Source organism: Mustela erminea, chromosome 9, assembly GCF_009829155.1.
Source record: "Mustela erminea isolate mMusErm1 chromosome 9, mMusErm1.Pri, whole genome shotgun sequence".
Taxonomy (NCBI): domain Eukaryota; kingdom Metazoa; phylum Chordata; class Mammalia; order Carnivora; family Mustelidae; genus Mustela; species Mustela erminea.
Genome location: NC_045622.1, coordinates 78,549,134 through 79,702,566, shown reverse-complemented (window position 1 = coordinate 79,702,566; position 1,153,433 = coordinate 78,549,134). Strand labels below are relative to the sequence as shown.

Here is a 1,153,433-nt window from a genome sequence, read left to right as displayed (position 1 = left end):
AAATAGTATTGCTTATGATAAAAACAAGCTGAAAATAGCTCAGATATCCAACCGTAATAACATATAAATAAATTGTAGATTACCCATGTAATAGAATACTATACAGATATAAAAGTGAAGGAATCTTATGAGTTATCATGAAATGAAATACTCAACAGAAGTGAAAATAAAGGAACTCCCACTATATACACACCAAAAGAGGTAAATCTCAGAAGCATAATACTGAGCAAAAGAAATGCCTCATAAAATATAACCAGTATGATTTCATTTACATGAAATTTAAAACTAAACAATACGTTGCTTAAGTCTCCATACATAGGTGTTAAAACTATAATGAAAGGCTAACGTTTACTCTTGGGTGGGAGGGAGAGACAATGGAAGTGTATACCAAATATCCCCATTTGAAGGTACTAACAGTGCTCTCTTGACCTGGGTGATGGGCACACATGGGCTTGTATTTCTATGATTATTTAGCCCAAACAGATGTGCTTATATGTTCTTTTATGCATGGTGAATTTCACAACTTAATTAAGGTAGAAACAAGCTAAAGAGAGCTTAATTCATGGAGTAAGATCCTTGAGGCAATACATTCGGTCGTCTTCAGAGCACAAGCAAACAGACATTTCTTGAACAGAAAGAAGGGCAACCCCTATTCTGAGAGCAGCGCAGAAAGCAAAATAATGAGAACAGTTGCAGGTATGATTTCAGGTAGACATATGGGTGAGAAGATACAGTGGAAGGCTTGATGGAATTAAAGTCTGATGAACTCTTCCTAAAAATATCTTTAAAATTAATTATTTGATAACAGTATTGCCTAATGTAACAATGATGCTCCAAATCTGAGTTGTCCAATATGGCAGCCATTGCCACATGTGGCAATAACTGAATGTTTGTAATGTGCCTAATATCTTGACGAACTGAATTTTTCATTTTATTTCACTTATTTTTTTTTTACTTTTTTTTTAAATTTCTTTTCAGCATAACAGAATTCATTGTTTTTGCACCACACCCAGTGCTCCATGCAATACATGCCCTCCTTAATACCCACCACCTGGATTCCCCAACCTCCCACCCCCGCCTCTCATGGTTCACCTCCCCTTTCAATTTCCCTCAACTCCCTTCTCCTCTCCATCTCCCTATGTCCTCCATGTTATTTGTTATGCTCCACAAATAAGTGAAACCATATGATAATTGACTCTCTTTGCTTGACTTATTTCACTCAGCATAATCTCTTCCAGTCCCGTCCATGTTGCTACAAAAGTTGGGTATTCATCCTTTCTGACGGAGGCATAATACTCTATAGTGTATATGGACCACATCTTCCTTATCCATTCATCCGTTGAAGGGCATCTTGGTTCTTTCCATAGTTTGGCAACTGTGGCCATTGCTGCTATAAACATTGGGGTACAGATGGCCCTTCTTTTCACTACATCTGTATCTTTGGGGTAAATACCCAGTAGTGCAATGGCAGGGTCATAGGGAAGCTCTATTTTTAATTTCTTGAGGAATCTCCACACTGTTCTCCAAAGTGACTGCACCAACTTGCATTCCCACCAACAGTGTAAGAGGGTTCCCCTTTCTCCACATCCTCTCCAACACACGTTGTTTCCTGTCTTGCTAATTTTGGCCATTCTAACTGGTGTAAGGTGGTATCTCAATGTGGTTTTTTTTTTGTTTTTTTTTTTTTTCTCAATGTGGTTTTAATTTGAATCTCCCTGATGGTTAGTGATGATGAACATTTTTTCATGTGTCTGATAGCCATTTGTATATCTTCATTGGAGAAGTGACTGTTCATATCTTCTGCCCATTTTTTGATATGATTATCTGTTTTGTGTGTGTTGAGTTTGAGAAGTTCTTTATAGATCCTGGATATTAACCTTTTGTCTGTACTGTCATTTGCAAATATCTTCTCCCATTCCGTGGGTTGCCTCTTTGTTTTGTTGACTGTTTCCTTTGCCGTGCAGAAGCTTTTGATCTTGATGAAGTCCCAAAAGTTCATTTTCGCTTTTGTTTCCTTTGCCTTTGGAGATATATCTTGAAAGAAGTTGCTGTGGCTGATATTGAAGAGGTTACTGCCTATGTTCTCCTCTAGGATTCTGATGGATTCCTGTCTCACGTTGAGGTCTTTTATCCATTTTGAGTTTATCTTTGTGTATTTTATTTCACTTCTGTTAACTTAAGTTCAAATAACCACATGAGACTAGTAACTACATGTTGGAAATCTTCATTCTAGCACTTCAGTGAACTGATCTTTTTGATCTTTAGATAGCATCACTAGGCAAAATGGCCAGGAAGCACTCCCTTTTAGGTAAACAAATGGGTGGAACCTTTTTCTCTCACAAAAACCTGACTCAACTTCCAAAGACATCTAGCAAAACCTAGTAGTTCTTCTAGAAGAATTGTGGAGTAGGAGTTTAGTGGAACAGGAAGCAGGGGCAGAGAACAGAGAAGTCAAGTGAGTTCCCATTTGGGGACCTGTTGTATATTCACCTATCCTGCTGAGAGTGAAAATGTAGGTTTGGGTAGAGGCATGGGGAGGGTGAGAGCAAAATGTTGAAAAGTATTTCACAAAGTGGAATAGCCACATCACTGAGGATACCTAGAGGCAATTTTCCTGGGAACATAGAGTTGCTTGTAAGTTTTGATAGTTATGAATTTATTTTAATGTAAAGGTTTTCTCCATTTATAGTTTTGTTGTTATTTTGATATATATTAAGAAAAAGCAATTATCACATCACACCTAATATTTGATGGATATTACTTAAAGAGCAAAACACTGTTTTAAAGTTGAGTCAACTCAGAGAAGGGTATTTAGTAAATATTAGCTCAGGTGCTGCTTTGATATAACAAAAATCCCAAAGGTTGTGCTCAAAATTTTGACAAACTTCGATTTAAATATAATACCCAACAGGGCAGCTGGGAAAAGTCAATGCTATGCTGAGACTCCATCTGCACATGAAATCACAACTTCACTGTGACTCAGGCAGTAATTCTTTTTGAGAAGCTCCATGTTTTCATAGGGATATTGTCAGTAACTGCTGAAAAAATTGGATTTGCGAGAATCAAGGTAAGCACGATAAACCGGAGGGTGAAACAGTCCTCCCCCTTTTTTTTGGCTTAAAACAACACAAATGTATTATTCTGCAATTCTGGAGGTCAGAAGTCTGACATGGCTCTCCTTGGGCTGGGATCAAGATGTTTGCCAGGGTGTCTTCTTTTCTGGGAGCATCAGGGGAAAATTCCTCTACTTGCCTATTCAGCTTCTAGAGGCTGCCTGCATTTCTTGGCTCATGGCCCCGTCCATCTTCAAAGCCAGCTTCAAAGTCAGCAATGTCAGCTGAGTCCTTCTCCGGCTGTCGTCTTTCCATTTCTCTCCCACTTCCCTTCCCCTGTAGTCCATTCTTTTTTTTTTTTTTTTTTAAAGATTTTATTTATTTATTTGACAGACAGATCACAAGTAGGCAGAGAGGCAGGCAGAGAGAGAGGAGGAAGCAGGCTCCCCACTGAGCAGAGAGCCCAATGCGGGGCTCTATCCCAGAACCCCGAGATCATGGCCTGAGCTGAAGGCAGAGGCTTTAACCTACTGAGCCACCTAGGTGCCCCACCCTGTAGTCCATTCTTGAGTTGAGCAGCTCCTACCCCACTTGCTGGCCTTGCTGCATATGCAAGAGGAGGGGACAACAACATATATTTTAAAGAATCTAGCACGGTCATAAAGTTCTGAACTCTGCTATGGAAAAGGTGAGAGTTGTTAACTACTAGAGCTGAAGACATCTTTGGGGTGACATTTCACCAGGTGAGAAGTGTTGATGAGAAGCTGAGGGAAGTTACACTGTGAAAGCTTGGAGGGAGGGAAGGGTGTGATGAGTAGAGGTTGTGTGAGATGATCTAGAAAGATCTTCCTCACTTCTTCCTAATAGCCTTGATGGCTGGGTGGTCCTGTCACTGGAGTGCTGCATTTTACTCAAAGATTAATACATCCCTTTTAAACTGTGCCATCCTTACCGGGAGGGCTGAGGCATGAAGTGGTGATAATTGCTTAGGTTTGTTTATAACACAGTGTAAACTGTGGGCATGGGTCACAGAATAGAGGACAGAACTTTTCATCAGAACATTCAAGGATCTGGAACCTGAGATTGTCTATGTGGAGTGTTTTAGCGCAATGTCGCAGGTAACCAGAGGCCACCAATTAATTAGGGAGGGAAAGGAGCAGTTTCCCAGAGGGGCTCACTCAGAGATGACCATTCACATAGTCATTTGTCTAGTATCTATCGAGTGTATTATAGTGCTGGTGGCTATGTTGGATGTTGGAAATACAGTGATCCAAATAGACATGGTCCCTACCCTTATGGAGCTTATGTGGAAAAGACTTACATGATCATCCCTGTTGATTTGGGCTTTTCCAAAGTCATTGGAAATGCTAGGATGAAAAGAGTTGAAAATTTAGAGGCAATACTGGTTTTTGTTCCCTGAAAAAAGTCATCTATATATTATGCACTATGTTGCTTCTTTAGATTCTTTACAGAGCCAGCTCGGGAGACTGTGGTATGCTCTTACATTTGAAAAAATGCTTTCAAATTACTACTTTCCTAGAAACATCTCAGTTTGCCACTAATCCCAGGCATGCCTGTGGGAAAGTTAGGATGCCTTGATGGCAATATCCGCAGGCTTTTCCTTAAATGTTAGCAAATATATACTAATTTGTTCAATCCTTGTAAATACTCTGAACAATGGGGTGAAGAGGAAACTGGATAAGCATGGAAAACATCATAATTAAAGGAAAGAGTAAAGAACTTCAAAGTTCATGCTCTGAGTTCTTGATATCTCAAGATTATATCCAGTAGATGTCAGTAACTTTTTAATGTGGGGTCCTTGGCAATTTAGAGAGTCAGTAGACACCCTTCAGGGTGATCCAGGTATTTCCTGTATACGTCTGGGCCAAAATTCTCATCAGATTCTCAAAGGGACCTCCTGAAAGTCAAGAATCACTTCTGTAGATCCCTTAAAAAGGCTTCCATGAGTGCTTTCATGAGAATGGTCATGGATGACTTTGCCCAGTGGCCACAGATCACAAGGCAGTGCAGCAGGACATGGGAGGCCAAGCTCCAGCTCCAGCTCCAGCACACTTGTTAGAGCCACGTGACTCTACACGCCTTGGCCCATTTGAGCCTCAGTTTCTTGTCTATTAAACGGGAGAAAGGATACTTTTATTTTTTACGTTTCTGTGTTGAATGCTCAGACCTACGTGCAAATGCTATAGAAACTTGAGGATACTTTCTGAAAACGAGAAGCCTTAACAAAGTGTTTACTATCTATACCTGTAGCGGTGTTAAGTTCTTGGTCACTAGAGGGAGCTTTAGGATTCAGGGGAGAGAAAGCCAGGGGCGTCTCTCCTTGAAATTTTAAGTTCTCTATGACAAATTCTTTAAAAAAACTTTTGCATTTTATAGCTATGCATTTAGGTTTGTCTTTGTTTTTTTTCTTTTGTTGTTGTTTGTTTTTTGTTTTTTAGAGAACAGTGTGTAAAAGCAAATATAACCACAGTTCCTTGTGACACAGGTTTTCCCGCCCAATATTCCTTCTGAGTTTTTCCATGGTGGAAAAAAAAAAAAAGGTAGACAATAACTTTCCAGAAGGCTATAGGAAGAAAGCACTTTTCCATCAACAAAGATGATTCATTATAAATTCTTTTTTTTTTTTTTTAAGATTTTATTTATTTATTTGACAGAGAGAAATTACAAGTACACTGAGAGGCAGGCAGAGAGAGAGAGAGAGAGAAGGAAGCAGGCTCCCTGCTGAGCAGAGAGCCCGATGTGGGACTCGATCCCAGGACCCTGAGATCATGACCTGAGCCGAAGGCAGCGGCCTAACCCACTGAGCCACCCAGGCGCCCCAGATTCATTATAAATTCTGACACATGGCAATGGTGGTTTGAGGATATTTGTACCCAGGAGGATGGGGAAGTCCATTGTCTACCTTTGGCCTAGTGTTAATTTGCATTTCCTGGTGGCACTTTCCTATTAGAGCTTCCCTATTGGAAAGAGTGTGGCTGTTACACCAGAGGACCCAGAACAGTTTAAAGGAGGAGCTGTCAGAGAGGGAAAGAAGCTAAGCTTGTACATTAGGGACTCAGAATCTTGCTGACTTACAATTTGTTTTGGAGCAATTTTTGTCCCCTTGTAGGACCTCAGTTTCTCTCTCTGCTTCTGACCAATACCACATCCTCTGGAGCCCATGAATATACACCCCACGGTCAGATGGTTTTTCTTCATGAAATAGGGGACGTTAGGTGACCAGATTCAGGCCCCACATCAGGCCAGGCACAGTTTCGTAGGAGCAGAAAGCTCTTGTATCTATCTGATTTTCAATCCAAATGTATTTGGAGAAGGTGGGGTCTTGATATTTCTCTTCCTTCTTGCCCTCTGGGTTGAATTTCAGTCCTGCAGTGAAACAGATGACTGCAGAAAATGACCATCGTTTTTTTTTCATGTGCATTTGCATGTAAACACTTATTTGTAAAGACTTAATTGCTAATACCTGCTACCAAAACTGGCCAATGAGACTGTCAAGCACAGATGTACCAAATTTTCTTGATTCTAGGATATACTCTCATGAACACTGCCCTCCTCAATTTTACTTTTTAAAAACGGAATCATGTTTGATTTATTTAAAGAACTGTTGACCACCCCTCCTAAAAAGCTATCTTAAATCTAGGTTGTTTCCTGTGATCAGTGGCCTTTTTGAATTGAGGAAGTGTTCTAGGAAATACTTTATTTTTGTTTTATACATTTTCCACATCTGGATGCTGAAAAAGTTCCCTCTCCTACTACATCCATGCCTTCTCTGGGGCTACTGGTGTCTCAGAAGTTACCCCAGCAGAAAGGTTTTGCCTCCATGGACAAAGAGGCAGGAGGTTGCAGGTAATAAAGCATGAGGCCCTGCTAGACTTGTTGACAGTAGCTTATGACAAACAGCCACCTCTCCAGGTACAGGCACTTGTGGAAGTCTCTCTTCTCCTTTTCCCTGATGTCTAATGACTAACCGACGCTCATCAGCTGACTTGGGTCAGAACAAACCAGAGGGTCTGCCAGCCCGTTTTAAGCACAGCTGTACTATGTTAGCAGTAGGAAATTTTCTAAAACAATGCAAATACTTGATTAGTGATTTCATTAATGAATATAGTCTGAGTCATTATCTCCCTTTTTTGTTTTCCAGAACCTACTGTTTCTTCTTAAAGCTTTTAGGGGGTGAAGGACAGAAGGTAGGCAATAGAATCATTGTTCTCTAGTTTAGCACTTCTCAAATTTTAAGGCACATAAGAATTATGGGGGAATCTGTTTAATTTTTTAAGTTTTTGTTTAGATTATAGTTTGTTCACATACAGTGTGATATTGGTTTCAGGAGTAGAATTCAGTGATTCATCACTTACATATAACATCCGGTGCTCATCACAAGTGCCCTCCTTAATACTGATCACCCATTTGGCCCATCCCCTAACGTCCCCTCCAGCAGCCTTCAGTTAGTTCTCTATGGTTAAGAGTCTCTTATGGTTTGCCTTCCTCTCTCTTTTTTTCTGCTTCCCCTAGGTTCATCTATTTTGTTTCTTAAATTCCACATATGAGTGAAATCACATAGTATTTGTTTTTCTCCGACTATGTATTTTGCTTAGTGTAGTACACTAATACTATACTAATCTACACTAGATCCATGGCTGGATCTAGATTTCATTCTTTTTGATGGTTGAGAAATATTCCATTGAATATATATACAAACCACATCTTCCTTATCCATACATCAGTTGATGAGTGTTTGGGCTGTTTCCAGAATTGGGCTATTGTTGATAATGCTGCTATAAACATTGAGGTGCGTAAGCCCTTTTGAAGATTTTATTTATTTATTTGACAGAGAGAGAGAGGGAGAGAGAATGCATATGAACAGAGGCAGAGGGAGAGGGAGAAGCAGGCTTCCCACTGAGCAAGAAGCCCAATGTGAGACTCAGTCCCAGGACCCTGGGATCATGACCTGAGCCGAAGGCAGCCGCTTAACTGACTGAGCCACCCAGGCATCCAGCATAAGCCCTTTTGAATCAGTACTTTTGTATCCTTTGGATAAATACCCAGTAGTACAATTGCTGGGTGATAGGGTAGTATTTTAAGATTTTTTAAAAAATTTATTTGACAGACAGAGATCACAAGCAGGCAGAGAGGCAGGCAGAAAGAGAGAGAGGAGGAAGCAGGCTCTCCGCCGAGCAGAGAGCCGATGAAGGGCTCGATCCCAGGACCCTGGGACCACAACCCAAGCTGAAGGCAGAGGACCAACCCACCGAGCCACCCAGGTGCCCTGATTGGATAGTATTTTAAACTTTTTTGAGGATTTTAAAATTTAATGTATTTTTAACTTTTTGAGGAACCTCTGTACTGTTTTCCAGAGTGGCTGCACCAGTTGGATTCCCACCAATAATGTAAGAGGGTGCCCCTTTCTCCACATCCTTGGGAACATCTGTTGTTTCCTGTGTTCTTAATTTTAGCCATTCTGACAGACGTGAGGTAGTAACTCATCATGGTTTTAATTTGTATTTTCTTGATGATGAGTGATGTTGAGCATCTTTTCACATGTCTGTTGGCCATCTATTTGTCTTCTTTGAAAAAAAGCCTATTTATGTCTTCTGCCGATTTCTTAACTGGATTATTTGGTTTTTGAGTGTTGAGTTTGATAAGCTCTTTAAGATTTTGGATACTAGGGACGCCTGGGTGGCTCAGTTGGTTAAGCAGCTGCCTTCAGCTCAGGTCATGATCCCAGCGTCCTAGGATCGAGTCCCACATCGGGCTCCTTGCTCGGCAGGGAACCTGCTTCTCCCTCTGTCTCTGCCTGCCATTCTGTCTGCCTGTGCTTGCTCGCTCTCCCTCTCTCTCTCTTCGGACAAATAAATAAAATCTTTAAAAAAAAAAAAAGATTTTGGATACTATCCCTTTATCAGAGATGTCTTTTGCAACTAGCCTCTCCCATTCCATAGATTGCCTTTTAATTTTGTTGATTGTTTCCTTTGCTATGTAGAAGCTTTTTTTTTTTTTTTTAATATTTATTTATTTATTTTAGAAAGAGAAAGAGTGGGAGGGAAGGGCAGAGGGAGAGGGAGAGAGAAACTCAAGCATACTCTGTGCTGAGTGTGGAGCCCTACTCAGGGCTCGATCCTGCGACCCTGAGATCATGACCTGAATGGAAACCAAAAGCTGAATGGTCAACTGACTGAGCCATCCAGGTGCCCCTAAAAGCTTTCTTTTTTTTTTTTTTTAAATTTATTTTACCCTAAAACTTTTTATGTTGATGAAGTCCCCAATAGTTTATTTTTGCTTTTGTTTCATGGGGGTATCTTGTTAAAATGCAGATTCTGATTTAGCAAATCTGGGAGTGGGGTGGTAAGAGCTGAGGTTCTGCTATGTTGCAGAGCTCCTAGGTGGTAACATTGCTGTTGGTCTTTGGACCACACCGAGTAACAAGGCCCTTGTTAATTTTTATCTCTTTCCCGTTTCAAGCTGACTCATGTCAGTAGGATTAAGAATACCTCTAATCTGATCTGCAGGCACTGTCAGAAATGAAAAAAGAGTAAGTAATGATACTAAGCCCATGGGAAATCATGAGGTCATGGATCCTATCTTCTGAATTAACAATTAAGTTTGGTAAGCCATGACTTTGAATTCTAACGTAATGCAGTGCAAAATTTTGAGAAAAGAACTGTAGTGTGCACAAATGCAGAGAACAGAATTCAAGCATATCTGCTTTTTCTTAGAAGATGGCAAAGCAATTGTTTATTTAAGGTCATTATTAATATTTATTGGCAAGTATCATGTTCTCTACTGCATGTAAGTAGGAATCTGGTGGGGACTACCTGAGAACTTATGTAGCAATTCTTCCGGCTCTGAATCATCTGCATACTTTACCTTTATCTTCACTACTAGGAATCCTGTCTAATTATTGCTTATGCAAAGGGATGAATCTTCCTTGGTATGAAGAAATTTGGGGTGTCTCTTGAATTTTTTCAGGACAGCTATTTTTGGTACTTCTCTACTAAGTTTTTGGACCTTTAATTTGGTTTATTATGTTGCTTTGGATCTGTTATTATTTCCACAATTTCTGTTTTCTTGGGTAAACTATCAATTCATTATAACTGTTGGTCATTTCTTCTATTTTATAGGACTGGAAAATGGAAGTGAATTGTAAACTTGTCAGGTCCAATCTCCTCCTTGAATTTCTACAAGCCAGCCTCTGCTTGAAACACATTGAATGATGAGGATTTTAGTATGTTACATTCTATCCTGGAACACCTCTGTTAGGAAGTTTTTCCTAATTTCAGTCAACAGTTGTCTCTCTGTGGCTTTTGTGCACTGGCCTGGTTTTACTCACTGGAAGCAATTCCTTTGTCTTGAATAGAATATGGATATAACACATATTGTTTAATAACTGATTTGTTCATGCCCAGCCCTTGGGGGTTACCAGTACCTTTGGAGTTTCCTCGTGCAGCAGGGTAGTCTTCAACGTCTGGCTCAAAGAATAAACCTGGGGCGAGGCTAAGAGTGGCACTGCCAGCCAGAGCGTGAGTCAGGAGAAGGCAGGACAGTCACTGCCCACAAGTCCTTTCTGTTGCTTCATTCCAGGAGCTTGAGATTTTCTGCATTTCTTTCTCACTTTCAACCTGACTTAAGCCTTCGATGAAATTCAGGATAAGAATTTATGATTACTCATGAATTTTCACACAACCACATCATTGGATAGGAATCTTAGAAATGATTCCAATTTCCAAAATAGTTATCTTTTCTTTAGTTATCACCTAAAACAAAATTTAAAACTGGCAAATTTGGACTCCAGTCTTCCTCTCCTATGCTCCTTTCAGGACCATTCTACCTTTCCTATTTGATGTTCCACAGTTGACCTGATATGTAAGGCTCCCCAACAGGCAGGATCAACCTATGGTTTTGGGCCCTTCACTACCTCTTCTCTTCCTTTTCTCCTCACCAAAACCTACCTGTCCAGTGTGTGATTCTCTCAGCAGCTGGTTTTATCCAATATGACCTTGTCTCTTAATGTGTTTTGGTCCCTTAACAACACTTGGTAATGTGTAAGAAAACTCTTGTTTATTTTCCTGTCTCAGCACAATAATTCCTAAATCCAGTCAAACACATGTCTTCCAATGGCCCCTACGTGGTAGTTTTTTAGTGGGGAGGGATAGAATTCATGATAAGATCAAAGATGAAAAATTGTTTTGGCTCCCTTAGTACAATATCTTGCTTTCTCAGAAATAGCAGCAAGGTGCCTTAGTTACCCAACTCTCATTAGAACATGCTATGCTTCTTGTGCCAGAATTACTGAAACTGTTCCTCTCCTGAACAATACAAAACACACACACATACACACATATACTCAGGAGCACAATTCTTTTTAATTGGCACTAGATAGGATATATTAGTATCCCCCCCTCCATAAGAAATGGGGGGCCCCTTAGTACAACTGTGTATCATTTATCTCCTCATTGTATGGTACTAGTTCTGTTCTCTATAAACAGTACTAACAATAAGTCTTACTGCTTGGGGTTATTGATTACAGCTACTTTCTTTGTTCCAGGTAGTGTGACTAGGGCTTAACAGGTCTCTCATTTATTGTTCATAAAACCCTGTAGTGTAGAAATGAGAAGGGATTCATAACTACAGATTGTAATAAAGATAAACAAGAAGATAGTATTATGCCAATAGATTTAAAAAGACAGAAATGATCAATGTTCTAGAAAAATGTGACTTACGAAAACTATCCCAAGAAGATATAGAAATAGGAGTACAGTCTTTATCATTAAAGAAATGGAATCGGTTGTTAATAGTTTACTCCTTGGTCCTTCCATAGGACCAGATTGGCTAAACTAAACATGTTTAGTTTGGCTAAACATTCAAGGAACAAATAAACATATACTAATGCCAATTTTATCAAAGAGCAGAAAATAGGGAACATTTTCCAACTGATACAAGGAGACCACCAGAAGGAAAGATTATGAACTGACCACATTTATAAATATATGTGTATAAATAAGCAAAATACTATATGCTCAATATCCCTAATCACCCAGGGAAATGCAAATCAAAACCACAATGAGATATCACCTCACACCTGTCAGAATGGCTAAAATTAAAAAGACAAGCAACAACAAATGTTGGTGAGGATGTGGAGACAAAGGAATTCTCATGCGCTGTTAGTGGAAATGGAAACTGATGCAGCCACTGTGGAAAATAGTATGGAGGTTCCTCAAAAAATAAAGATAGAATTACCATGTGATTCAGTAATTTTGCCCCTGAGTATTTACCCAAAGAAAACAAAAACATGAATTCAAAAAGATCAAAAAGATACATGCACTCCTATGTTTATTGCAGCATTATTTACAATTATTATTGTAAATAATAATTTACATAATTGCATTATTTACAATTGCAAATGTAATTGCAAATAATGCATAATTGCATTATTTACAATTGCCAAGATATGGAAGCAACCCGTGTCCATAGATAAATGTATAAAGAAGGTTGATATATATATATCAACCTTCATTTTATATATATATATATTTATATATATATAAAATGGAATATTATAATGGAATATATATATATATATATAATGGAATATTACTCAGCCATAAAAAGAATGAGATCTTGACATTTACAGCAACATGGATGGACCTATAAGATGTAATGCTAAGAAAATAAGTGAGAGAAAGATAAATACCATTTGTTTCACTCATATGTGGAATTTAAGAAACAAAACAAATGAATAAACAAAGAAAGAAGGGGTGCTGTTAAATACAGAGAACAAACAGGTGACTGCCAGAGGGGAGATAGATGAGGGTATGAGTAAAATAAATAAAGGGAATTAAAGAAAAAAATTGGATTTATCGGAGGAATGCAAACATGGTTTGACATGAAAAAGATTTAGGGAGAAAAACCATGTAATTGTCTCAATAGAACTTGATAAAATTTAATACCTATTTATAATTAAAACTCTTGTAGCCAACTCCAAGCAAAATAGGAATAGAGAAACCTTGCTTAATTAATGAAGGGTGTCTACTAAAAACCCAAGTAAATATTTTTAAGGAGGAATTGTTAAAATATTTTTCAGAAATAAGACAAAGACTCCTTTTGTCAATGGCGGAGGGTGAGGAGAAAGGCTATAGAAATAGAGAAATGGTACCATCTTCATTGAGGTGATGACTCAGTATCAAGCAGATATCAATTCTCCCAAGTTAACTTAGAAATTGCAACAAAAATCTCAGTAGAGTTTTTCCTAGAACTTAATCAGGTAATTGTAAGCTTGATATGAAAGGTCAGAGGTCACTATCAAAAAGAGGAAATGCCCTTCAACAGTTGAATGGATAAAGAAGATGTGGTACATATATACAATGGCATATTATTCAGCCATCAGAAATGATAAATACCCACCATTTGCATCGATGTGGATGGAGCTGGAGGAGATTATGCTAAGTGAAGTAAGTCAAGCAGAGAGACGTCATATGGTTTCACTCTATATAGAACATAAGCAATAGCACGGAGGACCATAGGGGAAGAAAGGTAAATCTGGAGGGGGAGAAATCAGAGAGGGAGATGAACCATGAGACACTGTGGACCCCAGGAAACAATCTGAGGGTTTCAGAGGGGAGGGGAGTGGGGGGAGTGGGTGATGGGTATTGGTATATGGCACATGCTATTATGAGCACTGGGTGTTATACGTAACTAATGAATCATTGAACACTACATCAAAAACTAATGATGTACTATACAGTGGCTAATTGAACATAATAAAAAAAATAAATTTAAAAAAAGAGAGAGACAAGATGGTGGGGAGGGTTGTTGGGATTATTCTACCAGATAAAAACTTATTGTAAAACTGTAAGTGATTAATGTTGTGTGGTGTTGTGGCAGGAATAGACAACAGAGCCCATAGCCCAACTCACAAAGATATGTAAAGTCAGCATATGAGGAATGTGACATTATCAATGTGGAAAGATGGTAGTATTGGGGATAAGTGATACTAGAAAGACTGGTTTTCTGTTTGGAAAAATATATATTCTGTTCTTACCTCATGTTTTAATCCAAAATAAATTCCAGATAAATTATAAATTCAAATATCAAAACTGAATAGTTAAACCTTGTAAAAGAAAATACAGGAGAGGGGCGCCTGGGTGGCACAGTGGGTTAAAACCTCTGCCTTCAGCTCAGGTCATGATCCCAGGGTCCTGGGCTCGAGCCCTGCATCGGGCTCTCTGCTCAGCAGGGAGCCTGCTTCCTCCTCTCTCTCTGCCTGCTTCTCTCTCTACTTGTGATCTCGGTCTATCAAATAAATAAGTAAAATCTTAAAAAAAAAGAAAAGAAAATACAGGAGAAATATTTCTATGATTAGGGCATTTTTTTCTCTTCTTAATGTTTTGATTTTTTGATTTCTAAACAAGAAGAAGGACAGATGAAAAGATTGATAAATGTGATCCATTAAAATAAAAATAAAGCTTCAGGACACAAGAGCAATCACTGTTTGTGAGGATTAAATCTATTAATACATGAAAAGCAGGTTAAGATTTTTACTGTGTGCCTGAACACATAGTAAGTACTACAAAGTATTTGCTATTATTATTACTTTTATAGAGTATATTCCCCCACACTAATTACAATAAAGCTAGTCTTACTGTGTATTTTTTCTCTTCAAGACACACATTTTCTAGATAGGCAGCAAATAATGTAACTAAAGGAAAAGAATATTATCTGAAAAACAGTATGAAAATAAGTGTTTTACTCTTAGACAGACTTGGCTATTATTTTAATACTGGAATATTTTCCATGGGAACCAATCTTCATTTGCATAAACTCTGTAGCTTGTGGTCTTTTCTTGGTAATGCTAACATAGAACAGATTCTTCCTGGTGACTTGTTTTGTGTGCCCAAAAATGTAGTTACTGGCATCTCATAGGAATGTAACTGCTGGCAGCACACACCCCAGCAGGTCTGAGACTGCCCACTGCTGGGAACCAAACTGGTTAGTGTGGAAACCAGCAGACCTCTCTGAATTCACTTTTGACCTGGGTCATTTTACTTTACTTTTTTTTTTTTTCTTTAAGATTTATTTATTTATTTGAGAGAGAGAGAGAGAGAGAGCGTGTAGTGGGAGGGGCAGAGGGAGATAGAGAGAGAATCCCAAGGAGACTCAGTGCTGGGTGCAGAGCTGGATGTAGGGCTTGATCTCATGACCTTGAGATCATGACCTGAGCCGAAACCAAGAGTCAGATTCTCAACCGACTGTGCCACCCAGGCACCCCACATTTTTCTTTTCCATCTAGGTCCTTCCACATTTATCTTTTGCAGGCTGCTAAAATAAACAAGTGAACCCAGTCTATGTTAGACTGCACCCAAATATTGGTATAACCAAAAGACAACACTTGTAGAAATTCTGGAGGTCTTGCATATTCATCATTGACAGATAGAAATCAGAAGATTCTGAGCTTATGGAAAGTAAAGTGTGGCCTTTAAAAAAAAGTCGTTCCTCAAAATATTATTTCTGGCCCCTTAGCTGAGGCCCTAACAAAGGCCATCTCTTTAAAAACCAAGCTCTTCTGCATTACAAATAAAGTATTACCATGCACCCCTTCAGCAGCAGGGAACCATAGCACAGTTCAGAAGGTCAGATGTGACCACAGTATCTCTTGTTATTTCAGAGCTCACATGTGTTTGCCTTGGCGCCATTTCCCTGGCATTTGGTTTCCGTTATTTTTCCACGGACTTGGCTTGCAGGAATCAAGCATATTTTTAAGAATAAGCGAAGTTCATAAAGATGAAGTATTTTGAACTGGTGGTGGCTGGACACAGTGGGTGGGAATGCATGCTTCCCAGCTTACCTTCGGTAGCATGCACTGACCCTGCATATGGCGAATGTGAGTAATAGGGAAGGCAGAGGGCTGTCCCACTCAGCAAGGCTGACCAGCACCTCTCTCTCTCTCCCCAGCCAGACACCAGCTAAGTTCAGCCATCCTGGTTCAGGCTGTCTATTGAAGCCAAAGCTAAGCACTCAGGAGAATGAAGGGCCTCCCTAGATGAAGTGGTTTCCATTTCAGCCTTGGTGACAGCTGATTGTTGTCAACGGTAAAGTACTGTCGTTGGCCCTTTGCTGTGACTTGTTTTGGTTTCTGCTTGGAGCTCTCTCCAGAATGTGTCTGGGAAATAGGCATTCACTCTCTACAAAGCACAGTAAAGATCACTACTGTGTGGTTGCACTGATGGCAGAACTCAGGGTCAGATTTTATCAGTCAGTAGGTGCATGTGGTAGAAGAGGTACGAGACAGGTTGGAAGGGATAGAGTGTCGTGCAGGAGTTCCCAAGCTTGTCTGCACATTGGGATTACCTTAGGAGTTTCAAAAACTACCCACAACTTGTGTTCCACCTCAAGGGGCTGTGCTTTCATTTGTCTGCAGAGTCACCTGGACATTAGAAATTTTAAAATGTCCCCAGGTGATTGGGGAACCTCTGATTTGATGGTGAAGAGCCCAGACTTTGAAGGTGCATAACTTATTTGAGTCCCAACTCCAACATTTAGTAGCTGTGTGACTGACCAAGCCATGAAAGCTTTCTGAGGCTCAGCTTTCTCATCTTTTTTCCTTTCTGTGGTGATGGATATTTAGTATAAACATGCTATTTTTTAATACAAAGAAAATGTTTGATTAATAGAGATCCAGCTAGCAGTGCAAGCTCCACCATTTCCTAGCTCTATACTAGAGAGGTGGAGTGGGAGAGCTACTAGTATGTGTTTTGGACTCATCCTGGTCTGGGTTTGACTCCTAGCTCCATTGCTTGTTCTTAGGTAAGCATATTTACTTCCAGGGCTTCATTCCCTTTGTTGTTAAAATAGAGGTTTTCCCTTACCTTATAGGATTGATATGAGAATTAAATGACATGATACACTTCTCATTTAGGTTAAGTAGTATGAGGTTACCTTCTTTGTGTATGTTAAACATGGTAGAATATCAGCAATTTCATTTGTTTAATCTACTATTAAGTCTTCAAAGTTCTCAATAGTAGTAACTATTATTATTATTACCAATAATCAGTATGACCTTAAGGAAATTACTTTACTTCAGAAGGATTCAGTTTCCCCATCTGTAAAATGGACACATTAAGATTTTGCCTTTTTCGTAGTCTGTTAAAAGGTTTAAATGGGAGGGTGTTTGTGAAATCACTTTGAAGATTATAAAACATTGAGAAAATCATGTTAACTTACGAAATGTTCTTGGAAACTGGATATCTCATGTAAATAATGGTAAATATTCTGGGAAATTCAGAGGGGTGTGTCTATACAGTATGAAGCTTAGTAAGGGAATTGAGTCACATTGAGAAGCTGTTGGTCTTTGGGATTCAGACAGGAAATCATTTTTTAAGCCTACTCTAAATTCAGCACCATTCTGGCATCCAGGAGGACAAAGCAGAGCAGCTCTTGGCTCCTGCCAGGGGCAGAACTGCATTATGATTGAGAAGATGTATTGGGCTATCTGTGTAGGAATATCTAACACTTAGGTAATGCCTACCACATGCCAGACTGCTAACATTCCATGCATGCGCTATGTCATCTCATCCTCTGTGAGGATCCCAGTTTTTCACTGGTGAGGAAAGAGGGGCACAGAGAGGTTAAATAACATGTCTAAGTCACATGGGCACAGGCACAATAATGAAAGACAAACAAGAAATGAGGATAGTGAAAAATGCTTTTGACAATAAATAAAGTCAAAATCATCACAAATAGAAACAAATCTACAGCTCTTTTGTGTTCTTCTATCCTTCACTTTTAATGTAGACCTCTAAACCAGAGCATAAACATTCTTCATAGGGAATGTCTCCTGGCTTAGACTGAGGACTGATGAACCGTAGGTTTTGGTTCTTGACCTCATTTTCATCCCTGACACTTTGGGTGGCCTTGGGTGGGAAAATAACTTCCCATGTCTATAGTTTCTCTGCCTCTAATATGGGTCTAATAATGCCTCCCTTTAAAGCAGTTCGTGGAGGCTAATTATCATAAAGTCATTTTTCGGTGTGTGCTTCTGATCTGCACTGGAAACCCAAAGGGCCACCCAGATTTCAGCCCTGTGGTAATCTTGGCTTCTCTTGGACAGAGACAAGAGTATTGCTTCTTGGTGGGCTTCCAAACTGTCTTGCTGTCTGCTCTTTGCACAGGGCAGTGCCGGATCTCTTTTTTCACGTGCAGCGTTACTTGAAGTAGGTTACCATAAATACCCTGTGGTCAAGGAGTAAGTGATACCATTTATTATAAAGTTACTTGGTAAATATTTTCAACTAATAGGGATCATTAAGGCAGTGATTATGTCACCTGATATGCTCATGATCCAGTGGGGAGAATACTGTTTAACATAGGAAAAACTTACATAGGATTGACTTTCAGTGGAGAGACCGTGGCTCCTATAGATTGTAGGGCCTCCTTCTCCATGTGTGGTCCACAGTCTAGCATGTCACCTGGGAGCTTATCAGAAATGCAGAATCTCAGGCCCCATGCCAACACTAACTGAATCAGATTCTGCATTCGAACACCATCCACAAGTGGGTGGAAGGCCTGCGAAAGCACGAGAAGTACCACCTGCTTGGACAGTAGCAGTGATGATACAGTGTGTGGTGGAGCTGGGAATCCAGCTGAGGTTTCAGATGCCACTGCTCACGTTCTATCCTCTCTGCTGCTCTGTGCCCTCTCAGGTCATGCAGGTAGGGTTTGGTTTATTGCTGAAATGCACTCTCACCTTCTGGTAAGAATTCTGACCATGGCTCCTACAGTGGGGTATGTACTCCTCAATTAAGAAAATGTCTTGATAAAAGCAGCTTTTATCACAGTATTTGTAGTCTTGTTACATTTTTATTTGCTGCCTTTAGTTTTTAAAAATCTCAAGATATTTTCTTATCTGAAAAAACAAAAAGTAAGAGAGAGGTGGTGGGGGGGAGGGTAGGAGGTTAATAGTAGAGGAAGGAAAAGAAAGAGATAAAAGAAGAGAAAGAAGAGGGTGCCGGGGTAGCTCAGTTGGTTAAGCGACTGCCTTTGGCTCAGGTCATGATCCTGGACTCCTGGGATCGAGTCCTGCGTTGGGCTCCCTGCTTGACAGGGAGTCTGCTTCTCCCTCTGACCCTCCGCCTTCTCACGTTCTCTCTTTCTCTCTCTCTCTCTCTCTCTCTCTCACACACACACACACACACACACACACACACTATCTCTCTCAAATAAATAAATAAAATCTTTAAAAAAAGAGAAAGGAGAGAAGAAACAAGCATTTAAAGAAACCAAATATTTAATAGTACACATATCCATCCTAGTTGTGGTGTGTATTCATTTTTTTGGTTAATCTTCAAGGGTAGATGCTTTATGTTTTATTTCAAGCAGAGAAAGACAACTATCATATGATCTCCCTAATATGAGGAAGTGGTGATGCAACATGGGGGCTTAAGTGGGTAGGAGAAGAATAAATGAAACAAGATGGGATTGGGAGGGAGACAAACCATAAGTGACTCTTAATCTCACAAAACAAACTGAGGGTTGCTGGGGGGAGGGGGTTTGGGAGAAGGGGGTGGGATTATGGACACTGGGGAGGGTATGTGCTTTGGTGAGTGCTGTGAAGTGTGTAAACCTGGTGATTCACAGACCTGTACCCCTGGGGATAAAAACATATGTTTATAAAAAATAAAAATAAAAAAAAATTTTTTTAATGGAAATCTTTTTCTAGTAATTGAATAATATCAGTGAAAGTGTATGCCCAATTTTTCCTTTTATTTCTTCCCATTGAGTTTGTTTATTTTATTATGTATGTTAGTCACTATGCAGTACATCATTAGTTTTTGATGCAGTGTTCCACAATTCATTGTTTTCATATAACACCCAGTACCCCGTGCAATACTTGCCCTCCTTAATACCTATCATTGAGCTAAACCATCCCCCCTCTGAAACCCTCAGTCTGTTTCCTGTAGTCCATATAGTCTCTCATGGCTCGTCTCCTCCTCTGATTTCCCCCCTTTCATTTTTCCCTTCCTTCTCCTAATGTCCTTCATGCTCCACATATAAGTGAAACCATAAGCTTTACACCTTAAAGAACTGGAGAAAGAACAACAAATAAAGCCTAAGCCAAGCAGAAGAGAAATAATTAAGATGAGAGGAGAGATCAATGAATTAGAAGCCAGAAATACAGTAGAGCAGATCAACGAAACTAGAAGCTATTTCTTTGAAAGAATTAATAAGACCGACAAGCTACTGGCCAGGCTTATCCAAAAGAAAAGAGAAAGAACCCAAATTAATAAAGTTACGAATTAATAAAGGGAAGAGATCACAACTAACAACAAGGAAATAGAAATAATTATTAGAAATTATCATCAATAACTATACACCAATAAATTAATCATCCTGGGGAAGTGGATGCCTTCCTGGAAATCTGTAAACTACCAAGACTGAAGCAGAAAGAAACTGACAATCTGAATAGACCAATAACCAGTAATGAAAGTGAAGCAGTGATCAAAAACCTCCCACAAGGGACGCCTGGGTGGCTCAGTTGGTTAAGCAGCTGCCTTCAGCTCAGGTCATGATCCCAGCATCCTGGGATCGAGTCCCACATCGGGCTCCTTGTTCCGCAGGGAGCCTGCTTCTCCCTCTGACTCTGCCTGCCACTCTGTCTGCCTGTGCTCGCTCTCGCTTGCTCTCTCTCTGACAAATAAATAAATAAAATCTTAAAAAAAAACAAAAAACAAAAAAACCTCCCACAAAACAAGAGTCCAGGTCCTGATGGATTCCCAGGAGAATTCTACCAAACATTCAAAGAAGAAATAATACCTCTTTTCCTGAAGCTGCTTCAAAAAAATAGAAACAGAAGGAAAACTTCCAAACTCATTCTATATGAGGCCAGCATTACCTTGGTCCCCAAACCAGGCAGACACCTCATCAAAAAGGAGAATTATAGACCAATATTTAGACCAGCTCTTTTCTGCTCTTCTATCCTTCACTTTTAATGTAGACTTCCAAATCAGAGCATAAACATTCTTCAGAGAAAATGTCTCCTGGCTTAGACTGAGGGCTGATGAACCATAGGTTTTGGTTCTTGACCTCATTTTCATCCCTGACACTTTGGGTGGCCTTGGATTGGAAAATAACTTCCCATGTCTATAGTTTCTCCACCTCTAATATGGGTCTAATAATGCCTCCCTTAAATCATGTCATGGAGGCTAATTATCATAAAGTCATCCATAAAATGATGCCAAAATTCTCAATTAGATCCTAGCTAAGAAGATCCAACAATACATTAAAAGGGTTATCTATCATGACCAGGTGGGATTTACTCCTGGGATGTAAGGGTGGTTCAACACTTGCAAATCAATCAGTCTGATAGAACACATTAATCGGAGAAGAGACAAGAGCCATATGACCCTCTCAATTGATGCAGAAAAAGCATTTGACAAAATACAGTATCCTTTCCTGATTAAAACTCTTCAGAGTGTAAGGATAGAGGGAACATTCCTCAATTTCATGAAAACCATCTATGAAAAACCCACAGCAAATGTCATTCTTAATGGGAAAAGATGAGAGCCTTTCCCTTCAGATCAGGAACATGACAAGGATGCCCATTCTCGCCACTCTTGTTCAACATAGTACTAGAAGTCCTAGCAAGAGCAATCAGACAACAAAAAGAAATAAAAGGTATTAAAATTAGCAAAAAAGAAGACAAACTGTCTTTCTTCATAGTTGACATGATAATTTAACCATGTCTTTAACCCAAAAGACTCCACCCTAAAATTACTATGACTGAACTTACTTATTTTTATAGACTATTAGGGTAAGCAAGCCATGATGAAGTACCCCAAAATCTTCCTGTCGTTCTGACTTGGTTTTGATTGTTAGACTCATGAAGCAGCACATAGCTGTTACATTTATTCCTTTTAAAGATAACTTGCACTATAGCCAGAATGATCTTTGAAAAATGCAAGTTTGAACTCTTGATAAATTATTTTTTCTAGGCATCAGTGACTGTTATCATGAAAAGACAAACAAGCAGGTATTATATCCCTCCTAATGGAACTGTCACCTGGAAAAAACTCTTGCCAAAAAGATAGAAGCTGAATTTCATCAAGATTCAGTACCTAATTACCAATGTACAGGTAATGTAGAAATCACTTAACTGTCAACTGGGCCTTTTTGGAATGTGTGTTCTTGGGTCAGTGTGTCTTGGAATCTAGCTGCCATGCATGTTATGAGAAGCTCAAATCACATGGAGAAGCTACATGTATTCACTTTGGTTGACAGCTCCAGCTGTGCTCCCAGCTGATGGTTGTCATCAGCTGTCAGCATGCAAATGCACCATCTTGGACATCCAGCTAACACATGATTACAACTGCATGAGAGATCCCAAATAAGAACAACCTACCTGATCCTGATCCCTGTCAACTCATACAACCAAGAGAGTTAATAAGTATTTTGAGGCACTAAGTTTCAGATGATTTTTTTTTAATATTTTATTTGTTTATTTGACAGCTAGAGAGAGAGCATAAGTAAGCAGAGTGGCAGGGAGAGGGGCAGAGAGAAAAGCAGGCTCTCTGCTGAGAGCCCGATGTGGGGTTCGATCCCAGGACCCCGGAACCATGACCCGAGCCGAAGGCAGCCGCTTAACCAACTGAGCCACCCGGGCGCCCCTCGGATGATTTTTTAAATAGTGTTATGGACTGACTATTGTCCACTCCCCATTCATTATGTTGAAGCCCTAATCCCCATATGATGGCATTAGGAGTGGGGTCTTTGGGTAGTAATTAGGTTTAGATGAAGTAATGAAGACAAACCCCCATGATGAGTTTAGTGTCCTTAGAAGAAGGCGAGAGACCAGAGCTCATTCTGTCTCCCTGTCTATGTGAAGACAAAGTGAGAAGGTAGCCTCCTCCAAGTCAGGAAATGGTTCTCACCAGGAACTGAATCTTCCTGCTCAGTGTGTGTGTGTGTGTGTGTGTGTGTGTGTGTGTGTGTATTTTTTCAGGTGAGCTATGATAAAAAGTTTGAAAGTCACTGGATTGGACTAGGAGACTCTGTTATAAGTCTGTGAGTGATTGACCAACAGTTGTGAAAATAAAGTAATTAGGGATATTATTGCAGTGGAACACCTTTGGAATGGAAACAACCTTCTGGTGCTACAGGCAGTGGGGGTGGAGCTGCTTCTTCCCACTTATGCCAAAGAAAGCAATTGAACCCATACTTATTTTCTTCTTCTCTAGCCTAACTTAACTTAATGCATTTTTCTTCTTCCATTCTTATCTCTCTCTTCTTTTCTTTTTCCTCTTCCCTTTTCCCCTTCTTTCTTTCCCCTTCCACTTTCCTCTCAGTCTATCCCCTTATATTTTCTCCTCTATTCCCCTCTTTTTCTACTTTTCTTTACACCATGTTGCTTTTGGGGTACATATTTAATTGGGAAGCTTTCCTTCATGTCAGCATTAAAAATATCTAAGATATCCTTAAGCCTTTAAAATACATGCTAGAGGCTTTTTGTACTCAAAATGTGGCCCATTGGCCAGCAGCCTCAGCGTCACTTGGGAGCTTTTTAGACTGTAGACTCTCAGGCCTGTGCCAGACTTACTGCATGTTAACAAGACCCTACGTTCAAGTACGAGAAGCACTGCTATTGCACTCATCATCTTAAAACAACCCTTTGAAAATCTGTCACCAACATGGCCATGGAAGGTACTCCTCTCTTTGGAAAATAGATGGGGTTAGAGGTGCGGCAGGTGTATATATCTGAGGGCTTGGATGCCTGGAATGGGAGATGGTAGCTTTCCCTGGGACTCTGGACATAACATGTTTAGTCATAGAGGCAAATGTCTGGCCGTCCTGATAAATATCAGGTCTTTTCTTGTTTGTCAGGGAATGCTGGATGATTTGGTTTGTGGTTTCAGGACATATTGTACGTTGTTAGAGACCAGCTGGAGGACATGTTGGTTGGTTTCAGTTGGCTCAGAAAGGGACGTCATTCCACTTGTTTTCTTTGGGAAAAATGGAGTGAGTTGGAGGTCATCCACAGAGAATGCATCTGTTATAAGAAGGATGGCAAGTTCTGGATTTTCTGGGACCATCCCAAGTTAATTAATACCTGCTTCCCAGAAAAATTGATAGCATCCACTTTCACTAAATTGATAGTATCTACTTTCACTAAATTGATAGTATCTACTTTTACTTACCCCAGGGGGGAGCAGACCTTTCTTAAGGACTGGTTAAAAATGAATCTAACAAGCTGGAGAGATAAACACCTTAGATTCTATTTGTTGCCAAGGCACGAGGCCAGGAAAAAAACTTCCCCTCAGTCAATAGCCCGGACACTAGATATTTGGAGGCATTTTGGTCACCTGGAATGTTTTGAGCAATTCCCAGATTGGTGCTTGTTCCAAGATTATCCTTTGTCAGCTTGGTCTAAACTTTGACTTGTCCAGTCATGGTTGTCTTTCTTGTTATACTGCCTCAACCTGGGTCCAGATCATTTGTTTTTTACTTCCTTGACCTTCTCTTGCCACCCACAACACAATGAACAGTGCATTTCTGTGAATCTTAGGTGACTTCTTTGGCCTTAATGTCTCCTGACTCATACTTAGGATAGAGGAGATCGTGTTCCAAGTGGTTGAAATTCCTTGCACTCTGGATTGGAAATAGAAGGCTAATGTATTAGTGGTAGCAAGGAGGAAAAACATACCAATTTATTTATACCAATTTATTTCATTGAAATTCTGAAACTAAAACTAGATTTGACACCAGATGGTTAAGAGTGGGAAGATGAAGAGCTATCAAGACATAAGCTTTCTAGAATTCCCCAACATATTAATTCTCAATTTTTCCCAGTGCATTTCAAGGGCCATAAAGTAGGTCACATAAAGCAGATCCAAAGCTCTAGGCTCTGTAACTCTTCTTTGCTCTTGGCTCCTGCATATTTAAGGTGGGGCTCAGAAAATGCTTTTTCTCCTCCTGTTCCATCCAGAAGCTACTAGGCAAACATTCTGGTGGTGCTAATGGAATTTCAGAGCTGAGTTTTGTTTGTCAGTCCTGGGGCAGGACCTAGCAGATCTGGGGTGAAGGAGCATAAACAGGTGGGCTCTGAGGGGTGTCCACACTTGGCTGGAATGTATTGTGATGCTGTCTTGGGGAACTGGTATTTGTTTTTCCAGTCGTGCTTAGTCCTGGGAGGTGTTAGATTTCTTTAAAGCCTTCATGACTCATGACCCCAGGAGAGCTCATTTTCCACTCCCTACCTCCTCAAACCTATTTGCCTTGCTCTTCAAAATGAACATAGCAAAATCTCTTAGAGTGGTCACTTATTGAAAGGATAACTTGGGGAAAGCACTTTGTAAGCTCAAAAGCACCACACAGTTTGGAGGAGGGATTGTCATTCTGAGGAATTTGTGGAGGTTGATTTTCTATACATTTTCAAATGAAAAAACAGGGCTTATCTTTCAAAAAGGTCCCATTGGATGCTTTTTTCCTTCTTCCACACTTGCTACCAAAATGTTTGCAATTACTTTCTGAGCCAGTTTTGGAGACACTTTAGAGATTTGGTCTCTGTCAAGTTTCACTTCATTTTTGACCTTATCACCCCTGTTTGACTTGGTCTCCAGGCTCGTTCATCAGACTTGATACAAAATGCCAGTTGGCTTTTCCGACAATCAGAACTTCCCTCTGAAGGTTGTAGTTTTGCCGTTATTGAAGAGCTCCACTAGAACATACTGAGACTTTTCAGGCAAGTTCCAAAGAGGAGTTTTAGAAATTCACTGAATTATTGCTATGTCTTTGGGATAATGGTCCAGCTTGTAAGAGGTGACTAGTATGGAAGGCAGTACTTACTTGGAATATATACACGCAGAACAATAAATCTATACCAAAGATCTCAAGTCATTTCTCAACATTTTCCTAGTTTATTAATACACTGTTTTTTAAATTTGTTGTTTTTGTTTATTGGTTTTGGCAGGAGTAGTCAGTAAAGAACCAGGAGTTTTTTTGCTAACTCATTTATTAATAAATAAATCCATCCATTCATTCAGTTAAAATCTGGTTGGCATTTCACTTTCAATGGTAAAGAAGACATGGTCACTACCCTCATTCAAATGGGAGATAGTTGATCATTAATCAAAGAACCACCCAAATAAATGTAAACAAAATGAAACCTAATATGCTAGGTGCTAAGGAGGAGAGGAATCTATAGGGAGCTTAGAGAGAGGTTGAAGGACAACTCTCCTGCTCAGGAAAGGTCTGGAGTGGGAATAAAATTCATCTGGCAGAGGGGAGGGAAGTGCAGGAGTTTTCCAGCTAGCAGGGCAGCTTATGTACACCTCCACAGCAGAAGAGATGCTGGAGGGGTGAAGGAACAGAAAGAAGTCCAGTGTGGCTGTATCTCAGAGCATGGCAAGAAATGAGGATGAAAAGAGCATATGGGGCCTTGTAGGTAGGGGGGAACACAGGATTTATTGTCCAAATGGAAGCACTGGTGAGAGTAAAATGAGGGGTTTTTGATAATAACCACAACAGTCATAAGTCCCAACTATCTTGGGCAAAGCAGGACATATGCTCCCCTTACTTCAAGACCATGCTAGGGATTTTGGTCTTCATCCTAAAAGGAATGCTAAGCAGCCTTTTAAGGTTGGGATGAAATGAGGACATGATCAGATCCGCATTTCGAAAAGCCCTTTCCAGGTACACTGTACAGACAGGAATGGCAGTCATTCCCTTAAATGCCAAGAGTCCTGGTTTGATTCGGATAAATCATCTTTATGCTCCAACCTCCTTTCTCTGCTCCCATCCTAGTGCTCAGCCCACATCTGTGTAGCAGCTGCAGAACTGGGATTCCAGAGGCTCTGGCTAATTTGTAGAATTATGAGGACGGTGCCTGGCAAGGGAGTGTTCCCATTAGTGCTGCTCATGTTCACATTGTAAGCTTGATGCCTTCCACATGCTCATGTTTTATTCTGATCCTCCTAGGGCCAGGCCAGTAATTAACTCTTTGGAGGAATTGGGCCCAACCTAGGGTCTTTCATTGCTAAAATTTTTGTAAAAACGGGGCCTGGGCATGAAGAGCAATAGGAAGAAGGTCTTGAATCCACAAAGTGCTTTGTTCACATGCCAGTCTCTCTTCTAGAATCTGTCTCTTGAAGAGGTGCAGAGTTGGAAGGGGGTTTACGAGATTAGAATCCGATCGAGGAGTGGTCATCCCAGCAAAGAAGGGATGCACCAGGCACCTCGTGCACACTTCCTCCTAGGATGCGGCCTGGCTTTGCTCACTTCTCTCCATCTGCATTTCTACCACAATGGGCTGAGCCCACATCTTCTCTCCCCTAGACCACTGCAGTAGTCTCCTAACGGGCCTGCTGCTTCTTGTTCGGCCTCTCTCTAACCCATGCTCCATACTGCCATCAGACTGCTCTTCTAATAGCAAAACTCAGTCAAGGCCGTCCCTGTTTAAGGCTCTCCAGCGACTTCTCATTGCCTTTTGGTTAAAAACCTGCTCTTCTTACCATGCCCACAAAGCCCGTTGGCTGCCTATTTCTCAAAGGTTCTCACTCACCATCTCCCTCCTTACACACTAGGTTCCAGCACCATTTGCCTTCTTTTGTTTTTTCCAAACACACACAGTTATGCCCCAGAGCAGTTGCCTGGAACGCTCTTGCCATTTCTGTTTACGTAACTGGCTCCTGCTCATGCTTTAGTCTCTGTTCAAGTGTCAAGTACATGGAAAGGTTTTTCTTGGCCATCTGTTTACAGTGCATCCCTCTTACTAATCTTTATCTCAGGCCCTTTAATTGTTTATAACACAGAGTTTGTAAAATTTTTTTTTTAGCTTATTTGATTGTTTTGTTTTGTTTCATCTTCCCTCTTTGGCGCCCTTAGGGCCACCCTGAGGTGGGCATCATGCTCACCTCTTTTACCACCATATCCTCAGTGCCTAGCAAGACACTCACACCTAGTAAGTGTGCTCAATAAATACTTATGGAGGGGCGCCTGGGTGGCTCAGTGGGTTAAGCCTCTGCCTTTGGCTCAGGTCATGATCTCAGGGTCCTGGGATCTAACCCTGCACTGGGCTCCCTGATGAGTAAGGAGTCTGCTTCTCTGTCTGCCTCTACCCCTCCCCCTGACTCATGCTTTCTCACTCTCAAATAAATAAATAAAAGATTAAAAAGTACATATTTATGGAAAGAATTAACAAATGACAGTGGATTATTTTTGTTTGACAGATTTGTTTTTATTCTATGTGTTGTGAGGTAATTTTTAAAAATTTGGGCCTTAGAGTCCTGGTTATCTTTTATGATAGTTCTATTTGAAATTCCCTTTCCATAATAAAGACCCTCAGCCCCCAGTCTGGCCCCAGATATTTCATAACATGATCTTGTTTATTCTAAAGCTTCTTTTCTCTAGTAGAAACACTCTTAGTCATTTTAACTCTCACTCTGTGAAATGCTGTCCTGTTTGAGTCATCCTATTATTCTTTCACCCTATCAGATTTTTTTTGGATTCAGAATTGGTCATCTACCATAGTTGTTATGCCTCCATCTCATGGGCCACTTACACATTTGATAAATATGCTAGCTACGTCCTTTTCCAACTCACAAGCAAATATGTTGATTGTCCCTAGAGAGGGTCCTTTTCTTTAGGCACTGATAACTTAAGGAGCCCATGGAAAAAATTAGCGACCCTTGTATTAAATAGAAAGTAAAGAGCTAAATGCTTCAACCAAGAAACATATTTTTCTGTAGCTGTCTAAATGACATTCCAACTGGATGTGTTGCTGCCTTCCTATACTCAACCTATTTGAAAGATTTGTAAATTATGATATATGATACTTGGCCACTTACATGGTGGTTTTGAAGGCTATGAGAAACATAAGATGATTCAGTTATGTGATATACAGCAAATGGAAAAAGGACAATGCAAAGTTATATTATGAGCAAATTTTCTTCTCTTTCGAAATATGTGGTTTTACATTTATAATGAAAAACATACATTTATAAAAAGACTTTACTACATCACTGTTCTAAAAATCAGTGCTTTCTATTAAGGAACCTCCTATTCTGACAGAAATAGGGATTAGGAGATGTCCTGTAAGTAACTGAAGGCATACAGTCTTTGGGGGTTTGGAATAATCAACCCTTGTCTGTCTTGATCACCCAAAGGGGTTAAAAATATGTTTGCATCTCATTTTCTAAGTTTGTGGCTTTCTGTCTTTTAAATGATACTGATAATGTTTTTCTATGAAGTTTATTTTTAGGAAAAAATATGAAATAAAGTTTTTTAAAATTCCTCTTTTCTGTTACCTTTCCTCTGTCCTTTGATAATGACATCATAGTGTCCTTATGACAGCCACCTCTTTAAGTTCAGACCTTGTCTTCAGCTCTCTTGACCTACGCTGAAGCTTACCTTACCTCTCTTGAATACTATTTACTTATATATCCCATCGCTATGCTATTATGGTTATATCCTTGACTCCAAAAGTAATATTAATTATTATCCTAATCTGTAAAGGTCAGAAAAATATAAAGAAGACCATCACCCACTGCTCAAACACCCAGAGAAAGCCCCTCTATTTAATAAAAAACATATATTAGAAATCCATTTGGTTTATGGAGTTTATGGGTGGTAATACCTTAGTTCCTTCTTCCCCTGTGGTTACTCTTTTTCATTCTAAACTAAGTAGTCTTTATATTCCTGAATTTCAAGGAGTGGCTATTAGTGGACATTTTATTTACTGTCACGGAGCTGCCAGAGCATTTTCTTAGCTTTCTTCAAATGAAACCAGCAAGGCAGGCACTTACTCCACTTTCTTGGAAATGCTTCCCTTCTCAAGATCCCATGTGGAGAAGATGCAACTTAATACTCTTCCCCTATTTCTTCATTCATTTACTCATCCCAGTCCTCATTTCCCACTCCCAGGCAGCTCTCCAGCTCCCAGTGATGTTTATTAGGGACAGGCCACCCAGCTAGTCTCAGTCTTCTCTGATGAATTCCTATTATATTTTATCATCTCTTCTACTTGCCTTTTTCCAGCCTTGTATTTTCCTTATTTTTTCTTATAAAGAAGGCCTGCCTTTCATCCAGACATGACTCCAAGGGCCAGATCTATGGCTTACACAGGAAAATTTCATTTAATCAGAATGCTTGAGTACCTCAGAGCTGGTGTGTTTTACTGTAAATGTATTACTCAAGATTAACCGGAATCCCCCCCCAACCCCCAGAATACATCTAAAACAACTCCAGTCTTCTTTCATGTTCTATAATAAAGACTATAGAATATCTGAGATTTTCCAGTACTTTTTGAAGTACATGCAGTTTCAGCACTCTGGAAAGGGTTCTTATGGCCAAAATTGAACTCTTGAAGCAAGAATATAGGATTCAGGCGCCTGGGTGGCTCAGTGGGTTAAGCCTCTGCCTTTAGCTTAGGTCATGGTCTCAGAGTCCTGGGATCGAGGCCCGCATCGGGCTCTCTGCTCAGCAGGGAGCCTGCTTCCCCGCCCCCCCCCCCCCGCCTGCCTCTCTGCCTACTTCTGATCTCTCCCTCTGTCAAATAAATAAAATCTTAAAAAAAAAAAAAAGAATATGGGATTCAAGTTTGCATCATTTCTCTCATTCTTTATTCCCAAGACTTGACCTTTGGTCATCAGCCACATCTGAGGTATCTAAGTGAACAATGAAAGTGATGATGAAAGACGATGGCAGTGAGGCAGAGCATCTCAAAGTCATGGCAGGAGCTCCTCCTGTGATTAGGAGGGATATTAGGACAGCAGCTCTATATCAAGAAGGCTGATGCACTGAGCTTCCAAGGAAGAGAGTAAATCATGTTCAACCTTTCATAACACCCAGTTGATGTGCGGCATTATAGTGCTGCATCCCAGAGACTCAATTCTTTTCTTTTTTTTTTTTTTTTAAAGATTTTTATTTATTTATTTGACAGAGAGAACTCACAAGTAGATGGAGAGGCAGGCAGAGAGAGAGAGAGAGGGAAGCAGGCTCCCTGCCGAGCAGAGAGCCCGATGCGGGACTCGATCCCAGGACCCTGAGATCATGACCTGAGCCGAAGGCAGCGGCTTAACCCACTGAGCCACCCAGGCGCCCCTCTTTTCTTTTTTTTAAAGATTTTATTTATTTATTTGACAGAGATCACAAGTAGGCAGAGAGGCAGGCAGAGAGAGATAGGGGGAAGCAGGCTCCCTGCTGAGTAGAGAGCCTGATGCGGGGGCTCAGTGCCAGGACCCTGGATTATGACCTGTGCCGAGGGCGGAGGTTTAACCCACTGAGCCACCCAGACACCCCCAGAGAATCAATTCTTAAACTAAGGAGAAACTCATCTCACTGAATTTTTTTTCTTTCTCCCTGCCCCCCCCCCCATCTATTCATTCATTCTCTTTTCAACTCCTTTGGGCATATGATTGAGAAGCTATTGTTGAACATGTAATGGGTGGAAATGTAGAATATAGAGTCTGGCACAGAGGAAGAATTCAATAAATGTTTGGTGGCTAGATGAATTAGCACACAGATTTGAACCCTGCCTTTGCCTCTAATTTCTTGAGTGACCTTGGAAAACTTCTTGACCTCCCTAAACCAAGTTTTGCCATCTCTAAAATGGGGGGTGCTTGTTTATAGAATTGTTGTGTGGATTCAGTGAACTAACGCAAGTAAGAACGTAGTGATTTTTAAAAAGTAGAATAAGAATAGCAGCAGTAATCCCCATAATAATCATTATTGTTGTTTTTAGAATCCAGTGCATAGATTAAGTCTCCTTCTAGTTATATTTTGGTCTATTAAAGTTTTTTTTAAGTTTTTAAAATTTTTTTATCATACTTCTCCTCTATTGTCACAATCTCATTGCTCAGTACATGTCTGAATATATTTCAAGGCCTCACTAAATGTTTGTTGTTGTACCCTTCCAAAGGCAAAATTAAAATCTATTCCTTTCATTCCTCTAACCCTTCAGACCATACAGCCTTCCTCATTATTCACTGGATTACTGAGTGAATCTGATTAATGGTGGCAAAAATGTTTCATATATGATGAATACCAGACAAGTCCTGTCATGCTGAAATTGCCATTATGTCATGGGTGTTATTTCTGCGGAGAAAATGTTTCATGATTTTTAAGAGGTTGATCTGCCCCAGCCAAAAGCAATGACCTCCAGTGACTTGATGGGATTTAGGGAACAAGGAAACAGGTTTCTGGAGAGAAAGTGGTTAAGTTCTGCAGAAATATTTAATCTACAAATTCCTGTCTCCATTTTGTACTTCTTTTTCTTACAATGAGCCATACTTCCTGGCGTTCATACTCTTGTGTAGCCCCTATCCTCCACCTAGATTCTGGGCTTGGCGAAGTGACTTTCTTTGGCCGTTGGGATATTAATAAATGTGAAGCAAGCAGAGGCTTGATAAATGCTGCCCACGGGAGCATGTCCTCTAGGAATACTTCCTTTTAGAATCTAGGCTCTGTGTTGTAAAGAAGCTCAGGCTAGACCGCTGGATGATAAGAGGCCATTTGGAAAGACCCTGAAGGATAAGAGCCAATTTAGACATTCCCATCTCAGCTGAATGCAGCACTCGAGTGATCTCTGCAACACTATAAAGAGTGTTTATCTAAACCTTCCACTTCAGCCCAGTTAACCCACAGATTTGTAAAAGGTAAGAATACATTGTTATTTTAATCTATTAAATTTGGGTGGCTCCTTTATGTAACAATAGATAATGGGTACATAGTCTTTTTCCTCCCTTCTTCCAGGACCCATGGGCAGACTAAATGGAAACATCCCTTGATATATCTCTAAAAAATAAATTGGTGTGTTCACAATGATCAGCCCTTGTATAGCCTGGGAAGAGATTTTTTTTTTTTAATCCCCTCAGATGTGTTCATTTTACAATCGCAATATTGAGGCTCAGAAGTATTAGTTACTTATCTAGGTCTCCTGATTCAGCATGTGATATTCCTTCCATGAAGAGCCATTGTAATATTTTTAGTTTCAAAGGGAGTTTTTTAAAATTTTAATTCCAATGTAGTTAACACACAGTATTCTATTAGTTTCAGGTGTACAAGATAGTGAGACCACAATTCCATACATTAGCTGGTGTTCATCACAAGTGCCCTCCTTAATCCCCATTGCCAGTTTAACTCACCTCCCCACCTCCCCTCTGGGGACCGTCTGTTTTTTTCTCTATACTTAAAAGTCTATTTCTTGGTTGCCCCCCTCTTTTTTCCTTTGCTCATTTGTTTTGTTTCTTAAATTCCACATATGAGTGACATCATATGGTATTTGTCTTTCTCTGACTCCCTTATTTCACTTAACATTATATTCTCTAGCACCATCTGTGTTGTTGCAAATGGCAAGATTTCATTCTTTTTTATATCTGAATAATATTCCATTTTATGTGTATACCACATCTTCTTTACCCATTCACCTCTCTCTTTCTCTCTCTTTTACAGAGAGCACAAACACGTGCACGTTCAAGGGGGGAAGGGCTGGGGGCAGGGGAAGAGAGAGAATCTTAGGTAGGTTCCACACCCAGTGCAGAGCCTGGCATGGGCTCGATCTCACAACCTGAGATCATGAAATCAAGAGTTGGACACTTAACTAACTGAGCCACCCAAGCACCCCCATCCGATCATCTCTTGATGAGCACTTGGGTTGATTCCATACTTTGGCTATTGTAGATAATGCTGCTATATGTATAGGGGTACATGTATCCCTTTAATTAGTCTTTTTGTATTTTGGGGGGGTGGATTCCTAGTGGTGCGATTACCAGATTATAGGGTAGTTCTATATTTAATGTTTTGGAATCTCCAGATTTGTTGTTTTGTTTTTCAGAGTGTGTACCACTTTGTATTCACACCACTCATGTAAGAGGGTTTGTTTTTCTCCACATCCCACCAACACTTGTTGTTTCTTGTATTTTGATATTAGCCATTCTGACAGGTATGAGGTGACATCTCGTTGTAATTTTGATTTGCATTTCCCTGATGATGAGTGATATTGAGCATTTTTCATGTGTCTGTTGGCCACCTGGATGTCTTCTTCAGAGAAATGTCTGTTCATGTCTTCTGCTTAAAGGGAATTTTCAACCAAAATCATGTCATTTGTCCAACTTATATATAACACTTTTTATCTACTTACACAATAATCTCTATTGACTAGACATGATTATTTTCTAGTTCAAAATGATAATCTAGATACCTCATGAGAGTGATGTCCATGGAAATTTGTAGCTAATTTAGCTCAGGGAGTAAGGTGCTGGCAAAAATACAAATGAATATCTTCGGAAGGAATAGAGGCATAATTAATACTAATTCTTGCTAAAAGTTACATGAGACCTTTAAGAGTACAGATTATGCCTCGCCTAGTTCTGCAGACTTACTCATTCAGTTCCTATCTATTGGGTACTTACTCTGTGTGCCATGTGTGAGGTGGATACCAGGATTTATCCTGAATGATACAGTATCTGCCCTCAACAGCATTTGACGTATAGGTTAAGTGATTTATTCAGGCTCACATCATTAGATAAGTATTAAATCTGGGGCTATTCCTGAGGGCCGGTCACCCTAGTGGCTGCCAACCAAATGCCAGATTGACTTCTAGAGTTGTCAGCCATGTTTAATTTTAGTAATTATGGTTTTATAGGTAATATTTTCTTTGGGTGTCTATCTCCTTTTAAGATCATAGTTGTGACTTCTGAGGGCTTTGCCATAAGATTCCCCTTTACGTGTGAAGGAAAGCTTTCTTAAGGATTATATTTAGCTTTTTCTGTCTTCATTGGGAGCAGGGATAAGATCTGTGCTATAGTATTATAGTTGCATTCCTAAGAAGTCACTTTTTATTAAAAAAATCACTTAAAAATAATTATTTCAGAAAGCAAATATGGGATTTGAGTCTGGAGCATTCAGACTCACAATAATAGAGTAATTTTGCCTGAAGGCATTTCAATAATACTGGTGTTTTTATAGCTTTAAGTCTATACTTATAAAGCTAAACATCCCTGGGAAAATCCAGCCTTGATTACGTCTAGCTTTTGATCAAGAGTAATGGCCTTTGTTTTTCAATCCTCCCCAAGACTATCAATGGCACAAGTCTTCTTAGCCATTTTTATCACATTTTCACCCATTGTTGGATAAACATATCCTGAAGTCACTCAAACAAAGCAGCTGATAGCAAGTTCTTTTTTTCTCTTTGTCTGAGATAATGTTAGTTCTAGCATTACAACTATGTGCATAATGAAAATCATGTGTTGCATTATTTATTCAACAAGTATTTTTTGATACCTACATGGTGAGGCACTGGGGATGTAGTAGTAAGCAAGAGAGACAAGTCCCTGTTGCCATGGAGTTTGCATTCCAATACCTTCCAATTCCAATTTCCATAAATCGATAAATACACAATATATTATCATGTGGTGTAAGTGATATGGAGAAAAATAAAACAGAGTGAGAGAGGGACCAGTGGTTGGATCATGCTGAACCCTGGGAGACATTGAAAGGACTTTGGATTTTCTGAGTGTGATGGAAACCATTACAACTTTTTGAGCAGAGGGATGACATAGGATGCTTGATATTTTAGTAGGAGACCTGCTCTGGCTGCTGTAGAACAGATTATTGACCGTTAAAGGGGATTGTTGGGAAAAATTAGGAGACTGTCGCATGGTCTGGTTTCCTCTATAAATCTGAGTCTGAGGCAAGGGCTTGCGTGTTGGTAGTTTGTCTTGGAAAGTGATCCAAGGAACATAAGGGGAAGACTAGGAAGTGTGAAATGACAAAGAGGGCAAAATGAATCCACTTAAACAGAAGATGTTGATAAATTCTTTAGAAAACTGGATGTATATGTCACCGGGGACCTCTAAAAGGCCAGGTGGGAATATACCTCTGAATTGTTCAGCTCTGACCCCATTGATCCAGGGTTGCCCATTGAAGTGTTAACTCCCCTGCATACCAGGATTTTGCACGAGGCAGAATGACTAGTAGCTCCTGCCGTCATCCCAAACATTCCAAGTGAGAGTTCCCTCAGGAGCGAGAGTTCTGTGGAGCAGCTGAGGCATAATGAAGACAGGTGTACTCCAGAGGTACCTGATACAAAAGCTTGTGCAGTAGAGATGATGGGAACTTGGATTTGGAAGGCAGTAGCAAGGTGGTGACATGTGGACAGATCCATGGATTATATCCAAATTACTTAGTGAAACTTTGCATCAGAAGAGAAACACCTGTATCTTCGCAGTGAAACAGACTGCTAATCTCACTCCATCTTGTATCCATGACGTTATATTTCCATTTTGTAGTCCCACTCTTATTCCCACTCACACAGCTACCCTTTTTGTAGGCATCAACATTTACCATTTAACACAAAGAAATTGATGAATGAAGATTTAATAGCATGCAAACAATATGTCTTTCACCTTATATATCTTCTGTGTTTAACACATTTGATAGATTGTAGAGGCAAACAAAAGTGATGTAATTGGAACAAACTTGAACTTGCTGTATGTTTGGACAGAAAAATGCACTTTGCTTTAGACACATATCTAAAAGGGTAGAAGACTTATGGGCAATTTAAAAAAAATGTCTATTTAAAGATTGAAAAACAAAAGATTATCCCTCCACTGGTCATGGTTATTTAAGTTTCTTATATCATGCTAACCCAAGGCCAGGAATAAAATGTTCATGGCATGAAACTCAACATTTTGAAAAATAATATGCAATGGAGTGTTTCTAAGGAAAAGCAAAAACATCTGTCACTTGTTTTGAAAAAAATCTCCTTGCAGATGAAGGTGCCTAGGAGAGTGATTCTGGAGTAGAATAGTGCAAAGAATGTTGCCAAAAGCCATAATGAAAAGGTTGAGTAGAAATGCATTATGGTGTGAGAGGTTGCTGTGTATTGTCTGGGAAGCATCTCAGAGTGCTCTCACGGAAGCTTTGTCTTCTTTGCCTAGAACTTGGCTCTTTGCATTTTTACCATTCTCTACAGTCACTGTAAACTTTCTATTTAACCTCATTTGGGCAAAGTGACAATACTACTACCACTGCTACTGCTATTACCACGTGCTGTGGTAGGAGTCCTCTTTCGTGCCAAGCCCTATACATATGTATGCAGTGATAAAAAACACATGTTTTCTTAGTAGTTGATGTAAGAATGTTTTGTGAAGAGAGACATCTTTAGCAGAAAATTTCTTCAATCCACTGAAATATGGAAGGAAGCCTCTGGGGTCGGGGGTGGTGGTGCCAGGCTTAAAAATAAGGAGAGATTTTGGTGTTAACACATGGGGATAAAAGGGAGAAGATGGAAGGTCCAAAAACTGCTGTATGGAGAGGAAGAGGGAAGGCTGCCAGGCTGTGGTTTGGGGGTGATGGGGTTTCACTATCTATCACCATCTCTCCCACATGCACAGCTCTCACCTGGTTTTAGCCACATCAGTCTCTTCCCCTGTTGCTTTAGGCCTAGAGGTGATAATGACTTTCTCTTGGGTAGTCCCTGGATCCATCATTATACTAGTTCCCTTAATTCTGCCTTCACCTTTATTAAACATTCTGTTTCCCCTTTGCATATGCTTACCTCTCTGATTAATTATTACCATGAGTGGCTTTATGCAATTTACTTAACTGTTTTGGGCCTCCATTTTCCTATCTGTAAAATGGGGCTAGTATTGGTATATAGAACATGGAATTGACTGTTGAGGGGTTAAGCAAATTGTTATATCTAAAGTACTTTGCATATAATAAGTAATATAGTAATAATAAGTATATTTCTTATTATAGTAATGATAAGAAAGTAAAATTTCTCATTGAATCCTTCAAATAACTCTATAGTATAGGTATTATTTTCCCTATTTTATATAGGGAGAAACTAAGCCCTAGAGAAGTTTAGATAATATAGAGTTGTGATTCAAAAATCAAGTCAGATGTAAAGCTGTTTTTCATTTCATTTACAAAATGAGATTTCCCACTTAAAGGGGAGAGAATAAATAGTAAAATTAGTAGCTAGCAGAAAGCATGCTGTCCTACTCACAGATTTTTTTTATTTTTATTTTTTCAAAGATTTCATTTATTATTTGACAGAGGGAGACACAGAGAGAGAGGGAACACAAGCAGGAGGAGTGAGAGAGAGAGAAGCAGGCTTCCCGTTGAGCAGGGAGCCCAAAAGGGAGCTTGATCCCAGGACCCTGGGATCGTGACCTGAGCAGAAGGCAGATGCTAATGACTGAGCCACCCAGGCGCCTCTCATAGATTTGTTTTTAAAGAAACCAATCCCCTAGAAGTGATTTTGGACAGTAAAAAGGACATTTATCTATGTTATACCAACCATGCCACGAAATATGGCTTTTTTATTTTAATTTTTAAAAAATTTTTATTTTTTGCATCAAACAAGGTTTGTCACTTTCATTTTTAGTTTTTTGAGCCAATTGACTTTTCTCCCCCTATGGCTGCAAGAAACTTTCCCTTTTAGTATCCTTTTGTGTTTTCAAGCCTTGACTCTGCTAAAATAACTATTTTTCATCTTTTTTATTGCCCCACTGAAAAGATCTGAAATCTCATGATTAATGAGACAATTCTCACTCTCATTTTCAAAGGTAGGTCTTTTGTACTGAAAGTAGTGTGGAAAAGTGAAACTGGAAAGACTCAATTTCACATTAAACCCTCATTTAAAACCCTGACTATTGTGTAAGGGGAGACAAGGAGACAAAGAATGTAATCAAACTAGCTTTGTCTAAGCCACTGATACAGCATCTCCTAAAACTCCTTTTGGAGGAAATAAATTCCTTTTGGCTTCTACAGCTTGGGGGAGGTATTATCTTTCAGACTGAAAAAAAATCGTGGGCCCCAGACAAAGATAACCAGTAAACTGTGTACCAAGTTTTATTCAACAATCTCTGCCAGAGCAGCTGGACCAGAGGAAGAAGTGCAGTGTGTGTATGTCAGGGAGGAGACTGGCCAGAGGTCCAGAATGATGTCTCTGTGTGTCAGCAAATGTCCTTCATTCATATGCCCCCTCAACAATTTGTCATCAATCCACAGAAAGCACCAAGAAACCCGGGAAAAGTGTCACCTACCCATGCATTGGGTAATAGGCATACAGAAGTCAGTCCCATCTGTAGCTCATGGAGTGTCCCATGAACTGACTCCATTCCCTATTGGTCATGGTCTAGAGCCCTGGAAGACACTTTCTTAGACTCATGGACAAGAGAGTCTTTGTGGATACTTAGGAGTCCACTGGAGAAATTCCAACACACCACTGGAGCAAAAAATATATATGAGTTTGGATATATTGGAGAGGGTAAGAAGAATAGTTCAACTTGACTCGTGTCACCTTTCTTTCAAGGTAGCACAGCTCAGTGCCAAGAAAGACTTTCTCAGTTATAACTTCTCCTTTGGGAGAAAAAGAGAGCATGTAAATGAGCACCCTTCTTCCCCAGCTATGCAGAACTCTACCAAAAAGGCTCATTTCTCTCTCATCCCGTACAGGAGGATTAATATCATTGAAATATCCATACTACCCAAAGCCATCCATAGATTTAATGCAATACCTGTCAAAATTCAATGTCATTTTTCACAGAAATAGAAAAAAAAATCCTAAAATTCATATGGAATCACAAAAGATCCTGAATAGCTAAAGGAATACTGAGAAAGAAGAACAAAGCTGGAAGCATCATACTTCTTATTTCAAACTATATTGCGAAGTTATAGGAATCAAAACTGTATGGTCCTGGCATCCTGTTCCAGTGGAGCTATTGTGAACTAATTATTTGACAAGGAAGCCAAGAATATTCAATGGGGAAGGGATAGTGTCTTTAATAAATGGTTTTGGGAGAATGATAATCATGTGAAGATGAATGAAATTGAGACCCTTATCTTACACCATTCATAAAAATTAACTCAAAATGAGTACAATACATCAATGTAAGAAATCAAACCAAAAACTCTTAGAACAAAACATAGGGAGAAGTCTTATTGACATTGGTCTTGACAACATGTTTTAAATGTGACACCAAAAGCACAAGGAACAAAAGCAAAATAAATAAGCAAGACCATATTAAAAAAAAAAAAAACCTTCTCCACAGCAAAGTAAATGATGAACAAAATAAAAATGCAATCAACTGGATGGGAGAAAATATATACAAACCATTTATCTGATAAGAGGTTAGTATCCAAAATATGTAAGGAACACATACAAGTCAATAGCAAAAAAAACCCCAATCTGGTTTAAAAAATGGGCACAGGAACTGAATTGACTTTCCCAGCCAGGAGGTACATGAAAAGGTATTCAGTGTCACTAATCATCAGGAAAATGCAAATCAAAACTACAATATCACCTCACACCTGTTACAATGACTGTTATCAAAAAGACAAGAGTTAACAAGTGTTGGTGAACATGTAGAGGAAAAGGAACCCCGGGTGTACTGTTGGTGGGAATGTAAATTGGTGTAGTCATTTTGGAAACAGTGTAGACGTTTCTCAAAAAATTAAAACTACAACTACCATAAGATCTAGCAACCTCACTTCTGGGTATATATCTAAGGAAATGAAGTCAGGATCTTGGATGTATATCAGCATTCCCATGTTCATTGCAGCATTATTTATAATAGTCAAGATATGGAAACAACCTGAGTGTTTATCAATGAATAAATGGATAAAGAAGATGAAGTGTGTGTGTGTGTGTGTGTGGTATTATTTAGCAATGAGAAAGAAGGAAATCCTGCAGTTTGTGACATGGATAAATCTTGAGGGCATAATGCTAAGTGAAATAAGACTGACGGAAAGACAAATACTGTGTGATGTTACTTATATGTGGAATCTAAAAAAACTGAGCTCGTTGAAACAGTAGAATTGTGGGAGGAGGTTTAGGGAAATGAGGAGATAGTGGTCAAAGGATACAAACTTTCAGCTAGAAGATGGATAAATTCTGAGAATATAGTGTACAGCATGGCTGATTATAATTAACAATACCACATTATATACTTGAAAGTTAGAGAAAGTAGATCTTAAATGTTCTCACCACTAAAAAGAAATGGTAATTTTGTGAGGTATGGAGGTGCTAACTGTACTTTGGTGGTAATTTTCAATCTTTGTGTGTCAAGTCATCATACTGTATACCTTAATCTTACACAGATTATTTCTCACTTATTTCTCAATAAAGGTTGAAAAAATTATGCTTCTATCCAAAAAAGTCTGTTAAGTGTAGAAAATTAGAAATTACCTAAATGCAAATCGGGAAAAAGACTATATAAATGTGTGTGTGTGAGTGTACTATAAACATATACTATATATATGCTATATAGATGTATGTATATGTTATATATAATATATAATATACAAGATATATTATATAATATATATATTATTATATATCTCCCCAGGAGAAAAACAAGAAAAACTTGGGTCCTCATAGTTATGGAAAATATCAGATAAGATGAAGAAAAGGCCAAGTGTAATACATTTGATCTGATAAGACTTTGCACAGAGGTCATCATTCACTTGTCTCTTTGTATAAATTCATACCCAACTCACCAACATCCTTCCTTTTAAGATCCCCACCAAACTTGGCTAGTGTGGAATGGTGTCTGCATTAGCACATATAGACTAGTTCAATAAGAAACAATCTTCCCATCTCAATGCCAAGCATAATAAAGTTTATTTCCTGTTCACTTCATGGTCCAATGACAACCACTAGACCATATTCACAAGACTTATTTTCTTTTGTTTAAAAAATCTACTTAGCCAGACTTTTTTCCCTTCCCCTAACTGGAGGAGCTCTACAGTCAGGAACAGTCATTGTCAGTGTGGTCTTCCCAAATTCCACATTTTTCTTCTAATATGTAGGACCATTCAGTTTTCTTCCACTTCAAACTCTGCTTCATGTTCACCTTTATGAATCCGAATCTATCAAGATGCTCAGAAGAGCAATAGGACTATATTACAAATTCCAGCTTTCTTAGAAGACAGATGGTAGAAATTTCCTCTCTAGGACCACTTTCCTGGAGAGACTGGGCTCATTCCTGCAAGGACCTTGCAGAGCCTTAAATCAATGCTAATTGCAGTCCAGCATCACACACCTCTCCTAGTAGCCTGAACCAAGCAGATTCCCTGGAGACTAATTTTACTGGTCTAGGTCCGGGTCTCTGCCTTCTGCTACTTCTGGACTAGGCTGGAGTTTCTGGAATCCAGGGGACTGCTTGGGCTTCTGGGCTCCTTAAAGGGTACTTGGCACCCTGTAAAAATGGCTTATTAAAGGAAATGGTAGGATTGCTTCCCCTTTTATAGTCTAGCCATGGAAAGTTTCACCCACTGGGGGAGGTTGGAGGTAGAAATTGTAGACTTTGAGACAGTAGGTTGAGCATGTTTGGCAAGGCAGTAGCAAGGCCTCAGAGAGAAAACATGGGCCCTCGAGCCCTGAGGCTAACTAAGTTCCTGGTGGTCAGGAAAGCCCAGTGAGGGCTCTACAAAAAATAACGACAGCAGTTAAGACATTCAATGGTTGAGCTTTGAGCTGAAATTCCATATTTTGCTCCCCCCCCCTTCACTCTTGAGGTTTGGCTCACCACTTTTTCCCCCTCTCCTGAGACATATGAGTGTTATTAAGGCATCTGGAGGGTGGGGTGAATGGTGACCATGTCACAAAGGGAGGCTAATTGGCTGGAACTTTCCCCTCCCCCTTCTCTGGCTGGCCTGAATCTCTCTGGTTTTTAGTACTTCTTAAAGTGTCTTGGCAGGGGTGGCCTGGTTCTATTTTCAAAGTAATTAAAACCAAAAGAATTAAAATTACGTCCTTTCTTGCTGCTAATGCTGTTTTGCATTAGCTGTTTGCCATAGTTTGTGAGGTAGATAGGTGGGGACAGAGTGCCATTGGGACATTTTGGTTTCCTACCTGGACCTGAACCCAGTCAACTTCTCCTGCAGAGTATGCCCAGGCTGCAGTATCCCTTAAAACATGAATGGCAAATTCTTGGCACATGTGAGGCTCTTTCTACTCCCAAACTTGTGGCAGAAATTACTAATGAACCAAGACTTTTTTTTCCCTGTCAGCTGAGCCTAGGTAATCCCATGATCCTCCTCAGTACAACTTCCCCAGCATTTACTAACAGTACTTGAGGTTGGCTTAGTGACCGGAATCCACTTAGCATTCTTATCCTTACCCTAAATTGCTCTGAGGCCCAGAGGCATGGTCTTCTCCATAGGCGCTCAGCTAAAGGCAGTGTAGTTGGATAAATTGTAGGTTTGATTCTGCATGCCAAAGAAGCTCCTTCTCAAGCCTTCAGATATCTTGCACCTTCTCCCCGCCCCCACCCTGTCTAATTCCATGCTTCCTCTTCTCAGAATGCACTCTGGCCTCCCAGGAAAGACTCTGCTTGCTATCAGTGCTTGGTACTTGCTGTCAGTGCTGAAAGGGCCCACCTAATTCAACTGAGATTCTCTTAGCCATAAATTTACAATTTTAGCAATTCTTTTGGGTTAGGCCTTCAGTTAAAATGAGAAATATGTTACCTAGAAGAAACTGAGCTGTCTGGAGTTTCTGGAATGTTGAGTGGGTGGCAGTTGGTTGACAGAATGGTTGACTCAGGGTACTAGGGTAGATAGAGCTGAACTCAAATTGCTGCTAGACCACTTACTTGCCAGGTGACCTTTGGACAGTTAATTGAACCTCTTTGAACATCCATTTCCTCATCAGTAAAACAATAAATTCTTATCTGATGTTGCATTGGGAGGATAAAATAAGTTCATGCCTGTAAGGCACCTGGCACAATTTGGCAAGTTCTGAGTACAGTTGAGGTCCCTCCCATCCCCACCCTAGTGGCAACTAACATTAATGGACCAACACGCTCAATATATTTGTGCTGATTTTATCCTCTGTTTATTGACCACTTGACAAAGAGATGACATTAGTTGTCCAAGGTCACACAGCTTATAAGTATCAGAACTGGTTTTTGATTCTAGGTCTACAGGAAACTACTTTGATTGTTTTTTAACTACTGGTTGACCTTAGGCAAGTTACTCTAATCTTCAGTTTCCTGGAGGAAGAAATCATTTTCTCACTTGTAAAATGGAGACATTATAACCTATCTTACTGAGTTACTGTAGGATCAAATCAGTTGGTGCTTATAGCATAAGACTTGATCTGTTATTAATATGTGCTTTCACAAATCTGTTATCAGTGTTGTCCTTCTTGTCCTCATTACTGTTAGGTTTTTTTCAGAATCTGATCCCTCCTCCCCTGAATCCAGTACTGTAGCTAGCATGTGACAGGTGTTTAGTATGTGAGCAGCTCTGTGAGGGTAACATATGGTATTGTTACTCTAGGAAGGGAGGAGAAATGAATGACTTTTGGGACTGAGAACTCTGGCTGACCTCCTGGCATCCTAGTAAACAATTCCAGGAAACCTCTTTCTAGCTACCTTGGGAAAAGCCTGAAGAAGGATCTTGGCTGTTTGTGGGTATCCTGCGGGGGTTGGCCTTCTAAATGGCCAGTAAGATAAGACCTGCTCTTCTTAAGTTCATGAGGGAATATCTCCTGGGTCTCCTGTGTGTGGAAGGAGCAGATGACTGGATCACGTAGGAAAAGAGAGCTTATTAATAGCTGTTTTTCTCATTTTTAACACCAATGCCTGAAATAGACCACTCTTGTTGAGATTGTTAAGAGAGGTGTTTTTGTCACCAAGAGTTCTAAGAAAATCAGAATTCCCTGAGCTTTGGCCTGAACTATCCCCAGACAAATGCTAACATAAGATTAATTATCCAGAGTGTCATACTTCCCCATCCCCAGTAGGGAATCACTGATTCAGGCAGCCTTCCTTAAGCTCTTAGTGATCATTTCCTTCTTGAAAACATGTGAGTTCCAGTGATCACAACTTTATATCTCTACTGGCCAATTGAAAGTGGTATACCATGCTTTTAATCTGCATATATCTGTTTTTCCTCATGGTTCACCAATTTAAAAAAAACAAAACAGAAAAAAGTTACAAAGATAGTACAGATGGTTCTTATACACCTTCACCCAACTTTCCCTAACATCTTACACAATCATGGTACATTTGTCAAAACTAAGAAATTAACATTAGTACCATGGTATTAACAAAGCCATAGCTGTGTTGGGGGGAGGGGAGGGTGGGGGTGGATTTTACCGGTGTTTTCAGTAGTATCTTCTTCTTTTTTTTAAGTTCCATGATCCAACCCAGGATTTCACATTGTTTTAAATTGTTGTGTTTCTTAGTCTCCTCTGATGTGTGGCAGTTTCAGAGTTTTTCTTTGTTTTTCATGACATTGACAAATATTTTACAGAATTTATTTCTATTTGGGCTTGTCTGATACACCTATTTATTTAAATAACTTTTAAATTTTGTGGTAGTTTAAGATTTACAGAAATCAAAAAGATAGAACAATTTCACATATCCCACACTCAATTTTTCTTATTATTAATATATTAGATTATTATGGTATATTTTCATAGCTAATGAACTGATATTAATATATTACTTCTAACTGAGCTCCATTGTTTATTCAGATTTCCTTATCTTTGACCTACTGTCATTTTTCTGTTCCAGGATCCTATCCAGGATACCAAATTACATTTAGCTGTCATGTCTCCTTAAGCTCCTCTGCTCTATGGCAGTTTCTTAGACTTTCCTTAATGTTGTTGTTTTAAAGATTTTATTTATTTATTTATTTATTTATTTATTTATTTATTTATTAGAGAGAGAGAGAGCATGAGTAGGGGAAGGGCAAAGGGAGAAGCAGATGCCCCACTGAGCAGGGAGCCTGATGCAGGGCTCAATCCTGGGACTCCAGGATCATGACTTAAGCTGAAGGCTGATGCTTAAGCAACTGAGCCACCCAAGTGCCCTTTCTTTGTTTTATATGACTTTGATACTTTTGAGGAGTACTTGTCAGACATTTTGTAGACTCTCCTTCAATTGGGATTTGTCTGACCTTTTTTTTTATAATTAGGCTGGGGTTATGCCTTTTTGGGCAAAGACTATAGAGGTAAAGTGCCATTATTATATCATATAAAGGATGTGTACTATCACATAATTTATGACTGTTGGTATTGACTTTGTTACCTTGGCTAAAGTAGTGTTTGTCAGGTTTCTACACCATAAAATTACTCCCCCCATCCATACTCTACTCTTCTTAAGAAACTCACTATGGATAGTCCATCTTTAAGGAGTGGGGAGTTATGCTCCACCTCCTTGAGGGTGATGTATCTGCATGCATTATGTAGAATTTTTCTGCATGTAGAATTTGTCTTCTCTCTCCCATTTATATGTTTAAGCATTTATTTGTGTTAGTATGGACTTGATATTTATTTTATATTTTGACTAATCATCCACTATTACTTATTTTTTTGCTCAAGTCATTCCAACTTTAGTGTTTGGGAGCTCTGTCACTTGGCTCCTGTATCCCCAAATTTGACATAGTTCTATCATTTTGTTTTATTTATTTTTTTAAAACATTTATTTATTTATTTTAGAGAAAGAGAATATGAGCGGGGGTAGGGGATGGAGGGAGCGAGAGAAGGAGAGAATTTCAAGAACCCCCCCTGCTGAGTGTGGGGTCTGGAGCAGGGCTCAATCTCATGACCCTTATATCATGACCTGAGCCAAAACCAAGAGTCAGAGGCCTACCCAACTGAGCCACCCAGGTGCCCATTCTGTTTTATTTACTTATTTTGGTGAACACTACAAGATGCTTCTTGTTTATTTTACATAATTCTTGCCCCAACTCTAAAATCAGCCATTTCTCCAAGAAGCACTGTTCCTTTTATTCCTCTAATGATATTAGAAACCAAGATATTGGGGTTAAGTGTGCTCCTTGCTATGAAGTGTTGTTTCTATGTCCTCTTATCTGACTGAACAAGGAATATGTTTATGATAACCCATGTTTCTAAAAGTATTTCTATATTAAACCATCTGTATCTATATTAAGCCAAACATGAATTCATACTGATACCTTTAATTCTAATGCAGTTTCCTCTCTGCTAATTTATAAACTCTTTCTCTAACAGTAAGAAACCTGGATCCTACCATCTGCCATTCATTTACTTAACTGTGAATTCCAGTATACATGTATAATGATTGGAGATTTGTTGACCTATAACCTTATAGGAAAAAAGTTTACCAACTAGAGTACAATATTAGTTACAATTACCTTTTCCCTCAGTTATACAGAGTCCACTTGTTTCCAAAGTCCCTTATTCAGCACCTTTTCCCTATCCCTTTTAGTGAGGTTTGTTTCATGCATTTCCAGCTTAGTTAGAGTCTTTTGTCACATTCTGTATTTCGTCTGGGATTTCCCCTGACCTCCTAAGTAATTTATTTTTAATTTGCACATATTAAGTTCACTCTTTCTTCTGAAAAGCTCTACAGATTTTTGACATATATGTAGTACTATCCATTTGTTGTTTTCTACTTACTGCTAAGATAATAGTTTTAAAGAATTTTTAAATTACTTTTATACAAATATAAGATGTATCAAAGATTATATTTAACTCATTAATCACTGAAAAAAACTGTAAAATATTTAAACCAGTCCAAAGAGCATTTTAAAAATTTTTTTATTTTTAAAGATTTATTTATTTATTTATTTAGAGAGAGAGTGCATGCGAGTAAGGGCAGTGATACTATTAGAATCTTCAAGTAGACTCCCCACTAAGTGTGGAGCCTGTTTTATTTTGGGGGCTTGAATCTAGGACTCCAAAATCACGATCTGAGCTGAAATCAAGAGTTGGCCACTTAACCAACTGAGCCACCCAGGTGCCCCCAGAGTATTTTAGAATCTAAGTATCCAATATTAGATTAAACATATTAATTAGATATAATACTGTTTTTTTTTTAAAAGGTTTTATTTATTCATTTGACAGACAGAGATCACAAGTAGGCAGAAAGGTAGACAGAGAGAGAGGGGGAAGCAGGCTCCCTGCTGAGCAGAGAGCCCGATGTGGGGATCAATCGCAGGACCCTGAGATCATGACCTGAGTCGAAGGTAGAGGCTTTAAACCACTGAGCCACCCAGGTGCCCCAGGGCCATAAACCATAAATTCTGAGATTATGTGTTCCACTGGAAGGGAATTATTTCCATCTCAACCAGACACAAAGGTACAAGGCACCCTCTGCCCCAGCAGAGCTGTAAACTAAATAGTTCAGACAATAGATTGTCAAGAGGAACACTGTACTGGGAGAACATCCAGCAATTCCTTTGCAAGTCTTAGATAATTTTTCTGATATTGAGTTGTTGAAAAATGAATTTGAGGTATCTAACAAAGCTACATAGTTGGAAAAAGTGCACAAAATTGTTAATGAGGCAAATTTAAGAGAGAAAAGTAAGGCTAGTGTTAATCCAGGGGCAAAGTTCGACTTGGAAATTCATACCTGAAGATCTTATACAGCTTCTAAGAAAGGCTAGCAGATTTGACTATGTGCTTTCTAGCTCTTGAAGCAAAGAGGGAACCAGGGGACTCTTAAAATTTGTCATGTTCAGAAATAATTCTGAAACAGACTTTGGGTCTCTTTTTTAATTGGGGAAAGAAGACCCTAAAACATATTAGTTAAATTACTGGCAGTTAAATTGTTGGCTACAGTGCCATCTGAAGCTATACCTTCAGATGCTGAGAAATTTATGGGATTAGGGTTCTATGTGACCAAGAACTCTCACACTTTTTTGCCAAACTGCATTTTCTCTTGGGTTGTTCTAGCCAGAGCCCTTTTCTAATTAGACCAAGGCCATGGGTCTAAACCTGCTATAAGCCAAAGAAGAGATCGCTCTCTGATCTTGCTCTATATAATGTGTTTGGCTGGGTTAATTTTCTATAAATATCATTTAAAGAGGTGATAAGGTTGTACTAATGGTGGTAGAATGTTAAATACCCGCAAAACTGCCTTTCCCTAGAGCTGATACTCCCAATTTCCTGAATGATACACACCCAAGAGCCATAGAACTAAGAATTTCTAAGCCTTAAAAAGCAAGCAACAGGGCTCAGAACAGAACAAGTCAAACACGGAGGAATCAGAAGGCAGCTGTCAGCCTGATGGTGCTTCTATATTGTTTTAACATTTTCTTGCTTAATCTTCCTATTGTGTTTCAGCATTTTAGGCAGAGGTCCTTTCAAAATATCCATACCTTCGTTCCTTTTGTCTGCATTTAAGCCTCAAACACAGGGACACACTTAGTCTCTGTAGGTGGCAATGGAAGTATCATGAGAGAAATCCTATGAGGGAGAAAAATATTAGAGGCCAAAAGTTGAGGTTACTTGTGTGGCTGAATCCTCTCTAATGCTGAATTTCCAAGGAGCAAATTTCTGCCCTAGTTTTAAAAGGAAAACTTTATAATTGGTTCTTTTAAGGGTAAGGGTGATTCTCTCACTGTGTCTTTATGTAGAGTTAGAGTCAAGCTCAATTTTGCCTGAATCATCATCTCTCAGTCAAGAAGAGGTACTGTAGGATTTCTTCCCTATACAGAATTAATGGAAAATGGCTTTTCTTTTTGAAAGTGTGTTGGAAATACAATCCCTTCACTGGTCTCAAGTTCAGGCAGATCATTCCAAGATAAGTATTTTTTATTGAACTGTTTTCATTTTCCCAGTGAGGTCACCACTCTGTCTCCCCGGGGGGCCTCCCACACAGAGAACATCACACCATCTCACTCAGCCTTAGAGATCCTGTCTGGCTGCCCTGGCACGTGTCCCAAGCCTGAGACTTGGTGAGAGCAGATATGGCTCCTCCTTGTCTCAACCACAAAGATGTAAATCTCAGCACTATGAGTGACAGTTTTGTGGTTTACAGATGGTGAGAAGTACTCATGGAACTGAGGGAGCACTCATTTAATCTGAAGGTGCTGTTTAAACCCTAAATATTGGGTTTAATGCTGCAAAAACTTTGAGTAACTTTCCATTTTCATCAGTATTTATTTATTATAAATTTCAATAATTATTAGCTTCTGGAGGTCAGGTAACCATGACTTTCTTGACCTTCATGTTCTGAAGGTCAAGGTAACCATGTCTTTCAAAGGAGAGAAAATTCTAGCATGTTGTTTAGCCTCCACGTTTGTGTTTTTTCTAGTTTTTTTTTTTCCTCGTTATTAATTTCTAGTTCCATACCTTTGTGTCAGAAAAGTTGGTTCAATCTTCTTAAATTTATTGAGACTTGTTTTGTGGCTTAACATGTGATCTATCCTGGAGAATGTTCCATGTGCACTTGAAAAGAATGTGTATTCTGTTGCTTTTGGATGGAATGTTCTGTATGTATCTGTTATGTCCGTCTGGAAAAGGAGAGAAAATTCTAAACATCACAGAAGTCCACTGTCATCTGTAAGCCCAGAAACTTATTTTTTCATTATTTACATCATCACCACCACCACCACCACCAAACCAACAAAACAAAACAAAACTGCCTGTAGCAACTAAAAATGTCTCCTTTATATTTCCTGGGATTTCACTTTCAAAAGATATTCTAAGTTGAGAAATCTTTTCTCTACTGTTAGATATTATCCTTTAAATTGATGCACATAAAACATCATTCATGCTTCAATGTTGTTTAATTCTAATTCTGTAACTTCCTTTTTTCCTGATGTCCTTCTGGTCAGCACCTAGAGAAATGGAAATTTTGGGGTGCCTGTGTGGCTCAGGGGTTAAGTGTCCAACTCTTGATTTTGGCTCAGGTCATGCTCTCAGGATTGTGAGATTAAGCCCTGCATTAGGCTCTGTGCTAGGCATGGAGCCTGCTTAAGATTTTCTTTCTCCCTCCCCCTCTGCCCTTCCTAAAAGAAAAAGGAGAATGAGAATGACAAGGAGAAGGAGGAGAAGAAAGAAAAAAGAAGAAGACAAAGGGGAAGAAGAAGGGGAAGAAGAAGTGGAGATTTAATTGGAAAGTAGTAGTGTGGAGATGGGAAGGACTTAGAGTGGGAAACACTAGACCATATCTAAGACTCCTATCAACCTTAAGACTATTTTTTTTAAAGATTTTATTTATTTATTTGACAGACAGAGATCACAAGTAGGCAGAGAGGCAGGCAGAGAGAGAGGGAGAAGCAGGCTCCCCACTGAGCAGAGACCCTGATATGGGGCTCGATCCCAGGACCCTGGGATCATGACCTGAGCTGAAGGCAGAGACCTTAACCCACTGAGCTACCCAGGCGCCCCAAGACTTGACTTTTGTTTGAGATATCTTTTCTTTAAAACATTATATGTCTGATATTTAAGCCCATCCAGGATATAACAGGTGGCTATATTAATACACAACTGCAGATAGTCACCTAACAAACACTCAGCCAATTCAATTTAGGTAGTGACAAGAGAGCAGTTCCCAGTGAATGGCTTATTGTTCCAGGTCTAACTTTTAAAGAGATTTCAAAGAGATTTTAAAGAGATTGGTGGCTCTGACCATAGGGTGACTTAGGAAGGTGGAAAGGAAAGTGATATCCTAATTTCCGGGGTGCTCACAGGCAACAAGTATATAGTATACTCTGCAATTCCTTTAGCTCTATGACTGTCACTTTTCTACACCCCCTTCATCACTCTCCCTGAATAAAAGTTTGACTCATTATAACACTTCCTCTCCTTCATTTCCAAGCAGTTATAAGTTACACTTTTTTTTTTTTAAGTACAAGCAACAGAAGCTGACTTTGACTAAGTTTATTTAAAAAGGGATATATTGGAAGATTAAAAGGGTACTAAATAACAAAGTTGTGGTAGTTTGCACATATGACCACATTTTTGTACCCCTCTCTGTATCCACACCCTTCACAATGTGACTTTGCCACTCCTCCCACCAAGGAGTAGGTCTTAGTTCCCACTCTCTTGAATTTGGTCCTGTGGGTTGCTTTGCCTGATGAAATGCAGTGAAAGTGATGGTGTGTCATGTGAGCCTAGGCCTCAGGATGTCTTGTATGCTTCTACTCTCTCTCCTGGAATTCTGTGCAGCTGCATGTGAATAAATTCAATGGAAGATGAGACACCATGTAGGACAGAGATAATTCCACCTGAAGTTACCCTAGATCAGCCAGCTTCCAGTTCACTAATGCTGATTGTAGATGATGTAAGAATCCTTCCAAGACCAGGAGAGAGGCCCAGTTTAGCCAAGTACAAATTACTGACCTCCAGAATTTTGAGATTAATAAATGGATATTATTTTATGCTACTAATTTTGGAGATTATTTGTTATACAGCAAAAGCTCACTGATACAAAAGCCTTGAGAAGAATAGAATCCAGGACCTGGGTCCCGTGAGGCTACTCTGCAGAGCTGCCAGAAGATGACATAGTTTCAGTTGCCTTTATTCTTTTTGGGCTCTTCCCATTCCTGGGTAAAAGAATTTGCTAGGTTCATCTTGGGTCATGAGCCCTCCTAGGACAGTGATGGAGTCCTCTGGTTTAATAGCCTTGCCTGAACCATAAGGAGTAGAGAAGGCGAAGTTCCTTGAAAAGGAGGGTAGTACCCATTATTTCCAAGAACAGAAAGAGGAGGTCCTAGGTAGATAAAATGCATGTCTATTATATGCATTTATTTTGTGTACTTACTCAAGGAGGTGAAAGACATTCTCTTTTTATCAAAGAGGTCTTGGTATAATGGAGGAGTCTGGGAAGCAGCAGTGTCAGGCAGGTAGTGGTGTGGTTACTGCTGTCACTGAGCGACCAGAGGTAACCTGGAGCCCAGAGGATGGACATCTAACTCCGACTCACTACCAGGAAAAGATTCTTGGAGGAATCAGCATTGGAGCTGAGTTCTATGAGATATATACTGAGCTACATGAGGAGGCAGGAGTGGCAAGCAGCACTGAGGTCCTTCCAGGCACTAGGAGTGGCATGAGGGAAAACCTCTAGAGTCAGAATTTTAAACTTGTCACCATAGACCAAAAGTACATAATGCTTATGCCTAGTGTGGCTCAGCTTCCACTGAGAGAAAAAAGAGTTCTTAAAACAAAACAAAACAACAACAACAACAACAAAAACAAAACTTTTCACAAGTTTCTATTGTTTTATCTCCCTGTCCTTAGACATACTTGTTAAGGAATGTATGTTTTCTACCATAAGCAGCGAGGAGCTATTGCAAGTACTTGAGCAAGGAGGGTGGTTGGGCTCTTATTTGTGTTTGAAACAAGTTGTGCTTACAGCAGAGAGAAGATGGCAAAGATCAAGAGAGGAGGCAGGGAGACCAACCACGAAGCTGTTGTTTTCTAGACAAGAAGTAATGGCTCCCATTAAGGGAGTGGAACGAGGAAGTGGCAAGGATGGGATGGACCTTTTATAATATCCTCAATGGATATATGAAGACCCCAGTTGCTTCTATCTTTAAAAGTACTGTTGTTCCCTTAAAGTTATAATGAAAAAGGCCTTTGTGTTTGATAACAGGTCTTCCTTATGTCAAATAAGACACACCTGCTGTGAAGAAATTGGTGATAAGCTTACATCCACATGGTGCAAAAAATCCCTCCTTGTTCTTGCTTAGGAAAAACAACCAGGTCTCCTTGGATCCATTCAGCCTGCAAGAGAGCCAAGCAGTCTCCACACCCTCCTAGAGCCATGGTGTGAGACGAAGGGCCGTCAAAGGCCAGCCCTGAACTAGAACCAGATGGGAGAAGATTCAAGCCAGAGACCATCATCCAAAACTCTTAATTTTCAGTGATCAGGAGTTGAATTTTCAGAGAAAGTGCATTTGATGGCTTAGTCACAGTTGGATCAACTGGAATAACAATGCAAGGAGGTATCTGCCCATGGAGGGATGAAAAGAACAGCTGCCAAGAGATCTTTGCTAGCCTTCCACAGAGGGGAGGTGGAAGAAGGGGTGCTATCCTTGCTTAAAAGGGTTGGCCACAAACCTAAAAAAAAAAAAAAAAAAAAAAAAAAAGGTGATTTGAGCTTTCCTCTTTTAATATGATAGAGTAGACTTGGAGAGTTGATGCAGATCTCCAGGGTATGTGCAAGTTGGAAGATAAAAAAATATATGCATTTATAGTGGAAAGTGTATTTCTGTTAGCACTTTAAAAAACTTGACATTTAAAAAGTATCAGTAATTCAACTGGTAGGTTACATGTTTTTTATGAGCATGAAAAGTCACAGCAGACTATATGACCTTTTCCCTTCTGTTGGAAAGTTCAGACATTTGCATTGAAAAATGCCAATATCAATACGAGGAATAAAGGCTAATGGCAATCATTAGCCTTTATTTAAAGGGAGGAGGTACCCAAGGAAAGCAATTTGGCAATGAAACCCAATTTTAGACTTGTTTTTATCTCTAAATGATACCATTGACTTGCAGAGCTTCACTGACATGACTGAAAGACTTTGTACATGGAGAGCTTGACAGCATAGTCAAGTGATTACTCTTTATCAAAGCCCTATTATAAGCCACTTGCTTTACCCATATCCTTTAAAGTTAAAAAAAAAATTTAAAGCAAATGCATTATAGCAGACACTATAAAAAGTCAAATGAGGAAGAAAATTAGTTACTTGCAATACTCCCATCACTGGAGATTCATGTTAAGAGACAACCAACCAGATTTTCTCAGAGTCATGATATCTCAAAGTTGGATGAAGGGCCAACACTGCCTTCCTCCAGATGATAGAGATTAGCATGGCAGAAAGGTAAGGAGGACACTTTTTAAGGGACTGAAGTTGAGAGACATCTCTGCAGTACTGGGTATGGCTCCTTTTTTTTTTTTTTTTTAAAGTAGATGGGGCATGAACTCATGACCCTGAGATTGAGACATGAACTGAGATGAAGAGTTGGGTGCTTAACTGCCTGAGCCACCTAAGTGCCCCTCAACACTTCTCCTTGGCAAGGGAATGTAATTCTGAGGTGCCAGTGAGGGGGCAAGGGCCTCATGGACCAGAAGTGGGGGCTGTCATTGGGTGACTTCTTGCCTCAAGGGGGCTGCCCTTAGCCTTTGCTTTCAGATGCAGTCCTTTTCTGGTGAGATGTCGTAGGACTCTTCTAAACCATCAGCCCCGCCTTGCTCACACCTAATGATGAAAGTCTGGGTGTGAGGGCAGTGTAAGCCCTGCCCAGAATTCAGAGGGCTGGCCAGCTGTACCATTGCTCAGACCCAAACAAAAGACCACGTGGTCGCTCTTTTCCCTGTGATTTTGCTCCTCTGCGGACCTGTTTAGTGTATTTTCATTATGTCTCTCTTTCTCCCATTCCTGCCAAAGGTCAAGGGGAGTTATTTCACTTGGTGAAGATCTCTCCTTTACCTGGTGAAGATATCTCCTAGCACTGAAATGTTTCAGGACAGCTATAATTTACAGGTAGTTCAATGCTGTGTTTAGAGCAGGACCTTCATGAGCCCTGAATGTTCTGACTTTCAGAGTCCCCACCACACAAAATATCAAATATACCAGCTGCACCCGCATCCCACATTAAATATACTTTTTTGTTTTAAGAATCTTTGTAGTGTTTTTATATTTGTGCTTTAGAAATTATTAGGCTCCATGTTATACATTTAATTTATGATTGGTTATGAGTTCCCAACAATTACCGTGGACACTATGAATAGGGGAATTTGTGAAGTGAGAAAACTGAACCTATAAGTTGTATTTGATGGAATTAAATCCTTAGGAATGCTGAATTTAATGGTGAATGAAGCTGGCATGTTGGTACATTTTGTAGACATTTAATTAAACATTTATTAATTTTTACATTTATTGTTTTCTTTTGTAGACTTGGAGCCAACAACTGTTTTTCTACCTGGGTCTCGTACATTTTTCTAGGCTTCTAGAAGCTCTTAGCTCAGGGATCTCATTGCATTGGTAAGATTCTTACAGAATAGTAACTTGCAAACACTTTGGCTTCAGGACCCTTTTATACTCTTAAAAATTATCAAGGGCCCCAAATAACCTTTTTATTTTTAAGTGTGGGTTGTATCTACTAATTAATTATTATATTAGAAATTACAACTAAGAAATTTAAAAATCACTTATCTACTAATTTATTTTAAAATGATAATGAACTGATTAAAACTTACATAATTCACATTTTTTGGTGATAATTATATTTTTCAAAAAAAAAATTCAGTGGGGACAGTGGCATTTTTGCAAAACTCTTTAATGTGTGACTTAATGGAAGACAGAGTATCATAACTTTTTCTGTATTCAATGTGTTGCCATAAACATATGTTTTGCTGGTGTTGTTAAAAAAAAATTTAGCCACTTGCAGATATGTAGTTATAAAAGGGAAAGGTACTTTAATGGGCTTCTTTTTTAAAAGATTTTATTTATTTATTCATGAGAGACAAAGAGGCTGATCCGGAGGGAGAAGCAGGCTCCCTGCTGAGCAGGGAGCCAGATGTGGGACTTGGTTCCAGGACACTGGGATCATGACCTGAGCAGAAGACAGAAGCTTAACCATCTGAGCCAACCAGGCGCCCATTTAGTAGACTTTTTTTGGTACTAAATCAAAACTTGACTGCCGGTTTCTTAAAGTTGGTTATAATGTGGAATCTGAGACCATATCAATGAAATTTTCATATTATGTTACTTTAGAATCCATTGGCTATTTTGCACTGAAGTCAGTGTTTTGCCTGTGTATAATTTTGCAACATGGTGTATTGGGCATTTGGAAAATGGTGATTAACTGAATTATGCAGATCATCCAGGTGTTAACATATTTCTTTATATGACATCAAAATATCACTTTCATTAATGCCACCACAAATCCCATCAGAAAAGGCTTTACGTATTGGAAAGCTGGAAAGTTAATGATGGCATATATATTTTCCAAAATCCTATTTTCCATGCGAAAGCTTGAATGTTACTATTGACAACATATACTGTCAGTTGCTTTCCTTTACATAACATTTACTTAATTTTTGAGAACCTGCCTGCCCATTACTCAAGTCTGAATGCCCATAGTTTTCCATTTGCTCTTTCATGTACAAATGGTAATCTGTGAAAAAAGTTTAGTTTGCATTGCAACTCCAACAATTGAGCTGATGCCTTTCCTTAAGACAACCGTGGTACTTGGACATGTGTAGAAGTACACTGATCTTCCCATTTCCCCATGTAGAGTCTTTATTATTATTATTTTTTTGAGAGAGAGTAGATATACGTTTGAGTGGGGGAGGGGCAAAAGGAGAGGGAGAAGGAGAATCTCAAGCAGGCTCCAAGCCCAGGGTGGAGCTCAGTGTGGGTCTCGATCTTACAACCCTGAGAGCAGGACCAGAAGATCAAAACCTGAGCCAAAATCAAGAGTCAGTTGCTTAACTGAGCCACCCCAGTGCCCCTCATGCAGAATCTTAAAAAGACATGTGTTCAAGGGCTGAAATTTAACAAAGTAATAATTTTTCTGCTTCCTCAAAGACATGCTTAAGTGAAATGACATTTTTTTTTCCTCCTGTGAGTGGGTGACATTGGAGAATGCAATGGCCACTAGCATGGTTTGGTGGCAGCTTTGTGCACCTTTTCTTTTGTACCAATGTGTAAATACATTGGAAGAAAAAAAGAATGTCTTGGTGTTATTATGAATACTGTTTTGACTTTGTGGGTCCTCTGTTAAGTTCTGGGATCCAGAGTTCCACCAACCTTACTTTGACAGCTGCTGTGATACACAGCCCTGATGTATGTACCAGACAGTGGCGGGTACATAATACATGTTCAATCACTTGTAGCTAAAGCCATGTTTTCTTTGCCTTACTAAGCATCATTTTGATCTTTTTTCTTAAAAGATTTTATTTATTTATTTATTTGAAATAATGAGCCAGGGAGAGGGGCAGAGAGAGGGAGAGGGACACGCAGACTCCTTGATGAGCAGGGAGCCCAATGCAGGGCTTGATCTCAGGACTCCCAAGATCATGACCTGAGCGGAGGTCAGATGCTTAACCAACTGAGCCATGGAGGCGCCCCTTCATTTTGCTCTTTTAAAAACAAGGCTACAGGGCACCTGGGTAACTCAGTGGGTTAAGCCGCTGCCTTCTGCTCAGGTCATGGTCTCAGAGTGGGATCGAGCCTTACTTTGGGCTCCCTGCTCAGTGAGGAGCCTGCTTCCGCTGCTCTCTCTGCCTGCCTCTCTGCCTACTTGTGATCTCTCTCTCTGTCAAATGAATAAATAAAATCTTTAAAAAAATAAATAAATAAAATAAAAACAGGGTTAATATTACTCACCTCAATAGGTAGTTGGTTGTGGAGCTTAGAGGAATCAAAGTCTAAGCAAAGATGCCTAGAACAGTGTCCAGTACATAAAATATGTGTGACAAATGCAAAATATTATTATTAATATTGCCAGTAATAGGTCATATAAAACTTTTCCTAGAGAGTACCAGTAGGATCCCTTCATATTTCTACTGCCAGTGCTTGACTGGACTCTCTTTCCTTTTATTATTTATTTATTTATTTATTTATTTATTTATTTATTTGAGAGAGATAGAGGGAGCCCAGAGGATGGACATTTAACTCAGACTAACTACCAGGAAAAGATTCATGGAGGAATCAGCATTGGAATCGAGTTCTATGAGATATATACTGAGCAACATGAGGAGTGTACATGAGTGCTACATGAGGTGTGTACGCATGTGCACATGCACTTTGAGGGGACGGAAGAGGGCAGAGAGAGAATCAGAGAATTCTAAGCAGGCTCCACTCCCGGCACTTGATCTCATGACCCTGAGATCATGACCTGAGTGGAAATCAAGGGTCAAATGCTTAACCAACTGAACCACCCAGGCATCCCAAGGACTCTCTTTCCTACTGAGACTTGTACATGAGTACCTCTTTTTCCTTTTCATATTCATCCTTCAGGCCAAGGCTCCTGCTGCTTCTGGGATTTGCTCCTGTGTGCTCTGGGACAGGGCCTCTATCAGGAATTCCCACTTGTTCGAGGGCCAGCTCTCGAAATCTAGTCTAGACACCCTAACGAGGTGGAGGATGTAATTACACCTTGAAACACTCTGTGTACCAGTAACCCAGCTCCTCACGTGTGTGACTCAAGCTCCAAGAGGTCAGTGAAATCTAATGATTCAGATAAAGTGGAAGTAGAAACCTTGAGGTCCAGGGTCCAGTTGCTTTTAGGACACAGCAGGTTTTTTTTTTTTTTCCTGAAAACCAATTTCTCCATCAGTTCAGTTGAGTTTAGAGCAACAAATGTGTCTTGTGAAAATCCTAGACGCACACGCTGTGTATGCTGCTCCGTGTACCACACCGCGGCAGCTGCTGGGCGGATTATTCTCTGGGCTGCCTCATACTCATCCCTGCCTTCCCCTGCCCTGCCCTGTGCCTGGGAGGCCATCTTTATGGCCAGCATCCCCATTCTCTTCCCCTCTGGCCTCCTGTTGGATTCCATCTATGGCAGGGACTAGCAGGACAGAGATTAGACAGAGGAGAAACAGGTCACTGCTCCCTACTCCTAGCTGGTTCTCCTTTGGCCCTAGTTTCTGTCTGGTGACTCCTCTTCCACCATTGCAGTTGGCGATCTCTCTCACGTAATCTGGTAGGGCCATTTTCTGCTCTTGTCCCTTCCAGGGGGTTACAGCCTCCCTCCCTAGCTAGTCCCTGGCACATTACTACTCTCTGCCATTCTCTTGTTCCTGCCTGCCCACATCCCCGAGCCCTCCCTCATGATGCTCTTTCCAGTGAAGTCTTTGTGCGTGCCTTCTGTTCTCTGGCTGGACCCTGACTGACACCAATAGGATCCTGCCCCCTAGAAGCTCACCTTCTTTGTTTGTTACCCCAAACCTCAGTCAATTGTATGCCGTGTCCGCAGCTGTTCCATCTAAGAACTGGCTCCCCTGCTAGTGCACAACTGTATCCTACTTTGTTTCAGGTAAAAAAGAGGCTTTTATCATCAGCTAAATAGAAAATGAATATACTTCCAAAATATAAGACAAGGATAAAAGAACAATTTTGTGAAAATCAACCCCAGGATTATTGTAGTTAAGAGCCCATGTACAGATGCTCTGCTTAGGCTGGAAACTTCCCAGCTATATGACTGTGATGAAGTCACGTAACTTCTTTGTGCCTCAGTTTCTTCATCTTAAAAATGAACACCATGATTCTATCTACTTCCTAGGGTTGTGAGGATTCACTGGATTAATTTATGTAAGCATATGTAAAGCTTAGAACACTGGCAGGCACACAGAAAGCTCTGCATGCATTTAAGCCACCACTGTTGGATGATGACGATGATGGTATGGTGATGGAGTCATCTGACTCAGGTTCTGAGCTGGAGGGTTATTAGCAAGGGGGTGTGACTCATCAGCCCCAGACTGTGGCTCTCTCCCTGACATAATAGGAGTTTGGAAAGGACTGTCTTATTTTGTGGCTCCATGTTTTTTGTTTCTCTCTGTACCATCTGAAATTATTGATATACTGCAACAATTTGTCCCGGGGACCAGCAGCGGATCGTCTCCTTACGCTTTAGGAAACACGGTCAGGGAAACTAATAACCGTTATGTCACAGCAAACAAAGAATAAGCAAAATGTAAGAGACAGCACAGAGGGATGAGTGACAAACATGGGGTGGAGATTTGAGGGGGAAGCCACTGGCCAGGCCTATCAGAGTCTGATTTGGGGTTGGAAAATGCAGAGAAAGGTTTCTCAGGGTTAGAGAGAATAGCCTCTTTGCAGGAAGGTGCATAATTTAGCAAGGTATGTTCAGAAAAGGACAGTATTGGGGAGGAGTCAAGATGGCGGAGAAGTAGCAGGCTGAGACTGCTTCAGCTAGCCGGAGATCAGCTAGATAGCTTATCTAAAGATTGCAAACACCTGAAAATCCATCGGCAGATCGAACAGAAGAAGAACAGCAATTCTGGAAACAGAAAAACAACCACTTTCTGAAAGGTAGGACCAGCGGAGAAGTGAATCCAAAGCGACGGGAAGATAGACCCCGGGGGGAGGGGCCGGCTCCCGGCAAGCGGCGGAGCAACGGTGCACAAAATCAGGACTTTTAAAAGTCTGTTCCGCTGAGGGACATCGCTCCAGAGGCTAAACCGGGGCGAAGCCCACGCGGGTTCAGCGTGGCCTCAGGTCCCGCAGGGTCACAAAAGGAGCAGGGGTGTCTGAGTGTCGCAGACCTTGCGGGTATTGGAACGGGAAAGCCGGCTACAGAGACAGAGCCGACAGTAAGCTCACAGCTCGGTGTTACCTTGAACTGGTCGCAGGCTCGGAGAGCTCGGAGCGCGGCCGGAGGTCAGGCAGTTGGGAGTAACTGGGCGCTGTTCTCTGAGGGCGCACTGAGGAGTGCGGCCCTGGGCTCTCGGCTCCTCCGGGCCGGAGACCAGGAGGCCGCCATTTGTATTCCCGTCCTCCAGAACTCTACGGAAAGCGCTCAGGGAACAAAAGCTCCTGAAAGCAAACCCGAGCGGATTACTCACCCCGGCCCCGGGTAAGGGCGGTGTAATTCCGCCTGGGGCAAAGACACTTGAGAATCACTACAACAGGCCCCTCCCCCAGAAGATCAACAAGAAATCCAGCCGAGACCAAGTTCACCTACCAAGGAGTGCGGTTTCAATACCAAGGAGAGCAGCAGAATTCGGAGGAGGAGAAAGCCAAGCACGGAACTCATGGCTTTTTCTCTGTGATTTTTTTTTAGTCTTGCAGTTAATTTAATTTTTTTCTTTTTCATTTTTTGTTTTTTTTTTTCTCGCCTTCGGGTAAAATTTTTTTTTTTTTTAACTGTTACCTTTTTCTTTTTTAACGATTTTTTACTAGTTTATCTAATATATATATTTTTTCTTTTTTACATTTTTCTTAGGTGTTTTCCTTTTTTTTTTTAATTCTTTTCTTTTCTTTTTTCTTTTTTTTTTTTTTAACCTCTTTTTATCCCCTTTCTCCCCCCTCACGATTTTGGATCTCTTCTAATTTGGTTAAAGCATTTTTTCCTGGGGTTGTTGCCACCCTTTTAGTATTTTACTTGCCCCTTCATATACTCTTATCTGGACAAAATGACAAGACGGAAAAATTCAACACAAAAAAAAGAACAAGAGGCAGTACCGAAGGCTAGGGACCTAATCAATACAGACATTGGTAATATGTCAGATCTAGAGTTCAGAATGACAATTCTCAAGGTTCTAGCCGGGCTTGAAAAAGGCATGGAAGATATTAGAGAAACCCTCTCGAGAGATATAAAAGCCCTTTCTGGAGAAATAAAAGAACTAAAATCTAACCAAGTTGAAATAAAAAAAGCTATTAATGAAGTGCAATCAAAAATGGAGGCTCTCACTGCTAGGATAAATGAGGCAGAAGAAAGAATTAGTGATATAGAAGACCAAATGACAGAGAATAAAGAAGCTGAGCAAAAGAGGGACAAACAGCTACTGGACCACGAGGGGAGAATTCGAGAGATAAGTGACACCATAAGACGAAACAACATTAGAATAATTGGGATTCCAGAAGAAGAAGAAAGAGAGAGGGGAGCAGAAGGTATACTGGAGAGAATTATTGGGGAGAATTTCCCCAATATGGCAAAGGGAACGAGCATCAAAATTCAGGAGGTTCAGAGAACCCCCCTCAAAATCAATAGGAATAGGCCCACACCCCGTCACCTAATAGTAAAATTTACAAGTCTCAGTGACAAAGAGAAAATCCTGAAAGCAGCCCGGGAAAAGAAGTCTGTAACATACAATGGTAAAAATATTAGATTGGCAGCTGACTTATCCACAGAGACCTGGCAGGCCAGAAAGAGCTGGCATGATATTTTCAGGGCACTAAACGAGAAAAACATGCAGCCAAGAATACTATATCCAGCTAGGCTATCATTGAAAATAGAAGGAGAGATTAAAAGCTTCCAGGACAAACAAAAACTGAAAGAATTTGCAAATACCAAACCAGCTCTACAGGAAATATTGAAAGGGGTCCTCTAAGCAAAGAGAGAGCCTACAAGTGGTAGATCAGAAAGGAACAGAGACCATATACAGTAACAGTCAACTTACAGGCAATACAATGGCACTAAATTCATATCTCTCAATAGTTACCCTGAATGTTAATGGGCTAAATGCCTCTGTCAAAAGACACAGGGTATCAGAATGGATAAAAAAACAAAACCCATCTATATGTTGCCTCCAAGAAACTCATTTTAAGCCCGAAGACACCTCCAGATTTAAAGTGAGGGGGTGGAAAAGAATTTACCATGCTAATGGACATCAGAAGAAAGCAGGAGTGGCAATCCTTATATCAGATCAATTAGATTTTAAGCCAAAGACTATAATAAGAGATGAGGATGGACACTATATCATACTCAAAGGGTCTGTCCAACAAGAAGATTTAACAATTTTAAATATCTATGCCCCCAACGTGGGAGCAGCCAACTATATAAACCAATTAATAACAAAATCAAAGAAACACATCAACAATAATACAATAATAGTAGGGGACTTTAACACTCCCCTCACTGAAATGGACAGATCATCCAAGCAAAAGATCAGCAAGGAAATAAAGGCCTTAAACGACACACTGGACCAGATGGACATCACAGATATATTCAGAATATTTCATCCCAAAGCAACAGAATACACATTCTTCTCTAGTGCACATGGAACATTCTCCAGAATAGATCACATCCTCGGTCCTAAATCAGGACTCAACCGGTATCAAAAGATTGGGATCATTCCCTGCATATTTTCAGACCACAATGCTCTAAAGCTAGAACTCAACCACAAAAGGAAGTTTGGAAAGAACCCAAATACATGGAGACTAAACAGCATCCTTCTAAAGAATGAATGGGTCAACCGGGAAATTAAAGAAGAATTGAAAAAAATCATGGAAACAAATGATAATGAAAATACAACGGTTCAAAATCTGTGGGACACAACAAAGGCAGTCCTGAGAGGAAAATATATAGCGGTACAAGCCTTTCTCAAGAAACAAGAAAGGTCTCAGGTACACAACCTAACCCTACACTTAAAGGAGCTAGAGAAAGAACAAGAAAGAAACCCTACGCCCAGCAGGAGAAGAGAAATCATAAAGATCAGAGCAGAAATCAATGAAATAGAAACCAAAAAAACAATAGAACAAATCAACGAAACTAGGAGCTGGTTCTTTGAAAGAATTAATAAAATTGATAAACCCCTGGCCCGACTTATCAAAAAGAAAAGAGAAAGGACCCAAATAAATAAAATCATGAATGAAAGAGGAGAGATCACAACTAACACCAAAGAAATACAAACTATTATAAGAACATACTATGAGCAACTCTACGCCAATAAATTTGACAATCTGGAAGAAATGGATGCATTCCTAGAAACATATAAACTACCACAACTGAACCAGGAAGAAATAGAAAGCCTGAACAGACCCATAACCAGTAAAGAGATTGAAACAGTCATTAAAAATCTCCAAACAAACAAAAGCCCAGGGCCAGACGGCTTCCCGGGGGAATTCTACCAAACATTTAAAGAAGAACTAATTCCTATTCTCCTGAAACTGTTCCAAAAAATAGAAATGGAAGGAAAACTTCCAAACTCATTTTATGAGGCCAGCATCACCTTGATCCTAAAACCAGACAAGGATCCCACCAAAAAAGAGAGCTATAGACCGATATCCTTGATGAACACAGATGCGAAAATACTCAACAAAATACTAGCCAATAGGATTCAACAGTACATTAAAAAGATTATTCACCACGACCAAGTGGGATTTATTCCAGGGCTGCAAGGTTGGTTCAACATCCGCAAATCAGTCAATGTGATACAACACATCAATAAAAGAAAGAACAAGAACCATATGATACTCTCAATAGATGCTGAAAAAGCATTTGACAAAGTACAGCATCCCTTCCTGATCAAAACTCTTCAAAGTGTAGGGATAGAGGGCACATACCTCAATATCATCAAAGCCATCTATGAAAAACCCACCGCAAATATCATTCTCAATGGAGAAAAACTGAAAGCTTTTCCGCTAAGGTCAGGAACACGGCAGGGATGTCCGTTATCACCACTGCTATTCAACATAGTACTAGAGGTCCTAGCCTCAGCAATCAGACAACAAAAGGAAATTAAAGGCATCCAAATCGGCAAAGAAGAAGTCAAATTATCACTCTTCGCAGATGATATGATACTATATGTGGAAAACCCAAAAGACTCCACTCCAAAACTGCTAGAACTTATACAGGAATTCAGTAAAGTGTCAGGATATAAAATCAATGCACAGAAATCAGTTGCATTTCTCTACACCAACAGCAAGACAGAAGAAAGAGAAATTAAGGAGTCCATCCCATTTACAATTGCACCCAAAACCATAAGATACCTAGGAATAAACCTAACCAAAGAGACACAGAATCTATACTCAGAAAACTATAAAGTACTCATGAAAGAAATTGAGGAAGACACAACGAAATGGAAAAATGTTCCATGCTCCTGGATTGGAAGAATAAATATTGTGAAAATGTCTATGCTACCTAAAGCAATCTACACATTTAATGCAATTCCTATCAAAGTACCATCCATCTTTTTCAAAGAAATGGAACAAATAATGCTAAAATTTATATGGAACCAGAAAAGACCTCGAATAGCTAAAGGGATATTGAAAAAGAAAGCCAACGTTGGTGGCATCACAATTCCGGACTTCAAGCTCTATTACAAAGCTGTCGTCATCAAGACAGCATGGTACTGGCACAAAAACAGACACATAGATCAATGGAACAGAATAGAGAGCCCAGAAATAGACCCTCAACTCTATGGTCAACTAATCTTCGACAAAGCAGGAAAGAATGTCCAATGGCAAAAAGACAGCCTCTTCAATAAATGGTGCTGGGAAAATTGGACAGCCACATGCAGAAAAATGAAATTGGACCATTTCCTTACACCACACACAAAAATAGACTCAAAATGGATGAAGGACCTCAATGTGCGAAAGGAATCCATCAAAATCCTTGAGGAGAACACAGGCAGCAACCTCTTTGACCTCTGCCGCAGCAACATCTTCCTAGGAACAACGCAAAAGGCAAGGGAAGCAAGGGCAAAAATGAACTATTGGGATTTCATCAAGATCAAAAGCTTTTGCACAGCAAAGGAAACAGTTAACAAAATCAAAAGACAACTGTCAGAATGGGAGAAGATATTTGCAAATGACATATCAGATAAAGGACTAGTGTCCAGAATCTATAAAGAACTTAGCAAACTCAACACCCAAAGAACAAATAATCCAATCAAGAAATGGGCAGAGGACATGAACAGACATTTCTGCAAAGAAGACATCCAGATGGCCAACAGACACATGAAAAAGTGCTCCATATCACTCGGCATCAGGGAAATACAAATCAAAACCACAATGAGATATCACCTCACACCAGTCAGAATGGCTAAAATCAACAAGTCAGGAAATGACAGATGCTGGCGAGGATGCGGAGAAAGGGGAACCCTCCTACACTGTTGGTGGGAATGCAAGCTGGTGCAGCCACTCTGGAAAACAGCATGGAGGTTCCTCAAAATGTTGAAAATAGAACTGCCCTATGACCCAGCAATTGCACTATTGGGTATTTACCCTAAGGATACAAACGTAGTGATCCAAAGGGGCACGTGCACCCGAATGTTTATAGCAGCAATGTCCACAATAGCCAAACTATGGAAAGAACCTAGATGTCCATCAACAGATGAATGGATCAAGAAGATGTGGTATATATACACAATGGAATACTATGCAGCCATCAAAAGAAATGAAATCTTGCCATTTGCGACAACATGGATGGAACTAGAGCGTATCATGCTTAGCGAAATAAGTCAAGCAGAGAAAGACAACTATCATATGATCTCCTTGATATGAGGAAGTGGTGATGCAACATGGGGGCTTAAGTGGGTAGGAGAAGAATAAAGGAAACAAGATGGGATTGGGAGGGAGACAAACCATAAGTGACTTTTAATCTCACAAAACAAACTGAGGGTTGCTGGGGGGACGGGGTTTGGGAGAAGGGGGTGGGATTATGGACATTGGGGAGGGTATGTGCTTTGGTGAGTGCTATGAAGTGTGTAAACCTGGTGATTCACAGACCTGTACCCCTGGGGATAGAGTATTATGCCTCCATCAGAAAGGATGAATACCCAACTTTTGTAGCAACATGGACGGGACTGGAAGAGATTATGCTGAGTGAAATAAGTCAAGCAGAGAGAGTCAATTATCATATGGTTTCACTTATTTGTGGAGCATAACAAATAGCATGGAGGACATGGGGACTTAGAGTGGAGAAGGGAGTTGGGGGAAATTGGAAGGGGAGGTGAACCATGAGAGACTATGGACTCTGAAAAACAATCTGAGGGTTTTGAAGGGACGGGGGGTGGGAGGTTGGGGTACCAGGTGGTGGGTATTATAGAGGGCACGGATTGCATGGAGCATGGGGTGTGGTGCAAAAATAATGAATACTGTTATGCTGGAAATAAAAAAAAATAAAAAATAAATTAAATATTAAAAAAAAAAAAAAAAAAAAAAAAAAAAAAAAAAAAAAAAAAGAAAAGGACAGTATTCATAAAGAAGTAATGACTCCTTAACAAAAAGGGGCAGCAATGGCGGAAGAAGAACTATCTAGAGCAGCGGTTCTTAGTATGTGGTTCCCAGAGCTGCAGCATCAACAAGACTTAGGAACTTGTTGGAATGCACATTGCCAGGCCCCCAAACTTCCTGAATCAGGAACTTTGGGGATAGGACCCTCCGGGCAGACTGGGAGTCTAAATGCGTGCTAGAGTTTGAGAACCACTGGCCTAGAGGAAGATGGGAGAGTACTGGCAGTAACGGAGCCTGAGATTTTGCACCCAATACCAGTGAGGGCCTTTGATGAGCACTTTTTCTGTGGCAAGTTTTGTGCTAGTCACTCTACCCGTTCTGCCTCCTGTAATCCTCACAACAACCCTGACAAGTAGATATACTCTTATGCCTATTTTATGAATGAGCACACGGTATCTTGGGTTGGAATTTGATAACCATTTCACCCCCAAGGCAATAGAACCTAGAATAATAAGGCCATTGGGTGGTTGAATGAAAGCCAGAGGATGACTTCAAAGTGATTGTCAAAAGATTGCCTAAGGGGGCACCTCGGTGGCTCAGTGGGTTAAGCCTCTGCCTTGGGTTCAGGTCATGATCTCAGGATCCTGGGATCGAGCCCCACTTTGGGCTCTCTGCTTAATGGAGAGCCTGCTTCCTCCTCTCTCTGCCTGCCTCTCTGTCAACTTGTGATCTCTATCTGTCAAATAAATAAATAAAATCTTTAAAAAAATGGCCTATATGTGGAATTTGAGAAACAACAAAAATGATCATAGGAGAAAAGAGAGAGGCAAAGCAAGAAGCAGACTCTTATAGAGAACAAACCAAACTGATGGCTAGCAGAGGGGAGCTGGGTCGGGGGGATGGCTGAAATAAGTGATGGGGATTAAGGAGTGCACTTGTGCTGGGTACCTGGTATTCTGTGTAAGTGTTAAATCACTAAATTGTATACCTGAAACTAATATTGCACTGTATATTAACTAACTAACTTTAACTCATTAAATAAGCTCCCCCACCCCCCAGAAAAGATTACCTACAGCAGCATTGTCTCATGAACTTCTGTGATGGTGGTAAAGTTCCACATCTGCGCAATCTGATATGATAACCACAAGCCACGTGTAGTTAGTGAGTTGACTAATGACTGCTAGTGTGACTACTGTCACCAAGGAACTGAATTTTACGTTTTATTTAATTTTAATGAATTTAAATACAAATAGCCAGATGGGGCCAGTGGCTACCATCTCAGACAGTATGGATCTAAAATCATAGAGCAAGTAAGTTCAAGGGCAGGACTTGACCTTAGGTCTGACTCCCAAAGTCATGGGTTTGTCCGCTATTGCTCCTAATAACATAGAGCATCTCTTGCTCATTGTCTGAGAAGCCCTGGGATCTTTTCCTGGTGAAGGCCCCAGGAAATTACCTCCCTGACCTGGGGTGGCTCTTTGAGTACCATATCCTTAGCTGATTAGTGTTTGCTCCATGGTTGCAAGTAAAGCTAGAAACTAGTCACACAAGCTAACCCCAAAATGTTCCCCATGTTGTGGGAGACCACTGACTGGTGGCTGTCAGATCAAAGAGGTTGCATACTGACATCGTCCCTTCCTGAGATTTTTTTACTGTGCCCCCCACCCCACCCCTTAGTTTAATATTCGACATTGGGTGGCCCAACTAGAGACTCTAGGAGGTCTTCTGGAAAAGATATTTCTTAAACTGAATTCCAGAACTCGAGCACATTTTATTTTTGACTTTCTTGATTCTCCGTGGAGCTGATGGAACGTTGCAAACTCCTGCTCCCAGGAATTCTTGGCCTCCTCAGCCCTATAAACTGTCCAGATCCACCCCCTGCCTTTCTCTCCACCATCCAATGACCTCATTATTCTAGGCCAGGAGTTGGCAGAAGTTTTCTGTAATGAGCCAGGTAGTAAATATGTCAGACTTTGGGAGCCATGGAAGGCCTGTTTCATATTCTTCTTTGCTTGAGTTTATTTTCCCCCCTTTTTTGCTTGTTTTTTTTGTTTGTTTGTTTTAAAGGCAACCTTTTAAAAATGTAAAAACCATTCTTAACTCTCAGGCAGAATTTGGCTCAGCAGCCATAGTTTAATCCCTGTCCTATGCTCTCTTGGGAACAAATATTTTTCAGACTTCAGCAGGCACCAAGGATATTCTAGGCAAGCTCATTGACACCATAGATCCCTGTGTTCCTCAGAGATCATGGTTTAGTGGCATTGAGCTAGAGTGCAGGAACTGTATGGTGGGTAAAACGAACATTGTAAACAACAGTTCTAATACAAATGGCCCACGGTCCACCTTTTGAGAAAACCAGTCAGAGGTGCAAGGGCTGTTTGAGCTCATTCAGTGATCAGCCCCATCAGTGGACAGATCAGGGAATCAAGGTTCAAGCCAGGGAAGGGAAGGGACCTGGCCTGAGACTTCCTGCTTTGGGGCCCCAAAGAGAGTGAGCTATAGGAGGAAGATGGCGCCGCCAAAGGCAGAACAAGAAAATGGAGAGAAACTTGGATCTTTGGTGATTTAATTTAGCTGCCAGGAGCAAGCCTCCCCTGAAGGTCGCCATACCGAGGCGCTTTCAACAAAACCTCCTTTATTGCTTAAGCCACTTTGAGTCCAATTCTCTGTTGCTGGCAGTTGAAAGCACCCTAACGGATACAGACCCCTCTTTCCACCCGTCTTCTTTGATCCACCTCTTTTGAGAGAACCGTCTTTGAAGGAAGACTCCCAAGGCATCATCCAAATGTTTAATCCTTTAAATGTCAAGGCCTTTGTAATAGGCTGGGTAGGTCACACATACCTCCCTGCACCTGAAGGCAGAGTGCGCAGAGTTGAATTGAAAGTGGGCCAGGGCTGGAATTGGGAACATTTGGCTTGTAATCTTGCTTCTATCATCACTGTGAGTGTTTGAAATGGGCAAATCACTGAATTCTCCGGGCCTGGCTTTCTCATCTGGAAAGTGAGAAGGGGTGGAAGGAATAGTTTTTGAGGCCCCTTTTGTTCTAAATATTCCCGTTGCATTCTAATTGTCAACACTCTCTCCTTGATGTTTCTAACCTCACTCCTTCCCTCTCCCTCTTCCTCCCCATCCATTCTTTGTATTATTTCTCCTCCCCTCCCTCCCTCCCCCTTCCTTCCTCCTTTCCTCTCTTTTTCCCTCCCTCCTTTATTCCTCCCTCCCTTCCTTTCTTCCTTTTTTCTTTCCATTTCTTTCTTTCTCTCCCCTTCTCTTCCCCTCTTTTTTTTTTTTTTTCTTTTTCTTCCCAGAGAAGAAACACAAGAAGCCCCCAGAGCATTGACTTTGGCCCATTCTATTCTTTCGTGACAGAAATTATATCCCTGAGGAGCTCATATGTATTTGCATTTGAATCAACAACCCTCAAAGGTTTCTCTAGGGAACTTGAACATTTCCTTCCTAGTTTGAAGAATGGAGCTAATGGACAAAACATGAATTTTGATCAGGTGGAAACACATTTTTTTTCCATTTGGTAAAAAAAAAAAAAAAATCAGACAAGTCCATAGCACAGCAACAATGATGAAAAAAAAAAAAAGAGAGAGAGAGGCGCTCACAGTTGAGTGTGGCAGTGGTGGTGGAGTCCCAGACCCTGAGAGAGTAACCACCCCCCTCTTGGCCGCTTTTTCTCTTTGCTGAGGGAGGAGGACTTTACCTCGTTCCACCTTCAACATGTTGTGACAGGAGCCAGGGAAGCCTGCGTGGTTGGAGCTCACACTCACGTGAAATCATTCTCGTTTGACTTTTAATAACGTTTATTCTTTTTCCCTTTAAATCCTAAAGTATTACACATTCAAAGCAGAAAATGAAGCAAAACAGAAAACACACAAAAGAAAGAAGAAGAAACACAAATCACCAGTAATCCCACAACCCAGAGATGACCACATGTGGTTTTTCACTGTTTTGTTTCAATCTTTCTTTTCCAATCACTAAAGCAATATACGCTCAATGCTCAAGCAAATGCTAAAAGGAAAAATTAATCACAGCTAATCCCATGGCCAATGACAGTCGCTTGGAGTCTCTGAATGCCCCACCCTGCCCAGCCCTCCCAGCCGGGCCCCATGCGCCCGGATTTCATGTTCTGAAAACTGTGGGCATTGGCCCTGGCAGAGGGGCATAGCATATTTGGTTCAGTGCTTTGGAATGATGTCCCCCCGAGGGCTGGACCCAGGGGAGGGTCTGTGCACATGAAAACCAGCTCTGCAGAAACACACAACCACCAGGGCTCCCCTCCCCGCATCAGAATTTAAACAGTGTCTGGAACTCTCCCACAAGAGCTTTTTCTAACTGATTGGAATGCCGCTTGTACTCCTAGGCGGCAGTACGGCCTAAAACAGTTTTGTTGTTGTTGTTGTTTTAGTTTGCAGAGTTAGCTTCTGATGTCATAATATAATTGACTCTCTTTCTCTTCAAACCGTTCCTTTTTCTGTCTTTGTTACTTCTGCTAAAAATGAACCATCAATGTATCTAACACCCAGACTCTCATTTGGCCGCATCCTTTCTGCCCAGAGAAAGTCCTAACTCTTTTCCTGCTCGGTATATGATAAAGAGTAGTGGGATAAGCATTCCACTGGCTCTGGAATCAGTTTGACTTGGATTTGAATTCTGCTCCTGCACTCGGCAGCATGTGAGCTTGCGTGAATTAATTAACCTTCTTGAAGGTTTTCTAGAAGGTTACAGCAGTCATGAGTAAAAGGTTACTATGTGCCTAACACTTTTCTTACTGCATTGCATATATTAACTCATTTAGTCCTCATGACTACCTTATAGGTATCACTATTCTCATTTTACTGGATAGAGAAATTGGCCCAGGGAGGTTAAACCACTCACCTCAGTTCACACAGCTAAGTGGCCAAGTCAGAGTTCAGACTCAGATAGTCTGTTATGAACTATTCCTCTACTTACCCCTCCAGTTTACTCCAAAAGGTATCACAAGAGTTGAGGAAGACGGTATATATAATGCCTAAAGCCTGACCAATCCACATGCTTCACTTCTTTAAAAAAGCCTTAGAGAAAATTTTCCTTACTAAATACTATTATCCTGTCATTCCCCGCCCCCTGACCACTTTTTTTTTTTTTTTTTGGTTAGAGTGGCAAAATGGGAATTTTAGGAATGCAGATGGTCTATAAATTTTTAATGGCCAGGTCATAAAAACACGATTGTATATTCTGCATTTACTGGGTTCCAAGTACTGTGCTAAATATTTTAAATAAATGATCTCAAAGAGTCGTCGTGGTGACCCTGTGAGGTTTGCACTGGACGGTCCTCATCTCACAGATGGCATGACTCTGCTTGGTATGGTTACGTAACCTGGCCAGGTCACACAGGTGAGGGACATAGCCAAGATTCAAACCGAGGCTGCTTCACCTCAGATCTTGAAATCTTCATCAGTTTGACTAAACGAACACTGTTCTTTGTGGTGATAAAGCTTTTCTCCAATGGGGGTGGAGTTGGGAAGAAAGAGAAGGATTCTTTCTGAAGGAATGTGAAATGGTCCTCCCAGGAGGGATGTTGGTGGATATTACGGCATCCGAGGATGGGGGCATCACTGCTGGGCCCAGTCATGCAGACAGCTGATGGAGCAAGGGCGTGCACGTGTGGCTGAAAGCACTGGGGGGACTTGACAGTGTACCCACCCCCAGCCTTCTCCTTGCCTCACCTCTGAGCGGTCCTGATAGACATAGGGGAGGATTGGACTTCCAGATATTTTCTTAGCATGGGGACCCAAGTGTGGGGGGTGTCGGGCTCAGGGAGTGAGATTAGGAAATGAAGGTAGAATCACAGTCAACCTTGAAGGGAGTGTGGCTTAAACTGCAAGGATTTTCTTCCCCTTTCTTTCCTTCCTTCCATCTTTCTTTCCTTTTTAAATATTTTATTAATCGTATTTCCTTTGCCTAGTGTGAGGAGTAAGGGGGAAAGATTCAAATTTATAGAGCACCTTCTGTGTGCCAGATGCTCTCTACAGACATTATCTCTTTTCAGCCTTACGAGGATTTTTCAAGATGGATAGCCCTAGCCCCACTTCGGAGATGGGAAAACCAAGGCCAGGAAGCCTAGGTTAGGACCACAAAGAAATAAAATGGTGGAGCTGGAATTTGAAATCTGACACTTGTGACTCCAAAGCCTGCTCTCTCTCTTTCTCTCTCTGGAGCCCAGGAATGAAACGACACGAGTGTGACTTCAGGCCAACAGACACGGACCAAGTGCTGTTTAGGTATGTTTTCGTGCAGCGAAGCAAGCCCTTGGAGACCAGCTCAGCCAAAACACACAGTCTGGGGTCAAGGCTTGTCCTCCCCTGGGCAAGAAATGGAGTTCTTGCCATCTCCACACTGTTTGCTCAAGTGGTTTTTTCCCCAGAGATGACTGCTTGCTTGTTTTCAATTTCCACTGTGACACAATAAAGAAAGCTCTAAATGAATGTTAGAAAATGTTTTCAGGAAGCAGAACACAGTCAGTGCAACGTGGTGATCTTGGTGGTAGTGAGTGACCTCACAGGAAGCCATTCTTTCTTTCTTTCTTTTTTTTTTAAAGAGAGAGAGGGAGTGTGCGCAAGTACTGTGAGTGAGGGGGGCAGGGAGAGGGAGGGAATCCCAAGCAGACTCCCGCTGAGGGCAGAGCTTGAAGCACCTCGATCCCCAGCCCTGAGATCATGACCTGAACCGAAATTGAGAGTCGGACCTTTAACTGACTGAGCCACCCTGGCACCCTTCACAGGAACACATTCTTATTGGAAATTTCTTCAGTTCCAACTCTTCCAGCTTCTGGATGACTCCTCCAAGAACGGCACCTCAGCGGCCCTCCTGATGAAGTCCTGCCGGATACCTTTCCTCTGATTGGGAGGAACCCCATCTTGGCTCCTGCCTGCAGGCAGTTGGGGCAGTACAACCCAAGGGACTAGTGGGATTTGTGCCCAAGCCAGAGCCATCTGCCCCCAGCGTGCAGGTGTGCGACTTCTGAATGACCCACTGCCCTGAAACAGACAGCCCTTGGGCCTCTGCACCCTCCCCTCCGTCTTCCCGAGAAGCCAGCTCCCTCAGGCCTGGACTACTTCCTAGAGTCTCTCTGCTTACTTGGTTTGGTGGGGAAGAGCCGGGGGCAGCCTGCAAGTTCTCCTGGGGAGAAGGAACGCTAGGCCACACAGCCCTTCCGCCGCAGGCAACCGCACGTGGAATTTTCCCCGACGTCTGTGCTGTTCTCAAGTTTCCCGACCTGCTCACCCGTGCTTGGAGTTGGTTTTCCAGCTCAGAGAAAATACTCAGAGCTGCTGGGCCACCAGTTTAGCCTTGAGGCTGTGACTAAATAAATAAGAAGGACAGCACCCCACCCCCCGCAACTGGATCAGTTTATTTTCAAAGAAAGGGCTTTCCGCACATGTCCCCATGGAGCCAACAGGAAGGACTGTGGGCAGTAGACTGCCGTAGCCACACACGGGCAGCTGCAGGACCCTCTCCCTGACCTGTTTAAGTCATGCCGTGATTGATGATGGCAATGGAAAAATAGCAACTGCAGATGGACAGGCAGCAGGATAAGCAAAAAACAATAGTGCTGCTGCTGGCACCTGTCCCTGGCTGAGGTGGACGAGGCACTCTAAGTCGTCTGGTGATGAAAAACGTGGGTTTGGGAGGCAGACAGTTTGAGTTCCAATCCCACCCGTATCCCTGCCAGGCTGGGTGAGTCGGGGTGGGCTTGTATCACTGTTCCTAGTCTCCGCTTCCTGGGGCCGGAAGGGGAGCTGGGGGGTGGGGTGGGGTGGGTTGTGGATTGTCATGCCCGTCTCAGGGCTGTTCTGAGGATTGAATGAGCTAAGACCAGGGAAGGTACTGACAGCAGAGCCCAGCAAATAGCTGCGATTGTTTTCTGGTTGTATATAATACTCAGCCCAGTGCCTGGCACCACGGAAAAACCACCTCAGTACGTGGGATCCTGGAATGCCAGTGTTGGGAGGGAACTTGTCTGAAGCCAGATTAATTTCATCTGCTGCTTGGATAGGTGAGGGTCCAGAAGACCAGACAGGGACAGTGGCAGGTCCAGCATCCCACTCCTCACCGAGGGCAGAGAGAGGGTGGACCGCATCACACTCCCTGCCTTCTCTCCCTTTGAAGAACACCCAGGCCCGGGCTTTGCTCATCAAACTTAGTCTGGGGTTTGACAAGTTAGGTCTGCCGGGAGAAATTCTGTTCTGCTGTGTTGCTGTGAAAGGGTCCAGCCTGCCAGTTTCTTTTGGTTTGGGAATCAGTGGCTTGGTGGGAAAACAAAAGACACTAGACTTGGCAGCTGCAGAAATGGGTTTAAATCTTACCTGCAACACATCAATTCTATGGCCACAGGCCAGCCCTTGAGCCCTCTGAGACAGTTTCCACAGCCCTTCCCAACAGGTCTGTCTGCCTATTTTTGGTTGCACAGGTGGGTGAGAGTCCTCCTGAGTCCCTTGGCGTATGGTGCTGGTTCCCACAACTCACTGAAACATCTTTGTTTGCAAACGGATGTTTAACTTGCTGTGAAAAAGGGGGAGAGAATGGAGGAATGTCTCCTGCGGCCATAGTGCTGATATCGCTCCCCCTGAGACTCAGTTTCCTCTTTTGTAAAATGGAGATTAAAAACGGTACCTACTTCAAAATCTGTTGGTGAAGAGGAAATGAGTTAATACAAAGAGCTTAGAACAGTGTCGGGCACGTTTTCTTCAGTCAGAGTCGCTGCTATTATAATTAAGGGTCAGGTTGCAGGGTTAGGGACTTGCAAACTCTTTCCCTGCCCCTCTCCCCACCAATTTTGTGCCTCAGTGGCTGGATTGGTGGCCTTTATCATGAGAGAAGGGGGTGGCAGAGCTGCTGCTGGGTGGAGTGGTGGCATGGGAGTTACCCTGGATTCGTGGGAACAAGAGAGCACTGATTTGCAATCCTGGCATGAATTTGGGGTAGAGATCTGGAAGTCTGGACTTTCTCCATGGCTGGTGGCTGTGAGAGCCACATATTACGTCATTCCTGTAAATTTGTGTGTGTGTGTGTGACTGGAACAGAGCAGAGGCTTTTGGTTTCAACAGGAGTCACGGGCAAGGCCAGGCAAAGAAGCAGGGCAGCTGTTGGGAGAATTCAGGCAGGAGAGGGCTCAGCGCCCGGGTCAGCAGCCTGTGACTGGGAGGAATGTAGTGAAACGTGACATCTGCTGCCCAACCGCATCCCCGCACCGCCTGCCCTTGTCCAGCTGCTTGGGAGAAGGAAGGAAACCAGCCTTTCCCACTGCTATTGTGTACCTGACAGGTTCATCAATCTTACTCAGCTCATCCTTGTGACCTCTCACGCTGGTCATTCTTTCTCTTCTATGGATGAGGAAGAGGAAAAGGAGATTCAGAAGTGTCCCAGGGTGCAGGGAGGGGCAGAGCCAGCTTACAGGCCTTATTCCCGAGTCCATGCTCCTTCCCCCGCTCCAGCTAGTTCTCACTGGCCCCAGCCACCCGATCACCCTCCGCATCGGGCTTATCTCTCATCAGAGCCAGCACTGCTAGAGGAGACCCAAAGACGTGAGGCACCCAGCTCCTGGCTTCAACGGCCTGAAGACAAGAGAAGCTTGAGCCCAAGACCCCTTCCTGGCTCAAGTACTAACCCCTGCCTTTCACCTTCCTGCCCCCAGTGCCCTAGGCAGACCTTTGGCCTGGAGGGGCACCCTGTCCCAGTGCCAGCCCAGCAGGCTCGGCCTGAACAACAATAGCCGGAAGGGCCTCTTAGAGCAAGTACTTCCTGAAGTGCCCAGAACAGCCACTGTCCCTGCAGCTCAGGAACAATCACAGGTCAGGCAGCTTCCTCACTCCTTGCGGGCCCTCAGCAACTCAGGGCAGAGCCCCTGGGGCTGCTGCTTTCGGGAGGGACAGGCAGATGGCAACAGCAAGGCTCTAGAGTCCAGAACACACCTTGGGATACATACATATTTTTTCCCACATTGAAGCTGGAGGAAAAATTCCGGATTCTCACTTTATCCTTCCTGTTAACCAACAACCTCATCCTTGATCTCTGTAGAACTGTTATGGTTTTTTTGACCTTTTTTTTTTTAAGATTTTTATTTATTTGGCAGAGAGAGAGAGAGACCACATGTAGGCAGAGAGGCAGGCACAGAGAGAGAGGGAGAAGCAGGCTCCCTGCTGAGCAGGAAGCCCAACGTGGGACTCGATCCCAGGACCCTGAGATCATGACCTGACCCAAAGGCAGAGGCTTAACTCACTGAGACACCCAGGCGCCCCTCTTTGGGATTTTTAAACAAACAAGGAGAAAGAGGCCGGGGAAGCCAAAGGGAAAAATAAGTTCTGGAATCAGACTATACAGTCACTTGTTCATTCAGCAATATTGAATGAGGCCTACTATGTGCTGTGCACAATTGGGTACAGAAAAGAATCATTCAGCATTCACTCATTAACTTATGTATTTATCTGCTCATTTCATAATAATGATAGAGCTGTTGCCAAGTCCCAAGCATTGTGGATGTATCTGGGACTTGGCAGCGTGGGCCCTGCCCCATGTGGGAGGTGTTGGGGAGACCAGTTGACTACCCAGCTTATTTGGTGAGTGCTGAGAAGTTGAGGGCTGTCAGGGGCAAGAGCAGCAGGGCCAGTGGACCCTGACCAAGAGTCCTGGAGGAGAGACAGGACAGAGCCCAAGGGAAGATAGGAGATAGGCTATGGGCTGAGAGAGCCTGTAGGAAGAGGTATTAGCATCTCTGAAGACTGGAGGCAAGAGAATGCACATTTCCCAAGAAATGTCAAGGAGGTCCTGATGGCTGGAGAGTGGGAGGAAGAATCCCCTCTAGTGGTTGTACTTGGTGCGCTCTAGCTTGCCTGCCTGTGCCACTTATTAACGTGGGTCCTCTGCCCAAGCTGTTCACCTTGCCGTGACTCACTTTTCTTGTCCACGAAATGCAGAGGATGAAAATGATAGTACCCACTTCATAGGTTGGGATAAAAATGAAAACGAGCCAACATCCATCAAGTGTGCCCGGTGTGTGGTCAGCGTTACAGAAGTGTCAGCGGTGATTAGGTGGGGATAGGCGGGAAGTGGGGCGGGGGAGTGAACTGTCCCGCCCGCCTGCAGTGAGATCTAGGGGTGGACCAGCATGGGGCCGGCACTAACAAACGAAGCAGAATCAGAAAGACTCAGCTCCTGCCTGCAGGGAACTTGCAATATTCCCTGCTGTTAAAAACTTGGACCTGGCGTCAGAGAGAACCAGATTCCAATCTCATCTCATCTCATCTCATCTGTGTGACCTTGGGCAAATGATTTGCCCTTTTGGAACCTCACTTTTCTTATCTGTAAAATGGGCATAATGATAGTCCATTCCTTATAGCTTAAGGTTAGGGTTAACAGAGATAATATATGTAACGTAAATAGCATAGAAAGTACAGGGTTAGAAAAATTATAGGTATTAACACAGTATAAAATGAAAGAGAAATAATAGATGGGAAAATATCTTCTAATACCCCAGATGGTGATGCCCTTGGGTATAGTGGCTCTAGCTTCTCAGCGTCTTCCCATTGCTCTAGAACAAAGATGTGCTTAATTCACAGGCTTCTTTCCTGTCTTCATCTTTCCTGCTCTCTCTCCACGTCATGTATCCTGCATGTATGTGCTCTGTCTAGAGGTTCCACTCACAAACCTTCAGATCACATGTGACAGAAACTCCTTTAATAGGGGAAGCCTTCCCCGACACAGATGTGCTCAGGTATGTGCCCCTCCCCCATCTCATACCGCTCTTTGTTTTGGTTAGTGCCTGTCGCCCCATTTAGAGCATAAGATCCATGAAACCAGAGGTCATATCTGCTTTACTTATTCTTGGATCTCTGGCACTTAGTCTGGTTTCCATAATAGAAACCAATAAATATGTACTAAATGAATAAACAAGAATGCAGTGCAGGATTAAACTCTTAAAAAGGGAGAAGCTGGAACCTCTTCCGAAAGCTCAGACACCCCTCACAGAGCCCATTTTCCAAGGCCCCTCTGCATGCTCTAAATCAGAACAGCAGACTCAGAGACCCTGCTCCTTCTCCCGGACAGCGGTGTAATCGTGCTCGCTTCGGACAAGAATGCAGTGCAGGATTAAACTCTTAAAAAGGGAGAAGCTGGAACCTCTTCCGAAAGCTCAGACACCCCTCACAGAGCCCATTTTCCAAGGCCCCTCTGCATGCTCTAAATCAGAACAGCAGACTCAGAGACCCTGCTCCTTCTCCCGGACAGCGGTGTAATCGAGACATCACCCAGTAATGAACTGGAGGGCTGATTAAGAGCTTATGTGAATGTTGAAACCTCTGGCTGCAGTCACTTCCCCCAAGTTTGCTGTGACTCCAAGCACGGGAATTTTTCAAAAGAGAGAGCTTTCAGAGAATATCCACACCCAACGGTGGAAACTTTAGAAGAAGGGAGTGTGGGGGAACGTCCCTCGGTGAGGGATTAGGGGTCTCCGAGCAGGTTTTAAAGGCATATGGAGACAAGATGTCAGTGTGAGCTTGTTTCTCTGACAGAATCTGAAATGCTTTTAACCAGCCAGTTTCCAAGAGGCTTTTAAGTGAAGAGGTTAACGTTGTAGGTTTATAAATAAATGGATGTTTGTGGTGACTTCACCGTGGTTCATGTGACAGGGCGACCTGCAGGGAGAGATTACGCCTTGCATCAACGGCTTAATCGCTTCTTCTGCCTCTCGGTCCAGTGAGCAGAAGGAGCCCTGGATGAACAATTGGGAGACCTTCCTTTCTCATCCTGGCCTTGCCTCCAATGAGCGATGTGACCGTGGGCATGATAGTAACGTTTGCCTGCCTCAGTTCATCTGTGCAATGAAATTAAATGAGACCTCAATGAAGCGTTGTCACATTGACTTGTATTAACAGTCCCTAGAACTTATTGTGACCTTACTATGTGTCAGTGCTTGTATGAGCTCTGCAACAGCCTGTGAGATGGGTTACTATTATTGCTGCTTTTTTTGCACAAGGACACTGAAGTACAGGAAAGCTAAACACCTCCCTCAGGGTCACACAGATGGTAAGTGACGGAGCCAGGATTCGAACGCAGGCTGCCTGGCTCTGGAATTGGTGTTAATGACTGTGCTATGGTATACTTTCTTTCTAGGGAGGGAGTGTGTGGCTTGGGGAGGGCTTTAAGAAGAAAAACACCCCATTGCTTGTTAGCTGGCCAGGATGTCAACAGTCTTCAGTGGGGAAGGAGGAGAGTGGAATGACTGCCACAGGGAGACATGAGGTCTCCGTGGTAACTGTATTGTGGGAAGGTGAGCTTTCCATGTTTATGGCTAGTACCAGGGAGGGGGAGTGCAGAGATCCTAGGCTTGAACACAGATATGGATTTGAATCCAGACCTATTACTTGATGTGTGACTGTCAGGGTAAATTATTCGTAACTCCTGGGGAAAATGGCACTATCAAGGTTATAGAGGGTTATATGGGTTACTTGAGAAAATGTCTGGCACATAGCAGGTACTCAGTGAATTCTTCCCTCCCCTTTTTTATTATGGTCCCAAGAAGATGAATTTATTTAATCAATAACTTAATCAACTTTAATCAATTCACTTGATTGAATTTATTAGTTCAATCAAATCCTAGAGTTGGCTTGGGTTATGTTTTTATTCTCTGGGTTCTTCAGATAAGCTGCATTATTTGTTGAAAGTCTTTTTCAGATCAGGTTAATTGATAGTTTTCAGATTCACTTCCACACTCATATTTGTCCATCAAAGAGCAATTTCCTTGTGCTTTGATGTGAGGCTATAGCCATTTTTTATGAGGTTTTAGCCATGTTGCAGGTAGAGTCTCAGACCCATTCCAGTGATGAGCTATAAATGAACATGAACATGAGACCATTGGATTCTCTATACTTGGTTTCTGTATACCTGGGTGCCATTTCTATGCCAGCTTTTGAACCCAGGGCTTTGGCTGTTCAACCAGGAAGCCAGCTGCATGGTTGGCTGTGGCCTTGGTTTGGGAACTTGAGGACCTGATAAGGCTTGCTATTAAGGAAGCAGGAAACCAAAAGAACTGGCGAGATAAGCCCAAGCCAGAGTCTATGATGGCTACTTGGAATCATTCGCCAGAAAGTCCAGAAGCAAAGTCCAGTGAGGTCAGGACGGATAGGGATTATAAATAAAAATTGAAAAGGTGTATTGAATCTGGAGAAGGTCAAGATCTGATTGAGGAATGTTCCAGATAAGCCCAGGTAGAGATATATGACCTGAATTTATCAAAAAGAAGGTACATGGTGTGAAAGAACGTACAGGTGTTAAAGACAGAGGGTGGAGATGAGGTGCTGGTAGTACATTCAGCACTGGAAGGCAGCCAAATAAAATCTGGAATTCCCTGGCCACACCAGCCTAGAGGCAAACATTCAGGTGGGGGTGGGGTGGGGTGGAAAACATTGTAACCGGGAGGAAAACTGACTTGGGTTCTCAGACTCTGCATAGGTGATGATAATAATGTTTGCATATATTGAACGCCTACTGTGGGTCAGGAGCTGTGAACATATATTCTCTTTTAATTGAACGCCTACTGTGGGTCAGGAGCTGTGAACATATAATCTCTTTTAATGTCTACTGTAAGCCCATTATGTTAGGACTTATTTTCTCTATTTTTTTAGATGAAGAATACTGGTTTCAAGAAAATGGAGTAACTAACTAGTTGGTCAAATAGAAAACAGGAGGCTGGACCAGTGATTTCTGATTCCTTAGCTTTCCCTTGGTTTTCTGGGCTCCTGAGCTTTTTATTCCACATCCCTTCCCTGGCAGGGTCCTGGAAGTTTCTTATAGTCTAATTGGTAATCAGAAAATTTTGCTGTCTATTTTCATTTCTCCCACTTAGGGGTTCTTATCAAATAATTGGTATACCTTCTCTCCCTCCACTAACTTTGGCCACCTCCTCCTGAGGAGAGCTTCCCTGACAAGCGTTGGGATTTCAAGGGAGGTGCAGGCAAGATATTAGGTTTAAGGACGCTTGAGTAGCACCATGCAGGGTCCCTCACAAATATGACCAATCCATTGAGAATTAATGGCATTTAGGGACAGAACCTTGAAGCTTTTAATTTATGTTCCCATTGAATGATATCCTTATCCATTGAGAAGTCTTCCCTGGGGGGGGGGGTGCCTGTTCATCTATGTTCTACAGCATTCATCCCAGGGCTCTGGAAGAAATCTGTCTGTCCTGGTGTCCTTGTAGCATTTTACTCAAGGTTGTTATGCAAATAGAACACCTCAAGCAATGTTCTAATCACCACTTAGAGGTGGGAGGGAAGATTAGAAACCCCTTTTTTGGCAAAAAGCTTAAGTGTTGATAAAGAGTGAAACATTCCATGAATTGTGTCATTAAGGCTTGAGCATCTCCTTATTCCAAAAGGGATAGTCAAATTCACTGTACTAGTGGGGACTGAGCAGAAGTTCAAAACAAAGATGAAAAATTCTAACTGAAGACTCGTGTCTAAAATTTAAAAAGGTGAGAGCTCCTCTCTTCCATCTTCCTCACACTCAGCACTGGGCAGACCTACTTGGGTCTGGTTAAATTCTTCAAATCCTGATTGACACTGACAAACAAGAGGGTATCTAAAAGAGGGGGTCACCAAAAGGTGGAGAGACTTGAATTCTTGTCATATAAGGCATGCGTTGTATTTTCAAGGGGATACAGTTAGCCAGAGGCATGACCATAAGAAGACTCATATCTTGCCCAGGACAGAGTAGACCTCTATCCTCCTCTGACTTTTCCACACACATTCCAGATGGAATGCTCTAAATTATGACTCAGAGTCATTAATAACATGACCACTTGTGCAGCCCACAGATTAGACAGCCAAAAGCCTAGAGTCTGTTGTGTTGAAGTGGCGCTGGGTGGGAAGCACTCTCTCCAGAGACTGGGGCAGGGTATGACTTGCCAGAGGAGGGTTCATAGAATGTTTAGACTGTGACTCATGAAGGTCTTAGATGAATAAATAGCTCTCTTTCTGCTGTGACTGTTGACAGGGCTGGTGACAGCTTACCTTTGCAGTTGCCAAGGAGAATCTGACTCTGATTTTTGACAAGTTCAACTTTCCTAACCAGCCAGACCCTTCAGAGGGACCACCTTGAGCACAGACCTAGCCAAATGAAAATAGCAATGAAGCAAAGGGTACTATTTGGAGGCATAAAATCAGAAGAGCAAATATCTCATCCCAGCTAAGGAAGAGTAATCATTGGGAGGGGAGGAGTGGAAGAAGGAAGTTTTCTGCTTCTAGGATTGGAGAAGTGTTAACTTACATCTTCATGTAGCTACTTGGTCATAGACTATCACTTTGTTAATAGTGATATTATCAGGGCTTCATAATTCTGGTGAGAAGAAAGGTGGTCCTCTTTCTGGAAACATCCTTATAATTTAGGATATATTTGACAACAAACAACAAGAAATCTGACTGATAGTGGACTGAGCCATAAAGATGTATGATTATCTCACATTGTAGGAAGTCTAGAGGTAAGTAGTCTAAAATGAGAATAGAAGCTCAGTAGGGCCATCAGGATGCCAGGCACTTCTCTATCCTCTTGAGGTAGGTAGGTCACTGATTCTTCTCCTGGTTGCCTCATGGCTACAGGATGGCTGCCATACCTCCAAGCATTACAACCATATCAAAGTTATAAAAGTGATAGGGGTAAGGATGTGCTGTGGCAAAGTGTTTTTGTCCTAGAGTGACTGTGCCATTTCATCAGTGAAGAAACAAAAATATCTCAGAAGTTTTCCCAGCTGACTTACACTAAGGGTAATTCACCACAATATTATTAATCAGCACTGGGTCACATTAGCTGTAAGGGAGTATAGAAAAGTGAGTGGCTGGCAAATGTTGATGGAATAGCAATGTCTGACTTAGACCCATTATGATTCAACCCCCTCATGTCTGGTCATGAATGAAACGGATGTTCTGCTGGCCATGGAGAAGTTTATTGGAAGCAGGGAATGGTTTCTGCCATATACACTTAGAATGTTAGTTAAGCATTACACTATGAAGGCTCACCATTAATACAAAATGAATACCCCAGAGATAGAGGTGTGGATTTGCAGAATTTTCAAGGCAGGAAAGTCTATTGGAATCTGGAAGAATCCAAAGACTGTAAGTGGATGTCGAAAGAAAATACTCATCCTTCAAGTCCAGGTCTTCACTGGCTCTGTAACCCTCCCATCCCCCACAGGCAGAGCTAGGCGATCCTTCCTCCTTGCTCCCTTTACACTTTGCACACACCTTGATTATAAGAATGAATCACCACACTGCATTCAGAGTCAGTAGATATTTACTGCATCCCACTTTGTCCTGGCCCTGTGCTCGGTGTCCTGTGCATCAAGGAGACCTTCCATGCTTCCCATTGTTGACTGGTAATGAGTGTCCATAGAAGGTAAACTCAGGTGAATTTTTAACTTAGCTCACAAGGCCCTTTGGATTCACCCTCACTTTCTTCTCCAGTCTCACCTCTCCCCATCTCCTACTCTTCGAATCCCACTTTCATACATTCTCAAAGTGTAGAGGCTGACATTTCTTCTCTCCCTACCTTTGCACTGCTATCCTTCTGCACAGAATGCTCTTCTTTTCCTTCGGTGCTTGGCCAAATTTTACTTACCCTTTAGGCTTAGGTGTCATTTCATCTGAAACTCTTTTCTGGCCCCCAGGACTGGGCAAGGCAGCATTTCTCTGTGCTTTTTCACACTCTACTTATCACAGAGTGATAGTCACTTCCTGTAACTCCTGCACTTCCTAGCAGGGGACCCAGGGTGTGTGCACCCCTTCGGTGCCAATGCCGCTGCAGTACCTGGTCCATCCTTGTAGATTCCTATTGAATGGCTGAGTGACAAATGTGCATCATTGCATATTTCGTGCTGGGTCATGTGGCAGAGCCCACAGCTGCAGCCCTGTCCAGAGAAGGAGGTCTCTGAGCACCGCTTGAGGGGGCTGGGCCAGTTGCCCTGTCACTGTGTGATTGAGGACAAAATGAGTCTCTCTTTCTGGGAACTGACATTTTACCTCTAAAACAAAACAAAAATAAGAGATGAAGAATTAGTTTTCAACTTTTTTTTTCTTTTAACAGGAAAATAGAAAATCACAAAAAATGTAATAGTGGAGGGACTGACTGAAGCAGGGATAGTCTAGATTTCTGTTGCCACTATAGCAAATTACCATAAAGTTAGTGGCCTAAAGCAGCATGAATCTATTCTCTCATAGTTCCACGAGTTAGAAGTCCAAGGGGTCTCACTGGGCAAAAATCAAATTGTTAGTGGGATGCATTCCTTCGTGGAGGCTCTAGGGGAACATCCATTTTGCTGCCTCTTCCTGCTTTGAGAGGTCACAGGTCTTGGCTCACAGCCCTTCCTCCATCTTCAAATCTAGCAGCGTTTCATCTATCTGACCATTGTTCTGTAAGCACCATTCCCTCAGAACACAGCTGGGAATGGTTCTTCATTTTTAGAGCCCTGTGTAATTGGATTGGACCCCCTTGGATAATCCTGGGTAATCTCCTTGTCTCAGGGTCCTTAACTTAATCAACATGTAAAGTCCCTTTGCTCATGTAAGGCTACATACAACAGGCTCTGGGGGTTAGAGCATTGACACCTTAGGGGCATTATTCTACCTGCCATGAAAAAGAGAGAAAAGCAGGGGGGTAGGAGCTTTTCTCTCTATCTCTCCTTTCTTGGTCAGCTCTTTCCCCCACAGTTGTCCCTGGAGACCCAGAGCTGAATTTAAGACCGCCCTGGTCTCCGAGATCTTTTCTGGCTTTAACGGTGTGGCTGAATAGCTCTGTGATCTTGAAAAGTTACTACTTCTCTGTCCCTTCATCTTCCCATCTGCAAAATAGAGATAATAAGTCTATCACCCTGATCGCGTTGTACTGAGGTTAAAGGAGACAGTCTATGCAAAGTGCTTAGTCCTGTGCCTGGCACGTGGTCAATGTTCGGCAAATGTTAACTGTTTTCATTATTAGGTGCCTAAGGTTCCATTCCATTCCACTATCTGGTTCATCACCTCAATTCAAAACATGTCTGCAGCAGCAGATGGGATGAAAAACTGGTTTCCCGGGTAATTTAGCCACCATACTGAAGTTTGTTTTTGTTTTTTAAATTTCGGTTATTTTACCTCAACAATGAAGCATATATTTGTGTTTCTGGAGTTAGAGACATTTTGTTCTTTTGAACATCTGGAAAAAATGGGAAATGTGGTGGGTGTCAGTGAGAATGAAAAGGCTGGGAGTTGCGGTGGTCTGCTCACTAGGGAGGCAGTATGTGGGCCCTGGTGTTTATTAGGAACATACAAAAAGGGCTGAGATTGTGGCCACAAGACAGTTTATGAACACAAACACCAGGGAAGTTTACCAAATATCAGACTTGAATTTTATAGCTTCTGGATGAGGCCTTCATTCTTGATGACAATGAAAATCTGGTCTTCTAAAGGTAACTAACCCCTCATGTCACTTTTGAAGAAACTAACCCACAGGAATGTTCAAGGGAGGGGCCGTTCCTACTCAAGAGACATGTTTCCCTTCTCTTATTTCCAGAGTCTCACAGTGGCATCTTTGAGCTAGAGCCAACTGGGCACAGAGTGTCAGTAGCCTTAAGTGTGTTCATCCTTTCTGATTCAGTCACACTACTTGGAGGATTCTACTCCAAACACAAAATATGGAAAAAACTTTATGCACAAAGATACTAACTGAAGCTTTATTCATAATATTCCCAAGTGGAAAGCCTTTCAAATTGTCGGTATTAGGAGAAGGAAAGACTTAGTAAACGATGGCACATCCAGATAATGGAATATGAGGCAGCCTATGCTCACAAGGGGCTTTGAATAGCATGAGAACTGTGGCTAGTATGTTAACTAAAATAAGGGTTCGGGATACATCCTTATTTGTATTATGTAGTCTAATCTCTCTGCTGTTAGGAAAGAGATTTTAAAAAATTATTTATATTTGTTCCCAGGCATCTAGAGAATGGAAAAATTGTTCCTCCCCTTCTTACTACTATTTTTCTCTCTTTCCCATCTTTTGCAAATGAATGACTAGCAAAGTGTTTAAGCATGCTGGGTATGGAGCCAGATTGCCTACTGACCTATCTTAACCTCTCCAAATCTCAGTGTTCTCATCTGTCATGTGGGAGTAATAATCATTCCTAGCTTGTAGGATGGCTGTGAGCACAAAGAGGTAATTTGGGTGAAAGGCTCGACATAACACTTTGTACATAGAAAGTGCTCAAGGGGGGATGCCAGTTGGTACTGTTATTTTCCAAGTACAAAACTACCACCAACAAAACTAAAAGTTGTAAAAAGAGGAATTTATCGTTTGTTCTCCCACTTTCAGTTCAGTCAAATACTTATCCCAAAGGGTTATTTAACAAATGTTCTTTTTTCTAGTCCTTAATCATTGTGATACTTTGAAAAGCAGCAATATAGTCAGCAGCTAAAAAGCCTTTTAAATGAAAAGACTTAGTTCTATTTGAAGAATAGTTTAGGACCTTGCTTTCTCTTCCTTGGCCAATAATCCCTGCTCTTCAGCCTCTAAAAATCAATACCTATCTCTCAACACCTTCAGAAGGTGTCCCTAAATGCTCCTCTGTGTCTCCAACAGCTGTATCTGCATGTAACGGAAAGCTGACCCAAGCAGAACAAATGACAGTATTCATGATTTATTGCTGCATAACAAACTGTCACAGATATATGCATTTATTATTTCAAGTTTTCTGAATCAAGAACCTTGGCAAGGCTTGGCTAGATCCTCTGCTTAGGAACTCACAAGGCTGCAGTGAAGGTGTTAGGTGGGCTGCATTCTCATCTGGTGGCTTGACTGGGGAAGAATCTACTTCCCAGCTCATTCAGGTTGTCGACAGAGTATATTTCCTTGTAGCTGTAGGATTGAGGGCCCTGGCTTTTGCTGCCTGGGGGCCACCATCAGCTCCTAAAGGCTACTCAGACTTCCTAGAAGCCTTCTGCTGCTCATAGGCATTTCCCACAGTTCCTAGAAGCCACATGTAGCTCTGCCAAATGGGCTTTTCCAACATGGCTGCCGACTTTACTAATTCAGCAAGGAGAGTCTCTAGAGCAAGTCTGCTAACAAGATGAAGACTTACATGGCCTTATGGAATTACGGGATTGACATGTGATCACCATTGCCATATTTTATTGGCTAAAAGCAAGTCACACTCATATTCAAAGGGAGAAGATCACACAAAGATAGGTCCACCAGTAGATGGGGGTTATGGGACTACTTTTGAGTCTGTCCAACACCACAAGGAAGGGGTCTAATTCTTCACGGTAACAAGAAGCCTGAGCCCCACAGATGGGGGATGAGGGAGCATACCCATGTTGCCATCCATATCCCAGGCTCTTTACTTCTGTTTTATCATCTTTCATCTTTTTGATTATAAGAGAGGTGCTGCTTCTCCAAGTTTCACCTCCCCATTCAAGGAAGGAAGAGTGAGAACGGGCAAAAGGCACATACCAGCTAAGTGTGAGTCTTTTTATCAGTGAGAGAGTAGCTTTCCAAAAACCTACGCATACACAGGTCCACTGCCCCCCCACTGACCTCATCGGAGTCAGTCGGCTGCTTCTATAGCATAGGGCATTGGAAGATAAATATATTTTATTAAACAGTAGCCAAGCGACCCCCACAAAATGAGCAATGTCTGCCACAAACATCTTCAGTATGTGGGCACATGGGTCCAGCTTCCAGTGACAGCAAGCGTACAAATAAGTTATAAAGCTTGAATGGGGAAATCCTTTGCATAGTGCCCGGCACAGGACTGCTTCTCAGTCAGTGTTGCTTCTTTTCTCCCTTCTCCCTCTTTTCTTTCTGTGTTGCCCCCACCTCTGGGTTTGACTACTTCAAGTGCCACAGCACCTCCAGAGTTAAACACCCTACTGAGCAGACAAGTCTGCATTTGGAGCTCCAAGGAAAACCGATGAGGGAGGAATGTAATAGCCCCAGCTGGAACTCTGCCAGGGGACTAGCAACTGCAACACCCTTATTTGCTCCAGGGAGGAGCAGCTTGGAAACTTTTTATGAGATTCCAGAAGCAGCAAGGTCATCAGTTTTATGGCCATTCCGCTCCGTTTGTAAATACAGCCTTTGAATGAGAATGTTTGGGCTCCTTGACAAGAACAAGGCTGATGTTAGCTCCTTTGGAAGAGGGGACAATAAAATAAATAGAAGATTTTTTTTTTTCCACGTGACTGCAAGGCATTCTGAGTGACTGTGGACCCCCAGCAAACACCAGCACTGAACTAGCATACACTCAGAGAGCTGGGTTTCCAGGTGGCCTCACGGTAGAGTCCCTGGGTGTGTGTGCGAGACAGGTAATCTGATTTGTCAGGTCATGGGCGAAGCAACATGTGTTTACTATCACACGCATTTTCCAGGTCGGAGGAAAGCTCTAGGTTGGGCCTGTTTGCTGGGATAAAGTCAAAGCCGAGGAAGAAGGCTGTGTCCTAGCCAGCCTCTGTAGGTTCTTGTAAATGGGAACCTGCTCCTCCAGGGACACCTGGGCCTCTTTCTCTAATTGCTCACTGGACTGTGCATTTATTGTGGCTGAATATTTACTAGGCTGGGCCCAGGAAACACTGGGCCCCTATTGTCTGGCCAGCTGCCAGGGCCAGCACTGATTGCAGTTGGCCATGGGGACAGGGTCACCGTATCTTTGGGTTTTTTTTCTTTGGGCCGCAAGGCACAAAGGCAGAGCCAGCCCACGTGTGTGTCTTTTTGTGGGGGTCGAGGGAGAGTATGGCAGAAAGTGGTGGAGAAGCAAGGAGACATTTTTCATAAATGGATCCAACTCTCCTTTACAGGCACAACTTCTCGCCCCCAACTCACTTTTATTTTATTTATTTATTTTTTGAAGATTTTATTTATTTATTTGAGAGTGAGAGTGAGAGAGAGAGCATGAGCGGGATGGAGGGCAGAGGGAGCCGGATGCAGGACTCAATCCTAGGACTCCGGCATCATAACCTGAGCCGAAGTCAGTTCCTTAACGGACTGAGCCACCCTGACATGCTTTTAATGAACATTTGCTGTGCAAAGAAATGAGTGATTTTATTCATTTAACTGTATTTACTGAATGCCGATTGTTTGCCAGGGACCTAAAATCTCATGACACAATTCAAAAATTAACAGGCAAGATATGAGTTCTCCTGGAATTGAATTCTGGTGAGGGATAAAGACAGCAATAAATAAATGAGCGAGGTAATTATAGAGAGTGATAAATGCTATATGAAGACTAGAAGGCAGAGGGACAAGGAGGGGCTGGGGTTGGAGAGCTACCTGAGACAGGGGGCTTTCCTTCCCCAGGAGATGATATCTGAGCTAAGAGCTGAATGCTGAGAGCACACTAGTCATGAAATCATCTGGAAATGTGCATTCCTGGTGAGGCAGAACATGTCTCTGGAAGGTGGAAGACAGACTGAAGACACAAAAGAAAGGGAACTGTAGTTCAGGCACCTCAACTGAGGAAGGCGGCTCATCTATCTTCTAGAACCTGGGCAAAGATGAGGAAGTAAACAAGAAGTTTAAGGAGAAGGAGTAGGAGGTTGTGTTGGATAACAAGACATTTAATGGCAAGTCTGGCTGTATTCAGAATGGGCAGCTCTTCATGCTTATGCCAGGACCCTTGGCAGTCCATCCCTAAGGCCAGTAAGTTAAAGTGGTGTTCTCTGAAGACTTTGGATGGCCCTAGACAAATGACTTTCCTCTTGAGGAATTTAGGGGATCCCTCATCATGACGGTAGGCTCCCTGCTTGATGACCACAGAGGGAAGCCTGCTAGCTGGTCCCAGACTCACTAGGGTACGCAGAGCTCCCAAGGAGCTGTTGATCACCTTCTTTTAGAATATGGAAGCCAACTAAGCTTCACTAAACACATGAACAATGCTTGCAACATATGCACATTAAATAACATTTCTGCTTATTAAATTCCTGGGCTGTGAAGGTTTTGCTTAGGGTTTATCAGAGTTGGGGGGGTGTCCTTGGGAGCTAGGGAGGTCAGTTAGCTTTAAGCATCATGGAACCTGGAAGCTTTCAAAGTTGGGTATTTACACTATCTAGAACTGCCCACATAGGATTGAAAGAGGAAGATGTTCCGTATGTATCTTTAAGCTTATGTTTACTTATGTTAGACTGAACCACAGTAACTGTATACTATGAATTAATAGATGAATCCTAGAATTAATGTTGGAAGAACATAGTGATATCATATTTTTTTAAAAGATTTTATTTATTTGACACAGAGAGCGAGAGAGAGAGAACAGGCAAAGGGAAAAGGAGAGGGAAAAACAGACACCCTGCTGAGCAGGGAGCCCAATGTGGGGCTTGATCCCAGAATCCTGAGATTGTAACCTGAGCCAAAGACTGAGGCTTAACCAATTGAGCCCCATCATGGTGCCCCATGATATCATATTTGATTTAATTTTTATTTTTATTTATTTTTTAGCTAACTCTAGGCCAAACACGGGGCTTGAATTCACACCCTAAGAGCAAGCATCACATGCTCCACTGACTGAGCACTAAAAGCCCAACTTTGTTAAGTATAAATATTTTATGCATAGAATAATTTTTAAAAACTTTTGGCATTTCTTTTTTAAAATTGACTATGAGCCTCAAGACATGGAAAGGGCCTGGATACTTAAATCATCTGGATGGGAGTTTGAGTGTTCCCAAAAGCATCATTACACATTTACAGCAGTTGCTTGGAGGATTTGCACATATGACTAGTTCTACTTGCATATGAATTTTATCAGCTTATTACCCAAAAGAAGTCCTTATATTTGAGGTCATGGGAAACCCTCATGTTGGCCAGAGCTAATGATTTGGATATTATCAGCCTACTCAGGAGAGAGCACTGGGCCTCCCTCAGCATTCTCCTGGAGCATGTTCGACATGGTAAGAGCAGTTTTAAGTAATGAAGACATAGAATTAAAATTGCATTCAAGTGTAGAAAATGAGAAGTCTAGGAGGATCAGAGCTGGAAGAATATTGCAGGCCAAGAGAAGCCTTGACTCTTTCCTGAAACTCAGTGCTAGCTTTATGCTATTCAACATAATCTTTATCTTTTGTAAAGATTGCCAAATGGACTTTGCAGGCTTCCCCATCATTATGCCAGTCAGTTAAAATCCTATCCATTTGGGGGCACCTGGGTGGCTCAGTTAGTTAAGCGTCTGCCTTCTGCTCAGGTCATGACCTCAGGGTCCTGCGATGGAGCCCTTCATGGAGCCTTGCATCAGGCTTCCCACTGAGTGGGGAGCCAGCCTGTTTCTCTCTCTCCCCACCCTCCGCTCATGCTCTCTCTTGCTGTCTCTCTCTCTGTCAAATGAATAAATAAAATCTTAAAAAAAAAAAAAAAAAGGTCCATCTCAATTCTTCATTGAGAGCTGTGAAGCTCTCCTTGAATGTCTGGTTGGGAGTATCACTCCTTTCTCCATATACTCATGTTAGACTTAATTCATTCTCTCTCTCTCTCTGTCATTTATCTATCATCTATCTATCTATCTATCTACCTAGCATCATCATCATCATCATCTATCCTGTGCTTTGATCTCTCCTGGGCACTAATATTTCTTCAGTGCTTTATGGATCACAAAGTGACATTCATGAGCATTTAGTCATCTAATTCTTTGCAACTCTATGATACCAAGAACAGAAACACAGAGGCCAGAGACATGAGGGCATTAGTAGATTAGCTTCATGAATTGTGACTGCAAGTCAGAGAAAATCTTGTGAGATCTCTGAAATTCAGTAGCCAAAGAATGCAGCATTCTGTTAAGAGTTAGAAAAAGACATTCACTTAACTTTGGATTCTATTACATTCAAAAGTCCATAACATTCAATGGAAGAGACATGCAGGGAGGTTAAAAGCCAAAGAAAATGCCTAGTATATTCAGGAGTCAGGATGAGTTGAGTTGGAGACATTTGTGAGGTAGAATCACTGTGTGCATATCATTTAAGTCCCAGGATGTGACCATGCTCCACTTTGAAGTTCCAGAATCATTGACATAACCTTTAAAAATGGAGTTCAGGATGTCACATCAAGGTTACTAAAATCTCTGATCACTAGTAATCCCAGGAATGCTGAGATGGCAACTCTCCCTACTTCTTGAGATGATTTAATAGTTTTTTTAGTTTTTGTAATAAGTGCCACCCAGGAAGCCTGAATTTCCAGATCATATTTCCAGCCAAATAGCTCTGTGTAAGGTAATTTCAGTTTAGCAGGGATGATTGTCTTTTTTACTGGGTAAGCATCTTTCATTTCCTGCAAGTTTTAGATTACATATATGCACATCTAAAATAATCAAAACTATAGTATAAATATTTTTGTATTAAGAAAGAGGCCATATTTTATATATCTATATGCTCATAATGTTTTAAAAATTTTGGCCTATTTAAATGATACTCATAATTCTAATTTAAAATGTATAACTAACAAATTATTGAGACTCACAACTTTAAGTGGAAATTCATGTCAGTCACATTTAGAAGCAGATTTCATTAGATTAATGTTTGGGAACATTTGTTGATCAGACAGTTGATGTGCTTAAAAATGAAAATTGAATTTATAAATGTAATTTAAACTGTTTGAAAAGATTTGGTGACTTATGTTTGCAATCTTAACCAAACATTGGTCAAAGGCTCTTTAGAAGTGACTAAAGAAAGGCAGCTCTTCCTGCCCCTGGGCCCTGTCCCTGTGCTTTAATAAAATCACCTTTATGAAAAGACTAAAAAACGTAGGAGAAAATTTGCTCCACTTCTAAATAGAAAAATTAAATTTGTAAGTGGAATGTAAACCCAAGAAGAAAATTTATGTATAACTTTAATGACTTAATTAACTTAAAAATCCGAGATAACTTTCTCAATAGCCTTCTCACTACACAGAACTCACTCTCAAAATAACTTAGATTTATAGAGGTGACCTGTCCAGGGTCACCGGGCTCATAAATGGCACACTCACAACTTGGACCCAGAGTCTAGATCCTACATCTTTTGGTTCAACTCTACTTGCCTTATTGACTCCATTTCAGTACCCCTTTATAATACCTGTACTATTTTGCCTTGGGTTTGGGATATTTGTCTGTGCCTTAATTTGACTACTTGCCTCTCCCCAGCTGCCAACACAGGGAGGTCAGGGGAAATTCAGTAAGGGTGTCAGATTCAAATGATCGTAGGCCACAAATGGCCTTGGAGAAATGGTGGCTGCCATGGGGAATTCAAATAGATTGTTATCTCTCTGTGACACTGGCTAGCTTTCAGGGCTAACTCTACAGCCTTGGACTCCAGAGGTCTAAACTGTGATGAAGTGGATAAAATTGGTTATATGCTCACTGCCTTATTTTAAGATATAATTCCATGGATACCCTTCAGTGTTTTCCCCCTGCTCAGGATAAGGACCAATCCTATGTATCTGAGAGAGAGAGAGAGAGCGCGCGAGAGAGAACACAAGAGGAGGTAGGGGCAGAGAGAAAAGCAGACTCCCTGTTGACGAGGGCTTGATCCTGGGACTCTGGGGTCATGAACTGAGTCGAATGCAGGTGCTTTGCTGACTGAGACTCCCAGGTGTCCCAAGACCAATCCGTTCTATGCTTCATGAGGCCAATATGGTCAACCTCCTGTCCTCCTCTCTGGACTCTTGATCCACTTGCTCCGAGTATACAACCAGTTCCCTGAACAAACCAAGGTATTCTACAGATGAAGTTCATTCTCTACCTTGGGCACTCTTAGAACTCTTTGAACCTTTCCTTCACAGCTCTTGCTAGAGATTGTAATTACAAAGTTTTACTTGTAGTTATTTATTTAATATCATCCTCCTATGGAAGGCCTCTAGCTCTGTGCACTTTGCCTGTTTTTCTCACCATTATTCTTGATGCATAGTAAGGGCTTAACAAATGTAGGCTTTTATGATTATTATTAGCGTTTAATATAGTTCTATTGTTGGGTATCTATTGTTGGGAAAGAATGAATGTGAGAGGATCGAGTTTATGGTGATCTTTAAGACTAGCCTGATCTCCATTCAGCCAGGAAGGATTTGAGATGAAATCTTATCAGACAGATACGGGACATGATGTCTGAGATTCCTTCCAGGCCAGTGAGCCTTTTGCTCCAGGAAGGCTATTTGTCACTTTACTTTAGCCATTGCTTTTATCATTCTCATTGAGAACTCTCTCTCTCTCTCTCTCTCTCTCTGTGTGTATGAGACAGACAGAGACAGAGATAGAGAGACAGAGTGACAGAAAGAGGGAGAGACAGAGAGAGTAAGAGACAGAGGGAGAGAGACACAGAGACAGACGGACAGACAGAAAGAGATTGTGCTGGCATGCAAAGTGATGGGAATGATCCAGGGAGGCCCCTGGCAATGACCTTGGACTCTCGTCTTGCCTCATTCAAACAAGTGAGACCTCATTTGGCAGAGAGTAGGCAAGCTGCAAAATGTCAGGCCCCTGAACATCAATGAGTTTTGCATTTCCAAATGATGGGTTTATGATTAAACTCCAATAACTCAAATGCACCATCCGTGAAGAATGCCATTTGCAACTGGTAGTTCTTGTTCTGTTGAATCCTTTCGCCCCGCTTTGTTTTTTTAAACTGTGCTTCAAAATCCCTCAAAGCACAGCCACGGGTTGGAGGTTTGATTAAATTTTCTGATGACATGGAGACACTTATTGATGATGGTGAACCCATCCTGAAAATTGTAGGAAAAGACATCAAGGAGCGTGTGGCTGGAAAGGCAGACAGATTCTCTAAACAAGCTGTAGTGTCCTTGCTTTTTTTCCTCAGGGAGACTGGAGTAACACTGACCTCTAGCTGAATGGAAGTGAGTGAGTTCAGCTGGTGCCTTCTACTCTATATAGGGTGATCTGAAATTAAAAGAGAATATTTGGAAATCTTCTCTTCCTCCCAAATGTTTCCTGTATCTTTCTTGGCTTCTCTTCCCCTTCTCAAGCAATAATATCAGCCATTTATTTAGTATTCACTACGTGCCTGGTATTAGGAGTTCCTATATTAGCTCTAATTATTCCCAAAAGCCCCCTGAGGGGTTTTTGCACCCATTTTCCTGGCAGGAAAACTGAGGCTCTGAGCGTTTTGTGACTTGCCCAACACATACAATTGTGAGGTGGCTGAACCAGGATTCTGAATTGGTTTTGTCAACTCCAAAGCCTGTCCTCCTTTCCCTAACTCTGAGTCTGACAGAAACCTTAGGGAAAGTTTGGGTGTCTGGCCCTCTTCCCTCCTTCACAGGGGCCTGCTCTTTGGAAAAGGTCTCTCAATCACTGTGCTTATTTGTTCTGCTTCTACCTTACTAATTCCTGTTTACATTCGGAAGCCAGGCTGAGTCTCCTTCCAGATACTTCAGTTCCTGTAAAGGCAACCAGCTGTCTCCTAAGCCCTTCACTTTCTTGGTGATAACATCTTCATTCTTGCAGACTGAGAGCTCTGTTTTAAGCCATCAGGGTGACTGGTTAGTAGTGAATCAATGCAGCTACCCAATAATGACCTAGAATGGAATTTGAAAACCCACTGGAGGGTTGAAATGTCCAGGAAAGTATAATTGGGTTTTCTGTTTATCTTTCTCTGTGTGTTTTTAGGATGTTCTGGCTGAGATTTTTCAGGGTGATGAATGGGATTCAAGCTAACCCGATTAAGAAGGGACTGGCGGGTAGTGGGATGTAGGAAAACTGTTTCATTCCTGCTTTGATGAAGTAGATTGAGGTGAGCCTGTGGGCGGTGAAATGGATGCAACAATAAAAGGAGGAGTTGTGGGGGGAAAAGGCAATAAAATTCTTAGTTCTTTTAAATGCATGAGCCTATAGAAAGACTTATTGCTTCTGTAATGGGGGTGTCATTGCTTTCCTCTGTGGGGAGTCTTCTAGCACATATCCGTGCTGTCCCACTGACACGGCTAAGACTTTTCCGTCGCTTGCAAGCTGGCAGATGTTATGCTAATGGCCTTTTTCTGTGTTGCTTCATTGGGATGGAAGCTTGCATGGAGCGCTTTGACATGTTCCTATTAAGGTGCAGGGTTTACCTAACGTCACCGTATCTTTATTTTTTCATTTAATATGCTCCTAGCTACCGAACTAATTAAAAATAATCCTATGTTGTTCTTTTAAACATTTTCCGTGGATAAACTCTATTTCTTTGTTTAAAAAATTTGAGTACAACATGCAGACTACATTTTTTAAATTTCTTAATATAACATTGCCATCGATTCAAAGCTGCAAATGCTTCCTTTGTGTTCACCTTTCGCTGCCCCATCCTCTTTGCACATACAGTCTTCCTGAGGCTAGATTCTGTTCCATTCCGCAGTCTGAGTGAGCCATGGCTCAGTTCATGAATCTCTCATTGCTGGACACTTTGATTTCTCATGACATTTTGATCTTAATACACATTCCTGTGATAGACTTGCTTGTAGGTATACAGGATTACTCCTGAGAATACAAATTCAGAAGTGGCGTTGCAAGGCCAGGAGTGACAGCTCCACTTCTGAAAATATAGGCTTCAATTCCTCTTCTGAAGAGTTACACTAACTTGCATTTCATCCTTGACTGTGCATTTCCCCAAGGCTTCAGCCCATACAGCGTGACTCCTCAACCCACTAACAAGTAGTGTGAAGATTTAAAAAAAAAAAAACCCTGACAAATTTGGAGATTTCAATTTAGTAAGTCCTCATGGACAATAAATAACATGAGTGAGGCATTCTGCAAGCTGGCAAGAATACAGATACTACGAGACTAGCCATTGTCTGTGGGACCCCACGGTATGGTGGGGGGATTGGCATGAAAGAGTGAAGTGTGCGTGGAGAAATGCGGGCAGACTGGAGTGGCTGCAGCCAAGCATAGCATGGGAGAGGAGACAGGGAAGGGGTGAGAGAGGGGTTCCTGAATGTCTCTCTAAGGGGCTGGGCTCTTCTGTTGGCTGTAGGTAGACATTCAGGCTTTTGAGAAAGGGAATGTTCTGGGTAGAATTGACTTTTTTTTTTTTTTTTAAGATTTTATTTATTTATCAGAGAGAGAGTGTGAGAGAGCAAGCACAGGCAGACAGAATGGCAGGCAGAGGCAGAGGGAGAAGCAGGCTCCCCGCCGAGCAAGGAGCCCGATGTGGGGCTCGATCCCAGGACGCTGGGATCATGACCGGAGCCGAAGGCAGCTGCTTAACCAACTGAGCCACCCAGGCGTCCCTAGAATTGATTTTTTTGAAAGCCATTCTGATCCTCTCTCCTCTTCGCTCCTCTGGCCTTGATCAACCTTGTGTCCCTGCTTTCTTTAGGAAGCAAGAAGAGAGAGATGAGATAGTACATGGATGTTTGTGTCTATATGCATTATTTATGTGTTAAAATTAAAAGCTATAGGTAGAGAGGGACTTTCTTGTTGTGCTGGTGTTCATATAGAAACCTGGGGGGAGCTTGAGGATAAAACACAGGGCCAGCCAGAAGTGTTGTTGACCTCATCATGCAAACTTAAATGCTAATTCCATCTTTCTTCCTTCCTTCCTCCCTTCCTTCCTTCCTTCCTTCCTTCCTTCCTTTCTTTCTTTCTTTCTTTCTTTCTTTCTTTCTTTCTTTTCTCTCTTTCTCTCTTTCTCTCTTTCTTTCTTTCTTTTTCCTCCCTGCTCTGGTCCATTAAAAAAAAATGGAGACTGATTCTGGAAAAAAATTTACTCATTTAGATTTTTTAAAAATAAAAACACTCACATTTTTCTATTTTCATTTTAAATTCATCAGTTTAAAATATTAAAAAATGGGACACCTGGGTGTCTCAGTTGGTTAAGCAGCTGCCTTCAGCTCAGGTCATGATCCCAGCATCCTGGGATCAAGTCCCACATCGGGCTCCTTGCTCAGCGGGGAGCCTGCTTCTCCCTCTGCCTGCCATTCTGTCTGCCTATGCTCGCTCTCTCCCCCTCTCTCTCTCTGATAAATAAATAAAATCTTTAAAAAATATATTAAATAATAATAGTCTGACTTTGTTTTGGGAAATTAAATATGCATTGCATTCTGGTTAAAGATAAATTAACATGGTCAGTTGAGTTCTGCAAAGGATGCTATATTTGAAAATCTAACAAGTTAAAGATACGGATATTCATGGAGAAAGGACAAATGAAGGGAAGGAAAGAAGGGGAAGTGGTGATGGGAGAAAGAAGGGAAATCTTTGCTTGAGTATGGTTTCTCAAGGCTGTCTCTGAAGCAAAGGCTGCTTTGAGTATTTTCTTCACCTTTCTGCATGAACTGTTAGAAACAAAATGATAATTATAGCAATCCCAGAATTATCTTAAATTCTGGCCTCTGTATCTTTGTACTGCATTCTTTGGCATCATATAGAAGGCAACTCAAGGAGCCTTAAAACTCTGACCTCCGACATGACATGTGACCAGAGTGGGTCCTTTAAAACCTGGAGTCTTACTCTTTCAGCTCACAGGCAGGTCTCTGCCTAGACCCTGGAAGGAAGGGGACAGAAAATAACAGATATGGAAGTTTTCTGGAAGGGAAAAAGAACATTCCTTATAAACAAACCTTTTAAAAAATTGTTGTTCTATTTCAGATCACTTTACCATAACAAAATGAGACACACACACAAGACCCAGGGTCCTAGTAATCTCTTGTCAGGACAGAAATCTCCCGATGACATATCACATCACTTTCACATTGCCACCAATTCAAAGTGAACCGCAGAGTGGTATGTATCATAGAAGTGTTGCTACACAGTCGACAACTGGTTTTCTTTAAATATCTCTGTTTCCATTCTTCTAGGGCTACAGACTATACTTTTTTTTTGTTTCACATGGGTGCATTCTCTCCCTTAATACTGAAACCGAGTACAACCCTTCTGGTACATACAATTTTTACTAATTGATCTTATAATGTCTTACACATTGACGAGTTTTATTGACTTTTTTGTTTAAAAATGAATACTGATAAAAACAAGAGTGTCATAGTCGTTATATTCAAGAATTTCTGAAGTAGTCAGCATTGTGTTTTGTCAGTGACCTCTAATTTGGTAGCATATATCTTTCATTTGAAGAAATAGAAGGACCATTTTTTACATTTTGTGGGTTTATAACCAAATTGTTTACAAAGATTTGCAGTATAGCTTCTTTATGGAGCTTAAAGGAATATCCATACGATCTTTTCCTCCTGCATTAGACATTTGAATCCCTATACCCTCACTCCTTAAAAATGTTCAGTAAGGGCTCCTGAGTCTCCCGAGTGGCTCAGCTGATTAAGTGTCCAACTCTTGATTTTGACTCAGGTCATGATCTCTGGTTGTGAGATTGAGCCCCATATCGGGCTCCACACTCAGTGGGGTCCACTTGAGATTCTCTCTCTTCCTCTCCCTCTGCCCCTCCTGCCAGCACTCTTTCTCTCTCTTGAATTAAAAAAAAAAAAAAAGTTCAGTAAGTTTTCTCAAAGAGATCTACCTCTCCCCTGCATTTTTATCTCCCATACTGTGATGGTGTTGTTTTCTATGTGCAGTTGGAAACTCCCAACTTTCTTTAAATTTTGCTGGCTTTGGATAGGCCCATGATGTTCTGTTTGAGGCTAATCTACTAAGTGGAAAAGTGTTAGATTATACAGGGCCATTAGCTCAGCCTCCAGTAGAGTGATCATAGGTCTTGGTTGAGATGAATAGAATTGATGATCCTGTCCTGGCTGGAATTATTGATGGAGGACTTAAGTTGCCCAAGCTGACCCTTTGGCCTTCAACTCTGGTGTAACATAGAAAACCACTCCCAGAGCCATCGTTCTTCATGGCAGTGTCAGGAGCCTTCTGTTTGAACATCTGACTTGTTTGGAGCCCTACAAGAGAGACAAGGCATACTTTGAGAGAGTTGATGTTTACCATGAGCAAGAAAGAAGATTGATGGAAAGTCCCAGCTTATCTAAAACACAGGGGCAAGGCCTTGAGATAACAACAGACTGTTTCAAAAGCATCTTTGTCCAGAAAGAGGAATTTGCAAGGCGCCAAAGCACGGCCATTGTGGCACAAATAGGGTCTTCCTAACCACTGCCTAACCCCGGAGTGTCTATTTTAGAAAGTATAAAGATATTGCTGGGAAGCGAAATTATATAGTGCTTATGAGCCTAACATCTTAACAACTCGTAATAGCAAAGTGATACAGTCTTGGTTTGGGAGAAAATGAGGTAAAATATAAAAAGGGAGATTTACTTATGCATATTCCCCCTCCACACTTGCCAATAATAGCCTTCAGCTTAGGGGTTATGGTTCAAAATGCTTTTACATAGACTTATCAACAGCCATGATTGTATCATCCCCTTTCACAAATAAGGAAACTGAGGGTTGGAAAATTTAAATAACTTTCCTATGACCCAGAGCTGCACATGCAAGCGCTCATACATACACAGATGAAGGTGCTCTTGACCGAGTGGGGTTGATAAACAATGTAGTTTAACTGAGAATCTCTCTCTCTACTGTTAAGAGCAAGAGGCCAATTAGTAGACTGCTAGTTAAGTAGCATAATTTCCCTCAAAAATGCAATATCACTAATAGCAGGGAGCCAATCCTGCTGATTTTGTGAAAACAGTAAAGATTCATTTCTATAAATTTTTCATCTTCGCCCATTCCCTTGAAGGGTAACTGGGGGAGTTATTACTGGTGAAAAACAATGCCAATGCTCTGTCAGATTTTCAGTTTACAAAGAACATTACTGTCATTTTGGCCAACTTTGACTTCCAGACAGAGCACCACAGTAGATCCATATTTTCTGGAAGGACTCTCTTTCTTTTCCTTTTCTTTTCTTTTCTTTTTTTTTCTTTTCTTTTCTCTTCTCTTCTCTTCTCTTTTTCCTTTCCTTTTCTTTCTTTCTTTCTTTCTTTCTTTCTTTCTTTCTTTCTTTCTTTCTTTCTTTCTTTCAAGATTTTATTTATTTATTTGACAGAGAGACACAGTGAGAGAGGGAACACAAGCAGGGGAAGTGAAAGGGAGAAGCAGGCTTCTCGCCGATCAGGGAGCCAGATGCAGGCCTTGGGATCACAACCTGAGCTGAAGGCCGATGCTCAATGACTGAGCCACCCAGGGGCCCCTTGGAAAGATTTTCAACCTAAAATAGAAGAAACACAAAACTGGTTTTTCTTATTCCTCAATTAACCCAGAGCACTCCAGTTCATTAAGTTTTCTCTGTATTGATTTCATACATTTCAAGGAATAGAAAGGACAATGTGGCGGGCAAAGTGAGGTCAGGAGAGGAGTCATGACCAGATCATACTGTGCTTTGTGAGACCTGCAAAGGATCTGGGGTTTTATTACAGTCCAAAGAGATTAGAGCTAGAGAGTGACAAGAACCAATGTATAATTTTAAGGGATAATCCTGGCTGCTTTTTGTAATTAATATTTGTGTAGTTAATGCATTGGGAGGAGACAGAAGAGGCCATGGCATCTTAGACTTGGGTGGGTGACAATGGTGATGGAGAGAAGTGAATAGATTTTAGAAATATTTTAGAAGTAGGACTTATGGGATCTGGCAATGGATCGGATGTGGGATGGTGAGGGAAAAAGAAGAGTCAAGGATGACTCAGGTTTCCTGGCTTGAGCAATTGGATAGATAATGGCGATGTTTGTTGAAATGGAGAAGACTACCACAGTAAAAGCCTGAAGGAGATAATCAAGTGTTTAATATGGATACATGTAGTGGATATCCAAGCACAGGCATGCAATAAACAGCTAGAGGAATGAATTGGGAGGTCAAAGGAGCTATCTGACATGGAGAGATAAATATGAGAATCGTTGGCAAGTGGATGGCCTTTAAAGCCTTGGAAATGAATAAAAACCCTTATTTTCATTTTTTCTTTTTATATTTTAGTGAGGGAGAGAGTGGGGGTTGCAGAAGGAGAGAGAATCCCAAGTAGGCTCCACACCCAGCACAGAGCCCAAGGCAGGGCTCAATTTGAAGACCCTGAGATAACGACCTGAGCCGAAATCAAGAGTCAGACACTTACTGACTAAGCCACCCAGGCACCCCAAATAAAAAACCCTTGTGATTAAAATGTCAGATGAGAAGAAAACCTCAGCATTGTGCTTTGTGGACTCCAATACTACCTGTTGGTGAAGGAGTTAGAAGAGTAAAGGAGCTGAAAAGCTACCAGAATGGAAACTAAAGGAAGAATATTTCAAGGATGGAGTGGTCAGTTGTATCAATTGGGATCAAGTAAAATGAGTATTGCATTATGAGGTTAAATATACATTTACCAGGGAAAAACACATGCCATGCGTAATCATAATCTCAAAATTAGAGATTTGTAAAGGTCTCAGGACATATGTTGGGCAAATTATTAAGAGCTTACTGTTAGCCCATAGAGTATAAAAGTTGTTTTATTTTTATTTTTATAAAGATTTTATATATTTATTTGCCAGAGAGAGAGAGAGAGAGAGAGAGATCGTAAGTACGCAGAGGGGCAGGCAGACAGAGAGGGAAGCCCACTGAGCAGGAAGCCCAATGCAGGGTTCGATCCCAGGACCCTGAGATCATGACCTGAGCCAAAGGCAGAGGCTCTACCCACTGAGCCACCCAGGAGCTCCTAAAAGTTGTTTTAAATTATTTTTCAAAATAGCTAGGTTTTTAATAAGGTGGGGGCAGGACTTGAGGAAAAGTCAGAACTTCTTAACCAATTGAAACCTCCTAATGAACAACTTGTATAGCAACATGTGTCATAATTAAGGAAGGGAGTGAATTCAGGGAACGTTCTTTGCAAAACCTAGAGCAATGAGCACAGGGCAGAGTATATTTTCTCTATGGTCCTAACAGAATTGTTAGTCACTTTTTAAATCTTCAGTTAATAGGCTCTTTTGAAAGCACATACAACAGGGGGAATCTTGAGAAAACCAGAAGTAGTATTAAGCTTTAAAGGCCAGATCTTGCTTTTGGGGTCCAGACTAGGGGCTGGGATTCTCTTTAGAACAAGAATAATGTCATCTTCTTATGTGACTGGTACCAAGATTTCCCTTCAGGCAAATTTGAAGATAAGCTGGGCAAACCTGCTTTGCCCAATTTAGGCTTCCTTTGAGTTTAGAAAAAAAAAAAAAAGGAAAACAAAAACCTGAAGACTAAAATAACAAAGGAGATTAAGAGATATTTGGTAATCACTGCAGAGAATCAGAGGGACACATATGCATAGTTGGAGAGACAGAATAGGGTACAGCTCACAGAGAGAGAGAGCGTATGTAGCAGGGGAGTGGTAGAATGAGACCATATGCTGGAATTCTCCCTGTAGAGTAGCTTTAATTTGGAGAAGCAAATAGTTCTCTCATTAGTCCAGACCTTCTCCCAGTATCCTTCAAGTCAAGAAAATATGTATGTGGGAAGGAAAAGAGTTGAGTTAAGAACATGGCTGGTTTTATTTGTAGTGAAGAGCACTGACGTTTCATTGAATTTCTGGTCAGTTCAGGGGGAAGTTAATATCTCCCTTAGGGGATAGGAATATAAGTACTAAGCAGAACCCTCCCATTGGATCATAAGAACAATGAGAAATGTAGCTTTTATGAGCATCCAAGACAGGTCTGGTTGAATTCTGTTGCCACCACTTACATCAAGATACTGAACAACATTAAATTAATTCATTTGTTCAACAAGTATTTATTGATCATCTACCATGTGCCATGTACCCTTACGCTGGATTCTAGAGTCACAAGTTAGAGTGAAGCAGTCAGGGCGACCTCATGGTGCTTACATCCTGGAAGAAAACACAAAAAAGGGAACAAGCAAACAGTAAACAACATAACTTTACTTAGTGATAAGGGATGGGAAGAGAACAAAACAGAATGTTGTGAGGGAGAATGCCTGGTTGGGGGAAGATAACTGTGTGTGGAACGGATGGAATTCTACTGTGTGATCAAGGAAGACCTGAAAAGATGACATTCGTACTGAGATAAGAAGGAGGCAGCAGCCACATACAGATCTGGGGAGGGAACATACCAGGCTCATAAAGCTGCAACTGCAAAGACCTCAATAAGTTTGAAGAAGGAAAAGATAGTCCATGTGGCTGGAGCTTAGTGAGGGGGAGGGGAATGGTAGACAACACATTTGGAGAAAAAGGCAGGGGATACATTGATCAGGGACTTGAGGACCAATTATAAGGGTTTTGGATTTTGTTCCAAGTACAATGGGAAGCCCTTATTTAAGGGTTTGAGCGAGGGAGTATTATGGTTTAGCTTAAAAGAACATAATGAGGAGAATGAGGAAAATGGACCGAGATACACAGAGCGTGGAGATGGAGATCTATTAGGAAATTATTGCTGCAGAAGTCCAGGCAAGACAGAAGCTATGGTAGCTTGAACTAGAGAGGAACTCAAATAGAGCATGTGAGCTAGGGAAGACTTAGAGTCCAGTCTTTTCAACATAGCATATGTAAAACCACGGGCTTCAGATGGAGGACAGAATGGCTGGTCAGGGCCAGCAGAGGACTGGAAAGGTGGAGGTCCATACCTCTCTGGCCTTCCTTTCAACCAGGGCTTGATCAACGTCTGAGGCATCCTAGATAGACTGATAATGTTGCATTCCTTTAAAGAGAGTATTTTTACATTTTTTTGACCATTTAGAGATGAGAGAGAGCCTTGCCTTTTAGGTGATATAGGAGGTTACAATGTTTAGCTCCTTTGCTGTTATCAAAAGCAATTCACTCTGGCCCCAAACTTACAAAGTGGTTCAGTCAAAGAAAGCTGTATCTCACAGGCCCTTTACAGTTTAGGAAATAGTTTGGCAACTTTAAACCCTTAATTTAAAGGAAGTACACCTAGTGGTGGGGGAGGGAGAGCTCATTCCTATATCATGCGTTTACCATACTGATTTTTCTAATAAGATGCTATATTGTCAGAAAGCATTCTGGAAAACAGTTTTTGCATCTTGTTACATTTCCAGTGTTCACAATCATCCTTTTAGATTCCCTTTATTCTCCCAAGTGGAACACCCTTTAACTCAATTTTACCTTTAGCCATGGCATCCCCCACTCATCTCTCTTATATATTGCAATCAGGCCCAAGGTTGCATTTCATAAAAAGGTTCCAATGCCAAAAATCATTGGGAAACCATTAATCTAATCTAATCTAAACACACTTGACAGCTAAAAAAATTGAGGCTCAATGACAGAAAGAGACTTCCTCAAGGTTGTAAAGGGAGCAACAGGCTAAGCCAGAGAACCTTCTTTGTCCTAGATATTTTTTCTGCCAATATACAGAAATTTGAATAAGGTCCCTTCAAAGCAAGCAAGGAAACAAACAAATATACCCCTGCTGGACTACGGCCCAGATTTATTTTGGGACGAGTACAGGAATTTCACAGGTAACCACTTCCTCTTCTGAGGCAATAATTCCAAGCTCCTAGGCGTAATTCTTTATGGTATCCAAGAGCTAAAGGAGGCAAGGCCCAGGGCAGGATTCCATTAAGGCCCCTCCTTGCAAGTAGAAACACACACACACAAAACACAAAGCTTGAGAGCTGGGTGCTACTTGCTCAAGAGAAAAATATAATTCTACTTTATTCCCTGAAGGGACTAAGTTTGAATAGAGACTCACACACTAACTTGGACTTGGGGTTGTCCCAGGGACAGAGATAATCACTGGAGATTTGGTAACCTAGGGCCACAACTGGTTGCAGCATTTTCAGTGTTGTCCTGGTAAATCATTAACACTTGGTGTTGGGTGGGAGGGAGAAGCCCAGAGTTTAATGTTCACCAATTGTATGCTGCAAATTCTCCTACAGTTGTCAATTTCAAGCTGCTGAATTTAATGTCTCTGAATGCAAATGGGGAAAAGTTGTGTTCAGTTGGCTCTTTGAGTCTGTGCTACAAACTCCAGCATGCCACTGAGCATTTTCCTCACTTCCTTCTCTGCTTCTGGCTAACTACTAAGAACTGGGCAGCTGGAGCCATTGGTTCAGTTGTCACAGCCTCTTCTTCAGTCATGAGAAGTGTGGAGAGAAACATCTCCCTCGTTACAAGTAGGCAGCTGCCTCTACTCTTTCTGGAGTAGGCCTATGTGACCCCTCCTGAAACATCTCCAGTGTGTCCTTCCATGCCTGGGGTTCTGACATTTATAAATATTTTTTTCCCTTTTCTTCCTAGAGTCCTCCAAGAAAGCAGGATTTCTTGGGTTAGGAGTGGTGAGTCTCTAGCACTTTGATATGAGCACATTTGCCAGAAGGGAGAGAGGGGCCCTGAACTTGAAGGGTATAGAGAGGAACCAAAGCATTAAAAAGGCCATGGGAAGGGGCACCTGGGTGGCTCAGTGGGTTAAATCCTCTGCCTTTGGCTCAGGCCATGATCCCAGGGTCCTGGGATCGAGTCCTGCATTGGGCTTTCTAGTCAGCAGGGAGCCTGCTTCCTCCCTCTCTCTCTGCCTGCCTCTCTGCCTACTTGTGATCTCTGTCTGTCAAATAAAATCTTTAAAAAAAAAAAGGCCATGGGAAGATTGCAGAGATGGTCTCATTCCTCACAGTCTGCTGATTTAGTGAGGCCACCAACTGAGTAGGGAGGGCTTTTATTCTTACCCTGAAGTCCTTAGGTAAAGCCCACAGTTAAAAGACTTTGTCCTAAGGGAAAGCACTTTTGATTGGCCTGAAAAAAAAGGAAGTTCTAGGGTGTTCTAAAAGATTCCATACTACTTTATATCAGAGCTCAAATAAATTCCAGATGACATTAAATGTATAAAGCAAAATCTTCAAATGTTTCGAAGAAAACATAGGAGAACATCCATATGACCTGGGGGAGAAAAGGATTTATTAAATAAATAAGACTCAAAAAGTACTGTAAGTAATAGACAAGAGATAAATTCAACCACATTAAAATTAACTTACATTCCTCAGAGACCCCAATTAAAAAAGACAGACTTCTAAGTGGGAGAAGATATTTGGGATGTAGCAAGCTACCAAAGAATTGATATAAAAAATAGCCCCCTGAAAAGTTAAATGGCAGATGTGAATAAATAGTTAAGGGAGATATGGGCAAATTACATGAACAGGAAATTCACCGGAGAGGAAACATAAATGGCCAACGTCATACTCAGTCTCATTTGTAGTCAGTACTGTATGCTATCCATTGTATTCCAACCAGATTGGCCAATATTTAAAAAATCTAACCACCAAGTGTTGCATAAGATGTAGAGTAATGAGGCACAGAAACTGCTGATTGGTGTAGAGACTGGTACAATTGCTTTAGCAAAGAATATAATGTTATCTTGAAAATTTGAAGATGAGTACACTTATAATTCAGCAATTTCACTCTAAGTATATCCTCTAGTACAGAGTTTTTCAACCTCGATACTATTGACATTTGGGACTAGGTAATTCTTTTTTGTGCAGAGCGGTACTATGCATTTTAGGCTATTTATAAGCAGTCTTAGTTCCTATCCACTAGGCAGTACCAGCTTTCTGCCACCACTTCACCCATTCCCCTGGTTGTGACAACATAAAATGTATCCAGACATTGCCAAATGTCCCATGAGAGGCAAACCTGCCCTGATTGAGAATAACTGCTCTAGAGAAGTTGTTGTACGCTTGTATCAGGAAACATCCAAAACATGTTCATGATAGAATTATTCTCAACAACAATAACAATGAAAATCTGGAAATTATTCAAGTATTAATCAACAGTAGAATGGATAAATAAATTGTGGTAGATTTATACAATGGAATAATGTATAGTAGTGAAAATGAATGGACTACACCTTTGGAAATCCTTAAAATATAATTTGGAGTAAAAATTCAAACGGTAGAAGAATGCAAACTGGACAATTCCATTTGCATAGCATTTAAAAACAAGTGAAGCAACAAAAAAATTTGCAATGTCTAAGAATATATACATACATAGTAAAGCCCTGAAGATAAACTAAGGGAATGAGTGGGAAAAAGCAAAGTTGAAGATAATAGATTTCTCTCGACAAGGAGGCAGAGAGGCATCACGAGAGAGGGGCACATAAGTAACCCCTATTTCTTAAATTAAGTGGTAGCTTATGGATGTTTATTATATTTTATGCTTTATTAATTGTATGTGTGAAATATCTTATTTTATAGGTACCAAAATTCCACAGGAAAAAAACTGAGAAAGGAAGAAGTCCTGGGATATTTTTAGAGGAAGAAACCAGGTTTTCTAGGAATAGCTAGGTGAGGGAGGAGACCCAACCAGGGCTTTCAGAACACAAAGCATGTGGATATTTCTCTTCCATCCACTCTCCACTCCTGGACTGATCTGTCTTAGGGTTTTCAGGATTTGAAAACTTACTTCTTCTCACTTAGCTGAATGACCTTGGCCATCTTTCTTTCTTTCTCTGGGTTTTAGTTTCCCCAAGTGGGGGGAAAAAAAAGTGAGCCCTGGATTGTAAATCAGAGTTGGTGATTACGAGCATATCCTACTCTATTCTGTGCCCATGGCAGATATGAATAATTGATCACAAGTCTCATTTTAAGTCAGGAAGAGACCTCCCAATTGTTTTCAGTATAACTTCAGTCTATTGGTGACATGTAGCAATAGAGAAGAAAACTCTACTTCTAATATTTTATTCTGAGAGTTCCTTCAAGTTTTGTCATTCTTCATGTCTCTTCCTTCCCATTCCATATATTATCCTGGTTAGTTTGGGAGCTTTTTAAAGGATGGGATTATGTCTCATTTTCCTGGTACTTCCCATGCCTTGTGTTTAGTGGACACTAGGGTTTTAGTAAGAACTGGCTGGCTGGACAGCACCCTTCTTCCATCTTTTGCACCATTAGTATCCCAGGTCAAGAATGAAGCAAATCATTTAGAGCCCATTGAATGGATTCTGACTTTCAGCTAAATCCATTTAACATACTACCCGTGTATTCAAATGGACCAGGATCTAGTTTCTATTGGAGATTTGGGAAAAAGACAAGAGAAGTTGGAGAAGCCTTGTGCAGGGATAAGGAACTGAAGGGATAGGCTCAAAACTGAGCTGAGAGGTGTGGTGTGAGCTTCTGTTGGGGGCTAATATTAAAGGGGGAAAAAGGAAATAGAAATGGCACCAGGTTGATTAAGTAAAGTTTTCTCTCTGTTGACTTTGACAATTCACATAATCTCTTCGAGCTGCCCTTCATCTGTTAACTCTGTCAAATGAAGGAGGCGTTTTTTTTGATTCTCTGATTCCTATTTGATTGAAATTGAAGTTGTGAGCCAGAGAGCTAAAAAACCCGGGAGGACATTTTACAACCAAGCCCTGCACGCCCTCCAGTGGTAGAAAACCAGTAACTCAGTGAAAGTGGAGAATGGACGTTTTGCCTAAAATAGATTTTGGGAGTATTATATAATGCTGTTCTTTTTGCTCTCAACTAGATACTTAGGATTCTTTACAGGTTTTTAAAATGCTACAGTGCTGTGAAGGAATGTGATTGTAATGTTATCAATATTCGGAATGTCAGAGCTGAAATCAATCAAAAAAAGTAATGTATCCAATTTTCATTATACCCAAGAACGAAGTTCAAGAGGTAAAGGGACAGATGTGTATTGTGGCCTCTTACCTTCTGGCTCCCAGTTCAGAGCTCCTGTCACTCTCCAACTTGGGTTCCCTATAGCGGTCATTTTTGAACATTTGCCTTGGTCATGACCCTGTGTTGGACATTTTTGGGGAAAATGATAACAGTTTTCAATTACCGAGACTTGATCTTTGCAGAGCACTATTCTAAGTGCTTCACATCTTTTTCTTATTAATTCTCACAGCAACCTCATGAGATCGCATAATTATCCTTATTTTGTAGATGAAGAAACTGCGGCTCAAAGGATATTAAGGGCGTTACTAAAAGAAGTAAATGATTTGTCTCTGCCCTCAGGCCATTCACAGCCTAGGTGGAAAGACAGGCTTGCTTATCTCGGCTGGAAGGAAAGATACATCTATAATTAACTGTGGCTAATTTGTCCAGGACACAGATTTTGGAGCTAGGGCACTAAGGCCCGAGACAGGAGGTGGGCTTTCTAAGCGGATTTCTTTGTAATGTTGATGGATGGGACTCGAGTCAGCACTTTTAAGCTCCAGGGTGGCCAGTAGGCTTCTCTCACATAATTATTCCTATGGAGTAGCATCTGTATTGAGTGGTCAGACCTAGGCTCAGCAGGAAAATGCGTTTGAACAGTTAGTGATCTTCACTGTGGGTAAAGGACGGGGGTGGTTGGTGGGGTGGTTGGTGTGATGACACATAATTGCCATAATTGCTCCAACTGAGCTGAATTCTCCAAAGTGTACCCGCTCGACAGTGCTGTCTGCAGACAAAGAAGCAAGGGCATCCCTCAGGAGCTTCATAGAAATGCAGAAACTCAGGCCCCATTCCAGACCTACAGAAGGAGAATCTTCATCGTAATTAAAGTCTGAAGTGATCTGTGTGCCCTTTAATGTTAGAAGGGTGCTGCTATAAAGCTTATTTACAAATACATTTCCAAATGTGACATTTCAGAGGACAGGGCCTGCATTCTGCTGCATTGATTAGATGATGTGACTTTTTTTTTCTTTTCTTTCCTTTTAAACATTTTATTTTCAAATGATACAGTAAAATTAACTTATTTTTGCTGTACAGTTCTATGAATTTTAATGCATGTACAGATTGATGAACCACCATCACAGTCAGGCTTCAATACCATTCAATCATCATGAAAAACTTGCTCATGCTAGTTCTCTACAAGCCTACTTTGCCCCCATACTGAATCCCTGGTGACCACTGATCTATCATCACCATACAGATTGGTCCCCAACTTACGTGGCTTCGACTTGGGATTCTTTTTGACTTTATGATAGTGGGAAAGCAAGACATTCAGTAGAAACTGTACTTCAAATTTTGAATTTGGATCTTTTCCTAGGCTAGTGATTCACATGTGGTCTTCTCTGGTGATACTGGCCAGGGCAGGGAGTCTCAGCTTCCAGTCAGCCACGTGATCAAGAGGGTAAACTATCAATGCGCTTAAAACCATCCTGTACTCAGGCAGCCATTCTGTTTTCCATTTTCAGTAGGGTATCCAATCAATTACCTGAGATCATTCACACTTTGTTACAAATTGGGCTTCGTATTAGATGACTGCGCCCAACTGTAGGCTAATGTAAGTGTTCTGAGCACATTAAAGTTAGGCTAGTCAAAGCTATGGTGGTCTGGTAGGTTAGGTGCCTTAGGTGGGCATTTTTGACCTATGATATCTTCAACTTACAATGGGTTTATTGGGAAGTAACCCCATCCTAAGTTGAGGAAGATGTGTAGTTTGTCTTTTTGAGAATGTTACATAAATGGAACCATACTGTCTATAACTTTTTAAAAAAAAGATTTTGTTTATTTGTTTGAGAGAGAGTAAACGAGCAGGGGGAGGAGCAGAGGGACAAGCAGACTCCCTGCTGAGCACAGAGCATGATGTGGGGTTCGATCTCATGACCCTGAGATCATGACCTGGGTTGAAACCGAGAGTCAGATGATGAACCGACTGAGCCCCCCAGGTGCCCCCATGTGTAACTTTTGAGACGTTTCTTGCACTCACCATGCCTTTACTAACTGGGTTTTAGTAGCTTTTTTCTTTCTTTGTTTCCCAGCTATATAGACATGAAACTCTGTGACTCCATAGTGAAAGATGATTTCTCATTATAAAGGTTAAGATTCTCAATTATTCTAGGAATGTATAAATATATCAATGTATATGCTTTTTCAAGTGTGACATGGTGTACTGAGTTTACTTCCTAGACACTTAGCTTGATGGTCTTGAGTTAAATTATCATTTGGTATTTGTTCTACTTCATAAAATGCTTATTCATTTTCCTTTTATTAGGCTAATATTTACTTTATTTTTCTTCTTAAAATAATATTTTAAAGGATGGCATTCCTTAACTATCTTTATAAATCATGTTTTGGATGGAACCCTTAATTACGTATCTGCTCCATCCCACCAAACATTACAAAGTAGAACAAAATCAAACAATTGCTTCAAAAAAATGTGTTTTGAAACAAAAAAAAATATGTTTTGAAACAAGGAGCTCTAAAGGCTCCTTAAAAGGAGGAAAACACAATAACAACAACAATGAAACTTTTGAAACTCTGGCCTAGAGCAGAATGTTCCACCACCACACTCATGCTTTGTGTTTGAAACGAGTTTTCCACCCACCTCCTGTTAGAAATCACCGGCCTTGGGAGATGAAGGAGTCCGTCCGGGTGTTGTTGTTATCTTTTTGTGGATGAAGAGGGTGAAGACTGGACAGAGAGAGGAGTAGTTCAAGGGTACACAGCTGGGTGAGCTAGTGCCAGAGCCAGAATGCAAAACTTTGGGTTCTACTATGCACATTAGGCATCTCAGATGGCGGGTTTTTGTTCTATTAGGTACTCACAAGGACTTCTTTAGTTCCAAACAACAGGAACAATCTCTTTTCTTATGAAAATCAAGGTCTTTTCTTTTTCTGTTTATGGTAATCCTTTATAAACTTGATAAATTATATATATTCATTTAAGCCAGTTAATTTTTTTTAATTAAAAAAATTTTTTTTGTTTCTTGTAGAAAATTTGTCTGTGTGTGGAATTCTATTTATTTATTATTTTGCTCAGTTAGCCAGCATATAGCAATAGTACATTATTAGTTTCTGATGTAGTGTTCAACGATTCATTAGTTGCGTATAACACCAAGTACTTGTTTTCCTCCATCTGTTTTTGACTCTAATCACACAGAGCAACCTGGTTTGCGGATGTTATTCATTTGCCATCACAATCACACAAATAGATATTCAGAGAGTAAAGCTATGAAGACTGGGGTCATTTTCTAGTTCAGTTCTCCTGCTTCCCATTTTAGTGCTTTCCAAGGATGGTCTTTTATGAAACAAGACATTTAGAAAATGAGATAACCTTCTTTTCTCCCTTGGAATGGCTATGGGATCTGGTAGCTGCTTCTTTACACTGTTCTAATCAGGTTTATTAGGACATCATACAATCCGGGGAAGATATGTTATTTCAGTGGAAGTAGGACATTTTGTATGGCATTTGATCTGAAATGTGCTGCACATTTATAATGAGGGAGCCAATGTTTTCCAAGTCATGGAAATGGAAGCTGAGGGCCTCTTTGAACTTGATGAGCACGTACAGAATGGGAGAAGCCAATGGTTAGCCCTCATGCACAGAACTTGCTTTCCATTTTCTCAGCCCCCTTTTTACCCTTCTCCACAACACTGCCCCCAATTACAGTGCCCAAATACTGTGTGGCATTCCTGCAGAGATAACCTGCCACCATCTCATGCCACAGAAATCTATTCGAGGTGAGCAACAGGCTCAGAATTCCTTAATTAATGAAGCTGATGTGAGGTTGTAAACACAGCTGTGGGCTATTGGCTCCACAGACCTGCCTGCAGATAACAAGTGAGGAAATGTTAGGTGGTAACACAGCTTCATTGTCCTGGGCCGCCTCAACTGAACTTGATGGAAGATCCTTGGCAGTGGAGCCAAAGGCAACATGCCAGTCTTTCCAGAGGTGCCCAGGCGCAGGGCTCCTTTTTCCTGGGAGTCTTTATCCTTAGAGTCAATCTAACGATGGGAGAGAGTCTTGGAGAAGAGGGGGAAGGAAACAGGGCTTATTTACAAAAGGATGTATTTTCCAGTCTCTAAGCACTTGTGTTTTTGTTGAGTTCCCTAAGGAGACTTAGTATCCAACCTCTTCTTCCCAGTTGTCTTTTAGTGGTGATTACTTACCCTTCATCCCAAACTGGGCTCTGACAACTTTCTCTGTGGGGGAGACACATTCATCACTTTAGTAGACACAGTTGTTTGGCACGTGAGAAAGAGAGCACCTTGTTTTCCAGAGAGCCAGTCTACAAAACATTGCCGTACTTGGCTTTGCAGAAAAACTCATTTAAGTCTCACCAGTCTCAGCTTACACATGAAAAAACCAAGGTTCGGGGATGGCTGGGTGGCTCAGTCGGTTAGGCGTCTGAGTTCTACTCAGGTCATGATCTCTGGCTCCTGAGATGGAGCTAGCCCCATATCAGGCTTCCTGCTCAGCGGGGAGTCTGCTTCTCTCTCTCTCTCTTCCTCTGCCTCTCTCCCTGCTCATTCTCTCTCTCAAATAAATAAATAAATAAAATCTTTAAGATAATGAAAGAAAGAAAGAAAAGAAAGAAAGAAAAAAGGAAAGGGGAAGAAAAGAGAAGAGAAGAGAAGAGAGACAAGGTAAAGAAAGGGAAGGGAGGGGGAGGGGCGAGGAGGGGAGGGAAGGGTAGAGGAGATTGAGGTTTGGAGAAGTTAAGCAACTTGCACAAGGTTGTGTAAACAGCTGGGGACCCAGATAAAACTGGATTGGACACTGCTCTTTCCACTGCCCTCAGAGAAGCAGGAACTCATAATGAGATTTGACTGTTGGCCCAAGGGGTCAGAATCCTTCAGCATGCCTGGGGAACCAAGGCCCAGCCTTGATGGCTAGCACTGCCTGTGTCAGCGTTCTGACCGACACACAAACTCGTGGGCAGCACATTCTGGTAGCAGAAGAGGGAAACACGTGAAGCAGCTTGTTCATAATTAAAAATGAGAAAAAACAGGAAAAGAAGTGAATGCACAAGTAGGCCAAAGATGAGTTCCTTCCCGATGAGTTCCTTCCTGCTCCTGGCAAAGTGGTTTCCATTCATGCTTCAGAGGACCACAAGATGTTCAATGCCCTTGGAATTTCTAACACTGGGTTCTTTAACAATTCAACCTGATCACCAACATACGTACTGGTCAAGCAGTATACACACACACACACACACACACAATTGTTCTTTACAAACAACAGATGCATTATATATAATATGTATTATTATATTATATATATATAGTAATATAAATAAAGGTTCCGATTGTGGGTTTATTGGGACGTTATTGGGCTCCTACATTGCGATGTGTTATTGTGCAGTAGTGGTTTGCAAAGCACAGCGGTAGAGGCTGACTGGTATCAGGAATGACTAAACCAGGCTCCATGCTTTTGAATTGCTTCCAGTCTCGTGGGAAAGACTGAACTGCTGTAAACAATTTTTTGGAATATGAGGCCGAATGAAGTAAGTGCTATAGCCAAATGAAAAATTAAGTGTTGTGTGAGCCAGAGGAGGGAGAACTTTTTCCAAAAGGATAATGGAAGACTTCAGGTAGAGGAGGGATTTGTGGTTAGCCTTGAAGGATAGTAAGATTTAGACAGAAAAAAGCCAGGAAAGGCATTCTGGGTTCAGGGCCAGGAGGAGGATAGGCTGGGATGTCTAAAATGTTCTGTTTCACCAGATGATGGCTATATGGTGAGGGACCTGTGAATGGCTGAGAGCAGAGCAAAGGGGCCAGGCATAAAAAAGGAAGGTCATGGGGCGCCTAGGTAGCTCAGTGGGTTAAAGCCTCTGCCTTCAGCTCAGGTCATGATCCCAGGGTTCTGGGATTGAGCCCTGCTCGGCAGGGAGACTGCTTCCCCTTCTTTCTCTGCCTTCCTTTCTGCCTACTTGTGATCTCTGTCTGTCAAATAAATAAATAAAATCTTTTTTTTTTTTTTTTAATAAAGAAAAGGATGGTCATAGAGGTGTTAGTAATTAAGGTGGGCTTTTTAATAGTTTCATGTCCAGGGAGCTGGATAAGTTTAGATCTACTCTACCGTCACTTCTCCCAATTGATTTTCCAGTGGAGACAGAGTCAAGAAATAACAGTTAAGTAGGAATCTAATTAGTCCTGGGAGTACCCAGTAACCTTCAATGTGGAAGTCTTAGAAGAGTACCGACTTTAGCCTGAAGACTAAGTTTTAGTCTCATAGAGTTGAGTCTGGATCTTTCTGACCAGCTCAATTATATAGAGAGACAAGGGCCAGCATGCTTAGGCATGCATATGGAGATACAGTTGATCTGCCTGGATCTATGCTTCCAACCACGTGGAGGAGGTAATGGGCTTGTACCTTTAACATACAGTAATCTGATCTCAAAAAAACATGTGACATGAAAAAATGATCTAGAATTTTGATCAGATTAGTAACTCTTCCTCTCTTGAAAGGTGAGAGAAGGAGCTAGAAAGGGATGGCAGAAGTTTGCATGGCATGAGGAGAGGGACAGAAACATTCCCCCTTTTATAGGCAGAGAGGAGGATGAATCTCCATGACAGGCAGACACAAATTCTGGTTGGCAGAACATAATGGGAAGGGGTCTGGTCCTAGCAAACAATCGGAACTGGAAGAATTGATGGAGTTCATGAGCCAGAAAAAGGTGATGGTCAAAGGACCAAGGGAAATAGGAAATGAGGAGCAGGGCAAGACCAATAGGAAGAGGCAAAAATGATACTAACAAGGCAAATGGAAACATTATTGTCCAAATGCCCTTTTCACTCTTTGAGATACTAACAAGGCAAATGGAAACATTATTGTCCAAATGCCCTTTTCACTCTTTGAGATCAAGTCCCTGGTGAACTCAGGGGATGATGACTGCAAGCAGCCCACTTGGTAGTAATGGAGTGGGGTTATGGAGAAATCTCTGTGTGGCAGGCAGTAGAGACTTCAGCCCTTGTCCCCCTCCCAACTCCTGAAAGAGCTGTTCTGCTATACTAAATGCTCACATGCCTATTTTCTGAAAGGGGTATTTCCATGCTTTGCCATGTTGGAAACTATTGTACAGCATAAATATTAGATTGGAATTCAGCAAACAAGCGTTTTAGACCTAATTCTGCTATTTCAGCTACATGGCTTTGAGGAACAACAATAACAACAAAAAACAAAACTATAATAAGACCATGATGATCTCTAATGGATAGTGTGTTAAGCTGTGTGTTAGGGACTGTGTGTAATAAATACCTGACCATGTTCTACTTCACTGAATCCTCACGGCAATTCTATGAGGTAGGTATATTATTCCCATTTCACAGAGGAGGAAATGAGATAAAGATAACTTGCTCAAGGAGATACACAGCTGGGAACAGACCCAGGCCTCAAACCCAGGTCTGTCTGATACTGAAGTCTCTGATCTTATAGGACTCCTGCTAGTGTTCTCTATGATTTTTCACTCCCACCTATAAGAGGTAAACAAGGATCCCCATCTACTCCCACAGAATATGATCAAGGATCAAACGAAAGAATCTTGGTGAAAAAAAAAAAAAGTTAAAAGTGCTTTAAAAAGAAGTAATTATTACCCTACTCAAAGACTGGTGCCTTTAAATGCTTATTGAATGAATACATCCTTAACTGGGAATGTAATTTCTCTGTATCTTTATCCCACTATTGAAAAATTTTTGGTTCTAATTGTGTCAACATGAGGTATTTCCTAAGCCACAAGAAAATAATCTTTTAGAAAATCTTTAAGTAGAAGAGCTTCCTTTCTCCCAAAATTTGATTGGTTTTGGAGGATCAAAAACTGATTGACCTGAGGGTGCTCTTTCATGAAAGGAATCACAAGAGAGCTCATCTTCTTGAGTGCACTACATGCTAGGTGTACTTGTTATCTCGTGGAATCTTCGAACGTGGACACTATTATTTTCATCTTACAGGTGAGGGACCTCAACTTTTAAGAAGTTGAGAGATTCATCAAAATTGATCCTAGCTCGAAGTGAGATCATGAAGCCTGAAAACACTGGATGCCTTGGATTAGAAATATGGCCTTGGAGCTTTCCAAAGCCAAAGGAAAAAAAGAAAACAAGAGAAAGAAGATGGGTACCACTGCCTGTCAGAAAAGTACTTCCCAAAGGTTTGGATGATTATGAATATGGTATCCGCAGCCCTGTGACCTTGAAGAGTGTGGATTGGTTCCTCCCCGGAGCCCTGGCAAGTGTCTCCAGGTCTTCTCAGTAGCCTTGGCGAACACCCATCTGGCAAGGATCTTGTTTTCCTCCCCAGGATAGCTGGGCTGGAGTGTTTCTGATAGTGTTTAACTTCAGCAAGTCTCTGCCTGTGCCTCTGATCTAGTGCTGGAACAAAGCGACGGTGAGGGAGGCCTCGTTTAGAATGAGTCAGTCTGATGCCCTGTTTCTTGTTAAGCACTATTCCCCCTCCAGGTATGTACTTTTCCCCACCAGTCGAACTCTGTCCACACAAGTCTGGGCTTCCCTCTCCTCACGAAGGCAAACACTGTCAATAGCAGGAAAGGAAAAGAAGTCCATGGCTGGAATTAAAGAACCGTGCTTTTAGGAGGAGGATCAAGAGCCCTTCACCTTGCCAAACATTATTTGAATTTTGTAGAGCAAACACTGGAGTTTAAGTTACATCCTCGAGTTCAATATTTGGCATAGGGTACTAATCACTCCTGATTGTTTCCACTTGGTGTACCAGTTAATTGCTTTGAGATAAAGTGACAGACCCTATCAGAGGATTTTAAGCATTTATTTTCATTGAATCACCTTTTTTTTTTTTTTTTTAAACTAGTGAAAAGAAACTGTTTAATTTCTTCATCCAGGACTTCATAGCTACTTGAAGAGTAGGCTCTGTCAAACTGAGGGCACCTTTTCAACTATGTTAGACTTAATTGTTTTTGTTGGTATCAATATCCACTGAAATAAAGCTATTTGTTTTGGACCAGCTTGAAAACACATTCTTAAGAACTGATCTGCTAGTAACTAATAGTGTTTACTATTGCTACATATTCTGATTCCATTTACCAGCACCTCTAATGCTGTGGAAAGTCTTCTGGAGTCGGCTTGGGTTTATATCTGGGTTGTGCCATTTTTAGCTCTATTATCGGAGGAAATTTCACTGATGACTCTACACCTCAGTTTCCCTCTCCATAAAATAAGGATATTAATCACTCCCACCTAACAGAGTTTTTGAGAGACAGAGGTCAGAACAGTGCCAGGCACATAGTAAATGCCAAGTAAACATCAGGTGTCACTATAACATGGGGCTTTAGGAAATTTTAGTTTTGGCTCCATCATTAGCCTCTTACTCTCTGTGCCTCAGTTTCCTTATCTGTGAGATAAAATCTTTGTTGCTTCACCGTTCAAGATTGAATGAATTGACTTGTGTGCTATGGAAGGGAGGTACTTATTCATTTGCTAATTTATTCCCTGATTAATGAATATTCATCGAGTGCCAACTATGCCGGGCAAAGTGAGCCAAGACAGAGGAGTTCCCTGTTTCCAAGGACTTTTTAGCCTGTGGGGGAGACAGAAAATTGTACGAGCCATGAAAGTAAGGGCGATAACTGCTGGGAGAGTTGCAGTATCAATGCTGGAGACCCCTGTGTAGCAGGGGGTAGTGCAATCGTTGGAGGGTGGGGGTGGGGAGGTTAAGGAAGACTTCATGGAAATGATAAACTAAAACCCAGAGGATGAGTAGGAGTTAACCAAGTAAAGAGAGAGTGTTCTAGAAAGTAACAGCAGAACACATGAGAGTCCAGAGAACAGAGAAAGCGACAGAATAAAGTGGTTCCACTGCATCTCATCTACTTTGAGACACCATTGATTTTAAGATGTGTCCTTATTTTATATATCCCCGAGAAAGAGAAAAATACTGCCAATTAACTATGGCATAAAGTTTTCTTATAACTTAGGTTTTAAATACTATTTGAAAGAGCATTTTTTTTTTTTTTTAATTTTTAGGACCCTCGTAGTCCACCATCTTCCCAGGCTCCACATTTTTAAAGTTCTTAATTGGATATACATTTTATCAAATAACATTCTATCAAATATAGCAAAATAATATATATGTAAAATACTTTGCTCTCAGTATTCCTAAAACTTCACTTTTAGAGTCAGATTCTTTTGAAAGGTGTTTTTCTTTTTTTTAAATTTAATTTTATTTTTTCAGTGTTCACTGGTTTCAAGGTTCACTGTTTATATACCACATTCAGGGCTCCATGAAAGGTGTTTTGCATTCCAAAGCATTGACTGCAAGCTTTTTGCGCACAATATGGTGAAGAGCATTGGTGATAGAGCATTGGTGATAACAGCATTTCTTGAAAGAATTCATGGAAGAACTGAGCCATTGGGGCTGAGCCCTTAAGCTGGGTTTGCATATTTGAAAGTAGCCTCCTTTTAATTCCTCCTTGGATAATGTTGCTAAATGCGTCTGATTCACTACCTCCCCCACAACCTCCTCATAACAGTTAGTACTTATGTGTTAAAAGGGTGGTCCACTGCTGTTTCTGGGATTTTCTTCCAAGCTAACACCCATTCTGACGGTTTTGAAACTGGTGCTTTTCATGCTTGTCCATGCAAAGCCAGAACTATGAACTTTTCCTGCTTTACAATGATTTTCAGATGTGTCCCAACCTCAGGGGTATTATGATGTGAGAAAAAAATGTACATCTCCAAGGATGATGAAATGGGGCTGAGGCAGTCTCGTGTGTGTGTGCGTGTGTGTGTGTGTGCGCGCGCACATGTGCTTGTGTGCGTGCATGTACGTGTTGCAGGGAGCAGAGTGAGATGAGCAGGTGGTAGCCTGTGGTCAGACCAAGGCATTTTGACTTAGTCTTAAAAGTCTTAGTTCATAAGGATGTCAAGCAGAAGAAGGATAACCCTTGCTGCCAAGTGTAGAGCACAATGGACAGGAGCAGATCCAGGGAAAAGGCTGCCTATAGAGGACTCCTGCTTTGTAGGTTACTGTAATAAAAAGAGTAAGAATGAACCTCATCCTCTTGGAATCTTCTGGTGGGGGCTTCAGATTACTAATTTATCATAGCCAGCAAGTCCCCAATTCCCCAGAAAAGGAGGCATCCCAGGGAAAGGATCAAACACAGAAAGACTCTTAGCTTTTGACCTTGAATGAATAGCCCAGATAACAGAAACTTATCTGCTTAAGAAATAAATTCTCTTTTAGATGAGACTCTCTTTCAATTCAATACAAATTTAGGTGCTTTCTTACATGGGGATTATTTAATCTAATCTTTTTAAGCTGAGTGCTATCACTAAGAATATCAATATTTTTTGAACAACAACAAAAAGAATATCAATATTAATAAATGAATGAAGCAGTGATGCAATGAGTTCTAAAATGCTATTGAGTTGTATAAAGAAAATTGCCCCTGAATTTCTTTTTTTAAGTGATAATACCGAATACTTAGTCTTCTTGCTATGGTTTTCAAAGGCTATTTGCATCCATGATCTCACTGGTCCTCACAATATTCTGTGTGTCAAGGCAGGTCCTCCTGGGAGCAGAGGGAAAGATGAAATTAGAAGTGTAAAGAATTTACTGAGGGGAATGCCTGCAAACAATGAAGGCGAGAGAGAACAGGGTAGAGCCTTCAAGTGCAATGCAGGTCTGACAGCCCTGGAAGGACCAGAGGAGGAAGGAGATAAGTAGGAAGAGGTTCAGACAGTAATGTAGTTTTGGGTATGTCTCTACTGGGCTGATGGGGAGCTCTTGAACAGAATGCTTGCTAGAGAATCCTGTGACAAAGCAGAAATCGTCTGGTTCTAGCTCTACTGCCATACTCAGTCATTGGCTAGGAAGAGCTAGGGGAGGGTGTGGTCCCAGAATGAATACAATCACAGACGACCAAAATGCAGCATCTGGAAGTTGCTAGCTAACTGTACTCTCCCTGGCCGTTTTTCCTCTTTAAAAGGGAGTTCTTCCCAGCAATCATCCATGGCTACCACACCCTGTGAAGTACACAAAGCAGCTGCCAGTAATCCTATTTTGAAGAAATTTCAGATAATTAGAAATGTTCAGTATGAGAGTGACAGATTCCCAGGATTCATGGTTGTCTTGTTAAGTAGATTTTTATAAAGTATTTCTGAAAACCCAGTTGTGGTAGATGGTCTTTAAAATAGCCATCATCTGTTACTTCCCTTCCTGTAGGTCAGTCCTGCTCCTCACATTCGGAGGTGGACTCCCTTGCCCCTCCCCTTGAACCTCACTGGCTCTCTATCTTGCCTTGACCAATAGAAGCTTTGATGTGGCTCTGCAGGCTTTCAGAGGACAAGCAGTTTCCTCTTTTCCCTCCTTGAAGCCAGACACCATGTAAGTAGTTTGACCACAGCCTCATTCCAGTTACAGAACTGGAGAAAACACCATACAGAACAAAACTGAGAAGGGTTTTTATCAAATAACTGAAAATAAAAATAACTTGTCAAAAGTGTCAAGACCTGGGCACCTGGGTGGCTCTGTGGGTTAAGCCTCTGCCTTCCGCTCAGGTCGTGGTCCCAGGGTCCTGGGATGGAGCCCCACATAGGCTCTCTGCTCAGCAGGAAGCCTGCTTCCTCCCTCTCTCTCTGCCTGCTTCTCTGACTTCTTGTGATCTCTTGTCTGTCAAAAAAAAATAAATAAAACCTTAAAAAAAAAAAAAGTGTCAAGACCATGAAAGACAAGGCTGATGAAGTGTTACAGATTAGAAGAGAGTAAGGGGAAACAAGTAAATACAATACAGGATCCTGGATAGGATCTTGGGTAGAATAAGTAGATCACCCAGTAAAGTTTAGTAGTGTCTGCAATTTAGTTAAGAGTATAATACCATGTTAACTTGGCTTTGATGATGTATTAAGGTTATGTAGGAATTAAATATTGGTGGAACCTGGGTAATAAGTACATAGGAATTCTCCATACTGTTTGTGTAACACAGTTTCAGGATGATTCGCGGTGTACCAGTAGATACCTGGAACATCAGAACAGAGGCAGCAGCTCAGATATTCCCAACAGGATATTCCCAGATATTTCCTGTTGGAAAAAAGGTCTGATCTGAAGACTGAGGAGCTGGTGTCTTTATCTGTGATGTGATCTGAAGGGGCCAAATGAGCTTCGGTTTCCAAACAACCTCTTCCTTCACCTATCTTGAAGCTGAAATTCCCATTCTTCTGGTAATTCATTAATTTAAGGCAAGTACCATAAAAGGTATCTTGTGTAACAGTAATTCTTAGAGAGCAACCACAAAAGAAGAACATTTGGCTAAATATTTGGGAAATAATTGCACAGTTTATCTACTTCTTGAAGATTATCTATGAACCTTAGTAAATGAAAGACTCTGAGAAATTATCCAGGAAAGAAATCTATGTACTTTATTTAACCTAGCATTTATTCTCCACATTTATTCAACCACAGAATCCTAAATGTTTGCATGCACAAATTTCCAGCAAAAGACCCTTTAGGGAATGCTAGATGAAGTCATCATTAACTTCAAAGGATTTTAAGTGGTAAAGATAAATCCCCTTTCCCTAGATGGAAAAAAAAAAAAAAAAAAGGAGGCTCAATGTCAAAATTACTGTTAAAAGTTCTCTCACATTAGGAGGTAGTTCAAACTCAAGAACCTCTATTCTCTCCCACTTCGAAAGTCTGTCAGGTAGTGGAAGGGTGTGTATTAGCCAAGATTCTTTTTTTTTAAAAAATTTTTTATTTTTTATAAACATATAATATATTTTTATCCCCCGGGGTACAGGTATGTGAATCACCAGGTTTACACACTTCACAGTACTCACCATAGCACATACCCTCCCCAATGTCCATAACCCAAACAAGATTCTTAATGGTAAATAACAGAATCCACTTTAGGAAAGGGATTTATTATACAGCATTAATAAGTTTATTAGATTTAAATGAGGACCAGGGAGCTTGTATTGATGCTTCACAGCTAGAGGAACATAGCGAGTGGAAACACCCAGCTACTATAGAAAGTCATCAAGAAGAAATTTTGTTGCCAGAGATGCCAGAAACTTAATCATAGCTACCCAGAAGAGCCAAGTACCCCAGAAGATCCTGTCTTGTGGAGTGTGACCACTATGTTATGTTGTGTCTTGTGTCATCTTGTCATCTGTGTCACTTCTGCTTCCCAAGGATTGAGAGAAGCTATTTCTTCATGGGAGAAGCTATTTCTTCTTCAAATAATGAGTATCCCAGCCACAGAAGATTCTGGGAAATGTAGTTTCCCCCCCATTTCCTAGCCTTTATGGTACAGGAAGGCACACAAAAAAAGGTTTTTGAACAGGTGATGGGTAAATCAATTTGCAGCATTAACTACAAGGTGCTGCATTTTCTCATTTTTTTCACTTGACATATGAAACCATGAGATTCTTTTAATATCATGATTTACATTTTTTACATCTCTACCCAGACCATTAAACTATTACTAAAACACTAAACGTAGCAGCAATGATAAAATCTACAACTGTAATAATGATTAAATCATCACCGTAAAACCCAGTACTAAAATAATACACGCAATATAGTATTAATGACCAGCCAACTATTGTAGTTAAACTAAACTTTAAAACTACAGTAATGAAATTCAATGCTAATAATATTCATTATCAAAGTAAAGTAAAATTCAGTATTATAAAGGCAATAATACTTAATATTCTAAATAGATTAATTAATATGGGTAGAACTTCAGTATTTGAACTTTGTTCTTTTCCTTTTAGTGGTTAAGAAAGTGGGTTCTAGAATCAGTGTCTGGCTCTACCTTGACTTTCTGACATTAGTTTAGTTGGTTAAATAATTTAGTTTTCAGTTTCTCATTATGATTTAGAAGTAATGATGGTATCTCCCTCATAGAGATGATGTGAGAATTAAATGAGAAAAAACCGGACAGTATCCTGTCCAGCAATCTATAAATGTTAGTTTGTAGTCAGGGAGAATGTGGGGAATGTCAATGAAACTCATTCTCTGCTTTCCCAGAGATAGGAAGCCTGCCTCTGTAATCTAGTCTTCTATGACAGATTCCCTGACATTTCCCTATTTAGCTATTTCCTGATGAGTTATCCCTCACTACCATACTAGTGGGATGGCCACCCACTTCCAGGTGTGGATTGATCCCTACTTACAAACATGGAGTTTGGGACCTACATTCTGTCTAGAGCCATGAGGCACTTTCTGTGTCTCTAGCTTTAGGGAGTAACCTTCCCTAGAGCTCAGGGTTCTGCATATGTAAGGGCTTTGGAGCCAGTCATAGCTGGACTCAAATACTATATTCATCTCTTATTAATTGTGCGTCCTTAAGCAAATTATTTCACCTCTCTGAACCTTGTGTTCACATGCGAAATGATATTAATAATACTTTCCTCAAAGGTTTGCTATGAAAAGCCAATTAAGGGATGGTGCCTGGTATAGTTCTTAGCACATAGCAGGTGCTTTGTAGTAAATATTCCACTCCCTGTGCACTGTATTGTCTGCTCTGTCCCACAGTGCCATTATTCTTTGTTTTAATAATGCGTGTGTGGTGGTAGGGGCTGGATGCTGGACCTTGAATTTGTTATGACCCCAGAAAACACCTAGATGTTGTTGTGATTTTTCTTCTAGTTCAAGAAAAAAATTCCCCAGAAGTGGAACTCAGCTGAAATTCTGGGAACAGAGAGTTCAGGTTGACTGGGTTCTGCTTGAGAGGTTTTGCTGTGTCTTTCCATTGAGCAGGTCATTCCAGATCTCTTGCTTGGTTGGGCAAGTACTTTACTTACTTTTCACTTAATAGGTTAATGACTACATTTTCCTTAGGGCCCACAGAGACTTTGTACAACTTCTGAGACTATACGATGAAGTTTGGTATAATGGTACGATCTTGGTATAATCTCAGTATAATTATTATTACAGTGCTGACATTTACTATTTTGATTGTGAGGCAGAGAACAGAGATTGTAGAGTATTAGATTTAGGCTTAAGTCCTAGGCTGTAGGACACAGAGCAGATTATAGCCAAGCCTCTTGGTATGCCTTGGAGAACAGTGCCCCCAGCTTTTGGGTGGCTAGACAGGGCCTATGGTGGCCAGTCTCCCAAAGATAATTTTTTATGGTTGCCAAAGCCTGCAATGTGCTATACAAATGGTATCCTTTTCTATTTGTGACTTGACATGAAAAACTTTGAGTTCTTCATTTGTAAAATGGTTTCAATGATACAATCTATCTCAGAGGAGGCTATGAGGATTAAAATAATATTTACAAAATGTTTTGAACAGGACCCATGACATAGTAAGTAATATATGTAAACAATTATTATATGTATTATAGATAATGTAACTATTATCTGTAAAAGGGGATTCATAAATATTTATTTTGTACTTCAGATAATGATCAGATACAGGCGTATCTCAAACTTATTGAGGGTTTGATTCCAGACCATCACAATAAAGCAAATATTGCAATAAAAGAAGTCAAATGAACTTTTTGGTTTCTCAGTGCATGTAAAAGTTATGTTTATGCTATACTGTAGTTTATTAAGTATGTATAGCATGATGTCTTTAAAAACTATGTATATACCTCAATTTAAAAATTTTATTTCTAAAAAATGATAACCATCATCTGATCTTTTAGGCAATCCTAATCACCAATCACAGATCACCATAACAAATATAATAAAAATGAAAAAACTTGAAATATTGCAAAAATTACCAAAATGTGACACAGAGACACAAAGTGAGCATTTTGTTGGAAAAATGGCACAGAGGGGCCACACACCTTCAATATGTGAAAAAGACAATATACTGTCAAACACAAAAGTGAAGGGCAGTAAAATGAGGTATGCTGTGCTATGTTACTTTGTTACTCAAATTTTTCTGGCTCCACTGGGAACTTTTTCAAGTTGACTTCTGTTTACCTTTGGTGTGCCTCCATTCTTTTGTTTGAGCCCTTCTTTACTTTTTGGCTTTGCAAGATTCTCCAGACTTAACTTTGTATTTACCCTGTACTAGCTCTTGAATTGTCCATTCCACCAAGGAATGCTAGTTTCTTTTATTGAAGAATGGTATTAGAAACCAACAAACATTCACAATTGCACCCCAAACCATAACATAACAAAGAATAAATCTAACCAAAGAAGCAAAGAATCTGTACTCAGAAAACTATAGAACACTCATAAAAGAAATTGAGGAAGATGCAAAGAAATGGAAAAACTTTCTATGCTCGTGGATTGGAAGAACAAGTACTGTGAAAATGTCTGTGCTACCTAGAACCATCTACACATTTAATGCAATTCCTATCAAAGTACCATCAACTTTTTTCAAAGAAATGGAACAAATAATCCTGAAATTTGTATGGAACCAGAAAAGACCCCAAATAGCCAGAAGAATGTTGAAAAAGAAAATCAAAGTTGGTGGCATAATAATTCTGGACTTCACCTATTACAAAAGAATAATCATCAAGACAGTATGGTACTGGCACAAAAACACACAGATCAATGGAACAGAATAGAGAGCTGAGAAATGGACCCTCAACTCTATGGTCAACTAATCTTTGACAAAGCAGGTAAGAAAGAAAAAAAGGAAAAAAGACAGTCTCTTCAACAAATGGTGTTGGGAAAAGTGCACAGCCACATGCAGAAGAATGAAACTGGATCATTTCCTTATATCACACACACAAATAGACACAAAATGGATGAAAGACCTCAATGTGAGAAAGGAATCCATCAAAATCCTTGAGAACACAGGCAGCAACCTCAACCACAGCCACAGCAACTTCTTCCTAGAAACATTGCCAGAGGCAAGGGAAGCAAGGGCAAAAATGAACTACTGGGACTTCTTCAAGATAAAAGCTTTTGCACAGCAAGGGAAACAGTCAACAAAACCAAAAGACAATCAACAGAATGGGAGAAGATACTTGCAAATGACATATCAGATAAAGGGCTAGTATCCAAAATCTATAAAGAACTTATTGAACTCAACACCCAAAGAACAAATAATCCAATCAAGAAATGGACAGAAGATATAAACAGACATTTCTGCAAAGAAGACATCCAAATGGTCAATAGACACATGAAAAAGTGCTCAACATCACTTGGCATGAGGGAAATACAAATCAAAACCTCAATGAGATACCACCACACACCAGTCAGAATGGCTAAAATTAACAAGTCAGGAAATGACAGATGTTGGTGAAGATGCAGAGAAAGGGGAACCTTCCTACACTGTCAGTGGGAACGCAAGTTGGTGCAGCCACTCTGGAAAACAGTATAGAGATTCCTCAAAAAGTTGAAAATAGAGCTACCCTATGACTCAGCAATTGCGCTACTGGGTATTTACCCCAAAGATACAGATGTAGTGATTGGAAGGGGCACATGCACCCCAATGCTTAAGCAGCAATGTCCACAATAGTCAAACTATGGAAAGAGCCTAGATGTCCATCAACAGATGAATGGATAAAGAAGATGTGGCATATACACAATGGAATATTATGCAGCCATCAAAAATGTGAAATCTTGCCATTTGCAACATGAATGGAACTAGAGGACATTATGCTAAGAGAAATAAGTCAATTAGAGAAAGACAATTATCAAATGATCTCACTGATATGAGGAATTTGAGAAAAAAGATAGAGGAAGGTAGGAAAAAATGAAAGAAGATGAAACCAGAGAGGGAGATAAACCATACGAGACTCTTAATCTCAGGAAACAAACTGAGGATCGCTGGATTGGAGGGGGGTGGGAGGGATGGGGTGGCAGGGTGTTGGACCTTGGGGAAGGTATGTGTTATGGTAATCGCTGTGAATTGTGTAAGACTGATGAATTACAGACCTGTACCCCTGAAACAAATAATACATTATATGTTATTTAAAAAAAAATAAATAGAAAAACAAACAAACCAATAAATACTTGCCAAGAGAAGACATACGGATGGCCAACAGGACATGAAAAGATGCTTAACATCACTCATCATCAGGGAAATGCAAATCAAAACCACAATGAGATGTCATCTCATGCTTATTAAAATGGATACAATCAAGAAGACAAGAAACAATCAGTACTGGCAAGGATGTGGAGAAAAAGGAACCCTCCTGCACTATTTGTGGGAATGTAAATTGGAACAGCCACTGTGGAAGACAGTATGGAGGCTTCTCGAAAAATTGAAAATAGAAATATCGTATTATCCAATAATTCCACTACCGGCTATTTACCCAGGGAAAATGAAAACACTAACTTGAAAAGATGTCTGCACCTCTCTGTTTATTGGAGTATTATTTACAGTATCCAAACACATGAAAACAACCTAAATTTCCATCAATAGAAGGATGGATAAGAAAAATGTGAGATGTGTGTGCGTGTATGTGTGTGTGTATATATAAATATATATGGCATATATATTATATAGAAAAGGATGTGTGTATGTTATACATAATACATATTATACATACAAAATACATATTTAAAATACACATTTTAAATACATAATATATATATTATGTATTATGTATTTTTGTTATAACTTGTATAAGCCACATGACTACATTAACTTTAATAGAAAATTTGAGAAGGAAGGTATTTTAAAAAAAAGGAAGAAGAAGAAGAAACTAAGGTGGGGATGATGGGTGAGCCACTAGATTTTGATTCAAATACTTCTGGTGTTACGTTAATGTCTATTAAATATAACAGAATTGAGTTGGTGAGGGAGGCCCTGTAGGCCAGGGTATAGGATCATAATATCAAGTCAGGGTCAAAGAAAAGAGAGTGTTTCCTGGAGCTTGAGAAGACCCCAAAGGGAGCCCCGCTTCGGGGAGCTGGTAGAAGAAACTGAGCATGTGTTTATTGACTGCATGAGATGTGGCGATTCTGCAGTTGCGCTCCCATTTGAATGATTCCTGGCTTGTTCTGTATTGTTTTAAGCCTTTCATTCTGTTACACTTTCTACTGCTATGCGACAAATTCCTCCAAAACTCAGTGGTTCAAAGGGACAATTATTTTATTATCATTTTTGGTTTCTGTGGGTTAATGATTTGGGGAAATGCTCTGACGGATGGTTCTGGAGTCTTGAATTCACTTTTAATCAAGTGGTGGCAGCAGCTAGAGCAGTAGGTGTCTATAGAATCTGGGGGCCAGCCAGATCTCTCTCTTTTTATAACCTCAGGGATTCTCCGTGTGAACTAGTTTGGCTTCCTCACAGCATGGCGGCTTCCGAACTGGTGTGCTGCTTACATGGCCACTGAGGGCTCCAGGGCAGGCACTTCAGGGCACAAGGCAGAGGGAACCTCCCCCTTTCTGATCTAGCTTTGGAATTTCCTTGCACTCCATTCTGTTGGTGCTAAGTGAGTCCTAGACCACTCAGATTCAAGGAAAGGGACACAGACCCACCTTTCAATGGGTGGAGAGCCAAAGTCATATTTAAGAAGAGTCTGTGGAATGAGAGAGATTGTTTTGGTCATCTTCGGGGAAAGAATCTTGCCACACAATCACCACAGCTACGCTACCAAGATTTCTAGCATTTGGAAATGTGTTATAAGCCCACAAAAATTGGAATCTGCTGCCTTAAAACTGACGGGCCTTTAACTGGTGTTTTTCTGAATCTCTCTCCATCCATTTTCACACTCTTGTAACTTCTTAGAACTCCTTTGCCACCCACTATCCTTCATTGGCTTTCCTGGGTCATGTTTTCTGATACTCCCCTGAGGGGCATAAAGATTTCCTTTAAAAACACCGTTTGCTCTCAGTGAGGCTGAAAGGAAACATGTCAAGTGAAAGAAGCTTGTAGAGGGAAAAGATACCAGTGAATAATGGAAATACCAGTGGGAATGAACAATGATGAGGAAGCAGAGTCAGTTAGAGATCAGGGATGGGTTTTGGGGACATCCTTAAACCATCAAAATTGTGGGGGCACCTGGGTGGCTCAGTCATTAAGTGGCTGCCTTACACTTGGGTCATGAACCCAGGGTCCTAGATTAAGCCCTGCATCAGGCTCCCTGCTCAGCGGGAAGCCTACTTCTCCCTTTCCAACTCCCCCTACTGGTATTCCCTCTCTTGCTGTGTCTCTCTCTGTCAAATAAATAAAATCTTAAAAAAAAAAAAAAAATTCAGAATAAAAAGAAGAAGTTCCACAGCACTTATCAGAACAACAAAGAGGTATGGGGGCAAAGAAGCTTTAAAATACCTTAGTAATGACGTCAGAAGCTCATATGGAGAAGTACTTAATCAAAGTCACATGCTGATAAGAGCAGGGGAACTCTGGCCACCTGAGGTCGCTTGTTGAGGGCCAGAAACGAAATGTCCTCATTGATAATGTTTCTCATTTTGGTGACACTCTACCTCCCGGTTCCATTAGACACTATGCTTGCAAGTTTATATATTGTTGTTCTCGCTGTGCATTCATTCATTCTCCTGTTGTCTAACTGACTTGTATCCCATTATCTCCAATTTTAGCAAATGCCTTTGCCTACTCTATTCCACAACTGGGCTCTTTCTCAGCATACCCGAACCCAACACACATACACTGTACACTACACAACACACACTCATTCCCTTCTCCCACACAGACAGCTTTGTTCCTTTTGGTCATCAGGAATAATTTTTTTCTGTATGCAACTGGATAAACTAGATGTAAGACCTTCATGAGTGGAGAGGACCCAGCAAAATCTGGGGGCTAAGACATCTACAGTTCTTGGTGACAAAGGCACGGGGTTCCGTGGGCTCAGAGAAAACCTTGCCGGGCAACAAGAGGAAACGGTTTCTCTATCTTCATGGAGTCCGTGAAAGGAAATTGTGTGTGTGTGTGTGTGTGTGTGTGTGTGCGCGCGCGGACCGCCTGCCCGCCCACCCACCCCCATAAAATAAAGACTGGAGGGTAATTTCTAGTGCAAACCACTAGATGGAGTTCCTGCCTAAAGAACACACTTGGATCCAGGACTCCAATTTGCGCATTTTCTCCTCTAGATGAAAACATGAATTAGGGGCACCAGGTGAAACCCCAATCTGTCTGAAGGGCTCTGTAATCTTGTTTTGTTGTGGAACACGCTGTCTCTCAAACTGCTTTCTTCATTTCTTCTCAAGAATTGCCCCAAATATGGGTCATTCCGTGCCACATGGCTTATTAAGCTTAGACCACTACTGCAGTGTTTACTTTCCCAGTGGTTCCTTCCCTTTGAATGCCTCAACAGCCAGTTTTGTCTTTTTCCCCCTCCATTTCATGAGCCATAAGGGCTGCCTGTCCTGTGAAGAGCTCTTGGTTCCTTGAAAGGAAACCCTGCAAACACAGGTAATTCTCCCAGTGTGGCTTTTGCGTGCAAACAGCACAGTAAATAAACTCGGATCTGGGGCTAGCCAGCTTCTCTTTCTGGGGGTTGAGTTGAGTTTTTCTGACTGATACCGATTACCCCATAGCTAAGGAACTTGGGACAGACTTTATTTTTATTACAAGGATTACTAGAAGCAAGTGTGCATTTATTCTGCAAATAAAACTCCATTAATTTAAATACACGATAGATCGATTTAATGAGCTATGAACTCACAAATATTTGACATTTTTGCCAACAAAAAGCATCACGCCTTAGATTTATGAGTGAACTGACAATTCTCAGGGTTTGCCTGTTTCCCATTTGTGGGTAAGAAAGCAACAACTTCGCACTTGACAAAGAATGATTTGTTTTCTAGCTAAACCAGATGGAGAATTAGGTTACATGATGTTAGCCTTGGGAAATCTTGATACCAAGTAGCCTCTGAATCCCTCTGGGCTAGGCTGACCAAGGTCAAGGTGGCTAAAGGAAAACTGAGGGCTGAAGATGTTTCTCTCCAATGTCTTTGATGCTTAGTTTGCACCTCGTCCTTTACCTCTGCATTTCTTGCAGTCCATAGCAGGCACCATGTTTATCGCTCTGACTTGCTTCTACCCCTTGGTGAGGACTGGGAAGGGGGCAACATTATCCTCCCATTCCAAATGACTAGACCAGGTGATTCCTGCAGTATCTCCCAGGATAGCCTCAAGTACTCTGAGTATTTACAAAACAGGAAATTTAATGTGCGTAATTGCTTATACAAGTGAGAGCCTGGCTGCAAACACTAAGAGGGCAGGAAGGCAACCCAGTATGAACAACAGCAGAAGTCATTACTGCCTCTGGGCTTGAAGGGACAAAGGAAGGAGGTGTGACCTGAACCCAAGGGCTAGGATCACCAGTCAGAGCTTGGAACTGTAAAAGCCCCCACAGCAGGACTTGGAGCCATGGGGAAGATGCATTCCCTACCTAGGATGCCACCCTGGCAGAGTAATCGGGGGAAATACTCTGGCTTTCCAGTCTTTCCATAAAGGCTTCCATTGTCTAAACTCACCAGAAGCCAGCTGACAGGGATCTTGGGAAATACTTTCTACAGGGACCAGGCCCCTGGCTATAGAGCAAAGCAGAGGAAGGGCAAATGGTTCCAGGAAAAGTGCAAAAGGCAAACATCCATACCAAGTAAGACCAAGCCAACATTTTCATCCGGGTATTACGAGGGGCTATGGAAACTAGTGTCTGTTGCTTTTGAGTATTGTAGCTAGGAGATCCTACAGGCTGGACTGTGGTCTCCTATTATGTTTATGTTTTTGCTAAAAGGGAGAAAACTAGCATGGGTAGAGTAAAGTAGAGAAGGGGAGAGGGCCGAGTGAGGGGGACGTAATAGAAAGGTGTATCTAAGAGGATGAGCTAGAAACAGAGCCATCGCTGGTCTTAAGGTACCTGGAGATAAAAGTAGGAGGTCAGGGCCTGCCAAAGGACTAAATACTTAAAATAAAAGACAAAGCACAGGAGGAAGTAAATAATGCTTGGACTATATCGCAGAGAAGGGTCTTTTGATGGGACTTCTAATTTGAATTGGGTATGGTTATATTCTATTCTAAAATGGAGTGAAAACAAGAAGCCCAACAATTTTGTAGTATCTAAATCTGGTGACACATTTCAAAGAATTATACAATTTTTTGATCACTGTTGCCTTCTAATAAAATACTTATTAAATCAAGATATTTTAAATAAGAGCAAAAAGGGAGTATCTTTGGATACATTTGGCTGAATTTTTGTCCATTTAATCCAAAAAATATAGAAAAAAGCTAATATCTTCTATTCAGCAGATTTTGTTCTGAGTTTTCTAGGAAACTCAGCACCTGTAGAGGCAGTATTTTTTAATTCAATGTATGAGTCTACTGAGAAAAGTCAAAGGTGTCAAGTTATTAACTACAAAATGCAATTGTGATGTTTCCAGACAATTTTATGGATGAATTAAAGATAACATTACATAACACAAAGCATTCAGTAGCACTCCAGTAACACAGTATTAGATACAAGTATATGTTCCAAAAATATTCTGCTCATTTTTCTAATATTCATATTGTCAACTTAAGGAAGCTTTAAAAATTACTCAATGTACATAGACATATGTCATCTTGACTTTTTAAAATGAATTAAAAACAGTTTTAAAATGAATCTATTCTATAGATCCAGTAATGCAACAAAAGGAGTTTATTGATCAGTAAATAAGTATTGAAATAAATAATCAGACCCACTTTTGTCAAGGGGCTGTCAGGCTCAGAGTGCTCTTTGTGGACTCTGAGCTCCCCAGCAGCACCTCTGAGGGGGAGGACAGAGCCTCTCACCCCCTACTCCCCTTAATACATCCTTAGCGACACTTTATCTTCCTGGTAGGAGGGCTTAAACTCCTATTTCTCATTGAGACTCTATATTGTACTTCATGTTCATTCTTCACCCTGACAGCAGACTGCTGATAGTTCTTTTTAAAGTTTCAGAAATTACCCATAGAACAAATTGCTTGGTCCCCGGAGGAGAAAATACTGTATTCTTTCTTGCTTGGATTACAGGTTATTCCTACAGATGATATCCTTATGCTTTCCAGTTATATGTTGGATAACCAGAACAGATAAAACAAACAAATAAAATAACTCCAGGTAGGAAAAATAAAGAATGTGAAAGCATGAAAATTATAATAAAAACAGCAAGGATCAAACAATCAAATAAAATAAAACCATGATCAGGCCCTAAAAAGAATGAAGACAAGAGAGCTGTATAAATAATAACAAAAACACAGAGTAGACCAAGGACCATGAAAATACAGTAAAGAGTAAAAATGAAAGGAACACAAGATTCAAAGGATAAATCAAGCCAAAAAAGAGATGAAAGTAAGTTCAGGTTTTGATTTATAAAAACTAAATCAGTTGAAGACTGGGTGAGGCATCGGCCGCATTAAGAGTTCTTTGTCTCATCCTGTCACGCGAAAATAATCTTGGCCTTACTGGCTAAACCAGACCTGGAAATTCTAGAGCAAGACTGCAGATAGAATGCTAATGCAGAGGGCCTTCAGTGCTACGGGGCGAATTCCAGAATGCAGCTTAAATCTATAAAGAGAAACCTCTGAAGTTTCGATCAAAAGAGACAGAGGGGACCTTTCTTGGCAATACCATCTGATTAGCAAGCCTGCCCAATTGAAGATCCTACTTTCAGCACCCTTTCAAATAATCCTTTTTCTTGCATCTGAAATTTTTGGAATTGACACAAGTTAGCTTGATATGCCTGATGGTTCATCAGCCTACTTGACATCCATTCCCTGGGCTGACTAGACTAGGGAGCTGAGCGGCATAGCTGAGATGCGTCCAAGAACAGTGGTTTCCCATCAAGGGCACAGAAAGCCCTGCTGACCTTGGTGAGTCAAGGCTGATGCAGAGGAAGGGGGTAGAGGAGGATAGCCCTGCAGAAGCCTTGGCTGGGTTTGGTGGAGCAGATGGAGAAAGCTTGGAAAAGGGGAAAAGGTTGCAGAGGAGACTGTGATCCTGGGCCAGACCCAGCTTGACTCAGCCACTCGGGTTGCGCCAGGGCTCTCTGCACAGCTGCCTCTGGTTAAGGGGCCCCAAACACAGACCCGGTGGGGTCAGAACATCTACGGTAAGACCCAGCTCTTACTTGCACCCGTTCTGGAGTGAGGGGCTGTATTCATTCCCTATTACTGCTGCGACGAATCACCACACACTGAGTGGCTTAAGACAACACATACTTGTGCTCTTACAGTTCTGGAGGTCGCAAGTGTGAAATGAATCTTATGGGTCTAAATTCAAGGTGTTGGCAGGGTGAATTCTTTTTGGAGATTCTAGGGGAAAATACATTTTTTGCCTTTTCGAGCTTCTAGAGACTGCCTGCCTTTCTTGGTTTCTGGCTCTGTTCTCCATCTTCCAGCATGGCCATGTCTTCAAAGCACCCCCCAACAGGTTCCCCTGCTTCTCCTTTTCCATTTCCCATGAGGACTTCCTACTCTAACCCCCCTACTTTGCTCTTATAAGGGCCTTGGTGATTACACTGGGCCAACTTGGACAATCCAGCATAATCTCCTTAACTCGAAATCCTTAACTTATCAGAGCTAAATCTGGAAAATCCCCTTTGACATGCAAGATAACACAGGCACAGAGTCAGGGGTTTAAGATGTGGATGTTTTTAGGGAGTCATTATTTAATCACGAGAACTTCTATCCCTCATCATGTCAGGAGATGGCACAGTGTTTTTGCAGAAAGGCCCACACTGAAGATGCCTGGGGGTCTGCTCCTGGTCCTCACCACTCTCCTGATGGGAGCTGAAAGCAGACAGTACCTCAAGACTTGAGAAAATGGTAACTGATTGAGCCAGCTGTTTAAGACCTAGCCTAGGATTCCACTTTTTCTTGCAGTTCTCTGCAGTTTAGGCGTCTGGTTGTTTTGAAGAACAGAGCTAAAGACATGTTCATTGAGCAGCTCTATACTCAGTACTTATTGGGTACTGAACAGTAGGCTAGAGAAGAGAACTGGTGAATAAGACCAATTGCTCTCAGATTTTATTGATTTTGCTTATTGTCTCCACACATGCTACAATCTAAGCTACAATAGGGCACAGATTTTGTATTATTTACCACTAAATGCTGATGCCAACTTTTCAGGGGTTTTGATGGCAAATTCTCAACAGATCTTTGCTGAATTAAGGAAAGATATGATTTTGACCTTAGTGAATGTATAATTCAATATACTGGACAAGAGGTTGGCCAGTTTCGGCCCTTCTGTTTGTACTTCTGTTTGTAAATAAGATTGTATTGAATCACTGCCATACCCATTTATTCAGATATTGTCTTTGACTGTTTTGTGCTACAATGGTGGAGTTGAAAGGCTACAACAGACTGCAGAGTTTGCAACTTGGGGCTAAAATATTTACTAACTTTCCCTCTACAAATCAAGTTTGCCATCCCCTGGGCTGACAGGTAAATGGTAACTGTGTTGAGTATAAGATCCATGATGGTAGATATACTATAGGATGCCTTTGGTTATTTTGGAGTGTCTCATGTTCCCAAGATTGTGTCTTTAGAGAGGGCCTTTAGGGTATCAGTCATCTGTCCATGGTGGTTGTCATGAAAAACCCATTGCTTCAGTCTTCATGGTCCCTGCGGGTTTGTGATTTCATTAATCATGAGAATCTTTGTTGAGGTGGGAACCCTAACACTTAGAACCTAGATTCCCTGGATAGGCCATTCTCCCTTCCTGTCCAAGGTCTCTCCACCTTCCTGCTATAAGGTGGGGGAGTAGGGCTTGGATTATTACTGTTCACAAACTTTTCCCTTCCCTGAAATGTCTTACGATTTTTTTGCTATGACCTCATCATTTCTCTCCCTTACCTTCCAGAGAGTCTAACATAATCTAATGTCTTCAAAAGGTTTAGATATTTACAGAAAACTTAAGCTTCTCATTTTTTTTCTCATCAGAATTCCCAAGGCAAAACATTACAAAGTTTGGTTACTGGCCTGGAAAAGGTATTAGGTGGATATGGTGATAACAAACGAATACTGCTATTTTGCGGAATTATCCTGCCTTATTTGCATTGTTAAGTGGTTGGACTATACCCTGAAGGCAATACATTTTAAAGAGAATCAAAAGAGAATGGTTTTAAGGAAGAGAATGACAGATGAGCAAAAGGAATGATGCTCAATATTTAATAAGTGGTGTATGTAATAACTATTCCCACAACTGCTATGGCAAGATGGGTACATAATGGCTGAGGATCAGCTGGATTTGTATGTTGGAAGTTCATTTAGCTGTCAAGGGCAGAATAGATGGGCAGCATCCCTCCAAGATTAGAGGGAGGCTAGGGAGGACTGTATTACAGTAGTGTAGGAAGCAGGTGATGAGGCTTCTACTTGGAAGAGTTGCAATGGGAATGGAGGGGGAGTGTACAACATCTAACTTGATTTTAGATGTGGAAGCAAGGGGCTTAGGTGAGATAGATGCTGAGACTGAGGGAGGGGGAAAGGCATGGATTGCTCATAGGGCTTGGGTGAGGGAACGGGTGATGGAGGGGAATATGTGAATATACCCTATATGTAGGACACAGGGTAAAGAAGCAAGTGTGAATGGAGGGGAAGATGTGAAATTAACTTGCCTGGGGGATCACACCTTCTGGCTGACCTCTGGAGTCCTTCCTTTAAATGCTTAGTGAATGACTTAGGCATCCCAGGAAAGAGAAGACCCCTTACGCAGGAATGGCAGACATCTCTGCGTCAAGGGAACCATTTTGTTCTGGGCAAGCCCAGGCCAAGGGGCTGGAAGGAACATAAATGTTTACTAAGTCTTTTTTTTTTTTTTTTTTTTTGCCATACTGCCAGAATTTCTGTATATAGAGTTTATTTTATTAAATATGGAGTCCTCCATTCTGATCTCTTTCTTCTCTATTTTAGGTCCACATAGTGCTATGTAGCATTTCAGATCACATGAAATCACACACACACACACACACACACACACACACACAAAACCCTTTTTCATTCTGATTCTATTAGCAACAATATTTCCTTTATTTTTCCCCCCTTCAAAATAAGTTTTGCAAACCCCATAAAGTATAACACACAATACAAAATGGTTTCATTTACTGTGATTCTACAGAAAGATCTCCTGCCAGGACAATGCAGATAAGGCACATAGCAAAATTGACATTTGGCCTGTATTATATTCTAGACCTAAACATCATGAATAATCTCTCTCCCATAAGAGAGGATCTGACAATAGTAAAATGGCCGTTTTTAGGCTATCAAAGTATGACCTGCCGTAGAAGCAGAGGGCAAAGTAATAAAAAGGGAATATTTGAAAGTACTTTCTCCTCCCTCCGTTCTCCCACTTCCCCATTCTGTCCTTCTCTTCCTCCCTCTGTTCCTCCTCCTCCTCCTCCTCCTTCTTCTCGTGGGAGTAAACACTGATGACCATACAGTAGCCTAAACACCCTTCTTGGCCTACCGTTCCCAAAATAGAAAATAAGGAGAGGTTAAGGGTTGCATTGATGATGGAAACTATTCAGAAATTTTCCAAGTAAAATTTAGTTTTTCATTCAGTCCAAATTCTTTTTCACTTAAGTGGTTGGATCCAACTTAGGATCCCTTCAGAGAGTAAAGTAAAATATTAAAAAGTAAAATACTTCTGGTGATTTAGCAATACTAGAGCCTGCTATCTTTGTCTTTCTATTAGATCCATGGCCAGTGGATAGATGTGCTGAACATGTAAATGTGCTTTTATAGACCACTTATTTTCATTTTTTATTTTTTAAATTAATAGCCTAATTTTTTAAAGAGAAGTTTTAGGTTCACAGAAAAATGGAGCTGAAAGTACATAGAATTATTGTCATGTCAGGTACTTAACACATGAACAACCTCTGAAACCATGAGTGGTACCTTTGTTGTAATCCATGAATTGACATGGACTCATCATCCCCCAAAGTCTGTAACAGATTCCAGGAGCATTCACTCCCGGTGTTGTACATTCTGTGGGTCTGACAAATGTATAAGGATGTGTATCTACCACTGGACTATCACACAGAAAATTTTGCTGCCCCGAAAATCTTCTTCCAGAAACACCTTCACAAACTCACCTAGAAATGATATTTTACTAGTTGTCTGGACATCCCGAGCCCAGTCAAGTTGAGAAATAAAATCTATGATCACGACAATATTTGTTTTAAACATTTATGTGTTTTTTTTTTTTTTAAAGATTTTATTTATTTATTTGACAGACAGAGATCACAAGTAGGCAGAGAAGCAGGCAGAGAGAGAGGAGGAAGCAGGCTCCCTGCTGAGCAGAGAACCTGATGCGGGACTCGATCCCAGGACCCTGAGATCATGACCTGAGCCGAAGGCAGCGGCTTAAACCACTGAGCCACCCAGGCGCCCCCATTTATGTGTGTTTTAAAGACATTAAGAAAAGAAGCTTATTTTTTACTCTTTTTACAATTTTGGATACTTATTGCTCATTCTTAAACACCTGTGTTTACCTATGCTACAAAATCCTTTCAGTCTGAAGAACTTTAGTATTCTTTGTATAGATTTGCTGGCAATCTATTCCCTCTATCTTTTTTTTTTTTTTTAAATGTTCAGTTAGCCAGCATATTGTAGTACATCATAAGTTTCTGTTGTAGTGTTCAACGATTCATTAGTTGTGTATAACCCCCAGTGCTCATTCCAACATGTGCCTTCCTTAGTACCCATCACCCCTCCCTTCCATAACCCTAAGTTTGTTTCCTGAAGTCCAGAGTCTCTCATGGTTTGACTGCCTCTCTGATTTCTTTCCATTCAGTTTTCCCTCCCTTCCCCTGTGGAACTCCACACTAAGTGAAATAAGTCAGGCAATCTATTCTCTTAGTTTATTTTACATGAAAGCAGCTTTTTTCACTTTCATTCTTGAAGATAATTTCAGTGGATATAGTGTTCTAGGTTGATGGTTTAAGCAATTGAAAGATGTGTTTCTACTTTTTTTTTTTTTTTTTTTGTCCCTATAATTCTTGATAAGAACTTCATGGTTATTTGAGTCCTCATGTCCCTCTATGTACTATGTTTATCTCTGGTTGCTTTCAGTGTTTTCTCTTCATCTTTGGTTTCTGCAGTTTGATTATAGTATGCCAAGATATTATTTTTATTCATGCTTTTCCTGTTTAGTGTTTGCTGAGGTTCTTCTGCCTGTGGATGGATCAATCTATCTATCTATATCTATCTATCTATCTATCTATCTCTTCTACTATATTTAGGAATTTTTCAGTATTCTTTCTCCAAATAGATCTTTTTTTCCATTCTTTCTTTTTTCCTTTTGGACCTAAATGACCCATATGCTATCCATTTCCTTGTTCTTCACATTTGAATGATTTTGAATTGTGAGTTTCAGGACTCTGTATACTATTTTAATGCTTCAAAGAGCATTGGTATTTTTGTTCTAGTGGGCAGCTACCTTGGTGAAACTCAAACTGGAAAGTCTGTCTTAGCTGTGGTGGAAGTTTAAATCTCAGACTAATTCTCTTGGTTGTAGGTAAGTTGTCTGAATGTGTCCAGCACATAAAGTTCAGCGTTTTTATGCAAAACTTGGGGCCCCTCTTTCTTTAGACTTCTCCCATCTGAGATCTCCTCTTCCCTTTCTGGTGCCTGTGGTTTCTCTGGGCTCCACTACTTAGTTTGTCCAGGGATCGGGATAGAGGGGTTTCTATGAGTGGGCTAGTCACCCTGCATCATGTTGTGATGCAGCTGGTCCAGAGGCCCGAGAAGCAAAAATGGAAACACTCATCCTATTCCAGTCTCTCCTCCCTGGCTCTGATATCCCTTCAAAATTTGCCTGTCTTTTTCCTTCGGCAGACATCTCTGGTAGGATTTCTTTCTTTCTTTTTTTGATTTTATTTATTTATTTGACAGAGAGAGATCACAGGTAGGCAGAGAGGTAGGCAGAGAGAGAGAGGAGGAAGCAGGCTCCCCGCTGAGCAGAGAGCCCAATGTGGGACTCGATCCCAGGACCCTGGGATCATGATCTGAGCAGAAGGCAGAGGCTTTAACCCACTGAGCCACTCAGGCGCCCGGTTTTCTTTTTGACTCCTGTGTTTTCCCATGTTTATGGTCATCTGTTAGAGAACTGTTTTATTAGGGGCTTACTCTACCATAGAGAAATGTCTCTTCTCTCCATTTGACTACATTATGTTTTTCATTTCTTCCAGGATTCACTAAATCCTGTAGCAGTTTCTTAGAGCACTAAGAATCAAAAGGCATAGGAATTAAAATACAGACTTCAGAGTACAAAGACTAGATTTGTACAGTGACTCTCCACCTTAGTCACCCAATGACCTTGGGCAAGATATTTACCATCTGTTTCTTAACCACATTTTCCATTAATAATTTCCATTCCAAATAATTTCCATTAATAATGGAAAAACAGTGTGGAATGCTAAGCAGTGCCTTTCACATTGGAGGTACTCAGTAAATGCTAGTGTCTCTCAGTTTGTGTTAACTCCATCAACTAGAGGAGATTACATATATCAGATAAATATAACGCAAAGTGAAATAACTTTTGATAGAGGGCTGTATAGAGGAGCTATACAGGGGACCATCTCCCATAGCATGAAAAGAAATGGGAGAGCTTTCTGAAGCTAAGTTATAATTTAAAAACTAATTTGTAGCTTTTTTATTTTTTCTCTGTAATATCATTTGTTAAATATTTTTACAAATATTTTCTTTCAGTCCATCATTTAACTTTTGTCTTTATTTATGTTGCTGTTTGTTGTATAGAAGTTTTACATTTTTCTGAGGTCCAGTCCTCCCCTTATCTTCTAGGCTTTATATCTTGTCTATGAAGTCTTCCCTATTCCTTGATTATAAAACATTCTCTGATAGTTCTTATTTGTACCTTTATAATAACTCCAAAATCTGTTTGAAGGGCTTTTCTGTGTGTGTGTGTGTGTGTGTGTGTGTGTGTGCATGTGTGTGTGTGTAGAGAGTGAGGTCTTGTGATAGAGATGGTCTGAATTTAATGCTTTCAAAATGGATGGCCAATAGTTTTCCAATATTGGAAAGAACATCTTTCTGTACTGACATAAAATATCACTTTTATAATAAATAAAACTGTGGATATGTTTCTGGACTCTACATTATTCCATGAAAGAGTCTTCTATTCTTGTGCCAACATCATGGTTTCTGTTATTACAACATAGTTCTCTTTGACATCTGGTAGGGTAGAAGACCCTTGTTCTTCCTTTACTCTGTTTTTAATGTTCTTTGTTATTCTTACACATTTTATCTTTTATGTGAATTTTAGAATAGCTTGTCAGAGTTCATAAATGATCCAGATGGAGGGGCGCCTGGGTGGCTCAGTTGGTCAAGGGTCTGCCTGTGGCTCAGTGCCTGTTTCCAATGTCCTGGGATCAGCCCTGCATGGGGCTCCCTGCTCAGCGGGGAGTCTGCTTTTCTCCTCTCTCCTTCTGCCCCCACCCCCGGCTCATGGGCGTGCTCTCTCTCAAATAAATAAATAAAACAAATAAAAATGAATTCTGGAATTATGGCTCTAACTTCATTTTATTATGAATTAATTGACTGAAACAGAACTGACGTATTTACCACATGGAACTTTTATACCAAGGACCATGGTTTATCTCTATACTCTTTAGGTCTTTCAAAGTATGTTAGTAAGGTTAACATTGCTTTTTGTTTGAATCTTTAACATTTGTTGCTGGATTTATTTATTTCTATATATTCCAGGTTTCCTTTTAAATTGCTTCCTCTAATTAGTATTGCCAATCTTGTTTTGGCAAGATTTATTTGTCTCAGACAAACTGATTTGAGTCATATAAGATTCTGTTGTGTTGAATAATATGGTAATATTAATTCTAACTAGAAAAAAATGTACTAGATTTACAATCACAAAAAGCGGGATTGTGCCCCACTATTTATTATATATAAATCATTGAACATTTTTATTGTTCTCTGTTCTCATCTGTAAAATGGAAGTAATCATTTTAACTTCATACAGGGTGATCATAAGAATCCAATAAGTATCCATTTGGGAACCTGCTTTATAATTAATGTAGGTTATCAGTAGAATTCTTACTTTTACTAAAATCCTAAGATAAAAGGTAAGCGTCAACACATTTATGGATTTAAGAAGCCCTGGGAGATTCCTATAACTGAAATATCCCTACATGCTACAGTATCCTTGTAAGTTAAAGAGAAATAAAAAATTGTCTGAAAACTTTTTCAAAAAACCCATTAGAACCACTGCAGAGATATATTTTGAGAGCTCTAGGTTGTGAATAGCTCTCCTTTATTGGACACCTTCTATGCTTGAGTTACAGCCCTAAATGCTTTACACATATTATTTAAATCTATAAGGTAGACATTATTACCTCCATTTTAAAGATTCTTTCCTTTCTCCTTTAAACTTACTGAAAAGTTGCAAGAATAATAAAAATGATTTTTATATAATCTTAACTCAGATTCTCTAAAAGTTAAAATTATATATTTATACAAATATTTTATTTATTATATTTGCCTTTTCATTCTTCCCCTCCACATACTTAATCTATAATTGTTATAATTGTATTATTATTTCTCAAACTTTACAGAAAGAGCAAACTGAAGATAAAATGCCTTATCGCTCTTTAGTACTTGAAGAACCCTCTCCTGCAAAATCACTGGACAGCTATTAGAGGCAAATAATATTGATATAATACCATTTTTCAAACCCAGAGCCCACTTAAATTTTGGACCATTTTCTCAATAATGCCCTTGTAAACATACCCATTTCTTTTTCTCTAGGATCTAGGATCACCTGTTTCATTAAATAGTCATATCTTTTTAGTCTCCTTAAATCAGGAAGAGTTTTTCATTTTTTCTCTTTGTCGTTCATGACCTTGACATTTTTGAGAAGTACAGGCAAGCTGCTTTGTAGAGTGTTCTTCAGTTTGGATTATCTGATGTTTTCTCATGTTTGAATTAATGTTATACACTTTCTTCCTTTGACAAGAACAGCACGTGATACTGTGTTCTTCCTAGTTCTTTCTAAGGAAGCAGATGGTGTCTGTTTGAACCATCACTTTGGATGCTGCCTTTCATTACTTAGTTAAGATGGTGTCTGCAAGATGTCTCTACATTAAAGTCCACTCACTGTGTTTTGTACTTTTGTACTCCATAATACATAATTATATTAATAAGTAATTAATGTGTTTTATGGGCAGCTACTTTGAGACTATGCAAATATTCTTTTCCTCAACAAATTTTCACCTACTAGTTTCTTTCTGTTTTTTTTTTTTTTAAAGATTTTATTTATTTTTTTGACAGAGAGAAATCACAAGTAGGCAGCGAGGCAGGCAGAGACAGAGGAGGAAGCAGGCTCCCTGCTGAGCAGAGAGCCTGATGCAGGGCCCTATCCTAGGACCCTGGGATCATGACCTGAGCCAAAGGCAGAGGCTTTAAACTCCTGAGCCACCCAGGCACCCCTATCATGGCATTTTAATTCCATTATCTCTTCCACACGATTAATGGGCATTCTATTGAAAGGTGGAGCTTTTCATTCACCTCCATTGATTTATTTATGTTAGTATGAACTCTGGAATGACTCTTTATGCAATCTGTAGCCATAGTCATTTATTTGAGGTTCAAATTGTCCCACATTTGGCCAGTCGAATACCTTCAAGGTGGCTCTCATTTATTTATAGAATGTCAGTTATATTGGGATTATTTTTGCCATCCTATTTTATTTTAAAAAATTTACTATATTGTCTTTTTAGCTTGCTCTAATCTCCCTAATGATGAATTTCCTAATCCATTCTTTGCTGAACTCATCCTGCTATTTGTCTCATATATTTTACTCTTTATTTCAACATTTTTTATATGTTATTTTCCCTAAATTTTTAAATAAATATTTATTGTTGTTTCATATTACTATTGTCTTTTCTTATCTCCTTAACAATATGTTTTCATGTTTATTCTAAGTTATTGGCCCCTCTGTTCTGGCTGGTTCTTTAGTTGTTTCTTTGCTTCTCTTTCACAGTGGTCATATCCTTAGGTGTATTGTTATTTTGTCTTGTGAGATCACATTGCCCTAAAGGTAACAATTACTCTGGAAATGAGTGTTAATTAAGGGCCAAGGCCAGGCCTTCATTTCTGTCTACCTCAGTGAGTTTGAGGAGGAAAGAATTAGGACTTGTACCACTTTTAACTCTTAAGAAAAAATAGCATCATGAAGAGGTGAAGGCTATAGGTTGTAATATTGCCAGTCTTGGGGATTTTGGAAGTAGAGGGTAGGATCTGGGCAGTGGTACCCATTTTCAATTATTCTTCACCTTGTTCAGGCTTTTTAGATGACGCCTTTTGCTCTACCATTGATTTGGGTGCTGAAGGAACAAGCCATGACTTCCCCAGGGTTAACAAGTCTGAGACAAGAAGAAAATTAAAAAAGATTTTCCCCAGTGGACCTCCTCACTGCCTTCCAGACCATTTCCAGTGCATGCTGCACTTACCCATTTCCTGCCCAACCCTGCACCAAGATAATCATTTTTCTCTCCAGGGCTTCTTGCGTTTTGTTGATGGTTCTGGGAACCCATATTTCCCCACTTATGTCTATGGTTTCATCAGGATTGACATTTGGCAGGGAGCCAGCAGCAGCCCCTGCTGGTTTGTACTCAGATGAAAAAGTTGCAAAAATTTGTTTCATATAGTCTAATGGCTATAATTTCTATTTTACAACTTCAAATTTTCAATGCAGATTGTACATGCATCTCCTAGGTATATCTTTAGGATTTTATTCTTTAAAAAAATATTGAAGTCATTCATCTCTCTATAAGTTATTTTTGTGGGTGGTGTAAGATTGGGATGGGGAAATTTCTTTTTCTTTTCTGGGATGGGGAAACTTCTGTTTATTTTTCCAGAAAGATAGTCTGCTATGTCATTCTCAATAAATAACCCATCCTTTTACTTAAGAATTGAACTACAGTATTTGTCAATACAATAAGGTCTTTTACATGGTAGGTTTTATTTCTGGATTCCCTATTAATTTTACTGATCAGTTTGGCTATTTCAGTACCAATACCATAACGAATAGATTAAAGAGGATTTGTTATTAAGGTCTTGAACCACTAGTGGCGCAACTGTAGTTACTTTCAGGACTCATTCTGTCACAAAAAATGAGACACATATCCAGAGTCACAAATGATGGCTATGGCTCCCTATCTTAATTGGAAATATTTGTTGAATCACTTTTTGTGTGTGCCAAAATATAGAGGGTAAAATTTGCCAAAAATTAGCATTCAGTGTAGGGGCTGTCTGGTTTGGTTGGTTTATTAAATAAGTAAATCATATTTTTTCCTATTTTTTTGTAAATACCACACCGTTTTTTAAATTTATTTTAAAAGGCTACATGTGGTTACGGACATTGGGGAGGGTATGTGCTTTGGTGAGTGCTGTGAAGTTTACAGCACTTTGGTGAGTGCTGTAAACCTGGTGATTCACAGACCTGTACCCCTGGGGATAAAAATATATGTTTATAAAAAATTAAAATATTAAAAATAAAAAGGCTACATAACTGGTGGTTGCTGCTTAAGGAAAGCAAATGGCATCTTAGTCTTCCTTACGAGGCTTCCACTTGGATCTTGGTTCAGTTTCTTCAGCAGATAATGCCAGGGGGAAACAATTTGGTGGTGGTTTCAGATGTAGTCTTCAGACTTGAGATCAGGTCTTCCTTTCATTCCTGGGAAAGAAGGTACATTATTCCTCACCAATACTTCCCATTGTGCCCAAGAAAAAATAACAAGACTTTCTGCGGATTGTTAAATGTTAGCTTTCACCAGAGTTTCATTTGAATTTTTGTTGAATTCAGCATTTCAAAGACATTGCTTAAAATTTAAAAGCAAATTGTATAGGGGAAAAATAGAAACCACTAAATGAGATTATTTTAATATGCATAGCTATATTCATTGCTTCTTTTTTTCCCCCCATCTGGTCCAGCCCCACCACTGATCCAAGAATTAGGTCTCTCTCTGCATGACTTAACTCAAAACAACTAGGATTGCAATTTTGCCCCAGTGTATTAGAAAGGAAATGCTGTGATTTATGTCTCACAATAAAACCACATATCTATATGCATTGCATCTTCTTTACCCTGCTTCCCCACCACGAGCCGAAGGATTAGGTCTCTCTATGTATGATTTAACCCAGGACAGCTCTGGTGGTAAGATCTGTAATTTTGCATAAATGTATTGAAAGGGAAACCTTGTGATTTGTCTTTAAATATATAATGGACACTATGCAGCTGGGTCAGCATTCTGATATTTCTTGGAGAGAAATCATAGCAGTGTTTGGGTTTATCAAGCATCGTTGACAGTGATTGTTTCCATATGGCTTCCTGAGAATGTAAAGCTTAGGCAGGGCCACTGCTTACATCATACAAAAATAAGCCAAAAACACCCTTTATGCACTCAGTGTAAGTGTTTTCTCATTATATTCATTTCAGTAATTTGAGAACATTTACCACCAGCATCTTCCTGGGCACATTACAGTATGACCATTGTAAAAGCCACTTTCTCCAAAAATAAAAGGAAGGAAAACATTTCTTCTACCAGATGTAAAATTTGAATTATTTTCAAAAGAAAAAAATATTTATGCCCAAAGGTGATACTTTGCCTCTTTAATCAGCAACTATTCATGGAGTATGTCCTGGCTCCCAAGTGTACTTCATAGTGTGAATCTAACAATGTCCAGGGCGAAAAAGAGACCCTGGTTAATTAACTACCCAAATAAACCTTTGATTTCAGTTTGTAGGGATGTTCAGTTTGCAGGGAGAGTTGGTGACCCCTAATAATATACAGTAGTGTAAGGAGACCCTCTCTAGGATGTCTCCCTTTGCTACTCCTGTACCAAAAGAAAAGAAGGGATGTCTTGAGCAAGATCATACAATACATGGCTTAAAGGTTCCAGAGGCTTTTTTGGTCAGGACTGGAATGCTTCTTTGGGATGATGTGATCAGAACACTGTTTCTGAAAGTGTGGTCCATAGGCCACCTACATCCCTATCCCTGGGATACCTGTTAAATGTCAAGATTTGTAGACCAAGCCTGCTGGAACCAAAGGGAGCTATATCGGGAGTCTGCATTTTAAACAAGCTTCCAAAGTTCTTCTACACTCCATAATTTGGTCACTTTTGCACTGATTTAGAGCCCATGTTTATTAAATCTTCAAATGACCTTTGTCACTTTTGTCTCTGAATCATTTCTGGGATGACTTCAGAGGGTCAGAAATTTAGAAATACCAAATAGACAACCTAATTCCACAGGAAATTGAAATACTCATAGTGTAGAAAAGTGGAAAGAGGACTGAACTGGAAATCCATACTTGTGTTTGAATTGAACAATAACACATGTTGTTATATATGGTCATGAAAAGTAATTTCTTTTTTCCATTCTGCTTGCTTGTTCATAAAATGATCAGCATTTTCCAAACTTTGGCCAATGTGCTACCACCTTCAAAATAGTACCACCTATAATATTAGAAATATTTTTCTTTTAATAGTTACTTAAGGTTCATTTTCTAAAAAGCTTTATCCTATTGCCACAAATGGAAAACAATCATCACTTACTATAATTAGAAAATCATAACTATAAAATATAGAACAATTAAAGAATTTTAAAAGTCTATCCCTGAAGCTCTAAAACAATTGTACCTAGTGTTAATGATATTGGCATACTTTGGGAAACAATAAATTAAATACTATTTAAGACTAGTTTCTGCTTTATAAATCTACATGTTTATTAGATGATCATGCAAATGATTATTTCATTACTTCTGGGATAAAAGAAGTCCAAATTTGTAAAGCAACCTCTGAAAAATCAACCATAGGTGACTATCGGACAAAAATTCTATAATAAAAGCTGAGAAAAAATTATCTTTTTTCCTCAAAAGAAATGGCCCTTAATGTTACTCAAGTATTTAATTAAATGATTATATCAGGTACATAGTATTTAAGCAAGAATATTACATTTGCTAATTCCATCTGTTTCTTTTTTCAAATCATTAAAACTATAACGGAGTTATAAAAAATATTACACTTTAAGCAGAAATGAAATTCCAAATCTGTTCATGGTATACTTATAGTACATCATTTTTTCTCAACTTTATTGAGATATAATTGACATATAACATTGTATAAATTTAAGATATTTGATGTTTTGATTTCATGCATTTATATTTTGTAATATGATTACTACAGTACTATTAACTAACACTTTTATAATGTCACATAATTACTGTTTCTTTTTGTGGTGAGAATATTTTTTTAAAAATTTTTTATTTTTTATAAACATATATTTTTATCCCCAGGGGTACAGGTCTGTGAATCGCCAGGTTTACACACTTCACAGCACTCTTTGTGGTGAGAATATTTAAGATAGAATCTCCCAGCAAATTTCACGTATACAGTATAGTATTATTATCTCTAACATACAGTGTTTGTCTTTCTTTTCTGACTTATTTCACTTAGCATAATGCCCTCAAGGTCCCTTCATGCTGTTGTAAATGGCAGTATTTCCTTCTTTCTCAAGGCTAAATAATATTCTGTTGTATATATACAAATAATACAGATATATATATAGCATATATGTAGATATATAGTATGTAAATGCAATAGAGTATTATCTGTATTATTGTTTTTATACATTACTATATATTATGTGTGTGTGTATATCTATATATCTATATCTATATCTATATCTATATCTATATCTACATAAAATCATCTTTATCTGTTCATCCACTGATGGACTTATGTTGTTTCCATATCTTGGCTATTATAAATAATGCTGCAATAGACATGGGGGTGGAGATGTATCTTTGATATCCTGCTTTTATTTTCTTTGCATATATAGCCATAAGTGGAATTATTGAACCATATGGTATTTTTATTTTTAATTTTTTGAGAAACCTCCACACTGTTTTCCATAGTGGCTGCACCAGTTTGCATTTCCACCAACAGTGCACAAGGGGTCCCTTTTTTCCATGTCCTTGCAACACTTATCTCTTGTCTTTGGGTGATAGCTATTCTAAGATGTGAGCTTATATCTCATTGTGGTTTGATTGCATTTCCCTGATAATTAATTATGAGCATCTATTCATGGACCTGTCAATCATTTTCATATGTCTTCTCTAGAAAAATGTCTATTTAGTTCCTCTGCTCATTTTTCAAATGGATTGGTGGTAGTGGTGGTTATTGAGTTCTCTGAGTTCTTTATATATTTTGGATATGAACCCCTTATATGAATCACAGCACCTAGATACACCAAGAAGATACTAAAAGCTCTGAAACAAGAGATAGACAATAATATAATAACAGTAGGGGACTTCAGTATCCTACTTCTAGCAGTGCATAGGCCATCTAGATAGAAAATCAAATCAATTATATTCAAGTTATAGCTGTCCCACAGTCCTTGGATGTTCTGGTCTATTTTTTTTTTCTTTTCAGTTTTAGAAATTTCTACTTTCACATCCTCAAGTTCAGATATTCTTTCCTCATCTGGGTCTACTTCACTTATGAGCCCATCAAAGTTATTCTTCATTTCTGTTGAGTTTTTTTGATCTCTAACATTTCTTTTTGATTATTTCTTAGAATTTCCACCTCCCTGATTATACTACCCATGTGTTATTGTGTGTTGTCTGTTTTTCTATTAAATATCTTAATGTATTAATCACAGTTTTTTTTGTTTGTTTGTTTTTGTTTTTTTTTAGAATTACTGGTCTGGTAATTCCAACATGCCTACCATATCTGACTCTGGTTCTGAGATTTACTCAGTCTCTTCAAGCTCTGTTTTTTTTTTTTTTTAATCTTTTAGTAAGCCTTATAATTTTTTGTTGAAAGGTGGACATGATATATGAGGTAAAAGGATTGGTGATAAATAGTCCTTTAATAAGGTAGTGATAAGATGTGATTGGGGAAGGGAAGTACTCTGTAATCCTATGTTTAAGTTTCAGTCTTTTGGTGAGTCTGTGCTTCTGGACCATGAACTTCAATGCTTCTCAATTTGTTCCCCTCTTTAGGTGGCTCAGGATGGCTAAAGAAGTCTAGAATTGTGTATTTTATATCTTTTAGGTAGGTTAAGCTCTGATATAGTCTGATAAGTTTTTTCTCTTAGACTTGTCCATATTGAGCCTTCAGCAGTTTACCAATTATAATTCAGGTCTTCCTACCCTAGCACTGGTTCCTACTGAAGTTTCTATTCTGGTATGTTGTGATTCTCTGTTTGCCTTCTGTCTGTGCAATTTTCAGGGCAGTGATTTCCCCTATAACCTCACTTATCTGACAGAGCTAAGAAGAGTTGTTAATTTTTCAGTGTGTTCAGCATTTTTACTTGCTGTGAGGATGGAGCAAGGACTGGAAACTGGAAACTATCAGAGTATTTTAAATTGGTGAATGGACTGATTCTGGGAAAGAGTGGGAAAAATTGGGAAAGCTTTTGAGGCTAAAATTTGGTATGTGCATAGATAAAATGTGTTACCCAGTGAAGGCAGGGAAAGAAATGAGGTCCTGCCTGGCACAAAAATTGAGACCTTTTTTTGGATAAGATCCTGAGGATGGAATTTGATTTCATTGAGGATGTAAAATAGAGAATTCCAAGAAACAACTACCTTAGTTCCCCTCATTAATGCCACAAACATTTAGGTACTGGAGAGACACAAATGAAAATATCTCTGCCTAAAGAGTTCACAATATATTAGAGACTGTTGGTTGCCTACCTGGCTTCTGGACTTATGGCCTTCCTTTTTTTCTTCAAGGCACCATGCTGCCTTCCATATCAGAGTCCTTACTCAGTCTTAATTTCGCTGGCATGCTCTCCCTGCCTGCTTCCCCTTCCTCTAGACAAGTCTCTCCTATCTAGCACACACACTGGTGATTGCCCACATGCGATCTAACCTTCATGTTCAGCTCAACTTTTTGGTTATTCACTCCTTCTCCACTCAACCTTGTGTACTAGAGATAGAAACCACCTCCTCAGCCCAAGGGCAGGTCCTGGCTTATTTAAGTTTGTCATGGAAATCCCATTTCCTTCTACCAGTAGTTAGTTTAGGAGAGTGTATTTGACCTAACTCTGATTGAGATGGCATGAGGAGAAGCCTATCAGAGGGGTTCTGGGAAAGTGTTTTATGCTTCAAAGAGGGAGACATAAGAAAAGTCTGTTTCTTTCTTTCTCTTCCTGCAGTTGTGTCTGAATGTGAGACCTGGAACTTCAGTAGCCCTTTTGCCAGCTTTACCAGAGGATGAAGCACACACTTGAAGTAAGATAGAGCCAAGATAGCTACACAGAGGTGGGAATGGAGATATACAGTATAGGGAAGTTTGTGGACTTCATGTTTTGTGAGGTAAAAATTTCTGTACTGGGGCACCTGTGTGGCTCAAATGGTGAAACATCTGACTCTTGATTTCAGCTCAGGTCAGGACTCAGGGTTGTAAGATTGAGCCCTGTGTTGTGTTCTGAGCTCAGTGGGTAGTCTGCCTGAGATTCTCTCTATCCCTCTGTCCCTTCCCCCACTCGCTCTCTCTCTCTAAATAAATAAATAAAATAAAATCTTTTAAAAAAATTTCCTTATTCTTAGGTTTAGAGTTTCTGCTAATTGAGGCAAAGCATCATCATTGTATATCATTCTTCATCAAACAGCTCAAAAGCTGCTTCCTCAGGGAAGACTTTCCTCAGGCCCACTTTCTTTTTATTAGTCCTATCCTCTTATTCTATGCTCCTGTAGCTTCTTGGGCTTTCCATCCATAGCATTTGCCATCATTCAAAATTATTAATTTCTAATGATCATTAGAAATTAATGATCATTAATTTCTAATGATCATTAATTTCTAATGATCATTTGATCAATGCCTGATATTCCCACTAGACCACTAGCTCTAAGAGAGCCCTTACGTCTGCCTTGCTCACCATGGTATTACCAGTGCACCAAACAGTGTCTGGTACACAGTACATCATGCTCAAAAATATTGCTAGAATGAATGGATAGATATACAAACATGTATGTAAGGCTCAATGGAAGCCAGAGGAGTGGGGTACTTAAGCCATACTAGAAAAATTAGGAAGGGTCTCACAGGGGAGGTGAAACTTAAACTGAATTTTGAAGGAGGAAGGAGAACTTTCTAGGCTTAAAAGATAGTAAGGAAGAGTATTCCAGGCAGCTGTGCAGAGACAGAAAGGTATGTTCCAAGCCATTAAGTCCAACCAAATCATATTTTCATTGCAAGATATTTCAGTTCAAATGTGTCCTCAAAATGATATTTAACACAAAGGGGTACTTTTGTTTATAAAATGTTTCCTATTTCCCAGTTTAAATTCCTGAACAGTGAAATTACGCTCAGTGACACTTAGTTTCTCCATGGAATTCCTTTTTTTGTATAAATTCCCTGTACCAGTATTCACTTACTCACCTTTTAGTGGTTGGCTAGAGGGAGAAATAGAGACCAGTGAAGATACTCTGTGACATGTCATTCTCGTGACCTGTGGAGTTATTCCGAATCACCAGCCAACCAGCTAATATTCTCCAAGTCAAATCAGAGCAATGGAACAGACAGTAAGAATCCATGCTGCCAAATATGGGTAAATTCCATTCCAAGTTACCTCAGATCTATTATGAGTTTGGGGGAAAGTCAAATCTTTAGACCATTATATCCAGGAAACCCAATCATCTTTAGTCGACACCAGCTGCCGTAGCCCATAATATGTCATGTCCTATATAACACTTTAGAAATTGTTGAAACTGCATCCAATCTTTCTATCCCTCCTTTCCAGGGCAGAAATAATTCCCGACAGAGAAGGAAACAGCCAGGCCATGGGGTGCTGGCTTGGAATGCTGTCTTCTAACAACAAAATACAATATGTAAGAGGTCTAGCTGAGTTTGAATATAAGCCACTGCAGATTCTTTATGTTCAAAGTGTAACTGATTCCACAAACTAGGCCAATATCATTAGCTTATCATCCTACCATGAGGCTTGTGACCTTGGTCACAATCACTAAATGTCTCCAGGAAAACAAGTGATGATTTCATCCACCATCTATATACTTTCCAAATGGAGCACTCCATTCCACGTGTCTGTCCTGAGCTCTGTGTGTGCCTATACATCCAGCTGCCAAGTGGACTAACTCGGGGGCAATTCAAATTCAGTCTGTTCAAAAGTGGATTTGTTTTCTTGCCCACAAGCTTGTTTCTGTTGTTGTGGTTTCTCTCCTTGTACTTGGAATCACTGTTAATGTATCTTTCCCAAGTAGAAACCCAGGAGACATCTTAAACATCTTCCTCCTTCTTTATATAGGTCTTCTAGATTTGGCTTCTAAATATCTCTCCTCTCCTTTGCCATCATCCAAGCATTCTCATTCAATCCTTCCTAATTTCTCATCCAACTTCTTGCAGTAAGTAGATTCAATCTCACAAGTGGACTTATGGCCTCTAGTCTTGCTCATTTACAATTCTGTCCACAACATAGCCAAATGCATCTTTAAATAATGGGTATCTGGTCAAGGCACTTTAATGCTTAAAAACTTTTAAATGGCTCCTCATTGCTTTCAAGATAAAAATATCAGCTCTTTAGTGCAACATACATTTCAACATTTCTTTTCTTTTTTTTTAAGATTTTATTTATTTATTTATTTATTTATTTGACAGACAGAGATCACAAGTAGGCAGAGAGGGAAGGCAAGAGAGAGAGGAGGAGGCAGGCTCACCGCTGAGCAGAGAACCCGATGTGGGGCTTGATCCCAGGACCCTGGGATCATGACCTGAGCTGAAGGCAGAGGCTTTAACCCACTGAGCCACCCAGGTGCCCACATTTCAACATTTCATGACTTGGCCCCATCTCTGTCTCCATCTTCATATATCTCTTTTATCCTAATCTATCCTCTTCCTCTACAACCTCTGTTATTATAACTAATAATAGTTAACATCCGTTGAGTATTTACTTTCACCTAGAAACGATACTAAATGCTTTTACATCAGTATTTTTCAGACTTTTCTGATGAGGTATATTACCTGAAATCTTTGATAAAAATACAGTTCCTGGTCCTTATCCTAGACCCACTGAATTATAATTCTTAGGGAATGAGACTAGGAAGTTGTATTAAAACATGCACATTTCGGCATCTGGGTGGCTCAGTGGGTTAAGCCACTGCCTTCAGCTTGGGTCATGATCTCAGGGTCCTGGGATTTAGCCCCGCATCGGGCTCTCTGCTCAGCATGGAGGCTGCTTCCCCCCCCCCACCCCATGCTTGCTTCTCTGCCTACTTGTGATTTCTCTCTCTGTCAAATAAATAAATAAATAAATACAATCTTAAAAATATGCACATTCACAGAACTAGAACAAATTCTTAAATTTGTATGGAATCACAAAAGATCCTGAAGAGCCAAAGCAATCTTGAAAAGCAAAGCAAAACTGGAGGCATCACAGTTCCAGTCTTCACGTTATGTTATAAAGCTGTAGTAATCAAAACAGTATGGTACTGGTGTAAAAATAGACACATAGATCAATGGAAAAGCATAGAAAGGCCAGATAAGAACCTACAAGTATATGGTCAATTAATCTTTGACAAAGCAAGAAAGAATATGCAATGGGAAAAAGTCTCTTCAACAAATGGAGTTGGGAAAACTGGTCAGCAACATGCAGAAAAAAAAAAAAAAACGAAACTGGACCACTTTCTTACACCATACACAAAAATAAATTCATAATATGGGGCGCCTGGGTGGCTCAGTGGGTTACGCCGCTGCCTTCGGCTCAGGTCATGATCTCAGGGTCCTGGGATCGAGAGCCCCGCATCGGGCTCTCTGCTCAGCGGGGAGCCTGCTTCCTCCTCTCTCTCTCTCTGCCTACTTGTGATCTCTCTCTGTCAAATAAATAAATAAAATCTTAAAAAAAATAAATTCATAATAGATTAAAGATCAAAATGTAAGACCTGGAATCATAAAAATCGTAGAAGAGAACACAGGCAGTATTTTTTTTTTGACATCAGCCATAGCAACTTCTTTCTAAATATATCTCCTGAGGCAAGAGAAACAAAAGCAAAAATAAATGATTTGGATTTCATTAAAATAGAACCTTCTACACAGAGAAGGAAACAGTCAACAAAACTAAAAGCCAGCCTATGGAATGGGAGAAGATATTTACAAATGACATACCTGATAAAGAACTAGTTCCCAGAACCTATGAAGAACTTCTAAAACTCAACACCCAAAAGCCAAATAATCCAATTAAAAGATGTGCAGAATATATGAATAGACGTTTTTTTCAAAGAAGATATCCAGATGGCCAACAGACACATGAAAAGATGCTCAACATCACTCATTATCAGGGAAATGCAAATCAACACTACAATGAGAGATCTCTTCACACTTGTCAGAATGGCTAAAATTAATAACACAAGAGATAACAGGTGTTGACAAGGATGTGGAGAAAAAGGAGCTTTCATACACTATTGGTGGGAACATAAAGTTGTACAGCCACTGTGAAAAACAGTATGGAGTTTCCTTAAAAAGTTGAAAATAGAATTACGTATGATCCAACAATCATCCTAGTGGGTATTTACCCAAAGAATACAAAAACACTAATTTGAAGGGATACATGCTCCCCTCTGTTTATAGCAGCATCATTTACATATGGAATCTGTCCAAGTATACAAAGAAGATGTGATGTGATGTGTGTGTGTGTGTGTGTGTGTGTATGGAATTTTATTCAGCCATAAAAAGTAAAATATGGCCATTTACAATGACATAGAAGGAGCTAGAGCATATAATGCTAAGTGAAATAAGTCAGTCAGAGAAAGACAAATACCATATGATTACACTCATATGTGGAATTTAAGAAAACAAATGAGAAAGGTAAAAAGAGAGACAAATCAAGAAACAGACTCTTAATTATAGAGAACAAACTAATGGTATGTTAACTGGAATTAAAACAAAAACTTAAAAAGCCAAAAAAAGATGTGTGTGCATGCACATAAACTTAACTTAAAAAACTTAAAAACAACACACACACACACACACACACACACACACACATCAACATCTGACTCATCATTTGAGACGTTTGGGAAAACATTGCTTTACATGAATTTTCATTTAATGCTTATAAAAATTTAATGAGATAAGAACTGTTACTAGTCTCACTTATAGATAGAAAAACTGAGGCCTCAGGGGAGATGATTATATGTCCAAGCACACAGTTAACTGTCATCATTAGAGTTTGAACCTAGGCATCCAGTCCCAGAGTTTACACCACTGCTATTCCATGGTTTTTCACTTTAACACATGCACTCTCAGTTCTCTGTGCCTCATCTGCCCTTCGACTTGGACAGTCACGTTCCCTTCTTTGCCTGAAAAACTACGACTGACATCCATTCAACTGAGACTGAAGCTTTGATCAATCTTCCTAGTCTGGCTTCGTTGTGCTCCTGTGAACCAGATCATCATCTATATCCTTATCTGTTCCCCTACCAGACTATAAGCAGGCACATCTCAAGTCCTTCTATGTCCTTAGTCTAGCAGAGTGCATGACATATACCAGCTATATGATACATATCTGCTGAATGAAGGAAATTATAGTAAGTCACTTTAGCCTGGCAAGTGCCTAGGGTTTAGATGCTGTAAATGGATAGAGCTAGGTCACTCTGGAAAATTATTTTTAGGTATTGGATGCTGCCTGTTAGAATCAAGCCATGCCTCTATTGAAATCACCTGTTCCATAAGAGTGCCTTATGGGAGATGGGATTGAGAACCCAACCCATTCCTTTCAAAGACATTAATCATGCATGATATATTACCATAACCTTGATCAAGACCAGATTATAGGAAAGGACAATGAAGGCCCAGAAAAAGGCAGTGTTGTCAGGGAAAGTGGAGTCTGAACTGGTGATGTGGACTCAATATCAGAGTTTAGAGAATCAGAGGGGTGTGCTGGCACCTCTGATCGTAGCACCTGTGATCTAGCCTCCCAGTGCCATGGACACCCAGTGGGGTGCGAAGTAGAAGTAACACATGAACAGAAGTAGAGTTTTTCAGTTGGTCTTATGGCAACAGGTAGAGCTCTGCAGTGGTCATAGTCATTAACACTTTAAAAATAAGAGGACTTGTTAGGTCCCCACAAGTATTGACTAAAAATCTATGTATTACCAGGATTTCAGCAAATGGTAATTTGCTCCCAGCAGGGGTAGCAAGGGGAGTGGGCTCAACAGGAGCAGGACTTCCATGGCTGACAGTGACATCTGTGTTCCACCATTGGAGATAAGGAGTGGCCATAGAGTAAGGCAAGATCAGCAGGTGAAGCTGTCCCGAGGTTAGTAGTTATTGTGTCTGTGTATGGAGGGTTACATGCACCTTGCTTGTGTGTTCTTAGTTGAAGGAAAGGTTTTTAGTTTTTAGCTGAAGGCAAGGAATGAGAACTGATTCACAGACAGGTATAAGCTATTCTGGCAATCCTTAGAGTGTTTACTTAAAGCAAGAGAAATTTAGGGAGACTAGGTTTTTTTCTTAATTTGACATGTTTGGGTTTGGTGTCATAATTTAGCTGTTAAAGTAAATGTTGAGATCACATGTTGTTGAGTTCTGAAAATTTGGATAATAAGTATCTATAATAAAAGTGAATAAAACAGGTCTTTGAAAATACAAAGCCTTTTTCCAATCATGCCAAGGACAGTCACATGCAGTCATGAAAACTGAGACTCTACAGACAACAGAGCAGAAACATGTTTTATGTGAGACAAGTTTTATTTGAAACACAAGCTTTATTTGAAACAAAATCTTTTTTAAAAAAGGGTTTATTTGAAAAAGTTTTATTTGATACAACTATTTGTAGGCATTCTGGAGACTCATATATAGGCAAAAGAAATTAGATCCTACATACAATAGAGCAGAAGAAATGCTTTGTATATAGAAAGAACACTGCTAAAACATCTAAAAAGTTGGCATTATATATGATTACAAAGAAAAGAAAACCCGTCCAAGAAAGGTGACATGTTCAATGTGAAAGAAATTAATATGGAAATGACATGGATCATGGTCTGTGAAGACAACCTTGTCATGTCTTATAGTTGGAATCTTACTGAAATTATAGACGGGAGATTCAGTTTCTGTTCTGGATACTCTGCCTTAAGATACGAAGCCTTGACATGACCACATCCCAGTCGGCGTAAGCTCCTTCTAGATGGCGGGATATCTCAGTTCCCGCTTCGTAGCTACGTCGGCCATGAAGTAAACGCCAGTTATCAAAAGTAATCACATCACCTGGACAAAAGATTTTTTTCAACGTGAACAATCATGAGTTTAAATTATTTATGAAGCTAGAGAATGTAAAATGTAAGATAGCATTGCTACTTTGTTCACATCAAGCAACAGTGTGCACAGACCTGTACTCCACGGGCTAATAATACAGTATATGTTTATCAAAAAAATTTAAAAAAATATAAAAAAAAGAAAAAAGAAGCTGTGTTTCTTTGTCTCATTTTTTGGTTTGTTTCAAGTTTTTATCTAAATTCTAGTTCATTAACATATAGTGTAATATTAGTTGCAGGAGTGGAATCTAGTGATTCATCACTTACATAGGGCTCACCACAACAATTGTCCTCCCTTGATAACCATCACCCATTTAGCCCAACACCCACCCACCTCCTTCCATCAGCCCCCAGTTTGTTCTCTATAGTTAAGAGTCTGTTTTATGGTTTGCTTCCTCCCCTTTCTTTCTCCCCTCTATATTCATCTGTTTTGTTTCTTAAATTCCGCAGGTGAGTGAAATCATATGGTATTTGTCTTTCTCTGACTGAAAACTGTACATTTATTTTTTCACAGAAATCAGACCATTGGACGCAAACTGCTTTAGACCTTTTGACTTTTAAACTATAGGCATCTGTATACATTTTTATAATTTCTACTTAAAATATTATCTTTGTGTAAAACTTTGAATTGTTCTTCCTGGTCATTATTTTGCTCTTACTTAGAAATATTTATTTCCAATTAAGCAGCTTCAGATAATTATAAGGATAGTGACTTGGTTTGTCTTATATGTTCCTAATATTTTGTGTACATTATTTCTAAGCCTCGTAAAAGTCCTGAAAAGAGTGTTAGCTCATCTTTTCGTGTGAGAAAAGAGAGGCTCCAGGAAGCTGAGGGATTTACCTGAAGCTACACTACCATTACATAGTGAAGTTTAGATTCCAACTTCTATTTTTTGTTATTTTTCTTTCCTGGTATTTCAATTTTAAATGTTACTGCTCTTAAAGTCAGCCTGTGGTGACTGCATATCAGTGGATTTATAAAGATTTCTAGTATCACTTTATCATGCCAAAGATCAATTCAAAAAATAATCAGAAGTTAAGAATATCTTTCACTTGGCCACATCAGTAATAGAGAGAAATTCTGCTTTTTACTATAGATAGGGAAAGCCTCAAGTTTGAAGTCACTTCACTGAGTAGAGATGGTCTAGAACAAATGCAATGCTTTCTGTTCCTGTATTTCAAGTAGCTGGACTACTTCAAATACTGCTTTATTTCAGGTAGTACTGTCTCTTCCAGATCAGATAAGCTAAATGAGTAAACATGACCCATGTACTTCATGAGTGAGAATCATGGGGATAAATTTACTTGTTTACTGGGATAGAAGAATTAAGTAGAATCTGCAGTTCATATTGTCTGGTTATCAGGGCAGAAAGTATAAGTCATCAGCCTTGACCTCAGACATGAGATTTCATTTGGTTTGTAGCTTGTCTTTCACATATTTCTTCTTTAGGTTGGAGGTTATTGAATTTTGGTGTGCTTAAAGGTTACCTAGGAGTTTGCTAAGAATGAATATTTTTATTCTGGAGAGGCAACAGAGCAGGGGCGGGGGCTGCTCACAAAATTCTGTGTTTCACATGCCGTATTTGAGAAAAACTGCTCGAGATCTTGCTCTACACGGTTAAACTTGAAGAACATCCAGTTGTTTAAGAAAATGTGTTTCCACTGACCTGGATTCATCTTGAAAGTAAACTTGGATTCTTTACAGTTCATGAGGTCAACAAACTCCTTCAGAGCAGCATAGAAAGGCTGAACTCTTTCGACGGGTGCATCAAATACCGTGTCTCTGGTTGCATTATTGAAGTTGATGCGAACCACTTGGCCTTTATCATCTAATCTGTTTTTTTAAAGAGAAAAAAAGTTAAAAAGCCATAAGGTACTTATTTACATTTCTGAGGGTCAATTTGTCTTGGAAGATGTGTCTGAAATACAGTATTAAAGAATCCAAAAACATGTACAAAAGGTAGTAAGGCTATCTATGGGATGATATATTCATTTGTTCTTTATTCATTTAGCAGTTTTTAAAAGGTTTCCAATTCAGTATAGTTAACATACAGTGTTATATTAAGCTTCACGTGTATAATATAGGGATATAGCAATTCTATCCATCATCCAGTGCTCATCAAGAAAAGTGTGCTTTTACTGGGTATAGTGCATAAACAATGAATTCTGGTACACTGAGAAGAAATAAAAAAAAATTAAAATAAAAAAAAAAAAAGAAAAGTGAGCTTTCAATCCCCTTTACTCTTTCCCCAATTTCTCCACCCCCTTCCCCTCTGGCAACCATCAGTTTGTTCTCTGTAGCTAAAAGTTTGTTTCTTTGTTTGTCTCTCTTTCTCTCTCTTTTTCTTTGTCTTGATTCTTAAATTCTACATTGTGGAGTAATTCTATTTTTAACTTTTTGAGGAATCTCTGTACTGTTTTCCACAGTGACTGTACCAGTTTGCTTTCTCACCAGCAGTGCACAAAGATGCCTTTTCTCCACATCCTCATCAACAATTGTTGTTTCTTGTGTGTTTAATTTTAGCCATTCTGACAGATGTGAGGTGACAGCTCATTGTGGTGTTGCTCACTGTGGTGATAGCTCAATTGTGGTGTTGCTCAATCACGTGATAGTTCATTGTGGTGGCATTTCCCTGATGATTAAGGATGTTGAGTATCTTTTCATGTTTTCCATCCATTTAGAAGGTATTTTTGAAGACTTACTACATAAGTGCTAGAGTGATTCAAATTAATTTAAAAAATACGTTGTTGAAAGATTCCAGTTAATTCTTTTTTTTTTTGTATTTCAGGAAATGAATTCATTCTTCACTCTTTAAAATAGTAGCTTTTATGTATCGAAGTACTTTTAATGTTACAAGTTCATGGGTCAACCCTTTATTAGGGTTTTAAGTATAATTTTTTTTGAAGCATGATTGGGAAGAAAAATCCATTTTCTAAAGTTTGAAATTCACTGTTCTAATTCAATCCCTAGTTTACAGGTAGGGAAACCAAGACACGGACAAAAGAAGAATCTAGCCTGAGATATGTTCTTCATATCTCTCTATCTATACTCTGTATCTCAGTATATAGGCTTTTAGAAGACCAATACTCTATCTCATTTAATGTTGTATTCTCAGCACTTAACATAGAGCCTGCACATAATAAGCAGTAAATATTCATTGCATATGTGACTCTCTAAACTTTTTTTAGTTCCTTGGGAGAATACCAAGGTCTTTCTAGTACTTTTGAGGTAGTATATTGTGATCTCTCTATCCTTCCTTAGAATATGCATCATGATCATGACAATGTAAGGTAATATTATTTTTGATGTAAAAACACATCATTATGTTTTAATTTAATCTATGCTTATTATCATTAGCACAGCATGAGCACTCTTTACACACAAAGCAAAAGGAAGATATATTTTTAAGCTTATTGGGAAGGTAAACTTTGTGCCAGTCCTAAAACATCTACTAACTCCAAAAGAAAGGATAGATAAAAACTGAAAGTGGGCGAAGATGGTGGCAAAGTGTCTAGAGTTGTTCCTGGGCCAGCCCAGGAGGTGGTACTATAACCCTACAGCTGTAGGGGACCAGACCTGATGGGTCAAACCAAAGAGACAGTCACATGTACCCAAGGGCTTGGTGACACTGATTTTGGGTCTGGATCACACTTAGCTGACCAAAGACACAGAGTAAACCATTATCAACAAGTCAGGGTATAGGAGGAAAATGTGATTGCCTGTGGTATATAAAATGTGGCTCTCTGGGTTCCTGTGCTTTGTCACTCAGATTATTACTCAATCCTCAGAGCCTAAGGCAATTGTAATGGTGAACTCTAAGAACTGGTCATTAGCTCTAACTCTTTGCTTTTTTTTTTTTTTTTTAAAGATTTTATTTATTTATTTGACAGAGAGAGATCACAAGTAGGCAGAGAGGCAGGCAGAGAGAGAGAGAGAGAGGAGGAAGCAGGCCCCCTGGCGAGCAGAGAGCCCGATGTGGGACTCGATCCCAGGATCCTGAGATCATGACCTGAGCCAAAGGCAGCGGCTTAACCCACTGAGCCACCCAGGCGCCCCAAACTCTTTGCTTTTTGATAGTGATGGAAAACTACCTATTGAACCCACACTGGGGAAAGAAAGTGAAAGAAACGAACAGGTTTTGAATAGGGTTTTTGGATTCTTAAAATCAGAATTTATATATATATTGATTAAAAAGCAAATATGTCTGAGTAGGCAAGGAGTGCTCTCCCTCCTTCCCCTCCACATAGATAAAGAATGCTCTGTGACCTGTAGGTTGTGGCTTGATGAACAAAGAGTCAAGGAAAAGGTCAGTCAGCAGAAGAGATTGTGGGCCTCTGATTTGAGTGGCACAAGGGCCAGTGTCTGACATTTCATTTGCTCTGTTAGCATTTACACTGCGGGTTTGAGACCCTTTCAGTTTGAGGCGATTTTGTCTTCTAATCTTAAGATTCTAGCCTTACTGCTCTTGGTTCACTTTCCCTTCTCTCTTCCTATGCTATTTTCTATACATCTAATGATCACACCCTTTGTGCCATCCTCTGTGTCACTGACAAGGTTGTCATGACTTTGAAACTTCTTGGAGATCTACACAAGCCACGCTGGCGATCTGTTTCTTTTTTCATTAACACTCTAATTCCTTGATGGAAATGGTTATGCTAGTAATGAGCTCTTTCTTTTAGAGTCCATGTGTATATCCTCACATATGAAAGGAATATGGTGAAAGGAATTTTGGGACTCATCTGTTTAAGGAAAATCAGAACTGTGTCCCATGGACCATTGTATTACACTTTCATTTCTAAAGAGTTCAGATATATAGATAATAATAATCAATATTTTCTCTTTCTTTTTCTCACAGTGAAAGAGAGAGAGAGAGAGAGATATCAGAGAGAGACATTCTCTGTCTCCTTTTCCTGGTGTTTACTTTCTATTTGAGAAAAAAAAAGATAAAAATTCATAATTTGGCATTTTTCAGAAATGATATCGGGGAAATAGAAAAATTTAGTTTTGAGGTCTAGGGAAGACATTCTAAGGATTGAACAGTGTTAGAGGAGAAGATTGGTTGACATCTCAAAGATCAACCTAAAATGCAAAATTGAGTCTCTGTAAGCATTCTGTGTGCAGCCAAAGAATGAAAGGGAGGTCCCAATGCAGAGTTACATGCTAAGGAAGGGTAAAATGCCTCCGAAGACAAGGAGTAACTGGTTACATTATAGCAATGCATAAAGGGCAAATGTTTAAACCTAAACGAGCATCCTAATGACTGCAAATCAGCAAAAGCAAAATGTTATCAGTGATGCCAACAAAAGTCCAGTAAAAGGACTGTAGTATCCTTTCCTGAAATCAGAGTTGGTGCCATGAATACTCCTTGTTAGTTACACTAGTCTGTCTCATTGAGAGATGTGATATTTGATGGGACCACTTGAATTTGTTGTGGAGATATATGTATCACTGTGGCATTGCCTACCACATCACATTTTACTGGGATCTGCAGGAGAAATTTATGTCACACTTTAGAAGTGTTTGCAAATTGATTATGTCCTTGCTTTGGTCTGTCGAAGCTCAGAACTGAAACTGAAGTCTATCACTAGTAGTTGTGTTGGAGTTTATAGAATTAGCAATTTATTCTGCTCTTTCAAAACCAGACACTGTGGTAGGGGAGACTATCTATTGTCTCTATAACTCCCACTTTGGTTGTATGTGGTAGGCAATAATATTACTCCATTTGTACTGGCAAAGAGACAGTAGCTTAGCAAGCCTGAGTTATTAGACCATGACTGCACTGCTAATGAGGCAAGGTGTAGGAATGGTATTCATAGGATTGAACTTGTAACCATGAGGATGACCTGCTGTAGCTTAATCTCACCATTATTAGTTTTTTCCTAGTTTCTTTATCTGTTTGTTTTTCATTTTACTTCATTGTACCCTAACTCTGCCAGCAGATCTTTTTGTGCTAGATAGAACATAAACATCTCAAAGGAGTTAAAAATTTAACCATGAGGAATATTAAATTAACCTAAACACACAGGCGACCCAAATCTCTCAATTAATTGAAAACCCTATTCATTTCACCCCTGTTGTTAAAAATACATTTTTGAGTGGATTAACATACCCTTGATATACCCTTGAGTGGATTAACAACCCCTTGATAATCTCTGGGGATATCCCCAAGACCTGAACACTTGACAATGGTCAAATTCTGGAATTCTACTACAAAAAATAACAAACACATATTATGATTCAGATGAAGAGCATTCAATTAATCTCACTCAGTAACTCAGGGTTTATTTGCTTTGCCTCCATTTGCTAGCCTTGCAGAATCTGCAATTATATTCTGCCACAACAAAATTATGCAAACTGTTGTGAATTTTTAAGTAATTTTTGAACAGTTAAAACTAGGAATCCAAGAGTTATTTCTTTTCTTCTCCACCTTGGTGACTGACCTCTCAAGAGAACATTATTCTGAACTAGAATTTATTTCTGATGGCTGTCTTTCTCTCATACCCTTCATCCCATCTGTCAGGAAAATATGCTGTCTCAACCTGCAAAACACATCCTCAAACACTTCTCCACACTGCCCCTGTCACCACGTGAACTACTCACGTTCTGGTTACCCTCACCTCCAGCCCGTCATCCTGCGGTGGCTTCCGGGCTGGTCTTCCTGTTCCTGCCCTTGCCCTTCTTCACTATATTCAGCACAACAGCCAGGGTGGCCCACTTGACATGTAAATAAATTTATGTAAATACAAATGTTTCTCTTCTGCTCAAAATCTCACAGCACCTCCCCATTTCCCTAAGAGTAAAAGGCAATGTAAGTTTTTAAACAATGCATAAGGAGGGTCGCATGATCCTACTCCCATCTGACCTCCTCTCTTAAATGAATAGTGCAAGTTCCATCTCCCGTAAGTCTGTGGTTCTACAGATTCCCCTTATTCTGCCCTACTTCTCCTTTTTTCTTAAATACTTAATTTGAAGTATTTTTTCTTTTTAAAATTTTTATTATGTTTTATTATATATAATATTTATTTTATTTTTTTCTTAAATACTTAATTTTAAGTATTTTAAATACTTAAAATACTTAAATACTTAAACAAAATTAACAGTCAGTGTAATCTACTCATTTGTTTTAAAATCTCTGATTTATTCCTCCCTCACTAAACTTTAAGGTTCATGAGGGCAGGAATCCTTGTTTTGTCCATGGATGTATCCCAACCACCAAGACAAGTGGCTGCTTTCAATAAAAACTTGTTGAATGAATAAATGAAAGCCATATGATATAAAGAAAGATGAATTTGCATATTGGAGATATCATAATTTATTAAATGAGTTAATTTTCATATCATTTGGCTGTTTCTACTAAAAGAAGAATAAAAACTCAACTTTAAAATTAGAACCCCCCCTTTTGACCCAGCACTTACACTAATAGGTTTTTACCCAAAGGATAAAAAAAAATACAATTTAAAGGGGGTAAATGCATTATTATCAACAATAGCCAAACTTCAGAGAGAGCCCAAAAGTCCATTGACGAATGAATGGATAAAGAAGGTGTGGTCTATATACACAGTGGAGTATTTCTCAACCATCAAAAATAATGAAATCTTGCCATTTGCAACAATGTTGATAGAGCTAGAGTGTATTATGCTGAGTGAAATAAGTCTGAGAAAGGCAAATACCATATGATCTCACTCATATGTGGAATTTAAGAAAAAAGATGAACCTATGGGAAGGGCTGGGGATCAGGAAAAGAGGGAAATAAACCATAAAATATTCTTAAAGATAGAGAATAAACAGAGGGTGATGGAGGTAGGTCAATGGGGGATGGGCTAGATGGATGATGTGTATTAAGGAGGGCACTTTTTCGGATTAGCACTGGGTATTGTATATAAGTGATGAATTACTGAATTCTACTCTAGAAACCAGTATTATGCTGTATGTTAACTAAATAAAATAAATAAATAAATATGATAAATAAAAATGAGAAACACCCCAAAATTCATGAACTGAGGTCTGATTAAATAAATCATGTCCAAGGAAGACAAGGTAAGATAATTCTCAAATAGAAGGATAAATTTGTGGCCTTCATAAGTACTTCAAAAACGTATGATAAAATACTGTTGAATGAAAAAATAATAAAATGTTCTATGCAGGGAAATATGATTTTTGTTGGCTTCAAGTTAGGCAGACATTCCTGTTTCATTCTCAGTCCATGTGGTTCAAATGAGACTGAGTTTGTTCCAGAGATGAACATGTATTCCAGGATTGGTTGACTTCCTGGCCATGGTGATTGCTTCAAGGATGGACTCAAATACAAATCGGACAGTGAGTCATCTAGTTTTGTTATAACTGTTGGGAAATGAGGGTTTTCTGTGTATGTGATTCCTAGCTCTGAGGACACTGCAAATGCAGAGCTTCTATTGACATCTTAGAAAAGGAAGCCAACACAGAGGATGAAAAAGCTAAGAGATGTAGAAAAAAGAGATCAATATCAGATGATGTTGTTTGTCTATCAGATTTACCTGATTTGAGTTAGAATCTTTTCCCCTTCCTGCTGAAAGGATTCTACTACAATCATACTGATTATAATTCTGCAGAATTTGTATGTAAAAAAAAAAATCAAGTGTATCTTAAGTCTTAATTATTTCTCTTATACTAAGTAAGAAGAGAGAGTAGAGAGAGCTCATGGGATTTGATAATAATTTTTTTTATGGTGAAAATATTTTTTCCCTCTAAAATTGGGTTAAACTGTTAATAAAAAGTAAGTTCTGTAGTTAATTGAAGCTTTCTTCTGTTTAAGCTTTAGGTTTAGGGAAATGAAGTTTTTTTTTTTTTTTTTTAAAGATTTTATTTATTTATTTGACAGAGAGAGATCACAAGTAGGCAGAGAGGCAGGCAGAGAGAGAGGAGGAAGCAGGCTCCCTGCTGAGCAGAGAGCCCGATGTGGGTCTCGATCCCAGGACCCTGAGATCATGACCTGAGCCAAAGGCAGTGGCTTAACCCACTGAGCCACCCAGGCACCCCGGGAAATGAAGCTTTTGCAGTCAGCTATTTAATTGCTTGAGAAATGTATAGATGGTACTTACTCTATAATTTTGTGTTTAGATTGCACAGAGAAATCACAGTAATCCACTCCAATGTCTGTAAAGTCCACAAAAGTGGAGGACAAAATCTGGAATGCTCGAGGATTTTTTTCCCTGAGTTTTCGGCATACGTTAAACCCATCTACGATTTCTGAATCACCCCCAGTGACTGTTTGCTTTATGCAGTGCAGAAACTGAACCTGTAAAAAGAAATAGAGAAATCTGTTTTAAAATGGTAAACATTTACATTTTTGACATCATTAAAGATTCAGAAAGTTCTGAATGCACTAAAGTCAACAAACCTCTTAAATCTCTTTTGTGTCAGCAGGGAAAGGGATTGGAGAGAGAAAGTTGCTTTAGACACTATTTCAGTGTGAGACATGAACACAGGCACGATAATGTCTGTTAGTAAACAAAAGGCACAGATCAAAATAGCTGCAGGGAGCAAACACTTCATATTGGAGTATTTACTCACTTTATGTTGACTTTACAGAGGAGGTGGGATTTAAACTGGGCAAAGGAGGATGGGTAAGATTTTGGATATGCAGAGCAGAATGGAGAGAGCAAATCAGGTGCAGTCATAATGGATGTGCAAAAATGCACACCTCACTATGTATCAAAAAGTTTGGTCGCGATAGAGGTTCATGACTGAAAAGGATAGATCCAGTTGAAAAGGTTATTGAAGCACTTATTATAGAGTCTTGAATGTCAGATGAAGAATATGGATTTTCTCTTCTGCACAGAGGGGAACTGTTGAAGGGTTTTATATTACAGTTGTAATGTAGCCAAGACTGAGTTGAAGAATATTAGTCCAGTGGTGTTACGTAGGACATATTTTTTTAAAGGAGGTGAGACAGTAACTACTCGAGAGTTAAATGAGATAGTTGAGGTATAAGGATAAGAAGGGAATGGAGGTTGGGTGGGGCTATGAGGATGGATAAACCTAAGAAGCACCGGAAATAAGAAACCAAAAGGATAGTTATTTTTACTAAGATTTAGGGGGAAATGTTCAGCATTACTTCATTTTGAAAAGCAAAAAAATGTAAAATCTGTTTATATCTTTCTTTACTATTTTTTAAAAGCTTTTATTTCTTTATCTGTCAGCGAAAGACAGTGTATGTGTGCGACATAGCACAAATGTGGGGGGAGCAGCAGACAGAGGGAAAAAGAGGCTCCTCACCGAGCAAGGAGCCTAGTGTAAGACTTGATCCCAGGACTCTGGGATCATGACCCAAACCGAAGGCAGACACTTAACCAATTGAGGCACCCAGACGTCCCCCAAAGAGTAAAATTTAGAAATATATTTTTTGGATGGGGTTTCTGTGACTCCTTTAGTTAGCATGAGTGAGTGATTTCGAATAAGTTTGAATTTGTTGAATAAGCTTGAATAAGTTTAGACCCAGATTTTCTACTTAGAGAAATGAACACTATCCAGCCGTGAAAACTTTATTCTCAGTTAAACAAAAATAAGAAAGAGAAAAACATCATCAAACATCCAGAATAGGGGGAATATGAGTGGAAAAAATGTCCACTTGGTTATTTCCATAAATGGTCTAGAACCGTGTTGTCCGTTCGAACTTTCTGCGGTGACAGAAATGTCCTCCTCTGATGCCTAGTACAGTAGACACTAGTTCCACATGGCTATTGTGAGCTTGAAATGTGGCCAATGTGACCAAAGAACTGCATTTTACATTTTATTTAAATATAATTAATTTAATTTAAAATTTAAACGATCGGATATGGCTAGTGACAATATATTGGGTAATGCGGATCTAGAACACAAATCCTGCCTTCTTCCTCAAACTGCTCACATTTTCTCAATATTTTAAATCTCACACATACTTGTTCTCAAGTTATGATTGTACATTTATCACTTCCTTACAACAGTCCTTAGAATGTCAGACTTTCCTCTCCATTTTATGGTGGAAGAACCCAGACCCAGAAATGAAAAAGTTGGCCAGCTGGTAAGAACTCGGCTACACATGGTGAAGCTGTCATTCAAACCTTTGTCTATTTGCCTCAAAATCATCATACAGCAAGTTCTTTTCCTTTTAAAGGGAGGAAATTCTTTAGTGGGACTCTTAATAGTTTAGTATCATGAGTTGTGTATATATATATGTGCTTTGTAAACTTCAATTCCTGTTTCAGGTTGATTATGCCTTATTTTCTGATGTTAGGAGAGAATTGGTCTCCATTATTAATGGTTCCAACCTTAAACTGATGTCAGTTTTTTACGCTCAAAAAAAAAAAATGTGCATAAGCTGACCAAGTCGCTGTAGAAAACCATCTCATCACCAGGGCTGTGAAAGGTGAAGCAGCATGATTAACAAGAGGATGAAATGGAAACATCAACCTCCAGTCTGCCAGACTCCAAGAAGGCAAAACAATGCCCAACTCTGTCTTTGAGAGAATCAGTGTTCTTTAAATCCTCTTAGATTTTGCCATAATGAAGTCACAGAATATTTCAAATAAGAATCTTCAAAAAATGTCAGTTGATGTCTTTTACATATATATATGGCAAGGCCAAGTAATAATCTTCTTTTATATATTTATATTTTAATGCAATCTTATGAAAGAAAAAAAGATGATGGTGGCAAACAACACTTCTATCACCTAATTCAAACAGTACATATGCACCTGATGTGTATAAAATCAAATTCTATTTCATGTCATTCATTAAGAACCAAAACTATTTCCTTTCTAGATGTTACTTCATCTACCCATCCCAAGCAGCATGAGACTTTTGGCCCAAAGACAGTGAGCAAAGGAACATCTGGGCTTCTTTAAAGATGTGTCAGCTCATCCCTGCCCCACATGATCCAAACTGATGAAATTCAACTCTCAACAGGTAACTCATTATTTAGATCATTTCATCTGCATTGAAAAGTGTCTTATTCTGTTTGTTATAAAAAAGCTCAAGCTTTGTTACAAAGACCCCTGAACTATTCCAAATGGAAACTTGGCCAATAGCAGAAACAGCTGCCTACATTCTAATTATTCTCTTACACCAATCTAGACATTTTAGGAATCACCTGTCACTTAAAAAGCTTCTGTCAGGTCATTTATCTTTGAATGTGTCTTTTGCTGATGGAGACAGGCACAACTTTGTGGTATTTCTTTGCCTTTTTTATATCATATCTGTGACGTCCCCCTATGACATGAGATGTGCTGAGCTAAGCCTTAGTTTGTAATGTCTGATGATGTCTGTGCTCATCGCATTATATAAATCATGGTAATTAGAAAGTCTAACTCAAGGCCAGCACGGTATGGTGAAAAAAGCATTTAACGTTGCTGTGTATCATTTTGTCATCTAACATAAAAAGGCATGATCAATCACCTGCCTTACAGGAATGTTAAGAGGGATCAGACAAAGTAATATATATAGCATACTTCGAAAAAGTATAAAATGCTATGAAAATGTCAAGCATTATATTATATTATACTTCAAGAATATTTACAAAGCCACGTAATCACTTTTCCTTAGGCTTTCGATTTTAACCCAGAAACAAAACCTAACCTCACTTAAAAACAGCAGATAATTAAAATATTAAATTAGAATTTTTAGTTTTCTAGTCTAATTTTTTCAAAAGATTTTATTTATTTTTTTGAGAGAGAGAGAGAGCAGAAGTGGGGGGGCAGCAGAGGGAGAAGCAGGCTTCTGGCTGACCAAGGAACCTAATGCAGAACTTGATCCCAGGACCCGAAGTTCATGACCCCAGCCAAAGGCAGACCCCACCGAGGCACCCTAATGGTATTCTTTCAATCCACTAAGTTATGAAGTGGTTTTTATGCAGTGATAGCTAACCGATATGAATGGTAGTCATGTGACTTTATGGGAAAACCCTACATTGTGTTCCCTGGTTTCATTTTCTTTTTTAACTCTTTTGGGAATGGTAAATATGCAAAAGGACCTGAAGATGTACTGCTATCGTAAAATTTGTCTAAGCAAAGCAAAAAGTGTCAATAGTTATTTCCAAAAGGAAACAAAAGAAGTTTTTTTGTTTTTTGTTTTTTTTTTTTTAAATACACAAAAATCTTCTATCCCTTGGAAATCTCAGGCTATTCAGGATTTAGGCACAGAGATTTCATGTTTGGATTATGCTTGAAGAAGGATCTATGTAGGACAAGTTAGCTAGTGAAACATAGAGTCACTTAGACTCAAAATACAGGAGGATACTGGTCCTTGGCCTGTCTTGTGGAAAATATGTTGAGGCTCACCTTACCCCAGGTGGATGATGGAGGGCTGGATAATCAGTGTGAAAGCTTAGCTTCCCAGTTGTGTAAGCCACATTGTTTGCGTCAATTTTGTCTTGCACTTGCCAAGTATGTCTGTAAAATACAAGAAGCATATGTTTAAACGGTCTGTCAGTAATCCAGAGGAAATGTGTTAGAATGAACTGGATACATGGGGGAAATGGAAACTTTTCATTTTATGAAATAATTACTGTAATGATGTGAGCCAAAAAGAGAGCCTGGCTTTTCCTTGTCCAAAGTTACCATTTGAGAGTATGCACCTCCTCCTTTCTCCTCTCTTCTCCAGAGAAAAGTACATTTACGCATTTGTCTATACCACAGAGCTTATAAAGAGGTATGTGTGGGATTGTAGGTTAGGTTTTTTAAAAATAGCTTAGTACAAACTGAGGGTTGCTGGGGGGAGGGGGTTTGGGAGAAGCGGGTGGGATTATGGACATTGGGGAGGGTATGTGCTTTGGTGAGTGCTGTGAAGTGTGTATACCTGGTGATTCACAGACCTGTACCCCTGGGGATAAAAAAAAATAAAAACATTTAAAATAGATTTATTCCATAAAAAAATAGCTTAGTACATTTAAAATCATTTATTGAGGTGAAATTCACATAACACAAAATGAACAATTTAGTGGACAGTTCGGTGGCCCTTAGGACTTTCACAGTGTTGGTAAGCATCGCCTCTATCTATCTAGGTGCAAAATATTTCCAATCACTCCACACGGAACCTCTTACCCATGAAGCATTTTCTTCCCATCCTGCCCTCCTCCCAGTCCCTGGCAAACACCAAGATGCATTCTGTCTCTAGGGATTTACCTACTTGGGGTATTTAATATAAATGAAATCATACAAGCTGTAACCTCCTGTGTCTGGCTTATTCTACTTAACAGAATATTTCTGAGATTCCTCTGTGATGGACCATGTATCATTACTTCATTCCTTTTTATGGTCAAATAATATTCTATTGTATGGATATTCCACAGTTCGTTTATTGACTCATCAACTGATGGACATTTGCACTATTTCTACTCCTTGGGAGATGTGATTAGTGTTGGCATAACCATGGGTGTGCATGTACTTATTTGAATACCTGTTTTCAATTCTTTTGGGTAATGCCTAGGAGTGCAAAGATGGAATCATATCCTAATTCTACCTTTAACTTTTTGAGGAGGTGCCAAGCCATTTTCCATAGTAGTTGGACCACTTTACATTCCCACCAGGATTTTTGAGACTTCCAATTTTTTCACATCCTCATCAACATTTGTTATTTTCTGGTTTGTTGTTGTTGCTGCTGTTGTTGGTTTTAACCATCCTGGTGGGTGTAAGGTGGTATATCATAGTTTTAAGCATTTTTATGATTTAAGATTTTATTTATTTATTTGTGAGAGAGAGCATGAGAGGAGAGAGGTCAGCAGGAGAAGCAGACTCCCTGCCAAGCAGGGAGCCCAATGTGGGACTTGATCCTGGGACTCCAGGATCACAACCCGAGCCGAAGGCAGTCGCTTAACGAACTGAATGACCCAGGTGCCCCAAAACTCTTTTTTTTTTTTTTTAAAGATTTTATTTATTTATTTGACAGATAGAGATCACAAGTAAGCAGAGAGGCAGGCAGAGAGAGAGGGGGAGGCAGGATCCCTGCCTGATGCAGGTCTTGATCCCAGGACCCTGGGATCATGACCTGAGCTGAAGGCAGAGGCCCAACTCACTGAGCCACCCAGGCACCCCCAAGGTATATCATAGTTTTGATGTGCATTTTCCCAGTGGTTAATGATGTTGAGTATCTTTTTATATGCTTGCTGGCCATCTGTATATTTACTTTGGACATATGTCAATTAAAGTCCTTTGCTCATTTTAAATTGAGTGGTTTGTCCCTTTTTAATTTCTGTGAGCACTTTAGATAGCCTGACATGTGATCTGTAATATTTTTTACCCCTTTTGTGGGGCTGTCCTTTCATTTTCTTAGTAATGATATTTGATGGCCAAAAGTTTAAAATTTGATGAAGTTCTATTCATCTATTTTTGTGTTTGTTTGTGTTTTTGGTGTTAGACCTAAGGATCCATTGCCCAATCTAAGGTCATGAAGATTTACACCTATGTTTTCTCCAAAGAATCTTACAGTTTTATATATAGATCCTTGATCCATTTGAGCTAATTTTGAATAACATGTGAGGAAGGGGTCCAACTTTATTCTTTTTGCATGTGCATATACAGTTGTCCCAGCACTGTTTGTTGAAGAGACAGTTCTTTCCTCATTGAAAGGTTTCAACACCCTTGTTAAATATCAGTTAGCCATAGATGCATGGGCTTCCTTCTGAACTTTGAGTTCTGTTCCATTAATCTGCATGTTTATCTTGATCCCAGTACCACAGTATTTTGATTACTATAGATTTGTAATAAGTTTTGAAATCAGGAATTATGAGTCCTCCAACTTTGTTCTTGTTTGTTATTATTATTTTGGCTTTTCAGAACCCTTTGCGATTTCATATGAATTTGAGCATTGCTTTTCTATTTCTACAAGAAAACCACTGGAATTTTGGTAAGCATTGCATTGAATCTGTGGACTGCTTTAGGTAGTGATCATATCTTAACAATGTTCTGTCTTGCAATCCACGAATGCAGGATATCCTTCCATTTATTAGGTCTTCTTTAATTTCCTTCACAATGTTTTATAGTTTTCATTTTATAAGTTTTTCATCTCCTTGGTTAAATTTATTCCCAGGTATTTCATTCTTCTGGATGCTATTGTAAATGGAATTTTTAAAAAAATTTCCTTTTCAGATCATGCATTGCTAGTATGTATAAGCACAACTCATTTCTGTGTATTGCTCTTATATCCTGCAAATTTGCTGAATTCACTTATTAACTATATTATCTTTTTTTGTGTGCATTCTGTGGGGTTTTCTATATATAGGATCATGTTATCTATGAATAGAGATACACTTGCTTCTTCCTTTCTTATTTGGATGCCTTTATTTCTATATCTTGCCCAACTGCCCTGGCCAGAGCTTCTAATACAATGTTGAATTGCAGTGGTGAAAACAAGCACTCTTATCTTGTTCCTGATCTTAGAGGGAACTCAATGCATATTTATTTTATTTTATTTGAACTTAATGAATTTTTAATTACACTCTTATAACCATTACTCAAATCAGAAAATATAACTTTAAGGTTATATGTCCTGTCTCAGCCACAACCTCATCTCTCTCTTCTCCAAAGTAACCATACCATGACTTCTGTATTTATAATTTCTTTGCATTTCTTTATATTTTTACCCTTGAATCTGCATCCTTAGACACTTTGTTTAATATTAGCAACAGTTGTTATGTATTTTAAGTGTCTTCTTCTATAGGTTTCCCTTTCAGCCTGTTTTTCCTACAATTTATTGTTTGAAGAACACAGGGAATTTGACCTCCAGAGTTCCTCACAGTCTGGACTTTGCTGATTGCATATCGAGGTGTGGTTCAACATGTTTCTCTGTCTTCTGTGTTTCTAGAAAATTGGCAACTAAATGCAGAGGCTTGGACAAACTCTATTTTCTTTCTTTGGCAAAACTATAGATGGCATTGTGCTCTTCTATTAGAAGACACAAAATGTCAAGATGTCTTTGTTTTTGTGATATTTGTACATACTTATGCTCAGTGGCTAGATCCACTAATTCATTGGGAGTCCCAAATAGTAAAGTGCCAAATTAATAATTTCTTTTAATTCTTTTTCATTTGTCAGTGCTTTTAAAAATATCTACTTTCCTTCATCTAGTATTTGGTTACCCCATGTAAGAGCTACATAGGGATACTGAGATAAGAACTTGATTCTTTCCCTTTATTTACCATTTTATTATGTAATGGATTAGGTTTCTACCATTCCAAGATGAATAATTAGTTTTCAAAAAATAATAGTTTTGATGAAAATGCATTAAAACTAGATAGCAGTAATGGTTTCACATTGTCAATGTACTAAATAACACAAAAGTGTATGCTTTAAAATTGTTAATTTTATGTTATGTCAATTTTACCTCCAGTACCAAAAGAAATAGCCTGCCTTTATATTTAAAAAAAAAATTAATAAACGAACTAGGGATTACTTGCAACTCTGTGTCAGGAAAATACACCAGTATTCAGATTTTGTAAGACTTTTCCCTGAGAAGATTGAGATAATAGGTAATTGGAAGAAAGTTGTGTTTAAAATAAGGCAAATCTGGTTTGAAAAATGTATCACTATAAATGCATGTCATTTTATTGCTGTCATAATGTCTATTTATTAATTTATATTCATATTCATCAAATCACTTGTCAATAAATCTATATTGAGCCCCTATTCTATGTCAGGCATTGTTTTAGCATTAGAGATATAGCAGCGAACAAGAGAAACACATGAACAAGTAATTACCAAATGTAATAACAGAAAAAAGTGCTACAAAGAAAATAAAGCAAGGCAAGGAGATAAGGATTGGGGGCTAGGAGAATATCATGGCAGAGATAATGCTTTGAGAAGTGTTCCAGAAGACCTGGAAGAAAAGGAGAAATATGAATTTCTGGGGGTGTATTTTAGGGAGAAGAATCTGAAGTGAGAGATAGGGTGTCTTCCCCATTCTCTGGGATTGAGGATGAAACTAGCTATTTGGCTCTGTTTTTTGGTCTTGTTTTGTATTGTATTTCATCTAAGTGTAAAATGGAGGGGCTCTAGGGTGGCTCAGTCGATTAAGCATCTGCCTTCAGCTAAGGTCATAATTGCAGTGTCCTGGGATAGAGCCCCACATCAGGCTCTCTGCTCAGTGGGGAGTCTGCTTCTCTCTCTGCCTCTGCCTGCTGCTCCCTCTACTTGTGCTCCCTCTCTGTGACAAAAATATAAAAAAAGATAGGGACACCTAGGTGGCTTGGTCATTAAATGACTGCCTTTGGTTCAGGTCCTGATCTCAGGGTCCTGGGATCAAGACCTGCATCCAGCTCCCTGCTCAGCGTGGAGCCTGCTTTTCCCTCTTTCTCTTCCTGCTGCTCCCTCTGCTTGTGCTCTCTCTCTCTTTCTCAAATAAATAGATAAATAATTCTAAAATAAATAAGTAAGTAAATAAATAAATAAAATATGGAAAGCCTGGTAAATCTTCCACCAACGTTTAAGGAACCATCTCTAGGTGGCTATAAGCCGGAGAGAGAACCTGTGAAAGAAAAAGAGTGTATGTAGCCTGCCCCAACTAATTTCAAATATGAATCCAACAATCCATTATACTGTAGTGACTGTACCCAGGAAATACATGTCACTCCGTGACCCAAACCTAATGAAGATTCTGCCTGCTGTCACCATCAGCATTCCAACAATAATCAACATGTAGAAAAGGATGTAAGGACAGGAAAAGAGTAATTTCATCAAGGTGTAGAATCTATAGCATCTTCTAAGAAGATGATGCTTTTGACATTGTGAATAGGAAATGATTATATTTAGATTTTCCTTTTCAAGAGTGATGATGGTTTTGCATTGATTCACCTACCTTCCCTTTCGTGGTGTCTCCTATGATCAGGGGTAAGCTCACTGAATTTTCATTCAGCCAAGAGCTGGCTGAGATTCAAGGTGCAGGTTTTAGCCGGGGAACGGATCTTTCCTTCGTTTGACATTAACTGGCTTCTACAGGGATGGGGCCTGTGACTTGGCATCATCAGAGCAGTTCTCCAGCCTTCTGCGCTAACTGGCAGGGGATGATAAACATTTTTCAGCCCTAAAGTGTCTCAGGCACGGTGTGGGATACGTAGCCTAAAAGTCTATGCTCGCACATAATGATAAATCCCAGGAAAGGGGCTTGCCAATTCCAATCATAAAACATTCTCATAACAGTCATAGTGTAAGTCTGGAAAAATCCTAGAAATGTCATTTGGTCTACCTTTCTACCTCCTTATAGAAATGAATCATGCCAAGAAGGCTGCTGCTGATTGTTTGTGACCCTAAGCTTTCATGCATCCTTCTCAAATCCAAAGGAAAACACACCAGAAATAAATGCAAATGTGGAGAAAGTGTTTTTTAAAAGCCCACTGTGGGGCCTTAGTGAGATAAGGGTGTATTTACAGGCATCTTTCATTAGAAACAGATTCTAACGCTCCTCCAAGTAAAGCAACTCAAGCAGACTGTCAGAAAGTATCACAACCAAAGCAGAGGTGCAGGACCCAGGTTCTTCTAAAACTCAAGAGGCAGGCTCAGCATAGCATCTTAACCCACTGGTATAGACCTGCCTGGTGTTGTGCTGGGACAGGCGATTGGAACTGTACACATAATCCTGCTTTTGCCAGCGATGCTATTTTAAACAAATCTAGGGATTTCCACTGAGCTACTTGTGTCATTCTCAAAATTGGATAAACCAAAACACAGACTCTTAACTCTAGAGAACAAACTGGTGGTTACCAGTGGGGAGGTAGGCGGGGAGTGGGTGAAACAGGTCAAGGGATCAAGAGTCCGCTTACCATGATGCACACTGAGTTATGTATAGAATTGTTAAATCACTATACTGTATACCTAAAACTAATACAGCAGGACATGTTAACTCTACTGGAATTAAAATTTTAAAAAGAAATGTCTTTTATATTTTCCACTTAAGGATTTTGTCAAAAGCTCCGGTACATTAAAATCATGATTTTTAGAGACTATTTTGTGGGCTTGGTTTGAATACTTATTCACTAGATCCACCCCAGTCTAGATGGCCAATCATAGATACTCATGATATTTCATGAAATTAATAGTGTTTTGTGACAAATTTGAATCCTTTAGTGTTTGTGGAGTGTTTAAGCATTGTTTTTTGCTAGATTTGTTCTTATACCCTTGGTGATAGATTTTATAATCTTTTGATCACACCTGGAAAGTCATGCTGGATTTATTTTTAATCTTTTTCTTTTTTGAAGTACAACTTATATGAAAAGATGTTCTACATCTGCAACCTAGATTTCTTATCACCAACAGCTACACTCTCAAATCTCAGCCTACTGCAAGCCGCTCTCATCAGGTAACAGAAGGATGCCTTCTTTTGACTATTGTCACTTGTCATGTTGGACCTAAAACATAATGCTCATATGTCATTTTTATTTTTTAAGTTTTAACATAGACAATTATCTTCTAGGGGTGCCCAGGTAGCTCAGTTGGTTAAGTGTGACTCTTGATTTGGGCTCAGGTCATGATCTCAGGGTCATGAGATTGAGCCTGTGTTGGGCTCCATGCTGAGTGGAGACTCAGATTCTTTCTCTCCCTCAACTTCTGTCTTTCCTCCCCTGCTCTCACACACACATACATGTGAGCACATGCTCGCTCTCTCTCTCTCAAATAAATAAATCTTTTTTTAAAAAAGACTTCATTTATTTATTTGACAGAGAGAGACACAGAGAGAGAGGGAACACAAGCAAGGAGAGTGGGGGAGGGAGAAGCAGGCTCCCCACTGAGCAGGGAGTCCCATGTGGGCCTCAATGCCAGGACCCTGGGATCATGACCTGAGCCGAAGGCAGCCGCCTAATGACTGAGCCACCCAGGTGCCCTCAAATAAATAAACTTTTTAAAAAAAGAAAATTATCTCTTAGCTAAAATAAACAAAAACATTAATAATCATCCAAAGGAATATTATGCTGTATATCATTTGTTTTCTATTTCTTTTTTATTTTTTGAAGATTTTATTTATTTATTTAAAGTTAAAAGAGAGAGCAAGAGCAGGGGGAGGGAGAAGCAGGCTCCCCGCTAAGCAGGGAACCAGATGTGGGATTTGATCTCAGGACCCTGGGATCACAACCTGAGCCGAAGGCAGATGCTTAACCAACTGGGCCACCCAGGGGCCCCTATCATTTCTAACCGTAGTTGTAACACATCCACCTATAACTTCCCAGATGCAGTCACCCTTCTGAGCTTCAGATATTTAATTTTCCATCATCACTTATTAGACACACAATGGGCCAGGAACTGAGGATACAGACATGAACAGAACTGACGCGGTACTTGCATCTCATGGAACATACAGTCTCTGGGGAAGAAAAATCAGTGTGACTTACCTTCAAAGCTAAAGTACAAGATGTTATGAGAATAAGAGAGTAAAGATTAGGTGGAGACCTGAAGACTGAGTAGGACTTACCTAGAAGGGTAAAGGTCACTATGGGCAAAAGGCCCAGTGGAGGGAGAGAACATAGCCTCTCAGGGGAAGAGAGAGAAGTCCAATACGGGCTGCAGTGGGGACTGTTTGCTCTGTGGCTATTCTTGGTTTTGTTTCAAATATCTGTTTCCCTTATTGTACTGTAAAGTCATACCAAAAAAAATCTCATTACATGAGGGAACTGAGCTGAAACATACTCTTTATCTCATAGCATTTAACCCACTGCCAAAAATATTTGTTGAATGAAGGCATGGACTGTAAAACAGTAAATTGTGTTATGTTCCTGATTGTCTAGCTATTAACTTTAATCCCGGCCAAAGCTATATGTTTTAGATATATTTAAATTATGAATAATTTGGCCACCAATCATTTCTGTTTTCTGATTCCTAAGGGAAGTGTTACAGTTGTTTGCAAACAATACTTGGCAGAACTGCTAGGCTGTGTTTTAAAAAGCCATTATCTTTTCAGTTCTAACTTATATTATGGGCTCTCACTGACATTGCATTTATTCCTGGAAATGAGAAACTCCATTCCATTTTTGATAAGAATATCCCCACTATCAAGTAGGAAAATGAAAGTAACCTGTCCGATACCTAGCATTGCTCTCACTCCATCCATTAAACTCATATGGAAATCTCCATGAGGCGTGAAGATACAAAGCAAGCAAGCAGGGTCCTGGGATAATCATGGTGACATAGTTCTTAATCTCTCTGAATCTTCTCTGGACATCTAGTGTGCACACTCCAAAACTCAGGGAAAACATCTAAACCAAAATTAGGTGACTGGATATATCCATGAGGCCCAAAATACGAGTGGGTATAGAGACAGACTTTCCAAAGCCACAACATGCCATATCAGAAATGGTGCAGAGGAGGAAGCAGAGGGAAGCAACTAGGTATTGGATGGATCCGAAAAATTCCCAGATCATGAAGGGACAGTGTACTGGCTCCTGGGAGGGTATGTTCACATTTCAACGTAGCTGCCTATGAGGGGTCTGTGGTAAGGGACTAGATTAGTCTGGGCTCGGGAACTCTAAACACTCAATAGATGAAACTCTCATCCATGACGAGACCCCAAATTGAGCAGTCCAGGAACAGTAAGGACAAAGGAAAAAGAAGTTCCAGATAAAAGTAAAGGAGAAAAACCAGGAGGTCTGATAACCAGAAGGTTATCACCCATAGTTTTGAAATACAGCTTAAAACTATAACAAAGTTTCTGAGTCATATCTCCTTTTAATAATCAAGAAAAAAGTTCACGTGAACATTAGAAATATCACATGGTTAAGGTTTAGTTTTCTAAAGTTATTTTAAGAAAGAGAATGAATAGCAAAATAACATACCTATAGATAATACATGTCAGAGGGATATGCCCCCAAAGATAAAAAATATTCTAGTTTCTCTAACTTCTATTTTTCTGCTTATCCTACTGTTATTGAGTCCAGAAGATATTAATCAAATGATATAATATATGAAAGAATAACTTACATCAGAGATAGAAACCCAGAAATGGAGTGATATACTCAGAAAGGAAAAAATTTAAAAATCATTAAAAATGAAGACTAAGCTAGAAGGGATGCAATATTGAATAAGTACAACAGATAACACCTTTGGATAATGAGAAGATAAAAAGGAGAAAAACTTAAATATCAAAAAAGACAGATAAGAGGGATTTGAGAGAAAGTAATAAATTTTAATGAATTTTAATTAACACATGATTTAATATACACATAATAGGAGTCCTCAAAAGAATAAATCCAGAATAAAAAGAACAAATATTAAGAACTATAATTTTAAAAAAATTCCTGAAATTAAAAAAAAAAACCCAAAAGATTTGAAACACTGAAAGACCAAACCATATGGTCCCTGAAAAAGTTGCCCCAGAATAACCAACACCAACATAGCCTGTAAAGTTACTGATCTTTAAAAAGAAAAATCTTTTGGGCATCCAAGTAAAAATATCAAATTATTTAGAAGGGAAGGAAAATTAGATTACCAATAAAACTGTAGAGACATATTAAAGATGTTGTAAGCCAAGAATTTTATATTTAGCCAAATTGATTTTTCAAGTATAAAGATCTTAAATTGCTGTCAACATGCAAGAATTTAGAGAATACTGTTCTCATGGGGCCTTTCTGAGGAATTTACAAGAGAATAAGATTCAGACAATCAAAATGAATAGAGATGATGTTCACAAAGCAATGGTGCTAAGTAGTAAATTTTATTTACTAATAGAATTAGTAATAGGGGAGGAAAAGAAGATAAATAAAATGAAAAAGTTGAGAAACCAAACCACCATTAAGCAATGCACATTTTGGTGCTAATACTCTAAATCAGGAAAACCAGATAGTGAATACCAAAAAATTCAGGAGAGCTGTTACATTTGGGGAGAAAAGAGAGGTTTGTGATTGCTTAGAGTATGTGGATGGGTTCCAGAGTAGTCACTGTTCTATTTCTTGACCTGGATGGTGTTTCAAGAGCATGTGTCTTACAAAAATTCATTAAGTTATATATTTGTCTTTGTGATTCTTCTGTGTCTGGATTGTATTTTACCACAAGAAGTGGCTTTTTAAAATTTATTTTGAAAGGTTAATAATACTCCCAATAATAAAAATAAAGATGGGTAGTGATGGAAAGATGGCAACCACCTCTAAAAACACAAAGAAAAAAGTTACAGCAATTTCCTCCAAAGTTCCAAAGTTTTTCATTAAAAAAAACTAAGAATAAAGTGCATTGCAAAAAAAAGAAACACTTCGGAGAATTCCAAAGTAAGCATATTTAGTTTTTGGGTGGTGGTAGGTCAAATTGTGCTTGATTTATCTCAACAGAACAGGAGCTAGATGCTGGTTTAAAGGTTAAAATATAAACTTCATTTTCTATTGTCACAAGTTTTCTGATTCCTTGTCGATCGTCACTTTCCCTTTGCATAAACAGTTGGCTATAATTTGAATTTAATATTCTGGTGCTGTTGTTATGACTTACTTTGAGAAATCTCTCTATAATCCTATTAAGTTGTTCCCTTGCATCTGAGCTATAAATATGAGTGGAAGCCCCATTTGGTAGTTAATAATTCCTACGGCATTAGGAACTATGGGGGTAGTGCTCGATAAACCACCATTCAAGCACAGTGCCAAGGAAAGACTGCAGACTGTTGAGTCAAGTAAACCTGGGTTTGAAGGCTGATTTTTCTGCCTCAGTTTCTTTATCTCTAAAATGGGAATAATGGCTCTTATTAGAATTGTGAAGATTCAAGATAATCACTGTAAAGCATTGAGTTCAATACTTAGCACGTCAAAGGTGCTTAACAGAAAATTATTTTGTCCCAGGGGCGCCTGGGTGGCTCAGTGGGTTAAGCCTCTGCCTTCAGCTCAGGTCATGATCTCAGGGTCCTGGGATTGAGTCCCGCATTGGGCTCTCTGCTCAGCGGGGAGCCTTCTTCCCTCTCTCTCTCTCTGCCTGCCTTTCTGCCTGCTTGGTCTCTCTCTGTCAGATAAATAAATAAAATCTTTAAAAAAAAAAAAAGAAAAAAAAAGAAAATTATTTTGTCCCATCCCAATGCTCAGAGGAAAACTGAGGAGGTAATAAGGAGTCAGGGCTTGTGGAGAAACTAATGGTTTACTAGGGTCTCAAAAATTTCCTCCAGTGATTTCTAGGAAAGCACGAGACAGAGAAATTATTTTTCCTTTCATTCATGAGATGACCTCATACTCAAGTGGTTTTGCTGGCCACAACTTTAATTACTGCAAAACTGAGTATTACAAAGGGAACACCAGGGATGGTCTCTTGGCTGATAACACAAGCTGGGGTTCACAATGGCTGAAAGAACACAGCTTGTTACTCTGCCTGGGAACCCCTAAAACAAGAATACACATTTTAAAGGTTCTCTTCCCCCCCCCACTGAAACACTTGGGTCAGTACTGAATCTAAAACAACTCATTAAGAAATCCCAGTGTGAATTTTTTTACAAAGTAGGATGGAATTACAACTAGATTCAGAACTCAGAAAGGTTTTCTTTGTTTTCTTCCCAAGTCTAAATTGCTTTTAGGTTGGTTTTTCATAACTCAGAGCCATTTTTATTCAAGAAGGGCTATTTGGTTTTCTCAAGCAATTTCTTGTCTAGAAACTTCACCAAAATGGATAAACTTGTTTTTTCTTTCCCTGTTAAGTCTCCACACTTCACAAATGTTTTCTGGTAACCCGTATATTAAACAAGTAGCTCTTTCAAAGTCAGGTTTGGAGGCAGTGCTAATGGTCGGAGCAATTTCTAAAGGGCGAGAAGCCAAGGAATAATAATATTTTTCGCTCATATACCCTCAATCTCTAATACAACCAAATGTGTGAAATGCTGCTGGGCTGGCTTACAGAAATGCTAGCAGAAATCCAGTGAATGCTGGAAAGGATATATTCTTGTACTCCCCAGAGGCCATTTCAATATTGTTAATTCTTAACTGGCCTGGCTGGTGTATTTGACAAACCGCCCACTAAAAACCTTTTTGGTTTGACATGATTTTATTCCTCTGACGAAGCCCGCATGCAAGGCGCTCATGCAGATGCAAAACTGGGCAGCAGTAGTCACCTCTTACATTTTCCAGCAACCTTTCATCTAAAGGTTTCACAGGACATGCCAGGTATTAAAACAGTTCCTGTAGAAAGAGAGAAGCAAGTCCTCAGTAGAGGAGAATCCTAGAGTTCCAGGAAATTACACGAAAAGCTTAGATCCCCTTCTCACCTACAAACAGCGAGTGTGGAGCCGTGATTCAGCCTGTTTCTCTGTTGGTCCTACGGGCAGCTCTGTGGGCAGTAATGAAGTGCAGATGTTCTGGGATACTGGGTTCTCCACTCTCCCCCCAGTTTTTAGGAATGAAATGTTCCAAAGTATTTATTTAAATTTTCCCACTACAGTTTGTAACCTTGTGAGTTTTATTCCGTAATTGTACAGCTTCCATGCTTGTCTCTACAAGATAAAATTTGACTACTACCAAGATCCACCAAGTTCCTTTCATCCCTTTTCCTTGTTGCCACTGCCTATTTTACTCCTCATGTTGCTGTTTCAGAGAAACATATTCTTCATTTTCACCTCATTATTCTTATTAGTCTAATCCCTGCTACATGTGTTAATGCAACTTGCTTATGCCAGCAAATAAAACATTCTTAGAAAGAAGAAAATCTGAAACTACTCGACTGTGTTCTGGAAAGAAGACAGTCTTGCTAGCTAAGGTTGAAATTTGTATCTTCTTCTGCTTGACCTTCTGATGAAGAAGGGTCCCTCAGAGTGGCTCACAAGGTTAATATTCTCACTAAAAAGCTTACCAATGTCGACAATGCTAAGAGAGAATTCTTGACCAAATGAGGCCTCAATATCTTAGCATATATGCCCTTTTATTAAAATTCCCTGAGTGCTCACTGTGTGTCAGACTCTGAGCTAGTACTGAAGACATCATCCTGATGAGGCCACCATTTCAGCCTTTAAGGAGATCAATGTGACACCGATGATAGCAGTGAGATATGCATGCCTTATCCTGTTAAATGCAGAACAGCTAGTTACTACACAATACTGGTGGTTAATACTTTAAAAAATCGACACTGAATCTCTTCTTTCTCTCTGTCACACATGTATACACACCCACACCCACACACACACACACACACCCCCCTTTACATGAACTTACGTAAATAACAAAACCCTGACTCAGCCAATTTATTTAGTTGTCCAACCAGTTGGAAAAGGAGTATTTTCAGAGTATGATTTTGTCCTTTTAGGGAAGAACATCTGATCTTCTCAGTGTTTCCTTATCAGAATTATGGTTTCAAAAGCCCATGACCAGTAAGCTTTACTGTCACCCAGCAAATAGACAGTAGGGATATTATACAGCAGGGTGGTTGGTTTTCTTCCACACTGCGTGCATCTCTGCTAAAAGAAGAATCTTAAAAAAAGAAAGAAAGAAAGAAAGAAAGAGAAGAAATGGCCTTACTAGATGTTATGAATATGCAGAAGAGAGGAGAATTTCCACTTCACTTTTTGAATAGGTAATTCAGAATGCAAAACAGGCTCATTTGGGTGAGGAGGAAAATGCTTATTTTGTTTTATTTATGTGCCTGGGCTTGGAGATGAGGTGCTGTCAGCTCACAGAGCAGAGGCTGGGAGAGAGTTGTCTTTCCTAGAGCTACAGAGACTACCAGATGAAGGGAGGCTGTCACAGAGGTGGTGGTTGGGAGGGAGGGGGGAAATGCTAGTACATCAAGTGAGAAGAGCAAGAAAGACCAAAAAGTAGCCAAAAACAGAGGAGGATTTGGGATAGGATATGCTGTCTGTAGGCAGAATAAAGGCCAGGAGAAGGAAAAGCAAGGGTGATGCATGCAGGAAAGGAGTGAAGTAGGATGAGAGGAACGCAGTCTTGGACAATCAGCGGAGAGAGTGATGGTGCTGTAGTTGTCCCTCACCAGCTCTCTCTGGTGGGATAGCCAGGAAGGAGGAAGAATAGCCTAAAAAAGGGGATGGGAAGAGGGACTGTCCAGCTTTATGAAGTCTTAATTAAATATATATTTATTCCTGCTACACCTACTTACACTATGGTAGCCTGTGAACATTTTGAGGAGCCTGTTCATTTTCTCAAGCAGCCATGTTTGCCCATCTTTACTGTACTTTCGCATGTTGGAGACCATCACCCTTCACTGCCTTTTAATTGCCACTGGCATGTATTGACTGCCGCGTTTCCTCATTTGGAATGCCAAAAGTCCGGGGTTGCTTTCCAGTCTATTCCTTGATTTTATGGAGTTTTTATTGGCTCCAATTATTTAGATGAAGTCAACTCAAGTGTTGGTATTTGCCCACTTACAACAGTGACAAAAGATACTTCTCCATAAAGTAGAAACCCAAATCTAGGTCAGAACAAAATGCCTAACACAGTGCCTTGCACAATGTAGCATACAGAAGGGTAAAACAATACTACCGCCAATCAAGACATTCAGTGTGATCTATAGTGATTGTGCTTCCTTTCAGATTTGTTCTGCTGGTTGCATTCTTGAAAACATTCTAACTTGGTATAATCATTGAATATGGCAGTATATAGAAAAAGTATAGTTTATAATGACTCTTTCCTATTGGGCTAGATTGTGTTATAAATTCAGATAATTTCTTCAATTAAGAAATTATTATCAACACTGCAAGGAGATATCATCTCACACCTGTCAGAATGGCTATAACCAAAAGCATGAGAAACAACAAGTGTTGGTGAGGATGTAGAGAAAAAGGAATTACGCACTCTTGGTGGGAACCCAAGTGGGAACACAAACTGATGGTAGGAACGCAAATAGATGAAGCCACCATGGAAAACAGTATGGAAGTTTCTAAAAAAATTAAAAATAAAACTAACATACAATCCAGTAATTCCTCTACTGGGTATTAACCCAAAGAAAACAGAAACATTAATTTGAAAAGACACATGCACCCCTATGTTTATTATAACATTATTTATAATAGCCAAGCTATGAAAGCAGCCCGTGTCCATCCATAGGTGACTGGATAAAGAAGATGTAGTGTATACACTATGCTATAAAAGAATGAGATCTTTCTGCAGCAGCATGGATGAATCTAGAGGGTAAAATGCTAAGCAAAATAAGTGAGTCAGAGAAAGACACATATCGTATCACATGTGAAATTTAAGGAACAAAACAAAGGAACAAAACAAAGGAAGAGACAAGGAAACAGACTCTTAAATACAAAGAATAAATTGGTGGTTGCCAGAGGGAAGTGGATGGGGAGAGCATGAACCAGATTAAGGGGATCAAGAATACACTTATTGTGAGGCGCACTGAGTAACATATAGAATTGCTGAGTATTATATTGCACACCTGGATTGAGTATAAGTCTGTAAATTAATTATACATAAATTTTAAAAAAATAAAAATTTAAAAGAGAAATTATTCAGAAAAATATTTTTATTGATTTTGGGGGGAGGAAGTTAAGGGGCATGAGATGAGGCTCTTGACCCTACCCTGTAAAAACTATATTGATCCAACTTTAATGTCTAAATCCTTCTGAAAATGTTATCTTGTTCCATCGTGCTGTAATTATCTCTTACCAGCTATCTCTGGTGGGACAAAATGGACAATGAGGGCTTCTTTACCAAGTCTTATTCTTTTCTCCCAGGTAAGCTTTCATCATCAAGCAGTAAGGTTGCTGAGCATTTCACAGAGTTGCATGAAAAAAATATTGTCTAGATGATGCACTGACAAAATAATGATAATCATCTGAGAAAATATAGACATGGAAATGACATCTACTTTTATCCTCAAAGCTATTACCATTTTGATTTAGTATTTTAATCTGATTTTATGATTGTGAAATGCTCTAATAATTTTTGTATTCACTTGCTGCTTTATAGTTTTTTTGAAAACATCTAGGTGTGTATCTATCATTAAACATTTATTCCTTACCTACTGTATGCTAAGACTAGGCAGAATGCTGGGATCCACTGTTTTTGTTTATCCAATCAATGCTTTAACAATTGAGATGACAGCCAAGAACCAAAAATAGATATTATAATTCTCAGTTTAGACCCATGCATTCCAATTCTCCAAACTAGTAATTCTATTTGAATGGGAAAGTGCTAGGTGGATATTTGTTTCCCAAAGGAGACATGTGTAAAGTAGCACCAAGCTATTTATATTTTTGGGCATCTACGCAAAAGTAGAAACCAGGCTTCTTGAAAAATCTACATGGGACGCAAAATTAGCCTTTAGCCTTCTTCTTCCCACTTTCCTTTCTCCATCCTTCTATCTATGGCAATCCCTGCTCTCCCTTATTTATTGCCTTCATTTATTAATTGCATTCTCTCACTCACCTGCCAATTATTTTTGGGCAATAGTAAGGCTCTTTGCCAGTGGAGAAACAAAGCTATGAAAGAAAGGACCACATTGAAGGCAGCTACTGAGTCTCTTATAAAGATAAGTCATGTCCAGGCATTACCACACCACAAAGAAGAGCATGAAAAATGACACTTGGTCTACATAACCACGAGAGCTGAGAGAGTGTAAGGCACCCAAATTCTACACCAACTGAGACCTGCCTTCTCTTGAAATAATCCTCTTCTCAACTAGAGGTTTGTAACCTTAGCTACACACAAGAATCACCTGCAGGGTTTTTAAAATGCCTGATACTCAGGTCAAATCCAAATCCTGTTTTGAAAAATCCGTGGAGAATGGACACAGATGTCAGCATTTTAAAAATTGGCTAGTCTGATGGGTAACCTCAGTGGAGAACTATTGCTCTAAATATCCCTCCTTTGAATCTTCTGTCATAGAAATTTTAACATCATTTTCCACATTACCGTGGGAGGAGGCAGAAAGGGGAAATCACTTCAGGAAAATATTCGTTTTTCTCATTCTCTTAAAAAACACATAAGCAAACAAATAAAAACAAAGCAACCACAGCAAAACTGCCCTCTTCTGTAAGTTCTTGAGGTAAAGAATTAAAAATTAAAATTGAAAACAAACAAACAAACAAACCTGTAGAGATCTTGATAATATGTTGTAGAAGTAGCAGTAAGGTTGTCAGAAAGGCCTTTCTTGGCCTGTGGTATAGTTTGAGAGATTCAGGAAAGAAATGTGATCCTCTGCATGGAAGATGAGACTGAGTAGGTTAAACCTATCCAGTTAGATGCAAAGGTCTTGGACAAAGGAAATGCAACCATAGTAGGAGGTCTGATTTGTTTTTGACAACAAACCTTGAGTATTTATTCCAATAAACTTCACAAGATAATATCAATTAGATCAGTGGCAAAATTACAATAAAACAAAACAAAATTCAAGTAATAAATCAGGACTAAGAAGCTGACCCTAAATGTGACGGGTTAGGGTGAGCATTAGGATACTAAAACAAAGAGACCCCCCCGCAAATTGGCTGCTGTTGTGAAATTGTGACATGTGTTGCATAGATACAGAAATCTCATTGTCATCCAATAAAACTAAGTAGAAAAATATAGAAGAGATTTACTGTGAAGTATTCTGTTTACTTCCGGTGACTAAAAGCATCCTCCCATGTTCCTCCTTAATATCATTGATAGTGAGGTGGATTAGGAAGCCCATGGATAAAGTAGCCCCAGATTCTAACTCTGGTTCCTTTTCTGTTACCGTGAAAATTTGGGTTATAGTTGAATTCTCTGGAATTCAGATTCCTTATCAGTGAACTGGAGGAAATTACCTATTTCAGAAAATTGTGAAGGATAAATAAAGACCAAATAATTAGATGGAGGCTCTTAATAATTTCAAGACTATCCCCAGGTCTTTATCACTTGTTACCGATACAATCTGTAAAACAGCTTAAATTTTTTAAAAAAATTATGTATTTTAGAGAGAGAAAGAGTGCGAGTGCAGTGCACATGAGTGGGGGAAGGGCAGAGGGATAGAGAGGATCTCAAGCCGACTCCCATGATCCTGAGATCGTCACCTGGGTCAAAATCAACAGTTGGCTGCTTGACCAACTGAACCACACCAGTGCCCCCAAACAGCTTAAATTTTTGCAGATGTAGGGAAGATAAAAGTTAGGTAGCTCACAGTGTGCTAGTGGTAGCAGTAAGTTCTTGGGGTGGGAGTGGGGTGGGGTCATCTAAGTCTACACACGATAGAGTCTTCTGCCATGAATAAACTTGATCAAATCATTGGGGGCAAGTGATTAGTTATTTTTGATTCCCTGTTTATCTACAGACAGGGTCTTATTCTAGATTGGGGGTGGCAAACTCAAAGGCAGGCAGGGCTCCGGCAGGTCTGAGTGGGGGTGGGGTGCCCACACACAATTTGTGCAACTGGAGTGTGAGCACATGCTCTCTTCAAGGGGCAGCCTCCACTTACACCAAGCAGGCTCCTGGCATACGGGGATTGAGTCTCAGTTGTTGCCAGATTTAATTTTTCAAGAAAAGTCAGATCCATATTTAATGTAAAATCTCCCAGTTTTTAAGTGTTGACAACTAATTCTTTTCTTTCAACTTCCTATGAGCCAACCAAAACATATCTGAATACAGCCTGTGTGCTACCAGTTTTGCAACCTTTGGATTTTAAAGGTTTTTTCATTCCCAGTGCCCTCTGCTCCGTGAGCTCAAGAATAATTGTGTGCATCCTGCATGAGGGTTCACCCTACGGTTTAAAAATACACTCACACCCCCCACTTCCAAATAAGTGTTTCCTGTTGTTAGAGTTTCATTATCCATAATGAATGTTACTCCCAGGCAATTCTTATGCAAACAGCTTCTTGTCCCAAAGTTAAAAATCAAATACATTTCCTGTTCCTTGCTGAAGTGCATAGACCTAATTTTCTGCATATTAGTTTTATCTTTTTAAACACAGCTGGTGGCTGGTTTCAGTTCCCCAGGGCCCTGTTTTTTTTTTTTTTTTGCACCAAGTCTTGGGCAGTAAAACTTTAATGAACTTCGCATTTATAAAAGTCTTGGAGAAACATGGTCTTCCATGCTATCTCCTCTGAACTGAAGGGCGTTCTCCCCAAAATCAAATGTCGAAGCCCTGACCAAATATGTGACTGGATTTGGAGATGGAGTCTTTAAGAAGGTGATTAGGTTAAATGAAGTCTTAAGGTTGGGGCCCTTCTCCAACAAGACTGCTGTCCTTATAAGAAGAGGAAGAGATACCAGCAGTGCAGGGACAGACAGGAAAGGCCATGTGAGAACCCAGTGAGAGAGTGGCCATCTCCACGTCAGGAAGAGAGCTCTCACTGAAATAAAACCTGCAGCCACCTTCCTCTTGGACATCTGGCTTTCAGAAGTCTGAGGAAATGACTTTCTGTTGTTTAAGTCACCGAGTCTATAGTATTCTGTTATGGCAGCCCTAGAAAACAAACCTGCCATCTATAACTAGCCTGGCTTTGATGTCTGATGTCTTTTGGATTTTAGGATCCTTTAAAATCCCAGTTATTCTCAGAGAAATCCCACTTTTAGACATGTCTTCTCATCTGACTTCCTGCTCAGGGCATTATGAAAATTTTGTTTTCTCCAATCAAAAGAGTCTCTTCCTTCTGGTAAATATACCAGACTTTATACTTAGTGGCAGAATACAAACTCTTTGGTAACTCACCCATAAAATGTGAGATAAAGGAAACCGATCCTTTTCCCAAGTTTTAAAACTTGTCCTCGTTTGTCAGATGCTCCTGTGAGTCGTACTATGCCTATTTTCTTGAGGGTGGAGAGCCACTTGCAGGCATGTTCATCATTTTTTAAAACATCTTCAAAATCCAGTGTGGGTAGCTGGAGCTCGGCGCCCCAGTACTGACATTCTGTGAATAAGAAAAAGAAGAAACCAGATGAGATTACATTGTTTCTATATAAAATGAGAACCTCAGAGGAGGGACTAGTTCATTGAAGTTGAGCTTTCATTTCTCGTGGGATTTACAAAATTTCAGTCATATTCGAATTGCTCAAGCTAATAACTTTTCTTCCCTGGGGCCATGCCAGTTTACTATATACCTCCTGCCTACCACTGCCGACCCATGACAGGCATACATTCACTAAGCCCGTTTGTCGATAGAATGTTTAGCTCATGGATAGCTCTTGAGATGTACATCCGTAGGGCTTCTTTGCCTGGATTCTGCTTAGAAACGTCTCTACTGAGATACTGTGTATTTTAATGGCCATGTCACATTATTCAACTCCAAATAGATGATAAAATCTGAATGACGGACTGAGAACACTATATGCACATTCCTAGAGGTGGGAGGAGTGTTTGCCTTGGTGGGTACAGCTCCGTCTTCCTCTTATTTCACCTGAGCTGAAGCTTTCTCTGAGGTCAAATCATTCTTTGGCGTAAAAACGAAACAAAACAAAAAACCTATCCATGGGGAAGAAAAGATGAAAGGTGTGCTCCTGGGATGCATAGAAAATGCATTTTGCATAGATCCTTTGATGACAACATGACCGTAGATGAAGTCAAGTGCTTTCATTAGCTTTCTCAGTCCTCATGATCAAATGCTCATGAGAAAAGTTTACTTGGAGAAACAGAAAGGAAATGAAATGGAAGAAATAATTTGCTTTGCAAACCGGGCTCTCCCCAAAGGAGGCAGAACACAGAGATGTCATTTTGCCAAGGGAAATAACTCAGATATTAACAACTGCATTCAGGAGAGACCTAGCTCAAGATAATCCCTTTGATTTTTTTCAGTTTTAGAAGAAAGAATCTGCCTTAGGAAGGCAAATCTTCCGAACAAGTGACAGAATGAGATCTTATGATCTCAGTGTCATCCTAAGCAAACCTCACTTCTCAAACTGGGGAATATACGTCGTGTTATGGAAAACAGCCCCAAGCTCCCAGTTTAAGAATGCGGAATGGATCAGTGTTCCTGTGTAGTTGTTGTAGACTGGAAGTCATTCCCTTCTCTTTGATGTCCAACAGGGATTTCTTAGGAGTCAGATAGTAGCAATAGATAGTGAAAAGATGCCTGCAGGTTCAGGAGGCCACCTCCTGCTCTCCCATCAGCTAGTTAGCCACCAGCAAAACAGCCACATGCAGCTGGTACCATATGGACCAGGATATCAATAAGGTCAAGAACGGAGGCAGAGGGGCCTGGATTTGAATCATTGTCCTGCATCTTACCAGATAGTTTCTTCATGTCCTTTCTGAGCCTCCATCTCTTAATTTGTAAAAGAGCCAAACTCTATTTACTGTGCAGGCCATTTGTTGACCAGGCAAAGAGCCTAGTACAGTGCCTGATACATAGTAGAAAACCACTATTCTGACCACCTATAATAATAGTCGGTATTTACTGACTCCTTTCTAGATGTTAGGTACAGTGCTAGGTGCTTTCCATATGTTATTTCTTTTAATGTCCACAATACAAATACCCACTAGATGCTTTCAGCATTCCCAAGTTATAAAGAAGGGAACAGCAGAGCTAATGATTTGCAGGGCAAGTTAGTCAAATCCAAACAATTGATTCCAAAGTCTATAATTTTAACAACTACATATAAAATAAAGAAGTGGTGCCTTAAAATACTGTTGTCACATGTATTTTTATACCTTATGTCTGCAGGTCCATTATTTATTCTGTCCCTTACAAAGGAAATCTACTAGATAAGAAAGAAAGCAAAGCAAGTTACACTTAGGACCACTTTGTCTGAACTTGCTCAGGTATGGGTATTTAAAGATAAACCTTGAATATAACACTGTGTGTTAATTATACTGTAATTAAAAAAAAATACCACACTTGATCTGAGCGAAAAAGCCAAGAAATGATGGAATTAAAAAAAATGAAAAATAAAGCTTGGCTTCTAGTCAGGACTTTAGATGCAGAAAAAACACGGTGAGTAGGTTTCATTGTACAATGACATTGCTGTCCACCTTTTGTGTAATGAACCAAGGCTGAAAAATCAGCTAGCTTCACTTCTTTAATTTATGCCAGTGTATTTCAGAACTCCAAGCTGGTTTGGTTTTACTTAAGGCCATTATCACTTTCCAGAGAGTGTCAGTGACTGTGAGTCAGGGAAATAGAATACACAGATTGAAAAAACATTTTCCAAAATGGGAACGTTTTAAAAACTTTGAGTTCATATTTTGACTACTTTGTGGATTCAAGGAGGGTCTCCTTAGGACACACACTACATACATCTATAACATCTTTTTTTTAAAGATTGTATGTATTTGAAAGAGACAGCGAGAGAGAGAACACAAGCAGGGGGAGTGAGAGAGGGAGAAGCAGGCTTCCCTGCTCGATGCCAGGCTCGATCTCAGGACTCTGGGATCATGACCTGAGCCGAAGGCAGATGCTTAACGACTGAGCCACCCAGGCACCCCCACTTATAGCATGTTTTAATGAGTTTTTGTTTCTATATGATTCGTTTTCCCATTATAGAACAACACACACGGGCATGCACATGTGCACACACAGTATTTTTTGTTTTAAAATCACAGAATGACTTAGTTTCTTTCAATAAACATATTACTCTTTCCATGTATAAAATTAACCATATTCACACTGAGACTCCAATATAAAGCAAGGCTCTCAGGGCGACACACAGCATAGTCTCTACCGTAAGTAATTTCAGATTTATAGGATTTTACTATCAGAGGGTGGTTACAATGCCTTTTACGTTCTGCAAAAGTTCACCATTTTCCAGCTCTAGCTCTCATTCTGGCATGCCCTGGCAAGGACTTTCCAGAAATCAGCAAACAAGGGCCACAGCTCATTATAGAACCTGTGTCCTAATACCAACACTCCTATGTTCAGTTATGCTAAACGTGATTTTCCAAGATGGTACTATGACTACCCAGTTTCTAAATTCAGCTTAGCATCCACCATATAAAATACTTTAATTTTCAGGGAGAAATAAACTATGTTTCAATAAATCCACCAGTAAAACCATTTCATGTACCCGCACAGAAAATTTAATATTGAAAAAGTGATTTTGGAGCACCTCCTCAGTTCTCCCCCAACCACAGAACAGAACTACTGTGGACTCAAGAGAAAACACATTTGACAAGAGTAAATCATTTGTCAGGTGAACACATTAAAAGCAAATTTAAATTTCACACTTGGGTCTGGATACATAAACAGTATGGAAAATGACGGAATATTTAAGGCATGAACCACCCTTTCTAATTTAACTTACGGCCTACTAATAAATACTTCCTTGAACATGTGCTTCACACATCATAAAATTTATGAACACTCTACATGCTGGCTTTCAAGGAACGGTTTGTACAAGGTTTCCTTTTCAGCGTTAGGCATCACATTCCTGGCTCTTGAGTTGTATTTCAAAAAGGGAAAAGACACAAAGACGCTCTTTGCTTAAAGACTCCTGAAGGCACCAGGCTGAGTTGCAGTGTGTTATTTTGGATTTAGAACCTTCAGTCTACCTGCACTGAACTGTGCTCTTGACTCTGAAGTAGCAAGTCTAATATGCTGAGGCCAGCCAATCACCTACTATCTCTTCCTGTAAGTACTTTGCAGGGGTCCAGCCAAAACCCAAATCCGACCCTCGAGGAAGGAAGCATGCCTGGCTGGTAGAAGGGCTTTGAGTCTCTTCCCTGGGCTAAGGGGATCCTGTCTCTTCAAATATTCTTTCACTTCTCGTTTAATGAACTTGGCATATCTCAAGAATCTGATCACTTGTTCTCTTCTAGATTGAGATATTCCAGAAGCTGACCTGAGTTGAGGATCTGAATGCAAGCAATGTATAAGGGAGGGATCCTTGGAAGAACTAATAGGAGGTGGGGAACTAAGACAAGAAAGGAAGCGTCTGAAAATCATTTTAATGAATGGTGAATTGAACTGCTGGGCCTTCTGGCGATACTGAAGGCTGTATTTCAGAGTTGTCCCACCCAGGGACAAGGGAGCTGGGATGCCCAGGCTACCTAAACCAACCCCACTTCTCTGGGCACCTTTGGACACCTCCTCCATGTGCTAGCCAAAGCAGAGAAACCCCTCCAGCCAAGTGGCAGTCCGTGCTAGAAAGTGATGGCATGCACAGGAAGAGTACTGGGTCGGGGTGGGGGGAGCTTTGGGGAGGCACAGCCAGCCTCTGCGACGCCCTCCTTTAGGCTCTGTAAGAATGAATTAGATGGCTGTCTTCTGTGGCCCCCCAGTGCTGAAACACAACTCCATTCCAGTGCTTGCCACGTTGTGTTGAAATGATCTTGTACTTATTCCACACATACTTATAGAAAGTCTTGCGATTCTGGTAACAAATTATAGAAATGATCCCTGAAAGTATAGTCTTGAAAGCCTTGCTATTCCAAAGAGATCATATTAGTGAATAAAATTGATGTGATTGCACATCCATTTTGTGAAGGGAAAAGTGAGTAAGCAAGGAAACAAACAAACAAACAAATAAATACATAAAAACAAACTTGTAGCAAGCACCAAGTTACTGCCAGCGGGTTGGGGAACCTGTTTAGACATGGCAGTTAAGAACTGTCTAGCTAAAGAGATGCCTCTTAAGCCAGAGGCCAGGGTGTGGGGAGAGGGCATTCATGCAAAGGGCAGGGACAGGAGTGTGTTGGTGGGAGGGACAGTAGGAAGAGGGGGAATCTCTTATCTTGCTGGGGGAACTCAGCGTCTCTAGGGCTAGAACCCAGGCAAAGAGAAGAGTGGCAGATGAAGTGCATAAATAAACAGGGTCCATCAGGCAGGACTTCATCTCTCTTTCTTGCCCTAGACCACAAGTTCTTCTTTGCAAGGGACAGAGAGCCTGTCTTGTATATTTAATTCCTCACATCTACTGCTCCCTTCTCCCGCCACCCTCTAGCACAGAGCCTAAGGCTGGTACACAGCAGATTTCCAGAAAACTATTATGTTCTGTATCATAAACAAATCTTTGCTTATTTTCTTATGGGGACTAGAGGCTGGAGGCAATCCCTGAAAGGTGTGATTGTGTCTGAACACGCTTTAGTATTTTAAAAGATAGAGAAATCCATAAAACCTTTGCCCTGGGTGATAATCCCACCAAACTCAAAAGATCTCCTCAAGGTTGTATAAAACACACTTCTAGGGGCACCTGGGTGGCTCAGTGGGTTAAAGCCTCTGCCTTCGGCTCAGATCATGATCCCAGGGTCCTGGGATCGAGCCCCACATCGGTTTTCTGCTCAGCAGGGAGCCTGCTTCCTCCTCTCTCTCTGCCTACTTCTCTGACTACTTGTGATCTCTGTCAAATAAATAAGTAAAAAAATCTTTAAAACACACACACATGCGCGTGCACACACACACACACACTTCTACACAAGTTTATATTGCTTGAAAGGAGAGAAATATATTTTTATTCTGGACTATTAGGTACTTGGCATATTCTATATGCTTAGCTCTATGACAACAGTGGCTTTCTTGTTGGAGAATCCAAGAACACATGAGAAAATGAGACAGACAGGGACTCTAAAAGTGATGAGTATTTATTTATGGAGCCGCTAGGATTCTGGGTGCCCTGCTGAGCACCTGAGATGGATTAATTAATGTAATCGTCACAACAGCCCTGTAACAGAGGTCCTAGTATTGTTCCCATTTTATAGACAAGGTGACATAGGCATAAGGATCTTAGATAATTTATAAAGAATTACACAGCTCCTGCTCCTCAGAGCTGGGGAACCACACAAATAATTTGATTACAGTTTTTAGAAGAAAGGAAAGCAGTCACTTAAGGTGCCAGGAAGGGAGATGATAATCTCAGACTTCCTTAGAGTTTCAGGACAAACAGAAAATTCAGTTTTACCTTCTGTTCTTATTGTGAGTGTCCCCTATGACATCACAAAAAGTAAAGGTTATGGAACACCCTCTTGGTCACTTTCAATTATGTGCACTGCACACATCTTCCTGTGGAGTGGCCCTTGCTGGTTCCAGAAAGCTCCGGTTGTCACAAGCTTCCTCCTTATGCTAAAACACAATCTATCTCTGTCACCTTTCTTTTAGGCCCTAATTCTGTGAGCCATAATCCCACAGAATATGACAGTCTTGGAGATGTATATAAGGAACTGTGCTCTTTTTCTGAGTCCAAATAGCCTTTTAATTCCCCATGTTTTTCATGTCTTATGGCTTCCAAGCTCTGCCCTAGGCTCTGCTCTCCGCTCTTCATTGTATGATGCATTCAAGTCTGCTGACACTCTCCAACAGCACTGATGTCTTGAACCAGACATAGTACTATAGATGTGGTCTGGCCCATGCCTGCATGGTGGGCTTGCTACCACATTTTCATTTATGCAACCTAAATCTCAATCTTTTTTGGCTGTCTCAACTCTGTTGACTCAGATTGACTTTTCAGTCAATGAAAATGTGTATAAATTGTCTGTCACATCTTCATTTCTGAAGCTAGTTCGTTGAGAATGTGTGAAGCATGTGTAGAGATGGGGATAGAGGTTTGATAGGAACATTGTGTCAGAGTTAATAACTCGAGGTTTGAGGGTGACTCAAACCTGAATTCTGAAACTTCCCATCTGCAAGAACGACAGAAAGTAATACAGTCTCTCAGTTCAGCTACGGAAAATGCAGGATGAAAATGACTTTGCAGGGTTGTTACGAAATTTAAATGATATGCTATCTATAAACAACTTAACACAGCGTATCTGATAAAAATCTGCCCATGAACCAGAGCAGCTGAACCTGACTGAAGGAAAACACACCATGATGACTGGTCTCATTGCATGTCTACTATTGTCTGCCTGATTCTTTCTTACCAGCTGACTATTTCTCATGTTCTCTATCCTCAACCCTTCTACCTCCTCCTCCTCCTTACGCTCAGCTGACAGCTTTGCCTCTTATTTCAGTGGAAAAATAGAAGGACTCAGAAGAGAATTTCTATACATTTCCTCCACCACATCCACCAATCTGCCCGTGTCTGTCTCCTTCCTTATGGCTCTTGATGTGTTGTAGACGTACTTGTAAATTTATATATTATACATTATACATGGTGTGTGCATATATATGTATTTTTTTTTAATTATTAATCTCTTTCTCTAACAGAATGTAAGCTCCCTATAGATAGTCTTTCTCTGTTTTGTTCAATACGGCATCCCCGACACCTACAACAGTATCTGTTCTAGAACATAGAAGATACCTGAATATTTGCTGAATAAATTCAAAGTGCATGGGAGGTATTCAATAAATGACACCTTTACTAATATTAATTATTTCCCTGGATTAGTTATTCCTCAGACTGGGGAAGAGAGTCAAATACACAATGACTCTCCAGTGTAATAATTGCAGTGACACAGAGAGTGAAGCCCACGGAAACTGCAGCAACCAGATGAGAGCCATGGAATGGCGTTTACTAGAACAGATACTGTTTAGTCAAATCTTGGCTTCGGTACATCGTCTTCGCTATATTGTCTCTTTGACTTTGGATGACTTACTTAATTTCTATCATGTGTAAAATAGTTATAATATAGTGCTCCTATTATGAAGTTGTTGTTAGGATTAAATAGAACAATAAATATTAGGTGTTGAGCTCAGTGCCCAACATAAAGCAATGTTTTTAAAATGTGAGGAAGAAGATCAGCGAGTGAAGCCAGTAGTTCAGACAGAGGTTGGTGGTGCGGGTAGTAAGATGGGGATGGATTCTAGATTAGTTTGCTGATAGGGCTAGTAGATTTTGTTGATACACTGGATGTGTAGTAAAAGAGATAAAGAGGAGTCACTCATGATCCTGCTGCCAGAGAGAGGGAGTTGTATCAACTAAGATGGGAAAGAGAGGGGCAGGATTCTCTAAAATCATCTGTTCCTCAGGGTGGCTTTCTTTTCTCTGCTTTCCTCATTTTTAAAAAAAAAATTGTTTCAAGCAAATCACTTTATAAATCCCCTTTTGGTTGTCCATTGTATATTTGTCTTGATGGATTTATTCTTTTTTTAATAATCAGATTTTAGGAAGGACACATCTCATCAGAAGTACACATATTTTAGTCAATGAACTTGGAAAAGAACAGATTTTGATACAGCAAACCAAACTTAGGAAATGAAATTTAGCTAAGTCACCAAAGACTGGTCTAACTTTAGCTACATCCCATAATTCTTGTATAAATTGGCAGGGGCTAATGTCAGAGAAAGAAATTTTTTTTTTCTTTTTGATGAATTTATTCTGGTCTAGAAACTTCTATTATGCTCTATTAAAGTTAGAGCTTAGAGACTGTGCTTCTTTCTTGCATGAGCACACTGTTCTCTTTAGGGACCATCCCTTTATCTTTGATTATTGAGATTATCTGCTTTTGTACGATCATGAGATTGTAGCTACTTTGGGCCAAGGATTTTTTTCATTGAAGTATTTAGCTCTTACATGGAAAATATGTCCGCTGATGGTTGGTATACTCATCTGTAGCAATTCTTAACTAATAGATAACACAGCCATTTCCCCCAAAGTTTGCTGATCACCCCAGTCTCTGCAAACATTTCTACATCCCTGATGGGAATTACATTCATAGTTGACCAGTCCTTTTATGGACTTCTTTAAATTTATTTAAGGAAACTCTCTGTCACGTAGGTAAAATTTTGGCCTGGACTTCAAACCAATGTCTGAGCTCTTAATATCCTTTTCATGACAACAATTCACCTCTAAGCCACTCTCATGTTTTTAGTCGGGAACAGAACATGATTATTCTCCGTGTAAGGGAAACTCAACATAAGATGTTGTCATATCACTGCTGTTTATTTCTTCTTCCATTCTTTCCCAAACACTATTTGCTATACCTCTGCTCCTAAGTTTATTTATGTTCCTGGTTGTCTAAATTGGAGGCAAAAGGGAGCAAGTACTTAGGTTTTATCATTTACTCTTCAAATTCCCAAACTGAGAGGATGGAAAAGTGAGGTACAGGTCATTTATGAAACAGTCAAGTTCACAGGGCAAAGTCAAAGCCAGCTGTGCTGATTCCAAAGCCTGCTCTCATTCCATAACACAATGCTGTTTCACAGGTGAAGAGTTTTCTTGACATACCACACTTCGCTTTCTCTCCTAACACATTCTAACAACATTCCTTCTGAAAGATGCGTGTACTTCCGCTGTTATGGTACAGCCTTCCACTTTGGTATTACCAGCGAAATGAGGTCTGTTTTGGGGGCTTTCTTTCTTATCTTTGTCATTTGGCTTAAGGATAATATAAAAGTAAGGTAGAAGTGTTGGTAAAGGGTTTCACTGGGATGTGACGTGGGCCTTGCAGAATGGATAGGTGAGGTCTGGCCAGACAGAAAGAATGGAATAAGTGATCCCAGAAAATAGGCAGAGTTTGAACAAAATCTACATGGTCATGGAGGGGGCACCAGATTCTGGGATGACTGGAAAGCTCCGGTGAAGACTTAAGACTTTATCGTGCTGCAGTGAGATAGCAGAGCAAAGGGGAAGAGAGAGGAAGGTGGGCATCAGGAAGATTACCCTGCAGGGTTGTCCAAGCAGGTGTGAACCGAGGCCACGTTATTTTGGTAATCTAGATATGAGACGATAAAAAGCTCCAACTAGGTTGTTGGCAAGAGGGACAACCCAAGCATTTCTTCCTATAACCTGTTGAATATCATCAGTCTTCTCTGGACAATGTTCATAGGAACAGGCCATGTCCATAGACGCCTGACAGCCAGTGGGAGTAAAGGAGAAAGAATTTCACTAATAGAATTCTGCATTTTTCATTTTAAGTTTAATTTTTTTGTAAACTGACAGGCCCCTCTCAGGACTGTTCTCTAGTCATTTATATTGCTTTCGAGGGAGTGGTGTAAAGATGAAGGGAGTTTATATGAAAAGTGTGACAGTCCTTTTCACCCAACCTGGCACTACTTAGAGGTAATTAGGTGGTATCTCTATCATACACATGAAGATTCTGGGGTATAGAAAAGTAAGTTGCTCAAAATTATAAACCTAACAAGGCCTAGGTTCAAGAGCACTCGGATTTTAGCGCTGTATTGCTCTTTTGATTAAGAGCAAAGCTGCAGATTGGGAAAAATATAAAATTTTGAGAAAAATAAAAAGTTAGAATAATAAATAATAACATAAATAATAATAAAGTTAGTTTGACTGGAGTAGAGCTTAATAATTATATTTTTTGATTTACTAAGTTAGAAATTAGACAAATGAACAGAATGTATAAATAGCACATCACTTTTTGAAACTTTTTGTTCCCTTACAGGATAGAAACATTGAAAAAAATTTTAATTTTTTCCATGGGCACATATGGAAGTTTGGGATTAGAATGTCAAGGAAGAAATTTAAGTGTAATGAAAGATCTATTATCCCGGAACTGAAGTTGTGTATTTCAGTGGTCTGTCATCTTGAAGAAACAAAGTAGAATCAGGAGTGAGAATTAATGGTTTTTTAATCAGTTGTCCTCTTTTTTTTTGACTGGTGAATTTCCTGATGTGTAGGTACTAGCAAAGCTGACAGGTTAAATATATAACTTGTGTAGGTTTGGTAAAAATGAAGCCAGCATATAAAGTAATCCAATTTTACTCCTTGAAATTGCCATCCTTTGGAATTTTCTAAATTTATAAATTAAAAATTTGCTGTCCAGCTGCCTTATGCTATAAAGTCCATTCCTGAGCTCTAAGAAAAAGCAAGTTAAGTTTGTGAGAAACTGAAGTTTTTCACTGGTTGAAGAAAGCCCACTCTACTTTTATTGTCTTTGGAAAAGAAAAGAGAAGAAGAGAAAGAAAAAGAAAAGGAAAAGAAAAGGAAAAAGGAAAAGAAAGGAAGGGGAAGGAAAACAATAAATTTACTTTAGTATAATAATAGAAAATTACTTTTCCAAAAGTAAAATCTTTAGTATATTTTCCTTAATTTTGGATGAGGTAAGTATACTAAGAAGACCTGAAAAAGAAACATCCTGCAATAATTCTTCCTTAACATACATTTGCTTTAGGCTTTCAGATATCCTCAGCACCAGCTTTTCAAGGTCCTGTTTAGCATTAACTTTGGATGATGCAATGATAGCTTGTTTTAGGAAGTTGTTAAGTAATTAAGAAATCATCTTTTGATTTCTTCAAAAGAATGTAATTAATGTTTCTTATTTTAAGAATTCTTAAAAGGAATAAGGATATACAGGCTTTTTTTTTTTTCTTCTTGCATTTCTGTCATGTAACCAGTTATAAAATAGATTTCTCTTGAATATTTATCCCTGAGAATGTGGTTATGTGTCTTCTTGCTGGAAGTATGGTTGGAGATAAGGGTGAAAGGAAGAGGTTTTTACTTAATGTTTAGAAGTGATCCCAAACTAGGCAGAGGGCTGTGGGAACAGCCTCCACGTCCGTGGCGTCTACTGCTTGGAGGGCCCTGCAGGGCTTTTCTCAAGCTGCTAGTCTTCCACCTCGGATTCACTGACGGGACAATCCATGTAGGGGCCTTACACTCTTTAACCATTAGGCCCGTTTGTCAAGCACGATGCAGACATTGAGTGGGCTAATAAATGACAGGTAATTCAGAAAAAAAAAAAAAAGAAAGAAACACATTGGAATACATATGGCACAGAAGAATAATGAGGCAAAAATACCCATTTGTAAACTCACAGACATTGAAGATACCTGTATTCGTTTCATCAACACCCCAAAGACATTTCTCTGGAACTCAGTAAGTCCATTTCAGAGAGAACAGGCAAAACAGAACAGAGATTTGCTTCTTAAACACACGGAGACTCGAAGCTAGTCTCCCACCTGTGCATCAGAGTGTGAGCCTGGATAATGGCAGGTAGGGGATGTTGACTAGGTCTTTCTTGGGAAGGGAATACATGTGAGTACATGACATGGTGGCTTGATTGCTCTGATGCAGCAGGTTTTGTTTTGTTTGTTTTTAAATATTTATTTATTTATGAGATTGAGAGAGAGAGAGAGCATATGAGCCAGGGAAGGGGCAGAGGGGAGATTCTCCAGCAGACTATCCACTAAATGAGAGTCCCACACGTGCTCAATCCCACAACCCCAAGACCATGACCTGAGCCAAAATCAAGAGTTGGACACTCAACTGACTAAGCCACCCAGGCGCCCCCGATGTAGCTATTTTCACAGAGCTGTTCCAAAGTCGTAAGGTCCTGGCAGCCCTGATCCAGTTGGAGCAGCCTGAGGCATCCTGAAAAAAACAAGCTCCCAGCCCTTTTTATAATTACCAAGTAATATATGAAGCAAATACCCTCCTCACTCATCCCTGACTTGCACGGCAGACTCCCACCTCTGGGGGTTCAAGGATGAGTCAAGTGTGGAGCAAGGCTTAGCAACATGGCTGAATTAGCAGTTGGAGTTAGACATACTGTGCTCGTTACTTGCTAATTTAAAAAAATACTGATTTTGTTTTTCCACAAATTTCTATAAAAATAGTCTCTGCACCAGACCAGCTCTGTTCTTTGTGCCATGGGGTGGCTGGGTGATGGACAAAAATAAATAAATAAATAAATTAAATTGAAAAAAATCTTTATTTTCAAGGAAATGCATAGCAAGAAAGGGGGAGCTCTGCTATTCCCTTACTCCCCCCGCCATGTGAGAGACACAGAGATTTTTAGAGGGCCCTAACAGTTACAGGAGAGTTCTGACTCCCTCTGTGGCACATTCCTCTTGTGAGGCAAACATGATAACCACTACACTACGGGAAATGGCACATTCCTCTTGAAACAAAAGAGGGGTTTATAGCTATGGACCGATGGGAGGTAATCCAATTAAATGCCAGGGTTAAGATTTGCTTTGCTATATCAAATTGAGGGGAAATGTTCTTTTCTGACTATGTATTATACTCAATCCCTGGACTGCTGAGAAAAGTGAGTAGACTGTTTCCATGGGAAAAAGATTTTCTTTGAATTATAATCTTTTAAACCTCAAGTTGAAATTACAAGTATTATTAAAGTCAGAAAACAGTACATAAATATTTTAGTACCAACTCAAAAAGATAGGAAAACAAGCATTCATTCTGACACTGAATGTTAGTAAAAAGGACAAATATTTAGGTTCCTATGTATAAGATCATACGATATATGGATTTATCCCATTTTTAGTTCTATCAATTATATTTTGAGAATTTTGCATCTCAAAGTAAAGCACAAAAATGAGTGTATAATCATTTCAATTTGACATGGAAGCTAAAATACAACTACATTAATAAAATTCTTCATATTTCCAATGTCTTGAGTTTTCAGTTTTCATTCATATGTTTGGAAACATTTACATGCCAGGTTTCAATATTTTGCTTTTAAATTGGGGGAGAATATAGGACAAAGCCAGCAATCTCCTATCCTACTGGTTAATAGATATTTCTCTTGAATACAAATTCTTCCCCATCATCTCTGCTCCTTCCCTAGCTTAAATTCTCTTGTAGTGCCTCTTGTAAGACTATTTCTAGGCCATGCTATGGTCACCGTGTTCCCTGTCCTGCTCCCCACATCAGCCCATCCAATACAGATGACCATGACCAAGAAATTGCAACACGGATCTGATTGTTCCACTCTCTTTTGGAAGATAAATACAAACGTAGAACCAAATGGACCTACTGGGGGAGGGGAGAATGCAACCAGAGAATAGAGGAAGCAAAGAAGATATTCACAAGTATGTAAGCATTTGAGAAATTATATACATCTGGTCAAAATCAGAACGATATACTGAAGATGAAAAGTGCATTCGAAAGAAAATGAAGCAACCTTCTTAAACTTATAAAGATCTGAGCTCATTTCTCTGGCCCTATAGGAAGAGAATCAGCCTGGAAAATGAATGGGAAGAAATATACCTGAGTTCTATGTTGAGAAAATGTCTTTGCAGGGTTTTGGACTGAACTCCTTAGTAGGGCATGAAGCTGCTTCATGGTTTGGCCCCTTCCTTCTTCTCTGCTGCCTTAACAATTTTAACTTCACCCATATTAAACAAATTGCAGTTTCCAAGCATACTCTCCTATTTTACACATCCATGATTTTCCTCATGCCCTTTTCTCTGTCAAGAATTTCCTCACTATCTTTGCCTGACAAACTGATTCTTCAAAATCCAGCTCACGTGTCACCTACCTACTTTCTTGTCTCTTCCAATTCCTTCCTCTTTGTTATAATTAACCTTCTCTGCAGGCTTTCATGCACTTAAAATAAAATGTTATATATATCTGTTTTCATGGCTCGGATCCCCCTCTTCGACATGATAAATGCTCGAGGACAGAATCTGTGCCTTTTTTTAACTTGGTATTTCCTTAGAGTTTCCAGCATGAAATAGATGCCCAATATATGTGCAACTTAATAGAAATTTATGAGGGAATGAGTGTTATCCATGTCTTTCCTTCCAGCTGTGGCTGTCCATTGACAAGAGTTTTTTTCTGGCTGATCATCACGGTCTTTTCATTTTTGAGTTCGACAGCTAGTGCCAAGGGAAGATCAAGGAAAAGTGGTCTGCATTTCAATGTCAGATTTTGAAAGTCTTTCTTCACTCTAAGGAAAGAGCAGTAGGGGCAACATGGCCACTGAGTACAAAGAACAAAACCCCTTCACAAACGTCGCTGCGTTTGTTCTCATGTTCTGGAGTATAAATGTTTGGAAAATATGCAATGGTAGGACAATAAGGTGTCAAATTCTACAGGCAAAAAGCCATAGAAGAAATATTCCAAAAACGGCTCCCTCGCTTTCTCCTTGATGCCACCAACTGCACAGCTTGAGAATATATTTTAAAAATCTGATCTTGTTTTAAATCATTAAAGTATTTTCCAGTGTCTAAATAGCAGCCAGGTCTCCTTATATTATTCATGACTGCAGCCCGTGACTGGTTTTTTCCACTACTTAACTGAGTGTAGCATCATTTCCATTTTGCTACTGCCTGATAGTACAGAGAAAGCTAAGCCACAAAGCTGCATTCATCAAGAAATATTAATGGTGGAGGGTGGCTGTAGCTTTTTACAATGCTTAAGAACTTAAGCTGTAATAATAAAAAGTTGGCTTTTGTTCCCTGAAATAATCAAAAGAAGAACTTGAAGGAAATGAAAGCAAAATCCAACAGGATTACAAAATTAGGGCAGAGTTAAGGAAAAATATTTTGAGTACCAGAAGAAGTCTAAAATAAATAAAAAATAGCAATACATTCATGAAACAGCTATTTGACCCAGATAATTGCTACTCAGTTATGTAACTGGAGACTCCTTGAAGACTCTAACAATTCCCTCTCTGGGGAAAGGCAGGATAGACGTCTTTCCTGGGGTGCCCATCTGGATTCCACCAGCTAGCTAGATAAAGAAGGTGGATTCCTGGCAGTTTAGACAGAAATCACTAGAGCAAAAACTTGTCCGTTGTCGGAATGATGAGACAAAGCTATAGAGGAACCTAGTTCTTGCCAACACTGGCCTGTGTCTGAACAAGAAGGGGACAATATCATGCCCTATTGATAACTGTAGGACAAGGCATAGCTGTGTGGTTCAAGCTAATTAATTAGTAATATCTCCATGCCCAGGAAACTCAAATTTAAAACCACTCACTATATGTATTTGAGAATTTCAGTTCTGAAAGCAGTAGGCAAGGTCTCTGTCTTGGTGCATGACCCAGAATCCTCAGAAGGGATATTATAGGATTCGATAAGGCTGGTCCAATAATCTGGTTAACAATGGAAAAGAAAGTTAAGGGGCATTTGCCTTGTTAGTGTGTTTGTAGAAGTCCAAATTCTGGTAAATACATAAGAATTGTGGCATTTATAGAATTGCCTTTGACCTACATAGTCTTATGATACCACTGTTCAAATTACAGAGGGTAAATAATTAACTTTTTACTTGTATTAAGTGTTTTTTTTTTATTCTGTCTCTCAGCTCAAGAATAAAGTCTTTTTCCAATGAATCTAACTACTGCAGCTTTTTAAAAAAATATATTTTTGTGGTCACAGATTTTCTTGCAACCCATTCATCTCTCCCCGCACAGACCTGCTATGCACACACATGCACACTTGCGCTCACACACACACTCCTGTGCTCACTCAGTGCTGTGTATACCATTCCATGGGGTTCAGGGATCACGTAATTTTCTCTGTGAATAGCAGGTCAGGAACTCTGCTTTGTTGATTTTGTGTTGTTGTGGCTTTAGATAAAATTAAGAAGCCTTCCTCGTTCACTCTACTCCTCTGCAGCAGTCCCGTAAGGAGTATCTGGTGTTCCAGGATTCATGGTAGATGACAAGGATACAAGTTTGTTGCACTTTTTTTCTCTTCCTTAAGAATGTCTATATTTCCTTTCATCTCTACCCAAACGATTGGTGCTGGTAAATCATTAAACATCCTGCATAAATTATAATAATGCTTTAACCAAAGCACAAGGGTTTGAATTTGCTTCTGAGCAAATTTCTTACCATACAAGTTTTAAGAGACATTGACGACCACAGCAAGGTTACCTGGCAAAAATAATTCTCTTTGGAGTTTTTCTCTGGCCTGCTGTGAAAAACATCTTTTCTTCAGCCAGTCAGCTTCAAATTCACTGTAATGCTCATTTGGCCACGTGATACAAACCTTGTAACACAGAAAGAAAATATCATATGTATATGTATATGTATATTACGTATCTGTTTATCATGTTTCTATGTACTTTGGTTTACTATTGCTCTGCTTTTGAAAGTCAGTGTAAGATATTCAGGGGACCCAATCAGCCCTTAGTCTTTTATTTTTTATTTTATCTTATTTTCACTTATGTACACATAGGCATAGAATACACTTTTGGGAAACAAGAAAACTGAAAGCCAAGGGGATACATCTGCGGTTTGAATTCCCTTACATACCACACAAGAAATAAAAACTGGTCTGAAGTACTTTTTCTTATTCTATGTCCTCTAAACCTGTTGTTTCCAAACTTTCTATGATGACTTAAAGTCAGGTATCATTGAATATAATATTCCTTTCAAGAGTATCCAGAACTAGGAATGAGGATGACGAGACAGACTATCATCACCCTAAGTAACAATGGCAACAGCATCCTGGGTAATGAGCTCTGTAGACATAAGTCATCTAGCCTGCATACAACTCTAGAAAGAGGGTACCTCTAGCATTCACATTTTTCAAGTGAGGGACGTAAGAGTAACTAACAATGCTAAGGTCACACAATTCGCAAGCAGTGAACCCTGGGAGTAAAGTCCTTGGGTCCAGATGAAGACAAGAGGGAAGAGAGACCCAGCTGTTCACACCTGCTCCTCTGAAAACTATCCTAGTGAATGTGGAAGGCAGAAACACAGGCTGGTGGCCGCATCTAGTTTGCAGTTTTGAGAGCTCTGTTTTCGGGAATCCTACAACAAGGCTTGCGTTTACTAAAAATACATCAATCAATAAACATTTCTGAGTGCTCACCAAAGGCCAGATGTCATTTTGAACTTTTTTACCCATATTATCTGTTTGCATCCTCATGTCATCTGTACAAACAAGTTGCTAGTATCCCTATTTTGCAGGTGAGTAAACTGAGGCCCAGAAACGTTCTTTTAATTATAGAAATCGTCTGATTGTGTCTTCAAGGCTGTCCATGTATTGAAGGAATAATGAGCAACACTGCAATTTTTCTTCAAAATAGTAGTAATACAAATAGCAATAACAGTAATAGAAGCTCCCATGGACTGAGCGTGCTGATTTTGCACCAAGCACAACACACACGTGGTTCTAGCTGTAGTTATGCATATGATCAAATGAAAAACAATTCATTATTGAGGTTATCGGAGACTAATCCCTTCACTGAACTTGGGAGAGAAAGGAGAGATCATTTAGAATGGATTACCTTTTTCCTGTCAAACGTCAAGCCTTGAATCCCGATGTTCACATCAAGAGCTTCGATGAGGAGCTTCCGCGCTTTTGCAGAATCCAGGTAGCAGTCGGGGCACTGGCAATTATCTCGCAGCCATACAGCTGGGTAGAGAGACTCCGAGCCATCCTGCCAGAAGACCTGCATCAAATGAGCCCCGTCCAGCACGGCTGCGTTTTGGATGGCACAGTGCATGTTGCTGGTCCTTGCAGGGAAATCTCGTCAGCTACCTGCTATGACAGATCCTGGGCAAAAGGAATCTGATGCAGATCAAGCCTGCACTTGACTTCTACGCATGTGAACAAGGCAGGTGGACTCTGGTTCCTGTTCTTGGCTCAGCTGCCCAAGCTTGAGATTTGCCTATCAGCACTGGGACCTTTGTTCTCGTCAGTGTTTCATACGCTGTAAACAGAAACACAGTGACTAAAAGTAAATAAGATAAACATGCTGAATCAAGATCCAGATGAAAAGAATTCTTTGTTTTTTGGGTTTTTTTCCCCAGAAATTTTAGATAATGAGTTTGGAACCAGTGACACAGGCACTTTATAATTATGTTTGCATAAAAGGCTCTGAAAAATTTTTAAGGGAGAAAAATGCTCCACAGATTGAAAGTGTCACTAATGATATCTGTGCTATTTTAACACAAATAAGTGCACCTGTCTTTTGGGGAAAAACATGTTTTTATGACACTAAATTAGTAAACTTGTTCTATGAGGGAAATTTTAATGCTATTTATTTATTTTAAGAGGTGTTATAATCCAGTATATTGTGCTATTTCTATTCCATCATTTACTTTCTTACTTACACAATTCATTTTCTTTTTTTTTCCTTTTAATTTCTTTTTTTTTAATTTTTTAATTTTTTATAAACATATATTTTTATCCCCAGGGGTACAGGTCTGTGAATCACCAGGTTTACATACTTCACAGCACTCACCAAAGCACATACCCTCCCCAATGTCCATAATCCCACCCCCTTCTCCCAAACCCCTCCCCCCAGCAACCCTCAGTTTGTTTTGTGAGATTAAGAGTCACTTATGGTTTGTCTCCCTCCCAATCCTATCTTGTTTCTTTGATTCTTCTGCTACCCACTTAAGCCCCCATGTTGCATCACCACTTCCTCATATCAGGGAGATCATATGATAGTTGTCTTTCTCAGCTTGACTTATTTCACTAAGCATGATACGCTCTAGTTCAATCCATGTTGTCGCAAATGGCAAGATGACCCAGCAATTGCACTATTGGGTATTTACCCTAAAGACACAATTCATTTTCTAAATGCAGTATAAAAGTTCCCAGGCTCAGCAAGGTCCCATTCTTGTCTCGCTTGATTCGTTCTCTGGGATTTTCTGTTTTAATAGAGTGTGCCTCGATAATGCACATCTAATCTAAACCTTTACAGAGTATTTTCATGAAATTTCACCTTACTTGGGAATACATACATTCTTTTTTTTTTTTTTAAGAAACACACCAAATTTTGCGGGCATGAAGTATTTATAGGAAAGGAAATCAAGTGAAAAAAGAAGTACAAGGTATTACAGACTGAACACTTCAGTGTTGATTATGATTCTATTAATGACTACATAGGGGGCCTTATGAAATTCTGTCAATGTTCTAAATCTCACTTTCTTCCTATATAACTTGCCAGGACTCTAAACATAGATGGAAGAAATAGAACTTAGCTGGAAAAGGTAGAATTTATATGGAAGAAATAGAACTTCTTAACCTGTTCCATATAATGATTAGCTCATTAAGAGAAGGTGACATGTGACGATAGAAACAAGACTTCAGTGTCTTGGGATGAAGGGGAGGCGTGCACACATGGGCATGTACACACACACATGTACACACACGCACACGCACACACACACAGAGTGACTGTTAACCACCTTCCTTCTGTGTATCGGGCAGTGCAGTAGACACTGGAGGGTTCAATGACAAGAAGGACAAAACAGCTCCCTGTCTTTCTTAAACTTACAGAGAGAGGAAGACTTTATGTACCATGAACATAACTTTAAAAAATATACTACATTAAAATAAAACAACTTTTAGGTGATGATTTTACATATACTTCCTCAAATCATTAACTTGGATGATTTAGTCAGGCTTTGAAGCTGGCCAAGACAAGAAAAGATTGCTTTCTCCAGTTAGCTCAACCACACTGAAGTTACCTAATGATAAAAGAGAAACACAATTCACAGGGCCCCATGCCGATGCCTACTCAGGAACTCTCATCCGTTTTTTTCTTAATAATTTATATAGCAACAGGGCAGCACTACTTAGAAAAATCATCGAAAGTATTATTTAGTTCAAACTCGGGTGTTTACCTCATAGATAGTAAGAGGACTTCAGAAAGTTCAAACCTAAGTTCCTATGTGGAATAGGTAGGATGTTTAATTTCCCTGATAGGAGAAGGGAAGGCTGGCAAGTCTTTTCTATATGTGGTTTTAGGGACAGTGATGGTTCCGGTAAATATAGTAGAATCCAAGCAGATCCTTAAATAACATATGATACATAAGGACAAAAAGGAGAAATGTAGTAACTCTTTAAGTCAGGGTTGACAAATATTTTCTGTAAAAGGGCAGATGGTATGTATTTTTGGCTTTCCAGGCTATCTATAGTCCTTAGCACATATTCTTGTTTTATTTTTTAAAACTTTTGTAAGACTGTAAAAATTAGTCTTACCACATAGGTTAGAAAAAGCAGGCTGTAGGCCATACTTGGCCCACAGGCAAGAATTTGCCTGGCCATGGGGCACCTGGGTGGCTCTCCTTGACCGAGTTGTGTAAAGCATGCTTTTATTACAGTGGTAGACAATCATACTTAAATACGGAAAATAGTTCACTTCTCCTCATACATAAGGTTAAACCTATTCAAATAATACTAAGCATGTTTTTTTTTTTGCCTGAAATGCTGTATCAGAAAGTTCAAATTTCACCATGAAGCTCCAGAGTTCAAGAAAAAAAGTAAGACAATTATTAAAGTAAACAAGGAAATAAGGCTGGAGACAAATGGCACAGAGAGTCATCTGAGAAGCTCCTGGACACCTGCTTAGAGAGGATGTCTATTTGAGGAAGTCTTAACAGGATGTGATCAATGCTTCTGAATGCATACGAATTCCTTGTTCCCATAGATAGCCATGTGGAGATATGGATATGTTTACCAGAATGAAGCTATAACAAGTCGTCTTAGTACAAGGCTATGGTTTTTCAGTGGGTGGCAAGCTGATGAGAGACAGAAAAAGTTATGGTTTCACAGCAAATAAATATCAACATGGACAATGGAGAGCCCACAGGCAAATAGAAGCAGGAAAAAAATACATGCATATATCCTAATTTGTTTATTTTGTTATTTATTCGTCTTGATACTTAACCTGATCTATTTATAAAGTGATGGATTATTCACTTGCTAAAATTACTTGCCAAGAATCAAAGGCAAAAATACCTCAGAATATTTACACACACAAGATAAACGTATATAGTTTTCAAGCTCACTCTTTTTATATTGAGAACATAGTTACATGTTTGGGGGGAAGGCAGAGGGAGAGGGAAAGGGAGAGAATCTCAAGCAAGTTCCACCCCCAGCACAGAGCCAAATGCAGGGCTCAGTCCCACAATGCTGAGATTAAAAGGAAAGATTCTTTTCATTTATTTTTTATCATCACAATTCCATGTATGTCAGTGTATATTTCAGACTCCACTCATTTCCTATTTGTTCATTAGTGGGTTTGAAAAGGTTTTGGTTGAAAGGATTTTTTTTTATAAAACTTGAAACTTGACACATATATAGGTAATGAATAAATTGTTTTCCCCTATAATATACATTGTCTCTGTACTTAAAGATGGCACTGTGTCCATGTCCCGCTTACCATTGAAGTGATCACACCTTAGAGACATCTGTACCAACCAACACTAATTATATTCCAACCTGCATCAGAAGCTTTCCATTTCTCTCTCTCTCTTTTTCTTTCTTTCCTTGTTCTATCTAACATGTTTGAACTGGAAAGGAAAAAAGCGTACTTCCAGTTATAGGGGAACCTGACTCTTTCCCCCAGCCTGCCTGGCCAAATGGAGATCCATTGGAGGGTATTTCAAGAGAGGAGGTGCCGTCAGGACCAGAGCCTGATGGGAGCTGCCCCAGGCACCAGGGAGAGTGTGGAAGAACTGGAAAGACTTGGGTGTTGCTCAGGTTAAATTGTTTGGGTATCTATCAAGGAGCTTGTCGGGTCATTTCTATTCTTCACAATTCCTTTCTCAGTTTAAGATAAATGTGAATAGTAATCCAAAAAAAAAAAAAAAAGTAGAGAGAAATGGGAATATGGTTCCCTCTTTAACTTAGCCTTGTTTTACTTAAAGTTCTACTGGGACAAATGTGATGAACATTCAAAAAGAAAGAATAATCAAGAATCATCAGTATTTAAAGACAAATTCTTTCTGAAAGTTTATAGGTTTGACATAAGTGTGACTTGTTAAAATCCATTTTTCCATTTAGTCCAAATGACCTGTTAAAATTGAGCCCTGTTGAAGCATCATAGACTTGTACCTATCTGATAAACCACTGTGTTTCTTTGAAGAAGAGAAAAAAAAAGAAAAAGAAAAAAGTAGGTATTCCTAGGTGTGTGTGTGTGTGTATATATATATATAGAGAGAGAGATCTCTCTCTCTCTCTATATATATGTATAATATATATTTTACCAGTGGGTCCTCTTTGCTAAATTAAAGGGAACTATAAAACAAAAATGCTAATTTATTTTAGGACTTAATTATTATTTGGCTTCTCCTTACTCACAACTGTAATTTTGTTTTTAAAATATCAGATTAGTTTGGGTAGGAGGGAGTAGATTTCCTTGTCCTGGAAAACAAATCTTGGGTTAGGGGGATTCTAATCTGATAGGATAGATTTCTTTTAATTTAATCCCATCACGTGTGTGTGTGTGTGTGTGTGTGTGTGTGTGTTCCTTCCTAACTGACTCACTGTATTTTTCCCCTTCAGAGTTACGGAAGTTTATTTGGGACTTCTGTTTGGCACAACTAAATTGTCTGTTTTAGAGATTATCCTACTTCGGCAATGGGTGTGGTTTTGTCTTTTTAAAATTTTTATAAATTCAACTTCTTTCAGCTGGTTTTCTCTAGCACTGTTTGGAAACTCGAGGAAGTAGTTCTGAAAGTTGTTTCATGCATTGATCTTGGAAATAAAAGAACTTAGAACGAGAACTCTCAGAGCCTGAAAGAAACAACTCATGATATCACTGGGCTCAGTGCCCTCATCAGATATGCAAGGATAATGGAAGCTCAGAGATGCTGGGTGTGATTTGTCCAAGCCCGTAATGCTGGCTAGTAGGAGAGGTTGCTCCAAACTTAGGTTTGCCAGTTCACTGTGCACATATAAAGTAAACATTTCCTAGTTCTAATAAAAGAGAGCACAAAATTTCCTCAAACACTAATTAATTGTACTAATTTGTACCATGGGTTTTGGATGGGATTCTCAAGAAGTTAATGTAGAAGCTCCACAACTACTATATATAAAAATTAAATCGAATGGAAATTAATAATGTACATCCAAGAAGCCTGATTCATCTACTGGATTACTGACCCCTAAAACAAAAGGATATAATTTTTTACCTTTTTTTTTTTTTGTAAGAGAAGGAAAGAATAGAGTAGACTCATGTTATCAAATGTCAGTATCTGTTAATTGTTAATTTCCATCTCCTCTTCCTTAGGTAAGTCATCAGACCTGCTATCAGACCGCAGGATTCTCTTAATGTGTCTGTCCTCCTGCTTCTAGGTGGTAGGATCAGAAAATGATCACAATGCAAAAAACATGCAGAATGTATGGGAATGTGTGTGTGTGTGTGTGTGTGTGTGTGTGTGTGTGTGATGTATGTATAAAATCATTTATTTAACGCTTATTATGTTCTGGCCCCTCTGCTAATGCTTTTGATTATACTAATTATTTAATCCTCCAGAAACACTGAGTTCAGTGCTGTCACTGCTGTTTTACAGGTGATCTTGAACTTGGACAGGTGAAATACCTGACTTGAAAGCAGAGGAAATAGGAACCCCACTACACTGAACTACATCATGGAGAATCTGTGGTTAAGTAATTTCCCAGACAATAATTTTAATTTACCAAAAATGTACTATTAAAATAGTAGCCAGATCTCAAGTCTGTTGCTTGTTAGTTGACCTCACCATCCGACCACTGGAAGAACAGGACAGGATGTTTTCCGGACATTCCACCATGAAGGCTTAGAAAGAATTACTATTCTTTTATATATCAACCTTTAAATCATAAAACTCAACTCATTTCCATTTGGTAAGGTAAAGGTTGACCAGGCTGTATTTGAGTGTTTGTGTGTCTGAACTTTAGAATTATTTGAATATATGCATACTCTACTCATTACATCTGCTACCTAAAGGCCTTCAACTTAGAAACTGTTGTTTTTTATTTTTTAAATCTTGATTTAGTAAGTGGCTGAGCTTCTTAATAATTCACGAATATACTCTTGTGGACAATAAATTCTACAAAGCCATTAGAAAAAACTCTCCATTCTCGTGAGTACATTTAACATTCTGCCTGCTACCTTGTTTAAAGTATCAAATTTTGTGTAAATACTTCCTTCATAAATTATAAAAAAGAAAACTTTTTATAAAAAGCCTCATTCTGGTAGAATTACCACCTTCAGCTTGAAGCTCCTATATCAAAGTATTTGTTGACTAGTATAATGAAGCATACTGAGTCTAGATTTTAAGATTTCTAAATCTTTGAACCAGGACATATATTCATTATGGGAAATCCTATGTTTTATAATAAAATCAATTCAAAATACCTGTTATGTCTCTTCTTGAGCTACATGTGGGGAATAAAACAACTGAAAACGCACACCAATGTCAGTCTTACTCGACCAGTATTCTTGAGAAGCATTTTCATTAAGTCTTTGGACTTAACAGAGGGCCAAGGTATAATATGCAGTCCCTTTCTTTGGTCTGGATTGTGGCTTATTCGGTGAATGTTTCCAATCCAGCCAGAGCCCTCCCTTTCCCACCACCAAGTCTGCTTTTGAGACAGTATCCTTTCTGTCCCCTCTGTAGGCTTTCTGGATCAGCTTAGGGACTGTAAAGTAACTTGACTACTAGACTAAGCCAAACATAATTGGGAAAGGAAAGCTGCCAAGAAGTAATCAGATCCACTGCATTCCAAAATCAAGCCTACTCCAAATGTCTGATGGACGACCCCCTTCGCAGCCCACATGGCTGTGAGACACATGTGCCTGGATTTCCAATTAGATGCTCCCCCCACCCCCAATCCACAGACCTGAAGTTCTTCCAACAAGGCAAAGTTGAGCTCAGTCCTACCTGTTCTCAGATGTGCATCAGACACCAAACCGTGCAAAACTTACCAAGGACAGAAAATGTCAGCTTTGATCCTCACGTCCTTTGGGGAGGGAGCCTTCTGGTAACCAGCACATCCCAGTTGATCTGCCCGCAGTTTCCCTACATCTGACTTGTGATGTAGCACTATTACTTGGGAGCCTTTCTTTCTGCTCCTGGCAGCTCCACAGAAGCCCTGCCCCCAGACACAGCTGAGGTTTGCAAATGAGGAAGGATGTCCCAATCTGAAGGTGTAGCAACTCCTGAAGGGAGCTTGGAGGTAGAGAGAGAGAGAGAGAGAGAGTGAGGTGGTGGGGCAAGAGAGAGAGAATGGGAAGAAGGAAGGCTATCAGGAAGGAAGGTAGAGGAAGGGAAAGGAAAATGAGTTTTTATGGCCTGGAGGAGAAACAGTTAGAAAGAGAAAACATTTGATTTCCAATTAGTGCCTGAAGCCACAGAACCCCAGGACTCCGTGCAAAGCACTGCCTTAGTTCAGAGTCTTTCCTGGTAGAAGGTAGAGCAGTTCTTACCTGTTTGTTCTCCTGACCCCGAGCCAGCAGCAGCAGTGGAGGCCAGTGAAGGAGACTCCTGTCTGATTGGTTCACAGTGACAATCCTTTCAAGGTCAAGCTCACTTGGAGAAAAGACACTGAGATGCACGGTTAACAGGGAGGACCCACCAGCTCCCACCTCAGCACAGGTGAGGTGGTATTAGCTTGCCCATAGAATATTCCATTCGAGCCTCTCTGAAGGATGCTGGACTACTTCTGGGACTGGGAGGAAGGTTGGGATGAGTCCCCTTAAGCCTGATGCCCTCCTTTCTTGGCAGCAATAACTGAAATGAACAGTAGCTGCCCGAGAACACGGGGTTTTTCTGAAGGCACCCGATTGCCCAGTGACTTGACTCACAATTACACAGGCCTGAAGACAACAAAAGGGAAAGGCGGAGGTGGGCGGTGGGCCAGGGACCCAAAGCCTGGCTGCCAGACATTCAGATGGAGAGTGCCCAGTGCAGAGGAGGGCTAGAAGACAAGTCTCAAGTCGTAGTTCCTAACAGAGTGGGAGATTCCACTAAAAGAAAATCTGCAGGTGGCAACTGAGGTCCAGGAGAGAGCCACAGGAGCCCTCTGCCCTCCTCCCACAAAACCACCCTACCCACAAGACACTGAAGCAGTCTCAGCCAGCAACTTGTTGCTTCTTGCCTGAAGGACTCTCACATCTGCGAGACAGGCAGGAACAAAAGCTAACCCAGGAGAGAGAAAATTCAGCCCAACTCTCCCATAGCTTCTGCTGTGGGTTCCTGCTCAGGACAACTGCCCCTCCCAGAACTGCAGGGTCCCCTTCCTCCATGATTCCCTGTCGGTTCCTTTCACAGTAAAAGTTAAATCGTGTCTCTTAATCTGCGTGGTTCCCTCCTCCATCTTCTTCCTTCCTTTCCCCAAGTCCCCAGGTCAAATTACTGATACAGCTGGGTATCCAGTGAAAATGGTAGCAGTTTTCTTTTGTTTGTTTGTTTTTATGTTTTTTTCCCCCAAGGACAGAAGGAGGGTAAGTGCAAGTGGAGTGCCCCCATACATGTTGTCAACGTTTTAAAACCCACGATAACGGAGGCTATAGGTGTGCCAGAAGCAGTGGGGTTAATTACGTTCTAAACATTCAGATGACATCATAGAAACACATTGCACTAATTTTTCTTCCACACTTTGTGCTTTCGTAACCATCACTGGAATAAATTAGGTAAACTCAGCTCCAGCTTTAAGAAAGTTGTTGAAAAAATGTGTTGCACGTACATAGCTTCTAATAGAAGAGTAAAACCAAACAAAACAACAAACACACCTGTCAACAGTTCTAGTTTTAAATCCTGCACCTAAAGAATGAATTCCTCTTGGGCACCTGGGTGGCTCAGTGGGTTAAGCCGCTGCCTTCGGCTCGGGTCATGATCTCAGAGTCCTGGGATCGAGTCCCGCATCGGGCTCTCTGCTCAGCAGGGAGCCTGTTTCCTCCTCTCTCTTCTCTGCCTGCCTCTCTGCCTACTTGTGATCTCTGTCTATCAAATAAATAAATAAAATCTTAAAAAAAAAAAAAAAGAATGAATTCCTGCACTGAAAATGAACAACGAACAAACAAATCGTACTCTTGACTGCGAGAAGCCTCTTTAAGATTAACAAATAAATAAATAAATGAACATTTCTTGAGGGCTCTCTCCTATCTGTGTCCCTCCTTCAGAGTCTTCCGCTTGCTTTCACATATGGCTGTTCAGGGTTCTATCCGGGAAGAAGCAAACCATAGCACAAGGCCGGATTTTAGATGGAGGAAACGAGACCACAGAGGTTCATGAACCACAAATGGTGACCAAATGTGCAAGAGGTAGCATTGGTTCCAGAACCAGAACTGTTGACACTTTGCTCATCTGTTTCTTTTCTTCTTTCTCTTTTAAGATTTAAGATTATTCTTTTTAAAAATTTTTTTTAATTTTTTATTAACATATAATGTATTGTTAGTCCCAGGGGTACAGGTCTGTGAATCGTCAGGCATACACACTTCACAGCACTCACCATAGCACATACCCTCCCCAATGTCCATAACCCAACCATCCTCTCCCTACCCCCCCTCCTCTCGGCAACCCTCAGTTTGTTTTGTGAGATTGAGAGTCTAAGATTATTCTTAAAATTAAGTGCATGTCGAGTGCAGTGAGTTGAACTTAAGTACAGCCATTGTGTTACACAGGAGAAACATGGAAATATATAAGTGTGCACCAACAAAAGCGGCTCAGGATTTCTTGAAAGGCTTCTTCAGTCTTGCCCCTGCAGAAACACTGGATGGGACTGAGCACGATCCCACTGTGAGATCTGAAGGTGGATGCTGTTTCTGGGGGAGAAAGCCTGTTGACTTCAGCGGCAGCAGACGTACATCTTGTTATATTTAACATATGGTGATACTCAGGGAGTTGTCCTGGGCTTAAGAAGCTACTACAGATGGCAGGACTCGTTAGCGTGAGTGAAATCTAGGACCTATGGAAAAATTCTGCAGCTTACACAATTTCCTATTTGGAAGAATGAAAAACAGCAGGATTTATGAAAAATAATTACAGTATAAGCAGTTGATAAATAGCATCATTCTTTTTGTTTAAATTTTAGTCATTTTCAAAAGGTTTACAAAGCTCAAAAAGTGTTTTAATGATATGAAAAAGACTGGGGCACCTGGGTGGATCAGTCAGTTAAGCATTCGTCTGCAGCTCAGGTTATGATCCCAAGGTCCTAGAATCAAGCCCGACATTGGGTTCCCTGCTCAGTGGGGAGTCTGCTTCTGTTTCTCCCTTTCCTTCTATCCCTGCCCCCTTCCCCTGCTCCTGTTCTCTCTTTTTCTGGCTCTGCACTCTCTCACCAATAAATAAATAAGATGTTTTTTAAAAAAAGACTGTAATGATTTATAATTTTATATAAAGAAGGAAACCAAGGCCCATAATCCAATTGTCCTCACATTATTGAGATAAATATAGAAAAATTAAATGAAAATTAAGTCTGTCTTCTCCTTTTTTTGGATTCCTTTTCCCAAATATAATTACTGTTTTTTTGATTTTTTTTTTTTTTTTTTGTATTTGGCCTATACTAAGGTGTTTACTATAAAAAAGGGAAACTGAGCAGTGTGCTGTTAAACAATGAATAATCAGTTCTTGGTGCCCACATGGTCCTAAACCTCAGGTAAATAACAAAAGTGTTTTTTATCACCCATGCTGATAGGTCCCATGAGTAAAGAGCAAGCCCAGTCTGGAATTTGCAAAAGGATTCACCCAGGTAGGTTATAAGAACATTTGCCTTGAGTGGGAAGCTGTCCCAAGTCTGTCCCATAACAAATACTGTGATGCTAAATAAATATTAGGAATCATTTTGCTAACTAACATCAATAACTAGAAGATGGCAGAGGAGTAGGAGTCTTGAGTTTCTTTTGGTCCCAGGGATTCAACTAGATAGCTATCAAGTCCTTCTGAACACCTGGGAACTCGACCAGATTGAAAAAAAGATTAAGTGCAACTCCACAAATAGAAAAATGACCACTTTCTGCAAGATAGGAGGTGGGAGAAGTGAATCCAAGGTGATATATGGGAAGACAAACTGTGAGGGGAGGGAGCCTCCACAAGCCGGTTACCAGAAAGTGATAGAGCAGTGGAGCACAAAATCAAAACTTTTAGTTAGAAGTCTGCTCCGGTGAGGGACACCCCTACCTGAAAGGTGTTCAGCTGGCAAAACAGGAGCGGAATTATGGGTGGGACAGTGTGGTCTCAGGATCCTTTGGGTCACAGGCAGACTGGGGGTGGCTGTGTACAGCAGAGCTTCCAGGCATCAAAATGGGGAGCTGGCTGCAGAGTGAACCCAGGAATGGGCTCTCAGCTCGGTCCTCAAACCACAGCACAGTTGGGTGACTGCTCTCTGAGCAGGGGCCCAAAAAACACTGAACCAGTGAGACCCCTTCTTCTTCCCCAGGAGGAACGGTGCTCTTGTTCTTCTTGTTCATCTATTCTTCTCTAGACAGAATGACAAGATGGAAAAACTCACTCAAAAGAGAGAACAAGAGGACATAGTGACTGCCAGGGACCTGAAGAGTATGGACATTAGTAAGATGTCAGAGCTAAATTTCCAAATGATTTTAAAGATACTAGCTTGTTTTGAAAAAGCATAGAAAACACTAGAGAATCCTTTCTGGAGAAATAAAAAAATTAATATCTAACCAAGTTGAAATAAAGAAGGCTATTAATGAAATGCAATAAAAAATGGAGACTCTAACTTCTGAGATAAGTGAGACAGAAGAGAGAATTAGTAACATAGAAGGCCAAATTATAGAAAATAAAGAAGCTGATGAAAAGAGATATAAACAACTACTGGATCATGAGGGGAGGATTTGAGAGATAAGTGATACCATAAAGCAAAACAATATTATAATAATTGGGATCTCAGAAGAAGAGGAAAGAGACACACAGAGAGAGACAAAGACAGAAGGTATATTGGAGCAAATTATAGCAGAGAACTTCCCTGATCTGGGGAAGGAAATAGGCTTAAAAGTCCAGGAGGCACAGAGAATTCCCCCCAAAATCAATAAAAATAGATCAACACCCTGGCATATAATATTAAACTTGCAAATCTCAAAGAAAGAGAAAATCCTTAAAGCAGCTCAGGACAAGAGGTCTGTAACTCAAGGGTAGAAATGTTAGAATGACAGAAGACTCATCCATAGAGACCCGGCAGGCCAGAAAGGACTGGCATGATATATTCAGGGTGCTAAATGAGAAAAATATGCAGCCAAGAATGCTTTAACCAGCTAGGATGTCATTGAAAATAGAAGGAGAGATAAAAAGCTTCCAGGACAAACAGAAACTAAGGATTTGTGATCACCAAACCAGCCCTACAAGAAATAATAAAAGGGATCCTCTAAGCAAAGAGAGAGTCCAAAGGTAACATAGACCAGAAAGGAACAGAGACAATATACTGAAATGGACACTTTACAGATAATACAATGGCACTAAATCAAAAGACACAGGTATCAGACTGGGTAAAAAAAAGTGCAAGATATTCATTTTAGACCCAAAGACATCTCCAGATTTAAAGTGAAGGTGCTAGAAAAACTCTTATCATTCTAGTAGACATCAAAAGAAAGTTGGGATGGCAATTCTTATACCAGACAAATTAGATTTTAAACCAAAGACTGTATTAAGAGATGAGGAAGGACACTATATCATACTTAAACGGTTAGCCAACAAGAAAATATAACAATTATAAGTATTTATGCCCCTGACATGGAAGCAACAAATTATATAAACCAATTCATAACATAATTAAAGAAACATACTGATAATAATAAAATAATAGTGGGGGACTTTAACACCCCTTCACTGCAATGGACAGATCATATAAGCAGAAGATCAACAAGGAAATAAGGACTTTGAATGACACACTGAACCAGATGGACAGATATATTCCATCCCAGATACATTCCATCCCAGAGCAATAGAATACACATTCTTCTTGAGTGCACATGAGTCATTCTCTAGAAGTTCACATCCTGGGTCACAAATCAGGTCTCGCCTAGTACCAAAAGATTGGGATCATTCCCTGTATATTTTTGGACCACAATGCTTTGAAACTGGAACTCAACCACAAGAGGAAATTTGGAAAGAACTAAAAAACATGGAGGCTAAAGAGCATCCTACTAAAGATTGGATAGGTCAATCAGGAAATTAAAGAAGAATTTTAAAAAATAATGGAAACAAATGAAAATGAAAACACAATTGTTCAAAACATTTAGGATACAGCAAAGACAGTCTTAAGAGGGAAGTATATAGCAATACAATTGTTTCTTAAGAAACAAGTCTCTCAAATATACGAGCTAATCTAACACCAAAAGGAGCTCAAGAAAGAGCAGCAAATAATGCCTAAACTCAGCAAGAGAAGAGAAATTATAAAGCTTAGATAATCAAAAATATGAAATCATGAATGAAAGAGGAGAGATCACAACCAACACTGAAGAAATACAAACAAGTATTAATTAGAACGTATTATGAGAACTGCCAACAAATCTGACAATCTGGAAGAAATGGATGCATCCCTAGAGATGTATAAACTACCAAAACCAAACCAGGAAGAAATAGAAAACCTGAACAGACCCATAACCAGCAAAGAAATTGAAGCAGTAATCAAAAACCTCCCAAAAAACAGGAGCTCAACGCCAGATGGCTTCCTGGGTGAATTTTACCAAATATTTAAGAAGAATTAATACCAATTCTTCTGAAACTATTTAAAAAAATAGAAATGGAAGGAAAACTTCCAAACTCTTTCTATGAGGCCAACATTACCTTAATCCCCAAACAAGACAAAGACCCCACCAGAAAGAAGAATTACAGACCAATATCCCTGATGAACACAGATGCAAAATTTTTCATCAAAATACTAGTCAATAGGATCCAACAATTATTTTAAGTAACTGAATTTAAATTTAAAAAATTTTTTAAATTCTACATTAAGAATAAATAAATGAATAAATAAATTTTTTAAAAATAAAAGCAATAACTAGGCTCTGAGTTTTTAGTCATTCAGTTCCCAAGAATTTATTAGTTTCTGAGTAAATAATAAACTGTCAACAAATGATAAATAATAATTTTTTTTCACTTGGGCTGAAAAAAAGTGGTGGTAATATAGCCAATTTGATCTTGGAAATAATTTGTTTTAAATACTTAAACTGTTATATTTCCTCTTAGTGGAACATGAACTCCACGAGGGCTTTGGGACTTCTGTATTTTGTATCATTCTTAGAATAGGCAATAGTGCTCTGTGTTTTAGGGGTTTCTACTTTGGCACTCCTTCATCTGTACCCTGTGTGATCCATCTGTGAGACCAAGGGATCCACCCAGAACCTTCATCATCCCTACATCCTAGATAATGCTCTGAAGCCCAGGCCCTTAAATTTTAGACCTGCAAAGACTTGGGTCTTCTTCTAGGCTCTGTGAGTGACTTCTTCTCTAGGCCATGGAGGTTGTACTACTGCCCTGGTATATACACACTGAGGCCAGTGGGATGAGCCAGGAGTGGTGCTGTATGTGTGTAGGATGTATGGATAGATGAAGTGTGGATGTGTATTCTGGAGTATCCACCCTGTCTCCCTCCCTGTGCAGGGTGAAACTGGGATAGAATGAAAAGTGGAGGGGTCTGTGGCTCTTGGGCTACAGGCTGAGAGCTACAGCCTAGAGACTGGCTTTCCCTCCCTTCCCAAATTCTGGTATGGAACAACAAGATATCTGGGAATTCTATTTGTGTGTGTGTGTGTGGTCGTTGCTTCAAGTTTTTAGTTAAATTCTAGTTGGTTAGCATATAGTATAATATAGTGTCTGGGAATCCTAAGTTCAAACTTGGACTTCTAGGTATACTTTTCAAGGTTGGAGGATAAAACATTTTATTCAACAGTCAGATTGTTATAAGCAGTGGTCTTCAAGGTATATTTTTCAAGGTTGGAAGATAAAACACTTTATTCAACAGTCAGATTATTATAAGCAGTGGTATCCTGGTAAGAGTTTAACAAGATGCTCCCTGAAAACACCACCCATAACCACCCAATTTGTAGCATTTGCCATTTGTTTTGGTGTATAAATGCTCCTGCTGTGACTAATTTCAAGGTACAATGCAACATTACTGAATGTGAATTTGGGAAGAGATAAATATAGTTGTCTCTTCTGAGCTGAGAAAAGCTGGATCCAGCAAATCACTGTTTATAATTTTAAATATATAGACATATGATATAGGGGCTTCAATTTGTACTCTCATCCTTGGCCCTGAAAAAGTTAATGACACACCTCAGGGCATGGAAAATTGTTGGCATGTAGTAGACCCTTAATAAATATCTCTTGAATAAAATAAGCCCTATTAGTTGGGTGACTTTTCAGATAAGCCGTTTATCTATAAGGTAATCTATACTCCACAGTCCTGACCAAATTATGCAGTTTATGTGAAAGCATCTGGCATAGTTCTTGGCACCTTATACATAATCAATAAATGTTGTTGAAAGAATGAATAATTGGCATTCAATAAATTTTAATATCTTTTTTATTATCACATTTGGGAAGAATTCAAGGTTTTCAGTTTAAGCTATTCTTAGGTGTTTGTAATTTTCTGCAGTTGTCTCTAGGTCAAGACAAATGCCCATTTCTTTTAGGGTTTTTCTTGGAGAACACTTTGAGATAGACATCTCATTTTTACACAGTTCCCAAGGGAACAGTGCTCACACAATGTTACTCATTTTAGAAAGTTTGGTAAAATTCCATTTGGCTACAAGTCTGTTATCTGAGCCTAGGAGAGAAAGGCTATATTTTTTATGCTCTGACTTTGTTCTCAGCTGTCTTTTGTATCCTGGGATAGTGGAGAGAAAAAAAAATGGCTTAGAATTAATACTAAAGATTTGGTCATCCCATATGTTACTCTCAGCAAGGAATATATTGAGTTTTCAGGATGAATACATGAGAAATTGGAAGGCTAAAGGGTTCAGCAGTGGCATTCTCTCTCACTTGCTCATTAATTAACTGATAATTTCTGATAATAATTTCTACTTGAGAATGCTATCACCCATGAACATATTCCATTGGCTGGTAATTGATATATTTAGTATAAGAATTGTTTCTTTTCAGTAATTCCCCAATAGCAGGTATTTTATTTCACCTGAGGATGTTTTCTTCCTCCCCAAATATTTCAGTGTTGCTACCGTGTGCTCAATGAGCCATTTTCCCCTCTCCTCAACACATTTTTAGAATTCGATAGACATCTTTTTCCCTTCACAGGGCACAAGTAGTCTTTTGTTTTACCTACCAATTCCTACCAAAATGTTGCTTAGTTGAGCTCTGTTTCTATGAGCTCAAAACTTTGGAAAGAAATCGCTTGTAAACATAGAAAAGATCTTGTCTGGGAATCTTCCCTTACACTATTAAAAAAGGATCTTCAAAAAGGAGTATTCTATGTCAGACCCCAAAAGAATGGAAAAACACATCTGAAATGCAGTTAATGAAAACACAGATTTATCGATTTGACATCAGCTTAAAGGCACAACTCAGGAAAATCAGTTAAATGTAGAGCCTAATTTCCCAATTGGAAGAATCTTAGACATCTTCTGATCTAATAAACTTATTTTACAGATGGCAAATCTGAAACATTTCTAAGCTGAAACAAAAATAAAAACAAAAGCAAAAAACCAAGATAATCATCAGGAGATACTCCAGAGATTTTCACATTTTTATTAGTGAGAATAGGTTAGGTTATTATGCATAAATAAATAACTACAGAAGCTCGGTAACTTAAGACAATAGAGGGATTGGTATTTCTTACATGTGACATGCCCATCACAGGTGGGTGGTGAGGTGTACTGCATGAGCTCAAGGATCTGGATTGATGTTCTGGAACATCACCAGATGCTATGGTAGAGGGAAAGTAAGAATGGCTAATCATGCCTAAAATGTAAAGGTTCCCACCTGTAAGTGTCATATATCATTTCCACTCATTTCATCAGCTAAGCAAATCAACAGTCATGTATCCCCTCAAGGAGGTAGGGAACTGCAATCCAGCTATGTTAGTGGAAGGAGGAAACTGGAATATTTGTGAACAGCCCCAATGTGTACAAATCATTATTACTCCTATAGTCATTGATAATTTTCAAATGTGTGGACTCAGTTATGTGTATGAACTCAGTTATTCCATAAACGTGGAATATACTAGAGTATAATAAGATCTTTAAAAAGGTGATTAGAGAATGCAATTATAGAAAACTAATTCTAGAGAATTACAATGGAATTTAATGTTTAATTGGCTGAAAGTTTCTTCCATCTCTCACCTAGCTAAATTAGTAAGACAATGAGTTGCAGGAAATTGTTGTAAAGATATCTAAGGAAGGGATCAGTTGAAAGGTGAGGGAACATTAAAAAAACAGAAATTAGAAGAGGAAAACTGACATCGTCCCTCCAACACCATCAATGGGTCTGGCAGCACAGATGGGTACATTAGTGTCCGGTAGCACATTCTCGATAACATTTGACATGCACGAATAGTTTTCTTGCTCACCAAGCCATTTTTACATCAAAACTTGATTCTCTTGGATTTTTTTCTTAGAGGGACTTCTCAGGCTAATGTGAATATTTGACATTTTGAACTTAAGAGTTCTTATTCTTTTTTTCTTTTTTAGATTTTGTTTATTTATGTAAGAGAGAGTGTGTAGGCATATGAGTGGAGGGAGGGTCAGAGAGAGAGAGGGAGAGAGAATCTCAAGCAGACTTCACCCTGAGCAGGAGACCCAAGACTGGTTGGATCCCACCACCCTGACATCATGATGTAAGCCAAAATCAAAAGGATGCTCAAGCGACTGAGCCACCCAGGTGCCCCGAGATTCTTGTTCTAATTCAACAAGTTGGCCTCCAGTTTATATGCTTTAGTTTGGATATTGCAAGCCTGCCTCACTGAGTCTTATCAACTCTAGGAGATTGACATTTCTGGATCTACAGGGCTAATAATTGATTGCAGGAAATTCACTCAGGAAACGCTACTGGATATGACTTTCTACTCACCAGTCAGGTAGTCTGGCAGCATCTGACCTTCTCTCTCAGTCTTCCAAAGACAGTTCTTGCCCTGTCCATTGGCAATGTTCTCTTCAAAGTATAATGTGAAAGATGCTAGCTAACTCGTCTTCTTCATATGATCTTTTTGCCCAAAGAAAGTCCAGTTGTGGTGTGACCAGGTAGTGAATTGTACAACTCCTCTGTCCTTGACTTCTTCAAGGATAGAATCCAGTGATGAGACTTGATAGAGAGTTAAAGAGAGTTAAAATGGTGAAGGTTTTAGTTAGCAATGTGAAAATACTCTCCAGTCGTAGGAGCAGCCTGACTGGGAAGGTATGTTAGCAGCCTGTTGAATTCCACATCAGGTTATTTTTATGGGGGCCTATTGGGTCTTCTCCTTCCTATCTTGTCGCTGTCTTGCCACCTATGGATCTGCCCGTGTTTCCTCGTCTCCAACATTTGATGCAGGCTCATGTACACTCTCTTCCCATGAGCACCTAAGCAAAACCACTGGGGGGTGGGAGGAGGTGGCTAAAACTGCAAGGTATACGATATTATGATATTAACACAGCACTTGGGTTACAAGCACACATGGTTTTCCTTAAGTGTACATGCTCCAAAGTTGCGCCACACCCTGCGGCCCTATCTCCTACTTACCAAGCTGTGATAAACTGCAAAAGGGGTTGGTCTAAGGGAGACAGGGCAGTCCCTGGGCTGAAACTGGGTATTCCCAGGCAATCTCCCATCTGCCATCTGGCTTTCTTCCCTCCTGCTCAGGTCTAACTGCCTACTCTAACAGTGGGTGATGTCCCACTGTCGGCAGAAATATTGTTAAGATAGAGTCTCTTCCTGATTTTTTCAAATATGCATGTCCTTTGAGAGAAATCCAATGTTGTCAATAATGTTTATTGAGCAATTTTTACAGAGCAGAAACTTTGGTATGTGTTTGTGCTTTATTTTGTTTAATCTTCATAAAACTCAGTGAAGTAAATGCTATTATTCCCACTTTACATATGAGTAAAGTGAAGCTTAAAGAAACTTGGTTAAGTGGTCCAATTACTAAGCTGATAATTAGCAAGAATAGGATTCTAATGTAGTTATGAGTTCAAAACCTCAGTTTCTTGCGGTGCCTGGGTGGCTCAGTCATTAAGTGTCTACCTTCCACTCAGGATATGACCTCAGGGTCCCGGGATGGAGCCCTGCATGGGGCTCCCTGCTCAGCGGGAGGCCTGCTTCTCCCTCTCTCACTCCCCCTGCTTGTGTTCCCTCTCTCACTGTGTCTCTCTCTGTCAAATAAATAAATAAAGTCTTAAAAACAAACAAACAAACAAACAAACAAACAAACAAAACCTGAGCTTCTCATTACTATGTAGCAATGGAGAGACTAAAAGCAACTGCAATAATCATTTACCCATTAATTTAACAAGCATGTTTAAGAGCCCACTATGAACTCTTCAAGATGTTCCTCAAGGAGCTGTTATTCCATTGAGGAACACATGCAATAGCAAATAAGTTAATGAGATGATTTCAGTTAGTGGTAAGTGGTATAAACTGGATGGAGAGAAATTTGAGCGAAAGGATATTAGTGTGCTGGTCCAGGGAAGCTTTTTTTTTTTTAAGTTTTATGGAGAAAATGCTTAAGCTGAGACCTGAGTAATGAAACAGAGTCAGCTTTTGGGAAAGGGTGAAAAACCTTCCAGGCAGAAAGAACAGAAGGATAGAGACAGTGTAAGAACATTCCAGGCAGGGGGAAGGGCAATGCGCAAATGTTTGAGATAGAGGGGAAGATGGTGCACTTGAGGAACAGACAGACCCTTGCAGATGCACAGATAAAGGGAAAGTAGAAATAATCAAAGTTAGACAGATGGGCAGGAGAAGAGGGGAACAACATCCACTCTTGGATGTAACTAAAAGGCTCAAGAGGGAAAAGGTGAAGAGTCTTGGAAGGCAGAAGTTTTTATATATACATGTATTTCTTTCCAGGGGTTAGCCCTGCTGCTAGGAATGCTTAACTTTTATCCCCCAAGGCCCAGAGGTATATAACACAGTTTTGGCTTTAGATATTCAAACCATTGTATTCCTTCAAACACCTGTTGAACACAAGACAGGAGATTATGTTTAGTACTGACAGTAGTTGGGTCCAGCAAACATTTTTTTTTAAATTTATTTTTTAGAAGATTTTACTTACTTATTTGAGGGAGGAAGAGAGAGAGTGCGTGAGCATGTGCATGAGAATGGGGAAAGGGAGCCCTACGTGACCTGAGCAGAAGGAAGGTGGTTAACTGAGCCACAGAGGGGCTCCTCCAGCAAACAGTCTTACAAACATCTGGACCTCAGCCACCTTCTCCTCTCTGGAAGTTAGTGCTTAGAATTTTTACAATTAGAAGGATGTGTAACACACTGATGGTGACTGAGGTTAACTCAAAAAGCTGGAAATAAGACTAAATGAACATTACCTGTGGATTTGAGTACAGTAGCTGATACGCTGTTGCCTTCCCAAGGTTATCAAATGGCTCTCAAACCAATATCGTAACTTTGGTAATATTGGCCTGAATCCTATTGGCCTACCTTGAAATTAATGGATTGCTTTTAAGTCTTTGTACAAAGTTTCAAGTGATCTTAATGATGGATCATGCTTTTATTCATTAGCTAAATTTTAGGAGTGCCAGTGGGACCCAAGGAAACTTTCCATGCTGTTTTCCTGTAAGTGTATCTCCTGCTTGAACCTTTTCTGGAAACCAGCAATCAAATTACTTCAACAAAGTAAAAAAGAATTCTGTTTGCTGAGTTGTTGTTTAGCAAATGAAGTACTCTCCAGGGTGTTTGAATATCTCAACAAACACTTCAACATATGCCTGGGAAAATGGATTTAGGATTTGATAATATGTTGTGAAAGATGAATTTAGAATGTGACTGGGGAAAAAATGCTACATTGAAATCTCTTCAAGAACATTGTCCAAATGTGTGTAATTCATGGGCAAACTAGCATTCGGGAAAGCATATTAATGTCTTTTGCACACTTGAAACTAGATCCTAAATTTTATATTCTTAGCCAGATGTATTTACAATATGTTTTATTTGTTCTTAACTTTATAGGGTTCTTTGTTTTTCTTTCATGATCATTTTTCCAATTAGCTCACAAGGCTCTGATTGCATTTTTGGCTTATAAGAGTGTAACTCCTTACTCACTGAATGACTGAAACAACAGGAGAAGAGGAAACACTGTTTATATAAAACATTTGAGAAACAATGATTTGTATGTTCATTATTTGTCTAGCCAAATATCAATTTCTCAAAATATTTTATTTTTTCCTACTTCAGAGAATATGTCATCTTGAGTATCAAAAGCCACTAAAAAATGCTTCATCCAGACATGTGTACTTGATTTGCAAATATATGAGTAAATTTCAATTTTGAGATGCTTTTAGGTAGATAAATTAGAGTTATAAAAACATCTCAAAGGAGAAATTATTTTAACTAGAGGATTAATTTGGTCCATTAACAGCTTCAAAAAAAAAAAAAAAGTATAAACACAGAGCTCTGAGACTGAAAACCTCCTGAAATACAAGTGGAAATCTGGACTCATTTTAAAAAAAGATTTTATTTATTTATTTATTTGAGAGAGAGAGAGAGAGAGAGAGAGAGAGTGAGCACATGATTGGGGATAGTGGCAGAGGGAGAGTGAGACACAGGCTTCCTGCTAAGCAGGGAGCCCAACTCAGAGCTGGATCCCAGGACCCCAGGATCATGACCTGAGCTGAAGGCAGATGCTTAACTGACTGAACCACCCAGGCATCCCTGGACTTATTTGTTTTAGAGTATGTTAGTACTACTTTGTTACTCCCATGTGCCTAGTTTAGTGATATATTTATCACTAATTAATTAATTAATTAAAATTGAAATGAAAAATTTTTAAATTTTCTTAAAAACTAAAAAAATCAATCACTAATTAATTAATATCACAACTAATCACTAAATAACTTATCACTAATTAATCACTTGATTAAAAAAATCAAGATTTTAAAAATTTTGTCCCTCTGTAATTAGTAAGAGGATTATTACTACTGACTGTCTTATCAATATATAATTTTACATAAAATGAAAATATTATTTAAAATAAAAGCTTAAAATAACTAAATTTAAGTTTAAATAAATAAATTCAATTAAATAAATAATGTAATTAAAATTTAAAATAAAATAAAAAAATTTTAACTTACTATATTTGATATATTACTAAGTTGAATAATATTAATGTAAATGTCAAGCATACAAGAATTGTGACATATCACCTAACTCAGCTAACTTATTTCTCAGTGAAGATGAAAAAAAAAGAAATCATTAAATGGAGATTATAGTTGCATAATTCGGGAAAATGAAGATTTTTGTTTTATAGTCAAAGAAACACTTTTATCTGTATCATTTCTTCTGTTATAAAATTTTTAAAATTTAATTAATTTATTTGACAAGCAGAGATCACAAGTAGGAAGAGAGGGAGGCAGAGACCGAGGGGGAAGCGGGCTCTCTGCTGAGCAGAGAGCCCAATGCAGGGCTCAATCCCAGGACCCTGAGATCATGACCTGAGCTGAAGGCAGAGGCTTAACCATTGAGCCACCCAGGTGCCCCTCTTCTGTTATAAAATCTTACATGATCATAAAATTTTAAACAACGTGGAACTAATGAAGTGCACAGATTCAAGTTTTCTCTTTATTCCCTTGTCCTCAAACCACTTTGTAAAAGAAAATCATGGTAAGAGTTTGGAAAAGGTTTTTCCATATTTAAGTGTCTATATGGACTTACATAAAGATATGCCCACACATGCACACGTACATGTGCACACATTTATACTTTATACATGAGGCATGTATATAGAAGAAATGAGATCATATCACATATTGTTTTGCAACTTGATCTTTCACTTATGTTGTAGAAACCCTACCATGTGTGCACACGTAGTAATGCTTTGTTATTTTCAACCGATGATATTGAAACAATGAGATTCCCCACCACCACCCCCGGTATGGTAAAATTGGAAAAGATTGTTAAGACCTGTCCTTAGGAGGGCATGGAAAAATAGGTCCTCTATTGACATGCCAGTGGGAGGGCATGTCAATAGTGATGATATGAATAGTTATAACAGCTTTCCAGGTAATTTTGGCAATGTATAACAAAGTCTTAGTGTGCAATACCTTTGAGCAGAAATTCCTCTGCCAGTTCTCTAGCTTATAGAAATAATCCCTCATATGCACAACGATATATGGAAAGATGTGTTCATTGAAGCAAATTCTGAATTTAAAAAAAATGAAAAGAAAAAAACCTAATGCTTATCAATACTGTAGAATGGCTAAATTAACTCATATCTATCCAATTATTTTTTACATTGCATCAGTTGGCTGGGCTCCAGCTGTACAAGACAGGGTTTGCTGTAGCTCCTGAGTTGTGTTCATGTCCTCTTCATGCGTCTTCCACCCTTTTCGGACCAGTGACCAACTGAGGCATGTTCTTCTCATGGTGAAAGGCAGGACTGAAAAGGGGCTAGCCTCCACATGAGCGCTGTTTAAGTTCTTGCTTATACCAAGTCTGCCAATATCCCATTTCCCATATACCAAAGCAAGCGCCATAGCCATGACCTAATGAATGGGCAGGATTCATGTAATTCTCCTCCAGCCTATGGCGGAAGTCAAGGGGAAGGGAGTGACCATTTGCAAATAACCTAATGACAACTATTATGTTAATAATCTAAACTACTCTAGACAGATCTGAGAGGTTTCCAGCAAACTTTAAACACAAAGAAGGGCAATCCAATCTAGTTGAATTTAAGGACTCAGTGTCATAACCAATTTGTTGCTTTTGTCCTGCTCTTTTGCATCCAACTTCAGATTGACTCGGGGCAAAGGTCTTTCACTTTTCTGTCTTCCTTTTCTTGGTCTCTCTAGTATGGAAGAAGGTGGACTAGGACAAGTGTCTAACTTAGCAGGTCACTTCAATTCTTCATGTCTCTTGGCAGTCTCTGAGTCTCTGGCTAAGACCAGCTGGCTGCTGATGCAAACATTCAATGTTGGCTCTCTATTCTGGGATGTGAGAGGGCCTTGGAGATTTCCTTATTGCATAGTTCTCTAATATGAGATTATTTCTAGTTTAACTTTCTTGAAATAATTCAATTTGTGCTCCTGGCAGTTTATCCCACAGCTTCTTGATGCTCTTGGTATTTAGTGAGTGCCCAGCCTTCTTCGACATATGTGTTACCAGCAAGGGTATTTCCATTTAACTACTTTTGTAATGTCCAAGTAACCTTGCTATTTTCACACGCCTTTGGAATTCTCACCATCGATGTGCCTATCTGCTTGCTGCCATCTTTCCTTAGTCCCTTTCCCATGCTGAAGTAGGTAGATTTGCATGTGTATTCCTTAAGAAAGTCCAACTGAGGGATGAGATGACAATTTCATACTGCTGTAGGTACCCCCAAGTTCTAATGTGGTTCCCCAAGTGCCCTTATGATTTGGTTTGGGGTGAAGTTAAGGGGCACCGTCTCCCAGCTCAATGACTCCTTACTCCCACGCACCTCTGCTCTAACATTTTCTTTATTTGGGCTGGAGGTTGGAGGGAATGGGGAGAGGAAGATGAATTCATGTAGCTGAGACATGGCTGGGTTTGGAGGAGCCAGGTCTATTGCTTCTAAGTAAGTCTTAGAGTCTGGCTCTACTTTGTTTTTCTTTCCTTTTTTAAAAAATCTAATTTAATTTAATTTTGTGTGTGTGTGTTCCAAAATTCATTGTTTATGCACTGCACCTAGTGCTCCATGCAACACGTGCCCTCCTTAATACCCACCACAAGGCTTGCCCAACCTCCACCTCCTTAACCTCCAAAACCCTCAGTCTGCTTCTCAGAGTCCACAGTCTCTCATGGTTTGTCTACCCCTCTGATTTCCCCCAACTCACTTCTCCTCTCCTTCTCTCAATGTCCTCCATGAATTTGTTATGCTCCACAAGTAAGTGAAACCATATGACAATTTTCATTCATTTAAAAATGTCACGTTTTCACCATCAGCACTTAGTCAATTCTAAGGAAATGAGAACAATCCATTCAATTTCATATTACACAGTATATGTAAAACGGATTTCCTGTCAAGAGCAGCCATGCTACTAAGGAAATTATTCATCCTGAAGGATATAACTTGAGTGTCATCGAAAATATCCTGTATTATTAGAAGCACATACTCTTAGGGGTGCCTAGGTGGTTCAGTTGGTTGAGTGTCTGATTCTTTTTTTTTTTTTTTAAATAATTTATTTATTTGACACAGAGAGAGAGAGATCACAAGTAGGCAGAGAGGCAGGCAGGGGAGGCAGGGGGGTAGAGGTAGCAGGCTCCCCGCCAAGCAGGGAGCCCGAAGCAGGGCTCCATCCCAGGACCCCAAGATCATGACCTGAGAGCTGAAGGCAGAGGCTTAGCCCACTGGGCCACCCAGGCGCTCCGAGTGTTTGATTCTTGATCCCAGCCCAGGTCTGGATCTCAGGGTCAGTGAGTTCAAGTCCCATGTTGAGAAAAATACACTTAAAATTCTAAACTGATGGAGCCTAGGGATAAATGGCTGTTTCCATAAGGACTAAACCAAGAGAATATCTCAGTCTTTTCTATTTTCAATTCAGCTGTCAGGGACCCTGTTTCTTGGGTGGGCCAGAACTGGGTAGATAATTAGAACAATCTTGAGATACAAAATGCAAGGATATTATCTATACTCACCATATATAGTACCAGCTTAGCCTTCCCAGTAGAAAAACTTGCATCAAGATAAGGAAACTGTTATTCTTTCCAATACACTGTGGATAACATTACAGACTCAGAGCTAGACTTTTGGCTGCTTATCATGGTGGGGAGGAATAAAGGGGGGCTGGAATGAGAGACATCTGCATTATAATCCTGATGTACTTCTTCCTAACTCTGTGATTTCAGGCAGTTAACCTTTCTAAATTCAGTGTCTGCATCTGAAAATTACGAATCCTAATACTACCAGATGACATCATTGTGGTTAAATGGTGCAGTGTATATAAAGCTCTTAGCATACAGTTTTTGCTTAACAAATGGTTACTATTATTATTTAGAACAGTAAGAAAGCAGATAACTCATGGGGTTAGGTAGGACATGTACATGCTTAGCTGGACAATATCTGCTACTGTCTCCCAGCAACTTAGGTTGCAGAAATTGTTTGAGAAGCCTTCTCTTTTTAGAAGTCTTAATTTTTAAGAACTTATTTAATATTGATAATTCTTGAATGCATTAGACTCTAATTGACTATCTGGCCAAAACTAAAAAAAAAAAAAAAAAAAAAAAAAAAAAAAGAAAAGAAAAGAAAAGAAAAGAAAAGAAAAGAAAAATTCTATATTTGGTGAAGCAATTCCCAGGAAAGGTGGTCTTAGATGACAATCAACATATACTGATTTTCAATGTTATGATTATTTCTGTTTCTCATTATCTCCCTCTATTCATTGCAATGCTCACACACATACCACATCAGTGTAGTTTCTTCTACAAGTTACTAATTCCAGGGTGACTAGTTCTCTGCATAATGTAGCTGGTTAGTGGGCATCCATGGATTCAAGCATAATAAGGAAGCACCTCACAGCTTTTCTTAGGTTATGTTTTCTATTCTCTAGCAAACTCGGTCCCCAGGGAGCACATGCTCCCAAACATCACAGAACTTGTTGCTCATGGCCTGCCATTATCAAGTGATTGTCCAAAGTCATTTTTGATCTTCAGCATTTATCTTTACAGGAAACAACTTATAATATGTTGGGAAGACCATGAGATTTGGACACTGTGGTGGAAGTCACTGGCTGTCCATTCAAATTTACTCTTCCCACATTGGCCAGCCTCCCCCACAGTTAAGTGTGCTCATGTGACACTTTCTGTAATGCAACTTCAGTGGGTAATGACTATCACTCTAAACCTGGCCTGTACATCTCCCTAGTGTGTTCTTTCATGTTCTTTCCCACATGTAATGGTAAGGATCTAGAGGGTTATGGAGCCACAGGGGGAAGGAGTTTAGGCCACGGGATGACCACATACAGGATAGCTACTCCAGTGACTCAAATGATGAACCTGAGACCCTCATGTGTACGAGAAGTGAATATCTATTGTGTTAAGCCACCTAAAGTTGGGAGTTAGTGTCACTGCAGCTTAGTCGAACCAACACATAATCAGAGTTACATCCAAATCTGATATTTAATTTCTATTAGATGCTGGGCCATTATTAGATGTTGGACTGTTCACTTATCCTCTATGAGTCTGTTATTTTGTGTAAAATATGGATATAAAAGTAGCTACATGGGGTATCTGGGTGGCTCAGTTGGTTGGGCATCTGCCTTCCCCTCAGGTCATGGTCTAGAGGTCCTGGGATTGAGCCCCACATCAGTCTCCCTGCTCAGCAGGGGGGTTGTTTCTCCCTCTCTTACTCCCCTACTTGTGTTCCCTATCTTGCTGTGTCCCTCTCTGTCAAATAAATAAATAAATAATTTTCTAAAAAGTAGATACATCACAAATTATTATTAGAATTTTAGATGAGTTATATGAACCACTAAGTTAAAAGTATATAAAGTCAATTTTCCTTTTGTGCTGCACCTAGGAGCACAGCATTGAGTTAATCATCGTCTTTGGCCATGAAGCACCCTCATCACTGACTCATGAACTTGTTTAGTTGTTTGCTTATTGTTCATAGTTACTTATTTGTACAGCAATCTCTTAAGGATTCACCACTCAATATGAGAACCAGAATTTGACTTGCAAAGTCCACTTTGGCCACTCCATATGGGGTAAGTCACAGTAATCTAGCATAGCTGATGTCAGACCACAGAAGATTCTGGTTCTTGGGTTGTAGGAATTTAATTTCTACAGTTGATGTTAATCTGCCCCTCTCCCAATGTGATGAGAGTCCAAAGTAAAATAGCAAAGTGACATAGCAGAACTTTTAGTCCAGCCCTGTCTTACTGGTTGAGTCTTCTTCATTGATTGTACCATCAACCTCTCTCCTGCAGTGATCAGGAGGTTAAGTTCCCCATCTATCCCCTGTAGATGTAGGATGATGTGAGTGAATGGCAGAATTTGCTGCCTGACATGAGTATTCATGTTTTCAGAATCACCAGTCCTTCATGGGGCATAATCAGGGTGCTGTAGTCTAAGCCTTGGGGTTAACTAGAATTGATGTCACCTTAAGTATTTGTCCAATGCTGGTTTCCATGGTGCTTTGCAGGAGGCCAGCTCCACAACTGGGAGATCAGTGTGTAGCTGATTGGTCTTTGAAAGTTAATCTTTACCTCTCAATCCTATTCATCTAAATTTTTCTCAACAATTGGTCAATGTTTAACATTTTCATTTTTTTTTTTTTTTTTTTTTTTTTTTTTTTTCATTTAAATTAGTTTTCTTTTTTTTTTTTTTTTTTTTTTTTATTTCCAGCATAACAGTATTCATTATTTTTGCACCACACCCCGTGCTCCATGCAATCCGTGCCCTCTATAATACCCACCACCTGGTACCCCAACCTCCCACCCCCCCTCCCTTCAAAACCCTCAGATTGTTTTTCAGAGTCCATAGTCTCTCATGGTTCACCTCCCCTTCCAATTTCCCCCAACTCCCTTCTCCACTCTAAGTCCCCATGTCCTCCATGCTATTTGTTATGCTCCACAAATAAGTGAAACCATATGATAATTGACTCTCTCTGCTTGACTTATTTCACTCAGCATAATCTCTTCCAGTCCCGTCCATGTTGCTACAAAAGTTGGGTATTCATCCTTTCTGATGGAGGCATAATACTCTATCCCCAGGGGTACAGGTCTGTGAATCACCAGGTTTACACACTTCACAGCACTCACCAAAGCACATACCCTCCCCAATGTCCATAATCCCACCCCCTTCTCCCAAACCCCCTCCCCCCAGCAACCCTCAGTTTGTTTTGTGAGATTAAAAGTCACTTATGGTTTGTCTCCCTCCCAATCCCATCTTGTTTCATTTATTCTTCTCCTACCCACTTAAGCCCCCATGTTGCATCACCACTTCCTCATATCAGGGAGATCATATGATAGTTGTCTTTCTCTGCTTGACTTATTTCGCTAAGCATGATACGCTCTAGTTCCATCCATGTTGTCGCAAATGGCAAGATTTCATTTCTTTTGATGGCTGCATAGTATTCCATTGTGTATATATACCACATCTTCTTGATCCATTCATCTGTTGATGGACATCTAGGTTCTTTCCATAGTTTGGCTATTGTGGACATTGCTGCTATAAACATTCGGGTGCATGTGCCCCTTTGGATCACTACGTTTGTATCCTTAGGGTAAATACCCAATAGTGCAATTGCTGGGTCATAGGGCAGTTCTATTTTCAACATTTTGAGGAACCTCCATGCTGTTTTCCAGAGTGGCTGCACCAGCTTGCATTCCCACCAACAGTGTAGGAGGGTTCCCCTTTCTCCGCATCCTCGCCAGCATCTGTCATTTCCTGACTTGTTTATTTTAGCCATTCTGACTGGTGTGAGGTGATATCTCATTGTGGTTTTGATTTGTATTTCCCTGATGCCGAGTGATATGGAGCACTTTTTCATGTGTCTGTTGGCCATCTGGATGTCTTCTTTGCAGAAATGTCTGTTCATGTCCTCTGCCCATTTCTTGATTGGATTATTTGTTCTTTGGGTGTTGAGTTTGCTAAGTTCTTTATAGATTCTGGACACTAGTCCTTTATCTGATATGTCATTTGCAAATATCTTCTCCCATTCTGACAGTTGTCTTTTGATTTTGTTAACTGTTTCCTTTGCTGTGCAAAAGCTTTTGATCTTGATGAAATCCCAATAGTTCATTTTTGCCCTTGCTTCCCTTGCCTTTTGCGTTGTTCCTAGGAAGATGTTGCTGCGGTTGAGGTCAAAGAGGTTGCTGCCTGTGTTCTCCTCAAGGATTTTGATGGATTCCTTTCGCACATTGAGGTCCTTCATCCATTTTGAGTCTATTTTTGTGTGTGGTGTAAGGAAATGGTCCAATTTCATTTTTCTGCATGTGGCTGTCCAATTTTCCCAGCACCATTTATTGAAGAGGCTGTCTTTTTGCCATTGGACATTCTTTCCTGCTTTGTCGAAGATTAGTTGACCATAGAGTTGAGGGTCTATTTCTGGGCTCTCTATTCTGTTCCATTGATCTATGTGTCTGTTTTTGTGCCTATACCATGCTGTCTTGATGACGACAGCTTTGTAATAGAGCTTGAAATCCGGAATTGTGATGCCACCAACGTTGGCTTTCTTTTTCAATATCCCTTTGGCTATTCGAGGTCTTTTCTGGTTCCATATAAATTTTAGCATTATTTGTTCCATTTCTTTGAAAAAGATGGATGGTACTTTGATAGGAATTGCATTAAATGTGTAGATTGCTTTAGGTAGCATAGACATTTTCACAATATTTATTCTTCCAATCCAGGAGCATGGAACATTTTTCCATTTCTTTGTGTCTTCCTCAATTTCTTTCATGAGTACTTTATAGTTTTCTGAGAATAGATTCTGTGTCTCTTTGGTTAGGTTTATTCCTAGGTATCTTATGGTTTTGGGTGCAATTGTAAATGGGATTGACTCCTTAATTTCTCTTTCTTCTGTCTTGCTGTTGGTGTAGAGAAATGCAACTGATTTCTGTGCATTGATTTTATATCCTGACACTTTACTGAATTCTTGTATAAGTTCTAGCAGTTTTGGAGTGGAGTCTTTTGGGTTTTCCACATATAGTATCATATCATCTGCGAAGAGTGATAATTTGACTTCTTCTTTGCCGATTTGGATGCCTTTAATTTCCTTTTGTTGTCTGATTGCTGAGGCTAGGACCTCTAGTACTATGTTGAATAGCAGTGGTGATAATGGACATCCCTGCCGTGTTCCTGACCTTAGCGGAAAAGCTTTCAGTTTTTCTCCATTGAGAATGATATTTGCGGTGGGTTTTTCATAGATGGCTTTGATGATATTGAGGTATGTGCCCTCTATCCCTACACTTTGAAGAGTTTTGATCAGGAAGGGATGCTGTACTTTGTCAAATGCTTTTTCAGCATCTATTGAGAGTATCATATGGTTCTTGTTCTTTCTTTTATTGATGTGTTGTATCACATTGACTGATTTGCGGATGTTGAACCAACCTTGCAGCCCTGGAATAAATCCCACTTGGTCGTGGTGAATAATCTTTTTAATGTACTGTTGAATTCTATTGGCTAGTATTTTGTTGAGTATTTTCGCATCTGTGTTCATCAAGGATATCGGTCTATAGTTCTCTTTTTTGGTGGGATCCTTGTCTGGTTTTAGGATCAAGGTGATGCTGGCCTCATAAAATGAGTTTGGAAGTTTTCCTTCCATTTCTATTTTTTGGAACAGTTTCAGGAGAATAGGAATTAGTTCTTCTTTAAATGTTTGGTAGAATTCCCCCGGGAAGCCGTCTGGCCCTGGGCTTTTGTTTGTTTGGAGATTTTTAATGACTGTTTCAATCTCCTTACTGGTTATGGGTCTGTTCAGGCTTTCTATTTCTTCCTGGTTCAGTTGTGGTAGTTTATATGTTTCTAGGAATGCATCCATTTCTTCCAGATTGTCAAATTTATTGGCGTAGAGTTGCTCATAGTATGTTCTTATAATAGTTTGTATTTCTTTGGTGTTAGTTGTGATCTCTCCTCTTTCATTCATGATTTTATTTATTTGGGTCCTTTCTCTTTTCTTTTTGATAAGTCGGGCCAGGGGTTTATCAATTTTATTAATTCTTTCAAAGAACCAGCTCCTAGTTTCGTTGATTTGTTCTATTGTTTTTTTGGTTTCTATTTCATTGATTTCTGCTCTGATCTTTATGATTTCTCTTCTCCTGCTGGGCTTAGGGTTTCTTTCTTGTTCTTTCTCCAGCTCCTTTAGGTGTAGGGTTAGGTTGTGTACCTGAGACCTTTCTTGTTTCTTGAGAAAGGCTTGTACCGCTATATATTTTCCTCTCAGGACTGCCTTTGTTGTGTCCCACAGATTTTGAACCGTTGTATTTTCATTATCATTTGTTTCCATGATTTTTTTCAATTCTTCTTTAATTTCCCGGTTGACCCATTCATTCTTTAGAAGGATGCTGTTTAGTCTCCATGTATTTGGGTTCTTTCCAAACTTCCTTTTGTGGTTGAGTTCTAGCTTTAGAGCATTGTGGTCTGAAAATATGCAGGGAATGATCCCAATCTTTTGATACCGGTTGAGTCCTGATTTAGGACCGAGGATGTGATCTATTCTGGAGAATGTTCCATGTGCACTAGAGAAGAATGTGTATTCTGTTGCTTTGGGATGGAATATTCTGAATATATCTGTGATGTCCATCTGGTCCAGTGTGTCGTTTAAGGCCTTTATTTCCTTGCTGATCTTTTGCTTGGATGATCTGTCCATTTCAGTGAGGGGAGTGTTAAAGTCCCCTACTATTATTGTATTATTGTTGATGTGTTTCTTTGATTTTGTTATTAATTGGTTTATATAGTTGGCTGCTCCCACGTTGGGAGCATAGATATTTAAAATTGTTAAATCTTCTTGTTGGACAGACCCTTTGAGTATGATATAGTGTCCTTCCTCATCTCTTATTATAGTCTTTGGCTTAAAATCTAATTGATCTGATATAAGGATTGCCACTCCTGCTTTCTTCTGATGTCCATTAGCATGGTAAATTCTTTTCCACCCCCTCACTTTAAATCTGGAGGTGTCTTCGGGCTTAAAATGAGTTTCTTGGAGGCAACATATAGATGGGTTTTGTTTTTTGATCCATTCTGATACCCTGTGTCTTTTGACAGGGGCATTTAGCCCATTAACATTCAGGGTAACTATTGAGAGATATGAATTTAGTGCCATTGTATTGCCTGTTAGTTGACTGTTACTGTATATGGTCTCTGTTCCTTTCTGATCTACCTACCACTTGTAGGCTCTCTCTTTGCTTAGAGGACCCCTTTCAATATTTCCTGTAGAGCTGGTTTGGTATTTGCAAATTCTTTCAGTTTTTGTTTGTCCTGGAAGCTTTTAATCTCTCCTTCTACTTTCAATGATAGCCTAGCTGGATAGAGTATTCTTGGCTGCATGTTTTTCTCGTTTAGTGCTCTGAAAATATCATGCCAGCTCTTTCTGGCCTGCCAGGTCTCTGTGGATAAGTCAGCTGCCAATCTAATATTTTTACCATTGTATGTTACAGACTTCTTTTCCCGGGCTGCTTTCAGGATTTTCTCTTTGTCACTGAGACTTGTAAATTTTACTATTAGGTGACGGGGTGTGGGCCTATTCCTATTGATTTTGAGGGGCGTTCTCTGAACCTCCTGAATTTTGATGCTCGTTCCCTTTGCCATATTGGGGAAATTCTCCCCAATAATTCTCTCCAGTATACCTTCTGCTCCCCTCTCTCTTTCTTCTTCTTCTGGAATCCCAATTATTCTAATGTTGTTTCGTCTTATGGTGTCACTTATCTCTCGAATTCTCCCCTCATGGTCCAGTAGCTGTTTGTCCCTCTTTTGCTCAGCTTCTTTATTCTCTGTCATTTGGTCTTCTATATCACTAATTCTTTCTTCTGCCTCATTTATCCTAGCAGTGAGAGCCTCCATTTTTGATTGCACTTCATTAATAGCTTTTTTTATTTCAACTTGGTTAGATTTTAGTTCTTTTATTTCTCCAGAAAGGGCTTTTATATCTCTCGAAAGGGTTTCTCTAATATCTTCCATGCCTTTTTCGAGCCCGGCTAGAACCTTGAGAATTGTCATTCTGAACTCTAGATCTGACATATTACCAATGTCTGTATTGATTAGGTCCCTAGCCTTCGGTACTGCCTCTTGTTCTTTTTTTTGTGTTGAATTTTTCCGTCTTGTCATTTTGTCCAGATAAGAGTATATGAAGGGGCAAGTAAAATACTAAAAGGGTGGCAACAACCCCAGGAAAAAATGCTTTAACCAAATTAGAAGAGATCCAAAATCGTGAGGGGGGAGAAAGGGGATAAAAAGAGGTTCAAAAAGGAAGAAAGAAAAAAAAAGAAAAAAGAAAAAAAAAAAAAAAAGAAAAAAGAAAAGAATTAAAAAAAAAAAAAGGAAAACACCTAAGAAAAATGTAAAAAAGAAAAAATATATATATTAAACTAGTAAAAAATCGTTAAAAAAGAAAAAGGTAACAGTTAAAAAAAAAAAAATTTTACCCGAAGGCGAGAAAAAAAAAAAAAAACAACAAAAAATGAAAAAGAAAAAAAATTAAATTAACTGCAAGACTAAAAAAAAATCACAGGGAAAAAGCCATGAGTTCCGTGCTTGGCTTTCTCCTCCTCTGGAATTCTGCTGCTCTCCTTGGTATTGAAACCGCACTCCTTCGTAGGTGAACTTGGTCTCGGCTGGATTTCTTGTTGATCTTCTGGGGGAGGGGCCTGTTGTAGTGATTCTCAAGTGTCTTTGCCCCAGGCGGAATTACACTGCCCTTACCCGGGGCCGGGGTGAGTAATCCGCTCGGGTTTGCTTTCAGGAGCTTTTGTTCCCTGAGCGCTTTCCGTAGAGTTCCGGAGGACGGGAATACAAATGGCGGCCTCCTGGTCTCCGGCCCGGAGGAGCCGAGAGCCCAGGGCCGCACTCCTCAGTGCGCCCTCAGAGAACAGCGCCCAGTTACTCCCGTCTGCCTGACCTCCGGCCGCGCTCCGAGCTCACCGAGCCTGCGACCGGTTCAAGGTAACACCGAGCTGTGAGCTTACTGTCGGCTCTGTCTCTGTAGCCGGCTTTCCCGTTCCAATACCCGCAAGGTCTGCGACACTCAGACACCCCTGATCCTTCTGTGACCCTGCGGGACCTGAGGCCACGCTGAACCCGTGTGGGCTTCGCCCCGGTTTAGCCTCTGGAGCGATGTCCCTCAGCGGAACAGACTTTTAAAAGTCCTGATTTTGTGCGCCGTTGCTCCGCCGCTTGCCGGGAGCCGGCCCCTCCCCCCGGGGTCTATCTTCCCGTCGCTTTGGATTCACTTCTCCGCCGGTCCTACCTTTCAGAAAGTGGTTGTTTTTTTGTTTCCAGAATTGCTGTTCTTCTTCTCTTCGATCTGCCGATGGATTTTCAGGTGTTTGCAATCTTTAGATAAGCTATCTAGCTGATCTCCGGCTAGCTGAAGCAGTCTCAGCCGGCTACTTTTCCGCCATCTTGACTCAACATTTTCATTTTTTATCATTTTGTTTAAGTTGCAATTTGTATTTTCCAGATATCTCATGAAACTAAATCTTTCTTCTTATGTATATTGGCAATATATTTCCTTTATCTTCAAGTGCTTGTTTGTGCATTTGACCATTTGTTATTATGTTATGTGTGTTTTTCTTATGATTTACATATTAAAAATATCTTCCAGTTTATAAGACGAATTTTCATTTTCCTTAATGTGTCTTCTCATTAGCAAAGTGGTCTTGATTTTAAGACAGTTAAATTCATCCTTTTATTTCATACATGTTAGCACATTTTGTGTTTTAAGAAATCCTTCTCTCTCTTAAGGTCAGAAATAAATATACCCATATTTCCCACTAATATGTTCACTTTTGATACTAAGATCTTTAATCCAATTTTTGTGGAACTGGTAGAAATCAAATTTTATTTTTTTTCTTTTATGGATAACGAGTTTTTGGTGGTTTATCTATTACATCATTGGTAATCTTTGGAATATTGGTTAACCTATATCCAATGGGTTAAACTTATGCATGGGACAGAAGAGACCACCACATCTTTTCTTCCTTGGACAAAGTCCCTATTATTACTCTAACCAAAAAAGGGAAGGTTGTCTCCTCATCAAGGCTTTTGTTTTTTCTATAGCAAACCCAGTTAGACTTTCTTTCTTACATTTTTCTTAGTGGTGAAATTATTTGATTTGTTTTGCTTTAAGCCATTTTTAAAAAATTTTTTATTTTTTATAAACATATATTTTATCCCCAGGGGTACAGGTCTGTGAATCACCAGGTTTACACACTTCACAGCACTCACCAAAGCACATACCCTCCCCAATGTCCATAACCCTACCCCCCTTCTCCCAACCCCCTCCCCCCAGCAACCCTCAGTTTGTTTTGTGAGATTAAGAGTCACTTAAAAAAAAAAAAAAAAAAAAAAAAAAGAGTCACTTATGGTTTGTCTCCCTCCCAATCCCATCTTGTTTCATTGATTCTTCTCCTACCCACTTAAGCCCCAATGTTGCATCACCACTTCCTCAAATCAGGGAGATCATATGATAGTTGTCTTTCTCTGCTTGACTTATTTCGCTAAGCATGATACGCTCTAGTTCCATCCATGTTGTCGCAAATGGCAAGATTTCATTTCTTTTGATGTAAGCCATTTTTCTTAAAGAAGTTCTTCTAGGGTGATTTTTCCTGGACCTGGTAGGTCCTAGACCCCCACAACCTCCGTCCCTAATAGTCATTGGTGACTAAAGATGAAGCATGTGTGCCTTGGGTGTCTTAGTTGATTGTACTCCCTCCATGGAGGTTTCATCAATGACATTCCAGGGTCTTTTGACACTTCAAGGCTTGAGTGTTCTGCAAAGTTGGGGAAGGATGCACTGGGTTGGGAATGAAAAACTGCTGAGATGGTACTGTTTCCATGGCCTCCGTGTGCCTGATAGAAGCATGGGGTGGTGTCTAGTGAGTTCTGTGGCCTTACTGATGAAGCTCAGATCTCTGTGGATAGCAAGAACTGGTGGTTTTCAATGGCAGTTCTCTTCAGGGAGAGAGGTTCATAGTCAGGAAGAAGTAAAAATACTACCTCGACAAAGTTAGAGCATAGTCTTATTTTGGTAAATCTTTGAGTCACATAAATTCTTACCTTTTTTTTTTTTTTTTTTTTTAATCAAAGTTGATTCTTGGGTGCCTGGGTGGCTCAGTGGGTTTAGTGTCTGTCTTCAGCTAAGATCATGATCTCAGGTCCTGGGATAGAACCCCACATTGGGCTCCCTGCTCAGCCAGGAGCTTACTTCTCCCTCTCTGCCCCTCCTCCCTGCACTTTCTCTCTCTCAGATAAATAAATAAGATCCTTTTTTAAAAAAGTCAATTATTAATATTTTTTAAATGTATTTTACTGAATAAGTCGCTTAAGAAGAAGTTTCCCAGGAACACGACTGCGATCTCTCATTTTTATTAAACAGACTTGCACAACTGCCAAGTAGAGTTGATATAATGCTGGATAAGGGAGGTACTATAGAAATCCCGTAACAGAGGGAGAAAACAATTTTTCTCTGTGCTTCAGAAGGGAAAAACCAACCCACACTATTTTCTGAAATTCTGATTCAGCATACATTCTCCCATCTGATTCTGCAAACCAATGTCACTGTTGAATCACCGTCTGTGGTGAAACCAGAGGCCCAGACTAACTGCAGAGTCCCTTACAGCCACTTCACGATGACACACTGCCGGCAAATACACACAGTTGCTTTGGAACAACATGACTTGTAGATAGATCCTTGCCAGAACTCCTAGTAACAGTGCAACACATAATTTGTCTAAGAAGTGTTTAAATAAAGAGTTGCTGAAATTTTATTTGTCAGGATTCCAGAATGTAATCTTGTGAGCAGTTTTCTCAATGGTGGTGAAATATTCTAGTTTCGTTGTTGCTATGGGTCTGAGAAAAGCCTGTTCAATTCATTTCAGTTCAATTCAATTCAACTCTAGTTGCTGAATACCTAATACACAATAGGTCAATTACACAGACTTTATTGAGCACCTATTATGTAAAAGGTACTGTGCTGGGGAGGTGATGAGAAGTCATTTTGCTGCTTTCATAAGGAGACTAAACATTTCTTGGCAGCTAGCAACAAAAGCTCAATACTTGAAGAAAATGAATTTGGTAGAAGAATTTCAAGAGATCATAGAATCAGAATTATTTTCTCTTATCATTTATAATGCTCATATGAGCAAATAGTCATATAAACAAAATTCATATAACCATTAATGACTTAAATGTACATTTGTCATTGTACATCTGTCCTCCTCTCCATATATTCATTTTTGTAAGATGTAGGACAAAATAAACATCAAAAGTTTACAAAAACAATTTTGACTATAGGCATCCTTGTTTCTACTTTGTAGAAGCCAGACAAAAAATTTGAGAAAAGGTAAGTAATGGTATATAAGTGTTACTATCTTTGAAATAACCTGAGGAATATTACTGAAGATCTAATGAGCAGGGGACATGGTGTAGAAAATTAGTCTTTTGTTGTTTTCTTCTGTGAAAAATCTATTGATTTGTACTGTATATTAAATATTTATATTTGATTTGTTTCAGTGCAAATGATATTGTTAGATATGAACAACCAAATAAAGTGTGGAAGGGATTTATAGTTTTGATAAATCCCATAGCTGGCAATGGAGTTGTTATAGAAAACTCTAATTTCTAGTGCAAAAAGATTACCTAGCCAAGGCTTCAAACTCAAGATACTTATTCAAAATGTCCTCAGATGTGGGGCCGCTGGGTGGCTCAGTGGGTTAAGCCTCTGCCTTCAGCTCAGGTCATGATCTCAGGGTCCTGGGATCGAGTCTCGTATCAGGCTCTCTGCTTGGTGGGGAGCCTGCTTCACACTCTCTCTTTGTTTGTCTCTCTGCCCACTTGTGATGTCTGTATGTCAATTAGATAAATCTTAAAAAAAAAAATCTTAAAAAAAAAAAGAAAAAGAAAATGTCTTCAAATGCAATGAAAGTGTTAAAATATTTAAAAAAATATATAGTAGAAAGACAAGGTTTAGAAATGGTAGAAACCAATGTGTAATATATTGTGACATAACCTAATGTAACATGTATTATAATAGATATAATACATAATATATAGTTTGTATATTATATACTTTGCATTTATTATATAAATATATATGTATGTTTATATAATACACATTATATATATGTGTACATACAAATATCAATCCAGAAACCCAAAATGCAGTAAACTATTTGGCAAATATCTGCAGCATTCTGTATGACATTGTAGTGACTGCTATTCTATCCTCCCCTACTATAAGAATGCCCCTGAAAATCTTAAAAGCCTCTGATTGATTGCGATTTAGCCACATTCCTAAACTGACTGAACATAAGTCTGGTCCATAGTTGGAGGTAGGCATTTGCAAGGCAGGAATTAACCTGTGCCATCAAATCTGGAGATGAATTAGAAGACTATTACTGTTGGTGAAAGATGAGATAACAATGAGGGACCCTCTAAGAACACAAAGAAATTGAAATAGGATGGCCATGGAGAGTGAAGCCATAAAACAAGGACTTAAGGTTTGATGGATCAGGGAAAAGCAGGGTTACATAAGAGACAGTTGCTGCCCAGGCCAGTTAGACAGGACTGAAACCTGATTGAAGGCATTACCTTATCAAAGGAAAGAATGTGTCATTCAGAAGGATGTTGGCCAACAAGAGAGAAGCAGACAGACACAAGCCAGAGAAATGAGTGCCCTGATTAGACAGTATAAACATCCATTTTTTTTTTTTTTTTTCCACAGGCAGATGCCTCCTTATCTTGGAAGCAGACACCCTGGAGTCAAACACATTCCGATCACTGGAGTTGACTACAAGAGATCTAGTTCTTTGCCTACTAAGGTACCTTCAGATAAACTGGCTTCCATGTGACTTTTCTACTGGGAAAGAACATGCCAAAGAAATAGTTTGTTCTATTTCTCTTTTTACACATATACCCTGGGTTCTATATCCAAATCAGCATGAGTCATCATCACAAATGTAATCAACTTCGAGAAACTAATAAGACCAAGTTTATGAGTAACTTTGAAGAGAGGAGTCTCAGAGAAATGATGGCCAGGTAAAGCCAAACTTCAGGGGGTTAAACCATGAAAATATCTTAATAAAACTTCTTGTATGCGTTCCTGGTATCTTAAAGTTTTCAGAACACTTTTGCTTACATTATCTCATTTGACTATTTTGTGAGGGAAGAATTTCAAAACCCATTTGAAAGTAAGGATTCTGGCCTTTAGAGATGATATAATTTTCAGATGAGAAGTGTGGATAGAGAGCTATTTCTTCTAGTATTTTAGTGTTTTCCCTTTGGTCTACACTTCCCATAATTTCTTAAGTATTGCGGTGATCACCGTGGGATTGTAAAAAGTGGGTGAGACAGTTTCTGGCCCACGAAGAGCAGGCAGTACTACAAAGTTACATGTTACATAGTTTATTTTGTATTTAAACCTGAAAAGGGATCAATTCAGTCATCTACCAATCCAATCTAAGCACCAGAACTGTCATGGAGAATACGCAGGTAAGAACTAGCCCTCATCAACTCTTCAGACACGGAAGGTATGGGGTTTCTACTTCCTACTTGCTTTGGAGCTGAGGAGCTTAGAACTCTAAAGTATTGAATGTGTATGACTAGGCACAGTTCCGGTGACATTGTATGAATTATTTTACAAAATTCTCTTAAGCACTTTATAATGGAAATTTCCCAAATAAAAATCTTTTGAGGGGATTCTCCGCTTGCTTATCATCTTCTTTGTAAATCTCTCTCTCCCCAGACAAACTATGAACTCCATGAGGGCAGTGGCTAGCTGTCCTGCCCACAGCTGTAGTCTCAGAAGCTAGTAAAGAAGGTACTCCATAATATTTCTTGAATTGGATGTAAAGAACTTGCCTTTCAGAGATAAATAGCTTAATAAATTTCCCAGTTTCTAGAGATTGCAAGTGGTGAATCAAAGATTCAAACAAAAATCCAAATGAATCCAAAGTCTGTTAACTTGTCGATCTGAATCTTATCTCTCTGTACATCAAGTGACAGTATTTTTTGCTCAGACTCAACTCAGAGTCATATAAGTATGAATATCCATCCCATTTATGCTAAACAATTTACCTAATCTTCTGTTAAGACAGACAAAACTAAGCTTTGAGTCAAGATCAAAACAGTGATTTATTAACATATAATGTATTATTAGCCCCAGGGGTACAGGTCTGTGAATCGCCAGGCTTACACTTCACAGCACTCACCACAGCACATACCCTCCCCAATGTCCATAACCCAAACACCCAATCCCTACCCTCCACCCCCGGCAGCCCTCAATTTGTTTTGTGAGATCAAGAGTCTCTTACGGTTTGTCTCCCTCCCAATCCCACCTTGTTTCATTTATTCTTTTCCTACCCCCTAAACCCCCCATGTTGCCTCTTAATTTTCTCATATCAGGGAGATCATAGGATAATTGTCTTTCTTTGACTTATTTCGCTAAGCATAATACCCTCTAGTTTCATCCACGTTGTCTCAAATGGCAACATTTCATTTTTTGATGGCTGCATAGTATTCCATTGTGTATATATACCACATCTTTATTATCCATTCATCTAAAACAGTGATTTAAAGAAAAATTTTAAGACAAATAGAAACCCAAGATGCATATATGTTTATATTCATAGATATTACATATATGCGTATATATTTATATATATATGTTCACATGTATTTTATTTGTATAAATATATACGTATAGGTAAGTATGTATATATTTATATGTACATGTATATATATTTATATATATTTATTATATGTATGTGTGTATATATATATAAAACCAACATTGATGGGGCACCTGAATAGCTCAGTCTGTTAAGTGTCTGACTCTTGGTTTCAGCTTAGGTCATGAACTCATGGTTGCAGGACTGAGTCCTGCATTGGGCTCTGTGCTCTGCATAGAGTCGGCTTGAGATTATCTCTCTCCCTCTGTCCCTCCACCTGCTCACACTCTCTCTCTAAAACAAACAACTAAATCTTTAAAAAAAAAATTATAAAATACATAAAAGTGTAAGGAAGAAAATAGACTTATTTAATTTTACCACCATCCTGATATATATTTTACACACACATCAAAAGTGACATTAGCTGTATTATTTCCTCACTTTAATTCTTTTTCTCTTTTGATCTTCATTTTCCTATCGTCATTGTTTGGCTTTAAAGGAAGGGTCTTAGCTGCTTACTCAACATCTCATTCACAGCCCTGAGACAATGTGTCCACGGCACTCTGGTGTTTGGATCTCTTAACTTTGGACCTCTTCTGCTTTCCTCTTTCCCAGCAAGTATTTTCTAGGAAGAAGGAGGAAAGATATTCCCATGTTTCTCTCTTGCTGACTTCCTCTTTTAAGAACTCTTTCTTTGGGGTGCCTGGGTGGCTCATTTGTTAAGCATCTGCCTTCAGCTCAGGTCATGATCCCAGGACCCTGGGACTGAGCCCCACATTGCCCTTCCTGCTCAGCAGGAAGCCTGCCTCTCCCTCTCCTATTCCCCCTGCTTGTGTTCCCTCTCTTCCTGTCTCTGTCTCTCTCTCTCTCTCTCTCTGTGTCAAATAAATAAATAAAATCTTAAAAAAGCAAAAAAACAAAAAAAACCAACAACCCTTTCTTTACGTAAAGAAATTCCCAAATGAACTCTGCTTTGGAAACAAAATGCTCTTTTAAAAACTTTCCTCACACTTAGAAAAAAGTATTGCTTCAAATTGAGCAAAAATTTTCTCTTTAATTTCAATTTCTAGTGGAGTAATATAGCAGATTCTACATCTTCTTTTCCTGAGCAATTTTTGTAAAATGAATTTCTGATACCTCAGGGAATTCCTTACCTACTTAATTAATTAGTAGCTGTATCCTTAGAAAGTGCTTTAAATATAGTTTTAAAAATATTCTAGATGGCACCTGGGTAGCTCAGTGGGTTAAAGCCTCTGCCTTTGGCTCGGGTCATGATCCCAGGGTCCTGGAATCGAGCCCTGCATGGGGCTCTCTGCTCAGCAGGAATCCTGCTTCTTCCTCTCTCTCTGCCTGCCTCTCTGCCTACTTGTGATCTCTGTCTGTCAAATAAATAAATAAAATCTTTAAAAAAATATTTTATATTCTGCCTCAATAGAAAGTTTAAAGTGATAATATCCTTTAAGAGATAACAGTTAATTGAACAATAAACTAGGAAGAAAACAATCCCCACTCTCCTGCTGGGCATGTGAAGATTTTATCAAAACAAGTCATATCTTCTCTGACTTCCCTCAGCAGTTCTAATCCATTTGTTTGTTTATTTCCTTTATGAATTTTAAAGATTTTATTTGTTTGTTTGAGAAAGAGAGAGAGAGAGAGAATGAGCAGGAGGAAGGGCAGACGCAGAGGGACAAGTAGACTCCCTCTGAGTGGAGAGCCCAATGCGGGCTCCATCACAGGACTCTGGGATCATGACCTGAACAGAAGGCAGAGGCTTAACCAACTGAGCCACCCAGGTGCCCTTCTAATTTCCTCATGTAGAAACTGTTCCAGCAACATCTTCTTCTTAGTTAACTTCATCTATCCTAGTTGCAACTGTCCATCTATAATAAATGTAATATAAATATTTAATATTGTAATATGAATATTTACAAATATTTATTGAGCATTCAGTTCTATGCCAGGCATTGCTCCAGGCACAAGCGTTACAGCAAGAAGCAGTACAGGCAAAGTCCCTGTTGTCAGAGTTTTTCTTGTTGTTGTGGGATACAACAGAAAAATAAAGAAAATAATTTTAGGTAGCAATTTGAACTTTAAAGAAAATAAAAAAGGGTAGTGTGATAGAAAGAGAATGTGGTAGAGGTCTACCTTAGATATGATGTATTTTTGCTGTCACCGTGCAGCAAATGACCTGCATACTTTGTGGTTTAAACCAATGGCAATTTAAATTTCTCACAAGTCTTTGGGTTGATTGGGTTCAGCTGGGTAGTTTTCCTGTTCCACATTGTGAGATGTGTTTGCTGATGTGGCTACGTTCAGTGGGGAGATCTTTCAGCCCTGCCATGATCAACACGGCTTCTCACCTTCCCCGGTCTCTCTCCATGTGGGCTCCTTTATTCAACGGTCTAGACAAATATTCCTCACCCCTTGATGGCTAACTTCCAGGAACAAGGGTGCAAGCTGACAGGCTTTTTACAGTTTGAGTCCAGACCTGGCTCAGTGTCACTTTCAACACATTCTATGGATAACAGTAAGTCACAAGGCCATCCAGATTCAAAGGGAGAGAAGTAAAACACCACTTTCTGATGAATGAAGTAGTAAAGAAATGGGACTGTTTTTAATTCATCAGAAGTTATATGATTATTTGATTACTAATTTGTTTTACTAGACTTTAAGTTCTAAGAACACAGAGATAATATCTATTGTTGTTCACTGTTGCTACACAGGTATGTAGCACTGATACCAAAAATGAATGACAATGTCAATAAGTGTCAGGAAAGGTAAGGAAAGCAGATATTGGAGTCAGGTTACCTCCTCCCCATCTTGTAATCATGAAAGGCACTACATTATGAACCATAGAATTTTTTCTCCTCTAACTTTAACAAGACTCTGATGCAGTGATCGTAGTAGCTTTTACCAATCAAAGTTTTTATGCATTATATATAACACTATTCACAGGATCATCAGAGAAACTTTTATGAAGGCTTTTATGCGTTGCACAAACTTCCCATGAGTATAAGGAAACTGAGAGCGTATTTGGATAGGAGCAGTTACAGGGAAACATAAATGAAGGTTATTCTTGAGTCCATCATTCTCAATTCTAGAGCTCCCCTTTCTTATAAGCAATGGTCTTTCGGGTTGAAGATTCATACCTGTGATTCTTTATTTTAGGACCAGTTCATTCTACCCTGTTATCATCTGGGTTTACAATGATGACTAGCAAGTATCCAACAATGATTATGATTCCTTCATGTCAAAACCACCAAGTGAAGAATGAAAGCACCAATCAACCAGATGTTTCGTCTACATTATGCCAAACTATTAGTTAGACTAAATCAACACCTCTCATCCCCTTTAATTGTCTTGCCAACGTGTAGAGGAAGCCCTTTCCATTGGTTAAAATGGAAAGAACAGAAATCTAGCCTTTTTGTCTATAGAAGCCAAGGAGATAAATTTAGCCTGTTGAAAGATGCTTTCACTTTTCAGCTAGGTGTTGGGGCATTATAACCATAATACTATGTAAAATATATGAATTTGCATCAGGATACTTAGAACTCTCTGGTGTCTCCGTGCCCTAACATATTAGACAAAACTTTGTAATACACATCTTGCTAAAATTCTATTTTCTTCATACCTTGAATCCTGTAATACACCCATTACCTTTGGGAAGGATTTTAGTCTGATATTCAAGATCTTCGGTCTAACTAGCCCCTGATCCCACTATATCCTTAGGTTCTACATGTTATAGGTCAGGGTTTCTCAACCTGGACTAGATAATCGTTTGCTGTGGGGATTGTTCCATGCCCTGTAAGATGCTTATCAGACTCTTTGGTCTCTTCCCCCACTTTTTTCCTGTGTCACATTTTATCCCTCAAAGCATGTGGTTCTTTCACTTTGATACAATTTTGTTGGGAAGTGGGGTGGATAATGTGTCAGTGCCGTGTTTACTACCAAGAGCCTGGAGAGAGATAGGAGGAGGGGGAGGAAAGGCCAAACAGCCAAGGAACAGAAGAAAGAGTATGGATTCCAGGTATTAATTATTTCAAGCTCATGATACTAATAGGACAAAGATTGATTGCAGTATGTCACTTTACACCTCATGAAATGGTATAACACCTGTGTCGCACCATATACCAAGCTGGATTCTTTTATTTGATCTTCTTCAAAATCTCAGGAAGTGTCAGTCATTTACCACAGATAGCCCTGGTAATCAAAGGATGAGCCATGACCAGTGCAAATCAGGTTGTCTGTTGGTCTCTCCTCGATGCTATGCTAAACTTTATAGTGATTTAGGAGATATGATCCTTGAGATACTTTGCTTTGGTTTCATCTTTTTGTTATTGCAAGACGGATCACCTGGGAGAAAAAACCAATTGAATTCCCATCTTCCCTGTGTATTTCCATTCCAGGCTTTCATTTGCTTTTAATGGCTTTCTCAGGCCTTCCTCCTGAGAGTGAGGACTTCCAGGGCTGAGCTCAGCCCAAACATGAAACTTTTGGGAAAGGGTTAGGAAAGTCTGTTCAGCTGTTTTTGTAGAAGGGAGAAAAAAAAAAGATATAAAGTACCTTTTCTCCCATTCCCAAAATAACTTCGTGTTTGGGCTTTCAAATTAGTATGTGGTCAGACCTTTATAGAACGTCCAGAATCAGTTTAAAAAGACTTGAATTTAAGACTCTTCCCTCTTCTCCCCTTAATGAGCAGAGTCAGGAGCATGAAACACACTGCTCGTTATATGGCTGATGAACTTGTGAAAGAGTGGCCCCCACAGAGAAGCTTGTCACCTGTGGCCCCTTTGGGTTCTCATTTGGATCCTTCTCTTTTATATTTCCTTTGGCACTCTCCTCCACAGGGAGTTCTTCAGGTCTGCTATTCATTCTATAAACCTTCCTTATGAGCCCCCAACCAGGAGTTCATTCATTTATTTAAATAGATTTTGAATTCCTATGAAGTGTTAGATACGATGCTTGGAGTTTCATGTATAGCCTTTCATTGATTCACCCCAACAGCACTTTGAGGTGCATATTGCCATCACCGATTTACATAAAAGGAACTCATGGTGTGGTTATAGGAAGTAAACTACCCTTAGACACTAATGCACATATAGAACAGATTCAGCCCACAGCTTTATGTTTGCAAAGCTCATGCTTTAAACCATTGTAAATCCTTGTTTCTTGTGAAGCTAGGAGAACTTGGTTATTGTTTAAATTACAAAAGGAAGGGTTGGAGGAACTTGGGGTATTGAGCCTGGCCAAAGGAGCTGCCAGGTCTTTGATTAACTTGACATGGAAAAGGGATAAATGGGGGCTGTGGGTCCCTGAATGAAGGAAGCCACATGGGGAGAGATTGCAGGTCAAAATATGGAAGGACTTCCTAAGAGTTGGGACTATCCGACATATGAATGCACTCCTCCAGAGATAAGAGAGTGCCGCATAATTTGAAAAGTGCAAGTGTGGGCTCTATAATCACTTGGCAAGGCTGTAATATTGTAGGGAAGATTCAGGCAGTCGATAACTTGGTGAATATTGAGCTTGGCTCTCTGGGTTGTAATTCTGTGTTACCCTGGCCTTAAGACCATGATTTTATCTGACCCGGAATATGTATCTTTACCTGTTTAGACTTCAGATTCTCCATGTGTGACGGTTATTTCTAGTTCTGAAGTTTTCAGCTCTCGGGGCCAAAACTATATATAGGGATATAGTTACAAGTACAGTTTTATTACTCTTTTAACCTGACAGAGGTTAACATAATGTTGAAATCTTGCGTTTCATTCTCAGGTTGGCCGGCTCAGTCCTGAAACTTGAGCCGGGAGTCAAGGTTCTCTTTTGCTAATTTCCTCTCCTTTTGTTCTCACTTAAATCCAAAGTTTGTTTTATTTAGCTCCCTGGGTCACTGAGGAACAACTTTCTCCAAATATTCCTGAGCTCCTGATTTAAAGACTTCTTGGTACTTCCAGAATAAGGGTTCGATTAGAGGACAAGATGGTCCAGAAGAGACTGGTGGTCAGCAAAGGGACTGTGGGAAGGCTGACAACAAGGGTTGGCACAGGCAGCAGGTGACATTCTAGAAAGGTCGCTGAGCAGTTTACAAGAAATACTTATGAAGGTTGTTACAAAGATTACCTGTGTTATATATATGTGACATGTTCAGAATAGTGTGCTGGGCACATGGTAAATAGCATAAAAATACTGTATGGGTTTTAATGTTATTGTTATTGTCTTGCTTTATTGTCATTACCATTATTATTACAATTATCACCCTCTGAATCTAGTCCAGTAATTGTACATAGTAGGTACTCAAGAAACATTTGTTGAATGAATAGGAAAAGGAATGAATAGCTTTGAAAAACATGAAAAAAAAATGAAGGAATAGCTTTGAAAAGCAACGGTTGAAAGGCAAAGTGGTGACTGCATGTTTTGGTAATGGTAAGGCTTTTACAGAGGAAATGGGAAAGCCCTGTAAACTCTGACATCCTGTTAATATTATGTCGTTATTGTGAACTGTCAGTCCAGATTTTTCTCTGTGATTCTTTTTAAGGTAAAACTCTTGGAAATTAGAGGGTCTATGGAAAATGTGATTTAGGATAAGTATTTATCATTAGTCTGCCCTTTGCCAATTTCTAAGCCTGAATGAGTTTTTGTTTGAGCCAAACAGTGAAAAATTGTTCTGCTTCTGAAGTTTTCCAAGGGACCAAAATGCCTTTAATTGGAAAAGAAATACTGCTTATTCCACCCCTGTATTTATTGCTCAATATATGCATATATTAGTGTTCACTGAGCCAATGTGTCTGCTTTCTTATTGAAGAAGATGTAGGTTCAAGTCTCTTCTGGGCCCGAGTTGCAGGGGTCAGCGTGCCTTATCCTGAGTCTGTGTTCAGCTGAGTCAGGGCCTCTTCCCCTGCAGACTGGGAAGAGGTTGCCCAGGAATAGGAGCAGGTGAGTTACAGAATCATGAAGCTGCCTCCTTACTTCAGAAAGTCAGCAAAACTATAAATGTCCCCAGGTACTCCCAGTGAAACCCAGTTGGATCATTCCATTCTATCAGTGCTAGCGAGCTCACTACCTGGAGACGTCAGAAGCCTGTCAGGCAGCTGGGGACAACAAACCACACAGAGAGAGTCTGGTTTTCTAAAGAGACTCATGATTTCACCCAACTGCTTTCCATATTGAGAGCACTGCAAATAGTGTCTGACCTTCAGTCTTAGAGACCTAACAACTGAATTTTTCAAGGTACCCAGAACCAAATATGTAATTGGTGCTCAATAAATATCAGGAATTAATATTCTTATTCTTTCTCACCTGGTGGACCCATTGACAATTTTTGAGAGTTCTCTCACGGTAGCCACCTACATGCTGAGCTTCCCGTCTCATGTACCTTCCCCTCATGCTAGAGGCAGAGAGCAGAGGCACTGTTAACATTTGGAAAGGAGGGGTAAGCAAGATGCCTAACTTATTTTCTGCTGCAGAATTCATTCTCTTGGCATAAATAGCGAGGAATGTTTATAATGTAAACACCTGCATAGAGCATCTCTTATATGGATGGGAACAAATGCATCTTTGGCTTCTGAGGTACCTGCCTAGGATGGGAAGGAAGCCCAATACTGGTCCAGGGGGCATACATAGAATGTCCAAGGTTTATTTGAAATACATTTAAAAAAAATTCAACTTTCTTAAAATATTGTTCCTTCTCAAGAGATTGTCCTTTCTCAAAAGAGGATTTTCAATGAGATCTGCATGGTCAGACAGTATGGGATGAGTGGCACTTGCTATTGTGCAGGATTATGGTAACTCCTTTCCATGCATGGGCTCATCAAATCTTCACAAAGGCCATGTAAACTATGTGTCATAATCTCCACTGTAGAGCAGAAAGAACGGAGGCTCCCAGAAGTTACACAATTTGCTTTGGTCCTGCAGTTAATAAGTTGCAGAGGCATTATGGGAAACAGAGTTTGCTGCCTCAACTTCCCATACTCCTAACACCAAGAAGAGGGGAAGAGAGACCAAAGGAGGAAACAGGAGAAGAAGAGCTTGGCTATGGCAAGGAGGAGGGGGAAACCAGGACAGAGAAAACTGACACTTGAGGGGTAGGGAGAAATATAATTCAGAGCAAAGCAAACCCACTAGGTTTTCTGTTCTTTATAATTTAATTCGTAGTAGAATCATGTGGAAAATGTTAGTGGTTGACTCAGTGGGACTGCCAGCAAAGCATATATTTTGAAAGTTGAGTGGAGCGCCCACATTTGCTTGGTCTTGGAATGAACGCTGGGCAAAGATCAAAGCAAGAGAAGACGTTAAGGAAACACATTTCTTTAACTGCCTGCAGGAGGAAACTTTTCACAACTGGAAAATGCATGCTATTACTGCCAATCTTGGAGCATGGAGGTTTTACTTGATTAATCATAACTGTCAGGTTCCTCTCTGTAAACAGCAAGCTGTTGACATACAAAATATCTTTTGGTGGCTTTTTGGGTTGTATGTGTGTGCGTGTGTGTGTGTGTGTGTGTGTGTGGAATAGCAAAAAACAGGAAATGGTGCATTGTACAAGCCTTCTGAGAAAATGCTTCCTAGAGGCAAAATAGGATACTCTGTATCCTAATGTACTGAATATAGGGTAATACAAAATTCTGAAGTCATCAGAAAGCCTCAAGAGAAAAGTTCTATCTTTAGAAATAGGTTATCTACTTAAAGTGTCTGAGGGGAAAAATGTGGAAATACAATGATGCTGCTTGACATCATTAGTGAAGGGAAGATAGATATTTAAGCTTTAGTGCAATCATAGTTATTTTTGTGTACTTGTCAGTCATGTGAGGCATTCCTGTGGTTGAGTGCAAATCTCCACCTGCAGAGTGGTGTCATCCCAGGCCATCAAGTAGGTTAGACGGGGCTTGGGCTGGTGGGTCTGAGTTGGGGCTGTGAGTTAGAGGGGTCCGCTGGGGTCCGAATATATCTTGATGCAGTTAGGAAAGCAGCTGAATTCAGTTCAGACGTATCCAACTACCTTGGTGGGGAAGGGGAAGGTGATCAAGAATCTGAGGGGTCAGTGCTGTCAAATCCAAAGTTGGGGGAAGAGAAGAAATGAAGTTAAGAGTTAGGGAATTGGAATAATATATAAGAAGATTGAGAAGAATGATGGGATAAAAATCTTCTGGGATAAAAATCAACAATGGGACATGTGGAAGATTGAAGTACATTTCTGTCACCTTCACCACCCTAACCTTAGAGCAAACCTCTTCTTCTGGGATAAAAATCAACAATGGGACATGTGGAAGATTGAAGTACATTTCTGTCACCTTCACCACCCTAACCTTAGAGCAAACCTCCATCATCTCTTTTCAGATGACCTTTCACCAAACCACATGGTCTTCCTGCTTCTGTTCTTGCTTCTCTACGGAGAATCTTTCTCAGACTATATGTAAATGTCTGGGGAAAATGACTATCTTTTTTGGGTATCAAAGTGATCAAATCACTCCTCTCCTTAGACCTCCATGTATTGAAATACAAATGGAAATGAGATCGCTGAAATTTGAATAATATCCAAGTATCATTCATTAGTACTCAAATATATTAGTTACATATATTATATAAAATATGTTAATTAGTATTCAAATATATCTTCTCCTTAGATCTTCAGTGTATTAAAATTAGAATTATATCCAAATTTCTTATGATGGCCATCTAGTTCCTTTATTACCTAGCCCAGATCTCCTCTCTGACTTCAAGTTCACTAATTCTTTCTTTGATTTGCTCTGCTATAGGCCCACTGTTTTTTTGCCTTCTCTTCTCAAACATAAAATTGTCTCTGTCTGAAGGAATTTGAATTTGTCTTCTGTCTGAAGAATTTATTATTCTTTTACCAGGAATACTTTTCCTCTAACATTTACTTTCTTGGTCTTCTACACAACATTTAAGGCTCTGTTCTAATATCTCTTATTTACTCAGAGGGGTCTTCCTTAACGCCATCTTAACTAAAATAGTATGTATCACTGCCTAATATCCCATTCTACAGATATTTTCATTTATTTGTTATCTCCCCACAAGAGGAGTCCTACTGATTCATTAAACTTGCATGTTTCAATATAAGATTGAGGAGAACATGGATTTTGTCTGACTGCTGTATCCTGAACAGGGCCCGATACCCAGGAAGGATTCAATGGCTGTATTTTTTTCCATTTTTAGTATACATGTTATCAAGCACTCAGTGAGTGTATTTTGAATGGAAGAATGGATGCATGAAAGGCAGACCTATAAGGTACATGGAGCCCAGACAAGGAATCTTTCCATCTGCTGACTGAGTAACTTGTCTCAGTCTTCTGAGTATTTACTTGTCTAGGTATGAACACTGGGCTCCCATCACCAAATGCTAAACACCACAAACTGTCCTGGCCAGTTCAGCATCAATAATCATTTGTTGTCAAATGTGATAATATGGGTGAAAGTGCTTGGAAAATACAAGATTTAGCAAGAAGCTGGTTGCTCTTACGCAAAGAATCATGGAGCAACACATGCATGTGAAGGAGATTCTTCATCCAACATAAAATTAAGCAGAGAAATAAGTTCTTTGAGAGAAACTGGATTTGCATTTTTTTTTCAATTAAGAAAATCATATTAGGAAAATGTTCATTTCATAGGCCATTTAGAATAGGTAGGGAGTTAAGAAATCACGTGTCTCGTCTCCCACCTTTAGAACGGAAAAGACTTTCATCACTAGTGGTTAGTAGAGGAGACAACCCGCCTGCTTTGGAATCTTGACTCCATTCCTGTCTGGCTATGAGACCTTGGGTAAGTCACTTAACTTACTCTTTGTGCCTCAGTCTCTTTATTCAAAATTTTAGAAAATATAACAGCTACCTGAAATATAACCCTGGGAAGATTATGTCAGCTAATGCATCAGAAATACTTTGAGCGGTGCTTGTTTAATAAATATTGGCTATTATCTGCATTTTGCAAACAAAAGGTTGGAATTTCAGATCACTTAAGGGATTTATTCAAAACTGTACAACTAATACATAGTAAGACAAGATCTAGAAACCGGAACCTCTGCTTCCTGAAGTACCGTGGGGGAGATTTAAGCATTTTTTAAAAATCTATGCTACTGAACATAATGAATATCTAAAATAGATACATGCTACAAAACAATGTATTACTAGGATATCATTTTTTTCCCAAAGGAAAATATAGTTACATAGGTATGCATTAAAAAATACTAAAAAAGTAAGTACACTAAAATGCAAATAGTAGGTGTATGCTGGGGGAGTTTGAGACTAGGAATGATTTTGTTTTCTTTGTGTTTTGCTGTTTACATGTCATTAGAATACAACAGCTATGGCTTGTATAGTTGGAAAAAAATGTTATTTAAGAGCAGAACAACAATAATACCAACAACAATGAAACCCTTATATCTTTTGAATGTATGATTACACCAAATCCTTATTTTATTTACACTGCTTTACATTTCCCAAACAATTCTAGCTTACATTCTTGCTAAGCTCCCACAGAAGCTTGTACTTTGCCAGTCCTACATGGTACTATGATCTTTAGTCTAGCTCTCCTTTTTCTCACATGTCTACATGCCATTTTCTATTGTGGGTACCTTATATGGTGGCTTTTTTAAAAATGCTGGATGAATGACATACCCATCGGGATCTTGACTCTGGAGATAGTATTCCCAAGGATAACTCCAACTCCAAAATTGCTAAGATGATGTACAGAATCTCATTCTCTAGATCAGCAAATTGTGCTTCTGCATTTCTGTATTCTATTTCTAACCAAGACTTGTCTCCAGTTGTTCTTTATGAAAACACTGATTTTGTATGAAAACACTGATAAACCACAGTTAGCATTTATATTTCACAACCAATTATTGTTTCTTATCAAAAAGATTTTATTAACATCCTCGGGAAAATGTCCCAAGGGAAGTTTGAGCATGCTAACCATTTAGAATGATTTCCTATCTTTAGTGGTTTTCATGGATATTTTTATTACTTGCTAAAATAGTTTATAATCTATGTTTCAAGGCTTCTCTCAGAAAGCTTTGATCCTATTTCCTTAGCAGAGTTATAAGAAAGAATTTAAAAGACAATGAAAAGTATGTGAGCTGTGGCACAGCCTCTCCCTGCTGCCTTTCATAACACATCTCCACCAGCAGGCTTCTGCCAGCTTCTAGGAGTGTGGCCTGGTGGTTGCAGAGGCTAACAAGGCCTGGTGTTTTTTATCAACAGACTCTAGACAGACAGACACCTATGGAATGTTTCAAAGTAAGGATATGGAAATTTTCACATGATCAGTTTGGGAGAGAGGGGAGTAGTGGTATTTAACAATGCATCACACAGAGAAAGTAGCAGTGAGAAATTCTGTAAACACAGGAGCCACTCAGCTTCTGACTGACAGAGGTCAGACATCTGAACTGTTATGGGATGTCAGCTGACAGACCTATAGGGACAACATTTGCAGTAGACAGCTGGTGGCCCCAGGGGACCCCAACCCTCCACATTCTTCTTTTATTTGATCTATACTCTACTAGATAACCATCAGTTTAAAAGGGGAGTACATAATGAAGTATATAAGACACAGTTCTCACCTTGAGAAAATTCTCTAGGCTTTCTAGGCTCAATTGCCAAAATAATCAATAAACATTTATCGAGGATTCACTCTGTGTCAGGTACTATTTGAAGCACTTGGCATAATTCCTTTTCTATGATACTTTCTTTACACAGTTTGTTGCTAGAATTAAGAGAAGTATTTCAGGCAATATTCTTAGCACAGGCCCTGAGTTCTCAAAAAAGTTAGCAGTTTTGTTGTTAAAATGAACCAAAACTTAGGCTTCCTGGGTGGCTCAGTCAATTAAGCATCTGCCTTCAGGTCATTGGTCCCAGGGTCCTGGGTCGATTCCTGAATCAAGCCCTGCACTGGGCTCCCCACTCAGTGGGGAGTCTGCCCCCATCCCCTGCTTGTGCTCTCTTTCTTTCTCTCTCTCTTTCAAATAGGTCAATAAAACATTAAAAATAAGCTAACTGAAAACTATAACAATAACAAAAATGTCTCTTACTCAAATAAAACTCCAAGAGGCTTTTTAAAACTTTTAGTTAGATTAAGTCCCGTAGCTTTGTGGTATCCCAGAATTACCCACAACCTAACTCCTGATGCATGCTAAGGGATATGTGCATCCCATCCTTAAGGGATGCAAGTTTAAGGGATTGGTATTTATAAAAATAAAGCATATCCTAAATTGTATGGATATTTTTGTCAGATTTCTCAGGGAAGAAAGTATGTAGTCTTCTTCAGATTCTCAAAATATTATTTCATGGTCTGAGAAATAAAGAAGCACTATTGAAAAGAATCTGTCACCTGGGGAGTAAGGAGGTCCTAATAAGCATAACAAGGTAGTCAGGAGGAAAGAGGTGAGTGGGTCTGTTCCCTGACTCCCCTCCCCCCATAAGAGGATTTGGAAAAGACTTGAGATGTTAGTCTCTGGGTTGGTATCTAGGGAGGCTCACTCCCCCCACCTGGAAATTCTCATTTGCCCTCTAAGGCCATTTACATAAGACGCTGTGGGATTACTGGCTGTACATCTAGCTTTGAATGGATGATTCAATGTCAGATAATTTCGTTCTGGTTTTGCAGGACTCATAGAATGTTGGCCCTGGAAAGAACCTCATACATAATCTGTTTCAGGGTTTTCAAATTTGTAGCAGATGTGCCACTGCGCCTCTTTCTGCACCCATGGAAGGCTTCTCTAACTGGGGACAGCCTTCTTTACATCTGTGCCTTCTAAATCCTTTTTAGCCTAATAGTGTATGCAGCCGTTACGGGTTGATTGAAATTAGCATGCGCAGTGAAGCCAGTTTTCTAACCGTGTCATGTGCTTAATATTCTCCTATTACAGACGGGGAGACTGAAGAGATGACATTTAATATGTCCATGGATTAGACTTGAGTCCTGTGAAGTGAGTGATAGGAAAATTTTGAGATATTAAATGTTGTAACTACAAACTACAATCATTTAAGTGCCAAACGTCATCTCCTTTGCCTCTGCTGTTTTTCCCTCGTCTTTCATAGCATAAAGAAGGAAACACTTTTCAACAATCATTTATGTTCTCCCCACACACCCGTATAAAGGCAGCTAAAAGCAGTCTCCTGAGTGATGCAAAGAGATTACAAACGATGATTTTCAGTATTATTCCATGCATTGTTCTTTTATATTTTAAACAATGAGGTAGCTATGCAAAGTTACAGGCCTCAACATCCTTGCAAGGAGCACATTAAGAGTCCTCAAGCTGTTGCAACAAGGGTCAGCCATTCTGGGTGTCAGTATCCCCTACAGTAATATACTGGACACATTATAATCATAGAAAACTGGATTCTTCATGCATGGGAGAGAAAAAAAAATGCTTCAATGTTTGAAGAGTAGATTATGAACATTCATTTATTTTCCTCTGTGTGTGTGTATGTGTGTGTGTGTGTGTAAAAGGAAAACATATTTAAGGTGAGAGGGAAAGCCTGGGGAAAGACATGAAATAAAGGGCATTTCCACCTTTTGAAATCATTAGTCAATAACACAGACCTGGCTTCAAAATTAGTAAACATCATTATAGTTCCTGTAACTTAGCATGGGCCCTCCATCTGCATTACGAGGGCATATAACTTTTGAGCCTTGTCATAAATTTTCCAGTTGTTTCTATGGGGAAAAAGTGGGGGGAAATGGAGTTTTTAGGCAGACCAGCAGAGACCAATTTCTGGCAAGACCTAGATTTTTTCTTTTGGGGATGGTAAGGGTGGCCAGGGAAGGGTTGATTGCCAAATGCGTAGCCATCCCTCTGCCTTCTTGATCAGATACGCTGAGTAAACTGGCTGAAATCCCACCCACCTCTTTCCTCCTGCACTCTACTCCTCTTCGCACTTTGAAAGTTATGGGTATCAATTAGAAAATAAGCCAGTGTTATACGAGAACATATTTATTGGCTGAATAATAAAACTAAGTGAAGGAATTATTAGAATTAGAATCCCCCCCGCCTTACTTGAAGTACAAGTTTCCAATACTCAAACAGAAGCAAAACCCCCAAACCCAGAACGAATACATTGGTAACCTGCATCATTGGCATTCAGAGGTGGGTTCAAACAATCTATCTACTTTTTTGTAACGGACTGTAGCTCTGAGGACACAGGCATACAATGAGAGACACAACAAATCAGCTTAGCAACATTGAGTGTGTACCCACCACAAAGCTTGCACTTCTTAAATGTGGTCACTTCAACTTAACACTCACAGAGGCCCCTCGGACATGCCCGGCAAAGGACGATTTGCGTACAAATTCTAGGCGATACTCTTACGAATAACAAAAAAACAAAACAAAACGAAACAAAAATAAAGAATGAACAGAAAACCCCCCAAACAAAAAACTAAACCTTGGAGACCATGGTTAATAAATAAGAGAAAAAGAGAACAAGAAACTGGCAAATTCCATCAGCTGGTAGGAAGGCTGAGCAGCACCTCAGACCTCATCTGAAAAACAGACAGCTGACAAGTTTCAGAGCCCAAGAGTGAAGGCTGAAGACGAAAAGGAGCTCTGCACTATCCTCTCTGAGTATTTTCACATAATCTCCAGGGTGGGGAATTTTAATCGCTCCCTACTGCACAAACTGCGTCCTTCTAGATGTGGCTGAAACAGGTGTCTCTGCAGAGTTATAAAGTCCTCTAGCAAAGGCAGGAGGCATGGCTTTAAGTTGTTCTTTCCAAGTAAATCAATAGCAATCCCATAAATAATGTACAAAAATGAAACAACTCGACTCTCACTTATTTCCTTCAAAGATCGCTTCAGATCATTCTCCAAGTGCAAATCCAGATATAAAAAATAAGAAGCACAAAAAAACGTTAGCCCTGTCTTCTGTCCCCACCCTCCACAACCGGGCTCACTTGCTGCCCTCACCCTGGCAGTTTGCCCTTCCACCTACACCTTAAGATAATCATTTTTCAGCCGACCTAGCCGGGTCCCATGGCTCCTGATGGTGAGGGCCAGCAGCTCGTATTTGTCCCTGAGCCCCACAGAGATGTCAAGCGTTTCCTTCAGCAGGGACCTGGTGTGCACCAGCATCCCCAGGAAGTCCTCGTTGAGCCTGCTTTCTTGCCGGCTGTCCTGTTCCTGGCCCTGCTTAAACTTGCTTTCCAGCTCAGTGAGGGACTTGTCCGAGTTGGAGTAGGCATCCCCGATCTGGTGGGACTCCCGCCGCAGGTACTTGCCATAGCTTTCTTCCCCGTCCAGGTCGTAGGAGATGCTCTTACTGATGCCCTCCAGGACACGCCCAGCATCTTCCACTTGGCGGCCCAGCACAGTGAACTCTTCCCGAAGCGTGAGGCTCAGCAGACTGCTGGCCTGGCTCCCCTCCCCCTGGGAGCAGCGCCGGTGGTCACTCACCCTGAAGAGCAGCTGGCACTTCTCAGGGTCATCATTCTCTTCATAGTCCCCATCCGGCACGAAGTAGTGGTGCAGAGTCCCATTGGACATCTCCGGGTAAAGAGGGCCATCGAAGTAGCCCTGACACAGGTGGCAGAAGAAACCCATCCAGAGGAACTTCAGGAACACCATCCTGGAGAGTCAGGGTGACCGGGGACCCCGGGAGAAGACTGTCCGTCCAGGCACGAAGAAGGGGGGGGTCCCCCTGGGAGTCAGTGCCTTTCCAAGATGGTGACAGCCTCAGTTCCCGCAGGCTTGCTGCACCCTGGGTCCCCCTCCCCAGCAGGCTTCATGTGGCTGTGTCACCAGTGCCTGGGTAGCACAGCCACACAGCACAGGGTGCACCCAGGCTCCTGTTCCTGTGCTCTGGACTGGAATGCTGCCTGCTCCTTCCAGGCGGTGGCGGCGGGATCACAGGCAGGAGAGGGAACCCCAGCTCCAGGGCTCTGGTGCCCCACTGTCCCTCGGAGTTCCCCCTTGCTCCTAAGAGATGGAGCGTGTAGCTGGAGAGAAAGGCTCTTGCCTTCTGATACGATTTCAACTTCTGGACTGGGTGGGAATGTGGAGCTTTTCCTTTGGCTAATGATATCCTGAGGATCTCTCTGCTCTCAAATTACAGCTGGTTTCGTCACTTGGAAGCCAGGGAACAAGTTTGGAAAGAAACCTCTCACCAGGTCTCTGTTATTAAAGGTACAGGATCTTTTTTTTTTAAGACTGGAAAGGGGACCGTGCAAAATAGAATTTAGCTTGAAGGAGAAAACGAGAACAGAGTAAATAGAATGCCCAAGACAGAAAGACTGATTTGCTATTAATGTCTTAGGGGAAGCGTGATTACCCTGGAGAAATACTATTTCACATTTTAAATAAGTACCCGTTTGATTAGATTTGTTAAGTATCTCTATTTTTATCATTAAAAATTCAACATTAAAAGGTTTGTGACTTCGAAGGCAAATTTGCAGTGTTGGATGTGGCAGTTTCGTTTGGAAATGGTTAGAGATGTTAGTAACAATACTTTGGAAGCAATAGCAATATAGAAAATGATTAATGCACGGTTGCTAGCATGTACAGGAATAAAAGCTGAAAATGGAATTTTGCCAGTTTAATAAGTAAGTGGACGACTGAGATAATTGTTTAATCCTATGAAAATGCATCCGTGCTAAGCTTTGGCAATGTATCTTTAGCCTAACGCCTTTGCAGTTACTGTCTCTTTTGAGATACTTCAAAGTTTTTGAAGAATGTAGGGCTGGCACTATTATCTCCATTTTCCGGATGGAGAAACCAAGGGACAGGATGGGAAACAAATCATTTGTAGTCACAATGTTAGACTGTATTAGAGCCAACACAGGGTCTTTTCATTTAATTAAAAAAAAAAGAGTATTTTTTTTTTCCACCAGGCCATTTTAGTTTCTGATCTATGAGTTAATTAACAAATTGGCATCCATCGGGCCAACTCATCTGTCCAAGAAATGTTTATTGAGCATTTACTCTATGCTAGAGTCTATTTTAGATACGGCTACCAGAGCTGTGGAAGCCGAGACTCGTGGATAAGAGGAGAAGTCTGGCTAAGTAACTGGATATTTTGTCACCGTGGTGCCACGGGCCTAGATTTTTTGAGACATGTTGACTGCACATTTTAATTCTTATCCAGATATTTGGCATCATGAAAACATGATCAAAAGGAATTTTCTTAGTGATTATGCTAACCAAAAGATGATGACTTCTTTTCACTGTATTCCAGCAGAAAACTACCACCTTCTCCATTGGAGAGACTGGACTGTTGGACTCAAGAGCCATATTACTTCATTCTTTTTTTTCCTGGGACATTCACAAATGACAACAGATGGATTCAAATTGGCCGCTGGGCCAAAGAAGGGAAGAGGAATTTACTCGGATTCACTCCACTTCTTGCACAATCCCTCCCTGACTTACGAACCGAATCGGTTAAGCAGACCTAAGTTAAGTACTTATTACTACTTGCTCCCTACTCTGTGCAGGGCACAGTGTTGAGTTAACTATAGAAACAGTGATGTGCAATAAAAAGTTTCAGCCTACAAAGAGTTTGCTCCCTGGTTAAAGAGTCAGGCATATCTACACAAATAATCTTGATACGAATGACTGAGAGTATTTACTTTTTCCTACAATGACCCCATCTAAAGATATAAACTCCATGTCATGTATCAGGAAGGCATCACTTTGGTACAAGTAACTGAAAGTCTAATTCAATCATGGTGAAGTCAAAAAGGAATTCACTGACTTATAGAAAGTCCATAATTAGATTTTCAGTCTGCGCCTGGGCCAGAATCTAGTTTCTCTCTCACCATTTTTGGGTTCTATTTCCTCAGCTTAAATGCATTCTTGGGTAGTCCTTTTCATTTGTGGTTCCAAGATAGCTATCAGTGTCTTCCACAGTTACAAACTTCCTTGATCCTGTATAGTAGGAATGGCAGGTTATGAATGGCAGCTCCTTCAAAATCAGCCTCAGTGGCCATGTTGGTTCAATTTGGACCATTAATTCATCCTTGAACCAGACTGACAGTAGTCAGAGGCTGGGGCCTGGCCACTGTGCTTGAGACAATAAGGGTCCTGTTCTGCACCTGAAGGCAAGGGACCATGCAAACTACATAAATGAAAAATGTAAGGTCTTATTTAGGAAGGGGACATTATGAGAATGGATTTTGGGGGAAGTAACTACAAATATTCTCCCTATGCCATGCATCTGTCTTTATTAACCACTTCTGAAAGACACCAGCATTCTTCTAGTTGTGTGTAGTCAACTATTTAACAGCTGGCCTATGGGAGAAAAAAGCTCTCGTAACATTTGCTGATTTCCATGGTGTGAATACACTCACCGTGCCTGGGTCACTGAATGCAGTTAGGAAGATGTGTGCAATGACACACCATTATATAGCATTTCCATCATATGATAAATTCGATCCAGATAATCCCAAGAACATAGGACATAGTAAAGCAATTACAAAGTGGTAAGTTTTACATATGCATTCCCTTTATTTTAATATAACTTATTTAACTACATATTTAAGTAGCATAATTTTCAATAATGACTCTGTTTAACAACTGACTTGCTAAATTCCTAAAAACCTGAGTTGGTTCTCACGAGCCAGTGCTAGTTAGCTTCAGCATGCCATAGCTTTTTGCACTAAAACTTCATCTTGCTCATTTTTAAGTTATTTATTTATAAGGTCTTTATAAATGTACGATCACGTCTCGGGCTGATCTACTAGAGTCAGAGTTAAGGTGGGCTTCTAATGATTGGCCTGAAGTAAATTGGGCCAGAGGAAATGTCCAAACCCAGATATACAAGATGAAGTCAAAAGGCAGGAATTGGGTAAATTTAAGAATAAAAGAGGACCCCAGGAGCAGTGGCCTGGAAGCACCTTCACCCAGTACCAGCTGTTTATTTGCAACACTTGCCATGCAGCGCCAGCAGGGTTGGCTAGTTTATAGCTTGGTATCCTTTCTTCTTTTTGGTGCACTTTAAAATCTTGTTCCTTTGGTCCAGTCCACTTCAGAGAAGGAAGCAGGAAATCAGGCTGACACCATGAGCCTAAAGACCTATAAGATTTCCTAAGCTCCATGATTTCCCCTTGCCAAAGATTTTTATGATCCCTTGCCTGTTTCTGATTATGATAATAATGGAATTTTTATAGACAAAGAGACTTGTATTAGATGAGGTCCCACTACGCAGTCTAGACATTCAAATGGTGTCTCTGGGAAGTGGAAGCTCTCACTCTCAAAAGCTCCCCTCTCCCAAACTATCAGGCTGAATCCCTAAACCATGTCAGAGAAGGAAAAAAACAAGGGAGTTAGCTTGGACCAGAGTAGGGGTTCTGGGGTGGGACAAGAGAGAAAAGGAAGACAAAGGGGAGAAGATAAGAAAGCCCCAGTATTTATCATGTTGAGTATTATTTTATCAATTAACAGGAAATCACTAGTATTTATTGAGCAGCCATTTTTTTTTTTTTTTTTTTTACAGTGGGTGGGAAGGAGAAAGGAAGTGAAATGGTTGAGTAGGAAAGAAAAGAAGAAAGGAAGAAGGTAGAAAGGGATGGAAGAAAGGAAGCAAGTAAAGAAGGAAGAAAAGGGAGAGAGTGGAATAAATTTTGATGATATAATCTTTTATGTGTCACATTAACTCAGTGAAGAGGTTATTATTATTTGCTATAAGAACATTGGTTAGGGGTAATTCTTAACCAAAGCAATCACAAAGTTCCCAGGAAATGGAGGCAATACAACACACCCATGCAAACGTAATAAGAATGCTTACAAGGAAATAAGTATAATGTGGGAAGAGAGTCTGTTCAGTTCTCCCAGTCTGTCTCCATTAGTGAGAACAGGCTACGATATGCTGAGGTAACAAATGTCACCAACATGTTAACACCAAATTCAAGTCCACTGCAAGCCAGGGTGACTCAGTAACTCTCCTCTATGACTTAGCTATAATGGCATTTCCTCTAAAAACCCTTCCTTGATTCCCTAATTTTAATTAGTTCTCCCTATCGGTTCCTTTTATACCACTCTGTTTCTTCCCTCACGTTACTTTCTATTGTTTATAATTGTACTTTAATTTATGTACTTATCTCTTCTAGTTTGTCTTTTCAGCTTAATTTACACTACAGAGAGACAGGAGGGTATTCCCTTCTATCTCTCACGTGCCTAATACAGTCATAGGAAGTGCTTAATGAATATATGTTAGAACCCTAGGTGAAGTTGGTCACTTCCTACTTAGTGTTTCTGCAAGATGTTTTTTGCAACTAATGTTTCTTTTTCTTTTCTTTTCTTTAAATTTAAATTCAATTAATTAACATACAGTTTATATTAAAGTCTCAGAGGTAGAGTTTATATAGAGCATTTATAACATATAGTGTATATTGGTAGTTTCAGAGGTAGAGTTTAGTGGTTCATCAGTTGCAATGGGATTAGTGTTTCAATGGTACTTTTTCTTTGTTCTTCTATTAAGTGTGCTGCATTATATTGGATTATCTATGAACTAGTCTGTCTTCCCCACTTGACTGTGAATTCCTCAAGGGTAGGGGTGTATTTTATTTACCTTTATATTCTCTGTGATTAGCACAGAGCCAAGGATATAGCAAGAGCCAAATATTTGTTGTTGTGATAGTTAAACTGTAGAATTTAAGGAATTCCATTATTTAATGACAGTCAGATAATCTATCTATTTGAATACACATTTTGTCTGGCCAACAGTCAACCAGTGATGTCTCACACTTAATCTGGCAGGAGAGAAGGGGAAAAGTCCTGTGAGTTCCAATATTTAGAACATTCAAATGGGAGTATCACCCATAAGGGCGACTTTTGACCGGTCCTGAGTAAACTATGCAACAGGCTGTACATATGGTCCCAGAGTGTTCTGGTCTGTAAACTACAGAAGCATCAGACCACTCTACAGGGTACTTTGCTATTTACCTGGTGAAGATTTTCACTTTACTGTTATTGGAAGTACATGTCCTGGGTTATAATTCAGCTAATTTAGAGAAGAATCAAACTTCATTTTTTCCCCCTCTCTGGGCAATGTTTTCTTTTTCCTCATCATTTCAATCATAAAGACCAATAGAACTGGGGGAGATGAGAAAAGGCAGAGATCTAGAATAAGAGAGAGGATATACCAGTTTCACTTTGATTCTGCAAGCCCTTTGTTCAGCAACCACATGGGAAAACAAGGAGAAGCAGAAGCAGCTGTATAATCCACTACAGTGCAGGGGACATGGGGTGCAAAGAGCCTTCATGTGGAAGTGTCTGATGAGGCTCTGTGAGAGGGGTCTGCAAGGAGTGTGATGATTTAACAGAATGAAAGCTCACATCTGAGCTTGGATACAGGACATGTGTCATGAAATTTTTAGTCCAAGAGCCACTGACTGAGATTACTGAGGAACAACGGGGCTGAGTCAGTCCCCTTATTCAAGGACCTCTGTTGGTTCTGGTCTTAATAAAACTTATAAAGGAGTCCACAGAATGGCTGAACAGATGCCCCTCAGAAATCAGTTAGGGTGGGGAGTGGAGGGATGTGGCAGGACTAGTAATAGCATTTCACTTTCTGTGTCAGAAAACAAGAACAGCTTCCATGCTTGTATTTCTTGGTCCTTGGCTGCCTTTTTTCAAGATCTTAGAGATTTAGAAATTGTCTTGCAGCGAGAAAGTCCTTGATTATGTTTTGAATCCAAATCCAAATCCAGTTTTTAATTCTAAAGAAATGTAGTTGGAAGAGGATGATAGGGGTTATTTTGAAGATGAGTCAAAATGGGCCTGTCGATATTGCCTTTGGGAGGAAAAGTCTGAATGCACTTCAGAAAGCTTATTAGCAGGTCCTGGTTCCAGGCTAGACCCAATTTTGTCCACTTCTTATTTTGCAGCTTTGTTTATGCTGCTTAATGAACGCCGACACTTAATTTCTCCCGTTAACTACTCCTCATTTGGCCCTTAGTGCTGATGACCCTAAATGTCGAACAGATGAAGTCAGAAGAGTAGACTCACAGAGACATTTGAAATATAGCAATTTACTTAAATATGGTCTTTAGGTATTGAATCTGTTTAGGGCATGCTCTTGGTTAAACCTGGGATGTTCTTCAATCTGACCTAGGTCAGAGTAGTTGCTCTGCAAATATTTGTTGTTGGAGTTTATTAAGCCAACGATTCTAAGTGAGGTTACCAATTTTAATACCAACCATATGTTTTGAACCACGGACATGAGAGGGCTCAATGGGACAGACTTAAGACACAATTCATTAGAGTGATTAAGACTCTTCCATAGGATCTAAGGATCCCATAACGAAAAATTCTTCAGACTGGGGAAACATACTCATTTGCTGACAACCTTTTCTGGCAAAGCTTTTGTTCATAATTAACAACTCTTAATTTGTCAAGAGTGAGTCTGGGTCACAGCCTGCCTTGTCTTTACTCTTTAGTTTGTCTTTAGTTTTTCTTATTTTATTTTCACCAAAGAACAAATGGAAAATAAAACAATGTAAAAATCTATAAAAAGAAAGTATGGTAGACTTGATTACATACAAAAGCATATGTGAAATTTGTTATTGTCACAATTGTGCATTGGGACAATTACAACACATTTTTTTTTTAAGATTTTATTTATTTATTTGATAGACAGAGATCACAAGTAGGCAGAGAGGCAGGCAGAGAGAGAGAGGGAAGCAGGCTCCCCGCTGAGCAGAGAGCCTGATGTGGGACTCAATCCCAGGACCCTGAGATCATGACCCGAACCGAAGGCAGCGGCTTAACCCACTGAGCCACCCAGGTGCCCCTACAACACATTTTGATAAGAAATGTTTAACATTCTTAGTATATATTGAGTTCATAAAATCCAATAAGAAAAACACTAGAACCTCAGAAGATAAATGATCAAGTGACACAAGTTGGCAATTTTCAGTAGAGAAAATTACATTCCTGTTTAACATATAAGGTAGGTAGCCTTGTAAATAATGAAAAACCAGAAATGAAAGTAACAGTGAGATAGTATTTGTTCTAATATTAGTGTAAAATAGTTATACTCCTTAATGCTATAATGACATAGAAAGATAAGTGTTCTTATGTATTGAAGATTGAAATATTAATGGGTCTGACCTTTCTATAAAGCAATGTGGTTATTTGTATTGAGAGAGTTAAAATTTTTCATATGCTTGGACCTGATATTTTGTTCTTAGAATATATGCCAGAAACATAAATATGTACAAATACATAGAAAGGGGCACCTGGGTGGTGCAGTCGGTTGAGTAGCTGCCTTTGGCTCAGGTCATGGTCCCGGGGTCCTGGAATCAAGTCCTGCATTAGGCTTCTTGCTCAGCGAGGAGCCTGCTTCTCTCTCTGCCTCTGCCTGCCACACTGCCTGCTTGTGTGTTCTTTCTCTCTGTCTCTCTCTCTCACTGATAAAATCTTGTAAAAAAAAGAAAAAAGAAAAACATAGAAAGATTTATAAACAAAGACATCCACTACTGCATTGTTTTTGTAATAGAAAGGTAAAAATAAACAAAATGTCCCAAAGAGGAAAGAAAAAGAAAAACTAAACTAAATACCTAGTGTATCCTTATGTTGGAAAGATTTTACATCTTTTGAAAATCAAACTTTTTGTTAAGATTTATTTATTTGAGAGAGACTGAGAGAGAGCCATGGGTAGGGACAGAGGGAGAAGGAAAGAGAAACCTAAGCAAACTCCATGCTGAGTGTAGAGCTTAACGTGGGTTGCAATCTCATGAGTGTGAGGTCATGACCTGAGCTAAAACCAAGCCTTAGAGGCTTAGCTGACTGCACCATCCAGGCACCCCTGAAAGTTAAATTTAAGATATTTTTAATAAAATGAGAAAGTGTTGTGATACAATACGATATGAAAAATGATTACTAAAGAAAACAGTAAAAACAATACAAGTCCAAGATAGTAATATGACAAAAGGTAACATGCTTATTTCTATGGAGGTTTTATGTATGTTATTCTTTAATTTGGTCTGCCTTTCTTGCATTTTCCATAATAGGATATGGTATGACATTTAGGAAGAAAAAGAGAAACAAAGGAAGGAAAATAGTACTGAGAGACAGAAAATCTTACATTCTGAAAGCACCCACCTCACAAAGCTCCTGACTTTACATTCTTTAGGCAGAAAGCTTCTCTGTTATCCTGATCCTGGGACTGCAGACAGCAGACACTCATTTGCATTAGTCTCCTAAACCACTTGGCCCTGGAGCCGGATACCTAAACACTTCGGATTTGGTAACCTCTAGTAGATTCATTCCACTGTCAAAATAAAAGCACATTCTATTACTGTGGACTTTGAGGTTAAATTCCTAGATTTTTTGGTCTGGGATTTTCATTGCCAATATTAAGGATTGGGCTGGAGGGCAAGGTAAGGGGGCATGCAATCTGCAAGTGTTGGAGAGTGTAATTTTGTGATAAAGCGTCTCTACTCTTGGGTAGGATTTCTAACCAGAAATCCTAAAATCCAGGGATTACAGTCAAGCTAAATAAGCCAAGACGACTAGATTTTAATTTTTTTTTCCTTTCTCATGTCCAAGTCCCTTGTATATTTATTAAGACTGCTGCTTCCCAGATTTTGCCTCATACCACCACCTAAATGAAGGAATTTCTATTATGTAGCTTCAGAGGCTAAATTATATCCTGTAATGTACATGAGAAAAATTTTAAAATCTACATCATTAGATACTTACCATATTTTTTCCTCTTTCATTTCTTTTAATGTAAATGATGTTTTCCTTCAGGGATAGTTAAACCAAGTTTGAAGATGTGTGGTTGTCTACATGCAAATATTATAAGGAAAATAGGAGGAAAAGCATAATTTCCCATTCTCAATGATGAAAAATAAAAAAAGGGCAGGCTTTAATAAGATGTAAGAAAAAAAATCTGTCTTGGTCCTAAAACAATTCACTGAAAATATCTTTTGAAGTGTTTTTTTAAAAGCTGTATAGAAATTTAAAAATGAAGTTTGGATATTAAGAAAGTTTAAAAATAGAGCATATGCTACCAGGGAGGTCTGTCAAGTAACCAAGTAACTGATGATGTTTAGAAAGTCTCTGAACTGGATTTTAAAAAACAGAGAATCCTTTTTTTTCCCCCAAAGTAGGCCAGTGCCTGGTATAAACTGACAGCAAACTATAATTTACGAATAGTGGAAAGACTTGTGACTTAGAATAACACTGTTGTGACAGCACAGCAACATAATAGGATTATTTAATGTAGAGAGAACACAAAATAAAAACATTCTCAGTCCTAGAGAATTTAGTTAGTATCAGGTATACTGAGCCATTTCCCTGTGGGGTGTGTCACTGGGTCCATGTATGTTTAGATAAGATGAGCATGGGGCTTTCTGCCTAGGATAAGCCATCTTTCTTTTTTGTCCTCCCAAATGGTTTATTGATAATGGCTTTATCTCAAAAGTAAAAGCCAAATGGAAAAGGACAAAATGATCCCCAGAGAAGAAAAATATTTCTGTCAGGAAGAATATAAACAAGTTTAAAAATAACTGAAAGTGATTTGTCATTAAAATGCCATTAAAATTACTAAATTCTAAACTCTAATTCTAAAAATTAGAATGATTTTTACACTCTCTAATTAGAAAAAAAAAATGTTTCTTATTTTTAACCTCCTGGACCCTCCTTGGTTCAGGTATGGCTATATTCCAAAAGCTGTTTGAAGAGAAGAAAGGGATTAACATTGGAATGGTGAATAGTCTGTAGTTTGCACTCATGGATACTGGGCTCCAACAGCTGACAGGAAGGAGAAAAACTAAGCATTCAGATATTAGGTCTATATGAAATCAAACATCAGACTACTTGGATACATCCAGATTTTAGATACTTGGCAATGTGTAAGCAAAATGTTTTTGTGGTTTGTTTTTACTCTAGATATTTTATTTTATTTTTAATTTATTTTTTTAAAAGATTTTCTTTATTTAACAGACAGAGATCACAAGTAGGCAGAGAGGCAGGCAGAGAGAGAGAGGGGGAAGCAGGTTCCCTGTTGAGCAGAGAGCGGGACACGGGGCTCAATTCCAGGACCCTGAGATCACAACCTGAGCCAAAGGCAGAAACTTAACCCACTGAACCACCCAGGCTCCCCTCTAGATATTTTAATACATTGGGATCTTAGCTCTAGAATCCTAAACATGAAGATGTTTATAGACATTTTAATTTGAGGAAGAAGGACTATTGTTTGAAAAGGACCATCCTAAACCATCCCAGAGTATCATCAGAATATATGAACTCAAATAAGACCAGTAAATTTAAGACACTAGAAAAAAAAATTACACTATTTTGTGATTTTGTGCTTCTTGCTAAGATGAGATGACAGAAGATGAATATACCCTCCAACCTGAAATGACTACAACACCTGACATGGTACATTAAATAAGAATTTTCAAGGGCCACCTGGGTGGCTCAGTCAGTTAAATGTCTGACTTCAGCTCAGGTCATGATCTCAGGGTCCTGGGATCAAGCCCTGCATTGTCAGGCTTTAGACTCAGTGGGGAGTCTGCTTTTCCCTCTCTCTCTCCCTCTGCCCCTCCCTCGGCTCGTGGTCTCACTTTCTCTCTCTCAAATAAATAATTAAAATCTTTGAAAAGTTTTCAAAACATTAGGCATCAGGCAAGGAAGACAATGGCCCCAGAAATTTGGGAAACCTGAGATAGTATAAGGAAGGGAGTATCAGGTGGCGAAGGGGGGTGGAGGTCCAGGGAGACTAGGTTGACTAGAGTTCACAGAGCAGGGTCGTGGAGAGGCTAGAACCACACAGAGAAGGACCTCCAGAAATCTGTAGAGGGTCTTCTTCAAGTCTTCAGCTGAGTAGTGATCAGCACATGCATAAAAGGAAAATACCAGAAGTGGAGAAAGAACCACTGAAAGGATTAGAGGGAACAGTCTCTAGTGCTCACACAGGGCTCTTGCCATGATGGAATAAATCATGGACCCACCAGACATACCACATGGTAAATCCAGCAGTAGGATGATAGCAGGATGAGAAGACAGACATGGTAAGGACACTAGAAGATCAGCATAAAACTGGCCATTTACCTAGCCATCTTTCCTCCCCTTTTATATGCTCTGGTAGCATGGAAGATTAGGAAGCTCTTGCTGGCCTTCAATACCTCCAGATGCAATGGGCTCCCTCCCACAGCTACTACTGCTGTCCCGCCAAGTGTGAGATATTTCTTCAAGGTGCTTTTCATTTTTCGAGGCTGCACCCAAGAAAAAAAGGCCCTCAGGAGTTTTCTACTCTTGGATTTGAGCTTATATTAGGAGTTCTATTATTTTCCTTACTCCTACTTTAGGACTCTATTCTTGGAGTCAAAAATATGCTGGCTTACCAAATTCTGTATACCTCTTTTACTTTCTCTGAAAATCTTCTTCCTATTTCCTCCAGCCCATACAACTTTTGTGGATTTTCTCTGCAGTAGGAAACACTGGTTAGCTTCCTGCAAATTCATTGTTTATGCCAGAATTGGAACTATTGGGAGCTTAAAACTTTCAAGTTGAGTTATTTTATTTTTATTTGCATTTCCTTCACTGCATCCCTTCACAAATAGACTGTAGGAGACCAAAAAAACCAAAACCAAAACCAAACCAAAACAAACAAACAAAAAGAAACCACATGTAGTCAGGTTATCATTCTGTAAGAATTGCACATGTTTTCTCCTGGCATATTGCCCTTGTTTAGTTTTATTCTGTTGTTTCATAGCCAGTGGAGAGTCAGAAGAGTACTCGGAAATGCATGAACATGTGTGCATACCTACAATGAGTTATTAAGGGCAAAGAGGATAACATGCGAGATAAATTTAGACGATGGGCAACATTCCTCGAGGGCTATCCCTGGTTATGATCTTGAGAGCCCTCTCTAATACCTGCTTTGGTCTGTAGACTATTACTCAGATGGGGAGCTTACAGCCCTGACATCCAAAATCTATTGAATCATTTCTTAGATTAAACAGGCACATCCGTCCTGTGTCTGAGCTGAGAAGTGTTATCAAAAGTTCCCCAGGAGAAACTGAGGGTTGCTGGGGGGAGGGGGGTTGGGAGAAGGGGGTGGGATTATGGACATTGGGAAGGGTATGTGCTTTGGTGAGTGCTGTGAAGTGTGTAAACCTGGTGATTCACAGACCTGTACCCCTGGGGATAAAAATATATGTTTATAAAAAATAAAAAATTAAAAAAAAAAAAGAAAAAAAAAGTTCCCCAGGAGAAAAGTCACAGGAGACTACCAAATCTTACAAGATATGGAAGAAATAGGTAAATGACTGAATATCTAAGTTTTGTCTAATTTCTTGGTCATTGTTGTACCTATTGTAAAATGGACTCTGAAAGTTATAGAGCAACTTTCAAAGTGCAAAGTGACACTGTCTTCTATCAATAAATATTTTTTTATAAAAAAGAAGACTTTTGAGAGAAATCTTGCTAAGGTTGCAGAGATATGGCTGTAACAATAGCTAACTCTTATCATATTTCATCCAGTCTATGATGTTATCAGCTTTAAGATGTACCATCATTTTGTGTACCAAAAAAAAAAAAAGAGAAAAGAAAAGACAGTCAATAAAACTATAACAGAATTCTATCTTAGAGTATTTTTAAAACTATTTATTTATTTATTTATTTATTTATTTATTTATTTATTTATTTATTTATATTTGCCAGAGAGAAACACAGCAAGAGAGGGAACATAAGGAGGGGGAGTGGGAAAGGGAGAAGCAGGCTTCCCACTGAGCAGGGAGTCCAATGTGGGGTTCATCCTAGGACCCTGGATCATGACCAAAGCCTAAGGCAGATGCTTAAGTACTGAGCCACTCAGGAGCCCCGAAATAATTTATTGATAAAGTCCTTTTCGACTTATTTAAACATAAACTTTTACCATTTATTCCTTTGGGCATAAATTAAAAGGAAAGTTCAAGAGAAATTAACTCTTTCCTTCCATCCTTCCTTCCTCTCTTGTTTTAGTCTTCATGATCCCACAGATTGGAACTTGAGCTCAAAGTTGGAAGGATATTTCTTTCTTACAAATTCTTGTTTAACACCCCATTACTTGTGCTATGTAAAATATGAATTGGTCTTATCCGTTTGTCATTTCCGTAAGATTCCTTTTACCTCTTCCCGGTATCAGTTTATCTTGTCTTCATTTCTACGGCTTGGTGTGTGATAGATGATCTTTGTGTAGATACCTAAGTAAGAAAATGTTAACGGCCTCGTTTACTTGCAGGTATCGATGTGGTTTGGAAGTCTGGGGTCCAGAGCTGATGGCCAAGAAAGAATTCTTGGGATGTCTTTGGTGCAAAAAGGTGATTTTATTGAAGCATGGGGTCAGGACACTTGGGCGGATAGAACTGCTGCCCCAGGACTGTAAGAAGCAACTGATTTTATACTTTTGCGGCTGGAGGAAGGAAAGATAAAGGGAAGTTTCCACAAGGATTTTCAAATGCTAAAGAACACTCACAGGATCCCAGAGGCCTAGCTAGTGTCAAGCCAGTGTTGTTTTTCCCTCTAGGAAAGCATCAACAGACAGCTGGGAGCTTCCTGGAGGAATGTTACACTCCACCTGCCTCACTGGGTGGCAGGTTATAAGGAAATTTAATTTTATCTGCATTTCTTTCTGCCTTTGTTTTCCCCATCAGGTATCTTTCTTAGGTCTTGATTTTTTTGCTTGCAAGAAAATACGGAATTTTGTGATTTTTCAACAATGATATTTGTGTCTTTAATATCAATGTCACAATATTCCTTTTCTGTCACCTCAAACATACATTTTAACTTTTGTTTCAATTGGAATCACAGTGCTACCTTTTTAAAAGATACTGGAGGAAGCCAAGGACACTCAGCACATATACAAACAACTAAGCACATTGTCAGTTGAAGTGACAATAATGTGGGCATCCGCAGTTGAATTCACACAAGAACAAAGAACAACATTTACCTCACAGATGCTCCCTGGTCAACGGGGACTACAAATTGTTCTCTTGTTTTGGGTTGCTCTGAGCCTCTTGAAAATGATGCAGTCAAGGTTGAAATGCTAGGGGAACACTCGCCTGGCTCATACTCATTTGAGCCCTCACAGGCATGTCCCAGTTGGAGATAATTCTCTTCCTGGACTGACCCTTGTAGTTCTTACGATTGCAGAACACACCTCAACAACACGCATCAGGGAGCTTTGAAACAAGGTTCATTACTCACAAGTCATAGAAGGTGGATAGCACACCCAGGGCCGCAGAGTAAGGTAGCACTAAGAGAGAGAGAGGTAAAGAGAGAAAGAATGAGACAGAGAGATGGACCTAGGGTTTTCCAGGTTCACTATTAATTGGTGAATTTAAAACACAAGAGTGGGAAGTAAGCCTGGAGAAGGGAAAGCAGGGTTACTCACACTGAGCTTTTTAAAAGGGGAAACTCGGTGGGTGGGGAGGCCTGGCCCTTTATCGAGTTGTGTAGCTGCCAATGTGTTTATTTGAGATGAAGGTCTTCGAAATGGATGCCTTGACAATGAAAGCTTAATGTCAAGCACTGACATTACAATAAAAAAAAGCTAATGGTCAGACATTCACGCTACACATCTATTGTAAGACACTTCCTAACTTCAGAGCTGTGAAAGCATTACAGAAAACGTGTTTTGGAACTAAAGAAATGCAAGATTTTATCACTGGCTGAGTGCTTTACACAGCACTTATGTAATCATCGCAAATCAGTATTACCACTTTTCATCTCTGTTTTGCAGATGAGGGATTTTGAAGCTCATGGAGACATATAACTTGCCCTTGGTCATAAAACTGGCAGATTAAGGAACTGAGATTTTAACACACTCTGCCTGATAGAAAAACCCAAGCTCCTTGCCACTGTGCTAACCTTGCACGGGGGACAGGAATGAGGGAGTCCAAGGCTGCTTTAAAGCTAGTGTGGCTCTCCAAAATCACTTTGACATTATTTTTGTTCCAAATTATTTGCTTGCTCTCATAGCAAACTTCATTGTATGATTTAGAGTAAGTATTCACTATACACTTGTATACACTATACACTTCTGAGTATTGAATGTCCATAATATGACAAAGTTATGTTATGGGAAAATACATCTGTTGAGAAAAAATTTGTAATGGGGACTTACTTTCATAAAGATGCATGCAAAAGTCCAGATGGTTTGGATAACTCCAGGGTCCAAAAGTGTTATCCATTACTGCTATATTAAAATGTATTAAATACCACTTAAAAGGTATTACTTGCCAGTCAACAAATAACAGACTGTTTTGTGATCATCCTTATTTCAAGGATATTTTTTTCTGTTTTTCAAACTTATTTTCATACTTATTTTCAAATACATATTCAAATTCTTAATAGCTATTATACCAAAGGCAATGAGCGTAGATTCTCATGCTTAAGAGGGAGTGAGTTGGGTAAAAGCGAAGAGCAGAATGAAAGGGAGAGCCATGTTCACCTGTCGGAGCATATCCATTTCTAGTAGGCCAGGTCCAGATGTGGTGCAAGAAACTTCTGTTCTTGGACTCAGTACTAAAGAAAAGAGGTGTTAGCTGCTCTCTAACACAAATCTTGGCATTGAGAATCACATGCTCTCTCCAGCCACATCCCCACCCACCAGCAGAACCGAGGAATGTAACTACAAACAAGTAACATCTTATAGTAATACCAAGGCCCCTTTTTATCATCTTTCACATCTTCCTTAGGGTTCAAGTAAATGGGGTCTGTTCTGGGGTTTGCACAGTGCAGATTGGGTTAAAGTCTGGGGAGATTTTTTTTTACTATAAAGACATGGTAAATTACTTGTGTTTTATATGTGATATAATACTAATCAAATTGATTTCTCTTATGTTATTCTATGGAGTCAATGAATCATGGAGTCTTGGCCAGGAGGTTTCTTAGATATCACCTAATCTAACTCCCAGTGCAACAGAGGAATATTCTTAATCTTATCACTAGCAAGCAGTCCCTGATGACTCTTGTTGGAATTTCTCCAGTGATGGAGAAAAAAGCAGTTTACTCCATTATCAGAAAGTGCTTATTTATGCTGAGCTAAGCTTTATATTCTGCCATGATCATCTGTTGGTATCAGTGCTCCCCTCTATTTTATCATGTTTTCTTCTTGTTTAGACATATTTGTACTGGACATGGCAGTTAATTTTTCTTTTTAGTTTTACCCTCCTGCCTACTGGGCAACAGATGATTGAGTTAAGAGCAAACAGTTGACCCAGAAAGAATATGAACCGAGGGATGTTGAGACCATGCCTGATCATAGAACACTTCACAGTGGGTGCCCCAGGATTTAGAATGTTAACGTCAGTGGGGACGACCTTAAAGTAAACACAACCCAAATGGAAGGACTAACTGTATCTTGAATCATCATGAACAAAAGGTAGAATTGATTGATATAGAGAAAAGAGGTCTAGTTCCTTTCTATTATTTTAAATGAATCTTTCAGCATAAGTCTATCTCAAGAGTATCAGCAAAGTATCTATGATATGTGATAAAAGAATGAATTTCTTGCTTTAATGGACATCAAATAAAGCAGAATATAAATAACATCCTTTATCCGGTCCTTTTGCTACAGTAAATATTGGAATATAATTGTCAGAATTGTTATGCCCAGGTCTTACTTGACAGGGGCCAAGGACTGAACCTCACAGAATATGATCTTTTTTTTTTTTAATTAACATATAATGTATTATTTGCTTCAGGGGTATGGTACAGGTCTGTAAAGAATATGATCTTAAGAGGCAATATATTGGTCTTTGGGAGAGAGTTTTTTTTTTTTAAGGATTTTATTTATTTATTTCACAGAGGGAAAGAGACCACGAGCAGGCAGAGAGGGTGGGGGGGAAGCAGGCTCCCTGCTGAGCAGAAAGCCCAATGTGGGGCTCAATCAAAGTACCCTGAGATCATGACCTGAGCTGAAGGCACCCCATGGGAGAGAACTCTTGAAGAGCTCATTGGTCCTGGAAATTCACATTGAAAGCCATCCCTTCCAGCTGCTAAAGTGACTATGGAAGACTGTATTAAGATGGAGCCTCTATTAGTCTGTTTCTTCCAGTGATGCAATGAGCCAAAGCCACTGCTAAACCAAGTAGACCCTGGGCATAAGTGACAGATGGAGTTCTGGTCTGGTTGCTGCTGCATTTTGCAGTTATTTTTTTACCAAACCACAACCTGGCCTATCCTTAATGACCTGAGGGAGGTCAGTTTCTGCCTCAACCTTTGTCTTTGTTCAGTGTTCTATATAAGAATGTGAAATGACTAGAGTATTCTGAGAAGACTACATACTCAGATACTCTAGTTAGCACATCCCAAGTACAAGGTAAGTTAGCTGTCAATATTTTGAATGTTTAACTTTACCAGGTGAACTTGAACTGAGACGTTCCTCTCCTCATGGGGATTTACCTGCCATAAGAGGACTGGTTGAAGTCTCATCTTTAACCACTGCACCATCTTCCCTGAATTGTCTTTAGTTGGCACAGTTAAGAACTGCCACTCTGACTCTCTCTTTTTCCATATTTGTTGTGGACAAACCCTCAATCTTCTACCTCTTCTGTGTTTGAACATTCAGGTTGTGACTATGAGTAACCAGCCAGCCCTTTTACATTTCAATCTCTAATCTCCTATTGCGTCTTTATTTTGGAATTAGACTCTTAGAGGCCAATCTATTTATACATATTTCCCCATGTTTTTTAACCTCATTTTCTCCCATGTCTTGCCTGTACTACTAAGCCAGGGATTTAAGGCTAAATTAATTTTGCCCCCCACGACTGAGGTCCTACTACAAAGGTGGAAATTACATTTCTCAGGCTGTGCCACAGCCATCGAAAACATCACAGATCTATCACAGCATACCTTCTATCTTAGCCTTATATCTTTCTTAGCAGGGCTGTAGGCAATTACTACCAATAAATCAATTCGTTCATCTGTGTGTTCATTACCTCAGCAAGAATTTTTGTTGTTGTTATTCAAAGATGTTATAATTTTTGAATGTCAGCAAGTATTTATTGAACCTTATGATATGCCAGGTCCTGCTCCAGGCATCAGACATGAACTAAAAATTATAATACTGAATTTGATTTCCCAAGATGAAATAAGACAATGCATATAAAACCCCTGTGAACTTTAAAGCTCTTTTCAAAGAGATTAGAAAGAAGTTTCCATATTCTTCAATATCAGAGTTTCTCTTTTGGTAACATTTTTGTAAAGTATGGTACCTAATTTATCATCGATATTTTACTTGGTTGAAAACCACAGGCAGAAAGTTGCACAGGCTCAAAAGTCTGACAGACTTCTTTTAAAACAATCTGGCTGTAATATTTACACAGTTAAGTCATTTAACTTCTTTGGGTCTCTGGTTTTTTATTGTGGGGCTACATAACACAGTAATAGGTACATAAGGACTCTTTACAAATATCTATAAAGCATTTGGCATTGCAATTAGCCCATGGTAAGATCTCAATAATAATGCTGGCTGTTGTTAATACCCTAAAGTCTAATAACACGAAATTTTCTCCATGAAATTCAATAAAGCTACTGAATTTTGAAGGAAAAAAAAGTAGCTTATAAACCTTTTTATTTTCCTTGAATTATCCCTTATGCAAAACAAAAAACAAAAAACAAAAAAACAAAACTTACCGTGTTTAAGCACTGTTATCACCTGACGATTGCTACAAAAAAAGAATTTCAGAACCTTCCCTAGGCTCACTAAGTCAAACTCTGCATTTTATTAAGTTCCCTGATTCACTGAGATACACATTAGCTTTGAAGAACTTTTCATTGAGTGAAGGTATACATAGGAGTTGCTCATGAGTGATCAGATTCATGTTCATTCCTGTTCAAGCTTCCAGTTTTGGCATAAAAATTTGCTATCCCATTCAGCTTTTCAGTTTTCTGTAATTAATGTCCAGAAACAAACAAACAAACAAAAACAAACAAAACAAACAAATGAAATGAAAACAAAGAAGAGCAGAGTATAGAATGAACTTCAAGTTGTCATCCATTTCATTTGGTGTTAAGTTCAACCATGACTCTGCATAAAGAATGCTTTATCTAAAGTCTGTTTAGTCCCTGTAAAAATTATCCAAGGTAGGCATTGTTATCTTCATGACATGAGAAATGAAAGTGAGTCTCAGTGAGATTACAAATGCTTTAAAAGGACACAGAGCCCATAGGCGGAAAAGTTGGTTTTGAATCCAGGTTTGTTTTCTCTCCAAGTTATATATTCCATTTTGTTTTCCAGTAAGCCAATGTGCCATTACATCAGTTGCCTTACATTTCTGCTCTGGAGGTAATTGATCAAGGAGGAGGCTTTCCTCCTTTCCAACAGACTGGAAACACAGTAACTCCATCTATCCAAGAGTATTTATCTTGCTACATTAGTTCCCTCCCCTCCATTTTTATTGGGACTTAAAACGGTACACATTTTGCAAATGTGAATTATTGAGCCAACATATGGTTTCAATTGAACGATTCCAATATATCATTGTTTAAAAAAAAAAAAGAAGAAGAAAGAAAAAGAAAACACAAACTAACCCTTGGACTTCTGCAAATGTGTTTTAATAAAAATCTATAAAGTGAAAGTTCCAGAGTTAAGTAAAGGCACATCTATATTTGCTTATTTTTAGCTTTACTGTTGATCATGCCTAACAGCCAGAACACTTTAGACACAGCTTTCATTCATCCTGCTTTTATGATTTCCCTGAAGTTTGGGGCACTATTTATTTACCAGAATTCAGACTATAGCTTACTGAGTCTGTCTATGGCCTTGTGGTGTCTCCGGAGCGGCCAACTTGAGTTGGATATTTGTTTCAGAAAGATTGTAAGGATTTAACACACTGCTCCCATTTTACTGAAAGAGAGATTCATATCCTTGGGTAGGTCTTGCCTCGGAAATGTTTTAGATTAGGAATCACTGAATTTCAATTAGACTGTGGTTATCCACACCCGAACCAGTTTGGTAAAACCTGATGTGGCAAGGTGGAGGCAATGGTTAAGTAGGTTATGGGAGAATTCTCTTTCTTCCAGCAGATTTGGCACAAAGTAGAGGAGTCTCTGCATGTGACTATAATGATAACTATTACTGTCCTCGTTGGTGTAAGGCTCACAGTACTTTCATAGCCACTTTGCATTTCATCTATGTAATGGATCTTATGAGGTAGATACTATCAATATATTAATATACAGGTGTGGGAAATATAGTTCAGTGAAGTTGTGACTTGCCTTAGTTACAGTTGGTAACTGATGCCACAGGTCATACATGACCTCTTACTTTGCATTTTTTTAAAAGATTTTATTTATTTATTTATTTATTTGAGAGAGAGAGAGAGAGAGAGCACAAGTTGGGAGAGGGGCAGAAGAAGACAGACAAGCTGACTCCCCACAGGGAAGGGAGCCCATAGTGGGGCTCGACATGGGGCTCTATCCCAGGACCCTGAGATCATGACCTGAGTCCAAGTCAGACACTTAACTGACTGAATCACCCAGACCTCCTCACTTTGCATTTTGAGACTTTGCTTAGCTTTTGTGACATGAAACTCTTCTAGTTTTCTTCCTCTTCTAGCTGTTACTTGCAATGGCCTTCTCATATTTTCCTCTGGTTGACTGGGGCTGTATCCATTGACGTTCCTTGGAGCACATTCCTTGCCCCTTCCCACTCTATTTTCCCATAGATGTTCACATTCCTTCTCATGTCTTTAAAGACCATCCATGTTGTGATGACTCTAAAATCAAGCCGAAGGGATTTGTCACTTCTGTTCCATGGCAGACAGTTGTGAATTCCCCGTATTCCTTCTCTTTCTCACAGTTTTGAGAATGAAGAAATTCAAAATGACAAAGTCATGAGCAGACAAAACTCACCATTGCATCTACTGGTATGATATCAAATATCTAATAATAATGTGATCAATAATGTGATGAATAACCATAGGCTACAGAGACTGTACTTTTCATGAATTTTGTAAATTTATTCAATTATGTCTTTTTTTACTACATCTCTATTTTTATCATGATTAGTTGTAACACATCTTAGCAGATTCCACTTCATTTTATATTGAATTACATTTCCTCAGCTTTGAAATTATTCCTGCCTTTAGGTCACTCAGGCTCACACTTCAGTCGCTTCAAACTCGGTATTAATTCCTTGAATAAACAATAAATGAACAGTACTGAGAACAACTGTTGACACATTAAGAACCATGAAAAACACATAAAAGCATTTGCTTTGTTTTTGTTTACAGATGCTGTTCCCTGTGTTCACAACTATTTGAGCAGTGGTTTTAGTTAAAGGGGTAGTAGTCTTAAACAAGTGTTCTCTGCACACATTTCTTGGGCTGCTGCAATTAAACATGATTTAATAAAGTCAGCATCAGTTACTTTCCCCATTTGGCTAGTTAACAAATGAGCCACTTGGAAATTTACTTTGGTTGTAGACTTACTTTTATTTATATGTGTGAAGAAATCCTGCTGTGATGAGATATTAAGTTTAAAACTTTCTGATTCTTTGGACTATTGCTTTCTTGTGAACTGGGAACATTTTGGTGAATGCTTGGTACAGTAATATCATCACATAATATATATTCTATAGCTGTAGTGTCATTGCATAAGGAACACACTGATTTGCTGTCTAATTCAATAATAAAATAATCCACACTCCACTGTGTCTGAAAAGCATACCATCTGAAGTCCACTTTTGTCTTTCCTTTTTTTGATTTGGTGGATATTCACTGGTGATAAAAATTACATAGAATATCACATCATGATAATACATGTGACACACAGTACTGCTGAGTAGTAACTATGCACTGTGATTTATAGTGCACTGAGACGTGTGAGATTAGTGCCAGATGTGGTTTCTGTCACAAATGCTCAACCCTGTCACTGCAGAGTAGAAGACAATGTGTAAATGGATGAGTGCAGCTGTGGTCCAATAAGCTTCCTTAGTAACACTGAAACTTGGATTTTACATAATTTTCCCATCTCACAAATATCTTTCTATTGATTTTCAGTCATTCATGAATGTAAAAACCATTCTTAGCTTATAGGCCATGCAAAAACAGGAGGCCAGCTGGATTTGGCCCAAAGTTCATAGTTTAATTCCTGATCTTGACTAATACACTGTCTCTTAACTGAATTATTGTTTATACTTCCTAAACCTGTTATTCTCACATCCTTTTCAGCTCTCTGAATAACATCACTACACAAGCTGCTTGAGGTAAAACTTCAATTCTTAAATTCTCCTTTTTTTTTTTTACATACAAATATTGACTATATTTTATCATTTACTTTTATCTGCTTATATGTAAAATAAATTTCTCAAAAATAGCTTTTTTTTTCTTTTCAATCTGACAACTTTGCCTTTTAATTGAGATGATTGAGACCATTTACATTGTATGAAATTATTGATATAATTGGACATAAACCTACCATTTTGTTATTTATTCTTTAATCTCATTTGCTTTTTTTTTGTTTTTCTCTTCTTTTCTAAAAAAACTATTTTAAAATTTTATTTCCACAACTTTTCATTACATCTTTCTAAGTATTTGCTTTAGGGTTTTCAATATATATATTTAAATCATAATCCTCTACCTTCAAGGAATACTATACCCCTGCACATTTAGAAAAGGAACCTTAACACATATATTTCCCATTCTTTCTTCTTATCATTTATATTGCTATTGGCGTGCCTTTTACTCCTACATATGTGACATATTCCAAGGTACATTCTTACTGTTTTTCATTTGGTCATTGAAGATCTCTGAAAGCCATTAAAATCAAGAAAAAAATGTATTTTAATATTTACTCTCTTTAGGACTCTTTGTCACTCTTCATTTCTTTGGGTAAATCCAAATATTCCTTTGGTATCTTAATTCTTCTGTTTATGAATTTTCTTGACTATTTCTTGTAGTGCAGTTGTGCTGGTAATAAAGGGTCTAGCTCTTGATTGTCTGAAAGACATTTCTGCTTGATATAAAATCCTGGCTTGACAAATCTTTTGTGAGTACTTGAAAGATGCTATTTTCGTTTTTGCATGAATGTCTGTGTAGATTTTCTCTGCCCCTATGTAACATAGATTTTTTCTAATTGCTGTCAATATTTTCTCTCTCTGTTTCTTTTTCAACAGTATAATTCCAATGTATCTAGAGGGGTGTGTGTGTGTGTGTGTGTGCGTGCGCAAGTGCGTGTGTAATTTTCCAGCTTATAGTTCTCTGAGCTTCTTGAATCTGTGGGTTATTGACTTTCATTATTTTTGGAAATTCTCAGCCATATCTCTTCATATATTTCTTGTGCCCTCTTTTCTTCAGAGATTCCAGCTATGTCTGTGCTAGACAGCTATCTATAGTTTGGATGCTCTGTTCTGCTCATTTATCATCCACTCTCTTTCCTTCCTTTCTTTTCCTTCCTTCTTTTTCTCCCCTTATCCCCCCTTCTTCTTCTACTTTGCTGCTTTTATTTACAATGAGAATAAAATTTCAGGTTATCAAAGTTAGCCACAGGGTTTCCACACACTCTTTATTTCCCTATTAAATACAATGGTCAAGCATTATTACATACTGTCTTTATTGCTTTAGCTTTTGGAATGCAGGACACTTTCCTCTTTCCAAGTACCCTTTGTTCCAGAATAAGTATGTGCTTGGGGTGAATGAACACAGATTAAATTCTGGACTATGTACTGGAGATTCTGTAGGCTTCTGGCCTTTTCTCTAGCACTTACTTCTTCATAATTCTTTGGAGAGGGCGGGGGTTTGTGATCTCTAATGCTAGCACACAATGGACATTGTATAAGCAACTGAGTTAGTTCACAAAGAAACAAGCCTCTTCCCAAATGTATTTGGAAGGGTGAGCAAACAAAACGAGCAAGCGGTTATGCAGTTTGTAAACATTATATTTTTCTCAGTGCAAAAATGTAGACATCATACATGAAAATATGTAGCTCACTTTGGCACAACTTGTGTAACAACAATAGCCAATGACATCAATGTTTTATGATATCATGCTCACACAAAATCATCATACACATGGTTTGTGCCAGAAGAACTTAGAAAGTTATCTTTTCCTGTGACTCTAATATACCTACAGTTTTCTGTGATTATCTAAACAACCAACATGTCATAATTCATCTTTTACCTCTAATATGTAGTTTTAATCTATTTTGAAAGACTGAATCACTCTTATATTTGTTCCTTAAATGTACCATAAACACACACATTTCAGTTCTGTGATTCTAGCACAGAGCCTAGACACTAGCATGTGGTCGGCAAATTCTCATCTGTCCAGAGAATGAATCAATGCCAGACATCTGAGCCTTTCAAGTAGTTTAATTCGGAAGTGGTTTTTCCTCTTTGCACAAAGCTGATTTTACATCTTGGGCCCCTGGATCTGGGGCTTCTCTGGTCTGCATATACTGGAGCTGAATCCTCTATGTATTCTTCCTAGCCATTAAATCCTTCCCAGGGAGAACAGGAAGTCTGGCACTGCTTTTGATGACACATCAATGACGTGATGTCTAGTTTCTATTAAAAATCGAAAAGCAAAATATTTAATGCCAGAAACAAAAAGTGTAGACAATGTCATATGTAAACATTAGTATATTGCTTAATATACAACGCTACTCACCTTGAGGGCTGCCAGGAAGTCCTGGACCAAAGTGGACAGTGGTATGAGAGGCCTAGGCAAAGACAGCTGATCCCTAGTAGCATAGGCACATAGCACAGGAAATCACAGCCTTCTTCTATCCTGGTCTTTTTGAATTCTCTGTTCAGTAGTCCTAGTTAAGTTAGCTAGAACAATGGTAACCATCCTATTAGAGGCAAAGTAGTTTCCTGGTAGGGTGTCATGCATCTTTTGAGTTCAGAGTTTTAAAGTGAAGTAGATTCTTTGGCACACGTGTATAATATGTTCAAATCTACCACATGTAGGGAGTATATAGACTTAGGACTTAGCTATATTTGTGCTGTGATTTGAACTAGGTTCTAAGGCCGCCTCCATCTAGAAATGAAAATGAGTACATTGTCTAACAAACAACTGAGTATTTACTCCATGCCAGGATCTGCGTGAGGTTTAAGAAGAAACAGATAAACAAGATTTGTTTGCTCTCTCGGAGCACACAATAAAAAGGGAGAGGTAGATATGCAATTTGAAAAAGCAACTCAGTATAAGCAGAGTCCTGATGGGGGATGTACAAGACAGGACACCGAAGAAACCAGGGAAACAGTCTCAGGCATTTACAGGAGATGATGGCTGTCTGACGCCAGCTTTTTGCCATGAGTTATTATTCATTCTTCTTTGGCCTAGGAACCGGAAATGTGTAAAATGAAATAGCATATGGGCAGGTGTTATGGACTGAATGTTTGTATCCCCCACCCCAATTCATGGGTTGAAATCCCACCTTGCATTGTGATGGTGTTAGGAAGTGAGGCCTTTGGGAGGCCTCTTAGGGCATCAGGGTAGCGCCCTCATTAGTCGGAATAGTGTCCTATAACAGAGACCACACAGAGCTTTCTTGCCTTCTTTCTGCCACATGAGGTCACAGTGAGAAGTTGCCCATATGTGAACCAGGAAGAGTACCCTTACCAGGCACCAGATATTTTGGTGCTCTGATCTTAAACTTGCCTGGCTCCAGAACTGTGAGAAATACATGTTTGTAGTTTCAACCACCAAGTATATGGTATTCTGTTATAATAGTCCAAACTGACTAAGACGGCAGGGTGACCTACTGCTATAACAAAGAGCAGAAGTGCCAGGAGGTCACAGAGGCAGGAGGATTTTTTTTTTTTTTTGGACAAGACGTAAAGAGGATTATTACTATTTCAACATTCATATCTAACACTTCATCTTATTATGTATTAGGAAGTATTCTAATAACTTTATCTATATCATTTCATTTAATCCTCTAATAATCCTATAAACTAAGTATTGAGAATGAATCTTCTGGAGAAAATAGAAGACAAAAGTAGCAGACCAAGGAAAGGTGGTCCATTGTGGAAGACAAAGTCCTGGGGTAAAAACTGAGTGAATTCTTGAGACTGCATCTAAGAGACATCTAATGCATCTAAGACACCAAAATATGTCCTATGTAGAGGCCATATTTCTTAGATTAGAATCTGAGGCAGCATAAGGGGACTAAGTGTCTTAAGAAGACTCATTGAGGGGCGCCTGGGTGGCTCAGTGGGTTAAGCCGCTGCCTTCGGCTCAGGTCATGATCTCAGAGTCCTGGGATCAAGTCCCACATGGGGCTCTCTGCTCAGCAGGGGGCCTGCTTCCCTTCCTCTCTCTGCCTGCCTCTCTGCCTACTTGTAATCTCTCCCTGTCAAATAAATAAATAAAATCTTTAAAAAAAAAAAAAAAGAAGACTCATTGAAAGAGATCATGGCCACTGGAAGCCCAGGTGGTAGTTATTTTTTCTAAAGTTTATTCCAAAAGTTGGCCCTCAACAGTTTGATAAGTGGTCTAGTCTCAGATTTTTACTTTCTTGGGAAGATAACTACCTTTCCCTTTCACATGGATTAAAAAACAATAGTAATTGGTGTTTTTAAGAGGGTTTCCTATGTGCCAAGAGCCATGTCAAGCATTGAGCCTACATTATTTCATGAACTCAAAGTAATGACTGTATGAAGAATGCACTCTAATCACTCCCTTTTGATAGATGAAAAAAAAGAGATTTAGGGAGGTTAGGTAACCTACCCCCGGTTCACGTCCTTTAGCAAGTGATGGAGCCAACAGTAAACACTGGGGCAGTCCGACTTCTAGAGGCTACACTGGAAACTGAGGAAAATGTTAGATTATAAGTCAAGGCAAAACATTTCAGCTGTGGTGGGAAAACCGAAGAAGTAAATGGTAGCAAGATGTGTCCTTTCAAAATTAAAATACAGTTTAAGTGTTTAAAGATTTTTTGCTGGGAGGCGTCACAGGCGACTGATGAATGTGCGCTGTCTCAAGCAGGGTTGGGAAGCACCGCGGTGATAGGTTTTAGCCGTCACCCTGCGGTTTCCTGCTGCTGTGATTTTCCACAGATGCAGTTTTGCGCTCCCTCATCTCTAGCTTCTTGATGCCCAAGCCTTCAGAAGGCCGAGGTTCCCCTCTGTTTCTGCCTTTATTTCCCTGAGGCCTCACCCATCTCTAAATCACCCGATTCTTACCTGTCTCCAGCACCTAGTTGTGTTAGGACCTTGCTCTGGAAGCTTGTTTTTCCTTATTTCAGTTGTCTCCTGCTTTTCCAAAATCATTTTCAACCCGAGGGGGTGGGTAAAATATCTGTCTTTTGATGATCTGGTTGATTTTTCATTGGGAGAAACCTGCAAAATTTCTTTTCAAAAACATTTTAAATGGCAGCAAACAGCCTGGGAGGGGTTTAAATGCAACGGAAAAATAACGGATTCATGAGGAAAGGATTTTCAGGAAATTTGCACAGAAAAAAAATTCAGGCTGTTTAAAATGCTGCGTTGTCTGCCAAAATGACCTTACACATGACTGTTCCTTCCCAGGAGCTCAGGCTCCATTGATTTTGAGTTGACAGGGGTAGGCAAATGCAGAATAATCCAGGCAACAGAGCAGAGCCAGTGGGAGTGGGGCTTCAGCCACCAGCCGCCCGCCCTTTGCTGAAAATCCCAAGTTGGGAGACCTTGGCAATCGAGTTTCCGTGCTTTGTCTCTGCTAGCCTGTTTTCTCATCTGTAAATTGGGGATAATGGTAACGAGGACCCCATAGTTGTTGTAAAGATTAAATTATATGTATAAAGCTATTCTGAAAGTAATTGGTACACATTAAAAACTGAATACCAGTGATCTTATTATTAATATATTATTATTTTATATCTTTTTTTTCTCCCAAATTGACATTAAAATGGCAACTGTAAAAATATCTGTGTTGATACTGACTCTTTCTTCACGAAAAAGATCCTAGAAGGCTTGAGCCTTCATCAAGCCCAGCCTTCTACCAGACTGGGGGATCCTGCCTCTTTCTCCCACAGGCATCACATTGGGCTCCTTACTGCCACAGAGGAGTAACTCACTCTTTTGGACGATAGCATGTTGCCTTGTTGGAGAACTAGCACGGGCTCTCCGTCCCTGTTCTAAGTACTGTTATCGAAGCGTTTCTACCCATTGTTCTCAGTTTGGCTCCCTGGGCCTACCTGAGAGGGTCTGTTCTGTTCTAATAGACCATTTCCATATGATAGGCCCTCAGATAATAAAGATACTGAGCAAGTTACTTAATAGCTCTGGGTCTCAGTTTACTGATAATGTAAAATGGAGATTGTCATTTCACACTCATGGGGATTTCCTGAGGATTAAAAACATATATGTTTGAAAAAAACTCAGCATCTAGTAGGTGCTTAATAAGTTCTAGTGTGCCAAAGCTAGTTTAAGTGTTTCCCCAGATTCTAAGAGTTTTTGTCCATGTGACTAATAACTTTTGAGGAAGATTGCCTGGCATCAGTTGCTTTCCTGCAGGACACAGATGGGGAGGTTTTGGTCTTCGCTGAACATATGACAGCCTCCATGGATTGGGCCATGCCAGACCCACTCTGTGGACTTTTCTGGGTCCCCTGTGTCCCTGGCCCTCATGACCTGTCAGTGTCTGGTCTCACCTCTGACCTCTATCCTAGGGCTTCCCTGCTTTCCTGGGGGCTCAGTTGACTCTGAAACTCACATGGTGCCTACACATGGGCACTTGGGCAGGCCAGTGGGACTGCTGGTTATAGGCTATAGCTGAGGCCTATAGTCACCAACAGGATGGCTCCTCAAGCTCTGGCTTGTGCTGTAAACGTCTCCACTGCTATCTTGGTTTCCAGCTTCTTCAGGCCAGGAGAGACAATCTGGAGGTGTGGTGGATCCATCCCATGGGACACCCTTTGGGTAACCAGGGCTAGGAGTTATCCTTCCTTTTCAGTCCCTGACAGCCAGTTTTGGAGAGCGTAATTCCAGGCATCTCTCTGAAGTTGTCTCCCAACCGAGCACTCAGCAGTGCTCGTTAGGGACATGCTATAAAAATTGTTCTCCTTCCTTCCCTGCCCTACCCCTCTGTTTCCTTCACTCCCATTTTCCCAGGGATGGTGATCCCATTACTTCTGGGGGGAGTTAGTATGTAAACTTTGGTCTTCGTTTTTGTATTTTGGGGAACGTTGGCAAAGAAGTAATGTTATCATTGCCACTACCCTTCCTCTCATTCAGATTAATTTGATTACTCTCCTACTCAGAAAGTCGAGTTTATTTCTCTCCTTCATGAGTCAACACCTTTGGCCCAGATTATTCTCCTTCTTTATCCCTGCCAAAGAGTTCTTTTTTCTGTTCCCACTCCCTGCTTCCAAACCTCATGTGATCTGATCTACGATAATATGGTGAAAGGACAAGTGGCTTGATGTGTCACTTACTGGACGCAGCATGTGGAATTTTCACAAGGGTTTTCTGACATTAAAAAGAGAGCCTTCACTGGAAACAAGAAGTTGGCAAACCTAAAGGGTGAAAGAAAGTGCCAATATTTTAGGCTTTGCTAGCTATGGCCATATGTTGGCTATTGCCACTATTCAACTCTACATGTCTAATGAAGAAGATACCATAGCAATTATGTAAACGAATGGGCATGGCTGTGTTCCAATAAAACTTTATTTATGAAAACATGTTTGGGGGCAGATTGAACCCGTGGGCTGTAGTTGTAGACCCTTGCTCTAAATGATGGAGTTACAAGAAAAGAAGTAAAGCCAAATTTTGAGAAAATACAGGCTATTTAATATCTCTCAATTTCAATTTCTTCCATTTCAATTCATTTTACTTCAGTAAAAACACATCAGGAAAAAAATGCAGAAAATAGTCACAGGTGGGACCAAAGATAGAGAGACTAAGGAAATCTCATTAAAAAAAAAAAAGAAAAGGCAGCCTAAGACTTATTATTTTCATGTCATTTACTCTCCCTACAGTGTGAGGTCTATGAGGGCAGGGACCCTGTCTGTCCTTGTCAAGATACAGTCCCCTGCATTTAGTTTATCACCTTGCACATTGTATGTGCTCAATAAATATTTGCCAATTGCTTGATGAAATGAATGATTGAAATCAGCTAGGTTCCCTTCCCAGTTACAGCACTTGAGCCCAAATCTTGTCCCAGCCTCCTTCAGCAGGAAGTCTCTTCCATAGAAAGAGCCCTATAATCCACTGGTGCTTCCCACATGCTCCTCCCAGTCTGTGAAGGCTCAAAGCCAGGAGGAAGTGCTCAAACCACCTAGAGTAACCACGAGTCTTGCATCATCCACAGAGCGAGGGAGACTTTCCAAGTTCTTGTTGCTGTGGAAAGATGAGGTCAAACTGTAAGAGGTCAGCGGTGTTCTTAACACTGCCTTTGTGTTGTTTTCATATAAATATTTTTACTGGGACATTTTTTGGCAACCAAGGCTAGCTCCCAGGACTGTGGAGAGAAGGGAAGCTTTGCTCACCACATGCCAATGGTATGCACTTGAGTCAACTTAGGGCCAGTGTGATTTGATATCATGTCCTTTTTCACTTTTGTCTTGATGTTTTTCCACTGACTCAGTGTCTACCCTTTATCCTTTCTTCAAATGGGAAACAGCTGGGCTAAAGTTAAGTTCATGTCCAAATTCCCCACCCCCTCTCCCCTCAACGTCCCCACCTCCTTCCCTGGCCAAGAAAGCAGCAACTGTTTCCGAGACACTAATCCTATTACAGATGTTTTGCTAATTATCAAATAGCTCACTTGGGAAACTTGTTGATGGGATAGTTATCAGATTTACACATTTAAACATTTTCTGCCTCTCACCTAAAGTTCTGTTTCAGGACTATAATATAATTTAGTTGGAGTAGCTCTGAGAGGGTGGCTCTTTACTGAGGTAGGGGAGTTTCTTTAAGGAAATTCAAGCAATAACCTCTTGATCCTTTCAGTGGGTGTGGAGGATTCATGTCTGTGTCCTTCTCACTCTGCAGTGCCTAATCCCTATTGGTGTTAAGGATGTTGGAGGTGCAAATACATTCAAAACTATATGTTACATTTTTCTCTTTGTCATGGTCGTACTTTGTCCACAATGCATTTGACTTTCTTCCTTGTGCTAAAGACTAAACTGAAATACTATCTAGCAATAAGAACTTGTGAAAATAAAAATACCTTACATATTGAAGAGTTTTGCATCTTTTTTTTTTTTTTCAGGTACTTTCTTAGCCATAAACTTAGTTCATTTTTACTGCTCAATAGGGTAAGTGAGGTGCATTATTTTTATTTCTGGGTTTTTCCTCTCCTTCAGTATCTATATAAACCCAAGCCATCGATTCTACCTCTGCAGTGGTTCCCAAGTCAGTGCTTCATATGATCCTACAGTGTTATCAGCTTAACACAGACTGTCATTTTTCTCTCCTATAGACCGTTGCAATTGTATCCAAACCAGTTGCCTTAAATTCTGATTCTCCTGTTTACAATATTGTCATGATTTTGGCAAAGTATGGATTTGATCTTGCCACTCTTCTTCTGGCATACCAGTAAGTCCCCACTGTCTCCTGGGGCAAGTCCAAATCCATTGGTGTGATGCATAAGATCCCTCCTCAGGCCCTTGCCCACCTCTGCTTACTTTCCAAACAAGTTGTGATATTTGAGACATCTCATGCTCCTTCATTTCTCTGTGCCTTAGTGGACTACAGCAAAGAAAGTGTTAACCCATTTTTGGCATTCTCGCTTCCTTTCCAGAAGGCCTGTTTAGGAAAAAGTTGGAGCACTTGGGGAATCCTTTATATTTTTAGAAAGTAGGTTATATCAGAACATTTTCTGATCTTTAATTAAATTAATTTTCCTTTTTTGTTTCTGTACATAGTAAGTGTAAAAATAAATACTTGTGGAGTGAATGAGTTCTTAGGCTTCTCTCTGGCCAGGAGTTTCATTGCCAAACACCATGTTCTCTCTGGAATGATCACCTCCTCATGCTAGCATACATAGCATCTTCCTTCTGTGAGCTGCCTTAGCTCTTTGACTTTGGAAACAGTTGGCTCTGAGGTGTAATTAGATACATTTGAACACAAATGTGAGTCTTTTAATAGCCCCTGAGTCCCTAAGGCAGGACAGCCCCTTATTTCTCTTTGATCTGTTACAAGGCCTATTGCAGTAGTCATCATTCGTAGCTACTCAGCAGCCATGGTAAGGTAGTCTCTAAGATGAGAATACGGGGTGCCTGGGTGGCTCAGTTGGTTAAGCAACTGCCTTAGGCTCAGGTCATGATCCTGGAATCCCAGGATCGAGTATTGCATTGGGCTCTCAGATTGGCAGGGAGTCTGCTTCTCCCTCTGACCTTCTTCCATCTCAAGCTCTCTCTCTCTTTCTCTCTCAAATAATTAAATAAAATCTTTAAAAAAAATAAAATGAGAATACCAAGGCAAAAGAGGGAGGCTTATAATGGTATTGGGGTTATATACATGTAAACTGTACAAACAGAATTATAATCTCAAGAATACAGGATGAGGCAGTCCCTGCATTGGTGAGATATATTATATTTAGTTCTAGCCACTGTCTTCTCAGAGGAGAGAGATGAGGTTGGAGATTGACTGGGAAGCATGTTATGCCAAGACTCTGGAGGTACTGGCTCAGGGAAGAAAGGGATTAGAGCTGGCATGATAGCTCCCTAAGAATTCTTGAAGGCTGCCCTGAAACAGCAGGATTAAGCTTACTGGATGTGTCTACATGGAGTAAAACTGAGATTGGTGGGTGGAAAATACAGGCAAGTGTGGAGATGGGATCCATCTTCAGCATGCTCAGACCAGAGCCTGCTCATCTCTTATGGGTATGTTTCTAAAATCACAAAATCCCCAAACTGGAATACATTGACCAGGCTCAAGGATGTACATCAGTTACACAGGATTGCTTTTTGGATGAGATATAGGGTCACGTACGGCTGCACAGGGACACATGTTCGGTGCCTATCTCCTGCTTGGAAATCTTCCCCAGACAATGAATTTGGGAGAGGAAGCAGGGTATTTAGCAAACAAGTTGATATAATCACTTAAAATCTAGATTCTAAGACTTGGGCCTTCAATCCCAGCAGATCCATAGTACCATCCTGTGAAGCCTCTGAACTATTTTAGTAACTAGAGCATCAAATATATTCAAGGTGTGAAAACCACTTGATTGATTCCCTTCCATCATTATTGATTTCTAACAGAGGTAACAGTGGTAGTTCACTCTTGAAGTTATGGAAAGAACCTGAGCCTCACTGATTTGCTAGTAGATATAGGGCTGAACTTATTACAACCTTCTATTGAGAGTTAGAGTTCAGCTGAATAAAAAGGATGTCTTTCTAGAAGCTGCAGTTGTCAGAAGATATGTCCTGCCTTGATACAAGGCAAGCTTTCTTGAGGACTTTAAGCATGAACTAAAGCAACAGTCTTCTGACTGTTCTGACACTAGAAAGAGCAGAATAGTTAAATGCATAAGATTTCCAGGGTTTCAGTTCTACCTATGTTAGTCAACCACTTCTGAGCCCCAAACACAACCATCAGGAAGCCATAGCCCAAACTCTTGCCATTTTCCATCTTTGTTCCCATCCACTTTTCTTTAATCATTCCTCATATCTAATCCCTTCTGACTTCTCTCCTGCCAGCAATGCATTTTACTGTTAATTCTCCAAAAGCCATCCCTATATTACCCCGAAGACTTGATGTTTTGTCCTGTGACTCTGACTTTCACATTGCTTCTCCTAAACCCAGCTATGTTGCCTCTGAGTGACTAAAATAAGCACAGCTCCTGGTTTCCTTGAACTGGGACCTTCTCTTCTGAGCTCTCCTTCCCCTGGTCCTCCTTTTTCAGGTTGCCTTTAACTCCCATGAACACACATTTCTAATGCAAAGTCAGCTGGTTCTCTATGTTGTAGAGACATGCACCTATGAAGGAAGTCAGATGCTCTGTCCTTTTACCCAACCACTTGGAAGACTGAGTTCCTCCATCTGGCCCTAATTCTATGGTTTCCAAGTACAGAAAACAGCTGTTGCTAAAAAAGCAATACAATTAGGTATGCTTCTGTCCCTCAACATCTGTATTTCCCTCACTGAACCATGTTGTGTACCACATAGCCTAATTAAGGCACTTTTATACACAGTAACATATTAGATTTAATATTTTTTCAAGGGAAAAGTGAAACTGAGCAATAAAGGAAAATGAGCTGTTTCAATAAAAAGCATCTGAGCTATTTTGCAACTTTTCTAATTTAGGCTCACTAGTTGGTAAAACAATTGTATTCTTAAATTTTCTTCACTAACTTGCCTTTCAAGCCCACACTGATGGCATAACATAATGACTGTCTGGATATAATTTTTTTTTAAACTTTCCATTTTTTAAAACTCATTTCATATGACATCCTGGATTGCTCATGCATCCTTGACTCTCAGAAAGCTGGTCTTAGATATGTCAGTGCAATTAACAGAAATATTCCAGCTCCAAAATGTTTTTAAGGATACTTTTTCATAATTAAATATGAACTGGCAGAGCATTTAAAAAAAAATTCTCTAGCACAGTGGATCATAGTGGAAGGGAGGAAAAACTGAAGGGGAAGAGATCAGAGAGGGAGTCAAACCATGAGAGACACTTAACTCTGGGAAACAAACTGAGGGTTATGGAAAGGGTGGTGAGTGGAGGGTTGGGGTAACTGGGTGATGGACATTAAGGAGGGCATATGAGGCGATGAGAATTGGTGTTATACAAAATTCATGTATCATTGAACACTACATCAAAAACTAATATTGTAATATATGTTGGCTAATTGAATTAAAATTAGAAAAATAATTAAAGACTCTATTCAAATATAAAAATAAAAAATCCTTTAAAAATTGTATTTCCCTTTGGATAGTAACCAGTACAACCACAAACAAATCACCTGGAACCCGGAGCATGAGAGTGAAACTGAAATGTAAATGCAGAAATGAAGAATGGTACCATGCACCAACAATGGGACCACAGACTGTGTGTTTCTGTGCACTCCACCCAAGACAGACCTTCGGATAGAAGAAGAGAGTAAACAGGCTTGAACAACCCTCTGGTTTCTTTCATTCAACTGACATTGCTTAGATCAGTTGTTCTTAATGTTTTTGGGGTCACAGACTTCATTGAGAACATGATGGTGCTCCAGTACCCTCCTCAGAAAAAGATTCCTTCCCTCATGAGTAATTTTGATAATGTAAAGATCAAACAAGAGCCTCAGGCAAGGAGGCTAGGGGGTTAGGAACTCAGTGTAAACCTGAGGTCTAATTTGAGCTCAGAATTCAGCTAGCACTACTTTTCATATGAATTTCCATCTCTGGTTCCTGAGTTTCAGACACAGAGTTTAACAACCTGCTAAACATTCCTGCTGAATATTCATTCATATGTGTCATCAGTATTTCAGATTTGATCTACCTAAAATTCAACACCCAAGCTCAAAATCTGAGTCATTTTGATGTCATCTTCTGTGTTCTTCTCAGTAGTCAGTCAACATGTTCCCCTTCTTCCCAGGATCACTTACAGCTGCTCCCCCACTGTTGCTCTCTTTGCTAGCTAGGCAGGACCTTATCACCTTTCATGTGGTTTGGCAGGATATTTCCAGCTGCTCTTCTTGCCTTCATCAATAAGGCACACTTCAATTTGTTTCTTTTTTTTAACACTTTGACTCAAAAGCATTTAATTTTCTTTACTATCTCATAGATTATATCCAAAATTATTAGCATGAATTCAAGACTGACCAGCAAAATTTTGATTTCTCTTTTGATTAAAATGTTTCTGCCTCCCTGGTGACTTCATGTCTGCTTGCATATGTATATATACATACATAGCTTTATATATAGCAGTATTGAAGTCAATTTACATATCATCAAATTCAATCATTTTAAATGTGCAATTCAACAATTTTTAGTAAATTTTAGAGTTGTGCAAACATGCTAACAATCCAGTTCTGTATTTATTGTAAATTATTGCTTCTTGTGTCAGACATCCTAGTCAGCATATTATGTTTATAATTATAACCATTCTGAAGGTAATAATTATTTCTAGTTTATGAATGAAGAACTGAAGACTTAGTGATAATAAGCAATTGTCTGAAGTCACACAACCATTAAGAAGTTATGTGAAGATTGGAATCCAGATCTGTCTGATTGAAAATACCATATTTTTAGACTATATGACATAATGCTTCTCAAATAAGAAAAAAAATCCTACTTTAAGATTATAACTTACTAAGTAAAATTTGGATAAGTTTTATCCATGGTTGTATCTAAACTCCTAGTCCACATAGAAACAAGCAGTGGATGACTTTTGAATTTATACCGTTTTTCTTAGTGGGGTTATTTTAGGATTATTCTTCTGTTATTTTGCTCAAATGATTGATTGAGGTGTTGGAATCATTGCTTCACTATGGCTGGGGGTAGGATAGGGTAAGGGCTTGTTCTTCAACTTTTACATGAGGAGGATGAATAGGGTCAATAACTATGCCACCCTTGAACTAAATAATCCCTCAGGGCTTTAGTTTTCTGATCTAAAACATGGGTTAGCAATACTCTCGAACTCATCTTGGAAAATGGTTATAGTGAGAAAATTGTGAAGTGGAGGTAGGAAAAAATAAAGAATAAGGAAGAAAGGAAGAAAGGGAGCTGCCTCTTTCTCTCTTGCTCATGTCTCAATGGCATATCTATCCCTTTCCCTCCTTGGCAAAAGTAAAGAATAGAGACTTTTAGTTCTCTTGATTATCCTGACCTGCTAGGATCTTCTGGTTAATAGGGATCTAACACAGCCATGGTTGATTAAAGCACTGTCTGGGCTGCCTTTCACTTCATTTTCGAAACAAACTCTGCTGGAAATATGATGGAAGGAAAGAGGGAAGATGTAAACAAAGAAAAGGAAAAGAAGGTAAGGGAAGACACTGACGACAATTTGATGACAGGGAAGGAAGAAAGGAATGGTCAAGAAGGAAGAGTAATTGAAAGAGAAAAGATAAAGAAAAAGGGACGAAAAGAAAGCAAAGAAAGAAACAGGAAAGAGAAGAGAGACGGGAATGATGAAGAGCAATACAACAGAACGTGGAAACGTTTGAAAGGCAGAGAAGAGACACTGAGCTCAAACGATTTCAGCCAGCTCATGCATTTTGAAGCAATAGTTTCTGAATCTATGCTTTAACCACGAGTCTTGAAATGCAGTTTGAAGTGGAAACAGCCTCCACCCTGACATCTCTCCAAATGTTTTTCTGCTGAAAAAGCTGCCTAATGCATAGGATCCTTTTGTATCCCAGTTTGTGTTCAAAAGCAAACCTGCGAGTCTTGTTCTTTCATTTCCACAAGGAGCGAAGGATTCTTGCCTCGGGTTAGCCAGACAAGGAAATGCTCAGTGCACAAACACACACTGGCCAGTGGAGCGGAATTTGAGTTTTTACTTTGCTGCAGAAGGACTGGCTTGTTTCACATCTTTCCTGCTTCTGCTTCAGTGTCATTTCACATGATGACAAGGATTCTATCTCACTCAGTGAAGGTGGTCCTCATTAAGTGAGCCCTCAGAAGAATGGGAAAGCAGAATAAAGATGTCCTTGGCCTGTTTTGGGGACTCAGGAAGATGCTGCACTTACATCAAAATGTAAAAGTCCAATCCTCAAGATAATTCATGAATCACACAATCCTTCTAGATCTTGGAAATGGTTTGTATAATCTATTTATTTGAAAAAATGAACTTAGCCATTTCTGTCCAACTGCTGTGTTTTTCAAGACAGTGATTTGCTATCTGTTTTAGATTGAGGCAAAATGATAAAACACATACATAGCTCAGCGAGAAGGTTGTTTACAATGTTGACATTTCTACCACATCCTTCATCGTGTGCTGGAGACACTGATTGGGTCATTCATATTTGTCAGAGCTTAATTGTTTGTTAGATGAAGTTAAAGCCAACCACAGAAAATATTTATTTAACTATGATTCTACTCAGTCCATTATTAACTAGAAATTCCTAGCATTTTAGAGCACTTAAGAGAGAATCATGGGAGCATATACTTTTTATGGACTGAAAGTTTGTGTCTCTTCCCCCTACTCAAATTTATATCTTGAAGCTCTAACCCCAGTGTGGTTGTATTTGGAAATAAGACCCATACAGTAATAATTAAAGTTAAATGAAGTCAAAAGACTGGGGTCTTGATCCTATAGAATCAGCGTCCTTATATGAAGACACATCAGAGAACGATCTTGCTATCCACTCCAATGTCCCTCTTTCTCTTCCTCCATGCACTGAAGAAGTCTCATGTGAGGGTGTAGCAAGAAGGTGGTCCAGCTGCAAGCCAGAGAAACCTCACTAGGAACTGAGTGGGTTGGCACCTTGATCTTGGGCTTCCCAGCTTCTAAAACTGTGAGAAATAATTTTCTATTGTTTCAGACACACAGTCTGTGGTATTTTGAAATGGAAGCTTGAGTAGACTAATACACTCTTTACTTTTTGCAAGGAGGAAATGGGATGCAGATGCAATCAAGACATGACCAAGTAAGAAGGATGTCCCCTTCATAGTAGTCATTATTTCTGAAACCAACACTTTGAACCTCTTAAAATATCTGGGGTTAAGTAAATATTCCCAGAACATTTTGACACTGATTTCACAGAAATATGCAAACATATAAAATGAAATGCCCCAGATACCACATTTTTCTTCAAAGACATTAGTGGCTTCACAATGAATGATTGCCTTCAGAGCAGAAAAGAAAATCCTATGGAAAGGGAAGTTTCACATTCTCTTTAGCAGATAGGTTCAATGTACCCATTCACAGAAACTCAATACTGAGATGACTGTGATATCTGGTGAGCGTTTCAGACTTGGGCCAAAGTTTTCAGAGGAATTTTTAGATATTAAGCTCTAGCACACTTCAACTGACCTTCCCTTTGTAGAAATTTACAACCTAAGCCTGGTGGGCCTGCATCTGCTTTGGGGATATGGCTTCCATCGAGGCCTTCCCTTCTACCCACCCACTTTTCTCTCTGGTTCCTTCTCGGCTCACATCCTTATCCCCCATTGTCCTAAACATACTAAGTGACCTCCAAGTCCCTGAAGGCTCGAGACTCCCTCTGTACTTCTTTTTTTTTTTTTTTTTTTTTTAAAGATTTTATTTATTCATTTGACACAGAGAGATCACAAGTTGGCAGAGAGGCAGGCAGAGAGAGAGAGAGAGAGGAGGAAGCAGGCTCCCCGCGGAGCAGAGAACCCGATGCGGGACTCAATCCCAGGACCCTGAGATCATGACCTGAGCCGAAGGCAGCGGCTTAACCCACTGAGCCACCCAGGCACCCTCCCTCTGTACTTCTTAATCTCTCTGTGATTCCCCACTGGGCTAATCCTATTATCCATTTTAATTGAATATCTGCAATTCACAGTGAGAATTTACTACTGAACAGATATATTCTCAATGCTTCACAGAAGTCAACTCATGTAGCCCTTATGATATTCTAAATATTCTGATTTCAAAGATTAGTATGGCAGAGGTTAAAAATAAGTTGTCTGCTTACTGTCTCTGGTGTGTAATGCTGGGATTTGAACCCAGATAGATGGGCTTCAATCTGTGCCCTTAAAGGCATGCAGTAGTTCTCTACCAAATCACCCACAGATGTCACTTTCTCTGAGAAGAACTCTCTCTAAGGCTGGACTTACTGGTTTGTTTTGTTTTTCTCATGTGTTGCGATAGCCTTTTGTGTTCAATGTCCTTGTACTTGTCACTATGATATCATCACTGATGACTTGATTTCTTTCCAATAATTATATGGTGAGCTTCTTGAGAAAAGGTGGTTTTTCTTCTTTATCTTTTCCCCCCAACCTAGTAGGCCCTCCATAAATGTTGCAACAATGAATGAAGTTGCTGTATCTACAGCAACTTCTGCTTATTTACATCAGTTGGTTTATGGTAAAAACTGTTAGGGGACTCTTGGTTTGGAAGTTCAACACTGTTTCTACAATTATCTTATTTTGTTCCTTGGCATTTGGCACCATGCAGATGAAGTTGTATATAATCATCAAGTATTTATTAGGAATTGATTATTTGCCAGAGACCATTCCAGGCACTGGGAACTGATGGATATCTGTGAGCAAGATAGCCGAAGATCGCTGCCCTTAAGAACTTCATGTTCTACTTATAAGTCACAGGTTGAGTTCTCTGGAAAGCACTGTCTGATAGAGAGTTTAGAGGCCAACACATTTATTATGAGGTGTTCTTGGTATCAAAATCTGTGGAAGGAAAAGAAAAAACAAATAAAACAAAACAAAAAAACCAAGGATTAGAAGGAGGGAAAAAGGAAGCTGCAATATCACCATGTCATTTTCTAAGGGACAGTCTTGACCACCCCATGGAGCATTTAGAGCTAAAACGGCCCATCAGGACTGTCCCTACTGAAATAAATGGCTTTATCCTTCACCTGATGAGTCATTGTATCTGAGCTCTCCCAGGAAAGGAATGACTTTGGGCAGGCTGGCTCCCTGCAGCTGAAACAATCCCTAAAAGGGGAAAAGATTGAAGGCTCTCTGATGAGCAGGAGGGGTATCTGATAGCACCTTTCGTATCTATGGGATCTTATGCTGCTTATTAGAGATCATATAGTTCCAGGATAGGTATACTTAAAATGATACAAGCCCAAATCCCAAATCCATGAATTTTGGGTTTATTTTTTGGTTGATTATTAACAACAAACTATTATAAAAATTAAAAAGTTGGTCAAACTTTATACTTTGGGAAACAAGAGAACATTAGAATGCTAATTATTATATAAGGGACTGCAAATAGTATAGAAATATGATGATTCAGATTTCATAAAATTTTATTATTTTTAGCAGACGTTTAAAAAATAAATGGATGTTTTAAATCCTTTTTATAAAAGTGGCTTGGAAAATACATGTGTACATGCTTATGTACATACACAAAAGAGAATGCTTAATGATTTAGTGCTTATAACCTTATGGACTTCAAAAAAATCAATTCACTAAGAAGAAAAGATGTCTGTGAGATTCCTGTACCAAACTTTGGTCTAGAACAATTGGTCACTGCACAATTTGGGTCTACTCTAATGTTTGGAGATGTGTAAATTAATGAAGATGTTGAGACCCATCAAAGAGAGACCTCTTCTTGCCACCTCTCTAATATGCTTTTGGGTTGCTCCTTAAGTTTGGCATTTGGCTAATTCTAGACACATATTTTTGGACACTTCTACTGTCTCTACTTTCCCTTCTTGAATCCCTATGATTCTAGGAAATAATTCCAGCTGTTGCCTGTGCAGCATAATGGATGCTTTTTACCCTAAATTTCAGAAGCTTCTCCACCTCCAACTTTGAGGGCTAGACCAGAATATAAGGGCATGCTCGCAGTCTTCATCAATAACATTTAGCTGTCTTCCAGGCCCTGTCAAGGTGATCAAGAGATATAGAAGTTGAATATCATTCTAGTTAACTACCAGGTACTTTCATTAAACATATCTGGTTAGAATTCCAAATGTATCCCTTCTTAACTGTTGGATCTTGGAAGAGTGACTTGACCTCTCTGACTTGGTCTCTTCTCTGTAAGATGGGAAAAAATAGTAGCCACTAAAAGAACTCATTTAATGGTGCATATAAAGTGCCTAGTGTAGTGTGTCATGAATAATAAACACTCAATAAATTATCTCATTTAAAAATAATTTACATTGTTATTATTTGTTAACACCACAACATGAAGGAGATGTAGTTGATGTAAATAAAATGATAAGCCACACAACAGGGTCCACAGGAGGACAGTATATTAAGAGAAAAGCTGTAGCTAGTATGGTATATAAAATACAGGGAATCAAGGTGCAAAAATATGCCAGCATATCTCCAGTTTCTTCATGGGAGGGGCACAGTAGTTTCTAGGCATGGTCCTTTTGTCCCTGAAGAGAAGGACAATTTATGAGTCTCTTCCAGCTTGACAGAACCACCATTTGAAAATATTCAATTTTCAAAACCTCTAGTCTACACTTGTCTTTCTTAAAATGAGAACTTGTAGATATTTCTTGAAATGGCATTTTATGGTCGGGTACATTTGGAAAATGTTGTAAATGGTTTACTCCTCTGATAGTAATATTAACATATTAAAACTCTAAGTAGGGAGACCTGGGCGGATGAGTCGGTTAAGCTACTGACCTTCGATCTTAGGTCAGGTCATGATCCCAGGGTCCTGGGACTGGACCCCGCCGTGGGATTCTGCGCTCAGTGCAGAGTCTGCTTGAGGATTCTCTCCTTCTTCTCTGCCCCATCCTTCACTTACACTCACTCTCTCTCTCTCTATAAAAATAAATAAATAAATATTTTTAAAAAATGCTTCTAAATAATCTTAGGAAAAGGAGTCCCATTTAACTTTAAACTAGCATTTTATAAACATATTGGCCATATTCACACCACTTTAGATGTTTTGTCCTTAAACGAATACATCTCATTGGTTGGCTTGGCTTGGCTTTGCTTTGACATTCAAACCACAAATGTGTGTTATCATCACCTGCCGACTACTTCTGCTAGTGAAAAGAGCAGTGCCCTCCAGGCCTGTGACTCCCTGGGCACACACAGATGTAGGACAAATAGGGGTTCTCTGCCTCCTTCCTCCAAGTCATAGAGAAAGGCTTATTAAACTTCAGCCTCTACCTGTCCCAGCACATGCCAAGGGTCCAAAACAACTTGCCATTCCGACTTATGGCAAAGTAGACGTTGTCACAGCTAGGCCTGGGTGGCTCTCCCACTGAAGGAAATAGCCTCCCCAGCACAAGATAAGACCAAGGGAGAAACTGGCCCTTCCACCAGGAACCTGAGGTAGAGTAATGAATATGTAGTCTTCTTTTTTTTTTCTTTAAGACTTAATTATTTCTTATTGTAGAGAGGAAGGCAGGACCAAGGGAGGGAGAATCTCAAGCAGACTCCCCACTGAGCAGGGAGCCTAACTTGGGGCTCAATCTTGTGACCCTGAGCTGAAATCGAGAGTCGATGCTTAACCACATGAGCCATCCAGGTGCCCCAGTGAGTGTGCATTCTTACAGCAGGACTTAAGGCACCCTGGATCCTTCTTGGTCCCTGCTTCCAAGAAACAGCAAAGTGTTCAGTCAGGTTAGTACACTTTTTTACAGTAAGTGGAGAAACAAAGAGAAATGCAGGCATGTACGTGCACACACATGCACACGCACACACACACACACACACACACACACACACACAATCACACGTGTTCTCTGTTTTGTGTTTTCCAGATAACTTCCGAGTCTCCTGGCCAATTTTCCCTCACTGTAGAACCAGAGATTCCTTTTTCCCAACCCAGGTGAAGTTAGTTTTTTGTGAACAGGTTTAGCAAGTTCATCTGCCAGAACCCAATAATCTTTGAAGGGTTAAAAAAATCTAGTTTCTGAACCTGCAAAACCAAGCCCATTAACTGGACCCCGTGAGTAGCAGCTGTAATGAAGTAGACAGACAATGAGAAGATGAGGACTTGGGTCCTTGTTTTGCTATCCAGTAACTGTCCTTAGCAGGTGGTTTATTAAGCTCTCTGCTCTCCATTTTTCCCTTTCTTCAGGAAGGGGATGATCATGCCAGTATCACACTTAGTAGTTGAAAAGTACAACGCAGATATGTAGGTTTCATTATGATACAGAAACCCTGAAATCATTATTCTCATAGCTGGAAGGCATTTGATAGATTTTATCTTCTACACTCTGCCTTTAGAAAAGTGAATGTCTGAATCATCACTGAGAGAGCCCCTGATTAATTTAATTCCTAACTCAAAGCAAAAAAGAAAAGAAAAGAAAAAAGAAAAAACAACAACAAAAACTGCACATGGGAAAAATATGGCTTTTCAGATATCCTAGCAGGCTCTCAACAAATGCTTGTCCAAATGAATTAAGGTGAGACATTTTACATAGCAAGAAGCTGATGTTAAAATTTGACGTATGCAAAAACAAACTGTATCTTTCCTGTAATTGGTCTTTCTTTCCTGACCCCTATTCCACTTGCCACAGGTCACTTGACTTAATGACTTTCAGGTGATCTTAGTCAACTCAGATGAAAACCTCAGGCCCATTCAGGATTTTCCTCTTCTTCTCCAATCCATTTCCCTGTTTCTGAGACTAATGTCTGTACAGTAGTCATCGCACTGGTATTTTCTGGGAGAAACATTTGTCTGGTTGCTCTTCAATCATCTGTTGAAGAGAATGAAACCTCCTTGACTTATGATGGGATTATATCCTGTTAAACCCATTTTAAGTTGAAAATATCCCAAATGGAAAATACATTTAATAGCTTAGCCTCGCCTACTTTAGACATGCTTAGAACACTTAAGTTAGTTAACAATTGGGCAAAGTCATCTAACACAAAGCCTATTTTATAAAAGAATGTGGAATATCTCTGGTAATTTATCAAGTACTGTACTAAAAGTGAAAAACAGAATGGTGGTGTGGGTCCAGGACGGTTGCGAGTGTATCGCTGGTGACCCTCGTGATTGGAGGCTGATGGGGGGCTGGGGTTGCCACTGCCCAGCATCACAAGAGAGGATCATACTGCGCATTGCTGGCCTGGGAAAAGACTGAAATTCAAAATTCCAGGCATGGTTTCTACTGAGTATGCTTTGCTTTCACACCATCCTAAAGTTGAAAAATCATTAAGTAGAACCATTGTTAGGTAAGAGCATCTGCATTTACATCTATTGAGAGGTTTGCGCCCCACCTGGCTCCCATGGCCCATGGTCTATGTGCAATCTTCTTTATCCCTTTGTTTCTTTCCTCCTTTTCCCATATCCTTTTTGCCTGTTGCCTCTTTCCTTTCTCCTTCATTTGTTTGTTTCTATCTCATTTCCTGTCCCTCAACACACACACACACACACACACACACACACACACACACACAGGGGCATGTGAACGCACACACAGACACGCACGCAGACACGCATACACCATTTATTGCACACATAGTGTCAGCCCACAACAGTTGCTAAACTGTCATCCTTGGCCTAAAGAAGCTCCCAGAAAAAGAAACCTACATCCATAAGGTAAGGCCAAAAATGTGAACATCAAAAAAGCATTCATCTCTCAGAAGAACTTTTCCATGAAGGAGGCCAAATCTCAGAGAACCAAAGATACTGAACCCTAAAATCATCTTGCTTCTGAATCATCTAAGACCAAATCCTAACCATCACCTGCCTCACTGCCAGAAATGAGAACCCTGCAGGAGTCCACAAGCTCCCTTTGTTGGGGATAAGCAGGGAGACACTCATCTTCACCATCTCTTCTTAACCACCCTCACTTGACTGTGGTTACTGATGAGGTAAAGTCCCTCAGCAAGCTGAGGCAATATTTTCCAAAGGAAAGCAAGTTTTGTTTTGCATTCGGTCCTCCTCATCATCACAAGCCACGCTTAGGTTCCCAGCCTGGATCTGCCCACAAGCGACCATCTGGCCCACAGCTGCTGCATCCAAGTGGAAACTCTCCAACCTGAGGACTCCAAGGGCTCCTTTTACGTCTTGTAAATGGCAAAGTCTGCATTGTAGGTTACCCCTGTGTCCTCTTCACTGGAAAAGTAACAACTGTCATTTTCTTTCTTTCTTTCTTTCTTTCTTTCTTTCTTTTTTTTTCCCCGTACACAGTTGTTTACGGTGGGAGCACATATGTCAGGCATATGGCAGGGGTGTCGTTGGCTTGAAATAGAGGCATAACCAGTCGCATTTCATCAACTCGGTGAGAGCAGCTCTCCGGGAGAAGCTCAGAAACTGAACTTGTAAGGTTGGAGTTGTGGAGTCCAGCCAAATGCATGTTCATTCGTTTGGGAGAGCCTGCTGGTTGAGTGCGAACAGCGGGCCCAGCACCAGAGAACAACCTATCCCTCCCACTTTCTTGCCCTGACCAAGCCCAATGACGTGGGGCAGGAATAACAATAGTTAATATTTATAGAGTGCTTATTATGTGCCTGGCACTTTGCTGAGTACTTTATATTCATTATCCTATTAAATACTCTTAACTACCCTATGAAGTGGTTATAAATATTACCCCACTTTAAAAATTTAAAATCCACAGCTTCAAGAAGGTGAGTCATTTATCTAAGGTCACACAGACTGTCCTAGCACTTTCTCAAAGGCAGGATTGTTGGAAGCTCCTTGGGGGCAGGAATCATGAATTGCCCAGTACTGAGTCCTTGTTATTTAGCACAGAGCCTCACTCACAGAAGATGCTAAAAACAAACCCCTCAAAAACCCCAAACCCATACTCTTCCAAAACCCAGTACTCGTGGAACAAGTAGCCATCGAATGAATGGATAATAAGTCCATGACTTTTCAATAGAAACTTAATCTGTTTTCCCTACTAAAAGCATAGATACCTCCAACCAACTTTACTGGAAATCATCTATGCTTAGGAACTTGGTAGAGAAAAGGGCCACGTTCACACGGACCTGTCCTGGGACTGTTCTCTTCCCTCATGATCTGGCAGCGGGCCCTTCTTGCCTGAGAACAGATGACAGTTAATGTTGTCTCATTTATTTGGGCCTGTGGTTTTCCCTTTAATCATGCTGTTTGCTTCATTAACATATCCTCTTTGTTGGGCTTGTTCAATCCTGTCCACCTTCAAGTTCAGCTCAGACTCCATCTCCTCCTGAAGCCTTCCTCCAGGATTCCTTGATCTCTATTTGCTACTATGGTGATTATGATTCTTTAACACCAGTTCGTGTAGTAATTGCCAGGAGCCCAGCAGATATTGCTTAGAGTAAGGCCTTAGGTCCACTGGGTAAAGAGGGCTTTAGACAGATACTGTCCTCTGTCCTGGACAGTCCCGGGGATGGTGGTTAATAGCTTAATGATCCAGCCTTTGTGTCCAGACCTTCGGTGCCACGTCCTTCATGGCTAATACATCCTTCCTTCTTCTATGTCTTTACATCTGTAGCATTCAAATTGTGCCTCCATGCATAGACAAAAACTTTTTTTTAAAAAGATTTTATTTATTTATTGAGAAAGAGAGAGTGAGAGCACAAGCAGGGGGGAGAGGCAGAGGGAGAGGGAGAAGCAGGCTCTCTGCCGAGAAGGGGGTCCAATGAGGGGCTCGATTCCAGGACCCTGGGATCATGACCTGAGTTGAAGGCAGAGGCTTAACCCACTGAGTCGCCCAGTCTTCCCTAGACGCAACCTTTTAATGAGAAAATTTCTTCATACTGATCTTAGGCAATATTCCAGTTGACATTCAAGTGTTTACTCTGCACCAGGCAGTTTATTTCCATCATAACATGAATCTAGTACTCAAACAGCAGGGCTGATCTAAACTCACACAAAATATGCAAGTTTCTAGGGCTGGGATTTTAGGAAGACCATGGAGGCCTCGTGAATTCCTTCTTCCTGAATCTTTCTCATTTCTTACTCCTTTCCAAGGTTCTAATCTTAGAATTTCATTCTCTTGTTTGGTCCTATAAGGAGGCAACCATTTGGGTTTTGATGACCGTAATAATTATACCTCAGAAATCGTTTCCTTGGCTTTTCTTTTTCTTGGCCATCCGGAGACTTTAGCTGTCAGGGTGGTTGTAAGTTTTGCTTTGTTGTCTTACATGACACTTCTGTGTGTTACAACCAGGGTCAGAATAACCTCAGAGCTGATATTTGATCAGCGTCATAGTTTGCAAAGTGCTTTCAGAGGACCTCTTCTGAGATGTAAAATTCTCTGTATAGGAGAGGAAGATTCTTAGCCTCATTTTGCAAAAGGAGAAACCACAGTTGAAAGGGATGGTGTTTCAGATCCAAAGTCATACAGCTTGTAAATGAAGGACTAGCATGTTCCATGACTCTAGCTTTTTCCACCATACTATGCTTCCCATTCTTAATATTCTCCCAGACACCGCTAACCACATTAGAGTGACCTGGGATGGTTATATAATTATGAATGCCAAAGCCCCATTCTAATTTCATTGGTATGGTTGGAGTCTGCCCATCATTGTTTTTGTCATTCCCCTTATTTCTAATGTAAGAACCATTGATCTATATAGTCCTTATTGCCATGATACTTGGTGAACTGCAAAGGATTCTACAAATTACTGGCCGTATGGATAAAGTATTTTTATAGCAGTTGCCCAAAACCAAACTGCAAAAACCACAGAATCCCTGAACAAGGAAATTTTCTGTAGACCCAAGAGCTTCAAAATCCAACTCTTGTGTCATTCGAGAAGACGGTTTCCCACTCCAGACTGCATGCTGCCCTAAACGAAATAAAAGACTGAGGTTATCTCCTTAAACTGGTCAGCTGTTCGTATTTATAAAGCTGTTTGTGCTCTGCAATTGCTCTGCCATGGAAATCACATTTACAAGAGCTGTCACCAGGTCACTTTTATATCTGACCAGCTGTCCAGAGGAAAAATGTTAACTAGTTTACAGTTTATACTTTCTCAGAAGTTTTATAGTGAAAACACATTTTCCAATAAGTACATTCCTCTCTTTCTCTGGGTTTCAAGCATAACACTTTAGATGTGATCAGTGGCTTGGATCTGGAAACACTGTCTGCTACTCCTGGCCAGTGAGGCCAGCACGCTTAGCAGCAGCAGGAGGGACGCCGAGCCATGGTCCTAAGTGCGGACTCCTCCAACTCAAAAGGCCCGGGTCAACTCCTTCTGTGCCTCTGGTGCAAGGTGGGACTGAAGTGCTGGGAAAGTTGTAGAGAAAAGTGAAAGGAGGCAAAGTGGGGGAGACTCTTTATCTTCTGAGTAATTAAAGCCCAACTAACCAGAAGCTTCAATCAATTGCAACTCCCTTCATTGCAGTAGGAAGAGATAAGCCCTTACAAGATGTAGGCATGGTCAGCCATATAGAAAAGAAAAAAATTCTGTCTCAGGTTTTATTAGTGTTTAAGAATTTAAAATCAGGGGAACCTGGGTGGCTCAGTGGGTTAAAGCCTCTGCCTTCGGTTCATGTCATGATCCAGGGGTCCTGGGATCGAGCCCTGCATCGGGCTCTGTGCTCAGCAGGGAGCCTGCTTCCTTCTCTCTCTCTGCCTGCCTCTCTGCCTACTTGTGATCTCTGTCAAATAAATAAATAAAGTCTTAAAAAAAAAAGAATTTAAAATCAGAGATGGCCTTTATTCATCTTTGTATCCTTCTCACCCAATGCAGTGCTTAATGTTTCTTTTCACTTAATGTATTTGTTTTCAAATTCATTTGTATTTTCACAGGTAAGCAGATGCTCATAGGTTTTTGTTTTTGTTTTTTAAACAGTATACTTTCAAACTTTATCTTAAAAAATAGCAGCCTCCAGCTTTCTCCCATGACATCTGGTTCCATTCTTTAGTCACTTTAAAACATTTTAACTATTTGTCTGATATTTTTCTTCTTGTTTCTACTTAATACATTAATGCTGGCTTTTCTGGACTTATCAATTTTAGAAATTATTTGTTAATTAGATGTCAACTTCGGAAACGATCTATTGACCTATTATGGTAGACAGAGATCAGTTTGTCACTTCCTCATCCCTGACTTCTCCATTCCCATGTTCCCTTTGAGCACAGTTTATGTAACAATTCTTTTGAGTACCCACTTATATGCCTTTCTCCATGTAAATAAGTATTATTTAGTGCTGAGCCAAGTGGGTATTCTCTGATTATTTTTTCTTTCTCATTTGTTTTCTTTCTCAAGTTAATTGCCTGCTCTTATGTTTATTTCTTTCCCTTTGCTGAAGTTGTCTCTAATTTTTCAGTACTTCCTTCTAAATGCAGCACAGTTCCAACATGCCTGTCAATACTATTGGTCACATAAGCTGATATATTGTCACAAGCATCGAATAATCTCTTAGTTGCATTTTGATATTTTTCCCTTGGAGACCTCTTGCTCTCTCTGTGCTCGAATCTTGAGGGGCTGTTTCACACAACTGCTGAACAGCCCTCATCTATAAAAAAGCCTCTGAGGTGGTCCCTGCTGATCCCATCTCTTGGTGTTCATGTCCTTGTGGGTGGAAACTGTTCACTCACTTCTGACATACTTATGTGCTAAGCATTCTTTTTTTTTTTTTTTGCAGTGTTTTTTTTTTTTAAATTAATTTTTTATTTTTTATAAACATATATTTTTATCCCCAGGGGTACAGGTCTGTGAATCATCAGGTTTACACACTTCACAGCACTCACCAAAGCACATACCCTCCCCAATGTCCATAATCCCACCCCCTTCTCCCAAACCCCCTCCCCCCAGCAACCCTCAGTTTGTTTTGTGAGATTAAGAGTCACTTATGGTTTGTCTCCCTCCCAATCCCATCTTGTTTCATTTATTCTTCTCCTACCCACTTAAGCCCCCATGTTGCATCACCACTTCCTCATATCAGGGAGATCATATGATAGTTGTCTTTCTCTGCTTGACTTATTTCTCTAAGCATGATACGCTCTAGTTCCATCCATGTTGTTGCAAATGGCAAGATTTCATTTCTTTTGATGGCTGCATAGTATTCCATTGTGTATATATACCACATCTTCTTGATCCATTCATCTGTTGATGGACATCTAGGTTCTTTCCATAGTTTGGCTATTGTGGACATTGCTGCTATAAACATTCGGGTGCATGTGCCCCTTTGGATCACTACGTTTGTATCCTTAGGTTAAATACCCAATAGTGCAATTGCTGGGTCATAGGGCAGTTCTATTTTCAACATTTTGAGGAACCTCCATGCTGTTTTCCAGAGTGGCTGCACCAGCTTGCATTCCCACCAACAGTGTAGGAGGGTTCCCCTTTCTCCGCATCCTCGCCAGCATCTGTCATTTCCTGACTTGATGATTTTAGCCATTCTGACTGGTGTGAGGTGATATCTCATTGTGGTTTTGATTTGTATTTCCCTGATGCCGAGTGATATGGAGCACTTTTTCATGTGTCTGTTGGCCATCTGGATGTCTTCTTTGCAGAAATGTCTGTTCATGTCCTCTGCCCATTTCTTGATTGGATTATTTGTTCTTTGGGTGTTGAGTTTGCTAAGTTCTTTATAGATTCTGGACACTAGTCCTTTATCTGATATGTCGTTTGCAAATATCTTCTCCCATTCTGTCAGTTGTCTTTTGATTTTGTTAACTGTTTCCTTTGCTGTGCAAAAGCTTTTGATCTTGATGAAATCCCATAGTTCATTTTTGCCCTTGCTTCCCTTGCCTTTGGCGATGTTCCTAGGAAGATGTTGCTGCGGCAGAGGTCAAAGAGGTTGCTGCCTGTGTTCTCCTCAAGGATTTTGATGGATTCCTTTCGCACATTGAGGTCCTTCATCCATTTTGAGTCTATTTTTGTGTGTGGTGTAAGGAAATGGTCTAATTTCATTTTTCTGCATGTGGCTGTCCAATTTTCCCATGTGCTAAGCATTCTTTAGAACACTTAGGTGTTCCTAGGTGAACACTTTCACGAACACATTAGACTATTTATGTGTTCAGAGAAGAGACAGTCTTTATTTGACCTAAACAGGAACATTGGATAGAAAATAAATGGCAAAGCAAATAACCCATTATATGTTAATAAAAAAGTAATAAAATAAAATAAAATAAAATAAATGGCAGGATCGGAGACCTCTTAGAATAGATGGAAAACCATCCTGTGTGATCAGTCTTCATATTATCTGTTATCTATTAAACATCTGTTTGTATAAACTGCTTAATTAGATCATCAGCTTCTTAAGGGCAGAGAGGAGTCCCCTGAAGTTTTCGAATCAGAGTTGTACATCAAACGGGTGTTGTTAATGTTGTGTCATCACCTATATGTCCCCCACTCACCCTCTCCCCTCTTTCTCTTCCTGCCCGGCCACAGGCAGTTATGTAGATGACTGGGCTCATTAAAATGTGATCATGTCCATTTTTCGTTTTAACCTTAACTGGTGGACATTCAGTCTATGCCATTTCTCTCTGGCGACTTGGACTATTAGGAAGCACACGTATGGAGGAAACATACGTATGTTAGGAAACGTACGGAGTAGGTTTTCATCGGGTGAGGAAGAGCAGGAACGGCCGGCTGGGGAAAGGTTTCCCTGGAGTGTGGCACAATACCCCTCAGGGCTTCTTCAACAGTGATTATCTATTTCTCTTTCTGAAAAAAGACACTCTGTCTTAAGCCAGAAATATAATGAAAAGGAGACCAAGTTTTCACAAATGAGAATTATATTAATTACATAACATCTAAGCAATTTATGGGAATCTGCGAGAAGTATTCTTTGCAGGGATCTACATTCACAGCATTCAGACACACAGCATGGATTTTGCTTTGTCATTTACATATGCAGTGTATCTACTCATGCTTATTAACCATAAATATTTTGGACAGGTGTTCAAGATACTCACAACACCTTAGACAAAGAGGGACCAGAATAGTGTTCTATTTTGTAGCATTGCCAGTGTTATATTTCATTCCAACACTCCTAGAACATTTATGGTCTAATTTCCTACTGGGTAAATGTGTAAAGCAAACATATACGGTTTTAGAATAGATCATTAAAAATAGGAGGCACTGGGGCGCCTGGTTGGCTCCGTCAGTAGAGTGTATGACTTTTGATCTTGGGGTTGTAAGTTTGAACTCCTCACTGGGTGTAGAGATTACTTAAAAAAATAAAAGGGGTGTGTAAACCTGGTGATTCACAGACCTGTACCCCTGGGGATAAAAATATATGTTTATAAAAAAATAAAAAATTAAAAAAAATATATATAATTAAAAAAATAAATAAATAAAAGGGGGCGGGTGGTGGTGGAGGGTGGCCCATAAGTTTAGGGGCTCAAAAGCTCCTTCACTGTTTGTTGCTTCCTGCTCCCCCTTTGACTCAGGCCCACTTCTCCCTCTAGGAACCTAAAGAACCCTCCTGGCCTGCAGCTCAGCCTTCTCTCACCTGCAGTGTCTGTCCAAGAGGTCTGCATGGGTCCCTGACGAGAACAGCCTGGTTTTCCTTCCCTCTGTCCACCCGGGCATCTGAGTTTGAAGAGGAGTTTGAAGATGGGATGAGGAGAGATTTCACTTCATTACTTAACTTCCCTTTCCCTGCCTCTGCTCTTCAACTGTATCAGTTCCCAGGCTAGGGTACGTGGGCAAGACACAGGTCTGCCCCCATTCCATTTTCTGATGCAAATTTTAGCTAAGGGATTTGGAAGATTTTGGTGGAGAGGCAGGTTGAGTAAAGGTGTAGAGCTTGGTAATAAATGTCTACTTGGCAGGGGAAGTAGGAGCGATTCTAAACTCCTTCCATCTCCTATTTCTACCTCCATAGGCTGGCCAGAATTTAGCTTGAGAGCTCTGGAATGGTTGACATGATTGAAACTATATATCATTGTATCACCCAATAAATTATTTTCTCCCCCTTCCTTTTTTCCAGCACTCTATCTAGGAATAAAGTTCACCCCACAAAAACCATCCAGGTTTTTTCATTGCCAGGCTCCTTTCCCCTTGCTCAGTGGAGTTCCTTGTGTCAGTTTCCAGCCTCTTCATGGCTTTAGTTCTCTCTATTTGGTGAGCCCTGACCAGGGGCCTGAAGACAGAGGTTTGGAACCCCAGAAGAGCCTTGGGTATAATCTATTTTTCTAGTAACATCTTGCCTTCTGTCACTTGTCAGCTTTTGTCCTCTACTTTGATGGCAGAGGTCAATTTGTGTTCCTGGGGAAAAGGGAAGATGGGTTGTGTTGTGGAAATAAAAAGTTTATTTAAAAAAACAATAGGAGGCACCATTTCCTCCCTCCCTCTCTTCTTTCCCTTCCTTTCTTTCTTCCAGTGTCCTCTTCCTGCCACCTCTCTTTCTTCATTAGTTAGTTGAGTAACTCTTATGTTCCATCCATAGGTAAGTCACAATTAGAAAGAGAACGCCTCTTCTAGCTTCACATCTGGGAATGATTTGTTCCATTAATCAGCCCCTAGGGACCACATTTAAAAGCGGTCTCTCTCACAATCTAAAACAGTTCTGCAAGAGGACCTGCAGGCCAGTCACTTTCACTTTGTTCATGCCCTCATTTTGCTGTCTACCATCTGCTTCCCCTTCACTCTCCTTGACTCTGAGCTCCCGGTGGGGCGAGAGACCAATTTTCGTCGGGATCTCTTCTCTCTGCCTTCTGTTCCTCAGCTTCTCACTCCTATCCCAGCCAGAGACGTCATCCTTCATGTTGCAGGAGCTCCATAAAGGCTGGCAAAATAGGAATCCCAAACAAATAAGACAGGGCACCAGAGAGGGACCGAGAAATGGCTGTGAGAGTTTGAAGAGGTAATGCCGTATTACCATTACGGATTAGTGGAGTGGAGCCAGATTGAGGAATGACTAGGTAGAACCCTTGCGCAGGTGAGCTGGAAACGTGATTATAAAATCTGTTCCCTCTGGGGACTCTGAGGTAATTACCTTCCCTCTCTGAGCACTGCACCCTGTTCTTAGTAAAATAGGCATAATAATATGTCTTTTTCCTACCTCCCTGGACTGTAGGAGCCTAAACTGAATAACATGTGTGAAAGCAATCTGAACTACTTGGAAGTCAGAAGTGACAGACCCAAGGCGTGGCAGTACGATTTTCTTCCTGAAAGCTGCCATTTAAAATAGTGACTTAAATAAGATTATTCGATGTTAAAAGAATTAGTATATTTCATTTATGGTGATCTTTTAGTGGCAAGAACATAAAAGGCGTATAAAACATTGATTCCAATGACCATTAAAAATGGGATCAGATGGTTTCTTAATTAAAGTAGTTGCCTCGCTTTACTAGTCAGGAGAGACTAGGCTTATGCTGTGGTAACAAACAACCTTGAAATGTCAGTGGTTTATCACCTCCAGTTATTTCCCACTCATGCGAAGTCTGCTGGAAGTCCAAGCAATTCTCTGGGGCAGCTGTCAGGGCAGGGATTCAGCAGTCCGTACTTACTGCAGTCTGGGTCTCCAGCATCTCAGGTGAGCCTTTCTCCATGACTGCTGGGATAGAAGCAACCAGATTGGAGAATCATGCAGGGCTTTTCACTGACTCAGCTTGAAAGTGCCTCATCTCTTTCCCATTTGTATTTTTTTATTGAGAACTGGACAGATTTCCCTCCCGCCCCCCGGAGTGTTGGGAAGTGTAGTCTCCCTTATATACCCAGAGGGAGAGAGGAGCTGGATATTGGCAAGCATTAATAATGTTTACTGTACTACCATACTTAATGATGCTGTTGGAGCATGCTCCCAATTCCGTGGATAATAAAGCATAGCAGTAATAAAGTTGAAAGGCAATCCAGCACTCACAGTTCATTCCTAGAGATAAGGGAATGAAGGTGGTGTGCTCGAGGTCACGAGGTCAGTAATGATGAGTCAGGACTAGCACCGAGAGCTCTTGATACTTAGTCTGGAACTTGCAGTCTAACGACATTTCCCAAGTGCTTTCCTTGGGAGGTTGATAGACACCTCTGTCTCTCTCACACACAAAAGGGGTTCCAGGGTCAAATTAATCGACAAAGACTGGTTAAACACTAGGATGAATGAAGCTAAGTAGGTTTATTTGCAACCGAACTCCTCAGAGCGTTTGACATAATAAAGTACATTGTGAATCTTTAGGTGACAGAGTACCCAGAAATGACTGACCATTTTTGGACACAGGAAACATCCCCTTCCCTGCAATATTTCTTTTCTTCAGAGCACCTCATGAAGCTCACACTATTGTATCACACTTGCAAAACTGCTGTACAGACAAAGTTAAACTTTGGAAGTTAGCCTCATCAATATTGTTGAATAAATAGTTTTCCTCTCCACTCCTCCTGAGGTACCCGTTTCATTCATACTTCAAAATCATTATGATTTTGAGAGTCATATCCCACGGATACATACCATCATTCTTACAGCCATACATGATCTCCACTCATATAAAAAAATATGTAGGGAGTACACACTTTATGCCAGGTCTGATAGAGATGTTAGATATTTAAAGTTGGGCAAGATGGGATCGCTGTTTTTATTTTGCACACCGACTAAAATGGGAGCCCAAACCCAAATAAACAATATGACAAAACGTTCTAAGTGCTATTATAGACACAGGAATAACAGTCTGTGGGTACACAAAATAGACATGACCCAATTCTGTCCTTTGCAGTGAATTAAAACTCCTAGGGGATTTTCCTCAGGAACTATTCTGAAGTCTCTCCCATCCGTTATTTGAACAAGTGATTTCCTGGATCACGGTGCTCAGTTTTTCTCGTATACGAGTTATGCTACATCTTACCCATTCTGGCTTGCTGGGATAAGCAGATGATGTCTTGTGGAATCTTGGCTTGGTAGCTCATGCAGTAGCTCTCCCTCCCTGCTCCTGTCATGAGCAGATTTGATAGCCTTCCTTGTATATTTTCATCCAAAGCCATAACAACTTTGTTCAAGACAGGGCCAATGACCCACATAGAGAACTACTCCCACTGTTAGAAAAATTCATGCCCTAGAGAATTATCTTCTGTCTTTAAACCAATTTCAGTCTAAATGAAAGTTCTGAAAGAAACAAGAAACATTTAAATTGTTCCAAATGGGCCACTGCCTTCCAAACATTATTCTTGTAGAAATTTGCAACAGAGAAGAGAGATCGTGCACTTGTTACTGATCCTTATTTGTTTACATGTCCTTTTCTGAATGTTAATTGAGTTCCTACTAGAGTGCCAGAGACAGTGATGGGCAGGACAGAGACATTCAGTTCAATTCTCATGGTGATCTTCTAAATTAGGTACCTTACCCTCATTGATAGGTGCAGAAAGTGAGACAATGAGAATTTACATGTCTTGCCCAGGGAGAAACATGCCAATAGATAGATGAGCTGAAATTGACTCTGAGTTTATTGAATTTCCAGATCCAAAAAGCTGAATTCCAGCACATGCTGTGCTCCATCCTGAGGCCTCACTAGTCTCTGAATGCAAATATGCCAACCATTTTATTGACAGTTAAATCCCCTTCCCTTATTTCCTGTAGGGTCTTTTCCATTCGTCTTTTGGAGTCCACATGGATATATTACATATATTCTGCTCCACTGGTTCCTACCCCTATCATTGTCAGAACGATCTGGGAAGATTTAGAAAATGAGATTCCTGGGCCCCACCCTTTAGAAAATTTTGATTTGATAGTTCTAGAGTAAAATCCAGAAGCCTCTATTTTTAAGAAAGTGCTCTGACCAGGTTTTGGAACACAGGGGACTTTCTTGTTTGATTTTTTTTTTACATCTTATCATCTACTGGGTTTGGGAATTGAGGTCCAAGTGGAGGATAAATGATCAGCGAAGCATCCTGTAGTGGTAAATTTCAGAAACTTAAATAAAGCTATTAACTCTGTTTCAGTGGTTCCTGGTACCATCTTCCCTCCTCAGCAGTACAGTCCAGGAATAAAACAAAACACAACAAAGCAAAAAAGAAAACAAAACAAAAGTAGGCTTTGGTTCTTTCTCCTTATCTGCTAAAAGGATGAAGACAGATGAAGAACCATGATGACTGTACCATCACAACATAGTTAAAATGTGAAACACCACTCCACCTCACTCCTAGTCTAGCCTTATCATCTCTTTGAGGGGCTACAGCAAGATCCTTGTAATTTGGTCTCCCTGCTTCTAGTCTTATCCCTTTATTCTAGACTTGAACTTGAATATAAAAAGCTGGCTTACTGTAAATGGTAAAAATATATTTCATGCTTCGTCATCTTCAGCAGGAGATTGTGACATCCTATAGTGCAAGTCTATAGTCTTAAAATTTAATTATTTTTGCAGTGCACAGAACAGCATCTGACACTCGTAGATGATTGGCAAAACTGAAAAAGGAGAAGAATAGTAAATATTAAAAGAGGAGAAAAAAAAGACAAAAGAGTTGCAAAGGAGGAAGATGATAGTGGAGAAAGAAAGAGAAAGAGGAGGAGAGACAAGAAGAATGAGAAGAGGAAGGGAAGTGGGGGAGAATCGTGAACATCTGACAGGGAGAAGAACACGGGGAACGGGACGTCCTTTGTTAGCCAGTGTCTCTCATTTTCCTTCAGATCAGAACAGGTTATGTCTCTCAGGAAGCTTCAGTTTATACACCAGGATACGTCTGCCTCCCTTGGAAAGCATTACGCGACATGGTAACAATTCCATAAAACTCAGACAGAGATCCACCAGCAGTATTCACTGATGAGCTCAGAACCTGTGGTGGAGAGAACACAAGATTCAGGAGAGCACTCTTACTTTTTATCTGGCTTTTAATATTGGCAAGTTCGTGTTGTGCTCGGGGAGAGAGGGGGCTCAAGCTCTCACACTCCTCAAGAGCTGTAGAGCTGAGCTGAGGGTATTCCGACTAGAAAGCTCTTCCATTAACATCCCTGAAGTTGATTCGCAAATATTTGGGCTATGGCGGGGTTTTTCCTTCCAGAAATACAAAAGACAGTCCTTCCTTTGGCTTCCTTGGAAGATTGCCTTTTCTCTGAACACGTTATTGATTTTCCCTTTTCTCAACATAAACCCTAACCATTATGCCTTGTTTACTTTCCTCTTCTCATTTGCATCATCTCTGCCATCAGGAAATCTCAACAAATTGTCCCGCTGGAGTGGCTGCCTTCATCCTAATGGGCAGATGCATAGTCAGGAATGGGCTCACGTGGCCTTGGCAAAGTCACTGTGGAAAGAAGAGGAGAAAAGAGAGGTATTTATTGGAATCAAGCAGGGAAGTAGTCAGAAACGGCCATTGGGCCAATGTGCCCAAGTTTCTTGGAAATGAAACACACACAGCTTTCTGGTTCTAGCACATCAGAGCACTGTCTCCTTAGAAATGCACAGCCCTGCTCTTAAGGTTAAGCTCCTTTATCAAAGCCACTCTTCCATATAAATAAATGTCTCTCATAATTGAAATTGTTTATTTCAAGTCCAAAACTGAAAAACGTTAACCGATATTGATATACAAAATATGAATTCTCTACTCATTTGCTTTCTTGAGCAGGGAGTTCTGAGCTTATAACAATTTTTTTCTGATAATCCAAGTGATTCTCATGGACTTCCATTACTGAATTTGATGGTGACAAAAGTTTGTGCTGCATTGCAATTTTCTGTCTTCGTCAATGTTAAACAATAAATTATGATCTTCAAATCTTTCTCTCTCGCATGCTCTCTCTTTCACTCTCACAGGCTCGCTCTGCCTTTTTCTCCCCCTCTCTCTCTTGGACTCTCCTACCCTTAGGTTTAATCTATAAACCTGTCAAAGCATATGGTTTTGGTGCTGGCACTTTGAAATAGCTATATCACGAAGTTAGGATTGTTTTTGTTTTTCTTTTTGTTGTTGCTTAATTTAATGGCATATCTGGAGGATTGAGTTTGCTAGAAATATAAACTGAGAAAAGGTGTGCCTGGGTGGCTCAGTGGGTTAAAGCCTCTGCCTTCGGCTCGGGTCATGATCCCAGGGTCCTGGGATGGAGCTCCGCATCAAGCTCTCTGCTCAGCAGAGAGCCTGCTTCCCCTTCTCTCTCTGCCTGCCTCTCTGCCTACTTGTGATCTCTGTCTGTCAAATAAATAAATAATCTCTATAAACTGAGGAAAATGGAAGACTGCTTTATCTAAATTCACACATTGCTTCTTAACCACTGTGAGAAACTCTGCAAATAGTCATCTATCACTTCTCCCCAGACAGTGTTTTTTTACTTTAAATGCTCACTGAACTTCTATTTTAACTTTCTTCTGAATTACTACCTTATGCCAGTACAAACTGCTCATCCCAGAAACACAACGGTCAAGTCCCAAGCTACTATGTGCGTGCGTGTGTGTGTAGACAGAGAAAGGAAAATTTGTTTCTCAATCTATTTTACTTTTAAAACAAATAATAGACAATTTTTGCACAAATAAATTGAAACCACTAAAATGTTTTTGACGTAAGTTATTTTTAAGGCCAACATTTGACAATAACTTGGGGTATATCAGTTTTGCTTTTGTGTTAGATATGGGATGAACAACTTCTATACACCAGTTACAGACATCCTGGCAACCAAAGCTGATGTTTAGCAGGAAGAGATTGGAATTACATCCACTGCAAGCTGAATTTCTGCCATTCATCATCAGTCATCAGTGACTTTATCCTGGGACTTAGTTGATTCTGCACCACAAACAAAAGTAATTATAGTTCTAGCATTCACAGGGTTACCATATTCACAGTCACAGAATGTCAGCCTTTCTTATATGTTGCCTATGACTAAATGGTAGTTTTAAAAAAATCTTTGTGTATTCCAAATGTCTCACATGATATTCCCTATTCAGCCATGCTGCAGCATAACCTGATACTCGACTGCCATGTGTGTTTCCAGCATAAGGCCGCTATACCTTGGCTCCAGTTTGACCAAATTCAGCTCCTTCCAGAACACACTATGACAAATTGGAGAGAGTCTATAATCAGCAGAGGATTTTTGTGGCTTGCAAATGCACCCCAGATTGCCAATAATGAATATTCCATAAGCAAGAGGACTTTTTTAGTTCCAAATGCTATGAGGGAAGCAAAGATTTCATAAAAAATAGTTATTTTGTAAATACTTTTGAACTTAGAAAATGACTATAGAGATTAAGCAGAGAGACTCCAAGCATGAATGCCCTTTACATCCAAAGTGGGATTTTCATGTACAAGCTGACTTCAGATGAAACCTCTCAAAATCATACTCATCTTCCAACAGAGGATGTTCATATTTTCCAAAGTCTCAATCTCTTGGTCCAATCAATTTTGCTTATATTACTGGAAGATTTCTATTTATAAAAGGGAAGTGTTCCTGCCAGTGATCAGGAAATAAATTGTTCACTGTTTGGAAGACAATTGACTTTCTCAGGTGGCTAGATGACTTTGCATGCATTGGGGTTTTGTTGAAAAAGCAGTTACATTAAACAACTTGATTTCAAACAGATATGTTTGGAACATTTTAGAGCTGAAGGCCTTTGAGACTATCTGCTTAAGAGGCATGATTTTAAAAATGAGAAAACCAAAACCTAGCCATGAAGGAAATGTGTCCAAGTTTATGCTATAAGTTAGGTGGATCTAACTCTTCTGAGTTTTAGTCCCTCAGATACTTCCTCACATTAATGTAGCATCATTCCTAACCCTCATCCACCATTTTTATTGATTATTTATTTAGTATATACTGTGTACCAGCCTGTATGGTAGTCTCTGGAGATACAAAGATGTATGAAAGAGTTTTTATATTCAGGGAGCTAAATAATGTGGTGAGGGAAAAAGGGCAGCTATAAAATCACTAAAATGTTTTAAAAGTTGTTATATTCAATGTACTATGACAACACAGAGTAGAGTGTGAATACCTTGATAGGTTAGGTAGGTAAAGTGGACTGATAAAGACCAAGAAGGGGGTTCAAGAGTCAAGTCTTAAAGGATCATTTGGATTAAGGGTACTTCAAGCAGAGAGGAGAGCAGGTGCCAAGAACATGGTGCATTTGAAGGACAGCAAATAGTTTAGTGTACAAGGGGGTCAAAAGGAGCTGAAGCTGAGCAGCCTGGGTGGCTCAGTCCATCGAGTTTCTAATTCTTGGCTTCTGCTGAGGTCATGATCTCAGGGTTGTGAGATGAAGCCCCAAGATGGACTCCACTTCCTCCCTCTCCCTCCTCCAGCTCATGCGTGCTATCTCTCTCTCTAAAAATAAACCAACCAACAAATAAATAAATCTTTAATAAAAGTAAGACTCTGATTCATGTTCACCTACTTGTCCTTCCTTTGTTTCCATTTATAGCACAACTCCTCAAATATCTGTTAGTTTCTGAACTTTCTTGGTTTCTATTCCTTCAGCAGCATATGATACAGTTACTTACTTGTTCCTGTCTGGGACACCTTCTTTACTTGAAATTTAGGACACCACTCTCTTGGTTCTTCTTATGACTTGATCACTGTTCCTTCTTAGTCTTCTTTGTCAGGTCCTTCTACACTTCTTCTTCCTCCTCCTCTTCCTTTTCCTTCTTTTTCTTTTTCTATTTCTTCTTCTTCCTCAAGAGGGGGGTGGGAGAAGGTATGAATCCAGTGGGGAGGGGTAGAAGGAGAGGGAGAGAGAGAGAATCTTAAGCAGGCTCCATGCCCAGCACCAACTCAGGGCTCCATCTTACAACTCTGAGATTGTGACCTGAGCCAAAATCAAGATTGAATGCTTAACCAACTGAGCCACCCAGGTTCCTCACCTTCTAATCTTATTGTATACACACTGGAGTGTTTTAAATCTCAGTGTTTGAACTTCTCTATTTCATGTATTCCCCAGGTGAGCTCATTCTGTACTATGACATTAATTACCGCTTATATGCTAACTAAGGCAACATTTACCTCTAGTCCCAACTTGTTCTTTTTAAACTCCAGACTCACATACCCACTTTTCTTCTAAGTGTCCTAATAGTTTTATTTTAAAAATATACCCAGGGTTTAACCATTTCTCACCACTTCCACAGCCACTACCCAAGGCCATCCTCTCTCACCTAGATTATTGTAATAGTCTCCTGTCTGGTCTTCCTGCTATAAGGCTTGCCCTCCTTGGTTATCAACCCAGCAGCCAGGGAAAACTTCAAACTCTGATATTAGGTCTTGTCACTGTTTCCGATCATACATTTTAAGGATTTCCATTTTCCTCAGAGTAAGATCCAAAGTTTAAAGCATGATTTACAAGGCTCTGTTTAATCTGTTCTCTGACTACCTCTACAACCCATCACTTATTACCAATTCTTTTCCAGGTTGATTTGGTGGAGAACTAACTGTTGGTCTCCTTGCTGCTCTTTGAACACACCAAGCATGGTCCCATCACAAGCATTTTTTTTTTTCCTGCCAGAAAGATTCCTCGTTATGTTATCTTCATGACTTGTTCTTTAACTCCAAGTTTTAACTAAAATATCATATTTTCACAGTGACTTTGCCTGACCACTCCACTTAAAACTATATCATTTTCTGAACCCTTATGGAACTTTACTTTTTCCCTTTAAAACACTTATCACCATATAATATATCATATGTTGGTTTACTTATTGTCATTTTTCCACAATACAATGCAAGCTCCAGCCAATGTTTTCAAGTGGCATATGGTCAGCCCTCATATTTTTTGAAAGGGCAGAAGTTACTACCAATGTGATTAAAGTGTGTAAAATACTTAAGTATGCCCTACTGAAAATGAGGAAGAGCACTCATTTCCTCTTTATACTAAAGAAATGATATGCATATTCAAAAGAGTGCTATCATGAGATTCATTATGTTTAAATGTTGACCAACACCCCAAAGTCTGAGAACAATACAAGAAATTATAAGTGCCCTCAGATGCCTGAATGAGATGCTGATCACCTATGCAGATCTATAAAGGCAATTGTTGAGAATCAGTTTTGTGATTCTCAGTTCAACAAATTCCTCAATAATAGTCAGATGTTGGAAGATTGGAGAGGCAGTATTGTTGGAGGTAATTTCAATAGAGAGGGTTGCTAGACTTGAGCAATGTTCTACTTTACCTTACTTAATCCCATACCCTCCAAATGGGGTTGGATAGGGTGGACTGCTTATCTTTCTTCTTAAGCCAAGTGACAATGCCTTAGAAAAATACATATGGAATTTGACTTGTGTCCTGGAGTTTGTGGGAGTAAAGAGATGGCTGTTAGCCTGATGCCTAAAATATTCTAAAGGTAATAGATAATGGCTTTTTAGTATCATAGAATAGCTGTGTTTGGAAGTAAACTCACTTCCATCAATATTAAAACCAAGATATGTTTTGTTGATGATTCACAGACAGAGCTAACTTAGGGTTATTTTGAATTTTTCTCCAAGAAAAGTCTAGATGGTTAATGGACCTTCTATCCCTGCTTAAGCTGAAAACCCCTGTGCTTCTGTTTTATATTCTGGGCTTCTACAAGTGTTCACTGAACAACTTTGGATGGCTTAAAACAACAGCTTAAAAACCACTGATTTATTATAGAGGGAAACAAAAATAATCACTGCACAAGGTGATACATGTTGTGTATTCAGTTGTTTTAAGAAGTTAATGCCAGCAGAGAGGTGGAAACAAGTATCTCTTCCCAAGGAGGACCGGCAAGGTGTTCTTAAGGAAGTAAGTTGTGTTTTGAAGAAAGAGGGAAGCAGAGGAAGGAAAGAGGCATTTTGAATAGAAGAAACACTGTATAAAGTCTCAGAGGAAAGAAAGAGGGAACATCTACAGCAGAGTAAGGAGTGTAGAGTGTATAGTTGTGGGGTTGAGAGAGTGATAGATGAACTTGACAAGAAGGTCCCTTGAGAGGGTCACAGATGAACATGCAATAAACGGAATTTTTCTCATGGTTAGTTTCTTCAGTATTCATTGATACTATTGCAGGAACCTCTTGAAGTGTCTCTCTTATTTACTTCTAATTCTTTCCAACTCATCAAAGCAAATATAACCGACAACACCTTTTAGCTTAAATCAAGCTTGTTATAATCCTCAAGATAGCATAGGAAAATCCTTAAAATGACCTACGATGTTCTGCTTGGTCTCCCTGCTGTCTGCTGTCCCAGCCTCATGCATCCCATGCTGCTCTGTGTTTCCTCTGCTCCTGCCCTGGTGACGCCATCTTTTATTTCCTTCAATGTGTCATGCCACAGAGCTTTTCTTATTCCTTGTGCTTGGAATTCTCTCTGTGGCTGCTTTCTGCTCCGCGGTCACTATCTCTACTCCTCTCGGCACCTAAATTGATTGCTGTATTCCCTCCATCTCTTACCAGTCCTGTTACTTCCTCAGGATGACACCTTCAGGATACTTCAAATGCCCATAACATGTAGTCTCACTGCATCAGGTATATGTCGCATTGTTGTCATTGTATATTATTTGTACAATTTCTGTAAGCTCCTTCAGAGAAATTACCTTTTATTTTTTTTTTTGCTCACCATTGCATCTTTAGTGCCCAATGCAGTCTCTAGTATCCTTTCACACAGTCAGTGTTCAGTAAATATCTCTTAAATAAATTCATAGGTGTTCAGTTACATACAAGATGAACATGAGTAATGATTTTTGACCATTTTTTAACTTCTTAAAGGAGTTAATCAATTAATTAATTTATTTATTTTAAAGATTTTATTTATTTATTTGACAGAGGGAGAGAGATCACAAGTAGGCAGAGAGGCAGGCGGGGTGGGGGGGGGGAGCAGGTTCCCTGTTGAGCAGAGAACCTGATGCACAGCTTGATCTCAGGACCCTAAGATCATGACCTGAGCCGAAGGCAGAGGCTTAACCCACTGAGCCACCCAGGTGCTTTATTTTAAAGAGAGAAAGAGAGAGAGAAAGCATGGACATATGTTCAAGGGCAAGTGAGGGGAGGGATAGAGAGAGAGGCTCTCTAAGCAGAGAGCCATACTTAAAGCTCTATCCTAGGACCCATGAGATCATGACCCAGTGAAATCACGTATTGAGCTGAAACCAAGAGTCAGATGCTCAACTGAGGCACCCAGCTGCCCTGATTTTTGACTCTTAAAAAAAAAAAAAAAGTGAAGTGATAACTATTGGTTAATCTAGTGTGTCTTTAAAAATCCAATTCTGATTTTCAGTATTCACACTTAAATGTTTTCTCCTTATGCAGGAGGGAAAACATGAAACTGTTCCTGAAGTAATTTTTACGAATCAACATTGAATGCAGCACTATATATGTAATAGAGATGATCTGCTATGACAATAAAAGTAAATACTTCCATTATGACTTTGAGCAATTCCAGATGGTCTGGTGTGGCATATTTATGAAAGGTTCTTCTAAATTACCACTGTCAAAAATAATTTGTTTTTTTATAAAGCTCTAGTATAGATTACACCTGAAGCATACAAAAGAAAACTGCATGGGTTTACAATGGCAAGTTTGCTAAAGAAAATACAACATATGGTTTGAGTAATTGAATAGAAGAGTTTTTATTTCAAAACCTGAACATAATGTTAGGAGTCAAGCATTCGTCTCTTTATGAGGGAAAAATGTCATCACTTAGTAATAATTTTTATTATTTTGTGAAATTTAAATGCATGACTATTCTAATTCCATAATGGGTTTGGTTTAAACACTGTAATATGTCCTATTTGGGTCTCTCTTCCAAAGAGGACTCATAAAGTTAAAATGGGACAAACAGGCAAAGTGAGGCTAGGTGATTCTGCAATTTATTCATGGAATCAACAAACACAATAAATCCCTTTAATCAGATTACACCTAAGAGTATGTAAGTAATTGAGATTCAGTCATATAATTAATTAACTGACATTCCCTCTTCCTGCCTTTTGGGCTGACTGCTGCAGTGCCTCTAGAAACATACTTTGCATACTAATCACCTGGGAATCTTGTTAAAACCTAGAGCCCAATTTGGTGGGTCTGCCCAGAAGCCAAAGATGCTGCATTTCTGACAAGCCCTTCAATGGCTCCACTGCTGCTGGTCCTTGGACCACATCTGAGTAAGTAGCAAGGAGCTGGAAGCACTGGGTCACAGAGACTGGAGTGCTGTCTTTTTCTTGGAGCTCTGAGTTCTGTCTGCTGCATGGGCTGAATGGCACTATTTGTGTTTGGGAAGTGGGATCAACTTGGGCCATGTCCTCAAAAAGTCTGCACAGTTGTTTTGTTTTCCCTTTCAGACTCAGTAGCCCTAATTCTATGAATGCCACTGCCATTCTCCCAGTTATAAATACTTGAAAGTTTCAAGTTATCATTGACTGCTCTGCAGGTTTTTCTTTATCCCTTCCATTCAGTCACATGGCAAGTCACACTGTTAACCCAGCCCTGTGCCTGCCTCTTCTGTCTCCTTTTTCTCCATCATGAATCATCATCACCCACACTTACTGAGAACTTCCACATGTTGGGCTTTTACATGTATGATGTATTTTAAACCTTAAAACAACCACGAGACAGGTATTTTTCAATTTTAAAATTCACTTTACTAATTTGGAAACTGAGGCAGAAAGCACAATGTCTCAATTCATATTAGTAGTAAGTAGTGAGGTGGAGGTGTAAACTGTCCGACTATAGATATTGCTCTGAACCAGTATCCTTGCTGCTTTCCCACTCTTATCTCTTCCCTCAAGTTTACATTAATTTTTACTAGAATGTAAGCAGATTCAGTAGTGCTTGTTACAGGTTAGAGATAGTATAAACATGTAAGTCATTGTCCTTGAATCTATTACACATAGTGGTACCAGGGTTTCTTTCCTGCGCTCATTCCTGATGATGTCTCATTCCTCATATCTGACAGATGTCTCATTCGCATTTGAACTCCTACACCGTTTGGTCATAACTTACTTTCCTTCACAAACTTTCTACTCCAGCAGACTCCCCTGTATCCAGACCTCGGTGCCTTTTACCAGGACTCTCCTTCCCCATTCCAACAATTACAAGCATATCACAGAGGCACGGCTAAAATATTAAATATTATCATCTTCATGAAACTATTTTTGGTTTTTGGACTAAAAATACTTTTTGACTTTCTGGACAAATACACCCACTTTTTACCCTCTTTTGGTACTTACTGTGAAGAGGGAATGAGGGATCACGACTTAACTTCTAGTTAAAGACCTGAATTCAAGTCAGAGCCCTATTCAGTCAAAGCAACTCGTTGGGCCACTAGATTTGATTTTGCTGAGGAAGGGGAAAATAGGGACTAAGTCCAGTCTCAATCTGCATCCAGGAATCTTTCTCATTTAGAGTTTGCTAAGAGAATCAAATTCTGATGCCCTAAGGCATCCACAGATGCAATTAATTAACTCATCGGCTATACATCTAGAATGCTACTAGCTAACCACCATCCTTGGGAGAACTGAGAAAAGAGCTGCTCGGAAATTATTTTTGGTGTTCTGTGGTAAAGGTGGGGAACTCCTTCTGAGGTAGGTTGAGAGGATAGGGACAAGCTTCTGTAATTTATCCACCTGAAAGGGGCACTTTTTAATAATTTGCACGAGGGCACTTTGTGCAAGCAAAGGCCTTGGATGCCAGAGTTATTTCTAAGCTTAACTGTTGTACAAACTAAAGGGATTACTATTATAATAATAATTGTTATTATTGGTAATTTCCCTGGTAAGCATAAATTTCTTGAGACAGAAGCCATGCTGTACTTATTTTGGTCTATGCCTTGTCGTCCTCTCTTGGTCCCTACTTTTGGACTCAATACCTCATTCATACCAGTTTTTAAAAATAAGTCTTACGTATTTTCCTCTGCTTTAAAAAAATTTAATCTTGCTACATCTGTTTTTTCCTAAGGTATTATAAATTATTTTTGAAATCAGGTAGGACCGAAAAAAAAAAGGGGGGAAGAAAAGGTAGGCAGGAAGGAAATATAATAATGGAAAAATATCACGGTCTTTGTTTAATTTCCACCCGTAGACTTCCCATGCAAAAGGCATTGGAGGACACTGCACTCTGGCACTTGGCACTAAGCTTGAGGCGCTTTGGGCAGTTTCTCATGTTTTTCCTTATGAAGTAATGAGACTGTACAGAGCTATGCACTTTCACATGGGTACGGGGAATTAGAAGGAATTATTAACAGGATGATTCCAATAAACTGAGACCTTGAACTAGCGATTCGCTCTCTTTCTGGGATGAGGTCCGGACATTTTTATATCACCTTGGGCATAGAGGAGGATGATTCCAACAAAAACACCTTTTTTACCAGCTTGGTGATGAGCTTCAATCTAGATTTAATTTAAGTTAGACAAAAAAATTAGAATATTTCTTTTATTCTATATATTCTAGAGCTATATATTTCATATATGTTATATATGTTTTATACACACACACACACACACACACACACACACAGGAATAAGGAATGGGGTGAGCAAAGGAGGCAGAGTCTCATTAATAACTCTTATAAAGCCTCAAATTGGTTGTAAGATAAACAGCGTAAGTTCATTGATTCAGCAGTATAGAAACCCCTATAGATCTCTTGTTTTAGGTTCATTCCCTTCTTTCAGGCAAAAACAAAAAACAAAAAACAAAACCAAACACAACATTATCATCGAACTCATGCTGTAATTTTTCCTGTAGCTGAGCACGAAGAAGCCCCACTTTGAAAACCATTGGGCCTGGTTCTTCTCCCTCTTTACTCTGAATCCACTTTCTTGTTCACTGCTGGGCTGGTTCTTCTCTCCAACACTGCCTCCAGTATTTGATGTCTGTTCTAGTCCCATAATTTAAAAAACCCATTCAGAATTCCCTTGCCAGTGTTTTGGATTAAGGTTCCTAATAAGTGCTGAGATCTGTCTACCTCCCAACTCTGCTATTTCTGGTATCCCCTTAACTTAAGCTTTGAGTAAAAGACTCAACCAACCTTTGCTCCTCAGAACCCCACCATGTGACGAGTCTATGATTCGGTGAAAGGTATTTATTTAATAAATATAGTGTTTTTTATTTTCTTCCAGATTGTTATTCTTGGTACAAATACTGATCACAGTGTATTTAAAAATAAGCACTCTATACAGGAAGTATTTGGGTAGTCAATTAAAGGTTTGCTTCCTACCAGAAAGCTTCAGAATCATGAATCATGAATTATACTTTTAAGGGAAGGATCTTCTTTTTCCTCTTTTTCATAAACTCCAATAATAATATGTCCAATACCAGAATCTCTTCTGCTGTAAACCTCTGAGAGAGTAACAATAATATCTGGTTGAAAACATTTGCTAATATCACTATTTTGATGATGGCCCATAATTCTTTGTTAATAAGTCAAACTGCCATATGAATCTCCTTCATTCAGAATTTGAACTTCTGTCCCTTTACCTTCTGATCCTAGCTCTATATTCCAAAGCAATTTCTTCTTTCACATTATATCTCTTCAAATGGTTGAAGAAAGTTATATCCATATGTATATTTAGTCAAAATACGATATTTTAGTGCTTTCTACTCTTCCTCATATAACTGCTTTTTCAAATTGGATATTAAAATTATTATCTTCCAATTATAGGCTCTAGAATTGGTCTACCTGGGTTGAATTCCAACTCTGCCATCTACTGCCTGTGTCATCTCAGATAAGTCATTTAATGTTTTAGGATCTCTTTCTTCATCTGTAAATGGGAATAAGAAGAATACTTATCCAATAGGTTTTGAGGGAATTGATTGAGAATATATGTAGATTATTTGCATCTGATAAAAACATCAACCTAATGCATGAAGTATGGTTTAGACAAATTCGGGAATTAAAATGAAAATATTACTTCTGATAGAAAAATTTTACTTCTACCGAAGAAATAAAGATTTCATTGGTCAAGTTAAGGGTTTACTATATTATTGAGGTTATATTGCTCTTGTAGCAAACTGAAAACCTAAGAACTCTTATTTAGAATCAAAATGCATGATTTTACATTGACCTTTTTCACATTTTACATTTTTTGGTCCATTTTTCCCAGAATTTTAAATTCTATCTGAAACTCCAAATATTTACTATTTTTTATTCTTCTTCTCAAAGTTTATTTATTTTTGTTATTCATCTCTATATCTCTATATCCAATGTGGGGTTTGAACTCTCTATCCTGAGAGTAAGAGTAGCATGCTCCTACTGAGCCCACTGGGCACCCCTACCATTATTCTTGATTATGGCTAACCAATTTAAGCTGGCACTAGCTCAAAGTTTTGTTTACTATGTTTCTTTAATGTTCCTTAACTACAAACTGAGATACTAGAAACCTTTCAAAGGCGCGGGGTGGGGGGGGTCTTTCTTCCTGGGAGACACTGAGAAGGCTTGTCGCTCTAGAACTCTTGTACAACAGTTGCAGATGTAGGCTCATTGTCAGTTGAATTTCTTTTACAAAACTTTTTTTTTTTTAACTTAAGTAACTGTGCTTTCCAATCAACAAGTAGTATTTTTCCAAATGGTGATGTTACTTGGAATAATTGATCATTTCCAACTGGTCTGAATGTGTGCTTCACATGGCTGCTGAAGCTGCTTTGACTGATGTCCCACAGCTCCACATTACAGTCCACTGCAGGCATCGCTTTTAGCAGTTTTTTTTTTTTTTTTTTTTTTTTTTAAATCGGGAGTTATAAAAGCAATAACTCGATTTCTGGTGTCTAGACGTTCTTTCCCACATGACTCCATCAAGAAAGGCTGAGACTCAGGCTGTCCCAACCTGCCTAATTTATATAGTTGAGGCCTATTTTCACTGTCAAGAAGCCAAATCTCTTAAGCAGCCTTGCCAAAGAACTGTTTCACTTGTTTTTTTTTTTTTTTTTCATCCCCAAGGCCTTCATTCTAACAGTGGCTTCTCTTATTAACAAAAAGCAGGAAACAAGCTCTTATTTGTGAGATAATGTCTTTTCCATTAAAAGAAGCTGACTCCTCAGAGGAAAATGATCCTTTTTCAAGTTATTAGCTTCCCAGGAAGTTGAGTATTCATGTATCCAATGCTCATGAGTTAACACTGGGGTATGCCTTCACACAGTTTTGTTGTGTTCAAGAGACGATATGGATAGTGTTCCTGGTAAAATGATGTCTTCCTTATGGGTTAAACCTTCTAAATAGCAATGAATACTGAAGATTAGTGGGGCACTTTTTCTGTCTAATACCTGCTACACTTGCCTTGTGGGGAGTGGAAGTAGGAAGCTGGAATTGAGATCCCTGAGTCCCAATTTTTTATAAAATTGTAAGATCATAATTAAAAATTATTTTTATATAACAAGACATATTGTTAACTCAATTTCTTTTTTTTTCTTTATGACAAGGCATGAAGGTGGTAGAAAGAGGTCTTGACTGAAAGAAGACCCAAGATGCAATGCCAGCCAAAGTGTGGTTTTGTAAACTTGAGCTCATGAATTTTCCCCTCTGGACTACAGATTTCTCCCAGGTTAAAAAAAAAAAAAAAAAAAAAAAAAAAAAGGAATCTGGACTCATATAAATTCTGTAGCTCTTCTCAGCTTCAGTACTTTGGAAAATAAAGGCTGAGGCATCATCTTGAATAAATGTAGTGTAGGGAGTATCGAGAGGGAGCTTCACGGTCGTGTATCCTCCTTCTCCCCAAACACCTGTTGTCAGTATATGTATTTCTTAAGGCCATATCTAAATGTGCTTGGTAACTAGTAAAATCCTCCAGGGGTTACAGTTTAAGTAACAAATTGTTACTTAAATTTGTTACTTAAACTGTAACAGCAGGATACTTAAACTGCAGCAGCAGGATATTAAGTTGAAATATATTTCAGGAATAATGACAAAGTTTTATATGTTGGCTTCCCAGGAATCTGTTCACCACACACACACACAAATCTATCAGATATAGCTCCATGATCCTACAGACCTTAGGAAATATTATTACAATTCTGAATTACAAATTATCTGTGACATGACAATTTAATAATCCTGGGATCCCTGAATATACTACATGTTGTGCTAACTGTACGCTACTTTACTGTCATCATTTTAGGCTGGACTCACTCGGACATAATATAATATGACAAGTGAATGTGTCTGTGTTGAGACCTAATACAACACTCAAATCACGAATCCAGTCTGATGGGTGGGAGGGATTGTCAAACAGATTGGGCATCATTGAGCTTTACTGACTAGCTCCTAAAGTTTTTACTTTTTGATTCATTGCTGAGGGTCCAAGGACCACATTTTGAGTATCAAGAGCTGTGGCAAAGTCAAACGAGGGACTTTAATCTCTTCTCCTGAAGCTGGGAAAGTGCCAACTGCAATTGGCTAGCTTTTGCCAACCTTGGTGGCTTGGGAGATAGTAAAGGAAGGAGTGTTTCTTCTGAGGTCAGTGGTGTGGCTCACATCACATATGTAGAAACCTCGGTGCTTCTTGACAAAGAACTGCTGCCACTTGTGACACCTGAACCCCTGGTCCTGAGTTTCAGTGAGCAGGCAAATAAACTCAGCAAAGAGGGAGAGAGAACAAACAGAAACAGAAGACAGAAAACATGGCTCCTAGAAGAATGGTGCTGCTAAAGGAGAGACAACAGCATTTCCTTTTAATGTAAAAGATCACCTATAAGAAGTCAAATACCAAAAAAAAAAAAAAGCGCTCAATCTTTTTCTGTTAATAAACATGAGTTAGGAACTTGAAAAAAGCATCTAGTCAAATAAGTCATGGCTGAGACCTTAGCTAACGCTTGGAATAAATACCTCAAAACAAATTAAAAATACCAAGAGATGGGCATTGTTACGCAAAGGAGTCTCAGAGAATGTATCCAGGATACCCGGCATGCTAAAATAATGAGATTTCAAAAGGAGGAAAAATAATAATTGAAGAAAAACAACAAAATTATATATTAATAACTGATAATGAAAATGAAAACATATCTACTGAATTTGACACAGTGGTGATAATAGATTAATAAAAAATAATTTTCTTTAAAGAGTAAAAATCAAATCAGCATCTCATTTTCATACGAAAACACGGAAAGCTAGAAAATGGTGGAGCAGCATTATACAGAAGAGTTAGCAGAAATGATTGCAAACCAAGCACAACATTTAGTTGTGTGGATAAGAAAAAGATACATCAAGATATTCAAGATATAGAATATATACCACTCATCTATCCCATCCAAGGGCATATTTATATGGGAACTCTAAACAAAAGGCAATAAATCAGATTTGAGTGTTTAAGAGATTGGAATAGGACTTGAGGAGAGGAGCAGTAAGTTTTGCAGTAGTTGTAATCAAAATCTAAGTTGATAATCAGAATGTGACTGGGAATGAAGAATTTAAGCATAAAATAAGAATTATTAAACTAGAAAAGATAGACTACAAGGGAAACCTCATAATTATCTCATACCAAAAGTATTAAAAAAAACAGCAAAGTCAAGTTTGAGGGGCAGGCAGAGGGAGAAAGTAAGTGCCTTTCACAGATTCGTGGAGTGGGGAATGTGGGGAAGGAAACACCTTTATTGGTCCAGCTCTATTGAGGAAAGGGAGGACTCATTGATGAAATCGGCATCTTAACCAAGGGAAGGGACCCCCTCTTTGAAAAAAAAAATGTAAATATGTGTCTGGGTATTATGTTCAGAAAAGAAACTTAAACTTTAAATAGGGTGTAAGAGTACAGCAGAAATCCCAAATTACAAGATTTAATATATTACCCACTTACCAGTGTGCAAGTGTCCATTCCTCACAGATGCTTTCCAGGCATGGACTAGGTCTGAGTCACTGGCAGTCACTGAGTCACAAACCAGCAGAAATAAGAAAGAAAGACAAGAGGAAAAAGGTGAAAAAAAAAAAAAAACAGAGAGACAAACACACTAAGAATAATTTGACTTGGAAGCAGGAGTCATGGGTCGAATTTAGCACGGTAACACAAGAGTCAGTACATGGTACACTTTCATGAACTACTTATTGGTTGAACAAAGAAATGATAAGTATGAGATCCACCTTCTTGGCCAAATCAGTCACATTATAGGTTGACAGTATTTTAAATAAAGATTTCTAAGGGGAGATTATGATTATTAAATGGAAGGCATTTCCATTGGCCACCCTCTGCCTTGGTCTTCATGCTTAGCACTAAACATCTGTGGAATTGCTATAAAAATGTATTGGAAAAGAATTCCAGATTCCCAAACAGGGTGGAGTTGCAGCACTTCATTTTTTGCATTCTAATGTTGGTATTTCACCCCCCCACCCCCAAATTTTCTAAACCAGCAACAGAGAAAAAGGATTTGGAGAAATAGATAGGATTCACCTCAGAGCAGGGATTCTTTTCTAGTTGGGTGGCCTTGAGCAAGTCAGTTAACTTCTTTTCATGATAATTATGACAACGATGAAGGAGATGATAATAACGATTTTAAACATCTCTCTCAGTTATTGGTCATTTGTGCCAAGCCCCGTTCTCTGTATCCCCAGTTACTTGCTATGCAGCCCAACATCTCTCAGCTGTGTTTCCTCACCGTAGGTACCAGTGCGCAAGTGTCCATTCCTCACAGATGCTCTCCAGGCATGGACCAGGTCTGAGTCACTGTAATTCAACCACATCTGACTCTCATTCTCTCCTTTCTAATTCAAAATAAGTCTGTTATTTCTTCATTTTCCAACGTAGTTTTCTCTAGGATTTCTGTGTTCTCTTGTCTTCCTCTCAGTAACATTTTAACTATTACTTTCAAATTAAAGACCAAGTTAAAATCTTCAGTATCACTTTTAGTGATGGTCTACTTTTCCATGTATGATTCAATCATGATTTATCTGTCTTATTTTGGAAGCTATTTAGAAGCTATTTCCATTTTTTGCTCACATTATCAATACCTCACTATAGTGGCTACAGGTTTGTCTACATAAGTGATTATAGCTTTAGGATAAGTCACTGAGACAATGAAAACTTGGATACATAATTCCAAAATGAACTTTAAAAAATGATATTAAATTCTTCCACTCTCAGAACATAGGATTTCATATTTACCCACAGCCTTACTAAAAATGAAAGTTAAAATATTTTTAATATTTTGATTTTTGATTTTGTGGATGAAAATGGCATTTTATAATGACATTTATTTGGTTAATAAGATTGAATATCTTAATATATTTATTATTCATTTATTTTTTTTCTGTGATTTGTCTATTAGTGTCACTGAATCATTTCTCTATTAGGTTATTTCTTTTTTGTATAGATTTGAAGACAACCTTTACACACGAAAGATATGTCTCTCATGACTCATTTAAAAATAATTTTCCCACTTTCTCATTTGCCTTTAACATTTTTTCCCCAACTTTTTCTTTTAAGGTAAATTGCAAAAATAATCCAGAGAACTACCATATATAACCTAAATTAGCTTCCTTTGTGTTAATGTCTTTCATAACTACAGAACAATGATTTAAAAAAGAAAAGAACTAAGAAATCTACTTTGGAGCAATCCTATTATTTAAAGTACAGAATTTATTTGGATTTTATCCATTTTCAACTAATGTCTTTTTTATTCCAGGATCCCACATAGCACTTAGTTGTCATGTCTCTTTGGTCTCTTTCAATTTGCAATAGTTCCCATGGTTCCTTACCTTTCAGAATCCTGACACTTTTGAAGATTATGCCTTTAACTTTCAAAAAATTATTTTTAAATATACTTAGGTTTTTATAAATTTTTATGTTAAATACATTAATATTCTTTGTGGTCCCCACACTTGTTAGATATAGAATACTTGGGAAGTAATGTCCTGCCAAAAGATTGTACAAATATTTAATAATATCTCTTAGCCCTTCTATTGCTTTATTAAAAATGTATTTAATTTCACACTTCCTAGGGCTTATTTTGATGTAAACCATGAGGTAGGAATACAATTTGGTCATTTGTTCCCAGATATCCAGACATTTGTCCCAATATCATATATCGAATAATCCAACTCTTATATAACAATTTACGTACCTTTGTGATTGATCTTTCTTTCCCTTTACCATTCCCATAAGCATTTAATTTTTTCCTTTTTTAATCCCATAAATTTTAATTTGTATATTTAATAACATATCTTTGTACTGTTACTTTCCATTTTATCTTACAATGTTGCCATGTATTAATTTCAATCAATGTAGTAATGACAATCTATAACTTTTCAATGTTTCAGTGTATTTTAAAGTATTTATTTAAATTTCAGTGAGTGAACATACAGTGTAGTACTGGTTTCTAGTATACAGTGCAGTAATTCAACACTTCCCATACAACACCTGATGCTCATCACAAATGCACTCCTTAATCCCCATCACATATTTATCCCATCCTCCCATGCACTTCCCTTCTGGTAACCCTCAGTTTGTTCTCTGTAGTTAAGAGTCTCTTTCTTAGTTTGCCTCTCTCTCTTTTCTTTTTGCTCATTTGTTTTGCTTGAAATTTCATATGTGACTGAAATCATATGGGAGTTGTTTTTCTCTGACTGACTTATTTCACGTAGCATTATACTCTCTAGCTCCATCCATGTCAGTGCAAATGGCAAGATTTTATCCTTTTTTAAAAAAAGATTGTATTTATTTATTTTACAGACAGAGATCACAAGTAGGCAGAGAGGGAGGCAGAGAGAGAGAGAGAGAGAGAGAGAGAGAGAAGGAAGCAGGCTCCCCGCTGAGCAGAGAGCCCAATGCAGGGCTCAATCCCAGGACCAATGGAGATATATACTTTATTCATTCTTTATTCATTCATCAGTTGACAGATAGTTTGGATACTTGGGCTGTTTTATTAACACTTATAGCCATTATGAACATAGAACACGAATAACGACTCACTGGTAAATACTAAACAATTTCAATCTTCCAGTCAATTTAGTTAAAAAACCAACAAATAAATATGCATAATACCTATAGACAAAAAATAAATAAAAATATTTATTATTAGATGCTAATTAATGCTATTAGGTATTTTTAGTTGACATTTTATTTTACATAAAATGGTATATAGCGGAGGTGAACCATGAGAGACTATGGACTCTGAAAAACAATCTGAGGGTTTTGAAGGGACGGGGGGTGGAAGTTGGGGTACCAGGTGGTGGGTATTATAGAGGGCACGGATTGCATGGAGCACGGGGTGTGGTGCAAAAATAATGAATACTGTTATGCTGGAAATAAAAAAAAAAATTAAAAAAAAAAAAAAATAAATAAATAAATAAAATGGTATATTGAAAAATTTTAGTAATGAAACACCATAGAACATCATTATCTGCTTTGCGGTATACATAAAATTTGTCAAAACTATGTTTTGTTCTTACCATAGAATTTTATGTAGTCATGACACTTGTTTCAAAAGAGTTTATAGCTGTGGTCACATTGCTTATGACATAGCATTCTAAGTCATGCTGGTTCATAAAGAAGAAATTGTAATTTCAGTGAAATAATTTAGAAATGTCTTTACTTTTTTTTCTAAAGAAAAAAATACCTTTAGATTTAATTGAATAGGACCCATTCAGAGTAGGTAGTTGTCAAAAAAGACTTATATTTGGTATATAAACAAAATGAAGGCATTGAGAAGAAATATTTGCATAATAGACATTTATCAGTCTATTCTATCAAGTAAGCTGCTCATAACACGTCAGATTGATGAAGATAATAAAACTTGTGTACTCCCCACCAACCCATACAGATGTACACAGAAATCAAACACTAAAGTGTTGGTCAGAGCTAATAATCCTAACAGTCTTTGTACAATGGTCAAGATCTAAAAACAAGACCAGCTTACAAGGATAATGAGCATAAGCAGAATCTTCTTGAAATACCCAAAACTTGGACTCAATAAGAAATCTTCACCTATCATCCTCTTCACCAAATCCAAACCTCTCTTTAGGTAGGGAAAGTGAAATTATAACTCTTAAAAGAATAGGAAATCAGAATCAGAGCAAAAATAAATAAATAAATAGACAGATAATAGCAAAATAAACAGAATTCACAATATTTAGCACTTTTAAATGGTTTTAACATAAATTAAAGTGTGTTCATTGGTTTTATGATTATAATAATAACCAGTGAAGAATTTTTTTCTGAAAGTATAGATGATTAAAACATTTGAAATGATCTAGTATATTTAATTTACAATTTTTAAAAAAGATTTTATTTATTTATTTGACAGACAGAGATCACAAGTAGGCAGAGAGGCAGGCAGAGAGAGAGGGGGAAGCAGGCTCCCTGCTGAGCAGAGAGCCCGATGTGGGGCTTGATCCCAGGACCCTGGGATAATGACCTGAACTAAAGACAGAGGCTTAAACCACTGAGCCACCCAGGTGCCCCTTAATTTGCCATTTTTATGATAAGGAGAGTTTGGCTGGATTTATAGTTAATGGCTAAATATTGGGAAAGCCTAATGTATTAAATAAAAATTATTGATCGTGAAAGTGATATGTAGATATTTAGTGAAAGGTTTACTTTTATTAGTTAATACATTGGATGTTAACAAAGGTTGTATAATACTGGATTTCTTTTTATTCATATAAATCATGCAAATATATCATATGCTTTTGACAAATTTTTTTTAAATGTATAAGAAATTTTTTTTAATGTATAGGAAAATGACTGGAATAAAACACAATGAAAGATTTATAGTAGATATTTATGGTAAAATAGGAGTGATTTCTTTTTTAAATATTATGTATCTTTCAGTCAAGCTGAGCTAGATTATGCTATAGTTAAAAATACATCGTTAATTTCATGTGTCAACTTGGCTAGACTATACTGTCCAGTTATTAAGTCAAACACTGGTCGAGATGTTGTTATGATGGTATGTTGTAGACATAATTAATATTTACAATCAGTTGACTCTAAAGCAAATTGTCCTCCATAGTGTGAGAGAGCTCATCCAATCAGTTGAGGGCCTTAAGAGTGAAAACTTAGGCTTTCTGGAGAAGAAGGAATTCTGCCTCTAGACTCTACAATAAAAATGCTGCCAGAGGTTCCAGCCTGCTGACCTACCCTATGAATTTCAACTCAACACTCTGATATCAACTCTTACCCAAATTTCCAACTTGCCAACCTACCCTTTAGAATTTGGAATTGCCAGACTTCATAATTACATGAGCCAATCCCTTAAAATCAATCTCTCATATAGCATATTCGCTGTTTCTCTGCAGAACCTGCCGTATACAATAATTCCAAAATCCAAGTGGCTTAAAACCACTAGAGTGTATTATCACTGTGCGATACTTAGGCGTGTTGGAGTGTTGGTTCTGTGTTGTTGTCATCCTTTGGTAAGTAGACTGACAAAGCAGCCAATAGCTATAAACCTTGCCAGGCTCACTGGCAGAAAAAAAATATAGTGCATCCAAGATTCTGCCAATACCTTAGAGCTTCTGCCTTGGTGGGTATCACTTTCATTCACATTTCATTAGCTCATCCTCATATGGCAGAAAGGGTGAGGAAAATCTCTGGGGTTTCTTTTCTAAGAGCACAAATCCCATTCATGCGGTCTCTACCCCATACTTTGAGGATCACTTCTCAAAGGCCTTATTTCCTAAAGCCAGCACCTTGGGGGTTAGGATTTTTCAACATGTGGATTTTGGTGGGACAGACACATTCAGTCCATTGCTCTTTCTTTTCTTTCTTTCTCTGTTTCCATTGACCAACATCTAGAATCTTGCATACTGCTTTTGATAAACTTTCCTGAGAAAGTCAGAAGCCTAGGGCTAAATTAAAGTAAGCATTGCCTTATCATCATTCCCAATCTCAAGCAACACACCTCTTTCTTTAAAGAACAAAGTGAAAAAGTCCACACCTTATTTCTATTTTTTAGAAGAATTTTAATCTTTTTAATCATCCAAACATGGCATGGAACTCCCTTGTTAATTTTGAAATTTCCATGGTTCACTTAGAGGGTGGAGAGTACAAGTTACTAATTCCAGACTTAAAACTTTTTTGGTTGTTATATATTTTCAAAACTAGTAAGTGCCACCATACTTACAAGAAAAGCAATGTAAATCTCAGTGTCAAAGATCATAATTTAGAAAAATAAATTGAGGAAAAATACATCAAGGTTTTATATTAGATTTTAAAGTTTTTCCCAGATACTTTATCTCATTAAATACCTTAACAACCCCATGAGGGTTAGTGACTCTCCTAGTGAACATTGTTAGTGTTCAAGGAAACAGGGTGAAAGGGCGCTTATTAATTACACTCAAGTCACACAGCTCATAGATGACTGTTGGGGAACTGGTAAATAGTACTTCTGATTCCATGCCATTTTATTACACTAAATTTTCTGGGTTAAAATGCAATATAAATGATAAAAACTCCATTCTTTCCACTAAAAATGTGTGAGACACATGGTGGCGAGAAATGCACATTTGATGATAATCATGATATAAAACATTTGGTTCTCTATCATATTCAGGAAGAATTATAATTCAAATGTGTTAATTCTGCAACCCTGAATGTTACTCAGTTATCAGGGAAATATCTAATTATTGCCTTATTAAGCCAGAAGGCTTAATTGAAAGCTATAATGTGTCAAGTACTACACTCAGCTCAAATGCATCATCCACATTGTTCTTGCCTTCAAAATAGATAAAATTAATTGGGGAGACAACAATATTTTCTTGAAATAATTAATAATACATATGTGGCTTAGATTGAGTAGAAATATGAGGTTAACAATTTTGCAGATCATCAAAATGTGGACAATCAGAAGATGAAGGATAAGAAAAGAAATGTGATAGAATGCTGGACATTTTAATGTTTAAATGTATCTGTGGGAGCAATTAGTAGTACTGATGATCTTCCAAGATTGAGACAAACTGCCTACTCAGTCACTAAGTGATGATAATGGACTTGATGTCGAGAAGAAGGAAAAAGTATTTAGAAAGAAGGCCAGTCCATCCTACCTGGAGTCTAAGAAGTGGAGATGGTCTTTGTGAAAGTGGTGATAAGCATGTTATCAGGGGTGTGGAAAAACTTGAGTTGGATAGGGCATTGAGTTAGCAATGAGAAAAGCTCCCTTTAAAGTAAAGCACGTATTCTTTTGTCTCCATGGAACGGGAGGTCCTCTAGGGCATGATTGTCACATGCAAAAGTGTATGAAGTGATCCTGGAGATCTTGTTTTGAAAAAAAAAAAAAAAAGATTCTGGCTCAGTAGTTTTGGCAGGGGACCTAAGATTTTGAATTTAAAAAGCCTCCTGTGGCTATTGGTTCATTCATCACACTTTGAATAGCAAGACCCTAGGGCGCAAGAGAGTCCTAGAAAGGAAGAAGGTTCAGGAAATTCAGGTGCGGAAACAGGGGTAGGTCATATTGGGAAGTGTGTTCAGTAGGCACAGCAGTGAGTTTTATGTGGCTTGAAACACCTAGATGGGAGCAGAATAGAGAGAATAGAGGTCTAATAGAGGTTGATTGGCTGTGACACTGGTGATGCTAAACTTCAGGGACTCTCACTGAATGAAGCCAACATAGTAAGAGATTTTTCAGCACTATTCCTTAAGACCGTTGTCTCTTTACATTCTTACTTCTACCCTCTTGCTCTTTGTCTGGTGGTGCTGCAGTGGCTATGGGTACTTTTGGGATTCAACTAATGAGAAATTGGCTCAAGGATGCATTTTGTTTGGGATTAACAGGATATGTTTATGTGACTTGCAGTCATCACCATGTACCCTTAGGTAATTTTTAGCCATCTCAGTGGAGTGTGACTCACAGGAATAATCCCAACTTCCAAAAGATCATGTCATTCAGTAGTTGAGAGTGAATGGTATAGGGCCAGATGCAATACCAGGATGTGAACTTTCCCAGTGCATCTGGGCAATGGAAGTATGCAGGTAGTGGAGGAGAAACAAGGTTTGAAATGAAAAGAACCAAAATCTAGTCTGAGAAATATTTTTATAATCATCAGATATAATATTTAATGCTTCCTATTCAACTCTTAGTAGCATCTAGTCCAAATGGTGACTTTCTCCTATAAGGAGTGTCCTCAATACTGTAGCATATAAAATTATTAGTGTGTTATACAATGAAATTATTTTTCATAGCTTACTGTATTCAATCTGTAGAAATTATTCTGGAATTGAGATGTATATTGTAACAATTTTTTCTCAGTATATCCAAAGCAGCAATTTATTAAGAAATGATACATCTGAATATAAGTTATAAATAAACTACTATTTTGATGGAAAATTAAGATAACAAAGTGGAATGAATCATATAAATAAGAAAAAGTGGATACCTCTTTGATTTGAAATGAAATTCTAACATGAATAAAAGCAACATTAAAAAACCCCACAAAGAACACTAATGTGTTCATTTCATTAAAGTGAAAACATTGAAAACAAACTGGTTGGAGATTATCACTAATTTAAAAAATTGAATGTTACTCGCTAAAAAAGAAAATTTAAGCTGCCACAAAATCTCACAGTCAACATATGAGAAAACATGTAATAGAATATTGATGAATTTTTTTCCAAACTTGACAGTTATTGTAAAAGCTTACATTGAATTATTAACAATTGTTTAGAGACTGGAAGAAACTTCTCTAAGCTATCAATAATGAAAAAAAATTATCAACCATAACAGAAGAAAGTTTAACTTATCTATCCATTCCCTCCCCAGGAAATATTACAAAAAAATATTGTCATATGAAGAAACATTCAAGGAGTATGCAGGCCAAGAAATATAAGAAATAGATTATAAAGGGATATTACAGAAAAACATTACATGTCCAGGGTTTTTGATATTTATGATACCCATCTTTTTTCAGTTTATAGTTTTTTTTTTTAATTTCTAATTCTAAGTAAATAATCTGATCCTTGGTGGGGGAGAGAGATCAGAGGTGTGGTGCAACCCTTTCCCCTGTAACTGTGGGAGGTATTACCAATGGATGGATGGCTACTCTGAGAAGAGCAGGGGTGAGCAGTGTTACACTCATGCAGTGACATTCTGATATGTACATATACACATAAACTCCTATAGACTTACTAAACCTCAAGGTTCCAAATGAAATATCTATGGTAGTGCTCAAAATTCTCTTCTTGGGTTTTAATGTTTTGGGAGACAATCATTTAATAGTTCAGAGCCTCAGTTTTAGGATCATAGTTGTGGAATCCTACCTGAGTTTTTAACTACACTGGCTATAGATTCTTGGACAAATTGGCTAGCTTTACTAGATGTCATTTTCCATATTGGTAAGATAGGGATCAGAGGGTATTTGTGAGGATTTCTTGGCTCTCATCATTATTATATGACTCTTTGTATAATCCTTCAGTTGTCTCCTATGAAGAAAGAAATGGAGGAGGTCCTGGAAGAAGCAAAAAGTTCAAATGCAAGTTATCTTCCTTTACCTTAGTATCTTAGGAAGGTTTTTCAGTAGGCAGACTTGAAGAATCCAAAAATAAAGAAAAAAAAAAAAAAGTTCATGCGTTAATTTCAAATTCAGCTCCAGGACTACCAGGTTGAAAAATTGGGGGTAACTTTTGAGAAAATAATGCAAAGTCATGTAAAATTTTGGGACCCTAGCTCTAATTATAAACCAGTCATATAGGTAGGCTAGGCAGAATAGGTAGAATAGGAAGCTTAATTATAATGTGATTTTTTTTTGTTTGTTTCTTGAACATATATTATATCTACCTATATAGATAGTTTAGACTTTGACTTAAGATGGACTTGATTTTGAAACTCAACTCTGCTTTTCCCTCAACCTCTGAAGTTGGCAGGTGTGCATCCTAACTTCCAGAAACATCAAGTGAACACTTATTATTCCAGGCACTGTGTTATGGAACTGCTTATGACATTATCTCATTTAATAATCATACTACCCCTATGTGGTAGATTCTGTTATCATTATTTTGTAGATGAAGCACATATAAATAAAAATAAGCACATAAAAATTAAAAAAAAAAAACAAGCTAAAAGAACTGGCAGGTGAAACTCAAGTTTTGACTGCAGAAATTCTGACTCCAGAGCATAAGCCCTACACACCATTTTCAAGTTGGAAGGAAAGAAAGAACAGGAAGAAAACAACAGAAAACAAGAAAGCGTATTATGAAAAACCACCCTGTGGCCTTGGGTGTAAAACTTGTAACTGCTGTAAAGACAGAGAAGGCTACTGAAGCCTGGTCTAAACTGAGGAAGACTTCATGAAGGAAATGACTCAAACAGATGCCCGCAGGAAGAGCCAGCATTTAGATAAGCAGTTAAAACAACTGCTCACATGAAGTGAGCAGGAAGACCTAGCACAATCCCTTCACTGTTACATCCTGTGGAGCCAGACCTCAGCAAGGAAAAGAAACAAGGCCTGGCCCCAGCAAATATTTGGACCCAAGTTAGAGAAAGCCAGTAGAAGTGGGCCCAAACAAGCCATTGTTTCCCCTGTCTTAAAACAAATGGAATGTCCTGATGCAAGTCATAAATCCTGCCGACTAAGTTCTCAAGAGTAATAGCAATAAGTTATTTGTGTGTGTGTTTAAGACACAAATGGTCCTTTTTTTTTTTTTTTTCCCTCCAGTGGGAACTTCTTTAACAATCACACAGGAGGCCACAGAAGAGTCTGAGTCAGTGTGGGCCAAATCAAACTTCAAGGACTGTTTCAGTATCAAAATGTACCTGTGCTTTCCCTGGCAGCAGAGCTGTTATTGAGATATATGATCCTGGTGGTACAAGAAGGAGTTCTACCAGTTCTGGGGAAATCATGACTCACAGTAATTCAGTCCTCATGAGATCTTGGCAGAAAGCGAGCATTACTTCACAACAGCTACAAAACCTTCATGGATACCTCTGTGAATGGTCAGTGATGAATGGCCAGTGGGAACATGGGGCTTCAATTTAGTTGAAAGGGTTCTAACTGACATAGCACACCTGTGAGGACTGCTTTTTATTTTGGGAATTGCAACAAATGTTTTTGATTCTTTGGTCCCAGACCATCTCGTTATATTTATTGATTGGATAACTGAAACAAGATGACTTTGGCATCTAAAGGCATTGTTCAATTGGGGGGATTTTTTTTTTTTTTTTCCAAACCTCGGAGCCAAAACCATCAGTTCATTCTGAGCTCCAAACAAGCTGAATATAATATTTATCCTGACATGGATCTTTAAATGTAAAAACTTAAACTTTATGAGTTCATGTTAACTCTGTAATCTTGCCAAGTGCTGCCACCTTCTTGAGATGCCTCAGACTCAGATAAAAAGTAATTTGCATGGCAGAATGTCACTAAGGATATATGCTTTTACTTGGAACCACATGACTGGGCTCCCAAGTCTAGAATCTGACTCAAAATGTTATTTATATTTGTCTGGCTAGTGACATCTTCATAAATCCCATCAGGAATCAGTAAGGATGTATGGGCCCTTGGTTCTTGAATCATAAAATTTTAGGATCTTAGAGATTTCAAGTCCAATTTCTTTCATTGCTATTCCCCCTACCTAGGGTAATAGTGCAATATTTAACAACTAGGATGCTTAGACATTGGCCACTAAGAGACAAAAAACATTTAGGTTAACCACAAAGTAATAACCCATACCAGTAAATTTATTGCCTAAATATCAACTATCTAGTCCACTGTTCTATCCAAAATCATGCCAACAATTAATTACAAGAAAAAATATCCAAAGAACTCCCATAACATAATCAAGTTTATAGACCTAGTTGTTAGCAGATGAGTTTAAGAACAATGGTCTTTTACCCTCCTAAAGCAGAGAGCCTTGCATCTGAGATCTATAACTTAATATAATGATAACATATGAGCCAGTGAGGACAGGGATTTTGTATATATTCATTCATTCACTAAATATTTATTAAATGGCAACTGACTTTTTTTTTTTTTAAGATTTTATTTATTTATTTGACAGAGAGAGGTCACAAGTAGACAGAAAGGCAGGAAGAGAAAGAGGGGGAAGCAGGCTTCCCACTGAGCAGAAAGCCTGATGTGGGCCTCGATCCGAGGACCCCAAGATCATGACCTGAGCCAAAGCAGAGGCTTAACCCACTGAGCCACCCAGGTGTCCCATGTACCTGACTTTTAAACTAAACCTTGAAGGAAAAGTCAATAAGCACATTTCAGATAACTGATACAGATTAGTTAACTGACTTGATTAGGGAAGTTCAGGGAAGAATTTGATAAAGACCAGGGAAGAATGAATGAGGAAGCATTTGTACTATCTAGAAGAAAGAATGTATTCAATATATATTTAATATGTTTATTTATACATATTTATACATATATTTATTTATGTATTTGGTTTCTCCACATTATTGCATTTTTTTCTCAATGTGTATCCCTGCTGCAACATATAAAACATATATTTCTCTAGCTCACCACAGAGAATTTTCGATATATCTTCTTCTCTGTTTTTTGTTTTTGCTTTTGTTATTCAAGGGGGTATTTAAAAAAAAACAAACAAACTAGTGTATGGTTTAAATAATCTGGCAGCCATATTTTTAAGCTTCTACTTATGAATACCTATACCAAAGATTTTATCACTCAATGTTAATTAAACTCTTAGCTCTGACATTTTCTTGACTTTGTGAAAAATGAAATATATAAGGCATAGTAATGTCTTTGAATTGTTTTCAGTCCTGAGATAAAGTAAAACTTAAATGTATGGCTAGTGTAACATTTTCTAAACTATGTACTGGGGAATGCTAGTGGATTTTCAATTATGTTCATGAACAAATAAATTGCTGAAACTCTGAGTTAAATTTTTAAATTATAGGACTTCACTGATCTTTTAATATGACTGCTGTGAAATTCTAAAGGCAATGGTAAAATACATAATGTATTAATTCTCTAACTTACTTGACTTTGGGACAGTTATTTTTATCAGAATGCCTATTCACATTTATCAGGATGCTAGTACTCCACAGACATGATTTGGAATAATGATTAAAGGCTGGGAATCAAGAATACCTGGACACTTATCAATTTTCTGCCACCGATAACTGTATGACATTAGGCAAGTCAGTTTACTTTTCTGCACCTCTGTTTCTTCAACACTTAAATGTTGGTCACCGTCCTCTCTTGTCCAGAAGAGGAAACAGGAAGACAAATGTGAAGCTAATTTTGTAAAGTTACATCGGCATACATTTGCATGCTGTTGTAAGTCAGCTGGAAGCAAATAATACAATAATATACAGAATCATACTAGAAACTACTTAATTGTGTGATTCTGCTGAAGCATTTTCTGTGATGATCATGAAAATCTTAAAAACATGGATTTTTCATTTTAACTTTAAAAAATAGCTATAAATTGCCAAACAGGATTATAATTCTTATAAATGAATCAATATCTGCATAAAAGGGATTCTGCCTTCTGCATTATTACTTTAGCAATTTGATAGAAAATCTTCAGAAGCAAATGTCTCATAGTTTTCAAAGTTTCACACACAATTGTACTCATATGTAGAAACAAGCAGCATGATGTAATTTTTGGATTATCTTCATAAAACAATGTTAATGTGTTTCACTTAATTCCCAATGCATATTCAACTAAGAATTTTTTCTATCAAAAGACAAGATGTAATAGTTTTAAAATTCTTTACAGAATCATGGAGTAAGGCCAAAATAATTAGACATCAGTTCTTTGAAATATTTGTAGAAACATGTATGGGATGAAGAGCTTCAGGAAAACAAGTTTTTCTTGCAGTATGTCACAGGGAAAATGGTTATCTTTACTGTGATCATGGATTGAAAGATTCCCCAAAACATTATTGGTGTGTTGACTTGGGTTTTAATTGTCTCTGTGGTTTTCCTGGAATGATGTCATAGTCCAAAAGGCAGAAGAATACAAAGATAGCGTACCTTCCTCCAAACAAGTGAGTGAAAGTAAGGGCTAATGGGAAGAAAGAGGCCTAATGGGAAGGTTCAGGGATGCTCAGTGAACAGAATAGGTGCAGTGAAAGTAGGCAGTTCAGCCTTGTCCTTCTATGCTACAAAAGACAAAGCTAGTCTTGGAGAGGAAGTCAGAATGTTGCACGAGGTTTCGGGATGACTTAGATAAGAAACTTGGCTTTCTCGCATTCAAGTTATGTGGTCTTGGAGGCAAACCACGTGGTGCTTGAACCCTAGTTTTTCCTTCTGTAATATGAGGATTCTATTACTTTCCTCAGAGGTTGGAAGAAATATTAAATGAAAAGATAGATCAATAATAGTGGCTGGTATATACTAAATCACTTACTATGTATTCATTTTAAAAACCTATGTTGGATAGAGAAACCCTTGTTCTTTGACCAAATGATGGTATCAATAGTCTTGTTATTTCTAACATGAATGTTATATGCACCATTTTAAGGAGAAACCAGCCCCTTTGAAATCCTTGGAAGCAACAGAAAAAGAATGTAGGAGTGCAGTGTTTACTATGGACACTCAAAACACTTTCTTCCCTTGTGCATGTGGGACCTCCAGACTGGATTAGGAAACTCCCTGCTTGGTTCTACCTTTTGAGACCACCCAGAAGCTCCAGCTGGATTAGTCAACTGTGGCTCATTTTCCCTGGATTCAGAGCCAAAAGGAACCTATTACACATCTGCTCTGCTCTCTGTCTTGAATACCTAGTCTCTTTATAGTGTAATTCTAAGAAATGGACCTAAAGTCTGAACCACATGTCTTAAAGATTGTCTATCTGTGAACTTTTTCCTCCTGGCCCTAGCCAGAGACTCCTGGCCCACTCAAAGGAATACAAATCACTTTCTTAAATTTGTCTATAAGCAATGTCTGCTTAAATGTTTTCCATTAAATTGACCAATCCAGAAACTAATTAATATATATTTTCATGATGCTTAAAGAATCCCCCAAATCTTTGCAATTCAACTCATTAAAAATTCTATCCTTCCATACAGGTTCATACTCAGCTATTCCACTCTTTTACTAAAGATAATAATATCTTTCAGGTAATAATTAGAAGACAATATCATGTAACAATGCATCTTTAGAGGACTCTGAGTGCTACAGATCTGAGCTCAAATTGCAGATCCACCACTTACTATTTCTATGACACCGAATAAGACACTGGCTTCTCTTCATGTCATTTTCTTAATCAATACAGGAAGATCACAGTATTTGTCATAGGACTGTTGTAAAACACAAATGAGAAAATACACATAAAGCGCAAAGCAAAATACCCTTTTCACAGTAAATCTTCAATTACTGTTACTTATTCTTATAATAATTAGTATGCTTTTATTTTTAAAAATTAGACATAGGGAGACAGTCAGATGTAAATTTCCCTTTGCGTAAATTGGATTAGGGTAAGAGAGGGTGCAGCCCAAGCTGGAAATAAACTAATAAAGAATTTATTTTTGGAAAATAGAACCAGTTTTGGGTAAAAATTCCAAGATGCAAATCAGTATATAATGGAATGTGGCCAGCTATTTCCCAATAGTTCTCTAATTTTCCTTTGTATCTCCAAAATATTTTTTTAAAAGCACACCTGAGGAAGATTGTTCTCTAACTCAACCATCAGATACATTTTGCTAACTGAATTATTTCAAAGATAGTTCAGAATTGCATTTCATTGTATTTTTTAGGCTAAGAATGATGTCAGTCACTTTTTACAATTCTGTTTTCTTGTATTTGTGTATAACATGTTTCTTTCAAGTTGTCTTTTCTCATGGATTTAAGAAAATTATACTTTATATTCACAAAATTTGGGACATGAAATGAGGTGGACTATTTTTTTAGGCTTATTGAATTTGCTAACATAATCAGAAAGATCTTTTAACTTAGTTTTTTCTTTAGTAGATTTCCTGCAAAATTGCTGACTCTGAAATTAAACTTTGGTCTGCTTGTTAAACTGAAGATACCTGTTAGTGTGTCTGAAATGCCACTTTTCTAAACTTATTTCCTTACTGCAACCGAAAATGAGAAACTTAATAAATGTTTTTCGAAATTCTCATATACAATTTCTTCAAATACGACAACTAAAATCTAAAAGATCATAAATATCAATATAATATTCTCAAGTTTTCCATGGTTGAATTACATTAAAGATATATGATCCCATAATCACAATTCCTGAATCTCTAATTATACAATGGCTATGGTTAGTGGAATGGATACTAAAACATTTTTTTTTTTTTTTACAATGCAGTTTAGAAATAGGATGATTTCATAGATACCCAGTGTTGCAATATATCCAAGGGTAGAGAAAACTATTTGGATGTCAGGTACTAAGAATAAGACCTCACCTGAGATATCCAGACAACTGCAGGTAATTTTTCTGTACCTTATTTGCATTAATTCTCCAGTTCACTGTTTTTAGACAGAGCTGCCCTTAAACTGCTCTTAGGTGGCTATAACAGGCATGGCATAGACCATGTTAAATCCATAGGCTATTTTTCTCATTCTACATTTTGCAAAAAATGTCATCCCCAATCTGAATGTATAGCAAAGGTATCCTATTTTTGCCCTACTCCTTTCAACATATCCATATTCAATGTGAATAGAATGTTGGGAATTGTAAGATTTGAAAGATATGGGCTACTTTTTTTTTCTAATTTCATATATTATGTACCTGTGGGAAACAGACAGAGATCACAAGTAGGCAGAAAGGCAGGCAAAGAGAGAGGAAGGGAAGCAGGCTCCCTGCTGAGCAGAGAGCCCAATGTGGGGTTCAATCTCAGGACTTGTGATCTCTGTCTGTCAAATAAATAAATAAAATCTTAAAAAACAAACAAACAAACAAAAAATCTATCTCTTCTCTTTGTCTGTTAGTGTGAGTTTGGTACCCTGAGGCCCCCAGTATGTTTTGATGGTAAACAGAGAACCAGGTTACAAGGCAGCTACAGACTGGTGGCAGGCCTTTTGATGTTGGAGGTACAGAAGTTAACAGAAAATGTGATTGGAAAGAAGAAGAAACAGCAAGACAACACAATTCATTCAAAATATTGCATTTTTCTAGCTCTTTTCCCATCCAAGAAAGAAGTTAACAAGAAAGTCTAGTAAATTTGAGGAATAGCTTCAGCAGACCAGATTAAGAAAAGTGGATTAGGAATTTTTGTAAATACTAAACTTGTCTCAAGGACTTTCAAAACAAGAAGGGTACTTAATCAGGGAAATTACTTGTCTCCAAAATAAAGTCACATCATTCTGTCTCTGTCCAGAATAATTTCCTTTTTTTTTTCTTTCAGCCCAAACTAATCTTTGACTCCTGAATACATTTTATTTCCAAATTGTATGAAATTGTGTTGTAGAAACATTCCCACAACTTGCTTTCTTCCAACTTGGCTCCCTTGTAAAGTAAACAGCCTATTTTACCTTAAATGACTGTAGTAGTAAATGCCTGGTTGGTTTTAAGGGACAGGTGGGTTGTATGAGAAGGTAGCAATTATTCCCCAATTGAAAAGGGGTTTTACTGTTTTCTTTTCCTAATCCTCCATGGATAGAGTATTTAGGAACCCTGATAGAAATAATAGATCACTTTGAAATCCTTCTTGTTTTGCCCAATGTATTTACATTATGGTATTAACCAACCATTCTGGAATCAGGGAACTCATTAAACTTTTAGGATTTAATCTTCACCATTTAAGTTCTTGTTTCCTATTTGCCATCTCCCTTTAATTTTTAAATTTACCTAAAAACCAGACCAGAAAGCAAACTGAAAACTGAAGTTCCTGTTCACTGGAAAAGGTTTCATAAGAAAATATGAATTGCCTTTAATTGCTCCAGCATTCCTACTACTTAATTTTTATAGGGGGAAAAAATCTAAGGTAAAATCCCATCACCAACAGCTGTTTTGTTTAAACAGAAGCACAGAGGTTAAATTGGTCAATTATAATTTATTGACTTTCCTCACTAATTGAGTAATTTGAGTAATTCAGTAAGAATTTTTTCTCTGAAATTACATTATAGATGAAGTTACTAAAATTTACTAAATAGTTATATTATCTTGTAAGGTTCTTTCTACACATACAAGCAGTACTAATAATTTAGACCAGAGAAAATTTATAGTAATAGACTGTTATGTTTAAGAATCACAACCAGCTGTTTAATTAATAAAGTTTTATACAAAGTTATTTATAACAAGTTTACAAAAGGCAAATTTCAAAACTATATTATTCCATTTTGTAATATGCATGCACACAAAATATTTGAATAAAATTGTGAGTTGTCTTAATTTTATTTTTGCATTCTAAAATGTCGCATTTTAAATCTACCAGTTTTGTGAGAAAAATAATTAAAATTTTTATTTAAAAACTAAGTAAGTTAACTGCAATGGTTGGGAGTTTTTTCAGCTGCTTTATGTTTCATTATACATATTATAGTCTTGTCCAAATTTAGCAAACAGATCATGGAGAGAAAAGTAGTAAGCTTTACTTATAAACCAAAGTAGTATTTATTACTTCCATAACTTCCAAAAATGCACTATTGCATGTACTTTTTCTCTTTCACATTAAATATTTCAAATTCTTCACATGCATGTTTGACTTCATTGCCTATCACCAGCAGGAAAAACTAAATGATGGATAGTGCTGGTCTTTTGACTATGGGACAGATGTTTCTCCTTGGACTTTGATTTAAGAGAATTATGTTGTAGTATTACCAAAGTTTGACCAAATGTTTCCCCATTGATCAACATGGCTATCCTATAGGTATGAACCATACAGAAACAATCTTCTCAGAATAGGTCTTTCTTCTACTGATAGAGCTTTCATTAAGTCATTATCAGTTCATGTATGCCTCCCTCTTGAAGTTATTGTCAGTTAATTTGGGTTTCATTCTTCTTTTTAGATGAGATTTGCATTTGAATTCCAGTGAAAAGTAATCACTTTTAAAAACAATTTTATTTGGAATAATCTTAAACTTCTAGAAATGTTGCAAGAATACCACATTGAATATCCAAATACCCTTTATTTATTGGTGAATACCAAATTCACCTATTGTTAACATTTCCTTTTATCATTTGTGCTCTTTGTCCCCCAAGATGAGCATGGGTTGTATATATCATGTCCCTTTACTCTTTAGTACTTCAGTGTATACTTCACAAGGATAACAATATTCTCTTACATAACCATAGTTATCAATTTCAGAAAATTTAACTTTGATACAGTGCTTTTTTTTAATTACAAATTCCAATTTTGTTAATTGGCTCGAAAATGATCTTTATACACAACGAACCTCAGTGTTAGGAAACTGCTTCTCATTCATTAAGGAAAATTATCATGAAGACAACCAGATGAGACTTTCTGTGATAATTATGACGAAGAAGTCCACTGTATTCCAAGGTGTTGCTTTTATGAGGGTCTGCAGCAGAAACTTGGGTTGAGTCTTACCAGAAATAGCTGTGTGCCTCCTGAATACTCACGGAATTCAGCTTGCATTCATGTTTACTTTGGAAGAAATCTAAAAAAATCTAAAACCAGCTGGTGACTCTTATAAGAACATATGGTTTAGTTTTTTTGTACTATCCCCAGATTTCTTATTTGTTTTCTCTCATTGTCTTAGCTCGGGCTGCTATAACAAAATTACCAGAGTCTGGGTGGCTTATTAACAACAGAAATTTATTGCTCACAATTTCTGGAGGCTAGAATTCCTGAGACCCGGGTGCTAGCATAGTTGGATTTGGATAGAAACCCTCTTTCAGGATACAGATTGCTGATTTCTCCTTACATTCTCACAATGCAGAAAGACAGCAAGCTAGATCAGTGCTAGCTCAGTGCCCTTCTTATAGGGGCACTAATTTCATTCATGGCAGCTCCACCCTCACAACCTAATTACCTCTCAAAGATGTCACCTCAAAATGCTACTACATTAAGGATTAGCCCTCAACATATGAATTGGGAGGGGGCACAAATATAAGGTCCATAATACTTTCCTTTTTAAAAAAACATTATTAATGTATAACGTATTATTTGTTTCAGGAGTACAGGTCTCTGACTTAACACACAGGGCTCACCACAACACATAGCCTCTCTAATGTCCATCACCAGTTACCTGATCTCCGACCCCTCTCCCCTCCGGCAACCCTCAGTTTGTTTCATGAGATTAAGAGTCTCTTATGGTTTTTCTCTCTCTCTGATTTCATCTTGTTTCATTTTTTTCCCTCTCTTCCCCTATGATCTTCTGCCTTGTTTCTTAAATTCTACGTATCAGTGAGATCATATGATAATTGTCTTTCTCTGATTAACTTATTTTGCTTAGCATAATACTCTCTAGTTCCACCCTGACTGCACCAGATCTCTTCTGATTTCCAAAGCTAAGCAGGATCAGGCCTGTTTAATACTTTGATGGGAATACTTTCCTTTTGTTCCAATTTTTTCATCTATTGATTTTACCCTTAATACTAAATTTTGAAGTTTCCTTAATTTCCTCTAGAAGAAAGGCTGGGTATAAACAAAAAATGAAGTAAATCCATCCATCCATCCATCCATACATACATACATTCATATATACCTACTGGGCAAAGAAAATGTCATGTATATAATATTGTAATTAGACTTTAGACAAAGAGCCTCCATTCACTAACCAGATGCCTGATGAATAACATCTCCTCACATGCCCCTTTCCTTGTTTCCATTTCCAGCAGAAAGCAGGTGCCAAAATCACATCCTCTCAGAAGGATCTCTCTTAATTCTCTTACTAATTTCAGGGTTTCCAGTAGCCCACACAGAGATTCTAATTATGGCAGTCCATTGGCAACTCTATGAAGACATACCGGTGACACTTAGATGTGTAGACATATCAGATTCCCCTGACAATTTGGTAAAGAAGGTTCTGTAGCATTTTTGTCATTAAATTTAATTCACTTTCATATTCCAGTCCCCTTTTGGTGTCTGGCCTCATTCATACCATACAGCTGCTCCATGAAGGATGAAGTCACACATGTGAGCCAACTGCAGGAAATGGAGACCTTTCAGGCTTCCGTAACAATTCATTCTTTTGTTCTCTTTTTTATTTTGAAACACCTTTTTGGTCAAAATCCTAAATGGAGCTGATTCAATTCAGAAACCCTTTGGCAGGAAAAAATTAGAGACTGCTAGGTCAGATATAAAATGTGATATTTAGAGAACATTTCCTTGAGATTCTTTACCAAACAACTCTTCTTACAGATCAAGGTGTTGTTTTATGTGTGGGAAGACCCAAGCTGACTTACAGAGTTCTCTGTGGGCACAATAAGGGATTTGAATGGTTTTATTGAGTCCTCACTTGGGAATGGATTTGACAGTTTAAAAAATATATAGCTACACTCATGACCTTGCCTGATTTTCACAGCAACTCAGTGAGATAATCACAACATGAGTAATGATGCCTATTTTGTAAATGAGGAGATTATGGTCCAGCTAGCTGAAAGCTGCTGGAGATCAGGAAAGGTCTGCCTGCACTTTGTTTGTCTTATTATGAACCCCAAACCAAACTCATCACTTACCCATTTCATTGATGGCATTGCCATGCTTTCAGTCTTCCAAGATAAATAGCTTGGATTAACCTTCAGCTTTTCCTTCTCTGGAATTCTTTGCACTTTGTGAAGAAGCCAAGCCCTGTTGTCTCTGCTTCTAAATGTCCCTGCCATATGTTCCTTCCTTCTGTCACTTCATTACCCTCTCACTGCTATTGCTGTATTACTGTGGACCTGAGTTAGAGCAACAATTTTCTAACTAGTCAGCCTGCTACAAGCTTCTTTCTGATTCCAAAACAAATTGTTGCCAGAGTGGTCTCTCTAACATTTATAACTGTCACCCTTCTTGCGTAAGAATCTACTATGGATTTCTCCTGCAAGTAAAAATCTCAGATCACTCAAGCTGCCAAGCAGAGACCTCAAGTATCTATACTCAACTTTGTTTATAATTTTATTTTCCAAATAGACCATACCTTCCCAACCTGTAACTTTTATTACAACCACCATATTCTAACTGCTATTTTCCAAAGGCACTATTAATTCTTCAGCAGCTGGCTCTTCACTCAAGCTACTCATGCCTTTCCCCAAACCCATCCTTACGGATTCCGCTCGAATATGCCTCCTGCAAGAAAAGCTCCTATGTATTGCTCCAGCTGGAATCCATCTCCTTCTATCACATACTCCTATGACTAACTCTTCGTTCAACCTCTATTTTAATTAGGTTCACTGGAACCTAACATTTTAATAATGATTTCTGTATGTCTGTCTTACACACCAGACTACAAATTCTGTAAGGGTCTTTTGTCTTTGTCATTCCCAATACCCATGCCAGCGTTCTGCATCAGTGAGCATTCAATAAATGTTTGCCAAGTTAATTTATATGAGGACCTCAGGACTTTGGGTTAAGATATTGTTTCCATTTTTATTAAAATGAGGATGTCACCTGAGAGAAGTAACACATTGACCAAATGCATCCAGTTTTCTGTAGATCTAGTTAGGTTATCAGAACAACAAAAGGCAAAGCAATGTTCTGAGAGCCTGGGAAAGGAAACAGGTAAACTGGGAGTGGGAAAGTATGGTGCTCATAGTATTTTTGCTTAAGTCAGGACAAAGGAAGTTGTTCTGTCAAAGGATATACAAGCTTACAGCAAAAATGTGATGGGCAATAAAAAGATGGAAGGGAAGAAAAGAAGGAAGCTAGAAGTTTTTGTAAGCATCAGACACTTTAGCATAGGTTTGTATTTAACTTTTAAACTAACCAAAAAGAGAAGTTGTTCTCACGCCAGATATTAACTTATCTAAAAACAGAGAGATTGAGATTCAAAGAGGTTTAGAGGATTTGAACCCAAGTACATCTGATTACAAAGCCTACTGTGTTCTCAGCCATGTTAACTTGGATAAGATGAATACTCCGGAGAGGATGAATAGAGGTGCTATAAGACACAAGTAGGGGATGGATTGTCAGATGTTAATGGGAAATTTCTATTTAATTTATGATTTTGCCTTTGATTTATTATTATTATTATTATTATTAGAACAAATGCAGGTATATTCTGACAGGGGAAATAGACCTCAATTCAGATTTTAAACTCATATCCCATTAAGTCTCTGTTCTTTTCACCCTAGAAAGCCTTCCCATTTCCAACTGTATATTCTACAGCTTGTCTTGGATCTGGGGAAAAGTAGGGAGGGACACAGTGAGAGAGGTGACTTTTTGCATAATCAGTTTTTTTTTTTTTAAATGGAAAGAACTATGGTGTGAAAGCTAGTCTTGCATCTTCTAGATCATAAATCTGTGTGGGGCATGCTGTCTTGGCAAAAACCAGTAGCAATGTGCTAAGTGTTTATTGCCAAAAGCAATAGCATCATGACAGCAGATAATTATGAGCAGTGCTAGTGAGCAGTCCTGAAGAAAATGTTCAGAGACGAGGGGAGCAGGGGCTCTGGCTGAGACCATTCAATTCTCGATCCCTTGTCTCTCATCTGTCTTTACAGGTCTCATCTATCTATCTGCTTTAAGCCCAATCCACTCTCTTCCTTAAAGAGCAAGGGTTTTGTCTGGGGGGAAGAAACCCCTTGAGAGTCATCTGGAACCAAGAATAAAATAATGATCAAGGGTGAAGAAGGTTTTTTTTTTTTTTAAGATTTTTATTTATTTATTTGACAGACAGAGATCACAAGTAGGCAGAGAGGCAGGCAGAGAGAGAGAGAGAGGAGGAAGCAGGTTCCCCACAGAGCAGAGAGCCCGACGTGGGGCTCGATCCCAGGACCCTGGGATCATGACCCGAGCCGAAGGCAGAGACTTTAATCCACTGAGCCACCCAGGCCCAAACCATCTTTATACCCCCCAAACCTATAAAAAGTGTTGGTATCCCAGTGTGGGTTTCTGAGGACCCTTGTTATTTAGAATTGTTCATCCAATTTTTGCTCGTCATTTCCAGTGGGCACATTTTATTAGGTGCAATAGCTGGAGCTTGCTGTCTCTTTCTCTTGGTCTGGTGTCAACTTATGAATGAGGGCAATTCAACTTCCACAGCATGGTTGGGAGGAAAAAAATCTAATGAATTCAGTCTGTGAGGGAAAAATCTGCTCTGGGTCTTTCTTTCATTGGGAAGGGAGAAGAAAGGAGGCAGTCAGACTGTTACCTGGCAGTGTCTGGAAGGAGGGTGTTGTCTGGACATAGGGTTTCCTGCCGGAGTTCAAGAGGTTCTCTGTTATATAAGACCTGGCTGGCGTTGATTTTTAGGCAAAACCACTATCTGAAGGCAATATCCCAGTCCTGTTCTCATGAGCCTGCTTTGGCTTGTCAATGCTTAGTTCATCTCAACACAACACTCTTGTTTACAAAGCTTCATTTTATCTGAACCCATGCCCGTTCTGTGAGCAAACTTCTCCAAAAGTAAATGAAGCATAGCTACTACCAGAACACTTCGTTGATCTAGCTTCATCAGGGATTTCAGTATTTTATCAAGTGAATTCTCCACATAAATCATGACTAACGACTTGGTCTGCAGAAAAAAATTTTATTTGGGGAAGAGCATGATCTTTCTTTACTAGTATTACGTACTTCTTAGAACATTTGGAATGTAACTGTACACTTTCGTTGATGACCTGAGATCATAATTACGTGTATTGATTTATTATGACGATTTCTCACCTTAGGCAGAGGTGAGAGGCAAAATATTTCGCAAGAGTACATAATGGACCTAACCAATCAGAATGCATGCTTCCATGAATCACTCATGTGGTCTAATTGGTGAACACTTGAAGATTATCAGCCTTCTTCTTAGGGATCAGTACGCTCTGACTACCCTCTATCTGACAAGCATTTAACAAGTCTCTACTTACTTTAGCTAATTTAAAACATTATGATATTATGATGGGGTAAAATTATTTATATTTTCTAGAGGAAAAAGGACTCAGAACGGCCAAGCAACCTGCTTAATGCCACACTCAATGGGCACTCAAATAAGTAACCAACTTAACATTTGAATGCTCCTTACCTGTATGGCATCAATGTCACCTACAATACACTGTTCATTTCTCTTATCCTTAATTGCATGCCATGAGAAATTACACAGTCAAGTATATTAAATTGGTAGTCTCATTTTAACACTACATGGTTCTCTCTCCTTTATTTTTTTTTTGGTAAGCAAGCATTTATTGAATGCCTACAATGTGCCAAGCACAGAAAAACCAAATGGCCCATACAGTGAACAAGCCCTGAATCCTGGTTTTATTAGTGCCATGATCTATATCGAGCCTACTCAGGTAACCCTTACAACCTTGGCCAAATGTGAATGCTATAACCTCTCTTACAAGATAAAATTGTTAACCTTTTACCTAATGGAGACCCTTTGGGTTTTATTTTCAATTGCATGTTTAGTGGATGAGAGAGTTGAAAGGCTAATTCTGGATAAGCAGAAAAAGTCCTGCCTTGTTTTTGGCTACCTGCCCAATTTCCCTCAATTTGAAACCCACAGTTAAGGAGAATGTACTGCAGAATCCATATCCTTTGGTACCAACACAACTGTGAGGAAAAAGTATCTCTTAGTCTTAATTAATTCCATGTGTATTTGTTGAGTCCCTACTATGGGTCCCATACTCTTATGGGGACCAATCTTGTTATTTATTTCAGGTCTAACTGTGCTACTCAATCACTATTCTATTTGAAGCAACATTTGTACTTGTGTAGTTCATATGCCTGCTTCAAGTCTTTTTTCCCCAGTCAGAGCCAAGGGCAACATGAAGTCTTTGAAGCAGAGTTTACAACCTTGTTTTTCTAGTACTAATATAGCATGCTGTTCTCATCATAGGTCTGATTTGGCTATGGAAGTGGTGACATTTTGGAATGTTTTCTCAGAGAGCCAACATCAAAAAGGAAGCAACAACAACAAAAAAAGCACAAAGAGTTCAGAACAAGTAGTTTCCTTCCAGAAAAGTCTACATCAAGGAATTCATTTCCTTCAATGCCCTAGAAACCAACTGTTTGGTGTCATAGGACAGGTTTGGGTATTTTCTGGAAAAAAAAAAAATGGGGAAGCCTGTGAAGAATGTGAGACTGACCCTGTCACTACTCTTTTCAGCTCTCCAATGGGTCCTTGCCATCTTTTGGTTAGATACATACTTAGCAAGACATTTAAGGCCTTTATGATCCTATAATCTTCCATTACTTCAGAATCAGCTCAAGAATCACTTCTTCCAAAAAAATAATTTCTGCATATACATGACCCAATAAAACTAGCCAGTCCTTTGTGTCCTTACTTTATTATTCAATAACATTTATCATGTTGCTTGTCAGTACTGATTTAGCATTTAGTCTCCACAGTCAGATTCCATGGGATTTAAACCCAATTTCCACACTTAATGTCTGACTTTCTTTGTCAGAGAAGCACCCTTCTCAATGTCTTTGAATGTTTGGCTCAAAGATGTTAAGAAATTTTTCTTTTTATTATATAGTGTCCTTGTCAGTAGAATGGGAATAATAACAATAACCATAGTAATATCTTTCTAACAGATTTGTTATGAGAATTAAATAAAAAATATTGATAAGGTGGTTATCGTAGTATGTCACATATAGATCTCAACAAATGTTAACTTGTATTATTGTTACATGTCTATTTTTCCTACTGGAAAGTGAATTCTTCAAGTACAAAATCTGCAACATTTATATTTTTATATTTAGTTTTTGATGATAATTTTATCTAATTTGTGGATAAAAGCTTCATAGAATAATGTATGATCCATTATGAGTTATATTATAAAAGATAACACTAAAAAGTAACAAAATACAAAAAAATAGAAATTCATTTCTTAGTTCTGTAGGACTCCAATTACATGTTTATTTGTTTTCCAGATACATGTTTCTAATCATCTATCATTCCTCAAAAGTGTGATATAGAAACCTAGGATCCTTCTGTCATGTGGTTCCTTTATTTACAACACATGGTTTCCAAAATATTTATACTCAAAATGGCAAAAAAAAAAAAAAAAGGAAGAGTGGGGGAAATGTACACTTGAATCTTGACCACCTTGGCCCAGAAATAAAATATCTCACTTTTGCTAACATTCCACTGTAAAAAACATGGTGTCACAGTTCTATGCTATGGGACAGGTGAGCAATCAGGAATTTCTAATAGGTTGGTTGTAAAGGATATTTAAGAATTTGATGAGTAGAACGTGATGGGCAAGATATTCCAGGAAAAAAGAAAGAGAGTAGTGATAGAAGAAAGTTTAGGATTAGGGAATAAATCAATAAGTCTTGGATTTCAGTAGAAACACAGAATATATACTAAAGAGTGCAAGAAGAAAAGAGGTTGGACCAACTTGTACTCTTCATTATGAACATTCATTTGGCATCACATTCAGCCTGGGGCTGCATACTTTCAAAACCTGACTTTACTTACTGCCTCAAACTCTAAAAGTGCAATTGGAAAGTATGAAAACGCCTGAGTCCATCAGGCAATGACTAATTGTCATCATTTTAATTGGATTTAACACCTAAAACATAGGATGGCCAGTTAAACTTGAATTTCAGATTTAAAAAAAAAAAAAACACTTTTTTTTTTTTTAAGATTTTATTTATTTATTTGTCAGAGAGAGAGCGAGTGAGAGTGAGCACAGGCAGACAGAGTGGCAGGCAGAGTCAGAGGGAGAAGCAGGCTCCCTGCGGAGCAAGGAGCCCGATGTGGGACTCGATGTGGGACTCGATCCCATGACGCTGGGAGGATGACCTGAGCTGAAGGCAGCTGCTTAACCAACTGAGCCACCCAGGTGTCCCAAAAAACCACTTTTTTTAAATGTGTAAGTAAATCTCATAAAATACTTGGGACATTATGCTAAGAAATTATTTGTTGCTTTTCTGAAATTCAAATTTAACTGCATGTCCTGTATGTTATCTGGAAACTCTAATTGGACAAGAGGAGATGTCTTAATCAGTTTCTCTTAATTATAATTGTAACTCTCTTACACTTAAGATAAACCTTTTAGGGACTTTGCCTTTTTTCAGTCAACCCTTTCTTTTTCTTATTATGTACTAATAGTCATCCTCTGCCAAATCACCTTTCTTTCAACTGACTCAAATGGTCGAAAAGAGAGTTGCGTTATGAAGAATCATAGCTGGTCCGAAGGATAATCAACATATTATATGAGAGGCCTACAAGTAGCCATAGGCTCCCAATTAGATTGGCCCTGCATTCATAAAACTTTATTTCTAACTGACTTAAGAAGTCCTTAGTCAACAAATTGGCTCTCCTTCTAGCTATTAAGAAGCTGCTACCATGAGTAGGATGTTGTCATTTTTTCATGTACAAAGTTTCTGGAGGATGTGGCAGATTGTATTTTCCAAAGATGATCGACTCATAGGTACTTCTTGCAGTGTGACATTGCCCACCCCACACCTGGATGGCCCATGGCAACTGCCTCAAGCAACAGGGCATACCAGATTTGACATTCTGTCTTCCTAGCCTGACTCTGTCTTTCTTGAGACCTGTACCTTCAGAGCATGAGATCAACATGTAGAAAGTCCAGCTACCCTGAAGCCCCTATTCTCAGAGAGTATGTGAAAAGGGATGCCCAAACTGCCCCAGGTGTGCTAGCCTCTAATATCACTCATGTGAGTGAGAAGCCCTCTGTATGATAACCTGCCCCAGCCACTGTCTAATTACAACCTTATTAGAGATCCCAAATCAGAAGGTCCATATGGATTGTTCCTAAATTCCTAACCCACAAAGCTGGGAGAGATAACAAGTGATTATTACTGTTTTATGCCAATAAGTTTTAGGGTGATTTGTTGTGCAGCCATGGTAACAGGAGCAGGGTAATTGGAGAAAAAAAAAAATTCTGTAGCCCAGTTAGGTCCAAACTGTCAGACAGATGAGCCATGTCTTAGAACATTCCATCCCTTAATCGAACTGACCACACTGTAACAGGCGGGCAGGGACTCTGCCCAGTTTGTGAGGTTTCCATTGCTTCCTGGGGTTGTGGCAACTGACAAGGTCTAGTTCTGTCTTGAAAAACTCATGTCTCTGGAAGAATAAAATATACTTTCTTCTGAATAGCTTTTCCAGTAATTAAAGTTTTATTTCCACATCCTTTTTAGTAAGTGTAAAAATACATTCCAAATCACTCTTTCCCTCAAAGTAGGAAAAGGAGGGGTGAGGGAACCAGAGTCTATATGTCTCCAAATAAATGTAATTGCCAGCCCTGCCTTCACTGAGGTCACACACCTATATGGAGGGCACAGGATAAGGGAGGGAGATTTGCACATCTGGATTATATCAAATCATATTGGTTGCAGCTTGCAGACTGCAATTTCTTGCCAATTTCTTGTTATTAATCCCTTGGTACCATGAAAGAAAAAAAAAATAGTTCTAAACTCTCCATAAACTGGAATTTGGCAATAGCCACGGTGGACAATAGGCAACCCAGGCTTGCTCCATGTTAACAAAACTTCCCCCTGCCTCGTTACTGTAAGATGAAACAAAATGTGAGGTCTACACTCATGGGAAGGAGTAAATACAATGGCTTTGCTCCTGGCCATGAGTGATGTGAATGAAAACAAAATGTGCAAATCCTAAAGGGCCTGAGATCAAGAAGCTCCCCCACAGTCCTTCAGTAGGCAAGGTGTTGAATGGTCCCTGAGCCGATTTGGAATTACTCCAGAGGAAATTGTTTCCTGTGGTCTTGGTGGGGCAGAGTGGACACAGCACTGCTGATAAATGATTGTCAGGCCTGAAATTGAGGGAAATAATTGAGAAAAGTAAACTGGAACCAATTCTTTTTCTACGTGTTTTACCCTGACAGAAAGTAGGGTAAATAAAATAGAAATTCATTCAGAAAAAGAGAAATCCTGATTCTCAAATGCGGTATGGGCTCTTAATATCAAGAGTTGGCTTCAACTCTTACAAATCTAAGAGAAAATGGGGGAAAATGTAGGTTCTGTTTTCTACCTTTTGTCTTCAATGAACAAACACCTTTAGTTTGTGGTTCACACTTAAAAGCTTCCTAAAGACCTTTCACCCTAAACTATATCTGGACTATCCAATCAAGTATTTTTGAACAGGTTAGTACCTGGTGCTCCACATTTGGTCATTCAGTGTTTTCCTTTATCCGTAATTGAATCATGGTTAAGAGAATGGGTCATAAGTTTATACACAGATGCCCCCCACAACCTGTCTAATTGATCGGGCTTCTTAATTTCTCTGTGCCTCAATTTCCCCATCTTTAAAGCTGGGGTAATTTGTGCCACTAAGTAGTAGCAGAGTATTTTGTGAGGATAAAGGAAGAGTAGGCACTGGCACTTAGTGCTCAATAACTTTTAGTTATTATTCTTATGTTCAGCTGTAGAGTAGGCACTGGCACTTAGTGCTCAATAACTTTTAGTTATTATTCTTATGTTCAACTGTACATGTCAGACCCATTCTATACACACACATAATTTTCTAGGCTGGCTTTTAGTTTGTTTTCTTACTTTCCTCCCTGTGATGTAGTGAACTATTTGCCACTTGTGGTATTTGTTGTCACTAATCATCGTTAACAACAAACCTCCCCTCCTTCTTTTCTTTTGGTATAAGAGAATTGGTCTACAGTTTAAAGAGGTGGGTTTTTAAATATTATTATTATTCACTATTACTAATGGTATTTTAAAAATGATTCTTTAAAAAACCAACCAACCAACCAAACACAAACCTCTGGATATGATTTTTTTTTAAAAAAGATTTTACCTATTTATTTGACAGAGAGAAAGAGCAAATGAGCAAGGGGAGTGGCAGGCAGAGGAAGAGGGAGAGAGCGGAGAGCCCCACGCAAGGCTCGATCCCAGACCCCTGGAAAATGACCTGTTTTCCAAGGACCACTCAGGATGGGGAAGTCATAGCTTCAGTTAGTCTAACCAACACTCAGGGAACAAGTAACAGCTCTTGACCTCAGGAACCTCTCTCACCTACTTGGGAGAGAGCCATGCCAACAAATAATTGTAATCCAATGTACTAGGTTGCAGGCAGGATAGAGTTGGCATTAAGCACTATAAAGAATAAAGACAATGACTAAATTTTTCTTTTGTGGTAAGAGCCAAAGAAGTCAAGGAAAGTTCTATAGATTAGGTGACGATTGCAGTGGACCTCGAACAGTTAAGTGTCACAGTTCTTCCTGCCAGGACCTTATTTTAAGCCTTCTTTCTTTTTTTTTTTAAATTTTATTTTATTTATTTATCTGAAAGACAGATCACAAGAAGGCAGAGAAGCAGTCAGAGAGAGAGGGGGAAGCAGAGTCCCTGCCGACCAGAGAGCCCGATGAGGGGCTAGATCCCAGGATCCTGGGATCATGACTTGAGCCGAATACAGAGGCTTTAACCCACTGATCCACCCAGGCACCCCAATTTTAAGCCTTATTTCTAACTGTTATCTTGAAAGTTCCCCCTTTTTTGGTGGTAAGCCGCTTCTGAGATGGCTTCCAATGATTCTTACCTTCTGATATTCATGTCTGTGTGTCATCCCCTCCCTTTGGTATATAGGCTGATGTAATGAACAGAAATGGCAAAAGTTATGGGAGGTTACTTCTGAGATTAGGTTACAAAAAACTCTGGCTTCATCTTGCCCTGTCTCTCTCTCTCCCTCACTTCCTGTGAGGAAAGCCAGCTACCATGTTGTAAGCCACTTTATGGAGATGCCCATGTAGCAGTGAATTCACGTCTGACAGGGTCAAGAACCAATGAGAACCCGAGGCCTGACAGGAGCCACATGAGTTAACTATGGAAGCAAATAACTCTCCTTATTGTGTTTTGAGAGATGAATGCACTTCCAAATGGTAGCTTGGTTGTAGCCCTGTGAGAGACTTCAAGCCTAATTACCCAGCTAGACTGTGCCTGCACTCCTGACCCATAGAAACTATGAGATAACAAATGTGTGCTGTCTTAATCTGATTAATTTCCAGTAATCTATTTTGCAGTGTTAGATAACTAATAGATTTATAGATAACATTTCAGGCATCATTAATTCAGAAGAGAATGAAAACATAAAGTAGCAGTATCCTGAACTGCTGGTATCCATCTTATTAGACCCAAGCACTCCATCCTCTCTGTGTGTCTAAGGCCAAACCTGACTGGGATCAATCTTGCCACAGCACAATAGTTACTGATTTTTTTATATGTACTTATATAACTTTTAAGATTAAGATTATATTTTAGGGGACACCTGGGTGGCTCAGTGGGTTAAGCCACTGCCTTCGGCTCAGATCATGATCTCAGTGTCCTGGGATCGAGTCCCGGATTGGGCTCTCTGCTCAGCAAGGAGCCTGCTTCTCTCTCTCTCTGTCTACTGTGATCTCTCTCTGTCAAATAAATAAATAAAATCTTTAAAAAAAAGATTATATTTTAAAAAATAATAAGACTATATTTTAAAGCAATTTAAAGTTCACAGCAAAACTGAGGGGAAAGCACAGAGATTTCCCATATGCCCCTGCCTCCACATTTGCATAACCTTCCTCATTATCAACCACCCCCACCAGAATGGTGTATTTGTTACAGTTGATGAACCTGCACTGTCATATCATAGTCACCTAAAGTTTGTAATTTACACTTTAGTTCATTCTTGGTGTTGTATATTGTATAGATTTGGATGAAAATATGATAACATGCATCCATCATTATAATATTACAGAGAGTATTTTCATATATTCCCTCAGCCCCCAACCCCTGATCTTTTCTTATTGTCTTCATAGTTTCACATATTCCAGAATGTCATATATTTAGAATCATATAGTATGTAGCCTTCCCCAGATGGGCTTCTTTCACTTGCAATAAAATTAGACCTAAATCAGAGTGCCCGCACTTCTCCAGATTGTATATAAATTATTTATATATTTCTTCAAAGAAAGAAGAATTTTAATTCAGTGTCATGTAAGCCTATGTGTATGCCTGTTGCTCTCATTTATGAACAAATCTAAGCATTATCAGGAATTCTTTTTGTTGAATTTCAGGTATGATCTACACCACTTTATTCAAAATGTCCTAAGATAACTAAACATCTCAGTTTGCACATGGCTATCCCAGTTTAGCTGAAAAAAATCCATTGTCACAGGAAAAGCCCTCGTTTTTAGGCAAACTGGGTAGGGTGGTCACCCTATGACAGAGACCAGCAGTGTTAACCTGGGAGCTTGTTAATAATGCAGAATCATGGCTCCATTTCAAACCTACTGAATCAGAAACTATGTTTAATAAGATCTGCAGGTGGTTCATAGGCACATTTACATTTGAGAGAACAATTCTAGAAGTAAGAATTGAGAATCCGCGTACCTGAAACCTAAAATTCCTCAGGCATTTTAGAAAATGTTTTTAAATATCTATATTTTTCATACTCTTTACTCCAACCCCAGCCTTAATCAATTTATGGGCAGATTTTATGTGTACTGTCAGGATGTAGTTCATTATAATTATTCTTTGGAAGCACATTATGTCAATTGAATATCAGCTATTTTAGCTCCAATAACTTTTCTGTGTCTGCTTTCTAATTAATTTCACTTTTTAAAAGATGTTTTATATCAGATATACGTAGGTCTCTAGAAAGTGGTAATTAAACTCACAAAACACTAAGCAAATCCCTATTTAAAAGGACTAACTAATCAGCGAAACTAACTTTCTTCTTTATTGGGACAATTTGGGGTTTGAAACAAATCACTGAACCTATCTGGACAAAGGGATGTCATTTTTCTAGTCTACTTCATACTTCTTTGTGCTACTGATTACCTGATTTCATTTTTGCATTAATAATTATATGATAATTCTATTTCAACATTCATAAAACGAGTAGTCAAAATAATAAATTAGATCACTTGTATACAATAAGAGCTTTTTGTAGGTCCTCCCAGATCTATATGTCATCTAATCTTACAAATTCCCTTCTTTTCCCTTTTAGAAGGAAGGATCTATCCTTCAGAATAATAGGAAACTTAGTTTTTAATATTTTCATTTTGTCTTCTCTAAAGTACTTTCCTTTAGCATTGTGGGTTTTCCACCTCTGCTCTCAGATCCATGGAATACTCTTCTAAACCTCCAGAGTTTGTTAGTTTGTTTAAATTGGCATAAAATACTAGAAAAATTCCAGCAAGTCTCCCTGTGGCCACTGTCCAGAAACAAAGCCCAGATTCACTACTGGCCCATTACCTGAAACCTTCACTGCTAAGTGGAACTGCAGGGTTGACTTCAGCTCAGGAATGAAAGTATGGCTTTGAAGAGTAATTGGCTTTTTCTAGTCTTCGTTTTATCCGTCTTCATCTTCATTCTATTTTTTTTAATTTTTTATTTTTTATAAACTTATATTTTTATCCCCAGGGGTACAGGTCCTGTGAATCGCCAGGTCCACACACCCCACAGCACTCACCAAAGCACACCCCTCCCCAGTGTCCATAACCCCACCCCCCTTCTCCCAATCCCCCTCCCCCCAGCAACCTTCAGTTTGTTTTGTGAGATTAAGAGTCACTTATGGCTTGTCTCCCTCCCAATCCCATCTTGTTTCATTTATTCTTCTCCTACCCCCTTAACCCCCCATGTTGCATCTCCACTTCCTCATGTTAGGGAGATCATATGATAGTTGTCTTTCTCTGCTTGACTTATTTCGCTAAGCATGATACGCTCTAGTTCCATCCATGTTGTCGCAAATGGCAAGATTTCATTCCATTTTAATTAAGGTATTTTACAGCATAATTTTGTTAGACAAAACACCCACATTTCTTTCCAAGGATAATGATATTGTCAACATACTATAAGACTTCTAAAGATTTATTTATTTAGGGGTGGAGGTAGAGCATGAGTGGGGGAGGAGCAGTGGTAGAGACTCTCAAGCAGACTCCCCACTGAGCCCAGAGCCCAAGTTGAGGCTAGATCTCCTGATCCTGAGAACATGTCCTTAGCTGAAACCAGATGCTCAACTGACTGAATCACCCAGGCCCTTCAACATACTATAAGATTTAAATCAAGAGAGACATGAGTTTGCCTTTACTCTGCTGTTAGGACCTGAATAACTTAGGAAAAAATCACAGGAGTCCTACGAACCTTCATGTCCCCATTCATAAAAGAGTAATAGTATGTATATTGCAGAGCTATTGCAAGGGTTAAATGAGTAAGTGTATGAAAAGCACAGAGCGCAATGCCTCAGCATATGTTACTTTCCTCTTCCTAAATGTCACCATGGTGGATCTCCATGGTATTTGTAAAATGATAGTACTTGCAGTTCTGAAAATAAAAGTAAAATAAATCTATAATTATGTACATATGGATAGGCATATGTATTTAAACATGTTCATGTGTTTTCCACAACTATAATTTATTTGCACAATCTTTTCCTAGTCTGCTGCCCAAAATATTAAATGTCTTTAGGGAAAGAAAATAAAACAACACATGTTCTGACTTGTCCCAGGCCAATTTCTTATTTTTTTAGACAAACTATATCAAAATGACATCGTTTTCATGGAATATATATACTGTACATGGGAATTCACATCAGAGCCTTACTCAGTCCTGAGTACTGATCCACATTCTTTTCACGCCTATCATGCAATGAGTTTCCCCTTGACACCATTTAAGACAACAATTTCAATTTTTACAAAGATTTAAACATATATTCTCCCCTCCTTATAGAAGGGACAGCATGATAAATGGACTTGGGACCAGAATAACTGCCATTTACAGCTATCTGATCCTGGAAAAGTAACTTAATCTTTCTCAATTATTATTACAGTAATAAATACAGATTACATTAACATTTTTTGAGTGCTTACTATGTCTCAACCCACAAATAGCTATAATCTGGTTTAATATTTACAATGATGAGGTTGGAATTAGTAGTAGACCCACTTCATAGATGGTAAACTGAGTCTCAGGGAGGTTAGGTGATGTGGCCTGGGTTTTGCCAGATAACAGGCCTTAGAGCTGGTGCTCACAGTCTGTGTTTCTATGTACTGCACTCTACTGGTCACCAAATGAACACAATAGTTATGTCTGCCTGTCAGGACTCTTATTAGGACCTAATGAATTAATGCAGAAAAAGAATACTTTCTATAATTCTATACTATACAGTTATGAAAGTATTCATTATTATTCTTTTAATTAAAGGACTCTGGCCTCTGAAGCTAAAGTAAAAACTACAGTAATATCAAGGAAAATTCCAGTAGTTAAAAGCCTTGCAGTTCCACATTTCCAGCATTTTAAAGAATTGGTTATTTCAAACATGTTGGTTCCTTAGCCAAGGACCATTTTCAAAACTTTTCTTCATTGTAGGTTGACCTCATTTTCTCTATTAAGATCAAAATAATGGATACAGATTTTTCTTTCATTGCAAATACGGATGATTGTATTAGTTTCCTAAAGCTGCTTCAACAAATTAACACAAATTTAGTGACTGAAAACAACAGAAAATATTCCTACATAATTAAACATATTCTTATTATTTCATTTAGTAATCTCACTCCTTGGTATTTACCCAAATGAAATGAAAACACTTGTTCACAGAAAAACCTTCACACAGAAGGTTTATAGCCACTTCATACATAATTGCCCCAAATTGGAAACAACCAAGATGTCCTACAGTAGTTGAATGAATAAACTGTGATATATCCGGATAATGGAATATAATTCAGCACTTAAAAAGGGGGCTATTAAGCCATGAAAAGACATGGAAGAAAATTAAATGCATTGTAGTTAAGTAAAAGAAGCCAATCTGAAAAGACTATATACTTGTGATGATTAATTTTGTGTGTGAACTTGACTGGGCCTAAAAGCACCCAAATATTTTGACAAGCATTATTTGATTATAATTGTGGTGATGTTTTTGGATGAAACTAACATTTGAATCAGTACACTGGGTAAAGGAAATTGACCTCCAGAGTGTGGGTGAGTCCCATCTAGTCAGTCAAAGGTCTCAGTAGAACTCGAGCTGACTCTCCCTTGACTGAGAATTCTCTTTGCCTGATGGCCTTTGAACTAGGACCTTTCCCCTTCCTTCAGACTCAAACTGGAAACACCAGCTCCTCCTGGGTCTGGAGCCCTTGAATTTTCCAGCCTTTGGACTGGATATGAACCAGTGGATCCTCTGGGTTAGCTTGCTAACTCATCCTTCAGCTCTTGGGATTTGCTAGTTCCATAATCATGTAAGCCAATTTCTTACAATAAATTTCTCTTTCTTTCTCTCTCTCTCTCTCCACACACACACACACACACACACACACACACACACACACACACACATACACTATACATACACTATTGATTCTGTTTTTGTGGAGAACTCTCATGAATAGAATAGTGTATTGTGCTAATTATATGACATTCTGGAAAAGGTAAAACTATGGAGACAGTAAAAAGATCAGTGGCTTCCAGGAGTTCGAGGGGAGGAAGGGATGAAACGGGGAGCACAGAGGATTTTTATTCTGTATGATACTACAAAGGTGGATAGATATTATTAAACATTTGTCAAAACCCATAGAATGTTCAACACCAAGAATGAATTCCAATGTAATCTGTAGGTTTTGATAAATGATGATGTCTCAGTATAGTTTCATTGATCATAACAAATAATGTACCACTCATTGGGGCATAGGATGCTGATAATGGGGTGGCTATGCATGTGTGGAGCTGAAGGATGTATGGGAACTCTGTACTTTCCGCACATTTTGCTGTGAACCTAAAACCTCTCTTTAAAAAGTATTCTTATTAAGACAAACAAATTACAAAGATTTATTCTTTCACATTTTGGGTGCCAGAAGTCTGAAATCAATGTTGACAGATGTTGACATCCATCTGATGCCTCTAAGGCAGGGTTTGTTCTTTGCCTCTTCCAAATTCCATAGCTGTGAACATTCCTTGACCAGTAGCAGCATCTCTCTATTTTCAATCACTTCCATGGTCACATTGCCTTGTCTTCCTCTTTTCCTCTGTAGGTTTCTATAATCACCACCACTCCCATCACTTGCCACTGAATTTAGCCCTTCTTACCTGGATAAAGAAAGATGATCTCTTAAACTCAAGATGCTTAACTTAATTGCAGAGCTTGCAAAGATCTTTTTTCCCAAATAAGCTAAGATTCATATGTTCCAGAGGTTTGGGCATAGAGATATCTTTTAGAGGTCACTAATCAGACAACTACAATAGCTACTCACCCAATCCTGGATGATAGATCTCAGGGAAAGTCTACTCAATGATGTTGAGGAAAGGTTTTCTCTTTTATTTTTCCTCTATTTTTTTAAGAGAGATGCAGAAGAAGGAATAGCTTTCCTCTCTTTCTTTCCATACATTTAGAAAAGGACAAGATACCAGGAGCTGCAACAGCCCCTCTTGGGTCCAAGCAACAGCCTTTTGGGTCTAAGAAATGACAGCCTAAAGACTTGGTTTAGTTGCTGAAATAAGCCCGGAACCACCCACCTCTTAATTTCATTCTAAATGAGGTTATAAATGTCTTTAAAGTTAACATGGTTGATAATGTGATTTTTGTTACTTGCAGCTAAAAACATCCTAACTTAAAATGGTAAAATATGGATAAAATATACAAAGAGAACTCATGTGACATCCAAAAAAGGACAGGCTTAGAACCTATGAAAATAAGTATTTGAACTGTGAAGTTAGCTGAAGATAGAAGTTTTAGGGTGATTCTCATAATACAGATAGAACCATATTTTTCTTTAGGAGTAAAAATGAAAAGAAATGGCCTATCTGGAGGTAAGAAAAGTTGAAACCAACATCCAGGCTACAAATTCCATGACGTCAATTAGAACTGTGTTCAGATGAGTTTACATATAAATCATACCAAATATAAAGTATCCACTTGTCTTGCTTCCAAAGCTCACAGGTCACATGGGCAACCTTTGAGATCTTCTAGGTATGGTAGCAAATACATTTATTCATCCAACTGAAAAACTTGGATTTTTAAATACAGCAACATGTGAAAATTCTTGTGAAATCAACAGTGCCTGGGATAGCACTGCATAATAATAGCTGGATTTGGCAAATATCTTTTGTCGTAAAATGCCAGTAAATCTTCTGATTCTCCTCAAAATACCACTGGCTCCCTTTGAGGTAGTGAAAGGGTGACCTAAACAAGTTTTCTTCTGCACACACAGCCTGACATGCAGCCAGAGGAAGTTGGTAGAGATTATGAAATAACTCCTTATTATGAAGTTCATGGAGTCCTCCTCTCAATGTGATTAAGTGAGCTTTAATTTTGATTGCTGTCAGATTTTACAGCTTTCAACACCTGCAACTCTTTGGTAGACTTTAGGTCTTCTGCAAAATTTTTTCCTCTCCCATATCCACAAAACAGAATACCCTTTGACTAGAGTCATGGCCTATCTACTTTGCAGTCAGCAGATCTTTGACTGAACTAGGCAAATTAACTCATTGGTCTGACAGGCTGTCTTTTTTTCTGCTCTCCATTCTTCATCTCTGCTTTTCAATGCTAACTTTACTCTTACACATCACACAAGGAAAGCAGTGTTTTTGGCAGAGGTATAATGGGTAGGCAGTTTGGGTGAAGGTAAAAACAATCCCTTTGGTTTGGAAGAGAGGGTATAAGTCCAAAGGAAAAAAGTGAGTCTGAAGCTCTGGATGAGAGACCAAAATTGGAGAAAGAAGTCAAAGATGAAGTCCCTGAAAGAGGCCTCATGTGTGTAACAGATACGGGTTGAGCAGAGGATACAGGCAGATTTCATTGTCTCCAGGCAAAATGTATTAAGATCGAGGGCCCTACAAGAGTGTCAACAAGACAGCTGAAAAATAGAATATAGATGGGAGAGACCACACACACCTGTCTTCATGACAATAAAATATTCTTCAGCCTATTTGCTTTGACAAAATAGCTATCTTTGGGGCGCTAACAATGTGCTATGTACGGGTTTTAGTCATCTTATTTTGTTCTCATTGTGCTCCCACAAAGGGTACAGTGCTGTATCTTTTACTTTTAAAGGAGCTGACGTTCAAAGAAATTAAATTCCTTGACCTCTTTCTGGTGCTTATATTAGAATTTTCATTCTTATTTAAGAGATGACAAAGTACCACACTTTATTTTTTTAACATTTTTTTCTTATTTATTTGAGAGAGAGAGAGTGAGCACAAGCCAGTGGGGAGGCAAAGGGAGAAGCAGACTCCTTGCTGAGCAGGGAGCCCAATGTGGGGCTTGATTGCAGGACCCTGGGATTATGACCTGAGCTGAAGGCAGACACTTAACTGATGGAGCCACACAGGTACCCCAGAAAGTACCACACTTAAATGACATGTGTTCATATCTAAATTCATATTCAATTATCATGTACAATGTCCACATAAAATGAAGGGTTGGGGTTCAACAGATGTTCCCAAATGTTTGGTCCACATATAGTGATAAGGTGATTATATCAGATATGCCTGGATAGATTTTTTAAAGTAACTTCAAAAATCTAACCTCTTGGGGCACCTGGGTGGCTCAGTCAGTTGGGTGACTGGCTCTTGATTTCAGCTGAGCTCATGATCTCAGGTCCCTGGGATCCCATCCTGTATCAGGTTCCAGGTTCTGTGGGGAGTCTCCTTGAGGATTATTTCTCTCTCTTCCTATTCCTCTGTCCCTCCCCCTCAAATAAGTAAGTCTTTAAAACTCAGTATTGGAAAGAAATATAATCTCTTTAGGATTTGGGGAATGTAGACTTCTGTGCACAGCACAAGATAGGCAAAAGATGGCTTGAGAGTAGCTCACGTAAAAACTCCATACAGTTAAACAGCTGTTAAATGAGTCTGTGATGTAAATAAGCTGCAAAATGTACTTAGTATTTAGGTTTTCCAAATAAATGAAACAATATTTTTTTAAAAACTTTTCTCCTGGGGCGCCTGGGTGGCTCAGTGGGTTAAAGCCTCTGCCTTTGGCTCAGGTCATGATCTCAGGGTCCCGGGATTGAGCCCTGCATCGGGCTCTCTGCTGCGCAGGGAGCCTGCTTCCCCCTCCCTCTCTACCTGACTCTCTGCCTACTTGTGGTCTCTGTCTGTCAAATAAATAAAATCTTTTAAAAAACAATTTCCCATAGCCAAACTATGGAAAGAACCTAGATGTCCATCAACAGATGAATGGATAAAGAAGATGTGGTATATATACACAATGAAATACTACGCAGCTATCAAAAGAAATGAAATCTTGCCATTTGCAACAACGTGGATGGAATTAGAGCATATCATGCTTAGCGAAATCAGTCAAGTGGAGAAAGACAACTATCCTATGATCTCCCTGATATGAGGAAGTGGAGATGCAACATGGGGGGTTAAGGGGGTAGGAGAAGGATCAATGAAACAAGAAGGGATTGAGAGGGAGACAAGCCATAAGTGACTCTTAATTTCACAAAACAAACTGAGGGTTGCTGGGGGGAGGGGGGTTGGGAGAAGAGGGGTGGGATTATGGACATTGGGGAGGGTATGTGCTTTGGTGAGTGCTGTGAAGTGTGTAAACCTGGCGATTCACAGACCTGTACCCCTGGGGATAAAAATATATTGTATGTTTATAAAAAATAAAAAATTAAAAAAAAAAAAGATAGAGAAATACAAATAAAGTAATTTCTAGAAATAAACTGGAAAAAAAAATTCCCGAAGAAGGTATTCCTAGCATCTTCTCAAATCTGAGGCTTAACTTAAAATGAAAGCTTGTTTTAATCAAACCTATATTCTTTTTTTTTTTTTTTTAAATCCTAGATACTGAATGAAACCAAATGGCTAAACTAAGTGTCACAGAAACCACCTCTATAGCCCTGTGTTTCCTGTGATGATTTATTCACTATATACTCAAAAATATGCTTGGGTCTTTCCTGTGCCTCAGAAGCAGGCTTAAGCTTACCTCAAGTTCAGACATTCATTTTCTTCATTGGGACCTTTCTAGAAGACCCGCCATCCCCTTCTGTGCAGGTATGACTATTCCTCTAACATCCGAAGCTCTTGGTAATCTCTCAGAGGTCAGAAGAAACTCCTTAAATATTTGTTTATTTTTAAGAGCAGGGACTGTGATTTCCCAATTGTCATTGCCTTTGCGTGAATCTTAGTACCTGAGAGCTTGTCACTGTTGAATTACATGTGTGCTGGTATGTGTCAAATTTGGGGAACGGGATTGTTTAAGCATGACATTTCATACCAGTAACTGATAAGAAACAAAACTGATAAGAAACAAAACCCATTCTATTGAAATCTTTCTTTAGAAAATATATCCCATAGTTTACCCAATTCATTCTAGGCCTTTTAGCCAGTGAAGTGTTTATAGTTTTGAGTTGGATGAAATAAAATCTTTCAGGGATATGTCAGTGTTTCCATTACACTCCTTTTTTTTTTTTCCACCCTGAAGTAGCACAAGTTTATTAGTGTGTCCATAAAAATTAATATTCCAGTGAACCTGGCACCAAACCATCAAGTAAATGTTTACATATCCCTTCAAATATTAACTCAGTGGTTTCTACAAAATAATAGACCTGCCAGGCATGAAAATTCTCAATTCGTAGCCTTTCTCAGCTAATTCAGTTGGGCTATTCTTTCAGTGACTAAACTCAGCTAAAAAACAGCACCTGAAATGGACAGGACATGAGAAGAGAAGTGTGAGAAAACTTTATTAATTATCCAGAAGCTTCTAACATGAAGTCATCCCAGAAAGTGGAAACTATCAAAGCAGACATGCATAGTCAAGCATGTTATTTGTACCAAAACATACAGCTCTGGTCTCTCTTAACTGCCTGTCGTCTGTCAGGAAATGGCCAGAGGGCCAACCCACATGTGGCTGCTGTGTGGGGAGGTGCTTGGAACACAGTTGCAGATGAAGTGCTGACTGAGCTCCCAGCTTATTTGATGACCAAGTAGCGGAGAAACCAGGACTCCACCCATGTCTAAGATGTTAGGTCCATTTCTGGAAGGCTGGCAAAATGGTTCTCTAGATTACTGAGGGGCCAGTGGCAGGACAGGAGAAAGGAAGGTACGGTGAGCTCAGCCACAGGGACAGAAAAAGAACCAAGAAGGCTGAATCTTTTCTTTTGTCAGACACTTATCCTATTTCTACTTAGAATGAGTCCTTCTTCTCAGTTTCATAACTCTTTAACTCTTCGCATGACTCTAAATACCTTTTATAGTTTTTATTTTCTTTGAAGTATCAGAATTAGAAGTCTTATTTGTTTTGAGACTACCCTCCATCACTTACCAGCTGTTTGGTTTTAAGTAAAATACTTCTTTACCTAAATCCTTCTTTCTTTATCCATAAATTAAATAAGCAGTAAAGAGTTCTCAATAAATACTTGATAATACTAAGTGCTGTCCCTTTACTTTACATTGTTAGGGTCAGAATCACATGAATGGACACATATAAAACTATTTGGTTAATAATAATGACAGTAATAACAATAATAATAACCATTTACTATGTACCAGACAAGGTTAAGAATTTGTTATTAAAATATCTTACCTAATCTATACAACACACACCTAAGTTTTTTGATTTTTCATGTAAAATATCAGAGGCTCTGAAGTTTTTAGCACCTTTCCAAGATGCTCAATGATCCCCAAATTGGCCTACAGATTGAACAACCAAAATCTCAGATGGCTTACTTTTTTAGCAGATGTTGATGAACTGATTTTAAAATTGATATAGAAATGAGAGGACCTAGAATAGTTAAAACAATTTTGAAAAAGAAAAAAGAAAAACAGACAAAATAATTTAGGTGATATATACTACCTGATTTCAAAGCTTACTGTAAAGCTATGGTAATCAAGACTGTGGCATTGGCATAGACCTACACACACATCAATAAAACAGAGCATGGAGATAGACCCACACACATATGGCCATTTGATTTTCTACAAAGACAACAGGGCAATTTATTGAAGAAGGAGGGGTATTTGTTTGTTTGTTTGTTTCAAATGAAGCAGCAATAACTTTTTATCTACTTAGATAAAATGTACTTTGATTCCTATCTCACATCATAAAAATAATGAAATATTAATTATAGCTTTAAATATTAAAAATAAAACTATAAAACTTCTAAGAGAGAATCTTTGTAACGGGGGGGATAAGCAAAGGATTTTTTAAATAGGATGCAAACACACTAACCCTAAAAAACATATGCATGTAAACTTAACTTCATCAAAGTTAGAAACTTCCACTTTCAAAAGACACTATAAAACTAATGAAAATGCAAGGTACTGGGAAGAAGAAACTGTTACAAACATATATTTAACAAGGGACTTGTATTAAAGATATAGAGGGAACTCTTTCAACTCAGTAAGATAAGCAGATAGTGTTAAGTATTTAAATGAAGTTCTAGAACAGCCAAACTAATCTGGGAAGTTAGAGACCAGATCAATAGTTGCCTGGGTTTGGAGGTGGGAGGTGATTAACTGAAAAGGAGAAAAAAACTCTATAATTATAGAGATTTCTTGTTCTGTGAATGATGTCTATTAGTTAAATGAGTGTGTGCATTTGTTATAATTTGTCCAAATGTCTACTTAAAATAGGTGAATTTTACTTTATGTAAATTATATCAAAAAAGCTCTTTTGAGAATTGACTGAAATGGTTAACAATTTGGACAAACAATATTTTGAGATTTATTTTGTGTCTGTTTTCATGCTTTTGTTGAGATGGGAAGACTGTTCATAAGTGAGACTCAAAAACAACTTCCTGTTTATGACTTATTTTTCTATTATGGTGATGTCATCCATGGTGATATCATTTGTAGAAGAGTCAGGAGAAGGAGCAAGTTTTGCTTTTATTTGCTTAGTGTTATGTGTCTATGGAATATCTAAGTAAAAATGTCCAGTAAATAGTTAAATGGATGGGTCTGGAGGTCAACAGATATATCCTGGCAGAATATGTAGATTTGAGGGTCAGAAGTTCAGATGGTAAATAAACCATAGATGGATGGGTGACCCCTGGAGAATTTGTGGTAATAAAATAAGAGGCCTAGGACAGAATTTCGAAGAAGACATGATTGAGCAGAAGGGCAGAGAAAGTAATGTCTGCTAAAAGGAGTAAGTTTGTATAGCTAGGGAACCAGGCTAAAAGTAGGAGAGTAAATTGTCACAGATGTTAAGGGAAGTGACACATATCACTTCAACTAGCATTTGATTTAACAAAGCAAGTCATATGGCCTCTCTGACTTCATGGGGGCAGGCAATACAATCCTACCAGGTGCCAGGAAGAAACAAAACAGAGATAGGTGTGAATGCCACTGATGTCTATCACACTTTGCAGTAAAATTCCTTCTCCTATTTTTAGCCCCACATCCCATTCCTATCCTCCACTGTTAAAACTTTTTTTTTTTTTTTTTTGATTCCATGACTCTCTAGTCTTTGTGGATCATCTACTCCCTTTTTCCCTATACTCTTTATTCGTTAGCACTCAAAACCGTGCTGTGTTCTAAAGCATCATACTTTTGGCAGGGTTTTATTGAATTGCTCATCCACTGATGATATTTTCTGTCATCATCATTATTTAGAATTAAACAGATTTAAAAGTTATAATATACTAATTTTAGTAGGGTCTTCAGAGGGAGAGGATAGAAATACAAGGGTATAGTTTATTATCTTTAAGTGGACACTTAATAATTGTATCTAATTTATCATTTTTTTCCTTCCATAATTATTGCTTTCTGTGCTCTTGAATAAGAAATCTTTACTTATACCCAAGATGCAACAACATTTCCTAAAAGTTTCGTAATCCCAACTTTTTTTTTTTAAGATTTTATTTATTTATTTGACAGACAGAGATCACAAGTAGGCAGAGAGGCAGGCAGAGAGAGAGGGGGAAGCAGGCTCCCCACGGAGCAGAGAGCCCAATGTGGGGCTCGATCCCACGACCCCGGGATCATGACCTGAGCCGAAGGCAGAGGCTTTAACCCACTGAGCCACCCAGGTATCCCATAATCCCAACTTTTAAGTTTGGTATATGATTCATATAAAATTAAGACTAATTGTGATCTAGGTGGAAATAAAATTTCAATGTTTTGGGACACCTGGGTGGCTCAGTTGGTTAAGCAGCTGCCTTCGGCTCAGGTCATGATCCTAGTGTCCTGGGATCGAGTCCCACATCGGGCTCCTTGCTCCGCAGGAAGCCTGCTTCTCCCTCTGCCTCTGCCTCCCATTCTGTCTGTGTGCTCGCTCTCTCTCCCTCTCTCTCTCTGACAAATAAATAAAATCTTTAAAAAAATTTTTTTCAGTGTTTTTTTTATGTGAGATTATGGGCCATTTGTTGAAAAGCCCTTCCTTAACCCATTTAGATACTTTTGTCCCTATGTCACTTGACTGTAAATGCATGGTATATTTCTGGGCTTTTTATTTCATCCTATGATCTTTTTGTCTATTTTTATGATAGTACCACATGCTTTATGGTAATACTTGAGGTCAGGGAATATAAATCCTCCAACCTCGTTCTGATGATAAAAGATGATGTTATAGAACTGAGATTTCCTAGAAGTAAGGGGAATAATAGAATTCCAGAATAGCAGAGACCAGGTGACAACACTTAACCATTAGAGGCAAGGTAAGCACAATTCTTACAATGGGCAGCAAGGTCCAGATGGCCTTCAGAAGGTCCTGGTCTATAAGGTTCCATGGCCATACCTTGTAGAACATGGAATTCCTAAAATCAAAATAGATAGAAAGCCAGTAAGAGTCAGCCACCTCAATAACAAGTCATGATCCATCACCAAGGTTTAAGTCCTGGCTAGTTCTATTCCTCTGAATGCATCAGCTAAAAGAGAGGTCCCATGTCCTTAGCTCTGATATTCTCAATCCTTACCCAAACAAAACATTTGACCGTTTTTCATGGGGGAAGGGAACAAGCTCAGATTTTTGAGGTCAGCTGGATACAAAGTCCAAACCGATATGAATACCCAGGGAACCAAAGTGCCATTGGGGATTACCAGTTAGAGTATAAATGTATGAGAGTAGGGTATTAAATGGAGTTCTAATACTGGTCTGTCTCACAGGAAGTCTACTGCAAACAAGGGTGCACCAATGTTTATTTCTCTGGTTTATAAGTATATATTCAGAATAGACATATATGTAGCTGACAGAACCCACACACTGATTTCTTGGGCCGTGGAGTAAAAGCAATTGCCGTAATAACATTATTATACTGGCTTAGAACCATATGTAGGTAGTTAGTCAAAAGTGGTATTATTGAATTCAGAATAGAAACTTCCAGTCTGGCTTCTCAATATAGATGTCTATTTTGAGATTTAGCAAGTTAACCCAGAGACTTTATTTAATCCTTATTATTATTTTTTTTATTTTTCAAGACCCCTTTGAGTAAAAATCTATTTACTATTAAATACCGAGAAATAATCACGCGGTTATTCTGAGTTCCAACTAGAAATTACTTGTCAAGAATTATGAAAGGTCTGGTTTCACCTTACTTATAAGGTAACAAGTTAGCCTGTCATAGTTCCGTGATTACTGGCAGAAGATGTGTTATTTTTAGGTCAAAGTTGCATTCACAGCAGAGCACGTAGCATGAATTTTATTTATGCACTGGTTCTTTTAGCCCTCCAAGTTCCACGGGAGTGAGATGGAATAGTTCCCATGGTTCCTGCACACATAGCTGGTTTGCATCACAGCTAAGGAGTCTGAGCTTAACAGAGTCCATTTAATGGACTCCAAGCAAATTTGCCTAATAGCTGCCTTAGAGGGAGACATTATATTTGACAGCAAGCAAACTTATCCTCTGCTCTAGAGGAAAACATCTTTATCTAAGGCTGTTTACTATACCAATATCCCTGAAAAAATGATCTCAGACAAAAGACAAGATATGCAGAAACATGGGGAAGTTTTTTTCCACATTAGAATATCCTTCTCTTTCAAATTTTAATTTTTTACAAAAGATTATTTATTTTAGAGAGAGAAGGAGAGAGAATGGCAGGGACGGGCGGGTGGGAAGGGACAAAGGAAAAGGGAGAGAGAGAGAGAGAGTACTAAGCAGACTCAGCACTGAGCTCAGAGCCAGACATGGAGCAGGATCCCATAACCCTGAGCTCACAACTTGAGCCAAAACCAACAGTTGGAAGCTTAACCCACTGCACCTCCCAGGTGTCCCTCTTTCAAATTATTTTTTAAAGATTTTACTTATTTATTTGACAGAGAGAGATCATAAGTAGACGGAGAGAGAGAGAGAGAGAGAGGGAAGCGATACGGGTCTCAATCCTAGAACCCTGAGATCATGACCTAAGCCGAAGGCAGCAGCTTAACCCATTGAGCACCCAGGCACTCCATCTTTTGAATTTTAAAAGAAGAATTAATATATTATGTAAGACCAGGGTTATTGATAATCTCTGGATTACTGAGACCTTTTTATTGCAGTGGAATCCTGCTCGTACCATCACAGCCTCCACCCCTGAAAAGAAGGCAGGTGTTCTTTTCACATACATTTCAGCACTTCTCCAGTACTTTGCACTCTTTCTATTCTTACTTTTTCAAATACCCTTGGACTAAATTTACACCCTACATCAAGATGGAAATTGATCGTGCAGCTGAGACCATCATTTTAGGTCCCAAGAGAGTCCACATTGGGTTAATGTTGTTGTATTTATCTGTCATGTCATTACATTAGAAAACTGAGCCATCAAGTGAGGGAGAGATGTTCCAAAGGAACCCTCGACTGAACTTCACATTTTTTTCCCCAGCCCATTTTAGCTAAGGGATAAATTGGCATCCTTTCTGATGTGAGCACATAGTGGAAAGAACATCAGACCAAGATCCAGTAGACTTATATTCTAATCCCATTTCTTCCATGAGCTTGTTGTATAACCTTAGGCAAACATATGGGACTTTAGGTAGCACAGAGTAAGAATCACTTATAAACAAATCAAACAAGAGGAAAAAAAAAAAAGAAAAGAAAGAAGTTTTGCCAATTCCAAATTACATATCTGGCTTACATTTTAAGATGAATTTTTTTCTTTAATAAGCAGAACAATATTCTTCCATGTGAGAAGCAGATCACTTTACTGTGGTCTTCTTTTATACACAAGGAAAGATTAAATGAAAAATATGGACATTCCGAGATTTTTCTAAACCTCTGTGGAATGATTCAGTGATTCAGTCTTTTATGCCATATGTATTAGGCCACAGACATACACGATTTTAGGCGTTTTAAAATTAAAAAATCATCAAACTTTATGTTTTATATAATGTTTTTGAAGGCTTTTTCCTTTACTTTGAAAATATTATATTTCTTATTTCAAAATAATGTCATTTTAAGTATCTATCTTCCCTTCTTATTCCCACAGTTGCCAGTCACTCTAGATTGGCCTAGACGATTAATCATTAATCTCTTAATGGATTTCCAGATTTCTGGCCTGTTTCTACCCTCTCTATCCATTCTTCAATTTAATCTTCTTTTTAAAAATTTTTATTTTATTCATTCTTCTCCTACCCACTTAAGCCCCCATGTTGCATCACCACTTCCTCATATCAGGGAGATCATATGATAGCTGTCTTTCTCTGCTTGACTTATTTCACTAAGCATGATACGCTCTAGTTCCATCCATGTTGTCGCAAATGGCAAGATTTCATTTCTTTTGATGGCTGCATAGTATTCCATTGTGTATATATACCACATCTTCTTGATCCATTCATCTGTTGATGGACATCTAGGTTCTTTCCATAGTTTGGCTATTGTGGACATTGCCGCTATAAACATTCGGGGGATAAAAATATATGTTTATAAAAAATAAAAAATTTAAAAAAATTTTATTTTAAATATTTCATTTATTTGTTTGAAAGAGAGAGTGCTCACACATTAGTACATGAGTGTGGGGGCGTGCTGGAGAGGAGGGGAGAGTGGGACACAGAGGGAGATGCAGACTCCTGGCCGAGCAGGGAGACTAACACTGATGTGCGGCTCCATCCCAGGACCCTGGAATCATGACCTGAGCCAAAGACAGGTGCTTAACCAACTAAGCCAATCAGGCACCCCTCAATTTAATCTTAAAACTTAGACCACCTCTGTCTATTGGATCAAGTACAAACTAGCAATCCTGGAGTTAATTAGTTAATTTCTTCTTTCTTTCTTCCTTTCTTCCTGTCCTGGAATTTCTTTTCTTTTTTTTTCTTTTTTTAAATATTTTATTTATTTGACAGAGAGAAATCACAAGTAGAGGGAGAGGCAGGCAGAGAGAGAGAGGGAAGCAGGCTCGCTGCCGAGCAGAGAGCCCAATGTGGGACTCGATCCCAGGACCCTGAGATCATGACCTGAGCCGAAGGCAGCGGCTTAACCCACTGAGCCACCCAGGCGCCCCTATCCTGGAATTTCTAATCTAGGTTTGTCTAGTCAACTTTCTTCTTCTTCTACACCAAGGGAACTTTCATCCCAGTCAGATTAATACAGTTATATATGGCTTGTATACAATATTTTCCCCTCAGCAATTGTGCCTTTCAGACTTGGAATTTTCTCCTCTGTCATGTCCACCCATCTGACTTCAACCTTTCCTTTAAGGCTCAGTTCTATATCCATTCACTTTCTGAAGCACTCCTTGATTTTTCAAACTCTTTGTGTCAAATAAAACACACACTTTTAAAAAATGCATTATTCATCTAGAAAACAATCACCAGAGAGATAGCCAGACATTGTATGTCTCTTATGGATTATTGTAGCCAAAAAATGTAGAACCTGGATCTGATAAGGTATTTTAATCTAACTACAAATTTTAGGAAATACAGGGTTGATTAAGTTTTTGGAGCTAGTCTATAAAAAAAAATCAATCATTAAAATCTAGATTATAAAAATTTCTAAGGCATAATAATCTGGTTTCTCCCACAAATAAATTATAAAGAAAAAAGATATGATAGAGGAAATCTATGGATTCAAAGAAATGGAGGACATATGAAGGCAATTGTAATATATTGACTTCATTTGGATCTTGATGCAAGCCAAAAAAATAATTTAAACATATTCAGGAGCATTTGAACATTGACCAGATGATAAAGAATTAATTTTTACAACAACTGTTGTTATTTTGGATTTTTTAAAGTTCTTATCTTTTAGAGATATACTTTGAAATGTTTACAAGTTAAGTAATACGATATCAAAGACTAACTTCATCATAATCTGACTTTGGGAAGGGGGCAAGTGGAAGAAAAAAATGGAGGTAGAGATGAAACAAGATTGACTAAGAGCTTGTAAGTGTTGAAGCTGAGGGATAGACTCACATTCTTTTCTCTAGTTTTGAATATATTTGAAATTTTCTGTAATACCAAATGAAAAGAAATTAAAAAGCATTATCCAAGTAGTAGTGATTCTATAAAAATGTGTTTTCAAAACAAATTGATAACAAGGCATAATTACTTGAACACGAAAGTTTAAAAAGGAGTTTCACCATTTAAAAAGATTAGAAACAGCTCACTTAAAGTCTACGGTAACCTACAGGAGGAAGAGACTGTGTTCTGGGGCAGCCACTCCCATCTTGATGGCCAGGTGTGTCTTTCCCAGAGCCCTACCCTGCTTTGAATTATTCCAAAATCTAGTGAAAGGTCTATCAGCCACAACTTCAAAGGCCTCAAGGCTTTAAGTTTTCCCTTTTATAACAAATTGGACATTTTCATACACTGAATTTATGTATGTATGTGGGTAAAACTACTTTTGCATTGATCAAGGAATTATATGTTTTGAATTGATCAAGGAATTATATATTTTACAACTTGTATTAATTTAATAGGACATGTTCCCTCCAATGCATTCATAGGGTGTTCAGCAACATATAGTTTGTAATTGAATTGAATTGTCAGTTTAATGACCAATGTGTTGTTAAAAGTAAAATGTAGGAGATAAAACAGTAGTTATGTAGTGTGCCTTATATGTTAAAATAAATTTGTATAATATGTGTATGTATACATAAATGAATTGCATTTTAAAGTGTGGATCATTGAGTTTCCTTCCTATTCTCTCAATTTTCATGCAACACACACACACACACACTTGCTTGTACCTAATGTCCTTTTAGGCCAGAAAATTAACATTTCCTTTCCAGTATTTGGTTCCAACTATCTTTTTTTTTTTTTTATTCAGAAAGGCAGATTTAGATCTCTTTTGAAAAATAAGATTATTGTCCATATTATTACCTATAGCTGCATTACTATCATTATAGTAATAAAATCTTCACTTTTTCCTTTAGAACATTCAAAGAAGATTCCTGTCACAGGCAGCTCTTTTACTCACCAGAAGCTTAGAACCATTAAGAGTGCTTCTGATGGATCTTCAGAAAGGTAGGTCCTGAATCTCTATGCAGATGAAAGTAGAGAGGAGAGTAGTGAGGGATCTGAAGAAACTATATGAGAGAGATAATGACAGAAATCCCATTTCAACTTCAGAGTTGATAGTGGAGTGCCATACCTAGATGGGAAAACAAGTACAAAAATAGAGTCATGAACAAAACAACAACTAGTTGTAGGAAGGTATTGCTGATATTAGGAGTTCCTAGGATTTGGCTGAACTGGGAGGAGATGATTATTTCAGAGATCTTGTGGGTCAGGATGGGAGAATGAGAGGGAAAATGGCCTTAGTAGCCAGGGAGGTCACCAAAAGGGAGAATTGAACATTACATTTGAAAGGCAAGGCAAGACTTTAAGTGAAAAAAAAACTAGCATAACAGAACCAGGAGTATCAGAAGCACTTTATGGAGTACGTCAAGTCAAGCATTTAGGGAGTAGATGAAATTATGCCCAAAAGAAGGTTGTTAGCATGGGATACCAGGGCTTGCCCAGAAGGAGTAGTTTTATGGAACAGAAAATGGGAAGGGAAATTTAAGGAACGAAGCAACAATCTAATTATCATGACTGAAACATAGGCCAACCCCAAAATAGTAGAAAAGCGTAATCAATCACCTACGAATTAAGGTTAAAGATCCTTTAACCTTAATTCGTAGGTGATTGATTACGCTTTTCTACTATTCTGGGGTTGGCCTATGTTTCAGTCATGATAATTAGATTGTTGCTTTGTTCATGGGACTGTATCTTTACTGTGTGTCTTGGTAATTGGGGCATTGACTTGTTCTGTTACCGTTTAGCACCAATCCTTTTTTTTTTTTTTAATATTTTATTTATTTATTTGACAGAGAGAGAGAGAGAGAGCACGCGCGATCACAAGTAGGCAGAGAGGCAGGCAGAGAGGTGGAAGCAGGCTCCCTGCTAAGCACAGTGCCCGACGCATGGCTCAATCCCAGGACCCTGAGATCATGACCTGAGCTGAAGGCAGAGGCTTAACCCACTGAGCCACCCAGGTCCATTTAGCACCATTCTTAATAAACGAATCTTGTAAGTATCTCAGGTTCTTTAGAAAATTGGCCTGAACTTCTGTTGGAAAAGACAAGAGTTCTATTCTGAGCCTCAAACCTATGGTTTTGAATGTATAAGAAATAACAAAAACTGATTTTAAAAAAGGCAAGAGAAAAGTTTTTCCCTGCCAGTTTATCAGAGGCATTTGTTGCCAGGATCCTTCCATATTACTTTAAAGTTTTTGTTGTGACTCTTCAACCTTTTCTTTCTGGGGTATTGTTGCCTTATTAACATTTCATTAATATCATAATACACCCAGATACTATATGTTATGGGTTAAATTATATTCTGTCCCAAATTTGTATGTTGAAGTCCTCAATCCCATTATCTCAGCCTGTGACTTTATTTGGAAATAAGATTGTTGCAGATGCAATTAGTTAAGAAGAGGCCATGCTGAAGTATCAGGGACCCCTAACTCAATTTAACTAGTGTTCTTATAAAAGGGGGAAATTTGAACATAGAAATATGCACACAGAGAGAATGACATGTGAGGATTTGAGTAATGTTATCATAAACCAAACAACTACAAGAAGCTAAAAGATAAGCCTGGGAGAGATCCTTCTCTAGTGCCTTCAGAGGGAACATGGCCCTGCTGACCACAAACTTCCACAAACTTCCACAAACTTCCAGCTTCCAGAACTGTAAAATGAATTTATATTGTTTAAGTCACTCAGCTTGTGGTACTTTGTTATGACAGCACTAGCAAACTTACACATTATCCTCAAAGCGCCTAGATTAAATTCTTCTTTGGATTATTACCTATTTATACGTCTCTCTAGAATATTGTTGTCCAAAGAGTTTTTGGTCATGATGGAACTGTTTTGTCTTCTGTCCAAATATTAGACATTAGCTGAAAGTGACAATGAGGCACTCAAAATGCAGCCACTGGGTAGGAGAAGAATCAATGAAACAAGATGGGATTGGGAGGGAGACAAACCATAAGTGACTCTTAATCTCACAAAACAAACTGAGGGTTGCTGGGGAGAGGGGGTTTGGGAGAAAGGGGTGGGATTATGGACATTGGGGAGGGTATGTGCTCTGGTGAGTGCAGTGAAGTGTTTAAACCTGGTGACTCACAGACCTGTACCCCTGGGGATAAAAATATATGTTTATAAAAAATAAAAAATTAAAAAAAAAAGTAAAAAAAAAATGCAGCCACTGCACCTGAGGAACTAATTTTTCTTATTTTAATTAATTTATATTTATATTAAATAGCTACACGTGACTAGCAGCTACCATATGGAATGTTACAACTCTGGATATTGCCCCGGTGTAGCAAGGGTATCTTCTTTTGAGGCTTAGTTCTACCCAGTTTGTGTTAGGCCTTCTGTGATCTGCAATACCATAGGATAGACTAAGCATGAATCCCAGAATTTGTCACTCAGGATGATAAATTCTGTTGATAAGCCTTCTCTTGATGGCTGGAGTTCAACCAAACTGAAGGAAACAATCAGAAAAAATAAGGATGCTAGATTCTATCAATATCCCATTTTCTTTTTTTTAGATTTATTTATTTATTTAAGAGAGAGAAAAAGAGAGCAGGGGAAGGGGCAGAGGGAGAGAGCTAATCTTAAGCAGACTCCATGGTGAGAGTGGAGCCTGACATGGGACTCAATCCCATGACCCTGAGATTGGGACCTGAACCAAAACCAAGAGTCTATCACTCAATCATCTGAGCCACCCAGGCACACCTTCATGTCCCATTTTCATTCAGTAGTCACTTTGATTCTGTGTAGCCTGCTATGAAATATTACCATTGTGCTAGTGGTTTTTAGTATGAATCATACTATGGATTAAGAATTCAGCAATAATTACTGAATAGTTTCAGCCAAGTCATGTGACCAGCCACAGAGATTAATTACTAGTTTAATAACCTTATTTAACACTGAATCGATTCCCAGAAAATACAAGGTTATAACTCACATTTCCAATTGTGTATTACTTACATGACTCAGTCAAGCCACAGGAAGACATTCACACTTCCTTTATACTTTTATTTTTTTCTATTTCTTGTCACTAGAAAATTAGTTGCTCTTGTTTTCTTATAGCTTTTTGTTATGATGAAATTTTTCTCCAACATTTTCACTGGTAGCAACATTTATTTCTACTATTTGAGGAACTTGCTCAATTAATTTTTTCATCATAATAGTAAACATGCACACCTCTTCTTAATAAGTATGGGATTTTGTGCAACTATATCATAATTTCAAAGAAAAATCAGGTTTTTAAACCATTGGGGAATTTACCAAAAAACCTTAAGGAAAATTATTTGTCCACACTGTGCTCTTTTTTTAAAGTTTGTAATTATTTTACATTAACATTCTTGTTTTTCTTTCTTTTCTTATCTTTTCTTCTCACATGTGACATAATTTTGTCATAGCTTCATAATTCTTCATATCTCACATGTGGCATAATTTTGAAAATCCTATTTCAGATTTGAGAAATCCCAGGGAGTATTTATCTTTTTTATGAGAGAATTATTTAATAAATATTTTGTTTAGGAAGTATGACATTGAAAAAGCAACTTGAAATGGATGAGCAACATCAATGTACTTTTAATCTGTTAAAAATGATATAACTAAAGTGAAAGATAATGATAACACACAATGCTGATGAGGATGAAGAGAAACTGCAATTGCTGATTGGAATGCAAAACTGTATAGCTACCTTAGGAAATTGCTTTGCAGTTCCTTTCAAAACTAAAAATGAACTTACCATATGACCCATCAATTGCACTCTTGGGCATTTGCCCACTAGCATTGAAGACTTATTTTCACACAGGAATTTATACACAAGTATTTATAATAGCTTTATTTGTGATAGATATAAACTAGAAAGTACTCATAAACAAACTGTGATATATCCATATCACAGAATACAACTCAGCAATAAAAAGGAACAAATTATTATATGTAAAACAACTTGGACTTCAATGAAATTACACTGATAGAAAAAGCCAATATCAAAAACATACACTTCATAATTCTATTTACATTATATGTGTGAAATAACATATTTATAAAAATGGAGAATAGATAGATTAGTGATAAACAAGCATTAGGAATGGAAGGAGGGGATGGCTATGGCCATAAAAGATAACACAGGAGAGTGTTGTGGCAATGGTACAGTTGAGTATGTTGATGGCTATGTGGTTACACGAGGCTACACATATAATAAAATTACATAGGATTACACCCACACAAAAGTTCATGTAAAGCTACTGAAATCTGAATAAACTCTATGGATTGCAGCAATGCCAATTTCTTGGTTCTCATGTGTACTATACTTATGTGAGATGTTAATATTGCATGAGATTGCTTGGGACTCTAAGTCCAAAGTGTGCATGGGACTTTGCATACATTTCTTTTCACCCTCCTATGGATTTATAATTATTTTTACAAAGCTTGGGGCATCATGTTGCCTAATATCAAGATATATTACAAAGCTGTGATCACCAAGAGTGTGGTACTAGCACAACTGGACAACTAGCACAACTTTTTTTTTTTGGAGGTGAATGTGTTGAAAATTTTATTAACATTTAGTTTAAAACGCTTTATACCTGTGCCATGCCACGACATAGAAGGTTCTTAAGTTCCCTGTTAGAGTTTGCTCCTTGGTTTAGGAATTGGGGGACCTTGGTATTTTTTTGTTAAGCCGTTTAAGAATTCATGATCTTGGTCCAGGGCTGGTAATATTGTGCCACTTTCTTCTCCCTCAGAAAAATGGTTCTTGATAATGTTTAAAGCCGTCAGGGCAACCTGCGGGTTCTCGTGAAGTTGCAAAGCCTCAATTTTATCAATGCCACCCATTTCTTTAATCAGAAGACACAGGTTTTCCTTCTCTGAAAACTGCTCTGCTGCCTGGAGGATAAAAGAGAGAACATCAAGGATGATTTTAACAATTTTGGTGTCTTGGATGGTAAGCAGATTCACCAGTGGTTCCAGGACGGCAGAGTGGACAAGCTGGATCAACTAGTCTATGGTGCCTCCAGTTGTGAAGCCTCTTTCTGGACTTTAAATTCTCCATGTTTTAGCAGAGCCATCAAGGGAGGCAGCATGCCACAACCAACCAGCTGCCGGATGTGCTGGCAAGGCCCTGCAGCCACCTTGCTCAAGGCCCAAGACACATAAATCAATGGAACAGAATGGAGTGCCCAGATATGGACCTTCAACTCTATGGTCAGTCAATCTTCAACAAAGCAGGAAAAATATCCAGTGGAAAAAATACAGTCTCTTCAATAAATGGTGCTTGGAAAATTGGACAGCTATATACAGAAGAATGAAACTCAACCATTCTCTTACACCATACAAAAACAAAAAAAAGATAAACTCTGAATGGATGAACGATCTAAATGTGAGATAGGAATCCATCAAAATCCTAGAGGAGAACATAGCCAATAACCTCTTTGACACCAGCCACAGCACTTTCTTTCAAGACACGTCTCCAAAGGCAAGGGAAACAAAAGTGAAAATGAACTTTTGGCACTTCATCAAGATACTTCATCAAGATAAAACCTTCTGCACAGCAAAAAAATCAGTCAACAAAACAAAGAAGCAATCCATAGAATGGGAAGAAGATATTTGCAAATGACACTATAGGTAAAGGGCTGGTATGCAAGATCTATAAAGAACTTCTCAAATTCAACTCCCAAAAAACAATACTCAATTCAAAAAATTGGCAGAAGACTTGAACCAAACACTTCTTCAGAGAAGACATATGAATGGCTAACAGAAACATGAAAAAATGTTCAACATCATTAGCCATCAAGGAAATTCAAATCAAGACTACATTGAGATAATACCTTATGCCAGTTAGAATGGTAAAAATTGACAAAACAAGAAACAACAAATGCTGGAGAGGATGTGGAGAGAGGGGAACAATATTACACTATTGGTGGGAATGCAAGTTGGTGCAGCCACTTTGGAAAACAGTGTGGAGCTTCCACAGTGTGGAAAACACTGTGGAGGAGTTAAAACTAGTGCTGCCCTATAACCCTGCAATTGCACTATTGGGTATTTACCTCAAAGATACAGATTTAGTGAAAAGAAGGGCCACATGCACCCCAATGTTCATAGCAGCAATGTTCACAATAGCCAAACTGTGGAAGGAACTGAGATGCCTTTGAACAGATGAATGGATAAAGAAGATGTGGTCCATATATACAATGGAATATTACTCAGCTATCAGAAAGGATGAACTGAATACCCACCATTTGCACTGACATGGATGGAACTGGAAAGAATTATGCGAAGTGAAATAAGTCAAGGAGAGAAAGACATTATCATATAGTTTCACTTATATGGGCATAAGGATTAACATGGAAGACATTAGTAAAAGGAAGGGAAAAATGAATGGGGGAAGTCAGAGGGAGAGATGAACTGTGAGAGACTATGGATTATGGGAAACAAACTGAGGGTTTCAGAGGGAAAGGGGTTGGGGGAGGAGGTAAAAGGATGTTGGGTATTGACAGGGCATGTGCTGTGATGAACACTGGTTGTTATATGCAAACAATGAATCATCAAAACTAATGATGTATTGTATGGTGACTAACATAACATAATAAAATTAAAAAAATAAAAATAAATATAATTATTTTTAAATGAAAAGATCTGAAACCATTCTACTATAAAAATTTTCTTTTCTATAATGCTTATGCTAATTTCCTTAACCCCACCTAAAACATATTCTTTTTTTCCTAATACTTAAAGCTTTATTGTTTTGTTTTTCACATTTAGTTCTATGTCTCTGGTTTCAGAGAGTTATTTTCCCAGCTTTACTGAGGCACAATTAACAAACTCACAGCCATGGTGAATAGGATGGTGTGTGGGGTGGAGGAAATGGGGAGATGTTGGTAAAAGAATACAACCTTTCAGTTGTAAGATGAATAAGTTCTGATGACCTAATGTATAGCATAATGTCTACAATTAGTAATACAGTATTATATACTTAAATTTGCTAAAAGAATAGGTCTTAAGTATTCCCTTAAAAAAAACAGTTTGAGGCGATAGGCGTATTAATTAATTTATTTATGGAAGTCATTTCATAATTAATATGCATAGCAAATAATCAAGTTGAACACAGTCTTCTTTTCATATGAAGAATAGAAAACAGATTTTATATCATCTGGTATATTTTATTTTTTATATTTAATTATTATTATAAAAACAGTATGCTAGGTGGTAAAAATAAATTCACATATTATGGAAAGTAAAGTAAGATTTTCAGTCCCTCAGGAATTTAGTTTAATTTCCCATGAAATCACATATAAACAATTTTTAAATTTACTATTGAATATCTAACTTGCATGGTTTTGTAAATCTGTACAATCCATGGCAAGCAGGGCAATCTCTCTCTGCTTGGAAACAGAAAATTAACAGTAAACAAATTGATATATATATATATAAGATAATTTCAGATCATAGAAAAGATACAGAGAAAATGGCAATGCGAAGAGTAATATGTGAGACCAGGAGAGAAGCATTTAATAGAATGGCCAAGTAGGGCCTCTTTCAGATGACATTTGACAAGGAGCTGAATGAAAAAAAAAGCCAACTAGGTGAAGATTTGGGATAAGTTCTGTTTCAGGCAAACAAAACAAATAGTTCAAAGGCTTGAAGTGGCATTCAATCAGGTACCCTCTAGGAACAGGAAAAATTTCATATGACTAGGATATAGTGAGGGGTGGGTTGGGACATGAGGCTCAAAATGGAACCAGTGACAAGACCACATATGTCTTGTAGACATGGTGAGCAATGTGGATTATTATAAGTGAAATGGAAAACCACTAGAGAATTTAAAGCAGGAAGATGACATCATCTTATTTTAACTATTAAAAGATCAATTTGGTCACTGCATGAAGAATAGATAATATGGCAGTAAGGTAAAGGGAACATGGTGGAAACAGAGGGACAAGTTAAGAGCCCAATAATAAAAGTAATGGTAACGTGGACCAGAGAAATAGTAGTCATGAAATTATTGTAATAATCCAGGCAAGAAGTATGAAGGCTAGGTTTAGGGCAGTAGCTGTGGTGACAGAGAGGTGGACTCTAGCTGGAGTGGGGCATAATAAGTAGAATTAATTGACTGTTTGACTAATTAGATATGGAAATGTGGTAAGGTAATGAAGAGGTTAGGATGACTCTCAGGTGACTTGCTGGGTGATTGAGCAGAAGATATTATTAACCACTATAAAAAAATAATAATAATAAGAGCATATTGGTATCTGAGATGGCTGATTAACAAGTTCCATTTTGGATGTAATGAGTTTAAGGTGCCTAGAGAACAAGCAGATAAAGTTGTGTGATGGGCACTTACATATACAGATCTGACAAAGACTGGAACCATTAATTTAAAAAATTATTGCTATACTAATGTATGCTACATAAAAGCATAACTGTGGGTCTAAAACAACTGTGGCTTTAATACTGATGTATACATTGAAGATTAATGGTGATAATTAAATGATATTTAAATTTGGTCTGATTACAATTATGGATGATACACACACACTTACATGAACATTTTGTTCTCATTCAAGTCTTTCTAAATTACCATGGATGCAAGACTAACAGCATTTTGTAATCAAAATGACAATGAAATTCTGAACTTTCTTAGGACAGTAATAAGGACAAAGTATGTAGACTAAGTGATGACATCTTTAGGATATTGAGAAATAAATGACTACTTTTGGGAGGAGAATGAATAAATTCTAAAGAAAGGCTTATTCTAAAATATATGTTGATAATTATTGGAAGAAAAGGAAAATTAGACCCAGAAATGAAGTTGAACCGAAATCACACAATAAGTAAATAATAGATTGGAAAGTAAGACCCAAATCTTTTGGTTCTTTACTTATGCTTATTTAAAAAAAATAAATCAGATAACATTGTTGGATAAAAATGCTGGAAAATCAAGCTTATAAGTTTAGGCTAAAATAATCAGATTGCTTCTAGTTTGGAACAACCTAAACTAAAAGGAAAATGGCCAAGATTATGAAGTAATATTGAGTTTGATAGGATAGGATCAGATACTGAAATGTGGGACATTAACTACTATACTAGGGAATGTCGAAAACAAAAGAAGGTATACTAGTCAAATTTCCTTTACTGTTGTTCTCATATCCTTGTTTTCTACTGCAATGTCTTATCTTTCTGGTACCTGATACTCAACCTCTGTCACAGAACATGAATCTTGACATTTCCTTGAGTCGTTTCCTGTTTTGGGCTTTACTATTGACATAAGATTTTAATCTCAGAATAAGGACCAAAGATCTTGCTGGATTGCCTGGACTGACTCTTTAGAACCTCTGGATTCTTCACCATCCCCCAATACTATCCTCAATGATAAAGGTCAAAGATTTAGTTTAGAAATTCTAAGATATAGGATTAAAGGGTATCCTTTGAAACCCAGAAAAGATCAATTTAGGGTAATTTAAAGACCTTGGATTGGCAAATTTTATTTCTATACAACCATGATATAGAAAGCAATTTTTGGACATTACCTTGAAGACTAAGTGACTTCATGTAGTCTCTATCTAATACAATCACAGGAAATAAAAATAAGAGAAAAATTACAATGAATAATTCTGAAAAAATTGCTATGTGACTGTCACCATACAAATCACTTTCATATACATCATCTAATTTAGTGTCAGTGCATATATAAAACCATTACTATTCTTACTTTACTAATGAGAAAATGAGGATCAAGAGTTAAGTGACTAGCCTGAGGTCTACAAAAGTAATTCTTAAATGATGCAGGAAACAAAAGATCTGAAAAGATCCAGAACAGAGTGGAGTTGGAGGAACCATGTAAAGGAGTCCAACAAACAAATACAACAGTACACGTACATGCAGAAACTAATGCTCATGTTCTCCATCTTTGCTGAGGTCAGAAAAGGGAAAGTAACTAAGCCTTAACTTAAGATCCTGATGTCTAACAGAAGGCTGGATTTGCTAGCAGTTAGGTCTACAAAATGCCAGAATGAATAATTAAGAGGTGTTATGAGCTCTTTATATTCTTTCAGAGGAATTACTTTGCATATAATCTTCCTTCAGAACAAGAGAAGGTATTTTATACATGTATATATACATATGATTATATCAAATACAAGGATTTTCATTCTTGATTACATGGAATACATGGATATTCATTCAGCAAATATTAATTTAAAAAATGATATGCCAGCTGCTGTGCTCAGGAGATCTGGAGATAGACTCTTGAGCATGACAGATTGGGCCCTGGTTCTCCTATCAGACAATTAGATAAGCAGTGATAATGAAGGATGTAGGGAAACAAGTGGGGTGCTGAGGGAATATCTAATCTCATCTACTTTTACTCAGGATGTTCTTCCCAAAGAAAGTGCTACCTACACCGAGACCTAAAGGACAACTATTAACCAGGAAGTGAGGATCAGAAGTATTTCAGAGTAATAAACAAGTGCCATGTAGGAGTTGTGTGGCTTCTCAAAATCCCTTCCAGTGGTGGAATTTCATAAGTCAATCAATTGCTTGGGTCCTTCATGCTGTCATGATGTTCCTGGCACCACTGCCTTCTTTATGGTTTTGGGATAAGCCACTAACCCACTCTTTTTTTCCTGTGTGATGAGTGAGAATTAGGAAGCATCTCTCCAATGTGCAATTTGGAACTGATGTCACCCCATGGGAGTGAGGGATGAAATGGGAACATGGGGCATGGACTCAGATAGCCTGGGTACAAGGACTGGCCGTGCCAGATACTAACTTGATGATCCTAGAAAAAAAAAAAAATCCAAAATTTTCAACAGCCAAAGCACAGAGACATGAAGATGAGCAGGAACAGAATGCTATTCCCTTGCAACAAAAATAGGGAATTTCATTCCAGCTAGGAGGAAAATTTATTCCTCTAAATCGTTTTCAAACTCCATCCCCAGAGGTGCCCATTCAAGAGGTTTAGGGTGCTAGTTCTGGAGAATTAACATTTCTACCAAGTTCCCTGGTGAGCTTGACGCTGCTGGTCCAGGGATCAAACCTTAAAAACTTCCATTTTAGAAGATCTTGTCTAGTAACTAATTTTCAGGCTGTTGCTTTTCAGACCAGCAAGTCCAACTGTTTCTTCAGCATCCATGACTCTTCCTCTTTGATAACCTCATCTACCAATAGGAAAGGCTGCAGTGAGTATACAGCCAAGCAGATTATTAACCATTTTGAAATGCCAACCTCTATTCTAAGCTGCTGTTTAGGCTGAAGTCTTTCATTTGGTCATTTTCAAAGTAAACAAAGCAATTGGACATGCCATCAGAAGCTCCAAAGGTTTTAAAACCACTTTTTATTTTCATTAGGGGTTTATTTTCATTAAAAGAGAGGAAATCACTTAGGATAATTCTCTTGAGAATTTAAATGACAACAAAGGCAACAGTATTCAAAAGGGTGTTTTATCTCCTCTTGGCTGCCTTTTAATGTCATCTGACAATTTCCACTTCCACCAGGTAAGATTTCACAGGATTCTGTTTCTTCACTAAGTTACTTTTTCTTTTTTTACAGTCTTTTTTTTTCTTCCATCTTGGAAGAATGACTTCCAAAAAGAGTTACATTTCAGATTACACCATTAAAAACTCCTGGCATAAAAAATCAGAATCCGGGCGCCTGGGTGGCTCAGTGGGTTAAGCCGCTGCCTTCGGCTCAGGTCATGATCTCAGGGTCCTGGGATCGAGTCCCACATCGGACTCTCTGCTCAGCAGGGAGCCTGCTTCCCTCTCTCTCTCTCTCTCTACCTGCCTCTCCATCTACTTGTGATCTCTCTCTGTCAAATAAATAAATAAAATCTTTAAAAAAAAAAATCAGAATCCTAGGCATAAACGATCAATTTCTAGTTCTCCATTTGAAGCAAGTATATTCTCCAGATCCGTGCAATTTATGTTCATGCAATGTGGTATTAGGATAATGTCAGTTAACTGGAGAAAGGATCAGTCAAGAGATGCAGACCTAGCTTAGCATGTACTGTGTAGAATAATCAGCTGTCATGCACTCAAGAGGCCTTGAAGCATTTTTGCAGGTCATGTAGGCAAAGTTCAAACTAATTCTCAGGACCACAGGCTCCATCATACTGGCTTCTGAGCTTCTCCGGTGTCTCTCAGTACTTCTTTCAATGTCATTTGCTCTACTTAACAACATATTCCAAGGCTCTACTCATCCTCCTGCCGGGCCCCACCCAATAATGTGATTACCTTTAATAACTACTTCAAAAGTTCAAAGATGTCCAGGCCTTTTTATAGGGAACTCACAAAATTTAACAGCTTTCAAGACCTAATAAAATTAATCTTTATTGGCCTGTAAGCCTAACATTGATCTCCCTAAACAGAGTTTTCCTAAACTGTGCCTGTCAGCAAATTAGTCTCTTACTTCAGATCAAATCTGACTCAAATCTGAGACTGTCTACTTTCTCATTCTTCCATCCTCAGTGCCCAACAACCGCCAGGGTTTATAGACTTCTTTCCTGCTATAATAAATGCACGCTTTCTCTTGTCCCTCCAGGAGATAAGACTGCATACAGGAATAACAAACTTCCGCCGTTATTCAAAGTGGCTAGAGTCCTGAGAAATTCCCCATAGTCAAGTGGAAGGTGAAGAAAACATTCCAAGGATTAAAGAAGACCTCAGATTGAAGGAGGAGGACTAGCTGAAATGATAACAGAGTAAAGACCATTTTCCCTTTTTTTTTTTTTTGAGATTTATTTATTTATTTGAGAGAGAGACATGCAATTGAGGAAAGGGGCGGGAGTAGAGAATATCCAAGCAGACTTTAACTCATCGCAAACCTGACAACACCAGACACAATCCCATGAGCCATGAGATCAGGACCTGAGCCAAATCCAAGAGTTGGATGCTTAACTGACTGAGCCACCCAGGTGCCCCAAGACTATTTTCAATGTGACTTAGCTATCCACTGAAGAGAGGACCAAGTTTGGAGGGAGCATATTAATTAATTATTTTTCATTTTATTTGAGACCTCTAACAACTGTCCATAGTCATGGTTGATCATCCCCCCTTTCAACAGGAATTTTTCCATTTACCTTGCTTCTTTTTTCCTATATTCACCTTGGGGTACACAACATGGAGACAGTCTTCTGATGGAATTAAATACTATATTTACTGGCCACTTAAGTCTACCATATGTATTCACAAAGAGTGATAATCTAATAAATATATTTTTCAGTATAGTTGACACACAATGTTACATTAGTTTCAGGTGTATAGCATAGTTATTCAACAAGTCTATACTTCATGCTGTATTCATCACAAGTGTAGCTCTCATCTGTCACGGTACACCATTACTACAATATCATTGACTGTATTCTTTATACTGTGCCATCGATTCCTGTGATTTATTTATTCCATAATTGGAAGCCTGTATTTACCACTCCCCTTCATCCATTTTTCCCCTTCCCCCACCCCTAATAAATAAATCTTGATAATATAATTTATATTCATATAATTGGATTATCTTAATAACCTTAGGTATCTTTAAAGCTTATTTATTTATTTTTTAGTAATCTCTACACCCAGCATGGGGCTTGAACTCACAGCCCTGAGCTCAAGAGTCATGAGGTCTTCTAAACCTGTCCCAACTTACATATCTTAGTAACAACTTAAAATTAGTAAAAATCAGTAGCAAGTCAGTAATAATGGTCTTCCTTATGGAAAACCTTATAATGTATATATAACAGTGTACAAAATTTCTCTTGCCTATGCCCCACCCAACTGATGTTCATCATGATCTAATATATGAGAGGAGATTATTACTCCCATTTTAACAATAAGAAAGTTTTAATGAGTTGCATCTAGTTCATGACAGGTAAAAGTCTCAAAGACATGTCTTTCTTTGAACTTCTAAGCTTACAATATGTAAAACAATATTAAAAGTATGAAGCTAAAATGGCTATATTCTCTTGGTTTTCATAACAATGTAACACCTTATTCTTTCTTCTTCTTTTTTTAAAAGATTTTATTTATTTGACAGAGAGAGACACAGGGAGAGAGGGAACACAAGCAGGGGGAGTGGGAGAGGGAGAAGCAGGCTTCCTGCCGAGTAAGGAGCCCGATGTGGGGCTTGAACCCAGGACCCCAAGATCATGACTGTAGCCGAAGGCAAACATTTAACAACCGAGCCACCCAGGCACCCCTTCTTTCTTCTTTTTAATTGGGTATTACCTTCGCTGTATCTTTGCCAATCATCATCCCATGCTTAACTATTAAATGTTGGAATTCCTCAGAGTTCAGGCATGACCTGTCTTCCCACATCACCTCACACTGTTTAAATGGCTTCATCCATTCAAATAGATTTAAAATTCTGTCTCTACACCAACAACTCATGAATATTTTATTTCTATAATGTTCTTCTGAGTTGATATACAACTACCATTCTTATATCTCTACATGACAGTGCAAATTTAATGGGTCAAACATTGATCTCTAAACTCTTACTTTCTATCCACTTTCTACCTCTTCACAGAAATTTGTTTCTCAGCCAGTCTCTCCACCAGGACACCAAATAACCAGATGCTCAAGTCCCAAACAAGGACACCTTCTGTGATACCTTCACCTTTTTCACTTTCTACATCCAATCAATAAGCAAGTCCTCTTGATTATATATCATCCAAACAGGTCTCAATTCTGTCCACTTCCCAATATTTTCACCTTTAATAGTTTAAATCAATGATGACATGTTTTCTTTTTTTTCCAATTTTTTCCCTTGAGTCTAACTAAAAGAATGTAAGAGAGTCTATAATCAAAAAGGCAACACTACTCAGAAAACAAAACACTTTTTCCAAATTACCAGTGTTTATCTTCCACTATATCTCTATTCCTACCTATGGTATTTTCTGTCCAACCCACGTCTTGCTCTCTCTCTCTTTTTTTTTCTTTTTCTTTTTTCTTCAAAGATTTTATTTATTCATTGAGAGAGAGGGAGAACAAAGAGGGAGAGTGAAAGGGAGGAGACTCCCAGCTGAGCAGGGAGCCCGACATGAGACTTGATCCCAGGACTCTGAGATCAGGACCTTCATTCTGTTCAAATGATCCATTATGTCCTATTAACATTTTTGTTGTTTCTTGCCTTAATTCCACCATTCTAGCCAGGCTTCTCATTTTTATTATAGATCACAGACGCTGGGCGAGTAGGTTTATAAACTAGTCCTTACTTCTGGTTTCAAAATTGGTTCCACATTTATAGGACATTTTTGGACTCTTGTATGAACTCAAATATTTATGATTGTTGCTAACCTCGGAATTAAATGTGGTCTTCCCTTTACAGCACGAGAAGGCATTTTTTCATTAGATTCTGGAAACTAACTGGCTCTATTCCCCAAGAAGCTTGGGATCATTTATCCTAAAATTAGCTGGTAGTTGAGAAAACCAAAGTAGACATTGGGAAAGCCAGTCTTCCCAGAGAAGGAAAGAGTAATGAGCAATGAATGGCATGCCTCTGGCTCTGCAACTGAACCACTTAGGCTCATCTCCAAGAGTTCAAGTTACATATTTTTCCTCTCTCTTTTATGCTTAGGACCTGGGCAGGGGAGTAGGTGTCTTTTCACCTGTGTTAGAATTTTTTCAGAATAAGATATGAATGGCAAGTTTTTATAGACTATGTGTGACTTCCATTTATTTTACTGTTTTGCTACATTTCCTTTGTAAAGTTTTTAAACAAGCAAGGTGTAGGATAAAAAACATGTATTTCGAAGCCAGATAGAACATGTCCAAATCTTGGTCCTCCCACTCTCTGTGCTGACTTACTCTCTCATTCGTGTGTTGACAGTGCTGCATTCCTTACCAGGATGTTGTAAGATTAAAATAAAGATGTTCCGGTGTGCCTGGGGGGCTCAGTTAGTTAGGTGTTTGCTTCAGCTTGGGTCGTGATCCCAGGGTTCTGGGACCGAGCCCCACATTGGTCTCACTGCTCAGAGGGGAGCCTGCTTCTCCCTCTCCTCCCCACTTGTGTGCTCTCTCTCGTTATCTAAGGCTCTCTCTCAAATAATTAAAAATCTTTTTAAAAAAATTATGTTGTAAACCCCATGCTTTGGAATATAACAAATGTTTACCAAAGCATTGCTATCATCACAGTTATTATTATATATGGCTTCCAGAAACCATGGTTCAATAAGGTATATGCAGAGTGAGGTGAAAAAAGGATGTTTCAACAACTGTTGGGTCATTGCCACTTGGTTCTTTGTTGTTATCTTAGGCATTTTCACATCTGCTGTGTCATATCTTTCAACTATTTATCAAACATAGTAAGAATAAGTGATATGGGGGCACCTGGGTGGCTCAGGGGGTTAAGCCGCTGCCTTTGGCTCAGGTCACGATCTCAGGGTCCTGGGATTGAGCCCCGCATCGGGCTCTCTGCTCGGCAGGGAGCCTGCTTCCCTCCCTCTCTCTCTGCCTGCCTCTCTGCCTACTTGTGATCTCTGTCTGTTGGATAAATAAATAAAATCTTTAAAAAAAAAAAAAAAGAATAAGTGATATGCCTGTGCTCACACAACTTGTAAGCAGTAGAGCCAGGAATTAACCAAGACTTCTCCAGTCTGGAGACTAAATGTGAATGAGTATCACTCAATGCACCATGGCATGGCTTCATACAATTCACAGAGCCAAATTTGCAGCCAAGAGTTGTCTGGCTGCTACAGTTTGCACAGACAATATATAATTGATATAAATCTAATTTTAAAATTCTGCAAGAAAAATATATATATTACTACAGGTAAAAATAAGTTTAAAAAGATAACATAAATTTCACACTTATTTTACACAATACATATATGAGTTTTCTTTATTTTTTTATAAAGGTTTTATTTATTTGTCTGAGAGAGAGAGAAAGAGAGTACAAGCAGCGGAGTGGCAGGCAGAGGGAGAAGCAGGCTTCCTGCTGAACAAGGAGCCCAATGTGGGACTCAATCCCAGGACCCTGGGATCATGATCTGAGCCAAAGGTAAACACTTAACCAACTGAGCCACCCAGGCATCCCTATGATTTTTCTTTTAAGAAATCTTAAATTTGGTGTGTGCTAAGAAGGAGTATGGCATAATAATACTTGTCAGTGTAAATTCTGAAGCCAAACTGATGAGTGAGCATCCTGACTGAGGCTTATAAGCTTGGCCAATTTACGTGGGATCATTGTGCTTCAACTTCCTTGCCTATGAAACAGAGCTAATAATAGTACATACCTGACAGGTGGTGGGAAGAATTAAACTAATTATGTTATCCTTATACATTATTTAAGCAAGTTCTGGTCCATTATAAAACCTCAATAAATGCTAACAGTGGTTGTAATGGGAATATTATCAAAATGCTTTGGATACACAAAAGAGGGAATTTTTTTTTTTTCTTCCTAAAACAGACAAGAAAAGATTTTCTCCTGTTGAATATACTTCCTTCACCTTTTCTCTGCCTGTCTACTCGATTGGTTCCTCAAAATCCACCCAGATGTCATGTTCTTCTGTGGAGCCCTCTGATCTCCCTGCCTCTCTTCTTTATCAGAATTCTATTTATGCTACTTCTAGATTCTGTATCTTACCACCATCTATTGAATTGTTCTTATTTGCTTTACCTTTCATTCTCAACTTTGGTGAAAATGCTACTTTGCATTTAATATTGAAGATGATCCTTTGAACATGCTAGGAATTTAGAGTATAATAAATGTAGGGGCCTCTGGGTGGCTCAGTGGGTTAAGCTGCTGCCTTCAGCTCAGGTCATGATCTTGGGGTCCTGGGGCTGAGTCCCGCATTGGGCTCTGTGCTCGGTGGGGAGCCTGCTTCTCTCTCTCTCTCTCTGCCTGCCTTTCTATCTACTTGTGATCTCTCTCTGCCAAATAAATAAATAAAATCTTTTAATAAATAAATAAATGTAAAGAAAAAAATACAGAGGAAAATTGAGAAAAAAATTACCTAGGGAGTAATTTTTTAGTAAGATTTTAGTAGGGAGATTTGCCCTACTAACTATTGAAACATGTTTTACTATAAAAAATCAAACTAGATGATGTCCAAGTAGACAGATGAATTTAGGAAAGAAAGAATATACAAAAGAAGAAAGGATTTTTTTTTTTCAATAAATGGTGTTAAGAAAACTGGATTCCCATTTTGGAAAAAAGTTGAACATTTTCTCACATCACAAGTTAAAGTAAAATAAGTCTCGTATGAATTTAAGATTGCATTGTTTTTACTGAAAAACAAAATGTATGTAAGTATATGATTAGGAGCTTGGGAAAAATTTTTTCTAAGTTTACAACAAAGGCAGAACTATATTTGAAACTAAAATTGATAGAATGACACATATAATTTCTGTACACCAGAAATACTGCAAAGATTAAAAACTATATTAAATATGTGAGCTAGAAAAAATATTTGCAATAAATACAATAAAATGAACATTAATAACCTTGACTTACAATAAATTATTTAAAATAAATTTTAAAAAGATAAACTCATATAAATGAAATCAACAAATGATATAACTAGATAGTTCTTTAAAGAATAGATATTAATCATTAATAAAGACATTTAATCAAAAGGGTAATCAAATATATATTGAGATGTCTGTTGAAAAGAATCTAATTGCGGATCTTAGTTTTTTTATTTAAAAAAGAGTAAAATCCATCTTTGGCATGAATATGGTCAAATATATCTTCCATAAATTATAAATGGGGATGTGAATTGACACACATTTTTGGAGAGTAATTTGACAATAGTTTATCTAACAAAAATTTACAAAAATGTTAATTCACATTGAGGCATCTCTTCTACTTCTAGAACTTATAGTAAGGAAATAATCAGATTTGTGTGAAAACATGTATATACAAAGACTACAGTACAGCAATCTTACTTATGAAATTGTTATCCATAAGCAACTTTAGAAAAATTCTAGAATACCCATATATTTGTTGGTTATAAGCCACTGAAAACACTAAGTTCTGTGTTTATTGATATATAGATGAACAGAATGTATTATAAAATATGTAAACTGTTTTAAAAAATCATAATAAATATGATTATAAATATCATAATAAATGATCAAATATTAATAAAAATCTAAATGTTGGGTAGAAGGAGGGAGTTCATGTAGAAGCTTGGAAAGGTACATAAAGATTATGTCTTGGATGATTTTATCTTCTTAAGTGAGTTTTATCTTCTCTTTATGTATAAGACTTGTTATCTAGAATAAATTTGTAGTACATTTATAATTAGACCATGTCATTATATGAAAAGTGGAAAATATTGCCCAATGACCAAATGGCTTTGAAAACACACAATCTGTAGTTTCCAATGGTATTAACTAAATACTTGGAAGTAGTCATTTAAAGGCCTCCCTCTGTGTAATTAGAAACACAGCTGCCCAGCCTTGCACAGAAATAACACTAGACTCCAGATTATGTTGTCCTATTTTTACTTCTCTTCGTAATTTTCTGGTGTCTAAAAAACAAAACACCATGAATTATTAGTTCATGAAAAATTTACCAAGGGAAAAAGACAATTTTTAAAACCTTCATGTTTTATAAATAATTTACTTTGTTTTAGAATGTCAGTGTTCAAAACACCCATGATTTACAGTTTAGAATGACAGATCTATTTCCCATGGAGTGCCAGATACATTTTCCAGATGTGTTGTTTATGAGGCCAGATTATTTATCATAGGTGTCAGGGTTTTCTTCCTCTTTTAAATTCTGTAATTAGCCCAAGAGGAAAGAGGGAGCCTGTTTAATTCATTTTAGAAACAGGATACAGAGGCAACATAAGCTGCTCAGTTTCAAGACAGATGTGCTAGAGCTACCAATGGTTGGCATGTAATGTGAACACACATCATACAAACAAATAATGGTAGAGATCTAGTTGCTATTAAGAAAACATCTTTACATTTCTTTATACTATTAATTAAGTGGTAACTGCCTTTTTAATATTTCCATCATGTCTCTTCTCTATTTCTTTGTTGACAATTTTCTGTTTTGTTTTTTTTAAGATTTTATTTATTTGACGGAGAGAGATCACAAGTAGACAGAGAGGCCAGCAGAGAGAGAGAGAGAGAGAGAGATTGGAGGAAGCAGGCTCCCCACCCAGCAGAGAGCCCGATGTGGGACTAGATCCCAGGACCCAGAGATCATGACCTGAGCAGAAGGCAGAGGCTTAACCCACTGAGCCACCCAGGCAGCCCAATTTTCTGTTTTTTATTAGGAATTTTCCTTTGGATAGTGACACCACTAAAAAATTGTTATATTTATTAAATACTTACTTAGAGGAAACAGCAACTGTAGTATAATTATTTCCATTTTATAGATAAGGACACTTACTAATAAAAAACGTGTAGGCAATAATTAATAGAGATGGAAATCAAGCCCAAGTTTGTCTAATCCTGATATAATCATGGTATGATCCTCTTGTCTTTGCCAATGCATTCTGGAATAGAGAAGATACATTTCTTTTAAGCAAAAATATAATGTAAATGAAAAATACCTTTTTGTGCCACCCAGTGTATTCTTGGTTCTACAGTCCCATTTTCTTCTAGGTGTTCTTCAACATGTCTCATGAATCCTTATACACCTGCACATATGAAGAGTAGAGAAAAATAACACAAAAGGTGACAGGTGCACTAAATACATAAAACACCAACCTTGAAATAAATGAAAATGATGCCCAGGTACTATAGAGCTTCTGCCTTCAAGCTTGGTACTTTATACCTTAGGTCTTCCCTCAGGGTATACAATTATCAAACATGCTTGGTTTTACCTCTGCCCACAGTCTATTAGGAGAAGTTAACAAAAACACACATACACACAATTACAAGTACTCAATATACATACATAGGTTTTGTTTAATTGAAAAAATATTGTGTACTTGGCCATGAATTGGTTAACTTTCTTTTCTGCATATATATAATATATTTTTCAAGCTTCAGCAAGATTTTTTTATTTGAGTCCCTTGAAGGGGTTTCAGAGCCCTAAGAAGCCCCAGATATTTATGCAGAATTTTGTGTTATAAGTAGATACACTAGGTTTTTTTCTTTGCAAAGTTCTTCCTTACTTCTTTCCTTCCTTCCTTCCTTCCTTCATTCCTTCTTTTGAGAGAGAGAAAAAAGAAAGAGGGAGGAGGGGCAGAGGGAGAGGAAGAGAGAGAGTCTTAAGAGAATCCATGCTCAGCGTGGAGTCTGATGCTGGGCTTGATTTCAGGAGCCTGAGATCATGACATGAGCCTAAATCAATAGTCAGATGCTTAACTGACTGAGCAACCCAGGCACCCCTGCGACATTATTTCTAATACTTTTTGCCAGTGTTAGCTTCACTGACACTGTTTATGTTTGTCCTTCGTCAGGTTATGGCCCCACATAATTCAGTAATAAGAGATAATACCTTCTAATCATTTTCTGCTCTTTTTCTTAGTGTGGAAATTACGTTATGCTGTCTTCTTTTTTTCTCTTCTTTGCCATACTTTCTTCACTCCTTTCCTTTAACAGATAATAGTGGATTTATATCTGTAAAAGTTAACTGTAAGAAATGAGACAGATTTTTAATGTGTGCAATTTGGAATGGTAAAAATAATATCAAAATATGTGCTTGATTTTAAAATTACATTCAAATATATATCTTTTCCTTTCACATATGAAAGTGCTGTTTGTTTCCTGGGGTGTATGGAACTTAGGATGGCCCTGTGTTCACACCCCATGTTGCTGGGACCTATCACTTGCTTCTCATAAATAAAATGAGGCAAAGGTGGTGAAATGGGATGGAATGATGTCACTTCTGGAGTTTATGATTGTCACTATGAGTGTGTGCCTGTGCATCCATGTGTATCTGTCTTCCTACCTCACATAAGGGAGACTTTTTTAACTTTTTTGCCTTCTTGGTTTGAAGAATTAACTACCATCTTGTGAAGTGCCTACAGAGAGGTGTTGAGAAAATGCAACTCCAGGAGTTGAGGGCAGTTTTCAGCCAATAGCAAGGAAAAACCAGGAAACTCAGCCCTTTAGTTACAAAGAGATGAATTCTGCCAACAACCTGAGGGAGTTTGGAAGAAGATCTTTTCTCCTTAATGCTCTGATGAGCCCTTAGCCTGGCAGATACCTTGACTGCTGCCTTGTGAAAACCTGAGCAGAGCACCCAATTAAGCCATGCCTGGACTCCTGACTGACCCATGGAACTGGGGATAATAAATATGTGTTGTTTTATTTTATTTTTTAAAGTTTTTTTTATTTATTTGACAGAGATCACAAGTAGGCAGAGAGGCAGGCAGAGAGAGGAAGAGTCAGGCTCCCTGACAAGAAGAGAGCCTGATGCGGGGCTTGATCCCGGGACCCTGAGATCATGACCTGAGCCGAAGACAGAGGCTTAACTCACTGAGCCACCCAGGCGCCCCAAATGTGTGTTCTTTTAAGTTAACTGACTTTGTGGTCATTTGTTACACAGCGTTAGAAACCTAATACAAGCCCTGAATGTCAATTTGCATTTTACTTATTCATACGTGCAAATGATGGCTCACATAATTCCGTGGATAACCTGCTGGATAAAAGGGAGTTTACTTTACCAGAGTGATTTTCTTAATCATTGACTTGAATTCACAATGAGGTGTTTTTGTTTGTTTGTTTGTCTGCTTGTTTTGAGTCAAGGAAAACTAGCTTGAATTTTTAAATAGGAAGGGAGATACCTTTTTATAACTTGATTTATGAGTTATTAATTATACTACTTTGATTCATCTTATGATATGGCCTTAAACATTTTAAAGTCTGCCTTAAAAGTGTTTTATAAACTACACTGTGTGAAAAGTCTATTATTTATGAGCTTTGGGAAAAACAGAAACACTTCTCTCTTGTTTTTTTTTTAAATTTTTAAATTTTTTATAAACATATATTTTTAACCCCAGGGGTACAGGTCTGTGAATCGCCAGGTTTACACACTTCACAGCACTCACCAAAGCACATACCCTCCCCAATGTCCATAACCCCACCCCCCTTTTCCCAACCCCACTCCCCCCAGCAACCCTCAGTTTGTTTTGTGAGATTAAGAGTCACTTATGGTTTGTCTCCCTCCCAATCCCATCTTGTTTCACTGATTCTTCTCCTACCCACTTAAGCCCCCATGTTGCATCACCACTTCCTCATATCAGGGAGATCATATGATAGTAGTCTTTCTCCGCTTGACTTATTTCACTAAGCATGATACGCTCTAGTTCCATCCATGTTGTCACAAATGGCAAGATTTCATTTCTTTTGATGGCTGCATAGTATTCCATTTTGTATATATACCACATCTTCTTGATCCATTCATCTGTTGATGGACATCTAGGTTCTTTCCATAGTTTGGCTATTGTGGACATTGCTGCTATAAACATTCGGGTGCACGTGCCCCTTTGGATCACTACGTTTGTATCTTTAGGGTAAATACCCAGTAGTGCAATTGCTGGGTCATAGGGCAGTTCTATTTTCAACATTTTGAGGAACCTCCATGCTGTTTTCCAGAGTGGCTGCACCAGCTTGCATTCCCACCAACAGTGTAGGAGGGTTCCCCTTTCTCCGCATCCTCGCCAGCATCTGTCATTTCCTGACTTGTTGATTTTAGCCATTCTGACTGGTGTGAGGTGATATCTCATTGTGGTTTTGATTTGTATTTCCCTGACGCCGAGTGATATGGAGCACTTTTTCATGTGTCTGTTGGCCTTCTCTCTAGTTTTTAAAGACACCTGTTTGATTATGTAATCTCTATATGAAATTATATATAGGATGAATATATTTTAATGTTTTATAGCTATGAAATGAAAGAATATCTATAATTTGTGAATCATTTCATTCAGGCATAGGATTCATAACTCTTTTGTATTTAAAAAGTATATAAGAAGAAGTTTGTTCCTTGGGAATGCTATTTGAACAGCTCTTCTGATCCCGGGTTTCTCCTAGAGAAACGCTAGGATCTCACAGAGACGCTAAAGGTGTTTTGGGGGGGTTTTGGTGGGAGGGAGGGTTAAAGGTGCTATGTGCTGATTGAAAGCAAAGAAATTCCCTGGATCCTCAACACTTTTTGTTTGGTTCGTTGGTTTTTGTACAGTTCTTTACCTTCAGCATTTACTGTGGCTGCTCCACTGGCTTTCATCTTGAAAAATGATCTTCCTGTTCCACCCCCATCTCCTTCCCTAGCTACTATCATATCTACAAACTTCCAGTTTCAGTTGATGTTCCCCTTATTTGTTGGTTGAATTGTTCCTTAAACTCTCTTCCAGTTTCCTCCGCTCTCTGATCCTGTTCCACCTTGCTAAAAGAGTGACAGAACACAGAAAGGGGCGTTCAATGGCTTCCCTTCACTTTCAATGCCCCCGCAAGTCCTGTAGAGTCCTTTGTCCTCAGTCCTGGTCTATTCTGCCATTCTTTCTCTACCATTCCCCTCCACATCCTAGTAGTTTGTGTTGTAGGCGTCTGTGGACTTATCTCACTTATCAAACTGTCTGTTCCTTGGGAATAGGATATGACGTTGGTAGGCAATGTTTATTAAGAGATGAATGACTCAAATTCTGAATCTAACATTGGTCTGGTGAGAAAAGGTCAATATGGTTAATGCAGTGGTGATTCTGAGTAAGATCATGACATAGATGCAGACTTTTTGCAAAGTAACTGATCCAATACACAGCAATACACATGCTTGTTCAGTAGAATCAATATGGTAAATCTGTCTTTGGGTCAGATTTCTGTCACCTTTCATGCATACCAAGGCTACACACCTATTCTCAGAACTGTTCTCTTTCTCAGGATCATATCCCTCCTTGGGATCTGGGAGCCCTGAGGATCTATGAGAAATGTTCCTTTTTCACATTTTCAGTTTCTCTTCTAATTAAAGAGGACACAAATAAATAATATTTGCACTCAGAGAAAGACTATCTTGGGTCTCAGCTGAATAACTCAAGTTATGGATCAGGCCTGCCTGCCTGAAAAGTGGACTACCATGACCTAGGAAACTCAGCGCATCTGTGGACTCTATAGTTTGACAAAACAGACTCTTGTGGCAGCTGCTTTTTGTTACATACTGACATCTGAAGTTTACTTTTTGTTTTTATTCCCTCTGGATCAAAATCTTCTGTTAGCCTTGAACATCCAGAATTTCATAATCTGAAAGGGTTAGACTTTGAACACGAGCATGGCAATCAGTTCCACAAGTACTAAAATCAAGTATGCTCACAAAGCATCTGAAGCCCCAATGATTGACCTTGGGGTGTTGTGGAGTGATCCTGCTGGAAGATACTCTACAGATGAGATAAACATATAGCCTATACTTCCTAGGGTAGTTTTCAAAGGGCTAGTTCTGTTGTGACTATAATTAGTATTCATTAGAAAATAAGATCCTTGTCCTTAGAGACCTGATTATCATTATAATAATACTAGCTATCCTTGAGAATATTTTCCATTGTTTGGGGGCAATGTTTAAGAGCATGAGCTAAGAATCTAACTAACTGGGTCCATATTGTGGAACTCCTATTTACAGCTGTGTGTGCTAGAACAAGGACAAGCCACTAAATTTCTCTGAATTTTGCTTCCCTCACTGTAAAATGGGAATGAAAGTGTTATCTACATCGTAAAGTTACTGTGAGAAATAAGATGATTCATATATACCATTCAGCACCAAGTTACCTATGTTAAAACATGAATTTATGTTAGCTGTCTTGATTATTATTAAAATTTTTATAGATGAAGGAACTGAACCATAGGAAGGAAGTCTTAATAAGTTGCCTGAGAGCGATAGCCGGTAAAAAGTTAGATCCAGGTCTCTTTAGCACCACATCACTGTGTTGTTTTAAACAGAAACATCTCATCACGTACTCTGACATAGGCTTCACAGTTCCTTGCTGTGGGCAACCCAGATTTAGGTTCATTACACCTCCTTCCTTTCCCTATGAGAAACTGGGGGTAGGGTGGGAAGCGTTGCATGGAAATGATCTAGAAAATGCAAATCCATCATTCTTTCCTTTGTTTCTTATGACTGAGCCTCAGTTGGTTAGTGAAAGAGGCAGAGGACACGCTATTCACTGGGGTGGATGCAGTACTAATAAAAATATTTAGTAATTGATTTAGTATGGAGGACAAGCAATCAGAATGGACACTGTGGCTATCCCCAGATCAAGACCCTGAAGGCTCCTGCTATGTGAAGGTCATATCCTTTAGTTGCTAGCTTGTGGGGAGATCTGTGGGATGGCTTGGGGCAGAGACTCTTCCAGTCCACAGGAAATATTCCAGTATTTTAGCTCTGGTACAACCATGTAGTAGCATGCCAACCAAAGGTCAGCCCTGGAGGTATGTGCCTTTCATCCTGGTTATTGGTTTGGCTCCCAATCCCAGATACTCCAGTGCTTTAATTCAATGGTGAGTTTTAAAATGAGTAGTATTCAGTTTCTTGGCAAGTGAGGACTTCCTCAGATCAAGAGGCAAGTCTGATTCAATGGCCTTGAGTCTTCAATGCTATCATACGTATTACTCCAACTCAGGATAATAAAATTCAACAGCTTTTGTTGATAGTTGAAAAAACTGAGACTTACACAGCTCTTAGCAATGGAGCCAGAACTTGAACTCAGAACTCACTTTTCATCCAGAGCCTTCTCATCACATCACATTTGCCTCTCTAATCAAAAACAAAAACAGTAATAGTCCTCCCCATAAAAATCTTGTCCCCTCATTGTTTGAGCTCCCTGGTTGGAAAGACTCTGATAAGGAAGGACCTAATACATTGGACATCCAGCATAGGGAGTGAGCAAACAGCAACACAGGCAGTGACCCAGAATTCTTGAGAGCTCCTTACACACAGCAAGATGCTTTTTTCTGCCATTTGCTAAGTTTGAGAGGGATTTGTTTTTAACACCAAAAGAGATTCCTTTTCGATCCAGTCTTTCAAGCTATCCTTGAACTAACGACACTGGCTCATCGAAAGATATTTTTTCCGTTTCTGTGTGATTTCAAAATTCAGAGCTTATCACAATACCATCACATCAAGATGAGCAACCAGCATATTTGCACACGGTATTGGCTTAGCTAAATACGTGCTCCATGAAACAGTACTGGCTGGGTCGCTTGTGTTCATCTCAGCAAAGGGAGACAAGGGAGAGATGAAGAGGTTCTGTGTAAGCAAACGGTCTGGAAAAGTATCAGCATGGAGCAAACTTGGGTCCAAGTTTGTTTATTCTTTCCTGACACGTTCTACAGGAATTTTAATTAGGTTTCATTTTTCCTTTTCCAATTTCCTGACTTCTAATTGCCACCATAGGTTCCCCGGGAATGAAATGACTTGTGACAAGTCAGGCCACTAGAAACAACATTGAAATGGTCCACAAGTCCTTTTGAAAACAAATCTACATTCAGGACTCTGGACAACTGTAGAGGATTTCTATAAAGAAGAGAGTTCTTAACGTTTTCCCTCCTATTTATTTAATAGATTTCCTAAAGTAGATCGTTATTCAGCAGTCTGCATTTTGCTATATTCCTCCTCTCACTCAGATTTAAGTTGAAGTCATATTTCTCTAGCAGACCGTATGTCATAGAAACAAAAACAACATAATTTTAGTTTATTTCTTTATGTATCTACTTAGTCTGTATCTCAGTTTCCTGTAGAGTAATCCCTGTATCAACATCCTAAGATTATTGTGAGTTTTAAATAAGATTTACACAAATCACTTAGAAAACAGGCCAGTACTCTTTTGTTTCTAATAAAATTCACTTTTTATAAAATAGATTTTAGAGGCCTGGGTGGCTAGCAGGTTAAAGCCTCTGCCTTCGGCTCAGGTCATGATCCCAGGGTCCTGGGATCGAGCCCCGCATAGGGCTCTTCTCCTCAGCAGGGAGCCCACTTCCCCCGCCCCCCTCTGCCTACCTGTGATCTCTGTCAAATAAATAAATAAAATCTTTAATAAAATAAAATAAAATAAAATAAAATAAAATAAAATAGATTTCAGGTGTGGTCTAAAAACTTCTAAAAGAAGGAAGGGTACTCTTAGCTATCCCTTCAAATGATGGCAGAGATCTCTTCAGTTATCTTAGGTCTCTGATTCTAGAATAAACCCAGAGATGCCCAACTTGGAGGAGGCCATCTTGGATTGCCCCATTTTATTTTTATTAACTCAAAGCTTCTCCAGGAGTGATCCACAACCATTATGGAATTATCTGGGCATAGACCATAGGAATTTGAATATTAAGCTCCCTGGTGATTTTTTTGCATCTTAATTTATGAGGATGACTGTTTAAAAACTTATTCTACTTTACCATTGGATTGCAACTTCCTCCTATTTTATACCATTATCTCTCTTTTCAAAACTCCAAAATCCCTCTTCTCCCTTCCTCATTTTCCTAGCACCTAATTTGTTAGCTTACCTGCATTGGTGTGCATATGCTGTCTTCCTTCTGCTACTAAGAATCGATGGTTTCTGTTCTTACAAAACCCCAACCATGCCACAAGTGACCTGGATACAAGTCATGTTGCTGAAAGACTTTTGTCCTCCAATTATTCCTTCTATTATCTACATCATTAATTTTTCCTTCTCCCCTGGGTCATTCCCATCAAGATTCAAACATGCTACAGCATGTCACATTTAAAAAACAGAACAAAACAAAACCAGCAAATAAGCAATGACCTTCCTAAACATCACATTTTGTATACTCCCATGAACCTTCTTTTCCTTTTTTTAAAAAAAAAAAAATTATTTATTTGACAGAGATCACAAGTAGGCAGAGAGGCAGGCAGAGAGAGAGAGGAAGCAGGCTCCCCGCTGAGCAGAAAGAACCTGATGTGCGGCTCCATCCCAGGCCCCTGGGATCCTGACCTGAGCCGAAAGCAGAGGCTTTAACTCATGCCACCCAGGTGCCCCCCTTCTTTCCCTTTTATCCTCCGTACTTTGTAGCAGAATTCCTTCCAAGAGTTGTCCATGCTGTTTCCACCTTCTTCACCATTTATTCGAACAGGATTTCTCCCCACCGCTCTACTTAAATTCCACTGGTCATGGTTATCAAGGACCTCTATGGTAAGAAAGGCAGTTTCTCACAGTGACAAAAGTTCCATTCTTGTCTACTGATTCTCTTACCACAGTCTGTGAGGCAGTTGATTGTCTCTTTTTCTTCTTCTTCTTTTTTAATAAAGATTTTATTTATTTATTTGACTGAGAGAGAGAGAAAAATCACAAGTAGGCAGAGAGGCAGGCAGGTAGGCAGAGTTAGAGAGCAAAGCAGTCTCCCTGCTGAGCAGAGGGCCCTATGTGGGGCTCAATCCCAGGACCCTGAGATCATGACCAGAGCTGAAGGCAGAGGCTTAACCCATGGAGCCACCCAGTTGCCCCTGTCTCCTTTTTCTTGAAATATTTTTCTCCTTCAGTTGCTGAATATCACTGTCTCCTGGCTTCCCTCTACAGTCATAAACCATTCCTTCTCCCTCTCCTTTGCTGACTGCTCTACTAGTTCTGACCATTAAATCCTGCAGTGGTGAGGTTACTTCAATTATATTCACTCTTTGGGTGATCTTGTCCAATCTCATGATTTTTAAAACCATCTGTGTCTTGACAACTCCTAAATTCATTCCTCCAGCTCCCAACATTCCCCTGAGCTCTAGACTACTGCATCTAACCTTCTCAACATCTCCACTTGGATGTATAACAGGTATCACAAACTTAAGACATCCAGAATTGAATTATTTACATAGTAGGTAAAATGTCCACCAAGACATCTGGTATGTAGTAGGTACTCATTAAAATATGTTTTCTTTGTGAAAGTATATTTATTTTAGGAAAAAATTTCAGGTAAGAATGAAACAATAGAAATAAAAACTAAGTTCTTGATTTTTACCTCCTTCACTCTCCCTTAATTGTTCCTTCCTCATTAGATGGCACTATCTACAGCACAAGTTAGAGACACAAGAGTTGTCTTTATTATAATTTTTGTTTCACACTCAACTCCCTATTCATTAGTAATTCTTATAACTTTATGGTCTGACTATACCTTGAATATTAACATTCTTCCCTGCCTCCATCACAAACTCTTTGATTCAAGGCGCCATCTTTTTTTTTTCTGGACATCGACAATCACCACCTATAGAGTTTCCTAACTTCTCTTATCTCAACTAGGTCTTCTCTCATCAAGTAGATAAAGGGATCTTTTAAAAATGTAAATCAGATAACTTCACTCTTCTCAAATCTTCCAGTAGCTTTTCATCACACTCCCATACCCACACACAAAATCCAAAGTTCTCAACACCAGTGCAAATGTCTTAGCATGGCTAACTCCCTTTCCCTCTGCTTCTCCAACCACAACCTCTTCCACTTTCTGCCACACTCATGCTCAGCCACACAGGCCTTCTTGCTACTTTTTGAGAATGCTAAATTTATTTCTAGCTCCTATCCTCTGTATCTGCCATTTCTTATGGCACTGAATTCTGTCCTTTAACAGCTCCATATTTTTTATCCCAGTTTTATGGCATTTCTCTCACATATAACCTCCTAAGAAAGATCTTTCTCATACACCTTTGCTAAAATACCACACTCCTTCACTATTTGTACTTTATCCCTGAATTGCTTTCTAGCACTTATCGTCACCTTGCATTGTATTGTATATTGATGTTTGTACATTTGTCTTTTCTTACCCACTAGTCTAAACTTCACAGTGCCAAGGGGTTGGTCTGTTTTGTTCACTGCTACATCCCCCAGGAATACTCCTTGATATAGAAGGTGCTAATTCAATATTTGTTGTATAAATGAATAAATAGGCTCCTCAAACATATCAGTTTGCCAGGACCTCGGTATTAGGGCAATTAGCATTATTTTTAGGGGGAATAAATTTCTGAGCCTTATATTCAGTGACTCATTCAAAGTTACAGGACAATGGTCTAGCTTAATCCAAATGACCTTCACTTTACATGTCAATTCATTTTTATGATCTTATCAACTAATGCTTATTTTCAAATTAAACATGGAATATTTTCCGAACAGAAATGTTTCTTAAGATTTATGGCTTATGTAAATGTTTCATTCTCAGCTGGCAAGTTGTCTGGTTTATTTTCAAAAATATTCTCTATCATTCCTAATAAAGACTAACAGAAAGCTCAAAGTCTTCCCTAACAATGCCATGCAATATAGATATGTGTATCTTAAATAAGTTATGTCCACAAAATATACTAGCACTTAAGATATGCATAAAAAGAGGTTAATATAATGCAAATAATACATTATTTTATTGAACAGATGGACACAGCCTCAATCCCTGCCATGCCTGGATTTCATGAGGAGTCAAGTCAATTGAATATTATTAGTAAGATTAGGTTTTGAATTTCTTCAATACTGCTCATAGTTAAAGAGGTTTTAAGGTATGAAGTTGTCAAATAAGGGACAGGTTTTGTAAATTTTTTAAAGGACTCCAGAATTAAATTTATAATATAAACTTATATGACATTTGTCTTCTCTTACCCAGAATTTCAGGGTGAAAAGTAAAACAGAAGATGGAAGCAGGTGTGTCCCTTTGAGGGAAACTGAACTGCTGGTTCATAAAATAGAGACAAGTAGCCTATAAAAAACTTTGGTAAAATGGGAAGATATCTGGAAAAACATAAAATGCCAAAAATGGAACAGTAACAAAAAATGTGGATATATTAACAATTAATTAAATAAATAGAAATAATGATCCCAAATCACCACTTATCACCCTTCCCAAAAGGTATGGGAACAAGAGCTTTTGAAAATGAGTTCTTTTTTTTTTTTTTTAAGTTTTTAATTAAATCCCAGTTAGTTAACATACTGTGTAATATTAGTTTCAGGTGAACAATACAGTGATTCAACACATTTATACATCTGGTACTTATCACAAGTATACTCCTTTATCCTCATCACTTATTTAATCCACTCCCCACACACCCCTCTTCTGGTAACCAGCAGTCTGTTAAGAGTTAAGAGTTATATATTGTTGGAGAAAAGAGGGAAAAAAAAGTTGCTTAAGTCATTTTATAATGATAGTAGAAAATTGACTCCAAAATTTGGTAAAGTAGTTAAATAATATTGTAGTCTTATCTCACTAATAAACACATTGTGGATATATCCAGATTAAAATCTAGGCTAGCCTAATTCAATAATGTATTGAAAACCAGGGCACTATGATTAAGGTCCAGTTTATTCCAGGAATGTGAAGATAGTTAAATATCAGATAAACTAGTAAATATGATTAATCATTTTAGTAGTTCAAAAGGCGGAAAGAATCACGTGATAATTTAAAAATTGTAGTAAGATTTAATTCTTGTTTATGATTTTTAAAAACTCTAAAAATTAGGAAGAACAGTTACATAAATATTACCCAATTAAAACCTCTCAAAAATAGGAACTTCAGAACATTTAATTATAAACAAAATAGATCATAACAACCACAATTTTTAAAAAATACTTTTTATTCAATTACAATTAACACAATGTTATATTAGTTTCAGGTGTGCAATATAATGATTCCACCATTCTATACATTCTATGTGATACTTAGTGCTCATCACAATAAGCGTACTCTCTTAATCCCCTTTATCTATTTCACCCATTCCAGCACCCATCTTCCCTCTGGCAACTACGTTTGTCCTCTATAGTTAAGAGCCTGTATTTTTGTTTGTTTCTTTATTCATCTGTTTTTTCCACATATGAGTGAAATCATATGGTATTTGTCTTTCTCTGACTTATTTCACTTAACATTATATGATCTAGCTACATCCATGTTGTTACAAATGACAAGATTTCATTCCTTTTTGTCTGAGTAACACACACACACACACACACACACACATTTATATAATCACTTCTTTATCCATTCATCAGCTATTGTAAATAATGCTGTAATAAACATAAGGGTGTATATATTTTTTCAAATTCATATTTTCATTTCCTTTGGGTAAATACCAAGTAGTAGAATTACTGGATCATATGGTAGTTCTATGTTTCTATATTTAATATTTTGTTTTGGAGAGAGAGAGTATGAGCACAGGCAGGAGGGGCAGAAAGAGAGGGAGAGAGAGAGTCTTAAGCAGGCTCCATGCTCAATATTAACCCCTTATCAGATATGTCATTTGCAACATCTACTCCTACTCAGTTGGTTGTCTTTTTGTTTTGTTGCTTGTTTCCTTCATTGTGTGAAAGCTTTTTATTTTGATGTAGTCCTAAGAGTTTTTTGGTCCCTTGCCAAAGGAGACATCTAGAAACAAGAGAAGAAAAAAAAAAAAATGGTAAATGTTTTGGAATAGAGATACACACGAAGATTATTTGTAGATAATGTGACAATTTGCATGTAAACTCAAAAAATTAATTGATAAATTATTAGACTTAATAAAAAAAATTTTAGTAAGGCTGCCAAAGAGTAAATAATCTGAGGAAATCAATAGGGTTTCTTTACTAAGGACAAGGGGAAAATAAAATGCTAATAAAACAGTATAAAATTCTATGATGTATCTAGAATTTACATTAGTAAGAGGGCAAAATGGCTTTTTAAAGATGGTTTTAAAATTTAAATATTATTAAAGGGAAATATCTAAATAAAGGTAGAGAAATACTGTCTTTGTCAACCAAATAATACAATATTATAGAGATACTAATTCTCCCAATTAAATAAACAAATTCAATGCAATTCTAGTCAAATTTATAGCAGGTCTTCTGAGGGCGTACTTAGAAACTAATTCTAAACTGTATAGGAAAGGGGCTCTTGGGTGGCTCAGTTGGTTGAACAGTGGGCTCCTGATTTCAGCTCAGGTTGTGATCTCAGGGTTGTGAAATCGAGCCTGGCATAGGGTTTTGTGCTCAGTGTGGAGTCTACTTGAGAGATTCTTTATCCCTCTCCCTCAGCCCCTCCCCCCACTCTCTCTCTCTCTCTCTCTCTCTAAAATAAATAAATCTTAAAAAATGTATAGGAAAGATAAAGTTTCATGAATAACAATGGCTACTAAAACAGTAAATAAAAAGTTGGAGACTAGCCAATTATTAACATGAACCATAAAAATGAAAAAATAAAAAAAATGTGCTAATATGTTTATAGGTAAATGGATTAGTGAAATAAAAAAAATACACACAGAGATATAATACATGCATATATATTTTTGTGTGATACAGGAGGCATAAAAAATCACTGGTAAATTTTTTATAAACATGTATTTTTATCCCCAGGGGTATAGGTCTGTGAATCAGCACTCACCAAAGCACAAAATAAAAAATTAAAAAAAAATCACTGGTAAATCACACATTTTTATTTCTATATTTTTTGGGGAAAAGACTTACTATGTAAAGAAAACTGAAGGTGGATCCCCACTTCACACATGGTGCAATATAGACTATAAGTAAATGAAAAACTAAACATTAAAAATAAATCTACAAAACAAGTAACCAATAGAAGAATATGTAGGAAATATATGTAGGAAAATATATTTGTAAAGTTCATGTGGGAAAGTATTACTAAACACTCCAATCAAAATTTAACTTTTCTATAACAAAGGTCCCTACAAAGTTAGCAGATGAATGGTATACTGAAAAGAGAATAATATTTATAGTACAAAATCAAGTAGAAAAAGGTAAAAGTCACAAAGAAAGTAAACTATTTGAATAAGCAAATAGCAAATAAGCAAATAAGCAAAGAGGAGAAAGCAAACTCAACCTAAGTTTATGATGAGGTGTACAAATTCATAGTAATCATCCACATTTAACAAAAAATATAAAATTAGATTGTCCAAGTGTTTTTGCAATTGTGAGGAGTCATCATGCACTGCTAGTGAATGATTCATCACTTGCAGCCTTCCCGGATACTAACTTGGCATGGTTTAGTAAAATAAGTTACGGTGTCTCTCACAAAACAAATAACAGCTATGTATATGTTAGAGGAGTTCTCCTCCAGCTTCAAAGGAGGACAGGTATGAGGGAATTCATCAGAGCCTTGTTTGGAGAAATAGGGCTTTGTGACCTGGATGTCCATTACTGTGAGTATGGATAAGGAAAATGCAGTGGATACTTACATAATGCCGGCCTACTTTGCCTTTAGAAGTAATGAGCTAGACTGACAACCACAAGGTCAAATTTATGGTGAAAATATGTCCTGAGTCTAAAAAAAGAGAAAGAAAGAAAGAAAGAAAGAAGAACTGAAACAAGATCTGGAAGCTAATAGTTTTTATACCAAAGACCACATTGGACATTCTAGAATGGGTTCAACCTGAAGGCAGGAGAGGTGGGGAAATGACAGTGGAGTGGGATAAAGTAAAGCATAATAATAAAATGAATACAATTAAATAAAATTTAAGAAGTCCTACTGGGATAATTGAGTATCACGTGCCATGAGTGAAGAGCCTGTGTTATGCATTTCTCGGTACCTGCTGTCCAAGAAATTGAACTCTCTGGGAAACCTCCTAGGATATTTTGCCCAGAATAATTTAATTATGAAACTGTGCTCCATTTTTTTCTTTGCCATCAGAATTGCCATCAGTCTCTGCAAGAACTGCAAGACTTACATTTCTCTTATGCCAAAGAATAAGAATTTTTTTTCCCTAAGACATGTGGAACATCCATTAATATTAATAGAAGTTGAGGATATACTTGAGCAAACTCAATAAATGTCTAGTGAAATACTGACAAAACCCATCATCACATGAAATGTATCATTTCTTCCCAAATGTTGCGCTTTCAGAGATGTTTATTTATTCATGTGTATCAAAAACTCTGGCTTGAATGAACTGAAGGATATCCGGAGAAGGCTACTTGGTAGATACCAATAAAGATTAGTATACTAGCACTCGTGTACTAGTTCTTTATGAATATACATGGTATACTTGTGTGTGTATGTGTGTGTGTGTGTGTGTGTGTGTGTGTTCTGAACCTTGAAGGTGTGTGGAGCAGATGCAGAACAATTCATAGTAGTCTACGTATAAACATGAATATAATAAGTAATTTAAAAGACAGCTGAAATGTAGAATAGAGAAGTAATTTCTCCAATAAGCCCATGCAAAGCCTGCTGTTCCTGAGAATTAAGCATCGAGTTCTGTATTACAAGATAAAAATGTGCTAGATTTACAGAAGTCCCCTCTCCAAGTTCTTGAGATGTTGGAAACTGTGGGGAAATTTTCAAGAGAACTGTATACAGTGGAAAGAAATCTGGACCAAAACTTCAAGGACTTGCTGCTTCCTTCTAACTACTTGAGAAATCTCGTACTATTCCTGAGCCTAATTACTTCTATCTGTCATGTAGTGCATACATAGTTCTTACTTGTCACCCTATCGCATAGCGAATGTGAAGGAGCTTAGCAAATTTCAGCTGTTACTGTGTAAGGGAAACCGGTCGCAATCGTGATTGTGTACCCTTCCCTAACCAGGTCACCTCCTGGCTGTGACCGTGAAAAAGAAAACAAAAGGTCAGAGTGGAAGAAAATAACTTGGAAAGTACAGCAAGAGCAGAGGAGATTCTGGAAAATTCTGCCTTCCTTCAGAAGTTGAGAAATGTTATATCAGCCCAGGAAGAATTTAGCATCAGTCTCCAGCAGTTTCTTTCCAGCGCTATGATTTGGTCAGATAAAAGCTCTGAAGCTGAAGCTCACTTTCAAACCCTGTAGGTTTGGGGTAAGCAGCTAGATCAGTCTGAGAATCAATCATCTCAAAAGGTGAGTATTAGGGCATGGAAGGAAGAACTGGGTGAAAAATTGTAATTTTTCCTTCATATGGGACACTTCTATCAATTTACAGTTGTGCACACTTTTTAGAGCTATTTCTAGCAACTGGGATGTATCATGACTGTATGTAAAACTTACAGTCATGTTTCCCAAGCTTCGTTAGATGATGAGTTAAATCAACTCACAAACAATAGCAAAGTAGAATTTCCTTCATTCTATTCTCATTAGTACGATTATGAGAATCATGGGAACTCTAATCCTTTCTGGATTTGGTTCTTTCCTACCTAGTTTATGGAGTCCCCACAGAGTAACTCCTGTGCTTGCGAACTCATTGTTCTTAGCTAACACTGGATTTTTTCGTCATTTCCTTAGGCAAGTGCAGTAAATGTATAGAATGTAGCAGTTTCCACTACCACAGGATGGTACAGGCCATTTTCACTTTCCTCAGACATTTTGAGTTCTGATGTCTCTGGTTGTCACCCCAATATTTCTTGGCTTCTCCTCCATTCCTGCTGTGAGCCCATCGGCTTTATGCTCCCTATCGTGTACATTCATGATATTTCAATTGTCCTTTCTTAAGTTTGTTCTTGATTTCTCCCTCATCCTTTACAGACTATGAAGTATTGCATTCAAGGTCACAACTGAAATGTTAGCAGATTCACTTATATTTTTAACCGTTTCTACCCCAGACTTTGGCACACTTCCTAGAGAAAAACACTGTGCGCATAATAGGAGTAATTCAACCACTATTGCACTAAAACAAATTCTTCCCCTCTATAACTGGGTATCCATCTTTATAATAGTCTGGGTTCCTTATCTCTCTCCTCCAGACTGAGTTTTTGGTAATAATCCTTGGCTCCTTATAAAAATACAAAGAAACGAAGAGGATATTTTCTAAAGATCAAAGAGCTTGATTAAAGACAGAAGCAAGAATAACTGTGTCCACACTATAAAATTCTGAGGCTGCTTACATTGAAGGATGCATTTGGGGAGTCATCAAACCAGAGCTGCCTCAACTAACAGTTACTCGATTCATGCAGGGCGGTGGAGTTGAGGCAGTGGAAGAAGGGAGCCATTATAGCTTCTGAGCAATTGATAGCCACAGACAGTCCTGTTTGCAGGATGGCTGGGAATGGGTAAAATTTGTCAACAGAGAGCACAGCTGGAAATATATGAATAAATCTTATGTGTGAGATGATACAAATTTAGATTTGAAGTTGGTGGTAGGGACAGCAAATCAGCATATGAAGGAGGATGAAAGACATTTTAAAGGAATAACTGACATTGCTAACTCTTCAGGAAAAAAATTAAAAATTTAAAAATAAATATTCCAAGTCCATTTTAGTGAGCTCAACAAATTCATGAATCTCCTCTTTAGGGTACTCCTTCTCAGGTGATTTTTCACTCTGAGGCATCTCATCTCAAAGTTGCTGTCTTACCACTTCCCTGTTGTAGGACAGAGACTCACACCCAGCTGGATTCTGGTGACTTCCACAGGATCATATGAAGATGCCTTGATTTAAGTTCAGAAGCCCTCTGCTCTCCTGGGTCAAAGCTTAAATGTTAGTTTCACTGGCTATTTACAGTGTGTCACCAGAAGGTTTGATGTCCGTGGTAAAATCAGCGGCTTCTCAGTTTTGACTCACAAAAGCCAGAAAATAAAAGTACCCATGTACAAAAATGGAAAGCAGATGACATCAACTCTGAAGGCAAAGTGATGGTATTGATTTCAGATAGAACGTTTGATTTTGGTGATGTGGCTCTGTGGTGAACTATCCAGTCAGGCCTGGAGATAAATATGTGTGTCACTGGCTTAAGGGTAACAACTGAAACTTTGAAAATAGACACCTTTCTATGAAGGAAAAAGTAATGTAGAGAGGAAGAGAAGGCCAGTCTGAGGTAAATCGCCTCATCACCTATCATAGGCGAGTAAGGACCTGTAGTTCCAGGACACAACATTTGGCCATGAACACAGGCTCTTTTAACCACTGGGCTGTCTCAAAGCTGTCATTTCTGAATCAGAACTCTGGTTGCCTGAAGTGTCCTGGTCACCCAACTGTTTAATGTCATATTGCTCAGAATGTACCTTCTCCTTTGTGGTCTCCCACTGCGCCTGATCCGATGTTTTCAGTGGGAAGTCTGCACTGTGATACTGACTCATGTTTTCCTTTAATGTTTGCCAAATTACCGGTCTGAGGGTTTGCTTCAGGAGGAGAGGGGTTATATTCCCTTCTGACTTTTGGAAATAGAAGGAAATCCCACCATTTAGTGAAATAATGCTTATCGTTTCCCTGACTTACTCCACATATGTCATCTAGCTTTCCACCTCTGAGTCCTCTGTGAGTATCTCGGGGAGTGGGAAACGAGAGCACGCTTTCCCTGGGAGCCACCACTTTCTTCAATAGGTCACAGCAGTTTTTCGAAATGCCATGTCAGCAAAAGACACATGCTTGGGAGACCACAGTACACGATGTAATATTTGCAACCACAGTGAAGCTGGTTCAAATAATTTATTTTGAGGGAAAAATTCCAGACTGGGGCCAAAGTATAGAAAAATAGCTATATAATTTATAGGTCGCATTTAAGTCTTCTCCCTGTAAAATTAAATTCCCCTCTTTTCCTACTTCTTGCAACAGCAGTTTCCTGGCACCACGGAGAAGTGTTGCACTTTAGAGTTCTACTCCTTAGAGAAATAGAAGACTGTCTGCAAGCCGATTAACCTGCCAGCGAACTGAATATGAGGCGGTCGTTTAGGGAGAACCAAAACAATCTTCACTCCATTTTCCAGAGGGTTTGTTCCAAGAGCCAGAGCCTCACTGGCTTAAGAGAAGTCAGTTGTGGTTTATGAGAAGGAAAGCAAAGCATGGGCTTTGGAATGACACAATTCTGGAACCTGTTCCAAACTCTGTCCTGCCTCAGGGTCTTTGCATTGCTATTCCCCATGCCCAAATCACTGTTCTCTTAGCTTAGCTTGTTGCCTAGCTGATGTCTTCTCCTTCTCCACATCCCGCCTGTCACTTTTCCAAAGAGGTCTCCTCCGACCAGTCCAGTTAGAGCAACACCCTTCCTAGTATCCATTTAGTTATCATCACAACCCTGGGCTCTTTACTCCAAAGCATTTTTCCCCCAACTATAACTATTTTGTTTATTTATATGATTATCTATTTTCTTTTTTTTAGCTTTTCTTTCTAAGAGACAAGTTACCTAAGGCAGAACCATAAGCACATCTGTTTTATTTTTGAGAACCAGGATGGGTAGTGTCATGGCTCTCAGACTATTTGGTCTCAGGATCCCTTTAAACCCTTAAAAGTTATTGAGGATCCCAAAGAGCTTTTATAGTATTTATGGGAGTTATGTCTATCTACTGTATTAAAAACTAAAACTGAGAAGTTTTTTAAATGTCTATTAAGTCACTCAAAAATAGGAATAGGAAAATCCATTTCATGTTAACATAAATAATATTTTTTATTTGAAAAAACCCTATTTTCCAAAATATGCAGTTAGTATAGTGTCATTGTTTTATATTTATGTGAATCTCTTTAATATCTGGCTCAGCAAAATAAAACTACATTGTCACATGGGCTTCTGCATTTAATTTGTTGTGATACATCATTTTGGTTGAAGGACATGAAAAGAATAAAAATATTGCACAGGGCCTTCTTTGATATTATACCAAGAATTGACAAGGAGTAATTCCTTTAAGTTTACTTGAAAAATGGAATCTGAAACCATATAAATGAACTTCTCATGATCTTTTATATTATAGTTCACAGACTTGTACTTTGAAAGACTCTTTTACCTATGAATGGTTTTGTACTATCATGCATTGATCACCTAGATAATTATTAGTTAGCTGTTTTTATGCTTGTCTCTCAAATGCTGATATAGTTCATGACAGGATATCAAAAAGTTTCACTTGCTAATATCATCATTAATCTCATGAGAAAAACGTTTAAATTATTAGGAGCTATTAAGATCATAGTGACATATACAAGTTTTTCAAAATCCTAGTCTTCACTTAAAAGCTTAAATTTTGGGTAGGAGAAGAATAAATGAAACAAGATGGGATTGGGAGGGAGACAAACCATAAGTGACTCTTAATCTCACAAAACAAACTGAGGGTTGCTGGGGGGAGGGGGTTTGGGAGAAGGGGGTGGGATTATGGACATTGGGGAGGGTATGTGCTTTGGTGAGTGCTGTGAAGTGTGTAAACCTGGTGATTCACAGACCTGTACCCCTGGGGATAAAAATATATGTTTATAAAAAATAAAAAATTAAGAAAAAAAAAGCTTAAATTTTGTGGATGGAAAAATAACATCAGCTGTTTGTCTTACAATGACAGACCCATTTCATTATGTATTTTTTTTTAATTAAGATTTTGTTTTTTCACAGTAGATTTAGAACCACAGTAAAATTGAGGGGAAGATTTCCCACATACTTCCTGTAAACACACACACACACACACACACACACACACACACACACGACATCTCATTATCAACATCCCCTGCCAGAGTGGTACCCAAAGTTCATATTATACATTGTGGTTCACTCTTGGTGTTGTATATTCTATGGGTTTGGACAAAGGTATAATGGCAGTTATCCATCATTATGGTATCTTACAGAGTATTTTAATTGCCTTAAAAAGCCTCTATTTTTGGCCTATTTATCCTTTTCCTACCAACCCCTAGCAAGCACTGATTTGATATTTTTTTGAGGATTTTTGAATCTATGTCCATGAGAGATATTTATCTGTACTTTTCCTTTTTTTTTAATATCTTTGCCTCGTTTGGAAATTAGGAAAGCTGGCCTCACTGAATGAGTAAGCAAGTATTCCCTCTGCTCCTACCCTCTGAAAAAGCTGTAGAGAATTGATACTATTTCTTCTGTTAAATGTTTCGTAGAATTTGCCATTGACACATTTGGGCCTGGTGCTTTCTGTTTTGAAAGGTTATTAGTTATTGATTCAGTTTCTTTGACAAATATTCAAATTGTCTATTTCTTCTTGTGTGCATTTTGGCAAATTGTGTCTTTGAAGGAACTGGTTCATTTCATTTAGGTCACCAAATGTATAGTCGTAGCATTGCTTTTAACCTTATTAACTTGTTAATGTCCTTGGAATATATAGTAAGGTTCTCTCCTTCATTTCAGATATTAATAATTTATGTCCTCTATCTTTTTGTCTTATTTAACCTGGCTAGAGGCTTACCAATTTTACTGATCTTTTCAGAGACCTGGCTTTTGGTTTCTTTTATTCTATTTTAGATTTCTGTTTTTAATTTTATTTATTTCTGCTCTAATCTTATTTTCTTCTGTGTTCTTTGGATTTAGTTTGTTTCTCTTTTTCTAGTTTCCTAAGGTGGACACAGATGATTGATTTTGGATCTTCTTTCTAATCCATTCACTTAATGCTGTACATTTCTTTCTAAGCATTATTTTCACTGCACCCCATAAATTTTGATAGTTGACTCCAAACATTTTTGAGAAATTATCTATGAAATTTCAAGAGTGAATAAGCCTAATTTGACTCATTCTTTTCATTAGAAATGGTGTTCCAAGAAAAAAGTGTCTATTTCTCCCCGTTCAGTCATGTACGTACTTTTCCTCACCACAACTATCATACTTTGTAAGCGTTATTAGCACTTTACATCACTTCTCATTTTGTTACATAGAATTTCAAAAAGATGTGCACTCAGGGGTTGAGGGTTAATACAACTAATAATCTTACTGTTTTGTCAAGGATCATCTTAAAGTCCTTGACATTCAGAATGTTTTCTTTCCTTCTGGGTGTGAACACAATGACTAGTATATGGTTTGGTGACCCTGCAATGACATCATTCGTTTGCCCACCATTGTTTTGCACCATGAATACAGCTGCCAGCACAGTGAAAAAAAGGCAAATAATGTCTTAGTGGCACTATGAAAATGACACTGACTTCATGGATCTCACAGAGGCTTCTCAAAACCCCCAGGGGTCTGACACTTTGAGGACCCCTGGAGCAGTGGCTAGGAAGAAAGATGTATGGCTATTCATCTCTGGGCTTTTCTCCTTACCATTACATTCACAAGCAGATTTTTCTCATCTTCCTTCCATTTTCTCAGTCTCTAAAAAGGGTATGCTGATGATGGATACCTGTCATTATGCATTTATACAGCCTGGGAGTGAACCCCAATGCAAACTTGAGTGATTATGATGTGTCAGTGTAGATTCATCATTTGTAGCAAATGTGTCACTGTGGTAAGCACTATTGGTAATGGAGGGAGGCTATGCATGTGTGGGGGCAAGGACGTATATGGGAAATCTCTGTACTTCCTCTTAATTTTTCTTTGAACCTAAAACTGCTCTAAAATGTCTTTTTAACTTTAAAAGGGATAGATCACTAATAATACTGTCTACTTCATAGCGTTGTGAAGTTTAAGTAGATGAAGATGGGGGAAGTGTTTAGAACAGTGTCTGGCACAGAGTAAGGACAACAGAATGTTATCACCTTTCATTGTTCTTCATTGTTGCCCAGGCACTTAGAGGGCATCTGGTATGGAGCTGGTATTCCATAAATATTTGTCAAAATAAAAATGATTAAACCAAGTCCCATCACATACTAGTTCTGGGTTCTTAGAACCTAATTGTTTTTCATTTAAAAAAAAGTGTTTTTTTGAGAGAGCATGAGTTGTTGGGGAAGGAGCCAGAGGGAGAAGAATCTTAAGCAGATTGCACGCCCAGTGGAGGGCCTGCCACGGGGCTCAGTCTCACGAGCCTGAGATTATGAACTGAGCTGAAATCAAGAGCTGGATGCCTAACCGACTGAGCCTCCCAGGTTCCCCTCTTTGGAGTCTATTTTTTTTTTAAAGCATGAGCAAAGTTCACTACTTTATGGACTTACTGTTAGAGTTAAAGAGAAACATGTATGCAGATAGGCCCTCTAAGTTTCAGATGTTCTAGAAGTGTTACTTAATGCAAATAATGGAAGATTTCCCTTATGGACTTCCATTTGTCTTTTTGTACCCTCTGACCTTTCCCAGATTCTAAACACTCATGCAGAATTCTCCATCTTGTGTCTCCTCATCAGGCTTGACTCTGACTAGCTAATTTGACATGTCCATGATGGGTTAAGAGCAAACATGTCAGAGTTTCACTATGTACGATCTATGCCTAATGTAAAACTTATGGAATATGTATAGTTCTGATCCAGAAAAGTATCTATGAAGGGCAGTGCAAATCAAAGTTTGAGTAAGTCCTATGTTTAATTACCAGTGACAATTGGGATTAATTTATGTGAATAGCAGGTGAATGAGAACTCTTGGTTACAAGTGATCAAAAGCCAGCTGAAACTATGTAAGGAAAAAAAAAAACAGTCAAATAGATTATCAATTCGCATTTCCTAATGTACAGTTTCAGGCACCACTAAATCCAGATTCTCACATTTTGTTATCAATCATACATCTTTCTCCACTTTTGAGATTTGCTTTCCTTGGTGTTGCATCATTTCTCAGGTTGTTCTCTCAGGATGTAGTGACAAAAATAATCACCAATGGCTTTAAGTTTACAACACACCAGCTTAGAAACTATGGTGAATCAGCCATTTATTATTTCTCAATTGATCTTGTAAGGTCCTTGGTAGGACTCTCATTGACCTAGTTTGGGTGGTCCTATACTCATCCCTGTACTACTCAGAGGGTTAGGTGCTCTAATAAACATTGACAGATTTGAATCAAAGGCATAACTAGAAGTAGAAGAAGGTTCAGCCCTACTTTAATTATGTAGATTGAAAATGGAAGTTTGGGGTCAGTTTCTTGAAGGAAATTTGAAGGTAGACAAAAATCTAAGGCCAGACTCAAGTATAAGCAGAGCAAGTGACTGCTTAGAGGCAGACAATGACTTAAAAATGAAAATTAGAGGCCCTCCTGCCCTAGGCTTTCTTTCCCAACCACCGACCTACCAATCAAAAGAAATTTCTATTCAGCACAATTACTGACATTAAATCAATGAATCTCCACTATGATCCAGTTTGCATGTAGCTAGTCATCCTAACAAGTAGTAATTTATGGCTGTAAGTAGTCAATAACATCATGAATTCATTAACTGGACTAACCTAGAAGGTAAAAAAATTTGGAGGAGTCAAGATGGCGAAGAAGTAGCAGGCTGAGACTACTTCAGCTAGCAGGAGATCAGCTAGATAGCTTATCTAAAGATAGCAAACACCTACAAATCCATTGGCAGATCGAAGAGAAGAAGAACAGCAATTCTAGAAACAGAAAATCAACCACTTTCTGAAAGGTAGGACTGGCGGAGAAGTGAATCCAAAGCGACGGGAAAATAGACCCCGGGGAGAGGGGCTGGCTCCCGGCAAGCGGTGGAGCAACGGAGCACAAAATCAGGACTTTTAAAAGTCTGTTCCGCTGAGGGACATCGCTCCAGAGGCTAATCCGGGGTGAAGCCCACTTGGGGTCAGTGTGGCCTCAGGTCCCACAGGGTCACAGAAAAACATGGGAGGGAGGACAGTATTAGAGTCTGTGATATTCTAGAGAGGGCAGAAGGTAGCCATGGTGGTGGGTACATTGGGACTGGTCCTCAGTGGGCAAGACTCATTCAGGCTTCACTGATCTATTAAGACGGAATTTATAAAATGACCCCCCCTTTTTTTAAGATTTTATTTATTTATTTGACAGAGACAGAGATCACAAGTAGGCAGAGAGGCAGGCAGAGAGAGAGGAGAAGCAGGTTCCCTGCTGAGCAGAGAGCATGATGTGGGACTCGATCCCAGGACCCTGAGATCAGGACCTGAGCTGAAGGCAGAGGCTTAACCCACTGAGCCACCCAGGCACCCCTAAAATGCCCTTTTGTGTCTGGAAGAATCCTGGTTGAAAAAGAGGCAAATTCTGGGCTTTCATGAAACTCACAGTCTGGAGAGGGTGACCGATACTGAACAAGTAGTTGTATAAAGCTCAGTGATTTTTATAATAAACAAAGTCCAGGAATCCCAGAAACATGGAGCTTGAATACCTCACTCATTTAGCCCAAAGTGAGGCTTTGTGGCAGATGTACCCTTTAAACTGAAACTTCCAGGATGGCTCAAATGTAACCAGAAAATAAGAGGGATGAAAATCTCCTAGGAATAAAAAACAAAACAAAACAAAACAAAGGAAAGGTTACACAGGCTTGGAGACTAAAAAGAGAAATAAAACAAAAAAGAAATGTGTGGTAAACGTAAAGGAAATGAAATTAAGAATTCAAGTCCTTAGTTATACTAGCCACATTCAAGGGCTCAGCCACATACAATGAGTGACCATCATATTAGATAATGCAGGCATAGATCATTTCCATCATTGTGGAATGTTCCATTGGACACTCGGGCTCTGTAGTTTTCCTCCTATCACATTTAGAACTGCTTGACTTCCAGCTGTATTTGTACCTACCATGAATTTAGGACTAATATTCATCAGGAATATAAGCATAGACACAACACTTAGAACACAGTAGGACCCAATAAATATATTTTAAGATAAAATCATCTGCCAGATCTAACTCTTGTCTTTTATCAAATTGCTTTTTCTTCTAATCAAGCTCAAATTCCACTTCTGGCAACTAAACTTCTACCTGGTGCTTTTGGACAGACCATAGTCACTTAAAATCCCATCCACTGGGTCACAAGATAGTGTATTTTGGTGCAGCGGTGCTGCTGCCCCTCGGAACAATTTGTTGCTTAAACTGTAACCCCTGGAGGATTTTACTGGTTACCAAGCACATTTAGATAAGGCCTTAAGAACTACATATACTGACAACAGGTCTTTAGGGAGAAGGACGATATATGACCGTGAAGCTGGGCAGCTGGGGGTACCTGGCTCGCTCAGGGCAGAACGCCGCCTGCTTCAGGGAAGCAGAGCACCCGGGACCGCCCGGTCAGCTCAGGGTGGAACGAAAACCGCCTGCTTCCCTTTTCCGTTATCGCTCCTTTCTCATTCCAGAAGTGCCCGTTGTTAGTTAGATGAGTCCTTTGAATGTGCTTGTTTAACTAGAAACTTTATCCTGCTCCTTGCTTGTCTGCAAGACGGGATTAACGTGTGACCTTCATCAATCCTTCTATTGGCTATTGTTTTCTATCTAATAAAAGTGAGACTGTGGAGTTGCTCGTGGCAGCAGTCCTTTTCGACGGTTGTGCCCTGCTCCCAGTATTTTGCAGCTGACTTGTTTGTGCCTAATTCTTCTCTCGTCGCCGACTGGAAGCGGCACAGGGGCTTTTAATTTCTATGTTAGCCATAAAACTTTCACCCCAAATAAATAGGGTAGGGAACCCTCCAATGTATAAGTGATAAAGTTATAACTTCTCTGGTTAAGTTTGGTAGAGAACTCACTGGCTCTCTTGCCCCCAAAATTTCTCTTTAGGCAGATTTGTGGAATTTAAGGGCTTCGCAGAACACAGCTTAACAATCACTGTTATAACAGAGAGAATATAGGACTTGGGGTCACAAATTCTGAGTTACAATTACAAACCCGTTAATAACCAACTATACATCCTTTTAACATCCAGTATTTTTATTTTTGACATCTCTAAAATAAGCATATCACTTAGCACTTTGTTCATAGATTTCTGTGCAGCTTCGCTGACATAATGGATGTGAAAGTAGTTTGCAATTTGTACGGTGATATCCCAAAAGGAACTGATGCGTTTATTGCTTTTCTTGTCAGACATCCATTCAGGAATTACAGCCAGTTACCTGCTAACAGATGATCTCTTCATCAAAACTAACATACTGCACCACTAATTCTAAGATTTTCAGAACTTGTTGGCTTGTGGTGACAAATGAGGTTGTAATATAATTTAATGACTCTTGTTTTGACCTGCTCACATAGGACCTGCAGATTCCTTCAAATTGTCTCCCAATTATTTCAAGAAGTCCACAGGGGATTTTTCATATGTACTTATGAGCAAGCTCACATTTATAGTCAGTAAGTAATTTCTTCTATTTTTTTTTCTCTCCCTTGCAATGAATCTCTTTGTCCACACCCTTGTCCATATAGGTCTGTGAAGGAGACTACTTGTGTTTCTCACATCTGTTTCCGTAAAATCCCTGCTTTCTTCATAGTTTAGCAGCACTCCTGAAATTGCCCCCTATCCTCCATTTCTATGTGTTCTGCCCAGAAGAAGGGGAAGGGACACATTTTCCTCACTCAGTAATACAGGATTTCACCTGCACACAGATATAACTGGCCACTATAACTCCCAGACCATCTATGGAGACAGTTCTTTGCTTTTGACCAAGAAATCCCTTCTCTAAAGGATTCACCCATGGGTCCTTGAGGATGTGTGGACGGTGGAAGTGGAGGGATAAACTGAGGTCGAGTCAGGAACAAGGACAAGGCCGTAGTTAAGAAAACAACACCAAAAGATCACATTAAGGTATAGTGAGGTTGGAAATAGCTCGAGATGGGTTTCATGGAATGAGCCAGGGTAAGTGGCACAGGTCTAAGTCTATGAAAAGCAGGAGGGCTGAAGGCTTACTTTCAGGAGCAGTTTTCCTGTGCTAATATAACCACTGTTATCTTTTAATTAATAATGTTTCAGTAAGACAATAATTCTAACATTTTGGAGCACACTCACAGAAGGCACATCAGAATGGTGGCAAATGGAGTTAAGAGGGATGTTACATGTAGTTTGAAAAAAAAAAAAAATCTTTGAATGTCTACTTTTCTCCCACACAGAGCCACACTCTATTATAGTATGTAGCTTTCCTGGCTAATTGGCTGGCTGTGTCGTAAAAGGCACTACCCTGCTGAGCACGGACCAAATTCAGTTACTAACTTCAGGATTCAGTCACTAACTCAAAAATAGCCCCCATGATCTTAGGTATTTGTGCCCTTGTATGGTCTCCCCCCACAATGAATCAGAGCTGGTCTTTGTGACCAGTAAAGTATGACAGAAGTAATAGTGTGACCTACAAGACTAGATCATACAAAGCATTGAAGTCTTCTTAGCTTTCTTGGATCAACTGCTGTGGAAGAAGCTGCCTGCCATGCCATGGGGTCACTTAATTTCCCCTCTAGAGAGGCCAATGTGGAAAGAAGCTGATGGCCCCCACCACCAACCAATGCTAACTTGCAAGCCATATAAATGAGTCACCTTAGAAGTGGCTCTGCCTGCCACAGTCAAGTCTTCAGGTGACTAAAACTCCAGCCAATGAATGATTACAACTTCAGGACAGCCTGTGAGGCAAACTGCTCAGCCAATCCACTCCCAAATTCCCGACTCATAGACTATGTGACGAATAGTAAATATTTAGTGTTACATTAAGTCGCTATGTTTTCAGATAATTCGTTATGCAGAAATAGATAACTAATACAATAACTAAGAGTAACTCACCTGAATTTCACTATGATCACTTTGAATCAATTGTACACTTTCTTTCCCATATTGAACCACATAGACATTCTAAATTTTTAGAGACCCACTAAAGAGGGTTAAAGAAAAAAAAAAAAAAGGACACTAAAGGATGGATTTTTTTAAGTTGATTGTTTTTTAAGAAATATTATATTTATTTATTTGAAGAGAGAGAGAGCATAGAGGGAGAGTGAGAGGGAGAAGCAGACTGCCCACTGAGCAAAGACTCCCCCAGTGTGGGGCTTGATCGCAGGACCCTGAGGTCATAACCTGAGCCAAAATCAAGAATCGGATGCTCAAAGGATTGGAGCACCCAGGGGCCCAACTCTGACTATTTTTAGTAAAAATAATACTTTATTGGAAAGATAACTGGAAGGTCCTAGGAAATTATGAGAAATCTGGAGAACATACCTCAAAAAAGATAACAAGAAGTCCAGTTTAATTATCTAGATAATATGAACATCTCTACTTCTTGAGAAGTATTGTTTCTGAAATGAAAATGTGTGACCATATCTATTCTCAATCACACTTTATTTTGTATAAGATGAAGAATCCTGAGAAAACAGAGTCTAAATACTCACTTAACCACCTGTTTCTTGGCTAAGGAAGGGACTAGCATTTTGATTGTAATCTTTCCACTTACCCTGATTCATTCCAAGATACAATTTTTCAAACGCAATTTAAGTTATTGTTTTTACTGATAAGAAGCTAGATTAGATTCTGAGGGCTGTGAAACAGCAAATGTTAACCACCAAAGGCAAATCACCCAAGTACAAAATAGCCGAGATATAAAACACACATGAAAAGAAATTCAAGATTTTTGACACCATTAGGTTCAAATATTATAATTTAGCCACTAAAAGTTCATTCAGTCTTAGGCTATACTGAATGCGAGTCAAGGTTTCCAAAATCAGAAAAATGATAGCTATATTCTAATATGTATTGGTCAGACAATGCTAGAAAAATTGGCCTTAACATACATATTGTTGAGTCCAAAATAGATGATTCCGGTGTGTTTATAAATACATAAAAACAAACCATTATTTTTTAAAGATTTATTTATTTGAGAGAGAGAGAGAGAAAATGCATGAGTGGGGAAGGGGCAGAGGGAGAGAAACTCAAGCAGACTGTGCTGAGAGTGGAACTCTATGTAGGGCTCGATCCCACAACCCTGAGACCATGCCCTGAGACAAAAGTCATGAGCTGGATGCTCAGCTGACTGGGCCACCCAGGTACCCCTGCATATACACATTTGTAGTGGGTAGGATCCAATTCACCAACTCGGTTCATATATAAAGTCATTAGCTACAGTATTCGAATAAATTGCTCAGGACTTCATGTGTCTAACTTGGCAGGATATTTTATTTCTCTTGCTCTCTGCCTTCTTGTTTCTGAAAACCTCCAGAACTCATTCAGTTCAAAGGGCCCAATTACATGCAGGTGCCAAACATCAGGCAAAGAAATAAATAAAGAGCATAAAAGGTTTCTAGGCTAATCTTCATATGCCATCACTTCTGTCATTCCTATTTAGGGAATGCTGGTACCATGCTGATTAAGGACTATGACCGAGATAGGCTAGATATTAAGCAATATTTTTCTTTATCTTGGGTGTATCAGACATTTATATTTCCTAGCTTCTTTTTAAGATAGGTTGGGCCTCTATGAATAGAATCTAACCAATGCACATGAAAGGGAAGTAATATATGGCAGTCTTGGACCTGAGCATAACTTCTGAATGATTGCCCATGCCATTTCTTCTCCCTCCATGGCAGACGTGGTTATGTGTTGAAGAGAGTGACATCTCAAGGTACAAGAAGCCTGGATTCCTGACCAATCCTGAGGAGGAGAACTGTACAAGAGATCTGTCTGGGGGAGCTGTCCATCAAACTCAAAGCCTTTATCTTGTTAAACTGTAGAGCTTTCAGGTAATTTTTGCTACAGCATAGTCTATGACTAAAACAGAAGGCTCGCCATTTGAGTTCCTTTGAGGACAATAATTCTCCAAGAATATACTCATACTCTTAGTCATTAATTCCAAAGCATCGTCTTTCTACTAAACTAGCTTAGTTAGTCATGGACCATGTTACAGTCAGTTTTCTTCTCCAACCATTAACAGGTCCAGGCCAATAATCTAGATGTCTATTTCTTTCAGAGCTAGCTCAACTTTGGAGCCTTTGTTATTTCCAGTTATCTTACCTCATCTGGGAATAAACCTACCAGAGAGACCTCATCAAAATTTGATCTCAAAAAGGTGGTATTTGAGGTGTCTAGTCCTTCCTTCCTAAGAGACTTCAAATTTACTCAAATCTTCCCCAGGGATCCATTCTATATACCAGGAGTATTAATGAGGCAGGGTTTGCCAGAAAATGAGAATTTGTATTAAATACTTCCCTTCCAGTAGGGCAGGGCAAACTGTAGCCTGCTGACAAAGTCTAGTCAGTGCCCCATTTTTATAGAGACTGGAAACTGAGAATGGTTTTAACATTTAATTAGGTTTATAAATGAATGAGAAAAAAAGAGGAGGATAAATGGCAGCAACAGAAAACTTAGAGGCCCAACAAAGCCTTAACCATTTCCTTTATTTACTCCTTGGCACTTTACAGTGCAAGATTACTGACCTTTGCTTTAGAGAATTGGGCTAGTACTAACTTAAACTTCTATAAATGAGGAATCAGTTAAGTGACATTTCCTGGAAAAAGTTCTACTCCAATATAATCTTTTGCCTCCATTTTCAGAAATAGACCATTTAAGTTTAGTCTCACCCAACCGTCCTGCTAACATTGAAGGGTGTATCATGAATAATTTTGGAGGGTTATATGGCAAGATATGGAAACCAGCCTCTTTTTGCATAGGAATTCTTCATAGGCAATTTTAAAACACTTTTGCCTACTTGTGTTTTCTAATTCTTTTTCAGTGAATATTTATTACTTGTGCTATTTTCGAAAAGGACTGTGTCTAGTTCTGGGGGATGAAAAATAGGAAAATCAACACATGGAATGCATTTAGGGATAATTCTTATGAGAAACAATTTCAGGAAGCAGGGAAAATTTTTCCTGGAGAAGAGAAAACTCAGAGGAGCTGTGACAACATCTTTGAAATTTCAGAAAGATCCATCAGAGGAGAAAGGAATTTCACTTATTCTATATGATTAAAAGGAGTAGGATTAGGAAGGAAAGGGTAGCCTACAGGGAGACCAATTTCTGCTTATTATAAGAAAACCTTTCTAAAAGTCATGGAAGACCAAGAAATGCATTGGATAAACATTTGGCATGGAAGTTATAAAAGATGTTTGATCATATGATTGGATCAGGAGTTTTTGAGTCTTATTTACACAAGCACACAACACCGAATATTTGAAAACACTGATGATATAAATTCTACACCCTCCATCTACCTACTTAGCCACCAACAGTCTGCACATGGACATCATTCCCAGTCATTGCAAATATTTTTGATCGTTAATTCATAGCATCTCTGGAATCAGAGGCATAGGTGAGGAATCAAACAATCTGATCGTATTCTCCCTTTGCACTGACAGGAGTTCTTCAGTAGGAACTGGGTACCTGAAAAGCCTCCAGTCCTATCCACACAGAATGGAGGAAAAGAGTAGGGGTGGAATAAAGGAGAAAGAAAGAAAGCAGAGGAAAAGCAGAGAAGGGGGATGTGACATAGCCAGGGCTCTTTTCCCAGAGCTAAGATGAAATTACCAGGCAACTATGTTTTCTCTCCAGGAAAATCAACCTTGTCTTAGTTCTTTCCATTGTTTTCGATTTCTGGGGTTTTTGTTTTGTTTTGTTTGTTTTTTGTTTTGGTGGAGTTTTTTTTGTTTTGGTTTGGTTTTATTTTTGTTGTTGTTGTTTTGTTTTTTTGGTCTTTCAGCTCTTTTTATTTTATTTTATTTTATTTTTTTAATTTTCCTTGTCATGGTTATTTAAAAGTGATCCAAACAGAGCGGTCATATGTCCAGATGGCAGAGTTAAAGCAATCTGGGAAAATTAGCTAAGCACATTGTGGGATCAAAGACAGCTGATTTTTGGTATAATTAAACATGTTCAGGGAAAAACCTACAGACAAGAGCAAGGCTCAAGGGACAGCCATTGACCTTCAATCTATTCATCAGAAGTCAGACAGTATGTAAATCAGCCTCACAATCCAGGGACACAAGGAACCACTGAAGCAGACTGTAAGATTGGCCTCTTTTCCTTGTCTTCAGAAGCTACTTAGGATTAAATTATAGGATGCTGAGGACACTTAATTGTCCCTGGAAGTCACTCTCCTTCTCCATGCCTCATTTCATCTGAAATAAGGTTAGAACTACTGTTTCTCACCTAAGGTTCGCTATCCTCAAGGATTTAGGAATATACACGGTAGTGATGAAAATCAGTAGATTATTTTCAGTACCTCTGAGTTTAATAGAAATCATAAGGCCATAAAAGTGATGATTATTGAGTTTGATTCTGTTTGGAATTTGTCAATGCACTGAGATCATATCGGTGTTTTGGTTTTTTTTTTTTTTTAAGATTTTTATTTATTTATGACAGAGAGATAGTGAAAGAGGGAACACAAGCACAGGAGAGCTGGAGAGGGAGAAGCAGGCTCCCCACTGAGCAGAAAGCCCATATGGGGCTCGATCCCAGGACCCTGGGATCATGACCTGAGCTGAAGGCAGATGCCTCACTGACTGAGCCACCCAGGTGTTTAAAAGGAGATAAAAAAATACCACCTGGCTATTAATAACTTGAAGGACTTTCTGGTAAGTGACCAGTGGACCAGACGTTAGTAACAACACCTGGGCCATGACCAAATAATAAAGCTTTCAATTAAGAGAAAAATAATAAATACCTAAAGAAAAGATGAAACACATAAGAAAGTCCAAATTGTCTCTCAAGTTCTCACACTCTTTAATTCGAAGTTTCTAATTTCTGTGGCCTAAATCTGTCATGATCGTATTTCAGATTGTTTACTCAAAACTAATTTTCCAGGATAAACTTTTAAATGGATTTGCTTCCAGGAAGGGCCAAATGGATGACATTTTTCTCTATAAAAGGATTAAGTTTTATAATTTCCCTCCTTTGCACTGGAGGCACAATTTAAAGGCTAAAACAGCATTTGGAAATGTGAGCATCAGGCCTTTACTTTGCCAAGGCTTTCTCTCTTTGGGGGCTCTGCTGATGTCCTTAGGCACACAAAGCAATTTTTCCTTCATGCTTGTTTTTGTAAAGCTCTTTTTAAATAGAAATAATTACTTTAGATCTTTTTTGCGGGCAGTGACAGTAATGGAGCTGACAACTACAGGAAAACTCTCAGCACCCACCTTCTCAAAGTACAGATGTGTTTGTGGCCAAGTGTATGGCTTCTCTTTTCAAAATGTACTATTTTAGGTCTTCAACATCTGCCATTGGTATTATTTTAATAATTGGTTTCCTGGCTTCTGATCTTACTATCTTACTGTTGCTGCCAGATAAATCTTTCTAAGGCATAATTCTGAAAATATTTTTTTGCTCAAACTCTTTCAATGGCTCCTTGTTGAATATAAAAAGAAATGAAATCGTTTTAGTTTGGGATTCAGGGCAATGTATATTCTGGCCTTGAAATTCTTTTTCAGACTGTCTTTCCATTATAGTCTCCTTTACTTTTAACTCAAGCAATGATCGTGTGCTTACTGTCCTCCATTTTCCCATGCATTTTTCATGCCTCCAAACCATTGCTCGTGGCTAAGGCGTTCTTTCTTTAAAACATTTTGTTTTATTTAAATTTAATTAGCCAACATATAGTATATCATTAGTGTTTCAGAGGCAGAGTTCAATAATTCATCAGTTGCATAGAACACCCAGTGCTCATTACATCACATGCCTTCCTTAATGCCCGTCTCCCAGTTACCTCATCCCCTCACCCACCTCTCCTCCAGCAACCCGGTCTGTTTCCCGTGTTTCTCATGGTTTGTCTCCCTCTCCGATGACTTCCCATTCAGTTTTCCCTCCCTTCCTCTATGATTCTCTGCACCGTTTCTTACATTCCACATGTGAGTGAAACCATATGATAATTGTCTTTCTCTGACTGATTCATTTCACTCAGCATAATACTGCTCAATTCCAATCATGCTGATGTAAATGGCAAGTATTCATCCTTTCTGATGGCTGAGTAATATAGCATTGTATATATGGACCCCATCTTCTTTATCCATTCATCTGTTGAAGAATGTCTGGAGTCCTTCCGCAGTTTGGCTGTTGTCGACATTGCTGCTATAGACATTGGGGTGCAGGTCAATACATTTGTATCTTTGGGGCAAATACCTAGTAGTGCAATTGCTGGGTCATAGTGTCTTTAAAATATCTTAAAAATCTTTTTGAAGTTGCTTTTTGTGTTTTTATTATTGACCACCCTCACCTATATTAATAAAAAGAAATTATTATTATTATTATTTTTTTTAAAGATTTTATTTATTTATTTGACAGAGAGAAATCACAAGTAGATGGAGAGGCAGGCAGAGAGAGAGAGGGAAGCAGGCTCCCTGCTGAGCAGAGAGCCCGATGCGGGCCTCGATCCCAGGACCCTGAGATCATGACCTGAGCCGAAGGCAGCGGCTTAACCCACTGAGCCACCCAGGCGCCCAATAAAAAGAAATTATTAAATCTCGGGCTACCAGCTCAAATGTTTCTCTAAGAAACACAGAATCTTTCCAGCAATTCTGCCTCCATCCTTCCATAGAACTCTGCATGAGTTTTAGTCAGCCTTACCTTTTGTTACACAGACTGGTTGTGGCACTTTTGTGAACTTCCATAGATTAAGAATTAAGTTCTTTCTTCTTGAATCGCCACAAGGCCTTAATGGAGTCTCTAGAATAGTTCGGTTGTCCCCAAACTAATCAATTGATAAATTATCCTCTAAAAATTCTCCTGAAGAGTTACAGCGACAATGTAAGAAAGGCTATCTTCCTATGACTTCATAATTAAAAGGTAAAAATGAATATTTTGATATTCATGTTTAAAATAAGCCCCTACAATCTTTATTAAATGTTTTCCTGAGCCACCTTAGCTTTTTCCCATCCCAGATACTTCCCAAGGGTCCTGAGCAAAGATGGGGCCTATTGCAAGAAAAAGCATATTCCCACTCAAGAAAAAGTCCATTTCATTCTACTTCTGCAGGAGTTAAGGAAGGGAGACCTGAAATTCTGGGGATGTCTTACCAAAGCTGCCCAAATGTGTCAGATACAGATGAGGGTCCTGAGGAAAGACAATGTGGTCAATTACTATGTGGGACAAGTTGTAAGATTAAACAGAGGGGAGAGTTTGAGAAATAGATGAGACTCAAAGTCAAAGGTAGGGCAAAGACTGCATTTCTTAAGCTATTGTTAATTACTTTCCCATTGTTATTAAAAACCTAAAAATGTCTGTGTTAGAACTTAGCACCAATGTATCAAAATGGCTGAAAAAGAACCAGACAAGGGAAAAATCTTGATATTTAGCTCAATTATGCAGCCTTACTGTGGTAAAATACATAATGGCCATTAGATTTTAATAACTACTGAAAATGGCTTGCAGACCCCTGTTATAATTTTTGTAGATTTCTAAGAGCTCAATCTAAGATTTGGGGGAATTATTAGAGAAGGTCAATCCCAATTCTTTCGGCTTTATTTCTGGAACATGAGGAACTTAATATTTCCCTTAGGTTTACTTTGTTGTCCTATGGCTCTACATTCAGAAGTGAAGGTCTTCATTTTAAAATCCTCTGTTCCCTTTGAGGCCACTTGTACGTTGATGACTCCAGTCTGCTAATCTACCTGTTCCTTCAGGAAAGCTAATGCCGCCATCTGCAACTATTTGAAGATAAAGAGCTCCAGATCCAAGCCTCACAAAGAATTTTCTTCAAGGGAAGATAAAAATGGGTGGTATGACATGACAGTCACATGACACCACTGGAGAATAGGCCTTCAGAATCTTCTGGAGAAAGCATTCTGTGGCATGTGACCGGAGGGGCTGTTCCTGTCAACCATGGCTTGGGAATTTTGCAGAATCCTGTTTCCTTCCCTCCTTGTCATGAATAGTTTGTGCTCAGCTTGCTGACCTTTTCTTTTTTTATTCTTTTATTTTTATTTATAAAAATAACACATGGCTTGCTATCAAAATATCAAGTAAAAAACCAAATTATTCTTTTACCATCCCTTTACACCTCTCATTTTACTGCTAGTCCCAATTCGGGGACTATCCTTACACATCTTTTTGTCTGCATGCACTGAAAGGTGTATGCATGTGTGTTTTTTATCTACTTTCTTTTTTAAACATCATTTCATATGAATTATCACGTCAAGGATGAGTGTTCTCATCACAATCTTATTGTTGAAACATACACGGACATCATTTCATATAAATTATCACATCAGGGATGAGTGTTCTCTTCACTTATTGTTGAAATGCACTGGAAGTAGATATATGTTTTCATGTCTTTTTTTTTCCCCCTAGAGATTTATTTGGCCTTCTGCTTGATTCCAAATCATAGGTTTACAATCCACTGTTCTATAGCTGCAATCAGAGAATAATTTCAGTATTCGTATCGGTTTTATCATTCCTTACCATGTTCTTCTGTGAGAATTTGCCAGACTTTAAGATGAAGAACAATTGTACAGCACTGGTCTGTCGGCAGCTGGGTATCTCAAAGGGAAAAGATAAAGCTCGAAAACCTGAAACCTCTAAATCAAATGAAAAGCCAACTACTGGCTAATGGTTAACGGCAGATCATCTCCGATTTTCTTTCCCCTCTCTTCCTCTACTTCCTTCTGTCTTTCACGTATTCATTTTTCATGTTTGCGTATTTCCTTCTTGGTTGTCTCTTTCCTCTGTGTTTCCTTCTCTTCAATCTACATCTTCTCTCCCTTTGCTCACACTCTTCTTTCCTATTCTTTCTTACTCTCCTCTTTAACTGTTCTTTTTATAAAACTATAGCATTTTTTAAAAGCACATTTATAGTAAAGACTTAATTAAACATGCTATAACATATTGACACAATGGGATAATATGACCATTAAGTTTTACAGTGTGGAAATACATGTTTAACATAGAAAAATGTATATAGTACACAGTTAAATTTTTTAAAAATCTACAAAACACTTTTTATATGGTAAAATTTCATTTTGGAAAATAATTTAATTTATATGGATGTGGGATGTTATAAAACAGTTAACAGAGTATATCTTTTGGTGGTAATAAGGTTATATTGTTTCATGCACTTTTTTTGAGTTTTCTGTAACTTAAGTTATTCTCTCATGTCGTATACACAGCACATCAAAATGCTTTTTTTTTTTTTTTTTTAAAGTAGGCTCCATGCCCAACGTGGAGCCCAACACAGGGCTCACACTCATGACCCTGAGATCAGGACCTGAGCTGAACTTAAGAGTCAGACACTAAACCCACTGAGCCACCCAGGAGCCCCTCAAAATGTTTTTACAAAGGAATTTTAGACATATTTACTGCCTTTATTGAATGAAAGTATTTTGTCTTTTCTAAAATTTTGGTAAGATAAATTGTGCAATCAAAAGTGCATCATAAAAGGAGACAACTAAGTTAGAATTAGAACTGAACATCAATAAAAATTAACTGACCTTTCAGCCATTTAGAAGGCTAAGGCGAAAAAGCAGAAGAACTCTTTCGGGCAACGGCAAACTGGACCTTGGCATTTAGGTGGCTGCTACTATCAGAAAGAGACTCTCCCCGATGCCTCCAGGACTCAAATTGGCCCCACCTGGTCTCAGGCCCACCAGACCCAGCAGCCTCCGCCCATGTGGGACCTTGGAGCAAAGCCCTGCAAATAACACTTGTGCTTTTAGTACCTTTTTAAATAAATTTAAAATAAATTTTAAAATATGCATTATATACATATAATATAAATTTTAAAAGGAAAATAAATTGGTTTTCATTTATCTGTGGCCTTGAATTGAATCCTTCCTCCCCAGTGCTCTCCTCTACACTGAAGTTCTTGCCCCTATAATCAAAAGCCCGCAGATGCAGGGGAAGCCTACAAGAGTTAAACATGAAGAGGCTGCCATCTTGTGGCCCCTTGGAAGTTTTTTCCATGTCCACTTGGTTGTACTATTACACAACACAGCTGGTTCCTATTAGTCTTGTTTCAGAGTGTGGACTCTGAATACAAATCCTATTCATGTGTTAAAGCAGGACTGGGGTCTTACGCAGTCATTTTTTATGACTTTTAAAAAGAAAGGGTTATTTGAGTTAGGGCGTGTGGCTTATTTCCGGCAGTTTTTCCATTAACATTATTCTGAATGACCTACTGTCTTCAGTCATGGGAGGCCTTCAGAAATTCACAGTGCACCTTACTGTGTGTGTTTGCTGCATTCTAAGGACTTTTCCCCGACAACCAGAGAAAGGACGGCTATACACAAAGGCTCTCTGTATATTAGCCGAACAGAGAAAATATTATAAAGATGTCTTAGAATTTCATAGTGTGCAAAAAATTTTATCTGGAGGCTCTGCTCAAACACACATGCACCCTAACACACAATTCACCTATTCATTTGATTTTCCAGTGTTTGAGGAAAAGGCATGGTGGGCTTCAAATTGCCTTGCATCATTTTGTCAGATGTGAAGATGGCTCTTTGGTCAAATAATCAGCATTGAAATTACTAAAAAGACTTCAAATCTATTCGAATATAGAATATGCTATATGCTACTCAGACCTAAGAAGCACTATACTTACCAACTATTAACCATTGGCCAGGAGCTGGAACTTCTGGAAACAAAAAACTTTCAAGGAATGAATGACTCTTTCAAGCCTCTATAACTGACTCATCTACTCCTCCTTCTAATTCAGTTCTGGGGAATCTATGTTCTGACCTTCCCATCATACTCATCCATCAAACTAAGTTCTCCCTCCAAATCTCTCTTGATCCCATGTTTCTAACTCTCCCCTGATACCTTGCCCCTTCAACTATCTTTTATTTTTATTTGTATTATTTCCTTCATCAACTTCCCCTTGGTGTATAAGTTAACTAAAACTCCCTGATCCCCCAAAATACAGTGAAACAAAACAAGATAATAAATCTAGTTTTCTCAATCCTGTATTTCTCTTAAGTCAGAGTCCCCAGCCTTCTTTCCCCTCCGAACGTTTCAAAGACCTCCTTTACATGTCTGCCTTTCCGTGACTTTGATGATGGGACTCAGACATGAGAACTCAACCGGATACAGATATTAAGATGTCTCCAATACTGAGGCAATATTTTACGTCATCAAAGTAAAAATGATTGATGGGGAGGGGTTAAAGGACAAAAAACCAAGAGAGTTCAGCATCACTGGGCACCAACAATAGTTGTAGGGCCAATGGCCAAAATAACCAACAACAGTAAGTATGCTGACTGCTCTCTATGTTGACACCCATTTTATCCGATCCCCTTTCTTAGGTATTTGCATTCTTTTCATTTAATTCTCACAGAAGTCATTAAGGTAGATAGCATTTCTCCCCTGCTGTTGAAGAGTCTGAGGCTCAAAAGATTTATATTATTTCCCAGTTTTGCAAAATGAAGTGACAGAGACGGGAATTTCAGCCTTCTTTGTAATAGATCACATGCCCCAAATGATACTTTATAAATATATACATATGTGTATATGTAACATGTTATCTAAAAATGGGTCATATATTTTTATAAGGCATATTTTCTGTGTCATATTTTTAAAAAAGTGTTTAAAGCTATCTCCTTTCCTCTGTCTCTGTCTTGGTAAGTGCCCAAGGACTCTCAGGGTGAAAACATTCTTCTCTCTTCCTGTCTTACTCCTTCTTGATCTTATCGTACGTCTGCAATGTGTTGATTCCCAGGGGCACTGATTTGGTTCTTCATCTTCACCTATGTTACAAATAAAGTTTCCAAAAGATTACAAATCCTGTAGACAATATCTTAGCATCCCAATTCAACCCTCTGCCTTTAGAGATTGAATTTTTAAAAATCATTCTCATGAAAACCTTTTCTTCTTAATCTTTTTTTTTTTTTTTGAGAGAAAGAGTGTGTACATGCACACATATACATGTGCAAAAGAGGGGCAGAGGGAGGGAGAAAATCTTAAGCAGGATCCGTGCCCAGCACAAAGCCCCGTGCGAGACTTGATTTCACACCCCCAAGATCAGGACCTGAAACCAAGACTCTGATGCTTAACTGACTGAGCCACTGAGATGCCCCTTTACTCTTTTATTTTGGAAAAAAAAAGGTATTAGTTTTCTGTTGCTGCTGTAGTAAATACCACATACTTACTGGCTTAAACAACAGAAGCTTATTATATTAGAGTTCTGGAAATCAGAAATCTGAAATGGCTCTCACTTAGGTAAAATCAACATGTCAGCGGGACCATATTTCTCTGGAGGACTTAGGGAGAATCTGCCTTTTCCAGCTTCTAGAGAACATTGGAATTCCTTGGCCAGTGGACCCTTCTTTCATCTTCAAAGCCAGCAACTTTAAGCCCAGTCTTTCTCATGCTGCTACTTCTCCCTCTTCTTTACTCATCTATTTACCAGAACCCTGGTGATTAACCCACTGAGATAATCCGGAATAATCCCCCCATCTCAGATTCAGCTAATTGACAACTAATTCCATCAGCAATATAATGGCTCTTTGTTGTGTAACCGAACCTGTTTATAAATTCTGGGGATTAGAATGCGGATATTTTTAGGGGGTCACATTCTGCCAACATGGAGTTGGAGAAGATTCACTAGAATTCATATAATATGTAGATACGTGGAGAGAAAAGTCTTCACCACCATGACTTTTCTCTCCATGTATCTACATATTATATGTGTTGATATAAACACATGCATATTATATGCATGTATATTAAATCTACACATATGTGTATAGTATATGTATATTACTTATGAAATATTTGAAAGTAAGTGACAGACGTTTTGACCCTTTATATTTCAGAACCTCTTAAGAATAAGGACATTTTCCCCCTGGGGATAAAAATACATTATATGTTTATAAAAAATTTAAAAAAATGAATAAGGACATTTGTTTATAACCACAGTGAAATTAGTAAAATCCATAATAAATTAACAATTATGCATTACTACTATCTAATATTCACATTTTACTAGTTGCTCTAAAAAGGTCCTCCACAAGAAAAAAAAAATTCCAATCTTTCCAACCCATGGTCATTCACTGCTAATATTTATGAAAAGTCTGTATGGGACAGTTCTTTTACAAAATGTACTTCAGTCTTGGTTTTTCAAAATTTTCCGCACAATTAGACTCTAGTGATACATTTTGGCTCAGCATTACATAAGCATGAGTGACATAGCATAAGCTATGATACTACAGAAACATGATGACAGAGCAGCTCAATACACCACATAGAGAGGCACACCCTATCAGATTGTTCTGTTGTTGGTGGTGTTAATTTTGATGACTTGAATCGTGGTGTTTGCCAGTTTTCTTTAATACACACTTGCCATTTTCCCCTTCATAAGTGATTAATAGACTTTGGGACAGAGTTTGAGACTATAGATACACTAATCTCCATCCTAACAAACATTCACCCAAAGTTTTTAGCATCTATCACTGATCCTTGCTTGAATCAATTATTAGTAAAAATAACTACAAAATGGGGATTTGTTGAAAACTTTATCATTGTTTCTATGTTTATGAGTTGGCATTTTATTATAAAAATTATACCCATCTTCCAAATCTCCAGTGCCTACTCATGGCCAACAGAACAAACTCCTAACCAAAGTAACAAAAACTATTGTGGGACTTCAGGGCCATAAGGATGTAATTTTCCACTTGATGCAAGTCATCACCTAAAGAGACTCTAGCTGACATGTCAGTATTTCTGTTTACACTAATTGCACCTTGGTCTATGTGATGGGAAGAAGGGTCTTTAAAGAGGAAAGGATTAATGTGATCTTTTACTAAGCTGACTGTTTTGTTCATGGTTACATGAGTGAGGCCAAAAGCTATGCTAAGTGTGGGAAAGGGAAAACAGTAGTACACATGCTGTATACCGACTTCCCCGGAAATAAGGCATTTAGGGGGTATGAATCTTGAAAAGCTCAGACTAACTTTTCAAACTCCTAAGGAGGAATATGAATTTCTTCTACATAAAAAGAAAACTCAAGTTCATTTTTTGACAATTCTTTACAGAGCTATTTCCCCATGATCACATTCAATGACAGTTTGTAGTAACCACACACAGGCCATGGACATTTTCTTCTATCTTGTGTTGGAGACTCTGATTATACTGCAAATTTGATTCAGTATTATCATATAAAATGCTTGGTTGGGCATATCAGGCCATTAAAGAGTTCTTGAAGTCTAGGTCTTCGATTTCACAGATTCTCAAATATATAGCTCTGGCTGAGTACTAGATTATTTTGTGATCCTGGCTTAGTTTTTTTTTTTACTAATTTTATACTAACTCTCAATGCTGTGCTTAGTGACATGAACTAAGAAAGTGATACAATAGTATGCTTGCCATCAAGGAACACATAATTCAGTTGGAGAAGTTACACATCTGATAGAGAACAACCTTCAAGATTTAAGACCTTTGTGAAGGAACCACAGCTTGAGTCTTAAAAATTGGATTAGGTTTGAATTGGAGGAGAGGAGCAGGAAGGGTTTTTCCAGTAATGGAAACTGCATACACATGTGGGAAGCAGGAACAAAGGTGACGCTGCTGTGGAAAAATGAGAACAATGAGGAGGAAGGTTGGGGAGCGGAGAGGAATGATTTGTAGGAGTGAGATGGGGCAAGCTTGTGAGAGCTCCTGGAGTCTAGGCAAAGATGCTTCACTTTTATAGGACAGATTGTGGTTCTTAAGAAAGATAAAAATAGTACTTTAAGAAAATTATATCGTGTGGATTCACAGGATGGATTAGAATGGACAGAGACATGAGGTAGGGATATTGCTTAACAGGCATTGTGAAGTGCTTGGTAAACTCAAATACACGACGCAAAATCTTACAAATGTGAAGGAGAACCAGAAACAGAATAAACTCCTCTGGAATATAGAAGGCAGAATGAGTTTAACAGATTTGAGAAGAAGAATCAAAGGAGGTTAGAGGGACCTTTCAGACTAACACCTGAACTCCATGTCCAGTCTAGTTCTGGCTGCTAGCAGATAGTGAGCCTGCACAATAACTTGGCATGTCTACAAAAAAGTAAAAAAAAACAAAACGAAACAAGTATTTGAAATAATGATTCAGTTAATTTACAATTTAAAGACCTTCATATTGACTACCTATTTATTATTTCAGGAAGCTTAGCAATGACTTGCAGAGCACAATAGAAAATAATAAATTAGCCTGGATTAAGAGTAAGCAAAAAAAAAATGCAAAAAGAAAAAATCATAAAGACTGGCTACAAGATGGAACCATAAATAAGGTTAATCATTCAAACTATAATGAGTCATGCATTTAATATGGGTCTGAGCCAGCAATTTGGCTTTAAACTTTCTGGCAACTCATGTCAAAAGGGAAGAACTTGGCATTTAGACAAACCAGTGTCATCAGATAAAACCATGTGGATTGCTAGATGGAATTCTAAGTAATCTTGTTTCTAAAGTTAGCAAGTTAACCTCCCATTATAGGTATTTCAGGTGAGAGCTATTTTTTTATTATTTTTTTTATTATTTTTTTTTATTTCCAGCATAACAGTATTCATTATTTTTGCACCACACCCCGTGCTCCATGCAATCCGTGCCCTCTATAATACCCACCACCTGGTACCCCAAGTCAAGCAGAGAAAGACAACTATCATATGATCTCCTTGATATGAGGAAGTGGTGATGCAACATGGGGGCTTAAGTGGGTAGGAGGAGAGCTATTTTTCTGTGCCACAAGACTTTCTTTATCTTTCTCTCTCTTTTTCTCTCCTCCCTCCCTCCCACCTGACATACACTGTATGCACAGCTACACAGAGAAAAGTACTGAAACCAACAGTAATTAAAGAATAGCTGATGTCTTAACTCTGGCCATATTAGTGAGGTGTGGTTTTTTTTTTTAAACATTTTATTTATTTATTTGCAAGAAAGATAGAGAGAGAGAGAGAGAATGAGAAGGGGGAGGGTCAGAGGGAGAAGCAGACTCCCTACTGAGTAGGGAGCCTAATGTGGGACTTGATTCCTGGACTCCAGGATCATGACCTGAGCTGAAGGCAGTTGCTTAACCAACTGAGCCACCCAAGCACCCCTTTATTGGTGATGAGTTTTAATGGATAATTCATTACTTCTCTTCTACACACACACACACACACACCAGAAAATGTTCCCTTAAGATACAAATACATAATTGATTGTTGTAAACTTACATCTTGTGTAGGTCTTGATAAATTAAGATAAATTTGTAAGTAGCAGAGTGGGTAGGAAAAAAGTGAGAGAAAATAGAAAATAGGATTTTTAAAAATACTTTTTCTATGATCTGAAAATTTATCAAAAGCTGGTATTTGACATTGATCATAATAGGGTTCCACCATGAAGCTTAATTGAATCTGTTCCAAGAAGTTATCTAAATTTGGCAGGCAGATAATGTTGCATACCTTAGGAAAGATTAGAAAATCATGCAAGTCAAATGTGAAGGAGATCAAGTACCAGTTGAAATAACATTTGGAAACGAGAACGCAATGTTGTTTGTAGTAAAATACTGTGGACTGCTTAATTAGGTACTATGGTCGGAAAAGTGAAAGCATTTATGCGCAAACCCGTGCCAAGTGAGTTCCCCAGATGAGAAAGAGCTCATTAAAGTATACCCTTCCTGTGCTGTATTTCTGTCACAACGATAATCAAGGACTTCACAACAGACCCTGGTGAATTCTTGCTTTTATAGGCAAAGCCACTTCAAAATCTTAGGATGTTCTCATTTTTGTTACATCCTAGCCACTGGTTCCAAAGAACTCTGTCTCTCTAGTAAAAAAAAAAAGAAAGAAAGGAAGAAAGAAAGAAAGAAAGAAAGAAAGAAAGAAAGAAAGAAAGAAATAAATTACAGCCTATACAATAGAAAGAACATTGGGTGACTCGGCACATTCAAGTGGAAATGTGCAATGAATTGTTGTATGTTTTGGTCTGAAGCTCAAGAGTCAAATGAAGATAAAAGATAAAAGAATATAAATAATAATAACAGCTGCTATGGAAAGAATATAGATTACATGCCAGTCACAATGCTGAAAGTTTTAGTATGTTGTTTTACTTAACTCTGTCGGTATCTTCTTTTTTAAACTGGGAAATCTCAGAGAAGCTAAATAATTATACATAAAGAAAGTGGATTTCATTACTTAGAGGGAAAGTATATAGAGTCAGTTGAAAAGCTTGTAACTGTCTACGGCCATACCACCCTCAACGCGCCCGATCTCGTCTGATCTTGGAAGCTAAGCAGGATCGGGCCTGGTTAGTACTTGGATGGGAAAAGCTTATAACTGTGGGTAACAGGAAGCTACACTCAAACTCTGTAATTTATTGTTTCACGTAATCGAAATGTCCAAAAATAGAATATGTCCAGTTGAAATTTAGCCCAAAACTCAACCTTGTCTCGTAAAAACCAGCTTCCATCAGTTCTTGCTCTGCCTTCCACAGATTTGCTCTGATTGATGATTTAAATCTTATGCTTGCTCTGTCCCCAGTGAATCTGGGAGGAACATGGTGTACTTGCTCACGACACCTGATTTAACATGCATCCTTGTGAAACAGCCACTGTAGCCAGGAAAGAGGATGAGATTATGCTTACTGATGAAGGCTTAGAGAGACTTGTTCTTGCTACCTTGATCTGGGCACAGATTCTATTCAAATTTTAGAACTGGGAAGAGTTGAGTTCTTTGGGGAAGAGAAGGGAGATGCTGGGGAGACAAACAGAAATATTCACTAAGCAGAGTAACCAAGAAAGGGGATCAAAGATGGAGTTCCGAGAAGGCATCATATTTAAGGGTTGGGCTAAAGAAGCCACGTCATTGAAATGAGAATGAGAAAGAAGGTTTGAAAGAAGGGGAAAACTAGGAAAAAGTAATGTCTCCGACACCAAAGAAAGAGGGAGTTTCATGAGTGCATTTGAGGCTAATTATGTAAAATTCCCTCAGAAAAGTCAATTTGATTTAGTTCTTAGGAAGTGAGTAAGTCGTTACTAAACTTTTCCAAAGCTATTTTAGATGAGTGGAAATAAGGATTTACTTTAATATGACCATAAAATTTCACTTACTATTTTATAATTTTCTCTTGAAACATTCTAAATTCTCTGCCCCCCACCCCCTTAAAGGAGGAAATATGGAGAGTTTGATCCCAGGCACATTGGTATGGTCTTCATTGTGGAGGATCCTCTAATGTTCTGTACCACAGAGGAGGTCTCTGTGATGCCTTTGGACAGTCTGACCCCATGCTCAAGGACTTAGAAGGCACACAGACGACAGCTATACACTTCTTATACATAGAACATTCCCTCCAAGATTAAAGAGGCAGAACAAACCCAAATTGTTATCTACTGAATGCGATTATTTACTGTAAGTAAACATAGATCATTGCTTTATAGATAGGCGTGAGGAGGTCCAACAGACCTGAGTTTGGGCTTAACTTTTGATTCCAGCCACGTGACTTTGACCAAATTATTACATCCTTCTGAAGCTCAGCTCCCTGACAATAAAATGGGAAATTTACTACTTTCTTGAGAAGTGTTCATAATGTTAATTAAGACAATATACGTATATTAACATGACATATCATATTTGTTCAATAAATGTCTGTTATAAAGTTGTATAAAGTATTGTAAAGCATCATTCTATTGCTTAGAATGATGTAAGCTTCATTCTATTGCTTACTTAGATAGGAACTTTGGACTGGTTAATTAACCTCCTTATTCTCATATTCCTCATTCATAAATTTAGTATCTACCTCAGAGAGTGGTTATATGGATTACAGTAGAAGATATATAATTGACTTAGCACTATGCCTGAAAATACTTAATATTCAATGTTTGTTAATTATTATTGCTGATGAAATACATATTAGTTCAAACCCTGTCAAACCCTGAAAAACTCACCATCAGGTGTACCCATGGCTTCCTTTCCCAATCTACTCCTGAATGACTCATACAGTAGTTTGCAAAGGGGAGTTTTTTCACCAGTGAATTTTCTGGGATACAGGAAAAATTATAAGGAATTATACATATACCTATTATATACATATGAACATATATATATACATGTGTATGCCTATATTCGTATATTATATATCTAATCTATATACCTTATTTCTTCCTAATCTAATACATATAAAATCCTAAAATATATTGTATAAATATATATCTTAATTTATAAATTTATATCTTAAAACTTCTCTTAAATGTATATATTTAAATATACTTTAAATGGAATAATATATTAATACATGTAAATAATTTATAAGTAGAGAAAGTATACCTATATTAGAAGTGTGATGGAGATTTTAAAATATTTTATTTTATTTTATTTTTTAAAGAGAGAACAATAGAGCACATGAGCAGGTATCTTAGAAGGGGAAGGGCAGAGAGAAAGGGAAAGAGAGAACCTTAAGCAGGATCCCCGCCCAGCGAAGGGCTGGCCCGATGCTGGCTGGGCTCGATCACACAACTTTGAGATCATGACCAGAGCCCAAATCAAGAGTCAGACACTTTACTGACTGAGCCATCCAGGCACCCCAGACATGTGATGTAGATTTTTATTGAGAGGGAATGAAATGAAAAAAAAAAAAGTTTATAAGTCAATTTACAACTTTCTTGGCACAGTAATATATAATTTGCTACAAGATACTAATTTGCCAACTTCTAGCCACACTGTAGGAAGAATGGCAGTTGATATCTGGTACAGGAGAATCCTAGCAGGAACTATCAGTTAAGCATAATAGGTGTCTAAGATGAAAGGCTTGTGTAATAATAATTACTCTAACAGCTAATATATAGTAAGTGCTTATCATGTATCAGACATTGGGTAAGCACTTCGCATGTGTTAACTTCATTTAAACTGCATAAATACCTGTGGTTACTACTAAAATTTGTACTTTACAGATGAGGAAAAAAGTCCTAATGAGCCAAAGTAACTTGCACAGAGTTACAAAACTAGTGAATATTAAATCAGAGTTTGTAATCACATGTCTAGTCATTCCAGGTATTATAACAATAACTGTCTGGTTCTCGTAATTATCTAACATACTTGACCAATTCCAATTTTTTAAAATCTGTTTACAGATCAAATCTTATATGTGAGCCTCACAGTAAACCTTTGAGTTATAATTAGCTCTTTTTATAGACAGCACCATATCATAGAAGTTGATGTGTTGAAAGCAAGGGCCCCCCAGATCACTGGTCTGCAGGTTCTTTTTGTAATATTTTTTTCTAATAGATAACTTTGATCTCAGGGAAAGCCTGAAATCCGGCAGAGTTGAAAAGTCAGCAATTTGATGGATTTGTCCAAGGCTTATACTCAAATTCCAAATGTCAATGTGTATCTGTCCTATCTTTTGTTTCTGATCAGAATTTACTTCTTTTTTCTTTTTTTTTTTTTTAGATTTTATTTATCTATTTGACAGAGAGAGACACAGCAAGAGGGGGAACACAAGCAGGGGGAGGGGGAGAGGGAGAAGTAGGCTTCCAGCTGAACAGGGAGTCCAAAGCAGGGCTCCATCCCAGGACGCTGGGATCATGTCCTGTTCAGAAGGCAGACACTTAATGACTGAGCCACCCAGGCGCCCCCAGAACTTATTTCTTAATGAAGTCTAAATTCTAAGAACTACTTCAAGTTACTTGTGAAGTGTAAAATTGCCTTTCTTCTGTCCATGACCTTTACCTTTCATCAAGTTATAACATGTTGTTAAAGAAATAACTGACAACCAGCTCCTTTTTCTAAAGCATAAGCAAAGGGATGGGTTTACTACACTTCCTTGAGGAACTAATACTGTCATCATTCATTTCTAAGTGCAGACAAATACACACAGCTCTTCTACACCTTTGTTAATAGGCTCACTGCAAAAAGAAGCCATTGTCTTATAAATAAATGTGATGGTGGGTGCAGAAATACACATTTATCTTGCTGTGATTTCACAGTAACGATTTCCTGTTAAATGCGAAGCACAAAAGGGAAGAATACTTCCTTGTATTTTCTGTAATTTCTGAGAGAGACCTGAAAACATTTTGAAAATTCCCGTTGCATGTTTCATGAGCAGCAGAAGTAAAGTGAACAATTGTTTGCTTCATTTAAGCCTTAAAACTCCTCCATCCAAAATAGTGATGTGATGAAATAACTTGTTTTTACCTGGACTGATTAGGGAAATTGCATGAGTACTCCACAGTGCAGACTAGACCACAGTGTGTAAATATGTTTTGTAGCATACAACCCTGCCTTTCTAGTACCTAGAGCAGAGATTGGCAAACTTGTTCTGAAAATGAACAGACAGTAAATATTTTGGGCTCTGTGGGCCATAAGTCTTTGTTGCCCTAATTAACTCTGTCATTGTAGCAGGAAGGCATCTAAGACAATAGTGAATGAGTGGCCAGGGCTGTGTTCCAGTAACCTTGTATTTATAAAGCCGGCAAATCAAACGAGGGTTAAATTTGGCTGGAGGACCATAGTTGACTAATCCCTGATTTAGAACTACTGGCTCCAAAAAACCTTCACCACCAATAATTTAGAATATAGATATTACTTATACATAAAACACGTCTGTATGTATAAGTGTGTATGGTTTTAATAATGTCTCTGAAGATGGAAGTCTTATTAAAATCTTAAAAAATTGGTGAGTTGAAATCCTTCTAAACCGCTGCTCACTTTTCGGTTAACTCTTTTGTTTAGATATCATATCAGTGTCATGTAACAGGAAGGGCTGGCATTATTATTCATGTGCTTTCGTTTGTAGAACGTGAAACTAAGGCACTAGCTAATTGGTAGAATTTGAACCAGGTCTTCCAAAACCCAACCGTGGGTCTTTCTTCTCTGGATGATTTGAAATATATCAATTGTAGCCAATATTGACCTCATTCAAATAAGTTCATGCCAAGATTGTATAATGTTACATTTTAGGAAAAATGGATATCTTGTACACCTAAATCTAGAATCTGAGTAGCCTATAATTAAATTTTATATTAGTTTGTACTTCCTAACAAATGGAGGTCAAAGATCTTGTTTCCCTCATCATCAATACGGACTTTATTATATCTGAATCTGGAAGATCAAACAGCCCGGCTCCCATACCAGATAAGCACCGGGCTCTTAGAGCATTAATTCTAAGCTTCTTTGTATTTTGCGTTGGTCAATGGGAGGCCCAAAACTGGGCTAGGGAGTAGGAACTAAAAAAAGAGCTGCATTACTCTGAAGAAGAAAATGGGAGGATTTTTTTTAAAAGATAAATTGGGGTGGGGGGGCAGGGGGAGGGAGAGAATCTTAAGCAGGCTCCATGTGCAGTGCTGAGCCCTATGTAGGGTTCAATTTCATGACCCTGAGATCATGAGCTGAGCCAAAATCAAGACTCTGGACGCTTAACAAACTGAGCCACCCATGGGCCCCAGGAGAATTTGTATCGGATTAGTTGGCTGATAGATTTGGCTCCAGCAGAGAAAAAGAGAGAGGGGAGGGGAGGGGAGGAGAGAAAGGAGGAGAAGAAGAGGAGATGAAGAACCAAAGTATAAAATTGCAACAAAACAAAAACAACTACTTTAAGAACAGGGATGGGGCGCCTGGGTGGCTCAGTGGGTTAAAGCCTCTGCTTCAGCTCAGGTCATGATCCCAGCGGCCTGGGATCGAGCCCAGAGTCGGGCTCTCTGCTCAGCAGGGAGCCTGCTTCCTCCTCTCTCTCTGCCTGCCTCTCTGCCTGCTTGTGATCTGTCTTTCAAATAAATAAATAAAGTTGTTAAAAAAAAAAAAAAAAGAACAGGGATGGCTGGCATTCAGTTTCAAGTTGTTTTCATTGTGGTGATGTAAACAGTTCCCCCACTTCTATCTTCCCCAGAGCTTTGGTAAAGTCTGCTCCACATTACAGGCTCTAATGCAAGTTTGTGCGTATTTAAGTCAAGGAAAGAAGGCAGTTTTCCTCTCTGGGGTGGTGCTGTCTGTAGACAGGAAAGAAAAACCCACACTTGGATTAAATGTCCATTCTCTGAGAACAAGTCACTGCGCTTTCCAAGTTGGAAGGGGCCCTCAGTAATCAACTTGCCACCCAGTAGTTTATTGATCTACTTGAGCAACAGTGCTCTTCCAGAGGCCACCCTGGGTGAAGCTGTATTGTAGCCAAGGTCCAAGTTGGTTTTCCACTCATATACCAACTTGACCCATCTTTAAACCGAGCTTGGTCCTGCTTATGCTCCATCCTGAATTAAAAATCCCTACCATACAATGGATTTCTGCTGAAACTACTGGATGGTTTTATGATTTGGTCAGTCTGACAGGAGCCAGTTCATGATGAGAAGTTCTGTTGATGGTTTCCTTTGCTCTGCAGAAGCTTTTTATTTCAGTATACTCCCAATACTTATTTTTTATTTTGTTTCCCTTGCCTCAGGAGATACATTTAGAAAAATGTTTCTACTGCTGATGTCAAAAAAATTACTGCCTATGCTCTCTTATAGGAGTTTTATGGTTTCAGGCCTCACACTGAGATCTTACCCATTTTGAGCTTATTTTTATGAATGGTGCAAGAAAGTGGTCCAGTGTCATTCTTATACATGTAGCTGTCCAGTTTTCCCAGCACCATTTATTGAAGAGACTGTCATCTCACCATTCTATATTCTTGCCTCTTTTGTCATGGATTAACTGACCGTAAAAACATTAGATTATTTCTGGGCTCTCTATTCTGTTCCGTTGACCTATTTGTCTATTTTCCTTTCAATTACTACAGCTTTGCAAGTACATCTTGAAATTTGAGACTGTGATACCTCCAGCTTTGTTCTTTCTCAAGTTTGCTTTGGTTTTTCAGGGTCTTTTGTGGTTCCATACACATTTTAGTATTATTTTTCCTAGTTCTGTGAAAAATGTTTTTGGTGCTTGATAGGAATTTCATTAAAACTGTAGATTGCTTTGGATGGTATGGACGTTTTTTAAAAAAAAAAAAAATATATATATATATATATATGGTCACTTGGACTCTGAGGCCAAGCTTTGTGTCTCTCTCAGAGTTCAGACACAGCAATTTACTCACTGATTCTCCCACTGGGATCTGACATAAATTCATCAGTGCATCTTTTTCCACATCATCTCCAAAATCACAGATTCTGCCAGATCATGGGATCCAAATGGCTGGTCAACATGCACTATAGCTTGATCTGTGGCAAAACTCTTTCTTTCTCTTGGTCTCAATCAAAGATGACATCCTTCCATGACACCCAATAGAGTCCAGACCAGTATTCCTGAATGTAAAATGAGCTGTCTCCAGAAAAAGAGAGGCTTCCAGAAATTGGATTTCTTTGTGAAAGGGGATGCACGATGCATTATTTGTCTTCTACTTTAAGGAAATATACTTCTACTTTAAGGAAATATCATGCTACTTCCCTGATTTCTGTCCTTTTAAAATGTTTCACTAAAACATTGAAGTGGCAGATCTCTCAATATTTGTAAGATTTATTTACTCGCCTTTGCAGAGCTTATGTCTTAAAGATTTTTACATGTCAGTCCCCTCTAGCTTATTCTGGCCAAACAGCCTGATCCCAAAGATGTACTAGAGTAGTATGATATTCTGCAGGTCTGGATAGCTCAGATTTCTTTATCATATTATGACAGAAAGAAGGAAAGGTAACATAACCCTGAGCTAAAATTGTTGAGTATATTATCATCCACTTATTGTGAATGTCAACTGTTTCTGATCTTTAATCCTGTTTTAGTAGAAAGGAATAGTTACCAAATTAATAGTCACATGCCATGTATTGAAAACCATACTAGATCAATCTATAGTAGAAAAAAAATATCTTGTTTGACATGTGTTTGTGGCTACTCCTTGGTTGAGTGTGCCATAGTCTACACCGTTGTCCAGGATTCACATGTATTTTACAGGAGCCCAGTCTAGAAGATGGAGCAGAACTATGAGGACTCTCCCTCCTGATTCTTTAAATCTTATGTCTTAATCTCTCTACCATCTCCTCTGGGCTGTGATGGTGTTTTTGAATTGTTATCTTGGCCAGGCGTGGGAGGCAGTGTCAGAGGTTTTCCACTTGATTTCTCCTCTGTGCCAGCAATTACCCCATAGGCAAAGGACCCAGTGTGGGGGTTACTCCAGTTGCCAAGGATGTCACTCACAAGTATACATTCATGGGTTGAGGACATGGCCACCAGGTGAGTTCATAAACACAGTGAACTCTGTAATTCAGACTTTGAGGAACATGCTGATACCTCAAATCTCCAAGTATCAGTACCCTTAGGGACACTCTGTTCTACTTACTAACTCCATGACTCTCATTGGTTTAAGACTCCCTGACTGTCACCCTGAACTTGCCATTTGTTATAACAATTATAACACTCTAGCTTCTGGCAATTAAGTCTGTCTCCTGGTTTCTATTGTTTTAGAGCCCCACCATCCCCATTGCTATCAGTGAGCTAAGATCGGTTCCAGACCACTGCAACAAGAGCAAATATTTCATTGAAGCAAGTCAAACAAATTTTTTGGTTTTCTCTATGCATTTAAAAGTTATATTTACATAAAACTTTAGTCTACTAAGTGTGAAATAGCATTATGTCTAAAAAAGCAGTATTCATACCTTAATTAAAATGCTTTATTGTTAAAAAATGCTAACCATCATCTGAGCTTTCAGTAAGTCCTTTTTTTTTTTTTTTTTCTGAAAGAGACTCTTGCCTCAATATTAATGGCTGCTGACTGATCAGGGTGGTGGCTGCCAAAGGTTGAAGTGGCTGTGGACATGTTAAAAAATAAAGCAGTGAAGTTTGCCACATTGACTGATTCCTCCTTTCATTAACAATTTCTCTGTAGCATGAGATGCTTTTTGAGAGACTTTGAACCACACTAGAATTCTTTCAAAATTGGAGTCAATCCTCTCAAGCCCTCCCACTGCTTTATCAACTAAGGTTATATAATATTCTAAATCTTGTCATCTCAACAATCTTTACAACATCTTCACCAGGAATAAATTCCATCTCAGGAAACCACTTTCTCTACTCATCCATTAGAAGCAACTCTTCATCCATTCAAATCTGATCATGAGATGCAGCAATTCCGTCGCCTTTTCAGGCTCCACACCCAATTCTAGTTCTTTTGCTATTTCCACCGTATTCACATATTCACATATCCTCTGAAGTCTTGAAACCCCTAAGTCAACCATAAGCATTGGAATCAACTGTCAATGTAGATATTTTCAGTTCTTCTAAAAAATCACAAATATTCATGATGACATCTAGGATGGTGAATCCTTTCGAGAAGGTTTTCAATTTACTTTACCCAGATCCATCACAGGGACCAATCTCTATGGCAACTATAACCTCATGAAATCTATTCCTTAAATAACAAGACTCAAGGGACATCTGAGTGGCTTAGTCTTTAAGCGTGCCTTTGGCTCAGGTCACGATCCTAGGGTCTTGGGATCAAGCCCCGCATCTGAGCAGAGGTCCTGTTTCTCCCCTCCCACTCCCTCTGCTTGTGTTCCCTCTCTGGCTGTGATTCTCTTTGTCAAACAAATAAATAAGACCTTTAAAAACAAACAAACAAATAAATAACAAGACTCAAAAGTTTAAATTACTGCTTGATCTATGGATTACAGAATGGATGTTGTGTTAGCAGGCCAAGAAAACAACTATAATCTTGTTATATATCTCCACCAGAGCTCTCATGTGACCAGGTGCATTGTCAATGAAGAGTACTATTGTGAATGGAATGTTTTTTCCCCGAGCAGCACATCTTAATAGTGAACAAAATGTTCAGTAAACCATGATCTCCCTGATATGAGGTATTTGAGAGGCAGAATGGGAGGTTTGAGGGGTAGGGAAGGAAACAAATGAAACAAGATGGGATTGGGAGGGAGACAAACCATAGGAGACTCTTAATCTCACAAAGCAAATGGAGGGTTGCTAGGGGGGCTGGTGTGGAGAGGGTGATTGGGTTATGGACATTGCGGAGGGTATGTGATATGGTGAGTGCTGTGAAATGTGTAAGTCTGATGATTTGCAGACCTGTACCCCTGGGGCAAATAATACATTATATGTTAATAAAATATATAAAATATTATATGTTAATAAAAATAGTTAATTAAAAAATATTCAGTAAACCATATCATAAACATGTGCTGTCGTCTAGGTTTTTTTGTTCCATTTACAGAGCACAGGCAGAGGAGATTTGACATTATTCTTAATAGCCCTAGGTTTTTGGAACAGTAAATGAGGATTGGCTTCAATATTACATCACCAGCCCCTGATAAGAGAGTCAGCCTGTCCTCTGAAGCTTTGAAGTGAGGCACTGACTTCTCCTCTCTAGCTATGAAAGTCCTAGATGGCATCTTCTTCCAATATGAGGCTGTTTTGTCTACATTGAAAATCTGTTGTTTAGCATAGACATTTTCATGATTATCTGAGCTAGATCTTCTGGATGACTTGCCACAGCTCCCACAACAGCACTTGTTGCTTCATCTGGCACTTTTTTGTCATGGAGATGGCCTCTTCCTTAAATCTCATGAGCCAACCTCTGCTAGCTTCAAATACTTCTTCTGCCGCTTCCACTCTCAGCCTTTGTAGAACTAAACAGAGTTGGGGCCCTGCTTTGGATTAGGCTTTGGCTTAAGGGAATGTTATTTGATCTTCTATTTATACCACTAAAACTTTCTCATGTTAGCAGTAAGGCTGTTTTGCTTTTCTATCATTCATGCACTCACTGGAGTAAGACTTTTAATTTCTTTTAAGAATTTATCCTTTTCATTCACACCTTGGCTAACTGGTACAAGAGGCCTAGCTTTTGGGCTTCCCTGCCTTCTACAGGCCTTCCTCACTAAGCTTTATCATTTCTACCATTTGATTGAAAGTGTGGCTTTTCCTTTCACTTGAACACTTGGAGGTCATTGTAGGGTTAATTGGCCTCTTTTCAATATTGTTGTGTCTCATGGAATAGGGAGGCCTGAGGAGAGGGGGAGAGATGGAGGAATGGCCAGCCACTAGAGCAGTCAGAACATAGACATTTATCAGTTAAGCTTGCCTTATATGGGCCATATGCCCCATGTGCCTTATATGGGCCATGTGCCCCAAAACAATTACAATAGCAACATCAAAGGTCATTGATCACAGATCATCAGAATAAATATGAAAATAATGAAAAACATTTGAAATACTTCAAGAAATAACTAAATAAGACACAGAGACATAAAGTAAGCAGATGTTGTTGGAAAAATGGTGTCTATGGAACTTGTTTGATGTAAGGTTGCCAAAAACCTTCAATTTGTAAAAAAAACTTAGTATCTATGAAGCACGATAAAGCAAAGTGCCAAATGAGGTATGCTTGTATTTGGGTTCATCATGTAGTGGCATAGCCCTCTGACTGTCGTATAGTAAATAGGTGGTCCACAAAATTGCATTGCATTTCTTTTCTTGTCCATTCTGTAGGTTCTTTCCAATGGGATGGACTTGGAAACAAGCTTACACAATATGCTCCTTCAATTTACCTCTAATTCCTGGGAATGATGGGTTGTGAAATCAACTTACAGAAAGGTTTCATTCAAGATGATTCAGATCCTAAAAATTATTGAAAATGCCATTTTTATTATAAGAAGTAGTACTATTTTTCCTTCACATTCGGTGACTGTTCTCTGTTATAGAACTTTACGTGTCATGAACTCACAGAACTTCAGCTAAATTTATGTTTATGCTTGTGGACCTGTGAACTTTGGCATAGATAGGCAGCAGTATCTTATTGCTAGAATAAACAATGATTAACAAAAACCAAAGTCCAAAAATAGATCTTTACTCAAAGGAAAAATAGTCCCCTATTCTCTTAGCAAAAAATTGATCAGTAAAATTTTAAAAATTTTAATGAAGTTAAGTTTCTCTTGTAAGTTTTTTGTAAGTTGTTGTATAATAACTTTGTCTCTTCAATAGTAAGTAGTTATACAAAGTAGTAACTTTGTATAACTCAGTAGTATTGAGTTATCATTTACTGAACTTTACCTGTATGCCTGGTACCAATTATCTCACCCATATTACCATAATATTATTCCTACTATTAATTATCTTAACTACTTTATAGGCATTGCCTTACTTAATCCTCACAATTACACTTCAAACTGTGGCTCCTCTTCTACAGCTAAGGAAACCAAATCTCAATTTTTGTAACTTTCTTCAAACTTGTAGTGTGGAGCAGAGCTTGGAAAATAATCCAGATTGGACCAAAGCCATGATCTGTTTACCAAGATACTTGGTCTTCATAAACATTAATATTTACTTCTGCCTTACAAGGTCATACAGGTTGATTTTTAAAAACCCCCTCCTTCCTTTCACTTATTTTTTCTTGATTTCACACCAGATTTCCAAGTTCAGTGGTTACTCCAGACCAGAACCATTTAGTCAATTATAAGACCTCTCTTTCTTAGAGAAAGAAAATGTCAGGCATACAATAAATGGATGGACAGCTGTGCTTCTTAAAAATTGAATTGTCCCTATTGAGTAGGAGCAGAGCCAGTTGATTCTCATGAATACGTCATCTAAAAACTCCTAAATTTAAAACATAGACAAAATCAAATACAAATGTTTCTATTATTAGGTACCCTGAGATGTACTTGTTCTTCTATCTTTCTCCCTTTGACAATGAGGTTGATTTTAATTGCCCTAGCAATTGGGGCATTTTCACTCTTTGGTGACTAAAAATAAAGGCATTAAGAAATCAGGTTTAACAGAGCATCAAAGCGTATCAGTTGCAGTGTGTAGGTTTTCCTCCACCTGGGTGGGAATGCTGTGTGGGAGGGTGTTTTTCACAAGATGTTAGAGGATGGGCCCCTTCTCCATCTCAAGCATTTCTCCAGTGGAGACACTGCCAGAGAGTGGGGGCTGGAAACCAGAACATTCTGGGACCTCCTGTGATCAGAAACAAATACCAATGACTGGCCTAAAATATGGCCCGAGGCAGTCGCAGGAAATCAGCTGAATTTATTCTCATTTTCCCGTGCCCAGGTGATTATCCCCTGTAGAGAGCATAACCATTTGTCTTGGTTTGTATAATACCGCTTCTTGAACCCGTTTTCTCTGCAAAAGCACTGATATTGTAAGCATTTTTCCGTAAACCCTTCTTTCTAATCCTCTAGATTTTTAAAACATGGTGCACAGCAAGATTGTTTGTAAATGTGCTTTCTTACACATTCTTCCCCAAGTCCTAGTTGTTGTGATATTCCATAAGATTTTTGTTTCATGGGGTAACTGAAATAATGCTGATTTTTAAAATGGGCCCTACACTTGCTTATCTAGGATGCAAAAGTGACAAGAAGTAACTTATAATGGCTGAAAATACCTACAGAATCACAAAACAAAGTTAGCTGTAGCTGACGGATTTCAACTGAGCTAGAATTTTTACCACATTTACAGGAACATTCCTACCCTAAAATGAAAGAGTCCACTTAAAAAGAAGAAAAAAGTGATATAAAGTGTACAATGTGATAAATTATATCAGTGCAATGAAACCAGGAGTATTTCCATAATCTAGACATTGTGAATACAGAATAGAGAAAAACCCAAGAAAATTCCCAGTCAGAAATCTGACTTTTGTCCCCCGGATTGGAAAATAAATATTTACCAGTGAAACAATGTTTTTTCCTTTATTGTTTTCCTGATGTCTTTGTTTTCTCCAGAATAGTGTTTAAAGTGTCTGGTGCATGTGTTGAAGCAGGACAGTGATCACTAATGGAGATGTGACAGACATCAGTTTTGAAGTTCCTATGATGTGCGAATTTTGTATGACACATATCTCTAACATCCACAGCAGTCTGTTGAAAAGGCTCTTATTTCTATTTCAAAGATGAGAGATTGAGTGTCAAAGAAATTAAATAACTTGTTTAAGGTGATAAAATTATAAATGGCTGAGCAAAAATGTAAGCTTGGCTCTGGCTCAAATCCTCTGGTCTTCATTATTAGTAATAAGACCCTCCACTTATTGATACATATGTATGTATCTATGAATTGACTATTACATTTAAGTTCATTGAATTATCTGAAAACCATAAGCAGAGCCACTAAGAGCAAACCTCAATAAAAAGGAGACACAAATGATATAAAATAAATTCAAGGCTCCCAGCAAAGTAGGTCCCACTAAAAATCTTTAAATGGCACTTGTATGGATATGCCTCTAGAATGTGTGCAGAAAGCTACCCTGGCATATTGCACCAACTTATTCTCACTTTCTTCCACCCCATTACCCATCATGCCCTTGTATAACTTAGCCACTATCCTGAGTTTCATGATAAAGAAAGACATAGAGTGCTTTTCATCACTTTTTGACCTTGATAAAGGTCAAAAGTCTTAGGACATCATTAGAAAGTGTAGAATTAGAATAGGGTTTCTAAGAATTATTTCTTAGACTATAATTCTAAATGACATGTACAATATTACGAAGAGACTTGACACTTGCAGAGTGAATGCCCTCTGATAGGTGTGGATGGACCTCCATGTGACCATCTTAGTCTCTTATAAAGGAAGACAATGATGTCTTTGATTCATCACTAAGTAAGTGAGAACACAGTCACCCACATCATAGCCTTAAACATGTCACTGTTGGGGAAACTCTATGTTGTTGTTACTGTTGCACATTTTGGCAGTTTTCTCTTGATGTTGCTTTTGAGGCTAGGACATATTTGTTTGTATATTCCCAGTGATGACAAATGTCCAGGAAATACACAAAAGCCCTTCAATCATAGTGGTGTGGGGTAGCATGAAGAACCCTGGAATGGATAGGAAGTTAGGAACAAAGGAGTTTCCATAGTAACTGATAAAATCACATCAGAAATTGACAACTATATTGTATTGTTCCAGTGTATTTCCAAAGAATCTGAATAAATAAAAATCACTTAGTATTCCAATTTTCTTTAATTCAATTGATATTTTACTTATTGATTGATTGATAAGGTACTTAAGAAGCTGACAGTATTATAGAACACAAGGGGCCTTGGTTATCACTGCTCTATTTCACTGATGTGTTGATTGCCACTGCTCAGGTCAACAGGATAGAGAAAACTAGATTTTTTTCCACTAATTTTTTTTTTCTTTTTGAGAGAGAGCAAGCGCATTTGTGAATGAGTATGTGAGAGTGGGGGGAGGGGAGAAGAAGAGAGAGACTCTTAAGCAGGTTCCACACCCAGCAGGGAGCCTAATATTGCACTTGATCTCAAAACCCTGAGATCATGACCTGAGCCAAAATCAAGAGTCAGATGCTCAACCAACTGAGCCATTCAAGCACCCCCTGCAGTACTTTTAGAAATTCTCTCCATTAAAGCTGGAGAGTGAGTAAGCTGAAAATGTCTTGGTGATATATACAATGGAATGTCACTCAACCATAAAAAAGAATGAAATCTTGCCATTTGCAGGAACGTGGACAGACCTAGAGTGTATTATGCTAAGCAAAGTAAGTCAGTCAAAGAAAAATACCATATGATTTCACTCATATGTGGAATTTAAGGAACAAAACAGATGAACATATGGGAAAGGGGAAAAAAAAGAGGGGGGAGGCAAACCATAAGAGACTCTTAAATATAGAGAATGAACTGAGAGTCAGTGGAGGGGAGGCGGCTGGGGGACGGGCTAAATGGGTGACGGGTATCAAGGAGGTCACTTGTGATGAGCACTGGGTGTTGCCTGCAAGTGATGAATCACTAAATTCTACTTCTGAAACCAGTATTACACTATAAGCTAACTAACTAGAATTTAAATAAAAATTTAAAACAAAAAAATGTCTTTGTACATCAGTACGAACAGCCCAGATTTTGGAGTTATCCAGGTTATATACTTAGTCTAAAACCACTTCTCAGAAGCTTTATGAACTTGCTCTTGACCTTGGACAAAGCACTTGTCCGTACTCTTTTTTCCCATTTGTAAAATGGGATGGTTGACACTAATTTTTTAAAGATTGGTACTTTTTAATTAAAAAAAAATTTAGATTTTTATAGTCATATAAGGACCAAAATGATACATGAATGTGTCAGACACATAGCAGATTCTGTCCCCTTTTCATACTTATTCAAAAGTTCTATTTTAATGCCTAGAAACCTGAACTAAGCAAGAAATGTTTTTTCCTTTATGCTTATGTAGCATGAAGAGTTGCTGTTCTATAACGAAGGTGTTGAGGGTAATTACGGAAGGACCTTGATCCTCATGCTCAGCTGCTCTCCCACTGGGATATTCCTTCCAAATGTTCTACTTGTTTACTGTAGAGGTGTGAAGCCATTCGTCTGTTTTAAATAACATTATCTGCTGGACTTTGACATTTGCCTCTTACAGGTTTGAGTCACCCCATCCCTTCCCATTTATTATGTATATATAGAATGAGTGAATAAAGTTTTAACCACAGTCACATTTAGCTACAATGAATTTAGGAACTCGATAGGGTGGAATGTACATTTCAATTTTACATGGAAAATGTGCTTGGAGGTAGATGACTATTTCAGCTTCAAAACAAATCTTGAAAAGTTTTCTCTTAGTTTTTCTTCCCACCACCACCTCAGGAAAATAGGAATTAAATGTAGATTATAAAGATGGAATGGACCCTTAGAATTTATATAATTTAGTTTAATTTATGGCATGTCTGTTGTGGGACAGAAATTTCTAGATACTGAGAGTAACTCTGAGAACAAAATAGACAAATTCCTTTAGAAGTTTTCATTTTAGTGGAGGGATGTTAATATTGAAAATATTATACAGTGGGGTACCTGCGTGATGCAGTTAGGTAAACATCTGAATCTTGATTTCAGCTCTGGTCACGATCTCCGGGTTGAGGGATGGAGCTCTGCACGCAGTACAGTCTGTCCCTCTGCCTCTGCTCCTCCCCTTGCTGGTGCTCCCTCTCTCTCAGATAGATAAATAAAATCATTACAAAAAATAAAATATTTTATAATATATTAGTAGAAGATACATTATTGAAGAAAAAATAAAGTGGAGGAAGATTCAGAAGTGGTTGTTTGCAATTTAAATAGGTTGATCAAAGAAGGTAACAGCTGAGTAGATTTGAAAAGTGATTTAGTTACTTACACTAAATCTTACTAATCTAAGTATCTAATTATTAATAGGATAGTCCATCATTTTTACAACTGTGGTAACTAAGAATCAGAGAAAATAGCAACAAAATTACAAAACACCTTAGCGACAGGGTAGAGAAAGAAACTTGGTCTCTTGCTGAAAATAAAGGATGTTTTCTGTTCTATTACACCAGGGCTTGGGAACAGCCTTTTTTCTAGTGAGTGTATGTAAATGAAATTCAAGTGTCAATTCCTCAGTGCCCTAAATCCTCCAGCCTTCTCAGATCACCCTTCTTTTTTATATTAGGAAAGAAGGAAGGTAGGAAGGCAAGAAGGAAGGAAGGAGGAAGAAAGGAAGGAAGAGGGCGGGAGGGAGGAGAAAGGAAGAAAGAAAATACAAAACTGAAAGGAAGAATGAAAGAAGAAAGGAAGAAAGGAAGAAAGAAAGAAAGAAAGACAGAAAGACAGAAAGACAAGAAAGCTCAATCTCCTGACTTCGGTAGAACAGGATATCAAATGTTCTTCCCCACCTCAATTTCAAAGGTCATACTGTCAGGAGGCCTTTCTCCAATTTTTATTTTTTCTGGGTTCTCAATTTCCTCTATGTGTCATACCTCCTTCAATAGTTTTCCTCTCTCCTTTTGCATTTTGAACCCAACGGTCATCACAGCCTCTTTTTCCTTTAGTGTGATGATGACTATATACCAGTATAATACCAGTGATGTCGCAGCTTCTCCATAAAGGTTGGGATACAGAAGAGAATTACACTCCAGCACAACATGACAAAAATGTAACATTTATCTGGGGATGTAATGTACAATGTGGTGACTATAGTTAGCAATATGGCATTATGCACCTAAAAGATGCTAAGAGAATAGATATTGAATGTTCTCACCCCCGACTCCCCCAAAAAGGTAATTATGGGAAATGATGCAGTCAACTAACCCTTTCATTATAATCATTTTGCAATATATAAGTGTATCAAATCATCACATTGTGATATCTTAATCTTACACAATGTTATAGGTCACTTACATCTCAAGAAACCTGGAAACATTTCAATAGTTTTAACATTTAATATTAATTATTTTCATAGTTAGAGCCCTTTGGTTCTCCTTACACTTGTTTTGAGAAATTCTTGCTAGTTTTGAGAAATGTCTCTGCCACCAGACAGATTCTTGTATTGTTTTCTTATCTTCATATCTATGGCAAGTCTCCAACACTATTCCCCCAGATGTCTAATCTTGCCAGTTCTTTACCCTTTCTTCCCTTTGGTAGCAACGTTCTCAGACTCTCTTTTTTTCTCCCATTAGAACTTACTCCAAACAGGGTGCCTGGGTGGCTCAGGTCATGATCTCAGGGTCCTGGGATCGAGTCCCGCGTGGGGCTCTCTGCTCAGCAGGGAGCCTGCTTCCTCTTCTCTCTCTGCCTGCCTCTCTGCCTACTTGTGATCTCTCTCTGTCAAATAAATAAATAAAATCTTTAAAAAAAAAAATAAAATAAAATCTTAAAAAAAAAAAAGAAAGAACTTACTCCAAACAAAAAGCACAGAACTATTTTATACTAAGGAGACTTACTGATAACAACTTTAACCTATTAGGCAGCGGGTAATTGGATAATGGATCCTCATTAGGGCAGAGTGTGTGTGTGTGTGTATTGGGGAGAACAGGTGATTATGTCTTACTTTTTTGTTTTGTTTTGTTTTAATTTCTTTTCAGCGTAACAGTATTCATTGTTTTTGCACCACACTCAGTGCTCCATGCAATACGTGCCCTCCATAATACCCATCACCTTGTTCCGCCAACCTCCAACCCCCCGCCCCTTCAAGACGCTCAGGTTGTTTTTCAGAGTCCATAATCTCTCATGGTTCATCTTACCTTCCAACAAGGATTCCCACCTGACATTGAAGAATAAGGTGCAAATATTTGCATTTGGAGCACCTATAAAAGGATTTAGGAGATGCTGGGATTTCTTCAGATCAAAGAAGTACATTTCCCCTCTCTTCCATGTTAATATTTATGATATAGGAATGTACCTTCTAATTGATATAGCCATTGGGGCACCTGGGGAGCTTAGTCAGTTAAGCGTCCAATTCTTGACTTTGGCTCAGGTAATGATCCCAGGGACCTGGGATCAAGCGCCTCATCAGGCTCCCCATTCAGCTGGTGGTCTGGTTATCTCTCTCTCCTTCTGTCCCTTCCCCTGTTCTCTCTCTCTCTCTCATAAATCAATCAATCAATCAATCTTGGAAAAGATAATTGATATAGCCATCAGATGTGCTGGTTCTGTTATTTTCCCTGAAAAGTTATGAATAAGTTGATTCTATGTCTTGTAATCATCATGAATCTTGCATAGAGTGGGTTTCAGTAGGAAGAAGGAAAAAGTTTGAAGATATTGAATGCTACAAAAGGGACAAAAAATTGTTTTAATGGAAAATAACTGAGAACTAAATTAAGAAATTGAGGCAGTGTCTTATAGTCAGCAAAATGTTGAAAGCAAGGAATATTTTATTATGAGAGGTATGAAGTTTCCTTCACATACCAAACCATTAGCCACTCTGCTTCCCCACAATTTTGAAATCGAAGAGGAATGGAAGTTATGTAGATAATACTTTTTCTTGACAGTGGTTCATTAAAACCAGTAGTACTCATGGACTAATCAGCAGGAAGCTTCTGGTATTTAACCCTGGGACCTCATAGATATAATGATAATGTTTTGAACAAATATTGACCTGACCAGAACAAGTTGTTCTCATGCCTTGTGGATTGAATATTAACATTTAGTTGGTGTTAATATTAAAGTATAAGGTAGTCAAGTCTCTGAAAGTCAGAGTTCTGATTTTATGTTAAGACCGTTACAAACAAAACCCCATTATATAATAAGAATACCACATGACAATAATAATTGAAAGCTTAGGTTAAAATAAAAATATTAAAGGCCTATTTTCCTATTAACACAGATCATACCAAGTCTGCAAATTTAGAGGAGTAATTTTAACAGGACACAGCTCCTGGCAGAGTCTTTGCATATTTATTCATAACTAGAAGTATATTTTGGCCATCAGAGCTTCCTGTGGCCTAATTCAAATCCATGGACCAAAGTAGGGTGTGAAGACAGTATCCAGAAGAAACAAATAATCGAAGATATGCTCAGTTAACCAGATGTCAAAAGGAAAATTAGAATTTCCTTTGATAAAAATGTTTCTGGTTTTGGAAATATTGAATAATTTATATTTTCTTTTTTAGCTTTGTTGATTATTTCCATATTTTCTTTTTTTAAGATTATTTATTTATTTATTTGAGAGAGAAAGAGAGCACAGGATGGGGTGTAGAGGCAGAGGGAGAATCAGACTCCTCGCTCAGTAGGGAGCCCAATGCAGAGCTTAATTCCATCCTAGGACCCTGAAATCATGATCTGAGCTGAAGGCAGACTTTTAATCAACTGAGCCACTTGGTCACCCAATTTCCTTGTTTTCTACAATGGCTACTATTTCTAGATCACTATGGACCAAGTCTTGAGCCTCTATCTTCCAGAGGTTGGTCATCTACAACAGCTGACTGACTGATTCGGACATACATATAGGTCCTTTAAAATACCTGAGGACACTCTCAGAGGTCAAACTGAGCACCATGGGATGCTGATTCCCGCAGGATCTGGGGTACAGAGAGCAGGTATGAGTCAGGGAAGGCTCCACAGAGCAGAAGAGACAGGAACTAGATCTTGTGGAATAATCAGGTTTTGTAGAGCTAGGTCTCAGGGAAGACCAAGAAAGAGAAGTATGAGCAATGAGAACAATTGAGAAATTGTCCCCCAAAGGCTCAGTGTGGTGCCTCAGGACAATGGACCGTCTAACAAGAAGAGAAACAGGAATCTGTAACTGGATTTTCACCTTTCTTTTCTCATTTGTCCTAGTACTCACTCTGACTTAGCCTCTGAGTGCAAGTGTTATAAATGTTGAAACAAGAGAGAGACAGAGAGATAAAACAGAGGACTACAAATCGTTTATTAATTATTGGTGAATCCATTTCCTGAGTTGAGAGAACCAACTATTATGTTGAGAAGTGCTCTGCTCTAAACACCAATAACAGCCAATGAGGTAGATATTAGTAACTTTCATTTTATAGATCATGGGAAAAGTGGGTAGAAAGTTACAAACACTTAAAAACTTTAAAAACCTATTAAGGTCTTATTACCTCCATGTTCCAGCTGAAGCTCAGAAAGGTTAAATGATTTGGTAACAATTACACAGCTTGCTTACAACTGAGCCAACTTGAGCAAAGGTCTCCTGATTGCCAGTCCTTTGCTCCTTTCCTTCCACACCCACAGCCTCGGAAAATTACAGGTATCCCTCCCCCACCTTACTCAGGAAAAGATACCCCTGAGGGTGATGTTGCATATTGCAGATTGCATTTCACTAATTAAAAATGCTGAGATGGTCAACTTGTATCCCTTCCATTTTTTCCCCAGTAATGTTTAACCTTAAATCAAAAAAAAAAAAAAAAAATCTAGAAGATAAAAGAGCATGTTATCTGGCAAGTCCATTCCACCTCCATGGTTATTAATTTCAGAACACATCTGAATTCCTTCTCTGGAGAACAGACAGCTCCTGGCCGGGTCAGATTTCAAGTTCTCATCTGTTTCTACCAATGCCACTACCAGATTCTTCTTTGTAGTCAATCTCTGAGGTCTTCCTTGAGTACAACTTGGTGTCTGAAGATCCAGTCAAGTGTCCGTGGTCATCAGTCTCTTCACAAAATCACAGTCTCCTCTCTTGGCAAAACATCTACTGCCCTGAGCTTTGCTTTTGGAAACAACTTCTACCCGGGACCATACTTCCCAGCATGGAGGCCAAGAGCTTCGCAGTTTGGGATTATGTTGTATTTGCAGCCCTCTTTGTCATTTCCTCTGGAATTGGGGTGTTCTTTGCTATTAAGGAGAGGAAAAAGGCAACTTCAAGGGAGTTCCTTGTTGGGGGAAGGCAAATGAGCTTTGGTCCTGTAGCGTTGTCCCTGACAGCCAGCTTCATGTCAGCTGTCACTGTCCTGGGGGCTCCCTCTGAGGTGTACCGCTTTGGGGCATCTTTTGTGCTCTTCTTCATTTCATATGCATTTGTCATCGTCCTCACATCAGAGCTCTTTCTCCCCGTGTTCTACAGATCTGGCATCACCAGCACTTACGAGGTAAGACAACTCTTCTTTTCTTCTTCATTTTGGAAAGAGTTGCTATTTTCTCCACCCTTGGACATCCCCCTCCCCCATAATAGTATACATTGTCTTAATAACATGTGGTAGTTGAAGAGTGCATTTATTTTCAGGACGATTATGCATCATGGTAAAAACACATTTCATTGTTATTGGAAAAACTTATCTTTGCACACACAGAACTGTTTTTCCACCTGTAGAATGAAAATATGGAGCCAATCCCACAAGGCTCTCTCACTGATTAAATGAGAACCTATCTACAAACACCTAATGCATTGTCTGACTTGTAGGAGAGTCTCAATGAAAGAGAGCTGAAGTTGTTATTTGTATTATGCATATCAGTCTTCTGAAAAGCATGCAGAACATACACTGTAAATATCATCATTTTCCGGAAAAGAAAACTGAAATTGACATAAATGGCTTCATCAAGATTGTATACCAGATAAGGTCTAATGAGAACCCATTTCATCTTTATCCCTTTCTGTCTCATAGTAGAGCTGAGTATTTTAATATAGATTATTTCTATCAGTGGTGAAATGGTAAAGTTTTTAAGAGATTAGAAAACATTTTAACGGGGGGAGGAATTGCTAAAGGATACAAATATGGGGATTATATTGAGGAAAACAAAATGAGGCAGTGGTGTTTTGATTTTGCAATAATTCTCAAGAGAAATAACGTGTTAAAAATTGAGTTCACATGTCGTGTTTAAGCATGATCATACATCAGTTTCTATGAGAAATATGTGTATTTTCCTTATCCAACACCATCCCTACCAAGTCACAGCAGAGGACTCTTAACATACCTCTTTTTTTTTTTTTTTTAAATTCTGTTAACTAAATGATCATAAAGGATTACTCTGGACCTTAAAAGCCACTTTGGCAAATGAATACTTTATAGCAGGTTTTAAAACTTGTGATTCTGCAGGTAATCATAATCAAACATCCAACCTCAAACTCCTCTTCCCACCAAAAGTAGGTGATCAGAATTAGGTCATGCATCAGCTACTCTCTGGGATGTAGTTCAAGAGGAATTTATCATTAGTCCTAAAATATATATATATATATATATATATATATATATATATATATATACACACACACACATACATACACATATCCTCGAGGCTCATTAGTGTACTTCTGAAAACATAAATATATCCCAGGTTTTTCCATTCAGCTAATAAGGCGTGATTCCCACAGACTTTTTATTTTATTTTCAGTGTTCCAAAATTCATTGTTTATGCACCACACCCAGTGCTCCATGCAATACATGCCCTCTTTAATACCCACCACCACTGCTAACATTTTAAGAAAGAATTGCCTCAGTGACTGCTGGAGAGGGGAGACAGAGAGAAAAGGAGAGGAGACAGAAAATGGCAGTTTGATTTCAAAGCCCATTGCTTAATAATAGGTTGTCTTGGTGCAAGTTACCTAATGTTTATCAGCTCTGGTTTCCACACAGGAAATAATACCTCCCTTCTTTCATAAAGAGTTAAGTATGAAAGAGCTTTTTAAATTACTTAAAAAAAAAAAGCTACCTAAATGTCGAAAATCATCTTTACAACTAACTAAATCAATAATCCATTCAATACTCATTAAACACTGCTATGTTCACGGGAACACCCTAGGCTCTGGAGATGAAGCATTGAACCAAACCTCTGCTCTCACACAGCTTACTTGATAGCAGAGATGATCAATAAACATACTATGTAAGACAGTCATAATAGAAAAGTGTTTGCCATTTGTGTGCTGAGCACCTCTCTAGCTCTATGATCAAATCATTTGACCTTCAAATAGCCTTTTTCGGTAGGTTCTGTTATTATCATCCCCATTTAACAGACGAGAAGCATGAGGCACATAGAGTTCGGTAACTTGCTAGCAAGTGGCCGTGTTTCAAACATGGACCATCTAATTGTAGAGATGGCATGCTGAATCACAATGCTATCCTGCCCTACTAAGTACAGTTAGGGAATAAGTAAATAGGATAATGTAGAATGCAGGAGCTCTGCTTTGGGCCGAGAATGTCGACAATTCATACGGGGTGGTTAAGTGAGACTTCAGTGAGAATTGGACATTGAATTGGGGACCCAGAGAAAGCAAGCAATTGCACCGTGGGAGGGAAGACCATTCCAAGCTAAAGTAACCACAGATGCAAAGGTCCTCAAAGGGGAGAGTGATTAGCATGTTTGAAGGACAGCAAAGAAATCATTATGCTTGGAGAAGAGTGAGCCAAGTGGAGAAAGGGGAGAGTTGAGATCAAAGAGGTGGGGGAGCCTCACTGCATGGAGTCGCAGTTCTTGTATATATGGGGTCAGACACAGGGGGCCTCGAATATTCATGAGGTAATTTGGTTGTCATAACGAGTGGGGGACACTATTGGAGTTTAAGGGGCATGAGCAGGGGCACCAGGTGTCTTACAGTATATAAGATGTATATATGTGATGGATAATTGTACCACCATATGCTTAGTGATTTTTTAATGTCCTCATGTTCAAAACCTACAGCAAATAGAAATTAGTAGTACTTTGCTACATAATAATGTTTACTTACTTAAAAAAAGATTTTATTTATTTATTTGACACAGAGAGAGAGACCACAAGTAGACAGAGGGGCAAGCAGAGTCGGGGGTGGGGGGCGAGCAGACTCCCTACTAAGCAGAGAGCCCGATGTGGGTCTGGATTCCAGGACCCTGAGATCATGACCTGAGCTGAAGGCAGAGGCTTAACCCACTGAGCCACCCAGGCACCGAATAATGTTAACTTTTTAAAAAAGGAAGCTATACACACGCACTATAAATTAGTCTATTTCCCCCAAATTAAAATAGAATAAAAACATTGTCTTGAGGTTACTGAAACTTTATTTAATGAGCCATCTCTTCCAGATGTGTTACTCAATACCTAGGTCATTGTAACTGGTTTTAGTAAAGTGGTTCAGTTACTGCATCCAACCCTTGCAAATACGTAGTTGGGGAGATGTGAGATTGCCTTTTAATTATTAAGTTAATACAGTTGTAAGAAATGTTAGGGTTTCGTTGAATTCAATTTTTAAATTTTGTTGCCCTCTACATATTTTTAATTTTTAGTACCCTAATGGTAAGAACTTCCGATCGTGTAAAGTACATAAGGGGTGATTTGGGGACTGCCTTTGCTTTATGAGAATTGGCAAATGGCACAAGGATTAAAAGCATGGCCTCCTGAGTATCTGGCTTGCTATGCTAGCACTGCCACCCACCAGCGGCATGACTGGGAAAATTGCTTAATTTTGCCTGATTTCCACATATGTAGAGTAGCGATAAAAGCACCTCTCTCCCCGGATGTCTGTGAAGAGTAATTGGAGTGTTACGTGCAAATATTTTTTTTAAAGCTTTTATTTATTAATTTGACAGAGAGAAATCACAAGTAGACGGAGAGGCAGCCAGAGAGAGAGATAGGGAAGCAGGCTCCCTGCTGAACAGAGAGCCCGATGCGGGACTCGATCCCAGGACCCTGAGATCATGACCCCAGCTGAAGGCAGCGGCTTAAACCACTGAGCCACCCAGGTGCCCCTACGTGCAAATATTTTTAACCGAATCTGACAAATGGTAAATGCCTCATAAGGGTTTTGTATTATTCTTTATTATTATTGTTGTTCTTGTGATTACGGTCCCCAAGTTTATACCATTCGAGCTCTTTATAGAAGCTTGAATGTATTATGTTTCTTTTTTCATTCTCCATTCCCTGTTACCCATTCACAGATATTCTTTCCAGGGTCTTTTGAAGTGCCAAGGACTGGAAGAGGTGGTGTCTTTTTCTCTAGTCCTTGAATCTGGGATGTCCTTGTGACAGAATGTGGCAGAAGGGATTTGTAAATTTGGAGCCTAGGCCTCATGAGGTATATAGCTTCTGCCTTTGCCCGATGGAATGCTGTCCTGGTACTGCTGTGTCAGGAAGCTGGGCTACCGGGTCCATCTTCTGGAGGAGGAGCGGACACACAGAGGAGAAGAGAGGCACCCCAGCCAACAGCCAACTCAACCAGCAGATGGGTGAATGAGGCCACGTGGACCTTCTCACCCTGCTAACCTTCCAGCAGATCGCAGTCTCATGAGGGCCCTGGGGAAACAAGTCGAGAAATAACCCAGCCAATCTGCAAAATAATGGAATTCTTTTTTACATTTTTAAATTTTTTTATTATTAATATATATATATTTTAAGATTTTTTTTAATTTATTTATTTGACAGAGAGAGATCACAAGTAGGCAGAGAGGCAAACAGAGAGAGAGGAGGAAGCAGGCTCCCCGCTGAGCAGAGAGCCCGATGTGGGACTCGATCCCAGGACCCTGAGATCATGACCTGAGCCGAAGGCAGCGGCTTAACCCACTGAGCCACCCAGGCGCCCTTATTAATATATTTTTTATTTAAGAGATTGTATTTATTTATTTTTGAATTTTATTTTATTTTATTGTTTAAATTAGGGTATAGTTGATTAAGTCCTTTGTTTTTAAGCCAGTGAGATTTGGGATAAGTATTTTACAGTCATAGCCAAATGATTAAAATGCTTTGATATATAGTGGGATTTCAACACCAAGCTGTGCCATCAGTGTGATTTTATCACTAGTTGTCCCCGTGTCAAAGCATGAGGGATTGTTCTCACCATCACGTTATAGATTGGGCTCAGCTCATTTGCAGTGTCATACAGTTTCATGATCTCCACTTGGATGATTTGCCATTAGTAATTGCCTTCTTTCTCTGAGCACACGCTAATAAATATAATCTGTTTTTATTTATCCATAGCACTCATTTATAGACTGGTGTCTGCCTGTCTTCTCATTATTCTTGGACTTCTCAAACTAAACGTCTTCTGAATTACTTACATCTCTTTAATCCAAACTTCTTCATTGCCATAATGCACAGGCTACTACTTTTTTAAGTATCATCTTTTATCATGGTTTCTAAGCTTTATAGATGACATACTGTGGAAGGTTAGTTTCTTTCCTTTTAATTCTCCTTTAAGTTACATTTATGGTGTTGTAGTAATTATAATCAAGCTTTCAGAAATTAGATGTGTATATGATGTCACTATTGAATGTTATTTCAGCATAGTAAATGATGCTACAAAATGTTTTACTCCAAGATGGGTATTCAGGGTCTGAGAGGGTTTGAACCAATGTTATAAAGCCTCTGAGGTCATGGCAAGGATTGATGTATACTTTACGTGAGATGGGTCATGGCAGCGTTTGGGCAGAGGAGTGACGTGATTTGGATCTGGAGTGTTGCTCTAGCTGGATGTTGGCAGTGAGTCTGGGGTTTTTCTGCTCTAGCAGGGGGTCTAGTTAGGAGGCTCTTGCTGTAGCTCAGGCAAGAGCTGATGGTGTTGCAGGGGCAACAGAAGAGATAATGTAAGTGGCTTATTTTTGAAAGTGGGACTTGGGCACCAGGATTCTTGTATGAAGTAGATGTGGGGAATGAGAGAAAGAGAGGAATAAAGAAGGGATCCGTTTACTTGGGTTTGAACCAATATGAGAAGTCAGAACCATTTAATTATTTTTAATTATTCACTAAGATGGAAAAGAATGTGGCTCTATCCAGGTCTGCAGTTTTGAAAATAATCAAATACAAAGATGGGAAGCGTTACCTGTGCAATTTTTCAAAAGCAGGCACGAAGCATGCAACTCTTCAGCTGGACTTCCACTTTTACTTTCGACTGTAGCGATAGATAAATACACATCAAAAAGGACCATTGAACGAGGGAGGGAGTAATTGAAAGGATGGGTAAACATGTTCTTTCAGACAGATTATAATGCCCTTGAAATTGTCTCTCGTTTCATGGATGAGAAGCCAAAGGCTTAGGTCACAGTAAGATAGTGGCAAAGCTCAAACTAGAATTCAGGGAGCCTTACTTCTGATTCACTACTACTACTACTACTACTACTACTACTACTACTTCTTCTTCTTCTTCTTCTTCTTCTTCTTCTTCTTTTCCCCCCACATATCTTTTTCTCCTTACTCCCTTCTCAGTTGGACTGAATTGACTGAATTTACTGGAACTAAATGGCGATGTTAAAACCCTTACTTTGTGCAGATTCCAATAGCAGTCCCCTTAGTGTCTTTCCATTTTTCAGGAATAATTTCCCCCTTGCTTTCCCAAACTTCAGGTGCCACCCAGTCCCAAAGCCAATACTGCATTATTTTGGGGATTGGTTACAACATTTCTCCACTCTTGGTACCAATTTTTATATCACTTGTATACTGCTATGTAACATATTACCCCAAAATAAATGTTATCGAACAACAATTTTATTTGCTTACAATTCTGTGGGTCAGCAATTTGGTCTGGGCTCACTAGGAGTCCAGTAAAACAGTGAGGTTCTTCTCTTGATCTCACTGAGACTTTGCATAGGACTGCCATCAGCTGATGTGTTAGCTAGTGGCTCACAGGTCCAAGGGAACTGAGATGAGACAGCCTGTCTCTATCACACGTGTTTGCATACTCCAGCAGGCTATCTTGAGTTCTCTTATGTCACGGGGAACAAAAAGTCCCCATCAGCAGGACACACCCTTTTACACAAGCATTTTTAAAGTCACCATTTGCATTCTATTTGATTTAAGTTATGTTCCCCCCAAAGGAAACCCTGAAGGCAAGTCATTTTGCAGGAAGTAATTTCATTTAACATTGGTAGGCAAATGGCAGTTAAAATAAATATGGAAGGAAATGAAGCCAATAAAATGTGTGTTTTGGAGCAGGTCGCTACTGGGAGCAACTGAGGTTCAGTCTCACTGGGGACCTCAGGAAGACATACAGATCATGTCCCGGAGGTCTTTCCTGACCAGCAAAGAAGCCAGAATATTTTTCTGCATAGCTCTCTGGCTTTCAGCCAATGATAACACCCCCAGGCATTTCTAGCCTGCCTTGCCAGGGCTGAAACAAAGCCCTTAAGCAGACGCTCACAGGTGCATTTGGAAGCCGTCAGCGTGTATTGGAATCGTGAGTGCCAGTAAGCTGGCATTGCACTCATGGTGACTACTGTGGTCACTAAGATCCCACTACATTCTTGTGCTTGTACTTCGCATTATCATTGACTATGCCCCTCGAGCCTTAGAAGCACCACTTTTAGAAAAGAAAGCCATCGCTGACCGCAGTAAATGAATCTTTCCAAAGGTTATCTGATTTGAACCTAAGTTGTCAACACCACAAAAGTTTTGCATCATTTTCCATCCTGTGACATCTGAGACTTGTCTCCTCACTGACCTTCTTACCTCTTTACGAATGTTTTCCTTATATCTGCTGCACTCAGTCACCCTCTCGCTGGACTAGCTCCAGACTCAGTGTACTGAACCTATCGTCTGAGGAAAGAGGGTCTACAAATAAGATGGTTATTTTCTCAGGGCAGGGGTGGAGCAGGGTAAGAAAAGAAAAGTCTGAGAAGTGCAAAGCATGTCGATTGAAAAGCACACAGTGATTTTTTTTTTTTTTTATTTCCAGCATAACAGTATTCATTATTTTTGCACCACACCCCGTGCTCCATGCAATCCGTGCCCTCTACAATACCCACCACCTGGTACCCCAACCTCCCACCCCCCGTCCCTTCAAAACCCTCAGATTGTTTTTCAGAGTCCATAGTCTCTCATGGTTCACCTCTCCTTCTAATTTCCCAGTGATTTTATGTGGAGAATAAATAATCGGAGGGACAGAGGTGTGACTTAAGATAGTGAAAGACCCTAGAGGACCCGCACCCAAGGACGCACTCACAGACCACTGGATGCAATAAGAAAGAGGATTTTATTCGGGCATGCTCGGACTCCCAGGGACACTTGACCACGAAATCCGCGAGGGATGGGTCAGTGTCTGAGAGCCCCGATCTGTTTCGGGAGTCCCTTAATATAGAATTTTACAGTCCATTACATCAGAGTCCTCACTTTTCTAGCCAGTAATTTAAAAGCATTACAGCAAGGCCTACACACAGGTAGCCAATCCTTTAAAACCAACCATACATTCTGGCCAGTCACCATTCAGGTAGTGTACAGTAGAGGGTACGTGTTGAATTGCACGTTTCTAACCTTTATCTGTATACGTGCTGAACCGCACGTCTCCAGCTAGCGTACGTGCTGAACCACACGTCTCTGGCCTTGGTACGGGAGACAACCCTTATCAATTTTACTTAGTAGTAGGGGAAATTCTTAACAGGGGAAGGGTATAACTTTATTTGATTACACAGCGAGCGAGGGTTTAAGCAATTTTTCATTTCTTAGCAAAGCATTAGAAGCATTATTATACAGAAGCCAGAAACAGCTGGGTTAAACACAGATTTTTGCTATTCGTTATCCTGTTATGCTGCTTGCTGACTCCTTTATCTATGGTCAGCTGGCCACAGTTTCTTAGTTAGCATAAGCTGGTTATAAAAAGAATGTTAAAACTTATAGGCTATACTATAGTTCTGACCTGGGGTCCTTCAATAGGAAGGTGCAGATCAGACAGTAGAGAGTACCAAGTGTGGGATGTACACTTTGTTTTCAATGATGGACGGTCATTGAAGATTTTAAGAAAAAAAGCAATATGATTAGAGCCTTGGTCTAGGAGAAACATCCATTGATGGAATAGACGGGCCAGGATTGGGATTAGGGACCAGCTGATCCCTCTAATTCCAATAAGAATTATTCCCTGGGCTGCTGCAGTGGCCTAGGGAAGAAGGAATACAGGTCTGGGCGAATTCTGGGGGAACGGAATAGAAAAGACAACAGTGGCTTCGGTGTAGTCAGTAGGAAGACCCCTGAGTAGAAAGTCAGAGGATCTGGATTTTTATTCAAACCATGAAAATTTAAAAATAAAAAGCATTTATCTTCTCTATCATGAGAAGCGTAAGCAAAAATTGATCTTTAACAGAGCTCTGCCATTTCTTGGACTTCAAAAAATCTGTATTTTTCCGGTTCTCTCAAGTATATATGGCATAAAATCACATTATAAATCCAAAGCACTAAACATAAAGGAATCCAAGAAAAAAGAACCTTCTTAGCAGCTCTTATGTAAATAATTCACTGACTCTTTGCTTGTCCTTCTCTCTGTTCTTCTTAGTACTTACAACTACGATTCAATAAACCAGTACGCTTCGCGGCCACTGTCATCTACATTGTGCAGACGGTAAGGCGGAAGTTCTGCTTCAGATGTGGGAAGTGTGGGGTGACGAGCTATGGGTTTGTTTACTCCAGGGGGGGCAATGAATGCAACTAAAGGACAAACCTAGCACTAAGAAGAAACTGCTTTCTTCCAAGGATAGCACTTTCGAGATAGTGATTACAGTGAAAGTTATCCACATTGCACAGACCCTGTAAATTCATCCAAATAGTAAATAAAAAACAAATGTATATCATAAACCACAAAGGAAAAAATAGCATTAAAAACTTTTATTTCGCTTGTACAAGTTACTTTGGCTATGAAATGGTCCAGTCATTAGTTTTTCACCACTTAACTGCGTTGACTTTCGTCTTGCTGAAAGTCATTTTACAACAATACTCCCATTCTCCCCTTTTGGACTCCTCTTCTGTTTCCTAGGCTCTTGGTGCCTTCATGCTGTCCCACAGGGTTGGTACGCTTCCTACAGCTCATGAAGTACTCCTTGCTGGAAAATGACCTTCTTCCCTTTCTTAAAACTCCCACTCACTGGCTGAGGGATTTAAGAGAGAGAAAAGGAGGAAGGCAGTGCTCCCTGCACGGCTCCTATACTTTTGCCTCCTAAAACCCTCACAGGACCTCTAAATGATGAATTCCCATTTAAAATAAAAATGGGACTGCACCTGCTTCCTTCAGCATAGTGGCTGCAACACTGGGAGTCCCAAGATGTACGCAGGAATTAGATCACCCGTGTCAGTCTTCGCTGTGCTGTCCTCTCTCCCTTCTAAAATCTCTGTTTCGGCGGCGTGTTGCAATGAGGGTGAGTCATTGTGACACAGGCATGGGGGCAGGGGTGGGTCGAGAAAGGCTGAACCAAAACCCTTACCTTGACTTGAACCCTGTCTTTGTTTCCTTCAGAAATGTGTCATACCTAGCCATCAAGTCTCAAAATTCACAGCAGACTTAAAAGTCCAATGCTCTTCCCCCATCAAAAGCTGGTGATCCCCTTTGCACACTAATGACAGTAATCAATGATGTCAAGACTAGAGTGGTTGCCAATGGCAGGTTTAAGGACCATGATAAGGAAAATTCCTCTCTAAGGTCAATAAGGAAGCTTTGAGGCAGCTTTCCATTCCATGCCACTTTTCACACTGTTCACCTGACTCTTGCTTCCCCACCAGATTCTCTACACAGGAGTGGTGGTGTATGCACCTGCACTGGCACTCAATCAAGGTGAGTTACTGATACTCTCCTGGATACTTTCCATCTTTTTTATGTTTACATTCTCCCCTTGAGAAATATACCTCTATCCTGCTGGGGAGACATTCCCATGGTTAGTAATCCCATGATTACTGTAGTCTTTACAATAGAGAGCTCCAAAACTCAAACATTGAAAATAGCACTGGGTGTTACATGTAACTGATTAATCACTAAATTCTACTTCTGAAACTAATAATATGTTATAGGTTAACTAACCTGAATTTAAATAAAATCTAAAAAAAGAAGAGAGAGAGAAAAAAAGGCAAATAATGAGTTACTTCATTTGCCCACAAGTTTTCAAACACCCAGGGTGATTGTCATTTGTTTGTTTGTTTGTTCTGTTTTTTAATCACTAAAGTGGCGGGTATTGGGTATTGCATACACACAACCACTTAAGACATTTATAATTTATGATCCTGTCTCAGGGATTTTATGAAGTCAATAACCTAAGTACAAAGTAAAAGGTACACATAGTAATTTTTTTTAAAACTTATGCTTACCGTTTTTTGAGGGAATAGAATCCTAGAAACAAGAATTTTAAAAAGATTAAAATAAACTTCATAATAATACCTATAATATTAGAAGTCTTCAATATTCAGCTTAATCATGCTGTGTGCTTTATCGAGACACATTTATTCATGGCTGATGTTTAGGTGGTTTCAAAGTCCTCAGACTAACTTTGTTAAGAAAAAGCAAACAATGTGCCTACTGTGTGCCATGCATTAGGTTATGTGTTTTTGATGCATATTCTCATAACAACCCTGTGAAGTAGCTACAGTTTTTAATCACACTTACAGATGGGCTACTGTTGTTCAGAAGGTTTAGAAATGTTATCTGCCACATAGTAAGTGCTCAATAAATATTTATTGATTTAATTTAAGAAAAGAAAAAGAAAAAGCAAACAAACAGTTGGTGCAAAGACCAGAGCTGCAGAGTTTAGGAGGAAAGGTTTGGCTTTTAACATTACCTAAAAATTATAGACTGAGTTGAAGTATAACACTGTAATAAAATAATTTTTAACAGAGGTGAATATAATAAGAGAAAATTCTAATTTGATTTCCATTGACCCACAAAGAACACTGACAAAAATATTGTGACTACTTTCTCATAAACCTTGCTCTTCTACTTTTCTCAGAGAAACTTCTTTCAATATTTTTTCTTCTTTTCTAGTGACTGGGTTTGATCTCTGGGGCTCTGTGTTTGCAACAGGAATTGTTTGCACATTCTACTGTACCCTGGTATGTATCCAACTGTGAAGAAGTATTTAACACTGTTTCCATAATAGGGGATAAGGGCAAATCTCTGGCAACAGGGCACCTAATTAAAACAGAGATTGCTATTCCAAAATTAAATAGAAATTTGCTAGCTTCTCTGTCACAGTTTCCTGAGGAAGGCGCTGTTCTTTTATTTAAAATTCTTTCAGTGCCATTAGCAGAATTGGGTTCTGGTCTCCTTTGAGAAAGCCATGGCAAAGAAAAGATTTCATGAAAGAAATCCCTTCTTGCTCAGAGGATAAGGGACCATAGGCAACCGGCAAGAAAACAATGTTCTTGTTAACGGTAATTATGAGCCGTAATTATACACTTATAGCTTATACAATTATAGCTGCCTAGTGATTGAGAAATATGCAATGCATGTATGAATGATAAAGGATGGCTGGTATTTTATAAACTTGAGGATTCCACAGCTTGTTGTTGTTTCTTATTTATGGATAAGCTTGGATTACAGTAACATTTGGTTTAACATATGCTCAGCTTTTCATCAAGGAATCTGAGTGCCATTGGCAACGTATTTATATAATTGTTAATATCAGTTTAGTTCAGCAAACATTCATTGAGCATATATTATTTATCATGCTTTGCAATGGGAAGCTTTATCCTTCTGAATCATTGGCACCCATATACAGAGGCTGTAAATAACCAGTTAAAAATATGACACTGGTTTTCAGAAAGCTGGGTTATCTTTCCTCCTCTGTAGAGAATAACAAATTAATCCTATATTATCATAGAGCAGACCATCTAGATATTTTGGCATTGTGTGCATATCAGAGACTCTTCGGACTAGATCATGAAATATACAACTTAAAAATGCCCTTATCTCTCCTTTTCATACACGCAATTCCCACCATCTCTTTTGCACTACAGAATGTTATCTTTTTTTTTTTTTCTCCGTTCCATTCTCACTACCATAGCTTTATTCCAGACACACATCTCTTACGTAGGTTAAAAATAAGCTCCTGCTCCTTATATGTCTGGCCATATCTGACAGGATGACTAGATACATTGTCAGGGACATTGCCAGGCTTCTTAGCAACAATAATGGAAGGCAGAAACAATGAAATAACATCTTCAAAGCATTGATGGAAAACAATTGTCAACATAAAATTGTGTATTCAGCAATACTAACTCTTAGGAATGGTCAAGAACCAAGAGAATTTACCACTAATCTATTTTTTTCTGAGAAAAATCTAGAGGAGTACTGTGGGAAGAAGGAAAATGATCCAGTTTTGGATAGAAGAAGTAATGATAAGAAAATAAAAATAGTGAACATTTAATAAGTCAGTCAAACAATTTTTGGTGCTTGATGATTAAAAAATAACTTTAGGGGCACCTGGGTGGCTCAGTGGGTTAAAGTCTCTGTCTTTGGCTCAGGTCATGATCCCAGGGTCCTGGGACCGAGCCCCACATTGGGCTCTCTGCTCCACAGGGAGCCTGCTTCCTCTTCTCTCTCTGCCTCCCTTTCTTCCTACTTGTGATCTCTCTCTCTGTCGAATAAATAAATAAAATCTTTAAAAAAGAAAAAAAAATAACTTTATAGTATAGTATAACATGCATGTCTAGTTATATATTATAATTTATAATATAAAATATACTACTACTACTAATTATTATTAATATATGTAATTTTGGGATTAAGAAAAAGAATAACCTTCATTTGGACAACAGTAGCATGTAAATCAGGAAGACAGTAATCTGATCTGACAATTTTATCATCTTTGAATTGTTAGGGATTAAGACATTCTTTAAATATAGACTCTAACTTAAAAATTTATGGCAAAATGATCAAAGTGGAAAAGGAATTTAAAAAGACAAAACAAAATCTCAAGTGAGTTAAGCAAGAGAAGAGGATAAAAGCATAGAGGAAGCACAAATAGAAACGAAAAAGTGATGTCAGACGCAAGTCTGGATATTTTAATAATTGCAATAAGCTAAAATGAACTAAATTTGCTACCTCTTAATTGGTTTCAGTGTTTCCTTCCAGCCTGCATGCTTCCAGAAGATTACTCTTAATCACCTATTTCTTCATGCCACTTAACTGACCCAATTCCCAGCTCAGTTCCCATTGTTCTCAGGATCAAGTATAAGCCTCTTAGCCTAGTGCTGGAAATCTCTCCCATAGGAGTCCCTCCGCCCATCTAATCCCTTCTCACACCTCTGTCCCATCTCTCCTGTCTCTAGGCAGGTTGCAAGCTTCCAGCTCTCACTGTAAGGGTGGCTTATTTGTCTAGCATGTGTTGCTCATGTTGCAGTCTCTTTATGATCCTGCGGATGGTTGCATATCTAAAATAAGCAGTTGAAGAGGTTAAAACAATAGCCCCTGCCACCGAAGGGCTTGCCATTTAGTGAAGTAAACGTTCGAGTTCAAACAACACAGACTGATTAAATACATCAGTGGCACCGCTGGATCAGGGTTATAGGTCAGTGGTGTGTGTGTATGTGTGTGTGTGTGTGTGTGTGTGTGTGTGTGTGTGTGTGTGTGTGTATCTCACTGTATGAAGGAGTTACAGAGAAATTTTCATGGTGGCTATAATCTGTCTTTTGATATACGTTTGATAAAGCGATTGGTTCTCTTGCCTCATGTCTAGCTGAACTTCAGCTTTAAGCACAGTTTTACATAACCAATAACAAGGAGCTGCCGAAAACTGAGGTCTGTGACATTTGGTCTTTGTATCACTAAAATCTGATGTTGTGATGTGGATTTGGAAGGCTTCATATCTTTAGAGAAAATCATAAGACTATTACTTGGGAGGCAGGAGGTAAACACTGATTATTTTTCAAGTCAGGATGTGAACACAATATACAAATACGATGCCTCTGGCAAGAACTTTAATGTCTACTTATGAAATTGCATGGTAATTCAAAAGAAATGATGGGACAACCTCAACGTCGTCTTTCTTCTTAAGATAAAGATGAAGCCTGTCATCTTTTCACAGGAGTGCTTGACACTCTGGAGGAGTAACTGGGGATGATAATTCTGTTTTTCAATGTTAAAAATACCACATCATTCCATTCTCATAATGCTTATTCATTTTCAGCCCCCCCCCTTTTAGATATCTCTTTGTTTCATCTTTCCCAATTTGCTCATTCCACCTCGCTGTAGTCCTGAGGGATTCTATACCTGGATTACTCCGGCAGCCTTTCTCGCCTCCTCTCCTCTTGCCCACGTGCTCTCAACTAGAATTGTGCATTAGAATCCTTGCGAGAGCTTTCAGAACATATAGACGACCGGGTCCCAACCCAGACCTCAATTTATTCAGAAATCCTTGGGGTTGGTGCTAGGACACGGGCATCTGTGTTTTGTTTGTTTTCAAATTCCCCAAGGGAGTCTACAGAGGATCCAGTTTCGATAAGCAGCCCGCTAACCTCATGCCTCACCGCGCTGTCCTGAGTTCTGCTGTGAGATTTATCCTCCGCGAAGTCTGCCCTGCTCACTTCACTCTTCGACCGTCCTCCAGCTCTTAAAACTCCTTACTCCATTAGTGCCAGGAATCTATCATTCTTTCCTAGTTCTTTTCTTCTTTCTCAGCATTCTACCATCTCAGTCCCCCCAAATTTATTTATTATCACTAAATTTACAAAAGAAAAAAATCCTCATGTTTGTATAAGCCGGACCCAGATGATTATCCTTAATTCCCCCATTTCCTCATCATCTGTATTCAATGATTCACAAGTTGTGTGGATTTGACCTCCCAGTTTTCTTTCGAGTCCATCCATGTCTTTCCATCTCTACCCTGCAGCAAACCTTCTTCAAACCTCTGTCCTCTTGGGCACAGACTACTGAAATCAACTCTGAGTGTCTCTATCGCTCCTTTTCTCCCTTGGTCTACCCATCTGTTATCCACACAAACACCCCTGAAACCACTGAGAAGCAAAGGTAAAAATCTCTCTTCATGTATATCTCTTTAACGCTCTCTCATTGCTCTTGAGAAATCATCTAAGTAGCCTTGTCAAAATCGGGGTGTTCTGGCCTCTAGCAAATTCAGCAACCTCCCTTTGGGCATTCTGTAAATACCTCAATCTACATATTCTAGTATTCTTTCATTTCTCCGGGCAGCCATACACCTCCTCCTCCACACATGTTGTTCCCCTCTCCTCTTGTCCTCCGTACCTGGTAAATTCCCCCTCATTCTTCAAGACCAGGCTAGAGAAAGAAGAAAAGGAGGGAGGTAGGGAAGGAGGGAGGCAGGGTGGGTTAGAGGGAGGAAGGAAGGGGAGGAGGAAGGTAGGGAGCAACAAAAGGAAAAGAAGTATTGCATCAGCAGAAAAGGTATAAAGAATTGGAAGACTTCCAGACTTCCCTTCGGAGAATTCACATCCATTCTCTCCATTTCAGGGAGGATTAAAAGCAGTGGTGTGGACAGATGCATTTCAGATGGTGGTCATGATTGTGGGCTTCTTAACAGTTCTCATTCAAGGATCAGCTCATGCTGGTGGATTGCACAATGTCATAGAGCACTCGACAAATGGATCTCGACTAAATATATTCGAGTACGTCCAATACTACTTTCCCATATTTTATAATGATATAGCTGTATGATCTCAGTGACTAAAATAATATTTGGGCATCAAAAGAACATTTTTGTTCACTCGTGTCTCTCTGCCTCCTAGCTTTGATGTAGATCCTCTCAGGAGGCACACGTTTTGGACAATCTCAGTGGGGGGAACTTTCACCTGGCTCGGGATCTATGGAGTTAATCAGTCCACCATACAGCGCTGCATCTCTTGCAAAACAGAAAAACATGCAAAACTGTAAGTTATAAATAAACATTTCAGTTTTCTTTGCCCTAGTGGGTACTTATTATATGCTTCCGTGTGTGTGTGTGTGTGTGTGTGTGTGTGTGTGTGTGTGTGTCTGTGTGTGAGAGAGAGAGAGAGAGAAATTGAAAGTTTTATTTAATCTTCTAAACAGTTTTTTGAGGCAGGCATTACTAATCCCATCTCAGCAAGGAAGTGTGTTTGAACTTACAGTTCTGCCTGCCTTTGCTCTCCACCGTTTGCCACCTGCACTTACTGAGAACTTACTAGGTGAAATTAGGTGCCCTGGGTGGCAATGCAGAGGTAAACAGCATATTTTGCCTCCTTAGAGTTTCTGTGATGAGATGGTCCTTTTGACTGACTTGATTCAGCCTGTGGTCTCTTGAGCTACTGTTTTTCTTTTGATGGATAGATCCTTAAATTTTCCAAGAAGAGGTTTAAAAGAAGGAAAGCCAAGGTAATAAGACAAGTCATAATGGGGCTTTTGCCAATCCAGCTCTTGCTGATCTAGCAGTCACCAGTCTTGCCAGGTGTGCTCGCACTGAAAGACCCCAGCAGGGACACAGCTTGGGAAGCCTCTTGCAAGTCATGCAATGCATCCCGTGCCCTAGAGTGGGGATTGGAGGAAGTCATGCATTATTCTGCAGACATGACAGAAGTAAGCTAGACTTGCGTCTAAAATGGAATCTTATCCCCATTGTTCTGTCCAAATTTCCAGCAAACCCAGATTTGTCAGGATGTCCTCAGCTTTTCTTCAAGTGAGAAACAACCACTGTGAATATTTCCCGAACTGATTTTAAAATACTTTCAATGCATAGTTTTTTTATTTAGACTGAATACAAGATAACTTTGCTGGGACATGGTTCACTGTTTTGTAATCTGAGTTCCAAGAGACTATATTACTTATGCATTTCCTACACTCACAGAAGGAAGAATTGAAGGCATTATCTAGTGTTCCATTAATTTGCTGATAAATATTTATATCCTATTACATTAAATAATGTTAACATACCCTCCATACAAGATTATCATTTTATATCAAATAGCTAAACTGTTGAAAATGTAATTAATATCAAGTGTGATTTGGATCACACAATTCATTTAAAATTAAAGTTCATTTAGAGGCTCTTGGCTGGCTCAGTTGGTAGAGCAGGGACTCTTGATCTTGGGGTTGTAAGTTCAAGCCTCACATTGGGTTTAGAGCCTACTTTTAAAAAAAATAGGTAGAACGAAAATTCATTTAAAATTCTGCCTTAAGGGGCATCTGGGTGGCTCAGTGGATTAAAGCCTCTGCCTTTGGCCCAGGTCATGATCTCAGGGTCCTGGGATCAAGTCCCACATTGGGCTCTCTGCTAGGCAGGGAGCCTGCTTCCCCCTCTCTCTCTGCCTGCCTCTCTGCTTACTTGTGATCTCTCTCTCTCTGTCAAATAACTAAATAAAATCTTTAAAAAAATAAAATAAAATTCTGCCTTAAAATGAAGTTGATTGTATCTCCAAAAGGAAGGATATTTTGGTGAAATAACCAATAATTCTCTACTATATCTAGATTGTTTTTAATCTTATGTGTTGTGTTATATTATTTTTTCTTGTGAACATGCCTAACTTCCCCCTATAACTCCAATAAGTAGTAGTGTGTACTCTTGAATGTGTGCTTGTGTTTGTGTATCTTTAAGCGTCATTGAGTGAGTTCCTCTAAATCAAACAAAAGTTGATACAATTACATTCATAATGTTTGCCTGGAGTTTGAAATTTATTGCATGAGATTTTACTGGCTATGAAACCTGTTGGAAAAGGAAAGATATTCATGGAGAAAAAATGTACACAATTTCCTAAGCATTTAGGATCGCAGCTCCTGGTTTCATCCATCTCCCCTTCTGTGGAAAGACCAGAGCTATGGCAGGAATTTTGTGAGAATAAGGAAAGATGAAAAAATAAAACTTCTCTTTAGAACAGACTTCTCTGAGAGAATCCAAATAGATTTGGTTACTACAATAGAAATCAGTCAAAATGCTCAGTCCAGTTGGACTGCATGCAGCTGGAAGGAAGCCTGCAGTGGGGATGTGTCATTTGTCACACCAGCTGAAGTCTCAGGGTCACTACTGGGGCAGCTGGAGGCCACTCGGAGCCAGCTGCAAATCTGCTCTCACCTAGGAGGCTCTGCAGAATGTTGATTAAATGCTCTGCTTCTGTTCAATTATCTGAGAGCCTGGTGTCCTTAAAACATTCCATCAGAGTTTAGGAAAAGCTCTGCTACCTGGGGAAAATACAAACTGAAACATATGTAGGTGAAAATAGATCCATAATGTTCATACTGAACGTGTCCATGGGTTAAAACCAGAAGCAACTCGTTATATATGCATATAATTTCATGGCCAGGAATGCTGATTACTTACTCACTTATTACTCACATCACTGATTGATGTTAAGCCCTCTTGACCTTCCTCACACCCAGAAATAATATCACCCACCATGTCATTTTAGATGTGCTCTTTGGAACCTGACTTCATCTCCTCTTGTTTCTAGACCCAAGTTTATCTTTCAAGATTGCTGATCATAAGTGGTGCAAGGAAGGTAGAAGGGGCTGATACCGATTTTTCTGTCCTTTCCCATTGCAAGCCCATCTTCCGGCTAAGATGAGCACACCCACACCAGTCACTTTTGTTTTATTCCTACTGCCTCAGTTTATTTTCCTCATTCACGTCTAAAATCATTGTATTTGTTAATTTCATTTCAGTGATGATCTGCTTCCAATCCCAGAATTTAAGCTCCGTGAGGAGGGGTTCTGTGTTACTCACAGCTCTACCCCAGGACCTAGAAGAGCCTGGTATAAAGAGATGCCTGATAAATATTTTTGAATGAATCAATGAAATAGTTTAAGCTACAAGTAGGAGAATTAGCTCTGTAAAGAATCAAAGTCCATTCCTTTTTTTTTTTTTTTTAAAGATTTTATTTATTTATTTATTTATTTGACAGAGAGAGAGAGAAATAGTGAGAAAAGGAACACAAGCAGGGGGGATGGGTGAGGGAGAAGCAGGCTTCCCGCTGAGCAGGGAGCCTGATGCGGGGCTGGATCCCAGGACTCTGGGATTGTGACCTGAGCCGAAGGCAGACGCTTAAGGACTGAGCTACCCAGATGCCCCTCAAAGTCCATTTCTAATGAAAAATTCACAGCACAAGGATTTTAACATTTAATACAATTTTGCCATTGGTTTCTCATTTCCCACTTCAATAACTTGAAATTATTTTGGATAATATATGCATGTATGGCCATATAACCTACGTCTCCACAGAATGTAACTCATTCATTCCTCATATTAGTCCCATAATAGAAGGAGAGCAGGTGTGTTAACACTCTTCTTAGAGATGATACAATGGTCTCAGAGGGTCACATGACCTATTTAACATCAGGTGGTTGTTAAGAATAAAGTCTTTTGACTCGCGGTCCAACATTCTTTTAAAGAAATAAGTGATATGAGGAGTACAATCATATTGTACTGAATTTCTACTACTAATTAATTCAGTCATTCAATTATTTATTACCAAAAATAAATAATTCCATGTCTTCTATGTGCCAGAACAATTCTATCGCACTGTGTTCGTTGGAGTGGGGGAAACGAATAAAAAGCAAATGTATATATTTTACAATTTCAGATAATGCTAAGTGCTGTCAAGGTGTAAACTAGTATAAGAAGTAGAAACTGATTAAGAGAGCAGGGATGGACTGTTTTGAATAAAAGATGGTTGGGGAGGGCTCTCTCGGAGGTGGCCTGAGTAAAGGTTTGAATAAAGTTGCCCAGAAAAGAGGACGGCAAGAGTACAAACAATGCAGTTAACGGGTATTCACCTCCTCACGTATTAATTGTATCCCCAAAAGGCTATCTCTAAATCAACCCCTCTAAATAAAAACAAACAAATCAACACAGCTCCACAAGAAACATTGTTAGAATACTCTCAAGGAAATAACTTCTAGGATAAGTCCCTTTTCTAATGTAAATAGTATGAAATAGAAACTTCCAAAGGAGAGACTCATTTAACCAGATTTGCTTCATAAATGGGTAGTTTGACTCAAGAGTTTTCTCTGGGTTATGGGCCCAGCACGCTTCCGCTGCGCCACTCTGCTACTGACTCAAGAGTTTTCTGAAAGCTAGGTACACCTGTACAGTATGGGCTTTCAGAGGCTTTGAAATTAATTTGTGTCCTTACATTTAAGTGTGGATGTATCTGATTCCCTTCAAGTAATGACTTGATCCAAGAAAATTCCCACTGTTTCTCTTCTGGCCCTTTGAAACTTTCTCCAGAATAAGGTGGTTTATATAAATCCAGCCCACTTTCAAGTCTCCCTTGAGATTAAGAAAACCAATGGGGCAGCTGGGTGGCTTAGTTGGTTAAATGTCTGGCTTTTGATTTCAGCTCAGGTCATGATCTCAAGGTTGTAAGATCGAGCCCCTCATTGAGCTCTGCTCTGGGCATGGAGCCTGTTTGGGATTCTCTCTTCTTCTTCCTCTGCCTCCCACCGGTGCTCTCTCTTTCTCTAAGTAGATAAATAAAATCTTTCAAAATGTTAGGGTCTGTGATCAAAGGAGCAAGACTGATACAAAGCACACGTCAAGCAAAGCTTTATTTCGCACCAAGCATCAAGAATCAAACCGACCGTTCAAGGCCACCTCTTATAGAGAGGCAAACCACCCGCAGCCTCACAGACTAACTTTCATAGAGCAAAGGCCATGTGGTTGAGCCTGGCCACACACAAGTGGCCAATGAGATTGTAACACACAGAGAAAGTTGCACAGTCATGCTAGGTCACACATGGGTGGCCAGTTGAATTACAGTTCACCCTATAGTAGCTATTTGAACTAGCCTATCACCTTGGTCAGAATTGGCGCCCAAAATGCGGGGCCCACATTCTTTGGTAGTTAGGGAGATAGTATGTGCGTTTACTGATTGGATGTCTCCACCTGGCCTTACTTGTCCTTGTCTCCCTGACATGCTTTTAAGTACGTTCCCCTGGGTTGGGGTGGGGGCAGGGTCAGTTTAAGTTTTACTGCATAATCAACAAAATCACTGTTTAACCGAGATGGAATCACTCTGGCTAAATAGGCCCTTACAAAAAAACCCCCGAAAACTAGTAATATTTTTGACTTTCAAACACAACAATGAATACAAAATAACCATAGGATACTGCCACAGCACTCACACTGGAATAAAGCATATCTTTATTGTACAAATAAAAAGAATTGCTCCCCAGAATATGGTAAAATAACCTTAGGTTTTGCATATTTTCTATCCTCCTTAAAAAACAAAACAAAACAAAAAGTTCAACTTTAAATTTCATCTAAATCAATCTCCAAAGTGATTATTTCCAAAATGTGTCTACTTCTACATTTATCTCATTATCCCTCTGGAAGAAAAGATGTTAAAATGTAAGTTTGCTTTTTGACAGTTTTATGAATTGAGTGGGGGGAAAATCACTGTGAGTTATATAATATGAGTGATCGGTATGTGAAATTTCATCCAAGAGAATAGATCTTACACTACATGTTGAGATTTTTGCAGAAAAACTCCTGATTTCAAAAGGAAAGCCATCAAAAATGTGCCTCATTGAAATTTAATAATCAGTCTAAAGTATAACATTCCCAAACAAACAAAAATTTGCAAATGTATAAAATGTAATGATTCTTGAAGACTGTGGATTTTTTTTTATATAGCAAAAATCCCCCCAAATTTTTTCCTTGAATTTTTGGTAATGTCTTCATCATACTGTAAAATGGCATAGAGACTACCAACAGAGCTTTTTGTTCTTTTCTAGAGCCTTGTATTTTAACTTGTTGGGTCTCTGGATCATTCTGGTGTGCGCTGTCTTCTCTGGCTTAATCATGTACTCCCACTTCAGAGATTGTGACCCTTGGACTTCTGGCATTATTTCAGCACCAGATCAGGTATGTGTTCCCTTGGAACCAGTGGGGAATGGCTGAGATGAGTGTGCTTCTGGCCATGAATAAGTAATATGGGTTCTTCCCTTTTATCCCACCTGGATCTCAAGCCACTTTCTAACCCCTAGAGAGCTGAATTCTTTCCTCTCCTCTTGAGTGACATCACCACAAACCAGGTTCTAAATGGAGGAGTAACACATAGAAGGATGTCTCACCTTGTCCATGAAGGAAAGGCCAGGGGCCAGGGCAAGTTTGAGGAGAGTGGAAGTTAGGCTTGAACCCATGGCTTTGATTATTGATGTGACATTTCAGTTCTTTTTTTCTGTATGTCTCAAGGTTGATTAAAGATGCTTTATTCTAAAATTGAAGAATGACCCTTATTTCTATAGAGCTTCTGCTCATGCCTTCTCAACATAACTTAAACACCATCACCCCAAAATACTACATTAAAAGTGTTTTCAAAAACTCCATTTATGGAGAAGAAGAACCATCACCTCTCTCTCTTCGGCATATTCCACTGTCCCCTATGTCCCGGTGGGGTTCCTCTCTCACAAATCTGACTACAAAGTAGAACCATAATTCCTAGATTCCCTGAATATGTGTTTTAAGCATTTGTTGTTAGGATTTAAGTGCTAACATTAAGGGTAGACAGGCAAAGGATTGGCGTGTATTACAAACATGGGAAAAATAAAACAAGTTCCTGAACCTTCTGAAGTTCATCCACCCTTTTCCCTAATATCAACTTTCCCTTCTTACCCTTCACCTCCCCTCCAGTTGGAGCTGGACCTCAGCTCCACAAAGTTGGATTAATTGTAATCTCAACTGCCATTGGGTGACACCCTGAGTCCCCACAAACTCCTCTAGTTTTTTTTTTTTTTTCTTTTTGTCTTTTTTCCCAACTCCTTTTGCTAAAAAGTGATGTGTTCCCATTTGAGACTCTGCTGCTAAGACCACTGATCCTGTCCGGTCTTCCCTTCCCTTCAGCTGATGCCATACTTTGTCATGGAGATATTTTCCACGATGCCAGGACTGCCTGGACTCTTTGTGGCTTGTGCCTTCAGTGGAACTCTGAGGTTAGTATTTAGACAACACTCCACTCTGACGATGCAGAGGATAATGACGATGGTGATGGCAAGCACAGTGAGGTGACAAGGGTGATGGTGGTCGTAATCACCACTTACTGCATATTGTGTGTCTGCTGCCCTGCATGTTCATTTGCATGTTCTCCTTCGTTGTTTGAGACGGAAACTGTACTTGTGAAAGTTGATGAAGTGCTTTGGATTTGAAGATCAATGGGAAAGCATTAGAAGCGTTAACCTTAAAAATACACCCCCCAACTATCTTACCAGCAAAAGATGGGTTTATTGGGGAGTAAGAGAGAATGGAAATATGGGACAAGTAAGCTGAGGCAAAACCATAAGCAAGTGTGGGGAACAAAGGAAAGGTCTGCTTTTTTTGAGGAGGAATGGAGTAAGTCCGGAAGGCTGGTATGGACTAAAAGACTGGTTGAAGAAAACCAGGAGTTCGAAGCGTGGTGGCTTTTCATTGGCTGAGTGGTTGCTGAGGGGAAAGAGACACTTCCCTTCCGGGTGGGATAGAGTAGTATCCAAGTGCAAGGTCAAGCCTGTGCAAGGTCAAGTCCCTCTCTTCCTGATGGGTCTGCAGTAGACTGTAAGTGGTAGGGTATGCTCTTGTGAGGAGAAAAGGAGTAAATGACTCTTAGATTTTACCATTAACTGTGATATCAAGTTTTAATTTGGAAGATATTATTTACATCTAAGAATACTTATTTAAAGGGCACCTGGGTGGCTCACTTGGTTAAGTGTCCCACTGTTGGTTTTGGCTCAGGTTGTGATCTCAGAGTCCTGAGATGAAGCCTTGTCTTGGGCTGTGCACTTAGCACAGAGTCAGTGTGAGATTCTCTCTCTCTTCCCTGCCCCTCCTGCTTATGCTCTCACTCTCTCTAAAGTAAATAAATAAAATATTTTTCTTTTTAAAAAAGAATATGCATTTAAGTTAACAAATTGTAAAAAAGAACAAAATACATATGCTTATTCTACTTTTAGGAAAGATTTTGTCAGAGATATTGACTTTTATTAAATTTTTGGCATTTTTGAAGTGGCTATTTTGTAAACTTTTGGCATATTAATCTGTTGCCAGATTTTCAAATTAGCAATATCCTTGAACTTGTATAATGACTTTAACTCCCTTCTGGTGTAATTCTAGCTTAGTGTACTACTGAATTATTTTTGCTTACACTCTTTTTAGGATTTTGCTTCAGTAACACAAAGTGGTATTATTCTGTGGTGTTGAGATTAAGATCTCAGGGAAACTCAGAACCAAAAAATGAGCACCAGAGGATTAACCTCAAGGAGTGGTGGCATTCTAGCTTTCATTTTGCCCCTCTCTATAGAGCTTTACTTATTTATCTACCTTTTTTTATTTTAACTCTAAGGCTGAGTCTCTCCAGATACAGAACATGCAATTGCCAACAGATAATCTCCCCATAGGAGAATGGATGGATCTTTTGGTCTCAAGTCCAAAACTTCTAAGAAAGGGACACTTGGACAGTACATGCTATAGGGACATTCCTTCTGCTACAACTTTACGTCAGATGTTGAGTTTAGAAAGGAAAATACAGGAATGGAGATACAATAAAGAGAGAGTGGTAGAGAGATAGGAAAAATTAAAGAGAGATCTCTATCATCTTACAGAAGTTTTAGAATCTGAGAAATCAGCATATGGCTAATATACCTGACTAAAAAGGCAACCCAGTAGAGTTTCTATATGAGCCAAATTCAATGTTTTCCTTCCACTCTTTCAAAGGATTTAAGGGTCAACCCAAAAATGTGAGACTTCCAGATGATATATTTTGAGACAAAGCTGTTGGGAATATGGACTCTTTTTACCTGGACACCTTTCCTTATTTGACTTTCATGGAGCCTCAGGTAGAAGGGAAGTCTGGCAGGAAACATACAGCATGCCCTGATTCTCAGGAAAAAGAGAATGGTATCTCGAAGTACTTACAGTTTCAATTCCCCAGAACTGGGTCTTGGGAAATTTCTGCTTGCAGTAACTGGCACTTAAGGAAGGAACTTTTAATTTTGCATACGAAGGACCTGAAACTATTCCAACTAAAATAAACTACAGCTGAAATTATTCTGCATTACAGAAAAAGAAAAAGTTTGGATTTTCTTCCATGCTGTTGCCAACATCCAGTTTGTCTTCAGATGACCCCTGGAGGGTAATAAAACAATTAGCCACTGAATATCAGTGGGAAATTTACAAACAACTGGCCAGGTTTTGTTCATCTGCTTGCTTCTTTTCCAGAACTTTACTTTGTGGTTGTGATTTTGCTTCACATAAATTTAATATTGTTACCTATTTTACTAAATAAAATATTCCTGGTCTATATGAAAAATTAAATAAGATTTCATTCTATTCTGAAAAGAAAACCCAACTTTCAGGTCCTCTGTCATCAAAGTGAGTTTTAGGGCCATAAGACTGGACTGTGGTTGAAAAGTCAGAGAGAATATCAAATCTTTTATGTAGTTTTTTCCTTTGTCCATCTTCCATCTTATCTTTTGCTCTGTTCTCCTTTACTGACTGCATTCTAAGCCTGGGGTGGCTTAAGATTGCTGAATGCAATAAGCTTTCCAGCTAGAGGCATTTAAGAATAATTGTTCTTTTGCTCTAGAACATCTTTTCCCCCACAATTTGCATGGGTTCTTTCAGTGCCTATCTTAATCATCATTTCCTAAGGGAAGAATCCCCTAACTGCATATTAGTTTAGGACTCTGCAAGGCATACTTTTATAGCACCTTGTTATTTTCCTTCTGAACAACTGTGATCAATTGTGTAAGTGGTTGTTGAATGTCTGTGTTGCCAAGTGTAAGGTCTATGTTTTTCTTGTTCACCATTGTATGTCTGGTACCTAGAATGAAGACATGCATTAATGGTATGAATGAATGAATGAATGAATGAATGAATGAATGAATGAGTGAATGGTGAGGGGCAAACTCTACTGATACCTGGATTAGGACAGTCACTGCCTCCAGCCTCAAGTTTAACCTAAACGCACACACACATACACACACAACCCATTACTGCCTGCCAATTCATTTAATGTCTTGTTAGGGGCACTACTAGGTATTAGAGCATGAACATCAAGCTTCTTCAATAGAGTCTGAAGAAATCAAAGAGCACAAAGCACAGAGGCAGCTTTGAAGAGTGAGTAGGCAGGCCACCTAACTCTCCTGAGGCCCCAGAATAAGGACAATATGTCTGCATCTAGTTTTTGTTTCTCGAGCCCTGCCTTGTCTATTTGCCCTGAATGACGGGGCAGTCTGGTTAGCTTTATTTAGCTTGGACTATGTTCTTGCTTTTCTCTCCCTGTAGCACCGTGGCTGCCAGCATCAATGCCTTAGCAACAGTGACCTTTGAGGATTTTGTCAAGAGCTGTTTCCCCCATCTGTCCGACAAGATGAGCACCTGGATCAGTAAAGGCTTATGTAGGTACAGCCGGGGCACCTTCTACTCCATGTCATGAAATGTGCATGTGGTACGTGCTCTTCAGGACTCCGGGCCCAAATGCACCCTGAGCGTGTGAGGAATTGTACATAAGGATTCACACTTCCAAACCTGTCAGGAGGGTAACAGGAAAGAAGTACCAGCTATTTTACCTTTCACCAACCTTCCATTCGACACTCTTCTGTCCTTATCTCACACTCTAGATTTGTCACTTCAACATCTGTTTATGCCTTCTTCTGACCATATTTTCATCCCTCTACATGGAAACATGTTCTGCTCTCTATGGGTCAGTCAATTTGTCTAATAAAATCAGATTATTTCCTTTTCTTTTTATTATTTATAATTTTTACTTACTTACTTACATACTTATGTTTAGTACAGTTGACACAAAGGGTTCTATTAGCTTCAGGTATCGTGGTGGTTTGACAAGTTTATGATGCCAAATTCTTTTCTAGAGAATTTTTTTTTATTACCCAACTTCTGGTAACCTCACTTCAAGGAATAATTGTTCCTTGCATAATCACACAGTTGCATATTATGTTGATGCACTCATCATATTGAATTGTAGTCTTACAGAGTTTGCGTCTTTTTAAGTATAAACAGATTACATGCTCATTCACTTATTACAAAAAATGTAGGTAATTGGAGAAAATATATGTACCTCCTAGGATAGTATAGCGAGAATTTTCCTGTGTCATTTATACAGTATTTGAACACATGGTTTTTGAATGTGTGCTTGATAGTCTACAAAATGCCTTACTTTTTTATTTTTATGTTGTTACTTTTTAGAATATTTTTCAATTTTTTGTAACATCATGATGATACCCATATACATTAATCTTTGTTGGATCTATAATTTTTTCCTAAGCAAAAAACATCCAAAAAAATTACCAGGTCAAATAACACAAATTCATTTACAGTTCTGGATTTATGTTTTGAAAAATATTTCTAACATGGTCCAATTAATAATATTTGTGTGTGGCAGCAGTGAGTAGTGACATATTTCTCTGTGCCCTTTACCTTAGTATTTTTAAAAATTGGCCAAATTCATGGACAAAATAACATCACATTTTTGCTTTAATTTACATTTTTTTATTTATAGTGAATTTGAACATTTTTCGGATGATGAATAACATTTATATTTTTTGTGAAAAATCTATGCTGTTTCTTGATGAGATATCAGAAATTTTGCCTGTGAAATCTCTTCCTGTATAAAGGAAATGTGACCTTCTTATGTTGTAGAATATCCCCCAGATTTTTTAAAATACATTTTTGGTGTACAGAAATTATAAATACATATTTGGTCAAATATATGTATAATTTCTTTTACTATTCTATCCATTTTTTTATGCTTACATATTTCTTCCCATTCAAAACCCACTTACAGATATCCTTATTTTTTTCTGGATTGTAAATAATTTTATATTTCACATTTAATATTAAATGTATTCAAATTATTTGATCTATGATTTATGATGAGGACATAAATTGTTCTTTTCAATTATATGGCCAATTTTCTAAGTATCACTAATCCAATAATCTCCACTGGTTGTTAATATTTCAGTAATGATAATATACAATATAAGATTCTTTCATCTGTAAGGATTTAAGGATCGTATAGATTATTTTCATTTAATTAAATTATCAGTTGTAGGATAAATACCATCTTGTATACTATAGGTTTTTTTTTTTTTAAGATTTATTTGAGAGAGAGAGAGATCACAAGTAGGCAGAGAGGCAGGCAGAGAGAGAGAGGGGAGGAAGCAGGCTCCCTGAGAAGCAGAGTCCGACACGGGGCTGGATCCCAGGACCCTGGGATCATGACCTGAGCCGAAAGCAGAGGCTTTAACCCACTGAGCCACCCAGGTGCCCCTATATTATAGTTTCATAGTATTTTATTTAATATATCTGCCAGAGGAAATCTTATCACTTTTCTTTTAGTTTAAAATTAATTTTTTTTATTGTTGATTTTCTTTACTTTTTTTCCTGCAAAATCAAACTTTGGGTTATACATGTTTATTTATGCTTTTAGATTGACTTTAAAATACTTTACTGTATATCATCTAGTTGTACCTCCATCCCAATGGGATTGCATTAAATCTAAAAATGTTTTGCAGGAAGAGTTAACATCTTCATAAGCTTTCTATCTAGCAATGGCATTTTTCTACTTAGTAGTTTTGTGTTTTCTATCCTAGATGTTAATTACACCCACATCTTCCTCCTTCAGCTTTTCCTCCTCGCCCTTCTTCTACTTTTCCTTTTTCTTTCTTCTTTCTTTGACATTATGAATGGGATGCTTTCTCCATAGTATCTTCCAAACCATTAATCATCAAAGTGGAAATCCTATAGTTTCTCCTTTGTTTTGTAGAGAGCACCGATCTGGCCATTTACCCAACCCTTGTTGGTTCTCAGAATTCTAACTGGTTTTCTAGTAAGTGTCTGAAAATACTGAGTTTTATTACCTTCTTATTCTTAAATGTTCTTCCAATTTGGGTTGTGAGTTCTCCATATGCTTTATTTACTCTCTTATTTTCACAACTTTGTTCTTTTTCTCTGCACACTTGAAGAACTCAAGTTTTCTCTTGATGTTACTTTGAGTTCTCCACAAAGTAAATTTCTTAACAATAATGATTTTAATTCTGGGATTACATTTTGTACCTTACATTATATAAACTCAATATTACAGCAAAATTTAAAGACATTTACCATAAATATATATATATGTATATATATATATATCTCCCCTAGATTCTCCATTAATATTGTCCTAATCTTACTTTTTCATATATCCATCCAGCTCCTTATCCATCCATTAATAAATCATATATTTCATACATTTATTTATTTTTAAAAGATTTTGTTTATTTATTTGACAGACAGAGATCACAAATAGGCAGAGAGGCAGACAGAGGGAGGGGGAGGCAGGCTCCCAGCTGAGCAGAGAGGTGGATGCGGGGCTCCATCCCAGAACCCTGGGATTGTGACCTGAGCTAAAGGCAGAGGCTTTAACCCACTGAGCCACCCAGGAGCCCCTATATTTCATACATTTAAAAGTAAATTGCAGACATCAGTACACTTCCCCCTAATTATTTTAGCATACACATTATTAACTAGAATTTGAATACTTGCTTAAAAATTCTTATGTAAAATCTACCTATAATAATATAGACAAACGTTAAGTACACATTTGCTGAGTTTTGACAAATGCACATAACTGTGTAACTCAACCACTACAGATGAGAATCATCATTACCTTGGCAAGTTCTCTCTTGTTTATTACAGTCAATCCCTCCACCAACATCCCCCCACTCCCTGACCCGGGGCAAGCACTATTCTGATATTTTCCACCATAGATTAGTTTTACCTGTTCTAGGATGTCATATACAAGAAATCACACAGTACATGCTGTTTTTGGTAAGACTCCTTTCACTCAGCATGTTTTGGTTTATGAGATTTATCCATGTTGTTTGTATATCAGTCGCTCATCCCTTTTTATTTCTGAGTAGTATGACAGTGTATGGATATACCACAGTTTTGTAAACTTCTAATTCTGTTGATAGACCTGGGGTGTTTCAGTTTGAGTTTATAATGAATAAAGGAGCTATGAGTTCTCTTGTACAAGTCTTTCTGTGAATATATTTTCATTTCTATTTGGCAAATACTTAGGAGTGGAAGTGCTTGGTCAATTTTCATTTTTAATTTTTTTATAGTTCTTCCTTAGCCCACTTGGACCCATTTTCACCTAACTTTATTGGTGTTGCACTCTATCTTGCCATGTTCCACCTCACTTACTTGCTCTTGACCTGAACTTGTTTGCTTCATTGAGTCTGTGCTTTTTTGCATCATATTAAAATTGCCAAACAGTTTCTAAATACCTTTTTTTTCTGCTTCCTAAGGTAAATTATTTCTAGAAAAGCATACTGTGCATTTGAGCTTTTAGGTTAATATATGCATGCCTTTGTTTGGCAATATTCTGCTATGGATCCCACATTTCTTTTTTCTTTCTACGTATGCTTGAACAAGGAGAGATCAATGCTGACCACGTTTGTTAACTAGGCAGGTGAATCGCCTTAATTCTTTTCACTACCTTGCCAAATGGATTAATGCTAATAGCAGGTAGAGGGGCATTATTCCCAGTACAAGTCCCAATTTCTAAGATATTCAGAAATATCCTGGTTTATGCCCGTGGTTTATTGTCTGATTCTTTGAGCTATTGTGACATTTAGAAAATCCATAGCATTGAACTTTCTCTCCCTCCCACATTTACTGTTTTGTTTGAGGTGCCGTACTCTCCAGATATCTATGGAACCCTCCCACCAATTTCCCCTAAATTTCCTGCCTCGCCAGTTGCTATTAATTGTAATCTGGTGGAAGTATAATATTTGGGGGAGAAGGGGAATGAATCATTCTCTAGTCAGCACAAAAAATTAGAACCTCTGGATTGACGGATGACTGCCTAGAGTTTCATTTGAACAGATAACTGTTGGCCCAGCAGAAGGAAAGTCAGTAGTAGACAGAAAACATGTCTTTTGTTATTTTTTTTCAGGTACACAGAGTTCTCCTTATTCATGAAGCAGTTCAGAGTCAGGGCAGACATTGTTGTTTCCCAATCCAATCTACCCTCTTTAAGGATAATGGGAACAATTTTAGAATCCCAAAATGTTTTGATTGATCAAACTTGGTTTTTAGGGTTGTTGTGAGCTTCCTTATTTTTCTGGCTCATTGAGAAGTTGGAAAGTATCACATTGGAAGTTGGCAGCATGATTTCGTTTTAAGAGGGGGTTCCTGATAATAAATATCATGAATATCATGATTCAAACCTGAAATACAGTAATAATAATAATAATAATAATAATAATAACAGCAGCAGCAGCAAACACACAGTACTTTCTAGGTACCTGACACTGCTGGATATACTATTTACATGTAATCCATTACTAGAATGTGAGATCCTTAGGACAGGAATCAGGTGCTGCCTTGAAAACTCTAGCACTGGCCAAGTGTCTGACATATGGTCAGTACTCTGCACTATGACAGGTCATGTTGGGAACTGAGCAAGATATTTAGCTGGCAGATCATTTCAAACAGAATAAACAAAATCATTTTCTCTCCATTTCTGTCACTGTATCTCTGTCTATATCTCCAACTCCTTGTCTCTTTCTCCCTCTCTTATTTAGTTTAGGGGTTATAATGGGAAATGAATGAGGTTTTAAGATGATTTTTAAATAAAGATGTACAAAACAAAAATTTTTTTTAAAAAGATGGTTTAAAAGAACTCATCTTCTTAAAAAGACGACTAAGACGCATCTGCTTCTTCACTCAGCGATCTCCATTGGTCCTCGGGGCCCTGCGTGAGATGCTTCAGAGTTGGTACTCTGATGGCTCTTGGGGCTCTCCTATGTAAATATGAAAACAAATAATATAATATATCACAATATACTCAGAAGAGTGGTAAGAATAAAGCACTAAAGGAAAAAATTAGAAAAATTTTCCAGAGCTTCAAATGTTGTGAGGTAAAAGATATAGATATTCAACCGTCTTAAAGATGAAGAACTGTCTGTATCCCAGAAAGGTCAGTAACTTCCTCAGCTACATTTTGATGAGTGGTCAAACTGGAAGTACCTCCCACTAACTGGGTCTGGATTAGGTTAGGCTGGTGCCTTTTCCACATTTTCATGTTGCATTCACATGATGGCTTTCCTCTTGAATCCCGGAGAGAAAAACTTTGGAGGCTGGCTTCCATCCAGCTCCTTTTACCTGACTGGGAATGAAGTCTCCAGTGGTGATGGCTGAGTGGCCAGGATAGTTCTCACTGAGATCCCTTCCAAAAGGTTTTGCCTCAGAGACTATCATGGGCAGGAGCTCAAGAAATCCCTCAAAGCCAGCTTGGATGATGGTCACGAGTTTTCTTTCTTTCAGGTCTCTTGTTTGGTGTGATGTGTACCTCCATGGCTGTCGCTGCATCCCTCATGGGGGGGGTCGTGCAGGTAATGAAAGAGAGAAAAGATGCTTTTGATTTCAGAGCAGCTCTTACCACTTTCTTTACTGAAACTTTGCCTGTTCCTCCAAGCACCATTTGCTGAGACTCCCTGATACCAGGTCCAAATGAAACATACCTATAAAAATTTAACCAAAATTACTTTCAGAAGGGGAAACTATTAAAAAACCACTACTGGAAGTCAGTGACATGGTACACCATAATTAAATTAGAACCCCTTTTAAAAATCCAGATCTGAGACTATATGACTGAAATAAAAGTAGAAGTGATAATTATAATAGCAAAAAAATAAAAATAATCTCTATTAATTAAACAGTTAACTATATTCTAGGTACAGTTCCAGATGTATTACCTCATTTAATCACTTCTCTCAGGGTAATATATGTATATGATTAATATATGATTAATATACTGACATTAATATACATATATAATTAATATACTGACATTACTGATGAAGAAACTAAGAAGTAGAGAGGTGAGAGGATCGTCCCAGAGTCGCACAGTTAAGGAGCAGGGGAGATGGCATATGAGCTCATCTCTCACTGCCTCCCATCTGTCCAACTCCCACTTCCATAAAACGACCATGCTAGAAGGAGCCTCAAGGATCATGGGTTCTAGCATCTTCTTTTTGGAGATGATTATAGAAAAGAGTGAAAATATCCTGCTCAGGTTCTCCCCACCAGTCAGTGGCTGAGTTTATGGCCCTCGACTCCCGAGCCTCCTCTCTTCCCTCGGCAAATCGCCCACCTCTCCAAGCAACAGTAGATAGGCCCATCTTCACATTCTACTTCAGCCCTCTCCATCCCCCTCGTATCTTTGCATCATTTCAACATCTTTTGTATTATCATGGCATGGCACATGTTTTCAATAAATGTTGCTTCAACGAAGTGTAGAAGGATGTGTGAGGAGAAACCACTGATTTTTATAGGATGTATTTTAGTTTGCAGAGCTGTGCATCTTTCTTGATCCTTCCAAGGACTACCTATGTAGATTCCGTTCTTTGCCTTTTGAGCTTCAGGGCATAGTTCTGGGAGACCGGGGACACCATAATCCAGCTGTCTACATAAAAACCTGTGGACCCGGAAACCCAGTGCCCTCTCCAGTAAGCTCAGAACTTACTCTTTCATCACAGATGCATGATCATCTTTTCCCAATTTTTGCAGTCCTTTGCTATTTGCTTATGCACACAACAGAACTGGCAGTGTGAGTGACCTCAGCGGCTAGCTTTCCACCCACACATTCACAGGGACCAAATTTCCAGGTTGACTCTGAGGCCTTGGGCCCCATGGCTTCCTCCCCTTATCCCAACATTTACTATTAAGAAAGTATCATCGTGTTGAAATTAGTGAGAATTTGAATCACTATATTGTTATCTCACAGAAGTGTTTGCATTTTAATCTTACTTCCAATTCAGATAGGAAGGGCTTTAGCATAGGCAAGGATCCCTCCAAGAGCAGTACAAAAAAGCTTACTGTGAATTGGGAATGATTGTGAAAGTTCTCATCTGCTTGTTCCACTTGTCTCATCTGTTGGGTCCACTTTCTGGATTGTTTAAAATGTTTGCTGCTTAGGGGTGCCTGGATGGCTCAGTGGGTTAAGCCTCTGCCTTCAGCTCAGGTCATGATCTCAGGGTCCTGGGATCGAGCCCCGCATTGGGCTCTCTGCTCAGCAGGGAGTCTGCTTCCCCCTCTCTCTCTCACTGCTCTGCCTACTTGTGATCTCTCTCTCTCTCTGTCAAAGAAATAAAAAAAATCTTTAAAAAATAAATAAAGTAAAGTAAAATGTTTACCTCACAGTTCATACAATTTAGGAGATGCTGGCTGGCAAGAGATGACAATTCTGAGTTCTTGTTTCCTAGGAGAGATATTGTCTATAGGATAACTGTCTCCTTTCTTTGAATATGTCTAATTTAACTGGTACAGAAAGGCACTAATAATTCCCCTATTTAATTTTGCAAACAGCTTTGCTATTTTGATTATAATGGGACATTCATGTTCAGGTTTTACACATGGGAAGGCTGAAGCCTTAATCTCATGGATGTGAGGGATAGAGCTAGGTTTAATTTCATGTTCACAAAGCTATCCCATATTCATGGTGGGTGTTTTGGGTGGTGTTAGGGGCAGGCAGCTTTAATCTTCTTTACTGTTTTAGTTTAGGGCTTTATAAAGTGTGTTCTGGAGATTTTCGACCTGTGAAATACTCTAAGAAAGCAAGTTTCCAATGTCAAAGACATTTGGGAAATGCTGTACACTGCATTCTCCTCTCAGAAATCCACAGCCATATTAACACATTGAAAGCCCTTGGAAGTCTCAAAACAAAGAAGCTTGTTTCACTTTATTTTTTATTTTTATTTTTTAAAGTTTTACTTATTTATGTAATCTCTATACCCAACGTGGGGCTTGAACTCATGACCCTGAGCTCAGGAGTTGCATGCTTTTCCAAATGAGCCAGGCATCCCCTTTTTCATTTTAAAAAATATGTTACCATAGACCATATGTTGGGGACAACAGGGGGTGGTGGTGTTGGTGGCAGAAATAGGGGGAGGGGGAGATAGCAGCAAAGATCACCCCTTAACTGGTGATTTGCAGAGCTCCTTTTGGGAAAGGTCATTCTATCCATTATGCTTCTATCTTAATGATTATCATCTAGTTCTACCAAAGGCCATGATGACTTCCATGCATGCTCTTATCTTGACTTGAGAAAGTGCTTTCTGGGTCCCCACATAGTCCAGCAACCAAATGACATGTCTCAGGAAACAGAGAGCTCACTACCGGGGTAGGTAATAAAAAACTTAAGAAGATAATAATAATAATAGTGGATAACACCTGAAATAAATGCAACACTATATGCTAATTAACTGGAACTAAAATTACAATAAAGAAAAAGAAAAAAAGAATAATAGTAGATAACATGTACTCTGGAGTGTTTAGTCACTATTCTGGCCTTTCTCAGATTCCACATTGAATACTCACAAAAAACCCCACTAAGCAAGCTAAGTTATGATCCCCACTTGATCTATGAGAAGGCTAAGGCACAACAAGGCAACCTCCCCAAAGTGTATGTTCTTAGTCATCACCCCTGCTTACAGGAGTGACTTATGTGAGATTTGCCCACTGGAAAGAAAGCTGTTGGATAAACTTTAAGCCTTCCTCCAACTGAAACTGCTTAAGAACAGTAACAAAAAGAAAGATTAAAAAAATTAAAATTAATTTAGGTGTGTAAATTACAGAAATATATATTTTCAAAAGCCAGAAACTGTTGGATTTTTTTTTCTTTCTATCACATGAAGAATGTTTCTTGCAGAAACATATTGGTTGATGACTTTATAAGAGATCATTAATGTTTTTTTCCTCCTCTGGGGAACATGAACGTCTTTCCGAAACCTACTGATTCTCCCATATAATAGCTAGTAAATTAGCTTCCAAATTCAGCAACAATGGCAACTGTAATTCATGTTATCAGTCAACAGAGGAAATGTCAAGAATATTAAACTAAGTCCTGAGTTTGAGGAAGAGTATCGACTTCAACCTTATCTGTCTCCATCCTGTAGAAGATCCATCTATGGCACTGACTTCATAAAAAATTAACCCGGAAAACAAACCTAACAATGCATCACAGTTCATCTTTCTAGAGAAAAGAACTTACGTTACAGCTGGAGGGCACTCGACGGCCTGTCGGTCCTGGCTATTTTTCATAAAGAAGACTTGGAAATAGAACGTATCTGAATTAATAAGAGAAGACTCACCAAATCATAGTAATGAGCATCAGGGTTAGAATCCAAATTCAAGAACTTGTTAGAATCCAAATATCCTGACTATTAGTGATGGGATCTTTCAAGAACTTTTTTTCCCTTAAACAAGAGAAGGAGGCCATTATGAGGGCTTGTGTTCTTCACCACTTCTCCTTCTTCTTCTTCTTCTTCTTCTTCTTCTTCTTCTTCTTCTTCTTCTTCTTCTTCTTCTTCTTCTTCTTCTTCTTCTCCCCCTCCTCCTCCTCCTCCTCCTCCTCCTCCTCTCCTTCTCCTTCTCCTTCTCCTTCTCCTCCTCCTCCTCCTCCTCCTCCTCCTCCTTCTTCTTCTTCTTCTTCTTCTTCTTCTACTTCTTTTTTCTCTGTAGACTGCCCTTAGGAGAGAAAAATGTGGGTTTTACAACCAAGCAAACCTAGCTTACATCCCTTAAATCTGACTTTTCTCATTTTCTAAATGGAATTATGCCTTTAATATATTTTCCATCAGTACGGTTTTCTCATCTATAAAATTTAGTTAATGGTACCTACTAAAATTGTGAGGATGAAAGGAAGTCATGTATCTGGAGTGCCTGGTAGCTCCTTTTAACCGTCTGGCACATTGGGGTGCCTGACAAACATAAGGTACATATAGGATCATTAGAGCATCCTCTTCTCAGTTGTTGATCTAAGAGCCTTACAGTTCCATTGTGACAGCAAGATAGGGGCTGTACTGAAGGATAGCTAGCTGTGTGTGTTTGTGCACACATGTTTGGCACTTGTACACACTTGTACACTTGCACACATTTCAGTGCATGTGCATGTCAAAGACTCTTGGGAGGCCGTAGGAAAGGCGGCAGGCCAACAGCAAATTAGTTTAATGAAAGCTCCTTACCAATTCAGCTCCCACCAATTCAGTAACAGAGGCAAAGAGATATGGAAATGCGTTTGTCAAACCCCCTCAATTTCCAATGAGAATAGAGCCATGAAAAGGAGAGATGAGATAGGGAGTGTCCCAGTGGCCTCCCCATCATGTCCCAACTTCATGCTTCAACATCTTTGAGGTATTCTGGGTGGGATGGTGGGAGTGGGGTAACCTATTATGATCAAAATGACAGAATTGTTCAAACTAAACTAGAATAGGTGGTCAGTCATGTTAGATATGAAATGTAAATTATTGATATATTTATTTGGTATATTACAAAATGAAGTTTTTTGGTAAGACAGAAAATGTAAGCAAATCAGTGAGTTCCACATTAAGGGAAAACTACTACCAAATCCAAATTACCTGTGTGTACATACACCCACACACCCACACCCACACACATAAACACACAAATGTATGTTTGTATGTATTTTTATTATTACATAGTGCTTATCTCCCCAGGAGGGAAAAATGACTTCCAGAAAGCACATGATTAATGATTGCCACCATCAGGATTAGGACTAAATTTTATCCCGTGTCTGAGAGAGAGTGATGTCAGGTGACTATGGATTCGGGGGAGTGGGCACATTGATCTGATCTGTCTTGTTTCGCAGGCTGCTCTCAGCATCCACGGCATGTGCGGGGGACCAATGCTGGGCTTGTTCTCTCTGGGAATCGTGTTCCCTTTTGTGAACTGGAAGGTAAGGATCCTGCATGTCTCTCCACGATTCCCAGCTCAAACTGAAGTCCGACTTGTTGGGATGACCACTGGGTGAATCACTAAATTCTATCCCTGAGACCAATACTACACTATATGTTAACTAACTAGAATTTAAATTAAAAAAATAAGTAAAACAAAAGGTCCTGGATCTACCTTTCAAATTGTTTGAAAAGTAAAAACTAAATAGATAAAACTGAAGCCCAGCCATTTTCTCTCTCTTCCCACTTCTCCTTGGAAAGGCCATCTCTCCGTACCAAGAAAAAAAAATGGTGGCTATTTTGCAGAGTAGAACTGGAATCTCTGATTTTAGTGAAGCCTTCTTAGATGCAGGAAACAAGGAAAGTAAGAGATGAACATGCAGTACCAAATGTCATGGCATCAAACTTGATTCTCTAGGGTTTAAATTGTCCTCCTTAAATTCAGAACCCACCAAATGAAATTTTAAAAATATAATGAATTCAGGAATAATTTAGGTTAAAGAAAATTTTGAAAACCTAAAAAAAATCTGAATTTCATTTTTTTCCATATTTTACCTAAAATTATAACAAATTTAATTAACTTAATTAACTTATTTAAGAAGGACAGAGTAAACAATCCTAGTATATTCTGATCTTACAAGCTAGTAATATATTGTTAAGTAAATGTTAGTTGGATGACTTTATGTAAATATAAATCAAAGTGAACATTTATTTGGAATAATAATAACTCTTTAAAATAGCTTTAAACTCATAATTTTCTCAATCTAGCAAAACTATCTTTTTTTTTTTTTTACTATTGTCATCCATACACCTACATGCATATATTTTTAGAAATAAATAGTCTTTAGACTAGAAAATAAAAAAAAGAAATCTTTGGACTACAATAAACCTGAATGCATATTTTTAAATATACTTTAGGGTACACGATGAAGCCTGAGTCACATGATCTATCTAATTAGGTTTCTGTGGCTTTCTGACCCTTGCTGACCTCTATTCTAGGTAAATCTTTCAGAGCTAGGTAAAGAGCATGAATATGTAGGGAGCATTTGGTAATTTGTAGTGTTTCCCTGAGAGTCATTTTTGTTTAAATTAATTTTTCTCATATTGAAGTTGACAAGGATAAGTATGTTTTGGGGAGATGATATGAGAGAAGGCAATGTCCTGGCCGTGAAAAAACTAATAATGAACGATCTAACACCTATGTCCTTCTACACGTTAACTTCTTATCTATGTTAGTGAATTGTGGCCCTTCTATTTAGTTCAGAAAACCATCTTGTTCCAGGTGGAGGAAAGGAAACATTACAAATTTGGGTCACCTCCCCCCCTTATCACTGGCCATGGCTGATCTGAGCTCTCTTGTGATCATGGCTGATCACAGTTCTCTTTCCACAGAATATGGGTACAAACCCAGAAACCTTCCCAGCTTGGCTTCCTAGGCAGCTACTATCACTCACTAAGGGTGAACCTCCTACTGAAATCCATTCACCCTGTACTGGTAGGCCAGGGGACAGCAAACTAGACCCCTTAAGCATCCTGTTTTTGGTATGGACAGCAAGCTTAAAATGTTTTTGACATTTTTAAATGGTTGGAAAAAATTAAAAGAAGAACATGGGTATTTCATGACCCACAAATATATGAAATTCATTCTCAGTGTCCATAAATAGCTTTACTGGTCATAATCATTCTCCTTTGTTTACGTATTGTGTATGGCTGTTTTTGCGCTATATGGCCGAACTGAGTAGTTGTGACAGACACTGGATGGCCCACAAACTCTAAAGTATTTCCTAGCTGGATGTTTGTAATAGAAGTTTGTGGACCCCTGGTCTAGACCAAGACACAAGTATTTGAATCACATACATTGCTTCAGTTTCCCCAAACAATAATGAACAAAACATTCTAGTCCTCTTATTAAAAAGTCTTTTCCTGGGGCACCTGGGTGGCTCCGTGGGTTAAAGCCTCTGCCTTCTGCTCAGGTCATGATCCCAGGGTCCTGGGATCAAGCCCCACGTCGGGCTCTCTGCTCAGCAGGGAGCTTGCTTCCCCCTCTCTCTCTCTGTCTGCCTCTCTGCCTACTTGTGATCTCTCTCTGTGTAAAATAAATAAATAAAATCTTTAAAAAAAAAAAAAAAGAAGAAGATGAGTTATGACAAGGGTGCCTGAGTGGCTCAGTCGGTTAAAGCCTCTGCCTTCTGCTCAGGTCATGATCCCAGGGAAGCCAGCTTCCCTCCCCTCCCCCGCCCCACCTGCCTCTCTGCCTACTTGTGATCTCTGTCTGTTAAATACATAAATAAAAAATCTTTAAAAAAAAAAAAGTATTTTCCTAAATAAATAGAGGAACTAACAAGTTGTTTTCTCTCACAGAGAAGGCTCAACTGTCAGCAGAGGGTGGGAGCGTCCAGATTTTATTTTCCTGTTGTGGTCACCACTAGACCACTCTGTCTCCTCTACAGGAGAAATGACTCAATCACTCACTGACTTTCTCAATCACTCACTGACTGTTTATCATGGAATAGAAACCTTAAACAGCAAGACTAATAAATATGCTTGCTAGTATTTAGACCCAAAGAAAAGCTCCAAGCTTGTGAGTGAGGGTCTCTGCCAGAATTTCTGCCAGATATGGGAGAGAGAATTCCTATACAACAAGTTATTGCTGTCAGTGAAAAATGACCCCTTTGTCTCCAGTTTCTGAAGTTTTCCTCCCCAGCTGCCGAACCTCTTCTACCAGGAACCAGGGTCTCAGCAGGTGTTTTTCCCTTCAGTTTTGAAAGACAATTGGCAGATGGCCCTGTATAAGTTTAAGAAGTACAGAATAATGAATTGATTTATATATAGTGAAATAATTACCACATTAAATTTACCATCATCTCACACAGATAAAAAAAGAAAAAAGAGAAAATTTTTTTCCTTTGGAAAAGAACTTTTAGGATGTACTCTCTTAGCTTTCATATATATTATACAGTAGTGTTAACCATAGCCATTATGTTGTACATCTCTCAACAGATTAAATGGTAAGATGAAGCTAAAAGGTGGGGAAAGATTTCCTTCTAGAATTGTAAAAATAGTGACCATTATGACATTCTCAAATGTTTTCATTGAGGGAACAGGTGATTTCTTAATAAAACTGGAAAAAAGGCAGTTTCGTGGGCTGTTTCCAGCTCACGTGGCCAAGATTTGGGGTGGAGAGTAAGACTCTCTGAGGCATGGGTTCCTCATCTCTTTTTCTTTCAACAGCTTTATCAAACCTCTCCTTAACTTTTGCTTTCCCTCCATCAAGGGTGCATTAGGTGGCCTTCTGACTGGAATCACCTTGTCATTTTGGGTGGCCATTGGGGCTTTCGTCTACCCTGCACCAGACTCCAAGACGTGGCCCCTGCCTTTATCCACAGAGCATTGTGTCCCATCTAATGTGACAACGTCAGTGCCTACAGTGTTACCTAGCAGGTATGTGGACCTTAATGATGGTGTTCGGTCCCAGAGAGTGGGGCACTGGGATAGAGGAAGATGCATTCTCCAGAGATAAAGCCGATGAGCCAGATCTTGCTTTTCCTGTGAGAATCCCACCAGGCAGTGCCCAGCATATCTGTTACCCTACATCCTGGGGTTCACAAGCGTGAGCTCAGCAAAAGCATTAATCAGAAGTCTAAGTTCAAAACAGGAGAAGTAGTGGAGGGTTTGAAACTAGGTGCGTGATTATGAGGATCAGAGATGGTGCCCTTGAAAGAGTAAAGGACCTGAGTAGAATAGGTTTGTGAACAATGAAGAGAACCGTAGTGGACCTACTTAGCTGGGGGCACTGCTGCGAACTAGCACCTTCTCAATCAAGTTCCACTGGGTTTAACAAACGATTTTCCTTCTCTTTCTGGCTGGAATAGGTCATTTAAGATGCCAAAACACAGGAGATAATATGGTGTAGGGAGAAGACCATGGCCTTTGGAATCAGAAATGCCTGGGTTTGGTTGTGGATTTTACCACTTATCCACTCTATATCTGCATAAGTTAGTAACTTGTTACTTCTTGAATTCTTAAGTCTTTGAAAGAAAAATGAGGGCAATCATCTTTATTTTGTTGCTGCTTGAGAGGATTAAGTGAGAGAAGATACCTAGAGCCTGTGGCACTGTCCCTGACTTTAAGAAATGCACATTCTCACGTTCTCATTATTTGTAGAAACAAATCTAAGAAATGTGGGATAGCTCCTTAACTCTGCCTATCAGGTGGAAAAGTTATTATGGGCTTTGCTGAAGGATGAAGTAGGTAGAGCTACATTCTAGAACTGTTTTGGCTCCCTACTCTATGAGCACTCCATTATGTTGCTTCCTCATGCCTCTGAGTGTTATTCAATTTAGAACCATTCCTTTCCATAAATCTTATAAATAACACCAACCTATTGTACTTCCCAAGTTCCCCATGTTTCTTCCCTCCTGCCTGTGCTTTTTTCCATCCTCTTTCCTTAGAGTGCTAAATCGTGGCCCTAACTACCTTCTTTGCTTATTAGCTATTCACTAGTCTTTAAAAATAAGCTCAGGTATTATCTCACACGTAAGCTTTGGTTTGATACTCTTTTTAAATGTTCCCAGAATCCTTTGCTCCTATTCTACCGAGGTACTACGGTTCCTTTATTGTTGCCCATTAGCTCCCCTTATGTAGGTGTTGTAGCTTACTCATCTTTTTATCTCTAATATCTGTCACGATTTTTGGCACTAAATATGGGCTGAATAAGTATCTGAAGAATGAATAATACAAAAGAAATGGGAGGCACAGTCCTCCTTGTACTTCTTATAATTTAGTATCTACATGGCAATATTTGCAACGCAAGGATGGATTAAATGGAGTGTAAGACCAAGCACAACTAGTCTACAATTAATTCTTTAAAAAAAAAAAATAACCAAATGGCAAAAAATTAAAATGTGACATTTTGAGAAATGCCAGTTCCTGACAAGGAACGGTCAGTGGTCCTCTACATCACTGTAGATCATGACGTGAGAACTCGTGGAACTGCTGACACGTGCTGTTGTCATCTACAGACCTGCCATCGCCGACACCTGGTATTCGCTCTCCTACCTTTACTACAGTGCAGTGGGCTGCCTCGGATGCATTGCTGCTGGAATAATCATTAGCTTCATAACAGGTGGGGTCTTTAGAGTCCTCTCCTTGGGGCCAAGGAAGACATGGACTAGCCTCACGCATTGGCGGACTAGGTGGATGACTTACTGGTGTGATTTTGGATGCCTGCAAGAAGCCCTTTTTCCCAGAGACAGATGTCTACTCTCTCCAAGCTGATAGGCAAAAACATCCTCCTGATTATCATATAATATTATTGCTAACCCATATGACATATCTTTTAATTTTTTATTTAAAAATATTTAAAGATTTTATTTATTTGTTAGATAAAAAGAGTGAGAGAGAGAGAGAGCATGAGCAGAGAGAGAGAGGGGGTCAGAGAGAGAGGGAGAAGTAAACTCCCTGCTGAACAGGGAGCCTGATGTGGGGCTCGACTCTAGGACTCTGGGATCATGACATGAGCCAAAATCAAAAGTCAGATGTAAAAAAAAAAAAAAAAAAAAAAAAAAAGTCAGATGTATAACTGACTGAACCAATTGTGGCCCCACAATATTTATTTCATAAAGATTAGATAGGTTTTGTAATCTACATAAAAATGTGCCTAGTACACAAAAGGCACTCACCAATAAAAATTATTAAGGGATTAAGGGTAGTAAAATTCTATTCGGTTGAATGTCTTTTGACAGAGTGACATAATGCCAGGGAATATATCATTTAAATTTCAAATTAGAGCTTTATAGATCTACTTTTTTTTTTTTTTTATCTCTAGAAAGAAATTTGAATTTGGAAAAAGCTTGTGGACAGGCACAATGTTTGGTACATAGGAGGAATGTGATCAAGGTTGTAATCTCTACTTGGCTACCCCAGCTAGGGACATTGAGACGAAATTGGTTATTGAATTAAAGACAGCCATTGAATGAGATGGGGCATATTTGTGGAAAAACATCCCCCTAAACAACAAAGAAACCACTGTATTTGCAAATGGTTATCATTATACCAAAATTTAGAAAGGTTCTAGTCAGGGAATACTGTCAGTTTTTAAATTTTGGTTTGACTATCAAACTTGACTATTAAGACCGACTCTTAAACTATAGCAGGGTTTGAAGGAAAGGGTCAATAGACAGTTATATTTTAATGATTGGAAAGGAGATGTGAGGAAGGCCTAGGCTAGCTGGAGGGAATGTAAGGGTATTACTGATTCAGGATCCTGGGGTAGAAGGAAGAAGAAACACTAAAAATAACATTTTTAATTTTACAAGTAATGACTCTGATGACCTCTAATATACCTGATACGGCTGAAAAACAGTTTTCCTAGAGGAAGAAATACAATTCCTGCTATTCCTCCTGGTGACCTACCAAAGGGGAAGAGTAGAGTTTTCAATACTCCATATTTAAAAATAAATATGGTGTCTCTGCTTAACTCTGTACCTGTGAGTTTGCCTGACCTGACAGTTCGAGGATATTTAAAAACTATCCCCCCACTCACTTTGAGCAGTTACCAATTTCTGTCTATTAACTAGGCAGGCTTATTTTCACCCTTACACTAAGAAATGACCTACTTAGTAAGTAGACAATACTTAAACCCTTAATGAAGCCTTGGAAGCATGTGATCACCTCATCCATCTGTCCTTCTGTTAATAGGTCACCAGAGTGGAAAGGATATTCAACCGCTGCTAATTAGACCAGTTTGCAATTTAGTTTGCTTTTGGTCTGAGAAATACAAACGACTGTGCTGGTGTGGTGTCCAGCACGACGGTGGAACGGAGCAGGTGAGCCGATCGATGTTTGAACTTCTGAAAAACACACACGAGCACAAAGGGATTCCCTCTTTGCCCATTTGAACCACCTGCACAGGTGACTGTGAGAAGGGAAGGCAGTGAATGTTACAACCCAAATCTAGTTTCAACGTCAGTTACCCCAGCTAATTAGCTTCTGAGCCTGTAAATATGTGGCTCTGTACGTGTATCTTTGGGGCGAGTTGCTGGCTCTGCAAGTGATCAATTTCCAAAATTCCTTTTAACCCTTCTGAGGGGGAATTCTAGGAAAAATATAAAAATGAACTGTAGAAAAGGAATAAAACAGGGGACAGCTGTCTAGTATCATGGTGAAAAACATAGCCGAGAGTCAGTCCTGGAAGGAATCCCGGTTCTGTGTCTTACTTGCCTTGGGTAGATTGTTTAACCTCTTTGAACTTCAGCTTTTACCTGGGAACCAGGAGGAGCTCATCCCGTGCCATCTGGACACAGACATTTCTAGCTCCATGAGGTGTAAATAGAGAGTCAGATTGACAGGGGGAATTTCTTAAATAGAGAAACAGCAGGATGCATACATTTCCTACCCCACTGAGAGCTGCGTTTAGAGCAGGCAGGGCTAGAGACACTATCCAAGTATCATTAGGATCATGGCTACCAAAGACCATCAGGAACAGCCTAGGGTCAAACCAAATTGACTTTGTTGACTTGATGCAGCTCCCGGGGGTGGGGACACTCCAGGGAAGCAGGCAATGCTGCCCTTAACAAGAGGGATGCTGGACATGACTTTTGCAAGGTTTGAGTTCCCACTGAAGGATTCTGAGAGGAGTCTGAGGGAAGCTGCAGGAAAGCAAAGTTCTCTGGGGCCCATTGGGTAAGAGAGTGAAAATCCTTCGGCCCCATTATGGCATTTGACCACAGCAGGACCCTGGGAGATAGAATGTTTCCTGTCAAGTTTGCAGATGGTCTTACCTATGTCTGTTCTCTCAGCCTCATTAAGTGCAGGAGTGTCTTTTTTGTTTTGTTTTGTTAGTTATGGTTTATTCACATTCTTTCAGTTGCAGACATTTTATTCTTCTAGTATTCTAGAAGACAGACTCTTCACCCATGTCACATCACCGAGGTTGTTAATTGTTCTCCTTCCCCAAAATGCCACAGTAACTTGTATATGAAGTAAAGCTGAGTGTGACAGTTACTTTACTGAAGTAAGGAGCGTACGGTTTTGACAGGCATTCAGAATGTGAAAGCATTGTGTTGTTTGGATAAATGGATCTTTGAGAATGTTCTAGAAGGAAATAATCAAGTTATTTACTGACTTACAGACTTATGTTTCTGGTCAAGAATTTCCTGGGATGAATGATCAACCCCGTTGATAACGGCACCTTCTGTTCTCAAGGCTGAGCTGAGAGGGGGAGGGAACACTTAGTATGTCATTCTTGGGCTCCTTCCCTGAAGAATGACATTGGGCAGCCTCTGCAGGAGCCTGCCTGCCTGTCCCTGTCTTATGATCATGAGGTTCTTCTCTTCCCCCAGGAAGGAAGGGGACCACCACCATCAGAGACATGGGTTGGTCTCTCCTCAGGAGATGTAACTACTACCTTACAAGACTCCGATACTGAGAGATATACAATATGCATTTTTCACACAACATGATGAATTGCGAATGCTCACTAAATTGTTCCATTTTTATTATCATTAGAAATCTTAGCTAGATGGATTGAGTCATCTTAGTTGTCAAGAAATGCATTGCTTTCATATTTACATGATTACATGATTCGATATTATATCATTTGATCATGCCATATAATTTGAGGAAGAGATGCTCAGTAAGATTCCATGTGATTTGGAATACATCAAGACCTGTCTAATATGTGTCTTTTCATTTTCCTCAGGAAAACCTTGAGAATGGCAGTTCCTGGAAACAAGGGGCTGAATCTGTCTTACAGAATGGACTCAAGCAAGAAAACCTGGTCCATAGTTCAGGCCATGATCTGAAGGACAACAGCTACAACAATTTGGCGTTTGAGAAGACTACCCATTTCTAACACATGCATGCGAGTACAACACACACACACACACACACACACACAAGCAAAAGCACACACACAAATACACACAATACGTATCCTGCTGGCCTATTGGCTAGTAGATTGTGTAGTTGTCACTGCTCAAAGACAGGGATGTCTAATGTCTATTTATACTTATTTATAACTACAAATAACATGACTGTTCCCCTGGATATTCCCAGGATACTCTTTGGAAGACCCCAACTTTCAGGTGAGAAGAAACAGCCTAGTCTTAAGTGCCTTAGCAACTTCTTCCTGGATTAAATTAGGACTGGATATGTCATATTAAGCTTCAGGGTGTTTTGTTTTGTTTTGTTTTGATTTGGTAGTTCTTGAGCCATCATGTATCTTGGAATTCACAGGCAGAATGTAGAAGGGGTTATGCATATTAAATACTTCTTCATCACTGCTGGTAAAATGAAGGCATGCCGTCCGCCCCGACCCCCATACCTCACATAGGTGGAGACACATTTCACAACACCTCACACTGCAGTTGCAGTTGGAACACTTAATTGCTTTTAAACCCTTCATCCCACGCCAGACCCCCATACCTGAAGTCCTCCTCTTCCGTCATCCCCACTCCTACAGCTGTCCTGACCAAGCCTTAGAAATAATTTTGCTTAGCACAGGAGAGGCTCTGGTATATCTTGTTAGTGCTACAGTCATCACTAAATACACTCACCCTTTGGGCTCTTGGCATAGTAGGTCTTTCTATCACCTTACAAAGAAAAATTGATTCTGTTCAACAGAAGTCTAGAGTCTCTCTCCAGGGCCAGGTGAACAGGAAGGAACAAGGAATGTCCTAGAGGAGGATCGGGGAAAAGAACTTTGCAAATAGCTTACCAACCCACAGATTTCACTCGTCATGGGGTCTTCTTTGGTGCAAATTACCTTGTCCACAGGATTTATACTTTTTACTTTTTGAGGACTTCATTTCTTTGCTTCTTCTAAAAACCTTTCACTGCCTCTCCATTTTTTTTTTTTAATAACAACTTCTGTTCTGTATTTTCTTTTACTCCAGAACTTAAAAAATGATCTTTGAGAACTCAGCTCTGTTGTGCAAGCTCAAAGTGTTCCATCAGGCTAAGGTGACATCAGGAAAGATTTATATGGTTGTTTATAATTATAAATCTATAATTTATAGAAAGTAAAAAAGAACCAGTTCCACAGAGGCTAGATCAGAGGGAAGATTATAAGAAATACAGCAGTGTCTCAGTGTCAGGTATGTTAGAGCAGTGCCAGGAATTTCTTTTGGTGACCAGGTAAGATTAAAAGGCCTAGAAATAATATGTTAGCAAAATAAAATGAAATGGTCCAAATGGGGAAGAATGAGAAGTCCCAAAGGTTCTGTTGTTTAGATGTAATCCAGGAGGAGAAAACCTTAAAAGAAGCAATGAGATAGAGAAAAAAATTATGTAACCAGTGTTTGTTATTAGGGAGGGAAGATAGAAAGATGGGGGAAAACCAATGAAGAAATTAAAAAAAAAAACAACTGGGATTCACAAGCCACAACCAAATGCTTGCCTTCTCTCTCTCCATTCTCAGTGGGAGAGGTGAATAGAGTTAGAAAAAGAGAGAACTGGGTTGTGGTTTACAAGGGAGATGAGAAAAACACATTTTGAAAAAGGAGGAAAGAAGTAAAGTAAGAATACACTTGGAAAAATATCTGGAAATGAGAAGGAAAAAAATCATGAAAATGAGAAATGTCTGAAAACATTTCTTGAGGTCCACCAAGCTAACAAAGATGTTGATCTAAGGATCTGCAAATTGGAAGGTGTGATTATTTTCCAAATGATTTAGTAGTTAGGACATTTCTATGACTTAGAGCTCGAGAATATATTAGGTGAATGTCGACATCCGGGCCAAACCTCATTGGTTTAGTTCATATCTTATGACTGGGAAGGGAAGCAACAATTCTGAGGATGAAACCTGATAAACAGTAGCAATTATATATATGGTTTCCTGCCTGCCCCCTGCCTCCCAGAGGATGCTTTATTGACAAATTATCCATTATTCATTCACTTTAAGGAGAAGATAAATCAGTTACTACCCCTGCATCTTGCCTTCTCAGCACACCCTGTAGAGATTTTAACGCTGGAGAAAGAACTTGGAGTGGTGTTCTTTCCACGGCAAGAGCATGGATGGCAGTCCCTAAAGGGTGTCTGAACTGAGCAGTGGCCACTCAGGCATCTGAGAACACATCACGATTTTGAGCTGAGACTCTGCCCCCAGCAGGTCCACAGCGGCCTGCAGACCTGGTCTCCGATGCTGAGAACCAGCACAGAGCTACCCCTCCAGACACACCAGACACAAGGGGCCCAGGGTGAGAGGCACACTGCTGGGGTATAGATGGATGGGATACATTTCAAGGTTTTGAAATTACTCTTGGAATTGCATGAAATCAAAATGTACCATAATGTTCTTCATTTTACTCACAAATAATCCCATCAACATTTCACTAGGACAGCACTTTGTCCAGAGAGTTTTTTAGGACCCCTTTTTCTCTTTTTTAGTTGCTAATTCTCTTACCTGAAGTATTATCAAAGCATCAGTGAACTTACAAATGGAAAATACCATTATTATTGTCATTATTATTATTATAAAAATAATAATTTTATATTATTATTCACGTAGTGGAACCTGTGGCCTTATGAGTTAATATTTTGAGGTGCGTATAGAGGTCAATATAGGGATCCCTCCTCATTCTTCCTAACTGAACAAATGTACAAAAATCTAAGGCTTTAGGTAGAGTGTCGAGTCCCAGAGGAAAACTATCTTCCACAGTGTCTAAGAACCATGTTTGTTGTGTGGCTGAAAGGAAATGTGAAGTGCAGTCCTAGGCTCGTCTTCTTGGTCATGACACCTCTCTCCTGCTCTCACTATTCCCTAGGAGCCTTAGTTCAGACTTGAGTCAAGGTTGACCATGCAATATAAGATCTGTCCAGTGTCACGTCCAATCCAAGCCAAGGAAATGACTTAAACCTGTGGTTTAATCTGTCTGGAGACAGATTGGAGGAAGACAACCTAGATTCAGATGGAAGTTCTGATACAAATTATCTCAGGAATTCTTGGGCAAGTCTTTCTAAAATGTTATTACACATTAAAAGGAGCAGAAGTTGTCCCTACTTAGTAGGGTTGTTGCGAGGAATTATAGAGGGAAATCATATCAGCTAGTTAGCGTGGTGACTGGCCCCATGAAACGTTCAATACTTGTTAGTCTTCAATATATTAAGAAAGTGATACTCATTACAGTATTCATTTTTAGTTAAATTGGTTCACTGTTTCTCTTTAAATTTCCAAGATACTGGCTTAGCATATGAATTACTGAAGCACTTTAAGAACTAACAAGAACAAGAGAACCATAAACTATAAACTAAAAGTCATACCATTAATTTCCAAACGGTAGCCTTTTAATGGTCAATTCAAATGAAATATGATTTTTCAGGGAGCAAATTTTCTAGTCTGAAATTCTTGAAAAAAAGAAAAAAAAACCCACTGAGATTTATTACTGGAAAAATGCAATTTTCATTTTTATGATTTTTAAGTATTGTGTTTGTACGTGTAAACAGGATCTTAAGCCTTGTGTACGACTCAGTGCACACTTACCAGAGATTGTGATTCTCCAGACAACAGAAGGGGTGAGGCCTTTTCCCTTGTCTAATTCAAATAATATTTCTTGAATATAAATCTCATTCTTTTGTGATTTTACAGGGTTCTAGCATTTCACTTTAAAGAGGAAAAAAAAGAAAAAAAGGAAAGAAACCACACACCAGGGAGCTTGCAAACAATGTTTCAAAGAGAATATTATTGAAATATCTTTATGATATTACAATCTTACTTAAACATTATTACAAAGATCAGATCAGTAAATAGAAATAAAAAACAGAACAGTTTCCTTTTACTTGTTCTCTTAGAAACAAATTGTTTTAAAACAGTACCAAAATTTAAGCTTTCTATGTATACATTTGTATATTTAGAAATCTCATGTGCACAATCTCAGTATTCCAAGGTAACTGGGTTTACTGCAAAGTTAACTATTTTATCTAACTTTAATAACCTTGAAGTATAATCTGTTTCCAAACAACTGAAATTTAATTGATGTTACCAATTATATTAAAATGATACAAAATTTTAATCAAGTGTAACTCATAATTAATAATCATCTAATGGATTATTTTTATTTGTAATTTTTGGAGAAAGTTAATGTTATTATTCTTCCTGCATTCCAGTCTCCTGACCATATCAATCTAGATTTGCAAACACCTGAGTAACAAACATTCATAAACTCACTTTTCTAACACTGCACTTGTGGTATTTGAAATATCAGCTGTTTAGAAGACTGAGTTAAACATATAAATATTTGGCTTCTTAATCAACATGGCCCTCACTTGGGGTGTAGGTGTATCAGTGGCTCTCTTGTTATACTCTCATGATGAATTAGAAAAATAATTCTATTCTATCATGGAAATGTTAATTGGTAATATTTCTGTATATGAGTGTGAAATTTAAGATGATTTTTTTCTATTTCCAAATTTTCTGTCTTTTTCATAGAGCCATGAAATACTAAATTTAATGCTGTAGATATACAACTACTCAATTTTAAGAAATATCTGTAGAATGAACATAGATATATAATTAAGATGTGTAACAATTTTAATTATTTCTTTTAAAAGTAATTTCAGACCAGAGCATATTTAAATGATCAATGTGACTATTTTCTAGGTTAGGAGCAGTATGCAAAATAATTACCCAAATTAAAAGCTTTTATATAAGCCTAATAGATTAAAGCAGGTCTACCAAATCACCAAGGAAGCATATGTCAAAATAAGGTTTGACATATGATATAATATGACTTATATGTATTCAGGATTATGCCTATTTTTGGGCTGCTCAGGGGCTTAGGGCACACATACACACACAGACAGACCCACATACACTCAGAAGTAACCAGGATGAGGATTTTATGACTTAATACAATAGATTACTCTAAATCAAGAAAGACCATATATAATGGTGATGTCTTTTATGGGCCTTGGCCTATTTGCCCTCAGGAATTTCCAGAAACAACCATTCATCTGTTTTTAAAAAATGTTAAAGCAATTATGTACACAGGTGTTTTGAACATCCTGTTCGCCATTACAGAATCTGCTTTGACATATTTAAAAAGCTAAAAATAATTTTATGTAGTATGTTGATTCAATGTCCCAATGTAATTACCACGTAAGAAAATAAATGAGCAATCCACAAATTGCTTATCTTACCAGCATAAGATGGTCAGCAGAATTTGTAGAGGCAATCTAATTGATTGATTTGGAATCTACATCATAAAGGTTTATGTACCATTATTGTTTACTGTTTTCAAGAATGTTGACCTTAAACTTTTATTCAATCTATTTCAACAGAGCAAATCTTCCTTAGATTGGCTTTAAAACTTCTTATGAAAGTTTAATGATTAAAATGATTAATGATCAACAATCTACTGTATATAATTTGATTTGCAGAAGAATTGCAGACAGTAGAAAGAAAAAAAAATCAACATTTAAGTTCATCTGGTTAAATATACGGTTGCAACATAATTTCTCCTATGGAGAATAAAAATGGTTGGAGAAATATATTCCATCTTTTCCCCAAACTTCCTCTTCAATTACAGGACTCCCTAGATCTTTCTTAGTTGAAAAATACAGTATAGAAGCCGATAGTCACACATCCTAGGAAAGTAAAATTATACATATTTTTAAGGGCATTTTCATCTTCAGCATTGTTGTTTATTCTTTGGATGGAGTTGTCACTGAAATCTAAGCTTACCACAGTTAGCTTTGTAATCTTAAAATAAGAAAAAAAAAAAAAAACCAAGGGGAAAACACTTCATTTCTCTGAACGTTAGAGGATGAACAAAATTGCAATTGTTTTTCAGTCAGAAAGAAGGCTGGGTGTGTGCACAGCAGAGTCTAAAATGGGCTTTGCAAAGCAGACATTTTTGCTCAGGTAGGAGAGTCCTAAGTCCCTTCACCATCTCCCAAACATTGGTTCCACAATTATCTATGCCACCAGATTTTTCTGGCCACTCAGTTCTTTTCTTCTCACTAAATGAAAAGTGGGAAAAGCCTGCTCATACTAGTTGTTAGAAAGATATTAAATTTAGCCAATGTGGGGGCCCTTGGCTGCCTTAGTCAGTAGGTTGTGTAGCTCTTGATCTCAGGGTTGTGAGTTTGAGCCTCATGCTTGGTGTAGACATTAAAAAAATAATCATTAAAAACAGCCTATTGTGTTCACCTGGTAGTGTTGAGTGGCATGGGCACTGATGAAATAATTATAAAGGATTTGAGTCAGTTTGAAAATCAGATGGGGCTAGTCATCTATATGACAATTTTATTTTGTGGGGGATATCTAAAGAAATCTCAATACGTTTTGCCTTTCAACTAATAATTTAGGAAATTTTTGTTTTCTGAGAAACACCAGAGAAACCATTTTCCCCCCAACACAGAGAGAATTAAGATGGAAATAAATATTCTGAGGAAGTCAATTTTGGGCATATGTCTGGAAATTTTACTCCCCTCCACCTTAGAGAAAGATGCAACACAACCATACAGCTTACTCTCTGGTGTGCTCCAGAGAGTACCCCAAATGCTTGGGGCCAGTTGGGTGTGGAACAAGGGTGAATGGGGCTGGGGCACATGCTGACACCCTCATATACAAGTAAAGCTTGGGTGCCTGGGTGGCTCAGTCAGTTAAATGTCTGTCTTCTTCTCAGGCCGTGATCTCCAGATCCTGGGATGGAGCCCTGCATCAGGCTATCTGCTCAGCGGGAAGTCTGCTTCTCTGTCTCCCTCTGCTCCTCCCTACTGCTTGTTCTCTCTTTTTCAAATATATAAAATTAAAAAAAAAAAAAAAGAACAGTGAGGTTTGATGGATAGACGACTTCTTCTGGAGAGTAGACTTTGATTACACAGGAAATTGGAGGAGATCATAAATATAAGTATTTTTTCTATTAACCTATTTTCATCTTATTTCCCTGGAAAAGATACCTCAATGTAAATGTGGCTAGAACACAGTGGCTATAATACTTGTTTTCTAGAAAGAAAACCATCAAAAGTGGTGGTGGGTGTGGTTCTTCATATGAAACCAGATGGCGTGTTCAACTGAAGGTAACATCACCATTACAAATACACAATCCTAGGTAACAGGAACCTAGTCTGATCAATGATTCTGGCTGAAGCTAAGCAGCATTTATTCTTGGACTACATGTGGTTGGCACATTTCATTTTGGATAGAAATGCCTATAGGAAAAGTCAGACTTTTCTATCAGAAGCTAGGTATTTTAAGCTACTCCTAAAAGGTTCTCTCTCCTAAGTTACTGAGAATACCAGAAAGAATAAGATGTTAACTGATTCATTGGATAAAATCCACAACTATTCCTAAAGTCTTTTATAATATTGTGATTTTGGGGAAAATGGAATGGAAATACCTATGACCATAGTAGGACTGAGTTGGACATATCTCACAGTCAGTAAATGCATGTGTGCACACACACATGCACACACACCCAGGGCCTCTGTCTACCTGCCTCCAACTGACAGACGGATCAATTCAGCCATATCAGTAACAACTCTTCAGGCCACCTGGATTTTCAGTTTTGATCAAGTTGAGAAAAATCAGGCCATTTGGTGGCCTCTTGTTGGCAGTTGGTTACAGTGCCCCTAAATGTCTGCCTTCCTTGGCAGGAACTTAATCAGTGCTAAAATTCTTATCTTAAGGAGATTTTGACAGCAATTGGTAGAGCCAGCCTAAGTGTGAAAAAAAGAAAATGCTTCTGTATGACAGGAGCTCCATTACCTTCTTAAGCGCTAACCAAGCTTCCTCTTCCATCTTTTTCTAGAAGAAAGCATTATTAGAATCAGTAAGAGCCTCCAGTTGTAGGTTTCATGTTTCATGTGCAAATGCCCTGATGATGACAATGAGTTTATCAGAAGACAAACAGCCAAAACTTTTGAAGAGTGGAACAAGGTTTTGCAAGACTTGGAAACCATAGCCTTTGGAGCTAAAGAGTGAACAATCCCCTCTCCCCACACTCCAACTTCTATTTGTAAAACAAGCAGGATCAACTTGAACATGAAAATTGTAGGAAGAAACATATCACATGATTTATTGAGTGAAAAAGTTCCTTTTCATTCCATTCTACAACAGATTGGGCTAAAAGTCATTTTGAAAGAAAGTGCATCATTCAGGTGTTGTATCTCATCATGCAGTCACTCAGCAGCATTTTATTGAAAAGGGCGTGCACAGACTCAGACAACTGCAAACTATTTCGGCTACTACCTAGAGTAATTTTTGACACACTGTATTGGGAAAGTGCTTCAGCTCTGAACGACTTATCAAGGCAGACTGCATGCACCAATATGTTAGTTATTTGCTTGAAAAGACAACAATTTAGAATATGAAAATATATAAGCAGCATTCATGTAATACAGAATTCCTGAGAATAGTGTGTGCTATATAAATCTTTGAGAAATAATTTGTATTCATATGAAAACCATGATATAAAACATTTCTCTCAATGAAAGCAGAGTGATTTAAAACTCACATACTGTGAGGGGGCTGACAATATTTTGCTGTCAACAATCATGAAGGCAGAGCTAGGTTCTACTGCATTGGTTCACAAAAAGACATTTACAGATAACTTTTTCATTGTTTCTCTATGTTTTGATTGGTCTGAGAAATTACCAGAGAAGGTAACGTTTACATCAATTTATTAGAATTTTTTTAAATTAAAAGTACCATTCTCCTTTCATGTTTTTCTCTCTGGGCAATCAATACAATTTTAAACCCTAATGGTGGTAATATAAAAATAACTCAGAAAGAACAGAATTCTCAAGAACATGGCTATCATTATTCTTTGCTCTTCTGTAAAACAATTGTCTTTGTCTTATATACCTAATTTGGGAAAGACCTAAATGTTAGGTTCATTGGTGTCTTCAATAGGCATACAGAGTTTTTATGCTCAGGCATAGTATATACATTTAACTAACAAAGAAAAGGAAATGCTGCAGATGCTACAAAAATGGAGGAGCTTAAACTCCTTTGTGTAGTTAGTGGAATTAGTTGCTATGAGTATGCAGGTGGCAGAAACAGAATCTCTGGCGAATGTGAATGGAAGGGTCCCACGTGACAAGGGCATGGGAGGAAGTTTCGAGGTCCTACCCCTGGTTCAGTCAGATTCAGAATCAGAGGGCAAGCAGGGAGGGTAAGTATTTTTGACAAAAGCAAACCAAGGAACAACGAGGATCTAGCACAGCTTTTCCCTGGAGCAAAAGAAGAAAAAGCCGAAAGGCCATTTTCAGTGCTAGGATGACAAAAAGTAGTTTTCTAGTAAGAGAAACTTTACAATTTTCTTACTAGAGACACCCTAGCATATATACAAAGTAGCTTTATTTCCATTGTCTTTAGTCTAATCTTTATGCATTGTGGAAATAACTGTGCTTTGTTTGAGCAAAAACCAAACTGGACAAAGATTATGAATCATACATATATAGTATATATCTGAATGCGTGAGTATATGTAATTTGCCAACCCCCATTCCCGAGGGGAGGAAAAGTGAGATTCATTTTGATTGCTTTGCCAAGGAAAGGTGTCTTCATTTCTCCCATTCATTCCGGTGTTTCAACTCTACTCTTTCCTCCCCTCCCGCTCCCACTGCTTATGCCTCCACCAGACTTTCTTTCCTTGAATCCCTCATCATTCCTACTTCCTCCATCTGTGAACAATACCACAGACAGAGTTGACACAGAAGTAGCAACTCCGCTACAAAGCAAAATGAGGTCTTTCAGAATTGACTTGATCTTGGTTTTAGAGAGTTTTCAAAAATCAACCAAGTTGGTCTATCAAAGAAACAGTAACAGAAAACTCCCCTCATCGATGAAAATAAAATAAAATTTAAAAATGGGTGTTTTTTAACAAATAATACAAATTTATATCCATGCATTAATTTTCATCAGCTCATGAACAAAAATGTACATTGTTAGAAAAGCTTAAAGTGTTGCAAAGCATTTGGCTTCTGATTTCCTGAATAAACAAGTCACAAGGGCATACTATGTATCTGGTCTCAGAGCTGCACGAAATGTAACTTGCATTACACATTGCCAAGGTGCAAAGGTACAAGAAAAACCAACATATGTACAGCATTTCAAGTTATTCTGTTATTCTGCAAGAGTTATTATAATAAACCAAGGAGGAAAAAATTAAAAATACTATAAAACAGCCCTCCATGGTAAAATATGGATGAGTGGTATTCTATATGATATGAGAATAAACGCCCATATTTTTAAAGTATGTGGCTCTATTGGAATTCGTGGGTTTTTGGCTTGTTTGTTTTTTTAAAAAAGGCAGTGCGACTTGTTCTGCCGGTGAAACAACACGTTTGAATGTAGCCAATGCAATAGGATATATTTCAATGAATAGTATTCTTTTTAGAATCTTAGTTTTTGGTTTGACTACTAAAGGTGGTGTGCAACAATTCCACTGCATAGTCAATGTAAAGCAGCATAAATTCCTTGTGGCACAGATCCATAATCTCATCAAGGAACAAGAAAAATTCCCCAAACCTAGAAGCTGAAGGGACATGGAATTCTGGCAGCAAAGGCAATAACTGATTTAAAGTCATTTCTTGTAAGTCATTTCTTGTAAGTCATTTCTTGTAAGTATCTCTACTCAACCTAAATAATGTGCCAAAGTATGTGATTGAAGACCACATGAGACTTTCAGCATGCCTGGCTTATGAACGTTTACATGGAAATCTGTTGCTAGCATCCTCACCATCACCCTTCCCGTTACACTGCAGCTGATGGAGGGTGGAGGTCTCCCAACACACAACTCCCTGAGGCTGGTTCTGAGAATTAGATCCTGGCTTCCTGTACTGTCAATCTAACCATTCTTTAAGGTCATGAGTCATCTTTCTCTTCCCTAGAAGCCTGGACATTCCAAATCCCAGAGATGGTTGTGCTGCATTTCCAAGTAACATATCATACATGTGGTTTGCCAGGCGTGCCTTCCTCCTGGATCCCACCTAGAATTTAAAGTTGCTGTCATTCCCACTAATGCTTTTGCCCCCACTGGGCAACAGGAATCAACTAAGGCCATTCATGGTGAACGGGATGACCACTTTTTCTCCGTTGTTGTTGCAAATGTTCCAGTTCAGCCTCGTACATCATCTCTTGGACTAAGTACTTCTCCCGTCGTATTCGGTCATACAGGTTCTTTGGTACATCTGGAATCAGGTATGCGATGAATGACTTGATCCCAAAAACAAGGTGCTGCAAATTTAAGAGGGGAAAGTACAATTTTCAAAGATTCTGAAAGGCCAATTATAAAACAGATCATAAACATCATTGCATTTACCTTATAGTCCAGCATCAAAACACAGGTTGCACTATCTAGAATATTAATATTTTTGTTTCTATTACATAATTCTTTTATGATGAAAATGTATTATTTTTTTTTAAAGAGACCAATGAAAGTATTGTGTATAAAAAAGACAGGATCAAAAACCAAAAGGTAAAACCTGTGGTCTCAAGCTCAGAGGCTGAATGAGACCACCTGTGTTGAACCATCCCCTAACATGTTAGCAGTGTAACCTTACGCAAATCACCTATGTTCTCTGTGTCTCATCTCTAACATGGTAATAGTAATAGTATCTCTTAAAGGTTGTTACAAGGATTAAATGAGCAGATATATGTGAAGGGTGTGGAGAAGGGCTTGGAGCAGTATAAGCACCACTTAAATATCATGTCCTATTATAATAAATGCATCCTTTCTCTTTTCTGTAGAGGACAGAAAAGAGAAGAAAATCTGATACTGATAGAGTTAGCATGATATGTGGAAAAAACCCCATTTACCTGCAGGACTTTGTGACAATCATCCCTCCATGTGGAAAGGAAGAACTCGAGGCACTTTTAACTGGGTTTAGTATGAGTATCTCAGTAAACTGGTAATGGTAATAAATGACCCTATAAACTGATTCACTTAGAGAGACTGATACGCAAAAATGATTCAGTATTTTTATGACTGTTTGTTTAAAAAGCTGGTTTATCATCTATGAAGGCAAGCTTATAACTAGTTATAGACGACAAATTTCTTAAACTGACATAATTTTTCTTAAATAAAAAACTACAGCAAGTATCATACTTAAAAAAATTCATATTAAATTTGGAAACAAGACACAACTGCTCACACTGCTGCTTTTCCACACCATGTGGAAATTTCCAACAACACAGTAAGGCAAGCAAGATAAATGAGGCAGAAACCTCACAAGTGCAGCAACAAAGCTATTGTTATGGGCAACTTGAATTATTCTTTGAAAAGACAATCTAACAGATTTAACAGACAGAAGATTAGAAAATGAAAGAGTTAAACAAGGAGCTACGCACATTTTAGAAAGACAATTTGACAATTCCAGCAAAAATCAATCAAATCATAATGGAGGTTAACATAGTATTTATAACAGCAATAAAAATATCTACAAAATTTTTGGATATAAGAAGGAATGAACAAGCAAAAGAATATTTAAAAACTCTATTATAGGATATAAGAACGATTTGAATAAATTTCATATTTATTAGAATTTATTGGAATCAACAAGTGCTTTCTACAAATGTAATTCTTTTTTTAAATTTTTATTTATTTATTTATTTATTTATTTGACAGACAGAGATCACAAGTAGGCAGAGAGGCAGGCAGAGAGAGAGAGAGGAGGAAGCAGGCTCCCTGCTGAGCAGAGAGCCCGATGCGGGACTCGATCCCAGGACCCTGAGATCATGACCTGAGCCGAAGGCAGCGGCTTTACCCACTGAGCCACCCAGGTGCCCCCTCTTTTTTTAAATTAAATTTAATTTTTTTTTCAGTGTTCCAAGATTCATTGTTTATGCACCACACCCAGTGCTCCATGCAGTACGTGCCCTCCTTAATACCCACCACTAGGCTCACCCATACCCCCATCTCCTCCCCTCCAAAACCCTCAGTCTGTTTCTCAGAGTCCACAGTCCCCCATGGTTTGTCTCCCTCTCCGATTTCCCCCAATGCAAGTAATTCTAATCATAATCCTTGCATGATATTTGGGGGAGTCTGATGGCTTCTGCAATGTATATGAATGATTAATAACTCTAAATACCTAAGGCAATTTTTAAAAATAAGAGCAGGCTTGGCAGGGGTGGGAAATAGATGGCTTTATCAGATATGAAGATATATTCCCAAACCACGGCATTTAAATAGTGTGACAGTGAACAGGAATAGACAAATGAAGTAATGAAATCAGAACACCGAGGCCAGGCACATGCTTACTGTAGGGATTTGGAATATTATAGAGGCGGATTTACAAATCAGTGGATAAATAACATATTAGTAAATAGCAGTACAAAAAGTTATTTCATTATATAAAGAATAAGAAAAATAAGTCTTTCCTTCAGACTCTATGAAAAGTCCTGATATCTTAAAAGATGTGTGATAGATAAGACTATAAAATTAATAGTAAAAAATATGGTAGAATATTCTTTTGACCTGGAGATAAGAAAATTTCCTAAAGAAGCTAGACCAAAAAAGCCAAAACCTTAATAGGAAAACAATGATGGGCTTGATGACATCAAAATCAGACACTATTTGTTAATAGATAAAATTAATAGGTTATGGACAAGAAAGATATCTGGAGTGTTTATAACTGGTAAAGGCTGATTTATAACTGGTAAAGGCTGATTTATAACTGGCACACACAGAGGAAAATCTTGAGATGTGGTAACAAATAAACTGGAAACTCAGCCAAAATAGATCAAAGTTAGAAATTCACACACACACACAAAACCCAAAATGACTTTTTAGTAATATAATAGTCAATGTCATGAATAAATTGATCAAAACAAAACAAAACAAAACAACCCAAAAATATTACCTTACTCCTATCCATCTGAAAAATACTAGAAATTCAGACAATTTGAAAATCTGGTGAAAATCTAAGGGAATTTTGGAGAGGGACCTGTCAGTCTTATGTGAAATCAAGTATGCATATAAATAATTCCAAACCTGAGTAAAATACTCCTGAGAAACCCTTAAATATGGTTCAGAAGGTTACATGTCCAAGATTTCTAATAAGAGATTTATACAGGTGGAAAGAATTATTGTAGGCCTAAATATCCACCCAAGGGGACTACGGCACTTAAATTCAATGAACTATCATACTAAGTAGACAGAAGAAATTATCTAAATGTGGTAGACTTCATGGATAGATCTCTTTCTATATCTAAAAAAAGTAAAGTGGGTAAGAGATAAAAATGAGTTATCACATAATACCATTGAAGTAATTTTGAAAAAAGAACATTTAAAACAATATGTGTGTGTGTGTATTTTTTTTCCCCAAATAAACATGTGGAAAAACTTCTGAAAGAAAGAGAGTCGGTGCTTTTGGAGTAGGTGGGTAATGGAATTAGTAATGAGAAATAATGAAGAAAAGATAAAAAGGGAATCATATGTATCTACAATGAAAGTTTGCTGTGAATCGAGACATTTGACGAAGTCTGTTAATCTGAGTTCTAATAGAAGATGAAGAAAAAAGTGTACATTAAAAACACAGTAAAAAAACTTCCCAGAATCACTGCATTAGAAATATGCCTTAACCTTTTTGCTACCTGTAATAAAATGAAAAGTCATACTTTATCAGGAGACTTTTTTATAGGCTTATAGAGTCACTGGTTAATAGAATTTCATCCTGGATTAAACCTTAGAGGTAAGCATTTTGTATTACAGATGAAGGATGTTTCACAACAAAATTTGACATATTTTTTGGAGATCAGTGGTGAGGTATATTTGCCGGTATGGCTACTTTTTCTCTCTCCCTAAGAAACAGTTGCATTCAAAGTGCTTTTTCACAGAATTTGTGAATATCCAATATATCCCAGCACTAAATGCTTCACTGTATTAAGCTTCTTTTTTTTTTTTAATTTTTTTTTTTAAGATTTTATTTATTTATTTGACAGACAGAGATCACAAGTAGGCAGAGAGGCAGGCAGAGAGAGAGGAGGAAGCAGGCTCCCGGCTGAGCAGAGAGCCCGATGTGGGGCTCGATCCCAGGACTCTGAGATCGTGACCTGAGCCAAAGGCAGAGGCTTTAACCCACTGAGCCACTCAGGTGCCCTGTATTAAGCTTCTTATATGCTAAGGAAGTCAATAATACTATAGCTGCTTCAAGATTTCTTCACAGGACTAGTCTAATATTAATGAGTCTGGCAATCAAAATTTATGTGTATTTTATGAAAGTGCTCTCGGGCATTGTTTATTCAATTATGCACTGTTCCTTATACAAATACACATGTGGTCAGCTGTAATTAAGTTGATTAGCAAATAAGTTTCTCCACCTTGATGAGTAAGTAGAGATTCTCTCATCAAATGATGAAAACCATCCTTTCCTTTAATGTGGTTACTCAGAGGTTCAAAGTTAAGTTTTCAGTTCAAATGTTAATAGCTTCTTTTATCCTCATTTTCTGATATTCATACCCACTGATCTACCTTCTTATATTTTTCAGCTTTTTCTTTTTTGTACGTTGTATAGCAGGTTCACCATACCTAAACCTTGTACTGTATATCAACAAGTCCTTTTTGGGAACTCAGTGAGGAACTACTATATTGAAGAGTCAACTAATGTCTCAGTCAGAAAAGCGTTTACCCATAGTGATTTTATCAGCCTGTGACTAACCTCAAACACGATAATGAAGGCCAATCGAGCAGCAAGGATATGCCAGTATTGTAAGGTGAACTCATAGGGCTTGGAACTCCAAGGGGGACCTCTGTAGTCTCGGTACCTAAAATCCACAAGACAAAGATTTGAGGCATAGAGATTAAAGTGCGAAGGCCCCACATGTTTTTAATTTGCCAAAACCCCAAAGTGTCAGTTGAAATGGGCTCATCAGCGTGTAGAGAGAGGAGATGGGAGATGAAAGCAAGAAGAAAAGATAGCTATAATTTATAATGAAGTACCTGCAATAGCCAGATTTTCCCATACCAAGCTCGCTCAGGTCAAAGAAGGATAGGCTATTGTTGACATATCCCTTTAAACAACTGGGAGAAAAGAAAAGCATCATGTAATTCAGAGTCATAAGTTTCTAGTTCAATTTCTTCATTACACATGACAGGATTTGGTAAGTGCTGTTATTCCTTCCATTTTAATTATAAATTCCTAACGACTCAGCTCTCTGATTTTATCTCCTCACTTCCATTAATCTATAATTTTATCTCAATGAGACAGAATCTTGTCTGCCGTTTCCCCACACTTCATTTACCTCCCTTTATTAAGTGTTTACTATGTACTTGGCATTGTGTTAATTATTTCCCTTGTGTTAAGACCCTAAAAATATAAGTTTTATAAATATATACGCATATCACCCTATCTGGCTAATTGTAAGTAAGCAGCCAATTGATCAACATGTGTCTTTGTGATTTATTAACTTATTCAATACATATTTATTGAGAACCTATAATTTGTTAGAAAATTCCTAGACAGTTGTTATTTGACAAGGAACAAAACAGATTGAAATCCCTGTCCTGGTGGTGAAGTATTAAATTGTGGTCAGAATCAACTTTTACCATAACCTTAGAACATATATATTATTATCTTCATCATATAGATTAAAGAACTAAATTTTACAGAGACTAAATAACTTCCTCCTAAGACTGTGTTTCTCAAAATTTTTGATCTTGACTAATCTTTACATTTTTAAAAATTACTGAGAATCTCAAGGAACATTTTACAGAGGACTATATGTATTGGTATTCAGCACATTAGAAATTAAAATAGAAATTTAGAAAATATTTATCTATTAATTCATTTAAAATAATTTATCACATACATTAAAAGTTGATATAAATAGCACATTTTTGAAGAAAAATAGTTTGTATGTTCCAAAAGATGAAGTGAGGAGAATGGCATCCTTTGATGTCTTCCTTAATAGAAGATAGCTAGATTCTCATATTTATTTCTGCATTAAATCCGGTTGCAGTATGTTGTTTTGATTGAAGAATAAGTAGATAATTACATAGATAAGTACTTTAAAAAAGGTATTTTAATAGCATTTCAAGTAATTATTGATTTAAAAAAACTTTTTTTAAAAATTTCTTTTCAGCATAACAGAATTCATTGTTTATGCACCACGCCCAGTGCTCCATGCAATACGTGCCTACATAATACCCACCACCTGGCTCCCCCAACCTCCTACCCCCTGCCCCTTCAAAACCCTCAGATTATTTTTCAGAGTCCATAGTCCATAGTCTCTCATGGTTCATCTCCCCTTCCAGTTTCTCTCAACTCCCTTCTCCTCTCCATCTCCCTATGCCCTCCATGTTATGCTCCAAACCATATGATAATTGACTCTCTCTGCTTGACTTATTTCACTTAGCATACTCTCTTCCAGTCCCATCCATGTTGATAAAAAATTGGGTATTCATCCTTTCTGATGGAGGCATAATACTCCATAGTGTATATGGACCACATCTTCCTTATCCATTCGTCCGTTGAAGGGCATCTTGGTTCTCTCCACAGTTTGGTGACCGTGGCCATTGCTGCTATAAACATTGGGGTACAGATGGCCCTTCTTTTCACTACATCTGTATCTTTGGGGTAAATACCCAGTAGTGCAATTGCAGGGTTATAGGGAAGCTCTATTTTTAATTTCTTAGGGAATCTCCACACTGTTCTCCAAAGTGGCTGCACCAACTTGCATTCCCACCAACAGTGTCAGAGGGTTCCCCTTTCTCCACATCTTCTCCAACACACGTTGTTTCCTGTCTTGCTGATTATTGATATTTTTCATTGACATTAGATCAAAGTTCTACCCGTGGTCATTTCTTAAAGTTTAATTGCAATGTGGAGCCTTAAAGTATTAATAAACTTTTCATATGGATTTTACATTAAAATCCACAGGTCTATCTTGTATTTCAAATTCATATTTTATCCATGCATGATATTGTGACATTAAATATGGGTCACTTGGGAAATAGTTTCCTAAATTATGCAGATCTTCCAAATGTTGTTATATTTCTACAATGGACTATGAAAATCATAATGGACTATGAAAATCACCACTGATTTTTATCAGGAAAAAAATCTGTAAATACTGGGAATCTTTCAAGTTCAGTGGTAGATTAAATTATCCAAAATTCTGATTTTCACTTCAAAACTTGAACTTTCTTAATGGCAACAAATACTGTCAATTATTTCCCCTAAAATGACAAGCTAGTTTTGTCCATTTCTAGAAGAGTGCCTCCTAAATACCCAAGTCTGAATAATAATAGTATATATGGAAATCATTATTTCATGTTAAAAAATTTTGTTTAGTTTGCAAATCCAACAATCATGCAAGTGTTTTTCTCTGAGATGACCATCCCCATACTTAAACATGTAGCAGAAGACCTTTGTCACACTTTGCATTTTATCCAATGGAATACTGAAAAGATATTTATTCAAGGGTGGAGATCTGATAAAATTAACAATCATTATTGCTTCATCAAGGGCATGCTGAATTTTATTACTGGCACTTTTTAAATGGTCGTTCTACAATGGTGAGGAACACAACCATTGTTAGTACTTTTTGGTACCACTGCCTTCAGTTACATGAAGCCACGGGATCATTTTATCCACTATCACTTTTGTTTTTAACCATCTGTACAAATGTCTATTTGGCAAAACAAACAAATAATATCTTAGTATTATTAAGAAAATAATCTGAAAGAGATCTGTCCTATGCTGAGAGTCACTCCCCAGGATAAACAGCTGTTAAAGCCTGGATTCAAATGTGCATCTATCTCATTCTAACCCCTGACTTCTAAAGTGCAGCACCACACTGGTTTCACTCCCCTCCCCATCCACCTCAGACCCCATGATTTATCATCCCAATTGCTCTCCTGCCAATACCCTCCTCTTCACTGCCATTTTGTCCTTTTGATATTTTGTTTGGGAAATTTCTGATCTGAATGAATCTACTCCAGTTTAGCTGCTAAGGATAACTGGAAAAAATTAAATAACAGGATGGCCCTATGAATGTGTGGTTCCAACCTCCTCCAAGCCCTCCACATATCTTCTTGAAGTCATTCTACATCTGGTCACTGGGTATGGAGAAGGCACTGGGTGCTATCTCCATGAAAGGCAGGACTTGAAAAGTAAACAGAGAGATAACCGACCAGTATCATTTCCACCTGCCACTAGGTGGAAGCAAAGACAGTAGCAAATAATGCTTCTAAGGAAGAGGGCGGCCCAAACCTGCCTACATATTATAAACCCTTGAAATCTGCTTCTAGACTATTTTGAATTAAGAAAAAAGGGACCTTTTTTGGTTTTTCACTGTTAGTACTAAAACCAGTTTACTTATATGGTCTTTTATAGTTTATAAAATGTTACTTTAGACACCAATTCTTTTTTAAAGTTAGTTAATTAATTAATTAATTAATCCGAGAGAGAGAGAGAGAGAGAGAGAGAGAGAGAGAGAGAAAAAGCACAACCAGGGGGAGCAGCAAGCAAACGGAGAAGCAGGCTCCCTGATGAGCAAGGAGCCTGGCGTGGGACTTAATTCCAGGACTCCAAGATCATGACTTCAGCCAAAGGCAGATGCTTATCTGACTGAGCCACCCAGGCGTCCCTAGACACCGTTTCTTTATTACAGGTCCAGACTGATGATGTGTCTTTTAGTAAAAGGCAAAGATAAAATTTGAACCTAGGGTGTTTCATTTTAAGTTAAATTCTCTTGACAAGACTCCAAAATATATTTTATGCCCTTATTACTTCTCTTTGAAAAGCAGATATTTATGATCAGAAAGGCATTTATTTTAGTGTTCTGAGAAAAACATCAGTTCATCAGTGGAGCAAAGGATTGATTTCATCTTAAGCCACAGCTCAGACTCTTGGGGCACATGCCTTGCATCTAAATAAGATGCATGCCCAAAGCTGCTCCTGAGGCAGGAGGGCAAGTGGCTTCTCCCATCACTACTTCCACACCTAAGACTAATCTCCAGCTGAAACTCCGATTTCTGTTCCCCAAGTCTAGTGCTCTCTTGCACTCTTTCTTAATACTTGCTTTGAAGAAGGAAAGATGTGAAAAATCCATTTCCCCTTAAACAGTGCTTGTAAACTGGGTGATTTTGTCCCCCAGGCAATGTCTGAGGACAATTTTAGGTTGTCACAATCTGGGGAATAGGGAGGTTGCTAGTTGTATCTACTGGGTAGGAGGCCAAGGATGCTACTGAATATCCTACAATGCATAGAATAGCCCCTACCTTTCCCCCAGAATAGAATGATCTCATCTAAAACGCCCATAGCACAGAGGTCAAGAAATGCTGTTCTACTGAGGGTTTTGGAGGGAAGAGGGTTGGGTGGGCCTGGTGGTGGGAATTAAGGAGGGCATGTATTGCATGGAGCACTGGGTGTGGTGCATAAACAATGAATTTTGGAACACTGACAATAAAATAAAATAAAATTTTAAAAAATAAAATAAAATAAAATAAAATAAATAATTTGAAAATAAAACAAAATGCTGTTCTAAAGTATGGACTCAAATTTTATTAACAAAAGACAAAAGTCCAGGGCAGCATTTCTGCACCTTAAAATCCCTAGTTAAAAATCCCTTTTGAAGAAAGGGGCTCCTGGGTGGCTCAGTCCATTAAGGGTCTGCCTTCAGCTCAGGTCATGATCTCAGGGTCCTGGGATCAAGTCTCACATCGGGCTCCCTGCTCAATGGGGAGTCTGTTCCCTCTGCCTCCTGGTTTGTGCTCTCTGTCACTATCTCTCTCTCTCTCAAATAAGTAAAATTTTTAACAAAAAGAAAGAAAGAAAACTCTCCTGTCATGTAGCTGACATTTCCCTCATATTTTGTATTTCCTTGCAAACTAGCTTTATTCCCTGAAGCAATTTGATTAACCAGTGTGGTCCCAACTATATAGTCAGAAGATTGCATTGGACGATTTCTAACATCTGTTCCAGTTCTGAATTTTACTTCTAAATACATTATAATGTTTTTAACATTTGGATACCAGTGATGCATTTACACGTATAACACAGAGACACTTTAAAGTTATTTGCATAAGAAAACACTGTCACCCTTTTTATCCCGCTTGATTTCATTCAATAAGCATATTGTAAGTACAATGATCAAAAACACTGCCCTTAATGGTTACAGAACAGAACTTCCCAATGAGTTCCCATTTCAATCACAAACATAAAACATATCAGAAAAAAGTATGAATTTCAACCTTACTTTTCACCATACTCAAAACGACTTGCACAGGGGCCATATTTGTATTCATAGACAAAACGTGGGATGTAATCAGATGTAATAGCGATTACAAATGCATTGGTGATCACGGCCAGTATACCAATTCCTTCGAGAATGCCATACCAGATTCCTAGGGGGGAAAAAGAGTAGACATAGGGAATGAAATGGAAAAAAAAAAAAAAATGAAAACCCTTTCATGACTCTTCTTTGGAAAGAGTGTTTTTACTTCTACTGGGGCCATGGCTTTGTCCATTATTTACTTTCTTAGTATAATATCTCACTACATATCCAACATCTACTGAATACTTTTCCACTGAGGGAAAGTTGACCCCATCTAGAGAGATCTGAAAATGAAAATATCATCAGGAATTGTTTCAAGGACCTTTTAAAGTAAAAATATAAAAACGTGTCAAGATCTGGAGATCACTAGCAGACTTTTCCAATTTGGTATACATATGTACAAAAAAGCTTTTGAAATTATATACAGTATCCACATACTATTGGTTATAGTCAAAACTGATGTTTCAAATAGCATTAAACTTAGCTTTAAATATATGGATATTAAAAAAAAAAGTTCTGGAAAGAGATATTCACAAGTGCTAAAGCTGATGGGATAGCATGGCAACTTCCTCTCTGCCAACCCCTTTCTTCGTTTTTCAAAATCTTTACTATGTTTCATTATATTGAGTCGTAATGAACAAAATAAAAATACAGAAGACATAAGATATAAAATATCATGAAACAAATCAGAATTCATAAAAATATTCAAATTCATCAAAATTTAACATTTATTTTTATAAAAGTAACAATATTTGGTGAAAAGAAAGCAATCACCAGGGAGAAAATATTTGCTTCACAAAAAAATGGACAAAGTGTTATGATATAAAATGTACAAAATGTCCTAAATTTTAAGAAGGCAACAGAAAAATGGGCAAAGAATACAAATGAGTAATTTGCTACGAAAATGCAAATAATTGATAAATATATTAAAATTTTTTCAGTTACTAGTATTTGGAAAAAGGTCCTCCAAAAAGTAAGATTATTAAAAAAAATCTACCAGATTATAGAAGATTTGAAAGTCTTAGACCATCCACTGCTGCTTAGGGATTGTGGAAACCAGTGAACAGAAACCAACATGGTTGTTTGATGTATGACTTGTTAGAATATTTGTGGTGATTAATCTGATATCTTTTAAAATTAAAATATCGGTACATTTTAATCTAGCAGGCCTTCTTTTTGGGATCTATACCTGTACACACACATTTATGGATATGTGATACATAATACATATAATATCGAAGTCTTTGTCTATATTTATACCTATATTTGTCTATTGCTAGATTTATGTATGCTTATTCCTGCTTACAGTGGGAAAGCTAAGTAAATGACCTAATCTTGAGGAGATTATATTGAGGAAATAATCTAAGTATGTAAGAAGATGTATGTTCACCTCAGTGTTGCTTCTTATAGAAAAAAACTGGGGCTATGTAAGCATCTCTAGTTAAGGGAATGATTTTTTTTTAGAAATGTCATAAAACGTGCCATAGAAATTTGTGGAGGAACTATAAAGAAGGAGGCAGAGCTATGTTTATTAACATGGAAAAACATATATGAGATCGTTTTTAGTGATAAGTTAATGAAATAGCATGTTTAATGTAAAATACTCTCAACTAAGTTAGTGTTTCTTCCATGATTTTGTTAATCAAAACTGCTCTGTTTTGTTATAGTTGGAAGGGAGTCCCAAGAATGGAAACCCATACAGGGCTGAGATCAAGGCTCTTGGCCTCAGCAATGCAAAAGCTATGTGATTTCTGCCTCTTACCTATGTCAGTTGCTCGAGCCGGCAGAGGCCTCCGCCACTGGGTAACAAATTTGTATGCGTCCAGCCTGATCTCAATGATGTTGTTCAACAACGCCAAAAGAGGGGCCAGAGGAAAAGCCGCAACAAAGATGGTGGTAAAACCAAACTGCAAAACTATAAAGGGAGAGTGTTGTAAAATTAGTAACATAAACCGTATCGTTTCTTAAATGCTTTCTTGGTGCCCTCTGAGGGGCTTCCCATAAATCATCTTTAGTCCTTTCAATATCCCTACAAGGTAGATATGCTCATCATATTTTGCTGTTGAGATAATTATAGCTCATATGTGTGAAGTCAGCTTGCCAAAGTGTGGATAGCAAACAATGTGAAAACCTGCATTTAAACTTTGATCTCAAAGGATTGAAAGTTTCTGTGCTTTCCATCACTCTACCAGGCGGCTCGAAGGAAGAGCGAATAAAAAAGTCAAAGAGATGGCCTTAAAGAAAACCTCTAGGGGACCCAAGACACCTAATCTTGTCCTTTCTTTTTATGGAGGAGACGACTTTAAAGGCCAGAGAAAGAGCAAATGTGAAGACAACACACAAAGATTTTAACAGTTGGAGTGAGAATCAGGCTTCTCAAAGAAGCTAAACTCACACCATGTCTGTGCAAAGGTTTATTGCAAGAAATAATCATCACTTTATTTGAACAGGGTGGTGTATTTTTGATATAGGAATGGGTTCTGATTTATTTTGTTCCTTTAAAAAGATCTGCACTAAAGGTAGATGTTCTACTATGAGAATACCCTCCATTCTGGTCAAATGGGACAGTTGACAAAGGACAGAATTTGTGAGCCTTTCAAGGACATTGTTTTAATATCTTCTCTAGTTATGTTGAGAAAAAGGTACAGAGGTATTTTAGAACGCTTGGGGTTAGAAAGGAGAGAGATGGTTTTCTCTCTTGAACCAAAGCCTGTGTGAAGGAAAAAAAAAAAAAAAAAAACCGTACTAAAAAGGCCAAATAGCTGCGCAGAAGTTTCTCTCCTTACCCATTTCTAAATACTCATCCATCAGCCCATGAATATTCATGGGCTGCAGGTTCCAATCATTTTCCCACTGAGGAATCGATGCATCTTGTATTCCCCGCTTGATTTTATGTCGTGACCACCAGTTCTGGATCAACCTACATCACAGAGCAGACAAGAGGCTTTTGAACTCTTAAAAGCATATGGTGAACAATTTATAGTGTAATAAGAAAAGAGAGATAAGCACTACCTTGGGAGTATACTAGGCATTTCTGGGAACTGCGGGTATTTGCATGGTCTCAACTTCCAAGTTTAGGAGGCAGGAATAGGCTTCAGCCTTCTTCGACCTTGCACACATCTACCTTTGTATCTGGGAATTAATTCCCCCCCACACTTATGTACTTCCTGATACTTAACAGACAAACACCCATTTGTAGGATTCCTTCCCTCTACCCCCTCAACCTCTATATGCACTTAAACTTCTATGTTGCCTAGTATGATTTCATCTGAGCCCTTCATTACTCATAACCCCAAATCTTCTGGATTGTGCTCTCTGAACATGAGTAAAATCATGTTCCATACCAAATAACTGAGCCCTAGATAAGGTTTCAAGAGATATAGGTTCTAGTCTCCACCCTACAATGCACTAGCTGTGTGACTTTTACTAAGTCTATTTACCTCTGTGGTTCATGAAGATGAAGGCTTTGATTATTAACAATTACATTTTGCTACTATAGTGAACAATAATTTATGGCAATGGATCTGTGCCTGGGTCCATTTAAAAGACTTGGAATGGAATTAACAGCACTATTTCCCTAGCTTAGGGGCAGTCTTGAAATTATGTGACCCTGAAATATCCCATCGTGGGGACTTCTGGGCAATTATTTATTTTAAGAGTTAGATGAACATTACCTCCAGAATGAAGTGAATTCCAAAATGAATCCCAACTCTCATTATTAATTAATCATGGACCTAGAACTCAGTGGGTATTGGAAGACCAACCAGAGACCAAAATGTCAGGTAGTCAGTTCCTCACGTAGGTCCCATAGAGATTGCTTCTGGGACCTCATGGAGATGCAAAAGGGGCTGGGTGCTGAGATTGAGGCAGGCCTGTTTGGTTTAATTTTATTTACTTCAGCCTGCTTAAGATTTTACTTTAAAAAAGAGAACTGAGTTATAAATGTTTCAAAATTATTGCTTTATTGACTGGTCCACCCCTGTTGGATTCAGAAAAACACCAACAGGATATCCCTTACCATGGTACGTTAGAGATCTGATATACACAATCCAGGCTGACCACATGGGCAAGATCATGCTGAAAATGTGTTATCCAAGGTGCATGCTATGTACAGAGGCACACAGACAACGGCAACCACAAGAATCATTCTCAATAGTATAATGACGACTACGCCATCTTGATGGTGCTTATGAAGCTATTTCATTCACAGCACAGCAGATCCTGTGGTGGGCACTTGCTACCTAACCTCCTCAGCTATTTTCAAGTGATGTTTCCAAATCCTGTGTCTCAAACAGATAAGCCAGGGATAGGAAGGGATACAAACAATGAACTGGGCTCCCTAATCCCTATGCTCTCTTCATTTACAAGAGATATTTATTTTTTCTGTTTTGAATATTGAGGATCTGTATAAAAATCTCTTTTAAAAAGTATTTTGTCATTTATTGATGAGGTTTAAAGATCACTGGGCATTTCTTGTAATCTCCTCCTTTATTTTATAAATAAGAAAAATAATATAACAGATAGGTCAAGGAAATTACAAGCATCTTCATTTGGCAAGAGGCAGAGAAGGAATGTGAACCAGGTCTCTGTGATTTCATAGTCCAAGTTCTAAGACTGCCTGTAACTTACCACAATGGTTTATGGCAGATTTTAGGGTAAATATCACTTCTCCAGCCCTAAGGTCTCTGCTCTGGAATGTCCTGAGACCATTGTTGGCCAATAAGGAGAAAGAATCACGGCATAATGAGATGACTAAGCCTAAGCTATTTATATCTTCAATTAGAAATTCCTCAAAATAGTCTTGCTTTTAACCTTGGTTAGGCCTCAAAGCTTCCATCAGACATTGTTTTACACAAACTGTATTTCAGTGTATTTGGAAGAGTAATCTATGTTATTCTTTTTTAAGAGGGGAAGCATAAATGTCTTTGTTAAACAATGACAACCTTGGTCTTTTGATGGCCGGAAGAACCCAGAAAGTTATTCTTCTCCTCAAGAATCTATACTGTCAATAGTGATTTAAGAATAGCAACAAACACTTTAATGTGTTGAACAGAGTACCAGGTGCTCGACACCCACTCTTTCGTTTAATCCTCATAAGTGTTTGCTCAAGGCACATATAGCCATTGATCCTCTTAGAGATGTGAAGACTGAGGCTCAGAAAGGTCAACTAACTCACACATGGTCGCTCACTTAGTGAGCAGAAGAGCAGGAACTGAATCCACTCCTGTCTGTCTAATAGGCCCCAATTCTTAAGAACTATTCCCACTACTTCTGTCTTTTTTTGGAACTATATATAAGGTAAGTTTAAAAATCAAGTGCTCACGGATATCCCAGTTCCATGAAGTTGTTCCATATTTGCTTCAAAAACATGATAACGCCCATCTGGAGGCAGAGGTCTATCAAACAGCCACTGGGATGACACTGAAACACAGCGACAACAATGGTCTTGCTCTTCTCGGTTGGTTACATGTTCCCACCTTCACACTATACATCCAATTCTAAAGCTAGCTACACAATCTCAGTGCATCAAGAAAATAAAAACAAGGAAGAAATAACATGTTGAAGGACACCTGATAGGGAAGTTTCCAGGAATTAGAATGGAATATTGATTGGAATTATAACAGCAATAAAAACAAATCTTTTTATCATTTAAATTCAATTAGCCAACATATAATACATCCTCAGTTTCAGATGCAGTGTTCAATAATTCAACAGTTGCCTATAACACCCAGTGCTCATCATATCACATGCCCTCCTTAATGCCCATCACGCAGTTACCCCATGCCCCCACCCACCTCCCCTCTAGCCACCCTCCGTTTGTTTCCTAGAGTTCAGAGTCACAGTTTGTCTCCCTCTTTATTACTTCCCATTCAGTTTTCTCTCCTTTCACCTATGGCCCTCTGTGTTGTTTCTCATATTCTACATATAACAAATCTATCTTTTAATGAGCACTTACTATCTATCAAGCTGTGTATTAAGCATGGTCCCATTTAATGAGTGCTCAGGAATACTGTGTATCTATTAACAACCAGGAGACAGAAAAATGTTTGTTTATAATATGTTCTTCTACAATAACCTTTTTGAAACAGAATAATTTTAAATGTGTAGAAAACTGCAAGGAAAGTACAGAGAATGCCCATACACACTTCAGCCAATTCCCTCCACTGCCCCTTATGTTATCAAGGTGTATTTGTCAAAGGTGAGAAGCCAACATTATCTGATGTTTTCATGAGTTTAGACTGTGTCTATGTGTTTTGAGAATGGAGGGAGATCACAGATGTAAATTTCACCACATCCCTTCAGAAGTTATATGATAGCCACAGACATCACTAGTGACATAATCTTCATCAGTGCTTGGTACACTGTTTGCCAGGTATTTCTACTGTAAAGTTAATCATTTTTCCCTTTCCCTATTATTTTCTGAAGTGAATCAAATCTAGCCTATTCTAAAGATAGTAGGCACATGTTAAGATCTATATCCTAGAGAGAGAATATCTACCTATACTAGAATGTATTTTTAAGTGAAAAAAACATGCCACAGAATGCCTCGTCAGTATGATCTCAATTTTGCCTTCCTTGTGCTCCTCTGCTTTTTCAGATGTCCAAAAATGGTTAGAATTAGAAACCCCTCCAAAACAAAAATGTGATTACAATGAAAATTGCAAATGACATGTTTTGCTTGAAAACTTTGTACTGTAGAGGATAAAGCGTGGGTCTGTCTCTTTACAAATGGGTTCATGTCCTCCTCATAAGAACAATAGTCACTAGAGCTTTGATCCTCAGTTTCTATTTCTATCATATTGGTACCAGTGGGACTTCAAAGGGAACAGATAATTAGGACATGAAGAGCCTGGTTTTCCGGTTCCAGCCCAGTAATTTAAAACTCCCTAAACTGAGTCAGAGAGTGAGAGAGAAGCTTGCCAGTGGTAATTTTTATTGTGTAGAGAAGTCACAGTTCTCCCATTGAAGCATGCCTCTTCCTTCTAGGATGAATTTAGGACCCCCTGAGTTCTGCCACATATATATGATAAATGGGTTCCATAGAATGTCTGAGACAGAGTAATTACTAAGCTACAGAGGCATACATCACAGCTGCAAGATGAAACGCTTCATTTTTATAGAGAGACTGAAAGATGTGAATTAACATGTATAAGGTCATACAATGTGGATTGCTGACATGGAATTGAAAGCCTTGGTCTCCTGCACCCCAATCCTCTGCTCTTGTACATGATGCTAAAGATGAATTCTATTTACCCAATATTGCCTTGAAGGGATGGTTTAGCAAAGCATATTATTGTGTAGAAAGAGAAAAAAAAAAGACCATTATTGAACCATGTGATTGGCTCATTCTCCACAATCGTAGGCCAAAGTGGGGAGGCCAACGAAAGACAATTTATAATTTTGTTGAAATTGAGACTTCATGGCTTGGTGATTTATAGGGCAGAGAAAGGGATCCAATAGTTTTTGTGGATCTGCCCTCCTCAAATAATGGTTCTCTTGAGCAAAATCCAGTCCTTCGATACTCTAAAATTCATTTGGTAAGAAAGCCTATACTTAGAATAAGTAAAAGGGCATGGATGGGTGTGTGGGACACCCAGGCTTCCATTCCTATTGCACACCCAAAATCATTTGACTGTGGACAACCCACAGCTGAGTGCCTTCACATATTTTTCTCATTGGCTGTTCCTGAGAACCTCCTAAGATCGGTGTTGGTATCTCCATTTTGGAGATGATGAAGCCCAGTGGCAGATAGGACCATCAGATTCTGACACTGATGTTCTTTTCACAGGAGCTATGTTTACTCTAAATTCAATTTACATGTGCAAGTCAGCAACCACACAGCATTCTCTCATCAAAGTCAATTTCCTTTATGTTCTCAGTTTGCCTCTATGTTATCCCAATGGTGACTGGAAAGCACGGTGTTCAAAGTGCAGCCACTGATGCTGGGTTGGCTGAATCTAACTGATGACTTCATCAATTTATGTTTCTATAATTGTAGCAAATTATATAACTTGTCTAAATTTCTGTTTCCTCATCCGCAAGATGAGTATAATAGAATTTTTGCATTAACATATGTAGAGCAGTTAGGAAAAATTGCTGAAAGGTGCTGGTGTATAGTAAGTACTCATTAAATATTAATCATTATTAACATGTTTATACAGGTTTACATAAAATATTTATGTGAGATATTACATACAGTATAGTATGAGGAAAAGTCAGTATAGCTAGTTCAAAATGTTTTAAATAAAATCGAGGTTCATTTTGCTTTCTTTATAATGGCTATCATTATTTGTGCCAGGGATTTTATTTTTTTTAAAGATTTTATTTATTTATTTGACGGAGATAGAGAGAGCTAGAGAGCATGGCGCTGGGGGGGTGGGTGGTAGGGGCTGGGGGATGGCAGAGGAAGAAAGAGAAACAGGCTCCCTGCTGGGCAGGCAGCCTGATGCAGGGCTCAATCCCAGGATCCTGAGATCATGACCTGAGCTGAAGGCAGATGCTTAACTGACTGAGCCACCCAGGCGCCCCTTTGCCAGGGATTTTACATGCATGAGCCCAATTCTATCCACCACTCACCAGTCCTACTGAGATAGTTACTCCTATCACAGTTTACAAAAGACCTAGAGATATAAAGATTTGGGTGGGGCAGAATTAGAATGCAGACTGTCAGACTCCAAGACACAATACTTATTACATAACATGGTTATGTTCTTCTCTTTGGGAGTATCAACATCATCAAGAAAGGAAAGGGACTTTTTCATTTGTATACCCCATATTACCCAGCAGAGGCCTAGAATGGAGTATGTGTCAAAAATGCTTGCTGCCTGATTGAATTCTGACGATCAGTTCTTATCTTCCATTATGCATATTTATATCTACAATTCTAGAATTTCTAGAGTCTATCAAAAACCCACGTTTCATTTCACTGATTTAAAAAAAAAAATCTTTTGGGAAAATGTGGCCATTGTGTGTGCCATAAATATTGTGGAAAATGTCTAGGATGGTTATGAAACATATTTCCTGACACCAGTACTGGAATAATTTCCCTGGAACTTCCAAAGAAGAAACATGACTTCCAATAATCTTACCCTTAAGAGTAAAAATATCCAATTAAACAAAAGTATTGGTGACGGCAGTTTCTAAAATGGCATCGATAGGCATATCCATCCACCTGTTCGCCACAGTACCCTTGCTAATTCCAGTCAAACATTCCTAATAAAAGGTAAGCTTTGGGTCCCAAACCAAGTACATGAAAGCCTTTTAGAAAATACAGTCATACTTGTGGGCTATGAGTGAAAACTGCAAGTTTGATTGGGGACTTTCTGAAGGCCTAAAATTATTTAAGGCCCTCATCTGTTCTTATCTAAGAGGAGAATACTTATGTGGTTGTGGAGACAGAGCATTGATAACTATCAGTTACAAACTATACAGTGCCTTCCAAAGTCCAGGGGTTGTGCTAATTGTGTTACACAAATTATCTCCTATCTGTAAACAACTTGCAACCTAAGTATTACTACTGCTAGTTTACAGATGAGGAAACAGATATTCAGAGGGATTAACTTAAGGGCAAAGAATTAATAAGCAGCAAGGTTAGCAGGTGAGCTCAGGTTTCTATGATGTAAAGCATCTTATTGAGAAGTTTTAGGCTTTCTCCATGTATTTCAATCAACTAGAAGACTCTAAGGAGATAATATCAACGAGGGTTCTCCTGGGTTTGGTGGAAATTTTTAGATAGGATGGAATTAACTCTTTTCTCAGGGAAACTTCTCTTAGCGTCTTTCTAAATTATGACCTCTTACTAATATTACCACATATTAAATTGGATTTTACATTAGAATAATCAAAAAGATTTTGAACTACAGGAGCAATAAACAATCTGACCAATGAGATTGAACAGAGTCCAGAAGTAGATATGATTTCAAGATGTAGAATGATGAATCAATGATAAATAATCAATCAATGATAAATCAATCAACGATAGATCTTGAAATCTTATTTTGCCAAATGATAAAAAAATGTATTATTAGTTAAATATGTAACTGCCAGCTGAGGTGGGGGGAGAATCTTGATTACTCTTTACACAAAAATGAACTTCCAATGCACCAAAGATGTCAATATTTTTTTTAAAAAATTGGTGAAAAGTACAAGCATGAGGGTTTTTTTTTTAAATTTCTGGAATGAAAAACACATTTTTGGCATGATATAAATGCCTGAAGTCATTAATAGTAGTGATATTTTAAATGAAAAATGCTATAGAGTTTTTTTTTAATTATCAAAACAAAATTAAGACAAATAAGGAAATGAGAAATATTATCTGCAGCAAATTTGTAAGGTTAGAGCCTAATGTTACTAGTTTACAAGTTTTAGGACAGAGAAATTTTTTATAATTTTTATAATTTTTAGGACCGAGAAAAACAGTTTGAAATGAGCAAGGATAGCACATACACACAGAAACAGAAAATATCCAACAAACATATGAAAAACACACTTCATCTCACTCAAAATGAAAGGATCTGAAATCAAAAGAAGGTGTCTTTTAGATGTTATATTGGTGAAAATTAAAATGTTTCAGTTGGCAAAAGTCTGAGGAAGTGGGCTTATAGACCACAGGTAGGGTCTATAAGGGTCTTGCATTTTGCATTTTATAAGGTCTTTATTTTATAAGACCTTTATAAGGTCTTGCATTTTATAAGGTAGGGTCTTGCATTTTGGAGTACCGTATGTCCGTCTCAGTGACAATATACAATCTGTTTAACCCTGTGCTCTAGCAATACTAGACCTTTTGTTCCCATGACATACATATTTAAAAATTAATTAAAAAACCTATAGGATTTGGAAGATATACATCTGCATATTTATAGATTGGTGTTTCAAATAAGATGTCTTTTGATGAAGTTTCCCAGCTTAAAAGGAAGCCTAACATATTTAAAAGTTTAAAAACCCATGGAATAGATTATAATAATTCCTCCAAAATGTGAAGTCCTTGGATCTAAATTTCTGAGCTTTGTGAATGGAGGAAATGGGTTTGATAGAAAATTAAAGAGCTGAGGTCAGGATTTTGAGGTTTAACCTTTAAGATCACAACTTTTTTTTTTTTTTTTTTTTGGAAAGATGTAGTTCCTTCCTTTCTGAACCCATAAGAACTGTCTATAAAAAATGTGTCTTCAGCATGCCTGAAATTCCATATACCCACCTTCTCTCTCTTTCCTTCCCCTCACTTCCCTCCCATGGTCATTGGCCCATATCCACACCCAGGCCCACATCCACCCTTACAAGGTTACTTACTTCCTCCAGTCTCCACCGGTTAAAGAGTTTATTGTAATGTCCTGGGTGGCCTACAAATCTGTAAAAAGCCATTTTAACTCATTAGCATTTATGTGGGATTGACTGAAGAACATCTACTAATGCATGGGTTGGTAGACATAAATGTTTACTGGTGCATCTTGTCCCCAGACTGTAGACTTTCGCCATGCTGACACATCAAAGTACCTGACTTAAAAGGAAAAAGTGGTGTATGAATTCAATTCTCACCCCCAATGGGGTGAGAAAGTCCAGACAAAACAACCGAAGGAAATTTTCCACTTTCACCTGTAGATCTTTAATGTTTTGTTGACCTAGCTAATGAATATTAATGTAATGTACTGAGTTGTTTAGTTTAAAATGGTTCTAGTTTTAGTATGTTTCCATGGCATTGGCTGGAGCATTAAGCATAGTTTATTTAATATGCTTCCATTGTGCAGGAAACGTAGGAAAAAATGTTGACGTGATAGTTAGGAGAAGTTTCCACACTAAGGAACTATATCCTAGGGTTGTACAAAAATCATTTCCTATTTAACAAAATCATTACTCATGATCAGATAATCATAATCCAACCAAAGTACGGCACACACGCTTTGTTTCTGTATGCCTACTTTAATTGGTAGTGGCACCTCAGAGCCCTGGACTTAGAAGTCTTTTGATGGAAAACACATGGGAAGGCTGAGTAGCAGTTTTCGAAGGCCGGGGACAAGGATTCACCACCTCTATTAACAAATTGGCAATGGAACTGTTGGCAGTCTTTTTCACTCTACAAAGATGATGTCCATAAAGTTGACTTACCTCCCCAGAAAGAAAGCAATATAGAAGATAGAACTATTTAAATTAACAAACTGGAAGAGGAACATCTTCAAAGCAAAGCTGTTTTCCCATTCAGATTCTGTTCGAGGATATTCTAAAAGGAAAACAGGGTGTGTTTACATAAAGGAGGTGAATAACAAGAAATATGGAGAGAGAATCAGAAGCCCCACATTTCACTTCTGGTTCAGCCATTTACTAGTTCCATGAGGCACTCAGTGTCTCTGAATTCTAGGGTCTGCATCTGCAAAACGTGAATGAGAGTGTATGCTGTGCACACATAGTTGATAAAAGGATCCAATGATACAATCTTCACACTTCCCCCACAACTACAAAAATAGGATGCCTGTTATTAATAATATCTAAAGATTTTCAGGATTCTGTCTGCTGTTGTCATTTGGAAGTAGCCATGTACATTGGATCAGTCCTGCGCTCAAACTGCCTATGCTTCAATAAGGAACGAAATTGTCCACAGAGTATTTTGAAGAATGGGTATTTTGCACAGACTCAAGTAGAATGGTAAAGAGGAAAGAAGGCTACCTTAGTCATAGAAGCTGGGCTCCTATCTCAACTTTATACCTAATTTTCTGGTAATCTCAAGTACATCTCTCTACATTTTTTGGCTAACAGTTTTAACATTTATGAAACAAAGAGTTTAGATGAGGTGATTTCAAGAACTTGTCTACTCTCACATCTCATGTTTCTATGACCCCCCCGTTTTTTTTTTTTTTTTTAAAGATTGTATTTATTTGACAGACAGAGATCACAAGTAGGCAGAGAAGCAGGCAGAGAGAGGAGGAAGCAGGCTCCCTGCTGAGCAGAGAGCCCGAGGCGGGGCTCCATCCCAGGACCCTGAGATCATGACCTGAGCTGAAGGCAGAGGCTTTCACCCACTGAGCCACCCAGGTGTCCCTGTTTCTATGACTCTTAAAACAAAATGATGCAAGGGACTGAATTAAGATGGCAGTGTAGACTGCAGTCTCTGCTCCCGCCCAGTATCCAAATGATGATAGAGGATCTCTATGCACAGCTAATGTATATTTTCATATAATTAAAGAATTCAAGGAAGAAAACAGATTGGATCTGATTTAAGGAAAAGGTTGCCCAAAATGGGTGCATGATCCAGTAATAGAATAGGAACAGGTCCTGGAGGATTCCAAGCCCAACTACAATATGTGACAGAAGTGACAGGGGTCTGTGGGCATCCCCAAGGCTGACTTGGGTGGGCACTCAGGAGAGCAGCCAGGAGAACCCACATATCCTCAGGGTTTTAGTGGGCTGTATTTTCACTATTGTTTTCATTCCAAACAGTTTGTGAATTTAGTACAAAACTTATCTGGAAATGAGAATATGGATTTTAAAAAAAATTCCCGTTGTGTAATTTGTTTTTGGATCTCCATTTCTGATTTTATTGCATCATGATCCACAAATGTTCCTGTGTGATTTCTGCTTTGGAGCAAAAAAGTTGTTTTCATTTATGGTCAGATTACTTGGATATGTTTTGTCTATGTATTAAGTATTTGGAAAGAATATATATACTTTGGTAAGCATACAGTTTATATATATTTAAAGAGAAGATTGTTAGTTTTTTTTGTTTTGTTTTTTTGTTTTTTGTCAGAGAGAGTGAGCACAGGCAGACAGAGTGGCAGGCAGAGGCAGTGGGAGAAGCAGGCTTCCTGCTGAGCAAGGAGCCCGATGTGGGACTCGATCCCAGGACGCTGGGATCATGACCTTAGCCGATGGCAGCTGCTTAATCAACTGAGCCACCCAGGCGTCCCAGATTGTTAGTTTTGACATCCAAATATTTTATATCGTGGCTTATATTTGAGTATGGATTTGTCAGTCCTTTCTTTTGGCCTTTCTATTATGTTTTGCTTTCTATATTTTGAAGGTTTATAAAAAGATGTATAGAAATCATGTTACACTGACCTGGCAGACTGTTGTATCTCTCTTTCCCATTTAAACAGATATAAAATTCTGGTTTGCCTAATATTAATATGGTGATATCTGACTTTATCATTACTATTTTCTTGATATATGTGCTCTTGTTCCTGAATTGACCTCTATTTGACAAAACTGAAACTTGATTGTTTGGCTTAATTTGCTTTTTGGAATCCGTGTTCATTTTTTATAGATAATTCATATTATAGATTCTTTAGTTCTTTATTATAAATAATTTGTCATTTGGACCATAAAACCAAACTGAAAAGAACATCACTTTGGGTCAAATATTATATGTTTTTTCTCACATAAAAAATGTGGTAGGATTAAAACTTTAATTTTTTTTGTGACTTTCAAAAATAAAATATTTGGCTAAAAATAAGTCAAGAAACATAAAGTTTATAAGTTTCTTTAAATAAAAAAATGTGTTACCTCTACCAGGAAGTAAAACCTAATTTCTAATTTGAAGCACAAATTTGCACAGTCTAAAATTACACAGAATACAATGCCATACATATTTATTATATATATGGATTTATTATATATATGGCTGCCTATAATTGGAGTGCCTTTGATGGCTGAGCAGATTGATACTCAAGTGGGGTACCTGGGCAGACTCACCAGGCACTACATTTTACTATGGTGAAGTCAGAATGCTGGGTTGTGGCTCCAGAATTCCCTTTCACCGGGACTTGAGGACCAGTAGGGTGAGGATGGAATTGCAAACACAAGCTACGTTCAATTCAGTGCCAAGCAGATGGCAGTTCCAATGTGCAGTGTATGTATTCATATACTTATTGTGTTTGTATGTATTCATATTGAATATTTATTATGTATGTATTTATAAATATTCAAATAGTAAACATATATTTATGTCTATATACACATTATTTTAAACAAAATATTATTTTTGTTAATTTAAATTAGTATAGACCATTCATTATTAATTAATAGTTATGAATCCATAGGTACTATGTCATGAGTTATACATGGAAAGTGCAAACTTTGGTGCTCCTGGTACTTAACACAAATAACTTCTAGGGGTGCCTGGGTGGCTCAGTGGGTTAAAGCCTCTGCCTTCAGCTCAGGTCATGATCTCAGGGTCCTGGGATCGAGTCCCACATCGGGTTCTCTGCTCAGCAGGGAGCCTGCCTTCCTCCACCCACCCCCTCTGCCTTGTCTTTCTGCCTTCTTGTGATCTCTGCCTGTCAAATAAATAAATAAATCTTTAAAAAAAAAATAACTTCTGGTGGGCGCCTGGGTGGCTCAGTGGGTTAAGCCACTGCCTTCGGCTCAGGTCATGATCTCAGGGTCCTGGGATCGAGTCCCGCATCGGGCTCTCTGCTCAGCAGGGAGCCTGCTTCTCTCTCTCTCTGCCTACTTGTGGTCTCTGTCAAATAAATAAATAAAATCTTTAAAAAAAAATAACTTCTGTTTCCCATTATTATGATCCTCCAAATAATTTCCTCAGATTTGCTTCCATCCTCGGCATAAAATACTTTAAAAGCAAATGAATATAGAGAACCAGAGCTAGAGGAAAGCTTTCAGACAATCTAAAGTGCTTCATTATCTAGCGGAAGAAACTGCAGCTCAGAGGGTTTAAGAACAATGCAACAGATCATTCCCACTTTCTGAACACTTGTCATATGTCAGACAGCCAATCCTCAGCAGTGGTGAAACAGGAAATGCTATCATTCTCATTTTATCAATAACAAAATCTGAGACTCAAAAAAACAAAAACAGAGGGAGAACCAAAGGAAGAGAAGCAGTGGAAGGAAAAGGAGGAAGGAAACAAAGAATGGAGAGAGAACACTTGCTCACAGTCACAGAATTTCCAAGGGATATGACCACTTATTTCCAGAGCCCGACTTAGGGCCCAGTTCTTCCCTCTACAAACTTTGGTGCTCCAGCAAATGCATTATAGGGGGAAGCAATTGTGGAATGATATAGTTATTCCACCATAATTAAGTGAACTCTGCCACACCGGGGTTTAAATTCTACTTATTCAACTTAATTATCTTGATTTTCAAATTCTCACAATAGGGACCCTACTGTCGTAAAATTGGGAAGTCAATAAAACAAAATCAATGCAGAGTGTCCAGCATAGTGCCTGGGATCTGGTGAGTTTTCAAACAATAAAAGATCACTGCTCAAATAGCTCTGTAATCAAAATTTTGTTCACAAACCAAGGGACCCAAAACCAAGTTTGAGGATGGAGAAAAGGCATTTTCAGACACATAAGGTCTCAAGAAATTTCCTTTCCAGGCAGCAAAGTAAGGAATTAAGCCAAGACAAAAGAACACCAATGGATCCAAAGAGTGATACCCTACTGAGAGAAATAAAGGTAAAAGGATTTCCTAGAGGACGGGAGAGAGGAAGCATAGATGCAACCAACCACAATAAGGGTGGGCCCTCGAGAGTGGAGGAGACAGTAGGTTCGGGATGGGAACTCTAAGAAGAAAATAAAATGAGTAGCCTACCTGATGGTTTTGTATGTATTTATAGATTATTCAGAGTTGAAGCAGAAAATTTGAGATAAATTAAGAAAGTATGGAGAAAATTAAAGAAAAATGTGCTATTATTAGCTTCATGAAATTATAAAGATTGTATAAGAAAGGAAACATCATAGCATATACCACACCTTACATAAAAAAAAATAGTTATATAGAAACAATGATGTAAACACCAATTATTAATTTGACTAAAAATTCAAATCTGTTGAATATAGCTACTTTGGAAGGAGGAGAGGTAGTGTGTGTATAACAGGTGGTAGATGAGGAAGTGTACAGGGATAGAACGCTGTAGGAACTGCTAAGACCTAAGGTCTTGTCATTTATAAGGGAAAGGCAATAGCTTCCCAAACCTGAAAAATCCAAGAACGTCAAAGAAATATGTTATTTAGAAATAGGGTTGGAAATAACAAAAGAAATTCCTAAAATAAAAGAAAAAGTAGTCTCTCAGGAAATGGAAAATAAGAATAGGTAATGTGGCAGAGTACTGGTTTTAATTATAAATTTTTTAAAAAATATTTTATTTATTTATTTGAGAGAGAGAGAGCAAGCGAGCACACAAATGGGAGGGGCAAGAGGGGAGAGTGCAGATTTCAAGCAGACTCCGAGCTGAACATGGAACCTGAGTTGGGGCTTGACCCCACAGCTCTGAGGTCATGACTTGAGCTGAAACTAAGAGTGGGATGCATAACTGACTGCGCCACTCAGGCACCCCTTAATTATAAATTTCTCAATACTACTTTGCCTTTTAAATTTCATTTATGTAGTATAATATTTTGGTAAAAATAAAAATTTAGGGAAAACCCCAATGAACTGAAAAGTTAGAAAGAGAAAAGCACTCCCACCTAGGGAGAGTTCCTCTCTATAGTTAAGCAATTTGCTCCAACTTCCCATGTATGTCTTTCAATCTGAGTGACAATGTACATAACTGAAGTTGACATTAAAAATGCAAGAGTACATAAAAAACTACAGACTGATATGCCCATATGTTATTCTTTTACTAAGGAGCTAAGTAAAAACGAAGGACTTACCTAAGTTGGTGAGAAGGTAAGCAATTTTTTCATAAGCCTGTAATAAGAGAACAGTGAATGTTATTCTTTCCCTCTAGAAAAGGCTATTGACACTATTCAAGGAAACATTTAAAGTGTATTCTATTAAGTGGCTACATTTTTAATTAAGCGAGCATGTTTTAAAACTTACTATGTGGTGCTTTACATATATACACAAACTAAATGTACATAATATAAACATGTTATAAATATGTGTAGATACACAGACACACTTGATTTCTGTAAGAGTAAGTCTTTTGCAGTAGCTGTCTTTATTTCCATTCTACAGGTCAAGGAAATGGGACTTTAAAAAACTTAAAACTTTTTGCAGAACAAGTCAGTCAGCTAATCAGTGGCTGACATGGTGTTTGATCACTAAATTATATGTACTTTTTACTATGCTGAAAGGCTGAGTAAAAGTCTGAATTCTTTATTATTGAAAAGAAATTTTCCAAACTAAGAGGAACATAGCATGATAGCTTGCATTCCAAAAGAACAACAGTGGTTTGGTGGTTATTTAAAACAAGACTGGTTAAGTCAAATCTGTCAAATCCATAAGTCAGTCACAGGCCAGATAGTTTTATGGTGGTTTAATTTTTAAAGATTTTATTTATTTACTTGACAGAGAGAAATACAGAGAGAGGGAACACAAGCAGGGGGAGAAGCAGGCTTCCCACTGGGCAGGGAGCCCAATGAGGGGCTCGATCCCAGGACCCTGGGATCATAACCTGAGCCGAAGGTAGATGCTTAATGACTGAGCCACTCAGGCACCCCTACGGTGATATTTTTCACATTCTGCCTCATTTTTCCCCTCCCCTACTACTCAATCAACCACTCATACAGACTTAAGGAAAGGAAACGTATCTCACAAAATTCCAAGTACACCTAGATGGGAAAACAAATTTATTATAGACAGAAGGATAGTATGTGTTTGTGGGTATATGTGTGTGTATGTAACTATAACTAACCCCACAATTCAACAAATTATTCTTTATATTATAAATTCCAGTAACTCTGCCTGTTGGCATACAAAATTAAAAGGTAGGTGTCTGGACACTCTAAAAGTTGTTCATCTTCTTTCAGTAGAACTATCGTGATTATTCATCTTAGCCATGATTTAACCCTACCTCTTCCTCTAAAGCGTTACCTTGAGACAGAAAGGTTATGTTGAGGATAAATATTTCATTCTACCTCTTATGCAGTTCTGTTGTTGCTATTGTTTTTATTTTTAACTATATGCATAAACTGCCCTTTTCAAATTTCTGAACAAGATTACTTTGAATTCATGAGCACCAAAATTGTCTTTACTGTAACATGTTCTTTTCCATGCCCTATTTATTAAGTAAGATGATTACACAAGGGTGTCCAAAGAGTATAATAAGGTAGATTTAAAAAATCAACAAATAGTACTTGAGTAATATTATAATTCCAGCACCAAACTGAGTGCTCTCATGGAGAATGAAAAAAAAGTTTTACTTAAATAACTGCCATTTCAAGTATCTGGCCGGTATTAAGCAGTGCTTTATATATACTATTATTTAATTTAGTCCTTACAACAATTTTATCACAAAGGTATAATGATCCCCATTTTACAGAACAGGAAACCCTTGCTTAGAACATCAGGTACCTTGCCTAAGTTAATGCTACTAAATGTGTAGCGAAGTCGAGATTTGCTATGTGGGTCTCTTGTACCATTTATGCTATGCTTTGTCACAGAAACATTTAAGATTTCTGTCTTAATTCTTAGCACATAGAAACTGTCTGCAAGTCTGGGACGGAAATATCTACAGCTGATGCACCAATGGATTACAATATCCTTTGGAAGAATGTTCTAAATCACACACACACAAAATGCTGTATCACCCCTGGAAATAGTGCTCTTGGGAAACATTCTGGGGGACTTGAGAATCTGCATCATCTAAGGCCCAGAAGCTAGCTAACTGGCACCACCATGATGAGCTACAAAGTCAACCCATGAAGACTGACTTGTTAACTCCGAAACCAAAGCACGCTGCAAGAAACCATAATTTAGATATATCCACTGTATGGTGTATGACAGAAATCATGGGCTGTGTGTGTGTAAAAGGGGGGAAATGGATATACATTGCGGGAGGAGGAGATGTGAGGAGGGGTTCAGGGACAGTTGTGGTCACTACACTATGTATGTACATTAGATAGATAGATCTCATGTTGGGGAACCTATACTTTTAAACATCATTCACTAGTGCATTCAGTAAGCTGAAATTCTTAGTCATATATATTAATTATATAAAAATATTTATTTGGACTTTCAAATGGGCCACGTAGAGAGAGAACAGGTAGTTTCTCCTTTAACTGAACTTAAATCCCAGGGCTTGGAGACAAATGGAGAGAAAACAATTGGAGACAAACAATTATGTAACTAGTCAGGAAAGGGAAAATATAGCAGGCTGTGGGCCTAGAGAAGAGTGGTGGGCACGAGTATTTATTTTATAGTGTGATCAGAAAAGCCTCTCTGAGAGGGTAGCATTTGAGCATAGAGCTCATGCATGAAGTGAGGGAGAGAGCCAGGAAGAGATCTGAGCCAAGCACCTTGGAAATGCTTGACAGTAAGTCAAATGCCATGAGACTGGTTGGGCTTGGTTGTTTCATGAAGAGCAAGGCAGTTGGAGGTTCAGGAGTGGAGGCAGTAAAAGAGTAAGCTAGTTACGAGATGAGTGAGAGAAATCTCAGAGGGGAGCAGGTTTTCAGAGCCTGGTAGTCCATGGTTAGGTCATTAAAATTCATTCTGAGCTAAGAAGTCATCATCTTCCCACTATTGCTTGGTTTGGGGGTGCTACACAGAAATCCACTGGGGAAAAATGAGAATGACAAAGGCACTGAAAGGGCAAAGTTGTTGTGAAGGGGCACGCTCGATTTAGTGCTCATCATGTCTGAGTCAGAGCCTTACAGTCCAACTTGTGCTGTAAAAATGAGCTCAAAACAGAATTTTGCAGAATCAAAGATAGACTGTTCTTTCCCAGTAATCTACTTCTCTGAATTTCTAGAAACCATGGATATAAACATGAACAAACTAAACAAATACTTGTCTAGAAAGCGAGTCTTCTTATTAAATGAGTCATTTGGCATTACCTCTTTTCCATGTTGAGATGTGTTGTCAAACCCTACGATCACCCTATTCCACAATGACCTATTTTCATTGGAACTGGGAACCCGGTATTAAGAAAGTTAGATACATTTGAGGTCTTCAGTGGTGAGGCCCATGAAAGAAACACAGGAATATATATTCTCAAATCTAGAGATGGAAATAAATCCCTAAGTGAAAGAGTTCAGAACCAACATGGAATACTTTAGGTAAATGTAGTTAGAGCTGTCCTTTCTTTTATTCTTCTCCTTCTTTTTTGTTTGTTTGTTTGTTTGTTTTAGGTTATAGTGTACAGATAGTACATGGATTTTAAAATGAGAAGAAGAATACAAAAAAGAGTTCATTCCTTATTTTAAAATTCATTTTAGTTGTAGGGAAGAGGAAGAGGGAGAGAATTTTCAAGCAAACTCCCAGCTGAGCGTAGAGTCCAGTGCCAGCTCAAGCTCACAACCCATGAGATCAAGACCTGAGCGGAAACCAAGAGTCAGACGCTTAATGGACTGAGCCTACCAGGTGTCCCATGAGTTCATTGTTTTGTTGCCAATGTTGAAGTGGTTTAATTGGCTTAATTCCAGATATTTCAAACTATAAGAATCCTTCTGTGATGTTTCAGTTTTTTCTTTAAAATTACCCAGTACAAGCTGCTGTAATCTCTTCATTAATTAATTAATGTTTGATTGTCAAGCAACAAGAATATACATTTTGGAATAACCGTATATTTTTAAATTTTATTAAAATCTTGGAGGGGCACCTAAATGGCTGAGTGGGTTAAGCCTCTGCCTTCACGTCAGGTCATGATCTCAGGGTCCTGGAATTGAGCTCCACATTGGGCTCTCTGCTCAGCAGGGAGCCTGCTCCCCCCCAGGACCCCGCCTGCTGCTCTGCCTACTTGTGATCTCTCTCTCTCTGTTAAATAAATTTAAAAAATCTAAAAACAAACAAAAAAAATATCTTCTTGGAAATATCTGACATTAACCAAGCTGTTTATGGCACCTTTAAGTAGTATAATAGCATTTTATGGGCAGCAACATTAAAGAAAAAAAAATGGGATTAGTGAAGAGTAATTCCTGGTTTCAAATTTTGGCTTTTCAAATTCTGTAGATTTTTAATTATATGTCTGATAAGAGGTGTTAAAAAATAAATTGAGGTTTTAATCTTGTTAAATTACTTGCAATTTATCTTTGAAAATGTAGTTTCTGATCTTGGCTGTGTATCAAAATTACCTCACATCTCTTAAATCAGTGATTTCCTAGTACTATGTTAGGCACTGACAGGATCAGAATCACTGGGAAAATATATATTTTTTAAAGATTTTTATTTATTTATATGATAGACCGAGAGAGATCACAAGTAGGCAGAGAGGCAGGCAGAGAGAGAGGGGGAAGCAGGCTCCCCGCTGAGCAGAGAGCCCAATGTGGGGCTCCCAGGACCCTGAGATCATGACCTGAGCTGAAGGCAGAGGCTTAAACCACTGAGCCACCCAGGTGCCCCTGGGAGAATATTTTTGAATGTTTTGTTTTATATACAGATTTCCCAGCTCCACAAGGGAAATTCTGAAGGGGACTCGGGGCTCTCTAGTTTTTCAAGTATTCCAGGTGATTTGAAGCACAGCAAGAATAGGAAACAATCTAAGTTACTTTCATGATCTATAAGATGGACTTATAATCCAATTTTCATTATTTTTACCCTTATTTTTATCCCACATTGAACATTTATTGAGGGATGCCATGATCCATTTGTTTTGAAAGCTTAAACGATGCATGTTCGTTACTTATTAGTTTGAAAATCACAAGTGCTACAAATGTGAAAGACACTGAAAAGAGAATTCCAGCTACAAAAATAATTTTGAACAATTATTCAAGAGGCTAAGCTCTTTCCAATGTGAATAATGTTCAAGATGCTAGGAAATTTAGAGAATGAAATATTTAAAATTTATTTGAAGAATATATTCTAAATGTCTTTTAAGCCTAGGCAAAGACCTGGGAACATAACAGTGAGGAGGCCCCACTGTCAGGGGCTTATACCCTAAGACTGGGAGACGAGGCATGCCTAAGCACAGTAAACAGAAGAGCATTCACAAGAAGGAGTGTTTAATTCCATCAGGGCAGTCCGATAAGGAGGGAGACTAGGCATGTCCAAGCACCTTGTGAGAAGAACAAACACAAAGAGGAGATTATTCGATTCTACATATGGGATCGAGAAAAAACTTCATGGAGCAAGTGATCCTTTATTGGAATTTCCGAAGATAAAGAAACAGCCTCCACGGAGATAAAAGGAAAGAAGGCAAATAGAGGGAGCACTGTGAACAGAGACAGGGCTATGAAAAAGCAGAATGCTGGGCAGCCAACGAGAGGGACCTCGTAGGCTGGAGGGCAGAGTGTGAGAGGGAGGGAGGGCATCCAACTTTAAACAATACAAGAAAGGAAAACTGGCTTGAAATAACGGGAGGCTTCCATGCCTTGTTAGAATTTAGAATTTATACCAGAGGCAATGGGAACCCGCTAAGCACTTTCAAGTACAAAATAAAATGATCAAATCTGTGATTTAGAAATATCCTTCTTCTTCTTTTTTTTTTTTTTAAGATTTATTTATTAGAGAGAGAGAGCAAGAGAGAGCATGAGTGGGAGAGGCAAAGGGAGAGGGAGAGACTCTCAAGCAGACTCCCCCTGAGTGTGGGGTTCAACTAGAGGCTTCATCTCAAGACCCTGAAATCATGACCTGAGCCTAAATCAAGAGTTGGGTGCTTAATCCACCAAGCCACCTAGGTGCCCCAGAAAGATCCTTCTAAGAGCAGTGTACAAGGGAGGTGAGAAAAGTTGAAAAAGACAGGAAGACTCAACAGTTAGAAGGCTACTGAAATGGTACAAGCTAGAAATGACAAGTAGCTGAACTAAGGAAGGAGAAGTGAGAATGATCAGTAGGGAATAGCTAAGAGAGATGCTACAGAAGCAAAATTCACAACAATCACTGATGTGATAAAAGAGACAAAAAAAATGAATGAATGATTTTAAATTTATGGCTGTGTACTTTAAATATTTAAAGTTCCTGATTAAAAAAAAAGGGTTTGACTAATTGAAACTATTTTGCCATGCCTATATAGATTACAGCTGAAAAGCATATTAGATTAATAGACTATTTTGACTGAGGCCAAACCCTCATTTGGAGAATACGGTTGCACAGAGATCACAAAGTCTAGCTATTAAGAAACAAAAAGCACATTTTTATGTGCTGCATATTTAGTGTTGGTCTTAACATAACAAGAGATAGCATTTGGTACTCCAGGTCAATCATTTTGGTGGTAGAATTTTTTTTAAAGAGTTAGCACTTTGATATTAATGGTTTTAATCTATGTTTATCTGATTATGACCTTAAATTAATCCTGTGGGTTCAGGTAAATCAGATGAGCTGTTTGATAATCTGTGACATGTGTTAACATCCTGGATAGGAAGGGAATACATAAATTTAGAAGGGCATTAAGGTTTTACACTGATAAAATCTGAGGAATAGGGATCGCAGCACCTCACCAGAAGCCGCCCCCTCAGCAAGCCAGCGAGCGCCGAGGCGTCGGGAAAATGGCAGACAATTTTTCACTTAATGATGCTTTATCTGGGTCTGGAAACCCAAACCCTCAAGGATGGCCTGGTCAATGGGGAAACCAGCCTGCTGGAGCAGGGGGCTACCCAGGGGCCTCCTATCCTGGTGCCTACCCTGGACAGGCCCCTCCTGGTGGCTACCCTGGACAGGCCCCTCCTGGCAGCTATCCTAGACAGGCACCTCCAGGAGCCTATCCTGGACAGGCCCCTCCTGGCAGCTATCCTGGACAGGCACCTCCAGGACCCTACCCTGGCCCAACAGCTCCTGCTTATCCTGGACCACCTGCACCAGGAGCCCACCCTGGGCAACCGAGTGGGCCTGGGGCCTACCCGCCTCCTGGACAGCCAAGTGCTCCTGGAGCCCAGCCCGCTGCTGGCGCCTTTGGCATCCCTGCTGGACCACTGACTGTACCTTATGACCTGCCCTTGCCTGGAGGAGTCATGCCTCGCATGCTGATAACAATTCTGGGCACAACGAAGCCCAATGCAAACAGATTTGCTTTAGATTTTAAGGGAGGGAATGATGTTGCTTTCCACTTTAACCCACGCTTCAGTGAGGACAACAAGAGAGTCATTGTTTGTAATACAAAGCTGGATAACATCTGGGGAAAGGAAGAAAGACAGGCGACTTTCCCATTCGAAAGTGGTAAACCATTCAAAATACAAGTGCTGGTTGAATCTGACCACTTCAAGGTTGCGGTCAATGATGCTCACTTGTTGCAGTACAATCATCGGATGAAAAATCTCCAGGAAATCAGCAAACTGGGAATTTCTGGTGACATAGATCTCACCAGTGCTTCACATGTTATGATATAATCTTAAAGGGAGATTTAAAAAAAAAATGAAATTGAATATAAACCCTTACACATTGAAACTTCATGTTTCCTGATTGAAAAATTTCACTTTTATTCATCACTGTCCTTGTAAATCTTTGATTTAATAAACATTCTAAGAGTTCAAAAAAAAATCTGAGGAATAGAACATTCTTTTCACATTTGTTGAGTTGGCTGTGTAGTTCACTTCCTTTATACTAAAATCCATTTAAAAATCTTTTCCTAAATTAGTTGCAAGAGCAAAGGAGAGGTTTTGTGGTTGATTCTACTTCCAACAATCTTTAAATCTTTATGTCAAAATTCCCAACAAGTATAAATAAATAATTAGAGAAAAGATAGTCAGTCTTACATTCTATAAGGAACAACGGATGAATTATAGGACTAGGCAGTTACATGGGCTCTTGTATTGAATTAAGTAGAGCTAGTGGGATTTTGAGGACCTCAAAAGATTATTTTTATGACAAAAATAACACTATCCTCATCTGCCTCTAGAGGTTTTATTTCTACAGTTAGGAGATTCACTCCATCTAGTTCAGCCTTCGTTATCTGTAAAAAGCAGTACTTTGGAAGAAGGAATATATTGAGCCTCTAAGTATTCAGACTTAGTGAGAGGAAGCTTGTGAGAGAGAAGACTGCGCGAATATGGGTTCACTGTGATTCTAGGAAAGGGTCAGTAACTGAGGGCGCGGGTTGGAAATGAGGCTGAGTGAGTTTAAGGGACGGGTGATTAAGAAACAACTGGAATAATATGAAATTGGAGTCTGGTACACCAAGGGAGACTCAAGCCAAATTTCAATGTTCTGAGCTATCAGTGAAAATAAAAAGAAACTTTTGATAGGGAAAATGTATGAAGGTGAAAGCTCCTATTTTATTTATTACAGGTTCTGATCATGGCAAATGCTTCAGCTTGTGTGAAAAAAAGATAGCTATTTCCCTGGGTAGGAACCAAGGATTGACTCCTGGAGCTGGAGGTTCTGTTCCCAGAGTTGTCATGCTTGCCTTCCCAAGAAAAGGTTAATTGAAACACATTGGCTTCTTCATTTCCCCTATGAAATACTTTCCACCTTCAAAAATATTAGGTCAGTTCCTAACTCACTTAAGATGTTTTTGAAGATCAGAAGGTCTTTGGAACAAATTGTCAAAACCAGGAACACAGGGTACTCTTTTGAAGACACTAATAATTGATGGTGAGGGGAATAAATAGACATGAAACCATTAACATTGATTACCTCCAATGGGTACAATTAGTTTATGATAGGAAGGGACATGAGTGGCATTTTGGGTAGAAAACAGTGACTTTTCTTAATATTTTTAACGTCTTTGTACTGTCAGTACTTTATATAATAAAAATGTATTGATTTTATAATGCAAAACTAAAAAAGATAACAATAGTAAATTTCAGAAAGAAAAAATACATATAAAAAAACAAGTAATAGACACATGAAAAAAATGTTCATCATCACTAGCCATCAGGGAGATTCAAATTAAAACCACACTGAGGTACCACCTTACACCAGTTAGAATGGCCAAAATTAGCAAGACAGGAAACAACATGTGTTGGAGAGGATGTGGAAAAAGGGGAACCCTCTGACACTGTTCGTGGGAATGCAAGTTGGTGCAGCCACTTTGGAGAACAGTGTGGAGATTCCTCAAGAAATTAAAAATAGAGCTTCCCTATGACCCTGCAATTGCACAATTGGGTATTTACCCCAAAGATACAGATGTAGTGATAAGAAGGGCCATCTGTACCCCAATGTTTATAGCAGCAATGGCCACGGTCGCCAAACAGTGGAAAGAATCACGATACCCTTCAACAGACGAATGGATAAGGAAGATGTGGTCCATATACACTATGGAGTATTATGCCTCCATCAGAAAGGATGAATATCCAACTTTTGTAGCAACATGGATGGGACTGGAAGAGATTATGCTGAGTGAAATAAGTCAAGCAGAGAGAGTCAATGATCATATGGTTTCTCTTATTTGTGGAGCATAACAAATAGTATGGAGGACAAGGGGAGATGGAGAGGAGAAGGGAGTTGAGGGAAATTGGAAGGGGAGGTGAACCTCCCTTAGTGAGAGACTCCCATAGGTGAGAGACTATGGACTCTGGAAAACAATCTGAGGGTTTTGAAGGGGCAGGGGGTGGGAGGTTGGGGGAACCAGGTGGTGGGTATTGGAGAGGGCATGGATTGCATGGAGCACTGGGTGTGGGGCAAAAAACAATGAATACTGTTATGCTGTAAAGAAACAAACAAAAAATACCTAAGTAACAACAAAATACAAAACATCCACTTTTTAAAAATAAGGAAATACCATTAAAATTAAAAAAAAAACAAGTAAGACTACTGAAAATTAGCACAGTGGTATAATTTTCACATGAACTAATTAAATATTTTAAATCTTCTTCTATTTTAGACATAAATTTGATCAAAAGACATAATACAACACCTTAGATGTGATTCTTTTTCTAAAGACAACTCTTGAGTATTTAAAAAATTATGAATGGGCAATAGGTAACAATTTTAAAAAAGAATGAAAAAATTATAAATAAATTCAGAAAGACCAAAAAAAGATCACTGGCATTTCTATAACTTGGACTGAGGATTAATAAATAAACTCTATGATTTAAAGATGAAGAGAAAGGGAAAAAATAAAATATTAGTATTTTGCAAGAAAGAGAATAGGAGAGTATAGAGACTTTTAAAGAGAAATAAAATTTTAAAATATTAAAGAGAACCAAATAGAAAAAGGTTAACATTTATTGGGCACCATTTATTTGCTAGAGGATCTCATTTAATCTTTCAACTCCCCTATGCATTAGTTTTATCACCTTCACATGAAAGATCAAAAAATTAAAACTCAAGGATGTTACAGGGTCTGGCCAGGATCCCACAGATAAAGTGCAAATCTTCGGTTTGCCTGTATCTAATGTCTACTGCTTTTTATCAGGACACCAATTTGAGCAACAGGCACCACAAAGTGATGAGAGCCTGAGCAGTATTTTTTCCCCCATTTTACTTAGAGCCTTTTGTGCTTCAACTATGATGCATTCATTCCTCACTGTGTCCTCTGTCCCCACTAGACTATAAGATCCTAGATAGTCATTTTTATGTCAACCAGCCTACTACAGATAAGAAAATGGAGTCAATTTAAGACCAGACCAGTTGATTGTGTTACCTAGAAATAAACACATCAAGTATTTAGGCTCCTTTCCTCAGAGAATGAAGCCAACCCCAATAATCTCTGTTTACGGAAAAATTGTCAAAAACAATAAGGAGGGCATGTATTGCATGGAGTGCTGGGTGTGGTGCATAAACAATGAATCTTGGAACACTGAAAAAAATTAAATTTAAAAAAAACAATTGATTTTGTTAGAAACAATATCTTTCACTATCTACCATAAGAGCATAACCATAAATATAAAAATCCACAATGTCTGTTCTGTGAATGACTCCCCCATCAATTGTGGTGTGTGTAAAATGTGGTATGTGTAATACAACACAATGTGGTGACTTTGTGTAATGTGCAACCTATAGTGCTTTCACACATGACCAGCCATGCTGTTCCATCCCATATTGTGTTTTTTCAATGTTTATCATTTACTTTAATTTATGAGTCAAGGACATAAACTCAACATATTGTGTGATTTATTTGGAGATACTGTAAACAGTAATTTCCTTCCACAAAGCAAAAAGGAATCTGAAGAAAGCAGACTCCAGTAGGAGATATTAACTGCCATCCTTGCATCAAAACTTATTTATCACAGTGACTTTTCACTTTTCTGATTATTTTAGATGGTCCTAGCCCTCTCCAGGCCAAACATGTAACATCAGTGTTCACCCACATATAGACTCAATGCACATTACTTTACATAATATAAACATCATTATTTGTCTATTGCTCACCTATCTTCAGACATTATCTCATGATGTAAATATGCCTGTACTAACACTTAATATATGTCTCATCTAGGGAGAGCTATTTAAGCTCTCCAGATTCATTTCCTTATTTACATAATAGAGAGCATACTGGCCTTGTGGCATTGTTGGAAGAATTGAAGATATTAATTAAATTAATTAAAGAGATTATTACCCTAAATGTGCTAGTCAATGCCTCCTGTCTTCAGAGAATAGGACCCTACCCATAAACCTTGCTGAAGATGTGGGCCAAGGTAGATACAATAATGCCCTCTCAGCCATAGAGTTCACAAGTCAATCAGTGTAGGTGATGTTGAACCAATCAGATGTTGGCTCTGAAAAATTAGTACATTGAAATACTGGGTGATCTCAGTTAAATAGCCTATAGAAACCAACATGATCACGTAGTTAGAACCAAAGGAGATAACAAAATCTTTGCAATACCACAGCATGAAAGAAGACAGGTCACATTAAGCAAGATAGACATTTCCTAATAGAACAGAGCAGATATGCAAACGGAAAATACTGAGGAAGGAAGGAAAGAAGGAAGGAAGGAAGGAAGGAAGGAAGGAAGGAAGGAAAGGAGGGAGGAAAGAGAAAATTGTTTAGACCCAGAGAAAGAAACATGGAGTAGCTATTTTCTATTTCAAGTGAGGCTTTGGAAGTAACAAGCCTTCAATTTCAAACAGATTTTCCTATACTTTTATAACAGATTCTCCACAGAGGTTCAGTTTTTGAACCAAAAGATGCTTTATTTGAATAAAAAGAGCATAGCCCTTTTTCCAGCACACATAGATACTCAATGAATGGAAATGTTTGCTCATCAAGATTATAAACTCAAAGGACAAGGAAGACAATACAACTGTTACTGATTTTAATTAAAAAAAAACCCATCATCCAAACCACATAGATTAATTTTTTTCTGCTAAACTGAGTTGCCATTGATGGAAACATGGGTTGGACTCATTGGTTTCCTGTAAAATACAATCCAAGCATGAAGGAAACATAGACCTCTCCCCTACCTATGCATTTTAACCTTTTGAAAACTGTAAACACTTACAAGATTCAGGGCCATAATGATTACAAAATTGATACAGACAGCAGCAGCCGATGTTGCAAACTGCCAGTGTTGTTTGATGAAATTCCACTTGAATGATGCAAACTGTTCCATGACAACCAGGCGATACACCACAACAGCAAACACTGCGGTGATCACCAAAGAAATCTACAATATGGGAGACAGGAGAAGACATCCGTATTTTGCATAATTGACAAAGCAAAAGCAATACCACAGACCAAGATATTGCCCCTTCCCCATCCCCAGTCCAAAGAGCTAAAGGAATTTGCTTTTCCAAGAAAGGATACATAAATTCAATTTTTTCCTTTAAGTTTTTTTCCTTCAGTTACATTAGAGTCAAAATACAAGTTGTAAGATACTGTTCAAATTTCCACTTTCAAGTGGAATGCTTAGTTTTAATTAATCAGGACAACTCATATAATTTCCATTTTATTTTAGATGGTTTTTGTTTCTTTCAAAGAGTGTTTTATTTAAAGATATTCCCAAACTCTCTTTGTAATCACTCCTTGACTTGCTGTGATTTTAATTTTGTTTAATGGTATGTATTAAATGTACTGAACTGGATATGGTTTGACCCTGAGGCTCACAAAATGAATTGGTATCTTAGAATTTCCTTCTAAATATAAGATCCCAGAACATTCTGATATTTATGGTTGTACTTTACCATGAAGAATATTCCTGAGATAGAGACAAGAAGACGAGTGATTTTGTCTGAGGAAGGCTGATGTGGCTCAGGTTTTCCACTGATGGGATTCACTCTCTCCATCTTGTAATACTTGGCTTCAAATTGGGGACGAAGTGTTTCCTATAAGAGAAACTAAAGTTACTACCTATCAAAGTCATAAATTAAAAAGGTACATATATCCAATAGCTGGAACAAAATCCCTGCATTTTGACCGACTTTTATAGTAAGTCTTGGAAAAGAAGTAACTTTTAAAAAATAAAATGAAAATTATTTTCCAAATAAACCCTAAACTATAGTTTATTAACACAATTTTCCACTAATGTAATTTTAGGAAACACTGTGAAAGTCTTTGAAAAAATGACATTACCTCATCAACGATCTTTCTTAACTTCATGAAATAAGAAATCTTGGGAGTAAAAAACATCAAAGGAAAACCTAACAGTGTTTAGTTCCTTTCAGCTTGGATGTTAAGGACAGTGAATAATTTCCTGCACCATATGTTATTCCAGTTTCTCTGTCTCCTGGTTTCCTAACATCTTACCTCCTCTTCTTCCCATTCAATAAGGTCCCAAGTATAGGTCAGTGTACTTCTTCTCCTTTTCCAAAACTCCAAGAAGACTGTAGCTATAGATAAAAATATCATCATCATCATCATCATCATCATTATTCATTGCCCAACCACATCGCATTCTTTTATCATTACTTTTGGTTCTGGGATTAATGCATTTCTGCCATATTATTAAATTATTAAAATAAATTAAATTTGTATTAATTTTATACAATTTATACAACTTTTTTTTTCCCCTCATCCTCTCTTCCCTGTCTGTGACTACTGCTATCAGCATGAACCCTAGAGAGTAGTTTTTTCAGTGGATTAAATAAGCATAGGCCTTTGCTAGCCTGGCCCATGAAAGTGATGTTATAATAGAAGGTCAGTATTAGTGAGCTAAATATACATCATCCCTTTTGTTTTGTATATGCTACTTCAGAATCACATAAAAGACCTTAAAAAAGGGGGGGGGGGCTTCTCCAGCCAGGAATGACAATAAAGACTAGATGCTACTCCTCCAGGATGGGGTGGGAGAGAGAGAGGAAAAGCACAAGGTTACCATGGTGGAAGGAGAAGAAGAGAAAAAGACCAGAGAAGATACTCTTGGATGAATATTCTAGATGAATTTAGCATAGACTAGAGGACTCAGTGGAAACAGTAAAGAAATGGCTGAATCATTAACTGGATTTTCCGTGTAAACAGCTGAGAGACAGATTGCTTGCTTTCTAGTAAGAGGGCTTCACCTCAGCATTCAGGACTTTGCAAACATCATTAAGACCTCATAGGTGCATTCTTAAAAACTGTGATATCATTCATCCATGTAACCATCCACCCATCCCTCTATCCATCCATCCATTTGCTGTTCTCTTATTTTGGGCAAGGTACTCCAACCTCTGGGATCTCCTAATTTAGTAGACAGACACAGTCATCTAAATAAAGTTAACTTATATTGCAGTGAGAGTTATAATGAAGACAGAATAATAGCGCAAACATAGAAACACATGCTATTGGAAAAACACCACCATCACAAACAATACAGTGTAAAGGAGTGAAGTGTTCTTCCCAGTTTGTGTTTATTCTCCTCTAGCCTTGCAAGTAAAGAAATGCCAGGGGAAGAGGATTCTGAGGTTGTGTGTGTTTTTTTTTTCCTTTATAATTAGAAATCAGCCCTGATATTGGTTAGAAAATATAATGTTCATAATCACACTATCTTACATTGTTGTCACACTTCAAAATGTACAAGTGCTTTCTTACACATGATTTAATTTGATTACTTTCATAACACAAGTAAATACGGCAGGTATTACTATCATCAGATTTTTGAAACAAAGGTATAAAATTACTGTGTCCAAGATCATACAGTCAATAAATGGCACAGTCAGGACTGAAACTCTTGCGAGTTATTGTCCATACAGTCTTCATATTTTTAAAAATTATTTTTTCCTCAAGCCTACTCTCCATGCTATCTACTGATTTTATATAAAGTTTAAAGAGAGTAGATAAGGCTAAAAGAATCGAAATAGCCAAGCTCCACTGAAAGGAAGACAAATGAGGTTTTCCAAATACTGGATCTGCTATAAAATTAGTAGATCACAATCATTGTTACCAAGAGGGAGATCTAGAACTTAAAAAACAAGTGGGATGTAGGGGAACTATATGGGAGAGACACAGAGAAATAATTTATTATGAAAAGAAAACTGAAGAAGAAAAAAAGCATTGTGTCATATAACAACTATAACATGCAGTAATTATAAGCCTGGGACTTAAAGTCTTTCAGTCAGTACATGACACAGAGTATGCAACAAAATTCTAATTATCACTGATCTCAGTCAAGGTTTAAAGTTGAAATGTGTCACATAGTCATTTCTTAATTTATCTTTCTGGCATAAACTTTGTCTAGAAGCGGCTCCTAGAAAATCTAAGAAATAAAGGTAATCTTGCTTGTGTGAGCCTGAAAACTAGCTTTGGTATAATTTTAACTTCCACAAATGTTTTGACTTTGAATATCAATAATAAACTACACTTTGTGTTAAAAATCCATTCTCAGTTTAAGATATATTTACTTTATTCACAGATCATTTAAACTCTCAAGTGAATCAATATTCTCTAAGGAAGTTTTAATTAGAAAGAGGGTATGAAGAGTAATTTATCAGCATGCTGGGGTGCCTGAGTGGCTTAGTCAGTTAGGGGACTGACTCTTGATTTCAGCTCAGGTCATGATCTCAGGGCTGTGAGACAGAGCCCTGTGTTGGGTTTTGTGCTGAGCTTGGAGCCTGCTTGGGATTCTCTGTCTCCCTCTCCCTCTGCCCTTATCCACCACTCTTCCCCTCTAAAAAGAAAAAAAAAATTAATTTATCAGTATGCCAAACACCAAAGAAGGACGGAAAGTACCACTTAACTAAACCCTAGTAAATTTAATAAAAACAAAATTAATAATAAAAGTAGTTCACTTTGAAAATTAGAATAGTCATCGCTTCTGGACTGTGATGACTGGCAGGAGGAATGTGGAAACCAATAGAGATGATGAAAATATTCCATATTTTAACAGGAGAAGTGACTATATAAATTTATGTCATTTTCTTTTTTTTCCCGAAGATTTAATTTATTTATTTGACAGAGAGAGAGAGAGAGAGAGCGAGCAAACAGAGGGAGAGGAAGAAGCAGACTCCTCACTGAGCAAGGAGCCAGATGCAAGCCAGATCACCCTGAGATCATGACCGGAGCTGAAGGTAGACATTGAACCGAGTAAGCCACCCAAGTGTCCCTGTCATTTCAAATCTGTAGATTTCACCATATGTAAATTATTCCTTAAAGGCCAGATTTTAGAAAGTAAGTAATTTTTAAAATACCAAGTGATTAACAAGATCAGTGGGCTTGATCATTATGACAAGCCAGTCGTTTCCCCCACGTTTACAGCAGGAGGCTCTGAGCTTGCAGTGAGGGCCTGAAAAGGAAGTGGGAGGCTGGGAAGACCGTATCTCACTACACCGCCAGTTTCTGGGGAGTTGCAAACCCAAAGTATGAACTCAGGAGTTTAGACTAGAATTTGAAGTGTTGGCTGAGCATTAAGGAGGCTTAAGGGGGTGCCTGGGTGGCTTGGGGTGCCTGGGTGGCTCAGTGGGTTAAAGCCACTACCACTTCGGCTCAGGTCATAATCCCAGGGTCCTGGGATTGAGCCCCGCATCAGGCTCTCTGTCAGTAAGGAGCCTGCTTCCCCACCCTCCCCACCTGCCTCTTTGCCTACTTGTGATCTTTGCCTGTCAAATAAATAAATAAAATCTTAACAACAAAAAAAAGAAGATGGAGGCTTGCACAGTAGCCTGACACAAATATATCAAGTTGCCCTGGAAAGAAGAAAGCATTTGACATATGCCAAGACCTGAGAAAAAGGGCAAAGCAGAAGCACACAGTGGAAGTGGCCTCAGGATCATCTCAGGTAGGTAGATAGACGTGTGGCCAAATATAAATACAGTAAGAAAGGCTGAGCCTTAACTCAAGACTACTAAGTGCTTTGCCCATTTAAACACATTTAAATTCCAATAAAACACAATCAAATAAACCACCACACTGCCCTGAGTCATCAACAAGATTTGTCCCACTGGCTCACATTTTGCCCCCTAGACTAAAGAGTAGGCTCCAAATGACAGAAATGTAAGCTGGAGAGGCTAAATGCTTTAATGCCTCAGTTTGGTGATTTTGTTCTTCCAGAAGCATTCTCTGAACCTGAGCCCTTTCCTGATAGAAAAGGATGAGGAAAGGGCTTGAGCTGGCATCCTGTTCAGGAGTGAAGAATGGCAATAGGAATTCAAGAAGAAACAGGCATCTTTTTTTTTTTTTTTTTTTAATTTGAGAGAGAGACAGTCAGAGAGAGCATGAGCGAGGAGAAGTCAGAGGGAGAAGCAGACTCCCCATGGAGCTGGGAGCCCGATGCGGGACTCGATCCCAGGCATGATCCAGGATCATGACATGAACTGAAGGCAATCGTCCAACCAACTGAGCCACCCAGGCGCCCCAGAAACAGGCATCTTTGAAGGACTCCATGAATCAGTGACTTTAAAAAAAAAGTATATTACAAGCTGTGAAAATCATTTTATTGTAATTGGTGGTGAAACGTTTGGCATGAACTATGTGAAAAGACTTAGAAACGATCACTCAGAATGAGCAGGGTGACAGAGACCATGAGATGATGAAGAGGACGGGGAGCATATTGAATTGCTTTAATGAAAAGTGAAAATGCCTTAAAAATGAACATGTATAAAGCCATTTCACTTAGAAGGATGTGTCACTATAAATACAGATGTAGATGAATTTATAGAAATTTATAGCATATGTTATATATACAGTATAGATGTTTATATATTGTGTATATACGATAAGTAACTGGATGAACCTGATATATGATAGTTTTATATATATATAATGCCCCAAAGAATATTTACCAAAGTGTTACCAATGATTGTGGAAATGGATTCCGGAGCACTTTTATTTCCTACAAAGTATAAGAAGTACAAAAAGGCTTCCTGTGTACAGTTTTTCAACTCTTCCCCTTGGTCCTGTGAAACTGGGTTGGGGTTGGGGTCGGAGGAGAGGCTGCCATTGGAGAAGGGCATTTTGTGATCCAGGGAAAGCCAGCTTTCACATGAGTCACGGAGGTAGGAGGAATATTATGGAAAAGCTGAAGGTGATACCACATACTTCTGTTCCTTAGCAACCATACAATGTATTTATTTTTTTACTCCTGCCTCTCTGACTATAATGACATACTTTTCTCTACTTTAAACTTCAACGACACATGTGCTGCATCTTGAACTTCCGTTTATTTCCTCATGCTCATTTCCAATGGCTTTTCCTTGTGATCCAAAGTCAATGGCACAGAGTCACAGAATCACAAAGTTATGCATCTCAAACAGGTTAGATTCTTCTTCTTTTTCTCCTCCTCTTCCTTTCCCCTCCTTCTCCTCCTCCTTCTTCTTCAGGTAGGCTCCATGCCCAATGGCAGGCTTGAACTCATGACCCTGACATTGCAGCTTGAGCTGAGATCAAGAGTCAGATACCTAATGGACTGAGACACACAGGTGTCCCTCAAAAAGGTTAGATTCTATACGTAGTTTTTTCCAAGTTATTTATTTCAAATTTAAAGAAATAAAGGCCCAGAGTGGTTGGCAAGTAACACTGGCCTTGTCTAGAAATCTGTCAACGCATCTACAGTGCTTTACTATAATTTTTCTTTACATCTGCTTTTTCCTACACTTGAAGTTGTTTCTAGAGTGCCTTTTTCCCTTAGCATTTGCAGTGCTTGGCACACTGACATGTTTAATAACTGTTACATTGAGCTGAATTATTGAGTGGAATTGAGTGATTTTAACTCTAACTCTTGGTCACATGCTCTTTTCATTAGAAATGTTTTCAAATTATGCACGATGGAGATAGTGGAAAGATAGTCCCTCACCAAAGAAGTCCATTCTATAACTGTTTTATAATTTGAGAATTCAAGTTCAATTTTATGTGGAAAAATTGTCACTACTTTAAAAGTTTAAAAAATGACTTCACTGTACTTCAGCAGGTGGGGGCTCTTGAAGACAGAGCTGGGGAAAGAGGTCAGTTCCGAACACAAATGAAGTTAAATACGTCGGAATATGGACAACACAAAGAATTCCAAGTATTGTTTTCATCAGAAGAGATAAAGATGGAAAACCTTCTCAAAAGAAGACCTGGATGAAACAAAAGTTTATCAGAGCAATACTTCTGAGACTGCCAATGTAGATAACACCCGAGTACCACTAAAGACTTTCTTCCATTCCCCAGATTTATTTTCAGCAACATCCTTGAGCATAATGTGCCTTTCCCACACAGTATTGCAACATCACTATACATGAGGTAGAAATAGAAACCTCACAAAACAGGTTCTACAATTAGCAGGAGGGCCACGAATGTGGAACGCTTTACATTTCCATGCCTAGAGAAAGCTATCTCCTTTCTTTCTTTTCTTTTTCTGGTTAGTACCTTACAAAAAATGTCATTAACGGAGTTCCTTCTGTCAGTATAAAGCAGGCTAATCAATATAAGAGGCTTCAATATATGTGAAGAGACAGAGCCTGAACATTTGGGCTGAACGGTAGGAGACCCAAGAACATGTGTAACTGGTTTGTCAAGACTCGCTTGTCTTGTGAAATTTCCTCTTAGTCCAAGCACATGGAGTCTCTCTCTGACTTCCAATTTCCTCCCTTCCTTCTTCCCTATATTTATTTTTATAAAATAAATTTTATATATAAATTATATAAATTAATATATTAAATATATTAGTGACAATTCATATATTTAATATTAATTAAATATATTAATATTTAACAATATTAAATTAAAAAAGGAAACAACAAATAACTAGGTTCTAAGAGCATGGGAAGCCTAACATTTGGACCCAGTACTGAAATTCTTCACCGATTTCTAAAATCAGTCTTGATTTTTTTCCCCTCAGAAAATTCATCTAGAAATAAGAAGCAACATAGGAGCAGCTTGATATTATATTAAAACCCAGTGAGAATTCTCACGACAATCTCAACCAGAGCAGACTCTTTGGTATCAAGAGTTATCAAAGTTAACTTGTCTGTCACTTGAAGTGGTGTCAGAGTCCATGCAAATAAAAACTTCAGCTTTTGCCATATATTTTTATAAAATATAATGTAACCTTTTAGACACAGGATTAATTTTTCTCAGGCCTTCTCTTCATCTTACCACTCAACTACTTTATACACTTAACATCCCTTAATTCTGTTGAACATTTTCGGATGATAAATGTAGAAACAGCAGCAAAAATAACTAGAATGGCACCTTGTCTGATTCACTTTTGAAATACAAGGGGTCCGGGAATGCCTGCTCTATAGGAAGTTTTCAATAAATATTGTTGAATGAATGAATCACAAATGCAAAGAAGAAACTAAAAGTTATGTCCAATCTCACCATTGATAAGGAACTATAATTATAATTTTGATAATTCCATCCAAGGTATTTCTCTTGGACAGTCTATTTATGGCTGATTAGTTGCTGATACTCAAAGGTATGGTCATACTAGTTGTGAAGTTATGAGTGAAAAAAGGAACAGCAAACTCATAAGTGAGTCCCTAACCTGCCTCATACCCTTCATGCACTGGTCTGACCTTCCCAGGAAAGCTACACCAGGAGAGGATACCTTCACCAGAATAGGATACCTTCCAGTTTACCCCTGAAACAGATTATGGCCTCCAACAAAGTGCTCCAGAACTAAGGGCTCCAGAACGAAGGTCTGCTTTCATTCTGACCACCAGGGCCAGAGCCCTAAACATTGTTAAATATTTGTCTTTTCACCTTATAAGCATCCCTCTGGAACTGGGTACGGTTTAATTGGAATGGTACTTGGCACCACAGGCGAATGATAGTCACTATAAAAGAAAGGACTAGCTTTGCTTTGCTCATCAATATCGTAAAATTTGGGCGCCTGGGTGGCTCAGTGGGTTAAGCCGCTGCCTTCGGCTCAGGTCATGATCTCGGGGTCCTGGGATCGAGTCCCGCATCGGGCTCTCTGCTCAGCAGGGAGCCTGCTTCCCTCTCTCTCTCTCTCTCTGCCTGCCTCTCCATCTAGTTGTGATTTCTCTCTGTCAATAAAATAAATAAAATCTTTAAAAAATATATTGTAAAATTTATCTTCTTGAGCAAATTACAGTGATCCTCAAAAAAACTCCTAGGAAAGGCAATGTGGTGCTGGAGAAAGAACATAGTTTGGGGTAGGAATGCTCTGGGTTTGAAAGCTGCCTATACGCTTTGCTAACAGTGTGACAAATGCCCTGCATGAAGGTCTACATAATGAGAACAGTGACAACAGTAGAATCATCCTCACAGGGACATCGAATGAATTAAGTAAGATACAGTTTGTAAGTGGTCTAATTATGCTTATTTCATTTTAATAGTACAATAAACTACAATAACCATTTTTTCAACATTCTATTAATTATACATAAGAAACTTTACATAGACAAAGTTTCTACTGGGTTTCTACTGCACGAGGGATATACAATACAAAATATACTTTATAAGGTTTAAACATATTGTATATCATCCTGCAGGAAAAATAAAGCCATTGTCATTTATTTATATTTCAACTGATTCACAAATTCAGTCTTGGTCAATTTCCACATACTTTCTTTTGTCCATAACCTAGCAAATGATTTATACTGTCCTTTTTCTTCTTTTGTATTTAAGACTGTAAAATTACTGCTGGAGTAAATAATTCAATTCAAAACTTGTTGTTTTTGAGAGCATATTCATCTATTCCTATAAAGAGCATACAAAAAAAGTGAAAATGAGTTGCCTCATATTCCCAAAGAGGAAGAAGAGAACCAGCATTGATTGAACACTTACAATGTCCCAGACTTTGGGCTAGCTATTTTTAAAACAACCAGTGTCTTTGCCACAACCAACCCAGGTAAATACAAGGTTATTAATGTCATTCCGTTGATAAGTAAATTGGAGCTCTTAGAGGTTAAGTTACTTGAGAAAGATATTTGGCTGAAATTCAAATCTAGATCCAAATGCTGACCTTTTTCTGTGCCAAAGGAAAAATCACCCCAAACATGGTTTGGGATAGAAGTTTTCAAGCTATATAATTTGTAACATCTTTCTGGGAAGAAATTAGCACCGCAGATGAAATGTTTAACGATCAATCTTTCTTTCTTCCGTTTCTTTTCCCTCCCTTCCCCTCCCCCCTCCTCCCCTCCCCTCCCCTCTCCGCTCCTTTCCTTTCTTTCCCCTCCCTCCCTTCCTCCCTTCCTTCCTTCTTTCCTTCTTTTTATTTTTTAAGCAAATTTCTAAAAGACCTAAATGAGATTGAGAACTTCTGGGAGGTTGGCTGCTCACCCACTGAGTGCTCCATCAATCAACAGTCGAAAGCTCTTTGACCATAAATAAATCTTTTCCATTTTTGTTGTTGTTGTTTGGAGTCTAAAAATGATTATCAACCACTCTCTTTTCTTATAGCTGACTCTACCAAGACAGAAATCTTTGCACTGATCTCTTAGAGGACTTCCTTTGCAGATAAACTCTAATAAAATTTTGATACATGCTTATAACTTAATTGTCTAAAAAGATTACTTTTTTTTTTTTTACTGGACTGCTATATCTGAGTTTGCAGAGACAGACAGAAGCAAACTTAATGCTTCTTGGTCCACAATTCAAGCAAATATTTACTTAGTCCAAGAAGGGTTGGATTGTGTATATTCATAATTTTGATGTGTCTAAAAGCTCCTTGTACACACAGCCAGTATGACTTCCTCAAACATTGTGCAGTAGACTGGCCATGAGTGTTTTTGAAAAAGGAATAACTGAACGTTGAGTCAGGGATACATTTAGTTTGCGTTGAGGAAGATATATTTAATGTGGTCTGCAGTCACTTCTACAAGTTGTTCAGTGATTATTAACTATCTTAATATAGCAATGATTTCTGAAGAAACTCCTTTTACTTCATATGTAGACTCAGGAGCCAGACCAGTGATTGTATAGAGAGATGTTCTAGACTCTAGATGTCTAGAGTGTTCTAGAGTGTCCAGCACTGATGAAGCAAGAGAAATACGATCTGAAGTACAGAGCCAGAAACTACTCTATGGAAAATTTTTAAAATTTCAACACTTGGGGCATCTGGGTGGCTCAGTCAGTTAAGTATCCATCTCTTGATTTTGGCTCAGGTCATGATCTAAGGGTCATGTGATCAAGCCCCACATTGGGCTTCACGCTCAGTGAAGAGTCTACTTGAGGTTGTCTCCCTCCGACCCTCCTCCACCTCACTCAAATAATAAACAAAATATTTTTAAAAATTAAATTTCAAAAAGAAAATAAATTTCAACTGGTATGTGAAATGCACCAGAGCTTTTCTCAAATTTACATTAAAAATGCACACTACCAATAATGAATTATAAAGCTGAAATAAACTCTTCAAAATTATCGATAAAGAAGACTTTCAATTAACCATGTTAGAGGAAGAGGAAAGACTGAATTGCTTTTCTATACATTCTCTGTAATATTTTTATATGTTATATTAAAAGGCAATTTGATAAAACAGAAATGTGGGGCAAAAAGCATTACAGAAATATGGTAGTCAGCTAATTAAAATATTGTTACTTTTCTGGATTTTGACTTTATTTGGAGATTTTTAAAATTTGTAAACTTGTGATTTTTCCCAGTTTATTTATTTTTTACTTCATTTTCTGTTCATATTTTTGTAGCTTCCAAAACTGTGCATCTCCTTCCCTTGAAGAGTTGTAATGGATCACTCACATATATGCCAGCCATCCTGCTAAATATTTCACACGTTACTCATTAAAGCCTCACAACAGCTCCATGTACAAGAAACAGTTTTTTTATTGCTATTTCATAGGTAATGATACTACAGTTCAGAAATAAAGTTTTCCTGCCCCAAATGAACTTGACTGTGTACCCCAGGTCACTCTGAGTCCTAAGGCAGGGTTAATGGCTTCAAATACTCATTCAAAGGGACAGTTTCCAATAATCCTAAGTGTCCTTTAAGGATTCTGTCCTGATTTCGTACAAAAATTTCTTTCTTGTTATACTACAGCTAAGAGCTTCTAGGAACTGTCAGCTTAGTTAAACATAGCATGTTTTCATTGTTCTCTCCGAAGTGTTTAAGGTGCTTAGAGTCTAAATGGATCGAAAGCCACTTGTCATTGCTATTTGCTGTCTGTGAACTTGATTTCAAAATCCCTTTCAGGTTATGGATAAGTTTCCTTTCCTTCTTCCCTGGGTTCTGAGCCAAGAAACAAATCAAGGACCTTCGTCAGAGTGTATAGACCTAGTCTTGGCATCTTATTCTCCCCTCACTCTGCCCCTTACAAGGTCATGGCTCAGTGCTGAGGACACTCAGCAAATACACTCTGTGTGTTGTTGCTGCCATGGTTATTATTTATTATTATTTAGCTCTACTAACTTTCTAGACAGGAAAAAAAAAACAAATTAGAGATGCCTGAATTTTATGATTATCTTCTTTAATATATTTTTTAGAATGCATTAGTAAATCAACCTTTTCCTCAAGGTGGCAAAGTAAGTTCTATTTTCCATGTACTAGTTTTGCCATTTTATTATATTTATGCCTTGTTGTAATTTCACTAAGTCCCTATAAAAATAAATTGCATAGTTGATAGACTGAGCAGTAGTCATCTAGAGAGATTACACTTTGTAACAAAATTGAGGCTCTAAAAGAAGGAAACTTGCATAATGGTATATTCCATCATACAGACATGGAGGCATTTTGTAGGCATTTCTGCACAACAGAGTATCATGTACTTGTTAAAGATAATAGTATCATTTTCCAGCAGGTTGCCACTTGCAAGTCTGAGTAGTTGTTTTGGGTGTTAGGAATAAGAGGCTTTACTTCAGAATTCTTCTCTGAGCAGGAGTCTAGAGGGAGCCCAGAATTCTCCATCTTAGCAAGATGCCTCCATGTCTGTATCCTACACACATAACTTTTCCTCCTGTTATCCCTCACAACTGGGTCCATCATAACTCACTCACTGTTCTCCTTAATTCTGTTCATATCAGTTATCTCAAGAAGACCAAGATTTCCAAGATTATCCCTTAACCCTCAAAGTCTGATTCTCCAGTTTCAGGGAAACAGAAGACCTTTGTGACCATCTCCCACTCCTTCCCAACACTTTTTGAGATACTTTCACTTTATCCTTTTGTGCTCAGTGTCGTAACAGTAACTTAGGTCCCCTCACCTTCTCCTGTTAACTGAAACCTGGGACAATTTCCTTAGGGCATTCTCAGCTAATAGCGATTTTTCTCCCATAACAGTTGAGAGACTGAGATGAGGAGGTGAATTTCTTGCTCCTCACTGCTATTTCAAGACCATTTCTTCCCCTCCTCATTCACAGATTTGGGTCTCACATTATCAATCCATACTTCCTACTACCTGTGTTAGGGGAAGTCATGTAACAATCCCTGGAGACACATCCCTAGCTTGTCTTAATATATTAAAACTCTTGGCTTAGTGCAACTATTTTCAACATGATTTCTAAAATAATTCTTTGAAATTGCAACAAACACAGATAATCTTTCTAGGGCCTTGGCTCTATCTTCAAAGTTGTCTTCTCCTTGTCTATTTCATTCATGTACTCCCACAGCATACTTCTGATCAATCTCCAGTTATCAGCTCTATCCTTCTAGCTCATTCCCTATAAACTCCAATTCCAATAACTCCTTGACCCATATTTTCAATCCACTGACCTTTGACCAAGATTTTTCAATCCTCAGTCCCATAATATTTTGACTGTCCTTTCCTCTCCTGAAGCCTTCACTTTCTTCTTTAAGATTCTAATGGTCTGCCATTATATTCAACCACCTGCATACACCCTCAGATCTCTACCTCTTATCCCTGTTTGTTATAAACTTAGAGTCTGAAAATGACCCTAGTTAAAAACAACAATCCATCTACTGTCCATCTGTCCCCATGCACACCAACATCATTGAAGAAAAAGACAAGTATACTGGGTGGGTTGATTTGTTTTAAAAAATGATTTGAGAAGACTTGTGCCATGCTGTAATACCTTCTCTTTTCTCATTTAATAACCAGCACATACACTCTTACCACTCTTAGGTGCGATTTTGCTCTCTACCTCACCATTAAAAACAAAGTGTTCAGGGGCACCTGGGTGGCTCAGTGGGTTAAGCCTCTGCTTTCGGCTCAGGTCATGATCTCAGGGTCCTGGGATCGAGCCCCGCATCGGGCTCTCTGCTCTGTGGGGAGCCTGCTTTCTCCCCACCCTGCCTGCATCTCTGCCTACTTGTGATCTCTCTTTGTCAAATAAATAAATAAAATCTTTAAAACAACAACTACAACAACAAAAAACCAAAGTGTTCAGGAGAAATTATACCCCACAACCACACCTACCCAGTTACCAACACTTGTGTGCAGTAGTGTCTACACTCTCACCTGCTATAACAGAAGATTTATGAATTCATAGTTAAATCAACTCTTCTTATAAACTAGCCCCTATCCCTTATTACCAGCTGTAGGAAATTGCTCAGTGAGGTACATGTACAATCATACAAAGTTGCTTAAGAGATATCTTTAAGTGGGAAAAAAGGTTGATCTCATACCTGAAAGAGCCAACAATTAGAATAATATTCTAGGTAGAAGAAATGTGAGCTTGCAGATGTCTTATACTTAGTATTCTCACTTTTGGGGGGTTATTATTGTTAATTATATTTATTTGTTTATGTATCTACTCATTAATTCATCCATTTATACACTTAGTGAGCATTTAGTCTGTGCAAGGAATTAGTCTAGTTCTTTGGATGAAGCAATTAAGAAAGAAGACCAAAAATGTTTGCTTTCATGAGCTCTTTCATACAGGAACAAATAATAAACAATAAAAATAATGTAAAAGTACATTAAGTGACTATAAATGCTGCCGATAAAATAATGTGGGGGAAGTAAATTAAAACAGGTCAAGAAAGCAGGGTTGTAGCTTTTATAAAGATAACTAGGGAAAGCCTCTCTGTCAGGAAAAAAAAAAATAAAATTGGAGAAGAACAATTTCATTTATCTTTTTCTTTTTTTTCAAAGATTTTTATTTATTTATTTGACAGAGAGTAAAAGAGAAAGCATAAGCAGGGGGAATGGGAGAGGGAGAAGCAGGTTTCCTGCTTAGCAGGGCACCTGACACGGGACTGGATCCCAGGACCCTGGGATCATAAATTGAGCCAAAGGCCAACTGACTGAGCCAACCAGGTGCACTGAATTATTTCATTTTTCACTCAGTTATTATTTATTGAGGAACTACTATGTGCCAAGCTATAGACACAAACTCAAAGTAATTTAACATAAGTGTTTCCATGCTTGGTTGGACTCATCTCAACTTCTGTTCACATTGATGCTAAAACTTTAATTTTTACCATCTCTAAACAAAAATTACTATAGTTATCATATAATTATAGTTATTGAGCCCTACCACGTGTTTATCTACCTTATCTCACTGACTCCCCACAGATGACTAGAAGGTAGGTGTCACTTTTGCTATTTTACAAATGAGAACACACTGGAAATGAGATAGTGATTAGACAAGGTTATGAAACCAGTTAAGTGGCAAAGCTAGGATTCAACAAGAAAATTGTGAGTTGATGGCCTGAGCCTTTCCTCCATTCTTGCTGTTCTCTAAGAATGAGCCTGTAGTACCAGCCAGAAGAAGAGCCCTGACACACTAAAAATTTATGGGGCTATCCTATGCTAACAAAGTTATTCTGGTAACATATGCAGAGGGTGACCATGTCTGCAATGGTAATGCTCTGAGGAAAACAGTGTTTGCTTTCAAAATGTCTCCATCACCTTTTGGCAATATTCCCATTCTCTGGCTCTTTTTTCCCCCCTCCTTGATGGAATTGGAAGGGGAGATAAAAAGGCATAGGGAACTCCTATAGTGTCAGGACCTAATTAGCACAGAAAAATGTCCAATAAAATATTCTGTATCTATGAACAACTTGAAGCTTAAGTATCATTTAGAATCAGTTGTCTTCAAAATTTTAGTATAAGCTTTAAAATCCCTTTGTAAAATTGTTTATCCTTTTGTATAATTTTATAAGAACATCCAAAATTTCTTTTTTTATCATATATGTAAATATTTGCCCCAGATGTGATTTCCAGCACATTACAAAAAAACTGACATTTTAAAATAAAACTTTCATTAGTCTTTTATATTTAACTCATATCCCTTTAAAATACACTTGCTATAAGATCTTACTATTGTGAAATTTAAGTTGTTTCATTTTATCTTTAAATCTACTTCTGCTTCTATTGCTTCTACCTCGGAATAATATCCTTTATATTTTGTCTGAAAGCATTTATCTTCTCCTACTGCTAACCAAAAAAAATTAGAAAATAAAACTAGTCATAAGAAATTAAAATTAATTTTAACTTTAGTCATAAGAAATTAAAATAATTTTTAAAATTTCTTTGACCATGAGGCTCTTTTTAAAATCTGGATTGAGTTGTCATTATTATTAACAAAAAAAGAAAATTTATACCAAAATTTAACATATATTAAACATGAAGCCTAATATTTTTATTAAAAACACCTCTCTTAAGGATATCAATGGTCTTTTTGACTGTTTTTCAGTTGGTTCAGGTATCCATGGATACGTGTTACTTCTTGCTATAGTGAGAGGTTTCAGCAACAACTCTATGTTAATCCTTTATGAGGATATTTACAAAGCAAACACCTTCACATTATGTGTAGATAAGAATGCAACATGTATTGTTATAGTTATGTTGTCTGCTTCTCTGAACTACAGCTGAATTAAAGTTTGTATGTGATTTATCACGTTTTATTAAATCAGGTTTTTACAACCTTCCTTAGCTCCCCATTTTATGTAGGTATGCATCCAAGCATGCACACCTGCATTCATGCAAATGCTATGTCGCAACGTGTACCTAACAAAGGGCATTGTTGTAGAACGTCCTTAGCAACAAAATGGAGCACTTAATCTTTTTATAATGTTATTGTTAAATGATGACCATATTGTTAAAGATGACCATATTATAATACCACGTGACTTAGGAAGAAAGATAAGCTATGTTAAACAATGGTTGGCACTCATGAGAATAATCTATTTCTCTTCTCACAGAATACTGAAACAAAAGTTATCAACCATAAGGAATTTTTCCAGCTATCAATTTTATTGTATTCCTGAAGAATACCATTAAATTATCTTCAAATAATATAACCATTTTATTTGCTTTATTATTAATCAAATATTTGTTTCTTAAAGTGCCCATGCTCCTGAGGGGAAATAAAACATGAATTCAACTTATATCATGTTTTAGACTCAGAACCGGCTATTAATGGATTTTGATCTATGGCAAACAAATTCCCGATATATAGCACCACCATCAGGCACATGACTCTATGGGATTTGTATACAAGGGATACCATTTTGGATCCAGAACAATGTTTTAATTTTACTTGAGGCATGGTCCCAAGTTACATCCTGGTTGTATTTTCAAATCCATCAGTGATAATAGTGTAACTTCATGTTCTGGTAACTCCACTTGTTGTCAGTTCCACCATTTCAGACAAAGAGAAATTATTGCTTCTTCCAATAAGTATTATGAGACTTGATAGGTGTAAAGCAATTGGAGAGGGCCCGATGAAAGGTACCATCGTGGGTAAGTACAAAATAGTTAGCCAGGCATTGTACCATGTGTCATCTCAGCTAGCCTGGCTGACTAAATTGCCAGCTAGTTGTCCCTTATTGTTGAGTTACTTTGGAGAAACAAGGGCCAACACGGGATTGATCTTACCTAGAACACGGTATATACTTGGGAATGTACCTCACTGAGGTTTGTTTGTTTGGCAAGAAATTACTTCTTATTTATTTTTTTTAAAGATTTTATTTATGTATTTGACGGAGAGAGGGAGCACAAGCAGTGGGGGCAGCAGGCAGAGGGAGAGGGAGAAGCATGTTCTCCACTGAGCAGAGACCCAGACATGGGGCTTGATCCCAGTACCTGGAATCATGACCTGAGCTGAAGGCAAATTTTAACCCAGTGAGCCACCCAGGTGCCCCAAGAAATTACTTTTTAACTCCAACTCGGGTGATTTCACAAAGATTTGTGATCACAAGTAAGTGGGCTAAGTAACCACTGAGGCATTAAATGCATGAATACTTCTTATTTTATGACTTTATTTCCAGATGTGCTCATGACAGGGAAGATAAATAGGGTTTATTTGTAGGGTCATTTCTAACCAATTGGTTATGGTTGTCAGGAGGGCAGTGATGAAGGGGAGTCTGACGTCACAGGTAGAGTCTCCAGAAAAGGGGTTTATGGGAGATAAGATTCGTCTCCTACACAGTGAAAGAAGAGAATTGTAGCAATAGTACCTTGTAATTTCCATGCCTGGCAGAGGCCATAATTACCATAGTCAAGTCAGAAAGTGGTAATGATATTCATACACATATCTAGGAAAATCCCTAAGGGCATGGCACACCCAACCCTGCCAAGTCATGTTCAGATCTCTAAGTAGACAAAAAATATTTTGTCAGTTGGAATTTTTCCTAGTAACTGACTAACCTGAAAAGAACCAATTGAATTCTATGAAGCCATTGCTCAGTAACCAGTTGTTTGATTAAATTCAACTTGCTTTTCTTCATACCAGTGCAGATACAGATGACATATCCTTTGAGTAAACACTTTTTTAGGGGTTTGCTTAATTTCTAATCATACTCTGAAAAGGCCCTCGGACCTCAGAACATTTAAAACCACACATTACCTTGTTCTTTCCTGAAGCCAATTAACTGGGCAGATTCTTTACATTCAATTTGAAGGTCCTGTACGTTAGCTAAAGTTTCATTTTCTCTCCCAGCAGCTGGAAAGCTATCTCTTTGCACAACAGAAACTAAAGGTGTACCTCAGACATACTGAGCTCAACGGGCCTTGGCGCCAGCCCCCAAATACTGGTGTGCAGAGTATCCCAGAAAGTGCAGTTTCACTCCGCTCCCTTTCATAAGCCATGGAAGGAAGAGAAGGAAGCCTGCCAGGTTGTTATTCAACTCCAGGATTTAATCAGGCATTACCTGGGCACTTGTGAAACTCTCCAGCTTCTAAACTGAGAGTAAAAGCAAAGAGAACATGGGATGGAAACCACTTAGTTGAGAAGACTCTCAGGATTACTCTGGATCATGTGGCCATTCTCACACAGGTCCTAGTAACTCCCCAAACTCCTGAAAATCAGCAAGAAAGCCCCTCTCAATCCTGGTGATTATTTCTAACTGAACGCTTCGCAGCTTTCTCAAGGAGGCCAATACACATTAATTCACTTTGTGTGAAGTGTGACTTTCTATAAAATTGATTTCAGTGGACTGCAGACAAGACCCCTCACCACTGTGTTTTCTCCATTCAGGTTTTGGTACACAAAGGGCATCCTACTATGGGAAAGACAGGTTTGTTGATGATGTAGGAGAATAACATGGGGCTCACACGGAGTAACAGGTGCAGGGCGTGAGTCATTTTGGTTTCCTCACCTGCAAAGGGCGAATCCAGCATGTGCCAGAAATTCCGGATACGCCAGGGAACATTACCAAAATCTTTGTCCCTTTTTTTTTTTTTTTTTTTCCCCATTTAGGGCAGGAAATGTATGCCCCTTGTTCTTCCACTGCTCAAGAGAACTAGCCTGCCCCAAAGTCAAAACGATCAACCTATGAAACCTGGAGGGTTGGACTTTTCTTTCTTTCTTTCTTTCTTTTTTTTTTTTAAGGTCTGAATGAGGTGATATCTTCACGCTGACAGCTGAGAAGCAGGTCAGTCAGGTTCTTGGGTGCTCTATTACACAAGCAAGATTTGGCCAGCTCCACCTAATTTTGTTTCTCAGACACCCTCCTGCTCAGTGGGACATTGTCATTCTTAACCCATCTGCTTTCTCTAATGCTCGGCAGACTCATTCCAGCCAGGACAGCTGTCTGTGGTATTTCAGTTCCTGTTTGTAAATACCTCCAGAACCTACAGGTGAGTGTGGACTGGGTTACCTAGGATCCCAGCTCGCTCTCGCTCTCTCTCCCTCCCTTCTCTTTCTTTCTCTCTCTGTCTCTCTCCCTTTTTTCTCCTCTCTTTTCCTTTCTCCTTCCCTCTCTGTCTTTGGCTCTCTTTTATTTGCCAAAGCGAATCAAAGTAGGCTCAACTTTTTGACAGGACTGTCTGGCAAGTAGCTACGGAGACCCTTATAAAAACAGGTAGTTGTTTCATTAAGTAATTACCTACAAAATGAGCATTTGCACTAAGTGACTTAGCTTAGCTTGGGAATTACTGCCAAATTTGCTCGATGATGAAACCAGCTGGAGAGTTAAATAAAAACCTTACTTAAAATGTACATGACTACAAGAGAGAGTTGCCTTAAGTCAGATCTTAGTATCTAAGTTTCACAATGTTTAAAGTGGAAATGGCATTAATAAGAATTGATTATTTACATTTAAATTATGCTTTTAGGCTTTAAGAATTTTGCAAAAGTATTGGAATATGACAGTTTTTGGAAAACAATCTTTGAATACAATGAATTACCAGGTTCTGTACATCTCTTCCAAAGATTTTATTAATAAAAAAATTGACAAAATGTTGTGTATGTAACTATTTCACTTAGTGTGGTATGTGTGTACATCTGATGCTCACTGGAAATCTGAATGGCCAAGTCACTTGCTGTGAAACACATCTTATGGAATGAAGGTGTGGATCATGTTTCTTAAAATTATTTTCAGTCTGTGGCGAGGTAAAGCTCCTTTAATTAAATGGATGCTGATTTACTGTTTGGCATTTTCTATTTTATCCATTGAGGCATTTTCTACAGACAGTGAAATATAATAGAAGGCTGAAAACTCCATGCTTGGGAGTCTAGGTCTAGAATATTCTGCAGACAGTTTTTCTTTCTAAGCTCGATACTCTTCCACCTAATTATTTCAGTACTGAAGATTATGACTAACAATGCTCAAATTAGCAGGGAATATGACATTCTATATATTTTTCCTGAATTCCTGCATACCCCAGTCTTTTAATGAGAATTACGTTCACAACTAGATTTTTTTTCCCCCCTTGAAAGAAAGCCTTGTCTTTCCTTTCTTTTTAAGTCAAATAAAAGCGAAATGATATGCCTGCGTTCCTCAGGTACAATCCTCCTTTCTGGCTTCTAAGTATTCTCATCCTTTCAAAACCCTCTTATTAAAAGAGGCATTTCTAGAAGCATAGTTCATTATGTCCTCATTTATTACAGTTCTTTCATTTAGGAAAAGCAATATACTGTTCAAGATTGTAAAGGCTACTCAAAAGTAACACCCACGGTCTGCCTGGGATATAGGCTAATGTCAGACTGAATTTCCTATGACAAAGAAAAACAAAACCCATCTGTATTAACCTATAGCCTGAGATCCATTAAAAAAAAAAAAAAGTAAAAGCAACTGAGAGAGAAGTAGCACATTTTAAGTTCTATTTAGTTATTTTGCTGCAGAAACATGTTTTTATAGCACCCCTCAGTGCACTGAACTAATGTTATAATTTAAAAGCTTAGATTTTGATTGACTTGCCAATAACTAGCATTTCTCTTCCCTTGCATAGGTTGATTACCTGATACAAACCAGGGTACCTCCTTATTTTTAAAACTTGATATAAAATGGGTATGACTCAGTTATAACAAGAAGGCTGGGCAGAATAATGACTCCATGCATTTAAGGGGAAGCAAAATTATGTGGAGAGTCTGGACTTGCTTCCCTTAATGGCCGGGGTTGTTGTGTTTCTCTTACCACTTTCTACAGTCCTCCCTACAAAAGTCGTAATGTGAAACCACTCTTTAGTGTCAACACCAAAAACAGAGGAGAAAATTGTGTTCATTTGTTCTGCACAGAGCAATTATTTAAAAAAAAAAAATAGTGCAACTCACACCCTTTGAAAGTATATTTTAAAATTTGTTAAATACTACAAATAATGAAAATAGTTCAATATATACAGAAAGGGTTAGAATCTGTGCTTAAAATACCATAAAATGAGTGGAAATCCTTTTTTTCTGTTCCCTTCATAATAATTCTAATCTTAGAAGTTTTTCAAGTTTGTAATGATCTTAGCTCTGTTCCTATGCTCTACACCCTCAAATTTCCTCTCTCAAATTTCCACCTACGGGACAAAAAGGGCAAAAAGAACAGGAGGGGAAATGATGCTACCAGGTTCTCTTGATACACTCTCTTTCTACAATTGCATTTTTTCTTTGGTTCCACCTCTGTCTGCCTCCACAGTGCACCTGGCTGACAAATGAATTTGGGCACACACAAGCTTGCCAACCATCACCTAGCATAAATTTACACAGTGAGTATACAACACACGTTACATACTTAAACTCTGGAGATGGAGAGAGGCTGAGAGGAAAGTGCAAAGAGAAAGAGCACGGATCTTTTTTTTATTGCCCTTCAGCACTTTCTGTACTAACTCCATTAGCCTTTGGGGCTTACACTGCGTTCAATTCAGGATAGGGTTGAATTTAACCCAAATTTCCTAGTCCTTGTCCAGCAAAAGTCCAGGGCTGGGGTTCTGAATAACTGATGGTTTCAATTTCTCTTTGCTTCTATCCCTTTAAGATGAAGGGACCTTAGCGAGAGGTGTAACCTGTTTCTCCTGGAAGCTAAGGAGCAGAAACAAAGTTATCCTCCACTGTCAGGCCAGGATAGCAGGAATAAACCAATTCTCCCAAGAGCCTTACACGTAACCATATTATTTTTGGAATAAACTGCAAATGGTATTCACAACACACATCATCCCTTTCTCCCATCTTTCTCTTTTCCCTGGAGATAAATTATAGGCAGTAACAGAACGCTTGGCTCATTTGGGGTATTAATACCTTAGGTTTTTAAGTTACAATCAAAAGCTGGGTGAGGGGTAGAGAGATCCCATTGGTGGTTCAATGTTACAAAGTGAATCAGGAACAACAAAACTCACTTTGCTGACTCTTGATATGTGGATTCTCATTACGGGAAGGGAGTGAAAGCTCAATACCACGTTCCTCATGTAACATGAGAAAACTAGAACAGCTAAGGCCTATTTTTTCCCCTTCTGGTGACCACTTCATTAGGAAAAGAAAATAACCTCGAAGGGAAAGTAAATCAAAATGTATAATAATGAAAAAATGGGTGGCTAAGGACGATTCATAAATTTAATGAGACCACTGGAATTAAATAATGAAAAGGGCTGTAATGTTTGCTATGAACTTGACAGAGCTCACAGGAGAAAGATTTTTCTGAAAAGATGCATGGAAGTATTTTTAAACTAAATTGAATTGTATTTTAAATGTGCTGGGTGAGGTATCAGTTTAATAATGTGTTGGTGAACTGGAGGTCCTGGGGATAACTTTTGTTAATTTGTAAACTACATGCCAAAGGGGTCTACCTAGAATCATAGAGATAATTGTTGGGGTTTTCTTAAATTAGGATAAAAATGTATTTAGTGTATTTGAGGGGTACTTAAGGTAGAAGGCCCTATTTTTCCAGTGTTTAAAATAATGGTATTATAAACTACTTTGAGTAAATGATAAAACTTGGAGAAGCTGTGCTAAAAAAAATGTTGGTGGGAAGAAGTTCTAAAAAGCAGCTGAATTCTATATTTCTTTGTAACCAATTTCTATATTCCTTTGTAACTTCTGTTACACAGATGGTGATGACTAGCTTTAATGCCGAGGTTTGAATGCTAACCCGATCTCTGTCACTACTCTGTGTCCTTGACACTTTTCTTTTCAATTAATTAATTTATTTTAGAGAGAGGTGGAGGAGGGGCTGAGGGAGAGGGAGAGAGCATCCAAAGCAGACCCTACACTGAGTGCAGAGCCCCACATGGGGTTCCACCTCACGACGCTGATACCATGAGCTAAGCCAAAAACAAGAGTCGAAGGCTTAACCAACTGGGCCATGCAGACTCCCCCCATTGTTTGCATTTTTAATGCCCCATTTAATTATGTGTAAAACAGGATTGATAATTCCTTCCTCATTGTTGGTTTTTTTTTGGTAAGAACTAAATGAGGGCGCCTGGGTGGCTCAGTGGGTTAGGCCGCTGCCTTCGGCTCAGGTCATGATCTCAGGGTCCTGGGATCGAGTCCCGCATCGGGCTCTCTGCTCAGCAGGGAGCCTGCTTCCTCCTCTCTCTCTCTCTATCTGCCTGCCTCTCTGCCTACTTGTGATCTCTCTGTCAAATAAATAAATAAAATCTTTAAAAAAAAAAAAGAACTAAATGAGAAAACGTGTGAAACATCTGATTTAATAAAAGCAGAGTAGTAATATGTTTTCCAATGATGTTAACAATTTTTAGGATCTAAATCCATATTCTTGGCTATCACAGAAAAGTGAATGAAATATAAACAGACGGTATCACAAATACAAATACCCATGTAATTCCTACCAGATCAGGAAACACAGTGTCAGGAGTATACAGAGTCTGCTTCCAGTAGATTTATTTATTTTAGGGGGTGGGGAGGGGCAGAGGGAGAGAACCTCCAAGGAGACTTCCATTTAGAGTGGAGCCAAGAAGCCAGGCACAGACTTCCATTTCATGACCATGACCTAAGCCAAAACCAAGGGTCAGACATCTAACCGTTGAGCCACCAAGGCACCCGTGCCTTGCCTTTTAAGTAGAATTTATTTATGTGATAAGCATAGGGCATGGAAGATATTACATTTTGAAAGCCTTAGGAATCCACAGGTATGGGCTAATAACTGAAAGAAAAATATGTATCAGGATGTATTATAAATATAATTAAGTTGTACCACTATGTAAGATATCATTTAGCAGGAAGAAGGCACTTAAATCCCAAAGAAAATCAGAAGACGTATTTAGAGGCTCCTCAGACCCTAATGAAAAATTAAGGTTGACCATAACTGTAAACATTTCTGGGAGAGCTTTTAAGAAGTGCTATGTAATACTGGACCTTAAAAATATCAGGTGCACATCCTTCCTTTTCTTATCTTGGTCATCATGGAGCCTTTTAGTGAAAAATAAGCTCTAAGATCCAATTCAAAGAATAGGAAATCAGTTATCAGACTTTATTGTTTGGGGAGGAACAGTCTAACATTTTAAAAAGAATATTTTCTATATTAAAGATATTTCAAATTTTATTTTTTTTATTTAAATTCAATTAGCCTTTCAAATATTAGCACCTAACTAGGTTGAAGTCAGTAGAGTTGGATTTCAGTCATTCTCTTCCTTTCATTAGCTATCTCCTAGCCACTCTGAACCTGTTTCTTCTTTTGCAAAATAAGAATATGCAAGTTATTTATTTATCTTTTTTTTGTCACAAGGGATCATTGTGAGTATCAAGTGAGATGATAATGCAAACTCTCTGAGATGTAAGGCACTTACAGGAATATTATTATATTTTCATAATAAAAAATGGAAGTTAATGTCTACTAGCTGCTTACTTCAGGCCAGGTATTGATTCAAGTACTTCTATCTATACAATTTCATTTAGTCTTCAGAACATTGCGATTTCAGTATGATTACAATGATGAATAAAGTAACTGCTTATTATGTTGATTATTTTTCACAGGTTACTCATAATACAAGTCAGAATTTTAATATAAATCTAATTTTGAGATCTTTTCCCCGTATCCTCCTATCAATGAATTATGGTACTTCCACATTTCAGAGGCAGAAGGTCTGGACCAGGGTTTCAACCTCAACTCTGCTACTATTTAACTACGTCATTTTTTCTACACATGCTCCCAGCCAGATGTTTCATTTATATAATAAGGGCACACAAGGAAAGATTATCCTGAAATCTGAGAGTCTTCCTGATTTTCCCTAATTTTGATTAGTAGGAAGAAGGGCATCATGAAAAGTATTGTGAAAAAAGGGATATTAATTTAAAATTCAAATAACTCAAATGAGGTACTAATAAAATGTTTTTAAGTGGAAGTCCCAACTGATTCATTTTAAAGTATATGTTTAGTGTAGAATCAGTAACTTCATTTTCACAATAAACATTCCAAATCATATCTTTATAAAAACCATATTTTCTTAAATATGTTAAAGAAATCAGCCAGGTGTACATGCTCTATATTTACAATATTCTACTTATCAATCCATATATAATATTTCAAATATATACAAATATTTCAGCTTGCCCCAAGATAAATGATCTTTGAAATAGTGGAACAGTGGTATGTGGCTTGACAAAGTTTTTGCATGGCATTTCCTTAGAAGAAAGAAGAAATAGATATTATACAGAAAATAAAACTCACTCTAGGTTTAGTATATAATCCAAAGAAAACTAATTTTTGGAATAAAGAGTATGGCATTATCAATTCAGTATTATATCTCTAGATGTTTACTTTAAAGATATAGATCCTTTAAAAAAACACTATGTCATTTAATAATTCATATGCTTATTATTTGCTTTTTTTCAGATTCCTCTTAATAACACCAATACCAAAAAAGGCTACAATGTTGACCTCAGCCAAAATTCTATTGATTTCAAATTTGTTTAGTTTACTATTAATTGGAAGCCATGGGAAAGAAAGTCTAGAGAGAAACACAACACAAAGCATTGCAGCAGGCTCAAAAACAATGGAAAATGAATCTGTTCCTTTGGAAAGTGATAGAAATTTAAGCTCAAATAAAGAAAACAGAGAAACCTCCAATCCTGAGGCAAGTAATTCCTCTCTTTGGGACCCATTAAATAAACACCATGGAACAACAGACGTCTTCAGCAATTCATCAACGAACAACATTTCTAGGAACCCAAGACCCATGCCTACGTCTCCCACAAGCCATCCTCTGATCCATAGCTCTGTTTCTAAATTGTCTTGGAACTCATCCATAGCAAATGAAAATTCTCTTCCAGTCTCAGCACCTCCCAAAGCTACATCTGCTGTATCTTCAGAAAAGTTCACTTGGTCTTCAGCCAGTGACACCATAAAAACTCCTGACAACAGTTCCATTTCAGTTAGCATCCTCCCTACGGCACCAAACATCACATCTGTGACTCCCATGGTAACAAAATCAGATGAATGGCTCACCACATCCAATGACAGCTTCATAGGGTTTACCCCCTACCGAGAAACAACAACTCTACAGCCCACCTTAAAGTTTACCAATAATTCAAAAATCTTCTCCAATACATCAGACCCCCAAGAAGGTAAATATAAATGGATTTAACTTTCCTTTTGTGTGAAACTGAATCTCAAACTAAGTCATACAGATTATATCTAAATGTATGTAAAGAATGTACCATATTGAAAAAAAAATGTAAAGAATGTACCATATTGGAAAAAAAAAAAAACAAAAACAACTACAGCAGCACAGGTGGTTCACACTTCTGAGGTGCAACCATGATATTCAGTGGAAGTAATAAAGGGATTTTCAGGCTTTAGTCAGCATACAGTAGTCATTACGTATGGGAACATGATGAGACAGCGGGACAAAATTAGAGGTAGGTTATTAGGTTGAGGTAGCCGTACAATTTTGAGATACTGGGCAACAATTTTCACTGAATCTGAGAAAACTGCCTGAAATGCCCCATGCTTTTAGGAACAATACGCAACTGAACTTTAGAAACATATGTATGTGAAAACTGAATGAAATAAATTAATTTATAAATTATCTGATATCACATAGCAATCATAGGAAAACAGAACACTGATTTTTAAAAAAAGTAAGTAAACTCAACAAAATAAATCCTCCTGAATTCTTAGTTTAGTACCTAATGAATACCATAAAAAATTGTTTCTTTAATTCCACATATGAGTGAAATCATATGGTATTTGCCTTTCCCTAAATTTTAAAAAAATACTCCTTTTCCTCCCATGAATTCAATGATTCCAAATACAGCTTACTTCCAGATTATATTAGTGATGTAAACACTAAATCATACATACAAATTCCTACTTGAAAGTTGTAGTGTATAGGAGAAGTTTTAAATTTTGAAATCTAGGCTTTCTAATAGCACTGCAGCTAATAGATTGTATGTACATATATTTTCAATTTAGCTATAATTTTAACGCATCCTTTCATTCATACATACTCTGATACTACACCAGGAAGTTTTGTTTTTGTTTTGTTTTGTTTTGTTTTTGTATTTTGAGATAGAGGGAACGGGGCGGCGGGGCGTGGCAGGGAAGAAGGAAAGAGAATCTTAAGCAGCACCACACCCAGCATGGAGCCCCATATGGGGCTCGAGCTCGTTAAAGTGAGAACGTGACCTGAGCTGTAACCAAGAGTTAGACGCTTAACTGACTAAACCACCCAGGTGCCCCTACATTGAAAAGATTTTTAATAAATATTCTCTTTCTTTTGTCTCTCTAAACTCAATATACATACTAAGAATACTGAGTACTTGTGCCCACCAGTGCTCTTTAATCAAAAGAAAATTGGTTAACCTTGTTTCCCTTTTATTTTAGTAGTAATTTTGCTGTAAGGTTCCAGTGTGTAGGTTAATGTTTTTATAAATGGATTTTAATACAGAATTATACACTTTATAAGACTCCTTAATAACATTCTCATGATTTTTTTTTAAAAAAACTCTGAAAATACAATACACTAAATATGAGTTCAGGGAGAATTGCATAGTTTGTTAACAATAAACTCAGGCTTCAAGTAAGGTACTTAGTAAAAAGGGAGATAGAGTAAAATTTTGGGGTCCCTTAAACTCAGACCTACACATCTGTTCTCAATGTGCAAGACATTGCAAACATCTTGCTTTGGTCTATTTATTGCATCGGGAAACGTCCTGTATTAGGATATACTGCTTTTCCCTTATAGTGCCTTTTCAGTTGGGGTTTTATGGATTCATTTCCTATTACCCACTTACTCCCATTAGCTTTTTACTTTTCAGTTATTATAGAAACAAGCCCAAAGTTCATTTCATCATTAACATTCATTAGAGATTCAGAGTTGATTAAAAGCAATATAGCACTCAACATAGAAATTAGATCTTAATGGAACATACACATGGCACTTCAGTACTATTGCTTTTAAAAAAAGAATGAGAGACAGTTATAAAAATAAGAAGTATTTAAACATAATTAAAAATTTGAAGTATGGTTTTATAAGGAGGTATATTTGCCAATATATCCCCAACACACAGTACTTCACAAAATACACAAACATATCACTATTATCTAATTTTTAAAAACCCAATATTGTTTAAACATTCTTTGTTATAAAGAAAGTCCAATGTACATATTTCTCTTCTTTGAAAAATTATTTTCTATTTCTTTATCTGTTAATTATTTTTTCTTTCTTCTCTAGAAAATAAAAATACAGGAGTAGTATTGGGGGCCATTTTAGGTGCTATTCTGGGTGCTTCATTGCTTAGTCTTGTTGGCTACTTGCTGTGTGGAAAAAGGAAAACGGATTCATTTTCCCATCGGCGACTTTACGATGACAGAAACGAACCAGGTAAAAACAACTTTCAGAATCTCACCTGCACACTGTGGATTTAATAAAATGAGGATGCTAATGTTCACTACCTTATCTAGAAGGGATCTGGAGATTGGTATGACAGAAACAGATGAAAGATTTATTCTGATCTACTCTCTGTTTCTCAAAGAACATAACCAAAATAATTATGGGCCTGTGGGTGGAATTTTAAAACTATATGGGGCTGTGGATCATTGCATCACAATTAGTTTCAAATAAACCAAATCCCAGAATCTAAAACACGTCTATGGAATTGGAAGAGAATGGTATGCCATTGAGGGAAAAAGGGTCAGTGCTGTTAGCAAGTAACTGCACAGCCACATTTTCTGCCATTGTTGGATCTCGTGGCAGCAGTAATTTGGACAATGATTTATTCCAATCTGAAGTTCTTCTAAAGTTTACACGGAGGCAGTAGCCCCTCAATCAATTGTCTTAATGAGTCTCTAAAACAGAATCTAAAGAGTTGTATATTTGGGTATATAAAATCACAAAACGGAGGAATTTTTCACTCATGGGATAGAAAAGACCAACTCTAAGATCTAAAATGAGAAATGTGTCTGCTAAGAATAAAGAACTGGATTTCTTCTTAATGTAATACTGATTAGAACAGAAATGAAATAATTTCACATAATTGATTTGTCTTTTTTTAAATACTTCAGGGGAAAAAAATGTTTTCTGTTCTACAAAGGACTCTTGCCACCATAAAAAATACTTAAATGCCCCGGTACATCCTGTCAATAAAGTCTTGTTGATTTTACTAAGTTCAGAGCATGACTGACATACTGTTCATCTTCAGAACCAAATCCATTAACTGTAAATTTAACTGAATTCTATCTGGGGGGCTTCTAGGAATCCATATAAAATAAGAAGTGGTACTTTTCAAAATTAAAGGATAGGATTTCAAACAACAGGGTTTTCTAAACCTTTTTTTTTTTTAACCCCCAGATTCCCCTGTAATCACATGCAAAAGCTCAGTCTGTCAAATTGATACAGTCTAAGATGTTGTGATTAAGGCATAATGGAATAACTCAATCACAACACCTACTTTCCTCCCTCAAGACAGCTTTGAGAAACCTCCCCCAAGTCCGTAAGGTTACTGGGCACCCAGTCTGTAAACAGAAGGGGTAAAGAATACGTAGGACATAGGAATACCTAACTGAATAATTAAAATTAAATAAAATAATAATAATTTAAATAAAATTAAATAACAATAATAAATTAAATTAATAATTAAAGTTAAATCACTAATCTGATTAGTAATTAGTCACTGTCTAGTACTTAAAGATACCTAGCACGTACCAAGTTTTCTTTGAAAATAAATTCAAGATCATTAAGGATGTAAAAACTGGCTGTTCATTGAAAAAGTAAAAAATAATCTCATATCATTAATCAGAGAATGCCAAGTGCATGATAACGAGGATCTACCACAAAGAAATAGAAGGTTTTACAAATAGTTTTCTTCCACCTCCATCTTCTTTGGCTCAACCATAACGATATTGAGACATTTAGAAAAAGAATGACACTGATTTAAAATTAAGGCTCTTCAGTATTTAAAGATTATTTTTTTACACCAGAAGTAAAAATTCTGAAGTAAAAATTCAAGGCCCTGAACTCAAAAGTCAATGAGACATATGTCTGTCTGTGCTTCTTCATACAAAGCACCACTCTACTTTGATTAGGATTTCTCCCTTAGTTCCTTTATTTTTGGTTCACTAGTAGTAAAATTATTTTAGAAGTTTAACTGTTCTCTTAGTCTTAGAAAGAAATGTGTCATGATAAGTATATGCTTATTTAAAACTTCAAAACCAGTATCTGCAAAGCCCATATGAAAGTTGTATCTACTTACTAATCTAGAACAATTCCTATAGTCTGGCAGATGCCCAAGCATGCATCTTCCAGACAGTCACCATAAAATAATTTTTTTGTTGCTTTTTTAGTTCTGCGATTAGACAATGCACCAGAGCCTTATGATGCGAGTTTTGGGAATTCTAGTTATTACAACTCCACTGTGAATGATTCATCTGTGCCAGCAGGCCAAGAAAATGCACGGGACGGCATCCCTATGGATGACATACCTCAACTTCGTACCTCAGTATAAAAGGAAAGGGAAGAAGGCTTCGGACGGCAAATGATTGCCTACACCCTAGTCTTTCCACAAGCCCATCTTCCGAAAGCTGAAGCAAGATCTCTGTCTTGTGGCTGTGCCAAGGAGAACTATAAAAGTATGAGACTAGTAGCAGAAACGTAGAGGATAAATCATCTAAAAGGTTTCCATTCTTACCATTTTTGGCTGTACAGAATCATCTATTGAGTAACCTTAATTCGTATTTTGGTCTATTTTACTCTTAGTGGGAAACGTTTGTGGGAATCAGGTAAAACTAAAAGGGTTCACGATGCTTGCCCTGCCTGATAATTTAACTAACCCTGCTGTCCTAATTGCATGCATCAATATTGGCATTTTCTTGAAGGCAAATTAGGACACTTTCTTGAAGGAAAATTTTTAAAAATTTTGACTTAGAGAGTATACGGAGTTTCTGCTCCTGGGGAAATTAAGGTAATGGGAGTGAGAGACTTGTATTGTAGAACGTTTTACTTTCCTATCTCCAGCACATACATGGTCAGCCCCTTGAATGGCCAAGCAGACAATGACTTTGCATTCAACAGGGCAATGGTAGGGAAGCTGACTCTTAACCAGGAATGGTATCAGTTCTCTTCAAAGGGTGAGGAATCTTAACATGCCTGATTTCTTTTAGGACTCAATTAATTTGGGTGCTTTAAAGAGTCAATGAGAAACATGGTGATAAAACTCAGCCAAAGCATATACCTGTACATAATTTTTACAGTTTTAAGATGTTAAATAAGAACAAGATTTATTATGTATTAGATATCATTGCTTAATCAAACATGGAATAGATTGTCTATCTAAGTGTGTAAAGTGTAACGTTAAAAAAAAAGACACATAGAAATATTATGCAAACAAAGCATTTTCTGAGCATTACTTCTACACCCAGAAGTACAGGTGTTATAAATTTGAATTCTAGTATGTTCCAGTTTTTTTTTTTTTATAATTACCACCAGCTTTCAGCAGGAAAAACACACTCCTCAGTATAGAAAGGTCAAGGCTTTAGGGACTAGAGGATTAGCAGAAGAGTTAAATTCTCAAAGAAGCCATGAATGTATGAAGCGAACAAAGCAAGCAAGAGATTTCACTGTTGAATTGATACACAGGGTGTGTTTGTGTGTGTGTATGCGTGTGTGTGTATGTATGTGAAGAAACAACAGCCTCAGAAAATAAGGACAAGCAATTAAGTAACAGAAGAACATACTTACCCCATATTGCCATAAAAATAGCAAAGAAGACGGTCCCTCCATTATCAAACAAATATGTCACCTTAATGGAAAATGAAGCAAAAATATTAATCACATACTGATTATAGTAATCTAGTGATTAAAGTGTACATTTAAGTTCTATGACTTTTTTTTTTCCAAATGAATCACATTATTTTATGGTCTGTAAATATAAGATGTATGATCCTTTCATGAGTCCTGTAACTGTTTCTTGTGATTTTTTCATGGGAAGAGATGAGGAGTCAACATTTTCCCTATTTTCTTCTTCGGACTTCACCTTCATTTCTGCTGAAAAGAGGCTCTAGCACCCTGAGGAAGTACTGTGGGCCACTGATCGTCAGACTAAGTTTAGCTTTTCAGTTGAGGCATACCTAGTTGCACTTCCTGTCCGCAAAATTTCCAGGACTGGGGAAGCTGTAACTACAACATGCAGAATTCCACCAGTGAGCCGGCACTGGCACTTTCAACGGAAAGGTATCATAGTGCTTGCCCTACTTTTGGACATCTATCAGAATGTGTCATGGGTCCAATAGTGGCTACAACTTTTTTCAAGAAGTTTCATATATCATTAAACATTTAGGATATTACCCAAGTTTTTTTTCAATCAGACACTATCTGAATTTTTATAAAGATCAGTGTACAGTTATATGATGTTACTGAATACAATATTCAGGGTTGCAAGGATTGTTTGATTTTAATAAATTATAAATTCAACTTACTTTTGCTTCCTTTCATTTGCATAATGCCCTCATTCTCTATATATTTTATATTTATAGTGAGGGATATTAAACCAATACAGCCAAGGTAATATATGTTTTGTGGTCATATATGTATGTGTTATAGAGACTATAGGGAAAACAGGTACACTATCCTCATAGAAGAGAAAGGCCAATTAGGGGCTAAAGAACATTATTTAAAGGAAAATGGGAATACAATGGTGTCCTCTTTGCACAGTCTACGGTCTTTGAGGGCATTAAAATAATACCAATGTGTATTTTAATTGCAATGTTTGGGAAATACTGCAAAATAATTGCTAATACAGATAAAGGTAGAGTGTGTTTTCCTGTAAAATAAGACAAAACGTGCTCCTTTAGAAGGTTTGTGGTTAGGTGCAGGAAGTCCTAGTTGGTTCTAACTTCTATGGTTCTTAAGGCTTGGGATTTTTAAAAATGTTGTAAGAATTGGTTTTCACCACAGTCATCACTATATATTATGCACAGGTGAGAAAATGGCCATAAAGAAATTCTCTACAGAGCTCATAAAATTACACCCACTGTGGGAATCCAGCGTTTTTGTTTCCAAAGGCATCCCACAGAGACACCTGCTGCCACCACGCTGGTGAGCAGCTGTCTGGTTTCCTTCAGAACAGACCCAGTGCAGGAAACAGCCTCTTAGAGTGTTAGAACAGAGGCCTTACACATGGGGACTTAAAGGTCACCAGGAAAACATGGCTCTCCCCCTGCTTCAGGAACAACAGTGCTTTCAGAAAAGGGACAAATACAAAGCCATGCTTACCAGTAATTGTGTTGCTTATGTTCTGTCATAATTTAAGTCACATTTTCCTTAAAAAAGCTTGTCATTTTTTTTCTTCTAAGTTTTTTTCATAAATCTTTCAGGAATTTATTTTTTATTCAATAAATTAAGCATTAATTTTTAAAGAAGCACATCCATGAGATACAGGGAGGTATACGTGTAATACTAATATAATGAGAGATTACATATACCTAATGCGAGATACAGCTAAAGTAGGAGTTACAAAAAACTTCAGAACTCACCCTAAGGAGGAGTATAAAATCGTTGTGTTAGAGCCACTAAGATATAACAGGTGGGATGTGCTAAGATATGTGGGAGGCCACGGACTTAAGGATAATTTGAAGTCTGCAGTTATAGTTGGAGGTGCTGAGGGTCGCACTTAGGGTGCTGATACCTGAGCTGTCGTATGAAAATGGGGGACAGGGAGAAGGAAGAGTCAAGCATAGCATGGATGCCTCAACTTCGACTGTGCGCAACTGGCAGGAGAACAAAGGGGAAAAGACTTTCTGCCTATTAGGAAAGAGACTCTTTCCTGTAAAAAAAGTTCCAGATGAAATCTCAAGAAAATTCCCAAAGCAACATAACAGGCTTTTCCAAAAGCAAAAGGAAGTGTGTCCTATCTACAGGTGTGTATTTGTAATGAATTATTTTACTAGAAAGATAGCTTGCCTTTATGCATGGGGGACCTACGGACAAGCATTTTATTCAACACTGTTGATGTGAGTAGGAATAATATATAAAGACAGAAGCAAACGAAGCCTCAAACAAAACTATGTTTAAGTACAAACTCTCCATTATGTTTGACATCTGATTTCTCTTGGGGAGCTGAGTATGGCTGGAAATCAATAAATGTAGATATTGTTTAAAGGGGTAAATTTCTTATTAGGTTGGAAAATTACAGTCTTGATCTCTTCTACTGTAGTTGCTAGGTCTGTCTCTAAAATTGTATGATGGGTTTAGGATCACATTAGCTTAGGGAAACTCTCATTTACATTCCATTAAAGCTGTTCTAGGCCAAGGAGAACAAAGCACTTCTTGGGCAGATTGAACCCTGCATGTCAGGCTATTCTGTGGGAAGCAGGGGGAAGGGGAGCAAGGAGTTGGAATTTAGGCTAGAGTTCAGGCCTCTCACTTCCTAAGTCCTTAAATCTTGGACAGGGCAAACCCTGTGTAACCACCCATGTCCACTGGACCTCAACACAAGCTGCATCAAACATGGCAGTAGTCCATGCCCAACCTCCTCCTCATTCCTGACCAATTATTATTTAGAGCAATATGTGGTATCTTTTGGAGGAATCACCTAAGGATCTTGTTAACATGCAGAATTCTAAGCCTGCAAGCCTAAGAATTGTAGGACGTGGGGCCCAGGAATCTACTTAACACATGTCCTATGTGATTCCTACATGGACTTTTTCATGAAGTTTCTTAAAAGAAAAAAATAGCCTGTCTTATTTCTGTGTAGTATCAATATTGGTGTATGGTCTGAGGCTCATACTTGGTATTGAGTAAATGTTTACTGAGCAAATTAAAAAAAAAAAAAACCCAGAAACTAATAACTCTTATAAATAAAGCTGACCTCAAGGTCAGAATCACTTTTAAAATGATACGAAAAAACAACACAAAACCCTTCTAATGATCTCACCTAAAATGAGAAAGCTTAGCATAACACAAATTGACATTATTGGTGTCAGATGCTTTTAGTGAATGTGCAAATATCACTGAATTACTTAGTTGGAAAAAATTTTTAATTATCATGGTTGTAAATATTAAAAATAATGTTAATATGTTTAAATGTTAAACTAATGTTAAAATGTGTTAATTACTTAAATATGAATTTTATCACATGATGGGACCAATTTTGTTCAATGGAACACATTCCTAAAATTATTAAGAAAATAATTATGTGTAGACACACATACTTTTCAATAACATGACACTTAATTTTCTGTTTCTTGTCCAAAGTGGTGATGGATTCCATAAGGAATTAACAAGTTTCTAGATGATGTGGCTAGGTGATCTTAGAGTGATTTGCCTGTTTCTTTGGTAATAATCTATTCTTTTTTTCAAACACTGTCCATCAAGTAACTTCTAGATGTTTAAATATACAAACTGATATTCCAAAAGAATGTTAGTTCCATCAATAAAGGAAGAGTAATTCTGATTTTAAGGTGTAAAACAAGTAGCTGCATTTTATCTTAGTCAGAAGAAAAAATACAATAGATATTAAATATTTCATCCTGGTGGGATTTTTTTCTTGCGTTGTTCCAGAAGGTAATAGTCTTCTCTGCCAGGTACCTTTCCACCTTCCTTATAATAGTTATTAAGTGAATTCTTTCTTAGTCATACATGTCTCTATACATACTCTTTTTTTAACCAAGAAAAGGAGGGATATAGATATTACATAATGACAAAAACCCTCTATACTTAGTGTTTCCTTGGACAATTTCTTTATCATTCTGTCATTGGGAATGTTTCTTATTTTTAGAATTCAGATACTGCTAGGGTGTTTTATTAAATGCATACAAGTAAAAGTAGAAATAACATATATATATAGATTTGCTGGTATCCCTAAGGCTGTCATATATCCTTGAAATGCACAGGTTAGGAGAAGGACATGTATGTATGTATGTAGGTGTATGCATACACCTAATGACTTTAGTATGCTTGGCTTTTGCAAAAAGTATTGAGAAAATGCTTCCCCAAACAAGACATCTTTATGGAAACATTCAAAATAATTCAAAACTAAGCATACTTTTAGAAATTAAACTGAAAATAAAACAGATTTTCCTCATGGTTTACATCCACAATAAATAAGTCAGAAGCTAATTTTCATAAGTTTTGGCTTCATAGTAGGATATCGAGTGATTTCTGATTTTATACCCTGTTTTGTCAAAATTAATTGTACAGAGACCTCTACTTCTGAACATGATGGGCTAACAAAGATTGATTTTACCCCTTTCTGGAAACAACCAAAGAATGAATGAAATACATAAGCAACAGATTTCAAGACAGTAGATACTGGACAAGAAGGGCAATGATTTCTGAGAAGTGGGAAATAAGTGAGGTGAGCATTAGGATTGCCTCAGGTTATCACCCTAAAAGAGTTCACAGGATGCAGATGGGGCACCCCAAATAGTGCCCAGTGAGCATGTCTGTGAGGAGACCTTCAAGGAAAGAACCACCTTGCATGTACCAGTACGCCCATTCCCACCAGCTGGACTGGAAATCCTTCATTTATGCTGCATCAGGTACTGTACACAGACAGATCTTGCTATCATTGTGGGGAAAATTTTGTGCTGGTTACAGTATTGCTATGAACCCAGCTCACAAACCTTAAAAGCAAGATCCAAAATGTCCATATTATTTCCAAGTAACTAAATCACAACATCTCTATACATTTATGAGAATAGTTAGAATTTAAAAAACTGGCCATCCTGAGGATTAATGAGTGTACACAAGGCTGGAACTCTCACATACTGAGGATGGGAATGTCAAGTGGCATAAATACTTGGGAAAACATTTTGGCAGTTTCTCAGAAGATTAAACACCCACCTGTCATATAATCTTGTCATTTTACTCTTGGGTTTTTACCCAAGAGAAATAACAATGCCCGTCTATATGGAGATTTATAGACGAATGTTCAGAGCAGCTTTATGTAAAACGGTAACTCAAAACAGCCCATGGGTCCATTAGTAGAGGAATGGATAGAAAAATTCTGGTATAGCTGTGTAATGCAATACTATTCAGCAATAAAGAGAAACGATCTACCGGTAAGTGTTACAGCATGGATGAATCTCAAAATAATTGTGCTGTGAAAGGAGCCAGAAAACACACACACACACACACACACACACACACACACACACACACACACCATACACTGTATGATCCCATTTACATAAAAGCCCAGAAAATACCAACTTATCTATTCAGAAAGTAGTTGGTTGTCTGGGCACAGGAGTGGAACTGGGGAGGGTTGGGAGGCCAGGATTACAAGAGGCCATGAGGACAGTTTTGGAAGTGATTCCATATTCATTACCTTGATTGTAGTGATGGTTTCACAGATGCATATATAATATCAAAGTGTATCAATTAATATATTTTAAGTGTGTGTATATTATATTTGTTAATTATAATTCAATAATGTTTTAATAATGAACAGTAATGAACAGTAATCACTGCAAAATTTAGTTTCTCAAACTTGTATGCACATTGGAATCACTTGGGAAAATTTAAAACAGACTGATGTCTAGGCTCTAAATACAAAGGTATTGATTTAATTATTTGCTCAAATGTATGGCTTGGGATTCAAAAGTTTAAAAAAAACCCTTCAGGGATTCTAATGGGCAGCAACCTGAGAATTTTAGTATGTTGTTTGTTTTTCTCGTAAAATTAAAAGTATTGTGATGAGTGTTCATGGAAGTTACAAACGTAATCATTAGTAATGGAAACCATCGTCTTCTCCTTAATAGAATCTAGCTGTCATTCCAAGTGGAAGTTTATGTCTCTTATGACAGTGATCTGTTATAAAAGCACTGGAAGAACAAAATATTCAAATAAAAATGCACTCATTTTATAATGGCGGCAGAGTGACAGACTAGACAGTTGTCATTGTTACTGATTGTTGAAACTCTTGGGAACACTTAAGTTTGTTTGGAGGACTTTTTACTATCTGCTTCTGAGAAAAAGTAGAGTTCAGGAAGGAGAATGTGAGGGTCCACACTTACCTTGGCGTAGATACAGCTTTCGTTGAGTCTCTGCAGTGAACAGTTCTTGTCACAGAGAGGGCACATGAAGACTTCGGTGGCCTTGCAAATTTCTTGGCTTGAGAAACCAAAGGAGAAAAAGAAGGCATGAACCTCCACATATAAGAGGCGCTTAGCTCCTCTGGCAATCTTGTGGGAAGCCGCAAGGCAGATAGGAAAAGAAGAAATGGACACAGTGGGAGTGATGAACAGATAAGGAAGAATTTGTGTGGCTCCAACTCAAATTTTTAGGATATTTGTGATAACAGAGATTTGTGTTTGCTTCTTTGTTTTTAGAAGTCTCTGCCAGGATACTGTAATGATAATAGGCCACACTTTGTACTTACGAGACACTTGTGGGACTTTGCTGCAAAGACAGTTAACACAGGATTTCATGGCACTCAGGATACTCTTGTGAGGAACACCCAAGGGAGTTCTAACCAAACTCACAGCTTGGAAATGGCTGAGCTGAACCAAATCTGAATATTCTGATTTCTCAAGTCTATTGACCTTTCTCCTGAATCTCACAGCTTTCGAATCACTAAAATGAACAGCATCCGTAATTCACACAACTTCATAGCTCCCACTAGAGTCAATGGAGACATTATGTTCACTGGAAATTTGAGGGGTTGATTTTTTTGCAGGGTCTTGACACACAGTCATGATGATAAGACAGTTCTTATTTACTTAATATGTGTTATATTCTCTATGAGAATTAAATTGTCTAATATTTGTCTCTTTGGTTTTATATACCTATTACATTTTAAAGGTCTCAGCATCCATTACAGATGACTTTGTTATATGAGGTGGACACCAATAACAATTTCTCAAAGTCTTCCCAGCCTGAGAGTTCACAGCAACATATTTTTAAAATGTTTTGTGCCTTTTTTCTGTCATAAGTGTCCCTTTCCCACTTAGTAACTTCTAAAAAATGCTTTTTAATTAAATCTGCTTTGGAAATGTTGAAAGTAATTTAAAGGATTTTGAAAATATATCTGGAAATACAGCTGCTTAATAAGTAATACAAGTTTAATTGTCAGGGTTTACAGCATGATTTACTGTTTTCAAAAATACATATACTCAAATGAAGCAAAAAATAATGTATTTGTATTTCAAATCTCACTCCAAAGCAGGAATAAATAGTAAGTAATAATACCATATAGTAATACAGCACTTTAAAATGGGCAAAGGTGGTTTCATGTTCGTTAGGTCTGGTCCACACTGCAATCTCCTGCAATGGTACTTGTCTCCAAAACTAAGAGGAAACTAACGATTAATTTAAGTAATTTGCTCAAGGTCATACAGCTAACAAGAAGTACCTCAGGGACCCAAGTTTAGGTTTTTGTGATTCTAGGTGCAGTTCCCCATCAACTGTAACATATCTAAAAGAGAAAGATTTATTTCATATTAAAAGCAACTTTCCAATGAAGGGAATTGAGTACACGTCTCATAAAAAGCCCTGAGTAATGTATAGAACTGAAGAATCTTTTTATTGTACACTTGAAACTATATTACACTGTCTGTTAATTGTACTTGAGAAAAAAAAACCCTGGCAAATAAAAAACAAAAAAATAAAAGGAACTTTCTTATAAAATTAGTTTATTAATGGTGATAATAATCTTAAAGGTCTAATACTGTAATTCTCCAATTCTCACAGACATCATCCTGCTAGTAATCAGGACATTTATATGACGTAGAAGAAAAGCAAGTAAAACACTCATATTAAAAGATCAAAAAAGAAAAAAAGTTTATACCTCCTCTTAGTTTTACCATTAATTTATAGGAACAAAAATTAACACAGCCCTTGAAGGAAATTTTGATTAAAATTTCATAATTCACTCTGTTTCAAGAATGACACAATGTGTCCTACATTGAAATCTCATACTAAAAAGTGTTAGAGTCACTTTTTTTTTTCTTTTCTTTTTTTTTAAAGAGAGAGATCAGAAGTAGGCAGAGAGGCAGGCAGAGAGAGAGGAGGAAGCAGGCTCCCCGCCAAGCATAGAGTCCGATGCGGGGCTCGATCCTAGGACCCTGGGATCATGACCTGAGCCGAAGGCAGAGGCTTTAACCCACTGAGCCACCCAGGTGCCCCTTAGAGTCACTTTATACCACATCATTTTTTCCATCTCCTACAGGGTCAAACAAAAGTACAAACCTATCAAAGCACCATGTCTAGGATCCTACGCCATTAGACTGAGTCCTATTTTTTGATTCCAGAATTATTATGCTCATTTTCTATAAGTTGTTCAAAGTTCAACTTGATATGTAACAACAACAAAAAAAACTTTTAACAACATATTTTGTAGTCTAAAAAAGGAAGTGAATACTATCACAAATTTCTTTGACTTAAGTTAACCACTAGAGGGAGGGGGAGTGTACAGCCTGAGTGTTTCTTCATTTCGTTTGCACAGCCTGATAATACAAACTGCCACTTCAGTTGTGGCTTTCTTTCCTTTTATATCTATTAGTAGATATACACATCAAGGACTGATTCAAAGGAAATAATAATTACCACCAACTTAAGATAATGGGAGTAGGGAGTGATTTGTCCTTTTGGGAGTAGATGGCTGGACCTACTCCCAGGTCTTGATGTTTCCTGTGATTCTGTTAACATGACAAAGCACAGAAGAGGATGCTTGGTGATGTCTATTTTGAGGAAATGTGAAACTGTGAAAGTGGGCTTAGGGAAGGTAGTATGAAAGCGTGAGTAAAACATGATTTTAGAATCAGATATAATCATCAGGGAAAAGTAAATCAAGTCACAATATATTACTCTATATTTGTTAGGATTGCTATTACTAAACAAATCAAAACAAACATAACATGTGTTGGCAAAGATGTGGAGATTTTGGGACATTTGCACACTCTTGGTGGGACTATGAAATGGTGCAGCCACTATGGAAAGCAATCCCACTTCTGGGTATATAACTAAAAGGACAGAAACTAGGATCTAGAAGAGATATCTGCACTCCCATGTTCATTGTATTGAATGAACCTGGAGGACACTATGCTAAGTGAAATAAGCAGGCACAGGATAAATGATGCATGAGTTTACATATATTAAGTGTTTAAAATAGTCAAATTCATAGAAACAGGATAGAATCATGGTTGCCAGAGGGTAAGTGAGGGGGAAATTGGGAGTTACTACTCAACAGGTATAAAGTTCCAGTTATACAATATGAATAAACTCTAGAAATCTGTTGTGTGACATTGTGCCTGGAGTTAACAATACTGTAGTGTGCACTTAAAAATGTGTGGAGGGTAAATCTAATGTCAAGTGTTTTTCCACAACTTAAAAAAATCCAATAAAGGTTTAAAACTTAGCTGACCACTTATTACATACATTCCCCTGACCAAGTCACTTACCTCTCTGAGGATCAATTTCTTCATCTCTAGATGGAGATAATATCTAACTGGGGTATTACATAAGGGATATTGATACTGTGCCTGGAACATCATAGGCACTAGACAGATTTCATTGCTAAGGATGTTGTCAGGAGAGGGTTAGAGAAGTCCTTTATGACTCAACAGATTTTGAAAAGCAGATCTGATGCTGATGATAACTTAAATTTCTCAGGGAGTTCTAATGGCAAAGAAGAAAGAATGGACCAGAAAGCTGGGGCTTCTGTTCTTTACCTTAGACCTGGAAAACCATTTGATCTGTCTGCTTGTTCATTTTCATATTCCTATGATATATGCTCTGCCAGGTGAACATCTGACCACATTTGGTTAGGTAAGGCCAATGAACACATGTAAATACACATATGCACATATTCATAGAGTAATAATCTACAACTTGATCGCTGCATAGTTTTACAATTAACTACAGGGCTATTAAGAAATATGACCTTAGTTTACATGAACATAGTTGATAGAAACATAATAAACACAACCTAGTCTTCAGCTTTTAAGCATATTGTTACCTTGTCATAAAAAAAGAGCTTAATAAAATAATTCTAAAACAAAGCAATGCTAAATAAAAGCCCTGTGTCCTCCCCTGACCTGCCATGACAACACCTACAACTTAGCCATGACTTAACTATGTCTGACACCTTGAATAGAAAATTACAGTCCCATGAAATTTTGAAAGTCAAGATATTCAGTGATGCTTATCTTGGTTTAGAATAGAAAGTCTGACAAGATGTTAATTATAGTGTGACAGAGTAGCAGTAATATAATACCATAAAGCACTGAAGAAAAGAGTTTGCTAATACCTTTTAAAACACTCCTTGTACTAAAGATACTTATATGCAAAGAGCCTAATTCACTTTGTTGGTACATAAATCAATAGGAATGGCAAAACTATTCCTTTCATTGCCTTTTGTTTATTTTCGGCTTTGTAGAGGTAGAGGAAGGAGTCTACATCACATAGTAAAACTTTCTTAAGAATATGTTCTCCACGGAACCAACTTGAACAGTAGCTATCCATCTAAGAATCATTTTATGTCTCTATCAATTCATTTTAAAACAGTGTTTTCCCCAGATTTCTTCACATTCTGTTTTCCCTCCCTTTCCCTACAGAAGAAATCAGAGAGGTAGACAAACCATGAGAGACTCTTAACTATGGGAAAGAAACTGAGGGTTGCTGGAATGGAGGTGTTGTGGGGGAAAGGGCATTAAATAGGGCATGTGATGTGATGAGCACTGTGATACGTGATTGACAAATTACTGAATTCTACATATGAAACTGATGTACTATATGTTGGTTAATTAAATTTAAATTTAAAAAATAAATAAATAAAAATTTAAAAAATAAGTGTGGTTTTCTAAGACCTTGAAGACTACCAAAAACACTGTTAGAACTAATAAATGAATTCAATAAATTTGCAGAATATAAAATCAATATACAAGTATCAGTAGCATCTCTACACACTAATAAACTATCCAAAAGAGAAAAAGGAAAGAGTTCCATTTACAATTGCACTAAAAAGAATAAAATAATTAGGGCTAAATTCAACTGACGAGGTAATAGATCAATACATTGAAAACTAAGACATTGATGAAAGAAATTGAAAAAGACACAAATAAATGGGAAGGTATTTTGTGCTCATGGATTGGAAGAAATAATACTGTTGAAATGTCTATGTTACTAAAAGACATCTACAAATTCAATGCAATCTCTATCAAGATTTCAATGGTATTTTCACAGAAATAGAAAAAGTAATCCTAAAATTTGTACAGAACATAACAAATCCTAAGTAGCCAAAGCAATCTTGAGGAAGAAGAACAAAATGGGAGGCATGATACCTCCTGGTTTCAAATAATATTATAAAGCAACAGTAATCAAAACAATATGGTATTGGCATGAAAATAGACCCATAGATCCATAGAACAGAATACAGAACCCAGAAACAAACCCATGTATATGTGGTCAATTTTTGACAAAGAGGCCAAAATATACGATGGAAAAAGGATAATCTCTTCAATAAATGGTATTGGGAAAATTGGATATCCACATGTAAAAGAATGAAACTAAACTCCTTTCTTATACTATATGTAAAAATTAACTCAGAATGGATTAAAGACTTAAATTTAAGACCGAAACCATAAAAATCCTAGAAGAAAACATAGAGGGGATAAACTCTTTGAAATTGGCCTTTCCACTGATTTTTAGTATCTGACACCAAAAACAAAGGCAACCAAAGCAAAAATAAACAAGTGAGATGGACTGCAGCAAACATAGCAAAGAAACCCACCAACAAAACAAAAAGACAACCTACAGAATGGGAGCAAATACTAATAGAACATATATCTGATAAGGGGTTAATATCCAAAATATATAAAGAACTCATACAATCCAGTAACAGAAAAATAAGCAATTTGATTTTAAAAATGGACAGAGAAACTGAATAGATCTTTTTTTTTTTTTTCAAAGATCTATAAGTCAACAGGTACATAAAAAGAAGACCAACATCATTAATCATCAGCGTAATGCAAAACAAAGTCACAGTGAGGTATCACCTCACACCTGTTAGGATACTTATAATCAGAGCCCTGCTGATGGGAATGTAAATTGGTGCAGCCACTATGAAAATCAGTATGGAGGTTCCTCAAAACATTAAAAAATAGGATTACCATATGATCCAGCAATCCCAGTTCTAAGTGTGTATCCAAAGGAAATGAAAACAGGACCTTGAAGTGGTATTGGCATTCCTATGCTCACTGTAGCATTACTTAACAATAGCCACGCTATGTAAACAACTTAAGTGCCCACGGATGGATGAATGGATGAAGAAGATGTGGTATGTGTGTGTATATACACACAAATAAAACAGGATATTCAGCCTTGAGAAAGAAGGAAATCCTGCCATTTGTGACAACGTGGTTGGACCCTGAGGCTATTAAACTAAGTGAGATAAGCCAAAGGAAAAAATATTGTATGGTATTCCTTTAAAGTGAATCTTTTAAAAAGCCAAATTTACGGCACCTGAGTGGCTCAGTGGGTTAAAGCCTCTGCCTTCGGCTCAGGTCATGACCCCAGGGTCCTGGGATGCAGCCTGGCATTGGGCTCTCTGCTCCACAGGGAGCCTGCTTCCTCCTCTCTCTCTGCCTGCCTCTCTACCTACTTGTGATGTCTGTCCATCAAATAAATAAATAAAATCTTAAAAAAAAAAAAAAAAGCTGAATTCATGGAAACAGAGAATTAAAAAGTAGTCCAAAAAAGTGCTTTTCTTTTCAAGACACATTATAACTTCAAATCACAACCTGTTTTCTTAGCCTCAGAAGTCACTGATTTAACAGCCTACAGAGAAATGCCCAAAGAGGGATGGGTGTTTCCACTGGGAACAAGTTTGTTTAGGAAGATGCTGCCTTCCAAAGTGGTAGTAAGTTTGCAAAACTCTGAAATAAACCTACGACTAGATGAAATGTGTTTGAACAGTAGGTGTTTCTTTGTTTTCAAACTAATTATCATTTGGCGTTCATGGAGAGCAAGGGGATACTAAGACACCAATCAAGGTTGCTGGTTATGGAACTGGATTTAACTCTAGGACAACGGAAGTATTTCATTTTCAGGCAAATTGTTAACTGTACACATAGGTATATTATATATATATTTATTTAGAGAAAACTCAAGGAAATTATTTTTATGATCCTGTTAATTGCCATGATTACTACCCAGTAATAAGGTCATGGTTAAAAGATGGACCACAGGAGAAAAAAGTGCTGAGCTTTAAAGGAGGGGAGAAGTGTTTTTCATGTTTTGAATTATATCATACAAGCCTGAACTTGGTGATATCCTTGTATAGATTAAATAGGACATTTATTATGAGGATTCATTAATGCCCGGGGGTGAGCCTTGGATCTGCTGAATAATAATGTATCGTTCCTCCACCCAAATCTTGAGTCATTTCAACTTTAACAGTAGAATCACCATTCTCATAAATGCTTGATTTTTGTCAAACCTTATTTTACTACCATCTTTTTTTTTTTTTTTAAAGATTTGTATTTATTTGACAGACAGATCACAAGTAGGCAGAGAGGCAGGCGCAGAGAGAGGAGGAGGAGGCAGGCTCCCTGCTGAGCAGAGAGCCAGGTGTGAGGCTCAATCTCAGGCCCCTGGGATCATGACCTGAGCTGAAGGCAGAGGCTTTAACCACTGAGCCACCCAGGCACCCCTTTTCCTACCATCTTGATACCATAAGTGGATACTAAAATATTTATTTGTTCTTATAGAGAAAAAGAAGAAAGTAAAAAGTGATTTTATGTTTTCAGGAGAGAAGATTGCTTAGAGCAGGATTTATGTCCTACAGATATTTTGTTCAGACATCTCTAACTACATAAGGTTCCCTCATCTGCAAAGAGGAATACTTGTCTCCAAGGGTGGTAAAGTTCCTATCAAATGAAAAAACAAGAACATTATTGGGAAGCTCTTTGTATATTTTAAGTGCTTAAAGAATTGTAGTTATTTTTTTTTAATTTTATTTATTTATCTGACAGACAGAAATCACAAGTAGGTAGAGAGGCAGGCAGAGAGAGGGAGGAGGAAGCAGACTCCCCGTGGAGCAGAAAGCCCAATGTGGGGCTCCATCCCAGGACCCTGGGATCATGACCTGAGCCGAAGGCAGAGGCTTTAACCCACTGAGCCACCCAGTCGCCCTCAAGAATTGTAGTTATTTTGATTATCTAAACTATTGTAGTGAGAGGGCATTCTAGACTACCAAATACTATGGAAATGTAAGTGATATAAAACTATCATTGTATTGTTGAATTATTAAGTGAGATATAGTGGAAAGAGAAATTTTGCATACAGAGAAATAGTCTTAGAACATATCCAAGAAAATTTGCATATAAAAATATGGAAATGGCCTTTTAAAAATAGTGCTTTTCTCTTCTCCTCAAAAAATCCCAGCAAATAAATTATAGAACCATGAGTTGTTTTTCATAGTCAGCATTATCATAAAGCTTTGCCAATCAGAATAAAGGCCAATACGTTTTAAAAAGTAGTATTATTAGCTATTAATAGCTTACCTTACTTGACTTCCATTCATTGTAAATATTCCATAGAAAAATACACACAAGCCAACAAGTGCTGCAGGAATCAGCATTCCAGTGTACCATCCCAGCCAAGCAAAGTATAGCCCGATCTTCTCACCAAAGTACAGCCTGCACAAGAAAGCAAACCCTTAGTTTAAGGCAACATAAGCAACACTGCAAATGTTGCTGTCACACCTAGTCAGAATTTCAGAAGGACATCCCAGCTCAGTTCCTCATCAGTTTCATCCGGGGTATCTTGACATCCCCACTTGTTAATGAATCCAACAATGGTGATGCTGTTCGTCTTTAAACATTGTCATTACGGGGGCAATTTTATAAAAGGTATTCTTTCTGAGTCAAACTTCTTGACAAGGTTCATAAGCTTTTTATAAGCCAATTCTTGCCTTTCTGCATCTTCCCAGTAAAATGTCTTTTTGTTTTCCACACACAGAACCGTGCTACACCATACTGCTTTTGTGTAAATTAGAAAAAAACTCTTCCCTGTAGGTAGATGTTGAAAGTAGATTCGATTTCAGTTTCCATCTGCACCCTTGGCCAGAGGCCCTTATGCTAGACACAGTCATGTCACACCTTCCTCAACAAAGTTAACTGTAGTTCCTGGAGCACATGATTCTTTCCTTGGTCAATGCTGCTCTCTTACTTTGGAAAATTACATTTCATCCTCTTCCCTTGTCTGGCTTATATGCATCCTTCACTTTACATCACTTTTTACAGGAAGCCTTTCCTGACTTCCACTGCTACCCTCGCTTAGATCCCCCTGATCTTGCTCCCATACTGCCCTCACCCATATTCCAGTGTCCTAAACTTATAACCCTTTATGACAATTAACCTGTCACTCTTCCATTCCTCTCTCTCCCAATGAGACTTCAAGTGCCTGAAAGTAGACTTGTGTCTTCTTCACCAGCAACCACCACAGGGAGTAGTGAATGAAGCTAAGGAAATGGATATATTTTATTTCCCTTGAGCTGATGAACATAATTTATATGGAAATGGCAGATGAATAAGATAGTTTTAATGACTACCCAACTGCTCTTTCTTCACCCAGTCTACTGATCATATCAACTGCTATGCAGTTTATAAAGCTCTGGTAAGAAATAATAATTTTTTGAATTCTCTATGACTGTTTGGTCTCCATCTTCTAAAAACGGTTACTTAAAACAGTTTTGTTCAAGGGATATTTTAAAAATTGGTGTTTTACAGTTCATTTAGGAATATTGCGCTGAGCAGTGATTCTTGCTAGGAAGAAAATTCTCTTGGTATTTTTTTTCTGGGACAAGACAATTCTCTTGGTATTTTTTCTTTCTGAAAATAATTCTTTTTCTACATCACTCTCTGCATTGTGCCAATTAAAATTTTGCATATTCTACCAGGTATAGAAATAGAGTCATATTTCATTTATCCAAGTTTTTGTTTTTTTCATTGATTTCTCCTTAGAGACATCGATCAGTAGACCATTCACTTCTCATACAACAATAATGTTCTAGTTGAAACAAAAGCTTATCATAGTAACAGGTATTTCAATAAAGCCATTTGTTCCTTATAAACAAGTGTTCCTCTGTGAAGTAGAATAGGTTTTTGCATGTATTACTAATATAAGGAAATGCCTTTATAATAATGACTATAGAGGGTGGCACAGACAACCCCCTTTAAATAGGCAGCATTATACTGAGATTTTAAATTATATACCATTGAAGGTTAAGGGGAACAACAATATTGTTTGACTGTAGTTTAATCACCTAAGTTCAGGAGATTTTAGATCTGATCCAGGAGAAAGAGAAGCTAGTTCCAGGCCAAGGAAGCTGATGGAAACCCCCTTGACCTATAGCACTGGTATTCATAATATTCTAGGATCTCTAGAGGACTCTCAAAAACTATGCCAAGGCAGGGAGGAATTTCTAGGTTGCTACTGGGGTCACTCTTCACTACACCCATAGCCATTCTCTTTTTATCCATTTTATATTTTGCTAACAAGCAAGTTTCTGGAGAGTAGGAACATGCTGGATCATCTATATTCTTTTATGGTCTCCACCTCCTCCCTCTTTTTAGCCACTTGAACACAAAATATATCATTTCCGTAAGCAAAGTTTCCCTTCTTTGTCAATAGCCAAATAATTGGCAATAGTAGCCACAGAACCCCATTATTGAAAATAAAGGTTGCTTGCTGAAATTACCTGAAGCCATAATAGCAATGCATCTAATAGATAAGAGATTATTGACACTGAAATGTTTGCTTGAGAACAGCAATTTAATTTTAGTTCCTAATAATAAATGTGATTCTGTGAGTGAGCACATCTCACTGTGTTCACATATCTCTAAAATAACAATTCTTTCCCCTCTCTTTCTCTCTAAATAAAATAATAATAATAATAATAATAATAATAATGGGGTGCCTGGGTGGCTCAGTTAGTTAAGTGTCCAACTCTTGAGTTCAGCTCAGGTCATGACCTCAGGGTTGTGAGATTGAACCCCACTTTGGGCTCTGAGCTGAGCGAGGAGCCTGCCTAAGATTCTCTCTCTCTCTCTTCCTCTGCCCCTCACCACTGCTCACTCTCTCTATCTCTCTTAAAACAAAACAAAATAATTTTTCACCTGCACAAGTAAGAATCTGATAATTTATTGTGATTAACAGAATTAGAATCAAAGCATCTTGATTTTGGATATGCCCAAGTACTTAACGTCTGAAATGGTTTGGTGCTGGATATTATGATTTGTATATCCAGATCATGTCCTATCCTTTTTCCTTTCTGCTCTATGCCCCAGGAGGCTCACCTTCATGAACTGTATTTCACATGCTCTTTCTTTCTTCTGCCTTCCTGAGGGGCTTTTTGGCTAACTGAAGGTACTAGCAGGAGATCACAGAGTGAGATCTAAGAGATATCGGTGTATTGATTATCCTGACTTTCTCCTTCCTGGAGAATGATCCGCCCATAGCTGCTTTCCTTCTAAGACTGTAACTACTGTCAGGCATCCCCCCCTTTTTGTTTTTGACAGGTTCTACCAACTGTTCCCTCCCCCTGCTCCTCCAGGCCAAGGTTTGATAAAAGCATCTAATTTTTACTTGTCCCTGGAAGCTTCATCATCCTTATCCATTTGCTCCCTTGATATTTCTTACACTTCTGCATATACTTCTTTTATTAGATTTTCTTCTGATAGCCTTTCTATTCTATCAGTTCTATCAGTTTCCTGCTGGGACAATGCTGACAGTTATAAGTTATTCTTGATATGTACATTTTATAATCTGTTCAAAGTATCAACATAGGTAAACTTATGAAGGCTCTTTTTTTTCATTCATGCTTTTTTTTTTTTAAAGATTTTATTTATTTATTTGACAGGCAGAGATTACAAGTAGGCAGAGAGGCAGGCAGAGAGAGAGAGGAGAAAGCAGGCTCCCCGCTGAGCAGAGAGCCCGATGCGGGGCTCGATCCCAGGACTCTGGGACCATGACCTGAGCCGAAGGCAGAGGCTTTAACCCACTGAGCCACCCAGGCGCCCCTTTTTCATTCATTCTAAGAATATTTATAGTTAGCTAGAAACTTTATTAGGTCATTTTTAATATGTATTTCCTGGTATTTTTTTAAAAGAACAAATTATTCTCCATCAAAATTAATTAAATCATGAATATAACAGTATCTGGAGATTAACTGAAATTGAGAGCAGTTACTCACTAGAAATGTGCTTCCTGGAATAGAATAGATACTCACTAAATTCTTGGTTGAAATACAAATATATGTAGAGATGCTGTGTTGGTCATTTTCCTCTTTGCTCTCAGATCCATGTTCTGCTTTTCCCTATTTTGATTTGTTTCACTGGGAAGTAGATTAAACAGTTTCCATTGTAAATTTCTCCTAGTTAAGCTGGATAAGGAGGTGCTGGAAGACTCAAAGATAGAGGTGGGGGGCAGGAATCATTCCTTCTCACTTGGTCATCCTCAGGGAAAAGTGGTCATACCTTCTCCAACACTTTACTTCTCTGTGGACAGTCCTAGTCATGGATGGTATAGCTCCTGGCCAATGGCCCAGGTAGGGAGTCTCTGGAATATACTTCATCCCATTTTCCTTCCAACCTCAGGATTGTTGGCAATCTTCTGCTGTTATTAATCTCTGGTTGCCTCACTATTCCTCTCTGATTTCTCAGCTTTGTCATCCACTGTTTAACCAAAGCCCTAAATTAAGTTTCTTTTATTGAAAAGACCTACAGTGGCTTCTTTTTCCCTGACTACATCCTGAGTAATACAGACGATTTGGTGGGCGAATGAGGTAATTCCAAATCTAGGAAAATGACAACAGAACAGCATAATATATCTTTCATTATCAATCCACCCACATTACCTGATTAAATCCAGGGGCTGATGCTTATACCACATTCCCCAGCGTGCCCAGCGCTCATATAATAGATGTCTATTATTCTGAGGTCCATGCGTTTTGATGGGTTGGTTACTTTTGTAGGCTCCCTGAAACACATAACCAAAGATAAGTTCCCTTGGTAAATTTGAACTAAACAGGAATTGCTTTTACAATTTTTTCTTACAGAACAATTTAATAGCATATTGAAAGCTGCAGATTTGTAAACTTAAGTCCATCACTGGAATGATGTAGTAAATGCCTTTATATATCTCTTCTTCATTGAAAATATACTGATAATTCCTTAAAAGTTCTTTCTTAAAGTCCCTTTTTAAACTAATGAAATCCCTTTCACTTAAAGTAAAGTAGAATTTGGTTTTACTATTTGTAACCTAAGATCTTTTAATAAACACTATCTCATCACCATCACTGAGGGAAATAGTTGTAATCCTTATTTCAGAAATTAAGAATATTATTCTACCTTAAAGAAGTGACTCAGTCCCAGGAAATATTTCTTTTATTTACAGAAGCTAAAGAAGAAAGTAAATGTTCAATCAAAAAGTGTAAGAAGCCTAAGTCACAAGTGCTAATCAAGTTTTTAAATTCTAGACTCCTTAGACCTTACTTTGGATAATATATATTCCAAAAATGGAAACATTTTCAAATTCTTTATATCTCCCCTCAAAAATTGTCATACAGGTTGCAATTTTAGACACATAGAATATATATGCCTGATAGAGGAACAGCTTTGATTTTATAATCAAAAAGGAGGGGAACAAATATGGTTACTATTTTCTAAACCAAAACTTGGGACAGAATTTGACAAACTCCCTCTTATTCCAATGTGTGATTCTACTTTTTTTTTTTAATATTTTATTGATTTATTTAACAGAGAGAGACAGAGAGATCCCAAGTAGACAGAGAGGAAGGCAGGCGGGGGGGGGGGGGCAGGAAACAGGCTCCCCACTGAGCAGAGAGCCCGACGTGGGGTTCGATCCCAGGACCCTGAGATCATGATCTGAGCTGAAGGCAGAGGTTTAACCCACTGAGCCACCCAGGCGCCCCTGTGATTCTACTTTTAGAAACAGTTTAATGAAATTTAAAACAAGTAAAGTCATGTCTTAGTTTCCTTATGTAGATGATGAGAGTAAGAGTCAATTTAATGATTTCCACCATAGAAAGGTTTTGTGAGGGCCCACTTGCACTATAAAGTGCTGGGTACATATAAAGTACAAAGTCAGTGTTAGCTAATTTTGTTTCTGATATAGTGTGGCCATTGAAAAGCAGAAAACTGTCATTTGAGTGATCCCAGACAACCAGGGATGTGAGTTCTTATGAAGAAAGAACACCCTGAATCACAGTGCACCAGGCTAAAAGGAGACACATATGTGGATTTCACTCTGTGGCTTCCTAATGAAATAGATAAATTAATTAGGTAAAGATGGAAATACAGTTAAAGTGCTGATGGGGTTCAGGGCAGGCTGCCCCAGAATGTGTTACTTTGGCATGTAGATTATTTCTAAGTTGAAAACAATTAATGACCAATAAACTCAAGAAGAGTTTTTTTTACCTAACCTCTTACCTGCTCAAAATAATTTAGATAGGAAGCCTATAAGAGTAAGGAGAACCATTACCAAAGATAACTTTTTTACATAAGAAATACTTATCTGCATGACACGGCAAACATTTGTTCACCCAACATTTGCTCTTCCAGTGTCCTGTGAATTATCTCCCTCCTAGACCCCTGCCTTCTTCTTAGCTCAGGACAGCATATAAACCTCAATTCCTGATTGCTACAAGCCTCTCATATCTTTGTGGGGATCTGTATATGTGTAATTACATTTGCTTTTCTTCTATTAACCTGCTTTATGTCAATTTATGAGGTCGGTCAAAGAACCCTAAAGGGAAGAAGAGAAAAGTTTTCCTCTCCAAGTTTTTAAGTCCAAGTTTTCTTCCTTAAGAGATCAAGGCTTTTAAAGCCTATAGACTAGAAGGTAAGGAGATAAAAGTGAAGATAAAAGACTTCAAGCATGGGCATGTCCACCCGGGAAATGTCTGTTTGCTTGTCCAGCTGGACTGATCTGTTAGGGTAGACTGCCTGAAATTGGGTAAGGGAAGGTGAACCAAAAATCTCAGTTTTCTTTCAGTCACTAATGATAATCTTTCTAAAATACTTGACTTTGCTTCCCAGTCTCAGTGGGCAGACCCAGGCACATCCTCGGTCTTAGGGTCTAAGCTTAGAAACCCTAGTAGATCATTGTTCTAATTCTGCTCAAAAACCTCAACCGTACTGTTCTGGGTTGACAGTGACACCTGGTGGCTTTAAGAGAAAATTGCAGTGATGACCCTTGCTGGCCCACGTGTTTCCAGTCCTGTTCAGAGGACCATGTGCACTCGGTGACCACCCCTCCACATCCTCATGATCAGTCCCCTACTCCAACCAACAGAGAAGAATAAACAGGACGATTATTTACAACCTATTCCAAATAGGTTCCAAATTTCACACAAGAAAATGTCAAACGAACATAGACTAGTTATGTAGACGAAATTACTCACAATAAGAACAAACCGTAAAAGCTCTCCCAGGGCCTTAGATTTGCTAGTCTGAACACTGTACCACTTACCAACTATGTCAAATCTGACATCATGGTTAATTTCTCTGAGCTTTATATCTGCATCTCTAACAATGAGAAAATAATATCTATCCCTCCAGGATTATTTTCAGATTAATGGAAAAATATATGCACAAGGCCTGTTGCATGAAATAACCTAACATATTCCCCATTATTATTATTCCCATTCCTACAGTAAGTAAGATATTCATAGCACAAGGAATAGATGCATTGGGGTCTGCTCAAACCTGTGCCTTTGATACTTAATTTTTCTGTGCCTCAATGATCTAGCTATGAAATAGGGCTATTATTATTGTCTCTCTCAAAGGGTTTCCCTAAGGATTAAATAAGATTATCCATATAAAACACTTAGCTCAGTGCCACATAGGAAGTACACAATGTATTTTATCCTTTAAAAATTTTACTAGATTGGGATTCTTCAGGTATAGGGGTTACACCTTATGAGTCCTCAGCCTTTATAAATAGAAGTGATGGGTTCTGAGATTGCTGACCCCGTCGTCCGTTGGGAGACGATGTTCAAAACTAATTCAAACGTCATTCATGACTCAGTAGGCAGAACTCACCACAGTCTGGAGCAGGTGTTTCTAATTTAAAATTGGTAGACAGGTAGTAGCTTGGCTGAGAATTAAGTAAATAATGGGGTGTAGGTTTGTGTTGTGGGCTTGTCTTAGATTTTCAGACATCTCAAAGTAGTAGGCACAAACCAGAACTTGCACTGTTTGGGAGTGGTGTGGATCCCAAGGTGGGTCAAGCTTGGGACTCTGTTTTGAAGCAGAGGACGGTGCTCAGAGTGATTGAACCATGCCCCTAAGTTCCCTCCAAGGCTGGGACTCCTTACAAGGGAAAAACTTCACTAGGGAATTGTCCTGGAGAGCACTGGGCCCAGTGTGTAACCAGAGATCATAATGGGGTCTGAGAAAGGCCCAGAGCCACTGACTGACTGAATCCTCCTGAGAGAGGGTGGCTAGATTTTAAAAATAAATAAATAAAATAAAAGAAGGATCAACAATGAGTATGAGAAACTTCTTTCCCCCAATGGAAATTGTATTTCAAAATTACCTCGTGAGGGGGAAAAGCTGCTATATATGAGCCATTGTTTATAAGTTTACAGATACCTGGAAAGAGAAACAAAAGAACAGTTTTTGAGTCAGTTCAAATGAAGACTTCCCTCTGTAACAACATATATAAATTTGGGAGAACAAATTAATTTTAAAAACTTAAAATAACCCAAATGACACCCATAGCCACATCACCTCTGAAGGCCAAGGGCTATGAAAGAGATCGGTACTAAAGAGTCTATTTGTATTCTTACAACATGAATCAATGGAGATTTGTAAGGTGCCAACACATGGCACTTTGCTGTATCATGAAATATGAGGCATTTTAATACCCATTTATTTGGGATCACATGAACCTGGAGCAAATATTTTTTTCTGCCTCAAAATAACAACACTGGGGCGTCTGGGTGGCTCAGTGGATTAAGCCTCTGCCTTTGGCTCAGCTCATGATCTCAGGGCCCTGTGTTGGGCTCGCTGCTCAGTGGGGAGCCTGCTTCCCCATCTCTCTCTCTTTGTCTGCCTTTTTGCCTACTTGTGATCTCTCTCTCTGTGTCAAATAAAATCTTTAAAAAAAAAAAAAGAAAAAAAAAACAATATTTGGTCAAGAAAATAGAGGAACTCTCTACCCACAAAATGTCTCTAAATGATACTGGTTTTGAGAAGTCTTTAATTAATACTGAGCCAAGGATACATAAATATCAATATGTGACACTTCTTAAAATCTCCTCTAGCTCAGCCAGAGTGTAGTGAAATGGACATTCTCACATTGTCCCGGCAAGACTGGGAAACTTCTGGAGAATAATTTTTGTTATGGTTTTACTTATGTTAGTAAAGAATAAGAAATAATTGTATTTCCAAAATTGGGGAATCATTTAATTATTATGGTACAATCAATTATACTAAGTACTTGGTAGATAACTGCAATTTGATGAATGCTTATAATAGAATCTTGTACAGCTATTTATAATGTTTACAGACATACCAAAGGGCTTGAGAAAACACTCATACTTTTTAAAAAAGACAAAATTGTAAACACTGCATGATTCTAATAATGATGTGTATATATATCATATTCAACACATCATTATTAGAATCATGCAGGTTTACTATATATACATTCAGTATTAATGTGTGAGAGTGACAACTGAGTTCGTGGATTTTTTAAATTGCTTTTATTTTATTTTTTTATTTCTATTTTTTTAAAGATTTTATTTATTTATTTGACAGAAAGAGAGAGAGAGATCACAAGTAGGAAGAGAGGCAGGCATTGAGAGAGAGGGAAGCAGGCTCCCCGCTGAGCAGAGAGCTGCTTGATCCCAGCAGCCTAAGATCTTCACCTGAGCTGAAGGCAGAGGCTTAACCCATTGAGTGACCCTGGTGCCCCTAAATTTTATTTTATACTCTTTGTGTTTATTGTATGCTCTACAAAGGGCATGATATCTTTACAGTCATTGAAATGTCATATTTTTATTTTTAAAGACTATGTAAGCACATAACACTATCACTTAGACACATTTTTATTTTACATTCTGGGTTTATTTTTATGTCTTATTTAGAAAACTAAGTGTTTTATTGGAAGGCTGAAAAATAGAATGTTTAGAATTTGTGTTCAGTGCATTATATCCTCATATTTAATGAATGAAGGCAAAGCTTCAAATGTGAAAATAAGTATTTCTGGATATAATTAGTAACAGCAAATATTACCTTCTCTATATTTTTAATTAGTGTTCTTACCCACTTTTGATATTCCATTTTCATATTTCGTGTGCTGTAACATGTGATAGACTATCCTGCTTCGAGTAGCATTGCTGAAGAATGTGTCCTTATTGTTTATTATGAAGCTGTTAAGAGAAGGGGATTGGTTTTAATATTCAAAGCAGAGCCCAGAGTCCAGCAACAGTTACAAGTTTCTAGGTAGTCATCTATCTGTTTTCTCCATTAAAACTAATGCATGAGAAATACAGTACATCAAAAGACAAACTACCCTCTTAAAAATAAATCAACTGGCAGAGACAAAATACATTCATAAATAATACAGGCATTATCAAATATTCATTTAAAAATCTTGCAGTTTATAGGGGAGCCTAGATGTCCTCCTATTTCTTGTTTAGCACGAAAGAGGGACAGCAGCATTAAATTGTCCGTTGCCTCCCATAAATTCTGTACTACCTTCAGCAGTGTAATTCCAAATAGAACACATTAAATATTGATGTCGTTTCCCCACATCACACCTTCCAAGCTAACATGTCTTGTTTTCAGAACCTCGGTAAGAAGCAGCAGTTCTCCCTTCCCTTCATGCCCTGTACTGTCCCCACATAGTAAAAGCTGCAAAGAGAAACAGTAATGAGAGCCAATGAGTGAAGAGCAAAAGGGTGATCCTGACAGGAAAGGGGGGTCTATTTCAGTCTTTATTTTGTAATATGCTGGCATCCTCAAAAAAATGGAAACATCCTGGACCTTACTCAATTTCTGACAGTTCCTGGTTCTGGTTGCTTTATCTCTGTAATAATCAGCCATTTTTCTCCCCAGGCACTTAGTACTGAAGTATTAGGTCTTCTTTGATTCTTGTTGTCTTTTTACCATCCATATTATAGAACCAGTCAACTTTTCTAGCTGAACTGTGTCTATCTGGCTTTGAGCTACCCTATTGTTCTGGGTCTCATTGCCTAGATCATGAGAAAGGAACGTCCTCTTAATCGGCCGCCCAATTTCCCACCTGACGTTTCAAGCACAGCTCTGGTTCTTAGAGCACTCCTACTACTAATGTGTCAACATTACACACATAATTAAATTTCTTATTTTCCTCTCCGGCTCTCTATTTTTGCATTTTATCCTCTGATTTCCTATAGCTCTGGCTTTTTGCATCTGATAGTCAAATTGTACAATTTATCATACCTCGAAATGTTACATTTCTTTTCCTTGGGATTTGCTCTGTCTCTGTTATCTTTCCCCACCTCTTCCCACCTCCCTCCACATTTTTACTGATGGAGAGTACTATCTCCTTCAAAAAGTCTTCCTAGATCCTTTCCTCTGGCTGTAGCTTCACCCTCTCTTATTAAAAAAAAAAGTGCATTGTATTTGTGTCTTTCCTAGCAGCTTGATTTTATTCTGCTTTTTTTTCATGGTGTCTGTAATCATGTCCATTTTAGTAGCTTCCAGCATTCTGATATTGTGCTTTTTAGTTTTGTACTTGGAGGCAATAAGTTAACACAGATGATCGGTGTCCTGTTAATTCTCGGTATCTGAAGCAATGTCCACACAATTCTTTCACCATCAGATTGATGCAGAATTCCCTGAACAAATATTTCTCTAGACGATTAAGTGTCCTTTATTCATGGAGTTATATTATGGAGGGAGGAAACAGATGGCATATAAATAAACAAATTGCAGTTGCTGTCTTCATAGTATTCACAGTATAGTGGAGCAGAAGAAAATGTAAACTAATAATTAAAGAGAATAGGGTAAACATAAAGATAGGGACTTGCACAGTGTGGGATGTGGGACATTGAGAGGCAGGATGAAACAGATAGCCGGAGCACCAAACATGCTACAGGGGCAATAATCAATGGGGAACTCTCTCCTCCCACATATTTGATTTAATTCATTAATTTCATCCTGCCTTTCAACATCCATAAAGACAGGGACTGTGTCATAGCCTCAATCTGTATTATGCAGAAACTCAATAAACACTGGTTGAATGAACAAAGGGATAGAGACAGATATGCTGGTATGTAGATGGATAGATATGCAACAAATCCCTAAAAATGTCTCATTTATCTTAGTTTAATACAATTAAAGTCTATTAAACTAATAAATGCATATTAATTAAGTATAAGTATGTATAATCATTTATTAATTGGAACAATCCATTATTCATTCATGTTATTTGATAACAATGTTACTTTAACTGGGTAGCTTACCACCATTGTAATTATTTTGAAAGAACTGGGACCTAGACTATCAGCCCATAAGTTTACCATTAATTATTCATTTCTTGAATTTCTCTAAATCAGCTGATACGGAATTAATAGTGCTAGCTGAGTACTATTCACAAATTAAGTGCAAAAAACATTTTAATAAAATGATGCACTCTCTGACTTACTTGGCAAACAGTGGAACTGCTCCAAAGTATTTTTATTCTATCAATAATTCCTAGATAATGAAAGGTAACAAACCAGGTGGTGGGAGAAAAAGAAACATGAACTTACTGGTGAATCCGTGCGCGGCTGAAGGGGCCCGTATAGCAGTCTGACTCCTGCAGGTTTGGAAAAGCTGACTTATCAAGAACCATTGGGTTTTGGGACATCCATTTTTTTACTCTCCTAAAATAATTTTGTACACTGGAACAAAGTCACATGAACTAGATTAGGTTGCATTCCAGAGCCATGCTATCTTCTATACCATTCTGATAAAAGAGTTCCAAAAAGACATACACATACCCACACTCACACCCACTCACAAGCATTTCTCCTGCTCCCTCACAAAAGAAATAAATTCCAAAACAAATCAAATCTTGCAGTTGTTTAAACTCTTTCTGTGCAACTAGGTTATCCTTACAAGAAAAATTTGCGGGGACGCCTGGGTGGCTCAGTTGGTTAAGCGGCTGCCTTTGGCTCAGGTCATGATCCTGGTGTCATGGGATCGAGTCCCACATCGGGCTCCTTGCTCTGCAGGGAGCCTGCTTCTCCCTCTGACTCTGCCTGCCTCTCTGTCTGCCTGTGCTCGCTCTTGCTCTCTCTGACAAATAAGTAAAAAGAAAAAGAAAAATTTGCGGAAGATGTTTTTATTTTTTAAGATATTATTTATTTATTAATTTGCACAGAGTGAGAGATCACAAGTAGGCAGAGAAGCAGGCAAAGAGAGGGGGGAGGCAGGCTCCTTGCTGAACAAAAAAGCCCGATGTCGGGCTCAATCCCAGGACCCTGAGATCATGACCTGAGCCGAAGGAAGAGGCTTAACCCACTGAGCCACCAGGGTGCCCCTGGAAAATATTTTTAAAGAATCATCATACATAAAGATGGTGGTAGGAAAGAACATAACAATAAAAGGGGTATGACACACTTCTCGAAGTTGTGAGTGCATAGATGTATGTATGTATACCGTTATATGTAGCCATAGGTCATTCCTGGATTCTCTGAAACCTCTACAGCCATGTGGCTCTCAAGTGGAGACTGAGAGGAAGTGAATGTCTACCACATACTTTGTTGTGTGCGCCCCAGCTGTGATGGAAACAGCAGCGGTGTGGGGGAAGCAGCAGGGGTCTTGGCATCAAGCAAAACCCAGTTCAGGGGCTCCTGGATGGCTCAGTCAGTTGGGCCTCTGCCTTCTGCTCAGGTCATAATCCCAGGGTCCTGGGATCAAGCCCCACATTGGGCTCCCTGCTCAGTGGGAGGCCTGCTTCTCCCTCTCCCACGTCCCCTGCTTGTGTTCCTTCTCTCGCTGTCTCTCTCTCTCTGTCAAATAAATAAATAAAATCTTAAAAAACAAAAAACAAAAAACAAAAAAAAACTCAGAAACAAAAAACCCAGTTCAAAGGCAACTTGGCACCACAGTGGCTGTGGGAACTGATAGATGTTATTTAACTTCTTGCCTCTATTTCCTATTTTTAAAAAAGTGACTTTGTTAGAGATTTCTAAGTTGTTGTCTTATTTCATTTTTTGTAAGATTTATTTATTTACTTATTTTTAAAAGGGGAGAAGCAGAAGGAAAGGGAGGGACAGAATCCCAAGCAGGCTCCACACTGAGCTCTATCTCACAATCCCGGGATCATGACCTGAACTGAAATCAAGAGTTGGATGCTTAACTGACTGAGCCACCCAGGCACCCCTGGTGCCTTATTTTAAACTTGACCCAGGGTGGGCCTACTGCATTCCTAACCAGCTAATATTCTGCATTTGTACCCAGCTCCTAGGGGATGTCCATGTTGCTATCCATTGGGCGCACTTTGGGTAATGGGTTTAGTACAGACACCAGATATATGACATTAAGATACTGTTTCAGGAAATCTTACATCAGGAGTCTTTGGTCGCAACTTTAGATTACAGTCATCACCCAGTTCTTATGTATATATATTGATTGGAATCGTATTTACTTTACAAAGAAAAGCAAGTAAAAGAAAGAGATATTGAATCCAGAGATTGATTCTGAAAACCCAATTCCAAGTGACTATAATAACAATTGTGTTTACTTAAAATAACTGCAATATTTACACACTATTTATGAGGTTCTATCTTTGTCAATTTTTAGCCTCTTCCACAATAGTAAGATTCAAAGTAGCAGAATAGGACAGTTTCCTAGACAAGTACAATGCATCTTAATATCTGTTTGTCCAATGCTGTGTAAATTTTTTTAAAATTTAGTATAGCAATGTGGAGGCAGCTAATAGTGTATCTTAAGAATTATTCCACTCAAGTCTATTATGGTAAAATTACGATGCATAATTCGAAATAACAACGAATTCCTGATGTAAAGTTCAGCATGCAGAGAGTCTGGACCTTTAAACCTCAAGTCACTTTTGGTTTTAGAAGGACTAAGCATTTCTTTCTAGCCTAAAATAATAAATGCGCAATATCTGAGGTGTTCATTTTGCTTCTTCTCACATAACGAAAGCCTCTGAAATAACAGAGTATCTCTGTATTTCAGCAACTACTACACAGATATTTATAAATCACTTAATGGATTATAGAGCCATTACTCCAGCTTTTTAAAGTTGGCACAGTGAGGAACACAGGGGAGGGAGGAGGTGGAGGAGTCTTCCGGGACTGAATTTGCCGGTTACTGAAACTGAAGCAAACATTTTCAAACTTTGAGCTTTAGGTTCTTTTAGGTTCTTTATCTGGAGAGAGGGGAAGTGATTTTATCTGTGATTCTATCTGTCCTACCTTACTAGGTGTCGGAAGAATCAAATAAAAGGATACCTTCTGACTGCACTTAGGAAATGTTGATGAACCACAGTTCCTGAGGGCCTATCTCTGACAACATATAGACATAGAAGAAGGGGAGGTGAATTTTAAAGACATTAATGAAACAGAAGGGCCTTCAGACCACTCTCATTTTTTATAGACATAAATAATATTATAATGTAGACTTTTCATATACTCTTTCTATGAAGAAGTAAATGATTCTGATAGTGTAATGTGCTCAGGCCTGGTCAGTTGGGGTCAGGCCTGGACTGAAATCATGGGATGTAAAGTTCTAGATTATTACCCAGCTTCCTTGATTCTTATCCAATTTTCTCATCTCTTAAGGGAAGAGATATTTTGAGAATTAAATATGTAATGCCTACATCCATAGTGCTAAGAACCCAGTAAGCACTCAATGCTTATGGTAATAATAAGGAAAGAGAGTATTACTACCCTGTCTACTACTACCAGTCTCACCAACATGTCAAGAACATGATCTAATGCAGAATCTACACTCTACAAAATCTTTCTCATCTTGGCCATCTTGCAGACTCAAGATTTCATGGCATATTGTGAAAATGACTTCTAAGGGAGTTTTAAGTTCCTTGGCTAAAATCAATGGAAAGCAGAGAATTCTATGGAAATAGAAAAAAAAATCTGGATTATTGGTCAGAGCATCAGCTCTACCCAAACAGCTGTGAACTCTGGAGGAGGAGGCATGGGGTTAGTAGAGAGTGGTAATAATGGTCACTTTTTCTCCCAGATCTGCAAAACTAGTTACTCTTTGGTCTGCCTCCCCAAATGGTCATTTTGAAGATGTTTTGATAACCGGATATGAAAATGCTTTGTAAACAAGTGATAAACAACAGCAACAATAAAACCATAGCCATTTCCTATCAACCTGCCAGAAGAAATGACAGTCTTCAAATGCTGGATAATTGCCCGTACATTATTCATCACCTAACGTTTACTGCTCAAGATACCTACACACAAAACATCTTTCCCACTTCAAGAAAGGAAAAGCACAAGTGGAATCTAAGTGCACATAATTGATTTTCATTTCTCTCTTGCCAATTGCCTAGAAATTAGGTTTTTAAAATTTTATAACAACGATGGTCACCACACACACATACACACACAGGGGGTGGTACAAATGGGGACACTTAAACTTTCTCCAAAATTAAAGTTTAAAAAAAGAATCAAAATCAGTTATTTCCCTAAGTGAAAGTCTAAACTCAAGCAAGTAACATGACATCCTTTTTCTCAGGTTAATATGTCATATACTTCTGTAAATGCCCTTCCCAGGTATTTGGTATCCTTTCCATATGCATCCAGAACGTCAAGGAACAAAGAAACTATTTGTAATACGTAAATTGTAAAAAGGTAGGCTGTAATAAAGTTTAAAGATTTTAATAATTATTTGGAACATATAATTGAATTTTCATTACATGGAATTAAACAGAAAATAATAATAAACACAACAGATAATAAAACATATGATACATAATACAGCATTTATTTTTCCAGCCTACTTTAAAGTTTGACCAAAATAGAAAAAAAAAACCTCACATTTTTTCCACTATTAAAAATGTTTTTCCTTAGACACGTTTGTCATGCATTCTAAACACAAGTGCATTCTGAAACTAAATTATATAATGTAGAAATTTGTTGCTATTTTAATATACAGGATTTTACCCTCTGTTGGTCTTTGAAAGAAAGATGCTTGTTTATCAGAAAACCCACTAATTATACAGTAGCAAAATCTCACTAATTCTATAGAGCTCCCTGAACTTAATCCAAAGACATTTTATCAACACATCAAATACAATGCAGGTACATGCAGAGAAGAACAAACAAAACCCTCAGCAGTTGTAAATTCATATATTTGATTTCCAATGACTTTTACTTTATGATATAAAAATAATTTTGGGACTCTGCTATAGACTAGGACCAAATATGCCCAAGGGGAATGACAAAAGTTCATTTTAAATCTGAGCATGTTAACCCAACAAGCCGAGGAATCTGACCTGGCAGAGGAGCATCATTAATAATTTTAGTATTTTAAAGAGATTTTTAAGTACTAATTCCTTTGTTATTCATTCTAACTTCAAGTACCCCCCCCCGCCGATTATTCACCTTTCTTGTCGCCCGTTCCTACCACATCTAAATTTAATGTTTAAGAGAGAACAACATTCTCCTCTCCTAAAATGAAAAATTTTCCTAAAGCTCTAATTATATTCCGCCACTTTCTCTGGTAAAGAACTAGACTTACAGACTCCTTTCCTAAAGTGCTCTGATGTTCACTCTATAGGATTCCAGTTTTGTGTCATTCTGTATGTAACATCCTACATTCCATAGAGTGTACTCTATCACATTTTGTTTTCATTAAATGATTCTTTTGCAATGAACAGAAAAACACCTGAGTATAAGAAGCCTTTTGTTTTTAGCATTCATTGAATGGAAGCTCATTTTCCTCAGTGAAACAGGCCAAGGTGATTCCGGTGGGAGAGCTTCTCCTGTCTCAGGGTTGTGGTTTGGTAAATTCCTTGTCATAGCTACGGTTACTGCAGTGGGTAGAGAGAAATTTTGAAAGGAGGCTCTTGAAAAAGTATGTTTTCGATATTCGGATAAAACAGGCAGCTCAGCTGGTGAAATAAGAGCCGGCCTGCGATCCAAGAGATGCTGTGTGGCCTTGGCAGACCACTTCGTCACTCTGAAGGCTGGTCTGTCCTTGACCACCTCTGTCAAACAAGAGATCTGGACTGAATGATCCAGAGGTTTCTGCCATGTATGCTCTTCTAGGACTCCAGTGGGTCATCATTTGCCCATCAATCCTGATTTTATAACTGTTTTTTAATTAAAATCTCCTGAGACGCTAACTTGCAATTAAAATCCCCTTCTCACAACATTATATCAAGATGATTGCTGGGACATCTGAGTGGCTCCATAGGCTAAGCATCTGCCTTCAGCTCAGGTCATGATCCCTGGGTCCTGGGATTAAGCCCCACTATGGGCTCCTTGCTTGGCCTCTCAGCCGCTGCTCCCCCTGCCTTGTGTGCTCTCTCCCTGACAAATAAATAAATAAAATCTTAAAAAAAAAAAAACACAAAACAAAAAGAGGATTGCAGGAATGGCAATGGTAAATAGAAAAAAAAAAAAAAAGAGATGATCTGATTTTAAACATTGTTAAATTTGGCATAAGTCATTTTGGAAATATTTGAACAAATCAACAAAGTTTTTATTCCTAAAATTTACAACTGCTGATATGGGTAATTGAATGTTTTATTTTTCTTGCTTTTTGCCAAATGACAAATTGTTATAAACAAATTATGCATCAGCCACTGACCTGCCCATTGATTTGTTCCTCCGGTCAGTGTAGTAGCACTTTTTCCTGAAAAATAATAGGAACAGGTGAAAACAGTCATGTGAAAAAAGAGAAACCAGTGAGTGACAACATTCAATCATACTGAGTATATTAACTCTCCAACTTCCACATACCTAAGACAAGAAATAAGCCAATATGATAGTATGTTGTCTTAATTTCAGATTTTAAGTCTCTAATAACAAAAAACTTTGATACTAGATATGGTGCATAAACAATGAATCTTGGAACACTGAAAAAATAAAATAAAATTTAAAAAAACTTTGATAAATTAATAGATCACTTCTAAATATTTGACTTTTAATTCCATTTTTTGAGTCTGTCTTCTGCTACCCAATGCATATTAACTGGATCATTTCCTTATATGAACTGATCCATTCTTCCATCCATCCTTCCACTTATTTATATTTCTATCTAAACACATATGCAGTATGGAGCTATTCTGCGAGCTACGTTAAGGTATAACCATTAAAAATGTAGAGGAAAAAATGAGGGCTTCTCCCTCAAAGAGTCTCCTTTACAGTTGAGGACACAAGTGATAGTTCAAATAAATTGTGATAATGCAGGAAAACAGAGTGCTAAGGAAGGACCTAGGATGGGGTCTCAATTAGTTTTTGTAGATGAAGGAGAAAGGAGTCAGAAAAACCTTCCCAGAGCATGTATTATCTGTGGTGAATCTTGAGGTATGAGTGGGAGTCGTCCTCTGAATAAAGTACGTAGGACACAGTATTCTTGATAGAGGCCGCAGCATGTGACATGGGTTTATAGGAGCAACACCAAGTATTTTCAGATTCAGGAAACTGCAGCTACTTTGGTGGTCTCTGGAGTATAAAATTGCAAGTTGAGCACAGTGATAAAAGAGCTGGCAGGGATGGTGAAGAAGGCACAGATAATGAGGCGTCTTACCACTGACTCTAAGGTTCTTGGATAAAAAACAATGGATGAAAAACATTGAGTGTATTAAGTAGGTGTGCAGCATGTCTGATTTCAGAGAATCCAGAAGTTTGTGACAGAGGATAATTCATCTCCTTAAAGATTCTTAGCAGGTCCTCATTTTGGAGCTCAGAAATCTCATAGTCAAGGCTTTCTAAAATGCCTTTTTTCCCCCACCCAACAAAACCCATTTCAGAGGATCAGTAAATTCCTCCCTCTGTGGCATCTAAAAAGCAGAGCTGAGTCAGGACAATCGATATTTGGTCCTAACTGTGTTATTAACTGCTTAGAAAACTTGAAAACCTGAACTACCATATTTCATGGCAAACACTAGTTTTACTGCTAAAAACGATATATTTTTTTCAGTTGTCCTTGACATACCTCAATACTAAATTCAAATATGAAATTTCAAGTCTTGCCATGTCTATCCTAAACTCATTTAAATATCTTCCCCTTCATTTTTTCAAATATACAGAAAATTCATGTGCATACGTAATTCCATCCCCACTGGAATATAAACCATCTTCTTTCTGAACTGCCTCTACACAGATTGTCTTGCACTATTTCATCATCATTATATAACTGATAATAGACTATCTTCTACAGGACACTGAGCCTCTTGAAAGTAGTGGTTTTATTTCATTTGACTTTGTATGCAGGCTGTATATTTGGCTCACTGTTTGATAAATAGCAGGTGCTCAGCTAGCTGATGAGTAAATGAATGAGTCTTTGTTTAATTTACAGTTGCATTTATTTCCTTCAGTGCCTGAGATCACTTTGCACTTAATATTAACATTTGCTAAATGACGAATTATTTTTTTAAAGCTACAAATGTAGAAATTAGTTTAAAATAGTTTTTTGCACCAAAAAACATAGAAATGTTATATAGAGGAGATAAAAATTATTATTATCAACCACAGATACAGTAAGGAATATTGCAAGGGGACATTTAGATTTAATACAAGTCTCCATTTATCTTTATTGTTGCCAGTTTGAAATTTCTCATAAACTTTTTTTTTTTTATCTTTGAAGTGCTTTGGTGACAATAAGGAAAAAACAAAGGAAGAAAGCCACAAAGGATGAATATATACACTTTTCAGAGTAATATTATAAAAGCAAATAAAAATGAAGAGACTCACTTTTCCTAACTAACACTCTTTATCAGTTAAATTCACGATGAACTATGTGTGACAATTAGTGCTGTTGGGTCCTCTTGCTTGAGGACTGGTTATTGTTTATCTGTTTGGCTATATTAAAGGATGAGATTTCTTTCTGTCTTTGCAATCACTAAGCAAACTGCCTGTGATGTACATCACATTTTGATTTAACACTTAGGCAATAATACAAGCATTTTCTTTCTCTTACACTTTTGTGAAGTTTTCTTGGTTGGGGGAGATTTTGTTTTTTCCCCCAAGTGTATTTTTAATCCATGACGTCAATAATAACTTGCTCTTTTCCTTAATTCTTCTTCATAAGTGAACCAGCAGGACCAAATAATTTTCTACCCATAATCCTCCACCCTGTACTTTATTAACTACATATTGTTCACAGACAGAGCTTTCTTTATTTTCCCCCTAATTTTTCATTTGAACGATTCTATGATTTTATACCTTGCATCAAGGCAGCATCTATCTCCCGATCTACCTACCCAGCTATTTAGAACATCCACTCAAAACTGTAAGTAAATAATGATGGGAAGCACGGTTTTCCAAACCAGTGTTCCACTCATCCCTGTGGTCACAAGTGGAGATGCCTGCAGGGCCAAGGGGGATGGGCAGTCACCTGGGTGGAACCCTGGGTCCTCACCTTGTCAGGGAGAGTAGCTCCAGTTTTACCTATTTCATATGTCGGGCTCCCTGGTTGTTTCTAAGTTATTTTATTTTTGAGTGAAGTGTTCTTTGCATAGAAAAGTGATCTAAATTTAATCCCAATTGTGATGAAAAATTATTCTTAATGGTTTAAAAATATTCCCCCCCAATCTGCTATGTTTAAAATATTTGTGGGAGAAGATTAAGAATCCTATTAAGGAACTCAAATTGAGGGGGGAGGGGATGACTGAATCATCTTAAAATATGTTTGACTCTTTTATTACGAAAGGGGTAAGAATGAATAGGAACTACCTTTGAAACAAAAGAAAAATAACGAAAGCAGGACTTAATATTTCTGGAATGTGGAAGACACAAGCTAAGTCCTCGCTGATAGAAGAAAAATAAGAAAATTTGAACTATTTTCATCCTCTGAAATTTTCTTGGGTAGTTTCTGAAACATCAAGTCTAATACATAGGCCATATTTACTTTGGAAAAATAATCAAAAAAGGAAAGAGCTAGAAGATTTAAGTATAAAGTTCTATACATATATTTAAGTAGAGAATTTAAATAAAATGCTTAAGATTTCTGTTCATACAATAATTTCTCCTTATTGTATGGTAGGTTACAACTCTAATAATCTTTTCTGTATACATTTGCAGGTTTTCTTTGCGAAATACAATATGGAGGTTTTAATACTGAATACATATGTGGGATAGCCAAGCATGTATAAGCTTTTTTATGCATAAATCTTTTAAAAATTCTTGTCCTAAAAAGAAATATCTGTTTTTTCCTATTTAAGTTCTTTGTTATTGTATATTTTAATTTTAAGGCAGGATATATGTTCTTAAATTTGATAACAGTTAACAACTGGAAACTGACTCAGCCATCATAAAAACACTTTGCCACTTAGTTTATGCTTGTATAGCATTCTCTTTTTATGAGGCAATGGCTATGCCAAATTTCATGTGCACCTAATAAATAAATGAGAAGTTAGTTATTAAGGAGTTAATGTTACATCTATTATTTAAACTGATCTGGAAAATGTTCCAAGAAAACTCTGTGTTCCAGTATTTGTCAAACTGTTTTCCCAAGAACACCTACATATTAAGATTTTTTTAAAAATCCTATCCTCAAATGGAAAGGGTGCTTTGTAAAACCAACTCTTGAAATGTATAAAAATGGTCAGAATTACTAAAATATTAAAATTGCTAAGACAATACTTCTTTGCCATCTGCATCAGAATCCTGTGGGATGCTTGTTAAAAATGTATATACCTTCTGTTCTAGAATTTGTATGCCATAATCCCTGGGGGGAGGGCTCCAGGAACCTCATGTTTACTAAGTGTCTCAGGTGATTGTAATGCACTCTACAGGCAGCATGAGAGCCACTTCTCTAAAAATTCCTACAGTAAGTAAACTTACTGTTCAACTCAGAAATTCAGAAACATATTTGCTCACAGGATATTTTTCTCTTAAGATCCTGTGGAACTAGTATTCCTTTGATACATTTCTGAAAAATGTTGCATATTAGTTCTAATATTTATATTATTATATCATGAGAATTTAAACAACATTTTCTATCAGTTTTAGTAATGTATCAATTGTAAACATTATTTTAAAAGACATGTTATAGGGAGGCACGTGAGTAGTGCAGTCAGTTAAATGTCTGACTCATTCCCATATATCCTCTGAGATTGAGGACAGATCTAAGAGATTACGTGGTTGAACTGCAAGGAATGATTCTTGCTAACTGCTAGACCAAGAGAAACACTCTCTCTGCTTGCAAATGGATGCTACATATACATCCTGCCTTCCACTAAAGCCATGAGAGCTTATACCCACCCATATGAAATAAGAACTGAGACTGATCTTGGAAACAGGAAGTCAAACTCTGAAAACAACCATTTTTCCCTCCCTCTAGGCCAGTCCACCTAGAAACGTTATAAAACATCCAAGGGACCATAAATTTTATCACATTTGGCAAACATATGAGGAGGGAAAAAAAAAAAGTGTCCAAGATATTCTAACATTTGGAAGAAAAAGCTCTGTAGAAAGAGTTAATTAACATTTGTTTCTCTAAAGTTTTGCAAAGAACAGAACAATCTTTGAGATACATTGAGATAGAGTGAAGTAAAATTTGGAAGTACCTGAAGGGCATCCTGATATTTAGCCTTTCTGCATACTTGCACAGCGTATCCCATGGAATATGAATTTTAATAAACATGATATCAGGGTTTGCGACAGCTGGCTGCAAAGGATAGAAAGGCAGTTATCATTATGTAGAATCAAAGTTGATGATATTCTGCCACAATTTGATTTGAAAAGAAAGAACATGGTCACCGTGTCACCACATAAATCATTGTCACTGATTTAATCAGGATTTATATGAATAAAAATTTGTAATGCAGAAAAACCTTCATAAAAATGTAATAATGCCATTGCATATAAGAATGATTTTTCTTATATTGACTGTTATCAAGATCCGGAATACCCAACCAGAAAAATTGCGAGCCAGTTAGGAATCTTAAGTTATTCCTGTTGGAAACTTTATCATCATTCTGCTCAGAGGGACAGAAAACACTCACAGCTGTCACTAATCATTCATTGATTCATTCACTTACTCTTCTAGCAGATTTTATTGAGTAACTAATACCGGCTAGGTCCTATGAAAATCCTGGGAGAAAAAATGGAGCATAAATCATACAAGTCCATGACCCTACAGAGCTGTCAAATTTGCACACTTACTTTAACCTTTTAGTCCAGAAGAACTGAAGTGTCTTTGATCCACACAAAAGGTTTTTAAGCAGAATCAATTGTGCACCAAAATTATTAATGGGGCTTTTAACAAAATTCTAATTCTTAAGAATTCCCAGAATTGGATTCCATTGTTCTGAATATTTTGTTCATATTACTAATAGATAATCAGCTGCATTTTCAAAAAAGATTTTATTTATTTATCTGACAGAGAGAGAGAGATCACAAGTGTGTGGGGGGAGAGAGAGATCACAAGTGTGTGTCTGTTGAGCAGAGAGCATGACCTGAGCAGAAGGCAGAGGCTTAACCCACTGAGCCACCCAGAGCACCCCTGCAGCTGCATTTTGAACCAGATAATTATCAGGATTCTTAGATGTGTCCCACTAGGCTAAAATAGGTAACTATATAATTGACTAGTTTGGCCTTACATATCATTCATGGTCATATTCTTTTTTTTTTTTTAAGCCTAGACAGTTATTATTTTTTTTTAAAGATTTTATTTATCCATTTGACAGACAGAAATCACAAGTAGGCAGAGAGGCAGAGAGAGAGAGAGAGGAGGAAGCCGGCTCCCTGCTGAGCAGAGAGCCTAATGTGGGGCTCGATCCCAGGACCCTGGGATCATGACCTGAGCCAAAGGCAGAGGCTTAAGCCACTGAGACACCCAGTGCCCCTAAAGCCTAGACAGTTATTTTCTCAAGGTCCTGTACTATCTGAGGCCCACATAGCAAGAAGGATGAATGTGACTATTCTAGGAGTGAATTCCACAGAGTTTACCCTTCAGGTGGTTATTGATGCTAATATATAAAGGAACAATTATGTTTTGCTTTCACTTAGCAAGGTTGCTGGGTTAGACACAACTGGACTCTATTTGATTAGCACTGTTCATTTAAATTTCAGATAGCTGGAACTTCTCAAGAAACATAATCATCTTAAAAGCTCAGAAGTATGGAAGAAATTTATCATTTTAATTTAAAATCACATATATTTTATAATTAAACTGTACAGTTTTATGTTCACACATTAATATATTCATAAATTTATAATCAATACATTATATCCAAAATATAGCCCTGGGGGTGCCTGGGTGGCTCAGTGGGTTAGGCCTTTGCCTTTGGCCCAGGTCATGATCTCAGAGTCCTGGGATCAAGCCCCACATCAGGCTCTCTGCTCAACAGAGAGCCTCCTTCTCCCTCTTTCTCTGCCTGCCTCTCTCCTATTTGTGATCTCTCTCTCTCTGTGTCAAATAAATAAATAAAATCTTAAAACACATTTATTTTAAGATTTTATATATATATATATATATACATATATATAGCTTATATTTTAGGTGTGGCTGATTTCATAAGTTTGCAGAACAATATTTCAAGTATGTATCACCAATATTTAAAGAGTATTCTTAGAAAACCATGGGGCAATCATCTGACTGATACTCAGATATAGGGGGCATCATTGCCATAGGACAGGCACTTTTATTAAACAGCATTTGCTAAAGTTTATTTCCCAGAGTACAATGAAAAAAGAAGCAAGATATTCCATGGTCAATAAAATTTTGGATTTCTCGCTAGAGGACTTGTGAGACACTTTAATATGTGTGTACTTGCTAAAAATATCCAAGAAGGTGAAAAAGTAAATTAAATTTCCAAAATTTGGGGCCATGGATTATTTTTTTCTTGAGAGTTTATTGAGGTACTTGTATTTTGCAAATCATCATGGGAAAAATAGCAAAACATGCTTTCATATAAGTATAATTTCCAAAGAGCTTTCCTACTTTGAATATGCTTGTTTTAAATTACAGGTAAAAAATGTGGGAATTAAATTAACAATGACACAGTATATGTTAAATATTAACAGGCCTTTGAATTTAGACCACATGCACCCCAATGTTTATAGCAGCAATGTCCACAACAACCATACTATGGGACGAGACCCGATGTCCACTGATAGACGAATGGATAAAGAAGATGTGGTATACATATATAATGGGATATTACCCACCCATTAAGAACAATGAAATCTTGCCATTTGCAATGATGTGGATGGAACTGGAGGGTATTATGCTAAGAGAAATAAGTCAGTCAGGGAAGGACAAATACCATATGTTTTCACTCACGTGGAAATGAAGAAACAATACAGATAACATCGGGGAAGAGAAGGAAAAAATACAATAAGATAAAAACAGAGGGAGAGGCAAACCAGAAGAGACTCTTCAAACTGAAGGTTGTTGGTGGGGGGATGGGTAACTGGGTGATGGGTATTAAGGAGGGCACTTAATGTAATGAGCCCTGGATGTTACATGCAACTAATGAATCACTAAATTCTACCCCTGAAACTGCACTACATGTTAACTAAATTGAATTCAATTAAAAAAAAAAGAGAAAGGTTTCTGTGTAGGAGTGATAGATCAAGAAAATCTTTCTAAACATACAAAACATAAGCATTTAAACGACTCCTTCAATGAGGCAAGTGAAAGAAGAATGTCATGTTTTATTATAGTTTTTCCTGCTTTAGTCATACAAAAGTTCTTATATTCAAACTGATAACAAAGATCTTTCTTTTGAAATTATAGTGCTGGCTACTGGTGCTAGACCAACTTGCCTTTTCACTTACCAGGCACAACTTAAAGTTCTTCAATCCTAACTGCTTACTTAGAAAAAAAAAAAAAAAATCACATGGTATGGTAGACAGAACAAAGTGTTTGGAATCACAAAGACTTAAGCACTAATTCCATCTTTACCATTTACTTAGCTCTGTGAGCTTGGGGATATTACCTTATCTCTCTGATCCTGCTTTCTCTCCTGAGAACTGGAGACAATGATCTTAACTCACAGAGCTGTTAGGAGTGTTATGAGAGGCTGGACACAGAAACTACTCAAGTGTAAGAGGATATCCTGAATTGTTCATTCTCTGTCAAGAGCATGCTTCTTTAATCAGACGTGAGCCAAAATAATAGCTAATTTCAAAGCTTCACTAGAATCTTTCTCTCACACGCTCTTTCTCTTTTTTCTCTGTAATTCTTTATCCTTTAGTTGTGTAAGCCTTCAATAATAGGCCTCTTGAGTTATACAATTATAAAACCAGGAACAACCTATATTTGGGGGAAATTCTACAGTAACTAGAATCAAGTGATTAAAGAATTAAATATTTTTCTGGTAATATAAACTGGGTATAATTGTAATATAACTGTATTTCTGTGGACTAGGGTCTCTTTGGAAAATATCTCTTCCTTTGTATTTAAATTATCCTATACCTGTATGTTATAGCTAGTTCCTAGGGAGAAGTGGGCTCTTTTTTAGCAGCTATAAAGAGAGAAAAAAATGACACCCTCAAGATTACAGAAAACATATCAGGTATTAATTTTCCTCAGATTCTGGAAGAAAGGCCTCTGTGAAATGAATGAGTCTAGACACAGACAAAAACCAATCTATACCAGACTGACACATTCTACGTGTGGAATGATTTAAGACTGAGTAACAAGCCCTTGAGAAATGCACTGATGTTTGAACATTGCATTCCCTCCGATGGTACCATGTGAGTTTGAAAGTAGGAATCTCTATTGTGAAACACACAGTTCCTGGGACAAAAAAAAAATGGTCTTTCAGGAGCTGGACCTTAATCTAGTGTCAATGGAGATCTCATTTTCATTCAGAGCATCATGGTTCCTGAAGCCTAGGCATGTTGGTTGCCAGAGTACAGTTGTGGCATGAACAAGGTGTGAATGACACACGTTTTAGGAGAGGTATTAGAGGGTTTAACTCCCACAGCAGGAGAGCTTGGGTTCTATTCTACCAGGGGTATCCTGATTTGTTTTACCTTACAGTATGTACAATCAGAGTCGATCACTCTCTTCTTCCCCACAGCTCCCACCCTGGTCTAAACCATCATCATCTCTGGCTTAGATTCCTACAGTGCTGTCCAACAGAGTCTCTGCTCACATTCTTGCCCCCAATAATGTATTCATAGCATAAGAGCCAGAGTAACTCTTTAAAATAGAACTTAGATCATATAACTTCTCAGAACCCTTTCGCATTCAGAGTGAAAGCCAAAGTGTTTTCAGTGACCTACACAGCCTTTTATAATCTCATGCTCAATATCTTGCTAATCACTCTCTCCTACTACCTTACCCCTCACTCATTCTACTTCTTATCTTCTGGTCATTTGTTGCAACTTGCTTGTCCTTGCCCCATCTTTCTCACCTTCTCTATTCTTTTCCTTGTTGTATTTATTATCTTCTAATATGTGAACCTATTTATTTATGTTAGTGCCATGGAAGAAGCAATCTTCATTTTATTCATTTATGTTTACTAAGCACTGAGTTCCATGCTGGGCACAGAGTAGTCACTCACTAAACATTTGTTGAATGGATGAATGAGTGAGTTAACTTATTTTAAGTACACGTCCTATGTAACTTGTACCTCACCAAGAGATGATGGAAACAAGAATGCAAATAAACCAGAATTATTCTGGAAGAGGCACTATGTCAAAATTCAAATTAGCATCATGAATAGCTGGCATAGCACTGATTATTAATTCATTCCTGTCAACCTTTAAGATGTGAAAATATCTAATACACTTAAATAAAAGAGATGCTTTAGAAAGATGTTTCTACATTAATTCTACCATCAAGGAGTGAAATGTCAAGCTAAGTGCACATACAGCTAGAACATTTCTAATTTTATATGACTTAACTTTAAATATATATAGATCTTTTTCAAGCAGCATGAACTGTCTTCTTTTATAACTTCCTCAACTTAATTTCTCTTTTGTTATACCTCTACTTAAAACAAAACAAAAGTAGTTTCGTGTTCTTGCAGCTACTGAGCAGGGGGTTGGTGAAGGGACGGTGTTGCCAGGGAGAAAGATTACTTTCCCCCTTGGAATCAAAAGCTCCCAATCTGCCGCTATTCTGTTAGCTCTGATGAAGGCAGCCTTTTTGGATGGAACAAACACCCACCGCCTTCACACTTCACATTATTATTTAATTATTCCATCCAAAATTCCCAAGAAGTAGAATATTCACTCTTGAGAGAAGGAATTTAAAAACTTGAGTTTTTACAAAGTCACTCTCTGCAAGCCAGTGGCAGAGAGCTGAAAGAAAACAGAATGTGGTAGTTGAAAAAGAACAGATCTAAGAAGACAAATTGCTCATACAACCTGAAAGTGTACTTGGAACACAAGCACAGTTACAGATCATCTACCTCTTCATTCATATGGCCTTCCAATATGAATCCCTAACTATTGATGATGTGATCATCTAGAAATTGTCCATGTGAACGTGTGATACAATGAGGATTTGAAACCTGTTCTCTGCCAGACTCAAGGCTTAGCTCTGGTGAATGTAAATTTAAAAACTGGGAACTTGTTCCCTGAGGGATATTCCTATTTTTCAGCTAACAAGTCTGATACTTGCTGACATGTTCATAATTTCCTTTTCTCTATCCTCATATCACAAGCCCTTTCTTTTCCCTCCCCTCCCTCTTCTCACCCTCTCCTCACCCTTCTTTCCCATCACCATTTAAGCATCTCATATAAGAATAAAGAAAGAAGGAGAGAATGAAACCTCCTAAGAGCTCTTGCCCATCTCTGGCTACTGCTTTCCATCCTCCCACCCCCAGGGTAACATTTGCTGCTGACTCTGCTTTTCCACTCTTCAAACCATGTCCATCTTGCTTGCACGTCTGTCTCCTCAGAGAGAGGATTCTCCTTGCTTTCACCAAAGATTTTTCTCAACCTCCAATGGAACGAGCCTCCTTCTTGTCTTACTGGACTGCTCAGCAGTACGTTACCCTGCTAGTCCCTTTTCCTTGTGACGCCTCTTCTCTGCCTCTTCCATCTACCTCCAACTCCTTCAAATGTCTACTCTCCTCTCCTACATTTTACAGGCTGTCCCCTAGATGCATTTTCTTTTCTTCTCTCTAGTGGCTTCATCCTAATACGTGGCTTATATTACCATCTATGTACTAAAGACAAAAGCATTAACTTTCAGTTCACACTCCTCAGTGGGCTCTAACACAAAATTCAAACATTTTCTACTTATATTTCTCAAAGGTCCCTTAATTACTAGCTTACGATCTTTGTTCCCATAATCCCACTCCACTTTCTCCCCGAATTTGCTCTCTTCTTGTCAAAAGTAGTTTTGTACTGGCTATTCTTTCTGCGAATAGCATTCTGTCCCCTAATCTTCCCATGATGGACTCCTTTTCATTTATAACTCTTTCGGATCACACATGCATACATAACTAACTACCTAGCCACATTCCCTATATAAGTTATTCTGTTTTAGGGGCACCTGGGTGGCTCAGTCAGTTAAGGATCTGACTCCTGATTTCAGCTCAGATCATGGTCACCATGGGTGTAAGATCAAGCCCCTTGTTAGACTGCATGCTCAGTGGGGAGTTTGCTTGAGATTCTCTTCCTTCCTCTTCCTCCGACCCTCCCCCAACACATACAAACTCCTGCTAATCCTCTTTCTCTCAAATAAATAAAACTTGAAAAAAAAACTTTAATAAATTATTCTGTTTTAATAATTGCACGACATTTCTCATTATGCAGTTTTTCTTGTTGATTTATGGTTTCTCTCCTATGAGAACGTTACCCATTTTTATCTATCTTGATTCCCATTTATCTCCAGAAGATAGTGTATAATAAGTACTTCATTAATGCTCCTTGAATGAATAAAGAAATCGCTCAAGCCACAATCCTAAATTACCCTTGAGATCTTCCTCTCTTTTCCTATCATAACCAAACCAAGTATCTACATTTTAACTTAAATATTTATCAGATCCATATCTTCCTCCTCCCTCTCTAATGCCATCCATGATATCTGTGCCTTTAGTCCTACTCTTCAAATCTATCCTCTTTTCAGGATTCCAAGGTATTTTCTTAGAAAACAAATATGGTCATGATCCTGCCCTGCTTAAATTTTTTTCAATAGTTCCCCATTTTTCTTAAGAAAGTCATCAAAAGTCTTATATTACTAGGTGTAAGTATTTAGCCCTCACCATTCTTTCCATACTCATCTAGTACCCTTTTATTCTGGTACTAAAAAATGCCAGGGTCCTTCCTCCCACTACCATTAAGATAATAAATTGATTCCTATGATGATGGGGTTTGGCATTAATAGATTAAGAGATCCCCAGGTGATTAGAATGTGTAGTCAGTACTGAAAACCATGTCTCGCCCTTTTATTTGACTTATTTTAGGTATTATCCATTCTTAAACTTCAAAGATTATTTTTTTAATTTCACTTCTTCCTTTCCTCTAGTGTTCCCTCACCCTCCAGACTAGATCACTGCCCTTGATATAAATCTTTCTAGGATTACTTTTTTTGGGGGGAGGGGTCACTTATCACAGATTATGTTAAGTTATCATAATTATGAAAGACTGACTCCTATGTAGTGTCAATGAAAGTCTACTTACTGATTGGATCCCCAGTAGCTTGAATAGTATGTGGTAAGATTATTTGCTGAATTAATAAATAATTGGAGATATGTAAGCAAAATAACTAACAATATTATAATGGGATGTATGTATAAATTGCTCTGGGAACAGATGAGGAAATGATTGATAATATGGAGGAGAAATCATGGGGAAATAAAATCTTATCACAAGACTGAGTTCATAAGATTTTTGTAATAAATACTTGTTGGTTGAATTACTCTAGTGATATGGATGTTCTGGATTAAAATTCCCAGAAAAAAAACAAAAAAGGGAAACACAATTAAAGGAGTCAATAGAAATTGAGACCAGAACTCAACTTGATCAATTCTATAGCACTAGACAGTGTATGAATAAATCCTTACCTTGTAAAAAGTCAAGACATTGTAATGTTATTTTATATATATTTTAAAAGTGCTAATAAATATAAATACATCAGTTTTCTAGAGCCTTCTCAAGTTATAATTCAGTATATCCTTATGTGTTTCTTAGAAAACTAACAACAGGAGCTGTCCTGTGGGAAAAAAGGGGAGGAGGCTCCCATTTCATATGTAAGTACCTGTGAGCACTCTATTTCACTGACACTGATTAGCAAATTACTTAGATATTTAATCAAAGAAATCATCAACAATTTTCACTTTGTCTGTGCCATTCTTTAGAAAAGTAGTTAAATCACACTTGTAGTAATTTAGAGGCTCCTCAAAAACTTAATTTAAAAATTTTCTTCGAATAAGGGAACGGCTAATTAAATCCCCAAGTTGTAACACTATACACCTTACAAAAAAGATGAGCTGGATCAAAATATAATGGCAATTTAAGATATTCATAGTACATTGTTAAATGACAGATTGGAGTAGTAAACTAGTATGCATAAAATGACTGTTTTTTTCTAAAAAATGTATACATTTTATATATACATAGAAAATATCCTGAGGGACACCTAGCAGAATAAAATCAAGGTATTAATAGGGCTATTAATAAAGAAAAGGACATGATTTGGGAGCTAGTAGATGTAAACTTTAACTTCTTACTTTGTACATTTTTATACTTTAAGTTTTTCGCATTAAGATCTTTTTCTTTTGTAATTATGTGTTTAATGGATGTTTTTTAGGACTTGATGGCAAGAGGTTTTTGTTTTTGTTTTTGATAAAAGGAGTGTGAAAGATATGTTTCTATCTCCTTTCTCTTTACTTACTTTCTATTTTTTTAATGGACATTGATAGTTTTATTGTTTCAGTAGAAAAAAAAAACATTCTTTAAAAAACACTTTAAAACAATCATTCAAGGAAAAAAAGTTGTCAGAGATAAAGAAGGCCATCTCATAATGATAAAAGGAGCCAATTCTCCAAGAAGACATAACAACCTTTAATATGTATGCACCTCATAAGAATGTCAAGCTGTGTGAGGCAAAAACTGACAGAACTGCAAGGAGAAACAAATGAATCCCCTGTCACAGATGGAGACTTTAACAATCCTCTATCAGAATTAGACAAACCCAACGGGCAGAAAACCAGTAAGAAAATCGTTGAACTCACAAACACCATTGATCAAGTAGATATAATTGACATCTATAAATTACTTCATTTACAGCAGAATACACATTTTTCTCAAACTCACATGGACCATTCAGAAGATAAATTATATTCTGGGCCATAGAACATATCTTAACAAATTTAAAAGAGTAGAGATCATGTTACAATGTCTGCTTTCAGACCACAATGGAATTAAACTAGAAATCAATAACAGAAAGATAACTGGAAAATCTCAAAATATATGTAGATTAAATAACACACGTCCAAATGACACATAGGGCAAAAATGAAATCTCCAGAGGAAAAAATACTTTCCTGCTTTGTGCAAGTGTAAACACAATTTATCAGTATATATCTTGAGGGACACTGTTAGGTGTCCCTCAGGATATTTTCTATATATATATATAAAATACTATCTAAAATTTAAATACAGTGAAAGTTGTGCTTAGGGGTAAATTTATAGCATTGATTGCATGTATTTAAAAAAAGAAGGAAGATTTAAAGTCAATAATCTCAGTTTCTACCTTAAGAAACTAGAAAAAAAAAGAAAATTAAAATCAAAATAAGTAGAAAAAAATAACAAGAATTAAAGCATATAAAGCATATCATATCATAACATTATGTCAACAATACTTCAATAAAAAAGAATTAGTGGATAAACCAGTAAAATTGGGAACAGAAAAAAAAACAACAGAAAAATTGGTGAAATATTTATTCTCTGAACAGATCAATAAATCATTAAGCCTCTAGACAGCTTACTAAGAAAAACAGAGAAGACACAAACTATCAGTATCAGAAAAGAAAGAGGGGACTTGACTACAGAGCCCATGGAAATTAAAAGGTTAATAAAGGAATATTATGGTTCACTCTCTGCTCACATATGATAACCTAGATGAAATGGGCCAGTTTCTTTAAAGACACAATCTGCCAAAATTCACATACAAAAAGTACACAATCTGAATGGATCTGTATCTATTAAAGAAACGGAATCATTAATTAATAACTTTCCAAGAGGAAAAGCACCAGGCCCAGATAGGTACACTGATGGTTTCTACCAAGCAGAGAAATTGTGCCACTTTTCTATAATGTCTTTCAGAGTACAGAAGTGGAGGGGAAACATCCTAACTCATTCTATGAGGCCAGCACTACACTATTATTAAAATCATACAAAGGCACTCCAAGAAAAAAACAAACAAACAAACAAACAAAAAACTAAGACCGATATCTGTCATGAACATAGACACAAAAAATTTTAACAAAATATTAGGAAATAGAATCTAACAATGTAAAAAAAGGATTATATACCACAACCAATTGGGATCTATCTTAAGTATGCAAGGCCATTTCAGTATTTGAAAATCAACTAATGTGATCCATCATATCAACAGGCTGAAAAGGAAAAATCATATGATTATATTAATAGATGCATAAAAAGCATTTGACAAAATTCAATATCCATTCATATAAAAACTAAGTAAACTAGCAATAAAGTTGAACTTATTCAACATGAAAAGGATTGTTATAAAACACCTACAGCTAACATACTTAATGGTAAGAAACTAGAAGCTTTCCTACTAAGATCAGGAATAAGGCACCTGTTTACTCCTTTTCAACATTATACTGGAAGTACTAGCCAATACAGTGTGGTATAAAAAGAACAAAAATGGTACATAGACTCGGGAGGAATAAAGAAAACTCTCTTGTTCTCAGATGACATAGATGACAGAGACATGTAAAAATTTCAAACAAATCAACAATAACAACAAAAACAAATGCTGGGACCAATAAATAATTACAACAGGATTTTAGAAGATGGAAGGTTAATATATACAAGTTATTGCTTTCTTTCAGCAATGAACAATGGAATTTGAAAGTAAAAACAATACCATTTACATTAGTACCACAAAGATCTAATCACTTGGGTATAAATCTAAAGAAAACATGTACAATATCTATATGAGGACAACTATAAAATTCTATTTAATGAGGTCAAAGAACTAAATAAATGGAGAGAGATTTCATGTTCATGGATAGGAAGACGATATTGTCAAGATGTCAGTTCGTCTCAACTTATCTATATATTTGTGCAATGCCAATCAAGATTTCAGCAAGTTATTTTGTGGATACTGACAAAGATTATGAAGAAGAAAAAGACCCAGAATAGCAAACACGATTTTGAAGGAGGATAACATATTTGGAGGACTGACGCTACCTGACTTCAAGACTGACTAAATAACTACACTAGTGGAATTAGTGAATAAGTACGCAAGTAGAAAAATGGAACAGTATAGTGAGCCTAGAAATAGACCCACATAAATATCTATGACTTATGAAAGCCAGCTAATCTTTTGCAGAGAATCAAAGGTTGAACAATGGAGCAAAAACTGTTTTTTAAACACATGATGCTGGAACAACTGGACATCCACATGCAAAAGCTATCTAAACAAATCTAGACACAGTCCTTACACCCTTCATGAAAATTAGCTAAAAATAGATCAAGACCTAAATGTAAAGTGAAAAACTATGTAACTCTTAAAAGACAAAATAAGAGAAAATTTATATGACCTTGGGTATGAGGATGCTTTTTAAAATATAAGACCAGGCTAAGCCTGGTGGTGGGTATTAAGGAGGGCACATATTACAAGGAGCACTAGGTGTTGCACATGAACACTGAATCTTGGAACACTGCATCAAAAACGAATGATATATTTTATGGTGACTAACAAGACAATAAAAAAGATTAAAAATTTAAAAAATAAAATAGAACACCAAGAATACAATCCATGAAAAAAATTGATAAGTTGGACTTGCTTAAAATTAAAAACTTCTGCTCTGTGAAAGACAGTGTCAAAAGAAATGAGTTATGGATATTGGGGAGGGTATGTGCTATGATGAGTGCTGTGAAGTGTGTAAACCTGGTGATTCACAGACCTGTACTACTAGGGCTAATAATACACTATATGTTTATAAAAAAATAAAAATATTTTTAAAAAAAAGAAAGTAGAAAACAAGCAACAGACTAAAAAAAAATGTTTGCAACAGACACATCTGCTAAAGAACAGTTATTCCAAAATATATAAAGAATTCTTATAACTTAACAATAAGAATGGGGCACCTGGGTGGCTCAGTGGGTTAAAACCTTTGCTTTTGGCTCAGGTCATGATCCCTGGGATCGAGCCCCGCATCGGGCTCTCTGCTCAGCAGGGAACCTGCTTTCCTTCCTCTCTCTGCCTGCCTCTCTGCCTACTTGTGATCTCTGTCTGTCAAATAAATTAAAAATAAAAATTAAAACTTAACAATAAGAAAACAAACAGCTGAAAGGCCTTAACAGATACCTCACCAAACAAGATATATAGATGACAAACAAGCACATGAAAAGATGCTGTACATCACACGTCAGGAAAATGCAAATTAAAAAAATGAGCTACCACTATCTACTATCCTCCTAGAATGGCCACTGTTCAGAATACTGGCAGCAGCAAGTGCTGGTACGGACTTGGAGCAATGGGAACTCTCATTCATTGCTGGTGGGAATGAATGTAAAATGGGACAGCCATCTGGGAAGACGGTGTGAAGGTTTCTCACAAAAATGAACATACTTTTACCATATGATCCAGCAATCCACTCCTTGGTATTTACCCAAAGTTTAAAACTTATGTCCACACAAAAGCCTGCACAAGGATGCTTAAAGCAGCTTTATTCATAACTGTCAAAGCCTAGAAGCCACCAAGAGGTCCTTCAGTAGGTGAATGAAGAAACACACTGTGGTACATCTATATTATGGAAAAGTTTTGAGCACTAAAACTTTAGTTTTATGTACTTTCAGCACTAAAACTTTAGTTTAGCATGAAGCAACCTTAAGTACATATGACTTGGTGGAAGACATCAAGCCTGAAATGGCTATAAATTGTATGATTCCACTATCAGACATTCTTCGAAAGGTAAAACTATGGAGACAGTAAGAAGATCAGTGGTTGCCTGGAGCTAAAGGTGGCAGAGAGAGGTACAGGCAGAACACACAGGATTTTTAGGACAGTGAAAATATTTTGCACTATACCATAGGGGAGATACATGTTATTCATGTTATTGTACATTTACCTGAACCCATATCATGTACAACGTCAAGAGTGACCATTATTGGACTATGGGTGATAATAATGAGCCCATGTAGGTTCATTAATCCTAACAAAGGTATCACTCTGGTACAGGGATCTTGATGATGGGAGAAAATCTGTGGGAGCAGGAGCTCTATGGGAAATCTCTGTACCTTCTTCTCAGTTTTGTCGTGATCCTAAAATGGCCCTCAAAAAAAATAAGGTCTGAAATAAAATAAAAGCATTAGGGGGAAAAAAAAAAGGACTGAGGAGGAACTCATTTACAGTTCCAATATTAAAACCCAGACATTAACAGCTTGGCACTCTTTCAGCATTTTTCGTTTCGTAGGTTTTGTACTTTAAATAGGTATAATGATTTCTTTTTCAATTTGTGAAATCGTAAAAATAGTCATGCCCTTTGAAAAATATTTAAATTTACGGAAATGTGTAAGTAAAAAAGGAATACACATTTAAATGGGACCATACATACGTATTTCTTTTACATTTGGGAGAAAATAACTATGCATTTTATAGAAACATGTGTGATACGCTTCCCATGCTAAAACATAAGAAATTATATATCCCTTCTAGCCCATTATGTCACATAAGAAGTGTTATTAAAGCACCTACTTCCTTTTCCAACATCAGGCCTTCTGCTCGGAGGTTCTTTTCAAATGTGTTTCTTTTGTCATATTGTATATTTGACTTCCTGTAAACCAGGATGTAATCAATCCGTTTTTTGCCATCTTTAAACAGAAGTCCACTGGATGCTATGTAATTCATGTCATTCTGCAAATAAAACAATGCTTGTTAATAGCGTAGGTTAGACAAACACACACATTTTGGTTTCAGTCACTTCAGTTTGGATATGGGCAATCCAAAAGCAAAGCAAAAAAAAAAAAAAGTGTTGTTTTACATTCCAGTTATAAGACATGGAAAGATGATTAAAGAAAGTTGCAATCTATAATGGGAGACAAGCTAACAAGTGATGTTCAGAATCTGAAATTACACAGTCTCATACCAGAAACTGGTTCTCTGATGTTGGCATCAAAATGTGTATGTTTTATTCAATAAGGTCCTATAAAAGTAATATCAGATAGCATATATTGCATATTTATTCAACATCAGTCTCAGACTTCAGTGCCTTACATGTTTGATCTTACTTAATACTTACAACTCCCATTTCAAAAATAAAGGCACGAAGTCTGAACATAAGTACTGAAGCCAACATAGCTTCCAATATTAAATGATACTCAGAATAGATACTATTTTCTAAACTTATGTTCAACAACACTAAACCAAACAATAATTCCTGAGCTGCTTGCTCCCCAAATACTTGTTCACAGGATATAAATCCGTGAGCCCACTGAAAGAGCTTACTTACCAAGACTAATCACTTGCTCATCAAAATCGCTTTAAGCCCTCCCCTTGCTGCGCCCATCCACCTACGCTATTTTTTTATAGACTGGTCAATTTTCCAAATTCCTGCCTTGCAAGACCTACCTGACCTGACAGCTGAGGCACCTGAGTGATCTGCCACATTAGAAATGACATCATATAACTCCTCTCCCCGAGACCCTTAGCCCACTTTCCCCAGTCTATTTTTCTTGGCACTTACTAACTTCTACCATGTTATATAACACTAAACAATATATTATCTTTTGTTTGCTGTCTGCCTTGTCCTACTAGAGTAAAAACTGTATCAAGGTAAGGGTTTTGTTGTTGTTGTTGTTGTTGTTGTTTCATCATTTTGCCTCAGAGTATTCCAGACATCTAACCCAGAATCAGATACATAGTAGGCATCAATAAGTATTTGTGAGAGGAACAAAGGAACGCAGGCAATATCCATAATCCTGTGTATCTAGGTAAGGCTGACCTCAAGGATATAAGGCCAAGAAGAAATCGTGTTTTCATTTCTCATCCTCTCCCCTCCAGTACTTAAAACAAATAAAATTATTAGAGGTGAAGATAATTGCAAAATTACAGCTGAACTGCAATAGGCATGGTGTGCCCTTTGCTTTATACCCACTTCATTTATGACCCATTGTCTCCAGACATCTTTGTATTAATTTAAACAAGGACTGGGTTAAAACAAAATCATATACAAATTTTCTTCTGCATTTTCCTTTGCTTGAAGTATACCATTCACTCCAGTCCATTATGAAGGGTCATCTGAGTCTTATGGTACTAATAACATATTTAGTCCCAGGTGAAGGCAAAAGTCCTTCAGTGAGAAGACCTAGAAGTAAATGAATGGTTGGTAGGAAAAATAAAAGAAAATAAGATAATTTTTTAATCCATTTTACGTGCTTTTCATATTTTTTATTTTTTTAAAGATTTTATTTATTTTAGAGAGAACGAAACAATCACAAGGGAGAGGGATCACAGAGGCAGAAGGAGAAGCAGACTCGCCGCTGAGCAGAGAGCCTGATGTGGGGCTGGATCCCAGGACCTGAGATCATGACCCAAAGGGAGGCAGATGCCCAAATGATCAGGCCACCCAGGCGTCACTGTGCTTTTCATATTTTAAAAGCAGCATGGACTGAAAGTGGAACCCTGTCAGATACTGTTACCCATTGTTCTAAGTCTAAGCAAAACAAATGTTCAACTCTCCCAGAGAAACAGCTGCCTTACTATCAAATAAAATCAATATTTTTTTGTTGTTTTTATAATAAGTGACCTTAGGCATTATTCACAGCTTTTGTTTCTGAGTGAATGTGTTCTCAGTCAAACTATATTAACTAGAATTCTAGTTTATTATCTAATGATTCTATGAATTCTAAATTATTAATGATGAGTTTTACCAGGCCAAATGAAAAATAGTGATCAAAATGGTAATAGATAAGCAAGGAGAAATATGGAAATCTCTTCTGAATCTTGTTTAAAAAATGTTGTATAGGGGTGCCTGGGTGGTTCTGTCAGTTAAGACTCTGGCTCTTTATTTCAACTCAGGTCATGCTCTCAGGGCCTTGAGATCAAACCTTGCATTAGGCTGCAGGCTCAGCATGGAGTCTGCTTATTCTCTCTTTTCCTCTCCTTCTGCCCCTGCCGCCCTGGGCTCTCTCTCTCAATCCATCTAAAAAATAATAAATAAATAAATAAATAAATCTTTTAAAAAATTGTATAGGTTCTATATAATTCTAAGGTTATAGGCATTGTATTTTACTTTAATAGATATATGGCAACCATTAACCAATATATTGATTAACCATGTTCAAACCGTAAAAAGCAGAACTGGCGGGAAATTCATTCCACGTATCATTGTATCTAGACACCAAAAGAACAACTTCTTTAATGGTTTGATATAATAATGTTCATTCGAACATGAAATCAAGACTCATCTCTTAAATTATCTGGAATAGTGAAATGTCTTTCAATCACAATATAGATGCATTTAATTTAGAAACAATTTTCATGTTTATGAATTCCAGAAGACAGAATAAAACTAGTTTTGCTCAGAATAGCTGGGATGCTGAACATCCACCAGGTACCTTATCTTTTAACAGTTCTGAAAACAACTTAATTATTTAATGCATTACAAACCACAAAGTTCAGGTACTTTCAGAAAAGCTGGCCTCTCTAAAGAATATCTCGACAATATGCATGTTACGGGTCATGCTGAGAAAGAATCCTTTGCAAAGATTTTTGCACATTTAAAGTAGCAACAGAAGTCTGCCTATTTGCATGAAAAGGCACTTTTGGGTGTTTTTCAAATAAAATTATGGTAGTAACTGCCTGTTTGTGAGATGCATATTTTTTTCAGTATTTGTTCTTTTCAAGCTAACAAGAACTTATTGAACACCTAATATATGCTAGGTACCGTGTTAAACTTGGGGGATAAATGTAAGAGGACAAAGAAGTCTTTCAGGAAATTTAGCATACATCTGGAGTGGTAGACATGTAGATGTTTAGTTACAATGCTCTCTAACATGTGCAGGGGGAGAGGCCTGAGCTATGGAATTGAAGAACGTCAGGGTATATGAGAGGAAGACTGATTAACACATGCCAGGAGCCAGTAAGGGTCATGTTGTCTTGGGTGAATTTATCATGGTCCTCTGTCAGGCAGATATGAAATTAGGTCAGGTCATTAATCTGCAAGTGATTGCTGACCGATTACATGGTTACCATACTTTTGAGTTAGTATAATTCAGTATGATACGCTGGTTATGGTACTGGTATCTGTATCAGGCAGACTGGGGTTTTAATTAATTGTGTTCTTAGGTAACTTAATCTCACTTCTCAGCTTCAATTCACACAGCTTTTCAGGGAAGATAACAGTATTATCAACATTGTAAGATTATAGTTATGACTAAATGAGGTAATATACACAGGCTACTCTCAATGTTGTCTGACCTTTTGAGATTTAAAAAAAAGTCAGCTATGGGGCGCCTGGGTGGCTCAGTGGGTTAAGCCTCTGCCTTTGGCTCAGGTCATGATCTCAGGGTCCTGGGATCAAGCCCCGCATCGGGCTTTCTGCTCAGCAGAGAGCCTGCTTCCTCCTCTCTCTCACTGCCTGCCTCTCTGCCTCCTTGAGATCTCTGTCAAATAAATAAATAAAATCTTTAAAAAAAAAAGTCAGCTATTATCACAAAAAATAAGGTAAAAGATGTATGCAGTGTATTAATTTGTTTTGGGATCTGTCTTGTTTTCTGATTATTCAAATGACTCCTTCTAATTTTTTGGAAAATTATCTTCTTCAGGACAAAAACAGATGGAAACATAGGTAAGTAATCCAAAGGATGTTAGTGTGGATATGGAATCAGAGCAAAGGAAAGCAGGTATCCTTTGCATATACTTGTGAAACAGCATTTATAAAACAAAAAGTGCAATAAACAAATGCATAACAGTGAATTATTGTAAGACAAATACCTGTATAATTACTACCTAAGTCAAGAAACAGAACGCTCCATCTCCTTCAGAAGCCCCCTTACATCATCTTTCTTAGTTGTGATGTCCTCCCTCTTCATGCCCCTCCTTAGAAGGTAGTCATAATCCTATTGTTTATGAAACTAATTTCTTGCCTTTCCTTAGTTTTATTATCAAGGGACATATCCTTAAACACTATATTTTAGTTCTGTCTCTTTTCAAACTTTGTGTAAATGCAAATATAAAATGAATAAACTTTTTTGTCTGGCTTCTTTCCTGTTACCTTATGGGTGTGCAATACATCTCTAATTTTCTTGTATTTTCTTGTATTTGTAGTTCGTCTTTTTTCACTGTTATATTATTATATAATTACAAAAAAAACCCTTATTTATGCTTCTCTTAACTGCTATTCAGGCTGTTTCCAGTCTCGGCTATTAAAAATAAAGCTATAATAAACATTCATGTGTGTATCTTGCAATACACATGTGCATACATATCTATCAGCATGTACCTAGGAGAAAAATCGTTGATTCACAAGAAAAATTTTCTTTCAACCCCTCAGTATGCCACACAACTCAGAATGGAGCCCATGAGTACAGAGTCTAATGCAATTTCTGATGTCTTTTAAGATTTTATGGAACATGGATGGCTTTGTACAGATGGAATCTTCTTGATTATTGAGTCCTGGTCTTAGTAAGTTACTAAGTAACTTAGTAAGTTACTGGTCTCTACTAAGTTACTTTTGCTTAAAAATGGACTTGTTTTGCCATACTATGTGGCATGAAAACCTATAGTATGCATAGGTTTCAAGTGCTGTCAATATCTACTCCCACCCGCAATAGTCCTTTTATCCAAATTTTGCTATTCAGAATGCAATCAGTTATTGTCATGCCCTCTTCCTGGGTATTTCTGTTTCTGTTTGGATTGAGAGAGAGAGAGAGAGAGGCACATGTGGACAAGGCATGACTCTGGCTCAGAAAATTGGTGTTTTTAAGGGCAGTGGATGCTTAGTTTCCTTCACTGTGGGGCCCTTGCAGTCCAACATTTCAGACCAATGATGGGCCAGGCTAGCCCAACTCTCCACTGTGATCTGGTTTCAGTTCTTAAGGCCAAGTTTCTGTGTTTCATGCTTGTGTTTCTTAATCTTTTCCAAAGCTTCAAATAATGAAAATCCTATTCATTACTTTTTAGCAGTGGTGTTTGTTTTAGTGTTTCTGTATCGTTTTTTGGCAATCATTAATGAGATATTTGGAAATGACTATATTGATGTTGATAGTCTGATGCCATGTTTTACTCAGAAGTTCTAGATTTATGCTCCTTAATCAGAGAAAAATCCAAACATCCTTAGTATGTAACTATAATTTATTTTGGAGTTAAAACCATTCCTTACAATAGCTCTTACTGTTAACATTACCCATTATGGGGGGGGGGAATGTTTTTTAGGGTGTTTATTTGAAAAACACCCTAAAAAACATTTGTCTCATTTCAGACAAATGAGAAACGGTTTTGTCAAAAAGTTCACATATTTACAACAATAAAATCAACCCCTGTTCAAATAAACTAACAGAAAATACACATGCACTGTAGTTCAAGAGAAATCCTGCACAAGAGTAGAAATTTACTAAGTGCTGCTGAATTAGTAAAATTTCTGGTTTTTCTGTCATGGAAATTTTATATTTTAAAATGGTACTTATGGGAGAAGAATGTTTTAATTTTCTAAGTGTCCTCAGGGACACAAAGCATATTCATACATATATATCTTTTAACACACCTAGCTTAACTAAAAATGTTTCAGAAATGTAATTACTATGCAAATTTTCCTATGCAAATCATCTTTAATCATGAGTCTTAGGAATCTCAAAAAATCACACTTCAGTGCTATACAGGCGTGGCTTTCACTGTGGAGAAGACCCTGGCCAGGCTGGTAGCTTCCTTAACAGAAAGTCAACCCTAATTCTCATCCCCATCGTCTTTAGAAATCTGAAACTCTGATACTTTTATCAGATGGTAGATTGTATTCTAGCTCCTATTACATCTGGTAGAGAAAACTATTTAAGAAAACAATGACTAACAAAGTCATATCTAAAGAAATAATAAATACTAACATAAGATAAGCAGAAACCAAGCACTCTTCTACACACCTTGCATATCTTCACACATTTCATGCTCATAAAAACTGAGAGATAAGTGCTTCCCCCACCCTCCATTTCATAGATGCTGAAATTGAGACAAACTTTGTAATAGATGGAAAGGTCTTATGTTAGCCAAAGAGGAAGTTTATCCCATCTGGGATTTCCATAGCAATTCATCTTCCTTTTACTTGACACCAAGTGGGTGTGCAAGCTGTGTCATTCTGAGCAGCTCCCAGATTAAGGGATGAGGTTTTGGAGAAGCAGGGCAGAGCCTCTTCTCTCTCACTGCTTATGCTTCCTGGGTATATAGGGAAGAAGCAAACCACCCTGGCCTAGAGGCAGGTGCAGAAAGATTCTGCAGCCTCACCTGCTCACAGGATATGTAACAGGTGGGCCAAAGCTGTTTGCTCCAAATGGCATATCTATATCTAATCACAGCAACAAAACAGTAACCAAGCATATTCCAGACATTTCAGACCTTACTCCAATCTTGACGTAGATCTGCTTCTTGAGTTTTACTCTCCCGGGTAGACTTACAGGGGAAGAAACAACTTGGGAAGGGGTAGGAGTAAACATGTCCATTCTTCTTCTTGCTTGCTTATCTTCATAGCAGCCAAAGTTTTGTGGTTTGTTTTTAAATCATATTAAGGTTTTCTTTTTGTTGTTGTTGTTTTTGTTTTTTGTTTTTTCCAGCTTCATAAATGACCATGTTGCCAAGTGAAAGAAGCCAGGTCTGGGAACTCTACATACTGTGCAATACAATATGACATTCTGGAAAAGGCAAGACTATGGAGACAGTAAAAAGATCAGTAGTTGCCAAGGACAGGAGAGAGGGAGGGCTGAAGAGGCAGAGCACAGAAGATTTTCAGGGCAGTGAAACTACTCTAAGTGATACTATAATGTTGGATACATGTTATTATACACTTGTTCTAAGGCACAGAATGTACCACACCAAGTGTGAACCTTAATGGAAACTATGGACTCTGGGTGATTATGACGTGTTAAAGCAGGTTCAGCAACTGTAATAAATCTCCCATTCTGGTGTGGGATGTTGATAATGGGAGAGGCTGTGCATGTGTGGGGGCGGGAGTATACGGGAAATCTTTTCCTTCTGCTCAATTTTTCTATCAACCTTAAACTGTTCTAAAAAATAAAAGTATTTTTAAAGATTTTTAAAAATTTATTTATTTGACAGACCGAAGTCCTAAGTAGGCAGAGAGGCAGGCAGAGAAAGAGGAGGAGGCAGGCTCCCTGCTGAGCAGAGAGCCTGATGTGGGGCTCCATTCCAGGACCCTGGGATCATGACCCGGGCTGAAGGCAGAGGCTTTAACCCACTGAGCCACCCAGGTGCCCCAGAAAATAAAAGTATTTTTAATAAAGTGTTTTTAAAAGTTCTTTTTTTTAAAGACTAAGTTATGTCATATATCTTATCAGCTACCTTGTATCTCTTATTGTCACATTCCTAGCAATACTAGTTAAATACACATGTTGAAGAGCAGAAAGATGTCTTGAAGTCAAAGTCCATTCTTATAATAAAGCCAGAGAGCTCTATTTCTTTTTATTTAGCACTGTGATCCTTTTTCTCTAATAAAACAATGTAATCATATTTATTTGTATAAAGTATTTATTACCTATCTACTATGTTCTAAGAACTCTTGTAGCTCTGAGAATATAGTAATAATGAAGCAAAGTGAGATAGCACCCTGTAAGGTCCGATATGGTAAAAAAAAAAAAAAGAATACAAGATGTAATTCCAATGATAACAAGTAAAATGCAAATATAGGTTTGGTGCATTGTAGAAACATCAATAAAGGTCATTTTAGATTATTAAAAAGATAAGCAAGCTGTTTTCTTTTAGTGGATTAAAGTAAAAATTGGATTTGCAGTTAGGCCATTCAACTTACAGAGAGAGGCGAATTTCTCTTCCTAATAATATCAACAGTTCACACAGGTGTGGTAAAGTGAAAATTAGGTATGGCAACGTGCCCAAGAAAGATGTCTCTTGTCCATTTTAACATCCAATCATTGAGGGACACCTGGGTGACTCAGTCAGTTAAATGTCTACCTTGGGCTCAGGTAGTGATCCCAGGGTCCTGAGATGGAGCCCTGTGTTGGGTTCTTTGCTCAGTGGGGAGTCTGCTTCTCCCTCTGCCTGCTGCTCTGCCTACTTGTACTCTCTCTCTCCCTCTGTGTCAAACAAATAAATAAAATCTTTTAAAAATTAATATCTTTTTAAAAATCCTATCATTGAGCTCAGTGGGTTAAAGCCTCTGCCTTCGGCTCAGGTCATGGTCCCAGGGTCCTGGGATGGAGCCCCACATCAGGCTCTCTGCTCGACGGGGAGCCTGCTTCCTCCTCTCTCTCTGCCTATCTCCTTTGCCTACTTGTAATCTCTGTCTGTTGAATAAATAAATTAATTAATTAATTAATTAATACATCTTAAAAATCCTATCATTGAATGTATACATAGGACACTCTAAATACATGCTTAATGACGATGCATAAATGACAGAAGTAAAAAAAAATGTAAAATATTACAGACATGCTTCTTCTTATTACTCTTATTATTATGTGATGTTATTAAGTAGGGATATAGAGGAGAGAGGAAATTCTAAAGAGGAAGCCCTCTGTGCACAAGAAAAAAGGAAGGGGAGGTTTTAGAAAGATAGCTTATTAAAGTAAAGTGCTTAATGATATTAGGTCATTGTAATTTTTGTTAGACTAAATACTTGGTATTGTGCCCATAGAGCATCTTGTTGACTTAATTTTTATTGAATTAATTCAATTAATGTTTACAAGTTGGGCAAAAATCATTTACTCAAAACTTCAAATCTGTTTCTGTCAGGCAGACAGAGCATCTTGTCGGTTACATTTGCCTGGCTTGCTAGCAAGCTCCTGCTGGTGGATCTGAGTTAGATAATTGTCGGTTTGCTTCATTAATGGTACACCAACCATTCACTGATGAGGTTGCATTTTAATGTATGAGATTAGCATATTTTATGGTATTAGTTATCTATTGTTGCATAAGAAGCGTTCCACAAATTTAGGAGCTTAAAACGATGCAGATACATCACTTCCATTTCTGTAAGTCAGGAGTTCAGGCGTAGCTTAGCTGAGTCTTTTGCTTAGAGGACACAAAGCTGCAACCAAGGAAGGAGTCAGTGTGGAGCTTTACTCTTATCTTAAGGCCTGACTAGGGAGAATCCACTTCCAACATAACTCAGATTCTTGGCCGAAGTCATTTCCTTGTGGCCAAGGAATGAGCGTCTGACTTCCTGCTGGCTGTTAGCTGGAGGCCACCGCTGCTCCCAGAAGCTTCCTACAGTTCTTGACATGTGGGCTTTCCCAATAGGGCTAAGACTTAAATCAAAAAGAAGAGTCTCCAGAGTGAATCTGACAGCAAGATGGTTTTGTACAATGTAACAGGGTCAGAGAAGTGGTATCTCATCCCCTTTGCTTTACTCTGGTGTTTGGAAGCAAGTCATAGGGAAGAGGATGATGCAAGAGTATGAATCCCTGGAGGAAGAGATGGTTTAGACCATCCTAGAGTCTGGCCGTCAAAGTAAGATTTATAAATTAGATCAAAATTAAAGAACTTATTTAAGGGGCGCCTGGGTGGCTCAGCTGTTAAGCGTCTGCCTTCAGTTCAGGTCATGATCCCAGGGTCCTGGGATAAAGCCCCACACAGGGCTCCCTGCTCTCCGGGAAGCCTGCTTTTCCCACTCCTACTCCTCCTGCTTGTGTTCCCTCTCTCATTGTGTCTTTCTCTGTCAAATAAATAAATAAAAATCTTTTTAAAAAGGACTTATTTAAAAGATTAAAAGTTGACTTTAAAAAGAAATCATGAAATACCGTACTCGGGAAAGAAGGCTACAGTCTCACTTACCAAACTTCCCCATAGGATAACTAGGGGATAACCTATCAGTTTGGAAACAGCCATAACAGAGGATATAAAAAAAGAAAATGGAAGGAAATAAAAGAATCTGGGTTTATTCATAGTTCTATTCCCTACTTTCATGGCTGTAAACAATCTCAGTCCCTACCATGAATCAAAGCATAGGTGCTATGACAAATAAAGGCCCTTTGTAGCTCTGACATTCCATGACACTTCTTCTTTTCCCCAAATATTTCTCCAGGAAGTTGTTTTCTAAGTCCTCTAAGGGTTTTTCAACTAACTCTAGGTAGGGTTTTTTTTTTCTGTACAAAATGATACATAAATATTGGGCAGTTGAATTCATTCCTTCAAGTACTTCAAAGGTCTTTTCAGAAAAAAATTATAAATGACAATTGAGATCTGTTTGACTTCAACTGAGTAAGCAACTTTGATATCATGAAGGAGAAAATAGGAGACAGGGAGACAGGGGTTCTCTTATTCCAAAATGAAAAGCAGTCTGATCTACCTCAATGTTATCAAATTTCCTAAGTTGACTGGAATACAAAGCTCATACTTTGGGATGTGGCACTCTTTTTGACCATGAAACAAAGCATAAAGGGGAAAATGCAGAGATGTAAAGTACTCCCAGTAAAAATCTAGCTCCAAGTTTCAGAAGTAGGGCATAAAAATAGAAAATCAGGGTTGTGATTCCAGTATTATGGCAAACAACATAATTTCAAAACCCTGATGTCATATAATATCTAGAAATGATAGATAAAATAAAATATGCATCTATTCAAATTCTAGAGGAATCAGCAGGAACATATGTATAACTTTAGTTTCCAAATAGAAAAAAAAAATATGTAGAAAACCGTAACACATGCTGATAAGTTAATAGTGTGGCTTCTCTGGATGAAGATGTAGAAATCAATTTAGAAAAGAATAACAAAAATAATGGAAAAAAAATGATAAATTTTAAAATAAAACTTCTAAATAACTAATAAGCTAAAGAAAATTCAGTAAAGCTAGGAAAGGAAGTGAAGATATAGTTGCTTTGGCAAATAATGCTGATTCAGATAAATTAGATATTGGTGTAAAAAAGTTATTCATACTTTATACTATATTCAAACATCAATTTTAGTTCAGAAATAAACCCATAAAGTTATGATCAACTGACCTTCAACAGTACCAAGGCAAGTCAATGGGAAAAATGTTCTTTTCAACAAATGGTGCTTAGGGCAACTGTATATCCATTTGCAAAAGAGGTGGGATCCCTGTCTTAAACCATACACAAAAATTAACTCAAAATTGACCATAGATATTAATGTAATGAAGAAAAGTATACAATTATTAGTCTAAACTATATGAATAAATATGTGAGGCCTTGAGTTAAGTACAACACCTTAAGTAATAATTTCTTAAGTACAACACCAGCATAAATAGGAGTATATAAAAATTAAATATTTTGTGCTCCAAAAAATATGCCATTAAGAAATTAAAAAAGGTTGGGGGGGGGTTGGTGCCTGGGTGGCTCAGTCAGTTGAGCAGCTCACTCTTGATTTGGTCTCAGGTCTTGATCTCTGGATCATGAGATGGAGCCCCGTGTGGTGTTCCATGCTTAGCAGGGTTCTGCTTTTCTCCCTCTCTCTCGCCACGTGCCTCTCCCCTGCTTGTGTGCTCATTCTCTCTCTCTTGCTCTCTTTCTCTCTCAAATAAATAAATAAATCTTAAAAAACAAAGAAAGTGAAAATGCAAACCACAGAATGGGAATAATATTCTTAAAATATGTCTGATAAGAGACTTACATTCACAATATATAAAAAGCAATAGAAACCTAAATAACCCAGCTAAAAATGGATAAAGGATCTGACTACAGATTTCTCCAAAGAAATGGCCAACAGTCCTATTCTCTAAATGAAAATATTAGGGAAATGCAAATCAAAACCACAGTGACACACCACTTCTCACCTATTATGATGCTTATAATCAAAATGCCAAACATTAAACCAGAAATGGGAACCCTTGTCCATCACTGGTGGGGATGTAAAATAGTGAATAAGCTTTGGAAAACAGTTCAGCAATTACTTACAATGTTAAACATAGAGTTACCAAATCATCAGTTTTACTCCGGGTATATACCCAGGAGAATAAATCCACACAAAAACTTGTGTGTGTGTGTGTGTGTGTGTGTGTGTATTCATAGCAACATTATTCATAATAGTAAAACAGAATAAGCAATGCAATGTCTGTAAACATGATAAAACATGTAAATAAAATGTGATAATGTGTAATATCCATATAATGGAATATTATTTGGTATTAAAAATGAATTAAATACTGACACATATTATAACACAGATGAACCTTGATAATCTACAAAGTAAAGGAAGCTAGTCACAAAAGACCATGATTATATGATTCCACTTATATGAAATTCTATAGTAGACGAATAAATACAGAATATATGTTAATCATTTCCTAGGGTTGGAGGAGTCTTTGGGGTGGGTACAGGTTTTCTTTAAAAAATATTTAAAAATGGATATTACAGTGATGGTTGCACAAACCTGTAAGTATACTAAAATCATTGAATTGTACACTTTAAATGGGCAATGAATGTATGGTATGTGAATTTTATCTCAATAAAGCTCTAAAAATCAATTACAGATGGATTATTGATTTTAAAATGCACGAACATATCTATCTATCTATCTATCTATAGATATCTATCTATATATCTATATATCTATATCTTCTAAAAGCTGACATAAGAACTCACAGTAGAAGAATATTTCTTAGACAGGACTCAAAAGAAAAAAAAAGATACATAAATTTGCCTATACTACATGTTAAAGTATTTGTTCATCATAGCAAGACCGGTATTGTGAAAATGCTCACTATCTCACATTCACTATAAAGTTGGTCTCTAACTGAAAGTCTAAGTATGGTTTTGTATACATGTATGCACTTAATGAGCTAATCTTTATATTATATGGAAGATCAAAGTGTATTTGATAGGAAAATCTTGAAAAAGAACTAGGTAAGTGGGCATGTCTTTTAAAATGCTAATATTTGTTACAATTCTATAGTAATTAAGGCAGCAGGGTATACATGCTGGAAGAGACAATCTAAGAAACAAAATACAGATCCTAGAAAAAGACCTACATACAGAGAACTGAGATGGAATTACAAATACATGTACTTTTCCTGGATAGGTAGATGAGTCATTTAGTGACACTAAAAACAAAGTCTTTTTTCTTGGAATAATACCACATACCTAAAAATAAAATAAAATAAAATAGTTAAAAGACAAATGTGAAAAGCAAAATTTTAAAACTTTTACAATAAACTATAGACTATTTTGATGATTTTAGTAGACAAGTAGTTTTATGTGTTTGTTTTTTGCATTAAAAAAAGCCTCTAGGTCCGTATATAAGATAAAGCTATGATTAGTAAGCCTACCTTCAAATAAAACCTTTGTACATTAAAAGATCATAAAGAATGTGATAAGGTAAGCTTTCATTAGAAGATATTTTTCATGACTACAACCAATAAAGGAATAGTCTCCAGGATATATAAATAACTTCTTTAAATCAGTAAGAAAAGACAAAAAATCCAACAGAAAACCAGTGATGCTATTAATAGGCATTTAACAAAAGAAGAAACATTATTGCACTATCTGGAACAGAAGATTAGAAACATAAAACTTCTCATCAACCAGGATTGAATAAACAAACGGTGGTGATACATTAATACCATTCTTTGTGTAGGCACAGGATGAGATATGATGTATCTGCTCAAATAGCTCTTAAAGAGGAGCTCTTGAACTTTCAAAAAAGCAGTATGAAATACATTATATATTTCTTCAGAGTTTAAAAACCTGAAAAGCAATACTCATTATTGTCCCAGGATAGATAGATAGATAGGTAACATAAGTGATAGAAGTACAAAAATATTCATAAGAAAGCTAATCACCAAAATCGTAAGAATGGTTACACAGACAAATTGAGGAAAAGGATCAGGAAGTATTATGGAAGTCTTCAATTTTGTCTGTAATAATTACTTGGAAATAGTTCCAGCAAATAATTCAGATCCAGTAAAGCTCAGTGTTCAATATAGCTTGTTATAGCTAAATATGGTCTAATAATACAGTTTTCAATACGCCTGAAATATTCCTAGTGATAATAATTCAAAAGATCAGCATTGCTGTTGACCCTTGTAATTAACAGCTTGGGATTATGTATTTGTTTAGCAGTTAAAATCTTACTTATAACTTGACCCTCAGTTTCCTCACCTGTCTAATGGGAACAATGACAATCTTGCATGCCTATTTCAAGAATTAAATGCATGAAACACTCTATGACACTTAAAATGACACACACTATAGTTATTATAATCAAAGACATTTAAACAATAAAACTTCAATTTTAATCATGGTCGCTAAACCGCACACCCCATTCAGTCAACTATACTTGTGCCTATATTATCATTTTTTTAAATAAAAAATGGTAAAATAAGCTTATCAGAGATATTAAACTGAATGTATTTGATCGTTCAGAAGGAATCGTTCAGAAGGAATTCCATGAGGTCTGTTAAAAAGAAAACCACAGGCCCAAGATGGCATCACTTAGGTTGAGGTCCCAAGTCAGTACACAAAGACTTATTACCTAACTTAACTGCTGTTTAACCCAACACTGCATACACATCCCTCCTCCCCAAGAATTAACCCTTTACTAGTCAACATGGGAACTTCTGGTCAGTGCTAGGTAATTTACTAATAGACTCCTTTCATTCCCCTTAGGAAGGTGATCTGTTCTGTTCTTTCTCTACCTTTAAAAACCTTTCTTTTCTGTAGTCCTCTGAAGCTGTCCTCTACTTGTTAGAGGGGATGCTACCTGATTCATAAACAGATTAATAAAGCCAATTAAGAACTTCAGAATGTAGTTGGTTGAATTTTTGTTATATAACAGGTCTCAAGGGCATCACTAGGAACAGATGATGACCTCAGAGCTCATATGCTGAAGAGATGCAAGCACTGTCAAGTCTCCCGTCAGCCACCTACAACTTAACACATAAACTCTGTTTAAATCCAGCCTGAAGTTATTCGGTACTTCTGGCAGTGATCATTTGGAAATTAAAAAAACAAATGCAAAACCACTTAAGAATTTACTGTAAGTGTGAGAATGAAGATTTTTAGACTAAAAGATCAAATTTTAAATGCAAAATAAAATCAAATACCATTTTATAATAAAAGAGTTTGAGGAAATTAACTTTGTAGAGAGTTTGAAAAAAATCAGTAACATCAACACATTTCTTGCTATCGTGAATTCTATATTCTCCCTTACACAGCTCTTTATTTAAAATTTTTTTTTAAATTACTATTTTTTTTTTAGTAATCTCTACACCCAATATGGTGCTTGAACTCACAACCCCAAGATCAAGAGTGTCATACTCTTCTGACTGAGCCAGCCAGGAGCCCCAGAGCTCTTAAAACAAAACAAAAAAAGGGTGTTCATAATGAAGGGTAACTTGATGATTTCCAACATGTGTTTAGGAAAGTGATTTAAAAGATTGGTAATCTCACAAACCCAGCAGAAATATTTTTTTTAAATGCTGAACTACTTCTAGTTACTGGAATTAGTCCTTCCTATGAAAATAAATAAACATTATGCAAAGCAGAGCCTTAAAAATTATTAAAGAATTCACAAGATAGTGAGGAGTTGCTAGGTCAATTCAGAACAGAATAGAAATCAGAAATGGCGAGGTAAGCTGCATACCTGAGCACATAGGTCACTTCTACCCTCAAGGACATTTGCAGATCCCGCAAATGTAGGCTTTTGTATTAGCACTTTCCTGTGTATGGTTGCCAAGGGTACACAGGTGAATAAACCAATCAGCCTAGTTTTTCTAAGATATTTTTAGGACACGTCAGAGTAAATGTACCTAAAATATTAAGATATTCTCTCCTTTTGGCTCTGGATTCATAATAGATGAAAGGTTTAACAGATGCCTAAAAGGAATGGGAAGCTCAATACAGAAAAGCCCCATTTTAACAGGGCAGGTTGAATTTACTTGCAGTTTTGAAATGCGAAATAAAAATGTCAAGTCAAAATATAGAATAGGGTAAAAAATATCTCTGAAACACGGTAGTGGCCCAGAACCTTATCCTGGTCAAAGGCTCCTGTTTCACTTGATTATTTAACTTGAAATGGCAGACCTACTGATCAGGGTATCAGATTTTTTTGGCACTGAATAAATGGTTAGTATCATCATTGGTGTCCTTGACCATAGGTGGAAATTAGGAAAACTCATATAATGCTCCAAAGCAAACTATTCTATTATTCAGTGTTTAACTGAATTACATTCGTTAAAAAGGCGTTGGATAAAATCTCCCATAACCTTCACACCAAGGTGGATTTGATCTGATGAGAAGAGTATTGGCTCCTGCAGAAGAGATGAGACTTGTGTTCCTTACATTTGCAGAAAATTATTTCTCATGACCCAGCAGTCCACTGTTCCTCTTTCCTTCTCCTTAAAAGCTCTATCAATAAGACAAGAATCTCTTGAGACCAAGCAAGCAGAAAACAGATTATCAAACAACTGATTTTGCTAACATCATAAAGCAGATGACCTTTTCACATTGGCTACAAATAATCTACTGAGCAAAAATAAATCAGGTCATGTTGGAAACTTTGGAAAGTTGGCATTGAAAATATATCATAGAATATTAATGCCTATTTTGCCATGAGCTTAGTTCTTTCCAGCTCCAGAGCTACTCTTGCTGGATATTTAAAGAGAGAGAAAGACAAATTCTATGGTCCCCATGAGTTTCATTTAAAGTTATGGTCCTGGCTATTTGTATTTGTACAGGCTTCTCCAGTGTTGGTAGGTTAGTCTCTTAAGCTCTAGAAGGACAGGTCAAGATAAAACCAATGGTTTTTTAATCCTTCTTTGGTAATAGGCAGTATCCCAAGAAAAATACACATACTTACATATTTGTACAACCATGCATATAATAATTTCAGAGAGTTCACAGATGCCCTGGGCTCATGTGTGGGCCCGCTTAGAGCTCTCTGGACACCAGGCAAACAACTGGGTCAGGTGCCTTTGTCCGCTAATCTCCCTTAGCTGGCCTTGTCAGAAACAAAGTTGAATCTCTTAAAGCAAAGCCTCTAAGCATGTTGGAAACCTCATAATTAAATTAACAGGGCAGTCATTTGAATTCATTTTAAAAATGGACATTAGGGAAGGTATACAACATTTCCTTTTCCCCTACTAATCTTTCCTTTTCAGAGACTAGGAAAAACTAACGCACAATAATGGCCCGTGTTTGAAACTGAGGTCAGTGAAGACATTCGTATTTCTTTAATTCTATGAAGACAGCATGATTTATAGTTGGAGCACCAGAGATGAAGACTCAGTTCTGCTTCTTATCTCACGTCACTGTGCCCAAAAGCTTAATTAAGGATGCAGCATCTATATTTATGAAATGGTAATAATAAGGCCTATTTATTCTCTGGAAACTGTGAAGATGGTGGCTGAAGTATGTACAAGAACTAGCAAGAATACCAGACTGCCTAGGTTCTCGATGAATGATGACTGTCATCTGAAAAGTGATTAGACAAGATACAATATGGCATTGTTTATCAACCTTTAATCATACATCTCCATTTTTGGCCATAGTCATAGACCACTTATTTAAAATGTTTTCTTTAGGGGCGCCTGGGTGGCTCAGTGGGTTAAGCCGCTGCCTTCGGCTCAGGTCATGATCTCAGGGTCCTGGGATCGAGGCCCACATCGGGCTCTCTGCTCAGGAGGGAGCCTGCTTCCCTCTCTCTCTCTCTGCCTGCCTCTCTGCCTACTTGTGATCTCTCTCTGTCAAATAAATAAATAAATAATCTTTTAAAAAATGAATAAATAAATAAATAAAATGTTTTCTTTAGCTTGTACTTTAAAAAAAAAAAAATAGCCTTTGCCGAGATAATATTAACCTAAAAAATAGAAAGCTTAATGTGCTGGTTATTTTTTTTTCTCAACACACATTAAAATAAAGTCCTATCTTAAAAATGTTTAGGTCATTGTGGTTCAGTTTAAAAATTATTTTGAAAACCTTGCTTTGGCAAACACGTAGTTGTAACAAGCTGCTAATGCTTTGCTTTAATCAGATGTAATCTGGGTTTATAATTTTCATTGGCAAGAGCAAGGTTTGAGACACTGTGGTTGGAGTTTTATTGGTGGAGAGGGAAGAAGGAAATGCCCTAAGGAGGCTAAGGGGTAGTGCCTTTTGCATCTGACATTTAGCCAGAGATTTCTAGTCCCTGAGGCTGAGAGCATGGAGTAGGAAGACAAGAGGCCAGGACAGACATCCATGAAATTTAAAATCTGATTTAAAAAAATGATCTCAAGTCCAGAACTGGGTTAACTCGTGTCCTTCCTACCACGTAAGAGCTTCATCTCTAGGCAATGGCTGCAGTGTTCTAAAACTGGCAAAAGATAATAGATAGCTCATCACTTAAAAAACAGAAATAAGAACATAAGGTAAGAATAGTCAAGACATTTTGGAAGGCAGAAAAATTGACAGTATTCTGCTGATTTACTGATGCAAATCTTTTATAACACACCTCTGTTTAGAAGCTAAACGCAGGATTGTAATTCTTTGAAGGATGTGGGAAGCCATTACACCAGAGCTTATCTTTTATCCAATAATGCCCCTGGAACTACCCACAGCAGTCCTTTTCCAGCATGTTTCTATATAGACATTAAACAAATATGTCAATAAACAAGGATGAAAACAAATGACATGCCATGAAAGTTAGATTACTTAAACTCAAGAGGTGCAACTTTCATGAACCTAAAAAGTGCACACACACATGCACACACACACTTATCTACTGTACTTAGTCACATTCTATAGGAAAAAAAAGGCGTCTATCATTCAACAAATCTCTTTTTAGCTCCAACTCAAACCCAGACACTTGTTCAAGTGACTGGATACAGAGGTGAACAGCAATCAGAAGAATGAAATGACTATTAAAGTCATGCCCTATATATTCCAGTTTGAACAAAAGAAGTTTATTAATCACCTATAATGTGATGCAAATTGTGCCCTTTTCTTTACCTTAGCTATTTCTTTCCATCACAAGGAGGCGGACAGATCTGGATTTGAATTCTGACTCTGCCTTTTAACTAGCTAGGTGGACTTGGATTTTACTAACTTTTTAAATTTTATTTTATATTATTTTTATTTATTTATTTATTTTAAGATTTTATTTATCCATTTGACAGACAGAGATCACAAATAGGCAGAGAGGCAGGCAGAGAGAGAGGAGGCAGCACATTCCCTGCGGAGCAAAGAGCCCGATATGGTGCTTGTTCTTGGGACCCTGGGATCATTACCTGAGCTGAAGGCAGAGGCTTTAACCCACTGAGCCACCCAAGCGCCCTGGATTTTACTAACTTTTGTGTTCACTGATTTCCTCATTCATAAAGGAGGAGACAGATATTCCCTACACTATAAAATTATGTGCTCTCCAACAAGTACGATTTAGTGTTCCGTCCTGGTTACTATTTTAGGCATGTGTGAGAAACAGTGAACAAGACAGACACACCCTGCAGTCCAACCGTGTGGATCAGTGAGTGGGTTTACGGGAGAGTGTTTAGTGGGCAGTTTACGCCGTGAACTGACTACTGTAATTACTAAATGCCTCCGAACAGGCACCAGGATGAGGAATGCATCTGTGTGAAAGCAAGTAGTTCCATAAAACAAAATGGCAGGGATTCAATCACCAAGTAGCTATCTGGAAAAATGATAAGCATTTTTAATTATGCTTTTACGAAGTTCTAACCAAGTGCTGCTGCAGAAGTTCAGTGCAGGAAGTTATCGTGCCAGCTGGGGCTAAAGAAAGGTAGCCTTACTGAACAGATGGGTTCTCCTAATCAGGTACCATATTACAAGTAAAGTGACTCTTATGCATGCAGAAAGAAAAAAGTTTAAAAAAACTAATTAAACTATATAAATGAAGAGAAAAAAATCTAGATCATATGGTGTCATAACTACTTAGGCAAAAGCTTCTATGAACATTCACACTAGAAGCAACAAAGAAGAGGGGAGGTAGAGTTGGGAGGTCTACACACCCCGGTTCCCTACCTCGCTAACAAGCCACCAAGGCTTAGCCTCATTCTAATGCCTCAAGTAGAACCCAATTTTATTTTAATTCTAGATGCCCAAGCTACTCCTATGCCACGGCCCAAAATCAATATATACTTGTTCATCCAGACTGGAAAAAGAAATCACAAACAGAGGGGCCCCCTGTTCTTTTAGTGACTGATTGAAAGGTGACATTGTTTGGCTTTAGAATTTACAAGCAATAATTTACAAAGATATTAAGCTGTATTTAGGAAAAAATTAAATATCCCTAGTGTAACTCACCACTTAATAGATAATGTATAGGTAGTTAAATACTTTGGCTTTGAATTTTTATATTTTTGCTTCTTTTTAAGAAAACTTCATAAAATTATAAATTTTAAAGCAGGGCTGCTCTATGCCCAAGTGCCGTTTCGTAGAGGGAGGAGGTAGAAATGGAGGTGGGAGCTACATATGAAGGGTAGGTTCAGATTCACCTGTTTTCCACCCAGGTGTGAAGAGGATACGGATGAACTATATCAAAAAGTAGAAATTCCTTCTGGTTTCCACAGCCAACAGAAAAGGTGAAGGAAGAACAGAGACAGTTTTGTGTCCTTATGGTCTGGGGCTTCTCAGGGACTCCTGGTAACGAAGCCCTGTGATTCCCTGCTTCTACTCTCTGAATTACCCATCTTTACACTGAGATCTTTCCTTTTTCGAAGCCAGCCCGCACCTGCTCACAGGACCCGATTCTGAAATCTTCGGGAATTTTGAGAACTAGCACACTAGTATCTTAAATAGACCAATATGGGGATCAGCAGATGCTTTTATTTATTTATTTTTTTGAGCCCTTTTACCACCATTGTTTATTTATCTTAATGTATGAAGACACAGACCAGGCCTTTGTTGCTTACAACTGTTTATGTGGTGCTTAGTCTAGTATAGGCCCTAAAGCGAGTGTATACAAGCCAGATAAATCAGACAGGAGGGTTAGCAAATACATGGAGTAATTCATTTCAAAATCTATGTATGACCCTTAAAATTAAAACTACTTAGCCTTGTAAAAACCCCCAAGTGGGTGGTGTCTCTATCCTACTATTTCCATAATTCCTTTATGATAAGGAGGAGATGCACAGGGATAAGTTATTTATATATGAGGGAAGGCAGAGTAAAACATGGCTTTTCTAATAGTCTCTGCGAACTCAGTCCACGTCAAGCCAGGACATCTCCCAGCTGGGGGGCAGAGCTGATCACAGCACACTAGTTTAAATGGGTTAAATAATCTGCTTTCTGAGCAGAGCTTTGGTGAGCTAAGTTCTGAAGTTGCTTTTCAGCTTCCTGATATTCAAAACCACCATGGTATAGGAATAGAGAATACAAAGGGGTTCAAACTAAAAGATTATTGTGATTCACTTCTTGGAGCCTTTGGAAGCCCAACAATTATATATCACCAAAGAATCCCTGCAAATCAGGCTGGGGTCTGCAGGGCAGGGGCAACCACATTAAGGAATGGTGACCGAGGAGCATATAGCATTAGGGGTGATTCTTAATAACAGGGTTCAACAAATGTCAGTCCAGACAACTTTTTCCACTTAAAACCTCCCCTCTTGTCTTCCTGTTTTGACCCAGTACCACTTTAAGACCCTGTCAAACAAAGATGACAGATTTCAAGGGCCAGGTTCCACAAGAGTAGTAGTTTCTCTAACCTCTGCCCTGCCCCAGGATCTCTTTCTTTTTACAGACGGCTACCTTAACTCCATTAAAAAGAAACACTCTAGTCCAATGTCAAAAATGCCAGTTGTATCTGCAAAACTCTAAGATTTATGTCAGGATAAGAAATTCCTTGAAGGCAGTCTCCTGTGCTTCTCCTTGTTACCGGAGGAAGAACTGCTTACCTAAGAAGGAGGTATTCACATGTATAAACGAGAATTCACATGTATAAACACGTAAACATTTGGAAATGTTTGGCATTTGAAATGCTCTGTCAAGCATCTGAAGTTTGTTTTTGTTTGTTTGTTTGTTTGTTTTGCATTTGAAGTTTTGGAAAATACGGCTTTCCATGGCAGAGGCCCGTAAAGGAAAAGCATAAACAGTTACAAATAACGTCAAGTCCAGAGACTTCAATTTAGGAATCCTAAAAGCATTCTCTTTTAACCATTTAATCTCCCACTCTTTTTTTTTTTAAATTAAAAACTTCCTAAAAAGTATTAGACTTACTGATGCACACATATTTAATTTAAAAAGGCAACATTAAATAAATTTTAGACAATATAACATACACTGGAACCCAATTCAAGGTATACATGAATTTTCCTTACATACAGCTATGAAAACATGTGAAGTCAGATAATTTCTGAGTGGGATTTTTTTCAGACACATCTATATAGCAGCTGTATTCAACTTCCTTCTTAGTGAGAGAATGAAAGATAAAAGAGCAGATTTGTAAGTATTCTATAAAATCAATCCCGAATGACGAGCATGTAATCCCCAGAAGCTCCCATGATCCAAGAGACACTTAGCAGGAGGAGAGAACTGAACACTGTTTAATCTTTAAATATGTATTTTAATCTTGGAAACATATTTCTTAGGTTGTGTTTGCCTTTTCCAAATTTCTCAGAGCAACAACCGATTCCTGGTTTCTTTACAGGACTTCTCCCCCTTTTCTCGGTTTCACGTCCTCCATTTTCTCAGGTGCCTTATTTTGTTCCCTATCTTCCCTTTCCATCAAATACTTGAAGATAAATCTTATCGGCAGGGCCCTACCTAGACACTATCAAGGCCCTTCAAAAGCTTATAACCATTTGTTTGGTGGTACAGGGAGAAACTAGCATTCCGGTATTCAGCAGGTTAGATCTCTTTTCTTAGGTTATATACCTACAACGGATAGCATGTATGAGCTTCCCTCGCCCTCTTTACTGCCCTCCCCACCTCTCCTCACAAAATCCCATCCATGGAGAGCATTAGGAAATGAAGCGTAACTCATCACCTGTAGTGTAGAGAAAAATGAGATGTTTCACAGCACCACATGCTTCTTCAGACAAATCTCTTCTCCAAGATCATTTTTTTTTCCCTTTTCTTTTCCCTTTTTCTCTTATAGGCCTAAAAGTTCTAAACACTTGCCTCCTCCTTTCTTCTTTTCCTAATCCCAATCTCCCTCTCATTCTCAGCCTGGAATCAGACCACCAAAGGGATAAGGCCAGTCTTGCCACCCATTATGACTGTGTGTCCTTGGACCAGCTATTTAATCTCTCAAATCTTCAATTTCCCTATCCATAATAAAATGAATCCTTTTTTCTTATTAAGAAATCAAGCAATTACTATGTGCCAACACAATTCTAACTTTTTAAATGAACATTCATTCCTCACAAATACCCTAAGAGGTAGATATACTAACTGCCTCCATTCCCCCCATTTTATCTCAGATAGAGGAAATCTGAGGAACAGTGAATTTAACCCTTTTTCCAATGCAGCTTCTAAGAGGCAACCAAACTCATGTGTCCTAAGTCCAGGAGCCAAGTTCTTAACTCTTCTTATACTGAAAGGCATATAACTATAAAATGTGCTAAGAATTATTATCTATTTCACAGATGTTTATTACAGAAAGCCCTATGTACTCTTTGATACGTATTATTTGTCAATTGCTTCTATAATCTCTGTTACTATTTTAATTCTTAATTTTTACCAACTACTCCTCTCAGGCATATGAAAGAGCAACATCCTGATATCATCAACAAAAGATCCTCGAATGCCATATTCGCCCTTCAGGGTCAAACAGGGGTCTAGTCCATAATCCGAAAAGTTCATTAAGTAGTAACGTAGCCCCAATTTGCTTTAATGATGTCTGAGTCCACCCAGCAGCCGCTCCGTTGACTGACTGCAATCCAGCAGTGTGTGTGCAAGGGCAGTTAAGACAGCAGGATGTCACAGAGGTTTGAGTTCAAGGGTGTGAGGCACTGCGTGCTCCTGAATAAGACATGTTACATGAACCCATATCGTCCCCACATGCACAGTCCTTCCATGGCCCCACACAATGTCCTACACAGCCAGGTGTGTCTCTTGCCTTGGCTGCTGCACACACATGATCTAGTCCAGACTCCAAACTTTGGCTCATGCTGCTCTTCCAGTGGTTTCAATCCCTACTCTGCTCTTAACAATTGTTCTTTCCAACTCTCTCTCTTTTTTTTTTTCCTGACTCTGCCTTTGTTTTTCCAATAATACGTATGGTCAGTACAAAATGGAGAGAGTAAGTATTGCTACAGGTAACAGCTCAAGGATAATTGCCAGTACAAGCTCAGAGTTCCATTTCTTATTCTTTCCTTTTTCTCCCCACAAATACAGATGTAACAGCATGTGTGTGTGCACAAATATTTATATGATATATGCAATGTAATATATAACACAGGGATGCACACGGAATTTCATATATATTGTTATAAAATCTGTTCTTACTCAACAGGATATCATAAATATCTCTAACAATCAGGACTTTTTCAGTTCCAAATGACAGAAATCCAGCACAAATCAGACAACTATAACTTCCTTTAGCCATAAAAGGCTTTTTCTGCCCACAGGGGAAAAATTATTCAGCTCTCTCCCCCTAAAAAGTCCAGGAGTAGAGCTAGTGGGCTTCAAAAACATCTAGTAGAGGAGACTCAAATGCAGTTGTCAAAATTTTCACTCTTTCTACCATTGCATATTTTCCTTATCTCTGCCTCTTGTTTTTATTTGTCTTTTGTTTTTTTCTGCTTTTCTCATCCCTTCCCTTTAAAAATGACTTCCTTTCTATAGTTGGGGAGGGAGTATCATTCTTTACAGTTCTTGCAGAACATCCCTGAGAGGAATTCAGCTTGAGGATTTTGTCTTTATATATCCCTTTGGTTGCAATCAAGAGGATGGAGAATTCTGATTGACATTCTTAGGGTAAGGAAAGAGGGTCTGCTCCACCTGAACCACAAAGGAAGTGATGTTTTGGTAAACAATAGAAGTCCACTGGACATCATTATTTCAATAAATGAAATTTTATATAATTTCATTTGAGTTAGGCCAAAAACAAAGTCTGTTCCAGGTAAAAAATGGGTTATTTTCATCTTGCTTTAGTGCAAAGAATACAGATGAGATTAAGGGTACATGATATTGGGGTTCCCTGAAATTTTCCTAGCTCTTCAGGGAAGAGTGTCCATGGCTTTGTTGTCTCAGCAGTTTGTGTGGACTAGATCTGCTGGGTCAGGGAATCCCAGAACCAAGGGTGGAAAATACCTCAATTTTGTATTTCAATGTTTTATTTATTGTTGTGCCATCGGCCCACTTGAGGATGAGTGGTTCGGGCTGGCTTAGTCGAACTGCACTGGGAAACAGCCGAACAGTGTTAAATAGCTGAACACTATTTTCAGTTTTATGGTTGGATCATTATTTATTTACATCTGACTGAAGGATATTTTGGCTTGTTTTGCTAAATGATCCTTTGCTATGATTCATAATGATGTAATAAATATCTTGTTCTTGTAACTCTGTTAATGTCTCTAAGTATTTTATTAATACACATTCCTAGAAGTAAAATTACTCAAAAATTTTTATCTGAAAACAAGCTTGATTTCCTTTTCTCCATAAACTTTATCTTAACTCTTGAAAGCCACTAATAACTTTACTCCCCCTACGGTTCTAATATTCTCTTTCACGTTCACTCATTTGACAAGTTTATCGTGAGTTCCTGTTATGAGTCAGGCTCTGTGCAAGGTGTAATGTAATTACAAAGAAAAATAATCCATGATCCTCCTCCTTCGAGAGAGTAATTTAGTCAGGTAGACAAATAGCAGGAACAAATAATTACAATTTGGTGTGATTTGTGCTAAAGGAGAGGTGAGTACAAGTGCCATGAGAGCAAAGATAAAGGGACTATCCAGACAAAGAGAACACATCTTCATTCAGTGGGGATATGTCTCTTCAACAAATGTTGCTGGAACAACTAAACACCCAAATGTAAGAAAAAAAGAAGAAGAAGAAGAAGAAGCCAGACATAGACTTACACGCTTCACAAAAAAATAATTCAAAGTTGATTACAGACCTAAAAGTAGCACACAAAACCATAACACCCCTAGAAGGTAACACTGGAGAAACCTCAGATGACCCTGAATATGGTGATACCTTTTTAGATATAATACTGAAGACATGATCCATCAAAGAAGTAATTCATAAGCAGAACTTCATTAAATTTCTTCTCTGGGAAATATGATATATCAAGAGAAGAAAAAGACAGGTCACAGACTGGGAAAAAGTATTCTCAAGTGACACAGCTGATAAAGGACTTATCCAAAATAAACAAAGAACTCTGAAAATTCAACAACAACAACAAAAAACAATTAAAAAACAATATGTGATCCCTTAACAGACACCTCACCAAGGAAGATGCAAAACGACAACACATATGAAAAGATGTTCCACATCATATGTCATCACGGAAATGAAAATTTAAAAGACAATGAGTTACCACTATACATCTTATTAGAATGGCCAAAATCCAAAACACTGAAAACAGCAAATGCTGGCAAGGATGTGGAGCAACAGGAGCTCTCACTCACTTTGGAAGTACAGCCACTTTGGAAGGCAATTTGGGGGTTCCGTACAAAACTAAACATACTCTTACTGTGTGATCCAGAAATTGCTCTCCCATAATCCCACTACATGACATTGTGGAAGAGACAAAACTATGCAAACAACAAAAACACAAATAAAAAGATCAGTGGTTGCTGTAGAGGTAGGGGGAAAGGCTTGGAAGATGAACTTGGAAGTTCATCTATTGAAAGATGAACAATAGGCAGAGCAAAAAGGATTTTTAGGGCAGTGAGAATTCTCTGTATGACACTATAATGATGGCTATATGGCCATTAAATAGTTGTCCACCTCCATAGAATGTACACCACCAAGAGTGAACTGTAAGATAAACTATGGACCTAATGATCATGATGTGTCAATATAGGTTCATCCTTGGTAAAAAATAAATGCACATTTTGGTGAGTAACATTGACAATGGGAGAGGCTATACATGTGGGGGGCATAGGGGGATACAGGAAATCTCTGTATCTCCTGCTCAATTCTGTCGTAAACCTAAAACTCCTCTTTAAAAATGTCTTTAATAATATGTGATTCAGTTCCTGAGAAATAAATAGGTGGAGGGGAAGAAAACTCTAGATGCAAAGACAAAGGGCATGGAAAAAGGAGAGTATATTCAGATTTATTAGGGTGTTTGTTGTGGTAGGAGCAATTGGTACCTGGAAGGGCTGTCAAGCAGCATAAAGGATGATTCTTACTGAAACATTTGAGACCTATTGCTCTTATTTCCCTATTCTTCTCAATAAACTGCAAACTTTTTGAAGACAAGAACTAGATTTTATTCATTTTTTATCCACTATACTTTGCATCGTATCTGGAATTCTATGTGTGCATGTACACACACACACACATACACACCTGACTGAATTAATCATTCAAATTATGATTGTCTTCTCAAAGTCAGCTTTTTCTTTCTCATTAAGTATTTTAATTTGGAATTTTATGCTAATGGGTCTCTTTTCATATTGCATAAAAAATAAAAGGAATAAAAATCACCTGTAATCTTACTATTGTAATTGGTCTCTCACACATACACAATTATAATTTTGCTTTCAAAGCTGCTTTCTTTTTATTTCCTTGACATGTTTCCATGTCATTATAATCAGCCTCAAGGTGATTTTTTGAATAACTGTCATCTCTGTGGTTATATATCTAATGGTTTCCACATTTTGATATTAGAAACTCATGCATCCACCCCAACTACAACTGTAGCTAGCTAGAGCATAGTCCTCTTTCGATTGGAAGGCTGTAATATCATCGCCACTTTCCACCATCATTCCCCCACCCTCAGGAACAGAATGAGTTCATGAAAACTGAAATCTGTTTAAAACCCTTAAAAGTGAGAATGAAATCCAAACTCCCCATCATAAGCCCTTACAGCATTGCGCTTGCTTACCTCTTTCTCTCCTCTCATTTCGGCCATCCTGGTGTTCAGTCTCTGTGTTCCTGCCACACAGGCCACATATCAGTTTCTCAAACACACCAAGCTCTTTCCCACCCCAAGGCCCTCCGCGAGGGCACTCTGCCTGGAATGCCTTTCTCTCACGCTTCCCTCCTCAGCTGACCTCTCATCTTTCATTTCTTGTCTTTAATCTCTTCTGAGAGATTGCCTCAAATAGCATCCTTTCCACTACCAAGGACCCACTTTAATGTACTGTTTACAACTTGTAAACAGACATGTGGGTTGTTTTACCTATTTTTTGACTCCCCTACTAGACTACAAACTTTGCAAGGGTAGAAATTTTGCATGAATATGCGTGAATGCATTTCCAGCCTTAGTACAGACACTGGCACATGGTAGGCTCCCAAAATGCGGAGTCCACTGGAGATGCTAAGAGAAATTTTGAAGCAGTCATTCTCAAATGTAGTGCTAGCATCGGGAGCATCAACATCATCTGAGAACTTGTTAGAAATGCAAATTATCAGGCTTCAGCTGGAATTATTGTTATTGGAAACTCTGGGGGTAGAACCTGGTCATCTGTTTGTTTTTTTAATGAGCGCTACAAGTGATCCTGCTATTCCCAGTCTGAGAACAACTGCTGAAAGGTATCTTGCTAGAATAAAAAACAAAGCAAAACAAAACAAAAACCTACTTTGTTTAGAAGTTGCTGCAGCCAAAATTTCTTAGAATGTGAGATACAATGATATACAGTATATCACTTGCATATCACTAAATATAGTCTCTCATTTTATTGAAGAAAAAAAGTCTCCAAAAGAAATTTTTATATATTTAAATCTAATAATTAGTGATAGTCCTGCTTGTAAGTTTACTTTTAAGATATAGTAAAGCATGCATATTTCTTATGAATATGAAGTATAATTATGCAGCACACACTCTTTCCTGAAAAGAGTTTTCAAATACACAGCTACTTTCATACTGATGGCTGAGTATTAATTCACTTAAATTCAGGTATAATTATGGAACATTTGCGCTTCCTACTTCTCTCAAGGTGGTTCAAACAATGAATTGATCTGGATGATTTATCTGACACTTTGCCTTTGAGTTGAAATTTTCCATGGTGATTTTAGTTTTTTTATTTAAGGGGAATCATTAGGTTTTCACATTTGGAATGTCCTATAAAACAGAGCTGGCTCATTGAGCAACACAGTATCAATGGGGTCACAAAGAAGATAGAAAATTCATCATTGAAGACAAGACTTCAGACTGGATCCCAAACACCTGAGTTACCTAACCTGCAGAAGTGGATAAATTGTGGCTTTGAATACCATATGATAAGATAGAAATATCCTCTAAAGGAGTCAAAATTATGAAGCAGGTGTAAATATTCTTTTAAAAAAGTTAAGGAACTAAAAAGAGAGACAGACAAGAAGCAAAATACTGATTGAATTTCTATAATGTGACAGGCAGCTTTTTAGGTTATCTTCTATTATTCTCTCCACCTATTTTTATTTACTCAAAATCGAAGGTTTCCTGGTTCAGCTAAAGAAAACCAAAAGCCAAGCCTTTCTAAGTAGAACAGTCTGTGATGGAGCATACGTTATGGTTTTCGAGTGGGTTCTCAAAGAAATAAACATCTTTAAAATATGTGGGCTTTAAATATGATCTTAGTAATTTACTTCCACTAAGAGAATATATTTGAGTATACCTTTCCTGCTCACTGATATTGAAAACTATATAAGGACTCTTTTAAGTGCTTACTTTTCTTTAAGAAAAGGACACTTATTTCCCTATCCATTTTAAGTGCTCGAACCATAAATGCAGATTTAGAAACTGAATCTCTGATCTCCAAAGGGAAGCAGTTAATATTTTTAAACAAAGAAATTAAAATGAAGCCTGTAGAATGGAAACAATAATAATTTTACCACCTTTAAAACTGTGAAAAAGTAAAGCTAGCAGGTTGAAACATTTGTTCCATTGCTTAAATACAGTGACTTTCACAGCTTTGTCACTTGTTTACTTTAACATGTTAAGCTATGAGTTATGCTTCTCTAAATTCAGAAGTTTTTCTCAGATTTTCTATTTTGACGGAAATTATTTACTAAAATATCTTTATAAAAATAATTTCTTAAGAGCATTTAAAAACACATACTTTTACAAATAATTGTATTTTATATATTCTTGAATCAAGAATTAATTTTACAGTAGAATTTGTGAGTAATGATTTCAATGAAACCAATAATCAAATGCATTTAAAAATAGTCAAAACTTCAGGAAGGTGCCATTTGTTTTACATGCAAGATAAACACAGATGCTCACAATGTAACAATTTAGATCATATATTTGTTATTTTTTTAAATGCATTTCTAATATTTTGAAATAAGAGACACACTCATCCCCAATTCTGAAACCAGTATCAATTATTCTTAATTGGTCTCTCTACACAGTTTTAAGAAAACAGAAAAGTAATATAGAATTCCTAGATGGATGTACTTTGAAACATACCACGGTCAGAATTCTGGGTTCAGCTGCATTTGGAATCCTTCATTGCTGACAACAGAATTGCAAATGACAATCTTCTTTAAAGCACTCTTCAGCATGACAACAGAAAGTTCTCCCTTCCACTGCCTGCTTTTTTTCCATTAGCTGGAGTGTTACATACTGAATGCTGCATGAAACGTTTGACTGGAGGGTTTTTAGACAACTCTTTAAATGCCTGAGTCTGAATAATGATTAAAAAAAAAAAAAAACCCTCATCTCTTTATAAGAACTTCTCATTGGTTTTTTCTTTTCTTTTTTTTTTTTTTAATTGATTTGAGAGGGTTGGCTTGAGGGTGGGGTTAGAGGTTCCTATGTCATTGGTTAATAGCTTCTATGATGATTCACCTAAGTGACATTTAGTCATATAATGTCAATGACATTTTGATAATTTTACTGTCAATTTTTAATAATCTATTCTTATGTTATTTGAATGAGTTGGGAGATTAACATAAAAGGTGGGAGGTATGTGTCAGTTTGAATAATAGTGGTCTGGCAAAGAGAACTAACGTTTTTATTGGTGAGCCAGTAGATGTTTTTGATAGCCGAACGGTGTTCATTAGGATTTCCTTTTCTTTTTTTCTTTCTTTCTTTTTTTTTTTTACCCCCAGCTTTTCAAGGAAATTTGCCTTATTTTCTTATTCATGGTGGAAAGCCACAATAGAAACCTTCATGGTTTCTGAAAAATCCTGCATCCATTAAACTTGGCAATATGCATCATACTGGCTCTGGGCTGCATATATAGTGAAGTGATTATAATCTGAGAGCAACAGAAGTACCTTTTACCTAAAAATAAATAAACAAATAAATAAAATTGAGCATTTTCGTCCCTCTCTGGTTAACATTCACATGATGAGATGCAACAGAAGATTACATTTATTTCTGTCAAGAAAGCCTCCACAGGACAGCTTGTAATTGGGACTGACAAGACACTGAAGAAACAGCCAACTACTGGATATGGTCTTGGATTAATCAACGTACTTAAAAATTGATTTTCTGGTAAGCCACAAAATAGGAAAGTTTAACCTCACACAATAGTTTGAAATCTTTAAACAACAAAGGGTAGACTACTATAATCTCTGTGTTTAAACTGCCTGTGGCGTCACGGGATTAATCACATTGCCCAAGTGTCCATGACAGAGACCCTCGATCTGAGCTCTTTATTTGTATCTTATAAGGAATTCAACAGCAACGACTCAATTTTTTAAAAAGTCCACAAAGCATCAGAAATCATTTAATACACTGCTTTATTTTTGTTGATTTTTTCTTTTCTTTAAAGAGTGACAGCTGCTTGAAATATTCGTATTTTGATGGGCTCATTGGGTGAGATTAAGAAGTCTGCACGTTGGTGGGAACGGAGGAAAAGGACATGGGAAGACGGAAGGGTGAGAAACAGCACAGAAGGGACGAGTATTTTATAGTTTAAAGGATCTGAGCACAGGCGTCTCAGTTTTATTATATTTCTTTTTAAGCATAAAATATTGAGGAAAACACCAAATTCATGGTCTCTAGTGCATAAGATCATTCATTCCCCAGTAATGTGAACCTATTCTCTAACTACCTAATGCACTTGTCTCATGGCTTCTACAGGCCCTTGTGCATACCTCCATTCAGTATAATATAGCCAGTGCGTCACAGTGTGATGGACTCTATACAATTCCCAGCCATATACGAACAGGGAAATCACTTGGTCATTCCAAGCCTCCATTTCCACACCCATGACATGGGAATAAAAACAGCCTCTACCTTTTTAGAATGGTTGTGACGCTAAAACAATACAGGCCATCAACAAAATCCCTGAATAGTCCTTAATAAAGATTAGCCATTGTAGTTATTTAATATTAGCATTATTATTATTTTTAAATTTTATTTATTTGACAGACAGAGATCACAAGTAGGCAGAGAGTCAGACAGAGAGAGAAGGGGAAGCAGGCTCCCTGCTGAGCAGAGAGCCGGATACAGGGCTCAATCCCAGGACCCTGAGATCATGACCTGAACCGAAGGCAGAGGCTTTAACCCACTGAGCCACCCAGGTGCTCCTAATATTAGCATTATTATTATTAATGTTCCAACTCCTAATCCTGTGTTCCTTCCACTACATACATAAACTGGAGGGCCTGGAGGTGGGATATTAAGGAGGCAAATTTGACTTTAAATGTGTTCGAATAACATTAGTTTTTTTTTTTTTTCTTTTTTTTTTTCTTTTTTATTTATTTATTTATTTATTTATTTATTTCCAGCATAACAGTATTCATTATTTTTGCACCACACCCCGTGCTCCATGCAATCCGTGCCCTCTATAATACCCACCACCTGGTACCCCAACCTCCCACCCCCCGTCCCTTCAAAACCCTCAGATTGTTTTTCAGAGTCCATAGTCTCTCATGGTTCACCTCCCCTTCCAATTTCCCCAAACTCCCCTCTCCACTCTAACATTAGTTTTGATGTGGCTTCTCTGCCAGCCTTCATGTCTAAGCAGAGAACTGGTTTGATGTGAGCCTATCATTGACCGAATATATAAATGTCAAGTAGAACAATTATCTAAACAATTTATCCGGTATGCTGACACACTAATTTACTGAGTTTACTTTCACATCCCATAAACACATGCACAACATCTGCAGACAAGTTATTGCAGCTCTCATTTTAGAGCTAAGTACTCCAGGGAGGCTTAGGCAAAAGATCTCCCAAGACGAGCTCTTAAGTTCTCATGGAGAAAACCAGTAAGTTGATGGTTCAGGAAGCCTCCTATAGGGCTTATTACCTAAACATTAGTGTCAGGAGAAAGAAAATATCTGTGCATCTTGTTTGTTTACTTGTACTGGCTATGAAATAAGACTTCCTTTGTAGGCATATCTTTTCCTATATAGCTTCCAAAGAAACTGAAGACAACAACCTCATCAAATTCATCCCTCACCTAAATCTACTCTCATAATTAAAATGTCTCCATGTCCTGATTTTTTACCCCTCTGTTCCACTGTTCTAGACATAACTGTTGAGCTATTTTTCTTTCTTTTTTCTTTTTCTTTCTTTCTTTCTTTTTTGATAGACAAAGGGGGGTTCCCATTCTATATGGGAGATGCACTGGGTAGCTCAGTCAGTTGGGCAGCCTCTTGATTTTGGCTCAGGTCATGAGCTCAGGGTCGTAGGATCAAGCTCTTCATCAGGCCCAATACTCAGCAGGGAGTCTGCTTCAAGATTCTCTCTCCCTCCCCCTGCTTGCTCATTCTTTCTTTCTAAAATAAATAAATAAATCTTAAAAAAAAAAAAAAAAGCAGAGCTACCTACTTCAGAGCAATGTTTTAAGGGTTTACAAAGGTGTGATTAATATGCAGGTATACATCTTACAGTTCACTGTAAGTCAGTTAACTACAGTCCGAAAGGCACAGGGTTCTGGAATCAAAGAGACACACTATAATCCCACTGTATTCCTGTCTAGCTCAGAGACTAGAGAAGAAACCTTTACATCTTTAACCTTTATTTTCTTCATTAGTAAAATGAGACTACTACTCTCACTGAGCTATGGGAAGTTATGATATAATGCATACAAAGTGTTTATCACAGCTTCTGGTGTATAAGTGACCAATGCATAATGGGGGACAAACTGAAAGGCTAATTATGATGGTTACCAGACCATGCAGATGAAGTCCTGAACTGTTCTTCTCTCGCTAGTGTAACAAGCAGAAGTTTAGTTTCAGGAAACAGAACCATCTTATTTTTCAAATCTTGCCTTAGTCATTCATCAGCTATGTAAAATTTCTAAATGGGGATAATACGATAATACCTATGGCTTAAATTTAAGAATATATGAAATAAGATTTAGGCCATTTGAAATCTACCATGCAGTGAATACACTATAAAAATTTGTTGTGTATAATTCTGAATACTTTCTCAATAAGAGATATTTTGATATAATTGATATCAAACCATACATATTGCTTTTTATAACAACCTTCTTATATAATCACATGTTATGACCATTTCCCGTCATTCTTAACTATTCTGAAAGTTTATTATTCAATTTTCGTATTTTTTTAATTTTACCTTTTACTCTCAAACATTTAAGTGTTTAGTCCCCCTCAACGCCTCACAAACTGCAATGTGAGAAACATCCTTAAACATTATTACATGGGCTAACACCTAATTATATGCTCCAGATAAATTCTTAGAAGTGGGTCAAAAGGTAAGATTATTTTACGTTTTTTAATCCTTATTGATAAACTGTTTTCCAGAAAATGAGGATTAAAATACACACCTACCAAAAGGCAATAGGAGTTATAGTTTACACTGTCAATACTACTTTTCAAAACTCTATTTTAATTTGATTCACAAAAATATTACGGATATTTGTCTTTTTGCAATTGCTAGTACTGCTAATAGTTTTGTGTTAAAATATACTGTTTTTCAATTTTTTTTCACTCTTGAATTTATCAATTATATAATTATATCTTTGTAAATTAAGAATATGAACTATTGCTTGGCTTGTGTATTTTTTTTTAAGATTTTATTTATTTATTTGACAGACAAAGATCACAAGTAGGCAGAGAGGCAGGTGGAGAGAGAGGAGGAAGCAGGCCCCCTGCTGAGCAGAGAGCCCAATGCGGGGCTTCATCCCAGGACCCTGGGATCATGACCTGAGTGGAAGGCAGAGGCTTTAACCCACTGAGCCACCCAGATGCCCCATGGCTTGTGTATTTTCTACTCTGTCAGCTCATTATCATATCTTAAGTTTATCCCTCACTCTAACTTTATTGTAACGTTGACACTGATTAGTATGTAAATAGTCAAATCTATCAAGGCTTCCATGATCGATTTCATTGTGCGTTTAAAAAGACCATTTGGAAAGATCATTTTACTATTCTGTGATTAGGAAAAAAAATGCTTATTTTATATTTAGGTATTCATTGTGAGTTTACTAACTATTTAGCTCTTCAATAATTCATCTTGGTATAAGATATGCAGCAGCATTAAAAAGAGTTTAACCCCTTAATGACCTAGTAGTGTGAGAACATTTGCACATTTTTTGAAAGACCAATTGATCATCACTGATATGAAATGCTGCCTTTATCATAACGCACACCACACACACACACACACACACACACCAAGTTTAGGTTTAAGCAAGGTACAGAAGCCTTCTGTAAGGCTTCTAGAAAATCTTCTACTAAATCTTCTGTAAAATCTATACTAGCAATCAGCTAGTGTAGCACAGGTCCCCAGAACTCACTGGGGAAGGCTTCTGACAGTCAAAGTAAGTACTTAAAAAGCACAAGGAAAGAAGATGCCTTGTATGATTGCAGGGAGGATAATGCTTTCCTCTGTATCAGACGGAGACTCTGCAGACAAGACTAAGCAGCCTGGAACGAAGTCTTCTTGTACAAGGCAAAAAAAAAAAAAAAAAAAAAAAAATAGTAATAATAAATTTAAGATGTTGGCCAAAAAGATGAACAAGCCAAGATAACTTGCTGTATGTTCCATAATATATATGAAAATTAAATATTTAGGACACCATTTCCCATAATGGTATTATTAAATAAAAATATTACTTCAGGTCCTAAGCTTATATAAATACTGGGATTTTCCTTAGAAACTGACTATCCCAATAAATGCAAATAATTAATATTTAACTTCATATATAATCTTGTCAACTAAGGCAACCCCTTAGGGCTGAGTTTAGTCATTTATCTTACAGTTTAAGTCATCATTATCTCACAACTACTAGAAAAAAAATACACAAGTTCAGAATGCTAACGATCCCTGTGGATTATCGGGAAGCAAAGAGCTACTGAGGTACATGAAATAGTTGCTGATGTCCATGTGAAAGGTACATATTGCAGGAGACTGCAGAGGCCACTCTCACCTTCTCCAACACATGATGTGTCTCCAGCTTTGACAGAAAATTATTTCTGTTACCAGTTGAGTTAAAGATGAACATCATCTGCCAATGCCAGTTAACACAGTCAAACTGAATGGCTTTGAAATCTAAATTTAATGAACTACTAAAATATTCATGTCAAGATTTTCCTGCTCCATAACCTTTTCCTATCTATTTTGATACTCGGCATCCTTTAAGAGGAGAAGTCACTGTAATTTGGAATATAGATTCATATTCCCAGACTCATTCATTATTGGTAACACCTGCAATGATTTTCGGCATCCTGAGGGACAGGAGCAGCAAGAAATTCTTCATTAATGTCCACTACAGAAACCACGGTTCTGCTTCACAGATTTGTTCCTTCTCACCTAAACTAACTATAGATGTTCCCTGCAAATTACCCACATCTAGAGACCTCAGCTAGTGTGTAGGACATGGCTCTTTGACAGAGAGGGATTTTGCTTCCAAGGATCATCCAACTGGCTCTAGGATCTTATCTTTAATTATAATTCACAAGTCTCTCAATATTAATGAGAGGGGAAAAAGGCAATACTTACCAAAACTGTTTTAAAAACAATCCCTCTCTATTCTAGAACTTTGCCTGCAGTCAGCAGGTGCCTCAGTCTATGGATTTATAGAACTTTTCCTTTTTTTACATTACAATTTGCTTCCTGAAATTTCTTGTCCACGTAGGTGTGACAGAGACTTTTTGTCAAAATGTAAAAAAAGAAACAAATTTCCCTTTTAAAAAATAGCTCTTCACCAATTTTAGTGGGTATTTGTGATTGCTAATTATAGACCCATAGTTCAACTGAAGGTAATCTTGGAATTCTACCCTGATTTAATGCTATCACAAAGAAAACCCTTTTGTAAACAGAGGTTTTGTTTTGTTTTGTTTTTCTAAGATAACAATGTCAAAATGTTTTAGATAGTCTGGCTTGATACTATGTTATTTAGGTTATGACATTTAAAACATACTTGGGCTCTGTAGAGTGAAATGGATAATATGAGTATGCTTCAAGAAAACCCAGGGACAATTTTTCAAATCTCAGTAATTGAGGAAGAATTCACTTTATGTTAACAATCAACTGGTATCAGCCAACAGGCTATCCTTTAACATTTATGGCTGCACCCATTACCTACTGCTGAGAAACAAATCATCAGCAAACAGTTTTCATTTAGACCATGATTCTGTGGGTAGGCTGGGCCCAGCTGGGTAATTCTGATCTCAGCAGGGCTCTTACAGGTCTGAGTTTCCTGGTCTTTGTCACTGAATTCTCTCACACCTCTGCTTCAGTTGGGGCAACTGTGCTCACGGGGCCCTGATCCACAGGACTCATCCTTAGACAAGCTCATTCATGCTAGAGGCAGAGTCCCAAGACAAAGAATGCAAGTGCAAAATCTTTTGAGTCTAAGGTTCAGTGTTGGCACATTAGCACTTCTGCAGCATTCTACTTGCCAAAGCAAAGCCCAAGGCCATCCTAATGATTATATCTCTTGATGAGAGACGCTGTAATGTCTCATTGAAAATAGAGTGGATATGAGGAAGAAAGACTTGGCCTATTTTCCATCTACTACAGTGTCTTTGAGTTATTTAAATATGGCTCCTACCAAAAAGCCTCAATCTAGCTAAATCAGGATTTATCCCATAGTTAGTGTCATCTCTCATTTCTAGAGCCTCTTAGCTTTCTCCATTTATAGGCACACATCCTGTAGTGCACCCTAATATCTGGAAAGCAAAATCTGTCCACCTGTGCCATATTTCTCTTTTCTACAAATGTCCAGGTTTTGCACATACTAGCTTCCAAATAAATAAAAAAAAATTTACTACTATTTACTATTACTTTATCAATACTACTTCATCATAGTTGATATATCAATATCATAGCTGTTTTTATTTCCTAAAATATTGAAGTATTTTGGTATAAATGACATACCAAGTACTCACAATTTGTTCTGTTCTGTTTTGTTTTGTTTTAGAGAGTAAGAGAGTGACAGTGAGGCGGGGAAGGATGAAGGAGAGGGAGAATCTGGAGCCTGATGCTGAGATCAGGACCTGAGCTGAAATCAAGAGTTACATGTTTAGGGGTGCCTGGGTGGCTCAGTGGGTTAAGCCTCTGCCTCAGGTCATGATCCCAGGGTCCTGGGATCGAGCCCCACATCAGGCTCTCTGCTCAGTGGGGAGCCTGCTTCCTCCTCTCTCTCTGCCTGCCTCTCTGCCCACTTGTGATTTCTGACTGTCAAATAAATAAATAAAATCTTAAAAAAAAAAAGAGTTAAATGTTGAACTCACTGAGCCATTCAGGTAGTTCACGACCTAAAGTAAAGTATCATAAGGATACAATTAATTGTTCTGAAACTTAATTTTAGAACAAGCTATAGTGCCTTACAAATGCACTTAGCTTACTAAATTATCATAAGCAGTGGACATGAGATCAAAATTTAAACTCACCATGCTGACCCAAGATCATTCAGGAAGCATTGGCACAATAGTTGATGAATCAAACACTCCAGACATTTCTAGACTTGCTTGTTTGTTTTTACAGACAATAAGATGAGCTCAACAGACTTCCTCATAAATTCATATGTAAGACACTACCTTGGAGGATTTGGAGTTATTTTTTATGAACCTAGTTTATAGCTCATGGCAAATTTTGTTGGAAAGCTCCATTTGTTTTTCTGTAATCCCGTACAGAATATGGCGTATCATTACTCACAATATAGTAGTTTATATTAGCAGTCACTTTCCCCTGGGATTTGTGCTCCCTTCCTGTTGACTCTATAAACTTGTTCTGTCATGTCTAAAATAATTCTGTTGCAAATGAGTAACTTGTATAAAGATATAAAATATCAAATGCATTGCATCTTACGCATATGACCTGTTGCAACCAGTACAATTATCCCAACCAAATAATGTGTGAGGTAAGATCTTCAGCCATGAAATTTATACCTATGTTAATACATGCTAATTAAACAATATGAAAGTTGCTGTTCTATAGCACAAAAATGAGGAAACCTTGTCAATTTCATAAGGTCTATCTTAAAATGTATATAATCTAATATATACACACTAATATGTGTATAAATACCCATATCATTTAGTGGTGGGATGGAGTAAGAGGAAGGTTGACAAATTTATAAGGGGAAGTATATCCAAATACCAAATGGCATAGTCCAAATGGTAGAAATATAGGTTGCTGCTCTTTGAGCTTCCCTGTGACAAATGTACACAAATAACATATTCTAAGGAGATTATTTTGCCCTTCATTTGTATATAAGCAAGTAAACAGTTAATGGCTTTTAAACACTTTTTTCTTTTTGTCACAAGACCACTTGTTCAAATGGAATTTATGCTGTGCTCTAACTTATTAAAGGACAAAAGTAGACATATTTTAATAGAAGCTAAAAGAATGAGTCTAAAAACATTCAGGTGATGCATTACTTTTTTTTTTTTTCCCCACATTTTGAGTAGAAGTGCAATAGCAGAAAAGTATGTATTTGGGCAGATTCAATAAGACATTACACTAGCATTTCTTGGATTGAACAACTGTGGTGTGTTATCATCACACACCATTCTCTTATTTTAACATTAAAAATAAAATATGCATGCAGGTTTAACTATTCTTTTTTTTTTTTTTTAAGATTTATTTATTTAGTTGAAAAGCAGAGAGAGAAAAAGCAAGGGAAGGGGCAGGGGCAGAGAAACTCAGTCTCCCTGTGAGTGCAGAGCCTAATCTGGGGCTTGGTCCCACGACCCTGAGATCATGACCTGAGCTGAAATCAAGAGTAGGCTCCAGGGGCGCCTGGGTGGCTCAGTGGGTTAAAGCCTCTGCCTTCAGCTCAGGTCATGATCTCAGCATCCTGAGATTGAGCCCCGCATGGGCTCTTTGCTCAGCGGGGAGCCTCCTTCCTCCTCTCTCTCTGCCTGCCTCTCTGCCTGCTTGTGATCTCTCTCTGTCAAATAAATAAATAAAATCTTTAAAAAAAAAAAAAAAAGAGTAGGCTCCATAACTGACTATGCCACCCAGGTACCCCTTAACTATTTCTTCTTAACTTTCATATTCTACAGTTCAAGCCTAGTCAAAGTGAGACAGAAATGGCTACTCTTGAGTAGAAATGACATGGCAGGTATCATTGGTGCATGTGGTAAATTCTAGGGAAGCAGATAAGACAGAGTTTATTCAATCTTAGTTCCTTTTCTAATTACTTAAATCATCCTATGTTTGTCTTCTTATTGGTGCTATGGGGATCTTGAGGAACAACATCTGGGTTTTTTCTCAGGATTTCTGATAACTCCTCCTTCTCTCAGGTGACTTGGAATAGTGGTTTACAGATCGCAGAAACATTCTAAACACCATGTTGATCTGACAGACACAGGAAAGCAGATGAAGTAAACAGATGAACCCCTGATTTGTAAAGATAATCTAAGAATTATTGGCACAAAGCACTGACCCCATTTAACACAAAACAAAAGAGGAATGAAGAAATATGACACCAGCATTTATTTCTACATCTATTTATTAATGTTGGTCTAATTTATGAGAGTAATATTTAAATTTTATTGTGTTTTTTCTCTGATGTTTTAGTGGTGACTAATGAAGGGATTTGCAAAATTAATCCAGGCCAAACCAATCAAATATTAGAGAAATACTTTTTCAAAGATGAGACTATTTGCCATGCAGTGACAGTGAAAGCTAAGTCATTCCCTACGTTAAACCGCAAATTTCTCTTACAAAGGCATTCCCACTTAAATCAATAGAAAATAATGGGGAAGAAGAAAAAGTGGGTTTAGACTGAGCCAGATATTTCCTTGGAACACACCAAAAAGGGATAGTATTTGGTATTAAGTGACCAAACTCAGAAGCTTTGAAGAGCCCACAAAATCATGTTTGCGGGATGGAGGCATTGCTGCAGCCAGGGTTTTTTTTATTTATTTATTTATTTATTTATTTATTTATTTTTTTATTTCCAGCATAACAGTATTCATTATTTTTGCACCACACCCCGTGCTCCATGCGATCCGTGCCCTCTATAATACCCACCACCTGGCAGCCAGGGTTTTTTAAATCTGAACTCTAGCCCAGTGACCCATCTGCTGATGGACTAGAGTTTCAATGAGGTGTTCTCAGCTTCCAGGCTGTTATAAAAACCTGCTATATAGTCAGTCTTTCCTATGCTCTAAATACTTCCACGTGGTTATCTCAGGCACTCATCAAAGAATTCTGTCAAGCAGACAACATAATACAACTTTACAGATGAGAAAAACAATGCTCAGCAACTTTAATTAACCTGCTCAAATGATCACAAATAGTAAGGCATAGAACCTAGAATTCAAACCTGGGTCCATTCCATGCTCTCGTGAAATCATGCTACCTTTCCAAAAGTATGAAAAAGTAAGGTAATAACCCTCTAAAGGTTAATTTTATGTTTCAGAATTTAAAAAAAAAAATGTTGATAACATAAAGCAATATGATGTCTACATACAACTTTCCACCTTTAAGTCCTTAAAAATACATATTAACCTGTGTGCCCTCTTCTCTCCAGAACAAAATACATTAATATTGAAAAGAATTGAAAGGTTTTAGAAATGTTACTTTCACGTGACTTATTGATAGTTTAGTTTGTATTACCTTCGACAATTTTGCCTTGGATTCAGAATTATCTTTGGGAACAGAGTCTTTGATTAGCCGAGATCGGTCATAATTAGCATGTTCTGATTCATCCATGTAATCCTTATCTTTCCCTAGAGCTAGAAAAGAGAAAGAGAAAATTATATCCACTTTTATCCTTCTTCCTTTTCTGTCTCTTTAAATGTACTAATCTCTCTTTTATTCAAGCTTTTCCAAGGTTTAGCCAAGTATAACTTTCTTATGACCCATCTATCCAAAAAGTGAGCAAAAAAAAAAAGAAAAAAAGGGCAAATCTTCCCTGTAGTGGATTAATAATGAAACTACAGTAACTTTCATAAAAATTAAATGCATCTCTGCTGCTTAGTGGACTTAAACTTTTTTAAAAATAAAATTAGAACCATGCAAACTCATCATCTCTTTTGAACATGAAGATAAAGATATATTTTTTAAAGATTTTATTTGTTTATTTCAGAGCGAGAGGAGGAGTGAGCGAGTGAGAGAGCACAAACAGGAGGAGTGGCAGAGGGAAAAGGAGAAGCAGGCTCCCTGCCAAGCACGGAGCCCTACCTGGGGCTCCATCCCTGGACCCTGAGATCCTGACTTGAGCCAAAGGCAGACATGCCCAAACTACTGAAGCACCCAGGTGCCCCAGATAAAGATATTTCTAAAAATTCAATAGATTCCCAAGCATTTATTTGCTTAATTAAAAACTGTAATAATTTTGAGAATTTGTTTTCTTCAAAGTTGGAGAGTTTTCTAAATGTGAATTTAACTGAAGTGTGACAGAAGTCTGAGAAATCATAGAAGCAATTCTCACAAACGTTACAAGAAAAATCTTTTTAAAAATATAAGATCGAAATGAAACTACAGCTGCAAATAAGAAGAGAATACTGAAAACTACCACTAGAATTATAAAAAGGGTAGGGCCTTGTAAGAATATATATGAACAATAAACAAGCTATAATCAATGCAACAGTACAAAACAAGAAACCTCTATGGGTGGGACTGTCAGTCCAACCGAAGACTGCTGACGTGCTTCACGCAATTTGTATTCCGTGTGGTAGAAGTACCTCTTCAAGTTCAAATGCAGACAAAATTGAATATATTTAGCCTTTTCAAATAAATGAAAATGTTTTGGAGAGCTATTTTATTCCATCTGTTAACACCTATCAAACATAAATTCTGACATAGACAACTATGTATAATGCTTTAAAGATTTCAATCATTTGATGTAGTATTAGACTAGAAAATTGTTTAAAATATATGCACTAATTTCCTTATTAGGAATCTTAAAATCTGCTATAGCATATATTATGCCATGTACACCTAAACTATCAGAATCTGAGTAGTGGTATGAATTAAGACTCGACAAGGTAATATTATGTCATAGTATGTTGTTAATTGCCAATTATGTTTAAATGTTCTAAGCACTTAGGATTAAAACCAGAACTACTAAAAATAGCTAACACTGATGGATGGTTAACAATAGTTGAGTATATTCTAAGAGCCAGAAACTTTACAGGTATTATTTCCTTTATTCCCTATAACATCTGTACAAATGTGGGTATGGTTTTGACCTACATTAAACAGTAAATAAATTAAAGCAGATGGAGATTCAGTATTATGCCAAAGTCACTAATTTATTAAAGAGTGCATCTAGAACTCAAACACATCTAGATCTGATTCCAAAGCTGACATTTGTAAATATACTATTATGTTTTCCCTAGATTTAAGAAGATTGCATTTTATTCATTTAACAATTATTTATTAAACACCCATGATATGCCAGACATAGTTTTAAGAGTTGGAAATGTAGCAGCAAACAGAATCCTGCCTTCAGAGAGCGTTCAAGTCCAAGGAGAAAAACAATAAACAACACAAATTAAGGGAATAGTAAGTATGTTTTGTGGTGAGTACACTAGAAAGTAGAGGGCTGAAAAGAAGGACAGAGGTGTCACAGGTGTGAACAAGGGTGCTCTTTTAGTACAGAGAATCGTAGTCACATTTGAGCAAAGATGGAGGAAAATGAAGCAGTAAGTCACAGGGGTAACTGGAGGAAGAATGGTCTAGAAGCAAGGAAAAAAAGTGTAAAACCTGGACTTGTTCTGAATGGGTGTCAGATGAGTGAAAAAGAAACAGAAATTTTGGAGTTAATTTTTTGGATCAGTTACCTAAACCCCATCATGTTCAGCTTGCTGGTTTGTAAGGCACAAAGGTTTCACTCTTTTTTGAGACCAATAGGTTTTTTTCCTTTCATCTTCTGTCCCTTTCCTTACCTTTCTCCTTGTCTCCTTATCTTTCCCTCCCTCTTTCTCTCTCTCCCCATCCTTCTCTTTCTTTTGATATTGGAGACATAGGAAGAGACCTTTGTGATTAAACGTCAGTAGGTAAATGGGCAGTGAAAGCTGGGAGCACAAACCACCCTGCAGGTCACAGTACTGTGGTTCCTCAGCCTAAATTTGCCCCGTCCTACATCAGTTCTCTCCCTGGCAGTCTCTCTTCTTATCTATAAAGAGGTTTTTGAAGACATCTCAAACGGTCTTCCTCTATGCTCTAACAACTGTGTGATTACTAACTTAATGTTTACCAGAGAAAATGCAATTTATGTTAATACATCTCATCTACCACGGAATACAAGAAATACAATGTATAGAAGTTTTCCACTCATTTAAACCTTATTCCATTCACAATTACATTTTCTGGGCAGAAATTTTTATATTTTGTTTTGCTTAATTTTAATTCAATTTAGTTTTCTCTTCTTTCTCTTTAATTCCTATAACACAAATATTCCTGGAACAGGAACATCCTTACATCATCATCTTGTTGGAAGAAAGCTCAGTTTTGAAAGTCTTGCCAAATGCTACCAACTTCATGAAAGCTTCTCAGATCGTCTCCTCCTTCCTGCCCCAAAGTTCCAAATAGAATGGATCATATTCTGTCCTGAATTCCATCACATTTGGTTTTCCCCTCCTTTTCTTTATCTTTCTCTTCTTCCTTTCCTTCCTTTCTTTCTTTTTGTGATTCTTTTTATTTTTTTGAATTTAGACAAAATTATCCCAGGACTATGTTCAATCTCTTTTTCATGTGCGTTCAATTTACTACAGAGTCTATAACAACTTGTATATCATAGGAGTTAACTTAAAAAGAAAAAGAAAAAAGATAGACTTGTTATTTCAAAAAATCTGGATCATAGTGACATAATTTTTAAAATTTCCTTTTATTGCTAGGAATGTAAGTATGTTTCCCTTTCTTCTTGTTTTTCTTGAAAGTATAGGGAAGGATTCTTCCATATATAATAATAGTACTCTTTTTTCCTTTTACTATTAGCAAGATTAGCAAGATTGCAAACTCCTGTCATTGTAATGTAAATTTTCCTTTCCTGTCTTGTCTTTTACAATGTCCCTATGGTGTTCCTATGTTAGAAACAAGAAACCTCTACTCTTACTGACTTAACATACACTATTCTTGAATATAAAAATGTCTTAAATGTTCGTATTCTTTTGTTAAATACTGGATTTTTTTCTCACACTAACTTTATACACAATATTCCTGTAACTAATGACTTGTATTCTTTTTCACATGGATTGCTAATTAATTATTTAATTGCTAGATGTATTAGGTATTCTTCATTCATTAAATCAATATATTGAGCTAGATCTACAGTGTACGAGAGACTGTTCTACTTTGAAGGGAGTAGGAATCACAATGAACAAAAATCCTTACCCTCATGAAGTTGAAAGTAATAAAGTTAAGAAAAGAACAAATATAACCCCTATCTATTAAATGATGATATGGTCCATTAAAAAAAAAAAAGAGGGCAAGGAGATAATAGGGAGGGCAGCAATTTGCAATTTTAAATGAGGTGGCTAAGGATGGCGTTCTTGAGGTAACCTGGAGCAAAGATGCCAAAATGGTAAGTGAACCTCTGTAGGAGAGCATCACAGGCAAAGGGTACAGCAAGTGCAAAGGCCCTGAGGTGGGAGCATGCCTTTCTCATCTGTTCACAGACAAACAGATTAGTGTGACAGGTAAGGAATGAACAAAAGTGAAGGTGACAAGGTATCATGTTAAAGTGGTAATGGAGGAAGTAAGAGCATATGAGGGAGGGCATGGGACCATCATAACGATTTTGGTTTTCATTCTGAGTTAAAGAGTGCCATTGGATGAATCTGAGCAGAGTAAATTTGAGCAGATTTGATCAAAATCACTCTGTCAGCTGACATGAAAATATGCTGAAGGGGCCAAGGCCAGAGGCAAAGAAGCCAAGTAAGAGTAATTGCAATAATCAGGTAGAGAGGATGTGCTTTGGGTCAAGGTGGTATTAAGACTAAGAAATAGTCAAACTGAGGATGTGGTTTTTTTTAAAAGAAAAACTAACAGAATTCTATTTGCTATGGCATCTAAAAGAGAAAAATCAACAATAATTTCAATGTTTCTGGTCTAAGCGCTGGGAAGGGTGCCATATTATTTCCACATATCATTTGACTAAATCCTAGTAACAAGTATTGTTACTAGCTTTTGTTACCAGTGAGGAAATGTAGGCAGTTACCTAGGGTCTCACATTTGGTATGTGGCAGAAGAAGAGCCCAAGAAATCTGGCCCTAAACCTTACATTTCTAGCCACTATGTAATACTGCCTCTTGTAGTATTGGAAAGACAATGATTTAGGAAACTTTGAAGTCATAAAATAATCACAAGTTAAAAAAAAAAAACTGGGTTACATAAAAATTATAACATATTTATTGAATAAAAAAGGGTAATCTCTAATTATAAACATAGCTTTCTATCCTCCTTCAGTTAATGATGATGGAGACAAATATTAGTATCCTAATAAAGATAAAAATTGTCAACAAAAAAGAAATAAAATGAGATAAATTTAGTAAAAACTTACTTATTTTTATGTGGTTTAATGGTCTCCATGCCCAAGAATTTAAAATGTAAAAAGTACTATTTTATGCTAGTACATAGTTTTTTACATCTTTCATTTTTAATTAAAAATATCCATTGCTGACAAGACACTAGGGAAACTAATAGTCATTTGCTTTCTGTACCAATATAAATTAGTAAAATTTTTGGAACAAAGTGTGTCAGTATGTGTTAGGGGCACAACTGAAGAGGGGTCTGAAAGTCATCAAAAAGAAAAAAAAAATCTGTATTCACAAGAATGTTTCCCCAAGCCAATGGATAATAAAATACAAAAACAATTACCACTTGAATAAATAGTAACTCCATTCTTCCAGATACAGAGGCCAAGATCCTGACTCCTCATTTTCTCTTTTACCTTATGTCTGATCCTTAATTAAATTCTACTGACTGAGCATAAAATATCATTTTTCTGCTTTGCTTTACTCTTTAGCACATACCCGTTCCTAACATGCAAGGTGTTGTCTTTATTTATCTTCATTTATTTACTGGCAGAGAAGGGAACAAGTGCAACGGCTCTGTGGTGAGTGAGAGCATACCTAACATCAAGGAACAAGTGCCGCTGGATGGAGGGTGAGGGGGGGGACAACAAGTAGTAGTAAGGGGCCAGATGATGCTTACATAGCGTGCCATAATGCAGATTATGGCTTTTATTTGGACCTACAAAAATATTGAAGGGTTTTGAGTAGAAGTCTCATGTAATTTAATTTAAGTTTTAAAGGGGCCACTCTGGCTGATATGAAAATCTGGAATAATAAAATCTGTTTCAAGGATTAAATGAAATAATCTATGTGATTTGTACATATAAGGTATTGAAGAAATATACATTTTTTCTTTGATCTTTCTTTAAATTCACAATTCTAGTAATTGGGAATCTACAAAACTAATCATATAATTTGGACCTACAACTAGGTCATATCTTCCACTTCAAAGCTTAGGTGGATAGGAAACAATGTAATTAACGTGAGTATGCCAATAAACAATTTAAAAATTTAATTTACACCCTCTTCCAATCATCAGTAATATAATCTATGATGAAAACTTGAGTCGAGTGGGAATCCATTAACTCTTGCAAATTTTGTTTGCAAACCAGTATCAGTTCAAAACTCAAGGGAACCAATGAAGATAGCAGGCTCCTATGATTGTAACATAAACCTCAGAGCAGCTCTCAGAATGGAATTTTAATAGACAAATTATTCCAGTCAATTCTTCTTTATTTTAATGCCATTTCATTATTTTGCTACATTTTAATATAACTGCTGGAGCATCTGGAAATTGATGAGGTAACTGTTAAGGCAATTTTAAATATGTGTGAGTGATCTTATTAGTTGGCCTCTACTGACTTCCAACAGTGTGACCATCCCATACATTGCTAATGATAGTGTGTTCCAGGATTGCCAAAGTAGTTGGGGCTGATGATTAAATAATAATATTAATGGTTTAAGGTTATTTTTATTCTTTATAATTTATATATACTAAAAACCACTGAGCTGTACACTTAAAATTGGTGAATGGTATGGTATGTGAATTATATCTCAATAAAGTTGTTAAATTAAAAAAAAAACCCAAGATTCTCAAAGCTGATAAAAATCATTTAATATGTTGAAGCAGGGAGCCTGATATAGTGAAAAGAGAACTAATGATGATTTCAGCAAACCCAAATTAATTTTTTGTGTTAATTAATGTGAATTAATATATGAATGTTTCCAACATACATTGTTTTATTTGCATCTCACAAAAACTCTTAATTCAAATAATCTTATTTATATTATAAAAAATCAAACCATAATATTGATATCTCCATTTCATAAATCAGGAACCTGAGGCACAGATGGTATACCTTTCTGCTGACTGATGGAGTTAGTACTTGATCTGACTGCTAATAAATTCCATGATTTTAAAATTAAAAGTTTCCTATGAAGAACAAACCTAATGGTCCATATATGGTTTACTCAGTGGTTAGAACGTGGTGATAATGAAGATCCAGACTTAATCATTCTTCGCGGTTCCTATACTGCCTATTTCTCCCAACACTCGCATTGTTCAAAAGTCCTGACGCTAGCCAGTCACACTGAGCGTATGGCCGGAGCTGTATTCAGTCAACCCAATGACTAAGCAGATCTTGAAGATAAACGCTTTCCACTCTGTCAGCATGCCAGTGTTTATTCTATCCACATCTATTGTTTCATACATTCACCCAATCGTCAATCATCCATACATCTTCAAGTAGACAGTATATATTAGGTAATACGAAAAAGATATAAATAGCCATTATTATCATCTAGTGAACTGAGTACAACAGTATTATAACTAAAGTGCAGTAATAATAATAGGAAGTAGGAAGCATCTAAATGGATGTTCCGGAGGACTTCCCATAGGAATAATGTTATAAAGGGATTCTCCTACTATTTAAGAAGAGTCATAGCTATTAGGTCTTTAAATGCTCCACAAAAGGTTTGTCAATATGACTTACATGAAAAAGTGTAACACAATTAGATTAGGTCTTCACTAAGAAAAATAACGGAACACTGATTCCTAACCAGTGGGAAAAATCACAGCAATGAATGACATCATGGAAAGCAAAGGAGTAATGGAGAGTAGATTCTCCAGAGATATGTCTGTCAGTATCATTTCATCTATTCATCTATCCTTTCAGTGACCCTAAAAATACTCTCTGCACACCTACCACATGCTAAGTACTATTCTTGATTCTGGCCCGTATGCACCAACAAGACTAAGTCTGTGTCCTCTGGAAATGGAAAGAGGAAAAAAATAAATCTTATAATTTCCAGTAATACCTCTTAAGTCAAGATTAGAAGACACAAAGTGAAGCTTGTATGACTCTGGTTTCTCTCAGTGGAGGGCCTTGAGATGAGAGCAAACTTATCACGAACAAAGAACAAAAGAGGACTGGCATGGCTGAGGCTCTGTGAGTCAAAGGAAGCATTAGCAAATGGTCTAGAGCTGGAGCAGGTCCAGACCTCGTAAGGCCTCTGAAGGCTCCAGTAAGGAGTTTACATTTTACATGAAGTGGGAAACCAGGAAGGGACTGAGTAGAGAAATGATGATATTTCATTCCCCTCTTATGAAAGCTTCCTGTAGCTGCTGTATGGAAAACAGATCATAAGGAGGCAAGCATCAGAGGAAGGAAGTCATGATGCTGATCTACCCAGAGACTGAAACACTGGACAAGGCTTGTGGCAGCAACTACTCAACAGTGTCAGGTTCCGAAAATAATTGGAAAATTGAGCCCAAATGACTTACATAATGGGTTTAACTAACAACTGAAAAGATGTACAGTGACTGTGAGGCTGTCGCTCCTGGAAAACAATCTGTTCTTTCAGTGTAAATCCCTTATTTCTGTGATTCTGAAATAGGCTGGTAATATTACTATGAAGTTGTTTTTTTTTTTAATGCCATCTTAATAGGAAATGCTATTTGAAAAAACTATGAAAAATTATTGGAGATTATCAAGTATCGTAGAATGAAATCAAAATCACTGCGTACTCATTTGACCGTAACCGTTTTAAGAAATAAAATGAACACTGCAGCAAGCTGAACGATGAAGCTCACAGAAAACAAATTTTCTTACCACTCTAATATAAATCACTTCCTAAGGGACTCGCTTCATATCATTAAGGAAATGTTGACTTCACAAGATTAGAGAGATGTATATTTTAGTTGGTTGGACTCAAGTTACGTTGGTTTTAGTAAGCCCTGATTATTTTACTTCAAAGTTATCTGTTTTTACTGCAGCATGAGTGTGAGCAGACTCAGCCATCAGTCACTTGTTAATATGGGTGTCTCTGTCCTTGTCATTTTACAGAATACGAGCAAGAGAGAGGGTGGATGATTATAGCAGGGCGTCCAGGACGGATAGACAAGAGTATCGTCACATCAGTATTTAAAATCCATTACATGGACTGACACTTTCCAGAATAACTGTGTGTGTGTGTGAGAGAGACAGAGACAGAGAGAGAGAAAGAAAGAGAGAGAGAGACTGTGTCTGTCTGTGTGGCTGAGGGCACAAGGCAGAATGGTGTTTTGGCTCTGTGAGCTGTTCTATGAAAAGTAGAATTCAGAGCACATGGGTGGCTCAGTCAGTTGAGTGACTCTTGATTTTAGCTCAGGTCATGATCTGAAGATTATAGGAACCAGCCCCATGTTGGGCTCCCCACTCAGCGGGCAGTCTGCTTGAGGATTTCTCCCTCTCCTGCTATTCCCCCGACCTCTTTCTAAAATAAATAAATCTTAAAAAAAGAAAAGAAAAGAAGACTTAAAGGCTCACAGACAGCAATATAAAGAATGAAGGAAGAAAATGGAAGAATAGAATTCTAAACTCCCAACCCGATTAGCCTTCTTCAATCAGTCATCTCCCACATATAGTATGTCATGCAATGTTACCCCCATCTTTTGCTGCTCGCAGCCTCATTCTCATTAGCATTGCCGAGCTGGCATTCTACGGACATCACTAACCACCTTTCATCTCCATGGACTGTGATTCCTACTATGATGATTAAGGGAGAAGATGAAAGAGGAAGACTTCCTGGGTTAAAAATCTCAACTCTTCCTTGGGAAGACGTATGGCATTTGGCAAGTTATTTTATCTCTTGGCCAATCAGGTTCCTCAGGTATAAAAAGAGGCTCATAGAGTACCTAATCCAAAGAATGGTTAAGGGAATTAAGTGAGGTAAGGCAGACACAGAGTTGTGTAGTAAGTGCTCAGTAAATCCTTGTTATTCCACTCTGCCATAAAAATCACATTTTGGTGATAATGGTTAGTGAAGATATCTCTGAGCCCAGCAAAATTTGGGGTAAAAGATAAGCTTAATGAGTGAGTGAATAAAGTAATGAGCAGGTATTTGTTGAATCTCTATGATGTGCTAAGAGAGTGATGGAGTTATGTCTCTTCATTTAACTCAATCGTCTTGCAAAGTATGGATCATTAATTCCAATTTATAAGATTACTGAGGTTCAGAGTGGTAAATAATATGCCACAGTCACACAGCTCATAGATATAAGAATGGGTACTTGACCAATGTCTGGCTGGGAAAACAACATTTCATCCATAATATGTTACAGTTATATCCTGTGAGGCAGTCTTAATGGAAATGTCCAGCTCTGAATCAACAGGACCACGAATGCTTCTTCCTCCATGGCTATCATTTTGAACAATGAGGTATACTCATCCTCAATGAAACACTGACTACATGCAGTTAACTGTGCCACAGCACTGATAGTCTCATGGGGCAGTTCAAAGTAGTACACTGGGGGAAAAAAAAAGTACTGATAGTCTCAAGGGGCAGTTCAAAGTAGTACACTGGGGGAAAAAAAAAGTACGGGGGGATCCTGGGTGGCCCAGGTGGTTGAGTGTCTGATGCTTCATTTTGGATCAGGGTGGATGGATCAGGATCCAAATCATAGGATCAGGACCCATAATTTCAGGATCGTTGTGACCAAGCCCCATACTGGGCTCAGTACTGTGTGTGGAATGTGCTTAAAATTCTCTCTCTCCCTCTCTTTCTACCCCTCCCCTCACACTCATGTGCATGTGCTCTCCCTTTCTCTTGGAAAGAAAAAAAAAGCCATTAATTTGATGTATCCATCAGGTTCCAAAAATTGTATTAGGGCCTGTTGGTACTTAAAAACAAGTACCAACAATCAACACTGGGTTGTTAACCAACCCAATGCTAGAAGCTGGCAGTTGGCACTCTAAAAGCAAAATTATAAAATGTAACTTCATTGAATTTAAAAGGAAGGATGTATTGCTAAAACACTCATGCTTTATTTAATTACACTCTTGGTATATTTGACATCATTTTGCTTGATGTCTTCTCAAAAGCGATAAAATCATATACATCTTAGATATGCGGCTGTTTCAAAAGGAGTACTTTCCAGCCAGGTGTTACACCAGGATGGATTCTTGGAACGCTTTGTGATGGTACAGTCAGCCAGAGCTGCATTCTCACATTCACTGTAAAAGGAAATACCTCATGTGTGCATATTTACCCCTTCAGAAGCTGTGACAATTTCCTAAGTTGAATGAATGGTAGATCGATGCTGGGTGTGCTAAAGTATTGACTGTGAGGTACAATGCCTGAAGAGAGGAACACAGGTCAAGTGTGTCAGATGATTGGGACACACTAGAATGATAAGGAGAGAAACATTCATGGAGTTAGGACATCCAATTACATTAAGCATTTAGAGAAAATGTTAACATTTGTGATGACACTATCATGATTATTTCACTATCAAAAATAAGATGCATAAAATTGAATGGAAAGGCTTGCATGGCTAGAGTTATTGTTAGGTTATTAACTAGTATTAGTGTGGGAAAATTATTATGAAAAGGGCTATGTAAACTACATCAACCGTATGGATATTTTGGACAAGGTTTTTGTTCTTGTTTTTGTCTTATCAGAAAAGTAATAATAGTAACCTCTTTCAGAATTAATTACCATGGGAAAGACCTTTGTACTCTGATTGAGTGTATTTGTTCTAATGAAATGTTCTCTTTGATACTGATGTTCTATATGAAATGAAACTGCTGGTGGCTGTCTTCTTTTAATTAGGAAACTTAATAAGCCAGCACTGTCTTGATGTCACACACACAAAAGTGAGTATTGTAAGAAACATGACTAATTTGCAGTAATTCAGAGTGCTACGATAAATAATACAGCTCATTGTTTAAAAAATTATGAAAAGGTATCCTAACAATGTCCTCAGAGAGAAATCAAGATACATGTTTTAGGCTAGAAATTCTTTTTTTTTTTTCCCCCCCTAAGATTTTGTTTATTTATTTGTCAGAGAAAGAGAGACAGAGACAGAGCACAAACAGGGGGAGCAGCTTGCAGAGCAGGCAGAGAAAGAAGCAGGCTCCACAATGAGCAGGGAGCCAGACGCGGGGCTCAATCCCAGGACCCTGGGATCATGACCTGAGCTGAAGGCAGATACCTACCCACTGAGCCACCCAGGTGCCCCTAGGCTAGAAATTCTAAATTCTAGCTACATTTAATATTTGTCTGGGATACAGTTAAAAGTATGCATCATTCCTTAGACCAAGTAAAATTGATTCCTGGGAGCTGAGACTCAGAGGTTTAAAAGCTCCCGGGTGACTTGAATGCATAGCCAGAGTTGACAACCACTGATGCAGGTGGTGCAGTCAGGCCACCGAAATGTTCACTGCTGAAAACTCAGGGCTAACCCTCTGAAGGTTATAAATAAATTCACTCTAAGTTTGTAAAATAAGCGTTGTAACAGATGAATATTACTCTTTGATAAATTCTGGCTTTCTTTTCTTTCTAATCAGTTTATGAATTACCAAAAAAAAAAAAAAAAAAAAGTTCAAAGGCATTGCTCATAACCAAGTCTGGCAAGCTATAGATCTTAATGCAAATCTCACTCAAATGAAGTAAATCTTGCATGATAATAGCAAAAGGGAAGAGAGAAGGTTGAATAAACTTATCTCTGTTTATAGGAAAAATAGTAAAAATTATATGGACTACAAACCGAGGGTCAAGACAGAATCTTTCAATATTACTGTTATTCCAAATACTGGGTGACTATCCACCACTTTCAAGTTTCAATTCTGAAAACTCTCCATTGAACGTATGCTATTTTGACAGAAATATGAACAATTTTTCTTACAAAAAATTCTGATGTAAATTTATTCTTTACATATTCTTATTATATAATATTTGTATATATTGTTTGGGGGGGAAAGAAAACACAGACAACAAGAAGAAACCACAAATAATCGTACCACATGAAGATACACACTCTTAGGTAACATGTTTGTTCCTTTCTTTCTGCCTCTTTTCCAATACATTTTTAACTAAAATGAGGGGAGGTCTACATTTATATTTAAGCTATTTTTCCCCACCCAGAAATATGCCACAAAATGTACTATAGTACAATTACTATAATGTTGAATTTTCCTCTGTTCCTAAGTTAAGGCAGCTGTGAGGAAAATTATTTTTCAATTTCTGACACTATTTTTTGGAATAGACTTTTAGATGTAAAATTCTATAACAGGTCTCTAAAATAAGTGTTGTACAGGTTTCATAGGCTTATATAGCTTATACAACAAAGTGCTACACAGGCTTATACACCAAAGTATCACACTGAAGAGCTGTGTATCATCAACTTGTTGGTAGAATAAAGAAACAAAGATCAAGATGGCTGAATGAGCTTTCAAGTACATTTGTTGTCCCTTGCTCTGGAGACTTAACATGATAATAAATACTTTCTAAAGATACAGGCCTACAGTAGTTTTCTAGAATGTAAAATTCTGATGTAAGAGTGTTAACTGATCATGTAGTTTAATCTTTTTTTTTTAAAAAAGATTTTATTTATTTATTTGACAGAGAGAAATCACAAGTAGGCAGAGAGGCAGGCAGAGAGAGAGAGGAGGAAGCAGGCTCCCTGCAGAGCAGAGAGCTCAGTGTGGGACTCATTCCCAGGACCCTGAGATCATGACCTGAGTCAAAGGCAGAGGCCCAACCCACTGAGCCACCCAGGTGCCCTGATCATGTAGTTTAGCCTTGATTTTGTGCAGAGGCAGGAAGACAGTGAATCATCCTAGAGAGGACCAAACTCAAAGATGGCAGGTAGACAAAGATATGAGTGAGATTTAGAAGTGAAAACCTGAAGAAAACTGAAGGTCTGACAATAAAACATGCAAGCACAAACTTTTTATCAAAAGAAATACAAAGCGCCGCCGCTTGCCGGGAGCCGGCCCCTCCCCCCGGGGTCTACTGGGTATTTACCCTAAAGATACAAACGTAGTGATCCAAAGGGGCACGTGCACCCGAATGTTTATAGCAGCAAGGTCCACAATAGCCAAACTATGGAAAGATCCTAGATGTCCATCAACAGATGAATGGATCAAGAAGATGTGGTATATATACACAATGGAATACTATGCAGCCATCAAAAGAAATGAAATCTTGCCATTTGCAACAACATGGATGGAACTAGAACGTATCATGCTTAGCGAAATAAGTCAATTGGAGAAAGACAACTATCATATGATCTCCCTGATATGAGGAAGTGGTGATGCAACGTGGGGGCTTAAGTGGGTAGGAGAAGAATCAACGAAACAAGATGGGATTGGGAGGGAGACAAACCATAAGTGACTCTTAATCTTACAAAACAAACTGAGGGCTGCTGGGGGGAGGGGGGTTGGGAGAAGGGGAGGTGGGGTTATGGACATTGGGGAGGGTATGTGCTTTGGTGAGTGCTGTGAAGTGTGTAAATCTGGCGATTCACAGACCTGTACCCCTGGGGATAAAAATACATGTTTAAAATAAAATAAAAAATTTAAAAAAAAAAAAAGAAAGAAATACAAAGCACAAAAGCAGTAATGTGGGAATCAGCACTCTGGAGTACAGTCTTCGATCTGAGATTGGGTAGATCACCTAGGTAATGGCTCCTTAGCCATTCACTCTGTAGTGAGAGCTTTCCTTCCCTGAGACGTCTGCAAGTACCCAGAACTCTGACTCAGCCTTCCTGTTGTTTTTTTCTTAAATGTAAGCAGATGACCAAAGATCACCAGAAATTGTTGGAAATCCTACAGCCTAAAAGAGAATGACTAATAGAAGCACGCAGGAAAATGGATCACTGGAACAACAGACTAAAACTTAAAAAAAAACAAAAACAAAGAAAAACTTAAGAAATCACAAGTGTAATTAGAGAGATTAGAGATGTTATGTTCATGAAATACAACAGATACCCTGAAAATGTTACATTCTGAAAACAAAAAAAGACTTGGAAATCAAATATACATATATGATCTTACCCTCTCCCCAACGCATACACGCACATGCACACACACACACACACACACACACACACAGAAATGAAAAGTCATTTGGAAGAAAAGTGTAGGAAATCTTCCAGAACTGAGGCAGAAACCAAAATCATGAGATAAAAGAAAATGCACACATGCACACACACCTAAACATAATGCTGTATAATTCTGTAACACAAAAAATAAAGACAATAAAAATGCACAGAGAGAAGAAAAAAAAATTCAATGACAACAGAACAAGAATCAGATAGCAGTTGGAATTTTAGCAGTAACAATGGATGCTAGGTAATAGTGAATCCAGTCTCCAGATTTCAAGGAAAATGATTTTCAACTTAGGACTTTATAAAATACAATGAAATGTAAGAGTGAACTGAAGTTATCTCAGACATACAATAACTTAGAAAGTCTGCATCTCACATGAGCCTTCAGAGGTAGTTTCTTTCTTACTTTCTATTTTTTTTTTAAAAGATTTTATTTATTTATTTGACAGACAGATCACAAGTAGGCAGAAAGGCAGAAAGCCTCTCTGGCTGAGCAAAAAAGCCTATGCAATGTGGGGCTCCATCCCAGGACCCTGGGATCGTGACCTGAGCTGAAGGCAGAGGCTTTAACCCACTGAGCCACCTAGGCGACCCTCAGAGGTAGTTTCCTAAGGATACACTGTGGGGAAAAAAATGAGGTTGAAAACTAAGAAGAGGAATACGTGGTACAGTAGAAACTGGCATTAACCCAGGTATCTAGATATCTAATGAAAAGTCAGTGAATACCAAGAATTTCTTAAAGAAGAAGAATGAAGTAAAGGATATAAAAATTAGAATCTGGAACAGATGGGAATATTCAGAAGGTGAGATATTTTCTCCTCCCAAGAAAAAAATACACAGATAATCTAGGAAAATAAAACTAACAAAAGTTAGTGGCATAAACAAGAAAGTAAGTTTAGTGTGCCATGATTTTGAGTAATTGATGGAGAGTTGGAAAGCGGAATCAATTTGACCTTGACTCTAGGACTATGTAAGAGTGGCAGAGAGGTCATAACAACTTTAACTATAGAAAAGGAAGTCATCCTGTGACTGTCAAAAGCATTATTTTCATAGTAATACTACATTTGCCAAGTGGAGAGTAAAAAATACTGTTAAAATGTGATAGAACATGATATAAAGGTGTAAATATGCTATTTAAAGCGACAAATTTAATCAGCAGAGAGGTTTTAAAATTTAAATGATAGTGTAACTATGAAAAATTGAAGGGTTATGTAAATAAGCTAAATCTTCATCTAACACCACAGTGGGGTCAACAGACACTGCTGAAATTTAATAAATCTAGAAATAGCAGAATTAATGTGCTTATTCATAGGGAATTGAAAGATATTTCCAAAAGCTCAACAGCAGAAAGTGTTAAACGTTTTTGGTTATGAGATTGTTGTTCATTATAAATCTTGTATCACTTGAATTTCAAACTGTGCATAAAATACCTTAATCATTTTTTAACCTGAGGATATTACACTCATCCATCAAATATTAAAGACCAAACAGGTATTATTTTCTTAAAAAATAATATTCTAGATTTGAAGAAGACAGCTTACTTTTGGAGAGGGGGTAAAGGAATAAGGAAATACTCGAAACCTACTTACCCAAGCAAAAGTCACTGAGGTCAGCAAAAGAGCATTTGAGCACAGAGTCTTTTTTATCCTCCTCAGCATTAACTGTAGGGGGAGAAAAAAAAAAAGACATCGACATTCATAGTTTTTGGAAATAAAAACATTAACATTTAGAAAAATGACTGTGACTGATGGCCAAGCATAAAGGAATATTTTAAGTTAATGAATTGAAATTAGTTATTTAAAATTTCACTCAATAAGGGCAAGATACATCTCTATTATATTTCAGTACCTTCATCCTCTTGAATAATTAGTCACTTTTCTTATTGGACATGGATGTAAACTCTTATTTATAATTAGCAGTGATTTCACAGTGTTACTGAAAAGAGAATCTTGGTATTTTCAAGTTATCCAGAGGAAGAAACAACCCCAAGGAATCATAAAGGAATGCATTCTCTTCAGACAAAAAAGCAACTTACAGACAGATGGGGAAATAGAAACACACCTCATCTACTGAATGATAGGGGGCTGGGTTGTATTTTGACTCCTGGCTTTGTGAAAAGGAATTGTCTAAAAGCATAATGATGTCTCAGATGGGCAGATGTGTGCAGAAAGTGCCCAGGGCAGCCACAAAGTGTCTTTAATGTGGCATCCAGCTGGAACTTCCCTGTATTTCAGCCCTTTTGTTCTAAGGCTTTCGTGCCAACATTTGATTGCTAATAATTGTCCAACCACATCTTTCTGCAGTCAAATCTTCACTGCTTTAATTGTCAATATTACTTAAAATCTTTGGTCTTTCTTTTTAGGAAACTGAGTTTAGTACTGCTGACATACTCTCTTCAGTTACTGGTTACAGGCTCTCTCCAGAAATGATGAGACAGAAATTCAGGTAGCTGGTCCGTCTTCTCCTGCAAACAGGAAATACGAGCTCCAGGTTCCCACAAGGTTGGCTTCTTTCAAGGCAAGAAAGACGTGAAAACACAGCTAGCCAACAAATGTCTCCTGTCTGACGGGTGAAATGTTCTCCTTTCTAAGCCAGCCTTCCAGCTAATGAGTTCTGTAAGGACTAATAAAATAGATGAAGGAAGGAAGGAACGGTTTGAAAACACTTATTTTTTGCAAGTTGAACAAAAAAAGCAGGAATAGCTGCTCACCTGGCTCTGCTTTGTCCGAGGAGATGAAGGTTACAGAAGTGGGAGCCTGAGACTCACTCTCGGTGGACTGAAAGAGTGAGGTAGATTGGCTCAAACTCTTTGAGTAGGCGTAGCTCTGGGCGAGGCAAGGCAGGGATCTCCTGGATGGTTTCAACGAAGTTTCCTTTGTTATCTCACTCTTGCTTACATTCATACCTGCAAATTCAAAATGGTGAGTTAAGAAGTATATACTCCGCAAAAGTCAACAAATAATTTTAATTCTTGTGGTGGCTGTTTCAGGAAAGTATTTTTGAAAAGCACCACCTAGGGGCATCTGGGTGGCTCAGTGGGTTAAAGCCTCTGCCTGTGGCTCAGGTCATGATCCCTGGGTCCTGGGATCGAGCCCGAAGTAGGGCTTTCTGCTCTGCAGGGAGCCTGCTTCCTCCTCTCTCTCTCTGCCTACCTTTCTGCCTATTTGTGATCTGTCTGTCAAATAAATAAATAAAAATCTTAAAAAAAAACAAAAAACAAAAAACTACCATCTAGAGACTTGAACTAATTGAGTTTGTTTTGTTCATATTTTATAAGGGAAAGTGAGAATTTTGTCAAATAGTCCAGAGGAATAAATAGCTTCTTTTCCAGTTGACCTTTCATCATTTTTTTTTCTCACAAGAAAAATGTTTAATGTAATGATTCAAGATTCACATCATGGTAAGATATAACATTGAATACTTTCTTGTGATAAAAGTTGACCTTTTGCATTTTTTCCTATTTGACTTATCCTGCCATCTTTTTTCCTGTGCTTTCGTAATTTTTAAGAGTTTGTATAAAAACAACAACAACAACAACAACAACAAGTGGTGAAATTCATTTAGGAAGTTATGAGAACAATCATTTGGATTGTCTTTGGATACATCTAACCATTTAATTCTCAAAGTGGCAAAATAAATGAAACAATACATAAACGTTCAAATTGCTATTTACTAAATAGAGCCCTTCTTTGTACTCTATTCTTCCTTGAACAAATACATATTACATTTGACTTTCCAACAATCTTATAGAGCAGGCATTGTTATTTCTATTAGCTGTGGGGAGCTGAGACTTGGAGAGGAAAAGTAACATGATTTATATCACACAGATAAATAAGCAGATAAGATTTTCTATCCCAAGCTAAAACCACCACATCAGGGTGAATCTATAAATTAGTTCAAAACTCCTGAACTCCATCTCTTTTCCCCCAAACTCACAGACACTGAAATGTAAAGAACATTTAGCGAAGTCCATACCAATAGAGACTAAAACACAGAAAGAGCACAGAGATGGCCGAACTCAAAGATGGCAGATAGACAAAGTTTCCACTAGTTTCCACTAGCCTTCCTGCCCACATGCTGATTCTCTGTATTAAGGTAAATTTCTAAGGGAGTGATTGAAAAGTGAAAGGGATAGTACCAATGCATTAGTACATAGCACATTCAATTAAGGAAGCTTTTGCTTTGCAGTTACTCATTTTAATTTCAATTTTGAGACAGAGTAGAATCTGGGTCATAATAGATATGGACAAGGGGTAAAGACAGAGAAAAGGTACATTTTCAGTAATTATTATATTTAGAATATAAACAAATTTAACCAAAATCCACTCAAATTGCTCATGTTAGTAATTTTTTAACTACTCAATTTTATAGTCAGTTTATAAATTAACTCAAAGTTTCTAAGTAGCTCTTCAAATAAACGGATTCAAGTAAAGACAAGCAGAGGTACAAATGTATACTGCCCATTGGAACTAATGGGAATACTGAAAAAAGAAATAAAACAATTTTTGAAAGAAGTTCTACTGAAACAAGATATGGTTGAAAAGAAGAAATTCAGGGCACCTGGGTGGCTCAGTGGGTTAAAGCCTCTACCTTCAGCTAAGGTCATGATCTCAGGGTCCTGGGATGGAGCCCCCATCCGGCTCTCTGCTCAGCAGGGAATCTGCTTCCCTTCCAATCTCTCTGCCTGCCTCTCTGCCTACCTATGATCTCTGTCTGTCAAATAAATAAATAAAATCTTATAAAAAAAAAAAAAGAAAAGAAATTCAGATAAACATAGGAGTGGGCTTCTATCTTTTGGTTTTATAAAACTATGTATTTTCATATTAAGTCTCATTGTATACATAGAATATGAACTAGAAAGAGATGCAAGGAAGAACTATGAATTGACTAGAAGCATAATACCCAGTCACTTAGCTTTCTGGGACCTTGTATTGACAAGAAAATACTTCCTTGAAGAGGAATTTCCCAAGGTCCACAGAAAGCATACTGAAAACCACAAACATACCAGACAATTCCCCTTAAAGACCAACTAGCTTTTTCTATACTACATCCAAGAAATGACACAGGGCAAATCTGTCCTAGTACATTTCTATGCCTATTAATCTTTCTTAATATGATCGATACATTCTTTTAAGAAATATCTATGTAGGATATTAAATGGTCAGTTTTCTGTTTCTGGACCCTGGTGGAGAGGAGCCTTTTACTCCGAATAAATATTTGGGGGTGGAGTAGGGGAGAGGGAAGTTGCATAGATAGAAGACAGTGATTGTTGATGACAAAGATGTTGACTGAAAGAGAAATGACCCTTGGCCCCAGAGAAATGGCTCGATGGGAACTTTATAATAATACTGTATTCACCTTAATCCACTGACACCAACATGTAGCTTCCAAAAGGAGCAACTTCTAAATTTCCCTTTCTTACAATATTCAAACAGGAGTGAAGGTTTCAACTTTTCTTTGGGTGAAAGATGACTACTGAATCAGTAGATACTAATTTACAAACCAGCATGGGGTGAGACTAACTTAATTATGCTCACCAATGTCAGTGTTTTCTGTCATTTGATTCTTCCAGTATTCACCTAGGCAGTCAACAGACACTCACTGGGCCTGTGCTCTCTGAAGGCACTCTGCTGACACTGTGGTGAGTAAGGAAGACAATAATTCCTGGCCTCAAGGGACTTCTATTTTAGTTGAGACTCAGACACTGACCAAACAAGGAAACAAACAAAAAGAATAAGTATATACATGTAAATTGCCTGAAATACTGTGAAAATACAAGTACTTCTTTTTTTTAAAATTTTTAAAGATTTATTTATTTTTTTCAACGTAACAGTATTCATTGTTTTTGCACCACACCCTGTGCTCCATGCAATCCATGCCCTCTCTAATACCCACCACCTGATTCCCCCAACCTCCCACCCACCACCCCTTGAAAACCCTCGAATTGTTTTTCAGAGTCCATACAAGTACTTCTATGTAATGTGACTTCCTTTAAGAAGTGGTTAGGGGCATTTTCTCTGAGGAAGTGACATATCAGGCCGGAAAAAAAAAAAAAAACAAAAAACCCCAAACCATGAAGAACCTACTCTATAGAAAGATGCTTACATATGTTTGTGTTATGGTAATGTGTGTGCATGTGTGTTTGTGGGAAGTGCTTTTAAGACAAGATACAACATGTATGAAAGTCATGAGGTAGGAAGACTGCAATGTATTTAGAGAGCTGAAACAAAACCCCAAAACTGTGGCCTAGTAAGACAAAGAGGCATAAAGGAATTACTGCTGCAGTCTAGGTTGGGAAAAAATTAGCTACTGTTCTTTGAGGCATTGTTTTATTTATATATGCATTTATTTGCCCTTTATTTCTCACGGATTTATATCTTATTTTATTTCCTTGAATAATTGTGTTTGCCAAAATTCATAAAATATTTTTAAACAATGCCTACCCTACATGGGAAGGAAACTGGGAGAGGTTTAGATATTTACTTCCTCAAGTTCATCTATCTAGCAACTGGCAGAACTGAATGTTAAAGTTATAAACTATGGGATTCCAAGCCTATGATCTTTTCAGAATGCTCTATGGATCCCCATGAGACCCAATCCTACATGGTTCATTGCCATGGTTTCGTTTGGTATAAATACCACACACATTTTCAGCAGAGAGCTCTGAATGTAGAAACCACAGAGCTAAAGCAAACCTCAGAACCTGTAATTCTATATCCACAGTCTTAACAAACTGTGGAATATAATTTGTTGGAAAATGAACAAGAGCTGCTTGGTATTAATAGGGAATATCTACCCATACTATCTATAAAACTGTATTTCTTATGTGCATCTATAAAAGAATAGAATAATATTTAATATTTGTTTATTAATAAATATCAACATTTATATAATATAATTATTATTATATTTATAAATAATATTCATATAATATAAATATTATTATATTCATAAATAATATATAATACATGTTATATAATTTATAAATTATATAAATTTCTATAAATTATATAAATTATAATATAATTTGTATAATATAATTTGTATAATGGATTGTAATATAAATTATAAATAATATTTATAAATAATATTATATAATTATAATATTAATATAAAATTAATAATATTCATATAAATATTAATATTTATATGAATAATATTTAATCTGCTGTGAGTTAACAATGTATGTAACTGAGTTATAAAACATAGGTATCAATTTTTATTTTTAAGACTGATTTGTATTCATTTTTTTTAATCATTTACATAATAATTTCAAACAATTCTTGAGTTCTTTATCTGGGCCAGGCCTTGACTCAGTGTTGAGCATAACATGGTGCTCACTCACAGGGGAAGGAGATACATAAAAACAGATTTCATTCTAAAAAACAATATGAAATACCAGCACATTATAAAACGATCCAAGAAACACTCCTAATCCAGGTGGCAATGCCAGTGAAGTCCTGTCTATGAAGGTAATATGAGTGGATTCTTTTTGGCATATTCCTACTCCTGCTTCTCTGTCTTTATTTATAATTCTTGGGTTCAATACATTTTCTTCAAAGGATTATGCACATAAGGTAGAAAACTCTCCATGAATAACATAATTGCTGAAAATATTTGTCAAATGCAACACTTAAAGAAAACTGGGGAAGAAATGTTGACGATGAAACAAATGTCCTTCCCAAAGCTCTGCATTTTCTTCCTATACATCTTCAAAGCAGTTCTCTCTCATTTTCTGAACTGTCTCCAAAGCTCTTATACAGATCATCTTTGCTAGAAACTTATACAATTTAAACAGAAAGTCTGATGTCCTAACGTTCTAAAGAGTACAAAGTGGGCACCTGGGTAGCTCAGTTGGATAAGCATCTGCCTTCAGCTCGGGTCGTGGTCCCAGGGTCCTGGGATCGAGTCCCAGATTGGGTCCCAGATTGAATCCCACACAGAGTCCTGCATCGGGCTCCTTGCTCAGTGAGGAGTCTGCTTCTCCCTCTGCCTGCTACTCCCCCTGCTTGTGTACTCCCTCTCTATCTCTCTGTCTCTCAAATAAATAAATAAAATCTTAAAAAAAAATAAAGAGTACAAAATTTCTTTTCAAAGTTTCACATGAAATGCTCTCCCATTCTGCTGAGCATAACTAACGGTATCTGTTCTGTGCACAGCATGATTAACACCAGCTACCTCCATAGTATAAGAGTTTATTTCTTCAACATTCTAAAGTTCCATTTTTTTCCTTGTTGGCTCACCTGATACCCTTGAATAATAACTACTCCTTTAAAGCCAATAACTAGAAAAGAGATAATAGTAACATGTCAATTTTGGTAGGCATATGAAGCTCATGAGTTCAAGCATAAATCTATAACCTGCAGAATATGTGTCATTTCCTATATTTAGAATAGATTTTTCTCAAGTGACAATTAATTACTTCCAATTGTTCTAAGAGCACTTCATAAATGCAGACATATTTAAAGGGATCAAATGAAATGACAATTTCACTCGTGTATAAACAAAGGTCCCAGAGTCGCAATTGCAAATAAGATATCTTCTAGAAATGCATTCACATAAGACATCTGGCACCAAAAGAGGAAAAGTTGCCATTCAGGTACCATTTAAACTCAATGGGCTCTGAGTTGATGTAGAATTTTAATTGGAAAAACAATCCTTAGGAAACTTCAAAGAGACAAGTGGAGAGAGAGAAGAAAAAAAGATGATTTTCTTTCGTTTTAAAGATATATTTATTTATTGTAGAGAGAGAGATTTGGGGGGTAGGGAGAGGGGCAGAGGAAGAGAATCTTCAAGCAGACTCCCCTCTGAGTGCAAAGTCCTATGCAGGGCTCCATATTACAACCCATGAGATCATGACCTGAGCAGAAACCAAGGGTTGAACACTCAACCTACGGAGCCATCAAATTGCACCAAAATGGTTGGTTTTGTTAGCGCAAAACACAGATTTTCAAAAGATCTACTCTTTCAGTAAAATTTCTCCTCAAGAAAAACTAACTCATCTTAAGGTCTCATATGAAAAAAAAAATTTTTTTATAGAACTAACTCAGAAAATTCTATCAAGTAAATTGTTAGAAGAATTTTTGGAAGATTTGTAGCAAAATAATATGATATTATGACCTAATGGATTTTACATTATGTCCATAATAAGTTTTGTCCATAACAAATGTAATTGTCTGACTCTTGCTATAATCTCAAGATGAATTCTGTAGTTTAGTAAAACTTACACCTTTCTCCGAAATATTTTAGAATTGATGGCCCGAGAATGGGTAATGGTCTCAGCATGTCATTTTATTTTATAAAATCCAAATACACTTTCCTCTAATAGCAGATAAAACCAAAGCATATTTATCTAAATAGTAAGCATTGGGGAAAAAAAAAAAAAAAACACACTCAGAATTTTCTTCTTCTCTTCCTTATCAAAACCACTGTAGCTTTGTTGTCTTCAAAGGAACATTTCTGATTTGTTGCTTGAGTGTGCCCTTTTTGGTGGAGGTTATTGCTAGTAATAAAAAACACCATTTACTGATTGCCTACAAAGTGCCTCTTGGCACTATAGTATGCTCTTGCATACTATATGTTATCAGTAATTCTCATACTAGTCCTGTTATGAATTCTCATCTCCACTTTACACGTGAGAATCCTGAGATGCAAAGGACCACAGTAACTTGTCTCTAGTTCCACAGGTAGGAAGTTCTGGAGCCTGGAACAAACCAGGTCCATCTGACATCGAGGCCTCCACTCTTTGCTATAAAACATAGAACTTCTTTGTTTACTCAGAAACATCTTTATTTACAATAGTTTGCTCTTCACTCATTTTTCAGTTTTACTCTCACTAGGAACAAGGAAATAAATCTATGTCTCTTGTATCAGAGTCCTCATAGAATAGGTATGGCTAACTCACAGTAATTGAAGCAAGTTTTATATATATATATATATATATACATACATATATATATGTATGTATATATATATATATATATATATTTTTTTTTTTAATTTACAAAGGGGTGAGCAGAACTAAGAGAAACCAATAGATGTTGATGAAATTCTTTACAACTAACAAGGGCCAGAAGCCTTTATCACTCACAGGCCTGCTGAACAGGAACAGGAAGCAGACGTAAGAACCTGGAGATAATATAGCTGGAGGAAAGGGAATCTGACTTGCTATGTGCAAGACTGTGCAGGAGACAAAAGTAAACAACATACACTCAGTCTTAAATAAGAGTAATTTGTAAAATAAAAATTTATCTCATTCAATTAAAATATATTAATAAGTATGAATAAGAAAAGCTCTCTAATAAGTCTACTGCAAGACAGGACACTGTAAGAAAGGCAGAGAGTTAAGAAGGAGTTTATAAATTATTGAAATACATTTCAAAAGTCCTGAAGGTGACATCAGAGCCCTCATTTTTAATCTTTATCTGTGTGTACTCTTGTCTAGAGTCTAACTTCCAAGTCGACAAGCCCACCCAAATAGGTTCATTTTCTTCACTGTAAGTCCTCTTATAAACTTATACTTTGGGACGCCTGGATGACTCAGTTGGTTGAGTTTTCGACTCTTGATTTTGGCTCAGGTCATGATCTCAGGGTTGTGAGATCGAGCCCTGCATGGGCTCCACACTGGACAGGGAGCCTGCTTGGGGTTCTCCTTCCCCCTCCCCTCTGCACTCCACCCCACTTATGCTCTCTCTATCTCTCTCTCTAAAACAAGAAAAAGAACAACACAACATACTTTACTTTAACAGAATTTCACATTTGCATTTATGTATTTATGAGGTTGCTATTTAACATAGAGTCTCTCTAGCTGCACAGGGAGCTCCATGAGGACAAGCCTTGTTCATGGACACACATTCAGCACGTGGCACTGTGTCTGCAAACAGACATTTACAAAAAGAAAGACCGAAGGGTCTGTTAATGAGTTTACCAGTGAATATCTTCATGTGACAATTATTCATTCTCATAGATGTTAGATATTCCTTCTAGAAAATGGGACACAGCAGTGAACAAAGAGATAAAACTCGCTGCTCCAGTAAAGATTAAAATGTCAAGAGGGCATCAAGAAATATTTATGCTTCATGAAACAGGGTTCTGAAACTTCAATATTCATACAACCTATAACCTATAATGCTGTGTGAAATACAAGTAAGATTTCTTTCTAAATTAAATGCTTATATGGTAGTGTCATAAATATGGACGTTATTATTTTGTACACAATGATCCACACATTAGTGGAGCTATTCCAAATCCCACTCCTTCCCCGCAACGGCTATTCATTTCCTTGCTTCTCTTTTAGGACTCAAATAGATTTTCACAGCAATTGAAGCCAAGAGTAATAGAGATTCTTGGTATTTATGAAATGTGCTGTGATGAAAAGGCCTTTGTTTAGAATGCATGGAGAGGGGGGGAACAAAAGCAGAAATACAAGATATACCTGCAGCTGAGATTTTTCCCATTGTTTTGGGTGTGTGTACAGGGGTAAAACCAAACTCCTGATCTTCCTTACGTGCCTCATGGAAGGCAATTCCAAATGAAAACAAATCTTGGGTTTGGATTAGGATATAAAATTTGAGGTTTTCTATTACTTCTGACAAGCTACAAGGTTACAATGTTTACACGACTGCCAGCATCAATACTGCTGGTTTCTCTCTGAAGAGCTCAGAGATGGGATTGGGGTTTCCACATAACTGCATGGAGTCAGCAAGAAGACCTGGATTATACCTTATCCTTGGAGAGGGGAAGATCTGAAGACTCCCGCTACACCTCACAGGTCTATGATGGCATTTTGAAAGACTAAACATCTGACCTCATCTGTTCCAACCACACACTGTCATTGGTGAAACCAGTAACTCAACCAGAAGCAACTGATGTGTAGTCTCTGAACCCAAACACAAGCATGACTAGTCTAACCAGCACAGCATCAGGATACAACCTGTTCTATATTTTTAGCCTGCCACGAACATTTGTAACCACAGAACTTCCCACTGCTTGAAACCTGCTGCTGTTTTTTTGTTTTGATTTGTTTTGTTTTGTTTTGTTTTACTGATGGGTTTCACCATACCGTGCCAAAGGCTGGCAATTCCCACAACTTCTTTTGAACATAGTTGGAGAATTTATAATTGAAAGCCATTTTAAAAGCTTAAGAATGGGAAAATGTAGTTATACTAGGAAAAAAAACAGGAAAATAGTATTGATTCTGGATATTTTTTTCAGTGAGTTTAGGATGAGAAAATCTAAGCTACTAGTATTATGGTGTTTTTATTTAAAGTCCATTTTAAAAGATAAAGGATAAATAATAATGGCAGTAAGTATTATTGTTAGTATTAATTATCATGTTTAATTATTATGTTGGCTAATAATGAATTTACCACCAATTATTTACAACCTACTCTTCTCAGTAATAGTCACTTTACAGAAAGTCAGAATTTAAGTTGTAATTTAATATCATTTGACTTTCAATTTTTTAAAAAATCATATTTTAAAAATCATGGGTTTTATTCACAGGAAGATGATGCTATTTTTGCAGAGTTTTGAGTTCAATAAAACCTCAGCTGCTTTTTTCCAAATACTTTTTATTTTCATTATAAAACCTATATGTATTTTTAGGGATAAACCAAGTGCTTATTTTCTTTCTTTTCTTCATCTACTTTTTAAAAAATATCCATGGATAAAGTCAACATTTCTAGTGTTAAGTTTTTTGAGTTTTGACACAAACAGACATTCTTACAACAATTTCATTGACAGGATACAGAAAAATTACAACACTTTAATCAATTCTCTAGTCCCACCCATTTGTGCTTAGTGTCCTCCATTACCCATCTTCAACAATGAATGATCTGTTCTTTTTACCTCTATTTTTTGCCATTTCCAGAAAGCCATATGAATAGAATCATACACTGTATAACTTCTAAGATTAGGTTCTTTCACTTAAGAAAATGCATGTGAGAATCATCCATTTTTATAAGCATCAAAAATTTGTTCCTTTAAATACTAAGTAGTAACTTCATTGTGAGGATGTCCTACAATTTGTTATCTATCTACATCTATATCTATCTATCTATCTATCTATATATATATATATATATTTTTTTTTTGGTGAAGCCTGTTCAGATACTGTCCTTTTTTTTTTTTAACTGCATTTTTGTCTTATTATTAAGTTTTGAGAATCTTTTCTACTTTCTGGATATAAATCCTTCATTTGATATGTGATATGCAAGTATTTTATATCTGTCTGTGGTTTTGTTTTGTCTTGTTTTGTTTCCTTAATAGTGCCCTTTGCAAAGTTTTTATTTGCAATGAAGTTAAATTTTATGAATCCTGTTTTTGGTGCTATGTCTAAAAAATCATTGCCTATCCCCAGGTTATGAACATTTTATTATAGGCTTTTATACTTTCATATTTGACATGCAGGTCCATTATATATTTTAAGTTAGTTTTTTATATACAGTGTGAGGTATAAAACAATAATCATTTTTGGCATATGGCTCTTTAATAGTCAACTATTCCTTAAAGGACTGTCTAATTCTCCATTCAACTGTCTTTGCACTTTAATCAAAAATCAGTTGTCCATACTTATTAGGTTGCTTTCTAGATTTTCTATTCTGTTTTTAATTATGTGTCTATTCCTTCACCCACACCATTTTGTCTTAACTACTCTAGCCTCATAGTGTATCTTAAAAACAGGCAGTGCTAGTCCTCCCACTTTGTTCTTTTTTTAAATTGCCTTGGTTATTTGAGTTATTTTACCTTACCTTATACACTCTGGAATCAGCTTATTTATAAATGATAATTGACTTATCTATAATTGTGATATTACAATTGAGATTGAATTAAATCTCTATATCACTTTGGGAAGTATTAATATCCTAACTATATCAAGTTTTCCAGTCCATGAAGCCAGTATGATGATTTCTTGAGATTTTTTCTTTGAGTTCATCATATTTTTTTGGCTTTCTCCATAAAAATCCTGCACAAATTTTATTAGACTTAAAGCTAACAATGTCATTTTGTTAGAGCTTTTTTAAAAAGGTAATATCTTTTTAAATTTCAGTTTTCCAGTTTTCAACTGTGCATTGCTAATGTATAGAAGTGCAATTGATTTTTGTTTATTGATACTGTATTCTGTGAACTTGCAAACTTGCTTAGTAGTTCCAGGAAAAAATTTACAGATTCTTTGGAATTTTCTACATAGACAAGCACATTGTCTGCAAATAAAAGTAGTTTAATTTCTTATTTTCCAACTGAATAATTTTTCTTTTTCTATTCTCATTTTACTTTATAGTACTTCCAATGCAAATATCAAGTAGGAGAGGTCAAAGTAGACAATCTTGCTTATTCTCAATTTTAGAGGGAAAGTAGTCTTTCATGGTTAAGCACAATGTTAGATGTATTAAGTGTTCTATAAATGCCCTATATCAAATAGAGGACATTTCTTTCTATTCCTAGGTTGCTGAAGTTTTTAACAACATAGATGTCGAATTATATTTTCTGTGCCTGTTCATATATCAGGTAGTTTTCCTGTCGAGTCTGTTAGTTTGGGAAATTACGCTGATGAATTTTTGATTGTTGAACCAGCCTTGCATTCCTTTGTGACAGGTGTTATATTTAATTCTCAAATAATCCTGAAAGAAAGCTTTAATTATACATATTTAAGATAAGACAACTAAGATTAATTAAAGACACTTATAAAAGACATTCAGCGCCTTAACTGCCAAATCTATGAATTGAATTCAAGTCCATAGGATACCCAAGCTATGTTCCTTTTACTGTAGCATAATAGCTTTCATATGTGCAAGAAGAAATATTATTGATGGGCTCCAGGGCCATGAAGCATCTCCCTTTCTATACTCCACTTCCAAGGTAAAGAGGTCCTGGTAGGGTTTTAGGAAATGGACACTTTTGTTGTTGCTCTCAACAACAAAACAGTGGGTATACTGACAGAAAAGATTATATTGTACTGCAATGTATAATCTCTCCTGGTCTTGTCTAATTCTCTCTCTCATGTGTTGGGACTTGAAAAAGTGAAACAATAACAGGATAGGTAGGGCCTATGCAGCTAAGCTTTTGCATGGTGGTTTAACCAGTTGAGATTACACCTTAGGAATATTTTCATTTTCCTTCAAGATTTCCTTGTGTTTATGAAGGCTTTGAAAGGATGTAACATTAAGTTTCAAATTAGATATAGGTGAAGAAGAAACACACCAAGGATGCCACTATGTCTGCTGTTATTTTCTATCTTAAAGCAGAGCCTGGTTTAGCAAAGCCAGTAATTTTATGTAGGATTCTGAGCCAAGGCCCTAGTCAGAAAAATAAAAACAATTGGTTTTTCCTGAATGTGTTTGTGTCTACTCTGCATATCTTTCTCATGAATCTATTTTAAGTTTTGAAAATAATCATCCTGGGTTTCACTAAATCTCTGCCTTAACACAGGAAATACTTACAAATCCCCAGGAATACTGTGCTTATAGATAGATAGATAGATAGATAGATAGATATAGATATAGATAGTCTAGTTACACAGCATTGGAACACATCTACTGAATAGAAATATCAACATTCAAATACAGTCTAAGAGAAAACAAAAACCTGTTTTAATAAATGTTATTTAGGGCAGAGAAGGAGAATAGAGTTTAGATGATTTTATCATATATATCAAGAATATAACTAAAGTATTTAGAGCAACACCACTTGCTATGTAAAGTGGACGTTAATAAGAAAAACATTGTCAATCTACAGAAAATTGATGCTGAGCACTTTAATCATTCCATCTAAGCTGAAAACAGTAAAAAAAAAAAAAGAAGAAGAAGAAGAAGAAGAAAGCTCTTACTTCTGTCAAAGTCTAATGTCAAAAACTTCAAAGGAATTTCATTGCCTTCTAATTCTCTTTCAAAGCTCTCTGAATATAAATGTTCTGATCTTGTCACCTCATAATACAGAACATATTCAAATTGAAAGACTGATATTATAGAAAAGAATTTCGAAGTCATTGACATTGTGGAGAGATTTAGTGCCCAGTTCAAAGATAAAAGAAAACAAAACATGTGCCTGGATTTATTTTACTGGTTTTTCAAGAAATCACTGGTCCTTGATAGGTTTTTTCTCTCCACAGTGACACACAGAAAAGCAACAAAATGATTAGGACTTTTCTAATCTTTAAAAAAGAAAGATGGACTGATGAACGAAGAAGTGCTACATTTTGCAATGAGAACTATGGGAAAGAAATGCAAAGTCAGATGGGAAAGATAGGAGCCCACCAGCTATTTTGTGTCTGTTAGCAGACGCTGTAGGCACAGTTTCTCACTGAGATATCCATTTTCCATGGTTACTTTCTTTTTAGCTTACGGACTGGATTACAAGTCCTTTGCAGTCAAAGAGGCAACAGTGGGCAAACAGATGGCACGGGAATTAGTATAGGTTCCAAGCACAGTTGAGGGTATAGCACTGAAACTGAATGTAGCATCTTCTGCTAGGCTTGACAAGAATTTCTGTGTACACACTGTTATTTGAATGAATAAGTTTAGATGGGACTCTGATTCAAAGGGAATACCATCCTCTGAAATTCCTAATCAGGTCTGCCACATTCTTTCCATATGCCAATTGGTACAATGGTGGTAGAGCAGATCTAGGAATATTCCGGAGCTTCTAAAGAAATTCTAGGTAGGCCTAAGGATATACAGGACTTAAAGTTTCGCACATGCACTCTCAAACAGACGCACACACAGCAGTCTGGCTCTGCCTGGGTACCTGTGGTCACTTCTTCAACAGCCAATCCTGTGAGCTGGAGATGGAGACGTGGTTTTAGGATAGATAAAGAAACCAGTCACTCCTAAATCCTAACCGCTTTTCTCCTAATCAAGACAAATAAATTGACCAAACCAAAGACAATTCTGAGGAAGAATACTGCATGTTATTAAACGAAACAAAACAAAACAAAACCCCCAAATCATTGTTTTGCTCCCCTATTGTATTTGGATTAACTTCTACAATCTGGACAATTCCAATTCCAAAATTATAACATGCTATGGTTTTCAGTAGTTAAATTTTGCGTTCTGTTTCTAAGAGAAATCTCAAGGCCTTTATTTAGTTCAAATTTTATTCTACTTATTCTCATCTGTACTTTATTTAACCTCTTTTCAATTTCTTAAATCTGTCACTGTGGAGCTGCCAATAAATGCAAGAAGACTATAAACTCAGTGGCATATTTTTATAGACTTGGGCAGGATCCCTTGTGTGTAAATTCTCTCCACCAATCCAATCCCTTTGTTCTGTTTTTGGGGCAAAGAAAAAAAAGACAACTCAAAAATAAAAGCAATGAAAACAGTTCATAAGTAGAGTTTATGACATTAGTGCTTTGGGGGTCAAGTACAACACCCCTCCTAAAGTAAGAAGTTTGTTTCACAATTAAATGTATTCCAAATAAAAAATTAAATTGGTTCTCTGGCATATTAAATCAGACTGAAATTTATGATATTTATATATATAGGTTAGAATAGTAAGATTTTTCTACAAGCATGACAGAATTATTATACTGAAATAGAAAAATTAGACAATTACAGGGAAATGTATTTAAGCCATATTCAGAACATAGTTTTCCAAAAACTGCATGGCATATTTGCCTTCAAATATTCTTATTTAGGGATTTAAAAAATTCATCATACAGACAATCTAATGATTATCTTTGGTTAAAAAAAAAATGAACTAATTTCTTAAATACCTATGGGAAAGGCATTCAGAGATACCAGGATGACAATTTGAAAATGTGGGTCATTAAGCCAGGCAAAGCTCCCTTCATTTCCTCCTTCTGCTTTAATGAGCAGTATGGCAACTCAGTGCCAAGGAAGGGCTCAGTACCGTTGAGTAAATATAGCTCATGGCTGCCATGGGATTGTAGGATGAAGTAAGAGCATTCTCGTCATTCCCACTGAAAGGCACATATGTAAAATATTCTGTGCCTTGTGAATCTTTTTAGAAAGGATCTCTGGCTTCTGAAAAAAAAAAATAAAAGTTGATTGTCTAGAACACTCATTCCCGGAAATACATGGAGATTTTTTCTGACTCTATATATGACTTTAAAGATTAATAAGGAATTAAGTGGGAGCAGGTATTTAATTCAAAGTAAAGGGGACTAAGAGGAATGTGGCTGTGTCACATTCCTATAGTTCAATATACTCAATAATGCATCCACAAATATCCATACCCTCAGAAACCTTTCTTTATTCTGCCCTTAAAATGTCTTTCTTTTGAATTTTAACAGCAGCTATTCTGCTTAACTAATAATGGTAGTTTTTATTTACATTACAATTTTTGCCAGTAAGATATATCTTTACCATTGGTCTCAGTCCTTTGAGGTCAGGGATCAAGATTCTTGCTCATTTCCTCCACAGGGGCTTGCTCATGGAACCATTGGAAGCACCATGTAGCTTGCACTATATCAGGGGCCAGCCATGATCCTTAAAATATACTTAAAATAGACTAAAAATCCTAAAATAACTATTAGAGTATTAAATCAAGAGCAATATTCCTTCACTATACTCCAGTTTAAGGGGTTAAGTATTTTACTTCTTGAAAACGTATATGCATAGAGATTAATATTCATGTATTATTTTTATGATTTTGATGTGTTATTTATCAAAAAAATCTTTTATTTGACTTTCTTGTTTAAATTTAGTTATTAGTATTATAGTGATTACATTTGTTAAGGTCTTTTTGTAGGCCAGACATGGTGCTAAACCATTTATGTACAGTATTTCTGATCCAATAAAATGTTTCATATCCTCATCTAACATGTGGCTGAAAATATAGGCTCAGATGGCCTAATTAAATTGCTTGAGGTCATATAAAGAGCTGAACTGGTATTCAAATCCAGATTTGTACTTTTCCAAATCCTATGGTATTTTCACAATAGCTTTCTTATCTCTCTATAAATATTTAACATTTTAAAATTATAATGTGCTTAATTTAAGGAATGATCAGTATGTAACTGTATGTATTTGTTGTTGGAGGTCACATTAAAATTAACAAACATAACTCCAATTTTATGCCATTAATTTTCCAATTAATACTCCTTTAATTTTCAGAATCAACCTCACACAATAAGTGTCCACTTCACGGGTCCTACCTTGAAAAGTCACAAGGATAATGGAAGATGTAGTTATAATACTTAATCTTAGACTGTATGAAGGAGGAAGGACAAGTTTAAATGCAATCTTTACATGCAAACGTGTTAAAACTCATAAAGCTAATTGTACCCATAATACAGAATTTGTAAGGTTACAAATAATGAAGAACAGGAGAAAGGCAAAAAACAGGTGCTGCTTTCTTGGTTTGAGCAAATGAACAAAGACACTAAGAAGGAAGTGAGATGAGTAGAGAAGTATTCATTAAGTGCATACAAACATGCTAGCACGTCATTCGGAGATCGTACTGGTTAACGTTTGTGAACATATCCCTGAGTGTTTTGACTTGAATCATTAAAAGACAGTATTTGGTGAAATGCAAAATTGCATTAGGATGATCAATTTATTTTTGAAACTCCGTGATAACTTTTTTTTAAAATAAGGTGTACTACTATCCAACCTAATATTCACTCTGATTGGCTTATCTCTAAAAGGAATATAGGTTTAACTTAGGTAATTATTGCAAACAGTGTAAATGATAAACACTTTTCTCACACCGGCAAAATGCTCAACTCGGTAATCTAATTAGTCTTTCCAAAAAATGTTTTAAATTAAGATTTTATTTATTTATTAGAGAGAGAGAGTGAGAGAGCACGAGCAGAGCGAGGGGAAGAGAGAGAAGCAGATGCCGCACTGAGCTGGAAGCCTGATTTGAGGCTTGATCCTGAGACTCGGGGACCATGACCAGAGCTAACACTTAACCAATTGAGTCAACCAGATGCCCCTAATCTAGTTTAAACATTTTATTAAAATAACGTCTCCTTCTCTGGATTACAATAGTGATTACATCACTATTCTCTGTTAGACCATAAACTACTTGCAGTCAAGATCAGCAACTAATTTATCTTTACATCTTCCAAGCCACAGGACACCATACTCTGCATATTTTGCAGAGCGAGCAGATGACTGAATGAAAGAATGAAACATTTCAGTCCTCAGATCAAGCTGAGCTTGTTTTCCATGTATCAAGTTTTACAAAGGGATGTTTCTATTTCCAATAAGATAAAAGACTTTTCTACTTCTTCCACTCTAGAAAATTACTGTAATTTAAGCCAATAGATTAATCCCAGTACTGGACAAAGCCTCTGTCAGAGATTCAGGAATCTCAGATCCCAGGACAGAGAGACGAAGCTGCTCTGACAACCAGCAGGATCCTTAATACATGGAGCATTGATCCTCCAAACAATGGAAATTTCTACTGCTTCTGCTCTAACACCAAACTCAGCAGTTCTGCTCAGATTGTCATTCAGGGCTTTAAAACTGTTGGTGGTTCCCCCTGGGCAGCCTGCTCCACATTCAGACAGTTCCAGCTGTTAAGACCTTCTTTTTGTAGAGCTGAAATTTGCCTTCCAATGGTTCCCAACATTGGTCCTTGTTCTGCCTTTCAGAAAACTGAAAATTAAATGCAGTCTTTCTTCCATATGACAGCTCTTCAAATATTTGCACACATCTATTACTTCCCCTTTAAGTCCTTTCTTCTCTCAACTAAAGATCAGGTTTCTACAACTGGCTTGTGGGATATTGCTAAACCACATCATCTCCCTTCAATTCTCACAAAGGTGATGAGTCTGGATTCAATTCAGAATAAACTCTTGACCTGCGCTCAGTTCCACTGTGTTCTAGTCGGACATTTCATCAGCTCTTGATATTATAAAAGAAGGACATTATCTGCAGCTACTTAAGACATATTTTCTCAGTTATATGAGGTTTCCTTGCTTATGACCTTCTCACATATAGGCATGTAACTCCATTGTAATTAAATAAATCTCCCTGTAATCATTTGATTCTTGTCTAAATAGCTACTATACGGTGAGTCCCCAGAAGGCAGGACATATGGCTTTTCACAGCTTCACTGTGAGACTACCACTGAGGCCACCACAATGCATGGCACATAATAGACACTCAATAAGTTTGCCCTCTAAGTATGGAATACACAGAAGATAGAGCAGTACCTGAATACTCAATATTAGGGCTTACCTTCATGTACATTTATAAATGTCAAAAGCATTTTTTTTTCTTTACAGTCCATTTGAGGAATCGATGATATATTCCTCATATAATCATAATATTGAATGGGACAGGATCAAGAAAAAGAACTCTGCATCAGAAGGTTTACAACCATAAAGAAAATTACTATGGCATTGATCCCTATCACTGAGAAACAGTCATTTAATTACTCAACCACATTAACCATCAGCCATATGGCTGCTTTGTCTCTAAGGGTATCATATCATCCCTTTTACTACATCATTTTGCTGGAAGCAAAAGGAGAACAACACATCACTTAAATTGCTATCCTTCTCACACAATTTAATACTCCTGCAAAGGCACAGAGACAAGACAATTAGAGGGGAATAATCTGCTGTGGGCAAAATAGATGATATTCATTGCTTTCATGGTAATTCCTATCTCCATGAAAATGAGAGATATCATGTTATTTCATTACAAATATCTCAGTACTTAAATTCACAATATACATACAAGGCAAACGGCATGTACTGGCATGAACTCATATAATTTTTGTCCCTCAAATGTCAAGTCATTAAACAATAGACAGTTGACATGGGGAGCTGAGGTCCAGTGTTAAAAACTCTGGGTGAATAAATAATTACACGTGCATTCTTCAATGCTTTGTTAACTGACTCCAGGCCAAAATCATCTCCTTTCTTCTATTTTCCAATAAAACATTCCATTACCAAGTACATGCCATTTCAGTATTTCCACGTTTGTTGAACTATGTGCCATATATAGTCTCAGATCTAGGAAGAAATGCTGAGTTAGGCAAAAGGAAGCAATGATGTGTACGAGAATTTACACTTGCTAGGATGTGAGACATGCTTTGGTAAGGGAAGTGCCCAAAGCCCCTGCCGCGTGTAGGAGGAGCTTCTTACCAAAACTTGGAGTGGGAGTGGGGAGCAAGTAAGACCTTCCAGAGGAAGAGATTTCTAAGCAGTACCTGAAGAATATATATGAATTAGATAAAACGGGAGCACAGAACTTTCTAGAGAGAAATAACATCATGTAAAAACATCGGGACGTGAGGGAAAAGTTTGGTGTTACTGGTGAACAGAGCAAAAAGTGATACAGAATGGGGAGGGATGGGGAGGAAAGCAGGGATCCGCTCTTGCATGGCCTGGCATGGCCTGTTGAGAAGTTTATTCTTCATTTTAAGGGGATCGGGAGCCACTGAAAGCTTTCAGCTGCAGAGTGACACAGGCTAATTTGTCTTCTCAGCATGCAGAATGTATGTGAGTTGGATAGAAGGAAAGTCATGGCAACAAAAGAATAGGCTGCTTCAGTTAGCCAAGGGAGAACATATGGTGGCCTTCAGCTAAGACTGTAGCTGTGGGACAAGAGAAAAGTAGACAGAGTCAAGAGAAGCTTAGGAAGTTAGCATTCACAGGTCATGGAGTTTGAGTGAAAATATTCATTTGATACTAAATATGAAGGCACATTCTGTCATCAACAGAGTATATTCCAATAGCATAGATGCAGAAGGATAACAGACGTTAGCTCCAAGTGGGGACAGCAACAGTAGTAGAAGAAAAAAAGGTGTCATTTAAATTAGGTCTTAAAGAATGTGATTTTCAGAGGGCAAAGCCGGGTGTATAAAATAGAACAAATTAACCAAGGCATAGGGGTAGACAAGTTTGTTATATATTCAGAGAACAACTTGGAACACTCAATTAGAGAAATGTTTGCTTTGTTTTTCCTGATGAATATACATGTTAAAAGTTGGACTCATATAAGTTCATATAAGCTTTTTTCTAATTCATATATATATATGAATTATATATGTGTGTGTATATATATATAGTGTATATATAGTTCTATGGAAATAAATCAGTTTAATAAAAGAAGTGAGTTAATCTTCTATTTTCTAATATATAAGCAAATTAAACCAAGTCTTTGATTTCTATAAATCATACATAGTCATTTTTGTAGTCAATCATACACTTGAAGGGAAAGAGTAAGCATATTTTGTATGAATGTAACAACTCAAGACACTGACCTACGTCAGCCACACACACGCCTGTCACCAACCCACCAATACCAATTCCCCACCCCAATACACAATCTCTCTCTCTCTCTCTCTCTCTCTCACACACACACACACACGAACACAGGCATTTTACTCTGGGCTGGCTTAATGTTTCATCTCCTGCAAAAAAGTACCACCTAAGAGTTAACAATTTGTCATATACCTAGTCTTTGCCAGTATGATCAATAGGGCCACATAGACCCCCAAATCTTTCTTTCTCTGTCTAATTCATGTAAAACACTAACTACACCAACAAAGTTTTTTAAGAATCTTGTGGTTTTCTCTGAAAATTCTATCAAAAGATAAAATGGGACTCCTGTGGAATTCTTATAAGAATTCCATATTAAAAGTTGCATTCAAAGGTTTATCAGCAAAGGCCATGAGAGATGAAACATAGTCACCAGGAGGAGTCCGTGTTTGATCCTACTTATTAAATATGCCATTTTTAGGCTTGGAATGCAAAAATTCCACTTTCAAATACAGCACTTAGAAGAAAATGAAAAAAAGAACACCTTTAGAAATTGCAGTTTGAGGAAACCCTTTAGATAGCTGATGTAATTTAGTGTGAGGTCTACTTAAGTATATTTAAATGCAGTCTCTTCAGCTTTTCTCCAAGTCTCTCAGAAAGGAATATAGAATCTGAATTTTTAATATACACATCTGTGTTCCTAAGTGTGAAAAGTACCGATATAATGTAACTGCGCATTTAATGGACAAACTGATCGTCAGAGACTGTAAATGACTTGCTTGAAGTTGTAGGAGTAGTTCTTACCCATGCTAGGACTTGTCTCAAAACTCAAGAAAGACAAACACCATAGAATTTCACTCATATGTGGAATTTAAGAAACAAAACAAGTGGGAATGGGGTGGGGGGAGAAAGAGAAAAAGGCAAACCAAAAACAGACTCTTAACTACAGAGAGCAAAATGGTTACCAGAAGGGAGGTGGGTGGTGAGACGGGTAGAACAGGTGATGGCGATAAAGGAGTGCACTTGAGATGAGCTCTGCGCGTTGCATAGAAGTGTTGAATCACGAACTTATATACTTGAAACTAATATTAAACTGGATGCTAACTAGAATTAAAATAAAAACTTTAAAAAACTTTTGTGCCAGAATCATTTGGTCACAATCATTAGCACAGATGTATGGCACGAACAGAGGGTGATCACACTCTCCCTTCATCATCTGATAGACTGACCTATAAAGAATGTGTGCAGACTTGGCCGCTAATATCCTGAGAGTCAGTGTCTTCCCAATGGTTTTTCATTCATGTTTGGTTATTGAGTTTTGTCAGCAAATATAGTAACATGTAAAGGTAAAGAACTAATGAAATGAACACACAAACATTTATAATTTCTTTATCAATAAGAAGACATACTTCCTTTCTATTTTCCTTATCAGAACCTTCAAGAAAATAATCCCGAGAACAGAACTGGTGACAAATTCAGAAAAGATCTGGGCAGTATTGTGACATCATCCAAATGTGATGAAGGAGAATTCCACAAATGGCTTATTTCAAGCATCAGAACTTTGTTGATGAGGCAGGTGATAACATAAAGAAAATAACATTTTTACAATTAAATTCTTCTCATCTTTTTTTCACTTTGTAGATTATTTTTCCCCACAGGAAGAGTAAAAACCTATACGGCATCCATGATGGGAAGAAAAAACTAACATTTTTTGAATACCCACTGCGAGGTTACACTTACATTGGGAACTGCCCCTAATAACTAGATTTCGCCCTCTACCCATACACATACACTAAGTACTTATTAGTCAAATTAGCCACTGGCTATTAGCAAATCTACCAAGAATTAGCAATGTGATTTCAAAACTTAATTCTACTGTACAAGCCAAGGAATTTTATGGTTTACCTTTAAGTATCTCAACTTTTGTGGTATTTCTATAAAATCACTGTTTCCCCATGTAGCTGTCTCATCACAACACTGATAATGGTTATGTTATTATAATTATTGTCTTACATAAACGAGTCTCCCTCCAACCCCTTACTAAATTGGAAGTATCATACGGAAGACCAAGCCAAAAACAAAGTTTTAAGTGAGTAACGGTAACAAGTGCTCCAGTTATTACTGCCACTACACTGCCAGATTTTTCCATAACAGTCTAGGAACTTTGTTTCCATTAATTCTATGCAACATTTTTTTTCTCTTTTTTTAAGATTTATTTATTTGACAGAGAGACACAGAGACAGAGCTTGAGCAGGGAGGGGAGGAGGCAGAGGGAGAGGGAGAAGCAGGCTTCTGGCTGAGCAGGCAGAGGAGTTGCAGGGCTGGATCCTAGGACCCTGAGATCATCACCTGAGCTGAATGCAGATGCTTAACCGACTGAGCCACCCAGGCACCCCTATTTTTTCTTTAAATAAAATCATATGCAGGGAGAGGTTTAGTCAGTAAGAGCAGTAATTACTCTACAAATCAGACAGGGAATAAATTTGTCTTGGGAAACCCTAGTTTCCAAAGTGTTTAGGCACTAACACGAAGTTGGCCTCACAAGGTATGTAAGCCCAGTGTTCCTGCATACAGAGTTTAACAAAACGAAGCTCAAGCCCATCACGTAGGGTCACCTGGACAAGGACGGATGAGGACTGGGAGTTACTCAGTGTAGCTTCTTTTTCAGATACATTCATTCATCCTTTTATTCAAACATTTACAATACAGAGCACCCACTATATGACAGGCACTGTTTTAGTCCTACCACATTAAAAGAATGAACAACACAAACAAAATCCCTCCTTCACGTTGTTCGTAAATGGGAAAGATTGCCAATACAAGCATGTGATGTCAGGTATTTGTAAGTGCTCAGCAAAGAAACCAAAGGCAGGATATGAGAACAGAGAATGGTGGGTAATACAGGTTTAGATGGGGCCACCACAAAAATTGATTCCGAGGAGGTAAAGGATGAGCAAAAATCAGAATGTGGTGGGGATGAAGTATGCAAACATCTGGGATAAGAGCATCCTAGGCCAGATGCAAAATCAGTGCAGGTCTTGAGTTTGAAAGTACTTGAAACATTCGAGGAAGAGCAAAGAGGTCTCTGGGGCTGCGGAACAGGGAACAGAAGAGTGACAGAACAAAAGTAGAGGCAAAACCAGAAGCCATATAATGTAGGAGCCCGTAAATCTAAAATAAAAGGAGTTTGCCTTTTATTCTAAGTGCGACTGGAGAATCACTAAAACCTATTCCTGGCACCAGCATAACACTATATGTTATACTAACTGGAATTTAAGTAAAAATTTCAAACTAAGTAAAATTGGAAATCAGTGGAAGGTTAAGGACAGTGACTTGGTCTAATGGTTGCTTTGAAGGATTGCTCTCTACTGTGTGGAAAATAGGTGAGAAGAAATAAGGCTTGAAACTGGACAGTCAAGATGATACAGAAAGGCAGTCCAGGTGACAGAAAACAGATGTTGCACTAATATGTTGGTGAGGCAGAAGTGTAAAAAGGTCCCATTCAAGCTAAATTTTGAAGTTAGTGCCAAAAATACTTGCTGATGAACTGCCATACTTCCTCTTGTATAAGTAACTGAACTTAATGGAACCACCATTTCTACATCTTTAGCATAAAATATCATCTTAGTGAAATAATAAATCAAGACAATGATCACTAATGACTGCTATTATTACAGAGATAGAGTGAAAACCATGTATTATGTGCTTCCTGCTGGAAATGTGCAATGTCGATTATGAGATACTCTCGACAAAAACTGAATCTGAATCTGATCATGTTTCTAAATCTTACACAAACTACAGGAAGCCAAGGCACATGTTCATACCAAGGGAATATAACCAGCAAAACCTAAAATATGGATAAATCTATATGAAAAATCCAATTGTGCATCAAATAAACAGCAAGAGACAAAATGAGAATGTGAAGACTCAAAGCATTAAAAGAAATCTGAGAAACACATCAGACAATTACAGTGTATGAATCTTTTTAGATTCTGACTCGAACAACTACCAAAATCAATTTATAAGACAATTCATGAAATCTAAACAAGAACTGGATATTAGTATCCTGACATTAAGCATGCTAATTTTAAAGATATTGTAATAATATGTTGGGTTTGGTTCAAAAAAAATTTTTTTTTACTATTTTTTTTATTTATTTGAGAGAGAAAGAGTGCACAAGCAGGGGAGCAGCCAAGGGAGAGGGAGAATAAGGCTCCCTGCCTAGCAGGGAACCTGATGACAGGGCTCCATTTCAGGACCCTAGGATCATGACCTGAGCAGAAAGTAGATGCTTAACTGGCTGAGCCACCCGGGTGCCCCTAAAAATTTCTTAAAGTTTAGAGGTACATACTGAAATATTTACTAAATAAAACATGATATATTGACAAAAACTAATCCAATGGATGGTAGAATTGAATAGGGATACAGATAGAACATGTTGATGGAGTTGATAATGTCAAAGCTGAGTATGTATACGTAGGTATTCATTATATGATTCTGTCTACTTTTATACTATTTGGAATTTTTCATAATAAAAGTTTATAAAACTAAAAAATTTGAATAACTGAGTAGAAATATTGGAAGGATTGTTGCTTAACTAATCTACTTTTCCTATCCAAGTGCATTCTTTGAACTTTTGGGGGAAAAATGTAAACATGAACGATAAAAATACACACAATATTTGATTAGTTAACTTCCCTATGGCTAGATTTTATAAAGGAAATAATTCACAAACATCTTTCAGTATATTTTTACATTATTGGTCTTTTACCCCAAAAATCCATTTCCTGTATCACTGTAATAAGGACCTAGATTTCTTATAATTGAGCATGTGACACCATTTATATCAGTGGAGAATGAAAGGAAATATGCTACTGAGCATTAAGTGGAAATTTTCTCACTGTGCAAAGGAGATATAAGGAAGACTTTTTACAGTGGGATGTTGTGTGTGTGTATAACTGCAGGGCTTGCTGTAGCTATCTTGTGATTATGAGGTACACTAGCCTAAGGGTGAGAACAGGACTCTGGAAATGGAATGGCAGACAAAAGTATAGAACCTGGATTTTTGCTGACAACACTGAGATAGTGATGGTAAATGGGTTCACTAAACAATCCTAAAGCAGCCCTAATTTGGAATTTCTGGTTATGTGAGAAACTAATTGTTCCTCATTGTTGAAACTGTTTTGAATTAGGTTTTGTGTTATTGTCAAATCAGAACTTATTTAGGAATAGCAGGGACTTGATGGTAACAGACTAAAATGTGGAATTAAAAGAGTGAAGGAGGGGGGCATCTGGGTGGCTCAGTGGGTTAAAGCCTCTGCCTTCAGCTCAGGTCATGATCCCAGGTCCTGGGATCCAGCCCCACATCGGGCTCTCTGCTCAGCGGGGAGCCCGCTTCCTCCTCTCTGCCTACTTGTGATCTCTATCTGTCAAATAAATAAATAAAATCTTTAAAAAAAAAAAAAAAAAGAGTGAAGGAGCTGGAGTGGGGGGGTCAAAAAATTATGGTCTGCAAGTCAAATCTGACTTGCTACTTGTTTTTGTGAATAAAGTTTATTGATCTCTAGCCATGTGCACCTGTTTACATATTGACTACAGGTCTTTCATGCTGCAAGTCAGAATTGAGTGGCTGCAACAGAGACCATATGGTCAGCAAAACCCAAAGTATTTACTATTGGGTCTTTCACAGAAAAAAAGTGTGCCAAACTCCAGTATGGCACACAGGGCACTGACCCAATTTCAGGCCTGGGAGATGACAGTCCTTATGAGCTTGTAAAAACGTTACTTGTTATCTATTCCTTAGGTGTGTAACATCAGGAAAAATTTTTCTAAAAAAGGAATCAGAGTGCTTCCATATGAGAACTGATTCTTTTTTTTTTTTTTTTAGTAGTCCTCCAAGAAAAGACAAAATTTAGATAAAGTTGACTCATCAAAAAAAAAAAAATCAAGAAGGAAGTAATATATAGCTTTTCTAGGAAAGTGTTTTGTGATATACAGTAAAAATGGATGCTTTGGAGTCTTACAGAGCTGGAAAACTTAATTTTCCTTTTTTTTTTTTTCTTAAGATTGTCCTTATTTGTCAGAGAGAGAGACAGTGAGAAAGGGAGTACAAGCAGGGGGAGTGGGAGAGGGAGAAGCAGGCTCCTTGCCTAGTAGGAAGCCTGATGCTGGGGCTGGATCCCAGGACCCTGGGATCATGACAGGAGCCAAAGGCAGATGCTTAACGACTGAGCCACCCAGGCACCCCTTAATTTTCCATTTCTGCCAGAGAAGCAGAACATTTAGCAATAAAGTTCACAAACTGTAAGGAAATATGGCTAAAAGAGGGAAATCTCATGTTAATACAAGATCATAAAATATCGGCTGTTGCTGTTGCATGAGATGGGCAGGAAACACATGACCAGGAGCACACTAAATTACAATGAAACTCAAATGCTAAAGAAACCTAAAATCTGTTTCACAAAAACCTCTAATTATTTACCTATGAAGGCAATCCACGTATTTCTGAATTTAGACACCAGGAAGTGGATTCCTAAGCCTGTGCTTCTTCTAGAAATCATCTACCTCAGATAAGGCCATGAAAGAGAATAATAGGGGAGACACTTGGAAGGTAGAACCAAGGCAATGGAGGACAATAAACCTAGTGAATCATTTTAGAGAACAGAATCAGGGGCTGCTCCATGATTGGCTGAGCTGAGAACTCACTCTCCTTCCATGACCAGAATCCAGACTTTCCCTATTCACAGGGTTATGGTACATGTCAAGTCCCAGTGACTACTGTGTTTTTCATTTTCCAATCTGCTTTTTGGGAACAGGCTTTCTTCTTTTTGGCAGACGTCGTGCTTCTTCTGTGCCATCTTATACCGGGCATCTAAAGGTGGATGACTTAATTTCTAGCCAGAGAAACAGATAACTTTCTAAAGAGAATAGTAACACTCTCCAGAGTTGCCTTGACTTTTGGGTGAAAGCCGTTCATGGAGGCAACTTGGTATTTTCTCTCTTTTTAAGCTATGAGGGGAAAGCGTTATTGATACGTGTGCAAAGTAAAAAAGGTATTCACTTTTGTGGCAAAGAGAAAGGCCATGAGAGGTACTATTAAATACCTGTTGAAAGATACTCCCCATTTCCTCCATACTAATAGAAACTCTATTTTCTTTAATTGTTTAATATATGCATACCTATATACTATGTGCATATAGGTATGTTTAAGTTGTATTTACCATGAATGCTTTCTTCACCATTGTATCTCTAACAACATCTAGAATATTCACTGACAGAAATCAAATGTATGAAAAAAAGAAAAGGAAAATACTAAAATAAAATTATGGAATAAAAAGCAATATGCCAAATGACAGATGTACTATGTTTATGTTTCAAACTATGAAATATGTATATCTATGGTCCAAGGACCAAAAGGTGATATGCAAACCAAATGCACAAGTGATTTTTATTACAAAATGGTTTTCAATATTGTCTTATGTTATATTTTCCATAGACGAAAAAATAAATAAAACTTGAAAGATGTTCAAGATGACTTCTTCTTTTCATATGCTATGATTTTTTTCAGTCCCACACACATGGGAGCTGCCTTATGTCTATGTAGGCATCCATGATCAGTTGAGTGCTTCCTCAGCATTAAGATCTGATTATGAAAATGCCCCAGCAATCCACTGTATGGTCATAACCAGTAATAGTGGAAACCACTGCTCTTAATGACCTCACATATTAAGTTTCCTCAAATGTTTGGGTTCATGTCCCAGTTTGGGACCATATAGGCATATAAAGGCGTAACAATCTCAGCTTTGCAGAATCACAACTTGTAGGTACATAGGACTTAACAGAATGGTGTTATTGCAGCAATAAAGATACAAATAAAGGAATCATATCCTCTACCTAAATTATTCAATCTATGTATGCATTTTATTTAAAACTTTCCTAAATACTGTGTGTTTTATCTTGAGTTTAGCCTTTGCAGACTGCAAAATGAACAGTTTAGATCCAGAAGCCAATATAATGTATTTCGAATTTGAGGAGGGCAGTTAGTAACTGTAAAGAGAAGAAACGTGAGAGAAACAGAGCGGGGAAAAGCCTTACTTTCTAATGTGAAAAGGGCTGGACACAAGGTGTGGGTTAAACCTTTTAAAACTGGTGTAGCTGGGGCCCTGGGGGTAAGGAGGAAGGAAAGACAATCCATTCAATAATCAACAAAAGTAAAGGAAGGAACTAACTCTATTGAGAGCTTGATATCTCTAGAAAATCCTCTAAGCATTTTGCATTGATTTCATTTCAATATACCAATCACCCTTAACCTTAAATACTTTATCTCATGTACAAAAAAAGAGCCAAAACTCCCTAAGGAAATAATTTACCCAAATTACAGCTGTGGTAAATGGTGAAGCCTGTAATTAAGCCCTACTTGCATATAAAGTGTGGGCTCTTGGCCCACCCCTAGCTGGATGGGTCAGTCCAGGAGAGGAAGAAAGTGCAGGCTGTAAAGTGACTGTAGCATATGGTGAGTAGGACAGAATTTGATGAAATGGGACAGATCATGAGGGGCCTGAAAGTCATGCTATGGAGTTTGTATTTTATAGATTTTGTGTATTTGATGGGAAGAAACTGAAACCACTTACATAAAGGGGAGTTTTAGAAAGGTTTTCCTGGTGCGGGTGCTCTATCCCTGAAAGCACCATTCTTCTGCATAGTCCTGTTTTGGAAGGCAAATGACTGACAGAAATAAGACCTTAAGTTCTTAAGACTTTAGTGCAAAAGTGCTCAATGAAACTCACAGAAAGAGACTGGTGGACAGGAGAAGGGAAAACAGGGCTGTGAAGGAGAGCGAAAAGTGAGCCTGGGCCCAATTTTTATTTCCTGAGATTTGTAGTTATTCCAGGTAACAGTGTACCGGACAGATTCAGAAGTGGAGGGATGCATAAATCATCAATATTCTCAACTCTATGACTTTGCTTTTATAATTACATCTGCCTGGAAAGTCGGTCTCTCTTCTGTACCCCAAATTCTAGTCATCTACCTACCCAAATTCTAGTTCTTTCTCTAGCCTGAGTTCAGAAGTCACATTCATGAAACTGGTCCTGCCCACTTAGTTCACCCCAATTTCAAAATGACACTTTGGTTATTCGTGTTCCTCTACTTCATCTTTCCTTCTAAGGCTGATGAACGGAACAATACCAGGGAAACAAGTCCCACGATAATTTACATGAATAGTATCCCTTGATTTCTGCAGGGCATACCCTGCATGGCTCCATGAAGAAGGCCTCCCTCTACCAGACAGTGAGAGCATTGCTTATGTTTCACTCTCACCTTATATAGTTACTTTCGCATAGTGAGCCCTAATCATCTTCATCCATGCTGTAGTATGCCCCATGATCTGATGGAAAATCAATTTAAAATTATTAAATATCTCAGATACACCAAAGAAACAGAGTATATATAGTATAAAGTGAAGATTCATGTAGTAAAATACCATATTTGACAAATAATTAACTTTTTGTTAAACTTGATCTGGGTCATGCTTTACATTGCCCATACATATGAAATATACTTTTTACTTCTTCGCAGTTGTTCCCAGCATTCCTTCCAAAATGTAACTCTATACTCACAGAAATCTTTTGAAAATTCATAAAGCCGTCTCTCCTTGATCATATGCTAGTTGAGAGTTCCTTATTTCCTGCAAAAGCTCCCTCTAGAGTGCTGTAAAACTTTACTTATGCTGCTTGGCTTTCCCCAAATTTAGTGTGCCCAGAACCTTGAATGGAGTGTGATTCTGATGTGGGAAACAGGCAGAAGAAAAATTATTAAATTTCCTTACCTACTGACAAGCCCTTAAACCAGGCAGAGTGACTCTCCTCTAGAGACTCAACTACCCCCACCTTAAGGCTTTGCTAAGCGCAAAGGGCAAAGGACAATCTTAGCCTGACCAACCCCCTACCCTCAGCCAGGATCCTGTAACAATTCCTTTGGAAACTTTTATGTCTAAACCTCCAAGATTATGCTGACAATCATTCCCAAGCATATGGCCCACTGATAGACATCTAAAGGGTCTCACAAAAAGATTTCATTTTACAATCTGAGGGGTTTGAAGTGGCGGGGGGGTGGGGGTGGGAGGTTGGGGTACCAGGTGGTGGGTATTATAGAGGGCACGGATTGCATGGAGCACTGGGTGTGGTGAAAAAATAATGAATACTGTTATGCTGAAAATAAATAAACTTAATTAAAAAAAAAGATTTTATTACTGGTAATGAGTAACCTTTTCCCCCAGACAATGGCTAGCCTCTCAAGGTCCTAGAAACCTCGCTTCCAAAATTCCTTAGGTCTTACATCATCCCTAATCCCCTCCCCAATTTACAAGTATGTAATAGATCACTCCTCACATCCCTGGAGCAGCAGCTCTTTCTGCCCACATGTCCTGCCCCCGTGCTTTAATGAACCACCATTTTGCACCAAAGATGTCTCAAGAATTTTCTTGGTCATCGGCTCCGGACCTCCCCCACCGAACCTCACCTATGTTCTAGAACTTCACCAATTCTAGGTACGCTCTTCCTTCATGGATTAAGGCCAAGAGCTGCCACTTGGGATTGCACCAGATATTTTTAGAGTACTCTTTTCCTAAATATTTATTGAGCTCTGCAGATTTTAATCACATGTCTCTTACGTAACACAATATATACTGTTGTATGGCACCTTTTATTTTCAAGGGCTTTTTTTCACCCATCCTCATAATGATTGAGAAAAATTAAAGAGAACAAGTTTTCTTCACCACTTTCTAGCTGAATGAAACCATGAACTAGAGAACGTAAGAGAGGCTGAAAGGGTCACAGATCATAAAGTAGTAGAGAAAAAAAATCTTAACCTCTTTCAACTATGTCTTCATCTTTTCTCAAAAGTTAAACAAAACATAGTAGCATGCTTTCATGATCTTTTCTTTCTGTATCAGAGAACTTCAGTTCCATTTTTATGGAAAAAGAAAATTGTATTAGGAAATCTTGGGAACCTAGGCTCTTCTGGAGTATTGATTTTTTAAAAAAATTCCAAGTACTTTTTTTTTTTTTTTGGTACAAAAGGGAAACAAATTTAAAAATGACATTTAATGATACTGGATGTAAATTTCTAAATCCTACACTGTGATGCTAGATCTAATTTATCACACCTCTTAGGAAAAAAATTTTAACATTTTTACCACTGAAGAAATTGAGGTTCAAAGCAAGTACAAATCCTGTGTGAGGTCATAGATATTCAAGACTGGGATGCAAGTCTGTCTGACAAATGCCTATATCCCTTTGTTTCTGATCTTTGGTATTTCCTTCTGAGTTAATTGATTGAACCGAACAATTCAATGTGCATGGACTGGAAACTTCCTTAGTCCTTGTGATGAGCTTGAGGCAGCATAAAGCAAGTTTCTTTATATGTAAGTAACATGATGATAACAGCTGCATCTAAATGTCTTATGAACTGAGGAGAATTGAGAAACTTTAAGTTCTAGAACAGGAGTCTTCTAGCCCCAGGGGAGGGACAAAAGCCAACTAACCAAACAAATATACTAAAATAATGCCTATTGTATGGGTCACTGTGAGAAATCAATAAAATAATCAATTTTTTTAAAAGATTTTATTTATTTATTTGAGACAGAGCATGAGAGAGGAGAAGGTCAGAGAGAGAAGCAGGTTCCCAGTGGATCCCAGTACTCTGGGATCATGACCTGAGCCGAAGGCAGTTGCTTTACCAGGTAAGCTACCCAGGCACCCAAGAAAATCCATTTTAAAGATAATCCATTTTAGGTGCTCAGTCAAGTGTCCATACATAATAAAAGCACAATACATGGACATAGTATACCATTATGTTATTAATATTATTACGGAAATAAATCTTACTCTGCACTATCCAGAGTCCACATAGAAGAGCTACAGGAAAACAAATCATCCCCTTCACAACCATGTACTGATACCTGGTCCACAGTTGAGGATACCATGTCAGGTGAAGGAGGACACCCATGCAGTAAGATTTGGTTCTTGTAGTTGAGAATTACACAGTCTAAGGGGGGAAATGCACAGTTTCATATAATTACAATGGAGTGTGAAAAGTGTGCTGATAGGCACAGATAAGGACCAAGGAAATCTGAGGCCGGGAAAGAATTCTCTAAGGATTTGAGGGAAGCATCATTATAAAAAGGGACTGATGATGCTCCTGCTTCTGCTACTGTGGGACTATGGATGAATAAAACGACCCCCAAACCTTTGGCTTCCCACCTGCAAAAAAGGGCAACACAGGGGTGTGTGGGTAGCCCTGTGAGTTAAGCATCCGACCCTTGATTTTAGCTCAGGTGAGATTGAGAGATTGAGGCCCATGTTGGGCTCCTCGCTGGGCACCGAGCCTGCTTAAGATTCTCTCTCTGTCTCTCCCTCTCCCTCCCTCTCTCTCTCTTTGTTGTGAGGAACACACACACACACACACACACACACACACAGTCTCTCTCTCTTTCTCTCTCTCTGGCTAAACACTAAATTTTAATGTTGAGTTTATCTAAGTTTGCAGATTTGGCCCCAAATTACACACAAGTTTTCCTGTAATATGATGTTGTTCCCAGGAGCCTTAGGAGGCTGTGAAAAGTGCTCTGGAGAAGTAATATTTGCTGTCTGCTTGCTTATTTATTGATGACTATGTATGAGATCAACAATTGTAGAAAACTGAAAATCTACAGAAATTAATTTAAAATTTTTCTTCAATCCAGACTTTATTATCGAAGACATTAATCAGTACTGTTTTTTAGGAGAGACTTAGAGTTTTGACCAGTTTTGTTATTTGGCCAAAAGTATCACTGATTAACATTCTAACTCCATAAAATTTTTATGGATTTTTTAAATTTCTAAACCTATTTATAATATACAAAATGTTTACAATTCTAAATCAGCTAGAAAGATAACTTACTCCATCCACATAAATACAGCTTTTAGGAAGTAGCATAATATGTAAAGATACATAATATATGATAAAATGTCTACAGAATGGACTTTATGGATACTACATGACCTACCCCATACCAAAAAAGCAATTTTGAGTCAGAAGGCCTGAGTTCTAGTCTCTGTTATGATCTAAACAAGCAATATAATTTCCCTGAAATTTCCCATTTCCCCTTAATTATAATAATGTCAAAAGCAGATAATCTCAAAAGTTCTCTGATTTTCTAACTTTTCTAATTCTTATTCAGCTAAGTTTTTTCAAGCGGTGTGTGAAAAGATCTAGCAACTGCTGTAGAAAATATTTTAACTCAAATTATAAAGTATTAAAATTTTACCTAGGTATTAAAAACAGTAGACTGAGCAAGTGGTTTGGCAAAACAAACAAACACAAACAAAAAAACCACCAAAGCAGGTGACTTACAGAAGATCCGTTATCAATGAACTAGTAAAATTTTGACAGTTAAAATTAATCTTTGGTATTCTAAAAGCTGAATCAGCCATCTTTATCAAGTTGGTCAAAACATTCCATTATTTAGAAAGGTCACTTAAATAAATGTTAAAATGCTTTTATAGATCAAGAGGATATTGTTAGTAGATTACTTTAAAGGTAAATTCACTGTATTTTCAGGTCAAAATCAAAAAGATTTTATCTAAATGTAAAGATAATACCTTTTATTTTTACCAAAGCATTAAAAAAGTTAGCAGTATATGCTTTAACCACTTATTTGTTTGAGGTTTTAAAAAGATCTTTTTATGGCAATAACAATTCTGAAATATTGATATGAAAAGAGAACACTGAGACTGAAATATTTGCTAGCATATCAAAAACATTCAGTCTTACATTTGCTTTTTAATATTGAAGGCCTTCTGATCATTAAGGCAACAAATGTCAACTGAATTGACAGAATTTAATTCCAATTAATATGTATCCATTAAAACTGTTAAAAAGATGGAATCTAGACAAGGTCAAGGGTCCCCATCCACTGTGGGGTGGAACATGGGACTCTTCATTGCATTATGCCAGATAACCTTGAGTTCTTGACCTGTCTCCTCTGCCTTTAGATACTGATTTCTTCTTTTTGTCTCACTCCCTCTTTTCCTTCCCCAAAGAGAGAATGTTGCAGGGGGGATGGTTTTATGATTCTTTAGGGAAGGAAATGCCAGGGAAAGGATTCAACCTGGCCTTCATGGAGTGTTACAACATACACAGGGCTGTGTTTGGTGCTGTGGTAGATACCTGAAGGATGGTCAAGATGAAGATTGTGTAGGATCTAAGCAAGAAAAAGCATGGACTCAGACAGGCATGAAATGAGGTGTGTGGGATCAGAGCCAGGAAGAGGTAGGAACAAGGAAGTCTGGATGAATCTTAGAAAGTCATATGTACCCAGTTGCCCCATCATCCATTGCTTTTTAGAATTAGAAGGTACATCTGAAATCATGCAGTCCAAATCTTGCCAAGGACATTTCTGCATATTAATCACAGAACTAAAATCTCTATCATTATTTCTTCACATTTTTAAACATCTTGTTTTAGTCTTCAACTTCCAGACCTCTGCCCCTCACACTTGTTCCCTATAGCTCTAACCTGACTTGTTTTGCAAATAAGACTAGAGTTTTCTTCTGGACATCCCCAGTAGTCTCCTAATTTCTAAACCTATTATCTTCTTGATGTCTTTTGTTGTTTTTGTTATTTATTTACCAATTAGGAGAGTTAATTTTATGTGTCAGCTTGGCTGGATCACAGCATGCCCAGATATTTGGTTAAATATTACTTCTGTGAGCTTGTTTCTGGAACACATTAGCATTTGAATCACTGGACTGAGTAGAGTGGATTGTCTTCGCCTATGTGGATAAGCAATATCCAATGTACTGAAGGCCTGAATAGAAAAAAAAAAAAAAAAAAAAAAAGATGGAGGAAGGAAGGATTTGCTGGTTCTCCACCTGACTGCTTAGCAGAGACATCAGTCTTTCCCTGTACTCTGCTCTTAGTTCTCAGGGGAATCTACACCTCCTGTCCCCTTCTTTGGCCTTCATGCCTTTGACCTATACTACCTTCCAGGGTCTCCAGCTTGCATATGACAGGTCATGGGACTTCTCAGCCTCCATAACTCCATCAGCCAATATACACCAATACTTTAGCATGGGTGGCAACTGTAAGAAAAGCCAGCTAAATTACCTTTTAATAAAAGAAATGTTGAGCATAACTTTTTAATATAACAAGATGGACGAAAACAGTTAACTCATAAATAACCAGGATGCCTTAATTAATATGCATTTGAGGGGGTGGTTATCTTGGTAGGCACAAATGTAATGTGGAATTGAAGAAAATTCAAAAATAAAATCAAATGTGCCAAGTGCAAAAAAAAAAATATGCCAAGTGCATAAAGTATTAAAATATATATCTATATATATAGATCTGTAGATCTATATCTATATCATTTTGTTGTTGTTGTTGTTCTAGAGAGACCTGATTATTAGAGCATAACACAGCAATGTGGTATGTGTATTCTTTAGTTGAAATTTTTCTCCTCTGTTTAAAATGACACTTTTTTATTGTTTATATGTCTTAGTTTTGTTTTTATTTGATTTTATATTTTTCAATCTACTCTTCATTTTCCTCTCCTATAAATGTAGATATTTCCAAAATTCATCCTTTAATTTTCTACTTTTTTTTGCCTCTATCATTCATTCTTCAACTGCAGCATGTGCAAAAATGATTGCCTATGAGTGTGTGTATTGTGTGTGTTTGTGTGTGTGTGTGTGTGTGTGTGTGTTAGGGACAGGGAAAAAGGCAGTTAATAAGAATATTCTCAGTACCTACTTCTCAAAATTCTGATTTAGAACCTGTGAAATGGAAGTCTGACTGAATTTTTATCAGCCCCGACAATAAATGTAGAGGGTCTATTACCTCTATATGACCAAGGAATCTCTTTCTAAACCTACTATTTCCCTCTGTCTAGTTTTACTTCTGAAACCATCAAAGGGAAACTTTCCATTCTTTGTAATGAACACAGTCATATCACAAAGAACTTTTTTTCTCCTCAGTTGAACAACATCATACACATAATGAATGTTTTTCTTACTCAGAATCACACTGTGAAGTTCACAGGTGAGCAAATGTAATGCTGTACCACATGGCTGAGGACAAAGAAGTTCTGTGTGGTCAAGCCTTAGAACTCCTATGGGCCTCACAGCTAGTGTGTTATGAAGACCCAGCCAGACCCCTGCTCAATATCATTTTTTTAAGCACTTCCATGTGCTTAACTACAGTTTAAGTATTATAATTTTCTTGACTAAAAAGCCAGGTTCTTACAAAGTCTATGCAGAGACATTAGGCTTATAATTACAAAAGCAGATAGATAATTCAGAAGCAGGAAAAATGTGGGCCTGGGTATATTCATGGGTCTTTCCATCCAGAAGCTTCCCTGAATTCAAAGTCTTAAAAATAAGAAGAGTAGACTCATGGCAAAAACAGACTACCAGAAACGGCTAAATTTGACCCCTATGGACTATAAAACAATCTAGAATTTGACCAAATAGGGACCAAACAAACTAGAGTCCTCTGTTGTCTACTCTCATGCCACTGTTGGCAAAGATAGATTAGCCTCCACAACAGAAGACCTGAAAGAGTGATCTTTAATAGCATCAAAAAGGAAAGAAGGAAGGAAGGAAGGAAGGAAGGAAGGAAGGAAGGAAGGCAGGCAGGCAGTCTGGGAGGACAAAAGTGCATTCTCAGAAATGTAGGATCCACCAAGCTAGAGCTAGTTATATATTATTAGCAATTGGTACAGATGGAGAATTTTGCAGCAGGAACAAAGGGTAAGAAGTTAATTTAACAAAGACACAAGATATTACTGAAGGGAATGAATGTTGAGGTACTGGAAAATCTGGCTATTAGTAATGGTCAAATATCATACCAAGAATATTAGAATATTCTATATTCTCTCTTTCTTTCTCTATCTCCCTCTCCCCTGCCCCCACTTTCTCTCTCTCGATATATATATATACACATGAAGGATGGTGGTTGGTAAAGAGTAGTCTATGTATTAGTTAAAGATACAGTGAACTGTTAGAGGAATTTATGTAGCAAGAAATGAGAGGGAAGGGATGGATTGAGAGACACTGCTGAGAAAAAGAGAAAGAGATTAAAAAAAAAGAAAAAGAAAAGAAGAGATAGAGAATAACCAGAGTTTGAGAGTAATGGAGAGACTAGGTGGCTGAGGCAATACAGCATTAAAATTAAGATAAGGCTTTAGTTTAACAAACACAGGGCATCTTTCTAGGCATCACCATCTACTAGCCTTATGTTACAGAACAAATCACTTAGATTCTAGAGTTACCATTTTATGTGTAAAAGCACTGCCATGAACAACCTACCGAGTTGTTTTAAAGATTACACATAATAATATACATGGAACATTCAGGACCATGTCTTGTACTTGCATTTCAATTATTTAAAAAAAAAAATTGAAAAAGGTGCCCTGAAGTGTGAGGAGATGAGTCCTTCAGGAACATAACATGGGGAGAAAAGTTGAAAAATGATGCAAGGTAACGACTTATATTTATTTATGCAGGAAGAGGAGACAAGGAAGGAAGGAAGGATGGGGAGAGCGAGGGAAAAAGGGAGGGAGTCAGATTAGGAGAAAGAGAACCAGGAAAGAGCAAGTCGTGGAAGCTGAGGAAGCTAACAGATCAACGAGGGATGTTCAGGCAGTCCAGAACCATACTTTTCCTACCACATTTCCAAATAAACTCCAGATGATTTAAAAAGACAAATATTGATAAAATATAATCTTCCAAAAAAAATAACTCAGGTGAAAGGAGAAATGGATATGTACTAGCTCTGTGAAGAATTGTATTCAACTTTGAAACAGAAGACAAAAAATCACAAAGGAAAATCATATATACAATATATAAAACTATATATATAGTTATATTAAATATACATAAAAGTAACAAAACAGATTAAAAAGAAAATGGAGTAGGAAGATTTAATATTAAATGCGATTGGGAAAATATTTATTTTTATTAATTATCTTATCAATGTAAGTCTTCTGTTAATGGAGAAAATGTTAATTATCAAATATGAGAGATTTTAATAATTAATAAAACAATGCAAATAATTCACTTAGTAGATGTTTTATTAGTGTCTATGAATAAGATCAAGATATTAGTAAATAAAAGATGAGTATTAATCAGACAGAATATTCAAAGGGAAGAAAATGCACAGAGTTTTAAATAATTGTAAATATTATTCACCAAAAGCATATAAATTAAAAAGACACTGGTGACTCTGATAGTCATAAAATCAGAAAAACATAAACACTAAAGCCCAGGTTTGATGAGGTAGCTGAGAAACTGGTAAAATTATAAGCCACTTCTAGCTTCAACAACTGGCTTAATCACTGGGGATATAAAACAGCAAGATATAGTAAGAATATGATGATATTTATCCTTAACAGATGATTTCGGTCCCAGGAATTAATCCTAATGAAATAACTAAAGGGAGAAAGTAGTCAAGAAAACAAGATTCATGGACTTTCAGCCTCCTTCTGAGGCAAATTTTCACGATTCAGAAGAGGTAGCTATGGATACTGGATTCCTTCATTTCACCTGTGTAGTTTAAGAATTCACAAAGCGCTTTCACACACTTCGAACTGTATAATCATCCATTAGGATGAGTATCATTACTCCCATGTTATGTTTGAGGGAACGTCATTATCCATTGTCACTCAGCTAATGAGTCACACACACCCAGCTTGAGCTCAGGCCCAAATACCTCCCCAAATCAAATCATTTTGAAGCTTAAGGAATAATTATAAGTCACTATAATCTTTTCAGTTACTTCAGTTTTTCTCTCTCTTTCTTTCACTCTTTCTAACAACATAATGTCAATTCCCACAAAATTCAAGATAAAAGGGGTTTTGCAGTAGGCTTTGGGTCTCCATCTTTTCTCATCAGTGCCTCTTTTACCTCATGGTAATCGCCTCCTAAATGTGTCTCTTACCTCTCTGGGTCTAATCTCTCTCACTATAGTTTATACTGTACACAACATTATACAAAAGTAATCCTTTATTGAATTACTGAGAACGTAACATTCATCCAATATAAAAGAAATGGTTGAGGTCTAATTTCAGTCCATATTTCTGTAAAGTTTCAGTGAAAAAACTTGACAGACACTTCTGGTGATATTCCAGAAATTTGGTACACTATTGTCTGCCAACCGCAAAATTATATGCTATGGTTTCTAACACTTTGAAGACACTTATAAGAGACAAAATTATCTTAAAGTAGGAAACAGTGAGTGGTTTCTTATTAATTGTCCTCTTTTTTCCCTTCTTAACTTTTATATCTGCTTTTTTAAAATTTTTTTATTTTTTATAAACATATAATATATTCTTATCCCCGGGGTACAGGTCTCTGAATCGCCAGGTTTACACACTTCACAGCACTCACCAAAGCACACACCCTTATATCTGCTTTCAAGTGTTACTTCTCGATTCAGACTATTATACATATACTGAACTTCCTAAGACAGCTCAGTATGTACTTCTTGAGTTAGGCAGCAGAGGTGTACAGTGCCATTTAATTATAATATTTTAAAAATACATTAAGTTTATTATAAACCTCTTTTAAATTCTAGGATTTTGCAGCATACATACAAAATTAGAATTTCAATATTCCTCAGAGCCTTTTATTCAAGAAGAAAATAATACCTTTTCAGTATGCATAATGAGAAGATAAAGGACTATAAAATATAACTTGAGATATTCAACTTTTAGACAAAATTAGCAAACATGTGGTACCTAATACATATTCATAATTGTAAAGTAAGACTTTTCATAGGAATCAGAAAACTCTTTTCAAATGTTAATCAAAGTTTAGAAGGTCTCTAAAGAAGGGTATTTATAGCTATCAATTTGCAAAGAGTACCCATTTGAGAACGAACAGGTCAGGTTGGCTAAAGATAGAAAAATAAAATAAAAACTATATACAGTGTAATAATTATGTATCATATCCTGGAGTCCTTCCTTCCCTCCTTCCTTCCTTCCCTTCTTTCCTTCCTTCTTTTCTTCCTTCCTTCAGTTATATTTACTGACCTTTAAAATTCATAAAATCCTTATAAGATTCTTCTAAGAATCTTATCATATTCATGAGGAAACTGAGGCACCAAGAGTGTAAGTTAGCTCAAAAACAGAAGTGGTAGAGCTAAGATTTTAAGCCCGGGTAGTCTCAACACATGTTCTTAGTCAGTGCTGTACCATTTGGTTCTAAGCTTTTTTTTTTTTTTTTTTTTTTTCATAATAAAGAGAGAAAGGGGCGCCTGAGTGGCTCAGTAGGTTAAAGCCCCTGCCTTAGGCTCAGGTCATGATCCTGGGGTCCTGGGATCAAGCTCTGCACTGAGCTCTCTGCTCGGCGGGGAGCCTGCTACCTCCTCTCTCTCTCTCTCTGCCTGCCTCTCTGCCTACTTGTGATCTTTGTCTGTCAAATAAATAAATTTTTAAAAAAATTAAGAGCGAGAAAAAAAGCTGCTAATATTGTTCTGAAATTGACCTGATCATATTGTTATGGAGATAGAAAAAAAAATTCCAGTTTATAAATTATTTTGACATATCAAACAAAGTTGTCCAAAGGATTCATTGCCTAGGAATAAATTCTGGGGGCCTTCCCTCTAAGCACTGAATTCTGCCATCAGAAGACAGGTACAGGTCTAAGTTTGCCTCAAAGGTGATAGCTTTTCTCAAGTACACAATGTTCCCCCAATATTTCCTGCAAATGCTAACAGGGTACAGAATGCTCAAAACTACTCCATTTGAGTGAAATCCACAGAACAGAATCCTACTAGAATAACTTAAGAAGGAAGGCTACATAGAAAGGTGTGTGTACTGGGTATGTATGTTCATGTTCATATTTATGTAGTTATCCATTTATTTATGTTTACATAATACATCTTTGTGTAGATGCTGGCATTCTCTCAATGGGGGTCATCATCAGTGCCTTCAAGTGGCTCCAGGACAAATAGACTGAAAAATTAGCCATATTGGGACCACTTACAAGGTTTAGTGTTAAGCAATTTATTTAGCTCTCTCAGTGTTTCCTCATCCATAAAATGGGAAAATGGTTAGTACCTAGTCATAAACATATTACAAAGGCTTAACTGAGATATTACATGCCAACTACCTGGAACATTGTTTGTCACATTTAAATACTTAGTAAATTTTAGCTACTATTAGATATGTTAAAAGCTATTGTGAAGAGATTTCAAATAGACTTCATTAATTCATTTGTAGTTCAGTTCATTTCAACCGTTTTGTGTGGGGAAGAGTGTTAACATTAAGACAACAGCATATATAACATTGGTGTTATTTATAAGAGATTTATAGCCATTTCAGGAAGAGTAACAAAATACATAAAATATTCTTCTTTTTGCATAATGAAAGACACCACTTTCAGGGTTCTTCTGCTAGAGTATTAATGTGATTCTGGTTAAACATATTTGAATATATCTCTCACTTCATAGGAAGTAATAAAACTTTCTAAGGGTCAAAAAATAGCAAAACAAAACAAAACAAAAACAAAAACAAAAAAGAACAACAACCAAACAAAGAAATAATCATGATCTGGAACCAGTACAGAAATAGTGAGTGGTAAGAATGTGAAAGCCTGTGTTGTCCAGGAGATTAGACCTTTGGCCACTACAAAGTGAGGAGCTGAAATTACAATTTCTACAGTAAGCTTGGGCAGTTAAATTAGGGAAAAGTGGTTGTAGGAAAATATAGCCCATGGGTCCCAGTAAAAGAAAACACAGATGCATCCTTGGTTTAAGCACCCATGGTACTCCACAAATTAAGATCTCACAAATACAAGACACAATAAGGATCACCCAAAGAAACAAGGAAATAAACCTCTAATGAAAATCAGGACAAATAAAAACAGGTTTAGATCCTAAAGGATTTTGGATACTGGAATAACATAAAAAACATAAAGTAACTAAGAACAAAATATTTCAAAAATAAAATACAGACTCAGAAAGATGAACAAGCAAAGAGTAGTCATAGATTTAAGAAATTCATTAAGAAATTGTAGAGATAAAATAATAATTATTAAAATATAAAACTAAGTGAAGTTATACAGTAGACTGTATACAGTTAAAGAGAGAGCTAAGGTATTGGATTTAAACAAATTACATAGAATGTAGGACAAAAAGGAAAGGAGATATAATAAAAGAAAGGTTAAGAGACATGGAAAAAAGAACTAGAAGGTATCAGATTTGACTCTGATCACCTTCATCATTACCACTTTGGACCAATTCACCATTTTCCATCTTCTCTCTCTTATTTGTTCCCAACACTAATTATTATAAGAATTCTAAAAAGCTTTCTGAGAACTACTGTCATGGTTCCTCATCATCCCTAAATATTTAAGTGTATCACCTCCTCTCCAAAACATATCAGACACATTTCTACTAAGGACAAACAATACTCTAACTCAGGAAATCAGCATTGATACAATACAATCCACGGATCTGTTTAAAACTTTACTAATTACTTCAACAATGTTTCTTTTCCCTTTTGGGCCAAGGATAGTTTCTAAGAATACATACATATTTGTCCTGTGGAAACCTTCCAATCTGGAATATCTCTCAAATCTTTGAGTTTTAAATAATATAGCCCTTATATTCTATAATATGAACTTCAACCTGAATCTGTCTGGTGCTTTCTTATAAGAAATTCCTGGCAAAAATACCACAAAAATGCATTCTTTCCAGAGCATTGAATCATCAGGCTCAAGGTGTCAACTTGTTGCACCAGAGTTGCACAACTGTAGATCGCTTGGTCATATTGGTATCTGCCAGGTTTCTCCATCAAGCCACCATCTTTCCTTTGTAATTGATTAGTGTTCTGTGCAAAAATAACATCACATTATGACAAATTATATTCTTTATCAAATTTTCTCCCACCGGCCTTAGCCTTTATTGAAAATTACACTTGAATTGACCAGCAATATGATGATTTGCTAAAATCAACCTGTCTCCTTCATCCCTTCTGCAGAAATAATTTTGCATTATAATGTAAGAAAGAGCCTTGTCTTACCCCCAATTTATGTATATATATTTATTCATACTTAAGTAAATCTGGAGTCACAGATTCCTATTTTATTCAGTAGGTTAAATATATTATTATCATTTATTTTAATGCTAAAATGATCCCATATTTGGTCTGTGTCATTTTTACATCTTTTCAAATGTTCTTTGGAGTATATTCTTACTTTCTAGCACAGTAAATTGTTCAAGGTTTAGCATGTGTTTTCCCTGCTCTAGTCTAATCATTTCTAAAGGAGCTCTGTTTCTTTCACTGAAGGGTGGTATTTAAAACCAAGAACTGTCAAGTTTCATTCTTTTATACATAGCTGTCCAATTTTCCCAGCACCATTTATTGAAGAGACTATCTTTTTTCCACTGTACATTTTTTCCTGCTTTGTCGAAAATTAGTTGACCATAGAGTTGCGGGTCCATATCTGGGCTCCCTACTCTGTTCCACTGGTCTATGTGTCTGTTTTTGTGCCAGTACCATGCTGTCTTGATGATCACAGCTTTGTAGTAAAGCTTGAAATCGGGCAAGCTTTGTTTTTCTTTTTAAACATTTCCTTAGCAATTCGGGGTCTCTTCTGGTTCCACACAAATTTTAGGATTGTTTGTTCCAGCTCTTTGAAAAATGCCAGTAGAATTTTGATCGGGATGGCACTGAATGTACAGATTGCTCTAGGCATTATATACATTTTGACAATGTTTATTCTTCCAATCCATGTGCATGGAATGGTCTTCCATCTTTTTGTGTCTTCTTCAATTTCTTTTATGAGTGCTCTGTAGTTCCTCAAGTATAGATCCTTTACCTCTGTGGTTGGGTTTATTCCTAGGTATCTTAAGGTTCTTGGTAATAAAGCAAATGGAATCAATTCTCTAATTTCCCTTTCTATATTTTCATTGTTAGTGTATAAGAAAGAAACTGATTTCTGTACATTGATTTTGTATCCTGCCACATTACTGAATTGCTGTATGAGTTCTAGTAGTTTGGGGAAGAGTCATTTGGGTTTTCCATATAAAGTATCATGTCTTCTGCCAAGAGAGAGTCTGACTTCTTCTTTGCCAATTTGAATACCTTTTATTTCTTTTTGTTGTTGGATTGCTGTTGCTAGGACTTCTAGTTAAGAAGACATACAGATGGCTAACACACACATGAAAAAATGTTCATCATCATTAGCCATCAGGGAAATTCAAATCAACCACATTGTGATACCACTTTACAACAGTTAGAATGGCCAAAATTAACAAGACTGTAAACAGGTGTTGGAGAGGATGTGGAGAAATGGGAACCATCTTACTCTGTTGGTGGGAATGCAAGTTGGTGCAACCATCTCGGAAAACAGTGTGGAGATTCCTTAAGAAATTAAAAATAGAGCTACCCTATGACCCTGCAATTGCACTACTGGGTATTTACCCTAGAAATACAGATGTAGTGAAAAGAAGGGCCATATGCACCCCAGTGTTCATAGCAGCAATGGCCACAGCTGCCAAACTGTGGAAAGAGCCAAGATGCCCTTCAATAGATAAATGGATAAAGAAGATGTGGTCTTCTTTAAAGAAGATATATACTATGGGGTATTATGCCTCCATCAGAAAGGATGAATACCCAACTTTTGTGTCAACATGGGTGGGACTGGAGGAGATTATGCTGAGTGAAATAAGTCAAGCAGAGAAAGTCAATTCTCATATGGTTTCACTTACTGGGGCATAGGGAATAACACAGAGGACATTGGGAGTTGGAGAGAAGAAGTGAGTTGGGGGAAGTTGGAAGGGAAACAAACCATGAGAGACTGTGGACTCTGAGAAACAAACTGAGCGTTTTGGAGGGGAGGAGGGTGGGAGGGTTGGGTGAGCCTGGTGGGGGTATTGGGGAGGGCAAGTATTGCATGGAGCACTGGGTGTGGTGCATGAACGATTAGTCTTGCAACATTGAAAAATCAAATAAAAATAAGATAAAATAAAACCAAGAACTTGGGACTTTTGCTTGCTGCCACTGGGTATCCTTCCTTCCAGATTCTCTCAGCACAAAAAGTGAAGAAATGACACACATACACGAACATATACATGTAAGTACATATATATGTCATAGCTTAAATACCCTTTCCATTACTTTCCCTGTATCAGATGTTACCTAATTTTAATTAATTTTAAGTTAAAAACAATGATATCACATTCGGAAAGTTTGGAAGAATAAATAGGATTTAGACAAGTTAAAAAAAAAAAAGCAAACTTCAAATGCATTAAACAATTTGAGAACAAAAGTAGATATTAGGACGAAGTATAAAAGGGTAAGCAGAATTTTGGAGACCAGACAGGGAAGAATATGATTATATATGCATAAACTATGACATGTTCATATTGACATTTCCAGTTCTCTCTGAGAGGCAGAATAATACTCCCTTCCCAAAGAGGTCCACACCCTAATCCCTGTAGCCTATGACTGAGTTAAAGATCTTGAGATAAGAGGAGTATCCTGGATTAAGTAAGTGAGCCCAGTACAATTACCCAGGGCCCTTCTGAGAAAGAGCAAGAAGCCTCAGAGTTAGAGGAAGAGAAGGCATGTGGGAAGCAGAGGTCAGAGGACCAACAAGAGAAGGTGCTGTACCACTAGCTTTGATGGAGGAAGGAACCATAAGCCAAAGTAATCCAGGTCGACATTAGAAGCGAGAAGAGCCAAGAAAACAAATTCTTCCCAAGAGACTCAAAAAGGAATCCATACTACTGATAGCTTAATTTAACCCAGTGAGTCTGATTTTAAACTCCGGACTCCTAAAACTTTAAGAATATAACTCTGTGTCATTTTAAGCTACTAAATTAATTTGTGGTAATTAGCTCCAGCAGCAATATGAAACTAATGCACCTGCCAGAGAAACTTAGTTATTTTTAGCTTTCTTCTCTGTTTCTCCCCAACATCTTCATTGTATTTACTTTTTTTTCAGTCTTTTTAAAATTTGTCAGTTAATTCATTTATTCATATATGTATCACATCTTAAGTGTTCTTTTCATATAAATCCTGTGTATCAAAAGTTATATAATTTTAAGTTAAAAGTATCAGTACTATGTAAGAAAAGTTTTGTAGGGTAAATAGGATTTAGGCTGGTATAAAAAAAACACTTTAAATGCATTAAACAGCTTGAGAAAATGTATGTTTGCGAGACTAACTGTACCTGGGTAAAGAGACCAGAGAGGCAAGAACATGATTAAGCAAGACAGAATTACTAGGGAACAAAGCCAGGCAGGATGGAATTGCCAGGGGAGATGCTCACAGAAGGAGTGAAAGGTCAAATCAAAGAAGTTCAGAGAACAAGACCCATCACGTTTACCCAGTGATACTTCTCCAAAGTTCTTCGAAGGGATGTAATATAAGGATTAAGAATAGAAACAGAAAAACCAATCAGGAATCAGATTAACCAGGAAGAGCTGAAATGATCTGGCATGTTTTGGGGGTAGAAGTGAGGGACAAAGCAACAAACTGGTTTTAAGGAAAAAAGGGTGGAGGAAGAATCAAGGAAAACTGGGAATTGTGCCTGAGTTTTTGGATGCTTTGGAGGGTTCTCCTTAAAAGATGTTCAGTTAATCCTGTTTAAGCTCTACCCGTGTAGCCCATTCAGAAATTCTTGGTATTTACAGTCTGAGCTGTTCTGGATTCTAGGAGCTAAGAGGCATCATTCTTGTTGGTTTCTCCAGGCACTCAACTTTCAGTGATCTCATGTCTAACGTTAGCTACTACTTGTTTATCTGCTTTTCCCAGATGCCCAAACTGCGAGAGCATCTATTGCCAAATGTTATTATGTGGAAAACACTGAGAACAATGCCTGGCACAAAATATTTGGGATATAGCATTAGTCATTTGTTATTCTATTGCATTCTCTTCTAATCCTTTACTTCCACATCCTTACTAGTTTTGATTAGATTAAAAACAAGCAAATATTAGTCAATGTACACATTTAATCAGGAGTCTGAGTAATTCTTTCTCTCTCTTAGCTCAGCCTGAATCTTGTCACTTGCATTAGTTTTTTTTTTCTTTTTTGCAAAGTAGTTCTTTAAGGGCAGCCTAAAATAATTGTGTAAAAATACTGTTCAACATGTTAGATGTCATAATGTCATAATTTAATAGTCATTTAGGCTGGGGGTAATCAGTTACATCAACTTCTGTAATTTCCGGAAACAATCCACTATGCTAATTTGAGTTTAACTGTCAGGAGCATTCTAACATGTGATTGTAGGACGTCTACTCTATCATCCAAAGTGGAAATAAGACCAGATTCTCACAGCTAGACTAACAGTTAAACACGATAGATTACATAGTTTCAATGACCCACTCTTCGGTTGAAATTTCTCAAAGCATTTTTTGTGGCATTCTTTTCTAGTATGTTAGTGTACACTGAAAACAAGTCTGTTTGAAACCAGTTTGGCCAGAGCTTGGTAAAACTTATTTGTGCCTTCAATATGCTAATTTTAGTTAATATTCACCTCACTTCAGAAGTGATTATGAAACCATAAATACTAAGAATAAATTCCTTCCTCGTTTGGTCATTAACCTCCTTGTTTATTTTCTTAAAATTAATAGAATTCCAGGGACCACACTTTGGAAAATGTGGATGTAGGCCAAGCTTCACCTAAAAGGGCTGCAGTCTGCAAGTGAGTGCATTTTTAAAAAATTTAACACTAAAGATCACAGTGATTAAAGATCATAGTGGTTATGACATTACAGATATCTCAAGTCAGATATATGTTCACTTGAAGTCCAGGATACAGAAGATTAGGATACATGTGATTTCCTCAAAAGGATTCACCAGTGTAGGAAAATCATTAGGAATAAAAAATAGGCAAAGGGGCCTATCTTCAAACTCTAAAATGATGTCAGTGTTCTCATAATTGAAGAGCACAGTCTGCAGCTTCAGCAAGCAATGCCATTTTTGCATAGTTTTGAGATCCTCAAGGAGGCAGCAACTAGGGTTTACAAGACTAGGTGCATAAACGGCTGTAAGCTTGCTGCTAAATAGAAGTGGGCTTTGAGAGAATATTCATGTAATTTCTGAGATATGACGACTAATTCTACAGTAGAAAAGAATTTGGAAACAACCGACCTGCTTCTAGAACTGTTTCTCCTTAGGTACCCAGCTTTTTTATTAGATATTCTTAAGGTAGGAGTTCATGCTTATTTTTATCTGAGAGATTATCACAGTGGGTAGACGAGGGAGAAGAGTAGAGGAGCCAAGTGTGATGTGTTAGAGAATGTTCTTGCCAATTAATTTCTAATCTCTGAAAATCCTAGCAAACTGGAGAGTAAGGGTGTCAAGTTGGCCAGCAGTTATGAAGAGAATGTTGCTTGTTCAGGAGAAGCGTGAAACATTTAGGTAAGAGATGCTGAAAGGGCATGATCAGATATTTAATATAGAATTTAAAGTTCCTCTAATCTGTCATGGGACTACTTTTCCCCATGTCTTCTTTTTCCCCTCCCCTGTCTTTTCAATTTTTAATACACCTCTTATTAATAAGCACAGAGGCTGGATCTGTTTGGGGAACTGTGACTTAAAGGGTAATTTTATAAAGGGTGGCATAAGGAGTGAGTGGAGGTCAATGTCAGGATGCCCACGGAGCTGTTATGATGGTCTCACACTCTTCCATTCATGTACCTGTAATGACATATTATCATTTAGTAATCAAATACATGCTCTTTAGATACAAAGTGGTGTTTGAATCCAATTACCTCAAAGTCAAGCAGCCTCTATAAAGTCTTTCTTCCAGGCTGCATACTCTTTTTTTTTTTTTAATTTTATTTATTTATTTGACAGAGAAAGAGAGATCACATGTAGGCAGAGAGGCAGGCAGAGAGAGAAGGGGAGGGAGGCTCCCCACTGAGCATAGAGCCCAATGTGGGGCTTGATCCCAGGACCCTGAGATCATGACCTGATCCGAAGGCAGAGGCCCAACCCACTAAGATGTCCAGGTGCCCTAAGAATGTATACTCTTTATCATCCTTAATATGATGATACCCTTTGCATTTTGGGTACATGATTGTGTACATCTGAGAATGCATTCTTCCCCTCCCCACCACTGGAAACTTCATTTTCTTTTCACCCCAACCATGTACAAGAAATTTAAAAGTAAACTTTGAACATCTGACCCTATAAACATGGGGTTTTGTTGGTTGTTTTGGAGATAATATCCCCCTTGGCTTAAAATACTCCATGTTTCCACTAGCCTGTGGCCTATGATGATAACTCTGCTGCTGAATTTTTCTCTCATTGTTCCATGCACATCTATCTTGTCTCCTCTTTCACTATTGAAAAACTAAACCATACACAACTTGAACATAAAAACATGTCTTACTCCGTACCCTCAAAATGTTTATCACAGTGCTTGGGCCCATAGAGAATGGGGAAGGAATACTAAAGTTCCTGTAGTTTTGTTACTTTAAGTGTTGTAGCCAGGAATAACCACTCACTCATTCATATTTTAACATTAATTTTTCCACCAAATACCAAATGCATATTAATAACTTACAGATAAATTTCTAGGTTGTACATAGAAATATACATGAATAAAAGGAGTTCTTCATACTCTTATGGAACAGGAATTTATCATTTTTATTATCCTAATTTTAACACAATATTTAATTTTAAAACTCAAACTGAATAAATTATATAATTAAAATGGGGGGGAATTATTATTACCTTTTCTGTTTCTATCAAAATTTGATTTGTTCCTTCTGAAAGGCCAAGTTTCTTGATATTTAGGGTATCAGTTATAAAGACTGATTCCAGAAACAGACAAAAGCATCAAAGGAAAATAGGTCAATAGTGATCTGTACATCCAAGTGTGGATCTTTGATTTGTCATACCTCTTACGCAGGACTGAGAAGAATCCTGCTTTGCCATCGCCAAACAACTCATGAATGTTTAACTATTTCAGCTTCTAATGTGATATTTATCACATCAAATAAGAGATGATGCTTTAGATGGTTTCTTTGCCACTCACACAGAAATAAAAATGAGAAAGAGTAACTGTTGGAGGGATCCCCTCCCTCCCACAAAAAGGAACTACTGATTCCAGAAACAGAAGAGCCTGAAAGGTATATGGGTCTTTAGACCTTCACAATAGATCCTCATTCAAAGTTACTTTAATTTACCCAGGTCTATAAAATCTGGCAAAAGCAAATTCCGATGAAGCAGCTGTGAACCTGGAAACAAAAACGATCTCAAAACCAAGTGGAATTTGCACAGTTCATATGCTTTGCTCTGCTGGGATAGGTGTAGAAGTCTGTGTATATGCATATATGCCTGTTTGTTCTTAAAACTTCTTGAATCCTTATGACTCCGTAAGCCTGATGCCATCACTGTTCTATTTTACATGTTTGGTTAGTCAGCTCACATATACAACTTGTCCAAAATCACAAAAATAGTTAGTAGGAGAATTTAGTTTTGTACCAGAACAATTTGGTCCTAGAATCCAAGTTCTTTCCTGATATACTCTAGAGCCACCAACAGTGAACAGAATTGGCTTTTCAACAAACCTTTACACTTAAGTGTCTGTGTTTATAGACATGCATAAATACAAATGTAGGCATACATTTGTATATATAAACCTTAGACTTTGAAAAATAACTGGAAGGAAATAAACCGGTAGGATAAAAGTTATAATTTCTAGGTAGTAGTTTATGATTATTTATCCTTCATATTTTTGCATTTTCCAATTACTCCATAATCATATACTATTATTTTCATAAAATAATATATTCAAAAACAAAATGTTTACAAAAATGCTCAGTAACTGCCCAATCTATCTAAAATTTTGACTATCACTCTACCATCTTATGGACATTTTTCCTGCTTTAATTTAATCTCTTTGATGTCAGTCACCATGAGTTTGATACATTATGCATTTTCCTTACTTAACACTGTCTCTCTACCAGCAGAATATTAATTCCCTGAGAATAAGAATTTTTATCTGTTTTGCTAACTGCTGGACTTAGAACAATGCCTGGTGCACTGTAAAATCAATCAGTATTCAGTTAAAATTACTTATATAATATAAAAAGCACTGTTACTTAAAGATTCATACTTGAATTAAAAGGAAATTCCATCTACTGACAACCCTTTATAAAAGTACAGTAACTTCTTTTATTAAAAAAAATGAAGTCCAATTTATCCATGTACGACTGTTCATCATGAAGAAGAATATATAGAGAAGAATATATAGAGGGAGAGAAAAGATAAGAAGGTGTGCACCTGCCCAATCTCATTTATCTTTGGATAATCACCAGATGCAGACGGTGGAACCACTGATGCTTAAACTGAAATTCTTCTGAATATCCAAGAATGAACTCTTAATGTGATGGTTCAGTGATACATTGAACTAGGAAGATTTCAATTTAGGAAATAACAGTAAGCAAGAGTAGTCAATATTGCTTACGGGGAAGTGGAAGGTATTCTTTATACAGGGATGAAGAGAAAATGAGGATGAAGTCAAGAAAAGGTGTAGTGTTGAGTACATAATTTGGGATTAAGAAATAAAAGTAGATGCTATTGAAAATAACAGCTAAAATTAAAGGTGTACCAGGGTGCCTGGGTGGGTCAGTTGGTTAAGAGTCTGGCTTCAGTGCAGGTCATGATTCCAGAGTCCCAGGATCCAGTGTCAAATCAGCAGGCTCCCCACTTAGCCGGGAGTCTGCTTCTCCCTCTGATCCTCACCATTCTTTCACACACTCTTCTCTCTCAAATAAATAAATAAAATCTTTGGAAAAAATTAAAGGTGTACCCTAAAGTTTGCCAAGGAACTAGAACAAAAGTTTAAAAAAAAAAAAAAGCGGTAACCAACTGTGTATTGTTGCTGTCTGTTCAAAAAATCAAAGTATGGCAAAATCAGCTTTGTTAACCTGTTAGCCTTAGAGCTCTCAAAATGAAACACAAAATTTAGAGGAGGAGGAAGCAACTGAAAATTGGAAATATCAAACAGAAATGGTGTAGTTTCTTTGACATTCAAATGTTTCCAGACAGCACAGATTCTGAAAGATTTCCCGATTCCCTTCTGAAATTGGATAAGGATTTCACAATTCAGTTTCCGCTGCTTTTGCCACCTTTACTGTCTCACTGCTCACCTCCACACTTCCAGCACACACGTGCATGCACACAGATTCGTTTCATTTGAAAACATGTGTTACTTTACAGTCACACTTAATTGATTTAGAATAGGAAAATAAGCAGGCTTTATTTTATTTTATGAAAGCGGTCCTGTAAATTGGGGGGGGGGTGTTATGCTGTGACCATAGATCTTTGTGCTTTTTTTGTACCTGAAGTATCATCTTTTAAAAAAGCAAATTCTTCAAAAAAATTCCTTTTCTCTCTCCCCATCTTCTTCTCCTTCTCTGCCCCTCTCTTCTTTTCACTTTCTACCAGTCCCTCACATATGGCCCAAAGGTACTATATTTCATATACAAAACCAGGTAAGAATACAAGAAATGGAATTTTGTCAATTTTATTTCCAGAAAATGTATAGTTTTAAACTGGGTTCATTCATATCGAGGTTACTGACATAAAATTTGATACAGAGATCATTCAGGGACTGATATTAGAGCTAACTTAATTATTGGAGGAAAGTCACAGTTCATAGATTCTTCTGGCTCATTCCATAAGCCATGCAGAGCTATCCGTCATTAATATTTGTATTATTGTGATGAAGGAGAGTTCCCTCAACACTTGCAGTTTAGAGTTCTTTGTCACCAGGATGTGCCCACTCAAGTGGAATTCAACATTTATAGAATTCAGAATTTCAGTCGGAGAGAGAATCAACACAGAGACTATGATGGCCTCACAGCATGAACTGGGAAGATTCTGAGAAATGAGGCTTTTTGGATCAATGGCAATGATGTTTTAGAATTACTGTGAAATTATTGACTATATTAGCATGGGATACACTGTTGAACCAGTTAGGTTATCTTTTTTTTTTAAAGATTTTATTTCTTTATCAGAGAGAGAGATTGCATAAGGAGGGATAGCAGCAGGCAGAGGGAGAAGCAGGCTCTTCAATGCGGGACTCCATCCCAAAGTCCTGGGATCCTGACCTGGGCTGAAGGCAGACATGTAACCAACTGAGCCATGTAGGCGTCCCATAATGAGTTAGGTTATTAAACCTGAGGAGTAAGTAGGTTCAGGCTGTGTGCTTCTGGATGATATTCAAAGCAAACAGGTCCCAAACTTATAGATATGGGACTGAGTTTGCCAAAAGATTCATTCTGCATGGAAAAAGAAATGAAGTTAAAATCTCACCTCAGCTTATTGGATTTGGAAGCCAGTAGAGCTATGTGGACTCACATTAAGGCCACAACATTTACTGCCATTTTGAAACTGAGCTCCTTTTGCTTCTAAAATGGATAAAATATCTGTTCTACAGATGTTAATTCCAGTTTCTACTAGCTTACCTCTTCATCTAAGTAATACCACAAATTAATATGCCCTAATCCCTATTACAAAAGCAGTGTTTTAAGGAGTGTCCTCGTCATAGCTGAATGGACCAGAAGTAGGCACTTGAACTTTAAAAGACAATCTCTTCTCTCCTTAGAGAACTATGGTATCATCTTTCTTTGAGAGAGAGTTAGGCCAATTGGTTTCCTATCTGTTTTTTTTTGCAATGCATATCAGGACCTGAAGAAACCATAGCTACCAATAAGAACTGAAGCTGACAGAGACTTGAAGAAAAGAGAAATTCATTAGGAAAGAGTAAAAAGTATAGGTTGCCTCAAGAATATAAAAACAACCCAAACATACATCCTCAAAAAGCACAGACTTGGACCATCTTAAAACCTGCATTGTGTTCCCCACAAGGACGTTCTAACCTCCAATGTGACAGTACATGGAGACAGGACCTTTAGAGTGGTCATTAAGATTAAAGGAGTTCGTTTGGATGGGGCACTTATAGGACTAGTGTCCTTATATGAAGAGGAAGAGACATAAGGATGAGTCTACACAGAGAAAGAGGCTATGTTAGTTCATAGAAGATGGCTCTTAGTAAGCCAATGAGAAAGGCCTCAGGAGAGACCAAACCTACAACACTTTGATTTTGGACTTCCAGCCTCTAGAACTATGAGAAATAAATTTCTATTATTTAAGCCCTCCAGTCTGTACTATTTTTTGGCAATGCTAAACAGAACCTTGATTAATAGAGACCCTAAAATTGGTATCAATTAAGGTTTGCCCATGGATGACCTGATGCGTTTGTATTCTGCCATTATCTAACTGGATGATTTAGGGGAGGTTGTTTAGTCTCTATAGACCATAAACTCCTCATCTGGATGATGGGAGAACTCTGTCTCCAAGGTATTCAAAAATTTAAATTTAATGGGAATGTTGACATTCCTAATTATTCCAACTCCCCGAAATTTCCCATTCTCTTGATAAATGCATTTAATAGATTACATTACTTACTGTAATACAATCTATGTAGGACAAACTCACTGTAATATAATCTAATGTATGACAAACATCAAGTGATATCATTTCTTCTTGATTGATACATGCATATTTCAGTCCCACCTGTAGAGTTGGGAGAGTCTTGAGGGAAGATTCCAGATCATGCATTTAGCTAGTCACTTAAGAAATATTTATTGAACATATCTATGGGTAAAGCATCACTGATGGGAATAAAATTATAAAGAGAAAAAAAATTAAGAGTCTCATGCTCTACCAACTGAGCTAGCCAGGTGCTAAAAGAAATTAAAAAATTAAAATTATGAAGAGGATGCATATGCCAGTTTCCTTCATAGGGACTAAAAAGCAAGATTATGTAAGTTAATTCAGAACTACAGCCATGAAAAAAAATGAAATAATATTAATTAGTATTTGGAGAAAAACATTGTAATTTTATACTGGAATTCACAGGAAGATAATTCCTTCTCCCAAAGATCAAATTATTAGGAAATAATCTGATTATCTGAGACTTATACAAGCACATTTTGTTCACACAGATGAAGTCATTGGTGAAATCCCTCTGGTTAGGGTCAGTCCTAGCTAGTATGAGTTCATATTTGCTACATGGCTACCTGCTCAAAGAAACAAGAGGGAAACAAGTCAGGTATATATAGATGTTTTAGAGTTCATAAAGAACAACCTGAATTTAAATGACTTAAACCTTCACAGCTTTATTTTTCATAACCGAATGATGAAAAAACACAAGCTACCTTGGGCAGTTATTGTGAAAATCAGAGATCAATATACACAAAACTCCAAGCAGACTATTTAATATACAGCAGGCACTGAAAGTATTTATCATTATTGTTTTATTATTTTATTTCGAAGCAAATATGGGGAAATGATGATGATTGATTGTGGAGCACCACCTTGAGAACGATATAAGTCTGTGACTTGACTCAAGATCCACGATCATCAGTGAGAGAAGCTGCAATCTGAGTTACATTTAATCATCATCCTCATGTTAAAATCTCCTATTGGAGGAGGGGTCACTCAAGATAGTAATATACAATTCTAACTCTCCTCAATCTGTGACTCAGGTGCTGCATAAAGGAAAATCATTGACAACTGTTCAGCTAAATTCTAATGGTGGTAAGTAAAAAGAGAATAAAAAAAGGTGTTTTACAAAAATCTGGCACAGAGTGAATTCAGTACTCACAGTCAGAAGAAGAACATAACTAGTTATGGAGAGGAGATGGAAATATTAAAGAAATGGAGATTATTATTTTTTCAAGATTTTATTTATCTGACAGAGAGAGAGATCACAAGTAGGCAAAGAGGCAGGCAGAGAGAGAGAGAGGGGGAAGCAGGCTCCCCTCTGAGCAGAGAGCCCAATGCGGGGCTTGATCCCAGGACCCTGAGATCATGACCTAAGCCGAAGGCAGAGGCTTAACCCACTGAGCCACCCAGGCGCCCCAAGAAATATGGGATTATTGCAAAAAGAAATCAGAGTGTCAAAGAGCTGAAGATAACTGTTTACTGGCAGTTTTGTAAGTGGTTCCCACTGTACTACCTAGGACATACTTAAAGTAGTTGGAACAATATTTTCAGAAATATTACTTTCTAAATCATCAGCAAACACCACAGTGGGCAGTTGACACTGGAAGTCTAATTGCCATCTCTGTTTTCCCTTAAGAACATGTTTATTGAAAATGTTCCCTTCTCTTTTTGCCTGGCCTCATAAGGGAGAAGCATGAACAATAATAGTTCAAATAAATCATTACAATTACACCAACAGTTATATTGCAAATGGCCAACCCAAGTCACATTTCTGTGTTAAATTCAATAATGTTTATTACAAACATTACAATAAAAAATACGTCTCTTCAAAATGTGTAGCACAAAGTGTGGAACAGTAAAATGTCATCAGGTATTCAAAATGAAAAATAAATCTAATACTCCTAAACTTCTGCAATTACAAAACACATGCAAAAGCACTGATGGGCCTTTCTTCCCAAGATGATGGAACTCTTAAACACTCGTTAAAAATCTGAATACATTTCATTTCAAACAGCAGCTTTTCATGAACCAGGGTGTAAACACTGACCACTGATATGATTAAACCAAACTTCAGATTAAATTTAACTGGCCCTTTCTGGCTTCTGGCAAACAAGTATAAAATATGTTTACATTCTAAGTGTGAAGCTTATAGTACAAAATTTAGGGGTGAAATTGCACTTACACATCAAGTGCAATAAATTGCTTTTTTAATGAAGTGTAATTGACATATAACCCATTAGTTTCAGAGGTACAACATAATAATTCAATATTTGTATATATTGCAAAATAATCACAATAAGTCTAGTTAACACATGTCATAATAGGTAGTTATGAATTTTTTTCTTGTGATGGGATCTTTTAAGATCTATTCTCTTAGCAACTTCCAAATATTCAATAAAGTATTAATTGCAGTCTCCATGCTGTACATTAAATCCCTATGACTGATTTACTTAATAATTGTAAGTCTGTATCTTTTGACTTCCTTCACCCATTTGCCCACCTATCCCAACCCTTGCATCTGGAAATAAACAATCTGTTCTCTATATATATCAGCTCTACTTGTTTAAAGTTCCACATATCAGTGAGATGATGTGGTATTTGTCTTTTTCTGTCTGCTTTATTTCACTTAGCATAATGTCTTCAAGGTCCATCCATGCTGCTGCTAAAATTTCCTTTTTTGTGGCTGCATAATATTCATGTGTGTGTGTGTGTGTGTGTGTGTGTGTGTGTGTGTGTATCTCCACACTATCCATTCAACCACTGATGGGCACTTAGGTTGCTTCCATGTCCTGGTTATTGTGAATAATACTGCAATGGAAATAGAGGTACAAAAGTATTTTAGAGTTAGCGTTTTTCTCTTCTTTGAGTAAATACTCAGGAATGGAAATGTTGGTTCATATTTTTAATTTTTTGAGGCACCTCCACACTGTTTTCCATAGTGGCTGTATCAATTTACATTTCTACTAACACTGCTCATAGGTTCTTTTTTTTTCTATATCCTTGACAGCACTGGTTATTTCTTACCTTTTTGATAATAGCATTCTAAGAGGTGTGAAGTGATATCTTATTGTGGTTTTGATTTGTATTTCCCTATGATTAATAATTTTGAGTACCTTTCCTCTACCTGTTGATCATCTCTACGTCATCCTCAGATTTCTAAGGATGACGTAGAGATGATCAACAGGAGAAATCTGTCTCTTTAGTTCCTCTATTTTCTGATTAGAGTTTTTCTATTGAGTATATAAGTTCTTCATATATTTTGTATATTAACCTCATCTGATGTATGATTTACAAATATCTTCTCAGATTCTGTAAGCTGCATTTTCATTTTGTTGATTATTTCCTTTGCTGTGCGGAAGATTTTCAGTTTGATGCAGTTCCACTTGCTTGTTTTTGTTTTTGTTGCCTTTGCTTTTGGTGTTAAATTTAAAAGGTCATGCCCAAGGCCAATATCAATGTAGAACCTTCTCTGGGTATGCAACTGATACTTGTTCAAGATTGCCACTGAACAAAGATATCAGGTTATCCATTCAATAAGAAAAGATCTACCACAAAGTTTTATCACTTATATACTTACTCCCAGAACCCCACCAAAATAAGAAATCAAAAATACAAATAATTATTAATGTATAGATCAAAGAATACATGATGAGAAAATGTTAACTCAGCCACTAGAACGAACTTTTGGAACACAGATATAAGTGAGGGAGGAAACTAACAACGTAGAGAAAGCTTCGAGTAAAAGCATGCAGAGGAGACTCCATGAGGCCTTGACTAAGAGAATCAGCATACTAATGCATCATTTGCTATGGAAAAGCCAGGTGACTCCTAGAGCTAAAACAGACTGACACTATGATTACAGAGAGGTTCATCTCCCAGGTGCTGTGGTGCAATTAACAACCTAATTCCACTACAGTGAAACTCATTTGGACTTCAACCACAAGAAATGTTAAGAATAAATTTGTGTTGTTTAGCTCACTAAGTTTGTGATAATTTGATAGAGCAGCAATAGTAAATGAATATACCATATACTATAATGCTAATCAGCAATAAAAGGGGTGAACTATTGATATAAACAATATAATTGAACATGAAAATAATTCCTGAGTGAATTAAAAGGACAAAAAAGGAGTTTATGTTGTATTATGCCACTTTCATAAAATTCTAGAAAATGCAAAGTAATCTAAAGTGACAGAAAGTATGTAAGTGGTTGTTTGAACATAAGGGACAGGTAGATGCAGGAAGGAAGAGTGGCAAAGAATCACTTTTGAAGGTGAATTATATTTGCATAATATTAACTGTAATTTTGGTTTCATGGGTAAGTACATGGTCAAAACTTATCAAATCACACACTTTAATTATGTGCAGGTTATAGTAGGTATATTACACCTCAAGACTTTTAAAATTAAAAATATGTGTGTAGGGGGTATATATATATATATATATATATATATATATATATACACATACACACATAGATATAGAGATATCTCTGGATATACATATATATATAGATACATAGATATAGAGATATCTCTAGATATCTAGATATCTAGATAACATATATATATAACATATATATATGCTATATATATAGCAAACATATATACATCTCATATGTGTAAATACACACACATATAGTGTATATATAGAAATGAATAAAAACAAAAAGATAAACAGGACCCCAGAGCTCCAACATTTATCTTAAAATAGCTTTAGAAAAATAAATGAGTAAAATAAAGAATTAGAGAATCGTTATAGAGCTAATAGAGGAAAACATCCCAGAATTAAAATTATCACTTTATAGACTGAAAGAAGCATCTAAGTGACCAGAAGAATGAATAATTAGAACCATGCTAAGATTCACGATAATGAAATTTCACACAATACTAAGTTAAAGAGAATTTTAAAACTTAGAAAATTTGGTATTGGGCAGGAATGAATACTTGGGAGGGAGGGGAGAAAAGAAATAAAAATTCACAAGAGAGACTTGATTTCAATCCAGAAGGATATTAGGCTATTTGAAAGCAAATCTCTCTGTTGGAAGTCAGCAGCAGAATAATGACATAAAAGCTTTGAGAATAAATAATATCCATCTTAGAATTCTTTATCTAGCCAAAGATTCAATCAACTTTTCTGGTATGGGAAAAGAAGACATTTTATGATGTACAAAACCTCAAAAAATTAACTCCTGAAACACAGTTTCTTAAAAAAGCTATTTGAGAATGTCCTAGTAAGACATGGCAGCAAATTAAAAAAAAAAAAGGAAAGACATGGGGTCAAGAAAAGGAGATCTAATATAAGATAATTGCAAAGATAAGTCCCAGCTCTGCAACAATCCTGAAATTTAAAAATTTCTCATTGGGGCAAGAGATAGGTAAGATGGAGGGGCATCTTAAGGAAAACAAGTTATAATTTCATGTGTTTCAGTGTAAGGAAGAATAACAGCTAGGCATTTGATAAATTATTTTTGAACATTAAAAAGTTATGGAAGAGCTATGATGAAAATATAGCAAATGTAAAAACAAGTTTTTTAAAGAAAAATAAGAAATATTACTTGAAAGGTTATTAATTTTGTATACTACTAACTGCTTGATGAAGCACTAAACAATTTTAATGTGAAAATAATATATACATTAACTATTGATTTATTCAAGATCAGTACTGGGAAAATAAGGAAGCAGGGATTGCAGAGGCGTTGTAGTGGTAGTATGAGAAGTTTAATATCCACTAATTTGATAGAAAATCAACAGATATTTTAATGTAACAAATACTGCATCATAGGTATACAATTAAGAAATTCTTAAGTCTCAGAACAAACATTAGTAAGTAGTAAAGCTAAAGAGTTTGTTTCTGGGAATAGAGCCTAAGGAGTACACAGGGGTGGGCAGGATATTGCCTTTTTTTTTTTTTTTTTTTTTAAATTTTGTCACTCTTCCACTGTGTTTCAAGTCATTTTTTTTTAAAGTGTTTTCTTATTAAAGAAATCAGCAATGGTTGCCTTAGCAATACCTCCTAATTAGTACAGCTCTGCATGAGTCTCTATTATTATGCTGAATCATTTATTTTCAGAAAAATATGCTTTAGGTTCACAAAAGAAAAAAATAACTAAAAATTTTTAATAGAGTTCTTGATTTTTATCACCCCTGCATAGCAATCTTTCAAAAATAGAATTAAAAGTATCTTCCCTGTGTCAGGCGATTTCAATTTTGGTGATAAAAATTAATAAGAAAATGTTCTCAACAGATTATAGTTTATTGGTGGGTGGCAGTGGCAGCAAGTACACAGAAAATTAGAGTTCACTGTGATTATGTTTAAGAAAGCAGGGAAAGTAAACAGTTTAGCTATAGAGAAATCGAAAAACTGGAACAGTTTCAAATTTATAGAAAAATTTCTTGGATGGAAAAATGTAATCAAGATAATGAAGGGGGGAATGTGTGAATGATCCGATATATACTGAACAGCAAGAACAGGCCAAACCATTAGTAAAATTTAAATCAGAATATATACCTTCCAAGCCATTTAAGTTGAAAGCCAGCAAACTAAATTTAATAGAGCAAAGACAGAAAGCAAAGGAAATATTAAACATAAAATCCAGGGAGCATTAAAGAAAATGGAAAAAGGGCAAGGCACATCCATTTTGAGAAATATAATACATATATTGGTAAAGTTTACAATTAAAATTCTTAAAGAATTCTGGGGAAATCGTTTGTTAAGGATTAATTTCCTCTCTGAACCACCCTCTCCATCCCAATGGCCAAAAAGATGGAGGAAGAGAATGTGAAAAAGTAAATGGATGATGCTTCATTTCTACCTCAATGCAAGAAACTAAAGAATTATGGAATAGACAAAGTGAGATTAAATAAAGATGTCTAGTCATCTTTGGTGATGTATTGCTGCAAGAAGGTTGAAGGGATCTTGGTCTGAGTTCACTATTATTTCTTGTCTGGAAAAGCAAAGCCAAGTGGACAGAACAGATTAAGAGACTGTTTGATAGCCTTCATCTCTAGGTATTAACAGATAAAGAGCTACAGCCCTGGGCAAGTGTGTCCATCCCAAACAGAAAAAAAGTAGAGCTTTTCACTGATCCTACTGGGTTTTTCTTGATACGGGAGGAAAAAAAACAAATAAATTAAACAAAAACACAATGTGCCTAAAGTAGAAATCAGGCCAAAAAGAAATTTTCATTAGTAAATATGGCCAGAGGTATAGCTGACTGAATAAATGTTTTTAAAAATAAGCACCTATAGAGTCTGCCTTCAGCTCATCTCAAGATTTCTAGGTCACTGGACTTGGAAACAAACTAAGAGTTGTCATCGATCTTAAGATCTAACTGGAGGATGGTAAACTAGCAGTGATCAGGAGAATCCTTTCAAACAACTTTGGGTTAAACACCTGGCTATATAGATCTCTCCTTCCTCAAGGAGGAGGATGAGAAATAGAAATTAAGTTTCCTTTTTTCCTCCCAATATAAGAAGAAACATGTTTCAAAGGTTGCAGAAGAGAAAACCTTTGAATAAGATATGCTACAATAAACAAAGATAATACAGACAGAATCAGCGATCTCTCCTTAGATAAAAATGAATTCTCAAAAAAATTATGTTACAACACATCAAAATGAAAAGAGAGCTAGGTAAAATAAAGTCATAGTTTAGGGTTAGCAATTTGTTGTTAACATTAAAAATGCTTTTTGAAGAAATAAAGATCAGAATCGACCTATGGAAAGACTGAGTCATCGGTAGAAAAGAGAATCTTAAGGAGCACTACCAGAATGTCTGGGGGAAATGACAATAAAAGAAAGGAAGATAAATTGATTTGGAAGATGTATATCTCCCTGAGTTTATGCAACCAATTGTGATGGTTAAATAAAGAGGCAAAAATGAAAGAATCCGAAATGATAATTAAAGCATTACTACAATAAATTCCTTGGGCTGAAAAAAGAAGCACTCTGTAGTTCAAAGTTATAATATTTATGGAAAACTATTTCCGTCTTAAGTATCCTAGAGTCAAAAAGTTTTCATTCACATATGAAGGTATCAAGAGAATGTATCCCACTGAATAAATCTGAACCTTCTAAAAAAAGAAATCATAAAGTTGTACTCTTTTCAATCAGAAAAATAATAAATAAATGTATTTATATAAATATAAATTTATTAATATTATATCATTATGATATAATTTAATATATTAATATCAATATCATTGTATTTCTTATAGATACATATTAAAATAAAATATATTTATTCATATATATAATGTGAAACTTGAAAAAAACCACTGAAGATGGATGCACCTACACATAAAGTTAAACCTAAGTAATGATAATCTAGAAAAATGGTAAATAAGCCCATATAGTGATAAACTAGAAAATCAGAATCTAATTATCTTAAAATGTGTAGAATATTTTAACAGACACAATTTTTTAAGGTAATAATGTTTTTCCAAATTTTCTACAATGATCATGTTATTTAAATATTAGAAAACAATTTTCAATTTAGGCCATGTGCAAATATCTGCACAGATCCACTTCCTGCTAAGCAGCCTGCTCAGACCTGGTGAGCAGTTGGAGTTGGTAACAGGTCCTAGATCAGAAGGTGACAGTCTGCACTTGTGCAGGACCCACCTCCCCAATCCCCTGCTGATCAGCCTCACTCACACACCTCCCAAAGGAGAATGGACATGGCTTTTACTCTCACCCACAGTCCTTCTAAGAGTTTGAAAATTGGGTCCTTGGTATGAGCAGTGAACTGGCTTCAACATTTTGAGTTGCTTTGGGGGTTTTTCACTTACTAAATTCACTTACTTGTGGAGCATAAGAAATAACACGAAGGACATTAGAAGGAAAGGAAAAGTGAAGAGGGAGGGAAATTGGAGGGGGAGGTGAACCATGAGAGACTATGAACTCCGAGAAACAAACTGAGGGTTTTAGAGGGGAGGTGGGTGGGGGAATGGGTGAGCCTGGTGGTGGGTATTAAAGTGGGTATCCATGTATTATATGGAGCACTGGCTGTTACATGTAAACAATGAATTTTGGAACACTACATCAAAAAATAATAATATGTCTGACTTAATCAGCTAAACACTATCTCTTATTAACATAAGAATCTACTAATAATAAGACCATGATTTCCTTTCAAAGGGTCTTATAAACGTTTCTCTGTGCTTACAATCACAGGTCCTCCTTGGTAAGGAGTTTTAAAATGAGGTGAAAGAAGAAAACCCGTTGATTTCATAAGAGCAACCACATGCTTCTCCTGAAAACCCTGTATCCTCATATTAAGACAGACCTCCTGCTCTTATTTCCATGTCCTTTGGTTGCCTGTCATCAGCATTCTCAAACTCTGTTGTGGGCTGCTTGTCCAGCTCTCTCCTTGTTAGGATGCCAGATCTTGCAGAGTTAAGGCCTCTTCTGATTTTTTTTTTTCTCTAAATCCCTTGTATCTTCCACAGTGTCTAGTAAAATCACTGAATGAGTAAATCAATTAAAATATGAATAAATGAGTGATTTTAATTTCAGAGTCATTCAAAACCTGGTCTTCAGGAACTCAGAAGAGTTAACCATAAATATAGGATGAATAAAAGTTAGGTCAAAAGTTTAATGTCCGGGCACCTGGGTGGCTCAGTTAGTTGAGCATCTGACTCTTGATTTCGGCTCAGGTCATGATCTCAGGTCGTGAGGTCGAGCCTTGCATCAGGCTCTGTGCTCAGCAGGGAATCTGTTTGATGATTTTCTCCCTCTCTTTCTGCCTCCCCCAAAATAAAAATATATATTTAAAAAAGTTTAATGTCCATTATTCCCATTACTGTGACACTTTTACAAATAGGTATGAATTGGCCATCTCTGCAATCCTTAAATTTAACTCAGTTTATAGATTGTAAACCTCAGAATATAGAACATGGTAAGAGTTTGATCAATATATATAAAATAAACCCTTTTAGATTCTCAAGTTAGACCTCTAAGAATGTGGCCTCAAAGATATTTCAGAGATTCTTATAGGAATGTCCTATGCCTTTCTTGGTTTTGGAGGATTAATGTATTGAACCATATTAATTGTACACTTAAGAAAATGACTTTCTATTTGACAAAGATCAGTATATTATGATTACTACAAGTCAAGCTTAATTATTAGTTTCTATCCTATCATACTGCATAAAGTAAGGCAGGATGTATTTAAGTGGTGATTTGGGATTACTATTTGTCTCAGGATCAGGAATGGGATAGGAACAGGAGAAAAGAATGAAATACGTTGCAAGCTAAGTCTAATATTACGACGGGAAGAAGAGATGGGATTATATATTAAATGAGTGGTATTTTTTGAGGGATATTATTAAACTAGGAGAATATCTATACTTTTTTTTTTTTCATCTCTGCAAACAATACTCAGTGATCAGGGCCAGAGAGGACTATAGATACATCATAACCAGAGTCTTCTGGCTCAGGATCAATTTCTTGATCCTGTGGAACACACAATATTGCACAGGGTGTTGTACAATTTATTAGTTTTTAAATAAACCAAATGATATTTGGACTTCCAAGATACTATGCAAGCAGTACCTGAATTATTGCATAACTCCATCATAAAATAAACTCCCAATTTTTTTTAATTTTTATTATTTATTATTTTTTTTTTTTTTGCTTTACTCTGATTGCTCTTTTTCCCCATTGTCTGTCCTTCTTTTCTCTTATAAGTACTGACAAAAAGGACCTTCTGGGGTGCCTGGCTGGCTCGGTGGGTTAAAGCCTCTACCTTCAGCTCAGGTCATGATCTCAGGGTCCTGGGATCGAGCCCCACATCAGGCCCTCTGCTCAGCGGGGACCGTGCTTCCCTTCCTCTTTCTCTGCCTGCTTCTCTGCCTACTGGTGATCTGTCTACCAAATAAATAAATAAAATTAAAAAAAAAAAAAGAAACTTCTGCTCCTGTGCATTCTTTCTCTCTCTCAAATAAATAAATATCATTTTTAAAAGAAAAGAAGAAAAATGTACCCCTTGTCTTTAAGAGATTGATAAGAACAGAACAAATTTCAGCAGCAGAGTGTAAAAGAAGTGATACTGACTTGTTCTCACCATGGGTATAGGTAGAGATGAATTCCAGCTTGTATAACAAGTCTGACAAAAAGATTTCATTTCCACATGAACTCTGTCCGGGGGGTGCCATGTAAGGAAGCATTCTGAAGTCAGGCTTTGACTTGCACAAAAGAGGGGGAATGATAATTTAGAATACAGACATTTGCCTTCTCTGTTCTACAGTATCAATACTGCATGCGTGCATTGACAGTGCAAGCATTTGAAGTTTCTGTATGGAACTACCACCTTATACTACCTCCTTATAAAAATTAGATGCTGGGAAATTTTACTGAAAACATTTCCAAAGCATTACTATAGGCAGCATAGTTGGATTTTGATGCTGGATCAGCATTGAATTATCCCAAGGACAAGGCTGACTCTAACTGTTCTTAAAGCTCTTTGCTTCCTTTCAAAATTTTAAGTGATTCCTTGACCACAGGAGTACTTTTATGATTAAAGCAGGTGTCCAAACTGATGACAGCCAGTTACTTCTTCAATAAAAATGGCTAAGAGATACTTACAGTGTTTCAACAGAGGTATCAATGGAAAAGAACATAAACCCTAGCAGAGATACCTCAACAGGTTTCAAATTTCATTGAATGTTGTATTTTCAATGGTTAGCATAGTGCCTGGAACACGGAGGTCTTCTGTTAAGTTTTGCCCAAAACACATAATTGTGGGGCCTAGGATATGCTGCATCATGATTCCTGGTCCCCCATCATGTCTCGTTCCAGTACAAACAAACTTAGAACTCAATATTCACATCCAGGTGAAATAGCAACAAATGTTAAAATCCAGATTTGAGAGGGTAGGATGGAGGATACACTAAAGGGAATGGGTATTGTTCGAGAAGGTGGTTTAGAGAAGCGTGAGAATGGAAGGGAATCTTGCTGAGATGGTAAGAAAATTTTCATCACCATCTATACGGATCTATCACCATCTATAGGATCGTCACCATCCTATAAAAAGTGAGGTATAAGCTGTAACAGAACTTTTGAAAGATTCTTTGTTGATATCTCTGCTGTATCTTATAACTGACTGAATTTCACAAAGGGCCAAAATCCTTCCCCTTTGCACTGTGTACAAAGATCATATCCTGACATGTTTACAGTAACTATTCATCAATGCGCTATTTTTTCCTAATCCAATTTCTTCAGTGTAACTCATGATAGAAAGAAGCTACTCTCCCTACCCCCAGTGTATCTCATGGTACACTAGCAAGTCCATAGGATTTAATCTCATGTTTGCCACATATTAGCTATGTGGTCATGTGCAACTTCCTTAACTTCTCAGTCTGTTTCCTTATCTGCGAAACAGACTTTTGTCTCAAAGTGTTAACATAAGAATTATGTGACAGAACATATATACAATGGTTAGCACACTGATGGACACACAGTGGGCTCTGAACTATTATCAGCTCCTTTCAGCCAGCTTGGTAAAAGCCTCTATAAAGAAGAAGATATGCACCCACATTGCTGGTCCAAATTCTAGCTCTGTTAAGCACCTGTCTTACATTACCAAATGCTCAGCTTATGTTACTACATAAACTATCAGTCATGCTATGGTTCAATTTCCTTACTGTAAATTGGAGTGAGTAGTACCTTCTTTGATGGATTTCTGAGAATTAGATGGGTTAATGAATATCAAGCACACAGTGATGAGCCATCTTCAGTAAGCTCAATTATAAGCCCTCCGTGTTTCAAGACCGCTATCTTTAAAAACCTTCAATGAACACATAACATCTTTTCACTTACTGAGCAGTTAAATAAGATTTAAATCTGACAAAATATTCTTGGAAGAAATAAAATTCAAATATATTAAGCTTTATATCTATTTAATATCTTTCATATCAAGGATTTTTAATTAGGCTGAAGAAATGAATATTAGATAATTTCAAAGAAGACTTGATTGTCACATTTCCAGTTGGCTAACAACGGTTGGTTTTTCAAGATTCGGTCTGAAGCAGAGAAAGGTTCAGAATCTCCCCACCTTTTTTTTTTACTTTTTGATATCAAATCATACCATTCCTAAAGACCATACAGTACTCAAGTACCCTGCAGGACTCCAATTATATAAAGAAAATTGTAATAATTGGGTCTTAAACATCATATTTAGATAGAATTTTCTCAGGCATACTTCATTATTCAGTTATACAGTGTTTTTAGAGAGAATAAATTAAGTTTTGCAAAACATGATTTTATATGGACTATGGACTAAAGTAACTGCTTATTTGTGACTTAAATTCTAGAGTACTCTTTTCTAGCTGGGTATAAGTGCCTGTGAGTGGGTGATTTCTTCACATCTGGTAAGAATTATGACTAACTGCAAGCTGTTCAGTGTGGTACATACCACCAACTCACTTGTCTTGGAGCAATGTGTGAGAAATAGAAAAGCATTATTCAAAATATGAATGCTCCAAAGGAGGCATTATACCAAAGATAGTATTTTAAAAGACAGTGTTTTCCTCAGTAAGGAAATTTGAATTTACTGCTTTACCCCCAATTTTCTTGTCTATGGTTAGTGACTGACATCTGAAAGCTATTTCTTTTTTATTATATCAGGCCATGACATATTTTATAATATATAAAATATGGTGAAGAGAAAGATGTAATTTGAACCCTTTCTATATAAAATTCTTTGTAATTATCACTCTATACTTTCATTTCATGAATATCATTTGGTGAGCAAAATATCATAAATAATCAAAAATTATTAATACTATATCAGAAGTAAATATAAATTCAGAGACTAAAAGTCATGTGAATCATTTTTTGATAATTCTATTTTCAAAATTTATACCTTATGTTGAAATTTGTAGATTGAACATGATTAAAAAGAAGTAAGTCTAAGAATTGGACTGTAAAGAAAAAGTGTTAAACTTGACTTTTCCTGACCTATGTTTAGTAGGAACATTTATTCTACAAACATAAATTATACTGGAATGTTTTAGAACTTCTTAAGATCAGAAAAAGTAGCAAAAAAATAGAGTCAGATTGGTATATGCATTTTTTTTTTAAGTACACACTACAGCAAGTTATCCCCTAAACAACCCTACCAGTTCCAATTTACATAGGACAAATGGGAAATTTAGAGAAATAAGAACATTGGCAAAAATCATACACTACAAATCCCAAGAAGCATAATTTTTTTAAACATTTAATTATTTATTTTTGAGAAAGAAAGAGAGCACGGAGGGGCAGAGACAGAGGGAGAGAAATCCTCAAGAAGACTCCCCACTAGGTGTGGAACACCATGTGGGGCCTATCTCAGGACCCTGAGATCACAACCTGAGCCCAAATCAAGAGCTAGAAGCTCAAGTGAGCCACCCGGGGGCGCCAAGAAGTGTCATTTGAATCCAAGCTGCTTGACATCTCCATTCAAGTTCTTGACATTATCTCATTCATTATAAGTCTGAGGCCATCTTATGTTACTATGTTCAGTCGGTAGTCAAGGTAATTCTAGGCAAGTACACTGTAAATGTACCACTGTCTGGAAATACACCACTGTGCCTATTAAGATCCACAGGTTCACGGCTAAACAACTTTTGAATAAGTCCAAATAGAGCTAATGTTAGGAAATTAGAGTCATTTTACCAAAAAGGGAAAAGAAGTTGAATTTTTGCAATCAGCTAAACTTTGGGAGAATTATTTGAAAAATGCTTTGGGAAATATTGATATAACCAAGTGGAAGTAGAGATTATGTAGGCAAACAGAAAAACCCTGTGCTGAGTAATGGGCAACCATTAATTTCACTGATTTGAAGTTAGGATAGGGAGCTACTAGTGTTTTACAAAAACATTAGTCACCAAATATTGAGCCTACTATATAAGCAATTGCTGTAGAAGGAATTAACCATACAGAATTGCTCATTCTCATGACATTTCCACCTCTGGATAGCTACCTTAGTTCTGCCACTCCTACTTGTGTGACCTTGAACACTAGCTTTTCTATCCTTCAGTCTTCTCAACTGTGAAATTACAGTAACAGATATGTCTCTTTATGAAGATTAAGTAGGATACTATAAGCAATATACTTTAAACAGTGTCTGGCAAAGAACACATGTTTAATAATAGTATTTGTTATTCAGAGTTCATAAGTAAGGAAATTGAAACACATTGAAATTAGCTTGCCCATGGTCACTATGTGAACAGTTTTAAGATTTGAACACAATTCTGTGATTTCATATTATGCTTCTTATTTCACATAGTGTTTTCACCATGACTTTAAATTATGACAATGAATTATTAAAAAAATAAATAAATCACCACAAACCTAATGCACATCTTCCATATATGTAAATCAAGAAGAACTATAAACTTTTACAATGTATTGTACTTTTAAGGCCCTGCCCTGAATTATTTCATTATGGGAGGGTATGCGCTAAAGCTTCCTTATTTTTCAAAAAGTTATACAGTAAAAAAATAGGACCTAAAATACCTACAGCAAATATAAGGAGCTGATAGCATTTGAGGTATTTATAAGGGTCAATATAGAAGAACTGAAGGCAAAGTCTGAGAGCTCTTCTCTACAAGTCAGATAACTCATTTGCTGAACTGTCCAGTAAATGAGACAAGGCAGTAACTCCCATTTAGGAAGTTTCCTCATACCTTAAAAAGGAAGGATTTGGTGGGGGGGGGCACCTGGGTAGCTCAGTGGTTTAAGCCACTGCCTTCAGCTCAGGTCATGATCTCAGGGTCCTGGGATCGAGCCCCATATCAGGCTCTCTGCTCAGCGGGGAGCCTGCTTCCCCCTCTCTCTCTGCCTGCCTCTGCCTACTTGTGATCTTGCTCTCTGTCAAATAAATAAATAAAATCTTTAAAAAAAAAAAAAGGAAGGATTGGGGATTGTAGTTAATATAGAGACGCACTAAAGTTATATTTTCTTAGGACTAAATGCATGTATTCATCTAAGTCTAGGATCTACATAGTTTACCTCTACTACTAATAGAGAACACCTATTCACAACCTGCTGTAGCCCACACACTTTAATTCATTATCTCATTCAGTGTTTACGTAGTTACTATTTTATTTTATTTTTTTTAAAGATTTTATTTATTTATTTGACAGAGAGAGATCACAAGTAGGCAGAGAGGCAGGCAGAGAGAGAGAGAGGAGGAAGCAGACTCCCTGCTGAGCTTAACCCATTGAGCTACCCAGGCGCCCATAGTTACTATTTTATAAAAGTTTTTCAAATGGGCTCAGTTGTTAGAACCCTATAGGATGCATGCTTGCTAAGGACACAGATTCCTAGTCTCCTCCCCTGGAGGGAGAAGAGACTATACATCTGGAGGGACTGAAGAATTGCATTTAACAAGAACTCCAGATGATTCTTCAGATCTTGAAAATTTGGATCTTCTAATTAAAAACATGAGCTAAGGTAGATGAAACAAATTGCTCAAGATACCACTGAGTGATGGAAACACAGTTTAAACTGGACCTTGTACATGTATCTGGAAAGCCTGACCCCTTGCCCCCTGACTAAATTGCTGTTAAATGTGCATATACAATTTTATAAGATATAAGATATATACAATTTTAGGGAGTGTCTGGGTGGCTCAGTTGGTTAACCATCTGCCTTTAGCTCAGGTCATGATTCCAGAGTCCTGGGATTGAGCCTTACATTGGGCTCCCTGCTGAGCAGGGATCCTGCTTCTCCCTTCTCCCCACTTGTGCTCTCTCTCACTATTTCTGTTGCTATCGCCGTCTCTCTCAAGTAAATAAATAAAATGTTTAATATATATGTATATACATATTATATAGATATAAACATATACTTTTACATAAATACATTTTCATAAATATATACACACACACAACTTTAGGAGTTGACAGATGTCTTTTGGTCATCCTATTAATTTTCTAGAAATGGAATGCTAAAAAGTGCACCTAAGACTAATACAGTGCCTTTAAAAAACAGTCTTCATGTCCACCCAGTTTTATGCATGGGGAAGTCCTCTCCTCCAATGCCAACTTGGTCTCAGTGCCAGTGAGGATGTGAATAGAGGGACTCGTGTTTTGGTAACCGTGGATCCTGCATTTGGTTCTGATTTCTCATGTGCCTGCTGGGTTGGAACAAATCAGAATTTAAAGTAAATGCTGCTTTGTAATGCAGTTAGTTTAGCAGTTAAGGTAGTGATGTGAAGGGACATGTAGGTTTGTTGTACCAATGCATTGTCTGCTGGAATATGATTTCACACTTCTGTAACTTTTGATGAACTACAGAGTCAGAAGGTATCACTGACATTATCCCATCTAAAGTTATTTTACTGAAGCCACATAATGGACAGTGAGCTATCCATGATGTAGCTCAGAAATCACTGAAATCTGCCTGGAACTCTGATAGTTTTATAGAGGAGAAGAGATAAAACCAGAGGACAAGCTACAGACAGCCAGACAGTGGAAATCAAATGGGAGTGAACAGCCTTTCAGCTGCCTCAGTTTTTTTGTTTTGTTTTGTTTTGTTTTGTTCCTTCCTCCAGAGAACTTGGAGCAAGTAGGCTTCCTTATTTCCTTATGGAATGCAGAACAATTCTAAGGTAGACCTCAGAGTCAGGAAGGGCTGTGTTCACCACTCAGTTCTGTCACTCATTAAGAGCTAATGAGCTATATATACCTCAAAGAGCTACACCTCAATTCTCTCACCTTGAAAATAGGAAAAATGATACATGGAACTACTAAAGGTTTAGTGAGCATCAAATATGAAGTGTACTTTTAAGCTTTGGGGTGAGTAGTATCTACACTGTATTTGCTGTTGCTGCTGCTGGTTTTCGTGGTGGTGTTATCATTATCCTCCTCTACAATCCTGAGAGTGGGGATGATTACCCACGGATCTGGATAAAGAACCTATGGCTCAGAAAAGGCAAATTCCCAAGTTACAGAGATAGTGACAGAATTCAATCCCAGGGAATTCCAATCCATGTTCTTTTCATCAAGATACACCTATTTAACATTAATCTACACACTTTACCTTAATACTTTCTAAACATCTGCATAATTGTAAAATACTGAAATATTAAACAGAAAGAGGCCAGGCCTTTTTTTTTTTTTTTTTTTTTTTTCGGTTTGGGTTCTTTTGAGAAGTTGATTTATATAATTATCAACCCCCAATTTTTTTTTTTCAGTAACATCCATGGGCAGAGTAGAATGTTAAATCCTTGATTCAAATGAAGACTTACGCTCCTTAGAGTCCTCAAGAAATGTGATATTTTGGGTAATTGAACTTCTAGATAGCTTTGAAACACACATATTTTTATCCTATAATTATTTTGGATGGAATTTCTTTTAAATGTTATCACTTCTCTTCATTCCTAAGAGGATATTTATTTATCACATATTCTATACTATTTTTGCTAATTCAAAGTCATCATTTTAAACCTCAATATCCTTACTTTGAAGTGACACAGTAATTCTTCTAAGCCATTGGACGTATGCAGCATTTTTAAAGAAAATGGTCCAAGATGGCTGCATAGTATTCCATTGTAAATATATAGACCACATCATCTTGCCATTTGTAAGGACCTAGATGGAACTAGAGGGTATTATGCTGAGTGAAATAAGTCCACCAGAGAAAGACAATTATTATATGATCTCTCTGATATGAAGAATTTGAGAGGTAGGGCGGGAGGTTCTTTGGGGGAAGGGAGGGAAAAATGAAACAAGATGGGACCAGGGAGGGAAACAAACCATAAGAGACTCTTAATCTCAGGAAACAAACTGAGACTTTTTGGGGTTGGGGGAGAGATAGGTGGCTGAGTGATGGACACTGGGGAAGGTATGTGCTATGATGAGTGCTGTGAATTGCGATGATTCACAGCGCTGTACTCCCGAAACAAATAATACATTATATGTTAACAAAAAAAAAAAAAAAAAAAAAAAAAAAAAAAGAAGAAGAAAGAAAAGAAATGGCCCCAGACACATGTGTTTCCTATTTGGATAGAAATTTCTCTACATTCCCTTCATAGTTGGGCTCTCCCCCTGTTGGGAGATTATCATTAGGGAACTAGAGTTGTAAATATGTAGGAAATCTACAGAGGAGGTAAAGAAAGAGAAGGGTGAAAATTAAGAGACAGAGTATAAAGACCTGAGGGGCTTTCCATTAGATTCAGTGCCTAATCCTTTGTGATCAGGATGATAGTCAGCACCAGCCTGAGAGAAGTACAGTTTCTGACCCCAAAATATCCACCCCCCCCCCAAATTTTTTTCTCCTACGTGGCAGGAATTTTTTAAAGGAGGCAATGCCTTCTCTTCTCATAAATAAAAGAATCAACTAGCAAAATACCAGGGAGAGTCAGTACACACGTGTGAATACATTTCTGTCAGTGTATAAATGGCTCCAGATTTTTTTTTTCTCATTTTACCAGGGGAAGAGCATAAGAAAATCCTAGATCCTAAAGATATGAGTGAGAGGAAAATGAGACTTAAACAGTGGATATCAGAGATTCTGAAACTAGGTTTTTCCCCCAGCAATGTCCCTTCAGGGTCTTGGGAACTAGGAACTGAACACAAAGCAGGATGGCTGCTGAGAGGCCTCACAGATGGGCACCTGCCATTGCAAGTAATTTATTTTGAGGAAAAAAGATAGAGAGAGAGAGAGAATACATGTGCTTTGTGGTTTGCAGATTCCCAAGTACATGTAAAGATTATTATTATGATTAAGCCACTTCTTGAGTAGGAAGTGTTTGATTCCATGGAATTATTAAAAACACTCTTTTCATGTTTACCAAATGTCCCTTAGAATAATGATGAATCACTTAACAGCTTCAGCTAATTCCATTAAGCCCAAGCCTTTTAGGACAGGCTGTGTTTGAGGTGACCTATGGTTTCCCTCAAAGTCTTGCTGGCTGTATTGGTAAATAACAGCCACTACAAGCCAGAGCTCACATTGTCCTTTTCTTGCCCACTTTTGCTTGACACATGAATTCATCCTCCATCAAGTGAACAGAGCAAGCCAGGCTGGGAAGCACAGTTGGACTTTCACCAGATATCACTGCTGACTTGCCAGCTAATGTGTTCCTCCAATATGTGCAAAGGCAAAGGCAAAAACACAGTCCTAGTTCTCTGTAAGCATAATACACTCCAGTGTAATCTTGAGACTTCAGAAATAAACTGTGGAATACTCTGCCCCCTCCCCCATTCTCCCAGTTTACTTCCTAATTTATTAAGCCTCTTAATAAAACAATGTAAATTTAATCAAAGTAGAATAAAAAATTATTAGAATATTAAAAAATTAAAAACATATGTAGGTCTCTTCAGAAAAGAAAACTTAACTGGCTTTGTCAATAAACAATATGTCAACATCTTCCTAGAAAAATACAGAGTTTCCTATAATTTGCATAAAGGTTATGTTTAGCAAACCTCTCAGACTTCCTACTACACAAAGTTTTCTGAAGAAGACTTTTGCAGTAATAGGTTCATGAATGAAAGCGTTCTTGACAATGCCATCGCTAAGCACCATATCTGACATATGGCAAGAGCTTAGTAAATATGGGTTGAGTGGAGAGTGAATAAGTACAATTTATCTGCAGTGAAATTTTGAAATTATGAAATGAACATCTAAACTTACTCTATGGGAATTTTTGAGAGGCCTTCCTGAGAAATGGGCATGGGAGTTGTGTAGTTTGTGACTGTAAATCAAGACTATTGCAACGAATTTTTAGATGACCTGGAGTCTCATTTTCCTTAAAAATACCCCAAAATAACAAAAGTGAGACAAAGTAAAATAAAGGGCAACAACTTCTAAGGGAACTGTTGAGGGTGTTGTTGTTGTTGTTGTTTTTACTCTTAAGTAGTCAAGAATAAAAGCAGATGGGCCTGGAAAGAAGAATAGCCATCATTATTTTTTTATTATTATTATTAATTATTCACTATATTTATGGGTCCCAATCTGTACGCCAAACTGCTGAACACATTAGGGGTTTGCAATGTAGATACTATTTTCATTTCACAGAGGTAGTAACTGGTAAAGAAAAAAACTTGTAAGTAGTATATGTAGTATTAAAATGCAAGGCTGAAAATGAAGATTGCAGATTAAATTAATGGAGAAATCTGGTTTTTCAGATAGTATTTCATTTTACAGAAAACAATTCTGGCATCTATTAGACTTATTGAAAAATGCTGATTACCCAATTAGATAGATATTACTATCAGTGAGGGAATTTGGATCAGGGATTGATTAGATTACTACATAGTTCTACATACTACATACATTACTACATAGTTCTCCTGGCTTGCTGAGAGTTTATTTTACTTATTTTTTAAAAGATTTTATTTATTTATTTGTCAGAGAGAGAGAGAGAGACAGAGAGAGCACAAGGAGAGGCAGAGAGAGAAGCAGGCTCCCCACTAAGCAGGGAGCCCAATGTGGGATTTGATTCCAGGAGCCTGGGATCATGACTTGAGCGGAAGGAAGATACTCAACCAACTGAGCCACCCAGGTGCCCTGCTTGCTGAGAGTTTAAATAGAGAGTGTGTCTATTTTTCAAGTGATAGTGAACATTTTTAAAGTCTTACACTAATGGTGTTCTCTGAATATCCCATGCTCTTTCTAGGTATTATAGAGTTGAAATCAAAATAAAAACAAACTTTAATTTCACTTGATTAAAACAAAAAGTCATCCCCAGAAACTGGTTTGCTCAGCTAAATCAATCCATCCTTCCTTCCTTCCTTCCTTTCCTCCTTCCTTCCTTTCTTAGATTTTATTTATTTATTTGAGAGAATATGGTGAGGTGGAGAAGATGGGGGGGGGAGGGTCAGAGGGAGAAGCAGACTCCCTTTGCTCAAGGTTTTTAAGCTAGTTAACAAAGGCAAGCTTGGTAATTAGAACCCTATAGAGTTCCAGCATATTCTCCATTTTAATGTGAAGTTTTCAGGTTAATGTTATGCTGAAAAGCACCCCTAAAAGCTTTCTGTCTCATGCTTCCTGGATCAGAAAGCATCTAAAATCTTATTTTGCTTCTTCTTTGAAAGATTAAAGATTCTCAGTTTGTTACATCTTTTTGGAATGCCCATTCATGGTTAAGAAGCAATTAACCAGAACCACTTTATTGGTGCTTCCTTTCCTATCCCTCCTCCTCTCCACATTTATCCTTCTGCTAAAGTTGCTTTTTGTGCCAAAAAGTAAAAGACTTGAAAATAATGCTCATAATGCACCATAAAGGAAACCAAATGTTTTGGGACAGTATGAAGAACAAAGATTTGTACTATTTTTTATGACTCACTTTGAGCAATCACAGGTGGTCCTTAAATTGGCAGTTGTTAGCTTTTAAAAGCAAAATATGTATGCATACATAATAATAAGTTGTGTGGGGACCATTTCAAGGTTCCATGTTCCAAGAATGAGTCACCTATAGCCATGCATCAGAGAATAATAATTGTATGAAGCTAAGGTAAAGTTCCTACTATCTTTGTCTTCATTCTTAAAGTGTATATGTGTTTAAAGTAATGATTAAAGAGAACATGACTTCTTGAAACATTTTAATTCTCTTTGGAACACTTAGATTTTACGTGGAATGGCACAACATATGTTTTCAAAAGAACCTAGAGAATTTGGACTGTAACAGTACAAAATTATGGAATTTGAAGCTCAATCAGTCCCATATTCTGCCTAATGCAGGAATCCCTATTAGATTATCCCTGGTATGTCCATCCAGATTTTGCTTTAAAATAGTCAACAATCTATACAGAAACAATTGTTGACTGTAGATAGATAGATGGACAGATAAGAGTACAGATAATAACATAAGTAAATATTCACTTCGCTATGAATGAGTCAAGTTACCATTCTAGAATTCACATATCTTAGGTACCTGTGGTCAACTGTGGCATAACTGCCATCATCATTATTAATTCAATAAAATGGTAATTATGTTATTTAATACATGTTTTTGGACCAACTGCAAAGAATTGTAAATATGCCTAAACATAAACATGCTCTAGAAAAATACTTTTCAACAAAATAGGGAATAAGGACTAAAGAGTGAAGATAACTAGGGATATTTCTTAATTTGATTATGAGCATAGGTACTCATACCACTGCATCCAGAGAGAAACATGAAGGAGAAGCTAAGAGAGATAATACAAAGCCCCCAGAAGAGGAACCTACCAACAATAACAAAAGCCTGAAACGCAGAATCAAACATAGGATGTGGGCAAAATTAAGTTTTCCAAGAAAGTTTCAGAACCCTTTCAACAGGCCAACTTCTCGAACTGTCCAAAAATTCATTTATCTAGGACTGTGTAAAAGCATCTCAAGTAAGAGATTTATTCATGTGAAGCTTCTTAGGCATTTGAATGACAGACTGGGGCAAACAGGGTCCAATATTTCTGTCCTCAAACCTCAGAGCACTACTGGGCTGGTAAAACAACCCTTACTCAGCTGGTTTACTGCAATGCAATGAAACAGTCTTAGGAGAGATACTACATTAAATCAAGTCCCTGAAATGACGAATTCCGCTTCTCCCTGGGACCGTGCGGAGGCTCAGAAATCAGACTCATCTTGGATGCAGAGTAAAGAAGCTTTTTTTTTTTTTTTTTTTTAAACTTCACAGAGTTCTCCACCTCTGCGTCGCATTAGCCTGGAAAGGATGCTCCTACACAACTGCAAGGGCATGCAGAGGGGGACGTGACGCCCTTAGGGAGGGGGGACCAAGATCCCAACTGACCTTTTTGCTGTTTAAAGGACTGAATCGAGCCTGAGTGGTGGACCATTTTCACTCTGCGCGTCCCCGCTGGGTTCGGAAGCTGTCCGAGAGGGAGGCGGAGGAACAGGAGCCAGACTCTCTGAGAGGCTCCCGGGCGCCACACAATCCCTGAGCCTCCGCGAGCGCGCTGCAATCCAACACCTGCTTTAGCCGGCACTTTGCTCCTAAGGCTGCGCGCCCACCGTTGTTATGGCAACGCCGGAGGGCGGTCCAGAGTCCAGCTCCCCTTAGCGGCTACTCGGGGAATTAACCTCGCATCCCCAGAGCGTCCAGTGCCGCAGTGTGGGTGGGCGTTGCGTTGGGTTTGCCTGGCAAGGGAGGGGAGGACTTTTCTTAGCGACTATAAATAAATCCTAGCAAATCTCTGGAGCCACTGAGTAATTACCTCTTTTTCAAGTTTCGAGTCTGGTTATTATATTGAGACACAGTTTTGATTTCCTGAAAGTTGGTCTGTAAATACTGGCACTTACAGAAGGGCAAAGCTGATCTCGCCTCTGAGAGAAATGCAGCAGCAGATGGAGAGACGTTTCTGTCTTTCCCTCTCAAACTCGAGCATAGAAATATGGATAACTTTCACTTAGCCACTAGAATGGTTTTATTAGATAAGTTATGTTAAATGTCAAGCACATTACACGTGAGTTATCCTCTTGTATTTGAGCTATTGAGGCCTCGAATCATACGATAGTGACATTGGGCCATTTATTTACCTACTAAGTAATAGGTGTTGAGAAGACACTATCTACCATGCTAAATGTAATCCTCACAAAAGCCATATAAAGTAGATAGAATATTATTTTAATATAGTAAAAGAAACTGAGGCCTGGGACAACAAAGAATTCTCAAGACCATAAAAACCAACACTTTAGTTAAGAGAGGTGATATCTGACACGCAAAGGGGTGAAGTAACTTGGGGAGGACCAAATCACAGTGGCCCCAAAATAGGGACAGGAGCCAGTTCGGCACCTTCCTCAGTGGCCTCTCTCGTCTTCTTACCTTCTTCTTCCTGCTGCCGGATTCAAACCTCATAGCTCCTCCTGGAAGATGGAGCATTACCGCACAGACACAGAAAGCAACTATGCTTTTCCTGATTTTTGAAGGTTTGTGAGACTAACTCAGTCAGTTGAAGAATTTAATTAAAGGGAGATGGAAAAGAGAAAGATGGAATGATGTCAAGGTTTTCAAAACCCCAAACAGGTTGAGTTACCATCATGCTTTGATTTCACCTGTAGTGTATAGCACAAGGGCAGTAAAGGAATGCAGCTTTGGACAGGAAAACATTCCAGTTAAATATGACTGCATAATCACTCTGAAACTAAAAGATTTAAACTAGAATTTATTAATATCTCTCATGATATTTCAGAAGTTGGTTAGTCAGCCTGGTGGTTCTGACTAGATTTTTCTTGAGTTTTCTGTGGCTAGGCACTGAGGAGAGAGAAATTTGATTCTACTCTCAGGGAAAGGCATATAGCATAGAATGTGCAGCCTTCTTTAATGAAGGATAATGGTTTTTCCAGAAGGAAGATGTTGAACATTCAGTAAAAGCCCAGGATGCAAACATTGAAGAAATACTTGGTAATGAAAAATTAACTCAGTGTGAGTTTATCTCCAACTGAAGACCCCTTCTTGAATGAAGGATAATGGATTTTCCAAAAGGAAAATGTTGAACATTCAGTAAAAGCTCAGAATGCAAACATTGAAGAAATACTTGGTTATGAAAAGTTAACTCAGTGTGAGTTTATCTCCAACTGAAGATCCAGAAAAAAACCTCAGAGATTATCTCCACAGAGCTTCATTTTACAGCTATTTTACAAAGGGGGCTTTGAAGCCCGAAGCAATAAATGAATATCTGAGTTTGTCTTGGTTATGTTTATTTCATCTTCAGTTAAAATTCTAATATAGCTTGACTTATAGGTCATTCTGACACAGTCCAACTCATTGGATTCTAATAGCACCCAATCTCATGATTACATTAGATCATATAATTAAAGACTAGTTCATGGCAGCAAAGCAAAGCTCAATAAATATCACATACTATTATAATTATAACTCCTGAGGATCTGATCTTCTTTTACAAACACTTTTAAATCACTATTGGAATCAGAAATATTTTTGAAATATGAGCTTTAATTCAATTTATGATCAGGAGGAACAGTTGAAAGAATTAAAGGCTCATGGTTCTACTCTACACTTCCAGGCATAAGGACATCTTCAATTTCCTAGAACCTCTTCTTTGTGCTGATGTCTTATTTTCTCCAACCACAACTCAGCAGGAGGTAAGGATGTATAGGCACTGGAGCTAGGAATGAGTTAAGAATTTGAACCTCATTAGAAATTAATTATTTTTAAAAAGCGATTTTGTATATCTAACACCACGGCACCCTAGCCTCTGCAGTGCAACTATGATTAAATTATATTCTCATAAAGTTGATTAGTTTTAATTAGTAATATTTTAGGCTGGACTGACATACTGGCTAGCAGGGAATTCAAAGAATATCTTTGCTTGTTTTAAAATCGTCTTTTAAGGAAGGTTGCTAGAGGAACAGCTTTTGTGAGGGGCCTAGGCAATTTCAAGCACCATCTGCTTTACAGGAAAGGCAATGCAAAGAGAAGGAAAGGCTGTATGTGTATGTGTATGTATTCTGAAAGTGGAGATGGAGGGGTTTGAACAAAGACCTTCCCAAAAAATAAATCTTTCTGTGATCTGATAAGAAATATTTTGAATCTAACATTTCCATTGTAGAAAGTTTAGAAATGAATACTTAATAGCCTCATCAGAGAAGGCTAAACTGATTTTTTTTTTTTTTTACTATTTTTGGTTTCAAATTTCTTTCTTCAAATTTTAAAAATGAGAAAATACTTTATATAATGTTCAGTGAGGGAACATGATTATCATACATAATGATCTTAACTATGTTTTGCAATATATTAAAAAAAAAAAGACTTGAAAGAAACATACCAAAATGTCCAAAATAACTAATTTTGCAAGTAAGGATTAAGGCTGATTTTTTTAGACCTCCATATTTTTTTTGACATGTTCTACACTGAATTAATATTGATTACATACATATATTTTTAAACTCCTTCAGTATCTATCATTCTACCAATCTAATTTTTCTTTTTCAGTCTTGGACCCTGGTTTTCTTTGTTCTGTTTCCTTGCGCAGGTCTCTGCGGTGTTAGCTCTCCCACAGCTCACCACCTGTCTCCTGTCCTTCTTAGGTAATTAATCTATCAGGCCCCATGCTAACTTTTGCCTCCCCAAGAGGTAAGAAACTCTGCTTTTACATCAAGCGGTTTTCTATTCCTTTGAACTCAGAAATATGACCATTTAGCTCAGCCAATTGTGAGGTTCCCCATTTTGTGCTCTATCACAGGAACTGAGAGAGTTCTGTCGTTACCTCTTTGTATCTTGAATAAATGACTTAATTGAAACTGGGATTGCCGATTCTGCTTCTCTTTGCCTCAATGGAAACTGAAATAAAGATATTCTCTTTGCAGTCATTCTCTTTCTAGAATCCAGTCATTTAAGGTATTAATGGACAAAATGAAATAGCCAAGTCACACCGGTAATGGGTTTATTTGCAAAGAGTAAGGAAGGGAGAAGGGGAGAGAGAGTTCTCCCAGAGACATTCTTATAGGGAGACTCTGATCTCCCTGAGAACAGATAGAGTGTTTCTGTTTCTTCAGAGACCAGTACAGTTCCAGTCACACAAGCTCAATGAATACTTACTAGTGAATAAATAAAGAAAGTAATTAATTTAAAATGACTTCAAGAAAAATGCTGCTTTAGTGACCTGAGCAGTTGTCTTCTTTATGCAAAACCAAGAGAAATGATATTAAACCACTTATATATTTTATATATATATTTATATTTAATCTATTAACTACTTTCTTGGTTCTAGTCACTATCCATGGTTTATTAAAGGTATAAATAAGCTCTTGAAAAAAACGAGTGCTGTGATAAATGGAAGGGTGGAATACAATTTAACAATTGCTTCCCCAAAGCCTTGGGCTCCTGGGCACACGTGACAGTGTAACAACAGGTTAGTCCTGCTGACAGCCAGTCTAGACACTCAGAGAAGCATTCAGAAGTGACGTTCCTAATGGATCTAAGTGAGTAAGAGAAAGCACTGGAGGAAAATCAGCAGCTTCTACCTAATCTGAATCTAGCCTGAGGTGGTCTTGTTACACAGTATTCTGAAGAGACAGGGACACAAAACAGTTTAAGAAGACAGCATTAAGAGAAGGCAGATGTGTAGAATAAAGGAGGTAATGACAGAATAAACATTTTCTATTTTACTTCTCTAACTTGAAAACTTTACCATTATTTCAAGTTGTCTACAGAATGGAGTCCATGTTTATCATTCTATCATTCAAGGAGCTCCATGATCTGCTCTCAGCACTTTCTAATCTTGTTTCTAAGACTCTCTATACTCAGTTTTGGTCCTACAATGGTTTTCTTCCTCATAAGCCTCTCTGCTTTTGCTGCTGCTGTTTTCTGCACTTGGGATGCTCCTTCTAAAACTCCTGTCCTAGTCATGTTTTCCCCACCCCTACTCATCCTTTAAGGCCCCAGAGCAATGCCAATTCTAAAACGAAGACTTCCTCTTTCCACATCCACCCACTATGAAGCCAATTAGATGTGAATTTAATCTCCTATAATTCCTATAGAATATGACTAACATCATTTCATGGCATTTTTCATCATGTTTGTATTATGCATTAGATATACACTCCTTTGAAAGTTATCACAAACATTTATTGTTTGTCAAAAAAGTCTAATAATAAGACATTCAAAGATAAGTCCAGTGTATTAATTACCTTTCAAAATTTACATGCAAGACTGTGGTTTTATATTGTTCTGTGATTTTACTTATTCTAGGTAGATAATTTCATAAAGATTGGTCCTGTTGTTTTGAAAATCTAGGACTGTAATAGTTGTTGGTTTATTTTCTACATCTGTTCATCTTCATAAGCTCTTAAACTGATACTCTGGTCATATTGACTACTCTACCACATTTGGTGAGCTTCCATGCTCTTGAGTCAACTTTTCCATAAATACTCACCTAGAGTTCTAGGTGTGAATGTTGTTTATAGCTAGCATCTACTCTTATAGCCTGATGCTTCTATCAACTGGTATAGGTCTGTGCTGTGTCAGTTGTTGGGGTTATTTGCCAGTTGGAGTGGAAATAAAGTAGCTTCTGCAGTTACCTATTTTCTTTTCAGAGAAAATAAGTGTGTGGTCCCTGGGAAGCTGGACTAACTGGCTGTGAATACACTGTGCTCTCTGTTTGAATATAACCAGTCCAGGGGGAGTAAAGAATGTGTCTACTGCCTTGACATTCTTCCAAAGACATTAAAAATGTAATATTAAGAAATCCTTTAGAGATACCTGGGTGGGTCTGTCGGTTAAATGTTTGCCTTCGGCTCAGGTCATGATCCCAGGGGCCTGGGATGGAGTCTCACATTGGCTCCTTGCTCAGAAGGGAGCCTGCTTTCCACTCTCTCTCTCTGTCTGCTACTCACCCTGCTTGTACCCTCTCTCTCACTCACTGACAAATAAATAAATAAAATCTTAAAAAAAAAGGAAATCCTTTAAAAAGATAGTGTGCATGAAAATTTATTTCCTGATATATTGTTTATTAGTAACAAACTTCAAAAGAATATTTCAGTATGAGATCCATTTTTGCAAAAAAAATATATGCATAGATAGAGCTATAGTAATAAAATTAAAACATATCAAAGTCGACATAAAGAAAATACGAGTGAAGTAATAATTTTTTCTTTCATTTTGCTTACTGATATTTTAACCTTATTTTCCATTTATTCCTAGAGTGACAGTATGTTCTGGGTTGCTTTTGTTTCAGTGTAATCATTAATAGCTCAAACTTTAAAATGTATCCTGTTTTGGACAGTAAGTCAAACAGTCACTTTAACCACCAAATACATATTACTTACATTAGAAGAATAAGTGTAAAGAAATAAAAAATGATAAAAATGCATTTAGAAATAATCTGGGTAGAAAATGTTGTTATGCCATTTTAATCCAATAGTAGCACAGATTTAAAATTGAAAAGGAAAATCAGCACTTGGCCATCGAGGTCCTCTTTTTAACCTGGCAGAGAAATGTGGAAGAGATGGCACTACTTTGGGAGTCTAGAGCTTATAGACTGGTGTATAAAGTAGTATGCTCTCCAGCAGCGTGCAAATCACCTTGCCTTCTTGGTTCAAGGTATCCTATCTGTAAGAAGGCTGATGGATTAGATGCTTCCTAACTTCTCTTCTGTCCCTCATATTCTAGGATTCTTGTCAATTGGAAGAAAATTTCTGCTCTGACTTCAGAAATACAATCCTTTTGGCTGGTTTGACCAGGATTAGTCCTCTTTCCTCTCTGAAGGAAAATAGTGGAAATCGTACAGAAAATCTACAAATATGAACTCTGTGGCAATATGAGCTTGAGTGGGGTCAGAAATTAATCACTAATATGATGAACAGACTGTTTGCCAAAATAAAAGCTATAGGATGGAGAGATTATTGAAGTAATTATTTAATGTGACACCACTGAATTTACTTAAAAAACAAATACTGGCAACTTGAAAGCAAGTCAATAATCAATGTGCCATTCATAGCCTTTATATTCATTAAATTAAATCTAAGTAATTTATGTTAGCATCACTGAGTAGATGATCACATAATGTTACCTTAAAGAATATACAGTAAATTATACTTTATATCAAATAAAGTTCTTCTTCCTCCCTTCCTATAATTTCTATAATTCCTATAATTAATAAGAAAAAGCTACATATATTTTCAGTACATTTAAGAGATATATACTGAAATCTATTTGCCAAATTCAGCCAGGATATATATTTTTAGTCTTTGCAAGCTTTATACTAGAAGAAGAGTGCATCTTCGTAATTTCTTTAAGAATAGACAGCAAATGGTTATATAACCTCTAAATGTTTGAAGCTCTAAGTATTCCATGTTTGTGGTGTTTTATTGTAAAACTGTTGCTAAACATTAAAAAAAAAACTAGAGCATCATATTTTATACAATAAAAACATTAATTTTCTTACAGTCCCTTGCAGGAAAGTTTGGACCTTAACTCTAGTGATTATATTTTCCAATCTTCAAATTAGGTTTTGTCACCTAGGAATCAGTAAAATATTGACTAAGGAAGACCAAAAAGAGACTGATCATACTCTTTAATATGCAATGCTGGAAGCTAGAATAGCTTCTTCAGGATGATGATATAAATGACTTTATCCCAGAATCACATACCTCTACACAAGATATAATTATTCTCAAGTCTTGGAAGAAATTTGAAGATTTGCAATAATTTGAGGAATATATAACTTACATAGTCTGATTAAACACTTACGGGTTCTACTTAAAAAAAATTAACTTAGAAAAAAGACCTCAAGATAAAAGATGAGTAAAATATAATAATATCAGATCCTGATTTACCTAATTAAATTCAAATGGACAATAACACACTCTCCAGAGATACTTAATATAAGAACTATAAAAAGCTATCAAAAAGAAAACACAAAAAAATCCTAATTATTAATTCAATAAATCCAGGTAGTTGGGAGTGGGAGAAGTATGAATGTTATGGAAGCCTAAGGAGGGGAGAATTAGAAAAGAAAAGTGGAAGATGAAAATAGTATTAAGATCTTCTTTTATTGGGGAAGGGATCAACAAAAGGCAAAGGAGAAGCATGCATGTTAATAGAAAAAATAATTTGGTTTAACTCATTTAATTATGAGAACAAGGGGGAAAAAGTTATATTTAATGAATAGGAAAAGAATGATGAATTGTCCAATGAGAAAACGAATGAAATATATTACACCTTGATCAAACCAGGAAAAATAAAAGGAAAATGTGGACTCAACAATCAACATAAATTATAGGTTCAAAGCAAAATGGAATGAAAAAGATCAAGTTATTGGCCAATATCCCAAATATGAGCACTCTTTTTTCCCCACAAAAGACAGTGACTTAAACTGGATTAAAATCAAGATATGTACTCCATGAGAAATAAATATTTAATGTAAAGTAATAAAGGGTGGTCATAGTGATTCTAGGTAAATGAAAAAAGAAAGCAAGCAAGTCTAGCCATATTGATGTCAGTCATGATGGAATTTCACATTAGAAGGACTAAAATGTTAAAAAGGTACATTGCCTAAAGATAAAGGTATAATTTATAAATAAGATGTAAGTCATATATTTTATGCACCAAACTTTACAGCCTTTAATTAAAAAAAAACAATGAAATCAACAAAACTACAACTGTAATGGAAGACAATATATACTTCTCAAAAAATTTAAACAGTATAATGGACCAAATAACAAATAAAGATCTAGATGGACTTACTGCAATCAATGAACTTCATTTAACAGAATTTTATAAGATCATCATACATTATCTTACTTTGCGCACATTCACAAAAATCAATCATGTGCTTTGTTACGTTCCTTTTGTGTCAGCTTCACTAAACTACAGCCATGTTCTCCAGAATTGGTTTCCCAATATAGTTCCAGGTTAAAGCTGATCAAAAAGACATTTGTACAAGGATAGTAAACCTACAGGAAAGCAGTAGCCAGTGCACTCTGAAGGTCATTGTGCTTTCAAGCAATGAGAGAATGACACAGGTATAGACAGAGTCTAGCTAGCCCCTTTTTTTCCCAGTACCAGATTCAGCTTTTTTTTTTTTTTCCCTCTATGGAAATGCCATGCAGAGGCCATAGTCTTTCCACAGGGGGCTCCACCAATGCTCCATGATGGTCCCATTCCAGACTCCCTCACAAACTCTTGATTTCTTTGCCACACCCAAGTGCTTCAGGAAAGCTGGTTAGTGGCTTTTCTCTGATTCCCCAACATTCCTTTTTGGACTATTCTCCCAAAATTCCCATTCCTATAATAAATCCCAATTCCATAATACTTACAGTGTATCTCATTCTGTTTTGCTCATTGAACCCTGATTGATAAAAGGAACAAAAGAAGGAAGAGTAAAGCAAAACGGGGAAAAAAATAATGCAGAGTATTTACAGACTACATTGTAAGATTATAATCTAAAAAAAATCATAAATAAAATGAAAAAAATTTTTCTCTGGTAGTCAGGGAACGATAAGTTAAAATAACAAGGTATATTTTTAGGCTCTTCACATTAGCAAAAATGGATAGGAGCCATGATATCTATTTTTATAGAGGATGTTGGGAAAAGCATTCTTTCATACATTGCTTTGGAATCGTGAAGGATTACAGCTTATTTTAACCAATAATCCATCTCTTAGAAGTCTATTCCATTCAAACAAAGCAGCCATAAATAATGACCCATAAATAATGATCCACATGCTTATTGCATCATTGGTCTTGGTTGCAAAATACTAGAACAAAGCTCATACCCAGCAATATAGTAAATTATGGTTTATCCTACTAAGGCATCTATATGATTAGTTGACAGGAAGAAAATATACAGAAATCTATGTACTGGGCTGTTAACATGGGTAGGTAGGTTAATACAACTGGATGGAAGAGAGGGAGAGAAGGAAGCCTAATAAGGGAAAAAGAAAAACAACTAGACATTCAAAAGCATGTGAATATCCACATGTGTGCATTTATACATGAATATCCACATGAATGCATAAAGTTATGGATATGTATGTGCAAAACAAAATTAAACATTAAGGACATTCTCATAATCTGGCCCAATCTAATTTAATGCACCAGATTTCTCTGGACTTCCCAGGAAACTCTGGGTCAGAATATATTCCTTGATCTGCTTCACAAAAACAGCCCAAAATACTTCTCTTTGTTTCCTCTTTGGGGAACACTCTCCATCTGCTGTTATCTGCTGTTCATCAAGTTCTCCCAGGCCGAGTTGATGTGCCACCTCTTCCTTGAATATACCAACCCACATGAAGTCTCTTCTGAACTTGTTCATCTTTGTTAAATAATTTAGCACTTAATTATATAGGATCATGAATTATTCTGATTCTTTTGTGCCTGTTAGTCATGTCCCTAATGATTAATCCTATTCTCAGGTTTCTATTTCTCTTAACAGATGCATCACCAAATTGTACCTTTAGTGTAATGACTGTTATGTTTAGCATAATGCTTGGTATTTGGTTTCCAAACAGGGAGATGGTTAGAAAAGTATCCAGCCTTGACCTCAGAAGATCTCAGATACAATCTGTGTTCTGTTACTTCCTAAAGAATGTGTCTGAGTGTATTTTGTTTCTCTCAGCTTTAGTTCTGGTATCCATGGTCTCTGACATTTAACATAAAACTTGAAAACAGCCTGGATTGTGGAAAGAGTTCCGAGTTTAGGGTCAGCTAATCTGGCTTTGAGTCTGGACACTATAATGGTTTTTATCTCAGATAGCATTTAGCAATGATTGACTTATGTCCCTGCATTCATGTGATTTTGGTCTGTCTATAGCTGTGACACTTGTAACCAGTACTAATGCCACCCCAACTGGCATACTTAAGTGTATGAAAGGAGTCATTATTAATGATTACATTGGATGGGGTAACAGTTATATATAAGGACTGTCTCTGGCAAACCAGAACCTACAGTAACCCCATCTAGAATAAATGCTTGAACCATAGGTCCGTCATTTGTTAGTAGCAGGAGATAGATTTATTCTTTATTCACCCTTTCTGTTCTCACCCTGCCCCTAGTGGAGATGATAGGTCCATAGTAAAACAGAATAGAGAGACAGAATATTGGTGTAACTCATCAGTCACTTGATGAAGGTCAGTCAATATTAACTGGGCTAAGTTTTGCTTATCTTGTCCTCTCTCAAAATTCTGAAGCTGATGAAGCAGAGATGTGGGGTTTATTAACAAGGGACAAATCTGACTTTGGGGTTCTTTATTAGCCTTACCTAGTATTTTTTTTTTAAAGGATTTGAAGGCACTGTCAACATTATGAATTGAGAGATTTATATAAATATTTGGATTTGTAACTTGGAAAAACTGAGGACATCTATTAAAACTGAACCTTGGTTATCACTTGTCAAAGGTCAAGTGGGACTGAAAATTCAGTGTCTCCTCTCTAACTCTCTATCTCATCACATTTTTCCTGAAGTTGAAGTTTAGTTCTATTTACCATTCCCTTTGGGATATTGTGGACTGCCTGCTTAACTCATCCACTTTTTCCTACTGAGACCCTAAATGCTTTTTAGACATTCTGAGCTTCAGGTGAACCTTGTTCCAGCAACTTGCAACCAACTCTTTCAGAGTGGTTTTGGGAGCAAAAAAAAACAAAAACAAAAACAAAAACAAAACAAAACACAAAGAGCTAGAAAAACTCAGGTTTTGGGAGAGAAAAGAATAGGACTAAAAAGGAGTGGACTCTAGCCATTTTTATGGACTGACTATAATGAAATTAGAAATAATATAAAATACAGTTTTTTTACAGACTGATAACTAGATGGACTGCTTATCATCTGAACACCACAGGCGGGAATGATCATCACAGCTTCCCCCCCCTTTTTTTTTCTTTTTGTTTTTAATAACATACTTATAAATCTGCCTAGAATTTATAAAAGGGATACAAAGATTACATATAAAATAAAAAAGTAATACTTATTTAACTTATAAAATTATTGGGATTTAAACCAGTAATAAGGGAATATGACTTATAAATAGCTTTACAGTGTTAAATAGCTTGACGGTGATGACAATCAATTATGATGGGTCTGTATTTATAAAGCATGATTTTTGGTTTGGGAGGTTTTTAGAATACCCAAACAAAGTGTTTATTTTTTGCTTCTTATTATATTCATTAAACACCTTTTGTTAAAAATGGAGAAAAAAAATCATTAGAATGTTACCAATAGGACTTGAATCAATTTATCACTTATTTAACGTCTTTCTTGTGTTCCCTGATTCCTGAATCCTAGAATCCTAAAGCAAGGAAGAGCCAAAATCTTTGAGGTGGGATTGCAGCAAGGCCATTGGAAGGTGGAGACATTAACACAGAGAAGTAGAAAAAAACAAAAAGAAAGAGGGAAAGATCGTCAACCTACCATTCTCACGTATCATACTAAGGGGTCACCTCATTTTGCTAGATGGTATTTCTGAAAATCCATTTTTGGCAACCATTTTTGGCAACAGGAATTTTGTATGCTGCCTCACTTACAAAAATAGTAGATAATAAGTAGAATAAAATAATAGATGATAAGTAGAATAACAATATAGCAGACTAATGAGAACAATAAGTAGAATAATAGATAATAAGTAGAATAACAACAACTAACTGAATGGGAGCTTAATATGACAAGCACTTATCTTAATCCTCATACTAGCCTCTTGAGGTCAGTACTATTATCTCAAATTTATTAATGAGGAAATTGAAGAACAGGGGAATTAAGGAATATACTCAAAATCCTGCAGTTAGGGAAATGCATAACCAAGACTTGAAAAACAAAAAAAGTAATAGTGACTCTAAGGCTCATGTGGTTGACTGCCATGCTCTGTTCATGTCCCATCTTCTAAGAAGGGACAAATGACCTGCTAGAGAGCTACTTCCATTTCAAGGCATCACTCAAATACTCCTCTGTTGATTAGCCCTTTCAGAATTTGCTGTGTTGAAATTAAACTTTTGACTGAGGACCCACAAATTGTTTTTCTATCTCTTTATGGACAGGCAGATGTTGCTTTTTTTTTTTTTTAAGATTTTATTTATTTATTTGACAGAGAGAGAAATCACAAGTAGACGGAGAGGCAGGCAGAGAGAGAGAGAGAGAGGGAAGCAGGCTCCCTGCTGAGCAGAGAGCCCGATGCGGGACTCGATCCCAGGACCCTGAGATCATGACCTGAGCCAAAGGCAGCGGCTTAACCCACTGAGCCACCCAGGTGCCCCCAGATGTTGCTTTTTATTATTAACATTTATATATCCTTCTCCTGTTGAATTATTTATGTTCAGAAGAGATCCCTTGGGGGCGCCTGGGTGGCTCAGTGGGTTAAGCCTCTGCCTTCAGCTCAGGTCATGATTCAAGGTCCAGGGATCGAGCCCCGCATTGGGCTCTCTGCTCAGTAGGGTGCCTGCTTCCCCCTGCCCCCGCCCCGGGCCTGCCTCTCTGCCTACTTGTGATCTGTCAAATAAACAAAATATTAAAAAAAAAAAAAAAGAAGAGCTCCCTTGCCTTCATGTTCTCTTTCTCTAAATCTCTTTATTATATACTTCCTTTTTATTATATTATGAAATAACATGGTTTTTTATTTTATGTAAAAACATACCTTTTTATTATAACAATAATGAGAAAGCTTATATTTCTATCACATTTTACAAATGATTTTACAACTCAATAATTCTTTCAGTACTCACACAAAAATCTAAATTTGTGAAATGTGTATTATCACCTTCATTTTCTTTATTAAAAATATGACTACTTGCCAAGGTCACACTGCTATTATATGCCCCAGTCTGATCTGGTTTTCTAATTCTGAACTTAATGTTCTTTTTCATTTACTTCATGTACTTTCTCACCAGTATCTGTTGCAAAGGAGATCCACTACAATGTTGTGATGGATGAATGAATGAGCACACGACCTATTAAAGGAAGGTCATTCCACTGCCTTTACATATACATTTACATATATGTATATGTGTGTATATATATATATATATATATATTTATTTATTTTAAAGAACTGCTAGCTTTCTTTTTTTTATTTGCAGAATAGAAAGGGTTGGTCTTTCCCAGGATGTTATTTAGGAATAAAATGGTAAAAAGGAGCAACAATTTCTGGTTTGTAACAATGAAGATTACATTCTCCAACAATAATTTCAAATTAATTTGAGACAGAATTTCCTAAGAAAATGAAATTAAACTATATTCCTTTGAAATTTCATCATGTACCATGTCCAGGAGAATAAGAGTTGTATGCAGAGAGAAACTTTTTTAATACATTAAGGGGAACATCTGGACCTTTATGCCAAAAGAATCATGTGACTCTCCCCACAGTTACTCACCTGGCTTTAAGAGAGGATGAATATCAGCCTTTAGTATGGGAGGCAATTAGTGCTCTGCTTCATACTAGGGAATCATGCATATATATACATATATATGCATATATATGCATATATATACACATACACACAAACACATACACTGTAGTCATGGACTTGGTTAATGGTTTCTTCAGAACACATATAACAAAAGCAGGAACCTGCTACCTAAGAATCTCAGATTAATGCTACAATTTACGTCAGAGAAAGTAATAGAGTACTACACAAACTTCTATTAGTACCACTTTTTAAGGACAGATTATTGTGTAGTTAATTTTATCAACAATATTTTTGAAAATCTACCATTTAATCAGGCACTGTTCTAGGCACTGAGGGTATTGATCAAAACAGAAAAACAAAGCAAAATTTTTTCTCCCACGTATGTACACTCTGAAAATAACAAAAGATAGCATGTCAGATATGTCCTGTGAAGAAAAAAAAAGAGCTCTGGGGTGGGACAGAGGCAAGTAATGTTAAGTTTGATGGCCAGTGAAGGCCCACTCAGCATCCCACTGAAGAAGTGATGTTTGCACAAAGTCCTGAAGGAGGGATGGCAGTAAGCCATGGGCACATCTGGGGCAATAGTGTACCAGACAGAAGCCACAACAGTACAAGCACCTCGAGGTGGGAGGGACCACAGGGAGGTCTTGTGCTCTGTGAGATCATCAGTAGGAGCTGAAATGAGGGGTGGTAACTGGGAGTGTCAACATTTTAAGTAAGGTCTGTATGAGATAAAAGCCTTTGGAGGTTTTTGAGCAGAGCTGTGGTATTATCTGATTTTTGAATTGATTATTGTAAAATAATTACAGCTGCTCTGTCAAGAAGAGAATAGGTGAGGGGTGGGAAGAGGGAGGAAAGATTATAGTGAACACTAGTTAGAAGGTTTCAATTTTCTGGGGAGGGGTGAGCTGACAATCTTTTAGACCAGAGTAGTAACACTGAAGGCGATAAGAAGCAGTTGGGTTATGCATAGATTTTGAAGAGAGAGTCATAGGTAAGTTAACTAATCGATATGCAGAGTAAGAACTGTCAAGGAGGGTCTAAGGAGTTTGTCTGAGTAACTGGAACAACAGAATTGCAACAAAGTCTCTTGATCCAAACAAATGCAACATAAAATCAACCTTGTAAACAAAATTTTAAGTGCATAATACTGTGCTGCTAACTATACCATAACTCTATCTCCAGAACTCAGTCAACTTGCAACTGAAGTTTTGTACCCTTTTGACCAACACCTTTTCATTTTCCCCTCCCCCCAGTTGGTGGTCACAACCATTCCACTGGCCATGAAAGAGAAAAAAAAAAAAAAAAGGAGGTGGTGGATGAGTTTATGGCATTGATTGTGGTGATGGCTTCACGGGTGTATACATATCTCCAAATTCATCAAGTTGTATACATTAAGTGCAGCTTTTTATATGCCAATCATAACATAATAATGTAGTTTGAAACAAAACAAGCTTAATGCAACAAAACATGGTTCTCATTCCCAAGAAAAAACAAATTAGTTAATACCCTGACTTGACACTAAGGAATATGTAAAAATGGATACAATGTACAGAGGATTGTTTCCATGGGGCTTCAGAAAGAGGCAAGAGGTCTTCTCTGACAGGCCTGGTTTGTGGTCACCTGGTTCTGGAGCTGGTAGACCTTGGAAGCCTAGGCTTTGCTAACAAGGTAACAGGTTAGCCCCAGGATGTCCATTTCTTGATTAGAAATGGGAACTCTTAGGGGGCCTGCGTGGCTTAGTCGGTTAAGCATCTGCCTTCAGCTCAGACCATGGTCTCAGGGTCCTGGGCTCCCTGCTTAATAGAGAATCATCTTCTCCTTCTCCCTCTACCCCTCCCCCATCTTGTGTGCTCTGTCTCTCAAATAAATAAAATCTTAAAATATGGAAACTATAAAATTTGCATATTCTAGGAAGAAAGGACATACGATTTAATACTACAGGTGAATCTAAATATGACAAATTACTCACTTGTGATAAAAATAAGAACTTGGAATTGTGGAATTCTTTTTAAAAATCCACTTAGAGTTGCCTAGTAAATTGTCCTTCTCCTCGTTAGTCATTTATTTATCTACACATAGGATTTTGGTGACTTATCAACTAAAAATACTATTTCTTATACAGGTCTGAAGACAGACTAACAATTTTCCTTTTCTAATACCACTTCTAGTTCTGATTTCCACAGTTGGAGATTTTGTGTGCCCTAATTTTTAGGATTGCACCAATGTCTGTAAATGGTCCAGGGATCTTTTTAGGAGACAGGTTTGGTTCAAGTCCTAGTTTAGGCCCCTGTTAGGGAAGAAGTGGCCAGACCACAGACAAGTTACTTTCCATGTCTGATCCTCATTCATTTAACCTGTATTTGATAGTAACCCTGGCCTCATACTGTTGCTAGGAAGAGTCAACTCACTTAGAGTCTAACACAGTCCTTGACACATGGAAAAACTTGATAAATATCAGTTCCTGCTAATATTATAATGGTCATTTAATTTTATCCCAAAGCCTGTTTTTTGTCATGTGTTTCTTCATTGACTCATCATTTATCCTTGCTAGTTTCCATTCCACCCTCTTCTGGGTCTGCAAAAACTTCTGGTAATTTCCTACCCATATTATTTAGTACAAGAAAGCTGTTTAGAGGCAAAATAGTGAATGATGTTAAGTACTACAGAAAGAATAGCAAACTTTATACCAGAAGAAGGCTGGCTTACTGATTTCTGAGAGGAATCTTAAGGTAACAGATTGATTTTTAGTTATAATCTCAGAAATCTGACTTTGACAGAAGGAAGCAGAACCTTTTTCAAAGGTGGAGTCATGGCAACCAAGTTCTCAGGATATATTAATAATAATACAGCCCTGGGAAAACTGAATAACCACATACAGGTTAGGGAAATTAGACCCCTTCCTTCCACCATGTATAAGAATTATCCACTTTAATTAACTTAAAGTGGATTAAAGATGTAAATGGAAGACTCACAAGCATAAAACTACTAGAAGAAAACATAGGGAAAATGTTCCTTGACTTTGGTCTTGACGACAATTTTTTGGATATGACAAAAAAGTCACAAAGAGTGCCAGCAACAATAGTAAAAATAAACAAGGAGGACTAAATTAAACTAAAAAGCTTCTCAAGAGCCAAGAAACAATCAGCAAAAGAAAGGAAACTTACAGAATGGAAGAAAATGTTTCCAAACAATCTGTAAGGGGTTAATATTCAAAATATATAAGGAACTCCCACAAACTCAATAGCAAAAAACCTTATGATTAAAAACCAGATAAAGGACTTGAATAGACTTTTTCTTTTCCTTTTATTTTTTTTTTAAGATTTTATTTATTTATTTGACAGAGATCACAAGTAGGCAGAGATGCAGGCAGAAAGAAAGGGGAAAGCAGGCTCCCCGCGGAGCAGAGAGCCCGATACGGGGCTCGATCCCTGGACTCTGAGATCATGACCTGAGCCGAAGGCAGAGGCTTAACCCACTGAGCCACCCAGGCACCCCTGAATAGACATTTTCTAAAGATGACATACAAATGGCTGAGTGCATGCTCAACATCACTAATTATTAGGGACATGCAAGTTGAAACCACAATGAGATATCACCTCATACCTGTTAAAAAGGCTATTATCAAAAAGACAAGAACTAATAAATGTTGGTTGTAGAGGAAGAGGAACCCTTGTGATCTGCTGGTGGGAATGTAAATGAGCATAGCCACTATGAAATAATATGGAGGTTCCTGGGGACCTAATGTGTAGCATGGTGCTTATACTTAACAACACTGTATTATATTTTTGAAAGTTAAGAGAGTAGATCTTAAAAATTATCACAACACACAAAAAGAAGTAATTATATAAAGGGTGGGAGGTGTTAACTAATCTGATTGTGGTAATCATTTCACAGTGTACACATGTCTTAAATCATTATACCTTAATACATAAATTGCATAATTACATAAATTATATGTCAATATCTCAATAAGCCTGGAATAAGTGATACCAATACAATACTAATAAAATTATTCTTAAGCCATGAAAATAATACTGCTTTGGGTACTGACAGTTACGGCATACATTCAGCGTATACATTTCCCAAAATACACACACTGGAAATTGGATTCTAATGCAAAGGTTTCTATCAAGCCTAGAATCAAGGCAAAGTAAGTGGGTTATACAGTTTGAAAGGTTAGTAGCACTGAGTGTGAGAGCTCAATGTACCCATCGACATATGCTGCAGGGGGATATCTTGAGCCAGAATAAATTCTTCCATTAAGAGTTCTCTAATAAGCATTGCCAATGTTTGCCTCTCTGTTTTAATGTTTGAACCATATACTTTCTGAGTGATCTATCCTCTAACCATGACAATTTAGTTAACTGTATTGCTAATACAGTTAACTAATTTTTAGATTAAAATTATTAATAATTAGATTTTAGATTAAAATCTAAATTAAATTATTTTTAGATTAAAATTATTAAAACTAATTATTAGTTAAACTAATAGCCTTGTTCTTTCTCTTTATGGCTGGATCTCAAGAAGAAGTTGATTGCTAAGTGTGGTTTGCATTTATCTTCGTTCATCTATTATGCGTCAGTTTATTGCTAACTTTTAACTTTTTAAGGTTTTGGGGCAGTTTGCTATTTTATGTTGATAGATGTTCCTACAGGTCTTCCTCAAATTATGATGATGTTATATCCCAATAAATACATTCTTTTTTAAAAAAATTTTTTATTTTTTATAAACATATAAAATATTTTTATCCCCAGGGGTACAGGTCTGTGAATCGCCAGGTTTACACACTTCACAGCACTCACCAAAGCACATACCCTCCTCAATGTCCATAACCCCACCCCCTTCTACCAACACCCCTCCCCCCAGCAACCCTCAGTTTCTTTTGTGAGATTAAGAGTCACTTATGGTTTGTCTCCCTCCCAATCCCATCTTGTTTCATTTATTCTTCTCCTACCTCCTTAAGCCCCCATATTGCATCACATATCAGGGAGATCATATGACAGTTGTCTTTCTCTGCTTGACTTATTTCGCTAAGCATGATACGCTCTAGTTCCATCCACGTTGTCGCAAATGGCAAGATTTCATTTCTTTTGATGGCTGCATAGTATTCCATTGTGTATATATACCACATCTTCTTTATCCATTCATCTGTTGATGGACATCTAGGTTCTTTCCATAGTTTGGCTATTGTGGACATTGCTGCTATAAACATTCTGTTGCATGTGCCCCTTCGCATCACTACGCTACCTAAAGCAATCTACACATTTAATGCAATTCCTATCAAAGTACCATCCATCTTTTTCAAAGAAATGGAACAAATAATCCTAAAATTTATATGGAACCAGAAAAGACCTCGAATAGCCAAAGGAATATTGAAAAAGAAAGCCAAAGTTGGTGGCATCGCAATTCCGGACTTCAAGCTCTATTACAAAGCTGTCATCATCAAGACAGTATGGTACTGGCACAAAAACAGACACATAGATCAATGGAACAGAATAGAAAGCCCAGAAATAGACCCTCACCTCTATGGTCAACTAATCTTCGACAAAGCAGGAAAGAATGTCCAATGGAAAAAAGACAGCCTCTTCAATAAATGGTGTTGGGAAAATTGGACAACCACATGCAGAAAAATGAAATTGAACCATTTCCTTACACCACACACGAAAATAGACTCAAAATGGATGAAGGACCTCAATGTGCGAAAGGAATCCAACAAAATCCTTGAAGAGAACACAGGCAGCAACCTCTTCGACCTCAGCCACAGCAACATCTTCCTAGGAACATCGCCAAAGGCAAGGGAAGCAAGGGCAAAAATGAACTATTGGGACTTTATCAAGATCAAAAGCTTTTGCACAGCAAAGGAAACAGTTAACAAAATCAAAAGACAACTGACAGAATGGGAGAAGATATTTGCAAACGACATATCAGATAAAGGACTGGTGTCCAAAATCTATAAAGAACTTAGCAAACTCAACACCCAAAGAACAAATAATCCAATCAAGAAATGGGCAGAGGACATGAACAGACATTTCTGTAAGGAAGACATCCAGATGGCCAACAGACACATGAAAAAGTGCTCCATATCACTCGGCATCAGGGAAATACAAATCAAAACCACAATGAGATATCACCTCACACCAGTCAGAATGGCTAAAATTAACAAGTCAGGAAATGACAGATGCTGGTGAGGATGCGGAGAAAGGGGAACCCTCCAATAAACACATTCTAATTTGAAAATATCATCAGTCAACAATGCATGTAGTACACCTAACCTACCAAACTTCATAGCTTAGTCTAGCTTCTTGTAAATGTGCTCAGAACACTTACAGTTGGGCAAAGTTATTTAACACAAAGCCTATTTTATAATAAAGCTTTAGTGATCTCACGTAATTTATACTCTGAATACTCTACTGAAAGTGAAAAACAGAATGATGATATAGGTGCAGGATGAGTCTAAGTATATCAATTCTTTGCCCTCATGACTGTGTGTCTGGAAGCTGTGGCTGCTGCTGCCCAGAATCATAGGCATATGTTATGCATATCACTAGCTGAGAAATGATCAAAATTCAAAGTACAGTTTCTCCTGAATGTTTATCACTTTTGCCCAATCATGAAGCAGAACAGCTGTAAGTTAAACCATCATAAGTCAGGTATTGCCTATATATATAAATTATATACAATATAGACTCTATATAATCCACATTAAATATCTTACATCAGAAGTTATAAGTAAGCATATATCAAATGGTTTGGCAGTGGCCTTGAGCTGATTAATTTATTAATACTTGCCAAGCTACTAATTTATAATGTGAACATTTTTTTTCAAATATTTATTTATTTATTTTTAGGAGAGAAAGAGAGAGAGGTGGGGGAGGTATAGATGGAGAGAATCTTCAAGCAGGCCTCCTGCTGAGTGCAGAGCAGGACAGGACTTGGAGCTTGATCTCAAGACCCATAAGATCATGACCTGAGCTGAAACCAAGAAACTGACACTTCACTGACTGAGCCGCCCAGACACATGACTCTTAAATTCATTTCTTAAGAACAAGTGGTACAAAGGTTTTTGTATGTTAGATCTTGCATAAGACATTTACAAGTAAATGTAATTTCACTAGAAGCTTGGGATAAAACTAAGTAAATTACAGATATGAATGTGCTTTGCAAACTGCATGGTAAGTTAAAGTGTCACATGAATAATTAATAACATGAATGTGATAATACGAATCAGTGTTAAATTTTCACTCCCGACAAAGACTCTGCAGTTGCTACTCCATTATACTGAAGAGCGAAGTTGGTGGGAGCACCTGAAAATCTACCCTCATAACTCACCTTTATGTTTGCCTTTGGCAGCCCACACACTCTTCTCCAGCTCACAATGAGATGAGCACAACTCTTGTAAGCCTGTAAGAGGGAACAAAAGAACAAGAAACATTTTGCTTAGAAACTCAGTAGACCAGAAGGAGAATAGGAAATTATCATGAAAAAAGAGCTTTTCATGTTGACTATTTCTGCTGTAAAACTGCTATCTGGTATAGGTCAAATTAGTTATAAAGAAGTGTGTAGGAAGATACAACTTTTTAGTAAATTGCATTAGAAACTAAGCAGGTGGGTAGGTCTATGTACTGTTATGCAAGCTGATTTAGCTGTCAATGTTGAAAAAGATTAGAATGGCTAAATTTTCCAATTACTTTTTCCCTGGGTGAGTAATACCCTCTTCTAATATTGTGCCCTCCCAAACTCAAAAGCCGTATCTTTCTCTTTGTTCACTCCCTGCTTTTCTGTGCAACCAGACTAAATCACCAGAATTCCCTGACCATAACCTCTACTTCTTTGCCTCTGGAATTTTGGTCAACCTTTTCTATGTGCCTAACATGCCTTCTCTACCCACAAGATCAATGGGAAGTCTGCTCTGCTTTTGAAAGAAGACTCAGCTCCAATGGTACTTTGACAGGCACTGCTCTCTTCTAAGTGACATGTCCATTTAGAAATAATCTCCCTTTAAATAAGCCTTCCTCCAGAAATGCTTCTAAGCCTCAAAAGACACCTACTGAATATAGTGGATAGTATATACTCAGAAATAGGAATTAATAATTACTACCTTGGAATATTGTTGTTAACTTTCACGTTTGTGTATGTACAGTAGCATTTGTAATGTTAAATTCTTAATTAATTGTAGTAATTCCTTCATCTTTATCTGTATGCCTCCCTCACTAGACAATTGATTCCTTAAAGGTAGAATTCATTTGAATTCATTTCTGTATCCCTCACCCCATTCCCAATTAACTAGTGTTTGGCACAGGCCCTTGTAATTAGCAAGCTTTTTTTTTTTTTTCAATAAAAATTGCCTAAGCTTATTCGATTAATATGTAGGAGTGATGTAATTTATAATGTAATTTTGTCCTGTTTCTGGTATAGAGCTTCTAAAACCCTTGGAGTTTCCTAAGTGATGAGAGCATAGAAATATCTTTTGTTATGTTAATGAGATGACTTTTGGAAAGCACATAAGGAGGGGCTGCTAGCCAGGACAGCCGACCAGGTGATTAGACTTGGAACTTCCAGTCCTACCCCCTGACCTCTGGGGAGGAGAGAGGCTACAGACAGAATTCAACCACTAATGGCCAGTGATTTCATCAATCTTGCCTATGTAACGAAGCCGCCATAAAATCCCAAAATGATGGAGATCAGAGCACTTCAGGGTTGGAGAATACTTGGAGATTTGGTGAGAGCAGCCCACCTGAGAGAACATGGAAGCTTTGTTCTCCTTTTCACATCCCTTGCCCTATGCACCTCTTCCATCTGTCTGTTCCTGAGATAACTTTTTTTTTTAAATAGAAGCTTTTTATTCTTTTTTTTTTTAAGAAGCAGTCATTATTTTATTTGTAGATTTTATCATTACTAAAAATTCCAAGACAGTATATTGAAGTACAACATAGTTAATGAAAGAGATTTATATAATGGATGGAAAAATAATACACTATGAAAATCTATATCATTTCTACACACACAAAATAAATGAAATGATCATGTAAAGGATGACTTAATATCAGAAATTTCAAATTCCAAACTTCACACCCTTGAGCTCAGAGAATAGAATAAAATTATTAGTTGCTATAAGAAAAAAAGAACACAGTTTCATAAGGGATTTGAAAGTGAGAGAAAGAAAAAGAAGAGGCATGATAGAAAAGAGAGGAAAAACTTGATAAAAAAGACACATTTCAGGGCACTTGGGCACTCTGTTAAGTATCTGCCTTCTGCTCAGGTCATGATCCCAGGGTCCCGAAATTGATCCCTGCATCAGGCTCCCCGCTCAGTGAGAAGTCTACCTCTCCATCTCCCTCTGCCTCCTCTCTCCCACTCATGCCTGCTCTTTCTCCCAAATATATAAGTAAACTCTTAAAATTAAAAAAAAAAAGAGGCATTTCAGTCAACTGTTGAACTGGGCCCCCTACCTCCTGTCACCACGACCAAAAATAAATAAATAAATAAATAATAAAAGTACAAATAATCAATTTCTTTGCAAATCTGGTAAAGGTCTTTAAATGATTCTAAAATGAGGTTTGTCTTTTTTTTTAATTTTTTATTTTTTATAAACATATAGTATATTTTTATCCCCAGGAGTACAGGTCTGTGAGTCACCAGGTTTACACACTTCACAGCACTCACCAAAGCACATACCCTCCCCAATGTCCATAACCCCACCCCCCTACTACCAACGCCCCCTCCCCCCAGCAACCCTCAGTTTCTTTTGTGAGATTAAGAGTTACTTATGGTTTGTCTCCCTCCCAATCCCATCTTGTTTCATTTATTCTTCTCCTACCTCCTTAAGCCCCCATGTTGCAGCACCACTTCCTCATATCGGGGAGATCATATGTAGTTGTCTTTCTCTGCTTGACTTATTTCGCTAAGCATGATACGCTCTAATTCCATCCACATTGTTGCAATGGCAAGATTTCATTTCTTTTGATGGCTGCATAGCATTCCATTGTGTATATATGCCACATCTTCTTTATCCATTCATCTGTTGATGGACATCTAGGTTCTTTCCATAGTTTGGCTATTGTGGACATTGCTGCTATAAACATTCGGGTGCACGTGCCCCTTCGGATCACTACGTTTGTATCTTTAGGGTAAATACCCAGTAGTGCAATTGCTGGGTCATAGGGCAGTTCTATTTTCAACATTTTGAGGAACAGGTTTGTCTTTTTTTTAATCAACTGGTGAACCCAAGGAAGAAAGGGATTATGGGAATCTGTGATTTATAGGCGGTTGGTAAGAAGTACAGGTAACAACCAAGTAACAACTTGCTACTAGTGTCTGAGGTTCAAGGAGGGGTTTGCTGGAAGGTCAAATTTGCAGCTAGTCCATCAGAATCACAGGGGATAACCTGGACTTATGACTGGTAGGTGGAGTGGGATGGGGCTGGGATGGGAGTCATACTGGACCAAGCCCATAACCTGTGGAATCCAAGGCTCTCTCCAGATAGAGTTACAAATGAGTTGAAGTTTAAAACTCTCAGATGGTATCCCAAGAGTTGCTTGTTGGTATGGGGATGGGGATTCCCCCTCACACTAGAACTGGTATCAGAACCTGTTTAGTATCATGTCACTTTAGTAGCATGTCAACTAAATAAAATTGGTTTCATATAGTAACAAAAAATTATGTTGATTCTGAAGTTTGAATATTCTTATAAGGGCATGGGCTTGAGAAACTTAATGATCACCAGATAAACATGTAATAGAGGCTATTTTATAATGATAGAGTTTGTTTTATAATAGTAAAGTATATTTGACACTATGTTGACAAAATGCCTTTAAATATCAGTTTATGGATCATAAACTGAAAGGGACTTGAGAACTATTTACTCTAACCCTACCTATTTCACAGATGAGGCAATTGAGACCTCGTATGGTATTATGGGCTTGGTATGTGGGCTTGGAGGAGATATTCCAAGAAACATTTGGAAATCACAGAGCTGAGTCTTATGCTCAGGTTTCTTACCTAGCACTTATGCAGAAGGCTATTTAGGTTTTTCCAGTTGTGCTATGAATATGACAAATGTGCTATTAATATGATAAAACAGGGGCACCTGGGTGGCTCAGTGGATTAAGCCTCTGCTTTCAGCTCAGGTCATGATCTCAGGGTCCTGGGATCGAGCCCCACATGGGGCTCTCTGCTCAGCAGGGAGCCTGTTTCCCACTCTCTCTCTGCCTGCTGCTCTGCCTACTTGTGCTCTCTGTCTGTCAAAAATAAATAAACTCTCTTTAAAAAAATGATAAAACAGATAAAATAATTTTGTTTTTGTTTTTTTTTTAAGTTAAAAATTCCTTATTTTTTTTATTTCTGGCACCACTACCACAATTCACAAGGCAATATATCTGATGTAATGAAAAGAAAAAGAAAAAGAAAAAGCTACAACAGATAAAAGACCTCTGAAATGTACATCTAATTGACACTACATTGCATTAATCAATAGCTGTACTTTCTGCAAACTGTGGTTATGACAGTCCTGAACAAGAAGTGTTTCCTGTTTAAGCTGCAGTAACTCTTCTGACTATGGATCATTGTTCCTTCTGTGGCAGATTTTTATAGTTTTTCTAATGCATTTGGGACAACTGTCTCAAAGTAACCTGCTGCTTTCCTGTTAAGTCCATACTCTCTCTCCTGCAAAGAACTATAGCCCCTTTCCCCTGAAAATTTTTTAGAACCTTCTGCTACCATTTCTACCACCTCCCCACCAGATCCATAACTACCACTATAGGAATTGCCCAAGCTTTTTCCACCAAAACTGCCCCCCTTCATGGTTCCATAATTTGATTGTCGTTGTCCACTGTAATTTCCACAATCATAGTTCCCACCACCACCATTACGGTTAGCTCCAAAATTTCCTCCTTCATTGTGACCATCATATCCTCTACCACCACCACCACCACCATATCTTCCTCCATGGTCTCCATATCCTGGTCCACCACCACCATAACCTCCTCTACTACTATAAGCAGGGCCACCACCATTGTTGCCACCATTACCTCCAAATCCATTATATCCTCTATCACCTCCTCCTTAACTACCTCTGCTGCTACATCCTCCACCATCATAGCCTCCTCCTCCACCAAAGTTTCCACCATGGCCAAAGTTACCACCACTTCCAAAGTTTCCTCCCTGACCCATGAAGTTGCCAGATCCACTTCCATGACCTCTTTGTGATCCAGGAGACTGCATTTCTTGTTTAGAAAGGGCCTTTTTTACTTCACAATTTGGCCCATTAATAGTGTGGTATTTCTGAATAACAATTTTATCAACTCTATCATGATCATCAAAAGTTACAAAAGCAAATCCTCTCTTTTTTTCACTCTGCCTGTCTTCCATAATTTCTATGGTTTCAACCTTGCCATACTTTTCAAAGTAGTCTCTCTTCTGTGTCTTTAATACCACCAACAAGAAATTTCTTCACTATTAGATGGGCACCAGTCTTTACAGAATCCTCTCTAGAAACACCTCTCTTTGGTTCCACTACATACCCACCAACATTGTGTGGTCAGGCACACATTTGCTGCACCAACCTCTTCAACACAAGAGTAAGTCACAAAACCAAAAGCCTTGGAATGTTTCTCATCACCACACTATCTGTACGTGAACCCCATTTTTCAAAATATTCTCTTAAACTATCATTTGTAGCTTCAAAGCTCAAACCACCAGTAAACAGTTTCCTCAAGTGCTCTGGTTTCTTTGGATCATGGCTCCCTCCTCCCAGCAGTAGTGGCAATGGCGGAGTCAGACGGGGGGTGACGGGGAGGTGGTTTTACCTCTATTTTAAGACTGGACTCACCTCTTCCAACTTGAGTTCAATATGGGCCAGATAAAATGATTTTGGAGAGACAAAGACTAGATATTTTTTTCTTTTTTCAGAAGGCTACAATAATTTTAAACTAAATATCTTCAGTTAAACCTTCAGGATTTAACTTGAATTTTTAAATTTAAAGAATTTGGATAGACCAAGATTACAAAGTTAATTCAAGTGTGAGAAATAATGAGTCAAAGTATGGAACTAGAATAGCAAAGGCTTTCTTAGAGACCTGTTTGTGGAACTCAGACAACAAATGCAGAGAATGACATAAGGAAGCCAAGAAATACGTAATCCAACTCAATCATGCAGTAGTTAACAAAACTGAAACATCTTATCTTTTTCACTAAATCATTAACTGCATCTGAAGGATAGTGAAGAGAAGCCCTAATTATTGAAAGTAAGTTTAGGAAGACATATCTGGCAATTGTGTGTAGAAGATTATGTGTAGATCCCCAAAGATCATCTGGGAATTCTTAAAGGGCTGAAACTCCAATCAATACTGTAGCAGTAGAAACTCAAATCATGAGTAAACATTGCAAAAGAAACACCAGGAAATCATAATTGCCTGGAGAATTGGGTAAAAAAGAGAGACAGAAATAAAATAATAGCTCAAGTTAATATTTTAAGTTCCAGAGACTTGACATATGTTTTCTATTGATGAAACAGGGAGCGGGGTCAGGTAGGTACGAGATAGGGTAGGCCTAGTTTCAGACAGACTAACTTTGGGTTGACTCTGGGATAATTCAGTACGTCAGTTCCCAAGCCTGAGGGAGAGATAGGAACAGGAGACTTAGACTGAGATGCTATGCATCTCATATAGGCTGAACCTATATAAGAAATAAACTCTTGAGAAAGAAAGATAGAGAGAAAACAGCACAGGGGGCCAAGACAGACCCCTGGCCAATGATCACAGCTGGTTTCAGAGGAAAGGAAACTGATGAGGGAGGGTCTGAAAAAAAAAAACCAAAAACAAAACAAAGAGCTGAAAATATTATAATATTGATCTTGGAAGAACTCTTCATTTCAAAGATAGTTGGAAAGTGTGTCCACTATGTCTATGTCTATCAACTTCAAAAGACTAGTTTCTGTGTCAGTATTTGGCCAAACAGTTCCAGTCTTTTGTGAAAAATTATAGAAAATTCAGTGAAGAATGTTGAAAGAAGAAAAACCACATTAGACTAATTCATCCTCAGAAACACAAAACATATTAAAATATTTCATTAAAATTTTGGTTTTTAAGTATGTTCAGACTACTTGTAAATATTAGAAATCAAACTTTTTATTGCTGTGAAAACCCTCTATTTTGAAGATTTGTGACTAAGGCAAAAATTCAGTCTGTAGTCTGACTCAGTGGAAAAGCCTACACTAATCTGGTTAAATAGTCTAAATACAGTGACAAATCTGGATACCGACGTCATCAGAGGAGCTACATATAATCTTAAAAAGGGAGGGCCGCCAATGTCAGAAGTTGTTGAAATGCAAAAGTTGAGACTCATCAGTGTTGCTTTCAAACCATTCACTGATTCAACGAATACTGATCTCTAAATCAGAATGTATTACACACTATAAATTCTGAGCCAACTTAACCTACAATTAGTTTTCTTGATTAGGATCAAAGTTGTTAATGTGAATTATTTTTTTCTTTTCAGAGAAATAATGCTCATTTGTCCATTAGTTCAGAATGAAGTGAGTCATGACCGACTAAGTGGATAATCTTGGGACGTTCACTTTTAATTTCTGTCTTTGTAAAATGAGCAGATGATAGTGGATGATCTGAAGTCCCTATTGTCTTATAAAAAGGTAGTTTCTAAATTATTGACCGGGGGTGATAACATGTTCTTATCAAATCTTCTGCAACCTGACTTTTCACATAGTTGTTATCTAGATATGGATGTAGGCATGGGAAATGTAACATGATCTAGGTAAAGCATTGAATTCAATCATTAGACTAAAGCAAAATTGATAACATGGTGCATCACCAGGCTTCTAGGAAGAGACAGCCATAAGATTTATGTTTTGTGGAACCAATAAGTGTATTTCTGAGCACATCCTCTGACTTCCATTCAATAAAATTAGAAATTAATTATAAAAGTACTTAGAAATCAAATATTAACAATCTAATGAAAGAGGAAATCAAGACACAATTTAAACTGCAAACATTCCTTAACATATATAAGGAGATTACTCTTGAAGAATGTGAAAACTTAGGAACAGTAAAGGAATATAAATTAAAACAAAATGCCATCAGATTACCAATATTTCTAAAAGAAATATTAGAAGAGCCAGGGTTGGCAACTGTAGAGAAATGGGTGCTGCCACATACAGTTGATAGGACTTTAACATGGCAAGTCCCATTTAGGGGAGCAGTTTGGCAGTAAGTTAAAAACTGAAAATACACATACACTTCAATGGAGCCATTCTACTTCTGAGAATCTCGCTTCCTGAAACAACACATACTAAGCCCAAATACAGATACACAGTGATGATTATTGCCATATTGGATATAAAGTTGGGGGAAAAAAAACCAACATAAAATACAACCGTATGTCAAAATTTTACAGTTCTATGAAAAAGCCATCAAAATGAACGAGGTGAGGGATCCTGGCTGGTTCAATTGGTAAAGCATGTTACTCTTGATCTTGGGATTGTGAGTTCAAGCCCTATGTTGGGTTGTAGAAATTACTTAAAAATAAAATCTTAAAAAAAAAAAAAAAGGAATGAGGTGGATCTACATGTGCTGATATGGAAAGATATTATTCTTTAGTGAAAAATGATTTAAAGCCTATTATACTATGACCTCCCTAGGTGTAACCCACCTTTATAATATGTACTTACCTGTACTATAGAAATTAGCAAACTCATAGAGTATTGTATACATTAAGATGTAATAGTAGTTACCTGTGGCGAGTGGCTTTGGGAGGTAAAGGAGGAACCTACATTTCATTATTATAAAATTTTGTAGTAGTCCGAAATTGAGAAAATTAATTTCAAATAATAGAATAGCTTAACATGAATTTAATGAGTAAAAAGTTAATGCTTCATTATTATTACTCTTTGGTGACTTTTATATTACATATGAATTCTTCACGCTAAAGCATTATATAGACATTGCTCTACATTGGCTATTGCTGCATGTACTTAAGCATACTATTTAAAAATAATTTAATAGCTCAGGGCGCCTGGCTAGCTCAGTCAGTGGAGCATGAGACTCTTAAACTCAGGGTCCTGAGTTCATGCCCCACATTCAGGGTGAAGCCTACTTAAAATACAATACAATACAATACAATTAAATAATTAAAATAGGGCGCCTGGGTGGCTCAGTGGGTTAAGCTGCTGCCTTCGGCTCAGGTCACGATCTCAGGGTCCTGGGATCGAGTCCCGCATCGGGCTCTCTGCTTGGCGGGGAGCCTGCTTCCCTCTCTCTCTCTCTGCCTGCCTCTCTCTCCATCTACTTGTGGTCTCTCTCTGTCAAATAAATAAATAAAATCTTTAAAAAAAAAATAATTAAAATAAATTAAATAAAATAATTAAAATGAAATTCAAAAAAAAAAAAATTAAAAGTGATAAATTTAAGTCATTTTAAAAAATCCTAAATGGAAAGCTTGCTCTATTCTAAAAGCAAACTTAAAATATAAAAAAAACTAAAAATTATGTAAATACTAAAGGATATTAATCCTCAGAAGTAATCAAAGAATCAAAGAATCAAAGAGATCAAGAATATGGCATTGTACTATCGAAACTAAAATGGGTAACAGTTCATATTTGTGAGAGTTTGATCACAAAGCACTTTTATATATTGCTGATGGTAACAATTTTTCTTATGGTGTTATTATATCATTTATACACACACACACACACACACACACACACACAGAGCTACATAAAAGCTGAAAGTAAATATTTTAGAGTATTAAGAGAAAATCTCCAAATAATATTTTAGATTTGTTATTCCCCTCTGAACTTTAAATACATTCCAGCAGTTGGAATTCATTATCTACATTACTTCTGTAGTGAGATAAATATAAAAGGATGTTGAAAGTAGTATTTAAAGACCTTAGCGTATTCATTAGAATTATCAGAGGTATTCTGACTTCTATCATTTAGTGAACTCTTATACATTAGCCACTTTTGTATGAAGGGGCCTTTCTCTCACTTCTCTAAAGGATGCAGTGACCTTCAGTTTATGTCTAAGGAATTAGGAGATGATACCACATGATGACTGGTGTTTTGGCTGAATCTTGGCAGGGGCTTCCATAGCCTCTGCCCAGTACTGAGCTTAGCAGAACGGAATCACCAGTCTCTTCTCCACTTGGAAATTTTTGATATTAATCATTCTCCATCACCTTTAACCATACAAATTCTTATAACAAATGCAGGTTTATTTCTGTCATAGGGCTTAAAAATGAGATGAAAAGGCAAAAATGTCTGTCTCAATCTCACTTCATTTCCTTTGAGACTACATCACTGGGGAAAAAATAAAACAGTCTACGATCTGTGGTATTAAGGGTTTAAGGTTCTGCGCAACTCTGCATGCATAAGCATCTTTGGCCTAAATCCTTCACGTCTTTCTGTCATGCACGTGCATGCGTTGCGTGCATGTGCACACACATACACACACCCCTCTAGCGTGGAATCATGGGCTGATACAATGACAGAGCCAAAAGAGATTATTAGATCCTGTCATCCAGCAGTTTTAGGATCATGATCCTTGGAGCATTTGGGCTCTGTGTAGCGTCTCAAGGAAACCTAGGAAAGCAGGAGGATGTTCAGAGAGTATACAACTAGGCCACTGTAGCTCTGGTTAAAATAAAAATTTTACTTCACTTTCATTTCTCATAAAGCCCAGGTGCAGCCACCTAAAAATGATCTCAACCACTGATGAAGTCCATTTTACTCATTTAGTACGTTAGGAAACCAGTGTCCCAGAAAGTTCAGTTACTTCACCAAGGTTATAAGCCTAGGGCGGAGATAGGATAAGAGATCTGGATTTTTAATTCCAGATGGAAATTGGAAAGCTAGTGACAGTGGCAATTCTCTGTAATTCTGAATTTTCCATGAGTTGCTATAGCTTATGAAACTCACATTATGAAGAAGCAATTAAGAAAATGGAGAGGTAACCAGGCAACAATAGTGCCATTTTCTTAACAGTGTGAGTGACATTACGCAGGCATAGGTTACTTCTGCTTCAACTGAGCTGGTGCGTATATGGGAGAAGACAGGTTGAGCATCTGCTGGGAAATAGGACAGACCTTTTTCTACACACCTGTTCTGCAGAAGAATATCTATAATGAAAGCTCCAGCAGCTTGCTCCTATGTGACTGCCAAAATCTGAACAAGTAATATCCCCTGGACATATCATAACATAAGGCAAAGCTGGATCTGTGCTATGGTTCTAAAAAAAAAAAAAAAAGAAGAAGAAGAAGAAGAAGAAAAAGTAGATGAAAAGAAAAAGGTAAGGTTTAGTTGGAAAATCACATGAGTAGAATTATATAGAATCCTGTGTACCATTCTCTGTCCCCTGGGCTTGAGTTTTCCTAATCTGTAATGAGGGGAATGAGATTGATCTCTAAAATAATTTTCAATGCTTACATACTCAGTTATGTTAGTTGGGATGTGGTACTTTTTGTTTGCTTTTAAAATCAGGTTCAATGTCAAGAGGGAAAAAGCCAAAAGGAAGAAAAATATGAGCAACTACCTTAGAGACACATTATCAAACATTTGTATTATTTTTAAAAAATACTATCTCAGACAAGCTATAACATGACCATGGATATTGTTTAAAATGACACTTTTGAATAGAATAGGAAATACACAAAACAATTTACTTTTAGATATGAGATGGGTGTGTGTACATAATATATCGATTGCACGTGTACACCTAGAAAGTTCAACCACAATTAAAGAAAAAAAAGCATGCCAACATGTAGACTTATCTCCCTCAAATTCATCACAATAACCTCAAGTGAGTCCTTAATGTTGATAGCAGTCAGTGTATTTCCCTGGTCATCTTATTTTTCTACTCACCCAGAAGACTACTTCATATTTTATTCTCTCACTTCAAATTCTGTCTTCTAACACCCACCTCCTCCCCACTCTTCACTCTCAGCTGATACTTCTGCTTCCTATTTCTCTGAGATTGAAGCAATCTGCAGAAAACTTCCACAGCTCCCACCCACATACTGGCATCCCAAACCCATATATTCTGACTTCCTGTCTGATACTCTACTAAACTAACTGCACTCCCAGCTAAGCCCATCTCCTCTGCTTAGACACCAATTTCCATTCCTTCCACCTACTACAGCCTGATAATTCTCCCATCTCTCCTTACAGAATCAAGTCCAGCCTCCCATCACCATGCAAGCATTAACTACTAAAAAACTGGAAAGAAGAAAGAAAGAAAAAAAAAAAAGCAACCTCTTTTGGATCCAGTTCTCCTGATGTTTTTTCTCCTCAATTTTTTGTTCCCTTTTGCTCCAAAATTCCACAAAAGTACAGTCAATAGTAACATTTCTAATTCCTCTTCTTAAATCTTCCATAATTTTTGTGGTTTCGTTTTTGTTCCATACCTCCACAAAGTCTTGTACTAAAATTATCCATGTTCTCTTTACTGCCAACATCAACAGTGGATTCTTAGTTTTCATCTTACTTGCTACATTAGGGACATTTGACATAATTGCTTGTGATCTTCTCCTAGATACACTATCTTCACTTGGTTTCCAGGGCGGTAGAGGTTGATTATTCAACCTTACTAGATGCTCCTTCTTAATCTCTGTTATGTCTTCCTCTCATGTCTTGAACTTTTAACTTTGGAAAGCTCTGTGACTCAATCTTTGGGCCCTTATCTTCTTTACTTTTTCTTCTTCATCGTCATCTTCTCTTCTTTGTCTTTATTCCTTACCCCTGGTGATCTCACCCATTTCATGGTTTTAAATAGTATCGATACACTCATACCTCCTAAATGCATATCTCTCATCCAGATATCTGTCCATAACTCCAAGCATTTATATCACAACTGTCTTCTTTTTTAAATTATTTTATTTTTTATTTTTTTATTTTTATTTTTTTAAAATATTTAATTTATTTATTTGACAGACAGAGATCACAAGTAGGCAAAGAGGCAGGCAGAGAGAGAGGGGGAAGCAGGCTCCCCCCTGAGCAGAGATCCCGACGTGGGGCTCGATCCCAGGACCCTGAGATTATGACCAGAGCTGAAGGCAGAGGCCCAACCCACTGAGCCACACAGGCACCCCACATCTGTCTTCTTTACATTTCTACTTGGTCTGAAAGAATCATGTCCAAACTCAACATTCTTAAATGAACCTTCCAATATTTGTTCCCAGACCTAACCCAACCATATAGTCTTCCCATATCATCCGATGGGGAAAACATTACAGGTCAAAATCTGAATATCTGTCTTTCATAACCCCACTTCAATCCACTTTCAAAGTTTATCCAGAACCTATCCATAGCTTCTCACCCTCTCCCCTGCTGTGAGTCTCTTAAGTGGCCTCTCTACTGACCAGTGTGAAGGTAGGTTTGAGGTTCACAGTGAGTAGACACGAGGCAGAAGAATTTAAAATGAAATCCAGCTAATACGAATCTCCTGCTTAAAGCCCTTCATTTGGTAAACTCGCATTTCACTAAGAGTAAAACCCCAAGTCCTTACAACTATATGACAACAAGCCCAAAAAGGTATGAAATAACCTTGCTTGCCATTGCAGATATAAAAACACATCTATTTCAGGGAATAGCTTTTCCACATCCTTCTTTAAATGCATCTTTAAGAACTCAAAAAATTAGAGGAGTCCATCACTGCACAAATGCTTATAGGATAAACACCTCATTATCCTTGTAAGAAAACTATAGGGCATATGTAATTTGATTATGAGTTTGTGCCACATCTCTCAGTACCCTGTACTCTTTAAAATGTTGCTTTCATTTCACTTTTTTTCCAGTACTAATGCTTCTTTTATTCCCCCCTCTGTGTTCATTTACTTTCCTTCCTAATTTATTTGCATACCTAATTCTATAAATGTTTTATAAACATATTACCTCTCTTTGGGTAATAAAATATGATAGTCTTTAAAGGATTTTTATATCGTTGTCAATAATAAATGTCAGCTGTTTAAAGAAAAAAACTCCTAGATTAGTGTCAGGAAGGAGCCAAATTCTCCTTTTCATTTGTTCTCCATTTTTGTTAATAGTCTGTATTATAAGATGGCATATTAAGAAAAATAGTCCCATGTGGAGCGACTATAGACTTCAGTGGGGACGTCAGTGTAGTAGACTGCACTCCTGGCCTTTCTTCCTTTGGGGGGGGAATATTAGCTTATCAGGATTATGTGGTTCGCAAATTTGGAAAAATTTTCTTCTTTCTTCTCCATTTCAATCTGTTCCCCTTTATTCTGCTAATAATAAGGGGTCTGACACTATGGGGAATCAGATTTCCAGCTAAGTCACTTAGTTGATGGATAGGCCTCAGATTTATAAGGAGAGGGAATTCAGAAGTTCATTTGGCCACACATCAAAGTCCCATTTTCCCAGCTTTCATCAATTATAGAGCTGACCTTTTGATATCCATCTGTCAGTCTGCAGAGCTCTACTTCTCCACTGGTTTGGAATTCAGGCAGTGGGAGAAAGGTGTTACCTACAGGGTCCATCAAAATCCCAACATGTTTGTAATGATTCGTATACTAGTTTCTAAGCATCCCATTTTTGCATGTATAGTCTGAGGGGAGGAGGGTGTCCTGGAAAGAATGGGACTCTGGTATTAGACAATCTTGGCTTCTAATGTCAGATGTATCCCTGTGTATCCTGAGTCAAGTTATTTAACATATCTCAGACTATTTTCCCTGATCTATACAGTAGCATGAATAAGGACTTCATTGCATTGTTGTGGAGTTAAAAGAAATAGTATATGCGGAGTGCTTAAAAGGAAACCTGGTACAAATGGATATTCAGAATTACTATCTTCCCTTTATATCAATAATCCATTAAATAACTGAAATCAAATCAGAAATAATGATATTTATCAGAAGTCAGCAGAAATTTATTTACAGACTATGAAGTTGAGTGGTAGGAAGAGCATTTTGGGGGAAAAAAAAATGGCCAGTCTTTTATTTTGGACGGAAAGCAAAATATATTTTCTTCTTGCAAAACTGAAGTAGACTAGCAAAGAAAAAAAAGGCACCAGTAAATCTGTCCAAAATTTCTATAGTAGCTGATGTGGGTGGAACAAGAGGACCCTTGATTCATCCAGCCCACTGCCTGTGTTCTGCATAATTACAAGTTTTTATGGTTTCTGCAAGGGTGTTGTTGATCATTATAGGACAACAAAACCCACAAGTATTGGTGTGTGTTAGAACAGTGACACTCACTGGTTATTTCTGATATTGACAGAAGTACTTACTACCAAAAAACATCCCTTTTTAAAGCAAAATTTAAAATGATCCTCATAGACGTCAACAAGGTAAGCCAACAAGGAGATAGTCAGGGGTATCTACAGGTATCAAAAGGGAATACTGAAATCATTAAAAATACTGAATATGACAAAGGAATTCACATATACGTGCATACAGAATAGTCAAGTGAACTGGGGATATTTGGCCAGAAAAAGAGAGGGCACAAGCAGCCAGTGATTGCTATCTTTAAATGATAGGAAATGATATCCTAAATTAACTCTGTAAGTGTAACTTGTAAATATTTGGACCAACATGATTGTAAGAGCTGTCCAATATGGACTGAGCCTCCTTGGTTGTGATTCCCTGCCTCTAGATATACCCAACCATATTTGAACAGTTTTTTTTTTTTTAAGATTTTATTTATTTATTTGACAGATAGAGCTCATAAGTAGGCAGAGAGGCAGGCAGAGAGAGAGGGGGAAGCAGGCTCCCTGCTGAGCAGAGAGCCGCATGCGGGGCTCAATCCCAGGACCCTGGGTCCATGACCTGGGCTGAAGGCAGAGGCTTAACCCACTGAGCCACCCAGGCGCCCCCCATATTTGAACAGTTTTAACTGTGGTAGCCCTAGAGAGGATGCATGAATAACAGGAATTCTTGATGATCTTTAAAAGCATTTCAGCTTCCAGGTCCTGTTACTCAGTGCAAACCCACATTTAAATGACTTGTAAGCTAATAATATTTCTTGTAGTAAAATCTGGCTGCTTTGCTCATATGTAAATTATGAAAGCCTGTTTTAATCATGAAGGCCCTACTGGTTTCAGAAATTGGAGGGCATGCAAATCAGTGCCTTTGCTATTTTTCATCAGCGATAATTATGTACTGCAATGAAATATAATAGAAGCATCTATGACTTTTTATAATTTTGCTTGTTTATTTATTTATTTAGTAATCTCCTCACCCAATCTCTTTATTTATTTATTTAGTAATTCTTTGTGGGGCTCAAACTCATAATCCCAAGATGAAGAGTCCCATGTTCTTCCGCCTGAACCAACCAGGCTTCCTGCATCTATAACTTCTTATTTATGGGATGATGTCCCGTCACCGAACACAGAAACTGTAAAGAATGACTGATCCTTTTTCTTCTCTTACCTCCTAATCCTGGTAAATATTTCCCAGTCTCATGACACATTAATCTCAGGCTTACAGAGGAACGCAATCTCTGTGAGTACTGGTAGGACTCTACCCTGAGAGCATATTACAATTTTCTCTCCCTTTTAGAGTAGCTAAAAACAAACAAACAACAACAGCAACAACAGAAAAAAACACGATTTGAATTTCAGTGATTTAAATATGTTGCTTAATATTAGTCACTCCCGGGACGCCTGGGTGGCTCAGTTGGTTAAGCAGCTGCCTTCGGCTCAGGTCATGATCCCAGTGTCCTGGGATCGGGTCACACATTGGGCTCCTTGCTCCGCAGGGAGCCTGCTTCTCCCTCTGCCTCTGCCTTCCACTCTGTCTGCCTGTGCTCGCTCTCGCTCGCGCTCTCTCTCTCTGACAAATAAATAAATAAAATCTTTAAAATATATATATATATATATATAAAATATAGTCACTCCCCAAAGCATTAAAAGCAAGGGTCAATTAATCTAGGGCCAGAACCAGCCCTGGCATCTCATGGAGATATTTTCTCATTTCTTATTTTAGAGATGTTTACATTCAGGGACTCATAAAGAAACTGCTTACTTGCCTAAGGCAGGAGAATTCTAATAAACTCATTCGTGTAATAAGAGCTTATTTTCCCTAGGTACCAAGAACATTTTTACATATAAATCAGTGCACAGAAGACCAGTTACCAACACAAGAAAAAAAACAAAAAACAAAAACCTTGCTATCTACCATCACTTTATTACAGAGAATATTAAACTGATTTATTTTCTTTTCTTCATTAAACACACACACATAGTTAGGCAAGACACAGCATCAGAAGCACGTATAAGTAGCTGCTTTTATCATCCGCTTTCCATTTAACATTGGAGTGTGCTTATCACACGAGAATTTCTAAGCTAATAAATAAAAAGAGAATCATCTAGAGAAAGTCAGCTCTGTAGACTGAGAGGAGGAGAAACAATCCCAAGAACACTGAGGGTAGAAGTAACTTAAAGGTGGGAAAAGGGAAGAGTTTGGCTCAAAGTATCCACTGGGCACCATTTTCTCAGACTCATTTCCAAACAATTAACACCTGCAAGAACAAAACCCAGAGATATAGTAAAGCTAGCTTTGAAAATTTCAACTGGATCTGATATCTAATGGAAATAGGAGTTGATGATCTATTTCACATCTATACCTTTATATCTTTTAAATATCTTTTAAATGACTTTTTAAAGAACTACGGTAACTTTTTTTTCTTTTTTGCTGTATGACTTCATGTGTGATAAAATACATTTAAAGCCTTTGACTGGTCTTACTATTCTCCCGTAATTTCTTGGCTTAAATGAGTTTTATTATTGCTAAGGGAAAAACAAAGGCTTTATCACAAGGGGGTTATAAAAAATGTGTTGGAGAAATGACAGAAGTGGCAGGCTATCAGTGGGTGAGATCTACACCCCTTGCCTCAAACATATTTCTGTCTCTTAAAGATATAGGAAAAAAAAGGCATGAATTATTTTTCAGTTTTTAAAAGTTTCAAAGGAGAATTAGGAATCAAACTGTAAGTCATAGTCATTCTTTTTCAGGAAGGGGCAAAGGTATTGTGTAGGTGGTGAAAGTAGAGAATTAGGTAGATTTCAGTTCTGTCAGTTTTATTGTGTGACCCTGGGACAGCTGCTTACACTACTGTGCCTTCTGTTTCCCCACTTGGCAAGAAATGATGATCATTAAAATAACAACAATATTAACAATGAGAACAGTGCTTTTTCGAGGATTCAGTGTGGCCATGTTATATAAAGCACTGACACAGTAGCTGTTGCAGATGAATCCTGAAAATGTAGATGGTTTGGAGCAGAAGAGCTCATGGCTCTCCACGAGTTTTATATATTCCCTGTGGAAACTGTGATCAGAGTAATGACCATACTTTCAGCATGGGTCAGCTTCTGACCCCCAAGATGACCCTCAAAATGTTATAAACCATATTTTCTAAAACAGTAGATAACAGTACTTTAAAAACATTTTATTTCCACAGAGCCCAATTTCTATGCCTAGTCTTTCAATTTCTTTCTACTTTTTCTTGGGGGGGGGCAGTGGGCAGGGAGCAAAGAAAGAGGATGTGAAAGGTGAAAGAATCCAGGGTTCTGCGTGTGGTGCTACATGGAGCTCAATCCCATGACACTGAGACATGACCCGAGCTGAAATCAAGAGTCAGCCGCTGAACCGACTGAGCCACCCAAGTAACCCTCAATTTCCACTCCTTCCTCCAACTCTCCAAAATACGCCATCTTCCTAGGGCCTTCCCCAACAACCACACAGAGACTCTCCTGTTGGAATGCAGTCACAAATGTTGGCAACATATGGTAGCAAGAATATTTAGGTAGGAAAAAAAAAAAAGATATTTAGGTGAATAATGAGAAAAATGCCAGCTCTCTTACTTGAGTGGGTTATTTAAGAATCTTTAAATTCTATCTGAATACATTTCCATAACATAACCTCTAAGCCCCGACCCCAGATTTCTTCTATGATGAAGTAAAAGAGTGAAAAACAAGAACGACAGAAACAACAACAACAAAAATAAATGGAATCCTTGGACTTGCTCTACACTGAAGCTGGTTCTACCAAAACAACCACCTCCTCCCAGAAAAACAAACAAACAAACAAACAAACAAACAACAAAAACAAAATCAGAAACTACAGAGCACAGATGTTATAGTTTTCTAGCAATATAAAACCTGGATCCATTTACAGGGAAAAACGACTGCGTCAGGAAGTAGGGGAAAAAATAAAAAAAAAAAAAAAGACATTTCAATGATAGAATGACAGAATGAGTTTCAGAGCAGTCACTTTTATTTTTCTATTTAAAGGGTAGGTTTTATCATGAATTCATGTCCAGGGTTCTGGGACAGAGCCCCACTTCCCCTGAGCTCTTTGCCTCATCCTATTTTGAGAGCAAGTACAAAAGAGAGGATGCTCTTGCATGGGTAGCTAATAGTTTCTGCCTTATCTAACTACTTGTCATTTCTGCCCTAACCAATGAACTTGAACCACAGGAGGCATTTATTTAAAAACTGCTTGCAAATGCATTTTTTTTTTTGTTTTTTTTGTTTTTTTTTTTTTAACTTTTATTTTTTTTAATTTATTTTTTTTATTTTTTATTTCCAGCATAACAGTATTCATTATTTTTGCATCACGCCCCGTGCTCCATAAAGGGTATAATAATCTACTGTGTAACATTTGATGGAATAAATTCCTCTCTGGTGAAGACCCATTTTGATAAAATTTGGAAGAGACTTTAACTTGCTTTGTCATCCTTATATAAAGGAAGATATATACTACCAAATTTATAGTCATTGCAACATTTAAGAAACATTTTAAACTGAATATCTGGTGAAAAGTCATGCAGTAATTCAAAAGCAACTCACTCCTGGAACCTAAAGCCCCATTTCATAATATGGGTTACTGGGGATGAGTTTGCTTATTGACATGAGTAAGAAATGTTGTGTGATGATATAAGGGCTGTAAATATGATTGACTTCATTCTTACTTGAGATAAGTCTTTTTTTTTTTTTTCTTTCTCACAAATGTTGGTGCCAAAGGCTGTGGAATTTAATAAATAAAACATAGCTCACACTTCCAAGGTAAACCATATTAAGCCCCACAATAAATTTTAAAGCAGGATTTATTTTAACTTAAAGTCCATGATTAGGCTCTGGGGATTTTCTTAATCATTTAAATTATATTTAGGACTTTTGTGTATGAGTATATATACATTTGTTTCTGGGAGTTGACCCATAATTTTCATCGGTTTTCCAAAAGGGCTGGGGATTCCTAATGATTACAAGCTACTGTTTTAAATTGCTTATCAACAAAATGTTGATGGACATATTTCCTCTGATCACTATAAAATAAATCATAGCTGCACCAAAATGATCTTAAAAATATCTCTATGTATTTATATATAGTTTTGATGTCTATGTATTATATAGTTACCTATACAATAATTATTTAGCACAACAAGCTTTGAGAAGCACTGAGTAGCATCAAGGCAAAGACAATATATAAAGATGCTTTGATTTCCAAACATTTTTTTGCACATAAAATAAGTATTATTTCCTAGTAATGAATGAATTGGAGGGAGCACATTTACATTCTTGAGTTTTAAAATCAGGTGTACTGTAGCTTCTCAGGCATTTGCAGTTTAGTATAACTTCCAGAATCTCCATGTCACTTCAATAAGGGGATGCAGAAAGTTCTAAATACACTGCATACCATTCACAAACCACAGGATTTTCTGACTACTTCCTGAGGTCTATCTATCTGTCCACCTTCTTTTCATCCCTATATTGTATATGTCAGCACACAATCAAAGCACAGAATTTCCTAGAGGTCCCTAGAATCCTCAGTCAATTCTTATGTTTGTGCACCAAGAGCACAAACATTCTCAGACTCTCCAAACTTAATAGATATTTACATTAACCTCCTACTCAGGTTCCTGTCAGAGAAGAAGACAGTTTGAATCCTAGTATCACACACCTTGTCTGGCGCATTCCTCTTTTTTCTTTTTCACACTTCACAATAGTGCAGAGTGTACATTTTTCTCTTTTTCTTAGTATTTGCCCAGGGACTTCCCTTAGATAGACAGCATTTAAGATCTATCTATCCTTTACATTTCTGCATGCTAGTCATGAAGCAAGTAGGAACTAGAAAGTACCAAGAACAAAAATGTCAATAGATATGTTTACTTATGTGATTGAATAAGAGCATGCTCTAGGGTGTTGCATCTTAGTGCAATGGGTATTCAGTTTTCAAGGTAACATACACACATGGTAGAGAACACTGTGGTAATTATTCCTTCAAACAGCTACAGAAACTGTGTAACAACTCCTGACATCTTGGCAAAGGAAGACATGTCAAAGACATTAAGAGAAAATGGGATAACCCAAGGTGTTGCAAGTGTCAGAACATGGTGGAACCTATGGCAACAGAATACAGCATCAGGCTACCTGTTTCCCATGATTATGTTTGAAAACACGTATTATTCATTTCCTCATTTAATTAGCTACGATTAAGTGCCACCTTCTGTGAAGGTTCCCAGGTTGTATAAAATTGGACTTGCCCTCTCAAAGCTCATAACCATCCTCATCATTATGTAGATCCTTTCTGTCAGGCACTATACTCATACTAATCTTAAAAATGGGTATGAGAATTACCACTATTAAAAAAAAAGAAAGAGAGATGACTGAGGTACAGTCAGGTTTAACACTTCACAAACACACAACATGTTAGTGATAGAATAAGAAAAAAAAGAAAAAACTTGTCATGCTTTATACTCTAAAATTCATGCTTTTAAGTAACTTGCTGCGTGTCTATGTATGAACATCATTATAATGGAAAGAAGTAATAACGACCTAAAGAGAAGTACAGATAAAGCATTTTGATGAAATTTCAGAGAACATTATTTTTTAGAGGGGTAGGATGAGCAAATACTTTGTGAAGAAGATGTTTTGATTCATATATACAAGATAAAAAGTTCTCAATTATAAAAATAATCGAGGTATCCCCCAAAGTAAAGAAGACTATATGAGCAAGTTCTTTGGGGAAGGAGGTGGGTAGGAAGGCATGGAAGCCAACATAAAATTTCATTTGGCTGGCGTATAAGTCTCATCAAAGGAAAGAGAATGGAAATAACATTCTTGAGTGTGTTCCTCTGTGCTAGTCACCGTGCTGTGTATTTCACACAATGTACCTCATTTTATTTCATCTTTACAATAACTCGGTGAAGTAGATATATTAGAGGTTTTTTTTAAAGATTTTTATTTATTTATTTGACAGAGAGAGATCACAAGTAGACAGAGAGGCAGGCAGAGAGAGAGAAGGGAAGCAGGCTCCCTGCTGAGCAGAGAGCCTGATGTGGGACTCGATCCCAGGACCCTGAGATCATGACCCAAGCCAAAGGCAGCAGCTTAACCCACTGAGCCACCCAGGAGCCCAGTATATTAGAGTTTTAACAAAAATAAATAATTGACAAGATGACAGAGAAAATATATTATGGTGAGAATTTGAAATCAAATTTAATTATAATCTGTGTTCTTTCAGAAATATCAAATATTATATCATAAAAAAATCCTATGGACAAATTTAAAAATGGAAATTGGAACCATATTGGGTAGGGCCTTGGATTCCAAGATGAAAAATATATTGGAGTTAGCTTTGAAGATAATCATGAGTCATTGCAGGCATTTCATAGCTATACCTTAGCTTTCTCTATATGTCAGAAACACATGTTAGTCATTAACTGATTAAATTTGTCTATCATCAAGAACCAAGGTCAATAAATTCTAAACTACATTAATTGAAAATTTGTTCTTTCAGCTAAACTTAAAGTTCCTGAGTCATAACTCCCATGCAATAGTGAACAAATAAAAAAAATCAAAATACTTAGTGGGTATACATTCATGATGAAAAAACTTGTCATCAAATTACTCATAAAGAGAGTAAGATAAAATGGGCAGTAGGGTGGATTTATGGTATGAAGCTTTAATGTACTATTTATATAAATAAGACTAGATCTTTGCTTTGGTGAAGGAGGCAGCCACCTTCTTGTCAATAGCCAAACTCTACCACTGAAATGTCACTCCTTATTTATATCCTTTCAGTTCTTTTCCTAAGAAAGGATCCTTTGGAATTAATCCAATCAAAGCAGTAATTAGGAGCACAAGTCACGTAATTGTGGGAAAAAAAAAAAAAAAACATAAAACAGCAATGTGAGTATATACTCTAAAATATTAATGGTGATTCTGGAGGTGTCTGACTTAGGGTTACTTTTGATTGCTTTTTCATGATATATTTTTGCATTTAGAAAATTTTGTACAATGAGCACATACTATGTTTATGTTGAGGAAAAAAAAAAAAAAAAAGACATACAAAATGGAAGGAGTGAGACAGAGACCGAACTGAGAGTCCAGGGAAGATAGATTCCTCCTCTTCTCACCCTCTGTCCTTCTACCTTTGGTCCCTCTGTGTATAAAACTTGGCACATGATACACCTTAAATGTAGATCGGGACAGAAGATCCACTCCAATCTCTTGCTACAAAATGTCAAACCATAGAAACTAAACCTAATTTGGGTGTTTGGAAGCAATTTGACCTAGCAGGTCATCAGTTTATCCTCAAGCTGTAATTAGCATGATTTAATATAGGACATATTATATTTCGGCCTGAAGAAAGGAAAAATTCATTAGAGTTGTCAAGTGAGGACTGGAATGTGACTCCATGTTTTAGTAATTTTTCACAGCTTATTTCTTATTCTCAAGACCAAGGATCCATGACTCTACCTCATGTTTTATGTCAGCAAAACACTTTGGATCTTTACAGTATCAATGATATATACCTTAAACTTTAAACTCAGAAATGTTACCTGGTAATTTTTGATTTGTGTAGATGTGTATGTAAAAAAGACCCCAAATTTCAAATTTTGAAGATCACATCAAAATTTAACTATATATTTAATGATCACTTTAATGGGGAAAAGTGCATTCTTAAGAAAATTAGATTTTGGGGGGTGTGGTGCCTGGTTGGCTCAGTCAATTACACATCTGCCTTTGGCTCAGGTCATGATTCTGGGCTCGTGGGATTGAGTCCCATATCTGGCTCCCTGCTCAGTGGGGAGACTGCTTCTCCTTCTCCTTCTGCTGCTCCCCCCAACTTGTGCTCTCTCTCTCTTTCTCTCTTTCTGTCAAATAAATAAATAAAAATCTTAAAAAAAAAAGAAAACTAGGTATTTTGTTTTTTTATATATCAAACACTTACCACTCAAATATATTGGCCAATATTAATGCACAACTGAATATTTTTCTGTAAGAAGTACTTTGACAACTAAAATTTTATTTCACTATATTTTTCTTGATCATCTTATTCAACTTTCCATCCCTGAGTCTGTTGTTCAAAAATCTGAATAATGGGGGCACCTGGGTGGTTGATTGGGTTAAAGTCTCTGCCTTTGGCTCAGGTCATGATCCTTGTCCTGGGCTTTCTGCTCAGCAGGGAGCCTGCTCCCCCACACCCCCCGCCTGCCTCTCTGCCTACTTGTGATCTCTGTCAAATAAATACATAAATAAAATCTTTAAAAAAATGTGAATAATGACTAACGTTTGTTATTCTGCAGGCAAAGCAAATACTTATCTTTTTTCAATTTGTATTTCTTTTAGCACTTCACTTCATAGCACAAGTGAAAGCCCTAGATAAATCATTTAAACAATAAACTTGTTTTGGGAGAACCTTTACCTTCAATAAAGAAAGCAGTTGATCTGTAACAAAGATTATACATACATTTGACAGAAGGTAAAATATAGTCATTTAATAAGAATATGGAAAATTATCACAACACAGTTTTAATAAGCAGAACGTAGCCCAGCTGAATGAGAAAAATCTGAGTCTTTAGGAGGGTTTTCCAGTGAAGATGAAGAGGGAGAAGGCATTTCTGATACAGATGGAAACCATCAAGTACAAATACTTCAGCAGTAACTTGAGTATCATAAATATGTATCATTTATATGCATAAGTGCATGCAAAATGTACAGGGTTATAAATCTAGTGGAAAGCACATGACAGAAGCACAGACCTTTTTCTCTAACCATATGCAATTAATTGCTCCTCTGGATTCTGTGCTGCTCCATGGTGCGTTGTTTCCTTGTTCTATTTTCAGCGACTATCACCAAGCCAGCAAGCCAGCAAGAGTTGATGTTAATGCCTTAACATGAAAATGTGCCTTTTTCATAGTTTTAGAAGCAAACAATTTCACTTGAGTATTAGACATGTTTGCAAATAATGTTCTAATAGCTGCTTTTGACATTCCTAGAACATATAACCTCTCAAGACTGCTGTAGCAGTGCCCAGCCTTTGCTATTTTAGTGCATGTCTCTGAATTTTGCTGCCAGCATCTGTGTCTCTCTGCCTGAAGGGTTTCTCTCACCATCTGTGCCTATTCCGTTGGTGTGAAAGGCAAGCTAGGGGTTCTAGGGAATTAGCATCCATGGGAACATCTTTCAACTAATGATTAATGGGTTTTTAGTAGGTAAATACCCCAGGTTCTTCTCTCTTTGGGTGACCTTGGGGTGGGTGAGGCACGTGTGCTATGTCATTCCTAAATCACCTGGGATTCAGAGCAGGACTAAGCTACAGAAACCCACAACAGTGACTTTATTACTTCATTTGATTTTTCTCTTTCCTGTCTTACTTTTCTATTTCCCTACCCTCACTTCCTGGAATCACCTCACTAAAGAATTGCAATAATTGTATTTAATTCTTTGTCCAGAGTCTGATAAGTACTCATCAGAGACTCACGAAACATCAGGGCTACTCATTCTAAGCTTGACTAGTAATCACTTAATCTGTTGACACATTGATACATTATGTCCAAAGTCAAAGTCCTGGATTAGGCACTTAAACCAGCTCCTACTGATTCCTTATACCCAATGTCTCTATAGCCCAGTCAATACAGTCTTCCATAAATCAGTGACTCTTTCTTTTTTGTCTTCCATATCCAATTAACAGCCAAATTTTGTCAATGGTATTTCCAGTATGTGCCTAGGATGTTACTTCCTTTCCATTATCTAACACATCAGAGACTTAATCTGTACAGAATTTACTGTTTGATGTAATGAGGTAATTTATTCCCTGAGAAGAGCTCATACTTAAATAACTTTCTATAACTATTAATGATTCAATCAGTAATCTACAAGACTTAGTAAATTCTTCTCTATCACCCATGCTTGTAGCATTTCAAAAAAAAAAGGCTACAAATTCTTTGGCCCTTTTCCCATTGAGAAATGTAAATCCACATTTTGTTCTCTTGGTTTCTCTGTGACCAATCTGATGAAGTACAGATGTAATAATCTATTGGCCTAAGCAGTGAGAGACTGGCAGATACAGACACTTCCTTCATCTGGTAATAGTCATTCATGGAAGCCACCTGTCATGTAAACAGTGTGATTTGGGGCATCTGGGTGGCTCAGTTGGTTGAGCGACTGTCTTTGGCTCAGGTCATGATCCTGGAATCCTGAGATCGAGTCCCACATTGGGCTGCCTGCTTGGCAAGCAGTCTGCTTCTCCCTCTGACCACCCCCCACCCAACCCATGCTCATGCTCATGCTCTCTCTCTCTCTCTCTCTCTCTCTCTCATGCCCCCTTCAAAAAAAAAATGAAATCTTAAAAAATTTTAAAAAATGAAAAGATGTGATTTCCATGGAGCCACCACACTGTGAGAAGCATGAACCATGCAGAGAGGCTCAAAAGGATGAGGCATTTTGTACAAAGAAGAGGTACAAAAGTCATTCTGGACCTTCTAGCATCAGTCATCTCAACTGGGGCCACATGGATCAGACACAAATTGTCCATCTAAAGCCTTTCCTAAATTCCTGACCCACAAAACCTGCTGGTTTCACTTTAGGGTCATTTTTGTACAGAAAGAGATAATAGGTGCAGTCTCCATTTCCAATCCAATGAGTCCTGTTAGCTCTGCCTCCAAAATATATCTTGATTCTGCCCATCTTTCATCTCCTTCTTTGCTCTTCTAGTTCCAAACAGAATCACATTTCATCTAGACTAACACAAAAGACTTTTAATTATTCTTTCTGCTTTTACCTTACCATTTATTCCCTGCTCAGAAGCTATACAATAATTTAGAGTTAAATCAGATAACACTGCTTAAATTCTCTACTAACTTCTCACTGCAATTAGAATAAAACTGCTTATGATGGATTATAAAGACTGACAATAATGACTCACACTTACTGCTCTGATCTCTCTTTCTTAGTTACTGTGCTATCCATGTGCTCCCCCTTTTTAAAAAATTTATATATTTATTTGAAAGAGAGAGAGAGAGAGACAGCAAGCATGTGAGTGGGGGGAGGGGCAAAGGGAGAGAGAGAATCTCAAGCGGACTCCACAATGAGCATGGAGTCCAATGTGGGGCTCAACTCTAAGATCATGACCTGAGCCAGAATCAAGAGTGGGATGCTTAACTGACTGGGCCATCTGGGCACACCCCTCCCCCATATGCCATTTTTTATATATCTGGAATGTTGTAAACTCATACATATCCCAGGGTCACTGGGTTATGGTTGTCTCTTTTACCTGGAATAGTCTTCTCCAGTTCCTGACTGATTTGCTTTTTCTCATGATGCAGTTGTCTTCTCAACTTCCTCCCCTTACGGAGAGGACTTCCCTGACCACTAGATCAAATTTCCTCTTCCTAGTTTATATGATCTATGCCTTTAGCCTGTTTTGTTTTTTGTACCTTTATTATTATCTAGAATTGTTTATATGTTTACTTACTTATTGTTTATTTCTTCCTTATTGAAATGCAGTGTCTATAAAAAAGAGACCTGAACCATCTAGTTTGCCACCATATTCTTAAGTCTTGACATATTGCCTGATAGATACTGGAAACTCCACAGTCGCTGAATGATTGTGATGTGAAATAGGGTAATATAATCTCCTGATTTAGAATCTATTTCCTAGGACCATTTTATTAAACTTTGACTATCAGAAAAATATCAATATATTGATATCAATATTTGATATCAACATTTGATATCAAATATCAATCTATCAGAAAAAAAAGCCCAGATTGTGTTAATTTATAATCCACTTGATACGGCTTCCCAGGAGGTAATTTTCAGGGAAATATATATTCCATAGTAGATCCATTGCACCATTTAATTAAACAATCTTCAATTTAGAAACACCCATGTTGACTAATTTAGTGTATCCAGTTGGAAAGACTGCATTTTCCTCTCCTCCTACCCTGATGCTTTCCAGACATGCTACAGATTAAAGAGGACAATGCTGGTCTGCTTTAGATGTTTTCTTTCCTTATTGCTCTAGGCACACAATGGCCAGTGAAACTTATCTGAAATTTAGAAGGAAGACAGAGGCCAGGGAAAGTCTACCCATCCATCCACTCTAGTTTGTACTCATTATTATCCAAGCTAGAATGACAGTCACTTCTGGATCTGTTAGAAAAATTAAAGAAAGCAAGCAAGCAAATTAGGGAATTGTTTTGTATCCACTCACAAAAAGATGACAATTTAAGAGTCTAAATTTATGTTTTCTCCTGTAGGCCCTTTCTTAGAACATTTTTTTTTAAAAAAAACAATGAAAAATTCTACTTTCCTGCCTGCTGACATAAGGTCCATTTGTGCCTTTCTGAACAACCACTCCAAATGTCAGCAGTAGTGGAATATCTGTGAAGTAAACTCTACTTCTTTATCTTAAAAGCAAATTAGGAAAAAGGCAGGCTGATGGTTTCCCCTCAGGACGGTTTCCCCTGCCCTATGACAGGTAGAGTATAGCCAGTGCCCCTTTCTTGGGCCTCCTCTGCCTTCATTCCCTTTCCCTCCTGGGCTTTTAGCCTCCTGGCCCAAGACATAAATATTCTCAGCAAGAAAGAGGGCTACACTCCGCATTCCACAATCATCCGATTAATTTTATGAAAGCATCAGTCTGTGGTGTAAACAGGCCAAAATACATATGGAGAAGAAAATGGAAGGGAAATTGAATCCACAGAGCGTTCACATGACTCTTCAGAAACCAGCATATTCTATTTGACAAACTTCTCCCTTGGTTTCAGTAGCCAAGTACAGAACAACTTGGACTTCTTCCTTATGATTGAAAGACAATAAATCTGAGTCTCAACCCATGCCTGACTATTGATCCCTTTTTGACATTTGAGTAAGTCTCTTATATTTTCAGGGTTCTAATTTGCTTATCTATTAACTGGTTCCTAACTATTGGGTTTATTGCAAAGCTGTATAAAATAGTAGTTGGGAGCAAAAGCTTAGAAACATCTACTGCCTGGGTTTAAATCCTGATTTCGCCAATTATTAACTTTGTGACTTTGGATAAGTTGCTTAACTTCTCTGGGCCTCTATTTTTGAATTGGTGGGAAAGCATCTCAAATACCCACAGACCTGATTTTACCTACTATGTTAATGACAATCAGGTGAGTAATAAAAAAGCAAATGCATTGTGTTTTCATTCATTTATGTACAGTTCATTTGTTATAAACTCCTTTCGGCTAAAAATCTACATGTCTCTTTTTTCAGGTTTTCCCAGAGGAAAATAATCTAAGCTGAAAGTCTTAGCAGATTCTGGAAGAAAGCTAAAGACTCTTGGAAGATAAGCTGAGAGTATGTCAACAATCCAAGAGCTTCTACATGATCAAGCAATAATAAATATCACCAAATGAGCAGAAAGAGTTCTGGCATCTTAGGAGCTATTTATCAAGACAGAGAAGCCTGCCTACACTGTTTGGTATCCTTACTCTGCAGAATGGTGTGTTCACAACAATATCACTATCTTCTGGGAACTCAGGCTTTACACAGAGACACTGAATCATATTCTATCTTTTAACAAAATCCCAAGGTGATACCTTGAACATAAAGGTTTGGGAAACATCAGTGATTTCCAGTATTGGCTGTACTTGGAAAACTTATAAAATGACTTATGTCTGGATTTCAAGCCTTGCAATTCTCATTTAATTGGTATGAACTGTGGCCCGAGCATCTGAGCTTATTAAGAAATTATTTTCCCAAATGATTTCAGTGTAGAGCCAGAATTCAGAAGCCCAAGCTAAATCTTGAGATGTCCCAGGCCTTTATATTAAATATAATTTCTTTCATGTGTTCTGAATACAAAAATGTTAAGATACATCAAATGCACATCTTTCATGGTTAAGAAAGGTTGATTTCCCAGATTTTATTGGCACTTGCTGGATTCAGAGCTCCCTGGGCTATTTCTTCCATGGTAATTTCAGGATGTAGAGAGCTGATTTGCTTATTTTCAGAAAGACAACAAAAGGTTGACTCCCCTGCAGGCTAATCTAATGGCCATCTGTTAGGATGAAGCAGTATGGATTCAAAAGGTGGTATTCGCCACTGTATCTGGTATCTGGAGGCAACACGTGAAATCCAAGCCTTTCAGAACTCACAACACCTTCTGTGTCAGATTCCTGAGAGAAAGGCAATCCCAAATTAGAAACACATGCTTCATTGGACAGGCACTCATCTACAAGCACCTTGGAGTGTCCACTCTGAAGGAGGCCTTTATCATTCATATCATTCCATGCACTACTGCTATGCTGCTGCCAAAGGCCTCATACAACATTTCATAACTGAGCGCATGACAAAGGAAAGGGACACACCAGGGTTGTCCTGTCTTGCCCTGTATCTGAAACCAACCCTTTCGATCTGATGAAACTGACACCCAAATGGTTACCATTATTATTATTATTATTATTATTATTATTATTATTATGTTTGTGCTTATTTTGTGTTGTTCATTTCATTGGAAAGGTTGATCCAAGCGCTCCAAAAATTGCTATAGCACAAAGATTTTATATTTGGTAAGGCACGACATTACAGGAAAAACAGTTTTGGGGGCCATGCTAGAAGTAAACTTTAATTATTCATAAATATGTATTATATATTCACCTAAAATTAAAAATAAAGATAGCACAGTGACTAAGAAAGAACCCATATAATTTTGTACATGTGAAGGTAATAATGATGGTATCTATTAAATTCTATATAACTTTACATGTCTTTTTTTAACTAAAATATTTTTAGAATTTTCTTTACCAAGTTTATATTTTTAAAGATTTATTTATTTATTTATTTATTTAAGAGAGTGAGAGTCCGTTGTGAGCAGGGGTAGGGGCAGAGGGAGAGAATCTCAAGCCGACTCCCTGCTAAACTGAACAGGAAGCCCAAAACTGGGCTCAATCCCAGGACCCTGAAACCATGGCCTGAACCAAAACCAAGAGTCAGGTGCTTAACTGAGTAAGTCACCCAGGCGCCCCTCCTCCACCACCAGTTTAAATCAGATGTTTTGTTGCAGATAATGTAAATAAGAGTTTCTTTTTTCCCCATTTCCTAAATTTTCCTTAATCTCCTACATTTTCTCCTTCTAAACAGCTTTTGATGAAAACTTTAGGATCTTATGCAAACTATGCATATGGATTTCCAAAAGATAACAAAATGAACTTTATTAAGTTTAAAGTGACTTTATTAAGTCTGTGGGTGACCAAGAGGTACTAAGTTTACCACGATTATCAAAAACAATGTACAGCCAGGAGAAAAACAAAACACATTGTGCTGGCTCCCTCTAGTGGAAATTCTGAAGACACACGGATTCTAACAGAGTAGTTCTGAATTCACAGGTTTGAATACATAGCCTCTTGAATACAAACCTTATTTACAGACCGACTAGGCCCCAAATCCAAAAATTTAGTGGGAGGAAGGAAGACCAGCATTCAAAATGTGCATCTCTTAAGGCTATAAATATGGGAAGAAACTGATTTATATTCTTCTACTTCTGAATTCAAGGCTAGGAGGGAAGTTAAAGCTCTCTTACCATCCATTTTCTTTTTTCTTTTTTTTTTTTTTTAAAGATTTTATTTATTTATTTGACAGACAGAGATCACAAGTAGGGAGAGAGGCAGGCAGAGACTGCTGACTCTCTGCTGAGCAGAGAGCCCGATGCGGGGCTCGATTCCCGGACCCTGGGATCATGACCTGAGCCGAAGGCAGAGGCTTTAACCCACTGAGCCACCCAGGCGCCCCATCCACTTTCATATACATATAGTGGGTATGAAAACAGTCACCTCACAGAGTTGTTTTAAGGAAGGATTAAATGAGATCTGTTTCTCCTCAGTCTTTCTCCACATCTGTAAAAATATATGACCCCAGAGAATCAAATTTGAATCCTCTTTCTCTTGTACTTTGCCTCATTATAGTCATGCAGCGATGACCACGGATTTAAGTCATCCCCCTCCATCTGCAATCTATTCCTAGTACAAAACACCATCCCTCTGGCCTCTACCGCTGGAACAGCTTCCTGAGTACCCTCCCCACTTCCCTCCCATCATATGCTCCATGATGCACACGGTAGACTGAACAGACATGGTGTCTTGTGGACCTGAGAGCCAGCCCCACATTGTTCACCACTGCACTTGGAACCCTCCCTACCTGGCCTCCAAGACTGCAGTGAGCTGGGACCTAAGCCACCCACATCACATCACAATGGCCACCCACCCACTAATGCAGCACCGAGCTTTTCTCTACACTGCCCCCCAAACTGGCCATGGCATTCTCAGTCTCAGGGTCTTTGCACAAACTGATCCCACCTACTGACAGCATTTTTCTCATTTTTCTTGTGTCTGGTTCCATCCCATCTTGCAGGTCTCAGAATAAATACTGCTTTGGAAATTTTCAGTGTCTAAATGTGGTCTCCCATCTTCCAATTGTCTTTCTCATAGCACTCTGTTTCCTTTGGAAAAACACTTATGACAATCCGTAGTTATTTAATTGTTCATTATCTGTCTTCCCCATTAAAATTTAAGATACCAGGTCTTCTCCTGTTGCCAATTACATTCCTAGTATGCTGAAGAATTGGTGCTCTTAAGTATTTATTGAATAGTTTTGTAGATGAATTCAGTTTTTATAGAATTACTCAGCATAGGTTGGACTAATTAGGCCTTCACTAAATTCTAATTCTTTTCTCTTTCCAAGGAGTCATTGGGCTCTATTAGTTTTCATTTCTAGGAACAATTGTGAGCTGCTTTTTTTTTTTTTTTTTAGATTGAAAATTGTTAAATGTTTTAAGTAGTTGACTAAAGAAATTGTTCTTCTGTACTTGCTTACAGGACAGATTTATAGTAAAGCTAATAAATCTTAAGTGCCCAAATCCCTCATTTTCCTTGGAACTTTTAAAAATTAAATTAATTTTTTTTCCTGTTAGAGAGAGAAAGAGCAAGAGAGCAAGCACAGTGGGAAGGGAGAATTTAAGCAGACTTCGTACCCAGTATGTAGTCTGTTGTGAAGCTTGATCTCACCTTCTTGGAATCAAGACCCCCTTGGAACCACGACCTGAGCCAAAATCAAGAGTTGGATGCCCAACCAACTGAGCTACTCAGGGGCCCCTCCTTAGAAGTTTTAAGACCAAGAAAGGGACCCCAGATTTATGTTTGCATTGTCATAAGTATGTATTTTATTTCTTAAAGATAAAATTATACCAACAGATTAGTGCATGAGTAATAACATTTTCTACACAAGAAAATGTGAAATGCAATGATATCACACTGCTCATATATGAAGGGAATTTGAAAGAGAACATCACATAGTTGATAAAAATCCTAAAGATTTGCACTACAATATTAATAACAAGTTGTGAAACAAACAAATTTTAAGAAAATGATTAAAAATATTTGGTCAACTTCATGGAGAAAGCAATGATTGTCTTTCAAATTTTTTTCTAGAAAATGTTATAAAATTTTAGAAAGTTATAAAAGTTATAGAAATGTTATAAAATGCATTAAAATATTCAAAAAGTGTGTAGTCAAAATATACGAAAAGTAATTACAGAGCTGTGATAGGCAGTTACTTAGGATATATGTTATTTTTTGTTTTTTGTGATGTTTGTAGATTTTGTGACCTTTTAAAAAGTTATAATCTGCTTTTGATTTATTTTCTCATTTACTTTATAGTTCTATATTTATAACTTTGTATTCTTTTTGAAAAGTCTCCCCAAATTAAAGACCACAGGGCTTCATGAAATCCAGACTTTCCCTTGATGCTTGGTTGAAGTGATACGTAAGTATTGTTTTTAACTGGATAGATTGGAGAGATATTCTTCTGTTTTTAATTTTATTGAATCATGTTAATTAACTTCTTTTTTAATGCCACAAAGTGACCTACCTACATAACGCTAGGAATAACATATTAAACTTCTTAATTTAAAAAGAGTAATCTTTTTTATGGGGTGCCTGGGTGGTTTAGTCGGTTAAGCGTCTGCCTTTGGCTCAGGCCGTGATCCCAGGGTCCTGGGATTGAGCCCCACATCGGGCTCCCTGCTCAGTGGGAAGCCTGTTTCTCTCTCTCCCTCTCCCACTGCTTGTGTTCCCTCTCTGGCTGTGTCTTTCTCTGTCAAATAAATAAAATATTAAAAAAAAAAAAAGTCTTTTTTAAAGAAACCAATGAATACACATGATAAGATTTTAAAAGTAGAGAAGAAATAGAATAAGAGCAAAGTATTATTGGGAAAAGATGAATTCAAAAGTGCCTGAGTGGGTCAGTTGGCTTAGGCTCAGCTCCTGATCCCAGAGCTCTGGAAGAGAGCCCAGGGTTGGGGCTTCCTGCTCAGTGGGGAGTCTGCCTCTCTCTCTGCCCCACCCCCCAGCTTATTGGCTCTCTCTCTCTCTCTCTCAAATAAATAAATAAAATCTTTTTTTTTTAAATGAAATTAATATGCAGAATGTGGGCTACGGAGTCCTCTAATTTTATTAGAAGTTGGCAACACATTTGTCCTTGAGGTTCCTAACAATCAACAAAAAGATCCTCATAATCAGAGAATCTACTCAAGAAAAGAGAACAAAAAACCAGAAACCTGTTTGCTAAGGAAAAGCCCAATTCGGACTGATTCCTGGATCTCATTCCATGATCACACGACCAGCATCATCAGCTCTATTTTCAACTGAGCACAAGGAGTTTCAGAAATTTTTGTTTGGGCTGATCATATCACAGCCAAGTCAAATTGGGTGGGGGGAGGGGAAGAGTTCCATTGACAAAATGACATTGGCCCAAACCCTGCTTCACAGTTCCCTGCTGCTAATAGGCATTCTGAAAGAGAACAGACACGTGTAAGGTGAAGAGAAAGGGCTTTCATGTTTTCTCTTTGCCATAGGATACGAATTATGGCTCATCTGGGTGGTACTACCATTGTGTTTTGTGATGCACATGAGCTGTGCTGGGTCACATATCTCCCAAAAGAGAGGACGATCTTAAGGAAGACCTTCCCCGACTGCAAAGCCTACCAGGCTTTAGTTGTAACAGGAGTCAGAGGGACACGGGGCAGGGCTCTGTCCTTTCAAATAGTATTTTCAGGAACCTACCAGCACATAACCAAGTTCTTGGGCTTTATACTTCTGCACCATCTTTGGATAAACTAAAATGTTTCATGCTCTCCTGACAACACATTTTGATGAAATCCCTTATAAACATTTTTGCTGGCCCTTATTTGCTTCCCCGAGTGGAATAAGAGATTTCCATACATAATTACTCCAGATTGGAACATATTTGCCAAATTTCAGTTTCTGAAACTAAAGTTTTCCATAATCTTTTAAAGGTAAGTGCAGACAAATATCTCTTTCAAGTCATCTGAGATGGATGTTGGATGGTCTTCAGCTAATGACAATTTGGGAGAAAGGCCTCTCTTCATCATTTCAATCTCTTAATTTTCTTATTCTCACCAGGAGTTTGGATGGATTAGAAGTGCTATTCGGAAGGTGAATGTGGGGGAGAAAATAAGTATTTCCTACTCAGTCATTCATTTCTTTAACAGAAACTAATGGAATGCCTACTACAACATTATATATACCATATAAATTCTGAAGCCATTATCTTTGTTATTTATAAGGCTATATGAGTTTGGACAAGTTACTTGGCCTTTTATATCTTCATTTCTTCATCTGTAAAATAGAAACTATAATTTTACTATTTCATAGGATTACAATAAGATTTAAGTGAGTTCCTATACGAAGAGTATTCAATATTTGATATATAGTGAAGTATTATTACTACTATGTACCAAGTGCTAGGGATAAAACAACGACTGATGTTCTGAGTGATTTTGGCAGCCAGGAAAACGAGCCATTCTGCTTCCAGAGAGCATGGTTGACTAGCTTCCCAGTTGCCACACCCTAAAATCTATTATTGTTTTTGTGAAGAGGTCTGTTGGCTGCTCCCTGACAATAACTGAGTGAAGCAGAGAAACACTATTCCTGGGGAATGGATACCTCTTCCAACAGGTGGTTCCAGAACAGAATAATGGTTAACAGGGTTTAAAAATGGTGGAAGATCCGGGTTTGGGGTGGATGTAAACATAAAGAGGGAGCACAAGAGAAGCCTCTGTGATGATATAAAAGTTCTATATCTTGGTCTCCATAGTGGTCATACAACTTTACACATAAGACAGTATGACACAGGACTATACATACATACTGTACCAATGTAAGTTTCCAGATTTTGATAGTATACTATATATACAGTTCTAGAAGGGATGGAATATACAGTTCTATAAGTTAGGGATGGAGTAAGGACTCCCCCTCTCCCCCCAAAAAAATCCCTCCTTCCTAAAAGCAATAAGAAAACTGGACAACATTGTTAGAATTCCCTTTTACAGAATTGTGGAAATGAACCAAATGAGCCAATGGCAGCTCCCTACCCATATTAAATTGAAATCTGCCATTCATATCCTGAGAGAGGGAGGGAGAGACAGAGAGGCTTAGTCGTAGTTTGGGTTCCCCAAGAAAAAGACTCCAAGACAAAATTTCAAATGCAAGTAGTTTGCTTGGTAGGTGCACAGAACATTAACAGAGAAGTGAGGAATGGTACAGGGAAAAAGTAGATAATAAAGGGCAGAATAACCAGAAAATTACTACTTAGGGTCACTGGAGTTTAAAGCACTGGGGACTTTGAAACACAGGTGCAAAGCCCAATATGTAAGAGTTAGTTTCCCAGAGGTCCAAACCAACAATGGTATTTTTATGCTAAATATTGAGAACTATCTACTAATAGGATGCTTGTTTTCTTGCTGCTTGAGTCCAGCTAAGTAAGACTAAGTAGGCTGAGTAAGAATAAATAGTAAAATATATATGATCAGTTAGGACTCTTTAGGCTCCATAAAGAGAGAAAACTCAATTTTAAGTGGATCACCTTCCAAAATACGCTTTATTGAGTCATGAAAATTTATATTCTTAACCATATCACCAACACCCCAGTTTCTGTCTCTGCACTCTATTACCATAAGGTTGGCTTCGTATGGTAGGAAGATAGTGAAGACATTTCACAGTTAGTGGGAAGGTACGAGTTTCTTTTCCAGGACAATTAACAAAGATCTCAGTGTTGTCTGTCTTTGAATCAATCACCAAGGCCAGAAGAATGTGTTGCTTTTATTAGTCAGATCTAAACCATGTGCTCATGAACAGAAGCAGAACTGGATGGAGTCACATCACTGGAAGGTCAGAGGAGTGCATGGAAGGAAGCAGAGAATGAGTCTAAGAGTTGTTACTACAGTGATGGGACTGGGAGTCCTAACTAAAATAATGGGGAATCGACGCTAAGCTGCAAAAAGACACCACCAACAATGTCTTAGAAGGAAAGCCATAGGTAGAATTAAGTTCAGAGTATATAGACCAGTTTCTAATTAGAAACACAATGGAATTTATTTATATGTTAAATCGATTTTTTATTTATAAGAGTGTTTTACCTGAGTTATATTTTAGATCACAGGCACACTTCCAGGCTTTAAGCAGATCCTTAAAAACTCAGTTCACTACATTCAGTGATGATGTGGTAGAATGTTTAAGGCACAAATGGGGAAAAGGAAAAATCAGGAAACTTTTACAAAGATGATATTTAAGTCAAGCTTTAGACAAGTCTCTGGAGGATAGAAGGAAGAAGGGAAGAAAGGCATTTCAAGTAGAAGGAACAACATGGGTAAAAGGATAGAAGTCTGAATAGATATAATTTGTCTTCATACACGTAGTTTGATTTGGCTAGAATCTCCGATTTGAAATGAAGGAATAGCAAAAAAAGATTAAAAAGATTGTTTTGACCCAAATAGTGAAAGCCTTGTTTATGTTGTTCTAAGGAGTCTATATTTTCACTTATTGGCAATAAGGATCCAATGAAGGGTTTTTAACAGTGGGGGAGATGATGGGAATTCAGACATCCTCGGAATCAAAATTTATTCCTTAATATCAACAATAATAAGATATTTTATGATAGATATTTATGCTAAAGCTTAGACATAGTATTGGCAGTTCTGTCTCCTTGTGAGTTGCTTGTTCCTCCCCTCATATGATGGGAAATAGCCATTTAATAAACATTTTTTTAAAGATTTTATTTATTTATTTGATAGAGAGGGAGATCACAAGTAGGCAGAGAGGCAGGCAGAGAGAAGGAAGCAGGCTCCCTGCTTAGCAGAGAGTCTGATGTGGGGCTCGATCCCAGGACGCTGAAACCATGACCTGAGCCAAAGCAACTGGCTTAACCCACTGAGCCACCCAGGTGCCCCACCCTTAATACATTCTTAAGGCGTTTCCCTAACAGCTTATTTTTCATTAAAAGGCTATTCATGTCAGTTCATCCAAAATAATACTATGAGAAAAATACTCACACTAAGGACATTATTATTTGGTGAAATGGAAAGATATTTATTCTTTGTTCGGATGAACTGATTTCTGTCTTAAATTGCTCTCCTGGCGCCCCCAACCCCATGAGTAAAGGCAGAAACAAAATCTCTGCAGTGCAATATGACTGGTGACCACTAGAGGGCATACGTACTTCGTGCTGTGACCAACTAGCACAGAGCTGCTTTAATTCAGAGCAAAATTGAGCAACAAAGGTGACCTCAGCAGAGGTTAGGAAGAACCCATCGCTGCAAAAGGATAGGTCAGTCTATCAAGTGACAGATATGAAATATCAGTTTAGTCAGATTGAAGCCACGGTGACCAATTATACCCATCAAAGCCCAACGGTAATGAAATCCAGAAAGGTGAAGAGTGTCATTTTGATGGAGATGACCTCTAGAAGAAGGAAAGGGGTGGCAAGCCGGGTTAACCAATTTTACCTTTACAGGAGAGAGGTGGGCCATTCTTCAAACACATTAAATTGGCTACTGAAAATGTGTTCTAACCTGATGTATCCCTAACAAGTAGAACAGAGTGGAAAGTGCTGTTCTAACTGAAAATAATGGTTCGTTAGTCTGTTACTAAAATATGACCCCTGAAGGGATAGCTACCTCATGCGATCTTACTCATTCGGAAGCTGATCCCTATTTGAATATAAGCATGACCACGCTAAAGCAGTCTGTACACAGCCTCATTTCTGATTAAAACCTTGGGTTATTTTTGTAAAGAGCTAAAAATTATGCAAATATCAAATTCACTTATAAAAAAGAAGCTAGAGTTTTTTCCTAGGACACCTTTCTCAGACTCACTTGGGGGAAAGTTGCTAAAATTTTCATTCCCAGGTCCCATCCCTGATCTTCCTAATCAGAATTTCTGAGGTGCGTCCAGGTGACTGCAGGGTTGGCAAAAGCCTCAGACAATTCTTTTCACTTGCAATATTTGAGGACAAAGAAATGTGGCATAATTTGGGATACCCGTGTTAGGCACTTTTGTTGAGTCAGGCTCTTAAATGCAGCTAGGTGAGGGTGATCTGTTTTCTCACAAACACACACACACTTTTTATCAAGCAGGCAACACCTCCCTTGTGCAGAGCACCTGTCATTGGTCACAAACAATGCTAAGCACTGGGTGTACGTTATTGTACTTCACTCTCCCCCAAACCATTGAAGATGATATTTTGCTCCCACTTACAACTCACAGAGAACACAGTTTCAGAGAGATTAAATGACTGATCCACAGTCATGCACTTAGAAAGCAAGATTTATTTCATTCTGAAGTTACAAAGCTAAGAAGGAGAGGATGAAGGAAGTGTTTAAAGGTTTATTAGTTTCCATGTATGAATTTCCTCGCTATTTCTTAATCCTCAGGTTTTGGATTAGATGTCAGAAAGCCCCCTCTCCCATATCGAATTGCAATCTGCCATTCTAGAACCTTTACCCAATCTCTGACTTCTGACCTACAATATGACTTTAGAGGAAAAACATTAACTCCTGCCTCTGTCCCGAGAGTGGAAGTAAGGAAGAGTTCCTGATGGTTTTTCCTTGAAATAAATACATTTTAAATGTATTTTTATTGGATTTCTTTGGTTTACAGATTTGTTTGTAGGACTTTGTAAATGATGGGTTTTGGCATTTAAAGTCAGAAGAAGTTCAAACATCTCATCTCTACCAAAAGTAACATGAATAAAAATCCTGAAAAAAAATAGTGTGGCTTCTTTTAGCTTCTCTAAAGGATCCTATTTCAGTCTAGTCAGAGCCTAGTCAAGAAATATTGTAGCATAAAGTTGAAATATGTCTTATTTTCTCTTCTTTTTAGTCGATCTGACCATTCCTGTTAAATAGAGAAAACATTTTTTTGGTAAATTGTATTGCATTTCAGAACCACTCGTGTAAATATGTCAGCTTGGAGAGCATATCCAGATTTTCATTTTTTTAAATATATAATCTTCGTCAGCCCCACAAAAAATGTGAATAAAGCAACACACTAAAAATTAACCCTTGGGAAGCCTGGGTGGCTCAGTCATTTGTGTCTGCCTTCTGCTCAGTTCATGATCCCAGGGTCCTGGGATAGAGCCCTGCATGGGGCCCCCTTCTCAGCAGGAAGCCTGTTTCTTCCTCTCCCACTCTGCTTGTATTCCCTTTCTTGCTGTGTCTCTCTCTACCAAATAAATAAATAAAATCTTTAAAAATTAAAAAAAAAAACCTTAAAAATCAAATGACTTAGAATAACTCCCTCTGAAATCTTTGATCATATTTACAGGGGTAAGGATAAATTATGTGTGTTCAGCTTGACTTCTTTTTTAATTTTTAAATTTTGAAATATATGTATTCCTCTTCTGATATCATAAAAAGGTATGCATAATTAATATAAACAATCTGATGAGTTTGGAGATAAGTATATATTGGTGAAATTTATCTATCCTAATATTTTTACAAATAATAAATTAATAAATATTTGTACGAAGTAAAAATTTTTCCTCCTCCCTCTGCCCCTATGTCCCTCCTTCCTAACAATGGCTCAGTTTGTTGTGTGTTAGAGTTTGGGAATATAAAACTTTCATAATACCCGCTCAGTGTCAGCTCCAACAAACTAATGCTGTGGTAACGATGAATGACTCTGAAACCCCAGGGCTTTCCAACGACAATAAAAAGGAAGCACGTGATGTAGGGAAGAGTGGTAGATGTCTGTTCCATGAATTCATCAGTCCTCCACTGTGAGACTGGACTGCTGACACAGCCACTCTCTGGGACACTGCCTGTATCACCGCAGAAGTAAGAAAAAACAGAGAACGCTGTTTTTGTCAAAAGTGGGAGGGCTCTCTTCTCACATTTCCATGCCCTACTTACGTCCTTTGATTAAGCGTGGCATCAGTGGGTCTAGGATTTGTGAGGAGGGTGAACAAATATTTTTAACAATATATAAATTATAATATACATGCTTAATAGTAATACTATCTGCTACTTCTAATACTTTTCAATGACTTCATATATGTCAGATGAATGCATCATAATTTGTCATTTATTCTGATTTTTCAATAATACAAATAATGATGGACAGAACATACTTTGACATAAATCTTCATGCACATATTACTTTTGGAATAGTTTAATAAATACAGATGATATAGAATTGTTTTAGATATGAAAATCATATAATTCTCGATATGCCTGCATTTTCCTCACACGGGTTTTTCTTTTACAAAATAACACAAATCATTCTTGCCTGGTTAAACAGCCTCTCCTTACATCAAGTACTAATAGTAGGAACTGATTTAAACTATGCATTTCTGTGCTAGAAATCTAGAATTTGATGTCCTTTTTATTTCTGATCATTTATTTTAAAAAGAGAGAGAGAGAGAGAGAAAGCAGTTTGGGAAGGGTGATCTGCTGTCCCGACACTATTTTAATCATATTTTTTCCCCGCCTTATAGACTTATATTACATAAACAATTAATTCTTTATGATCTCTTAGGGTACTTGCATATCATTAGTCAGATTTGGGTCAACTCTGGGGTATCTTCAATTTCTCCATTTCCATGTAACGCCCTAACACACATCTGATATTCACCCACTTGAAAGAGATCATGCCGTTCTTTTCTTTTGTTACTCAACAAACAGAATCAGTGGGTCATTTTTTGTTTGTTTGTTTCAAATCAATGAACAGTTACACTTGGTGTCACATATTATTTAAAGCCATAGTCTTGTTTGTAGTTTTGACAGACATTTATGGTAATTTATGACACATAAATTTGTTAATTACAATGTTTCTGAGCAACTGAAAAAACTGCATGCATAATTTTATAAATTTATTCATCAATCAGATATTCTGAAGATATTTCCTGAGAACTAAGTATGTGAAAGACTCCATGATAGGTGCTGGAGTTATGGGAGAGACAAAACAACATGGTCTTGTTACCACACTCTTCTGATTATTACCTGGCAGACTGTGACCTGAAACTGTGAGACTGATCTTTCAACAAAGCCTATGATTTTAGCTACCCTACATTATGGCATTTAGAAATGTGTGAATACTATATTATCAGCAAATATTTTACGAGTCAAAAATAGCCTTGCCAATTCTGCTTGGTTGACAAACTGAAAACATAAAAGCAGTGAAAATGAACTTGTCTTCCATAACCACTATCAATAATAAAAGAGTACAAAGAAATAAAAAAGTTTTTTTGTTTTTTCTTTATTCATAATCTATTCAACAAATATTTATAAAAACCCCACAGACATTGTACTGTGTGCTATAAATTTGGTGATGACCAAGAAATCCAGGAAAATATAATTAAACAACAAAGAGAGAGCTACCTTAAAAGGAAGAACAACACAGGAAAGCCACAGAGAATGAGCAAATAAAATAGAAAAATGATTACAGAGAAAAGTATACAAATAAAAAATAAATCATCCCAATGATCCATAATGGCATTCTTGACAGAAGCTAGAAAAGTATAGACAAAAATGGAAAAGTTTTATGAGAAAGGAAATTTGTTTTGGTGGGAGATGGAAACTGGAGAAAACAAAACCTGAACTATGTAGTTTTAAAAGGAAATGGTGTCCCAAGAAAACTTACAAGAAATGATGAACCATGAGGCATACAGATAAAGTTGCTGTATTTTAAGGAGAAGGATTCTTATGAGTGGACCAAAATTTAAAAAAAAAAAAAAAAGATAATCATACTCACAAACTTTGAAATAAACTGACTTAGACTTTTCCAGAAAAATATAAATATAGAAGGAAGTATGAAAAAATTGTTCACTAACTTTTGTTTATAGAAAGAAAGAGAGTGCATGCACACAGGTTGGGGGAGTGGGAGAGGGAGAGAGAATCCTAAGCGGACTACCCACCAAACTAGAGCTTGATTGCAGGACCCTGAGATTATGATCTGGGCTGAAATCAAGAGTCGGACACTTAACTGACAGAGCGACTCAGGTGCCCTGCCACTAATTTTTAAAAAATATTTTATTTATTTGTTTATTTATTTGAGAGAGAGAAAGAGCCCAACTTGGGGAGGGAGAGGGACAAGCAGACTCCATGCCGAGTGCACAGCCCTATGTCACTAACATTTTTATACCAAGATAACATACAGCAAGAATAAAAGTAGGAGTTCCAGGGAAGATGGGGAGTAGAAGGACTCTAAGCTCACCTCCTCCCAAGGACACAACTAAATAATACCATATCAGTATAAATAACCCAGAAAATGACCCAAAGACTGTTAGAGCACTTTCCAGAGCTAAATGTAGAGACAAGGCCTCTTCTGAAAGAGTAGGATGGTGATACAGAAGCTAAAAGGACACAGGGGCTCTACGGGTGCAGAAACGAGAGAGAAAAAAAGACCCTCATCTAGTCACTCCAGGCTTGGGGAAAATGAATTCTCAGAATATTTGGCTTTGAAAACTAGAGGGGCATAATTTCACAATTCTTTGATCAATGGGGCATAATACCTGGAACGTTAAAAATCAGCTGGCTGGGGCACCTGGATGGCTCAGTGGGTTAAGCCTCTGCCTTCGGCTCAGGTCATGATTTCAGAGTCCTGGGATCCAGCCCCGCATGGGGTTCTCTGCTCAGGGAGGAGCCTGCTTCCCCCACCCCTCTCTGCCTGCCTCTCTGCCTGCTTGTGATCTCTTTCTTTCTGTCGAATAAATAAATAAAATCTTAAAAAAAAAAAAATCAGCTGGCTGGGTTTTAAAGTAAGAGGAAACCAAATCCCCACCCTTAAAGAGACAGCACAATGAACAGTTGTGTGGAGTTATAGCATTGAAGCAGACATTTCAAAAATGCCAGGGGCATATCGGTGGGAGATTTGTTTACTAATCTCAGAGCTTGTGCTGGAGGGGCAGAGATCATTGGGAGACTTCCCCAAAAACAGAGGAGCTGGAGGGGGCCATTTCCCTCTGTCACCTCTCCAACCTAGATACGTGCACACATCTGCAGGAACTGGCCCAGCACCAACACTTCCCCCCTTACCCTCCAGTGTGTGCCCCACCCCTGAGCACTTCTGCACATCCACTCCTTTTACCAGGCCTGCCTTGGCAGGAGCTTTTCTTCTGTGGGCCCAACCCTTTAACCCTGAGGCAGGAGTTTTCTAAAGTGGCCTTAGGTCCCCTCTCAGAATTGACCCACACAAAGCTTGCTAACACCATGTGCCCAGCCCCTGTACTTTCCAGCCAACCTGTACCCTGCAATATGCCCTTTGCCAGAGCCTGTCCAAAGCAGTGTGTTAAGCCCCATCTGCCCTGACAGATGTTAGCCCAATTCTGAAACAACTCTTGCTACAAGGAGAAGGGAAAATACTCACATACGTGATTTTTTTTAAAGATTTTACTTATTTCTGTTTAGAGAGAGATTTTTTAAAGTTTTATTTATTTATTTTTAGAGAGAGAGAGAAAGCACAAGCAAGGGGAGCACAAGAGAGGGGGAGGGAAAAGAAGGGGAAAAGAATCCCAGGCAGACTCCAGGGCTGACTCTAGACTCATTAGGCTGAGTGGGGAGCCTAATGCAGGGCTTGATCTCAGGACCCTGAGATCATGACCTGAACTGAAACCAAAAGTCAGATAGATGCTCAACCAACTGAGCCACCCAGGTGCCCCTTACCATTCTAAGTGAAGCCCCAGCAGTGAGCTGGGGGCAGGCATCTGCTCTAACTGCAGACCCTACCCACCAACAAAAGCTTCTTAAGGGACAACACACGGAAAGCATCCTCCACTTCTGTGCTATTGCATCTCTGGCAAATGCCTGGTCTGACTCAGCTCAATCCCAAGGTGGTCCTAGACTGGCCCACCAAGAACACAGGGACCAAATTCTGTCCACAACAGGCAAAGAGAGACATTGCAAATGATGGAACTAAAGATGAAAGTGGCTCAGCCATAACAGTAGGGGACACGCAGCACACAACGGACACCTTGAATCACCAGTCACCATAGGACTGGTTATTGCACTACAGATAACCATAGGACCTCTGCTTCATGAAGCAAATACTTTCAAGAGCAGGAGACTTAGCTAACTTTCCTAACACAAAGACACAGAAACAGAGAATTAGACAATATGTGGAGCCAGAGGAATATGTCCCAAATGAAACAACAGGTCAAATATCACAGCAAGCAAGCTAAATGACATGGAAACAGGTAGCATGCCTGATAATTTAAAGTACTGGTCATAAAGATAATTACTGGACTAGAGAAAAGGGTGGAGGACTTCAGTGAGACCTTTAACACAGAAATAGAAAATATTAAACAAATTAGAAAGGAAGAACTCAACTGAAATTAAAAATACACTAGATGGAATAAACGGTAGACTAGAGGAAGCAAAAGAATAGATCAGCAACCTGGAGGACAGGGTAATAGAATGCAATCAAACTGAACAGGAGAGAGAAAAAAAATTATAATAAAAATGAAAATAGAATTAGGGAGCTCAGTGACACCATCAAGCATAATAGCATTCATATTTAGGGATCCCAAAAGGAGAAGACAGAGAAAAGGCGGAAGAAATATTTGAAGAAATAATAGCTGAAAAATTCCTAAATTTGAGGAACGAAACAGAAATCCAGACTCAGGAGGCACAGAGATTCCCCCACTCAACCCAAGGAGGACTCAACCCAAGGAGGTCCATACCAAGGTATGTAGTAATTAAAAACCTCAAACACACAGAACAGATCAATGAAAAAAGGAGCTAGTTCTTTGCAAAGATCAAGAAAGTTGAGTTTTTCCAGCTAAAGCCAGACTCATTAAAAAAGGAAAAAAAAAAAAAGAGAGAGAGAGAGGTAGGACTCAAATAAGTGAAATCAAAAATGAAAGGGGAGAAATAATGATGAACACCACAGAAATACAAAGGATTATAAGTGGATATTATGAAAAATTATACCAACCAGTTGGACAACTTAGAATAAATGGATATTTCTTAGAAACATATAACCTCCTAAAACTGAATCAAGAAGAAATAAAAAATGTGAACAGTCCAGTTACCAGCAATAAAACTGAGTAATAACAAATAAACTCCCCACAAAGAAAAGCCCAGGACAAGATGGCTTCACAGATGAATTCTACCAACATTTAAAGAAGAGTCAATACTTATATCAATTGGATTTTATTCCCATAAATACATTTGCCAATTACTATTTACCTACATTTACTAATTAACATTTTGTCTCTTGTTTTGCCATTTGTAACATGGTGAATCTGAAAATAATATTATCAGTGGTTATTTATGAAGCTCATCATCATGAATTGGTAGAATCTACATAGAATATGATTTTTCTTCCCCTCCTCAGCGTCCTACAACCTTCTGGATTCAGTCCAGAGCCATTTCAAAGGCAAAAATATTTAATTAAAACTTGGAAAGGATTTTATGAATGTAGTTGTAATTCATTCAGGTAGAAACTAGTCCATTATAAAGCTTTTCATCCTTGGCTCTCCAACCATCATTCTTCAGTTAGCCTAAGTTTAAGGGAAATAGCATGAAATTTGTCAATAGAAATGCTTGAGGTAACACTCAAGTTTTGTAACATAAAACAATGAGGTAAGGGTCAAATACTTAATATCTTTAATGGTCAGTTTCTTCATTCATAAAATGTAGTTAATCCCTGCCATTAAGTGTTTCATGAGACTTAATGAAAAAAAGCTATAAATACTCAGAACACAGTATAGGCTTAGTACTTAATATTGTCGTTCACCCTTTCTTAATTTATCCAGAGTCTTGAAAACATCCATGTTCATCCAGAAATTGTCATACATAAAAACTACTGTTTTGGGGTGAAAAAATAATTGCCCTAAATATTTTAGAAGGAGAGAAAATATATACAAATATAAACAAAAGTATAGCAAAATCTCAAAATAGAATTTTAGTTTATAGCATTCATAAAGATCTTCTACATTTCTTTCTTCAAATGGTAATGCCATACCTTTAAATTATTAATTAAACATGATCAAGGAAAGAATGACAAACAATGAAGGATAAAAAAATCAGTAGACAGAGCATGGGGGAGGGGGAAGAATACTAAAGCACTGCAGTTATTTGTCCTGGATAATATTCACCAACTCAGTTTCTCAAGAGTAATTGAAATTCTTCAATCTTTATGAATATCCTTTTGGTTGTGATTTTTTCCCCCAGTAGAGGGTTTTTAGACATGAAAACAATATGTCTTACATCAAGACTATCTGAAATTCTCAGCCATTTGCAAGCAGGTGCAGATATATTGCTCATAACATGTTTTTGTGTCTGACCAGAGAGGAAGTAAGGGAAAAGCCACATGTTGGCCTCAGGCTGGCTTAGGTGGCTTCTATGTTTCCAAACATGTCTCTTGCACATCCAGGGTTTTCTCTTGTTCCTTTCTCCCTCCTGTCTCCTATTGTTCTCTTTACACACTCCAGTTGTGACGATTACAAGGATTTCCCTGAACATGTCTGTCTTTTCCAGAATCTCTTCTCTTTTTCCTTCTAGCTTATGTTTCCAGACTTTTCATGATTGAGCTCAAATGTTCCCTCCTCCTAAAAGTCAGCTCTGCCCTTCTTCTATTTGCATATATCCCTCTCTCAGTACAAAGCATCCTTTTCAGATATCGCACAAGATATTTAGCAGTGGGGAGTGTGGTTGCTTCTAATCTTCCAGATTATGAATTCCTGGAGGACAGACAGGTCTATATTTTTCTCGTTTCCTATATCCAAATCTAGCTCAATTCTTATCAAATAGAGAATTCCCAATAATTGCTTAATGAGTGAGTTTAGGATGTATCTCTAAATAACCTCATTTCCTAAATCCTATTCCTTGCGTGCTTGAGACTGCTAGGAGTGAAGAAGCTAAAAACATGCTTCTCAATTAAGCTCTAAATAAGAAGGCTTAAGAATAGGGAGAAAAGAAAAAGAGGGAAGATTTCAAACACAGAATAATAGCATGTGCAAAGACAAAATGCTAAAATATCACAGGTGCTGGGAAAAGAGAGTCTATCAACTATAACTGAAATGGGAAACTGGGGCTGGCTAATAGATGATATGATGGGAAAAATAAAATGGGGCCATTTTAGCAGATTGTTTTTAGATCATACCAATAAATTTAAATATGTCCCAAGGACTTTTAGGAATTGTTAATCTATTTGACATAGGTAAGTGATATGATCAAGATGAATCTTCCAGTATATGCAGAACGTTGGGTGAGAGGTCTTAAAATAGAGAGGCTAATCATGGAAGAAATGAAGGCCATATATTTCAAGCTAAAAACAAAGTAAAATAAAAGCTGGTATTTCTTGAGTATTTATAATACTCTTTACTTGATTTTCTTATATTTTTTAATGGTGTCATGAATCAATTATTAATTTATTCCCAATCTACATAAGAGAAAATTTCCAAGAAAAGTAGCATGATCACTGTTATATTAAGTTTCTGGAGCAGCCATAACAGAATACCACAGAATGGGTGGCTTATGCAATAGAAATGTTTTTCTCACAGTTCTGGAGTCCCCAAGGTCAAGATAAGATTTGACAGGGTTGGTTTCTTCTGAGCATTTCTCTTCTTGGCTTGCAGATGGTCATTTTCTCCCTGTGTTGTCACATGGTCTTCTGTGTGTGTGTCCTAATTTCCTTTTCTTATTAGGACAATAATCATATTGGATTAGGGTCCAGTCTAATGACCTTATTTTAACTTACATACCACTTTAAAGTCTATATCCTCTAATATGGGCACATTCTGAAGTACTGGGGGTTAGGACTTCAACATATGAATTGGGCAGGGGGCGAGGGACACAACTCAGCCTATAACAACTGTCAAACACTAAAAAGTAGCAGAGTATAAATTTGAATCCAGTCTTGTCTGACTCCAGATTCTGTGACTTTTCTGGACAATGCCTCATGCTTCCATGCAGCATGGAAATGAGTAATGACTGCCAGGAGCTAGAGATGAGCTGAAGAGAGCTGAACTGTCAGACGCTGGAGTAGCCAATTAAGTCAGCCCGCCAGAATGAAAGTATTGGTCAAGGCTTCAATCACTTACTGCAATAGTATACGCTGTACTGGAGGAAGCACTGGCTCCCCACTGTTTCATTTTTTCCCATGGAAGAGTGCCGGTCTAGGGTCAGCTGGATCAGCACAGATGTGAGGGTTGATGCACTGTGGAGAGAGCCCCTAGAGACAGGGAGGAGGGAAAAGGGTGAGGAGTGGACAGCTACTGAGTACTGGGCCAGAGTGGATGAAAAGTGTCCAAAATGTCCCTCTCCTGCTCCCCAGTAATGCGACCTCGGCAGAAGTGCCTGAGGAAGATCTCTGACAAAAGTCCCTAACAGGAGCATCTGGGTGGCTCAGTTAGTTAACTAACTGGAAATCAGGATGGAAGCAGTCTGATGCTTAGCATCAGACTCCTGATTTCTGCCCAGGTCATGATCTCAGGGTCCTGACACTGAGCCCCACGTTAGGCTCTGCACTGGGCATGGAGCCTACTTACAATTCTCTTTCTCGCCTCCTTCTGCCTCTTCCCCAACCCCACTCTCTCTCAAATTAAAGGAAAAAAAAAAAGGAGGCCACCAATGGCCAATGGAGTGTGTTTTAGGGATACAGATTACATGTAAGAGCTTGGCCACCTTAGGGGCTGAGGGAAGGCTGAGTGTTTTCTGAAACTCTTCTACGACTGCAATGTATTGATGTGCGCCAAATCCCTGTGCACAAATGACAGTTTCCCTCAATAAGCCTTGCCAGGTACAGCCTTTGTAATCACCGACGGTTGGGCCTGAAAGATCACACAGAGGTTCATGGTTAGTGTCCAAACTACTTACTGTTCATGAGTTAGGGAAATGTCCTATTTATGCATGTGAAGTAATTTTTCTTTTGAGATGTTTTGACCAGTCATTTTCATTTCAGTGGTACCCACATCACATTCTCGCAGTGACTGATATTTACTCCCTTCCAGGTCCATTCTACTGTGGTGGGTAGGACTACAGAGAGAATCATGTTGTCAGTGAAAGCATTTAGGAAAGGAATCTGCTCAACTTAAAGCAGCTCAGTGTTGGCGGTTGTACTGATCTAGAACTAGGAGATGTGTCACTTCTTTGGCAGTCAACAGGGACAGCCAACATGATCCTCAGATTATTAGTTCTAGCCATCTCCTCTTAATCTAGATGATATTTTAAAAAGCCAATAGACCAGTTTGATGTAAATATGTCAAAGTTGACCCTTTCGGTTTAACAGTCCAGTAGAAACAATTTTCTAGGTAAAAGGGGCCTTTGCTATCCTCATCTGTAGCTTTTCTGCCTTTGCTTAAGAAGAACCTGTTAAGACAGTGGCCTCGAGGGAAGGACTGTGTGAGTGATTATTTGGGTTATATGCTTGGCTCCATTCTTGCAGGTTTCGGTACTTTATTTCATATATTCTTGATAACAATCACACAGGAGATAATGTCACCTCTACTTTGCAGACTTTGAAATTACCAGAGTCTGAACATTGATACTATCAAAACTATTAGAACAGAAATCAAAATCAAACAAACAAACTTACACTTTCTTTGGGCTCAGTCTACTTGGTTTCTGTCTTAGCTCTATGATTTTCCCATTGTTCTATAATTTTGAACCTAATATTTGAAATTTTCAACTCCTTATTTATTTATACTTTTACATTTGGTGGTGCTTAGGGCAATGTGCTGCACACAGTAAATATTCCGTAAATGTTGATTTTCTCATATTCTTTTCCAGACCAGTATATTTACCACAGAATCTAGGTCTCTCCTTTGCTTTCCTTTTTATGCTGTTAGTGCTGTGTTGCTTAATTTTGCTCTTAGGTATTCACCTATTTTTTTTTTTTTTTTTTTTTTTAGTTACAAATAGTTTCTTTACCAGTTTTTCACCTTAGTATACTATTCAATGTTTATATGTCAAGAAAACAAAGAGAAAGAACAAAGTGAGGCAAAAGAAAGTTACAAAATTGTGTAGATTGAATTAGAATAAGCAGAAACTTTTAAAGTCAGAATTTTTGCTCAGTAGACCCAGCAGAAGGAAAGCGTGTAAAGCAGACCAATAAGATTATTTTGCAGACCATAAAGAAAGGCAAGAAAATCTGCAAATTTAACTGGTGTCTATCTGCACAATTCAGCAAACCTATCTACTGCTGAATTTGAAAAGAGATTCCTTGTCTTTACTTTCAGAAGAAGAGGAAAACATTATGGAAATGAATGCAATTGTACCCAGTCAATGTTTTATACTCTCTTTGCTGATGGTAATGTTTTTAAAGTCATTTACAAAAACATGAACAAAAGAATTTCTGAAAATTCACCTGCTGAACCAAGAATGAAATAAAGAGCACTGAGAAACCAGACATAGAGTATTTTAAGATAGGTGTCCTTAATATTCATATAAAAACAAAGGTATATCTGAATATGGATTCTCTTTAGAATGAAATACTTGCCATGTAAAAAATTACTAGTGATGTATTTCTAGCATAATATTTTAGGTAATGTTATGCATTTGGGATTTTAGGGCATCATCTCAACTATTCATACATGGTCTCAAAGAAAGTTTTGGTGGCTTTGTAGAGTCTAAGGAGAATTCCAGGTAAATTTATTTTGAACCATTAAAACATTTGTTAAGTAAGTGAGAAGGTCGTTCTGATACATGCTAAACTTGGACTTCATACATGAAAGTCTTTTAAAAGTACTTTCCCCTGAATTCTCTGTACTTAGAAATATTTACATTTGTTATTTGTTGTTTTTTTTTTTAAGATTTTATTTATTTATTTGACAGACAGAGATCACAAGTAGGCAGAGAGGCAGGCAGAGAGTGAGAGAGAGGAGGAAGCAGGCTCCCCGCGGAGCAGAGAGCCCGACGCGGGGCTCGATCCCAGGACCCTGGGATCATGACCTGAGCCGAAGGCAGAGGCTTTAACCCACTGAGCCACCCAGGTGCCCCTACATTTGTTATTTGAATTAACTATTAGTTGCTTGAATTTAGGCTTTATAAGAGCAGGAGTTACATGCATTATCCGGCATGTGATTGTTGCCCAAATGTGTTAAAATTAGTTAATGAATAAATTCTAATTAATAAATCTTTAAAACCTGAACCACAGGGAAAGAAGAAGTGATGAATAAAAGAAGTGAGTCATTGCTGAGCAACTGAGTTCTGGGTATGAGCAAGTTTGAAAGTACTTTATTTATAAAGTTCAGCAACTTTGCAAAAGGAGACTAAAAAAAATTCCTCCCAGATAATTCATAGAGGGATTTGATGAATCCCACTGTAAACATCTAGTTATAAAATTGTATTGAATCATGAATTTCATCCTAGAGAAGAGAGGCAGAAAATGTCTTCTTCAAAATACCTCCCTTATTCCCCAGAAGGCTTTTAGTAAAGATGGGCTGACACTGACGGTTTTCCCCTTCCACTGTGCAGCTTGTGAAGTAGGCCACTCAGCGGGAATTAAATATTACCTCGACATTTATTCCATTCATCCTTGCTGTCTTTTGAATTCTAACCATTCACCTCTAAGTTTTCCAATTTATAATTCTTCATGAATCTTACTCAGGATAAAAATTACCCTATATGAACTTTGGCTTCCTACCCAAGCTTTGAGAAATGACTCTGCATTTTATAGTATTTGACTCACTACACAATTCAAGTCTTGTGGTACTACTACTTGTTCAAGAAAAGACTACCCAAAATGGAAGAAAATTCCTGCCCAGAGACTATAATGTTTCTCGAAAAATTCCACTTGTCTAGACTAGTCTACTTGTCTAGTAAGAGAAAGTATAAAGGATATTTTTGGAGTGATGATGGACAGTGGTGATGCTAATGGTGGGGGTGTATGCAGTATGCATTACTCATCAGATTTTTTTCATTAAACTTCATCTGATTTTTCTCATTATTATATCCTCTATGTCTGCCACAGAGAGGATGCTGATCTACTGGATCAAGAAATTATGTTTAAGTAGAACCTACTAAGTGCCAAGACAAGCACTGAGATGAAAGAGCTAGTCTTTGTTCCTCACGAAGCTCTTTGTTTATTGGAAGGAATAGATGTATATAATTACCATACAAGATAATGACCCTACCGGTGCGGATAAACATCCTGGTGCTAAATGCTGAAGTGTCACAAAGGAAGACCACTGAGTTCAATCAATAAAAGTGGGAGGGATCAAGTGTCCTATAGGGAATGGTGCAAAAGCTAATTCTTGAAGGATGTCTAAGTAATAGCCATGTAAGAAACGGAGAAATGATTACCAAAGACAGACAATGTATACAAATGGGGAAAGGATGTCACATTGGTACATGTTTGAGTGTGGCAGAGTGAGAAGCAATTCTTTTTCATTTTATCCTCTTCTTCTTCTTCTTCTTCTTCTTTTTTTTTTTTTTTAAGAATGTCTCCTATCCCCTTCTCTGCTTTATTTCCTCCTTAATACCAAACCCACCAAGTCCAATATGTATTATCTCTAAAAGAGATGTTCAATCACTGTATGTTTTCCAGGCTGAAATGTGTGTCCTTTGAAATTCATATGGTGAATTCCTTAGCTTCAGTATCTCAGAGGGGCTAAGCCCTTTAAAGAGGTAATTACGTTAAAATGAGATAATTAGTGTGCGCTCTAATCCTACATGACTATTGTCCTTATGAGGAGAGAAATTCAGGCCCAGGCACAGAGGGAAGACCACGTGAAGTCAGCCATCCACACCCCAATGAGAGAAATACTCAGAAGACACCAACCATGCTGACACATTAACCTCTAGAATTGTGGAAAATAAGTTATTTAAGCCACCCAGTCTGTGTTAACTTTGTTATGGTAGCCCCAGTAGACTAATATAATGAACAATAGTACAAATATCCCTCTTCTACTGGTATAAAGGTAAAGATTCTCACATAAAAAGTATCCAAGATCTTTTCATTTTGTACTGTATAAACAGAACTAGAGCATTTAGTGCCTTAACTTCTTCTGGGTCTTGGTATCTTTGCTGTAATATTTGTGTGTATTCCTGGACTTCTTTCAAAGATTATACAGTGCCAAATTTTTAACTAGGCCCATGGTTTGAGAGTATTACTGCTAACTTTGCCATGCAAGGATAGCTGATAAAGCTTCATAGTAATTTGATTCATTTAATTAAAATTACTGGGTAAATTGGGCTGGTTAAATAAGAGCCAAATGTTCTAGCTGTATTTCTAGAAATATTATAAGATTTAATGGACTGCATTTTTTTTTCATTGAGTTACTTTCAGAATCTTCCAGGAAATACATTTTTACCACTTCAGCTTACATGACCTCCTCACTATGTAACTGAAAGAAATATATTATCCAACACTTCAAAGGAAGAACCAAAACTTTTATTTTCAATCTTTTTAATGAAGGTGATTAATTTTACATAGGACTAAATGTGATTCATTCCGTTTTAGTGCAATAAGTCTGAAATTCATGAAGTAATACTTTGTTCTGGCTGAATTTAGGTCTTTGACCAAATAAGAAGCAGTATTAGCCATTGTCCATATCAAATGATAATCACGGGGCCATTTGTTACATTCATTTGCATTTCCTATTTTTTTCAGTTTCTACAGAGCTTCCGTAATCACTGAAGTATATCATTGGTGTGTGTGTGTACACACACACACACACACACACATTTTTTTTTCCCAAGAAAAAAATCAGCCACTCTCTGCCAATTGATCAGTCAAGATCCAAACAGGAAAACAGAAACTATTTTAAGTACTGCAAATAATAACAATACAGGAATTTAAGTCCCTGAATTAAATAATCAGGCTACGGGAAACCAAAGAGGCAAAACAAGAGATTGTGAAGTTACCCAGAAATAAATGACATTAGGAAGGGGCCAGGACTCTTGGAGTAGAGTGACAACAGGAAGAGACAGGATTACTAGCACTCAAGGCATGGGATATCCTGGTAGAACCCGAACGTATGACAGGTTTGGTAGGTGGGAACTGGAGCTGAAGAAAGGTTGCAGCCCATGCAGAGAAAGATGGGGCAAATGCCCTGATTTCTTCCCTTGTGCTCTCTGGTGTGAGGCCAGTGCCTATGGAAGCCTGAGGGCCAGACAGTTTGTTTAACCTGACTCAGAACGGAATGAAGATGGATTTGAATGTAACTGCAAATACAACAGTATTTTAAAAAGTTAAATTTCAGATAATTTTTATGTGTACAAATTTACATTTTGGATATTGGAGAGTAAATGCAAGGATGGGAGATGACAAGGGAACAATGGAGGAAGCTGGGGGTTAGGAAGGACTGGCTGAGAGAAAGCTTGGTGTTGAATGAGGAACATGGGCAACAAGATAGAAGAGAATCACATTGCAGATGTGATAAATAAAGACAGAGTTCACAAACCTCATTCATCCCATCACTTACTTATGAAGTAGACAATCATTAAGTGCCTATTATAGTTTAAGTACCATGTCATTCTAGAAAAGCAAATATAATACCATATCAACCCCTGTGGCCCCATAGTGCTCAGCTTAATAGAAGCTGAATATACAGCATCAATTTTAATGCACATTTCTAAAGGCTGATAAAGATAAGCACATGGATCATTGAGCCTCCGAAGAACAGCTCGCTAGGAATAGAAGTCAAATGTACCACTTGATTTTTGATAATGAGATTTAACTGGCTAAAGAAGGTTGTTGAAAGAGTGGGAAAGTGCTTCAATCAAAGCAAAGCGTACATGCATAAATAGGAGTGGGAGGAAAAAAAAATAGGAATGGGAGGAAACATGGCATTTTCACACATTTGTAAGAAGTTTGGAATTAATAAAGAAAAATATCCTTGTAGTTTTAGGTGATGTTATGAAGGTCGGTGTGGACCATGCCATCAAGGTTCTTATGGGCTAAATTTCATCTATTCTTATATTTCAGGCAAATATAAGCCATGAATACTTATCTTGCTTACTAGAGAACTCTAAAGATTTGTAGCTATGGACAATGATGCTGGTCCTGAGACATGAACATCTGGTTCAAAGCTACATAACCTCAAAGACCTCATACTGACCATTCCTTTACTGCCCGTGCTTGTGGTCAGCCTTGAAAGAAAGTACATACTGCATACGTAATTCCAAAATCTATAAACACTATTGAGTCCTAATCTAAACATTTCAGAATACAGCTATACATAAAATTTACTTGATAAAACACTCTCAGCTCCTTTTATGGAGCTAAAGCATCATTCTTAATTTTTCCAGAAATAAATCCACTCTTCTTCCTTCAGTACACCGAGGTTTCTATTGAGTTTCTGATGAAGTAAAGCTTTAGGACCTCCAAAAGGGGACATTTTGTCTTGACAGTGCCCTGGCAGCTATCGGTTGTGGAATGAAGTTGAGTTGCTTAGGGTCAGTGCGGTCAGCCGTAAGTTAAGTAAACAGAGGAAGCTCCCGCCACTGGTGGGTAGTGCAAGGTGGGAGAGAAAAACAATCAGAAGGAAATCTACATAAATCAAAGGAGCAAGAACAGGAAAGGAAATGGGGTGCTGGTCAAAGGGGTAAGATGCTGATTTTGAAACCGAGTCAAAGTATTTTGGAGTCTCTCCCAGTATGCTTCTTATCATGCTCAGAAACTTTTTCAGGGTGTGGTTGATTTTACAACTGTAAGGTACATAAACTAAGCACATCCTGACAGAGAAAACAAAACAGAATGGCAAAGGAATCAAGGTTGTTCTTTAGATACCCGTTTTTTTCTGAGGCACCTAGCTAGCTCAGTCAGTTAAGCTCTGCCTTTAGCTCAGGTCATGATCCCAGGTCTGGGGGCCTTGGGAAGGATCCAGCCCCATGTACTGCTCTCTGCTCAGCAGGGAGCCTGATTCTCCCTCTCCCTCTGCCTTCCACTCAAATAAAATCTTTAAAAAAATATTTTTTTTCTTGCAAGGAAAATGTAAAAAGCCGTTCCAAAGTGATAAAAAAATAAAACTGATAGTTTGTTTGACATGTTCTTTAAAGGGTATTTCAGGCCCCTTAGGATAGCCACAAAGTTAAATTCTCTTATTTTGTTCATGTTTGTTCTCTATGGAATGTTCTCTTTTGGCATGGAGAGAATCTTAGAGAGGTATTGATAAATGATATCTAGAATTAGCTATTGTGTTGACACATATTATTCTATTTAGAGCTAATTTTCTGGAAAGGCACAACCTCTTCTTCTGTTTCTGTGCCTTAGTTATTTCCTCCTGAGCCACTTCAGAGAGACCTCCTAACATCATAAATCTACACACCACAGGGAGGCTCTACGAAGAGGCTAAAGACTTAATAAAAGTAAAAATCACCAAGGGAAAGTGTGGATTATGTACATGGCAGTGATCTGAAGCCATGAAATAAAAATGGCCCATAATGGGCCTGTGGATTAATTTTGGGTAGCGTCTGATCCATACTTACTTGGAATTGAGAATATTTATCTTGGCTTTAAGGAAGGCAATGCCTGAGTCATTAAAGAAAGGGACTCCGGAATCAGGTAGATCTTGGTTCAGCTCCAGGATCTCTTCTCTCCCTCTGGTTTCTGGTTGTTTTTATTGTTCCCCATCTAAACTGTCATTCAACTTCCTGATAATCTCATACTCCTCCCAGAAGTGTTGTACGCTGGGTCTCTCTTTCTGGAGTTTCTGTTCACTCGTCGTCTGTTCTAATATACTACCTCCTGGCAGGCATTATGCAAGTGATCTACTTGTGGCAAAGGTTAATCCCCAAATCTCTTTGGGGTCTCAATGTCTTCATTTGTAAAATAGAATAACAAGTATCCTTATGTTTTATGGTTTGTAAACTGCAGAGGTAGAATAGAAAATATTTTGATTTTGGTACTCTTTCATTAATGACTAAACATTATTGAGTAGAATCTATTGCTCTCTCCATTCATCTCCCTTTCTGACTGTGTATATTTATTTGCATGCATATGAAAGAGACGAACACACACAACTAAGAATCTATCTCTGTGTTCAATGAGAGAAGATAGTATGCTTATCCCCCAAGGGCCAGAGAAAATTCTTGAACTTTGCATAGACTGTACTATCCCAGCACCAAGTCCTGTGGACAGAGGAATACCACATATTGACCTGCGTTACTTGGATCTTTATTGTGACAAGAATAGAAAATCAAGATCCAATTTTTGCTCAGACAAGGTTCACTTTATTTTTTTTTTTAAGATTTTATTTATTTGAGAGAGAGAGAGAGAGGGAGAGCATGTGAGGACAAGCACAAGCAGGGGAAGGAAAAGGGACAAGAAGACTCCCCATTGAGTGCAGAGCCATAACTGGAGCTGGATCTCACAATCAGAGATGGTGACCTGAGGTGAAATCAAGAGTTGGAAGCTTAACCAACTGAGCCATCCAGGTGCCCCTCAAAGTTCACTTTAAAGTGAGTGCAACTCAAGCTGCATTTAGGTCTCACTGTGGACGAGCAAACAGATGTATGCTGGCAAGAGAGCTATAATGTCCATAGTTGGTATTCGCTGAAGGAATGTCTTTGTATGTTTATATTTAATTTATTAACACCATTTCTCATTCTATAAAGAATTTGAGCCATTTTAGAAGGAGGATTTTGAAGTTTTTGTTGATCTTCCTTTGGACATTGATTTTATAAATGTACCTGGTTATAGGTTGATGGTTATAGATTTAATTTGAATCCAGTGTTTAATCTTAATACTACTATTCAGATTCAGAATTGACAGTAATGGAGATCAGAAATGAGGATGAGTATGGAGTATAAGTAAAACACATGAAGCTGGGGCACCTGGGTGGCTCAGTGGGTTAAAGCCTCTGCCTTCGGTTCAGGTCATGATCCCAGGGTCCTGGGATTGAGCCCCGAATTAGGCTCTCTGCTCAGTGGGGAGCCTGCATCCTCCTCTCTCTGCCTGCTTCTCTGCTTACTTGTGATCTCTGTCTGTCAAATAAATAAATAAAATCTTAAAAAAACACACACATGAATCCAACAACGAATAAATACTATGAAAAAAGTTAAAGAGAAAAGAAGCAATTATGACTAAGTAGGTAACTCAAATATGAGGACTGTAAAGACCTAGAGTCTTCCAGCTTCAGCTTTGGCTCTGAGCTTCCTGGAAGAAATCTAAAAGGCAGTTACTTCAATTTCATTTCAATTTCAGTTAAATCAGTCATTTCAATTATTTATTATTTCAATTTCATTTTCAGAAAGTGAAGTTTTTAATTTCCAAGTATCCTTGCACATGGCTACACAGTGATCAGCACAGAGTAGGTATTTCATAAATATGTGCTGGATGGTTGACTGATGTAACTGCTTAGCAAACGACTAGTGAATACCATTGTGTTACATTTCTTATCAACAAGAATGTTAGGTGTAACATCTCTTTGAAAGCTAACTGTTCTGATCCACACAAGGCAATCAAAGACTATGATACCATTAAGACATTAGTCAAAAGAATTAAAAAAAAACTCATAAAACTTTACTTAATATATCATATACTTTTGTAAAAACCAGGATAAATCTATTTTTACTCTGTAAAATGTATCATTAATAAGGAAATTCTATTTGAATACATCGTGATATTAACATAGTCTTAAATTTTCACAGAAATGACTAAAAAACACACGACACATTTGTCTCCCTTATAGTCTCAGTATTTGTTGATATTTCTTGGCTTTATTTTTCACGGAAAATTTTTTTTAAAAAGGCTGTGTGAAAGGTAATCCAACTTTTTCTCTAATATCAACTATTTTAGTTCAATCATGCTTAATCCAACCAGTAAATAAAACAGATTAGACTCTGGAGGAAACTGGAGTTTTATAGGTATTTCTTGGTCCCTCTACTTTTTGTAGATTTGTCAGAAATATCCCTTATCCAAACAGGAGTTAGGTTGCAATGGGACAGAATTTTTATTTTCATTCATCTCTCTTTCTATAGGAGCTACTACTGATAGAATATTGTTTCAGTCACATAAAACTGAAATTCCCAAGTATTCTCAGTGATGAGATGGATATGTTAATCAGGAGGCATAGCAGCTTGCATTTTATGGTACTTTGAGATTTTAAAATACTTTCATTGATTTCCTAACTTTGGTGCTCACATTGATTCCATAGCATGGATGGGAATGTAAATTTGTTCTTTTTTTTTTTTTTAACAGAATAGAAACTGTAACTCAAGAAAAGTAAATTCTTAGTCAAAAGACTCAAATCATTACATAGCAAGGCTAGAATTTAACCACGGGAACATGGAATCGTTTAGAAAGTTAAAGCATAGCTTTTGGAGACAGAAACACCTGGGTTAAATTTAAGTCTCCGTCCGTAATAAATTGTGTGTACTTGGGTCAGATTATATTATTATTGCCAAATTTCCTATAAAAATGGGCATAAAAAAAGAAGCTTCCATTAAATAATGTAAACCAAAATGAAATAATGACAGTAAAAACAATATATATGCAATATATATACATACACATATATGTATACACACATATATAATTATACATATACACTAAGCATAAAGTTGCCAATATATACTATTGATATTAGTTATGATTTTGATTTTGATGATTCTCTCAATACCAAACTTGTTTTAAATAAAATGTGCATCTAATCAGACATTTTTTGATTTGTACTGCTGGCATTTTGAGTGGATAATTCTTTGTTGGAGGAAGTTGTCCTGTGCATTGTGGTTGTTTTGCAGTATCTCTGGCCTCTACCTATTAGACACCAGTAGCATCAACCTCTCCTGTTGTAACCACCAAACATAATTGTAGACCTTTTTAAATGTCCACAGGAGGTTAAAAAGGAGTCTCCCCAGTTGAGATCACTTATTTAGCTGGCACGAGATGAAAACAGAAAACTCACACCTATTTTAGCTGTACCCTGCAAAACTGTGGTAGCTGAGAAAAGGAAGAGGAAAAAGTAAAGAAAAGCCTAAGTGCCTAAGGAGCAGTGGTGTAATCAACATACATTATCTCCTTTGACTCTTTCAACAACTATAGATGTTTTTATCATCTTCATTTTATAAAGAGATTCACAGAAGTAATAAGTATATAGTTTATTTGATAAGTAAGAAGGCTTATTAGAGTAAGGTAACCTGATCAAACTTGTACACATAGTAAGTGGTGAAATCAAAGATTGCATCTAAAATGAGCAAAAATTTGAAGTTTTTCTTCACCATTCTGTGATACGTCTGGAAGCCGAATAAGATCACAAATGTAAGCTAAGATATAATCTTTATAACTGTTTTTATAATTTTAACCTTATAATTTATCATCTTTATACTCTTAGAAGAATTCTAAAAGCTAAAGAAAGGCAATATACAAGGCACCTGAATGGATCTCTTGTAAACTATGGTGTTTTATTGATCCATTCACAACTAAGAGTAGGAAATTTCAAGTTTAGTCCAAAATCCATCCAGACGTTTTTGAGACTAAGTGTCACTACATGATACAGTTTTATATGGTATTATTCTAAAACAGTAAAACATTTACTAAAAATTATCTAGTAACTTGGATTCAAAGAGGTTAGTGTTTTTTCCCTATTAATTTACAGAGTGCAGAGAATGGTGCCTACTCATTTGTCTCAGGTGTAATGGATTCTTCCTGTGTTTACCTTACTCTGTGATAGTCTCAATCACTTCTCCCTCCATTAGGTACCTTTCTAATTCTCCTCTTCTAATTTACCATCCACTCACATAAAGATCACTCCAGAAGCCTAGTGTCAGATTACTGAAGTCTATCATCAGTGACCAGTCTTCTCTATTCAAGTCTCTGAGGTACTGAACAGGGTTCTGAGAGTGCAGGGATCTCCCCTAGCATCTGATGTGACTTTGTTGAGAATTGAGAGCAATTTTGTTCTTATAACTTAGAAACAACTGTAGAGTACCTACGTCATCATGACTTAGTTATTTGTACCAGTAAACCTTATCCTGGGTAACCTAAATTGCAAAATAATAAATAACTTCACTGTTGGCTCAAAGAATTTCCTATCAACAATTTATCTGAGTCACTAGTTTGCTCACTTGGGCAAGCAGTTTGATTATCAACAGTTCAGTGATCACAACTTACTTCATGGCCCTTGCTTTGCTGTGTCCACCAATCCTCAACTTATATCAGTCTTCAACTGATATTTTCCCATTCCCAATCTGTACCCTCCTTTAAAAAAAAAAAAAAAAAGTCTTAAACCACTTGAGTTTGGACCACAAAGCCCTGTAAATATCCTATATCTGGAGCACTGAGGTAGCTCTGTCGGTTAAGTGTCTGCCTTCAGCTCAGGTCATGATCTCAGGGTCCTGAAATAGAGTCCCACATTGGGCTCCCTGCTCAGTAGGGAGGCTGCTTCTCTCTCTCCCTCTGCCACCCCCCTGCTTCTGCTTGCTCTCTCAAATAAAGAAAGAAAATCTTAAAAAAATGTCCTACTTCTGACTCATCTACCCATCAAGGTGGTAGTCTTTACTACTGCATAACTTCATCTCACAGGTAACTTGGCTAATATTTTGAGGTTTACCACCATGAATGGAACTGGATTTGAAACTCCTGAGGTTTCTGGTTCATGGGCAAATCTAAGTTAAAAAAACAAAACAAAAACTTTCTTAGTTTGTGCCAGTTAGGAGACACCTCTGACTGCTCATTTCCTAGCAATGCCACCAAGGAAGTGTTACTCCATCAGCTAAACATGGCTGGTCAAATCCAAGAAATTAGAAAGATCAAACCATTCATAACATAATTTATCATCATATTCATAACATTCAGATGGTGCTTGAAAATGCAACAGAATTTTTTTAAAAATCTCAAAAAGAAAGATTTGGAAGCAGACTTATGTACTGAAGGATAAAAGTGTTCAACATCAGGATTGGAGATTGATTTTTGCAGGAGACATTTTTGTATAGTATGTTAATGTTTGAGGTACATAAGACACCAAAATCCTCTCTTATCTTTTATATTTTTGACCTCCTCTCAAATGTGTGGTCTCATTCTAATTCCTGTTAATAAGATTCTGAAGATGATAGTCTGAAAATGTATGGGAAACCTAAAGGAAGGTAAATAAATAATATATCTAATATAAAGTAATGAGTAGGCCATGATTAACAGATACCTGCAAAATTCCATTAACAGTGCACATTTAATCCTCACAATGATTCTCCCCCCGACAAAAAATCTGAGTTACAGTAGCTTATCAAATACCACTACTAAAAATGGTGGTATGGGAATTTAAGTCTATCTAAACCCATAGCCTATCCTGCAGGTAACTCCTACTGTCTTTGTAATAGTCTTAACCAGGGAATAATGTCTGACAGAGGGATATAAAATAAAATTCAAAGGACAAAATGTCTTTGTTGCCTGAGGATAAGATTAAAAATTCCTTACTCTAATTGTCCCCCGTGAACAGTTCAGCAGTTTTTCTAATTAATCTCCTTAAGATATTTGGAAGAAATGTCAAACTCTAACCTACCTGTCAGATCATTAACCTCATGGAGGTTAACAAACAACATGGCTAAACACATCATTACAGAGAAATAGATCCAAGCATTGAACAGTGTCAGCTTTCCTATGGGCTTGAATTTGAATTCTGAATCTATTACTAAATTTGGGTAACTTTTTAACTTTGATGAACTTGTTTCTTCATCTTTAAAACTGGAATACTGAAGCCAACCTCAAATGGTTGTATTGAAAGCTAAATGAGACAAAACACTTTGAGAGGGCTATGCAGGGATGACTAGAAAATAATGATATCTTACACTGAAATATATAGTAACACCTGCTGAGCTGTATGTAATTTTTCACCTCATATTATTCAATTGGATATAGAAAACTTGCTATTTACCCTGATGATTTTTTATTGTCTTCTTAATATTTACATGATATGTGTTCTTATAAAAAAAAATCATTCAAAAAACAAATCTAGTTTCAAGTTGTTATTTAAAGGTTAGAGAGACATTCAAAATAGCATAACATAATAATAGTAAACAGAATTTTGAGTGTTGTCAGCCACCAATAAAACTAATCCCAAGCCTCAGAAATAAATCAATGTTCAGAAAATGCATATTTTCTCTACATGTGCTAAGAAATAACCTCTTAAAATAATGGCAACCTTGGTAAGTTTTTCAACCTTGAAAAACTTAAGAGATTGTCATTTCATTTGTGATAAATTTTAAAGATAGGTTATTTTAAAGACAGGTTGTCCAGCCCACATAGTTTATTTCTCCAGCCTTGTTTTTATCCTTCTGTACATTCATTTGTATTTTCTCCATTTAAAGTCATTCTAGTTAGACAGGGAGTGCAGCAATATAATAGATCTTAAAATATTTAGATTCTCTGATCCAAACAAATCACTGAATTGGGGAAGCTACAACCTTTACTTTTAGTGCAAGATAAAACTTAATAATACCTTTCCAGGAAATGCTACAAGGGCTCATAAGTCCATAGCCTTGAAATAAAACACACCAGCCTTGTGAAGTTTGAAAGCCTAGCATGTTAAACTTATTTCCAAAGGCTGAATCCATAATATGAATCACAATCTGGGTGTTGGTAATCCTTATGGAATGAACTTGTGGCATGCAGGTGTCCTGGTTAGCATTTCATGTTAACGTTGAACATACTTTCTTGTATTTTCCCAAATTATCATCCTGGCTTCTATATGATCTACTCAACATCCAGTAAGAACAGATGGAACAAACAAATGAGTCATTTGTGTCAGAGCCTTGTCCATGAAGCACAGGTAAGTCAGGGAGTGGCACAGACTCATGTTTAACCACATGATTTGCCTAAAGTTGGCAAACAAAAAGTGGTGGTGGCATTGTGGATTAGCAACTGGATTATCTGGCCTCATATCCCATCTTTACTATTGATTGGCTGTGGGGTATTGTATAAGACTGTCATTACCTCTTACAGTCAGTTTCTTCATCTACAAAGAAAATTTTGACTAATTGATATATATAAAAAATATATATATATATACTTTGGTCAAGCATTGCACTGGTCCTTCCTGTATTTCCATGTCCAACAGGATGGCTGCCACCCAAGTCTCACTGGCCTGTGTGGAACTGGTTTTCAATGAACTAAATGTTAACAAGAGATGCTCTCATTTGCGTATTGCTCAAGTGTTTCTTTTAAGATCAGTGACATATGAGAGTCTTTCAGGTGGGTTATTTAAATCATTAGCAGGGCACTAACATCCTAGCATTCTACCTTAGATATGAATTTTGTTCACACCTCAGAAATAGCATGAAAAGATCAAAAGAAGTTTTATCTTTAATGGAATGTGGTTCACTGGGTGAATGATAAAAATTGTCATGGAATGTGTATAAATGCATATGCATATCTGTTGGACACATGTAAGTAGGGGTTTATGTGTGAGAAGTGTTCAAATATCTGTGTAACACCCAGAAGGCCATGTCATTCACTGGAGTGGCTCACTTTTCTAAACAAGGTGATGGAAGTAGTGTCCCATGGAAGAGTTTCAAAACTGTGTAAATAATTTAAATGTCAAAAAACCAAAAAACACAATTCCATGTTTGTCCTCAGGTTCCTCATTGGCCTTACTGAAAAAGACACTCTGAACTTTTAGTTCAGAAACCAGAGGTAAACTATCTAGAGAGTAAAAGAGGTTTCTTATAAGGATCTAGTAATTCACGGTCTTTCTAGGATGTGAGTATTTCCAGAAAAGCTTCTCATGATGCTTTTCATGTATCTTTTACCTCAGATTCAGACTGAATTTCTCACTAAGAAATATCACTTAAAATTTTTATTAAATAATGTGATTTTCTTTTTTTTTTTTTTTAAGATTTTATTTATTTATTTGACAGAGATCACAAATAGGCAGAGAGGGAGGCAGAGAGAGGGGGGGAAGCAGGCTCCCTGTTGAGCAGAGAGCCCAATGTGGAGCTTGATCCCAGAACCCTGGGATCATGACCTGAGCTGAAGGCAGAGGCTTTAACCCACTGAGCCACCCAGGCGCCCTAAATAATGTGATTTTCTGAGTTTTTTCTGAACCAGGCTAAAGTTAAATTTAGTTTTATGAAAACAAAACACCTTGTATTTTGCATAAGAGAATCCTTCTAACTGTGTATTTATATCATTGATACAGAAGTTTAGGACACGTCTGTTTCTCTAGGAAAAAAAAAAAGCATGAACCAAAAAGCACTTGTAAACATTTTATGGATTGAATTACACGGAAGTATCTCACTGACTTAAAATATGATTCTTTGTTACCTTTTATTTTAAATGTTAGGTAAATGCAGGGAAAAACTGCTTCATTGATGGATACTCAATTCAAATGTTTCCTTAGTTACAATGAATTATTAACTTAGATCTATAGAGAAAAAACAGAAACAACCTCATTCTTCCTTTTGGATTATAAATTCAGACATATTGGAAGCTGGAAAATTCCTGAAAACATCTGATTTAATAGATTTCAGAGACTTTTCTAGAATTGGATATATGGGGAAGATCTAAATTGAAGATCTAGAATTGGATAGCTGTGCCTCAGATTTTGACCCATAGTATAAGAATAGACCTGTTCTCTTCCTGTACTTCCTTGTCAGTGAAAAAATTTTTATTTTCTCATTTAGGGGTCCTAAGACAGATTTTATTATGAAGTCAAGACAAAGAAGGATGTGTTTGTGTGCACACGTGTGTATTTAAAATTTGGAAGGGACTCACATCTTCATTTAACAGATTAAGAAACTAATGCCCCGAGAAGTTAAGTGAAATCCCCAGAGAGGAAAACAACTAGCTAGTGACAGAACTAAAAAAAAAAAAAAAAAAAAAAAAAAAAAAAGATAATTTAGTTCTCCTGATTATAATTCTGTGTCTCAACCCTATCTTTCAGGTTAGGTAAACGGCTTCAGTAATGAAGGACGGCACTGATAAATCGAGCAGAAATTTTTGCATAAAGTTAGCTTGCTGACAGCCTATTAAGCTTGAGGTGGTACAAAAACTGGAAAATAGTACCTCTTGGAAGATTAACCACTTAACTATAGTCTGTATACTGGACATGAAAAGATTAAACAGGAATACATGAAGTCTTCTGATTCAGCAGTGGCTTACACATGTCACACAGAGAACGATGTGGCATCAAGATCTACACCCATCATGGGTCTCTTAACTCTGAATGCAATCAAGCCATTTGTCCTCCAGAGAGAGCAGATTCTACACTTTCTCTATTTCTCTATATATTCACAACACACATGGGTGGAACATAGAGGCAGCCAGGCAGAAAACGTGAAGTGCTCAGAACTGCAGGAGGAAGAAAACCTCAAACACATATAAACAGAAAAGGAAGCTTTCCCTAGGTTTATGAGCAAGGTTTTTCCAAAAGCAAGTGACAGAGAGAGACTCAGCAAATACTTTATTTGCTAGCCGACATTTCCCAACATTTCCCTCATACTTATATTGTAGTTAGGTTGGGGCCAAGTGAATAGTTCTGACCAGTGGGCTGTAAGTACAAGGGACAGTGACATGGCCACTTCCAGTCAGAAGGAACAACAAATGTTTGTTCTTCATGTTCCTTCTCCTTTCTCTTCCTGTGAGAGCGGAAGTCATATGTTGAGAGAACAAAGTCCTCAGATGCATAAATCTAGGACTCTGAAACAGTGCTAGGAAGAAAAGCACAGAGGACTTTGCATCAGGGGAAAAAGGGCACATCATCTGTGTTAAGCAACTAAGATTTGGGAGTTTGTCCTGAAGCAGAGTTCAGTCTATATTAGAGGGAAATTATTGTTATAAGATTTAGTTAACAAGGATTATTTAATATAAATGTGTAAAAATTCATAAACAAAACCAGCTTATACTCACTGTATTAGATGTGATATAAAAATACGTTTAAAGATACTGCAGTGCTCAAAATATTATTTCCTTTCTAATTAGCCCTTTAAAAAAAAAGGCATGAATTAGTTTAGCACAATCAACAAGAGCCACCAGAATAGGCATAGAACTGCATAGCTTAAGAAGTGACAAAAACCAGAACACACAGTTTATTCCCCATGTTAATGTTGGCAAAAGCCTTTGGTCCTTTCGTTGCACGGCAATTAAGAATTAATATCAGGGGGTGCCTGGGTGGCTCAGTCAGTTAAGCATCTCTTTGGCTCAGGTTGTGATCTTGGGGTCTTGGAATCATGCCCTATATCAGGCTCCCTGCTCAGCAGGGAGTCTACTTCCTCTCCCATTTCCCCTCCTCCATGCTTGTACTCTCTCTCTCTCTCTCTCTCAAGTAAATTAATAAAACCTTTAAAAATTTTTCAAAACTTGGGACGCCTGGGTGGCTCAGTTGGTTAAGCAGCTGCCTTCGGCTCAGGTCATGATCCCAGGGTCCTGGGATCGAGTCCCACATCGGGCTCCTTGCTCGGCAGGGAGCCTGCTTCTCTCTCTGCCTCTGCCTGCCTCTCTGTCTGCCTGTGCTCGCTCGCGCTCTCTCCCTCTGTCTCTGAAAAATAAATAAAAATCTTTAAAAAAAAATAAAAAAATTAAAAAACAAAAAATTTAAAAATTTTAAAAAAATTTTCAAAACTTAAAAAAGTTAAAGAATATCATACTATCACTATATCCTTGTCAATGACACACATATATATGTATTATCTCCTATATTAATTACATAGTAAAATGTGTTCAATTATCCTTCTATAAAATAAATTCAGTTTTTTTTTTTTTAAGTAATCCTTTGTTGTCTTGACAAAGTTCTCTGTAAACAAAACCCTGCAGGTATACAGTGTATTGAATGATGTCTGGATTAAGTGGGTCCAGCTCAAATGTGGCAGTCAGTATCCGTATGTCCCAGTGACAAAATGAGGTAATTGGTCTCCACTACAGAATATTTTGAAGCGCTAGACAAATATAAGTTAAGGTTAATACTATATCTTTGTTTAAGTGGTAGTTCTAATATAGAAAAAATACAGAAATCTAAAGGCAATATAAAAGAATGGTGCATTCCATGGAATAAAGAATGTCACAAAGAAATAAAAACCTCATAACTTAAAAAAGTTATTTCAACAAATGATAATGTCTGAGTGACTAATATATGCATACATAATCCAGTTTAGCTCCACTAATTGATTTTAAGAAACTGAAAAGACTTTCTAAAAGCCTTTCTCTTTTGCTATAATAAGTACCATTTACAGAGTTTTCATTCAGTTTCTATATCTTGCTATTATTCATTTAAGTAAATAAAAATAAAAGCCAATATCAAAGTCCATATATAATAACTTCATTTAAAAAGAAAGCTAACTTGAAAGAGAAGAGCGTAAGATGTAAATTTTAAATCCTTCCTCTTTAAAATGACAAGTTCTAAACTAAATAAAACATCTGGATTTTCAATAATACTCTCATCTCTTCAAAAGAAATAAAGAACAACAAGATGGTAATCAAATAAAGCTCTAGCATTAACTGAGTTGAAACAATAGTTTCTGCAAATGACATTCCCTTCAACTCCCAATGGCCTGTCTCTTGGTTTCAGTGATGAACAAAATCAAAAGTACTTATGATTCTGTCACTGAATAACTCACAAGTATATTCCCCTTTTGGCACTGGTACATGAATACACAACTCAGTAAAATTAAAGCAAATGTAGAAATAGAGAATGTGCATATAAAAATTTAGTGTCTGATAAAAGTGGCATGCAAATCACTGGGGAAAATGAAATATTAAAACACACAGATGAACAACTGGTTCACCACTAGGGGTGGGGAGAAGCTCGCACTACATCCCTACCTCCTACTACACATAAATATAAACCTCAATTAAATCAAAGATTTAAAAGTAAGAAAATAGAGCAATACTAAATATCAATATCACTGAGCTTTTTACCACAGTCTGAGGAAAGACTTTTTTAGCTGAGTCGAATACTCTGATATATTGGAAGAAATTATTAGTAAATTGGGCTACATAAAGAAAATAATATCAAGTAAAATAAAAGTAAAACCAAAGCAATAAAAAAAAAACTCAGAGAAAATGTTTTCAATTTATGCCATAAAAAATGGGCAGTATCTCTAGTACATTAAGAACTGTTAAAATCGGGGCGCCTGAGTGGCTCAGGCCACGGAGTGGCTCAGTGGATTAAAGCATCTGCCTTCAGCACAGGTCACAATCCCAGGGTCCTGGGATCAAGCCCCACATCCAGCTCTCTGCTCAGCAGGGAGCCTGCTTCCTCTTCCTCCTCTCTCTCTCTCTCTGCCTGCCTCTCTGCCTACTTGTGATCTCTATCTGTCAAATAAATAAATAAAATTTAAAAAAAACATATTAAAAAAAAAGAACTGTTAAAATCAGGGAAATAAATATGAAAAATTCAAAAGAAAAACAGGCAAATGACACGGACAATTTCAGAAATACACAGCTGGCCCTAAAACATGACAAAACATTCAGTTTTCACTTGTTAAAAATAAAAATTAATACTAAAACTACACTCAGATACCATTTTCATTTATCAGATTGGTGAAAATTTTTAAACATTTGACGCATTCTGTTTGTAAGTCTGTGAATTAATAGGCTCTCTTTACTCTCTTTACTCTGCTGATAGAAATTTTATATTTTCCCCTAGAGTGGAAATTGGTAGTAAGACAAAAAACAACAACAAGGCACCTGCATGGCTCAGTTGGTTAAGCATCAGATTCTTGATTTGGGCTCAGGTCATGATCCCAGATGCGGCTCCACACTGGGCATGTAGCCTCACTACCCCCCTCCCCCCCTCCTTCTTTTAATAAATAAATAAATTAACAAACAAATAAACAAAAAGCGAACTAAACTTTCCATAGCATATGCTGGTTGACCTACTATACTACTAAGAATCAATATGAAAAGTCATCTTCCAAAATACCACATACATAACCAAACACATACAAGTATTCATTTGCCATTATTTATAAAAACAAAACATTGGGAACACCCTTTTGCCTTTTGCCTTCTTATCATATATAAAGAAATCACTTGATAAATTATGACGCATTATCACAGTACTAAACAGCTATAAAAAGAAAGAGAATAGTATCCATGAAGTGATATGGAGTGATTTTCCAGAATATATTATTATTAGTTAGAAAAAGCAATATGCCCAAGAGCATATAAATTTTATAAAATAATGTAGAACTAAAAAATATATATATATATATATAATCTTATTTTTGCAAAAATTAAAACACAGTAACAATACTCCAAAATTTAATCAAAGTAGATGGCTACAGGGTGGGAATAGGGTAAAAAGAATAGCAAAGGGAGGGAATGTGACTTGGCTAAATATATTTTGAATTTTTAATCATGTTAATACTTTCTTTATGCAAAACATAAGATTTGATCAGCAAGGATAAAAGAAAATCACAAAATGGACATAAAATCATTAAATGAAATGTAATCAGGTATGGTTAATATTAAATGCTTATCAAATTGATAACATAAGCATAATGTAGTTGGGGGGGAGAAATAAATAATTGATCCAAATACCTGATTTGTACAATGTTAGTGGAATATAAAAAAGAACAACAACAAAAAGTGAAGAAATCTTGAATATTAATGGTTGGCTTGTTGTTGGTATAATAGTTGTGTATTTTGGGTTTTTTTTTTGGTATAGTAGTTCTATAGTTCTTAAAGTAGTTTTGGTGTACTGTGTAGTTTGAGTAAATACAAAAAATAGTTTTGTGTACCAAAGATTTCACTTAAGAGACAAGAGATATGTAGACTAGGCAAAAATGAAGGAAATGTGGCATTGTGTTGATATTGTAAATATCAGTGCAATTTCATTATTTATATTAAAAATATTTTCCTAGCACTGTCCACTAAAAGGCCTAAAAACATTGACTCCCAAAAGCAACACATCTAGTGCTTAGATCTTCATTTCTAAATAGCATTACTCATTATCCGGGCTCTCAGGAAAAATGGCTAATTCTAGGTCTACATCTGGGAAAGTTTAAGGCAAGCCTAAACTATCTTATGTGTTAGAAAGTAACAGAGAAATTAATCAGACTTGTTAAAGGACCCAGAAGCCTGCTTGAAGCTACTGGTGAAATTTGGGAAATTTGAGCATCAAATGGAATTATGACAGCAATGGATTATATCCCATCGAATTTTAAAAGAACAACAACAACAACAAAAAGTTATGTATGAGTTCACCAAAAGACATATAAGCTAGAATGTTTATGAGACTATTTTTATGCTGGTCTTCAAACAACCCAACCCAAATGTCCATTCATAATGGATTGGATATATAAATGTGATATATTTACATGATGCCATGCTAGAAAGTAAGGAGATGAATTATCTATTATTCTGTATAACAATATGGGTGAAACTTTAAAAAAAATTATGGTGATCCAAGTAGTCAGGCATAAAAAACAAAAACACAACACTACATATTATATAATTCTATTTATCTCAAATATAAACATAGGAAAATCTAGTAAATGTTGCTAGATTTCAGAATAGTGGTTATCCTTGACATATAACTATTGTAGGGAGCTACAATGTGCTATAATGCTCTATTCTTAACCTGGATGCTAATTACAGCAGTGTGTTCAGTTTGTGAAAGTTCACTGAGCTGCATTATTATTATCAGTATGTATATTACAGGATATATGTGTACACATATTTTAATAAAAGAAAAAAATCCATGAGTCTTAGGTGATAATAACAAAATGCAGTGTTAAGGGGGAGAGGGAAAAGCTCTACTTTATAGAAGAATGCCATTAAAGAAACAAGGATGATAAAATTAAAAAGTCTTTTGCAATCAGTATTGTAATAATTGATTAAGGAAAGAGTCACCAAAAGATGCTAAATTATTCAGTAAAGCATTTCTGTGGAAGAGAATATTCCTACAAACTTCACAAATCATCCCACAGATTACTTATTAATTACTTATTAACAAAAGGGGAAAGGTACTTTCACAAGAAAAAATCATATGAACACCACCTTCAAATGATGATTATAATTTATTCATGAAAAGTGGGACCAATGTATGGCATAATGCCTCCTGATATAATGCCCTAATAAGGACACTTTATAGCTCTTTTTGAAAATCATATTTAACTTTTTCTAATTAAGAGGAAATAATAGAACAAATTCCATTTGAGGATTTTTCTGCAAGACAAATTACTTATAATCATGTACAGCAGGAGAATCTTCTATTTTAAAGAAAACTATTAATCCATGTGTCTAGTTTTTGTGCCAGCACTATACTGTTTTGATCACTACAGCTTTGAAGTATATCTTGAAATCTAGGATTGTGATACCACTAGCTTTGGTCTTCTTTCTCAAGAGTGCTTTGGCTGTGTTGGGTCTTTTGAGGTTCTACACAAATTTTAGTATTATTTGTTCTAGTTCTGTGAAAAACATTGTTAGTATTTTGATAGGGAGGACACTGAATCTGCAGATTGCTTGTAGTAGTATGGACATTTTTACAATATTTGTTTTTCCAATCCAAGAGCATGAAATAGCTTTCCATTTGTGTCATCTTCACTTTCTTTCATTAGGGTTTTATAGTTTTTAGAGTTCAGGTCTTTAACCTCCTTGGTTAAGTTTATTTATAGCTATTTTATTATTTTTGTGCAATTGTCAACAGGATTGTTTTCTTTATTTTTTCTTCAATTTAATCAAATAAATTTTTCTAAGGAAACTCTACCCCCAACATGGGGCTCGAACTCATAACCCCAAGATCAAGAGTCCCATGCTCTGCTGACTGAACCAGCCAGGCATCTCACTGTTATTTTATTTTTGCTTTCTATTACTTTATTATCAGTAGAAATACAACCTATTTCTGTATGTTAATTTTGCATTTTGTGACTTATTGAATTCATTTATCAGTTCTAATAGTGTTTTGATGGAGTCTTTAGAGTTTTCTATATATAGTATGTCACCTACAAATAGTACAGTTTTACTTCCTTACCAACTTGGATGTCTTTAAGTCTTATCTGATTGCTGTGGTGTGGGCTTCCATTACTATGTTGAATAAAAGTGGCAAGAGTGGACATCCTTGTCTTGTTCTGATTGGAAACACTCTCAATTTTCATCATCGACTATGATGTTAGTATGATGTAAGTTTTTCATATGCGGTCTTTATTATGTCGAGGTATGTTCTCTCTAAGCCCACTTTATTAAGAGGTTTTTTTTTTTTTTAAGATTTTATTTATTTGACAGAGATCACAAGTGGGCAGAGAGGCAGGCAGAGAGAGAGGTGGGGAAGCCGACTCCCTGCTGAGCAGAGAGCCCGATGAGGGGCTCAATCCCAGGATCCTGGGATCATGACCTGAGCCGAAGGCAGGGGCCTTAACCCACCCAGGCGCCCCTTTATTAAGAGTTTATAAACAGAAAAAGATGTTGTATTTTGTCAAATACTTTTAAAAAAATCTATTGAGATGATCATATGGTGTTTATCTTGTCAATGTGATCTATCATATTGATTTGCAAATATTGAACCACCCTTGCATCCCTGGAATAAATCCTAGTAAATCATGGTGAATGATTTTTTTAATGTACTGTTGAATTTGGTTTGCTAATATTTTTTTTAGGGTATTTATTCATTGGAGATACTGGCCTATAGGTTTTTGTTTGTTTGTTTTTGCAGTCTTTGTCTGGTTTAGGTATAGGGAATACTGATTTTGTAGAATCAATCTCATCATTTTCCTTCCTCTTCTATTTCTTTGGAATATTTTAAGAAGAGTAAGCATTAAGTTTTCTTCTAAATGATTAGTATAATTCAGGAACAGATGAAGTCATCTGTTCCTTCCTGAACTTTTGTTGAGAGTTTTTTTCTGTTTTTTTTTTCTTTTTGGTTGTTGTTGTTTTTTTGTTTGTTTGATTACTGATTCCAATTTTGTTACTAGTAATTGTTCTTCTCAAATTTTCTTTCATCTTGATATAATTTTGAAGACTACATTTCTAGGACTTTCATTGATCTTCTCTATTTCATTTATTTCTTCTTTAATCTTTTTTATTTTTTTCCTTCCTTCTTCTGGCTTTGGGGTTTGTAAATAACCTTAAAACTATGTGCAATGTATGATCCTTGGTGGTGTATATGATTTTAAAAAAAAGAAGCTGTGAAAGACATTATTGGGACAGTGGGGGAAAATGAATATGAAGTATTAGATAATAATGTTAAATTTCTTGAGGGTAACATTTGTATGTAAGTCACATAGAAAAGTGATTTTGTCTATAAGGAATATAAGCTGAAATATCTAGACTTGATATGGTTAGTGAAACTTGAACTTTAATTTTCCACAAAATAAATAAGAAGAAAATATAGTAGACAATGTTAATTATCAGTGCAGCCTTGTGATATATATATATATATATACATATATATGTATATATATATGTATATATATATATATATAGTGCTACTTACTGAATATTTTTTGAGGTCTACAATTTTTAAAAGTGAAATAAAATAAAAAGAATAACAGAATGGCTTCTGGAATAGTTCTCAGGCTTCTTAGCCCCTGGGTTCCTGGTATTCTTTTCCACGTACTGGAGGAGGAAACTGGATCATTTTAGTTGGTGGGGGTTCTCAGTGTCTAATGTGCATAAAATCATCAGAAAACTTTGTTAACATTGTAGATGCTGAAGCCACCCTCAAAGATTTCTGATTCAATAGGCCAGGATAAGAATCAGGTATTTATGTTTTTAACAAGCACTTCTGGTGGATTTGAAGCTAGAAGCCACACGTTGGGATGATGGCTGTTTTAAATCTAGATGACCACAATCAAGTGGGAGACTTTTAAAAATTGCATATATTTGGGCCTCTTAAATTTTTTTTTTTAAGTCAGATTCTCTGGAATGATGCTAAGTATTAAAATCCAAAAACCCTAAAGAAGCAGAAAGAATTAAAACAAATTCATTTCCGCATGAGATCTTGATTTGAGATTCACTGATTGGTGCTCTCCTATGCCCAAGAAATATTCTGATGGCTATTCATTACAAAGTGTTCTGTTTCTGAGAATAGTTAAAATCACAATGGAGAACTCTGAATTGCATTTTCAGGAAAAAAGACAAAAAAGACAACCTTAGTTAATCAAACAAAAACGAATCTTTTATATAAGCAACAGGTTTTATCTTTAAATCATTGCTATTATATAGAATCTTCTCCTTTTTTTGATTTATTACAGCTTTCTTTTGTTCTTTATGAATCAAAGAAATATGATAGGTGAGAGTTCTTACATGTAAGCACCAAAGCCTCTATTTTTGCAAAGAATGCATAATCTGGAAAGATCATGCATAAAGAAAAGAGGTTTTTTTGTTTTTTTGTTTTTTTTCCTCTTCTAAAATGAGAGAGAAAGGAAAATGGTAAAGAGATTGATAAGAGATTGATGACATCAAGGCTGGCACTTCTGGCTAATACACATATTGTTTTTCTAGCTAAGAATTTTCATTGGCTATGTCTCTGCTTTAGCATATTTTCAAAATAGTCTCCAGATCATCTGCAGTACAGTCACTCAGGTTGCTTCTTAAAAATGGAGATTCTTGCCCCAAACCAAAACTTTGAACATCAGAGTATCTGGAAGTAAAACTATACAGAGTCTGCATCTTAACAAGCGCCTGGGGTGATGATTATATACAATAAGAATAAATGCTAAAAATTGAGAAATGCTGCTGTATTATTCAACCATGATTCTTAAATGTTTGCTCCTGGGAATATTTTGTGTATCTAAACAATAGTAACAGCCATAGCTATCACTTCATTAGTGCTCATATTGAGTTAAGCACTTTACATTTACCATTAGATTTAATCTTTACAACTATGCTCTGAGGGAAGTATTCTCTGTCCACTTCTAGGATGAGGAAATGTAACTTCAGATTGTTTCACCAACTTTATAGATGGTTTGTAAACCCAGAGCTAGTAATCCCATCTAGTTGTCTTAGACTATAAAGTCCAAGATCTTAACTGTTATTTTGCAACTTTCCTTTAAAACTTTTTGGTAGATTACTTGTAAAGATAGATGATAGCTACCTAGCTAGGATAACTATTAATGGATGAATGCAATGACACATAAATACATTAAGAGGTAAGCTGTGTGTGTGAAGTAATGAGCCACATGGAGAAGAATAGAGAAAGTAAGTGCTAAGGATGAGGATAGGAAGAGAAATGAAAAATTCTGCCCTGGAGGGAAATGTTTTATGAAGGGGAAGGCATTTCTTTTTTTTTTTTTTTTTTTTAAAGATTTTATTTATTTATTTGACAGAGAGAGATCACAAGTAGGCAGAGAGGCAGGCAGAGAGAGAGAGGAGGAAGCAGACTCCCTGCTGAGCAGAGAGCCCGATGTGGGACTCGATCCCAGGACCCTGAGATCATGACCTGAGCCGAAGGCAGCGGCTTAACCCACTGAGCCACCCAGGCACCCAGGGAAGGCATTTCTAAATGAGGCCTTGAAGGTTAAGTAAAAGATGAACAGACGGAGACATACAGAGTAGATTCATATGGATGGAATAACACTGATAGAGAAATAGAGGTAGGAAAGCATGAAAATGGAAGAAGAAACAATACATTACAAAATGTAAAATAAATAGCAAAAAACAAAAATAAAAAAAAAACAGGACTCGATATTTAGGTTGAGGGAAGATCAAATTAGCCTTTCAAGGCTAGCTTAAGTAATTTGAACATTATTCAGGAAGCAAAGAGATGTTTATAACAGTTCCAATTATCATCAATCCCTCTTTCTTTGCTTTTGCTCCTTTCCTGAAATATCTATCCTTTGATCGTCTGCTTGAAAATTATGTATCCTTCAAAACTCATTCCATATGTCATATCTTCCCTCATTTTCCTTGAAAGCTCTCTATTCTGCATCTCACCTCAAAGCTTAATTACATTTTACTTATCTTTGTCCTTGTAAAATTATAGTCAAACCTTGATTTTAGCAGAGTAATTAAAAGTTTGGGCCCGGGAGTGAAGATCCTACCTGGATTAGAATCCCAGCTCCACCACTTGCTTTCTGAATAACCTCAGTTAAGTGATTCATACCCCCTGTGCCTCAACTCTCTTATCTGTAAAATTGAGATCATTAGTACTACCTGAAATAATTATAGGAATTATTAACTTAAGTAAGCTTTATAAAGTACTATATTAGTTTCTGTAGCATAGCAAATGTTTCACAAATACTAGATATTACTTGCTACTATACTGGTGTTTACTGTATGAACTAAAGTTATTGGTCTACATGTTCCTTACTAAAGACTAATTTCTTTAAAGGCAGAAATATATGTGGTCATAAGTGAGAAAAACACTAGATGTTTATTATTAATGTGTAGAGTTAGTAAGCTATGTATTTGTTGGGTAGGTATGTTAGGAGTATTAGAGTAAGAAGGTGAGAATCCTATAGAGAAGTTTAAGACCACAAACTAAATCAAGGGCTATATTTTGAGGCAAGGAGCCTTTTTTAGGATGGATGGCACTTTGGATTATTTTTCTTTCTAAATCCAGAACTGTCAACACTCATATTTCAAAATGTCTACTATTAGGATGAAGCAGAAACTGTAACACAAGCTATCTCATGCAAGCAATTTTATTTATACATATATGTGAAAATTAAAAACAAAAACAAAAACAAAAACAAACAAACTTGATCTTTTGAGGTCTCCATACTGTTTTCCAGAGTGGCTGTACCAGTTTGCCCATCAACAGTGTAAGAGGGTTCTCCTTTCTCCTCATCCTCGCCAACACCTACTGTTTCTTGTGTTGTTGATTTTAGCTATTCTGACAGGTCTGAGGTGATATCTCACTGCGCTTTTACTTGGTATTTCCCTGATGATCACTGATGGTGAGCATCATTTCATGTGTTTGTTAGCCATTTGGATGACTTCCTTGGAAAAATATCTAATCATGTCTTTGGCCCATTTTGAGACTGGATTATTTGTATTTTGGGTGTTGAGTCTGATAAGTTCTTTATAGATTTTACATATTAATCCCTTATCAGATATGTCATTTGCAAATATCTTCTCCCATTCCAAATGTTGGCTTTTAGTTTTGTTGATTGTTTCCTTCACTGGGCAGAAGTTTTTTATCTTGATGAAGTCCCAATAGTTTATTTTTGCGTTTGTTTTCCTTGCCTCAGGAGACATATTTAGTAAAGTGTTGCTGTGGCCAGTGTCAAAAAAAAGAGGTTACCACTTGTGTCCGTTCTCCTCTAAGACTGCAACACATGGATAGAGCTAGAATGTGTTATGCTAAGTGAAATAAATCGGTCAGGGAAAAACAAATATCATAAGATTTCACTCATATGCAGAATTTAAGAAACATAACATATGAACATAGGGTGAAAAAAAGAGGCAAACCATAAAACAGACTCTTAATGATAGAGAACACACAGGGTTGTCAGAGGGAAGGTAGGTGGGGGATGGGTTAAATGGGTGATGGGTATTAAGGAGGACACTTGCGATGAGCATTGGGTATTTATTGTATGTAAGTGATGAATCACAAAATTCTACTCTTGAAACCAATATTACACTGTGTATTAGCTAACTGGAATTTAAATAAACACTTGGAAAAAAATAAAATTAAGAAGTCTTACATGATTAAAAAATATAAAATAAAATAAAATAAAAACAAAAATAAATTGAAATATTACTTGCCAAAATCACTGTTTCCCATGTTAAATATCGGGCTATCTCAGTTCTGGGAGAACACACCAATGTTTTGCAGTATTTTTTCTGCATCTTACAGTTCTCATTATGGTGTTGAATCTGGTCTTTGCATTTAAGACATGACTTAATGGTCATATTTGAAACCTGAGGAATCTCACACAGGATATTCGAGTGTAATAAGATGTCTCTTTTCACAGTATGGCAGTAGCTTAAGTGTGGTCAAGCCAATTATTGAGTTGTCATCACACATTGAGTTTAGAAGTGATGTAACACACTATTTACCCAAGTATTAGAAATAAAGAAAGGAAAGTATATTTAAAGAATGCATTTTAGCAAAGTTTAACTCCAACATTTCATGTTTCTGGGGACCAATTTCAATAAATAAACTTCTCACAAAGCAGAGGAACATGGGGACAAGGTGCTATGTTGGCACTTTGTGTAATTTCTGGCAAGTAGTTTTCAGCACTCATATATACTTAGCATCTTTGAAATAGCCCAGTGTTTTATTTTTCTATAACAGCACAGAAAAATGGGTCCCTGAAAATGGTTTTACTCTCAGGGGAAGTACTGGCATGATTAAAAATGTGAATAGTACTCAAACCTGAATTTTTATGCACAATTTTACTGCATATGTGGGGATCACACCTGTGCCTTCTTATTTTATGCAGAGGGATCATCACAAAAATGAGAAGTATAGTCACTGAATAATAATTATTGCCAATATTATCAAATGTTTACTATGTACCATGAGCTATGATAAACACTGCAGGGAGATAAACTCACTTAGTCTTTGCAATAACTGTATGAGGTAGACACTATTATTACCTTGATTTTACAAATGAAAAGGCAAAAGAGGGGTTAAGTAATTTGTTCAAGTAAGTAACTAAGCCAGAAATGGCTTGGTAATCTGGCTCCACAGCCCATGATCTTAACCACTATACTAAATGTGCCATATTACACTACCCTATAATATATTATTCTGTTAGAAATGCATTTTTTCTTTATAAAACTCTCATTTAATTTCGCACTTCATCTAGTCATGAAAAGAACTACAATGAAAATGCTAAACTAAGGAGAAAACTTAGTTGCCTTGAATATTTTAACATGAAAACTCATCATTTTTCATTCTTCACTCAACACATATTTCTTGAGCACTTGGTATGTGCTAGACACTCAGCTGAGACCAAGGTTATCGTGGAGATCAAGTCAGACAGGTGCTGGGCACTTAGAGAACTAAGGTAGGAGGGCAAGGTGACAATAAACAAGGAAACAAATCAACTTTAGTACTGAAGAAAATGAAATGGACAACATGAGAGAATGTGACCAAAGGGAAGGGCTCTTTTTTTTTTTTTTTGGAAGGGCTCTTTTAACAGCATGGGAGGAAGTCTCTTTGATAGGATGACATTTGAGTGGAGACCTCAGTTGTGATAAGGGGCACCAGGGAGCTGATCTACAGAATGAGGGCTCCAGGCAGAGGGGACAGCTCTTTTCAAAACTGAAAAGAGCTGTGAAGACAATGGACTGCTATACTTTTGCAATAAGCAGTAGAAATCTCTCAGCCACAAGTCATGACTCATTTTCAGGGGGTTAAATATAAATGAAGGTGCAAATTAGCCTTGCTTCTTGCTCAGATAAGACAGAGCTCTAATTAGCATAAATGGGAGGTCACCAACTTATTGTCACCACATGCATAACAATGTGTTTGGGGTATTATTTTTCTGATTAAAGTAGCAATGTATTATCATATAAATAGTTTAATAATGTCTTGATGCACTTATGAATATATAATACAATTTTCATTTATTAAGTAAAATATTTAATATTCAAAAACCTGAATGCAAGCCCATAAATGACTTTTAATCCAAATTATAATTAATATAAATATTGAAAAAATTCTGCACAAAAATTCACAAAATTCCATGAAATGTTTAGAAAAGTTATCTCTAATTAGTAGAACTTTGGATTTAGATATTTCCAAATCTTGGATAATATTTGAAATGATTGTCTAAAAACAGAGTAATAGATAAATAGTACCAAAACATAATAAATTTCTAGACAAGTGAAGTTTGCAATAATTTGTAATAACATAAAGACCCTCAACCTGCATTCCTCTGTTCTACATTATATTTTACAAATTCTATTTACAATATCTATTACCTTCTAAAATACTTATAATTTTCATATTCATATAGTTTATGGACTTTCTCCTGCTCTAGAATATAATCAACATCAGTGCAGAATCACTGACTGTTTTGTTCAATTATATGAAGCCTTGAACATCTCCTGGCACTCAGTAAGTATTGAATGAATGGGGATTAAGTAAATAAATTGATATGTAATTGTTTTTAATGGTTGAAACTTAAAATATTTTGAGGATGCAAATCTTAGAGACTATTAATATTACACCAGATTACTTCCTATGTCTTTCAGTTCTAATCTATGATGCTAAATTAAAAGCACTAAATTCAATACGAAGATTTGAACGTATTGGAGAAAAATGTACATCACACTAAGTAAATACAAGTTAACTAGTTTTTAGATTTACATTTAAGAGATTCCGATAGAAATTGCTCCTATAGAATTTGTGCTATCAAAATAAAAACATGTGTAAGTTTCCTTTTTGTGATTCCCACAAGCTAACAAGCTAAGTGGACAAACTAATTAAGTTTAATATGATACACATCCTGTGTTATACACAAGCATGTGCGCATACACATGCATACACATACACAATGTTAAGTACAACACACAAAGGATAGTAGTAGGGATGGAGATTGATATTGTCATAAAGAGATTCACTAAACTGTTTAAACTTCCAAACTTTGGTTTTAAAAATATTTCTACACAGTTTCAGGGTGCCTGCGTGGCTCAGTGGGTTAAAGCCTCTGCCTTTGGCTCAGGTCATGATCTAAGAAGGGTCCTGGGATTGAGCCCTGTATGGGGCTCTCTGCTCAGTGGAGAGCCTGCTTCTCCCTTTCTCTGCCTGCCTCTCTGCCTACTTGTGATCTCTGTCTGTCAAATAAATAAATAAAATCTTTAAAAAGATATATTACTACACAGTTTATCTAACACTTCCTATAAACAGTCCAGTTTTTGTCTACCACATTCATACAAGGGAAAAACTTATTTTAGAATCAGTGCAGCTCTTAAATTTCACTCTAACTTATGACATTCATAAACACTTTCATTTAGGCAGAGCAGAATGGTTAAGTAAAGATTAAAGACTGATATGAAATGTACTAAGATATAAATTACAGAAAACCTGTTAGAATGAGAAAAACTGGCATCTATACTTTGATACATGTATTTGGGCATATGTAGCTTTTGTGTTATTAATTATTTTCAGTTTACAAAGAGAATAAATGTATGTTATAGAACCTTTTATCTACACTAAAAGATATACAGAATAAAGCTCTTTATCTTCATTAAAAAAAAAACAGAAACAAACACAATTTTGTTTGTTCTTCATCTATAACTCAGGCTTTTTAGAAAAAGAAAAATGTCTTAAGATATATTTTAGAATCCTTTAAAAAAACTAATTTTTTAAAACTTATGTATTATGATTTTGTCAGTTTTGCTTTATTTCCAAAACCTTGAAGTAAAATTATCTAAAATATGGTGCAATAGGAAACAAATTTTGACAAAAGATATAAAAATAAAATATAAAACTCATTGACAAAAAGAAGGCAAGCAAAATTTCTAAAAATCAAAATTTAATCAAATCTCAATTCCCCAAAATGTTTTAGGGAAAGAAAAAAATATAATTTGAAGCTTACCCTATTCCAGATGCTGTATGTAAAGATTTCAGAGGTAATTCTCTTTAATCATAATAATATACATAATAGGAAATATAATTAGAGCCAATTACATAGAATGAAAAACCCAGATTTTTAGAAATGACAAACATTTCTAAATGTTCTAAAACTGCTAATATCACATAAATGAGAACTCTGGAATTCACACCCAGTTTTGCTAGACTTCAAAATCTTAATCATTCAATGCATGGAATTGTGATGGGGATCAGAATAAGATAAAGAATCTTTGATAATTATAATTTTGAATAATGAGTTTAGAGCAAAAATATATATATTTCCCTAATTAAAAAGAATTGAAACTGTATATATCTCTATTTCTGACTCAATAAGAATTATAGAGTAAATGAACCTAATACTTATTGGTAATTAAAAGATTGCTTAAACACTTGTTGACAAGAATGCAAATTGGAAAAATCCTTTTTGAAGGGAATTTAGCAACAATCAACAAAACTATTTGCATTTTGATCTAGCAATTCCTCCTCTGGGAATTTTATCTGTAAATATATGAAAATACATATATACAAGTTTGTTTACTGAATCATTTTTATAAATACAAAATATTGAAAGCAGTCTGAGTGCTTATATAGAAAAATAATTTAAAAACTATGATGTATTTCAAGACAGAATAATTTGTAGCTGTAAAAACAAAATGAGAGCTCTACAAACAAATACTCTGTTTACATGAAATATAATCTATAGCATTTAACGTGTGTTTACAAAAAAGAGGAAATAAGAATATATATATGTACTTGCTTGCTGTGCAAAAAGAAACACAGGAAGGACAAACTACATTGTATTGAAAATGGCTGCCTTCAGAAGGTACAAGGAGTCAGGGTGAAAAGGACAGAAGGGATGGAGGGAAGTGATATTCCCCTTAGTACACCATTGCCTTTATCTCTGGCTTCAGAACCATGGTAATGCTTGACATTTAGAAAGAAATAAGGAAATGAGTAAAAAGAATCAACAGGGCCTGTGGTTAGCTCACTTGGTTAAGCCTCTGCCTTTACCTCAGGTCATGATCCCAAGGTCCTGGAATACAGCCCCAAATCCCGCTCCCTGCCTGGCAGGAGTCGGCTTCTCCCTCTCCTTCCTCCTGCTTCTTGTGTTCTCTCTCTCTCACATACACTGCCTCATGCTCTCTCTCTCAGAGAAATAAATAAAATCTTTTAAAAAAAGAATCAACAAAGTGGTGGGGGGCATAAAATGGAATATATATACATATATAATATATGCATATACACATAAATACAGGATTTACACACATATATATCTCATATATGCATATACACACTTTTTTTTTTAAAGAGTTAATTTATTCATTTGAGAGAGAGAGACAGGAGAGAGTGAAAGAGAAGGAGCAAGGGGGAACAGAGAGGAAGAGAAGAAGCAGGCTCCCCGTGGAGCAGGGACTCCCCCCACCTTCACCCCTGCCCTGGGATCATGACCTGAGCTGAAGTCAGACACTTAACCGACTGAGCCACCCAGGGGACCCCTGAGGCACATATATCAGAAGGACTAATTGTTATGAGGCAGGCCAGGGGTGGGGGAGTTGTTCCCTCTTCAAAGCAGGTTTACTTGATAAATCCATCTTCAAATGGAAAGGAACAAATATGTGTAAAGTGTTTCACTACATACGAGTTTCTGCATCAGACATCATACAAGTTTCTGCCTTAAATAAAAATCAACTCAAAGATTTACAAGTAACCTGAATTCATGCACCTTAGAAGATGCAGAATAATACTTTAAGAACTGTTCAACTCCAAATAAGTTATAATCATATAACAATAATGATAATATATAATATTTATTGACTACTATCTGGCAAGAACTATGCCAAGTAGCTTACATTTATAGCACCAATCCATGTTAAAAAATAAGTTTATGATAAAGGGCTTACCAATCTCATTTTATTCAGGAGTAAATTGAGGCATAGAGAATTCAAGTAGCTTTTCAAAAGATATATGGGTTATGAGAAGGAGTCCCAAAGGCTTAATTCTGATTCATAACACTTTCTTACCCTTGTGCTGACAAGTATAGCTTATTGCTCTTCTATTTTGGGGCACTGATGCCACTAACTGAAGATGATCACTTCAATACTATTGTTCAGTATGTCAGGGACAAAGTTGGACAAGTCACCTTCTCAGAGATCCTTGGCTATGGTGCCTTCTGCTAAATCTCTTATAAAAACACATGTGAATAACAAATGCAGGGTGATGGTCGCTCCCGGGTATCTTGTGTGTGTTTTCTTCTTTTAAGTATGATTCTCACAGAACTTGAACAGTCTTAGCAGACTAGAAACATCCTCCAAAGGGACCTGACCCAAACCCAAAGCCCTGATCAAAGGCCACGACTCCTTAGGATAAGCCTAACCCCACAGGATCTTGTCCACGAGAGCCGTCTACTCTGAGAAATACAAAAAGAAAACTGAAAAACAATAACTAAAACAGAAAACTCTGGAGAATAACCGGGAACATTCTTGTGAAAAGATAGATCTTTACTAAGGACAACATTAAAGAATCACCTTATTTCAAAATGAAACTAAGCAATGAGGTAGGCAATCAAAAGAATCTCCATCTAAATTTGGGATAGAAACTGTCTTTAGATCCATCAGTTTTTTACTTTTCCTTCTTCTAGTCAAGGTATTTTATAGCCTGTTTGCAGAGATGCTGACTTGTCTTCATTGACAAGTACTCTCCATTGAAACCCTCTACCCTCCAGTGCTCTGATTCCTGTTATCTCCCTACTGCTTCTGACTGTTAAAACTTGCCTATCTTGTGTCCATTTCCTCCTCTGCTCTGAGCTCAGGGAGAATGGGTTACAAGTAAATTAACCTATTTTGTTGAACTATCCATTTCTATGATTCTACTCACTTAAAATATATTTGTCTAAAAAGAGTCACATTTTCAGGAGGCTGAAGTCTTTTAGCCAACTACCCTGTCTGTGCCAGTCTATTTTCATCTCAGGATGGCCTACCTTCCCCTGCATGGCATGGGTCCCAGGAGAAAGCAAGAAAGCTCTGATCCTGAAATAGAATGAGGCTAAGAATAAAGGATCAGAAAGCAGCAATGTTTTACTATAGCTAAGTAAAATTGTAAAAAAGAATTTAAAAATTTCTAATAATTGTTCTTTTATTCATGTTCTAATTATTGTTTTATTTGTATATTGATATTTCGATGTATGCAATAGAGACATAACAACTTGAATATTAGGTAGTTGTGTGTGTATACACAATGGCGTGTATATACATACATATATACACAACACGTATATATGTACATGTATACACACAAACATATATATGTACATATACACATACATATATATACACATACATATTTGTATCTATACACGCAGAATTTTAAAAAATTAACCCCTTTTGTAACCTCTTATAGATGTAGAGGGTCTTGAGCTTAAAATAACGATAAAACATATGCTGTGGACACTGAAAATATGCCCGTGAAGAAGCAATGGTCCTCATGTTATCACTTAGCATAAGGAGAGGCAAAGAGAAGAGGTTCTGTGTCAGTTTTGAGAAGAGATGAGGGTCATCCATCATTTAGACGTAGATTATAGGGAGTTTTAAGATAGAATAACAACAAAAGGACGGGATAGGTTAGCATTTTAAATACACACACACACACACACACACACACACACACACACTCTAAGAAGGAAAAGCAACTTAGGATATACACACCAAGATATAAGAGATGGGTTGCAGGTCCAGAGCTAAGAAGCTACTCGTGGCCTTTATGTCACACCTCACCTTTGGCAAAGCTCCTTTACACCCATTTTCTGATTTTATATTCACAGAGGGATGAAGTAGGTATTAACACACTGAGTTAACAAAATAGGGAATACTGAAGTAAAGGGCTTAAAGCCAAATGGCTTGTTCAAGGTCACAGAAAAAGTAACTGGCAGATCTAGGCATCACACCACACTTATGATTCAAAGCTTTATATGCTTTTGGCAATAATTATATTGGATAATTATCTTGTAAATTATGTTTTACAAACATGTAAAGGCACTATATTTTTGAATCTCCCCAACACTGAGAATTCTAGGCTGAGGGAAGTTAATGCCAGTTGGAACAACAGGTCAGGAACCTCAGAGAGATTTCTACCTGATGCTAATAAGGTGAGCTTGTATCTATGCAATAAAGAAAGGCCTCTTTATATTTAAGAGCCTTAAAAGATTGCTGTAGGCTATGGCACAGTACAAACAATCTGAGAGCCCACATGGCTTTGGCCTGGAAATGGCAGTTTTTGCCAGTTTTTGCCATCCAGAGGATGCCATTCTTGATTATTTTTGCTTGATCAAAATCTTGAAGTTATTAATTCAATTTCTGGACACACAGACTCAACCAATTTGAAAACATACTTACTGCTTTGCCACAAGATTCACCACCATATCTCCCTTCAGCTTTTAGTCCTTTTAGGATTGTTTTAGTTTCAGAGAACAACTGTTTCATCCAAAAGCATGCCCTTCCTCCTTTGGTCTGCATCCACTGACTGACGGAAGGATGGGTGTAAAGGTCCAAGCATTCTCCCTCTGCTCAATCCTATTTCCTCCACCTCCCTGCCCTGAGTATTGATCCCAAAGCCATTCTTTAAAAAAGACTTAATAAATATCTTACACCTATCTCAGTCTCAGGGATTCCCTCCTATAAGACCTAACTTGTGACAACTGATGCCAGGAATGGGATGAGAAAGCAGAAAATAATATCAGGTTTTAGTGTTAGACTACTTGCTACCCTGTGGCAGTGAGGATTATATCCTCATATTCGAAGCCACTCTAACAGCATGTGGCAGCCTGATTTTAAAGCTTTCACCAGAGGTAAACTGAGATGCATACCGGTAGGAGGGAATGTACTAGCTGGCTAGTGAAGAGGCAGGAATTTGAAAAGTATGTAGGTCACAGAGACCGCAGGGACTGAGTATTACATTTGACATCTCACCATGATGAACTAAATCAGTTTAAAATTGTACAGAAGCATAAACTTAAAAATATTTGGTCCTGTCAAGATATGAGCCACTACATCTCAAACTTATAGTCCAGTTTAAACATCTAGGAGTTCAACAGATGAGGGTACATTGTGTCTGTGTTACTGGAATGACAACTTACGTGTCCCTCAGGGAAGTTCTTACCTGTGTTGACGTCAGATAAACTATAGCATTTTATAGGTAGGCTTACAATTTTAAACTCTTGGCCAGTTTTGCTTTTTTTCCTTAGGTCTGACTAAACCAACAAAGCTGACCACAACTTTATTTGTCTAAGCAGTAGGTGAAGAAATAAAAATTCTGCTAAAAGAGCTCATTATTGTATGTGCCAAAAGCAAAAACATTGTCAACTCACTGATCACACACAGCTGGAGCTGGCGGTTTGGACTACTTTGCTGGGAAGGAGTATATGGTCTCAGAAAAAGTGGCAAGATTGAAGACCGATGTTTGCCAGAAGAAAACAAGTGGAATCATGCAAATAAAAAATCTGACTTCATCCTATAGCTCAGGATGAATAAATGAATGTTGAGAGCTTGTTTTAAAACACAACAAGAAGGAACTTCTTAACAGTGACTACAGAGATGAATCATTGATTGCTTCACCTCTGTTTTCTACAAATGGATTTAATTTCACACTATCAATCATTTCCTGAAGAGTCAGAAAGATGGAAACGTGTTGTTAATTATGACCGGCAGATGGCAGTAGTGCACTGACGACCCAGTCGTGGCTTTCGCATTATAAAGCAGTTACTCAAAGGAACGTGTTTCTGAATAGAGGCAGGTGTCTGATGAGAATCACTGGAGCCATAAAATGAAATATAGTCAATGCTGAGGCAATAGCCAAACTTTTCAGTAATATAAATTGTCACGATTTTTCCCAGAGTTTAGTGTAAATTTTTATAAATCAATATTTAAGTTCGGCAAAATAGATTTTTAAACTAAACTAAGATAAGTGATGTTATTTATCTTGCCTTTATTGAAATAAAATCTGGAGGCTCTGACTATGCAACTTAAAAAAAATTTCACCTGGTCAAGAAGTTTGATATCAAAAAAGGAAAGTATAGCAGGGTAACATTTTTTGCATCCTTTTATGAGAAAACTGGAAGAGGCTAGAAGAGGCTGGTACTTATTAGGGTGAACCCAGAAAAAACTGCTCCTCCTTGGTGCATTTGAGTTGAGAAATAAGAAGTGGTTACAGCACCTAAGAAACTGGATTTGCCACTCCTCTGTTAAAAACCAACTGATGAATCCTATTAATTTACAATTAACTTGGTATTACAAAGTCAGGGTCCCTGGAGATCTTGTCCTTGTTCACTTCTTTTGCTTCATTAACTGCTGTTGTCCCATGTGCACCCCAAGCCCTACACGTAGAGCATTATTATTGTTGTTGTTATTGTTATTATTATTGTTGTTTAATGTGGGTCTTGAACTCCCAGCTGTGAGACCTGCCTGAGTTGAGATGGAGTCATGTGCTCAACTGACTGAGCCACCTCGGGACAGAGCATTATTTTTTGTGCCTACAACCTACTGTTTTCCTCTGTGCCTCTTGCCTTATTTGTCATATATTGTGCCTTCCATTGCAACTACCTAGCCCTCTTCTCTGCAGGCTTATCCCTACTCATGTTCAAAAGTCTCCACTAAGACATCACCTTTCTTAAAATCTTTCCCAACCTCTCCACTGGATGGCTCAATTACCCCTGGCCTGTGTTTCCACGCTGTTCTGTATATGTCCGCCCTGGGTTCTTAATCACACCAGATTCTCATTGATTTTTTTACTTCTCTGATCACTTCATGGACTATGGGGTTTAGAGAGTAGTACTATTCATTCATTTGCCACTGTCACTTAACAAGCATTTCAAAGTGTCCACTGCATGCAGTCTAAGGTACCAGGGGTCCATCTGTGATCAAGCAACAGACTGTATCTTAAGAAAACTTACAGTCCAGTCCAATAGGAAAGACCAATAATCCAGACATAATTTTACTACAATATTAGAAACACAGGACATGCTAGTGCAATTTGTGGATGCGGCCTAATTAATGAGGCTGCCCTGATAAAGTGACTCTAACAAGTAAATGGAGTAATGGATGTGTGCCTAGCTAAAATGGTGGCACAGAAGAAGAGGTGGGACAAGTCTCCCAGGCCTCGTGAATAAAGTATGTAGAATGGAAAAGGGCAAAAGGCAATCAAAGGACCAAACCAAATGCCAGTCCAGTAGGTATACAATGCAGAACATGAACAGGGGAAAAACAGCAAGAAATAAGGCCAGAGAAGCAAGCAGAGAAGCAGATTCAAGATTCTAATTTCCATGGTGAGGACAATGGAAAATTTTTGAAAGGGCTGTGGGAAGGGAGGGACATAATCAGATTTGTTTTTTAAAAAGAACATTTTGACTCCCTGTGTGGAATGACTTAAACAGTAAAAGAAATGGAAACGGACCACTTGAAGGCTTAATAATAAATTGGGGGTGAAATTGTTCTAACCTGTGAAAAACAGAGTGATTTCAATGACAATAGAGAGAAATGGCCAGTATACAAGATCACTCCAAAGTAGAATTGACAGTTTGTTGATTGCATGCCATGGCCATAAACATTGTAGGTTCTTCAATTCTCTTTTCCATAGATTTTCAGAGTGGCTGGTATATACAGCAGGGCTTTAAAAGTATTTTATGGGTGAGTAGATAAATTGATAATTGAATGAATGAATGAAAATAAGTGAGTCTCTGGACTGAGAATCATTTGAGATTACATCAACCACAAATTTGTTTAAACTGAACTTTAGGATAGTTTTTCATTTACTAGGAGGATAAAAGGACCCTGAGTAGACGTTATTGTCAATATTTCAAGAAACCTGACCTCATGTGAGGTCAAGCTTATTGGGTTGATGGTGGTTTACAAATGAGAGTACATGGTGTTGCCTCTGAAAGAATAGATAAACGTTTAGAGACCTAGGAGTCACTTGAAATTTCCACGGAAGTTATCAACCCAATGTAGCAGGTTCCAGTGGGCGTGAGGACATGGCCAAGAATGACCACACAGGTTGGGACCTAATGAAATGAGATGATCAGGAGTGGGAATAAGAAAGAGCCAGAGGATAGATGTCACATTATAATCTATGTTATTTAGAAAAAGTTTTGAAGATCAGAGTGGTGAAGTCAAATCAGTTTTCAAGCCTAAGAAGTAAATGTCAGCCCAGGAGTAAACAATAAAAACAAAAGTTTAAACAGTCAGTTGGAAACTACTGATGAATAAAACCTTTGAATGGCTCAGGCAGATGGCTCAGGATTTTGCTTATAAATGGGATTGGCTCCAGAATGTGCATGGCATTAATGTGAAAGACTGGGATGAAGGCACAGAATTAGGAAATACAGAAAGTGCAGTAGTAAAGGCTGAGTTAGTAGGAAAGCTAAATAAATACTGGCTTCCAATATTGGGGAAAGTACATCTGAATGGTCTTCAAAGTCCAAGGCTAGGATTATATACGATCCACAGAGACCCCACAATACTGACAACAAGGGTTCTTCACCCCCTATTTATGGAACACTACCATTGTTCTAGATACTGTATCAAGTGCTTTATATCTAGAGTCTTATGAAATTATGTCAGGAGGCATTCTTCTTCAAGTAGAAGATGAGGGTATAGAGTATAAGAAGTGAGACATTTCTAAGGTCACACAGTGAATGTACAGCCGGGATTTAAATCCATGACTGCCAAACCCATGGCTAATAATCCTAACCCTTACAGTCCCATGCTTTATCAGGTTAAAAAAAAAAAAAGAAATCCAGGAACAAACACAATGCCCAGACTATCTCTTAAACTCTCGTGATAATGTTTATGCTTATGTTACATGCTACAAACAATTCCAAGCAAAATCAAGATGCAAAGAAGGAGCCTAAACAATGACATGGCTTGTGTGGAATGATAAATAAAATGGTGCATTTCTTCTTTTTTTTTTTTAATTAATTAAGTTATTTGACAGAGAGAGAAGTCACAAGTAAGCAGAGCAGTAGGCAGAGAGAGAGGGGAAAGCAGGCTCTCCACCGAGCAGAGAGCCCAATGTGGGGCTCGATCCCAGGACCCTGAGATCATGACCTGAGCCGAAGGCAGAGGCTTAACCCACTGAGCCACCCAGGCGCCCCTGGTGCATCATTTCTATTGAAGAGGTACCCCAGGCAGATAATGAAGTTAGTGAAATCCGAAATTCAGGGTGCCTCCCCTTTAATATTTTCCTGTGATCATCTTTTGGTAACATTTGCAAAAGTCATAATGTGTGAGAATGGCTGTCTCTGTGAACCCTGAGTTTTCTATGTCATATCTCATTTTTTATCAGATGGGGTCTTCGGGTGATCATGAATATTTCTGTGACCTCATAAGGGGAAGTTGAAGTGGGAATGCCGTTATCTTTCATTGCTGAGCTATAACTATGGGCTTATCAGCCACAGGTATTTAGAATTGAGCTATGGCTGGCAGTCCCAGTGTAAAGATGGCTTCTAGGCATATTCCTACCATCTGGTGTGAACACACCTAGCACCGTGGCACAAAGGTGTGAAGACAGTGGTTATGATAGGGAAATGGAGCTATCCTATGTTGCTTCACTCTGGAACTTGTGCTTGGGGAAGAAATAACAATACTTGGAACATACAAACATATCTGAGAAATTGTTCTAAATCTTATAGATCATAAATAAGAAACTTGAAAGAGGTATTTCCAAAGTATTTCCAAGTTTGGCATTAGTCCAAAAAGCTTACATGGCAGTACCAAAAATTATTGTGTAGCTAAAAATAAATTTTATGTGAAAATAAGGCAGTTCAACCAAGCATGATGTTGGAAATAATACATAGTTTTTTGTTCTTGCTATAGAAAAAGTTACTATAAACTCAATGTCATATGAAGAGGCTATCAAAAAGAATGAAGCCAAAAATTATATAGGAAAAAACATGGTAGAGGGTGTCAGGCAGTTAATTAATAAAAATAACATGTTATTTTTTTGTAAGTTTGTGCTTTTGTACAATTTGTCAGCACTGGAAAAAGTGTAATTGTAGTAATTTACTTTCTCACTCTAATCGTTCCCTTTCTATTTTATATATAAATTTGTATTATTATTTCTTGAAAGGGGCCCTTTAATTACATAGGCTTTAGGCTCCACAAATCCTGGACCATTGCTTATTCTCAAACCAGAAATAATTCTCATTTGAATTTTCTCTGACACTTTTTTCCTCCCACTTACTCATTCTTGAATAAAATTGCATCATTCTATTGTAGTTCAGTGCCAACAACATAAAATATTATGCAGAGTTAGGAGGTCTTTCTAAGTAAAGAATCCTTACTTGGCCTCACTTCAGTAGTAAGCATTTAATAAATGGGTGTTTTAAATTTTACTACAAAGAGGCCATGCTTTTTCATACTTACAATAAAAACACAACCCAAAAGAACATCAGTGGCTTAAGTATAAGTATAAGCAATCAAATATGGATGTTAGCACTGCAGTTTTCCTCTTGAGCTCCAAATATCTGGTTAGTTGCTTTGAATCAGGTATTATCTTTTGTTTATTTCTGGTTTAATATTCAGTTTTATTGTATCTTGAACAAAGGATTCATGAAAAAAGAAAACAAAAACTAAGAGATCCCAAGGAAGAGTTTTATTTATTTTACCATAATAAAAACAAGATATGATCCCTTTTCCACTACTATTTACTCAAGATTTCTACTCAAATAAAACAAACACCAAGTACAAAATGGAATGATTAAGCAAGGCTCAGATAACATAAAAACTTTAATATAATTCTTTGAAGTTCTGCCCAAATTTCTAACTCATATTTACTTTAAAGTTCTCCATCTCACCATATCTTTTCCCATGGGTTTAAAGATCTTCTGGAAAAGAATGTTTTAAATGTGTAGTGCTTTAGTTCTCAACTGGGGGCAATTTTGTGCACATGGGATATCTGGCAATGCCTAGAGATTTGTCTGTCACAGCTGGTGGAAGGTTCTACTAACATGTAGTGTGTCGAGGCCAGAGATGCCATTGCACAGTCTACAATGAGCAAGGCAACTACTTACCTCAAAGAATTTTCTGGCCAAGGTTGAGGAGCCTTGATCTAGCAGATTGAGCACCAGGGTTTAAATTTAAGGTGACAATTTGGAATTATGACTGAAACCATCACTTAGCAGGACACCAGCTCTCCACCTTTTCTTTCACATATAAAAATATGTCAGTGCCGTGTTCTGAGGTTATAAGTTTACATACCTTTTTATTTATAAAGTTATCTATTTTAGGGGCACTTGGGTGGCTCAGTCGCTTAAGAAGCATCTGACTTCAGCTAAGGTCATGATCTCAGGGTCTGGCGATGGAGCCCTTTGTCCAGTTCTCAGCCCAGGAGGGAGTCTGCCTCCCCTGCTCATGCTGTGGTCTCTCTCCCTCTCTCACATAAATAAATAAATACATACATACATAAATAAAATCTTCAAAAAAAATAAAAAATGAAAAGTTTTTAATAGTCTAGAGCTCTACTACTCTTTAAGAGCTTTGCACCTTAATTTACATAATAATACGGATTATTAATATTGCCCTTTCAGGGAGTTCAAATCAGTAAAGCTCTTCGACAAATATGAATTTGCAGTAAGCTGAACACTGATTTGAAGCATTGCTTGGAACACAGAATCAGCAGTTTGACTGGATAATGATAATATCTAGGAAAGAAGTGAGGAAGCAGACCAGAACCCTGGGAGAGTGAGTGTAACGAATTAAGTTGAAATGCTGTTGGTCAAATAAAAGTAGGAACTAGCATGGGAAAATACAGAAGAGAAAAATTCAAAAGATTGCACATTTAAAATAGAATGTAGAGGAAAAAAGCAATCGGCAAGGGTTTAAGATGGCTTCAGGAGAAGGTCATCTTATTATTAATACCACTAAGCACAGCTACAATGCCATGTCTCTGGTTATTCTTCTTCCCAGGGTCAGCACTCAGACCTGGTTGCAATATATAATTATGCCTACCTCACTTACTGAAAATAATGAATAAACTAAATTTCAGAAATATTAAAGTTATTGAAGAAGTTCCCTTATAGCAGGAGTATTTGAAGCAAAGAACTATGGTTTTATGGCTGTACCCAGATTCTCCTCCCACAGTTCAATAACTATAATTATCACTCTGGTCACAACGGAGATGACATTGTCCACTTAACATTCTGATCCAGGCATGAACACAGACACCCCCCCACCTAACTCCAGTCATTCAGAAAGAATATACACAACACACACACACACTAAATTTCTGTTAATTTTTAAGAATTACAATAAAAAAATTAAGAAAAAAAAACCTCAACAGTAACAAATATCTAGAGGTAATTTGAATCTAAATTTGCATATACAGGACACCTGCATGGCTCAGCCGGTTGAGCATCTGCCTTCGGCTCAGGTCATGATCCCAGGGTCCTGGGATTGAGCCCCACATCAGGCTCCCTGCTCAGTGGGGAGTCTGTTTCTCCCTCTCCCTCTGCAGCTGCCCGTGTTTGTGTTGTCTCTCTCTTTCAAAAGAATGAATAAAATCTTTAAAAAAAAATTTTTTTTTTGCATTTACTTCTTAAATACTTAAAAAATACTTTTTATTGTATGTAATATGTCCTGGATTTTGTTCTGAGCAATTAACAAATACTAACTAATTTAATCTTACCTCATTTCTATGAATAAGTATTAATTACTATTATCCTCACACAGATAAAGAAACCCATATACAAAAGGCTACATAAAACTTGCCCAAAGCCAATTAGCTGGTAAGAGATAGATTTGGGATTCTAATCAGGATGTATGAGTCTAAAGTCTATGATCTCTCACTATGACTCCCTAATCTTTACTTTGTGTTTCCTGCATGCCCATTTGAAAGCACATCACATGGCAGAGGCCATTTTTAATCAGCCTCTTAGGAACATATATAGACATTCATACTTGTTGAAGTTCAGGCAGACAGATTGAGAGAAAGAAAGAGAGGTTGATTGATTTTAAATTCCCTTTCCTGAATTCAAGCACTGCTCCAAAGTTTTCATCCCCTCTCTGTAACCTAGACAGAGTCTGATGTTGTTCCCAAAAAATCCATTTAACTCTAAATGGATTATAGACTAAATGTAAAATACACAAAAACTATAAACCTTTTAGTATATAATATAGGAGGATATGTATATGATCATGGGTCTAGAAAGGGATTTTTAATTTTTAATTTTAATTTTTTTAGTAAGGGTTTTTAGATATACCAAAAGTGCCACACACAGAAGAAGAAAAACGAATTGATAAGTTGGATGTTATTAAAATTAAACTCTTATCCCAAAAAAGACACTGTTAAGGAAAAGAGAAGCCACAGACTGGGAGAAAATGTTTGCAAAACCAGTATCTGAAGATGGACTTGTATATGTAATCTAGAATAATCCTTAAAAACCCTACAATAGGGAAACTACCACCACAATTAAAAACCGAGCAAAAAATCTAACAGACACTTCATCAAAGATGTCCAGATGGCATAGGAACAATGTTAAACAGCTGGTCATTAGAGAGTTGTAAATAAAATAACAGCAATTAAATACCACCATACACTTTAATGTAGGAAAAAAAAAAAAAAAAAAAAAGGAACAGTAGGAATTGTTGACCAGGATGCAGAACAGCAGGAGCTCTCTCAGTCTCTGCTGATGGGAATGCATGCAGACTGACATAGCCAATTCGGAAGATAGTCTGGCCACTGAATTCAAAGCTAAGCATAACCTTACTGTATAATTTAACAGTCACGCTTTTAGTTACTTACCAAACTGATTGGAAACTTATGTCTATACAAAACTTGCAGGTCAAAGTTTTAGTAGCTTTATTCAAAATCACCCCAAAGTAGAAACATTCAAGAAGGCCTTCAGTGAGTGAGTGGCTAAACGCATTGTGGTCCACATATCATTCAGCAATAAAATGATATAAGGCATCAAGCCACAAAAAGATGTGGATAAAACTTTAATGCATGTTGGTGGATCAAAGAAGCCAGTCTGAAAAGGCTGCAAGGATGATTCCAAGTTACATGACATTTCTCTATGTGGAAAAATTAGAGAGATGGTAAAAATGATTAGTGGTTGCCATGCGTTGAGGAGGGAGGAGGTTCATGAGTACAGCATGGTGATATTTAAGACAGTGAAACTATTATGATACTGCCATGATATATGACACATGATACATAACACTACACATTTCTTTAAACTTTTAGGACTTCTGTGACACAAAAAGCAAACCCTAATATAAACAAATTTAAAAATATTTTAGGTAGTCAGGGTATTTAAGGAGAGAAGGCAGAAGGTGACGAAGCCATTTCCATGTATCGCAAATGTATGAAACCATTTAGCTGCAGGGAGTGGGAGAAAATATTGGTCAACCAAGTAAGTTTAGAAAGAGATGGAATCTGTAAGACCTAAAACAAGAGATTATGTATAAGGATGGAATCTGACAATAGTAAAGATAAGTGATTATATATAAAGGTTGTATTCTACTTGATAAAGTCATTTCTGATGAGGATTAGCAATTCTGGTAACAGTGTGCACACTATACACTGCGATTGAAATATAAAAGGTAGATGGTGGGAGTCAAGTTTCTCATTGTTGAGAGTAGAGTATTATAAACAAGAAAGGAGACAATAATGATCATGTGGTAATGGACTGGAGTCACATACATCAGTTTGAACTCATATTCTGTTCAATATAGACAGAGGTAGTTGCTCACAGAAATATGTATAGATATATGTTTATATACAGGTCATTATGCACACATATATTTCATTGTTTTTTAAGCAGAGAGAGCCCAAAGGCAATGATATCACAATACCAATAACCATACCTAATGTCCTGATCTTGGTTTTGAATACCTTTCTTGAATAAAAAAGAAACAAACACACACAAAAAAACAGAATTTTTAGAGAAATGGCTTCCTGTAGGACTGGGGAAGAAATATACAAGATGATCCTGGAATATCTTGTATTGTCCAAAAGTAAAGAGCGTTTCATCAGGGGAAAAAAAATAAGTCAGCATGATAGTGAGATATCAAAGCAACAAGGAAACCACTAAAACAACCCCAAATGGCCAAAGCTGGAACATTTGAGCAACAAAGTAATATTATGTTAAAACCCAAAGTATAAAATGGGTATCCATGTGTCCATATTGATAAAAATAAATAAAAATCTAAACAAATGGGAGAAAACATTAAGTATCCTATGTAGAAGAATTCCAAATAATTTATCCAGACGCTACTCACTCAAAGAGGTAGAACATAACTCCCTACTCCTTAAGTGTGGGCTGTATGCAGTGAGTTCCTTTTGAAGAGTACACTATGGTAAAGTGAAAAAAAAAAATAGCTTTATAATGGAGGAACCTGATAAACACTACTCTAGTCAGCTCAATTATGACAATTAGGACAGTCATAAGTCATGTGGAAAGTAGGAACCTGTGAAATGATGTGATAAAATGACTTTTTACCTCTGTGGTCTACCCCGCTCGAAACACATGATCCCAGTCTAAATATGAGATAAGAATAAGACAAACATATGCTGAGGGACTTTCAACAATACCTGACCAGTACTCAAAGTTGGAGGAAGAAAAATTTGTAAAACTGTTGCCATCAAGAGGAGCCTGAAGAATCATGACACATAAAAGTAGGTGGTATTATATGAATAAGATGCTAAAACAACAAAAGGACTACAGGTAAAAAAAAACTAAGGAAATCTGAATAAGGTATGGAATTTAGTTTATAATAATAAATGAATACTGGTTTCTTCCTTGTACAAATGTGCCATACTAATGCAAGATGTTAATAATAGGGAAAACCAGGTGTGGTGTATATAGGGAATTCTCTGTATTATTTACTGAACTTTTCTATAAACCAAACTCTGGTTCTTTTTTTTAACTTTATTAATTTTTATTTTGATACTGCATTCATTTTATGAATATACCATACTTTTTCCTTTTTTTTTTTAAGGTGTTTTTGTTTTTTATTTTTCAAGTTTTTATTTAACCAGTTAACTTGGGGCACCTGGGTGGCTCAGTGGGTTAAGCCTCTGCCTTCAGCTCAGGTCATGATCTCAGGGTCCTGGGATGGCCACATTGGGCTCTCTGCTCAGCAGGAAGCCTACTTCCTCCTCTCTGCCTGCCTCTCTGCCTACTTGTGATCTCTGTCAAATAAATAAATAAGTTCCAGTTAACAGACAGTGTAATATTCACTTCAGGTGTAGAATTTAGTGATTCATCACTTATATATGACAGCCAGTGTTCATCACAAGTGCTAAAATACTCCTTAATACTCATCACCCATTTAATCCATCCCTTTGCCCACTTTCCCTCCAGTAATGTTTTATTTTTTTTTCTGTAGTTGAGAGTCTGTTTCCTAGTTTGCCTCTCTTTTTTCCCCCATTATGTTCAACTGTTTTGTTTCTTAAATTCCACATATCAGTGACATCTTATGGTATTTTTCTTTCTCTGACTTATTTCACTTAGCATTATACTCTCTAGCTACAACCATATGGTTGCAAATGGCAAGATTTCTTTTGTTTTTGATGGCTGAGTAATATCCCATTTCATATATATATATATCTCCATCCCCCATCTTCTTTATCCATTCATCAGTTTATGAACATTTGGGCTCTTTCCATCATTTGGCTATTATTGATAATGCTGCTCTCAACACTGGGCTGCATGTATCCCTTGGGAATCAATATTTTTGCATCCGTTGGGTTAACATTTAGTAATGCAATTGCTGAATCATAGGGTTGTTTTATTTTTAACTTTTTTTTAAAATATATTTTTTAAAGATTTTATTTATTTATTTGACAGACAGAGATCACAGGTAGGCAGAGAAGCAGGCAGAGAGAGGGGAAGGGAAGCAGGCCCCCTGCTGAGCAGAGAGCCCGATGTGGGACTCGATCCCAGCACCCTGAGATCATGACCTGAGCCGAAGGCAGCGGCTTAACCCACTGAGCCACCCAGGCGCCCTATTTTTAACTTTTTGAGGAAACTCCATACTGTCTTCCAGAGTGGCTACATCAGTTTGCATTCCTACCAACAATGTAAGAGGGTTTCCCTTTCACCACATCCTTGCCAACACCTGTTATTTCCTGTGTTATTAATTTTAACCATTCTGACTGGTGTAAGGTGATACCGCACTGTAATTTTTGATTTGTATTTCCTGAAGACTAGTGATGTTGAACATCCTTTCATGTGTCAGTTACCCTATGTCTTCTTTGGAAAAATGTCTATTCATGTCTTCTGCCCATCTCTTAACTGGATAATTGGGGAGGGGTTGAGTTTGATAAATTCTTTATTTATTTTGCATTATCTTCTCCCATTCTGAAGGTTCCTTTTAGTTTTGTGGATTCACTGTGAAGAAGCTTTTTAACTTGATGAAGTCGAAGTAGTTTATTTCTGCTTTTATTTCTCTTGTCTCAGGAGACATATTTAGTTAGAAGCTGCTATGGTTGATGTTAAAGAGGTTACTGCCTGTGTTTGCCTCTAGGATTTTGATGGATTCCTGTCTTACATTTAAGTATTCCATCCATTTTGAATTTATTTCTGTGCATGGTGTAAGAAAGTGGTCTAGTTTCATTCTTTAGCATGTTGCTATACAGTTTACCTAACACCATTTGTTACAGACTGTCTTTTTTCCATTGGACATATTTCCTGCTTTGTTGAATATTAGCAGGCCATATAGCTGTGGGTTCAGTTTTGGGTTTTCTGTTCTGTTCCACTGATCTATGTGTCTGTTTTTGTGCCAGTACTGTACTGTCTTGATGACTACAGCTTTGTAATAGAATTTGAAGCCCAGAATTGTGATGCCTCCATCTTTGCTTTTCTTTTTCAAGATTATTTTGGCTATTTGTGGTCCATACACATTTTAGGATTGTTCTAGCTCTGTGAAAAATGCTGGTGGTATTTTGATAGACATTGCATTAAATGTGTAGATTGCTTTGGGTAATATAGACATTTTAATAGTATTTGTTCTTTTAATCCATGAGCATGGGATGTATAATCTAAATCTATTCTGGACACTTTATTTTAAAAGGTTACATTGAGACAGGGAAGGACAAGAAGACATTGAGTAGAAAATGGAATATAAAGAAGAATCAAAGTACTTCTGAGATTATGGCTCTGGACTGAGCTGCATGTATCCAAATGCTGTCAGTTAATAGTGATAAAATCTATGTCGAGATTATTGTTATAATATGGAATACTTTTGCAAAAATCCAAGCCTAACTCTTGAATGAACAGTTCTCCATTGGGAAGCAGATAATGGACTGTGACAGTTGTAAATTCATTATGGCTGAAACGTGTCAGCCTATCTTACAACTAACGTCACTTAAAACCTTAACCCCAAATATAAAACAGAAAAAAATGCAGTTTTGTTAGTTATATTCATAAATACACAGACATATTTATATGGTTTAGACATAAGTGGTGTTTGTAACTTGGCTTTATTTTGCCAATTTAGGAGACTGCCATGGTATATAGAAATTTTTATTTTACGGGACAAATATTTGTTTGGAAATTAGTGTGCTGGTATAGCACTGAAGGTCGTATACATGAAAATTACTCTTTCAAAACCCCTTTATTATAAAAAGCTTTGGAAATTAAAAATGTTCAGAATGAATACCTAAAATTAGTTTCCTTTTAAAAGCCATATATGAATAAACAAATTTAAATGAATAAGGACTGATTCTTTGAAACAGACCTTTTTTTTTTTTACACATTTCAGGTATACAAACATTTTCACCTCTTTATTAACTTGTACATCAATCAAATTATACCATTTAGTTTAGTTTATAAAAAGGCAGAAAACTTGAATTTTTCTAAAGTTCACCTTGAGATTAGCTGTATTATTAAAAGAGTACTCTCAAGACTGTGTTCCACAATCTTAAATGTGTGTTCCACACACCTGAAACTTCCAGGCTGATACTGTCTTTAGCTCTTACAATCTCAGAATTAGTCTTTTTCCTTACAATTCCTGCAGATTTGTCCAACTCTTTTTTTTTTTTTAAAGATTTTATTTATTTATCAGAGAGAGAGGGGGAGAGAGTGAGCACAGGCAGACAGAATGGCAGGCAGAGGCAGAGGGAGAAGCAGGCTCCCTGCTGAGCAAGGAGCCGGATGTGGGACTCGATCCCAGGATGCTAGGATCATGACCTGAGCCAAAGGCAGCTGCTTAACCAACTGAGCCACCCAGGCGTCCCCAATTCCTGCAGATTTGTAAGCAAGGTTCTCAATGACCACATACTCATCTAGGAAAGGATAGTTACCACCAAGTGAGTAATATGTTCTAATTGGACAGGCATAAAGGAGATTCAGCAGCATAGCTCTATAAAGTTATCTAACCTGAATCAGCAATCTAGGATTTGAGATACTGCAAGGATCCACTTCCTATCTTATAAATGAAAATAGTCTTGATTAGGTCTAGAAAAGGTACACATTTGCTGATACATTTCCCCACTGCCTCATTTGCTTGTGTCCACTTTTCTCATTTTTATTAAGATTAACTTTTATTCAAAATCCAACTCTTCTCACATTTCCCCCCATATTTCTTCAAACCACAGAGCTAAGCTGAACTTACAAATTATGTCCAAAATTTGAGGAAGTAAGAAACATGTTGAATAAAAGTGCAAAATTTTGCTCAAATGACAGTATTTTTATAAACAGTATTCCTGATTGAAACTATAGAAAATTTGGTTAAATCATTATAGCTTAAAAGCTTGGTTGCAGGGGCGCGTGGGTGGCTCAGCAGGTTGAGCCTCTGCCTTCGGCTCAGGTCGTGATCGCAGGGTACTGGGGTCAAACCCCACATCGAGCTCTCTGCTCAGCGGGAAGTCTGCTTTCCTCTCTCTCTCTGCCTCTCTGCCTACTTGTGATCTCTGTCTGTCGGGTGAATGGATAAAGTCTTAAAAAAAAAAAAAAACTTGATTGCATAGGGGCATCTGGGTGATGTTGCTTAAGCATCTGACTCTTGATTTTAGCTCAGGTCCTGATGTCAGAGCTGTGAGATCCAGCCCTGTGTCAGGCTCTGCCTTGGGGTGTGGAGCCTAATTGGGATTCTCTCTCCCTCTCCCTCTTCCCCACCCCTCTGCTCACATGATGTGCTCTATCAAAAAATAAAAAAAAAAAAAAAATTAAAAATTTGGCTGCATAAGAGAAAGTGGAATTGTATATATGATATAATAACTACTAAATTAATGTTGATTAATATAAAAATGCTTACTGTATATTTCTGATAACCTTAGAAGTATTTATTAGGAAATGGTTGGATGGAGATAGATGTGAGTCTAGGAGAAATGACATCAAATATTGACTTGGGGAAGTTTGTGCAACTACATATATTTGAGAGATTTAATTTGAATTAAGATAAAATTTTATTCTAGTTTATATTATACCACATGAGTATGTAGCAGATACATATTTTTTTCCCAAGACAGAAACTGTCAAGGAGGAACGATAGAAGACTAGAAGACTAGAAGACCACCATTTTGGCCACAGGGAGATTTATATTTAACAGAGATTAGGAATATAAAAAACCAACATCAATAAATTCACTCTTTCTAGTCAAGGAGGAAGCTGTAACTTATTGGCTGAGGCAATGGTTTATGAATTCATTTATTAAATTTATTTAATTATTAGCTGTCATCATATTCACATAGAATAAGTTAATATTATTCACACTACAACGTTTGTAGCACTTGATCAGCCCATATCAAATGAGAGAGGAGGTAGATGGTTGCTTAACAAACAGGGTCCTCAATTCTCAGTTGCAGAATGCCATAGAAAATAAATCTACCTCCACAAAAAGGTACTGCTTTAACTATGATACACAGTCTTACAGAGATTGTTATAATCTTGAATTTTGTATGATTCTTCATACATTAGGTGTTGGAAAAGAGAGCTCAAGTTGTAACTGGAATCTAAAAGCTTAATACTTTCCAGAAATCAATGATTTCTTCAGAAAATGCAGAATTGCTTTCTTCCCAATCTCAACAGAAAAGAGTAGATGCTTAACCTTTGTGTACACCACTTACATTTTGCTTCTGTCATACATGCTCCTTTTAGTGTTTGTTTCTAGATAATTCCTGATCGCATGTGCATTGGTTTGGTCAGCAGAGCCGTATTTCTGCTTTCCCTGCTCCAACAGAGAAAACTATTCCTAGGAAGGTGGCCCCAAAGTTAAGATCCTATTAGAATAGCATGTTACTATCATTGAGAGTTCAGTGGCTGGGAGGTATGAACACCAAACATTCATTTAAGGGACATCTCAGTACCTGGAGATTGGTTCTCTTTCTGGACAAGTACAGAAATGTTTGAAAACCACTAATAAGAAAGGTCAGTTGGATTTTAGGTGCGCTTGGTATGGGAAACTCCTTAACTGGCTAGTCTAGTTGATAAAGCTTTTTGCCTTAGACTTCGAAAGAATATTTTTAGCCCAATTCACTCATCCTAAGACCCACTGTAAACATGTTTTTTCTGTCCTCTGCATCATGGACATATCACATTTGAACTTTAAAGTCAGCTCATGACCTTGTCAAGAATACAATAATTCCTCTATGAAATATGAGAAGAATCCATTGGTGTACTAAAATAGAATTTGCTCTCCAGTTGTGATAAAGCAACACCAAAAGTCTTTGTACAAAGTAAAGTGCATCTGGTGTTGACTCTCATTAAATTTCTGCTATTATTATTAGTATAATTACTCCTACCAACCAAATCAGTTCATGATTTATTATGTAGTTATTGTTTTTACAGTTTACCCAGCATTTACATATCAGGTCACTTAATGATCATACCGAACTTGTGAGAGCAAAGTTATTCCCATTACATTGAAGCAAAGGATTAGAATACAACTTCAAGATCTCACAAATTCTTTCCTTTTTTTTTTTTTCCAAGATTTTATTTTTAAGTCATGTCTACACCTAACATGGTGCTCAAACTCACAACCCAGGATCAAGGGCCACATGCTCTACCAATTTAGCCAGCTAGGCACTCCCCTCATGTATTCTTTAGAGGCTATAAAATGAAACAAACAATGAATCAGAAAACTGAAAATATAAGACAAAAGATGGGCCTTGATGCCCTTCTTGTTTTGACTATGTTATCTCAAGACAGCTCTACCCAAGGCTGCTGCCTCATTCAGATCCAAGGCAAAAACACGCCAACTGCTTTTTTTTTTTTAAATATGTATGTATGTATGTATGTATGTATGTATGTGTGTGTGTGTGCATGCACCAAGCTCAATAAATATTTATACATAACTTTTAAAATGCTAATCAAAATAGTCTTTAAAAAGGTGCTTTGAATACCTTAGACCACTTTTTCCCCTTCAAGGAAGGTTAATAATACTTTTATAACTTATGGAAATATTTTTAATTTTGACATTTTAATTATTTCACAAATCACTAAATTCTCTACAACTAAATGATCTATAGAGTTGTGGCTCTCTGTGGGGAGCTTCTATCCTCAATGCTCAGCAAATAAAGTGTAACAGGCTTGGTATTATATATCTTTAACCATGCATCCGTTTGAAGACCTTTTGATATTATTGGCTCATAGAGATTTCAATGTCAACCTATTACGGAATAGATTAATAAAAATAAAGTGCCCTAAGGTCACTTCTACTAGTCCCACATTTGACAGAGCTTGTTGTCATCTAGTGTAGGTATTACCACCAAATTAACTGTCTCTATCCCGACCCGCTATACCACATACAAATTATGTGGTCTTGGGCAACCTGTCTAACATCTCTGTGCCTCAGTTGTTTTTCTCTGTAATCACAGTAACTTCCTCCTTGAGCCATTATGAGGACTAAATAAAGTAAATTAGAAAAAGCATGCAGAACACTGGCTGGCACTGAGTAAAGTCTTAATGAATTATTATTGTTGTTATTATTATTAAAGATGAAGAATCTTTGAAGGAACAGAGAAGTCGAAGGCACTGGTTCACGCAAGATGCTTGGTAAAGAGAGGTATGTGGATTTAAACCCTCACCTTAACACTTAATGAAGCAATCAGCCTACAGATACAGGAGAAGCATTGCTGAGCTTTTTCTTTCCAATGTCAAGAGATTATAGGGGAAAAAAAACAAACAACCTAATACCTTAGAATATTATCTATGCATTTAAAAATCTGAGTTATGGCAAGTGATTTATATTTTTTAAAATAAGATTTAATTTTTTTTCTTTTTCAAAAGGTTTTATTTGTTAATTGGAGAAAGAAAAAGAGAGGGAGAGTGAACAAGCGAGGGCAGGGAGAGAAACAGACACCCCGCTTAGAAGGGAGCCAGATGAAGGGCTCAATCCCAGGACCCTGAGATCATGGCCTAAGCTAAAGGCAGATACCTAAATGACTGAGCCACCCAGGTGCCCCAAGCTTTAATTTCTTAAAACACTTAATCCTTGTAAGATGACTTCTCTAGGTACGATATTTCTGATTAATTTGGCTTTATTTTAGAAATTAAGTCTAATTAAGTGAGATAACAGTTTTTAAATGAGTAAAGCAAAAGTACAGCATCACATTAAAATGCTCCTTTCCTGTATGTTCATTCATCTGCTCAATACCCAATAATGTTTCAATGAACATTATGCCCTAGCATGTCAAAATCTCAGTACAACTATACTATAAATGAGAATAAATAACTTACTAACCTTGAACTAGACCATTTTGATTGAGAATATTTTGATTAATTTGTCTTTGTACACATTTACCTTTTCAGTCTATGAAAGAACTTTGTACCAGGAGCAGAAAATCATTTTCATTTGTCAAATAATTATGCTAATGTTCTCTACATACCACCTTGTCTCTTCCTTGGGGATGTTTGTTGATGTTAAAACATAAGCTAAATTCTTCTGACACTACCCAGTAAGGAAACAGTGTTGATGTTATGTTTATAGAAACAGGGAAAATGGAAATAAAGATAAAAGTTTACTCAGAAACACAGGCCAAGCTTATTAACACATACCAGATTTTTTATTTTTTTAAGAAGAATTCTAACTATGTAGTATTTATAATGTACTACTTTCATTTAGAATGGATTGAATCTTGTATCATGTGAGGAAATCAGGGAAAGCTGACATTTGTCTCCATCTGTGGAAGATTCAAGTAATACAAACTAAAAGTTCAAATCAGTAATTTAGAAATTAAAAGAGTATTATAACCATATAAACATATATTTAAATAGTTGCAAATTACTAATTAAATCAAATTTACAATGTACAAATTATGTTTGGTAATTTTTTCATCTCAATCAGAAATAGCTTAAAATTAAGTTTCTATGATACAATCAATAGAAAACTGAACCATAAAACTTGAATTGTAGTTTGGAAACTACAATATACTGTTACTGGTTATCAATATCTCTTGCTTTCTTTGCCCTTTCTATATAAAATGGTGCAACTCCATTTTTCTTAAAAGGTTTCTGGGTTTTCCTTTAACATGTGAAGGAGTAAAAATTACTAGCAGAGGACAAATACAAAGCCTCAACTTCAGTATGGGTCTTAGGCAATGGCTTCTTCCACATAGACTGGTAGCTTTAATGTAACTGCTATTTTACTTGGAAATATGACTGTACAATTTAATGCCTATGGGAATGATTGGCTCTTATACTTAAAAATAGCATATTCAAAACTACATGGTAGTCAACCCACTAAATTCTTCAGGTTTCAAAGGAAGTTTCTAGAATAAGGAGCCTTCCTCTGGGAGTATCTGTTCCAGTTGATGCTAACCATACACCAAAATACCCATTGTTCAGATAATGACCTCTTACTCATAAATCAGTGTCTATTCTCTCAGGAACCTCCTAATTATTCAAAACAAAACAAAACAAAACAAAAAAACTGAAACAAAAAAAGCTAAGAGTTGCGTGTGACCAAGTTAAAATATTTTTATCAAGACAATCGGTACTCGCTTCGGCAGCACATATACTAAAAAATTGAAGCAAGAAAATGAGCCTTCATTCTGAGACTAGAGAAAATATCTTCTCTCTCTCTCTCTCTCTCTCTCTCTTTTTTTTTTTGCAATATCAACAGCACAGCTCTGATCACCAGTAACCTACTCAAACACATTTGGTGGCTTATCTTCCCTGAAAGAATAAAGGCTAAACTGTTTGTTTTGACATTCAAATCCCATTGCAAATTGGCCCAACTTAACCTCCTTATCTTCCAATCTCTGTCTCACACAACCCACACTCCAGCTACATCACTATTCAGTTGACAACTATGCTGAATGGCTGCCAAGGGCTGTATGTTTTGCTGGATAAATTAAAACTGGCCCCTGCATTTAAGAACACAGAGTTTGGTGAAGGGAGTTGTCTTAAGGAGCTCATAAACAAAACAAAACAAAAAATAACTTTTCTACCAAATATATAAAACATTCTAAAAATTCAGAGGAATTATTATTTAGTATTTCTCGTGTTTGGGGGATGGCTTTAAAGACTGATTTTACTCTCTCAACTGTTAAGTTGCTTTCTCATGTCTTTCTGTGGTTGCCCATGATGTTCCTTTACCTGTACTACCTCTTCTCCTTAAACTTCAAGTTTATGGAAAAATTGTACTCATGAGGAGTTTGTACAAGTGTCTCCTCCATTAAGCTACTTTCTCTGTAGCTTTCTTCCTACTTCTGTCAGAATTCATCACTCCCATAACTGTTTCTCCAACACAGTATTCATAAGTTTACTATAACACTAATCGTGTTGCATTTTAACAGGCAATTTAAGTGGCTGTCTTCCAGTAAACAGTGAATGTAGCATTGGTTAAGATCCATATATAAGATTCTAAAGAGTACTTTTTAATATTAAAAAAATGGCATTCTGAAAATAAGTAGAATTTAGGAGATTATTTGAGGACAGTTATAAGTTTTGGATAAGATACTTCTATGAAATTTTAATTGCTGATTGTCTTATCTTAGATCCAACCAATTATATGAGTAGGTAGGTTAAAGCTAAGGAAGCTAGTATCTTGAACGCAATCTCTAGGGGATCATTTTGTTTCATTCCGTTCCAACATCAGCTACAGCCCAAACTTTTAAATGGCTCTTTCATAAATGAATGCAATGGTAGCAACAGATTATGAGCATAAATGAAACTGTTTTGCCTAAAATTACCAGTACAACTCCCATAGGGTTTTATGAGTGGTCAAGCTTTCATTTGATAAGCTATATGTTGAGACCTGCAAGGCTCTGAGGGACAGTAATAAAAATATAACTTCTATATGTGAGAAACACAGAATAAAAAGTAATATTTTACTTATTTTTCACCAAATTATTTACTAAGTATTTTACTAAAAAACATACTATAAATATTTATTGATATTTTACTTACATAGTTTGAATATACAAATCTTTATCCCTTCAAGTAACTTAAGAATTTCACTGAATGGGTATATTACTCTTCCACCATAATGGTATTTATGAACTTGAAATTCATGGATTTTATATTCTTGACCACATTGAAAATACACAATATAATTCCACTTGTGATTTATTAACTTGCAAAACTGAATAGTATGAGTCATTTAGGTTTAGATCAAAGCCAGCACGAACACATGATATTTTTCTCTCCTCATCTTTTCTCCATTCACCATTTAAGTAAATGACAACTCTTGAAAAGTCATATACGCAAACATTTCTTTTGAAAAAACGGACCCTGGCATAAGGCAGGATAAAAGTCCAACGGAAGATAGTAGGTTACATTAAAAAATAAAGCCAATATATATTATACCTTCTTGGTTCTTGGCCTGGGCAGAATAGCTTTAGATGCTCTTAAGAGTTAATTGTCAAATTCAGTGTTGATCTATCACTTGAACACAATCTATAGTCTGCTGTGTATGGAAATAAGAAAAAGTATTTTTTAAACCATTTAAATTAGTTCTCTAGTCACTGTAATTTTTTTTACAACATAAACAATAAAATGATAGTGAAAATTAAAAAGATGGCAAGCATGGACTGTGTCTACATGGTGTTATAAATTTAACTTTTAAGGACATTATGATTCACAGGGAATTTTATCTGCTTTGGTAAATATTTCTGCAGTTTTGATTTGGGAACTCTTTGAAGATCTGAGATATATGCCTTTTGAAACTGAAGCATCAGCTCTCAAAATGTTAAGAAATAAAGGCAATGGTGGATATTCAGAAGATTTAAGATCTTCGTGGAGTGATGTTAGTCAAAAAAGATTCAGAAATGAATGTTTTGAATTGCATACTAATTCAGTACTTTGCAAGTGTCTGTTGTATATAAGAAAAGCCCTTACACAGTGCACACACAATGTTTGTCTTGTTCAGCCCCATATCCCAAAGCTTAATAAAATGTAACACAGAATAAATGTGAAATGAATTATAGTAATTTTCACCATGAGAGATACAGGTAAGCAAATATATCACTGTTTTTCATAATAAAGATTATAACAGAATAACAAACTTCCAAGCTGTGTCAAAAAAAAAAAAAAAAAAAAAAAAAAAAAAGATCCAAAGAGGAAGAAATACTTGAAGTATACTTGAGAGAAATTTTAAGGAAAAAGAAAGAGGTTTCAAAGGGAAGAGGCAGAGGGAGAAAATATTTCCTGTAGCACCAGACTAAAATAGCTACATAAATCCTGATATAAACTGGCTTAGGAAAACATAATGGACTTAATTTGACTGAGCTCCAGGTTCAGATTAGCTTCAGTTAGAACCTGATTCCTACTCTAACTTTATAGTAATGCCATTCTTGTGGCTCTGCTTCCTCTGGGTTTTCTCTATCATTAGTCTCCACAGATAGTCGCTGATAACACCAGGTTCTTGCCTTATATTTGCCCAAGGCTCAGTACCAGCCTCATACCCTTTCCCCAAGCTGAGTATTTCTAACTAAGGTCTTAAATTCCACTATGATTGGACAGGCTTATTCTCCCTTCTAAATCCGTAGGATACTCTATGGTCATAAGTCCAGCACTCTGAGAGAGTTTTATCCATAAACATCATGATTAGAATGTGACAAAGTAAGGTTTCTTAGAAGAAACTGTTAACAGTTCCCATAAACAAGGGGGAAATGGGTTCTACTGCAACTGTTATACACCATAACTGCCAAGACAGGCCTAATATATTTAGTCCTAAAACCATTTACCGAAAAAAAAATCCATTTCTTCATCTAAGGAAGATAAAATCCATATTGACTTTTAACCCCTATGGTAATCTGAATATATAGAAACGCAGGAAGTCATTAATATCAACAACTTCTGAGGCACCTGGGTGCTCAGTGGGCTAAGCCTCTGCCTTTGGCTCAGGTCATGATCTCAGGGTCCTGGGATCAAGTCCCGCACCAGGCTCTCTGCTCAGCAGGAAGCCTGCTTCCCTCTCTCTCTTTCTACTTGCCTCTCTGCCTGCCTGTGATCTCTGTCTGTTAAATAAATAAATAAAATCATTAAAAAAAAAAAATCAATCATTTCTGTAGCCACAGCTTCTCAGAGAAGAAGAATCTTTAGCCCACTTTCTAACCAGATGGTTAAACATGACATCTCTCAGTGGTTATGCACGTACAAATTTATGCCTAGGTCTGATCCCTGCATGAAATGAAAAACAGGAACATGAAGGACCCACATGGATTCCACCCTGAAATAGAACAAACCAGACAGGCTAGGCCACTCTGAGACCCCTGGAGGAGTTTCTGTAAACAGCCTAAGATTAGCCACTTCCTCCTCCTCCTACAAATTAAATAAAAATTTCTCTTAATGGGAGGAAGAGAAAATCTCAATGTTGCCTTGGGGACACATTAAACTTCTATATGAGGCTTAGTTTTTATCTATTTTAACTGCAAAAGAGTATAGAGCCAGGAACCTTGAGAGCAGAGGTTAAGGCCACAGTTTCCAGACTTCCTTAAGAATGATGGTTTGGCTGTAGCCCCAGACTAATGTTACCAAGGCCCTGACTTTAAAAAGTAGGGAAAGCTAAAACGGATCTCCTAGAATTAGCAAGGTGTCTACCAACTGTACTGGTCAATGCTATTCATTTAGCATTGAGGCCTACTATTCTACCTATACTTAATTTACCTTCCCCTATCGTGCAACATACATCTTTCACTCTCGCCACGCAGGACTTTTCTTGTCACTCCCTTACCAAAAACTAGAAATGAGAACTATTCCTACTGTAATAGATACAAGAATCAAATCAAATGAACACTATCCCATAAGGAATTCATTAGTCCAATAACCTAAATAATTGGAACGAAGGCTAGCCTAAGGCACATCTTAAAGTAGGGGCACAAACGATATGACCTACTATAAAGAGTAGAAAAGGGGTTGATTCTCTAAGAAAAATCCATAGTATTCATACTAGAAGTATGGAAGTAATTGTGGCAAAAAATAAAGAAACACATGAATGCACAGAAACACAAATAAATACTTTATGACACTGTATACTGTGGTCAATCTATGTCAATTCATTTTCTAGGAATGCCTTCCTCCTTTCTTTCAATCTGTCCCTGCTTAAAATTTCTTTCCTTTTCTATTCTCGTTGAGCTACATTAATCTATTTCTTCTGGAAGTTCAAAACATATATCCTTTATCATTGATTTTTCCTTTGGCATGTGCTACAATGAATAGTTGCCTCTTTTTTCCCCTGAGTGATCAGCTCCAATTTACAAGCAACTTCTGTGAGCTATAAGACTTAAATTCCAAAGTTTACTGCATGGCAGAAAACTCTTACACTAAGAAACAGTATAATATCCTGTGTTAGAGCTTAGCAAGATTTAATTAATTCATCATGTGACTGAGGTACAATATTAAAATTCTATTTTGACTTTCCAGAACCATCTTAAATCCCTTATTGTTCTCTAATACCTGCCACTTTCACTAGAAGAACACTGCTCATTAACCAGTCATTTGTGATGGTTCCCATAACTTGATGAGGGTATTCTGTATTACAAAGGCTGGAGTTACACAAAAGGCACAGATGCTCTACCAGGTGGGTTGAGTGAGATGACATGGGGAAGAGGATGCAGAACATAATGTGATATTTGTGGGCGATGAGGAGTCTCGTATGGGTGAGGATTAAAATGGTGACCAAGACCCATGAGGATGTACAATAGAAAGAAACAGTAGGGGAAGACTAACACAAATCAACAGATATTCTGATACAGAAACATTGAAACACGGCTTATAGCCATGGAGAAGACTCTTTCCTAGCTTAACTTTCAGAAAACTAAAGACTAAAATTAAACTTGACATGGACATATTTACATAGAGAATATATTGCAAAATTCTCCATGCAGACTCTCCTTTTGTCCATGGCTGCCTATTCCTTCTTTGCAAGCATCTATCACTAAAGATTCTAACACTGATGACATTCAGGATGAGATGAGAACACAAACCTAAGACTGAAAGAATGACCTTACTTACTACGGGGCACTCACAGATGAGAATGGGACGAGGGATGCCACTGAGTGCTGGGATATTAGGGAGAACAGAGTTGATATCAGCTGTGCTCACACGGTAAATACATTGATGGTGTGTACCAAAATAGGTTGTATATATATTACAAAACTATTTTGTATGTATGTGTATAGGTACATTGTATATATGGTTACTCAGTAAATATTAATGTAATGAATGAATGTCCTCTTTAACACTAGGAGCAGACTCCATGTTTTAGTCTCCTTTTAAGTAATTCCTAACTTTTTTTTTTTTCCTGAAGATTTATTTATTTGAGAGACAGAGAGAGTGATAGAAAGAAATGTGGGGAAGAGGAAAGGGAGAGAGAGTCTCAAGCAGACTAACTGCTGAGCCCAGAGCCTGATGTGGGGTTTATCTCAAGACCCTAAGATCATGACCTAGGCCAAAATCAAGAGTTGGACACTTAACTGACTGAGACACCCAGTTGCCCCTAATTCCTAACCTGTACAATGTCTTACATTTTAGCAGGTCTTATGTTACAGTGTTGACCCATAGGTAATAAACAATGTATACATTTGAACTCCCATTAATTCCACTTATTCTCCTCACCATTTGTCTGTCATAAAATGCCCCTTTTAATTCAAATTTTAAAGTATCTGCATATGTTGGAGCTAATGGAACTTTATTTTTTAACAATTAATCATTTAAAGGGTAACTATGATAAGGTTATAAGACAAATTCCTGAGAAAAGTTTCATTAGGCTTCCAAGGCAAAACAACACAAAAAAGGACCAAACTCTCTGTGATTATTGTGTTTTTGCCAGAAATTACAAAATACATAGCATTTATATGTATCGGGTGACTTCTAAAATCCATGCTCTTGGATCTGCTACAGAACTCACTTCTTTACATGCTTTTGTTTTGAGACTTTTCTCCACGGTGGCCTTGGAAATGGAGCCTAAATTCTGAAATCTGACTGGTGAGAGCCAAATATTCAGTGGCAAAGAAGAACTATGAGACACTGAATTGTACTTAACTGCTCTGGCATCAGATAAGGATTCTGAAGAAAATATCAGCAGGACATATAGAGGGGAATGATAATTTCTTCAGTGGTAATGAAAAATAAGCTGATGAATGATGAGATCAGAGTTCTTACATTACAAGAGACATTTAGACCAATACCCCCAGATCTTTAATTTTTTTAAAATTAATCATAAATCACTTTCAAGAAAGTTTGATTTAAAAATCATGTGGCTGCAAGAATTAATTAGAAAAGTCACAGTGATGTGTGTATTTGTAGAACACTTTGACTTTAGATTTATTACCTCCAGTCCTCACAGCAACTCATATGAACGGCCCAACAATTTTTGAGTTGAGAAGACACAAGCGAGTAATAGAGTAGGCAGAATGCTGGAAGTAGAAAAAGAGGAGACATCTGATATCCATTAAATATACATTCTAAACCCTGTCCCTCCAGAAGGCATTTTTTTCAAATATTTTCTCAATCCCATGTTCAATTCTATAAAGCGGGTATCCCACTAAGAATAGGCAGAGAAATATTAAGTAACCTTCGCAAGCTCTAAAATCTATGTGTGAGTCATAGCAAGAGGTGTTCTATATGGCAAAGTCCAGCCATCCTTTATCATGATGACCCAGGGGAGTTAGAAGACACATGAGGGCCTGACAATACAGGATGGAGAAAATTACAGACTGACCTCTATATCAAATCATCTGTGTAATATTAGGCAAGCTACTCATCATGCTTTTTTGACCTCACTCTCACATTCTCATATAAGAGAAGCCTGTGAATCTATCTCTTCCCATCTATGAGGTTAGTCAAGTTAATCTAGATAATACATGATTGTCTCTAATATCTCCGCCTCCTTGCTCAGGGCACTATTCAATGTTCAGATAAGGCATCTCACCTCTAAAGGCTAGATATTCTTTTAAAGATGAACACAGGGAAGACTTTACCTCTGCCTACTTTTATCTGGAGTGGGAACAAAATACAGAAGTTTAATTTCGAGAACACACAAAAAAGTTTCCCTTTCCCAACTCTCAATGAAGTAAAGTAAAATTCCCAGTTGCTTTCGAAAACCAATGACACCCTGAGAAGAGAACAGTGATTCAGGATGTCAGTGCTAAAACTAGCAGAGCCTCACTGGATCCAGGACAGACTCCTGGCCTCACCAAATGCACTGAGCACCCTCCGGCATTATGAGACATCACTGACCAAGCAGCCAACTGACACCAGGGTTCTCATGCAACCAACACCTGTTTTCTTTCCAGTGCCTCACAAATTTTCCCCTAGAAATGTCTCTCCTGTTAGAGAAAAGTGAGTGCTCACACACATCTCTAGGAGAACAGTTTTCTTTGCAGTCTGGTATTTGATTACAAAAATTAATTTAGGTAGTTATTCTACATCCTACCAAACCCACCTTTATTTTAATATTAAGCATTAATGGGATAATTTAGCAAATAAAACAAATGCTCCTGAAGTTTGTGACTTTTATTCTCTGCATAGTCATGTGTTCCTGTGGACAACTGTACTTGAATCTTAGCAGCTCAGTTTGCCTTACATAGGTTCTGCGATTTGCCTCATATGGACTGTAATCACCAGAACATGGTCAATCATCACATTCTGGAATACTATTGTAATATAGCTATCTAATAATATATACTTAGAATAACAGCATTTCCTAGATATTTACTATTATTTTGCTGAATGTTTTATCGTTGTTGTTTCACTTAATATTCTTAATCTGTGAGGTAGAGATTTGCATACCCTTACTATGTATCAGGAAATAGAAACATACAGATATTCACTGAATTTTCTGATTGACAGAAATCACACAACTAAATCGGAACAGAGCAACCTCTGAATTCTAGCTTGACTGGGGTCTAAGCAATTACCTCTCTGTGGTTGTTTATACAGAATAGCAATTTTAATTTACATGAAGATACTGGATTATTTTATAGGGTATATTCTTATGTAGACAACTCCTTCTATAGCAATCAGTCAGTGTTCAGTTAAAATGTGCAGCTCAAAAAACTGTAAAAATAAATGCCACAGTCTTCTGGATTAACTTATAAAAAGTAGAATGTAGGAACATTAAATCTAAGATTATATTTGTAGTTTATGTATTTTTCTACTCATAACTTAGAGCAGGAATTTTCTATATAGAATTTTCAGAGAACACAAATGAGTATATTTAGCTTTTGAGAACTCAAATTATACAGCAGGAAAAAGCAAAGGACAAGCAAAATGAAAGCTGAAAGTTAAGAATGTGAAAATACGATACAAACATGGGAAATGTAAGTAGTTCATTGGTCATCTAAAAATAAGCAAAACACCACTCTGAATAATAGGATCTACCACAGCTGACTCAAGGGACCAAGCAGTGGTTTTTCCAACATTCTTGAGGACATGAAAAGTATCCCCATGTTATGTAGCACAATGAGCTTTGAAAAAGCCCAACAGTGATGCATGAGACCATACACAGCCATAGGAAGCTGGGGTATCAGAAGGCATTGATGAGTTTTCCCAGTGTGCAAATTTATTTTAAGCAGTAAAGCAATCAGAAATTATGGTGACTTGCAGAATTTGCTGGACCCTCCCGATAGGGCCCCCCACCCTTTTTTTAAGTAAATGCCTATAAAATTAAATCAGAGAATCTTTGAAAGAGGTTCAGAGAATGTACTCTGCAAGTCCCCTGTTTTCAACTAAGGAAACAGGTTTGGAGTGGCTTTCTCTGGCTGGGTTCACCTGACTATTCTTGACCAGTGCCTCTCTCGTGAAGCTCTTTCCACTCCAGAGCAGAAGTTCAGCTGTGACTCAGGAAGAAACCAATCACGGGAGAGGGTTGGGCTAGAGGGGTATTGCTGTGTCTTCTTCCTGTTTACTCAATGATTTTCGGTGTACTCTGGGGTTAGAGCAGAGGGGAAAGCTTTGCAGTCTCAGCAGAAGCAACATGACTCTGGAGTCAGCAGCCGCTATTTCTCTTTTTATGCTGATAATCAGCACGTTCTATGATTTTTTTTTTTCCTCCTGAAAACTTAGCTTAAAATCTTATCAAGCTGTTACAGTGATTTCTAGATTCTAGAATCTATTGTACTTTAGAAGAGAATAATGCTTGCAAGTTAAGTACCTTTTCTATAACCGGTTATAAATTATCAGTAGCATACCTGATTTTATACCCTAAGATAACTCACCCATTATTTTACAGAGAGCCCTTCGTAAACTGCTTCCCAGAAAGAGCTTTATGAATAAAGACTGTGGCTGTATTTCACCATGCCAACCTGAGAATCTCATCATAAACATTTCACCACAATCCTTGATTTTCTGTACAAAGTGTTGTATAAACTAAGGTACTGAGGCCTATTCTAAAACAAACAAACAAACAAAAAAACAGAGTAATATTCGTTCATCTGCTGTCAGGAAGACATGTTTCCAGGATACCTTTGAGGAGATAAATCTATGTATTTGTGTTAATCTCTATCTCCATCTAGCTTAGTCAACTCCACAAGGTATTACATAGTATGCAATGTTCACTTATCAATACTTCCATTAGCACACCCTGTATGTTATCAGAAAGGCCATTTTTTAATTTATCATTTTGAATTATAATAGATGTACCCAATTCCTAATAGAATATCTTCAGCAGGCATTTAAAGAGATGATGGTTGTTGGGGTTATTTCATTTTACAACATCACATTAGCATTAACTTTCATTTTACCATGGCAGCCAAAGTATGCATATTACATGAACTTAGATTGTTCTTCTTAAGACAGGATGAGTTGAAGGCCCCTAGGCAGAGCCATTAAGAGATCAGAGTTATATTAAAAATTCCACAAAGAAAGTGAAGGCTTCTATCAATTGGCCCATCTTTGTAAAGTCATATTAGAAATAAGCAATTCAGCTCCTCAGTTCATAGAGCTCTCTGGTGGTCTCTCCTTAAGGGAATTGAAGAGAAGTATAAGATATCTCTTATCCCGTGGGAGTTTATGCTCTATTTGATAAAACTGCACTGAAAGCTGAAAGCTATATCCAAAATTTAACAGTAAAACATTTAAATGCAAGATTAAATGCAGAAAATAAACATTTAACATTGATATCAATGCCACAGAAATGGATACTCTGGGCATCCAATACAGGGAAAATTAGATGTTTTATATAAAGAATGAGAGGGAGGGCTCTTTGGAAGCATTTGATCTGAATTTATCTGAGGGTAATATGCAAATATAAGAAAAAGGAAAACACTCTTTCAATTATGTCAATGGATTAACAACCTTAGTATAAAAGCTTGTTGACAAAAAAGCTATAGTTGGCTGTAGATTACAATGATGAGAAATTATCTGAAACAAGTGCCATAATATCAGGATCACTATAGAAAGCTCTTGCTGGTCCTCCTATAATGACACTTAACCAAAGCACTGATTTTCAAACTTTAGTGTGTATGAACATAATGAGGTATTTCTAAAATCTAGATTCCTTGATTGTATCCACAGAGTTTACATATAAATTATCTGGGATGGGACCCTAGAATCCCCAGGAATCGCAAGTATTCTCGTGATTCTAATGCAAATGTTCCATGGACTATATTTAGGGTTTGGAAACCACCCTGCTAAAGCACTATTCTCCAGCTGATTCCTGCCCTGAATGAGACTGACAGAAAGAAAGAGTTACCTATTTCAATCACATACACAGTTTTTTTTTCATAACTAGATTTAGAGAGTGAGTTAGAGCAGGCGCTGGACCATCCAGATACTTGACATTTCTTAGTGGCAGAGAGCTAGGCACAGAGTAGACGACTAATAGATAAAAATAGCGGATGATGGCAGCATTATAAACTCACTAGTCATGTGGCAACGGGTCATCATTCTAAGCATCTTAAGAAGTTAGGACCTCTAATTCCTTCTAACTAAGCAAAAAAGGCCACTCAGGTCCTTTACTTTTTGATCAGAGATGGTCTTCTGGGCTGCAACTAGCTGAATGCTCACCCTCCATTCCAAGGTCACAGAACAGAATCTATTTCTTTGGTCTCCTTGCATGTCCTTAGAAACCATGTTCTTCACTTCCTGAGACAAAGAAATAACCAGTGCAAAGCCCACTCCATAAAGTCCCAAATCACCCAGGATGATGAAGATTTTCTTTTTTTATGCTGACCTTAGCACAGCTGTAACGGCTGCAGAGTGGTCAGTCATTTCTAGGTTCCAAGACCTATCCAGGAAGACGAATATAGTCAAATTCTCAGAGAATTACTACATACATACTAATTACAAACTAAATGTGTGTATGTGTTGTGATCATGTGGTTTAATGGGGATAGGTAATGTCTATAAATGTTTATATTGATTCCTCTGGCTACTAGTGGATAGTGTAACACTTTCTTAAGAACATGGTATTTGGGGGCCCCCCGGGGTGGCTCAGTGGACACATTCAAAATTAACATAGTATTTAAAATCAGCTTATTAACATTTCTATACACCAAATAGTCTCACTTAGGTTATTAAGTTATTCTAAATATCTTATAAAGATTTCAATTCAATCATTCTGAATTGAAAATAGCAAATTGGTGTGTAAATTAGTGATCTATAGCTCTATATTTGAAATACGATGGACAATTACATTAATATTTTACTTCTTCATGCTTCAAAACATTAGGAGAGTAAAATGAGACTAGGATTCAAGTATACAGTATTGTCAATAAAACAGTAAATGCTGTTTTTGTCATCTTCCCTATTGCCATAGCAGCAGGGTAACTAGTAAGGCTGGTATTCACACTTGTACTAGCGTAGTAGCAATAACACTTGGAATTGGAAAAAATCTGTGTCCACGTTGGTTTATCACTTACTAAAATTTCACTGTAAAATATCACTAATATGCAGTTTCTTCGTTTATCAAAATGGGAGTAATAAAACGATTTGATCTACAGAATGACTGTACAAGTCAAATTTAAAAGAACTCCATAAATTATCAAATTCTTTGCATAAGCTGACTTTCATTATTATTGTTATAAATTATATGTAAACAGAGGCTTTGTCTTTACCCTTCTTTATATTCTGGTCTTTATCTAGCTTAATGATGTGCATTGGAAATGCTCTACATCTAATTATTTTCATTAAGCTTTTTTTATAGCTGTCAGTGGCCTTTAAAATCAACTAATCTACTCTAGACATTTTAGAGATTAGAAAAATCACCCAGGAGGGATGTTAAAACTTTGCCCCAAGTGACACTGCTTGTTTGTGACTGAGCAGGACCTTATCTTGACTTTTTATTAGAGTTCTCCAGTTACTTCACTAGCATTGCGTAATTCATTTCTTTAACACCAAATCTCCAAAGCAGGTCTTGGAGGATGTTAGGAAATGTACTATGTAAAAGTATTTTAGGGTCTAAAGAATATACAAAATTCTAGACTAAATGAAATTAACAAATTTTAAAAAGCTGAATCACTACATTCTTGAATATATGTTAGACTGTGTTGTGATGGAAGTTATTATTACCTATTTAACAGGGATAAATATATATATTTACATATGTGTACATATAAAACATATGTACACATATGTATGTACATCTCTGCATGTGTACATATACAGAACATTCACAGCACTGCTAGATATATAGGAAATGATATATATGTGCTTATCATTAATATCACAATGGTGAAAATGATGATCCTGAATGTGAGATGTTCATAATCTTAATTAAAAAAGAGTCATTTAAAGCACATTCCGGAATCTGGGAATGATATTTATAATCTCATTACTGATTACTGATGAAATACACTTCTGAAACCTAAAGAAGCATTTTTATCCTATGGGACTGTTTTTAATCATAATTTCCATGCAATGCTGAGAAAAAAAAAAAAAGAACATTAAGTTTAGAGGCAGAAAGCAGATTAAGAGCTACTCAACTTATCTCTGTCTTTGCCACCACACTCCCCACTGACATAGGCACACATTAGATATGTATATGTGTTTTGTAGGTCCAATTACATTACCTTTTCTGGCCTTTGAATTCTCTTATTTAATAAAGTTCAAGATAAATGAACTCTACCTCATAGAGGTCTTATGAGAACTAGTCAGATTCTGAAAGTATGAATTATCTTCAAGTTATTATGTAAATAAAAGTCATAAATACTGTTTTTGCTGACAATGGAACACATTTCTTTTTAGACATATCTGCTCAACTCTCTATGGACTAACATTCGCCTGTTGTATTTTATTTTCCCATGTTGGGGATATGTGCTTATGTATGTTAAAAACATAGTGTCACACAACCGAGATGTTTCTACTAATACCTCATTTTCATTTTCATATAGACACTCCAAGCACTAACTCTCAGTCATAAATATTCAATGAATATATATATATTATTTTTTCAATTATTATATTTTAAGTGAATACAACCTGACTCTCTTGAATATAGGGGGAAAAGATCTAGCATACAATGTAGATTTTAAGATGCCCAATGCACCATAAAATTTTTAAATGAAGGACAAATTCCACACTGGTAATATCCTATATGATGGTATCATCAAAAAAAAAAAAAAAATTGTGTGTAATTTCCACATAGTATTTTGGCAGGTAAGATGCATGTATAACCTGACTTGAACAAGTATTCCCTATGAAAGGAAATGAATTAAAAGATAAACTACACTTAAAATTTAGTCACTCGATCACATTTATGACATGCTCATGATTTATAGGCAAAAACAATTGTGAAAAGGCAGTTACCTTCAAGAAAAATCATCTAATGGAAGAGAAGCCATGGACATATGTATTTGTAACACCAAAATCCAGAATATGAATGCTTTCATATATAGGACAAACTTTTTGTAGAAATTAGGCATAGGAAATATTCCTTTATATAAAGAGTCAACCACAGGCATTTAAGAAGAAGATGATGTATCTTTTTTCTCAGTGACACCTTAAGAAATAGAAGAAGGAGAAACATTTATTAGAAATTATTTTGAAAAAAATAACGCAAACAGTAATTGAAAAGTGTAAATCATTCTTGTAGGATACAAGTAGGTTACATGAAACTGGCAAAGTTCTGGGGAGAAAAAGATTTAGAGCCTAGAGCACCAGGTTTAGAACAAGGTCATGTACACTTAACAGAGACTGTAAACAAAGGTGGGAATAAGTCAGACTTGTGCTTAGGAGTTACTGTGTGGCTATCAATAGACAAGAAGCTTGTTTTGGAAAACCTGAAGTTGAGATGAGACAGAAGACTACACAGGTGCATGAACTAGGGAAATGAAGAGGGCCAATATTTCAGTCTCTCAGCCAGGCAATCAATGAGTCAAGATATAAAGAACCTTTTTTGCCAGGCACCCTGTGTAGTACTGGCTCATAGTGATGGACAAAGAAGTAAAGAAGACCTATATTAAACTAATATGCATAGAAATAACCTTGTACTTTATATTGCAACACATGTTAAGGAATGTCTGTGACTCAGGGGATATTGACAAAAATAAGAATGTAAGAAGGAGGAGGCATTTTTAGGGAGTTTAGTTTATTTGTGTTGAATTTGAGGCACCACCAAGGATATTGAGGTGAAAGTGTCTTCCAGGCACTGGGGAAGAGTTCAAACTTAAGCTCTAGCTGTGTAATGCCAGTTTTAGAAAGGCAGCAGTTGAATTTATTGGACTAGATGTGGTAACTGGAACAGAGACAACTAGAAGACAAAAACATGGTGAAAAGAACATGGGTATTTAAACCATGACTAAACTGGTACATGTAAAATAAGTAATGTGTCTTTTTCCTGTCTAAGTCTATTATACTGTACTGTTCATTTGTAAAACAACAACAACAAATAAACAAACAACAACAAAAAAAACCCTCGATTTTTCCATTTATGAAACTGTATGTTCAATATCCAGTAAGGCTTTCAATTTAAGAAAGAGAAATAATTGTATGGGTGAAAGAAAATTTTAAAAAGTTGTCATATCTCCTGATTATAGAACTTCCCATATTATAAAACAAGTCATATAAAACAAGAGTGTACGGACAACAAATCAACCATTGGTTGGGAGTCACATAAAACTTCTTTTCAAAACTCTTTTCATCACAAAATAAATAAATATGCCAAGTTTTCTTAGAAGACTCCTCTGGTTGCAAACTAGAATTTGTTATTTCTACAAGTTCTTTTTCATTGGACAAAGATTAATGACATGTATGTAACATCCAGAGCTATAAAGACTTTGCTTAACTTTTCCTTTTCTCATTGTACTGTCTTTTTTATGAGGAAAGATAAACAACTAGCTCATAACGGCATTTTCCTTTAGAACAGTATTTATTTAATAAATTTATTTATTATACTTTTTTTCTACAAAGCACAACTAATTCATTATTGACATCTCATAGCTGTTCACTATAATCCAAACCCACAGAATTTCTTAAGGTATGCAGACTATTAGTATATAGCATTGTTTCCTCAAAACTGCGGTGTTAAAATAAAAATTGTCGGATGCTGGATAAGTAAGTACCACCCACAGATATCAAAAAATACTATTTTCACATTGAAGTCTGTCAGCATTGTCAGCTCATATAGAATTTAAATAGGTCATAAAATAACATAAGAAAAAGGAATATTTTTTTTTGTTCTTAATGAGAAGGTAAAGAAAACATATTATCCTTCATATAATTATATAAAAGGAAACTGAAATAGAAGAGATGAATGAAAGACGGCAGGACTTTTTCTGCAGTTTATGGATACAATCCCTGATTTTATCAATCATCCCAAACAAAACTAAGACTTGATAGACTTGAGTTCAGAAAAACAAAATCTACTTCACTATTAATATTTTTCTGTGTCCCTTAAATTTGTTTTCTGGCATTTCACTCTACTGGGGGAATGTTCTGTTCTTTTTGTAGAAACTTATTTATATATTTTGAGGGAAAACAACTGATGAAACTAAAATTGACATCAGTTTTACCACCACAAAGTAGGTGACATCAAGATTTATTTGTAACATATATGACATTAAAGAAAATACAGATGTAAGATACACAAAAATATCAATCTAAAGTTTAGCTTACCAGTGGGGACAGAATTGGCATGCTGAAGTTCCAGTTGACTAGAATCATCAGAGAGTTCGGTCAAACAGGTTAGTGTAAATTCTGGGTTGGAAGCATGCTCATGTCTGAAGCCTTCAGGAGAAAGATAATCCAGCTCAAACTTCACAGTTGACATTGCAAAATTCTTAAAGAGCTATGTAAGTCAAAGTTCACACTACTGAAGTTTTAAAAATCATAGGAGACAGAAAAAAAAAATCACTGTATTATAATCAGTGGTAACTTCAGGCTTTCTGGTGATTATTCTCCCTTGGAAATCCAAAAGAGATAAAACATGCAGAGCTGACTCTCTAAATTTCTGTATTCATGCCTTTTCTAGGCAATTGACTTCAACAGGATGGATGGATTTTAGAGTTGTTTTTTCTTGACGATATCTTGCTGCCTTAAAAATGACAGCAGCACTAACCCCATCTCAGAGAGGCTGCAGTGAAAAGTAAAATGGGCTAAGTGAAGGCATAGGCAAGGCTGCAGAGATGCTTTTAGTAACTTGGTATTGGAAGTTCTCATTCACATTTCTGTATACAAAAGATCAGCTGGGTGGGGCTAAAGCCTGTAAGAGAATGAAACTTTTTTCCACTGGGCAGCTCATCAACGAATGTTTTAATATGGAAGGAAATTAATCCTAAATGATATTTCCAGGGTCACGGTTGTAAGACTATAGTCCTCATGCTTATTCAAAGATGATGATTGTAGAGACGAAAAGGCAAATTAAGCAACAAATCTTCTGCACAACGAAGAAACAATCAACAAAATGAAAAGGCAAGCAACGTACAGAATGGAATAAAATGTTTTCAAATCATTTATCTGATATTTCAATATTCAAAAAATAAAAGGGACTCCTATAATTCAGTAGTAGAAGTAGCTATAATAGTAATAATAATAGTAATTCAATTTTTAAAAATGGGCGAACAATTTTTTCATCTTCCAAACATGACATACAAATGGCCAGTAAGTACATGAAAAGGACCTCAACATCACTAATTATCAGGGATACGCAAATCAAAGCCAAAATAAAGTATCACCTCATACCTGTTAGAATAGCTATCATCAAAAAGACAAGAAATTGAAGACATGGAGAAAAGGGCACACTTATGCAATGGTGATGGGAGTGTAAATTAGTAAAGCCACTGTCAAAAACACTATGGAGGTCTTTAAAGAATTAAAACAAAAACAAAAACAAAATAATAAAAAAACCTACCATATGATCTAGCATTTTATTTCCAAAGGAAATAAAATCACTGTCTCAAAAAGATATCTGCACCCTTTGTTCACTGAAACATTATTTACAGTACTCAAGGCATGGATTATTTAAGTCTCTTCTGACAGATGAATGATAAAGAAAATGTGATATACAATGGGATATTTTCAGCCATAAAAAAGGAAATCGGGGGCGCTTGGGTGGCTCAGTTAGTTAAGCGGCTGCCTTCCACTCAGATTATGATCCCAGAGTCCTGGGATCGAGCCCCTCATCAGGCTCCCTGCTTCAGCAGAGAGTCTGCTTTTCCCCCTCCCTCTGTGTCTCTCTCTCAAATAAATAAATAAAATCTTAAAAAAAAAAAAAAAGAAATCTTACCATTAGTGACAAAATGGAGTAAACTTGAGGTTGCAATGCTAAGTGAGATAAGTCAAAGAAAAGCAAATGCTGCATGATCTTACTTATATGTGGAATCTAGAAAAGCCATACTTGTGGAAACAGAGTAGATTGGTGGTTGCCAGGAGTGGGATTGGACGTAATGGGAGATGCTGATCGAAGGATATAAACTTTCAGTTATAAGACGCGTGAGATCTAGGAATGTAATATATGGCATGGTGAGTATAGATAACAATACTGTATTATATACTTGACAGTTGCTAAGAAAGTACATCTTCAATGTTCTCATCACCAAAACCAACAACAAGAACAACAAGCAAACTGTGAGGTGAAGTATGTATTAATGGACCTTGTTGTGGTAATCATTATGAAATATCTGCATATATCAAGTGATCACATTATATACCTTAAACTTACAAATGTTATCTCAATGAAGTTTAGAGGAAAAGCTATATTTTTTTTTTATAAACATATATTTTTATCCCCAGGGGTACAGGTCTGTGAATCACCAGGTTTACACACTTCACAGCACTCACCAAAGCACATACCCTCCCCAATGTCCATAATCCCACCCCCTTCTCCCAAACCCCCTCCCCCCAGCAACCCTCAGTTTGTTTTGTGAGATTAAGAGTCACTTATGGTTTGTCTCCCTCCCAATCCCATCTTGTTTCATTGATTCTTCTCCTACCCACTTAAGCCCCCATGTTGCATCACCACTTCCTCATATCAGGGAGATCATATGATAGTTGTCTTTCTCTGCTTGACTTATTTTGCTAAGCATGATACGCTCTAGTTCCATCCATGTTGTCGCAAATGGCAAGATTTCATTTCTTTTGATGGCTGCATAGTATTCCATTGTGTATATATACCACATCTTCTTGATCCATTCATCTGTTGATGGACATCTAGGTTCTTTCCATAGTTTGGCTATTGTGGACATTGCTGCTATAAACATTCGGGTGCACGTGCCCCTTTGGATCACTACGTTTGTATCCTTAGGGTAGATACCCAATAGTGCAATTGCTGGGTCATAGGGCAGTTCTATTTTCAACATTTTGAGGAACCTCCATGCTGTTTTCCAGAGTGGCTGCACCAGCTTGCATTCCCACCAACAGTGTAGGAGGGTTCCCCTTTCTCTGCATCCTCGCCAGCATCTGTCATTTCCTGACTTGATGATTTTAGCCATTCTGACTGGTGTGAGGTGATATCTCATTGTGGTTTTGATTTGTATTTCCCTGATGCCGAGTGATATGGAGCACTTTTTCATGTGTCTGTTGGCCATCTGGATGTCTTCTTTGCAGAAATGTCTGTTCATGTCCTCTGCCCATTTCTTGATAAGGAAAAGCTATATTTAAAAAATGGTGGTCAAATAAAATACAGCTTAAGAAACACAAAAGACTGATTTCATAATATGAGCAGGTGATCAGTGGAGGAGCAAATGCTAAAAACATAGTAATTGAGGAAATGGATATTGTTGTACTAGTTAAGAAGTAAAGGATGTGATCCTTCTGAGTATCTGGGCAGAAGGTTATTTTGGTCAACTTAGAAATTTTAATTTAAGGGCACCTGACTTGGTTAAGCATTCAACTCTTGATTTCTGTTCATGTCAGGATCTCTGGATTGTGAGATCAAGCCCTACACTAGACTTCATACTGGGCATGGAGACTGCTTAAGATTCTCTCTCTCTCTCCCTCTGCTCCTTCCCCCACTGCACACACACACACACACACACACACACACAAACACACACACACACTCTCTCTCTCTCTCTTTCTCTCTCTTCTAAAAAACAAAGAAAAATAAATTTAGGATCTCATTCTTACTCATCTTCTGTTCTTGAGTGCATGAATCCATAATGATCACGAGTAAGTACCCATTAACAGATCATAAAAAAAAATAATTTAGCAAAAGCCATCCTTCAGTTTAGAGTCAAACTAGATGAAGTTCAGATTAGTTCTTTGACGGTCTTTTAAAATCTATTATATTAATTAAATTATTTATTCATTTAAGTGAGTGTTTATTGACCCCGTATTAGGTGTTAACTTAGACAGATGAATGTTAAGACAGGTCAATGGAAAAGATGTGGGCCAAATCTGGACTCAGTGACTGACTGAGATTTTAGTTATAACCATAGTACAAGTTATGGCAATAGATCTGCTACACATGAAGCCTGGCATATCTGAAGCAATATGACTACTTTTTCCAGCACTCTTTGAGAAAGTAAAATATATTTAAGAGGTTTGTAAATTCGTAGTTGTTAAAATATGAAAAGTATTCTGGACAAAAAGTGGCATGTCTTACTCATCATTAGTTGTAACTGAACAAACAAGGAAAGAAAATTATCTCTCTGCTCTGCATGCTTTTATAAACTACTGCTCATGGCTCAGGAATGACTGTCATTACAACAGCATCGACAACAAATAAAATGCTATTCAAGCCTCGTCTACTATCATTCTGGAACGAGCATGAAAAAAATCTGACTAATATGGCAAATATGGCCAAGTTTCACTGTTAATTACATGATACTTTACTTATATAAGAAGGTAAAAGCAGAATTAAAATTATAAATAATAATTCAGCAAAATACTATCATTGCTTAAAAGAAATATCAAAGTATCAGTATATATTCAGAATACCTGACAAAGTGCTTTCATAGTAATACAGATTCTACTTGCTTCCCTACTACCTATGGATTCTTAGCCTCTGTGTTAAAGCTTCTAGAAAAGCTGCACGTTGGTCAGTACTGAGAAAATGAGTTGAAAAGATGGTTGGTAGGAAAAGAAAAGCAAATACAAGGAAATGAATAAAGGGCAAAAAAATGTGTATATACACCTTAAAGAAAAAAAGTAGTTTCTAGAATCACAAAAGATGGGCTTCACAATTCTCAACTGAAATATCTGTCATGGTGTTTGGTGGGGTATACTTTCTGAGAGACAGTCTCAATGGTTTAATTTGAGTTGTTCATGAGTGTTTAACTACTAGGTAATTTCTACCCCTTTTATCTCCCATAAATTTGACCAAATCCTCAAGTGTTCCTTCTTTCAAGCAATAATTTAAAGGGTATGGTTACATGGAAATGCGATTTGGCCAGAGAGTTGCAGTTAAATCACAACATAAATGATTTTCAGTAAGACCCATCCCTGAGGGGATGATCTCTTATGTCACAGCATAGTCTCATTGTCTCAAGTGGCGGGACTTAGTTTTTGAGCATGAAGACATCTTGGAACCAAAAGAGAACACACACCACACAAATACAGAGTTATCCAACCATCTGTATTCATACTGTGATATTCTGAGTATCAATATCTGACATAATCATATAAAACTACTTGAAATTCATGAGCATTTAAATATGTTATCAATTACATTTATATATCTTTGAAAATGTGCTCATGTATGCATAAGAAATGTTACTCATTTGCTCTAAGATAACTGTAAGTATGCATGCAGATTTATAAATCCCATACAGTAATTTGATATAGCTCATATATCCATAAACTGGGAATTACTATTCTCCAATATATAAAAAATAAGATTTTACTGCTTTGTGTAATAGAGATAAGCAAACTCTGTCAACAAACTCACTTCATTGTCCTTTTCCACTAGTAACCTAGGTACAAACATCTCCTGAGGTCTCCAGAAATTTGGTGGTAAACTTGGGGAATCTTCCTCTCCCCCTCCCTGAGTTCCTTCCTCCCTGACTTTCTCTCTTCCTTTCCTCCTTCCTCCCTCCCTTCAATTTTATCTGTTAGTAGTTTAGACATACCAGGCTGGTTTTTGTTAATATTTGCATGGTATAACATTTTCCTATCTCTTTACTTTCAAGCTTTATGCTTTATTTGATTATACAGTTTTGACTCTTTTAGAGAGAACATAATGAGATTTTTAAGAAATCTCATTGACAGTCTTTGTGCTTTAATTGTGCTTAAGTGCATTTATATCAAATGTAGTTGTTGATATATTTCAGTTTCAATCTACCCTTGTTTTCAATTTGTCTCACCTTTTAGACAGATCAACAGTTTTGTTTTGCTTTGTTTTGTGATTCCTATTTTCCTATAATGCTATTATACATACTTTAATTTTTGTTTAATGATTACCGTGATGCAACATCCTTATTTGAGTTTAGCAAACTGGCACTTCTGCCACATCTTAAAAAAAGGCACAGACTTTAGAACTTCTTAACTCCTTTTATCCATCTCCTACCTTTTGGGGCTATAAATAATTCTATATGTTTTCAGTCCCTATATTATCATGGCTTCTTTGAGATTTAATCAAATATTTACCCTTTGCTCTTTATTTCTTTTTGCAATTTAGTAGTTTTCCAGGACTTCTCTCAGATTTTACTGTCTAAAGAACTCCCTCTAATATTTCGGGTTTTTGCAGGCCACAATGCTTGTTTCACAAAAATCGTTGCTAGGGGCAGCAGCTGAGATTATCTCTCCAACCACCACTCACGACTGTTACAGGAGGAAGAGTTTTGCTGCAGCTGCTTAATCTGAGGGAAATTTGTTTTCAGGAAGCAGTCTCTATAGAAAAGAGAATCAGGTTTCAGTTTTACCCATGTATCCAAGTGAAGAAACTTTAATACATATGATCCCATACCATTATATGAGAACATGTCAAAAGATGGAAACGTAGTCTGAAGGTTTACACATTTCTGGGCTTATTTAAATACAAATATTAATAGTAATTATTAATTGTTCACTGTTAACAAATAAAAATCCTGGACAAATACTAAACTGAGTGAGAAGCCAAGATATCAAGCATAAATCAGAATGGTCCCCAGAAACTACTGTTGAAGGTGTTTGATTAAGGGGTAGATCTTTGCATTCTTTCCTACATTATTTATTTCTGCAATAACGCATTAAAAAAAAAAAAGTCATATACATCCTTGGACCTTCAGGACAAACTCAAAATTGAGTCTGAGTTCTATATTTCTGTGCAACCCACAGTATGCCATTAATCTTTCAATTTCCTCAAAAGTACTATGAACCTACAGGAATTTACAAATTTAAAAATTTACAAAGTATTCTGTTTCAAGTAAATTTCATTTACAATAAGAATTTGATTTATTCAAGAACATATTTGAGAATTTGATTTATTCTCAGAACATATTCAAGAAAGTGATCAATCTATTTCATCTATTCATTTGTTCATTTTATTAAAACACGAAACAATTGTGTCAGGCCCCATGCTAAACTACTTGGAGATTTAGAGGAAAAGCAGAAAATGAATGTGGGTATAGGTAATTGGTCTTATTCTCCAAAATCCTGTCTCAGGAAAATCTTATATTCTGTTTTCATGAGAGTTCATGAGAATCCATGCTTATTGTTAATCAAAAATTATTCATTGTTTCTGAAAGTTCTTTAGGGCATATTTTCAATTCAAATACCTTTATACATGCAAGTGACAACATATTTAGCAAAAAAATTGGCAGGATTCTGGGGCTAATACCTAAAGCCTTTTGGAAGCCTAAGTCAAACACCACCCTTTCATGAAAATAGTTACTAGTATTTGGTGCTTGGGGGCACCTTGTGGGTTTGCAAAGCATTCCTCTGGCCTCTGTTCTTCCACCAGTATCTTTGTTATCTTGAATTTGAAGGGGACAGTGAAGCTATCTATCTGTGTGTTAAAAGTCACTGAAATGCCAATTAAGTTCAAATATTTATGGCTTTGGAGCCTTGGAAGTAGATCTCAGGTTAATCTCTTCTGACCTTGAAAAAGTAATTACTACCTGTTTATTTTTCCAAGTATTTCACTGTTTTCAGTGAACCTGGTTGATCTTCCATTTCCTTTCCACCTCTTCAATTCATCTAAATCACCTGAAGTGTCCATGGTTGCTAAATTTTATTAATTTAATAAGATATCTTGCATGAAATTGCCTAACACAGAGGTTGTTTTAGGAACTGACTGATATTTAGAACATCTGAGTTTCTCAGAACATATTCCTTAAACATAGATGCTTCCAGCTTACTTGTTTTTGAATACTATGTGGCTGTATTTATAATATCTGAAATTTTGTTCTGGCTTCCAGTGAGGTCTTCTTTCAATCTTAACTAACAGAAAAAAAAAAAAAAAAAGGACTTTAATTTTGGAACAGTGTATAATTTACAGAAAACTTGAGAAGATATTTCAGAGAGTTACATATGCCCAGCAATGAGGTTCTCTTATTAACTTCTATTAGTATGGCACATTTGTTACAATTAACAAATCAATACTGATACATTATGACTAAAGGAAGTTCACAATTTTAGATGTTTCTTTTTTTTTTTTGACATTGAAAATTGTGAGCATTATGTATATTGTAAGGTATCTTTTATTGGAATTTATCTGATGTTCTTCTCACACTTAGACTAGGATTATGGGTTTTGGGAGAGCAAAAATCACAGAATTAAAGTAATTTTGAATCGGGAAAGAATGGGACTTTAGGTAGGGAAAGAAAATGACTCCAACTAGGCTCTGAGGATATTTCAAGCACGCAGACACTGAGACAGAATGAAAACAAAGATAAGGAAGAAAAACCAGACCACTCTGTCCCAACTGCGAGGGTTAAAATGCTTTTTCCGATAATTATATTATGACCATAGAAAGTAAAAAATGACCACAGAAAATGACTAGGCCTCAAAAGAGAAGTCAGGCATTACAAGATGTTATCATAAATCCCTACTTAACAAAAAGATATCATGGGAATTGTAAGGCCACAAGTTTCTGGTCAGTTCTAAATAAAAGCCTCATTGGGTGACCCATTCAGGACCCCTCTAATTCTAGATCCTTTTTTTTTTTTTTTTAACTTGTTCTTACTTTCAATAAACTATCACTTCATCCTTTGTGTTCGTAAGATTCATTCTTTGAGTCTGTGAGAAGAACCCTGTAACAATTTCATTCCATCAGACAAAAGGTATATACCATTTATGATATTTGTCACTGTTGATGTTGACCTTGATCACCTGGCTAGGGTAATGTTCATCAGGCTTCCTTTTTTTTTTTTTTTTTTTTTTACTAATTTACTATTTTTTTTTCCCTCTCAATACTGTAATCTTTGGAAGGAAGTCTACTACTTTGCTTAAGTAGTGGGGAGTGAAGGACTTTCCCTCCTGAGAACAGAGTATATAAATTATTTGTCTGGAATTCTTTTACATAAGAGAGTTTTTTCCCCTCAATTACTAATTTTTTCAATCAGTTATATATATCAATATGGATTTGAAAGGTCCGTCATTAATGGGTCTGTGATTAAAGGAGCAAGACTGATAGAAAGTAAAGGTCAAGCAAAGCTTTATTTTGCACCAAGCATCAAGAATCAAACCGACCGGCCCGGGCCATGCCTCTTACAGAGAGGGTGAGCTCTCTCTGCCTTACAGACTAGCTTTTAAGGGCAAAGGCCATGTGGTTGGGCCTGGCCACGCACAGGTGGCCAATGAGATTGTAACGCACAGAGAAAGCTGCACAGTCCTGCTAGGTCACACATAAGTGACCAATTGAATTACAATTTACCCTATAGTAGACATTTGAACTAGCCTATCACCTTGGTCAGAACTGGCGCCCAAAACATGCCCAAAGGGTGGGGCCCATACTCCTTGGTAGCTAGGGAGACAGTAGGTCCCCCCACCCCACACTGATTGGATGTCTTCACCTGGCCTGACCCACCCTTGTGTTTGGACTTTGTTACCTGGGACTGGTTTCTGGGACTTGTTTTTAAGTCAGTCCCCCGGGGGGAAAGGGGATAGGGACAGTTTAAGTTTTACTGCATAAACAACAAAACGACTGTTTAATCCAAGATGGAATCACTCTGGCTAAATAGGCCCTTATAATTCATAGATATTTATTTTATACTTTGAGTTATAATCCAGTACTACTTTTTCTTATTTTCTTGCTGAAATTGTTCTGGCTTTGACCACTGCAAGCTCCTTCAGTTTGGTCATGTGATCCTCTTACAACCCCCTTTCTGACACTGTTAGATACTTGAGAGTAATCTAACACATTTCTTGCCCCACTCTTAGATCAACTGTTTTTCTGTAGAGACCCAGTTTTCTTTGCTGGAGAATGGCGTTAGAAACCAAGGTATGGCACTCGGGTGCTTGAGATATTACTGCTATCCTGATGTCATTTCCTTTAGGCCATCTCAGCTGACAGAGCAAAGAAATACATATGTTGATAAAAACTGGTATTTATACACATATTTACACATATTTTGTATGTAGCTATATCAATCTATACTAAGCTAAATATGAGTTCTTACTGATGTCTCCCAGCTCTAACCCATTTCAACATGTATCATTCTAGCCTCCTGCACTTATCTAAAACCTCCTGCTCCAATAGTGTATCTGAGTCTGCTTCTGATATTTACTGTTTCTTGATACTGCTACTTTTCTCGACTTTTAGCATGCTTGTGTATCTGAGTCTGCTTCTGATATTCACTTTGTTTCTTGATACTACTACTTTTCTCTTGACTTTTAGCAAGCTTTTTAACTTTTGTTGAAATCCAGACAAAACTGGTAATAGTAGTTGGTCTGTAATTTTTTTTTGAAGATTTTATTTATTTGACAGAGACAGACACAGCAAGAGAGGGAACATAAGCAGGGGGAGTGGGAGAGGGAGAAGCAGGCTTCCCGCTGAGCAGGGAGCTGGACACAGGGCTCTATCCCAGGACCTTGGGATCATGACCTGAGCCAAAGGCAGACGATTAACAACTGAACCACCCAGGTGCCCCAAAGTTCTATATTTAATGTTTGTTGTACCTGTTGGTGCCAGAGGCTTTGAATTATTCTGTTGTTTTTTTTATCTCCCCAGTTGTCTCTGGATTTCCTAAGAACTCCTGATTAAACAGAGTCCACATACTGAATGCAGCTCTTCTAGTTATAATCCTGTATTCCACTGTGGTGGGGGTGGTAAGATGTAGCAGGGGAGGTTATCATTCTATAAGCCTATGATTAAATTTCAGTTTTCCAGTGGGCCTATACATCTCACTCAATTTTAGAAAAGGAACATATCCCCTCCAAAGAAAAGGGAAACCAAATGTTTCAAAACAAGGAAACATGTCGTTATTTTACAGATGTACTTACTTTTTTTTTTTTAAAGATTTTATTTATTTATTTGACACACAGAGAGAAATCACAAGTAGGCAGAGAGGCAGGCAGAGAGAGAAGGGGAAGCAGGCTCTCCACTGAGCAGAGAGCCTGATGCGGGACTTGATCCCAGGACCCTGAGATCATGACCTGAGCTGAAGGCAGAGGCTTAACCCACTGAGCCACCCAGGCACCCAATGTACTTACTTTTTTTAAAAAATAAACTTAGCCAAAACCGAGTTCTAATTATTGAGAAAATGATTTATTTAACCTCAGTTTTCTAATAGCTATTGTTTACTGGACTTAACGATAGTGTTAATATATTATCCGTGGCCACACCTCAGATTTACAGAAGCAGAAATCCTTGATCTGGAGTTGGAAGAGCTGCAAGTTACAATAGCCATTTGTCAATTTCAGTAATGAACCATATTTTGGTACTAGAGTATTAGATACTACCCAAGAGCCCTTCAGCTATTCAAGATGCTATGATACAAGATTTTAATTATTTTATGCTGGTTATCTCCAAAAAATCACTTCAAGTTTTAAAGCAATTTGGAGATCATATAATCCAAACTTTTCATTTTATTCTATAAAGTCCACTGAAATTAGTTGACTTGCTTAAACTTCCAGAATGAGTTATGAAAAAGAAAACTAAGGCAAACTCCAGCTTGAATCCTGAGGCTTAGTGGAAAAAAAAGGATTTAAAAAAAAAAGGATTAAGAGATCTCTTGTACTTGGTGTCCAACTTTAACTTTATTGAATAGCACCTTATCTTAAAAGTCTTTTGATCCTAACTCTATTATTTTAACCTAACTAGAATATCTTCCAGATATCATTTTATAAAATACCTTACATATTAACAGGTTCACACATTATATCAAAGTTGCTCAAAATTCTTCAATCAGTCAGACTGATTACATATCCAAATATATTTTCATCCAATACCAACAACTATTGATAGAGGGAAAAGTGTTCTAATCTCATTACATTTACTATTCACATAGATAATGCATATTGCAAAAGCCCTAGGTATTTGCTTCCTAACTTTCTCAAAAGAGCTGCCCAAGATTAACTTATGGGAATCAATCTCACAAACCAAAATATGTTTAAAAACTCTTAGAGTTAGAAATATTCAATTTAGCATGAGTTTTATTACAAATAATGGAAAAGTTATCTGAATGCATTAGCTGCATATTCCATCTCCTATGAGCTACAGCCACAAAAATCCTTTTTGTCAAACCACCTCTGCACTTACCATATCACATGACTCTTAGCTTAAACCAACGGGGCATTCTAATGCGGAAAGATGACTACATGGGTGTTCTATGAAAAACGTGTTTAGAGCCAAGCAGTCGGGCACTTACCAGGAAATCCCAGGATAATATAATGATACATTTCTCAAGAATATAAAGGTTTCATAAAATAAATTTGCAAAGACAAAAAGAAAAGGAAACAATTCATTTTTCTTAGAACCTTAGCCATTTGCGGAGTAGACTTTGAATTCTGTGTTATAAAAAGCCTTACAATTCTGACTTGGCCCTGGGGCTCATAGGGTTAAGGATAAATATACCTCCTAAAGTCACCAGATTCAAGAAATTGTACATTATTTTTTAATGAAAACGTTAAATTGAATATCTCAGTAGAGTTACTAAAACAGATGAAAGTAATAATAATAAAAAAAAGCTTCAATTGTAATGGTCTGAAGAAACACCTTTATAAAACTAGACTTAATCTAATAGATATCTTATACTAAAACATGTTATCATGCTATAAAATAATGGTTTGCAGCAGAGATAAAATCATTTTCCTGACTTTTCATCCGAAACAATCAGAAAGGCAGCAGAGTAATGCAAAATGTTAGTACTCTAAAATTATATAGACCTGGATTAATCCTGTCTCAGCTATTTAGTACTTATGTGCTTCTGTTAAATTTATTTGACATATTTGAATCTGTTTCCCCATGTGTGAAAAGGAGAATAATGAGATCCACACCTAGAAGGATTATTTTAAGAGTCAGCGAGACAATATATTCAAAGCTGCTAACACAATGTCTAGCTCATAACTACGCATTCATTCAACACATGTTTATTAAGTGTCTGTAATACGCCAGTCATTGCTTTCAGCATTGCTTATCAAAATAGTAGGAACAGAAATAATAAAGTTGACAAATCTAGAATGTGAAATGAAGAACAGTAAGCATTATTTTTAAAAACCCCATGTTAGGTAGAAAGACTACACACAGAAGGGTGGTCAAGGAAGTTCCCTGGGAAGGTATTGTATGCTTGGAAAATAGAAAATAGGAATGTCCTTTGTGGATATCTGGAGTAAAAGGTTTCCAGGCAAAGAGGAAAAGTCTGTGAATAGGATATATGCTTGCTTGTTTGAGGTTAGTGGGTTCAGAGAGGTTCTACTATGACCCTGTACTATAACTTAGGCATTAATATCACAAATAGCATCTAAACTCTATAGCTAAGAACAAGGCCACTGAGATCAGAGTGCCTATGCCCATGTTGTGTATCTACTTTTGGCAAATTACTTAACCTTCTAGGTTTAGGTTTCCTGATCTGTGAAGTGGGAACAACTATCCCCTATGGTTGGTATGAGAACTAAATGTGTTAATAAATATTAAGGTACTAGCATATAGTAAACATCAAAGAACTCTTATTTTTAAATCACTAACAAATATGGAATAGAATCTCTTGTTTCTCAACCTCCAGTTTCCAAGAATATAACTCAATCAGAATTACTGGATTTAATATTTAAAATATATTTTAATTGTGAATCTTAGGGATGCTTTCTATTCTGGAAGTAGGACTTTCCTATTCTCTTGTTTTATTTTTAGGTTCTTTTTGGATAGACTTGGGGTTCTGTTTCTTTCCAAACTTCAGAAATCTTACTTAAGAGCTTTGCTATCTCTTGAACATCAGTGAACTATACAAACAAACATTTTCAAGATTGATGAGTCATAAAATTCAAAGAAGAATTTTAAAATTCAAGAACAAATAGTTTTGATGTTTTCTTTTTGAAAACTTTTGACAGTTGGGTTAAAGACTTTATCAACTTTAACATGACTGGAATTTGGCATTCAGATAAAATGCAGATTTCATTGCCTATAATAATGCCTTTTGTATTAAACTATGAATTTGCTTCTTGCTTTCCCATGCATTTTCCTATGCAATTCTGTCAACAAAACAGTGAAATGGGTTTTATTACTCCTATTTTGAAAATGTAGAAACTAAGGTTTATAGAGAGTAATTTAATATAATTGTGAGGTTAAATGTTAGAATAGAGTTCAATTTTTGGCATCTTGAGTCCAAAATTTATTCCTTATTTGCTATAATATGAATATTTGGATCCTCTGAAAATGTATATGTTGAAATCCTAACCCTCAAAAGTGATGGTATTAGAAGGTGGGGCATTTGAGAAGTATTTAGGTCACAAAGATGGTGCCCTCATGAATGGTTTAGTGCCTTATTAAAGTGACTCCAGAGAAGTTCCCAGTCCCTTTCACTATGGGAGGATATAAGAAGTGTGGGACCAAAAAGAGGATTCGCACTTGACTATGTGGGCTCCCTGATCTTGGACATCTAGGCTCCAGAACTGTGAGAAGTAAACTTTTTATGTTTATAAGCTACCTGGTCCCTACTATTATGTTATAGTGGCCTGAATGAACTAAGACAACCACCAAAACATAAACTTTCTTAATTTTGCATGTACCTAATCTACCATAGGGCCCACAGTAATAGCTTTAGCTCATAGTATTTATTATATTTACATAACATATAACACACAATTGGGCTTCTGTTTTACAACTGTGTATAACAATAATTATCTCTTCTAATATGAATATAAACTCCTTGATAAAAAAAATTGAAAAAATATATGGTTTATATAGGAATTGCTTGAAAAATCTTTGATAAATAAATTAAAATATCTGCACTTGGAAAGATTATAAGATTTAGAGCCACACATATTTAGATTTAGATTTAAAAGCTGCTGTTTGACATTTCCTAGATCTAGATCCTGGGTAATGGTAATGAGTCCTTATTACCTTCATCTATTCAATGGGACTAATAACCTCTTTCTACCATGGTCATTATATAGACTGAATAAAATGGGGAGCAAAAATAATTTTGCCTGTTTCCTTCTGAGGTCTTAGCTGAGCCCCCTGAAATAATAAATGGATGAATAACTGAAAAACAAACAGAAGTTAATTATCATGTACACTCCATGTATACATGAGAGATACAAAGAGAAAAATGAATAATTCCTCAAGGTGGCTTAGAATTCAGGATTAAACACCATTTTAACAGGGAAAGGGGAGGAAGGAGCAGGCATCTTAGGGGAGTAGGAAGTTTGTCTGGGTGTGGTGCTAACTTCTAGTCTCTCCCCTATAATAAGGATCAGTCTTCCCTGGTTGATGAAACTCCCAGGAAGAGGAATTAAGACAACTTAGTCTCTCTTGGAGAATCTGTTTTTAAGGCAGATAGGGAGAGTTCAGAGAAGGCCTTTACTTGGCTCTTACAAGAATCCAGGAATTAATTGGAAAACTGTCATATATTACAGATGATTATTTTATACCACTGATTTCATAACACTATAACAAATTTAACTACATATCTTAATACAAAAATATCTCAAGTTACACTAAAAAAACACCCCCCTACTCTCTATCCTAGAGATACTGCATTGTGCAGGAAGGACACTCCTCTTGTGTAACACAACACTAAGTTTGTAAATTCAGTCTCCTTCTACTGTCACTGCTTTTAACAGAAGCACAGGGTCTCTTACTAGGATTACTGCTTTTATCTCCTACCTGATATTGCTGCCCTTTTTTCTTAATTTCATCAATCTGTCATTCAAATTTCCAATTACATAATATCTCTTTTTAAAAATTTTAGATGATTCTTAAAATGTTAAAACAAAAAACAGTTCAAGGGGAGCGTGGGTGGCTCAGTGGATTAAGCCTCTGCCTTTGGCTCAGGTCATGATCTCAGGGGCCTGGGATCAAGGCTCTCTGCTCAGCAGGGAGCCTCTTTCCCCTCTCTCTGCCTGCCTCTGCCTACTTGTGATCTCTCTCTGTCAAATAAATAAATAAATAAAACCTTTTAAAAAAATAGTTCAAGGAGGAAAAATGTTAAATGTTCATATTCTTACCTTCCAGAATCAACAACCTTTACTATTTTGATACAACTGACTTCAAGGAATTTTTTAGATGTATAATTTTGAAAAAAAAATCATTGTAATAGTTATTAGTTATTAAAATAGTAAGTAACTTCCCCTGGAAATCAAAGAACATTACAGATAAAACGGAATCTCTTCTTTGACCTTCAATGACCCATTTCATTCCTTCAACCAAGCACTTTCTTGGAAAAAGTTAGTAGGAGTAAGTTATCCAAATCCCTTAACTAGAATAAAGTTCTCATATTTTTAGAAAAACTTAAAGTTTTATACAGTAATGTACTATGATATCATTGCCCTAAATCCTACATTAGGTCTAAAAACTTGTTGCATTTTTCCATTACATAGTACAAATATATCTGAGCAATCCTACCTTTCTTCTTTGCTCATAAAAATCTGGCTTAATTTAAGACCCTTTAGGGGCGCCTGGATGGCTCAGTGGGTTAAAACCTCTGCCTTCGGTTCAGGTCATGATTTCAGTGTCCTGGGATCTAGGCTCTCTGCTCAGCGGGGAGCCTGCTTCCTCCTCTCTGTCTGCCTTTCTGCCTGCTTGTGATCTTTCTCTCTGTGTCAAATAAATAAATAAAATCTTAAAAAAAAAAAAAGACCCTTTAAAAAATATTACAACATCTGAGATGCCTTCCTCCATTCATTCAGCAGAAAGGATTATCTCTCTGTCATAGAACCTATCACATTTCTCTGGTATTACTAATATTTGTGGAATCTTTGCTGCTGGTCTGTGAAGGACTTGAGAGCAGAGGCTATTTCATCTTCATGTCTGTAGTTTCTGAATCAAACATGCTACTGATCTCTAGCCTGGGATGAATAAATCTTTGTTTTAGATGAAAGTAGAGGAAATAGTGACAATGGGTATGGAAGGATGGGAGCAAGACACAAAGAAACCCCAACTTAGTATTAATTTACTCCAATTTAAATCAAACGTTTTAGATGAAAAAGTAGATATAGTATGAACAATGTGGAATGGAAAGGTCAGAATAGATTCATAGGTAGCAACTATTCGAAGAATTCAGTAGCTTTCCTGGGATAAAACATTTGTTTAAAAATTAAGTTGTTCGCACTAGAAAAGTGTTCTGTTTGACTGAATGAGAATTGTTCTTAGAGAAAATTTTAGAATACAGAATTATCAAATGGATGGATGCACAACTCCTAAAACTTAAATTTTCTCTGAAAATGAGAATTAGTAGACTATGTATTTTGTAAATAATTTCATAATTAATATCTCTGAAAATGAAGACTTAGAATCCAGATGGACTTATGCAAAGAGTATTTTTGCTTGTTTGAGTTTCATGTAATTCTAGCCATATCTCTCGATTTGGGGACTCCAAAATAAGATATATTGGTTCTATGAAAAAGGTGTAATCATGGGTATGACAGAGAGATAATTTACTGATGACTAATTTATATTTATTGATTAATCTAGTAGTTTCAAAGTAATGATATTTTGGACATTGTTTTAAATTGGAAACAGAAAGGTAATGTTGGAATTACTAGCAATTATATCTAATATTGTATAAAATCTAGTTGCATAAATATGATATTACCAATGTATCCAAATTATGTTATTAGTTATTTCAAAACAACAGCTCTGAGTCATTAATTAGCTGATGTTTTCATATAAGTTAGATCAAATGATGAAAGAAAGGGATGAGTGGATTTCCACCAACCAGTTATAACGGGAAATTTGATTTAGAATAAAAATATATACTTGTGTGGAAATACTGATTCCTTTTGTACTTATGGAGTTTACCTCACCAATAATAAATTTACCCTATAGAGTATACATTGACCAATCATCTGTATCTTAAATCTCAGCTAAGCCAGAGGTTGCTTTGTAAAGTTGCTGAGACTATCTCACTCTCTAGGCCTACAGCAAATAAAATGACAGGAGGACTCTCTCTAAATAAGCCTTGTGAGCCCTTTTTTAAGTTATTCTACATCTCACAATGAATTCCAGTCTTGCCAATTATAACACCACTGGTTCTATATTGAATATACCAGTACAAAGGACCAATCCAGATGGGAAATATAGATAAAATGTGCCTCAAAACAGAATTATTCAGTGGCTTTTAGGTAACAGAATTAATCAGATAGGATATCTGCCAAATTGTGTAAGCAGCAGACTATAGTAATTAGGTTTCTTGTGTTTAAACAACTTCAAAATCCTAATGTTTACTTATTGCTCATGCGTCTGTGTGTGTCCTGCAGAAATACAGATTAATCGTGAACAACTGCATTCTTTCCAAGTAGTGGCAGCTTGAAAAAAGTCATCTTTACAAAGATTTCATTAAAGTGACCTATAATACATTAAATACTTCATAAGAAGGAATCTCCAAATAAAGAATACGCTACGTCCCAGATGGAATTTTTCAACTTCGCTTCCAATTTAATAAAAATTCAGTTTATGACCTAAATCACATGAAGTCCAATGGTGGGAAAATTTCTGGTTTTTACATTGAATACATTTTCTAATTATTCAAGTATCAACAGGAGATATACTTCAAAAGTTTGTACAAGCTTTAGTCTTTTATCATTTGTAATCCACTTTTTTTCTTTGAAGTCAATCAAGTCCCCCAGAACTAGCACTACAGGATTATGTTAAATGGATATTTATATTGTTAGGTAGAGTATGAAAAATGGAAGGTTCACTGCACTAATAGGATAGGTTTTCTTAGAAGGGTTCTAAAAACCTGTCTGCAAAAATTTGGAAGTATCTATTTCATAGATCAACTCATTATTAATCTATTAAGGAAAGATGACAACTGCTAACATTTGAGTGCTTAAAGGTAACATGTCTTATGATAAGCATTTCAAATGAATTATTCTTTTTAGTAACTTCACAGCAACCATGAAAGGGGTATTTTTAATGTTTACTGAGAGGAAAGAAAGGGACAAAGGGGTTGAGTAACATTACCTGTTTACTCAGATAGTAATGGAGACAGGATATGAAACTAGGCTGTGTGACCTAGGGCTTACATACTTTATACTACTAATGATCATTCTATGCTTGCTACTTTACATACACAATCCTAAAACCAGGCGTGTGTGTATACCACGTTGTTACAGATAAGTAAAGTGAAGTTAAGTAATTTGCATAAGGTAACATCTTTATATAGAACCAGGATTTATCTTACTGTCTTTATGACTCTAATACCTGATTCAAAACAATTTGACTTTGCACTTAAGACTCACAACTTCCAGAAGGATCATGTGAAGAACAAGGGAGAGAAATAAAATGAAGCTCTGATCAATGAACTCCCACAGAATGCTCAGGAACATGCAAGAGAGAACATCGTTCTTTCTAAAACATAAAGTGAATCTACTGTACAAGGACTGTTTCTGAATTAGACCATCAATGACCAATGGGAAGTGCTTTTGAGCAGAAGTGAACCAAGTACTTTTCCTTGATCTTATTTATTCTTTTTCCCAAGCCCTCAAAATTCTAAAGGCAACATTTAAATGAAAATGAAACAAGCTAATAAGCACTGCTACTGTTAAAAAATCAGATAAAAAATTCTCACATTTAATTCTAAGAGAATTAAAAAGTTAAAGTAATGAAGTGGACAGAAAAACCTAAGTATGACTCCTGACTCTAGCACCCATTAACTATATGATTTGAGGAAAGTTCTTTAGCTTCAAAGAATTCTAATTGTCCACTAAAACAAAAACAAAAACAAAAACTGTATTTAACTTTAACTCACAGCATTTTTACAAAACCAGATGGGCTCAACCTATGCAAATCACCTAACATCCTGCCAGGCATATAGTAATTATTGTATTTTGTGCTTCTTTACCATTCTTCTTACATCCAGCATACATTTCTTTGCTCAAATAACCATTAATATTTTTTTCCCTCTGTATTCCCTTTATGTTCTTCTTGGCATGATTAAACCAACTCTACTTTCAAATATCACATATATTAAATGGAGATATTGGACATCATGAACATATATAGAATATAATAATGAGATACTGTTTCTTAAAATATTTTTCCACTATGTATAAGAAGAAATGTATAAACGAATACTGGATTATTATGTAAATCAAATTCTTACTGTGAGTTACCATCAAATTGTTGAAATACATAATTTAGTGCAGTTCTGAGGGCAGAGTAGATGCTAAGTAAACACACAGTAGAATATTTGCATCAGATAAGTATTGTACCTGGATTCTAATAAAAAAGATGTCCTTTAAATAGTCAAAAAAGTTTTTTTTTTCTTAGCATAAAACAAGGCAAAAGTCAGGCACTTCTGGTTTTACCTGATGCTTCATAAAATCATGAAGCACCTCAACTACTTTTATATTTCTGTATAACTGTTGGTTGTTTTCATGCTCAAGCTTTCCCACCTATTCAAGATGACCACTGATGCTCCATCCATAAATCTTATCATCAGCAACACACTTAACAATAAAGACTAATGTGAGTATTCTCCCTCTCCTCCAAAAAAAATGAACCCTAGATCCCTTTTAGCAATTCAATTCTCATTTCATCCAATAAAACTTAGTTGCATGGCTGCGGAAGCTGAAAGGAAATGACTAAGAAAGATCATTCAGTTGAGCTCAGTTAGTAAGGAAGATGGTAAAAGTGTATATATATTAATGGGCTCTTTGTCTAAATGGGATCAGTGTTTCCATTTCCCACTTTGTCTTCATTCATGGGAAAGAGGTCTTTTAGCATTTGTACATATCAGAATTATGCCATGTAGTTAAAGCAAGTAATAATAAGGAAGGTTTTGTTTTCCTTGTACATGTTCTACTCTTGGCAATGTCAGCAATAATTAAAGGAGTAATTATGAGATAATGCAACATATCCTAGTATGAAGTGCGTAAGAACATAAATGGAGGGGAGAGAATAAAGGAGGATGGGAGAAGCTTGAGGGTAATCAGGAAGGGTTAGCAAACACCAGGAACAGATAAGATTATGCAGATGGAAAAATACAAGTTTTCTCTGTCCCTCAAGATGCTGTGAGACCAAGGTCTTCCATGCACACTGAACTTGAGCACCTTCTCAGCTATTCCTGGTTAATTTCAGACTTGCAAATAAATGAAAGGATCAATGAATGGCTGGAGGGCTTACTGAGTGAAGTTTGTTTACAGCCCCACAGTACAACAGGAAATCAGTTCCTTCATTTACCTAAAAGGATTAAAACAACTCAAAATTGTTAGCAATCACATTTATTGATGGACTCTTTCCATTTTTTCAAATAATTACTACTTCATATTAATGTTTTTCAGCAAAGAACATGTAAATACTCGCCACTTTTCTTTTTAAATTTTGGTTGAGAGCACTTCAGAACTACCTAGCTCAGTCCCTCAGATGAGCAAAACAATACAGACTTTGTTAGCACTTTGGTAGTGTACAGTTCCAGTCAGTGTCGTTTTTTGTTTTCATTCCAAGTCTTTATTCATACTGCTACTGACTCACATACCTTCATTGTCTCAACTACCTTAAAACCACTGTGATGCATGCTGGGGAGTTTTCTTAATATGATCAAAGGTCCTGGAAGAGTAAAATCATCTGGGTGTTGGCCAATTACAAAATAAAGATGCTAGCTACATATGCCAGGTCTATGACTAGCTCTGAGAGTCATCTTGTCTTCAAGAAACTTACAGTTAATGTCCCGTCTCATAAATTTTTGTTTCCCCTTAACCTTCAGGGCACTCAACAAATATTGGTTGTTGATACTCTGAACTACATAAAGGCGAGTCTAAGGTTTAATATTAGTGAAAAGAGAATTTAAAGATCTTTTATAAGAAGGCCCCACATACTTATAGGGGTAAATGGAACTTCCCAAGTTGCCATGGATGTATTAATGTACAATCACAGATGCCAGTGTGAAAATGAATTTCAGATATTATTGGTGGAGAGGGGAGAAAGAGTGAGAGGAGAGAGAGAGAGAGAGAGACCTCAAGTTCATAAGTTGAAATGGTTAAAAAAATGATGAAAATACCCTAGAATGGTATATCTATCCCCAGATCTTTTAAAATACTTATATCAGCAAATTCCAAGTTGTATTCCTTAGGATACTAATTTCTTCAGGTATTAAAAGTGTTCTCATAAATTTGAAAAAAGCACTTCAAGGATATATAAGATGTCCATTAGAAAGTTAAAATCTCATGTTTTCAGGAAAGAACTGGATTAATATTAATTTAGTTCCTCTAATGTATGTATTTTTAAAAAGAGATCCACTTCTTCGTTTTTGTTTTTGTTGTTGCACAGTTACTAGCATTTTGGTATACTTAGTGTACCACAGAACGCAATGCAAGAAAAACTAAATTCATTTAACAAAGCTATCACCAATATCACAACTAACAACTAGTATGAGGCTATCACACAACAAAATGTCATTTCATTATAATTGTTTTCAAAAGTTTAGCCTGGTTAACATTAACTTAAATTATCAAAATAGCATTTAACTTTCAGGAAAGGGAGATTCTAGGATCAAAATATAATCATTTTCTGGGCCAGTCCATGACTTTTGCTATAGAAGATTTCAATAGGATGACAATGTCTGTACCTTTACTATGCACTTGTCAAGTATATGAATACAAATACAATGCTATCACCAACTCTTGCACTACAAAGTCTTAAATGGAATTTTAATGTTTTCTGTTTCTCCCCACATATACTATTTCCTTTGCTATTTTGTTTCACATTGCTTTCACTTATGTTATTTTTCCATTAGAATAAATCTTTCTTTCCTCTTTTTGTTCTAAAATGATAAAATATAACTTGTTTGAACTTCAGAAATAATTCAAGCCAATGAGAAGGTGATTTGACATTAATCTGCATGAATGTCTCTTGATATATACATATCTATTTTGCATATGGTGCCTTAAGAGAAAGGAAACTCATTGTACCTATTTATGCATTTGTTTCACCTTATTATTTTTAATAATAATAAGTCTTCTTATTATTCTTATAATAAGATTATTATAATATTCTCTTCTCTTATTTTTATACAGTGTCTAAATTTTGCTTGCTATTGTAGCTTATATTGTTTATTTTTTTAAAAAGTCAGATGGATTTATGTTTATTTCAGAAATACCAATCTTATTTCTCACAAAACCAAGAGATCAAGTTAGTATGTGATGACAATCACACTTCAAAGAGAGAAAAATCTCTCACAAATGAAATTCCTTGAAACAAACTAAAAATTTATGCAACAAACAGAAAAAACAAAAGTGTAAAAACAATTTTGGTAAAAATCTAGCCAATGATCTAGTCTTTAAACAAGTCCCAAATGCTTTAAAAAAGTATAACTTTGATGAAAATACAGGTTAATATAGGTCAATCATTCCTTTTCTTTAAAATCTAACACATACAGGTACTAGTAAAGAGAGTTGTGAGGAAGAGTTGTATTTGCTAAATAACCAAACATGTGATTTGAACTTGTAGCAGCTAAGCCATTTTTGATTTCAAGTAGCAAAAATCCCAATGGCTTTGGTATGCAAAGGTTATAAATGTTACTAAAATGCAGATATAGGTAGGTTCACTAGCTGTAGTGAGGTTCATTGTCATCAGGTTTTTGCTGATTCTCTGTGGTTCTCTTTAGCTGCCTTCTCTCCTGTCCCTGCTAGCAGCCTCCCAGCCTCCCATGGTTTTCTCGTGGACAACAGAAGGATTCTCTTCTCCTAACTATCAAAACTATCAAAATAAGTACATAAATCGTCATACACACATATATATAAACATACATAAAAAAATATCAAAATAAATACATACGTTAAGTCCTGAATTTGCCAAGGTCTCTCAAGTTAAAGCACATGTCTACAACATAACAGCAAGTGGATAAAATGATCCCTACGATACTCTGTCATGTTCAGAATGCTTATGCAATCAAATGAAGGAAGTGGTGGTGGGATTCCTTTCTTCTTTCATTCATCCACTTCTTTCATTCATCCACTCATTTACTCATACAAGAAATATGTATTAAGAGTTTCTCATGTGCCTGATGCTGGTGTAGACACTGAGGATACAGCAGTAAACAAAATCAGACATGTATTTATAAAGCTCACATCCTGCTGGAAAGGTAGGCATTAAATAGGTCTATAATGCAATTTCAAATAGTAACAAGAGCTTTAAAGATAAATCAAGTGAAGACAAGAGATAGAGACAGACTCAAGTGTGCTCCCCTACCCCACCCCACCCCCGTAAAATAATCAAGGACAGGCTTTCTGCAGAAACCTACATGAAAAAGAAGTGCAAATCAAGGAGAAAGCATTCCAGATATGAAAAAAAAAAAAAGGTCTGAGGCAAGAGCAAACTTTGCTTGATTTGAATTTCAGCAGGATCACTATAGCTGTCACACAATAAAGGATAGGAAGATGGGTAAGGAATGAGGCCAGGGAGACAGCCAGAGTCAAAACAAAGTTTGGCAGAACGATTTTGTAGGATTCTGAGCAGAATACAATGTGATTTGGATTTACATTTTAAAAACCTTGTCCTTGCTGCTTTTGGAAACTGAGTGTAGAGCGCCTAGGGTTGGAAGTTGAGAACACCACTTCAAGAGACATTTGCAGCATTACAGGCTTAGACCAGTGCACCATTGGTGAAAACAATGAGATCAATGAGATCTGGTAGAAATCAGAATATACTATGCGTACATTTAGAGATATCTCTCTCTCTCTCTCTCTATATATATATATATACATACATATTCTCTTTTTTTTAAGATTTTATTTATTTATTTGACAGAGAGATCACAAGTAGGCAGAGAGGCAGGCAGAGAGAGAGGGAAGCAGGCTCCCCACTGAGCAGAGAGCCTGATGCGGGGCTCGTGACCCCAGTACGCCGAGATCATGACCTGAGCCGAAGGCAGAGGCTTAACCCACTGAGCCACCCAGGCGCCCCCTCAGAATATAATCTTAAAGTCACAAATCCAATAGATTTTGAGAAATGTCAAGTGGTAAATAGATTTCAATGAAGATATTACCCTCAGTAAAACTATGCTATTTCATCTACCTTTCAGCAGACGAGAGAGCAGACAAATTGTGAGGTCTCTTTTTTCTATTGTAATGTTTAACTCTAAATTCCATCTTAGAAACTGTTCAATAAGTGTTAATTTCCAAACTGTGTTCTTCAGTAGAAGCATTAATACTACATAACAGTACTGACACAAATCCAAATCTTTGCCTCACTTAGCAGCTTTATAACTTTGGACAAATTTCTTAACTTCTGTGATTCCCTTATTTCCAGAGTCAGGACAGTAATACATAACTCAACAGACTGTCTCAAGTAGTAAGTGAGGATGTGAGTCACTAAGCACACTCTCTGTCTAGCATTAGCAACAACACAAAAGGTATTTATTTATTTTCTCCTAGTTTTTTAAAAATAATTATCCTTAGGCTTTGGATGTCATGAGAAGTTTTTCTACGTGAGCACAACAGGAATCACTGCCAGGACTTTGATGTCCAACTGTTTTGTTTGTTTGTTTGTTTTTGTTTTCCAAATATTTTATTTATTTGTCAGAGAGAGAGAGAATGAGAGCAGCAGGCAAAGGGAGAAGCAGGCTTCCTGCCAAGTTCCCAATGTGGGACTCAAACCCAGGACTCTGGGATCATGACCAGAGCTGAAGGCAGGTGCTTAACCAACTGAGCCACCTAGGTGTCCAATGTCCACTGTTTTTTTAAGAGTGAAGGTGGTTTTAATGGCTTGCTCAATGGTTCAACAAGTTTCTAGCACAGGCTCTTGGAATAAGACGTGACTATGCCACAGAAATGTAGGAAAAAAATCTTCATATGCTGGGAATTTGTCCATTCTAGGCATAGATAATTTTCCTTTGGCAGAAGGCCTAAATGTTTACTGGCTTTTGCTTTCTATTCTTTGAAAAAGAGACAAATAATTTTTTCCCAGGAAAATTCTAAGTTCCCAGAGCTATCTATCAAGATTTTGAGTAGACAAACTATTACAATTTAACGGCCTTCTGTGACCTTCAGCTGTCACTGAATAAAAGTACTAATCCCCATGATTCTTTCTAAAAGCTGTACATTTTATTCAAATTTATGTATGACAATATAATACATGTTCATTTGAAAAGAAAATAGGTTGCTTTTTAAAATTTTTGAGGTAAACTAAACCAAGCTTAAGTCCTGCAATGTGCCTTGATGCCTACTAGCTACGATCCTTGATTCTAAAAAATACACTCTACTTAAAATGCAAAAACAAGATAAAGAGACTCTCAATATTATTCAAGGTTAAGATAGAAATGTAAGAATAAGTTTTGATAGAGTACCAGTGGAAGTTCACACGAACATGGGAGTGATCTGTTTCAATCTAATAACTTCAGTGCTTACGTATTCGATCAAGTACCTTGATCCCTTTCTGAGCAAAGTCAACCTAAAGCCTACTGTATCCAGACTTTTCCAATATCCCCCTTTGCTATTGCTTTTGATTTGCTCTTGGTTGGAACTGGATTCACTCAGGACAGCTGTCTCTTAATTAGTTCTGTTAATTAGTTAATTAGTTCTATTCCTTCTTCTTATGTCACTCTAGACTAACCTTCCTGATTCACAAATCTGATGATGTCAAGTCTCTGCTCAGAAACTTTTGCGGCTAACTACTGCCCACCAAATAATTGAAGAGGAACAGAATTTGCCACCCCAAAATATATCTTCTTAGCATGAGGATTATTTTAGGTAGATTTCTTTTAAGAAATGGCAAATATAAGAGAAGCTCTGAAAACCCAGTAGAAGTTAACTTTCTGTAAGAGAAATTGACATTTGTAAGGAAAATTTCCATTTCTAAGGGTGTCTCCCTCTTTGTTCCAGAAGAGAGATGACCAAAACTCTAGAAACTCTTACTAATTAATTACAGAGAAGTCTTAGCCCAGAACCTAGAGGGGTGAAGGGAAAATAAATTTTCCTCCCCCACAGACAAATTTTGTTAGACTGATGTTCAAAATTTGGGGCATGTGGCTTCACTCTTTCTTTCCAGTCATTTACGGAAACCTACACTTGTAGCTGGAGTTCTAATTACCAAATTTCCGATTCCAACAAGTGCAAGTAGATTCCCTCTTCTCTGACTTCACTAACACTTGTGGTTCCCTTTCGGCACCTATCTCACTGCATCTTTTATCATTGATTATTGGGAGTACTTCAAAACCGGTACCTATTATTTCTGACATTTGTAAAATCCTTTGTCGTTTTCCTACTCTCTCTACCAGGTGAAGTCTACCACTTTGCTGGAGGAAGGGAGTGGCAGCAGAGGGACTGCTCCTTTCTGTATGTGACGACTAAAGGATACACTTTAAATGGGTCTTTTTGCATGAAAATGTAAACAACCATCCTGTTTTGGGATGAGGGACTTGATTTTAGGGGCCACGCTGCTCAGAATGATAATAAGAGAATTTTGTCTAATAGCTGAACTGTGATGGTGAAGATGCAGGTGATGGTCATGATAATGACCATGAGGTCAGATATCTCCAGGGTATCAGGGCCTACCCTCTGAGTCTGGACATGAATATTGGAATAAGGAAAAATTCCCCTGAAGCTCATCAGAAGGTGGTGGGGACAAGATAGAAGACAAGAAGAGATCTCCATCTTCAGGAAAAGAGGACATGCATTCTAGTAGCAGTCATTCAAATACTCAGTGTTACAGCTCTTTTTCTTCTTCATTTTAATATATTAACCTATGCATTTAATAGGTAATTTTTATGGACCTACTATATACCATATACCCTATACTCTACGTACTGATGTTATGGTCACAGATATACTGGGAAGCTAATGGAATTAAAGATCCAAGACTGTTCACTTACATAAGGCCTCTGCAAAAGGACCTTGATATAAGTATATGTTTCTAAAAATTTGGCAAACTAAGAAAGTTTAGCCACAACCAGTTAAAAAATGTTTTGTCTTTTTATTTCTATCTCCATCTCATCATATTTCCCAGCTCATCAGTGGCTTTACCGTGACAACTCTCATTTGGGGAATCTGGTTAAAGGAAAATTGAACTGAAAAAGCACATTTAGTCTGGGATTAATGGAATATATTTTCCAGTTAACGATAATTTCTGAGTAGACTAAATGACAGTTAAATTATTACTAGCAGCCTGGGAGGAGGCATGGTGTCCAGGAATACTTGAAACATTGACACAAGTTGATGTTTCCATGTAGATGATGCAGCTATTGATAGATCTAAGCAATCATCAAGTAGGTCAGGGGAAGGGCTGAAGGGAGACTACAGGAGATGTTGGTTGAAAAGGACCCTTATAGGAGAGTGAAAGTAGGAGCTGTGAAGAAGACTGTCCTGAGGGAATATTTGGAGTAGTCCCCCTCTCTGATTAGGGAATCAAAAACCGGCTGGGCAATAATTTGTTAAGCTGACAGGTAATTTCATAAAATACAGATTAGGGCAGTATCATATTATGACTCAAGAGCCATTTTTTTTTTGGCAGCATGTACTTTTCCTTTGATGCCAGTTTCTGGCAGGTTGTACTTACATGGTGTATACTTAAGGGATACAGTAGATTTTATAGATATATTCTTCATCCTATATGAGGTCCTTGGTATGATAAATATTGTTAACTTTAATCAGTGTTCAATTTTTTTAACCTTTAAATTAACTTGTTTTCTCATACATTTTCACATTCTATAGCTAGAGGCTTGATTACAAATATCCAAAAACATCTTTTGACTAAACAGAGATATCATTCATCTGATTCTCTATTTCCTCTAGTTTATACTCAGTGCTGAACCCAAGCATGGACCAGAAGTACATTTCTGCCTTCGATTCACATTTAAGAAAAGTAAATTGAAAATGGCAAAGAGATGAGCTTTCTATAAACTATCTGTTTTAAGGCTTGACCTAGGCATATGTGCTATGGAATTAGAAAACAACCTCCTCAAATCTGTGAACAGATTTTTAGGAAATACTATAGTATGAGAACCTAAGAGTACTTATTCCAGAGCATTCTCTCCTTTATGCTATATGATTTAAAGGCAAGTATTTCTTCTCACTACCGACTGCCAAATATCTATAGTCTAATTCCATCTTCCCTGTTCAAATACAGCAAATTCAGTGCTTATTGGGCTAGGAGGAGGACATTTCACCTCTGTAGACTTTTTCCCTTCCCCCAACACTTTGATATGCTCTCTAAAACTTTACTTTATAAGTAGCAATAAAATTTAAATGATTTTTTCTTTTTCTTGGTTTTCTGTGTTCTCTTGTTAGAGACACCCAGAAACATTTATAGCTAAACTCTCATCCCCCATAATATTTTTTCCCATACAATTTAGAAAATTCACTACTCATGAAAATCTTGCTTTGGAAAAAATGAAAACCAAAAAATTCTGGTTAATATCCAGCGCTTTCCTCAGTGATGATGTTAGGCCTGCAAACAATGGCTGATTCTATTCATCTCCAGAAACTCCAGGAACTTGCCTGTAAATTTCCTTAACCTCAAAATGCAGGATGTCAATCTCCCTTAATATTGAAAAAGAATAAGCAAAACACTCATAGTTTTCATAGATTCCTAAGAAATTTCAGGTGTGAAAGTCATGTCAACACAAAACCATGAAGGACATTAAACCTAAATAGAAGGCATGTCATAGATGGTACATTGGAGCAAATGGAATTATGGATGACCATCATTTGTGAATTTTAACATCAAGTTCATGAAGTTAGCATCCTTATTGTGAGAAATGTCAGGCCAAATCACAAAAGTTAGTAAACATACTATTGGGAGCAAAGCACCAACACCAAATTTAAGGAAATGTGCCGCTGACTGAGATTCATTTTATAGATGTTCTTCAGTGGATTACTAGGACTAAGATTATATTTTCATGATGCTCTGAAATGTAAAGCTGGAAATTCTTCCAGAGGCTGAGAGTGATTTTTTTTTTCTGACCCTCTGACTCCCCTTTCTGGACTTCCACAATTATGTAAGGTTTAATTCTTACAGCCCACCCCTTATCTGATCTGTTCTTAGTTATCCAGCTTTTCTGTTTGAGAGGCCACTGATAAAGAGATCTATCTGCCCATGGGTTTCCTCTGGGTGAAATCACTGACTTACCTGGTTATCACAACAGATTGAGCCAGGAGAGGAATAATGATGCAAGAAGCAGCCCATCTACAGGCAGGCCTGTTGAGAAAAGATTATCTGCATTTTAGTATGGGTATACAGAGACCCTGTCAGTTAGCTGGTGAACTGAAAACACACGACCTGTCGTAGTAATGGGCCAAGGCCAGTCATTTTGAAACATTTTCAAGTTGAGGGATCAGATGAAAGCTCGGTAGAGAGAGAGAAGAAAATAAAAAAGAAGGGCAGAAAGTAATTTCTGACCCTGAGAAAGGGAGATCTGGCCTGTGCTCCTGATTGTTTTTCAGTTCCCAAGAAGGCTAACCTTAAGTTACTTTCTGTATTTGGGTCCCGGGAAAATTCTTCAGGCTTTTGAAATAAAAACGTTCCTCTCTTTCACAAATACGATTTTCTTTTCTCTTGAAACAAACAAACAAAATGCAGTTAAAGAGAACCCAACTTTTAAATTATGTCGACAGAGATTTAAGCAAAGATGTAAAAACTGAGTATCTTCAGATAAGACACTATTTTATACTTAATCCTATGTAGTTTAGAGTCCGAAGACCAAAAAGTAATTATATTAATAATTACTAAGACACAATAACAACTTTAAGGTCAATAGTGACAATATTCTGTGTTTTGCCACAAGATGGTGATTTTGCGCCCCCCCCAAATGACTTCTTATAGGACTAATATGTTGGTTACAATGTATCAGGCTCTCTGCTGAGCACTTTAAAAAAATAAAAAGAATCTCATCTTTTAGAACCTCTCAGTTTTGTTGGAAAGACAAACACCCGAGAGATAATTATGAAATAATGCTGTAACATTAGTGATAGAAACATACCTACAGTAATACGGGGAGGATATGGCACTCCATCTTTTAAAAAACACAGGCTATATTTTCCTCCAATTAGGAGTGGAAGGATTTTGGGAACACTCGCATTAATAAGGCTGAGTCAGGAAAAGAACACATTCTTCAACAATGTACATCATGTTTATAACCCACAGAAGCTTCTATTCCCACAGTCAATCATTATAACTCCCTTGCACATATCCTTAACTGTCTTTTCTTTCTTTTGCTTTTTTATATGCCCCTGGAAAAGCCAACATCCAAATTAAGCCAAACTCTCTTTCGACTCTAGCCTACACCTTTGAAGATGAGTATAATTGAACAAAAAATTCTGTTCGCACTTGAAATTTGTGACTTCTACCCTCAAATGGGCTCTTAATGTTGTCCAGTGCCATACTCCAAACCCCCCAGTCTATTCTCTTTTGTGTTCTTTGAGTTGAATACTTCAAATTTCTCGTTCTTTTCAAACTTCTAAAACTTCTTACCCATTCTCTCTTTGCTTAAGAGCTTGGTTCTTACTTAGTTGAAAAAACCAAAGCAACTAGAAGCTAGAGAGGAAATATTTTAAAACCATTCATCTAACAGATCAGAGATTTTTAAAAACAGGTACTTTTTTCTTGAGTTTTAATTTTTATATGAAAACCTTCTGAAATGCATGAAGTCACAAAAACAGTAAAACAAACTTATTTTTTAAGAACTATTTATCAGCAAGTTCAGAACATGATGTCCCATCATCCCCAAGTACTTTAGACTTCTTACATAATGACAAAACACAAGAATCAGGAAATTAACATTGAGTCCAGACCAATATAATCTGCAGACCCCATTAAATGTGAACATTGGCCCCACCATGTCCTTTAGAGCACAAAAATATATTTTTAAAACATTCATTTATTTACTTGTCATGTCTTTTCAGTCATCTTCAAGATGGAAGAGTTCCATTGTCTTTCCTTAACTTTTAAGATCTTGATACCTTTGAAGGTTAGAGACCAACCCTTTTATATAATGTTTCTCAGTTGATTTTATCTGATGTTTCCTCATGAGTAGTTTCAGGTTATGCTTCTTTGGATGGTTATTGCAGAAGTGATCCTATGTTTTTCTCATGGTAGCCTATATATAGGGCACAAAATTTCAATTTGTCCCATTACTAATGATGTTTGATATCTTTATAAGGGTGATAACTGCCAGACATCTATTCTCAAAAATACTATTGTTTTGCCCTTTGTAATTAATAGGTATTTTGTGGCAAATTGTTCTGAAATTATAAAAATACTCTGTTCCTTGCCAAACTTCAAGTTTATGCCCATATGTGTCTTTATTTTCTGGAGCTACTGGTTCTCCACTGCATTCAGTGGGTCATAATTCATTACTATCAAGTTTATTTTTAAATTGTCCCAGAACAAGCTGGCTTTTATGTCCTTAAGACACTATATTTTGAATGCTTACTTATTTTTTGTTATAAATGGCGCTAACTTTCCTCTTTGAGCTTGTTTGCCCTATCCTTGCATTGAGTCATTTCTCCAACAATCTCCAGTTTCTTGGAGAAGAGAATGGCATGTAAAAGCCAAAATCTGAGAGGTAGATATATATGTGATCTCAGTTTCCATTAATAATTCCAAATTCAGTCAAACAACATTTTACTTTACTCCCTTTCTCTCCTCCATGCTTATAACTCTATTCTCTGATACTAGCATCCATTACCATAAACATATTTATTTAATTAACTAATCCTCACAGCCACCACATTCCTTCTCCTGTGCCTGTGTTCTTTACACCACTTAATCTCTGACACTCGGTAACTAGCCTCCACTACCATCCACCTGTGTAGAATGTTCCTTCTTTTGCCCATGCTTCATACTCTATGCCCAACCATTTCACAGCACAGAAGATTCTTCACCTACTCTAAGCTTTGGCACTCTGCAAAGGGCTACCTGTTGCACCCCATATGGAATTCAGCCTCATCTCACTTAGGTCCAGTATCCCATACTGGACTGTCCTCCTCACTTTGTTGGGACTTCCACTCCTCATTCCCAATTTTCTCCTGTGTGAAAAATCATCCCCACTCTGGGCTCTGAACCCCACTTTCATCTATCATGACTCTTCCATTTAGTGCAGACTACTACCTTGCTTAGCCCACCCTACCTAATGGCTTTAACATTAGATTGCCAGCAAGGAAAAGGAATAAACAGAAATAGTAAGAAAAGAGAAGGGAAGGAGCGGAATAAGAGAAAGGCAATTTTCTTCATTTTAACACATACTGAGATTGGTTTATTGGATCTTTTGGTTCAATGGCCCTCCTGTCAACTTTTTACCTTCTGTCAGGTTGTCCTCCTTACATGACTGTTATATAAAATTGAAGGGCAATCATGAGGATGACACTTCTTAAGCATAATTTCCGATGACAATATTAATTATGAAACTGAATGAATGGAACATTGCCTATATCTTCCTCTGTAAAGAAAGCTGTTCTCACTTTCACATTCCTTGATTCCTTGATTATTATTCCTGAAGGCCAGTCTTGTGTGGGAAATAATAATAATAAAAATATGGACCAAAAATTCCTCAGGAATGATTAGCAAAACAAATCTGATAATAAGTATTCTTATTTACTTCATTATTAAGTTAAAATTGAAGCCGGTGAATTGTCCCATTCTTATAATTTTAGCTTTCTTGCCTACCAGTCCATGTTGTCTTCCAGCTCTTCCTTTTATTACTCTTCAACTTCTAGACTCTAATAAAAGCATAGCTCCTTCACTAATGGTTAGGGATGTTACTGCTCACAGTTAATGATAACTGCTTCTTCACTCTAGGGCAGTGCTGTACAACAGAATTATAATGAAAGTCCTCCATACCATTTATCAAGTTTTTCTAGTAGCCACATAAAAATTTTTTAAATAGGTAGAGTTAAAAATGTTTTTTACTTAACTCAATATAAACAAGTTGTTATTTTAGCATGTAAATAATATTAATAGATATCCTGCTTTCCTTTTTTCATACTAAATCTTTGAGATCTGCTGCAAATTTTATCTTAGAAATTTAACATTCAAATTAAGATGCATAAGAATACATTATGCTGAGATTTCATAAAATTACCAGTTAAAAAAGTAAATTTGTACTTCCAAATTGGTTCAAACACACATAAAATTTTCCAATACATTAATTAAGTCTTCATTTATAAAGTTATAATTAAACTAACTTAAAATATAACTTCTGTTTCTCAATCACACTATCAAGGGTGCAATAGCTCTATGTACCTAGTGGCTACTATATTAAATACTATAGACCTAGTCACTTAGAAATAAGGTAAATGTGAATCACAACATGCTGTTGATGTTGATAAGAAAGTCAATACCAGTCACTTTGAAGTGATGGAATTGTTCTCATTTGGAGATAGATTACATCTGGGATTATGAAAATTTAAAAGGAAATTCCAGAATAACCTGCATTACTCACCTTATATAATACAGTTCTAAATAATGTACAGTTCTGAGTAATGCTGCTCAAAACATTTAGTGTGAACAATTTTCTTGAGGAGTTACTTAAAAATGCTTATTTTTTTGTCCCTTACCCCTATTCCATCAGAAATCCTGTTCTAGAAGTTCTATAGTGGGGCTTAGAAAACCACATCTTAGGTAATTCTGGCTTATTTTAGACAAAACTTTGAGAAATACTGCCCTCCAGAGTTTAACTGTAGTAAAACTAGTTTCCAATCCAGTATTAAAAATATTTATTGAACTGATGATTTCCTGCATTGATTAGCAATACTGAACCAGAATCATCACCCTCGTTTCATTAAAGACATACACCTGAATGGTCCTTTCTGAGAAGAAGTCAAATATCATGTGACATAAACCCAGAGTTTAGAATCCCAACAGATCTAGATAATCACTGAAGCTACAAAGATAGCAAATGATAAATTATCTAAGTGGTTCATTCTAAGCAACAAAGTCTACTGCTGTCCCTCTCTAGGTTGCCAATATTTAAAGCAGCTATTCAAAGACATTTTCCTCACTTTTAAGAGTAGAAAGTAACGAAAAACAACTTTCTTCTTTTTTTAAGATTTTAGTTTTAGTTTTAAGTAATCTCTACACCCACTGTGGGGCTCAAACTCACAACCCGAAGATCAAGAGTTTATGCTCTAACAACTGAGCTAGCCAGGAGTCCCAGAAAAGAAGTGTTCTTAATACTAAAGATTATTCCTTTGTCGAGGGAAAATTATTAGTGTTTTGGTCATGAATACATTGACATTACTCTCCACTTTATTTTACATTGTTTCCTTTCCAAAAATTTGTAAACATGCATATTGTATCACAAGACTTAAACCTGTATTACTATTTGGTTATTTATGCTTTGCAATGTCCACAATAGCCAAACTATGGAAAGAACCTAGATGTCCATCAACAGATGAATGGATCAAGAAGAAGTGGGTAGGAGAAGAATATATGCTTTTGTAATCTTATACCACAGATTTAAAATGGAGTTTTCAGTTTCCTAACATCTGATGTTTCTTAATAACCTACCATATAGTCATTAATCCTAATTACTATTTAAGAAAAATAACAAGACACTAAAAGAAAAACAAAACAAAATGGAAAATAAACAACTCTGCTCAGGTATTTCTACATAGTCTCATTTTATTACAGATGTCCCACACTGCTTGATTCTAATTTAAAGGGGAAAACTGAGTATATGAGCACCAAATGAGAAAAACATGATTTGTGTAATGGAAATCTGAATGATATTCACAGAGATTTTTCTGGGAGTCTCCTTAAGTGCTAATGGAAACCTTAATGTCAGATAAACATTTCACAGCATCAACAGCACATCTCATCATTATAATCTTCTTACATGGGCTTCCCGGACAACAGACCCTTGCCTCTCATTAAAGTGGCAGTTTTGAGGATGAAATCTGCCACGCGTTGGAATGGTCCTTTCTAAGAAGAAGTCAAATATCACGTGGCAAAACAACAACACCAACAACAAAACAGAAAACCTCTATTAGTTATAGTTTAATTGGGTGATAGATCCCATGAAATGCTAAAATGTACAAATCATTGCTACCAGAGATGTGCCACAGATATGCCGAGAACAAGAGATGTATTTTTATCTCACTAGTGAGGCAGGAGAAACTGGCCCCAAACAGGGCAGAATTACAAGCCCAGATGAAACTTCACTGGTGAAATTTAACCAGGTTCATATATTTTATATGCCCGAAAACTCATTCCTCAAACCTGACATCTCCATCAAAGGCATTTTGCAGTCTCTCCTTTTATGCTTTTATTTGCCAGTTTTGTCTAGGCAGTGATGATAGGTCACATTTTGTCTAACACCCTGAAACAAGAGCAGAAATCACTCAATTCCCATTGCTTAGCACACATCTACAAATTGATCTGTCCCTAGACAATCATCCTGCATAGATTAACTCCCACACTATTCTTGACTTAAGAGAGAGTAAAGGACGTGTTTTCTTCAGTGCTAATGACAGAGAAAATAGGAAATTAAGCTCAACTTCCTGTTGATGCTTGAAAGATGGGAGAATATATCCTCCAGGTGTAAATAAGGATTAAATTTATTCTTGGAATTCATATGGCTGAAAAGTTTAATAAATGTATTGAAAACTAAATCTCACTTAGAAATTACTTCTTTCACCTTCTTAGATCATTTGAAAGAAAGATGGCATGTCTTTCAGATTTCCCAGATAAATAATTATATTAATCATCTCAATTTTTAATGATGCATTGTGAAAATGTATTCTTGTTCTGAAATTAATACTCAGACATTCATAATAAATGTCACATCTATAATTTCCAAAGTTAAGAATTTATTCAGGTATTATCATATATAAATACAGGATAAGCCAATCTAAACGATCTGTTTCTGTCAGCCTTGACCAATTCAGGTAAATGCCTCCTTCAAGAATTCATTCTAAACTGTCAGTATGTGCGACTTGTTATACACCAGTAAATTAAGGCTCCAGGATACAAACATAGCACTCAGGATCTATACCTTTAAGAAGCTCAGAGACCAGTGGGAAAGTCAAGTAAGAGAGTAAACAGTCATTGTACATTATTATGCTCTGAGACAATCATTTATAGTGAGGGGTGAGAGATTTGAGACTGGTTTACAGAGGTGGTTCAAATTCAGTGAGTGGAACTTCCCCCTCCTGCCCAGTACAAACTGAAAAGGCTTTCCAGACCAAAGGAATAGTAGTTATGAAACAGAGATAGGATATAGTTATTGTATGCTTTAGGAAATACACATAATTCAAATATCAAGAGTATAGAAGAGCATGCAGGGAAATGCAGAAGCATAAGAAGTTGAAGCTGAAGCTGAAGGCAGAGGCCATGAACCTCATGCCTGATGAACTGAATTTTAACCTGTAAGTAGTAGGACAAGATTAAAGGATTTTAAACAGGGGAATGACAACTTAAATCATGTACTTCAGCCAGATTATCTGAGATGATTGATTAGAAACTACAGTAACTGCATCCACAAAGAAATAGGTTTCAGTTCCACAACCTTTAACTCACTGTTTTTCTCTGTTTTTCATCTCTTGGCTCCAGTTCAAGGGATAATAAAAATTCCCAGCAAATTAAGAATAAAAAGTTTCTCAGCCTGAAAAAAAAAAAAAAAAGGCACTCAAAGAAGACTTATGGATAACATTATCCCTAATGGTGAAAGCCAGAGTGTTTTTATTTTAAGATCTAAAACAAGGCAAGAATATCCCTCGAATTCTATTCAACATTGTATAGAATGTGCTAGTCAATGCATCAAAGCAAAAAAATATATAAGAAAGAACTAAAAGTGGTTCTGTTTGCAGATGGCATGGTATTTTATGCAGAAAGTCCGAAGGGGGAAAAAAAATGAATGAATAAAGCCTGAAGAAGTAAAAGTAAGTTTAGCATGTTTAGTATATTTACATGAGTAAAATATTAATAATAATAATAGTTAGACATGCCATGCCCATGAATTTAAAGATTCAATATTAAGATGAAAAATTTCCCCAAATTAATTATGGATTTAGTTCAATTAAAATCATGACCATTTTGTTTTTTGGTAGAAATTGGCAAACTAATTGTGAAATGTATTTGGAAATTCAAATGTCCTAGAATAGCTTAAGCAATTTTGAAAAAGAACAAAACTTGGCACTTTATACCACACAAAGGATACTAGTATACAGAAAGGGCATAATATATATTTAATGAATAATATTTAATTCTTTACATTTAACAAAGTCTTAACTATAATCAAACCTCCCATTCACCTCTGGTAGGAAAAATGAATTATGAGAATGGCGAATGATGACATTGTGTAAAGTAGGAAATAAAGAAAATTAACAGATCTTAAGTTCTTTTGAGTTTAATGTGGACATAATGGGTGGCAGGTGGCTTGCCATTTGTAGATTAAAAGCAAATTTTCCCACAGTTCCTTTTAAAGATTTCAAATCAGCATTATATCCTTTTACAGCCATTCCTACATTATTTCTCCTGTGAAGTATTTAAAATTGTAAACATATAAGCACTTTGACTATAATAATCATTAAAACATTAAAATAGAAATAAATGACTCCATATTAAAACCTCTCATCTTGACAAATCTACGAAAGGTAAAGAATGAGTGAATCTTGGGAGATCAATTTTTGCCTTATGTATTCAAAGCTAACCTAATTATATCACCCCAAAATAAGTAAAAGACACAAGTAGTGATCTTAAGCCTGATTATAGTTATTGAACTGATTATGCTGAAATAAACAAATATCCATATGAGCTTTTCTTTCCAGAAACATAATCTCTTCATTTTAATTTTATTTAGCAAGATTTTCAATACGCCTATCAGCTTTAAGTTTGATATTTTCAGCCAACAGTTTACTGCACATAATTTTGCCCATGATTCGAAAATTCTCCAGGTAGTTGACAAAATACACTAATTATTGTTGGTTTTAGCCTAAGAATGGCTCCCAATGAGAAGAAATTGCCTTGTCTTCTAGAAGTCACCAATGGGCTAAAAAGTAGATATTCATATATGGTCATCATCATACTACTAACATGAGATTTGCAAGAGAATTCCAATAGAAACAGAATTATATCCTGGGGTGGGAAAAGAAATGTACACAGCCTGCAGATTCCAAGAGAAATATTGAAACACTAGGTGCAGGGGTATAGAGCATGGGGGTGGGAAGTCCTGAGCTATTTTATTTAGACACTCATTACCACTCTATTGACTGGAGGAACTGAGGTTTTCTAGGCAACTCTCACTCTACCTATACAGTTCAGATAGTTGTTTTTCTTCCTTTGTCCTACCAATGAATAAGTCATTTAATCAAATACTCTAAGAATAAAGACAGTGGTTTCAGAAGCACAAATAGTATACATGCAGTTGTTTTGTAAAACAATTTCCTCTAAATCCTGAATGTAGAAATAAGAGCGTGAGGATATTTCGGAGCACCTGGGTGGCTCAGTGGGTTAAGCCTCTGCCTCTCAGGATCCTGGGATCAAGCCCTGCATCGGGCTCTCTGCTCAGCAGACAGCCTACTTCCCCGCTTCTCTCTGCTTGCCTCTCTATCTACTTGTGATCTCTCTCTGTCAAAAAAAAAAAAAAAAAAAACTTAAAAAAAAAGAGTGTGAGCATATTTCACACTGAAAAATCACCAGGTCTCTGAAAGTCCTGTGCTACTGATAGATTCTATACCAATATTAATTTAATTAAAATAGCTAATACTTGTTTATAATTTGATAATGCATGTGGAGTTTTTCTCAAATACTTGATATACGTTTCAAAACAGCTCTAGGTATAGTTATATTAACCGTACATTTGAGAAATGGAGCTTTGAAGGATGAAGTCAGTTGTTTGTGGTGATGCAAGGAAATAGTGTGAAAGCTAGATACAAACACAATTGATTTTACATCACTTAGCCTATAAACAATGCTTATTTGATTCCACTCCCTCATCTCATGTGACCCTGTCATTTGCTTGATGATACCAATAACTGTTGCTCCATTTTAAAAAATTTTTCTTTTAATATCATCAAAAAATAGTATCTCTTAATACTGAGGAGAAATCATTTTAGAGGCACTCATGGATTTTAAATTCTCCCAAACCATTAAAACATATAATTTTGGGGGTGCCTAGGTGGCTCAGTGGGTAGGACCTCTGCCTTTGGCCCAGGTCATGATCTCAGCGTCCTTGGATTGGACCCCGTGTCGGGCTCTCTGCTCAGTGGGGACCCTGCTTCCTCCTCTCTCTCTGCCTGCTTCTCTGCCTGTTTGTGATCTCCTTCTCTGTCAAATAAATAAATAAAATCTTTTTTAAAAAAGCCATAATTTTCCTTAAATGGCTATAAAGTTGAACCATAAAAAAGAAAAACAAAAAACCAAAAAAACTTCCAGACATATAAAGAAAATTATTGCATAGAGAAAAAAAAAAGTTCAGCATATACAGATGGTGTGAAGTAAGGCTTACTCTCAACCAGCCTCATCTGGTACTATTTAAGTTAATGACTCTGCAAAATTATATATAAGTCTCAGAACTTTTTGGTGTACCTTGAATAGTTAGAGATGTGAATATCACTTTGGGACTATAGGTTTCTGCACACATAACTTTTCTTTTCTTATACAACAAGCTTCTCATTCTATCATAATGTTCATCAGCTTGCCTCTCCACTATCTAAAAGCCCACTAATTTCTTCCTAGCTTATTTTTTTTCTAAGACTTCTTTATCTGAAAGAGAGAGAGCATGTACATTGGCAGGGTCAGGAGGGAGGGAATCTTTAGGCAAATTCAAGCAGACTCCTTGCTGAGTGCGTGGAGCCAAGGGTGGGAGGGTGTGGGGGGGAGCCAGATGCAGGAAGGGGGGCAAGCCAGGTGTGGGGATCGATCTCATGACTCATGAGATCAGGACTTGAGCAGAAACCAAGAGTCAGATGCTTAACCTACAGGGCCACCCAAGAGCCCCCTCTCCCTAACTTATTTTAAATAACTGAAGCTGAGGGGCATCTGGGTGGCTCAGTCATTAAATGTCTTTGGCTCAGGTCATGATCCCAGGGTCTCCCTCTTCTAATCCTTCTGCTGGTGTTCCCTCTATCGCTCTCTGTGAAATACAATCTTAAAAAAAAAAAAAAAAATTGAACCTGAATCCCCTCTACAATTATAACTTCTTTATGATGTAGTCACTCAGTTCATGTTTTGACATCTGCTATTTTTTTGAGGCAGCTTACCCTCTTTGGAATACACTGAGTAAAAGAAAGTTCTTTCCTGTATTGACCTAAAACTCCTTTGTCTATAAGTTTATCCATTGAGTTACTGAAGACAAATATGGTTAGTACTACTGCTTTTTCTCACTTCTCAGTTTTCTAATTCTCTAATTATATCATACAAAAATAACTCCATATAATACAGTATTTATTTTATTTATTTATTTTTTAAAATACATTATTTAACACAAAAATTTTTGTATTATTAAAAAGTTTTGGCTAATTTGTTAGCTTAATAAAGAGAATTTCTTTTAAAGAGTGTTGAAACTTTTCACAGAACCCAGAGAAAAACTGAACATAGATTTTTTTTAAAGATTTTATTTCTTTGAGAGGGAGAGAGAAACCATGAGCAGAGGGGAGGGGCAGAGGGAGAAGCAGACACCCACTGAGCCAGGAGCCTAATATGGGGCTCCATTCCAAGACCCTGGGACCTGAACCGAAGGCAGGTCCTTAACTGACTAAGCCACTCAGTCACCCTGAACATAAATAAGGTTTAGCAAGAGTTGAAACCAGGAAAGGTTCAGACTGCTGACTGGAAAATTTTAAAGGATACTGCATGCCTGGTTCCTTTGGAAAGGGTGCTGGTTTTCTTTGTTGTCTTAAGAGAAAACATCCTTCAGAAAAGTCTTAATGGAAAGGACATCATTCTCTTTTCCTTTTAAAAATTCTCCCTTTGCCCTCTTGTACTAGTTTAAACTGATAGCACGGACTCCTTTAGTCTTTCAATTCAGAGCCACTTCCTTTCTTTAAAATACTTACAAACAAAACAATAAACAAAGCCCTCTTTGCCCATTGCAGACCCAGAAAAAAAAAAAAAAGAGTATGGGAGAATGTATGCATCAGGAATATATTACGTATTAGTAACCTGTCTTAGCAATTACAGAAAAAAGGTTATCCCTGTAAATCATAAAAATAATCACAATATATTATGAATGTCTGTATGTCCAATTTGTTCTCATTTATCTTTCCACATGTACAGATTGATCTTATATAAGCCCATTCTGTAATGCAAATATATGCAAGGTTTGCCATAGGATTAGATATGCTGGTTTTGTCTTTATCTGGTTGTCTTTGTGATCTGCAGTCTGTATTATGACTATATTATGACTACATTATAGGTGTTTCTTCTTTAATTTTATTTTATAAAACATTTAAGATTTGAAAGAATTTTGAAGTCACCTAGTACATGCTATTTATTTTACAAATTAAAAAACAAAAACAAAGAATAAGCAAAACAAACAAACAAACAAAAAACCCAGCAAGGTCCAGAGAGAGTAAATGCCTTTCCCAAAGTCCAAGTACTACTAAGTGGTAAACTTAAAATGGAAATCCACATTTTTTATTTATCCTGCATTCTTTCCACAATACCATACTTTCTATATTACATGTTATGTATGCAAAATCTGAGATAAGAGAATCAGATGATTAACATCACATCACTTAGATTAAAATTTGGTAACTTTGGAACAAGGGAAAAGGCCTCATACTTACATAATCCTCATCTTCTAGCTCTTCCTTGGCCAACAACTCTAGTAAGTCCCTCCTCTGCTAAAAGTTTTTCTTTCAGTTCTTCTCTAAGAGCCTAGAACTAAGGCCAGTGACATAGAAAGCCCTGCTTTTATGCTCTAAAGTCTTCAAAGTCAGAAAGTACTTCAGAGCACAGGAATTCTGATTCCAGATGGACTCCTCCACTTTCTTGGAACGGTGCATGCCTATGCCCTCAGAACACAAAAGATTAACCAATATGTCTGGTTTACTCAGTATTTTTTCTCTTTCTTTAAAAAAAGAGACAATTGATATATAATACAATTCCTAGCTCTTAAGATGAGTTTGTACAAGTATGTAATCACCAATCTAAATAAATAAAGTTTTTCCCTCTGAAAGTTTAATGTACCATTTTAGTCACTATTCCTACTCCTTCAAACCACTCACTATCATCATAGATTAGTTTTGTTAGCCCTTGTGTACTTTCTGGAAATTTAATCTTATACTATATTTATATTATATTACTTAAAATTTTGTACTATATATATTTATAGAGACAAATCTCAAGTAGTTTTGACAAACTGGAACACAGTTTTTAAAATAATTTAAAGATACTACAACTTTCTAATATTTTGTTGACTTTATAATTTAACATAATGAACTATAATGTATTCTAAAATGTGGGGTATCTTTATTTTGTGCTTCTACAAAAATTAGATAGAAGAACACATGCATACCACATATCAATTCATAAAATTTATTCACTTTCCTTAACTGCTGATTAATTTGTTCCCATTGATGGTTGTCATGATCATCCTATGTGGTTTAAAGAATTTACTAGAAAAAAAAGTTAAGTAATTGTTGTGTAAAAATATTCTTGCCACATGGAAAGGATTTTTTTCCCATTTCAAAAGCCTAAGAAAAGAGTTCTAACAGTTCAATGTGTACCTTACAACTCAAAATCAACACCAAAACAGATGTAGTTATGTATTAAATCTTCTCTCTTCCTTTGCCTGATATCTGATAGAAGTTTAATTAGCTCTGAAATGAATCAGTAACCAAAATGGCCACGGACAAACAATAATAGCAGCAAAAAAAGGAACAGCAGCGAAGAAAACATGATTATCCACTCAAAATATGAGAAACTGCTTGAGACTCCTAATTCTTTAGAATTTGAGCTTTTTTTTCTTTCTTTCTTTTTTTTTCTTTTTTTTCCTGAGAGAGAGAGCATGCTCTCTTGCTCTTGGTGGGGGGGTGGGGCAAAAGGAGAGGGAGAATCTTAAGCAGGCTCTACACCCAACACGGGAGCCCAAAGTGGGGGATAATCTCAGGACCCTGAGATCATGACATGGGCCAAAATCAAGAGATAGACACATAAACAGAGCCTCCCAAAGACCCTGAATTTGAGCTATTTTTTAAGAGAGATTTTCAAGTACCACCATATTAAGGAGAAAGTCAAAGCTATTTCTGCCTTTAGAAAATGTGTAGTCAAAAGGAAGAGAGGACACCTGAGAATATATCTCTCGCGTGTTTGTGAGAGATTATTTGATGTGTGTATGCATATTTACATATACAGTGACTATGCATATTAAAGTAAATAATGCTATAGTAAAAGAAGGAAGGGAGGTCAAGAGTAAGAATAAGGTACAACAACAACAAAAAAAAAACAAGTCAATTAAAAAAGTTTATAAGACAATTTCGCTAAGCATGATACGCTCTAGTTCCATCCATGTTGTCACAAATGGCAAGATTTCATTTCTTTTGATGGCTGCATAGTATCCCATTGTGTATATACCACATCTTCTTGATCCATTCATCTGTTGATGGACATCTAGGTTCTTTCCATAGTTTGGCTATTGTGGACATTGCTGCTATAAACATTCGGGTGCACGTGCCCCTTTGGATCACTACGTTTGTATCTTTAGGGTAAATACCCAGTAGTGCAATTGCTGGGTCATAGGGCAGTTCTATTTTCAAAAATATATGTTTATAAAAAATAAAAAATGAAAAAAAAAGTTTATAAGACAAAATTGGTTTTATAAGACAAAATTGGTTTTAAACAGTACAAACTCAATGCAATTTTGTGGGGAAGGGATAAAGAAACCGAATCAGCTTATACATAATTATCCCATAGCTACCTCAGATTCAGTATGCTTAACACTTTAGTTTTGATTCTGTAACTTTTCCTCCTAATGTAAATCGGACCATAGTGCTACATTCCTCAATCCAAGAACAGCACTAATCATCAGAGTGACATCCAATCTGGAAATCACACTCATCTTCTGATTCTCCCTTGTCTACTCAGTGTTTAATCCATGTGTACTCACATCATCTTCTAAATACATTCTCCAACTGTAATTGCCAATGTCTTGTTTTAGGCCCTCTTGACCTTTCTCTTCTGACAAGGCTTTTTATTCAGTTTCCCCATCTTTCAGCCTGATTTCTGTATTGCAACTAGTTTTTAAAAATGAAATCTGAATGAATCAGTCTCGGATTTAAAATCATGCGGTTATACTCCGTTACATATAAGATACAATTTAAAATCTCACCTCACTATTTGAGGATCTTTATGTTTTAGCCATTGCCTATACGCCAAGCATTATTTCCTGCTAAATCCTGCTAAATCCTCATTCACACCCTACTATATTAAACCACTTTTCACTTCTCTTTCTTACACCTTGGGGGCTCATACACTATTGAACCTGCTGAAACTCTCTTTAAACTTCGTATGTACCCTCTCTCCCCACTATGTCTGTACCTGACTATGTAGCTTTTCCTCATCCTTCAACACCCAGCTCAAGCATCATCTCTGGGTAGTCTTTCCTGACTTCCCATTGCCTCTTCTGTCTCTCCTGTATTCCCACATTACCTTTGATGTATAATATACTATATGCTTTGATGTCTAAGTCAGATTTAGCAAAGTACAATTTCTATGCATAAATTAACCCTTTTAGGTATATATTTTAATGACTTTCAACAAGTGTAAACAGTCTTAAAATAAATACCACAAATGAGACAGATTAATTCCATCACTGCCCCCCAGCCCATCCCTGCCAAGCCCTTTTACCATCAATCATCTCTCACCACTTCCAGACCCTGGCATCCACTGATTTTTGTCACTATCGTTTTCCCTACTCCAGAATGTAATATAAATGGCATATTTTAGTGTGTCAATTTTTGTCTAGTGTCTTGTACTTAGCTTAATACCTTTGAGATTCTCTACCTTTTCCCATGTACCAGCGGTTTGTTCCCTTTAATCACTGCATAGTATTCTATTATATGATCTGCATTTGTTTTCAATTCATTAACTGATGGACATTTAGGTCATCAGCAGTTCAGTTTTGAGGTATTCTGAATAAAGCCACCATGAATATTCACATAACAAGTCACTAGGTGGACATATTTCATTTATTTGGGTAAATAGCTAGGAGTAGGAATCCTGGGTTGTAAGTGAGTATTTAATTTACTATGAAGCTAGCAAATTGTTTTCAAAGCAGCTATAGACTATTTCATTCCTTTCAGCATTGTATAAGAGACTGAATTATTCTGCATCCTGGCTAGCATGTCTAAAGTTTAGCCATTTGAGTAGATGTACCGATATATCCTTATGGTTTGAATTTACATTTCCCTAGTAAATAATGATGTTGATGGCCTTTTGTGTACTTATTTTCTAACTGTAGATTTTCATTGTTGAAGTGTCTGAAACATTTGTCATTTTGTTAATATATAATGTTACATATATGGTCTTACAAACCAGTAATATGCACATATTCACATATATATATTTATACACACACATATATAAAACATGTATATATTCCCGTATAATATTCTGGATAGTAGTCTTTCCTATGTAATTCATAGTTGTTGTTTTTTTTTTTCAGACATCTCAGCTTCTTAACAGTGTCCTCTAAAATGGCTTAACATTTTAACTAAATCCAATTTTAATAATTTTTTATCATTCATACCTTTTGTTTCCTAAGAAATCTTGGTGTAACTCAAGTTTACACTCTCTTCTATATTTTCATCTAAATTTTTTGTAATTTTAGATTTATGATACATTCCAAATTCAACATTATATAGTTCATTTTTATATGAGATTATAAATTGTTCCATTTGTTAAAAACACTAGCTTTTCCCCCACTGCAAACGGGCACCTCTGTTGAAAGTCAACAGGCCATATGCCTGTGGATTTATTTTTAGATTCTCTATTCTGTTCCAGTTACATATTCGCATTTTCTTACATAAACATCACATTGTTTTCAGTACTGTAGCTTTATAGGAAATCTTGAAATCAAATAGTGTAAGCCGTTCTACACTTTTTTTTTCTTTTTAAAAATTGTTTTTATCATACTATGTTCCTTGAATTTCCATAAATAATTTCAGTTTGTCCATTTGCAGAAAACACGGACCTCTAGAAATTTTGACTGGGCTAATGTTCAATCTATAGATCAATTTAGAAGGAAAATTTAATTTCTTTCAGCAATGGTTTGTAGGGTTCTGTGTACAAATATTGCTCCTATTCTTCTGGATTTTTTCCTAAAGTATTTAAAATACAGAGATGTTACTGTTAATGGTATTTAATTTCCATTTTCAACTATACCTGGCTTAAATATAGGAATACAATTAAATTCTACGTATTTCCTTGAATCTTGTGATACTGATACATCATCTTATTAGACTTGAGATTTTCTATACAAAGTATTGCCATCTGAAATTTCACTTTGTTTCTAATCTGTATAAATTTTATTTAGTTACCTAATTAGTTATTTGTAATTCATATGATAATATCTATTTTAACATACCACATTATGTCCGACCCATCAGACCAGGTGTGCTTCCTCGATCACCATTACACATGGAATAGCCGAGCAGTCCTTTCTGAATAGTCCCATGCAAGAGCATTAGAGAACGATTTTGCCCTTTCCTTGGGTTGGCTTTGGCCGGAATAAACTGCTGTTCCTCATGAACAGGCACCGGTAGAATCAGTCGGTGTAGTCCTCACTCTTAAATCTCCGGTGGTACTGAGGGAAAGAAGGCCCCCGGTTCACTAATTCCCACCGACGCTTTCAGAGGGTGGTCTGCAGCCTCTCTTGGGAGTAGCTTTTTTCTCCCGCCCCGGCTGGGGAGGTTTGTGTCCAGTGAAGTGTTTCCCCTCCACGGGAAGGGTCTGTATCCGGATGGCCAAGACCTGGAGCAGCCTGGCCAGCTCTCTGGACACTGCAGTGAGGCCAAATCCTCCCTTTACCTAGAATTCACTATGGCCACGTGGAAAAGCATCTTGAAGCCTGGTGGGATCTCGCAGCCACAGCTCTCTTTGAGCAGCTCCAGCCTCACGACCCTCAGGGGCTCCAACTTCACACAAATGACAGTCTGGATCAGTCTAGGGTCCCTGACTCCATGCTGCCCCAGCACAGACCACAGACGCGGCGAGCCACAGAGACCAGGCGACAGATACCCTGGACTTCCAACCTCAGCGGCCACAGCCTGGGCCATTACCTCAGACTCTCGGAACAGCGCGAACCCCACGCTTGGGTGTGAGGTGGGGTGGAAGGAAGGGCGGCGGTAAAGGCTGCGTGTCCTGATGCATGCCGGGAAATGAAGTCCTGATGGCTTGCCAGAAGGCCGACCTGGCCACGTGACCTCCAGAGGGGTCATGGGAACTCTATTTTCCATTTCCAGACTTGTGCGGGCGTCAGATGCTTAGACTGGAAGAAAACAAAGAAAAAGGTCTTTCCTGTTATGGGGATTATTTGAGCTGTGTTACTGCCAATAGATTATCTAGCCTTACTCGTTTATTTCACATAGAGGAGAATGGAAATTTGGTCTGTTTGTCGAATCTGTAATTATTGAGTGCTGAGGGGAAAAAGACGGGCCCCGTTCTCAGGTGTACAGAACATTGGACAAGATGGGGACTAAGCACAGGATGGTAAGGACTTGTCATTTGGACTTGGAAGGAAAATTCCCAAGAGGGGATATGGGGGAACAGTTCAGAACAGAGAGCAGGGAAATCACTTTCTCAGCCCCTCCTACCCGGCTTGAGGCAGCAGCACAACAGGCCGGTGGAGAGAGAAGTTTAGGGGGGTCATTTCCTCCCATGTGTTAGGATGTTTTTAGGTATACCTGGATTACAGAGAGCAGAAATGGTGGTTGGAAGCCAGTCGGTGTACCGCAGTGAGGACCAGGACGCCAAGGGCGGGTCAGGATCATGCATTTGGTTTAGCGCCTTAGCTCTTAACCTAGGAGGAGTGGGAAGCTAGAGATGGTTTTAAGCAGGGGTATGAAAGGGTTCGATTTTTCCAAGACGATAAACTCCTTTTTAATTTATTCAGATTTTACTTTATATCCTTAAATATTATTTAATAGATTTCCTCGTATTTTCCTGTTTTCCCTAATTTATGATTTTGAAAATGTGAATCGTAGGAAGCAATACCCTTTGCCATTACTAGATTCACCATTGTTATATGTATTTATATGCTTACACATTTATTTGTCCACTTTTTATTCATAAGCATATTTATTTTATACATTAGTATACATAATTTTTAATTTCTGGTGTACTGAATGATTACGCAGAACTTACAGAAAGTTCCCATATAATCCCTCATTCTTCAGTCTCACGCACATTCCCCAATTTTTTAAGTTTTATTTAGGTGTGCCTGGGTGGCTCAGTGGTTTAAAGCCTGTGCCTTCAGCTTGGGTCATGATCTCAGGGTCCTGGGATCAAGCCCCGCATTGGTCTCTCTGCTCAGCTGGGAGCCTACTTCCCCTCCTTCTCTCTCTCTCTGCCTCTCTGCCTACTTGTGATCTCTGTTTGTCAAATAAATTAATAAAAATCTTTAAAGAAAAAAAAAAAAGAAAAGGTTTTATTTATTTATTTTTGTGTGTGAGAGAGAACACACACGCAAGCACACGTTGGGGAGAGGGAGAGACAGACTCCCAGCTGAGCGGGGTGCCAGATGGGAAGACTCCATCCTGGGACCCTGATATCTTGACCTTACCAGAAAACAGATGCTTAACTGACTGAGCCACCCAAGTGCCCCAGCTTTCCCCAGTTATTAACATCTTGCAGCAGAGTGGTGCATTTGTTACAGTTGAAGTGCACTGTACCTTCTGTGGTTGTCTATCCACCATTCATACATTTACATTCATACAGTTTACTTTCACTATCCTAAAAATTGCCTGTGCTTTGTCTGTTCATTCCTTTCTTCCTCCACATTTCTGCCATTTATTTCTTCTTTGGCTATCACTTCTCATACAATTTTGAATAGAGAGGGTGAGTGGACATCTTGTTTCTGATCATAGGGGGATTAAGTATGACTGTTATATTTGATTTTGATACATCCCCATAACAAGGAGAGGAATTTCTCTCTGTTCTTCTTAAGAATTTTTATTATGAATGGGTGTTGATTTATTAAATGTTTTCAATATGTATTAAGGTGATTATGTGATTCAGATGATCATATGTTTTTTCTCCCTTATTCTGTTAATGTGGTGAATTACACTGATTCATTTTTAATTGGTAAGCCAGTATTTTACTTCTGGTAAAACCAACTTGGTCCCAATATGTTATCTATATTTATTTATAGATAATGTTACTGGATTCTTTTTGCTAATTTTTAGTTAAGACTGTTCTGTGTGTATTAGTGATGAATATCACACTTTTTAATTTTTCTTTTCTTGAAATATCTTGGTCTGTTTTGGTGCTAGCCACATAAGATCAGTTTATAGTATGTTCCTTGTTTTTCTAAAGGATTTAGAGAAGGATTGATAATTCTCAGTCTGATGGACTGAGCCAAAGAGGTCATCTGGGCCTGGGATGTTTTCATGGAAAGGTCTTAATTGCAAACTCAATATGTTGATATTTTCAGAATAACTGCATTGAGTTTTAATGGTATTTCTGTTTTTCTTTTTTTCCAGTTCCTATTTTATTGAATTTTCTTTTTCTTTCTTTCTTTTTTTTTTTTCTATTTTCTTTAGTCTTACTTTTACTTTTTTTTTTAAGGGTTTTTTGTTTGTTTGTTTGTTTGTTTTAAACAGTAGAAACCTAGAGCATTGATTTTGGACTTTCTTATTTGATACAAATTCTTTGTAAGAATTATGTTATCTGTAGACACACATTTTTATTTGTTTATTTATTGTTCTTTCATTTTATTTAGTTCCCAATATTTTGTAATTTTCCTTGTATTATCTTTGAACTGTGAGTTATTTAGAAGTGTATTATTTAATGTTTAAAGTGATTATTTAACACCTAGTGACTGTTTCCTGTTTTTTTTTTAATATGGAGGTAAATCTAGCCCACATTATTTCATATGCAGAACTCCTTTTTAATGAATTTCCAATGTGTTTGCCATAACTTTATTTGTGTACTATTCCTACCCTTTAAGAAAGAAGCCAGAACTTAAAATTTTCAGTCATTCGTGCAGTTAGAAAAACAGAAACAAAAACCTAGATTCATTAGTCAGAGACCCCAGTGTGTGACCTTGATTCAGAAGAAACCAATGTGAAGTACTTGATAAATTAAGAGATCCATTTTTTTCCTCATGATGTTGGTGACTAAAATATAAAGATTTGGGGGTTGAGTCGCTGAGGTTAAGGTGTCCACTGCCGAGGTTTAGCAATGTAGTATTATTTCTTTAGTTGGATAGCTTATATTTATTTTTTCTTTTTAAGATTTCATTTATTTATTTGAGAGAGACACAGCGAGAAAGGGAGCACAAAGCAGGGGGAGCGCGGGAGAGGGAGAAGCAGGCTTCTCACTGAGCAGGAACCCCCCAGGACTTACGGGATCATAACCTCAGAACCTGAGCCTGAGCAGAAGGCAGATGCTTAAGGACTAAGCCACCCAGGCGCCCCTAGTTGGATAGGTTATAAACTTAACACTTGATCCTTGAGATTTCATAATACTCTTATAGATTGCTTTTCTACTTGAACTAACTAGGGTGGCTTCTGTTGTTTTCATATAGAAACCCGGACTGATAAAAAGGTGATTATTTTTCTAAATAATTTGAAAGGCAGTTAATCAGCTTTTAAGCAGAAATACATAAAAGTTTCTCTGTACTTCAGGCACACCAGAGCAGTGTTGGACACTTAGTGAATACTGAGTAAATTAATTCACATTCATATTATTAGAATATACAATCATTCTTGCGATTACCTTTGAGTATGATAAATATGCCAAGTAACCACAATCTGTATTACATGAAAAATTTTTGTAAGGTATTTTATCTTCCAAATATCTTCTATTTTATCTTTATTTTCATATATTCCAAGTAGTTATGAAAAAGTTGAGAAAAGGTAGTTATGAAGAGAAAAGTAGTTATGAAAAAGTTATGGCATCCTATGAGAACATGTACAGTACTATCTCTGACAATCCATTTCAAATTGCTGTGCTAAAAATTTCTGTGAATTAAGTTTAGTGCCTAATCTATTATTAATATTACTATAATAATGGTATTGTAAGAAAGAAATAACAAAAAACTATTCCTGACAAATGACTCCAAAGCTTATTTACCCTTCAAATCGACCCCATTATGATGCATGTGAAACTGTGGGCTAGCTGCACGGTTAGTTCCCAGTTAGAGATTCTTAAGCTTTAATTGTTAGACTATGAAAATCATTGAGGATTGGTTGGCCTCACAGTAAATCTCAAATTTCACCAAACTTTAATCTATACATTAACAATTCAATCCGCTAATTATTACATTATTTTTGATTTTTAGTGGTGGTTGGATAGGACACGTTATATATGTTGTAGTGCGGACATAAGTGAAAAATAACTTCCCTTGGGTCTTCTGTTTGCTCCGTCATTTCTATTTTTACACCCCATTCTATATTCTGTGCCTCAAAAGTGTGATCCTTAGGAATTCCACCTTTTGGAGTGCTTTAGTTTAGCAAATGGGAGGAGGCACCCGTGGGAGCATAGAAGCTAGAGGGAAAAGAGAATTATTCCACCAGCTTCCTCCTTCCTGATATGTGGTTGACAGTGGATGAGTTCTTCCACCAAAGGCTACAGCTTTTGTTGATAATTTTACAACTAGAGTTTTCTCTCTGAAGACAGTTGCCTTTGTCCCTACTGATTTAAAAATGGTACTGCTTTCTAGTCCAATTTTCTCCAGAGTGCTTGTTATTTTTACTTAACCCTGTCTCAAAATTGTGTAAATAGTCTTTTCTTTGAATTTATTTAATTACCACTTTTGAATGGACAGTCTCTGATCCTGCTGGGACACTTACTGATATAGTAATTAGACCAGGAATGACCCAAAGAAATGGGTCTATGGAATGTGAATCTGGGATTAGGAGATATATATATATATATATAAAACAATGACTATGTGGATATCTTATTGGAAAAAAATAAGAAAATGGTAATGCATGGTTTTCAATTTGTCATTGGTTGAAGATGGAATATAGTCAGTACCAATTCTTTGATCATACAACCAATGCAGTAACAAAAGCCCTTTGCTCAGGGTTTAATGCCCTGTAGTCTACTCTCTTGAAATTCTTAATAATTTTATCTTAAAATTTGTGTTATGTAAGGGAAGTCCCGTAGGACAATGAAACATGTGCCAAGGGTTTGGAGCTTCAGTTTACCTGCAGTCCTACTCTGCTTACCCCCCTGTTGCCTCTTAACCTTCCTGCAACTATTTCTTGGCCATCTGCTCCTCTGCCCCTGCTCAGTGACTGCTGTTGGCCTCTGCCCATAGGGTGGGTGCAGCATAGGGAGGGTGGAGATCAAACATGCACATTCTGCACCACTCTGTCAGAGGGCAGGCCCTTGGGTACCTGTGAGGGTCTGCACTTGTGCCACAACTTTCCCCATGCCTGAACCAATGTGATACTTAATAGCAAATAAAATCTCCATGACAGTTGAGAGAGAGAGACCACTGAAGAAGAAGAACGTTTTTCCAGCTTTTTGAGCAGGGGTCTGCATTTTTATTTTGCACTGGACTCCATCAGTTATATAGCCAGCCACAATGTATTATAGGTGGTGAGCAAGATTTTGAGAAATTGTGTCTGTAGCACTAGTTACTATGGTTAATAACAATGATTAAGAATAATTGAAGCATGTACTGAAGTTTTTTTTTGTTTTTTAAACTAGTGTGTACATAAAGAAAAGAACAGAGAAAACTCGGAATGTCCAAATAAGAGCACAAGAGGAAAATTGGAAGGCCTCTATAGCAATTTTTAAAAGTGCCTTATCTCTAACAGTAGATGTGGTTGAAAATCAATCCCAAGGCCAAAATACAAGTTTTTAGATTGAGCACCTGCTAAGTGCTCAGCCTCACACATCCATTACACTAACAGTGAAGGCAGACCTCTGCCCACATCTGGCCCACCAACAGCTTTTATTAAAATTTTCGTTTGCTTCTTTTACTGGAACATAACCATATCCATTTGTTTTCATATTGTCAATTCATACTTTCTAATGGTGGAACTGAGCAGTTTTAATAGAGAACACAGACTGGAAAAGCCTAGAATATTTAATATCTGGCCCTTTATAGAACAAGTTTACTGACTCCTGCGATAAGGTAATGATAACTAGCAGGGTATGGCATGGAATGAGGACATTTGGTTAAGAAATACAAGGCTGAGAATTTGAATCCCTAATTCCTTCTTGGATAGCAAGGCCCTCCTCCTACAATGGCTTCTGAGAGTTAGGTACTAGCATAGCTCAGCTCAGAAGTACAAGGCCTCAACCAGGAATTTTTTAGTCTAGTACACCCCCCCCCCCCCAATCTTAGGTTTAGTGAGTTTGAAGTCTTAGTAGCTAAGAAATTACCAAGTCAGTAGAGTCACAATGACGTGGGTTCTCCATACCTGAAAACCAAGGGGCAGCTTTGGTAATAACTGTGCTGGCCAGAATCGTTGATCCCCTGATTAGAGAGTACATAAACAGTTTCTGTGAGACAACAAGGCCAAAGAATACTGTCTGGAATCCAGTAGAATCAGTATTTGACGTGATATGTGATGCACCAAATGATAATTAAAATATTTTAGTACCTAGAATTTTGTGCAATTGTAACAACCTAAAACATGGCATTGGGTTTGGGATCAGGTGGCAGGTGGAAATCTGAAGAGCCTCAAAGAGAGTGGGGAAGCCTAATAAGCACCAAGGCAAGTGATACTGAAAGCCTAAATGACCTTGAGTGAAAGTGGTTTTCCTTGAGAGGAAAATGTTGTAAAGCTGGAGGAAATAGGATCTTTGTTTTATAATGACAGATATTTGGCAAAAATTTTGGAGTAACATGGAAAATAGAAATATCTCTGATGGAATTGGTGATCTAGCTAAAGAGATGAATAGGTGGAAAAACTGAAAGTGCCGTCTGGATTCCCCCTGCTGTGTATAATGAGAAGGATGTGCTAAAGAATGAGCTCTTAAATAAAATGAAAGAAGAACCTGCTGGATACCAAAAATAAAGTTTTTCATTCCTAGTATCTCCTGAGGGCAGATGGACTCCAGGCCAGAGATTAAATTCAAGGCAAGACTGTTTTAATTTTGTGTGTGTACATGGGTGGCTTTTGTTTTGTTTTGTTTTGTTTTCTGTTGTTTTCATTTTATAGATATCAGAAAGATCTTAGGCAGTCATTCATAAAAACATTTAGACAAGTATCCTCTAAGGATTTTGCATGCCAAACACATTCACTCTGTTAAACAAATAAAGCTTCTAAGAATCATAAAAGATGTTGTCTCATAGCAGTATCACTGGGAAGTCAAGGTAGAAAAGGATAGGTCTTAATAAGATTTGTGGTTGTAGTTTTTGTTTAATCTAGGAAACTCAAATTAGATTCATAGAACTCTTAGAAAAATTTTAAAAGTGCTAGGTGCTGCCCACCAGCTTGTGCTAAAAGTGCAGAGACCATAAGAAATGAAAGAGACTTTAGAGCCCTTGATCTAATATTTAGAAAGCTGGATGAGTAAACTGCTAGCAGTAAACGGTGGTAATTTCTAATGAAAAAAGGAGGGTGAAGCAGAGGTTGGAACAGTAGCTAAGGGGCTAAAGCCAAAAGCCAAATAGAATCATTCTCTGGGAGAAGGAATGAGCCCTAATCATGGGAAATAGCAGTTTATACACAGATATTTCAGAATATCTATAGAACAGTGACTGCTGTGTGACTCCTGCTCTCCCCCTTTTTTGAATGAAAGGTGTTCTGTGTCTTTGCTGATGTTGTCGGTCCATTATAGAGGGACAAAAGCTTGTCTCTTTCATAGAGACGTCTTTATATTGAAAGGAACTCAAGACTCAAAAATTTCTATTCTGAGAACCACTTTTAGGGAGTTCTTCCGGGTCTGGACCTGACATAGAAATCAGTTATCAGGACTGGAGCTGTGACTGATCCCACAAAGAAATGCTACTTTGGGTAGAGAGTCTTAGAAGTAGGTGAATTTTTTGCCTGTGGTTAGTTTGTAAGTAATTTGTGGCCAGAGAACGAACTATGGCAGTTTCAAAATATGGTCTCTAAATTTATTGATCCTTTTTTCACTGGGAGGTACATTCTATGTCTCCTCCTCTTGAACTTACACTGCCTCATCTTTTGAATAATAGAGTTTGTGGCAGTAGGACAGTTCAAAGCCCATGACTTAGGGTTCTAGCAGCTCACATTTTTTCTTCCTTGGAATGTACTCTTTGATCTCAGCCACCAATCTATATGGAAGCCTAGGCTGTATATAGAGGCCATGTATAAAGTATTCTGGAGGACAGCCACAACTTTAGGCAGCTGTTAGCCAGGATCAGCTACCAGACATCCAGTGAAGAAGACTTCAAGCTGAATATAAATCTAGCCTCCATCTAACTGCCGCTGTGTAAGAGATCGTGAATGAGAGAATAGCTTAGCTGAGCCTACTCTAATCTTCAGAATGATGAGAAAGTAACGAAATAGTTATTATTATAAGTCATTAAGTTTGGGGATTATTATATAAAATAGGGAACTGCAATGGTGTTTATCTCTAAAAAATAACTTTTTTTTTTCAAAATACCTGCATTATAGTTATCAAACATAAAATTAACAATAATGAGAACAGGGATTTATTTATAATTTAAAAATGTACATATATGCTCTGTGATAAATATATCTTCACCATATCTTCCATAATTAAAAGTAAACATGCTAGACAGGCAGAGCTATATCTAAGGTAGTTACTAGCAGCTTAAAGATCCTTCATTATCTTTAATTTTCCAGAAATACATTACATTGCTACACACTAAATAAATAAATAAATTACATGACCCTACACACTGAGGAAACTTGTTTTGTTTGAAACAAAACAAGAAAATCTAGTCTTTTTTTACTAAGCAGTGCAACTGTCTGGATGTCTGGCTTTTAGTTATCTGGAAGTCAATTGCCTTTCAAGAATTGAATAAAATATTTGGGATTTGAAAGTACTATGACTAGTATCCAGTACACCCTGTTGTCAGTTATTAACTCAGTTTTAATTAATTATAATGGGTTTGATAATCAATTTCCCTGGATTTTTATATAAGGAATTCATAATAAAGAATTATCTGATTTATAGCCACATTTTATGTATCCTGTTACCTTAGGAAACATCATTGCTACTTTTTTCTCTATAGTAAGATACAAGTGGAAGTTATATATGCATATACTCCTCTAGTAAATCATTTTTTAAAAAATATTTTATTTATTTATTTGATAGAGAGAGAGGGAGAGATCACAAGTAGGCAGAGAGGCAGGCAGAGAGAAGGGGCAGCAGGCTCCCTGCTGAGCAGAGACCCTGATGTGGGGCTCAATCCCAGGACCCTGGAATCATGACCTGAGCCTAAGGAAGATGCTTAACCCACTGAGCCACTGAGCCCCAATCATTTTTAATTTTAAAAAATGCTTTATAGTTTGTGTTTTGGAGTGGACTCAATATGTACTTAGGTTCTGCCATCTTACAAAATAAAAGTTTTTCTACATTTTTCACATAGTCTTAGTGAAAGTTATTAGTGAAATAATGTAGTGAAAGTTATTTGTTTTAAGGAAGGAAACACATAAGAACTACAGCCAGGGTTTGTTTTTATTTTATTTTATTTTTTTTTTTCAGGATTTGTTTTTAGCCTTGAAATTCTCTCAACTGTAAAATGAAAGAGGCAGTATGTTCCCTGATTACTTCACAAGTTTGTTAAAGTAAGTATGAAATTAGCCATGTGACTATGATTTTCAGTCAGTATTTACTCATAAAGTAACATCTGTGTATCATGTGTACTATTTTAGGTAAGTTAGAATGAAATATCCTGTAAAATGAAAAAGAATCATAAAATTTCAGTGTCTATAAAGGCATTGACAACATTCATTTCCAATTCTTATTGTTTCACAGATGTGAGACTAGTGACTTTTTAAAGTTCAAATTGGACTAGAATCTATGCTCTCTGACTTGGGGCAGCACCTACAAAATTATCAAGGAAATAAATGCCATAGTGAATAATGTAGAGTGTTTTCATTTTGATAATTTTGGTCCTCATTCCACACCGAAGAGATTTTGACAGTCATCTAGCGTTTCCCATCAGGGAAATGAATCAGAAAAAGCCCTGAGTTTCAGGTGGAAGTAAAATGCAACATCATCTACAATAGCAACAGCATCACTAACCTTAAATCCTCAGTGCTGCCTAGATACTCAGCCAGTGAAGAAAAGAGGCTCCAAGAAGTGACACATGCCCCCAGCAGCAAACACATATCATGTCAGAAGATGGCAGTAAAGGAGCAGAAGCAAAGGCAGGCAGGGGCTAAGATTCCAGGTTGCATATATTCCAGTTTCTCTCGTCCCTCAGTGGATCAGAACTGAAAGTGTGGACATTTTGGTTTCTAAAAATTTAATATATGCATTTTTAAGTAGAATTAGAAACATTATATATTATGTGGGGAAAAATATAGCTGTCTTTGTAGTTGGCAATGAGGACATGGGATGAAAATTACAGTAAAATGATATTAACCATCCAGAAGGACATACAGTTTAGTACGTGAGACAGAAGTTATGTCAGTTATTAATGTACAAACAAACGAATGTATGAACAGAAGTAGGGACAGCATGCCAAGGGACTGCAGAGAGAGAATATGTTAATAAATTCAAGGGTAAGAGGAAGTTTTTTGGAGGAAGAGATGTTTGAACTGATGATCAAAGAAAAAAAGGTATGAGGGGGAAAACAAAAATCGTGGAAGGGTTATCTGGCAAAAACAGCAGCTTGCCTAAAAGACTGGGAGGGAATGGTCAGGTTATTCATTTAGATAACACAGGAATTATTAATTATGAAACAGTAATATATGTAATGCTCAGGGAACTAAATTTTGGGAGTACAAAGGAGATGTATATTAATTCCTTTAATCTTTACAATTTTCTGGTTTGGTACATTCTCATCTATGCTTTACATAAGAGGAAATTGAATCTAAGGAAAGTTAATTAATCTGCCAAAGCTCATATTTTTGAGAAACAGTAAAACTAACTGAATGCAAACTTTCTTCCTGACTCCACAGTCTATACTCTTTTTTATTTTCCTTTGGTGCTGGAATACTTATTTATTGATACAATCAATCCCTGTGTACAAGAGGCTTCCAAATATCAAGCTGTTTCCTTTATTAAATTTTTCAGTGGCCAATTGTGTGTGCCCACTATGGGAAGATGCAGGTTTATGTTTATGTTTTTTATCATGTTCTCAGGATATGAAAATCATGTATGTGGTGAACCTCGGTCAAATGGGGTATGGTAAAGAATAGCTTGGCCTGTAATAGGATCGCAGGGAAACTAAGAAAGAAAAAAAAAATGTCATGGATGCATAAATTGATGTACTTACTCAAACATACTGTCATACAACAGGTCCAATGTCTTGATAATAGGAATGAAGGTACTTAGTGTATTTATTTCAACTTCCTTTATTTCTTTCAAAGATGCCTTGCAAAAACATTTATATATCATTCATATACATACCCTTTAATTTCCCTTTCCTTATAATCTCTCCTTTTCTCTATTATGTACTTCAAATTACTTCTACAACATTTCAAAAATACATTACATTAAAAAATCAGGATAATGTAATCTGGAAAAAGTCCTTCAGAAGAGTTTCTTGAGTTTTCTCGCAGGAAAGGTAACAGCAGTGGAAATTTTTCTAATATAGTTATGGTTGAGAGCTGCAACTTAATGAATAAGCTTTGCAGTATAGCATCTCTTATTTGTCTCCTAAAGGATTATTGAACTATAGTCACAGTCATCCAAGACTGTTGAAAGAGCAAAGAGCTTCTAATTTCCCATTTTTAAGTGGAAAACAGATTGTATTTTGTCACTGGTGAATCTAAACGTATTCTTTATCATTTATTAAAAACAAAGGACTAGAATATTCTATCAGCTCTGATAGGTTAAAATTATAGAGCATAAACATCAAGGATACTAGATAGTTGTTCAAAAACATAAGCACCCACGTAATATGAAGGCATCAAAAGTAACATTGTCAAGCAAGACTAGTAATGAGGGTAAAGATGGTTGCCTCACAGGTTTTGTCACTGACCCTGGAGGTGAGACTTCTAAGTCTGTCAGAATAGTTCCTGTTCCATTTGTGAATATGTTGCCTCTCAAGTGAAAATCTATAGCTCTTTCCCTTGTTTTATATTATTAGATTTGAACCTTGAAAATATTCTCCCTTTGCATGTTTGCTTGATATTAAACTTTGTCAAGAAAGAACTCTGGAAGGATTGAAAGATCATAGCAAGAGAAAGCGTCTTTTCATTCCAGTGGATTGTTTTTGGTATAACTGCCAAACACAGTGGCATTTGGAAGTTCTCTTAGCAGCCCATAAGGGCCAGCTGTGGTTTTCCTACATGTTAGCAAGTTTCTTCATCATCCAGCAAATTTTCCCTAGGGACCAGCTCTCGGATAGCTGAAACTTCTAGTAGTCTTTTGACCACTTAGCTGGTCATTCTTTTTTTTTTTTCCCCTAAGATTTATTAATTTATTTTAGAGAGAGAAAGTATGTACAGGGGTGGGGGGGTCAGGGTAGAGGGAGAGAAAGAATCTTAAGCAGACACCCTGCTAAGCCCAGAGCCTAATTTGGAGCCTAATCTTAGGACCCTGAGATCATGACCTGAGTCAACATTAAGTCAGTCACTCAACTGACTGAGCTGCCAGGTGCCCCTTGGATGGACATTCTTACATATTGGCTCTGGCCACCCACGTCGTGCAAGAGGGTGTAACATTTATGTTACTCATGAAATTATTTGCATGGCGTGTTTTAAATCTTACATGAAAGCAAGCACTTCATCACAGAAAAATGGAGAGAAGAATGAAAATTTGTAGGATGAAGTACAAGTTCCAAAATATTTACAGTGTGTATTATTTATAAATTCACAGAATTGGTTGAGCACCTTTTATGTTTGAGATGTTGCCCAAATATGGAATTAATTTAAAGATGAAGGGAAAATGTCCTCTACTCTTAGGCCAGGTGGAAAGCGGAGACTTTCATTCCTGCTACTTATAGTTAATGAGTACTTGTGCAATTTTCTGTGCAATACAGATATGCAGAAAGATAAAAGATTCTTGTTTTGGAGGGGAGGGGTAGAGCAAAAGGGAGGGAGAGAATCTTAGGCTCCACACCCAGTGCTTAGACCCAGGCAGGGCTTGATCTCACAAACCTGAGATCATGACCTGAGCTAAAATCAAGAGTCAGATGCTTAACTGACTGAGCCACCCAGGCACCCCAAGAGAGAAGATTCTTGTCTTTTGGATTCCAAAATGGTAATAAACAACAAGTAGGGTACATGTTAAACAAGTGATGTTAAACAAATATGCCTTCCAGAAATTATCAAGTGCACAAGGTCGGTCTTTGGTTCATGCTTTATACCAGTGCCTAGTATAAGTCCTGCTAAGTAACAGAAATTTAATAAGATATGTTTAATGAATACAAGAATGAAACAAACTTCTGCTATAGCTTTCCTTGAATATTCCACAAGTAATTGAAAATTCCTAATTTCCAATCTGTCATGACTATTTTTATCTTTGCCTTCATTTATTTTTCTTAATGAGTAGATGCTTGATATTCATAAGGCATACATTTAAAACCTTAGGGAATTCCCATAATCATGAATGCAGAAGTAGCTGCAAAGGCTTATGAATTTTCTCTAAAGTACAATTCCACCAAAAGCTACACATCTGATGCCATATGCTCAGACTAAAAGTTAATTGTTTTAACCTCCACTTACACTTTATTTCTATCTTTTTGAGAAGTTATTATTATCTCAAGGACTCACACTGAAACTATTTAACAGAATTTTTTCTTATTTCAATACATAATATATGGCAGTATGAATTTAACAGTCTATCTTGATTTTATCGAAGACTTCTATTTTCTAAGAACCAAGAATTTCTTATATATCTTTTCTTTCTCTTTACTTCAAATCCAGTTTTGATGGTTGGATTTTAATCCAGTGGCCCTTGCTAAATAAAGAAAAGCTAAGTAGAAAGCAGTATTATTTGAGAAAGTCATTGGCTTTCTTCAAAAACTGGGTGATTTATGTTAATCAATACCATGTTTTAGTAAATTACAAATGATTAAAAAGTACAGTGGATTTTTAGGGTGTTTGTACTGAAAACCATGACACACAGTAATAATATATTTTTTTCTAATTAGATTTTAAGTCTCTTCATAGAGTGAGATTGATATATTTAGGGCACAACTGTAAAAATCTGTGATACTTGCAGAAATAGCAATAGAATAGGAGGAAGATAAAGGTGGGTACCACTTTAAACTACCACTAAGTTTTATGTAGATAAATCACTTAATCTCTCTAGATTTCATTTTCCTCATCTACTGAATGAGTCTAATGAGTCATGTTTTTACTGCTGATTCCCATTATTTGCCAGTGCTTAACATGTTATATATAAATTGGAAAGAATAACAGTAGAAAGGATATGATAGTTATATATAGCTAGAGTCATATATAGTATATATATATGTATATATATATATAGTATAGATATATATAGGTGTATAGTTATAGTCATAAATCTGGGAAAACTAAATGATCTGGTTTCTCTTTTGCCATTGATCCTCATTTGTGAAAAACTCAGAGTATGAGATGTAGCTTGTGGCCAAGACACAGAATGAAGGCAACTGTATTCCAGGCAGGGAGTTCAAGTAATGTACTTTATTCATAAATATTGCTTTAACTCAGTCTTATAATTGGCTGGATTTGGGTTAGACAGATAGAACTTCATTTTTTAAAAAAATTATCTAGTTTTCCAGTGAACTTGAATCATCTTTTCAATTATAATTCTTAATTGCAGACAAGTGCTTTAATTTTCCAACAAACATATTGTATAAATTCTATAAAGCTAGGCATATTCTGGACATCTGAGTCTTGAGTTTGAAAGTTAAGAAGATATTTACTATGGTTTGAAAAAAAATGGCCAAATGCTCTAATGAAATAGAGTACTTCTTTGTGGAGAATTAATGTAAATTATTTCAGTCACGTACAACAGTTAGTTCTTTAGTAAATTAACCTCAAACAATTAAATGTTGACATGAGCTCCCCCCAACCCACAGCCTTGCTACTGCTTTACAATGAAATCAAGTCTCATTATCAAATTCTACTGTATAGGTGCAAACATTTATTGACAAGAATGCACAGATCAGTTACACTGTTTCTATAAGTTTGATGAGTTCTCAGCTCTGTTCTTTTAGGGGATAAGCAGTAATTTCCAAGAAAGTCTTACCAGAGGATAATGCAAGAATATTTAGTAGCAGGCACCCAAGTAGTTTCTGAATCAGGCATCTGTAGGCTCTTTATCAGCAACTAAAAAGGGTGTCTTGGGAATCAAGCTGAGATCACTTTCCTTTAGAGTATAGGCTGTGGGCTCCAATATTTGTGTTAGGGTAAGAGTAGGACTGCTATTTACTATTTAGAGACCAGATATTTACGATCATATCTAACATTCACTGGGTTTATTTAAGGAAATGTAAGAATTTGGGCTAGAGGGGTACCTGGGTGGTCAGTGGGTTAAAGCCTCTGCCTTTGGCTCGTGTCATGATCCCAGGGTCCTGGGATTGAGCCCCGTATCAGGCTCTCTGCTCAGCAAGGAGCCTGCTCCCCCCACCCCCCACCTGCTTCTCTGTCTACTTGTGATCTCTGTCAAATAAATAAATAAAATCTTTAAAAAAAAAAAAAGAATTTTGACTAGATTTTTTTCCTTTTTTTTTCTGTTTCTTTTTTCTTTTCTTTTGTTCTCTTTTCTTTCTTTCTAAGATTTTATTTATTTATTTACTTACTTACTTACTTAGAGAATAAGAGAGTGAGCTAGGGAGGGGCAGAGGGAGAATGAGAATCTCAAGCAGACTGTATGCTACCATGACCTGAGCCGAAATTAAGCATCAAATACTTAACCGACTAAGCCACCCAGGTGCCCCTGTTTCTGGCTTTTCATAACTGATCAGATTTCAAATATTCTGTTCTATTTTCGGAATATATCTCTCAGCTTTGTCCTAAGAAATACCATTATTGGAGGGTCAAAACATACTGTAAGCAAAAGTCAGGGTATACTTTCCAGAGGGTATGATATTACAGCTCAAAATCATGAAGAATAAATAAAAGCTTCATAGATTTTTTTTTAAAAAGATTTTATTTGACAAATACAGATCACAGCTAAGCAGAGAGGCAGGTAGAGAGAGAGAGGAGGAAGCAGGCTCCCTGCTGAGCAGAGAGCCCGATGTGGGGCTCCATCCCAGGACCCAGGGATCATGACCTGAGCTGAAGGTAGAGGCTTTAACCCACTGAGCCACCCAGGTACCCCAAGATTCATAGATTTTTTAAAAAGTGGGAAATAATATTTAAGAAAGAGAAAGCTCTCTGTGCCGGGAAACAAAGAATACAAAAGAAGATGAGTCAGTAATGAGGTATAACTGGAGCTTCATTTCAATAAGGTTGGTGGAGGATTCTACATCATTGGTGCTAGCATTGGAGGTAGACAAGCCCAGGGGAAGTATGTGAAGAGAACTGGTCCCAGAGGATTAAAAGTAGTGGCAGTTGCCAGCAAAGGAGCTTTGGAAGGAGCCATCTGGGTGAAGGGGATTTTCATAGATCTGGTGGTAGATTGTGTAATAAAATATGTATGTGATGCATTATAATACTCCTAAATTGGTAAAAAAAAAAAAAAAACAGTCAATTACAACTATAACCTAGTTGAAAGTTGTAAAAAAATATATGTATATAATAATGGATATAAAACTGGAACATTTTCTGTTTTTCTCTGTGTGTGTTTGGCTATCTTGTCTGAAGCCATAAAGCTATTGAATGGTGGAGGTGCATTTAGAACCCACATTTATAGGGCTCTACAGCCCAGATAGTCTGCCTCAAGCCCTCATTTCATTCTTTCTCTTTCAGGTATTCACTATACTCCTTCAGTTTCTGGTTAGTTCTTGCCTTAGAAGATACCTCCTAACTATCTCTAGAATGTTTTTTTCCCATGCCATCCTGCAAGAAGTGGGTTGGGAAAGTATACTTCAGTCACTTATAAATACTTACAATAGTAGATCATGAAACTGAAAGTTCCCCGGAACCTGTCAAAAGAAATTATATTAGCTAGAACCTTGCCTTTGGAAGTGGGAGTGTACTTGGCAATATAGAAGGTTGTCAAAGGTCAGATGGTCAGATGCCTTCACATTACCAAAGCACACGATACAGTAATTTACCCAAAGTATACAGGTAGCTTAACTGGGAGCCTTGGAAAGATGTGCATTTGAATCCCAACTCCACCTTTTACAGTTCTACCTCTCTAAGCACAATTTCTCCTTTGAAAAATGAATCTTAATCTTGCTTACCTTGCAGAATTGTTATTAAGGGTTGTATGTAGTATAAAGCATTTAGCACCTAGCTGGCAATCAGTTGGAATTTAATAAATAAACTTTCAATACCTGCCCATGAATTTATGATATATATTTATATGTGTCAAGATAAAGGTGGGGGTTATTTCTTAAAAACTTTGCAGTTAAAGAAGAAATATAAAAAATACACTTTAGGGGGCGCCTGGGTGGCTTAGAGGGTTAAAGCCTCTGCCTTCAGCTCAGGTCATGGTCTCAGGGTCCTGGGATTGAGCCCCACATCAGGCTCTCTGCTCAGCAGGGAGCCTGCTTCCCCCTCTCTCTCTTCCTGCCTCTCTGCCTCCTTGTGATCTCTGTCTGTCAAATAAATAATTAAAATCTTAAAAAAAAGTACTTAAAAAATACACTTTAGGATAGGTTAAACTTTAAAGAATTTTTGGGTCCTGCAGTGGAGGAAGATTCAGACAGTTTGATGAATAGTTGACATATTATGAATCTTCAGAGAGAGAGAATGCCAAAAATTGGATTGTGATACTTTTTGTTGGTATATATGTGTGTATCTCTTTTTATATAAATGTTCATATGACTACTTATTGAGTTCATGAGAGTCTGGAATTCTCTTTATTAATTACTCAGGAGGAGCAGGTTCTCAGTTAGCAACTCAAAACTATGGGTCAGGGTAGAGGAGGTAGAGGTAGGAGAAGGGATTCAATCTTTTTGTCTCTCTTGATGAATTTCATCAGATACTTGCCTGAACGTAGATGTCTCTTCTTTTGGGTAACTTTTATAATGTAAAATGTGTAGATAAAGAGTTTCTGACACTGCTAGTCTATCAAAAAAAAAAAAAAAAAAAAAAAAAAAAGGCTGGTGGAGGGCTAAGAAACTGGAATTTAAATAAAAACTTGAAATAAAGGGGCTCCTGGGTGGCTCAGTGGGTTAAGGCCTCCGCCTTCAGCTTGGGTCATGATCCCAGGGTCCTGGGATGGAGTCCCTCATTGGGCTCTTTGCTCAGCAGGGAGCCTGCTTCCTCCTCCCCCACCCCTTCCCCCACCCCCTGCTCCACCCCTGCCAGCCTCTCTGCCTGCTTCTGAAATCTTTCAAATAAATAATTAAAATCTTAAAAAAAAAACTTGAAATAAAAAATATATAACATGTAAATATATATATAAATATATATAATAAACTTTAAAAAAAAAGAAAAAAGGTTTAGAGTTTATCTTTATGTCTTTTTACTTTTCCCCAGGAAAACTGTTTCAACATTTTTAAATATTGTAAAATTGGCCCTATTTGTAAAAATGAAATAATCAATGATTCTTTTCCATAGTTTATATTGAGCAACAATCCCATTAGTAATCTGTTAGTTTTTGTTGCCCACTTATTCATTCTGAGATACATTCTGGTTTACATGGTTTGAGATGTGATTCCCTTGTCCCTCTGGAAGACATTTCCATGTTATTCTGCTCCTGTGAGGACTTGGACTTCTGCTCAGTGAATAGGTCAGGCAGCCAGTCCCAACTGTGTTTGATCAATTAGTTGAAATATCTTTGTCATATATCTGTGGCAGATACTTAATGTTTTTAACATGAGTTTAATTCCATAAACTTACTATTTACTAAAGTAGAGTTTATGTCAGATCTGATGAAAATTCAGCAGTAGAAAGGAAAAAACAGTATAATAAGACTTTTTTTTTTTAAAGATTTTATTTATTTATTTGACAGAGAGAGATCACAAGTAGGCAGAGGCAGGCAGAGAGAGGGGGAAGCAGGCTCCCTGCTGAGCAGAGAGCCGGATGCGGGACTGGATCCCAGGACCCTGAGATCATGACCCAAGCCTAAGGCAGTGGCCTAACCCACTGAGCCACCCAGGCTCCCTGTATAATAAGACTTCTTAAAAACTTTTATAAGATTGGAACAAAAATTTTTTACTCAAAAATTCAATTATTCAAAGACTTAATGGAGTTCTTTTCAATTATCTGACTTGATGTTCCCCTTTTTCCTCAAAATTCCAAGTGGAAATGCTGATAGTATTAAAAATCCCAAATCAAATACAATTAAATCTTGTAATTGTCTTTTTTCTCCTGTGAAAATTTATTAAATCTGAGTCTCAGCTTCTTCAACAAAATTACATAATACTTTGCTTGAAGTGGTTTGAGCATTAGTTAGGAAAAAATTATGTAAAAATCTTTGTAGTCAAAAGTGCAATCTCTGCATAGAGCATTTAGACCAGAATAAGCCTCAATGTCTGTCCCTTCCCTTCTTCAAATTATTTTGGTTAGTATAGGATTGGCCCCAATTTAAGTTAAAAGCTTCCTTTTGTTTTTTTTTCTCAATTAGATTCACATATGCTTTCATTCATTGGATAAGTATCGATTGAGTGTTTTCTTTTCTTTTTCTTGCTAAAATAATGGGGTTTTATTAGATGAAATTTGTATGTTATTTTATTTCAGTACTCTGCCTTAAATTAAAGATGACAATGATAACTATCAGTGGATCTCGATGAATTAGTATTTTTGAAAATTCTGGCAAGATAGATGAATAATTTTAAAGACATTTTTACATCGTGTAAGCCGCTGAAGATGTCCATGAAAATGAGAGATTTAAATCTAAATATTATCTTGAGCTGGGATTTTTTTTTCTTTAATCTTTCAGTGTTGTACATTAAGTCTGTAAAAATCATTTTTTCTCAATAGAAAGAAAAGGACCAAATACATATACCAAAAAGCAAGAGATGAATTTAAGGCATCATTCCATATTTCTAATCTGTATTCTATAATTTGGGGGGTTAGTACCTTTACTTTAGTCTTTTCTCTTACAAATTCTGTCATTTTAAAAATGAATTTTCTTTGAATGCTACTTGTTAGTAGAAATTGCTATGATTCTAAGATAAATATTCCCTTTGTAGTGAATACTGAAGTCAAGAACTAGAGAATTTATAGGGATCGTTACTTAAAACAGTCTGAGGTTTCCTCATTTAAACAGTTTAGAAATTCTTTGAAAATATTTATTTCTCTTTATAGAACCACCCCATGTATACTGAACATAAACTTAGGTGTATGTGGATGAAAATAAAAGGCACAAATGAAGAGACTTTCAGAATTCATTCTGTATTTGGCCCAGTTAAACATGCTTTTTGAAGACTTAATTACCATAGGCATTTTCTAATCCCAATGAGGAAACATGCTAATAAAAATGTAAAATTCATCCATTTTACTGCACAATTTTTATAGACTTATGGAAAGCAAAATAAATTTTTTTCCTAACAATCATTTTAAAATGCTAACAATTACAATAAAAAATTTACTCTGCCTGGCATTTTTACAAAGTTTCAAGTTAGATCCAGACTCAAATGAGTAAGATTGAGAATAACTTAAGAAATTACCTGGTCCAACACTAGTTCACTCTGAAAAAAATTACACCACCAGTGGCCCCCCAAAAAAAACCCATTTTTAATTTTAAATTTCTAGTCATTGAACTTAATTACACACTAATGCATTCCTTTGTTTATTCATTCACTTCTTTCTACATATTATAGACTAAACATCGGTGAACAAAGCAGACCATTCCCTCACTACTTGTGAAGCTTGTATGATATGACTCAATCCATAAAAAAAAAAGTAAAATAATATGGAAATTGCATAGTATATTGCAAGGTGATAGATGGAAAAAAGAAAAAGTACAACAATATAAGGACGACAATAGGTGCCAATATTTATTTAATGTTATTCTATTACTGTATTAAGAAATGCATGGAGATAATGGTTTAACTATTTACATGATAATGAGTTGCTTTTTTAGACAGAAACAATATATGTTTAACTTTGAAGATCATTTATAATTCAGAGGTCACTCTTTTTTTAAAGTTTTTTTTTTTTATTAAAATATAATGTATTATTAGCCCCAGGGGTACAGGTCTGTGAATCACCAGGTTTACACACTTCACAGCACTCCTCATAGCACATACTTTCCCCAATGTCCATAACCCAACCACCCTCTCCCTGCCTACCCCTGCACCCCCCACCCCCGCCCCGCAACCCTCAGTTTGTTTTGTGAGATTAAGAGTCTCAGAGGTCAAGGAGAGCGAGTCAGTTATCATATGGTTTCACTTATTTGTGGAGCATAAGAAATAACATGGAGGACATGGGGAGATGGAGAAGAGAAGGGAGTTGGGGGAAATTGAAGGAGGAGATGAACCATGAGAGACTATGGACTCCTAAAAACAATCTGAGGGTTTTGAAGGGGCGGGGGTGGGAAGTTGGGTGAGCCTGGTGGTGGGTATTATGGAGGGCATGTATTACATGGAGCACTGGGTGTGGTGCTTAAACAATGAATTCTGGTACACTGAAAAGAAATTAAAAAAATAAAAAAATACTAAAAATCAAAAAATTTTTAAAAAAAATAAAAAAAATAGTCTCAGAGGTCACTCATAACTGGTTTTTAGGAGGTTGGCTAAATGAGCTGAGGTTTTCCTACAAATCCTAAATTCTAATTTTTGTGGATTATAAGGTACCTTTCTTTCTTTTCTTTTCAAGATTTTTAAATTTATTTACAACAGAGAGAGATAGCGGGAGAGGGAACACAAGCACACTGGGGAGCTGGGAGGGAGAAGTAGGCTCCCCGCCAAGCAGGGAGCCTGACATGGTGCTCCATCCCAGGACGCCAGGACCATGACCCGAGCAGAAGGCAGACGGTTAACGACTGAGCCACCCAGCAGATAAACTTTCATTTATCTGCTTCCATGGTTTGGGTACAAGAATCTGGGCTAATTTCTGTTATGAATATACACTTCTTGAAAGTGGTTCTGTGACTTGAGTTCATTGCTGAGTTCTCGGGTGACTGTATTGTCACCAGGCATTTTCCACCCTTCATCATTCTGAACTTGTAGTTCTCTCTGTCTGGAGTGTTTTACCTGCTCTTTTTCACAAACAAGGTCTCAAATCAGATGCCACTTTTCTCAGAGACCTTTCTGTCACATTATTTAAATCATCTGCTCCACTCTGGTGTTCTATCATATTAACTATTTTATTTTCTTCATGACACTGAAGTTAAAGAATTACTTTATGTGTCCTTATTTACTGCCCTTCTCTTCCACAATTGGAGCTCCCAGAAAGCCTGTCTCTAATCTGTCTCATTCAGGGCTAAAACTGCAGTTCCCGCACAGGGACAGAGTGGATACTAAATCAGTCTTCTTTGAGTAAATGAGTGCCCCTACTGGACCATAGTTAAGGTTGCATTTCTGTTTAGTATTTTCACTGTAGTTAAGTTGTTAGTCCTAGAGTAAATACATTTAAACAAATTGACTCATAGTTCAGGAAATAATACATTTTAGAGTCTGTGCTATTCTACTAGTTAAAATAGTGGGCTCTGATGTTCAAATTCTAGATCTGGTATTGCCAAACATAGTTACTCTTTCCATGATTTTAGGTAATTAAGATTACCCTTCTGTGTCTCAATATCTCATCTGTAAAATGAGGATAATAATACAGAACACCTGGGTGGCTCAGTAGGTTAAGTGTCTAAAGTCCTGGGATCAAGCCCCACATCAGGCTTCCTGCTCTGTGGGGAGCCTGCTTCTCCCTCTCTGCTGCTCCCATTCTGTGATTTCTCTCTCCCATTCTCTCTCTCTCTCTCTCTGTCAAATAAGTAAAATCTTTTTTAAAAGATAAAGTTAATAATACTCATCAGAGTAACCTTATAAGGGTATAATTCTTAAAAAAAATACCTGATATAAAGTAATCATTCAGTAATTGTCTTAAATTTTTATGTGACTATAATTCTCAACATTGTGGTTATATCTGTGCATATAATTAAAATAGAGCACAAGAAAAACTATTTCATATGTAGTAAGGCTGTGGCTAAGGATATAAGTGATTGTATTGTTCAACCAAAACAGTATCTCTAGATGGAGTAGCTGTTTCGGAAACCCATTTAAGTTAAAGTGAATTGCAGAACATAAAATGTTATGTAAAGACGGGCCATCTCAAAGCTGCTGAATATGTGACTACTTAAATCTGTATTTGTTATAAATTGTCTGTAGCCTCAGCAGTGGTTTCTTTTGATGTTCTTAAGTCCTACAATATTTCTGTGAGAGTATTTTTTCACTGAAATGGGTCCTCAGAGACAAGCAATGTCAGATTGTGGCTTTGCTAAAATACATTCTTTAAGTATATTTTCTCATTGCTATTTTAAATTTCTGAGCAAAACATTTGGCTGCCTTAAAATCATGTGAGTAAAATTTCAACTATACTTAAAAAGTATGATAGTAACATAATAATTCTCTTCACCCAAGCATTCTCCAAAACTTACATTAAACTAGTACTACTTTGTGAAAGAGGTATTTTTCATTATTTCCAAATGCCTGTAAAAGATACCTTTGTCTTCAAATACGTTCATCATGTCCTTTCCTAAAGGTCGAGGTCAGACTTTGGCTTCATCAAAAGAAAGAAGGCAGAAATAGTGCCTCAAAAGATGAATGTATTTCTTCAGAACTGAAAAAACAAAATATTTTATGAGGGAGGAAATGGCCTTGGGAATTAATATTTAAGATGGTCAAACTGTAACAAATGTGTAGAAAGAATTGTTTACCTCTAGTATCATGTGTTAAATTCTCTAGTCTCTTTAATAAAGTACCTTTTTGAAATATAAGGGTTGACAAGTGCTCTGGCTTTGACAATGAGACCATTTCTGTGGTGGAGGTCTTAGAAAGAAAATAACTTCCCTACTTATGCCTAAATTCTCATGCTGGTGATTTATTCTGGAATCCTATGTAGTACTCTAGAAGTTTTACTCCTCAAAAAAATAAAAACAAACAAGAAAACAACAAACCTTGACTAAGTTTCAGTTAAACCATGTTAGTTCTCTAGGTAATTTATCCATTTGCTCTCAGATACATTTCTTATCTTTTTCAAAGAAGCTGTTGTATTTGTAAATCTGAAAAAGGACTTGAATCTAGAATATAAAGAACTCTTAAAACTTAATACTAAAAAGAAAAGGGTAAAGGATCTGAATAGACAATTCTCCAAAAATATGTACAGATAGTAAGTAAACCACATGAAAAGACGCTTGACATTTTTTGCTCATTAAAGACATTTAAATTAAACCATGAGATAAAATTCATACTACTGGGGTGACTGAACTTGCAACTTTTGAAATCTTGGCATCACCACCTAAGTATCACTTAAAATTATTTCAGCTTGTGTTTAATGTCTTGTATAGTGTGCTTTCCATCTGAATCTCCAGACCTGTGTTCTACCATCATCACCCATTACTTACTGAGTTCCTTGCTGTTTGCCCCACCATCCCTGACACTTGTTGGTATGATGTAGCAGCTCCATTTTTTTTTTTAAAGATTTTATTTATTTATTTGACAGAGAGAAATCACAAGTAGATGGAGAGGCAAGCAGAGAGAGAGAGAGGGAAGCAGGCTCCCTGCTGAGCAGAGAGCCCAACGTGGGGCTTGATCCCAGGACCCTGAGATCACGACCCGAGCCGAAGGCAGCGGCTTAACCCACTGAGCCACCCAGGCGCCCCTAGCAGCTCCATCTTTAACGAGCCCACAGGTGATAGTACTGCAGACGGTGTAGATGTTGTGTTCTGTACAACAGCTCTGAAAGCCCTCACTTGGAAAAGTGGCACACTTATATTTCCAGACACTGCCACCCTGAGTGTAGTTGTTTTGTTTTCTTCTTTCAGAGTTTTTATTTTTTTCTTCTTCTTAAAGAAATAAAAGGTGCTTTGTTTCCTTCACCCTGTATCTACTCAAATTATGTATACCTTGCAAATGCAGATCCTTTCATGTTTATGTGTTTGATTTACAAAAATGAACAAAGGAATTGCTGGACTACTACTATGACTAAAAAATCTGTGTTAGGGCAGTGAAGGTGATGTGGAAGTTATTGCCTAAAACAAGTGCTCACTTGAATTTTGTAGACTGAATTTATCTTTTGTTCCTGAAAATATAATTTAAGGGGATTTTTTTGGTATTTATAACTTTTCTCAAATGAACTGTAACACATTTTGACAGGAAGCTACCAAGAAGTTTAGTGACCATGGAGTATCACTTGTTACTGATTTCCAAATCAGAATATCTTGGGGGATGAAGCTATTGCCTTATAGTTTTACTTCTTTGGAGTTTTGAAAGTACAAACTGGGTATCATTCTGGAAAGCATAACTCAGTCGAGTTTACTATAGCTTGGTAATCCATACATTTAAATAAAAAAGCAACAACAACAATAACTATAACAACAACATACCTCCTCAGTTTAGTCTATCAACCCAGGTTTGGGAGCCATCTAAAATGTGGATCTTATGTCACTAGCTTCAAAAGCCCTCTGGAATATTTTTCTAAAGCTTCAGATACTAAACTATCCTGTACTTAATGTATCTGAATTTCAGTACGTGGGAGCCCAGGAATCTGTATGTTAAACAGATTCTACTGTTGGTTCGTATGTATGCAAACATTCAAATATTTATGAAAAATAACGCGTCAATTCAGTGTTGACTGCAGCTCCATGAATGGAACACAGAACAACATTTAGAACCAAAATGTCTAAAAAACTGAAATGTCTAAAGAACTTTACAAGGATAGTGGTTAAGGTAAAAGGAATATTTTCCATATTGCTGGTTTTTTAAATGTGAAGTTACAGAGAAGTTAAAAAGGATAGTGGAATTAATATAATCTTTCACTTAAATTTATTAATTGTTAGTTCTTTGGCTTTTTTCCCCTTTAGTTGAACCATTTAAGGTATTTTTGTAGATACCACATACTTTATTCCTAAATACTACAGACAGGAAATTAAAATTTCCCTTATTGCTTTGATAATGCCTTTTGTAATGGTCTGTTTTGTTTCCAATCAAGAATTACATATCACATTTAGTTGTCTTATCTTTTTCATCTCCTCTAATCTAGAATAGTTTGCATGCCTTTTTTATAAATCTTTCATAACACTGGTCTTTTTTAAAGATTTCAGTCAGGTTATCTTTAATGTCTCTAATTTTTTTTATCTGATTGTTTCTTTGTAGTTTCAGGTTAAATATTTTTGTTTAGAATTCTGTAAGGTGATAATGCTGTTCTCTGTATTGTAGTGGTGCATTGAGATGTCAGTTTGTACTGTTACTGGTGATTTTAACTTTTGTCTTTGGATAAAAATGGTGTCTTCTAGATTTCTTTACTGTACAGGTACATTTTCTGTTGTTATTAGTAAGTAATATGAAGAGAGATCCCAAGATATTATTTGCTTGAAATTAGTATCATAGGTCTTAAAATGGAGATTTGCATATTCAGGCATTTCTTCTATGATGGTTTGGCATTCTTAGCAAAGACTATATATCCCTTTTCAGTATTCCCACCCTTTGTGTCTGTTTGCTTTGTTTGTGTCATCATGGGCTCATGGATTCTTTTAAATATATACAGCATATGTTATAATTCATAACTGCCATTATTTCTTTTAAGCCCCCAAATGTCTCAGATATGGCCAGTGGCAGACTCTTCAAACTCTTCAAAAGGTCCTATGAATCCTTTGATATATTATTACCATATATTGAGCATGTCCATACTTTCAGGCATAACAAAGTATGCCATTTTATGCTTTTTCTATCCTTACTCTCTGGAAGCTGCAATTTGTTTAAGAAGACCTTGGGTGCCTGGGTGGCTCAGTGGGTTAAGCATCTGTCTTTGGTTTGGGTCATGATCTTAAGGTCCTGAGATCGAGTCCCACATTGGGCTCCCTGCTCACTGGGGAGCCTGCTTCTCCCTCTCCCTCTGCTGCTCCCTCCTGCTCAGTATTGGTCTCTCTCTGTCTGTCTCTCTGTCTCCTGCAAAAATAAAAAATACTTAAAAAGAAGAATAAGAAAAAGAAGAAGCAGCAGTAGCTGCTGCCCTGGCTATTTCAATGGTGAAAGAGAGCTAGAAACCAAGATCAGGTGTTAAGTTGCCATTGTTATTTGGCCCATTCCATGGAAACAGCCGTGTGTGTGTGTGTGTGTGTGTGTGTGTGTGTGTGTGTGTGTGTGTTTCAAAATTATGAGTTCATAAAAGCACTTCTACTGTGATCATACACCATAAGCTTTTTTTTTTTTTTCTTGCCCCATTGCATATTCGTATTTCCCCTTTCCTTGCATAGAGAAAATTTGGTCTCCAAAACTTTAAGGTACTTGTCTTGTTTGCTTACTGCCATAATACACATCAAGTAATTTGGGAATTACTTTATCAATACTACTACTGCTACACACACACACACCATGCCCACGCAAACACATACACACACAAGCTTGCTATTAAAATTCAAGATTTCTTTGCATTTTTTCCTTTAAAATAGATCCGACTAGTCACCTATAGTCATAGTATTATGTTCAGAAGTTACTTGAACTTGTTTTTAATTTATTTACTTTTGTTTGTATTATCAGTTTAGAATACATTTAATTTTGTTTCTGTTCATAATCACTCATAAAGGTTTTTTTTACATCCTTACTGATTTTGGGAGGAGGAATGTCAATCATTAAGTTGCTTCAAACATCAAACATTAAGAAAAATTACATCCTCTTTCTTTTCTCTTCCACTGGGATCTCACCTCGTCTGTGTAGATGATTGATTTGACTCACTTTGATTTGATTTATATTTCGCTGTCTTCCTTTTAGCAAATTATATGTAACATATATATGTATTTATATGTAAAATGTTTATATGTATTTATGTTTATAGTTTTTACACAAACTGTACACACAAACACCCATTCTTGGTTCCTCTTTTTTTTATATAAAAGGTAGCTTATTATTTTGCAATTCGCTTTTTCCATTTAATAATATATCTTATAAATTACTCCAGATCAGTCATAGACATTTCTTCATTCCTTTTGGCAGCTATATAATAATGGTCCCCTGTTACATGGACGTATGAATATGTTTAATCTATATTTGGCATTGATCTCATTCCCAATATTTTTGCTATTAAAAGTAATGCCACAGTGAGTAAAACTATACATATTTTTCACACTCTTGAAGATGAGCCTTCAAGGTAGATTCTTTGAAGTGGGCTTGCTGGGTAAAATGTAGATAGATATGTAGTTTTATTAGATATTGACAAATTCTTCTCCAGAAGGGTTGTAATCTTACCAGTAGCACACTAAAGTGTCAAACAGCCTCATTTGTATGGTATGTTTTGTCAGACTTTTGAATTTCTGCCAATATTTTGGGTGATAAATGTTATCTCATTGTAGTTTTCATTTGCATGACTATCATCATGAAAGAAGTTGAGTGTCTTTTTATAAATTTTAGCCCATTTTGTGTTATTTTAGCCCATTTGTGTTACTGTTAACAGTATTACTCATTGTGTTTCTGATATTTTCCCCTGAAGTTGTATGAGTTTATTTTAGGTTAGGGAGGTTATCCTGTTATTATTGATATTTTTTGGAAATCTTTCCCTGTTTTCATTTATATTTTGGCTTTATTCATAGTGTGCGATTTTTTTTTTCTTACTTTGCAACATATTTTAATGTAGTTGAATTTATTACACACTTGTTTTATTCGATATGTTTTTAACTTATTAAGAAAAACAGAATTCAACTGAGTAAATTTGAAGATCTAATTGACTTTATTAAATGATTGATGAATGGGACAGCATCCCATCCAGCAAATAGAGGGAAGCTCTGAGGTATTATACAAAATGGAAAGTATTTATAGGAAGGAGGGTGGGACAAGAAAGTTTTTAGTAAAAGAAAAGAAAGGATTGTTCCAGGCAAGGTCACCTTCCCTTAGGAGACAGAGCAAAGGGTCTTATTATGTAGATTATCTCATTTCTTTTGGGGTTGTGGAGAGGGCCCCTGTGACAGATTACTGACAGATTACCTCATTGGTACTTATCAGAAAATTCCTGCATGGCAGGTTAAGACATATTTTATGGGAGGTTGAAATTGCAATTAGATTAGGTAGTAAGCCCCAATTGGTTACCTGGCCTAGCTGTTGTGATGGTATTTTGGGCCTGTAGTTTTCTTTTTAACAAAACCATACCTGAAAAGTTTTTAGGTCATCTTCAAGTTATAGAAATAATCTGTTTTTTAATTTAGTACTGATATGACTTATTTTGTATTTCTGTACTCATGTATTTTTGATCTATAATTCATTTAGAGTTTTAACTCTTGTATATTGTACAGGATCTTGGTTCAGTTTGGCTTTTACCAAATTTCTATCAGGTTGCCCACCACAAGTTATTAAAGGTCAATTTTTTCTCAGTGATTTGAAATACTTTGATATCCTACATTGCTGCATGCACTCCAGTATATTTCTGAACAACTTCTTTTGTTCTGGTGATTCATCTATCAATTCAAGTGCCAGTAGCCAAGGGGAGTAATCTTCATCAGTTACTCAGTGACTGTTAGAATTGCAAGTACTTTTGTTTATATCAATCACGCGAACATCAAGAGAGAGACTGTTGGAAATCCTAGGAAATGACATTTATAGAAACAGTTTTTCAACCTAAATTAATTAGTCTCAGTCTTTTTCAGTTACCATGTCTGTCCCGTCTATTTTGAAGTTGTAAGGCTTTTGAAAGAGCCAGTTATTTAATTTAGTTAGAACATGAGTAGCATGTAAGAAGCAGCATTTAAAACCTTAGTATCTCCTATGCTGCTCTCTTTCAAGTTATTTTTACCTTTTTTTCCCCTTCTACCAAGAAGGTTTTTATTTATGTTTCTAGGGTTATTTGCTTTGATTTGTTATTTGACATATGCACCTTGAATGAAGAATGAGAAAACTTAAAGAATCTGCCTAAAAAATGTGCCAAATGGTGTTCCAAGGGTAAAAGAGAATTTCACTCAAAGGATAATTACACATACATCTTAATTAATGAACACATAATACTAAATTGTGTTGTTTATGTGCTTATTATTCCTCAGATACAAACATTTTCATTGAAATAGCTTGTTGTTTTCTTAAGTTCCGAATAATTTACATTTTCTCTGATAGTTTTAAAAAATAAAATCTGACAGATTTTATTATTTATTTTTATTTTCTTTAAATTTGTACATTATTGTATAAAAGTAGCAGTACTATAATTTTAGGAAAAATAGTACAGAAAACTAGTTACCTTTTTTGTACAATATTCTGGGACAATGACTGTTTACCTGACTTTATCACACTGTGCACTGGGATACTGACTGCCAGAATTGGCCTTGATACTCTTTTATAAAAAATATCTATAGGATTTCTTTCAATATAGAATTTTCTGAAGACAGTTGTTGAAGATAAAATAGCTAGTTATTTTACCCCCCAAAGTGGGTTTATTCAGAATAGCAGAAGTACAATTTGGGACACACAAGCTATGGTAAAAACACAGGCAATTCCTACAAATTAAGAGAAGAATGTGCAGCACCTGGGTGATTCAGTTGGTTAAGTTGTTAAGCGTCGCACTCTTGATTTCAGCTCAGGTCATGATCCCAGCATTGTGAGATCACAGGTTGGGCTCCACACTGAGTGTAGAGCCTGCTTAAGACTCTCTCCCTCCCTCTGTCTCTGTCCACCACCCCCCACCCAAAAAAGAGAAGAAGAATGTTATTTTGTGGAGATGGAGGAAGTTGGGAGAAATCGTTCTGAATGGAAGTCCATTGGAGAAATGGGAGTTCAGGATGAGGTTGCTTTCTCAGGGCTAAGTTGCAGGGGTAGTCGATTTATTGTATGAGATGCAGTGTATATCATTCCCTCTTGGGGGCTGGTAATTGATGATTCTTTCCTGTTGGGAATTCTTCTGTTAGAGTCTGGAATTGACAATTCTTCCTGTAACTGATATTGAGTAATACTGGCTCTCCCTTCCAGCCTCTTAATTCTAATGAGGTTTCCCTTTATTAATTTCCACACAGCAAAAAAACTAATTCTTAATAATTGAATGCATATGTTAGAACAAGAATGACACATTTTTTTAGTCTGTTAATTTATAACAAGGGTCAGGAAACTATGGCCCATAAACTAAATCTGCCCAACTATTTTTGTAAATAAAGTTTTATTGTAACACAGTCATGCCATTTGTTTACCTACTATCCACTACAACTTTTCCACTAAGATGACAAAGTTAAGTAGATATGACAGAGTCCATACAAACTTTAAAACCTGAAATACTTACCATTACACTCTTCCAAGAATATGGTAGCTGTTCTCTGACTTAGAAAATACCACATACAGCAAAATATAAATAATACAAAGCAATATTTTATCAGTTATCTATACCACATGCTATAGATTAAATATCTGTGCCTCCCCATCCCAAATTAATATATTGAAATCCTAACCCCTGATGATACTAGGTGGTAAAGTCTTTGGAAGGTAATTGGGACCCTGATAAAAGAGTCATAGAACTCCCTGGCCCCTTCTGTTATGTGACAATCTTAAGAAGTCAACAGTGTGCAGCCCAGAGGAGGGCCCTCACCAGAACCTAACTATGCTGTCACCCTGATCTTAGACTTGCAGCCTCCTATACTATGAAAAGTAAATTAACTGTTGTTTATGAGACACTCATTTTATAATTTTGTTGCACTTAAGATAGCCTCAGCTAGAAAGTCCAAGGTGGCCTTACAGGTGCTAACAGTTGGTCCTGACTTTTACCCATGAGGCCTCAGTTCTCTGAGTATCAGATCACCCATATGGCAGTCTGTTTTTTCACTTAAGTGTCTCAGTGTTTCAAGGGAATGAAGGCAGAAACTACATGACCATTCAACTGAATGTTTGTAAACACCCATCAGAAAGAAACCAAGCTTTATTCAGCATTACATTATGAGTAGTACTTGGCAGGCACATGGTTTTGGAGAAATGAGAGAGGATAAATGACCTCAAAGCATAATTTGAAGATGAGCTTAATCATGACCCTTAAAACCTTTGATGGTGAGAGGTGAGCCCATGCCATCCCTTGTTTTATCTGAGTTTTATGGTGTGGACAGAGCCTCTGACAAAAACTTCATTTGCTTGTTTTGTCTTGTTAGGAGTTTGATCAGATTAGTATTAGAGACTGTAATAGTTACTTGGGCCAAAGGTAGAGAGGAGTGAAAGTAGAAGTCTCCTTTGTGCATATTCCACATTAACATGCAATGCTAACAACATTCTTCTGCCAGTTGTAAATTCATGAAGGAATTTCTAACACCTGGATTATGATTTACTCTGTGGAATTTAGCCATCTGGTAAACAAACTTTAACATGCCAGGTCCTAGACCTTCACAAGGCTGGAATATTTCCTTCCAGGTCCATGACTTAGGAGTGTTTATCATGTATACTTGAAAGGTTTTATCAGGTTAAATTGTGCGCTAAAATAACAATCATGCTTGTTTCACTTGAGTCAATTTTTGGGGGGTCAGAAAGCCTAAATATTTTAAAAGTCAAATGTATTGTAGCAACCTCTCTCTCTTTCTAACTAGGACATCCTTGGATAGATAAAAGAAAGATGAAGGTAGAAAGCATTAAAAAGAGGCCTGGAGAGACATTTTCTATATACAGATAACATAGTCTTTTATTTTAGAAAATGACTAAATTTAATGATGTAACCAGTTTTGTCTGTAACCTTTACATTTATTACTTTTTTTTTTAGCTCAAGAGTTAGCATTTAGCATAAGGAGAGTTTTTCAATTCTTTTTATAAATAGCATTTAAAAAAGTGAAGCTTAGGGTAAATTTTATTGAAGGCTAGCAATATTCAGAATACCTCTTCAATGAAGCATTTGGTGTTATACTCATTTATAATTTCTTTCTTTCTTTTTTTTTTTTTTTTTTAAGATTTACTTATTTTAAAGCGGGAGAGAGCACAAGCTAGGGGAAGAGTTGAAGGAGATGGAGATAATCTCAAGCAACCTCCCCACTGAGGGTAGAGTATGACTCAAGGCTCAGTCCCACCATCCTGAGACCACAACCGGAGCTGACCAGAGCCAAATCAAAAGTCAGACACTCAACCAACTGAGCCACCCAGTGTTTTGCTCATTTAAATGACTCTTTCTATGCTTCCCTATGCTCCCCATGCTCCCTGTGATATCAAATTGACACAGGATAGGTTTTATTATAAAAACTTTTTACAGGGGACTCCTACCAACTGAGCAAATCTAGGATTTAACAAAAATTGGTCAGCTTAAATTTTAGACTTCCTTTGTCAAATTTAAGAGTCTTGTGTTAAAAATGCCACAAAGGTCAGATAGTATTATTTAAAAAAATTAAAATCAAGGAATTTTTTTGCTTAATAAAGATATATTTAGTGCCAAGCATTCATTGTACACAGAACCTTTTAATTGCTTTACTTATTTTGTCCTCACAATTACAACTTTGATTAGGTCTTAATATTTGTTCAGACGGAAGCAAGTTAAGCAAAGTAAAAAACTTGCCCAAGTTAAATCATAAAGCAAGAATTCAAGGGGCACCTGGGTGGCTCAGTGGGTTAAGCCGCTGCCTTCGGCTCAGGTCATGATCTCAGGGTCCTGGGATCGAGTCTGGCATCGGGCTCTCTGCTCGGCAGGGAGCCTGCTTCCCTCTCTCTCTCTCTCTCTGCCTACCTCTCCATCTACTTGTGATTTCTCTCTGTCAAATAAATAAATAAAATCTTAAAAAAAAAAAAAAGAATTCAAATTCAGACCTGGCCTATTCCAAGAACCACACTTATATGATCTATGTAGTTTCTCTGTGAACATGTATACAGTCATGTTATATGTTATCCAAAATGAAGCACTTATCTGAGAGCTAGATACAGGTTTACATATTTTTTGGAATATAGTAGAATAATTAAATGGCTAGCCAGAAGCCTGCTGGGGCATTTATGGCACCACTAGGGTAAACAGCCTTTAATCTTATCTTTGTACAGCTAAGCACTTTGTCTGCATAATTTCACTGTGTATCCTTTTGTCTGGAATTGTTCCCTGACCAATTTTATATTATAGTAGAAAAGAATATCGTGCCACTAAAGGAAATGAGCTTTGGATATAGATACAGTTGAATCCTAGCAATACCGACAGTGTTATTTAGGTAGGCTACTCCGCTTTTTGAGCCATGGATTCTTTTCTTTAAAATAAAGGTAGTGATTGTACCTGATTTAATTTTCTGAGTTTTGATGAGGATTAAGGAACCACTATGTGTGGAACATTGTTGTCACCCAGTGTAAAAATGATGGTCTCTGTATTGCTTTATCCTAGTTATCTATTTTTTTAAGACTTTTGAGGATAATTTTTTTAAAAGATTTTATCTATTTTAGAGAGAATGCAAGGAGGGGAGGAGGGGGAGAAGCAGAGTGAGAGGGACAAGCAGGCTCTATGCTGAGTGCATGCTGACACGGAGCTTGATCATAGCCCAAGCTGAAATAGAGAGTCAGACGCTCTGTCAACTGAGCCACCCAGGCCTCCCTTTATACTAAATATCTTTGTAATCTACTGTAGGATTTCTGTTCTTTCTTAAATAGTGCTACTTTTCGTTTTCCTTGAGTCTCAACAGTAAGTATTTATAGAATGATTTGTACATACCAAGCACTGTGCGGATATCTGGGAGGAATAGAAATGTGTGATAGATAACTGGATGTGGAAGGATTAAAATTGTCTAAGAGGTTTCAGGTCAGAGTAGGAAAAAATTGAAACTCCTTTAAAAGGAAGGGAAACAAGAATAATTTCTATGACAGAGGTGTAGTAGTTAGTCATGTTTAGAGTGAGAGCTTGGCTTTGGATAGGAATTGTCCATCCTGCATTTGGAGATTTGGGAATAAAATTTGGACAAGACATTTTGACTAAGTTTCATTTTTCAAATTTGTTAGATTGAGTGACAGTTGAAATAGTAGTAGTAAAAATAACTATATAAAAATCAAGTTGAAAGATCAGGCATGAAACCATGGAGAATGCTCTCATTAGAGAGAGTGAGAATCATGTAGTAATTTTCTTTCTCAGTCTGGCTTATTTCACTTAACCTAATGCCCTCAGGGTCCATCTATCTTATAGTAAATGGAAGGATTTTCTTCTTTCTTATGACTAAATAGTATTCCATTGTGTGTATATACCAACATCTTATTTATTCTGTTAATGAACATTTAGGTCGTTTCCATGTCTTGGCTATCATGAATAATGCTGCAGTGAACATTGGAATGTGAATATCTCTTTAATATCCTTCCTTTTCAGTTTGGATGCTTTTGTTTTTCCCCCCAAGCCCCAAGTACTCTGATCAGGGCTCCACTACTATGTTGAAAGAATTAGTGATATTGGGCATCCTTGTCTTGTTCCGGATCTTAAATGAAAAATTTTCAGCTTTTCACGCTTGAGTATGATGTTAGCTGTGAGCTTGTCATATATGTTGAAGTGTATTCCTGCTTCATGTTGAAGTACATTCCTGCTATACTCAGTGTGTTGATAGTTTGTATCATTACTGGTTGTTGAATTTTGTTAAATGATTTTTTGCATCTATGGAGATGATCACATGATTTACATCTTTCATGTTGTTAATGTGGTGTATCAAGCTGATTGATGTGCAGATGTTGAACTATCTTTGCGACCAAGAGACAGATCTTACTTGATCCTAGTATGTGATCCTTTCCTTTTTTTTTTTTTTTCTAAAAAGGGAGAGAGGGGTTGAGGAGGTACAGAGGAGGAGAGAGAGAAAATCTTATGCAGTCTCCATGCCCAGCACAGAGCCCGACACATCTCACAACCCTGAGATCATTACCTCTACTGAAATCAAGAGTTGGATGCTTAACTGACGGAGCCAGCCAGGTGACCCTAGTACATGATCCTTTTGATGCAGTGTTGAATTCAGTTTGTTAATATTTTGTTGAAGGTGTTTTCATCTATGTTCATCAGAAATGTTGACCTGTAATTTCCTTTTCTTATTGTATCCTTGTTTGGCTTTTGGTATTGGAGTAATGATGGCTTTATAAAATAAGTTTATTATTTTTTAAAAGACTTTATTTATTTGAGAGAGAAGGAGCACATGAAAGAGAACAAAAGAGAGAGCATGGGCAGAGCGTGGGGCAGAGGGAAAGGGAGAAGCAGATTCCCTGCCAAGCAGGGATCCCAACATGGGGCTTGATCCTAGAACCCTAGGATCATGCCCTGAATTGAAGGTAGAAGTTTAACTGACTGAGCCATCCTGGCACCCCATAAAGTGAGTTTGGAAGTATCCCTCCCCTTATATTTTTTCAGAAGAGTTCAAGAAGGATGGGTTATTCGTTATTCTTTAAATGTTCAATAGAATTCACCAGTGAAGCCATTTGGTCCTAAACTTCCCTTTGTTGGGATTTTTTGGATTACAGATTCAGTCTTTTTAGTAGTAATTGGTGTGTTCAGATTCTCTGTTTCTTCTTGATACGTTGTACATTTTTAAGAATTATCCATTTCTTCTAGGTTGTCCAAATTGTTGGTATATAATTGTTCATAGTACACTGATGGCCTGGAAATGGAAATTAGAGTATTAAAGACAGAAAAACAGCTTTATTTAATATTTTAATATATTTCTTTTATATATTTTAAATTCATGATTTGATCAGTATATGCATGAAATGACCAAAATTTTCTTCATTAATTAATGCTGTTGATTTTTTTGCTCTGTCTTTAAAATTCAGTATTATTTGATGCTTGTGATACAGTAGCAATAATCATTATTTTAAGACTGACTATTCAGATACTTTGTGTGTATTTTTTGAGTGGTTCTTACTCTAAATCATTTGTGTCATTATTATTATTTAAAATATAAATAGTTATAACTCTTATATTGATATAAAGTATACACATTTTAAAGATTTTATTTAACTCATTAATTAAAGGGGAATATACTAAGATGTTACTACAGGTTCAAAGGAGAATTTACATACCACTTCACACATTAGTCAAAAAGGAGTGTTGAAATGAATTTAAAAATAGATGCAAAAACAGAAAAAACCTGCTAATTTCTATGAGCTAATTATCATTTGTGTTCCATCAGATTCAATTTGCTTTCTGTCATCAGGAGTTACTTATATTTTTGTCACTTTTCTACAAATGACAGACTTGTAAAGTGGTTCAAAGACAATGGAAGGTGATATCCCTCATAGAATCAGATAACCTAGAAGGATATGCTGCACATGACTTATTTTCCATTGAAAGTATCCAGTAATCCTTTGGTCCACTTAAAATTTCCTTCACGGTTTTCCCTACAATTCACATTTTACAGACTAAGAAATTAAAAGCAGAGAAATAATAGCTTCACCTGGATCTCACAGTGCTAGACCTTAGAGGGAAACCAAGCTCTATTTCCAGGGACACCTCTCTTAACCTATAGGGTCTTATTTCTCCTGTGGTTATGACTCTGTGCCCCATGAGTCTGCCCCTATCCCCTTAATGTCTGGGGATAGGTTTCGTGGTCACAGCTTTAGTGTTCTCTGACATCTGGTGGTTATAAGCTAGGGATGCTGCTACATACCATATAGTGCAGAAATCAGCCACCACGATAAAGAATCATCCAGCTTAAAATATCAGTGGTGCCAAGCTTGAGAAAAGTATTTTTAGGACATAGACTCCTTTAATCAACTCTAAGCTAAGTATCTCATTCTATTTGTGTTTCTGTTTGTCATAAATAATGCTTGTACGAAGTGAAATAGCACATTTGAAGCAACAGTGTCACCCAACATTCAAGTTATAAAAACCATTTCTGGGCTTTTTTTCCTCCAAAGCATCAGGTCACTTTAGCAAACACACTTTCATTAGTGATACACATTTCATTACGCTCACAGGCTCTTGGGAGAGTCTGTGATGCTGGACGGGCTCTTTACAGTGGCACAGGAGGAAATCTTGCACAGAAACCAAAGCGAATACTGCTCATTTAAGAAATTCAGCTTCGAATATATATATATATATATATATATATATATATATATATGTGTGTGTGTGTGTATGTGTATTTTTTGAGTGGTTCTTACTCTAAATCATTTGTGTCATTATTATTATTTAAAATATAAATAGTTATAACTCTTATATTGATATAAAGTATACACATTTTAAAGATTTTATTTAACTGAAGCACAACAGATGATCCTGCATACCCTGTAGCTTAGCAACAACCCCTTTAAAACACTTTCTCCATGCCAGGAGACTGTGGCAAAGTTTTCACAGAGTGCTATCGTAAAGAAGATAAGTAGATTTGACTTTTAGGCTTTCATGAAAACCTTAAAATAAGTTTTAAAAATACATCAAAATAGAACTATACTATTTTTGTGGGTCACATTGTGTTTAGTTCTACACCATTGTTTTCTTATTTGTCCTGGAATACAAAGTTCCAATATAACCTTATGTTACTGTTCTAAAAATAGTATCATATTGTTCAAATAGAAGAGCAGCTATGCTTCTTTTCCCCTTTATCTTGCCTTCCATGAAGATATCCTTAGTTCATGCTCCTTGAAACTTTGAACTCAGCCAACACCTGGAAGGTTTTACTGTCCCTAACAGAAAAGTGATATTCTCACACAGATTTTCGCCATGTCTCAGGGTTATATCTTATTGTCACAACTTGTTTTGCCTGGCATCTCCCATCCCTGTAGATCACCTCCTTCAGAGATATTTATGGCTGTCATCTTGGCCCTCCAAGAGTGCCTGCTGCTTCCTAATAGTCAGTATGACTATGTGACTCATGGCTGTTCTGATTTGCAGGTATCCCCAGCTCCATAACTTACTCCAGAATCTGCAACTGCCAGGACTCCAGTAAGGCAAGATGTTCCGTCTACAATTAATCTAGCATTGCCTCTGGCTGGGAACAGCAAGGCTTAGCAATTTGAAGGAAGGAGAGTAGATTTGTTTCTGGAAAACTAGCGACTTAAACTAAGCGAGCAACATCCTAGTCTATCAAGGGATATTAAAATGTTTCATCAAATATATTTTCTACCTGTCTGCATTCTAATGTTTTAGATGAGGTGACTTGTTCTTATTTATTGATCTGTAATAAATTATCCCCAAATTAATACTCTTTTGTTAAATCTCATCATCTTGCAGTTCAGGAATTTAGAGAAGATGCTCCATGTAACATTGACCTAGTTCTCTCGGTAGATTCAGTTATTCGCGAGGCTGGTTGAAGGGTTGAAAATAGTTTCACTTACATATCTGATAACATGTCAGTGGTGGCTGGAAGATTAGGCTCAGATGAAATTAGTCAGTAGTGTGTCCATACCTGTGTCTCCAGCAGGACAGTCTCAGAGTAGTCAGACTTTTTGTGTGTTGACTCAGGGTTCAAGCTGAATAAATTATGGACTTTATTTATTAATGATATATGAATATTGGCTCACTAATTATGAAAATTTTTTATTTTTACATTTTAATGTAAGACATCAATAACAGGGTTTGCTGGATGTGAGACATAAGGAGGCTCTCAGTAGCCTCTTCACAGCTTTTCTGTAAATCTAGAATTCCTCTAAATAACAAATTTATTTTTTAAAAAGAGAGATTTCATTCTAACCCCTTAGCATAAACTCAGGGTAATCCTCATTGTGCCACATACTCATCTTCTGTATCACTGAAATATCTTATTAATCTATCCAGGCACAGATCTGTTTTTTTTTTGTATTATAAAGTTTGAGGGATAACTTGAGAGCCTTACCTTTCCCTCTAAGAAATTTATCATTTTCTGTGAGTGAGTGGAACACCACTGAAAAACTTTGAGTAGAAGGGTGATATGATCTGAACTCTAATTTAAAATTATGACTCTAGATGTTCCATTAGAATACAGCCGACCTTTGAACAATGCAGGAGTTAGGGACACTGGTACCCTGTATAGTTGAAAATCTGTGTATAACTTATGACTTCCTCAGAATTTAAGTACTAATAGCCTACTGTTGACTGGAAGCCTTACTGATCACTATCAATAGTCAATTAACACATTTTGTATGCTGTATTATATACTGTATTCTTACAAGAAAGTAAGCTAGAGAAAAGAAAAAGTTATTTAGAAAATCATAAGGAAGAGAAAATGCATTTACAGTGCTGTATTTGTCAGAAAAAATTGCATGTCAGTGGACCCATGCAGTTCAAACCCATGATGTTTGAGGGTCAACTGTATATTGTGGATGGAGTAGTCACAGAGCAATGAATTGATTCAGTGGCATGCCAGTAATTCAGGTGAGAGGTGATGATGACTCAGATGTAGGTTCAAGTAATGTTAAGTGGCATGGACTAGTCAAAATTTGCTTATATATGATGAATTTCGATTTAGAAGGTATTTAAGTGGTAGAGTCAACAGAATTTGAGAACAGTTTAGATTTGGGATATGAAGAAAAAGAGAGTTACGGAGAGTGACTCCAAGGTTTTTGTCCTGAACAATGGAAAGAAAGAAATTGTCATTCACTGAGATCATAGATAATTTTCTCAATTTGCAATTTTTCTTATAACACTTATGTTCTAGAAAAGTCATTCCAACTTTATATCACAAACTACACTTTAGTTTGATATTAATTTATGAACAGTAAGTTGATGTACACTTTAAAACAAGTAGGTGAAGTGGTTTAATATAGTAAACAGGTACATTGTTTTTAGCATTTTTCATATATAGTGGAAACTTGTGAATTCAGACAAAATATCTAGTACTGTCTCCTGTTTAGAATAGTATAATTAATTTCATCATTTCTAAAATTTTGATTCCCGGGGGATTAATAAGTATTATATACAGCAGCAATACAGAAATGTGATTCCATAATTTGGAATTCCTAATTAAACTACATAAGTTTTCAAAGCCTGAATGCTCTGTGAAAAAGAGAGGCATTATATGCAAAATGTCCTAAACATACTTAGTTAGAACAAGGTATTTAAAAACAAGCTGGAAAGAGTCTTCGGGAGCAATGATCCAGTTAGTTGTGATAAAAAAACAAAAATACTTTGGGCACAGAATTGCACAAAACAAAAAATTATGATTATCATTGTGACTTTCTCTTGATTTGTAGATGTATTATTTAAGAAGCCTTACACTGGCTTAAAGTCTGTCTAGTTTAATTCAATATTAAACAAGTAATCTTTATTACAAAGATTAAACTTAAACAGTTTTGGCAGTCTCCTATAAAACCTGTTTTCTTTAACCATAAAAGTTGAGAACAAGAAATCTTTGTGAACTGTAGTGGGAAAATTAGATTCCCTGAAAGACTCTATTGTTTGTTTTTTTGTTTTTGTTTTTGTTTTTGTTTTTCGTTATTTTTTCAGTATTTCAAGATTCATTGTTTATGCACCACACCCAGTGCTCCATGATATACATGCCCTCCTTAACACCCACCACTAGGCTCACCCAGCCTCCTACCCCCCACTCTTCCAAAACCCTCAGTTTGTTTCTCAGAGTCCACAGTCTCTCATGGTTCATCTTGTCCTCTGATTTCCCCTAATTTACTTTTCCTTTCCTTCTCCTAATGTCACATGTTACTCCTTATGTTCCACAAGTAAGTGAAACCATATGATAATTGACTTTCTCTGCTTGATTTATTTCACTCAGCATAATCTCCTCCATTCCCATCCATGTTGATACAAAAGTTGGGTATTCATCCTTCCTGATTTAGGTGTAATATTCCATTGTACATATGGACCATATCTACTTTATCCATTTGTCTGTTGAAGGGCATCTTGGTCTTTCCACAGTTAGGTGACTGTGGCCATTGCTGCTATGATCATTGGGGTACAGATGTCCCTTCTTCACTATATCTGTATCTTTGGGGTAAATACCCAGTAGTGCAATTGCAGGGTCATAGGGTAGCTCTATTTTTGATTTCTTACGGAATCTCCACACTGTTTTCCAAAATGGCTGCACCAACTTGCATTCCCACCAACAGTGTAAGAGGGTTTCTCTTTCGCCACATCCTCTCCAACACTTGTTGTTTCTTGTCTTGTTAATTTTGGCCATTCTAACTGGTGTAAGGTGGTATCTCAATGTAGTTTTGATTTGAATCTCCCTGATGGCCAGTGATGAACATTTTTCATGTGTCTGTTAGCACTTTGTACTTTGTATGTCTTCTTTGGAGAAGTGTCTTTACATGTCTTCTGCCCATTTTTTTTTTTTTATGTGATTACCTATTTTTTGGGTGTTGAGTTTAAGGAGTTTTTTGTAGATCTTAGGTATAAGCCCTATGTCTTAGTGTCATTTGTGAATATCTTCTGCCACTTGGTGGGTTGCCTCTTTATTTTGTTGACTGTTTCCTTTGCTTTGCAGAAGCTTTTTATCTTGATGAAGTCCCAAAAGTTCTCTCTTGGGAGAGAACATGGGAGAGAACTCTGTTATGAGAGGAGGATCCATTTCTAGGTTCTCTGTTCCATTCCATTGTCGGTTTTTGTGCTAGTACCATCCTGTCTTGATGTTTATAGCTTTGTAATAGAGCTTGAAGTCTGAAATTATATGCCACCAGCTTTGGTCTTCTTTTTCAACATTCCTTGGCTATTCAGGGTCTTCTCTGGTTCCATGTGGAATTTTAGGATTATTTGTTCTAGCTCTGTGAAAAAGCAAAACAAAACTTTATGGTGTTTTGATAGGGATTACACTGAATGTATAGATTGCTTTAGGTAGCATAGACATTCATAGACATAGACATTATATAGACATAATATTTGTTCTTCCAGTCCATGAGCATGGAACATCTTTCCATTTTTTTTTGTGTCTTTCTCAATTCCTTTCATGAGTGTTCTGTAGTTTTTCTGAGTGCAGACCTTTTGCTTCTTTAGTTAGGTTTATTCCTAGGTTTTGGGTGCAGTTATAAATGGGATTGACTCCTTAATTTTTCTTTCTTCTATCTCAGTGTTAGGGTCTAGAAGTGCAACTGATTTCTGTGCATTGATTTTGTATCCTTCCACTTTGCTGAGTTCCTGTATGAGTCCTAGCAATTTAGGGATGGAGTCCTTTTGGGTTTTCCACATGTCATGTGGGAAGAAGGGGAGTTTGACTTTTTTTTTGCCAGTTCGGATGCTTTTTATTTCTTTATGTTGTCTGATTGCTGAAGCTAGGACTTCTAGTACCATATTGCACAACAGTAGTGGTAGTGGACATCCCTGCTGTTGAACAGACAGTTGCATGATCATTTATTTTTACATTAAACATTCTGTACTCCATTCCTGATACAATACTTAGAGTTTGTATTTCAGATATTTCTTCCATTTAAAAACCATTCTAGGGCCTCCTGGGTGGCTCAGTCAGATAAGTGTCTGACTCTTGATTTTGGCTCTGTTCATGATCTCAGGGTTGTGAGATCCAGCCCCCTGTCAGGCTCCTTGCTGGGCATGGAGCCTACTTGAGATTCTCTCTCTCTTCGACTCCCCCATCTCTCGCTCTGCCCTTCTCCCACCTCTTTCCCCACCTCGCTCCCTAAGAAAGTCTAGAACCAAGTCTATCCCATAGTTTTTATTATGTCTTTATAAAGAACTTGAACTAAAAACTGCAGTGCATATTAAGTGAGGAAATTTACCAGTTGTGGAGAGAAATGATCACTTTTTCTTATTTGATGCTATTGTTTTCCCCACTTAACTTTTGAGATCACACATTCATTTGGTTTCTCTCCTATACTTCTGGCTATTTGCACTTAGAATGTTTTTCTGGTTCCTTCTCAAATTCATGACCTCTGAAATTTAGAGTGCCTCAGGGTTTAGTCCTCAGACATTTTCTCTCTATGTTCACCCAGTAGGTGATGTCATTAGCTTCTTGGCTTTGAATACCATTTACAGCTGACCCACCCAAATGTATATTTGAAGCCCAGTCATCTTGCTTGAATATCAGACATGCATAGACAACTGCCCATTCTTGGTGGTTTTATGTTGTGTCATCTGGGCTAAACTGGAACCTTTTTACTAAAACTGCCTTTCCAGTATGTTTTTATTTTTATTTATTTGTATTTTTTTAAGATTTTATTTATTTATTCATGAGAAGCAGAGAGGGAAAGAGGCAGAGGCAGAGGGAGATGCAGGCTCTAGCAGCCCAATGCAGGACTTGACCCCAGGACGCTGGGATTATGACCTGAGCTGAAGGCGGATACTTAACCGACTGAGCCACCGAGACACCCCAGTCCCAGTACGTTTTTAGATTACAGTTAGCAAAATAGAAGTTTTTGTGAGACTTGGGAACTTGAATGACACAGCTGCCATTATGCTTTAAGATACATGTATGTCAAGTGCTGTCGCAGCACAAATACATTGCTACTCTGCTGGCTCACCTTGCTGTTGTGACATATCCAGATTCCCATCCTTTTAAGTTGCCACTGGACCGTTTATTTTAGCTTCTCTGAGTCTTAGACTAAGGCTGTGTGTAGCCCATGGAAAAGGGCTCCAGTCACTTTTTTAGGTCTTACTATTTAGGTTAGAGACATTTGCCTTCTTAAATTTATCATGTCTAAAACTAAGTTCTTGATATTCCTTCTACCACAAGTTTACCGACATTCTTCTTTCACTCATTTCATTAAAACTTCATCATTTTCAGACCACAGGCCAAAAATCTTGGAGACATCTTTGATGTTTTTCTTTATTCACTTCCCATATCCTTGCTTTCAAATCCAATCCTTTTTAGCTACCTCCATTTTTACTTCACTCCAAGCCACTGCCATATCCTGCATGGATAATTATAGTACCATATTAACTTTTATTACTAACTTCCTTTTTTTTTTTCTGCTTCCAAATTCTGTTTCCACAGTGAGTGACTGATTTACTAAAATATTAATAAGTAATCTTACTTCTTTGCTCAGAAGCCATGATGGCTTCCAAACTCATTTATAGTAAAAGCCAAGTCTTTAATTTATAGAGCCTTCCTTGGTATGTCTTCTCCGTGCTCTTGCTTACTCACTTTCTTCTGCTGGGAATCCTTTCCTACAGATATTTGCATGGCTTGCTTCTTCCCTTTCATTAGATACTTATTCTTGTTTGAGGCCTTTCCCAGATACCTTATTTCAAAATTGTAATACTCACCTATACCATATCTTATTTCCCCTGCTTAGTTGTTTCCAGTTTTTATTAGTATTCAATACACTATAGATGTATTGTGCTTTACTAGTTTATGTTTCTCTTTTATTTATCTTTACTTTTATCCACTGGAGTTTAAGGTTCGTGAGGGTGGTGATACTGGCTAATTTGTACAATCCCAAGTACATAGTACTCTGGCATAGAGTAATCCAGCTATTCAAATATTTTTTGAAGGAAGGAAGGGATACTCACTTTACCATTAATATGGTAGCCTAAAATTTTTCAAAATACACTGTTCACATTTGAAGGAATTCTGACATGAATGAACTCTTACTACTGTGGAGTAGACCCATGAGCATATGTATCTGTTTTATATATCAGGATAAACCACATGAAACTGCCAGTATTCTATTTTTTAAACTAATAAAATGTCAGTCCTATATGTAAAATGCGACCCAGAAAAATGGACAGCAATGTAGATAGAGCTGACTGTTCTCTCCAAAGATTTCCTAACAATTCAGAAGTATAGTTTCCATATTCTGAAATCTCCAAACTAAATAAGTACTAGTAATGGTGAGAAAAACAAGTGAAAAAAAAAAAAAAGAGTTATCATTTATCCTAGGACCCAGCTATTCAGGATTTAGCCATTCCCACAAAGTTATAAAATCAATGCCAAGTACTGAAGATTTATGAAATATTGAGTCAGGTTTTTTGGTTTTGTTTTTTCTTTTCTTTCTATCATTATAATTCCCTCTATATAGTCTTCCCCAGTAAATCCAACAGTTGCACATTGAGCAAAATCATGCAGCTAGTCTCTTCTCACAGAAGTGGAGAGGAAAATAAGATGAGAAAAAAGAGTTACATTGTTACTTTGCCCTTGAGTGGTCCGTAACTACCAGGGACACACTTAAACTCAAAACAAAACAATTAAATGACCTTTCATTTTTCACTTCCTACCTTGACTGTGCCACATATTTATACTAGTCTATTTATGCTAGATAATAAGAAATTTAGAAGATTAATTGTATAATTAAACAAAATGAAAATGGGACTTTTTTCATAGTATTCAATGGGGAAGGGGAAATGAATAATACATGTCCTTGAAATGTGGGAAGACAGACCCAAAGGCAATGATAAAATGAGAATGGGATGCTAAAATGAATGGGCAGCTAGAAACATGAAACTAATGCTTTGATCACCTATTATGTGGTCTGCAAAGTCCTAATCCTTTTCCACAGCAGTCCTGCAAGCTAAGATTTTCCTATCCCTCAAGTTAATAAACATATCTAAGCTAATGTGCTTATTTTATTTATTTTCTATTTATTTATTTATAACTTGCTTTGTGCCAGGAGATTTGAGAAAGCTTTAAGAATATATAGCTAATAATTAGTGGAGCCAAATCTTAATTCCCTTCTTAATAAAACTTTTTGCTCTGTCAACTAAACCAAGCCTTCAATTTCTTAGTTATATGAAAGCCTTGGAAGTATTTGTTGAAGATTTATTTTTTCTACATCCAAAAGGATATAAAGTTGTATTTTAAAAAAAGGCAGATACTAAGGTTGACATAATCTGTCTTCCAAGAGAATCTGAAATGATCTGAAGTATTTACATGCTATCCTTAAAGCCATAAGTAATTTTAGAATGTTTAGGGATGCAGTACATCTAGGAAAATTCTTAACTTAAAGAAATATGTCTTTAATATATTAATCCACCAGCTCTTCTTTTAATTTCCAGTTCTGTAGCTAAGAAATTACAGAACTCTTTGTTTTGTTAATTTTATTGATGGAAGTTTCTAATCTGACCTGATTTTGTCCTCAAAGGATGTTACACAATCAAATCTAAGTTATATAATAATGATGATAATAATAATAATAATAATAATAATAATAAATACTTTCTCTGGGGTTGTAGCTATTATAGTCCAAAGTGCTCAAGCTTTAAAAAAAAAAAAAAAATCTCTTTAAATGTTTCAGTTCTCCCACTTGTTTTCCATACCTAAAAAAATCCTTATTTGTTTTTTACAATTTCTTGGAAAACAGATAGCTTTTCAGATAGCCATTTAACCACTGTTGCTGGAACAACTCATCATCAACAGGGAAAACTAACCAACCAACCAACTCAGTGTAAACCTCACACATTATACAAATTTAACACATAATGGATGATGAATTAAACGTTAAATGTAAAATTACAAAAAGAAATAGAAGAAAATAGAAAATCATCAGGATGTGGACTGAGAAAAGAAATCTTAGGACATTAAAAGCGTGATAAATAAATTGAAAATTTGATAAACATGATTTCTTCAAAATTAAAAGCATTTATTTCGTGCAAGACCCTGCTAAAAAGATGAAAGGAAAAACTACCTACTGAGAGGAAATACTTGCATACCACATATCTAAGGAAAGGACTTATTTCTAGAATATATAAAGAACACCCAGCAATTGACAGCAAAAAACAAAACAAAACAAAACAAAACAAAACAAAATCCCCAAAACAGTCTAATTTGAAATGGGCATGAGCATACCCACAAAACATACCCATAGACATTTATTGAAGAGGATATGCATATGACGAACATACGAAAACGTGTTCTACATCATTAGTCTTCAGGAAATAGAAATTAAGGGCAGGTTGTGATATCACTACATACCTATTAAATAGCAGAATTATAAAAAATAATAATACCAATGTTGGCAAGGATGCAGAGAACCTGGATTTCTCATACATTGTTGGTGATATATATACAATCATACAGTTTACTCTGGACAAAAGTTTGGCAGTTGCATATAAAAAAAATCATGTGCTTACCCTACAACTGAGCATTTTTTATTGTACTCCTGCGCATTTATTCTAGAGAAATAATGACTTATTTTCACATAGAAACTTGTACATGAATTCCATCTAAGAAGGTTTATTTGTAATAAAAAATGCAGACAACCCAAATGTTCTTACTGGGTGAATGGTTAAATAAACTGTGGTATATTTATACTATGAAATACTATTCAGTAATAAAAAGGAACAAACCACTGATACTGTAATTGTGGATGGTAGGGAATCTTGCTGAATGAAATAAAAAGTATCAAAAGTTGACATGTAACATTTTTGAAATGACAAAATTATATAGATGGAGAATAGATTAGTGGTTGCCAAAAGTTAGAGGTGGGGTTGAAAAGATTGGAAGGGGGTGATTGTAGCTCTATAAATTTAGGGTTGGAACCTGAGTATATTACCTTCAGGTATATTCTGTTGCCTTGTGCACTAGCAAATCAAGTAATAAACAACTAGACTGTTTATCATGTAACTAACTTTTTTGTGTGACTGACTTCTTTTTTTTTTTTTTTTTTATTTCCAGCATAACAGTATTCATTATTTTTGCACCACACCCCGTGCTCCATGCAATCCGTGCCCTCTGTAATACCCACCACCTGGTACCCCAACCTCCCACCCCCCCGTCCCTTCAAAACCCTCAGATTGTCCCCAACCACAGCAACATCTTCCTAGGAACAACGCAAAAGGCAAGGGAAGCAAGGGCAAAAATGACTTCTTTTTTAAGTGGAAATTTGTGCTTCTTAATTCTCTTTCTCTATTTTGTTCATTTTCACACCCATCTTTCCTGTGGCAGCCACCAGTTTGTTTTCTGTATTTTAGAGTCTGGTTTTTTGTTTTTTGTTTTTTGTTTTTAGATTCCACATATAAGTGAAATCTTATGGTAGTTGTCTTTGTTTGGCTTATTTAATTTAGCTTTATACTCTCTGGGTCCATCCATGTTATTGCAAATGGCAAGATCTCATTCTTTTTTATGGCCAAGTAATATTCCTGTCTGTGTGTTTGAGTCTCTGTGTGTGTCTGTGTGTACATACATATCTTCCTTATCCATTATCTGTTGATTATTGATTTCCACATGGGTTGCTTCACCATCTTGGCTATTATAAATAATGCTTCAGTGAAAATAAGGGAGCACTTATTTTTTTGAATTAGTGTTTGTGTATTCTTTGAATAAATGCTAAGTAGTGGAATTACTGGATCGTATGGTGTTACTATTTTTAAAATTTTGAGGAGCCTCTGTAATGTTTTCCACAGTGGCTACACCAATTTGTTTTCCTATCAGCAGTGCACAACATTTCCTTTTTCTCCACATCCTCACCAACATTTGTTTCTAATGTTTTAAAATTATTTATTAATTTTTTTAATTTTAGCCATTCTGGCAGGTATGAGGTAATATCTTGTGATTTTGATTTGGATTTCTCTGATGATTAGTGGTGTTGAGCATCTTGTCATTTGTCTGTTGGTCAGCTGTATGTCTTCTTTGGAAAGATAGCCAAGTCTTCTCATGTTTTAATTAGATTTTTGTTCTTTTGATGTTGAGTTGCATAAGTTCTTTATGTATTGTGGACATTAACTTCTTACTGGATAAATAATTTGCAAATATCTTCGCCCATTCCTAGGTTGTCTTGTTGTTTTGTTGATGACTTCCTTTGCTGGGAAAAAGCTTTTTATTTTGTTGTAGTATCAATTATTTCTTACTGCTTTAAATGTTTCCCTTGCCTGAGGAGACATATTCATAAAAATGTTACAGAGGGCGATGTCCAAGAGACTGTCTATGTTCTTTTAGGAGTTTTATAGTTTCAGGTCTCACATTTAGGTCTTTAATCCATGTTTGATTTATTTTTAAGTATGGTGTAAGAAAGTGGTCCACTTTTATTCTTTTGCATGTAGCATGTAACTAACTCTTATATCTATGTGCTGTAGGGATATATATGACTAGCAAAGCCAATTTATGTCTGTTCTATAGTTACAGGAGGACTTAGAAAGGGAGGGGTGTTGTTTAAAATTTTCATTGAAAATATGGGGTTAACACTGAGGGGACTATCAAATTTTGGAAGCAATATTCAAAAAATTTTGGAAGTAATATACAGTACAGAAACCTTCCTTGGACAAGAGCTATAAGCTTTGAAGACCTGGCTACCTTAAGATCTCAATCATTTAGATCCTCACAGAAACAAAGCACACAGTTTCAGACCTCTGTACATAGAGTAAGTGGAAAAATACCCTCTTTTAACACCACTGGTAGAAGCACATTCTTTTCCTCCAATCCTTAAGGAAATCAAGGAAACATGGAACTCTGTGTCTAAACCTGGAGAGAAAGACTGATTTTCCTAATTACTATAGTATAGACTGGAGGTCCTCAGTAGTATAAGTAGTGGAAGAACGGCAGTTAGGAACACTGTGGACCTTCTGAAGTGGTAAAGAAAAATAAGTTAGGGCACTTGGGTGGCTCAGTCATTAAGCATCTGCCTTCAGCTCAGGTCGTGATCCCAGGGTCCTGGGATAGTGCCCCACATTAGGCTCCCTGATTGTTGGGGAGCCGGCTACACCCTCTCCCCACTCCCTCTGCTTGTGTTCCCTCTCTCACTGTGTCTCTCTCTGTCAAATAAGGAAGGAAGGAAAGAAGGAAGGAAGAAAAGAAATGAAGGAAGGAAAAAGTTTTCTTTGTACATGTGTATTTTTCAGGTGAGAGAACTGATAGCTTTCATCAGATTCTCAAAGGGGGATGGCTGAAAAAATAAAAAGATTACTAACCACCTATCTAGGGAGAACTCTGCTAAGTTTTAAGAAGGAAACCAATTTTGGTCCAACTCTTGTGGCTGTAAATCTCTCTAAAATAAATTATTCCATCTTCTTGTCTCATTAAGTAGATGGGAGTGAAGATTATGGGTTATTTCATAATACGATAGAGTGCTTCAGGGTCATCGCTCTGAAAATAGTTCTCATAACTTTCTGAAGATGAAATGGGGGTAAGAGTTTGAGTCACATACATACTGAATTCAAGACATGTCTGAGATGTTTTTGAATGATTTTATCACTGTGATTTATTTTATTTCATTTTGCCTGTCTTAAATGGTGAAATTTGAGAAGTTCTGATTGATTGTTTTGGCTAATTTTGTATACAGTATTTAAATTTTAATATATCTTAATACATCTCTACTTAGTGTATATTTCAGGGAAAACAGTCTAATGATTTTAATAAATAGGTAAAGAGGGGATATATTTATTTATTTGTTTGTTTGATTTTTATTTATGTGACAGAGAGAGATCACATGTAGGCAGAGAGGCAGGCAGAAAGAGGGGAGAAGCAGTCTCCCTGCTCAGCAGAGAGCCTGATGTGGGGCTTGATCCAGGAACCTGAGATCATGACCTGAGCCAAAGGCAGGGCCTTAACGCACTGAGCCACTCAGGTGCCCCAAGAAGGGATATTTTATTAGATGAAAGACTGTCCATGGAATACTCTAGTATTTATTTAGCATACACATATAGTAAAGTTCATTTATTCAGACATTTTAAGAAATATATATTGAATTTTCCCAGAATTTTTCTAGGTTCTACAAAAGAATATAAAAATTATTAAATTTAAACTATACAAAATAATGTCTATTCTTCATGAATGGAATGGCCAGTGTTTACATACTATATAATAGATTCTATATCATACCATATAATAAAAATAGCATGATATAATAATACTTATAAAGTGCATGTAAATTACTTCAAAACAAAATAGATTGAGAAAATATTCCAGTAAAATAAAATACAATAAAATCCTGTACATGGTCAAATTAAAATGTCTTATCCGGGTCTGGTAACCACTAAAGATTTTATGGAAATCTTTACAAAGCCTTTAAAAAGAATGACCCTAGGCACCTATGTGGCTCAGTTGGTGAAGCGTCCAGCTCTTGGTTTCAGCTTAGGTCCTGGTCTCATGGCTCATAGGATTAAGCCCTGTGTTGGGCTCCGCATTCTGTAGGAGTCTGCTTGGATATTCTCTTCCCCTGCTCACACTCTTTTTCTAATAAATAAATAAATCTTTATTTTTTAAAATATTTATTTATTTATCAGAGAGAGAGAGAGATAGGACATGATCAGAGAAGCAGTAGGTTTATAAAATTATTTTCCTCCAGTTAAGGCTTATATATAGAATTTTGGGGACCCATAAGGCTCAAGGTTTAAAAAAAAAAAAAGATGTTATATATTATATTATCCCAAAGAAATAAATTACAAAGGCAGAAATCTAAAAGTAGTGCCACTTAGAATTCCATAAACGGTGTTTACATACACATTTTCTGCCATTCCTTCTTTCTGCTGAGCCCCAGACTCTGACTTTTAAATAAATAATGTGGCAAAGATAGTTATATACATACCAGGGTCCATTCTCCTAGTCTTTCATTTGGTAGTAGAATATCTGAGGTTTAATTGGGCATATGTAATTTAGCTAGAGACTATAATTATTAGCCTCCTATCCTCCCTTGCAATTGGACATTACTATGTGTTAAATTTGGGCAGTTAGAACTAATCAGTTGCAATTAGTACAGCCTCTCAGTCACACCCTTAGACAGATAGCTGCTAATTATCTACTTTATGTCTCCTCTTTCCAGTGAGTGGCATGTAACCTGGTGATGCTGGGCCATCTTCAACTATGCAACTAATAGAAATACCCTACGTGATGTTAAAAGAAGGGAAAAACCGGATCCCTAGATAATCTCATAAAAATGCTTTCTAGTTTCTGTAAATGTAACTTTTTATTAGCTACACTGAGAACTTATATATATATGTGTACTCATACTTATCTATAAAATTTATGCAAATATACTAATATATAAATATTTCCAGTTGAAGAAGGAAAGAAGAAGAGAATGGAAGGAGAGAATGAAGGAAGAAGGGAGGAAGGAAGGAAAGAAGGAAGGAAGCAATCTAGATTTAATGTAGACGTCAGTAGAGAAAGATATAATGAGTAATCATTTAACTTAATTGTCACTACATTAATTATTTAAAAAAAAAGTGTGGGCTTTGCTTGGAAACATAGACTCAAGTAATTAAACAACCTGTGAACTATAAAGACTGTCATTCACTTAAGACTATTAATGAAAGATATGTAGAAGAGTCTGACATTTCATTAGGAATCTTACTGAACTTGATGATAAGACCTCAGTGGCCTTTTTCACTCTCAATGTGTTATTATAATATGCCTGTAATGAAAGCAAAAGTAACTCATTTGACAATAATATTGTGGCTAGGATAGTGATAAGTGATAAAGAGTCAGATGTCGAGACCTCAGATGTCTAGAACACCTTACTCTTTTCACATATTGGAAGCTCAAGGTTTATGGAGGCTAAGCTCTCTACTTGAAAGCTCTGTTTCTCCCTGTGAACACTTTCTTTCAAATTTGCACCAACCATAACCCATAGAAACTACATTGTAAGCATTCTCCAAATATAATTACTTGAGTTTACACTGTAAGTTTAGATTCTTCAGGTAAAGTGAGTTGTGGCACTAAGCACACCTTCATATTTAACTTATATTCGATTGGTGCGAGCATTTGTTAACCACTGGCACCTAGAAAATGATTTCATTTTCATTTTAAGCTCTCAAGAATTTCTTATGGTTACAAGAGAGTGTGATATATGACTCACTTGTGAAAACATAAAGAAAGAGGTCTATTATGTATTTCATTATTATGTATTGCTTTAAAATGTTTGTTAAGACACTCTAAGAAGTCATTTATTTTCCCAGTAACAATGGCAAGACACTGACAAAAGAAAATTACAGAACATCGTATTCCCTTTTCTGACCACAGAAAAGTACTTAGAATATGTTGGCATATCTTATGTGTTACATATTTAAAGTATGATTGGAATCCCACCATAAATAGATTTGTATCTACTTTCCCATTTAATAGGACATAAAAATTTCTGTAATAATATATTCTTGGTAAGTATTCTATAAATAGCTGTTTATTGACCCTGTATCATCTGACCCTTCTGTAATGTTTGCTATTTTTTTCTATATTCATTTTTTTGAGAGAAAGTGTACCATCTGAATATTTCTATTATCAACGAAATGTTAAGACCAGTTGTTTATGTTTTCTTTCTATGCTTAATGATTAAAAAATTTATCTTTATTGCAGTTATCTGTTCAGAATTCACCTACATTTTCATAGATTTGTGAGAAACTGAACCTCAAAAAACTAAAAACAATATTGGTGAAGAGAATGAAAAGGGTTTTGAATTCCTTGAGATAATTTAAGTTATCAAGAAACCCTGCCACTAAAGGATGACTGAATTGACAAGATTGTTTAGTCAATTCTTCTCCACTTAATCAGTTGTTGAAATGGATATTTGGGTAAATAAAACAGCTTTGTTAACACAAGGAACCTAAATTCAGCCTGCTTCCTTTCCTTCCCATCTAGTACCAAAAAGATACATTTATTCTGTTAACAGCTACAAATTGTAATCCTTGTAATCCCCAAATGATCAGTTTCCTTTACAGTAAACTCCTTGAAAATTAGGATTTTTCCAGGGTCTTGAGCTCATTACGACAGATTCAGCTGCTGCAATTCAAGATTGAACTGAATATTTATTGTTTATGGTAAATTCTGTATTTCAGCTTAAGGAAGAAATTAAGAAATTCTATATTTCATCCAAAGGAAGTTCTTTGCATCAGCTCTTTATTTGTAAAACAGAGATTATCATACATTGCACTTCATGGATTTATTGTGACGGCAGAATGTGGAAAGTGCATAGAAAAGACCCAGGACAAATTCAGCATCTGTTCATGTTAGCTGTCCTAACAATCATTATTAATTTTGTTTATACCTAACCTGAAATTGGAGGAAAAAAAAACCTATTTAATTATCATCAGGTGGTTTTTCATTAATATCTGTTAAAAGAATCAGTGAGAGTTACTAGGGCCATGTTGTTAGAGTAGGGTCCTTAGTTCTGATTTACTTAGCTCTGATTCTGATTTACTTGTTTCTAGTTTGTCAAAGTTTTATTGACCCTTCATCTCCCCACCATTATTTTTTTCTCCTTTTGCAGTATATTATGTTTTTAAATGTTATCATGAAACAGAAGGTAGGGCTTTGCATATAATTGCCCATAACTGCTCATAAAATTAGTTCCTCAACACGACACCCTCATTTGTGGTATGCCAGGATGTCAGGATAATTGTTATTGTCCCTGCTTGTACATGCTATGTGTACAAAACCAGTTCACAAGGAAATTCTGTGACTGGGAAACAACTTCAGTGGAACAATGTGCTGCATTTATTCTTTTATCTTCTTTGCTCAGAGCCACAATTACACATGAACTGTCAAAATCAGTGACATCCTCCAATCTATTCCTCCCATGGGATTACTCATCTGTGGAAGTTACTCAGACAAAACAAACCAAACAATAAACCAAAATTTGGTATCATCTTTCATATTTCTCTTTCTCTTACCACTCCACAGTGGGTCCTTAGCCAACCCTGTGTGTTTTACTTTCAACACTACCATGCTGGTCCAACCACCTGTTCTCTCTCTCTTTTTTTTTTTTTTTTTTTGGATCATTACAGGAAGATCCTAACTGGTATTTCTGAATCCATCCAATCCCTCCTTAACAGGAGTGAGAGGAATTCCAGTTAAAGGTAAGTTACCTCTATCACTTCTCTCCACAAAACTCCGCAGTGCCTTCTCATATCTTTCCAAGTCACAATACTTAGGAGAATGTGAGAGGCTCTCTCTGCTTTTGTTCCTACAGTACAGCTCTTTGTTGATCTCCTTCTACTCTGTTCTGGAAACTGAAATTGCTCTTGTGTTTTAAGGATTAAACTTGCTTTGACATTACTTTACATTTTGATTTTAGCTAGGTATGTATTCACACATATACAAATTTAATAGTGTACCTTATATAAATGGCATATATATTATATGTTATTTATAGCAGGTTTTGTAGATTATTTTTGTTGATATTCAGTCATTTTTTTAAAGATATTATTTATTGAGGGAGAGAGAGAGAAAGCATAAGTGTCGGTGGTGGGGAGGGATAGAGGAAGAGGGGCAGACAGACTCTCCACTGAGCAGGGAGCCCTCCCTGGGGCTCTATCCCAAGACTCTGGATCATGTCCTGAGCCAAAGGCAAATGCTTAACTGACTGAACCACCCAGGTGCCCCTCAGTCATGTTTTTGACTTTGATTCTTTTGTATCCCCAAGAATTTCTCTCTCTGCTCTCCTTCGACTAATTTCAGTGCTTTAGATTTGATCAGCTTGTTCCCTGGCCAGTACTTGTGAGTGAGAAGCAAACTGTTATGGCAATAACAATTTTGACTTTTCAGTCAGAGAACCTCAATTTGGATCTCAGCTGTGCAAATACCAGCTGTGGACAAATTGTTTCACTTCACTTTATTCTGAAGAGATTTTGTGTCACATGTAGATAGAAATTCCACATTAGATTATTTTGTTCTTCTTATGTCCTTGTTACATAGTAGCTCTTGAGAATTCGCTCTTTGTTCATAGTTTGGCCATTCTGCTTTATAGCATCTTGATTTATTTTATGTTGATTTTCTCTATAATTTTATGTTCTAATTTTTTGGTAAATCATTTTGGGTAACACTGTGAGCTGTGTGTATTGGGCTTCTCTCTCACATGGGTACGTGAACTGCTGACAATGACAGTTTCCTGAAAATGCCAGTGAATTCCCTTTGCTCCTGGACTGGCTGTGGTGAGAAGAGTTTTATGGATAATCCTAACTTAGATGTGACCAAAAAAAAAAAAAAAAAAAAGCAGTGACTACTCTAACATGTTTTCACTAGCTGCCTTGAGATGCCGTAGCTATTTCAAACATTGTCATAGTGAGTTACATTTGCTAACATTTCTCCTTTCTTGTTTTCTCAGATGATCTTAGTCATTTATTGTTAGAAATAAAGGAAGGGAAATCGGAGAGGGAGACAAACCGTGAGAGACCGTGGACTCTGAGAAACAAACTGAGGGTTTTAGAGGTGAGGGGGGTGGGGGTGGGTTAGCCCAATGATGAATATTAAGGAGGACATGTATTGCATGTAGCACTGGGTGTTATATGCAAATAATGAATCATGGAACACTACATCAAAAAGTAATGATGTATTGTATGATGACTAACAAAGCATAATATATTTTTTTTAGTTTAACAAAAAGAAAGCAAAGAAACATACAGTTCTTCTAACACAGAATTTGAGGTAAAAGTGGGGAATCTATTTTCATTAACCCTGGCCTTGGATTTCTCATTTCAAATAACCTGAGCTGAAAAGTATGCTTTTAAAATGTCAAGTTATCCATTAGATCCTAAGTAGAAGGTGAAGAGTCTAACCCAAGATCCTGTTAGGGTTGTAGGATTTCTATTAGCTGTTGTATCAAGAGCTTGAGAAGAAATCAAACTCAGCTGAAGTCAAAGTGACAGGACTAGATGCTTGTCTTCCGTGCACGCACAGATGGCTCTTCTAACTGACTCAAGATGTGCTTCTGGAGATTAGTTTCCAAAAGTGAGTGAAGAGGGTACACTCATTCATCCATATGATCTTGACGGCACCCAAAAGTTTGTTTATTCAGAATATTTGGGTTGGAGTCCACAACAGAGAAGCCAAGGAATTGTCAGATTTAGTGAAAATCTAAACCTCCACGTTGGACTCCTGAATATTTTGTTATTCTCACTTGAACTAAATATTCACATGCATTTTGATATTCTCTTGGAATGAAGGACATTAACTCTGTAAACTGGAGTAGAGTCAAAACAGATTAGAGTGCTATGATTTATGCAAATAAAGTAATCTGTACCTGTGTTAGTTTTTACTTCACTCTTTCATTTATAAGGTGAGAATAATATTCTTTGTGCCACTTTTCTCACTGGCTTTATTTCAAGGATCAAAAAGTGTGGATGTGAAGGCACATATTAACTAAAATAATTAAAGATATTATGTTGTTAAATGGGGGAATAAATATGCCAATTATACAAACATTGTAATTATTTAGATTCTAGAAACAAATGCCAAATATCACAGAATTTTATTTTTATACCAAATATCACAGTATTTTAAAGGTTTAATGGGTTTGTGATCATTTAGCCAAGGATAATTATGCCATATTTAAGTTGGGTAATTGACAGTGGAGAATTGAATATTTCCAGAGCTAATTCCAAAAGTAGTGCTGAAATCCAGTTATTTGAATTCCTAGCCTAATTTACTCTCCTGAGTGCCCTTTTATTTATTTATTTATTTATTTGTGAATGATAGCTTATATGTTTTGATTCTAGAGCACTAATATGGAATAAATATTGTGACACAGAGATAGTGCACGCACTTTAATGATTAAAAATTATAATACAGTTATGAATGGAATGATACTACTGTTTTACCTTTTTACTCTTAAATCTCTTACTTTTTCTTTATTATTTTTACTATTAATATTATCTCTGGTGACCTCAGATCATCAGATATTGTGGGGATATTTTTCTTCTCTTATTTGTGTGTGTGTTTTGTTCTGACTTTCTTCTTCTGAAAATTTGTACAAAGTCAGTGACATAATAATTATTTTTACACCTGGAGAGGTTATTAATTATTCTCTGACTGTATCTGATATACAGTATTAAAAATATAAGCTTTGTGAATAAGAGGAAAATGAAAAAATAAGTGTCAGAATTGTATAGAGAGCTTTATATTTCAGCTTACTTTCAAGAGCTAACTATATTTAATTCTCTTAAAACCCTGTGAGCTATAATTTATTGCCTGCATTTTATCAGTCAGATATTTGAATCTAAGTGATTTAAGTGATTTAGGATATATTTCACTACTAACAAGTGGTAGTGACTTTAAACCACATCTTCTGAGTCTGAAGCCTGAGTCCTTTCTAGGACTGTCAGGTGCTGCTCGGTAAGTATCTGAGCAGGTTGCCGTCTTCTTCCTATACTGGTACAGTAGCTTGTGTAATTTAGCTATAGGGCCTTGAGATTAGGGACACGTGAAAAAATAGAGTAAACTAGATTACACTGAGACTAAATGAACTCATTTTCAACCCCTTACCTCCATTACCTCCAACAAGAGGTGCAATCTCTCTATATGTTTATTTAATGCTTTCACATCCCCAACAGCTCCAGGGATCACTGACATGCAGTATCTGTGAGTGGTTAACAGTCCATGCTCCATTTTTTGCTGGTTAAATATGCTTAGGAGGTTTATTTCCTTCCACAAACTCCAACTTTTCCTTAATCAAAGTATTTTGAATATTCTCAAATATGGCACAATTTTTTTATATTTAAAGTAAAAGTTTGTTTTTGGAAATAATCACAGTTCATTTGGAATCAAGGCTGGTGAATGATGTTGATGGCTAAGTAGAGTCATAATTCTTAGGGATAACAGTTTTAGTGTCAAAACCTTAGACAAAAGATACATGTGATGCAAAATGGCACCTTACAAAATCATATTGATTTGTCTTTTTGAGTAAGCTGATTCAAATATTTTCCTTCTGTTAAGTTCTGTGACTCTCAGACTTTTTGTTAGTTTATTATTAACTATTACTTTGACAACAGTTCTTTCTGACATCAACTGGTATCCTTCAGTTCAATTCAGCTATGACACTAGCTGCTAAGAGCTGATGTCAGATTCCACAGGTTTAAAGAGTCAAGTCTTCCATAAGACTGCCCTCACTTCAGATACCAGCCACAAGTCTCAGGGCAACCTGCCATTCTGACCAACTCACTGTAAATTGGGGGGTTCCTATGATCCTACCAGTTTCAATAATGTGCTGGAATGACACAGAACTCAGGAAAACTTTACTTACAATTTCAGTTTTATTATAAAGGATATGACTTAGGAACAGCCAAATAGAAGACATACTTAGGGCTAGATCTGAGAGAATTCCAGATGCTGAGCTCCCATGCCAGGGTATGTCACCCTCCTTGCACATTCATTTGTTCACCATTCAAGATGCCTTTTGAGATTTGGATGTCCAGAGTTTTATTAAGAATCATTATGGGATCATGTGATTGAATTCAGTCTCCAGCCCCTGTCCCCTCCCCTAGGAGTGGAGGAAAGCATTGTTGCTGAAAGTTAGCTCTCTAATCACTTACCTAGCCATATAGTCTCTTGAAACCAAGGGACCACCATGAATCACCTAATCAGGAGTGGTCAAAGGAGCTCATTATGAATGACAACAGATACTCTTATCATTTAGAAAATTACAGAAATTTTTAAAGTTTAGTGTCAAGAACCCAGACAAAATCCAGATATATTCTTTATTGTAAGACAACCAATAAATATTGTACTTTAAAAATTAATTTGATCATTTGTTTATAAAAATAACATAAAGTACGATTGTAATTTGATTTTGGGATAGTAAACACTGTGAGCATGCATATGCAAGTGTGTGTTTGTGTTTGTATGTGCTATGAAAGAGTAAAGGACAGGAAAAAATAATGCCAAATCTATTGCAAAGGGAAGATAGATACAAGTACAACACAAGCCAGCCCTAACTGGAATTTGTGACCAGGCATTGGTGAGATAGGAGGAGTTGGATTTGCTTATGTTCGAATTGATACTGCTCCTTATAATTGTCATATTTTAGGTGATAATAGTTTTTTTCTGTTGTTGTTGTTACTTATCGAGGAAAGTGCAAATTAATGGATTGTGAAGGTACGCACAGGCAGATAAAAGTCCCATTCACAAAACAGCTGAAACAATCTACATATTCATGTTTTATCCTTTAAGGCAAACTATTATTCTGTGAATCAGGGACTATTATCTGTGAATGTTTGGAGGCACCATTGCTTGGTAGATAGGGCTTCAGGATGAATTTGATCATTTGTATTCAAATTAGGCTCCATCATTTACTAGCTGTCTTCTCTTGGGCAAATTTTTTTCTCTGCCTCAATTTCTTCATGATGAAAAAAGTAGGGGTAACAACAATATAATCCTTATAGGGAAGCTGTGAGAAATAAATGAATGAATAGGTTTAACAAACCTAAAGTTGTCTAGCAAATGCTAAATTTTATAATAAAATGTTAAGGATTCTAGATTTTAATCTTAGTTTGAGAGGACTTTTATTGTAGCCCATGATTTATTAAACATTTTTACTTAGACTTTCTGATTATGTCACTGAAAAACTAGTATTATTACATTGTAGTTATATATATATATATATTTATAGTTACAGTTATAGTTACAGTTTTGTGTGTGTATAACTTGGATTTGTCATGGCATTCTCTATCCCCTTTGAACTTAATAGCTATTGGCAAATTATAATTATATTTGAATGTTATTCTCTCTTCTGTAAGTAAAATATTGTCTACTTAACAAATGTGTTATAAGAATTAAACTAAATAATGGATAAATGTTTAGTACCCGATGGTACAGCCTCTCACTGGAAGGTGGGATATGCATTGTTTTTTTAAAAGTGTTGCTACCCTCTAGACTGTATATTTATTTGGGGAGTTGGGGACTGACATGGAGCTGTTGGCAGAGTTCAAGTATCCCAAGACACAAAGCTGACAGATGAGCTTTAATAAATATTAATTCATTTTCTCTGACTAGATATCTATAATGCAAATTAACAGAAGTGTTCTTCTGTTTATCAGCAATGCCTGATTCTTCAGTCTAACTTGAACCTGATTTGTCTCAATATTTATAACTAAATTTGTCAGTCCAAGGCAGATGGACATTCCAGAAACCAGAGCTGATGGTGATGACAATAAAGAAAAGAATGGTGGTAACTTTAACTTAGATAACTTCCATTTGGTATATACTGTATGAGTGTGATATGTACTTTATATATCCCTAAAAACAATATTTCAAGTTAAATATTACTTTCCTCCATTTAAAATGAGGAAGTTTATTTCTTAAAGATTTTATTTATTTATTTGAGAGAGAACTTGTGTGAGCACGAGTGGGGCAAGACTCCCCACTGAACAAGGAACCTGATGCAGGACCCCCAGGATCATGACCTGAGCTGAAGACACCCCCTTAACTGAGCCACCCAGGCTCTTATAAAATGAAGGAATTTAAATATTTTCCTCAAGGCCACAAAGAAAGGAAGTGGTGTAGCCAAAATTCAATCCTAAAAGCCCTTTCTTTTTCCAGTTCATCCCTCTATATTCAGTGAAGATGCTTCCTGTTTAATCATAGAAAGTTTTTATCACATGAGAAAAAAAAAAAAAAAAACAATTGTTCACCGGTGTTTTAATTTCAGATTGCCAAGGAAATAACCATTTTGAGGATTTATCACAGGAAATCTACAAAACAACTGAAGCCAATCATGAGTTCTATTTATTGATGAAGGCCTGTTAAAACATCTGCTGGCAGACACTAAGGAGGGTTTTGGATTAAAATTTAAGACATGCTACTGAATTACATATTTTCTCTTTTGTTTCTTTAAAGATATTTTAAAGTCTTCATTATTTGGATTGGAAAATCTCGAGTGGTCTTTAAAATGGTATTAAGATCAACACAAAGTAAGGGAGATAAAAATAAAAGGACTAATTTTCCAAATATGATAATCTGTAACAATTCAGAGTATATTTGTAGTCATTTTTTCTTGACACTATTGCTTTCTGAAACACAGAGGGATTTCAAAAGAAAACACGTTTTGAAAACTCGAAGTATTTTGCTAGTTTCTTTCTTTTTTTTTTTTAAGATTTATTTATTTATTTATTGGACAGACAGAGATCACAAGTAGGCAGAGAGGCAGGCAGAGAGAGAGGAGAAAGCAGGCTCCCTGCTGAGCAGAGAGCTAGATGTGGGGCTCGATCCCAGGACCCTGAGATCATGACCTGAGCTGAAGGCAGAGGCTTTAACCCACTGAGCCACCCAGGCGCCCCGCTAGTTTATTTCTTGAAGCTCAAAGCTTCTTATTTTAAGTTGAGAGACTTTGAAAGAATTGAAACCAGATGGTGCACTAGGGTAGATACTTCTAAATGTTCGTCTACCCTGTGGGCAATCCAAGCAGAATATAAAAGGGGGAATTAATTTAGAGGATTAGGATAAAAGGCACAACCTTCCCTTTACCCTTTTTACAAGTTGTTCAAGTAAATGAAGAGCTGTTGGGCCTGCATTGGGTGACATCCTCCAAACTCCATCCCTATCCCTCTAGGAGAGGTGAAGAGATTCCCTGGAGCTGGGGGAGTGGGAATGAGAGACCTCAAGACAGATACCTCATGTTTTTTCCAATGAAAATGGCACTAAAGTTAGTGATCAAGCGTGGTGGAAGCATTATCACCAGTGCATGAAACAGAAAATCAAGTTGGGCTTTTTTTGGCTGAGGCTACCCAAAGCCCTTTCTAATTTTTTTTTTTTTTAAAGCAATTCATTTTTGATCTGGGGTACAAGTAGCCCCCAAAAGTAGGAGTTTTACCCATGAGAAAAGGATGAAAGCAGAACATATTTTTTCTTGCTCTCTTCCTCATCCTCCTCAGATTCCTTCTCCTTCTTCGTATTGGCACAAATTGAGTGCTCTCTGTCACTACGTATTATTCTAAGTGCTTTATATGCCATAACTTCCTTATAACATTCTTTTACCCTAGAAATTATTTTACCCCCTTTTACAGATGAGAAAACTGGCAGACAGAAAGGAGAAGCAACTCATGCAAGTGACTACAACTAGTGAATTCAATCTAGGCAGTCTGATTCCTTAGTTAAGCTCTTAAACACTGCAAGATATTGCCTTCTAGGAATAATTTAGATTTTGCCTCTAGAGTCAGATTGAAATGTGTTCAAGTATTAGCTCTGCCAAATCCCAGATTTTTTTTTTAACAATTATAGTAAAGTTACTTAGCAGTCAAAGTCTCAGTTTCTTCATCCATAAAATAGACTAATATTTATCTTATAGAGATGTCACAAATATTAAATAATTAGCATAGAGTCTGGCAGTAGGACTCCCAGTAGTATCCCAAAGTAAAACTTTCTTAAAATTTGTGTCAAAAGAATTAGTGAAATTTAATGTTCTCTTAAAATTTATCTTAGGCACTGGTAAAATTTTATTGACTGATTGATTCAGTCAAGGAAAGTTTTCAATAAATTTGTTGTGGAAATAAATGATACCACCCAAATGTAAACAAACAAAAGCTATTTATTCAGTTTGCTTAAATAAGGGAATTAGCTGCCATGACTTGGCAGAGACTTAAAGGCAGGGGAGGAGAGTTGAAAAGGTTTATATAAGTAGAAAACATGGAGGAAACGCTTCAGGTATTCCTTGATCGGAGGTTGCTTGTATGGTGAAGCTGAAGGCTGGCTGGTTAGATGTGGGTATCCTATCTAAATGTCTAGTAGAACACATTTGGCGTCATCCTCAGTTGGGAGCAGGGGCAAGATATTTGGAAAGCTGGCAGTTATTGACTAAGTTTTGCCCATTTGTGATGAATTGTTGCAAAGATTGTGGTCGGGCTTCCTGGGCAGGTTGCAGCAGGTTACAAGTTCTATATTTAAATGTGGTCTGGTGGGGCGCCTGGGTGGCTCAGTGGGTTAAAGCCTCTGCCTTCAGCTCAGGTCATGATCCCAGGGGCCTGGGATGGAGCCCAGGGTCCTGGGATCCAGCCCCGCATCAGTCTTTCTGCTCAGCAGGGAGCCGCTTCCCTTCCTCTCTCTCTGTCTGCCTCTCTGCCTACTTGTGGTCTCTATCATATAAATAAATAAATAAAATTCTTATAAATAAATAAATAAATAAATAAATAAATGTGGTCTGTCCTTGTCCATTTCTATAATCAGTTTCTCAGTGTCTAATTAATTTAGCTAATAAACGATAATGCTAGAAACCATGGTAATGAGAGGGATGTATAGATTCTCGGTGCCTTCGATTCCACTTCAGGGTACCACATATTTCCCTCTTTCTTTTGTCTTCTATATATTTTTTTCTCCCATCCCCTATCATCCACTCCCCCCTTTTTTTTAGAAGGAAGAAGATAATTTGTCACAGTTCAGTTCTTCTGCCCCACCTTTCTCCCCCCCACACACACCTGAAGCCCTGAAGGTAATAAGGGTAAATCATTCTCCCTACTGGAGACTTTATAGAAAGTATTTGAAAATCCTTTTGAAGGAGCTCTGGGCACATTCCTGTCTTACACAACAAACAGTGCTAGTATTCTTGACCTTGTGTCACATTATATTCTGATGTTTGCGACACAGTAATTTTAAATTCAATTGAGTTAACAAAACCATCAAGGTCTGTGACATTGTTACATCAGTATCTGCTGAATGGATGAGATGAAGGACAACAATTCAGACTGGGGGTACTCAATAGTCAGAGATGAAGCGCACACATGTTCAGCCTATCCATGTTAACATTCACATTCAACCCAGCAGTGACTAGACAAACTAATGTGTCATTTGCTTTCCACATCATCTTCTCAGTGACCTCCAATTCACTGCTCAGGCTGGGAGATGAGTAGCATCTGACAAGACTGTTCTCTGTGATTTTATACAGATGTGCATTGCATGCAAAGTTTACTAAAGGCCCAGTTGGGATGTTTCCAGAGCATAAGAGAAATAAAAATACAGTATCTTCTTGAAAGTATTTTCTATTTGCTTTTCTTTTTTTTTTTTTTAAGATTTTATTTATATATTTTACAGAGAGAAATCACAAGTAGATGGAGAGGCAGGCAGAGAGAGAGAGAGAGAGAGAGAGGGAAGCAGGCTCCCTGCTGAGCAGAGAGCCCGATGCGGGACTCGATCCCAGGACCCTGAGATCATGACCTGAGCCGAAGGCAGCGGCTTAACCCACTGAGCCACCCAGGCGCCCCTCTAGTTGCTTTTCTTAAAATGATCTCCCCAAACTAATCTACCTTGAAAAGACAATTCTATATATGAGCTTTTTTTTTTTTTTTTTTTTGCTTGGTTTGCTCTTATTTTACAGTTAGAGCATTAGTATCTAAAGTATCAGAGAAAGTCTGTTGTGAGTTGTGTCTGCATTTGCCACCAGAATGGAAATGATTTGTCACAAAAGTGCCAAGTAGATCTAACCTTAATAACATTTATTTGTTTCATGCTACATTAGGAAATCTGATTTTGTTTCTATTTTTAATTTGTCTGGCTTCAACATTTGAATTTGTGAAAAGGACTTTTATTTATGGTACAAAATTCTTTGAGGGTTCATGTATCCAAAGGGAATGCTGTTTCTGCTCAATCAGTGTACTACCCATTGTTGAGAGAATTTCTAGAAATGTCTTCAACAGAGTTTGAATTTTAGTAAGCGAAGAATAGGGATAGGAAACCTGGAGTGCTTACATATCAACTTCTCTTGGATAATGACTGAAGACTTCTTCTGAGGACAGGCCATGTTCTAGTTGCGGATCCTTTTACAAGCTGATGCTGGCTGGAGACTATAGAGCCTAGTGGTCACAGTGATAACCCTGCAAGATGGAGCTGAGGTCTGAGGAGAAATAAAATGGAACTTAAATTACCCCAGAAATACTTTAGGAAAGGCTTTACTAGAAGCTGGGATATTACATTATCAAAACTGTTGAAAGAGCTCTAGAACTCAGATTATCAAGGTAGTAATAGTAAAAACACATAATATACATGGTTTAGCCCTTTGCCATTTGCAAATCACATTCACACATACTCAGTATCAAATAATTCAAGTTTCCCTTGTAAGAGAGAGAAGGAGTCCATATAGGTACTTTTGCAATATTCTTGAGCCCAGCTACTTCAAATTACATTTGAGTGTAGAGAGGAAAAGTGTATTTTATATCTCTGAAAAGGTCACAACTGTGTCTACTATGTATTATCAAAATGCTTTTTACTACATGTGCAATTTACTTTACTCTTAAGGTTGGTAAATTCCAATACCAGCAATAACCAATACTGGCAGATCCATTACCCCTTATCTAATACTATGAGGCTAAGAAATCTTAAGTTATTTTGTCAGGAATAGCCAGTCTGTAAATTTTCAGAACTAGAACACTAAACAAAGTGCAAATGTCTAAATTCCAGTACCACATTCTCCTACCTGGTGATATATTTTAAAGTTCTGTATTTTTTTTTAATTATTTATTTATTTATTTATTTTTTATAAACATATATTTTTATCCCCAGGGGTCAACAAGAAATCCTGGTGATATATTTTAAAATACATTATTTTATTAGAATTACTATAAAGTAAGCATGTCAGGATCTAATTTATGTGGCTTATGTGTTAACTTGAAATTTGCTTGTGTTTTCATTATAGGTTTTTTTTCACTACTGCGTAACTAGAATTTGAAAATCTGCATTACTAAACTGATACTTTTTTAAATAGCCACACCTTATAATACAAATCAGTGTCAGCGCTACATGTAAGAAAAATATTAGGAGATAGACATGTGTTAGAGTAGTCACTTTGTTTTTATAGCTATGATATAACAAATAGATAGTTTTAAAACATAAAAGCATATGCTTACTGTATTAATGTTCAAAGCCATATTTAACATGTAATGAGTCCCTACAATTATATGGATAACTTTCTATTTGACAAATATTCCCAGGAGGATCTCTGTCAACAGGAATATTTTAACATGAGAATCTATCTCTTGTAAAGCTAAAGAAAGAATATGAAAATTTGATTTTTTAATATATGTAGAAAACAAATGTATGAATTCAAACATCTTAAGAGAAGACATTTTTATGAAATGTCTAAGTGCCGTAGACTATAATAGCTAAAACCTGAAAGGACTTTATTTTCTTTCAGATTTGACTTTATAGTATGATAATGCAGAGTAAATGCAATGATAGAAAAACTTAACCAATAGGTTGGCTAGGGGAAAAGACTAACACTTGGCTGACCACATCACAGAAGATCAGTATGTTGCTGCTGCTGCTGCTTCTTACTTTTTTTTTTTTTTTAATCATGTGTTTTCCATTACCAATTCAGTGTCCCATCTGGAACTGCCATCCCTTTTTACAAGGAAGGACACTTTGACTACTTTCTCATACCTCATTGATTCCTATGAATGGATATTCCTTCCCCCCCCCCCCCAATAATTTTTATCTTCCTTGAAGGATTTTTCTACCCTTGCAGAAATAGACTGGGTATAATGGCCACATTTTATTGTTAAGGTAGATTGAAAATAAATAATGGAGAAGATGTAAGTGTGACTATTAATGTATTGTCTTAAAGATACTTTAAATGAGTATCAAATTCCCTGGTCTTCATTGTTCATAGAAGGGTAAACAAAGGAGCTAACTCCTTCTTATTTTCTTTTTTATTCTATGAAAGAGACACACTATAGTTTTGTTCAATATTAAGTAGTCTTATCTGCTCAATGGACAAGTACTTGAAAGTGAATTTTACATGAAAATGAGAACTGGACTCGATATTTCAAAATCTTCAGTAGTTGATATTGACTTTTCTTTTTATATTTCTACAATAGAAAAAAAAATAGATATTTAATGGTTACTTTTTATGATGTTGAAAGAGCACATGAATGCCAGAGTTAAGCTTTGTACCTCTAAGATATCAATATCAATATCAATACCAGCATTTAGCCTGCATTCAATTGCAGAGGTACAGCTGAATCACAAGTTGTTGAGTTCTGAGTAATTGGCAACCCATTTATCATTAAGTTACTGATAACCACTGATATCTGACTTGAGCTTTTTTATATAGATTTTAAAACTTGAGAACTATGTTTGTAAACTATTAGAAGTGAAAAGCAATCAACATTGAGAACAAAACAACTGAGCAGTATTACTCAGGAGATTTAATCAGACTGCTATGCATTTTTTTTAGGATTTCATTTTAAAAACAGCTTGAACCATATGAAATTCTATTTATATAAATCAAAAAGAGTAAAAATCTTAGAAATTGTATGTAGTTCAACATGACAAAAATGAGAAGGCTTGTCATGGAGCTCTGCCATGGTAGCAGCCATTTTTTCAGGATCTAATAGATTTAGGCTACTGTATTAATTCTAACACTAATATTACTTCATTCGTCCAGCAATATTTATTGGGCAGACAGTGTACTGTAGACTTAGGTTACATTACTGGACATAACAACCAATATCTTTACCCTCATCAAATTTGCAATATAGTATTGACATATTAAATAAGTAAGTAAAATATATGTGTAATATTTTAATAAGTATTAAGTGCTGCGGGGCACCTGGGTGATTCAGTTGTTAGGCGTCTGCCTTCAGCTCAGGTTCTGGTCCTGCAGTCCTGGGATCGAGCCCCGCATTGGGCTCCCTGCTCAGGGGGAAGCCTGCTTCTTCCTCTGCCCTCCCCTTGCTGTGTTCTCTCGCTATGTCTCTCTCTGTCAAATAAATAAATAAAAATCTTTAAAATATATAGTAGTTGTTCTGGAAGGTTTCAAGAAGAAATAAAGCCTGAAGAGAAGTGACTGACAAGTCATGTGATTGTAAAAAAAAAAAACAAAAAAAAAAAAAACATTTCTGGCAAAGGGAAAAGCAAGCATAAAACTGCCTGCAGCAGGAGAATGCCTGGTGTGAGGAAAAGGTCAGTATGGCCAGAAGAGGTGAACTAGAGGGAAAAATAATGAATAATAAGATGAGCAAAATACAATGGCATGAGAGCCTTTTGAATCAGAGTAAAGATTTTAGGCTTTACTCTAAGTGAGGTGGGAAGACTTAGGAGGTTCTGAATAAAGAAGTGACATTATCTTATTTATTTTCAGACTCACTCTGTCTAGTGGGTTAAGAATAAATTTAGGAGTAGGGATAGATGCTGAAAGACAAATTAGGAGGCTGGTATGATTTATTTGGGACAGAAAGAAGCACCATGTAGAGAATGGAAAGAGGATGGATTCTTGATATATTTTAAAAATAGAACCGAGAGTACTTCCTGAAATACAGAATATTAGTATGAGGGAAAGAGAGGTATTGGAAGTGACTCCAGCACTTCCAATACCTCTTTAATAGAAGGATAAAGTTGTTATAAATATGTTGGAGAAGATGTAGGAAGTGTAAATTTGTGGTCGAAGGGATATCAGGATTTCATTTATGGATATACTGCATTTGAGAAGCCAAGTAAGTATTGAGTGCCAAGTAGCACATCAAGTAGAATTCAGTTAGAGAATCGGAACCAGTAAGAATGGTGTGGAAGAAAGGGTTTATTAGAGAATAGACTTCAAAAATTATTAGAACTGATGAAGAATTTTTTGAGGAAAGTTGTACTTTTTTTGTATGTAGTGGTGGTTATCCTAAAACTACTCTTCAAAAGCAGGGTTGGCAGCTTGGGAGAAAACAGACGATGAAACAGAATTATCAGTACAAAACAACCCCCCCCCCCAATGGAAAAATCTACAATGGCAAAATGGAACCTGTGAGGACAAACTGGAACATGTGTCTCTCTCTTACTCCCTTTTATCTCACTGATGATGTTTGTTTGGAGAAGTTGGATGGTATCCTTACAGAGAACACGATATGCTCTGTCACAAACCAGAGAAGTTGAAAAGAGAAAATGTAGTAACAGCTAGAAAAGTTGGATACTTGACTTTCCTCATTAATGAAGTGAGATCAGCCAAAGTGTGTGTGAGTAGCATCAGCCCTGTTGGTGGCCATTGCTTTGCCTCCACATCTCATTTTTCCCCTTGTGAACCCTAACTTGGAAATACTAACCTTGATTAGCCAAATTGACACAATACAAGACGTCCACTACCACACGTGGGCAGTTGCATGGTGTGTCTGGAATGTAGGAAGGAGAAATGGGCTTAAAGTATACCTGGATTTATTCTTTCAGAGGTGATACTCAAAGTAAAGCAGTTGGGTTCCATCATCCAAAACATGCACGTTGGTAGAAGATAAAAAAGTGTTTAGAATGAATCCCTAGAAGGGGAAAAAAAAAAAAAAAAAAAAGAGGAGTGAAGCCCTAGAGCACTCTAATTTTTTTATATCAAGGATGTGAAGAAGAACTTGCTAAGGACTCTGAGTGGTGACAGAGTGTAGGATGAAAATCAGTGAGGGTGGGATCCAGAAAGTTAAGTGAAAACAGAGTGATTCAAGTGATTGTGATTGTGAAAGTGATTGTTTCTCCTCCTCCATCCACAATTATTGGGTTTTCATCCAAATTGTCTACCCAGACATAATAAAGAGTATTAGACAGTACCAGTTTTCTTCTGTGCCATTAGATGCCAGAATTCCTTGTAATACGTATATCTGTTTGTAAATGAGAAAAATGTTTATTAAAGAAACAGCAATTTAACAGCTCTCCCGTAGGAGAATTTTGTGGACTATAGCAGAATCTGAAGATAGAGTTTCAGTCATTAACATACTACATAGGGTGCTTATTTTATAACCAGACGGATGCTGGAGTTGGTGACATGCTGACATAATTGTGTTATTAAATTTACAGTGTTTGGTGGTAATTGTAATTAAACCTTTGGGCAGCAGCTCCCCATTAGCAAAATTTGTAATCATAATCATCTTTCACCATTACAAGTAACCTGCATTTCTAAATGAGAAAAGACTTTCCTATATTTTTTTCAGTCTGATAGTTAAGTACCCCTGGTTGTCTACCATGTTGTTTACTAAATCTTTTAACAGCCTGTACGATTGAGTACAGTCCCATTAACTGGAAACAATTTCATCTTTGCTAGCTATGTTCAAACCATATTCTTTAGATAAGGATCTACAACTTACAACTTGAGGAAATGGAGGATTGCTGCAGAATAATTTTAATTCTTCCTTTGTAATGGCATCTGTTGCCTGGCCTGTGGACTACAGCCTTTTGTCAATATGAGTAGCACAGCAGAAGCATCTTTGCTTTATTAGTAAGTGGTTTGGAGTTTTATGCATGCACCCTAAACTGTAATCATATAGGAAATTGTGCCTCAAATAGGTAAGTATCCTTGGTCATCCTTGGCCATAAAACCCTTTCAGGTATAAGCTAAAATCCAAACAGAGAGAGTCTGTTTCCTAATATTCATGCAACAATCATCATTAATTATATCTTCAGTATTGATTGGGATCTGAGTTGTATTTATTGCTGTGTTTGTATTTTGAAAAGCTTCTTTAAAATTATCTTCATCTTATGGAGCCTCAATATCATTCTTTAGAATCACTTGTCTAAGCAATTCTTTGAGGTTCTCTTTTTCCTTACACATTTTAGGTGTTCATTCATTTGTCCCATTATTCTACTGTACTAAATATATAGCTATAACATTCAGTGGAGTGTGGCTATGGTTTCCCCCCTCCCCTGTATGATCCAAATCGTAAGGCTGTAAATGTTCTCTCAACTCAGGAAATGGTTTATGTAGTTGTAGATCTCCTAATACATTATCTGAGTAAAATTCTATTTACTGGTCGTTCTTTTATAATGATCCTCCTATAGCCAATAGGCCATACATATCCTACACATTTTAAGAGAGATGTGAGAATTCCAGAAGATTTCAGTTAAATGTTGTAGTATATGTTCAGGGAGCTTAGTTTCAACCACAGTAGTAAACCAACAGCAGGAAAGAATGGTCATTGCTTGGGTTTTCTGAACTCTCTTCCACAAACTTAATAGATACATTGTTATTTAATTCTTAAAAGAACTCCACAACTTGAGCTTGGTTCTTGCTAACAGTTCTGGGTGTTTTTTTTTTTTTTTTTTTTTTTTTTGAAAAACTAATGTTTTCAGCAACTTCTCTGATGATCTGATTTCCATTAATTGTAAATGAATCAAGACCTAGTAGTTCCTAGTTGTTCCTAGTAGTTCCTAGTAGTTCCAAGTTGTTAAAAATTTCAGTTCTATGGCTATTGCATTTATTAGGTAAACTTGAGCAGACTTTAAAGTCTCTTGCACAGGATTACTCCACAACTTCAGCTGCCCAGCCCCAAGGGAATAGCCTGAAGTTTTTTGTTTTGTTTTGTTCTGTTCTTTGTTTTGTTTTAAATCAGAAAACTTTCTCATTCTTTTTTCCCAGTGTTATTGAGATATAATTGATCTATAACATTGAGTGTAAAGTGTACAACATGATGATTTGATACATTGGAAGACATTTTTAATATTACATTTTAATATAGTGAACAATGAAGTCTTAATAAAAAACTGAAATTTAATTGTGAACATTTTCTGTTCATATGTTGGCCATCTCATTGATACAGAGTATTACCTTGATGTTCTTGTAGTCAAATCTGCAGATGAGAGGAAGTTTCCAAAGGAATAAGAATAAATTACTTATCTTGAACAAAAACAAAAAACAAAACAACTCTTCAGTTCACATTTCATTTTAAGCCCATTTTATCCTAGGAAGTGAAGATCCCAGTATAAATTATATAAATCGCATAAACTACTAAGACTCTTCATCTTATCTGTCACGTGGTCATTTGTCAGTAGCTCTTATACAGAGCTGGTAGTGCAGTGTTTATTTCCAGCTCTCCATCTGGGTTAATTAATTAACCTCTCTTTACCTTTAAAAATAGGGATAAATTGTTCTTTGATTTACCTCAATGTGATGATGTGACTGCTGAGGAGATGATGTTTGTAAAACAATTTGATTGTCTCACAAAATAATTGCCATATGATTCCAAAACCATGACCTGGATTTTTTTCCTATCTGAAGAACAAACCTCTGAAATTAGATTACTCCTACAGCTTTACATGGGTGTGAAATAAAGGGAGACCTTTTTTTTCCTACAAGAAAGAATGTATGGTTGCTAAAGGTGGCATGCCTGATTCAGAGAAATCTCTAGGGATTAAATGATGTTCTCACACATGTGTAGTAGGCATGCATCTCTAAAAGATGCAGATGAAAACTTCAAGACAGAAGACTTAGGACTCTGTTCTTGGGAATCAGCTGTCTTCCCTGTGAACTGTTTTGTGGCATTACTAAAATTTACTAAATTTTCCAGATTATAAACCCCAGATTATAAAATGGGAGGCATTTTAGTCTACTTTATTTTCCATATACAACCCAATTCTCAAAACTCTACCCACTCTTCCTCCACATTTTACTAGCACGTCTTATTTCTTTATCCTTATTAATCTGCTGTGTTTCAGACTGCCATGATCCTCACACTTTGACTGTTGTGGTGATCTCCTGTCTGTTCATGCTTTTGTTATTTTATTTCTCCCTTACCTTCTTCTTAATTCATAGCGTATGTATTCATCTTTGATCTGGTCTCCATTGTGTCAAACCTATACTATGCCACTTTCACATATAGAGTTTTGTTCTAGTCATGCTGAAAAGCACAGCTTTCCGAAGATATAATGTGTTTCACACTCTAGCCTTTGTACATGTAACTTCTGTCTGACATGCCCTTTGGTGGGACTGTAGTATGATGTGATTAGTAGTTGGTGTAAGGATTGGTGGTTGGTGTACAGATTTTGGAAACTGGATGCTGTGTTCAAGTCCTGTGTCTTCCTTTTTTACCTATATGACTTTGGGCAGTGTTTTTATTTTTTTTTCTCTGTGTTTTCTTTATTTTTTGTTATGTTCAGTTTGTCACTATATAATACATCATGATTCATTAGTTATATATTGCACCCAGGGCACATCACAACATGTGCTTTTCTTAATACTCATCACCCTGTTACCCCCTCCCTGCAACCCTCCGCAGAAGGGGGATTGAATTTACCTCCTCCCTTCTGAGACCCTCAGTTCATTTCCCAGGGTCCATAGTCTCTCATAGTTCATCTCTTTCTCTGATTACCCCCTTCAGATTTCCTTCCTTTTCCCTGTATTCCTCCATGCTATTGCTTATGTTCCACATATGCATGAAATTATATAATTGTCTTTCTCTGCTTGACTGACTTTACTTAGCATAGTCCTCTCTACTTCCATCCTTTCTGATAGCTGAGTAATATTTCATTGTATATATGGACCACATCTTCTTTATCCATTCATCTGTTGAAGGGCATCTTGGCTTCTTCCAGAGTTTGATTATTTTGGCCATTGCTGCTATGAACATTGAGGTACATGTGCCCCTTCTTTTCACTACATCTGTATCTTTGGGGTAAACACCCAGTAGTTCAATTGCTGGATCATAGGGTAGCTCTGCTTTTAACATCTTAAAGAACCTCCACAGTGTTTTCCAGAGTGGCTTTACCAGCTTGTATTCCCACCAACAGTGTAAGGGTTTTTAAACTCTTTGTCCTTGTTTGCTCATCTTGAAAGTAGAGGTGATCACATCATCATCATCATCATCATCATCATCCTCATCAATCTCAAGGGTTTTGTGAGGCACAAATGAGGTAATTAATGAATGGAAAAGACTTAGCACTGTATCGTGAACATAGTCAACAACTGATACTATTTTTCTTATTGTAGTTGTTCTTATTGTTTTTGTTGTTGTTGTTATTATATTTTGGCTATTTCCAGCTTATCCCTTGTTTAAGTTTTAATTTGCTCATTATTTCTTCTTCTTCTTCTTTTTCTTCTAAAACTTTCTACCACATACCTTCCTCTACTCTCGGGGGAATTAATCACTCTCTTTCTTTGTGCCAATCTTATATATTCTATAGATAATCTTATAATGTAGAATTTAAAGACAATTTGTATTATAAATCTGTCTTGCTCACTGGACTGTGAGTCTTTCTTGAAGTTAGGGCTTGGGTTTTATTTATTTTTCCACTCCCTCCTTTTGTTACTGAATCTGTCATAAAATAGATGCTTAATAAATTTATGGAATATATGAATGACAAGTAGAATCAAAAAGTGCATGTCAGAAAATATCCCTGAGACATCCAGTAGGAATCACTGCTCCTAATTCTGAAGAATTATGTGACCCCCTAGGGCTTTGATGGAATTATTTTTCCTGAAACACATGAATGTTCTCTTTCCTACTATTGTGACATGAATACTTAGTGGAGAACCCCTTTTCTTTCAATTTTGCCTTTAAAGAAATTCTCCTGTTTCCAACTAACTTCTTCATTGACCCAAAAAGGTAAAACAATTTGTTCAGCAAAAAATTCCAGATGGCTTTTGGCAGTTACAGGTCAATACACTTAAAGGAGCACAATAGGAGAGATTTATACTGAAATTTGTCAGATTTTTTGCACTGTTCTTAAAGCTACAATTTTGGAAACATAAATATTCAGCAGTATTTTCTGAACCATACTAATTTCACAAGTTGAGAATGGAAGAGTAAAGTTTTGGTTTTAAATTTTTAACTACTAGCTTAATTTAGACTGGAAAATCAGTAAGTACATATATTCATATATCTATAAGTAGAACATAATACACACATCTTTATTAAAATCACAACATTAGTAGAACTCTATTATTACTATTTTTTTTATTTTTTAATTTTTTTATTTGACAGACAGAGATCACAAGTAGGCAGAGAGGAGACAGAGAGAGAGGAGGAAGCAGGCTCCTGCCGAGCAGAGAGCCTGATGCGGGGCTCGATCCCCAGACCCTGAGATTGTGACCCGAGCCGAAAGCAGAGGCTTAACCCGCTGAGCCACCCAGGCGCCTCTATTATTACTATTTTTTTGAAAATTTATCAAAAAAATAAATTCCATGAATTTCAGTAGAAGAAATTTAAAAGATATCAGTGGTTAGTTCCCACAGCAATGTTGCTCTTATTGTTTTTAGAAAGAATTTTCTTTTATTCATGTTGAAATAAATTTTAAAAAGCATCTCAGATTAGGAATTTAGGAAATTAGGAATTTAGCTTTAGGCATTTAGGAAAAACTGCATAGATTTGTTAGTATTTTGATATTTGTCCTTAATGTACAAGTTTGACAAATCATTTTATTGTTTTCCTCAACAATATACATTACCCAGTACAAAGTTACCAAATGCATGCATGATTCATATAAAAAAACTCTGATGGCTTCAAGGAAATGCTTGCTTTTTTTCTCATCAGCTTTGAGTGCTTTAAAAAAGATCTTTTTTTTTAATTGAAATATAGTTAGCACGTAATGTTACATTAATTTCAGGTATACAACATAGTAATTCCACAACTCTTACATTATTCTATGCTCACACAAGTATAGCTACTATCTGTCACCATACAATGCTAGTACAGTACCATTGACTATATTCCCAATGCTGTATTCTTTATCTTTGTGACTTATTCAATTCCATGACTGGGAGCCTGTATCTCCTACTCCCCTTCACTCATTTTGCCCATCTCCCTCTGGCAGTCATCAGTTCTATTTATAGGTCTGTTTCTGCTAAACAGGAACTCTCTTAAGTCAAGGACATACAGTTTTGTTTTTAGCCCACAGATGGTTTAACCTCCACTCAGCTCAATTGCCCTCCATAATTTTATATAATTAATTTCATTGTGCATTATCAAAATATATTGGTAAAATATAAAGAGAGGCAGGCAGTTACCTCAAATTTTGTCCCAGATTGAGTATCAAACAGAAGCACAGTATATAGACCAGTTTTATGTAAATGTCTAATACCATGAAGTATTGTAATATATGCTACATAGGGAAAGGATAGTTTCCTCCCAGCAGGATGATTGGCATGTTGGGTTCTGAGTTTGTACTAGTGTATCTATGTTATTTTCCCAGATCTGTGTAATAGTGATGAAATGTAATTTTTAGTGTAAAAAAGTAGATCCTGACCAAAACTAGGGTTGTGTTCGATAAGCAAGACAGGAATGTCATGCACATATGTACGCAACTGAAGAAAAAGGGCATACAATAAAAATTAAACTTGTGCTCTCATTACTTTATTCAGATAATTTTATCTTCAGTGTCCAGTATGTGATTATTAGAGCAACCTTGGACCAACACATACCTCCCTGCTCTGACTATCTATGATGTGCAATACCCTGTGTTCTGAATGAAAGATTCACAGTAGCCATGTTTCAGTTCAAAAAGGAAAGAAAACTTGATTATTATTATTGAAGCCTAATAGAAACAGAAGAACAAAGGAATTTACACATAGATGAAGGTAATAGTAGTCAACTAATGAGAATAAGAAGGCAAAGTTATATCAAATCAGGTACTTATAACGTCCAACCTCATTAGCTGTGGAAACAGCTGGGCTGGAGTCCCAATTGAGAGGCCTGGGAGGAAGGTACTCTCCTCAGATTAGACTTCCAGTTGACCATCCCCATAAGGGCCATCTTTATAGGGCAAATAACAGGATTTGAAATTAAACATTTGTTCACCTACATGCAGTTGGAACCAGCTGCTTTTCCATGTTACCATGTTTCTGTATTTTCAAGGTGCCTGGGCTATGTGTGTCTGCCTTCCCAGATTGGAATGGAATCTGCCTCCCAGATTCCATTCTGCGGGGCCAGCCCCGCCTGAAGTAGGAGGGGTTGTGAAACATGATTTGTAGTTCTTGGCTACAGAACGACAAATTCAGAACAGAAGGGGCCGGTTCTAACCTGGAGGCCAGAACATATATTTCAAACAGTCAGGCTCCCAGGGTTATTCACACAGCATGAGTCTTGCAAACAACATCCCTTAGCCTGCCCGTGTACATGCAGGTCCCGCTGGTTGTTTACGTAGGACAAATCACAGAAATATTTAGCCATATAAAATACCTGGTGTGAGGGACCCCTGGGTGCTCAGTGGGTTAAGCATCTGCCTTTGGCTCTGGTCATGATCCCAAGACCGAGTCCCACATAAGGCTCCTTGCTCAGTGGGGAGTCTGCTTCTTCCTCTGCCTCTGCAGCTCCCTCTGCTCATGCTCTCTCTCTGTCTCTGACAAATAAATAAATAACATCTTTATTTAAAAAAATAAAAAAACCAAAACCTGTCATCTCCCCTTTATGTTCTGCTTCTAGTAAACCCAATAGATGTTTGCAGTAGAGACTTGGCCTTACTTATAGCATGTTCCCTTTCCTGTATTGTTCCATCATTAAACTCTGTTTTATTTTCTTTGTTAGAATTCTCCTTTTATATTTCATTTAACTTTTTTTTAAAGATTTTATTTATTTGACAGAGAGAGATCACAAGTAGAGAGAGAGAGAGAGAGAGAGAAGGAAGCAGGTTCCCTGCCTAACGGAGAGCCCGATGTGGGACTCGATCCCAGGACCCTGAGATCATGACCTGAGCTGAAGGCAGAGGCTTAACCCACTGAGCCACCCAGGCAGCCCTCATTTAACTTTTTAATTTATTTTGTGGTCTGTTTATACCATAAGAATATAAATTGAGGGTACAGAATACATTCATCTCAGTTTCTTTCGATATTCCTAGAGCCAAGAATGACAATTGGTATGTAATTAGCACTAAGTATTTTTTTTTTTTTTAGCACTAAGTGTTTATCTTGGAATGATCCAACCAGTATCTTAAATAATAGATTAGTCAAGTCACACAGTAAATGGAAAAAACAAGATACAAATAAAGCCAGTTTTTCTGGAGCCAGAGCCCATTATCAATATTTTATATATCATGACCTCATGAGTCAAGGTTATTGATTTCCCCTCATCCTAATTCACACTCTACAAATACTAGATTTTCTAGTTAGGTTAGAACCAACCTAGCCCTCTAGGGGTGAGGAATTGCCAGGAATTTTTATGTTTAAAGTAGAGTCACATTCTTTGAGTAGATTTGTGTCTGAGCAAGGAAGGCATGTTCTGTTTGAGCTTGGCTAGTTTATAACCCAGATTAGATAGCTTCAGACTCACAGAGAGGCACTCATCTCTTCACTGACAGACTAAATTGTTGTGATCCTTGTATTCTTCTGGACTGAACTGAATTCAGCTATTGGAAAACGTGACCTCAAAGAAAAAGTTACTGAGCATTTTGAATACTTTATTATTATTATTATAGGTTTAATATCTGCTTAAAGTTTATGATGTTATTAAAATAGTTAATACAAGGATAGCTTGAATTATTAAAGGCTAGTATGTAGATTTCAAAATTCTGTAGACATAATACAACCCGAAGATAACATCTGGAGAACTGAGTTCTTTCATATATGCATACATGCCAATATTTTTAAGGACATACTATTTTCTAGGCAGTGCATTAACACTAGGAAAATGTACAGTTGTTAGTACTAAATTTCAAAATAAATGTTCATTATTAATATGATATATCAATTACATTAACCAAACAATTATTCCCTCCACAAGGGAAGAAAACAACACATGACTTATTTGTTGTTTTAATTTTGCAAAGTTTCAAGATAGGATGTTGCTGGTATTCAGTACATTGATTTTACTGATAACTAGCCCCACAACACTATTAGAAAAACTGCCAAGTCCTTTTATGCTCCAGTTTGTTGATTTGCAAATTGATTAAGTGCAAAGAGAAACATAAATCAGAGTGTCCATATCTGTTTTTTAGGTGCATATAGTCCCTTAATTTACGAATATACATATGTGTTTAATATAAAGTTCTCTACCTCATAGGATTCATGATGGGTCGATGACAACTTGGATAACCTCTTATGCTCTTTTTTCATATTATTTTATCTTATCCAATGAATATGGATATAATGAATATCCAATTCATATTCAGTCTTTAAAAAGATACTAATATAGTTCTAGTTTAAGTTCCGAATATCATAGTATTTCTTATTTCTGTTTTCCATACCCATACTTCAACCAGCCAGGCACCAATTATTATCAGTTTTGGAAATACATCTCAATCCCTTCTCTCCCTCTCTTTTTTTCTCACCATTCTCACTTTGAATGCCCTAATTCCCGCTGTAGTCCTACTTTGCATCAAGTGTTGTATCCTCCCAGCACGCTCACACGAATTTTGAATCGCCTTCTTTAGAACACTGGTGAAAAGTTTCTTGCTGTTTTAGGTCATCCGTAAAAAATAAGATCTAAGCTCTTTTTAGTAAGGCATCTAGGCCCTTTGTGACTTGCCCCAAATACACTGTCCTTTTCATATGATTCCCTCACACACATTCTAGGTTTTTTTTTTTTTTTTAAGTGACACATAATTTCCTTAATATGACATTCCATTCGGTCATTCTTTCCAGACCCTATCTTATTAATCTCTGTGTGTGCCTCAAGACCAAGCTCTCATTCTGCTTCCCTGATACAGTTTTGTATAAACTCCATGCCACTGCATGCATTAACTTACTATAATAGTTTCCCTGCTTTATTAAAGAGTTTCTTCCATGTGTTTCTCTCATTAGGCTGAGAGTTCCTTAAAGGTATATACCAAGAGTTATTACTTCCTTATGATTCCATAAAAATGTAAGAGAAACACATTCAATAAACATCAAATTAGCAAAATAGGTCCATTCTTCATTCTCACTCTTCAAATATCCACCATCTCCATGACTTAAATTTATGACTAATTTTAATGTACCTATCAAGAAAGCAGAGATTACAGCTCTCATTTTTTATACCTAAGTCATCTCCTCAGCTTTATTAATGTTTCAAAAAGATTATCTTCATTGTAGGAACATTTTTACTACAGAGAGACCTAAGTATAAAGCAACTGAGAAATTTAACTTTGTAACAGACATTGTTGCTTCTTAAAAAGTTACCATTCTGAAATAAGTCATTGCAAGGACAGAAAAAAATCTCTATGCTAAAAGTTGGAAAAAGAAAGAAAATCTGGCTCTTGGGAAGGTATTATGAATTAGATTAACAAAAGAGTCACATTATATGCCATAAAAGTTTTATGTGCTATGAAATGTGAAGAGTAATTCAAAGTTGTGAATTGACACAGACAAGAGCCTAAAGAAACCCAGAGAAGTTTGAACTCTAGCCATAACTATAAATTTACATTCTGCTCAGAATTTCTGTGTATATATCCCAAAGATATGTCTGGTTACTAAGTTCTTAGTATATCTTAGGCATTTGGGTATTTGAGGCATGAAGCAACTTCTCACTCATCCTTGACATTAGCTTTTTAATTTTTACTCTCTCATATAGAAATATGATTTTATTATTCACTCATATGCATGTCCTCATTATCTCCCCATCAACAGAAAATATAGATGAAAATGCCTACATTATTAAGGAAGCCTTTTCAAAAACGGGTTGCCACCACTGTTGAGACGCAGTTCTCCAAGACATTTCTACACACTTTGCGACGGTTTATTTACAAGGAGATTTACATAGAAATCCCTGGTCAAAAAACAGACATGTTTCCTTATCAGGATAATAAAGATACTGCCTCTTTTCCAGGCAAAGATTGATCAGATTTCTCTTTATAAAATTGAGAATTTTCTAAGCTTGGTTTCTTCAGCTGTGCCATAGATCCCACTGAATCTGCTTCATGTCTTTCCTGTGGGACTTGGTAACAAGGGAAACTGATAAAAACTGATAGAAACATGGTGCTCATGCTGCCTGCTGCATAGTGGATATTAAAGTATGGAATCCATTTGACTCTTACGAATGTGTGATCAACATCAAGATTGATCCAGCAGCTGCAGTTGGCACTGCTGCTTGACCACTAGACAACTTTGCTTTCCTGGATTCATTTCCTGGCTGTCACAGTCTGTGCTGTAGTTTGTAGCTCCCCCAACATGCTGTGCTGCTTATATGTTTGTCGTTTTTTTCCTTTTACCTGCCTATATATGTATCTGCTTGGCTCTGGTCAGAGTACCTTCTCCCTTATTGTCTCCTTCCCATGAAAATTTTCTTGACTTTTACAGGTATAGGTTTTATCCAAGTCGTGGGCTTCTCTATTATATCTTTTAACAAATTTCCATTTTTGTGTAATTTTTTTTATTTTTCATTATTTAGATTTATGCAAGATACATTCATCAAACTACTCAGTAACTGTTATGTGCAAATCAGTAATAGATAGTAGATGGAGATAGGTTAATAAACAGTGCAGAAATGGTTCCTAATCTCTAGGAACTTACAGAGAATTGAGAAAGATGAACATATAGATATGGAAGTATAATACAAGGTCAAATAATACAAGGTCCATTCTTGGAAGCTTTCTTTGTGGAAAAGATGCTTCAGCGGAGGCCTGAAGGGAAAGTAGGAGCAGTTCACAAAAAGACTTGATAGGTGTTAACTATCTAGAACAGCATAACATTTAGCCAGCACTAAGTAAATACTTGAGGAATGAAACAAATGAATAAAAAAAAATCAAATCAGTTTTTCCTCAAATTTTAATGTGTTCTCTTCTAATTCCTGACACTTTTTGAAATACATTTTTAAGGCTTTTTTGTGACTTCCTAAAAGTGATAAAAAAAATTAGGCTTTTGAAACAAATAATTTCAAGTCCTGTAATGGCTGAATCTGTGTGCCACTTTCTTCCCCCTAGGATGCTGGTTATTAAACCTAAATGGATAAATGGAATGTTGGGACCCTAGAATTATGCCTATTACTAAAAACTCACATGTTGGATATAATAGAGGGACAAAATGGCCCTGGTATTTTCCTGCTTAGAAAATAAACAGAATTACCTCTTTTTATGAAGGTAAAAAAAAAATTTCTTTTATTGGCACTTGACAAAAAAAGCAAAACAACAACAACAACAATAAAAACCACTTATGGTGTCTCCTTATTGGACACAAAGAACTTGAACTACCCATATGCACGGCACATCACCTTGTCATCATCAGAAAGGATTTTTTTTTTTAAGATTTTATTTATTTGACAGTGAGAGATCACACGTAGGCAGAGAGACAGAGAGAGAGAGAGAGGAGGAAGCAGGCTTCTGCCCAGCAGAGCGCCCGATGAGGGACTCGATCCCAGGACCCTGAGATCATGACCTGAGCTGAAGGCAGAGGCTTAACCCACTGAGCCACCCAGGTGCCCCATTAGAAAGGATTTTTTTTTTTTAATAAGGGTTTAGTTTCTTTTTTTTTTTTTTTTAAAGATTTTATTTTTACTTATTTGACAGATAGAGATCACAAGATGGCAGAGAGGCAGGCAGAAAGGCGGGCAGAGAGAGGAAGGGAAGCAGGCTCCCTTGCTGAGCAGAGAGCCCGATGTGGGGCTTGATCCCAGGACTCTGGGATCAGGAACTGAGCTGAAGGCAGAGGCTTTAACCCACTGAACCACCCAGGCGCCCCAGAAAGGATTTTTTAAACAATTTTCCTGTTGACAGGTATTTCTGTGATGCCAGTCTGTTGAGGAGAATTAATCAGTGCTGTTTAAGAGAGCTAAATTGAAATCACTCAGAGTACTTGGGGAATTATCTGGCTTAGAGTCAAAATATTTTTATGCACTATAACCTGACCCACGTCTACCATTTTTTAAAGCATTGGTTCCATGAGAATTTGTAATATACTAGTAGCAAAATGAAAATAATGAATTTTATTTCCAACATTTACAAAAATGACCTGGAACTGTGTTCATATTACATGAAGATACTGTGCAGCGTATGATGAACAGCATTGTGGGAATGAGATAAATAACCAGATCAAGGAACTTGATAAATAACCAGATCAAGGAACTGTGATGTACTTGCTAATTTTATTTCCTGAACAATGGTTTTTACTGCATTTTGCTTTGCACTTAGAGAAAATTGCCACATCTTGTCTTCGTTGTAGGCAAAGATCTGTGCCATATGCCTTTGACTTGAAAAATTACCATCTCTCACTTTCTAGTTTTCTTCAGCATGTCTAATTCATTCAATCTAAGGTACCATAAGTATAGAAAAAAGTTATAGTTTCTAAACTTTCGATTCCTGAAAAGCAGTCAACTTTAAAAAATTATTTATTTTCCCTAGAGGTAACATATTTTCCATTAAGGAAATGTAAGGCAAAATAAAATAAAAATTAAATGATTATGTATATGCTGAAGTAATCATACGGTTTTTATCCTTTTTCTTACTGATGTGACATATGTTGATTGTTTTGCAAATATTGAACCTCCCTTGCACACCAGGAATAAATCCCACTTGATCGTGGTAAATGAATTTTTACTGTATTCTTGGATTCAGCTCACTAATATTTTGTTGAAGATTTCTGCATCTGTATTTATCAGAAATATTGACCTATAGTTCTTGGGGGCGGGAGGTTTGTGGTGTCTTTACCTGGTTTTGGTACCAGTATGATACTGGCATTACAGAATAAATATAGAAGTTTTCCTTCCTCTTTTACTTTTTGGAACAATTTGAGAAAAATAGGTATTTTTTTGTCTTTAAATGTTCAGTAGAATTCACCTGTGAAGCCATCTCATTCTTTGACAAAATATAACATTCATTTATGATAAAGATCCTCTGCAGAGTAGGTCTACAGGGAACATATCTCAACATAATAAAGGCCTTATGTGAACATCCCACACCAAGTATCATACCCAGTGGTGAAAAACTAAAACCTTTACCTCTAACGTCAGGAACAAGACAAGGATATCCACTCTCATCACTTTCATTCAACATAGTACTAGAAGTCCTATCCACAGCAATTAGACAACATGACTAATAAAAGGCATCCAAATTGGTAAGGAAGAAGTAAAACTCTCTCTCCTTGCAGATAATTTTAATAAAAAATAAGCAGTTATATGATGAAGATTAAAGGAAGTGTTGGCAGTGGTGGATAAAGTGATGAGGGAAGACATGAGCAGATGCTTTCTGAGCTAAAAATCCAAATGAGGATCCAGCAAATAAACTCAGTGTATGTTCTTTCTCTATAAAGTTGGAACATTACCTACTTTATAAAGTTCTTTCTGAGAGTTTTTTAAAAGCTTTGTTGTTGAGGTGAATAAAAAGTGAATGAGATCAGAGCAATAAAATTGGTTGAAATTGTGATCCTGCTTTCTTGAGACTACTCTGCTCTTCTGTACACATAAACAACCACGACTTTAATAATGAAACTGTTCTCATATTGTACATGACCCTAGATCTTGCTAGTCCTTTTAAATAGGATTTGTGTTACAGACTTGCCCTTGTTTATTTGGACCCTAGCTGTTTGCAATCACGTAACTGGCTTTCTTAAAAAAAAAAAAAAAAAAAAAAAAGCAAAACAAATATTCTTCTAACTTACAGTTTCTTTCTTTTATGTTTGCATCGAACATTTAAGTTCACAAAAGAAAGTCTATTTGGAAGAGATAGCATATGTTTTAAAGTTACTTGAAGGCACAGTAAGGGGTGAATAGTTAGGAAAATGATGAGAACTGTGTAGGTGGGGTTTGGGAGGCATTACAGGTCATCAGTGTTTTCCAACCTTTTTCATTGCAATGCAAATACAGAACATGATGAAATTATGTGTAGACCATATGTGTAAAAAGATTCTAATGGCATAAAAAATGTTTATGAGTTAATATTAGTAGGAAAAGAATATATATTTTGTGGTTAACACTATACCTAAGTTCACACCCTGGTTTTATTATGAATGAGTTCTATGTCCATTGACAGTTTGCTCAATCCCTAATTCCTCTCTTTAGGTGATAACCAACTGACTCAAAGTGTTAGCTCTTTGTTTATTTTTCAGGTTTATTGAAATATAGTTGACAAAATTGTAATATATGTAAAGTATGGAACATACTGACTTTATATACATATACATTGTGAAAGGATTACCACCACTGAGTTAATTAACAAATCACCTCACAAGATAGAATTAGCTTTTACTAGTAATGTTAGAACATCCCTTTCTTCCTTTCCCATTCTTTGTAATTTATATTGTCTTTTAGAAACTTAGGACCCAAGATTTATGTCTGATCCAGCTATGCTCTCTTGCCTTCAGTAATAAACCTCACTCAGCGGATCAAAGGCCAGTGTCAGGAGTCTCAGCCTATATACCTTCTCAGCCATTATTCCTCAATGATTGAAATGAAATGTGGGACAGTACTCTCCCTTTTCTTTTTTCGATGTTCCAGTGATCATAATTATCATTTGCCTCTAAACAAGCTTTTAATATACACATCACTAAACCCCTGTTCTATTTTTCTGTAAGTGAGGGAAGCTTGTTTGTATTTTCCATCAGTTACTGAAGAGACAGGGTCTTCTTCATGTATTCATCAAATGTTTTATTGATCTAAACTCAATGTGAGTGAGGTACTACTCTAGAGCTAGAAATACAACAGAGAAAAAGACAGGAAATACCTAGTAAGTATGTGTATGAGTGCATATGTATTATATATTTGCAATATTTATATAAATATAAATATATTACTTGCAATATATATCATGTAATATGATATATACAGTACATAGAATAATGCCTTTGCAAAGATGTATATCCCCTAATCCCCAGAGTCTGTTTATCTGTTACCTTCCAGAGTAAAAGGGACTTTGCAGATGTGATTCAGTAAAGGATGTTGAGGTGGCGGAATGACCCTGGGTTACCTAGATGGACCAGTGTAATCACTAGAGTCTTCATAAGAGAGAAGCAGTAGAGTCAACAGAAGAGAGGAGGTGAAATGATGATGGAAGAAAGGCGAAAGGTGACAAGTGAGGACAGCCTTTAGAGAATGGATTGGGAAGGAAACCAGTTCTCTCCCTGGAGCTGCCAGAAGAAACCAGTCTGCTGATCAACCAGTCTGCTTGATTTTAGGACTTGTGATTTCTAGAAATGTAAGGTAGTAATTTATGTTGTTTTAAGTCATGAAGATAAGGTAAATTTTTACAGCAGCCATAGAAAATTGATATAATATAGAATTTACATTATGTGTATACAACTTATATTTTATGTATAGTATGTATATTAGTATATAAGCTGCACTATACATATGATATAGTATAAACTCTCTATGCTATAAGAACTACATAATACACATGAAGAATGAAAATTTATTTGCATAAAAATGTAACAAAGCTGTTCATAGGATATTTATTTGTAATAGTTCCAAATTGGAAACAACACATATGTCTTTCAGTAGGTGAAAGATTAAGCAAACTGTGGTGTATCCATTGCCCAGCAATAAATGAGCTATATTATGTACAAAAACCTAGACAAAACTCCAGGGAATTATGCTAAAAGAAGAGTCAACTTTTGACTAGAGCCAACCTTAAAAGTCACATATTTATGATTATATTTATATAACAATTTTGAAATGACAAAATTATGGAAATGGAGAAAATCTTAGTAACTGCAAGGGGGTCAGGAATGAGTTAGAGAAAAGGAGTGGATGTGACTATGTGAAGGTAATATGAAAGGTCATGTGGTAATGGAAATATTCTCAGTCTTGACTTATCAATGCTGATATCCTGGCTATGATATTGTACTGTAGTTTTACAAGATGTTACGACTGGTGTAAAATGGTTTGAGATTGTATGAGATCTCTCTATATTATTCTTGTGACTACATATAAATTTATGATTAGCTCAAAAAGTTTAATTTGAACAAAAATAATATGTATATACCACTTATTTAGTATAAAGTTTAGTTGCCTTCCTTAAAAAAAAAAAGTTTGGGATTGGACAGTAAGGTGTTCTTATTTAAACTGATGGAGGGCAGAGAACTAGGTGGCTCAGTGGGTTGAGCCTCCAACTCTTGATCTTAGTTCGGGTCTTCATCTCAGAGCTATGAATTCAGGCTCTGCATTGGACTCTACGCTGGGTGTGGAGCCTACTTAGAAAATAAAATTTAAAAAAAAAATGATGGGAAATAACTGGAGGTACTATTATTTGTAGAAACATGTAGCTTTAGAGAAAAATCACTGCTATGGAATTTAGAAGGCCAAGGTCATGACTGTTGCTCTGTCACTAAAGAAACAGGGATCCAAGAAATGAGTCATTTAAATCATTAGACTTCACTTTTCTCATGTGAAATATGTGTGTATTTGCTTAGATGAACTTAAAGTTTGCTTCGATGGATGATGTGATGATAATTGAATAATTAGATTTTCTCCAGAAGCACTCAGTATATTTTTTTCCCTTCTGAGTTTAAAATAATTTACTTATCTTGTATTTCAATATGTGAGCTATATGCTTACATAAAATCTTACTTTGTTTTTGTATACTATAAAACGATATGGAGGAATTAATAATTATGAATTAGTAAAATTTAATATCAACAAAATAGATTATAATTGTACATTGTCTTGTATTTGAATGTCAAAGCAAAAATCTCTTAGTATGCTCTCCCATTCGTTTATATAAAATGTGTGCTGAATCCTTCATATAAGTTGTGCCTAGTGAAAAATGAAGGTAAATTTGATACCTAAAAATTCATGTACACAAATGTGAATGTGTGCACAAACCTCATGCACATATGCCTACACACCCACACATAAATATAATTATATATATATATTTATATATACACACACATATATATGTACATGGTATGAATATATATATGCATATGGTATAAATGTATGTGTATATCAATGTAGGATTTTTTTCACTTACCCATTTTATTCAGAATATTAAAGTTGTCATCAAGTTTTATGAGTCAAAATAAATTCTAAGTGTGTATTCTAATTTTTCAAAGATTTTTGTTATAATATAAAATTTACATATGAAAGATACTCAACATAAAACTATTTCTATAAAGGTTTATTAAGTAGGGAAGGATATGTGGGAAATTTACATTACCACTAAATTTCTACCCTTAGGGGCCAACAACTGATGGGACCACCTGCAGAACTTACTATAAATAAATTTTCCTCAAGAACATTTTGATAAGTACATAGCTTCCAGAAAATGCAAGTTCAAGCATTCTGTATCCTTTGTTCCTCCCCTCTGAGCCTGAACAGTCAATATCCTTCTTCAGAGACTGAATATATTTCTCCCTTACAAAGAAACTGTACTTGACACTGTCCTTAAAACGACAGACAATAGGGATGCCTGGGTAGCTCAGGAGGTTAAGTGATTTTGGCTCAGGTCATAATCTCAGGGTCATGATCCCAGGGTTGTGAGATCTAGCTCTGTGAAGGGCACCGTACTCAGAAGGGGTCTGCTTCTCTCCCTCCACTTCTCCTTCTGCCCCTCCCCCCTGCTCTCATGAGCATGCAGTCTTTTTCTCAGAAGTAGATAGGTAGATAGATAGATAATAGATATATAAGACAGACAAAATTATATCAACATCTTCTAAAGATAAGATAAAAATCATATCGGGGGGGTCATTTATTTTTCTATAGAAAGAATAGAATAACATTTAAGTGATGCTAGTAATTTTCCTTGGGTGATGATTACTTCTGCTGCCCAATAATTATAATCTTTTCTTTTTTCTTTTAGTACTTCCTCATCTGTTTATGTCATAGGGAGTCCCTCAGGCTGATCCCAAATGCTTCATTTCTATATGGAATAATGGTTAGAGTCTATGTCAGTTGCATTATTGGCTGGCTGGAAAATTTATCTAGATCTCTAAGGTAAGTTAAGACTATTTAGAAATATAATTTGAACTGTAGCTTACAAAGAGTAATGTAAGGCATCTGTAATCCGCCTTAGATCCCCTTAGGCTTGTGGAAATGAACTTTCAAGTCTTATACTCTAGAATCATAGTCATATAGATCTTGATTGTGTTATGGTGACTGTGCCCCTTTGGGATCCAGAGATGTCTTAAAGAAGACAGACCAAATTGAATGCCAGTAATTTTGGAGATTTTATTTGTTTGCAGTCAAAAAGCCATACAGATAATAATCTCTGCAATATCTCACACCTACCTACTTCTGAATAGTAAATTATTAACCAAGACTTTTACAGGCCAACAAAAGTTCTTTCTGTTAGGAGAGAATTACACTTTTTTTTTCTTTTTACTCGATTTCATTTTTCTTCCAAACAGTGTGAAAATTGTCCAGATGAATGGTGTCATGCCAGCAACATTGCTAAGGAAAACAGAATAAATCAGCTTGGCATGGTGGTATTTGCCGTCTATTCTGAAAGATCTACTTCTGTCTTCCTGTTATCTTGTGTCATATGGTCTTCAGCATCTGTCCATTCAAAAAAGGAAGGATATGGTAATGACTTCATAGGTGTCTAACTATTGTAGTCACTCAGGGACCAACAATAAGGAAATTTTGCTTGGGATTTAGTGTTCTGCAGTTACTATTTTGAAGTTATTAGTATTTTTATCTTTGGATTTATGTTTTGTAAGTGAACTCTGATGGGGCAATGGAGAATATATAGGAGGCTTGGAGTTTGGGCTCCCATATGGTCCTGTGGGTTGCTGGATGGGTTCTGGGCCACCTCTTACCTTATCCTATAATATCCTGGGCCTCTCTTGGGCCCACCGTATGACTGTTGCCACCTTTTTCTCCTGGTGGCCTGGATGTGGGTGTGATGAGTGTCAGGTTTGGTCCTTATGCCCCACAGCATCTAAGGGCAGGGTAGCACCTGTCCCATGCTGGCAGCATCATGAGCTATCTGGTGAATGGTCACCCAGAAGCTATCTCTAGAAGGCTGTGAGCTTCTCCCTTATTATTCTAGATCCCCTATTGAGTGTGTCTTGACACAGATTTAAAAAACCTTGGGAGAGACCCATCTACCATAAGTTGTATGTTGTCTCATTGAAAGAAAAAGCATGTAGCTCCCCCAGTCAGGACATGGCACATCTGTCTTATAGCTAGTGGAGGGGTTGACCTAGAACCCTTAAGCTTGTGTTAGAGTGAGGCCTCCTGATATCTGTGAGTGTCTGCACTTGCCACATGATTATCGCTTGCCCAGGAGAACTCTCTTGACCAGCTCTATTAGGGGAGGGGGTACATCTCTCTTCCTCCTTTCAGAATTCTTATAAATGATGGGGGCACCTTCCTTGTTCAAGCCACAAAATAGGAATTCTGTTAATTTTAGTAATTTGTCAAGCACTTTAAATGTGAACATTTGCATTGAAAACTGGCCTTGCACAATATAGATTAATGGCTGTGTGTGTATGTGTGTGCATGGTAATATATGTTGTATATATGCTAACTAAAAATTTAATTTTTCATTTACTTGGAATGTTAAGTAGACAATGAAAACAAATGATACATTGAGAGGCAGACTGTGAAGACAGAAATATACTCCGCTAGTGGCATGTTCCCCTTGCTTTTTTTTTTTTTTAAAGATTTTATTTACTTATTTGACAGGGATCACAAGTAGGCAGAGAAACAGGCAGAGAGAGAGGAGGAAGCATGCTCCCTGCTGAGCAGAGAGCCCAATGCGGGGCTCGATCCCAGGACCCTGGGGGATCATGACCTGAGCCAAAGGCAGAGGCTTTAACCCACTGAGCCATACAGGCGCCCCTCCCCTTGCTTTTTAAACAAGGGACTCCACATTTTCATTTTGTACTGGGTCCTGCACACTATGTTGCCAGTCTTAGAGGAGTCTGGGATTTCATTGTAGGCAATGTCTGTTCTCCATATCCTGATAAAAATGCCTTACCTGTGAAATTATTGAATGTGAAAAAGGTAGTCTAAGACAATTAAAGAACATGTTTTTGGAGCAAATGACCATTTTACACTTAATTAAAACCAGAGGAACTAAATATTATTTAGGAAAGAATACAATTTTGCTGAAGGAAGGAAGGAAGTTGACATATTGTCTCATTGTGGTACAGCTATATGCTTACGTGAGGATTCCAGGCTATGCCCAATATTATTATTAAAGCCATGTTGGCATAAGGTTGTCAGAGTATATAGGATCCTCTTACTGAAAACTGTAATAGCTTTTATCAATTAAAACATGTCAGAGAAAAATATCTAATATGAAATAAACTTCACAAAAGAGTAGAGAGTCTTGATTAAGACTGCATAAGACAAAAAATATAGCATGATGGATGATTAATTTCCAAATGTACATGGTGTAGCATATTTAAGTCAGACAGGTTGGACTTGTATTTTCCGTGGTCTGTGAGTCTCAGTTTGCTCAGGAAATAGAATTATTTCCCCCAAAATAGATGGGTTTTTCCTTATAGGTTATTCTTAAAGGTAAAGTAGGTTATTTCTTTCTTAGGTCATTATGTCTCAGTTTTATTTACAGTTTCACTTTCGGAATCATAAAAAATACTTGATAAAAATGGACTTATTACACAAACATGTTTAACAGTTACTGTGTGCTTAGCTCTGTGATAGACTCCTGTGATATTGTCAGGAGGCAGACTTCTTGCTTGTATGGCGTTTACATTCTGGAGGAGGAGTCAGACATCACTTAAGTAATTTCATAAACACATAAAATTACTACTGAGAGGCAGATGTGTGGCATGAGAGGGAACTTACCATAAAGATATTCAACTGAGCCTAGAAAAGTAGAGGATACTTTTCTATAGAAGTAGAAGTTTTAACTAATATTTAAAATAGAACTAGGAATTTTGTAGGTGAAACAAGAAGGGAACTGTGTTTCAGGTACACACACACACACACACACACACACACACCCCATCTACCAAGATGTTTTGGCAAGAGGAAACAATGCAGGCAAAAAGAAAGGGCTGGAGCAGAAAAAGGAAGGGGGACCTGGTGCAAGTTGGGATGGATGAGATGGGCAGGGCTCAGTTGTACAAGATCTTGTGGCTTGTGACATGGCCTCTGTCTCTCAGCAGGTTTTGAGGTTGAGGTTGGGACTCTGCATGTATAACAAATATTTCAGTGATTTTTTACCTACATAAATTTAAATTTGAGAGTTCTGGCCTGTGAAAAATCCTTGCTGACTCTCATTAGAAACTCAGGTTTGGTTGCTAACCCATTAAAGGCAGATAATTGTAAAGGGATGCCTGCAGGTGATGATGACCAACCTCCAAACCACAGAAAACTTCCTAGTGTGATTTATCTCTTAGAGTGCACCTGAATCTCCAGGCCTGAGTTCACAGCAGTGCTCTTCCCTTTCCTCTTCTCTTGTAAGAGGTCACATTTGTCCCTTGTCACCCATAATGTTGGTAGCATTAAGGTTCCAGTGATTACATACTGTCGGAATTACTGATGTGCTTTTCATTATTAAATACCTCATCACTAGAAACTCCTGCAGGTAGCTTAAGATTATTTTTTAATTGCTTTTATATAAATTTACTCTTTCTGCTGCTCTACTGAAGTGGTAAAAATGATCATGGATAAGTTTTTGGAGTACAAAAAAATTACTTATAATGAATACCTAGTTAATATGTTAGCAAAAGTAATTACTGATATCCCAATTTTTGATTCCCTGCTCAGCAGATGCTTTTCACAGTACCATTCCTGTGTCAGAAAAATGTGTCCCCTAATATTACCTATCTAGCTTGGTAGATTGATGAATTATTATCAGCTTCTGAATGATGTTTCAGAACCTGAGTGAACAACAGAGCAAAATTCAAAACTGTGTTGCTATCATGTCAGCCCAGCATTTATTATCTCTAAGCCAGAGGTAGAGGGGAGGCAGGTGTCTAGAGACCTTCAGTCTGGACTGGAAAAACTGTGGGTGGGTTTGAGGGTCAAGAGGACCAGAGATCAAAGTCAGTTTGTTCTTCCCTTATTTTTAGTTTAATGTGTTCATTTTTAAAAAATGTTAAGATTAATAAAAAAATCAACAAGTAAGAAGGAAATGGAATCTTAAGATTACTATAGGTAAAAGGACAGTGAGTGTCTCTGGCTTTCAACTTCAGATCAAAGGGGAAGAGCAAGAAAATCAATATGCCTTCCTGTGCGTTTTAAAGAGAGCCCCTGACATATAAATCTCCGTTAATTACCTTCAGAAAGAAATAGCTGAACTGCTAAGAAAGAAAATCTTTATTACTAACTTTTGCATTCCCTATGAAAAGAGGAGGAGAGAGAGAGGCAGACATGCTTGAGAGGTCTGCAGTAGAAAGCAAACAAACAAGGAGTAATGAAAGAATGGTTAACCTGAAAAGGAGACTTGAAATGGGAAAGATGCTGGGTGGAAAGAATGCTCAGCAAAACTTTAGGAGAAGTAAAGTGGGAAGGTGATCACCAGAAAAAGGAATGCAATGTGTCACATAGTCCAAAGAAGTGAAGGGATCCAGAACATGTGTGGCATCAAAATTATTTTGAGAAGGAGACATTTATTTGAGTTCCTGAAATCTCTGATCTACCTGGAAGTGGAGCCTCTGGAAGAATTCATAACTCATCTGTCACAAATGCCCTCCCAGGGAGCAACCAGGGAAGGTTGATTCATCACTGGTTATAAGAAGTCTCCACACCACACCTGAAATAGTCTTTGTCACAAACTTACACACCTCTCATCCAGTCTCCTAAAGAACCACTGTTCTTCCAAAAAAGTCATTTGTTTTTTATATGTGCCCTTCTTTCTCTCCCCTTTCCTTATTTGGATGGATGTAAGCCCCAAATTCTAACATCTTTGAGGTACATTTTTTTTTCTGTTACCTTCCATACATAAATGATTAAATTTGTCTTCTGTTTTGCTAATCTGTATTTTGTCAGTTTAATTCATGGTCCCCAACTATGAATCTAACAAAGTAGAGGAAAAGTTTTTACTCCCCAAAAGAAGTAAATGGAAAGCTCCAGATTGGAAAATAAATAAATAAATAAATAAATAAATCCTAGAAGTAGCACAAGAAACATAGGTATCTTTTTTACCCAAGAGAGGTGGTGTTTTGTTTTTTGTTTGTTTGTTTTGTTTTGTTTTTTATCAAGATTGAAATTTAAGTTAAGGATTCGGCAAGTCAAAATGCTTGATTCATAAATATATGTAAGTATTCATAGGTAACGGGAAACACATTATGTTTTAAAAATCTCCCTGCCCTGCACAGAGGAGCAATGCTGGAAAGAAACCCTTTACCCTTTGAGTTTGTTGTGACCAACTCATGCCCAGGGCAGCTGGGCACTGCAGTGGAACTGAAATGAATGCCTGTGAAGATAAATGCTTACAAATGAATAAATGAATAGATAAATACATACCTCCATACATAAATAAGCATGTGTGCATATACCTTAAGCTTTTGGCCAAAGACTGTTTGGTATTGAAAAATATTTGTTAAGATTTTCAAAGATAAAGAGTTATGTTGTGAATTTTCAGACAACATTGGATCATTTGATTGGAGTTGATCCTGATGGCTGATGTTGAATAGGCATTTACTCAGTATACTTGTGTGGCTGCTATTTAAGCATTTGGGGTTATATGCTAACACTAGCTTTCTGCAAGATACATTTGATGAAAAAATATATGTATATATATTTTTATGTATATATGTATATGTATTATATATATATGTATTGTGTGTGTGTGTGTTTGTGTGTGTGTGTGTGTGTGTATGTTTAGTGTGGCCTTTCCTGATTTCTAATTTAGATCATGATTTTCCTATTTCCTTATGGGAAATAGGGGAACAGTACTGTTTAAAGGATTTGTTTGGAGGCGCCTGGGTGGCTCAGTGGGTTAAAGCCTCTGCCTTCAGCTCAGGTCATGATCTCAGGGTCCTGGGATCGAGCCCCGCATCCGGCTTCCTGCTCAGCAGGGAGCCAGTTTCCCATTCCCTGCCCCCACCCCGCCTGCCTCTCTGCCTGCTTGTGATCTCTGTCTGTCAGAAAAATAAATAAAATCTTTAAAAAATAAATTAATAAAGGATTGGTTTGAGAAAAAAGGACAGAGCACAAGCAGGAGGGCAGAGGGAGAGAGAGAGAGAATCTCAAGCAAACCCTGTGCTGAGCACCGGGCCCAACATGGGGCTCAATCTCATGACCTTAAGATCACCACCGAGCAAAAACCAAGAGCTGGACACCCAACTGACTGCACCACCCAGGTGCCCAGCCCCTCACCTACTTATGAGTTAAATTTCCTACTTACATATTTTTTTATTTTTCCTGCAGTTCTTCTAGGTTGCAACATAGCCATGCAGCCAGGACCCACATTAAGTAATGATACATTATCAGCACTCTAGATGTTCCCCTACACACACATATGCTAAATAATTTGTTCAACAAATAAGTAACTGAATGAATAAAGTAAGGATATATCTACCCTAGAAGAACTTTAATACTTATAAATATTCAAAGCAAAAAGAAATCAAATTAATCTCTGGGGTAAATGTCCTTGTTAGTAGGAAATCCATGCTAAAGTCTACTTAATACTTTGGGCTAAAGAGAGCACCTTACTCCCAAATAGTTCAGGGAAAAACAGAGCACTTTTCTTATTCTTCCATTTGTTCTTTCAACTACTTTTGTATGTTTGAGATTATTTAAAGAAGAAAGAAGAGGAAGAAAAGAGGCAGAGTCATCTTTAAAAGCCTTTGGGGCTACCTGGGTGGCTCAGTTAGTTAAGTGCTCAACTCTTCTTTTTTTTTTTTTAATTTTTTATAAACATATAATATATTTTTATCGCCCGGGGTACAGGTATGTGAATCACCAGGAGTGCTCAACTCTTGATTTCAGCTCAGGTCATAATTTCAGGATCATGAGATTGAGCCCTGCGTCAGGATCCTCAGGAAGTGCCAAGGCTGCTTGCGATGCAATTCTTTCTTCCCCTTCCTATGCCCCTCCCACCCCACCTGCTCTCAAGAGCGCCCTCTATAATAAAGAAATAAAATATTTTTTTAAAAGTAAAAAAGCCTTTGATATTTTCCAGAATGACAGGCAGATTTAAATTTAAATTACTCTTCCCTCTACCTGTTTTGTATCTGGTTCCTATCCTCTAGTGCCACCCCTACTTTTTCTAATATAGTGGGTATTTCTGGTAATTCTATACCAAATTTTGATATTATTAGTGTGTGTGTGTGTGTGTGTGTGTGTGTGTGTGTGTAAGCATAGAACATACAAAGTGCCAGAGGATTATATATTAAGTAATACTTTTAAAATATAGATTCATGTTTGACAGCACAAACTAGTAGGAGGAGTCTAGGTTTGTTTGAATGAACGTTGATTATTAAGATGCATGGGGATCTTGTTTAAAGCTTCTGAACAAATAGGGCAAAGCATATACCTTTACATTTATATTCATGGATTGTCTGAACCCAGAACAGCTGTTAAAAGAAAGCCATCAATAACAAATGACATCTGGAATAAGGACAAAAGAGATAATCATCAGGACTATGAATAAAAAGTATCAGGATGACAATTCCTCTGTATTCTTTAAATGACATGTGAGGAATTGACTCATACTGGGAAATATGTTCACCTAGAAACATATAACATCTTATTCCACAGCAAATGGATTCAAACCTTGAGGAGAAAGAGTTTAAACTTTAAATCTCAGATTTGCCACCTATAAGCCTTTGTGATTTTTTTTTAAAGATTTTATTTATTTATTTGACACGGGTGGGGGGAGAGCATAAGCAGTGGGAGAGGCAGACGAAGGCAGAGGGAGAAGCAGGCTCCCCACTGAGTTAGGAGTCCTATGTGGGGCTTGATCCTATGTGGGGCTCTGATCTGAAGTTAGGAGTCCTGTGTGGGGCTTGATCCTATGTGGGGCTCTGATCTGAAGACAGACACTTAACTGACTGACCCACCCAGGCATCCCAAGCCCTTGCGATTTTTGGCATTTGTTCCAATCTTCATCTTCCATTTCCCCATCCGTAAAACAAGTATATCTTGTGAGTTAATATGAAGCTAAAATGACTTTGTGTGATATTATGATATAATAAGAAATACATATTTTGTCTTGGTCTCCGGTTCCTGGCACAGAGCTCCTAAAACCCTTGTAATTTCCGGAGTGATAGAGGTACTTGAAGCATCTTTTGTTGTAAAATGTGCTTGCAGTCTCTAGTTTCTGACAACAGGAGCTTCTTGGAATCTCCAGAATGAAAGAGGTCTTTTGAATGATAATGAGATGATCAAGGCCTGATGAAAGAGTAGGAAGTATCAGCCTCACTTCACTTCCAGCTTCTGAGGAGGGAAGAGATCCTGGAGATGGAGCTAGTCAGTCAGGAATAGCCACTGACCTAATCTATCATGCCTATGTAATGAAATCTCCAACTCTGAAGCTCTTTGGACTTCATCATTTAGGAATTAAAGAACCCTAGACACGGGGGCTCCTGGGTGGCTCAGTGGTTTAAAGCCTCTGCCTTCGGCTCAGGTCATGATCCCAGGGTCCTTGGATGGAGTCCCGCTTTGGGATCCCTGCTCAGCAGGAAACCTGCTTCCCTCTCTCTTTGCCTACTTGTGATCTCTCTCCAATAAATTAAAAACAAAACAAACCCCCCCCCCCAAAACAAAAAACCCTAAACACATCAAAGTGCTGGGAGGGTAATGCACCTAATAACGATATGGAAGTTCTATGCCCTTTCCCCCATATCTTGTTCTCTGTATCTCTTCCATTGGTTGTTCCTGTTTATAATGAACCAGTAATAATAAATAACCTTTTTTCTTGAGTTCTTTGACCCATTCTAGCAAATTATCAAACCTAAAGTGGGAATAGTGACAACCCCAATTACAGACAAGCAGTCAAAAATACAGGAGGCACAGGACTTGTGACTGGCATCTGGTTTAAGTAGTTCGGCGAAACAGGCAAATATCATGCTAAATCCTGGTGAATTAAGTTGCAGGAAACAGCTAGTGTCTGGAGAGTTAAGAATTGTTTCTTGGGGAAAAAGAAAAGAATTGTTTGTTGGTAGGAGGAAGTGTTCTATGGGTAGAAAGAATTTAGTAAGTATGCAGTGATTTACTTCAAATTTGTGGTAATATGTGTTCAATAGATTGTGACTCTCTTCATTGCTCTTCTTCTTACTTTTGTGCTTTCCACTTAGAGTGTGTTTGATCCCTGTCATACCCCTGTGAGTAGTTACCACATTTCTTTCTGATGAAGAAAGTAGAATCAAGATGCAGTTTTATGATTTTATATAAGGGAAATAATAATAATAGCTAATTTTATAAATCACAAATGTGTCAGGTATAAGGTCTTGATGTGCCATAATCTTATATGTTATATGCTCTTGGATTTCTTACTTAAATGTGGCTTAGAAGAAAAAGTACACCATTTTCTCAAGATTATATCATTGCCATATATATATATATATATATATATATATATATATATATAACTTTTGATCTCCTCAACTAAAAGTTTGCTCTAATATTAATGGCAATAGTAACTTTTTACTATGCAGATCTTTTAATGAAAAAAAGCGTTTTCTGTAATTTTGTGAAGCAGATATAGATTATGTTATTTTCTGACTCGGATCACTATCACTTTTTATTTTTAACAGGTAAGGGAAATGTGATTCAGATAGGTAGTGCCCTTGTCCAGGATCATTGATTAGCTGAGAACACAGCCTGAGTTAGCTGGAGCTTTTATACTGCTGATAAAAGTGGATTATGCACATCTTTTATCAACTCTGCATTTAGTGGCATCATGTTGAGAGCTTGAAGTCATGGTGGGGATATTTACACCAAGGAAATTGTTAAAAACTACAAATAAAGTCTCTTTCCCTTCCCAGAGCTCGCGTATCAGCACACCACTGAAAAAACCATTTGAGAAAGATAACCTAGACTAACAAAGGACAGAGAGAATGATCTTTCTCCAGTGCATTTTTTTTTTATTGGAGTTGACATGATGTGTAATTATATGTCTGTGTATGTGTGTTGTTTAATGACTGTGTACCCACCTACACTCACTCCTCAGCAGAATGTAAAGTCAAAAATAGTAAGAATAATATTTAATTCACCTACGGATGTTGAGTTTCTAGTTTAGTCCCTAACTTAGAGTAGGCATTCAGTGAATGCATTTTGAAAGAATATATAACACGCTTAATTGAATATAACATTATATATTTGTAGTGCTGTAATTTTGAATTTCCTTACTCACTTCATGCCATAATTTTCTTTTTTTAACTCTTTGTTCAAGATAAATGAGAATCATGGCTTCTAAAAGAGGTTTTGCTACAGCATGAAAGGATCAACTCTCAAATCTAGAAATCTGGCCCTCTGCCTGTTTTGGCATGTGTCTCTCGTTAAAAACTGCCTTTATATTTTAAATAGATGAAAGAAATCAAAAGAAGAGTGATATTTTGGGACACATGAAAATTATGTGAAATCCTTATTTCAGTGTCCATAAATAAAATTTCATTGGAACAAAATCTCATTTATTCATTTACATATTATCTGTGGCTGTTTTTACACTGCAGCTATATAATCCAAAGATTGTGACAGAGATCTTATGACCTACAATTTCCAAAATATTTACTATTGAGCTATTTACAGAGAAAGTTTGCTCTTGATGTAGAGCATCAGACTCTTATTAAACTGCTTCCAGTATTGGTGAGTTCATTTCTGAGGGAAGTATCCCTTCTATGGTGAGACAGCTTAGTTGAAATAAGCACTTTTCTTACACTGATGCAAAATCTGGCTGTCTCCATATATCACCAACAAGGCTGTAGATTACAGTGCAGTGGAAGCTTGTTTTCTGTAGCCAGATTGACTTACCTGGAATCCTGGCACTGCTCTGCTCCAGCTACGTGTCTAAGTTATTTTACCTCTCTAGAGCTCATTGACCTACATCTTAGAATTGTTGTGAATGTTAAATCAATGATGATTTTTATATATTAGTTCTTTATATAATAGTTTCTATAGGTAGGTACGCATATTTTTCCCCTCAGGAGAAGACTCACAATTTTAATCATATTTTTTAAGGATTCTCAAAAACTAGATTTGTTGCCACTATTAATATGGTACCAGGGATGAAGCAAAATTTTCCTTTTGTACTCAGTGGAGACTCCAGTTTGGCTTCAGTAAATATTCCAAAGGCCTCTTCTCCTTGGGATATTGGTGAGCACATTTTCACAAGCCCATGTGATCCTTAGAGATCATCCTCTTATTCTCTTTGAAAACTGAAATTTACCACCCAAACCTTGTTCCTTTCCCTGAATATAAAACAGAATTCATTTTTCTACCTTACTTCTTCCTCTTGATAAATTATAACCACTATATTGAGAGATACTATCACTCTTTAAAGATAAAACTTTTCCTGTCAGGCATCAGAATCGTTTCCAAGGCAACACACGTAACTTAGAGGGGCAAAAGTTGCTTTCTTCTCTCCTCTCTCACTGGGGCAGAAAATTTCCAAGTAGGTTCTACTTAGGGGAAATAGAATGTAAAATCATGTCACATTGCTCTGTAGAGCTTCCTCTGTTGACTGTCTCGAGAAGAACAGTTTGAGAAATAGAAAGGGCTGTTGCCAGATGAAAGGTACTTTCAGGACCCATATTGAATTTGAAACGATTGCTATATCCTAGCCTTCTGAGTTGCAATAAGTCTGAAAACTGTGTAGTCTTTACATAAAAGGATGGATCCCTGCAAAGCAGGATAAGGTGAACGTCTGAATGGTGAGGGACTGACACTGTTTGATGGAAAGTGCAGAGGGGAGAGACAAACAAGGAATCACAAAACTAAAACCTTCCAGCATAGCACAGACCCATGTCTGCAGTCCCACCATTGGGCTTGCTTCCTGACTCGTCCTTCCCCAGGTTTGAAATGCTAATGTTATTAAGAGATATGACAAATTTAACAGGTATTATTCATAATCACAGAAGTCAGTCACTTTTATTTACCTTGTTACAGACTTCTGAACCCTTTTAATATTCAGTATCTAACTCTATCTCAGCCTTTATTAAAAATGAACCTGACTGACTTCCTCTCTGTTCATCCAGCTACTAGAATGCAGTCAATCCAAAGGGACCCAGACCCAAGGCATTCTAGTCCTTTCTAAGCAGTCACTAATTATGGATCCCTATCGTCCTTTTCAACCCCCTTCAGTTCACTGTGTTTCCACTTTTGACCCCACATCTTCTTTCCAGTTTATGGTCTTCATGTGAAGATCAGATGTACACAAATGAAAGCATTGACCACTCAGTATTTTGTTTACCTAGCAATGGTAAAGTCAAAGATACATCCTTTCCAGCTATGATCTTCATGTGAAGCGCACATACACAAATGAAAGTGCTGCCCATTTAATATTTTATGTTTATCCAGCAGTAGTAAAGTATGCGTTCAAATAAGAACAAGTTTACTAAGGTCTAGGTAAATATTAGAAATGTTCAAGGAGGAGGGAGGACTTTGAGTTAGATACTCCTGATTTGTATATACCTTCATTACAGAATTTACGTATTTCACTTCATATGTTACTTTTTCTGCATTTCTTATATCTTCTCCTCTGCTGTCCAGATGCCTAGATTAGAGATGAATAGTTTGGAAAGGTAAAGTTCTGTTTCTTTTGTTTCTGTATTCTTAGTCATCTGTTACAGTGCTTGGCACAGAGTTGGTGCTCAAAACATGTTTGTTTGTTGGTTGGTTTTTGGTTTTATAATTGTGTACAGTTTGATTGGGCAAAAATAGGAAAGAGAGGGGCACCTGGGTGGCTCAGTGGGTTAAGCCGCTGCCTTCAGCTCGGGTCACAATCTCAGCGTCCTGAGATCGAGCCCCGCATCGGGCTCTCTGCTCGGTGGGGAGCCTGCTTCCTCTTCTCTCTCTGCCTGCTTTTCTGCCTACTAGTGATCTCTGTCTGTCAAAGAAATAAATAAAATCTTTTTAAAAAATAGGAAAGAGAAATCCCCACATACTTAGTTTCGTCTACTGACAATTAGGCATGTACTTAGAGCCTTCCCTAGAGCATGCCCATGGGAAGTTTGTCCTTTCACTTGTAATACTTCATCATTATTCATTAAGCTTAGAATTCAGCTTATGCTGAAGTGTACTGCCTAATTTCTCTTGGCTACACAGTTAACTGAGTTGTCTCAGTTATACCTCTAGTAAAGGTACTCATTAGAAACTAATTTAAAACTGCAATTTCTTGCCTTAAAAACCCTTGAGTAGCAGACTCCACTCCTTCCAGGTCAATTGCACTGCCCCTTGCTGACCAGGATTGCCATTAAAGAAGAATGTTGTATAGTAGTACTTAAGATCCCGTAATAGAAATTGAGTCATCCTCTAGCCTAGAGCAATGGATTGTTGATAATACTTGGGAAACTGATGACATGGTTGATTCCTCGACAGTTTCCACGTATTTGTCCCTAAACTTGTTCTCTAACAATTAAATAGACATTGTCTTTTCAATCTGTGAATATAATATTGGGCAATACACAGAAAAACTTCAGATAATATTTACATTATAATATAGTTGTAGAAGCAGTAGTTTTTGCATTGGATCAGTTGGTGATTGAATGATACTCTGCCACATACTAGTGCTATGACCTTAAAAATTGTTGTTTAACCACTCTAAGGAAACCTTGTATATAAAATGAAGTAAGTACTTTGTAAGTGTTTTACAAATATTTACTAGCACTTCTGTTTTTATTATTGCTTCAGTTTCCTTATCTATAACATAAGGATAATTTTATCTCCTCAGGTAGTTGTAATGGCTTTTAAATAAGACTGCATATCATGTAGGGACATGGTAAATATTTAATAAATAGTGTTTTTTATTTTAAAAGTTTAGGTTATTTCAAGTTTTTGTTTTTGTTTTTGCTTTTCCAGCCCTAGTTATTTTATTTTATTTTTTAAAGATTTTATTTATTTATTTGACAGGCAGAGATCACAAGTAGGCAGAGAGGCAGGCAGAGAGAGAGGAGGAAGCAGGCTCCCCATCAAGCAGAGAGCCCAATATGGGGACTGATCCCAGGACCCTGGGATCATGACCTGAGCTGAAGGCAGAGGCTTTAACCACTGAGCCACTCAGGCGCCCCATAGTCCTAGTTATTTTAAATATAACTGACTTACCTATAAAAACAGGTGATATAGGCAAAGCATGTTAATAGCCTTAATACTCTTTTCGAGAATTACCCAAAGTCATCTTCTGTTGGCATCGTGTTTTGTATTTAGCTGGCTCTATGATATGACTTCTATATCTTTCCCTCAAATATTTTTATATTCTTTTTTCTTATTATTCTTTTGGCTCCATGAAAGGACCAAGACTTCTTTTTTATCTGTTACTTAAACTCTTTTTTACAAATTATCATGAACATTCTTTCATCTTCTTCCCTCACCATCTGTCCTCATAAAGACTGTAAAGAGCTCAGTAGGGTTCCTGCCTTACAGGCAGAACCAAATAATATCATGGGGGTAATTATTTTACCAGACTGTCAGGGAACAAAATTAAGTATATTTCCTATGGTAGCCCAAAGTAACTATTGTCATATTACCTCAGATGGCACATAAAAAATCAGACTAGAATACAGTTCTCTAGGGAGAAACTGTCCAGGAGCTTCTTGCAGAAGCAAAGTATTACCTACAAGATTGAATGATGCTGTTAGTAAAATAAAACCACTTTACCCTGTTAGAAATGTTTATTGAGTACAATAGTATATTGAGAACTATGCTAGTTACTTGAAGTAGTAAACAGGAAGATATTATTTTACCTAAAAATATGTAGCAGTGCATTTGAGAAGGTAGATGTGCTTATAGGCATAAAACATGTCATGATAAAACTAACAAAATTGTTCCCAGTTTTGAAGGAAGAAACCACTTAATATGACTTGGAAATACAGAAGGACCTCATGAGAGTGTTGGCATTTAGCTAAGTTCAGATAACTTAGTAAGATTTCAACAGTGAAGGAGTATAGTATATAAGGAAACAGTGTCAGTTTGATCACAATGCTTGAGACATGCTCTAACTATTTCGAAAATGCCACTGTGTTTTAAATTTGGTAAGAAATGAGTCTGTGGATAGATCAAAGCCAGCCTAGACACATGAAGATAATGCTGTGGAATATATGTATATAGGTGCTATGACAGATATCAATTCAGTTCTTAAAGCATATTTCCTAGAATATGCTTTTCCCAGAAAACTGAGCAACATAATTTGGCTTCAAAAAGTCTTTTGAAGAGTTAGGAAGCATTCCAAGTCAAAGAGAACAAATTATAGAATAGAGTCATTACTGTTTTTCCCATTGTGTAAATTAATAATCAAAAAAAGGTGGGAAGCCTGGGTGGCTCAGTAAGTTAAGCTGCTGCCTTTGGCTCAGGTCGTGATCCCAGGGTCCTGGGATCAAGTCCCACATCGGGACCCTGCTTCTCTCTCTGGCTCTGCCTTCCATTTTGCCCGCTTGTGCTCTCTCTCTCTCTCTGACAAATAAATAAATTAAATATATATATATTTTTAAAGAACTTTTTGGGGCATCTGGGAGGCTCAGTCAGTGGAGCATCCAACTCTTGATTTCAGCTCAGGTCATGATCCTCAAAGTGTCCTGGGTCCTGGGATTGAGCCCCTTGTCAGACTCCACACTTAGTGGAGAGTCTGGAGAGTAAGGATTCTCTCTCTCCCTCTCCCCGACTCATGTTTGCTCTCTCCTCCCACCTCTCTTTCTCTCTCTCTTAAAAAAAAAAAAAAAGTAAATCTTAAAAAGAGAGAGAGAGAGAGAGAGAACATATCTACCTAAGGAAGGGGAGTTTGTAGAGTATCTACTGACGTTCTCATCTAAAAATAATACAGGGACTTTCGAATGTAGGACAGCTTTGTCCTGGTATGTATGTGGAATTTTCACTTGTGCCTCTGCCTAAGATAAATACTATTTTGAGTTTTGGTGTGTCCTTTCTTATGACACCATTTAAAAAGAAGCATGGGACAAGATGGGATTGGGAGGGAGACAAACCATAAGTGACTCTTAATCTCACAAAACAAACTGAGGGTTGCTGTGGGGAGGGGGTTTGGGCGAAGGGGGTGGGATTATGGACATTGGGGAGGGTATGTGCTTTGGTGAGTGCTGTGAAGTGTGTAAACCTGGTGATTCACAGACCTGTACCCCTGGGGATAAAAATATATGTTTATAAAAAATAAAAAAATTAATTAAAAAAAAAAAAGAAGAAGCATGGGGTATAGACTATATATTGCTCTGAAATCACTTGTGTTCTTTTTGTAAGAAATTTCCATAAATTTCAATTAGCACTACTAACTTAATGACAAAAAGAAAATATAAGCTGATTGAAAACACAGGTGTGCACAAACACACATACGTTTTCACACACACATAGCAACACACAGTCACGTGTTACCTCCTCTCAGACAAGGAGTAAAACATGTATTTGGACACTTTCCTGAAAGATCAAATATACCTTCATTTCACTTTTCCTTCCATTCAGGAAAACTAAAAACTCTATAGAGAGATTTGGGGTTTATTCCCCCTAGAAAATAACGGACATTATTTTTACTTATTTTTTTATTTTTATTATTTATATAAATCTCTTATGTTATTATTTAGAGCATAGCTAATACTTGGTCAGCAAATATTAGAGAAAAAATTGTGGCTCCAACCCCACCTTATGTATTCTATATATTTTATAGAAAATATAAATATTTTATAAATACTATAAAATGTGTAAAATTTAAAAAAATATATAAAATATATTTCTGAAAAAAATATATAATATATATTCTGAAAAAAAAATGTTTAACCAAGAAGTAGAGAACAAGAAAACAAATGGAAAATAGAAACAATGACTGGAAAAGATACAAGAAATATAAATAAAGTAACTAGCTTTGTCATGAATGCTATTATGCAAATCCCACAACCTGTTTATGATTTACCTATAACTGGAGATAATAATAGCACCTACTTCATAGATTTCATTGAAGAATAAATAAGGCAAATTAATAAATGAAAAGCACTTAGGACAATGCCTGACATATGGAAAGTGCTTTGCATATCTAATAGTTATTATTAATGGACAAGGTCAGAGATTGCCTTTCTGCGATAGTGAATTCCTCCTTTACATCCAGAGCTTGTCACTCATTTTGGTACAGTGAAATGTAAGACATTTCACTTCACTGCTGGCTAATTGCAACAAAGCTCAGAATAATAAATATGATGTCTGTAACCTCAGCCTTAAATTCAGGATAGAGTGCTGGGCTCGCTTCCAAATGAATGGAAACTGTAGTTTAATACAATAACTACTTACTTTTCTCCATCATTCTTGTAATGAGTTTTTACTCAGGGTCTAAGAATCAACCTTTAGAGTACTATAAGTTATTAAATAGGGAACATGATGTAAACTATAGTTAATTTTTATTGTTTTTGTTAAAGCTGTTAACAAATTTTCTAATAATGTACATGCCAAGAAACAAGCTGGTAAATGAAGATGTGACTTTTGTATTATTTCTGAAGTATTTAAGACTTTTGAGACCAATACAACATGTTTAGGTGACATTAACCCAGGAGTTACCGAAGGAATAATATATTTGTCTGGAGCTCTTTACTTAAAAAAAAGTGTATCATATCTCAACCTTACCACTTATTAGGAAATATATGTATTATTACATCCATTTAAAAAATGAGTCAAAGACATAAAGATGTGAGATGGTACACGTGGACTCAAAGGGGTGTAAGTTAAATAATCAGATCTATTTACAGCACAGTGAACTACTTAGGCCTATGACTAATATATAGCAGGAACATAATAAGTATTTATCGAATAGATAGTTAATGAACATTATAATGAATGAGCAAATTTTTATTTTACTTTTTGTAAGATCCAGAGAAAGTTAAAGTTCATAGGATTTACATAAAAATTTTAGCTAAAATCTGGTTTAGTAAACTTGAGGCTAAATAGTGATCAGTTGGTTCAAAACAGAGTGCATCAAGTTGTAAAAATGGAAACACAGTTATGTTGTCTTGTATAAAGATTGTCCAGGGTCTGCTCATGGGACTGAGTCAAAGCTGAACCTGAATAGTGTCCATAAATATCTCCATGAAATTACAGGAACATGGTATGTGTTGGATTGGGAGGAAAGCTGACTAGGTCACAAAAGGGTATAATAAAGACAACCTGAGTCTGCCTGCTTGGGGTAGAGAGTGGGAGGCAAGAGTAGAGGATTCATAGTGAGTTTGTGGGAATGAAGACCTTGAAGATGTACAGTGTGGTCCAAAAGTAGAGCTCAAGTCAAATACAGAGGTGTTAATGTTCAAGTGTGTAGTCAAAAGAGCAATTAAATCAGAGCCAAAGTTTTTAAGAACAGGTTGCAACAGAGAAATGACTTCTGAGTTAATCTAAGTCTGTGTTATAAAGTAGTTTTTATTGTGGCTATAGTAAAGAATGAAAGTAGCTCAGTCTTAGGCATGAAAAATGAGAGGATGCTTTGTCTTGCTGATTCCTTGGTCTTGAGGTGATCTTGGCAATATTACCAACCCTGTGAGTTCAGACAGTTACGTCAATGTTCAAACCATTAAAAATGGAAAAATTTGCCTTTACTGTGTAATGTTGGCTGAAAGAATAGCTTAAAACCATTAATATAAGTATAATGATCCATTTGTTATGGCACCTAAGTTCTGATTTTTAGAAACTTCCTTTATCAAGATAAGGCAGTTAAGTCACCATGTATCTTCTATTCACATAGACATAATGTTTTGGTATATATTATAGTAAGAGGAGAAGGCGTATAAATACAGAGAAAATATTGTTTTTGGCCTAAGAGATAATAACCATCAATACTTCCTGCCCAATATGAGCATTTCAAGTCTGTTTTACAAAGCCAGATAGGTTTTGGGTCCAGGCCAAGACTCTCTAAACCCTCTCACATTCCATCTCTTCCCATTGCCACACTGTAATATGCAAAAGAAGGATCACGCTTACATTTCCCAATGCCAGCTGGCTGATTTCACTCCTAACACGACCTTCAATGCCATGACCTCCTATTCTATGGTGACTGAGAAGTAAAGAGTCAGTCGGATGACTGCAAAGTACATATAGAAGAAGCCATTTCATCTATGTTCTTTTTTCTTCAACTAAATTGCTTATAACTTTCTTTTACTGCCATCCAAGGAAAGTCTTCCTATTGTATTAGTTAAGCTCATGTATTAAAAACTATCTGAATGTCTTCTCTGTGTTGAGAACTATACTAAGCATAAGTGTATGTGAAGTGTGCATTGTTATATAAATATACTAAAATTAGAACTAATAATAGAGTATAGGAAGGAAAGCATCAAACGTCAGTGGCAGGAAATAATGGGATAATGAATGTGAGTGAATCAAAGACCTTTGATACAAATCCAAAGTGAAAAATTTGAAAAAAAATGTGTACATGTATGTGTGTACATATTTTCTTTGTTTTATGTATCCAGCACCATCCTCTCCACCTGCAATTTAGATTTTGATCCTGTGTTTGGCAACTTAAGGCAAAATAAATGAGAAGATATAGTGTACTTATCTTATTTCTAACACATCTTTAGTGACTATAGTAGCTGCTTCCATGAAAGCTGTTTTTATCTCTTACAAAGATCACATAGTGTGAGATTTCCTAAACAGTTATTCTAACCACAGACAATTTTACCTCAGTTGTTAAGTATTAGCACTCATCACACATGAGTGGAAAGCATACTGCTAGGTACCCTGAAGAACCTAGTTATGGTCCTTACCCTAAAAATTGTATTTACTGGAAGGCTTGATAAACAGAAAAAAATAGAGCATAATTTTGAAAGTATATTTCTGACTTTTGGTTTCTGGATCCCATTTAAGGAGCTTGGAAATTGCCACTCTGTCTGAACAACAAAAAGCTGAACATTCAGACTGAATAATCAACAACTATTCTTGGAACTGTAAGAGATAAAGACTCAGGGCAAACCATTGCTCCCAAGAGTGGAGAGACAGATGAATACAGTAAGAATCACAGCATACTAGAGCAAAGACTCACAAGTGAAAATAACTTTGGGAACCAGTGCTAGGGTGGAAAAACCTAAAATTAATTGATAATTTGCTGGAGGCTCAGTGTGGAAGAATCTGAGAGCTAAACACTCCAGGGGGACCTAATCACAGACACACACCACACTTTTGTGAGTTTTACCTTCAGGAGCTTGACTAGTTTCTTGCGGTAAATATCAGAGAAAAATCCCTTCATGCCTCCGGGAAGAAGAGGGGAAAACAAACCATTTGAAATAAGACAGAATGCTATTCTTCTTACAAGGCCCGTACTCAGAGGAAACCAGTTAACTAGAGCCTAACCTCCTGGGGTATTGTCAGAGCCTAACAGACCTGGGAGAAGGGAATTCAACTCTAGCTAATTCTGGACATCCTGTGATACCTAAGGGGGTGGGTGGTGGGGAACTGAAAAATATTTGCGCAGCTCAGAGTCCAGAGGCATTGGCTCACTAAAAGACTACTACCTAACTACAGGATTATAGAACACGTCCCTTCTCCCTACATCTTGCCACCACATTACTGAAGACCTTTTTACAGCATAATAAAAGACAAAAGCACAATTTGAAAAAAATAAAATAAGCATCAGAACCAAGTATGGCAAGATGTTGAAATTATCAGACTGGGAATTATAAACAACTGTTACTAATGTGCTCTAAGTTTTAGTGATAAAGTAGAAGTATGAAAGTACAGATTGGCAATGAGAAGAGAGATGAGAATCCTAAGAAATGTTAGACATGAAGAACATCATAACAGAAATGAAGAATTCCTGGGGTGCCTGGGTGGCTCAGTCAGTTAAACGTCTGACTCTTGATTTCAGCTCAGGTCATGATTTCAGTGTCCTGAGATCGAGCCCTGCATCAGGATATGTGCTCAGCAAGGAGTCTGTTTGAGATTCTCTCTCTCCCTCTCCCCGCTGCATGTGCATGCAAATTTGTTCTCTCTCTTTCTCTCTCTCTCTTAACTAAATGAAGAATGACTTTGCTGGGCTTATAAATAGACTGGTGATGACTACATTGAGATACCACCTTACACCAGTTACAATGGCCAAAATTAGCAAGACAGGAAACAACATGTGTTGGAGAGGATGTGGAGAAAGGGGAACCCTCTTATACTGTTGGTGGGAATGCAAGTTGGTACAGCCCCTTTGGAGAACAGTGTGGAGATTCCTCAAGAAATTAAAAATAGAGCTTCCCTTTGACCCTGCAATTGCACTACTGGGTATTTACCCCAAAGATACAGATGTAGTGAAAAGAAGGTCCATCTATACCCCAATGTTTATAGCAACAATGGCCATGGTCGCCAAACTGTGGAAAGAACCAAGATGCCCTTCAATGGACGAATGGATAAGGAAGCTGTGGTCCATATACACTATGGAGTATTATGCCTCCATCAGAAAGGATGAATACCCAGCTTTTGTAGCAACATGGACGGGACTGGAAGAGATTATGCTGAGTGAAATAAGTCAAGCAGAGAGAGTCAATTATCATATGGTTTCACTTATTTGTAGAGCATAACAAATAGCATGGAGGACAAGGGGAGTTAGAGAGGACAAGGGAGTTGAGAGAAATTGGAAGTGGAGGTGAACCATGAAAAACTATGAACTCTGAAAAACAATCTGAGGGTTTTAAAGGGGTTGGGGGTGAGAGGTTGGGGGAGCCAGGTGGTGGGTATTGGAGAGGGCACAGATTGCATGGAGCACTGGGTGTGGTGCAAAAACAATGAATACTGTTATGCTGAAAATAAATTAAAAAAAAAAAAAGAATCTTTGAGCTGGAGGAAATATTTATTTATATATTATTGTTATTTAGCGGGTTCCATGCCCAGCATGGAGCCCAGTATAGGGCTTAAAGTCATGACTCTGAGATCAAGACCTGAGCTGAGATCAAGAGCTGATATGTAACTGATTGAGCCACCCAGGTGCCCCTGAGCTAGAGGTTACATTAGTAGAATCTTTGAAAACTGGAAAGCAAAGAGAAAAAAATATGAGGAAAAAAGAAACAAAAAAAGATAATCAGAACAGAACATTATACAAAAGATATATTCAAAAGGTATAATGTATATAATGGGAATACTAAAAGAAAGAGAAAAGATCAGAATAAATATTTGAAACAAAAGTGCCTAAGAATTTTCTTCAAATTAATGGCAGACACTAAACCACAGGATCTCAAACACCAGGCATGATACATACCAAAAACTATACTGGGCATATCATTTTCAAACTATGGAAAATCAAAGACAAAAAATTCTGAATGAAGCCAAGAGTGGAGAGAAAATACCTTACTTATAGAGGAACAGAGATGAATTACATCTGACTTGTCAGAAGACACTCATGCAAGAGAGTGGCATGAAATATTTAAAGTGTTGAGAGGAAAAAACCCTACCAACCTAGAGTCCTGAACTATAAAATTATCCTCCAAAACTGAAAGAGAAATAAAGACATTCTCAGAAAAAAAAAATTTGAGGGAATTTGTTGCCAGCAGAAATTGTTAAATTATTTAGAGAGAAGGAAAATACTATATAGCTTAAAAACTTTGATCTACATCCAGGGTAGCATCAAAGATGGACTAAATGAAGGTAAAATAATATGTTTTTCTTATCCTTAATTAATCTAACAGGTAACACTTTGTCTAAAATAATATACCAACAGTGTATTCAATTTTGTGTGTGTGTGTGTGTGATTATTTATAAATGAAATGAATGATAGCAATGGTATAAGTGAATGGGAGTTAAGAATTATTTTGTTATTATAAGGTACTCACACTATCTGTGAAGTAGTACAGTGTTACTTGAAAGTGAACTTAGGTTAGCTATAAATGTATATTGCAAACTCTAGGGCCCCCACGGTGGGGAGAAAGTGTTACTTCTTTGTAAAGAAATGATTGAAAATAGAATCATGTAAAATCTTCACACACAAAAACAAGACAAAATAACAACAACAAAAAACAGAAAAACATTGGAAGGCAAAACTAGAGACAAAGAACAAGGAAAAAAAAATTTAGAACAATACAAATATAGTACATATTTAACCACCTACTTAATAACTGCTTTTAATATCAATGATCTAAAAGTACCAATTAAATGAAAGAATGTGAGAGTGGATTAAAAACAAGACCCAACTGTATGTTTTCCATAAGAAACCCACTTTAGGACACATATAAATTAAAAATAAATGGATAGAGAAAACGATATCATGCTAACACTAATCAAAGAAAAGCAGGATTAGTTGTGTTAATTTCTGGCAGAGCAGACTTCAAAGCAAGAGAAGTAAATCAGGAATAAAGAATGACAATACATAAATGACAAACAGGTCAATTTTCCAAGGAGTCATAACAATCTTTATCATGTAAGTGGCTAACAAAGGAGCATCACAGTTTGTGAGGTAAAAATTGATACAAATCCAAGTAGAAATACATGAATCCATTATCAGAGTTGGACACTTTAACATTTTTCTCTTAGAAATGGACAGATCTAGCAGTCATAAAATCAATAAGGACATAGTTGAATTCAACAATACCATCAACCCAACTGGATATAATCGACATCTTTAGACTGTTTCATTTAGCAACAGCAGAACATATATTCTTCTCAAGTTTTTGTGAAACATTCACCAAATAGACCACTTTCAATGTCAGAGAACAACAAATTCAAAGGAACAGAAATCTTACTGGCTGTTCTCTGACCACACTGGACTTAAACTAGAAAGTAAAATGAGAAAAATAACTGGAAAATCCAAACCTAAGTGGAGATTGACTAACATACTTCTTCTTTTTTTATATATATATTTTTAAAGATTTATTTATTTATTTGTCAGAGAGAGTGGGGGAGAGAGAGAGAGCATGAATGCGGGAGCAGAAGGCAGAGGGAGAAACAGGTTCCCTCCTGGGCAAGGAGCCTGATGTGGGACTCAATCCCAGACCCCTGGGATCATGACCTGAGCTGAAGGCAGATAATTAACGGCTAAGCCACCAGATGTCCCAGACCAACACACTTCTATGTAACACATAAGTCAAATGAAAAATCTGAAGAGAAATTTTAAAATATTTTAGTGAAATGAAAACTAGGTAACCTAAAATATGTGGGATGAAGCAAAACAGTGCTTAGAAGGGAATTTCCAGCAGTGAATGCATGTATTAGAAAAGAAGAAAGATCTAAAATTAGTCATCTAAATTTCTATTTTACGGGACTAGAAAAAGAAGACTAAAGTAAATCCAAAGTGAAAAGAAGAAAAGAAATAATGAGAATTAGGTGAGAAATAAAAATGAAATTGAAAAGAGAACATTGATAAAGACAATAAAATTGTCTTTATTAATTACTAATTTATTATTAACTGTTGGAAAAAATTCCAAGTTTATTTTTGCTTATGTGTTCCTTGTCTCAGGAGACATACTTAGTAAGAAGTTGCTACGGCTGCTGTCAGAGAGGTTACGGCCTGTGTTCTTTAGGATTTTAATGGTTTCCTGTATCACATTTAGATCTTTATTTTTTATTTTACTTTGTTTCATTTTACATTTAGGTCTTTAATTCCTTTTGAATTTATTTTTCTGTATGATGCAAGAAAGTGGTCCAGTTTTGTTCTTTTGCATGTTGCTGTGATGAGTACCAGCTGTTGTATGGAAGTGTTGAATCATTAAATTGAACGCCTGAAACTAATATTAGACTATACGTTAACTAACTGGAATTTAAATGTAAACTTAAAAAATTAGACAATGAGTCTAGAAAGCTGGATCTTTGAAAAGATTTATAAAATTGATAAACCTTTATTCAGGCAGGCTAACAAAAAAAGAGGACACATGTTACTAATAAAGATCCCATGGACATTGAAAGATAATAAAGGAATACTAAATAATTCTGTGCCCACAGATTTGAAAACCTAGATGAAATGTACTGAATTCTTGAAAGACACAATTTGCCAAAACTAATGTAAGAGGAAATAGATGATCTGAATATTCCTATATCTATCAAAGAAATTGAATTAGTAACCTTCCAAAACAAAGCCCCAGGACCAGTAGGTTCACTGATAAACAACTACACTGGTAAACAACTACCAAATCTTTAAGGAAAAAATTGTAACAATTCTTTTCATTCTTTTTCAGAAGGTAGGAGAGTGAATGCTTCCTGATGCAGTCTACAAAGACAGCATTACATAATACCAAATCCAGACAGACATTACAAGTACATAAAATTACAAAAAACTCTTAAAACTCAACAGTAAGAAAACAATTAAAGCAAGGTCCAAAGATCTTAAAAGACATCTAACCAAGGAGTGTATACATATAGATTGTCTATAAGCATATGGAAAGATGTGTCACGTGTTATTAGAGAAATGCAAATTAAAACACCAGTATATCCTTACACACCTATTAGAATGACTATAATCCAGAACATGAAATCAGTAAATCCTGGAGAGGATGTGGAGCAACAAGAACTCTCATACATTGCTGGTTGGAATGCAAAAGGGTACAGCTACTTTGGGAGGCAGTTTATCAGTCTCTTACAAAATTTAGCATACCCTTTACCATACAATCCAGCAGTTGTGTTTTTGTATTGACTCAACAGAGCTAAAAACTTAGGTACACACAAAAACCTGCACATGGGTATTTATGTCAGCTTTATATATAATTTCCAAACTTGAAAGCAACCAAGGTGTCTTTCAGTAGGTCGAAGTAGTTGAATGGACAAGTAAACTTTGGTTTGTCTACATGATGGTGTATTATTGAGTGCTAAAAAGAAATAATCCATCAATCCATGAGAAGACATGGAGGAATCTAAATAGAAGTTACTAAGTCTTTTCAAAGAAGCCAGTCTGAAAAGGCTTCTAACTCTATGACTGCCAACTATGTAATGTTGAGGAAAAGGCAAAATTATGGAGATAGTAGAAAGATCAGAGATTGCCAGGGGTTGGGAGGGATGTGGAGAAGCACAGAGGATTTTTAAAGCAATGGAAATACTCTGTATGATACAAGGTACGTGCTGTTATACATTTGTCTAAATCTATAGAATCTGTAACATCAAGAGGTAAACTGTAATGCAAACTATGGAGTTTGGGTAATTATGATGTGTCACTATAGGGTTCATCAGTTGTAACAAATGTATCACTCTGGTGGGGATTGTTGATAATGAGGAAGACTATGTATGTATTTGAGCAAGGGTATATGGGGTACCTCTGTACCTTTCATTTTATTGTGAGACTAAAAACTTCACAAAAAAATTATTACTTTTTAAAAAGTATATTCCTGATGCATTTTATTTATTTATTTTTAAAGACTTTATTAGAGAGAGAACACAAGTTGGGGGTGTGGCACAGAGGGAGAGGGAGAAGCAGACTCCCCATTGAGCAGGGAGCCCAATGCAGGGCTTGATCTGAGAACCCCAGGATCATGACCTGAGCAGAAGGCAGATGCTTATCCAACTGAGCCAGCCAGGTGTCCCTCCCAGTGCATTTTATAAAGGGCAGAGGTTTTGTTGGACGTACATTATTTCTTCAGACAGAAATAATATAAATTGTTGCTACACTGAAGCATCAACATCTTTTGTGTTCCCAACTTTGTCCACAGGTTTGAGTCCTCTCAAAGGACCTTCCACTGTGTCTCTCCTCATCTCAAGCTCGTCTCTCCAAATGGATATAACATCCCCAAATGGATGTTAACATACCGTCTTCGTATTAGGGTCTGTAGCCATACCCCACATTGATCTCATCCTATTAAAGTATCAGACTGTCATTTTAACTCTTGAGTTTCATGTTTCCCCTCTATTTTCACAAATGTAGATTTCCTTTTTTTAAACTTGAGTTCAGCTTTTTATTACTATCTTTTGTTCTATGTCATTATAGCTTCCAAATTTTTAGCAGTGTGAAGGAGATATAGAGGTTGTTGGGGATGTCTGCATTAGTTCCGGCTGCCTTATTGCTTAATCCAGAAATCTACCATGTGAATCTTTGAATCGTCGTTTCTTCAATACAGTAATAATGCTAATTTCACAGTATTTGAAAATATGAAATGAATCTTTCGATAAATACTTAGGGTATTATATTTATGCTGATTTGGAGATGTTAGCAGTATTATTCACTATCATATCAGGTTACCTAATCTCATAAGAATCAGAAGTATTGTGAGAAAAGAAGAAAAAAATATTTGATCAGGACCAAAAAATTACAAGGAAGTTGAGCAGAATACTGATTGATTGATTTGACTAGTTTGAGGCGACATTCCGAATAAGGGAGGCTGAATCTCACAGAAAGATGAAAAATAAAGAATTGTAAGACAGATCTTTTCCACTTCAGAGTAAGACTAGACTATGTCCCCTCCAGTATAAAGTTTGCAGTTGAAATCATCATGTCTGCATGAGAAACAAGTAAAATGTTTCTCTGACTACTGAGGGTTCCAAATGCATGACAAAAATGATCACAGGTCTGGAAACAGACTGAATATGGAATAAAATGTAACTCACCTTAATGTATAAAATAGTTACTATTGGACTAATATATAGGGTTGCAGTGTGAAAATTGAGGGCAGAGTATGAGAAGGGGAAGGTAGAAGTAGACAAAGAATAGTCAAAGCCACCTGTATAGAACTTGATACCTCTTTGATTTTGTTTGTTTATTGGTTTAGAATGAAAGCTCTGAAGGAGACTATACAACTCTATCTGGCATCTTTTCTCATGATCAACGTGCCCTTATGTGTCTATCACAGTAATCCACTTCAGATGTTACCTTAACCCAGTAAAGTCGGCTCTAATGTTCCAGATGCAATGAAACTGAAAGGCACATTTTATTCTTGCTTAGAAAAGTAAAATCAAGTACTGTATTGCTTTGACAGCTTTTTCTACAAATTTATCAGAGTGGAACCAAGAAGGATTTCATATTCATTGAAAGATTAGGAAGACTATGGAAGATTATAGTAACCCAGTTTGTAAAGTCTCCATAGTTGGGGAATGTCAGAAGGCAGCTTTTCATTTGTAGCCAATCTGGACTCACTTAGGCAGTAGTACCATCTGAATGTTAGAAAAAATGAACTATAGATTAGGTTAAAGAACATGTGTTTTATTATTTTCAAATGCATCTTGTATATTGGAGATGGGAAAATACATTTCCTTAGGTGGTTAAACATTTTCTGAACATATGTATTTTCTTTATTTGTTTGCTTCTGCCAGTAACTCTCAACCCTGATGCATATAGAATCATTTACAATTAGAGATAAATGATTTCCCATGCTCACACCAAATCTTCAGTATCCTTGCAGTTAGGTTCCAGACATCAGTTTTTTAAAGGAAACCCCAGTATGAATTTTACACTGTTGGAGAGCATGCTGGAAAGGCTTGTACATGAGTTAACATCTTTTCACAATGTCAGTTTTATTCAATCATAAAGCAGGTTTAACATAATTGTATGGCAGTTTCAGGATTTGTAACTCAGTGACATTTAGCTCTGCATTTATCTTGGCTTCATAGGCATCACAGAAAGCAAAGCACAGTATGGTCACACAGATAGAATAAGGGGTAAGAAGGTAACAAACCAAACACAAATTGAGGGCGTAATTGAGATGAGCCTTCTGTCTGGTCTGTGTCAGCTTTTGGTACCTCCTGCTTGCTTATTATGTTCAAGCAGTAAAAGATCTGCTATGTTTAGAGATCAGTTGGGCAGCGCCTTTGGCAGCAGTTGCTTTTTTAATGTGGTCAGATGTAGAAGGGTCAGAGTCTGGAAAGTCTGACAATTTGCTGCAAAAGTCCTCCCTTTTTAAAGGAGTTTAATCAGTTTGGGCTTTCACATGTCTCCTCTGGTTACAGCGATTATCAGCTCTTGGTTCTTCCAGATTTACATGGCCTTACAGGCTCAGTCTTAAGTATTATCACTGTGTGCTGGTTTTCGTGACATGTCCTCTTATGCAGTGTCCTTGGTTGCTGGCATCACTGCTTGACATGAGTCACTACTTGATATGAGTAACCCCATTTTGCTCTCTATACACATACATTTAAATTTGAGAACCACTGAGATAAGCAAATCTTTCCATTCCTGTCACTTTCCTGTTTGCAACAGAGCAAAATGGAATTTTGGTGGTAGTGTCTGAATCATCAAAAACTTCAGTTTCTAAAGTCCAAATTTAAAAAGACTTTAAATGAATAATGGTGATACAAAATATTTACAAGAAAAATGCTTTTAGTTTTTAACAGCATTTCTTGAAGACTTTGTCCTCTAGTTATTCAAGCAAAACACATTGGATTTAGAACAGACTGCCGCCTTTCCATATTTTACTGAGTTATTTTTGTCAGCTTTCTATTTTTCTCCTTTAGAATGTAACTTCCACTGGAGCAAGACTTTTTGAGTGTGTGTAGCTTAATGCTTTACCCCTATCAATGTATTACTCAAAGTAAGTATTCAGTAACTCTTTGGATCCAATGAATAAAATTGCTTCTAAAAAGCAATTAAGAAAACACCTGAAGCATCATGTTGATGTAATGCCTTTATCTGATCTCAAGCTTTCTGAACAAGAATTATATGTGTTAATTCATGTGAAGATGCTATAAAATGGGCTTTAATTAGCCTTGGAAAATTGAATAGAATTGGAGAAAGTAGCTCTATCACTTATAAAGCCTTTCCTTCCAAAAGTCTTAGTTCAGCTATCTTCATCTAGATGACCCTCCCCTCTGCCTTTTTGAAGCCCCATTGCCTTCATATGGGAGAGAATGGAGTTGAGTAAGTCCTTGTTTTCTGTGCATCTATGTAAAATGCAATTCGGTCCCATTGAGACTTCATAGGATCCTTAAAACCAGGGACAGTGCCAGCTATTTTTTTTTTTTTTTTTTTTTTGGTCCATTATGACTAGTCAAGGGTTGGCAAATGACAGATACTCAGTAAATAATTGATAGAAAAACTATTCAGTTGCACTAAAAAGGCTGATTGCTTTATAGAAATAATTTGGAAGACGGTCTCCAGGAAATGCCCGTTTGCTGACCTCAGCCAATTCAGACTGAAGCTTCTGAAATATGGCCAAAGGACTGGGTCTTTTCATCTAGAGGTAGCTCTTATCCATCTGGTTTGGCAGAGTTTCTTGAAGCATGATGTAAAAATAAACTTAGATTTTTATTGAAAATACAGATTCATAGACCAGAACCCATTTTCTACTGAATCAGAATCTCTCAGGCTGGGGACCAAGAATTTATAACTTGTGTAAGTACCCCAGGTTATTCCTTATGCTGTAAAGATTGAGAACCTTGTTGCTTAATGATTATAGCCAAGATCTGTAGTTTACCCATTACCCTTCCTGAGGAAGAGGCACATTTGAAGAAGAGTGAGGATACACTTTGAAGATCCAAAAGAAGCTGCAGTTTTAATGTACCACTTCACTGTCTAGACTACAACAGGATTTTCATTGGAGGTGGTGTATATTGTCCTTATTATCTGATCTGTTACTCAAGTAATATTAAAATGGCTTAAGAAAAAACATCAGTTTCCTAAAGTTATAAATAAAAATGGTTCATCAAACACTGCAGCTGTATCCTGATTACTGGATGATACCTACCTTTGTAGTCTTAAATGGGTTCATCTCAGAGGCACCACTGCCAATATTGCATATGCAGCAGGTGCTCTTCCAACCAGATGCATATTTCCTGTGTGTTCTATGACTTCTGGTTCCTTCACCCAACACCCAACACGCCTAGTCCATCTTTTCCAGTCAGTCACATCCTGGGCTCCAATGTATAAATTCAATATTGCGTGTATTGTGCATAACTGTTCCAAAGGATCTTATTGTGTGTGCCATATATGCTAGAATATAGTGTATGTAGCCATATAATGTAAAAAGACCGTGCAACCGACTGTCATACCAACTAAAATGCCAAATAAATTTCGAACAGTGGAAATTTTTTTATTGTTGTTGTTATTGGAAAACCATCACTTTAATGAGAACTTTTTCTCATGTGCTGGTCTTCCTCCCCTCAGAAGACTTTTTCCCTATTGAAAGGCAGTATTTTATATCCCCAGCCAACTCCCAAACTCCAGATGTAGCTGTCTTCCGTCTTCAGAGTTCCAGCCTTAGAGAGAGCATTATGTGGAGAGAGAGTAAAAAGTTGATAGGAAAAAAGGGATAATGACATGCTCCGTGGTTTATTTTTGGGTTTCTTCCCAGGCCAATTCAAAACCTCCAAAATACGGTCAAGCAAACCAGCAGGCTTGTACTTCCATCATAACCCGTCCACAAAACTGCCCACATCTTTCAGACCAGGTGTTCTCCCCACATGGGCAAGGCCTATTGGGGAGGACACCCCCAGCCTTTCCCAACAGTAGTAAATAACCCTGCAGTCTGAGCAGCACTACAGGCTGGCTCAGGAACTACTCGTCTCTTCTGCTGTGTGGCCAGGCCTGTCTCATGGCCCTCCGTCTTCATGTCATAGAACCCTGGCTCCTCGTTTTGGGCAAATGTGCCCTTAGAATGCTCCACCTTCATCTGAGGATCATCTTCAAGTGCATACACATTTCTTCTAAACACTATGGTCCACTTTTCTCTGTCTAGCTTGCTAACATTAAAAGTTTTAATTTAATGTTTTTCACCAAAACCTTTTTTAAGCAAGCAGTGGTGTATAATTTTGTCATAAGTTTAATCCCAGTTGCTAAGCCATTTTTTTTGGACCCAACTAAGCACTCCTAGATCTGTCACTAAATTACTGGCCATTTGACACCGGGCATCTGACATCTACAGTAGAAAGTAACTGTTCTTAAGTGACCAGAGTCTCCAGATCATAGACTTGCTTACCCAAACTAGTACCATACTGTGAATTTTATCATTTCTAAAATAGAGCTGCCACCCAAATGAACTTGTGGCCACCTGATAACGTGATAAAATTACTCTGTCAGTTGCTGGAAAAGAGAAGATGCAAAGTCAACTTTATTAGCTGAACCTGAGATAACAAGAGTAGTATAGGATCATCTAGATTAGGATCAGTAGTATAGGATCAGTCATTTACAGAATGTTAAGTTCACAAAGCACAATAAGGACTAGGCACAAAACCAAGTGTGGGCTTTCAATAAATCACCCCCAGACACTTGGATTTTAGGGAAAAGGGAAACATTTTTTGCTGAATAACTTCCTCTTTATTGATCTTTTCTGGTTTTTAGGCCCACTTACAAAGAAAAAGAAAAAAAGGGCAGATTAGATGAATGTGGGACACTGGGCATTTTTATTTAAATACAAATTTAAAGGAAATTTAAATTTCAAAATTTAAATTTAATTAAAAAATTTAAATTTAAAGGAAAAAGAAAAAAAATACCTTGAAAAACTTTATGGACCTGCTTTCACTTTGTACATTTTATCAATGCTGTGGAACCGTTAACATACGATAACTAAATAATGTTAAACTTGTCTTGAAAATAATAGAGCAAAAAATGATTCATTCAAAGTGATTTCTAGGGGTGCCTGGGTGGCTCAGTTGGTTAAGTGGCTGCCTTCGGCTTGGGTCATGATCCCAGGGTCCTGGGATCATGGACCCTGGGATCATGCCCCCACATTGGGCTTCCTGCTCAGCGAGGAGTCTTCTTCTCCCCTCCCTCTGCCTGCTGCTCCCCTTGCTTGTGCACATGCTCTCTCTCTCTGAATCTCTGTCAAATAAATAAATAAAATCTTAAAAAAAGGGGATCTCTAATATATTTTTAAACTTGCAACTTTGAAAGACTTTTACAGTGTGAGAGGTTTTGGGAAGAAGACCTTGGATGTTTTATGAAAAAGTAATTTTTTAAAATTCAGAACTGATCATTATACTCCCCTTATTTTCAGGGATTTTTTAGTACTGCTGGGAAAAATCTAAGTCACCTTAATGTAGTATAAAATATATTTTTACATGGCCTTTTTTTCAGTTTGCCTTTTCTGTCTCTTCTCCTCCCTCTACTCTGATGGACTCCTAGACTTGCGTCTCATTAAATATATGCCATTTCTAGAATATCAGAATATGCTACATCTGACAGTTCTTTAATACATTATTTCTTTTCTTTTTAACGTCTTGTCTATAATAAATATCAACCTGGAGTACCTGTGTGTCTCAGTCAGTTAAGTGTCTTACTCTTGGTTTTTTGACTTAGGTCATGATCTCACAGGTCATGGGACCAAGTCCTATGTAGGGCTCTTCACTCAGCAGGGAGTCTGCCTAAAGATTCTCCCCCTCTGCGCCTCTCCCTACTTGCGTTCTAGCTCTTTTTCTCTCTCTCTAAAATAAATTAATTTTAAAAAATCAAATCATCAACCTTGAATACTCAACTCAAATGTTCAGGCTCTTAAAAATCTGAGGCAGAGTTCATTACTTCTGTCTTCTCTTATCTCTTGTTTGCACCATTAATATGACCCACATCACATTCATTTCCTGACTCTTCAAGTAAGCTCTGAGTCCCTCAATTTTGGAGCCAAATCTTAAGTTTATTCATAGTCATGGTTCTTAGAATAGGCCTAGTACAAATTATTCATTAATATTTTAGTGATAAATAAATGATTGAAAATAGAGTGAAAGAGATCAAAATTTTTCTTAAAGAAACTTAAATTTTATACTTACATTTAGCATTTTTAATGCTCGTCCATTGACCTTAAGTCTTCTGACATGGGATGGTAACTGTCCTTCAGTCTTGAAATTATTTTGGGATTCCCAAATCATGTTGGACCAGGCTAATTGCAACTGAGTTGAAAATAATTTGTGTGAATATATGAAAGGAATGGACCTGAATTGAATTTGAGGTATGTACATGACCAAGACTTAGGGTATCTGTCTCTGAAGTACTAAAATAGGAAACACTTCCAAATTGCTGGATAATTTAGAATTTGCCGATTTTTCTCTTTTTTCCATAAGAAAATCTGTTTTATCTACACCACAGGGGTTATCATTAAAACAACACTTTAGGGCGCCTGGGTGGCTCAGTGGGTTAAAGCCTCTGCCTTCAGTCCAGGTCATGAACCCAGGGTCCTGGGATTGAGCCCCGCATTGGGCTCTCTGCTCAGCAGGAAGCCTGCTTTCCCCTCTTTCTCTCTGCCCGCCTCTCTGCCTACTTGTGATCTCTGTCAAATAAATAAAAAAAAAGTCTAGAAAAAAAAAATTAAAAACAACAACAACAACAACAAGACTTTAGAGGTGCCTGAGTGGCTCAGTCAGTCATGTGTCCAGCTCTTGGTTTTGGCCCAAATCATGATTTCAGGGTCATGAGATTAAACCCCACATAGGGCTCTGCACTCAGTGTGCAGCTTATCCTTCTCCCTCTGCTTGCTCACTCTCTCTCTCTCCCTCTTTCCCTCTCTCAAATAAATACTTTAAAAAAACCCAATATACTAGGTATAGAAAGACTTTATAATGTAAAAAATGTACTCAGAGCTTTGAATATTGTCATCTATTATCATTGGAAATGGCAGAAAAACCGGAGAAGAAAGTATCTCTGCTTTTTTTTTTCTTTAAAGATTTTATTTATTTATTTGAGAGAGAGAGAGATCACAAGCAGGCAGAGAGGCAGGCAGAGAGAGAGGAGGAAGCAGGCTCCCTGCTGAGCAGAGAGCCCGATGCGGGCCTCGATCCCAGGACCCTGAGATCATGACCTGAGCCGAAGGCAGCGGCTTAACCCACTGAGCCACCCAGGCGCCCAGTATCTCTGCTTTTAATGTATTTCCATTTTTCTTTTTTAAAAATGTGCCTCTTCTTTGAAAACAGTACATTTATAGAGTTTATTAACCTAATGAAACTCAAACAGAAGTACAGCATACTTTTTAGTTCATGAAAAATAATGGATTAGTGCTACGGAATTGGTATCAGTAAAGTGCAAAGCCACCTACCCAGTTCCATGCAGGTATAGGAAAGATACATCTTGACTGCAAGTAGTTATTTGACTCAAAGCAGGAAGAAAGTTTTGGTTTAGTTCAGTCTGATAATTTTGAGCGAAGTAATTTTATAATTCTATAGATGTGCTATATTTATCTCCAACTAAAAGTATATTTGGTTAATAACGGTTTTATTATAAACCTGAATGTGTGAGAATTTCCTTATTTCTAGGCTTGAGTGATTTACTATAAGTATACTATTTGTTGAAATAAAAATTAGTATTTATTGTTTCTTTTGGCATATCACAGAAAAAATGTAGGAAGAATTCAGATGGGCTTGTTTATGGGATCACACATTTCTCAGAAATGATATCAGGAAAATTTATTATTTCAGGCAAAATTTCAATCGGTGTCATTGAATATGCTCTGGAATATCTTCTTTACATATTTCCATTGAAAGCTTATTTGGATTTGTGTTGTATACATATTTTCAATCTTTCAGTACTAGCAAAAATATTTATAAATTTTGATCTTAATCTCTGTGCAGTCGTCTCACATATAATATTAGAAATAACCTGAGTAGTATGCATGAATGAATGTAGGGCAACAAAATAGAATGAAGTTTTTCTACATACAAAAAGTAACTGCTTTAAAAAAAGAACATTCTGCTGCAAAGTCTTCAGAGTAGGATAATAATAAAAACAGTAATTTAATGTGTTTAATTGATCAAGGACTATAACAAAATTCTGTCCTTAATCACTCTCTCTTGTTCTTCAGTTTTCTTAGCACTATTCTCTTGGTGTTAAGAATATTAAATAAGAATAATAACAAAAATAAAAGCAGGAATGGGAAGATGCAATCTCAGGAACCAAGGCCCCACCGTAAGATCAACAAGGATGTCTGTTGAGGCTGAAAATAAATTTATTCACCTGTAGTTTATTTCTACTCTATGGTCAATAGGCAGTTATATTATTATGTAAGGTAGGGAGATCTGTCTCATGTTCTCATTCAGAAGATTGGTTTCTCTCTCCTTCAGAAGAGGAATAAAATGATCTCTTTCGGATTCAAAATTCTCCAGATTATAACCACAGTCTAAAATTACAGCCACAAAAAATAAAAATAAAATAAAATTACAACCACATCCTTTTTTCCTTACACATTCAAGTTAAGATGAAAACAGATGCAGTACTTGGCTTACCCTAACCTACAATGAAAAAGTTAAGTTTTTGTACATTGAGAAAATGAGCTGCCTGACTTACATTTTCAACTTTGTTCATTGCATTACCTTGAGTATGCCCTGATTCACTATCTTAGACATAGCTAGTTTAAATTTCTGCTCATTCAGACTGAAGGAAATAACTGATCTACTAGTTAGTCAAAAGCATATAGATAAACATTCTTTCCTCTCATAACACTTCAGTTTTGGAAATATTAAACATTTAGGGCCAGTATGCCCTAAAACTTCTACAAAGTCATATTTTTACTGGAAATGAATTTATTATATAAATTTAATTATATTATACAACTTGACTCATCCAGAACCTCTAGTAATATGTACATTAAATTAATATATTTTAATGACTAACCATTCCACACCTTATTCATATACCTAGTGCTTGTTATTTTCTGCCATAAGCAACTTAGTAACTGCAAGAAGAATTGATAGATTTAACAAAAGTGCAGAATACTCAATTACTTTTGAATTTCAAATAAATTAATAAATAACTTAGGGTTAAACTTAAACCAAAATATTATTTGATCTTTATCTGAAATTCAAATTTAACTAGACACCCTGTATTTATCAGACAGCCCTCTTCCTATGGGCTCCTAAAGAAAGAGTCTGTACTGAACTTGACTCGTATTGGAAATATGATCACCTCAAGATGTGGAATCTGAGAAATAATTGGGATGCCCCAATTGACACATCAGGGTATTTTTCCAAAGAGAGATTTGGTGTTCCTGCCCAAACAAATATGCAGGATCAAAGAATCTCATAGAAGATGATCTGAAATTTATAGAAATAAAAGGACTGACTCATCCCCTTGGATGTGTAGTTAATTTAACAGTGGTTAAGGGTAGGCCTGATCATGAAATAAATCCTCTATTCAGGTCTGGAGAGAGGCTTATAAATGGAATAAGGGAACATGCAGAGATCTTTTAAAAAAATTAATCAAAATGTTTGGGGCTCCTGGGTGGCTCAGTGGGTTAAAACCTCTGCCTTCAGCTCAGGTCATGATCTCAGGGTCCTGGGATCGAGCCCCACATTGGGCTCTCTGTTCAGCAGGGAGCCTGCTTCCCTTCCTCTCTCTCTGCCTGCCTCTCTGCCTACTTGTGATCTCTCTCTCTGTCAAATAAATAAATAAATAAATAATTTTAAAAAATTAATCAAAATGTTTGTATAAAGTATTACAACTATTCTAGCCATAAACAATTTAAAGTTCATTTTTTCAGCTTTATTACAGTAAAATGAATGAATTATAAGCTGAATATATATATATATATACAAATTGTACGACTTAAAACTTTTAACATGTATATACATTCATGATTATCTCAAAAATGAAAATAAAAACCTACTTGTCATTTCCAGTTTTCTTCATTCTCTTTTCTCCATCCACTCTTGTATTCTCCCACAGAGCTCATGTCTTTTACATCACTATGGAATAGTTTGTGATTTGTTAGAACTATGTATAAATGGAATTCGTAGATCAGTGCACTCTCTCTCCCTCCCACCCCATCTGTCCTCTCTTATTCAGTATTATTATTTTGAGACTCATTCATTTTCATAGATATATCAGTAATGCATTTTTTATATTGTGGAATAGTATTCTATTACAAGGATATACCGTAAATTTGTGTATCTGTTCAACTGCTCATGTACCTTTTTGTCACTTCTAGCTTTTATCTATTATAAGTTAAGCTGCTATCAATATTCAGCCCAATCATTTGCCAGGTGTAGATTTAATTTTTTAAAGAAATTTCCAAAATGTTTTCCAGAGTGGTTGCACCATTTTATGTTACTAGCAGCAGTGGTTGAGTATTTATGCTATATAAATATACATGTAGGTGAAAAACACTTTTAATTATCCAAGTCTGATCCAAAACTGTTTTACATGTAAATACAAAACAATTTTGCACATTTTAATATATACAAAATTTTCTAGGAATAAGACTACCATGTAAATCTACCATGTTTGTTTGGGACTTTTAGCAAGTGTTGATCATTTTGAAAAATCTTGTTTCGAATTGCCAGTATAATATGACTGTATCAATTTGACAATATCAATATGTCAATATGTTATTGCATCATTTCTGTCATATTCATGGTACTTTTACATTTCAATGAAGATATCTGACCATGTAATTATGTTTTTAGTGCAGTTGTGCCAAAGCACCTACATACTCAAATGCATATTATTTTATTATAAATCAGTTTCCTTTTATTTCCGTTATATATTACAGTTAAGGAATTTAATATATTAAAAAATTATAAGTAAAGATACATTTTGTTTTATATTAATACTGTTCCACCAAAGCTGTGTTAAGCTGAATAATGTGACCCCCCCCAAAAAATTCCCAAATACTAAACCCAGAACTTGTAAATATCTTATCTTACATAGTAAAAGGGAGTTTTTGAATTTGATTAAGGATCGTGAAATGAAGATATTGCTTTGGATTACTTAGGTACACCCAGTGGAATCACAGGGTCCTTATAAGAGGTAAGCAAGATAGAGCAATCTATACTTTCAATGCCATTCTGATCAAAACTCCACTGGCATTTTTCAAAGAGCTGGAACAAACAATCCTAAATTTGTATGGAATTAGAAGAGACCCCAGATTGCTAAGGAAATGTTGAAAAGGAAAAACAAAACTGGGAGCATCAGGTTGCCTGATTTCAAGCCTTACTAGAAAGCTGTGATCATCAAGACAGCTTGGCACTGGCATAAAAACAGACACATAGACCAGTGGAACAGAATAGAGAGCCCAGATACGGACCCTCAACTCTATGGTCAAATAATTTTCAACAGAGCAGGAAAAAATTTCCAGTGGAAAAAAGTCTCTTCAAAACGGTGCTGGGAAAATTGGACAGCTATCTGTAGAAGAATGAAACTTGACCATTCTCTTACACTATACACAAAGATAAGCTCGAAATGGACAAAAGACCTCAACGTGAGGCAGGAATCCATCAGAATCCTAGAGCAGAACATAGGCAGTAACCTCTTCGGTATCGGCACAGTAACTTCTTTCAAATATATCTCAAAAGGCAAAGGAGACAAAAGCGAAAATGAATTTTGGGGACATCATCAAGATCAAAAGCTTCTGCACAGCAAAGGTAACAGTCAACAAAATACAGAATGGGAGAAGATATTTGCAAATGACAATAAAAATGGTTGATATCCAGGATCTATAAAGAATTCCTCAAATTCAACACATACAAAACAGATAATCATCTCAAAAAATGGGCAGAAGACATGAACAGACACTTCTCCAAAGAAGATATACAAATAGCTAACAGACACATGAAAAAATGTTCACCATCACTAGCCATCAGGGAGATTCAAATCAAAATCACATTGAGATACCACCTTACACCAGTTAGAATGGCCAAAATTAACAACACAGTAAACAATGTGTGTAGGAGAGGATGTGGAAAAAGGGGAACCCTCTTACACTTTTGGTGGAAATGCAAATTGGTACAGCCACTTTGGAAAACAGTGTGGAGATTCCTTAAGAAATTAAACACAGAGCTTACCTATGACCCTGCAATGGCACTACTGGGTATTTACCCCAAAGATACAGATGTAGTGAAAAGAAGCTCCCGCTGTACCCCAGTGTTCATGGCAACAATGGCCACAGTTGCCAAACTATGGAAAGAGCCGAGAGGCCCTTCAGCAGACAAATGGATAAAGAAGATATGGTCCATATTTACAATGGAGTATTATGCCTCCATCAGAAAGGATGAATAGCCAACTTTTGTATCAACATGGACAGGACTGGCAGAGATTATGCTATGTGAAATGAGTCAAGCAGAGAGAGTCAGTTATCATATGGTTTTGTTTAGTTGTGAAGCATAAGGAATAACATGTAGGACATGGGGAGATGGAGAGGAGAAGGGAGTTGGGGGAAATTGGAGGGGGAGACAAACCATGAGAGACTGGACTCTGAAAAACAATCTGAGAGTTTTGGAGGGGAGGTGGGTGGGGGGTTGGGTAAGCCTGGTGGTGGGTATTATGGAGGGCACATATTGCATGGAGCACTGGGTGTGGTGCATAAACAATGAATTCTGGAGCACTGAAAAGAAATTTAAAAAATAAAATTTTTAAAAAGGAGGGTGTAGGCAGGAGAATCAGTCACTATTAGGAGCTGTAACAAGACAGGCGTAAGGCTGGAGTGATATAAGAAGAAACCAGAGCCAAAGAATACAGGTAGCCTCCACACATTGAAAAAGACACTGAAATGAATTCTCCATTTAGAGCCTCCAGAAGGAACTAGTTTTGCTGGCACTTTAGCACAGTGTGACTAGTCTTGGACTTCTTATCTCCAGAACTTGAAGATAATAAATTTGACTTGTTTTAAGCCACTGTGTTTATAGAAATTTGTTACGGTTGAACAGAAATACAGTGAAATAGAAATATAATAAAGGGATCATACACTAAATCATACAGTAAAGAGATAATTTAAAACTATGGAAACAGTGCTTTATTTTGTATCATTATTAAATAATTGTTATTAATTTTTTTTGAAAGGAAGAAAGCACAAGCATGGCAGGGAGGGGAAGAGGGAGAGGGAAAGAGAGACTCTTAAGCAGGCTCTATGCCCAGTGCAGAAGTAGAAGTGGGGCTCTGTCTCATGACCCTGAGATCATGACCTGAGCCAAAATCAAGAGTCAGACACTTAACCAACTAAACCACCCAGGTGCCCCCTCAGTGTTTTACTTATGTTTATTGTGGAGACCTATTATGGCATATAAAGTATACAAGAAATGTGTCTTAGAGATCACACTGACAGGCTTGTCAGTGTTGGCTTGGAAGTTGAGGATATGGCTGGAGGTGGAGACTTACTTAGAAGCAGTTAAAATGGTACTGTAATTCTTTGTATGTCTGAACTTTTGAGTGGACTAGTAGTAGCATCTCAAGAGCAGCAGTATAGTATATTTGGATTTGTTTCATTTACTCCAAATTATACTTGGCGTACAGCTAATTCACAGAAAATTTTTGACTAGCTTACTGCTAAAGGTATTGATCTTGCTAGGTACACAGAAAGAAATATTATTCGGTCATTAATTCTGAAATATTTACCTCATTATGTTTATCAGTAAAGAATGACTACCCAACCTGCTTTCCTGAAGAGTAAACATGATTTCAAAAGTCATATTTGAAACAGCTTCAGGAGACTAGGTATTATTTCTTCTTTGAATGTTTGGTAGAATTCCTCAGGGAATCTGTAAAGTCCCGGTCTCTTGTTTTTTGGGAGGTTTTTGATCACTGCTTCAATCTCGTTACTAGATAGTGGTCTATTCAGGTTGTTAATTTCTTCCTGATCCAGTTTTGGAAGTTTATAGGTTTCCAGGAATGCATCCATTTCATCCAGTTTGCTTAACTTACTGGCATATATCTGTTGATAATAATTTCTGATGATTGTTTCTATTTCCTTGGTGTTAGTCATGATCTCTCCCTTTTCATTCATAATTTTATTAATTTGGGTCCTCTCTTTTTTCTTTTGGATTAGTTTGGCCAGTAGTTTATCAATCTTATTGATTCTTTCAAAAAACCAGCTTTTAGTTTCGTTGATGTGTTCTACTGTATCTCTAGTTTCCATCTCATTGATCTCTGCTCTAATCTTGATTATTTCCCTGCTTGTGTGTGGGGCTGGCTTATTTTGTTGTTGATTCTCCAGTTCTTTAAGATGTAAAAGAGCTGGTGTATACTGGATTTTTCAATTTTTTTGAGCGAGGCTTGGATGGCTATTTATTTCCCTCTTAGGACCACCTTTGCTATATCCCATAGGTTTTGGACCGATGTGTCTTCATTCTCATTGGTTTCCATGCATTGTTTAAGTTCTTCTTTGATTTCCTGGTGGATTCAAACATTCTTAAGCAAAGTGGTCTTTTGCTTCCAAGTGTTTGAATTCCTTCCAAACTTTTCCTTGTGGTTGAGTTCCAGTTTCAAAGCACTGTGGTCTGAGAATATGCAGGGAATAATCTCAGTCTTTTGGTATTGGTTGAGCCCTGATTTGTGACCCAGTGTGTGGTCTATTCTGGAGAAAGTTCCATGTGCACTTGAGAAGAATGAATATTCTGTTGTTTAGGGTGGAATGTTCTGTATATAATTATGAGGTCCATCTGGTCCAATGTGTCATTCAATGCTCTTGTTTCTTTATTGATTTTCTGCTTAGATGATCTATTACTGAGAGTGGCGTGTTACAATCCCCTACTATTAATGTATTCATATCAATATGGCTCGTACTTTTTCTTTTTTTTAAAGATTTTATTTATTTTTTTGACACAGAGAGAGAGAGATCACAAGTAGGCAGAGAGGCACGCAGAGAGAGGAGGAAGCAGGCTCCCCGCTGAGCAGAGAGCCGGATGCGGGGCTCGATCCCAGGACCCCGGGATCATGACCTGAGCCGAAGGCAGAGGCTTTAACCTACTGAACCACCCAGGCGCCCCAATATGGCTTGTACTTTTAAGTTAATTTATATAATTTTGCCTAATTTGACTCATCTTCCCTTCATATCTTTTTTTTTTAAACTCAAATTTTACATTTATCTTAGGGAAATGAATTAATGAATACGTACTAGGTTTTGAGCATAAATATTTATTTTTAAGTGATCTTAGGAGCTAAATTTTCCATTGTATCAATAAAGAAGATGAGAATCTGATATTAATTTACTTGACAGAAATGATACAATAGCAAATGGCACAATTGGAATGTGATTTTGGTAGTCTGTGTTTACAAAATTCAAGTTCTTTTCTCCACACACCAGTGGTTTTCTTATGTTGAATCACCTGTGCCAAGATTTAAGCGTTGGACTTAAATGTTGGACTGAGAAAAAAGTCAGTGACTATAAACCCTTCTGTTTCACTTCAACATCCAGTTGCAAAAGAAGGAACAGCTGTTAGGTAGAAAATAGAAGAACTGCAAGGTGAGACTTTTTAAACCTGCAATATCCGAACTATATCAATGTGAAGTTATTCTTTTTTGCACCCAAACTCCAGGGCCAGTCCCTGGAGGAAAATATCAAGGAAGTCATCTTTTCTACAAATCAAGTAACAAGGCTTCTTTTTCCTTTCTTTTTTCCCTCCTCCTCTTTCTCTTTCTCCTGTCTCCTCCCAGTCAGGGTTCTTCAGAGAAAAGAATCCTTCAATTGGTCAATCAATAGATAAATCAATAGATCAATAGATAGACATATAATGATTTATTATAGGAATTAGCACATGATTTTGGGGGACTGCGAAATCTCACAATCTGCTCTTCTGTAGGTTGGAGAATAAGGGAAACTGGTGGTGTAATTTGGTCCAGTCCAGGCCCAAGAACCAGGGGAGCTGATGGTTGTAAGTTGAAGTATAAAGGGGAAGGCTCCAGGACCAGGAGCACTGTGTCTGAGGATAGAAGGTAGATATTGCAGGTCAAGTGAAGAGAGCATATTTACCATCGAGTTATCCTTTTGTTCTTTTCAGCCCCTAAACAGATTGGATGATACTCACTCACATTGCTGAAGGCCATGTTCTTTACTGGGTCTACCAAATTAATGCTAATTTCTGCTGGAAACCACCCCCGCCCCCGCAACACACACACATACACACACTCACACAGACCCACTCAGAAATAGTTTAGCTATCAGGGCATCCTTTAGCCTAGTCAAATTGACACATAAAATTAACCAACCCACTACCTCCCTCTCCCTCCTCTAACCTTCTTCTTTTCACCTTCCCCTCTTCCTCCTCTCCTGTCCATGCTTGGTGTTAAATACTCCAGAAGAATAAATAGAAGAAATAGGCTTGAGTTGCAGAAAGAATGGTTTAAGTTAAACAAAGGTCAAATATGAGAAATCTAAATAAACAAGGGAATATAATACTTCCTTATGAGGAAGTGAGGAATAAGTGAGGAATCTTATTTCCTCAAGATGTCATAGAGTCTCATTAAAATTCATAAGCATCCTTAGGAAATAATTGAGCAACAAATAATACGTCATTTGCTTCTCCCCTTTGTTCCCAGTACTATCATTCTGAATAAATAAAACCCTTACAATAATTTACCTCCAAAAACTATTTTGTATTTGGTAAGTGATGTAAGAAATGTTGGGGTTCAGAGATGATGGCTAAGAAAGACTTCTTGAGATGTCTTCAGAACAAAAAGGTGTTTTTATTAAAGCATGGGAACAGGACCCCTGGGGAGAAAGAGCTACGCTGGGGTTGTGACAGGTGACTGATATATACTTTCAAGTTGGGAGGTTAGGGATAGCATTTTGGAAAGAAGGTGTCCAGGAACTTGAAGGGTCTAGCTTGAGGGGACCTTTTAGGAAAAGGTCAAGTATTACCTTTAGTCATGAGAGCCTTCAGATGTATATCAGTGGATCATATGCTTGGAGGATGATTGCTAGCATATATCTTGGGGGATAGAGATAATTGAAGTTTCCAAAGAAATTTTTGTATGTTAAAGTAGACTTACAAGATGGGGGGGGGGGTGCAGCTAAGATTGCTTTTTTTGCCCTTAGCTAAGTGTCAGCATCAAGGCAGCTGAGGTCCCATATGAAGGTCACTCTGCTTATCTGAAGGACTTGTCAAAGGGCTATAGGCAGTAAGGAAGTTCATTTTTTTTCTTTTGCCTTTGTTTTCTACATCAGTAAGTGTTACTTCCCAGGCACCTGGGTGGCTCAGTGGGTTAGGCCGCTGCCTTCAGCTCGGGTCATGATCTCAGGGTCCTGGGATCGAGTCCCGCATCGGGCTCTCTGCTCAGCGGGGAGTCTGCTTCCTCCTCTCTCTCTCTCTTCCTGCTTGTGATCTCTCTCTTTCAAATAAATAAATAAATAAAATCTTAAAAAAAAAATTTTAAATATTGAAGAAATGTGTGGTTCTATGCGTTTGAAAAGCTCACAGTCAAATCTAGCAAAAAAAAAAAAAAAGAAAGAAAGAAAGAGAAAGAAAGAAAAAAAAAGCATAAAATGTTTTGTTTTTGTATGTTTTTGGAAAGAAAGAAATATTTACAGATAGAGTATTTGTATTCATATGAGGAAAAGGTGATTCTGTAGAAGTAGGGGCTGCAGAAAAGTCTGGCTAGAGAGATATCTGTTTAAATTCTTCTGGGATTCTCTTATTGTCCACTAATCCTCCTGTGTCCTACAGGATGGTTATAACCCAACTGGCTTAGATACATCCCAAATCAAATCTCAGTCAGGAAAAGCCTATTAAAAGAATCAGTGAGTCCAACAGACTGTAATTTTTATTCATCATTTTCCCCTTCTCTTCCTCTCAGTTTTATAAGGGTGTATGTCAGCAATAGGCTTAAATGATTGCAGTGCATTGCTCCCTGGAAATAGAGGGGTGTGAACTAAATGTCTCCTTAGCATCTTTTGGTATCTTTTCAGATCTTTACAGCCATTGTTCTGGAAAAGATTCATTATAAAAATATCTAGCCATAACATTTTTAATATTCATTCTTCTTCTAAGGAAAATGAAATTGCCTTATGTTTATAGTTATTGCCATCATTTTCCCCAGGTTATTTCTAGGCCAAAAAGATTTTTACCATTCCTAGCCAGATTTTGAAAATACCATTTATCTCCCAAAAGATGTCTTTAGAAAATCTAGATGTACCTTGTATGTTACAATTAATAATATTCCAGGCCACTGGGAAAGAAAATACCTTTTCCCTTAACAGTTCCATTTACCATGTCTTCTTCCTTCTCCCCCACTTATCTGTAGACCTTCAGTTAGGGTTATAGAAGGCAAAAGTGTGCTGTCCATTAGCTCCACAGTAGACTACAGGAAGAGATGTAAGCAGTGCAGGAAGAGCAGGAGAAAGAAGAGCTATTCTCTCCTATTCAAGAAAACAGAAGGACATTCTTGTAAATTTTCAGAAATGCAGTATCAGATTCATCTTAGGTGATAATATGTGCAAAGTGTGATAAGAAATCAGCCCACGCTACTTAGTCATCATTATTATTCACATAATAAAGAACGGGGCCCTGGGTTAAAGCACCAGTATCTTAAAATAAATAAATATGTGTGTGTGTGTGCATATATCTATATCTATATCTATATCTATATATGTATATATATATACATATATATATATATTTCTTTTTTCCCTTATGAAAATGATACTCAAACCCAAAGTCACTAGCTAGTTTGCTCAGTTTTCCATTCCAAAGTGAGGCCTCTCCCCATGTAGTTACACCCTGCAAAGGGATTTCTCCATAAGCCCCAGGCTACCAAAACAGTTTTAGAACTGTTGAAAGTTCTAAAACTGTTGAACAGTTTTAGAACAGTGAAAGATGGAGAAATAAACAGCACACTTCTTTAAATCTAGCAGTGTCTATCCGGCCAAACTTTAGAGAAAGTTGCTTACCAAACTATGATTAAAACTAACTTCCTAAACACTCTCACTTAGCAGCTATAGAAATCATAATTAAGGAATCCTAAGGACTTCATTCTTTTTCGACCGAATTCAGAAATTACTGGAAGAGTGAAAAAGAACTGAGATTAAAAAGAACAACCCCCTTTAATCTAAGATGTAGAGCTTTGTCTTCTTTTTTCCATTATCATGGACAAATTTAAGGGGTTTTCTTATATTAAAGGAAAAATGCTTTGATAATCCATGGCTGTGATGCATCTTTTTAATTTATTCTTGCTTTCCATTGCAATCACCTTAGATTATGTTTAGATCATCAATCACATGGCTTAGTGCCATGCTTTGATAATCCATGGCCGTGATGCATCTTTTTAATTTATTCTTGCTTTCCATTGTAATCACCTTAGTTCATATTTAGATCACCAGTCACATGGCTTAGTGCCCTCGTCTCCTCCTGTTTTCTTTGCTTCCACTTGCTTATCTTAATCCAGCCTCCTCTCTTTCCATACTGCTGTTGGTCTCCTTCTAAAATTAATCACGTGTATTATTAGCATTCTCCCGAGAATTAGAACGAACAAGGTGTGTGTGTGTGTGTGTGTAATATATAATATGTATATTTATTTTATATAATATGCAGTCTCTTTATTGTGAGGAATTGGCTCATACATTTATAGAGGCTGGTAAATGCAAGATTTGCAGTAGTGATATGCAGCCAAATACAAAGGCCTGAAAGCTGCTATAGAACTGGGAGAACTGACGTCCTAGTTTTAAGGCCCATCACACAGAAGAGTTATCTTTTGCTTAAGAGAGGGTCATCCTTCTGTACTATGAAGTCCTTTTTAACTGATTGGATAAGGCCCACCTATTTTATGTAGAGTTAAGAACTACTGTAGCTTTTTGTGCAATTAATTGCCCCTCCTCAGTTATGAGCAAAGGCAGATTTTTTCAAAAACATATCCATGTGCTTTTCAGGATCTAACATATGATAGGAACATTATTATAGACTTCCAAAAAACTTCTGAAATTTAAATGTGTGTGTGTGTGTGAGGCACATGAATTATGTACTTTCCTTTGCCCTTCAGCAGAAAAAGAGATGCTATGATTTTTTTTTAACTTTTCTTAAATGCCACTGGCAATTAATTAAATTTATCATAAACATGACCCACTGGCCTACTGATCAGCAGCCCAGATGGTACAAGCTATTGAACATTCTTAAACCTAAGACCTCTAACTTTTGGGTAATAAATTTAAAATATGCATTTTTCAGATTATTAATAGTTGTACTTCATAATTTGGTACAGCCTTTCATACAGGATTTTAATAAAACAGAGATATTAATTAAATCTATTTGGGGTTTAATTTTCTTTTAAATATGTGCAGAGGGGTTCATGGTGCTATTGTATCTCATTAGAAATGCCCAAATGAATCGTAAAAATGCTATTTCCTTTTTTACTTAATTTAGAAAACAATTGAGAGATAAGCAAATGTTTTACCTTTCTAAAAAATTTCCCATACGTATGATTTAAAGATGTAAGAATTTATCAAAGGAAATGCCCCTTTAGTTCAAATAGTGAAAATACCCAATGGAAGCCGCAACTCCAGCTCCCCCTACCTTTTTTGTCTCCATAGTCATTCTCACTATGAGCTTTTTTAGGGTATTTCATTTTATCTTGTGTTATAATAATTTGTCAATATTTCTTACTTAAACATTATTAGAAGTATATTAAGTGTATGAGAAACTTTTTCCCAAGATCATTATTTAGTAAAGTTCAACTTTGAAAATGTCCACATACTACCTTTCCCGAAGTTTGCTAACATAAATTGTGTTTTTTTGTTTGTTTGTTTTGTTTTGTTTTGTTTTAATGCCAGGTAGATGAGACTAACATTTGGAGATTACTTAACTTTAAGTCTCTTCACTGTAGTTTACTTGTGGTTTGGCCTTTGAGATGGCTCCATGACCTTTTTAATTTTTGGTTTCTCATCTCTGAAGTGGGTAAGATTACAGAACCTACCTTGTATTGGGAGGACTGAGTGATACTATATCGAGAGCATACCCTCAACAATATACGACCAATATTACCTGCTCCCTGTTGGTACTAATAGTATCATTTGAACCTATCTCTCTATTTCACACCAGTGTTTGGAGTGATTGACTCTTCTGAGATTTAGCAATAATGCTATCGTATATAAATACATTGTAGCTGATGGGATCATTGGGAAGAGAAAACTCATTGAGGCTAAACTATATCTTAGTGGTTTTAGTGTCTTTGATTTTGTTTTGTTTTTTTTTTATCAAGAAACATAGTACAAAGTAAAGATCAATGCACGTTTGATGAGTAAAAAAAAGTGATTAAAAATTGAATGAAAAAGAAAATGGTCTTTCAGTGTCGGCTTATGGCATGAGAGGCTGCTTCTTTCTCAGTGGGTTTACCCCATTTATAAATTCATTATATCAAAGAATCATATTCATTGTAAATATAGCCATGGCTTTTCATATGAAACACATGCTCTCACATTTGGTCATTAGCCATGTTTATGTTCTAAATTTCAGTTCCCATTCTGATAAGAATTTAGATACCCCTTTAAAACCAGACTTGAGTTATACATGAGAAATGTCAGCCTGGAATGCTAGCTATTTGTTCTACATTTGGATATATAAATATTCTAGTCTTAATTTAAGATAAAATGTAAAAAGAAAAAAATATAAAAATAAAGTGTCTTCTCATGGACAGTGATAACACTACTGTATTCAAGTTATCTATAACTTCTCAACCAATTTATTATTCTTTACTTATGGTCTAGACCTTGGCCAAAATACAGAATGAAGTCTATGAAGTTGTTAAACTTCTGGCTAACTTTTTCTCACTTTGTCTCCTCCAACTCCCATGGCTAGTAAGTTTACTACTGGGTATCACTTTTAGATACTGACCCATTCTACTCCTGAATGAAACCTGATAAATTCAGAGTGCATATCATGATCCTCTTTCTCACCAACTATAGGCCCTTGTTGCCAAAAGAACTGCATAGGTGGGAGTTTCACTGATGCCCATGTTCAGCCACTAGGAGCAAGATTTCCTACAAGCTTCTTCTGCAGTTTTGACCATCCGTAATACCAAATGTTTCCTTATTTTTGTAGATGACTATTTGACATTCTTACTAAAATTTGGGTTTACTAATTAATGTCCATGTCGTTTCCTGAACACTCGCGAAACCCTGCATAACCCTTTTCTAGTCTCTCCCTAGGAAAATACAATATCCTTTTCCCCTATAGTCTATCTCACCCTAACCTCAAAAATCAGATAGTTAGAATGACAGTGATGCTCACTGACTTTAACTGTTTCCTTCTGCCTTTAATGCTATGCCCTACCTGCCTTCTGTAATTTCCTTTCTCCCAACTTTCTCACACAGTTGCCACTGACACATTTCTAAACTTGCTACCCCATACCTAGTACACACTGTAAAGACTGCCCTAACAGAACCATTCTTTACATCTGAGACAACATTCCTGACTACTGCTACATTTGTTTTTACTTCTTCTTCTGCCTTCTTGGCCAAGTTGCCTGGTGTCAGCGATGGTCCATTAAAATCCCAAGTCAGCAGCACTGAGACAGTTATCTTGATGATCTTGTTTTCATTATTTGAACCATGTAAAAATCAGAACTTACCCAGTTTTTTCACATCTTTAATATTTTGTTGGTTCAAGTGGAGAATACATTTTAAATTTCAACCTTAAATGGGTGAAAATGCATACACTATTACTACTCCTTAAACCTTTAGTTTTATTTTCCCATTGCTTTAAGATACAGTCAATATTTTTAACATTTATTTTACAGTAACAATTTTGTTTTATGTCTCTGCTCATAAAACATAGGACCACTCAAAAACATCACGTTTGAACATTTTTCTTCATATTCTGAAATTAATACTTTTACAGTATTAATAGGAAATAAATCTTGTTTTATTAAAATTTATTTTAGACATACTTTAAAAATTCCATATATTTTCACAAGTTATACTATAATTAATTTAGGAATTTCTTTTTTTTAAGTTTGATTGATTATTTTAGAAAGAGAGAAAGAGAGTTGGAGGAGTCAGAGGGAGAAGGAGAGAGAGAATCTCAAGCAGACTCCCCATTGAGCACGGAGTCCTACTCAGGGCTTGATCCCATGACCCTGAGATCATGACCTGAGCTGAAATCAAGAGCCAGACACTTAATTGACTGGGCCAACCAGGTGCCCTAGGAATGTTCCTTTTTCTCATTTCTTCCATTTTTTTTTCCTATTTTTTTTTTAAATTTCAACTAGGATTATAGCTATGTTTGACATCCATACCTACCAAATTAGTTTCTTAAATGGAAAACAAACAAACAAACAAACAAATCCTGTTTAGTTCATCTGTTACGTTCTTTCTCCTTTCTAATTGATCCTCTTTAATCAATAGCATTGTCTATTGGCTTAAAAACACATACTGGATAATAAATAATTGTTTGCAGAATGATTGATTCACCACTACATTATTGAGTTTAGGATTTTCTCAGGCACCCATTTAGAGCGGACCTTATGGGCTTTCTTAAGCTAATTTCTGAAATTTCCCGTGACCACATTGAGAAGTTCATTTAATATAAGCAGAGTGGCAATTTCATTTTGCCCCATGTGATATATTTTACATATTAACAAGCTTATGCTTAACAAGTCGTCTGTGTTTTTCATCCTCCAGTTTGTTTTTCTACAGTATTATTTAAAGCCTCATTATATTTTTGATTATCTAAAGATTCCAGCAGTGCTAACCACCATCTGTACACTGCAGCAATGGCATAGCAAGGTTCCAGATCTTTCTGAGAATCCAGTATAGATTCTCATCACTTTCTTTTTTTTCTTTTTATGTACATGATTAAATAACCTAAAAACACAATAGCCTTAATAGGATGTGTACAAAAAGTGAGTTAAGAAAGAACTTTATTTTGGAGGGTTCCAAATAAAGTTCTCAGCCCCCTCTACTTTATTTAATACTGTCTAAGCAATTTTCTAAGCTTTTTTTAAAATTAAAGACCTTCTAAGAAAAGCTTATTCTTCAGTTTGTCACTGTGTAATAAATTATGTTTCTTCTTCATTTTTACTTAACAAAATTTTCCGTTAAGAATTTTTAGCTATCTCTATTTTTAGATACAATATTTTAGGACAAAGTTATGGTTCTATTCATTGAAATGATCAGTTTTCTTCCAGAAATATGCACCTTTGTTATATTATACCTTGGTAAATATTTTCTTCATATCATCGTCTCAAGAATTATGTTCAAGGTGTTACAAATATGGCGATTCTGCTATTAGGAAACAAGTCAGTTTTTATTCAACATTTAATCACTCATAAACATTATGTTTCAACTGTCCAGTTTTCCTCCCATGTATATTAACTTCTAGGAAAAATATGAACATGTGGATTTACTTTTGAAGCCTTGTGCATCATCATGATATATTAGGATCCCTTGAGTAAATATTTCCTTATATCTTTATTTAAATACCTACTCAGTTTTGGGGCCCAAACTTTACTGTCTATATAAAATATGAAGCAGATTTATTATTCCTGAAATGAAAACTCTATTCCTGGTTTATTGCTCTTAAAATAAAAACTTAATATATCATCTAAGTATTTTCAAAAATTTTAGTACCATCTGTATGAAGACTTTTAATCTGTTTTATTCTGAAATATTATTTGTTGAGCTTGATGACGTATTTATGAAACTTTAGCATATCAGCAACAAAATGTTTTCTTGGAAAAAAGAAAAACAAAACAACACACACAATAGATTAAAACTCAGGTTCTGGGTCTTAACCCCAGTTCATCTCAACTGGATGCTCCTTTGCAACTCACTAGAACACTTTGAAAGCAAGAACCATGACTGCATTGTATGCATCTAATAAATACTTGGTAAATTCACCTAAATTAATAGTAACTTGCTTTGTTAAGATTATTCAGAAAACTGTTAAATGCCACTTTGCCAGAAAGAACCCAAGACTATCGTTTCTTTAGTTGTCAAGAGTGGTGCAACTAAGAGGAAGACTGGTAACTGAAGCTAGTTACCTGGACTGAAGCTTGCTGAAGCTAGTAACATGGAGACTAGCCGTAGGCTGTTGCAGTGTAATTGGGAGTATAAGAACTGAGATAGAAAAAAAACATAGATAATCAATGATAGACATTTATGCATTCCTCTCCAACTAGATCCTGTACCCCTTCTCTTCTTTCTACAGACAAATTAGGCTTCCTTTAGTTTCTTACAGACGTCCAGATCCCTCCTTCCTCAGTCTTGCAGATTCTAGTTTCTCTTCCTGCCAAGTCTCTCTCTGGCCTTCTCCACCTTAGAATCACCACTCATTTTTTAGGTTCACTTTCTCTGTCATTTCTTTAGAAATGCTTCTCCATCAAACCTCCCGATGGATCAAGTTCATCCTGCTACAGTCTCTCAGAGCTATATATATATGAGGGAAAATGTGTGGTCTATGTGTGTATATATATTTAGACACACACACACACACACAATTTATTTGTATATAATATATTTATGATACACTGACAAACTTCATGTATATCTATGAAAATATTCACATAATGCATGTAGGCTAGGAATCTGAAAGTTACCAGGAAACTGTTTTAGAGTGAGCTCTAGCTTCTCTACATTTCTTCTAAAATAACACAAAGTGAATAAAGTTAAAATTTTACCAGGGTAGTTTCAGATTAGGTATTTGGATTGATTGACTAAAGCTTAGATAATTACAAGCCATTTTCCTGTGAAGATTAATTGATACAGTACTTCTGGAAGTTTTATTTGGAGTGATGCAGGAAGAAGAACAGAAGAAGCAGGAGGAGGAGGAGGAGGAGGAGATGACTTTTCATGTAAAATATGGATTCATTTTCATCCTAATTTTTTAAAAACTTTCATCTTTAACACACATTCAGTATGCCGACGGTAAAGAAAGTGAACATTGCAGTGACTACTCTCATTTACTTGCTGTGTAACTTAAGGCAGTTTACTTAACTTTTCTGATCTGATCTCCTTAGCTTAAATTTGTGATAACATTAGGAATTATTATGATGCAGTGCAAATAATGCAGCTCGATTTTTCTAGCACATAGTAAGAACTCAAGCAGGAATTGATATTGCCATGCCCTTTGTCCCTCCCCTTAACCCCAAAGAAAATTAAGATGTATTTTATATTTTAAATGTGCTCTTTGCGCTTGGACGCTGGTCCCGGAAGTGGCGAGGGCGGGATCAACGCTGCCCGGAGAAATCCTCCGCTTTGCGAAGATGCTGCTGGACCTGTCGGAGGAGCATAAGGAGCACTTGGCGTTTTTGCCGCGAGTGGACAGCACGGTGGTCGCGGAGTTTGGGCGGATTGCGGTGGAGTTCCTGAGGCGAGGCTCGAACCCCAAGATCTACGAAGGCGCCGCCAGAAAACTCAATGTGAGCAGTGACACTGTCCAACATGGTGTGGAAGGATTAACGTACCTCCTCACTGAAAGCTCGAAGCTTATGATTTCTGAACTGGATTTCCAAGACTGTTTTTGTTCTGGGATTCTCTGAACAAATTATTGCTTCAGCTTTATCTGGACAACCGAAAAGAGATCAGAACTATTCTGAGTGAATTGGCACCAGACCTTCCAAGTTACCACAGCCTTGAATGGCGACTGGATGTACAGCTTGCAAGCAGAAGCCTGAGGCAACAGATTAAACCATCAGTGACTATAAAGCTACACCTTAATCAGAATGGAGATCACAGCACCAAAGTTCTGCAGACAGACCCAGCCACTCTGCTCCATTTGGTTCAGCAACTGGAACAAGCATTGGAGGAGATGAAATATCAAGTAGTCCCAGTTTTAAGGATTTATTCCCTTTTGATCACTCATGAATCAACGATATGCAGCAGTTACTTTTCAAAATTAATTTTTTTATTAATTGACAGTGATAAACATATATTTTCCATGAAATTTCTTTTCCTATGACAAGATAGTGAAGTCATGATCAAAAGCTAAAGTAAAGTTCCTGGTGCTAAATGTGGTCAGTTTCTTGACAAATTAAGATGTATTTTATATTTTAAATGTAAGAATTGAATCAACTGGAAGTGAATCTATACTGTTCATATGTTCTGTGTATATGAATGTCTTTTTTTGGTACTTCTTTTGATTGCTTAACTTTATTATTTTTGTCTTTATTGACCAAAATCTGAAAATAAAATTCACAGTGTATTACCAAAAAAAAAAAAAAAAAAAAATTGTATTATCCACACCTTGAAATTGGTAAAAATTTTTCCATCCAAGTAAACTGTTGTTTTTTTCCCAGTTTTTAAACATGCTTATTTATTCCTTCTTCCAATGCTGATCATTTGCAGTTGAGCCTACTTCTGCATATCAGCCTAACACATATTCACATGTATGTTTAAAGAAAATCTGTGAATTATTTAAAGAATCTTAATATTGGAAACAACAACTTAGTTACAAACTATGCATTTAGGAATAATTTCTCATACTCATTCTGATGTAAACAAGGATTTATTTCATATTGAAATATTAACAAATGTCTATTAATTATGTAGCAATTAGTATTCAGTTTACTACAGCAATATTCATCTTTAAAATTCTTTGGAAGCATTAATATTCTATTTTTCATGATTAATGTAGGGTCATTCTCTTCTTGAATATGTAATATGTTATATTATTTACATTACTTTGCCTCATAATTTATTACCACTTTCAGGCACATTAGCAATGGAATTTAGAAATATCTATGAAGAATTATTTTCTGGATCTTTTCAGCTATTTAAATTTTAACGGAATTGTTTGGTAATGACTGTAGTTGCAAATAGCAACTTTATGAAAAATTATGCTTGAGACTGGTGATAACTTACAAAGAACAACTTAGATACCAACTTTTCTTCTCCACTGTCCAATAGTCTAAATTCCTCTGCCTGAAAACCAGACCCATCAACAATTGAAGCTTCCTCCCTAGCACAGTACATATGCTACTTTTCGCTCCCATCAACTAACTGCAATCTGTTCTCTGCTTCCATTTTATGTCATCAAACATCAATTCCTCTTTCTCAAATCCTTTTTCTTTTATTTCAGGTCAACGTTCCATAGATCTTTTAAAAGTATCTAGATTCATTTCTACATCTAGATCTAGGTTCATCTCTCCTCTATAGCATTTTGTTAAAAAATTTCTCATTTAAGCACAACTTTTTAAAAGGCTTAATTGTGCACATTTTTTAATCACCAAAAAGCTGTCAATACCATAACAGAAATAAAAGAAAGTAGCAAAAATATGTCTGAAAAAAACATAAAAACTCCTATATCCCTACCTGCCTAGAAATAATTCCTTTTTATATGTACATAAACACATTTAAATTTTTTTTATAAAATTTATTATACTGAGTGATGCCTTATTTTGTTCAATGTATGAAGAATTTTTATATAGATTGCTTTATTTTTGCATCTCTGTTAAAGCTCAATTATGAAATGTTTTTTGTAGTATTTTCTAATTTAAAGATATATGCAACTTTGAAACTGAATTAAGAAAACACAAAAGAGGGCACCTGGGTGGCTCAGTGGGTTAAAGCCTCTGCCTTCAGCTCAAGTCATGATCTCAGGGTCCTGGGATCCAGCCCTGGATCAGGCTCTGTGCTCAACAGGGAGTCTGCTTTTCCCCTCCCCTCTCTCTGCCTGCTTCTCTGCCTACTTGTGATCTCTGACTGTCAAATAAATAAATAAAATCTTAAAAAAAAAAACAACAGAAAATATTTTGTGGATTACTTAAAAACGAGAACATTATCAGACTTATTTTCATTCATGGAACACAGAATGATCACTGTCCTAAATTATATATTTATTATTCTAAATTTTTATGCATGAAGTTATCATATGTGTACCTCTAAACGTTGTTTTTAGGTTTGCTTTTAAAAGTTTTTTTAACAGAAATTGTTTTGTATGTTTTTTATGCTAGTATTTTCATTTACTCAGTGTTATATTTCTGAGCTCTATCCAGGTAGTTCCATGTAGTTATAGTTGTATTAATTTATACTACTAGATATAGTTTATTATTTTTTACTACTGTATGTAAAATACATAAATGTACCATAATTTATTTCTCTATCCGTTGATGGACATCTGGGCTAATTTTAGGGTTTTGATTCTTACAAACATTGATGGCTATGATAATTCTTGTACATATTTTAATACAATTAGGTAAGAACATGGCCAAGTTATTTAATTTTTAGATTTCTTCATTCTACATTTAAATACTAAATAAAAGAGGGAAATAATTTTTACCATAAACTTTATTTTGGATACACTGTGTCCAAAATATTTTCATTTGACATACTAGCCTAATGATTCTCTTGGCTTGCCCAAACTTTAGATAGGTTTCTTCCTAATTATAGGTTCTTGACTTCCCTTTTCCTGGAGCATTTACCTTAGAAATCTTCCATTTACAAATTCTTTCTTTGTCCCTTTGAGATGTAAAGCTTCCTCCAGCCTCTTGACAATTTACAACCAAGGGCTGTCTTTCCCAAGGACCAAGAGTTATCCCTTTGAAATAGAATCACCAAGAAAAAATAGCCCTGTCCTCCCACCCCCCTGAGAGTGTAGAACCCTGATTTAGCTAAGTGCCATATAGTAAACACAGCCATATCACACTGAACAACCTCCTAGTTTCTGTCCTCCAGCACTTGTCTACTAGCTCACCCTACTGCTTAGCATCTCTTTTGCCTTTTGTTTCAGGATAGTTGTGTTCAGTCTCTCTACCCTAATACAGTAGTGTTGAATAGTCTTCCTTGCTTCTGGTGTAATTTTTCTTTGACAATATAAAGCTATAAAAGCACCAATGGTGTATTTTTCATTATATTATTTGTACTAATTTTTTAAAAATCTGGTATGTATTTTACCTTTGTAGCAAGCACATCTCAATCAAAGCTAGCCATATTTCAAGTGTTCATTTGAAGCTAGTAAGTATTTTTGACAGCACAACACTCAAGCATAATCTAGCATAGAAACCAAATAATTGGATGAAAGGCTATATGCATATTGAATTTTATAGTTTATTGCCCAAATGTTTTCCACAGAGGTCTTAAATTATCTCTTCAACAGTAGGGCAGTATAACTCTTTTTTTGATAAAAAATAAATAGGTAAGCTATACCTATAGCTATAGGTATAGGTATAGCTTACCTATAGCTGTTATTGTACAACTTATTAATTTCACAATCTTGTTAGTGCCAATGGTAGCTTATAGTTTTTTTTTTTTTAAACGCTTTTTATTTATTTATTTGAGAGAGAGACAGTGAGAGAGAGCATGAGAGGGGAGAAGGTCAGAGGAAGAAGCAGATTCCCCATGGAGCTGGGAGCCCAATGGGAGACTCAATCCCAAGACTCTGGGATCATGAACTGAGCTGAAGGCAGTTGTCCAACCGAGACACCCAGGTGCCTGCTTATGGTGTTTTTTTTTTTGTTTTTTTTTTTTTTTTTTTTAAGATTTTATTTATTTATTTGACAGAGAGAAATCACAAGTAGATGGAGAGGCAGGCAGAGAGAGAGAGAGAGGGAAGCAGGCTCCCTGCTGAGCAGAGAGCCCGATGCGGGACTCGATCCCAGGACCCTGAGATCATGACCTGAGCTGAAGGCAGCGGCTTAACCCACTGAGCCACCCAGGCGCCCTGCTTATGGTGTTTTTAACTATATTTCCTGAATACTAATGAAATTGAGCATCTTTTCTTAGGTTAATTCATTGTTGTATTTGTTGTTCATTCATTCGTTCTTTCTTTCTTTCTTTCTATTTATTTATTTATCTTTGGGAACATGCCTGATTATGCAATATGCTCCTTTTCTTATGGAGTTTCTATTTTTCTTATTTATTTACATAAGTTGACTGAATACTCCCGGTACTCCTTTTTGAACTTGTAATTATTTTCTCTCAGTCTGTCTCTTTTCAGTTTCTTTAGGATTTCTGTTGATGAATTTTAATGTAGTAAATTTAATCTTTCAACTTATTTTATAATTAGTACTTATTTCCTATTTTTTAAAAACCTTTCTGTAACGTTGATACCATTAATAGCTTTACTTCTTCCAAATTTTATAGACTTTATCACATTAAATAGTGAATCAGTTTGGAATGTTTTCAGGGTAATTGCTATTTAGGGAGGTAATAATTTATTTCAACATGAATTATTATTTTTTTACATTTGTTGAATTGTACACTTTTTCTCAAGGAATTCCAATTTTAGCTTTACCATATAAGTTTCCTTTTTTTCTACAGTCCTTGTTGCTAAGTTACATTTTTTCATCTAGGATTTCAGATATATCAGTTTAAAGATTTTCAGAGTATTCTCTTTAATTTTTGAAATGCCATAAATATAGTGACAGTTATTCTGATTTTTGTTATTATTTATTTGTGCTATTTATCAATCTTTATTAGTCTTAAGAATTATTTATTTTATTAATATTTTTAATTAACTTGTTGCTTTACCTTCCTTTTTATTCTAGTTTTTTTTTTCTCTATTTCAGATATTTCTCAGCTTTATAATCACCAACTTTCACTTCCTCCTCTGTAGGTATTATCTTTATTAGGGGAAGTTGAAAATTTACCATACATACTTAAATTATAAAAAGTGGTATAGTTATATCTCTGACACAACACTTATTTTATGCTGATTGTTTCTCTACATTTCATTTTCTCCCCTAACTTTTTTATTTTTTAAAGATTTTTATTTATTTATTTGATAGATAGATGCAAGTAGGCAGAGAGTCAGGCAGAGAGAGAAGAGGAAGCAGGCTCCCTGCTGAGCAGAGAGCCCGATGTGGAGCTCGATCCCAGAACCCTGGGATCATGACCTGAGCCGAAGGTAGAGGCTTTAACCCACTGAGCCACCCAAGTGTCCCCTCCCCTAACTTTTTTATAATTTGCAAAAGCATGAATTTATGTCTAGTCAAGCTATTCATATTAAAGTATTTATGTCTGGTGTATAAGAGTTCAGTCCTTATTTTTAAGCTGGAAATTAATTATGTGAAAAGTGAAAATAAATTTAATGAACTGGTGGATGTCATAGAATACTAGTGAAACAATCTTTTGCATATTTTTTCTTAAACAGGAAAATAAATAATTCTGATTTCAGTAAAACTCTCTTTTGTATAATGTCTGTAAACGACATGAAGAAAACATGTACTTATGACTATCTGTTGTTCCATACATAAAAATGTTTCTGTTTGTAAAGAGGAACCATAATTTGATCAGTGTTTTGCTACATGTGGGTAGCTGTGGCTACCCACAACCTAAAATCATGTGGTTTACAACCTAAAATCATGTGAATGGAAACCTTGGATATAAGACATCATTATGTTGATTAAGACTCAAGATTTTTGCAGACAGAATTGGTCATCCATAACCAGAGAGACTGAGAGTGTAAAAGAGTAAGTTGAGAAAAATGGGATAGTATGACTTCTTTTTCTTTTTAAAGTATTTATTTAAATTCCAGTTAGTTAACGTACAGTGTGATTGGGATCGTGTGGTTTTGATTTTCCTCCCCCCCCCTTTTTTTTGGTACCATTCCTCACTTAACAAAATGTCAGAAATAGTTAAACATAATTGGCCTACATGGTTCTCCTTATAATGTTCTGCTCAAAGGTACAGAAACTTTGTAAAAGCTGGATGGATGGCACTGATTCTTCCCCAAGGAAGAATGTTAAGTGTAATGTTAATGTGATCAGTACTCAGCTCAGGTTTTTCTGATTCCAAAGTCCAATAATTTTTCTCTCGGTTCAGTCTCATTCTGGAATTAATTCATCAGACTCAATAAAGCTTCCCCCAGCCCAGTTAGTGCTAAACCACTTACAGAAGGCCTATTTAGGGGTTGCATTTATAATGTTTAAATGTAATCAGTTCCTCCATCAAATGATAAGTTTTAAAGTTGAAACTACATTTTTTCATAATTCATGCTCAGACTAGTATAGTGATTTATAATTTTTTATTATTAAAATTAATACATGCATGGGACCTTCTCCTAACTGAAGTGAATTGAGGTAACTTCCACATTAACCCATAAGCTGGAAAGTTAAGGACCTCAGATATTCAATAAATAAGTACTAGAAAAGTCTTCAACAAATTGTTGGAAGAGGGAAATTTGCATTGTCATCTCTTTCCTCCTATTCTCTGTGCACCTAAATAATTCAGGTCCTGTTATCCTGACTTCTGAGTAGCTAAGACTCATTTCAACATCCCACATGCAGAAGTCTCTAGAGAAAGCTCCTTATATTCTGGGCATATCCCTTGCCTCTAACTTCTTATTAAAAATTGGGGACCCTTTCCAAAATGTACACTTTATGAGAAAACAGAATAAATATTTAGAGACATACTAATTGAAATATATACATATATATATATAGTTTCAAATATATATATATGTGTGTGCATGTATATATGTGTGTGTATATATGTGTGTACATATATAATGTGTGTATATATATATAAAACCGTTTTACATATATATGTATATGTACACATATATACACTATACACACACACACACACACATATATACATAAAACATAGTTTTAAATCTAAATGTTTAGGGATGCCTGGGTGGTGCAGTTGGTTAATCACCCCACTCTTGGTTTGATTCACGTTGTGATCTCAGGGTCCTGAGATTGATGTTGGGCTCTATGTTGACCACGGAGTCTGCTACAAAGTTTCTCTCTCCCTCTGCCCCTTCCTGCCCCCACCTCTTTATCTCTCTAAAATA

General features: G+C 37.4%; 7 protein-coding genes and 4 long non-coding RNA genes across 18 annotated transcripts; 7 read left to right on the top strand and 4 right to left on the bottom strand.

Moving 5' to 3' along the window:
• The first annotated feature begins 2,911 nt into the window (after window positions 1-2,911).
• Window positions 2,912-219,985, top strand: LOC116598331. Its single transcript, XR_004289038.1, has 11 exons — window positions 2,912-3,067; window positions 22,055-22,195; window positions 55,692-55,780; window positions 58,386-58,524; window positions 58,763-58,961; window positions 73,426-75,113; window positions 153,916-154,021; window positions 172,800-172,943; window positions 181,219-181,319; window positions 217,074-217,182; window positions 218,585-219,985. It is a non-coding gene; the product is annotated as an uncharacterized LOC116598331 (long non-coding RNA).
• Window positions 160,450-221,001, bottom strand: BBOX1 (gamma-butyrobetaine hydroxylase 1). Of its 2 annotated transcripts, none has more exons than XM_032356992.1 (8): window positions 220,483-221,001; window positions 212,560-212,985; window positions 211,199-211,313; window positions 194,522-194,720; window positions 174,319-174,424; window positions 170,099-170,295; window positions 162,688-162,854; window positions 160,450-160,973 (listed from the first exon to the last, which is right to left on the bottom strand). In XM_032356992.1, exons 2-8 carry the CDS (start codon window positions 212,776-212,778, stop codon window positions 160,813-160,815), a joined length of 1,164 nt encoding a protein of 387 aa, XP_032212883.1. In that variant the 5' UTR covers window positions 212,779-212,985; window positions 220,483-221,001; the 3' UTR covers window positions 160,450-160,812. The 2 variants fall into 2 exon arrangements, with proteins under 2 accessions (XP_032212883.1, XP_032212882.1); XM_032356991.1 differs by lacking the exon at window positions 220,483-221,001 and adding an exon at window positions 219,982-220,088.
• Window positions 221,002-222,687: 1,686 nt separating this feature from the next.
• Window positions 222,688-233,712, top strand: LOC116598333. Its single transcript, XR_004289040.1, has 3 exons — window positions 222,688-222,857; window positions 223,692-223,745; window positions 233,675-233,712. It is a non-coding gene; the product is annotated as an uncharacterized LOC116598333 (long non-coding RNA).
• Window positions 233,713-235,650: 1,938 nt separating this feature from the next.
• LOC116598332 lies at window positions 235,651-272,972 on the top strand. Its single transcript, XR_004289039.1, has 5 exons — window positions 235,651-235,771; window positions 252,501-252,597; window positions 265,124-265,218; window positions 271,506-271,576; window positions 272,625-272,972. It is a non-coding gene; the product is annotated as an uncharacterized LOC116598332 (long non-coding RNA).
• Window positions 268,864-271,494, bottom strand: FIBIN (fin bud initiation factor homolog). Its single transcript, XM_032356993.1, has one exon. It carries the CDS (start codon window positions 271,016-271,018, stop codon window positions 270,383-270,385), a length of 636 nt encoding a protein of 211 aa, XP_032212884.1. The 5' UTR covers window positions 271,019-271,494; the 3' UTR covers window positions 268,864-270,382.
• Window positions 272,973-291,731: 18,759 nt separating the features above from the next.
• LOC116598330 lies at window positions 291,732-311,134 on the bottom strand. 3 transcript variants are annotated; one of them, XR_004289036.1, is made up of 5 exons: window positions 310,851-311,134; window positions 300,750-300,830; window positions 298,519-298,685; window positions 295,997-296,160; window positions 295,690-295,893 (listed from the first exon to the last, which is right to left on the bottom strand). It is a non-coding gene; the product is annotated as an uncharacterized LOC116598330 (long non-coding RNA). The 3 variants fall into 3 exon arrangements; XR_004289037.1 differs by lacking the exons at window positions 295,690-295,893; window positions 295,997-296,160 and adding an exon at window positions 291,732-292,104 and having other exon boundaries at window positions 310,851-311,124; XR_004289035.1 differs by lacking the exon at window positions 295,997-296,160 and having other exon boundaries at window positions 310,851-311,122.
• Window positions 311,135-485,309: 174,175 nt separating this feature from the next.
• SLC5A12 (solute carrier family 5 member 12) lies at window positions 485,310-539,263 on the top strand. 2 transcript variants are annotated; one of them, XM_032359268.1, is made up of 15 exons: window positions 485,310-485,926; window positions 494,992-495,057; window positions 496,209-496,260; window positions 497,458-497,525; window positions 501,901-502,055; window positions 502,176-502,316; window positions 508,129-508,258; window positions 509,237-509,325; window positions 512,651-512,763; window positions 518,702-518,769; window positions 524,046-524,132; window positions 527,405-527,571; window positions 529,152-529,255; window positions 530,830-530,957; window positions 532,832-539,263. In XM_032359268.1, exons 1-15 carry the CDS (start codon window positions 485,588-485,590, stop codon window positions 532,982-532,984), a joined length of 1,860 nt encoding a protein of 619 aa, XP_032215159.1. In that variant the 5' UTR covers window positions 485,310-485,587; the 3' UTR covers window positions 532,985-539,263. The 2 variants fall into 2 exon arrangements, with proteins under 2 accessions (XP_032215159.1, XP_032215160.1); XM_032359269.1 differs by lacking the exon at window positions 494,992-495,057.
• Window positions 539,264-543,370: 4,107 nt separating this feature from the next.
• ANO3 (anoctamin 3) lies at window positions 543,371-954,845 on the bottom strand. 3 transcript variants are annotated; one of them, XM_032359616.1, is made up of 28 exons: window positions 954,303-954,845; window positions 829,348-829,419; window positions 729,233-729,427; window positions 728,112-728,183; window positions 711,748-711,866; window positions 669,338-669,496; window positions 655,039-655,139; window positions 650,115-650,159; window positions 644,075-644,206; window positions 641,601-641,707; window positions 639,868-639,923; window positions 636,164-636,285; window positions 631,809-631,943; window positions 623,322-623,418; window positions 617,044-617,104; window positions 585,741-585,823; window positions 585,179-585,319; window positions 584,497-584,661; window positions 571,949-571,985; window positions 566,452-566,563; window positions 565,639-565,696; window positions 559,676-559,773; window positions 557,139-557,272; window positions 556,115-556,267; window positions 554,275-554,422; window positions 549,014-549,094; window positions 548,733-548,838; window positions 543,371-544,311 (listed from the first exon to the last, which is right to left on the bottom strand). In XM_032359616.1, the coding sequence occupies exons 1-28, from the start codon at window positions 954,454-954,456 to the stop codon at window positions 544,129-544,131; spliced, it is 3,126 nt and encodes a 1,041-aa protein (XP_032215507.1). In that variant the 5' UTR covers window positions 954,457-954,845; the 3' UTR covers window positions 543,371-544,128. The 3 variants fall into 3 exon arrangements, with proteins under 3 accessions (XP_032215507.1, XP_032215508.1, XP_032215509.1); XM_032359617.1 differs by lacking the exons at window positions 829,348-829,419; window positions 954,303-954,845 and adding an exon at window positions 807,954-808,758; XM_032359618.1 differs by lacking the exons at window positions 711,748-711,866; window positions 728,112-728,183; window positions 729,233-729,427; window positions 829,348-829,419; window positions 954,303-954,845 and adding an exon at window positions 676,184-676,640.
• Window positions 578,601-579,650, top strand: LOC116599650 (galectin-3-like). Of its 2 annotated transcripts, XM_032359623.1 has the most exons (2): window positions 578,601-578,816; window positions 578,871-579,650. In XM_032359623.1, the coding sequence occupies exons 1-2, from the start codon at window positions 578,663-578,665 to the stop codon at window positions 579,497-579,499; spliced, it is 783 nt and encodes a 260-aa protein (XP_032215514.1). In that variant the 5' UTR covers window positions 578,601-578,662; the 3' UTR covers window positions 579,500-579,650. The 2 variants fall into 2 exon arrangements, with proteins under 2 accessions (XP_032215514.1, XP_032215513.1); XM_032359622.1 differs by having other exon boundaries at window positions 578,601-579,650.
• On the top strand, window positions 603,912-616,766 carry MUC15 (mucin 15, cell surface associated). Its single transcript, XM_032359619.1, has 4 exons — window positions 603,912-604,287; window positions 610,701-611,431; window positions 613,543-613,692; window positions 615,651-616,766. Exons 2-4 carry the CDS (start codon window positions 610,738-610,740, stop codon window positions 615,809-615,811), a joined length of 1,005 nt encoding a protein of 334 aa, XP_032215510.1. The 5' UTR covers window positions 603,912-604,287; window positions 610,701-610,737; the 3' UTR covers window positions 615,812-616,766.
• A 191,052-nt stretch (window positions 954,846-1,145,897) lies between the features above and the next one.
• On the top strand, window positions 1,145,898-1,146,904 carry LOC116599546 (COMM domain-containing protein 2-like). Its single transcript, XM_032359441.1, is given in 2 exon segments — window positions 1,145,898-1,146,217; window positions 1,146,220-1,146,904. Coding segments are annotated over 2 exon segments (693 nt in total). The 5' UTR covers window positions 1,145,898-1,145,961; the 3' UTR covers window positions 1,146,657-1,146,904.
• Window positions 1,146,905-1,153,433: the final 6,529 nt, after the last annotated feature.

Bases quoted from the DNA above. Each gene is read 5' to 3' on its own strand.
- MUC15 (XM_032359619.1), top strand. From the start codon at position 610,738: ATGTTGACCTCAGCCAAAATTCTATTGATTTCAAATTTGTTTAGTTTA. The intron at 611,432-613,542 runs GTAAATATAAAT...TTTCTTCTCTAG, and splicing joins TACATCAGACCCCCAAGAAG to AAAATAAAAATACAGGAGTA. The intron at 613,693-615,650 runs GTAAAAACAACT...TTGCTTTTTTAG, and splicing joins CGATGACAGAAACGAACCAG to TTCTGCGATTAGACAATGCA.
- SLC5A12 (XM_032359268.1), top strand. From the start codon at position 485,588: ATGGAGGCCAAGAGCTTCGCAGTTTGGGATTATGTTGTATTTGCAGCC. The intron at 485,927-494,991 runs GTAAGACAACTC...TGTTCTTCTTAG, and splicing joins GCATCACCAGCACTTACGAG to TACTTACAACTACGATTCAA. The intron at 529,256-530,829 runs GTGGGGTCTTTA...TTCTGTTAATAG, and splicing joins AATCATTAGCTTCATAACAG to GTCACCAGAGTGGAAAGGAT.
- BBOX1 (XM_032356992.1), bottom strand. From the start codon at position 212,778: ATGCACTGTGCCATCCAAAACGCAGCCGTGCTGGACGGGGCTCATTTG. The intron at 162,855-170,098 runs GTAAGTACCATC...TTAAAAAAACAG, and splicing joins TCTAAACACAAAATTATAGA to ATTAGATGATAAAGGCCAAG. The intron at 160,974-162,687 runs GTCAGTGGAAAC...TCTTTTGTCCAG, and splicing joins TACTTTCAAGATGAATCCAG to GTGATGTGATTACTTTTGAT.
- LOC116599650 (XM_032359622.1), top strand. From the start codon at position 578,663: ATGGCAGACAATTTTTCACTTAATGATGCTTTATCTGGGTCTGGAAAC.
- ANO3 (XM_032359616.1), bottom strand. From the start codon at position 954,456: ATGTCAACTGTGAAGTTTGAGCTGGATTATCTTTCTCCTGAAGGCTTC. The intron at 669,497-711,747 runs GTAATACAAACT...TTTTATTTGCAG, and splicing joins CCAAGGCAAAATTGTCGAAG to AATGACATGAATTACATAGC. The intron at 644,207-650,114 runs GTCAGTGGCTGA...ACTTTGTTCCAG, and splicing joins AGGAACAAATCAATGGGCAG to TGTACAAAATTATTTTAGGA.
- FIBIN (XM_032356993.1), bottom strand. From the start codon at position 271,018: ATGGTGTTCCTGAAGTTCCTCTGGATGGGTTTCTTCTGCCACCTGTGT.